The 1,131,665-nt window shown below is 41.3% G+C and overlaps 27 protein-coding genes and 12 long non-coding RNA genes across 84 annotated transcripts; 18 read left to right on the top strand and 21 right to left on the bottom strand.

Annotated features, from left to right (window-relative positions):
* Positions 1–2,281: 2,281 nt before the first annotated feature.
* CFAP54 (cilia and flagella associated protein 54) lies at positions 2,282–117,600 on the bottom strand. 2 transcript variants are annotated; one of them, XM_083573386.1, is made up of 70 exons: positions 117,312–117,600; positions 113,542–113,647; positions 110,163–110,309; positions 105,393–105,564; positions 104,619–104,677; positions 102,634–102,777; positions 101,652–101,765; positions 101,458–101,559; positions 100,406–100,604; positions 99,319–99,405; positions 97,724–97,836; positions 97,465–97,633; positions 95,793–95,878; positions 93,611–93,745; positions 92,810–92,960; positions 90,024–90,094; positions 89,311–89,439; positions 87,780–87,912; positions 86,013–86,087; positions 85,801–85,919; positions 83,986–84,156; positions 81,789–81,881; positions 78,672–78,857; positions 75,734–75,870; positions 74,821–74,968; positions 73,760–73,915; positions 72,557–72,679; positions 71,088–71,222; positions 70,299–70,398; positions 55,946–56,029; positions 54,784–54,910; positions 53,763–53,826; positions 51,688–51,803; positions 50,541–50,771; positions 49,033–49,175; positions 45,710–45,907; positions 43,746–43,915; positions 41,743–41,970; positions 39,441–39,664; positions 39,189–39,321; positions 37,984–38,071; positions 35,547–35,699; positions 34,898–35,095; positions 34,442–34,529; positions 31,703–31,909; positions 29,849–29,915; positions 28,210–28,392; positions 27,542–27,628; positions 26,870–26,992; positions 25,789–25,842; positions 23,939–24,155; positions 22,771–22,862; positions 21,518–21,687; positions 20,618–20,714; positions 20,173–20,323; positions 19,239–19,396; positions 18,182–18,367; positions 16,416–16,542; positions 15,508–15,663; positions 15,180–15,288; positions 14,215–14,326; positions 12,927–13,019; positions 11,811–11,952; positions 10,167–10,349; positions 9,104–9,312; positions 8,592–8,774; positions 7,859–7,965; positions 6,779–6,932; positions 4,367–4,444; positions 2,282–3,231 (listed from the first exon to the last, which is right to left on the bottom strand). In XM_083573386.1, the coding sequence occupies exons 1-70, from the start codon at positions 117,515–117,517 to the stop codon at positions 3,112–3,114; spliced, it is 9,576 nt and encodes a 3,191-aa protein (XP_083429512.1). In that variant the 5' UTR covers positions 117,518–117,600; the 3' UTR covers positions 2,282–3,111. The 2 variants fall into 2 exon arrangements, with proteins under 2 accessions (XP_083429512.1, XP_083429513.1); XM_083573387.1 differs by lacking the exon at positions 45,710–45,907.
* Positions 117,601–133,804: 16,204 nt separating this feature from the next.
* On the top strand, positions 133,805–206,625 carry CDK17 (cyclin dependent kinase 17). 3 transcript variants are annotated; one of them, XM_083573452.1, is made up of 17 exons: positions 133,805–134,564; positions 163,382–163,530; positions 169,993–170,157; positions 174,843–174,976; positions 183,256–183,381; positions 190,597–190,653; positions 192,545–192,659; positions 193,514–193,608; positions 195,861–195,923; positions 198,721–198,844; positions 199,978–200,098; positions 200,593–200,690; positions 200,951–201,056; positions 202,954–202,996; positions 203,912–204,002; positions 204,564–204,641; positions 205,015–206,625. In XM_083573452.1, exons 2-17 carry the CDS (start codon positions 163,413–163,415, stop codon positions 205,050–205,052), a joined length of 1,572 nt encoding a protein of 523 aa, XP_083429578.1. In that variant the 5' UTR covers positions 133,805–134,564; positions 163,382–163,412; the 3' UTR covers positions 205,053–206,625. The 3 variants fall into 3 exon arrangements, with proteins under 3 accessions (XP_083429578.1, XP_083429580.1, XP_083429579.1); XM_083573454.1 differs by lacking the exon at positions 133,805–134,564 and adding an exon at positions 134,882–135,178; XM_083573453.1 differs by lacking the exon at positions 133,805–134,564 and adding an exon at positions 159,188–159,480.
* Positions 192,665–198,698, bottom strand: LOC310743332. The gene is made up of 3 exons (XR_014538958.1): positions 197,182–198,698; positions 193,606–193,658; positions 192,665–193,056 (listed from the first exon to the last, which is right to left on the bottom strand). It is a non-coding gene; the product is annotated as an uncharacterized lncRNA (long non-coding RNA).
* A 2,131-nt stretch (positions 206,626–208,756) lies between the features above and the next one.
* On the bottom strand, positions 208,757–254,135 carry ELK3 (ETS transcription factor ELK3). Its single transcript, XM_083573477.1, has 5 exons — positions 253,659–254,135; positions 224,157–224,365; positions 222,374–223,168; positions 217,861–217,983; positions 208,757–213,234 (listed from the first exon to the last, which is right to left on the bottom strand). The coding sequence occupies exons 2-5, from the start codon at positions 224,361–224,363 to the stop codon at positions 213,136–213,138; spliced, it is 1,224 nt and encodes a 407-aa protein (XP_083429603.1). The 5' UTR covers positions 224,364–224,365; positions 253,659–254,135; the 3' UTR covers positions 208,757–213,135.
* Positions 254,136–277,245: 23,110 nt separating this feature from the next.
* Positions 277,246–278,458, bottom strand: LOC310743773. Its single transcript, XR_014539220.1, has 2 exons — positions 278,320–278,458; positions 277,246–277,406 (listed from the first exon to the last, which is right to left on the bottom strand). It is a non-coding gene; the product is annotated as an uncharacterized lncRNA (long non-coding RNA).
* Positions 278,459–278,529: 71 nt separating this feature from the next.
* Positions 278,530–296,159, top strand: LTA4H (leukotriene A4 hydrolase). The gene is made up of 19 exons (XM_083574231.1): positions 278,530–278,782; positions 280,433–280,563; positions 281,110–281,230; positions 282,588–282,656; positions 286,360–286,464; positions 286,623–286,675; positions 287,519–287,591; positions 288,313–288,453; positions 288,659–288,682; positions 289,605–289,675; positions 289,793–289,904; positions 290,381–290,525; positions 290,614–290,717; positions 292,231–292,301; positions 292,990–293,044; positions 293,788–293,883; positions 294,720–294,802; positions 295,440–295,544; positions 295,705–296,159. The coding sequence occupies exons 1-19, from the start codon at positions 278,630–278,632 to the stop codon at positions 295,847–295,849; spliced, it is 1,857 nt and encodes a 618-aa protein (XP_083430357.1). The 5' UTR covers positions 278,530–278,629; the 3' UTR covers positions 295,850–296,159.
* A 3,327-nt stretch (positions 296,160–299,486) lies between these two features.
* On the top strand, positions 299,487–314,791 carry HAL (histidine ammonia-lyase). Its single transcript, XM_083573439.1, has 20 exons — positions 299,487–299,880; positions 301,029–301,089; positions 301,251–301,278; positions 301,721–301,795; positions 302,045–302,117; positions 302,265–302,331; positions 302,539–302,576; positions 302,655–302,780; positions 303,266–303,405; positions 304,762–304,809; positions 305,644–305,791; positions 306,546–306,641; positions 307,368–307,426; positions 307,654–307,734; positions 309,608–309,673; positions 309,760–309,925; positions 310,979–311,113; positions 312,702–312,810; positions 312,927–312,996; positions 314,507–314,791. Exons 1-20 carry the CDS (start codon positions 299,634–299,636, stop codon positions 314,663–314,665), a joined length of 1,992 nt encoding a protein of 663 aa, XP_083429565.1. The 5' UTR covers positions 299,487–299,633; the 3' UTR covers positions 314,666–314,791.
* Positions 314,792–315,646: 855 nt separating this feature from the next.
* On the bottom strand, positions 315,647–325,197 carry AMDHD1 (amidohydrolase domain containing 1). Of its 2 annotated transcripts, XM_083573475.1 has the most exons (9): positions 324,935–325,183; positions 324,037–324,143; positions 322,512–322,576; positions 321,474–321,751; positions 320,276–320,501; positions 318,758–318,882; positions 318,248–318,341; positions 317,395–317,555; positions 315,647–315,983 (listed from the first exon to the last, which is right to left on the bottom strand). In XM_083573475.1, the coding sequence occupies exons 1-9, from the start codon at positions 325,069–325,071 to the stop codon at positions 315,878–315,880; spliced, it is 1,299 nt and encodes a 432-aa protein (XP_083429601.1). In that variant the 5' UTR covers positions 325,072–325,183; the 3' UTR covers positions 315,647–315,877. The 2 variants fall into 2 exon arrangements, with proteins under 2 accessions (XP_083429601.1, XP_083429602.1); XM_083573476.1 differs by lacking the exon at positions 317,395–317,555 and having other exon boundaries at positions 324,935–325,197.
* A 907-nt stretch (positions 325,198–326,104) lies between these two features.
* On the top strand, positions 326,105–345,986 carry CCDC38 (coiled-coil domain containing 38). 2 transcript variants are annotated; one of them, XM_083573451.1, is made up of 16 exons: positions 326,105–326,268; positions 327,539–327,605; positions 329,431–329,513; positions 333,079–333,247; positions 333,799–333,866; positions 334,495–334,658; positions 335,832–335,912; positions 336,604–336,818; positions 337,589–337,699; positions 339,355–339,442; positions 339,987–340,059; positions 340,624–340,775; positions 342,550–342,685; positions 343,630–343,844; positions 344,983–345,076; positions 345,294–345,986. In XM_083573451.1, exons 2-16 carry the CDS (start codon positions 327,560–327,562, stop codon positions 345,399–345,401), a joined length of 1,803 nt encoding a protein of 600 aa, XP_083429577.1. In that variant the 5' UTR covers positions 326,105–326,268; positions 327,539–327,559; the 3' UTR covers positions 345,402–345,986. The 2 variants fall into 2 exon arrangements, with proteins under 2 accessions (XP_083429577.1, XP_083429576.1); XM_083573450.1 differs by having other exon boundaries at positions 342,538–342,685.
* Positions 345,555–351,459, bottom strand: SNRPF (small nuclear ribonucleoprotein polypeptide F). The gene is made up of 4 exons (XM_083573505.1): positions 351,290–351,459; positions 350,708–350,833; positions 347,816–347,880; positions 345,555–345,805 (listed from the first exon to the last, which is right to left on the bottom strand). The coding sequence occupies exons 1-4, from the start codon at positions 351,290–351,292 to the stop codon at positions 345,739–345,741; spliced, it is 261 nt and encodes an 86-aa protein (XP_083429631.1). The 5' UTR covers positions 351,293–351,459; the 3' UTR covers positions 345,555–345,738.
* A 10,293-nt stretch (positions 351,460–361,752) lies between these two features.
* Positions 361,753–445,874, bottom strand: LOC310743324. The gene is made up of 6 exons (XR_014538947.1): positions 445,481–445,874; positions 444,706–444,926; positions 397,679–397,809; positions 386,484–386,564; positions 363,889–364,026; positions 361,753–362,107 (listed from the first exon to the last, which is right to left on the bottom strand). It is a non-coding gene; the product is annotated as an uncharacterized lncRNA (long non-coding RNA).
* On the top strand, positions 377,728–418,880 carry NTN4 (netrin 4). 4 transcript variants are annotated; one of them, XM_083573427.1, is made up of 10 exons: positions 377,728–377,821; positions 384,223–384,752; positions 401,264–401,542; positions 407,154–407,280; positions 407,900–408,088; positions 411,395–411,608; positions 412,579–412,691; positions 413,352–413,420; positions 414,615–414,785; positions 416,931–418,880. In XM_083573427.1, the coding sequence occupies exons 2-10, from the start codon at positions 384,279–384,281 to the stop codon at positions 417,062–417,064; spliced, it is 1,770 nt and encodes a 589-aa protein (XP_083429553.1). In that variant the 5' UTR covers positions 377,728–377,821; positions 384,223–384,278; the 3' UTR covers positions 417,065–418,880. The 4 variants fall into 4 exon arrangements, with proteins under 4 accessions (XP_083429553.1, XP_083429552.1, XP_083429551.1 ...); XM_083573426.1 differs by having other exon boundaries at positions 377,777–377,821; positions 412,576–412,691; XM_083573425.1 differs by lacking the exon at positions 377,728–377,821 and adding an exon at positions 377,937–378,492.
* Positions 434,949–438,885, top strand: LOC310743328. The gene is made up of 3 exons (XR_014538954.1): positions 434,949–435,053; positions 436,326–436,379; positions 438,566–438,885. It is a non-coding gene; the product is annotated as an uncharacterized lncRNA (long non-coding RNA).
* A 970-nt stretch (positions 445,875–446,844) lies between the features above and the next one.
* USP44 (ubiquitin specific peptidase 44) lies at positions 446,845–460,194 on the top strand. 2 transcript variants are annotated; one of them, XM_083573437.1, is made up of 7 exons: positions 446,854–446,993; positions 447,625–447,714; positions 451,555–453,054; positions 455,293–455,491; positions 457,133–457,241; positions 458,594–458,799; positions 459,305–460,194. In XM_083573437.1, the coding sequence occupies exons 3-7, from the start codon at positions 451,630–451,632 to the stop codon at positions 459,502–459,504; spliced, it is 2,139 nt and encodes a 712-aa protein (XP_083429563.1). In that variant the 5' UTR covers positions 446,854–446,993; positions 447,625–447,714; positions 451,555–451,629; the 3' UTR covers positions 459,505–460,194. The 2 variants fall into 2 exon arrangements, with proteins under 2 accessions (XP_083429562.1, XP_083429563.1); XM_083573436.1 differs by lacking the exon at positions 447,625–447,714 and having other exon boundaries at positions 446,845–446,993.
* A 3,012-nt stretch (positions 460,195–463,206) lies between these two features.
* On the bottom strand, positions 463,207–478,082 carry METAP2 (methionyl aminopeptidase 2; the record flags this gene model as incomplete). The annotated part of the gene is made up of 11 exons (XM_083573469.1): positions 463,207–464,373; positions 465,585–465,700; positions 466,882–466,985; positions 467,314–467,410; positions 467,511–467,605; positions 467,687–467,868; positions 468,318–468,479; positions 472,048–472,150; positions 473,014–473,079; positions 476,884–476,985; positions 477,920–478,082. The coding sequence occupies 11 exons, from the start codon at positions 478,080–478,082 to the stop codon at positions 464,121–464,123; spliced, it is 1,443 nt and encodes a 480-aa protein (XP_083429595.1). The 3' UTR covers positions 463,207–464,120.
* On the top strand, positions 477,808–509,186 carry LOC310743279 (uncharacterized protein). Of its 6 annotated transcripts, none has more exons than XM_083573416.1 (20): positions 478,244–478,551; positions 480,501–480,528; positions 483,222–483,288; positions 483,374–483,480; positions 483,969–484,534; positions 485,623–485,703; positions 486,359–486,458; positions 489,094–489,324; positions 491,332–491,481; positions 492,474–492,594; positions 493,892–494,023; positions 494,877–494,978; positions 496,185–496,320; positions 497,526–497,742; positions 498,616–498,714; positions 499,946–500,231; positions 501,261–501,377; positions 504,161–504,303; positions 508,281–508,373; positions 508,825–509,186. In XM_083573416.1, exons 3-20 carry the CDS (start codon positions 483,244–483,246, stop codon positions 508,901–508,903), a joined length of 2,805 nt encoding a protein of 934 aa, XP_083429542.1. In that variant the 5' UTR covers positions 478,244–478,551; positions 480,501–480,528; positions 483,222–483,243; the 3' UTR covers positions 508,904–509,186. The 6 variants fall into 6 exon arrangements, with proteins under 6 accessions (XP_083429540.1, XP_083429544.1, XP_083429542.1 ...); XM_083573417.1 differs by having other exon boundaries at positions 478,270–480,154; positions 480,243–480,528; positions 493,892–493,987; XM_083573414.1 differs by lacking the exon at positions 480,501–480,528 and having other exon boundaries at positions 477,808–478,551.
* VEZT (vezatin, adherens junctions transmembrane protein) lies at positions 504,883–539,269 on the bottom strand. 6 transcript variants are annotated; one of them, XR_014538922.1, is made up of 13 exons: positions 539,134–539,269; positions 529,288–529,422; positions 524,424–524,513; positions 522,818–522,993; positions 520,768–521,043; positions 518,576–518,725; positions 517,652–517,799; positions 516,193–516,524; positions 514,080–514,273; positions 513,418–513,518; positions 512,388–512,595; positions 510,596–511,372; positions 504,883–510,014 (listed from the first exon to the last, which is right to left on the bottom strand). XR_014538922.1 is itself a non-coding variant. In XM_083573428.1 (12 exons), exons 1-12 carry the CDS (start codon positions 539,167–539,169, stop codon positions 510,813–510,815), a joined length of 2,406 nt encoding a protein of 801 aa, XP_083429554.1. In that variant the 5' UTR covers positions 539,170–539,269; the 3' UTR covers positions 504,883–510,812. The 6 variants fall into 6 exon arrangements, 4 of the variants coding, with proteins under 4 accessions (XP_083429554.1, XP_083429555.1, XP_083429557.1 ...); XR_014538923.1 differs by having other exon boundaries at positions 504,883–506,154; positions 506,199–511,372; positions 518,576–518,713; XM_083573428.1 differs by having other exon boundaries at positions 504,883–511,372.
* Positions 539,270–539,365: 96 nt separating this feature from the next.
* FGD6 (FYVE, RhoGEF and PH domain containing 6) lies at positions 539,366–590,574 on the top strand. Its single transcript, XM_083573404.1, has 21 exons — positions 539,366–539,719; positions 551,517–553,941; positions 561,237–561,396; positions 562,912–562,979; positions 563,078–563,108; positions 566,703–566,854; positions 567,960–568,116; positions 570,092–570,179; positions 573,426–573,476; positions 574,652–574,710; positions 575,500–575,571; positions 576,659–576,727; positions 577,799–577,882; positions 578,978–579,057; positions 579,693–579,795; positions 580,982–581,128; positions 581,862–581,964; positions 582,626–582,756; positions 585,368–585,496; positions 585,938–586,086; positions 586,812–590,574. The coding sequence occupies exons 1-21, from the start codon at positions 539,707–539,709 to the stop codon at positions 586,846–586,848; spliced, it is 4,308 nt and encodes a 1,435-aa protein (XP_083429530.1). The 5' UTR covers positions 539,366–539,706; the 3' UTR covers positions 586,849–590,574.
* On the bottom strand, positions 588,641–594,747 carry LOC310743337. Its single transcript, XR_014538963.1, has 2 exons — positions 594,709–594,747; positions 588,641–591,112 (listed from the first exon to the last, which is right to left on the bottom strand). It is a non-coding gene; the product is annotated as an uncharacterized lncRNA (long non-coding RNA).
* Positions 593,547–614,878, top strand: NR2C1 (nuclear receptor subfamily 2 group C member 1). 8 transcript variants are annotated; one of them, XM_083573446.1, is made up of 16 exons: positions 593,547–594,047; positions 598,266–598,321; positions 600,533–600,608; positions 601,294–601,401; positions 602,502–602,732; positions 603,611–603,692; positions 604,065–604,244; positions 606,117–606,264; positions 606,347–606,437; positions 607,595–607,779; positions 608,699–608,864; positions 609,541–609,662; positions 610,445–610,584; positions 610,765–610,902; positions 611,977–612,082; positions 612,633–614,878. In XM_083573446.1, the coding sequence occupies exons 3-16, from the start codon at positions 600,555–600,557 to the stop codon at positions 612,805–612,807; spliced, it is 1,926 nt and encodes a 641-aa protein (XP_083429572.1). In that variant the 5' UTR covers positions 593,547–594,047; positions 598,266–598,321; positions 600,533–600,554; the 3' UTR covers positions 612,808–614,878. The 8 variants fall into 8 exon arrangements, with proteins under 8 accessions (XP_083429572.1, XP_083429568.1, XP_083429573.1 ...); XM_083573442.1 differs by having other exon boundaries at positions 593,825–594,047; positions 606,099–606,264; XM_083573447.1 differs by lacking the exon at positions 593,547–594,047 and adding an exon at positions 594,109–594,925.
* Positions 614,879–617,857: 2,979 nt separating this feature from the next.
* Positions 617,858–625,921, top strand: NDUFA12 (NADH:ubiquinone oxidoreductase subunit A12). The gene is made up of 4 exons (XM_083573502.1): positions 617,858–618,016; positions 619,959–620,041; positions 621,063–621,150; positions 624,920–625,921. Exons 1-4 carry the CDS (start codon positions 617,928–617,930, stop codon positions 625,098–625,100), a joined length of 441 nt encoding a protein of 146 aa, XP_083429628.1. The 5' UTR covers positions 617,858–617,927; the 3' UTR covers positions 625,101–625,921.
* On the bottom strand, positions 625,165–636,767 carry LOC310743321. 2 transcript variants are annotated; one of them, XR_014538941.1, is made up of 4 exons: positions 636,498–636,767; positions 631,627–631,725; positions 628,436–628,520; positions 625,165–626,500 (listed from the first exon to the last, which is right to left on the bottom strand). It is a non-coding gene; the product is annotated as an uncharacterized lncRNA (long non-coding RNA). The 2 variants fall into 2 exon arrangements; XR_014538942.1 differs by lacking the exon at positions 625,165–626,500 and having other exon boundaries at positions 628,408–628,520; positions 636,498–636,760.
* A 2,126-nt stretch (positions 636,768–638,893) lies between these two features.
* TMCC3 (transmembrane and coiled-coil domain family 3) lies at positions 638,894–741,617 on the top strand. 3 transcript variants are annotated; one of them, XM_083573460.1, is made up of 4 exons: positions 638,894–639,464; positions 731,295–732,211; positions 732,770–732,905; positions 733,879–741,617. In XM_083573460.1, the coding sequence occupies exons 1-4, from the start codon at positions 639,258–639,260 to the stop codon at positions 734,179–734,181; spliced, it is 1,563 nt and encodes a 520-aa protein (XP_083429586.1). In that variant the 5' UTR covers positions 638,894–639,257; the 3' UTR covers positions 734,182–741,617. The 3 variants fall into 3 exon arrangements, with proteins under 3 accessions (XP_083429586.1, XP_083429588.1, XP_083429587.1); XM_083573462.1 differs by lacking the exon at positions 638,894–639,464 and adding an exon at positions 662,175–662,402; XM_083573461.1 differs by lacking the exon at positions 638,894–639,464 and adding an exon at positions 695,775–695,986.
* LOC310743320 lies at positions 686,137–695,306 on the bottom strand. Its single transcript, XR_014538940.1, has 5 exons — positions 695,163–695,306; positions 693,445–693,569; positions 690,337–690,416; positions 687,349–689,774; positions 686,137–686,266 (listed from the first exon to the last, which is right to left on the bottom strand). It is a non-coding gene; the product is annotated as an uncharacterized lncRNA (long non-coding RNA).
* Positions 741,618–744,027: 2,410 nt separating the features above from the next.
* CEP83 (centrosomal protein 83) lies at positions 744,028–771,899 on the top strand. Of its 5 annotated transcripts, none has more exons than XR_014538925.1 (18): positions 744,443–744,524; positions 744,956–745,002; positions 746,342–746,600; positions 747,935–748,085; positions 750,127–750,219; positions 752,231–752,362; positions 753,100–753,351; positions 759,238–759,369; positions 763,644–763,758; positions 764,673–764,817; positions 765,231–765,380; positions 766,759–766,834; positions 767,832–767,989; positions 768,982–769,111; positions 769,992–770,095; positions 770,284–770,461; positions 771,043–771,667; positions 771,709–771,899. XR_014538925.1 is itself a non-coding variant. In XM_083573434.1 (16 exons), exons 1-16 carry the CDS (start codon positions 744,461–744,463, stop codon positions 771,232–771,234), a joined length of 2,226 nt encoding a protein of 741 aa, XP_083429560.1. In that variant the 5' UTR covers positions 744,028–744,460; the 3' UTR covers positions 771,235–771,899. The 5 variants fall into 5 exon arrangements, 2 of the variants coding, with proteins under 2 accessions (XP_083429560.1, XP_083429561.1); XR_014538927.1 differs by lacking the exon at positions 744,443–744,524 and adding an exon at positions 744,574–744,641; XR_014538926.1 differs by lacking the exons at positions 744,443–744,524; positions 744,956–745,002 and adding an exon at positions 744,571–744,641 and having other exon boundaries at positions 746,447–746,600.
* A 1,415-nt stretch (positions 771,900–773,314) lies between these two features.
* On the top strand, positions 773,315–775,119 carry LOC310743336. Its single transcript, XR_014538962.1, has 2 exons — positions 773,315–773,626; positions 774,057–775,119. It is a non-coding gene; the product is annotated as an uncharacterized lncRNA (long non-coding RNA).
* Positions 773,806–833,381, bottom strand: PLXNC1 (plexin C1). The gene is made up of 31 exons (XM_083573399.1): positions 829,663–833,381; positions 817,571–817,699; positions 816,218–816,352; positions 813,793–813,893; positions 812,610–812,724; positions 811,057–811,204; positions 808,856–808,931; positions 806,638–806,725; positions 806,465–806,527; positions 802,472–802,608; positions 801,773–801,952; positions 799,641–799,728; positions 796,579–796,779; positions 796,262–796,453; positions 794,245–794,338; positions 793,433–793,534; positions 792,377–792,480; positions 791,648–791,695; positions 790,373–790,497; positions 788,415–788,613; positions 787,361–787,507; positions 786,082–786,259; positions 785,368–785,471; positions 782,959–783,010; positions 781,912–781,955; positions 781,704–781,811; positions 781,094–781,257; positions 780,745–780,892; positions 778,641–778,781; positions 778,063–778,137; positions 773,806–775,590 (listed from the first exon to the last, which is right to left on the bottom strand). The coding sequence occupies exons 1-31, from the start codon at positions 830,638–830,640 to the stop codon at positions 775,456–775,458; spliced, it is 4,599 nt and encodes a 1,532-aa protein (XP_083429525.1). The 5' UTR covers positions 830,641–833,381; the 3' UTR covers positions 773,806–775,455.
* Positions 778,781–781,708, top strand: LOC310743330. Its single transcript, XR_014538956.1, has 2 exons — positions 778,781–779,407; positions 779,732–781,708. It is a non-coding gene; the product is annotated as an uncharacterized lncRNA (long non-coding RNA).
* A 29,574-nt stretch (positions 833,382–862,955) lies between the features above and the next one.
* Positions 862,956–864,784, bottom strand: LOC310743360. The gene is made up of 2 exons (XR_014538978.1): positions 864,261–864,784; positions 862,956–864,227 (listed from the first exon to the last, which is right to left on the bottom strand). It is a non-coding gene; the product is annotated as an uncharacterized lncRNA (long non-coding RNA).
* Positions 864,785–868,601: 3,817 nt separating this feature from the next.
* CRADD (CARD and death domain containing adaptor protein) lies at positions 868,602–907,002 on the bottom strand. Of its 2 annotated transcripts, none has more exons than XM_083573495.1 (3): positions 906,463–907,002; positions 904,244–904,542; positions 868,602–871,651 (listed from the first exon to the last, which is right to left on the bottom strand). In XM_083573495.1, exons 2-3 carry the CDS (start codon positions 904,539–904,541, stop codon positions 871,350–871,352), a joined length of 600 nt encoding a protein of 199 aa, XP_083429621.1. In that variant the 5' UTR covers position 904,542; positions 906,463–907,002; the 3' UTR covers positions 868,602–871,349. The 2 variants fall into 2 exon arrangements, with proteins under 2 accessions (XP_083429621.1, XP_083429620.1); XM_083573494.1 differs by lacking the exon at positions 906,463–907,002 and adding an exon at positions 906,032–906,050.
* A 6,907-nt stretch (positions 907,003–913,909) lies between these two features.
* Positions 913,910–920,550, bottom strand: SOCS2 (suppressor of cytokine signaling 2). 3 transcript variants are annotated; one of them, XM_083573489.1, is made up of 3 exons: positions 918,381–920,550; positions 917,732–917,995; positions 913,910–916,138 (listed from the first exon to the last, which is right to left on the bottom strand). In XM_083573489.1, the coding sequence occupies exons 2-3, from the start codon at positions 917,868–917,870 to the stop codon at positions 915,681–915,683; spliced, it is 597 nt and encodes a 198-aa protein (XP_083429615.1). In that variant the 5' UTR covers positions 917,871–917,995; positions 918,381–920,550; the 3' UTR covers positions 913,910–915,680. The 3 variants fall into 3 exon arrangements, with proteins under 3 accessions (XP_083429615.1, XP_083429616.1, XP_083429614.1); XM_083573490.1 differs by having other exon boundaries at positions 918,456–920,550; XM_083573488.1 differs by having other exon boundaries at positions 918,690–920,550.
* Positions 920,551–920,653: 103 nt separating this feature from the next.
* LOC310743325 lies at positions 920,654–942,576 on the top strand. Its single transcript, XR_014538948.1, has 2 exons — positions 920,654–933,006; positions 939,248–942,576. It is a non-coding gene; the product is annotated as an uncharacterized lncRNA (long non-coding RNA).
* On the bottom strand, positions 940,957–949,078 carry MRPL42 (mitochondrial ribosomal protein L42). The gene is made up of 6 exons (XM_083573501.1): positions 948,957–949,078; positions 946,527–946,679; positions 945,062–945,125; positions 944,006–944,090; positions 943,027–943,190; positions 940,957–941,120 (listed from the first exon to the last, which is right to left on the bottom strand). The coding sequence occupies exons 2-6, from the start codon at positions 946,609–946,611 to the stop codon at positions 941,075–941,077; spliced, it is 444 nt and encodes a 147-aa protein (XP_083429627.1). The 5' UTR covers positions 946,612–946,679; positions 948,957–949,078; the 3' UTR covers positions 940,957–941,074.
* A 3,738-nt stretch (positions 949,079–952,816) lies between these two features.
* On the top strand, positions 952,817–966,967 carry UBE2N (ubiquitin conjugating enzyme E2 N). The gene is made up of 4 exons (XM_083573500.1): positions 952,817–952,974; positions 961,988–962,234; positions 962,400–962,540; positions 963,373–966,967. Exons 1-4 carry the CDS (start codon positions 952,945–952,947, stop codon positions 963,411–963,413), a joined length of 459 nt encoding a protein of 152 aa, XP_083429626.1. The 5' UTR covers positions 952,817–952,944; the 3' UTR covers positions 963,414–966,967.
* A 2,401-nt stretch (positions 966,968–969,368) lies between these two features.
* Positions 969,369–985,390, bottom strand: NUDT4 (nudix hydrolase 4). Of its 2 annotated transcripts, none has more exons than XM_083573498.1 (5): positions 984,523–985,390; positions 976,659–976,769; positions 974,956–975,000; positions 973,126–973,210; positions 969,369–972,302 (listed from the first exon to the last, which is right to left on the bottom strand). In XM_083573498.1, the coding sequence occupies exons 1-5, from the start codon at positions 984,619–984,621 to the stop codon at positions 972,100–972,102; spliced, it is 543 nt and encodes a 180-aa protein (XP_083429624.1). In that variant the 5' UTR covers positions 984,622–985,390; the 3' UTR covers positions 969,369–972,099. The 2 variants fall into 2 exon arrangements, with proteins under 2 accessions (XP_083429624.1, XP_083429623.1); XM_083573497.1 differs by having other exon boundaries at positions 973,126–973,213; positions 984,523–985,161.
* A 2,082-nt stretch (positions 985,391–987,472) lies between these two features.
* Positions 987,473–1,062,023, bottom strand: LOC310743326. 4 transcript variants are annotated; one of them, XR_014538949.1, is made up of 4 exons: positions 1,061,912–1,062,023; positions 1,058,356–1,058,549; positions 989,023–989,167; positions 987,473–988,266 (listed from the first exon to the last, which is right to left on the bottom strand). It is a non-coding gene; the product is annotated as an uncharacterized lncRNA (long non-coding RNA). The 4 variants fall into 4 exon arrangements; XR_014538950.1 differs by lacking the exon at positions 987,473–988,266 and having other exon boundaries at positions 988,790–989,167; XR_014538951.1 differs by lacking the exons at positions 987,473–988,266; positions 989,023–989,167 and adding an exon at positions 1,033,655–1,035,517.
* Positions 1,062,024–1,062,364: 341 nt separating this feature from the next.
* Positions 1,062,365–1,110,862, top strand: EEA1 (early endosome antigen 1). 3 transcript variants are annotated; one of them, XM_083573400.1, is made up of 30 exons: positions 1,062,365–1,062,554; positions 1,067,993–1,068,085; positions 1,068,403–1,068,525; positions 1,073,008–1,073,135; positions 1,073,999–1,074,053; positions 1,074,168–1,074,233; positions 1,075,526–1,075,565; positions 1,076,377–1,076,490; positions 1,076,579–1,076,700; positions 1,077,493–1,077,648; positions 1,080,928–1,081,044; positions 1,081,848–1,082,186; positions 1,086,350–1,086,499; positions 1,087,588–1,087,707; positions 1,088,547–1,088,750; positions 1,090,094–1,090,294; positions 1,091,858–1,091,971; positions 1,092,710–1,092,865; positions 1,093,921–1,094,060; positions 1,095,331–1,095,661; positions 1,097,356–1,097,457; positions 1,097,881–1,098,075; positions 1,098,330–1,098,512; positions 1,100,119–1,100,304; positions 1,102,009–1,102,140; positions 1,103,048–1,103,233; positions 1,103,926–1,104,164; positions 1,104,780–1,104,900; positions 1,105,193–1,105,291; positions 1,106,374–1,110,862. In XM_083573400.1, exons 1-30 carry the CDS (start codon positions 1,062,531–1,062,533, stop codon positions 1,106,494–1,106,496), a joined length of 4,359 nt encoding a protein of 1,452 aa, XP_083429526.1. In that variant the 5' UTR covers positions 1,062,365–1,062,530; the 3' UTR covers positions 1,106,497–1,110,862. The 3 variants fall into 3 exon arrangements, with proteins under 3 accessions (XP_083429526.1, XP_083429527.1, XP_083429528.1); XM_083573401.1 differs by lacking the exon at positions 1,068,403–1,068,525 and having other exon boundaries at positions 1,062,378–1,062,554; XM_083573402.1 differs by lacking the exon at positions 1,068,403–1,068,525 and having other exon boundaries at positions 1,062,390–1,062,554; positions 1,074,168–1,074,321.
* On the bottom strand, positions 1,081,046–1,095,322 carry LOC310743316 (uncharacterized protein). Of its 2 annotated transcripts, none has more exons than XR_014538931.1 (5): positions 1,094,227–1,095,322; positions 1,091,617–1,091,715; positions 1,089,425–1,089,620; positions 1,083,419–1,083,786; positions 1,081,046–1,081,226 (listed from the first exon to the last, which is right to left on the bottom strand). XR_014538931.1 is itself a non-coding variant. In XM_083573503.1 (5 exons), the coding sequence occupies exons 1-5, from the start codon at positions 1,094,250–1,094,252 to the stop codon at positions 1,083,764–1,083,766; spliced, it is 438 nt and encodes a 145-aa protein (XP_083429629.1). In that variant the 5' UTR covers positions 1,094,253–1,095,322; the 3' UTR covers positions 1,083,429–1,083,763. The 2 variants fall into 2 exon arrangements, 1 of the variants encoding a protein (XP_083429629.1); XM_083573503.1 differs by lacking the exon at positions 1,081,046–1,081,226 and adding an exon at positions 1,093,639–1,093,732 and having other exon boundaries at positions 1,083,429–1,083,786.
* Positions 1,110,863–1,111,588: 726 nt separating the features above from the next.
* PLEKHG7 (pleckstrin homology and RhoGEF domain containing G7) lies at positions 1,111,589–1,131,451 on the bottom strand. Of its 3 annotated transcripts, XM_083573432.1 has the most exons (20): positions 1,131,294–1,131,451; positions 1,130,856–1,131,104; positions 1,130,289–1,130,402; positions 1,129,294–1,129,357; positions 1,128,005–1,128,700; positions 1,126,745–1,126,770; positions 1,124,638–1,124,774; positions 1,124,466–1,124,506; positions 1,123,065–1,123,166; positions 1,122,014–1,122,163; positions 1,120,628–1,120,723; positions 1,120,111–1,120,206; positions 1,118,632–1,118,745; positions 1,117,684–1,117,855; positions 1,116,895–1,117,010; positions 1,115,908–1,116,001; positions 1,114,481–1,114,560; positions 1,113,321–1,113,480; positions 1,112,254–1,112,351; positions 1,111,589–1,112,017 (listed from the first exon to the last, which is right to left on the bottom strand). In XM_083573432.1, exons 5-20 carry the CDS (start codon positions 1,128,665–1,128,667, stop codon positions 1,111,910–1,111,912), a joined length of 2,253 nt encoding a protein of 750 aa, XP_083429558.1. In that variant the 5' UTR covers positions 1,128,668–1,128,700; positions 1,129,294–1,129,357; positions 1,130,289–1,130,402; positions 1,130,856–1,131,104; positions 1,131,294–1,131,451; the 3' UTR covers positions 1,111,589–1,111,909. The 3 variants fall into 3 exon arrangements, 2 of the variants coding, with proteins under 2 accessions (XP_083429558.1, XP_083429559.1); XM_083573433.1 differs by having other exon boundaries at positions 1,130,856–1,131,451; XR_014538924.1 differs by lacking the exons at positions 1,130,289–1,130,402; positions 1,130,856–1,131,104; positions 1,131,294–1,131,451 and having other exon boundaries at positions 1,111,946–1,112,017; positions 1,112,254–1,112,319; positions 1,129,294–1,130,127.
* Positions 1,131,452–1,131,665: the final 214 nt, after the last annotated feature.

The following is a 1,131,665-nucleotide window of genomic DNA, read 5'->3' as shown; positions in this document are numbered from 1 at the left end:
TTCAACAGATCTTACCCTTAGGTAAGTTAGTATATGGTTGCAGCCTTTGATACCTTATTTCCCACATGGTCAAGCCTACAGGGGCTTGTTCCCTGTAGCAGCGCAGCACTGAAGTTGAAGGCATCTCTCCCAGCCTACCTTTGGCCAGCCTCCCTAAGAGGAGATGGATCTCTTTATTCTCCCTGCTTCTTCCCAGCACACCTTGCTAAAGACACTATTTTCCTGTCACCTCACACCCAATTATCCTGGCAACCTTCCAAATCCCCAATCTCTGTTCACAAGTTGGAGTTGTGGTGGGGAAGGACAGTTCTCTTGCATTGCCAATGGTCTTCAGTGGCCCTGTATTGTTTCTTAATCATAGAATTGTAGAGTTGGAAGGGACCCCAAGGGTTATTGAGTCCAATCTACTGCAATGCAGCAATCCTGCCCACAGCTATCCCTGGGTGGGCTCAAAACACCAACCTTCTGGTTAACAGCCAGATGCACTGACCCACTGGGCCCCAGCTTGGCCATGTCATTTTGCATAGGCTAGCTTAGGAATTCCTCTGCAGCTTGTATTTCTCCCTTCGCCTAGGCCAAAGTATGTAAGTGTGCTGTGAGCTGGGTGGGCGGCATATGAATTTAGCTGTGATGATGGAATTCCTCATAAACTAAAAAGAAAAAAAAATCTTGGTGGCAGAGGAATTGGGGGAAAAGTATACAGGAGGCCTGTTGGCCACTTCTCTGGCAGGTCATTTGTGCATCTATATCTAGACATGAATTGACTCACTTTGTGATTTCCAACTGAGCTTGTCAATTATTTTCTGCAGCCCTAATTTATAAGATATTTCTCAAGTTCAATTTGAAAAATTCATCAGACATGAAATTTAACAAATCTTGAATTATAATTAATAAAACATGAAAAGATATTTTAAAAATCTATTTAGTTTCAGACATACAATTTATTTTATTGAATTGTTGCATAAGAACTTGCTTTTCTCCAACTTAGAGTAGTAATTTTTTCAGTGTATCCTTCTAGAACTTGAAACAAATTCTTAATCTCAGATGTTTGCTATGATGTTTGCTTCAGTTGCTATAGTTACAGCAGTATCAAAATCTCATCCTTACTATTTTTCAGCTGTGTTAAGAGGTGTTGAAAAGTCTTACTTTATTAGAAATATCTTAAAAGCATAAGCTATTTAAAAATGTGGCAAGTGTCATATTAAATGTTTATTTTAATTGCCATGACAGGTACCATGTTGTGCAAAGACAGTGATTCTAAAACAGATTTTAATTTAATTACTGATATATCCTTTAATCTGGTTTTCAAACTGTGTTACTAATTTTAATTAAGATGCATACTATGCCTCAAGCAGAACTTCAAGGTGCTTTAAAAATGAGCTTGTGCCTTTTTGCTTATGATACATAAACATCTCTTGGAAAATCCTTCTCAAAAAGGGGAGTGGGTCTTTATTCTGCTGTGCTTTTTATCTTTGAACCAAATATGCAATGCTTTTCTTCCCTTTTGCTGGAGGTATTCTTGGAGAGCACCAGAAAAAGGATGAGGGAATTTCATTCATCTTTTAACTAAAGAGAGAGAGAGAGAGAACTAAGCCCCTTGCTACTTGTCTTAGGTATTTGGGTTGATTGTTCACTATCTATTCATCTATTCTGAATCTTCCCATATTCAGCTTCACTGGATGAAGGTTCTAGTATGTATTATGAGAAAATGAGATATAGGATTGAGGGAGTCCTTATACATTCTTACCACCCTCCCCAACAGCTGTGCTGAATGTATATAGGCTGGATATGTCATTTTCTTCCCTATGCAGTAACTTCAGTAAGGATGGGAAACTCCAGTCCATGGACTTTATCTGGCCTATTAAACATCTTAACGCAGCTCCAGGCACTCTCCTTAAGCCATGCTCCCCACTAGGTCACACCCCCTCACGTCTCATTCTGCAGCGAGTTGGCCATGAAGGAACAGATTTCTTCCTACATCACCAGTTAACTCTGTTACTTCTCTGAACACCAGAAGACAAGGTGAGAAAGGGGGAAAGAGTGTGTGTGTGTTTAGAGAGAGAGCTGTGAGTATATTTGAATGGGAGGGAGTGTGTTTTCGCCTTGCCCACTTCAAGCATGCATCTCCTGATCACTTTCACATGAGGGAATTTAGTGCTTTGGGGGAAACTTCCCTACTCCAGCAAGACTGCATGCCAAGAGAAAGGACTGTGGATACCATTTACACATTTCTAACTTGCAAAATAAATACTATCAAAAGTGACAAGCTAAAATACAAGCATGATTTTAAAATAATTTTTAATATCTTTGTATTCAGTATTTTTAAACATTAGCAATACCTACAATGGAACTACAATGGTATTTGAAAGTAAGTAAAGCATTTAGGACTAGCATGTTGGTTACTTTAGACTTTAATTGATAGTTGGATGTACTACTGAATTACAGAGTACAGCTCGGACATAGCACAATAAAAAGCTTGTATTATATCAGTAGCGCTCGAACATTCATGAATAACAACCAACTGCTGTTCATCATGGAAGCCTGCAAAATTTGAAAAGCAACAACCTCTACTGAAAGGCGGACATTCACTGAAAAAATGTCTTCAAATCCCAGAAGCTCATGTAAGAAAATCATTTCTGGTTCAATAATATCACTTCTAAGCAGTTAAGACAAATGTAAAAACCTACATTTAACTTACTAGGTAGCTTTAAGAGAAGGAATACTAACTGTTCCAACTATGGAGAGGATATAAAGTCTGGAAAAATGCAGAAGCAAAAAAAAATCTTAATTTTCTATTAGAAGAACAACAAAAATGAAACATAAATCAGTTAGTGGAGTGTAAATTTTAAAATATTTTAAACCAAAAAGTTTACATAGTAAATTAAATCTGAACATAGATAACTACTACTTAGAAGTCAAAAAGAACAACACCAAATGTATGTTTATTACAACTACCTCAAATATTTTATCGATTCCAGAGAAGAATAGAGACCAATTCTTTATCTCATGGAATAGGGAATTTACAACTGGCTTCAGTATGACAGCATATTACTCTATAAACTCAACTCTGCATAGGTTGAATGAATGACAAAGTTACTCCCCAGTGTTTACTCAAGCGAGCAAAGACACTATCCAGTTGAAGACATTTCCTGCAATTATCACACACCCATTAGCTGGCTCAAATAATTTCCTTAAATTCTTTATTGATGGTAAAGTGATGTCAAATGGGATCTGCAAAAGAGAAAGCACAAACATGGAATAAACCAAAAAATCTTAATAGAATTAAGCTGAAATCCTATATAAACTTTAGTTAGAGCAAGTCACAATGAATTTAATTCATTCTGAGGAATGAGAGGGACCAGTGCATTTTTTCAGGAGATACTCAAGGGTACGTAGTACCAGCACCTCTTTTTGCTGTTATTAAAAAGTGTGGCACTTACTCTAACAACTTTATGGTGAGTACCAGGACCCATTTTTAAAGGAAAAAAAAGCACTGAGAGGGACTAATTATGTGACCTGAGGCATGCTGAGAAGCCATTAAGGGCTTGTGCCTGCTCTATGCTCCGACCATACATGTCCAATGCGGCCCCTATCCTGATTGGGGTCTGAGGCAGTAATTTCTCTCATATATCAAGCCCTTCTAGTCTCCTTGGATAAGTCATGCTGTTGCGGGGACTTGCGGTTTTTACTGTAGGCTCTCCTCCATTGTGGAGTCCTAATGGTGCCATTTAGATGAGGCTTTGTGGCCAGTGGGGTGAAAAGGCATAAAGGAGGCTGAAGGAGGCATGAAATCCACCATTGAGAGCATTGTGCCATGTGCATGCAAAGTGTGATGCAATAAACTGACTCTCAGGTGAGCCGGAGGGATAAAAAATGGCCAAGGGTGGTAGCTGTTCAAGAGGAAGAAAAAGTGAAACAATCTGAGGCAGCATGTGCCTTAGCAGTAGAGAAATGGGCTTCCCTGCAATATCCCACCCCAGTGCAGGAAACAAAAGTAATAAAAATTGCCACCTAGTCTTTCCCGGCTATCTACTTCCCACCTAGGGAAGGCTCTGCATTTTAGCACGAAAAGATGAAGAGAGAAAGAAATGGGAAAGGGCTCTTGGACCAGCAGAGCAGAGGGAGCAAGTAACGGGGGGGTGTGGGGAAGAAGGGACAAGACAATGTACCTATATAAAAAGACCCGAGGAGAGAGCAAAGAATGGGAGCAAATGGTGATCTGGCTGCACCGAACAAAGGCAGAAGCAAACTGAATTTGAATGTGACCATATGTATTCATAAAAACTGATACCAGTGGAAAAAAATTATGTGGAAGATATTTGCATTTGGAAAAAAAAGTTTTTTAAAAGAAATCTGAACAACATACCTCTGTGAGTGGTGGTGGCTCATGCGGGTCAACAGACAACAAGGCTCTTATTTCAGAGAAACACTGCTTGACCATTTCCTAATTGTAGCAAAGTGGGAGAATAGAAATACTATTATATTGCATGCATTTAATCTATTATATTTGGTAGATTCTTATTTTTTATATACTTATGTACAAAACACAGTCCCCATCATGCATGGCTAATGTTGAAAACCACTGGGTTTATCTGGTGTCCTTCTGAATAGTTGAAAAAACCCTCAAGGACTTTTTAAGTATTCAACAGGAACAGCAGAAAAACCTAGACGGGGAAGCAAACTTTCATCTTTTCAAGCAGAATAACAGAAACAAGCCAGGAGAGGCCTGGCAGGGCCCATCGTTTGCTATAAATGGTGCTCCTCACCATGCTGAGTGAAATCATTTTCAGTTGAAGAGCAAAAGTCTGTGATTATTCTCTGCCTCCCAAACGGAATTGGAAGGCAAACTGCAAACCTCATGCTCCACTGCCATCAATTCATGCCAGGGAGCATGGTATAGTTGCTCTCCCAAACAATAACCCCACAGAAACAGTTTAAAAGGCCACAGGTGGTTTAATTAGGCAAAGGCCCAATAGTGCTGTTGTGCTCAGGACCTGCTAAGGGATTCCTATGGGCATACAATAGGTATTGTAAGATGAGGATGTTGGACTACATGGGTCACTGGCCAGATCCAAATTATGGCAAAATGCAAGTTAGACTGTGAAATCTAAATGTTGCTGTGGAATCATCAACTTGTATTTAAAGGATTGTACATACAATCTGGCAACTCAGTCCCAAATATTTGCATGGACATAGTTGACTGGAACACAGTCTGAAGAGCCCTATGGTTACACTGCTTCAGTGTCAAATCACTAGCCAAATTCTTAGTGCATCCTATTCAGATACAGTACTAGGATTATTTAGTTATGGGTGAAAATATGTGTGACACTCCATAAAAATCAAAATGGTCCTTTAAAAGCAGTGTTATCTGCCATTTAGACCTACTACACTATATGATTGGTTGAAATATTTGTTATCCAAGCTACTCAAAAAACAGCTTTTCAATAATGAAAGCAGTGACTTGTTGTCTGTGCTGTCACAATATCCATCAGGTAAAATGCCACCACACGCATCATTAATCATTTATTAAAATAGATATTGAAGAAAAAGTGTCACATGATAAATGTCTCCTACTTTGAAAATAAATGTCTACTTTTTCCTTGGCATTCATCATGCAGCAACTGTACTGGCAACACTTCACTCCACTGATGTTATCGCAAACAGATCACAAGGAAATTTCTAGACTTGTCTCTCTTGTTTTTTTTAAAACAAACCTGAATATGGTTTTGCTAACAAAAAGTCTAAGAATTATGGCTGACAAAAAAATTAAAAACCATTTCCCATAAGCTCCTGCAGAGGGAAAGGGTCGTGGAGAAGTCTAGTTGCACCAGGAACTGATCTGACAATGGCAGATTGTTTGGCTCTGCCTATGAGTTCCAGTGGGAGGTGCTATCCCAATAATGTCTAGAGGATTAGCATTCTGCAAAGGTAAGTTCTGCCTCACTAACCTTTTAAGTGTTCTTTTACCATTTCAACACAACAAGCATGCAGACAGGAGTGATCTGGTAGGCACTGTATGCTTCGCTTTTCAGAGCGCCCACAGAGCTACAGTTCCCAGCATCCTTAACTACAGTTCCTAGGATTCGCTGGTGGAAACCATGTGCTTAAAATATATCACCAAAGGCTTCTAATGAAATAAGGATCCATTGGATAAGAAAATGAGTAGAAGTTCCAGTAGGAGGCACCATCCCAAAGGATGTGGAATGCCCTCTGGAAGACGGTCAGAATGTCCCCTCCCCACATCACAGTTCTTATCCAGATCAGGGAGCAGACAGATGCTTTTTATAGAGAAAAAATATGGGTAATCCAAAGCATGTGAGGCAGGCATGCCTTTAATGTTACATGTAATTTTACTCTGAATAGGGCAAGCATCTTAGGAGCAACCTCTTTTGAAGTAGTTTTCAGCAACTACGTTGCTTTCTAACAATCATTAGTTTAGCTGCCTTTGTCAGAAAGAATTGTTGTTGTTTAGTCATAATGGTCTCTTAAAACATAGTGCTCACATCAGGGTTACTCCCAAGTATGGGGGAATTTGGAAACGTAGCATATTGCCTGTATTATATGTTTTAGCAATTCTCCTACAGAAAAGGAAAAAGCAAATGGAAGATGGTTAAAATGTATGGTAGGAAAGGTTAATTCTGCCTTGTAGTGAATGGAAGTTATTGCAATTGCCGTGTGCAGTTACTCTTCATAACTTCACAGCATCACAAAATACAAATAAATGCCACACTCATTGATTGTTGTAGGAGTGCTTCCTGAATTATCAATTTTTATATACCCTGGTTTTTTCATCAAGTGGCACCTTTGCCACGGTTTTCACTGAACTTGAATGTCTCTCTGTTTCACTTTCTAATTGAGAAGTCTTCACAGTTTGCATTAACATTTCAATTTGTAGCTTAAGATCAGACAGCTTTTCACGTACAGCAATAACACTAAAAAAAAGAAAAAAATGTTAACACAATACAATTGCACTATCAATACAGTGGTACCTCGGGTTAAGAACTTAATTCGTTCTGGAGGTCCATTCTTAACCTGAAACTGTTCTTAACCTGAGGTACCACTTTAGCTAATGGGGCCTCCCGCCGCCGCCACCGCATGATTTCTGTTCTCATCCTGAAGCAAAGTTCTTAACCCGAGGTACTATTTCTGGGTTAGCAGAGTCTGAAACCTGAAGCGTCTGTAACCCGAGGTACCACTGTACTGTGTACATACAAAGTAAAATATACTTCCTTGGGTAATAAAAATAAATTCTTTACTAAGATGGTTTTCTTTGCTTCCCTTTATGCATAATTATAGCAGTAACAACAAAAAATTTTTTTCCTCCCAGTAGCACCTTAAAGACCAACTAAGTTAGTTCTTGGTATGAGCTTTCGTGTGCATGCACACTTCTTCAGATACCTTGATGGACTTCCATTTCATGCGGCTCAATGTGGTGCCTTCCATAGTTCCAGTTACAGATAGGTAGCCGTGTTGGTTTGCATGCACACGAAAGCTCATACCAAGAACTAACTTAGTTGGTCTTTAAGGTGCTACTGGAAGGAAAAAAATTTTTTTGTTTTGACTATGGCAGACCAACACGTCTACCTATCTGTAATTATAGCAGTGTTTTTGTATGGCACTGGTTGACAGAAATCGGGGGGGGGGGGGAGAGAGAGAGATGGTGACAAACAATCCAGAACGCATGGACTGGGCCTCTTGCTCACTGAACTTCTCAGAAGGAGAATAAAAGAGGAAGGGGAAGGTTTTGGAGGAGAATAAGTGGAAGGCAATATTTTAACACAAACTACCCAGAGCATGCACAAAAACATGTTCTTTCACAAACAATATAACATGCAGCAAAATTAATACATTAAGTTACCTGTTCAGTGGGATCCACAAATAACCACAGTACACATTGGCTGAATTGAAAGACTTGATGTTGGTAATTTTGACTGGTTTTGTATTATAAGCATAGACAAACAAAACCTACACACAGGAAGGAAAGATATATAATAGAAATAGGTATAGAAATAACACCTCGATTAGATGTTTATTATCCTTGTAGAAATGCCATTTAGATTAGTCCATAGATGGACACACTATATGTTTGTAAGCTAAAAGCTAAAGAAAATGTATTTGTAGAATTGGTACCTTACTCTCCACCCAGCAGATTGCTTTGCTATACTTCTGGCTGAATAACAGAATGTAGAAAATCTTATCTAACTTATGAAGCCCCCTGCATCAAACATCTTCTCTACTTTAGTTCTGTAGGTTGCTTAAGACACACCTTTCTACACAGGCCTTTGGATCCTTGTGAGAGTGTGAACAGTTTGATTTACTTTAACAGTCTGCTAGAAGTATTTTCTTGTGTTGGGTTTACTATATAACTAATTCAGCAGGAGACCAATCCTTAACCAAGGGAATGAGATAAATTAAAGAATCCCACATTTACTTAAAATGGTTTAGCTTTTTTGTATTTTTATTCTAAATCAATCAGTGTTTTATTTAATTATAAAGGAATGCAGCATCAGGCACAACCCACAGCCTTACTTTACTCCATGTAAGGAGTTCATGCTTTATGTTCAAAGAGAGCACCAATTTTGTAATCTTACCATAGTTTCCCCTTCTTTCAATGACCTTTCCAAAGATGGAAGGTACCACTGCACACAGAGTTCCCTGATGGGAGTACTGGTTGCCTTGTTGTCTGAATGAATGTCCATCTCAGAGCTACAAGCAAGGCTGGCAGGTAATTTCCATGATGTTTGTCTTTTTGGTAACAGTGCTCCTGAGAGTGACTAAAATTATAATAATTAAGCATAAGTTTATCTTTGTTCAAGTTCCCCCCCCTCCCAATATAAAACTTATTTGAAAAACCATACACATTTGTTTACTCAGAAGAAGCCAAGCAAAAATTCCACAATATGTCTGATTTCTGAAGAGCTTTCCTCATGGCAGTTAAATGAATGGGCCTGTTCTGAGTATCAGCAATGTTGGTAATCTCTTGTCGTTTTTACTATTCTATATTATTTTGATTGTAAGACGCCTTTAATATTTTGTAGGAGGGGGCCATAAATACAGAAAGTAAATGCTTAAAAATAAATTTTGAGTACTATTAACAAATTACCTTTCCAAGCACGGTCATACTATAGCAAGGTTTTTCAAAACCATATAGCTGTTTCGGAGGTTCTTGAAGGCAGCAGCCAGAATATATAAGCAGATACATTTTTAAGAATGAATGCAATTCTGCTAAGCGCAGGGTAACTGTTGTGTCAAACACTGAAGTGAACAGCACATCTTCTTTAGCAAATAAGCCCGCACCTGCTTTTGGAACAGCTGTGACAAGAAGATAATTCATGACTATTTCTACTCCAATTCATAATACGCACGCATTATAAACACTAAACAAACAAATCATGATCTTATTCGTAGTATCATTTTTATCTCTCTGCAATAATCATTTCTCCACTCTGCATCATTTTCTTTCTTAAGCTGTGGACCAAATGATGTCAAACAAGCAAGCCATTGTTCGTTTCTGTATGTCTCAAAAATCCATACTGTTATATGCAGCAACCACCACTGCTACTACTATTCATTGTTTTCTGAACCAGGACATTTCAGATATCACTAGTTCGTACTAACTCTAGTAAAAAAGTTTGTCATATAGATCTGTTACGAAATTAATATGGTTACTGGCAGGCTAGGCACCAGGCTTCCCGGGACCTTTGATCAGGGAACTGTTCCACACGCCAGGCATTTTAAGAATACTCATGTCTGGGGTGGGACCAGGCCTACTTTTTCTTATAGGAATGTAAGAAGCTGCCTTACCCTGATTGAGACCATTGGTCCACCTAGTTCAGTAGTGTCTACATCAGGGGTAGACCGAGATGCCCCTCCCACCATTACACTGTATAATATTAAAGAGATAGATGTAGGGTGACGGTCAATACTAAGGTAAAAGCAATTGTATACTCATTGGAATAATAGCATTACTTATATAGCTACATATTGCATTGTATTATAAGTGCCTTTTTCTTTCACTTTATTGTTCCACTGAAATTTTTCAATAAAATATAAATATTTTTTTAAAATACTATGATTAAAAGCAATACGGAAATAATTCCAGAAAAACAGTTGTCTGTGCACAACACACTAAGACAATAGTCTTCCTAAAAAGAAATACTTCCTACCAAGCATGGGGCTCAAGTTCAAGTGTCTGGTTAAGTAAGTATTGTAGCGAATTACATGGACCCAGGGTATCTTCAATTTGCACTGAACGTCTTCAAGAGGAGCGCTTTCAGCTCCATCACTTTCTGCTTTATCTTCATGTGGCAAAGTCATCACGGGAACTTTGTAGCAAACGTCATATCCTTCTGGAAAGCAAAATACATGTTACACAATTCCAGCTCTCAATAATATACACAAAAAACCTGACATCAATTAGTTGCTGTTTTTTAAGTTCCACATTGTGCACAGTTTAGCATAAAATAAATTGAAACCAACTGTAAGACAATGGAGCCCCATCAAGACATTTCTAGTTATTGTGGGTTTATTGTTGATTATTACTTAATTAATAACAGTGCAATCAGTGTGCATGGAACAAAAAATCCTCTAAATACTTCAATGCAAAGATATATGGGGGGGGTCTGGTTTCCCTTCACATTTTAACACCATGATCAATATCAATTTCAAAGTCAAATACCAATTTTAAGTGGTGAAATATTTGGTCTTAGTAGCCTCTTATAACAATCCCATATTTTAAACCAGTTGAAAATTGAAAAATTTCTCATTTGCTTTGTTTTATTTATATTATCTACCCATTGTACTTTAGATCTTTTCTGAAGTTTGATGATCCATTAATTACTACAGTGTGCAATGTAATAGCACTCCTATTGAGGGATTTGTACGGGCCAGTTTATTACCTGTAGGAATGCATCAAAACATAATGAAACCCCTAATTAATTTTCTTCCATTGGCTAATGACCCTGAGAACTTTTTGCTTTCCCTTGTAATAAGTGATTTGGTAATCTATGTTTCAGATGATTACTTTAATCCACTCTGAATATGTCTTGGAGCAGACACTTGTTTGATCATGCTCTCTCTGTGTCAAACTCTACTCAGCTGTGTGTTCATTTCAACCCCTATACTGTGATTGTTTTATTCCTCCTCCTAACTGCAGCAGAAACCAGAAATAGAGCTAAAAGGCGCTAAATTATGAATTCATCAATCACAGATTGGGCACAGGATGCTGTGCCAAAAGAGGCTCAAAAGCACTCAGCAGTAGCTGGTGCATACTATCTTTAGCTAGGCACTGGTTTACACATTACACACCTTGACACTTCACTGCCACATAGTACTCTATACCTCACAACCTGAGATACGGGTGGTGAGTTTATTGACTATCGCTTGGCTTAACAGTACCATGTTGCCACATAGCATGCACACAGGAAACACACCTGCCCGTTCTGGGACACTGTCTCCCATATTACTATCCAGCCTGCCTCCTCTGCTTGGTCCCTGATTGAACAGAGGGAGCAGGTTGGAGAGACATTTTGCAGCAGCCTGGTGTGATGACTGTGTGCTCATCTACAGGGAGAGAGAAAAACAGTTCTGCTATTTATTTTGGCATTTGTACCTCACTTTTGTATGATAACTCGTACTTAATGTCTTATGGAGTATGGTGATCCCTTTTTGTGCAGGTGCTGTTCTTGTGGTATATGTGAAAGTAGATATTTTAAAAATACACCTGCCAAATTTGCCATATTCGTATGGCTTTTTTCAGTCACTCAATAACATACATTCTGTAGAATAACATAAGGCTAACAGACAAATACCAGACAAAAAGTCCTTGTAGGAAGAACTGAGGTCCAGCAGAGCAAATTCCGGCATGTTTTCTTGAGCTCTCTGTCTCATGTGATACAATTTAACAGGCTTCTTTCCAATTAATTGCTGTGAAGTCAGAATAGCTTCACTGACCTAGAATCAAGATGTATTTGATCAGATTTAACTTATTGTAATATGTACTAGCTTTAAAACTGTAAATCAGAAAATTAGCAGTAAAAGCAAATACACAATATATATAATATATAATATAAATGGCTGTAGAAATGTTCTATGTTATTTTGACTTATGCTATATCACTGTCACTGATAATTTAATTATTATACAAGCAATTTCGAATCAAGACATATCGACCTACATCACACAGGTGCCTAACTACATGACAGACAGGCGTGCATACATATAAGGCACTTAACCAAAAGCAAGCAATGCAACTGTAGGGTAATTTTGTTCCTTCTTTACTGCCTTTAACCTCCTAGGTGCATTTGCACGAGAATAAAACCTCTCAATCTAGGCCCATACAGCGTATTAATCTGCTAACGACTATTTCCATTACTGCCAGAGTCTTATGGCATTCTAGGTATGGGAAATAACTACTTCTGGGTTCCCTGTTATTTTCATGAATAAATTGATTTTTATATGCACTTTACCTTAGTATGTGCATTTTGCTACTCATTGCTTGGCTGGTGAACTGCATTTCCAAATTCAGAAGAGGGCAAATTTTGGGGAATCACTATGAGTTAAGGAGATCCACCTTTAAACTGAACTCAGTCACATTTATCCTCCCTCCCAAGAAGCCATGAGATACTTAAAAATTGAAGTCCCCTCACTCATTTATAGTTACAATTTGAAATCAGCATTAATGGTCATATTACTGAAATTAATTGTTGCTCTTGCTCAAGTTTTTGCCATTTCCCAAAAATACAAAAGATATTAACTAATATTGAAAGAACGGAGGATTACACTGAAAATTGTTAAGTGTTGCCATCATCACCCTATCGTTCTTCCTTCCTATAATGTAAACTGTAGAATGTTTGGTTTTTTCTCTGCAGGAGGTCAAATTAATTATTAAAGAAATATAAGTAAGATTACAGAAATAAGCCCCAAACCTGTGCAGCAGCTCGTATTGCAATCCAGGCCTGCACCCTGTACATTTCCAGGGCTGTAATTTCCTCCGAACTAACACGATGTCTGCTGACAGCCTAAATTTAACACAAGTTCAAATTTAGGGGGGGGTTGGGGGGGAGGGAAATCAATATATTATGGGAAAGCATTTTTAAACAACACAATATACTGTAAAAACTTCTGGAACGTCATGAAGAAAAAATTATTCTTATTTCTTTATGGTGCTGTCCTATGCATGTTGACTCCAAAGTAAACCCCAATGAGTGCAATGAGAATTACTCCCTGGCAAGTGGATATAAGATCTTACACTGCAATCTCTCTATCTTGAATGAAATAGCTATTCTGATGGCTTGTTTTGGAGGTATAAACTTGGTACAGCAGCTACATGCAAAAGAGGACAGAACTCCTGCATCATTAATAATTGTGAAGAAGAGGGAATTTCTGTTTGCATGAAAAGCTACACCTCCTGGCATTTCCTCTAATACCCTTGGCCCCTTAAAATTTGTGCATTAAAAAAAAGACAAGCAGGTAGAGTAAATGGCATGCCAGGTCTAAACATGTGCACCTGAAGAATAGAAGTATTACAGTACTTTATAATCCAGTTATTTCTTTTGTGGTGACAGTGAGAAAAAAGGGGAGATAGGAGTGATATATGCTCAAAGAAGACGGTATCAGTTTCTTTGTTCAGAAAAACATGACAACAAGAAGGCTAAAATGAATGAAGATAAAAAAAAAGGTGGTTGTTCCCATATGATAAAACTACAACACTTCTAAATTCTGTGCATAGCTACAGAGAATCAAAGCTGAAACATATGACTTAGTTGCTTAATTCATGGAAAATTACTGGGGGTCAAAAATAGGAGAGGTCCTTCAGTGTTCAGGGATTTAAACAGTCTTTCATTGTTTTTGAGACTGTTTTTTACCACAATTAAGAAACAGTTGTTATAATAAAGGACTAGTATAACTACAAAAGTACTTCATTGGGGTTTGGACGTAGTGATTCAATAGATCTGATTGCTAAACTCCACAAGACAAGCAAGAGATTGCAGGGGTCAACATAGCTGTCATAGTTCATTGGGAATAAATGTTTGACAAATTCATGCAAAAGAAAAAGCTTGATCTATCCCCACTTACCTGGGAACAAGCCTCATTAAATTCAATAGGACTTACTTTGATATGTTTAGAGCGCTGTCAGGGGCCATGTTCAGGCATTTTTTGTGAACTAAAGCTACTGTATGCACATGCCTTTAGTCGAAGACAAATGGCACATACCCTTGGTTTAAATGTTCTTCCCTTCAGCAAACCAGAAGTTGGAGATTCCTCCTTGTTTGTAATTAAATAAAAATATAGCAATGCTACCTCCATGTATGATTTTCTTATCAATCTGCAAAGCAAACAAACAAGCCCACAAAGCTTGTAACATAACGTTACACAAATCGTTATAGAAACGAAGTGGCTAGGTTGTGCTCTGGCAACAAGCAAATGGAAGCCGGGGCATGACATTTTGCATGTCACCACAATGCAGGAGAAACACCCACACAATGCACTCCAATGTATCCACACTACACTAAATGCAATCTTAAATTGGATTTTTTTCCCCTTTACCACATTATCAGTGGATCAGGAAAATCCAAATTAAATGGAGGGCAAGTGAGGACTGCTTCTTGGATGAGAACAGTGGCACATGGATGACACAAATAAACAAACATGCACACCTGTGATGCATGAAATCCACTTTAAGCCTCTGTGTGTAAACACCCTTACATCCAAGAAACCTTACATTCCATTTAGTTCATGAATAAACCTTCCTTAGGATTTGCACATAGCATGCCGAGTACTTCAATATGTACCCATGCTATGTTGGGAAACTGTCTGTGTGCTTGGTGGGAAATCCAGACATTCAGATCATTAAAAAACATGCCTCTCTGAGACCACAGCTCAGCAACGCACACAAGGGCTCCAGATGTGCATCAGAGCTGGTGGATCAGAACCCAATTTACAAGTTGCACTGTAGAAAAAGGGCATCTGTCCTAGCATCCTTACTTGGGGTAAGTACTGAAACCACTTTGAGGGGGTTTTCCTACAATCAAGTGGTATATAACTTTTGTAAAATAAATAAGAGGCCTGGCTTCTAAGTAAGGGGGGCAGGATATCTGTTAGCCTTTATTTTACTAGAAAAGGACAATAAAAACACCAATTTAAAACACACAGGTAAAAGAATTTGAACAGCTGCTTACCCAAAATTTTGGTAACTACCAAGACTTAACTTTATGGCATCCAGCAAACTCTCAACAGCTACTGTTGATTTATTAACACCCATACAATCAATTTGTCGTTCTATCTTCCCTAAATAGAAAAAAAGAGACACACAAATTAATCTGGCAAGCTAATGCAGAAAATGCTCAATAGCAATGTTTTGCAACCAGGTGGCATATGAAGATATCGGGGGGGGGGGGCTGTTTTTTTTTCTTTAAAAAAAGGACAATATAATGCCCTCTGAGGCCCCTATGTACAATGTACACAACACAGGCATGGGAATACTGTGGGATATGAGCTGCATATTACCTTTCCGAAAAAGAAGTTCTGCTTCCAGATCAAATTCTCGTCTCACTGAAGCAGCACATAGGTCCAGTGCTGTTTCTGTATGCCGGAGGGCTTTTACCCATTGGAACTCAGATTGTGGTTTAGACATGCAAGATAATTCTAGAGTCAATGTATGTGCTAGAAATCAAGAAACAGAAATGAAGAAATACTTGCAAGAAAGTGTTACCCAAGGAAGAACAAAAATCAAATATTGTGAAAAATAAAATACATTCCCTTTTCTTTTTTAAAAAATTAAGAGCTAAAAAATTATGTCCGAGTAGCTGACAACAAAAATTAAACATGCTGTGAATGTCACTATATATCTCAATATTTTGAGATATCTCACATTAGCACTAAATTGACTGCAGATATATTTATAGTTCTATATGTGAGCATATGCAAGGCAGCTGAAAAAGGCAAGTTATAGTAAATGCAATATTTAGATGACAACAAACCAATAAACCTTACTACAATTTCTCATTTGAAGAGCAATAATCCTAGACATCCTAGACCAGGCTTCCTCAACCTCAGCCTTCCAGATGTTTTGAGACTACAATTCCCATGATCCCTGACCACTGGTCTTGCTAGCTAGAGATCATGGGAGTTGTAGGCCAAAAACATCTGGAGGGCCAGAGTTGAGGAAGCCTGTCCTACACTAAACTGTGACAGCCAACAAAAACATTACTCATTTCAGTATAGCCAACAATACTATAGTTTAAACTGTTGCTTTACAATTTCTATTTTTAGTATCTTTCCGTTACAGATTCCAGCAAAAAATATTTATGTATTTAAAGTTGCCAATAACATAACTGAAATATATTGCAGTACCTGGATATCAGATGTGCTTTATAAATAATAACATGTTTTGTAGGACACTTAAATTTCCTTACCAATTCTCAGTTTGACTTTTGCCAGTAATCTGATATGTGGCAGGTATATGTTTTTCAAAGGCTCCAGTAGAGTTGTCAGTGTAGGATCTGCTGTAGGTTTTTCAAGTAATTGCCCCAAAACATATAGCTGTTGAAAAGTGTGATTTAGTAATGAAAATTTGCTAATCCCATTACTCTTATGCAAACAGATCCCTGCAATTGTCACTGTTATTAGGTCTTTTGCATTCAGAGATTTCAGAGTTATTAAGGATTGTGCTGCTGGAGCAAATGTTCCATTCATGTCAGGAACGGGTGTCGGGAGCAGGTCAGCAGTAACTCACACAGCAGTAACTCACACAGAGAAGTTAATTCTTTATTCAAAGAAAAAGACAGCTCAGGAGGCCAGGCCTAGTGAGCACAGCAACTCTCCCCAGTAGATCTTGCCCCAAAGAGGCAGTTGTGAGGACTGAAGGTCTCCACCTTCCCACAGTTCCCTAAGTCTCCTCCTCCACCAGGTTCCTCCCAAGCAATCTGTGACTTCATCGTCTTGCCTTTCTTTGCTCCACCCTCTTCATACTTCTTCTGGTTCTGGGAGACCAGGTGGGAGGGGAGCTGGTTGCACCAGGACAGGGAGACCCCCCGGCTTCTTCAGCAGCCTGCCTCATCTCTGCTTCCTGGCCCCCCTCCTCTTCAGCCCCCACTTCTGCCTCTGATTCTGGACTGCTCTCTGCCACAGACTCTTCCTGCTCTCTAAACCCTGTTACCTCTTCAGCTTCCGACACCTCCTCCTCCCAGTCTGCTCCCTCTTCCCCCTCTGACCACTCATTGCCATCCCACCACCAATCCCCTGGCTCTGGGGGGATTCTTCCCTTGGGGATTCCACAGCTGGCGCCCCCCACTACTCTTCGGCATCCAGCCAGTCTATGACAGTTCATTGCAAGCTAGTAAAGGAATACGGATTTAAGTCAGGGTGGAGAATCCTATGCGACAAACTGGACAGTGATGTGAAATGAAGATTGTTGGGACCTCACAGGGCTTGCAAAGAGTCCTGGCTGGTGCTTTGAAGTGTTGCTGATCAGCAAGCTTGATGTGACCACCCATCAGTTGATAGTGAATTCATGCCTGCTTTCCCACTGGAAGCTCAGTGACATAGCCAATCCAACAGGCTTGAACTCACTGCCTATCAGCTGATGAGCAATGACTGCAAGCCTGCATTCTGAAGGTAACAGCTGGGATCCAAAAATGTTGGATTCATACCAATAGTAGCCTTCTCTCATCTAAACTGAGCCTATTAAATCCCAGGGAGCCGAGTCAAAATTGACTCCATTCTTTGCCCCATGGCATTTGACACTGCTTCCTACATGAACACATTTTAAGAGCCAAGCTACACCTGACACGAAATGCATCTTGTATCTAATGTGCATGCATTGTGTAGAAATTTGATTCATTTTTCACCTGCTGTCATCCTAACGAATCTAATATTTTCATTGGGAAAGAGGAAATCCTTCATTGGGATTTTCCTCAGAACTATAGCAAGGGAAGAAAGAAATTCCCTCTCACACTGAGAGTTAAATTCCCTCTGATCCCACTGAGTAACCAACACCCACCTCACATTTAATATCACACATAGTGTGGCACTAAACACAGCTGGAGTTGTTGTTTTTACCCCTAGTACTTCAGCATGGTCTTTCCATATTGCATGGACTTGTGTATACCTTTACACCATAAGAAGACAGTAAACTCTATGACAAATTTAAACTAGCATTAAATCATCAGAATGCACTCACCTGTTGGACAACAATTGTGTGTGCCATAATTAATACATCCATTTGATCAGTTTTAGACGTCTGATTATCTGAATCCTCTCCTGCTTGTGTTTTCATTATGTCAGTCAGCAGAAGCATACTCTGCACTAGTGTTAAAGAAGCTGGTGGAGAAATCAGAGTCTTTTCTTCAAGTAACCTGATTACATTCTATAAAAACATAACAGAATACATTCATGTGCAGTTACAGTCTAGCGGAGTGTTTCTCAAATGTTTCTCAAAAGGCGGAGGAAACACAAACCAAGGAGATGCAGCAAAATTAAATGAAAATCTAGGATGTCAAGGAAAGGCAAGCTGGGAAGTCTTCATATGATGGGACGTGACTAGAGATGTTCTATGGTTGTAATAGGTACCTACTATTCTATTAGATGTTGTAAAAGGTAAAGGGACCCCTGACCATTAGGTCCAGTCGTGGCCAACTCTGGGGTTGCGGCGCTCATCTCGCTTTATTGGCCGAGGGAGCCAGCGTACAGCTTCTGGGTCATGTGGCCAGCATGACTAAGCCGCTTCTGGTGAACCAGAGCAGCGCACGGAAACGCCGTTTACCTTCCCGCCAGAGCGGTACCTATTTATCTACTTGCACTTTGACGTGCTTTCGAACTGCTAGGTTGGCAGGAGCAGGGACTGGGCAACGGGAGCTCACCCCGTCGCAGGGATTCAAACCACCAACCTTCTGATCGGCAACCCCTAGGCTCTGTGGATTAACCCACAACGCCACCCGTGTCCCTATTAGATGTTGTACTAGATGTTTAAAAGAGGTGGTAAGAAAAACTAGAATGACACAGCAAAGGAAAAAAATGTATGGAATGGAAAAATGTAAAAAATAAAATAAAAAATTCTATGGATCTAACTTAGTCATATTTATTACTTTCAATGGGTCTATTCTGAATAACAATTAGTTGGACATCACACTTTATATTAAGACACTTAGCTAAAATAAATCCAAGAATTGTGTCAGAATTAATGTTTTTTACACCAGTTTTACTGGGAAAGAGTTCACAAATCAGTTTTGAGTCCAAACCTGTAAACAACACTTAATGTCAGCCACTGGTTTTCCTTCTTGCAGGCCAAGCATAACAGCTTGCATTGTAATTTCGGCAAGTGTCTCAACATCATTGAATTCCTCCGCTTCCATTTGTACCTCACCAATCAGACTTGAGCACTCCTTCAATTCATTTTCTCAAATAAGCAGAAATGCACCTCCATCAGTACACACATTATTTTCCCCAACAGCATCACATACAATTTTCAATTATCGTAATATTGACAAATGATAATGGAACATTTAATATGTTAATAATATAACATTTCAAGCATGCATATTAGCATCTATTGTTTTTTTTAATCAAAGATATCGACAAACATGATCAAGATCCTGTGAGCATTGCATTGTCTTCACCATAGTGATTTAGCGCAGATGTAGTGCTGCCTGATTTCCTAACCATGAATGTACTAAAAGGAAGGCCACATCTGCTTTTAGTAATGCAGCTTTATATACAGTGCTTGCAAGATGCAGCTGGAGTTGAGTGCTACCTAAGTAGGAAGAACCTTTTTGAACAATGTAATAATCATAGTAAAAGTGTTAGAGCAAGTAGGTAGGACAAAACATCTTGGTGAATTATGTTAAGGAATGTAGTTAATTCTCCATGAGTCAGAAGACGATTCATTCCGCAGAATGCAGCTGCAGGCATCCTGTGACTTTCTTATCTGTGTTACTGGGCAGATTTGGAAAGTAACTGTGTATAAAAGGGCTCAGGTTACAGCATGCTAAGTGGGTTGCCATAGGAGATTGCAGAAATTGTTGAAGGCTATCTGGTGGAACTGTAGATTCGAGTGAAGAATTTGTAAAAAGATATTCTCTTTTCAGTGGTTAGCTGAACCACTTGACTGAGCTTCCACAGAACATACACCCAACACCCCAACAAATTAACAGTAGTTTTAAGATCAAATACTACCTTTCATAGTTTCAATGCCTCGTGCCTGTGCTGTCATTGCAGTCACTAATGCCAAACGACATCTCAGCCATATATGTATATTCATATGTTTTCGTGCTGTTACATTGTGAAGCAGATTGGAATCTTCAACATAAATTATGTCACCATTTATCTAAGAGACATGGGGAAAATAAACTAACTGGGTGTATTGCTCAATTATTTTGTTGTAGAATAATTTATCATTAACGTACAGAAAAACGTAAAGTAATCTAGTACATATATTGAGTTATTTATGAAAACAATTGATCTGCTTCTACTTAAATGGGTTGCAATACACAATAGACATGTATTAATCTAAAAGGATCACATATGCTTTCCAGAGTTGGCTATAACTTTAAGGCACTTTTATTTTTTTAGCTCTGTGTGACTTATCGTCATAAACTTGTCAAGATATTTTGACACATACCTCTATTTTTCTCTCTGGTTTTTTAATTGAATCAAGTGATTTCTTGAAAATTGTTGCATCTTGAAGAAGTTTTATTGCAGAAAAGGCCAAAGCAGCACTGTGATAAGCAAACATATCATTAAACATTTAAGAAGTTTAAGTATTTCCTATTTTAAAGCAATAGTTCTGGTACCCATATCAGCTGCCATCAATTTAGTTTGTATTCATGGGAAAACATAGTATAAACCACAGGAGTTTTTAACAGAAATAGCTAACATTTTGCTGCTTTGTTGTTTGCCACCCTGGGTTCTTTAGGGGGAAGGCTGAGAGAAATTTAATAAAATAAATTTTAAAAGTTGAATTTGATAGCATTTTGGTCACTGTTCACAATAAGTACATCAACAATTGGTTCATCATCACCAGATCCTGAGTGCTACTGTAGATTAAGTGCAGGATCATTGCCCCTCAGGTCAGTTCCATTACCAACTGTTCTAGGGCATAGTCATATAGTGTACTTTTTTGTCATGACTGGAACGTATTCTGGAGATGTCTTCTGGCTCCTGGACCATGACAGTACCAACACCTAGGTCAGTAATGCTTTAACTCAATGTGACTGTGTGGCAGCATCTTGTTACCTCCTGAATCCACACCTTCTCCACCCAGCCATTAGAGAGCCACATGGATACCAAACTGCCCACTTATCAGCACAGATTATAACCAGCACAGTATGTGTGTGGGCCAATGGTCTCAACTTTTCTTGAAAGCTAGCATTTCCAGACCACAGTCCCATTTTGGATAAAGTCAGCTTTTCTTAAAAATAAATAAATGTTAACATAAGGACACTGTTTTTCCACTAGAATTTTTTTAAAAATGAAGTGGAAATAACAAATGTGCTGCTGAAAACTGGATTATTATTTTTACCTGAATGCTGTTTGAAGTCTTTGCTGAGCAATAGCTGCAAGCTGAAGTTTAGCTTCAATGACAGTCTCCAATTCTGAAGCTGAACACTCGTAAAGCAATGTGCCATATTTATTTTGTATGATTTCAAGAACTGAATTAATCCTTTCTTCAGCTTCTGCCAATAAAATCCCCTAAAATAATAAATCACCATTACTGAACAGTTTACAAAGAACTAATAAGAAGTTCGTGAAAAATCTTACTGCCTACTCTACACTGGAATCCACAATCTTGGAATGCTTATGATACAACATTTAGGATATATATTTGAATCCTAGACATTCATTAAAATGCTTGAATATTATAAACAGTTGTACTGACTAGTTATACATTTGATTCTTTAAACACAATTGCCCTATACTTTGCACACATTTGTAGGCCACAGTAGCCAATGCTGACAGACAGGGAGTAAATAATTATTTCTTACTTTGTATTTTATCTTTAGTAGGTTATAATTGGATACACATCACAAAAATGCATGAGATCTATCATCAGATATTAAGTTCTAGTCACCAGCTCCCAGTCCACTGCCCGGGAGCCAGTTTTGGTTGTGGTTTTATATGGGACTTTGTCTTGAAGAAGTGGAACAAAATAAAAATATATTTCAGCCTTGATCTACATTAATTCAGAGTATACTGAAGATCTGCCAGCTGAGGGGCTATAGCAGAGGTGAGGAACTGAATTCGACCAGAGGATGAGTGGTGTTGCTAAGTGTGTTCCTGATTCTTTCTCTGCAGCCCAAACTCATTGTTAGTTTGTTTTTTTAATTTGGCACCTTTTCCTGTCACACTACAGGGTGACAGAAAAAGGGACCCAATTCTAAAAGTGCCAACATTCGGCTGCAAAAAATCAGGAGCGCACTTAAGAGTGTGATCCCAATTCTTTCTTTGAAGGCATGGCTTGAATTTCTTACACAGGGCCAACACCTCTCTGCCTAAAGCTCTAACATATACCCTTACCTCAGAACTAGCCCACATTTAGGGGTGCCAGGACATGACTAGCCAGGCAGCTCCAAAGCTGCAGGAGCAGCCAGAACCAACACCCAGCACCCCTCCCAAGGGAAGCACCACCCAATACCAGTCCACGTAACATGCGCAGAAATCCTATGCCATGCCCACCAACTGAGAAACTGGAGCACTGGCCAAAGTATGTGTAAATTTGCTCCTGAGCAGTGCAATTATGGATATATATGTTCACATGTAAAACAACACTGTTACCTTTAGCACAGCCATATTTAAGATATCTTTGTTCTTTTCAAGTTCCAAAATCATAAAACTTCTGTCTCGCTTTTCGGGTCCAGGCACAAAACCTTTGCAAAGAATAAAATACACTGTTAAATCTGAGGCAATTAAACAACACAAAGTAGCACAGAAAGCAGCCGGGTGCTTGCCTGTGAGTTGTTCTTTTTGCGTTATCTCCTGTGCAACTCTAGAATGTATGGGCTATTATTAGTGCCAAGTAATTTACCGGTTGACTGTTGGTGACTTTAAAAAAAAATAGGGAGAAGAGGATTGAAATCCAATGGATTATTTTAGGCCTTTCAAATCTAAAATGAGTTCCCCACCCACATCCCACATTTATTTGTGAAGCAGAAATACTATCAAATGGATATCACTCTGTTGAGTGTCTGATACTTGTTCTGAAGCATTAAAATACGATTTGTCCAATTCCCTGGAAGGTGGGAGACTACTCCCTTTGGTATTGCAAAGAACTTGTTAATATAACCTCTAGAGATTTATGACCCTGAGGTAAATGGATCCAAGCCTATTTTTTTTGTGAATTTAGTCTTTGTTCTTCCTAGCAGAGACAGGAGATGTCATCTAAAAGGTTATTCGTTTTAAGGGTGATCAGAGTCACACAGTTCACTCTTCTTCATGGAAGAATCAGAAATCACAACACTTGATAAGCTGGCCCAGGTTATTTTAAGTGGCGCTGAACACTTCTGATGGATTCTGATGCAGAAGACAGAAGCACTGGCGGGAAACTGCTTTTCCTCTTTGTCCTGGGTTGTGTTGGGTGGGAAGGCAGTAGACCACTCTTAGAGGTGTTTTTTCTTAATTCCTATAGGTATGAGCTTAAAGCCCGTACATTCTGCCAGCATTACAGGAGATAACATGTAGAAGAATTCAAATGAAGTTGAAACTTTAATTATAAACACTTTAAAATGGTAAAAATTATGGCCAGCCAAAGATAAGCACATTTAGTTCCTTTTATAGACTTTAGCAGTACATGCACTTTTTAAACAAAATATTTTCTAGTAAGAAGAAATATTATACTAAGCAAGGTAATAAAATCATTACACAAACATTATAAGCTTTATAAACCTTAAATGAGTGAAAATAAAATTCAGAGAGAGAGAGTGCGCGCTTTATTGTTTGCCAGTACCTTTCTGGAAAGCGTCAGTGTTTCTGCCTGCCTTTCTTAAGATTTCACTGTCCATACAATACACTGTTCTTGTCACTTTTTCAGGAACACAGTTTAATGTTGCAGAGAGGCAAATAATAAGGTGCATTTTGACTAACATTAAGTTATCCATGATTCTTGGTTCACATTCTTCAGCCCAGGCTGAATGTACAGGCCTGTTAAATACATCTTCTAATGCCTTTGGAAAAAAAAGAAAATTTCATAAAAATATACGGAAATGCTTCATTTTTTCTAAAGCTTAATTTCATGGCAACCTTACTCAGAAGCAAAATTTAAACCTAACAAAGTCATACAAAAAATCAAATCAAAACTGCAACTACTACTGAACCAAACTACATTATGGTGACTCCCAGGTGTTGCAGTGCGAGTAGGGCTACTATAATGTACTATACAGATATCAACATTGTTAAATATGTAACTCACCTATAGGGACTACGCACTAGTGACAAACTGAACGTCCACAATATTAAAGTGACATTTAGCCAGTTACTTGACAAATTCTAAACTTGGTATCTCCCTCTTGAATTATACTGAGGATTCTTAAGCTGCAACAATCTTATAATCAATCCCCTAACTGTAATTTGGTCTGGTATGCCTTCCAATTCAGAAGTTGTCAATGGAAACCTGCAACATGTGGTGCAACATTGCGATGTACAAGGGGAAAGATGCAAACCCAGAAGCCTCTGTGGTGATGCATGGAACCCACTGAGTCAAATGCAGAACCTCATAGTGATAGCAGCATGAAAGGTTGCACTCATGACCTACACAAAATGACAATACTCTCTAGTGTTTTGTGTAGCAGTACAGAAGTCTCTGAAGTATCCTCTTAACCAACCAAGGTGGCAGTAAACTGGCAGGTAGCCTGAGTGTAAAGATGCCCAGAAAGAAGGCAGCACCCCTTCTCAGATTTCAAATCCATCTTGACTGTGCCATTCTGCTACATTGTACATGATTCTAGGATGCCCTCTCATTTAGCACTGGAAAGATTCAAGGTGCACAGGTATGTGAGAGTGGTGATGCCATTCCAAGGAGGATTCACTCCCAAACAGCTTGGCCAGGATATATCCAACTCCCTGGGCTAAATAAATTGTCCTCAACAGCTTAGGCTATAATCCTAACCATGTCTACTCAAAGGTTAAGTCCCACTGAATTCAATGGGGCTTACTCCCAGGTAAGTGGATTTAGGATTGCAGATTTACAGCATAAAAGCTCTGCAGGATCAGGTCTATCTAAGACAGTGTTCTTTGTTCACTATGTCTTTGGGAAACCCACAAGCACAGCACCACTCTTCCAATCATGATCTCCAGCAACTGTTATTTAGAAGTGTGCCAATTGCTACTAGAGGCAATACAGCCATCACGACTAGAAGCTATACTACCTTGCGCTCCATGAATTTGCCTAGTCCCCCTTTATTGCTGGCCTTTAGACTTCAGTTAAACATTCATTCCCCAGGGACCCAATATTTTTGAGTGTTATTCAATATTTATAACAGTTGTGCTTTAGATTTATTGTCTTCATGATATTTTGAAGTGTTTTGTAATGGTGCTTCGTCCCGACTGGGACAAAAAGTGGCACAGAAATTGAATAAATAAATACACCATCCAAGTTGGTGGCAATCACCACATCTTGTGTTAGAACATACTTTCCTTTCCATATTATCTGCTGAAGCAACAAAGTAAAAAACTGAATGTGCACCAATTCAAGTTGTTCCTTATTATCTGCTGAAGTAACAACGTAAAAAACTGAATGTGCACCAATTCAAGTTGAGTCTCAGTCTGGTGTATGAATCAGATACACAACCAACTTCTTACCTGTAGATTTGTATTTGTCAGGAGTGGTTGTGATGAATCAAAACTTGCAGAGACCTATATATATAAATATTAAGGCAACAGAGGAATCAAAGGGAACACAAAAAACACCGCAAAGGAAAAGCAGAAAATACTTTCTTTAAGTACAAGCTAGACATCTGACAAAAAGGGGAGAGCAGGGAAGAACAGACTGCTGCATCAGGCAGGAGGAAAAAACCTGAGGGAATCAAGACTACTTCCCAAAAGTCTTTGCTCCTGCCTAGCGTCACGTGACGAGAACATTGCCCATCCCATTGGTTCCAGCATCCCATGATGTAAATTGGAGAGCTAACTAACTACTGAAAATCTAGGGGTTCTGTACTAATTCTAGTCAATACATTCTAATGGAGAAGGGAGGTTTTTTTTGAGATGAGCAATTCCTGTAATTCCAATAAATCTATTGTCTCTTCCTAGGGTTTCCTATTTTCCATTTTGTTTATTCTGCTTAATTAAAAGTTAAAGGACTATAATCCTAGTGAGCTGATTTGTCTTACTATTTGTCTGTGTGGCAACCATTCTTTAACAGGAGGTTTACTGGTAACTAGATTACAAGTGCTGATCTTTACAAGAAAGTATTAGGAGTTCAGGATGTCTCCTCCATGCCTTTCAGGACATGTTTGCGATAAGACTAGTATCAGGGTCAAGAAAGATCACAATGGGGATCTATTTCATATTAAATTATGCCAACCTTTACTCATGACATGGTCTACAGTAATAAACCATAGAAAAAGTACAGACTGACACACACCTATTCACAACTATGCTTAGCAATCACATCATTATTTCTTTTGTGTTAGCTCTCCAACTGATTGTCACTATGGCAGATCCCTGGTTAAGGTTAAATAACCCTTTCATCCAGGGTGTGAAACTATTTTTAAAAGCTGGAAGAATCAAAAGCAAGCGAGACAAAGCCCTCCCCTAGAAAGGGAATCCGGGCAAGTCCTTTCTAAAAGACCCTGCAAAGAACTCACAGTGAACCTTAAGTGCAAGGGAGAATGTATTTTCTGACATATTAGGCTATGAAATCAAGTTTTTAAAAATTTACCGGGAGTCTTGGAACAAGCTTATAGATTGCAGGTAGCTTCCAGGGGACTTTCTCTCCACGGTTGAGAATGCATAGTTCATTGAAGGCATCAGAGTAAAATCCTAAATCTGTAAGTACTTTGATCTTTTTAAAGAAAAGGTTAGTATTACACTAAATGTCCACAATAGTGACAGCTCTACATACAAAGATTTATACACAACCAAATCAGCTTTTGTGAGGGAAATGCTATAGCTTCCAGTGGGTTTACAGAGCCAGTAGTACAATTCATTTTGTGAATTGCAGGGTTTGGATCGTAAATTTGTTATTGATGATGCAGTTCTTTTTCAAAGTTGCATATCCCCAGCTCTCAGAAGGAGATGATGCTAGCTCCTTAACTGCATCAAGCTGTCCCTTCCATGTGATCTTGGGATTCCTATGTTACTGGAGACATATGGGAAGAAATCACACCACTTAGATAGCATAAAAAAGGAAAAGACCATTTGGGTTTTTCCTGTTTGAGGATAAAAAGTTGTTTCATTTCACCAAAAAACAGCTCATTTCCTCCAATTAGTTATAAATTATTATTCTCCAATGAAATAAATTCAGCAGTAGATAATAATTTAGTAACCAATTTACATTAAGCAATCATTGAAAAACTGAATGTGTTGCTTAACTGTTATATTGTTACATTACCTTGAGAATTCTTCCTTCAATACTTTTAGCTGCATTGCGACAAATTTCAGAAACCAAGTATTGATACAATGTGAATAGTGGCAAAATCTGCAAAGACACCAGAGAATTCTATTAATATTTATTCATAGTTCATAAAACTTAATTGTATATAGCCAAAAGCTTTTGTAAGAGCTTTCCATACATTGTAGCTTAGCAGATTCATACTTCTTAATTTATAGATCTGATTGTCACTTTTTTTTACCTTCTCTTGCATACAAAATTATGTACAGTCCAAAAACATAAATAGCAATGTTAAGATCCGATTTAAAAATTCAAAAACATCATTAATGAAATGGGGACAGTGGAGCCAGCAGAAAGTACATACTGGGAGGTCCTGAATATGAGGGTCCCCTACCCCCACCCCATGCCAGTCAGTAGCTTTTGTCTATGTGTGATTTTGCATAAGTGTGCTGCCTCTGGAACAGAACCCTCATGTGAGATGCAATCATACTGTACTTCCAAGTAAACATTCATAGGATTAGGTATTCAACTAAGCAAGCTTCATAACCTTATACACTGGCTTCATGCTCCTTGAATAGTATAAAAGTGAAACTACAGACCAAATTTATAACCCATTTCAACATTTAAAAGAATTACAAATGTCTTATATATACTTTATGAGAACTTACTATTAGATTTTGCTTGTTACAATGCAATTCATATATAACGTAAGTCAGGCTTCCAACAACTGTTGCGACATCAGCTCTGTAGTAATCCGTGAATAGATCAATGCCAGGAATTAATATATCTGTTTCATATTGTGCAAAGTCACAATCTGCTTTAGGATGTGGTAGTGAAACTCTAAAGAGGGACTGGAAATTATACAGTTATTAAAATCTTCCAAATCTGTACAAAAGTTTATACCCATTAAAACCACATTAATTAATGTGTAGTGCTTCATATTAAAAAATTAACATGTTAATATAGAATAAACATTTGCTTTATTGAGCCTAGAATAAGTGGGATCATTACATTGCACAAATACTGCATGGCCACATACAGGAATCTCTCTTGCTTATTAATTAAAGTTTTAATTTACTCTTACTATCTAGATCTGAAACCAGACATAAGTCTTAAGTGGCCAGTTGGCTAGAACAAGAGTTCTCAAATGTTCTGCCTCCAGGAGTCATTTGAGAGGGCTCAGGGATACTGTGGTCCACTGGTCATAAGTGCGGAGCCACTCGCAAAATGAGTGGAAGAGTTAGACATAATCAATTGGCAGTGGCTGAAATAATTTCCAACTGAAAGATGGAAATTACAAATTGCTAGATTCTTCCCTGTAGTGATTTCCTTGTAGCAGGCAGTTCTATCATTCATCTTTCCTTAAGCTTAGTGCATATGTTGGCTCTGGGGTTATTGTGACTCATCCTTCCCATTTTAACCTGAATTTGCCAAACCAGAGACGCTTTCCTTTCTTTCCCTCCCTCCAACATTACATGCTACAGCCAACTCCTGCTCCCCAATATGCCTATGCAAGCAACAACACATTCATGGAACTACTGATGCTGGTGTCAGCCCAATCCAAAGGCTACAGCAGGGTAGGGTAGGTGAGTCAGGAGATACTGGGCTAGCTGCAGTGCTGAAAGCCACCCGAAAGTGGACTGAGGCCTACTTGGTGGTCCTTGCTTGGCTACAACTACCACCTTGAATCAAACAGTCTGGCTGGGATTTCCACTTCTGTCATGCCTTTTCATAGCTTATTTGGGGTTATGGCAGCTCAAGACACATCTTCATCATACTGAAACAGAACAATAGCAGACACAATATATGGCCTCTAGCTATATAGTTTGTATATTTTGTGGGTGGGAGGAGGCCTCCCAAATTTCCTTTCTTCTTAGAAAAAAAGGCAGGCAGAAGCAGCAGTCAGTTTCATCTTGCCAAAGCCCTTTTGGAGCATCCTTCAATCCCCACAGATGGAATTCCTAGCTCAGCTGCTCTCCTTCATAGCTCTTAGTAGACTTGACTTGGTTTATTTTAAGTTGCTGATCATCCAAGCAAGTCAGAAATCTGCCTATGAGCTTTCTAGACTTCAGGCCCACCCTTGTTTCCTAGCACCTTTCCTTCCTTCACTTCCAAATGTTTCAGAACCCTATTTTGGGTGGATTAACCCACTAAAGAGATTGCTCTGCAAACCGAGCTAGTGAGAGGCTTTCACACACTATTACAGCCATTAGTGCCAGAACCATGACCTACTTACTGAGAGTGAAAATCTCGAAAACAACTTTCATCAGTTATTAGACAAGATACAAATTAAAACATATTGATTACCTTGAAGAGAATGGCGGATAAAATGCAAGCTTTGGTTCTTAATTTCACATCATACAACAATATGTACCTATGTGCAGAAGCAAAAGGGGGGGGAGAACACTGTGACTGCTTTAATGTAACCAAAAATTTGAACTTATTTCTACCTGAAAACAAAACCCTTCATGTTTACGTATTATATCAGTCAAAGATATAATGATCAGCAAGTACAGTTTTCTACTTATATGCTTTGTGTATGATAATTAAGATCTCTGAATGCATCACACATATATTTGAGGGGAACATTTGACTCATAATAGGCTTGTAGTTACCCCTCAGGTTCATGTTAAGGGTAGAAGAACTGGGGTAGAGAGAGATCACTGAGAAAGGGTGCTGCCACTTATCGGGGCTTCCTGGCAGTGGAATCACTGCCACTTACTTGAAGGGAGAGAGAAAGGGGGTGAGGTGATGAGGAGGTCAGGCTTATTTGAGCATATTGCCAAAGCCAATCCAGCACTTCTGCTGATGCTCTCCTGGAGTGTGTGCAGAGCATATACCTCCTCCCTCCCTTCCTGCCCTCTAGGTAAATGTTCTGGTATTTTTATCCCACCCTTACTTTCAGGGTGGCACACGGGAGTATACAGTGGTACCTCGGGTTACATACGCTTCAGGTTACATACGCTTCAGGTTACCGACTCCGCTAACCCAGAAATAGTACCTCGGGTTAAGAACTCTGCTTCAGGATGAGAACAGAAATCGCATGGCAGCAGCAGGAGGCCCCATTAGCTAAAGTGGTACCTCAGGTTAAAGACAGTTTCAGGTTAAGAACGGACCTCCGGAACGAATTAAGTACTTAACCCGAGGTACTACTGTAATTTGTGTGGCAATAATAATAATAATAATAATAATTTATTATTTATACCCTGCCCATCTGGCTGGGCTTCCCCAGCCACTCTGGGCAGCTTCCAAAAAATATATTAAAATACTGTAATATATCAAACATTAAAAGCTTCCCTAAACAGGGCTGCCTTCAGATGTCTTCTAAAAGTCTGTAGTTGTTGTTCTCTTTGACATCTGGTGGTAGAGTGTTCCACAGGGAGGGTGCCACTACCGAGAAGGCCCTCTGCCTGGTTCCCTGTAACTGGGATTCTCGCAGTGAGGGAACCGCCAGAAGGCCCTCGGTGCTGGACCTCAGTGTCCGGATAGAACGCTGGGGGTGGAGATGCTCCTTCAGGTATACTGGGCAGAGGCCGTTTAGGGCTTTAAAGGTCAGCACCAACACTTTGAATTGTGCTCGGAAACGTACTGGGAGCCAATGTAGGTCTTTCAAGACCAGTGTTATGTGGTCTCGGCGGCCGCTCCCAGTCACCAGTCTAGCTGCCGCATTTCAACTTGTTATTTTATATTAAATATTTTATATTTTTCTGGAAATACATATTAAATTCAAATGATAATAAAAAACCAACATGAAATTACAGGCAACTCCTGCTTTAGGCACATGCAAATGGTACGCGATCATGCACACAAGCATGGCGTCGAACCTGGAAGCAGCCCCCAAATGTCATAAAGACATCATGAAAAAGGGAGGGGTGGGGCGGAGCTGGACAAAGTGGGCTTATGCAGGCTCCACCGACGCGTGTGGGGGTCTGGAACGGAACCCCTGCACAAAATGAAGATTGCCTCTACAAGGTAACTTGGATAAAGATGCAGTATGAATACAAACTTAGACAGCATATTTGAATGATTTATTTATCAGTATTTCTGATAGGCGCTTTTTTAAAAAGAACTTCATTAACAATAAGAAGTATTCTATCCTTTATGATATACGCATGAATTATTCTAGGATCAGTGGATGAGAAGGTTGCATTATATACTCACTGAGCTATTTTAGCTGCTAAGGTTGCTCCTTGTAAGCAACCCCAAATTCCACCCCGAGAAACAAATTTCTCACAGTAACCTTGAGAGCTATTTGCCAAGTTGCCAGTGGCATTCTCTGACAAGCCATCTAACTCGTGCCAATGATTAAGTGCATCAACTATTTTCAGGACTCCATCAAGGCCTTGACACCAGCATTTGAAAGCAGCTCTGAAAAACATTTAAAAATTTCCAATGTTTCACTGACATTTATTAAAATGCAAGATAATGAAAATATTTTATTTGGCATCACACCCTTAAGCGCAGATGCAACAGGTTAATGAAATGCAGTGTGAACTGCAAAAACTGGAAAATTAAACAAAAGAGGCATATTTTTTTACAGTCACTCTTCCTATACCTTGGTTTGCAACTTAAAAAAAAGAAATCTAAGGAGGGACACACACACACACACACACACACACACACACACACACACACACACTATCTTCCTAGTGGTGCAGCAATAAAACTGCTAGTATGTTTGCAAAGCTAAGCAGAGTCTGGTATGGTTTGAAATTGGATGGGTACCACGTGTTGAGATTGTGCAATGCAGGAGATAGAACTAGATGGCCCTCAAGGTCCCTGCCAACTCCATGATGTCTGTGTTTTTTACGTGACATGGCCAGGAAACCCAGGCACATAAATGCCCCACATCAATCAGAGGTGTCATTGCCTCCCAGAAATAATAAAATTGGCAGGTGAATACATGATTTCCCTCTCTTTTTCAGAAACAGTGGGACAGTCTACACAGGGATGCTGAAAAGCAGTTGCTTCCCAGGTAGGAACTAAGGAAACCTACGCAAGTTCCAAAGCAAATGCAATTCATGATGCCCATTATGAAGGTTGGAAGGGGCTATAGCTGGAAGAGATCTGATTGCTCTGCAGTGTTGCTTACACTGAATACTTCAGGTCAGGCTCAGAATGGGATAAAGGTATTTGTCCATTGATTAATCCCAACACTTGGGCTCTGGAAGTAGAATAGAACAATCTTGCAGTGTAGGCCATTGTCAAACCCTGTTGCAAGGAAGGGGACTGTGCTGAGAAAGGATGTTTTATAGGAGGCCTGCAATGTTGTATACAGTAAATATTGTAAGACAGATGCCCTCCACACCTCTCAGGTTGCAGCAAATATTAATCTACTTAAACTGCACACACAGAGACATTTTCCCAGGCCAAATCCAGCACTCAACTGCATACAGAAGCCTCGCACCCCACTGACATGCATGCAAACCACTTGCACTTTTAAAAGTACAGTTGCAGCTGCCTGATGTGTTCCCATTTCCTAGGGAAAAGGTCAGCAGTGTGGGTTGAGGGCTCCACCTAGGGATCCAAAGGCAGGCGGCAACTTTTTGGGAGTCAGGACGTCCAATAGGCATTCAGGTCATGGACTCGCCAAGCTTGACAGCCGGGAGTGTAAGGGCAGAAAGAAAACATACCACCTCCCAATGTCAATGGGACTTGTGCTAATAAAAAGAATCCTGCAGCCAACCCAACTAGGGCAGGGTCTGCCGACCTTTCATTAGGAAATGGAAAAGTACACTTCAAGCAGGTACAACTGTATTTCCTCCCCAATTTCCAGTGAAAGATCAGTAGAGTGGGATTCTAACCTTTCTAGGGTGGGAGTGCAAGTGCAAGAGGTTGTGGCAGGAGGACCTGTGCAGGACCACCTGCCAAATGCCGAATCCAAAGCATCCTGGCGGTAGTGCCTGGTGTAGGTACTGGGTGCTGCCCAAGTAACTGCGTGGCAGAGGGTGGGAAATAAAAATAACAGCTACGGAGTGAAGGGAAACATGGGGAAGGAGGACTATTACTAATTCCCTACGACAGACGAGGAAAGGTTTAGAAGAAATTCAGAGAGAAGTAACTGAAAGATGAGCAAGAGTGATAATGACTGGCTGCACTTCAACCAAAGGCAGGAGCAGAACTGCATGCATGCTGGCAATCCTGCCTCCCCAAAGGTTGCTTGAACCCCACAAGAAATTGGCCCAGTTATGAAGTCTCTATAAATTACAGTGCTATTCTTCCGCCAGCAAAGGATGGTTAACGGAACACAATCTCTTCTGCCTTCTGGCCACTCTGCTGACCTTCCACTGGAAATGGGGAAATGTTAAAACTAAAACCAAATGCACATTAAGACCTAAATTAAAGTAGGGACACTTTCCTTCAAAGCTAACTTTTGTGTTTTGTTTTGTTTTTCAGTTCATGCAATCACATTTTACTTAGTTATTGTAAAAAACAACAACCCTGTTTATCACAATTTCATTTAAAAATATTAAAGCTGTTTATAGCAATGAAAATCACATAAAAATAAAAACCGATCACTAGCTGACTTATTATGTAAAATGTTTTTCTTATTTTCCTGTGAAATACCCACTTGACTCAAGCAACCACATGTGCAGTTGCAGGTTGAGACTGAAGTACCTGCTCCAAGTGCTTCCTATCAGAAGGTGGAAAGAACGGCTGTAAAGCCCTTCACCACTCTTAACAAGGGATTCCCACAAAATTTATGATGCAAACGCAAGCAAAGAATATGTCAGTAACACTGGCACACACTTAAACATACAACCTTGTCTCAATCAAAACAATAGTATTTGCAGGCCCCTGGACTTCAGTTAGCAGCCTTTAGCTATGCTTTAGCTAATTATGCATTAAAACTGAAAATTTAAGGACAGTTTCATTTTATATCTGTTGCACTATAGATACCTTTTGTTTCCTGTATAAAAGTGAATATTTCCGAGTTCACTGAAAGCCTGCACCATGAGGTCTTGCTGATTATTTTTTTGAAGAGCCTCTGTTTTTCATTGGTTGAAGGAGAATTTTAAAAAATATAAAGATAAATATTAATACACACTTAATATATTTATGTAAATCAACTTATATGAATTCAGAAATAAATCATTATCCTAAATAATAATATTCATTTATTTCACTTATGAATCCCCATAAAAATCCCGAAGCCACTTAACAATAAATCAGGGGATGGGGAGCTAACTCAGGATCTCAGCCAAAGATCTTTTCTACAGTAGAAAAAAGCATATGGGTACAGAAGAAACTTTCATGGGATAGACTATATGCCACCAAAATTTGTGGACACATACTTGTAAGTATATATCTGTACATATATATTTGTAAGGGAAGCAAAACAAATTATAATCTTACCAAGAGTTTGCTCATATGAAGAGATGACTACTGACAGTTTTGACCGGGGAATGGAGTTGCCTTGAACCAAACTAATGCTAGTAAAATTTTCATTAGAAAAATCAGGTGGTTCTGGCTGATATGTGAACTCAGCCCCCATCATAAATTCCACTTTTCCATGTGAAGATGCCTTCCATCTTGTGTCTACTCTTCCACACTCTAGATTAGAAAAGTGATTAATATACTGAATATACTCTATCCAAAAGATTTTGATTCTGGTGGCAATTAATTGTAGAAAAAGATTAATTTCAAAGGTAATGCTCTGTAATTCCAGGAAAAAAATGCTTATTTACACTTCCTAGCCAACACAAAGATTGGCTGCAAATACAGAATCTGTATAAATTCTACAAACACAGAATTAAAATTAATTTGCCAAAGATATTCACATTTAAGGCTGGTGCAGATGTAAGAGAACAATGGTCCTCAACTAAGATAACCATGTAGTGGTTATATCACCAAACTCATAACTTCTCGTATGAATATATAAAGCATCTGCATTAATAATTACCTTCTTTTTCACACTAAGCTTTCCAGTATTTGACTTCTTAAAGTAGATCAATTGTACACACAATCTTGTTGTTAACCAACAGATGTTATAGCAATTACTCACCTTGTGTGTGAGCAAGAAATAATGCAAGCAATTTCCTGCTATATTTAATAGATCTACTGTGGTATTTTGCTTTTTCCAGGCTTTCACTGAAACACTGCAGTGCATCTGACACATCCAGAGGAACAGAAACCAGTGCTCTTCCTTGATCCGCATCTTAATTGAAGCAATAAATACATTAAAAACTAAATATGGATCTTTCCTTTCTTATTCAGCAAAGGTTTTTAATGCTTCATTGTTTTTGTTTCACATTTGACAACATCAGTCTGAAACAGACAACAAGCACAATTTGCTTTAACACTGGTGAAAGGGTACAACTTATTTCCTTGAATCAGAAGAGAGGTATGTCAGGCCTTGGCCAAACTCCAAGACAGGCCACAGCTGAAGAGTCTGATTCAAGTACAGGCAGGCCAAAGACCAAAGTTGTCATGCTGACATGATTGAAGGCTAAAATACCAGATTGTAGATCAAGCATAAAATAGGGACAAGGAGTTTGTGACACAGTTTGCATATAGCGCTATGCCCAACTGTGGCTTGGTGTGAATGAGATTCCAAAATAAATTATCACAGCTGCAGCACTCCTCCCCCAGTTCTGCTGATGCTACACATACAGGGCTCAGCCATGGTTTGTCTTAGCTTAATGGCTAAACCCAATTTAATGGTATGTCTTTCTCAGACAAATTTCAAGCAGTTAACCCTAGAACAATCCTTGGTTCCAGCTGATGGTTTGTCTTGAGTGAAGAAAACCACAAGCCTGGGTTTGGACATAACACCAAGCCAAGCTATGGCTTAGTCATGGGTAGCATGGCAGCAGAAGGACCAGGAAAGGAGCAAAGTGACTGCCATAGTATTGTATTGTATTGATCTTTATTACGGCCATTGGCCCATCACACAACAGTTTCCCATACCAACATAATGTACTTAAACCTCCAAATTTAAAACTGCCAAAAACTTACAAACAACAGACAAGAACCAAAGCAAAACAAAAAACAAAGGACCAACATCATACATTACATAAAATTTGTAACATAAATATCACCCTCTGCTTATAAATTAGTAAAAGACATCCATGGTGATATCACCTAATTACAACCTAAAACATAGAAGACTGCCATAGTTTAGCTTAGTAATAATATGAATGGGCACTGTGTGGTTATTCAATGCGATGAGTTGTACAGATTGAGGACCTAAGTCTGGATCAACATTTGCATGTCAAGACCCTGAGGCCTCCCCTTTATGTTGAATAATAACACCTGGACACCATATTTTAGGTTAATGGGCAGAATTTAGGCCACAACTTTACTGGTTACAGAATGTGAGCGGTATTGGCTTAGGCATTGGAACTGAACCGACTATATCTGACTCCTGCCTGCCTGCAGGAAGTCTCACAAGGCTTAACCACCAGTAGGGGGAGCTTGTTGATGCACATCAACTGGAAACTCCCCCTAGAGTCACCGGAAGGTCGTGCCATGGCCCTAGCCTCCAACCGGGCTTCGGACAGGAACCACGACCGCCAGATTCCTTTAACAGAATACCCTTTAGTATGGAGGGGCAGGTGATGGCCACACCTCCCCTCCCCCAAACAAGGTTTTACCAATACCTAACCGCCACTCAAGCCGGAACAAGAGGGAGATCCCCTTGCCGTGCTGCGGTTTAAAAGGGGTAAGCCACGCCCCCCCCAGTCAACTGGATTGGCTGGCCGGGGGCCATAACATGGGGCTTGACCAACCCCCGCTGCGTGTGAAGGCCATGTGATCCGACCACAACACCATCCCACTTGGAAGTGGAACTGCTTTACAGAACACCAAGACCCCTTTTGGTCCTCAGATCAGAATGAGTGACTATAGAACAGTATCCTTCCTAGGTATTAAATGGGTGGCACTACAGTACAAAAAAGATCCAGCTAGTAACCCCATTGGCCAACCAGCTGTCCCAGAAGTTTAGCAAGGGAGGAGCCAGGGCTTCTTGCTTGAATCCCCAGTTTAGGTCCCTTGGCATCTATCAAGACCAATCCCAGCTCCACCATATTAATAGCAACTTGTGCCTCTACACCACTTGTTTTCCTCCTCATCAGCAAAATAAAACCATATCATTCAAAAAGTTAACTAGGGGGTGAAGGGCTCCTTTTAAATTGGATCAGCAAGAGCTGCAGCAAAATACACAAATTCTAATTCAGAAGGGAAAAGAACGGAAGTAGACTCATCTGCCTCTTCAATGAAAGGTCCCTGCAGCTCCATCAAAAAATCAAGATCCAGTATCACAGGAAAACAGAACAGAATATGGTAAATATCCTTTTTCTCACAGAAATGGCTGGCTGCATGAGACTGAGGCATGGCCTATTTAGACATAGTATAAAAATATTGCCATAGTACTCCAAAAGGACATGAACAGAAAACCTTCTGAAGATAAAAAGGACTTATATATCAGTATGTGCTCTGACCTTTACTATCAAATCCATCCTCATCCGTTGTTTCATTACATTTGGCAGCAGCATGCAGCTTTATTGCAACAAAGTCTCTACAGCGCACCTAAGACAAAAATGTTTTCCACACTGTAACATCTATTGGCAATGTTTTCGAAATAATGTGACTAAACTCAGATTTTTATGTCAATATTTGATTACCTAAAACTTGATTTCTGAAAATTCCTTGCAGAGAAATAATTTAGATGTGCAAACAATCAAAACTAATGTTCACCATCTTTAACTGACATGCTTCAAAATGAGGGTCTGTGCACTAGTACCCATTGTGGTGCCCTTGAAATGGTGTTAGCTCTCCCATCAACATGGACCGTGATGGCTTAGGCTGATGGGAATTGTTGTCCAAAAGCATCTAGAGGTCACCAGGTTGGATAGTATTGCTACAGAGCAATGTAAGAATATTACCCAGGCCTTTGGCTAACTATATAATCTATTACCTTTTAAACTGTGTGTGTTGGGGAGGAGTAGTTTTTGTTTTTTGCTATGTTATGCATTTTTGTGTTTTTATATTGTAAACTAAGGGATGTGTGTGGTGCTGGGGTTAAACCACAGAGCCTAGGGCTTGCCGATCAGCAGGTCTGCAGTTCGAATCCCCGCGACAGGGTGAGCTCCTGTTGCTTGGTCCCAGCTCCTGCCAACCTAGCACTTCAAAAGCACAAAGTGCAAGTAGATAAATAGGTACTGCTCCAGCGAGATGGTAAACGGCATTTCCGTGTGCTGCTCTGGTTCGCCAGAAACGGCTTAGTCATGCTGGCCACATGACCCGGAAGCTGTACGCAGGCTCTCTCGGCCAATAAAGCCAGATGAGCGCCACAACCCGAGAGTCGTCCACGACTGGACCTAATGGTCAAGGGTCCCTTTACCTTTTATATTGTAAACAACCCTGTGGTCCTCAGATGAAGGGCAGTATAGAAATTTATTTCCTACCTATCCTCCACCATAAAGTCACATATCTTTGCCCTGGTCTTCCACACCTGAGATGTATATATTGGGGACCCATCGTATTTTTGGTGACGGTGTTTTTTTGTTTTATAATGTTGTATTTTAAATTGTTGCAGACCCCCACTCCCTCCTGGAACTTTAGAATGAAGGGGCATGTGGAAATGTTGTCTGCCTCCAAGTTTTCACGTGTAGGACTCAAAGTAAGCTCATCTAAAACATTTCACCTTGCGTCCGGTATCAGTAACAAGATATTTGAATTTAGGGTGTGAGGTAGTAGAGTCACGGACTTGTGCTCTTTCCTGCAGTTGTCTCTGAGCATATACCAACAGTGGAATCAATTGCTCTGTATATCTCTCACTAGAAAAATCAGATAGATTTCAAAATTAAAAACTGCTAACATTTTATTTCTAAAAAAAAACCACACACATTTTTCCCTTCAAAAAGAGCACATATGTTACTTCAAAAAGAGCACTTACTGTGTAATTGTGTTGAACTGCATGGCTATGTATACTAGTGATTCCCACTTCTTCAAAAAAAATAGAAGCTCAATAGTTCGCAGAACCAAATTACGTACTCCTTGCAAATCAACAACACAGATATCATCAAACGGATATTCAAATGAAAAGTTAGAACCGCCTTCATCTTGAGCTATGCCGCCGACACAACTTGGAACACAGAAATCTCCTTCAGCTTCAACAATCTATAAATTCAAAACGGAGAGTAGTAAAGCAAGGATTCCAAATAGTTTTTATAATGTCCCAGTTTCAGATATTCAGGCCACAAACTTCATGCGCTGGGTTCTTTTGTGGTTCATAAATGTTCTGCAAATGAGCCAGGCTTTTCTTATCCTCAAAAATCTATTCAACTAGCCTTTCTGGATATAGAACATCAGAGGTGGTCAATGCAGTATCCTCCAGATGTTCTCGGGCTGCAACTCCCATAAGCCCTAGCCAGTGTGGCCAGCGGTCAAGGATGGGACTTGTAGCCCAACAACATCTGGAGGGCACAACATTGAATACTCCTGTGCTCGATTCCCCTGAGCTGCACAGCTGCACCATTTGTTTGTTTCTTTGTTTTGTTTATAGCCACCCCTCCTCCAAAAGGCACTCTGGGCAGCAAAATACAAGAGATAAAACATTTTAAAAATCTTGTATTCTGTTGTCTGATGCAGAGAAGTATATATCCTTTAGAACATCCAATTTTCTTACTAAGGCTCTATAAATTCATGTAACAAAATTTAAAGGGAGTATGGGAAATGATTTATCCCCTAAAAAGGTTGGGGAGTAGAAATGTAAACCACTATTAGTAGCAGCATTGTTGTGGTTATTTTTATGCGTGTAATGGCTGTTTGCTAAAACTGAACTGAATCTTAATAGCAATTCCAAAGCAGCTGTAAGACTGGGAAAGACCTCAACTCAACAGTCTTGTTTAGGGAGGAAGTCTTCAGTAGATGCCAAAAACACAACACAGATACCACCAAACTGATATTCAAGGAAATTCTGAAGGGTAGTTGACACAACACTAATGGCCTGATTTCTACATTGTGCAGAACTGACCTCCTGATAAGATGTGTGCAGAAGGTCCTCACCTGCAGAGAGCAGCAATCAATTTGTTATATAAGGGGTGAGATGATCTTTCAGGTTTTACACATACACAAGTACACGCACCATTTATTACGGTGGACGATGAAGTCTTTGGATTTGGATTGGGCTATTCCTCTCCCACCTAATAAATCTACTATTCAGGTAAGACCTATCCTTCTTTTTAATATCCCAAACAACACTGTTTCCAATTCATCGTAATACAACACTCAGAAATTTTATATCATTTTAGAAAACAGAAGTTGAAAAATACCAATGTGTGATTTGAATTATGTGCTTGTTCTTGTTTTTATTTTGTTTTGTGAATTGCCCTGGCATTTGCGGATGAAGGGTGGTATACAAATAACAACAACAACAACAACAATAATTTGGAACATGTGATGACCGCAAATTGAACGTTTGATTAAAGCAAGCAAGTCTAACCCACAGTCCAAGCCACAGGAAGTGACCCATCAACCCCTTTAGCTCTATCTTCCAATCTGATTGGACGATAAAGCATTTTCTTTGCTCTTTAGAGAGTGATCTGTCTGCTCTTTAGAGATAAAGAAGAGGCAGAACTATGTTTTACCTGCAATCCTGGTGCTAAGCGCCACAGTGCTAAGATGGGAAATAAAGTCCTTAGCCTACTCTTTAAAAGGCAGCACTTCTACCTCTAGAATAAATAGAATGACCTCTGCAGCATTTTCAGCCACGCCCACCCCAGCGCTGGAATGAAAGTGCTGAAAATGGTGTGTGTGTAGGTGTCTTTATGCATGAGTGTATTACGAGTAGTGATTTCATGTCTGGTGAGTTTGTGCAATGTATGTGTATACTGCTTGTATGGTGAATGTGCAAATGTGGCAAGTATGAGTGAGTGGTCTTTATGTATGTATGTGCAATATGTGTATACACACATATAAATCAACCACATCAACCACTGGGATGCAGACCACAAAGGGGTGGCTCTCCATCAATGTGGCCCCCCAAAAAAGATTAGCTAGTCCTGTTTAAGGTTTGTGTTTTTAGAAGCCATATTGTAATATAAATTGTACACTGGATAGTAGCTGAAAGGTTTAAATAAGCCAAGAACAAGAACAAAGAAAAAAATCCTTTAGTAAAAATACATTTTTTTTGCTGCTTGTAAATCAGAAACGAAGCTGAATACAGTATGCAGACAACCTCAATAAAATATATTTACCTTAACAGAATCAGTAGCCTGCAGATCAACCACCATATCAAGCAACATATCTGATGCCATGTAATATGGCAGCCAAATGGTGTCATGAAACAACTCCTTGGTAATAGGAAATGGTGCATGAAAAGATTGTGAGTGTCTAATAATTGACTGCGCTTCCTGAGTATAGGTCCAAAGGTCTCGGCACACGTTCTGAAGCAACGTCCAGTGGCCACCACGGTAGGCTAAAACCTGGATGGTAAAGTGTCAGATACAAGTCTGATGAGTGGAGCTTGGAGATTTCTCAGTGGTGTCAGCATTAAAACACAAACCATTTTCTTAAAACTGAGTCCCCAAAAATGGAGGGGGGTCCTTATACATTGGGGTGTCTTATAGACGGGAAAATATGTTAACTACTTCTTCATTCTTACTTTTCGATAGAAAAAAAGGATACAAACTTCCCTCTATAGCATGCAGACTACCCCACTGAATTCTCAGGCAGCTGAGAACACAAAATATCCAATTCATACACAGGAAAATAACCGAGAGGAGGGAGGTTGGCTATTGCTGGAAAGAAACAACAGAAAATAAAAGGAAATAAATAGAGAGAGCAAAGGGGTGCGTGTTACCCTTCTATAGCCAAGCAGCCAGACAGTGATTAAAACTACAGCTTTCTGAGAATCTTTGTCAGCCATTTCAAGATATATTCACAAAACCTATTCATATTTTACTGGTGTTTTTCCACTTGTACATTCCCTAGCTATAATTTCTAACATATTTCCATGCTGCTGATCTAATGCATGTGAAGTGGTGACATTCATTATGAATGCGGCTTCACTTTGTGCAACATAATCATTACAGAAATGAGGTTCTGAGCCTACATGGTATTAGGCTGTGCTCAGTAGAACAGCATGTGCTTAGGAAGCTGGACATGTCCCTTCTAAGTAGAGGTTTGGGCTTTATAGCACTGTGTACTGTGCTCCCTGAGGGGGCCATTCAGAAAACACAGCACAGTCCAGTATAAGATTGCATTTACCATATTATTTATGGATGCATTCATTTACTTAAAGCAAAAGGCAACAAAGTTCTACCTACTGTAAATAATTCTGGTGTTGCCTTTTAAAAGGTTTTAGTAAATACAGTAAGAGAAACCAAGAAAAGGAATTCTTCTGATTCCTATTTTAGAAAGTATGCACCAGGTACTATTTCCAGCTAGGAAAAAACTCCTGCTGGTCTGAAAGCTGGCATCTAGGCAACAGGCTACCCAGAAACTCATTATTGGCCTTCTACTTTCTCTAGCGTGAAAATGCTTAGGAGTGTTCTCTGTGTTTGCTAAAGGGCTTCTTGCTGTCTTTCTGTCTTCTTCCAGAGATATGTGGGATATGTACAATGCTACAAGCCCCCCCCCCATTAAAGATGGTGGCCACTAGCCACTAGGACTGCCACCCAGGACCACTGTTATTGTTTGCACATCATGGAAAAATGTTCATTATGTGTCAAAATTGTGTTTCCCCTGCTGGAATATGAAAAGGAGGTTTGGGTATTCATGGCTGTTTTCACCAAAGTATTTGAGGAAGGATCAAATGATTTTTGAAGTTATAGTGGGACTCCCTCACTGTTTCAGCAATAAGGTGGGGGGGCAATGTGTGCAAAGGTTAATGTGTCTCCTCCATGAATTGTTAGGAAAAGAAAAGAGGCAAAATATAAATTAGAGCTAAAAAGCCTTCTCAGTCATCTGTTGGAGGATTCTTGTCCTAACTGACACAAGGAGTGGGTTAAGAAGCAAAGAGGTGACAAAAGTGAGTGAGTGACAGATGGGCTGCTGCCAAGCTTTCTCAGACGCCTGCTTTAAAGGGTTAGGAAGACCTAGATGATGTGAGCCCTTTCTGCTAGACTACCCTACTGAGATCTGGAATAGAAGAGGAAGTTAATAGAAGTACAAGAAACAAATGTTTGTCTCACCTATTGAAACTGGTAGAGACATTTTAATACAATAACATAAACACATTAATTCAAGAGGACATTACCGCCGCTCTTCTAAAATGTAGGAAGATTTTAACAAAATGCTCCAGCAAAGATGAATAAGATTGCGCTTTTTCACGTTCTTTTACGGTAACATATCCCTGAGGTAGTCCCTGAGGTCGCGGGGTGTCTTTTTCATCCGGCTTAATGTTGTGATCAGAAAAATATAATGGATCTAAAAACAAACAACATTTGAGTTAAATTGAGGACACATTTTCAAAGACATCAGAATGAGTAATAATAGTTTCCAGATCTGTTAATAAGATGGGCTGCAGGAACTCAATGGTCTTTTGCCAGTACCGTAACCCTTAAGCAGGCCCCAATCCCTACTCCTGAGAAGACCATGTTTAGACCTTGCCTGGAGGCTCCCCACTTGTGTTAAAAGAAGCACAATGGGGTCCTCTTATCTGTATGCCTGATGGGACGGAAGGAGAACAGCTACAGGGCCTGAACCTTAAGGAACAATGGGGAAACATGGAGCCTCCTTCTTCCACAGGAAAGACATAGGAGCTCTGGACCCAAGTCGGTGGAGACCAACAGCCCATAAACCAGTCACCCCAAAAGAGGAGGCCTACATAAGCACTGTACCTACTGTTGAGAGCAACCTGGGGCATGGTGGAAACTGGCTTGCAAAGCCATTGGTTCATCTAGGTCAGTGCAGTTTAGTGACTGGCAGCAGCTCTCCAGCACTTTGGGTAGGAATCTCTCCCAGCCCTGCCTGGAGATACCAAATACTGAACCTGAGACCTTCTGCATCTAAAGCAGACGCTCTTCCACTGAGCTACAGACCTCTCTCTATTTATATACTGTGAGAAGTAATCTTTCTAGTCCATAGTTATATTGACTGGTTAATACTAAAGGAACAGTTGCAGTTTTATTGTAAATATACAAGAAAGAAACATGCTCAAGAACCTTCTGGAATGTATATAAATAAACATTACAAAGGATTTTATTTTAATCAGCACATCTATAATTCAAAGAATCACACAAGTTTGGAATGAATAGACTCCATCATGGCCTTGGATCAGGACTCATTGGGGGCTGAGACCTCTGGCAACTGGAATGCTGAGAATAGATGCACTTCCCGGTCCATGCTGTGTGAGCCTGCAGGCACCAGAGACCACACCCCTTCATCTGAGAAGACATCTCTGATGCCAGACACAGATGGCTAAACCAGAGATTCCTTGGGAGGAAGATCCCCACAACCAGAAATCCCATTACCCCAAAAGGAGCTAGCAGCTACAGAAAGCGACATCTGCCCTCAGCTTGGACATCTGGCCTCAGTTGCAAAAGGTCTGCCTCATGGCTTCTCTGGTGGGCACTCCCATGATCATGACAGACTCTGTATCTTTCTGAGATCATATCTGCCCCCCTCCAAGCTGAGTGTTAAATGTTGTGAGTCTCAGAATGACAGCACTGAGAGCCAGGTGTCAGTTCCTCTGATGAGGCCATCTGGTAAGAGAAAGGAACTGAAGATGTATCAGGACAGTTAGCAGAACCCTCTAGATGACTATGGAGAAACTGCCATTTTCCCCCTTTCTCCCATATAGCATTCTGGCCCATTGATGCTCTTTATTTAGTCTTGTCCACTATATCACCAAGGAAAGCAAGTTGATGGCTTTTTTTTACTATATTTTTTTATAACATGTCCTGACATCCTTGTATGCTCTTCAGCTTGTCCTGTTCCGCAATGCCTTATATATGCTCCTTTATGCATTGACAGCTTCTATTTTTGAATCATCATCTATCCAAAGACTTGGCAATCACCTGATCTCATCCTCATCTGATGCCTGAAACTTAAGCTTAGAACCTGACACAGAAATGGAACACCTGACAATATAGTTAGCCCTTAGATGGAACTTCTGCAAAAGCGATCGGTTAGTGAAGTATTTGTTGGGAAATCCTTATGCCTCAGATCACGGAACCGCTCAACATCTGTTAGACATTTGGCCAATATGTAGTAACCCACCTGAATCTGAGGCAGAAGATGACAGCTGGGAAAGATCAGTGGGATCCGTTGTGGCATCAGTTTCAGGGGTGAGACAATTACTGTGGTCAAGTAGGCTTGAGCTGGAAACAGCATCTGAAGAAGCACTTTGTAAAGTGGGGTCAGAAGCAGGCATGGAAGGACCAGAATCGAAGACAGGGGAGGTGGAATCAAGTGTGTCTGAGCAAAGAAGAGCAAGGAAGTCTTGACTTGCTATGAGCTGTTGGCTGCAGAATATTCAGGGCTGGTATTTTCGAGATTCCAGAATTGTGTAAGTACCCCTAGCTTATCAAAAGGCCAAACTAGAAGTCCATCTGAAAAAACAGTGACAGGTCCTACCAAATTTCACAGCTGCTCTGGTGGCTGAATGGCTGAATTCACTGTTCTAGCACTGAATGACTGGGCTTCTGATTCCCTAAGTTTGTGCCTGACAAGTGATGCAAGAGGAAGACAGGGCTGCATCTGCTGCAGTGGACGTCAACAGATGTGGAAAGGCTATTCGAGCCTATGAAATGCAACAAGGAGACACTGGAATTGTGTTTTCCTTTTGCCATTACACCAGGCAGCCCTGGAAACCCTCATAAAAGAAAGGCAGGACTAGCGCAGCAAACAGTGAAACCGAGAAAGCTCACTTAAACTAAAGATGGTATTGATAGGCTTGTTTAAAAGCCATCAATTGTCAGGATGAATAATTGTGTTCTCATCTAAACCCCATTCCTTTCAGAGAAAGATTTTGAAGAGGTTGAATTATTTTAAACATGTGATCATAACTGACTACATAACTACGTGCTTATGCACACAGACACAAGCAATAAACAAACAGATCAATAATAGATCAATTCTCTGGAGTCAATTGCAGTGTTTTTCATTCTATATTTTATGGCTGTTCTGAAGAATTCATCAGCCATTTTGTCAAGTTAGCCACAAGGAATATTCTGACTCTTGCTAAGCCTCCAAATCAATCAGTCTCCAAATAGCAGATAAACTGATGCTTGCAGTCCATTAGGTTCCATTTTCTACCACCAACCCAGTTTGATAACAAAATGCACTGAATCACCAAATCAAAAGTTAGCAAAATAATATGGAGAGACACCCTTTTATTTTGTTTGCTTCTGTCTTCACATTACTCCTAAACTGGACAAAAATGGAAGTGTTGTTCTCAACAGTGTGAACTAGAAATACAAAAAGAATAACCACATATGAACATGCAACGGAATAAGAAAGATATAAGGATTACATGAATAACAGACTAAGCAAGGTGAAGATTTGTGCTTTCCAATTTTGTTCTATTAAGCACACTTAAGATTTCCTCTGGCGGTACTGTCTTCAAGCTTGGAGCACTGCAGTTCAGGAAGCAAGTAACAGGAGGAAATGGGCACGTTTTGGCTGGGGTGGGAATCAAGTGAGAGAGAGAATGGTAAGCATGCAGACCGTTTTCAAATATTTATAAGAATGTCAGAAAGAAGAGGAAAATTTGCTCACCAGTCCCTAAGGATAGACAATGTGATTAAAATGACATGTCTTAAGACCAGTCATTGAGAAAAATCTAAACCTAAACAGCAAAGGAACAAGCTCCTTAAAGAGGCTGTACAAACCCTTCTTTGTATGCATTGTTTTTTAGGATTGCTTTAGATTAGGAATTGAGTATGACCTACTGGGTCCATTTCCACTCTGATTAAATACCTATGTCATAAAAGGACTATCCCATGGTCCATCGGTATCTCTAGACCATGTCTGGGACAGACAGGCAGAATCAGACAGACAGGTATAATTAAGATAGAAACTTGGGACAGATGGGCTGGATAGAACTTCAGTAAGAATTGCAAGGCAGGCAATCAAAACAGGATCAATAACTTAAATCCTAGAAGCAGCAGCAATAGCATTGAAGTCAAGAAAGCAGACGTTATTAGAAACACCAGGCATATTTGGAGCAAGAGTCCCAAGAACAGATATAGAACTAATAGTGGTATGTGATACACCTCAAACTACAGGGCATCAGAACAGAGTGGATGAAGGCTTAGAGGAGGAGGTCAGGGGTGCACAATATAAAGTACTGGCTAAGACAGACAAAAGAGACACAGGGGAAGGAATACATGTGGAGCTCATGCAAAACTAACTGTGCCAATTGGTCAGCAGCAAGATAAAATGTCTGTGAATTTTGAAAAGCCAGGACTTGGGTGCACAACAATGCAGAAGATATTTCCCCATGCAATCAAACTATGCCCGCCCACCATCAGCATCTGCATTCACTTCAGTAACACTAAGTACTAATAATGCATTAGTTTTGCCACTGGCTCAATGCTTGCAATCAAGAGAATCAACGGCTAACCCCAATAATAGTGGCTGTTGGCATAACCCGAAATAAATTTCTCCTGGAGAATATTTCATCAGATAGGTAGCTACTGCCATCTGTCACCCACAGACAGAAAATGCAGAGTTCAGGAAGCAGGTTGCCTCACTGTATGCAGAGACCACAGTCTCAAAGATTCCTCCAAGAAGAGCATGGCGACAGACAAATAAAAATAAGAATATAAGAAAGTGCAAAATACTGCAAATAGGCAAAAATACACAAGAACTACTTCTCTGACACATAAAAGGAACTGAACAATTTTGACAATTTGAAAAGCTAAAAACAAATAACACTGCATGAAAAAAGAACATTGCAATAAAATAAATAAAAATCAGAAAGCCAATCTATCCACATAAAAGAGGATCTTAGGAGAAATTTCTTACACATAAGGCCAACAGCCCCTTCTTCCTGAAAGATAGTCTATCAGATGGGAATATAGGAAACTAACAACCCTTGACACACAGAAACCCAAACCTGCCAATAAGGAGAAGGAAGAAGACCAAAAGCTGACAGAAAAAATACCCAAACATGTTCAAAATCACTCAGAAACTGACTAAGGATAACAACAAGCAGGAAAGAACAGGGAAGCACAAAATAGTTCAAAAAGTGAGACTAATAACGAGGGAGGAGAAATAGAACTGCCTAGAAGGGCGGCAGGAAATAGGGGGGCGGGGAGTGTCTGCCTACAGCAAGGCAACCACCTCCCTCAACATTGCATTTCCTGCCCCTGGGTGACAGATGACAGTATCTACCCATCTGCTGGACTATACTCTAGGGAGAATGTTGTTTTAAATTCATTCTATAAGAAATACAAATTCAAAAAAAAATCCATTATGAAACCAATAGTTACTGTTCTATGTCCTAATTGTTTGGACAAGAACAGGAGAGAAGGTTGATGGATTTTAATATGTAAGATTACAATTATCTTGTTATTGCGTATTTTTAATTTAATTACCATTTTTTTTACGGATTTTTCCTGATATTGTTCTCTTAAAAAAGGGAAGTTGAAAAGTCTTCAGTTGCTCCTCTGTTGTTGCTGCCACCACTATAGTGCCTGAATTGATTAATGAGAATGCGTCTGGGTCTAATTCATGATAACTGCAAAACAAAACATTTCATTATTTAAGAAGAGCAAGCAAGAGATATCAAATACATAAAAACTAACAATATTGCAACTTTATTATTCTGCAAATACTTTTGAAGTCTTCTTTTTATATTTACAGCACTATGCTGAATGTTTCAGTTAATTCCTGCTTTCATGTGACCTTTCCAACCCAGTGTGGATTTTCTGGTGAAGCCGTGAGCCATGGGCCATCAGCCTTCTTGGTAGCCGCTCCTAGACTCTGCAACACCCTTCCTTGAGAAACCAGACTGGCTCCCTCTTTGTTGTCCTACCAGACTTTCTTGTTCCAACAGGCTTTTGGGAACTGACAGCTGTGTTGTTTTTATTGTAATTGATTGTATGGTTTTAATACATTTTATATATGCATTGAGTTTTAATTCTATCAATTTTTAATTGTTTGTTAATTATTGGTTTTCCTATCTGTAAACCATCTTGAATCCCATAAGGGATAAAGATGGGGTATAAATATAATTATTATTATAACAACAACAACTAGAGGTGATATTAGTTATCTCTCAAGACAGGTTTTATTGATTTTACTCTTATTTTCTTATTCACCATGGGGACACCAAATCTGGGGAAAGGCAGGACAGGAATTGAATAACTAAAATAAAAAAAAATAAGAGTTTAAACTATAAATATAGCTGCAGGTTGGAACCAACGTGCAAAAGTTAAGAAATCAAAGCTCAAAGCTCAGTTTCTATTCCAGTTGATAAAATGGGGAAACGATCACTTCCATTATCCTCAGATCCTTGGAAGTGGAGCAGACAAACACATAAACACTAAGACTCAGCTGGGGAAACAGCAAGAGCAAATCTTCAGTGGAATTATTTTGGAGTAACCCTGTCTGGCCATTGAGATCAATGGATGAAGAGTTGTGAAAGTCATATCAAGCACTAGAACTTGGCACATGAAGAAGAAAGCACTGCCTAGTAAGTATGTTTGAAAAAGAATTCTGATGGCTTGAAGTACATTTCTTTTGCTCCTTTCAGATCTTTGTAAGTTCATAATAATTCTAAGAAAAGAGAAATTAGGAGAGATGCATTACCAAAAAGTAATCAATAGGGAATAACTCCATTAATAGGCCAATAACTTTGGTTTCTTCTGTAAGTCATGATAACATACAAGGGGAAAGCATCAGCAGTGGTTTTCTAAGACGCCACAAGAACAAGAGTTGCAAGATCAGTCTTCTGAACTGTACACTTCTTCCACTGAAGTATAACAGTTGTTGTTTATGGAAAATACAGAATACAGCAGGACATTTTTGAAGGAGGTAAAAGAGGCTGCTAGGGCATTGTTGGATTATGCCATTAAAAATCATCACATTTATCCATTTTTACCTGTTCAGATTTTTCAAAGAATCAACATCAATGGAATATAACTCTTCTATCCGTTTTTTAAACAAATTGAAGTGGGCAATTGCCAGGTAAATGTTCAGCTGAGATCGCCACGGCAACTCTTCAACATATACCCGCCGCCATCTCTTTCGTTTCAAGAAGACGTTAGAACGCAAATTCAGCTTTTGCGTCAGCACTTGCATAGCTACTCTTCGTGATTCTTCTTTTTCTCGCCTAAATAAAAACCATAGTAAGAGTGATTTATATTACGGGGGGGGGGGGGGGACCTGTGTTGCCCAAAATAAACAATTCATAATAATTCCAACAGAATGGCTGTAAGAGGAAAGAAAAAAAAATCTGAAACTGTAAAAACAGCCACATCTTGTCCTTGTTTGCATGTAATGATAAGCCAAACCAAAACTTAGCATAAAAGAGCAAACATGGACTTTGAGAGTGATCACAGCCACCTCCTTCTTCTCTGGTTGTTCTCTGCTACTGCACTGAGCTAAGCCATGATGTGATTTAATGTGTCATCCAAACCTAGACTCTTTTTTTAGCTCTCTCCCGGCAAACCACAAGATGTAGCCAAGCTTTGTTCTATGATTTATAAATCGTGGTTTGTCTGGGGAGCTAAATCACAAGCCTGGATTCAGACAACACACTAAAGCACAGCGCAGCAGCAGAATGACTGGGGAAGAAGCCCCCACAGTTGCTTGTTCCTGCTAAGCCATGGTTTGGCTTGGCGTTACATGTGAACAAGACCTTGCTTTATTGAAATCTGGAGGGGAATTCAGTAGCTACACTGGTCTACACTGAAGTTGAAGTAACAAATTAGAAATTTATTAAACAAACAAACAAACAAACCAACAATGATAGGGTGGACGGGGGTGTTAGTGACCGAATCCCCAGTTAGGGTGCAACAGGATCCATTTTGGATTTCTTGCATAAATTCTAGTTTTTTCCTGATTTGGAGGGGAAATAGCTCAACTTAATCTGAGTCAGTCCAATTCAGGCCTAGTTAACATTAAAGAAAAATGTTTTCCAATGTCCGTTTCTAATCTCTTTAATGTGATAGGCCATATCCAGAAATAACAGACATAACTGAAATCCAGTTAAATCTTAATTAGAGCACATAAAACAGCTGAATTACCTTTGCCAGTCAGATGATTTGCCCACACCATGGTGTTTAGTGGGATATTTAGGTAGTTTTTTTTCCTTGGAAATCTTGGCTTTCGTCTTTTTCTTGGATGTTGGTGACCCTGACGTCTGAATGAAAATAGTAAGAGCTATCATTTCGGTGCATTATACCATGAACCTATAACATCTCTATCTAATGTCTGCTAGAATTTGTATCTAACATATGCTAGAATTAAACAACAAAACATAGCAGAGTAAACTGTCTTACATCTCAATCTGGGGAAAAAGACAGAATATTATTATTATTAATAATAATAATAACAACAATAAACAACAACATACCGTAATAGTTCTTGAAAGGTGAGTGGTGCCCTGTATTTCCAAAATGGAATTGGATACACAGCAGCACCCTTTCACGAAAGCAAACAAACCTCGTCTTGTCTTTGGAGCCAACCAAAATTTGTTCTCCAGTGGGAGAAGACAGGTTCTTTTGACATTACAGTAAGCTCAATACCCAGTACAATTGGGGGGAAGGGAGAGGGCAGTCCCTGCATACCTCCACAGCTGTATTTGTGGTTAGTTTCAGTTTATTTCAGTACTACAGTGGTACCTCAGGTTAAGTAATTAATTCGTGCCGGAGGTCCATACTTAACCTGAAACTGTTCTTAACCTGAAGTACCACTTTAGCTAATGGGGCCTCCTGCTGCTGCCGCGCCGCCAGAGCACGATTTCTGTTCTCATCCTGAAGCAAAGTTCTTAACCCGAGGTACTATTTCTGGGTTAGCAGAGTCTGTAACCTGAAGTGTATGTAACCTGAGGTACCACTGTATTATGTTGTTGCCATACCTGGAAATAATCTGATGTTCCGTGCAAGTTTAAATAGGGCTGACAACATATTAAGATTCTGAATGTATGAAAAGCCTTGCAGCATATTCATTGAACTATTACTATCTTGTTATAACGTGATTATTATTTAAGACAAATTCAATACAATTTGATTATTTGGAAGGCTCATTTTAAAAGGACAGTGGTACCACGGGTTACAGACTCTGCTAACCCAGAAATAGTACCTCAGGTTAAGAACTTTGCTTCAGGAAGAGAACAAAAATCGCTTGGTGGTGGCGCAGCGGCAGCAGGAGGCCCCATTAGCTAAAGTGGTGCTTCAGGTTATGGACAGTTTCAGGTTAAGAATGGACCTCCGGAACGAATTAAGTTCTTAACCCGAGGTACCACTGTACAGGTTTAAGAGATATATAGATTGTTCTCACTAATATGTCATCAATTAGGCAAGTTAGAGCTTTGGTTTACATATTTTATTAAGAAACAAAAAAATGGATGGATGAACGTTATATTGCCAGTTATGTTCTATTATGTAAAAAAGAAACATTAATTTTCCACACAATTTATTAACTTACTTTCCCAAGTAACGACCTATAAATTAAGTCAATTATGACATGAAAGCCATTATCCCTATTCTCTTATAGGTAAAGGTAAAGGGACCTCTGACCATTAGGTCCAGTCGTGACCAACTCTGGGGTTGCGGCACTCATCTCGCTTTATTGGCCGAGGGAGCCGGCGTACATGCATGTGGCCAGGATGACTTAGCTGCTTCTGGCGAACCAGAGCAGCGCACGGAAACGCCGTTTACCTTCCCGCCGGAGCATTACCTATTTATCTACTTGCACTCTGAGGTGCTTTCAAACTGCTAGGTTGGCAGGAGCAGGGACCGAGCGATGGGAGCTCACCCCATCACGGGGATTCGAACCGCCGACCTTCTGATCGGCAAGTCCTAGGCTCTGTGGTTTAACCCACAGCGCCCACTCAGCTATTAAGGAGAATCCTTGGAGTTTCTACTACAGTGCCATAGTTTACACTAATTTAATATCAGCTCCTGGTCAGCAATATTGAAATTTTAAAGAACATAGCAATATTTCAGAATCATATATCTGTGTTTTAGGGCATGTCCAAAATATATGAACACTATATTTACATATATAAACATCTATGTTTTCCTCTAGACAAAGGCTATTATTAATGCATTTTAATCACATCAGCTAAGTCTAAGTGAGTTAATATTATACAACTTACTGTTCCACGACCTTTTTTTCCTTTTTTAGTAACTCGCTTGATACCTAGAAAGAATCTGTTCCGTCTGTAAACAAGGAAATTAAAGTTACTGTGAGGAGACACAACCAGCAGTATGCACATGCTCTGTCCTCAATGGAGGGGTTCTGCTGGAGAAGAGAGAGGGAGGCTCAACACATGACTGACTTTCAAGGTAAAAGGCCAGAGGACACTGTAGCGTACCAGACTTGTGAGCCAACCTTGAAGAGAGGACAAGGTAAGTGGAATGGCGTTAACTCCATAAACAGAGGACAGAATTCTGATGAGCTTCTGTAACTAGAAAGGAACAGACAAGCTATAACAATTGGTGAGTGTGGGTGCCCTATGATGAAAAGAGCCCTGAGCTTTTTCCTGGAGTTCTGAAGGACTTGCCAGAATCCTTGAGTGAATGGTGGAGGGTTTGGGAGCTCTGAAGGTATGTTGATCCCAAACAAAACTCTTATATTGAAGGAAAAGCAGTGAGTAATTTCACAATTATATGCAAGAGTGTTTCGGTGGAGCTCTTCAACCTGGGAAGGTAGCCCGTCTAGGAAAAGGAAAAAACTGACCCTAAATTTCTGCTGCCTTGCAGGATATCTTTGGAAGAAGAAAGGGCTAAGGAGTAAACCCGACCCAAATCTGGAGGGGAGTCCCTAAGACAGTTGGATGGCGCCTTGTAGACCTTCTTCTGGCAATTCCTGCAGCCAAGCTAGTGCCAAACTTTTTGCTCTGCTTTCCTTTGGATCAAATCCTCAGGGTCAAGAGGGGGGTCTTGTCATCTGGGCAACCCAGGACCTCCATCCACACTGCCCAGGCTTACACTCTGCGGAGATCACTTCAGTGCTGCTAATGCAGCAGTTTGGCTCCACCCCTGGAGGCACACTCCATTATTTCTCAAGACGTACAGATACCAATAACAAAGCCCACATGACCTGCCAGATATTTTCAGTGAAATGCTCAGAGATGAAATAATTTCAGTTATTTGCTCTTAAGTTTGTGCACCTACTTTTTAAGGTAGTCTAGTACATCATCAGTCCATTCTAGTATTCGTGAAAATCTCTCTTCAGTTATGGCTTTGTACACAAGCTTAACAAAATATTCAAGGAAGCGAGGACTCTTCTTGAATTTCATCACTGCGTATTTATAAAATAATCATAGTTAATATCTTCCATTTAGCATTGCTTCACCTCTTTATTAGAGGATTCCACAAAGTTGTACAAAGTTGTACAAAAATAGAATTAACCCTTCTAACTCCTAGTTTATGACACTCCCTCTCAAAATGATAAGAGGAGTTGGACAGAATGATAGCAAGAGCAATGAGTTTAGTTGAGGACAAACTTAATTGATCTTTTCCAAGACTTAATGCCTTTCTTAGGTTGATAATCTTGTCTCTTATATTGTCACTATGCTGTCAAGACTCACAGCCCCACATGGCAAGATCAACCACTGGCTTCACTGATGGGTGAATGTGAGGGTCCTCTGTGGAATGGCTAAATAAAGCTCTCAGATTGCGATATTCCATAGCTTTGCTACCATATGAAGTACTACAGTCCTTGCTTCTTCAGAGTGGTAATGGTTCCTTGGGGTGAGACTAGGCCAAGGAATTTGATGGCTCTTGTGTTTAGCCCTCTAACCTGGATAGTACACAGCACTGGAGTGCAGTGCTGATTGAGGTAAACCATGACTGCCTCTCTAAGCTCCTGGACCAGGAGCGGGGAGCGGGATTTGCTTCAAATTACAGATTGTGTGCCAAGAACATGACTATTGGAGCAAGGGTGCCATATTGTTGGGCTGGAAGCTGCTGAGCTCAGAAGTGCTAGCCATGCCTCACTAAAGTGGAAGCTCAGGAGCAGTCTCCAAGGGGCTGGGGCCCTGTGTAATTCCTGCCCCCCCCCCCAGGTTAGTTCATTGGATCAGAACTAACAAAACAGAAGAAAATTATTTTGAAGGTAAGTCAGCAAAATGGATTGACATGAATCAGCCACCCTAAAATAAGTATCTGAGGACAGCCCTTTCTCTGTTCTGGGGTTTCCCCCAGAGCAGGCAGGGAAGGGAGTGCAGAGGGAGAAGTTCTCCTTGCACAAAATGGATGACTTTGTTGATATTTTTCAAGATACCAGTTAAAATACTAAATGAACAACAAAACAGTATGCTTTTAAAACGGTTACCTTCCTTATGAGCATTCTTCGTTTGCCAATTTGAAACAACAGGATACAAGAGCAAAACATCTTCCTCTCCTGACAGATCCAGTCCTAAATGGAAACAATCCAACAATGGCATAAAAATTACATAAAGGTTACCGGTATATACACTGAGCACAGTCTAGCCAACGTTAAGCACTTTCAGAGCCACTGTTTTCAATGGTAGAAACCCCACTGAAATTCAACAAACTTAACAGACTAGATTTGGAGCTAAATTATGCACATTGTTATTATTTATTAAATTTCTATTACCACCCTTCATCTGAGGATCACAGGGTGTTTTACAATATAAAAACACAGAAATACATAACATAGTAACAAACAAAAACAATATCCCCACACACACACAGTTTAAAAGATCATAGACTGTTTAATTAGCCAAAGGCCTGTGTAATACTCAGACATCTCTTCCATTGCCCTGTAGCAGTAGTACACAACCTGGGTGACCTAGATGCTTCTGAACTACATCAGCCCAAGCTATCAAGGTCAATGCTGATGGGAGATCCAACACCTTTTCAAGGGCACCACAATGGGTACTAGGGATCTAGGGAGTGTGCCACATCCACAAGTTTTCACATTTTCACTCACCATGGGCAAGGATGCAATCAGCCTCTGGGAAGCATGATGAGAACTACAAAGATGGAAATGCCAGCAGCTGTATGACATTCCCCATGGCAGAAAGTATGGGGAAGAACACTGGGGATTGTCTGGCAGCTGTGAGTCTCCTCCCAGAGTGCTTCAGCCATTAAGTAAGTGCCAAATAACTTTCTGCTCCAGGCAAAGGGAAACAACATTTCCTTGGCTGTTGCTTGATAGAGCTGCAACTACTACCTTGGATCCCGAATGCCCTGGATTATGGACGTTTTGGCTCCCAAACACCGCAAACCCAGAAGTGATTGTTCCGGTTTATGAATGTTCTTTTGGAACCCGAATGTCCGATGGGGCTTCCGCAGCTTCTGATTGGCTGCAGGAGCTTCTTAAAGGGTATAGAGTAACATTGCACTGAGAGTTCCAAACTACAGTGGTACCTCAGGTTAAGTACTTAATTCGTTCCGGAGGTCCGTTCTTAAACTGAAACTGTTCTTAACCTGAAGCACCACTTTAGCTAATGGGGCCTCCTGCTGCTGCCACGCCGCCAGAGCACGATTTCTGTTCACATCCTGAAGCAAAGTTCTTAACCCGAGGTAATATTTCTGGGTTAGCGGAGTCTGTAACCTGAAGCGTACGTAACCTGAAGCGTATGTAACCCGAGGTACCACTGTACTGCTCTCTGGGAATTTTCCAGCATAGTGATCTCAAGGGGTTGATACGGAAAGGGGGGGGGTACCATCTTCGGCCCCTCCACCAGCTCCAGTGGACTCGAGGCGATGACCTCGACAGCTCCCTAAACCCCACACTGTCGCACAAGCACCACACTGCACCCTCTGCACCCTAGTCCTGTAAATAAAGGACTTCTCTTTCCCTCTCCCTATACGGGCGGAATAAGCCCACCATCTTTCCTTCGCTTCCCTCTCGCTCCATTCTTAACGTGAGTAGACTGTGTCAAAATGTATCTCCCATTGACTATAATGGCCGCGCTTTGGCCAATCAGAACCGTGCATTCGCCTTGCAGAGGTAGCTCAGCTAGCTTTGCACGCCTCATTTAACCTCTTGACAGGTTGTTGACAGCTCCCCTGCTGGGAGAACAATGGAATCGAAACCCCTGGACCCCTGAATGTATCAAAAGCTGCAACAATGTATCCATTCACTTCCGACTTTGATTAGCAATATGAGAGTGAACTTGAAATAAGCTGAAACTTCTAAAATTCATATAAAATCAACCCTAGCACCGATTTCCTTCGTTCTGGTGTCAATCAGCTCAGCTCCCTTCGGACTCTACGATACCCTATTTCCCTCCATAATCTCCTAAGCGACAGGTCACGTACTCAGGAAGACCCTAATCCTGTCAGATCGTTCTGCCAAGCCCTTCCTCCGGGCAATGCCAGGTGGCAGACGATGCATATCTGGACTATTGTTCTATCACCACCGGTGCTCAGGAAGTGCTTATCTATGCATATCTCTCACTCCGCACACTGCCCCCCTCCCTTCCCTGAAATGCTAATGTGTGTAACCCCACCTTTCTGTAACATATTCATGATGTAAGCTGTGAAACCCAACCTTCCCATAATGTATTCATGACGTTTATTGCACTGTATTCTGGGACTTGGAGGGAACTTTTAAAAGTTCATGTCACCCATTTCTGGCTGTTCAATCTTGCCTTGAACCTGTTGCGCAATAAACCTTGGATCTCCGCATCTTGCTCCTGTGTCCGGCTGAGCTCATTTTTCCGCTAGGACCCGCGGACTTAGTCCGACGAGCCGGGAGGCTGAGCAGACTCGCACCCGGAATTTTTCCGTAACATTTGGCGCCCAACGTGGGGCGGGCGGTTCTCCCGTGCTGCTGACCGGGGGCCCCGAAATCTTCAGCCGGCTCCGGGCCGCTTTGCCCGGGAAGACCTTTTGGACCCCCGGCCATCCTCCGGGCGGTAATCAAACGTCCCAGGGTTCAGCCGGGGAGCAAAGGACATCCAGCCGGCTTCTTCGATCCCGGGATCATCATAGAAGACACGTGAGTATAAGGAAAAGGAAAACCCAGTGCACTGGTGGGAAGGGGGTGGATTCTCCTGGCAACTGAATTCTCTGCCCTCCTCTCTATCGCTCTTTCTCGCCTGTCTCTTGGTCCAGTTGCTGAGAGAGACCGTGGACTGCCGCTCGACCCGAAAGGGGGGTTCTGAGCTCTATCTCTTTTCCTCTCAAACCCTCCAGTCAGCCGCACCAATTGAGAGTCCGAAAGTAAGACGGAGAGACCCGGCTTGGAAAGACAGCCGACTCCCCGCAACGGACATCTCAGTTGAAAGCAAGGGGCTGGAGTTCTTCTTCCGAACTTCCCGAGCGCCCTTACGGAGGGGGCAGGAAGGGGTCTTGCTTTCTATCAATAATCCCAGCCGCACCGGTCGGGCCACGTAACACGTGTATCGTGCGTGAGCCCGCTTCCGAAAGCAAGGGGGATTTTCCGTCAACAACAACAACAAAAAAAACTCTATCAAGGGACTACCCGATCTGGCACCGCACGGCGCGGGCGTCCAGTAGGGCCCCTTTTCCTGAGATTGTAACGATAGGTAGGAGGTTGCCAGGAGGGATAGCTCAAGAGGAATTGGGCGGGATTTGGCAGAGTGGAAAGGAAAACCCCAGGAAATAGATAAGTAAGGAAGAAGAAATAAGTGAGAAAGGAAAGAATTTTAGGAATAGGTAGAAGAGCTCTCTAAAAGGAAACCCTGTTAGGAAGTTGCCAAGCAACTGAGGATAGCATTCCCTGATAAACCCCAGCCCCCCCTTTCAATAAACCTCTCTTCTCTTTACCCCAGACACGCGTGAATTTAAAATGGGTACCCAAGCTTCCAAATACGAGCGGGCTCACTCCGGGAGGAAGGCTTCCAGAAAGCCATCCGAATCCCAGAGAGACCCCGACTCCCCTCTCGAGGTTGTCATCTCTTATTGGAAGGCTATTCCCGGGCATAAAGTACTATCGAGACAGAAGTTAGAAGACCTTTGCAAAGAAACCTGGCCTACAGGCACAGCCTCCGCGAGACCTGAGCTACGATGGCCAAAGGGAGGCTCTTTTAATGAAGACCGCCTACGATACCTCAAAAAGTATCTGATGGAGGAGAAGCCCCGTCAGTTAGAATACCTAGCCGCCTTCGAGACGGTCAGAGGAATGTTCCAAGTTCCGAAGGAGGCTACGAACTATCAATTGCCAATCTTAAGTCCTGCAAGGCAATCTCTACCCCCCCCCCCGTACGAAGGATATCCTGCAGATGACCATATGGAACAGACACTCATCCCCTTCTATTATAGGGGAACTACTCGACCCGCCCTAGATGAGAATTCAGACAGCGATGAAGGGACAGGAGAACCAGGAGCACAAGGGGGCATAAAACAGAGATTGCGAGCTAGAGATAAAAGGAATGTTACCGCAGGAGACTCTAGTCATGCAGAGAAATCCAAAGAGACCCCGGGGACGTCTAGGGACACGGATCCGGTAGTCACCCAGATGCCCTTAAGGGCCCTACCGATCCCACCCTTGCTGCCGGACGGACCCCCTCGGATGGTATACACCCACCAACCATTCTACACGGCAGACCTGGTAACCTGGTCAAATCAAATGCCATCTTTAAGAGATGACCCGGACAAATGCCACCGCCAGGTCAGCGCCATTTTTTCAACCCATAACCCAACTTGGCCGGACGTCCATGTTCTCCTGAACGCCCTTTTTAACGAAGCCGAGAAGGCAGATATTTTAGCCAAGGCTGCAGAAGCAATTGAACTCCCGGATTATCAAACGGGACGCCCACAAGGGGTAGAAGCACTCACGGCTCAATGCCTGCGCGTCGAACCGGCCTGGGATTATAATACTACAAATGGGATTTGGTGTTTAAAGTTATTCAAGAAAGCGATCCTAGACGGCATTAAGGCTGCTGGACAACGTACTGTTAACTGGACGAAGGTCCAGACCGTGTTACAAGGGACAAACGAACATCCGTCCGACTATTATACCAGGCTGGTATCAGCCATCAAGACCTGGGGGGGGATTGATCCAGATAACCCCCAGCACGAAGTTATAGTGAAGGGCTTCTTTAAAGACCAAGCGTGCCCTGACATTAGAAAGGCTCTGAATCTACAAATAGGGTATGACGGAAAAAGCGTCAGTGAAATCCTCTCTATTGCAAAATCTGTTTTTAACTCTCGAGATGAGAGGAAAAGAAAAGACCCCAAACCTGAAGCTGAGCAGATTCTGGCCCTTAGTATGGAACCACACTCCACCAGAGGCAGAGGTTTCAGTCGAGGAAGGGGGGTCCGGGGAGGAGGACCTCCGAACCCTCATAGACCGTGGGGACCCACTACTGGAGGATGCTTTTACTGTCAAGAAGACGGGCACATAAAAAGGTTTTGCCCCTACCTCAATAATATGGCCTATGGCGTACCGCAACCTAATATGGCCCACGGGTATGGAAACCCCACACCCACCACCTATACCCCTCATACAAACCCCTCGGCCCCCTTCAACCAACCGACGCCTCCAAATGTACCTGCTCAAACCCAAAGACCCCTACCAGGACCGAGGACTCAGATGCCCGCAATAATCCCACCTACTCACCCTTGGACAAACGCCACCGCACCACCCTTGCACCCACCTAACCAACCTCCTCCGGACGATATAGAAACCTACTGACAATTAAAAGGGGATCCCAACCAAACTCAAACTATCTGTCCGATCCTAACCTTATCTCCAGAAGACCCGTTTTGCACCATAGAGATTGACGGCCATCCTTATCAATGCCTCTTAGATACCGGAGCCACATATTCCACCCTAACGAATAGCCATTTGGCACCAGGCTCAGAGACCAGAAAAGTTATGGGACTGGATGGGATACCCCGTACTTGTCCACTTTCACGCCCATCTAAAGTTACCCTCGGACCCCTGCTCGCTGAACATACCTTCCTCTTAACCAGCAGCCCTGTAAACCTCCTCGGAAGAGACTTACTTTGTAAATTAAATGCGACAATTAAATGTTCCAAGGAGGGCATCTACCTACACATGCCCGAGGAATCTATCCCCGCATTCCAGGGAATAATAGCAGAAGAGAAAGCAGACAGGCAATCTCCAGAGCTCCCTCCAGAGTTGAAAGACTTACCCTCCTCCCTATGGGGCACCGAGTCAACATCAGTGGGCCTCCTACTCTCAGCAATCCCCGTAAAAATCACCTACAAAACTGATCTACCTTTCCCGTGCACAAAACAATATCCTTTGCCCAAGGAAGCCATCGAAGGACTAACACCCATGATAGAGGACTTCCTTGAAAAAGGGATCCTGGTTCCTTGTGCATCCCCATGCAATACCCCAGTGCTCCCAGTTAAGAAACCGTCCGTAGAAGGAGCCCCAGTCCGATACCGCTTTGTCCAAGACCTCAGACTGGTGAACCAATTTGTCATACCCCGCCACCCAGTGGTGGGCAACCCAAATTCCCTCTTGAACGCCATACCGGCAGAGACTGAATGGTATACAGCTGCGGACCTATGCTCTGCCTTCTTTAGCATACCCCTAGACCCTGCCAGCCAATTCCTCTTCGCCTTCACATGGGGCCCTAGTCAGCTAACCTGGACTAGGTTACCCCAGGGGTATGTGGAGTCACCCGCGATCTTCTCAGCCATACTGCATCAAGATCTGCAGGATGTACACCTCCCTGCTGGCTCCTCCCTCTTGCTTTATGTAGACGATCTGCTCCTCTGTTCTACTAGTGAGGAAGCATGTAAAACCGACACCAAACACCTTCTTGCTCAACTAGCCCGAAAGGGACATAAGGTCTCACCAAAAAAACTACAATACTGCAGGCAAGAAGTAAAGTACCTCGGGCACATCCTAGGAGTGGGCACCCGAAGCTTAGCCACTGACAGGATAGAAGCAGTGACAAAAATTCCCCTTCCAAAAACTAAGCGGCAATTGCGGGGTTTTCTGGGCATGGCTGGCTTCTGTAGAGCTTGGATCCCAGGTTACAGTGAAATAACAAAACCCCTGTCCGCCATGACCCGCCAAGACCACCCGGACATCTTAATATGGGAAGAAAGAGCCTATAAATCTTTTGAGCGGCTAAAGCGGGAACTAAGGTCTGCCCCCGCTCTAGGTTTACCCGACTACAGAATCCCCTTCAACTTGTTCGTCCATGAACACATGGGGGTAGCCTCAGGGGTACTGACTCAGCCTTTCCGAGACCAAGAGAGACCGGTAGCATACTATAGTCTGCAATTAGACACCACCGCGAAAGGGGCAGTGAGTTGCCTAAGGGCCATAGCCGCCGCAGCAATCCTCCTTGAAAAAGCCCAAGAGACGGTCCTAGGACACGAAATCATCATTCATGTTCCCCACTCTGTCTCCACCCTCCTAACTTTGAGAGGCTGCTATCACTTTTCAAACTCCCGACTAAACAAGTATGAAGCCCTCCTATTAACACCATCAAACGTTACTATCAAACGAGTCAACTCCCTTAACCCAGCTACCCTTCTGCCTCTCCCTGATGACGGAACCCCACACCACGACTGCGCCACCATAGTTCGACAGGCAGAAAGACCCAGGGAAGACTTAGATCATCTACCTTTGGAGAACCCGGACCTAATACTTTACACAGACGGTAGCTCAAAGGTTGTGGAGGGGGAGAGGAAAACAGGATACGCCGTGGTCACTGATTTTGAAATCTTAGAATCCAACCCAATTAACCCCCAATATAGTGCTCAAGCTGCAGAATTAATAGCACTCATACGTGCCTGTGAGATCAGCGAAGGCAAGCGGGCTACCATCTATACCGACAGTAAATACTGCTTTGGATTGGTACATACTACCGGTCAAATCTGGCTACAAAGGGGCTTCCTGACGGCAGCCGGCTCTAAAATTTCACATGCTGCCTTAGTAGAAAGGCTCCTGACTGCCATCCACCTACCGGCCGCGATCGCAGTTGTGCATTGCAAAGCACACACCCGGGGTAGGGACCCAGTATCAAAGGGTAACAGACGAGCTGACAAGGCAGCTCAATCAGCAGCACTCCGCCCCCCGAACAACGAGTCAGAATTTCAGGCTGTACAAATCCCAGCCAACATAGATCCCACACAAATTTACAAAGAAACCCCTGAAGAGGAAAAAAGCCTCTGGCGTTCTGTGGGTGCATTCGAGCAAGATGGTGTGTGGGTCCTCCCAGATGGCAGGACCGTCCTTCCAAAATCCTGGGTTCCAAAATTGGTGAGGGTCCTCCACCAACGAACACACTGGGGAAAGGGGAGGCTGGTAGAGCATGTTAAGAGGTCCTGGTACGCTCCGGGACTTGCAGTCGCAGCCACAACCGCATCAAAGAACTGTACCACTTGCAACTCCTTTAACCCTAAGCGACAACCCCGAAAGCCACCGGGAGCCAGGCCGTGGGCATTCGTCCCCTTTGAAAGCCTACAATTGGACTTTATCGACCTACCACACTGCCAGGGCTTCAAACATGCCTTGATCATAGTAGATAAGCTCTCCTCCTGGGTAGAGGGATTCCCCTGTAGGAAACCCACCGCTTCTGCAGTAGCCAGAGCCCTCCTACAAGACATCATTCCTCGGTTTGGCATTCCCCGCCGCCTAGACAGTGACAGAGGAACCCATTTCACTGCTCAAATAGTGCAATCAGTGGCAAAAGCTCTACAAATAAAATGGGATCTCCACACACCCTATCACCCTCAGTCCTCTGGTCAAGTAGAGCGCATGAACCAGGAAATCAAAATACAACTGGGAAAACTCTGTAAGCTCACTGGACTGAAATGGGTAAATGCACTCCCACTAGTTCTCCATAATATAAGGAGTGCCCCTACTGGACCACTGAAACTATCTCCATACGAACTCTTATTCGGGAGACCTCCCCCTGTCTATAATACTATCTTTCCCCTCTCTGAACTCGAACTAGGGGAGGCAGAGCTCACTAATTATGTCATTCAGCTTCAGACACAGCTACAGCGTCTCCACCAGTACGCGGCTCTCGAAGGACAGAACCTGCCCATCGACGTCGAAGCCCACTCCTTCCATCCAGGTGACTGGATCCTCGTCAAGGTCTATCAAAAGGAACCCCTTCAACCTGCGTGGGAAGGTCCCTACCAAATCCTGCTGACTTCACCAACCGCCGTGAAAGTAGGTGAGAAAAACTCCTGGCTACATCACACGAGGTGCAAGTCCGCACCCCCCCCTCCGGAGACGGAAGAAGACTGCGGTGACGACTTCACCTTTTCAACTCCGCCCGCTTTGCCAACTTCATACATCGACGACGAAGATCAACAGACCGGACCAGATCGGAGCCAAGATCGGGCTCAACAGACCGGACCAGATCGGAGCCAAGATCGGGCTCAACAGACCGGACCAGATTGGAGCCAAGATCGGGCTCAACAGACCGGACCAGATCGGGGCCAAGGTCGGGCTCAACAGACCGGACCAGACGCCGCTACATCCAACTGGACTTCCGAGATCATCCCCGACACCAACGCCATCAAACTCCGCTTTAAACGGGTTTGACAGCTCACTTTGACAGCCGCTTTGACAGCTCCATAGACTTCCGCTGCTTTTGACAGCTCACTTTGACAGCCGCTTTGACAGCTCCATAGACTTCCGCTGCTTTTGACAGCTCACTTTGACAGCCGCTTTGACAGCTCCATAGACCTCCGCTGGTTTTGACAGCTCACTTTGACAGCCGCTTTGACAGCTCCATGGACCTCCGCTGGTTTTGACAGCTCACTTTGACAGCCGCTTTGACAGCTCCATAGACTTCCGCTGCTTTTGACAGCTCACTTTGACAGCCGCTTTGACAGCTCCATAGACTTCCGCTGCTTTTGACAGCTCGCTTTGACAACCACTTTGACAGCTCCATAGACTTCCGCTGGTTTTGACAGCTCGCTTTGACTGCGATTTGACAGCTCACTTTGACAGCCCGCTTTGACGGCGATTTGACAGCTCACTTTGACAGCCACCCTGATACCTCGCTTTGACGATTGGCCTCGCAGCTTACCCTGACGACCCCGTGGATTGCCTCCTTCCTTTAACCCCGTGTGACTATGAACCTGATCCTTTTCCTCCTTTTCCTCGTCACCCCGACCGGAGCATCGCCTCCCTCATCAGACCACTGCACCGGACTGCAAACGGACTATCATTTCCTCGACTACCACAAGGTCGAGACCGGAGGAAAGTCCAACCCTGACCGAATGGGGGACTTTGACTTCTGTCTCCCGGAATCCCGGACCCTTCTGCGCCATTCGCTTGTACCCCGGCTCACAAACAATGAATATTGGGAACTCTTCATCCGGGACAAAGACCTACACCGCATCGGGTCAGCTGCCCTCACGCTCGATCACTCGTTTTACCGATTGCAGTGCTATAACGGGACGTACCTTCTCTACCAAAATGGAGAGGTCACGCGGAGCCCTAATTGGACCGAGAGCAAGGTACGGGGAGCTTCGCCGGCATACACGGACTCGAACCATCCCTCCGAAAACCTGATTTTCGGATTCCAGTGCCTCCTTATGACCCCAGGACCCCGGAAGCCTCAACTCCAGGGACTTTGTCTGAGGCGGTTCTGTTGCTTGTGGGACCTTGGAGTCACCCATGACTGGAAGGGGGCCGAATACCTGGAAGGATGGCACCATCCCGTGCACCCTTCACGCCCCCCCACATGGGACAATGTCGGACCACTGAGGTGCGGAGGCATCGCCAAGGAGAGGCGACTCCTCAACACTACCGATCCTCTTCACCCAGTAGGTACTGCACCCCGACGACTCGGCACAGACCCCTCCATCCCCGGAGAAGACCTCCTCTCATCCTGGGAACAAAACTCTTACATCAAGCTTCTCAGTCAGGTGGCAAAGGAGGCACCCTACTCTGACTGCTGGATCTGCGCCCATGCACCCAGCCACCTCCAACAAAGCTTACCCCTGGTCCCAATACCAGTAACCTTGGAGCAGTTCCGCTCCGGAGACGTCACCTCCTGGAACCTAACTGCACTGAACTTGACACATCAATACCTCTATCTCACCGGACCCACGAAGGGACCCCTCTGTCGTGCCTTCACCGGAGACGGGACCTTCATCGGATCTAGCACATGTAGTTCCAATTTGGAAATCCTGTCCACCGGCGAAGTCACCGTTACCGACACCACTGGCTCCCACACTTACCCCAACCTCACCAGTGCTTGGGCCACTGTGGTAGGGCACCAACCCCATTGGAAACCCCAGCCTACGGACTCTATACTGCTGCAAGCTCTTGCCTCCGGGAGGATGGAATCTTACCTTAGCGGCTTATTCTGGGTATGTGGACACCGCGCATACACCTGGGTAAGCCCCCATATGTCGGGATCCTGCTTTGTTGGGTACATTGTTCCCGGAATCAGAGTGGTTCCACATCTACCCCCCGGGAGGCAGAGGAACAGGAGAGAACAGAAGGGGCTGTCAGACCTGTCGGATGTCGCTGCCAATGGGGAGACGGTAGGCAGAGCCCTCTTCCCCGCTTATGGAGCAGGATCCAACCATGTGGACATCCTCCGGCTCACTGACATCCTACTTAAATTCATGCAGGAAGCCACCCAAATTACAGATTCCCTCGTGTCGGAACTGTCCGAGGTAAGGCAGTTAAGTTTACAAACCCGAATTGCGACAGATTTCCTGTTGTCCAGTCAGGGAGGGACGTGTGCCTTAATAGGTACCGAATGCTGCACCTATGTGACTGACCAATCTCTAAATATCACCGGACATTTAAATAATATCCATGAACTAGCAGGAAAACTAAGCGACATACAGCATGAGGGACTATCCGATCTAGACCTGTGGGGATGGCTACCAAAGCTCGGATGGCTCCGACAATTGCTTAAGGTTATGCTTGTTACTGTCCTTGCTGTTGTCCTTTGCGTCTCAATGTTCTGCTGTACTATCCACTGTGTGACTCCTTGCTGTTCTCTCTTTCGCTGTCCTAAACAATCCGCCCCTCTTTCCTTCCGAGCCTATTCCCGTTCACACAGTGCCCCTGTCTTCCCTGAATATGTGCAGATGAGACACCTAGGAGAAGGGGAGTATGAGATCACAGAAATATAGGGTGCGGAGAAAGGATTTGCAAGTTCTTACAGAACTTTAATGCAAATCTATCTCCGAATGGGGGACTGATACGGAAAGGGGGGGTACCATCTTCGGCCCCTCCACCAGCTCCAGTGGACTCGAGGCGATGACCTCGACAGCTCCCTAAACCCCACACTGTCGCACAAGCACCACACTGCACCCTCTGCACCCTAGTCCTGTAAATAAAGGACTTCTCTTTCCCTCTCCCTATACGGGCGGAATAAGCCCACCATCTTTCCTTCGCTTCCCTCTCGCTCCATTCTTAACGTGAGTAGACCGTGTCAAAATGTATCTCCCATTGACTATAATGGCCGCGCTTTGGCCAATCAGAACCGTGCATTCGCCTTGCAGAGGTAGCTCAGCTAGCTTTGCACGCCTCATTTAACCTCTTGACAGGTTGTTGACAGCTCCCCTGCTGGGAGAACAATGGAATCGAAACCCCTGGACCCCTGAATGTATCAAAAGCTGCAACAATGTATCCATTCACTTCCGACTTTGATTAGCAATATGAGAGTGAACTTGAAATAAGCTGAAACTTCTAAAATTCATATAAAATCAACCCTAGCACCGATTTCCTTCGTTCTGGTGTCAATCAGCTCAGCTCCCTTCGGACTCTACGATACCCTATTTCCCTCCATAATCTCCTAAGCGACAGGTCACGTACTCAGGAAGACCCTAATCCTGTCAGATCGTTCTGCCAAGCCCTTCCTCCGGGCAATGCCAGGTGGCAGACGATGCATATCTGGACTATTGTTCTATCACCACCGGTGCTCAGGAAGTGCTTATCTATGCATATCTCTCACTCCGCACACTGCCCCCCTCCCTTCCCTGAAATGCTAATGTGTGTAACCCCACCTTTCTGTAACATATTCATGATGTAAGCTGTGAAACCCAACCTTCCCATAATGTATTCATGACGTTTATTGCACTGTATTCTGGGACTTGGAGGGAACTTTTAAAAGTTCATGTCACCCATTTCTGGCTGTTCAATCTTGCCTTGAACCTGTTGCGCAATAAACCTTGGATCTCCGCATCTTGCTCCTGTGTCCGGCTGAGCTCATTTTTCCGCTAGGACCCGCGGACTTAGTCCGACGAGCCGGGAGGCTGAGCAGACTCGCACCCGGAATTTTTCCGTAACAGGGTGAAGTGCTGTCTGCACCCAGTGCTTCCTCTTAAACATCCTAAGTTACTACCAAGATCAACAGCAGGATCTTCCTCTTTCTAGTTCTGGGCTTGTACTATCCCAATAAACTGGGACATGACACCTACCTGTACAGATCACTAATGCTGCAATCCTAAGCACATTTAACTGTATGACCAACTCCAGAATAAACACAGATAGCTCCTGGTTGTTATGGCCTTTCAAAACTAAAGCCCTCAGCTAAAAATAGACTATTCCAAACAGGAGTTATGAAGGATCCAGAAGCCATTCTCCAAATTACCACAACCTTGCGGGTCACCTAGAATGGAGCAGATGTAATGCTCTCTAGTCTCAATCCCACCTCCGACTCAGAAGAAAATTCAGAGGGAGAGGAGATACATCCCTCAGGGAACCATTATCCCCCATTCCAGGATCTTTGAGGCCAGAGGATAAGGCTTAACCTGACTCCTGAGACTCATAGGCCACCTCCGCCATGCATTCCTCACTGCCCCATGCAACAGGAGCCAGCAAATGTAAATCTGGCAATAGCCCTTTTAGAAACACAAACAGATCCTCAGAGGGGCTTAATTAACAGCAGGGCCTGACAAGCCAGCTCTCAGAAAACTTCAACAAGCTAGAGAGAGGCAGCTCTTACTGGATGAGTTCTTATCAGCAGTCACCACAGCAAGCAGCCCTGGCAGACTTTCCCTCTGTGTTTCTGCATACTGTGTTGCAAGCGTGCACAGCCTATCAGGTGTGACCCTGCTTTATCTAAGTTGATTCTGCTCTTTTGGACGTGACCCCATCCTTCCAGGAAGGGTGTCCTCACTTTCCACCACAGCCTTCCCTGGGAGCCATGAGCCCAACTATGATAGGACAGCGGATTCCTAACAACTTTTCTCAAGTTAGCACTTTGATTGTAGGGAAACTGCGTTATCGGGAGTACACAAACTGCAAATGCCATGCTGTGTATTTTTATATAGTTTCTGTCTATTGTATTTATGAATCATCTCTTCATTAAAAGAGTGCCAGTGGCAAAAATGAAAATAAAAATGCAAAAAAATACATATATCACTTCTACAGGCTGAGCACCTTTTCTCTTGAAATACAAACATATAGGAAATACCTAAGCTATTTTGCAGCAACTTTGAGTTTTGAGAGCCTTTTCAAATGTCATGACTAGTATGTTTTTGAAGAAATCAGTTACCATAATGCAGCTGAAAATGTATTCTGATAAAAACAGAATAAAGGATTATAAAAAACAATTATGTCTGCTGAGTGACAGATTTATATTTAAAGGGCATAACCAACAGTGGATTAATACAGAAATTAGATTAATATTGGTTTTACATTATCTCTCTTTCATATTCAAAAAAGGAAACAAAAAACCCCACAGTCAATATTTAAGACATGCAATATAAAAGGCTTAGTAGAGATTGCATAAGATTAAAAAAATTATACACATTTAAAAATCTACCTGGTTTCGTCAGTTTGAGCATGTTGGTTTCCAGAGCTTCTAAGTTCTCATTTACTTTTTCAGCCATAGCTATTTGGCCCTTCGTCCTTCTGGAAGGAGTCTATAACAATCAGTTAATAAATTATTATTTTCCCTTTATATTGCACTCGACTAAGCTGAAGCACCATCACAACTGTAAATACAGGATTAATTGAAAAATAAACAAATAGCTAATATTTCTCACTCTTTTTTTGAAAAGAGATGACATTTCATTTGCATCCGATTCACAAACACGAGGCTGTGGTTCATCCATACAAGAGTGGCTGTTTTAGTGGAGCATTGCTGCACTACTGACCTCCTGACAATGGTGTTGCTCCTGTTTATCCAGACAGTGGAGGGCAGCAGCCAGGTTGAGCTGCACAGCGGCACTATCCTGGTACCATCATGTAAAAACCACAAAATCCCCAGAAGGTTGCCAAATTCTAATTTAAGCTATAGCTAGTCTTCAAACCACTGAGTTTTGTTAATTTGGACCTAAAGAGTTTGTGACCAATCAAGCTGAACAACCTCCACCAATGGTAAGCCTTTGATAAAACTTTCTGGTTTTCCTGTTTGCTTCAACTGCAGAAATGTGACGGTCAAATACATGGCATGTCATAATACATAGCTACTGGGCTGTGTTCGTATTGGTGGGTTTCAACCAACCAATTAATCTCTTCGAACAAAATAACCCAGTTAATCCCTTCCCAATGAAGCCATTGATTGGATACTAATATCCAAAACAAGGAAATGAAAAGTATGGACAGTTACCTCTTCTTCTATTATTTCATCCCCTGTTTCTGCAGTTACAGCCGACTGAGATGTTCCCTGTGAACAATCCAGCAACCTTTTCCCATAGTTAACAACAACTATTGCTAATTCATATTCTTTCCACGAGCGCAGCACCTATTGAATATATATATGTATTTATTTCCATGTGATAAAGGTAAAGGTATGATAGCCACAAGTTAAACAACAGCATCCTGTAAAAACAGAATACTCTAACAACTTAAAAACTAATGCTTGGGTCCAAAGAAGCTTGTTGGTGGGTGCAAAGTGCGATAAAAGCCCCCTTGCATGAATAAAAGCAACCTCACACACCCCTGAATCCAAGCTCATGAAATATATTACAGCACAATTTTTGTAGGTTATAGCCTATTTTATCATCAGCATCTAGTGTGTGTGTGTGTGTGTGTGTGTGTGTGTGTACTTCTTTGCGTGCCTCATCCACATGAGGTCTGGAAGGTGGCAACACAAGAACGGGCCTTCTCTGTAGTGGCTCCCTGTTTGTGGAATGTTCTTCCCAGGGAGTTTCATCTGGCGCCTTCATTATATATATTTTAGGTAGCAGGCAAAAATGTTCCTCTTCAACCAGGCCTTTCGTTGATTAATTTTCTACAGCCTTTTAAATGAGTCTGTGGGAAGGGGGATTATTGTTTTGCTGTTTTGTTTTACTTATTTTCATGTTTTTATCCTGTATTTTATTATGTGAAAGTGGTATATAAATCTAAATAAATATACATACATACATACATACATACATACATACATTTTTTTGGGATGAAGAGAAAGTGGAGACAAAATGGCAGTTGGAACAGGGAAGCCATAGGGAAGACGGGAGTCTGAGAGGAAAAAATATGGGGTGGGGGAAAAACGAGACTTCTGACTACACAAAACTGAGGGAGACAAAAAGGTCTTAAACTAGAAATGAATAAGATAGAGGAAATAGGTAGGAAAAAATGTTTAAATGCCTGCAGAGATGGAGCTGTAATGGTGAATGAGCCTTTCATCTAAGGTAGGAAAGCCAATTGCGTGTTGGGAATTCTACTTCTCTAAACGTTGCTTTTCCTGCCTTCGGCCACATGGTGGCACCAAACCCTCACTGATGCCTTCCAAAAATTGAACCACAATTTTTGTGTGTGCAAGAAACCCCAAAATTGTTTACAGTAAACTCAGTCCATCATGTTGATTAAGGGCCTTGTTGACAACTTGTTGACCGAGGACAGTGAAGGATTCTGCTTCTATTAAAAATACCTTGTTCATTCTAGCACAATTAATCCTTCTCTAGTGCATTCCTATTAAGTTTAAGGAGATATCCAAATCTTGCAGAAGCATCTAGGAATCTAGAGAGAGCTGTCAAGCACTGACATTGGCCTGTTCACAAATAACACTAGCAAACGTTTGTGTTAGCCATGGTTTCATTAATAAACCAAATAATAAATTCTAGAAGCGACAAATACCTTTACTGTGAAATAACAAGAGCAAGCGATCATGTGCTGGAGACTTTCGTAGCATGCTGTTGATCTTTTTTGAAAAGTAGACAACGGCATCTCTTGAAGAACAGTAAGATACTTAATGATAATCTGAAAATACAGGGATGGCCATTTAACAACACAGTAGTAGAATACTGTATGACTGATGAGTCAAAATGAACCCCCCAGGGATGCTGAGTGCTAGTTTTGATGTCTCTTATAATGTTCCCACAAAGGTGTGCATCATCATGAATTCCCACAAGGGCCAGCGCTGGACTCAGGCAGAAAAGAACCTGGCATGGTGTTGCGCCGCCTCCACAACACATACACACCCAGGGCCTGTCCCAGCCCTGTGTATGGTGTATTGCAAAGGCTGCAGCATGCTTTCTCTGTTGCCGCCATTGCTTTTACACTAACACCACTCACCAGCTTCCACTGGGCTCCTAGACACATCAGCAGAGGATGAGTGGTGGCACTTTTAAATGAAAGCTAAGTTCAGCTCCCATCTACGGTGGCCACTTGCCATGTAAAGTCACCCAAAATCTAATGCCCTGACCCAAAGATCTGTGGAATCAATGCATTTCATACAATTATGGGAAAGGACATTGCATTTTGGGTAAGTTAAAATAGTGTCTGGCCACCACAGATGGGAACTGATCATAGCTTCCATCCAAAAGCCACGCTTATCTGGTTGAGGACTCACATTGGCCCTGGTTCCTCCACCTTAGCTTAATTTTCATCTCTTGTTCAATTTTAAGACAAAAATCCCTGTTAGGAGTGATCTTTGCTCATCTTTCTTGATTCTTAACCATCTTGGCTTCTAATAATTTTTAATGTGGAAGCATTAACATTGCTAGCTACCAACCAGTTTCCCAAGAATTATGATGTCTATTAATTGCTATTTACCATTAAATTATTCTTATTCGTTATTTTTCTTGGATCCTGTCCTTACTCTTCAGAGAGATCCCAGAGTAGCTAACAATCACAATGAATCCAAAGCGGCATTAACGCCAGTTTTTAAAGAATGGATAACATCACTATCAGTGGCAAAATGGTAATAAATATCATCATTTTAAATATGTTCTGAAGGCCTGCAGGAACAAATGGGTTTTTAATCAATGCCTGAACAAAACTACTGTGGGTATGTTAAGATGAACATTATGCAGCCTAATATTTATAAAGTCCTTTTACCTGAATGACTGGTTTTGAAGGAATCCTGTGATAGATCAGGGGAGCTAAAAGACCATAACAATGAACAACCGACTGTAGTGCATAATTTACATCATTTAACCAGTTGCTGAGTTCAAGTGCCACTAGCATTCGCCCACATTCAGCTATTCTAGCAACCTGAGAGAAAAAATATTTTCATTTATACATTTACGTCACAGATCACATGATAATAACATTTTTTTCAAATATCAGAAGTACAGCAAATGGTACAGAATCTCTAATTTTCAGGTATTTCTGATAAGCCTAACTATAAATGTGGCATTCTTCATAAAATCCAGAAAAGGGTATTTTTTTTGTCATATGGTAATTGTTTAGAGACAATTTTTATCACATCTGCAAATGAAAGCAAAGTTAGTTGTGTACCCAAGAAAATTTTAATAACATGTCTACCATCTGTTTGGTGGAAATACAGTGCTACTAGTTTAGCTTCTGACCCTGCTGCTATTATTTAAAGCAATGGTAGATAATATAACTCTAGAAACCACAATATTGCTTTTGTTGCTAGTACACTGGTACTAGATCTGGTCTAAATCTGGTCTTGTGAGAAGAAGCATACAGTTCAGTAGCTTTCTTATGCGTAATTCACCAAAAAGCCTCGCATTTCACACCCTTCCCTCCATTCCCTACTGCTCTGCCTCATATAATGGCCATGAGCTAGCAGGGCAAACCACTACCAAAATATCAATTTCTTACAGGTCAAATAACAAGAACAGACTTAAGAAATGATTTGGTAGAACATCACAAGTTGGAAGCAGAGCTGGAACACAAGGAATGCCAGGCCTAGAATACAAGGGCTGGACAGAAGGGCGGAGGCAAGTAATTGACTGAGACGTGTAAAGAAGCAGCTTTTGTTACAACAAAAGTCCTATTATTTTAAAAGGCAACTATTAATGTGAAAGCAGACACGTGTGAAAATTCAGCTCAACCCTAAATTTGCATAGGGAAGCGATTGTTAAAACTTGACACATAAAAAGAACGAAGTCAGTCTCAAGGACACAGCATTAATGTGACACCGCGCGTACTTGTCTACTGTATCTTAGATCGTTGAAACAAACAGAATCACAGAAGAGATTTCCTTCAACCACTGTGATGTCATTGATGATAAAAATGCTCCTGATGAACAAGTATAGAAGGTTTGGTGATGCCCGAGATAGAGCTTCAGGAATTAATCTACAAAATACATAAAAAGCAAAGCACATAAAATATGTGAATTAACATGGCATAGCAATGAAGATAAATAAGAGATAAACTAGCTGTGATACTTTACACTAAAAGGCTCAACTAGTTATGGTAAGCCATTTGTAAACCGAAGTACAGTGGTACCTTGGGTTAAGTACTTAATTTGTTCCGGAGGTCCGTTCTTAACCTGAAACTGTTCTTAACCTGAAGCACCATTTTAGCTAATGGGGCCTCCCGCTGCTGCCGGCGCGCGATTTCTGTTCTCATCCTGAAGCAAAGTGCTTAACCTGAGGTACTATTTCTGGGTTAGCGGAGTCTGTAACCTGAAGTGTCTGTAACCTGAAGCGTCTGTAACCCGAGGTACCACTGTATTCTCCAGCCCTGCTCCCTCCCACAGCCTATCATCACCTTGGGAATGCACCTGGTCCCAGCTCCCACTGGCTGCTAGCTAGCTAGCTGGGTCAAGGCAGGTAAAAGGGGAGCCATGAGTCACCACCATTCAGTAGGCTGACTCCAGCAGGGGAACCATGCGGGGTACATGGGGGCAAGAGTGTGAACTCCTGGATGTGTTTGGGGTAGGCAGCCTCAAACAAGTGAAGGCAGTTGCAGGGGTGTGTATCAAGCACATCCTCTATATCCTATCACCTTCTAGCAGCAAGAATCAGGAAGATGGATAAACAGCTTGTAGACAGCTTCTCTATTTTAAAAAATATATAGGCCCATTAATATAATCTGAAAACAAGTTTTGCTGATTACCTGTTCTGAGGTACAATCAGAGTGCTGCTTACAGAAATAACTGTGACATCAGGAATAAGAGGTTCGAAGACAAAATAGTCCCAGAGCGGTAGAAATGCCTTCTTAGATAATGCATAGTTTTCAACCTGAAAAGCAGACTAAGGGGAAATAATAAAATGAGCAAAGCCTATGAGCAGTAACACATACTTTTCTCCCTTTCTTCTCTCATTTTTGTTTTAGTTTGCTTCTTTGTTGTTAAAGTTGCATTTTTTGTATTGATATAAACTAAAAACCAAAGCTCAATAAAATATTTATATAACAGAACATTTTTTCATATACCTCTTCTATTAATATTTGAAGTAACATCAATGAGTACTAAAGCTGTTAAATTTATTAGTAAAAGCTATCATTAATTTTCAGGCTACATGTAAATGAAAGCAACATTCTTCAGAACAGAAGGTGGACTTCCAAAGTAGAATAAAGCAGCAACAGGGAGAGCACACACCATTTTGCATGTCTTACTGATCCCTTAGTGAGTACATCACTGTATGGATGCTGCTGAAAGGAAGGACTGGGCTTGTGGCAAAGTAAGTGAGGCCAGAAATCCCAGAGAGTTGTGAGTCAAAGAACTCGAGTTGGGTCTGTAGGAATCAGGGGTGGGATCGGGGTGGATCGTACAACTGAATGTAGAAAATGAAAAGGAGGAGGATCAGAATAAGATGTGTTACAAGGGATGTAGAAGCTTGGCAGGTGGATCCTTTACGATCTTTGTGTTCAGGAGACCTGAAGGTTTGATGAATACATCATTTCATGAAAAGAAATACTGGTATATGGTCTAAGACAGGGGTCAGCAACGTGCGGCCCATGGGCCGAATGCGGCCCACGAAGACTGTTTTTCCAGCTCATGAGCCACCCCCAAACCGAGCCGCCCACTTGGCGAGTCCCTGTGCACAGCGTGACGCAGGGACTCGCCAAGCGGCGCTGGAAATCGCACCTGCACACACGCAGATACCACAAATTGCTTCTGCGCATGCCCAAATGCCAAAAATCGCTTCTGCGCAGGTGCGATTTTTGGCATCTGGGCATGCACAGAAACAATTTCTGGCGTCACGCTGCGCCAGCCCGCCCCACGGACAATCTCCGTGGGAGTGATTTGGCCCATGGCTGGCAAGCCTTGTCGACTTCCTGGTCTAAAACCTCAAACATATGGCTGAGGATTCTTTATGAGTTCTGTGTTTGCAACTGGAACATTCAGCAGTTTTTCCCTGCAGCAGGTTTCATCCAGTTTGCTCACACAAGACTCGCCCCCCATCAAAAAACAAAAAAATAAAGGCAAGCAAAAGGCATGAAATCTTAGAGTAAATGTACACTCAGTCTGAAAATGATTTAACAACTTTGTCTGAGCAAAATGCACATAATATGCATAGTGGTTTCTGCACATACAAAAATTCATTTAAACATCCTTTTTCTTCCTCCACAATGAAAAATCTCTGCTGAGAAAATGTAATATAATAATTTTAAGGGAGTGGCGGTCCTGGAGCTGGCCAGTTGCCAGATCCTTACCTCCCCCACCCACATGGGCCAAGTTTGATGAGTGGGTAAGGCCGCCTGCCTGTCTGTCAGTCACCTGATGTTCACAAAGATGTCTGGTGATGCATTTTTGCAGGCACAATGAACTTTGCAAGACCTGATGACCAGCTGATCATTGAGACTTGCAAACCGCTGTGCACAGCACTTTGCAAATGGTCAGCATGGACACAAATCCTCTTCTTTACTTGCCCCACACCTGATGTCATGTATGGTGCCCAGTGTAAAGTATGCACGCATGACTTGGCCAAAAGTCTCAAGGGTAAAATGAGAAAGCCTGGCAGGCCAAATTAGATGTATGGGATGAACATTCCCCACAACTGCTTTAAGAAAATAATAGTGCCCTCCAATACAGGTATAGCCTGGAACTCCAAAAGAACCTAAGAACTAAGAAGCAAAATTTTATTTTCACACCTACGCATATATACAAGTGGGCATAGAATCTCAAACCTAGAGGTTTCATTATCTGTGGAATTTGGACAACTGCATGCCAGTAAAGAACTCTGATATTCCAGTTAGAAGTGTAAAACCAGATTTCCCCAACCTTCTTCCCCCACATCCTGGCACTTCCCTTCTTCACCTATTTGTAGCAGCTTCAGAGCTTCCCTTGGAGGTCAGATAGACTTCTCCCAAAATCTCTGGAGCCTTCCTTCATCTGCTACCTAGTCCTCTTCTCCAAATAAAGCCCTTTTTGTCCTTAGAAGGAAAGGGCCAGGGCAGCAATTGTACAAGGGCAGAATTGCATATGTCTAGCATTTCTGAATGTTCAGAGAACCACACCAAGTGTTTATGAGCAATCAATATTAAAGTTCAAAGACTGCAATTCATTTTGGAAACGAGCACAAAATCCATCTTTAGTTTGGGCAGTCTATTTCTTGTTTACTCAAATCATCTTGCCTTATCTCAGCTAAGTACTACAAATCTAATGTGTGATCTTAGCCAGTGACTGGCAGTGAATGTCGTGTTCACAGGGACATTGTCAATAAACATCCCCCATTTCCTTTTTTTGTACAAAAGAGCACTTATTCAAGAACAACTTGTGCGGACAAGAAAAGCAAACCTCAACAGACCCCAATATAAGCTTTAAGAAACTTATCTTTCACATGTCCATAGCTATCACCATTATTGAGTAGGAAATTATTGAGAACACAAGAGAATGGGGAGATTGTGTCTGCAGGATTTCTTAGTTTTCTTTTAATGCCCCAAGGGGTGTGTGAATGTTTTGTGTGCTATTACGTATCAATAGTTACTGTTTTTATTCCCAAAATAGCAAGGAGAGAGATGAGATGATAGCAATATTCTAAAGGAAAAGGAAAAGGATGGTTAAAAAAACCCACAACCAAATATGAATTGCTTCATTAATATATTCTACCTGAATCAGGTATGCTCGGACAGCAGCAGCAGAAAGAGGAGGGTATGCAAGAATTGGCTTAGTTGTTTCTCCAATGCTATCACTGATAAGATTTCCATCTGAGTCGTATGCCGCAACTGCAAATATATAACTCTGGTTGGGCTCTAAGTCTTCTACTTCCAAGATGCAAGTTTCATCAAATGGTACCTTAAAATAAAGAATAACTTCATTGAGGTAAAAAAAGAAATAGCACTATGGTAATGGACAGCAGTATAAACAATGATAGCAGCAACTTTGGTACCATACAGTTTGGCACAGTTATGGGAGGTGGGCTTTAAAAGCTTGTCATAAATCCCCTAAAAAGATGTGTGCGATTTACACATTGTAACAAAAGAACTTTGATATTACCAAGACTAAAAATGCCACTAAAACCTGGATGATTTCTAAGTGACAGCCCCCCTTCATTTGCTTTTCTACGGGATATTTGCTAATTTCCTCACTGTGTCATGAACTGGCAGGATGACGGGGAGGAGGAAGAGGATCATGGTGAGGGGTGTAGCCAAGACTAGGGCACACCGAGGCAAGCAAGGGATGGGGAAGGAAGAACTCATGGGGTGATGGAGGATGGTGAGGGGATGGTGGTCAATGCACGTCAACCAGAGCAGCAGGACCCATCACCAGAGAGGCCCCTGACTCCATGAACACAGTGGGCTCTGAGGCGTAGGGAGGGGCAGGAGGGGCGCTCTAGGAGGCTGAGGCAGGCAAGGGCAGACGGCCAAGCTCCCTAGCTGGCCAAGTGCGGCTCACTAGCTCTGGAAGTGTGTGATTCCTCAGCTGGAGAAGGCAGAATATGTGAGGGCCATGTGGCTCATCAAGGCCAGATGCTGCAATCAGCATTCAGGAAGGAGAACGGAGGTGAAGTGTCTGTTCAACTGCCCATGTTGATGGACCTTGGCTTGGATGCTCCTGGGCCTCTATGGGGCTGTGCTTCAGGTTTGACTCTGGACTGCATTCTGATCACTGGACTTCAGACTTGGCTGCTTGGATTGACCCTGGACTGCATTTCCTGACCTTTGGACTTTGGACCAGGTAGGCCAGGGGTTCAGAAAACATTGCTATTCTCAGGTCTTTTACACCACAACAGAAATCAGAAAAAGTTCACCTATCAGTCATATCATGCTTTAAACTTCAAAGAACGAAGTTCAAAGCATGAAAAGAAGATGCCTGTTATATACAGTGGTACCTCGGGTTAAGTACTTAATTCGTTCCGGAGGTCCGTACTTAACCTGAAACTGTTCTTAACCTGAAGCACCACTTTAGCTAATGGGGCCTCCTGCTGCTGCCATGCCGCCGGAGCACGATTTCTGTTCTCATCCTAAAGCAAAGTTCTTAACCTGAAGCACTATTTCTGGGTTAGCGGAGTCTGTAACCTGAAGCATATGTAACACAAAAGAGGCCACAAAAGAGTCCTCCTCTGAAAGTGAAGGTGTTTGAGAAGCTACCACTAGCAGTGTTCCTATCAATGGTAGCAAGCTTAGGGCCTCAAAATAGGTGAGAGGCAGGAATGGACCAGATCCAGACACAGATCCACTGGATTCAAATCCTAGTTCACCCTGACAGGAGCCTAATTTTAGCCCCCCATCTGGACTAAAAAAAAAGTCCACCACCTTCCACCCTGGCTGCTGTAAGACAGTCCTGCTGCCCCCTTAGAATTTATTTTTTCTTTGTTATAATTATACAGGGAGGGGGTAGTGCCTTATTTAAAGTCAATGCTACTGGCCTCTTTTTACAGTTTATGCTTAGTGTAGGAAGCAGATTTGGGAGAGACCCTGGCGTGACGCATTTAGAGTAAAATCTGCCACACTAAGACACTTTCCTCTGTATCAGCCCATATTTAAGAGAATTCCCTAAAACAGTCCGTATGTGGTACTATACACCTGTGATACTAGCACATATTAAAAATATGAATTATCAAACTTGTTGGAGGGGTTTGTGGTGCTATAGGCACATGTTGACACATCGTGTAAGGTTTGTCACCATGCGGCTACTTTCTGGGCACAAATTATTAAGAAAATGAGAGCAATTATTGGCAGTTTACTGGTCCTAAACCTCAAATTGTGTCGTCTTCATATTTTCTCAGGAATTAATGCTGACCACCCTTTAAAATCTTTGGTAATTTTCATTTTAGTTGCAATCAGACTAGTTGTACACAGAGGTGGAATGATGTTTCTGTTATTAATGTGAACTTGAAGGACACTTCTAGACCAATAGACTTTGCTGCCGCTTTGGGGACTTTCGTGATGCACATAAACAAACAACATATGAAGCCACTTATCCCAGGGAAGCGTGACTTATTCGGCAGTATCTATGACATATGACCTTTGTCCAAACCTTGCTTCCTTCAACCTTCCTTGCTTAAGAAACAGAAATTCCTCCTCTTCATTTACCACCGTATGCCTCCCTCTCTGCCTTGAACTTACCTTGGTTGCCACAAAGCCATTCTGGTGACTGTTTCTGTCATCCCCCCGCCCCCAAGTATGTTTGGTGTATCATATTACAATTTATTCATTCTTGGCCTTTTCAAGTTTTAATAATAAAAGGTATTTTTTTTTTTAAAAAAAGAATGAATTAGTCCTCATCTACGAAGCTGAAGTCAGTTTGTATTACTCAACCGACATAATTACTGATGCTTGCCACACCTCATGAAATATGCCAAATTCCATTTTCATTTCTCAGTAGATTAGAATACTAGCTGCTGATGCTACAAATACTCAAAAGCATACAGTGGTACCTCGGGTTAAGAACTTCATTCGTTCAGGAGGTCTGTTCTTAACCTGAAACTGTTCTTAACCTGAAGCACCACTTTAGCTAATGGGGCCTCCCGCTGCTGCCGTGCCGCCGGAGCACGATTTCTGTTCTCATCCTGAAGCAAAGTTCTTAACCCAAGGTAATATTTCTGGGTTAGCGGAGTCTGTAACCTGAAGCGTATGTAACCTGAAGCGTATGTAACCTGAGGTACCACTGTATGTTCTTCTTCCACTACGTTCAGCATTACCACTCTTGCCTGCACCAGCAATGCAGTTCAGAAGTAGTCAGGCAGACAAACTCACAGAGGACCACAATTATAGAAGACCTTACCACTTCTGCTGTGTTCTTAAGGCTGTAGTTATTTAACCGGACTTTTGGGTTACATCCTTCTGCTACACGTCCAAAAATACAGTACCATGCAATCTTTAAAAAGAAAATGAGAGTTGTAATATGTACATCAGTAGAACATCAAAGTAAAAATGTTTAGGATTGCTCTATAATACCTGGCAGTTAAACAGTATGTTGCTGGGAATTTTTTTTCCAAATCACTATGGGATTCTAATTATAGTGCTATTTAATTTTGCAATGTTCACAAAAAGAAAATTTCCCATTCCCTCCTTCCCCCTGCAGCTACCTGTGAATAATTACTTTAAATTAAGTTGGTTGTTAAATGTACATGTTAAATTTCTTAGGGGTGCTCCCTGACAGGTGTTTATTGTAGAATAAGTGTTCCTCGTGCACCCAAATTTTGAGTTTTCACATGACATCACTGACATCAAAACACTGACTTGATTTCCCACCACCACTCTGCATTTGCTCTTTCTTCGATTATTTCAATAAGATTTAAAAAATGAACTTGCTGCAAACCACCCATTTGTCAGATCTGAACAATATTAAACCCCTATCTGAAAGCACCCTAAATTGCATTTAATGTTAAAACAATAATATAGCCACTGTATTTTATTATATAATTTGTAGTTTATGAATGATTTAAAGTCCCCTTTTGACTGGCTAAAAGTGCCCTTCTGAGTTCATTCCCCACTAGTGAAAATCCCTTCTAAAAAGCACTGAATTATATTTGTTACCTCCCTAGGAAACAAATTCTGCAACATACAGGTGCTGATACAATATACTGTACACTTAAATACTGGCTTCTTCAAATACTGAAGTCATAGAAGCCCACAGAACTAAAATATGTGAGACATACAACATAGTGCTACTTGTAAAACAAAATATAGCAATTTCAATGAAATACTCGATCATTTTCGATTCAAACAGGTATGTTATAGTTCACGTACTGAGCAGTATTGACTTTCTGTCTAAATATTTTATGTATTTTAATGGAACTCAGAATGTCAAACAATATAATCATGAATTAATTTTCTAAAATGTGGTTCTAGAGTGATGAATTGTCTGGTTTACTATCTACAATTTTAAAAACCTTTTTAAAAAACTTTATCAAAAAGGATAAATGTGACTATATTGTGCCACCTAGTGATGAATGCTCTGTATTTGCATAAAGCATTGTGCAGAAACAACTGCACCTTAGCAGGATATACCCAGAGCACAATTTTATCTTTCTGTTGATACTTAAATACGTGCATAAAATACTTTACATTTAAGATTTGTCAGTGAATTACATTAAGATTTGTCATGGATGAACACCTTCCATGAAAACTGAACATAAAATTATATTTAAAAAGAAGTGGGAAAAGGTACTCACATTCCTTATAATCAAGCAAAATATAATTCTGTGTAAAAAGTATGTGTATCCCATTGACTATGGCAGTACAGTGGTACCTTGGGTTAAGTACTTAATTTGTTCCAGAGGTCCGTACTTAACCTGAAACTGTTCTTAACCTGAAGCACCACTTTAGCTAATGGGGCCTCCTGCTGCTGCCGCGCTGCCGGAGAACAATTTCTGTTCTCATCCTGAAGCAAAGTTCTTAACCTGAAGCACTATTTCTGGGTTAGCGGAGTCTGCAACCTGAAGCGTATGTAATCTGAAGCGTATGTAACCCGAGGTACCACTGTATTCAAGTACTTCTGCTAGAAATGGAACTCCACCTTTGCCCCCACTTTCCTCTCCCTGCACTCCTCCTAAATCTGTTACGGAGTTTCCCCAAACCCTCCAGAGCAGGGGGGGGCACATGGTGAGAAAAGAGGGAGGGAGTTCTGTTGTGCATATGAAATCCTTGTAGTACTAGAACTACTGTGATGGATACCATCCATGAGTCAGAGTCCAACATGGCATGAGCAGACTTTTACTTGCACAACGGGACTTCATGTTCTTTTCCCTCCTCCAGTCCCCAAATCACTCTGAAGCAACCATTCATGGTAGATTTTGATGGCAGATGGGGAACTGTAGGGAGGAGGAGAAGGTGAAGTCCCATTGCATGAGCAGATTCCATTCCACTTGCCCATAGAGTTGGACACATTCAACCCTTGGCCATATTCATGGCACAACAAACTGGCCCAATGTTGTTTAGTGTATATATGTGGGTGTCAGTGTGCTAAGAGGTATTACCTTAACATCTGAAGCAAATGGTGCTGGTTTAAAAGCCATGGAATTGTGTGATCTGGACAGCAATATAGGAGGAGGTGGAACTTTGCTTTTCGCGCTACTTGCAGGTTGCAAGAAAGCAGAACGTATTGCATTTTGTTCAGCTTCTGCTTTCTGTATTAGAGTAAGTGCTTCCTAAGATTTAAAAAGGCTCAAGAATGTTATTTGGCTTACATATACTGTATTTCAGACGCAAACAGAAAGAATAAATATAAAGAACAGCTGATTCATAGGGCAGAGAATAACAACAGTCAGGAATACAACATTTTTAGTGCGTGCCTGGACACACGATTTATGTGACATTTATGCAAAGAGCGGACACATTCTGTACCCCACCCAGTGATCTATCACTGTTTCTGGTTTGTTATTAAAGTTTGTTCCTTGTTTACCAAAATTTCATTACAGAGGTCTCTGCCATTGCCCCTCTTTCCAGACTGTGTCCTACCCCTCCTCTTTTATCATCATTTCCCACCCTAGTTATGAATTTGCACTACAGGGTTTGTAGCTATAGCTCTGGGAACAGAAAGTACACATATATGGAAAATGCATCAAGATCAGGGCTGAGACAGAACTGAAATGAAGAGCAGTGGCCTAAACAAACCCTTATACTTGGACCTAGGAAATTTAAGTGGTCTATCACAAATTCATTGGACAGTCTTCCGCTAGATACAACCCCTGATTTAGTTCTCTATTTAAAGAAATAATAATGAGCTATCAGAGTTGGGGTGAGAACTATCACTCCAGGGTGAGGGTCTGTTGGACCGATGACACTTTCATGCCTCAAGCAACAGGAGGAACAGTTCTCACTTGGGGGTGCCCAATGGAGAAGAACCATTCCAGTAGGAATGTTAATATTCCCATAGGTTCCAAGTACAGTACATGAGAATCTTAACCAAACTCTTCACTAAAGTAATATTTCTATACATTTATATGTAAATAAATTTATTATCTGGAACTGAAAACAGCATGATGTAATAGACCTCCAACTGTTATTTGTCTTGTTGTTTATAAACCCAAAAGTGGATTCCAGGGAAGAAATGCCTGGTAGGAATGTGTCCTTGACCTGTGATAATGCTTACTGATTGCCTGATGGAGGGTGAGTTGGTGGGCTGGTAAGGTGAAACCTCTTATTTTTGTGTGGTTAGAATATAGCCTGCTGTACATTCTTCTACCCATGTCCCTGGAAGGTTTCCCAAACAGGAATACAGCCTCCAGACTGAAAGAGGTTCCTGACCCCCGGTTTGAATCCCCACGGCGGGGTGAGCACCTGCTGCTCGGTCCCTGCTCCTGCCAACCTAGCAGTTCGAAAGCACGAAGTGCAAGTAGATAAATAGGTACCGCTCCGGCGGGAAGGTAAATGGCGTTTCCGTGAGCTGCTCTGGTTCGCCAGAAGTGGCTTAGTCGTGCTGGCCACATGACCTGGAAGCTGTACACCGGCTCCCTCGGCCAATAAAGCGAGATGAGTGCCGCAACCCCCGAGTCGTCCACGACTGGACCTAATGGTCAAGGGTCCCTTTACCTTTACCTTACCTGAATCATTGTTAATGCTTAATAGAAATAGAATTACACTTAGATGTATGATTTTGAGAAGTGATTTCCTAAAAACTCACATTTTAAAAAAAGAAAAAGACCTGCCAGGTTTGCTGCTATTGTTAATTTTAACATTTATATTGCCAACGCTTTCCTCAGAGTCTTCAACATACAATTATGCCAACAGCAAACTAATATAAGGATGCATAATAATGGGACTTCCGTTAATTGCAAGGTAATTTATATTACCTCAAGCAGCTGTTTTGGGGAAGAACTGGCTGCCCCTACTGGAATCAGTGTAGCCTTCTGCATCAAATAGAGAGCTCTGGACAATTTATTCTTCTTTATTTTATTTGTGACATCTTGTTCTGTGAAGCAATTGTTTAAAGTAAAATAGTAAATCAGGCAAAGCGCAGTGTTTCCATAATCTAATTTTACAAGTACATATTAATGTACATTACCTGTTAAATGTTTGAACTGGTGTAAATTCTTTGCAGTGGCCTTTGATTTGATATTTTTACCACCCATCTGAATGCCTACAAAGAAGTAAGCTTTAGTTTATATCCAATGTCATTTGCTTAAAACAACGTAATACATTAGATTCTATACGAGTCCTGTATTTATCATCCCACCGTGGCATTAGGATTACTTTTCTGTTTTGTTTCATTTGACTCTTCAGATTGTATAAAACTAGAGTGTACACTGAAGTATGCAAAAATGCATTCCTTTTATGAAGCCTGGGTGGCTTCACACACTGCTCGGCACACACAGTTGCTGCAGATACAGCTGCTACTCAAAAGATGCAGGTGTAGCATTGCAAGACATGGTGTGGATATCACCTTTTTGCACCTGAGTGCAAGCACCAGGAGTCCTGAGTGGACAGGTGGGCCCCACCGCATTTGCATATAGATGTCTCAAGATGCATGTATATTATCCACAGTTTGCAAGTTTGTTTTTGGAAACACCTGTGTACCCACAGAAATAATTTCAAATCTGAGATGAATGGAAAAGGTTTATTTAGGCCCAATATTTGGATTATTCCTGGTTTAGAATGAGGGTGCCAGATGCTTGCAGCATAACAGAACTCGAAACTCAAAAGCTACTCATGGAAGAACAAGATAGACAGAATGCAAAATGAATGCCTTCCTTGTATTGAAAGTGGATGCTTAGGATGCTTCCTAACGATCTTCAAATGATTTTTTTACTCACTTATACTTAACACTAAAAGATTTAAATCAGGGGTTCATGAAATGGTACTGTAATTCTGAGAGAGCGTCGTCTTGCTTTTTTAAAAAACAAAAACAAAACTAAAATTAAGTAATCTGGCTCAATAGCCCAGCTTCATCCACTGTCCCTCAGGAAAACTCAAGAAGATGAAGGAAAGGTGTAGAAACAAGCAAAGTGGTACAATTTCTTTCCCTGTGACCCTGGTGCCCCTCCTAGCTTTTTAAAGGGCAGTACTACTGCAGTAGGCTTCTAATGGTCCCTCTGTATTCTATCTTGGTGGCAGCTAATCTTCCAAGTCTTTTTGACAGACATTTCCAACCCAAGAGGATGGATCTGTTGATTGGTGAATTGCTTCAGCTTGCTGAATAGCTCCCTTCTCCCCGCTACTGGGCAGCCTTCATCTCCTTTCAAAGGCGATCATGTCCCACAATATGGCAACAAATCCTTCTCCAACCCTTGGGCCAGAGAAAACCAGCCTCAGCTTTCACTTCTGGGTCACGCCATAGCCCAAATGAGCCATGCGACACAGGCTTGGGAAACCAACAGATCAATCTCCAGTTCCCAGCCACACAATAGATAAACACTCCAGTGCTGGGATACTAGGGAGTGTAATGAAATTTATTTGAAAATTTAATGTAAAAAAATAGTGTTTACAAAATGGTATGGTATTCATCAATACTAATACATATGCACTTTTGAGAAGGCACTTCTGCAACCATGTTACATGTACTATAAGAGGAATAGATAACCTAGCTGGGTAGAAAATTCTCTTATTTTTAGAAATAAGCACTGCACTTTGAATATGTATTTTACATACAGTGTAGGTACTACATTGGACAACAGTCATCCACATCCACCAAAATAGCCAGGAAACCACTGAGCTTTAAAAAATATATACAATGGGCAATATTTTACATCCTATTACCATAAAGCTGTACTGGTCTTCCTCCGCAAAAATCTTTTACTAAAACATGGCATCAGTCAGTTTTATTTAATCTTACCTTGTGGCAAGTTAAGAAGTTTAACAGCTACTCGATGCTGAGCCTGAATAAGTTCAATGTGTAAATCCATAATAAAATTGTTTCCTATTACGGATTTTTCATTGATGTCATATGCTGACCATTTGTTCCAATTCTGATAGAAAGGAATTAAACAAAATTCAGTTTTAAACATTTTAGGGGGTATTTCTCAGTGTTACTGGTGACGATTCTTAAAAAATTGCTTTTTTGGGTTCCATTAAAAAACCCTCACAAAGGGCAATAATAATCACAAATAAATAAAGAACAGATGGGACAGAGCGTGGAAATAAACATTACACACAGAGACACACGCAATCCACACATATCCAGTTAATACATGTGAGAGCCTTCTAATTTTCCTATAGTGTGCAAAAGTTGTATTTGCACCTACAGAAATAGATATCTCATGCCAAATTATTGAATGTTTGGTTAAAGATTTAGAGACAGAATCAACTAACCTGCTGCTCTGACGGAAGCCAATGCAATGGCTCTCCCTAGTTCAACAGGACTTCTCTACTCTCTCTTTCCCCAAATCTGCTTTGGAGGGTGAGACCCCTTATACAGTCAAACCTCGGTTGTCGAACATAATCTGTTCCGGAAGAACGTTCGATTTCCGAAATGTTCGACAACCGAAGTGTGGCTTCTGATTGGTTGCAAGAGCTTCTTGCACTCAAGCGGAAGCAGCGTCGGACGTTCTGGTCCAAAAAATGTTCAAAAGCTGGAGTATTTACTTCTGGGGTTTTGGCGTTCAGGAGCCAAAATGTACGATAATGGAGGTGTTCGGGAACTGAGGTTTGACTGTAACAGTACACACAAGGAGGGGACGAGGGAGATTGTTCTGCCTGGCAAGTGGAAAGGCTTACATGGATGGAATGATAGTCATAGTGAGAAACTCAATTCTACCCTATTAAGCTAGGTTGTATACAACTCTGACACAACTCCTGAAGAGACATTTGAATAGGTGAAACAATGGAGCGGGGATCAGTTATTTAAAAATCCCCACCCTGTTATTTAGAAAGTTATTAAAAAATCCCTACCCAGACAAATCCCTATGGATGTGTGTGAGAGAGAGAAAGAGATGCACTTGGGAGATAGAAGCATGTTTGTGCTGTGTGAGAGAAGTGTTATATATGTTTGTGTTGTCTATTTTGCCACTGCCACAGGCAACAGTGGCAGCAAAGCTTTCCTCTTAGCAGTCAAGCTCCCATTATTTTCCCCAGAATGACACATAGAGGAGGAAGATATGAGAAATATGGCATTGCAGATGGACAAGTAAAAAAAAAAATATGGATGAAATAATTTCAGTAGAATGAAAAAGCTCCACTGAAAATTGTTAAGAGAATTGGTGGAAAAAATGTGAGATATATAGATCAGATGCTTAAGCAGTTTAGGGGTGAGAGAAAGAAAATGGGATGAGAAAGTGGAAAGAAAGAGTGGGAAAGGGGGTGCTCTCAATGGGCCAAGCAAATCTGAGCATTGTGGTTCACATCAGTTTCTTACTTGAAGCTCATACCTTTTTGCAGCAGTTATCAAGCACCGATGTACCATCAGGCAAAAGCGTAATTAGGCGAGCTCGATTCATTGCATTAATTGCTCTGTCCAGGTACTCATAAGCCAAATGCAACTGTTCTGATGGAGATTTCTAAAAGGAGTCCACACATTAGATTAATAAAAATGAAAATTGGAAAGCTACTGATGTTGGTTCCAAGACAAATTTAAGAACTAGAAATAAAAAGGAGAGAAGCAAAATGAAATCTTTTTGGGTCCATATGAACAATTTGCTCACCAGCTAAAAGCTAGTAGATAATTGCTAAGATTATTCAAATTGCATGCACAAGATTATTCCTGCCCCAACAATCATGCAAACAATTCCCAACTTGCTAACCATTATTTCTAGTTTTGGCTTCTTTTATCCACATTATTTGGTTCTGGTTAAATGTGGGTCTATATATACAGCAAAGGTCAATGCAACACATATGTAGGATGTGTTGATACTATGAAATTAAGGAACTGTGAGTTTGTAAAGATGGAGAAACTCATGCCCTGCTCCCACACTCACCCGAGAGTACCTGGGAGAAAACCTGAGATATATATATATATATATATATGTACGTATGTATATATATATCATACTTTCCTATCGGTTTTCCTTACCTGTTACCTCCATTCAAAATTATGAATATTAAGCAGTGGCATATCTTAGTCTAGCAGAAAAGGATACTATACCTGTATTAATGAAGGCACATCTTCAACACAGTACTCCAAAACCAATGCAGCATCATTTTTTTCTATTGGCACTAAAGAGGCGGAGAAATCAAGTTAGAAAGGGACACAGTACTAGATATATTAACCAAAGACTCCAGCAGTGAAGTCCTCTAGTTTGTTACCTTGTTTCTACAATGGCAAATATTTCTCATGCATTGACAAAGTAGCTAAATATATTTTGTCCAGAACTCAGCAGCTGCACATAAATGTCATACAATGCAAATGTCAATGTAATGTACAGCACTTTTCACAGAGGCTAATGCTAAACAGACTGCAGTCCTAGAGAAATGTTTCCTAAATTATTCTGTAGTTTCATTTATCAGGTATCAGAAAATATTGTATTTCGAAACCATAGTTTTCCCACTAAAATATTCTCATTGGCATCCGTCTCTTTCAGAAGACAATGGAAGATGGCAAGATCCCCAAGGATGTGTTCTACATGGAGCTGGTTTCAGGCACCAGGCCTGTTGGCAAACCAACTCATTAAAATTAAATTTTTTAAGAAAGAACAGTGCAATCAACTGCTTAAGAATCTCAGCCAAGTCCCCAGCACCAGCTCATCTTGAAATATGCCGACATGGAGGACATTATACTGGGTAGCACCAGAGTTATTCCGGCAAAACTTTCTGCTAGGGTAATCTCAACACTGCTGCAATACCAGTATGATATAAACCTTTAAAGCCCTGCATAGAAGCACCGAATTTGAAAAAAGGAAAAGAAAAAAACCGTCATTTATGTAAAGCAGGGGTAGCAAACCTGTGGCTCGCCAGATGTTGTTGGACTCCAGCTCCAATCAGCCCCAGCCAACACAGTCTATGGTCAGGGATGATTTGGATTGTAATCCAAAAACATCTGGAGGGCCACAGTTTAGCCACCTGGAGATAAAGAAAATATATGCAATTCTCTACACATATAACATTTAGGCTTCAGTCCTATACTCATTTACCTGGGAGTTAAGACCTGCTAACCTCAATGGGTCTTACTTGTGAGTAGGCATGTCTAGAACAGCACTGATAGAAACGTAGTTATAAAAGTTATTTGCTCCTGGCAAGTTCAAAGTTGAGAAAGAAAAGCAAATGCTTTTTAAAAAATTGTTCCAATTTGATCGGTCCCATACATGTTTATGTTTCAGCATGCCAACCACTTCCTATATCTTTCTTACCCATTTCTATCCCTCAAAGGACTTTTTTATTTTATTTCAGTGTGTTGCAACCAAAATGTGGGAGGCTAATAACATTACGGATTACTTAAGACACTTGCTTTCTATAGCTCTTATCTTAAAATTTGTTGTACAATAAAACTTAATTATCCACAGGCAATGCTATCACAATTGTTATTCAATTCCTTTTATTATGTTCTTACAAAAAAGTACTACACATTTACAAGTTCCCCATATGTGTTTTAACTCCTACTATAGTCTCCCCACACTACCAACATCTCACATGAACAGTTCCATACATCATCTTTATCGCTGCTAATGTAAAATAACATCACTACATTCATTTGCCTGCATTTTCTTAAACAATAACATCAACTGCATAATTCAGTCCCTCTAGAGTCTAGATATACAAGTTTTTACTGAAATTCACTTATACTCTCTTGAAAAACATTTTCCCATCTATTTTTAATATTGTTGCGAATAGCTTAGAGGTCATTAAGTATTTTATACAGTTTGGGTAAAAGCTCTTATTTGAGGAAAGGAACAGTTCTACAAATGTAGTTCATGATCAAAACATATCTGAGCTCCTATGTAATTCACAGAGGGCTAGGTTATTTTAAGGGCCCTGAAGTCAGCATAGGAAGCCTGCTCTTTTGTCTCTTTAGCAGATGAGTATTAAGGAATCTTCTCCTTCAGGAAATCTAACAAGCTCCTTCCTTTCCCATAAGATGGTTACCAAAACCCTTTTTGTTTCAGGGTGCAATTTCACAGTTGCTTCCGTTGTTAGTTTAACGCAAGTGCATTTTTGTGCTCTACGTATATTTTAGTGCTGTTTTAGTATTGACACATTTTATTTCCTATAAACCCCTTTGATAATTGGTTTTAAAAGTAGGATATAAATAAAAGTAAAATAAAATAATAAAAGGTAGCATTCAGGCTTCAAAGAACGACTGCTCAATCTTCACTGCATTATGTGGCAATTGTGCATTGTCTAAACTGGGGGCAGGGGAGACTCAAGTTCATAGACAGAGTGCAGATATATCTGGCCTCAGGCTACATCTGTTTTTCCTACGCCACCCTGCTCCCGCAAAGCCCAGCTCCGTGTCCCCCACAAGTGCTTTTACTTGGCTGTAATGTATCCTTAATTGTAATAATACCTCTTGCTTGTCGGGAGGGAGGATGGAAAGACTGACGTATAGGAACTTCTAGCTTCTGCATGGCTCAAATGTAAGCTACTGTACAATGGCACATTTGTTGCCCTGGCTGCTTTTGTCTCTGGCCACACCCACTACTGGTAAGTGACCTGCAGGAGCCTGCCCATAGCAGAATGCAGCCTAGAGGACTGAAAAAACTTCAGTGCTGAAACAACATTCAAGATTTTAAACTAAGCTCTGGAGAGAGCTGTCTGGAGTGCCAGTGAATCCTGAAATCCTCGCATCTCCTTGCCCTGCTTTGCTTTGCTTTGCCTTGCCTTGTCCTGCTTGCCCAGATCTAACCTTTCCCTTAGGTCAGAACCACCTGCTGCTGAGGCCTCCAGTAACAGAATGTTCCTAGCTATAACCAACCAATGTTTTCATAAAGACTATACCTGATGCGGTTCCACATTTGATTGTGAAGTCTGCAATAGTCTCCATCACTGATGTTAGCCGTAATGCAACTTCTGCCATTACCACAGTATTAGTATCTCCAAGATTAATGGCATGAATCACTTCATTAATTACATAAAGTATGTGGACCCACTAAGGAGGAAAAAATATTAAACCGTTTTACATTTTTATTTAAAGTTATTTAAAAATTGTGAATGAAATGTGGCGAGAAACTGTGTGACATGGATATGGGAGGCTGCATTTCCTAGAATGAAGGACAGAGTCACAACACAATGAATTGTCCCATCTGTGAGGTGCAGAGTCCTTGATTTCCCCTTCAGACCTAGATCCAATGCCCTGGACCTCATCTTTAAAGCCACCTGCCTATGGAGGACAGTATCACTGTCAAGCTAGAGGAGACTGCCATAGTACCACTGACTTTTCCTCAGCATGGAGGGATGGACTCAACTATCAGTAATGGCATGGAACAGTCACACTCTCCTGGGTCCCTGCTTCTCAAGCTGCTAGCAAACCTTTGCTTGTCAGGCCACTGGTTGCTTCAAAAACTCTAAGTTGAAGCTCCTCCACATCTTATACCTTTTCCTCTCTTAGTTTTCAAGTTTCTGTGCCAGTCAAACTGACCTTTCATTTCTCTTATAGAAACTGCCCTGCATGTAAAGAGTATAGCTATTTATACTGAACAGGTAGAGTACTAATGAGCATGCGTCATTACCAACACCACAGGAGCTGGATGTGTGATACATAATTAACCTTAATCAATATGAGTTATGATAAAGGTTTACCTTGGCTGTCTGGTATTTATGAAGAGACTTTAAGAAATAGCTTCCGCTATTTTGGATCCTCAGAATTGCAATTTTACACTTTTGCCACAAAAACATGGTTGCATCTGTCATCATTTCTCTGTCTGGCAGGAGAACCTGAGGAAAAGGTATTTTTCAAAGATTTCAACTACCTGGCTTTTGAGGGTGTGAAGTCACAAAATAATTAAAAAACCCAAGAATGCATTTGCAGGATTGAACACTAGTATCTCCTCCTCTTCCCTCCCAGCAAGCCAAATGGGTCACTGCCTCCTCCTCAGACTTCTCCTGCTTGGTGAACAAAGCACCGCATAGCCAACTGCTTAAAAAGGGAGAAGATGGAGCACTTTCTGCTCCTGCCACCATCTCATCCTCTGACCTGGAAATAAATAGTTGCAATGTCATTATGTTTTTGGTAACCACCCTTAGGGGACATAATTCCCCAACAGAAAGAAGGAAGGAAAAGTAGGTGGTACCAAAGGGGCAGACAGCCAGAGCTGAAGAGCAAAGGAATGGACCAACACGCATTCGTTGGTATGCTACAGATATGTGCAAGCACACAAACGTGTAAAGAGGCTCAGTATTGTGAACAAGCCTGGAATTCTCTTTTTATATTTTGTATGGTAGCTGCCATTATTTTCTAACAAGCTCCCATTACATCTCAGTACTTCAGAATGACCCTGTGCTTCTGTTTGCAACATAGTGTTGTTGTTGTTTTAGAAAGTTTCCTTAAAGTGTTGCACGGGAAACTGTCTTATACCAAGTGAGATCATCAGTACATCCAGAGGGGGGGCCACTAGGGGCACATCGGAAGATGGCTGACAATAACATCTCTCCGACCCACACGAGGTAATTAAGAGGCTGTGATGGGAGTAAACAGCCTCCCTGCCCCCCCAAGCCTGGGGGGGACTGCCCTTGCCTGCTGTGCCCTATACCACCCCCAAATTTGTGGGGGTGGGGGCACTAGGCAGAAAGCCCTCCTGTGGATCTCGGCGCTCCTGGATGCTGTCTCTGGTCCGCGCCCCTAGCTGCAGTAACTTCAAAAGAAAAAATTAGGAGGAAGCGAATGCACATATTTCAAGGAAGAAGGGGGAGTAAAGACTGCTAACTGAAGAGATCTCTGATAAACAAGACGGGTCGGAGGAACAAGAATAAATCATGAGAAGACACACCAAGGCTCGGTATGTTCGGCAAGGACTGGATGGGGGAGGGGGAAAAACTTTCCTTTCTTTTCTCTATGTGATTAACCAAGAATCCCCGCCCCCCCCCACAAGTCACAAGTCAGAAATGCCGTTTAAATGACTTAAGCTGTGGATTTAAGGCTGTGTGGAGATAATTTTCTAACCAAAGCATGTTTTAAGAAGATTGCGGAAAGTATAAGAGCTTTGGAATGACGCAGTAAAAAATACCGTCGACATTTTGGCAAGTTCTGTCGGAAGACTTAAGCCTGGGAGGAGGAACAGAGTTGTTTTTATATTGTGGGTGAGCCTCCTCAGGGGGGCTTAAGAGCAACAGATTTGCGAGATTAATGATGGAAAGAGTGGTGTTATTTATGAAAGCGATGATATATAGAAACCATCTTGATATGAGGATTGGACGAACGGAAAATTCACACAGGATTATAATTGGTGCTTACCTGCTTAAGGAGATTATGAGAAGAGATCATAAAGGAAAAAAGAAAAATATACGAACAAGATGAGATGTGGAAACAGCAAGATAAGACTGGATAGAATTACGAACATTATTTGGACAGATTTGTGGATATTAACGCAGCTGCAAGAAGATGATCGGAATCCCCCCTCGGAACTTGAAATATGGGTCCCCCCAACAAAAATTTAAAATTCGGCTTTGTAATTCGGAATTTATGTGATGTGATCTGATTTGATTTGATTGGTCGGTTAATAAAAATGATTTTTTTTAAAAAAGAGATCATCAGTAAATCCAGTTAAGCATGCCAAGGATCGAACTGCTTGCAAAGCACATGTTCTACTACAGCCCTTTCCTGTGTTATATTTCTGCTTAGTTGTTATGAAACTAAAAATATTGTTGTAGCTTTCTAAATCTGACATCCATTGTCTTTTATAAAAAATAAAAAATATTTTGCACAAGAAATTAATTTAACACACCAATTTCATGTAGTTCATACTTAACCTCAGTTTTACTATACCTTTTCAGGTGTATTGATGCAGGAATAAAGAGTTCTTGCCAATGTAAAAATTTCATCAGTAGTCTTTCCCGCTGGTACTCTTCCATCTACCATTGCAATTTATTTTGAAAAGAAAATTAAAAGCAGTCAATTCCGTAAAAATATATTTAAATCCAAATTCTCAGTTGAAGCAAATGCAGGAAATTACATGAAATACAAATGAAGCTGTTATACACTGTTATACAGAATTTCTCTCTGTACATGCTCAATTATCTGGAAAATTTAAAGTTTAAGTTTAAAGTTTTGTCATTTAATAATGAGAAGTGCAGTAGAAAAAAGAAAATCAACAGGAAAAGAGTATTTCATCCAAGATCCCAAACATTTACCTACTCTAAAAAGCTATCTCAAAATCTTGGTCAGGCTTTTTTATTTGTATGGAAAAGGAAGTAACAAATATCTCCAATTCGTGGGACCAACAAATGAACTGCTTAAGATGTAAGGAGCAAAACAGATTTAAAGGTGATATGGGATGTGAGTAAAGCAGTAATGTGGGAGTTTTTTAATACAGCAAAGCGCATACCAAAGAGAGATAAGAGAGCAGAAAAAACAGGAAATTTTACAAGAAGTAAAAAGAGAAAGAATTAATAAATTTCCCTCAAAAAGAGATAGTGCAACAGGATATCAAGATGTTGCAAACGCAGTATTCAATGATAATAAACCAGGAAATAGAGTGGAAAATTAAATATTTAAAACAGAAACAATTTGAACAAGCTAACAAGCCAGGGAAATATTAGCTTGGCAAATAAAGAAGAAACAAGAACAAACCTGCATTAATAGAATAAATGTAGGAGGTAGAGTAGTGGAAAATCCAAAATAAGAGATCAATTTGTGACTTTTTATACAGAACTATATCGAGCCAAACAAGCTAATTTAGAAGAAATTGATAAATATTTAGAAGACAGAACTACCGTACCTAAGACACCAAAAGATAAAATGTCATTTCTGAATAGACCTGTCAAAATGATGGAATTACAGCAAGCAATTTTACAGACAACGTTAGGAAAGGCACCTGGACCTTTCAGCGATATATTATAAAAAACTACAAAATTACCTAATACAACCTTTGAAAAGATATTATGAATAAAACTTTGAATACAGGAGAGCTACCAGAATCCTGGAAGAGTGCATACATAACTTTGATTCATAAGCAAGATAGAGATCCAGAGCTGGCTAAGAACTATCAACTTATTTTGTTGTTGAATAACAATTATAAACTGTTTGCAGACATATCAGCTAATGGGTTGAAAACTATATTAAAAGAGGAAATCCATCAGGATCAGCCCATATTTTTGTCAGGAAGAAAAATGAACTGAAACATAACTGATGTAATAAAATATTTAGAAGAAAGAAATGAAAAACAAGCAGCTTTAATGTTTTTAGGTGCCGAGAAAGCATTTGACAGTGTCAAATTTCCCTAAGTTTTAAAGTCCTTTCTCTTCCCATTATACTCAATGGTACACCAGTACAAATATTTAACAGTTAATAATGCTAGTCACATTTTGGGAGGTACAGTGAATCATGTTTTATTACCAATATTTAGAAAAATATATAGGATGACTTTCACTTTCTCCTTATCCTGTATTATAGCTTCTTGGTGTAATTATTAACTGAGCAGCTACTAACTGTGACACACCTTGAAATGTGATGGATTTTCTTCCTGTACGAAAAGTACTTGATTCTCTGATAACACCTCCATGCACACACAAGCCGTGTCTTGGTTTTCTTGCGGATATAAGAGGCTGCATTACTAGAAGTATTTTGAGTTCTGATTCTGCTTTCTTCCATTTGGGGGCATTTTGACTCTATAAATATATGGAGAAATGAGAGATCTTGCTTGGCCTATGATTTCTAAGCACAACAAACTACTTTTAACACTGAGAAACTGAATTTACCTGAAGAAAGGAAAAAAACACTATAGCTGCGTGATCAAAGCTATCCCACTCCTCATAGCTGAAAGCCATCTTAAGAAATCTCAAGGCAGCATATGCAGAAATACCACTCTTCCCTATAACAGTAACACAAAAGGTGTAAGACTCCCACAATACTCACAAACAGAAAGGAGAACACTAAATTTATTTATTTACTGATTTAACTACTTCTGCAAGTATGGGACCAATATGATTCCTTTGAATTCCTTTGCAATAGACCAATAGCTTTCTATGAAGACCTTGTCTGATTCAAACTTCTACTCAAAAAGGTGGCTGTGAAGAAAGGTTTCCATTTAAATCTCCCTAGCCCTTTAAGGGTCAAATTATTTACATAAAAGACATATGTCTCTCTGTTTTTAAAACACAAAGCAACACAAAATACACACTGAAAATGCAAGGGTTCAAACTGTAGAAGCCCTGCCCCCATTTCTCCACCCACCATCACATGGGCTCCTCTCAGATTTTTCCCATTTAGCACAAATTTGTGATTTGGGCTTTTGCACTCAGAAGTATTTACATGATTAGGAACCTTGCTACGTGAGGGGCCTTCTAAGTGTCCCTAGTACTAAGAGAGTGTGGCTGAACAGCTTGAACCCACTCTGCCCATGAGGGAAGCAAATCTTCCCTTGATATGAGATCCACTCAGCTCACTTTGTTACCACAAGCCTTTTGGTTGTCATTTAAGAATTTTTCTAGCATGCAGTAGGCCGTTCCCATAATGTGCATCACTTGTCACAGGCACAAACTCCAGATGGCTGACAATGCTTATGCTGATCTGCTCTCTGGACACATGATCTAATGTAGCAAGAAATTTAAGGGTAGGATTCAACTAATCAGTCTTGCCAGTGGAAGTCAGTGCAAGGGCTCCCCGCTAGTACAATGGGGTCCTCCTCCAAAATTGGGTCGACAGGAGGGGGTAGGAGAACCCCCAGAACAATATAGGGGGAAGGAGGAGATCATTCCATCAGACAAGCTAAAAAAATTGCACTGACAGAACAATTGCCATAGCACTATGTTGAATTCCTCTCTAAGTGTCCTGCAAAGTGGTAATGTTAACTGGCTTTCCACCTCAAAGGGGTGTGAATGCAGGTAAACAAAAAAGCCTGTTGTAGAAAATAGAACAATAGTCAGATTACCATTGGCAAATAATATCATTTTAACACATCCTATCCCCAAACCATCAAAGATACAATCCTAACTCCCTGATACTCATATCTCAGTTTGGCTAGGTTACTATGATGTTCAAGTCCTTCTCCGCTGTCCTTAGCCAGCAAATAGGAGCACCACTGGTGTGGGGTCTCCACCACAGTGGAGGTCGCAAGATCTGCCATGACAAGCAGGAGGTTACCAGCAGCAGCCATAGAAAATCCTGAAAGATGGTGTTTCAGAGTGCAGTCTACAGGATCCCAAACCCCACAAATCCCCTGGTTCTGACATAGCGAAAAAAGGACCTTCTGCAGCCCAGGCCAGCAGGAACTGCCAGGACTTAAAATGTGGTCTAAGATCTGCCACTTGGTATTGCTCTGTCAGCGTTACAAGAATAAAAACCATTAATTTACCTGCTAAGATCTGTTCCATAAGTGTTGATGTTCCAGTTATAACCATAGAAACAGGGATTAAGCTGCTTCGGGCAGCTACGCCACCACCTGCAATAAAACTATCTTGTTACCCTTCATGTACTATTTTACAAGATGTTTTAATTATCATATAATTTTGAAATACATTTACTGTACATGTAAGTTTCCTAAAAGAGCAACCTCCCATAACATCTCAATATCTTTTGGTAATAAGAAGGCATGCTCAAATTGCTTATTACCTCCTTGAATAGTTATATAAGAATGGTCTCTACTACAGGGATAGCCAAAGAAGTACCCTCCAGATGTTGAACTAAAACTCCCATCATCCTTGGCCACTGTCCATACTGGCTTAACACTGATAAGAATTGTCCAAGAATATCCGGAGGGCACCACACTAGCTATCCCAACTCTACTGAATTCACTAGTTTTTCTTCATTTAAAATACTATTTCTTTCCCACCTGCTATCAGATTAGATCTCTCCCCACCAACCACCACCATCATCACAGCTGTTGGGGGTTATTGGATCTCAGAAAATACATCAAGAGAACAGTCATAGTTTAACATCATGCTGAAAGCTGAAGTCCAAAGAAAGCAAGAAAATAAAAGTTCAAAATGTTAAAGTCTCCAATAGGAGAATAATTAAAATTAGATTGATTTTAGGAAAGTTCTAATCCAAATATCCATCTCTCGGTTCACGTTCTTGCTTACTGTGGATTTTGGTAGCCCTACATATATACATGTGATTTCTCCACTGCCTCGCATATGGCTCAGTTTCTTGTGTTCATACTCCCACAGCTTTGAAAAAACTATTACTGTGTCTTATTTTTCTTCCACTCCGATACTAGTTTAAAGCAGAGCACTCTTCAGTCCTAGCACAGTTTGAATTTTAAGAAACAAACATTTTACTTTCTGATATAATGAGTAGAATTTCCACATGTTGACAATGATACTTAGATATATTTAGAAGTTTAACAATTACTTCCAATTTTTGAAAAGTAATAAAAGAATTACATTTGGTTTTCCTTGTTATAATTAGCCAATTTTCTACAGTTAATTTCATCCACTTACCATCAAGAATATCCACGCCTGCAAAAAACAACTCTGAAATGACATCACGAATTTCCATTTCATCAGGAATAGGAGGGCTAGGGATCAGTGTCCGCCTATTTCTATCAAACAAAGCTTCCAAGATGCCAAAAAAGATAGATGAATTACAATCAAATATCTCCATCATCAGCCGTTCTGAGACTGTTCGAGGCCAAGGAAGCTAAATGAAACAAAAATAATCAAGGATCAGATATTTAAAATAGCTATCGTATGTAAACATATACATAAAACCATGCTGGAGAGCTTTAAGTTAGACTGTGCACGGATAGGTAAAAAAACAGTTTGAAGTGTGACTTAGCTGGAATTAAGGAAAGCTCTGTTTGTTTGTGTCATATTTAAATTATAAAAATTAAATCTTTATGAAGCAGATTTTTTTTAAAGACATTTTAGCGAAGTGTGTCCATATTTCATGGACTGGCTGGATGCAGAGGAGCACCTGCCAGGGAACCGCCAGGGGAAGAAGGCTCCAAGCCAGTAGATTGATAGTGGGATGACAATGAAGAGGTGGTGTCAGCAGAATAGATGTCAGGGTTTAGTGAATAGTTGATTTTCGGGGCTTCAAATGTACACAGGTCTCTTTATGCACTGACAATCAGCCGGTTGTTGGTGCTTGCAGAGGGCCATTTTGCCCTTTGAAGCACCTACAGCTAGTAGTAAGGGTTTCAAAGTACCTTGCAAAGGCTGTGTGGGCATTGCTGATCAGCAGGTGCAAGGCAGGTGAATGCCTGGTGAGCCAAATGGAGAAGCCTAGTGAGTTTAATTAAGCCCACGGCGGGAGTTCACTGCACTCACATTAAGGATCTCTGTTCTTCAAGAAGAGGGTGGCCCAGGAAGGTTGGTCCAATCAAGCGATATAAAAGGTCTCAGTTGAATTCTGAATCTTGTTGATACAAATTGACTCCCTGGAGCTATCCAAGGTACTGCAACTCAAATCTGACCATACCTGCTACCTGCCTGGCTAAGTTACCCTCATGGGGTCCAGATCAGGACAGGGTGAAATGGCTAATACATACATGTTGTATATCTTTCATATTATTTTTCACTCTTGGACGAAAAAGCCCCTTTGGTCGTCTTCTGGGTTCAAATGCTGATCTTTTGAAGATCATGGCTGCCATCTGACCCCAAAGAGGAGAGAAAAAAAGCATAAATTATTATGTTACATGTTCCACTTCCTTAAATACTATAAATCCCTATAAAATATGAATACCTTCACAGTTGCTTCTTTGAATTTTCTCTTTGTTTCTGTGCTTAATGCTGGTGAACTCATATTTTCCATTTGCTTTAGTTCATCTATTTTAACCAAACCACGACGTGCAAATATCTGAAGCACAATAATATATATATGTAAACTGGAGTGACTATTATTTTCCTGTTAATAAAGGCAGGTGTGGGAATAGGAAGAAATGGCAATACTGTGTCCCCCATCTTGAACTAGAACTCCACTGACTGCTAGCATTCAGAATTCCAATGCCCATCCTAGAGTCACATTCCAGTTAAGATAGAGAAGAAATCTGGGAAGCTTCATGTGGATCAGGAACAACCAACAACGGCAGTGCTTGGGATCCAGATAACCATTCTAGGTTTAGCTGCCCAAAATTCTGGATTCAGATTACTAAGAAAGTAAGTAGGCAGAGCAAAACACATTATGGAGAATGTTGGAGACAGAATAGGCAGAAAGACTGAACAGAGTAGGCTAGAGCTAAATCAGATAGACAGACTAAAGAAGAAGTACTTGGATTGCAGGGTCAAAGGTATCAGCTGGTCTACAACAGAAATAAGTTTTATGCTGCAGGGATAAAATGTTCCTGTATGGCAGTCGTAACTATACAGATAAGGACCAGTATGTTGGTCACTTATTTAAATCAAAACTAACAGTATTAACAGTGCAAAAGGCTGAGAAAAGGGGGAAAGTAAACTAAAAATTATAGAGGTAACCTGTCTATTTTATCCAAGCATAAGTCATTTGGAAAATTGCTAGGTTGTGCTCCCATCAAATCAAGATCAATGATCCCAACATCATATACTTATGGACTGTTTTGACTAAATTTGTATTTCTGTTCAGACAAGGAACACAAAACAAAGACAGCACCCTTTATGCACACTTTAATATAGTCTCCCAAGAGCAGCTTGTTTTTACACAAATCCAATATATTTTTAATTATATTTAAAATATGAAGGAAAATCACTACCTCTCCATTTATGCCAAAATAGCAATCATAATAACACTGGCAAACAGCAGCATACAGTGTTGCTCTCCATGGCAAATAGTGTACAGCTAAAAGGGGAACCGATGATTCCATACATACACAGGCCCATAATAAATATTCAAGCACCTATTGAAAGAGAAACTGATTATAAATTAAGCCATTAATGGGTGACATCCAGTGTTAGTTATATTCAAAGTAGATCCACTGAAGTCAACGTAATCTAAGCCAATTTATTTCAGTGGGTGTGTTCTGAATATGACTAACCCTGAATATCACTGATTAGTATAAAATATTGCAGGGGTTGACAAATTTTGAAAGGTAACTACTATACTTCTTTTACCTCTTTCAGTTCAAGACTTTAGTGTGTCATAACTGATTAACATTGTGAGTAGGTGAGCTAGTAAAAATAATAACTTTTGCAGACTTATGTGCAAAACTGACTCCCCCCACCACACACACATCTACCTTTCTTGCTTACTTTTTCTGGAGTGTACAACTGAGATGAACAAAACTTTGAAAGTCACATGATGATCTTATTGTAAAAAAAATAGCCACTGGGTGGCACTAAAGTTCAGTTTAAGGACAACTGAAAAATCTTCCTTATAATCAATCAGTATGTAATTTTCATATTGCAGATTTCAGAATGAAATCTATCTATCTATTTTCACTCTCACACTGTTTTGAAATCAAATAACATATTCATAATAAATCTGCCTGGTTAAATAAATAAAAGTATTCCCATTTTCATGCAAGTAAAATGTATAAAAATCAATACTAAGGGGTTTTTACTCAAACAGTACAAGACCACATTTTAAAGTGTAGTACTGTATTTACAGAGCGGCGGCGGCAGCAGCAGCACAGCCCTTGAGTATTCATCTAAGATTCTTTAGAAAACAAATTTTGTGTCATTAGTTAAGTTTGTTCAATATATGTACATCTTGCCTTTCTGTCTTGTTTCTGAGATACCCAAGGCAGCTAACACCACGGAAAAACCAAACACTATCACATGAGATAATAAACAGAAAAGCAAAAAAAACAAAAGCATGGCAAACAAAACAACTTTTAAAAGGCAACAAGTTAACAATTCACAAGATGGTCATGGCAAAAGTCTACTGCCAATTCTTCATTCAGTGTCTAAATGCTGTAAAGAGGGGCCAGACAAAATATTCCGATAATCTAGGTGGACAGCTAGATTGATACAGAAAAAGACAGTAATTACCCTGGGGTCCCAAATCATTTAGAGCAGCCTCTATTTGGCCCTTGGGGTTCTCCCAAGGTTTTGTCCTCCACCTAGGCCACACCATATTTTCCAAAGCCACACCCCTCAATGGCTCTGCCACCTACCCTCTTTTCTGGCTGGAATGTATTCTTAAACAATGTTAATGCCTTTTGCTCATCTGGAGGGAGAAGTGTGCATGTGTAGGAACCTCTGGACTTTGCATGGCTGGTATATAGTCTACTGTACAAACATTAGGAATTGCTCCACCCACTTTTTGCCTCTGGCCTTGACTGCTACCAGCCTGTGGCCCCAGAAGACTGCTCAGAGAGTAATGCAACCTTTGGGCTAGAAAAAGTTCCCCACCTCTAATATACAGCATGAAAACTAACAACTAACACTCTGAACTGAGCCTATAAGTTAGGTGCCAGTGAAACTGGTACGTACTCTAGTTGTGAAGGTATGCTGAAATTCTATGGGCAATGTCTATTGAAATCTCAAAAGCCAAAACCACTGAACGAACAATATCAGATTTAACGTTGCCAGTTTTCTATACTTTATTTATTCATTCATTCATTTAAGCTAAGAACATCCTTTAAAACACACACACACACACACACACAATCCTCACAAGGCAAACACAAGCTAAAATGTTACCAAAAACATGCAGAACAGTAACAATCCGAAAAATTAATATATCTTGACAGACACAGGAAAAGAGACAAATACTTCCAAATTTATCTTGCCATACCTTAGAAGATTGACCTATGGTCATTAAATGCCTACAAATGGTATACATGTGGATTGTACCTGCAAGGACAAGTAAATTATTTTAAAAACATATATAGCAATGTGTGCATCTGTGTGCATGCTTATATATATTATGCTGAGCTTGTGGACTATCCTTACTCTCACCTCAACTTCGCTTTTCTTTATTCAACTTATTCAATATATATTCAATATATTCAACTTATTCAATATAAATTGTAAGCTACATGTATATATGTATAAAACCTGCACAGTGAATACAGTAAATGGACATAAAAAATAACACCTATAGGTTGTATTGGCAAAGCTTATCTAGCAGAAAAAAATTCATACTAAATGGTTTCTAACTTCTTTGAAACTTACTTATGAAACCTTGTCAACCATTTCATGACTCTAATAATCTCAAAAATTTATTTCCTAAACTTTGGGAACTGAATTCCCTTATATGAAAACAATGCCCTGTGATATATTTTACAGTATATTATATATTATATTTTACATGCTTACAATTTTTTTATTTTAAAAAACTATAGTGCTCTGTCAGTACTTATCCATCTACATTAAAGCTATCAGCACTCAACTGCCTGAATAATAAATAATTTGCTTCACAGTGAAAATTCAACCCAAAATGTAAACAGAAACGTCAAAACTGAAATTCCCCATGAATTTTATATTAGGGAGGAAGCTCTAAAATTAAACACTCTTTTAATCTTGACAGCTCTCCAACAGCATTTAGAAAGTAAAATTTGTGACGTACCATTGTAGACAAGCCAACACAAACGTTCATGTGGCAAAGTCATCTGCATGATCAGTTGCAATATGGACAAGAGTCTGAAACATGTCTTCACAGATTCCTGATTCAGGAGGTCCTCATCATTATCACACACCAATTTGTAAATGCAGATATTCCTCACTTGCAAAACATGGAACTAAAATGAATAATCAGAGATTGAAATGACGTAATTCTTCAAATCAAAATGTGAATTTAGCACCCCACCCCATAACTCACCCTTCAGCCACTCAGCCAGAGGACATATTTCCCCAGCTCTTTCACAACTGTGCCACTCAGCACATTCACTCCTAGGTCTTGTATGAAATTCCCACCACTGTCTACCCCGTGCTTCATTGGCCCCTTCTTCACTAGCTTGTTTCCTTTGTTCCTTTTTCATCCAATCGCTGCCTTTTAGCTAATTAACTACTTTCTACCATAGCACTTAGGGACGCGGGTGGCGCCTAGGAATTGCCGATCAGAAGGTCGGCGGTTCAAATCCCTGCGACGGGGTGAGCGCCCGTTGCTCGGTCCTTGCTCCTGCCAACCTAGCAATTCGAAAGCACATCAAAGTGCAAGTAGATAAATAGGTACCGCTCCAGCGGGAAGGTAAACGGCATTTCCGTGCGCTGCTCTGGTTCGCCATAAGCAGCTTGGTCATGCTGGCAACATAACCCGGAAGCTGTCTGCGGACAAACACCGGCTCCCTCGGCCAATAAAGCAAATGAGTGCCGCAATCCCAGAGTCAGTCACGACTGGACCTAATGGTCAGGGGTCCCTTTACCTTTACCATAGCACTTAATTTAAGCAATGGCTTCATGGCACAGTACTTAAATTTAAACAAGGACTCAATGAAACATCCTCAGAACTTCAGTCTCTAGGACAGTGTTTTTCCACAGCCAAACCAACATTCCACTTCCAGCACAGCAACTGTTCTGATAAGGTCCTTGCTTGTTTGTTTTCATGCATTTGCTACTCATTTGGTGTGAGGGCTTCACACTTCTTGCCTGAAGCTGGTGCCTCTGAAGTGCAGCAGACACCAAAAGTGATCCATTTTCAGCACCCGTTAAAAACTTATTTATTCACTCAGGCCTTTGGCGGCCATGCATACTAATTTTTGTACTTGGAACTGTTTGAGAATTTGTCTGTATCATGTTTTATTTATTCTTATCTTATTTCATCTATTAAAGGTATTTTAGATGGTTGTAAATTGCCTTAACATTCTTTGAATAAAAGGCAGTTTATAAATGATTCAAAGAAGATAAAGATATATATTTCTGTCAATATAAAGTTATTCTTCTAGCCAAAGGCCATGACAAACCCACAGCAACAGTAGCAGTAAAAAAATACAGATCATATACATCCATGATATGAGTCAATATCCATGATATATGAGAGAGGTTACCAGAGACACCAACAAACTCAAATCCAGCTTGATTCATATTAAACCTCCAAATCATCACAACATTCTATAGAAATGTTATTGAACTACTTTTTCATGGGTTTGTTTGTTTGTTTGTTTGTTAAAGCCAATGCTTATGGGGCCACTCTGTGTGTTACGAAGCTATTAGTGTCACTTAAAAGAAACTAGACCATTTCAGCTAGAGTGTACCTGCCTGCTTGTGTGAACAAACTTTTCAGAAAGTGGTCTCTTGGGTGTCTATATAAGGAGCAGGCCAACAGATAATGAGTAGTGTCATCCACCTGAGGTGACCACAAATATAAAAATTGCCTGCACAGGGGACCTTGCTGCAGCAGTCATCCAAAACTGCAGTGGGAATCATTTGGAAACAGCTCAGTAAAGGTATTTGGTCAAATGGCTAGTTCTAAAATACTGTTGTCGAGTGGTAAAATTGCTGTTTCTAATTAGCTGCATGTCCCTTCTGGAGTCTATCCATAAGTGCCAATCCCTTAGATGACACTTATTCACGGTCAAAGCAGAGCTCAGTCCTGGAAAATAATAATAGTCTAAAACATCTTGACAATCTGTTTTCCAAAGTTGGTTATAATCCAATTCTATATAGCACAGAGCAAGAAAATATTCAATAGGCATAGTAGCAATTTTAAAAATATACTTTAACTGGGTGTAGTATTGTTAAATATGCTTTAACTGAGTGTTGGCCACCCACATTCTGTACGAAGAAGAACCATGTGTTTCAAAGTTTTTTAATAATACTAATAATAACTGCAACAGCAATAATCACCTTCACTCAATGACAAAACGTTGTTGTTAGAGAGTGTTCAGAAAAGATGTTGTCAAACTGGAGTAGTGGACCTTTTTGGCCCGGAAGGCCAGATCCTTATCCCCCTCACCGCCCCCCACTTGGAAAGATGAATGGGGCAACATTATTATGACATCAGCTGATTGACAACCTGCTGGCTATCAGGTGCTTGAGAAATGCTGTGCAACAGGACTTTTGGGGCACTCCAAATTGTCAATGCCTACAATGCCCTGCCTTTATGATTTCAGGAGTAGAGCAAGTGGGTGTGGCTTGCCCAAAATAGCCTTGCAGGTCACATAGGGAGGCTCAGCAAGCTAGATCAGGCCCATGGACCAGAGGTTTCCTATCTGTTTTAAAAGTCTAAAAACTCAGGGAATTTCTCAGTACTGAAAATGCTAAGACACTTTTAGGATACTAAAAATGTTCCTTTCATCTAATAAAAAGAAGTGATGCACAGAAACAATCTGTATTGGGCTTCAATTTACCATAAAGGCAAACAGTGTTTATTGTAATTTCCTAAACTAGGATATTTGGTTACCAAGAGAGTACAAAATATCTTCCACCTGAAATCAGAGAACATCATGTTGGAGCACTTTAGACCTACATTTTAGAGCAGGGGGAAAAACTTGGGTTCATGTATCACATTATTCTACAGCAAACAGCTGGTTTCCAGTTATGAAGCTTCAAAGTGAAATCCTTAGTATCTGCTTTTACAACAGGAAGAATAAATAATATCCTAGGAGAGCTTAGATCCCAAATGTTTTTCAAAAACATTGGCAAACTCTTTTAACATATTTATTAGATGAAATCATAAAATGCCCAGAGGACTAAGAATATGAATAATCAGTTGTTTTTTAAAAGATGGTTATGCCGATCCTACAACGTATATGCTTGCTAATTTCATTAACATAGTTGCAAATGTAAGATCTGTCTCAATTCAGTAGACACTTTGCCCACAGCACACAGTCAGAATGTATGAAATGTATTTTTCATACATGCAAGTTTGTATAAGATTCTCCTATGAATGAGCAAAAACACCCCGACTAAAAAACTGTATTTCTCACACACAGGGTGATGTTGGATGCCACAGATTAAGAGACAGAGGTATCATTTGAGGGAGTATAAAGGTAAAGGGACCCCTGACTATTAGGTCCAGTCGTGACTGACTCTGGGGTTGCGGCGCTCATCTTGCTTTATTGGCCGAGGCAGCTGGCATACAGCTTCCGGGTCATGTGGGCAGCATGACTAAGCCACTTCTGGCGAACCAGAGCAGCGCACGGAAACACCATTTACCTTCCCGCCGGAGCAGTACCTATTTATCTACTTGCACTTTGACGAGCTTTTGAACTGCTAGGTTGGCAGGAGCAGGGACTGAGCGACGGGAGCTCACCCCGTGGAGGGGATTCGAACCGCCAACCTTCTGATCAGCAAGTCAATTGCCCTTCCATGATATAGCTGTATAGAGCTGGATACATACTATGCCCAAAGCTGAAGCAGCGTGCTTCTGAATACTAGTCACTAAGAAATACTAGCAGAAGAGGGCTAGAAGGGTTCTTCTGATGTTCTAATGGAAGAAGCTATGCATCTCCATTCATCTCTACATTACGGCATATAAACATTTGAAGCCATTACGCAATTACGAAGAAAATGGAAATGGTGGAGGAAATTAATGAAGATAGATTATCTGTCCCATGTCTGCAACAGAAAATGATCCAGTTAATGTGACTAGTATTCACTGTTGTTGCTTTCAGATAGCAAATGATATTTAATCACCTTTCCCCCTGTATTTGAACTGAAATGAATAGGGTGGGGGAAAATAATGTCAACATAATTTACATAATTTATGTAATAATTGAATACCATATTTACTCAAATCTAATGCTCACCTTTTTTGGCCAAATTACGTTGTGAAAATTAAGGCATGCATTAGATTTGATGGCACATTTACATTTGCCAGCAAATACTTTTTATGGTTTCAAGATTCTGAAAATTTAAGTGTGCATTAGATTCGAAGGCGCATTAGATTCGATGGTGCAAAAGTTATACAAATTTGCCTTAACAGACAGTGAGATGAATAACATCATTTTTGGCAGGGGGGGAAACAGAACAGAAACAGTGCAGCATGTCATAAATACAGGACAAAATGGGAAATGATATCTTCTTACATCCCAACTGCACATCTAATTTCCCTACACATGACTTATAATGTGCCATTATATTCAATAACTGCAAATTAAAAGGGCAGTTTTAAAAAAACAAAACCTCTAAATGCTGCTTATTATTTTTTCCTACTCATAGCAATAAGCAAGCACCACAGGAAAAAAGTGTGCAAAAAATATATGCACAATTAGATGTAAGTAAAGTATGAATGTCTCTTTAAACACGATATGAGTTGTCATATGAGAAGTGCCCTTAAGACAGCGTGCTGCTGGAGGAAGAATGGGTGGCGTTTACTGAATGAAACCTTGCTAATGCCAAATTATTAAAATATTAAATAGTATCACATTTATTTTAAATCTTCATTGTATATACTTACTGTACGCGCAGCAGTTGGATCTCTAAGTCCCTTTGGGAAAAAATCAGACTTAAATTGATGCACGTCTGATCCAACTTTATTTAGATTTACACTACAGATTTCCTGAAGATATCGGCCATAGCACTGTGTAAGTGCCAGCTTATATTCCTGAAAAGCAAAAAAACACCTGATTACACAGACATAAAATGCATTCTTTTAATTTCCATAAAATTTTAAGTGACAAAACGTTAAGATTTTGGAACCCAGCTCCTATCAACCCTACACAGACAATGTTCAGGGATGATGGTAATTGTACTCCAATAACATCTGAAGGGTCACAAGTTGTCCATCCTTCTTATAATACATTTACAATGCAATCCTATATATGTCTACTCAGAAGTAAGTTGCATCAAATTCAACAGGACATACTCCCAGGTGAGTACTGTATAAGACTACAGCATGGTAGAGGTGGAGAGAAAGTCTAATCAGTCTTGTTGGTCAATATATCATGGAAAGTATATTGTTGTCATTTATTGTTTCTCTATTTTGTTTCTAATACTGAAACAAACAACAAAAACAATAGCAATTCAACCAAAGTTCAGCACTTTTAGGTAGTTTAGTTCAGTAAAATTTAAGCAAAAGTTAAATCCCTCCAGCTGTAACAACTGTCTTTATTCAACTGCTTAACTTGACTGTGCTCTTTCCAATATGTATGGCTATAACAATCAAGAAAACAGGATTTCCTTTATATCAAAGCATGGCATATATATATAAAAAAGAAAATTAGAAATATTCAATATCTGAACAATTATAGGTAACTGTGTGGTTTTTTAAGGCTTTGGTAGAAAAAATACGTAACAGTCATGTTAGTGATTCTTAATTTTATTTGCATTTCAGAAGAAAATGTGTTATAAGCTAGAGACCAAGATCTCTTCATCTACCTCTACAATGCAACCACTTCCTGAGCAAATGGAAACCTACACAGAGCATTGTTTCAAAAAAAGGAAGCAAGAACTATAAAACTGAGACTGCAGGTCTCATTTAGGTGCTTGAGTTAAATAAGACACACAAGCTAGGGAAAGGGCATGGCATTCTTTAAGAAGCAAAAACAGATCTTAGATTTCATTGTATAACTCTTATTAATCTGTCAAAAAATGGCAGTTAATTGATAATATATTGTATTATATACAATTATAATATATTGTAATTATATGCTAGGCTAATGTTTTGTTCCCGTATCAAAAGTAAAAATGCCAGCAACTGAATCATCACCACCATCAATTTGTACAGCATGAGTTTCTTGATAAATCTCCCTCAACATGTGGAATAAGACTAACTGCAAGTGAGGTTAATTCAAGTAATGTGATCAGACACACACAATCCTTCTAACAGAATTCTTTGGGGGGAGGTGAGAGTCTTCTCACTCTACAGAATAATAATAATAATAATAATAAATTTTATTTATATCCCGCCCTCCCCAGCCGAAGCCAGGCTCAGGGCGGCTAACAACATTCAAATAATCAAACAATCAAATAAAACAACATTCTAAAAATATTTCACTATAAAAATTAATTAAAATCAAGTTGATGGCAACCATTAAGCAAAACTCTGTGCAGGTTACCAGAGGAGGGAGTCAGGCTGTGCCCTGACCAAAGGCCTGGTGGAACAACTCTGTCTTGCAGGCCCTGCGGAAAGATGTCAGGTCCCGCAGGGCCCTAGTCTCTTGTGACAGAGCGTTCCACCAGATTGGAGCCGCAGCCGAGAAGGCCCTGGCTCTAGTTGAGGCCAGCCTAACCTCTCTGAGGCCTGGGACCTTCAGGATGTTTTTATTTGCAGACCGTAGGTTTCTTTGTGGGGCATACCAGGAGAGGCGGTCCCGTAGGTACGAGGGTCCTAGGCCGTATAGGGCTTTAAAGGTTAAAACCAGTACCTTAAACCTGATCCTGTACTCCACCGGGAGCCAGTGCAGCTGATATAGCACCGGATGAATGTGGTCTCGCAGCGAAGACCCCATAAGGAGTCTCGCCGCGGCATTCTGCACCCGCTGGAGTTTCTGGGTCAGTCTCAAGGGCAGCCCCACGTAGAGCGAGTTACAATAATCCAGTCTGGAGGTGACCGTCGCATGGATCACAGTGGCTAGGTCAGGGCGAGAGAGATAAGGGGCCAACTGCTTAGCTTGGCGGAGATGAAAAAATGCCGCCTTTGTTATAGCTGTAATCTGCGCCTCCATAGAGAGGGAGGTATCGAAGATTACACCCAAACTCTTAACGGACGGTGCTGGCACTAACTGCACCCCCGCAAGAGATGGGAGTTGCCCCCTCAGTCCCATATCGTCCCGTCCCAGCCAGAGGACCTCTGTCTTCGAAGGATTTAACTTCAACCGGCTCCCACGTAACCATCCAGCCACAGCTTCCAGGCATCTGGTCAGTGTGTCTGGGGCCGAGAAGTGTTTATACCTTCAGTTAAAGATTACTATATTTCCTTTTCCAGTTTCATATACCTTTAACAGAGTGCCTACCCATGCAGGTGAAAGTAAAGAGTGACTGGGAACACAATTGAAGGCATCTCACTAAATCTTGTCATGAGCTGGGGGGATGGATTTATTTATTTATTTATTTATTTATTTATGAATGAATGAATGAATGAATGAATTTATATACCGCCCTATACCTGGAGGTCTCAGGGCAGTTCACAGAACAAAATCAAAATATAAAACTACAAAATAAATACTCAAAATAAAAGCAACCCAATAACACCCCCCCCAAAAAAAAACAACCTCACATTTTAAAAGGGCATAGGATGTCAATCAAATCAACCAAAGGCCTGGTTATGGGGTTAACAGTCTACTTTTGATGTACAGTAATGGCCACAAATAGGCTGAAATTTACCTGAGATGAAGAAATTTTTTTTTTTTTAGTTTATATAGGATTGCACAGTCAGCTATCTTGGGTTGGTATTATGTATTCAAATGGCTTTCAACAACAAGAAGTCTTGTGGTACCTTAAAAACAAATGACACTTGATGCTAAATTCATCACCCGCAATTGCATTAAGCTTTTTAAGACATCAAACAGTAGGCACCGAAAGTTCCTATTAGATTAGGACCATGGCACATCAGAAGGAGGGCTACCCATTTGCTAACACAATTTTTTCTCAAGACTCCCTGTATACCATGGTCTGAGCCAGTTAATACACATATGCCCACTGTTTAATGTTTTAAAAATATTCTTTTAACTGAACATGACAAATTTAGCATCACGTCTAGTTTGCTAAAAAGACATGAGCTATCATGGGCAGATTGCACTTTACCAAACGCATGATGTATATTCTCAGATGGAAGAACACAAATGCGGATATAGGAGAGAAATTGCTATAAATAATTCACATAAGGCATTACTTACCTTCATTTCCACAAGCTCATCACCAACTTTCACAAGTTTTTCATTGTAATACCAATCTGGGAATCGAGGCTTGTAGTTGTTCCAAATATTAAACAAAGTAGTTGCTCTAAACAAAAATAATCACTGAAAGTTATGGACTGATTATTATTTGGTTGTTTAAATAAAGGCAGGAAACACACTGGCAGAAATACATACATACATAATGTTACTTGTATGCCACCTTTCCACAGTTCAAACCATGCTCAAGGCAACTTAAAAAGGTAAAGGTACCCCTGCCCGTACGGGCCAGTCTTGCCAGACTCTAGGGTTGTGCGCTCATCTCACTCTATAGGCCGGGAGCCAGCGCTGTCTGCAGACACTTCCGGGTCACGTGGCCAGTGTGACAAGCTGCATCTGGCGAGCCAGCGCAGCACACGGAACGCCGTTTACCTTCCCGCTATAAAGCGGTACCTATTTATCTACTTGCACCCGAGGGTGCTTTCGAACTGCTAGGTTGGCAGGCGCTGGGACTGAGCGACGGGAGCGCACCCCGCCGCGGGGATTCAAACCGCCGACCTTTCGATCGGCAAGTCCTAGGCGCTGAGGCTTTAACCCACAGCACCACCCGCGTCTTCAAGGCAACTTACAACATGAAAAAATACATAACTACAACTTAACAAAGGTAGCCATGAATAATAAATAAAACATCAAATAATACACAACAAAACTGAATGATTTCCATATAAATAAATCACAAGCTCAAAAATAAAGATACAAAAAACTCAACAGCAACTGCAACAACCCCCCTCCCACACACACACACAACGAAAGAACCCAAACACGCCCCCCAGCCCAAGAGTTTTAACCCAACCCAACAGATAGCAGCCTCAGCTTTTGTAGCTGGCGTCAGTCAGGGCCCTGCCCTTCCAGGCCAGGTCAGAAAAGGGACACAAGGCAGGGAACAGGTCTTCCAGGAATCACAGTCCCTATCTTAACATTATACCTGAAACAGGGATGACACAGCCAAATAACTGTCACCAAGCCAGGCACAAGCCACTACTATGGTTTGTTTGGAGCAAAATAAACCATGATCTCTGGTTCAGACATGATGCTAAGTCAAGGATTGGGGTTGTGTCTGTTAGGATATTTCCGTTCCACCTTAAAAAGGGAGCAGGTTGTTGTGTCACAGCCTGCGTATTTCTTGTTCACAGGATGTTTCTGTTTTGTATATAGCTGTTGTTCTCTCTCTGTGCCTGGATACGCAGGCAGGCAGTCATGTTTTTCTTTGTTCTGACCAACGCTGAATAAAGTTGTAAATAATGCTCTCCTGAGTGGATCTTTCGTTGTGCGAACTCTGCTGAAAGGGTGTGCACAAGTGCTGGAATGTGGCAAGCTATTTCTGAGCCTTGTGTCGCTAATTGACTGATACTGTTCTATGGGAGTGCATAGTTACGGTATGGAATTTGCTACCAAAAGATATAGCGATCGCCAGCAACTGAGACAGCTTTAAAAAGGTAATCAGACAAATTCAAATATGAGGCAATCAAAAGTTACAAGCCATGATTATATTACCTCCTATATCTGAGACAGTATAATAATATAATAATTTATTATTTATACCCCACCCATCTGGCTGGGTTTCCCCAGCCACTCTGGGCGGCTTCCAGCAGAATATTAAAATACAATGATTCATCAAATATTAAAAGCTTCCCTAAACAGGGCTACCTTCAGATGTCTTCTAAAAGTCTGATAGTTGTTTATTTCTTTGACATCTGATGGGAGGGCATTCCATAGGGCAGACGCCACTAGTGAGAAGGCCCTCTGCCTGGTTCCCTGTAACTTTGCTACTCGCAGCGAGGGAACCATCAGAAGGCCCTCAGCACTGGACCTCAGTGTCCGGGCAGAACGATGGGGGTGGAGACACTCCTTCAGGTATAATGGGCCGAGGCTGTTTAGGGCTTTAAAGGGCACTTTGAATTGTGCCCGGAAACGTACTGGGAGCCAATTCCGGGCACTCTGAATTGTGCCGGAAACGTACTGGGAGCCAATGTAGGTCTTTCAAGACCGGTGTTATATGGTCTCGGCGGCCACTCACAGTCACCAGTCTAGCTGCCGCATACTGGATTAGTTGTAATTTCACATTGCAGTAGTCCAAGCGGGAGATAACCAAAGCATGCACCACTCTGGCAAGACAGTCTACGGGCAGGTAGGGTCTCAGCTTGCATACCAGATGGAGCTGGTAGACAGCTGCCCTGGAAACAGAACTGACCTGCGCCTCCATGGACAGCTGTGAGTCCAAAATGAATCCCCGGCTGCGCACCTGGTCCTTCAGGGGCACAGTTACCCCATTCAGGACCAGGGAGTCCTCCACACCCACCCGCCCTCTGTCCCTCAGAAACAGTACTTCTGTCTTGTCAAGATTCAGCCTCAATCTGTTAGCCGCCATCCATCCTCCAACCGCCTCCAGATACTCACACAGGACCTTCACTGCCTTCACTGGTTCCGATTTAAAAGAGAGGTAGAGCTGGGTATGTCTCTGAAAACCAGTTTCTAGGGATCATAAGCAGGAAAGCACTATGGAGCTTATTTCCTGCTTGCGGGCTTCCCAAAGGTGTCAGGATGTCCGCTGTGAGAACAGAATGCTGGACTAGATAGGCGTTTGCCTGATCCAGCAGAGACCTTCTTACGTTCTTAATAGCTTTCTCCTTCCTATTATCCTCCTTGCATTAAAAAAAAAAACAAACATCTGGTAATTGTGCCTGTGCTCCCACTTTGCACCCCATGGTTCATATGGTGGGTGAAAGCCTGCTAGCACAACTAAGGGTCAAAGAACTGCAGCGAGAGGAAAGCATTATTTCTGCTTTTCCCTAGCACTTATTTTTTCTAATAGCTGTCAGAAAATGGCATGGCTGCACCTAGTCCTTTTTAGTGCAAGGATAGTACAATGCTAAAGGGGAAGAAGGATACGCAGTTGGATAATGGCTCCAAGTTTGGATCTAGAGTCTTTATAAAGAGGTGAACAGGCAGAGGGCCTTCTCGGTAGTGGTGCCCACCCTGCGGAACGCCCTCCCATCAGATGTCAAGGAAATAAACTACAGTGGTACCTCGGGTTACATACGCTTCAGGTTACAGACTCCCCTAACCCAGAAACAGTGCGTCAGATTAAGAACTTTGCTTCAGGATGAGAACAGAAATCGTGCTCCGGCGGTGCGGCAGCAGCAGGAGGCCCCATTAGCTAAAGTGGTGCTTCAGGTTAAGAACATTTTCAGGTTAAGAACGGACCTCCGGAACGAATTAAGTATGTAACCAGAGGTACCACTGTATCTGACTTTTAGAAGACATCTGAAGGCAGCCCTATTTAGGTTAGTTTTTAACGTTTGATGTTTTATTGTGTTCTTAATATTCTGTTGGGAGCTGCCCAAAGTGGCTGGGGAAACCCAGCCAGATGGGCGGGGTATACATAATAAATTGTTGTTGTTAGTGTTATAAAAATTAATTAAACTACAGGTGTCAGCTACAAGTGAGGCACCTGGATACTACACAGTGCCACCTTCATGGCGGTCACGAGGGCATGTGCCCAATGAGGGACAGAGTGCTTAACGTCTCAGAAGAGTCCAGGCTATCCCCCTGCAACTTCTGAGAACTTATATACTGTTATGTGCAAGCAGATCGTGAGATATTTTACAGCAAAAAAGGAAGCACGGAGGAGAAAGAGGGCGCAGGCGAAAGAGAGGGAGCGGGACGAGAGGCGCGCCCTTCCCTGCCAGCCCCGTCCCCGGCCTCCGCTTTACCCCAGCCTGTGCAGCTCCTGCTGCCTGGAGCCCGAGGCCCCCGAGGCCTTCGCTTCCCGCTGGCGCCGAAAGTAGCCCAGGCAAGCGCTCAGGTCCTTCTCGAAGCTGTCCACCACCGGGTTCCCCGGCTCCACGGGCCCGTAGAAAATGGCGGGCTTGGGGGGAGGCAGAGGCGGGGAGCGGGCTCGGGGCCTGGGGGCCTCCATGGCGGGCCGCCCGTCCTCCGCGACGTGCGCTTTCTTCCAGCCCCGAGAGGCTGCACGCTGGCGGTTGCTAGGAAACGGGGCAACAAGCGCAGGCGGAGCGGGGGAAGAGGAGGAGTTGCGCCAGGAGGAGTTGCGCCAGGAGGGGCTCGCGCTCCTTTTGTCTCCCCGTGAGCTCCTGCGCTTCTCTTCTTCCTCCTCCTCCTCCTCCTCATTGCCATACTTGTCTGTGGTGCGAGGGAAGCGCGGGTGGCCCGGTTCTTTGGGACCTTGTTTTTGTTTTGTTTTGCCTGGTTTGCAGAAGAGGACTTGGTTTTAGTAGATGGCGGGAAAACGCTCTGTCTAAAAATCAACGGTGCTGTCGGAAGGAGCGCTTAGCCCTCGACATGATGCTGGGTTTCATAGGTTGCCTTTATTGACAAATGCGGATATTGGAGTATGCATGCAATAAAATGTTACAGTATGCCTTCGACTCCTAACAGCAGCACCTCCGTTCACAGGGCCAGCCATGCTCCATGCTACGCCTCCTACCATTTTCGTGCCCCTCCTCTTTTCCCGACAGATACTAAACATTCAGTAGCATGCTGAACATGCATAGTTCTCGCTGGGTTGTGTTTTGTTTAGTGGTTTGTTGTTGTTTTTTGGTGGGGGGTGCAGTTGCCCCGGTTTTTCTTTTTAAAAAGACTTGGCACTTCTGCAAGCCTCGGAATTCCCAAAGTGCGATGATAACCTCTCTCTCGTTCCTTAGTGGCCCTGTTACAGATAGGTAGCCGTGTTGGTCTGCCATAGTCAAAACAAAAAAATTTTTTTCTTTCCAGTAGCACCTTAAAGACCAACTAAGTTAGTTCTTGGTATGAGCTTTCGTGTGCATGCACACTTCGTCAGATACCTGCATGATACCAGGTATCTGACGAAGTGTGCATGCACACGAAAGCTCATACCAAGAACTAACTTAGTTGGTCTTTAAGGTGCTACTGGAAAGAAAAAAATTTTTTTGTTTTGACTTAGTGGCCCTGTTTGGGTTGGGATCCTTTTGATGCTTACCGGTAACTGCCCAATATTGGTATTAGGGTGACAGAGAGAGTAGAGAGAGAGGACAGTGATATGAGAACCAAATGTAATAAATAATTTATTTTGTGCTTCTATCCTGTACTTTAACTTGTGAACTGCCCTGACATCTTCAGATGAAGGGTGGTATATAAATATATAAGCTCTCTCTTTGGCTTTGTTGATAAATCTAAAAGCTGTAGAATTGCGAGATTCGCTGCTCAAAATGTTCCTGGCTGTTCAGTCTCCATAACTGGAGCAGAAATAGGTGGAGGAAACCCCGGAGGCATATTGTGTGTTTCTCCTGCGGAATCAAAGCAAATCTAGACTCAAGTCTCTGGGTGGAATATTGCTTGTGAACCATATGCAAACGCTTCTGATCTCCTTAGAGGAGTAGCATGGAAATGTGAACAGTAATTAGAAAACCAGTAAATAAAATGTCATTTTACCAAACCACAGTAACCACAAGGGACACTCACTCATAGGATCAGGGTTCACACCACGTGATTTTGGCAACACATGCACAAATCCAGTACTGTATGTGTTGTGCAACGAAGTGACCCAGTGTTATACTGAGTTCTCACTTATTCCCAGACCCCCAAAGTGGTGGAGATGCATGAACTGACTCAGCCCCAATCTTACTTGCTACTATTATACATTGTAGCCAAAGTCAGGAATAATTAATAAGAATAAGAATCCTACTTGAAACATATGTGTCTTATACTGTATTTTAATCCATGTTAGAATTCGTATGATTTCTGTGTTTTATTTCATTTTTAACAGGTCTGTGATTGTATACTTTGATTTGAACTGGCAATGTTTTAAAGATTAACAAAGGCTTTCCCCCAGTTCGTTTACCTTGCTGAGTGTCCTCCCCACATGATTATTTCATTACATACCATCTTGGGTAACCCTGGTAGAAAGAGTCCAGAAATTTATAAAATTAATGATCAGATCATTAAGCATAGTAAGGGGAACCTAATGCTCAGAGCCATTATTCTTTAGTGGATGTGATTGGTTCAAATTCCAGCAGAACCACAGAACACCGCAGAAGTAGGTTGAACAGATTTGATCAACAGTCATGCGCTGTTGCTTCAAAATGTAGTGCATAGTGTCCTTCAGATGTATTATACTTGAGTTCCCATTGCCCTTGATCATTGGGCATGCTCCCTGAGTCTGATGAGAGTTCCTTCCTTAGTACATTTATATCCAAGAAGCCGGCAAATATGTTCCTTCCCCCTCTATTTTATATTCATAACAACCCTGTACAGTAAGTTAGCTTGAGAGATAAGTTACCCAGTAAGCTGCATGGCCAAAGGGCAGTTTGATTCTTGGTCTTCCCAGTCCAACAGCATATTCACCACACCACAGTGGCTCTCCCTGGTTCTTGGAGTCCAGCAACACCTGCAGGGGCACAAGTTCCCTATGCATGAAGTTTAACCTACCATCAATCTCATTAAGCATGTCCTAATAACCCAGAGAATGAATCCGATGCACAGGAACCTGATGGCTAGGAACATATCTTTGGGACAGGAACCACAACAAATCCAAAGCTTCAGAATGTATTATGGCATAGTTTTCAGCTTCATTTATCTTTCACAACAGCTTATGAAAAGTGACTGAGCAAATCTGTGCAATAGTCATTGTAATGCACTTCACACAGCGTTCATGCACCTACTCACTTGATGTATACACTAAATGACATCCATTCAGTTCAGAGAAACAATTGCATATTCAAGGAAGAAATTAGGCCTCAAGCCTCTGCTTAGAATGTGTCTTGTCAGCCAAAGCTGCCAGTATAATATTTTCCAGTTATTTCTTTCAAGAAGCATTGACTGTGAAGGAACTTTTACTAAAAACATAGTTTGAATTGTTTCAAGAAATTAGCATGTACTGTATTTTAATTAAAATATTTCTGATTAAAATAGTTTCTGTAGTCTTTTCCCCTAAGATATTTGTATATATAATTTTGCATAGTTATTTTATTTATTAAGGAATTTCTTAATTAATCACCCATCCCCCAAAATGGTCAAAGAAGTTTGCAAAAATTAAGGTAATTTAAAAGCATAATACATAATAAACCAACATATTAAAATTGTTCTTATAAATTACACAAGTATAATTAAAAATGCAATTGAAATGACTTAGCTCATTAGCCACAGAAGGTCCAGCAAAAAAAAGGTGGGTTTTTACCTGGTGTCTGAGCAAATACAATGTTGTGGGAGGGGTTATTACACAGATGTGGGGCCACCACCAGAAAGGCTCTCCCATGGGCCCCAAACACTGTACAAGTCATTTAATTCAAGAACCACTGGGATTGCTTCTTCTGTTGATCTTGATACACAGGCAGGTCGGTATGCGAGAAGGAGTTCTCTCATATTTGTGCTCCAAGCCATTCAGAGCTTTAAATCTCAACTTTACCACCTTGAATTGGACCCAGAAGATAACTGGTAACCAGTTAATCTCTTTGAGAATAGCAGTTATATGTGATTGGATCGCTGCTCCACTAACTACAACTTAGTTGCTCCACTAACATTCCACTAAGTACAACTTCTGTATGATCTTTAAGGGCATTACAGTAGTCGATCCTAAAGGTTACCAGAGCATGGATAATTGTACCCAGCACATCTGTGTCCAGAAAAGATTGTGGATGGTGCAAAAATACTCAAGGAGCACAGTTTCATTAGCATCAGATTCATTTATGTTTGTGTACATATGGGGGGTGGAAGACAGAAGTGCCTGGCATGCTCTGGTCCATGGGGTCACGAAGAGTCGGACACGACTAAATGACTAAACAACAACAACACATGGGGGATGTTGATGGGGGAGGAGAGTCCTTACCCTATGCAAAGGTTTCCACACCTGGCTTGAGATGAATTTAGGAACAGCTTAAGGACCCCAAATCAGTGTGAATATGGTTTGAGAAACAAGTTAATGATGCCTAAGTATTTTGGCTAAAGCTGTGTGAGCATGGCTTAAGAACTGGAAATGCAAAGTGCACAGTAAACAGGAGCGTGAACACAGCCTTAGTCGTAATGTCTTCAGAAGCCACAGGTAATTTTAAATTAATTTATTGGTTAATGTGTTCAGTTAATTGATTAACTGTTCAATTGTTGATGGGAACTCCAGCTGAAGATAATCAAAACAGAAATAAAATGTTTATCGTTAATTGCTCTTCTGAGTCATTATTTTCCCATTGTTTTTCTTAAGTTATTGTCGCTTTTCTGATAGAGCTCTCATACTTCTCAACCACAGGAGAAGTTCGCTGGGGAGTAAATGTGTACTACAAACAAGCCCATCATGTGTGGCTTTGCAAGCAGCTCAGTAAGCTCAGAAGAAAGAAGGTATGAACATGTGAGGTAGGCTAGTACTGTGGGATGGGTTTTAATGGGTAGGAGAGGATATGTTAATTGCAATTTATCCCTCCAGGCACACACATGTGTGGGTCGAACAGAGTTTCAAAAACCCATCATGGCTGCAAAATTAAAAGCATAGGAATTAAGCTGTAAAGCCTTGTTTTGAGCGAGTCCAGCTATGAAGTAAGATGGCTCTCCTTTTCTTGTCCTGCTTAATAAGGAATCAGGCAACAACCTGGGAAGTAAGTTTAAAAATATAATTTACTTATAATCTTCCATTGGTTCACAGCAACAGGAGCAGGAAAACCTATGTAGGCAAAATACTTATATTTACAGCTTCTGGCATCTGAGCTGGAGCAAACACAAGGAACATCTGCTTCAAAACTCCGGTCAAAGGAAGACCAAGAGGAACAGGAAGTACTATATGCTCCTTCCTCTCCAGGAGAGCAGGGGAAATGACATCACCCAGAGCCCTCTCTACCAATTGTATTTCTGTGGTCTGAATATCTGCCTATCATCAATATAGCTATGTGGTGCTAGCCCCTTCTCATGCTAACTAGCAAGAATATGCATTGGTTAGGTTTGGCTGCTAATCTTCCACAAGTACAACTTGTGAATCGTTCTGCCTGGACACTGAGGTCCAGCGCGGAGGGTCTTCTGGCGGTTCCCTCGCTACGAGAAGCCAAGTTACAGGGAACCAGGCAGAGGGCCTTCTCGGTAGTGGCACCCTCCCTGTGGAACGCCCTCCAACCAGATGTCAAAGAGAAAAATAACTACCAAACTTTTAGAAGAAATCTGGAGGCAGCCCTGTTTAGGGAAGCTTTTAATGTTGAATAGGTTCTTGTATTTTAGTGTTTTGTTGGAAGCCACCCAGAGTGGCTGGAGAATCCCAGCCACATGGGTGGGGTATAAATAAATTATTATTATTATTATTATTATTATTATTATTATTGTTATTGTTATTGTTATTGTTATTGTTATTATTATTATTATTATTACTGCAAAGCTGAACACATTCCAACATCCATGCATTGTGGATCACTAGGTACATTCACCTTCCTCCACACTGAACGTTTGTGGTTCTGTGCAAGCGAGAAGTTGTTCAGGCTTTCTGTAAGTTGTATTGCATGGTTCTTTCGGGAAAGGACTATAGTTCAGTGGCAGAGCATCTGCTTTGCCTGCAAAAAGTTCCAGGTTCAATCCCTGGCATCACTAGGTAGGGCTGGGAGATCCTTAAGATCTGACATCCTTGAGAGTCACTGCCAGCAGTGGACTGTTTCAATGTAAACGTCCTATGCTCTTGCAACAGAAGGAAAGAAAGCTGCCCAGAGGATAGCCTAGGTGTCAATGGAAAGTTCCGCCCCTAGGATGCACCCTGTAGCTTTTAAATAATGCAAAGGATTTATCGGAGATAATCATCTTTTTACCGTCTTTTGCTATCAGCAGGGCCGGTAGGGTGTCCTTGTGCGGCCGGTAGGGTGTCCTTGTGCTCTAAAGGTGTAGATGGCGTAATCAAGCCTTGACTTATTCGTTTATGAGCTGGTGGATGTAGCTCAGCATGCATATTGAAACCATATGATTCTATAAAAGGCATAAGCAGGAAGGCACGCAGCAGCTCCTAACAAAGGTAGATGAATGTGCAGGCAGCTTCCCACAGGAATGCTCACAAGCCTCTTTGGCAGCAGCAGGCAGCCAATTGCCTGTGGAACACGACATATAAGGCTGCAGAGAAAGATTGGGGATGGAGGAGTGGGCTGAGCCGCAGTGCTCTTCAATCAGCCCCTCTAATATGACAGGGCTGAAAGCAAGCTTCAGAAAGGCCTGCTTCCCCTCCCTGCCACTTACATAGGATGACACAGATGGAAGCTCATCCTTGCTCTTTAACATCCCTTTCATATACAGCAAAAAGCGGGGAAACCCACTGATGTTCAGCCTGTTGCTGTACAGTGGTACCTCAGGTTAAGTGCTTAATTCGTTCTGGAGGTCTGTACTTAACCTGAAACTGTTTTTAACCTGAAGCACCACTTTAGCTAATGGGGCCTCGTGCTGCTGCTGTGCCGCCGGAGCACAATTTCTGTTCTCATCCTGAAGCAAAGTTCTTAACCTGAGGTAATATTTCTGGGTTAGTGGAGTCTGTAACCTGAAGTGTATGTAACCTGAAGCGTATGTAACCCGAGGTACCACTGTACTTGCAGTTCAGCTGCCATGGAACAAACTTATGCCACAATGTAAAACAGACATATGACTACCTAAAGCAAGAATGGCCCTCCAGATGTTGCTGAAATATAACTCCCATCACACCTGGCCATTGCTGATGAGGGCTGGGGCTGATGGGAGTTGGAGTCCAACAACATCTGGAAGGTCACACAGTCCCTGTCTCTGTCCTAAAAACTATCCCCTCTGACTTATAAAGCATTTTTCTTATTCTCAGATGCTGGTTGTAGTTGCTAATCAGTCAGGGAAAGGTACTCTGCACATGCTCAAACTCAAATGAACTCTGTTCTGAAGTGATACTTTGTATGTTTCAGAGCTGAGTGTTAGCACTTAAACATGATTCCGAGGCTACTACAGTGGTACCTCAGGTTAAGTACTTAATTCGTTCCAGAGGTCCGTACTTAACTTGAAACTGTTCTTAACCTGAAGCACCACTTTAGCTAATGGGGCCTCCTGCTGCTGCCGTGCCGCCAGAGCACGATTTCTGTTCTCATCCTGAAGCAAAGTTCTTAACCTGAAGCACTATTTCTGGGTTCGCGGAGTCTGTAACCTGAAGCGTATGTAACCTGAGGTACCACTGTATCTTAAATAAAGTATTGATTCTAAATTAAGAGTCTCAGCAAGGTAAGTGCCAGCATATCCTTTTCCAGCATATCCTTGCAGACCAAAGAGACTAGGGCTGTATACACACCATAGTTTTAAAGCACATTGAAGTACATTCCTCCCAGCAAAGAATGATGAGACCTGTAGTTGGTTAAGAGTGCTTGAAATTGCAGCTACAGTTCCCAGGATTCCTTGGCAGGGGAAACGTGCTTTAAATGCAGTACTATTTTTCTAGAAGAAGAGGCACCAGAATTCACCATGAACACCTCCCTTGTTCTTTTATAATGGCAATGGTGCCCACCTGAGAGATGCCAGAATTACATTCCGGTGAGTTCCGACTGAAATAAATGTATGACGTGTATGTAGCCTACATGATTTTTAAATGTCAAACCTAAGTGGCCTTTTGCTGTCCAACATATCATCACAGCTCCAAGGACAAAAATGGGGAGAAATGAAGGGAGGGGACAGACTCAATAAAAGCAAATTAAAGCTTTTATTTTCCACGCAGTTTTCTTAATGTCACCAGGTTGCAACACACATACTGCTGTCACCGCATCCCACACACTTTCTGTTGCTAAGTGCTTTATACTGCTCCAGTATATTAATTTTGAATCTCTATGTGTTCCCAAAAGGTTGCTTGTGAGAAAAGGAACCTTTCCCTGGAGGAGCAAAGGGTTACATACAGCCAGGCAGGGACTAACCACTTCTCTAATTGGCTCATCAGTCTCTAGAGCTCAGGGCATATGGACAGGACAAACCTTGTATAAAGGAGAAGCTGTAGCCTGGCTGATAAGGGTTAAGAAAAAAGAAAAAGGCAGAGGAGAAAGTTCTGTCTTATAGCCAGCTCTGAGCCAGCTTGGCACAGTCAATCCATGCCTACAATAGGCCCAGTGTTGGAACACATTTTTTTTTTCCCCTCTGCAGTTTTGGTAGATTTACATGCCCACTCTGATTCTCTAAATTCATCATGGATTCCTAAATATATACTCATCCCGGATGCTTTCCTACATCGAGATCCCTTGACCACAATAGCTGGGTTAGTTTTTTCTGGCTATCCTATTAATAATAAACTAAACCTTTTACTCAGCTAGGATTTTGTACGCCACAATAAATAATACTAACATTGGGGCCCATTTCTTGATTTGCTCTTTTCCTGCAATCGTCAAAGCTAACATTTAGAGACTTCTGCATCGGCTTGCTGGATGTTGTTGGACCAAAACTAAGAGCAACCATCCACCCAATTCTGCAGTGGGAATAAGGGGGCAAATTCAAACAGGTCCGTGCCTATGTGCCATCTTGCATGTCAGTGTCTGGGAATGTTGTCCTGGTTGTCAGCAAGGATTGAGGAGTCAGTTAATGATTGCATAAGAAAGCTGACGTTGATATAGTAACGAGAGAGAGAGAGAGTGCATCAAAAAACAATGAGATATAAATTAAGAACATTATAGAAAGTACACCGAACTTTTTGTTTGTTTGTACTGTATACTAATCAGTTCAACCTATCATTGCTCTTTTAATAAGCAAACGGCATTGGAAGGACCAGGCTCTCTGTGTTTTTACATGCTGGCAACAGCTTCAAAAACAGACAGAAGGGCACATATTGTACAGTACTAGCTACAAACGAACATTTAAGGAGACTGGATGTGTAGCAGAGAGGAAAACAGCTCCCACTTCCATGAGTTCCTGATTCTGAAGCCTTTAAAATCAGTCAATGTAAATTTGGATGAGATATGTATATACGGGAAAATTGTTGTTATTGGAAAAATAAAAAATACAATATTATAGAAAAACGTTCCCTGAATACAGGTACTCATTACTTGGACTTCTGCTCCCACTGATGCACAGCAATGTATACTACTCTGTGCCGCTACTCATTCCTCTTGCTCTCACTGACTTTCCTCCTATATTCTTCCTCCTTTTTTCTGATTTCACCTTTCTATTGCATTATCCAACAGTACATTTACGCAACCAGAACTAGGGAAGAATGAAATGACTGCAAGACAGTAAAGATGCAATTCAGATCCAAATAATGCTGTCCCAAATTGTCATGAGATGATAATCCTTGTTGTTTACGTTAATTAAAAAAAAAAGTTGTTTTTGAAAGGAAGATGGCCACAACAAAAGTCCATAATGAGTGTGTGGTTCTGCTTTTGGGCCAGATAATATTTGGTGGGTTCCCCCCCCAACGTTACATTGGTTTATGATTTGCAAAATAATTAACGTCCATGAATATGCATGTGTAATAAATAATTTAATTGAGTTAAACCAAAATAGAGCTGGCACAATATTTTCAGACAAAGGCTCTGCATCTTTAACAGCTATGGCAAGCACAAAATTCTACAGGTGTAGCTTTTCCAACTATATAGTGATAGGTAAATCTGCACCCACTGAATTATTCCGTATCATTATCAAAAAAACTATTAAAAGCAAAGAGCTTCCGTCAGACAAAGTACTACATTTTTGTTCTGAGCACAGAAGAAAAATAATAGACAAGTTTAAGTGGTTTTTGGTTATAATGTTTTATGCTGCACATCTAAATAAAAGTTGGTATGAGTTGTCATTCTAAACAGTGAGAGCACCAGGTTGGCAAAAGCTGCTAGGCCATATATATATATAAGATACAATTGAAAGGCAGGAAGGATGCCTCTGACCATTTGCAGCCTCCGTTTATCAATGGAAGCCACAACTAATATTTCATATCTGCTATTTAAACTTGGGTTTAAAATTATTGTATGTACTGATGCATTCCATCACACACCTCCTTCAATCTATTCTTGGCATGTTACTAAGATACAGCTGTTTCTATAGAGAATTTGCCTGCAACAGTAGCAGGCATATTGAACAACTACCATTTGAGGAAAGAACTAGCTGAAATGTAAATGGACGCCAAGACTGAAAAATATTCAAAATTCCTATGTGGTGGCATCACGTGTCAAGGATGCCTGATTTATTTATTCATTTATTTATTTGTCCTGAGACATAGGTTAATAAAGACTTTGATTTTTTTTTTTTGGTTCCTGTCCGTATTTATTACTTTTTCCCTTTAATTTCTCGAATCGGCATAATGCATTCAGTGTTTCCCCATATATTGTTCCAAATTTTCTGTGTGTATAATACGGAAACTGAAAATTCTTCAAAAGTATATTAATAGAAAGTCATAATGAATTTTATTTATTAATTTTAAAACATTTATAAACCACCTAGCGTAAATGGTTTATAAATGTACGCTTGTGGTTATGGGTGAGACAACAATGTAATTTTAAAAATGTTCTGAACCACAGGAAGTGAAGAGCAGAGATGCATGTTCAAAACCATAAATAAACATGGGACTGTAGGACCCTCAGGGATGGAGACTACCTCTTCATCATAAATAAGCATGAAGAAGCAGCACAAGTAGGCTTCAGTGCTTTCTGGCAGTAAGTATTTGTTGCAAGGCTTCCACAGTAACTCCTGACAGTCTAGTGTCCTATATCTTACTCTCTTTTTGCTGTTGCCTCCACTAGACCTCAGGGCTCCAACCTTGTCCTATTCCGGTCACTGCATATACGCCATATATTTAAAGAACATCCCCACCCCTGCACAAAGAATGGGCACTAAAGTTTACCCACCACAAAGCTAAAATTCCCATCACCAGTAACAAATTACTGTACAGTTTCCAGGATTCTTGGTGGTAGTGGTGGGTAACGTGCTTTAAAGGTATGGTGTGCGCACACACAGTCAAGCACCTCAGCTCCTTAGCCATCAGTCTCCGGGCTCCTTCTCTTCCCCATTCCACTTCCACCCTTCCACCTCTCCCCATTTATCTCTTCCTCCTTCTCTCCCCTTTCCTTCCTGCCCTCTCCCCTCCAGGATCACAACCCCACTCACACAAGAGTATCTCTGCATGGCTACAACCTGCCTCGACTTGTCACCTGACCCACTGTCATAGGGACCGTGTGGCAAGTCGGAACAGGATACAGCCACCCAGAGACATAGGTTTTACACTCCCTGGGCAATCTCAGCTCTGCCAGGTCTCTCGTCGGCAGTGAATGCTCTGGCAGGTTTTGGCAGCCTGTTTCACAGCAACACGTAACATTGTTTACTTACCTTCTCATTACATTTTCATCCTGCACTTCCTCAAAGGATTTCAGTGTTGTATATATATATATGGTCTCCTGTCAGGAGTGTGTGCAGGAACCAGGCCTTGTGACCAGTAGGGCTTCACAGGACTGGGGCCTTCCTAAGTTTGTTCTGGAGAGGCAAGGCGTGGCCGCACAGGTGAGGCCGCTTGGTAACACACTGCACCTGGTGGCAAGAGCCAGGAAGGGATATAAAGTCAGCATTTCCCTTTGGCTCTTTGCCGCAGCAACTCGTTTCTTGCCTTGCTTCATTTGGCTTCTTATTTCTCGACCCTCAGACCCTTGACTTTATGACGCCTTGCTTCTCGACCCTCGACTTTGTGACGCCTTGCTTCTCGACCCTCGGACCTTTGACTTCGTGACTCCCTGCTTCCTGACCCTTGGACCCCTGGCTTCTGGACTCTCATTCCTGCTCCCACCCCGCCATTTTGCCCCCAGTCCCAACATCCTCAGCCGGGACTTCGATCGCCCGTAGACCTCTCCACCACGACAATCAGGAGGGAGATTATGCTGAGATGGCTGATGGATTGCTTACCCAGAATTGGGGGTGGGCGACAATTGCGGCCTGGTGCAGAGGTCCCCTCCTCCTTGAAGATGTCTGTTGGTTTTGGCCTTGGTTAGAGCTGCCATACGTCAGGAATGTGGCAGACGAAAACAGTGTCAAGGCAGAAATCGCTGAAAATCTGGACATATGGCAACCCATGTTGGAAGTCTATATTTTGGCCCCCAAAATAAAAGCTCAACAAATTTGTGTCTGAATTTTCCTTTTTTGAAATATGGCAACCCTAGCCAGCCAATATTTTAAATTTGTGTTGGCCAATAGAGGCCATGGAGGGCATGGAGCTTTAGCGGCAGACCAGAGTGAGGAAGTCTTCACTCTGATGAACTGCTGGTATATTTAAGTGGGCTGCATTGTGCTGAATCCTTAGTCTAGTTTCTGAGGGTGGGGTGAATTGGTGTATCACCTCCACCCTTGAGCAGGTGCAATATCTCAGGATACCCCGGTAAAGGGTTCTGAGTGGAAGTTTCTGTCCTGGAAACTGGGGGGGGGGGGGAGCACAAGGTAACCATGGCATTTTCCTCCCAGCAGACAAGAGCATCAGTTGCGAACCAAAGGAAAATGGATGCCATTAATTTGGTATTGAACTCTATATAGTAACTACAGGAGAAAATAATTCAACACTGCAAATATGTAGAAGCAGTAGAAAGAAATGTACAAGACGATATTCAGGAAAGCACCCTAAATATGTTATAAAACAGTTTATTTTATTTTGCTAATGCATCTAATGGCGGTTTTCATGTAAGCAATGCATTTATGGGAATGCATTTAACATTTTTTGGTGGATGTTTTTAGCTAAGTTAAAGAAGAAATAAAATCACAAAGCTCTTGGGAAAGAGACGAGAAAGTGTCTAAATGTTATTGCCAACTCCAGACATTAACAAATGGTGTGAGTCTGACATATGAATATTACTAGTTTACTACTGTTAAGCAGAAAATGTAGATTTATTGGAAGCCACCCACTTCCAAACTGACCTACAACAGAACAAGAGCTTAGACTCTATGTAAGTCTAGCACCAATGAGATATACAAATCTGTTCCTCATCCTTTCCCTTAGAAGTCTGAGACACATTGCCTTGCAGGCATTTATTATCCCTTGTAAATGCTTCAGAATACATTCTAATGAAAGGCACTGTGTTAGGAGCACTGAACTTTAGCCAATAAAATAAAAGGAAAGAGCACACAAGCAACAAAAAACAATATTTGTCTTGCAGACAAGGCAGTGTTCCAAGTTCCCCATTCAGTTCAACTTGTGCCAATGACCAGGATGTAGGTATTTTAGGAATTGCATTTCGGATAGGAAGGATAATTTTATTTGGTTTGTATGTTAATGTGAACCTACTTAATCCATATTTGCTGTACATAAATGCAGCTCTCCTTCAAAAGTAGCACTTCTATGAACTTTGTGATGCCACACTCCAACCAAAAAATGTGTATATAACTGCCTATACGAAGGGAAAGGGCCTAACTTCAGCAGAAGAAGGTGGAAGCCCAAGTGTTTCGCTATTAAAAATTTAATTTCTGTTTTGAAAATTACTGTAATAGATCTATGATTTTAGTAATGAACTATTTGTTTGAAGTACTGTTTGAAGCATTAAAATGTTTTAAAAGCATTATATTAGGAAAAAATGGCACACAAAAATGCATATCCTTGAAGAAATGCACGTGAAAATACATACACACTTTTGCGCAGACATTTTGTTAAAAAAAAAAGTCAAGGCAAACTCATTGGAAAATTGGAAGAATAAGAAGCAGAGAAACTGAAACTGAAACTGGCAAATTAGAGACTTCCTAATTTCAGATGTTTATCTGAACTCCCTGACCTTACCATAGTGTTGCTGAGAATACAAAGTGAGGGTGGGGAAGTAGGTTTGTGAAATGGTAGTAAATAATGTGTTGAGAAGTTTGAGACTATGCTTCTCATTCAAACCTCCAAAATAAACACAGAGAAAGAGGTTAGATGACAGCACAAATATAAATGCTGCAGAAAGGCAGGTCAAAGTGCAAAGGGATACAAGTGCAGGATAGTCTCCCCCCACCCCCAATTATTTGATGTCCTAATCCTTCAAGATCTTGACAAACTCCTAGAGGTCAGAGAAATCCTGAATGAATTGCAGTTCCATCCAAATAAAATTGCTTCTGTGCAATTAGTTATGCTACTGGGACATTTTCAAAAAGGAATGTGTGTTGTTGCAGCTCCACAGGCAAGTGATCTTCTGTGGTTAGTCTTGCTACAGATACTATGCTCCTATTTTTCTTCTGAACTGGCAACTGGATACAAATGGAATCCCTCTATGTGCCAATTTTATTCTTTTTTTTTTTAAAATATTTTATTAAGGGTTTTCTTGTTTTACAGTGTAAGTATAATGCCTCGTATTTTTTTTTTCTTCCATGTAACAATTTTACAAATCTGTTTCATTTGATGAGGCATTAGGGAGAGAAGAAAAGAAAAAAGAAAAAAAAAGGAAAGGGGGTGGAGGGAGGGGAGATGGATGGGGGTGGGGTCGGGTAGTGGTGTTTGGTGCCAATTTTATTCTAGTGCCTCATATCGCTGACCTGTTGTAAAAGCTGGAGAAATCCAATCTCTCAGGTAACACCCCCCCACACACATTGTTTTGTGTCTTAAAAAAATGTGAAAATGCCACCAACATGCTGATAGTGCTCATTTCTGCTGCTGCTTGTCATCAAATACCAAGGAAGCAATCAGTACCATTGAATGCTGCTATGGGTGTAACCAGGGGGCCTGGCTGCCCCCTAGATCAAGTAAAACAGTAGTAATACTTAACTAACTGACCAATCCATCGGTTCTGCCCCCCCAACAAAAGTCCTGCCCCCCCACAAAAATCCTGGCTACACCCATGAACACTGCCTTGGTTTGATAATGGGCTGGATTACAGTGATCAAATTTAAGACAGAGGTGCTGTTGGTAACCAGAAAATCAGATTCAGAGATTGAAATGCAACCTGTTCTGGAAGAGACTGCACTATCACTTTAAGAGCAGGTTCATAGTTCATGTGTGCTGCTTGACCCTGAATTCTCAGCTGAGTGGCGGCAAGGAGTGCATTTGCACAATTATGTTCAGTGCACCAGCTGCTACTTTTCCTGAGTCAGTCTGATTTGGCAACAGGTATCCATGTCTTGGTCACTTTACATTTAGACTATTGTAACATGCTATAGTCTATGCGAAGTTACCCTTGAAGAACATCTGGAAACTTCAACTGGTGCCAGAAGCAACAACTAGGCACTGCCTAACTGGTGCCTGGTATTCGATCACAGTACTCTGATATTGAAAGAAACTGTACTGGTTGCCAATTGTTTTCCAGGCTTAATTCAATGTATTGTTTATAACCTCTATAGCCCTAAACAGATTAGGGCCTGGTTATCTAAGGGGTGGCCTATCCATTATTTTCCTATCCAGCTATTAAGATCTGCAGGTCCTTTTGAGGATACCCACCCACACAGAGAAGCATAGGTGTGCATGAGTGGTCTTCCTCCCATGTTGCTCTCAAATTGTGGAGTATGCTTCCTCCGGAGCTACAATTGGTCTCCACTCTTTTTGCTTTTGGAAAAGGTGTCAAGACACAGCCTTTTAAATTTGACATTTTAAAGATCTTGTTTGTTCTGTTTTTGCATGGTGTTTTTAAAAATATTTTTACTGTTTTTAATCTATTGTACATTGCCATGGTGTTTCACAGAAAAGCAGTAGAAAAGTATTTGAAATAAGTAAAATGCGTAGAGTTCTAATAGTTTTTGTAGCGTTGTGGTGGTGGTGGAGCTACCTTGCTCCATTTTCACACTGTGGCAACACCACAGTGTGATGCAGCTGTTGTTGGTACTCTCATGGCATGGTTTGGAGGAACTTCCTGTAGAAATCACGAGAATCAGTGATGAGATATCCTTCTGATCCATGTTTCTGCCCCACCATGACCACCCAGCGACTTGATTTTCATGGCGTACTCCATGAAGGATGTGAATGACAGCACATTTGAATGCCTTTACGTAAAAACAGTGCCTAGCTATGCCTTGGATCCCTGTGTTTCTGCAATGATGATGCCCCAAAGCCCAGGATCTTTGACAGTGATCCTACAATGCGGAAAACCCTAGCCTTGCATCTATGTTCTTCTGCCAAGGCTGTGTTGCTACAAAACCCAGGCCGTGCAGGAATGTGAGCTGAGAGATTTTGGATTTGTGTGTATTAAAAACATACCCATTTCTACCTCATCCTGAACTAGAAAACCAATACAGAAAAACATTTGTGTCAGGGCGCTTAATATGCATAATGCAAAAATAAAAATTTAGAACAAACACTCAGATTATTCTCAGCAACAAAATAGGAAAGAAGGAAGAAAAGAAGGAAGGAAGGAGCAGCAGCTATCCCCCCCCCCCGGCCGGGACAGGTAAGAAGCCTGATGGTAAATAGGCACCGTTGGCACATAAGGTTTAAGAATAAATAAAACACGGCAGCAGGAGCGCAACCTGAATGCCTCAGCCCTAGTAACGGAGAGGGGAGGGCGGCGAGGAAGCGCTTTCCCTCCGCGTTCGCGTTCACAGTCCCGAGGAGAGAGGCGAACGGAGAGCGGCGCACCCTCACCGCTCCTCCCGCCGCTGCTCCACGCGCGCCTTGGCGTCGGGCAGGCTTGGCGGCGCGGAGCACTAAGGGAGGCCGCGCCTGCCGCTCCCTCGCCGGCCGCTAGCTGTCGCGCTGGCTCCGGTCTGCGCGGCTGCTGGCGCTCGGCAGAGCTCTCTCCTGCTGCTGCCTCCGTCGCGCTCGCTCCCCATTTGGCGAGCGGAGTCGGCCCAGCAGCATCCGGAGTCGCACCGCGGCGCAGCAAAGGAAGTAGCGCGGCAGCGGCGGTGAGGAGCGAACCCCCGGGGAGCAGCCATGTTGGCTGGCGGGATGCCGTGACTCTCCTGCGCCGGGAAGGGAAGGCGCCCGCGGAGGCCCTCCCGCGGCACCAGGCAGCGCAGCGAACAGGAAGCGGCTCCTGGGCGGCGGCGGCGGCGTTGGCACTGGTGGGCGGGGGGCTCGGCTACCGAGAAGGAGGCGGCGGCGGCTGCAGCGTGCCCAGAAGGAGGGAGCCGAGGGCAGGGCGAGAGCCGCCCCCAAGTCCCGGAGCGGCAGAGACCCGCTGCTGCTGCTGCTGCTGCTTCTGGTGAGTTGGGGGCGCTCCTCATTGTCTCCGGTGCGCGCGGGTCAAGGGCCTGGTGGGGAGATCAGGGGGGTGGGGAGGCGCCGCGGAGGTGTGGGGCGATGGGGTGAGCAGATCTCGGCCGGGGGCGGGGGAGGGAAGCCCGCCTAGTGAGGAAGAGCAAGCCCCTGTTTTTCCCCCAGATCCCTGTCTCTCATCCGATCCAAAACACCTACGTCTAGATGCGGAAGGGGGACTTGGGATCTGTGACTTTCTGCCTCTTTCCCTCCACCCCCTCCAGGATGGACAGGGAGAGAGGGATAAAGTCCGGACTGCGACTGCGTGGGAGGGATGGGACGTGGTGGTGATGTTTTGGGGTCGCCTCCCGTGCGCTCGGATCTCCCCAGGAGGGATTTCAGGGTTCGGATTCTCCCACTCTCTCCCACCCACCCGATCCCGGGTTCTCCTGCATTTCCGGGCTGCGCATCTTATCTGTCAAGAACTCCCCCAGAGGCGGCTTGGTGGCTTTTGCTGGCGCACGGCTTTTCTGGTGTCGGTGTCAGCTGTGAAAAGCTGTGCAGATAAAGGCAAGAGGGGGTTATCACGACACGGAAGGATTAAGCATTGCTCTCTTCTTTGTGAGTGTTGCGGGGGGGGCCGGCGGGGAGGCCGCTGGAAAAGGAGGAGGGAAAAGGTCTGGGGTTGTTGTTTTTTAATAGTCTGCCCCCTTAGCTTAGGCCCCGTGAACAAAATGGGATGGATGCACAATATCATATTGTGCATTTCCTGAGATCCAACTCTCAGGATGGTCGCGGTGTTTGTTTCCTGACCATTGCTCTATATACGTATGATCTCCTGCAGCAGTGGCACATTCTGTCATTCTCTTAACATTCCTCGGGTTCCTCGCCCTTTCCCCCCTTTCTCTCTGTCTCCTCCCACTTCTGTCCCGGAGCGCTTTTTAAATGACAGGATATACGAAACACTTACTGACCCTGAACCTCGGTGACCTCACTCTAGCCAGCAATCCCCCCTTCCTCTCCAGGATCTGTAATGTCACATATTCAGTGTGAGTAAAATAGCCTGTTCTGCAAGAACAGTGGAGCCTACTTGGTATGAATCACCATTTGAGATTATGTAGAAAACATCACACTGTAGGGTTTTTAGAAACGGATTAGCTTCTTTCTGCTCTTTGGCTGGCCTTGAGCGCCTGCTTATTCTTTTTATTGTAACAGTTTGGGCAGCAGCAGAGAATGTTCAAGTTCTTTAAAACTCAGTTGGCGTCTTGTTTATATCAGCTGTATGCCAGCGTTCTAAAGACCTTAAGGATAAAGTAAGGGAGAAACTAGAGCCAGATATTTCTATTCAGAATTATTTCTCCTTATTTGTGTAGTGCACTCAAACTAAAATGAAAGTGTGAGTATGTGTATGCGAATGTGAACATATGCTTGTGCATATTTGAATGCGTATATCTGGAATTATGCATAGATTGCATTCCACTGTTGTAATGAATGTATAATGGATTGATCTGCTGTTCCTTAAAATGGAAAGTTAAGTGCTTTTTAAATGGGTTGTAATCCTTAGCTTTGAGTTGATTTTGTTCCTTGGTATGTTTGCCGTCTTAAAAGGGGCAGTTCTAAATTTAATTTCTGTTGCACTGGTGATATTATGATAAAATGGGAATTTCCTTCCTATTTTATTAAGGCAACAGATACTACCCAGTGATATGGATAAAAATAAACTTGTTCACAGCAGATTTTTTTTTTAGGGGTATACCTAAAAAAGCGTGGTAAGTATAACATAAGGGTTTGCTAATTAGGAAGCTACGATTGGCTGGCCAGCTGCAACACCCCATTGAGTATACACCCCTGTAGGCAACCCCAAGTTCACTTAAATAATAAAATTACTTGAGTGTAACAAGCTTAGTACCTGAACTTCTTGGCCGAACAGAAACCTGAACTTGCCTTCTGCGTGTCAAAGCTGCACCTTCTGTTCACTGCAGCATGCTGGCCCCCTGCCATACTGTATTTCAGTTTAGCTGCAGTATGAAACTTGCAAATGATTTTGGGCTAGATGACTGAAGAACCTCTCTCTCCTTCTGCAAAAGCAGATTAATGATTAAGAAAGACTGAAGATTCCAAGCTGTCTAGCAAGGCAAGCACAGTGCTTAACCCCAAATGTGAAAACTGAATAACTGTCACAACTCTACTACTACTAGTTCAAGTCCTGCACTTGTTTAGGGTAAAAATAAGTAAAAAGGTGGAATGAGGGTGTGGATTGTTCACTGATCTTCCAGCACAACCCAAAGCATGTTTATTCAGTGAGGCCTACTTCCTAGTAATTCATTTGGATTGCTGTCTTTGTCTGTTCTCTTGAAATGAGAAAAAGGTTATGATGTATGAGGGGTGTTATGGAGAATATCACTTTTATTGAAATTGATGGCAAAGATCCAGACTACAGAGGATCAGGGACTTAATATGTCTCTTCTAGAAGCAAGCAGATTAGAATCTTTGGAGTATCTGACATCACTTTCAATATGATGGCTAAAGTTAATGGCTTCGGTTGAATTGCTTTCTTGCTTGTTTTCACAAATATTTCCATTGATTTCTGAGTGTTCTAGTACTGGATTTCTGACTTCATGACAGTTATTGCATGATAATCTTCTGCACGATCATTTCTTTGGTGTTACATGTCTGTTTTTCCATGCCTATAACTGAAATACAGTATGAAGCATCTGTGAAAAACAGCAAGCAGTGCTCATGCCTAAGCGTTTCATATTTAAAATTCCTCAGGGGGTAAAATAAAAGAACCATTGAGAACCAGAAGAAATATTTGCTGTGTTATTTTTAGAAAATAGTTTGCCTATTTTTCCTTCATTCAAAATATGGTAGCCTTGAATATTAACAGAGTTTGCGGATTCACGGAGCAGATACCTCAACTTCTAAAATTATACAGTGAATTGTATTTTTGGTCATTAATTCACAGTGCAACCCTATATATGTTGACTTAGAAGTAAGCCAGGTAAACATTGCTAAATAGAATGAAAAGTACCGGTACATGTGAGCATACTTTATATTTAACAGATGCTACTTCATTTTATGGAATACCTGGGTCTGCTTTAGATTTTGACTGATCTGCACCATGTGCTGATAGATATAGCATTAGCAGCCCTTCCAGTTTCCAAAGCCTGCTTGCCTTCTCCAGAACTTGAATATAATTGAGCCCTGTTTCCTCTGCTTCCCCTACCTAGCTCTCTCTGTTGGTGTAAACTTCTGTCTTCTACTATCCTTTGGCTTCTTAAAGGATTCTTGTGTACATTTGTCACCTTCCCTTGCAGATATGTTATGTGCCTCGATAAATTCAGTATAGCATACATCTAGCTAGGAGGTGGGATGACCAATGTCTGGATAATGAAAATATTGTCGTTTTATTCTTCTCCCTACATGGAGATGCTAGGGATTGACCCTGGGACTCTATGCATGTAAAGCACATGCTCTATAGCCTGTCCTCAAAGAAGAAAACTTAGATTTTAAATATTTTGAGAACCTTGTTTTATTTTTATATTTAGAAAAATATTTATAAAATGCTATTTCGTAAAAAAGAGAGAGAAAAGAATCAAAGCAGTTTACAACAAAAATACAATAATCTGGCAAAATAGAAAAGATCCCAGCAGAAAAAAAACTTAACATGTTTAAAATACAGTATTAAGAAGAGTGTCCAGTAGTCCAGTACTGTAATATACGGTTTAATAGTGTTTATTAGAAAGATTAGATAATATGGAATTCTTTCTTCAGTATGATCCATTTATACTTTATATTGTAGAGTTTGTGATTCTTTAGCGAGCCAGTGTGGTATAGTGGTTAGAGTGTCTGACTAAGAGCTGAGAGACCAGGATTCGAATCCCCACTTTACCATGAAGCTCACTGGGCCAGTTACGGCCTCTCAGCCTAACCTATCTCACAGGTTTCTTGTGGGAATTATATGAGGAGGGCCAGGAGGTGGCATATGCAAGCAAAGCAAGCAAGCAAGCAAGCAAGCAATAAATGAATGAATGAATGAATGACAAACTTTTGAGCATTGTGCAGTTTGCCCAGTATATTATTCATTTGCAGTGGAGTATTTGTGCTGTAATTGCTTTTCATTGCCCAACAACAACACAAATATGAGAGTAAAAATGTAAGGAATATGATAGTACCCATTTAGAACCTGATAAGGGAAAAGAAAAACTATGTTGTTATTTCTAACTTTGGAGACCAATATGGCTCTGCTCTGTAGTTCCTATAGCGCATAAAAAGGAATCAAAGCAGCGCAACCATAAGAAGAATATACATGTGGAATTATGGTAGCTATACTTAATTGCAGTGGCGTAGCGTGGGGGGTGCCAGGGGTGCCGGCCGCACCGGGCGCAACATCTGGGGGGGGCGCGAGTCCAGAGGGCCCAGCCGCGTCGTGCCCTCGGCCCGCCCCTATTGTCAGAGCGGCCGGCCAGCCTCCGCCTGCTCCTACCTTGCCCACCCGAGGACTGCGGCAGCGCCCGCCCCCGTGGCCACCTACCCCCGCCTCGCCCATTGGCTTGCCTCCCTCGGCCCCGCCTCTCGCCGATGGCCGCGGGGGTGTCCTGCTCGGCGCCGGCGCCTTTTTTCAGGAGGTAGGGAGGCTGGACGGGGAGGTGGGGTCGGAAGCGGGCAGAGAAGGAGGGGAGCTCGTAGCCAAAAGGGCTGCGCCGGCCGGCAAAGGGCCGGGGAAAGTTTGGAGAGGAGAAACGCACCGTCATGATTTCCTGGTGGAAGCGGCAGAATTAGGGATGGCGAAGCGTAATTACGCACGAATTTCGCTGGGTGAGAGCTTCGGGGATCGATCGGCGGAAATGGGAGTCAATTGGAATATGAGAAAGAGAGAGAGGGACCATCATTCATAGGCATAGATTTGTAGGGTTAGGGGGCGCAAATTACTTGCCTTGCCCCGGGTGCTGACAACCCACGCTACGCCGCTGCTTAATTGGGCCTAAAATCCATGCAATTACTATTTTATTGGAGGATTAAAAAAACATGGTTTTTAAATTGTTTCTGAACCTTTAACGAGATGGCGGATTAATGATTGGGGTTTGTTCTAGACCAGCACATGTTTGCGTTGCCCTTAAGATTGCTAATTTGTAGGAATTACATAATTTTGCTTTTCCGCTTCTCATTTATATTAACTGGAATATATAACTCTGCTTCTTAATATACAGTGGTACTTCAGTTTAAGAACAGTCCTGTTTATGAACAATTCGGTTTACGAACTCCGCAAACCAGAAGTAGTGTCCCGGTTTGCTAGCGGAATCCGAACGGTGGAAGGGCACTGCCAGTGGGAGGCCTCATTAGGGAAAGCGTGCCTCGGTTTAAGAACAGTTTTGGTTTAAGAATGGACTTTGTTAACGGATTAAGTTTGTTAAACTGAGGTACCACTGTATATTGCTGCTGAATATGTTTTATGATTAGTTATGATTACATACTTGTAGTTGTTTATAAAGCAGACGAACTGTTTCTAGGTAGAGGAGTTGATGATGGTTATATATTTCAATTTTGTCAGTGAAAGATTTTGAGGTGATTCTTGTATTTGTTTTGTCCAGCCCAGATTTTTAGTCACCAAATTGCAGGGCTTCAGTCATTTCCTTTAAATTTTTGTTTACTGGCAGCACAGGTTTTCTTAATCTAGACACACCCTGAATTTCCTTTATGAACAAATCCACTTTTCAAACATTTTTTTCTGTATATGTTTCCCCCACAAATTTATTTTTCCAGTACAGTACGTTCTGCTTTGCGCTTAGAACCTATGTAATGCTCTTTGTTTGGATATAAATCACACAATGCTCTCATATAATAAGTATTATGAGATAAAATGGTTAATCAAGCCCATTGTAACATAATAATTAGCTAGCTTAACACTTTAGAAAGCACTGAGTTTTGCTGCAAATTATTTCCTATGCTATGTATGTTTGTTGCTCTGTAATGGATTTTCCAAATTGGAAGCCACCTCATTTCTTAGCAACATGCACTTTGCTTAGCAAGACTAGAAGTGGACAACCTATTGACACAGAGAGAATCCCTCAGTTAATTGAAACAAACAACATGTGAAAGGGGCCTGGCTGGGAGAGGACAGAGCTTGATAAAGGCTGTTTTGAGGATGAAGCATCTTTTCAGAACTGTTTTGTTTTTCTGTTTAACGAGCTGATTTCCTAATGTTGTTGTACATCTTGCTACTTTTATCCATTTATTTGCATCGTGCCATTCCTCCCAAAGAGTTTCAGGTATTACTGTTGGTGTTGTTGTTGTTGTTGTTGTTGTTGTTGTTGTTGTTGTTGTTGTTGTTGTTATTAATTATTATTATTATTATTATTATTATTATTATTATTATTATTATTATTATTATTATCTACACCTCCCTATACCAATAGATCTCAGGGTGGTTCACAACATAAGATTACAATATTAAAAAAACACAAACTACATAATAAAAATAAGAACAAAGACAACCCAATAATCCCCCCTTTCACAATACATTTAAAAGGGCATTGGATGTCCATCAGCCAAAAGCCTGGTTAAGGAGGAACGTTTTCGCCTGGCACCTAAAGGTGTCTAATGAAGACACCAGCCAAACCTCCTTGGGGAGAGCGTTCCACAAATGGGGAGCCACTGCAGAAAAGGCCCATTCTCATGTCTCCACCCTCTGGACCTCTCGCGGAGGACGTACCCAAATAAGGGTCTCAGATGGTGATCTCAGCGTCTGGGTAATCTGCCTAGGCTAGGCTTCCCCAACCTGGTGTCCGCATCATGGTTTGGACCACAACTTTGTTCATTGACTATATTGGCTGGGGCCAAAAGAAGTTGTAGTCCAGGCTGGTGTAGGGTTTTGCAGTTTTATTCCATGAGTACAGGAGCCCTGGAGGTAACTTAACAAAAAGTCCTTCCAAACCATGGTTTGCAATCTGGGAGCCAGCTTTGGGAATGCACACACCCTTCCCACTCTGGCACGAATTGCTGCCGTCCTTCTCTTGCCAGTCTTAGTAGCAGTTTGTTCCTTTGTTGCTGAAGTGAGCACATTTATTTCATTTATATGCTGCCTTTCCTTCAAGGAGGTCAGCGCTACTACACCTGCACAGGTGCAAGCCATGCCAGTGGACTGTAGGGAGACTTCCAACACCTTTGCCTCCCCTAATGCCTCCTGCATCTGCCACCAAAGCCAGAAGCTGTGAGTAAAGTCAGCAGCAATCCATGGAGGAAGCCCTAATCTGCAAGGGCTTAATACCCGGCTTCTTTGAAAGCTATTTCCAAGCTAGGAAAGTCAACTGCAGAGTGATGATAGATAGATAGATAGATAGATAGATAGATAGATAGAGATATAAATATAAATATAAATATACAGCTTTGCCCTTGCCAGTATTTCTTTGTCTTTTTTATTGTATTTTAAATATAAATATGTTCTGATAACTTTAGTATGTATGCAGAGTATTTATTTACTTATTTTATTAAATTTGTATACCACCCTTCATCCGAAGATCTCAAGGCAGTTCACAGCACAGAAATACAGAAAAATTACATAATAAGAACAAGAACAAAAAACCCCCATAACTCCCACAATCCATAATTATGAATACTCCAAATAAATATACAAATAATCAAGGGTTGGTGTAATTTTCTAACCTTTTATTAAGATGGAATCTGGTGTTTTGTTTGTTTTTATTTATAACATATATACACCACCCACTTTTATCTTTTTATGTTTTATAAACATATAAAAATATATACTATGGATCTGTACAATACAATTATTAAAACATCATAAAATAACACTCTGTCCAATTAAAGTGTTGGACATGAGTAGAATGTGTGCTTTTATTTAAAATGCATCTGGGTTATTTGTGGGGCATAGGAATTCATACATATATATATTCTGGCCCCCCACAAGGCCTGAGGGACAGTGGACCTGCTGAAAAAGTTTGCTGACCCCTAGTATAGCCTATTGAAGACTTCCTAGTTAGCTTACAGCAGCCTTAGGCTGTATTCAGACGTGGCGATTATTTTGTTAGTTTTCCTGGTTATGCTAGCACTGCTGTCCTAATTTCTAACATTATTTTTACACCACAGCGCTTGTTGTGTTAATGGATCTGTGCCTTTTTTATTCTATATACCACTAAATTTTAAGCAGCCGGAAAGAACTGTATGGTGGAACACTGACCCAAATTTTGCCACATGAAATTACAATGCAAAACTCCCATTAGAAAATAACAGGATTTCAAATGGATTTTTTCCCCTGGAAGAAGTTAACATGAAAGTTGGTGCTAGACTTTTGCTAGATTCCACTGGACTTCCAGAAGTGGTTTTTATGTCATGTGAAAGAACACAGAAAACGTGGAAATTAACAAGCAAAACAGGGTTGGGAAAACAGAATAAAGCGCTGTCTGAATGCAGCCATAGTCTTGATTTTAGGTGTCCCTGGTCTAACACTTCCTGGATATACCAAATTGTCTGCCTTTTCAAAATGACAAAAATTTTGCAGTTCCTTTTTACACTCATCTATAGTTAACATTACACTACTGCTTATTCATTGTGTCATGTTGATTGTCTATTCCCACAATTAGGTTCTAAGTCTAATCCATGCAAACTGTACAGTCACTCCTTTCTGTCTTTCTTTACTGTGTGTGTGTGTGTGTTTGTGTGTGTGTTTGTAAAGTTAATGAGAGTCACCTCCTGCTGTGAGTCAGCAGGAATGTGGAATTTATTTCAGAGTTCAACAGGGATCAAGATGTGAATCCTGATGCTCTGTTACGGAGCTAGTTTCCTAGTCTTCCAGATAAATACCAAAGATGCGAATTATGCTCATCTTGGCACTCGTCAGCGTCTCCCGCTCTAAGAATGCATTGATAATTTTAAGGTACCTTCTGTCTCTATTCTGCTCCTGTTCATGGTCACGTAAGGGTGTTGTATCTTAGTCGAAGCACAAGTGTCCCATTTGCGTTGATGTGAAAACTTGCTATAGTCTTTCTTTGAAAAAGCTTTCCCCTACATCCTGTTGGCATCAACCTCTGTTCCCTTTCCTAAGGAAGTTAGGAAAATGACTATCTATTTGAGTTTTCAATTAAATGAAGGGCGAACCCTTTAAAAACAACAGGTCAACACCATTAGGACTATGCAACATGATTAAATAAGCTACCATTAAATAGGAAATTGGAGGTTTGTGTTTGCTGACGGGCCTCAAGCCATTTTCCTGGCATCATCAGCCATGGGAGGTTTTTATTTAGGTGAGGGTGTAGACTAGACTTTGGCCCCAAAGGGCCAGGGGCATACAAAGGGGGGTGCGGGGGTGTGGGCCACCCTGATGGGGGGGGTGACAAAATGGCGGGCGGCACTTGTCACCGCTGGGCTTGCAGAGCCCACAACCCATGTGTCTCGGTGCCTGCAGGCTCTGCGCTGTCCGCTCACTGCCTCCCCTCATTGCCCCCCCACTGCACACCCCGTCCCTATGAGTGCTGCGCGCCGTGTCTCATCCCTATGGGTGCCGTGACCACGTCTCGTCCCTATTGGTGCCACAGCCATGTCTTGTCCCTATGGTCGCCGTGTCTCGTCTCTATAGGGACGGGGTGCGCCGCAGTGCCCATAGGGATGGCATGGGACACCGAGCGCCCTGTTCCGTCCCTATGGGCGCAGCACCCCCCGTCCCTATGGGCAGTTTGCCCTGTCCCTGGGCACTCCGCTCCAGGTGCCCCAGAGACTTCCTCTGCCACTGCAAAGGGACAGTGGGGGAATGGGACCTTTTTCAGCCTGAATGCTACTTTTCCTTCTAAGCAAACTTCTGGGGGTCACATGCACATGCCTCCGTATGGTAGACTTGTCTCTACACACATCCCTCTCTGCCCTCCATCCAGCTAAGCCAGAAGCATCATCAGAATTCCAGGACACATTCTAACCAAGAAGAACAGCCAAGGGCGAGGGCGGTGGCTGGAAAGTGAGTGTGGCTGGGGGAGAGTCCCAAGGGCCACATAGAGGCCTAGGGGGCTACATTTGGCTCCCAGACATGATGTTCCCCATCAGCATTGCCAGTTGCTTTCTCAGGAGCACCCCTTTGCAACCAAGTTGAGATCTCCTCTCGCTGGGTCGGAGAACCTAGGGCAGCTCCATCTGTGACTAAAGCTTTCCCCTTCAGGAAGTCTTTTGATGTGCTGAGAGTCAGAGGGAACCTTTCCATTGTTCTACGATTTGCATAAGGAAGCAAGCAAGCAAGCAAGCAGAAGAAGCTATTTCACACAGTTAAATGGATTGCTTCTCTCCTGCGGGTGGGGAATCAGAAAGGAAGATCTGGCTGATTTTCACCCCTCTTCTTAAAGCTCAAACTTTGCAGGTAGAAACACGTTTCCTCAGTGAGAGCCAGTGTAGTGGCTAGAGGCCTGAAGCGAGATGAGTGCCGCACCCCATATTTGCTTTTGACTGGACTTTTACCTTACCTTTACCTAGTACTAGGACTTGGGAGACCAGGGTTCAAATCCCTACTCAGCCATGAAGTTCAGTAGGTGTTACTGTCCTATACATGCTTAAATTTAAGTCCCACTGTGCTCTCTGTATCACCTGTTTTGCTATGGCTGGTTGTATCCCTCTCAATACCACAATTTGCATTTGTATGGTTTTATGTTTTTATTGCTGTAAATCAGTTTGATTTTTTAAAAAAATGATATAGCAGAATACAAATATTTATAAATAAATTAGCAAACCTTGTATATCTGTTTTAGGAAGGTTCAGCCTATAGAATTTATTTTACATAATTTTGGTCTTGAGGGACTCCTAAGCCAGCTTTGAAATAAATACAAGAAGAAATGCAGAAAAGCACTATCATCATATGAAAACAGTATAGCATCAGCAGTACCCAAAAACATTTTAAAGAGGGAGGTTGTAAATACTTACTGAAAGGCTGTGACCAAACCAGGGAGGCCTACCTCAGGCAAGAATTCCATAATTGCTGTGCTACACTGAAAAACCGTAGTGTGTTGTGTATTCCTGATTCATTTTAAAGGCAGGTAACATGGAGCAGGGCATCAGATGTTGACCAGACTGCAGGTAGAGGCAAACATGAGATCAACTGGTGCTTCAGATATTTTTTACCCAAACCCATTTAGGTCTTTGGTTGGTCGCCAGTGGAGTTGATATAATATAGAAGTTACATGCTCTGTGCAGTAAATTCCTCTTGGAAGTTTGGGCACTGTATTTTGGACCAGTTGTTGTTTCAAGGGCAATCCTACAAGGAGTGCAGTACTGCAGCCTAATCATAGTGTTTTCACAATAGGGATAAGTGTGATCATTCTTGTAGCAGAGCTGGTGTCGAGCAGAGGTGGGAAACCTGTGTATGCATTGCAATTCCCATTGTTCTTGACCATTGGCCATGCTGGGTTGGGCTGATGGGAGTTTTGGTCCAACAAAATTTGGGGGCTACAGGTTCCCCACCCCTGGTAACTACCAAGACCTCTATTCACTTGTCACCAGTGAATGGACATTTTATAGAGAATTTTGATCAATTACCTTGTTATAATAACCCTGTTAAGTTCCTTTGGAAATCTGTGGCACAATGCCTCTATACAGTAGTTTGTTTGTTTATTAAAATCTATACTGCTCTTCATTTGAGGATCACAGGGCAGTTTACAGAATAAAAACACAAAAATACGTAACATGGTAACTAGCAAAATCAAAACCCTTCAAAGTTTAAAAGGTCATAGATTGTTTAATAAGCCAAAGGCTAATTAAGCCTGAAGTTCTTGCCCTACGCTTGACTGCAGGCATAAGCCATTCTTTCAGCAGGCAACTTTGGGGAAAGGGGATACAGGAACCAAAATAAGCAAGGCAGTTCACCCAACGAAGAATCTCTTTTCCTCAGAGAATCTCTGAAGAACCTGAAGGAAGCTGATTGCTGGTCTGTCCCCCCCCCCCCAGTTATTCTTTATTTTATTTTTATATTTTTCCCCCTATATTTTTAAAGAAAGGGCTCCTGTCGTTTGAATCCGAGCCCTTCAGTGGCATGAGAGCATTTGTGCACTTCATGTCCTCAGAAGCAAGACCAGGGTCATAAGTTTCTTAGGAGCTTTGTTCTTTGTAGAACTGATTAGGTGTTTAAGAATGTAGTTAAGATTGTTGGATTTAAAATTTCAAAGTCCACATTATGAAACATTTAATGAAGCAGGCTGTAACATTATTGAGCAAATTGCCGTGATTGACTATCACCCCTCATTAATGGTATTACTGTTGCTAGCAAAGACAAGCGGGGGGGGGGGGGCAAAGAACTGGATGGAGTGGGTTAAATTTTTTGTTTGTTTAGTGTAGATGTCATTTACTTCCGCTAGATTTTTGGAAGGTAACAGTCATTATTAAGTTGCATAAATGTGCACTTCATGTCCTCAGAAGCAAGACCAGGGCCTTCAATATGAGTTAACTAGGGTTTTTTTGTATTTCTACTGAAGATTTTCTTGATTTACAGAAGTATGTGTAATGTCTCTCTCTTGTATTTTTTCCATGCAACATTTTTACAAATCAGTTTCATTTGTTGAGACATTAGGAAGAAAAGGTGGAGGTGGGTGGCGATGTTTCTATTTTGCTTAATGTATGTAGGGTTTGGTGTCAGCGTTGCTCGTGCAGGTTCTCTGCTGTTCACTTGTGTTCCTTTGGTGGTGAGAGAGATTGGGGTTGGCCTAGGGTGTGGTTGTTTGTTTGTGATTGGCTGTGGTGATCTTTGTTTTCATGTGTGAGTGGGGTGTGTGTGTTTTGGATCAGGTTAGCCATATTGATCTGTATGCTGTTGGTGGATTTTTGTCATTGTCTTGTTGGGCTGTGTACGTGATAAAGGGGAGCTATACCGGGAAAGGCGTCTTCTTCTGTTTGTCCCCGTGCCAGTTTCAGTTTATTGGTTAATTTTTCTAGTAAGGCTGTTTCCCATACTATTTGGTACCATTGGTCCATGCTTACTCCTGACAGGTCTCTCCAGTGTCTGGTTATGGTGTTTCTGGCTGCTGAAAGTAGGTGGGTTATGAGTTCTTTGTGGTGTAAATGGGCATTGTTGTCTTGGAAGATGTTTAGTAGAGCCAATTCTGGGATGATTTCTAATACTTGCTTAGTTATTTTTCATATTTCTCGTATGGCTGTAATATGAGTTAACTAGTTAATTGGTGCATTGACTTCCTTTGCTAAGCACATAGTTCTGACAGTTGTCTTGAAGATCTGTTTGTTTTTGTTTGTTTTATTTGGGGAGGGGAGGCAGAAAACACTATACAAATTTTACTAAGCTTTTTGGAATCTCTAACCAGTTGCAAAGAATGAAAAGATTAAACAGCTTCACCCAAAAGATGTCTTGTGGAAATCAGAAGAAGCTTATTTTGGTAGAATTACAGTAGAAGACAATTACAGTTTGGATTATATGACTGACTGAAAATAGTGCATCACAAAGAAGTGTAACTTTTCCTTCACATATGCTGCAGCACATGCAAGAAGTAAAACGATTTCCATGGCACGCTTCCCGTGCTCACTTAATGCACACTGGGCTTGTTACAAATTCATGTCAGGAGTATCAGCATATGATTTATGTTGTGTAAATCATAAATACTTTATTCAGTATTTTCACTGCTCATTTAACAGAATCTTCTGGCAGTACTTGAGAGGGAAACCAATCCCCTGAAGAACTTGCTGCTATCGTCAGCAGTATCTCCTCATTAATGCCGTCTGCAGTCAGGGCTGCACTTTGTCTGCTTGCTTTTGAAATAATGTTTTACATGATGAATAAAGAAGCCTCTGTTTATGTTGTTTCCAAGTATCAGGCTTTTGTGAGAAAGTGAACAAGGGTGGCATGTAAATACGATTAGGCTACTATAACATTTGTGAACTATTTAGCAAAGCTATTTTTCTGTTTCAAAACAGTGTTGTTATAAACTTGAATGCTTGCAAATAGGGGATATGGTGTGTCTTGAGCTTAATATGCATGCATGAACTTTAATACTATTCATTTACAAGAAAAAATAATAACCCTCAGTTAAAAGCAATGGCGTAAGGTTAGGATGATTTTAAGACAAGGAATGAAAATCTGAACAATTCTAGTCTTCTGTAGAAACTAGGGTAACCTTAATTCTGTGCTTCAGCTTTTGGCAGTAAAAGGAAAGAGATTGCGTTCTATTAACTGTTTATTTCATGTGCTACTTGGGTGCCCAATCAGTTTACCATGCTGATTGTTCAGAATACAGCAACAACAACAACAACAACAACAACATGTTTTTAATAGCTTGTCAGAATTACATATTTTAATGGTTAAGAGTTCTTTTCATTCTCTATAGTTTTCAAGTGTTAGGGACTAATGATATAAAATCATTAGTATTTCTAGGGAAAAGCATTTTCATTTACATCAGCTGTTGCCAACCTGATGTCCTCAAAGTGTTTTGGACATCAATTTCTATCATGATTGTGCACCACCAGGTTGGCAAAGGCTGATTTACATTAAGATTTCTCTTTCCAATGTACTGGAGCATTCTTTTAGCTGAGATTCATTGACTTTTAGTCTCTTCCACCCTGTTTATACAGTCCTCCCCCCCACCCCCGGCTACCACTTCTTTCCAAATATGACCCAGTTTCTGTCTTTTCTGCAATTTGCTTAATCCCTAAATGTCCTTTAGGGAAACTTCCTTCACAGGGTAGAAAATTTTATCTCAGGCCCTGCAAACATACAGATTGATACCTAGCTTACGGTGACAGTGCTTACAAAGTCTAGCCAAAGACCACCATATTTCTACCAGTGTGCCATCTTGTGTTTAGTCTAATCTAGTGTGAGGAAGAACAGCAATATTCAGAGAACAGCACATGTACTCCCTCTGGTTTTTATTAGTCAGCTGCTAGAGCTACTGAATAATACACCTTGTTATCTGTAATAAATGATCTCTTTTGTCAAGATCAGGTACCATGTAAATGTCAGGGCAGGCAGGAGTCCAAGGGGTGAGCAGAAGAGGCAGGGGGACAGGAGAATGATCCAGGGGACGGGGCCAGTGACTTGTGGGGTTCTGCGCCACCTGTGAGGCAGGAACCAGGGTGGAGGAAGAGGAAGAGTCTGGGCAGTCAGAGCTGGGAGGAAAGGAGTGGGGGCAAAGAGTTGCAGGAAGACTCAGAGGGGAAAGAAATAGTATCAGTGAGAGTTGGGCCATTAGAAACTCCTCCATCCTCTCCAAGAACAAGGAAGGGCTTAAAGTGACAGGAGCAGCTACAGCCGCCGCATAGGAGAAGTCGCCGATTGCTTGTGTCTCAGACAAGGCATTTAAGTGAACTGGAAGGAGAGCGGTCGCTCTGTTGCTCCAACTGTCCTGGTTGGAGCACAAGTCTGAAGAAGCAGATGCCTAGCTAGGCAATCAACAAGCGCGAGGTGTATATCCCTTGAACCTTAGGATGTCATCAAGTGTTTTGCCAATAAAGAAGGACACTTCCAACCACCTGTCCTCATTGGGGCTGGCTGTGCCCGGGACAGTACATGAGGCAACAAGTTTCTAATATGTGGGTATTCCTAGTGATTGAGCTAAATAACTGGAGGAGTTTGACAGATATTAAATTGATGGATAGTCAGATGAGCATATATAGAAGTTTTGGATTAAAAACTCTGGCATTGTTAAAACATCCTTTTAAAGCGTAGGAGTTGATAGCAGACTGTTTTGAGTTGCCCTAAATCATCAGTAAGGTAAAGGTAAAGGGACCCCTGACCATTAGGTCCAGTCGCAGACGACTCTGGGGTTGCGGCGCTCATCTCGCTTTATTGGCCGAGGGAGCCGGTGTACAGCTTCCGGGTCATGTGGCCAGCATGACTAAGCCGCTTCTGGCGAACCAGAGCAGCGGACAGAAATGCCGTTTACCTTCCTGCTGGAGCAGTACCTATCTATCTACTTCCACTTTTATGTGCTTTCAAACTGCAAGGTTGGCAGGAGCTGGGACTGAGCAACGGGAGCTCACCCCGTCGCAGGGATTCAAACCGCCAACCTTCTGATCGGCAAGCCCAAGAGGCTCGGTGGTTTAGACCAAAGCACCACCCGCGTCCTTAAATCATCAGTACAACACGGCAAACATTAAAAGGTCTGGGGAGGGAACAAACTTCAGAGAATATTTAAGTGTTCCCCGTCTAGAAAAAGGAAACACTGGTTAGTCAGTAAATGGGGGGGGGGGATAGAGTATTCTCTATTGTGTCTGCTTCACCCCTGGATCCTTGCATTAAATAGCCTGTAGTGTGTTGGAACCCATTTGTCTGAAAAAATATCATACAATACTTGGATTAGGTTTGTTCAAATAATTATTTAGCTTTTTTTAAAAAAAAATAACAATAACACAAATGCTCTCATAAGTAGGGTGAATAGTGACACATTTTGCAATATTTCTGTTTGTAGAATTACTTCTGCATGAAAGAAGATTATGTTGCTTGCAACTTTTCAATGTATAATGAGACTTTAGTCCATTGGTTTTGTTGAGTCTCCTCTGAGTATGTCTTAGATGGATATCATTCTAACAGTTCAAATTTTATTTTCCTCTGTCCTTGGTGGACTGAAACCTTAAGATAAGCCAGTCTGTCAGAAGCTGGAAGTATAAAAATAGAACAACCTTTTGATTTTTAGCTACATTTTTGTGGGTGGGTTGTTTTCGTATAGTTTTCCAGTACAATGAATATACAAACTTGAACTGAAGTTCAAGAAATAGAGTAGAAAGTGAGGTAAGTAACTGTACATGGCCAGTTACTTTAGTTGGCCAGCCTTTTCTATGCAAATCCTTGTGTGCCATGCAAGAAGATAAAAGCAATAATAATAATAATAATAATAATAATAATAATAAAAAATTTTATTTATATCCCGCCCTCTCCAGCCGAAGCTGGGCTCAGGGCGGCTAACAACAATCAAAATAATCCAACATTCTAAAAACATTCATTATAAAATTAATTAAAATCAAATTAAAATCAAATTGATGGCAACCATTAAGCAAAATTCTGTGCAGATTGCCAGAGGAGGGGGTCAGGCTGCGCCCTGACCAAAGGCCTGGTGGAACAGCTCTGTCTTGCAGGCCCTGCGGAAAGATGTCAGGTCCCGCAGGGCCCTAGTCTCTTGTGACAGAGCGTTCCACCAGATTGGAGCCGCAGCCGAGAAAGCCCTGGCTCTAGTTGAGGCCAGCCTAACCTCTCTGTGGCCTGGGATCTTCAGGATGTTTTTATTTGCAGACCGTAAATTTCTCTGTGGGACATACCAGGAGAGGCGGTCTCGTAGGTACGAGGGTCCTAGGCCGTATAGGGCTTTAAAGGTTAAAACCAGCACCTTAAACCTGATCCTGTACTCCACCGGGAGCCAGTGCAGCTGGTATAGTACCGGATGAATATGATCTCGCAGCGAAGACCCCATAAGGAGTCTCGCCGCGGCATTCTGCACCCGCTGGAGTTTCTGGGTCAGTTTCAAGGGCAGCCCCACGTAGAGCGAGTTACAATAATCCAGTCTGGAGGTGACCGTCGCGTGGATCACAGTGGCTAGGTCAGGGCGAGAGAGATAAGGAGCCAACTGCTTAGCTTGGCGGAGATGAAAAAATACCGCCTTTGTTATAGCTGTAATCTGCGCCTCCATAGAGAGGGAGGTATCGAAGATTACACCCAAACTCTTCACGGATGATGCTGGCACTAATTGCACCCCCGCAAGAGATGGGAGTTGCCCCCTCAATCCCATATCGCTCCGTCCCAGCCAGAGGACCTCTGTCTTCGAAGGATTTAACTTCAACCGGCTCCCACGTAACCATCCAGCCACAGCCTCCAGACATCTGGTCAGTGTGTCTGGGGCCGAGTCAGGATGGCCATCCATCAACAGATAGAGTTGGGTGTCATCGGCATACTGATGGCAACCCAGCCCAAAACTCCGGACAAGCTGGGCGAGGGGGCACATAAAGATGTTAAAAAGCATCGGGGAGAGAATCGCACCCTGAGGCACTCCACACACCAAGGAGTGGCGCGATGACAATTCCCCCCCAAGCGCCACCCTCTGTCCCCGACCAGAGAAAAACGAGTGCAGCCATTGGAGGACTGTGCCCTGGATCCCCACGTCGGCAAGGCGGTGGTCTAGGAGTTCGTGATCGACCATGTCGAAGGCTGCTGACAGGTCTAGAAGAATCAGCAGCCCCGACCCGCCTCGATCCAGCTGCCTGCGGAGATCATCTGTTAGGGCGACCAGAGCCGTCTCGGTCCCATGACCAGCGTGGAAGCCGGACTGGAATGGATCGAGAGCCGATGTTTCATCCAGAAACCTACCAAGCTGTTCAGCAACCGCTCTCTCAATCACCTTACCCAGGAATAGAAGATTCGAAACTGGGCGGTAATTGGGTAGATCTAAGGGATCTAATGATGTTTTCTTTAAGAGCGGACGCACCACTGCCTCCTTCAGTTCCCCTGGGAATATCCCGGTGCCAAGGGACAAATTGATGATATCACCCAGGGGGGCCCGCACCTCGTCTGGACACGCTCTAATCAGCCAAGACGGGCATGGGTCAAGAGGACAGGTGGTGGGCTTTCCAGCTCGGAGGAGTCTGTCCACATCGGCTGGGGATATCCGGTCAAAGTGGTCCAATACTGGACCCGAGGACAGTCGAGGGGCCTCCAGTTCCTTTATTGTATCCAAATTGGCAGGGAAGTCATGGCGGAGCAACAGGACCTTCTCCGCAAAAAAGCTCGCAAATGCCTCACAGCTGTGTGTCAAATTGTTATTTAAATTTGGCTGTCCTTCAAGGGACGTTAAAGACCTAATTATACTAAATAATTGCGCCGGGCGAGAGCTAGCGGAGGCAATGGAGGCCGAGAAGTAGGACTTCTTAGCGGCCTTCACTGCCATCTCGTAGGTTTTCATAAAAACCCTATAAGATGTTCTTGAGGCTCCGTCACGGGCACCCCGCCATACTCGCTCTAGCCGTCTGAGGTCCCGCTTCATTTTCCGAAGCTCCTCGGTAAACCAGGGAGCCCGGTTTCTGCGGGGTCGCAGAGGGCGCCTAGGTGCGATCTCATCGATGGCTGCTAGGAGCTGGATATTCCAGCCCTCAACAAGCTCAGTCAATGAGTCGCCAGGGGGAGCAAGGTCCCGCAAGGCCTGACGGAATCTATCAGGGTCCATCAGCCTCTGCGGGCGAGCCCAAATTGGCTCGCCACCTAAGCAGGGTGGGGGTGGAAAATCAATCCTGGCTTTCAGAGCGTAGTGATCAGACCATGGCACCTTCATCGAAGGAGACATGATCACATCTATACCGGCGCCAAAGATCAAATCCAGCGTGTGGCCTGCTTGATTTGGACCCTTGGTGAGCCTTTGTAAGAACTATGAGGAAATTTTTGCCAGTAAATTCATATGTAGAAACTGTTTCAGAAACCCTGGGTGGAACAGTGCATCTTAGGGGGAGAAGTTGAGATAAGGGGTGCTAACTTGGAGAGGGGATGGAGGAAGGAAGATGTGAGCCATAATTTTAGCATGGTTGAAATTTTCATATCACTTTCTCGTGATGCGCATGTAAACCTTTGCCTGGGCTGCATATTATTTTACACTGCAAAGTGCCTGTGTAGGGTAGTAAATATACCACATACTGTGATAAGCGTGTTAAAGTCCTTTGTATCTAAAAAAACTAGAAATTTTGACTCTGTACCTGTAATGGGAATACATAGCACAATAGCGTATTCTTTTGATAGGAAAGCATTTTCACGATTCTTTATTGGAAAGAATAATTTTGAGTACTACATCGCACTCATTCTTGAGTCATTCTTCATCATGCTTTTTCTCTTATTTATGTACCAACATGAGTTTCATTGTAGGAACAAAGGAAATAAAATAAACAAATATTTAAAGCTCTTGCATGTTATTTGGGATTACTTGAATGTGTGGATTTTTGTTTTCTGCTTGTGCTGGTTCCTCCTGAGTAAATAAACAAATAGCTTTGTTTCTTGTAGGGTTCCCTGTGGCTCCACATGTGCCAGCAAATGTCAACCTAGGTGATCATGTTTTCTATTTGAACAATCAGTAATTTGTTTTGTTGTGTTGAATCTTGAGGTGTTTATATTGTTGAGCTGGCAAAGTGCACAGTATTATTCAGCTTGACACCTTTTGCATTAAGAAGATACTGTACTTGAATAAACAGGGCTGTTTTGACTTCCATCTTCTAATTTAATGGAGAAACTTATAGTATCCAGCTGAAAATGATTAACACACTTCAAACATTTTCCCTCTAAGTGTGATTTCAGAGGACGTCAGTGTGATTGATAAGCATTTGACCACCTTGATTTTCATATTGCTTACATTTTGTTAATCCTCCCCTTTCTAACAGGGTTGATTAGTAACGGGAGCATTGACAAAATTGGTATGATGTATATTGCTAGACAGAATTATGAGGTTACTTTTACAGATGTCTATCCAAGCCTCTTGTTTCAGTCAACATTTTTAGCCTAATTATCTACACATTTTGTGCAATTTGTGTAGCAAGGCAATACCTTTGCATTACCTACTTCTTATAGCTGAAATTTGCAATCTAGGTGACTTTGGCGATCTCTGTTGTAAACATTGATAGCGAATATTTGTTTGGCTACCGTATTTTTCATAGTTGCAAGAATATCCATGTCCCATAGGACAAAACCCAGTTGTTTAAAAATATACTATTGAGATGTTGCAAAGTAGCCTTTTTATGTTTATCCAGGATGGATAAGTGTTAGAGGCAGGTTTGGAGTGGTTTTTTTGTATTGAACCCTACTGGAATCTTGTACATATGCTAAGAAAGGTTTGAGAATCAGAATCTGTTATTGAGAGGCCTTATATTTTTAACAGAGTTCAAAAAAGAGCTGCCTTTTAAAAAGGGAGCTGCTTTGAATAATGCATCTATATTTATTTTACTTTGTAATATCCATAATGAATTTTTTAAAGCCTTACACTGAGCAGAATGATGTAAGTGGTAAGTGAAGACATTCTGTAAATGGTACAGTCAGATTACATCAGTGACTAACAACTATAGAAAGCCCTCATTCTGTTCAAGTTCACTGAATTTGTCTCATGTTAGCCACCTGCATATGAATGAAAACATTTATCTACAGCGTAGCTGCTGGAAAGTTTAGAAATGATTATAGTCAGTGTGGTAGGAATGAGCTGAGCAGATAAGCAGCTTTTGCTGCAGCAGATATACTGTATCTGAATCTTGCTGTTAGGATTGCTTTTCAGATCTGTGTATATGAATGCTATAGTTTTAAAGGTACTGGTATTTCTGCATTTGGAAAGTCCAGTATTTGTAAGCCAGAAATGATTGCCACGTTCGTGTTCAAAGGACATGTATTTTTGCGGGATTAGACTTTATTGATAGTCATATAACCCAAAGTACTGTAGCTAAAAAAAACAGCAGCACTATGCATCTTTTATTCATTAGAAATCTGTAATATGTGTGTACATTGCTGTGAATGTCCAAAATATGGTGAACTGTGACGTTTTCAAGTATGAGTCCTGACAATTCCAGATGGCTAATGTTGACAGTGATCTAAATTTAATTTGCCAACTTGTGTATATCTAAAACAGCAGTTGGGGCGCTGTCAGTATTTCATAGATTCACTTGGACATTCACACAAACCAGTTGGGATTGTCAGAATTCACATGTGGAAGTCAATGTTCACTGTGATGTAGTATTTGTACGCAAGAGTAAACCAACGCAAAACAAGATAAAATGGTTCTCCTGCAGAACAAGTTAATAGAAAACTGAGTGGTAAAGAATAATAAGCACTTCTATGGATCTTTAAAGAAATGCCTCTGTTGGATTTGTTTCAGATTTGCATTGAATCTGGGAAGCAGTAAGTAGATACCAGAGGAAAATGTACTGTAATGTGTAGGTTCTCTTTCAGCAAATCAGTTTTGCAACTAATTGCCTTTACATTTAAGTTATCGTGAATACAAGTAGATTTCAAATTGCAGCTTTTTACCAAGCTGTGAAGTCTTGGAGCCAGAGCTTTAAACGAGCCCTTATGCTGTCCTAAAACTCAATCTGCCTTTGGTGACTAGCCAATGTAAAGTTTGCAGAGTAGGCATGATATACTCAGACCAATAAGTAAATATGCTGCCTCCAATAGTGGCAGGTCTTAAGATCCCAACCTAATGCAAAACAAGTTAATAATCAAATCTTTCACATGATTTTCATAGGTTTAATGGAAGGTGTGCAGTGGGGAACTGTTGTAAAGTAAGCAAGGACCTTATTTATTAAACTTGCCTGTCTTAAATAGTTTGAAAGTGACCAATTTCCTATTATTAATAAACAGAAATCAAGTTGCATACAAGACTTCTGCTAGCTGTAAAGCGGTAGTGATAGTTGGACAACTAGATGAACGAGTCCCATTCTCAATAGATTTTAGCATGTATTCTCTGGTTTCTGTTTTTTCCTGAAGTTAGTTCAGTCTTTTCATTTAAAAGGGAATTGGTGGTAACTCTTAACAGCAGCTAAACCCCTTTATGCATATATGTGCTACTAGAAGTTTTGGACTCCCCATGAATATTGAGGGAGAACTTATCTTTGAATTTTCTGGATCTGCCTTTAAGAGACAGAATTTGTCTCATAGGGAGAATAGATGATCAAACAGATTTGCTGATTAGATCTGTCACACTTTGTTCTGCCCTTTGTGCAGGCCAAATACCAAATTTAACCAAAGTATGGAGCAATTAAGGGCACTTGGTGTCTGATCTCACAGCTTCTGGCACTGAATGGTAGGCAGAGGCATACATAGGGATTGGCGAAACTGGCCCCACTGGGGACGCAAGCCTGCCTCCCCCTCAAAGAACAGTCACCATTTGAAGATTGACTGGGAGAGGAAGTGACTCTAGACCTCTCTCAGATTCTGCATCACCCAGCAACAGAGGAGAGGGGAGGGAGTCTACTCTGCTGGGAGGCTGGAAGTGCCATTGTTCTCTTCACTTCCCTCCCTCCCTCCCCTGCCACCAAGGCCACCTTTCATCCAAAGCTAGTGAGTTGACAGAGCTCAGCAGTTGCAGCAATGAACTCAAACAACAGTTCTCAGCTAAGCCTGAACCTCAGCAGTGCTACGGTGCCATTGCACTATGGGTTTGACTGTTGGGGTTTAGAGCTGCTAGGTAAGTAGGATTCAGTAGCTTTGAACTCAAGCTGTGAAGTCAAGGGTTTTATTTACCTTTACCTTTCAGCAGTGTACAGGAGATTTTGAGTGGGAAGTTGGATTCAAGGAGCCTGTGCGTCATGTTGCACAGCCTGGAATCAATTCAACTCCTTCTATAATATTTTTAAGCAGTACTACTTACTCTTAGAAACTTTTTCGCCTTTATAGAAGCTTAAAGAGTCCCTGGAAGGATGATTAATTAGGATTGCATAATTACTTTTCTAATTAATTCCAGAACCCCCACCCAGAATTCATTTAACTTCAAAGAGCTCAAAGTCCTTGGAAGTTTATAGCATCCTGGTGTTGGGGTGGGGGGAGAATTATAGTCTTGGAATGCATTTAAATTGTTGGAGGTCCTGTCAGGTCAGATGTTTCCCAAATCTGTTTACCTCCCCATATACTCTCTGGACATACACTCTCCACTTCGTCTTCCTCTTGGAGGGCAATAAGCATGTTTCACTGGACTATCAAGTTTGATATTAGCAGAAGTGAAACGATGATCAAGCTCACGTTTTGTACGTTGTCTCTCTCCACCTCTTTATATTGGGAATATGCACATCTCTTCAAGTAAAAAGGTAAAGGTAAAGGTACCCCTGCCCGTATGGGCCAGTCGTGTCCGACTCTAGGGTTGTGCGCCCATCTCACTTAAGAGGCCGGGGGCCAGCGCCGTCCGGAGACACTTCCAGGTCATGTGGCCAGCATGACGAAGCTGCTCTGGTGATCCAGCACCAGTGCAGCACACGGAAACGCCGTTTACCTTCCCGCTATAAAGCGGTACCTATTTATCTACTTGCACTTAGGGGTGCTTTCGAACTGCTAGGTGGGCAGGAGCTGGGACCGAAAGACGGGAGCTCACCCCGCCGCGGGGATTCGAACCGCCAACCATGTGATCGGCAAGCCCTAGGCGCTGAGGTTTTACCCACAGCGCCACCCGCGTCCCATCTCTTCAAGTACTAGGGCTTATATACAAAAACATGCAGGTGGGCTCTGTCTAGAAGGCTAAAAGGTAAAGGGATCCCTGACCATTAGGTCCAGTCGTGACCGACTCTGGGGTTGCGGCGCTGATCTCGCTTTACTGGCCGAGGGAGCTGGCATACAGCTTCCGGGTCATGTGGCCAGCATGACTAAGCCACTTCTGGCGAACCAGAGCAGTGCACGGAAACGCTGTTTACCTTCCCGCCAGAGTGGTACCTATTTATCTATTTGCACTTTGACGTGCTTTCGAACTGCTAGGTTAGCAGGAGCTGGGACTGAGCCACGGAAGCTCACCCCGTCGTGGGGACTCGAAATGCCGACCTTCTGACTGGCAAGCCCTAGGCTCTGTGGTTTAAACCACAGTGCCACCCGCATCCCACCCGGCAGCACATTAGTCATCTGCTAAAAGGCATCCTGGAAAGAACTTCCACACTCTCTTGGAACTGTGACATCATTAGAGGTGTGTGTCTGCTTTTACTGGTCATGTGTTTTCATGTGTTCTGTTGCTGCCTCTGGTCATTTCTGTTGCTTTATACAGATGGCATGGCTTTCATTTACTAATTACAAGTTCTTCTTCTCCTGTTTATTGTCACAGACAGACATTAATACCCATAATTTTGTTGTTCTTCCTAGGACTCCTGTGTTAGGGGGTCTGATTTGTCACATGTATCAGAAATCTTCGTATCATCCATGCCTCCAGAAATGTATTGGACTGCCCATTTATCCTTGTTGATTTTTAGATTGGTGTAAATTGTTGCGCCCATGTTACTTCAGAGAGTCAGAGATCAGCCGGGTGAGTGAGAAGCAGGTGGAAGCAGGCTTATTTTGGCATAGAAATATAAAGGCTTTGCGCCAGACAGAACTGTGTCTGGCAGCAGGGACCATCCTGATTATTACCAGTTTTGTTTTTTGTTTTTTTGTCTAAGGCTCTTCCTTTTTTAAATTTGAAAGCTGAACACTATGCCAGCAAGATGTGCTACCCCTCCCCGCAAAAAGTGTGATCACTCCTGTAATGAAAGACAGCAGAGGTGAACATGGACATAGCCAGGGGAGGCAGGGATGGGCAGTTTCCCAACCCCAAATCAATAAAAATTAATAAAAATACATAGTAAACTGAGGTTCTGCCCCCCTAACAAAAGGTCTGGCTACGCCTATGGAGCTGAACTTTGTATCACTCTTTAGTTTACCCTGCTGTCTTTTTTCTGTTCAGAGGCAGCTATGCACTGCTCTGAAAATGGGGGGAAGAGATGATTATTGTAAAACTGTCCACTAAAGAGAGGTACAAATACAGTACAGATACAGTGGTAGTACAAATACAGTGGTATCTTGTGTTACGTACCATCCCCCTTACGAATGCTGCAGGTTATGCGCTCCGCTAACCTGGAAGTAGATGCCCCTTGTTGCGACCTTTGCCCCGGGATGCGAGCGGAAGTCGCGCTCTGGCGGCGCGGCAGCAGCGGGAGGCGCCATCAGCGAAAGGGCGCCTCATGTTACAAACGGTTTCCTATTACGAACGGACCTCTGGAACAGATTAAGTACATAACACAAGGTACCACTGTAAAGCAGACAGCATAATTGCCCATCAGCTAACATCATAATTGTATCACTGAAGGCCCTAAAAAATTGAGTACAGTTATCACATGCTGTGGATGCCGTGTAAATGAAGCTTTGTCTGAAATTACAGCTGCCTCTCTTCGTATTTGATACCATAACTATTTGTGTTAAGAATGACTTGCTTTGTTAATTTTCGACAGCTTTGCAAGTAGGGAGAATGAAAGCCCTGCAGAAGAAGGCAAACACTTCCATGTAAAAGTGCACTGAGTTGCATGACCCCATCCTTTGCTGCCTGTTGACTCCAAGGCTGACTATTGAAAGTGGCTCAGGTTGGGATGTGCAAAAACACCGCAGTATCTTCATATGAGCTTTCTTTTGCTGTCTTCCAGCTTCTGGAGCTAGAAGTTGGCCAAGTCATTGTGGGAGAGAGGAGCATCTACATTGTGGGGATAGCTTAATAATCATTGCCACATGAGGTTGAAGCAATGGTAGCATGCAATCAGAGCTTCACAGAAAAGCAGACTATCAAAGTCAGATTAGAGTGTGGAATTTAGTGTGTTATATCCAGTGTTCATTGTGAGTTTTAAAGTTGCACAACAAAGGAATACAGCAGTTGTGCTAGCAGGAACTGGTTTTCCAACAGATTCTGCAAGCTGTTGCACAAAGTCAGCAACAGCCAGCTTATGCTTTTCTCTCTCTTTTTGTGCACAGAATTTAGCTGCTGCAGAACATTTCACCAGTGGAGCAAGTATACCTCTGCCTGACTTCAGCTTGTCGCTACATTGCACACAACCTTTTATGTTGGGTTTTGTGTTTGGTTTTTGGCAGTGAACCTTACACTTTACCCAGCAACAGTACCATTTACTATTGTATTGTGCCTAGAAATGGAATTAGTTTCCACTAGAAAGCAAATACATCTATCAATGTCTTAATATAATGAAGGGCATTCATTTTCAGGTTACTGGCAGGGGATGGTTCTTGGATATTACATTTGATTTTTGATTTATTTATTTTTTGCTTAAATTTCCAGTCTTCAGCAGCATATGCCTGAAAAAACTCAGATGTTAAATGCTGCATTAGTTCAGTTCTGAGCTGAATTTGTTTATTTATTAAATTTATATCCATACCCTTCCTCCCAAAGGAGCCCAGAATGGATTCAAAGCTATTCTTAAGCAGTATATTTCTCTTGCCAAATTCTAATTCTTTTAGTTTGTGTTGGCATACCAGTGGAACAAATGTATCTTTGCCAGATTAGCAGTGTGTTTTTTGGGGGGGGGCAGGGAGGGGGTTGCCTGTAGTAGTCTTTTTATATTGCCATTCAGACTTCTGCAGAAAGGAGTATAATTTGTATGTGATTATATCTGCCTAAACATTATGGGTCCTTTGGACTAAAAGCTATATGTACTCAGCCCATGTTCTGTACATCAAAAACAATTGCAACTCAAAAATAGAATAGGTTTCCCCCTTGGTTGAAAGTGCCAGGTATGGAAAGTAAATATGTCTTGCATTCTCATTTCATCGCTGGGTTTCAAATGTTACTGCAGCAACATGGGAAGCTAACAGAAGGGAGTAGCAACCATTCCTCTCCTCTAATGCAACACTTGGGTCTGAGGATGGCAGGATTCATAAACTAATCCTTAAAATACTTAAACTGTCCACAACACATGAATCAGATACTTTTCTGAAGTCTATTCGCCAACACTATGAGACTCACACAGAACATCCCTCTGGACTTATTTTACCCTTTGTTTTAGAATGCTTTCCTGCGCATTGATAGGAAGTAAGGAATAAGTCATACATTCCGTTGGTTCTGATGTGGAAGATGTTTCCACGTCATTGTACTTTAGTCCCAAAGATTTTCCATAATTGATGGCTCATCTTAAGCACAAGAACATTAACCAAACAGAAAAATCTTCCTGTTTTACTATTTTATGTTGAGAACAGAAATCGTGCTCCGGTGGCACGGCAGCAGCAGGAGGCCCCATTAGCTAAAGTGGTGCTTCAGGTTAAGAACAGTTTCAGGTTAAGAACGGACCTCCGGAACGAATTAAGTACTTAACCCGAGGTACCACTGTATATGCTACAGGACAGGAGTGGGTCAGAGTCTGTCCCTTCAACTAAGCAAAGAATGAGAGCATGGTATAGCTTGGGAGTGGGGGAGCTTCTTGCGTTTTGTTGGGGTTGGGAAGACTGTCACCAGGAAATAATTTGGTCTGGTTTGTAGTGACCCGGAAAGCACATTTGTGGAAATCTGTTCTGACCACATCCGTCAAGGACTGCCCTCGTTGTGTTTTTGATCTTCCACCCAGCCTGCTTGTGTAGGAGAGGGATCTCACTGGAAAATTGTGAAAGATGTATTCTGGTTTTGCTGCAGAAGGCTGTTGCATGAAGTTTATCTAATACAGCAGCGGTGAACCTTTGTCTCTCCAGATCTTGCTGAACTACAGTTCCCATCATCCATTGCAAGCATGGTCAGTGCTCAGGGATGATGGGAATTGTAGTTCAACAACATTTGGAGAACTGAAAGTTCACCACTTAAGGTTCCTTCTAATGTGAAGGAACTTTAATTCATTTGCAATTAATCTAGTCCCAACAGAATTGTGTATACAAACTCTCCTCCAAACCCAGCTTCTAAATTCCAGCAGTCAAATCCCCCAGGAAGTGCTTCTATTGGTTAGACCTCCCTTAAATTTCATCATAATCCATAAGGTGTACCTTTTTAAAATTACACCATCTACATATGAAGTTGGACAGAAGGAACACATAGATGAAGAATATTCTAGTTGGTAACAACACAGTTGTGGAACTACCATTTTCTAAAGATTTATCAGTCTTTAAGTTTGTAAAACTTTGGTTGGTTTTAAAAAGTGGAGACTCTGGGTGTGTTATAATAAATGTGTAGTGTCTTTTAATGGGGTATTTTATTTTGTTACAACTTACCGACCACAAGCCAAGTGATAAGCCAGAATAGAATTGAGATAAACATTAAGCTGTATTAAATTCACAATTTCAAAACTTAGCTCTTTTGTTAAAATGACCTTACAAAGTTTAGATTGATACTGTATAAGCAATCAGCACTAAACACATTTTTCTTATGGTTGAAACAAGTTTTTAAAATAACAACTTTCTTATTTTAATAGGCTTCCGTGAGCCAGACTTATTACAGATAGAATGAAAAAGTTCAAGAGGAGACTTTCCCTAACGTTGCGTGGGAGCCAGACGATTGATGAGTCACTTTCTGAACTGGCCGAACAAATGACCATTGAAGAAAACAGCAGTAAAGATAACGGTAAAAATAACCGCTTTGCTTAAATTTTATCAAGTATTTATGAAAATTGTATTCTTTTAATGATAAAAGTTACTTGCAGCAAGAGTGATGAATTTAAATTAGTTTTAACATTTTAGTTTAGAATAACAAGTGTGTATCTTTACTTTTGGGAAGTAATTGCAAGTACAGTCATACCTTGGGTTACAGATGCTTCAGGTTGTGTTTTTTCGGGTTATGGACCCACCAAAACCCGGAAGTACCGGAATGGGTTACTTCCGGGATTGGAGGGTCGCGCATGCACAGAAGTGCTAAATCTCGCTTTGTGCATGCGCAGAAGCACCAAATTGCAACCTGCGTGTGTGCAGTCGTGCCGCTGCGGGTTGCGAACGTGCATCCCACATGGATCATGTTCACATCCCAAGCGTCCACTGTAATATATGTTAAGCTCGAGTTACTACAAATTTGATGGGAATGCTTCAAAAATTGCCTTTGTGTCTAGCCTTGTATCATTAACATATTAAGCTGCAAAAATGTGGTATCATTTCATACGTAACTGGCAGAATTGCCACTTCTGTACTGTTCCAATTTACTGCCTTGTAAATTATGGTATTCAGTATTGTGTTTATAACATTGCTTTCAATTTATTTATTTTTGCAGCTGTGTAAAATATCAGCTGATGCGTTGTTTAGAAAGCATAAGCTGAGTTCCCAAACTCATGGCTTCTGAAAAGCACTGAACAGTGTGCATGGCTTGTCCAGTAGTGGTGTTTTGCAGTATAACAGATGAGATTGGTTGCACAACATCTCATTGATGATCATGTGAATTGGGGCAGCAGGAATTGGTAGTCCAACAATATCGGAAGGGATTCTAGTGTCTTACTGCTGGGAAGATTTCAGTATTTCAAATTTCTGTGCCAAGGTAATCCAAATTCTTCACTCACACACACACACACACACACACACACACACACACACACCTGGAATCCATACATGTTTCCTTAACAGATTTATATTTCTTTAAATTGCATAATATGGCAGAAGACTGTTTCTCAGTGGTGCTTTGCATGAACAAGGTCCCAGATCCCATTCTTTGTGCAACTGGTTAACTGGCTTGGAGTGACATCTGCCTGGGATCCTGGCAAGTAACTGTTGATCAATAGCTTAGAAGAAGCAATGATGAAGATAATCTAATATATTGAGCAATATATACAGTGGTACCTCGGGTTACAAATACCTCGGGTTACAAACACTTTGGGTTAGAGACTCTGCTAACCTGGAAGTAGTAACTCGGGTTAAGAACTTTATCTCAGGATGAGAACAGAAATTGCACGGCGGTGGCAGTGGGAAGCTCCATAAGTGGTACCTCAGGTTAAGAATGGACCTCCAGAACGAATTAAGTTTGTAACTAGAGGTACCACTGTAATTATCTTGCTTTAGTTACTCATGGGGAGGAGGTGCTGAAACCCTATTCTGTGACCATTCAAAATTCTACATAGCGCTTTCCCTCCTCTAGATTTGGATACAGGAATTTATTTGCAAATAAGAGAACAGCTACTATTCAGCTAAAGGTTTGTTAGAGCCTCTTCTGCTATTGTTCAGTACAGCGGTATCTTGGGTTATGAACTTAATTCGTTCCGGAGATCCGTTCTTAACCAAAGGTGCGCTTTCGCTAATGGGGCCTCCTGCTGCCGCCACGCCACTGGTGCACGATTTCCGTTCTCATCCTGGGGCAAAGTTTGTAATCCGAGGTACTAGTTCCAGGTTAGTGGAGTTTGTAACCCGAAGTGTTTGCAACCCGAGGTGTTTGTAACCCAAGGTACCACTGTATAATAAATAGTTTACCTCTATAGGAGTAGAAGCTGCAGCAAATAATGTCAACAAAACTTCAGCAGTGTTTATGGTTCCCTTAATTTCATGCAAATTATTTATTTTGAAACAAAAAATTTTTTTTCCTTCCAGTAGCACCTTAAAGACCAACTAAGTTAGTTCTTGGTATGAGCTTTCATGTACATGCTGTGTATCTGAAGAAGTGTGCATGCACACGAAAGCTCATACCAAGAACTAACTTAGTTGGTCTTTAAGGTGCTACTGGAAGGAAAAAAAATTTTTGTTTTGACTATGGCAGACCAACACGGCTACCTATCTGTAACTGGAACTATTTATTTTGAGTAGTGGTCACAGTTCCTATGCATGTGGGAAAGCTATTTGTGATGCATTATATGAAAAAGGAGAAGTTGCATAAAGGTGGGCGTGCCTTCTTCAGACCTGAGAATAAGTCAAATTATACAGTTCACTATCCGAAGGACTGTTTCTTAAGGCATGGCTTAACTTCTCAGACTGTATTATTCTGATATACGTGTGTGTGTGTGTGTGTGTGTGTGTGTGTGTGTATGTTCAGAGCAGAATATCCTTCCTTGCTCACATGCTGTGTTTCCTCTTGCAACAATTCAGAATGAATAATATTGACTTGCCATTACGCAGCCAAATCCTGGCCCACATGTGTGCTTGTCTTGCTGTGTATCCGCCTCTAAGGAAAGTGAACTCTTATGTTTATTGCTGCTGTGTAAAAGGCATTCATGAAGTCATGGCTAGAACTGCCACCTCAGGCCTTCAAGAACAGAACCCTGCTGCTAACTCTCATTTTTAAGTAACTGTATGTATAGAGAAAGCAAAGCTTTGTGGGAAGAAGGAACAAATAGTAGCAGAAGGGAAGAGAACATTATGTGTGGGGCGGAAGATTGTGTAGGAAGGGGGAGGAGCATCGCAAAGTGCTGCAAGGAAATCATGAACAAGAGGGGCAAAGGACAGTGTACTCTTGGTGTTGTTTTTTTAGTCAGATAGGAAGTGGAGTAGATTTAACCCTGGCAAATGAGATTCTACATCACCGGTCCTATTGACTATGTGGCCTTTTAAGCCTTTTTCAAGTATACTGTTTATATTTACACATTTTGGAAGCTTCAAGCTGCACTGACCATCTGGGAAAAGCTGGTGAAGGGAGCGGAGGATACATTCCATAAATTTTAGGGATATAACTTACTGTTGGCATCTGTCTCAAGGGACAATGAAGTGCGCCTCCAGGGGTGCAGTCAAACCGATGCTAACAGCACCAAAGCGACCTCCCCAGGGCACTGGTGCTAAGGCACCAGTAAGGACCAGTTTTGCTATTTCCGTTTGGCTTGAAGCCTTTGCTTACAGATCTTGCACTGTTGGCTTCTTCATGGTAAAGCATGCGACATAAAGCTTGTTGTTGATCCAAAGTCCAACACGCATATTGTACACAGCTACATATAAATCCATATGACTACAGTTAAACATTTCACCAGAGAGTTTCTTTGTCCCTTGGCTGCCAAGCATCTTGCTATATGAAATGCTTCCTGATTCTGTTTCTAAGCAACTGCTTCGTTCTGTATTTAGAGAGTGCACTTCTGTTTTTCTGGAAGTCATTGTTTATACTGTTTCCATCATCTACAAAGAAACTTAGAGCTGTGTTAATACCTGTCCGTTTCCCCTTCTGAGATCTGCCACTGTTTAATTTAAGGCTCCTGCAAGTCATCTTGAATTGATTTCTCTTAGAGTATCCTAGCTGTTTTCTGAACAGATGCAAACTGTGGGTAGACATCACCCTCGTTTAGAGGACCAGAATATCCTGCTGTGGTGAACAGTTGCAAAGGAAAGGCTCTTGACACACAGAAATAAAGCTTATGACCATTCCCTTGATGGCTAGGTTCCAGAATATGTAAATCTTAATAATCTAGAGATGCTTTTGTGGGATCTGTGGGAAAGTAGTAAAATGATTTCATCATAAGAAGCAGCTCACCAAATATCAACAAGGGAGTTAAATATATACCAGTATGCTTGTGGGATTGCCTTAGCCCATATATGCCTATTTAGTCTGCAAAACTGGCAGTGTTACAAGAGCTACAAAATGCTCATTGCGCACTTGTAAGAAATTGATCTTTTAGTGTGCAGTGCAGGAATCTTTTGCCCAACGTGGGGCACGAACCCACAATCCTGCAATTAAGAGTCTTGTGCACTGGTGTTGGCATCTGTCTCGAGAGAGACAAAATTCTACTGAATGAGCCACTCAGCTTTGCTTCAGAGAAGCAAAGGGAAACCATGAACATGATTATTTAATGAGCACAAATGGATTGTGGTCGAGCAACAGGATGTTCCTTTTTATAAAAACCCCTGTTAACGTCCATCTAGCCGTCGGAAGCTTTTCACTACGGTCTGGAAGTGGTTGAGCGTAGGTGTTCACCCTGTCTTACAGGGCTGTTATGTAGAAGAGACAACACGAAGTAACGGTGTTAACTTTCGATTCCCTGTGCGTTACTCACAGCTTCTGAAAATATAGCTAGGCAAGCAGAACTGCTCCAGTGTCTGCGCTGTGCATAAGTACGTGATAGCGCTGGAGACTTAGGAGGAATCGTAATAAGCGGAGAACAAAGGCGAGAGAAGTTGGCTGCCCTCGGTTCCTGCTGCCCCACATACCCCCTTCCCATGCTAAGTTGCCTTTCTCCTTTCTCTTTCCCTTGGTCCCTGCCCTTTGACCCTGCTCCTTTTGTTCTTCCAGCTTGCTCCCCCTCCTTTGGGCTCTCTCGCCACTCAGTCAGTCCTCTCAGACATTTTCTGTCAGCTTGAAGATTGTGCCTTTAAGCTTGGAAGGTTTTCTGCAGCCTGGCTTTGGACAGTGTTGTGCTTAAGAACCTCTACAACAGTGGCAGTGCCTTTGCCTTCTTCCCAGCTTGCAGGACGCCCTGCTTTCTGGAGGCAGAGAGGTGCTAATAAGTATATGATACCTTCAAGGGCAATAAAGAATGCTAGCAGCATTGGTTTGTTGCTTGGGTAGTGCTATTCAAGAGGGTAATATGTTTCATCCAGTCACGCAACCTGTTTCATCCAGTCACATAGCTTAAAGTTACTTGGATTGTTTCTCAGGAAAGAGAAATGAATAGGTCTGTAAAAAACATTTCACATTCCTAGTTGCCATTATCACATTCCTAGGATGTGAGGGTCCTGGGCACAAGGTTAAACAAGAATTGTTCCTGTGTAGAGAATTGTAATGAATTGAGCTGCCCTCTGTTTAACTCAAAATAGAGAGCGGGTCGGTTCATAGGAATAATTTGTTACAGTTTTCTCCTTGTGAAAAAGAAAACGTGATTTCAATACAACTATGTGTATTTATTGCTGAAAGTAAACAGTTCACACTTCTGTGTTCCTACATGAGAGTAAAAATGTAATCAATGAAATGACACAAAGCTATGCTTGCATTTTAGCACATAAACACTTTGCAGTTTAAAAAGTTCTTTTTTTCCTCATTGAGGAAATTTGGCTACTTATTTTAATTACATTATGGATCCAAAATTCACAAAAGCTCGTAAACTTTCCACACATAGGATTGGACTTCTCACTGTTTTGGTCTAATAGAAGAAGAGAACTTGACAGTGTGGGATTACTTTGGAACAATCTGTTTCTTGCAGATTTGTTTAGTTTTAATCAAAGGTACTTCATGAATATCTTAAGGCTTTTTAACAGACAGTGTCGGTTCTTTGATGTATTAATTGAATAAATTTATGTAATTCAGTAACATCTGAGGCCATTTAGTTTTCTTACCACTTCATGTTTTCTCTATGGGTTTTTTTTAAAGGTACTTGATGATATATTTATTATGCTCTGCTTATGTTGGTGTATTCTAAATTCACAAAACGGAATAATACCCTTTCTGCATGTATATGAGCTGTCTTAAGGATGGAACCTTTTCAGATGAGTCCATTAGGCAGGACTTTCAAAGAATGTGATTCCCTCAGCTTCCCAGCCACATTGTCTGAGGGATGATACACCGGGCTGCAAGTACCCTGCATTAAAAATGTGAATTGCCTGAGCACATAATTTTAACATTATTCGTCAGGAAAAGCTGGTGCAACCTGTTTAAATTTATGCAGATTCAGCAAAAATACAGATTTCTTTTTCACTGTGGACTCTATGCTGTGATGGCTTTGCACTACCCCAGAAAGGAAGGACATCTGATTTTTTTTTTTTTGTTCACCTACTTATTGTTGCTCTCTTCAACCCTCTGCAGCAGCTGCTTTCTCTCCTTTAGCGATGAGCCAGAGGTGTCAGTCTGTACAAGACCTTGATGATATCGGGGTGAATTGACTGTCTGTCTCTTGTACCAGCTCAGTGATTGCTGCATGCCTGCTAGGTTATACAATATTCTGGCTCTCAGCTATGCTTAGGGAGTTTCTCTGGCTCAGCTTCTGTGCACAGGGGGGAGTGAAAGCGAACATTTTTTATTGTGCATTTTCTTTTGTGTGATGTGCTTCACCGTTGATGATCTACCTTCCAGGTTTCAAATATTTTGAACCTCATTCAAATACTGCAGTAAGCAGACTGTGTGGTAACTCTGTTCTTTTTTTTCTCTCTCTCAACATGTTCCTGAATTTCCTGCTTGTGGGATGAATTGGTTGGTGTTGGCAAATTTCAGAGCCTATTGTGAAGAATGGCAGACCTCCAACATCCCATAGTATGCACTCATTCCTTCACCAGTACACGGGATCCTTCAAAAAGCCTCCGCTACGAAGACCACACAGTGTTATCGGTGGCAGCCTTGGCTCTTTCATGGCAATGCCAAGGAACGGGAGCAGATTAGGTAATGTGTCCTTATATTATCAATTTGTTATGTTATTCTATGGCTTCAACACTCCAGAGTATCAGTAAAGCAAACATATTTCTAATATAGTAATAGAAATAAAACTGGTGGACACCATCTATGTAGGATGGCATCCTAGTTAGTTGAATGCAAAACAAGAACAACAACTGTAAGCAGTAAACAAATCCAAACTGTAAGTATTAATTTACAAAACATTTCCATGTGAATGGCTAACACCTAGGAAGGTAGACTGTATCCCTCACGTAGACCACAATCCAAATTGTTTGCCGCTGCCGCCGAAATTCTGGAGTCATGGAGGTACCACCACATCCACAGCCTGGCTGCTCAGAGTGGCGGCAACAGAAAGGAGGTGTGGAGCTGGGCTGATCAGGCTTGATCCCTGCACCTGCATGAGGCTGGCACAGCAATTGGGAACAAATCAGTCCTGATGCCTACCAGCTGTGAGAGCAACCCAGCATCCTGCAAATCCCAGGCTGATGTCACCTTCACTCCATTTCATTGCTATCCACTGGACTGTGTTGGGGATACCATTGGCGGCCTTCTGCTCCATTGCCGGTGGAGCAGCGCATGTACCACTTTAGTGGCAGCAGTTGACAGAAGCCCAGCAGTTCATAGAATCGTGTATTTAAAGGCCGCTAAGATTGCAGTGCTATACATACTTATGTGCAAGTGAGTCCCATTAAACTCAATGTGACTTATTTGTGAGTGGACATGAATAGGATGGTCCTGTAAAGCCCTATTTGGGTGTTCACTCTTGTGATTCAAGAGCCCCATGATTCAAGGGATACTGTCACCCAGAAAGGCCCAGTTAATCCAGACCAGAGTGTGCCACAAAGCATGTACACAGTGTTATGGTGCTTCACAAAAGAAGGCTTCGAGAAATCTCAAAAGTATACATCCTTCTCATTCTAAATGGAAACTGCAGTTGTTGCCATCTCCTTGTCGGCTTCCTTCTTAAATGAAGCTTAAGATAGCAGTAACGTTTGGTGGTTGAAGCAATCAAAATAAAGGTGGAGTGTAAATCATGAGTCCCCGTGATGAAACATTTGGGACTGACTGTTCTAAGTTGGTAGTGGTAGGAAGATGATATTGCCAGACTTCAGCCCATTGGCTAGAGATGACAGCTGTGAAAAACGTTTGCACAAGATTCATAGCCAATCCATTCTTTACAGTCTCCTTCCCAAGTCTTATGGTGATCTCTCCTCCTGCAATTATTTTGTTGTCTGAATCAATTACATGCTTTTATGTTACTGAATCCTTGGAATATTGCTTAAATATTCATGAGTGCAGGTTCCCCTCCCCTCTTTGTACGGAAATTAACTGGCAGGCTTGCCAGTTCTTTGTGTCTGCAGATGTGAATTAGGTTTCCCAGAGGTGTAATTTTATGTCAATAAGCTCAAGATATAGAAATCATTCCTATGAACAGAGTGCAGCTTTGTCTGATAAGCAGAAGGGGACTTCAGTTGGTATAGTCAGTTTCCTGCATCTGCCACTACTTCACCCAGTCAATTGTATTAAATTCATTCTTTTGCATAATGGGAATAACATCTACCATGCATGACTTTTTAATTAATTCAAAGTGCATTTTTTGTTTTATTTTCAAGTAGATACAAGAATATTTAGGGCTATAAAAATAAATTTCTGCAAACAGAAGCTACTCCAGCTTAGCAAACTGCAGCAGTCATTATACCTAGCTTCTACTGAATTGGAAGCTTAAGCACTGTAATTGCCAAAATGGATGCCATTACTCACAGAAGAATCTTTCGTATTCATAACAGTGGAGTGATAGAATATTTTGTTGTCTGATATCAACCATTCTGCAACTAACTACTTAATCTGCAGATGGCATTTTTCAATAAAGCCTTCACCTTCCTCATCAGTCATTTTCCATATAATTTATTTAAAGCATGTATGTGACAATACACATACAAACATGTTTTGTTGTATCAAAGGCCTATTTATAAACCCTGTACCTGGATATGATTTAATTCCTTTTCTTTAGTTGACAGTACTGGAATACATAATGGGAAATTGTAGACCCTCCTTTATTAGATAATTATTGGATAATTATTTTTAAAATAATATATTGCATTTATTAGTGTATAGTGCTAGAATCTAGGCTTTGTAGCATCAGGTTAATTTAATTAGTTATCCATTTCTGTTATGGGAGCATAGTGCTAAAGTAGCATTTATTGGGGGGCGGGGAATCAAATAACAAAGTAAATGTTTAAAATGGCACAAAGCCTATAGTATCAGCAGGTGATTGCATCACCCTTGTCACCTAAACCTGAGTCAACATGTGTTGGATATGATATGTAATGGATGCACTTGCACATTGTCTAATGTTGCTTTTGCATAACTAGGCCTATGTTGATTGGACTTATGTACGTACACAACAGTTTATATGCACAGGTGGAACAGGTGTAGTCTTTCTCGTCTCCCACACATTGATTGCACATGATTTGCCTAGAAAATAAAGCAGCCTGTAACCGCATACTAAAGGAAATTAGCTTCTGTCAAAATCAAATATATGTATGCATTTCCATAGTGGGTTAGATAATCTTCAGTAAACCAGAGCAAGGCATTGGATTTGTGTACTCCACCCCACTCTCCTCCTGTGCAGCTGGGAGAATGCCTGACTAATTTTACTTTCAATTTCAAAGAATCTTGACTTACTGTTAGGTGCAAAAGAGGAATCCTGTTTTAAAGCAAACAATAGTTAAACCTTGAGTGGGCAAAAGATCAGCCAGGTTCTGGGTGATTTGCAGTAGATCAATAGTTGCAGTAGGCAATATTTTTTCTGAATCCAAATATGTTAAAGAATAGCAGCAACAAAATGACTCTTCCCACCTTGATTTTGAGATTCAGTTTTGCATAATATGAAGCTGTAGAACTCAGTTCAGCTTTGGTACTCAAAAGAGAGCCAGTGTGGTGTAGTGGTTAAGAGTGGTAGATTTGTAATCTGGGGAACCGGGTTCGCGTCTCCGCTCCTCCACATGCAGCTCCTGGGTGACCTTGGGCTAGTCACACTTCTCTGAAGTCTCTCAGCCCCACTCACCTCACAGGGTGTCTGTTGTGGGGGAGGAAGGGAAAGGAGAATGTTAGCCGCTTTGAGACTCCTTCGGGTAGTGATAAAGCGGGATATCAAATCCAAAAATAAAAGGGGGGGGAAAGAGCCAGCACAAGATGTTCTGCTGCCTGAGGGAGAGCCTGTATGTGTACCAAGTCTCTTTAGGGCCTCCAACCAGCAATGCCTCGCTTTAACAAAGTTTCCTAGGGAACATAGGGTCCTTCCAGAATGAGGCATTGTGGGTGAGGTTGCCCTGCAGCTGCTGTGCTGTAACAGCAGCAGCAAATATTATTTAAAGTTTTGAGAAAACTATTAGACTTTAAACACTTTGTAACTTACGTTTTAAACCATGGATTGAAGCTGTCTTGTTAGCAGTTAACCTTTGTTTTAACCAATATTCCAGGATTGCACATAACTCTAAGCTGAGTTTCTTTGAAACTGTAATTTTTCTTGGCATAAGTCTTGACTGTATGGGAGGAGAAGGGAGAGAGCAGCACGCAAAGCCCCACACCCTTTTTAGACTCACTGAGGCTTCTCTGTGTTGCAGTAAACCATGGTTTCATTTTACATATGAACTAGCCCATTGTATTGCTGGATTATTTCTTCTAGGACAGTTTGTTTGGTTGTAGACTTGTTGTAGCTTTATTATGACATTTTTCATCCAGAGAAGTATGCACTCCCCCATTTTTGAAAAGGAATCTGTTAAATACTATGCAGCACGACAAGATAATTCACACCGCTGAATTCTTCAGAATGGCCTAGATATGCCTTTTATCTTGCAGTCTTATGTTTCATCAAGAAAGTACTCCTTGTTTACTTTGAAAATCATAGATTTGGTGTCCCTAAGAAAAATAGTCTGTTCACATTTCCTTCACTGGAATATATTGGCAAAAGCTTTGTTAAGCTCTCTTAACCCAACATCTTTAAAAACAACAACAACTAGACATTTTCCTATTTTTCCTTCATAAAGTTGTCATTAGAGGTAAATAATACAAATCTCAATGTAATTTAGTCATCACTAGTTGTGGTTCTTGTATGTTTTTCTCATTTCCTACTATCTTTTAAGAACACTAAAAAATACATGTAAATGTTACATTCACAATTTGACATTTACTATTGCATATGCAAGGAGCTGATTTGCACTGTTACCCATTTCAAGAACACAGTGCCATTACTTGAAGTAGTTTGATAATTGAATATTACTCTCACTTTAAATGTTCTTTCTTAGCAGCTTTTAAATAAAGCATCCTCTTAAATGTATCCATAATATGAAGCTGTATGACTTTGCAGAAGATTTTGACCATACACATTCTAAACTCATTTTTCCTGCTATCTCAACTGCATATTGGTAGCCTTGGTATTCAAAGACAAGCAAATCGAAGAAGTTTCAATTAAAAAAATAGAAACTCAAGTCAATAAGACTTGTTGGACCAAAATGGTGTTGTTTTATGTTTAGAAAGAACAATCATGCCGTGGGCACAATCTTATTGATAAAATTAGTTTCCTCCAGTGCCTTTGGTTGGCAACAAAGGCAGAGTGCTTGCTTAACTGAGAGACAATAATGTGAAGTAATGGCTGGTTTTCTTTGATTTAGATATTGTACATGAAAATCTGAAAATGGGATCAGATGGTGAAAGTGATCAAGCTTCCGGAACGTCGTCTGATGAAGTCCAATCCCCTACAGGTGTTTGCCTCAGAAACCGGATACACAGAAGGATTTCCATGGAGGTAATACTCCCCCATGGGAAACTATATTATGTTAACAAGAGACTTGGGATTTGTTTGCCTGCTTTTAACTACTTCCTTTCTTGTCAGTTAGTTCTAGAGTAAATTCATTGATGTTCACTATAATTAGCTGGTAGTTACTGAAGTAGCAATTAACTTTTTTCATGCTTTTTCCAAATTATCTTTGATAGTGTTGTGAGAACTTCTTGTAAATAAATCATCTAACCCTTTAGAGAGTTGGTATGCGAATATGTCAAAGTGTACAGTGATTAACTCTCCTAGTCTGAAGGCTGGGCCAGTGTACTTTAATTTACCCTTCCAGAGAAGAATGGTCAACCAACTTGAATGGCCACGTTTAGTTCCTGAGTCTGCCCTCTTAAGGAGAATGATTGTTTTGCATGGCAGCTTAATTTTTAAGACCTGTCTACTTTTTTTAATAGCTTCACTTTCAGTTTTCTCCTGTTCTCCTTAAGTTTTCCCTCCTTTTCCAGTGTTTTAGTTTGTTTGAATTCATGTAGTTTTTCCAGGGCTTATCAGTGCCCATAGATCTCCTATTCCTTTGTCCCCTAATTCAGTGGGAAATGGGTAACATGCCTCCATCATAAGAATGCAGGAAGAGTCCTCCTGAAAGGATAGATTTTCCTCAGCTTTGAATTCAGATTCCTTCTATTCTTGCTGTACTGCAAGAAGCGTGAAATGAGTCGATGGAAGCATGGCCATTGACACCATAAATCCTGGAATTGTCCAACCATTCTGGCCATCCCAATGTCCCTCTTGAGTTCCCTGGACTTGACAAAGGGCACCTCAAAAAATCATAACCCTCATAATTTACTTGGGGTTCCTGGACCAAGTCTAGGAAGTTTAAGCACCTTCTGGTGCCCCTCTTGGAGGAACTGAAGTTGGCAGGGAAAGGAGGTCGCAACATGACTCTAAATGCTTCTACTCTGAGCGGGAAGAGATTTCCTCAGCTACAGCTGTCTCCAAGAATGGAAGGGAATTTCTCTCTGGAAGGAAATATTGATGTTGGTTCAATATTGAAGGTCTCTGTCTGGAGGCACCCACAGCTTCCCTGTTGCATAACAAAAGGCCACTTTTCTATTGGTAAACGTATTTACCTCCAGTGACTTGGTGAGTGTAATTAAATTGAGAGCAAGTGGGAGGCTAACTTCCAATGTTGTAATTCCAATCCTAAATGAGACATCTGCTGGTGGTGTAGAGAGCGTGGGGGGGAAGAGGAGAATCCCAAGCACATTTAGTTTGACCCAAAGAGACATGGTGCTGAAAATTCCAGATGCTCAAAATTGCCCAGAAGCATCGTGAAATAAAAACGCATGAAAGATGTAAACATAATATAGGCCTGAGGGGGTGGTATTGATGATATATGTGGGCCCATTCCAAACCTATATCTGTGAGGTTAGAAGCTACAAGAGTAAACCTGGTCGGACCATAGGTCTTTTTCCACATCGTCTGGGTGAATGCCACATCATCCTAGGATGGAGAAGTATAGGTCAGGGGCTAGTTTGTGTGTGAGTTTTTGCCTGGGCTGGAAACTAGACAGAAAAGCTTGGCTTTCCTGTGGACTGACTCCAAATCTATGGCTTTGAGAACTGCCCAGTTGGAGCGTTAACACTGTGAGCCCTGGAGTCTCTTGCCGCTCGGAGACAGGGGTATCTGATTTTGGTACCAGGGCATTTTAAATAAATATTCTCAGATTTTGTGTTGTGAAGAGCACCAAATGTTGCTGGGGGGAAAGCACTACACCCTATTGTGGCCAGATTTTTGAACTTTCTTCAGGAGTTTGTTTTGCCCTCGTCAACTTTCATTTCCTGGCATGCAGACTCTTGAGCAAAGATGGGGAACTTGTGGCCTTCAGGATGTTGTTGGACTAAAACATGTAATTAGCAGGACATGAGTTAACTGTTGACCATATAGTAATGGCCACAGATTCCCTTCCCTTGCCTCTTACTAATCTGCATAACACTTCAGAAACTGAACACAATGGGGGAGTTCTAGACTTCTTCAGCGTTTCAGTCTTCCTGTTTAACAAACGGAATCTTGTATGATGGTAAACAAAGGGAGGAAAGAATACTTAATTTCCTTCATTTATAAGGCTTTGTATGCATGCCAGCCATCCTACCTGGAGAAAAATTGCAGCAAAACTGAGATGTAACTAGTTGATATTTTTAATATACAAGGGCAAAACCTGCTTTAAAGTCAACTTCTTCATTGTAGAACCTTACAAAGTTGTTGCCCAAAAGAAAGTCCAAAAGAACTTTGACAATTATAATTTTGCTTTTTGGATTCAATTCAGGACACATTTTTCCTATTGATTTGTGCGGCAACTTGCCCATTTCACCTGTTTGAGTTTATGTACTAAGAATGCAAAAAGCAGCCTTGACATTCACTTTAGTTATTTCCCTCCAAATTAAGTATCCAGACTGAAAGCCTTTTACATTTAGCAGTTTGAAAATGATGCACATAATACTCATAATTAAGTTCATCAGATAAACTCTGGAAACATTTTCCTCACAGACTGTCGGTTCTTCCATTTCTTCCCTCCGCTACCAAATTCAAAATACATGTTTCTAATGCCATTGAAATTAGAATGACATGATTTAATTACACGTCTGTTGGCAAGCACAATCAATGATGTCAGTGCTGGCAAGATGTCTGGGTACTCTGAAAAATGAGGCTGTTGATAACAAGTTAGAGATTGCAAGGATAAGTTTGGACAATATCTACTTTTCAGAATTATTTTATTGTATAATAGATGAGACCACTTGAGTGGTGGCTCCTCTTATTGAACTGGAATGTCTTTAAATTGTGATGCCAGTAGCATGTATAGCAGTTAAAAGATTCTGCTGTGGTTATTACAGCAGCTTTCTGCAACCTGGTGCTCTCCAGATTTTTGGACTACAACTCCCATCAGCCCCCAGCCATGGTTGTAGTCAAGAACATCTGAAGGACTGAAGGTTGGAGAAACCTGTTTTGTCTGTCCTACACAGACAGTAGTATATATACTGTATGCTAACTAGATTGCTCACTGGGACAAGACAGTTTGAGCATATTACACTGATTCTGGTCTGACCAATCAGTTTCTGGACCCAATTCAAGGTGCTGGTTTTGACCTATAAAGCCTTAAACGGCTCGGGTCTGTAGTACTCCCTCTCTCCAAGTGAACCTACCAGAACCTTAGGTCTATAAGGTCCTTCTTTGTGTGCCTCCTCCATGAGAGGTCCGAAGGGGGCAACACAATAATGGGCCTTTTCTGTAGTGGCACCTTCATTATACACCTTTAGGCACCAGGCAAAAACACTCTTCTTCAACTAGGCCTTTGGTTGATTGACATCCACTGCCCTTTTAAATGTGTTGTGGGAGGGAGGATTATTGGTTTGTTTTTGTTTTTATTTTGTATTTTGTTAGTTTTTATATTGTAATTTTATGTTGTGAACCACCCTGAGATCTATGGTTGAAGGGCGGTATACAAATTTATTTATTTAATTAATAATAATCATAATAACCAGTAACTTTTGTTCTAATCTCCATACTCCCCTGCATTCCATGAGCAACATACTGTCTGAGAAGGGTCTTCAGTCAGACTATGATCTTCTTTTCTCTTATATAGAACATAATTTTTCAAATGTGTAATCTTTTTCACATATCCACTAAGCACATTTTTTATTTTTAAAAAAACTAATTACAACTTAGTTTAAAAAATGTCTGTATTAAACTGTTAGGTTTTCATTCACAGTTTTAAGTTCTCTTACAGTTTGAAGATCTTATTATGTTTAGCTTTCTGTCCATTTATGAGGTAATGATTTCTCCATGAGTGTGTTTGGAGTGTTCCGAAGTTGAGCTCTTAATGCTTACTGACCTTTCTGAGATGTGTTCTGCTTCAGATGTGTTAGAAAATTTAATTTATGCAAAATAGATTTGCTGGAGAAGGCTGTGTGGTTTAAAGTGGCTCCCATGTCTGTGAATGACATGATTAACTTGATAGGCAATGTGTTCCTTTGATCAGCAGTTTTCAGATTGTGTGGTGAGCCTGGGGATGAGGTAGTGAACATAAGACGCTTGGAAATGGAGTGAAGTTGAAAGGAGGGAAAGGATCCTTGAGCACATAGAACCTGAGGCACTTTACTGTCCAGCAGTAGCTATTTAGCAGTGCCTAGGGAGCGGGTGGTGCTGTGGTTTAAACCACTGAGCTTCCTGGACTTGCTGATCAGAAGGTCGGTAGTTCGAAGCCCCGTGACAGGGTGAGCTCCTGTTGCTCTGTCCTAGCTTCTGCCAACCTAGCAATTCAAAAGCACACCAGTGCAAGTAGATAAATAGGTACCGCTGCAGCGGTAAGGTAAACGGTGTTCCCATGCGCTCTGGTTTCTGTCATGGTGTCCCGTTCTGTCAGAAGCAGTATAGTCATGCTGGCCACATGACCCGGAAAGCTGTCTGTGGACAAACGCCGACTCCCTCGACCTGAAGCGAGATGAACGCCTCACCTCATAGTCACCCTTGACTGGAGTTAACCATCCGGGGGTCCTTTACCTTTTTTGCCTTACCTATTTAGCAGTGCAGCAGCCCAACCCACTGTGACATCCACTGTAAAGAGGAAGGGAACAGAGCTAAGTGTCAGCTTCTCCCCTCTCATGCCTTCTTCCTTGGCTGGCTGGAGCATGGGATATACTCTTCTCATGCTTATGTTACATAAGTGTCCCAAAGCACTGATCTTTATCATGCAGCAGTGGACTTGCACATGTCTTGCGTGCCAAAGAAATAATGGGTGGTGTGTTCCAGGGCTTCACTAACACAGAAAAGAATTGTATCAATTTTTTACTGTGAAGTTAAGCTGGAAAGGTTCTTAGGACCCCTTAGCTGAACCCAATTGTAAATGAAAGCAATTTTGGGAAGATCAGTTGTCATCCACTATAAAAAATAGTAGAGGTGCACACTTATGGGAAGTTCAATGCAGCCTTTTTACATAAGGTGCTCAGGTGCGAAAGAGGCCAGAGGCTCTTGTACCTTTAATAGTTGCACAGAAGAGGCAGTTTCGCTGTGCATGGCAAGTCCCAGTCGCTGAAAACACCTCTTCTACACAACTATTAAAGATGCATAAGCCCCTGTTTTCTTTTGGCATCTGCAAGACCAGAGAAGTTTGAGGAGCCCCATGCTATTTAATTGGCATGATCATTATTACTCTTTGTAGTATTTAATCTTCTCTTTTAAATTTTAGTAGAGCCCTTCATTTTTTAAAAATTCAGCAGAACATTAAACAAGCAAGTGCAATAAACATTGTGATGTCAGCCACTCATAAGTCATTTTGTGCTGCAGAAAAATTGACTTCCTTCATGAGGGAAGCATTACTCACTGCCATTAGCTGAGTGTGTTCCTGACATGGCATGATACAGTAAAACAACAAAATGGTGCACCATGATTCATGTTTGAAAATTGTCTGGTGCCTACACATAGATTAGTGTCATGGCCTATATGCCTTTATTTGGGCATCCTGATCTTTTGCTATTTTATTTACCTTACCCGTTACCTTTCCAACAAAACAAATAATGTTTACAGTCCTTAAAACCCGCAGTTGTTTGGGATCTGAAGGTTTCTTCTGCTCATACAGTTGCCATTTTACACCTTGCTCTGAAGTCTTGAGCAAAGTAAGTGAAAGCAACCCAACATTACTTTCAACAGTACAAGATTTTGTGTGTCTGCAAGTATCCTGAGAAAAGGCTAAGTTGTGGAAGTTACAATCCTTATATTTCAAAGACGGTAGAAGTTACTGTTCGTATGGTGCAGTACTTTAATTTGTGCATCCAGTTCACTGCAAGTGTTCCAGTTCTGTCATGTTACAAAAATGCAATGTGATAAGTTAGCTTGGGAAAAAACTGAGAGAAAGGAGAGCTCATGCTGTATAATAAGAGTACATAATACAAAAACAGTAAGAAAAGTGGACCCATGTGTATGGCATGGACTCATAGTTTCTTGCCATGTTGGAAGACGCAATTAAATATTTACATATTATGTATGCTTTTATTTGTAAGGCTGTGAGGCCTTTAGGGTCAGCTTATCAGGAAATTAAACGGCAGAGCAAACAGCATCGTGGAACAAACAAGCCATATTAAATCCTCTTTGCTGAGCAGCGGCAGTGTAAATTATTAGCAAGCAGCTTGTGGCTGTTGCTGACATGATGTCTTCCTGATGCTAGTTGAAACTGGTGAGATGGCTGATTCAGTCTGATACTTACACAAGAGAGCAAATCACTTTCATTTGACCTATAATGGATTCTCTGGGCAATCAAGCTGACATCTACAAACTTTGAAGCTCAGTCTTTCCCCCCTCTTCTCATTGGTAATGTTACGGGATCCTGATGACCATGGCATGTGGGCATCGCTTTCCATTTATTCTCTCTCTCTCTCTGTGATAGCATTGCAGTAGCAAGGACAACGCTATAGTTAGAGTCAAATAATTAAGTGTCTGTCCTCATGATTTATTATGTGCTTCTCAGCTACTGCAATAAGGAAGATTTGGGAACCTGAAGCCATTATTTTAGGCTTCTAGCCTCTTTGCCAATTGTTTAATAATTTATCTTTTTATGCTTTCTGTCCAGTGAAGTACACCTATATTATTAAAGCTTACGTTGCACATTTCTGGAAAGTTTATCCTCTTCTTTGCCTTCAGTCCTCATCTCTCTTTTACTTTCTGCTTCTATTCTTTCACATCTCTTCTTTCTTTATAACTTACTTTGCTGCTTCCTCAACAGTTTATTATTCCCTGGCTCTCAATAATTCTGTCTGACAGCCAAGAATATGAACTATTTTAAAAACATTGGATTATGTCTATAAACATCACTTGTCAGCTTCAGGCCAGGTTAGAGTTATGCCTTATATCTTTCCAGACAGTCCCTCTCGTTCAGTAGCAATTCAGGCCCAAACCCAATTTAAGCTTCAAGAGTTTGAAACTGTTATCAAGTGCTGATAATCCATTTTGAAAACTGTCGCAATTTGGAAGAAGTTGCCAAAAACTGGTGTGCAAGTGTACCTTATTACTGATAAACCTTCCTAGCTGTTGGAAGCTGTCTAGAGGTTAACTGCTGCCTGCTGTCCACAATGGTGTTACGTTTATAAATCTGAATACAGTGGTACCTCGGGTTACATATGCTTCAGGTTATGGACTCTGCTAACCCAGAAATAGTACTCAGGTTAAGAACTTTGCTTCAGGATGAGAGCAGAAATTGTGCTCTGGCAGTGTGGCAGCGGCAGGAGGCCCCATTAGCTAAAGTGGTGCTTCAGGTTAAGAACAGTTTCAGGTTAATAACGGACCTCCAGAACGAATTAAGTACTTAACCCGAGGTACCACTGTATAGGAATATAATCGAAGTACTTACTGTACCTAAAAGGGCAGATAATATAAATCAGAACTTTGGTACAAGTCCATTTGGAGTCAGAGTATCAGATTTGACCTTTATCTTGTTCCAGGTTAAGTAATAGTTGAGTTATGAGAACACCTAGGACACACTTCAGTGGCAGGGTGAGGGGAGAAGCCTAGAGCATGCCAGACTGGTAAATTACATTGCAGAAAATGTGGTGCTAATGGACTCAACCCAGAACGTGGTCAGAATTTTTTTTATTTAGAGAATGGAATATTAGGAATCTTGGGCTCCAGAGGTTACCTTTGCCTCTGCCAAGTATCATCAGTCTGTGAGGTCCATTTGAGAGGAAAAGAAACTCAAGAATACTTGATAATGTATGTGATCAAACTGTGAGTGTCTAAGAAGGTTTGAATATGACTCTTCTTAAGCATTATGGAGACAGCCTTCATCCCTGAGCACCTGTTGACAGTTACCATATTTTAGGTGTGTGTGTTTACACATATATATAATAGAACACAATAGATTTCAACCATATATGTAGTTACTTGACTGTAAGTCTAGCTGGGTTTGATGGGGTTACTTCAGAGTATGGGATCATACTCTGAAGCACATCCTCTTGTGCAGTAATGCAAATACAGATTTGTTTCGTTGAAGCAGTTGAGATGTGTAGTGCAACTGCAGTTCTCTTTGGAAACAAGTTGTTTTGAGATTTACTGGTTCTTGGAGACTGTGTCCAATAGCAAGTTGACCTAACCTTGGCATAACTATTAGATATATGCTGCTTCCTTCACAATTAGTATTTTCAATTATCGAACATTGAAATGTTCTTTGAATCAACTTTATATTTGATTGGTTTTTGTTTTTGGGTTTTTTTAATTACTTGTGCCCCTCTAACAATGGTTGTTAACTTCCTCAGGACCTGAACAAGCGTTTGTCGCTACCTGCAGACATCAGGATACCAGATGGATATCTTGAAAAGCTACAGATAAACAGTCCACCGTTTGATCAACCAATGAGCAGACGATCTCGCAGAGCATCCCTGGTAAGTTGCTGCTACCTTTTCTAGTTGACAGATACTCTGGTAGCACCTGAAATGTGTTGTGGCATTTGATTGTGACTAGCAGTGTTTGTGGTCTGCTGCACAGCAGTGTGGCACATCTGCTACTGTCCCTCACATTGCTTGATTTTTTTGGACTCAGTTCCAGTAGTTTCTTCTGCTCCTCTCTATACTTAGGATACAGATACCTGACCACTTTAAGTGACCTCTTGCACATCTGCCATAGTGGTCACCAAAAATATGGTCAGCTCATTAACAGCTGCCAGAATAAATTATATCTTTGTGTCCATTTCATGTACTTATATCTTTGGTATATGCACAGGAAAGATAGATAATTATTACTAGTGTTATTTATAATTTAGACTTTTATTTAAAAAGAACATAATGCTGGGCTAGAAAGTGGGTTGGGTGATGGTGGTAGTGGCATTTGTTTTGTAAATATCACTGTTGTTATTGTCCTCCACATCATCATCATCCCTTTCCCCTGCTGGTTTGTTCATGCTTATTTTTATTTGGAATGATGATGCCAAAGCTTTGTCTGCACCATGGGTTCCTGCCAATGGTACCCAACTGTGAGCTCTTCCCCGGCACCTCACACTTGAAACTTCTCATATTATGTGTCCCTGTGGAATCATAAATTATTAAATGCCCTAGTTATAAGTATTCTGTGATTTATAAAAACATGCCTCAGACAAGGGAAGACTGCAGCAGTTGCAGTCTGCCTTCTATACCATATTAAAATGAAGTTCTGCTGAAAGCACTAGTGTCATAGCATTGAAAGAGGTGATAAAATGCAAAGATTATTGTTTCAGTGTGAGCTTAATCGCTGATTAGAACTTTAAAAATACTTTTTTAAAGAGTATGCCTAGAACATTGTTTCTTGTTTTAAGTCAGTTTTTATTCATAGCATTTATTTATAGCAATCATGCTGGCTTTGTTTTAAACTTGGAGAAAATATTATGTGTAAATACTTACTTCTGCCAATCGGAGGTAGGGTAGCTCTTGTTTACATTGCAAGTTATGCCAGACATAAGGACATGGTGACTTCTTGAAGATTGTGAATGGATCTTCATGAAGGCTTTGAAAATATAACTTGCAGTCATCCAACACAAACATTTAATTACATGAATGAGCCATAAAAAGCCAAGAAGATCAGAAAGTTGTAGCGACAGCAGGCAAAGACTTTGGAATATTATTTGCAATCGAGGTAATCAAGAGGAGCAGATTTTGGAGGAAGATCTTCCTTTTAGTAGGGTTGCTCTGGTATGGTGTTTTCCCCCTTGGATGAGAGGAAAGTGGACAGCTAAGGAAAATTGGAAGGTGAAAGTAAGGCTTTCATGGGAGTAGATTAGCTGATCTTAGCAACAACAGAGGGAGGACACTATCCTAAATTGTAGAGGCAGAGGCAGGTTGCATATGGTGCCAGGTAGGAGAGTAGTAAGTTTATACCCAATGTTGGGGGTGTGTTGATGTTAGAAGTGTGTATTTAACAGTAGTTACCGATTCACAAATGGTAACTTCCTAATTGTGTGGATTGCGAACTGCCTTGGATTTTTTTTCGGGGGGGGGGGAGGGTGAAATGGGAAAAGAATAGAAAATTAATAAATTTGGTTACAGCAATTTTAAAGTCAAAAGAAAAAGCTAGGGTTCTCTTAAGATCCTTTCAGCTGCAAAGAAGTGTTTTTTAGAAGGGCTGCTCTGTACCTGTCTTGGCACATTCAGATAAATCTATTTCAGTGTGCTTTATAGGATAGCTTGACTATTTCTCCTTCCGTCTCAAGCAATCCTTGTTTGTAGGAACCTGTTTTTCAAGCTGTAGTAGGAAAAATTGTGCCCTCTAATGAGCACAGTGTGCATTTAAAATGGACCATCTCTTATAAGACGCCTTTTCTGCGCCCGCACTCCCCCTTCCACATTTAAAAGAACTTGTTGTAAGCTGAGATCTGGCAGCTGTGTTTGGGTTTGCGGGCAATGCACGTGCTGCCTCTTTCCTTCTGCTCAGTCCGCTGTGCTCTTCTTTTAAGATGTGCAACAATTTTGTTTTCAAGAAACTCTGCATTCAACTTAGCCTTTCAGATGTGGCACAAACCTTGCTGTTAGCAGAGGGAATCAAGTGTTGTTGTTTTTTAAAAATAGAGTAACAATTTTATGGTCTCTCTTTGAAAACATTTGCATTAAAGGCCTAGCTTAGTGGAGTAAATATTTAATCAGCTTAGCATGTACTGACAAGTGCAATGTTGTGTTTGTAGCAATGTATCATCTTGGCACACCTTTAATTCATCTGTCATTTAAGAGCAAGAGTCTATACCTAATGTTTTTAACCCTTCTATGTTTTAGTAATCTAACACTGTGGTCAAATATATTCCAATTTAACCATTGGCTTTTTGTCACATCCACTAGTGGGGAAGAAGGTGCAAGGATCCTCATGATCACATATCCCACCCCCAACTTCTCTTGTGTGGCTGGAAGAACTTCACCAATTCTTAGTTTCCCTTGCCCTGAATGTCTGATTGTCATGTTGTCCAGACCGGGGGTTGTGGTTTCAAAATAGGGTCAGTTTCAAAACGAGGCAACTTCTAACCATGGTTTCTGAAACTGGTTTGTTGAAAGCTAACCAGAGTTAGGACAGAAACCTGGCGTTCATGGAAAGTGTGGTTCAATTTGAGCAAAGTCTTTTTCTTGACTGTGCAGGAAGGGAACTGAGTGCACAATTCCAGGGTTTCCAGCGACTCCCTCCTTGCACACCCATGGTTTAGCATGACCTGCAAATATGTCCTATGAGCTATATATCCAGTTACAAAATTTCACTCCCTTTTTTTGGCCTTGAACAAGAGTTCCATTAGTGTAAAATGTTATACAAGCACATGCCAGTATTAGGAAAACAGTGGTGCTTCAGTTAGTTATATGGGTGCCAATGCTGGTGCTGTCAATAAGGGAGAAATGTTGCCTAGAACGAAGAGAGGAACGTTGCGAAGTACACAGTGCTTTTTGCCCATAGCAGGTTTGCTGGTTGCTTAATAGGATGCCAAGGCCTGTAAGAAAAGCCAGAAAAGACTTGCAGAAAAGGGTCACTACCTATACTTTTTCTGCTAGCCTGATGTGAGATACAAGTCAGTGAGTTGTATCTCCAATATTTAATGTAAAAAAGGTACTGAGAGCTATTGGTTGTACTGCAAGAGTTCACCTTACAGGGACGGTATCTCAAGACTATAGTAGTTCCCAATCTTAATTCCTAGTCTTCAAAGCATCAATGTTAATTTGAGTTTTCTTTCATCTCAGAACATCCTTGAGGTGGTAGTGGGTGGGGGTGGGGAAGGACAGAACTGAATAGTTCAATTCTATTTTATCTTACCTACATAATGTTCATGCAGCAGTTGCCTGTGTTGTTTAAATTGGAGGTTTTGGCCGTGTTGGGGTCATTTAATGGGCTGTGTATAGAGTTTTTCTTTTATTTACTTTCATTGGGGTCTACCTGTGTGAAGTTCCTTTTTTCTGTTTCCTTTCACATTGATAACGCTTATAGTGAAACCCTCACATTTATTTTTAAAAATGGAAGTTGAAACAGCCCTTTACTGTAGGTGAATGCACATTATGAAACAACTCTGGTTAGGAGGAAATGTTATACATATTTAATACCATTTTGGGGGCCCAAGTAAGTAGGAGAGTTAAATGAGTACGATTAGTTCTGTTAACAGACTTATAGTAGATAAGCCCTGTTGATTATAAAGTAGGTTTTTGTCATTAGGAGAAAAATGAAAGCTGGCTCCATTTAAATAAATAGCAAAAGATGTCTGCGAACTTTAGTAGAATTTTAAATCCCCACAATTAGTAACCAGTCATGTAGGGAAAATAGCTTTGAATGTCTGTCAGCATGGTTTCATCAGCCATTTGCAGATAATTGCTGACTTCTGCTTTATGCTAGACAGCCCTTACCTCAGCTGATTAGTATTCTGATGGCATTTGATGTGGGGACACAGCATTTCCTTGCAAAGGGTAGCAGCATCACATTCCCTCGCTGCATGGCAAGGCTGGTTGTGTTACCCCTCACCCCGCCCCCAGTGACTCTTGCTTTTTCTCCTGCTTATTCTTCCTCCTGCCAATAAAGTCTGGTAACAGATGCTGCAAATGTAGTCCCTGTTTAGGGGAACATGAAGGGTAAAAAGCAAATACACGAGCAATGGGCTTGCAGTATGCATGCATGAACATTTCCCATCTACACAGAGTGAGAGCTTTAACCCATAGGCCAAGGTTGGTGTCTTTCTCCTCAGGGCCTCATGTCAGGGCTAAGAGGCAGGAGCTGCTAGTATGATTCAGGGGCATCCATGACAACTGCAACTTCATTTCACTGACGTGCTGTATCTGGGATTGCATAAAGCTCATTTGTAGGTACAGTGGTACCTCGGGTTAAGAACTTAATTCGTTCTGGAGGTCTGTTCTTAACCTGAAGATGTTCTTAACCTGAGGTACCACTTTAGCTAATGGGGCCTCCTGCCGCCGCCACGCCACCAGAACACAATTTCTCTTCTCATCCTGAAGCAAAGTTCTTAACCCAAGGTACTATTTCTGGATTAGCAGAGTCTGTAACCTGAAGCGTCTGTGCCCTGAGGTACCACTGTACTTTGCTGCCCAGTCCCTCCCTGAGTGTCAGCCACCTTGCTGCCACCATTTGCATTGTTCATATCCCACTGCATGATTCTGCTCTAGATCATTAGTTCAGGATTGTTTTGCAGTGACCTAAGAGGGTGCAAGGAACTGATGTTGCTATTTGTCTTTCTGTGTTTAGCTTCCCATCCAGTCACCCTTGCCAACTGAAGTGTGGTTGGTGGGGGGCATTCAGTTGTCATGTTTATCTGGCCCCCTTTTTGCCTGATTTTAAACAGGACCTTGTGATTGTTTTATTTCTGCAGACTTCCTCCACCCCCCAAATAAGTCTCTGATAATGGTTTTTAGTTCCATATACTAAGTAATTTAAACTCTTGTTTTTTATCAGAAGGGTCATCTGTTTTTTTCCATCCTACTCTTTCTCTGCTGCAGTAAATGGAGCACTGTAGAAACCCACATACAACACGATCTTAAGCCTGTCACTGGGGCTCCCTCCCTAGGAAGTTGATTAGAATCATAGCCTGGTTTGTGATAGGAGCACAAATAATGAGAAACATTTACTACCACTTTTTAAAAACAAAATTCTGTAAAACCTTCCCTAAAGGCTGGTAGTCTTTTGTTTTTCTTAAGGACTGTACTGTGTGCATACTATAGTTCCTTCCCATTTCCACTTTGTTTATACTTATGTATAAATAGATTCCCCAACAGAGACAGCAATAAAGCTTTGAGGCAACACAACATTCTCTGTTATGTATAGCTTCAGTGCACAGGAGAAGCAATATTCAGGATTACTGAAGATAATGAGTTGAAATCTCTTAATAATGCACTTTTTGCAAGCAGAGTACAGGAATTGCAGTTAAGAGGAGGTGTGAAAGCAGGACTCTAGTCCCACTACTGGGTCGAGGGAAGAATAGCAATTACCCAGCAAAAGTTAGTTTCAGAAATGGCACTGAAAATTACCAGTTTTACCGGGCTTTTCCTGGTGTTCAGTGGTAAAATGGAAAGATGGTGGAGGAAACTAACTTCTTGATTTGCTAGGGAAAGAGGTGCTTTTTAGCAGCATATTGTTCTTGGATGAAGTACAAAACACTCATAGCTCTCACATATATCATGAAAGACATGCAACCTACATCAAGATTCTTGTCTTTCTAAAACCAAGTGAGTGGAAAAGGCTTGGCCGACTGCTTGCATGTATTTTAAGCGGGAAAGTGTCCGTTTTAAAAAAATGTGTGTGTGTATGCCTGTGTGCGTGCATATGCACTTCATGTCCTGGCCTACCAGGGGGTGAAGCAAGCTAGTCAGCAATACTAGGCAGGGGCTTCTCTGTTGTGGCACCATGCCGATATAATTCTCTCCCCCTGGAGGCGTGGATGGCAACTGCACTTCTGGAATTCCATTAAAAGTTACGATAACTTTCCAGGCCTTCAGAGGAAATTTAATGTGGTAGTTCAAGGTCTTAGGTTTTTAATCTGCACTTCTAATATTTTTACTGTTTGACCCCAAAAAATATGTTTTTATTATCAACCATATGTGCATGTTTTTGGATGGATGTTGGAAACCCTCCTGTGATTGCTGTGTGTGATGAACGGCGGTCTAAACATTTGGGAAATAAATGAATATTTGTCTTCGTGTGTATGCATTTTGTACCTTGGTATCTGTTCTCAAGGACCAAGCGTGTGTAAGAAGTAGCCCTCAGAGTCTTATATGGGAAAAGAAAAGTGTGTGGGAAGGCAGGCCACATGAGGAAAGATTTTGCAACCTGCTGCTGGCACAATAAAGAAAAACCACAGCCTCTCATCCCAATCCAGCTAAGTAGGTCCGATAGGATAAGCAGACTTGCATGCACATATCTCTTGCTGGGTTTCCTAAAAAATAATAATAATTTCATTAGGTCAAAGTGTGGGTAGCGTCTATATATTAATTTGAATGGGATACATCTTCTGATGTACATTTCCCCATCCATGTTCTTGCATAACTAGTCATGCATTCATATCTTGCTTTGATGGGAGATGGATCAGGGCCCGTGATGACTTCTGCGGTAAATTAGCAAATCCACTTCCAAAGGACCTGGCACAAGCTCTGTTACTGGGCTGCGGGTAATCTCCTTTCACATTGCTTCCCAGAGCACCTGTGGTAGTGCTAATATTTTAAACTGGGACCAATTTGTACTCCTGGAGTGGGGAAACTAGTTTTTACTAGTTTTAATTCAAAGCCAGGGCTTAGATTCAGTGAGTGAGCCGGTGCTTCTGCAAAGGTGGCAAGGGAAGGGGAGTTCTGATATTTGCTTATTCTTTCTTCCTGCTTCAGTTCCCCATTTGCCACATCTGTTGCTGTTCCAGGCAATCTTCTAACCCCCAGAAGCAGATTTCAAGAGGATAAGTGGGCTGCAGTGGGAAGGTGCAGGCAGGAAGTCCACTAAAGAAAGTGCAGCTCCAGACCCTAGTTTTTATCCTGGTATAGACTATCCCAACCCGGCTTGGACATATTACTTCCTCAGTTTTGTTTTCCAATAGGTGAACAGTTCTTCATGAGTATCTCACTTATTACAGTAGTTCTAAATGAATTTGCCTTTTGCCTCCCCCCCCCCCTTTATTACAGTCTGAAATCGGATTTGGGAAAATGGAAACTTACATAAAATTGGAAAAGCTTGGTGAGGTATGTATCCTATTCCACCCTACAACCCCCCAAGAGATGTGGGTCTTGTTATCAATAAATTAATACTTACATCAACGTTTTCTTCAATGTGTAAGGTGTTTTATAATCTTGTTTTTTCTCTCACAAGAGTGACAGTGATAGATAGTGACTTGCTGAAACCAACAGCGTCTGTGCAGATCTACAACCAACATTATATCCACTGCCTTTCATTTACGTTTTAAAATCCTTGACTGTTCAGGATAAGCAATAGGGCAGGCTGGAAAACTAGTAACTGTGCCTTGTTTGTTAAAGGCATGATGGTTTTCCTTTGTAATAACTATGCCTAACAGCTGTCATGTTCAGCAGTGGTTATATAGAGATGACTACTTGACAACACATGAAAGCTTGAGACAGACATGACAGTTTCAATTGAGTCATCTGATTTGTGAGGGCATCTTCAGCATATAGAGATGTTATGTGGTCTGATTTCGCCTGGTTATACATCGCATGAGTTGCCCTAAGGGAACATTATATTACAAAATATATACTTCTTACACTAATGATTTTTGCACTCTTGTATTTGCACCATTACACCTTAACACAGTTATTTTAGGCCCTAGTGATTCATAGATGAGGACTATTTGGTTTTGTCATCCTTTGCATTTTTTTCAAGAATTAGTTTAAACAAGATTTTTGGGTGATATCGGACCAATTCCTGCTCAGAGTAAGCTCATTGAAATTAATGTGCCAGTTACTCGTGTCCATTAATTTTAGTCAGTCTACTCTTGAGTTGCACTAGCATTAGCTACAACCCTATGTGTTCAATTTCCCCCCCAAAGAAATAAAAAATAAGCATGTAAATGAGATCTGGTACACTTGTTGCACTCACAGTTGCTTGACCATGGTTAAACAATCCTATGGTTAGCCCTTGATTGACTCTTTTCCACCTCTATTATACAGAGTGAAAACTATCTCTACTTGCCCTAACCATGCTTAAGTGCTTGTTTGGCACAGATTTTAACCACAGTGCCAACTTAACCCCTTTTGAAACTGCATAAGGAGCTTACAGATGAGCTGAGATATAAGAAGGGAATGTATAATAAACGGAAGAAAGGTGGAATCATGAAGGAACAGTATACACGAGTAGTCAAATGCTGCAGAGAGAAGGTCAGGTGGGCCAAAGCTCAGAATGAACTCAAGCTTGCAAGGGAGATTAAAAATGATTTTTAAAAGGTTTCTTTGACTATCTTCAAAGCAAGAGGAGGAACAAGCACGTGGTAGGTCCTCTGCATGGACAAGATGGAGAAATGTCCAGTTCTGGGCACCACAATTTAAGAAGGATGTTTACAAGCTGGAATGTGTGCAGAGGAGAGGAATCAAGATATGATCAAGGGTCTGGAGACCAAGCCTTATGAGGAATAGTTGAGGGAGCTGGGTATGTTTAGCCTGATAAAGAAGAGACTGAGATATGATAGCCATCTTCAAATATCTAAAGGACTATCACATGGAGGATAGTGAAAGCTTGTTTTCTCCTGCTCCAAAGCCTGGGACCCAAACCAGTAGCTTTAAGTTAACAAGAAAGGAGATTCTGACTAAACACCAGGAAGGCCTTTCTGACAGGAAGAGCCGTTCAACAGTGGAACAGACTTCCACAAGAGATGGTGGACTCTCTTTCCTTGGAGGTTTTTAAGCAGAATCGCTGTCCGTCATTTATGATTTAGTTGAGATTCCTGCATTGCAGTGGGTTGGACTAGATGGCCCCCATGGTCCCTTCCAGCTCTACAAGTCTATGATTCTATGATTTTTAAAGTAAAAAAATCAAAGTTTGGCTTGCTTTTTTTCTATAGCTGGAGAAGAACTCTCAAACAATTTTTGTGAGTGTACATATTTTGTCCTTTCCCTTGCTATACAGGGCACCTATGCAACTGTATATAAGGGAAGAAGTAAGCTGACAGAAAACTTGGTAGCTTTGAAAGAAATCAGATTAGAACACGAAGAGGGGGCACCATGCACAGCCATTAGAGAAGGTAAGCAGATTTTATTTTATTTTATTGCATTTTATATGGTTCCACCAACTGGAACCCCAGTAGCATGACTTGTGTGTTGTGAAGAAATGCATAAAATCCTGAACCCGAGGGGAAAGGCCATAGCAGAATGGCAGAACACCGTATTTGCATGCAGAAGATCCCAGGTTCGAAACCTGCCATCCCCAGGCAGGGCTGGGAAAGAACCTTGCCTGAAACCCTCAAGCCAGTAGATCAACTTGAATTCATGTGACAGAGAATTCTGTGCCCTGCCCGTATATTTCTTTGCCAGAAATGCATCTTGTGACATTCCCAGCAGTTATAAGTGATGAAGCATGCCGTCTTTTTGCTTGCTTGCCCAAGTGTCAGACATGAGAAACAACTCCTCTTGAGCATAACCCTGTCATAGTAAAACAGTCTGTTATCTTGGTGTGACAGCACATCTAAACCATGTCCCCGCCCCCCTTGAAATATATGGCATTTTTCATCCTATATTTTTTTCCTCTCCTCTCTGCTCCCTCACGACCTCCATATGCCCCCTTTTGATCATCACCAAGGTAGTTCCCCGGGGCTAAGCCTCTGCTTTTCAAGCCCCTACAGATAAAAGTGTGCCTAACCCACTCACTCAGAGAAAACTCAGGGCCTTTGGATCCTTTGATTTCACCTGGAGAACATAATTGTATTTCTGCCTGGATCTGTAGCACATGAACTAAAATAATGGTGTGTAAAAAAATTATATAGCTTTCCAGACAGAGCTATTTTTAGTCCACTATCCATTTGACACGCTAATATCTGTACACTTCAGTTTTTCCATTTATTTACCAGTCCTGGCTATTAATTCTGTTCTTCTTTTGCAGTGTCATTGTTAAAAGATCTAAAACATGCAAATATCGTTACACTACATGATATTGTTCATACAGACAAATCGTTAACTCTGGTCTTTGAGTACCTGGTAAGTTGTTTTCTTTCCCACTCAAATTTCTTGTTTGAATTTGTTTAACCCTCGAGAAGTATAATAATACTGTTTCGGTATATGTGAATTGTGGGAGGCAGCGGCGTTAATTAATTCATTCCGTTACTACAATTTCTTGTATGAATTGTAGTAAGGTTGTTTTTTGCTGCTGTTGTTGTTGTTGTTGTTTGCTACAAAACTCTTTAATTTGAGTGTAGATTCAGGTAGGTAGCCGTGTTGGTCTGACGCAGTTGAAATATGTAAAAAAATAAAAAAAATTGTCCAGTAGCACCTTAGAGACCAACTAAGTTTGTTCTTGGCATAAGCTTTTGTGTGCATGCACACTTCTTCAGATACTTAGTTGGTCTCTAAGGTGCTACTGAACAATTTATTTTTATATATATAATTTGAGTGTGTTATACTTAATGCATTTGCCTTCTAAAGTTTTGTATGTACTGCAGATGTACATCTTCCTCATATTCTGTTACAGAAACAGAGGGATCTGTTTTACCTCCTAAAATAGCCCAAATGTTTCCTTTTTGAAAGCCAGTTGTTTTGTGCTCTTTGTTTTCAGTATCCCACTGTTGTGTCAACTACCTTTTTTTCCCACGGGGGGGGGTGAGGAACAATGCCGTTTCAGCACTACCTTAAGCTATTTATAGTATGACTTACCTTATTACATTGTGCTGGCACTGTTAAAAAAGAATATACAGCCAATCCACTCTCATGTTTGGGTGCCTAATTGGCATGCTAGAAAATGCAGTTGTTCTATATTAGAGAAGTTGGGCAATTAATCATATATTTGCTATGAGGACAAGGTGGAGACCTTCTAAAACGCAGTCTCTGTGCTGCTTCAGTGTCTGTGGTTACAAAAAAAGATAAGCCTGACGAGACAGGGTGATTCATAGGGTCTGCAACCTGGGGCAGAAAAGGATAGAAAAGGGACTATCATTAATAGGATTCGGTGATACAGCTTTGAGATTGTTTCAGGATCCATTTTTGTGCTTAAATTGTTCATATTTCAGTAGCAAGCAACCAGGAGTACTTCCCGCTCCCCCCGTCTTTTCTGAGTTTGACCTAATGACTTTCATCCATACTTTTCTGCAGGGATCAGTCCTGCAAAGTATTGGTTTGTGCTAGCTCGTCAGTGTCTTTCTGGAGCATCTCAGTTTTGGTTTCAACTAGTTTTGGGTATACATACTTTATTCTACCCCTTCCCCTGTGCTCCATCATGAACTTTTTGTGTCTGCTGCAAACACACACAATTCTTTTAATCTGTGCATACAGTTCAGATCAGGCATAGGCAAACTCGGCCCTCCAGATGTTTTGGGACTACAACTCCCATCATCCCTAGCTAACAGGACCAGCGGTCAGGGATGATGGGAGTTGTAGTCCCAAAACATCTGGAGGGCCAAGTTTGCCTATGCCTGGTTCAGTTTATAAGGATGAACAGAGAGGTATTTTAGCTAGTTCCCTCAAAAGTTTTACCTTCAAAGGTTCACCAAAGTCTGAACATAAGCATTTTCTAGGAGTAGTTTTAAAGCTGAGCTGCCAAATGATAAAAAAAGAGTTGATTAATCATCTGCCTCTTTGCTGATGCAGTATATAATCTTGTGTGTGTGTGTGTGTGTGTGTCCCAAATCCTTTTTGACTATTGAAATGCTGAAAATGCTAAATGAATTTTGTAAAAAATAGAACGCAGCGTTGTGAGAGGTGAAAGCTTTCGTCAACATATTCCTCTTTCTTTTCTTGCTTTAGAGGAGACCAAAATTCCTCAAAAGTGTTTCTGTTCACTGTCTATAATTTACCGTCTCATTCAAAACTGGTCCTACTAAGCTTGAGCAATCTACCAATTAATGGTTCCGGTTTTAATCTGACGATAGTCCTGATATAGATTGGCAGGGTTGTAACTATCTTCCCTGAGCCTTTTAGATTGTATGGCTTAGATTCTAAACTCTAAAAACCAAAAAGGCCTTTTGCAAAGAGCCTCACACTTCTCTGGATTTCAGGCAATGTTCATCGACAGTCAGAGCTTTGAGGCACAGCATCAGCCGAGGTCATAGTGATGGATGAAGCTGCCCACCTGTCAGATTTGGCCCACCAGGAGCAGGGAAATAAACATCTGGTCCATCAGCCAGAATAGGCACCTCTCTCTTCTCTAAAGAAATAAACACTTTAAGGAATACCAAGAAATAAACATAACTTTGTATTCCTATTGTAGATAACTTCACGCCTTATTTTTGTTTTCACAGGACAAAGATTTAAAGCAGTATATGGATGATTGTGGTAACATTATGAGTATGCACAATGTAAAGGTAAGTCATAGTCACTATATTCCAACCATTTTGCTCTTTTTCATAATTGGTGTTCCTTAATATTTATATATTTTTCAGTCTATGTGTGGGGGAGCGTTCCTATTTGAGTAATTTCCCCTTCAGAAAGCAGGTTTAATTAGTAAACCACTGTGAAATTTGCACAGAAGCACTTTGCTTTATTGAAGAGAACCTCTTAACTGGCAAGTATTCAAGTTACATAGTTTTGCATGTAATTGCTTGCCTTTCAGTGGACCAAACATTTCGTGTTTCTCAAGCAGGAGGTTGTTTACTTGATGACTGATGGAGTAAATGTGGATGATCCTATAGTGTGCCAGAATGACATGAAATTTGGCTATTTTAAGTGTTCCAGTTGATTTTATGCCCAAATTATTATAACATTGCTGGACTCTTCCTTTCATAGATCCTTTTATTTTATTTGGTGTAGCAATCCTCCCATATTTTTTTAACCCATCTGATTTAGCTCTCAAAATAATTTCCATTGGGAGGAAAAAACTGGACCTTTTAACCTTGGGGTGTGGACTGGTTTATCCAAGGGTTGAATGAGCAGCAAACAACTTTTAAAAATCGAGGCTGCTGCTAATATTTTGTAAGGGGCTTGGATTGATAACCTAAAGCCTTGCCATGGTATATGCAGTCATACCTTGGATCTCAAACGCCTTAGCTCCCAAACAAATCGGCTTCCAAACGATGGAAACCCGGAAGTCAGTGTTCCAGTTTTCAAACGATTTTCAGAAGCCAAACATCCAGCGCGGCTTTTGTGGCTTCCTATTGGCTGCAGGAGCTTCCTGCAGCCAATCAGAAGCCGCGTTTTGGTTTCTGAACATTTTGGGAGTCAAACAGACTTCCGGAATGAATTCCGTTCAACTTCCAAGGTACGACTGTATAGGAGCGTTTGAAAGAGGCAACCTACCCATCCGACACTCATGACTGTACGTCAGATGAAATAAAATCATTGTTTTTTAACACATGCAGGTTAACAATGAGCTGAAATAGTCTACAGGCCATATATTTGGCCCTTGCAGCTTATTCAGGAATCCATTGTTGTTGTTGTTGTTGTTGTTGTTGTTGTTGTTGTTGTTGTTGTTGTTGTTATTATTATTATTATTATGCCACTCTATACCTGCAGGTCTCAGGGTGGCTCACGGGATATAATCACAATATAAAAACACAGAATGCATAATCAAAATAAAAACAAGAACAACCCAATTTAAAAGGGCATTGTCAGTCAACCAAAGACCTGGCTAAAGAGGAATGTTTTTGCTTGGTGCCTAAAGGTGTATATCTTCATAATCTTTGTCTGCTAAAGAGCTACTATGCCCACCTGCTTGCATCCTTCCCTATCTCTTCAGTTTGGGGCAGGACTGTAGCAAAGTGGTGGGGCATCTGCTCAGTCTGCAGAAGGTTCCAGATTCAATCTTTGGCATCTCCAGGTATTGTTAAGGGCCCACTGATGACCCCACAAGGCTGTTATGAAGGTGGTGCTGTGACTAAAACATGGAGTTCATATGTAGGAAAGCCAGGTTCAAGGCCCTGCTCAGACCTGCAGTTCCCTCTGCCTAATCTACCTTTTTCATAGGGGAGGAATGGGAGGATAAATAAAAATAAAAATCCATGTATGCTGCCCTGAGCTCCTGGGAACAAGGGCAAGATTCAGTGACAAATAGAATATACTCAGAGTGCTCTGCAAATGATTAATAGCTGCTGTTCTGCAGCAGTCATCTTCTCAGAGCGGGATTTTTACCTTCGTCTCTTGATGCAAAAAATACCCACAGTGTGGGTGTAGACTGGGGACACGAAAACATTGATACTGAATATTCATGGAGGCAAGCAAATGTAGGCTTCTGATTGGACACCTTGCTCTCCTCATCCCCAGCATTGAGGAATTAATGCAAAAGAGGGTAGCCCAATGTGGTTTGGTAATGGAATCCGTAAAAGAGAGCCAAAGAGAATAACAGTTGTCCAAACCTTTTTTGAGGGGAAAAAAGGTTTGCAAAGCCACGAAAAAGCCACCACAACCTTTTTTTGGTTTGCTGTTGTTCAAAAACCATTTCCCAAACTGTTCCGCGTCAGAATTCAGCAGTGAAATGTGTGGCAATGTGCCAAGGCATTGTGTGCGTGTTTCTCAGTCAGCTGATGAATAATAATAAGCTGGAGTGTGCTTGTTTCTTGTATGAAGAAATAGCTCTATGAGGACACTTCTGTCTTTAGCCAAGAACCTGCAGCAGCAGCAGCAGACACCTGCTCAGGCATAGAAACACACGCAGAAAAAGACAATATGGAGGATATCAAAGGGTTGATCCAAGAGGCAAATTTAGGCGACAGGGGAAGGAACATAAGGAAACAGGCACGGGGCTATTGTGGTATCTAAATCGAAGTTCTCATGATGGGGAAAGTATGACAAATGTGATTAAAGATACATTGATATGCAGAGCTGCCTTTCATTTGCTTTAGGATGTCGCTGGGTTAACCTGCAATCTCCTTTTCACTGCATTTGAAATAGAAGACTGCAGTGTAAGGGAAGGTAATTGGAGGCAGCAATGAGAGAGGGGTATTTTAAAAGAATTCACTTGAGTGATAAGGGTAAGCTTGCTGGTACCTGAAAGCAGCTTGCAGTTATAGAAGAATTTCTCTTTGTTTTCAGTGTACATGTTGCTTTTGGAGACTGGCAGTTACGATCAGATAATCAACCATGCAGTGGTTCCTTATCAGTTTTGAAAGTTTAATTTTGAATTAACCTTTCTCTCTCTCTCCCTCTCCCTCCTCTTTCCTTTTATAGTTATTTTTATACCAGATTCTACGTGGTTTGGCATACTGTCACAGGAGAAAAGTGCTACATCGAGATCTGAAACCACAAAATCTACTAATTAATGAAAGAGGAGAATTAAAACTAGCAGACTTTGGTATGGAGTGAATGGTTTGCTTCATTGAGGGCGGTGGTGGGGAAATGTGCACTCTTTAGAATTTTTAAGGCAGCCCTGTTCAGGGAAGTTTTTAACGTGTGATATTTTAGTGTATTTTTGGTTTCTATGGAAGCCGCCCAGAGTGGCTGGGGAGGCCCAGCCAGATGGGCGGGGTATAAATAAAAAATTATTATTATTATTATTATTATTATTATTATTATTATTATTATCTCTCATATAATCACATGCAATTAATTGTGCATATATGCTCGAATGTCCACAGTGCACCTACTCTAAGAACATAAGAAGAACTTGCTGGATCAGGCTGTTGGCCCATCTAGTCCAGCATCCTGTTGGCGAACCAGATGCCAATGGGAAACCCCCAAGCACCTCTAAGCTTTAGTTCAGTTGGGTTAAGCAGCTCTTCCTGCTTTGTCAGAGAAACTTGGGGGCTACATAGCTCCTATGGTTTTGACGTTTGCCAGAGCTCTATCCTGTTGTTCAGTAGCACAGGGGCTGCACAGTTATTGGGAGCCTCAAAAACCACCCTTTGGAAGCATAATAATAATAATAATAATAATAATAATAATAATAATAATAATAATTTTTTTTTATTTATACTCCGCCCATCTGGTTGGGTCCCCCCAGCCACTCAGGGTGGCTTCCAACAAAACACTAAAATACAATAGCCTATTAAACATTAAAAGCTTCCCTAAACATTAAGGGAATTAAGCATTAAGTCACTCCTCAGAGCTATGATTATTTCCCTGTCCTTGGATACAGAGCAGAAAAGCACTTCCAAGCATGTGTATTTCAGCAAGGCATGTAAATGTGGCTAACCTCCCATTCAGATGCTGCTGACCTACAAACTCCATCCTCTCTGGCCATTGGCCATGCTGGCTGGGGCTGATGGATGTTTGGACTTTAATAGCCCCTGAAGGGCCACGTGTCCCCCCCACCCTTGCTCTGATTCTTCTACTTAGTGTGTTCAGCAGTATCTTCTGAGCCATACAGAATGTCTGTAGAAGCACAGATGAAAGGACAGATGATATCTACACAGTGCAATGTAATATGAAATGCCAGGAGGCTTCAGAAGAGCTACAGGAAACTAATGTGACACTTTCTCATTGAAGGTTTGGCTAGAGCAAAATCTGTCCCTACGAAGACCTATTCCAATGAGGTTGTCACATTATGGTATAGGCCGCCTGATGTTCTCCTTGGATCTTCCGAATATTCAACGCAAATTGACATGTGGTATGTCTTTCTCAATTACTAACCCATGTTTGCTTTCAGTGAAATTATGCCTCCTACATGTGAATACGAAGCTCAGTAATATTGCAGAGTGTTCTTAAACATTTCAAAGCACTTCTTTAGTTTACAGCAGCGGTGGAGGGAGGCAGGCAGGCAAAGAATAGAAAAATATATTTTAACCTAGGTTTAGTTGTAGCAAATTACTTAAGAAATCAACTCTGCAAAGGTTTCCCTATTTAGGAACTCTAAATGTCAGTAGTGAGACTGATTGAGATCTATCAGGTGGAGAAAACTCCATGCATGCAATTTTTGCCAATTGGTTCTTCTGGAAGAAAGAGAATGCGGTACCTTATTTTATATTATTGTTGTTTTGCTCTTACTGGCATGACTAGCACTATATGGGTAGGTCAAGAAAGCCAAGTTGCATTTAAGTACAACTAGACTGGAAACCAGAATCAGTATTATTGAACTGTCATTTAATTTTTTTCTGTCTGTAGGGGAGTTGGGTGCATATTTTTTGAAATGGCATCTGGAAGACCTCTATTTCCCGGGTCAACTGTTGAAGACGAATTGCACTTAATTTTCAGACTTCTAGGTAAATAGATTTCGCTTAGCTTACAGTTATGGGGTTATCATGCTTTCTAAGAGGATTTCTGAAAGTGTTCCATAAAGAGAGGTACTTTTAATTTTTGCAAATTAATCTACAATTTTATTGAATTTAACCAAAATTTAGTTGCTTGCTTACCATCTCTTCTTTCTACAGGGTGGGGGAACTTTGGGTTCAGATGCTATGTGTAATTGCTTGCATTTTGTTAGTCCATGTATGGATGTGATTTGTTTTCTCTTTCAACTTAGGAACTCCATCACAAGAAACGTGGCCAGGCATTACTTCCAGTGATGAATTTAGGAACTACAACTTTCCCAAATACAAGCCACAGCCTTTAATCAACCATGCTCCAAGGTACTACAGTTATTTTATGTTGTGTTTGGAGACACTGCAACATGTTGACAAATCTGTCTGAGTACATAGCATGAAAATATCAATTTAGAATCTAAAGCTAATTCTTCCCCAATGGACTATAGCACTTGGATTAGCCGTAGTAGGTAGGTAGTAAATTTGTAAAATACCTGCCTTCTAATGAACTGGCAGTGACTAACCAGGAACAAGACCTTGGGGTCATAGTATGTAACTCAGTGTGCAGCAGCTGTGAAATATGGCAAATTCCATATTAGGAATCATTAGGAAAAGAATTGAAAATTAAACTGTCAATGTCATAATGTTGTTATATAAATCCATTATGTAACCACATTTGGAATATTGTGTACAGTTTTGGTCGCCTTACCTTAACAAGGAGGGACACAGGTGGCACTGTGGGTTATACCACAGAGCCTAGGACTTGCCGATCAGAAGGTCAGCAGTTCGAATCCCCGCGATGGGGTGAGCTCCCGTTGCTCAGTCCCAGCTCCTGCCAACCTAGCAGTTCGAAAGCATATCAAAGTGCAAGTAGATTAATAGGTACTGCTCCAGCAAGAAGGTAAACGGCGTTTCCGTGCGCTGCTCTGGTTCACCGTAAGCGGCTTAGTCATGCTGGCCACATGACCCAGAAGCTGTACGCCGGCTCCCTCGGCCAGTAAAGCGAGATGAGCGCCGCAACCCCAGAGGCGGCCACGACTGGACCTAATGATCAGGGGTCCCTTTACCTTTACCTTAACAAGGATAGCTTGGAGTTGGAAAAGGTTCAGAAAAGGGCAAATAAATGATCAAGAGGGCAGAGCGACTCCGCTCTGAAGAAAGGTGGCAGCATTCATGTCGCTTTTTAGTTTAAAGAAAAGGCGAGTAAGGAAAGGCGACATGATAAAGATTTATAAAAATGATGCATGGGGTGAAGAAAGTGATTAGAGAAAAGTTTTCCTGCCTGTTTCATAACGCTAGAACTCCAGGAGATCCAGTGAAGCTGAATGTGGGAAGTTTCAGATAGAAGAAAGTGCTTCATTTAAACACAGCACCTACTTAAAGCTAGGGAGCTTGCTCCAACAGGAGGCAGTGATGGCCACCAACTTAGATGGCTTTAAATGATTGGACAAATTCATGGAAGAGAAGGCTATCAATGGCTATTACAACCATGATGGCTGCACTCTGTTTCCCCAGCTAGAGGCAGTAGTGCTTCTGAATACCTGGAGGCCATGGGAGGGGAGAGGGCTCTTGTACTCTGATCCTTCTTGGGGGTTCCCCACAGGCATCTGTTGGCCACTGTAAGAGCAGGATGCTGGACGTGGCCTGATCCAGCAGGCTTTTGCTATGCTCTTATGTTCCCAAATAATAACAAATACTTTTTTGTCCCTTATGATCAAGTGGGAATGAACTCGTTTCTAGAACTTAAGCTTTATTGACTTTAAGACGAAGCATATAATGGAATGTGTTTTATGTTTCCTGGTTTTTCTCCTCGTATTTGCCTTACACAAGTTTGTGGAGGCAGAGTCTAAGCACAAGCTAAAGGTAGCCTTATATAATAATGCAATTTTTTTTAAAAAAAATACTGCCCAACATACCTTGATGGCAGCCACATTTATCATATGCCCATTCATCCTACCGTTAGCTTTAGAGTTAAAAATAATGTACTGGATGGGCATATTGGCAGAGGAGCAGTTAGTGGAGTTGCATAATTAGGGTCTCATCGTCCTTGTTTGTGTATAATTTGTTTTTTATTATAGCTCCACTTCTTGAGTGATTTGAAATTTGCAGAGATCTCTCTCCACTGAAAACAGTACACATCACTTCAGTTGTTAGATTCTGCTTGAAGCAATGTTTTAGGAATGCATAACTATTACATGCTAAACTTTGTTTTGTTTGTTTCCAGGCTTGACTCGGAAGGAATTGAACTGATAGTAAGATTTCTTCAGGTAAGCTGCTTTTCTTTTTCTTTTTTACTCTTTAGACATCTGTACTGTGCTTTTCAGATGAACACTGAAAATTGAGTTCAGTGGGTTACTTGGTGGGTGATAAGAGTACAAAATTGAATGTGTGATCAGTTCAAACATGGGCAAGAACACTGGCCAATCAAATAAAAAAAAATTTAAGAATTGGTTTAATTGACAAGAGTTCTTTGCCCCTTGTTGGAAACACTTTTGTGCAGTGGTGGTGGTGGCCTCCCTTCAAATTTTAGCTGCTCAATGTTGAGATGATGTGTGGAGTCAGTAATAGGCTGGAAAAGGACCAATGAACATGATGGAAGTACTGTGTGTAGGTGTTTCATCTGACTTGGGAGTCAGGGATGGACTCCCTCTACATGACAGTTTGTTTGTTTGTTTGTTTGTTTGTTTGTTTGTTGGTTTAGCTTTGGGTACATTCAAATTTGGCTTTCTCTTTGAAAGCTTAGGTGGCTTCTCTGATGTGAAGCATCTTTGACTTGCCACTGGTGTACCAGCCGAAGCCCTTACTAGACATAGTACAGAGCTAGTGTAGCCATGGTTATCCACACTTTGGTAGTATCATTTATGTTGTGGTCTTATAACCTGGGAGAAAAGCCCATTGAACTTCATTGGACTTGCTTCTGCAGAAACATGTTTAGGATTGTAGTATTAGAGCTGCATTGGTCCTCAGCTTGAGGATTGCTTCATTTGGTAAAAGAAATACCACAGAAATACGGAATGGACTGAAGAGGACACAGCTTACCTACCACACTTGAAAGAACTGCACTAGCTATTAATCTGTTTTTGAGTACCACTCAAAGAGTTTGCATTTGAATCCCTACTCAAAGCATGTGTGCAAAAACTCAGCTATGATCCGGGAGAAAAAACATCTGTTTGCTTTAACAGTATGAATCAAAGAAAAGGATTTCAGCAGAAGAAGCTATGAAGCATGCGTATTTTAGAAGTCTTGGAACAAGGATACATGCCCTGCCAGAAAGTAAGCAGACCACTCTTGTCATTGATGTTAGTTGGGCATTTGTTTGAGTGAGGTGACGGCTTACTTCCCTTGTTCCTGAATGTTCCTTGGATGATTGTTCCTTAAACCACTAACATCTCTTAAGGCAGCAGTGAGTCAAAAAGTTGTGTCTACTAGAGTCTGGTAGAGTAGGACTTCACAGTTGTTGACACCTCACCCAAACTTCAGACAGAACTTTCTCTCACATATGCGATCCTTGAATCTATCAGGGTCAATAAAGCTTAGGCTCTTAGCTCTCCCTGCTCTTGTCCTGCTGCATTTGAAGGCAGCAATGGGGAAAATATATATTATTCCTTTCTCCCTATCATTTTTTTTGATTCCCTTTCATAATCCAGTGTTAGGAGCACCGTTAGTAGTTCTAGCACTCCCCTAAAACTCCTTCATTCCCCCCACCCCAGTATTTGCTTCTTTCTAACTCCATGTGGCAGTCATTGTGGTTTCTTGCAGCTTCTGAGCACAGTGTATGTTTCTAGAAAAGAGGCTCCTAAGTGGGGAAAAATACACTTCTTTATATTGTTTCAGGTGTGTCAATATTCACTCTGAAAGAGATTCAGCTTCAGAAAGATCCTGGCTTTCGAAACTCCACTTATCCAGAGACGGGTACGTAAGCGTCAAAGAATTTTTGTTGTTGTTTTTCAGGTCTGCAGTAGCTGGAGGGCTAGGAAACTGTAAAATCGACACCTTGTAAATGAATACTTGGAATTATTTGGATTCCTCAATCGCATGGTGTGTTTTTTAGCGTTGTGAAAGTACAGAGTTTTTGCTTACGAATTAAGTTTGGAGATGCCTGCGCAGGTTCATTTCACAGAGAAGTGATAGGGTTGCTATGGGGATAAAGCCATACAGAAACTGCATCGCTTCTTTGCACGTCTGTTGCGATGCACAAACGTTCTGGCATCATGTGCTGCAGTGGTTGGTAGGAGCCATAAACTTTGCTCAGATTCCTTTATACAACCCATGTTTTATGTTTCAGGGCATGGAAAGAACAGAAGGCAAAGCATGCTGTTCTAGAAGTTGACCACACAGGTTCCAAGCCCAAGACTGCCTTGCACCTATCGAGGACTCTAGCCTGAAGGCAGTTCCTTCCCTTGGTGGACTTGAAATCTTGTTTGTCTACACTGTCCTCCTCACAGTGCAGTCTTTTTATTTCAGACCTGCTGGTTATGTTTTTATATTTGTTGTCACAGTGTGACAAATTTTTGTACAGTCAGTTTTACGGTCTCCTCTGCCATTAGAGCCAGTAGGTTACAACTGTTAATGTAACAGTAGCTGCAATTTTTGTGCAGGACTGAGAAACACAGTGCATTATTTATTGCGGAATCATTGCTGCTAAATAACTACTGTCTGTATAGTTAACAAACAATTGAACGCCTGCAGAAATTGCAGTGGCTTTATATAATATGTGAATGCATCTGTTTCTCCATGAATTATTGCTGCAGTTTTATATCTTATCTTTTCTTTTTTTTTTAACTGCAATGTTTCCTGGAATGTAAACAAAGCTTTCTTGACTGTTAAATAGGTAAATTTGTCTTTTAATGCTCTTAAATTCATGGCCCTTCAACTTCTTATTTAATATTAGATGTAAAGTAACAAAACTTACTACAAAAGACCTTTTTTCAAAGCACTTAGTACTGACGTTGATCTGAAGAAGTGGGGGGAAAACAGTTCCTTTTGTTACATGCTATCAGGTTCCATGTCTATTAGTGCGGATTGGCTTACAAATTGAAGCTTGGTATTATTCTTGATGTTTATTGAATGACTAAAAACAAAACGATGGGATCCGGGCGTCCCAGCCCCATGCTTCCATGACTGTTCAGTGTCAACATATTTTCTGGAAATCCACTGGAAGAATGCAAGTCCATACTAGAGAAGTCCATCACTCTGCATTGCAGACTTTGTAAAGCATGAGAACTTAGAGGGTTTTAAAGATCTTAGATGTTATCTTTTTTTTTTTTGGAGCTAGTCAACATGTTACTACTAAGCTTATGCATCTCAGTGAGTATCATAAATACCTCCTGGTGATAGTAACAGTATTTTTAAGCATTTGTGTTCCCCTTTCTGGACCTATTTGTTTAGTGCATCTTCAAGAGGCTGTAAATCTTTATTGGTATATTTTGAAATGGTTATGTAAATCTTTGGCTGGTATATCATGAAAATAGTCATAGATAACTTAATTTTTTTTCCTGAAGTTCACTGTAAAACATTCAGGGGTCCTACCATTTCTGTTCAGGAAATCTTGTAGTTTATTATTGTTATTTAACAGTATTAAGTGAAAAAAATATTTTGTATGTTCCTTTAACTTTATTTGTGAATAGTGATTGTGGCATGTTTGGGGATGTTTTATTAATATTTCATGATACTAGTAAATTGAATTTGGGAACTTTTTTTTTTTAAATTTTCTGGAAGAGATGACAAATTCATGTGTAATGGTGACTATTGGACCACTGCTGCTTTTCAGCATTTGTAAGCTGGTTTTACGTTAAAGAAGCCCTGTAGAGCTAACAAACTGCTGTTATTTCTAACTGATGGACCTGTATTAATATTGTACTTTTGAAAGTATAAATATTATATGGAAAATCCTCAATTGTGTTTGAATGTTTTATGACAAGCGTTCTGCTAAATTGATTCAGTGAAGTCTGTGAATAAACAAGTTTGTTCATGTAGATGAGATGTAGAAAGGACTTAATGTCCTGGACAGACACCTGCCAAACATGCATTATTGCATTGTGATCCCTCCTTGAAAGAATCCTAGGTCGGGTCCATGCCATGTTTTGTTGGATTAGGAAAGTACTGTGTCCAATCCTGGTTTGTAGGGAGCACTCGAGACACCTTAGTTCAGCAAACTGTGGCTTGAAAAAACAGGAATTATTGTATTAAGCTGGACATGCAAGTGGAGGTGGATTGCGCAACAGTAAGCAAGAGAATGCAAGCATGCAGTAAATTCCAGATCCAACAAACCATTGTTTATTAAACCAGGAACATGTCCGATCCAGACTATACTTTTCCGTTGTGTTCACTGTTTCTGAATCCAAGGCATAAGTTTCGTCAGAATTACAAGGACTGGTTTTGTACAAAGCATGGTGAATTCAATGTAGCTGGTTATGTGTTGGTTACTTTATGTCAGTAATAAATGTAACAGTAGATTCCAATTTAACATGAAGTTGCTGGGATAGCTCAGAGCCCTGTGTTCGATGAACAAAAGATTCCTGCATTGCAGGGGTTGGACTAGATGTCCCCTCATGGTCCCTTCCTACTCTACAATTCTGTGATTCTATGTTTCATACCAAACAAGGCAAAATGGTTCAGTCTCTGGTTGCCAAGGACAAAATCCGCTTCAGGAATAGAATAAAAAGTGGGTCAGTTTCAGCAAAGGCAAATCAATTGGAAATAAATACACCATGAGATAAGTCTAACCTACCTATTTTGTTTGCTTGTAATGTATGTGTCAATTTCCTTTAATACATTGGATGCCAATTTGCATTCTGTGTACTTGAGAAACTTGAAATAATGATACACACTTTTATATGAAATGAACTGAAAAACAAACTTTTAGACTTTTATTTCCCTTCTTATTTTTTCTTATTGAGCTGCTTGCATTTTATACTTGGACTTGTCAGTCTTCAGGGGTCAACAGTTCTTATAATGAAAGCCGAGACTCTTGAATGTCCATTTTACCTCAGGAGCTGCCTTTTGTTTTTCAGGAAAGCGCTGTTGCTCCTGTTGATACTAGTATGCATGTCATCCCAAAAGGTCTGGTTACAATTTAGTTTTAAAGAATTTGATGCTTCTATTTTGATGAAGTTTTTCATTAATTTTGTACATAAAGTACAGTGGTACCTCAGGTTAAGTACTTAATTCGTTCTGGAGGTCCGTACTTAACCTGAAACTGTTCTTAACCTGAAGCACCACTTAAGCTAATGGGGCCTCCCGCTGCTGCCGTGCCGCCAGAGCACGATTTCTGTTCTCATCCTGAAGCAAAGTTCTTAACCCGAGGTAATATTTCTGCATTAGCAGAGTCTGTAACCTGAAGCGTATGTAACCTGAGGTACCACTGTAGTGCTATGCTGAAAAAATCTGCCCTCTGGTTTCTCAAAAGTTTTCTTGCTCTGCTAAAAGGGGCTTCTGTTTTTCTGCCTCATTCTCAGAGCACTTTAGAATTTCAGTCAGTGTCAGGTTTTTGACTTATCTTTTCTTTCTGAGGAGGCTGTATATATTTTTCTTTCCAGTAAACAATTCTCCAGCACTCTGTACCTTCCCTGGCTACCTACGCTTTCTGATCTGAAAAGGCCCCATGATGGAGCAGTTACCTCATGATGGCTTCCCCTGTGCTTGGCCACTTCAGAGGTAAGGTAAGAGTCATAGAAAGCCTGCACTCTGCTCATGGGAATTTCACTCAAATCTCTCTTCACTTGGATAATTTTTCAAATACATTTTCTTTTCTCATTAATGGATGGTGAACATGTGGAAAGAATGTGGGAGGAATATTGGAGTATAAAGTACCCAAAATGGAATTGTATGTTCAATAGTTAAAATGCAGGTATGAGAGAGAGAGGATTTCAAAACAAAAATCCTCACAGCCAGCAGAGAGGGGATTGAGAGAAGTATTACACGTAAAAGGGGGGGTGGGAATAAATAGTACGTTTCAATTACTCATTACATCTAGGATTTCTCATATATTTACTGGGTTCTGCTTTATGCTTAATAATGCTACTTGCTGCATATGTAATCTTTTATTTTTTTTCTAAAGAATTGTACAAATATTACTGATCCTCACAACAGCCCTGTGAGGTAGGTTAAGTAGATAACTTGAAGATATTCCAATGTTTATACATGTAAAGAGTGTATTAAAACAATCAAAGGACTTCTGAAGTGTAGAGGACATTTGTGTTGGGAAAGCAGGATAGCTAAATGGATATTTTGGGCCGTTTCTACGTTGCTCAGTCCATCATACCAGCCACTAAAGGAGATCTTCAGAAATACAACTTGTAATTGCAAACAGTTTTCTCATGTGCTTGACCTTCTCTGGACCACAGTATGTGTTAACTTGTATAAAAGAACTTGAATTATGGAGCACATTTAAAGGTTATGGTGAACAACACATCTATTTCAGTCAGAGGGGCAAAGCCCTTGCATAATGTGAGTGGGAAAAGAGTTATATGCAACTTACTTTCACAGCTTTACGTCGCTTGCATGATTCTGAATGATGTACATTATCCCCAAGAGAAGGGAGAAAGACACCTTTTTACCTTAATGGAATGCCAGCAATGAATGTTATTAAATGATATCCACTTTGACACATTAATGCAGAACCACATCCTCTTGTGGCTGTTCTTGTGTCTCCCTGCATACTTCTGTCCAGCCCAGAGAATGAAAGCTCCACACTTTCTGCAGAAAACATTGTACTTCGGTGTTTTACACAGCAAACACATAGACACACCTGTATCCTTAAATATTTGAAGAGGTAGGTGTGCCATTCACTTTTATGTGTTTTGCTGCACAAAATGCCAGCAAACCTGCAAAAGTAATTTTTTGGTGTGTTAAGCAGAGCTGCTGATCTGCTCTTGTTCTTCTACTGTAGCATATTGCCACAAACCATGCAAAATTACATCTTTTGTTGAGGGGGCGTTTCCCAATAAAGGCGTAAAAGGTAAATAGGGCTGTTAATAAGTTGGTTGATAAATATTCCATCATCCAATGAGGCTTCACACTTGTTACATTGTAGGACAAACGCCTTTTCTCGAGAAACCCAATGCTTTTCAGCACATGGTAGTTAAACAGCATGGGCCTTAGCAGAGACACAAACTTAAATGCAGCATTTCGAGGCTTTTGGAAATACACTAGACATTTAGAAAGAGCAGTAAGCTTAGTAGTATGACTTCAACTGACTTGTATTTAAGGAAATGAGATTAGAATTAAAGTTGGTTTGGGTATGCACTTTATTATTTAATGTTCATTTTCTGGTCTTTACAAAACTCATAAGCCCTCTTCAGTTCGGGGGAGTGACTACAAAGGGCCTGCAGGTCCATTCTTAAGTTTTTTTACTTGTCGAAGCTCCCCTTGCAACTTAAGAACTGTGATCTTCCAAGAGTCTAAATCACAGGGTGAGCTTTCATGAGAAGCCTCTGAAACAATTGCATCTAAACTGAAGAGTACCCAATGCTAGCAGGGCAAGAGTTAGGGAGAGAGTAAAAGCATGCCCCCTCTCTACTCACTACTCTGCTTTCATGCAGGTGATGGCTAAAGAGGGATATAGAGCGGATGACATCAAGTAGTAAGAGCACCATGGCTGTTTGCAAAGGAAGAGTGAGATCCCAGTTCTTATGAAAATCAAACCAAAGGCTGCTTCGGTTATAACTTTTCTACAGGGCAAATCTTTTGACATCATAATGCCACTTAAGAATAGCTAGAAAAGACAGAGGGCAGGTGATTTAATTAATCTTGGTACATTTGACCTGGAAGGGACTTCACTAAAGTACCTAGCCTGCATTTGATGAAAAAGTGGAAGAATGAAGTCTTGCACTGTCAGCACACTGATATATGGTTCTGCCACCCAAGAGAGAGAGAAAGAGAGGACTAGCACAGAACTGTTTAATGTACTAGTATGTGCCTTCCATTGTGTCCAGCTTTCTGCTCTTTACTTAATATAAAATTACCATTGATACAGAATAGTTGATCTGTGTTTGCTTTTTCCTTTTTAAGTTGGAAATCACCGGGCTCACAGTTGGTATGTTAGAATGCTCTGAAAAAGAGATAATTTTGTCTTACTCTTCCCCTGCTATGCTTTTACTGCTAAAATTGCTGAGATGTGGGATAGTTCTTGCTTTATATGATCAAACACAGAAAAGTGTAAAGCCGGGATAGAGAACCTGTGACCCGCCACTTGTTGCCGGACTCCAACTCCCATCAGTCCCAGCCATCATGGCCAGCGGTCAAGGATAATGGAGTTTAGCAGCAACTGGAGGGCCAACCCTGTTGTACAGATTATGCTTCGACATTAAAACATCAGAATTTGGGGAGTCCTTTTATCAAGCTCCATCTTCCTCCAGAATTTAAGCATATACTATACCTACAAGATGCCTATGTTATAAACCTGGAAGACAGAGGTTGTTAATAGCTGTTTTGATTGCTTGCAGCGAATGGTAGACTGGAAACCACAATATTGGAAATTAACGTGGAACATAATTTTAGAAGCACCAGGAAGATAGCAATGTAAGACTCTACGTAAGAGCAGTGTGTAAAAATGTGCTATCCAAATTCCACTATAAACGGCAAATAGAATTTAGTGTGTGAGAGTGTATTCAGCAGTGATATGCTTTCCATTTATAGAGCTTGATAACTTTGGCCATTGGAAATGATGCCTCTTGCAGAGGTGGAAGGGGATTGCTAGAAGATGTAGAGGAGCGTATACAATACTGTGAAAACATGGAGGGGGCAGGATTAGTGGCTCTCTCTTCAAATAGCAAATGCTGTTCCAGAAAGCATAAATGATATACCTCACTGCAGTACAATCCTGAGGATATAAAGTGCAGTGGGAACCAGCTATAGGACAGTATTCCTTATTCATATTTTTATTTAAAAGCACACACAGGCTTCAGTTTCACAACCTGGAAGACCAACAGTTTATTATTTCTGCCGGAGTGTCTAGCTGTTTCTCGATCAATGGAACCAGCGCTTTTCAAGTTAGATTGACTTATTAAAGTAGGCTTTGTGTAGAGTAGAACTGGAGTTTATACAACTTCTCAAATGAACTTTGGGAACATGACATAGGTTGGGATGTTTCATTTAATCTAAATATTTTCAGTGTTTAGATATAGTTAACATGTTCATAAAATATGCATGCATGAGATACTTTCCAGAATACAGCTCCTGGACACAATGCTCTTTTATACAATGCCACCCAGACTTATTTAATTCTGCTTTTGCGTTGTATGTCACCTTCAGGAAACTATAGTCATGATATTCTAGAAAGTGACACAACCTCTATTTCTCAGTCTTCAGTATTTTAGCTTTCTGAGGAGAACAAACACCTTGGTGTTATTAAATCACAGCGTTCAGTAGTATTTTTTCTGTAGTAACCTGTTACTGAACACATTACACTTTGTATTGTATGTCTCTCACGCTCACAGACTTTTTAAAAAAAATGTAATCATGAGGGCTAGAAACTCTTCTTAAAATTGTCCAAAACTGCCTAGTTTTTTAAGCCTTTGGCCATGTGAAACGGGAGTCGCTGGCTTCAAAGTAATGGAAAATTAACTTAGAAGGTACAATACCTTGAGTATGGTCAGGAAAATGAAGATCAGATTAAAGTTTCTTCGGTCAATGAATACATGAAAATGAGTGGCACTGAGCAAGGCTATATCTTCTTAATTTAAGAATGTCCCTAAAATACATTGTAAATATTTAAGGCCATGTTCCTCTTACCACAGAGAAGAATTGAAGCACCTATATCTAAATAGTGTCCTATTCTTAAACACGCTTACTGGCCAAAATATTTATTATGGCCCCACAGTTCAGCAAGGAAATAGGAGGATTCTTTATATAACTGGAAAGCACTTAATTCAAAATTACATGAATACACTGCACCATATGGCCTACCGCAAGGGTAATACTGAAATACTAGCATGGGGAAGGGGCTGTTCAATACTTGGTTCCTTTTCAACCTTTACCTTAATACTGGAAAATATATAAATCATTTATATAACATTATGCAAAAGAAGGCACAGCCGGATATAGTTTATACAAGCATGGTGCATAATATGCAGAAATACAGGATTAAAAAGTTTCACATCCTTTAGATAATTGTCTTGAAATCTATTAAGAAAAGTACTTCATTAACAGTGTTCAACACTTGGAGAGCAAGGATATAAAAAAAATTATAACTCATTTTAATGCACAACAGATTCTGATAAAAAAAAACACTGTTTAAAAATGCTAAATAAACATCATACAAGTAGATCATTCATGTAATGAAAAGTGCAAACCATAGTAAAAGAGGGTTTCATGATGTCCTCCCAGTGTCACCAGAAAAATGAAACCCATCAGAATGGCTGTGTAAAATCCAGTTTGTGAGTGAGTCCTTTAATTTGCTGAGACATCAGGATTTATGAGCATTTGGAGACAGGAGAACTGGAGAAGAAGTCCCATCCAAGCTGGGAATTGGCACTGGGATGTGACCATTGAGCAGAGTTGGAAACTGCAAAAGGGGAACAAACGAGAAATAAGATGTGCATTAAGGTTCAAACCAGAGATAACGCTAGACTCTAAACCATAAGTGCTTTTTAAGTTTACCAAATAATTTTAAGATGTATGGGCAACCTGTGCTCCCTTAAGCCACATGCAGCCCTTGGCCTAATTTCATGCAGATGGCAAAGAGTGGGGAAGGGAAAGGAGCACTGGAGAGAGACAGAGAAAGAGAAGGGGTGTCCCATCCACTTTTAATTCCAGCCCACCTCTCATAGAAGCACAGCCTGCATCTTAACTGCAGCCCAAGCAGCCACCATTCTGGCACGGTCTTTATTGTTTCACCAATGTAAATAGGGACACTTCCTTGAGTAGAGTGACTGTGGGAGCATGTGTACCCAAAAATAATGTAGTCGAAAGCTCTTCACCTCCATGCCACTGTTCTAATTCTACTCTACAACTGACTGTCCTGTACTGTTTTAAAAGAAGCGAGGGTGTTGTTATTGCTAAAGGTACACTAGAAAAATGTAATTGTCCTGTAATAATGTTATAATCAACCAAGCATGTGAAATGGCAGGCTGTGCATGGATTTAATTGCATGGGCATTAGAAACAAGATGCGACGACCCAAGTCAGATACTTAACTTCAGGAAACCCTCAGGGATAGGGGGCAGAAGAAGAAATGAACCTCCAGCAACTCATCCTAATAGGTTTTTGTAAATAGAGACATTTGGAACATACGTGTTCAGCCTTCCTGCAATTATGCAAAATGCTCTGATTTGCTTAATAAATTAATCCTGCAATCAATCATAGCTTTGTGTCTTTATTCCTTCACTTGCCATGTCTTGTCAGAGTCCCAGCTCTTCAGAATGAGCTCTCTTTGTGTGTTTGTGCACTGCCTGACACGAAGGGTCCCAGATTCTTCCCTGGAACTGCTCAGTTGCAACTATTGGGCAAATACTATGCAAACAAACAATGGTATGGATTCTGGCTGCAAAGCAACATCAGCCAGTGGGATGTCTGAGATGAATTCCAGCCGTGCTTCCCTGCTATTGTTTTAGATCTTTATTGCAGAGTGAACTGCAGCTTTGAACAAGTCTCTCATTGCCCTAATTATACTGCAAGCTTTCAAACCTGGAGTAAGTTAATTACATTCCTCAAGAGGCTCTACCAATTAACCTGATCCAGTGAAGTAAGCTGGATGCAGGACTCTCCTCGCCCATCTGCTGGGAAACAGAAGTTGTTTTACCTGTATGCCAACTTAAGAGAAATAGTTTCACCAGTCCAACTCCTTTGGCTTGTGTGCCAGAATAGCGTGTCTCAATTTTCTGTAACGGCACCTGCATTTCCCCTCCCCCCCACACACATAAGTTTCTTGAAATCACCTGAGCAGCATTGTAATGTCCCATTTGTCGCTTTCCAGCCCTTTTTTGTACACCAAAGCACACTATCGGCTTAAGCTTTATAAATAAAGTATGTCCTCAAAAGGTGATCATAAGGAAAACCTTGAAAAAAGGTAAAGCAAACTTCCTTGGAGTGTTGATATCTGCCCCCCCCATCTCAATATTATTATTTTTTTGGAAGGAGAAAATCTGCATCCTATGTGTAGACAAAATTTGTTTTGCAACCCCTGTCCGGAACATTAGTTGAGATTTCAGCATTCTGCCCATCCACATATTATCCCAGATACAAAACTTGCTCTCACAATATGCAGTGCTGTACTTTGCCCTCAAAGCACCCTTGATCGGGAAAGGCTTTACCTGTGAAGATGGAAGTGAGCGCAGTGAGCCCTTTAAAGAAAGAAACAAGTCCAATCCTTGGTGAGTTAGATCAGGTTCAGGCTCAGCGGCTGTTGCCACTTCTTATTTGGTTCTTGGGAAGAACACTTTTCCTATGCTAATAGATTTGTCATCTTGGCCTTTCTCTGAACCACACGTTAGTCAAATCAGGGCCCTTGATGTGACGGATCTGGATCCCCTTTTCACTTCCAGTTACCACTAATAGGTGCTGGATGCACTTGGCTCTCACTACAGGGCAAGTCGTGGGTGCTTCTGTCTGATCCTAGCTGGATGGCTCTAATCAAGTGTGCAAAATTATGAAATGCTAAAAATAAGGGAGTTCGTGTGAGGCGAAAGAGAGCCCTAGGAGAACTGCTACAAAGCAGGTTGTGTTCTAAGTCAGAACAGTTGTTGAAGCTTAGTGAGGATATATGGGGAGTTGGATATTTGGGGTTTTCTAGTTCTTGAAGCTGTGCTGCACAAGTTGGGGTCCATTCCCAGATTTTGGTGGCAAGTGTCTTCTTCCAAATGCTTTATATCTAGTGCTGTATATACTCCAAACTTTTTTCCTCTCTCCCTCTCCTTTTGTGTGCATTTTAGAGTCAGGATCAAGCCTGTACAACAACGATCTACAAAACACTGGACTATTTCACATAATGCATTACAGTATATACTGGATATGAATGTGGTTTGCACAAGGTGCATTGTATATTGACAACCTGGGAACAGCCCACAACTCCTTCCCTGCAACACCTTCTCCCCAACTTCCATTTCTGCTTAAACACTACCCAGTGTCACTTAGGGGGAGTGTGGTTTCTTCCCCCCCCCCCTCCTGAGTGCACACACTCAGCAGAAAAACATTTACTAGGACAAAGAGGGAATTTATACTTGGTGGGAATGCCTTGAGCACACCAATTTGTACAAGCACACAATTGTTAATTTATTAAGGGGTGGAATGAAAGAATGCAAGCATGTTTGCATGGCTGTAGTAGGCAACAACAACAAAAACAAAGCCACCAATTTTTAGAGACGTTTGCAACAGGACTCTGACCTGAACATAAGAAGCAGGTATATTGCAACCAGATACCCGTATTTCAGCACAAATCCTTGTCTTCTTTGTATGAAAAAATCCTTAAACCCAGGAATGCAGATGGGAATGCAAGGTAGCACAACACAAACTTGAATATTTGCAGATAGCATACCACAGCACTGCTGCTACAGAGGTTTAATAAAAAGCCTACAGTTCTTATAGGTTGCATTTACGGACACACATTGAAGTGCCCTGTGTGGCAGGAATTTGGTGATCTCAGCCCCCACTCACTTCAACGGCATGGTAACCCTGCAGTTACATCTTCCTTGCTTGCTCCAGGTGCTTCCCTGGCATAAATTTACTCCTTCCTGTTATTGGTAAGTGTAGTTTTCCTGCGTCAGCCAAGGAAGCCAAATTCCAGGTGATGGTGCTAACATTTTCATACCCAGTATAATTTCTCCCTTTTTAAAATAGGGATTGGGGAAAAAAACCCCACATTATACTGTACTCATGGAGCCAAGATGCCCCTGCGATCATGACAGCTTTCTCTACATTTTTAATCCTTGTGATTTTAAACTGTTCTTACAGCTTCCCTTAACACAGCCTCAGATAGGGCATGCTAATCCTCTTGAGAAATCTTCATGTTCTTTTGTGGGGGTTTTTCTGTTTTCCCATGCACAGATAAGTTTTGATGTACAGTCTCTTTGACATATTTTGGCTGAAACATCAGAACTGCCAAAAAAACATAAGAGAAGCTTGCAGGATTGGGCCAATGGCCCACCCAGTTCAGCACTGTTTGGCCAACTGGTATACAGAAGCATACTACCTCTCACAGTGGAGGCAGAACAAAACCACCATGGCCAGCAGCTACCATGCTTGCATGAATTTGTCTACTGTTTCAGAGCCATCTGAGTGGGTGGCCACCACTGCCTCCTATGGGCAGTGTGAAGAAGTACTTTTTTTCATCTGCCCTGAATCCTCCAGCGTTTCGCTTTGTTGGATGTCCCAAAGCATCTCCATATGCATAATTTTACACATTTCTATTGTGTCCCTTTTTGCTCATCTTATCTTTCCTCCTAGGGGAGTTGCTCTATCTCCTTGGTCATTTTGGTTGCCCTTTTCTGAACCTCTTTCTGAGCTGAGGCGACCAGAACAGCACACGGTGTATTCCAAATGCAGCTGCTTCATAGCTTTGTATAATGGCATTAAGATATTGGCAATTTTGTTTTCAGTTCCTTTCCTAATGATCCCTAGCAAGGATTTTTGCCTTTTTCACAGGTGCCGCGCACTGGGTCAACATCTTCATCAAAGTATCATCAAGGTGTCTGGCGCGTTTGTTTTCACTAACTTATGACAGAGGGGGGACTTAGAATCAAAATATTTGAGAGTTGGGACCACGAGGATCATCTAGTCCAAACCCCTGCAATTCAGGAATCTTTTGCCTAACGTGGAGCTCGAACCCACAACCCTGAAATTAAGAGTCTCATGTGCTACCAACTGAGCTATCTCAGCTTGGCTTATAATTATCAACCGAAGTCACCTCTGCTGCTGCCCTAGTGATAACAATTGCCTGCCCCTTTAGGAGGCTGACTCCAGAGAAGCAGTAAACCTCCCTCAGTGCAATGTGTAAAGTTCCTGCCTTCTGGCATCTTCATTGCTTTGTCTCTCCCCGTTACTGAAGCTCCTTTCCTGAAAGAAGGTATTGTTTTTGCACATCTAATGTTATCTCTTTTCAGAATGGAAATGCCTCCACCCCCAGCCTCAAAAAGGTTCCTTTGGCTACCTGGCCAGAAAGCGCCACCTAAAAGAGCAGAGTCATTGCTCCAACCTACCTGGAACAGGGTGTTTGGTCCTTGCAGCCTGGCAGGACTCAAAGGAGCGACGGGGCTGAGGCTGCTCCAGAAGTGAATGCTAGAAAGCAAGGGACTCGGGGTCAACAGCAATCCATTGGGGGTCTGCAAGACAAAAGACACACGGCGTGTGTTCCGACGTTCATCTACTCTTTGGCTTAGCCATGTCTTGACTCACATTGCCCGGCTGAATGTTACAGGAGGCCCTCCTCGTTGCTTCGCCCCATAGCTTTTTTTCAGAGAGATGTTTTGTGCTTAGAAACTGTTTTCCTTTCAGAACCTCGGGATTTTTAACATTAGCATTTTAACAGGGATTTGGTGTAAGAATTGTCATTGCACATACTGTGCTTTCTCTGGGTGAGTCCCTATGCAACTTCTTTCTAGCTGCATCTTCTTGGAAAGGGGAACTATGAGCAGAAAATGATGGAGAAAGAGGGTCCAAATATGCCCTTCTCCTCACAAAAGGGCTGTTCTACGTCTCACACGAGAGCACTCTGTGATCCAAAGCTGTGTGTATGTAAGCAAAAGCACATGAACTGCCATAGAATCTGCCTATAATCACACTGTGTGGACACCTAAGCATTTGCAGGACACTCCTCGTGTCAGTTCCCCTTAGGGGAAGGGGCCATACCTCAGCGGCAGAACAACTGCTCTGCATGCATCAGGTCATGGGTTCAATTCCAGCTGCCTCCAGCTAAGGCTGGGGAAAATTGTCTCTCAAGCCCAGGAGAGGCAATGTCAGTCACCATAGGCAAAATTGATGTAGATGGACCGCTGGCCTGACTTGGTATACGGCACCTTCCTATGTTTGCAGTCCTTTGGGTCTAGCTTTACTGTCTAAGTCCAAAGCACTGAGCAAAACCAATGTACTCTGCATATTCTATAGCCACTTTAAGTGCTAACACATGAAAAAACAACTGGAATACGAAAGCTGTACAGGTCTAAACTAAGTCAGCCCTTGCTCTGGAATACATGGCAAAAAACACTGTTTAGTTCATTTTTGCTTTTTCGCCATGGCAGAATCTCTAGGCTGATGATATTATTATTATTATTATTATTATTATTATTATTATTATTATTATTATCTTTGAGCATAATACTCTCCTTTCCTCTGCTTATTTACTCTGCAAGTTATTTTGTTTATTAACACTTCAAGTTAATGTTGCTGAATGTGTCCCTTGTAGGATATGACATCACTCTAGAGCAAAGTACCTCTTTTCTTAATAAGGAAGCAGTTTCACTGCCTCATCATGCTCAGTTTTGTTTTGCCACAATCACATGATACATCTGCCCAGCTGACAATGAGAAAGCACTTTGTTTTCTAACAGAGAAGGTAAAAAAAAGTATGAACATTGCTTTTCCCCCCATGCTGCATATATTCTGGACAGCTCCATACTGACTATCACATGATGAGGGATTTAGCTTGGACCCTTAAGAATATTTTCTACCACTGAACTGTGGTTCTTCCTCATTGCTTGCCATCATTAGCTCACATGGAGCAAAAGAAATTAGTACTTGCAATGATCCACAAATGTATATTTAGGTGGAAGTTGCCAAACTAAGGCAACAAAAATTTCCACAAATATCAGACATTGTTCTCACTTTTAATCTTTGAAGAAGAGTAGAAACGGACATAACTGTATACCATAAATGGTATATTTACCATAAAATGCATATTTATTGTAGGATGACAGAATAAGACCCCACAGAATGCAACTTTGAAATCTCCTAGCCACTGGGACTTACTCCCCAGGAAAGTGTATAGGGTTGCCACTTTACAGCTACAACTACAAAAAGCTAAACGGTGACTTAAATATTGGGACATTTGTTACAGCAAGTTTTCGTGGACTAGAGTCCATTTCAAAACTTATGCCACAATTTATGGACTGGCATTTAACATGCTGGAAGATTGATGCTTTTGCTGCAACAGACCAACCCAGCCATCCTGCTGAAGCTTCCTGCACAATCATGTGCATGTTTCTGCCGAGGTGCATTTTGTTGAACTCCATGGAACATGCGCCCAGGTTAGTGGTCTGTAGCCCAAATCTACAAAGCTAGGCCTGTGTCGATTTTCAAATGCTATTTTCAGCAGCATGACTCATGAATGAGTAAATCTGAGATTTCTTTTGCAAGCAGCCCACAGCACAGAAAGCAACTGTCAGGTCATTTATTTTTAAAAGAACTGCAAACTCTCAGGCTTTCATACCCAAAATAACTAGGTTTCCTTTTTTAGCACCATAGACCGAGTTGATCGCTGCTTAGTGTTAACTGTTCTACCACATGTCTTTTGGCTAAGCTCTGCTCCCTCATCAGCACAATGTCGGAATCCTATTGTTCTATACAAGGTTTGAGCAAAGAGCATTTTTTAAGCCAGCCTTCTCTACTCTGGCGCCATCCAGATGTTTTGGTCTACAATTCCCATCTGTCCCAGCCCAGCAGCTTTAACCCCAAAAGAGGTAGATTTGGAATGTGATGGGCTAACATCCCAGCCAGGTTATTATGTGTTTTAACACTTAAAGAATGGATGCTTTAAGGTGCAGTGTCTGTGTTTCCTGCAGAGAGTTAGTTTGTCCGAGATTTTAGAGTATTAATAAGGTTAGTTTTTTAAAACTAGACAGACACCTTTTCATCAAACCAGAAAAGGTCATCAAAACGAAAGTGTCTTCAGTTATTTCCAGAAAGGGCCAGGCTGTACATATCTTAATACTTAAAAGAATGCTGCTTTAAAATACATATTCACGTTACCATGTTAAAATAGCAGTTTCTGAACTGCTGCTGGACTGAATAACACACGACTCTTGCAAGATGGCAGCGAAGGGAGGACTGCAACTGATTTCCATCAACAACCTCCCAAAGACAACAAAGAGAGCACCCAGTTCTCACTAGCACGATGTGTACCTTTCATTGCTAGTGTAGAGCACCAACCTTCTGTTGTTACCAAATGGCTAATGTAAGCAGATGATGCCTGGGATTCAGTGACAGAGGATTCCAGACTTAAAGCCCATCTGATGCTTAATGCAAAAGGGAGAGACAGTTGCATAGACACTCATTCTGCCCTTAAGGAGTCAGCCTTTTTTATTCTGAATACTGCAAAACCACTTTATGATTAAAGAAAACAGCTTGACCTAAACATGTCATTTCATATTTTGTTTGAGAAAGGCCACGGTGCCAGCAAACTACAAAATGTAATTAAGCTGCTAACGGTCTATCCCACTCTAAGGTTATGATTGCTGACTAGCTTTGAAAAGGGTGGGGGGACGGACGGTCTGGCCTCTTGTTCATAGAAGCATCCAGATTTCCTGGCATCTAAAGTGTCCACTTTCTTAGAAGGCTTTTTTCAAGCCTAATTGTTGTGGAGGGGTGTGATCTCTTGCTTCCCAGCTGCACTCTCCAGCAAGATCAACACACCCACCCAAGATTTGGCTTGAAGAAAAGCAAAAGCCTAACTGAGAGCAGATGGGCAATAGTGGGTTTACATGTATTTGATTGCTCTCTTGCTCGCTCACTCTGTTTTTGTGTGTGTGTGTGCAGTGCCCCCAACAGCATCTCCACTTTGCAAATGTGCCCATAAGCCCCAATGCTATGCAAGATTTGTCATGGGGAACATGTGCATAGGTTTCTAGCAGATAGTGCTGAGTTAAGTGTTGAGTTATCCATCCTGGAAAGCTGTTAATGGGGGATGAAATTTACATGGAAGGCAGAGCATTACTGAGATGGGTCTTCTCAGTGGTGGTGCCCCTATTTGAACACCCTTCCCACAAAGATTTGGGAGGTGCCTAAACTACAGTCATTCAGATTAGGACGGTTTCATTTCCCCAGTGGTTTTTTATTTTATTTTATTTATTTATTTAACTACTGTCATTCAGGTTAAGTCCTTTTCATTTCCCCAGTGTTGGATGGATGGATGGATGGATGGATGGATGGATTACATTTGCATGCCACTTTTATCTTCCAAGGATCTCAAGGTGGTGTACATGGTTCTCCCCACCCCCATTTCATCCATACAACAACCCTGTGAGGCAGGTTAAGGGAAGAGTGTGAGCTTCATGGCTGAGTGGGGATTCAAACCGTGGTTTCCTAGGTCATAGTCCAACACTCTAACCATTATGCCACACTGCCTCTCTTTCAATTTTGCCTATGCTGATGTATTACCGCTTTTACATATTTTACTGACTGCTGCTCTCCTGATTTTCGCTCCTGCTGTATTTGTTTTATTTGTAATAGCTGCTTTTTTAAAAAAAGTAACTTGATTGTATTTTTAATCTAAGGGACATTTTAATAGAAAAAGGACTCATACATTCTTAATAAACTACAAGCTGCTTTTTTTCTTTCTGTCCTTGGGGGGGAAAGGCACGCTTTTCCCCAAGCGCACGCTATGGGCATCACTAAAAGGAACTCAGGAGGCAATCCTCTACACGCAGGAGTAAGTCCCACTACACTCAGCAGAGCTTACTTCTAAGTAAACATGCATAGGATTCCCCTGTCAAAGTCTTACCTGGGCAGTGAAGAAAGCAGGAGTCAGGGATCCTGAGGGGAGTGCTGGGCTGTTGAGGGCAATGGAGCCGAGGTCAGTGCTTGAAAGAACCATTGGAGGTGCCGAGATCTCCAAACCTTTGGGTTTCTTAGCCTTTGGGGGAAGAGAAGGAGATTTTGCCTTGGATCCTGACGAGAGGTTCAGTGGCTCGAGAGAATCAGAATCCTGGCAACTGGACTCCAAAAAGATGCTTCTGTGTTCTGAAGGGAGGGGTGAGTTCGGAGACAGAGACGGCGACCGGGAGGAAGATGGCGAAGCCGACGAGATGCTGGCAACATTGGGCAACATTAATGAGGATATTTTTGCAGAGACAGAGGATGCTAAAAAAGCAGAAGCAGCTGCTGCCTCGGATGTTGATGGCAGGGACACTATGGGCCTCATGACTTGCTTGTCTGATTTGTTTGTCACAAACCTTATAACAGTTCGGACTTCTTCCAGAGGGGTGGGCCCCTCCAGCTTCTCCTCCAGCTTCTCTGTTTTGATCTGCTTGAGAGTTTCTGGCTGGTTCTGCAGGGAGTTGATGGTGAAAGAGGAGTACAACCCCGAATGGATATATTCATTACGGCTTGCGCCTTTCAGGGCCGCCAAGCCATGCTTGTGTTGCTCTCTACCTTCAAGAGGCATCTTGCAGTCGCTGTCCTGCAGCAAAAGGCTCTCCCTGCTGATTTCCACAGCATGAGGATCCATCTTTAAAATGTCAGGGAAGGACACAAACTTGTACACAAACTTCTGCCCAATCACCTTCTTGATGATGTTCTGCATTAAACAGCAAACCAAGTGTGACATTTGTTAGTATTTTCACAAAGTAGCTCAGTGAACAGCATCTCCTCTACGAGGCAGGAGGCTCCAGGTTTGATTCCTGGCATTTCAAGTTAAAAAAATCAGGTAGCCTGTGGGTTTACTTGGGCCTGGCGTAGTTACTTAGGCCACGAGTCCATTTCCCCCAAACCATGCCCACCTGTGTCATACCTGAAGCCCCTTGTGATGTCAGGTGAGAGGCAGGTGGCGATGTGGCTGCTAATGACCAATTGGGAGCCTTTAAGTGCACTCGTAAATATGCAATGGCAAGGAGGCCAGCTGGGATTGGCTGCTTGTGGGGATTTCAGAGCACTCCATCACCTGACATCATTGTGACATCAGGTGACTGACAGGTGGGCAGCCCCCACCCACCTGTCAAATTTGGCCTGCAAATGCTAGAGAAGATAAGATCTGGCCCTGAGGTAACAGGGGATGAGAAAGACCCTCAGCCTGAGAAGCTGGAGAGCCACCGCCAGTTGGAGTAGTCAGTTTTGGGTCCGACAGACTAATAGTCTGACACTCTGTAAAGGCAACTGCCTAACATAATATAATATGTGCAATCTGATTGACAATGCTTCCTCCTTATAAACTGTCTGTAGGCTGCCCTGCCTTTAGGTGGCAGTTTGCTGGGGAAATTACTGCTGCACTGTTTTTGACATTTTGAGGGGGTTGCTTTTTGCATTTAGGCAAGGAAAATGATGCGTTTGGGTTTCAGGTTTAAAAAAAAATTAAAACTTTAAAATATATTATTGATAAAATATGGTTGGCTGAAATCTTTGTAAGTAAGTGGTATTTTACTGTCTGAATTTTCTATTTGTGTTAACTTTTTGTGAGCAGCCTTGGGGGGCTCTTTTTAGCCAAAAGGCAGCACTCCAATTTTAACAAGCATATTACTACTCTTTGCTTTCTTGTTTAAGCACTGTACAAATAGAATTTTTAAAATTACCTTGTCATAGTAGTATCTCAGCGCTCTGCTCAGTTTGTCGTAATTCATGTTAGTTTTGTTTTTTCTGAGTCCCCACAGCTTAGCCACTTCTTCTGCCTTAAGTAGCTTAAATTCACCATCATTAGATGTCCAGCAAATTAGGTGCTCATGTTTCTGATCGAGAAGCAACTGCAACAGGAACTGCCACAATGTGATTGCACTCTCCATGCCTGCAATGGACAGAAAAAAACGGGGGATACAATGTAAACATTGCCTAACCTGCTCATCTTAGTTTCAACCACAACACTTATGTAGGATCATATACGCAATTAAACGTGCTACAGGAAAGTACAAAATTAAAAAAGTATAAAATACTGAAGAAAACACATTTTAAAATATCCCATTAAACCCTATTGTAAAATTATTCTGTAAAAATTATCATTTTTTGCTAATCCTGTAGTATCCAGAGAGAGAGAGAAATATTCTAGCCTAAACCCAGCAAAGAGTGAAGCCCATTGATTTCAGTGGGCTTTGGCATTATTCCATGCTGGATTGAGGCATCCTTTTTAAAATATCATTTTTCACATTTAGCATATACTGAGATACATCTTATTCTGAATATCAAATGTCCCAAGGATTTTCCATTAAGCTACCGTTTTTGCACAATGGCCCATTGTTCTCTCTCTCCCTATCTCTTACCTCTGTAATAGTCAATGGGATCCAGGCTGCCATTGCATGGTCTTTCTCTCTCTCCCTCTCTAAGCGTAGACACAAAGGGACTGCCTAACACTAATCTTATTTCTGTCCTGACTGTGTTCAGAATACTATTGTAATTCTGGGGTTTTCATTTTCCTGCTGTTGCTTTTGTATAAAGTTGATAGTGGAAGCAAAATATACTATGGCGATAGAGAACATCAAAGTTACAGTGATGTTCTTGTAAAAATGGACTGGTGTCAACACACCTATAAATGGCAGAGTACAGCTTTCCTGGGACAAATACATGTCTGAATACACCCTGTACACATAAAAATGAAAAGGCCACAGATTGTTTCCAGAACTTCTCACAGTTCACTTTGTTTAGAAAATGGTGGTCTTATGTTCGCTCAGTTCTGAGCTGGATATTGTTGTAATATTTCTTTTTCATAGCCTCTCTTCCTTTTTGCTATTACATTTTTGGGACTACACCCTTCACACCTGGGCAGAGAGATACACATGCCCATCATCTCAGTGCTAAGACTTAAGGCATTTCTCAAGTCTAAGCAAACAGTTTGAACCGTGATAGGAAAATAACTCTTTTTGATTGTTATTTTTATTTTTAAAAACGAGAAAGAATTATGCAATATTATAGTTTAACTTAGGATCTTCAGTACATTGATGCTGCACCTTGTTATAACTTCTTATAATATTTTATTTATTTAAAACATGTACACACTACCCTTCATCCGATTTGGATTCCAGGCTGGTATACAACTAGACCTCGTATTACAATATCAAACTATAACAGGAAGACAGCAAATAAGAGCAAAACTAGGATTTACAGCAACCTGAAATGTATTGCCAAATAAAAATGTTTTTGCCTTGCACTGAAAAGATTGCTAAGGTTTTATTTATATGTATTCGCTTGCTTTCATTTTGTAGACGGGTGGAATGGCTTGACGTAGCCAGAACCATGTTGTGCCTCGGTAAAGTCAAGACACTTAAGAAACCATTTCTCTCTTGCTTCTTCGTTGCATGTGGTGCTTTTTCTCTTTGCTTCTCCTATCCAGATTACTGATTCCACCCACCTAGTAAACTCAAGCAGGGAGGGGGACCCGCTATAGTTTAGTCTTTCAAATTCTTGCTCCTTGCTTCAAAAACAGCATTGCAATTGTAAAACACAATGGCATAAAAGCCATTCTGTTTATTTCAGTGCAATTTGGACTTGTGATGGCAGAAGACAGCTAGATAATCCCATTTTATACATATATTTTTTGCTAACAGAATCAAATGATGCCCCTATTTGTACATCATTTTAAACCCTAGTTTAAAATAAACTATGGTTTAATGTGAACAAGCTAGTAGATGCTGCTAAAATGCAGGTGTTTGGCTCCTATCTCTTTTCCGCCTGGAGGATACAATCAAGATGCTAGCTTTTTGTGATGAACCAGCGCTCATGGTTTGTTTCCTTGTAACAAACCACAGGCACAGTAAAACAACATAGTTGTTGTTGCCTTACTAGTCACTATTTCTTTTGCAGCAACCAACTACAAGTGCTGTTCTGCATGTAACACAAAGCCAGGCTCTGGTTTGTTTCTTCCCCTGCAGGAAGGAGCGAGAGAGGAGCAAAGAACATGTTCAAATTAAATCATAGTTGATTTTAAACTTTAAAGTGACAAACCATGTGAATGTCTTTATTCAAACATCTGACCAGCTGTGTTCAATATATCAACCAGAGTAATTTGTACAAATATTACTTAATAGTGATGAGACCAGTAGATGCCTATACTGTGCGCAACCAATCTTGTACTGAAATTCTGGATAACATTATATGCTTCAATTAAGAGTGGAAAGGGGGCACACAAAAAACCCTGCCCCCAATATCCTTACACGTACCACCCTCTTCTCAAACCCCAAACTTCCTCAAGTTGAACGGGGAAGGTCTATAAGGTCACAATTGCTTGGTGTTTTCATATTTTATTATTTGAAGTTATTTATTTTGTGATCCATTTTGAGAACATTTCAACGTAGCGGGAAAGCTCATTTAAATAAATAAAACCCGTATCTGTGCAAACGTCAAAGATCTACAAAGAATTAGCACCTATTGTTTATACAACAAGGAAAAAGTAAATTAGTAAGACAGTTAAAGCAATATATTTCTGTCATTCTATTAGTAAGATAGTTAAAGCAATATATAAGCAAGGTAATATTCAAAGGGAGACATATTCGTACTTCTTCCAGTCAGTCTAAAATATAAGATCATTCTAAATAATGTGATTTCAGAATATCAGAATCTACAATCTCTGCCTTGGAACTGGTCTACAAACTAACCATGCCTACTACTTAAGCCTAATTTTTAAACTTCCCTGCTTCCCTCTGCTTTGTGTACAATACCTGGGGAAGGTTGTTCAAGAGAACCTGGAAGCTTGCCACACTTTTGTGACATTTTCTCTGGTCCCAATAAAGGTGTTGCCCTGTTGTAGATTTTGAAATACAGTACAGTGGTACCTTGGGTTACATACGCTTCAGGTTACAGAAATAACAGAAATCCGCTAACCCAGAAATAACAGAAATCGCGCTGCGGCAGCGGGAGGCCCCATTAGCTAAAGTGGTCCTTCAGGTCAAGAACAGTTTCAGGTTAAGAACGGACCTCCAGAACGAATTAAGTACTTAACCCGAGGTACCACTGTATTTATTTTTATTAAAAGTGGCCTTATGTGCACATTTTCTGTATCTGCCACTAGGTGGCACACAACTTCTGAGTCTTCTTGTAACTCTTCCACATTGGCACTGAATAATTTCAAACGCTTCCTTGCAAAGTCCCAGATGAAGCTGTGCACAAGGAATCATCCCACACGATTCTGTTTGCAAACCTATCAGGCTTTAGCGCAGCCTTATAAGCAGAATTTTTAAAACCCCTTTTTCTTTTCTAGAAAAACACATTCTATGTTATTAAACATTTTAATTCTTTTGAGAAATTTTGTAACGCCATTATGCAGACTCACGTACAGACACAGGTTTATTAACCTGAGGTGCATGCACACACAGCAACAGCCTTGTGGAAGACATGGGGTACATAATATTCCCACATCACAAGATATGAATCAAAGACTCCTCTGAGATGGGTTGCTACTATTCCAATTTCTCCAATATGAGAAAAAAGGCTATGAGGACCTCAGCTTGGAATTGTCCCGTTCTCAATTCCTCAACTCTAAAGTAGTTCACTACAGGCAGGCATGCAAACTCTCTACCACTTAATCAATACGAGCAGCTATTATCTCATTATGGCAAAACATAATCTGGATAACTAGTGAGAGTGGCTACATGATTTTCCGTGCAAAATAGCAGGGTGGTTCGTTTCTGCCTTATGCACACCACAGATTTAACACTTCATTCACTGTTTGTTTATTTGTCTGTCTGTTTCACTTACCCACACTTGTTTCACTAGCATTCCTTTTTAAAAAAAAAAAAACACGCTTTAAATATTTCCCTCTAAGAAGCAAGAATGTCTATTCTGTAATTCCCATCTATGCAACACTTATTACTGCAGTGTGGAACGGGGCACAGGTTCATGGGGAGTCATTCCAGACTCATGAGGAAACCCATATAAGTTTATGTAAAATGTATTTTTAGGCTCAACTATATGTATATTTTGGCACTTGTAAAGCCGAGGCACTCATTATGTCACACAATGTTTTTATGCACATCTTAAGTGTTTCCAGATAAGTCCTTTTTTGGTGCAATATAAAATCAGGATAATTGTATAAATGCATCCCTTTAGCATTTTGCTGGAAGATCCTTTCAAAGAAAAATCCCTGTCACTTTAAAAAAAGTACTATTTCAAAATGCACCTTGCCCATATGATTCTTGTTAACCATCTTATGTTATTACATTCACATATTAATTTTTAAGCATGCATGAAGCAATCATAGGCTGCACAACATTTTATTGAAGAATCAACATAGACCAAGTACTTCTTTCTGTAGCCCACAAACAATATGGATCTATTGCATATTTTTGTCTCTGAAAGTGCTTATTGAGAAACTGGTTTCATTGCAAAAACAAAAGCTTATTGCAGATTGATTCAAATGGTGCGTGCATTTGAAAACGGAAGTAAACAGATGTTGGAGGTCCATACAATGGGGGGAGGGGTGTATCCACACTTGCCCAACTTTGTTGTGGGTGGGTAGATAAGCCAAGATCACAACCACCATTTCCTTCTTCATTCCCCTGGGGCAAGTACAGGGAATAAAAGGTATGGATAACTGAATCTAGAGAAGGGTTTTCAAAGGCTTATCAAGTCACCACACCCACCCTTGTATCTAGAATCAATCCAGATGGAAAGCAGCATATTGAGGATGCGCAGGAACAATTCTGGATCAAGGGGGAAAACACAACCTTTTTGTGCTACAGACAGGTTAGTCTGTGCACAGCCATAGATTTTGGTTAGGGAATACATAAAAGTAAAATGGCCTTGTCACAACGAAGGGGGACCTGTGGGCTTCCATCCTACCAGCCCCAGTCAGCTTATGGAAGCTGTCATCAAACATCTGTAGGGCGGCAGGTCTCTCCCATCCCTGCTTTAACGCATTGCTTTCTCCAAACAAGAATTGGAATAGGTGCTTCAAACTGGCTTTCCAGTTGTGGAGCAGCATCCAAAGGAGTCATTCGCCAAGTAGAATGACTTCTGCTCACTCAATTGAACTCTCCACCCACATGCCCCAAACTTGCTCTGAGGTCCCCACAACACTCTGGAATACATCTGGGCGAGGGGGAAGACGGGGACTCACACAATGCCTCTCTGGCTTGGAAGCAAAAGGAAGAGGTAACTATAGTCTGACCAGTTCAGATATAATGACCAACTACAACTGCCATGAACCAGGAAGCCATCATTACAGAATTGCTACCCTTTTCAGGTTTTTATCAAGCTTTTTAATTTCAGCCCACCATGGGGAAACTCCCAAAATACAACCGCCAAACTGGAAATCGGTCTGAAATATTGTGGAGGAGGGCCAGTGGCGGTTGACTGAGCAGGAACGTTTCTTCCTGCAACATTTTGTTGCTGGATCCACTTGTAGCTAATATTATTGTTTCATGGTTAATGGTTTATACTTCTAATCTGTTATATTAAGGGGAGGGCATATAAATTGCTCCTCCCTGCTCAACCTCTTAGCGACAAGCTTGCCTCAATACCATGAAATTATTCACCACTCCCTGCACGGCACCTGAAAATGTGCCACTTTAAAGCTGCTCTGCAGAGATTTCTGCAGGCCTCCTAAACTGCATGTAAACAAGGACAACTGATTCCCTAGTGATGGTAGGTTATCCAGATATTTATTCTGATTCCGTATCATTCTGTCCTATTCTCCAATCATGAAGGTTCTACAGAACGGCTTAAAATCCTGTCATCAAATAAACCAATGATACAATAAAATGTAGCACAGCAGAAATCTACACACACTTCTAGAAGTCCCAGGATATAGCCTGATGGTACATGAGGCTACCACCTGACTGAAGGTAAGCAAGTCTGGGTCTTGTCAGTGACTGGATGGTGACCCTCTGGAAGTAGCATGTATGGGCATCATCCTGGAAGCAAGCCAGGTTATAAATGCAAGGGAGTGGTGAATAAATGAAATTGAAGAGAAAATGCAAGGTTCATTTGTCAGAACATAGTATCTGAAAAGGCCGTGAAATAGATGGGCACCAGCAATTATTATTATTAATAATAATAATACCCCGTTCATCTGGCTGAGTTTCCCCAGCCACTCTAGGCGGCTCCCAATCGAGTGTTAAAAACAATACAGCATTAAATATTAAAAACTTCCCTAAACAGGGCTGCCTTCAGATGTCTTTTAAAAATAGGATAGCTGCTTATTTCCTTGATATCTGATGGGAGGACGTTCCACAGGGCGGGCACCACTACTGAGAAGACCCTCTGTCTGGTTCCCTGTAACCTAACTTCTCGCAATGAGGGAACTGCCAGAAGGCCCTCGGCACTGGATCTCAGTGTCTGGGCTGAACGATGGGGGCAAAGATGCTCCTTCAGGTATACAGGACCGAGGTCGTTTAGGGCTTTAAAGGTCAGCACCAACACTTTGAATTGTGCTTGGAAACGTACTGGGTTGCCAATGTAGATCTCTCAGGACCGGTGTTATATGGTCTTGGCAGCCACTCCCAGTCACCAGTCTAGCTGCCGCATTCTGGATTAGTTGTAGTGTCCAGGTCACCCTCAAAGGTAGCCCCACAGTGGTTTAAGTCCCTATGTTTGCAAAGTGATCTTGTTAATGTCCTGGATGGGCAGAGGTAGACACAGATTTAGGGCAGCGTGACCAGTTCCACTACACTGGGCACCAAGCCTGGGGATGCCACAACTATGACATGGTGAATTGAGCAGAACAGAAGGGGGGGGGGCGGGTTGGCCTTGGCACAAGTTGCAAATTTTAAAGACCAAAGTCCTCCCTGACACAGGTGACATCAAATATAAAAGGGCACAGGTATGATCTGCTATGAGTCATGGCGATTAGGCTTCCCGCCACACAGGCACCTTAACCAATTAGATCGCATGACTTAATGGGTAACTTTTGCTCCCAGCAAGGGTTGACCTTGGATTCTTCAGGAAATGCAAACGGGGGTTTGCATTTTTTAAAATTAAAGTGGAACATGTCTCCTGGAGGGAACCTATCACTCTCAAGGAGCATTAAATGGCCAAATTAGAGGTGCTAACATGCGCCAGGTATGTGAGAGGATTCATTAAGCTTATGCAGATTTGTTCACACTTGTGGCTAGAATGTTTCATTGCTTGCCCTGATTTCACATGGGGGTGGGGAGATCTTTGGGCCTGCATGCTGCTAGCACATTGTCCCCAAAAAAGGCTTCCCAGGAGGGATACCCATCCCCGGCTTATATTAGACCTACTTTCACTGATTTACTACAGTGATTCTTGTACTCGTTTCTCAGAGCAAAGCCCAATTCGGCAGTTTCTCAACTGAGCTTCTCTGGAATAGGCTCCCTCCAGCCACCACAGACCTGGGCTGAGGAATCCCTTCTCCCAAGGAGAGGTCCCAGCGCTCATGCCTTGGGTGAGGGAGCTTTCCCCATCCTAGCCATGTGAGGAAGACACATTCCCAGCATGCTCCCGGGCATCTCTTTCTAGAGCAGGCTTCCTCAACCTCGGCCCTCCAGATGTTTTGAGACTACAATTCCCATCCTCCCTGACCACTGGGCCTGCTAGCTAGGGATGATGGGAGTTGTAGGCCAAAAACACCTGGAGGGCCGAGTTTGAGGAAGCCTGTTCTAGAGCCAAAACTTTTCCAAGGAGGAGGCAGGAGACACTCTCCTCCCACCACCGATCTGCCCAGGGCAGGTAAATTAACTTTGATGCAATGAGCCATTATTACATGCACGTCTGCAAAGGGAAATAGGGCTTCTCCAGCTACCTAGTGCACGGCTAATGTCTGTCTGTGTGCATGAGTGAGTGTGTGTCTGTATGTGCACATCTCTCCAAGGACACAACTTTCCACTTTTTTTTTCTCTTCCAGGCGCTCTAAAAGGCTCTTGGGTATTAGTGTGTGAATATCCATTTATCGCTGCTCGATCTCGACTGTGTCTAGCAGAACTTTCCCCCCTGTCCCCCCCCAGCTGAATGACGTAGGGCATTGTTAGCTTTACATTCTCCCTAGCACTTCGCTTCCTCTTTTTCTGCAGGCTGCAGGCAGGAAACAGGGGAAAACGGACCAGAGGAAACCTGGCCTTCTACATCTGTCCTTGTTTGTAATCTCAGCTCTGGCTTTATTTTGCTAAAGCACCGCAGGTTTCTTTTAACCCCTTAAATGCCAATCCAACTTCTACCGAGTTTGTCATTCTCATTTGGGCTACATAAGGGGGGGGGACAGATAATTTTACTACCTTGAAACTAATCAAACGAAACTCAAATTTTGCATGGAGCCCTAATGTGAATAAGTTTACAGATGTGTAACTGAATGGAGCATGTCTTCCCCCTTTATTTTAGCATCAGTATGCAAAAACACCATGTACTCGGGTGTTTCCGAGACTTAAAAGCCAAGCTTAGAAAAAGCTCATCCCCTGAGGAAGGAAAAATGTTTTTAGAACAACATCAGTAACATACATGCTTACATTTCTGTTATTCAGACAAAATATGTATAAACAATAAAACTACAGTGGAACCTCAGTTTTTGAATGTAATCCGTTCTGGAAGGCCGTTTGAATTCAGAAATCTTCAAAAACTGAGGGGCAATGGGCAGTTGGCAAAATCCATTGAGAAAAAAAAGAAAAACACACAGCAGAAGCCATTCAACTTCTGAGGCGCATTCGAAAAGGGAAACAATTAATTCCGGGTTTTTGGCGTTCGGCTTCCAAAACGTTTGGCTTCTGAAACGCTCAAAAACCAAGGTTCCACTGTATATAAATTGGTGTGTGTGGAATGTTGTGTATTTGAATATCGTACCGCTTCTGCAGTACTCAAAGCATATACCAATTTTTGTTAAATTTGTTCCAACTTTGTTTTCCCCCCTTTCCTCTTGACATAATAAATCAACTGTGCCATTAATATATATTTCCTTGTCTCACATCTGGGGTTGCCAATGTGGAGTCTTCCAGATATTATTGGACTCCAATTCCCATCAGCCTCAGCCACAATGGCCAATGACCTGGGATGGTGGGAATTATAGTCTGACAACATCTGGAAGGCCACAGGTTCCTCATCCCCAAAATAAATTATCAGCCTAACGTCCTTTGCTGAATGTTTGATCACTTATCTAAGTAAATAAGTTTTCCCCATCTGGCAGAAATGCTGGGTTTTCCCCAACCACTTCCTATTTCTCATCCTTGAAGCATCTCAGTAGAGAATCATAGTTTTAAGTATGGCTCAGACACTTGCTTTCCTCCTTGAATATATATTATGCCCAGATGTTCCAATAGCATTTGCCACTCCCTTTAACATTTATTGATCTGGACAAACCAGCACCGAGGAAATGATCTTACAGATCTGGCTTACAGATTTTATGCATTAGAGATGAAATTGGGATGGGGTGGAGAATGGGAAAAATAACATGAGGATGAATAATGAAAAAAAGGATACATTTTTCTTCACAGAGTTGCACTAGGTTTTTAGTATGAAAATATTCAATTTGGAACAGATGGGAATAACATACAGGCTTGTGTTAATATATACTCAAACCCAAGTAAATTAATGGCTCTAAATTAGTTGTGTCCAGTATGTTCAGTGAGGTTTACTCTTGAGTAGGATTAATGCTTATTCTGTAAAATATTTTTTTTTATGTAAACTTAACAAAGAGGCTTGTGATTCCTTAAAAAATCAAGAGATTTATTGAGCGTACGTAAGTGTTCATGGGCAAAATCCCACTTTGTTAGATGCATGGAGTGTTTTCCACAGATACACACACATAGATACACACACACACCTTCATATACGTGATGCATCCTGTGGCAGTTGCATAATATCTATATGTCACAATAAGGACATGTCCACAAGACAGCTGCCCCTATTCCCAGTTGGATACAATCTCACACAAGCATATGGAAAGCACATCCCCAGGAAAAGGTAGGGCTTTCCTACTGCGGCAAGAGGAAGTCAACAATGCAGACTGCTCAGACCACGCTGGTTCCTGGAAACTTTCCTGTTCTGGAGTTTTCTCACCTTATGCAGCAGCAAATACTATTGCTGTGGGTACATGCATCTTTAAAAGCCCCTGTACCCGACAGCTATTCAAAATACAGGTTTTCCTTTGATAGTATGGAAGCGGGAGTGACCAATGTGATCTGTAGTTTCTTTTGAATGGGAAACTGTGGTATGTGATAATACTTTCTCAGGTATTTTCAACACCCTTCTCACCCTCTGCAAGACAAAGGCCTGCAGTAGTGAATAAATAGTTAAGGTAAGTAATGAGATCCCTAAAGGAAAGTAAATAGAGGGAACATTTATTTTCACACTGAATGGCTGACTACAAATGAATAGCTACCATTTTGATTTGGGGACGGGGCATTTCCCATGTAACGCCACTGCAGTCTGTGAATCTGAGGAGAGATTTCATGTAAGCATCGTAGGTCACAGGGAATTTGTTCTTTACTGGATACTGAGTTTTGCTGGGTGAGGGCTCAAATTGTCATCTTCATCCCACTATCAGTGTTCATGGTGCTTTACAGAATACAAGAGGAGGGGCCACGCAGTATGATTCAACTGTTAAAAGTTGGACTTGCAAGGAAATGTGTAACATGTGCAGTATATAACTACAGTGGTACCTTGGGTTACAGACGCTTCAGGTTACATACGCTTCAGGTTACAGACTCCGCTAACCCAGAAATAGTACCTTGGGTTAAGAACTTTGCTTCAGGATGAGAACAGAAATCGTGTTCTGGCGGCGTGGCGGCAGCAGGAGGCCCCATTAGCTAAAGTGGTGCTTCAGGTTAAGAACAGTTTCAGGTTAAGAACGGACCTCCGGAACGAATTAAGTACTTAACCCGAGGTACCACTGTACTATATTTTGATTTTACTACCCACCCAGGACACAACAATTTAAAATATAACATTAAAAACAAGTTTATAACAAAGTAAAGTGAGTCCTAGGCAGATACATCTCTGTATTATTAATGCAGATTTTCATCTAAACCGGTAATTCTCTTGTAGGTTTTAAGATAGATTTCACTGAGCTTTAGCAAATTTTCCTCTCTCTCTCTCTCTCTCTCTCTGGTAACTGACACAATATTTGATTATCCTGTTTTCCATACCCAGAAGACATCATTTCCCAGTCAGTGCATCCTCATGCCTGCCCCCCCCCCCGCCCCAATATGATGACACTGTATAATCTAAATCAGGACTTCCTCCTATTATATTTCAGAGGCGTCTTTCTGGAAAAGCCAGATATTAGTTAAAAGGTAGGAATTCCTGCAGCACCACCCAGTGGAAACATTTAAGAATTTTTTGCAACTCCTGTTAAGTTTTCTAAGATGGCTTCAGAAAACCAGCAACAACACAGAAAGGTTCCAGAGCCATTTGGAATATTGTGTCTTTTGTTGCAGCAACTGATTAAGCAAGACAGTAAACTTTCAAGCTGAACTGAACTCTTCCAGGCAGAAGTTAAATGCATTGCCTGTAGCACTTTAGAGCCTATCAGTCATGTATGTATGCATCACAGTATGCTTTCAGGGAAACTGCTGTGAAAAGATGAGTGATTAGGTATGAGGCTTAAATCTTAAAAATCCCATGCTATGTCCTTAAAAAGCTAGTGCAGAGATTAAACCATGGATAGGCAAACTAAGGCCCGGGGGCCAGATCCGGCCCAATCACCTTCTAAATCCCGACCATGGATGGTCCAGGAATCAGCGTGTTTTTACATGAGTAGAATGTGACCATATACATCAATGTTAGGGGTAACCTAAGTTTTGACTTAATATATAAAGAGGTACTGGATGACTTTTGAGGTGCCTGCCATAGCCAAAGCTGCAATATTCCAAAATGTGAAGAGCTGCTTTTAAAGACAATTAAAGTACCTGTCAAATTTTCTTATATTTTCTGCCAGTTTAAACTTGCCCTATTCAACTTTCCTCTTAGCTATAACATTTCCCCTCTCCCTTAATCTCATAGGCATGCTTGAAATTTGCTCACTAATATTTCAAAATGTTATGCATTTCTCCCCTACATGCTATCTTCCTTTTAGTTTTTCTTCCTTTTTCTTCTTCTCCCCTACCACCTTTTGAATTCTTCTGCCTCCAGATAATTTCAGTCAAGATTTTGATAGCTTCAATAGCTGTATTTGTTGCAATATCACCTCCAACAATGCACCCCAGTTAGATGGTCAGCCTTGTTAACGTTGACTATACAGTACCAGATCCCTGTTGGCCCGGAGGTGGTGGTAGTGGAGTCTGTGTGACTGTCCTGGTTCTACAGCATCCTATCAGTTCATTTTTGCTACTGAGGTTTACTACACCAGTACTTTTATTTATAAAAATGTTATACCACTTAACAAAAATAATCACACACTTAACAAGTCATCCCTTAGGAGATGTGAATGCAAACCCAGCCCAGCAAGAATTGCCCTACATACCACCCTATAGGATGCTGAATGTAGGGTTTGCTTCTTTTTTTTACTATATGCATCTTTGTTATTCCAGGTCTCCTCAAGCAATGCAAGCCTCACATAAAAGCTTGAGTCTGCAAACAGATTATTCTTCCTAGACTGGGGAAACTGCCTTCAGCAGGAAGGAAATGTTGCTAGTTCCTCCTCATTAAGGCTTTTAAAATCCAACCTGTTCAGATGTATCAAAGGGTAACCAAAAAGCCCGTAAATCTATACTGGTTCCAAGAATCTATCATGGGATGGAAATAAAAATGCGCACAGACTCATCTTGCTTCCTGCCCCGCTCATGTGGTGAGCATCTGTGGCATATTGGCACAGCATTCGGTTCCAGGTTCAAAGCCAGCCTGTATCTTTATTCTTTCCATATGAATCTCTGCTGTATTCTTCTCATGTCCGTGTGGCAGAGAGATAATTATTTTGCTGACTTACATAAAACTTGAGATGGCTACCCCTTCTTTAAACATGGAAAACTTAGATGTGATCAGGATGAAACAGCAACCAGTAACTGCTACTTGTATACGACTGCTTAGTTCATGGGTAGGCAAACTAAGGCCCGGGGGCCGGATCCGGCCCAATCACCTTCTCAATCCGGTCTGCGGATGGTCTGGGAATCAGCGTGTTTTCACATGAGTAGAATGTGTCCTTTTATTTAAAATGCATCTCTGGGTTATTTGTGGGGCATAGGAATTCATTCTTTTTTTTCTTTTCAAAATATAGTCCGGCCCCCCACAAGGTCTGAGGGACAGTGGACCAGCCCCCTGCTGAAAAAGTTTGCTGACCCCTGGCTTAGTTGTTCCCCCAGTAATATTTATTACACTCCTTCCTCACTGACAAATCTATACTTTGTATAGACTTTGAAGCTTCTATTCTCCCCACCCCTTCTGGACTCTCCTCCCAATGGTTTTTCTCACCAGAAGGTGGCTTGCTATACTGACAGTAAACAGGCTAAATGGGGCAACACATTTTTACAAGTCTATCCATCAGTGCTAGAAATATTACACAGTGTAGGCTGTACTTTTCAAGTATAGAAACATCCCTGATGTCACTGGAGGCTCAACCCAAGGGTTGTTAAAGCATGTAAAGGGAAAAGTCCTGTGTAAGCATTTTAAGTTTTATATTCCTGGCTGCCACTGCAAAGCCCTCTGTTGGGATTGAACGAGTGTACACAAATAGTTTGAGCTGTACACTCATACAATGATTTACATGCAATGTTCAACATGTGTACAATCTGTGTACCTGTGTACACGACAGCCGAGCTGCACAAATCAACAAATGTATATACTCTTTCACACAAGCAGATGTACCTGTATAGAGACAGCTCGCACCTATGTTTGGTGTAACGTGTGAACAAACCTAATATAGCACTGCTTCAGATGTTTTGCATCTGCCTGCTCAAGCTCACAGCACAACAAATGTGCTAGTCTTTAAAGCTGCAGTCCTCATCCCACTTAGCTGGGGCTAAACCCCATTGAATTCAACAGAACTTAACTTGAGTAGACATCGCTAGGACTGCACTGCAAGAAGCCAAATAACTCTATACTAGTACTGCAAAACTAAAATCCATCTTAGATTCCATTAAAGAAGTGAGCCTTGGTGGGTTTGTGTTACACATTCACTGTTTCCCTATAGAAGGGGTGGAGATGGAAAATGTTATGGGCAGTGCCTCCAGGCATGAACAGGAGCACACACACTTGAATCTCCCTCTCCAACATAGCTCCCTGTACAAAGGCCACTCTGAAATATGGCCCAATGAAGAACAAGGTGCAGTATTCAGAAGGGAAAGTTCAAAGAGCCCTGCTGAGCACACAGAAGCACTTGGGCACCTGTACATGGCTGCTTGGACATGAATCTAATCCTAGTTGGCTGAATTTTAAAATGAAGTTTAATCTCTCATTAAACACCAACTGCAGACAGAAAAAGGGCATAGGCCACAGCTTTGTTTATATTTTATATTTTATATTTTATAGGTCAGGAGAAACCGTTAGTTTCTTCATGAGGTATTCGTCATGAAGGAATTGTTCAAAATATTCAGTACCTTGAGTCCTACAAGTTTTGTTTGAGCTTGGAAACATTATAGGTAACACTGAGTTTACATGGGTTACAGGTCTAGGAATATGCTAACAAGTCGCCCCCCCCCCAAAAAAAACCCTACTACTACTCTTCCTACTACTACAAAATATAAGAGGACACAACACTTCTGTTTCTGGAGTAGGGGGACTTGATGCATGTAGATCTCCTGAGCAAAGGAATACAAGAAAACCAAGCGGTTCTACAGCTGATGGTCTTCTCAATAGATTTTTTTCCCCCTTTGTTGCTTTTGTATTCCACCTTTCTGCCACAGAGTTCAAGGTGGCATACAAGGTCCCCCACAAAAACCCTTCTGTTATGTACTGAAGTTCTCACCATGGGCCAGCAGGGGGATACTGTAGATAGTTTTCACTCAGGTCCACATATGCAAATAAGGAATTGAAAGTGACGTTCAGTGACTGGATAGTTACAGAAAGTTGTTACTGTTGTGTTGTAGTGGAGCTCTATATAAGCAGGCTGGCTGAACCCTTCAGTTCAGTTCTGTTCTGGCCTGTGAATAAACAAGAGCTGTCTGAAGAATCGCTGTGTCGTCTGATATGTTCACCCACAACTTAACACCTTCTATATGTGAGGAAGGCTAGGCTGTGAGATAGAGACTGGCCCAACGTGATCCAGTAAGCTTCATGGCTGAATGAATATTTGAACCTGCATCTCCCCATTCTTAGTTCAACACTCCAGCCACTACACATCATGCCAGCTCTCTTGATCCACCCTATCACAACCACTTTTATAAACTTTAGCTGTTTCTTACACTGCTGAAAATCTTACCATCCTGCTAGGTAGATTGTTTGCTTATAATACTTTTCATATGTTCAATAAACAATACCCAGTCCTCCTTATATCTTTCGTCATTTTGATTTATTATTCTAGTGTTCACCCCTGCTAGCTCTGCATAGTCCATCAGTTTAATATGCCATTCTTCTTTTGTTGGTTACCTTACCTGTTTTCCATTTTTGCACTAATAACATGCGGCACCTCAGCCATGATCCAAAGCTCTATGGGGTTCTAATGTACACACAGTGCTTTGGTCAAGCAGGAGTTGCTCCATCATTTCTAAGGTTGTTTCATTTATGCAACATTCCCCAGCATTTATCAAGATGTGGAAGGCCCTCCTTGCATAGATTTCATCTGGGTATTTGTGCTTCTACAAACACACGGACTGCTTGATTACTTTATGGGGGAACGCAACCCACAAAAGACATATGCTGTACAACTGAGAGAAAGAATTGAAGTTTTCCACACTTAGCAGTATAAAGTGATATCCTACATTAATCATACCCACAGTAGACCCACTGAAACCAATGACCTTAAGGCCATTGGTTTCAATGGGTCTACTCTGAGTACAACTTAGTTGGGTATCATCCATACTGCCAACCTAAATTGTGTAGGTCTCTGGCAAAGAATTAATCAGATCGACTGAGTTGTTCAGCATTTCGCCACTATAATTATGCACTACCTCCATAAAAACAACAACAACATTTGTTTTAATTTGAAATAATAATTACTAAGAAATTTTTCCACATGTTTCCTTGGGGAAAGGTGCTCCAGATAGTTAAAATAAACTGTGAAAGTTTCAAATTACCATAGCCTAACTATTCCACAATGGTAAATTCTTTCTGAAGAAAGATTCTCAGAAAGGTAAAATCAGAAGGGAAAGGGAGAAAAGTAAAAATCAGGGTATATTTGCTTATTTTGTTGACGTACGGCTTTCAAATTACCACATACTTTTGTATTCTGTTAAGCTTTGTTGCATTTGATTGTTAGCCACCTTAGAACTCGATAAAAGAGTGGAGTATAAATCCACTGAAAACATAATAAATAGAACATTTGTGTTTTCTTAGGTATCGTACACTGTAGCACTCATACACGTACATATACACAGACATTAATTCCAAAAACACGCTTGCAGGAGTGGGGAGGCAGCTGCTAGTCACTGGTAGATCATTTCCATATAGTATTCTAGAAATGGCCGGATATGAACTCCCCACTCACCCTGCATGGGTGTCTATGTGCGTAGCGAAGGCTTAGAAAACCTAGAAAACAATAGCAAAATAACTGCAGATTTGACACACATGAGTAAAAGCACTCTGTGCTGAGCAGACTGATGATAAATAAGCATGCACAAATTCTATAGTGCGATACTGTCATCGCATTTAAGAGAAGCCTTCCCTGTAACGGAGGTCTGTTTTGCAGTTGTATTAATATGCAGCGTAACACTAATGGGCAAAGTTTGAAGAAAAGGGCAGATCCTTTGTTATAAAAATGTAATATAGGTTTCAGAAAAATATCTATTCCTGCGCCATTCCGTGCATAAAAGAAACCTCTTGTAAGCATTATTTGATTTTACAAGAAGCTTTACTATGCATGTTTCAGCAGAGTGGCTCATGGGACAAAACAATATAAAACTGAATACCGGTACATTATGTGCAAAGAAAAACAACTAAGCTTACATTAAGCTCAAATAAACACGATTGAGGAAACACACACACATGCACTGTTATGTACTGAAGTTCTTACCCTGGGCCAGCAGGGGGATACTGTAGATAGTTATGCAAATGAAGGATCAAAAGTGATGTTCAGTGATTGGATAGTTTTGTATGCAAATGAAGGATCGAAAAGTGACGTTCAGTGATTGGATAGTTTTAGAATGTTGCAACAGTTACAATTGTTCTGTAGCTCTATATAAGCAGGCTGACTGAGCTCCTCAGTTCAGTTTTGTTCCAGCTTACAAAATAAAGAGCTGCTTTGGAGAAATCGCTGTGTCGTCTGCTATGTCAACCCACAACTTAACATGCACATTATCAAATTTTAAAATAAATTATTCAGTGCTTGTCTAATAGTAGTTAGCCGCAGATAAACCAACTATATGCTAGTAGTGATGTGCTTTGTAAGTCCTGGGTTTCTCATACCTAAATCATTCGCAGCAAATGCATGCCCAGTGTTTCCTCAAAGCATTCCTAGAAAGGCAATTCCATAATGTCTCAAAGCAGATTACTATGTATTACGGGTTTCTCTGACCTATGGCCAAATGAATATTGCACTGGTTTGTTCCACACTAGGTTACTGTATGTGCATCCTTTAGAGTTCTGGTGCCTGCTGTGAAGGGCTTGAAGGAAGACACGGCACCCTAATTGGGATTTACGTTGGCTCCATACTTGTTTTCCAGTTCCTTGGAGTGTCTTCCATTTCCTTGTTTCTCCTTTTCAGCAGGATGCTAAGACATCCTGCAACTGCCTGTTCTAGCCTTCAGCTGCGTTTCAGTATTTTGTAGTGATGAGACTGCTGCTGGTACAGGATGTACATAAACTGAACCATATTGACTATTAGTCAGTGTGTAGCTTTTTCCAGGCTACAAGCCCTACGTCCATTAATTTGTGTTCATGGGAACAGGTTGAAAAGTTTTGTGTTTCTGATAACTCTTCCACTAGCCTGAGTTTATCCATCTGCTGCATATGTCCCCACCTTGTCTCCCGTCCTACAAATACGAGTATCATCAACAGTTGGAACAGCTTTTAAGTGTCAGCACTTGAACAAATACTTTGAGAAAGTGTATCCCAACATCAAAATTAATCCTGTTCTCAAGAAAGAATCTATACAATCCAAACTATATACATTTTAAAACACTTTGGGCTTTAGTGTTTTATTTCAATGTTTAGTAAGCTTGACTTCCTGTTCCTACATCTTGACATTCCACTCTAAATCATGACTAATTCTGAAGTCATACATAATTCAACAAAATTCTTAAGAACAAATATGCTCGTCTTTCTCTAAAGTCTCCAAAATACTAGCTGATTCATTAAAGCAAAAAAAGCTTCAAATAAAACAAACATGCATCATCACTCAAATCTATGAGATATGTTTATTGTGCAAAACAGTGAAGGAGCAAACCGCAGAAAATAGCAGAATAAACCAAGAGTTGGCATGGGAAAGTATGCGTTTCAGAGCAAGCATGTCATCATGGCCTGTTGTAACTAGCATTGGGCGTGGCTTGCAATGACAGAGGAGAGCTCAAGGCCAGAGATACCTTTCTGGCAGGCAAGCGGTGCCCTTATTCAACGTGGCAAAAGCAAAAATAAATAAAGAACCACTTTGCAAAGTGCTCAGCGCTCCACTACAGCTAGGCCATGAGTCAGCATTTACGGAAGTGAAGGGTGTGTATAGTGTAAATAAACAGGCTACTTTTGACATGAATCAGTTGAAATGTATCCTGGAGTAGTCCCAACACAAATTACCGTAACCCAAAGGACACCAGTATAGGAAATGTAAATAGAAGAATTATGGAGGCCCTTACCAGTCCATTTTTCAGGACATCTTGGGGTTTTTAACTATTCTGCTCTGCGCTGATATTCCACCAAGATTTCCCTTCTTCAAATGCATTATCTGCAATGCAAGCAAACTTAATTTGCTTTAACTTTTAAAGTAGTTAAACTGTAATGGCCTTACTCCAAGCAGCCATAGATTATTATTATTTTTTTAATCAGGATCTAAAATATTATCCACTAGCAAACCCTGGCTCCCTATAGCATGCAAGGGCAACAAACAGTTCCTTGTTTGGAACCATTAAGAACATAATAATTGCTCTACTAAATATCAGGCCACAGATTCATATAGTCCAGCTTACAGAAAACTTATAAGCAGGACATAGTGCAGATAGATATTGCTCTTTGTCAACAGCAGCTGATACCCAGAGGGATCATATTCCATTTACAAGTCCTCACGAGAGCCCCCCCAGAGGGAGGTTCAGAGGTTTCTCTTGAATATAGGCCCCTCTATCGGTTAATCCCCCATCATTTTTAACAGTGTTGATCTACGATTGGAGTTCCCTGAGTCCCTTTAAAGTTCTGGCTGGAAATAAAAGCTATGATTTTTTTTTAATGATCTCAGATTAACAGGGGAGGGGGGAATGTATTGGCATATCACATTCCAAAAGACAGTCTCACACAAAAGCTATTGGGGCACACTGGACCCCATAATGTTAATGGGAGAAACAAACAGAAGCAAAAAATGCTTAGATGAAAAACTGAGCTCAGAATAAATATCTGAAGTATTCCAGTAGTCTAACTGAGTCTTTGTTTTTAAAAGAAAATTACAAATAAGAAATGGATATTAAGGCTATGTACTGCTGTTCTTTGGTATATGGGTGTATCCGCGTGTGAGTACAGTGGTACCTCGGGTTAATAACTTAATTCGTTCTGGAGGTCCGTTCTCAACCTGAAACTGTTCTTAACCTGAGGTACCACTTTAGCTAATGGAGCCTCCTGCTGCCGCCGCAAGATTTCTGTTCTCATCCTGAAGCAAAGTTCTTAACCCGAGGTACTATTTCTGGGTTAGCGGAGTCTGTAACCTGAAACGTCTGTAACCCGAGGTACCACTGTATATGTATTTATATATTATAGTGGAACAGTACAGCTGCCTGTGTTCTCAAGACTCTCCTTGGGGATGTGGCTAAGGAGGTGCTGCTGAAAGGGACATAGGAGCATTGGTCCCTACTTAGCTCAGTGTCGTCCACCCAGATTGGCAGGAGCTCTCTGGTGCCCCAGGCACTGGTTTCCGCCAGCCCAAACTAGAGATGCCAGAGATTGAACCTGGGACATTTTGCATGCAAAACATGTCCTCAACTACTGAGCCATGGATGAGCTCCTTTGCTTCAAGTTTTACAACTACAGCATTGCTCCTGCACCAAGATGAAGCCAATTAATTAATTTATAATTAATTCCCTACAGCAAAATTTAATTCTGGGGTCCAAAGGACCCCTTCATCCCTCTCGTGATGATGTTTTTGGAACAAAGATAAATGTATAGGTAAAAAAATGTACAAAACCAGAGGGGACCCTATTCTGGTGTCTTTGAAGTGGTGCAAGTTCATAAAAACTGAATTTACGATATAGGCAAACTGCTAAGGGCAGAAATTCAACATTGTGTTCTTCCAGTTGTTCCATCTGCACAAGCATTCCAGTTTGCCAGTCATAACAATACCCACTCCCAATTTAAAAAATTGGGCTCATGAAACTTTTTAGGAGTGACGTGGTGGCTTAGGCTCCTGCAGGTTCCGCGCTGCCTGAAACGGCAGCGTGGGACTTGTGTCTGCCTACTGCCTCTCCCTCAGCTGCCCTATAACTGAAGGGGAGGTGGCAGAGAGGCTCCAAGCGTTGGAGAGGCTCGCCCTGCCCCCAACTGCAGGACACGCCCCCCGCACCAGGCACCCGAGCGGCTAGCTACACCACTGCTCCCCCTTGCGCTGTTATTAGGATTCTTCCAACCCCACCCCCAAGCCAATATGGGGGGGATACAGGGGGCAATAGGGAGGCAAGCAAAAGTCCTTGCATAAGTGAATGCTGCCCTAAGATCATCCATACCACACACTATTTCGACACATTGCTGGGGATAGAAAGGATCCCAGTTAGCTTAGACATTTGGTAGTTTTGCTTTCTTATTTGTTTTGATAGAGGTGAATTGGAACCACAATAGTTTAGTAAGTTAAACTATTTTTTTTTTTTTAAGAATTGCAAAGAAGGGAATGAAACACTACAGGACAACTGACTGCACAATTGTTGAGGAAATCATGGAGCATGAAGTGTATCAGGTTTGCTAAAAACAAGGTTACATCTATTTCAATTAGAAGCTGGGGTCCACATCAACTTCACTCCCCTGCAAAAAAGAAGACTTTCAGGCATGTCTCTGATGCCCTGGAAGGAGCTGTGATCAGAAAAGAAAATAACATTGAGCTCACACTAGGAGGTTTGTTTTTTGTTTTGTTTTGCTCCCAGAAGCTTAAAGTTATACAGTAGTACCTTGGGTTAAGTACTTAATTCATTCCAGAGGTCTATTCTTAACCTGAAGCACCACTTTAGCTAATGGGGCCTCCCGCTGCCACCGCACCGCCAGAGCACGATTTCTGTTCTCATCCTGAAGCAAAGTTCTTAACACGAGGTAATATTTCTGGGTTAGCAGAGTCTGTAACCTGAAGCGTATGTAACCTGAAGCGTATGTAACCCGAGGTACCACTGTAGTATATACGTAAGTGCCTTGTGTCTCATCACTTATGTTTCAAGGAGAAATTATTTTCCATCTCTTATTTCTAAGATAGTTATCTAGCACACCGTGGCACACATGGATTGAAGAACATTGATTATTTTAACAACATACTTTTCTCTTTAAGAAGCTGGGGTTTTTTCTCCACGTACCATGCTTTACATACAAGTGTGCAGCTGGTTTCTTCGCATTTTGGCAATCTATCAGAATAAATTGTGCACTTCCTGATCCCATGTACATTAGGCCTTCAAGATGCATAATTAGGAGCAGATAGTCTACTTAGTAGCAAAGGACTCCACCTGTTTCGGGTAGTCCAGACATAACACCACACCGCGGTTGGTGTTACGAGAATCAGCTTTTAAGCAGCTTCAGGCACACCTGCTTCCTCCTACCATCATGTGAAGCGATGACCTCTTTTCTTTCCTTGCTTCAGGCAAAGCATACTCTGCCATCTCATTCAAACCAGCAAGATATAGTTGTGCTTGCCCTATAAATAAGAACCAGAAACTAGGATCCAGCTCTGCTTTTCAATCCTGTTTTGCAGGGCAATCATATAAAATAGTTTTTCCAGTTGAGACAGAATGATAAACTATGGTTTGCCACAAAACCAGGAAAGAGACTGCTTCATGCTAAGAAGAAAGAAGAGGAGGCAGCAGTGGTACAAAAGTGCAAGGTTCCTCAAAAGATCATTCTCATAGTCTTCTTACATTTGTGCCAGATCTCTCTAGCCCTACGTGGACACTGAGTCTCCTCAGGTGTAAGCAAACATGTAAGGATAAGTGAGGGCATGCTGCCAAACCCTACCACCACCTTCCCAAACATCAGCTATACAGTGGTACCTCTGGTTACGAACTTAATTCATTCCAGAGGTCCATTCTTAACCTGAAACCGTTCTTAACCTGAGGTACCACTTTAGCTAATAGGGCCTCCTGCTGCTGCCGCACAATTTCTGTTCTCATCCTGAGGTAAAGTTCTTAACCCAAGGTACTACTTCCGGGTTAGCGGAGTCTGTAACCCGAAGTGATTGTAACCCGAGGTGTTTGTAACCCGAGGTACCACTGTACATCTACATCCTTTACATTTACATCATTTACATTCACATGAATCTGAATATCCAAATAAGCAAACCAGGAAATTAATATAAGAATTACCTTGATTCATGCCAATCTCGTAATACAAAACTTTTCTAAAGCTATTTCACCTCTGCTTTAGCTACAACTGTCAAAGCCACTTGCCTCCTAGTCTCAAAGTGTCACTTCAATCCACACACAGCATCATGTTTTGGGGGGCTTGTTTCTGTATGCATACCTGTTCTGTAGGCATGCCCTCTCTTAAATATTTTGGTCCTGGGCCAGCAAACATTTAGCTAGCCCTGCTGCATCATTCTAAATCATGAACAAATTAAAATCAGGTTCTCATTTAAAAACAGAAAAAAACAATAATATTTGAAGTTAATTCCTTTGTTTATAAGTTGGTAGAAATACCAATAAACAAAAGGTAGTCCATCATATATATGCCTACTTAGTATTACAATGTATTACAGAAAGATCAGTGGGACTTACCATAAGAATGCTGCCTGAACCATTTAATTTATGAGATGTTATAGGACTCAGGTTTCCCTGAAATCCATGCATTCTAATCAGGAAATTCTAATCCCAAATTGTGTGAAGCGATTGTGGTTGTGCAGTTTATGCTTAAAAAATACTCCTAACACTGCAGGTGACGTAAAAGTCAGAGGTTTCTATGCCTATCTTCACAGCTCTCTATCCTCCATCTATGCCAGCAAGCAAGAAACATTATCAAAGTTCAAGGCCACATTCCAGCCAGCCAAAAATCACTCAAGAAGGGTGCAGTCCTTATGCCTCCAAAGGTAACTTAAAAATGCGCTTGTGCAATGCCAGGCAAAATTTCCAATGCTGCAAGAAGCAGCTGGATTTCTACTGGACTACTATAATGAACTTCACATGGGTCTACCACTGAAGATGTTCTGGAAATTACAACTAGTACAAAATAATGCAGCAATCAGGCCTACAAGCAGCAGGCCACAATAACATTACCCTCTTTTAAAAACAGCTACGTTGGATGCCAATTATTTTCTGGGCCCGATGCAAGGTATTAAGCCCTGAACACCTTGGGATCCAAATATCTGTAAGAATGGCTTATTCCATATTGACTGGCCCATAACCAACAGATGAAGCCCTCCTAGTGGTCCCCATGCAGGATGAGGTATGTGGTGTGGGAGCCTAGGAAATGGCCTTTTCACAGTGGGGGTTCCTCACCCTACTGAGGTGTATGTTGCCCCATCTCTCTATAGTTTCAGGTGGTTGATTAAGACACATCTTTTTCAGTGTTATTCAGTGGAATCCTTGCACTACCTGAAAGAGTGCTTTGGATACTGGCAGCAATGCTTTGTTATCGTGAATGATTTTATCTAGCGTTGTCATATTTCTAGAAGTAAAATTCACGACACAAAAGTTGTTGAGATTTTTTAAGGAAGCTCATAGTTGCTGAGCTTTTTAAACTCAATCTCAAAATCCTGGACATTTTGCCAGTTTTCCAAAATTCCCCCTGGGTGCTATTTTTCACCTGTTAAATCCCGGGGAATTCCAGATGTACAGTAACCCTATTTTATCTATTTGCTTTTGTTGCGAGCTCGCTTGCAGCTTGTGCAAAACCACCTAAATAAATAAATAAACAAATACTGACTGGGAGTTCAACATTGACCTGAGTAATTATTCTACCTTCCCATAATTAACAAAACCAGAAAATATATTCAAGTATGCTTCATTTGCCTATTTCATACAGATTATAAAATTTGTACAGAATTTTTATTTATGTATTTTCGTGTCAGTAGACCTGATTAAAACCCTCCTGATGCATAATGAAATCATCACTGCTGAAAATCTGAGACTTAAGTGGTTGAAAACATGTACCCCTACTCCAACTGCAACACAAGCTAAACTATATGTGAAAGGAGTGCAGAAACACTTCTCTGTTTTGTTGTCCTGCTCCCCACATCTGTTGCGTATCTTGAAAACTGAAGAGATGGCAGGATACCCTCCCTGCCCGCCTGCCCCACAGTTTCTAGTCATAGGGTTAAAAAGCTCCTTGCCTATGTGTTAGTAGTGAGGTCTTTTGTCAAATCCTGGTGTGTATGGTACTATGTTATTATACCAGCATTTCTGTTCACAAAAACAAAACAAATCCCCCAATATTTCTTTCTTATCAGAGCTACTGAATGCCTACTAACAAACATGGTGAATGAAGATATATATGGGTGTAGATCAGGCTTCCTCAAACTCGGCCCTCCAGATGTTTTGAGACTACAATTCCCATCATCCCTGACCACTGGTCTTGCTAGCTAGGGATCATGGGAGTTGTAGGCCAAAAACATCTGGAAGGCCGAGTTTGCGGAAGCCTGGTATAGATATACCACATTTTATTTTGACTGAGTTCTAATCAGCTTAGGTGTATACAGACAACCACACACCCACCTGCAACAAACAAGCACAGCAAAAAAGGAGGGGGTCTTATGCTTGAGCAGCATGTTTTTCTTTTTCTTTTTCCTATTACCCAAGTTTATGTTTTTACATGAGAACAGGAGGAGGAAAGGGGCTCCAGATTCCAGAAGCCACGCTTCTACCTAAGCCACTTACCAGCCTAGTGCCTGCCTTTCAGAAAGAGCCTGGTGTCTCTGATGGAGCGAAGTTCCCGCTTGCAGGCTGTTCAGCTCCACCTGCTCAGGAAACAGAGCGCTCAGGTGGAGTTAGGCTGCACGCATGTGTGTGCACACGATATCTCCAAGGATGATTTTTGCCTGCCACTGAGGAGGCAGGCAGGGGTGATGGAGAGCTAAGGCAGAAAGCTACCCCGCAGGGCACACACGGTTTCTCAAAGAGCGAATTTTGCGTCAGTCTGCTGCTGCCGCTACAGGAGGCATGGAAGAGCAGCTGAGGCAGAGTTAGCAATGGCAACGGCTGCGCAGGACAGGAAGAAGCATTGGCTTCCCAATTTTCACAATACAGTGGTACATCCGTTTATGAACTTAATACGTTCCAGAAGTCTGTTCTTAAACAGAAACCATTCTTAAACTGAGGCGTGCTTTCCCTAATAAGGCCTCCCGCCGGTGGTGCCCTTCCACCGTTCGGCTTCCGTTCTTAGACCTAGGTAAAGTTCGCAAACTGGGACACTACTTCCGGTTTTGCGGAGTTCGTAAACTGAATGGTTCGTAACCAGGGTTGTTCTTAAACCAAGGTACCATTGTATCATGCTTTTTGACTATCACACACAAAGACACACACGATTCACAATATATTGCCAGGTAATTTTTTTTTTTTATTGTTATCATGATTTGCTCTTGATACTGATATAAGACAATATATTGATATATTGTCCGGCCCTAAAAGCGGGATGATATATGGATGGTTCTCTATAAATCCACCACTGTTATTGAATCATAACATGTTGCAGAATACACCTGCAAAAACCACCCATCTGGAGTTGTGCTTCTTTGGGAATAATGTTCTAGAGCCAAAGTGGTACCCTCCAAATGTTGTTGGGACTACATCTTCCATCGTCACTGAACACTGGCCAAGTCAACCATGACTCATGAGAGTTGGAATGCAACCAACAACATCTGGAGGATGCCAAGTTGGTTGTCCCTATTCTGAAGTTTATGCACCACTATTCAAAAGCAGTACTCCATCCCACCGCTCATCAAATGTCTATGATTGTAAGGGTCTGAGCATAACTTCTCCAGAAAACAGCAGACACTGATAAAGTATTCACTGTATGCACCATTTTAAAGGTCAAACCCAGCACTTTGCATAGGTGTTCGCAGCCCAAGATTGAGCAAAGTGCCAAAATGCCTGTTGAATATGGCCATACCTACCTGGAAGGAGTTGAGCTATCACACTGGCCAGCACCTAGACCTTCTAAACATTATTTGAAGGCATCCATGTTCAGCAATACTACAACAGTCAGTCCTTGAAGTTACAAAAGCCTGGATGGTAATTCTCAGACCACTACTCAAAGGTAAATAGTGAAGTCAACACAGAAAATGTAATTGACTTCACCCCCAAAGGTGCACTCCTCCATTGTCTCCTGAGGCAGACGGATGCCCACAGCAATTGATAGAAAGCACTCCTAGCCACTGCAGCCACCTGGAATTCTACAATTTATTGAATTTCTAAGCCATCCCATATCAGGTTTTGTGGGAACATGGGAAAACCAAAATAAAAGTGCAATAAACCAATACCTATTACACTTTTTTCAAACACACAATGATCCTGATATTCTCCATTTGTATCCAAAGGGTCCCAATCCTGGATAAAATGTTTTTGGGTATTAATGCAATTATGGCTAAGAAAATTCCCAGATGCCTGGTAACCTCATCAGTTAGAAATTTGATAGTGGTACACTGGAATGTGACAGACGCATTCAGCCCTAGACAGGACAGCCTCCAATCATTTGCATGATTCATTTGGGGTACGAAAGTTATTTCAATACAAAAATAAGTTGCAAATGTCACATAATATTTTAAAATAATCACAAAATTGCACACATTAGTTGCAAGATAATTTGGCCAAATGCAGTTAGCATATATTTGCTTTTAGATAAACATTTTATTATCCTCTATTTACTAAAAGAGATGGAAGGAAGGAGGCGGGAAATAATAAGATACAATAGATCCCATTTTCAAATATTACACATCAAAGCCCTAAAACCAATAAAAAAGTATAAAAAGGCAAAGTAAAGGGTAAAGCCCTTATTTTAGGAACATTAAAATGAAACCATTGTGTCCTTTGTCATTTAAAAAGCATTCAAGATCACATGATAAAAAAGATGCTGCATTAAATTAAGTAGGTCCCACCCCCCACCCTGACTAAATAAAGATGTAACTTGTCTCGCTTTCAACAGTAGTGGGCAGAAAAGCTGAGAGGGCTTCACAAAACCCTCCTGTGTTAGGGAACGGAAACTCCTAATGAGATTAGTTGGTGTGTGCAGACATTACTTAGCCATGACTAAATGGGCTCTCTTCCTGCAGCCAGTGGAAAATTCAGGGAACTTTTTCCTCCTGCAGCATCAGAGTCCCTCTAACCTTCAGCACAGCCAGATCCAAAAACAACTCTCCAGTCTCTCCCCCCCCCTTTTTTAAACTGATGGTGTAAAATATAAAAATGGAGTGGGGAGGGGGTTTGGTGGAGGCAGAGGGTGAGAGTGAAGGAAACTCTCCAGCTCTCGCTCTCTCTCAAAACTACAAAGGAAACTGTAAAAGAGCAAATACATAAACCTGAGAAGGAGAAAACCACAGAGTTTCTTTGTGAGCTGCAGTGACTCATTTTCAAGATGTTGTCTGCTGCCAGTTTCAAACCGGAAGCGCATGGCAATTAGTCTTGCTGTTTCCAGACAAGCCAGAAACTCTCCCAACACTGCCCCCCTCCTCCTCCAAAGCCCCTTGGCCGTTTCCTCCTCTCCTTGCAGCCCCCAGCAATTTGCGCTGCCCTTAAGCAAACTGCTCTAATTCCTCTGGGCTACAGTCTGGTGTGCGGTTCCCCCCACCCCACCTCGCCGCCCCACTCCTTCCTTCTGCGCGCACACACTCAAATTCATTGTCTTAATAAAACGGCCCATGTGGCAGCAAGAGCAGGGACGCCGCCACCTCGCTCCCAGGTTGTGGAAACACATAAAGGCGCACATACAAACTCTCTTTCCCTCTCCCCTCACACACCCCTAAAGTGGTTCATGGCGACGCAGCGCCTTCGGAGAGAAATTAACTCTCGTCTCCTCAAGCCTGTCAGGCGGCGCGCGCCCCTTCCAGCTCACCCGCTTCACAAAGGCACTGGCCCCCACACCGTCTCCCCAAACATAAGGCGACCCCTCCCCACCGCCACGCGCGCGCGCGCTTCGAGAGGCGCAGTGGCAGCCCCAGACTCCCATTTCTCCAGCCAAGTTGGACGCCCCTCCTCACACCCCTCTTCCCCGCTGGAGAAGAGAGCCCCATCTTTAGCCCCCCACCCCCCCCGGCGCTTTTTTGTCAACGGCAGGTGGAGACTCCTCCACATTGCCATATGCACAACAAGCAGTTGACACAACGCGCGCCTCCTGCAGAAGCCAGGGACTCCTTTCTGCCCCCCACACCCCGGGAGTTCCCATTACCCTCCCTCTCTCACGCACAGTCCAAAAGGGCGACGTCTCGCCAGTCTCTCTCCCCCCCCCCCCGCCGCCGCTCCGCGCGCCCCCCACACAACCCACTTTGCTCCCTCTCAGACATTTCCCAAACCCCCCTCCCCGACAGATGGCACTTCTGCCCCGCAGCAAAGAGCTGCAACTGGGGCTTCTGGAGCTGCCACTGGAGCTCCCGGCACCCGGGACTCTTCTCCCGCCTCCCCCGGCAGCCCCAACCGGATGCCTTGTGGCGGGGCAGGGATCTCCCGCGCCCCCCCACCCGTGGCGCGATACTTTTCGCCTTTTATCAGGGAAGGTGGGGGGGGGACCGCCTGAGCGCCATCCCATGCTGCTCCCACCTGTCTGCCCCTCGCCCTTTTCTGCCTCCCCCCTCCAAACTCTGCCCAACTTTTAAAAAGCTTACATACCCGGAGTTTGGTGGGCTTCTCCGATCTCTCCTCGCAGGTTTAAAGGGAGCTGCGTAAAATCCCCCCGTTTTCCATACTGACAGTCCTCGAAAACGCTCTGTTGCTCTTGTAATGAGATCCTGATCCCCCCCCCTTGTTTCTTTCTCTCTTCCACCCCCCACCCCCCCGGTTGGTGTGTGTGCGAGAGTGAGAGAGAGAGCAGGAAGTTGGAGCAGTCAGACAGCGAGCCGGCTCACTTCCTTTCCTGCATTATTCCCCAGGCGGTTTGCAGTCTGTGTAAACAGGCTTTTCCTCCCTTCTCCCCTCTCTTTGGCCACTGATGTGCAGCATTGCTGTAATATAAGACACACACATAGTAAAAGGGTAATGGCAACTTCACTCAGACGCACACACAAACCAAGGAACTCCAGCAGCTCCCTCTGACCTCCACCTCTTCCTGTTCTGTACCCCCGGGGAGGAGCTTCAAACAAGACCAACAAACTTGGCTCATCAGCCACAGCTACTAAAAACATAAGGTGGCTTCGCTGAAAAATAATAAACCAGCTTTCCCCCAAAATGCTGGGATAACAGCAAGCTGGAGTCATTTAACTGTTCTTGCAGACCCGCGCAGAGAGACCCCACATGCACATATCTGTATGTTAAATGCTGTGTTAACAGAGTTATACAATAATAGATAGAGTTCTATTCATAAGCATGCATGTATTAATATCTCTACTAATATAGTGTAAGCAACAACAAATATTCTGCATTTTCTGTTGTTGTTGATTAGGGTGTCTGGACTTCAGCTCTGCTAATTACTGTGGCCCTTACAACTTTTCACCAGGCTTTCTACTGATAGAGGTGCTATAAACTGCTAAATTAAGACACAATGGGACAGTTCAAAGGCAGCCTTCCGTCCCTTGAAATGCAAAATCAAACGGTTTCTGAGCTCAGTGACCCAGCAGAGAAGCTCTGCAATCCCGCAGGCTGCTGAAATCCACAACTCTGATAAAATTTAAGGTGCTACTACCAATACACAGGACTGTAGTCTTAATTCAGTGCTATGACACACAGTAATTTAAGGAACAGCAAAATTAACCACTTAGAAGCAGTGAAGTACTATTAGATTCAGCATTTACAATGCAACAAAGTCAATAATGCCTCAGAAAGAAGGAGGTCTGTAAATAAAATGTAAGTGAAAAGGGCAAGACAAGAGGGTCAAATATCTCCAGAACTCTTGTTGCTTATTCAAAACCAAAATAATGGAAACAAAACTCAACCAGAATGTGCACTGCAGATTAGGAAAGGTACCATCAAATCCTAAGAGAATGCCAGCATAGTTATAGAGCTTTGGCCAAGGATGTTATTAGATGCCAGAAGGCTTCCTTCAAAAAATTGAAGCCTCCCCCAAATTAAGAGGTAAAGGAACAAATATATATATAATCTAGCCAAAAAATGGTAGCAGAGAGTAATGGGTTGGTGCGAGGGGAGAATTTGAGGAGTATCTTGCAAAAAGACCATTAAGATCCATAATAAAAAATATTTACATTATTTAAAGACCTCAGCAATCTGGCTAGGAAGGCAAGCTAGGAAGCTGTTGAATGACACAAAAGTAAAAGGTGTGCTAAAGCAGGATAAGGGGATTGAATAAAAGCTGGATGAATTTACATGTATTCACTGGAAAAGATGCAGGGCAGATATTAGTGCCTAAACCGATTTTTTCCAGAAAGGAAGTGTGAGGAAGTGATGCAGATTGGGTTGACCAACAATAAAGGTCTAGGTCTTACTGACAAATTGAAAATGAATGAATTACCATGGCAAGAGTTCTTGAAGAGCTCACATGTGAAGTTGCTGGTCTTCTAGCAAAGACATCTAACTTGTTCCTATACCAGAGGGCTGAGAAGCAGCCAATGCAATGGCAGTTTTTAAAAAGGGATCAGGAAGTATCCAGGACATAGAGGTAAAGGGACCCCTGACCATTAGGTCCAGTTGTGGCCAACTCTGGGGTTGCGGCGCTCATCTCACTTTATTGGCCGAGGGAGCCGGCGTACAGCTTCCGGGTCATGTGGCCAGCATGACTAAGCCGCTTCTGGTGAACCGGAACAGCACACGGAAACGCCGTTTACCTTCCCACCGCAGCGGTACCTATTTATCTACTTGCACTTCGTGCTTTCAAACTGTTAGGTTGGCAGGAATCGAGGACATAAGGGGCTGCTAAATTTAACACCTGCTCTACAACCATTGGTGAAACGCATTATTAAATACAATATTAACAAGCACACAGAACAGAGTGATGCTGGCCAAGTATTGTGGACTACAAACCTCATCAGCCCTGGCCAGCAAGACCTATGGTCAGGGATGATGGGAATTTAAAACAATTGGAGGGTATCACTTTGGCTACCCATGATATACATGGACAAGTCTTGTTTTTGTTTTTCTTAAGAGTCAGCATGCCTTCTGCAAAGGTAAGTCCTGTCTCAGTAACTTTTTAGAGTTTATTGTAAGTTTCAGCAAGTAGTGGATGGAGGTAGATGCAAAGTGATTTCTCCTAAAGCAAGAGAAGTCAATGTGGTGCCCTCCATACACTGTTGGGCTACAACTCCCATCATTTCTAACTACAGTCATACCTTGGTTTTCAAACAGTTTATTTCCTGAACGTTTTGGCTCCCAAACGTTGCAAACCCGGAAGTGACCGTTCCGGTTTGCAAACTATTTTTGGAAGCTGAACGTCCGGCGGGGCTTCCATGGCTTCCTGCAGCCAATCAGAAGCAAAGATTTGGTTTTCTAACGTTTTGGGAGTCAAACTCCCGGATCAGAAACCATTCGACTTCCAAAGTACGACTGTATTAGCAACGCTGGCTGGGGCTGAAATAAATTGTAACCCGGTAATGTCTGGAGGACATTATGTCAGCTACTGCTGGTGCAAAGTGATTAGGTGAAAATTCCTGTACAGGGAATGCCATCAGCAAGTAAGGAACTCTGTAGTTCTTGAGAATGCATATGCCATAGGGAGGCACAAGTCTCTCAGACTGCAAGTTCTAGTGTTTCTTGTGCAACTCACTTTCTATGTGTGTCCCCAGCTTTGTTTAGATAAGGGCGAGCACATACTACTCAGAATGTTGTCTTTCTTGTTCTTACAATACTTATTGACTCTAGCAAATCTTACAAGGTCTGAACACCCCATATAAATTCAGGGAAATAGGTTTGCAATAACGTCCTCAATAATTATCTACAAGTTAGCCTCTTTTTTATTCTTTGTAGTAATGGGCTTGCAACATAGCTGTCAACCGTCCCTTATTTGGCGGGAAACTCCCTTATCCCAGCGCTGTGTCCCGCTGCTGTCCCGGATTGATGATGTCCCTTAAATTTCCTGGGTTTCATGCTCACCCGGCTCGGGAGGGAAGCAGCGGCTTGGGGTCCTCCGCCTCAAGAGAGCGAGAGAGAGTGCGTGCACGAGCTGCTGCGTCTCTGTCTCTCCCTTTTCCCCCTCAGGGGTGCATCGTGAGGAGACAGGTGGCGGCGAGCGGGCAGGCAGCTCCTCTCTTGCGAGACTTCGGCCGCACTGCCAGGGAAAGCCGGAGGCGGCAGCAGTGGCTGAGGAGGTGGCCTGAGGGAGGAGGAAGTGGAGGGGATGGGGAGGGACGCAGCAGGGCGGCGCTTCAGCGGCGCTGCTACCACCAGGCTCGTGGGTGGCGTGGGCAAGAGTCTCTCTCCCTCCCTCTCGGGCGGGGAAGGGCCGATGGAACTCATAAGCTAAGCAAAATCCCTTATTTTGGCTGTTGATCCCTTATTTTCGAGGCTGCTGGTCCCTTATTTTCAAATCTGTAAGTTGATAGCTATGGCTTGCAACCAGGGCAGGCCCCAATGAACCTCTGAGCCCAGGTAGAGTCCTCTTTTTCCACCCACATGCTTGGGCTCCTATGTTTGGATCCTGCTTACAGCAAAGTTCCTCTTCATGCTGTTATGAGTTGGCTTGTGTGTGTGTTAAACTGGGTGCCAGACCCTTCTAATCCCTGGATCCAGCAAGTGTTAAAAACTAATCAAGCCAGGCTAGCTTCCTGATGAGGTGATCACCTGGATGATGGGCCATTAGGAGAACAAATGAAAGAGGGCTCTGTGCGAGACAACAAATGGGTGGAGCCCGTCCCACAACTCAGAGATAGTTAGAAGGACAAGGCTTGAATTTAGAGTTGAGTTTTGTAGTGATGGAACCAAGAAGCAAAGCAGGAAGCTGGGAAGCCAGAGAGACAGAGCAATGGTTGATTTCTCTTTGAATCCAAGGCTGCAGCTATGAGAGAAACAACACCCTTTGGGGGTGTTAATGCTGTGAATTGTAGACTCTAATAGTATATATGTGTAAATAAACCACATATCATAAAGACACCACAGTCTCATTTCCAAAAGGAAACACAAACCCCTAGAGGTAAGTGCATTGTGTTAGTTGTGCTGATCAGAGCAAGCACAATTAGATTTAAGCAGAAAATTCAGTGGTGGTTGTTTTTATGCTCCCTGCATGCAGTCATTCATATAATCATAGCATTAGAGGGCCCCTTCTTCTAAATCCAAATCTCTGCCATTCAGCTCTTTCCGTCCGCATTTCAGTTGTCTTCTGTATTTTCTTGTAGTCTCAAATTTAGCATGACAAAGATGGAGTTCCTCATCCTCATAATTCCTGTTCTCTCAAAGAGATCAGAGCAGCAGTCAGATTGGGGAGAGGAGAGTGAGGATATGGGTGTTTAAAACATCTCCCCACTATTTTCCTTATCAGAATTGCCTTCTTCAGTTCAGGCTTCGGATTTTCCTGCAAAGAGAAGATTACAAGGGAGCATTGTATGTTCCCCTTTTAGACAAAGAGCACCCTGGATATGTGTGTGATCTTGATCAGGAAAATAGAGAGTGAGGTTAAACACCCCCTTTCCTTGGGCTGCTGCTCTGACCAAACATCCTAAGCAGCTGCGTTTTTGGCTACAAATATGCCATACTTTTAAAGCCCATTTCCCTCAACAACAACAAGGATCCTGGGAGCTGTAGTTTACAAAGCTACAGTTCTCACAACCTTTAACAAATTTCATTTCACAACATTCTTGGTGTGTGTGTGTGTGTGTGTGTGTGTGTGTGCGCGCGCTTTAAACCGACACAGTTTATAAAAGACACAAACTACCAGGAGATCCAGTCACCTATTTGTGAAGATGTAGCATAAGCTGCAAGAGAAGCCATCAATGGTTTCACCATTCATTTAGAAACCTGTTTTTGAATCTGTCCTATCGTGGTGTGAACCCTTTTTTTGATTGACACGAGAAAGACAATCCTCCCAGATTCAGGCTCTGTAGTTCACCACCTGTGCTACCTGTGACTAACTGGATTCTGACATGTCAAATCTTTATGGCTACCCCAATTCTGTTTTTGCAGTCTGGACCAGGGAGATATCAAAAGGGGATTCTGAGTGGCTGCCACACATGACTAGTTGACTGAGGACTCAGCTACACAGCTGCAAATGAAACGTTTTTAATGTGTTGTAAAGTGCAGTATGCAAATGTGACACTAGATGGCGACAGTGAGCTATGCCAAATTCAATGTATTTTTTCCAAAACTTTTTTTAAAAAAGCATTTTCACAGCATTTTTTATATATGTGTAGATTCCACCTGAGTTTGGCTTGATGTATCAGACGTGCAGGTCTACCTCGTAGTTTCAGGAACTACTTTTTGAACTGAACTACAGTGGTACCTCGGGTTACATACGCTTCAGGTTACAGACTCTGCTAATGCAGAAATATTACCTCGGGTTAAGAACTTTGCTTCAGGATGAGAACAGAAATCGTGCTCCGGAGGCGCGGCAGCAGCAGGAGGCCCCATTAGCTAAAGTGGTGCTTCAGGTTAAGAACAGTTTCAGGTTAAGTACGGACCTCCGGAACGAATTAAGTACTTAACCCGAGGTACCACTATATCCAAATTCTCAGTTTTTGAAGGGATATTTATCAACACTTTCTGACTAGCCAGAGCTAAATTTTACCGCCCTCCCCCAAAAAAGTTGCTATAGTTTTCATAGCAAAGATGAAGATTCAAATCTAATTAGGAAATGACATTAACTCTTTTTAGAAGTCCTACTTCCATATTTATTTAGGTGGGAGATTTAGAGACCACAGATAGTCATAGTAATGCCTGCCTTATAGCCAGCATGCTGTTTTAAACTTATTTATATTTTTACAAAACGAATATGCTCCCTAAATGATTGCTTTAATGTTAAAACACTGTGCTTGTTCTAATCTTATTTGTTTTAGCGGGTTTAGCAGCACACCTTTGTATATGACTTTTTTTTAATATTGACTTACACTGAAAGACTTAAGCAAAAGGAAATCTAACGAACTGCTGGTAATTTTTGGCCACTGTTTATGTTTGAACTTTCCTCCTTCTTCCTGTAGAAACTTCCGTATCCTCTTCCTGTGTCCCTGCAAAGGATTGTACAATGCTGAACAAGAAATGCTACATAGGCAGTGCTCCACCTTTCTCCTTCCTGCAGGGATATCCTTTTCCTTGCAGTGATGTTAAGAATGTAATGTTCCTATCAAAATGTTAGTTTATTATTTTGCCTCTGTCCATTTCTGAATTCATAACTAGATAAAAGTTAAATGTATATGCAACCACATAGCATTCCTTTTCTGTATGAAATGTTCACTGTCAAAATTGGATTTTAAAAAAAGAAAGAAATTTAATCAAAATGACTAGAATCCCAGGATCTTATCAAGAATGCAAGCCCAAGATAAATGAGAAAAGGGTGGGTAAGCCTTTTCTCTTAATTGTTTCAATTGAATGAACAGGAAAAGGGGTTGAGGAGACGGGTGGCCTTCTACCTATCTGACACCAGAGTGTTATTAATTTACTCCACTATAGATTTGTCGGTTGCAGGCTGAACTTTTAGTCTGTTACACCTCCCCACCCCACCCCCGAACCCTACAGCTTTTATCCGGATGTATTTTCAATAGTCATTTCCACCATCACCCTGCCAGAGTGCGACTGGTTTGGTTGCACTGTGTGTGAAGCCTCGGGGGTGCTGTGGGGGGTGCTGCAACTATGATGTACAATGGAAGGCGAGAGATGGGGGGGTCATCAAATTTTTCGTTGCATAGGGCACAATGGAAATTTGAGGCCCCCAAATCTTCCACTGACTCTGCAGACAGCTTAAACCAGGGGTAGGCAACCTAAGGCCCATGGGCCACAAGCAGCCCATGGGGGTAGTTTAACCAGCCCACAAGCTGCCCCTGAACCGAGCTGCCCACTCGGTGAGTCCCCATGCGCTGTGCTAAACTGGCACAACGTGGTGCGAGGACTCAATTCCGCGGCGCCAGTAATCGCATCTGCGCATGCGCAGACACTGGGAAACGCATCTGTGCAGACACGGGAAATCACGCGCCCGCAATCCAGGCCACCTTGCTGATCCCTGGCTTAAACACACACAAAATTAGAGTGCACTGTGCATGTGGCAGACAAAAGCCTGAGCTGTTAATCACAAGAACAAAATTAGGGTTTGTACACCACTTCTCAGCTCATACTGGGATCTAGATATGTTTCTACCTTATGTGATCTATCCTAAATACCTGCCAGTAGCAACAAACTACTTAGATAACCTTCATTGGGGAGCTTTCATTTATATCAAAGGAAATTTCAGACCAGAAGACAAAACAGTAATGCATCTTAAATTAAGGTTATATGGAATATATATATTTAAAAGACTCTTACCATCATTGACAAAAGGGGCTGGGACCTTTTTCATACCGAGGGCCATATTCCATTCCGGACAGCCTTTGGGGTGTGGGGTGTGGGCAAATTATGTGGAGAGCAGCAAATACCAGTATACATTTTACATTAAGCTAGTTTTGCACACCCTTCTGTATCCTCCATCTAGGCATTAATTATCAGAGTTCAATGCCACATTTTAGCCAGGTAGAAACATTCTAGGAGGGTGCAAAGTAAGGCTAGTAACACATTCGGCCTGGGGCAGGAAGTGGGGGTATAGCTGAGGAGGAGGAGGAGCTTGGAAGAGTACCAAGGGCTAGATGGAGAGGCCCAGAGAACTGCAATTTACCTCTGAATCTGAGGTTCCCTACCCCTGGTTTACAATATGTGATTTCTGAGGAGCTCCATTTTTCTCTTTTCCTCATTTGTTAAAACTGATTTGTCCTAAGGACTAATCTACACTGCTCATTTAAAACGTTAAAAATGTGTTATAAACATGTGGCACCAGATGGGGCTGTAGAGCAGCGAGCTGTCGTCAATGTAAAATTGCATTGAGAGCTTTGCTACTTTTTTTAAAATAGCGTTTTCCAGATCAGTGTAGATACAGCCTTACATTCAAGTTACCCCATTCTTAGTATTGATCTGTGACAGGAATAGCAGTGACTAAACCAAGAGTTTCCTGGCCTGTGCATTGGAGTCCCTGACTTGTGGTGACTCACTCAACAATGTCCTGCTTTGGGCAAATTTCTCTCGTGCATCTAGAGGGCACGATATTGCCTAACCCAGCTCCAGTCAAACCTCGGTTTTCAAACGTCTCAGCTGCCAAACGTTTTGGAAGCCAAACGCCAAAAACCCGGAAGTTAATGCTTCCGTTTTTGAACGTATCTCGAAAGTCGAATGGCTTCTAAGGCGCATTTCTCCATTTTTTCAATGGATTTTGCTGCCAGCCCTTTGATCCTCAGTTTTCGAATGTTTCGGAAGTTAAACAGACTTCTGGAATGGATTATATTTGAAAACTAAGGTTTCACTGTACTGTATAAGATCTGCCCAACACTCCATCTTGACTATTTCTAATTCTGTTGATATTTATATTTCCAACTCCCCACATGCGTGACTGCTAGTGACCTAGCACTCTTCTGTTTCAGCCCTAATTATAATTAGCTTTACCTTTTTTATTCTCTTGCACTCATATCTATTTATCTGAGGTGGGAATTATGTTGTAAAGAAGCCCTATTGCTTTTAATGCGAGCACTCAAAGAATTAATATCCAGAAAGGAATTAATTCCCAGCTAGCACATTATGCAATGAAATGAAGAGGACTACTAAATTTGAGGAAGTCATATGAGAAGTTGCATCCTTTTCAGCTTAGAGAACAAAGAAGAAAGTTGGATGAAAGATGATAAACAAAAAGCACAAGGAACAGGACAGTCCATTACATCAACAGTAGGATTTCCATGTTTTCCAGAATCTATCTTGTCTCCCAGCTTTTTGGAAGTCAGGCTTCAAATAAAAATGTAATACTCAGAAAAGACCCATTAAAATCAACGGACTTAAGTAAGTCATGACTCAACTAAGCTGGTTTATTTCGGTGGATGTACTCTGAGTCAGATGCCACCCATATTGTATTATTTATTTTTTGTTTGTTGAAAGTATTTATTACTTGCGAAGAGATAAAAGAAATACAGTGGTACCTCGGGTTAAGTACTTAATTCGTTCCAGAGGTCCGTTCTTAACCTGAAACTGTTCTTAACCTGAAGCACCACTTTAGCTAATGGGGCCTTCTGCTGCCGCCGCACCGCCAGAGCACGATTTCTGTTCTCATCCTGAAGCAAAGTTATTAACCCGAGGTACTATTTCTGGATTAGTGGAGTGTGTAACCTGAAGCATCTGTAACCTGAAGCATATGTAACCCAAGGTACCACTGTAATGAAATGCATTTAAGCTAGTTGTAACAATAAAGTAGCGTAACGAGAATGGCTGGAAGTCAAGTCACTTGATGGGTGTCCGTGTGGGGTGGGTGTGTAGGTATGTTGATATGTATAGTATAGGTAGGTATTATATAGAGTAATGTAGGTATGTTTTATGTTATGAAAATAAGGTAGTGTGTTGTGTATGTGTATTGTGTAAATGTATATGTATGTGTTTTATATGTTAATAAAATAAAATTTAATTTAAAAAAATAAAAGAAAGAAAGTATTTCTTACTTGCTCCTCTCATCACTAAAGGTAATCCCATGGTGGGTTGCATAAAAATTTAAAACATAATACATGATAAAGCAGAAGAATACAAAAATAACACAATAAACCATTTTGTATCTTTAACCCACTTAACTAGACATTCCCTTCTATGTTCTCATACAATCCAATCACTTGAGATAAACTCTATACTCCAGGCTTGTACAGGATGCTCCTATCCATTCCAAGTGCCCCAATAGGAACACAGTGCTGTGTCCTCCTTCGCACATCAGGGCAGGCATAGGTTTCTGAATCAGGAGCAGTCTTCAAAGGGATTCTAGAGCAGACAAGCCATTCATTGTGGCATCTCCCCCTCTTCTCTGCCTTTTTAAATGAACTAACATATTTACATTTGTTTAGCTTCCAGGTTTTTGTGATCTTGGAATGTATTCCTTTCACAGGTAATCTAGAGGGACTCTACTTTTTTCGACATCAGACTTTCATCTTTCTGACTCTTTCATCTCCCTAGTCTTTTTTTGTCGATTGGTTTCTTCTGCCTTTTGTTTTGCTTTACAGTGTTCAACGGTTGGCTTCTCCTCCCCTGAGCAGGAAGAAACCCACAGTAGACTCTGCAAGGTTAGCTCTCTTCAAAGTGGAGAGAAATGATGGTTCTTCAGTACATTTCACTATGTCAGCTCCAGTCTGTTGACCAACCTCACTCTGGAGATCTGCAATGCTTAGGACATAGCAGAGTTCTATTTAAGAAGGGGCCTATTGTTGAATCATTGTGGTTGTCCTCTCCACTGGATTTGAATCTGAAGCCACAAAATACTCTTAACAGGTTGTTATTGTAAGCAAAATGTTGAGTGTATTTTCTTGTTGACAGAACAGCTTGGGCACAAGTGTGTAGGAGGGTGGAGGCTTGCCCCCTTGGCCCAACCCCCAACATCACTGGACATACACCCTCCATTCCTGACCTTCATCTAATTTGTGTGGAGATCTGAAGGGGACATACCCCCCTCTTGGTTGTGAGGAGGTTTGTGAGCACAAACCTCCTCACAACCAAGAACCCTGCCTTTTGAGGGTTCCTGATCTAGAAGGTGCCTGGAAGGTTTGAAGTGAGAACTACCGGTACTTACCGATGGGGCTTTTGTTAAATCATGTCACTGCTTATCATGCTTGCACAAAAAGACAGAGAAAAGGGCAGGTATGGAAAGACTGGAGAAGAGCAAAGAAGGATGGCTCTATCCACCATTATCTCCGCCTCTGACTACCATTGGTTCTAACCACTGACTGATGTTTCCTGTGGGTTAATAGCGCTACATAGAGTGGGAAAGACACGACAAATACTAATGTTCATAAGATCCAGCTGCAGATTTGAAGCATGCAGATGATCTTGTACCTGGGATTTTTTCTAGCTCTGATGAAGTGCACCCCGTAAGCCAAAACCAGGTCAAGATTCTAATGTACACACAGTTACAATGGGTGCCTTCAAAATATACGTACTTGTCACCATTACTTAAATTGCTTTTTGAAGATGAAGGGACACATGCACATAATGCAATGTGATCTCATGGAGAAAAGGAGATGCTTTTCTACTTCAAGCAATACATATTCCATGCATCTTTTGTAAGCAGTACAGAGAGTACCAGTGCTTGCTAGGAAACAGACACATGTCTTGCCCCTCTCCAGTTTGTCTGCACATGCCTAATCTACTCCTGTCTGTCAAATGAAACATTCTAAGAGGTCTGAAAGATTTGCATGGAACAGATTCTTGTGTAAGTGGCATGCTTTTTTGGAGGCATGCTAATGGAGGCATTTCTCAAAGATTTCTTCCAGGACGCAATTATTTCTAGCTTCCTCAAACCATGCTCCATGACACTTTGTTCCTGGAATAAATGGTACTGCATGTAAAGGTATAATTATGTAGACATCTTTGTTTTGCTCACATTGGCCAATGCTAATGTTAGAAAGCACTTATCCTGTGGGTAAGACATGCTGGTGCAGCATCCATTGCCTGGAAACACTAGGCAGACGAAGAAGGCCAACTTGCAGGGCTTATTTTCCCTTTCTTTTAAAATTGCAGACCACAAACACTGATAGAACGTAAACTGTCTAGACAGGATGAAGAAATGGTGGTGCCCTTTCAATTTATTCTCAGCAAACCAGTACCTTTCCTCCTAAAGTGGATTCATCGCTTTTTATAAATTACAAAAATATAATGCCTTACTAGTAGATTTAAATTATTTATGCTACCTGATACTATTGCATGCTTTACTAAGAAGGAAATTTCAAGTTCAGCAAGACTTACTTTACTTAGAAAATGTCAGGTGTTGGGCTGATTTCCTCCACCGCTCCCCAGCGAGAGAGCAGGTACAGTAAGGCAAGTATAGCTTCCTTCTTTACTTGCAATGATGGGGTGATGGGTTTCTGGTTCTGGGAGCATTTTATGTGAAGTATGCTACCAAATTGCTGGCAGTTAGAAGCACAAAACCCAAAGTTGACGTGTGTGAGAGATAGACGCTAGACAGAGGAGGCAGCCTGAAGTCTGGGAGGGAGAGACATGCTTGATTTCTGCTGGAATCCAAGGCTGTGGCTATAGGAGAAGCAAGGTCTTGTTGGGGTGTTAACACTGTGAGCCCCTCCACCATAGGCTCAGGTTGTATATCCATGTAAATAAACCATATATCATAAAAACACTGCTGTCTCCACTGTCCCTCATTCCGAGGGTAAGTGCCTCAAAACACTGCGATCTCACACCACTTGGAGACTGGGGTGGTATGCAACAATATTTTGAAAATTGTGAATGGGCGTGAGAAAGGAAGGCAGGTAATGTTAATTTCACTACATTTCAAAACACCCTGAATTATTTTTACCAACTTTCCCTCAGAATCAGGTATCCAGAAAGAAGTAAAGAGGTGGGTCTTTGTTAAACAAAAACAAAACAAAAGCTGACAATAGTAATGGGGAGAGTTCCAGCTCTTGTCTCTTAACTTGGTAAGCAGGATACCCTCACAGCATCTTTTTTGACTAATGTGGAGAGAGCTCCCTCTCCTGTCTCTGGCTGGTTAAGCAGCTGGTCATTCTGTTGTCATGTTGTGTTCTGGCAGCCAAATCTCTGGGACCCAGAAACTACATGGAAGTTTGTGCGTTATCTGTATAGCCACATACATTGTTAACATCTAGGTCTGTGTCTACATGCGAGCCTTGGGAAACCTTTGCATCTGAGTAGGTGCTGCCTGCCCTTACCAGGTGGGACCTATTTATCTGGATGCATTTGCAACAGGAATAGACTTGGCTCCTATCACAAGCTTGGCTGAATATAATGTGTGTGTATGTGTGTCGAGTGGGGTGAGTTGGGGTGCCAGGATATTAACTGTTGAGCAGGGTGAGATATGACATGAGAGGATGGACATGTCAGGTAAGGAGAGGTGAGGGATAGCATCTGACAGCTGTCCTCTTGGCCAGTCCTTCCTCCACCTGGACCTAGGTGACCCTGCTGTTCTGCCCTCTGTTCTGGCAGTGCTCTTCAGTGCAGAGCAGGCATAGGCAAACTCGGCCCTCCAGATGTTTTGGGACTACAACTCCCATCATCCCTAGCTAACAGGACCAGTGGTCAGGAATGATGGGAGTTGTAGTCCTAAAACATCTGGAGGGCCAAGTTTGCCTATGCCTGGTGCAGAGTAAAGCATCTATCATGGTTGTGGGTCCAGCTTAGCAGAGCTATTGCTGAGATCTGGATGGGTGAACTAGGCAAAGGAAACCAGACTAAGCTCTTCCTTTCCAAATAAGACAGTGAAGCACCTGCTCCTTAAGAAACAACACTGGACCCGGAGATGACAACTACCAGCCAATTGCTGATGTAACACTCTGCTGTTTTGAGTTAGGAGCGGATTTCCCTCTCTCTGAAGGAGCAGGTGCATCGATTGGAGGTGCTCTAAGTGCTGTCGTTGTCAACGGAGGCAGAAATGGCCTCTACAGCAAGGAGTGCGTTTTGCCAGCTTCAGCTAATGACATTGCTGGATGGGGGTAGCTTGGTCACACCCTGATAACCTCAAGAATGGACTATTGCAATGTGTTGTATGTGGGGACGCCCTTGAGGTTGTGTTATGCGGAGTAGGCGTTCAGCCAAATGGTGGGCTTTTGCCCTCTGTGCAGAAAATGTGGCCATCCTGTTGTGCACTGAATTATTCTAAGAAGAAGAAAAAAGAAGTGCTACAACTCAAAGCTGTATGGTACCACATAACAGCAAAGCAATGATTATATGCTCCGATTACAGGGAAATTGAAACAAGGGGAGCTATAGTACTTGAAAGGCTAGCACCTTTTGTAAACAGTTTGCAGATCGGGCATGGGTAGGCGGACACTTGCAGAACGGTGAAGGTGGGGAAGAATAAATAAAGGCTGAACTTGGGGCTTATCCACACTTAACTTTTGCCTTGATCTTTCGAGGTAGAAGTCTCCAAGTGTTTTTTGTTTCCTTGTTTGTTTTTCCCCAAGCTTTCCCCATGACAACCTGCTCTAAAGAGCTTTAAAGAGTGGGTTTTCATGGGGAAAGTTCTGGAGCAAAAAAAAAAGTGCTCAAACACTTTAAATTGGGGACCGTGCCTGGAAAGAGCAGAGGAAAGATAAGTGCAGGTAACTCCTTGATGTCTGAAACGTGCAGCAAAACTTTTTGAGGTGTTGGGCCTAGACAGGGAATGGAGACTCTGCTTCAAGTAGCAAACTGTTTTGACCAGCCATGTAAGCCAGGGGTCAGCAACCTTTTTCAGCTGTGGGCTGGTCCATCGTCCCTCAGACCATGTGGTGGGCTGGATTATATTTTTTTTAAAAAAATGAATGAATTCCTATGCCCCACAAATAACCCAGAGATGCATTTTAAATGAAAGCACACGTTCTACTCATGTAAAAACACACTGATTCCTGGACCGTCCGCAGGCCGGATTGAGAAGGCGATTGGCTGCATCTGGCCCCTGGGCCTTAGGTTACCTACCCCTGATGTAAGCAGACACCTTGAATCACACTATGTGTTACATACAGAGGCAGAACTAGCTGCTCTGGCACCCAGAGCGGCACACATGCTGTGTACCTGGGGGCAGGGCTAACCACCCGCGGCAAGTGGTGAGTGTCCCAGGGGGCGGGGCGGCGATGTCACCCCCCCCAGGGATGACACCCGGGGCGGCCCACACCCACCGCACCCCCTTCCTCTGCCAGTGGTTACATACATTCTTTAGTACATATATAATGTAAATGGATCTATTTACACAATCATTATTAACAACTGCCAATGTTGCTTTTGGGTGACAAGCTCACTGCCTGGAAGTGGTGTTTCTATCTATAATGGTATCAAAACAGCGGAAGAAGATGCAGCCTTGTGGCTTCCCAATTCTTCTTCTACCAACTAGCTGTGGCAAATAGGACTCCCAGTTTCTTGCCATAGCAGGCAGGTTATGCAGCAGACCAGTGGATGAATAGGGCAGGAGGCAAAGCTTCACAGTTTTTAACAGTGTTCGCAGCACTTCCAATCTTCAGATTGTTTCCCCACCTTTTGTCTACATAAGGAGACTGCATACGCCTGGCTAACTATCTTGGCCTTTTATAAATCATTGCTTTTCCAGATAGCGTGGAGAATTTCATCCACCAAATACAATGCCTGTAGAAGTGAGGCAGACACCCCTGATCTTGCCAGAGATCCAGCTCACATCAAACCACAACCCTGTAAAGATATTGGAGTAACGAAAAGTATTTCTGTATGTCTCTGTGTGCATGCAAAAGATGAAAAGTGGCATGCAAATCAGATGCCTAGGGCACCAGAATAGGATAATTTTCCTATATCCTAGCACTGCTAGAATGCTTAAAAGTCACTCCAGTACATGGTAACTGTATGAAATGTTGCGTTCCCTCATTCCTCCTCTCTCTTATTATATCCATATGGAGTGGTTGAATCAATAAGTGGCATTTAAGGGGTTAACAGCTATACTAGGAGAGGAAAGGGTGGAGAAGGGAAGTGGATTGGAGGGGGCTGGCAGTGGGGAGAGGAACAGTGGCACTGTTGCAATCATGAGATCAAATCGCAGGGTGGAGGAGGTTTTTCCAGATCCTCTGACCTTAAAAGTTGGGGAGTAAAAGGAAGAGGAAGCACATTTGCACAGGCCTTCTGTCATAGCTTCCTTAGGGAGGGGTGCCTATCCATGCACACACAGAAACCTCAGCTAAACAAGTATATATATATGTGAAGTTGCAAACTGAGACACACAAAGGGACATGTAAACAATAGGAATATTTTATTCACAGTTCTGTCCTCAAATCCCTCACATGCTGAAAACCCAGAGCTATTCACAATGTGAAATACGTAAGTTCAAAAAACAGTAATAATAATATTAGTGGGGTTTTGCACTTCAACAGCACCTTCTCTGGTTCCCAAAATACACTATGTCTGCAATACAAAGGCACTCACTCATGGTCAAATAAACAACATAACTTGAGACTTAAAGGTTTTGCTCCACAGAGGGACCACTGAGACATGAACAGTTCTCTATGCAATTACGTATATCAGCAATAAATATTGATCTCAGTAGCTGCTTATTAAAAGTAATATGTTGATATGTGTGCGATTCTCCAATGTAATTATAGAAAAAGGATACAGTACTTAGAACATAAGCAGTTTTTTACTGGGGATGCATCTGCTAGGTCTCTCTGCTTTTTGAGTGATGAGGCATCAAGGCTCGTTTTAATATTATTAAAAGTGTGTAAGACTAACAACTCCAAGCATGCAAATGAATAGCAATAATAATGTAAGATACCTATACAAAATAGAGTAAATGCTATTTAGTACAAGAAATATTGAAATTGCCTCATACTTTCCATATTTTAGAGAACTAATATTAATTATTAACATGATTTAAAAACTGAATCTGTCTGAATGTTGAGCCAATCAAGTGATCTCATTGGGAGAACATTATTTTTAGTGTTTTGTATGTAGAATGTATTACAAATGATACATTTGTGGGTGGCGCTGTGGTCTAGGGCTTGCTGATCGGAAGGCGGTGGTTTGAATCCCCGCGATGGGGTGAGCTCCCGTTGCTCGCTCCCTGCTCCTGCCAACTTAGCAGTTTGAAAGCAGGTCAAAGTGCAAGTAGATAAATAGGTACCACTCTGGCAGGAAGGTAAACAGTGTTTCCGTGCGCTGCTCTGGTTTCACCAGACGCGGCTTAGTCATGCTGGCCACATGATCCGGAAAAACTGTCTGCAGACAAACATCGGCTCCCTCGGCCAGTAAAGCGAGATGAGCACCGCAACCCCAGAGTCATTCACGACTAGACTTAACTGTCAGGGGTCCTTTACTTTTACCTTTATGCAGAATGTATTACAAATGAGGGAGCTGGGTATGTTTATCCTGGAAGAGAGGAGACTGAGAGGAGATATGATAGCCATCTTCAAATATTGTCAAGGGCTATCACATGAAAGAGGGAGCTTGTTTTCTCCTGCTCTGCAGGGTAGGACCCAAACCGATAGATTCATGTTACAAGAAAGGAGATTCCGACTAAATACGTATCAGAAAGAACTTTATGGCAGTAAGAGATGTTCAGTAGTGGAATGGACTTTTCTGGAATCCATATGCAATTTCATCAACGTCGTTCCCCACCCCCACCCCCAGCTTCTTAATCAAAAGTGTTACTTTGCTGGTTTCCTTTCCAATATACTTTGACAGTCAAGGCAGCATGAAGTCTGTCTGGCACAACAGCTCCACTGTAGCAATTAAATGTCTGCCAGCCAGTGAGCCGACTTCCTGAGACATATTTCCAGTGTTGGAAAGTATACATTGTGTAGTATATTAGCAATTGCGTGTGCTGCTCCAGTCCGGTTCCTTCAGTGGTACCAGTGTTCGTGATAACTGATACACCTGAGCAAATAAATGTGTGCTATTTTGTGCAGTTTCAAAATATATGACACGGTACCAAATGCATATGTAATGTTATACAGTTGCCAGCCAGAAACCTCTGGTTTCTTTCTTCCACCCTGCATTGTTTTCAATCAGGAGTAGCCAACATGGTGCCCTCCAGGTGTTGCTAGACTACAACTCCCATCAGCCCCATCTCACATGACCAGTGGGCAGGGATGATGGGACCTGTAGTCCAGCCAATATCTGGAGGGCACCAAGTTGGTTACCCCTGTTTTAAGTGGAGACACATTTTGTGGATGGGAAGGGGCAGGGGAGGTTCCTAATAATGTTTACCTGGACTATTAGCTCTGAAATTTTTACACCAGTTGTAGCTATGAGAGATAAACTACTTCCCCTAACCCCATAGAATGGAGGCAGAAGGCCAGTGGGAAAAGAAGGTTGAGGTTGCAATAACAATAGAAATGAAATTTTCTTGGGGCACACTTGGCTTAAATGTGGGTGTGCATATACCAGTATTGCAGGGTGGGGAGCTGGGTGACATCCAGATGTTGTTGGACTACAACTCCCATTATCCCTTATCCCTTACCACTGGCTAGGCTGACTAGGGCTGATGGGAGTTGGGTCTCCAACAATATTTGGCGGACCACAGCAGGCATTTAAAGCACATTCAGCACACCTTTAAGGCACATGGTTTCCCCCAAAGAATCTTTGGAACTGTAGTTTGTTAAGGGTACTGGGATCTATAGCTCTGCTACAATTCCCAGGATTCTCTGGGGGGGGGGTGTTGGGTGTTTTGAATGTATGTGCTTTGAATGTATACTGTGGATCAGCAATTTTGCTGAATAGCCCTCTGGTCAGGTGCAAGTCTTTCCTGAGCTGTGGTCGGGAAAAATGGTCATGAGGAAATAAGTAGGGACAGGAAACCGGCTCCTGCTATCTATTAACAGAATCTTAGTCCACTTCCTAACTTGGATTTAAAAAAAAACCAACTACTTAAGTCTGGTTAATTACATTAGTAGTGCAGAATGTACTACATACTATAATTCACCCTATTAGAATAGCGACTTCCTTTATATATAAGCTTCGTTTTTCTTTTAACCACCTGCTTATGGGTTTCATTTACCTCAGTACATGCCACAAACTTACAAAACTGGCCTTATTTAACCCGCTTGCAGCAGCTATCAGACCTTGCAACAAGTTTCATCTCTAACACTGCTTAGCTTTCTTCTTTTTTTTTAACTGCCAGTTAACATTGTTTAAGTATTCTTGATGAAGAAGCTGATAGAAATGTGCAGGAAAACCTGTTTGCCTGGATAATAGTAACACTGAAGTATCTCTACCAGAAACTCAATAAAGTAAACAAGCAGCAAATGGCTACAAAGGACAGAGAGTACATATGGGAGCAAATTTGGGTGAGTGAGGCTTCCCTCACAATCTAGGCCAGCCTCCCTGGATTTGTCATGGAGGGCTAAAATCTTAGTGACCCTGGGTCCTACCTCAGGACTGAATTCCCTATTACTGAAATTGCATATATTTATTATATTGTTACTTGTCACCCCAATCTCTGTCGAGAGGTACACAAGATTACAGGGGGTCTTGGAACTCAACTAGGGTCTGTGTTCCTTTGGGGGAAATGAGGTGTGGTGCAGTCTACAGTGTCTTTGAAATATGATTTATTTACACGTATTTCCACTGAAAGCTTTCAATGGAGAGAGATTTCATGGCATCCACATCTCAGGAGGAGCCGAGCCTTCACAGCAGCCCAGCATTATCCCCCAACCTCTAAATTTCAAAGGGATGCATTTTTCCTGTGTGACACCATGCCCTGCCTGTTACCCTGGCAACCTCCCATTCTCAGCTTTGCTATTGTCTCCTGTTGTCTTCTGATAACTGACACACAGCTGGGGGAAAGACAACACCTGCTTGGGGCTACTTAGAAATACTTTTATTTTCTGCAGGGCCCAAGGACCCTCATCCCTGCCCTAGAATCTGCAAAGCCCTTTTTTGTTGCTATTGCTTTCCAGTTTGTGTAGTTTACTGTGGATGCTCTTCCACATATTCCATGGCAGAAACAAGTAAGCAATGGGCTATGAAAAGCCATTCCTCAGACTACATAATAATAAACTTATTATTCACTTCAGATGTGGATGACTGTGAAAGGAATCTGACTCGAAATACAGAACTGTACACTAAAGATCTTTGCAGGGATACTAAAAGCTTACCACATTATTAATATTAAAAATAAATAAATTCTAATAGTCTACCCAAAGGTTTTTAAGCTGGAACACAAATACGAATTACTGCACATTCTAAGTTTACCAGATTCTGTTCTTACTGTTTCCAACTTCCAGCACAGAACATCATTTTTAACTGTTGTGCATAATCAGTCCAGTCAGCTCGAAACCAACCAACTGCATAGCAGCCTGCTCTTAAGTGGAATAATCCCCCATTTGTGCCAGTGCCACAGGATAAGGGCATTATTGCCTTCCATTGTCTATAACCTTTTCTGACTCCCATTGCATTACTGGTAATAAATATGTAAATTTTTTGCTTGCTTTCCTGATACTCATTTTGTGTTTTTATGGTTTCATAGCTCACTGAAGAGAAACAATTTATATTTCCCTGTGAAAAATTGCTTGCAGTGTTGTTTTTAAATATAAGGCTTGAAAAGATTAAGAACTGGTGGGGGAAATACTATTGCTGCATGTCACATTTGCTTATCAACTGTATATTTTGGCAAGTTGTTTGCTGTGTATTTGGACACCTCTTAAGATATTGTAACTGAATCTTGCCTGATGCTTTCTGATATCAAAGAAATTCTCTTCCCCATTATACATATCGCAGAAGAAGTGCCACACATAATAACAGAGATGAAATTCACACCAGGATTTTTGTTTTATTTCCTATTCCAAATTTTAATTTAAAAAAACTGAGTTAGTTTTGAAACTATCATTCCCAACTCTCTCCTCTATTTTCACAAAGTATTTGTTTGTTTGTTTGCTTGCTTGCTTATTTGCTGAAGCATTGACAATGGTACACCCTAGTGGTTGGCAGCCAATTTATGGAATGCAGACTGGGGTGAAAATGACTTCTTCATAAATTGAATTGAATCTGAGATAGCTGCTGTAGCCCCTCAAACAAACCAGGACTGGAAGCAGCTGTAACAGTTATTCTGAATCTATTCAGTTTCCTCTGCAAATAATAAATTGCATATAATACTGGTGAATATAATACCTGTGGTTGCAAAAGTCTCATGCAAGACATTTTGGACTTCAACTTTTATTAAACTTTTCTAAATATATATAAAAAACTTGTACTGCTCCCTCTAGCAAGCCCACCTTTGTACCTAGAGTGTGAGGTGTTTAACGTACTCCTGCTTCTCCATTGCAAGCTGTCTCCAAATTAAGTACTTTTTGAGTTCCTTGTTTTAATTTGGCTTTATTTTATTGCCATGCCATTCTGTTAGCTGGTGTCTGAAAGCCACCTCGTAGTTATAATTGCATTTAACAGTGGCAGGAGAGACAGGAAATAAAGGTGCCTGCCCTGGTTTGCTGGTTTTTTTAAAATAAGACCTCTATGATGACATTCAGGTTTTTCTTATCCTCCTATTTCCACTGGGCTTGCATATAAACAGCAGATGGTTAAGTAAATAACAAACCTATTTTTGCTGCTAGCTTTTGTTTTGGGGGAGGAAGAAAGATGGAATGAATAAAGTGTGCAGCCAATAGTTGGGGAATAAACCAAATGTATGTACATATCTCCTTTATTTCACCAGCTTCCAGCTTGAAAGACGTGGTTCTTATTAAATGCAAATAATATATTATATTTGGTGGAGGCTGCAACCACAAGTGTTATCAATGTGTCCTCTCTCTCTTTCTCTCTCCAGTAAAGGTCTTGTCACATTGGGGTGTGTGTGTCAAATTTATTTGAACCAACCAGTAACTGAAAGAGTTAGGACACAGGAAACTGCTTTGGGCTGATAAGACTATTGAACTCTTTTGCTCAGTATTGTCTACTAACTGTGACTTCCAGGCATTGAGAAACGAGTGAAATTACATTAGCTTTTGAATTTCTTTTAAAAGCTTATGTCCCGCTTTTCCCCACTAGGTGGACTCCTAACAGCTCACAATATACTTTTTTAATGGAAGAGTTCACAGCCAATACAGAATCTTAGAACTGTAGAGTTAGAAGGGACCCAAGGGTCATCTAGTCCAACCCTTTGCAGTGCAGGAATTCTGCTCACAGCCATCCCTGGGTGTGCTTGAACCACCAGCCTTCTGGTTAACAGCCAGAGACACTGACCCATTGTGCCACAGGAGAATTTGTTATCCCAGGGGGGGCCCAGAAGCAACTTTAGTCCACGTTACTTTTAAAAAAATGGGTTCCACAACACAAATTTATGAGTATTTTGTTGTATATATTTCAACAATCCCAAAGTCTGAGAGTCAGTAGCACAGCTGTTGTAAAGATGGTTGTGAACAACCCCACTAAAGAAGCTAACAGTGGTTACCCAGACTTCATTGCTGGTTGCAAAGAGGCACCCATAAAAGCTTAAACTTCAGGGTCACAAAAATGTAGGTCTACCATTATTGTTAAGAGTGGTTTAAGTTCATATGGTGGTGCACTGAAGTGACTGCAGCATTGCCTAAAGGAAAAATAAGATGAAATGTGCGGCAGCTAAAAGAGTGATGCTCTGATGCAATAGTAGTTCCAGCTTGCATGCAGAAATGTTGATGCATGCTTAGCACTGCGTGGGGCTGCCCCTTACACTTCAGCATGGAGGAATGAGGTAGCCACAGATTATGTGGAGCAATCTTGAATGTCCGATCCCTGTGAAGCTTCAGATCATGTCCTAACTGGTTTGCTCTTGTGTAAGCTTTCAGAGGCAACGGACAGCAGTGCCGTCCATCACACCACGGGGCAATGATATGATCGGATGGAACTTACTACAGCGCCTCTTTATGCTTGCACAACACCCCATTGCACTATCAAGTAGTCAGCCCCCAAATACTCTTTGCAATGAGAACGGGATGCAAATGTTAAAATAAGTGATTAGAAACTGACCGTACTATAAATATGCAAGTCTGCTTGAACTTGTGATGCCACATTCTTAAAGATCAGTATATATTTTAATGAAGTGTAGCAAGCAAGCTAAATACAAAGGGATGTACCACAAGAAAAAGGAAGTCATCCATAATTCTGAAGTCAGGAAATTAGTTCTGAGGAACTAAAGCTAATGGTTTTGCAATGCATGGTCTTAGCACAGAAATTTCAGCATTGTAGATTTAATAATCAACTCATGCAGAAAGCAAGATTAAGTAAGCAACTGGCAATGAATATAACGCTTTTCATATAAAGCTAACACAAGTAAGACCATTAATTTCTATAACCAGATGTGTGTGTGTGTGTGTGTGTGTGTGAAAGAGAGAGAGAGAGAGAGAGAGAGAGAGAGAGAGAGAGAGAGAAAGAAAGAAATAAACACAGTTCCTTCATTTTCCTAAACTAGCATATCTTTGAACTGATAAAAGGGCCTTAAGAGAGAATAGGCTTCCATTTACAAGTTTCTCAGTACCCAACACCTAGGAAGAGACTCAGATGCCCATGTTCACACCCTCCTTCCCCACAGTGACTTCACTTCAGAGAGGCATAAATAACCAATGAAATGAACACATGACAGATAGAGCATTCTATTGACAGGTTGTATGATAAACTTTATATTACTGCCCTACTGGAAAAATGTTACAAAATGATACAAAAATTACCCAAAGTCAAACAAAACCTGACTCAACTCTTTACCAGAATTTTTTTTGTGTGTGGTATCTTTTTATTTCTTACACAAGGAAGCCAAAAGCACCACATATAAATCTTCAGTGCCCTACATCTCAATTTGGCTGCCTTGAGTTTTCTTCTGTGCTGAGGACTCCAGTATAACATGGATTTTCAGACCTGCACACAGATGTACCTATACAGATAAAAAAATAGACTAGTTTGTCCTTTTTGTTGTTGTTGTTGTTTATATTTGTAATTTGTGGCTAAGATCAAGTGTAGAACCTTTCGTTAAGAAACAAATGAATACAATTTATTTAAACAAGCAGACCTGATCCAAAGATCCATGTGGTTATCTATGAGCTGAGCACATGGGAATCTCTGTATGTGCTAAAAATCAATGATTTTAGGAAAAATTATAAGGATTGATGTTTTTAGATATGATGTAAGCTGCCCAGAGTGGCTGGGGAAACCCAGCCAGATGGGTGGGGTATAAATAATAAAATTATTAATTATTATTATTATTAATGGAAGAAGAGTCCCCCTCTACATTCAAGTTCCATCCCAAGCCACTCTAACAGGTGAGCCACACAGTCCAAGTGGACAGTTGGAATCAACTATCCGTTTGCCACGATTGTGAATACTATTCATAATTAATAACCCACAATTAATTTTCATTATAAATTTTGAAAACATAGTAGTCTTGCAAAATTCCCCCATCCCTGATGAAACAGGATGGCACTTCTTTAATCAAGTAAAATGCACTAGCACTAATCTCAACCTAAAATATGAATTCACTTAATGATGCCACCCTAGGTTTCCTGTAATCGCCTGAGGTATGAATAATGAACTTCTATTAAAAAGCTGCTTTTCAGCTTAATATCATTAGCCATTGCTGTAAGCATTGCTAGTGCAAAACCGGCACTTACTCTACAAGCAGAGACAAGTATTAATAAACCAGTAGGTGAATTGTACATGTTCGAAATAGTTGCTGTAAACTGTATTATATATACAGTGTAGACAGAGCAAAGAAAGGAAGGAAAAAACATAGCACCTCCCCGTCGGGGAATCGAACCCCGGTCTCCCGCGTGACAGGCGGGGATACTCACCACTATACTAACGAGGAACCACTTGGTCAACCCTCTTCCTCTGTCAATTTAAATTCTTCCTCCGGAGAATTCGCGGTGTGCCATAGGATAACCGACTCATCCAAACAGAAGCCATTGAACGAGGCTTTCCCGTAGTGGATTGTGGGAGTAGTAGTCCGCCCTCCGTATTTTCCTTAGGCTCTCCCCATCTAAAGAACTGTCTTTCCCAGAATCCCTTTCCCTTGACCCCGCCTCACGAGGCGGGGCCTGTGGCCGGCCGGCCGGCTCTTAAGCTCCGTGGGCCGGCTGGCGTGAAGGCTAGAGCGCAGCCATGGCCGAGGCGGATCCCAGCTCCTTCGCGTCGCCCGGCTGCTGCCGCACCCACCACCTCCACCTGCGCTGCCGCGTGGACTTCGCCAGCCGCTCGCTGAGGGGGACCGCGGCCCTCACCGTGAGGGCGGAGAGGGACAGCCTGCGCCGACTGGTAACTTCTTCCCTAGACGGGCGGGGCGCGGGGCTCTAGGTCTGGAGGGAGAGGGGAGGACCGGCCGCCCTCCGTCGTGTAGCCGGCAGGAGCGCAGGCCCCTCTGTGGGGCGGAGGGCGACGGCCGCTCCAGAGGGAAACCTGGGAAGCCGCACCTGCCGCACCGCCTGGAAAGTTACTGGGTGACACCTTCTCCTTTGACGCCTCCTTCGTCCCAAGATAATATCTCTTTCTCTCTCCTCCTCTTACCTGTGGGCGCGTTTATCTCTGAGGAACCCAGCGGAGCTGCCTTTGGAGCAGTGGTTCCCATCCTTTTTTTGGCCATGCCCCACCTAAGTATCTCTAAAATCCTGGTGCCCCCCCCCGACATATAATTTATTATTCAAAAATTGAACTCCTATTCCCGTGGAGGAAGCCTAAAAGGCCACTAACTTGGTCTAAACAAGCTTCCAAATTGCCCCCCCTTAAAAATCAAATTGCCCCCCTGTGGGGCATGTGCCCCGCATTGGGAATCACAGCTTTGGAGGAAACGGGCGGAGGGATTGTGCGCAATGCTGGCTTGGGCTTCTGTTTTAAGTTGGTTTGTCTTAAGCTTAAAGCAGATGCTCTGAGGCTGGCGACTTTCTCTCGTGGCTGCAGCATTTGCATTTTGTTTCCTTGGAAGTTGTACTTTGTCACGCTGGTATGGTAGGGGCTTGCAAAAGCAAGTTCCTCAAGGGCTTGTCTCTCTCTCTCTAAACTTAAGTGGCCGAGTCCTTGATAAAGAACTGGCGGCGATTGCTAAAGTCTTTCGGTTGATTTGAAGTTGGAGAGATCGCTGGATGTTCTAAATTGTAAACAAAGATCCAAGTCAAGTTTCTCAGTAAAGGGAATCAAGACTTGCATACCAGTCTGTCAGCTTCTGGGATATTGTCCCTAATGATTACACAATATCCTAAAAATATTTAATGCACTTCAGGGACTGATATACTTTACTTGGTGCTGCTGTTGTGTAAATAAATGTATGATTTATAGTAGTTTCTTCAAGTTGACTCTCCTGGCCACAGAAATGGGCTACACCTGGCCAAAAAAAATCCTACGTGTCTTTGTTTCGTCAGCTGTTTAGTACTTTGGAACAATGCCAGTTTCTGTTCTTTGTAAGTACTTGAAGGCACAGAGACTTAAGGTTGTGGAATGAACAGAACATTTAACTCTAGATACTGTGTTTTCCTACATCTTAAAAACATATGTAGAAAACTGGCCACAACATAGCTGCAGTTGTGTAGCTCTGAAGCATATAATTGTTTGTGCTGTGCAGATAAAGCTTTGCAAGATGCTTGTCTTGTATTCATATAGCACCTAGAGATTGATAGCACTGACTGTTCTGAGAATTGAGCTGGGCAATGCAATCAAGTGCTGCTCAGTCCCTTTTGTCTTGGCAACATAATCCTTTTGCATGACTATGAGGAAAAGCCTGTTAACAACATGCAAGGAAAGGCTGGGCTACATTTTTGAGCCTTTGTAAATGTCTGCTTCTCTATTTCTTTTGGAATTTAAGAACAGATAGAATTTATATTGGCCATTTGGCCATTTAAAATATTGAATATATTGATTCAGTTTTCAATATATATTAGTGTGTTTGTCAATAATAGCTCATGAACTCACTTACAGGTTTTGGACACAAAGGATCTAACAATACACAAAGTGGTTGTCAATAAGCAAGATGCACAATTTGTTCTTGGGGAACGTCATAGCTTCAAAGGAGCACCGCTGGAAATCACACTACCTTTTGAGTTGGGAAAGTATGTGTGTTCAGTTTATCCCCCTTTTCTGGTCTCTTGATGATCTTATCTTAAAATGTGCTATATTAAGAGGCCATGTCATGCTAAACTAGCAGTTGTGCTTGTGTAATATTGTAGCATATGACGTGACGCCAGACTTGCAGAAATTTGCTTAAGAGTCTGGCAAAATATACATACTTTGGGCCCGTATAGGTTTTTTATTGCTATTTTTATTGCTATAAAATCTGATAAGACTTGTTCCTTGAGGTAGTTATGACTCATTGTCCTGAAATTCTAATATACACCAGTCAATGTATTTGTGAGTTGGGGCTACTGTTGCTCATGCACGAACAACTTTGTAGTTGTTTGAATGGAAGATTATTTGCCCACTACATATTCTTCATTAACATAATTAAATTGCTTGGCTGTTAAAATTTTAAGAAAACAGTTGCCTAAGTTTGTCCCTAAATTTGCAGTTACAAATTTAAAAGTTAGAACTTTCCAAAGATGATGGCGGTATCACATCTGACCTATTCTCAAAAATGCACACTATTCCAATGTTCACAGGGGGCAAGATGTGGTTGTAGAGATCACTTTTGAAACTTCTCCAAGGTCTTCAGCACTCCAGTGGTTCACTCCCGAGCAGACATCGGGGAAAAGGCACCCATTTCTCTTCAGTCAGTGTCAGGTGAGCAAACCATTGTTTTCCTTCTCTGCTATGGGCAACCTTTTCCCACATGTTACTTATAGTTTTGTGTATCCTGCACTGCTTCCACTTGGCCATACGGTGCCTGTCAACTGAAATCACTTGAGCCAAGACTATCTGCCACAGACTCTCTTAAAGTATATATCATACAATCTTACAGTGTATTGGGGGAGTGAGTAGCAGTCTGTAAAGGCTCTCAGGATCCCATTGTGTGATAACTTTCCATTGCATAGTGGGTACATTGGCTGGGTGCAAAGGCATAAAAGACCTCAGTTATATTGGAGCTGAAGAACTGATCCTGGTGCTTGCATATCTCAAGAAATTGAACATTCTTTAAAAGAGGTTTTATGACCTGGTGGCTAAGAGAACAGGGTCATTGTGTCTTGCAAATCTTGTGTACTATCTTCTAAATGTCAGACATTTATGGTTCAACACATTTGTATGAACTATAATACTAAGTGCAACTGTTAATAGGGTTGTAATTCTTTACCAAAGGTCAGAAATAAGGTGATAATAGTGTTGAACAAGATTTGCAAAACGAAATCGTTTTGATACTTAGAACATCAAACCATTTAATTTCCACCAAAGACAATTGATGATGGAGGTGCTGTCTAGACTTTCCCTGTGGTCTTCTGGAGATGAGCAGTAAAGGGAGAAAACTTTACCCATTTCCTAAAGTCCTTATACTGGGGTATGAAAATAACTTAGTAGAACCAATCCTGTAAGGAGCTTGCTTTAGATCGATCTATTAGGTGCAGGATGAAGCAGATGTAGGCTGTGCTACCAGATAAATTCAGAGAAGCTCATAGAATTACACAGGAACAGATATGGTAGGGAGGGGAATGCTTGATAGTTGCTGAAGTTTTGGATAGAACACCTTTTTGGGGACAAGTCTAGGAAATTTCCTGTTCAGTTTTTTTTCCAGAAAACCCATATCACTGGTTACTGCCTTTTTATGATTACTTGGAAGCATGTATGTTGTGTAAAGGAGGGTGCTCTGTTATGACATTTTGGAAGCAATGTTTATAATGTGGTGAGACAATCTCAAATAGTACATGTGCTTGTGATCTTACTGGTCCACTTGCCTTTCAAACTTCAAATGCCTTCTAAACTAAGGGGCATTTGATTGGTGGACTGCATTAGGGAATGTGAAATGTATATATGAATTTGAAGCAGGCACATGAGCCTAATTAAATTGTGCCTGGATGTGGTTACTTGGGGGTATTATGCTTTTATTGGTAGCAGTGTAGTGCAAAATGTAATATTAAAAAAATGTTCCTTGTGCATTACTATATCTGTAAGAACAGCAGCCTGTAATCTGTGTCACTTTGTTTTTTAGGCCACACACTGCAGAGCTATTCTTCCCTGCCAGGACACTCCTTCAGTGAAGCTAACATACTATGCAGAAGTAGGTGAACCTGAAAGCTCTGTACCCCTGAGGTGCAAACTTGGCTCTCTTATTTAGAAGTCATGCATAATCTCAATTAGTGCATTGTTATTCATTAAAACCATGCCACCAAACTGTGCAACTTGAGTGAACATGCAGACAACCTGAAAATGTATAGCGAAAAACTCTTGCATTCTTTGCAGGTACCCAATTGTTATTTTGTTCATAAAGCTTTGGTGCACAAATTTAAGTGTCTACTACTTTATAAGATTCCAGTTGGTTGCCTTATCATGCTCTATCTGGAAGGTGCCACTGTCTTTCAACAAATAGATGGGGTTTGGAGAACTAGGTGTTAGTACAGACCCGTGTGCTCTGCGTGCTGATGTCACTCGTGCATGTTGCAGGGCATGTGGACGCCCCATGGTGTGTGTGCGGGGCCACTGTAGAACTTGGGGAGGCTTGGCCCCCACGGCTCGGCATAGATGGTGCGCCTGTACAGACCAAACAGTAAGATTCTTGCTTAATCAAACTTGTCCACTTCTATAAATTATGGCTTATGAAGCGAGGATAGTTATTTGATCTGGAGCCACTCTTGAATATGCAGAAAACCAGTTGGTTAGCCTCCATTGTAAGAGGGTGCCATGGAATAGGTTTTGACAGATTGAATTTGCAATGTTGGAAATAAAATAATACTTTGTTCCATGGAGGATGGCCCAGCAGGTGAGAAACCCTGCCATCTAGTGTCCAAAGGCAGGAAAATTGACTTCTGGAAGCAGCTGGTCTTGTGCGTCCCTTTTCCTGCCTTTTGTGGTTTCTCTTTTTAGCTTGTTTTTTTCTTTCAAGCGGATTTTTTTCCTTTGACTGCTTCTCTCTCCTGGGTTTGGGTGAGTGTGGAATAAATGTTTGTATATAAAAGTGACTCTGTTTGAATCCAACAAGCACTTGCCAAGCTGTCTATTTGTTCTAGTACTTGGCGGAAACTGCTTAGGATTCATAACACAGGAATCTTAACAAATCGGCTAAAGTAAATCAGCTGAGAAGTTTTTCCCACTATAAGCTTACAGTAAAACCAATTTCTATCTTCAGGGAAATCCTTAAAGAAAATGTTGCTAAATAAAGGAGGCTTGAAGATGTTTGTTTTCCCAGCCCAAGGAAGCCAAGCTCTCTGGCTTTGAAAACTTTCTTCTGAAATTGTGCTTATGCTCCATGACATTAAGTCCTTTGAACAATTGAGCCATTCAGTAAGCTGGGTAGAGCTTGATCTATTTGCTTATCATCAGACTTGCATGGCAAATTTGCATTAGATAATTAGGAACATATGAAGCTGCTTCATACGGTCTCAGAATTTGGGTCCATCTAGCTCAGTATCGCTTGCATCAGGGGTGGGGAACCGGTTTCAGCCCATAGCCACATTCCTATCTGGACAACCTTCCAGTGGCCACATGCTAGTGATTGGCAGGGCTGGAGGCAAAAGTGGGCAGAACAACATTGTGAATGTTACCTTTGCACAGTAAGCTAGTTCCTTTATACTTTTACATCCCTCTCTATCCTCCATCCATGAAAGCTTTATCAGAGTTTGAAGACACATTCCAGCAAGGCAAAAACAGTCAAGGAGGTTGCAGAGAAAGTCTGGTCAGGGGTGTTGCTCAGGAGGGTGTGGCTTGGGGGTGGTTCTCCTAGCATTCAGACAAGTGACTCTCCCAGTCCTGCTTGCAGATTTCAAGGACTGGACTTGAAATTGTAAAGCGTGTTCTCTCTCTCTCTGAGCCACAACTTCTTCCCTAAAAGAATGGGCACACTGACAGCAGTCACTTGGCTGCATCTTCAACATCTCAGACTGATCTGGGCCCTGGACAAGGGTTTCTGGAGGGACCAGTGGGTATCAGTAGAGAATGGCCAGACAGGTTTAATGTAAATTAGTTGCCAAAGCCTGCACCTCAGCAGCAGGAGCTGTGGAGTGCCTTGAACTCATTGCTTTCCTAAACCTGAAAAGGATCTGGCAGGTGACAGGTCATGTATAGACTGGACTACATGACATCTCCCCAATCTGGCCTTAAGAAAAATCTGAGAAAAGCAGGCATGTTTTTCCAAGATCCATGCAAATATCATAGTTTGGATTTAAGGATTAAGGATTTTTTTTTAAAAGTGCCCTTCCTCCTTCCTTCCCACTTCCTTTAAATTCCTATAAATGTTAATTGTTATTGATACAAAATACCAATGCATGTTACTATACATCATTTCATATCTGCAATTATTGCAATAATTTTGGTAGATACACTTTGATACAACTTTGTTAATATATTCAAAAATATTTATTTTAATTTTATGTAATTGTTGCATGTCATATGCTCTAGTGTAAACAAAGTTAGATGGATATATCAATGCTGCAGCCATGTTAAAAAGTTTAACGCTGATAATGAATAAAAACTGTTACCAAGAAAAAGAAGGGAGGTTAGGAAAGAAAAGTGTAGGCAGGATCTTGAGGGTGCATGTTGCAGCCACACTGCTGAACCCAAGGAGGCCTGGGCATGACCAGTGCCTGCTGGGAAATCACTGGAAAATTCCATGTGCACCACTTTGATTTCTGTAGTGGAAGATGGGCGATAAATGTTACCAATAAATAAACCAAAGAAGATTTTACAACCTAGTCTCGTGCAAACTGTCTATGCTGCAGCCTCAACCCAGCAACTTTTTCAGTTGCTGTGGTGTTGCTGTTTGTGTAAATTGTACCTTAGAACACACTTAAAACATTCAAGGGTATAATTTACCCTTGCCTATAAAGAATGCCGTAAGAAACAGATGGATATAAAGTTAAGTTTATTGGAAGTCGGAATCTCTTGCTTACCAGCCCCAGACACTTTATTACCCATAACCAGATGGCAGAGTGACAAGTTTTGCATCATTTGTGCCAGATTTGTCATGATAAGCACTTAAATAGCTGAAGAGGGAGGTTGTGAGAATGCAGTTTCAGCACTTAGAACTCCAGAATGTGGAAACTGCTGTGGCATTATTAACAAGCTGACTCAACATTTTAACATCAAATCCACATGTTCTCCTTTAGAGTATCTTTCTTTATGCATTGCAAAACATATCAGAGGTTACTTTTGTCAGAAATCTGGAGAGGGATATGTTGGTGGTTGGTTGCTCAATGTTGGGTGCAGGTTCCCAGGCCTCTGTCTTATGGGCTGTTAAGCCCTTGCACAGCTATTTTTTTTTAAAAAAAAGTTGATGGGGAAAACAAAGCAGGCCAGGACCATGGGAGGCAGTTTTAACCTTTTATCCTCTGTCACACTTCCAGTCTAATTTGGGGCAGAGGACCTGCAACAATTCTTTCCTGCCAGAAAGTGTTTTACTGTCCACACAGCTCTGCTCAAAGTGTACGTCTTATGGGTGTCTTTTTGCAGGAACAGTCACTGTTCATTCTCTCCAAGAGAGCAGTATGTAACAGGGAACCAAAAGATCAAAATTGCACATTGGCATGTGTTACTTGTGATCAAGTAACTTGATGTTTGTCATGACACCGGGGAATGTGTCACTTAACACTCCTGAAAAACCCAGGTGTGAACATGGCAGAAAATAAGGGGAGCTTTCAGGTAAGGCGAGAAGTGAATTATTTCTGAGCTGCACTGCTACAGAATAGCCGTTCTAGGGTATCATTGCCTGCAAGGTGTGAAATAGTTTAACATTATTAAATAAAAACAAATATATTTTTGTACTTCACTAGATATCTGTTCCGAATGAGCTGGTGGCACTTATGAGTGCCAAGAGAGATGGAGACTTGCCTGACCCAGAAGAAAGCACAAGGAAGATATACCGCTTCATACAAAATGTAAGCCATTATGCACTTTCAGCCCACAATGGTCAGTTACATAATGTAGATATGCATCATTGGATATTGGATAACTCTGGCTTCAGCCTTGTAGGTGTAAAATATGTGACATGCAGCACTGTTATTGTTTCTATTATTTTTCTCTCCTTTGGGGTTAGGTTCCAATACCCTGCTATCTGATTGCTTTAGTTGTTGGTGCTTTGGAAAGCAGGTGAGTATTACTCAATAACTGTGGAAATTCCTCAATTTGTAAAGTGTAGAAATTGCTTGAGCCTGTCCTCAAGGGCTTGAGAGTGGGCTGCAGCCTATTTATCAATATTGCAACCATGTCACTTTGGAGGACGGTAAAAATGATTCAGTAGGATTCATATCTGAACAGGAATCTGAAAGCACACTTCATCTGTTGTTCTATATTGGCTGCTAACAGAATATTATAGTTCAATCTAGCTTGTGACAGGCAAGACAACTTTCTACCTTCCCTTTCTAATCATTTTGTATGCAGTAAGAACGGGCTGTTTTGGAAGCGATTTCTAGAATTAGATGGTATTTTGTTGCTTCCTCACTGAAGAATATAGTTGAGCTCCTGGAAGAAGTAGAAGTTGCAAGACAGATGTGCATAAATTGACTGGTACATGCACATTGTTTGGGCAATGCATCTTTGCATCAGTCCTTCCAGGTCACTCCAATTGTTGGGCTACAGAATACTTAAATAAAGAGGAGTGTGAATATCATGACGAAGTATGACAAAGGCTGACAGGGAGAACTTGCTTGCAAAAGGGTAAAGTGTTGAAGAAGGGTTTGGTGAAGCCCTGTCGCCTAATGCACAAACTCTGGCTAGGATATGGACTTATGTCTGTGCCAATCTTTGGAACCAGAGGCAATTAAAGGAACTGTTCACATCAGCTTATTCCCTTTCAATAATGCTTTTTACAGCCACTCGCCCCAGCTACTAAAATGTCCACAAACAGCTGCACTGAAATTTTCGCTAAGAAATAAGCAGCCAGGAAATCCAAGATGGTATTCCTGGTTTTTCTGACTGAATTTTGTTCTTCAGAGAGATTGGCCCCAGAACTTTGGTGTGGGCTGAAAAGGAGCTTGTGGACAAATCTGCACATGAATTTTCAGAGGTTAGTGAAAATTATGATTATATGACTTTGGTATATTGTGAAAAGATGAATAGCTGGTAGAGGCAGTGACCATTTTAGGTACGTCTAATTTACACGTAGTTGCCGAAGCACAGGTCCTTTTGGACCTGGAGGAAGGCAGAACGGGCAGGGCTTAGCTGACATTTGTGGGGGCTGGGAATGGAGCCCCTGTGCGAAATGGTCATTGCCTGTACTTAATTATTCCTTAGGTGGCTGTACATTTTGCATAAGAAAAGCGAACGAGTGTTCTCCCAAGACCCTATGTAAAGCAAACATATAGCAAGTTTGAACATTAAAAGCTAATTGACTAAGCTGACTGCATTCCTCAGCTTCAAGATAGTCTCAGAGGATCACTCCACAACTCTCACCTGCATATAAGATGACTTGAAAGTGATTGTATCCTACCTCTATCAGAGTTGTGTTTGTATTACTGTAATTCAAAATGCCATATTTGTGACAGGTTTGTAAGTTCTTTCCAACTTCTTAAAATATGAAGCCACTTGTATTATTTCCCCACTAATAATGACTTTACAGACCTCCTGAATTGCAAGCCAGGAGGGACTTGGTTTCTATTGTCTGAGTAAAATTCATTCTGTACAAACAGGTCAGTTACTATCCTGTCTGTGATGTATCTTATCTCACTAATTGGGCATTACCTGTATATATATTAGAATCTATTTTAGTTTCCTGACCTTTTTTTCAGACAGAAGCCATGCTGAAAATTGCAGAAGACCTAGCAGGTCCTTATGTATGGGGTCAGTATGACTTGCTAGTGTTGCCACCATCATTTCCGTATGGTGGTATGGAGAACCCCTGCCTCACTTTTGTGACTCCCACATTACTGGTAAGTGTGTCTCCCTCTCTTATGGGTTACATTACATAGCTTTCCTTAGAACATCATATTAAAGCCATTTAGAGTTTGGGACTTGCATGGTGGCTTTCATTTTGCTAAGTGACCTTAACTTAGCCTGAATTGGGAAATGATACTATATTAAGCTTTCATCTGACGTGGATTAGAGATGTAACTTTTTGATCTCTGTTTGCTGCAGGCTGGTGACAGATCATTATCCAATGTAAGTATAAGTCCAGCTGTACTCAAGTATTTATACTGAAGGTACTCTTTTCCCCTGAAATCTAAACAAGGTGCCTGAAACATTAGGTGCTATGTATGTTTTCTAAGCAGTAATCGTACTTGGAATAGACGTAGACCCACTGAAATGAATGAAATTTATTTTAGAATTTCACTAACATTGGAGATCACCTACTATTTCTCACTGTTTACTTGTCTTGTAAGCTTTTAAACTTAAACTTCAATATTAAGAAACTAAAAATGTTGCAACTTTATAGAGTTCTGCACAATACAAACAGTCTGCTCAGTTAACACTTAGACCAACTGTTCTCAAAACAGTACGTGAACTAAAAAAGACAACAGATTACGGTTAATTAAAAAGATAATAACAGCAGTGGTAGTAGCTGCTGGAGTGGAGTTTGCTGGTGATCTGGAAACCAGATCTATGGAGCCTCACTGGGATATTGTACATTAAACCTGCCTTGGAACAAGTGTGGTTTTATTTTTATGTTGTAAGTTGTTTTGGGACCCTCTTCTGTGTGGGAGAAAGGCCAAAGAATGTATTTAGGATCATGGAGTTGCTAGTGTTCCCCCCCCCCTTTCTTTTAAATAAACAGGCTTCTCTATTGAAACCATAATAAAGCTGAAACCAAACAAATTTACAAATGTTAGGTTAGATGCCACTAAAATGTGTAACAAATTCAACAGTATTTTGCATTTTGGGAGTTGATGGTTAATTTCAGTGGAGGATAACCCAAGTACCTCCATAAAAACTGAAGCAACTTCTCCATGGTTATTACCATGTCTGCATGGGGCCAGTTTAGGGCATCTTTGCCACCTAAGTGGCACCCTCCTTTCTGTTACAGATATGTGTGTTTGTGGCAAAAGAGACCACTATGTGCTTATGCCACTTCTATACATTTCAGGTTATCGCCCATGAAATTTCTCATAGTTGGACTGGCAATTTGGTAACAAACAAGACCTGGGAACATTTTTGGTAGGTGAAATCCAAGTGCTTTTAAGACGTACTTGGCTTTTCTTTTGGTGTGCGTTTAACTCATTAAAAGATTTCTCTAATTTACAGAAATAATGACTTGTGCGCTTGGTGTTTCAGGCTAAACGAAGGACACACAGTTTACTTGGAACGCAGGATCGGTGGCCGGCTCTTTGGTGAGCAGTTCAGGCATTTCCAAGCTCAGGGAGGCTGGAGAGAATTGCAGAACACGGTGAGTGCTTCTGGTTGATTTGAAGATTAACTTACACATAACTTACACATAACTTTTCTTCAGAAACGCTGAAGGGCGAATTTATTGCTTTTATCTGGTATTGCAGATAGAATTAATTTCTGCTCCATATTGCGGTAATTATCTTTAGAAAAGTTCTATCCTGCCTTTTGGCCTCTAAGGCAGCTTCCAGATTAAAAAGCACAACTTCAGTAAAAATTGGAGGGAAATAAACAGTATATCAATTAAATAACAAAGCAGCAGTATAAGCATGGCATAAAATCAATGGGTAAGTTTTAAAATACATTCCAGTGCAGGAGATGAATTAGGATACAAATACTTTGTTACCCTCCGAAAACACACAAGAGGAACTACCAGACTTCTTTTGGAAGGAAGTTCAGCAATCTGGTTGCTGGCAGGTAGAGTTCTGTTACAACTTCCAAGCACATCAGTTTCCAGCAATATGTGTCTCTTTCTAGATAAACACCCTTGGAAGCACAAACCCTGTGACTCACCTGATCCCTAATCTGAAAGAAGTAGATCCTGATGTTGCATATTCTTCTGTTCCGTATGAGAAAGGCTCTGCTTTACTACTTTATCTAGAACAGCTTCTTGGAGGGCCAGGTATTGGTTAATTTACCTTTAAATATGTGTGGCTTTTTTTCCTGTTGCAGCACTTTATTTCTGGTTAATGCATCTTATATGTTCCCAGATGTCTTCATTGGCTTCTTGAGGGCATACATCCAGCAGTTTGCATACAAGAGCATAGACACGGAAGACTGGAAGAATTTCCTGTACTCCTACTTCAAGGACAAGGTTAGGTGCTAATCTTCCAGTTCGAGATGCTAGAGTGTAACCCCATCAAGAGCAGCCAGCCTCCATGAAATTCACGGCATGTAATGCCTTAAGAGAGAATATTATGAAAATGATATACAGGTGGTACATAACCCCAGTCAAGCTCGCAAAAATATATCACTTGCCCGATAATAAATGCTGGAAATGTAAGGAAGTTGAAGGTACACTTTTTCACCTATGGTGGACGTGCCCAAAGATTAAGGCCTTCTGGGAAATGATTTATAATGAAATGAAAAAGATACTTAAGTATACCTTCCTGAAAAAACCAGAGGCTTTTCTCTTGGGCATAGTCGGCCATCTGGTGCCAAAGAAAGACAGAATTTTCTTTATGTACGCTACAACGGCAGCAAGAATACTTATAGCAAAGCACTGGAAGACTCAGGATCTACCCACTCTGGAAGAATGGCAGATGAAGTTGATCGACTGTATGGGACTGGCAGAAATGACCGGCAGAATCCGCGACCAGGGAGAAAAGTCAGCAGAAGAAGATTGGAAGAAATTTAAGGATTATCTACAGAAATATTATAAAATTAATGAATTTTGAAAAGATGTTGGTTTGAACTTTGGTGGGGACTAGCTGTTATGATAAAGATAATGGGGATTATAATGGTTTATGTTCTTAAATTTAAAAAAAAGCTGAATGGAAAATAAGGTTTTATTTTAAAAGGAATGTTAAGAGATTAGGATTTGCTGAATTAATAAGGTGAACTAGAGAACAAGAAGGGGGGAGGTATGAGGAAGTCAAAGAAATATGTGATTGAAAAACTGTTATTGAAACTGAATTGTTTTTTAATATTTTTCTTTTTCTCTTTTTTGTGTTTATATAAAATTGGAAAATCTAATAAATATTCATTTAAAAAAAAAAAAAAGAGCAGCCAGCCTCCGATCCCTTTGGCTATGCAACAAATGTCAGCAAGAGTTAGTGTCATAGGAAAGTAAACTTTCACCTAGAAAAAACTTGTACTGCAGGTACCCCTCTCTCCTAGAAGTTCCCATATTGCAGAGATATGTGTACCTCTCCTGATTAGCTCCCTGCTTACTTGTGTTTATCATGCAACAACAGTGTTAACTGAAAAGTTTAATCTGACAATGAGTCATTTTCCCCTCCCCCCAAAAAGTCCACTTTGCTGAATGATTTTTTGAGGGCTTAGTCTTCTGAAGTCTGTAGCTTTCAGTTTCACAACGCCTTCTCAATTATGCCATCTTTGCTGTGTCATCAGTGTGGCAAAATGCTGGTAGAACCACACATTACACTGGTCTTGTTATATATGGAATTAGGCGTGAAAGGAGTAGAAGAAACCTCAGATTTCACCATTCAAGTTATTCAAATCATTTCATTGTATATGTGATTCCCATTAAAATTATCAATGAACAGTTAAAAACAAGTCTTCAAAAATATTGGAATCAATATGAGTTTCAAAGAAATAAAACACTTCCAAGATTTTTGGATAATTTGTTGGTATGTTCATTTTAGGTTGACCTTCTTAACAAAGTTGACTGGAATGCATGGATGAACACTCCTGGCATGCCTCCAGTAAAACCAACGTAAGCACACAATCTTTTGCTGTAACATTTCTATTTGTTTTGAAAGAGCACCTCTGTATATTTAATAATAATCGTGTTTATTTAATTATAATATAATTTAAAATATTAAATATATAATTAGAGCTATTTATATAACTGAACTGATTAGAATTTAATATTCAATTATATATTTAATAAAAATATATCCTTGATTATATTAGATCCTTAATATAATCACTTTTCCTATTTTTAAATTTTTTATTTATAGTCAATTTTATACACACACACACTTTATTTAACTTGATTTGATCCTTTTGGACTGGGGTAAGAAATGTTTTAAGTATGACTATAGCAAATGATCTAAATGCAGCATAAGCATGTCTCTTTCAATGATAAAAAATATTCCTCAAACACCTGCACAATTTTGGTTATGCCAATTTCTAAATGTGTCTGCTCTATAAAATGTTCCTTTAGACTTCATTTTTCGTTTTCTATTGTGGCTTGTAACAGTAATATAGTCTATTCTCTTTCTTCAAAGCCAGATGTGATCAGTGAGGAGTATAAAAGAGAGCTACTCATAAGCTATATTGTAGCAGCTGGCAAGATAGAATTTGGATGTGTGCTCTAGATACAAATGCATGTGTTCTGTGTATGTTCAAGATACAAACCTTTTCTAAACAAGACATACTCATTTTTATGTCTTCACCAGGTATGATTCAACACTGTCAAATGCTTGTGTTGCCTTGAGTCAAAGATGGGTCAAAGTGAGTTAATGTCTCATGTACATAACGTGTTAAAGACATGTTGAGTGAATTACTTGTAAGTGTTTTATTTTGCATTGTCTTTCAACATGCATAACTGGGGATTCAATGCAATGTAGAATTTAGTAAAGTCAATTTATAATTGAGGCAAACTTCAGATTTTATTGAATTTTTTATTTAACTTCAGACTTCATATTTTTTTGACATGAGCTTGCAAACTTCTCTTACATTAGAGGCAGTAAATGTGGTATAGGGGGAGATAGGGTGTTGGAGGTTGGGCAGATCAGATAAAGAGAAGGGGCTATTGCTCAAAAGCTAAGGCATTTTCTGAATCTTCCTTCAGGGTCATGGCTGCTGTCTCAGCCTGCCTCTCTAGTCTGGTGCTGTTTTAAGAACAAGTTAGTCATAATACAGTACTTTATTCATGATTTGATTATGGATCGGGGGATAGATAGAGGTGGGTTGGGCTGATTTGATCCACTTGTGCCCATCTGGGTATCTACTGACAGATCAGCTGAAAGGTCACTGTAATTCATAAGGATTCCATGCAGATAGCATTCCTCACAAGAGAAAAGAATCCAGAGCCCTTGAGTTATTCTTTTGACTTTTATGTATCCAAATGGGGTTTTCTAAACAAATTAAATTCAAATCTTAACTGCTGGTGTTTAGAATCAAAGACAATATCCCCCTGTAATTTCTTAAAGGCCTGCTTCTCCAATTTCCTCCTAATTCTGCTTGTCTTATAGGCCACGGAAAACGATCTTTGCTCCTTCAGCTCAGCTGATATAAAAGAGTTGTCTTCACACCAGCTTATTGAGTTTCTTGCACTACTGCTGCTGGAGGTAAATATAGGCAAAAGGTTTTTTTTTACCTTTCAGGATAAACGTTTGTGGCACCATCTTGTTGCGTTTCCAAGTTTGTAGAGTGAAATTTAGGGGAGGTTGGCATCCGTTTGTCTCGAGAGACAATGGAGGAGTGCTGTTGGAAGGTGTCAGTTCCTGTTGTGGCTGTAGAGACAGATGCAGGAGAGAGCTGGGGCAGATGAAGGCATTCAGTTAGTCATAGCATGTTCATTTCTCTCTTCCAATGACTGTTAGATCTTCTCATCTTAGTAGATAAGAGATTAAGTCTTAGTCATGCCTTGGTTCACGAACGCCTTGTGAGTCGAACATTTTGGCTCACGAACGCTGCAAAGTGAGTGTTCCAGTTTGCGAATGTTATTTGGAACCCAAATGTCTGACATGGCTTCCGCGGCTTCTGCTTGGCTGCAGGAGCTTCCTGCAGCCAATCGGAAGCCATGCCTTGGTTTCTGAATGTTCTGGAAGTTGAAAGCACTTCCGGAACGGATTCCATTTGACTTCTGAGGTACCACTGTACTTCCAACTTATTGCTGTGCTTATATAGAATTGTAGAACCACTGTGGGATGTTGGTATCTTGTCCTACTGTTCTGACCACCCTGAACAGTATGCATGCACTTTGGCAGCAGACTGCAGAATGAGCGCCATTTTGTTGCTTACAACTTTGGTCTGTGTGTCATTTCAGAAACGTGGTCCTATTGTGCAGGCACAATGGCTTCTTGCTTCAGGGGTGAACTCTAGAGCTGGCACAATTATTTAGAAGTGAAGAGTCGTTGACTTGATGTTGCTTTTCTTTGTACCCCTTGTTTCATATTTTTAGAATCCTCTTCCAGTGAGCCATGTAAGGCGAATGCAGGAGGTTTATGACTTCAATGCTGTGAACAACTCTGAAATTAGATTCAGGTTTGTAAAATGTAGGAATATTCCGAAATTATACAAATGTAATGGATTGATACTATGTAGTAGTAACTTTTATTAAATCTGCAGTCGAATTGCCTGTTATATATAAAATATAAATGAAAGCACAAGTACATAGAACTGAGCAGTGATGTGTGTGCACATTCATACCTGAGGTTGTAGAACAACTGTGAAAACAAATAATCCTGTTCATCCCTGGTATAGATCCCTGAAAGTAGTTTTGAATACTGTCCAACCAGGAACAGCTCGTTGCAAAGTTCTAAACTTACCTGCTTATTTAGAGATACATGCAAGCATGTGGTTTGTGGGGCCCTAACATCTTGCCAATGAGATCCAAATTCATTGAATAAGCAATCTTAGATGCAGAATAAAATATGCAAGCATTTTAAATATATATATAAATTTAAAGATTATTACTTACATCCAACATTTCCTCCAAAGAGCAAAGGGTGGTATAAACGGTTTCGTCTTCGCAGAATCCCTGTGAGGTAGATTAGACTGTGACAATGACTGTCCCGAAGTATCCCAAGTCCTAGTCTCAACTCTTTGGAGACTGCTCATTGTTAAACTTGGATTTTCTTGATCTTGATTTAGCTGACTAAAGGCTAATTCTGCTTTTCAGATGGCTGCGCCTCTGCATTCAAGCCAACTGGGAAGATGCCATTCCTTTGGCCCTGAAGATGGCTACAGAACAAGGCAGAATGAAATTCACTCGTCCTTTGTTTAAGTAAGACAATTACCTAAGCAGGCAGGCAGTGGTTCAATATAGGAGGTTCTCTGCATCTTACATGTTAAATATGTACAAAGTGGTTCTTCAAAGATAAATGGTACTTGTCTTGGTTTTTTTAAAAAGTCGTTTAAAATTTATTTTGTGGCGTCCATTTCAGGGACCTCTATAAATTTGACAAATCCCGTGCTCAAGCTATCAGCGCTTTCCACCAGCACAAGGCTTCCATGCATCCAGTGACTGCGATGTTGGTAACCAAAGACCTGGGACTCGACGGACAAACAGCCCAACCTTTGCAGACCTAAGGATAAACTCCGATAAGAAAACGAATTTCTTCTCCCCACTCCCTCCGTGAAAAAGAATCATTGTAACTTGCATGTTTGATTACTGAACTGGCTTTCTGTTCTGATGCTGAATCAATAAGTGCTCCCTTCCCCCACCCCTTATTATTCATGCTGGCATCTCTATCTTGTGCCTCATTTAAAATTCTGCAAAACCGGGAAAAAATAAGATATATTTTGACACTGCATTTGGCACTTCACCACAAGTAGCATTCATAGTTTTGCTACATGTACTGCTTTATTTGAAGCAATAAATCTTTTATGATAAATCGGATCGTCTTTCCGTATATTTAATTGCCTCCAGTATACAGAGTAAAGGTAAAGGGACCCCTGACCATTAGGTCCAGTCGTGATGACTCTGGGGTTGCAGTGCTCATCTCGCTTTATTGGCCGAGGGAGCCGGCGTACTGCTTCCGGGTCATGTGGCCAGCATGACGAAGCCGCTTCTGGCGAACCAGAGCAGCGCATGGAAACGCCGTTTACCTTCCCACCGGAGCGGTACCTATTTATCTACTTGCACTTTGACGTGCTTTCGAACTGCTAGGTTGGCAGGAGCAGGGACCGAGCAACGGGAGCTCACTCCGTCGCGGGGATTCGAACTGCCAACCGGCAAGTCCTAGGCTCTGTGGTTTAACCCACAGAGCCACCCATGTCCCAGTATACAGAGTTGTTGTTGTTGTTTAGTCGTTTAGTCGTGTCCGACTCTTCGTGACCCCATGGACCAGAGCACGCCAGGCACTCCTGTCTTCCACTGCCTCCCGCAGTTTGGTCAGACTCAGGTTTGTGGCTTCGAGAACACTGTCCCCTTCTCCTTGTGCCCTCAATCTTTCCCAACATCCCAACATCAGGGTCTTTTCCAGGGAGTCTTCTCTTCTCATGAGGTGGCCAAAGTATTGGAGCCTCAGCTTCACGATCTGCCCTTCCAGTGAGCACTCAGGGCTGATTTCCTTAAGAATGGAGAGGTTTGATCTTCTTGCAGTCCATGGGACTCTCAAGAGTCTCCTCCAGCACCATAATTCAAAAGCATCAATTCTTCGGCGATCAGCCTTCTTTATGGTCCAGCTCTCACTTCCATACATCACTACTGGGAAAACCATGGCTTTAACTATACGGACCTTTGTTGGCAAGGTGATATCTCTGCTTTTTAAGATGCTGTCTAGGTTTGCCATCGCCTTTCTCCCAAGGAGCAGGCGTCTTTTAATTTCGTGACTGCTGTCACCATCTGCAGTGATCAGTATACAGAGTACTGACATGCAAAAAGCTACTGTCTAGCCCTTGCATTCCCAGTGGTGGTTGCGACCAGAGCTGGTGTTCCATTCCATTCCCTTTTGTCTCCATCCCCCAGCAAGCACTCACCATCCAGCAAGCTGCTAGCCTGCAGCAATCCAGTTGCCATAAGGAGAAAGAGATGAACCAGGCAGACACATGCAGATGCTAAAGGCCTGAGTATGCAACACAGTGGCTTTCCACCATGCTCTGTTGTGAAAGGGACCATGGCCTGAATCAGAAGGTTCTGCAGGGCTGATCTAGTCTCAAGGCTGCCCATTCTCCACCCCTCTCAGAGACCTTAACACTGGATGATAAAGCAGTTAAGTTTCTGAACTCCGTTTGATCTCACTTGTCATGTTCTCTCCATGGAGGTGACTTAATCTGTTTTATTGTATGTAAGCCACCCTGAACGTTCTTAATTGAAGTTTCATTTTTTAAATAATGGCAACATCACTTTCCCACTGTTTTGGAAATGCATATTATCTGAATTCTGCCATATTTGTTACTTAAATTACCTTGTCTACAGAACCCTGAGTGGCTAACAACAAACAAGTATGAAATAGTAATAATATTTAAGACCTGAAAGTGCTACATAAATGTTCAAGGTCCTTTAGATGTATCACCTAGTTGTAATCGTTAACAGTTCTGTAAGGTAAGTCGGTGGTATTCTTTGACAGCATAAACACTATCCCCCCCCCCCCGCATTGCAGAATAATAAAAGTACCAACAGGCACAAAAGCAACTTAATCAGATATAAAAACAACTTAGTCAGAAATTGCCTAAGTTAAGAGCAGTTCAGTGAGAGCAACAACGTATACTTACATAATGCAGTGCCCAAAAGACACATCTGAATTAATGATTAATAGTTAGCCTGACTACAAACGACTCTTGTTCAGGTTGCTGAAGTCTAAAGGTTGTTAAATTGCCATGGTTGACTAGTGCTGATTTTATAGCTGGGATTGCAGTAGCTCATAGAAGTAATAAATTGTAGATCACATCTCTGCAGCTTGTCCCATCTTCTTGATAACAGTGTGCAGTGGCATGTGTGGTTTGCTAAACATGCTGGCTGCTATAAGTGGTGCCAAAGGCTGAGAATCATGAGATGTGTCCAAAGATAGCATCTACTACTGGGGACATAAGTAGTGTTGGGGATGGAACAGCAGAGAGCAGACTGGAGTCCTTGAGGCTATTACATTTGTCCCTTTGTGATGAAAAGTGGAGTGCTGGCATGCAGTCTCTTCCACTTTCAAACTAGTAATGTGCATAGCATGTATGAAAGACACCCACCAGCTCTGACTTTGATGGTGAATAATGACATTCTCGTGCTCACTGACTTCTTTCTGGTGCACATGCAGAACCCAGCTCAAGTGCTGCCATTTTATGTATTGATTTTTGATATTTTTCGCCTTGCCAGATGGTTCTGCAGAACCTTCAGCATGGCTTATAACAAGCATGGTAAACCTTTCACCATTGCTTTTGCCTAGCTGGAGTGTGTCCTTGAACTATGATAATTCCTCTTGCTCAGGTGGATTGAGAGAGGTGTGTGTGTGTGTGAGAGAGAGAGAGAGACAGAGACAGAGAGAGAGACAGAGAGAGGCTTAAATGCAGCCTGCTCTGCAAGGGCAACAGATATATTTGCCCGCTATTGTCAATGCGGCCCCCTGAAGACTTTCTGTAAGGGGGGGGGAGAATAACTCTTAAGCTAAAAAAATGATCCACATCCCTGACTTGCAATCTATGAATAAAAACAATAAAGTACAGTGGTACCTTGGTTTGCATATGTTTTGGTTTGCATACATTTTGGATTACAGCCCATTTTTTTTAGATTAAGAACAAATTTTTTTGGAGGCCCCATTGGCGAAACAGGTTACAACCTGTTTTGGTTTACAAACGTACCTCCGGAACGGATTATGGTTGTAAACCAAGGTACCACTGTAATGGATGAAGGCAGTAGAGCCATATTGGCTATCGGGAAGCAGCATAAAATGTCAACTGCTGCTTAAATAACATTTTTTTTGGAAGGGTCCATGGGTCAGGTTCAATCATGCACCCTGCCCCCAATGAAAAAACATCTGAAGCATCTTCCTAAAACTGAAAACAGCTTGTTTGCCAAACTTATCAGGAGATGAAGTTCTATAGTGAACTTAGTAGGGCAAGGTTGGAGTATGGATGTGGGAGTGCGTGGAGTCCAGAATAAATGCCAATGTGTACATAGCTTTGGATTCGTCTTTTCCCGTTTCCTCATTGCTTTGCTGTGATAGGGGTGTGTCACCCGTGTTGTGTGTGATTTGATATTTGGCTTAAATACACATGCTTGTTTGCAGAGTGAGGGAACTTTTGGGTGGGTGTGTAGCTTTTTGGCCTTTTCTGATTGGGACAGTGGAATTCAGTCAGGTGGCATGTACTGCAGATTGCACACCTATGCGGTGCTCACACCGACCCTCTACAGTGGAGGGACAAGCCCAGGCAGAGGACAAGCATGCCAAGGTACACGGTGCATGTCCGAGGGGAATGGCTTGCTGTGCCATGCCGAAGTGGCGCAAGCACAGTGCGGTGGCTGGGGAAAGAAGCCGTGAGGCGTTACATGAAAAACAAGCCTGACAATGGAGGCTTTGGTTCTGTGGAGGAAGTACAATTCTACGTTCGCCGTTGCAAAGGCCTTGGATTGCTGGATCAGGACGATACTTTGGAAGATGCCCTCGAGGACAATGAATTTGTGGAAGTTGGTAAGTAAGCGGAAGACCAGACACCACAAGTTGCAATGTTTGCACATATTAAGGAGAAGTTCCTAAAGGGAAATGCTTGGCAGGAAACAATGAAAATGTTTTGATATTGTGATGGGAAGTCTCTCCAAATACCATCAATGTCTAGGGGGGGGCTAGCATGCATTTTAAGTGTGCAGTATTTCAGCCAGTTATTTTCACAAGGTTTGCTTAGAAAGCTGTTTCCATTTCCCATGCTGGTAGGCTGAAAGAAAACTCCACATGTATCCAGATACAGTGGTACCTCAGGTTAAGTACTTAATTTGTTCCAGAGGTCCGTACTTAACCTGAAACTGTTCTTAACCTGAAGCACCACTTTAGCTAATGGGGCCTCCTGCTGCTGCCATGCCGCTGGAACATGATTTCTGTTCTCATCCTCTGGTACTTAACCCGAGGTAATATTTCTGGGTTAGCGGAGTCTGTAACCTGAAGCGTATGTAACCTGAGGTACCACTGTATACATTGGACTTAAACTGGGGTGTCTTCTGCATCTCATAAATTGTAACATCCCAGACTTTGACTACAGCAAATAGAGGAAGAAAAGAAGCAATTGCTTCCATTTTGTGCTGTGTTATTCCTCCTCGTTTCCAACTCACTGCCATACGTAAATTAGTTGATAGGGTCTTTGAAGCAGTAGCTTGTGGGTCTTTTGGCTTCTGCTGTAAAGCTCCAGGCGCCCCCACTGATATGGATCATATAGTAGATTGATCACATCCAGGCCTCATTGATATGTTGCTTACATACTGGAGTTGCTGGTTGGAAATCAGAAGTGCAAAGAGATTCAGGAAGCTGCCTCACACCAAGTCGGACACTTGGCTCATCTTGTCTAGACTGACCAGCAGCTACTCTTTGAAGTGTCAGGCAGTTCCCAGTCCTACTTTGAGATGCCAGGGATTAAACCTGAGACCTTTTGGCATGTAAAACAGATGGTTTCCCAGAGTACCACTGAGCCACAGCTTCTCATGTGAGAAAATGGAATAAGGGCGTTTAGGAGTGATTCCAAATGCTTAGCAAAATACACTTCTGATTACAGGGATAGCCTGTGAAAGCATAACTACACTGGCCACAGAATAAACAAAATGTCATTGATGGTTGTTTCTCTTTCCTTTCAGTGATACAAGGAGATGTAATGTCCCCAGACTTCATTCCATCACAGCCTGAGGGTGTTCATTTGTATCCTTATTAAAAACGTGGTGGTGGTCTATTGTTTTTCTGAGGCCTCATAAATCAAGGGTGCTTAGTTTTTGCATGTTGTCTCTCCTATACCCGCAAATGTGGACTGAAATCTAAATGATCTTGTATTACATTATATATTTTCCGATGCTGTGCTTCAGATATAGTAAATATCGAGAACCAGAACAGGTATGGAGCAAGAGTAACTTATGAAGAACTGGTGTTTGAATTATGTCTTTCCTTGTCCTTAATTCTCCTCCCTATGTGTTAAGTTCTAAGTCTGCTATATATACTACGCTAAATGCTATGTGCCTGTGCTCCTATTTAACACGGTGGGATTTGCTTCTTAGAAAACATTAACAGGCTTGTGCTGCACAATAAATAGTAACGAAATAGAACTTTTAAAAAAAATCAATTCTGTAATGCAACATACAACATAGTCACAGATTTTTGAAGTGCTGAAAAAAATTAACTGCAATAGTTCTTTTAAACACTTATATGAAAATGTGATGTTCCCATTGTAGCAACACTGACTGTACAGAGACATAAATACTGTGTCCGCATAGCACAACTGGTTATTTACGCTTATCCATGTCGTATTCTCTTATTCTAATGCTGTTCTTTTATATAGTATATTTATTTAGATGGGAACCATTTGACAACACAGGATTTAGTCAATTTAGGAAAGGGGCTGTATAAGATTAAGGTGAGTACTGGAAAAATTATAACTCTAAAGTACCCAGGGGTGGAATTTAGATGATTTTAGACCCTGGACCTTTGACCCACTTCCTGTTTTAGCCAGCCCTGTTGTATCTGGGGGGCCCTTCTGCATGTTTTCCTGAGTGGGGCCCTAGACCTCTGCCCAAATGTCCTACATTGACAGCAACCCCTATAGATACTTTATTTGCACTTTAGCTTGAAATAAAAATATATATAAAGGCAATTTTATTTCTAGTTAACCCCTGAAGCTGAAACTAAAGTCAGAGAATCAAGAGATGTTATTGAAAGTATTCTAAAGGAACAGAGAGGTAACCATTAATTACTTTATTTTTTTAAATTGGGTGTGAGCAGTTGGGAATGCTGCAGTATATGTAAAAGTGATTGCATATATTCAAATACATTTTTTTAATTTAAAATATGCAAGTAAAACATTTGTTTTATCATTCTTCTTTTAGTTGTCTATGGAATTACTACAGGTTTTGGGAAGTTTGCACGAACTGTTATTCCAAACAGCAAGCTATGGTATGCCTCTTTTTTAAATTTACAAAAGAAACCTATAGAAAATGCAGCCAAACAGATTCTAACATGTTTTATTTAATGAGGTTACTTTCCATTGGGTAAAGGTTCTGTCTAAAATTTTATTTGTTCAGTTTTTGCAAGAACTTTAAAATTTTGCCTGCAGTTGGAACTAATTGTATTGTGTTCTTTCTTTCTCTCTCTCTCTCTGAGGGAACTTCAAGTGAATTTGGTTCGGTCACATTCTGCAGGTAAGGAAGAGCAGATCTTCCAGATGCTTTCCTACGATTTATTATAGGCTATACTGAGGTGGTTGTTTATCCTCGCAGGTGTTGGGAAGCCTTTGATTCCAGAGAGATCTCGTATGCTCTTAGCTCTAAGGATCAATGTCTTAGCAAAAGGATACAGTGGAATATCACTGGAAACTCTTCATCAAGTCATTGAAGCATTTAACGGTAATGTAATCTCTGCTATGCCACATTTTTGCAGGGTTCAGCTTTCAGTGCAATAGGCATAATTTTGAAAGGGGATGAAGCTCCCATCAAAAAACCAATTTTGTCTCTTTGTGCCAAAAAAATGCAGCAACTTTCCCATTTGCACCTAGAACTGTGCAAAGAGAGGCGGTGACATCCTGCGCCTTGCAGTTTAACCTGCACCTGCAGCTTCTAAAGAAAGATTGATTTCAGATTATACTTTCCAAGAGAGGCAAGGCCTATGCAATGTGTTGTGGATTGTCTCCTTGAAAGGGGCAGTGCCATTTGGAATATTGGTGGTCAATAGAATGTTGTAGCTATGAAAGGCAACGGGCAAGTTTGGTTTGCATAAGGCACTCCTTCTAGTCACTGACAGTAAAACTCACTGCTAAAATTCAAGGGGCAGGGTGAATTATGGTATGTGTATTTCTGTAATCAAGGTCTCCCTCACTCTCCTGTTCTTATAGCATCCTGCCTGCCCTACATTCCTGAGCAAGGGACTGTTGGAGCCAGTGGAGACTTAGCCCCTCTTTCCCATCTTGCTCTGGGACTCATAGGAGAAGGGAAGATGTGGTCTCCAAAGAGTGGATGGGCTGATGCAAAATATGTAAGAGACAATGCTCTGCTGGTTCCTTTTGGTTTGCTGAAGCATTCGTGAGAATGGTGAAAGGTGAAGAGGGGTGTTTCGTTCTGATGCTTTGCAGATTAATGATTTGTAATAAATTTAGGCTTCTTACAATGCAATCCTATAAGTAAATGTAGGGTCTCAGTCCTAGATTTTAATGGAGAAGAGTTATTGACCAATTATAACCGATGTGCAACAGGGAGACATATGAGGGCTTTGTGTCACAAACTGAATGTTCAGAATTTATTTTTAATGTGTGCTTGAGTGGCATGCGACCATCCACACACTGTCCACTGCCCCACCCCCTGCCCCCCACAAAGTCTTAGAGCTTTCATAGATTGTCCACTTTTTCTTTGATGGAATGTTTCTAAGCTGCATTTTCTGCCTTCTCCCTTCAACCACTACTCCCCACTTTCAACTTGCTTTCTTCCATTCTGGGCATGTGCAATGGCATTTCTGTACCTGTGTACCTTTTAATCCCCCCTCCCCCCAAAGGAAGAGTGCAAGAGCAAAAATTTGATTGGGATTGCATCCAGTCTTTTAGTATTCTAATGTTACTGATCGGTATGTATGGAGAACTGCAAGTTGAAGAACTGGAACAGACAGCAGTAGAAATCATCTATCCAGAATTGCTGGCTTTGTAGCACGATGGGAGTGGCAAGGTGCCCTTCTGTTGTTCAGGGACAGTGACTGAGTGCTGCTCGTGATTTTCTGGTAGCACGAGCAAATGATCCTGCACAATGACTACCATGGTTTTAATATAGATGTCATAACCCATAGACAAAGCAAAGGATTTGTGTATTCTTAGCATGCAAATGCTGGAACTTTTCTGAAGCCAAAATGTTCTGCCAGCAAAGGGTCTGTTAACTTCAAATGGTTTCAAGTGATGAACATAAATGAATTCTGACAGCAACTGTGGTAATGTTTCCTTATAAGTATGTCCCACTGATTTAACTGGGACTCACTGCCAAGTGAGCATGCACAGAATTGCAGCTCAGAAGGAAACACGGGGTCATGTTTTTAATTAATTTTTATGCTGGTAAGGCGATATAGGGAGAGGCTTCCTAAAATGAATATGTTGTTTCCGGCGCAAACTAGAGGAACTGCTTGAGCCTGAAAGGGCATGTTAAAAGAATGCAGAAGTGGGATTCCATGTATGGAACTGAAACTACTACTAATTTAAACCATTTGTTTTTTAAAACTATGGGTGTCGAAACATCCTTGAAACCACTTCTTCAATTCTGCTTGGGCATCTTCCTTCTCAGTAGAGTAGTTAAAAATATTTATGGGGTAACAAAAGATAAGCCCAATAAGTTTGTTACTGATACTGTTTTACAGGTGCTAGAAGCTCATGGACTGAAACCAATTACACTGAAGCCCAAAGAGGTAATAAAATGCATAGAATCTCAGCAATGGTCCAGTAGGCGGAGGCATGTACTATGTAGCTAGACAATGTCATACGTACCCTCCAATATTCTGCTGATTAAAATCGGGGTGCACATTTTTTAGTGCCAAAAGCACATGCGAGCTGGCTGGGGTTTCCCCGCCCCAGCCCCCTGTCTCCGTTACCAGCAGCATCTCCTTCAGCGAGCCCCGAAGTGGCTCCTCCCCCTCCCCATTGCTATCCCTGTCTTTGTCTTCTCCTCCATCAGTGTTGGTGACCTGGCCTGCACCACCAGCAGCTCCCTCTCCCCCCCTCCCATGGGCTCCAGCTCAGCCGCCTCCTTTCGTGTGAAAGATGTGAATCTTTCAGTATCAAACTCTCGTGGGAGCCAGCTGACTCTCAAGACAGAGTAGAACCAAAAACGGCACATTACGGGATCTAATCAGAAGCTGGGGTGGCTTCTATAATTCTGGGATGTCCCAGTCAAATCGAGATGCCTTGACAGGTATCGCGATGGCAAAGGGAGCATTTCTAATTTGCACTGTTCTCTAGAAGGCACTTTTACAGTGAAGCGGCTTTAAGTCGGGAGAATCTTTTTCACTCTAGTGGCCACAATTGTGGGCGGAGCCAGAGCAATGGATGTCAAGTTCATAAACTCAAATGTCCCTATTTTCCAGGGACTGTCCCAGAATTACAAAAGCAATCCCAGCTTCTCATTTGATCCCGGAATGTCCCTATTTCCCCCCAGCCGTTGCCTGTGAGGGGAGAGGGGGGAAATGCACGTGTCTTTATACAGAGAGAGTCTCTGAAAATTAATGCTTTCTGTTTCTTTGAAGGGCCTGGCTCTTATAAACGGGACGCAAATGATTACTTCTCTAGGATGTGAAGCAGTTGAAAGGGCCAGTGCAATTGCTAGACAAGCTGACATAGTGGCTGCCCTCACACTAGAAGTTTTGAAGGGCACAACAAGAGCCTTTGATACTGGTTGGTATTGCATTTTCTAAGGCTGCTAGGTCACTTTTACAGAACATACTAAAATCTGGGGCTTTGGGTATTTGCTTTGTCGCATCTCCCACATTTCTGTGACGATGTGATTCTGATCTTCACGGTGCCAGCAGAATTGTGACCATAGGAACTACCAACATCATTGCTTTTAGTGTCTGCTATGCCTTATGGAAAAAGGTTTAAGTGATCTATACTGCTTTAAAGCCCAGTCATATATACTAAGCTCCAACACCTCAGTCTCCAGTGTGGATTCTTAAGTAGCCAAAATGGTGCCATCCACATATAAACGCCAGGTACCAGTAGGCTTAGGAGAACCACAAAGTTTGCAGAACCACCCAAAACAATGTAAGCAAGAGAGACTGAACATGCTCAGTGTCACTGAATGTTAGCTGATATGGGCTGAGAGGCAATAGAATGGAATATACTGGAAAGGGCATGGCTGGCTAGAATCCTGGCCAGAATCACTCCACACTGTAGCATTTGTTGCAGATGCTACTTGCACTATATATCTTGCAGATCATATCTCTTCAAAGGAGCAGGGAAATGCTGCATATGTATTAAATGGCTACATTTTAGGGTTTTATTGTTTGAATTTAAAAATTTGCTGTATATTTCACGTAACTATAATCCCAGGCTTAATACACCTGTCCAAATGTTGCTTGCAAAACTGTCCTTAATTTGAAGAGAGGGGATAAGTGTTATGCTGTAACTCTTTATCTTTATTTTAAAACAGATATTCATGCACTGCGACCACATCGAGGGCAGATAGAGGTGGCTTTTCGATTCAGGTCACTTTTAGATTCTGATCACCATCCCTCTGAAATAGCAGGTGAATGGCCATTTTGGGTGATACATACTTGGCATGTTTGCTTAAAAAAGAAGCTGGAACTATCTGATAATTTCAACTTGGTTTATTTTTAAAATGCTGTATCTAGCCCTCAAAAGTATGTAAGAAAAAATTATTAAGGACTTCCGGAGGTGGTGCCATCGGTAATGGCGGATTCCCTCCAGCTGTGAGGGAATAGCTCCACGGGAACTGGGTCTAGCCGCGACGGCGACGCGGGGACCCCTTAGAAAAAAAAATTTAAAAAAAATTATTAAGCCCTGGATATAATTTGCTAAAGGCCAAGAATCCAAAGGAATGTCTCTTCTTCAGCTGGGTAATTGTTTCAGCCCCTTCCACATAGTTTTCAGCACTGGTCCAGTCACCAGAAAGACCTTCCTTGAACTTTGCTCCCCCATTTCTTGCTAAAATGTCCCAAATATTAAAAAAATGAAATTGTTCATTAAATATATCCAGCTGTCAGACTTCATCCTGACAATATTCAAATCTCATTTCATTTTCTTTTTTAAATCTTCTTGTAAAACGTTTAAAACAGAATACACAATAAGCTACAAAAGTGGAAGCAGATCGTAATGTTTCGCATAAATCCAAACATGTGATACTCCAGGGCAAATCTCATATTTTGACTTGGCGCTAGAGAGGTTTAGTATTAAAATAGTAACCTTGCTATGTTTTCTTCTTAAAATAAGTTTTCATTTTCTTGTGTTGCAGAATCTCATCGATTTTGTGATAGAGTACAAGATGCATACACACTGCGTTGCTGCCCTCAGGTAAAGCTGAATGTAAACTTGGTTCTGACACGTGTAGCCAGGAACTCAATTATCACTTCAACATGTAAAGAAAATGGTTCAAATCTGTCAGTGAGCTGAATTCTATTCTTGTTAACAAAAGTTAGAACCGTGGAAGGGCAAAGCTTGGAGGTCCCAGGAGCAGGATATGTGGCCTTGTAATTTACGAAGATGCAGGATATGTGGCTAATATCTGAAATTTCTTTTAGGTTCATGGCGTTGCGAATGACACGATAGCATTTGTCAAGGACATAATCACCACAGAACTCAACAGTGCAACAGACAATCCTGTATCTTTTTTGCATAATTCTGCTGCCTGAGTCAAGTGTATGTTTCACACTATTCCACATAGATCTGTGGCTTTCGTTGTTTCTGTAGGAGCTGTCAGACAAAAGTGATCCTGCATACTTGTGCATTTAGGTTGTAAGTTTTAAAGCGTATTGTTCTTATCTTACCTGAGGCCTATCATCTTTAAAGCCCTAACCTAAACAGCTTAGGACAAACAAAATAAAAAAATTCCTTCCAGTAGCACCTTAGAGACCAACGAAGTTTGTTATTGGTATGAGCTTTTGTGTGCATGCACACTTCTTCAGATACATGGGCTACCTACCTGTAGCTTAGGACAAGGATGCCTTAAGGACCATCTCTTCCCATATGAGCCTATTTGCTCATTAACTTATTAGTATTGGAGTGTGATTGGTAGGAATGTGGGAGAGTGTGCGGCCATACCTAGCCTTTGGAACTCCCTGCCTCAAGAGGCTTATATCAACTCCCTCTCTGGTCTTCCACTGTCCTATATGAACACCTTGTAGTCTGGTGGTCCAGATAAAAAATAAAGTATTTTTTTGACCCTCTGGAAATATGTATATTCTTTATCATACATGTGCCTTTTTTGTAATGGAAAAGTAGAATAGAAATAATTCTAACAAATTCAATAATACTATTCTTCCACATAGATTGATGCCCAAATTATTAGACCTGGGACTTCCACCATGTTTGTGCAGGTGGATATTAGACTTTCTATCAAACCGTTCCCAAAGGGTCAGGTTGGGTTCCCACGTCTCTGCGGATCTCATCACGAATACGGGGACGCCGCAGGGGTGCGTGTTGAGCCCGCTTTTATACACGCTCTATACAGCTGACTGTGCCCCCAAATACCCCAGTAATAAGATCATTAAGTTTGCAGATGATACAACGGTTGGTTTAATTACGGCTGGAGAGGGGGAGACGGCCTATAGGAAGGAAGTTGAGCAGTTGGGGGAGTGGTGCAGGAAAAACAACTTACTGCTTAACTTAAAGAAAACAAAAGAGATCATTGTGAACTTTAGGAAATGTAAATTGAATATTCAGCCACCTATTATTGAGGGGAAGTGCGTGGAACAGGTCTCAGTGTTTCGATTTCTGGGAATGGAGTTGAGAGACGACCTAACCTGGGGAGAGAACAGCAAAGACCTGGTGAAGAGAGCACAGCAGAGGTTATATTTTCTGAGAATCCTCCGGAAAAACAATCTCACAAAGGACCTGTTGATGGCATTCTACCATTGCACTGTGGAGAGCGTACTAACTTATGGTCTGTGCGTGTGGTTTGGGAGCTGCACGGCCAGGGGAAAAACAATGCTATCCAGGGTTGTAAAGACTGCAGAGAGAATTATTGGGTGCACTCTTCCCACCTTAGATCAAATCTATGCTGCCAGGTGCCATAAGAAAGCGGCAGAGATAGCACATGATAGTACGCACCCCGGAAATGATCTCTTTCAGCTTCTGCCTTCTGGAAGAAGGTATAGGGTTATAAAGGCCAGGACTAGCCGCCTGAAAAACAGTTTCTACGCTAATGCAATTCTGGTTCTAAACGCAGCATAAGGGGTCTCTGTAGTATAGTGTTTTTTAAAATGGGGTTTTAGAGTTTTTAGGGGGTTTTGAATGTTTTATGTAGTTTTGTAGCAGTTTTATGTAGCTTTTATGTAGTTTTATGTAGTTTTATGTAGTTTTATGTAGTTTTCTGGTAGTTTTCTGTAGTTTTAATGTAGTTTTATGTAGTTTTCAATTTCATTGTTCCGCAAGGGACAATGACAATAAAGATATCGTATCGTATCAATAAATGAATAACTTGGGCTTTGCTATGGCCAACCTCACTATTGCTGAAGCCTTAATGTGTTCCTCAAGATGGTTTTTGCTGAGAGGAAGGAGACAATTTCTGGAGGAAATTTCCATGGTGAATACCCTGCCAAGGTAGTTAACAACACCCCCCTTCTCCCCCCCTTTTTACAATTTAGGGCTTTAAAAACCATCACTAAAAACCAATATATATCTTTCAGGCTCTGGACTATCTTGCAATTGGGGTCCATGAACTTGCTGCGATTAGCGAAAGGAGGATCGAACGGCTCTGCAACCCATCCCTCAGTGAGTTGCCGCCATTTTTAGTCACAGAAGGAGGTCTGAACTCTGGATTCATGATTGCACACTGCACAGCAGCATCCTTGGGTGAGTACAAAATGGCTGAAGGGGCTGCCAGAGGGATTGAATATACGAACCTCTCAATATCCCAGAGTTAATCTGCTGCTCTGACCAGTCTTCTTGCATTTCCCTCTCAGGTATTTGAGTCTTGGGCTATGTACGCATGACCATTACACTTGGGGTGTGTCTCCTAATTCCTAGATCCAGCACGGATTCAATTGCTGGAATAGCCAGGTCATTTCTAGAATGTCAAGGCATTTAAATAAATCACATGCAACCAGTACGTTACAAGAAACTACAGGATAGCTCTAGATATTCCCTAATGTCCTGAGTATGCAGATTCAAAATTTAGTGGAGGGAGCGCACTGGAGCCAGAGTTAACAGTAATGTGTACATGGCCCATCTCTGGTTTAAATCTCTTCTCTGCCCATTTATTCTCTTAATTCACAGTCTTGGCCTTTCTCCCACTGGCAGCACAAGGATACCTTGCAGGGCTGCTGTAAGCATTACTGTGATAAACATTGCTGAGATAATGTATAGGAAGCTTTGAACAGGTAAAAAGAACCCTGTTAGGTCTGACCCAGAAGCTCATTTGATCCAGGCAGATGCTTATGAGAAGCACAAATACAGGGCTTGTGTTTGTGTTCCTCCCCTGTTGTCTTTCTCCTTGGCAGTGTGAGCACTTTTGGAGTGTCCTCTATATTGGGGGGAAATAAGGTTTATGGGTACTTTATATTGATATTACACTGCTGATCTGCACAGAGTACTGTTACAAAAGCGTTTTTGGGTTCCTCATTTCCCTTGCTGATGGCTGCTCAAAGTGGGGCATTGTTTACATCAAGCGTAGTCAACCCTTTTATACCTACCGCCCACTAATGCATCTTTCTTGATGGTAAAATTTCCTTACCACCCACCAGTGCTCGATGGAAGGAGGATTCAGCTTGTGCCGTAGAACCCCCTACCGCCCACCTAGAATCCTGAAACGCCCACTAGTGGGCGGTAGGGACCAGGTTGACAACCATTGCTTTACATGGTGGTTTGCCTCAGAGGCTACCATTTATTCAAACTGGACTTTTGCAGTTTCTGAGAACAAAGCCTTGTGCCACCCGTCTTCTGTGGATACTCTTTCGACCAGTGCCGCTACAGAAGACCACGTGTCCATGGGAGGATGGGCTGCAAGAAAAGCACTCAAAGTCATTGAGCACGTTGAACAAGGTAAAGTCATAGGCACAACTGGATATTAACAGTGGTCACATCTATGCCACACACTGAAAGCATAGAGCTTCCCTCAAAGAATCCTGGGAACTGCGGTTTGTTAAGGGTGCTGGGAATTGTAGCTCTGTGGCAGATAAACTACAGTTCCCAGGATTGTTTAGGAGAACCCATGTGCTTTAAATATGTTTTAAATGTATAGTGTGGATGTGACCAGTGTTTCATACCACCTTAAGCACACTGACTTGGATGTAAGCTTCATGGAAATCAATGGGAATTGCTTGCATTTTAAAAATACATTTGACTGGATTTCACACACACACACACACACACACACACAAATATATATATATATTGCAATTTATATATAAAAAAACGCCTGTAGAAATGAGATGAAGATGATAATAAGTAGGAACAAATATAAATTATAAAGAACAAATAATTTCAGAAAATGTTACAGAGGAACTGCTGTGGATTGTCAATAACAAGACATAATACTAAGAATTGCCTGCGTTCTTTCATGCCAAAGTGTTTAGGGTCAGAATAGCAAGAGACTTAATGCAGACCCCAAAACTATTTAAGAGATCAGGAAAGGCCCTGCAGTACAACAGAGTGGAGCAGCCTCCCTCGGTTGGCTTCTTGAGGGGAAGATAGATGAACGCAGGAATTGGTGTCAGTGCTGCTACATGTATTTTTAAACTAAGTGTGGGGCTCTAGTGGATTTGGGCTTCATTCAGGCAACAGAATTTCTTAGACTGACACTGTAAGAAGAGATCCTGGTTCATTGTGCTTCATTGCATAGATCAGTGGTTTTCAACCAGTGTGTTGTGGCACCCTAGGGTGCCGTGGGCAACACGGGCCTCTGTCCCTCTTTCCTTCCCTCCCTTCCTTTGATGCTCTCTTGTGTCTCTGCCTCCCAAAGGCTTGCACAGCTGTTTGTTGCAGCAGCCCTGGCTACAAGCTCCGCAGGTGAATGGTGCCTCTGGGGCCGGCCAGGTTGCCAGGAGCTGAGGCGGCCTCAAAGTGAGCAAGCAGGCAGGCAGGCGAGGGAGCCCAGCCCAGCCAGTCCACCAGCCCTTGCTGTTGGGAATGGACAGACGAGTCCTAGGTCCCTGTGGCAGTAAGGCAAACTAATCTGACTTCTGAATTTAGGAAATCCAAGGCACAGGGAGAAGTTAATTCTTCTGCCTTTGATGCAGAACCTCACCTCCACCTTGGCATCACAATTCCTCTTTCCAAGGCTTCAAGTCCTGACTCAGTAAAACTGTTCTAGAATCTTTGCATGCTTTTCATGTCATGCTTTTGTGTTGTGTGTGTGTATAATTGTTCACATGTGCATATATATCTGCACAGAGTGCCACAATATTAACACACTCCATAGGAAAGTAGATTTAAGTTTCTTTAGTCTTTTACTTGCATCTAAATTCATAGAACCATTTCAAATATAAGATTCTGCATTTCATATATCCAGTCAATGTGCCCATTTGATTGTGAGCACTAGTCCCAAGATCTCATCCTCATCTGTTTACATCGAACGTTTTAAAAATGACCAGAATTTGCCATGGTTTTTTATGTTACTTTTGTTTACTAGTATTGGCTGTAGAACTCCTTGCGGCATGCCAGGGCATTGAGTTTCTACGCCCCCTGAGAACTACGACCCCATTGGAAAAAGTCTATGACCTTGTGCGCTCTGTTGTCAGGTATGTCAAACAAACACTTGCCCAGAGACGGTAACTTCTGAGAACATTGGCCAAACATTAACCACTTACCACCACTACTAGCAGATTTAGAAGTTGTTCAATTTGTCTCCTTTCAGGCCTTGGATGAAAGATCGCTTCATGGCCCCAGACATTGAGGCAGCTCACAGACTGCTTGTGGATCAGAAGGCAAGTGTTGATATTGGCAGCTAATGGAGTCTGATGAGGAGACTCCATGATTTTTAAAAGTTCCTCTGTGTGTTTAGCTACTAGCTGCATAATATGTGCCCTCATGCTTATGATTTATTCCGACATTCTATGAGGAAGGAAAACAATCTTGTACCAAGAAGACTTAATTTGCTATCTAGGAAAACAGGTTGGAGGAAACCATATCTTTGACACTTGTTCAGCACCACAAGTCTACCACCAAACATTTGAGTGATTGGGGTTAGAGAAGTAAATCTTATCATAAGTGAAAGACGGATTGTAGCTGGGCAAGCGAACCATGTTTATTTATTCCAAATATTTCTTTCCCACTATTCAAAGCAGCTCACAATCAAAGAAACTGAAAGCATGCAATAAATACACAATACAATAAATAATTAGAAGAACAATAAAGCCAAATATTCAGACCAGAGCCAGGTCAGATTAAAACAGCATCTAAAAAGCCTGGAAGAATAATTCACCTGGCAACAAAAATAACAAAGCTTGAATTCACGTGATTGGGGGAGAATCTTCCAAAAACAGGGCAGGGTGGGAGGCAGAGGTGATTAAAAAGGACCAATCAAAGGTCACCACCAATCTCACTGATGATGGCAAAGGGACTCAAAGAAGGACCTCTTAGGAAGTTTAACATCTGGGCAGGTTCATGTGGGAGCAAAGGGCCCTAAGACACAAAGGGCTTTAGAGGTCAAAGCCAACACTTCAAATTGTGCTTCTTAGTGGACTAGAAGCCTGCGCAGTTGTGTTACAAATGGCAAGTCATATTCTATTTGTCTGGCCATAGACCACATGGAATCCACAGCTGAATTAACATGCATGTCTGCAGGAGGCTTGAGCTTCTGACAGGAAGTTCATAATAAAGAAATAAGAATCTTGTTTTTGATCATTCTGTGTTGAGTGTGTTTTATTGTTCAAAAATAACATGTTGCACGTGCTCCATCTGGCTAGTATACATATTACAAAGCCATCCCTCAGCAAATCTGAGTCCCTGACAGTCTTCTAGGGCCAAGTACAGCCTCTGGATATATTTTTCCTCAAGTATTAGTTCCAGCATGTGAGAAGGGGGTGGGTGGAATTGATAGCAGCCTCCTGTGCTGTGTTTGGCATTTGTTTGCTAAAGTGGGCCCACCATAAAATGCAGCTCCCTCTTCCCCTCCCTCCCTCCCTTATAGAGCCGGTCTTGTGTTGTTTCCTTGTAGAGAGTGATGGAATGGAGTATGAAGGCAATGTACACTGGACACACATCAGTCCTCTTCAGAAACCACCATCTGGGCATGCCCACAGGGCCTACTTTGTCCAGATGTTTGCACTGTATATTTCTACTGGAAGTAGTTTTTTTGCTAACTTGCACCAATGGTTTTTAAGTATATGATTAGGATCATGTATGAGAAATGTTGTCTGCCAATATTTTGGTCCAAAATCTAAGTCTTTGCCTTTTGCTTCTGACACTATTTTCTTTCTCTCTTCCTACCTGTAGGTTTGGGAAGTAGCTGAACCATACATTGAAAAATACAGAAGAGAGCACCTTCCTGAGTCCAGGCCAATCTCCCCGACTGCCTTTTCATTAGCAGCAAGTGAAAACGCCTCACGCTGTCGCCACCAACATCATCATAGCGACTCAGAAGAATTTGATTAAGAGTAAATGCTATCAGAAACGAACCTCAGTACTTCAGTTGATAGCAAAATCCTGTGTTTTCAATAACTCCTGTATTCTGTACTTTATGCCAAAGGCCAAAAAATAAAGATTCCAAAGCCGAAAATATTTGTGGGCATTGAGAAAGTGCCATATCAGTTTGAATGATTTCACAATGGCTGAACTTTGTACAAAAACAAGGTGAATGTTGAATTTATCTGTAGCAAATGGGTGGGTGCGACAAAACCTGTGCAGATGTGACTCATTTTGTGAGTTAAGATAACCACACTAACATCAAGCTATAATTTAGCCAACTAAAATTAGCTAGCTTTTTTTTTAATTTATAAGAACAATAAATCTAATGTTGCAATCATTACAGAGACTCCTCCTTATTGCATTTATATCTCACCTTTTTCTCCAAGGGGCACAAGGTAAGTTAGGCTGGGAGTCAGTGACTGGCCCACGGTCACCCAGTGAACTTCATGGCCAAGTAAGGATTTAAACCCTGGCCTTCCAGATCCTAGTCAGACACTGATGACTATACCATGCCAGCTTTGGTCTCTTACCAAAAAAAATTAAAAAGCCAATGTGCTGATTCCTGGGCCATATAAATCTTGCTTTGTGAAGTCATCTCTATAAGCGACATATCATGTTGTGGAGAGGAGGTTGCTACTCAAAGGAAACACACATTCATAAACCACCTTAGGTAGATGGAAGTAGCTGGGTAGTTATTCAAGCCCAACCCACTGTGTAAATGTTATCTGTGAACTCCCTGCAGTCATCGGGGCCTGCTTGTGGGCTTCCCAAAGGCACCCGCCTGACCACTGTGAGAACAGGACGCTGGACTAGATGTAGCAGAACTCTTCTCATGTTCTTAACTCTGGTTGTGAAAAATTATGAGGTGTATGTAGGCACACTGCAATGCAGAGCTTTGATTTCTTTATACAAGAGGAACTTCATTAATGGAAAAAAACCCCGAGTTAATTGTTTGCATACATGTAGGTTTATTTTCCAGCGGACCATGAAACTACCAAGCAGATGAACATGGCCTAGTGTTCCTCATGCGAATACAAACGAAGAACTAAAATAAAAACCAGTGAAATTCTGAGCTTTGTAAGGAAGTATGATCTTATAGATGTGAGTCCCTGCCGATTATCATCCTGTTTTTGCCTCAGAGAGTCTGGCAACTGCTGTATTTCTTCCTTCTGGAATTCCTCAGTAGCCCAGAACACTGTCGTTTTTATAAACAACTTTTCCTTTAACAATTACGTATTCAATCAGTTCTTGATGGCCGCCAAACTGGTAAATCAGGTGTTCCCATCTAAAGATTTTTAAAAGGTTACAATCATATTTTAGAAAAACAACAACAATCTCTCGTGTGCATAGGACTAAAATATAAAGCATGATAGATAAGCTGCATGTTCAAAGTAAATAAACAATGCAGACAGAATAGAGTCGAACCAGCCTCCTTGCCCATTTAGCCCTAGGTGCACAATAGGAATTTTTGTTGTTTCATATAGCAGAGCTATATGCTATTATCAATTAAACTTGATAACTTAAAACTGACACACAGTAGTATCTTTTATAGCAGGGGTAGGAAACTGGATCTAGCCAGTGGGATGGATCCCTAATTCCTCACTCCCCATAGGCAAACTTTGACAGGTGGGTGGGACTGCTCACTTAGACAATCACCAGGCAGCATAATGACATCAGGTGACTGACACATGCAGAAGTTCAAAGGAGCTCAATCACTGTAACTGTTGACTGGCAGTTACAGGGAGCCCCTTTGAAGTCAGTTTGGGTTCCAACTACTTCCTCCAAACAAAGCAATTTTACCTCTGCAGTGGAAGAAATGCTCCATTTGGAGGAAGCAGTTTGAATCAAAACGGTTTCTTCTAAATTGAGATAGTAAGTCCCTCAGCTGCACTGCAGAGTTCTTCACAAGGGTTACATGGCAGTGATCATCAGCACTAACAGGGAGCCAAGCTTGCAGAAAGAATAATTGGGAGCTCACATTAAGCTCCTGGTGGTTCTTTTGTAACTGCCCCATATGTAACCTCACCTTTGACATCAGGAATGTGGCAGGAGGACTGTTTTAAAGCATATAGTTTTAACATAACATGTTGAGTGATTAATAGAAAGCAGGAGCCAATTGCTATCAATTCATATGCCTGTTTTGTAAAGACATTGTGAATGATTGTAGTCATTTATTTATATGTTGCCTTTTGGGGGCACAGCCTACTCAAGGTGGCTCATGGTATATAAAAAAGCACAATAAACACAAATAAATCTAAAATTGGCAAGCGTATCAACATTAAAATATACTTGAAAATATAGATCAGTTTAAATAAATAACAAAAACTGATGGTATGTTTAGTTCACAACAATATATGATATGAAATTTGGGCTCTGGCATGGTGCCAGAAAATTGTTACCTGAACAATTCAATGTTTATTTTTAAAGAACAATTTTCAACTGACATGGCTGTAAGGCAGACTGAAAAAAATTCTGAACTGGGGGTTTAAAAGCATATAAAAGTATGACTTTTTAAAAAGGATTAAGGTTTCCCTTTATGTCTGGTCAATATGTTCTGTATTGGGAGAAGACTCAAATACTGCACTTGGATTGAGTAATTATTGCTCATCATCATGCATTTAATTTATTCCGAATGTTAGATTCTCATTCCAACTTATGCAGAGCATTAGGCCTTTAAGAGCTATTTGCATCCTCACCTTGGTGAGTTGATGATAATGAGGTCTCCTTGCTTGCCAGTTTCTATGGAGCCATGCATGTGCGATTTCCCAAGAGCATAAGCTGCATTGATGGTGGCAGCAGCTAAAGCCTCTTTCATGGACATCTTCATGTTTACACAGGCCAGGTGCATAACCATGAGCTAGTAAGAGAGAGGTAGTTAAGCTTGAAGTTATACATAGGTGCACAGAAACCAACAGTCTGTCAGCTACTGCCATGCCATCTGAAAGCCTGAGTTCACTGTGACAGGTAAAATCAATTTAACTGTAACACTCTTCAGCTGTTCTAACTGCAGGTGGGGCTGTGGAGACAAACTCACTAGCACCCTGTTGTCTTCTGTGATCTGGAGATCAAACTTCATGGACTTTTGAGAATCCCAATTCCCCAAGGTTTTAAAAATGAGTGGGGGGACTCCACAAGCACAGAAGGCCTCTGCTGCAGACAGCTGCTCTCTACAAGTTGACAACTGAATGGAAAGGTGATGCGTATGTCTATGTGGAATAAGTATGCTTGTTTCTGCTGTCCGTAGCTCATGCCTGAATAAGGCTCATGTCTGCAAGAAAGACAGGGCTTATCTGTGCTGAAAGCCAATATCCTGCTTTGATAACCCATCAGCTCCAAGCAGAAGCTGCTTTTCAATGGCCAGAGTTCATGTGTGAATTCAATAGTGTGTGTATTTAAATTCACGTGGTCTACTCAGCTGTCCTGCTAGTGCAGAAAATTAAATAGGATTCCCAAGGAATCAAGGCAATAGTCAATACTCCAAGCCTGACGCTCAAACTGACAGAAGAAAATTAACATTAATTTTGCGTCTGCTCTAAAGAAACATCTTACCATGGAACAGCAATAAGCATTTGGGTTAAAATCACTGCCAAGAGCGACAATCACTCCTTCTTTTAACATTTTTCTAGCTTGAGGCTGCTTTAATCTGCAAAGTAAAAAAAAAACAATGGTTACTACCATTTGAATTGCAATGTAAAATGCAGCAAACCACTTCAGCAATATTATATGATTCTATCAGAATCCAGGAGAGGGAGATATGAAGAGAGAGAGATGAGACTCTAGCTTTCTCCATTGGCTCTGTTAAGAGACCAGCTCCATTAGGCTCCTCCCTAAATTGTCATTCATAAGCAGCTATTCCATCAGGAGGGAGAGAGATTGAACTGCAAAGCATCTCCATTGGCTCTCCTAAAAGACCAGCAACGTTTTGCAGCCTTGGAGGATCGCTCTTAACAGCAGTTGTTCAGTGGATGCATTCTTTAAAAAGATAATACATATTTTCCCAAAGGCATAGCAAATGACAGTAAAATACAGCCTAGCAATACATATTAGAATTATGATTACCTCAGTATATAGGCAGTGGTTGGTAACAGGACAGCTGCACACTTCGCCTGGGCCATTGCAGCAATACCTTCATCGCTGATTTCTTCTAGATGACTGACAGCCTGAGCCCCTAGCTCAGCTCCAAGCTAAACAGATGCCAAGGCAAGGTTTGAATTAAAAGTCAGTCACATAAGAACCTCCAATATCCGTAAGGCTGCACACACAATAACCTGTTTATATAGCACAAAAATGCAGTTCTCCTCAACCCAGAATCATTTATGCTCAGCTTCAACTTGCTGCTTTCAATCTAGGTTGAAGTGGGGCTTAATGCAGCAGTGTAACCAGAGCCCTGCTATTCACACCAGTCAGAATGGAAAGGAGGGTTGGGGGAAAATCTATTTGCTACACCAGCCTGTGCAGCAAACAAGCTTGGATCATGCCCAGTACCATCATGTGACAGCAGCAGGCCTGGCTCAGGATCCAACAGATCCTGTGCTGGCTCAGCACAGCCCCTTCACTGCCCTGAAACACCCCATTACTGCCAGTAGCAGCTTCTACCTGCCTTGGCAGGAGCATTGAGGCATTTATAAATGCTACAGCTCCCTTCCCAGTGGGAACAGGCAAGACTGGGAAGAGGGACAACTATGACACTTCAAATCCCCTCCAGCATCGGGTTTGTTCATCCTGTCTTGACAGAGTGGCTGGGGCAACCCAGTAAGGTGGACCAGGTACAAATAGCAAAATTAATAATAATAATAATAATAATAATAATAATAATAATAATAATGAAAAACACTATAGAAATATTAGAAGTTATAAATACATTGTAATCACCACAGGTGAAACAAATGTACCCTATGAAAGATATTAAAGACACAAACATTAACTATTAAAATGTGTATGTGTATCTAGCAATGTTATCACTAATGAGTTCATCAGATGCTCCTCTTTTTATTTTACATCACAAGGAAAAGATAAGCAAAGTCAATGTTTGAATGGATGTAAAAAGCAAAGGTCAGAAAGTCCATCTCGCTAACTCCATCAACCTCACATTTTCTTTTAACTTTACTGCAGAAACAAAGAACTGTGCTGTGGTGCTTCCAATACGCTAAGCCCAAATCAGAATTCGTGTAAGATTTTTCCTTCAGTGAAGAGGACCACCTTGGCTGTGAGTGCTGGAAGACCTGTTCCCTGCCTTGCAGGTCTTTTTCCACCTGGTCTGGGTGGGCAGGGCCCTGACTGACTCCAGCTACAAAAGGCGAGGCTGCCAAACAGATTATTGGGGTGGGGTGTTGTTGGTTTTGGGGGGTTGTTGCTGTTGGGTGAGGTTTTTTTGTATCTTTATTTTAAATTTTGGTGTGATTTGTGTAGTAATTATTCAATTTGGTTGTGTGTGTTTTTAATGTTTTACTTATTGTTTATTACTATTTTGGTTATGTTGTGGGATGTATTTTTCATGTTATAAGCTGCCTAGGGCATAGTCTGAGCTGTGGAAAGGTGACATACAAATAAAATTATGTAATATATCAAAATAAGTACCTCAGCGCTTTTCATTGGATGAAGTTCATCCCCATGGAAGTTGATCTGTAACCCTAAATCTTTCCCAGTCTGAAGAATTATTCGGGTTGAAGGCAGATCAAAGACTCCCTTCTCACAGAAAACATCTATATTGTCAATATGAATTTCACCATTAAGCTCCAGTTGCTTCAGTTTAGGAAGGTGGATGCTAACAATGTCATCTGTGGCTTCAGTGGCACTTTTCCCCCTATTCAACAGACAATGCAACAAAAACCAGAAGATTAAGTTTTCATGTGGCCTGCAAAAGTTTTGGGGTGGTCTCACTGTTTCACAACCAGTGCATATCCCATATAAAAATCCTTTAAAATTTTAAATCACAAATGTTCTCATTTGATTTTCGCCCTGCTTTTGTTGTGCTGTAGCCCCTCTGGATAGCAATAACGTGGGAAACCACTGAAGCACAAACTAAAGCAGAATAAACCCACGACTAATGCACTATTATTATGCTAAGAATATGATGCAGGATACACCCACATAAAACACCAGCCTGGAGGGGGAGCAGACTCTGGCCCTTTGTGGATAACTTAGTTATTTAAAGGGCCATCCCTCTGGCCAGAAATTTGGGGCTACTTTCTGGTGGACTCCCTACATGGCTGGGCTTGTGAGCTACCCTGGGAGGCATTTGGTTCCTCACATTCAGCAGAAGCTGCCCCTGAGGGTCCAGGCTTTGACTCCACAGGCCCTGATGCTATGGAAGGTTTTTCTACAGGTTCCTGCCTGCCAGATTCTATGTCAGAGATTTATTCCCCCCTTAACCAATATCTTTTTCTTTTAAGTTCAAGATTCCCTTTCTATGTTCCGGCTGATTTTGAAAGAGGTTAGGGTAACACTGCAAACGCAAGTGGTGCCTTAAACTTCCTCTCGCTGTGTTCTCCTCCGTCACATCTGAATTAAATAATAATAATTCTTCTCCCTCAGATGCTTTACAGGAAATGTCAGGCACATCTCAGGCTTTCCACCCTCTCTCAGTCTTCATTATGCTTGAATACTCTCTTAGGGCACTTCCACACATCACTCTAATAGCAGATGGCAAACAGAAACACTGCAAGAATTAGGTATGTTCTGTTTTGCAGAAGAACTGTTCAATGCGTGACCCAATTAATCTTCAATTGTGTTCTAGCACAGCGCTTAAAATGACAAGACAGAATAGGTACATTACTTAGGGACAGAATGAGCTCCGCAGTAAGTAGAGGAAATGCCTATGTCCAACTCCCGCCGAGCCCGTTCAATCACTCTCAGCATCTTAATTTCCGTTTCCAGGTTTAACCCGTATCCACTTTTGCATTCAACCAAAGTGGAGCCAGCTCTGAGCATGCGTAGCAGCCGGTGTCTGAAGCTGCTGAAGAGCTCATCTTCTGAGGCATTCCGAGTGTGCTCCACAGTGAAATGTATCCCTCCTCCTGCTTGATGAATATCCATATAGGAAGCTCCTGCCAACTTTAAAACAAAGTTATCTGTTAAACGTGCGTTAATGGGCAAACTATACCCCTCATGCAATGAAATCCCAGAAGTCAAATGGCTCTCCAAAAGTGCCCTGGTAGGTAGTGGCAGAACAGTTGCTTTGAATGCAGAAGTGGAGAAACAATGAGGGTCACATTAGACACTACCGAGCTAAATGAGCCAATGGTCTGGTTCTCCATAAGGCAGATTCCTTCCTGTGTTCTTATTAGAGATCGATTTGCATCTGAGAAGGGGTTTGTGCCTTTTACAGAAGAAGAGACTTAATAATAATAATAATAATAATAATAATAATAATAATAATAAATTATCTATACGCCACCCAGCTGGAGTTTCCCCAGCCACTCTGGGTGGCTCCCAATTGAGTGTTAAAAACAATACAGCATTAAATATTAAAAACTTCCCTAAACAGGGCTTCCTTCAAATAGGATAGCTGCTTATTTCCTTGACATCTGATGGGATGACGTTCCACAGGGTGGGCGCCACTACCGAGAAGGCCCTCTGTCTGGTTCCCTGTAACCTCACTTCTCGCAATGAGGGAACCGCCAGAAGGCCCTCGGCCCTGGATCTCAGTGTCTGGCTGAACGATGGGGGTGGAGACGCTCCTACAGGTATACAGGACTGAGGCCGTTTAGGACTTTAAAGGTCAGCACCAACACTTTATGGAAACTTTAATCTACAGTAAAGAAAGGTAGACGCAGGTAAAAGAAATCCTTGCAGTTACAGTATGTAAGTTTACCTTCATCGCAAACTCATGGACTCTGTCACCAGCCCATACAGGATGTGTGTGTGCATCTACCAGACCTGGTTTTTTAAAAAAACAAAAACAAACACAGCAAACTGCATAATCTCAGACATATCCACTAGGAAACAAAATCAGGAAACATTAGCAGCTAATAATTTTATCTATGTGCCCTCGGAGAAACATTATCAAAAAGCATGATCCTTCAGTATATAAAATGCTATTATGAGCCAGTGTGGTGTAGTGGTTAGAGCACTGGACTAGGTCCTGGGAGACCAGGGTTCAAATTCCCAGTCAGACATAAAGCTCACTGGGTCGTTCACCATCCCTCTGGCTAACATACATCACAGGGTTGTTGTGATGATGAAAAGAAGAAGGCGAGAACCATGTATGCCACTTTCTGCTTTGCTGGCTGCTTCATCGTATTGGGCTGGCTACCGAGAGAAACCCAGACCTAGACAAGATGAAACCTGAAATCAGATTCAGCAGGACTCTTCACATACTCTTTCTCTCGAGATTTCCTGGGATTTTGACTGGAATGCTCCCAGATGGGAGCTTAGTTTTTTATTTTATGTCATTGACCCTGTGCCTTCAAAAGCTGCCTGAAATACAAACATTGAGCAACAGACATTTTCTCCACCCCTCACTTCCAAAAGGGAAAACGAAAAAAGAAAAAAAAGCATCAGATGCTTAATTTCTGCAAGCCGTACTGCTGTTGACATGCACCAAAGCAGGATCAGGGTCTGCTAAACTGTACCTTTCCTGCAATAAACTCAGCAAAGCGTACGAAGCCCCTTCCCCTTTATCTTCACATCAACCCTGTGAGGTAGGTTAGGCTGGGAGAGACTGCGAGGCAGCAACTGAACGTCATCCTGAAAGATTTGTGGCTGTAATTGCAAAAAGCGCCCCAAAAATTAATTGTTTGAGGGAAGGGAGATGTTCCCCCAAAAATCTCAATAACTTTGACCCCCCCAGCTCACTTTTCACTTTGGGGAATATGGCACCCCTATGTTAGGCACTAACTTGCACAGACTTTTTTAATAAGATATGGTGACTGACAACCTTATTTCTAAACTGAGCTTTGCTTAAACTTCAATGGCTAGTTGTACTGATTCAGCATATTATGTGGGGCTGTCCCATTGTCCATGATAGATCAAACAGCACTTTGGAAAGCAGTAGGGTCATAGACTTAAGTCTCTCAAAATCCAGGCTAATGGCTATGTGCACACCATATGTTTAAAGCACACCCCTCCCACAAAGAATCATGGGAAGTGTAGTTTACTACACACAGAGCTATAGTACACAGTCAATACTTATTTTCTTCAGAAGCTGCCCAGCTCCTTGTCCCCACTTGTGTGCTAAGGTAGCTCAGAGGGGGAGCCATCACATTTTATTCCAAAGGAAAATAATTCAGAGGATGTTAGACTAACTGAAGCTGACAATCTCTGCCTATCTTTCTGCCTATCTATCTTTTTGCATCTTTCTGCTTGGTGTTTTGAACTCTGAAATATTAGACAACTACCTGGTAAGATGCATTTTCCTGAACAATCAATGACTTTTTCAAAAGATGCTCCTGAAAATTGCTTGCGAATGGCTCTTGAGTCACCTGCAGCCTTTATACAACCGTCTCTGAAAATAAACCGACCAAAATGCTTACCATTACTTTCAAAGCAGGTGAGACAGAATTACTTTTTATACCCCAATCTAAAACTTCTTTTCTGAAGGAAATGTGCTTAAAACTTAAACCAATGTCTTCTTTAGTAAGTTACTTAGCTAGCATCATTGTTAGATTCTTCAGTGTAGACAGGAAATTATAATTCATTAACTGTCACATTGTTACTGGCCCAAAGTAACTAACTACTTAGTTCAGGGGTCAGCAACCTTTTTCAACCATGTGGTGGGCCGGACTATATTTTTTTTTGGGGGGGGGAATGAACGAATTCCTATGCCCCACAAATAACCCAGAGATGCATAAATAAAAGCACACATTTGACTCATGTAAAAACACCAGGCAGGACCCACAAATAACCCAGAGATGCATTTAAAATAAATGGACACATTCTACTCATGTAAAAACATGCTGATTCCTGGACTGTCTGTGGGCCGGATTGAGAAGGTGATTGGGCCGCCTCCAGCCACCGGGCCTTAGGTTGCCTACCCCTGACTTAGTTCATCGGCTATAAAAAAGTTAATCGTTTTTTTGTATTTCAAAAGCCTAAGTTTTGGTCAGCTGGTGACTGTCAGGAGACAGAAAATAATTTTATTTTTTCTGTAAAAACTTCATTTATTTTCCTGTCGTTAGAGAAGGTCAGTACAAAAACAAACTAACAGAATCCTTCCCATTGGAGAGAGATTCTGCTGGAGAGACTCCCCCCACCCCAGCAAGCAACACCGCCCCCCCTCCCGGGATATTCACTTACTTGCCAATCACCACGCTGCCGTTTTCCAGCACGGCCAGATGTTGCATGCCAGCTTCCAGGAGGTATTTCTCACCTTTGGCGCAGACAAGCACCAGCTGTTGGGCGCCTTCAAGCAGGAGCTTATACTCACCAGCCATGTTGCTCTTTCCAGACAGATACAAAAGAGCTTGGGAAGTCCGGGACTGGCCCAGACAACGTCAACAGGGCAGAGAGAACGCTCACGAGTTTTCCAGGGCAAGGTCTTTCTCTTTGCTCCTGGAATCGTCATCATTTCTCTTAGTTGGCAGTTTTCACCCACAACAAGCAAACACACACGGGGGGTGGGGGTGGGGGTGGGCTTGGACTGTACAGAATTCAAAATGAGGTGCTGCAGTCCTGAGGTGGTTAAACGGAATGGACCCCTAACTATTTCAATTGCAGGTAGGGGAATCTCATTTATAATGCTCCCCAATAGTCCAAATGATGCTTTGGGCTACAACTCCCATCAACTGCAGCCAGAATGGCAAATGACCAAGGATGATGCAAATATCAAAAACATCCCAGTGGCGGCTGGGCATCAGCTTAGGGGAAGCTGCAACAAGGCTCAGCTGGTGGGTCACATGTCAAGCTGTGAAGCGCGATTGATTGCAATCGGAAAAGCCTGAGATAAATTTGCATTGGGCAGTAAAACTAGGCTTGCCATACGTCAGGAAAAGCTTAAAATCTCTAATTTTGGGCTAGCTTTCTTGTTTGTTTGTTTGTTTGTTTGTTTGGCAATGTGAGAGTAGATGGCAATTACTTCACCGTACAATAACATTCTGCACATGCTCAGAGGCACTTTTCATTATGTCCTGTTTTAGATGTAGCATCTAAAACAGACCCTGGGACTGAGCTTTGGCTCCCGTTAAGCCTTTATAAGATAAAAAAAACAAACAATTTTGGTGGTTTCCTTTAAAAAAAAAGGGAAAAAAAGCTCAACCATTTTGAGGGTGTCAGAAGCACGACGGCAGTGTTCGGCTGGAAGGAAGGAAGGAGGCAAATGTGGAACTCTTCACTCAAACATGTGCACAGGGTCGGTGCATTGGAGGAGGAGGCCAGCTCCGCTTTCACCCGAGCGGTGTTTGGGCTGGCGCGAAGAAAAGTCTCGGCAAGCTCCTTGCAAGCTGCCAAGGCGCGCGCGGCCCCGCGCAGGGGTGGGCGGAGCTGCGCCGGCGCTGAGCGGCGTTTGCTTCTCGCCTCGCGCTGCCGGGGGCCTCTTCTTCCCAACCGCCTTCACAGTCCGGGAGGCGCCGGTGCTGCGGTGGCGGCTCTCGCATGTCTTTAGCTACCTCCTCCGACTGCCCGGGCGCTCTCCGGTAAGGAGGAAGTCAAACTTCGCGAAGAAAGGGCAGGGGCTGCATTTGGGGAGGTTTGGGATGCAGCCGCTGTGCGGTGCGTTGGTTCCTCCCTTCGCCCAGTTTTTGCAAAAAAACTCCCCCCAAACCCCACACATAAATAATAATAATAATAATAAAAAGCAACAGCTTACCTGGAAGAAGTCACTTTCTCCTCCGGAAACCCGTAGACCTCATCTCAGAAGTGGAAACCAGCTGTGCGTCACATCTAGCGCTCTGCACATGCATCAAGGCAGCTTCGCCTGTACACGTGTTACATTCCGCGGATTGATTGCTTATATATTTACACACACGGGCGAAATTTTATTCAGTGGACCCAAAATAAAATAATAACTCTCTGAACCTACTGGCCATAACCTTCTTTCGATCTGGCTATGAATAATAGGTTGAGAGAGATTTCAAAGAACAGATGAAGGGTTGAACTGGTACGTGCATTATTTCCTCGGAGCAAGCCCAGTGAAATAAGTGGACTTAAGGCCATTGGTTTTAATGGGTCTGTTCTGACTAAAATGGGATGTCATCCAAGGAAAACATTGTACAGTAGCAGTGGCGTAGCGTGGGTTGTCAGCACCCGGGGCAAGGCAAGTAATTTGCGCCCCCTAACCCGTGGATTTGCGCCCCCTAACCCGTGGATTTGCGCCCCCTAACCCTAACCCCCAGATGTTGCGCCCGGTGCGGCTGGCCCCCCCTGCACCCCCCACGCTACGCCACTGTACAGTAGAAGACATAGGTGTGAGCCCAAAGCTTGCTTTTTTATTTTCTCTCATAAAGGAAGAAAAAGGTTATATCAGCAGAGTCTCATACTTGCACCTGATGAGTCTATTTTCATCTAGAGGCATGTCTAGGCCATTTCCCATCCTGCCTCATTTAAAACAAAGCTAAGGAAATGTAACATTGGAAGTGGAGTGGGGGGGGGACATTGTCCATTCCCCCACCCCCATGGTAGTTTAGCATTACCTTGAAGGCAATAAATATTCATTATAGTACACAGGGAGATAAATGTAAACATGTTTTATTGATCTAACATCTCTGTCTAGCAAGCCTCACATTCATGCAATATATCTACATTTATATGCTAAGTCTCTTTGTTTCATTCAACTACTGCTGAATTTTGTCAGATTGAACAGTCATTTGCCTTCATTCATGCTGTTGTTTATCCCTGTATTGAATTTTAAAACAGCTAAAAAGCAAATGTGATTTTAAACTTTCTTGCAATTATGTTTCTTTCTAGATCTCGGGAGGGTGTTAAAGTATGGAGATGGCTTCAACACAGTGTTTGGGATCAAAAGTTGATATGGGTAATTCAAAATATCAAATAGCTTTAGAAACTGTAGGTTGAACTGTCAGGGGCTCCAGAAAATCAACATCTGGAACATGGGGGAAACAGTGAATTCTGTAATGGGCTCTGCGTGGTATCTGGGCATGCATTGGACCCAACTCTAATGAGGTATTCAGATGTGGAGGCGATGATCTTTATAATGTAAGCAATGGCAGACCAAAAAGTTCAGGATGTCCCTACACATGCTTGGTGCATTTAGGAGTTCCCATAAATAGGATGATCTTGGATACTTCTGCATTATGCAAGAGTGAAGTGGCACCCTTCTGGCTGCAGGATTGCACTTTAAGAATATCGTGATGTCAGGAACCTCCAGGTTTGCAGCAACAGCTCCACAGGAGCACATGCACCTTCTAGGGGTAATGCTGCCAACCCAGAACCCCGCCCCCATCCCTATCCTGGTATGCCCCACAGAGGACCTTAAGATCCATGAATAACATAGTTTAGAGGTCCCGAGCCCTAAGGAAGTCAAGACTATCCTCCATCAGGGCAGGGCCTTTTCAGTGATGGCTCTGACCTGGTGGAATGCTCTGTCCCATGAGACTAGGACCCTTCAGGATTTAACCTGCTTCCACCGGGCCTGTAAGACAGAGCTATTCCACCTGGCCTTTAATTTGAATTCAGCCTGATCTTTTATTTCCCTTCTCTTCCCTCCCCATCCGCTTTTATGAAGATTACCTGCTCTGAGACCCCACAGCTAATTCTCCCCCGGCCTCCTTGCTGGCCCAAGTAGGACTAATTCAGCCAGCTAGCCCTGCTGACTAGCCAATGTTTATCGGATGGATTTTCCCCAAATTGATTTTTGAACTTTGGATTTTCTTGTCATTCATGCTTTTATACTGTATTTTATGCTGCTTCTATGTTGTATTACAATTAAGTGTTTTAAATTTGTTGTTAGCCGCCCTGAGCCCGGTTTTCTGAACCAGGAAGGGCGGGGTATAAATAAAAAAATATTTATTATTTATCCCTGGTCCAATGAGTGCAGCACCATCACTAGAAGAGCACCACTACTACTTTGTCCCTTGACATGCATCACTGCTGCTACGGGCAGTGATTTGTGTTTGTTTTCTTCCCCATCGTTCTACACATGGCACATGTATTTAAATTGTTCGTTTATTAAATTTCTGCTCCATAACTCATTTTAAATTAAGCTGACAGAAGTTACTACCCCGCACACTTTTTTTTACTAACCTGCCAAAAGCCTAGTACACTGTGCTAGCTTCTATGCTGGAGGAAGCCTGGAAAGGCAGGCTAAGAAAAATATTTGCCTTCTTCCAAGGCAAGGAGGAAGACTGTGGTGTGTTCCTTCTCTGCCAGCCTGATGTGCTTCTTTGCTGGTTGCAGAGGAAGAGACTTTCCTTTCTCTGCCGGGAACATGGAAAACAAGCAGGTTGGCAGAAGAGAAGAGTCATCTGCTCATTGACTTTACTACTTGGAATTCTAGGCACTCACTGGCATGGAATTCCTAGGTGGCTTTGGCAGCTAGTCTGGTACTTAAATATAAAGCAGTCATAAACTTCAGCACAAAGTGCTCCCAGAACAGATAATATATATCATTTTATGCTTTTTTTTCTTTTAAAGGGATGTGGGAAACTCACAGAAGTGATGAATGAAAACCAAAAGCCATTCTCATTCCTGCTGGATAACTCTTTAGCTGGGTTTTCCTTGAGTTGAAATTTGCCATTTTTAGTGGTTTGGGATCGTGGGAGGGCTGGGAGTTGAATGCTAATATTCCTAAATGGTATTAGAAAGCAAATAGTATTTTCTTTCATATTTTATGAGGCAAGATGGCAAACCAAAGAGCCCTTTCAAAGCCATGGATGCTGAAATATATCTTTATAGAGATATTGAGTGCACAGAAAAAGAAAAGGTATGTATTTCCAATTGTCAAATATATAATTGACTATAGTTGCCATTGTAATTGTTTTCATTAGTTGTTTATTTTTATTTTTCAAACTTTCATTAAATGAAAAATCAAGCATAAATGAAAACATCACAGGAAACAGAAATATCAGAGCAGAGACGCAAAAGTAGGCCAGAGGTATCAGTAATACCTTCCAGACCTTTAGTATAATAGAAATTTTAACAAGTCTAAAACATTTTTTAAAACTCAATTAACATGGAGATCCCTTATTTTCCAAGGGTTTGTGAAGCTCCACAGATTCTTATTTTATTCTGTCATCCACAGCCATTTATAGGCCAGGTGAGCAGTTTGATTTTATTGTTTTCGTAGATAATACAGAACACAACCAAACAGAAATTTACTTTTTTTTGACCTCTAGAGGCTCTTAGTTTATAAGCCATTTTTTCTAGTAGAATTCCCATACCTTCATGTATTTATTATTTAAAACGTTTGCCCTATTAGGTTGGAAAAGTGGGGCAGAATGGTAGTTTTGTGTAGAGATAGTACATACTTCTCCCAATACAGTGGTACCTTGGTTTGAGAACAGCTTAGTTTATGAACAACTTGGATGAAGAATGCTGCAAACCCGGAAGTAGGTGTTTGGGTTTGTGAACTTTGCCTTGGAAGCAGAAGATGTTCCGCTTCCTATTGAGTAAATTGTAAATTGTAAATTTACTCAATTTACTATTGTAAATTGAGTCCCCCGCTGCTATGGGAAAGCACGTCTTGGTTTAAGAACGCTTTGGTTTAAGAACAGACTTCCGGAACAGATTAAGTTCGTAAACCAAGGTACCACTGTAATTCATATACAGTGGTACCTCAGGTTAAGTACTTAATTCGTTCCGGAGGTCCATTCTTAACCTGAAACTGTTCTTAACCTGAAGCACCACTTTAGCTAATGGGGCCTCCTGCTGCCACCATGCCACCAGAGCACGATTTCTGTTCCCATCCTGAAGCAAAGTTCTTTTTTTTTTTTTAAATAAATTTTTATTGGAGTTTTACAAAAGAGAAAAATAAAAATTCACATAGTAAAAAAAAGGCCACAGATAAAAATAGACATTACAAAAAAGAAAACACAAAAAATACACAAAAAACAACTAATAAAAAAAAAGAAATTTAAAAAAGAATAAAACAAGTCCATTTTTCCCAGTATCCTCAAATTCATATGCTTATGTTCTTGACCTCCTCACACCTCCCCCCTTTTGTATTCCCATTTACATACTTAATTCAGCAAATTCTTACCCTTTTTCAAATATTTTAGCTGTATACCATAACATATTGTACGTCGATATTTTTAACCATTTATCAATACCTATTTTACATAATCTTATTAACTTTTGTAACGAATTACCACTTATTACCAATCCAAGCATAATTTTAACATTCATTAATTTTATAGTGTTTCTGAAGATAGTCTTTAAATTTCTTCCAGTCTTCTTCCACCAACTCTTCTCCCAGGTCTCGAATTCTGCCAGTCATTTCCGCTAATTCCATATAATCTATCAGCTTCATCTGCCACTCTTCCAGGGTGGGTAGCTCTTGTGTCTTCCAATACTTTGCGATGAGAATTCTTGCTGCTGTTGTTGCATACATAAAGAAAGTTCTATCCTTCTTTGGCACCAATTGGCCGACCATGCCCAAGAGAAAGGCCTCTGGCTACTTAAGGAATGTATATTTAAATATTTTTTTCATTTCGTTATAAATCATCTCCCAGAAAGCCTTAATCTTTGGGCATGTCCACCAAAGGTGAAAGAATGTTCCTTCATTTTCTTTACACTTCCAACATTTATTGTCGGGCAAATGATAGATTTTTACAAGCTTGACTGGTGTCATGTACCACCTGTATATCATTTTCATAATATTCTCTCTTAGGGCATTACATGCCGTAAATTTCATACCTGTGGTCCACAACTTTTCCCAGTCAGCAAACATGATGTTATGACCAACATCTTGTGCCCATTTAATCATAGCAGATTTAACTGTTTCATCCTGCGTGTTCCATTTTAGCAGCAAGTTATACATTCTTGAAAGTGTTTTAGTTTTGGGTTCTAGCAATTCAGTTTCCAATTTTGATTTTTCCACCTGGAAACCTATTTTTTTTGTCCAAATTATAAGCCTCTCTTATTTGAAAATAGTGCAACCAATCTCGCACCTTGTCTTTTAATTTCTCAAAACTCTGCAATTTCAATTTATCTCCTTCTTGTTCCAATATTTCCCAATATTTCAGCCATTTGGCCTCCATATTGGACTTTTTCAATGCCTTTGCTTCCATTGGTGACAACCACCTTGGGGTTTTATTCTCCAGTAGGTCTTTATATCTTAGCCAGACATTAAACAATGCTTTCCTGACAATATGGTTTTTAAATGCTTTATGAGCTTTAACCTTGTCGTACCACAAATATGCATGCCACCCAAAAACGTTATTAAAACCTTCCAAATCCAAAATGTCTGTGTTTTCAAGAAGCAGCCATTCTTTCAGCCAGCAAAATGCGGCCGATTCATAATAAAGTTTCAAGTCTGGCAGGGCAAATCCACCTCTTTCTTTAGCATCAGTTAATATTTTAAATTTTATTCTGGGCTTCTTGCCCTGCCAGACAAATCTAGAGATATCTCTCTGCCACTTCTTGAAACAGTCCATCTTGTCCAAAATTTGCAAAGATTGAAACAAAAATAACATCTTTGGCAATACATTCATCTTTATAGCCGCAATTCTGCCCAACAAGGAAAGCTTCAGGTTTGACCATATCTCTAAATCTTTCTTCACTTCTGACCAACATTTCTCATAGTTATCTTTAAATAAGTTTAAGTTCTTAGCAGTCATGTTGACCCCACACAACATGAAGCAAAGTTCTTAACCTGAAGCACTATTTCTGGGTTAGCGGAGTCTGTAACCTGAAGCGTTTGTAACCTGAAGCGTATGTAACCCAAGGTACCACTGTAATGGCAACAGTTGTAAAACAATGTTATGAGACAAGCTCCTCTAAGCATGTAAATCTGTTAATTGGATGCGTATGGGTGGCAAATTTTTATTATTTTTTTGGCATGAGGCTCACTCTTCTGGGTGAAATGCCCACACTCATGTGTACATGCATTCACTCATAGTCACACACACACACACACACACACACACACACACACACACAAACACACACATCCCTTAGCATCCTCAAAAATTGTTCAGAAGCTGCAACTTTGAGGGCTTGGAAGAAGAAAACATATTAAACCAAATTTTGGGCTGTTGTATTGACTGTCATTTAGCTTCTGGCATCATTCAAAGTTCACATTTGTTTGGACTTGCATAACTTAGAGCCTTTTCAGTCAGTGAAATGACGTGTGGAGAAAAGTTCACACACCCTCACCCAGCACAGTGACTTTGATCCATTTTTTCCTCCCCCATGTCTGCTTTTATACATCACTCAGTAGATTCAATCATGGGTCATGGGTGTCTCATCTAGTTCAGTTAAGTGTGAAGTTTAAGTGAGAGAAGAGATTACCTTTCTCAAAAGCTGGATAACATGGATTTCAATTTCAGGTTAGAACAGTTCAACACAATCTGAAGGTGCATGAAAAGAGCACATTTTCATCAAGAGCTAGGTCTCGTAAGGCTCTCAAAAAGCTGGAAGAAGCCATTGAAAGAGAAACAAAACAAGAAATAGAGAAAGAGACTTCTGCTCTGGACTGGACTCTTGCTTTTGCAAAGTGTGAGTGAAATGAGTTACAAAAATATAAACCTGAGTTTACCAGATCTTGTATTTACCAAGAATTTTCAACTATTCATATGCAGGATCTTGTGATTAACTGGTTTATAGATTAATTTATATACTATAGAACCTGTAGTATAGGTCATACATAATTTAAGATATATATTTAAATTCAAAAGAAGGTCCACAACTTGTGATACTATAGAATTCTAGATTCCTGCACCTTAGGGCCAGAGCAGCAGCTGTAGCTATGGTTTGTCAATTCAAATATCATGGCAAACCTCTTTCTGATTCTAGTTTGCTGACTCATCACGAACCATGGTTCATTGATTCAGGTATCACACCAAATCATAGCTTCATTAACCATGGTTTGGCATTGGGTCCACACTGAGATAGTATGCAAAACTAGTGAATCCAAGATATCCACATAATGTCTGGAAAGATGGTTATTCTTCAAATATTGTTTATAATTGAGTACACATTAAGTTTATTTAAACCTACAAATTGCAGAGGTTTGAAGATGAAATCTAACAATTCTAACTGTTTTAAAGGTATTCAGAGTGATAAGCAGTCTATAACAGAATACATCAATGAACAGAAAGAGTTGTTTCTACTGGAGGTAACCATTTTGTTTCGTGTAGTTGGTGCACTTAAAAATGGGAAAGTTCTAGTTACAGTAGCTTCAGCTACACACTGGAACATTTCTGTTTAGTTCAGAACAGATCACTAAATCAAAGCAATTGAGCACTAAACATGGTGGCCGTATGGCACTGATTTTGTTTGGAATAAATCATCCTTTAATATGTACTCACTGTCTTAATTCTCAACTATACATTCATTATTTACTATTTAGTGTCCTGACTAATTATATTGGTTAGTGAATAAGCCTGAGTATTCCATTCTGACCCCATGTACCATTAACAGCATAATAAACCTGCCCAAGGGAAGACAGAAAAAAGTTTGACTAAAAACCCAAAGATTCTGTAAACCCTGATTTACTCTTAAGTTAAGTTAATGAGAATATGGTTTCTCTGTAGCATGCACTAGCTGTCTGATAGGACTATTAACTTTATTGCTGTTAGGATGAGAATGCTCGATCGAAAAGCCTTCAGGGTAGTAATCTGAAAGAGTAGCAACCAGGCCTTGCATAGCCTTTTTTTGCTATTGGAATGGCATTCAGCTTTGCAAGGCGCTTGAATACGAAGATCCTTTTGTGCTTAACTTTTTGCAATGTTTCCCCTTCCCAGTATGCGGTTAAAACGAAACAGCACACCATAGCCAAGCTGGAGGAAATGGTATCGGAGGAAGAGAGGAGGGCCAAACTCGCCGAAACAAAATTAGAAGAAGATGCAATAGCATTTGATGAGTTTCTCAAAGAAAACGACAGACGTTCTGTTGATGCTCTTAAAAGGTTAGACACTTTGTTGTAATTTCTATTATTAATAACAAGCTAGATGGTTTGACTGCGGGGCCTGCACACGGAGAATTCTCATAGGGCTTGGTGGTCCTGTTTGTGCCCTCCTACCTTCCCACGCAAATGTGCTGACACAGGCTGCCCCAGTAGCCATTGCAAAGAACAGGAAGGCCACGTGGGCCCGCTGTATCGCTGTAGCAGACATTCTTCAAGCATGATGTGACCCAGCCAACGTTTTCTTTTCTTGCTAGTACGCTCACAAGTAAGAAACCTGGGGACTTTACAAGCTTTCAACCACCCCAGATCATTCTACCCTGCCGCTAGGAGATTGCCCCCAGCAGATCCCAACATCATGTCTGACCAGAGATTACTTTTTGCTGATGTAGTTGTCGAAATGTGATGTCTCTGCCCCAGTTTTTGCTAATATGTTGTTGTTTAGTCGTTTAGTCGTGTCCGACTCTTCGTGACCCCATGGACCAGAGCACGCCAGGCACTTCTGTCTACCACTGCCTCCCGCAGTTGCTAATATACCTAAGAATAATGAATGGGGGGGTCATTATACCATACCTACAAATAAGGAACTGACAATGGCATCAGACGAATTATATATATTTGAAATAGCAGTTCATCAAAATGTTAGCAGCTCACTTGAATAGTTCGGTTTTCAGTAGCCATCTGTGTGCAGGAAGAGGGCAAGATGAATGGGTGTCAGCAGGGAGGGTGTTATAGGTTTTGGTGGGAGAGAGCAAGGCCTCTACCTCAAGCTTGGGCATAATGGCTTTGACGAGATGGGTTGGTGGGTTGGCGTTTGCTTCATTCTCTAATGTTATTTCCTCTAGTCTGTTGACTTTTAAGAGGTGAGGAATTTCTGGTTGATTCTTATGGCTGCAAGTTTCCATTGAGAGGTTTTTAAATGTGCTGTGCAAGGTGTGACTGTCATTGGCAGAATAATTCGTCAGTCTGAAAATGTTCATTGGTTTTCTAATGCACTGATTACTAAGGAAACAGTTTGAAACTGGTTTTCAGAGTGATTGCAGATTTGTGCTACTTGTGGACAAAAGCAAACCAGACTGTTCACCTATTTTCTGGGGGGTGCAGGCAGAAAAATGTGTTTCTATTTTAAAATCTGCCTATATGCACCCAGAATTACAACATCTATGTTATTTTTAGTGCAACTCATGAAGCAAAAGCTAAAATGGAGGTGACAGCAGAAGTGAGGTCAGCAATGAATGAGCTGTTCTCTCTTAAAAGGTGAGTTCTTTATTTCACATATTTAGCAAAGCATAACCTAGGCTGCTGCCAGGTTTTTTTTGGGAGGTGGTTATGCAGCAATGAGTGTTCATCCTGATTTGCTTGCAGGGTGTTTATACATCTATGTGTAAGTCATTCACTTATTCAACACTTCTTATTGCATTTCCTATTTGGTTTTCAAACTACAAGAAGTCAGATAAGGGATAACTTCTATAGCAGTTTTCATACTACAGCTTGCACAAGTGGAATACTAGTTATGCATTTAGTTCTTTCTTATATTGCTCAAGGCCTGCACATAATATGTCAAAGCCCTTCTCTGAATGGAAAATACCTCTTGTAGGCAGGATAGCTATGGATTCAATACTTTCAAAATAATAGAATTTAAACACTAACACACAATATTGTTGCACGCTGCTGCCACCCTGCACACAAACAGCAGGTAGAGAAATAAATTGTGTGTGTGTGTATTAAGATTCAGACTTACTTAGAGTTAGCATTTTAGCTCAAAATATTAAGATGAAACAAACTTTAATGTGACTCCCATAACTCTGATAAAAACTCTTGTTCATTTGCTTTTGCATTGTTTATTACAATAATGTCAGTTTATTTTCTTTATAACATTTGGCTGTTGTACTTCACTAAAATATGACTGTCTGCTTGCTTATAAACGATCATCCTTTAATGTCTGCAGTGAAATTGCAAACAGTGAAGATAATCTGAGACTGTATTTATCCTACGAAGCTTTTTTGTTGAGTGTGTCTCCTAAAGAGTGGCAAGAACAACAGGTGGCAAAAAAGAAGCTATTGAAAAAGGATAAAAGAGACGTTTCAAAGTCTTTGCTTTCTTTTCCTGCTCGTGAGAAAAGCAGGATGGGGTCTACTTCTTTCATATTACACCAAAAAATAAGTAAGTATGTCATTTTAGTACTGTCCACTAGAAACTTATATTGCACTGCACCCCTGCATGTTAGAAGTCACTTCAGTTCCCCCTTTTTTCAATTCTCCCAGAGTGGAAACTGAGAAACAATGTCTAAGGATCAATGTTGTTCCCATATCTGCCCCATTGATGTATAAAGTGCAGACCAGTGAAGCAGTAATCTAGTTTGCTGGATGATGCAAACTCGACATTCCCAACTGATGGAATGGCAGTCCTTGTCAGCCTTCTGCCTTCTCTTCCACCTCAGGGTCTGACTGGTCCTGCCTAGAGTCAGTGAAGGTTGGGTGTGACTGGTTTTTTTAGGAGCCTTAGTTTTTCTCATCGTTTAACTTGTATTAGAGAGATTTAAAAAAACAACATTCTAGTCTTTGTTTTGTGTCTATTGTACTGTTTCCCTCCAACTTTTACCTCACAGTGGTGTCTCTGCTCTCTGTGAACCTTCCTCCTTCCTTCCTTTTCCCCTCACCATCAGTTTGGCTCTGGTACTTGAAGGATGTGGTCTTATTATACCAAGTTAGACCATTTGTTCTATCTAGCTGTCATCACCCTAAACAAATTAAAGTTCCTGGGATTTTTTGAGGGAAGCCATGACTGTTAAACCAGAATACAGTATGAGTGCTTTAAATGTATGGTGTGGGTGTGACCCACTCTGGTTTGGATTTAGCAAGCTGGTGTGTATAAATAGCCTATCAAGTTACTTAATACCAAATATTTCTGTGCTGTTTGAACTGCGTCTTTAGACAAATGGGCTCATGTCAAAGGGCAACAACATCCCAAGAAACTGCTACCTTCATCATCGTCAGTATTTTTTTCTGAAACTGATGTGAAGAAAGACCATCATAAAAGCCAAGGTAAGGATTCAATGGGAAGAAGGACTTTCTTGCAGGAATATCATCTTTGCCTGCACCAGATATTCCAGGCAGGACCGTATTATGAATGGAGCAAGGGCTGCAAGAGCCACAGTGGTGTGTAGTGGCTAGAGCAGGGGTCAGCAACGTGTGGCCCATGGGCTGGATGCGGCCCACAAGGACTGTTTTACCGGCCCACAAGCCGCCCTGAACCACCTGCAGGGCGAGTCCCCAGTGCAGTGCGGGCACTCGCCGAGCACATCTGTGCATGCGCAGATACCAGAAATCGCGTCTGTGCAGGCGCGATTTCCGGCGTCTGGGCATGTGCAGAAGCGATTTCTGGCGCCACAGAGATGCGCAGACGCAATTTCTAGTATCACGCTGTGCCAGTCCAGCCACGGACGATCTCCGTGGGAGTGATCCGGCCCATGGCAGGTAAACCTTGCTGACCCCTGGGCTAGAGCATTCGACCAGGTTCAAATCTCCACTCAGCCATGAAACACCCACTCCCCATCTGGGCTTCTGGACAGAGTCTTCCTCCCAGATCCCCAGGGGTACCCTGAGGTATTGCACTTGATCAAAGGCGGTGATGCATCACCTCCTGGGAACAGACTAAGGATTCGACCAAATGCCTTATCCACCATTGCCAGGGCAGTCAGAAATGGGGCAGGCAATGGAGCTTTCCCCTCTGCTAACTTCTGTATGCAGCATTTGATTCCACACCCCCACTTCTGAAGTTGGCATAATGTTATGCCAGTGTTGGGGATGGGATCAGTCTCCACCGCCCCCCTCCACTACATTTTGGCCACTCTGCCAGTAAGGAGTAGTACCGGTATATCTGTGACGTTCTGCTGGCATATCATCATTGGGAGAGACATCTTTGGGCTTGTGATGGAATTCTCTAATTCATCCCACCATCCCTGCCACCAAAGTATATTGAGTATTGGATTGTGTCCCAGCTGTATATGATCTAAGAGCCTTAAATTGTGTGCTGTGAATCATACGCCTCCCATTGCCCATCTGTACAGCAACAGTTTGAGGGAATACACCGCTCTTTCCACCAGGGAAGCTTCTGCTCTGTAATTTAAGTGTCGACTGGAGCTTGCGCACAGAGAGTAGCTGAAGGAAGGCGATAAGGAATTTCAGCCACTCACATTATGGCAAATGGGATCAGGGACCACCTCTTATCTAAGCAAAACTCAGGAAGTGATACATAAGGAATGATAGGGCGAAATAAGTTAAGGCAGACAAAATACCCCCACGCCCTTACCTCCCCCCCCCATGGTAAATGCTAGTGGCAAGGATGCCTTTCTAGTTCTGAATACAGGCAACAGTTCATTTGGGCAAAGTTTAACAGGCGCTAGCTGCACAACGAATACTTGTATGCAGGATCCTGATGTCTTTCTTTAAGGCAGCTCCACATCCTGTCTTTAATATAAGGCAAGGGTGTCTTAAGCTGTGGCCCTACAGATGTTGCTGGACTCCAGTTCAGAGCAACCCCACCCAGCGTTACAATTAGGAATTGTAACCCAGCAAAATCTGGATGGCCACAGGATAGGCACTCCAATATTAATGAAAATAACGTAAGATATGTAATATAGTTCTTATAACCCTGTTGCCGAATAAAGGTAATAATACAGACTTGTTAATTTTTGAAGGAGGCGACTACAGGTTTTTTAAGAGGGCATCAAGACTATCACTGAGCAAAAGATTCTCAGTAGAAGGGAGAAAAAAATCACTAGCAAGGTACTCTATGAAATTTAATTGCTTTTAAAAGTTCTCTCCGTTTCGGGTTGTAGATGTAACATAAAGAGCTTATCTTCAAGAAAGAGAAGTGCTTATCCCTTTGGGGCATGTGGAAGTACAGTGGATGCTCTGGTTGTGAACGTGATCCGTGCGAGAGGCACGTTCGCAACCCGCAGCGAGCGCCGAAACCTGAAAGTAACCCGTTCCGGTACTTTCGGGTTTTTGCAGTGCGCAACCCGAAAACATGCAACCTGAAGCATCTGTAACCCAAGGTACCACTGTAGTTGTACAATTCTGCTTTTGGGCGCCAGCTCTCCCATCTATCATCCCCCTGGCTACTGGCATGTGAACTAGAGTGTCAGCGGGGACTGCGGGGAGTTGGAATCATAACATCATTGGGAGCACTGCACGTTGGTTAGCCTGGGCTTACAAAGAACAAGTTCTCGATTTTATCGAACACAACGTTCCTTCCACCACTGAGCACTGACTTGGCAAACTTCAATGTATAAACACAAATCTGAATTAATTTTTCCTTTTATAACAGCTGTGCAAGTGAAAAAAGTATCTCTGCCTCTTCAGATGATGATATTTCGCTTGAAGATCTAGACACTGACGAGGTGATGAATTAATATTTGTTAAATACAACAGCATCCTATAAAAATGGGACCTTTTGTTGCTTTTCATTCAATTGTACAACATCTTCACAACCTCTGGGCCAAAACTGCTAGGAGGTAGCCACTGGCCGCAAGCATGGCTGTAAGATTCCTGCATGTATGGATTCCATCCGTATGTTGAAATGTAAATTCTTCATACCTAAGGGAACTCTCTGTGTAGATTTCAGTGTTCTTGGCCCTCTAGATCAAGAATTAGCATATTCGTATTCATACCTGCAAGTATGCGGTGGACTTGCATTAGGGAATCTGGCTTCAAGGCAGTGTTCTGAGATTAACGTGCAGCAGAAAAAGAACTTGTGAATTGGCCTTCACTTGGACAATAATTTTTAACATTTTTTGTTAAAATTTAGTAGCAAGGCAAGTGCAATCTGTCATACCTAATGCAGCCCAGTGTTAAAAATCTCCCCTCCCATTTTTAACAATTTTTATTTTATCAAGAACTGTTTGCAACTGCATTGATAGGACTCATTTTTCAGCAACTCTATAGTATTCCTTCTCCTGCATTAGGAACCAGAGATATATTTCAAAGATCCAGATGAGTTGCTTCAGATGTACAGGCATCTTGAGGAACAAAATCTATCACTGTTTCAAAATATTCAAGATCTCAGTGGAACACTAGAAGACGCAAGGCAGAGAGAACACGCCATTGTTCAGGGAATGTAAGTTATTTAAAAGTGAAACGTTTTGAAATGCGCTGCTTCTGTTCCTCCTCGGGTACAAAGTGGGTCCCCTTCTACTAACACGACTACTACATATTTGTTTAGTGAAGCCAATCTGTTTGCCACTATATAGAAAACTAACATGACAAGAGGACAGCACTTTGTAAAGACAGAAGTAGAGTTAATGTGTAGCAGAAATCTCATCAGTTCAGGGAATGCTTTGCTGGGCTCCGAAAGAGGAGAGTGAAGTGGTTTTGATGGAATGAGATGGGAATGTTTTGTTCCCCACCACAACTGCGGACCATGGATTATTTTAGGCTTGAGGTTGGTAGCAGCTGAAGCACCATAGCAAGTCATAGACAAAACAAGTTATCATGCTGAAAGCCAGAGCAGAAAAGCAGCACAGACAGGGATAAAAGACAATCACCAAGTTATTTAGCAGTAGCCTTTACACTGATTCCTTAAATCGGAGATAACCAATATGGTACTCTTCAGATACAGTTGCACAGACCTGAACTTTGGCCATGCTTGCTGGGGCTGATGGAAGTTATAGCCCTAAACATCTGTAGGGCACTAGGGTAAAGGTACCCCTGCCCGTTCGGGCCAGTCTTGCCAGACTCTAGGGTTGTGCGCTCATCTCACTCTAGGGCACTAGGGTACTATGCCTTAAACAGAACACCCATAGCTTCTTAATGGACCAGTTTGAACAGCCAATCAGCAGTTCTAGGAGACTTCAGCCTGGACTAGTTCCACAGTGGAGCATACAATATTGGCAGTTAGAAATTAGCAAGGCACCAGGTGTGTTTTGCAATTGGTGTGGGTCCAGTTGCAACCATGTGGGGATCTGTTAACTGGGGAAAGCAAAGTGTCCCTTAGAGAAAGATTGGAAATAATTTTCCTTGAAGCTTGAATTTGCTTTATTCTGGATTGTTTTATTTGATGTTTAATGTCTTGTAAACTACTTTGAGATCTGTTCTTTAAAATATAAAGCAGCATAGAAATGAATAATAATATTAGCAGAGTTTATTGCAAAATAAGGCACCTAGATATTTCATTGTGGTGACTGTAACCTAGGTTTAAGGTGCCATTTGGCGATTAGATTTTATATCTGAGTTTCTAACACTGAATATTGGTGGAACATAGTGCAGTTGATATTGAAAATATCAACGTTATTGGAGAGGTGGGGTTTTCCCCCCCAGTGACTAGGAGGTAAATACTGCGGGGGACTGTAGGTGTTCAAGATGAGGGTTAGTACGTTTCAACTTTCAGTTTGTGTCAAAAGCATCTGAACAATTTCAGTGCCATCATAAGTCTTTTTACATCTTTTTATTTAAGATGTATGTGTTTCCATGCTAAACGTTTTCTCCAGTATCAACATCATTTGCACAAGTATGTCCCTGTTGTTTTACAGGTATCTTCAATTTTTTTAAAAAAGAAAAACAATGGTTTTTCTAGTCAAGGATGAGTGATTTTTAATGAGCTCACTCTCCTTGAACCTATTCTGTTTATACAAGTAGGCCACTTACAAGCGTTAACCATCTTGTAGGAGCATTTGCACAAGCTCCGAGAGATCTTCGCCCATCATCCCTGAACTACGATTCTCAGAATTTCCTGGGAAGACAGAAATCCTATTAAACCTGTTAGAAGTCTGTAGAATAAAAATGCTGCTTTGCCTAGAACAGCCAGAATATGAGAGTTGGGTTATTGCACAGAAAAACTAATCTACAAAATAGTTATGAATACGAGTTACAACTTTTCACAGCCTTTTTTATAGGGAAAAAAGGATAAATGATATAGTAAATGAGAAAAAAGCTCTTATAGCTGCTCGCCTCAAAGAAGAAAAGAAAAGTGCTGAACTGGAATTAAAAATCAAAGTGTTTTCTTCCGGAGACTATAATCCAATATCCATGGTAATTTTGTACATTTATACAATCTTTATAACACAGACTAGCTCTCTCAGTTCTAAAAACCTTGACAGGCTACAAGACCACAGCGCCAGTGATATTCCGTGCTTCTCCTACTCAGAGTAGAGCCACTGAAATTAGGGTTATTAATTTCAACCGGTCTACTTTGAGTAAAACCCAGTTTAATACTATTTCTAATGACTTGGGTAGAAGTATCACAATTTGTCTATGTGACACCACATTACCTATGTGTAGCAGTTTGAACCAGGGCCAGTATAGCTAGGGGATACAGTACCAGGGAGCCCAACACTGACATCCTACCTGGTGCCCAAAAAGTGGACACGGAAGTAGTGGTGTAGGCATATACTGGAAACAGGAATGTGCTCCAGCTCCATCTGTGATTCGGGTTCTCCTAGTTCTGAGTTGCACCATTAATAAGACATCTCAAGGCGTATCAGGGACTCCCTGAGCTGGTTTAGTTTCTAATTGCAGGAAGTTATTTTCACAGGGTACTCCAATGACAATGATTTGGAGGAGGGATCTACAGGAATTATGTCCCTATAGTATTGTAAAAACACTTTCCCCCCTGGAGAGCCCCCAGAAGCTCAGAAGCGCATCGAACTATTAGATTTATTTGTGCCTTTATTAGATTTAATCCTACTTGACATTCAACACTGCATTGACTCAACATTGCAATCCATGTGCCTTATTCTGCCAGTTATCTTACGGTTTTGCCTTACATGCTGAATAAGTGCCATCACATTTTCAGGACTGTTTCCCTTTTTAGGACTGTAGAATGAATTGTCTATATTATATTTTTAAAATGATTATATCTTTTATATTGCTTGCGAGTTCATCTTATTTTAAAGTTTCAGTGTAGACCTTTTTTTGTTTAGTATAACGTAAGCATTTGCTGTGGTTTACATAAAATCCGTTTCTTAAATCTTAAGGATAAATCGCTGAACACACTTAAGAAAAAAATAACAGAGGTGTATAGGGCTTGCTGTGGAACGATTGAAGTATCCAGCATGACCGCCTTTCAAATGCTGAAAGCAATAGAAATCAGAGTTTCAGAACTGTGTGAGATGTTGGAAATACTTCCACCGGAATACCTTGAGACTGTTGAAACTATGGAGAAACTCCGAGCAAAACAAAGGCGGCAGAGGTAACCTTAATGCCAGTGCTTAAAGAAGTATGCCAGTTATGTATTCCCATCACTTAGTCACATCTGAGCTTGCAACATGTAATGGTTCTAGGGGTTGCTCGTGCGTAAGTTGCCGCCACTCCTGGCTAGGTTACCTGGTTGAACCCTTTCTGTCTGGACAGCCCTTCACTTCATGGCTGTTTCAGTCGCTGGCAGAATCCGTCAGTGGGCGTTTCTTGAACTTCTTCCAGCAAAGATGTTCTTTGACGCCAAGTCTCCTCCTACTCTCCCTGCGCGGAAGTCTTCTGCGCAGGGAGGGTGTGGGCAGCGGAGCACCTGTGCTCTCTCCGCTGGTCTCCGGTGAAGAGTCCTGGAGCCTCCTCTCCGATTCCCCCATCTGCCCCCCTTCTCCACTGGTGTTACGCTGATTTCCTTCCCCAGCAGATGGGCTGCCTCTCTGCCTGCTGGGACCCTCTCCGGCATCCCTCTGGAGCCTTCCCTCCGCCTCTGGCTCCGATGGCAGTTCCCTGACACAACACTATCTTCTGGACCAAACTTTTGAGACAACAGTCACCAGTTTTTAGCCTATAGGCATTAGAGTTTCACAAAGTGAAAAACATTTCTGTTTAGATGGACATCCCCACCCTAGTATTATAAGTATTTTATAAATGACTATTAGTTGTCCCACCTTCTTAGGGCCAGACTAGACATAACATCATTCACATAATTTAGCAACTACGTAGGATCTGGGTAAATAGCAGACATGGAGGTGTCAATCCAGGCCCGGTCCCTGGGGCTTGCTATTTCTAGCAATACAGTTATTGCCAGTGCTTTCCTCTCAATTCAAATAGCAAACACTAGTGCAACAATTCAGATTAAGGCTGGAGCAGGAGGGAAAGAATTGAAGTGGATCAGCCACTTTTAATCAATTCACCAATTGCTCACAGTGCGAACGGTGTTGCAACTAGTTTATCCCTTAGAAATTCTGTGCACAAAACTGTCTCTAGCTCCCTCATTTTTGTTACCACAGTAATGCTGAATTTGACAAGCATAGGCACAATTCAAGGCTGCATCACTGGAGGGAGAAGATGTGGACACTTCCCTCTCACAATATACTAACATTCTCTAATTCCTAAAATCTCTCTCTGATTCTTAAAAGAGTTCGTGAAGATAAATTGAAAGAACTGAAGAGAATCCAGGAAGAACGGCTGAAGCATGCTCTGGAAAGAGCAATTGCAGTACCAAAGACAAGGGTTAGTAGGAGTGCTTAAAAATATATCTTTGGCTGTAAATCTTACTGAACTCAGTAGTACCCAATACTGAGTAAAAATGGTTAGGGGCATACTGCAACATGGTGATAGTGTGCATGTTAAAAAGAATCTAGAATCTGTATTATAGAAAAAAGTTTACAAAGAAAAACTTTCATGCTGATTTAACAAAGTAGGTTTATATTTTCTGTCTTCATTTTAGGTGGGAAGAAAACTGGTTTTCCGCTCCCAGCCGCCAGAAGCTAAACAAAAAGGGGTACAAGTTGTAGATTTAACTACAAAAAGTGAAGATGATTACTATTTCTGTTGAATTCTTCTTGTTTCATGACATTTCTTTTTGGAATAGCACTAGATCTTGATTCTAGCTCTGTTTAGCAGAGTTATAGTAGGTAAACTGTGACAGATGTTTGATCCAGTTTCCTTTTAAAATACTTGTTTGACTATAATAGAATTATCCATTAAGAACTGTCAGAAATAGTATGTTTATTTTTCTTCCATAGTGGTAATTTTTCTTCAATGACAATGTTTATTGTTTGGCCATAAAAAATGTTACTTGACGAAACCTTTAAAAAGCAAGCAAACAAAACCGGACAACTAAATTTCTTAGCACAGTCAAAAAACAACAACTCCCCCCCCCAAAAAAATAGTTATTCTCTCATTTCTCCATCTTCTTCTTCTTCTTCCACACCCCTTATATAAAGGACATTATTGCACCTGCAAATCAAACCAAAAGTTACTTAGTTCTGCTGTGATCCACATGAGTTTAGAAGATTGTTTTCTAAAGCTAGTTACACATCCCCTCTATTTCATATACCAAGTTATTTTGAAGTATTCTATGTTTGCTGCTATGTTCAATTAATTGGTAATAAATAAAAATTTACCTTTGTTCATTGCATACATCTTGTTACAATTTCTTTTCCAATTGCTATCATTGGCATAGGCTTAAATACTAAACTTTATAGGTTTACTATTACACAAATGCTTTTCTCAGTTGCATAAGAAATAATAAAGCAACTCTACATACAGGTAGCATTCAGTACAGTGGTACCTTGGTTTACAAACTTAATCTGTTCTGGAAGTCTGTTCTTAAACCAAGGTGAGATTTCCCATAGCAGCAGGGGACTCAATTTATAAATGGAACACACTTAACAGGAAGCGGAACATGTTCTGCTTCCAAGACAAAATTCACAAACCCAAACACCTACTTTGGGGTATACAGCATTCTTAATCCAAGTTGTTCATAAACTAAGCTGTTCTTAAACCAAGGGACCACTGTACTGTCTATCTACTGACAGAAGTAATCCATTGGTACAGGGAACTGAGACAATTTTCAGTGCTCTCTGCCACCTCACCCATCACAATTACACTGTCAGTGAGACAAGGAAACCCCCTGCAACATACTGAGAGGAGGTGCAGCAATCTGGATACCGTATTTTTCCGTGTATTGGACGCCTTCATGTATAGGATGCCCCCTATTTGGGGGGACTCCAAATTAAGAAAATGGGGGGAAATTGCCCTGACTTGTTGGATTTTTTTTGGGGGGGGGGGAGGATCCCCAGAGGCTAACAGCCGTGCACACATCTAACATGCCACCTATCAGCTGTTCCCTTGCCAGCAATCACTGAGGTTGGGGGGGGGGGAGAGTTGAGCTTTCTTGGGGGGGGGGGAGAAGAGTGGTGAATTTCTCCCCCCAATTACTTTTAGCACTTTTCACCTATCTCGCAGGGCCTCCATATTCTGCTTGCCTCCTCCCACTCTGCCTGCCCTACAGCCGGGAGGGAGGCTGTAGGCGGTCCATTTTTGTGCGGCTCTATTTGTGTGCAGGCGGTGCGACGTTAGACAGGAGTACCACCGATTGATGTAATACTGCCCCCTCTATGCCTTTCACATCAGTGAAACGTCACACCTTGTGCTCCTACTGTGTAACGTTGCGCCGCCCGCACACAAATGGAGCCACGCGAAGACGCCATGCAGAAAAAACAGATTGCACGCAGCCTCCCCCACAGCTGTAGGGCGGGCAGAGTGGGAGGAGGCAAGCAGACTAAGAATGCCCCGCAAGAAAGGCGCAGAGGGGAGAGAGATCTTCAATCGCTGCATCCAACTTGAGCGGCAGCACCTTTCCCGCGCGATGTTTCACTAATGTGAAAGGCGCAGAGGTGGGGATATTACTTCAATCGCCGCGCTCCTCCTGTGTAACATTGTGCCACCCGCGCACAAATGGAGCCATGCGAAGATGCCGCACAGCAAAAACTGACTGCCTACAGTCTCCCTCCTAGCTGTAGGGCGCGCAGAGTGGGAGGAGGCAAGCAGGCTATGGAGGCCCCGTGGCTTGCCGCTGCCAGGATCTGTGACTGCTAGAGCAAGTACTGTATTTATTTATTTATTTGCTATATCCCATGGATAAGACGACCCACGTTTTCAAACCTTAAAAATTGGGTAAAAAACCTTGTCTTATAGACGGAAAAATACAGTAATTGCTAAAAATTGCCCCTCCTCTCTTCCACTGAGATTCCTTCCATCACCAGAAAGATGGCACAGATTTCAAAGAACACCTGAAATAATTTCTTCTCACCAAAGTTAGCCTGCTTCAAGTTGCATTTTAAGTAGTATAAATTTCTGGTATTAATATTTTAATATTCTAATTAATGGATTTTAACATGTACATGTGTGTGTGTGTGCAGACACACACAGCATGTAAATACCGTTAATTCTAACATTAGTTACCTTATCAGAACTTCACCAAGGTGTCCAGATAATGCACCATCAATATATTCTTCTGTATTTGCAAGCTTAAAAAAAAAATTGACACAATTTTATAAGGAAAAGAAGCTACAAAGGATAGCATATGTTCCTATACCAATAGAGGTTTTCCACAAGACTTTCTTACATCTAATATAAATTCAAACATTAAATATTTGCTTCCACTGGATCAGAATCCCTTCAGCAAACAAAAAAGCATGCCTTAATCCTACTCAGTGTTAATAGTTCTCTTTAAGTCATGAATATAGCACTGTTGTTTTTTTTTATAATTTTAGATTATAAGAAAAAGAAAAACCTTTCACAAGTCATTCAACAATAATTTTAACATTTCAAGCCTTGAATTCCCTCCCCCTCGTTCTGCAGTTCCTTAAAGTTATTTTCATCTTTCCCGGCATAGCCTCTTGTTTTCACAAACTTTGCAGAGTGACAGCTATAGAATCCAAATAATTGAGTTATGGTTCTGGTTACTTGCAAATCCAGCACTTTGTATTTTTTTTTATTTAAAGCATTTTTATCCCACTCTTCAATCAAAAAAAGGCTTTGAAAGTGACTTACAAATAACTTAAATGAGGCAATCTCTGTGCTCAAGCTTACAATCTAAAAATATGAGCACAAAAAGAAAACAGATTTGGAAGGAGATTAATAGTTACAGGTTATTCTGATGACCAGCTGGGTTGGAAAAGCTCAAGAAGCACCAAAAGCCTAAATCTAGACGTGCAGACAGATGTACAGCCAACTGCTTGCCCAGACAGAAAGCATCTATTGTAAATAGCTAGAACTACACTGAACAGTTTGAGATGCAATAAAGTATCCCTTTAAAGTCCATATTTATTGCTGCAATTAGCACAATAATTAGGTCTTCCCTTTGTTCCTCTGTTATTTGGGCAGCCCAGTCCTGTGTAGCTGCAATGTTTATCTGAAAGTAAGCCCTTCTGAATTCAGTAGGACTTACTTTTGCATAAAATACATAGAACTGGGATACTAACCTGCTTTCCCTAGTACCCAATCAACGCGGGAGGCCATTCTCTCTTTTGACCAAGCAATATATATAAAGGCACAGAAATGAGAGGAGTGAGTGAAGAACAAGTAAAAGTAAGCAAACCTTCTAAATAAAGACTAGAATAATGACTTCTATAGAGGAGGAGAGTAGAGGTTACAGCAGTGTTAAATAAAAACATCTTAAAGGTAAACCAATTAAAGTTGTATGAAAGGTCACTTTTTAAAGTGGCCTGTCTGCTTTTAAGTGAAACCCAAATTTAATACAAACATGACAAATTTGTACAATTCTTAAAACTATCACACAATGATTTAAAGTCAAAGGCTATGGGGAAAGTGTGGGTGTGTCAAATGTAATAGCTATGAAACAACATAGGCAAAATTAGTTTTGTCTGCTTTACTTCCTTGAAGTTAAGGCAGCAATCTAGTTTAGAGTTATAGTTATGGGCAAAATGGTCAGTATTTTTCAAAAGACTGCTAATCTTGCAAAATCGTTGCACATGCATATACAAAATAATGTAATGCAAAGTAATAAAATCTGCATGATTAGAAATGTCAGTTTATACTCCTAGGTAGAATAAAGGCTTGTTTATTAAAGTTTGAAATCTATATAAAATCACCTTACCATTGGAGCTTTTGTTGATCCAGCCTAATATTATCTACATTGAACAGCTGTTTCCCCCCCATTAACTTCTACCCAAGATCCTTTTCATTGAAGATGCCAGGAACTGAACCGCAGACTTTCTACATGCCTAACAGAAGCTGTACCGCTGAGAAGTGGTTCCACCCCACTAACGTTCTATCAAACAATTAAGCTGCAATCCTTATACACACTTACCTGGGAGTAAGCCCCACTGAACTTCAGAGTAGATATGCACTGTATTGCACTGTTGGTATGCACTCTTTATTCAGATAATCAGCCTGATTAAATCATCTTTATTTCAAACCAATCCACCCTGAGTTAGCAGTAGACAAGTGAATAAAAATCCCTTGCTGACAATGACAGTAGACGAAAACAGTGAGAAGGCTGGAAAATGGGGGGAAGCAGTACATAGTTTTGAGTTTGAGGTGAAACTGTGTACATGAAATTCTCTTTCCTTTTAAGTAAGAATTTACACCTGCGTTTTATACTGCTGTTTCTATGTTAAAGGAGAGTATACTGAAATTTTATACTGCCTGTGAGCTAGAATGGTCAGAATGCCAGACTAGGCCCCTGGGTTCAAATCCCCACTCGGCCATGAAGCTCACTGGGTGACCTTGGACCAGACACTCTCAGGCTTCAGCTAGATATAGCATTTAGCACTGGGTGACATGAAGAGTACTTAGAATAGTACTGAACATCGTGACTTACAACATCGAAGTTGAAAGTTCCTTCAATGCCATCAATATGACAATTTGTGTTTCCCACTGCGTTCTGCATTTCAGGGCCACATATTCTACAATGCTGGGTTGTGGTTCTTTTTTTAATACACAGGCATGACACATCAGTGTGTATTTCCTCCCTACTGCACCAGCTACTAAATACTTTACCTTAAAATGTCCAAATGGCATAGGGGCTACAAAATAGCCTCCTCAGATAAAGGCACACTCTTGACTGGACTTTGTGTGCACGCACCAAGAAGCTGTTTAACCATTTTTCTGTAAACATTTTATGCTATAGGGGGATGCTTTGTGTCCAATGCTAGGAAAAATTCTTTTTTTATATATCTTTCCTGTGAATCGTGACTTTGCTGTGAATTACATCACTAAAAGTTTCCAACCTTGATCGAAAATGCTCAAAGAGCTCCTAATATTTAAAGCAACAGTGTGCGTTAATTAAAGAGCGATCATGCAAGCTCCCCGCCAGCCAACCTTGCTTACCTGCATGTTCATGTAGCCATCCACGGAGACGAGGTAGCCTTTGTATTCCATCCCCCACTTCAGCTTCACCATCACTGGCTTCCCAGTCAGCCCGTTTAGGAAGGGCTTGGGATTGAGAGGCAGACTCTGCACGGGACAGGAAAAGGAGCATCATCGCGACGTACAGTGGTACTGTACCACTTAATTCGTTCCGGAGGTCCGTTCTTAACCTGAAACTGTTCTTAACCTGAGGTACCACTTTAGCTAATGGGGCCTCCCGCTGCACTATTTCTGTTCTCATCCTGAAGCAAAGTTCTTAAGCCGAGGTACTATTTCTGGGTTAGCGGAGTCTGTAACCTGAAGCGTCTGTAACCCGAGGTACCACCGTACAACCTCCTCGTCCACGCCCCTCCCAGAAGCGGGGCAATGCCAAGGACTGGACATGGGGGCTCTGAATGCCAAGCACGTGCCCCGTCCCGACGACCCTTCCCCCCTCCCAAGGAACGACCCTCCTCCCGTTCTTCCTCGCCTCCCGCCCGAAGCTGCCAACCTCCCCCACGTCGCGGCTCAGCTCACGCGCGACAGAGACACATTTCCACTCACCATAGCAACCAGACCAACCTAAGGGCGGCTGCGGCAACAAAAAAATTACTCGCAGGCAGCACGTGTGCCCGCCAAAGCTCTAAAAAGAAAAAGCACGGAAGTGACGAAGAACGCTTCCGCTTCCGCTTCCGCTAGTCTGCGAGCGGCTCTTCCTGCTGACCTTTTACCTTAGCGGCGGGTCCTTCGTGTGTTGCCGCCCATGGGCTCATAGGTATTCGTTCCTATCTCTATGGTCCCGACCCAAGGAGCCTATGGGAAAACAAACTCTTTTCTGATTGGGGAGTTTCCCAAGGGACTAGAGCCGAGGAGGAGAGATAGAAATAGTAGAGTGATACTCAGCGTGAACTTCAGTCAGGGATGGAGAGGCTCTGCCGATGCAGAGCAGCGTCGCTCTAGGCTTCTGATAGCTCCAAGGTGGAAACTCTATAGCCTTGGAATTCAGAGGGGGAAACCGGCTCAGTTTAATGCAAAGGTTAGATAGCGATGGTGTGTAACTTTCTGTCTCTGTGGTTCAGGGTCATTCCGACAGGACAGCTCCTCCTTCATCCTTGTTTGCGGGTATCTGTTGCGCGGAAAACAGAGCCGGCTGTAAACCTCCTTGCTGCGCCCTTCGATCTTTATTCTCAGTGCTGTTTATAAGTTCCAAAGGCTGCAGTCCTTTGTGAGCGCTTATTGGGGAGTAAGGCCTATTGAACTCAGTTGGGCTTACTCTCGAGTAAACACGCACAGGGCAGAGGTGTGCTGATAGTCTATGGTGCACTTGGAATGCTGTGTCGCCTCACCTCAAAAAGGATTTTGCAGAGCCGTCTGGAAACCTATTGGATCCATCACCCCATCTTTGCAGAGGTGAAAACTAGACGAATTCATGGAGGAGGAGGCTATTAATGACTGCTAGCCCTGATGGTTATGCTCTGTCTCCACATTGGGAGGCAGCTTTGCTTCTGAATACCAGTTGCTCCCCTCCAGGATGCGGGAGTGCTCTTGGGCTTGGGTCCTGCTTCCCAGTTTCCCACGGGCGTTTGGTTGAACACTCTGAAAACAGAATGCTAGACTAAATGGGCCACTGGCCTGGTCCATCATCCTCTTCGATTGTTGCATGAGAGCCTGTGGGGACAAAAGGAAGAAGCCAATAGTTTGGCTCTAAAAGGGGTTGGGGTGAGAACTACTCTCCAGTGTGGTGTAGTGGTTAAGAGCGGTAGTCACGTAATCTGGGGAACCGGGTTCGTGTCTCCGCTCCTCCACATGCAGCTGCTGGGTGACCTTGGGCCAGTCACACTTCTTTGAAGTCTCTCAGCCCCACTCACCTCACAGAGTGTTTGTTGTGGGGGAGGAAGGGAAAGGAGATTGTTAGCCGCTTTGAGACTCCTGAAGGGGAGTGAAAGCCGGGATATCAAATCCAAACTCCTCTTCTTCTTCTTCCAACTGCAGCTATCCAGGCAATTTGCAGTAGTGATGGAGACAAAGGCTGAATCATTCCCCTTTGACTGGATTTGTTTCCTTAATACACTACCTATTCTTTAAGGCTTTCATTATTTTTTAAATAATGTGACATTAAATTAGGAGACTGAAGCAAGCTGCTGCTATTCTAAACACACTTAACCAAAGAATAAACACATTGAGTTCAGGCAGACTTACTTCTGAGTAATGCTTGAGGTATCACTATTAATAATACAAAAAGCCTAATAAGATTAAGGGTTCCATAATTTAGGTATAAACATAGGTGCCTTTTACAGTAACAAGAAGTGTTTTTTACAGCCTGCTGCCTTGTAAGATAACAGCCAGGTACGAGATGTAGCAATAATGGAAGCAAATTCATTTGAAACCTCAATCTGCAGGCTACACTTGATTTTGTTTTAAAGGTGCCAAATTATTTTGGCACAAATTACATCCTAGTAGATTTAGTTCAGTTGATTATATAGCAGTCAGAACCATTTTTAAGAATATAATTGTCACTGGATAATTTTTAGATGTTTGAAAATTATTTTATTTTTCTTTAAAAAAAAGGTTTACTGTATGAATTTTTGTTTTTTTGACCACTAGGTGGCAGGAACTGGTTTATATCAGACTGTTGTAGTGCACAGCAGACTTCTCCATTGAGGAAGTGCTATATTGTAAAACAAACTTCTCAGCTCACTTTTATTCATAAAGAACAAAATACCCTATTCTGAATTCCCTGGGTATATATAATCAAGTAGAAACTGAAGGTTGTCTGATATTTGCTGCAGCACAGACTGAATTATGAAATAGGGGTGCCATAAAATTGGCAACAGCGGAGAGGAACAATCCTCATAATTGGGGCACTCTGAGGACAGTGCATCTGAGGACAGGCATCAGAGCATATGTGGATAAATGAGCTATGCCTCTGATTTCCAGAGTACATGGAAGAACTGACATTAGATCCCTGGGACGGGGAATATAAACGGCTTTTTTTCTAAGGAATACTGCAGCAGGACATCTTACAGTAGCTTCACTCATGGAGGAGAATACTACTACTGTATATTATTTGACTTGTGTAAATGCAAGCTTCTGACATCACGTGAAGCTCATAAATGTTTAAAGTCAACCTACGGGAGATAATTCTTTCTTTATGAGAGTTTATATACATTCCGCTCCTGAACTGTTACAACTGGATACAACAAGGAAACTAACCACTGTTGCAGCAGCATCACAAGGAGTTCTGCTGTGAAACCTGTGCAGTACAGAATCCTACTGTGCTACTGTAACACCACAGAGAGGTCAGGGCAGGAGCCAATGAAACACATTTACACTACAGCGGGGTGTGTATGTGTGGCTTGGCCACACTGGAATGGAGTAGGTGGTTTTCCACAATAAATCATAGGGTGGGGAAAAGAAATATTCTGCTTCTCCCCTCTAATTAAGGTCTTCTCTGGGTTAGATCAGTAGTTTTGATATCAGTTTTTCGTGGTCATATTTTGTCTGTCCTCATTAATTGTAAGTTTGTGTTTCAAATTACTCAAAGTTTTAAAGGTAAAATCTGTCTTTGTCCTAGTGTCATTGTTAAAGGTGATTTTTTCTCTGATTTCATGAAAGTATTTTTTGTACTAGAACGGTTGACCTTACGGCAGCATAGTGTAAAACTGCAGTCATATATCTATTTTCAGCATACCAAGTACAATAAGCAGCTCCAGATTTATCACACTGAGAATCTGTCAGACTTGGAAACTGCAGTGTGAAGTGTACCAATAGATTATGCCAAGAAAAGAAACCCTTGACTTTCTTAACATTCAGCTGTCCTCTTTGGTCCTGACCAAAAGAAGAAAAAAATCATTGCCTTCTATGTAATTGTTTCTTTCATATTTTTTTGACATTAATGAACTGGAATTGAAAGTATGTGCTTAGAGAAAACAAAGCCATTTGTATTAGGAATAACATGTTGCTGTCGCACTGTCATAAAAGAGGAAGAACATTGCCACTATCATAAAGGAATTTGGAAGCTCCACTTTCACATCAATGTTTTCTCAACCGAAACTCATTGCTGGCTATGAATCACAGAAATTGCTTAAAAGTCAAGTTGCTGCCAAGGGAGATTAGCGGAATGGATGCAAAAATAGTATTATTTAGGGAAACCTTTTAGGGCCAAACAGGGCCAATTCATTGGTGAAATAATATTTTTAGACTATTGCTACACAGACATACCCCAAATTCCCAGTGGTGAGAACTTCAGGGGTACAATGTGCATCCAGATGTCTTTCTTACAGAGAGCAAATAACTGCCCCCTGATTCTCTATGCCTCTTCAGTATGTTCACCCCCGCCACCCACCCAAACTGCAGTCTCAGTTCACACAGAAACAGCTGGATGACATCATCCCCCACAGGGAGGCGAAATGAGGACATGTCCCCTTCTAGAAGGAATCTGTGGCCATTTCCTTAAGTTAGGCAAAGGCCAGTGATTCTGCCAACAAAAGCAAATCTTCCAGGTAACACTTGTCCAACTTGTCTGTCCCACTCTAACAGCCATATGTGTGTGGCTGTTAGAGACCCACAGCTGCTAAAAGGTAAAGGTACTCCTGCCCGTATGGGCCAGTCATGACCGACTCTAGGGTTGTGTGCTCATCTCGCTCAAGAGGCCAGGAGCCGGCGCCGTCCGAAGACACTTCCGGGTCACGTGGCCAGCGTGACGAAGCTGCAACTGGCGAGCCAGCACCAGTGCCGCACACGGAAACGCCGTTTACCTTCCCGCTATAAAGCAGTACCTATTTATCTACTTGCACTTAGGGGTGCTTTCGAACTGCTAGGTGGGCAGGAGCTGGGACCGAACGACGGGAGCTCACCCCGCCGTGGGGATTCGAACCACCGACCTTACGATCAGCAAGTCCTAGGCACTGAGGTTTTACCCACAGCGCCACCCACGTCCCACAGCTGCTAGAGTGGGTTAAACTACTGTAGTTGGACAAGTGTAACACACACACACAACCAGGATTCAAATCACCCTCCAACCCGTAACTATAGTTTTTTAGGCCAGGCTGTGAGGATTACAATGCACAATCGGCACTGGGAATCACTAGAATATATTTTTTTTGAAAAAAATGTATCAATGTTGTTGGTTAGCAAAAAATAGAAGTGTGTCATCATAAACTTTATGTTTCATTATTCGTTCTAAGCAGAACTGTGTGATGGGTACAGTAGAGATGGTTCACGGTTACAGCAGTGTGTCTGATCTGAAATGCAGAGCAGGCCTCTGGACAGCACTGGGAGATTGAAGTTAGTCCCTGTTTCCCTCTTCGAGCTCAAAACATTGGTCTTTGTAAAAAAAAATACCCAACTCCCTCTAGTAAGTAACAGAACAAAACAGAGGTCACATCCACAGCATACATTTAAAGCACTCTTATACCACTATAACCAGGGGTCAGCAAACTTTTTCAGCAGGGGGCTGGTCCACTGTCCCTCAGACCTTGTGGGGGGCTGGACTATATTTTGAAAAAAAATAATGAACAAATTCCTATTCCCACAAATAACCCAGAGATGCATTTTAAATAAAAAGACACATTCTACTCCTGGAAAAACACGCTGATTCCCGGACCATCCGCTGGCCAGATTTAGACGGCAATTGGGCCGGATCCGGCCCCCAGGCCTTAGCTTGCCTACCCATGGCCATTACAATCATGACTTCCTCCTCTAGCACAAATCATGGGAACTGTAATTTTTTAAGAGAGTTGAGAATCATTAGGAAGACCTTTCACAGAGCTACAATTCTCACTACCCTGCAGTTCCCATAATTCTTTGGAGGAAGATGCCACGGGCAACATTCACACCATACCTTTAAAGCACTATTATAACACTTTAAACAGCCATGGCTTTCCCCAACGCAGTCTGGGAGCTGTATGTTGTTAAGGGTGCTGAGAATTGTTGAAAGGCTCCTATTCCCCTCATTGAGCTAGAATTCCAAGAGTTCGCAGTGAAGAGGGTTTGAGTTCTGGAGATGGATAGACACTACAGCACTGAGAGGTTTCTTTCCATATTATGTGTTATTTATAGGTTGTTCAGCACAAATCAGTGCATATTGACTTAGAAATGTCCTGCTTTCATTTGTGGGGCCTAGTCAGTGCAGTATGTTTTAGACTGAAGCATTAGACTACAGTACTATTTTTTCTTGGCAGCAGATAATGGTTCTAAAGAAAATAGACCCAATCATTTACATTCTTCTCCCCACCCCATTTAATAATATTTCAGAAACCTTTCGGGAATCTCCCATTAATATTTTAAAAGTAAAAAATCAGAATCCCAGTATAGAATGTGGCCTTCCACAATTCCAGTTTCTATGCATTTAATTATACACGTTGATGCTGCTTTTCCACTTTTAACAAATGTGCAGTTGTATACAAATTAAATAAATCTCTTGCTTCAACAGTAGCTCCACAATTTTACTTCAATTAAACAATTCTACTGGAATAGAATGGACCAACATGTTCTAAAGAATGACTCAAATCTGTGATCGCCCTGCCTAAAGAGAACACTGACATGCTAATTGCCTTACTATCTTGTCATAATAGGCAGGCAATTGTTCACCAAAATCAATGGAAGCTTTGGCCTTGGAATTATACTGGCATAGTGGGATGATATAGAAGTACATCATGAAAGCTGGAACATTAGCCATGATCAGTACTGATCCAAATGACAAGAAAGGGAACATTGCTATGAAGATTAAAATAGCTTTCTTGGGTGTGACTTCCTCTCTGGCATTTAGAGTAATGGGCTGCTGCCATGCTATGTGCGGAAGCCTGGTCCAAGTGAGTCCTGCTTGCACATGCCTGGGTATCACATCCTCCAGAGGATTTAGTGTCGAAACTTGTTTCCTTTCCTATTGTCAGCCTTACCTTCGCTTGCTGGGTTAAACAGCCAGCGCTGCTTTGGGCTGCCTCTCAGGTCACTTTCAGCCTCTCCAGTGACATGGGTTGAAGCACAGTCTATTTCATTCTATGCTGGGTGGACACGAGGCAACGTCTTCTGGATAACTTGAAATGAATCCACACCCAGAAACGGCATTGCCTATACCACCAGATTATAGGTGTTATTCAACACTAGCCCTACTCAGAGTAGACCCATTACTAAATTTGTTTATTTCAGTGGGTCTCCCCGAAGTAGAATTTAGCTGAATACCTTCACTTAGTCCAGTGTTGCTCAGTCTGATTGGCAGTTGTTCAACAGGAGATGTCAGGGATTGACCCTGATACCTTTCGCATGCAATGCATGTTCTCTGTCCTTGAGCTACAGCCTCTGTGACTATCAGAAGGTTCACATGTCGGACAGTCCAGATCACTTTGGGCTGCTGCTCTTGGTGTGTTGTTTGATCCTAAGACGGAGCACCTCAGATTTTATGACCATTGAGAGGCAATTCCAGCGTTAGATTAAACATAAGCCTAGTGAGAGTCCTTCAAAGCAATAAAGTTCACCTGAGATAAGATAGAAGCCATGTATGGAAGAAAAGTTAAATGGTTCAAGGAAAAGAAAAGGCAGGGGGAAAAGTAGTTCTGGATCTATTCTGCTCCTTTATTACATCCGTATCCTACCTATTCTCCAAGAAGCAGTGTGTGTGTATATTAAACTCATAACAATTCTGAAGTTACATTACAGTTACTTGCACAAGGCCACCTACTGAGCTGAACAAGTATTTGAACTTGGCTTTCTCACACTGAACCAAGAAAAGATGGTGCTAATAAGACACACAGAAGATACTAACCCATTACCTGCAGAGCAGCTGATTAGCAGGAAGCACCTGTTTGCTCATTGGGCAATATAAGGCATTTTATTTCCCATCTCCTTCTTGTCCCCAAAATTATGTCCTCTTAGGTTACAGCTCTCTTATCCTCTTTCTTCTTCACCTATGTGGAGCTGTTCACAATTTTAATTTGTTATTACTTCGATTCCTCTCTGGCCAGAATTAACCTGTTTCTGTTCTCCATGTATTTTATCTGAGACAGGTAACAATCTTCTCTGGTCCCAAACTGGATTAGATCAGCCACCTCCCAATTCTAGATGGATAGTAGTTGCTGTTTATTTCTATAGGGTCATTTAACATAATGGTCACCAAACAGAAGGGCAATACCTAAAATAACAGGGAGAGTTGGGTCTGATTTATATACCACCTTCCCTTCCAGGAGTATGGCACAACATCTTAGCCTCACAACAATTCTGTGAGGCAGGTTAGGTAGAGATACCATGCTTTCTTATGGTCACCCTGTACACTGGATTGTTTAGCAAAAGTTTGAACCTTTGTTACCCGTATCCAAGTCCGGAACTCCATATACCACATTGGCTCCCACAGAAGCATTTTGTAGGCCACCATATTGCCAGTAGTACAAAAAGTAGGATAGCAATAAGGGGAGAGGAGTTTAATTCATTGTTATGCACTATTAATTTCCTGCAGAACTCAGAAATATCAAGTTGAAATAACCTGTTATAAAACCTCAGGGCCTATGAAATGTGTTGTTTCCTGTTAGACAGTATGAATCTAGAAGTTCCTTTAGATTCATGAACCTTCCCAGAAAACCTGAATCCAATTTGAAACAAGCCTGGGCCAAATTATTGGTATTTGCTGGTTTCATTCTAGGTTCATTTCAACACGGCACAGCTGCAGGGGGCGAAACTCGCAGAGCATGCAAACCATTACATGTGCCAAAATGAACACAGCTCCAAGTGTGTTATTTTTAAAAGTTTTTGCAAATAAATACTTTCAGAGTGTTTATGGGTTTCCAGTGTGCTAACTGCTTGGCTTTGTACCAGCTCTGAATTAGAAAAGCCAATGGATTTATTTGCTAAAGACTGTAAAGTGAAACTCAAGATTTTGCAAGCAGAGTCTAATTCTGTTTATATAATGCTTGTCTGATCTAGTAATAATAGCAGTATACACCTTACAGCTAATTCCAGATATACATAAGAACAGAAATTACTAACGTGTTTGCATGTGAACATTACAAGCTTGCCATTTTCGATATAATCATCAAATTAAACTCACAAATTATGATGCTTCTATAATGTTTAATAAAACTAGACAGAGCTGAAGCATATAAAAGTAATTTAGTTATTGATTTATTTAATTTTATCTCATGTTAGTAGATCAAATGTGCATAGCTGTCAACCTTCCCTTTTTTTGCGGGAAATTCCCTTATTCCAGTGCTGTTTCCCACTGCTATCCCGGATTGTTAGATATCTCGTAGACTGTCCCCGGGACAGGTGAGGCTGCTGATACCTTATTTTGAGGCTGCTGAACCCTTATTTTCAAATCTGAAAGTTGACAGCTATACAAATGTGGCTTACAAAAATTTAAATGACAACTTTAAACAATAAAAGAATAACAATGGATTTGGTAAGATCCCGAAAGAGGAGTCCTGCATTGCCAAAGAATTGGAAGTTGGGCAGATATTTCACAGAATCAGAGAGCTAGATGTCAGTGTTCTGCTTCACACAAATTTGGCCTCACTATTGGAAGGGAAAGTAGCAGGCCATGTAGGAAAGTATGGGCCAGATGGCTCTGGGGAGGGGCCCCTCCACCAGTTCAGTGTCAGAGGACAAAAATAAATTTGTAGCAGAGAGTTTAGGATGGGTTTTTTAATAGTCTGAAAAATAGTGGCAGTTTGTTAAACGCAGGGACAGAGGGCCATGGTTGATTTCTGCTGGCATCCAAAATTGTGGCCGTGTGAGAAGCAAGAACCTCTTGGAGTGTTAACACTGTGAGCACCTCCATCTTAGGCTCAGGTTGTGTATATATGCAAATAAACCATATATCATAAAGGCACCACCATCTCCACTGTGCCTCATTTGCAAAAGGAAACACAGACCCTGGATAAGCAGGGGTGGAACTCCTGGAATTTTACACCGCTTGGAGATGGGGATAGTGTGCCACAAAAAAATTGCTTAATCATCAAAATTTCTAAGCAGTTTACATAAAGCAAGATAACATATTTATTAAAAGCACCAGCAATCTTACTAATAATTTGTTTCACTGATTACAAATGCATGGCCATTTATGCCAAGAGGAAGGCAAACGGATATGTTATTGCAAAGAGTTGGGAATTCAAATGCAAAAGAAATAAATCTGTTTTGCTTTGAGATTGGGGTGGGAAAAGAATGAGATCATATTCAAAGACATGTTCTGCAGCTTTACAGCTTAGTGAGGGATCCCATTTGTCATAATCAAAAGCAAATCTGTATAATTTGTGGCCCAAAAGCAGATCACCAGCCACATACAGTAGCCTATTATTGCTCTGGGACTGCAAAAACATGGTCTATCCAGCATCTTACAGGCCATACAACATGACTTTGGGGATCAATTTTTTTGTAGACCTGGTTGCAATACAATAGAGTAGTAAGAGGCCTACATAGAATCCCCTCCATCAGAGGCCTACAGACAGAGAACTTGAGTTTGTCCTGCCAAAAGTGGAATGTGGCAGAGTCCAGAGGAGAGGGTGGAGGAAGGCAGCTGCCTGCACTGATATTTGGAAAGCGGAAGGTATAGTGTGGATCCCTGAACCCATCTGTCTGTGTTTCTATGGAGCCAGGGTTGATGGAGGTGGAGAGGGCCCCTTCGGTGGGCAGATTCCCAGGACCTCCCTTCCTAAGCACCAGGTGGATTGCCTTGCTCTTTGAATCTATAATGCACATTCCAAGTGACCCATTTATAAACGTGTCAATCAGGATAACTTTCTTGGCTCAGCCAAATGTAGACACTTTCACATGGAAATAATGCCACAGCCATAATGTGTTATTTGTGCTGAAACTGGATTACACAAGCAGGGCACTCTGCCTGGCCTGATATTATTATATCAATAGGACATTCCTTTTCCTTCCAAAGCTTAAGATCTGTCAAGAAGCCTAACAACAGAGTTGCCAGCAGGCAGTCTGAGTGAAACTCTGATGGGTTTTATTGGAAAGGGCTGCAAATTGTGATTGGCCTGTTATACTAAAGTATCAGAGGAGCCACTCGGCCAAAAAAACAACCCTCACAATTCAAAACAACCCTCCGTAGCCTCAGAGATTTATTGTTCCATATGCCACTGTTTAAAAACAGCATCACATGGCTAGACATTCGCATCAGACTCCCTCTGAAAACAGTATAAAGGCTTCTGCTGATTTCAGTGAGCTGCCAATTAAAAATGTAAATGGTCTTTCCAATGGTCTCTTTGAAGAGCAGCTGTTTAGATTTCCATTTAAAGCTGATATTTGGCATCACTGCTTTCAAGGAGTCTATTAGCTGCAGCAGAACAACGGCAATAGCCAGGGATGAACTTGTGCTAGTCTTGTGGATCCCTCCTGCATATGTGGTTTATAGTCCCAGGGGTCAGGGGGGAAATCCAGAAGGTACTGAGGAAAAAAGAAAACACACATACTAATCTGCTGAAGCAACTTATTCATTGGCCACGACATCTGGCTTTAATCATCTCTGGAGTGGGGGATGGGAGAAAAGCACCCCTAAGCAGTATGCAGCTTATTCCCAATATTCTGGCATTCCTCATCCAAGTCAGTCAATCACAGTGCAGCCCTGTGCATGTTTAAAGGTAAAGGTAAAGGGACCCCTGACCATTAGGTCCAGTCATGACCAACTCTGGGGATGAGGCGCTCATCTTGCTTTACTGGCGGAGGGAGCCGGCATACAGCTTCCGGGTCATGTGGCCAGCATGACTAAGCTGCTTCTGGTGAACCAGAGCAGCGCATGGAAATGCTGTTTACCTTCCCACTGGAGCGGTACCTATTTATCTACTTGTACTTTGACATGCTTTCAAACTGCTAGGTTGGCAGGAGCAGGGACCGAGCAATGGGAGCTCACCCCGTCGCAGGGATTCAAACTGCTGACCTTCTGATCAGCAAGTCCTAGGCTCTGTGGTTTAACCCACAGCTCCACCCGCGTCCCCTGTGCATGTTTACCTTGATATAAATCTATCCGATTTCTTACCACTACATTCAAAACAGTTCACACACAAAATTAATTCATTTATAATACACTATTATCCATAAATAAAACATCCCTACAAAAGAACATTCAAAACATGTTCATGATAAATATCTAAGAATTCTACATAAAAATAAATAATTGCTGACAGAGGGAAAGCAAAGGCACCCTCTGGCCTACAAAGTGATAGCTTTTACACTTCTGCAAAAAGAGGCAGGTCCAGTCCTCAGTCCCATTTGGTCAGGGCTGTCTTACCCATAGGTGCTAGGGGTGTGGGGCACCCGGGCGCTGGGCTCTCAGGGGTGCCAGGCTGAGAGTCCGGGGCCTGAAAGTTGAGTCCGGGGAAGAGCCTGCCCGTCGGTCGGAGTGCCACAACAGGCTCTTCTGCTGTGGGCGGCTCTGTGCCACGAGATTGGGGGCGACCGAGCCAGCGAGAGGCGCCGCATATGCTTAAGACAGCCCTGCATTTAGTGCTGCAAGAAGAGGGTGAGGCAGCCTCTGGTCTAGATGTTAAATGGCAAAACCTCTGTGCTGGTGGCCATAGTTACTTTCCTGTGTGTGCCATTTAATGAGAAGTAAGATTTATCCTGTGACTGAGTCTGTATACATACTAACCCATTTTTAGCACAAAGATGTAGTTTTTCTCAATCTGAAACTGTTCATGCTCCTTTCAACATGTTCCCTTCAACCATGCTGCTTTCAATCTAGATTGATTCTAGATCTTGCTGTCCACAGAAGTGGCGTGGCTACTTGCTCCAAGTTTGAAACCTCCCTTTGATTAAGCCATCCACACATTTTACTACCTGCACATGCCCCAGGTGAATGAAGTAGGAAATGACACTTGCAATCTTGGTGTACCCATCTGCAATGTCATTGAGCAGATGTGGATACACACACACACACACACACACACACCTCATTGCTGGGACTGCCTACTTGTTTTCAAATAGGCACACTGTGCGGTAATGCAGAATTGATCTGCAGTGAGCTTTTATTTTGGGAATAAAACCAGTTTTCTCAAGAAACACTTTTCAGGGGCAAAAGATACGTGCGGATTTATTGATGATAAGCAAACTATTGCTATGATTAAGTATCCAGGAACACCCACACTTTTGTATGTCACTTGGGTGATACAGAAAGAATGTTAGTAAACAAATGACTCCACAACCCGCTTTCATTGTCTTTTGAAGCTTACATTCTACTATGGCAATCCCAGGGTGAAGACAGTGGTCCTGACTGATGGCTCATTCACACAAACGCTGCGAGATCAGCTCCTGATTCAGCATGTCACTGCAAACCCATCATTTTTCCTCTCCCTCTCTGCAATAGCATGCTGAATGAAAATAAAAATTAGTAGTTTGCACACAAAAAGTGGAAAGGTCTTTGTAACATAAAAATTAGTTCAATTTAAGGCTGTAGCATGCTTTTACGCTGCCTATCAACTTGTGTATATCAGATATACAGAATGTAAGTTGGGATTTATTTATATTTATGAAAGCATAGAAAAAGTATGTGCAGTTGTGGGGAAGGAATCAGTTTAATTAATATAGTACACTTTCCCGTTGTGAACATTCTGGCATAATTGACCAAGTGAATATATGAACTTCATTCTTGATTAAAGAACATGCAATGAATAGAAGGATCAACAAGGTGTTATTTCCATTTATATTTGCTATATTCAAGATGGGATTGAACAATGACAGAGTTTTCTAGTGGCATAAGCAAAGGATGAAACATTTTCACTTGTAGAAGCGCTAAGAACATCACACTTAAATACCCATTTAAGAATTGATGTTGTCTCTTAACTTAAAAGACGTGAAACAGTCTCTAAATTATGAGATTAACTGGAATGACCCTCTGAGCTGCTTGATCCAAAACTGTCTACTGTGGGAATCCTTATCCATCCCCCCCCCCCCCAATTTGGTTTCATACTATATGCAGGTATAGGATATTAAGTTAAATGAACAGTAGTATATGTCTTTAAAAATTATTATTTGATTCAAAGAAATGCCCTAGAAAGGAAGAAAACTTAAGACTGTGTGTGTCTCTGTGTGTGTTTTTTTTAATGAATCGTCTGAAATTTAAATAGGCTTATACTTTTAAAGTATTGTAATCTCGATTGTAGGCAAAATCCTTAAAAACATTATTAAGAGATGAGATCATGAAACATCTGGAGTTATATGAACTCAATACAGAATTTTCACCAGGATTTCAAATGGGATAAATTTAGCCTGAGAAAACTAGTGGAATAGTTAGGGTGAAGGCAGGGTGAAGAGATGGAGCTTGACATTTTGGGGAAAAAATGTAGGCCTGCTTCAGGCAGATTAGCTCTCCACTTGTATATCATGTCTAGCTAGAAAAACATGTGCACATAGGAGAAACACACGTGTGTTTTGCATTTTTACATGCAGTGGGAGCCACCTCCCAGTTTCTCAAATTAAGTTCAAATGACATTCACGTTTAGCTCGATCGTCGTGCAGTCTAAAAAGAATCTTGAGTGGTAAAAAAGAGCTGCAGCTCTCCTGGGAAAGCTGCAAAACTGAAACTGAATCTCGTCTACAGGGTGTTTAGACTAAAAGGAGACAACAGAATACTTTACTGAAGAAGGAAGGGACTGAACGCAAGTTTTTGTTCCTGAATAACAACAACCCATGTAGAGTTACTAAACTTCTGAATAAGAAAGTTTTAGCAGCGGAACAAGAGGAAGCTGGACTATAACCTTGAAAGAACAATGGGGGGAATTTTATAATTTGACATTTTTAAAGATTTAGGAATTAATTTTTAAAAAGTAATCCTAAAAATGGGAAATAATTTTGCAAGGAGTTGGGGGAAAAATGGGATTGATGGACTTAAGACTTCCAGGCTGGAAACATAGATTGGAGGATAAGGGAAATTAAACCGGGGAAGGGGAGGGAGAATTAGAATCCAAAGGCTTGCAACTATTTTCTGAATTGGTTTTCTTTTTTCTAATATATTTCTTATTTTTTTATACTTTTATTCTGTGTGCTTTTACTTTAATGGGAAAAAAGGGGGACATTGTGGAAAGAAAAGGGGGCGGGCTATGGGGAGAGATCTTTTGCTTTTTTTTTTTTTATCAAGGGTGTTGCATAAGGTTTGTATAAATTTAAATTTGAACAATGGGGTATATAAATTGTGCTTTAAATCAGAAACAGAACTTGTGGAAACAACAATATGAAAGGGGAATACGGTAGGGGTGGGGGAAGGGGGGAGTCCCAGAAAGTGGATGTTTGAAAATAAGGTTCTGAATGTATCTTCATAATTTCTTTTCTTCTCTTTCTGTATTTTGGAAACTTCAATAAATATTATTTAAAAAAAAAAAAAAAAAAAAAGAGCTGCAGCTCAGTGATGGCTTGTTTAGCTGCCCACTATTGCGCTGTCCTTCTCTGGTTCCTGTTTTGGAACAAGTCGTATGGCATGGGCCCAAGGACTCAGCAACCAAATCCCAGGGCTTTTTGCACCTTAAGTGCTGTGGGTTGTGTGACTAGGACATGTGGACATTGCAAAAACTGAGCATGCATGAGCAGCACCAGTTTCACAATAGGCTTATTTTGGAAATGCTCAAATTCCCATGGAGTTCACTGGGGTTTAGACATATATAGGATTAGTTAATGGAGTCATTTTTTTAAAAAAGAGTTCAAAAGGAACCTGTAGATCAGACTGTTGCAGAAGTATATAAGAGCCATGTATTCCATCTTTCATGATACTGTCGCAGCAGGTGGAAAAAGAGGCTGAAACACATAAACTCCAAATGACGTGATGAATAACTATTCCCTAACATATATTCACTTCTGTGCATTCTTGAGGGACAAAGATTAAACCAGCTCAGTTGATTAGTGTGTGGTGCAGATAAAACCAAGGTTGCAGGTTCGATCCCTGTATAGGACAGATGCATATTCCTGCATTGCAGGGGGTTGGACTAGATGATCCTCAGGGTCCCTTCCAACTCTTTGATTCTACGAAAGATGAAGAAGCACTTGGAACTGCAGAAGAGAATGTTTGCATAGACCAGCGCTAATAAGATAAACCGGGCATGGCAACGAGAACTTTTGTCCTCAGACATGCTTTACAAAACTGGGTTTATGAGTGAGGGCAAAATACAGAACACAATCATATGTATCTCTAAGTACTACCCTTTTTGCCCTCTGATTGACCTTCTAACTATCACTGTGGCACTATTCACAAGAGCTGACTTTGGAATACATGAAAACGCAGTATAATTGTTACACATTCCTAAGTAGCTAAATTTATTTGACTCTTGGATTCATGCCTTAGAGCACGAAGTAAAACATGTAATAATTGCTCTAAAAAGAACGGTTTGACATGCTTTAGTGTCTGCCTTGTTATTTAATTGTTTTGTATTCATTTGAGATAATTTCTCCCGCACAGCCTTTTTAACAGTTTGATGAAAGAGGAAAAAACCCAAAGGGCAGGAAGGGGTAAAGAGGGGTGAGTCGGATAAAAGCGTACACTATGCAGGCTAATGGAAAAAGAAACAGGGTTCAGTGAAAAATGGGGCAAATGCAACCCAAAATGCACTGGAAATAAACAGAGTTGGGGAGGAAGATATAAAAAAGGACAGTGCTAATTATGAGAGAATGGATGAATTAGAGTCACAGAAAATGAAGTTAATTAGAACTAAATATTTACTGTGAACTAAAGAAATACTGTGAACTAAAGCAAGAAATACTGTGAACTAAAGCATGGGACTGCACCAACTAACACCTTCTCTGATGCCATAGGTACTGACTAGCTGTTCCCCCCTGGCTATATAGCACAAATGCCTGCAGGATGGGGGCTCTGCAACTGAGCTTACCATTGAAGTATTTTACTGTCACTGTAAATAAAGCTCAGGGGATGCAAATGTGCTGAGTAGGAAGATTATACTTTTGACAACCTTTTTCTAATAGCTAAGTTCAAGAAATGTGGAAATAAATTAACACATAAAAGAGAGTAATTGTCAGACAAATCCTGAAAGCTCCATAAATCACTGTTGTTGCCCCCCACCCCACCCCACCCCAATACTGAAGAATCAAAACCAAATCACTCCGGGGTAACTGTTCCAGCTGCCCCCTAGGTTATATCGTATCCTTACCCCACTAGCAAAATTGGCAAGGAACCAAGTAAGCTGTAGCCATAAGCGACAGCAAAGGAATTCTTAGCATTCTTCACTTAAAGTGTACATGCCAATATAAATTCTTTGTTTTGAGGAACAGCTTAAAATTACCAAATGACTATTTTGGTTAGCAAACTATATGCATTGGGTAATGAATAACAGAAGGTGTCTGTTAGGAGCAACAGTAGTAACATATTGTTTGCACATTTAAACCTAAAATGGCAGTACCAACTTGACATATCCCCCCCCCCAATGATACGTGTTTTCAAGCAAAAACCCCTAATACATGTACCTATTATGTACCTATTCCAGTTATCACAAAGATCAACAATTGTTCAATAAAAGTAGTCCTTAAGTATAGAATAATGCAGTGTTCCAGGCTTTATGTATATTTATAATTTTAATCAGTGTTTCGTTTGAATCCCTGCATTTTGTTTTTATTTATTTAACAAAATGTATATTTTGTAGTGAGGTTGCTAAGTGGTTTATAAGAAATATTAAAATTATCAGTAAAACATTTTAAAACAATTAAATTTAACAGCGAAAGAGATTAAAACATATCAATGGGTCTGGATAGGTTCGCCCAAACAAAAATGTTTTAAGCAAGTGAAAAGAGTACAGCAAAGGCCTGATGTCACTAGCAGGGGTGCCAACTTGAATAAAATATTGTGGGGGTCCAGGTAAGCCCCACCCAGCATAACTGAACACATGACACAGTGCGCACACACCATTTGAATGGGAATGCCCACCAACTTTGTGGGGGCCTGGCCCCATCAAATATTTTAATGTGGGTAGGGAGTTCCAAGATGTATTTGCTGCCATATTAAAAGATCAATTTCTTACAACAGCAGAACAAGCATGTAGTACTCATAATTGTGCCAGTTCAAGCTACAATGGCCGCATGAAAACACTACTTGGGCAGAAGGTGGAATCTTTTAAAATCATAGGCCACCCTCAACCAGTAGCATTTGGTGGGGGGAGGCACTTAGCATATCTCCCAACACTGACATCACTGTGGCTTACAAGAAGGTAGAGGAGGAAGGAGGTGAGGTTGATATGGTGTGAACACACTGGCATGAGTACCAGTTTGGCTGCACTGGTGTGCTTGTATTGTGCCAACCTTACTCAACCTTGCCAGCACCAGCAATGTCAGTTGTGGGAGGTCATATAAGTACTAGGACCTTATGCTGCCGACAGTGCTAGCTGCAACCCAACATAGAAACCCTATGCATAATCCTACTAAATCTAGTTGGTTTAATAGCAGTATTAGGATAGCAAGATCTTGTGAGATCTTCCTGAAATCTCACCAGATCTCATGAGCTCTGTAAGATCTTGCAAGATCTCACCAGAATCTGCCATTGTTGCTGCCAGGCACTGCTGCACAATCCAGGTAAGGGAGGCTTGGGCGGTGGTGAAATTCTCAGCATGTTGTACGCTGAAAGAAAATTTTATGAAAATGATGTACTGATGGTATTTGACTCCTAGTAAGCTTGCAAAAGGGACGCGGGTGGCGCTGTGGGTAAAACCTCAGCGCCTAGGACTTGCCGATCGCATGGTCGGCGGTTCAAATCCCCGCGGCGGGGTGCGCTCCCGTCGTCGGTCCCAGCACCTGCCAACCTAGCAGTTCGAAAGCACCCTCGGGTGCAAGTAGTTAAATAGGGACCGCTTACCAGCGGGAAGGTAAACGGCGTTCCGTGTGCTGTGCTGGCTCGCCAGATGCAGCTTGTCACGCTGGCCACGTGACCCGGAAGTGTCTGCAGACAGCGCTGGCTCCCGGCCTATAGAGTGAGATGAGCGCACAACCCTAGAGTCTGGCAAGACTGGCCCGTATGGGCAGGGGTACCTTTACCTTTACCTTAAGCTTGCAAAAATGTGTAAGACAAGTGCAAATATCTGCTGGAAATGTAAGCAAAAGGAAGTCACTTTCTATCCTATGTGGTGGACCTGTAAAGTTCTAAAAGCATTCTGGGAAATGATATACCGTATTTTTCCCTCCATAAGACACACTTTTTTCCTCCTAAAAAGTAAGGGGAAATGTCTGTGCATCTTATGGAGCGAATGCATGGTCCCTGGAACCACATATTACTCCACTAGTGAATCTTGTTCATTTCTCAGGGATACATAGTTTGTATTATCATCATCATAAACCTTTTTGATCATGATTAGCAGTTATTCCAATTATTTTAAGTACAGTTCGAAACATCTTTGACTATACAAGTTTGTTGTGGAGATAAATCTGAAAGCACAAACACTTTGATTTTGTTCATTCATTCGTATGTTTCCAAAGATATCTAAGAAGGAAATATTTAGGCGCAACAATATCATATTGTTGGACAACGGCACTACTCTGAGTATGACTAAAGTTGTGCATCACCTAGTTTAATTTTTTTTAACAGGACTCTTTGCAGTTTGTAAAAGCAACAACAAAAGCATTGATGCAAAGGGCTTGGTAAATTTCAGAGGAATGAATTCACTGACTATAACACCATTCATAGATACTATAACGAGAGGGGAGCAGTACATATGACAAGAATGGCCCCCTCCTTTTAACCATGGCCCAAGGTGACTGCCTCATCCCACCCCCCACACCCCACCATGTGGCTCAAAAGTATCCCATCCTTGTTGCCAGTGAAAAATATTATGAAGAGGCCGTACAGAGGACATATAACAACAGTTTTCAATATCTAAAATAGTTATGGAGGGAACAAACCATGCAGCAGTTTGCTGCTTGCAATGTGGAACTGAAAACTAAATTGACTCTGAGGCTGCTAGTATGGAAAGCCAAGAGGGACCTTGGGGTGAGTTCATTCCAGGGTAATTTGGGATCATCCTCTTACTCCTGTCCCCAAACAGTACAAGTCTAGAAGTCTCAAGCTGTGTAATATTACCTTCCAGCCTGACTGCAGTTCAAACTGATATGATAATAGACAGCTATCACCTGACTATTATACTAATCATCTTTACTGAAGCTGAAAATCTGTCCAACTGCAATCAAATGTCAAGTAAGGCATTTAGGGTCAGGGTGTTTTTCTATTCCCCCCCATTATTACTTCTGTTAGAGTAATTTTGTATTATTTTTGCACTAGAAAGCAAGGTGTCCATTGTATAGCAGGACACTTAGTATCAGATTGAGTTTCAAGTTCAGAGAGTAAAATTATCAAGACATTGGCAGAAACAAACTAAAAACACATGACTCTACTTCAAGTAGCCAAAAGAATCTGAATAACTGAACCCTGTGTAAAGACATCTTGTTAAACAATAACAAGAATGCTGCATACCTATACAAATACCAATATATAAAAAGTGATCTTTGATCAGACTTGTAGTTAAAAAATAAACCTCATTGTTCTCATTTTTCAAATTCTTCTCAAAAATATGCTTACAATTCAAATCAACTTAAACGGGAAAGCAAATAAAGTATCATAGCCAAACAGTTGCTTCTAAAATTAGGGCAGGATGCACTTCTAAGCACCACCAATTTCAATGGCAGAGCAGCTAGGCAATCCTATTGTTCCTCCATCAACACAATACAGGTGGAATATGGTGCAAAAAAACAGAATAAAGCAACCCTGCCAGCCAGATCCCCAGAATGGCAACATTGCCAATCACAGAACGGCATGCCAATGACATCTGCACATCAGCCTGGCACAGAAGGAGTCAGTCTACACATGATGAAAGGAAAAAGCCTTCATAATATCAACCTACTTGACACCATCCCAACCACATGCACACAGACACATTCTACCAAGCAGGAGCCACTGAGATACCAGTAACAAAAAAGCAACCATTAAGCATGCACTGCCATAAGAACACGCTGTCATGCCTGTTCTGTGACACAAAATTGTGGTGAAGTAGGAGTACGTCTTGCCATCACCACATCCTCAGTTAGTCATCCAGCAGAACCTTTCTGTGTGGTTCAGGGCCCGCTTCAGCTAAGAGCCTTCAGAAGCATACCATGACATGGTTTGCAATAATGAATCGAGTGTTACAGAATCATAAATATGGAGGACATTTTTCTACTGTGATGTGGGACCAGTCCTCATTCAGGATTCTTATCCTAATGAATCCTAATTGCAGTGTGGCACCATTCGCAAACGGGTGCAGTAAGGGGCCTACTGAGAAAATTGTTCCAAATGATTCAAGCAAGCAAGTTTAATTGTACACTTTGGGGAAGCAATATATATAACCACCACAGTGAGCATTCCCAAGTAATTATTCTTAACAAAATAAATAAAAGTCTGCAGAACTCATGGGAAAGCACATCACGGGTCAGCATTACATTGCCCTAGATTTATTAATTTTTTCTATTGTATGGTTATGTAAGAAACCTCAAACCACCTAATTTGAAGACTTTAAAATGACATTCAACAAATGCTGTAAAATAATTATTAACCAGAGGACCAACAAGATCTAGCGTATTTAGCATATGCTAGCATAAAGCAAAAAGAATGTTGCTTGCTAAAGTTATGTTTCTGAATGATGCTACTCTGGGTATATAGAATACTTTCATTAAGGTAAATAAGGATCCATATTATTAATAAATGTTGGAAATATGCCAATATTCACCCAAGCCCTCTTATCATATAGGTTTCCATGAATTATCTTTCGGACTGATAAAATATAAGGGTTAGATCCTTAGATCTCACTGAAGACAACAGAAAAACTCCAAGCAACTTCAGTCACAAAGTGCATTTCTCTATAAGCAGTAAATAAATAGTGGAGAAAATATAGCTTGATTTATGGAGATGATGCACTTTCTGACCCTAGTTTTATTCTCTTAAATGAAAGCTTTATTAATACACGCAGTAAAAGATAGTTCTAATTTCGGCAATGGAGAAGGGACCAGTGATTATGGCTAATCTGTCGAATTGTACACTGATTCAAGGTCAGTTTAAAATACTTCTCATTCTTTCCTGAATTAGTCAGCCTGAAGAATGAAGCATGTTTCTGAGAAGGCAAATACACAAGCAGAGCATGTTATTAGTTATTTGCATGGAAACTTGTGTGGGAAAGTGGAAAATTGACCCTTGGAAAGCAAGGGAGTCAAAGGTGTGATAGAGAAAGATAAGGAGATTGCAGAGAAGATGAGTTAATTCTTTGCATCTGTCTTTACAGTGGAAAATGTACGGCAGATTGCTATGTCTGAACTAACTTTTGTAATAAGGGAGTCTGGGGAACTGCAGCAAATAGTGGTGATGAAAGATGAAGTTCTAGGTCTAACAGACAAAACAAAAACCGACAAATCTCCCACTCCAGATGACATCTATTCAACAGAAATTGCTGATCTTCTCACAAAAATATATAACTTGTCCCTAAGAGCAGCCTCCACACCTGAGGCCTGGAAACTGGCCAACGTAAAACCAATTTTAAGACAGGGATCCAGGAAATTACAGTGTGGTTAAATTAATGTCTGTTCTGGGAAAACTGGTGGAAAATATGGCTAAAGATAAAATAATCAAGCATAGAGAAGAACAAGCCTTGGCATCTGTAAGGGTAAGTCCTGTCTCACTAACCTCTTCGAGTTCTTTGAGGGTCTCAGCAAACATATAGAGGTGACCCCATTGATATTGGCTAGGAGTGCCTATTTCAAGCTATGACTGGTTTGCTAGTTACAACCCTTTTTAGCCACAGGACTCTATACTCTGGTAACTCGACAATTAGATTATTGCAATGCACTCTACCTGGGGCTACCCTTGAAGACAACTTAGAAATTTCAACTGGTCCACAATGCAGTGGCCAGAACTCATATAGCCCTCTTCTAAAACAGCTGTATTGGTTGCCAGTTTGTTTCTGGACCCAATTCAAGGTGCTCATTTAAAGCCCTGAACAATGTAGGCTTCAAATATCCGAAAGACTGCCTCATTCCCTACAGACCCTCCCAGGTGTTAACATCAGCAGAGGGGGCCCTCTTGGCAGTTCCACCTCCCTCGGAGGTGGTCTGGGAAAGGGAATTCTCTGTGGCAGCACCTAAGTTGTGGAATTAACCCTCCACAAAGGTGCATCTGTGTTCTTCACAATACAGCTTTTGCCAAATGCTGGAGATGCACCTCTTTAACCTGGCCTTTGACACCTGAAATGTGTGCCTATCTCACTGTGTACTTTCGGGGCTACCCTACACCTGTGATTGTAATTGCTTTCAATTTTCAATTGTTGTAAGCTGCCCTGGGGTCTGTTGGTGAAAGACAAGTACGGTAATAAAACAACAACAACAACAACAATGCACTAAAGCTACTTTGCACCTTATTTAGCACCTTGAAACTAGAGCTCAAAACTGAAACACAGAAAGGTGACCTGTGTATGCACACTAACTTTCATTTCTAGATCTTGATGTTCAAGCTAGATATCACATTTGGGTGTGTTTTGCATATTCCACAAGCCACTTGAAAACAGGCTTAGAGGTCAGTGTGAGATTCAAACTAAAAATGTATGATAGTGCTGTGAGCATTCATCCTGATTTTCATTCTGCTGTCTTCAAGTCAGATATCACATTGTTGGTATGTTTCACATTTTTTGCTGCCTCCTGTGAAAATGGTTGTGGGTTGATGTGGTATTTGAACTTAGAATGTGTTCTGAAGTTGTGCCCTAAACTTCATTCTAATGTTCAATGGAGTTATCATATTCCAAACATCTTGGCCAGTCCAGGAATAAGCCATGGGCAGTGGGGGTGAAAAGAAAGATTGACATCAAGATCTGCTGCTCTGGGTGGACAATTTCCCCAAACTGAGCTGTGAAACTGGCTATGAGAAAAATAATCCTGGCTATGAGAAAAATGGTCTCGAGGGAATTTGCATGGCAGGGGAAGTGCCCCTCTATCTTATCAGTTCTTCCCTCCATATCCCTCCTCCATATTATCACATGAATTTAAGATTACATGTAATTTTGCCCTCTCAGTGATGAACCACAAAAGCCAAATGCATTTCTTTCCCCATGCTCTGAATAAGCCTAGATGCGGGGACTAGAGGAAAATCTCTTAACTGTGGAATGAAAATTTGTTAAATATATCATTTATTCATTTAACAATTTAAATCTTGCCATGCCTGTGCTCGTCATATAAACCACTGAAAGAAGAATGGTATTTTATGACCATTTTTTCAAGCATTCCAAATTTTAGCAAAATTAACAATTGTTGTATTATTTTAGGTACATGCCCCTGCCCATTGTGTCTATTAAGAGCTGACTTCATTAGCATGGGCCACTTTTTATATTTTGTCACTATTAAAATACCTTCTAAAACCTAATCACTAAGATAAAAAACAACCACAATCCTATGCCTCTATCTCTTATGAGAGCTATGCCTTCTCATAATAGTATCATCCATATTTTTTAATAATAATTTAGCATTAGTTCTATCTTGTTTATATTAAATTAACTAGAAAAACAGCTAAGATTATCATTTCTGCATATCTTATTTTCATTGTACACTTTCATAATAAGAGAAAGTGTTTTTTCTTCTATCATTTTCTCTAAACATCCAGGCATGTAAATATGTGTCTATGTCTAGACAGGAACTTTCTGCCACAGAACCACATATCTAATCTCCTCTTTGCTAGCTACTGTTTTTGACAGTCTCAGCCATGAATGGTTGACTGTCACATCCTTAAGAAGCCTAGTTCTATCTATCACATAAACTGAGCAAACTGATGCTCCTAATAACCTCAATTTCAGCCTAATGTCAAGGTGAATGCCAGTCACTCAAAGATACATATTAGTTTGTATCCAGCTTCATATTTGAGAGGTTTTATTTTAGCACCATACAGTATACATCACAAGGTGTGAGAAGTGACTACTAGTGACACTATCCTTTGGCTTTCAATGTCGTATTTTTCGAAAGAAAGTTACTGAAAGGTCATATATTTTTCTGACAGAGCACCAGAAGAAGCCAAAAAATGAGATGTTATATTATTTCTGAAAAAGTGAGATGTTATAATTATTTCACTTGATAAAGATAGGGATGATAAGGGACAACACACATAAAGTTTCCAACATGTAAAAGAAAAATGCTGTAAATTGCTTCCCATAGTAGCTGTCTCTGTGTGTATTTATGCAACAGCTCACTGTGAATTGATGCTTCCCATACTGCTGCAAACTTTGCTGGTAGGCTTTTATAGATGTGCAGATCTTCTTCTGATCCATGTAGTAAATTGCTGGACACCAGTGGCTACTATAGGGGATTTTGCAAGCCCTTAGCTTCATGTTACAGGGAACCAGGCAGAGGGCCTTCTTGGTAGTTGTGCCCGCCCTGTGGAACGCCCTCCCATCAGATGTCAAGGAAATATACAGCTATCCTGATTTTAAAAGACATCTGTTTAGGGAAGTTTTTATTATTTAATGCTGTATTGTTATTAACACTCAATTGGGAGCTGCCCAGAGCTATTATTATTATAGCTTCTCTCTCTCTCTCTCTCTCTCTCTCTCTCTCACACACACACACACACACACACACACACACACACAGCTTTTCTACATTAAAGTAGGTTACAGATTTCTACAAATTATGTATTAAGGAGGAGAAATATGAGCCAGGTGACTGGGAAGAGGTGGACCATGGCCTAGCAAAACTATTACATAGTAGTAAGTGTTTAGTGGTAGGATGACTGTCCAAAACAACAAATGAAGGCAGTAGACACATGTATTCATTTCACTTTATGCACTTGCAGCAGGGATGTGGATTTTGTGGGATAACCAGCCTCATATAACCAACATACTTAAGTCTAATTAACACACAAAGGGGTCAAGACCATATAGTAGTAAACTGTCCTAAAAGGCTTAGCTTGGTCACTGTCCTTCACTTTAGAAGGAAGGTAATCAAACCTATTATACCTCAGTCTACCAGAGAAGCTCTGACAGTGAAGAAGTTTTAAATTGGTTGCTGCAGCAAAGACCACATGGCTCTTATAAGCCATTTTTGTGTTTCTATACTAATCATTTAGGAACTTTCACCACTATAACTAAGCCAAGTTTTACTGCCTGTGTTTTCTGACTGCTGTATGGAAAAGCACATGAATCTGACCTTTGGAGAGTTTGTAAGTACAGTAACCATTTTTAACTTCACAAACATGTGATATTTTTCTATGCTGGGAGAAGAGGGTAACTTTGAAACTCACAATGGCATATTTTAGGGTACTTGCCCCAACCCTGAATCTTGGCACCCAGGAATTCTTTTTATATGCCTATTTTTACCCTTGCCACCAACAGGTTTCTCAGCAAGCAAAATAAATGTATTCTACCAGTTGTTACAGGGTAGATACCTTGGTACATGTTGTGTATCTTCAAATTCTGTGATTTCAGATATCTGAGAAATGAGCACAGTGCTTTTTTTCTAGAAAATTAGGTCCGGGTACTCACCATGATGTTGTTAGAGCAAGTGCCACACTTTCTAAGAACAACAAAAAGAGGTGCACTGGTACTGCATACCCCTGAGTACCCCCTGGGGGGGAAAGCACTGGAGATAAGAGGAGAGATGCTGGGACTGAGGGGGTGAAATGGCCAAAGATAAAAGTTGTAACAGTTAATTGGATGATTTTGAAATACTCTTGTAGCAGGATTTGGTGTTGGGGGGGGGGAGACGGAGATAGAGATATAGTGGAAGGAGAAAGGACAACAGATCAGAGGAGTTTGTCAGGTGGACCACCTGGAACATGGATGAGGGGTGTGGTTCTCTGGTGCGTAGTTGGTATTACCCGTATCTATGGCAAGTGGTGTGCTATCAGAGACAGAATTTGGAAAGGGAGAGAGGAGGGCAACCCAGGTGGAAATGTGGGGGGGACAAGAATGCCTTCAGGGAAGAGGGCGGCAGTGCCACCCACTTGATTTGGGGACAAGGAAGGTCAGTCACCCAGGCTGGGGTGTGGGGGAGCTGAAGCGGGAAGAGAATGCTGACCGGGGGGGGGGAGCTGGGAAGCAGCGAGGCGGGAGAGACTGCCTGATCCTCCTTCTCCCGAGCTGTCTCCGTCTGTCAGGCTGAGGCACCTTCGCGTGGCGCGATGGAGCAGCGGTAAAAAGTCAATGGTTTTGAGGAATGCTGCGAGATGGGATGGCTGGCGGCGCGGGGGGTGGGGGGGCGCCGCCAGGTTGTTGCTCCTTTTCCCTCCCTGAGGGAGACGAGGGTGGCTGTGCTTCTTGCCAGCTCGAGAGGGAGGCTGAAGGGCGGCGAGTTGGGGGGCACGAAGGGGCGGGCCGCCGCCGCCTCTCCCTCAGGGGGGTGGGGAGGGGAGCAGCCCGGCCCTTCCTCCTGCCGCTGCAGTACTATGACCCGCCGCCGCCACTCCCCTCGCAGGACTGTCATCGGGGACAAGGAGACAAGCCGGGAGCGGCGGGAGAGCAGGGCCGGCGCCTCTTCCCAATGCACCTGGCCGCAGCTCCCGGGCTTGGCGGAGGCGAGCGGCGTTGAGAGGGACTCGGCAGCGCGGCTCCTCGGCGACGGCAAGGCGCGCGCGAAATGCCCGCGGCGGGACGCGCAGCTCGGCTCGGCTCCAAAGGTCCTCCGGCTGGAGCAGCAGCAGCCCCGCGGGAGCTCGCGGCGATGGAGCCTCGCCGCTGCCCTTAGGGGCCGGGAGATGCAAGGCGCAGCGCCGGGCAGCCTTCGAGCCTGGACTCCATGCGCGCCCGCCATGGGGAGCCCGCTCTGGCACCTGGTGCTGCTAGGCGCCTCTGCCCTGGCTGCAGGTTGGTCTCTCTCTCGTGCGGTGCGCGCGCGATCGCTCGCGTGCATGTGAATCCTTTTCGCTCGCATCCTTTTTCTCTTCTCCAGTTATTATGATTAGCAGGCCTGCAGGTGGTAGAATAGGATTTGCTCTCAAGAGCTGATCCCGAAGACAAAAGTTAACGTGCAAGTTAAAGCCTGGAGTTGCTTCTCCCTCCCTCCCTCCCCCCCCTCTCTCTCACATTGCTCGCCTCGAACAAAGCTGCAGGGTTGGAACGCCTGTCAGTAACCCAAGAAGCGCCTCTTGTTGCCTGCGAGAGAGAAATAGGGCTCCTAGTCTTAACTCGGATCAGGAGCGCTTGTCTCCTCACCCCCCTTTCAAATGCCTCCAAGGTAAATGGGATAACATTCGCTTTTCAAACAGTTGATGGCTCTTCCTCAACTTCAGAAGAAAGTGTTAAAAAGTCAAGAGCGGTGCAAGAGAGGCTGAAAGCCAGACTAGTTCATCCCACGAGCTAATTAACACATATTGCACACACACACCCACCAAATCCCGAACATTTTCAGCGCTTGGCTCAGAAAGCGTCATCTTGAGGAATGGAAATTTAAATACACCAAACATAGAGCTATCCTAAAAAGCAATTATAGGCTTTGTATTTTTCCTTCCAGATTAGGGGAAAAAATGGTAAAGTCTGGTGCAATGGGCATTTGTCTTATACATCTAACACAAGTCAGTACAAGCTATAATAAATAATAGTTGGTATCTATTATAAACGATTTCCCATTTTGTTTGGTAAATCAGCTGCTCAAGGATTCAAGGCGAATGTTCAAGGATTCATGGTTTGTGGATGTGAACCTGTTGCCTGATGGTCTTGTGAATAAAATTGGTCTTGAATTCAAAACATCCATGGGCATTGCTGGGGGGGTGCGTGCATGGGGGGGTAAGCTGCCCCCCATCAAGTAAAAAAAAAAACACCCTAAGTGACGAATTCTGTTGCAGATAACTCAGTTCTGCTACCCCTAAAATAAAGCCTGCCCCCCAAATAAATCCTGGCTACAGCCATGAAAGGATCTATGAACAACTTGTGCTTTTGCATCCATATCTAGTCACAAAAGTTAAATGCCACTGGTTTGCCCCTAGAAATCATGTGAATTGTTTCTTAACAGTTTCAAGAATGAGAAAAAGTTAAGAAAGCAACTTTTGTGCAGCCACATTGCTTTGATCTATTTCCCCCCTATCAGAACTAGACGGGACAAGGACCAGATAACATGCTGCAGAGGAAAACTATGCACCAGCATTTCCACCTGCAGTTAATTTCACTATCATTTATTGGCATCTTACTCTGAGGGTAAAGCTGAACACATACATTCTTTCTGAACTGATTGCTACTATTGTTTATGTAATGTGGGGGGGAAAGCTCATAGATCCTACAAAGAGATAAACACCTGGACTGGACTGATCCTCGCAAGCAAATGTCATCCTATGGTGTCTGCATCACTGTCCTTCTGACAAAAATCGGCACATTCCCTATGTGAATGGGCCTAGAGCAAGGAGAAGATGAGATAAAAAGCAGAAAGGTAACATTCATTCACAATTCTATGGCAGGGATGGATGTTGATTGGTCTTAGGATAACCTAGCCTGGTGTTAAATAGGTGGGACTGCTTTTTTCACTATTTGATTTTTTTTTTTACTTAGATCTATTAACCACCAAATAATCTAGTTTCAGCTATTGTCAATGTAGGGAGAGAGTTCACTTCCAGTGACCGAAAGGATAGGGATAGTGTGCATTACATGATATTTCTGTTATCTAGTAAAACATTCATAGAAGCCAGTGATGAGGAGATATGCCTATTTCATAGGTGTTTCTTTAGCCTGAAATGCCTGATTATGCATATTATTAAAGTAAGATCTACAGTCAAGTATTTTATTTTTGAATTTGTTATATTTTAATTTGAGTGTCATACCATCAATTTGTAAACTGGATAATGAGAAATAAAGGAGGCAAGTATATTTTGGCTGAAAAATGCTGCAGCAGGAAACATATGATTTAGCTCTGAATGTTTTACAGGTGAGTCATGCCGTACCTTGTATGCTCTTGTCCATTACTACAGATTTTTGTTCAGTGGCATGTGTACTAACATAGGCTGGGAGGTAGTAAATACTAAGAGAAAGAGAGGCGAAGAGCACAGGACAGAAAAAGCCTTTAATGATCTCGTGGTTGACAGTGTAAAAATACTTATTTTCTAATATCTAAGCTTATTTTCATTTTGCAAAGTTCTAGTGACAGGTAGTACTATACAGAAAAATGTCACACAACATGGACTGAAGTTATCTATGTCTTTAATTATTATTTTCTTACTTGGACTACTTTTTACAAAACTACATTGTAAAATTTCATAGAAAATAGTGTTAAGTTAAGTCTTAAATTGCCTCCACATGAAGTTTTCTCATTGACTCCTCTGCAGTGAAACCCACCACCAATTAGGAAACTAAAAAAACAACCCAGAAATAAATGGGAATATATTTAGACTTGGAAAATACTATATTTTCCTGTTGGTATGAGAAGATGATTCAGCATTTTTGGAAGATTTCAGTATAATTAAAGCAGAGCTGTCAGACTAATCCAGCACATTTTCAAACTGTAATTTCCCACTTCAGGAGCTAGATATTTGGTTCAGCAAGTTTCTCAGAAAGTTAAGTTGTATCCCAGATGCACAGTGTATAGTACCTGTTCAGACTCATGAATATGCATGAGTGTTGTTGTTGTTGCTTTAAAAAAAAATAAACTCAAAGCACTTTTCTCACGTCAGTAGTAGAAGCATAATGGAGAAAACTGCTGCAGTAAACATTCACCAGGTAACTTGACTACATTGCATAATGAGACTGAAAAATCTTAGCAGCCAGCATGTAAATCAAGCCAATCCATCTTGGCCTAGCTGATAAGACACATTATAATAATACTTGCTTCCTTACTTCTCAGGGGAGCTGTGCAGATTAGTTAATGTTTGTACAGCACTTTGAAAAGGACTCAGTGTTACTATGTGACTTTTACAGTTGTATTTATTTACTTTTGTTGGCAGAAGTGTGCATTATACATTTGAGCTTACTCTGTAGCCTAAAAATACTCTTTTTTTATTATCCTGATCCTAAACATGTTTACTTAGAAGTCTCATATATTTCAAATGAGCTCACTGCATACTGCAAAGGACAAGAGTCACAAGGTGAAAGCAACACATGAAGTTAGAGGGGGGAAACCTCTGCAAATGTACAAATAGAGAAAATAGTTGGTCCATCGTAATGTCACAAGGAAGGGAATCCAAAGAAAAAGAGCTGAAAGAGGAAATTAAATAAGACCCCCCCCTAAAAAAGCTTAGGTTTGTAGATCAAAAGAATAAATTGAAAAGGAACATCTGAAGAAGAGGGAACCAGTGGGATGAAGCAAATATCAGTGAAGGTATGTATTAAAAAAAAGAAAAGCTGAAAGATATACCAGAGCAGTAGAATGTAAACATTTGTAAACCAAAATAAGCTGTAAATGAATATGCTGAAGAAGAGGCAAAAGAATGAGAGTGATATGATCAAAATGAAAAGCAGAATAAACAAGCAGAGCAGCAGACTAAAGAATAGAGGCTGAAGATAGAAACAAGAAAGAAGGACATTACAAGAGAAGGAAAAGTAAGGAAATAACCATAGTATAGCCTAGAGAATAAGCAGATGAAATTACAAGAAGTAGTAGTGATGTGAATAATGGAATAAAAGCACAAAGCAAGTGTGGCTGCTGGTCTCCAAGCAATGTTTTTATGGCTCTCAAAGACACCGCTGGATTTTGCAACAACAGCAAAAAGGTTATTGTAAAAAGTAGGCACAACATGGCAGTGGGCAGAGTTCACAACTGTAATGAGGATGCAAATCAGATTGCAAATCTGGTCATCAGATTGATAATTGGATGAGCGGAGAGGGAATGATAACCTCATCAATGGATCTGCTCAGATGGGGGCGGTAGCTATGCACCTTTATGTGCTGTATGTGTGTATAAGTGAGTGTGCAAGAATAGGAGCCAACTCCGAGCGGCTGAGGTCCCTCTGTCCTCCCAACAAAACTAGTGGAACCCCCACAAGTTGATGAGCATTGCCATTCAAATGGTGTGCATGCGTCATGTCATGTGATCAATTATGTGGGGTGGGGCATACCTCCCCCCCCCAATATTTTATTCATGTTGGCACCCTTGTGTGCAAGTGTGGAGTGGCCAGACTCACTTTTGGGCATATCCACCACTGGCATGTGGGCCCCAGAAGACTGGCCACTTCTGTCTATAATCTGTGTACCCAAGAAGGAGGATTGATTACTTCACAGCCTAGCAACAGAGAAAAAGGTGAACAGCAGGAGGCATGGAAGAAGCTTAATTCAAGAAAGTGAACTTCAATGGGGAAAACAGTTTGAAAAATTGAGCGAAACTCTATGGAGTAGGAAGATATGCATTAAAATTATAGTCAATATTAAACTGATGGAGAATGGCTAAAAAGTGACAAGTATCCAGAGCTGAACCAAGATCAAAGGAGGAAATAAAAGAACCAGAAAGAGAACCTGAAAAAGGGTGCCTTGAGAAATGGGAATGAAACCAAGACAGAACATTAGCATGAAATCTTAAATGATATAAAGAATAAATAAAGCGAGATACATAGCATAGCATAATACATAGCATCAAAACAAAAAACCAAATCTAAAAGAAGGGGCATAAAAGAAATACAGTGGTACCTCGGGTTACATACGCTTCAGGTTACAGACGCTTCAGGTTACAGACTCCGCTAACCCAGAAATAGCGCTTCAGGTTAAGAACTTTGCTTCAGGATGAGAACAGAAATCGTGCTCCGGCAGCACGGCAGCAGCAGGAGGCCCCATTAGCTAAAGTGGTGCTTCAGGTTAAGAACAGTTTCAGGTTAAGAACGGACCTCCAGAACGAATTAAGTACTTAACCCGAGGTACCACTGTACGTACCCTGAGATTTAGCATTCCGTGAATACTAAATAATAGCTCTCCTTAGGTCTATCCCACCTTCTTTTGCACTGGGTCTTGCATGTTCCACCAGAACATATTCCTTTGGGCTGTGTCTCAGGATTTTATTCTGCTGCTACCTGCCCCTAAACTATTCAGAGTCTGAGTGTTTGGTGTAGGGTAGCACCTTGCTCCCAGTATATTTACTCACTTGTGTGTTTTCTCTTAAATGATCCATGCTTGTTCAGTTACAAAATAACACCATGCATCTATGAGCCTCTTTTGAAGACAAACTGCCTAAGGCATGGAATATTAAGGTCCTAGAACTAAATACCGTAAGTTATTGAGGAGCAGGGGGAAGGTGGACAATTCTTCAATATTTCTGTTTACAAAGAGCCGCTAAATAGTTGCACTGAATAGTTTGGTCCAAGGCCTTTGTAGACACTCAATAGCACATTATATAGCACCTTTCAAGTGTTCAAAGTGTTTCACATAAAATGGCTCAGTAATCCTTAAAGCAGTGCTGTCAAATAGGCCAGTATCATTATCCCTATAATACAGATACAAGGTGTGCCTTTCTGTTGTCCTGAGGCTCTGAATATAAAAGCTTGCCTAAGGTCTTATATCCTTTGTGTAAAAATTTAACTGTGCCTTCTTGTTTTATTGCAAAGTCAGAATTTTAATTATTTGTTAGGTACAGTTGGTTGATAATAATTTATGCTAAGTTAGTTTTTAATTATCACCCTTTTTCCTACATAGGACTGAGCAGTGTTGTCGAAGCTGGATCCCACTGTGAGAAAGCGTGCAATCCTCGAATGGGAAATTTAGGATACGGGCGTAAGTTGTGGACAGATACAAAGTGTGGGGACAACGCCACAGAGTTTTACTGTTCCTACAGTGAGAATGCAGACTTCATATGCAAGCAGCCTAAGTGCAGCAAATGCAACTCCAAACATGCCCATCTGGCTCACTCACCCTCTGCCATGGTTGACTCACCCTTTCGGCTGCCATACACATGGTGGCAATCAGCACAGGGGGTGAACAGGGAGAAGATCCAACTGAACTTGGAAACTGAGTTTTATTTCACTCACTTAATCATGGTGTTCAAGTCACCAAGACCAGCAGCCATGGTCTTGGAGCGATCTCAGGATTTTGGGAAAACATGGAAACCTTACAAATATTTTTCCACTAACTGCTCAGCAGCCTTTGGGCTTGATGATGATGTAACCAAGAAAGGAGCAATTTGCACTTCTAGATACTCCAGTCACTTCCCCTGCACTGGAGGAGAGGTGAGTTAATTAAGATATCAAAAACTGCAAACAACTGAAAATTGACTCTAGATTTATTTTGACTCTAGACTTTAGTTTTTTCATGATATTTGCATGCCACACTAAACCAGTGGCCTTCCAGATGCAGTTGGACTACAATTTGTATCATCCCTGCCCATTGGCTATGTTGGCTGGGGCTGATGGGAGTTGTAGTCCAACAACGTCTTGAGAACCACAGGTTCCTGCTTCCAGCACTAAATCATGATTTAGTTTGAGCATGATGCGCACAAACCACAATTATCTTTGGACTTGTACACTCCCTCCCTTCTTGTGCAGCTGAGAGGTGTTTGGAAGCTTTTACTCCTGCATTTTAGTTAACCACAACATTCTGTGCCATCCAAAGTGGGAACTGTGGTTAACCATTAACTATGGTTTATTTCCCAAGTCAGTTTCAGAAACCACAGTTTCTTCACACAGTGCATAGTTAAACTACCGTGAGATGTAGTGATGGCCATGGATGGCTTGAAAAAATTAGACAAATTCATTGAGGATAAGGCTACTAACTAATGAACACTGTGTACAACTTCGAAGATCAGAGGCAGCATGTTTCTGGATATCAGTTGCTGAGGAATATAAGCAAGGAAGTACCACTAAGCTCATGTCCTGCATATGGCTTCCCATTGGCATCTGGTTGGTAGGAAAAAAGTGCTGGTCTAGATGGGTCTTTGGCCTCATTAAGGAGGGTTATTTTTATGTTTCTAATGCTGTCTACAGTTACTGTTTCTTCTGTGTGCAGGAAATGTCTGTGTCATGGGCCATAAGTGTTTGGACAGCAGTGGATATACCGTATTTTTCGCACCATAGGACGCACTTTTCCCCTCCTAAAAAGCAAGGGAAAATGTGTGTGCGTCCTATGGAGCGAATGCAGGGGGGAGGCAGGCGGGAAAAGCCCCCAAGAGCTGCACACAAGATCCGTGCGCTCTTGCGGGCTTTTCCACAGGAGGGAGAAGGGACTGACTGGCTGCATCAGTCCCTTCTGCCACCTCCCAGAAAAGCCAGGAGAAGCCGCAATCTCTTTAAAGGAGTTGCGTGGCTTCTGCCAGTTTTGCGGGAGGTGGGTGAATCCCCCCACCTCCCAGTAAAGCCAGGAAAGCCCTGCGCAGCATCTCCTGGCAAGGAGAGGCTGCACGGGGCTAAAGGGGAAGCCAAAACAGCGAGCGGGATCCATCCTGCTCGCTGCCTTGGCTTGTGCCATAGCCGCGCGCAACCCCTCCAGCAAGCGAGAGGTTGTGAGCAGCCTGTACGCTGCTCTTTGGGGCTGGGGGGGGGATTTTTTTTCTTGATTTCCCCCCCTAAAAACTGGGTGCACCCTATGGTCCGGTGCGCCCTATGGTGCGAAAAATACGGTAGATACAGATGGAATATAGTGTAATGTTTTCCAGTATATTTTTGGGATTGAGGCCAACAGAAGCCATCCTTTCTGAGAATGCAGCCTGCCCCTTGTGAGGGGAATACATACAGGTCTCATCTGCTAAGTAAGGATAGAGTTATTACACAAATGTACTGTTTCCCATCATCACAAGGGAGGAGAGTGGGAAGTACTATATGGCTATAGGTCTTCTGAGTAATGGACACAGACACAGACACACACACACACACACACATTTTTCCTTGGTGCTATGAATGTGGGTGTAAAGGAACTACTTTGAAGCATGTTCTCCCCCTCCCTGATGAGCTACCTCCATTGCTTACCTTTGTCCTTGCAGCCCCAGTTGCGTGTGTGGAGTTCAGGATCCTCTGGGTGGTGGCATCTGGTGGGTGCTGATACAGCATCTGTACAATGGTGAGAAGTTGGGAATTAGATATATTATTTGCTTGTTTATAAATTTAGTCAATCGACTTCTTCTCCTTGGTTGTTGGTGTTCATTGTTTGTGCAAAGTGCTCCCTTTGTGTAAGTTGCCCATCATAAAAATCCCAACTTCGGTGTTCCTAGTTATGTGTTCATGGATATGGGAGATGGAATCCCGACTTGTACACCTTGTTATCAAAAATCTTGCTCACTTGCTGGGTCCTCTAGAATAATTGGCTCCAGACTTTGTTGAAATCCTTTCCTCCATTGGGACTGTGGAGGAAAAGAGAGAAGCCATGGGCAGTCATCTGGGGATCTCTGTTTGGAGTGTTTAAAGTTATGCCACTCTCCTTTGCTGCACAGCATTATGCCATTGTTGCATTGTTGGGACTGACCCCTGCCCTGAGGGAACATAGGATTCTGACTAATTTCCACTCCTCCGTGACAGGTGTCTGTTCCGCCACTTCAAACTTGTGCCAGTGCAAGGGTATTACTATGGTGACATAGTGTTGTGATCTGCCAGCATGAGAAAGTTTAAGACAAACCTCATCCTGCCTAATGTGCATAAGCCACACCACAAACTGTTACAGAAAGATGTTCATTTAAGATGTCAACATTATTTCAAGTTTTCAGGAAGTGTTGAGTGCAGCGGGCTTGGAGATCACACAAATTACACAAATTAAAATGCACCCTGCATTTTAACACTACTTGTATTTATTTGCAAAGTAGTACCAGAAGCTTTCTGGTGACCAGATGGCAGGACTGCAGATTTTGCAAACATCACGTTTAATTTATTACAGCCAGCTACATTCAAGCAATTACTTGTAACTGCCAATAGTAACATGTACCTCCCATTAAACAACACAAGAGGTTATTGAGCTGTTTTGAGTTATGGAGGACGTACTCTGACTCATAGTAGTACCTAATTTCAGACATCTGGAAACAGTCATTCAGTCCAGTTTAAAATGCACAGTTATCACGAACTGTCCAGCTAAAAATGGTCTCATGCACTGGTATACTGTGTTCATTCCATGTCTAGCAAAGTGTTGGCAATATATAAGCATTAAATCACAGTTTCAATAATAATAATGATAATAATAAATCTTTAACAAATAACTAAGGTTGGTTTTAGGCAGTAACAGCAAGGCATGTATTTATGCTGCATATAAATCCAAATACAGAACCACTTTCCCCTGGTTACAGTTATATGGGTGTGTATACCTTTACACAGTTATAAGGCTCAGAAACATACGCCATTAGGTATAAAAGTAAGAAGAAAGAGAATCATATCTAGGATATAGAGTAGCTGTTTATTATTTTTGCAATAAATTAAAGGGGATTAGGGACCAAAGCATTAAACACATATTAAAAGTTTGAGTGTTATTAGACTCCAAGCAATACAAAAATTATTTTTTTTTAAAAATGATATTTATTCATAATTTCATCAATACATATACAAAAAAAAGAAAAAAAAGAAAAATACAGCGAAAAGCAAAACAAAAAGAAAAATCAACAAAAAAAGGAAAAATACAAAACCCAAATTACAACTTTTCATTTGCTTATTTCTTGAACTTCCTCACACCTCCCTTTTTGTATTCTAGTTTAATTCCTTATTCCAGCAAATTCTTCCCGTTTCTCAATTTTAATTTAAATAATTAATCTTCACAATCTATCTTATTTATTAATTCAACATAATCTTTCCCTCTTTTAATTTAATCTGTTATTCAATTTACCTTAATCTCTTTAACCTTATCATATCTTAAAAATCTTAAAATTTCCAAGTTTACGTCACATTCATTCATATCTCCTTAAATCATTTCTACTAAAGCCAATTTAGTTCCTTTCCGGCATATTCCCTGGTATTTCATTAATATTACACTGATTCCAAAATTAATAATAAAAAAAAATTCCCTTGATATCTCTAACTGTTATCCAACGTCCCTTCTTCCTGGCTTCGGGTCATGTCAGTCCTCTCAGTCCATTACATCCAGTCTATCAATCTGGTGTCCTTATATCCGAGGCCCTTAAGTCTCTTCTAGGCCCCTTCTGCACAATTTCTTGTCCTTGTTTGTAGTTACACACTTCTCTGTCTGTTGTTAATTCCTTGGGGAGTGGGTCTCCGGAGGTTTCCATCCAGTAATAGTTTCCCTTTTCCTTTGTCAGACTGGCCCCTTCCCCCCAGTCCCACTCCCTGTCATCTTTGTAATCCAAAAAGTATTTATCCAGAAGATAGTTGTTCACCTGTTTCATAGTCCCACTAGAGTTAAGAGCTTCATTTACTTCAAACACATCCCAGCACCCTCCAAGTTCAATCTTCCAACGCAATGACTTTTGTTCCTGCAGGACTTTGAATCCCTCCATTCGTGTTGTTTGAGGAGTAATTACTGCCTCTTCCTTCTTCATCTGCCCTTGGACTTGTCTTGTCAAGCCAGTTTCTTGAATTGGTTGTTGTATAACTTCTTTATCCTTATTCCCTGTTAAATCATATTCACTGGCCACAGCGCTGATCAAATCCAATTTTTCATGCATCAAGTTCATTTTCTCCTGCAGCTGCTGCAGCAGGGCATTTGTCATGCCAAGGGCAGACACCAAACATTCCTTCCAACTCATTTCTATTCAAGGTCAAACAGCAAGTCCCACGATCCAAAAACTTGCAGCTGTAGATTCCAGATAAACAGCAACAGCAAACTGACAGGCTCCCTCTAGGGGATACAGTTTCTATTTGTATCCACTTTCTTTCTTTCTTTCTTTTTAAAAAAGTCTCCAACAAAGAAAATTACTTTCGATTTCAAGTCCTTTCAATTTTCAAATACTTTGTATCTTTAAAATACAGAAATGCAGAAGGTAGCGTTGAAGTTAATTTGTTTCTCTTCTCTTTTTTACCGATCTGTCAAAATACTCCACTTTCACTCAATGGACGTTACGAGCACCCCGTCCCCAGGTTTGGGACGATGGAAACTTAGATTCCTTTACTCTCCTCCTGCAGGATTAGACAGTCAAATCCCCCCCTTTTCTACTGCTCCAAAGGGGGTTTTATTGGTTGTATATGCAGGAAATTTCCAACTTTAAAGCAGTTTTCCAGGCTATTAGGTTGCAAGGGCTTTGCTTCAATCTATATACAAAAAGCGGAAGGCGGACTTCCTGTTTAAACCTTCCCGCTTGTGCCTAATTCAAAAATTTTGCAAGTTTCTTGATCCAATTCTCCGTTTTTACTCACGGGTACTTGATTTAGAGTCTGAATGTCATCAGGAAAAAGTCAGCGCTCTCCGGCGATGGCTGCGCGGCTTCCCTCCATGGAAATAGCGATCGGTTTGCAGCACCGCGCTGCTCACCCCACTTCACTCCAGAGCCCCAAAAAGGGGTTTCCTCGTGAGTAGGGGAGGCGCTCTTGGTGCTCTGCCGAACCCCACGTTCCCAGGCTTCTCCGCCTGGGATTTCTAGCGGGTCCCCGCCTTCGCCGCGGCGGGAAGACCCAATTTCCACAGAGCCCGTTCCTCCGATCGGAGGAACTCCGCCATTCGTCGTTGGCGCTAACCCGGAAGTGTTCAAGCAATACAAAAATTAGAGACTTCATCTTTCCCATCTGTCAAAGGAAAATTAATAGCTAAACACATTTTCCTCATTCTGAAACATAGATAAAAAGAGAGTATAATTATTTAATCACCTTTTGCAAGTTCTGTGCAAGTAAAGTTTTTGTGTGGAAATGACTGGAATGCACAATAAAGTTCCTTATTGGTTAACTGTATTTTGGGGAAGGTTGATTGCTTGAATCATGTTGCTGCTGACAGGGAAATTCAGAAGACTTGCCAAAGTTGCAGAAACTTGTAACATTCTAAATTATACTACTGATATACTACAGCAGCTTGCCTATTTTGGCATTTTTGTACAAGTTGGTAAAGCAACCCTGAACTGACTGGATCACACCAAGGCTTTAAGTTGGGGGATCCATATAACACAGAGATATAGAGGTGCATTCATATAATGGAAATCTGAACTTGCTTCACAGCCTATTTTTGAGGCATAAAGTACTTCTTAACCCTCCTTCTGTTTCCTGTCACATCAGAACAGCAGAAATGGAAAATGCAGACATAATCTAAATGAATTAAACTAGTCACAGAGGCAGAACCAGATCTTTTGAAGGTATCTCCTGTATTCTTGTGAAGTCATGAAGTGGCATGAATGAATCACTTTTGATTGTAGATCCCAGTCCTGAAAGTGCCATTTTCCTGCTTGTGCCATTAAAATGTTGAGTGGCCACAGCTCAAAGGGGAAGATTATCTGGTTTTATGTTTTAGGTGCAGTGATTGAAAAAAAGCCAAAGCCAGTTTTTCATTCATGGAAAGGGTAGACCAGGGGTTGGCAAAGTTTTTGTGGCTTGGGCTGGTTCACAGTCCTGCAGATGCCGCGGTGGGCCGGAGTGCGTGTGCACATGCATGCATGCATGCATGCGCAAACGCTATTTCCGGTGCTCCTTCCGGTGCAGAGGAGGCGTGTGCAGCTTCCCACTGGCTGCAGGATCTTCCTGCAGCCAATGGGAAGTCGGCCAGCATTGCAGAAGGCAGTCCCTGCTCTGCTCCGTGCCGGTTTAGCGCAGTGCACGGGAGCCAACCGAGTGGGTGGAAGGGGTCCATGGGCCAATTAAACGACCCCCATGGGCTGCTTGTGGCCCATGGGACTTAGGTTGCTGACCCCTGGGGTATACTGAGCAAGAAGGAAAATCAAGAAGGAAGCCATATCATCTTTTCCTTTGATAACTGCAAAAATAAAAATAAAAATTAATGCATATCATGCTCTCCTTAACAGTAAAATCCTAAATGAGTCTACTCTGAAGTAGTCACATTGAGTCAATGAGGCCTACCCCCGTACATAAAGGACTGCAGACTAAAAGTGCAATCCTATCCATGTCTATCCATAAATAAGTCCCATTAAGTTCATTGTGGCCCAGTGCTCATAAATAGGTGTAGGGATGCAGCCTTAGGCACTTAGGTGTCTGTACCCACTATTTCACGATATGTATAGAGATCATTGCTTCATAATAGCAATTAGGTTGTTTGAGTGCAAGCTTGTCAGAGACCACATTTCAACAAATTTATGCTTTGTTAATTTCATTCCCTCCAGCAATTTTCTTTTAAAGTCTTTTGTTCTTGAGAAATAGAGGAAGAGGCTTTTATTTGGGAGGGAAGACAAACTGAGTTAAGTTAAGCCTTAGTTGTGTTTAGAGAAGACCCACTTACATAAATAGAAATAATCAGTCATAATCAGTTAAGTTCCATTGATTTCACTGGGCCTACTCTTAGCTTCACAAAATATGGAACCAACCTATTGTTTATTTATATAGTATCACCAGTGTGCATAATGCCTTCCAGAGTACAAATTCCTACGCCAAGGAGCTTGCAACCAAAAATTAAACACAGGAAGCGAAAGTAATAGTGTCAGTTGCACATGCATATACTTAGCTACAGGCTGATGCTGCAGTCCTATACACAGAAATGTGGAATCTTTCTCTACCCAAGAGGTGCATTCTATCATGGACAACCTAATGGAGGCCATATGCCAGAGAGAGGTGTGGCCAGATGCAACAGTAGGCACATCTGACTCTTGCCCTGTACAGTAGGCTAGATTTCAGCTATGCTAAATTTCAGCCATGCCATAGATATAAGAGACTTAAGTTTCATGAGTCAAAACATCCTTAGTCACTATGCCACATGAGATCTCTCCAATAATTTTGTTCTCCACTGTGGCCTTTCTTCCATGGAAACCCAGGATGGTGAACATAAAAATACAGTCCATACATTAATTTAAAAACATCTTTAAAACATCTAAAACCAAGCATACACAAAACAATGCCAGCTGCTGGAATTCCCATTGACATCCATGTGTCAAAAGCCAAGGGGAACCTTCAGTGCAGGGGATAGACACACCTCCACTGGAAGTGAGTCCCACACCTTGGAAAGCACCAAGGAGAAGGCCCAGCCATGAGTCATTGCCCTGCACATGATACCCATCAGTGGTCTTACTGACAGGGTCTCCTTTGCAAACCTCAAAGCATGGGTTGGCATGTGTGTGTGTGGTAAAGATGCTATCTGGCATGCATTTACCTCTGTAGTGAACAGATCATAGTCTTTTATTTTATTGACCAATTTATAGACTCCCACTTTACTGAAAGGCAGCCAATTTCAGACTTTGATTTGTTATTGTTGTTGTTGTTTAGTCGTTTAGTCGTGTCCGACTCTTTGTGACCTCATGGACCAGAGCACGCCAGGCACTTCTGTCTTCCACTGCCTCCCGCAGTTTGGTCAAACTCATGCTGGTTCTTTTCTTATCAGACTTTGATAGCAACATACAAATCTATAATGTTGCCGAATAGTTTACCAAAAAAAAAACCAAACAAAAAAAACAGCAAGAGAATAATGGCACCAAACAAGTGAAACTCAGGTAGGCAGAATTAAAATATCCAGACTGACTGGGATTTTAGCCAATGCTCAAGACACTGGGAATAATAGGTTTACTCTCGTGGAAAGTGCCTTGGAATGTTTTATGGCTGCAATATGTTAGACTCTTGGCTCAACATCTCATCACAAACATGTTGCTTGGGAACAAGTTCAAGGCTCAGGAAAAATATGTGATGCTTGTTGACCTGCAAACTGAAATTCCTGCAATACCTCATCTAGTTCTGAAAGGGTCTTTAACCTGATGATGTACAGGTCTCAAGATCCAATAAAGTTCTAAATAGCCCAAAATGACTTGCTCTTTTAGCCCAGGGGCCCTGAGCTGTTAGGATCTCTGCCCTTGCTCTTGATAAAGTTCCAATTGCAAGTTTCTGGATATGATGTAGACCTTCCAACTGGAATAGTGAGATATTCAAGAACCAACAGCTGTTCCTGGGACATGGTGGAATCTTTGAAAGCTTTCAGCCAGGTCTGCAAAACCAATGCTTAACTAGTATGGAAAATATTGATACAACTTGCTGAGTAAAAGAGGTTATTTGACCAGTTACCTGAATTAATCTATTGACACTTCGGCTAGCTATAGTACTGCATGCGTCTGGTATGTGTGCCTTTTTCAAGCCTATTTACCTGGGCTCAACCTGAAGGGTTCTTATATGCATTTTTACTTTCCTATGGTTCTATATAGAGCCCCTACTGTCCTGAAATATAGGGGTGTGACCCCTGGGTATGAATCATTGCTGTCAATTCACATATGGAAATAGGGACATTTGTGCATTTGTAACATCCACATTCTCACACCAATAATTACTACCTAAGAACATGCGGCTCTCCTTTACACACTGTTGGAAATCTATTCTCCCACATAAATGCCCTGCACATTCTATTCCTTTACTCTCCAATCGCCTGCATAGCACTGATTTTTAAACCAGGGTGTGCTATTAAACCAGCCCCTAGAGTTTCTCCACAGAATGTTTAATGTTACAGTAGATACAGTTGTATTTCTGCAAATAAAAAAACTCTTGGAACAGTTACTACCCCAAGATGTTATGGGCCATGTAGGTGTGTGGAAGAGAAGCAGTGATTATTTGATATCCAAGTACGCGACTAGAGTAGATGATGTACCCATTCTCAACTCAAACATTCATCAAAAATCCAAGGACAGGACAAAATCTGAAGAATCCCAATGCAAAACTGTGCACACAAATGGGGTTATAAAAAGGCAACTCAACCCCCTCCACAGCACCATCTTCCTAAAAATGAAAAACTAGAACAATAAAGCAACAGTATTTTACAAGCGACAGGAACAAGGAAATAGGGGGTGTGCCTGGCTAGAATACATGAAATAAAAGCAGTACAAAAAACATTTAAATACTGTGTAAGTGAACTTCTTGGTTATGAAAGGTGTTGCTGAAAAAAATCTCAGGTTTTAAGGTGCCACGTTTGCTGCTGCTGTTGCTACTACACGTCCGTTTTGCCAGCCTCTGCTGCTGTGTGCTGTGCTCAGAGATGTGGGGGATGTTCTGGGGAGTCAGCCAGTTTTTCTAATGACTTTGCCTCTGAACAAGAAAGCAAAGCAGCTCACTCGCTCTCCTGCTCATTCACTCTTCGGCTTAGTTTTGGGACGAAGTTCAAGCTTTGTTGGTCTGACATATATCAACAAGTAGTGAAGGCATGCCAAATCCAAGGACATAAATCTTTGGGGAAGGGGGAAACTTGCCTGAGGGGAGAGTATTTAAATATCATCTTTCTTGCTGATGGACCAAAAGGCTTCTCCATAGTTCAGGGTAGTGTGTGTTTCCTGCTATTCCCATGGAGCACAATTTCTTTGAAAAGAAAGGCACATGATTAAAGTGCTATTTGAAATGAAGATTTTGCTTTTAAATGTGGGTGCTTTGTCTCTTTCTACAAAGATTTGTGGCAAGGAAACACTTAACTGTATTTGTGTATGCATTAATTAAGCACAGTAAGCATATGGACGCGGGTGGCGTTGTGGGTTAAACCACAGACCCTAGGGCTTGCCGATCAGAAGGTGGGCGGTTTGAATCCTTGGGGAAGGAGAGGCGCTGCGGAGAGAGGGAGAGCTGCACAGTGCCCCTTCAGTGAAGCACCTCTCCCGCGAAGCACGGAGCCCCATCTGTTCCTCCTCCCACTTTGCTGAAGGGGCGCTGTGCAGCTCTCCCTCTCTGCGCAGGAGAGCTGTGCAGTGCCCCTTCAGCGAAGTGCCTCTCCTGGCTTCTGCCTTAGCCGTGCACAGCCTCTTCCGGGCACAGGGAGGCTTTATCCCGCTGCCCGGGAGAGGCTGCGTGCGGCTATCCCATAAGCCAGGACAGCCAGAGGCTATCCCAGAAGCCAGATCCCTCTTGCTGTTCTGGCTTCTGGGATTCAGAATATTTTTTTTCTTGTTTTCCTCCTCCAAAAACTAGGTGCGCCTTATGGTCTGGTGCATCTTATAGAGCGAAAAATACGGTATATAAAGGCAGATGGAAGAATACCATTAACGCTTTTCACTACAAAGACATTTGTCACTCAGAAACCCCTTGATCTGATAGCCAGACAAAGATACTGTACAGTGGAAGAGGACTGTAAGAAACAGTGGTCGACTTAAAGCTATATACACTTCCTGTGTCTTGTTAATTATTTGCAGCTTCTGCCAAGAAGTATATTTGTGCTACAGGCATACTATATGTAGGCTTGTATTTTCATTTCATTTAAGAGAAAATGTGCCAAGCAAGTCAGATAAATCTTTGATAGTTGCAACAAGAAAAGGTTGATTAAGGTGGATGGATTTCAAGTATTTTATTACTAATCGTTTTACTTATGTTAGCAGAAATGTTTAGGGTAGATTTGTGATAAGACCATACATTTCAAATTGAAAAGGCCAAAGAAAAAAATATAAATTTTAGCTGAAGGCTATGTAAATGTTTGAGAGTTTTGTTTGGAGGAAGGTGCTTTCTGCAACTGTACCTTATTATTTATTTGTTGGATTTCTTGCCTGCTCTTCACCATGAGGTCCCAGGGTGGGTTATGATATAAAAATACAATGTTAAAATCAGCACAAACTATTTGCTGTGGGGATAGTATTCCACAGCTTAGGAGCTATCACAGAGAATGCCCTGTCCTGGGCTGACACCCACAGAATTTCTGAGGGTGGCAGAACCACCAAGAGGACCCTTCTGCCAATCCAAGAGGATCTGTATTGAACAAAGTAGTATTTCCAAAATTTAGTCAATTCCTTTCCAGAAGAGACTCACCTGGCACCTTTTACATATTTTACTTACTTAGAAAAGGTGTTTCTAATAATAGTTCTGTCTGGCATTTGGGAGGTTGTGGGCATAGCGTGTTAACAACTGACAAAAAATTTAATGATTTTAGGTTAATTTTATGCTGGCACCTTGTAAAGCACCTTGCATATTGATGCTGCTATGCAAATGAACAACAACAGCAATAATAAAGTGAATGTACCAAGTGCTAAAGTTCTCCAAATAGAGGTATCCAAATGGGGATCAACCTAACATGGGAAGCTGCTTCGTACTCACAGATGTGAAATAATTTCTTAGTGGTGGGGGAAATCTACTTTACACATGCTCAAAGACACCCTGTTCTTTGCTGCTACTTCTTATGATGGTGGGTTCAATATCAGTGTGGAAAATATATAACATTCTGCACATCTGGCAAATTGACAGTCAGATACCTGGGCTTGCTTCCCTTCTTTTATAGTTACTGTGATTTGTGATTTTAGTCAATACTTTGAACTTCTCTGCCTTTCATAAAGTGTAAATATAGCATGGAATCTGTAGTGTTATGCATGGATGGTGTGTGTGTGTTTCTACGGGATACTTGGAGTGGGTGTAAACAAACTCTTGCTAGCTATAAATCATAGCTGTGACTGTGTTCTTTGATCTGTTTGTGGATTCAGCGTCAAAGTGTAGAATATTAGCTAGCAGATTAATATTCTGTGAAACTGCATTCATTAAAAAAAGAAATTGAACATGGTAGTTGAGCTTTCTTACGGCTAGTAAAGTTACTATTAACTTATGATCATTTCTTAGCCACAGAAAACCACAACTTCAATGGGAAAACCATCTCTTCCTCCTGAGATGCTGAGACATCATTGTGGCTACTACCTTAGTGAGGAAAATATATTCTGTATGTTCTCAGTGTTTATTATTATTTCACATTGAAAGCCTGGCAGGTAACAGACAAGGCAGGTAACAGACTTAGCTTATCTAATGTAGGATTGTTCCCTTGTCTAAGAAATCTATATGGTACAATCTAGTCAACTTGGTCTAGCTGAATAGTCAACATCTTGAAGAAGCGTCCAAGTTATGCTGGCATTGCTGAATTTCTAGAATAAGAAGTATTATCGCTTCAACAAACCAGGAAGTCAGGCTGTCTATCCTGGAATCTTTTCTGTTGTGTCCTTAGTATAAGAGTTGATTCTGATTTACTCAGTATTGTGACAGATAGGTAGCCGTGTTGGTCTGCCATAGTCAAAACAAAAAAAAATTTTTTCTTTCCAGTAGCACCTTAAAGACCAACTAAGTTAGTTCTTGGTATGAGCTTTCGTGTGCATGCACGAAATTTTTTTTGTTTTCAGTATTGTGAGAAAAGCACTCTACACATGCTCATGGCCACCATAATTACCTACCATGCACTGTGGAGTTGTCTTGACTACAAGTTCTCTGGCTAAAGGTTGCTGGCTTGATGAGCAGAATGTTTTAGGATTTCCTAGGCTTCTGCTTCTATAGATATGAAGGACGGTTTCTAGTTGTGTAGGTGCTGGAAGAGAAAATTTGAATAATTTACCACACTAAGACTTAACAAAGTGTGAGTAGAAATATATTGTTCTAGGCCTGTTATTTGTGTGCAGAGTTATGGTGGCAGAACACCCTTTGAAGTAGAAGTGCATAGCTTTGACAAGGTCCCACAGTTATTCACTTAATGTGAGATGTATATTTTACTTTAAAACATTTAACCAGTCTGGTTCTTAATACATATAATATATTTTTATTGCTACCATTTCAGTTTCTTGGAAAAAAGTTGAAAGCATCAGCCACTGTTGCAGCTTTTACATTATGGAAATTCTCCCCTTGGGCACATATGTTTTACCCCCTTCCCAATCACAATTTCTACAAATCAATGCAATTGCCAGCTGCAGATTTCCATAACAGTTACTGGGAGAGTGATTGCTTTTAACTTTTACATCCCACTATAAACAGAGCTTAGTTGGCCCAATAAAATCTCCCACTTGAGCTTTTCATATAAGAATAATAAAGGTTAAAAGCTCATCGCCATTGTGGGTACTTTCTATAGGAAAACTGTGCAATTAATGGGTAGAGTTGGGTGCAGAGAAGAGAGGAATGTGTGTGGCTGTGGCAAGTAGGTGGTCTTTAAGGTATGTGTACTGTGAACTTTTTGCCCAGTTTTTGCTGGATTGTTCAAAGCTCCAACTGAGGTCAGAAGTAAACTATATTCCTTATCCATGTACAAAATTGAAACAAAGCCCAGGAAACTAGAGTGGAAATAAGAATGAAACAGTGTACTAGACCATGGTCTGTTTTAATGAAATAAAAATGAATGGGCATACATATGCACATGAGCCACAGACCGATTTGGAAGAGATGGATGCCCTAGTCCTAGTGGGACTACTACTTTAGATAATTGGTTCCCAGACCTTGAACTAAAGGACTTTATTATTGTTGTGGTCCCTCCTTTTGTCCACCTGACCTGAGCATTCCTAACTCATTAATCAGTTTTACTGTATTGTCCTCAAAAACCAATAAGGAACAGCCAAGGGCTTCATGAACATACCTGTACACATTTTAGATTCTATGGACTATGAGCATATAAAACTTACAATTCCAGCCAATTTGTTTTACTAGTCTACTTCATTCTGCATATTTTTAGGTTTGAAAAGTGCTAGTTATTATTCAGCAAGTGCTGTTTGGCCTTTAACAGTAAATGCACTATTCATGTCAAGCACGATATATATAATCTGCAGACAGGTCAACATTTCAAAAATGCACTGGTATGTTCATAATGAATTATTTCATTTCTCAACAGTCCCTTCCCTGAAAATCTGATCAAAACCAGAAATCACAAAGAAATCTAAGATACCATTTTAGTTTATCTTTAATCAAAGGAAGCTAGGGTGCTACTTTTTATTGCACTTTTCTCAGCCTGCATTTTCCATCATCCACTGAAAAGGAAATGAATGTCTAGAACTTGGATTGCATCCAAGCATTTTTCTTTCATATCTGAAGGCATCTCATGTTCACAAACTGCTAAAAAGTCATTGTGGTCAGGGCTGTACGGCACTTAAATTTGAATAAACAGAAGAACCTACAGATGTACACAAGTTGTGGCGCTGGGATTCTTTGAGTTTGTGTTCATACCTGCCTGATACAGCCTTATTCCTGGATAAGTTTAAAAGGTTTGGCATTTTATAGAAAGGGAAACAAAAGCCTTTTGAAATGTGTTGCTAATTATTTAGATCCTCCATCAAAGACTCAACACTCATGGCAAACACAGCTCATGTGCTCTGTTCTCTCACTGCCTTTCCCAGCCTAACTTTCCCCATTTCAGTTTTAATGGTCCTTTTAAAGGGAGGTTATTATACTGACAATCAGTGGAACGTGTATCCAATTTCATATACGTACAGATAGATACTTGATGGACAGAATACCACGTAGTTATGCATCCAATGAGGATTTTTTATTTTGCATGTTTTCTAATGCCTTGCTCACAGGCACCAAAACATCCAGTTGCAGTTGCCTCTGCCCCATTGGCTGCTGCCACGTTTGGCATGCTGACAAGGTTCACAAAGCAGACTGCTTCCATTCAATTCAGAAATGTAAATGCTCTAAAACCTTTTCTGTTCCCTTATAACTCCTCCCCAAGCTGACTGTCCCAATCTCTAAGTGAAGTCTGGAAGTTCTGGAAGGCAGAAAGATCTTGGCCATGAGAGAAGCTTGGGTTTAGACATGATGGTCCTGGAATCAATACCACAGATCAGTGGCAGCCAAAAGATGCAAAAATGACAGTCCAGTGAGGTGGTGGAATCAAATACTTAAATAACTAATTCATCACCCTTAATAAAAGGAAAGGCTTTTGGCGAAAGATTATCAAAGCTCTGCACAATTCACATTTCCTACTTTAAAAAGAGAGTATAAATGATTTTGACTCCCCCCTGCCCAAAATACGTTGGCTGTGCGTATGCGTATTTATGAAAATAAGAAGCAAATATATTTGCTGAATGCCTTTTTGCCACTTTTCCCCTTTCCTAAATTACCTCTGTGACTGTCACTTTCAGAACTGCTTTGGCGTGACCTTTTTAATACTCATGACATGAGCATTAAACATTTCCATGTTTCAAAAGCAAGATGTGTTGCAAAGTTTAGTACAGAGTATATGTATATCCAGTCGGATGTGGCATCTCACTGAAGCTTCACTGCCAGGTGTCAAATGAACTAGTATAGTTGGAACATATTTTAAGTAACTAAAACCACTTCGAGACTCATCTGCACTGTACTGCTTAGTAGAACATTAAAATGGGTGACTGATTTATCTTTTTTCTGATCTACAGCCCTATGGTTTTATAATATGCCCAAAAAACAAGAAAATATCAAAAGGCAAACCTGTCAATATTGCACAGCGGAGTCATCACTAATGAAACGTTTGCTCTGTGATGAAATTATACTCCACAGCGTCATAGACAGGACAGCATACAGCTGGAGTCTGATGACACAGTTTACTCCTTGTTTCATTCACAGGTGTTTCCACAGCACTAGCAGCCTGTCCTTGGGGGTAATCAGGTTCTAAAATCTTCACATTGCCAATTCCAGAGGTCAAGTTATATATTTTTAAGTCAATTAAATTCCAGGAAACTTTCCAAAGCTTGATGTAGTTTCATAGAATTGTAAAGTTGGAAGGGACGCTGAGGGTCATCAAGTCTAACCCCCTGCAACGCAGAAATCTCAACTAAAGCATCCATAACAGATGGTCATTTGATAAGTGATGCCAGTAGCCTTATATAGATGATTGTATTTTAATATCCTGTTGGAAGCCGCCCAGAGTGGCTGGGGAAAACCAGCCAGATGGGCAGGGTATAAATAATAATATATTATTATTATTATTATTATTATTATTATTATTATTATTATACCATTTTTAAGACTCCCAATTGACACCTCTCTTTATTATTCACTTACTCTGTCTTGTGTATTATTTCTAGGTTATATACCGAGCTCTGTCACCACCCAATTCTGCTGATGATCCTTACAGTCCTGAAGCTCAGGCACAGTTGAAGATCACTAACCTCCGTGTGCAGCTGCTTAAGCAACAATCCTGCCCTTGCCATAGCAATGACATGAATGCAAAACCTCCAGAACTAACCTACTATGCAATCTATGATTTTATTGTAAAAGGAAGCTGCTTTTGTAATGGTCATGCAGATCACTGTGCGCCCATCAAAGGATTTAAGCCTGTTAAAGCAGCAGGAGTCTTCCATGTGGTAAGTTTATGTTGGGATAAACCTTGCACAAAGTCTCAAGTATAGAGATCAATGTTCCGAAAATAAGGTGAATTGTTGAGCTTGCTGTCAGTTGCATGGGGAATTAATATCCTGAAGACAAGAATGTCTCCTGAAAGTCAGAATGGGAACAGACAATATATTATGACTTTCCTATACCTAAGGAATATCTAGAAGTTGCCTAAATTAGACAAACGTCTAGGCTACTTTAATTTTGAACTAAGCTGTGAATATTTACATGATCTAAATTATAATGTTGGTTCACAATGTGAAAAGAAGCTAACAGTATTCATATTTTGGCAGTCCAACGCAGCTCTGATACAAGCTTGCTTCTATGTACTGTCCTTATATAACCTGATTAGTGCATGAGCTGTATACCACCCATCTCACAAGTTCTGATTTCACAGGGGTGTAGAACCTGAAATAGATCTTTGAAAAGAAGCAATAAGTTGCAGGATTCAGCAGAGGTGAGGGAGAAACTGATAGATGAGCTGTTTTCAAGGACAAGGCCTAAATTATACCTGTATTGGTGATATGATTTGGCACCCAATCTGATCTATGTTGGAAAAAACACCTAATCTGAGATCTGCTTTATTTCCCAATGTGAAAAACAAACATATTACAACAAGCATTCACAAATATGAATGCTTGCAAATCTAACAAACAGCGAAACCTTTAGTTTTCATAAAATGTTTCCCTGGTGGAAAGTTTTTCAAACTAGCTACATAGACTAGATCATTTGAGCTGGCAATCCCCAAGACTGCTGTGTATGTAACATAAATTGTCCTGGTTTATATTTCTCTCATGTACTTGTTCTGCAAGAGTTGTAGCAGAATGATAACAAAGAAGGATAAACAAAAACATAGTGTGGCAAGACTGAACAATCTAGCAAATCAAATCAAAAGCAAAGCCAGTGCACTGCAGTTTAAAACTACTGGTAGTGCAGTGAATGTAGCCTGCATAGTGCTCAAGTAATACTGGTAGGACTCAGGGAGAAGTGTAATGGCAGTTGTGTGTTATTTACAAGATATAATTATAAAATATTTGCATTTAGGCACCCACATAGATCATTTTAGCTTTTTGGTATTGCTGACAGGTGCCTTGCAAAATCACCTTACCCCATATATGCCTAGTCAACCATTTCAATCAGTGGAACTGGCACTGCTACAGGTGCTCTTTAATACCTTGTTCTGAACTTTTAGTGTGGCAGCACCTATGATTGAAAGCTCTGCCTATTGATATCTGGCACTGATATCACTGTGCTGTATTCTTTTTGGTGCCTGCTTAAATCATCTTTGTTTAGGCAAGCCTATCAGACATGTAGACACGTAGAAATTACATGTCCTTTGAGTATTTTAAAACATTTTTGGGGCCTTTTTTCATCAATAATTTTAATGTTTCATTTTATTTTATTGTTAACTGCTTAGAAATGGGTTTTCCCCCTACAATCAAGTGCTATATAATTTTTTAAAAATAAAAATAGATTAAATAGATTAAACAAACATAATTCAAAATATTCTCCAAAATATATAAAAATTTGTAGAGTTGGGTCAATATGAGAATATATGAACATGTTTTAGTCAACATATATTTTACTAAAAATCCAAAGCCACCTTTATTTTATATACTCTCCTTGTGGTAATTTTTTTACCCGCAGCAGCACTTTGCTGTTTATTTTGTTGGAAAAAAGCTAATATAACAGCTACAATTTAAAAACAATTTTCTAAAGACTAATTCCCCTTTTACCCTTTCGATATTGTCCCTTGTGTGAAGATTTACATTGTCTCAGTAAAAAACCCTATAACATCTACCATAATAAAGCTGCAATAGTAGTGTAGAACTCAAATCATTATGCAATATAAACAATACTAATCAAAAGGGAAGTTTTTTTTTGGGGGGAGGACAGGTCTTCTAGTGCACAAGAGCTGTTAGTTGCTTCTTTCTCAGTATAGTACATTCAGGAACATAAGTCATGAAGTATTTTCTAAAAACCCAGACAATTTGAAAAGAAGTAATTGAATATATTAATTGAGGAACAAAAAGGCAATGGGAGGAAACATGCCCTAGCAACTGTCTTCATGTGTGAAAATCAGTCACTAATTTATCTTACACAAGTCAACTTTTGTAACACTGTTTGCCTTGCACAGTATAATGAGTGACATTACCAGAGAGCTGTCAAGCTAAGAAAGAAAGCAGTCTGGAAGTGGAGTAAAATGGAAAGGGCTAATGACAGAATGAAATATAGCGTGAAAAAAAGAACTCTGGTTAAATGAACTCACTTGTGTCAATTCACAAAACAGTGAAACATCCTGGGAAATGTGTCATTTAGCTATGCCTCATAAAGATTCAAAATGAATAGTACGGAGGTAAATGGAAATTGCTGGAAAATGTTTACATTCTGGTTTAGTCATCACAAATGCATCGTGGCTGGCTGCAAATCAAACTGGAGCCATGCATATGATCATTCTAGTGCAGAATTATATTCTTTGTGGTGGCGGCAGCAGCAGCAGCTGTTTCTTATTGATTTAACTTCCCCAACTTCTTTAGATCTTTTTTATTCTCAAAATCTGCTTTCTCATTATTTGTTCATGACTGTGCAATCATATATATGTCTACTCCAGAAGTCATTCTGACTGAGTTCAGTGGGGCTAACTTTCAGGGAAATGGGTAAAGGATGGCAACCCCAGTGACAGAAATATGAATATATATCCTGATTATCAAATTGGGACATATGGGAGCCAGAAAGGATGTGTTTGGTGTGTTCTTGTTTTTACATGGCTAGTGCCATGTGTGTGACAAATTGCTGGCCTGCTTTTTACAACCGACTTTCTTGTGTGTAAAAAAAATACATTTTAATTACAAATACCTGATTTACATATATACCATCCATGAGTATTTATTTCACCACCCTCCCAGGACTTCCATTTCATACTTTGTGTCATGCTGGCTGCCCAGTCATGCAATTCTTACAACTTACTATTAGGTTTGAAGCACCATGTGGCAATTTTTGACTGGAGAAATACCTGTCAATGTATTTCATTCCTTTTACAAACCTGGACTTTTAAATTTCTATGATGAAGCTATATGACACTGGTCTCTTTCCCAAATAGCTTGTAGTATTACCTACAGCTGTTCTGATTAGTTGGCCTGCTACTAATAAGCAAACTTATGCAGGCTGTGGTAGATATTTTTTTCCATGGAGCTCTAAGCAAACATGGCACCTGCTTTAAGCATATACCATGGTCCTTTTTTTTTGCCTGTTATGAAGTTAAATAGCAATTTCCAGAAAAATATTCCTGGATGGTTACTTTCCCCACTCTTCCATTGCCAGGAATGGATTGTTTTATTCAGTGTAAAGAGTTTCCTTTCTCTGGTTCATTCTTCATCAGCTTGAATATTTAGGCCTGTACCTGGAGCTATAACACTAATAACATTCTATCCTTCTGCAACCTTATCAATCAGAGACTGTTATATTCTGAGTAGGATGAAAAGCAACACCAGTTCCCTCTTGACATTCCTCGCTCATCACTAGCTTTTCTACAGTGCCCGTTTATGACTCAGTCCATATTTTTATTTAAGAGGAGCCAAAACACTCCAACTGTGATAATAGAATCATACAGCTAAGAAGGATCAAACAACTATCCATCTACCACTCCTCAAGGACCCTTTTATATAATAAATCTCAAGCAGAAAGAGGGTGTTGGCAGAACAAATAGCTTCGAGGAACTTATCCAATTCCGATGCTGCAGGGGAAGTCAGAAATTACTAGGATTATTGCCCAGTTTGACCTGGGGAAATTCCTTCTGAAGGCTAAATATGGTGTGCCATGAGACCCAAAACATTCCACATTATAAAGAACTTCACATCATCTTTCGCCAGCAACTTCGTCTGGACAAACAAGCTCAAAGAGTCTTTAAAACGCCCTGTAAATATAATGGGAGCAAAGTCACTCAGAAGGGTATTCTGAGCAGCAGCCTATTTGTAACTGTGACAAGAGTCTCTCTTTCTCTCTCTTATGAACTTTTAATGCTATTTAGCTACCAATAATTTCTTGATAAGAGCTGTATTTTCTGGTTGTCAAGTACAGATCAAGAAGTTCAGTGCAGAGCTACTTAGATGTTTATATTTTTGCTATGTATGCTATAAAGGTAAAGGGCCCCCTGACCATTAGGTCCAGTCATAACCAACTCTGGGGTTGCGGCGCTCATCTTGCTTCAGTGGCCGAGGGAGCCGGCGTACAGCTTCCGGGTCATGTGGCCAGCATGACTAAGCCGCTTCTGGCAAACCAGAGCAGCACACGGAAATGCCATTTACCTTCCCGCCAGAGCAGTATCTATTTATCTACTTGCACTTTGACGTGCTTTTGAACTGCTAGGTGGGCAGGAGCAGGGACCGAGCAATGGGAGCTCACCCTGTCATGGGGATTTGAACCGCCGACCTTCTGATCGGCAAGTCCTAGGCTCTGTGGTTTAACCCACAGCGCCACCCGTGTCCCTCATGTATGCCATACCAATGAGCAAATGATAAGCTATCTTGCCTACACTGTTTACTCTCCCTGAATCACCCACATTCCGATAGGAAAATCTAATGGGGTAATTTACCACAAAGAAATAACTCATTGTAAATAAAATAGAGTAAAAAGATGTGGAAGAAATTCTCTAACATTAATCCAAATTTCAAATCTAATTTTTGACATCAAAAGGAAGCTGCTCACTAGTGTTTAATCAAGAGGGGCCTACGGCAATTAAGCAATGGCATTTTAGTACAGCACAATAGCAATATATATGTGAGGACTGTTTTGGGGGGGGGAGAATTCTAAAGCTGTCATAAAACACAAAGTGGATATGGGAAGGGGTTCAGTACAATTTATAAAATAAATGTACAGGTTATCCAATAACTAGGGGAAGGCATAATAGGTGCATACTGCTATTACCATGATTAATGGTTAGCACTTTTATAGCACATTTCAAATGTTCAGAGTGTTTCATATACATCATCTCCATAAAACTTACAACAGCCCTGGAAGGCAAACAGGTATTCTTGTATTGTGAATGCGGAGCTAAGACCGAGAGATAGTTGGCTCCCGAGGAGGAGACTACAGCTGCTTTGCTGTTCCTCAAACCCTCCTTAATATTTCCTTATTTGCTTCTAAAACAACTTCTTGCCAATCTTAATGAGCATTGATTATGCACATGAATCCTTGGGATTTGTTGCATAAACCTACAAGTATATAGCCATGAAAACTGGGACCCTGTCTCTGCACAAGGATGCTGTGTGTAGGCTTGATACAAGGTACACTGCAGTGGTTCTTCCTCCTCACTCCATGCATTCAGTGTAACGTTTCAAATATTCTGAACAGGACCCCTATTCAGTGCAGGTGTTGTGATATTGCTGCAATGCTGAAATAATTCCATGCGAGCAAGCAATCAGGTTCAACTGAAAAGAACAATTTTCAATTCAGTTAGCAAGCAGTTAGCGGGCAGACACATTTCCAAATTATCAGTGATTTCACAATGCTGTAGGTGCACCTGCATGTTATCTTTAGAAATGCCACTACAGTCATAGTTGTCACAGTTTGTTTCCCCTTTGTTAGGTCCATGGAAGGTGCATGTGCAAACACAATACTGCAGGATCGCATTGTCAACATTGCGCTTCTCTCTACAATGACCAGCCATGGCGAGCGGCAAATGGCAGAACAGGAACTCCAAATGAATGCAGATGTAAGTAACAAGTTAATGGCAGTGCTTCTGGGCTATCAGGATATGCAGAAATGACCCTGGGTAAACAAATAAGAAAGCCAAAACCAATGCCACTATCCACAACATTTTAAAACATTGGTAACACCTTAGTTTACTAAGATGTTCATTCATTTTACCAAGAAGGTGACATTTGTTTGGCCCCCTTCAATTCTCCAATTTTGAGCTATTCAGTTTTTCTTGGAGCACCTAAATAAATTATACTAGACACTGAAACACTAAATATTTTAAAGTTTTAATTTACAATACAGAAGATACAGAAGCAGCAATAATTATACTGGATTTGCGTATCTGTCGTAGGATAATCTGATTTGGTCTTCAAAATATTTGATTTGATATTTTCATATTCTACCAAAAACATCATTATGGAAGGCCTGCGGTAACTTGCAGCAGATTCACTCTAAATTGGTACATTAGAGTAACTAAACACTGATAATTTGCAGATATTGGAAACATCTTCAGGCTGACGTATACGTTTCATTTTATTATTAATCAGCTCTCATTATGTGTAAGGGTTTTTTCTGCATTCTTTTTAAAAGAGCATCCTTAATTTGTCTTTTTGCTTATCTTGGCTGTGTTTCAGCCTGTAAGTGCAATGGGCATTCTGACTCTTGCCACTTTGACTTGGACGCATGGCTGGCATCAAGAAACCAAAGTGGTGGGGTGTGTGATAACTGTCAACACAATACAGAAGGGCAGCACTGCCAGCGTTGCAAACCAGGCTACTACCGAGACCTCAGAAGACCCTTTTCTGCCCCAGATGCCTGTAAATGTAAGCTAATATGAATTTATCAATATTATGAATATTTAAATACTAGATCTTTCTGTTGTCATTCTCATGCCAAGGTTTAAAAAAAAAAGTTTGGTATCCTCACATTTGTAAATGAAGGAACTACAATCCTCAAATATTTCATTATGCAGTATATCTAACTAATGCCAGTTTACCGGTCAAGTAGCTTGCTGTGGAGTTCCACCAGTTACTATTCATTACCATATGTACTTTAGAATAATGGTGATGGAGCTAAAAGTAGCTGTGATAGGAACATTCAAGCAAACTTCCAATATATGGGGATTTTTTTAAAGCCAGTGATAAGCCAGTGGTTTCTGTTGGTTGGTTGGTTTTATTCATGTACATCTGATGGGCGGGGTATAAATATTATTATTATTATTATTATTATTATTATTATTATCTGGATTCCTGTCCGTGACAGTGATTAAAGAAGCATATAAATAGAGTATTCTCTTCTACAAAGTAGATGTATTATAATTACTAATAATATGAACAGCAACAACAAAGCTTCACCTTTTGTTTTTGTTATAAAGGGAGTTTTGGAAGGCCCAGCTTGTAATGTGGAAATGAGAAAATCTACACCTGCTGAAACTCCTCCTTCTACATTTTGACTAAAAGAAGACCATGTTCAAGATGGCTAACAATTGTTGTAAATGTTGTTAGTTTATATTCTGCATTTTGACTTTAAAAAACAAAGTGCTCAAGACTGGTAACAACAATATCTATAACAATCGTTAGCCATCCTGAACACAGTCTTTTTTTAGTCAAAATGTAAAGAAGTTTCTGCAGAATACAAGCTATTTTATTAAATAAATTGTCCATACTCCTAGCGTACCTTTGCAATTTGATCACCCCTATTTCTGGCATTCAGTGAAATGCCAGTTGTGGCAACTGTAGTTGTAGATGCAGTGTTCAAATCATGGCAGAAGATGTAGCAGGAAATCCTAACTTGACCTTAAGCAGGAGGCTGCAAGAGACGGTGGACACTTGAGTGAATACCAGGACTTAGGACAGCTTGAAGAAGACGGTTTGCTCCTATAAAGTATAGAGTTCCTTTTATTTCCCTTGACCCTGACCACCCTCCCAGGTTCCACACCTTCCTGAAGATTGTAGGTGCTTAAAAGGGTAGACCCCTGGCCTAGAGATAAGATTTTTGCCAATGAACAGTAGTACAGAGGAGACGAACAGCATTGTCTAATGTCTTTCCCCTTAAGCTAAATATGTAAAAATACACATGATTGAAATTCTTCACCCATTAGATCCACTAACACCTCAGTTTCATTTTACTGAGTAAAACGTTGCCTACAGAGAATATTTTATTTGGATTGACAGTGATGACATTCAAATCCCAGATTACCTATGGACTGTCAGAATCACCGGGGGGGGGCAGGGGGCACTATTTCAGGCCAGAAAAGACTGTTTTCCAAGGAACGCAAATCTTCCCAGGCAAGTACACTCTGGAAGAATATGTTGAGTACACTGGATGGCAGCAGTTTTCCTTGATTGCAGCAGCTGGCACAAAATGTTGCTGTGAATGTGATCACGGAAGTTGCCAAAGAATGTTGGAACTACTTCTATGTTTCTTTTTAAAATGTGCTTGTGGGAGCAGGTGGGGGGATTGTTTTGTTTTTGTTCTTGTATTTATTATGTATTTTGTGTTTTTATCTCATATTTTAATGCTGTGAACCACCACAGATGAAGGGTGGTATACAAATTTAAATAAATAATAAATAAATAAATACTACTATTATAATAACAATAACAATAACTGCCTTCCAGTCTCAGCTGCATCTCTAAAAATACAAGAAATAATAGGGTTTTGGGGAGGACGAATAAGTATTGTAAAGCATTTTGCATACAATCTATAGAAATGGTAAAAGCTTTCCCCATAACAGCAATCGATCCTTCAAGTTTTCTTTTCTGACTTCCTCTTCCTGATCAGCTTACTTTTTTCTTTTCTTTTCTTGCGAAATCTATTGATACAAAGCAAATTCCTCTCAGCTGTTGCCTCCAAGCCATAATGAGTTTCATTCCTGGGCAGCCATCCCAGTTTCATCTTCAGCTGCTATCATTTGTGCAAAATCCACAACAATGGAGTCAGAGTGACACATGATAGAGCCAACAGAGGAGACAGATATTTCCTGCGTGAAATTGTTCAGTCACAGCTTTTCACTTGCTGTGTAAAGTGTGAGGAGTGTTTTGGATAGCTCCAGCTGAACAGAAAACTTGTGCTTTGAGGGGATCAAGCAGAGATTACAATCTCGACAGAAAAAAGCCTTGTGTCTTGCATAGTTTGTGTTGATAGCGACATGTCTGATAACCTTATTCATATACAGTCGTAGACAATGGAATTCTGCAGATATTGCCAGCTGACTCACTGAGGAGCAACGAAAATGGAAAAGCTCCAAGGTCAAAGCAAATGAAGGAGCTGTTAAACCACAAATCCTTAAACTACACTAAGCAAAGTGAACAATGTGTAATATTTGTTCAGGAGTGTGTATGTACTAGATAAAGCAGGGCATACTCTTATTTAACATGGCAACTGTAGCAATCTGCTTGAAGGTTACATAGATTCTCCCACCTCTTCTATTTTTAACAACTTGTATGAATTTTTAAGACTCTGCTACAATGTCACGGGGGTGATAAGAAGGTTCATAACTGATTACAGTCATTAAATTTAAAACACTTGTATTCCATACACAGATGGTTGTAACACTTGGATCTTGTTATCCAAGACTCAACTGAAAGTTCTAGTAATCAGAGCTTATTTGCTGCATTCTAAATTTTGAGGCTGTTGTACAAAAGCAGTTAACATTTGTTTAGAGTTGAGAACTGCTTTTAATACTCCGGGGCCATGGTTATATTGAATTTCAGATTCAGTTTTAAGTCAATTTATCCAATAAGCAAGAGATCATGTGTTTTTACCACACCTTACTGCAAGCATATTACAGCTAAAAGGTGAAATTTTCCACTCAACACTTTTAAGGAATGGCATAGTGATTGGTATGGGAAACAATACAGGGCATTTTCACATGTGAGACTTCAATAAGTCTGCCATGTATCTGTAAAACCCACAGTAGTAAAAACTATAATAATGTACTGCAGGGAGAAAACATACATTTGCATCGTTTGCAGGGCCAAACTACAAATGGCAGTGGCAGATTCATGCATTTATATTTCTTGAACCCTTGAATGTAAAACAAGAATAATACTAAGGCTGGGTGACACCTTTAGGATATACTCTCTCCCCATATATGTTCATCTCATATGTATGTTTTAATATTGCAGTGTGCTCCTGCCACCCTGTTGGATCAGCCGTGCTTCCCTTTAGCAATACCACCTTCTGTGATCCCAGCAATGGTGACTGTCCCTGCAAACCTGGAGTGGCTGGTCCTCAGTGCGACAGGTGCATGGTAGGATACTGGGGCTTTGGAGATTATGGCTGCCGAGCATGTGATTGTGCAGGAAGCTGTGACCCACTAAATGGAGACTGCATCAATAAGTGAGTGGACAAACATATTGCTAACTATAAATGGCTAGCTAACATAAAGACAGGGAGTTTATCTACAAGAAATACACGTTTGAAATAGAAGTAATAAAAAGGTTAGAGATGTAGAAAAACCTCTTGAGCAGAGATGGAGGATCTGTGACCCTTCACATGTTTTTGGATAAGAACTCCCATCATTCCTGACCACTGGCCATGCTGGTTGGGGCTGATGGGAGTTGAAGCACAGCAACATCTAGAAGGCCACATGTTCCTCATCTCTGCTCTAGAACAAAATGTTGTTGTTTTATTGTAACGCCTCACATGAACCACACATTGTAGTTGGATTGAAAGGATTAAGTACTAAATTAATCTGACTGGGGGAGGGGGGATATGCATCAGAAATAGGAAACAATCACTTTTCTAAGTCTTACCTTGAAGTTATTGAGACATACTGGTAGCACTTCCCACAAAAGAAAGAAAGAATTGGAACAAGAAAAATATACAGTATTGGAGAGGCATAAGTATAGCTCAGTTGGTTAGAGCATGTTGCTCATAATGCTAAGGTTGCAGATGATCCTCAGGGTCTCTTCCAACTCTATGCTTCTATTGTTCTATTATTCCATATTCCCCCTCACATGACTAGTTTAGAAGGAAAAAAAGAGAACTTCCCTTCCAGCAAGAAATTAGCTATGGGTGACTATATCATAATCCTAAAAACTCTACCAGGCACTGCTAGAAATCTCTTCCAAGCTCTGAACTTGTGTGAGATCTATAAATGAATTGCAGATAAGTAAGTCCCTTTTCTGACAACAGAAAAAATGTTTGAAGTATGGATAATTAGCACAATAAATATTTTCTTTTAATTTTGCTTCTGAATACTTAAGCTTTGTCAAGGGGTTTTTTGTGTGGAGGGTTGTTTACAAATAAACTTTAATTGAACTGAGTTTGATAGAAACATATCACAGCATTCCTTTAATTTCAGCAGTGCAAATATAGATTGGTACCATGAAATCCCTGGCTTTTATTCTCCGTATAACAAAAGTGAACCAGCATGGGGGTGGGAGGATGAACAAGGCTACTCTGCCCTTCGACATTCAGGTAAGAATATGAACTTTTGGATTTTTTACTGAAAGATAGGAGTCTCTTTCAGGTGTTAAACATATGTGCGGATTACTTTTCCCATGCTATCAGGACCCCTGAGTTCCTGATCACAAAGAGGGAGCCCTCTGTGCATAAAGCTTTTTTTGTTGTTGGGGGCTCTTTCAGTTTTTATAACGAACATGTGGAGGTCACATGTGTGTGATCTCATTCTTCCTATGTGTTCATATAACATCTGAAATGAACTATAGATCACGTGGAATTATTTATTATAATTGGTTAGGTTCACTGTTTGAATATCAGATATGTAATCTCAGCTGATATTTTCCATCAAGCTAAAAATAAACCATACTGTATACACACCCAAAACACACACACACTCTGTAGATATAGATATATCCAGGATCCAGTGAGCAGCTACAAAAATTCTTTTCCATTCAGTACTTAAAATGTTTAGTAACATGCTGTTGCCACTATCCATTCAGTCTTCTGTGAAAAGTGCTGTCCTCCAAAACTATATCTGATTACATGAGCAATCCCATTCCCTCCCAGTTTAGCAGCTGAATCTAGACATTCTGGTGAATACAATATGAAATAATGGTAACTAAAATATTTAATCAAATAGTGCTTAAAGAGAGAGGTATTTTTGTGTTTCTGTAGGAAAATGTGAATGTAAAGACCAAGTTTTAAGAAATTCCAAGATCTTCTGTGGCATGAAATATACATATGGTGAGTTAAAAATCAAATATATTATTCAAATTGCCTATGCTGTCAACAGTTTCCTTTATCAGTGTAAACTGTCAACAAAGCTACTACGACGGGGAGATATGGTAGTATTTATATTAGGAAAACTAGAGGTTCATTTAAGTGGTGCACTAGATATAGTAGGGATGGGATACCCACCCCCTTCCAGATTTTGTTGGATTTCAACTTCCATCAGCTCCAGCTAGCATGGCCAATGGTCAGAGACAATAGATACAGAAGACCAACAATATCTGGAGTGCCACGGTTTCTGACCCCTGAGTTATAGACTTTTTTTTTCCAAGCAAAACTGGAACTTTGCTTGCTTGGTAATACAACTTGTTTTGCCTTGCAAATTTATTTCTATTGGACCTGCATGGCTGCATGCATATTTTGTCTGCTATGTACAATTTCTCCAACATTTTTTATCTTCTAATAAATGGTCTGTTTGCCTAGAAAATGTGTCCTGGGAGAAAACCAGCATTTAATACGTAGACAAACCTCTTTTTCTATAAATTATCACCAATATAAAGTCCTTTTTGTGATGCCAATTAGACTACTAGTTCTCAAAGGGAGACTCTATCAGTTTAAATTCATCCATGCATGGCTTATGGGGGATGGGGGGGAGAGAGAAACTCCCAGGCACTTTTTAAGCTGTAAATTTCTAAGAACCAAACTATGTAACTCTAAATGGCTAGATTATTTTAAACTGATTACTTCTCTTTGCCAAAATACATGTATTTTAAGCCTATAATGGGAACAGGCAGTCGGGCTACAGGAAACCATTGCTGTATTTTGTAGTTTTGTGAAAAAGTTTTAAATGACAGCTTAGCAGCAGTTCCAAGAAATTCCAATGGGAAGAAGCAGCTGTTTATGCGCTCAGTATTTCCTAAAAAATCAGGTCACTGAGCATCTCCCTGCACCCTGTCTTTGGCAAAGGCTGAACAGGCTCATCAAGGAGAGGATCTGGCACACTTTATTTTCGACTACATCAAGAGCTTTTCTGTTTGCATCAGATGAAATATATAGAAATATCTCTATATCACACGAGCCGTAGCAACAATTACACCCACCCTGAAAGTACAAAGAGGCTCAGTTTGCAGTGCACACACTGATGGTGCCTAAGATTAATCTATGTACCAATGTACTAGAATGAAAACAGAAGTTATATTCTTTATTCAGTGCTGAAGGCAAAGATTTTATCTGCTCATGATAAAGGCTCCCATGCTGAGGTCAATGTGAAGATCCAAAAAGTACTGAAATCTACAAAGCTTAAGATTTTACGAGGGAAGCGGATTCTGTACCCAGAATCATGGACTAACAGAGGCTGCACTTGCCCGGTACTTAATCCTGGTAGGTATTTATTATGAAAATCAGGTCTTTATCATCATCATTTATTTATTTTTACTATTTATGTCCATCAGAACCACTCTTATAGTCAGTACATATAAATTATATTCCACATTCTTGTGGTAGAAAAAAATATTACATAGATACTCCAGAAAACTAAAATGCCAATCACTGTTCTTACTAATTAAAGCAATTTAATGTGATGCTAGACAATCCTTTCAATTTTAGCTTCACTTTGGACCTGTTATATCATGCACTAATCATTATCAAAGCCCTGCCACAGTGTTTGTCAATCTGAATCTTCTCTCATAACTGCACACAAGCAGAATTCCTTCCCCAACATTTTGAAAAAAAATGCAGCTAGTGTTACCCAGTCTCCAAAGAATGTAAGATATTCCCATCACACCTGCATTGGTTGTGCTTGCAAATCAATGAAGATACACTCAATATACACAATCACTGTATTAAACTGAAATTTATGTTTCTTGAGCCAGTTCTAGTCATGCATAAAAATATTTCTATATTCATATATTTCTATATATGACTAGCTGTGCTTTCCCATCCACATTCTGGCACATCTCAATGTATATCTAAACACACATCTCATTTAAAATAATAAAGTACAGATAGACATTCTGTATTTGAATGGGCCTTTGCATGCACATACAAATTAGATCCAGAGTTTCTGTTTCAGTAAATTATTAGTTCAAGGACACCTGCTTCTCTGGTCAATTATTTGAAAACAATAGACTGTGGATTCCAAAGTACCTATTCTCCTTTGGAGGTATTAAAATAATAGAATCATAGAATTGCAGAGTTGGAAGGGACCATGAGGGTCATCTAGATTCTAGTCAATGCCCTGCAGTGCAGGAATTGTTTGCCCATTATGAGGCTCAAACCCATGACCCTAAGAGTCTCATGATCTACTGAATGAGCTATGAGGGTAGATTTACTATGTAATATTTGGATAGTGAAGTATCTTTGTAAAATGGTCTCACCATTAAAAAAAAAACCCTCAAAGTTACTAGGGGAAAAAACCTCGTTTGCAATAATTTCTCAGATGAGATCATTCACAGATGAGATACTGTAGCTCTGTCATCTACCCAAAAAAAGTAGTAAAGTTTCACAAACCAAATGCAATTAAGCACAAAAGTGAGCCAGACTGGTGCACTGCATAAGAGTGTTGAGTAAGAGTAAATGGCACAGTTTACATAAGAGTAAACTGCACTGTGCAACTTTTAGCACAAAATGACTTTTTGATGGAATAGAAGCATATGCTAACTAGTGAGAAAAGGAGGTGATTCCTCCTACAGTTGCCCCGCAACTTCTACAGTGGTACCTCGGGTTACAGACACTTCAGCTTACAGACTCCACTAACCCAGAAATAGTACCTCGAGTTAAGAACTTTACTCCAGGATGAGAACAGAAATTGCTCGTTGGTGGCGCAGCGGCAGTGGGAGGCCCCATTAGCTAAAGTGGTACCTCAGGTTAAGAACAGTTTCAGGTTAAGAATGGACCTCCAGAACGAATTAAGTTCTTAACCCGAGGTACCACTGTACTCTAATATAAAGGGTCCCCCCAACTCTCTGGAACAGTTTATCAGAGGGCTGCATTGAGAAGGTATAATATGAACAAAATTGCCTCCTGTCCTCTTACATTAAAGATACTTCTGGATTAAAAAGATATGCATTATACACATACATTGCTCGGCCCTAGCTCCTGCCCACCTAGCAGTTCGAAAGCACGTCAAAGTGCAAATAGATAAATAGGTACCACTCTGGCAGGAAGGTATATGGGTTTTCCGTGCGCTGCTCTGGTTCGCCAGAAGCGGCTTCGTCATGCTGGCCACATGACCCAGAAGCCTGTCTGCAGACAAACGCCAGAGTCATCCGCGACTGGACCTAACGGTCAGTGGTACCTTTACCTTTTTTATGCACACGTACACACACACATGTACATGCATACATGCACAAAACATATGCACACACAACTATTTTATTTTTTTTATTTATTAAATGTATATACTGCCGTTCATCAGAAGATCACAGAGTGGTTTACAGTATAAAAAGTAAATTCCCTTTATGATTGCATACTTGGATAAATATGAAGTACTAGTCCAATAAATATCTGACTATTTTGTTTTCAAAGGTTTGAAATATCTTGTGGCTGGATATGAAGATGTTCAAGCAGGCAGACTCATAGTCAATATGAAAAGTTTTGTCCAGCAATGGAAACCAGCTCTGGGGAAAAATGTCTTGGAAATTTTAAAAGATTGTAGCTGAAAGTGCCAAATAGGGCATTTGTTTATGCACAAAATGCAAACGCTATGGAAAGAAGGCTCTCAAAATGAAAACTGGAATGGAAAGGAATAGTGCCAAGTATGTGTAGAGGTATTCAAAGTCATAGCCTTTCACTTTGATTCTTAAACACTTTGGTCCCAATTGCAACACTTATGTATAAACAGTGTTTGTGGGTGAAACCCTCACAAGAGAAGCGGAGCCTCCACCCACCCAATAGCTTCAGCTGATTGTATAGGGGGAGTAGAGGTCTTGTAATAAGTGAGTCCAACAATAGGCTGTGCATGCATAGCTGCACTCCTGCAGTTCTCCTACCCATATCGTCTATTTCCACCAATCATCTATTTAGTGGAGTAAAAGGATCTCCATGGGCAGAACTGCATTCACAGACCTTGTCTGTATTGGACCAACCTGCCTGGGAATAAATTTCATTTATTCAGCAAAATATGGCTTATGTCACAGCCCTTAAATTAAATCTTTATAGACAATACTGCTTTAGGGTCCAGCTGTACAAGTGTTTTGTTTACCCGCCCCCCCGTTAAAGTATGTGGAACTGGCACCAACTGAGGAATCTGAAAATTGGAGCCCCCCTCTCATGTTCTTTGGGAAGATGAATATACACTAGTAACGGACAAAAGGACTACCAATTTAGAGAGAAGCAATGGAATGTGGGGGGTTTTTATACTGGTATATTAAAACTAAGATGAAGGTTTTGATTAAATGTCTACTGCAAATCTCTAGAAGTATACATGTATGGAAATAACACCAATATTGGTGGGAAAACTCCACTGGAAAACATACAAAGTCAGTAATCTGTAATAACTAATTAGGGCATGCATTTAACCAACAGGGCTCTGTGGGACATCCTTAAAAAGGAGTTAATAAGATTTTCATTTGGGGCACTTAAAAAGATTCTGGATGGAATTTTCTAGTTAGTTAAACCAAGGGAAAATGTTGCAACACCCAAGTTGGACTCTGGTTTGTTTTTGAGCCAGCACAGATGAAAGTAGAACCTATCCTTTCATCAAAATTTTGGTTTTAAGAAAAGACTGGTTCCATAAAGTATAAATGGGAACACTTCTATTTTATGAGGTATTATACACATGTAAGCATTTGATTGTATAAAGCACTTTATTGCCTGCCCCCTTTCAGTGTGAAAATTCTAATATTGTTGGGGAACAGAGGTGGCACAGGAAAATGAATATTGGAACAGAAGCACTCCACGACTATAAAGGATAAAAGGAATAGTTTTCATTCATTTATGTCAATGGCCACTCAGTAAAGTTCAAGGGTAATTTTTTGCAATTAATATATTTCAGATGAAGTCCTAACTTCAGACTAATGGGTTAATTCTATAAATATCAGCTATGATGAGACTGTATATACCACCAAAAGAGAAAACAAGGATGGGGGGGGGGGAATGCTTTTTGAAATGTCATGGACTTGTTCATAATTCATGCTGGCTTTGGCCTTTGTTTTATAATATTTAAACTTGAGCAGCAAGTTTCTTTCTTTCTGTTTCTACACAGAACTTTCAAAATAGTGTAAATTTATGGAATATCAATGCCATATTCATCACTAGATTCTATACTTCTCTGGTAAACAGACACAAAGTGTATCCCATTTATATACATTAAAAAATAAAGGAAGAGCTATTATACCATTGAAATAACAACACTTCACTGATCCATGGTTCATAGGTATGTTTTCTATTGTGGTCCTGTGGATTCACAAAAATGTTACTGTTTTGAAATTTTGTTTTTATATTTTATGTATATAATAAATATACTATGATTCCAAATATTTTTTTCTTGTGGATTCATATTTTCTAGAACCCTGTCCATAAGATTATAAGGAAACATACAATATTTTTTCACAAGAAAAATGGGTTTCTTCTCACACAATATTCACCACCACCATGCCCTCTACACACACACATATGCACCATTCACACATTTATTCCTGTTATGGAATCTGATCACTCATGTGTCATGGACCTCTATTTGATGGTGCCTATAACATTATGATGGGATGCTGGTGGCGCTGTGGGTTAAACCACAGAGCCTAGGACTTGCCGATCAGAAGGTCGGCGGTTCGAATCCCCGCGACGGGGTGAGCTCCTGTTGATCGGTCCCTGCTCCTGCCAACCTAGCAGTTTGAAAGCACGTCAAAGTGCAAGTAGATAAATAGGTACAGCTCCAGCAGGAAGGTAAACGGTGTTTCTGTGCACTGCTCTGGTTCGCCAGAAGCAGCTTAGTCATGCTGGCCACATGACCTGGAAGCTGTACGCCGGCTCCCTCGGCCAATAAAGCGAGATGAGCGCCGCAACCCCTAATGGTCAGGGGTCCCTTTACCTTTACCTTTACCTATAACATTATGAGGAATGGTGACACAGTTCCCCACCCCACAATGTAGGTACTATTTAATGATCATGCTTGAAGCTTTTGTACTCCTCTGTTGTATCACTTTAGTACAAGGAATATCCAGCTAGCTCCACTGTGAACAACAAAAGCTGCAAAATCCTCTACAGCAATCCTTTGTGCTGTGGAGTTTTCATTTGGAGGATGTACGCTTTCTCTCTTCTCTAATGGTGCTGCAGATGAGGTCTGTCGATTTCTATTGACTCTGAGAAAAAGTCTTGCCAGGGCTGATTCACATGAATGTCTACATGCATTAGCAGTGTAATGATGGCACTACATTCTCAAAAGACCACATAGCTACTTCTGCGAAAAGGGATTTCCACATTTTTGTGTCTCTTAATTAAAGAAATATAACGAGCTCTCAGTTTCACATGCCAAGAGCAGCTTCCCATAGCATAAATGACACTGAGAAACCTCATTCACAGTACTGCAAGTATCCCCAAAGATCATGAAGTAAAACGTGCTCCCTTTTCCATGACAAATAGAAACATACGGTACATCTAGTTTTCATTTGGAAAATGGTATGAGCACTCTCCTGAAGGTAACACTGTGAACTCTGGAGAGAGACATTCCTTCCTCTACGGTATATTCAGTATAGCATCACTGTCATTGTCACTGCAATATTATAGACCATGGGTGGTATTCAGCTAAGTTTTACTCAGAGTAAACCCACTGACTTTCAATTAATTTCAACTTAGTTCAAAAACACCCCATACTTCATTCATGATCCAGCATGAGTCCAATTCCAGGGGCCAAGAAGGAAGAGGGGATAAATACTCCAATATCCAATAAGTTTTTCTACACTCCTCCCCCCCAAAAAAATCAGCAAATGAATCTTTCACTTGGCTGTGAACTCTTTTTGTTACTGATCTGGAATTAAATATATCCAGTAGGGAACTATTTCCACATTATGTCACCTATGGACAGTGCAGAAGAGAAATTGCCTGTGCGCAATGGAAAATTACACAAAGATGGTATTTTAGTATAATTACGTCCATGGGCTAAATCTTCAGGGATATGTATATGTTGCAGAAAATTATAAGAACATCTGGTACTACCAAAGTATCTAAATAGGGAGCTAGCATTGGCATAAATAAACAAAGCAAATTTGGAACAAATATGCACTCTCTATTTTTAGATATGATTACTTGGTACCATATCAATAGTGAAGTGTTTTTTTAAAAAACTCAACTTTCCTTAGCAGCCACTTCCTAGCACACTGAAGAGCTTACTGATAAGTCGCCAAAGTTGCTGGTCCCCAAGGTTTCTGTACTTTCTTGTTGATTTTTTTTTCAATGACAGTGAGTTCCGAAATCTAACCTTGCACGAAGGTCAAGGCAGCTCATAGCTCCTTTCCCACAGTTCAGTAAGAAAAATATTTACACATGTCCCTAACTAATCTGAGGGAGGACAGGGCCACAGGGAGAAAAACAAGCAGGAAAAATATTTCTGGAAATATTCTATATATGGAAAAACTTCAAGGCATGTTGAAATATTAATATAACCCAGTGCCTAGAACAAAAGATTGGGCATAAAAATACCTTCTGGTAGGCCCTAATTTTGGAGTTAAGCAAGCTGGTATCCTTGAAGAAATATTAACTCTCCACCTGCTAACATCCTAAGCCTGGCAGTTGTGTCTTCCCCACCCAAGCTGATCTTAAAAGTTTTGTGCCAAGTCCTCTGAAATATACTCGGAGTCGAGAGTGGATTTCATGCTCTTTATTCAGCTCGTAGTGGTGAGGAGGAATGGGAGTTCCCCCAGAATGTCTGCTTTATATACATTATTTAAACAATGGGCCCCACGTGATTGGCTAATTCCAGGATTTTCCTGTAGGCCAATCGGGTTGCGGATTCACTTCCACCTGGAGCTGGATTGGGTGGCTCCTGTGGACCAATCAGACTGCTGCATTTTGGATCCTATTCAACTCAGTACATAACATCCTCAAAAGGCTTCTTTAATTCAAGCACACCATACCTGGCTGGTATTTCTTCCAGTTATGTTCTGCTTTCTTAAGAGCTGCCAGCTGTGGCAGCCTCAGGCCCACATAGGGGATGTAGATGCTCACCCATCCCTCCTTACCTAATACTTTCCCTGCCATATTTCTTTTTTGTCATTTTCCACCTGTGAGTTGGAAAATGAAGTGACAAGGGTGGTGGTAGAGCTCTGTGGATATCCAGTGGCCATTGACTCATTGTCTTACTTATTTAGTTTATTTATAGAGTGCAAAGACATAACTGGCTGTTTACACCTTAAATTAATAGCTTACAATTTATAATAGACAAGATAAAAAAAGTAAAGGAGAGAAGAAGAACATCAATAAATTCAGGTCCCCAGAGCCACAGCATAAATCAGAAGGACATGAGTCAAATGATGGGGGGCAAGGCCACCTGCGCTGATGGAGGCAACTCACTTTCACCTTGATGCAGCCAGCTGGAATTGATACAGATAAAGACAGATCCATGAGAGGAAATAATACTGAATGAAAGCTGGTACAAATTAGGCTAATGGGTTGGGGCCTCTGCTCCCCTCCCTGCACTGACAATAAGGCCCTTACATGGATGTCAAAACCTGACCAACCGGAGACTGACTGCTGCTGGGCCCTCACAGCTCCATACTGGTACATACAGTCATTCATTAAGAGTGACAGCTTGGAAGTCACAGCAGCTTGGAAAAGAAGTGATCTATTTTTGTGCAGAGGACAAAAATTATCCCATGAAATCCTTACTACATTCTAATGACAAAGAATGAGAATACCCTGTAAGAAGTGGTCAACATCACATTTTCTTCATATTTTATGCAGACATGCAATAGAAGCTACAAGTGGTAACCTCACCACCTGCTTTTATGGAAGAAAATCACTCGTCTTAGTCAGTGGCAGAGAGCAGGTGGGGGTGGGCCTGGCACACATCCAGGGGCATGGTGCGCCGCCAGCAGAGGCATGACGCGCATCCTGGGGGTGTGGCATGCCGCCTGCGGGAGCATGGTGCCCAGTGCAGGTGGGGGGCAGCCGTGATGGCACCCCACTGGGATCACGCTGACAGGGGCAGTGCACTCCCCCCGCACTCCTCTTCCTCCGCCAGTGGTCTCAGTATACCCACCGGTACTGAAGAAAAAACACCAATAATGCATTTTTTTTGAAGTGAAGGATTTGTAAGAACTGATATGCACCTATATCTTTCTGTACACACACAAAAACAATAACACACACATATTGTATAGATACTACCAGTCGCAGAAGGTGTGGTGGGGCCATGCTGGTCACCTGACCCACCTCCAGGAGCAAGGCAGTGCAGCAGTTAGTGTGGTGCAAGCACTGGCAGGAGACCAGATTGGCTCTGCCAGCATGTTTGCACCATGCTGGCCTCACTTCCAACTTGTCCCCGTTGGTATGCAGTAGCAACTCAGCCAGAGGGAGGTCAAGTGAGTGGTGCAGCCCCACCACACAATCTGCTAGTTGACACTACATGTGCAGGCATAGAGTAATCCAGAAGATTATTAATACCAAGTTGAGTTCCATGTTTGAGTATCTGATTTCACCGTAAACATTTGCTTTGTATGCTTTGTATTAAATATGTATTAAATAGTATCGTATTATTATTACTTGTATGCAATTTTTATGTTGTAGTAAGATTATTGTTGAGGGTCTTTAAACTCCAATTTAACTCACTGGCTAGGGAATCACTGTAAGACTCAATTGATAGTGGACTCTTGCCTACGTGCTTCCCATGTCCTATTTTGTGTCTTTCCTGTTCAAAAGAAAAGCTCTCTCCATTTGATCAAGTCAACAAATATTTGAATGTACCGGTATTTTGCTTGTGCAGTTTCCTACAGACAATAGATTCTGCTAGCACTAGCTGTGATTCGTACTCAGGTGGTTACCGGTGTTGAAACCAAACACTGACCTGAAGTAAACACCATAAAGGGACACTGAGGATAAATAACTTTTTTCTGCTCTGGGAATTGAACTAGATAATTATTATACCACTCCTAGAAGGAGAACATTAGTGCCAAGGAAATTATTTCCCCAACTGTAGACAAAGAAACAATTACAGTGGTACCTCGGGTTACATATGCTTCAGGTTACAGACTCCGCTAACCCAGAAATAGTGCTTCAGGTTAAGAACTTTGCTTCAGGATGAGAACAGAAATCGTGCTCTGGCAGCGCGGCAACAGCAGGAGGCCCCATTAGCTAAAGTAGTGCTTCAGGTTAAGAACAGATTCAGGTTAAGTACGGACCTCCAGAACGAATTAAGTACTTAACCTGAGGTACCACTGTATCAAGAATAAATACAGTATCTCTAGAAAAAGACATTTGTGTATTTTATATTAAATATATGCCTTTTGTCAGTAGGCATCCTGGAGTTATGTTGCTTTTCACTAGAATTAGAATTACATGTTAGATGTTCTTTTGTGCTGATCATCAATGGGGGAAAATATACAACATGACCGATCTAGTATTGGTTAGCACAAATTTTCCTTAATGTTTGCTTAGTAAAACAACCACTTTGTCAAATGTAGACCCAGAGCTTATTTTGTTTTAAGACTGGGATGTGAACTTTACTGTTTCAGAGTGGAAGATGCATACTATAAAAATACAAAGCAACTTCTGCTAAAAATTCCTGATCAAATTCAGCACTTAAATTGTAGTACATATGCCAAATGGAACTGTAGTTCTCATACCTTTTACTTTCAAAATTAGAGCTCTCTTGAATTTCTGGCTGAATAAAGAGCACAACTTTCTATTATTTACATTTGGTAAGATGCTTAAAAGGGATGGGCTCTACATAGGAATTGAACTTAAGGCCAAGCAAAAATCTCAGCTAATTCACACGTTCAACTGTGAGCACATTCAAGTTTCCTGAAGTATGTGTCCTGCATACCTATAGCACAGTTTGCATGTTGCATGGGGAAGGGTCTGCAATTATGAAAATTACCATATAGCATGATGCACTTCTGGGAGATAATGGCGCCGGGTCAAGTCTCCACTGAGTCTCTGCTGTGTGAGTAGGAGCTCTAATTATCAAATTACTCTGATAAAAAGGCTCAACCTATGAAAATAACTGCCAACTTTTATCAGTAAAAGACTCCGGGAGCTGTCAGGTGGACTTTCAAATCTCCCCTCCCTTTTGAAGCTACTTAAATCAACTTTGAACTCCTCCGTGCAAAGCCCTTAAAACTGTGGGCTGGATAAAGTAGCCCTATTTATTTCCAATTCCGAGCATGGTACTTACAAGACAATGTTGAAAAGAACTGGGGATTTCACCCACAGAACCTGTAACAATTCCCCCAAAGAAGAAACAGGCCAAAATTTCAACCTACTTTCAATCCAAGGCTAATGAAGCAAATAATCCAAGAAACCTCCATTCTTATGAGTGGTCAGTTGACCACACCTGGATTGGAAGGGAGGAAAAAACTAACGACGGAGGTGAGAGAGTGGACCTGGCAACCAAACTAAAACAAGCCAAGCTAACCAAAGAGGGACCTGAAGCAAGTCTCGAACCAGCAAATGGGTGGTCTAGTTTCAATGCTCTTTCCTCAGATGCTGTCAGGCAAGGCAGCAGAATCCTGAGGCTACCTGTTTTCTTACTGCCTCCTCATCTTAATTTGCTCTTCAGGGCAACACCAAAATTCCCAGGTGAACACATCTAATAAACTATATCCACGGAGTATGTAGAGCAAAAAATAAAATGGGGGAAGGGAATAGAAAATGTAGCATGATTTAGGCTTTATAAACTCTCTCTGACAGCACAGTCCTATGCATGTCTACTCAAAAGTAAGTCCCATTGAGCTCAATGGAACTACTGTGATTCCTTTAAAATAGGAATGCACCCTTAGTGGGTTGCTGGCCCTGTCAACTGGTAAGGTATCTCACAGACTTTGATGGTATTCACAGGAACACAGAATGTACTTGAATCAGACATACAGGGCTGTATTCACAGCAGTGGCTTTGCACTTGTTGAAGTGCATCCCCTTGGACGAGGTAGGACATCAGATTTTTCACTGATGCCTCCTACCTAATGCAACATTTCCATGCCCCCAAAGCCCCTAAAATTTCTCCTAAGGGTTCATGAACCCTCTGGAACAGTGTAGTATATGGCACAGACCCCAAAGGGCTACAAGTAGGGCAGGAATGATAAAAATGAGGTGCCTCACCTTGCACTAGCCACAGAAGTGCTTCCACTTAGCACAAATCCACCACTGGATGGAACCCGTACCTAATATTCAATATGCATATTTGTCACCCAGGAACTGGAAATATTTCTACAGCATCCCTGAAGCCAAACAAGTCCTGGTCTTGGGCCAAAACACCATTGTAACCTGATACGATCCTAATAGTGAACATTCTGAGGGACTCTGGGGATAAATTTGCATCTCTGTACAAGGAGAATTTGGCTTCTTGTACTCGGGACTATATTTTCGTTCTGGGAGGCTAATTGTAATTTTCCACCTAGTGCTCTGCAGGAGGTATGGAACGTGTCCACAGTGCCTAGGTATTTGCATTTAAAGAATGAATAAAAATTCCTGGCTGGTCAAAAAGCTTCCATGAACATTATGACCTTGACATTTTTATCACCTCCTAGCTTGTTTTCTCTTTCATTGACCAAACACAAATCTCTTTCCCAAAGTATGCAAGTATCCATTCTCCGCTAGAACTACGCAGTTTCCCTGCCACAGAGCTTCAGAAGGGAGAAACAAAAAAAATAATAAAACAAAGACAAGAATTCAACTCTCCACCCGCCATGCTTGGAGACCTGTCATAATGACTGCTATTTAAAGGAGAACTTTTCTATGTTAGCAAATAGTTGATAAAAATGGTCAAACATACTGATATTTTTCAAAAGGTCAATATAGTGAGTCTTACTGTGTGTTATTTACTTAGTTCAATATCTCCCTCTCACGCCTTTGCATAGTCTTGGGGTAGATAACTACAGTTTAAAAATAAAAACCAAACCACACATCCATTAAAAACAAAATACTCAGTTAAATTAATGTTGCTTTAAACCTGCTGAATCTGAATGCTTTTCCTCAAGGAGGGAAGTTCTTCAGAGGAGAGATCTGGTTGTGGGGAAGCCACTGACGACAGCTCCCTGCATATACTTGTGTTGGATTGCATGGTAGTCAAGAAAGTGTTCTTGGTAAATAGTAACTGGTTGTGAGTTGTTGAGACAAGGTGGGCTCTGGGGCATTTAGAATCGAAGCTGCCAAGTGTTTTTTAGACCAACGCTCACACCCCGAAAGACTTTAGGGACGGAGCCAGTACAGATGTTGGGGCAGTTTATTGTGCTGTCTGCAATCCACCTCAGCAAGGAGGTAGTCTGTCATGGTCTGCTCTACATGAATCTGTCATCAAAGGCAACCCAAAATACAGGATTATTTTCCACAACAGCATCCAGAAATTCCCTGGCAAGGTTATTGACAGCTACAGAGGGAGCATGCTGTTCTGTCTTCTTCCATAAAAGCTTATGTTAGATTACACATTGACTGGGGCCCCATTTAAGCATTCTGCTCCATATCAGCATCCCTCCACCAGCTCTGCCCTGCAACCATGTATGTACTATGTATATTTGAGAACAATGAATTCAATCAGTGGGCTCTCCTTTACAGAAATTACCTTCCTTGCGTCTGTCATGGATGCTTTAGCTGAGATTCCTGCATTGCAGTGGGTTGGACTACATGACCCTTGGGTCCCTTCCACCTCTATGATTCTATGAAGTGGTGGAGAGCAACAGCAAGTGCAATAGCCATGGCAGGGCCAGTCAGCACAATCTGACTTTCTACCACTGAGTACCTGGGTACTGGTCTTTGTATCCTTTACCTTTGAAAATAAACAAATCCAGACAAGATTACAAGATACTTCCAGTTCTTTCTTATCTTTCCTATCTGCCGGTCAAAAGGCTGGCCCAATATACATTGATTTTTGTGGAAAAGGTCAAGCTGCCCACCACCCCATCACAACTAGAGAAGATGATTGGAATGGCAATAGAATCTTGCTTCATCACGGGTAATGAGACAGTGTCCTCCACCACAACTGTGAGCAGTAGACTAGGGTGCAGGGCACATACAGCTCCGAGCATCACACACAGCTCTGTCCTCCCACTCCTCACCACCACTGTCCATCCTACAGCATTTACCACCTGAAGCACCCAACACATGTAGCTCAGCGGGAGAGCATCTGCTTCTCAGGCAGGAGGTGCCTGGATTGGTCCTGGAATCTCCACGTCAGACTAGGAACGTCCCCTGTCTGAAACCCATGATAACCACTGCCAGTCACTGTAGCGGACAGTATTGAACTAGACAGACCAATGACATAAGGAAGGCTCCTGTGTGCAGTCTCTGTCTAATGCTCACAACTGGAGAGTGAAAAACAACATTGCAATCAGGGCTGGATTTAGGTTTGATGAGGCCCTAAGCTACTGAAGGTAATGGGGCCCTTTATATGTCCAGCTGTCCTTGTCAACAACAAATTGTCACGAAGACGCCTTCACCCCAGTATGGCTTCCCTTTATCACATACACAGCCCAACAAGACAATGACAAAAATCCACCAACAGCATACAAATCAATATGGCTAACCTGATCCAAAACACCCACCTACCCCACTCACACATGAAAACAAAGACCACCACCACAGCCAATCACAAACAAACAACCACACCCTAGGCCAACCCCAACCTCTCTCACCACCAAAGGAACACAAGTGAACAGCAGAGAACCTGCACAAGCAACGCTGACACAAAACCCCACATATAATAAGTAAAATAGAAACATCACCACCCGACCCCACCCCCACAATGTCTGCAGCCATTACTGCTTCAGAAACATTCCATTTTCAGAGGAATGAAAAGAATGGGGTCAGAAGGGATTTAGTGTAATTTTAATTGGAAGCCGTTTAAACTGCATACTTATACTGCAATTGTGAGGTATAATGCGATAGTGGTGCTGCTTCTTTCTATGGCTTTATGTAATGATCTAATATAATTGAAGCAAACTTGTTTTAACAACTGATTTTATCAGTAGATTTAATGTCTAGTTTATATTTTATAAAGAAGCTTTTTAAATTAAGCAGTATATACATTTTTAAAAATTAAATAAAGAAAAACGAGCTATACTTTGTCCCATTTTGCTGTTGTAAAAAAAAAAAGGCAAATAGCTTTTCATTTAAGCAACACGACTTGTTTCCTTCACATGCATCTCAGGGCCAAAATAGAAGTGACACCGTTCACACAGTGAGTAATTATGTGAATGGGTAAATATCAGGCAAAGGGGGCCCCAATCCAGATTGGGATTTTGGCAAGGACTAGAGGACTTTAACTCGTTGTGTCCTATTATTGTCCCAAATATTAATCATCTGCTATTTGCATTGGAAAGCAAGCTCCTATTGGTGCATGTCATTTGCATTGGAAAGCAAGCTTCCATTGGCAAATGCACGTTTTCTTTCCAATGCAAACGGCAAGCGCAAGAGGCCATATTTAGACTGGGAATACATGGGGGGGGGGAGAAGGGGTTATTCCTCTACACCCCCCAATCAGGATCCTAATCTAGGCTTCCTGTTCACTTTTTTTGAAAACCATTCATACATTATGAATGAAGGGGTGTGTGCATTATATATATATGTATATATATGTGTGTGTGTGGTGTGTGTGTGTGTGTGTGTGTATGTATATATATGTATATATATAGTGTGTGTGTATGTAAGTATGCCTGTGTGTGGCATGGTGAATATGTCTGGGGGCTCTCTTACTTTGGCCATGCATACTTTTGGTATGTAGAACACAGTCCTTCAGCCGAAAAATTTCATCCCACCTCGATCTACAGTGTGCCTATATTTTATCCATATGACAGTTATAGGAAATATTAGCATAACAGAAAGTAAACATCACTGGTGCCAATGTAAATAGTCCTACTGTTACATTTTTAAGGCAACACCCTCTCAAAAGAGGATGAGGTAAACAAAATCTTTAAAAAAATTGCAAGTGGATCAAATAAACAACATCATTATTAACAGCTGTTAATAAGCCGACAAAGAATTTACTTTCATGTCTGGATTTGCCCTTCTGCAATATTAAATCCAGTATGTATCTGCTTTTATACTTGAAAGTGCTCTGTGGGGTTATAATATTTCCTTTTCTTCTCTCAGCCTCCTTGGTGCTCTTGTATTCAAGAAGAGTGGAAATGGGATCCCCTTGTAGCAGTCTTAAAATTCCCTGAGAAGGAACCTGAAATGACTCCAAATGTGTTGAGCATTTAAAGAGAGATTTTTATTCAAAACATTTGCACAACCACCTCTGGGATTTCCCCCTTTTGTTTCCCTAATAATAAGGGACACTTGAGAGGCGGCTGGAGCATGCTTCTGGCAAGTGGCCAGGGTTCCAAATGCTCATATCCAGTTCCTCAAAGTTAAATCGGTGGAAGTTGAGGAAAAAGAAGAATTAACTGAAGGAAGTTGTTCATCCATGAACTATAAATACATTAGAAGGTTGATCCCTGTTCCCTCAGTTGTGTTCTTGTATTGCACATCATGCTCCTCATACCTTTTTCCAAATACAGATTCTCAACCTGGTTTGAGGTTGTAATATTTTGTGCAAATTAGAAGAAAGAGCAATGCAATTTAAAATGCCCTTCACAATAAATAGCAGTCCATTGTCAGCAGTCTATATGCTGTAAGGAAACTTCCTATAAGATGATAGCACTAAGCAGACCTCATCTACACCAATATAACAGAAGCTGAAAGAGTAACTGTCTCAGATTTCAACACTGATTGAAATCCTCTAGGTTAGAATGTCAAAGGCAACAGTTTAAAATTCTGAGACTCTCCCCAACAAATTAAACAAAGCAGGTGTCCAAAATGAACTATTATAACTATTAAAACCATGAACCTAACTCATACCTCAGCTTAATACGGATTGTGAACCCCTCGTGCCTCTTTTACTTCATCTTTGTCCATGGGGTGTTATTTTCCAACCAACGCTGTCCCACACTTTCTCATCCCCAGAGATTCCCTGGAGATCTGGAGATTCCCTAAGTTTTGAATAGCAGTACATATAGGAGAGCAACAGTATAGGAGAGTAAACTATTACTCAACAATTCGTGGGCTCTTTGCCCCTGATCTTCAAGTGTGGATGGTTCAAATCCACTCCCTCCCAAGCCTCCCTTTGTTCCTAGTTGCTGGCATTGCTCAGTTGGTTGTGGAATGAGTGGTTTGTAAAGAGGTAGACTTAGAGACAGGCATAGCAGGAAACAGTGATGTGTGAATAAAGGAGACACCCACCAGGTATTGACATAGAAACTCAGGATTTGAAAACATGCCCGAAAGCAAGCCGCTTGAGTATGGACTGCTAGGGGACAAAGCAATTAGAGAAAATGTGGATTTTGTAAGCATCTACAGTACCTGGATCTAGCCCCACCAAACTCAATGGGATGGTTCACATATCATGTCAAGCCAAACTTCTGAGTAAACAAGTGTAGAATTGTGCTGTTAAATAAGATATCTTCAGCTTCCTGGATTGTGGAAACCATTGTGGAAGCCCAATATGAACACTAAAGTAATTTCATCCCATCCTGCCAATTCAGTGTCAATCATTTTAATATTTGTATATTTTGTCCATGATAATAAGATATGCTACAAAATACAACCTGAAAAATTGGCCTAACTCTCTACATGAAAATAACTATATATGCTTTGCTATATAAGGTACGTGGTTGTTTGCTAAGGATATAGTTTTATTTTTTATGACAAGAGCATTTTTGCCTTTCACGAAACAGAAGCTTTTGTCAGCGAATTCCACCTTACAGCAAATGAGCTGGTTCTAAATAATTAGTCCAGTTTATCTAGATAGAATATTAAAATGGTAGGATCTGAAAATTCTTTTTACTCCTGTGGGAATTCTTCACAGATTATCCTCCCATTCTCTGGGATTTACGCTACTGAAGGAAAAAAAGTCAAAGGATAAAAGCTCCATCCATCTAATTATACCAATCAGGAAGCTTTATCACATCAGCTTCAAGACTTCATGTTGTATGTCTGGGAAAGACCCTGCTGTTGTTGGGACATCACAGAGAGTCTAGTTTTAACACACTCTGAAAATAGAGCTCTTTCAGCAAGTTATTTATAGAATTTGTGCCAAGCAACTTAAGCAGCAGTAAGTGATAGGGTAAAAATGTGAAGGCTGAGTTTAGTTGATTTAGCAGAGATCTTTAAATTAAGACTCCGCAAAAAATAATAAGGGCGCCTTTTCTTTATTTATCTATTCAACCACAGGGCAGAAAGGGCAAAGAAGCTTAAAAGGCCTATTCATGCAAACTGAACTGGTGCTTTGAGTCAACTATTTACACATTGTAAATGTGTTTCATTCACATTAACACAACATTCACGGAGTAAAATGCATGCAAATTAAGCATCTCTATCTAAACAGAAAATAAATTTTAAAAAGGAAACTGATCTTAATGTTCACTTATTTGGTCAGGTAGAAGTGTTAAATGGCTTTTTTCAAAATGCAAATAGTAAGCTGAATCATCATTACTATCACTTAGTGAAATCTTTTTCTTTTTCAGTGCATTGTTATTTTAACTGAATATAATTTATCTGCTGGGTGAAGTCAATGGTTGAGGTTTTTTTTAGTTCAACTACCTCAAACACTACATAGAAATTCAAAGTTAGAAGAAAACTCCTAATACCTGAATCTATACAATTATTTTACCAAACATTTGCATCTGATGCTTTGGAAATCCTGCTTACCATTTGGCAGATTCATACAGATGACTTTGTGATGCAATTATATCACTTTGCGGGGGGGGGGGGGGAGCTATTTGACCTAGTTCTCCCTAAGGTGATAAACCTGCGTCTAGACTGCTTTAGATTTCACTTGGGGCTGAAATGATCAGCAGCGTCTTCATCTGGCTCCCTTAACCTGGCTCCCAAACCCTTAAAATTGAAAATTAGGTATCGGGGGGGGGGGAGTTCTAGCTGAGAAAACAATCATATCAGAGAGAAGCATGGTTTAAAGCACAGTTAACACACATTATTTCTCTCAAACAATCATGGGTGCTGTAGTTAACCTCTCACAGTTACAATTCTCAGCAACTCTTGGCAAACTAAGGTGCCCATAATTATTTAATGGAAAGAATGAGCTTTACAGGTTTAGTGTGCACTGTCTAAACATGGGAAGCTTTTTTCATGAGGTAGCATTCCAGTCCTATCAGCCCCTACCTGAAGACTAAAGCCATACAGCCAAGAAACAGGACTTACCATGGAAGTGTACTGGGACAATATTAAACTTGGAGTTAACTTAGTAGTTTTATGCCCCTCCTTTAAATGGTATGACTTCATCAAATGGTCTTCCGGAAGCGGCACTCCTTTTATGGTAAGGTGCATTACTTCGCTTTCTTCAAATTGCCTTGTGTGGAGAGGAATTCACTGAAGTGAATTACTTCAGTGATTCCAAAAAGTTGGCCAAGCTGCATCCTAGGCGCCTCTCTGTTCATTCTGCTGATCAGATCTCCATGTCTTTAAATTTGGGGAAATGGCAGCTGGAGGAGAACTGACATTTATCAGGGTGTGTGTGTGTGTTTCCTTTCCTCTATGCCTTTCTTTTTTTCTTTTTTTTTGCCTGTGACCCCCACCCTACTCCTTTACCAATGCTTCTATTTGGTTTCCCAAATGTGGGTCTCCAGCTGTTTTTGGACTACAATTCCCATCATCCTTGACCACTTGTCCTGCTAGTTAGGGATGATGGGAGTCATAGTCCAAAAACAGACCCAAGTTTGGGAAACCCTGTATTAGAGAAAAATTATAGGTATAGGCTTTGTAAACACAAGTTTTCCACAAAGGAAGCAAGCAGCAGCTTCAGGGGGGTGATTCTCATTGGGGGAATGATGTGAGTTGAATTGATCCTTCTCTCCCCCAGGGCTCCAGTTCTGTTCTGCTCGCTTCACTGCTGTTATTACTCAGAGATATGAGATCTGTGCACAAATCATTGTTGCCCAGCTCAGCCCTCAAAACGAAACTTAGAAATGCTATAATTTCAGAAAATATTGATTGCGTCTTTACAGAATCTTTAAGTGTCAAATCAATATACTTATTTTCATTAAAATAAGTCCACGTAATTCTTACAGAATTTTATAAATATATATACTTATCCAATGCAAATGTTGAATTCTTCTTTCGCCCTGATCCTTGATGAACCCAGATGGGCAAGCATCTTGTACATAGTGCATCAAATATTTTCATTGTATGTTAGCAATGTTAATATACTATGTATGCTAAGTGACTGGAATTTCTCCTTCAAGTATGATGCCTTAAGGTTATTTACATTTCACATACAATTGCAAGTAACAGCTTGCTTTAGTGGCAGAACATCTATTTAATGAAGTTATTTGTAGCTGCACCGTAGTAAATAAGCTCAAAAGTAATTTCATGAAAAATTAAAAGAAAATTATCTGAAAGCTCTCACTGGAATTACCTATGCTAATACATTCAGTTAAGAAAGGGCGCTTTCAAGGAAATGGATTATCTTTTTTTTTTCATGCTCTTCCAAAGGATAACTTATTTTAAACATGGTAACGAATTTATAGCAATTCCATGAGTGGGAGGCCCATTCTCTATTTCATAAACCCCAGTAAATGACAGCTCATACAGCAAGCACTGTAACATATAATGAGATAAGCAGAAACATGGGCAAATACCCCCACAACAAGTAACAGCAAAGCACCAACTTTTCTGATAACATGAAGCATATGTAACCTGAAGCGTATGTAACCCGAGGTACCACTGTACTTGTACTTTGACGTGCTTTTGAACTGCTAGGTTGGCAGGAGCAGGGACTGAGAAACAGGAGCTCACCCTGTAAATGCCATGGTAAACCTACATCAGCACAAACAGACGTCTTCATCTGCCCCAGCTGCAACAAAACATGTGTGATCATTCCCCATATTGGTCTCTACAACCACAGCAGGCACTCTAACTCTACAACAGTTTGCCTTCACCCCTGAAGCCAGACACTTCCATTGTCTCCTGAGACAGACGGATGCCAAACAACCTGTCTACCTTCTGACACAAATAATCACATACAAATATTGTTGAAAAATACTACTAAAGTTGGAAAGGGTCAATTATGCTTTGACTTAAGCAATTCTGTCTACATGTGAGAACAAAATCAAAACTGTTTATGTCTTACACTTTTAAATTACAAAATCACCACAGTTCCATCGCTAAGTAATTCCAAGGGATAAGACACCTGAAATACAGGATTCAGAGCTGGGCCCAAACCCAAACTTCCTATAGACGTTTGATGATATTCTGTGCCAGACCCAGCTGCTTAAGCCAATCCCTAAACTCCATACCCCAAAAGCACACTGAGCTTAAAACAAATGGTGCTTATTCTACATCAGACTTTGGTAACAATGGCAGCATTGTTAAGCAAAGACACAACACTATTTTTTTTCAGTACAGAAGAAAGGATCTCTCACTAACAACAGCTGCCTCTAGATGGAGTGACTCATATCCTGAGAACAGGGCACACCTCAGCTTCTCACTCTGGAGTCAACTCTAATTCTAAGTACTGTACTCAGCAGTGTATGAAAATTGTCTCATTTTGCCGCTGTTCACTTCAGGAAACTGAAAGTGAAGAGCCTTAAGCTCCATTCACATATCACAGGGAGATGACTTTCGTATTGCTGAGGGTGTTTGTGAATGGGACTTGCTATATGCCAATACAGTGGTACCTCGGGTTACATACGCTTCAGGTTACATACGCTTCAGGTTACAGACTCCGCTAACCTAGAAATAGTGCTTCAGGTTAAGAACTTTGCTTCAGGATGAGAACAGAAATTGGGCTCCGGCGGTGCAGCGGCAGCAGGAGGCCCCATTAGCTAAAGTGGTGCTTCAGGTTAAGAACAGTTTCAGGTTACGAATGGATCTCCGGAACGAATTAAGTACTTAACCCGAGGTACCACTGTATAACAATTGACTTCAACTCCTGCAAGAAAGAATAAGGCTCTATTACACTGCAAGCATATGCTGGCTTCATTTCACTTCATCTGCCATGGCTTCCCTCAGAAAATCCTGAGTGTTTGGATGGAACTGGGAAGACCAGAATTCAAATTTCCATCCAGCCATGAAGCTCTTTGCTGGGGCAAATGATTACCCCTAAATCTAACCTACCTCACAAAGTTGCTCTAAAGAGGTTATCCTATGCAGGCAACCTCCAATTGGGGGGGAGGTTTGCATTCCTGCCCCCCTCCCCGCCAGCAGGTTGGCGGAGCACGCATAAGCCTACCCTTTCCCGCCCCTGTTCTGCTCTCTTCTGGGTCAAAAACAACCCACACATCGGTAGTTGAGTGTCAATTGAACACACACAAAATGGTCACCACTTGTATGAGACTGGAATAAAAATGTGAAAAGTATTTTTTGAACAATAGCTAAATAATGGAATAATGCAAATTACAATATTTTCAGAAAATCACTAGTACTAAAACAATATGAATAAGTATTGCATGTAAATCAGAGCATATGCATTGCTTTTGAACTGCAGCCTATTTTACTAATGTATTGACATGTGACTAATTGTATTTTTTTATTGTGATTTTATCGTATGTTGATTTCTTAATGGCTTTGACCTCCATGGAGGCCTTCTTGTTGAATGAATATTTATTTATTTTAAATAAATAAATAAAATAAATGTTTTTATTTATTTTGTGAGAACGCAAGATCTATTTAATTATTTTATACCAAGGTCCCAATATATTAAAATAAGAAATATCTTCAATATAATTAATATTTCATATTCAAGAACTGTCTGCAAATATTAATCAACTTGATCCATCTGCAGGCAGGGAAACATGGGAGCTGTTGTCTTGGAGTGCCATCTTGTGGCCAAATCAAAGTAAGTAAAATCTTATTGTGGAAATGTCTAATGTAAACTGCATATTTTATGGCAAGGTGAGGAAGTATTCTGCATTTAGTGGTGAGCTTCCTAGCAGTGCCTCCTGGTTGCTGCAATTCCTACAAAAAAATCTGGACTAGGTAAACCTTGGCCTGATCCAGCAATGCACTTTGGATGTTCTTAAGCAAGTGCTCATATCCAAATCACTGAATAAATTATTAGTTATGACTGTACTGCCAAGCATATCTGAGAATACACACACTTTTTCTTCATAAATTTAAAATAATTTAGTGGGTCATGGGAATGATAGATAGATATAGATATAGATATAGATATAGATATAGATATAGATGATATAGATATAGATATAGATATAGATATAATGTCAATTATAGCCACTGTGGTGTAGCAGTTAAGAGTGTCAGACCTGAGAGACCAAGGTTTATATCCCTACTCAACTATAAAGCTCACTTAAGCCAGTCACTCACTAATCCACCTCACAGGGTTATTGTGAGGGAGAACTATGCATGCCACCTTGAGCTCCTTGGAAGAATATAAATGCAGTAAGTAATCTGGACCCTGTGGTATGGAGACACCCAAATATGTCATCTCATACATTAAATGCATTCCATAGCTTTCCTCACAAGCTGCAGCACTGACAGTATGATCATTGTGACCTGAGATGGATATCTGCAGTGCATGGCAATAAATGTCCAACTGTACCCTGATACTTCCTGGAAACCCTGACAAGTCATAAGTACAGTGATAAATATTTGTCAAACACAAACCGGAAAGCTAAAGTGACACCTGTGATAAATCATCTGCACTCGCTGTCTCAATGCTACTGGGACAGGTTCAAGGTTCTTGTATCAATATAGAAACAGATATATCAAGACTATTGCCTAGACCAGTGGTCCCCATTTAGTACTGTTTTTCAAAAGCCAAGCCACGGACTCCCCCCTTTTTTAAAATAATAATAAATAATAATAATAATATATCAATGGTAGTTTTTGTTATGTGAATGGTGCCAGGGACCCCCTGGATGGGTTACTTCTGACATCAGGAGTGGCCCAAGCCTTTTTGTTGCCTGAGGTGAATGACAATATGGTATATTCCCTATTCTGTACCAAAAAATGTAAGTAGACTGATAGCTGAATATTACTTCAGCATTGGTGATGGAACAGAGTCCTCCACCGCACACTTGGGCAGCAAGCTAGCATAGAGGCTGCAGGGCAGACCATGTAGCACACATTTCTAGCCACTTTCTTCCCCTTACAATTTGCCTTGTGAAGTAGCTGTCTCACTCTGCCCCATGAAACAGCCGGCCCTGTCTGATATACCAGGCTCTGGTAGCATAAGTCATTTTTTAAAAGGATCAAAATCAAGTCCTTCAGCCAGGAACAGAATAACCATTTAATTTAGCCTATATCCCCTGTGCAGCTATTGAAAAGTTAAAGAATTGCAAGATCCTAGGCATTAATGGGCTTGGAGGGGCATTTTACAAGTCTTTTAGTGGGTTTTGAGTCTGCTTTTTTTAAAGCAACCTAATGAAATCTTAGAATGGGGTGTGATTCCAGAAATGTGGTGCTGATTGAACCTCATAGCCATATTAAAACCAGGTAATGATCCCTTGTCTCAAGGGTAGTACCACCATATTGATCTCTTAATATGCTAAATTCCTCACTTCCAACCTAGCAGCCCAGCTTAATATTTCCTTTCCTTTCCTTACTTTACTTTACAGAATATACTGGAATAGACCAGACTGGCTTTATGCCAAGATGTCAATTGTCAAATTCTGTGAGGAAATACTATTCTTTATAACAAAATCAATTCCCTCAGCTTTATTATTGCTTTATGCTCTTCACATTTTGTATCACTTAGAATGGCCAATTTTAATGACACTCCTACATAAATTAAATGTTAGATCAAATTTTTTGAATGCAATCCAACAATTCTATTCATCTTCAGAAGCTATGGCTAGAGTCAATGTGTACTACTCACACTTGATAAAATTATCCTAGTGCACCAAGCAGGCTTCCCCTGCTCCTCAGTTCCTTTTACAGGAACTACTGAAGGGCTAGCAAACAAGATCTGAGCAGAGAATTACAATTAATAGGAGGCAGCATGTAATACATTTACTAATGACATTTTACTGATGTTAAGTAATATGTTGCTTGTCATTCCAGTGCTTACAGAAACAGCTCAGCGACTTCCATAGGGCATGAGATAAATTACCATATGCGCTCATCCTCCTATCTATTAACATCCCTGGTAACAGAACAAAGGTGACTGCAACAGCTCTCAAACCTAACACTACACCTGAGTATTGTTACATCTAAAGAGGTTATGAAAGTGAAATCTTGTTCCCCTTTCAAGAAATGTAAAGTAATAACTTGTGCAGTAGAAGAAAAATAATCTTTCACGGCTGGGGGAAACCTAAATTCACCTTCCTATTTCAACACCTCCCAGTTATGATTCCTGAGGATGCATTAAAACAATAGCAATATTTGTTAGAGAAATTTACTGTTGGTGGTAAAATAATAATAATTAATAGTGCTATCTTATATAGATGCAGAAAAAAAGAGATTCAGTTTATTAAACTTAAGTCTATCCTGAGGTGTTTTATCTTAAACTATTAGTACACTAGAATTAGAAATTATAAGGACATCACCTAACTCATGACACAATGGAGACTTCATAAAATGGACTCTCAATGAAGCATACTGCCTCTGACTCCAAGGTGGTTTGGGTCATTTCAGTAGGGTACTTCAATGGGATTGGGGAAGAGAATTACATTGTGTTGGGATGCCATTGGCTTCATTGTGTCCTCTATGCAGAGCCAGCCCACCAATGACACAGGATGAGGCCGATGCCTAAGAGAAGTGGCACTGGGGAGGAAGAGGAAGTTGCTTCCCTGCTGCTCCTTTACACAATGGGGCAGCCATAGCCACTGGGCAAAGTGGTGGTGGCAGTGGGGCAGTGGCTTCTCTTCCTCTTCCTCTTCGTTAAGGTGCTGCCCCTCTCTGGGCGGTTGGCCTGGGTGAATAGGCTTGCTGCTTTCATAGCCTATGTATGACAGCAGCAAGCCTATTCACTCAGTGTCCAAAGAGCAGCAGGCCTATAGAAGCAAGCTACTGCCCTGGGGCTGCCCTTGCTTTACACAGCAACTACAAGGACCCTACCTTGTAAAGCAGCAGTAGAGCAGCTGCTTCCTCTTCTGCTTTGACACCTCCTCCTACTTCCCTTGCCCACCCATTCCCTCTGCCCCCCCACCCACCTGTTCCTTGATTTTTTGCCTTGGTCACCTTCTCCACTTTGACTTCATATTTCAAATGTTGCTGGACAACAATTTATATACTGCATTTATTATTATATACTGCACCTTATTATACCAGGAGCTCAATGTGGGGGTACATGGGTGCTCCCCCTCATCATTTAATCCCAACAATCTTGTGAGCTAGCTTTAGGCAGAGAGAGACAGAGAGAAAATGGCCCAAGGCCACCCAATGAACTCAATGGCTGAGTGGGGGTTTGAACTCTGGTCTCCCAGACCCTAGTCTGCCACTCATAACCACTACACCACACTGGCTTTTGAGTGTCACGGCATCTCTGATCATAGGCGATTCCGGCTGAGGGCTGGTGAGTGCTTGGTGCTATACATGGAAATGTTGATTATAATTGCTACCAGGTACTCAGTGCTGTAGAAATTAAAATCATCATCATCATCATCATCATCATCATCCTCATTGCTGGTGAGTGCTTGGTGCTGCACAAATGTGGAAAATGTGCTAATAAGGTTGCATGTCAGGGAGAGTGCATTTTGTGGTTTGCACAGTAACAAAACAAAACACACACACACACACACACACACACACGTTTCAAAGCTCAAAGGTTGGTAATTAACCAAAGATTTGTGAGAAGATATTTAACAAAAGTGCCAGGCGAGCCTCCCTGGGGAGAGCATTCCACAAATGGGGGGCCCCCACGGAAAAGGCCTGTTCTTGTGTTGCCACCCTCTAAACCTCTCGTGAAGGGGGCACATGAAAAAGGGCCTCAGATTATGATCTCAGGGTCTGGGTTGGTTCATGTGGGAAGAGATGGTCCTTGAGGTATTGTGGTCCTGAGCTGTTTCAGACTTTTTTGGTCAAAACCAGCACTTTGAATTGGGCCTGGAAACTGATTGGCAGCCAGTGCACTTGGGCCAGGATTGGTGCAATATGCTCAAACTGTCTTGCCCCAGTGAGCAATCTGGCTGCTGAATTCTGAACTCATTGAAGTTTCTGAACTGTATTCAGCATGGATGTTGAAATCCCCCCAAACAAGCAGTCTAGGAGTCCTGAATCCCACCTCAGAGACCAGCTCTGTCAGCTCAGGCTGGAAAACTGATGGGCAGTGAAGTGGATGGTAAACCAGAAAAATTCCTAATCCAACACCAGGAACAAACACTCTAGATCCCCATTTAACTGGACACAGAGCCAAGAGAGAGAGGTGGCATTTCTATAAGACCAAAGCAACTCCCTTTCCTGACCCTCAAGTCTGCCCTGATGCTGCCCTGAGTACCTTGGCAGGCATAGCTGCGTGAGACCAACTCTGCTTTGCTCTCCCACCAAGGTCTCAGTGATACATACCAGATTGACCTCCTCATCCACAATCATATCATTGATGAGGGAGGTTTTATTGAGAATCGCCATGGTATTCAACAGCAGCAACCACAGATGCAAGATCTGGCTAATAAGGCAACCACAATTCCCTAGGTTGGAGGTGACAAAGTGGTGGCACAATGTTTTTGTTTCATCTTCAATCAATCCTCAATTTTTTTTTCTTCTCAGGCTTCCGTTTGAAATCTCTCAAATATTTTGTTCAGAGTCCCTCAAGGCACAGCCATTTAAGCTTGGTCTATGTTGCCAAGATTATGATGGATAGCTGCCCACCCTTAGAGAAAAGTACCAGGATTCCCAGCTGTCACTACCAACTGCAGCCAAACTACTAGCTCAATTACTGACTGATATTCTGGGAAGAAGTTCATAATGTGATTGATCTCTGCTGTAGACACACTCGACCTTTATGGATCTATAGGCTGCTATATTTCTGTGAGGTCAGAATAGAATCACCGAGGTGGGTGGCTAGCATTTAACAAATTCAGCTGATTTAAGCAAAAGCACAATTCCACAATCTACTCAGATGCATGTGGAATCCCCCGGGGCCACCAGTATCATTTTTTCCCTTAGGAGCTGGGGTGCGGGGGTTGGACTCCTTAGAGTCCTTCTGAAAATGAACAAATAAAAAGTAAAAATAGCTAAAGCAATAACGTAAATAAATAACAATAAAATAAACAAATATTTACTTCAACTATTTACTGGTATATTCTGCTTAGCACTGTTGTCTAGAAGGTGTATACAATACAATACGCTTACAAAAGATACACTAAAGATAAAAGCCGTCAAATTATCTACAAAATCAGAAAACTTTATTTAAAGTGCCTGCTGAAAGGGGGGGGGGGCGGAGATGAGCAGGCACTGAAGTTCAACAGGAAGGAGGTATCTGAAGAAGTGTGCATGCACACGAAAGCTCATACCAAGAACTAACTTAGTTGGTCTTTAAGGTGCTACTGGAAGAAAAAAATTTTTTTTGTTTTGACTATGGCAGACCAACACGGCTACCTATCTGTAACAGGAAGGAGGCCTGTATGCTTTCTGCCAGGAAGGATTTCCATAGAGTTGGGTCCAAGCAATCTTTCTTCTTCTTCTTTGGCGATCACTCATAGCCAAGTAAGATTGTCTTCCATAAACATGGTTTTAACAATGAGTCCGTAAGTGACCATGGAGGCCAATTCTGGATCCACACTTCATTCCACAGTGGGGACATTGGTTTCCGGGTGGGAGTTGAATGGGGTACTACTAACAAAGACTCCCCTGTAATGGGGCAGGGATATAAGGAATCAGGTGGTCCTTAAGGTGTCCTTGTAAATTAATGCAAGAACTCTGAATCTGGCCCAGTAGCATATAGTCAGCCAGTGCAAGCTTTTAAGCACTGGAGTTATATCCTGGCAGTAGTATATCCTCAAAAAAGTCCAGCAACAACATTTTGCACCAGTTGGAGCTTTCAGAAGGGACCTCAGGGTAGCTCCACAGTAAATTGCAGTAATTGGAGTATTGAAGTTACCAATGCATTAATCACTGTGGCCAAGCTATCCTTGTCCAAGAATGTCCATATTTGGTGTAATAGCTATAGCTGATAAAAGGAACTTCTAACCACTGAGGCTACCTGAAGCTTCAGCAACCATGATGGACTCAGGAGCACCCTGTTCTTTCAGATGGAGTCCAACCCCATCCAGAACAGGCAACTAACCAATCTCTAAGACCCAGTAAAGCTACCTACAGTGTCTCTTTTTCCCCAGGATTCAAATTTAGTTTAGATTCGCTCATCCAAGTCCATTATGAAACCAAGACAATGGTCTAGATCAGTGGTTTCCAGTTAGGTAAGTACTGTAGATCCCCTGTTTTTCAAAAGCCAAGCCATGGATCCCCCTACTTTTGAAAAGTTTATATATGGTAGTTTTTGTTACATGAATGGTGCCATGGACCCCCTGGGGTCCACAGACCACAAATTGGGAAACACTAGATCATACACAGTTGTTTCTGACTCAGATGTTATGGAGAAACAGAACAGAATACTACTGACATTTTGCCCAAATTACTAATGACCACTCCTGTTGGCTTCATATAGAAGTAGAACATCATTGAAGACAAGATCGCTCATGGCAGCACAGCATAGTGCAAGGAACACGGGGCAAAAAACATTTCCCAACACTATTCACCTATAGGTAGTAGCCACAGAATGTGTCCCCAATATCAATTCAGACAGAGCAGGTCTAGGAGGATACTATGATTATTGGTATCGAAAGCTGCTGAGAGACTGGGAAGCAGAAACAAAGTTGCCTTCCTTCTGCCCAACTCTCCATAATCTGTATTCTTCAGGAACACCTGCAACAGCTCCACCACTTTCTCCATCAATTTATTCAAGAAGTGAGTATTTGTGGGAAGTGAGATAGGATGTACTACTGCTGCAGGCATAACTCTTGAAGAAACTAAGAAGTTGATCACAGCATTTCATTAGTCTTATCTCTTTAGCCATCTGTAATGACTTTGTAAACTTCAATGACTTTGCTGGAGCAACAATTACCACACCAGGTTCAGTTTGTATGTTTGACATTAAATTGAAATAAGGTAATTCCTTTGTTTTTAAATAAGCCCTCAAATCACATTATACATATCCAAAGAATAATGGAAAAATCTGATGGATGCATTCCTATTGCATTAGAATCTGTCCCTGGCCTACTCCCCAGGGTTATAATTAATTTAATTTATATGACAGACTACAACTCGAATACAATAAAATAGCATAATCATGAACTCACAGAAGAAACAGGAATATATTCAAGTTTAAGTAAATAGTGCTTTAAATGCATAAAATCTCTAGATGAGATTTCTTGAGAAGTAAAGCCTCTTTCCTAAAGTGTCAAGGCAAAATCTTGTTAATCTGCTTTTTCTGCTAAAAATAAGTATTAAAAGAAAAGATAAAAGTAAATTCTCAAAGGGGTTGTTGGCAAAGAAAATCCCAAGTAAAAGAGAAGTAGTAAAAGAACTAAGAAGCTGAATGAGGAGGGGCAGCTCCATTCAAATCAGCATAAGAATGGGCTGTAACATTTTCTTTTATTCTTAGATAGAAGAGGCAGGAAGATCTCTGAAAAATAGGGCGGCAATTCAATTACAGTGCTTAGTGGGACTTCAGTAAGCAATCTGAAGCACTTCAATAATGTTATAAAATTTGTAGAATACTCAGACAGTGTAAGCTATCCATGTCTACTTAAAAGTAAGCCTCAATGAATTAAATGGGATCTACTCCCAGGTAAGTGCAAAGCAATTATAGACTACCTATTTACCAGGAAGTAAATCCCACTGAAATCACTTAAACTTATTTCTCCATAGCACTGTTAGGGTTATGCTGCTGAGATACTAGCTTGAAGTATTAAAATATTTATTTATTTATTTATTTCTAATGAATTAAATAGGAAAACTGCACTCTTACTATGATGTTCAGTGGGGCTTACTCCCAAGTTCCTATGATTATTATTAATTTCATTTCTATACCATTTTATTTACCGGTATTTATTTAAAAAAATACTATCAGAGTGGTTTACAGCACGTTAAAACATAAAATAAAACAATCCAGAATAAAACATTACTGAAGAAAGTCAAGTATAAAGTATACATTCAAAACAACTTAATTAACAGGACTAAAATATTATCATAAGCTCAGACCATACCTGCTGCTGTTGCTGTCAATCCTGCCAATGGTGGTTCATGGCGGGCAGTGGCTGTGGAAGCTCAGGCTTGATGACTTGGGTCTGTTCTAGCTGGAGGGAGTCAGTCAGGGCCCTGCCCTCCCAGCCCAGGTGGAAAAAGGCCTGCAAGGCAGGGAGCAGGTCATCTAGCATGGATGATTTCCTCAAAACTCCTGCATTGCAGGGGATTGGATTAGATGACCCTAGGGAAACCCAGCCAGGGGTATAAATAATAAATTATTATTATTATAGGGATACCTTCCAACTCTAAAAATCGATGGCTCACAGCAAAGATGGTCTGTATAGGATTGCAGATTTGGCAATAATCTGTATTTCAGATTTTTGTATTTGTTTTCTGCTTAAAACATAAAACACGTTTACTCCAATGGAACACTCTGGCACGTTTCTTAGAACTATCCCAGAAGAATTTGAAAGTCTATTCTTTTAAATTTGTTTTTGACATTTTTATTGTAAACCACCTTATAGGGCCTTTCCCTAAAGTAAGGGGTGGACATTGTGGTGGCCTCTACTTGTAGTAGAGGTAGCTGCATGAGGCCGGAGGAACATAGGCCAGCTGTGAGGCCGCTCCCTGCAAGGCCCTTTTACCTGGCCTGGGGGGCAGGGCCCACAGTCACCAACCCTACTGAAGAGGCTTCTCATGAGGCCGGAGGAACCTCACATTGGTTGTCATATCAACCAATAATACAGATGATAATGCAACCTAAAACCTAATGGGATATTGTTTTGAACCACATACCTTTTACCAGTGATTCTTTCCTCTGCTAGTACTCCTGCACACTCCAGATTCACAGCCTAACTCTGGCTTTGTTCGCAGCCTGTTTTGTCCTCAAAATATCTGCAATGTTATAGGGCTGTGCTCTCCAGCCCAAGCTGACCCAACTCCTATAGCTTACTGTTCGGAATACAGCTATGTCTGTTAAAGGAAGAATTCTTCCTACTACATCCATGTGCATAAGCTCTATCATGTTGCTAATGGAGAGCTTTGTTCTCTGGCCTGAAAGAAGCATCTGAAACAAGACAATGACCCTGTCTTCCTGCATGGCAGGAGGTGCAGTGTTTTTAAAGACATGCTTCCTCACACCTTAACAGGGGGCAGGGAGTGGATCTAAAGTGCTGCATAAGTGGTTCTTTCTTCCACATATGTTTTACAGCAGGGGTTCCCAAAAGGAGGCATGCCCACAAATTTCCATTCAGGCGGCTCACAGTGCATCTGCATCAAAGATTCATATTGATTTCTAATTGTAGGTAAAATTCTTATTTTATTTCTTATATTCGATGGCACTCAGTTTTAAAACAAGAAATGTAAATACTCTCCCTCTGCAAAGTTAGTTAGTTAGGCCAAGTGGGGCTGCCCAGGAACAGCAGAGGAGGAGGGCTGACCATTATTAAAGAGGCAATTGGCGCTTCTGCTCGCTCGCTCTTCTCTTTGGGCAGCTTGACGGGGAAGGATGGATGTCCGGGAAAAGCACATAAGCAAATGAAGAGCAAGATCAGCTTCTACTCCTGCTGTAGCGGCCAAAGAGTCTTGGCAAGAGGAGGCTGCTCGGCTGCGGGAGCCTCCATACACTCCACCTTCTCTGTGTGGTGCCCTAACAGCGTTCAGTCGCTCCTGTCCTCTTGGTACGCTGGGGAGAAGAGCAGGGACCCAATCCAAGACAGGCAGCCAAGGCCACCTTATGCATTGGGGCGGGCGGCAGCCAGGCCGCCAGACTTCACCTTCAGAAAGGGCCGCGGTGCAGCAGACGCATCTGAGGCACCGCCTGGCAGGGATCCCTGGGAAAGACCCTTGTCCCAAACTCCGAAGAGCCGCTGCCAGTCAGTGACCACAATGCTGAGCTTGAATGGGCCAACGGTCTGAACTCGGTGTCAGACAGCTTCCCATGTCCCACCTTGGCTCAATAGTAACCCCCAAAGAGGGGAGGCGGAGGCAGCACATGGCGAAGGGCTCTTATTATGGCAGGTCGAGAGAGAGACGCTCGAGCGGGACTCCACCGAGGACCACGAGGCAAGCGCCGCCCGCGGGATCCCCGCTGCGTGTGCGAGCGAGAGAGCCGCTCGAGGGAGGCGCGGCGCTGACGCGGCCGAGGGGGCGGTTGCTTGTGACACTGAAAAGCTGGAGGCGCGGGGAGCACAAGATGGCGGCGGCTGCTGCTGGCGGGCGCTGGCGCCGGGGACGACGGCTGCGCGAGGGGCTGAGCGGCTGAGCGGGAGCGCGCCGCAAGCAGAGGGACATGGCTCGAGCCGGTCCGGTGAGAGTTGGCGGGCTCTGGCGCACCCAGGCGCTCCGGGAGGCGGGGCGGGTGGGGTGGCGCGGGGGGGTCCGGTCGGGGGCAGCCGGGGGATGCCAGGCGCTCCGAGAGCGAGGCAGCAGCCCGTTACTTCTTCCAAGTAGTGTCCTCCGCTGCTCTTCCCGTCACCCGGGAAGCCCCCGCTCCCGAGCTGGGGTTTTGGCGCCTCTTCGAAGGAGCCGGGAAGGAGAAACTTCTCTCCCTCGGCTTCTTCGCCATCCCGTCGAGAGGCTCCTTCCCTTATCCTGGGACGAGAAAGAGGGGGCTCGGAGGCGCCCCTCGGAGTGCTGGGAGTCCCGGGGGCGCTGGTCGGGGGCGCTGGATTAGCTGCATCCTTTTAAATAATTGCGAGTGGGCTGGTTTCCCGATGTGCATCTTGATTCACGCGCGCACAAATGTTTTATAGGTAACTTGCTCGTGTGGAGACGGTCCCCATGTTATCGGCCTCCATAGGTTAAAGCCGGTTCTGGATGACTAGACGTTTTCGTTTTGAGATGGTGGGATAGGAAGGAAGTGTGTTAAAAACTTTTTATGCTGTGGAAATGGGTGTCTAGCTTTTACTTCTGCCTTGATTTATTTATTTATTTTAAAGGGAACAGATTTCTGCGGACCTGTTGAGATGTTTACTTTCAGAGATGTAACTCTTATCTTTCAAAGGAAGCACTTGTTGCACCTGGAATAGGTTTGTAGTGTCTTTTGAAAGTCGAGGTTAATACACCTCAGTATGTTGTCACTTCCTCTGAATTAATAAGTCTCATCTTACTTACATCCACCCTTCCTTACATATTTCTTGTATTTTGGAAGTTGGCACCTGCAACCTCATTGATCTGGAATACTTCCTGTTGGTAATAGCTGACATAGATTAGGTGAACAGATTAGAAGAAAGATAAATTGGAGAAACTTGTCTATTTACTGTCCCTTAACTATCCTGATTGAGAATACAAAGGACTACTAAATATATCTTAAGTGATCTTGATTATGCACCTGAAGGCTGTGTCTGCAAACACAATTTCTTAAAGAACATCCACTGATAGGAGTATCACAAATGAATGTGTTAAAAAAAAAAGCTAGTGACCAGAATGAGTAGAGGAAACATTTTCTTAATAAATCTTATATGATTTATAATATCATTCTTAGAATAAGCATTCACACTTGGCCCCACACTTGAACTCTTCTGTTGTGTTGAGTAACTGACAATAAGGCATACCTTTTGAATCTTTGTTACTTAGGGTTTGTGTGCATAAAACTCATTGAAAAAGTATCAGAAGATAATGGGAGGGAGAAATCTATGAAACAATGTGAACTAGTAGATTTCCTAATAGGTCAGCATGGAGCTGCAATTAAATGTAAATTGGAGTGAAACAAAACTGTATGCAAAAAAGCCAGCCTATTATTTACAGAATTTTGGGTTAACAGTGATTATGTAGAAAGGAGTACTGCATGTAGTATATTTTACACAAAAGTTTGTGACTTTAATGATGGCAAGTGATTATAATGCTAAAAGGTTGAGATTTGTTAAGTTTTTATGTACTTAAATTACTTTGGTAGTGCATGAACTTTATTACATGGAAAGGTCATGAAGATCTAGGTTTCAGGGTGCAGTCTTAACTTCACATACCTGGGTGTAAGCCACTTTGAATTTAGTTCTGAGTAGACATAGTTAGGATTGCAGCCAAAGAAACACTTTTCATTGTAAGAAGTAAATGATTGTAGTAAGATGTTAATTCCCCCCTATACCCCCACCTTTCCTTGCCTATCTGAGAGTAAGCCCCATTGAATTCAATACAACTTACTTCTGACTAGACATAGTTAGGATTGTGCTGTTAGGCTGTAATCCTATACAAACTTAACTGGGAGTAAGTTCATTGAATTCACTGGGGCTTACTCCTAATGTATAGGACTGTACTGCTAAGATGCAATTTTAAAGTACTAGACCAGATTTATCATGTATTGGTTATACATGCTAACATTCACCATTTAATTTCTACTACACAGCTCTTAACATTTGTAACTTACTTTCTGTGCTTGACATCTGCACTGCACCAGTTTGGGAATTGTTCCTTTAAACAATGTGATGCTTAGTGATGAAAATAATTTGAGTCCTGTGTGTAAATACTGATTTATGATAGTAGGAGTTCATATTTTTTGACTTGCATCTAGCACTGAGTACCTAATTGTATTAGTAATAAGTTAAGCTACTGCATTTATATTTAACTTTCTATTTCATATTAAAGATTCCTGTTCTGTGATTATTTAATGATGTGTAGAGGCCAAAGAAGGAATGATTACTTTTTACTTTTGCATTTTGTCAGTGAGGTAGGACAGCAGGTAGAAGGACTGTATTTAAAGTGAAATGATATATATTGAGGCTATTTGCTCAGTTATTTCAAAATTGTATTTAAGACGTGAGCCAGAAAACCTTGATCTACAGGTATTCTGTTTATTTAACTGTAGGAAAGCATTTTTGTTGCATTTTTATATTCATTTTTTTACTCTTGCATTAGAATCTACAATGAAAAGACTTAAGAATTTTGGACTTTTTATTTAACAAAAAATGGCTAAAGGTAGAAGGGAAAGAAAGAATCTAATAATTATCAGGGTGATTTACACATAAAATGGCATAATGCACATCTTATTAAACTATGTTCAATTATGCCTGGTGGCTGAATGAGAAAAAGTAAGCTGAGCTTGAGTCCCAACTGTTTGTAAGTTGGACCCCATGAGGGAAAATTCAGCAAATTGTCTGTGGTGCAAAATCTAAGGGTGACCAGGGGTGCCTTTTATCTATGGCCCTTTAAACCGCCTGTGTTGTTTTTGTTTGTTACTATGTTATACATATTTGTGTTTTTATATTGTAAACCTCCCTATGATCCTCGGGTGTAGGGCGGTATAGATATTGAATAAATAATAATTTTATCAACTCCGACTGTTGACGGGAGCTGCTGTTGTCCCTGGACCAGAATAGTTTGAGCACAGTAGGCCAAGCATTGGTAAAGTCATGGTTGATTATTACAGTGTGCTCTATGTGAGGCTTTCCTTGTGCTTGACCTGGAAACTACAGTTAGTACAGCATGCTGCAGCACAATTGCTGACAGGAGTAAGATCCTGTCAACATATAATACTTCTGCTCACAGAACTCTCCTGGCTTCTGGCTTGTTTCAATTAGTATATAAAACCGTCAACTCTTTTACTTGAAGTATTGCCTCTCCATATGTGCCTACTTGACCTCTTCAAGCTGTGGTACTGGCAGTTTTACAAGTGCCATATAATATCCATTCTGCACTTGTGAGGAAAATATTTTAGTATGTGTCAGCATCTATGCTCTGGAACTCTGTGCCTATCAATATCAGGCAGGTGTCTTCATTGCACTGTTTTTTGTGGGGTTTTTTATGCCTGCTAAAAACCTCCTTGTTTAAGGAAGCCTACCCAGACATGTAATTTAATTATGTTTATTGTTCTTAAGATTCTGTTGATTTTTATCAGCATTTTAAAGCCTGATTATTATTATCAGTATTTAATTATAAATATTTTATACTAATTAATGTACACTGCTTAGCTAATTAAAAAAAGTGTTTCTAAACTGAGTTTTTAAAATGCTATATTTATGAAGTTGTAATTCAGTAGATAGGAATAGGTGCAACGCTGAACAGAATGATATGTGCTAATGAAACAATGGGAGTATCCAGTAAAGTTTGACTCCTTGTCAGGCTAAAGTTTCATAATCTTCCTTTACAAGGGCACATGGGGCTTGTTTGTCATGGTATACAGATGTAGTGACAAGTGTAAGTGCTGTGCCCCATCCTAATATTTGTCAGTGGACCACCTTGAGCCGTGATTTATTAAATAGATGTGTCTTAAACTGATGCTTCATGCTGATTAGGGCAAATTTTCAGATAGACGGAAAAGGTTCTGCCATACTGAAGAATTTATTCCTATGGGGAATGATTTTGACATTTGGCGTAAGGAGGAACATGATAAAGGTGTGTACAGTTATGCATTAAGTGAAGCAGGTGGATAGAAATAAGTTTCCCCCCCTCTTCCTTTCATAGTATTAGAACCCAGGATCATGTAGTGAAGCTGAGTGTTGGAAGTTACAGGACAAAAAAAGGAAGTACTTCACACAGTCCATAGTTAAGACATAGAATTCACTATCATAAGATGGATTGTAGGCTGCCAACTTGGACAGCATTAAATTGGGGTTAGACAAATTTGTAGAATCATAGAGTTGGGAGAGGGACCCCAAGGGCCATCTAGTCCAACACCATGCTATGGAATGGAGGAAAACTGCCATCAATGGTTACAAGGAATGATTGCTTCTGTATCTAAGGTGGTATGCCAGTTGTTGTAGAGGATGAGTGAGGAGAGTGCTGCTAAGTTCATGTCCTGCTTTCAGGTTTGCTGGAGGCATTTGGCTGGGCACTCTGAGAACAGGGCGCTAGACTAGGTGGGTCTTTGATCTGATTCAGCAGATTCTTCTTACATCCTAAAAAAAGCTGAAGCTAATTTTTGTTTCCGCTTGCAGGTCAAAATGCAAAGACTGAGAAACCCTTTGGAAGATGAATTTCTGTAGCATTTCATTAACATTATAGTATTGAGAATGGATAAGTGTAAACATGTAGGAAGACTTCGGCTTGCCCAAGACCATTCCATTGTAAATCCTCACAAGTGGCATTGCATGGTATGCAATACTACAGAATCTGTATGGGCCTGCCTCAGCTGCTCACATGTTGCTTGTGGAAGATACATTGAAGAACATGCACTAAAGCACTTTCAGGAAAGCAGTCATCCAGTGGCATTAGAAGTGAATGAGCTGTATGTTTTCTGCTACCTTTGTGATGACTATGTTCTTAATGATAATGCAACTGGGGATTTAAAGCTGTTGCGAAGTACATTAAATGCAATCAAGAGTCAGAATTATGACTGTACTACTCGCAGTGGCAGGATTTTGCGATCGATGGGCACAAGTGATTACCTTTCCCATAATAGTGCTCAAGCCTTGCTTCGTAATCAAGACCGTATGTTCACAGCTCTATGGCACAGGAGGCATGCATTAATGGGCAAAGTTTTTAGATCTTGGTTTGAACTGACACCAAGTGGGAAAAGGGTTTTAGAAGAAGAGAAGCTAAGGGAAGAAGCAGAAGAAAGAAGGATCAATGCTAAGAAGAAAAGAGAAGAGAGAAAGCGCCAGTTGAAAGAAGAAATGGAAAAAATGCCTCCAAGAAAGAGCTTTCGCTTGCAAAATCAAAATAAGGAATCCTCAAAAATATCACTCTATGCACTAAAAATGTCACAGAATTTGGACTCTGCTGTAGAACTGAAAGTAACAGCTACCTCAGATGATGTAAAATTAAAAAAAATTAATGACTCTCCAGTTAAACGAAGGCCTACTGTGACTCCCGGTGTAACAGGATTACGCAACTTGGGGAATACATGTTATATGAACTCTGTTCTCCAGGTATTGAGTCATTTGCTCATATTTCGGGAATGTTTTTTAAAGCTTGATTTGAACCAAACTCAAGAGTTGTTAGCAGCTGCAGCCAATGGCAAAACAAGATCATCTTCTAAACATTCTCCATCTGCCGGCTCTGTATTTCATGTGAACAAAAGTCAATTTAAGGACAAGGAGTCTTCTGCAAGGCGATCTAGTGTTTCATCAGGCTTAAGTGGTGGAGCGTCAAATAGCAGAAATATGGAACTTATTCAGCCTAAGGAGCCAAGCTCAAAGTACATTTCTCTTTGTCATGAGCTGCATACATTGTTTCAAGTCATGTGGTCTGGCAAGTGGGCTTTGGTATCTCCATTTGCCATGCTCCATTCTGTGTGGAGACTAATCCCAGCCTTTCGTGGTTATGCCCAGCAAGATGCTCAGGAATTTCTCTGTGAACTTTTGGATAAAGTACAGCAAGAATTGGAGACAGCTCGTACAAAATGCCCAGCCCTCATCCCCACTTCTCAAAGGAAACTCATTAAACAGGTTTTGAATGTGGTCAATACAATTTTTCATGGACAGCTTTTAAGCCAGGTATGTTGTGTTGCATTCACAAAGCTCTGCAATGATTTAAAATATTAATGTAAATTAATGGGTCAAAATGAAGACTCGTTTTACTGTTATCATTGGAGTGGGGTGTAGTCTCTTTTAATAAATATTTTAAATATATTGCCTTCATGGATTGTGTAGATTAAGTGTGAGAAAATAACTTTTTAAAGAACGCACAAGAAAATATAGAATGCTGTGAGATACAGAAAGGTACTGATTGTCGGTAGTTACAGCTATTCATTTATTTCAAGCTTGCAAGAAGACATTAAGTTGGAGTCTAAAGGTATGGCTGTTGGAAGGGAGTATCTCCATTACTCTTCCGGAGAGCATACTGATCATTCATGGCATGACCATATCAGAGTGCTACTAAACCAACATCTAAACCAGCTTTCCTTTCTATTTTAATTATTTTCTTTAAGCACTGATAAAATTAAACAGCATAATCTACTACTCCAGGAGAAAAAAATAGAGTAATTATTAGCCTCTTATAAATCAGACACTTTTTATGTGTAGTAAAAACATGCAACTTGCTGCAGGTTGTTGTGATTTGAGACCCATACTAAGATAATTGAGATCTGGAACATGGGGCTTTCCGGTCAAAGCTGACTTAAATTTCCATCACTGAATTGGGATGTTTGTATAATGCATGCCAGTAGAATAAGTGTCTGCAGCTGTTATAACTTTTCTACTTCATACGCAGTAAAAATCTAATGATTTAAATTCACATGTATTTGATACTTTGCTATATATGAAAATGTACTCATCTAAAAATGTTAATCTAATCAGCCTTCTGTCAGCTTGATTTTTATCTTTAAGGAAGTGAGAGTAATAGCATTTCAAGCAATTTTCTGCACAATTCACTTGACTCAGAGCATCACCACTGATTTTACTGGGACTGCTCTGGTCTGTTAATTGCAACTATAATAACTTATCAGAATGCCCTCTGTAGTTTTGATGTGCAGATTCCTAAATGGTATTAAAAATACTACCGGGAGCTTGTAAGTACTTACTGTATTTTGTGGTAATTCATGTACAGAAGCCTGTACACAGGAGAACCTTGCTTGAGTCACTAACATTCCCATCATCCCTGACCACTGGTCCTATTAGCTAGGGATCTGGAGGGCTGAGTTTGGGGATGCCTGCCCTATGGAGTTGAACTGCTTGGGTTTGGAAACTTCACCTGGACCCACAGTTTCACAGTCAGCATAATAATGCAATTGCACTATTGTTCTATCCCTAGATTTCAGCAGTTTGATTAATCATTGAGGGGTATTTTACTTCTTATTCCGCTCCTCTCATTTGCTTTACCTTGCATTTGCTAGTTTTCAACTACTTTAGACTTGTTTCCTAGAAACCTTTGCACCATACCCATGAATGCCCACTTAATGTTCCCTTTCAAGATACACTTTTTTATATACAGGTAATGAAACAATGTATCTCCCCCCCCCCCCCCCGCTGGAAATACTAAAATGACTACAATATAAATATTAAGACTCTCTACTAATGAAACACATTAAACTGGTAATATATAAAATATTTATTGATAGAATAATAACAGCATTAATTACAGTGGAAAATAACAAAGAGCATCACATATCTGGCTTTTTTGAAGTGCACTGAGGGCTTTTCAGAATTGGGGCCCTAGTTGAAAAGCATTTTTCAATTAACTATGGAGAAAGAAAAATCACTATGAACAGCTCTCAGGATGGGTCATGTAAACTGAAATGAAGGGTCAAATGGAAGGACATCAACTGTCACTGAGCTGTAATTTTACATTTTTTAAAAAAAATGTAATCAATTTTAAGATGATGATGAGGCTTTCAAGAGCAACAAAGCAGCTAAGGCCACAGTCCTAATCCCCTGAACCCCAGCGACAGGGCTTCATGCAGGCAGCACTGCATCCATAGTCTCAGTGTTTGCGCTGGCCAATGCCACTTCATTGCGTCAGTTCCCACCATGGATTGGGCCCGTTGCCGTTGCTTGACTGCAGCAGATCTCATGCTGGTCCAGTCCATCCCCAAAATGCCCTTCTTCATCAGTGGAACTAACCAGAGCTGGGCAGGGGGACCCCTCCCACTCTGTCCAGACCCCCTCCAGTGTGAAGGATTGGGGTTTTGGATTGCTCCACCCCTCCTCTTCACATCTGCAATATGTATGCACATTCACTTGCAAAAGAAGGGAGGGCTAGAGAGTCAAATTAAGTGGGTTTTTTTGTCTTGACAGGTAACGTGTCTTGCGTGTGATAATAAGTCTAATACTATAGAACCCTTCTGGGATCTGTCACTGGAATTTCCTGAACGATACCACTGCAATGGAAAGGAGACAACCTGTCAGCATCCATGCTTGTTGACGGAAATGTTGGCCAAGTTTACAGAAACTGAAGCATTGGAAGGAAAGATATATGCCTGTGATCAGTGCAACAGTGAGTAAAGGCAGCATGTACTTGGGCACCTGACTTTCATGTAACATGTGGCCTAGCTTTGGTTAAGAGCATAGATACTGTCAGGGGCTCAGGAGCAGGAGCACAGGGGAGAGAGGAAATGGAGAGCGAAGGGGAAGAATCCGAGGGCAGCGTAGGGGAGTATGACAGTGGCCCGAGAGATTCCATGAGCTTCTCCAGCGAATCAGAAGATTCCCAGAAGGGGGCGCCGACGGTCAGGGCAAGGGGGGGTCCCAGGGGGGACGCACCAGAAACAAGGAGCCAGCGGGGAACCCCAAAGCAGCAGAGGGGGATCAGGACCAGTTTCCCCACCAGAGCGTAGTGGGGGGGAAGAGTCACATGTGTCAGGGCCAGCGTCTCCTCCAGCGGGGAGAGAAAGTGAGTCAGGGCTGACCACGCCTCCAACGGAGGGGAGGTCAGTTGCAGCTAGCCCCCCCAGAGGGGGAAGCAGTGACAGCAGCAGTGAAACGGTCAGGAGGAAAATTGCTGGCTGGGCGCGCGCGCCAAGTTCAAATGTATAGGCGCGGGGGACAGCAGGAGACCCGGATGGGGAACCAGCTCCTAAAGCCCGCCGGAGGGAGGGGGAAGGCTCAGGGGATTCAGCGTCAGAAGAGTCTAGAAAGGGCGAGACCCCAACGGACAGGCGGAACCAGAGGCGGAAAGAACAGAGGAAGAGGTGGAGTAAGGCTAGAGTCTTAAACTGGTGTCTGGGGGGAGGAGACTCAGACGGAGCATCAGCGGTCTGAGAGTTGAGACGTAGAGCCGCACACTGCGGCTCTGGAAGTGAAACTGAACTTCAATAAAGACTTTTGTACTTAACAACGAAGCAGCGTTGGTCCTTTGTGAGCTGGGACCTCGGGCGGCTCTGACAGATACTGCCAGTACATTTTTAACCATCACAATCAGAAAAATTACCTCTTATTTGTGCATCTGTTAAATGTGCAAAACAAGGTGTGAACAGTCCCTTGAGTTCACAGTATAAGGTCATATGATATATAAAGGTAATCTCAAGGAACAAAACTATCAATCTACATTTGTACCTTTTTTTTTAGTATTTATATCATGTGCTCATCTCAGGATTGCATCAGTACATTATCCATACTTCACTGGAGCTCATCGCGTTTTACACCAACATATACACCTGTAATAAGGGTTTTCTGGAATTTTTTGAACTAAATTGCATTGAAATGTATTATTTAGAAAATTTTCATTTCATAAAATTTTCTGATGCCCTAATTTGGTTTATTTTATTTGCTTATAGTAAACAAGGCTAGAAATTCTGAAAATGCCATGCTTTCCTAATTATTTGCAATTGGTATCAATTCACAAACTTAGTTTTTTTCTGCAGAAAATCTTCAACCCCCACATAACTGATATAAAGTTGCATATTGAATGTTCTTTATGTTCAAGTAACGTTTCCACAATATATCTCCAAAATGGATTCCTGCTAAACTGACTGTACACACAGAAATTCTTCTAAACCAATTCTTAGTTGAGAAGCTATAGTCTAGACTGAGGCAACCTATGTTTGGCATGTATTATCCAGAGTGCATTGATTTATTTTTTTCTACAAAATGCATCTATTGTGAATATGAGTGGAGGATTTTCTTTTTCTTGTCATAGCAAAACGAAGGAAGTTTTCTTCTAAGCCCATTATACTCACAGAAGCACAGAAGCAACTTATGGTATGCCGACTACCTCAAGTTCTGCGGTTACACCTTAAGCGGTTCAGGTACTGTAGTGAACTACCTTTGCTATCATATTAAGGAAAATGGGCTGGCAACCTTAATGGGTTTTTTTTAAAAAAATAGATCTGTATATTTAGTCGGATTATAAAGAATGCTTCTTGAGATTACAATAAAAATGTGCGCTCTACCCAGAACCCAAGGGATATTATACCTGTTATCAATACTGTTTTGCATTAAAGGAATTTGATGAAGCTTCTGACAATGATTTGAACTGGTGTGAATATTGAGGTGTTCCTGAACATTTCAGGTGCTCAAGGAATGAAGTTGTCAGTATCCAAATGTTAGCAGCCTGTTTTCTGTGAGGCAAAGTTGTTTGACTTAAATTAAGACCTTGTATATGCCTCGGGGACAAGAAGCGCCACTGTGAAGCAAATCTTAAGTGGGAAGAGACCCCAGGAAGCATAGAGTCTATAGGAAAGACAGATGCTTTGTAAATTACAAAGCAGGGAATAATTCCCTCAGATTTTCTTGTTACTTCTAGGGAATGATTGGGGAAGGCACAACTGGTGAAATTCTCCCTTCTATGAAACTCTTAAATGGCCCTCTCAGGGTCTGTGACTGGAAATCCCTAAGGAACCAGTGGCATTAGAGAAAAACATTTTACAGTGGTACCTCTGGATGCGAACGGGATCTGTTCCGGAGCCCCGTTCGCATCCTGAAGTGAACGCAACCCGCGCCTGCCGTCTGTGCGTGTTGCGATTCGCCGCTTCCGCACATGACATCATTTTGAGCATCTGCGCATGCGCGAGCGGCAAAACCCGGAAGTGACGCATTCCATTACTTCCGGGTTGCCGTGGAGCGTAACCTGAAAACGTTCAACCTGAAGCATATTTAACCCGAGGTATGACTGTATTTGTCAATTGGGTTTGAACAAACCAGTCAAATTTGTCACAGAGGGAGTGGTTGTGAGGGAACCAACTTCTGCACTGGACATAAAGAAATTTTTCAGATATGAAGGAGTGTCTTGCAAATGAGGACTTGATCTAGTGGGCATAAGTTACAGTATTAAAAGAAACCTCCAACAGAAAGTGTTCTACAATGAAACTAATAATCTGTAAGAGTGTTGGACTCTCTCTCACTTACGGTTCTCTAGTAGCGACTGGAAAGACTATTATTGTGGATTCTCCTGTGAATTTCCTGCACTTTGCAGACGGCAGGACTTAGCCTACAAGGTGCCCTATAATTATGATTCTGTAACTGCTTCCACACTGTAAGAGATACACAAACTCACAGGCTTTAGCCCACAAATAGAGATTTTTAAACTTCCAGTTATGTTGAAGGTACCCTACAGAACAAGAAATAGAAAATAACTTTTTTATACTTTTCATCACCCAAGATGGTCAGGACGTAATCATCGTGAGAAGATTGGTGTGCACGTCAGCTTTGATCAGACGCTCAACATGGAGCCCTATTGCTGCAGAGAATCTCTCAAGTCCCTTGTTCCAGATTGCTTTACCTATGACCTGTCTGCTGTTGTGATGCATCATGGGAAAGGTTTTGGCTCAGGACACTACACTGCCTATTGCTATAACTCAGAAGGAGGTACAAACAAATTTGAATCTGAAATCCAATTTAAGCTTGCCTTGTAGATACAGTAGCTTGCACTGCCACAACAGAAGGGTTATATTCAACATATTGTTAAGGAGGTTCCTTCAGGGCAAGGATTTCTCTTTGTGCAACTGTAATGCCCCCCACCCCACCATATTCCCTCTAAATCTTTTCTGGGGCTTCTCCCAATCCATAAAGTAGTTTTTTGGGTGGTGCAAGGGGCAGGGAGTCCCATTGTGCTAGTGCTAATCATTTTGCTAGCACGAATATTTCATTCCCTAAACTCAATACTTTTAAGCAGGGGAATCTTATACAATTGTAATGAATGCTGCACAAAGAGGCCAACCTGTCATTTGGACAGTTCTGCATATATCCTTTTGGTGGGGGGAGTACAGCTATTTCTGTGTACAATGTAGTATTCTTATATTGCAATACATAAAATCCTTTGATCTGTTACAAGAACCAGTGCTGCAATACTTTTATTGCTCTTGTCTTCTAGGATTCTGGGTTCATTGCAATGATTCCAAGCTCAACATGTGCACTATGGAAGAAGTATGCAAGGCCCAGGCCTACATCTTGTTTTATACTCAACGAATTACTCAGGCAAATGGACACTGTAAAGTTTCAGCTCTTGACTCACCATCTGGAAAACAGCCAAATACTGAGGTTAATTGTTCCAGTGCAGATAGTAACAGCTAATCCAAAGCCAATTTAATATGTACAGTACAAGTCTGAGAGTTGTCACTTATACATGTGTTGAGATGAGTAAGTGCAGTATTGTACAATGTATCTTCATACCCTTTTGTACTAGCTGAAAACTTGTTTTGGGGAAATTTTTTTTTAGTATAAATACTTTTTATTGATGGTAGTTAACTTCCAAAATTATTAGGATATCTGTATAGCTATTTTTTTAAAAGAAAATTGCCATTTGAATTGTTAAATCTTACCTCAAGCTGTTTCTCAGCATTTTTATATTTTGATATTTTGGTGTAGAAAACATAGATAAGGAATTTTGGTGAGCAACTTGTGTAATTTTGGATTTTTTTTTATAAAAAATGTGCATTTTATACCATGTTTCCTGAAGTACCAGTCATTGCAGGCATATGTCTTGCTTCCACAGAATTTTAAAAAACAAGATGGTATAAAATGTAGAACTTTGCTTTCCCCTCTGAACTGAAAAGTCCTGCAGAGAGCAAAATACAACTCTGCTTCCTACCTCCATTTGGTAAACCATATTACCTACTCAGTCACTAGGTCCTGGGGAGAAGCAACAAGATATTTATTCAGTGTGTGCAACTGCTCAGTGCTAGGGGAAGAATAACTAGCAAATTATTACCCCTCTCTACTGTATCAATAAAACACCCCAAATCTGATAGTGCCCTCACAAAATCTTGTGTTGCTCTATTTGTCTTTTATCTGTTTCTTTAGGACCATAGGCTATGTAAGAAGTGAAGCTGTGTAAGTGAAACTTAGGAGTACTGTGGGCTGTGATTTGTTTTGTATAAGCAAAGCAAAAGGTTTTTTTATTGGTAAGAGCTTAATTTTTTTAACTGCCTGCTGCTCTGTGTGTGTGGGGGGGGGAAATCCTCCTGAATTCTTCAGCGCTTCCTAACCAGCATGAGGGACAGACTTACATTGTGATGTCTGTTGGAGGACATCTGCCTCCCAACAAAAAAAGTGCTGTGAAAGTGAACCGGTTAGTGTGAAGCTCCTAATATTTTTTTTTTTAAAATGCAGAGATAGCTGAGGGGTATCTTTGAGCAAGAGACACAAACCCTTGCTCTCCCGGCCCTCTGGAAATAGGATTTTGGAGTTTTGGGTGACTTGCCCTAGTGTGAATTATGGAGGGAAGTTATTGCTTATACAAAAACCTCTCTCGTCTTCTATCCTTCCAACTCTGAAGTACACAGAGAACTGTATAAAGTTTCCCCGTAGAGAGGGAATTCAAGCACTCCACCACCCCAAGAGAAAGGGCTGGGAGGGGAGAACTGAATACAGCGAAGCTGTCTGTGCAGAGATTCTCAAATGCCACAGAAAAATGCATGTCTCATGCTCACATAAAAATAAGCATTAAGTCCCTAATTCACTTTCTTCTCAAAGTTATCTGGGGTGATAGGAAAAAGACTTTTGTATACTCTAGTTTAATAGGCACTCTCTCTGCATGAAGAACCCAAAAAATAATGGTTAGAGCCCTTTTTTCAGGACCTTTTAACACAGCAGGTCCCCTGATTATTTGCACACAAGGCAGAAACTTGAGCATAGACATTTGTCTTAATTACTGTAATCTTACTAGTCCTTGAACTGATAGCCACCCAACATAAGTGAGATACCTAGATAAAGACTACATATTTTATTAAACACAAAACGCATTGCCTATGAATATTTGATGTTAAGTAGCAAAATGTCTTCATTTGCAGCCTGTTTTCTACTGTTCAGCTAGAAGGGTACTATATTTTCTTTTCTTTGTTGGCCAGTACAGCGAACAGTTAACCTATCTGCTACAAAAAAAAACCCTACCATCTTAAAAGAACCCAATGTCCCAATTTAAAAAAACACCATGAAAGAGAATTAAGCATAGCAACTAGTTAAGTTCTAAGAGCTTGAACCAATTTGTTAAAAGTCATCCTCTGAGCACATCAGGTGCCTATTGTGTCATTGTGGGTGCAGGTGTCTGAACCCTGATTACTGGGCATGCTGGCTGGGGTTGATGGGAGTTGGACCCCAACAAAGGTTACCCACCCCACAGTTTTAGGACAAGACCCGTCTGTAAATGAAACATGTTTGTGCAAAGGAAGCAGGAGGGGCAAAGAGAAATAGGACAAGAGAACATCTGTAGAGAAAGAAAAGCAGAGACCAAGAACAAAACTAAAGGGAAAAACAGGCAAGGTTCCACCAAAAGCAGAGGAAAAGGGTTAAAGATGAGCAAGAAAAAATGGCAATTCTAAGCTATTTCAGATTTAATAAGAATCAGTTACATTTTCAATGGACTACTGTGGCAAGACTGATCTAACTCTATCTTGGCCTGTACCCTGAGAGATAGTAGTTCAGTTAAGAGGGTTTTAATGTTGTGGCTGCAGTTTCAGTGCCTTTAAGAGCTACATAAACAGAAATCCAGCAAGTGAAGCATTTCCTTCTCTGCAAGTGGCCTGGGGGGGGGAAGGACTTCCTTACCCTATTCAGTTTTGAAAATGTATCATTTTAAAACAGCCCATCAGCTATTGGTTTTTTATTTAAACTTCCAGTCGATACCTAAGCAAAACACCATTCTTTATAGAACAACCAAAGCACTCAAGTAACTCCATGCCAAAAATTATACATACTAAATATTAATACTTTTGTAGTATAATTGATTCTGCAATGCAGGGACCTCTCTGCTTCTCAAAAGGCATTTTAAAAGTATTGATAAGGAGTTGGCCTGTTCATAATTATACATAGGTCTTCATGGTCTGTGCCTATGCAACACAGAATCTGAAGCCTTTCAGACAGACAATGAAACATGTTGTCAGTCCAGACGCTCAGGACACATCTTTCAATGAGCATGGGCACCAATTTTCTGCCCAGCTTCTTTGACTGTTACAACAGTAGCATCGTTCAGAACTGTATTCTCGTTACTGACAACTAGATGGTTTTCTTCCCTTTTGGCTTTTTGTTTTTCCTACAAGCTGCTTTGCTGCTAGTTTTCTTCAAGAAGCTTGCTGCCTATAGGGGGTTGGTGGGCTATGTCAAACACCTTGATGGGCTGGATCTAATATATGGTTTTAGCCTTACATTTGCCCTTCTATTCTACCTCAATGTACATTAGCTTTTCCCAACATAAAGCTCAATCCATTAAATGTTCCTTTATACTCATCTAGCTACTATTGCATAGAGGCTACCTAAAAATAAAATGAAAACCCTTAGGTAGCTTTCTGGATAAAATAAATGATTTTCTAAAACCACCTTTCGTTTATGCAATAATTTAATAAAAACTAAGGAATCTCACGGACAAGGTGAATAGTACTTGGTGGCAGAGGGGTCCAACTCAATTGCATTTGAGCAATGCTAGGTCATAAAATAAACAGCATTGCAAACAGGACAAATCCCAGAGTCAATCTAACAACTGTTTATACAGATAGTACCTTATTGAGCGTGAACTGTGTTTTCTATACCTTAATTCCAAAGCACATCCTAACAGTCTGCAAAAACCTACTGCATGAATGGTCAATGAAGCATACGGATTAGTACCACTTAATAGTTGGACTTTTTCTGCTGCTTTGTACAGAAGAAATGCAGCCTGCTAAAACCTTTTCTAGGCTCAAACTAGAATGTCAAACAATTCTGTAGAAAATATGTGGGAGTCCTGTTATACTTTGATTAGCCTCAACCCTACTGCCACTTACATGGGTACAGAAGAATAGCATCTAATGTGTCAAACTTTTATTAGCAGAGATTTCAAATAAAACTAGTTTTAACAAGTGTAATGGGAAAATAATATAATCCAGTTTCTGAACATAATGAAGAATATCCAGAGTTCTGATAAATGGAATATTTGCATTGTCATTTAAATAAGTGTCATAACTGAAGTATCAAATAATGTTTAAGCTGGCTAGTGGATTTATCATAAATGAATGGGGGAAAATGAGCAGAATAAGACCAATTTCAATTCCCCATTCATAGAAAGAACCTATCAAGCTATGCACTATAGGTCAGTATACCATAGCTGAGGGCAGATAACATTCCCGAAAGTACGTAACTTTATGACTTAAAGCAAGGCAAGACTCATGTTATATAAGACAAAACTTCAGAAAAGTAGACCATGCCTTGTGTTGATATCCGGTGTAAGCAGAGAAAGAATACATCTACAGGATTTAATAAGGCAGGTTTTTCCCCCAGAGCCCTGCTGCCTAGCACTTTTAACACTTTCAGAAACCATATTTGGTATTAGATCCATAAATCTGTCTTTATTTTTTACAAAATGGATTCCAGGAAGTTAAAAGGCAATACCAGAGACGACTTAGGCGCAGAAATCAGGTGTAGTCATTCAAAGCATTCAAGTAGGGAATATGGTAATATAAATATTCAAAAGCCTTCTCTCAGAAATATTAAAACAATATGTATAACTCATTCCAAACTAAGAAGTAACCTGAAATACTCTAGAGGCCTCAAAAGCTGTTTTTCCTTTTGTTAGATACATGAGAGAACTTGCCTTTGATTAAATTCCTCTTTCCGAACATGGAAAGTTATCACATGGGGTCCACTGTTAAAACAGACTGCAAATTTATTCTGGCATAATGTGTTCCAACAGAGTACATAGGTGAGGTAATGGCCTTGAAGTTTTAATAGTCATCTCCTCTACTGACAACTTCTTTGCATGTTGGACGCAATAATATGGTATGCTCAAACTGTGCTGTATATGAGCCTTTAATATCACATAGGGGAGGGTATGGATCCACTATACCCAAGTCACACAGGTTCTTCAGAGCCATTAGATATTTACTTTCTCCCAGACGATCTAGCCATCTGCGGCAGAAGGCAAGAGTGCCAAAGTTTTCGTTGATAACATTCAGCAAGTGTTTTGCTCTTGGAAGCCTAGAAGAAAGAGTGCACTGAATGAGCAGGAGGAAATGCTGATCAGGCAGATACTGTGCAATCCCATGCATGTTTACTCATGAGTAAGTCATGCTGTGTTCAGTAAAGCAGCAGTAAAAATATACTTTAAAATTCCATAATGCATAGCACTAGTAGCCAACAAGACACGGTAAACAAAAAAAAGTGTTCAGCATGCACCAGAATCGCATCATTGCTGCTGCATACCTTGTTTCTGGTGAGGAGACCATTCCAGAGAGAGTGGTCTTTGCTTTCATGTAACAATGAACGCACAAAGCTGTGGTGGGGCCTGAGGGTTGCATTTATTGTTTGCTAAGAAGAACAGAAGGGGTTTTTCTTCCAATTGCAGCACTGGAAAAAGCCTCTCCACTAAGTCCAGCACTGCTATGGGAAGGAAAATAACTCCCTTGCTCCTACCAGCCTAGTGCTGCCCTTCCATTGGAACAGATCAGAACACTCCTGTTTCTGGAGTGATCCAGCCTGCTATTAATGACGGTATTCAAGAATATATAAAAAAATTGTCCAGTGGCATCAGAGACCCACTAAGTTTGTTCTTGCTATAAGCTTTCGTGTGCATGCACACTTCTTCAGACACAGTCAAGAAGACTGAAAGCTGCCTTGTTGTCATGAGTGTTGTTATTCCTGTCACTGCAGGTAATTTGATCAGGAGGCTGATAGGCTACGTCAAACACCACGATGGGCTGGATCTAGCCCATGGGCCACTTAATTTACCACTGCTGATTCAAAGAACATGATTCAAAGTATTTAAGATGCTAGGCGTTTTTTGAAATCACTATGATTAAACCACAGTAATGTAAAGCTGCTGCTAATATTGGCTGTATTTGGATGTCATGCTAAATCATTCTTCCCAAATCAGGTGTTCCCCAGCTGTTCTTAAACTCTGATTATCCCTGACTACTGGCCATGCTGGCTAAGGCTGATAGGAGTTGTTAGTTCAAAAACATCTGGAAGAGTTTCAGCAGTGGTAAATTACTGTCCACTCACACACGAGTAAATCAAGTAACTTTAAGGACAAGTAGCTCTAAAAATTGTTGGGTTTTGTCTCATTTGTGCACCCATAGTATATAAGCAGTCTACTTACCATTCTTTTCAAGTTGTGAATTAGCAACGATATTTCTTTCAATAGTACAGACAAAGAGACATTTACCCACTGTAATAAAAGCAGGACTAACCTTATTGGCACATGTCCAACATCAAAGTTCTTCATATAATGAGAACATTCCATATCATCATGAACAACACCTTTTCCTGTGCTGCCAAAGGTTTCTATAGCATATACTTCTCCCTCCTAAAATTAAAGAGACACATATACTAGATAAGCATACTGGAGTCCATGCTGAGAAATAATCAAAGAACTATTTCTTTGCATTTGAAAACATGGGTTCTGGCACAATATTATTTTGCTACAGGAGACTAACTCTGGAATTTCTCAGAACTATAAATGTAGGACAACACATAATACCCCACAGAGCAGGTGTACAGGCAGCATGCCCATGAAATACAATCAATCTATTCACTTCCTGTAAATCAAAGATTTTCAAATACTGTCAGGGTGATACTTCCTTACTTAGACACTGCCCAATCAGGTTTAATGAATAGCTTAATCCCATGTACTAGGAATAGCTGTTCGGGTGTTATATTTCATTTATAGACTCAGCCTGGTTCAAAGGTGGCCACCCATACAGGCAGCTTACAATGTTAAACCCTCTTCACTTCAGCAACAGAAAGTAGTCATATACCTTCAAATCATTCTCTGGGGCAATAGGTTATGCCTGGGAGCTAGAGTAGAGTACTTAGAATGCCACCAACAAGTGGGACAATGGTATTCCAGTTAGCTTACTCCTGGTGGGTAAGAATAGGAAAAGTGGGGCATTTTCAGAATAAAATTTTAAGACTTCTGAACTATTTCTGGAGTGGCATGTATTAGAATAAGAAAGAAGTTTGCAAGATCTTGTGATCAGTTGTGATAACTATCAGATAGTGCATGAATCCTGCTGCCCTTTGTCATCTTAACTAAACAGCCAGATTTTCCACTTTTCCCAATCAGGTAGTTCACCTCCCCATGTTTTATTTTTTAATGACACCTTCATTGGCTTCTAAATACAAATTTTAATTGTGGGGATAGGACATTTTGAATTACTCGCAAGAACAAAATGATTGTTAGGCATACCGTTCATTTTTCATTTTAATAAAACTAACGCCAACTGTTAAGTATTACACACATATTTACAACATTCTGTTGTGAGCAGTAGCCATATGCTTTCTGGGTTTCAAGTAATTTAGTACTACAAACTAAAAAACTGATGAGTTGAGGGGGACGGGAACGGAAACAGAATTTCAAACAAGGGCCAGGTGAAACTGCAAATATTAACAGCCTAATACGGTGCATATTCTTCAGTGGGAGTACAGGCCCATTGAGCTCTATACTTCTGTGTACAGATGGTAAGAGTGTAAGAGTTATTTGCTTACTTCCATTCTTGTTGCTTCTCCTCCTTTCACAATGGGAACAGTTTTGCCTGCATGTATCCTATAGGGTCCAATAGAGTGTCCATTCAGATTGCGAATTGGTTTCACTGTAACATAAAATACGAAACACTATAAAATCAATGCAATTAGTAAATAGTACAGTTAACTTTTCTAAAATAAGCAATTTCATTTTTAAGAAAAGCTATTCTCAATTTTTGGAATCCAAAAGACAACATGAAATTCCCGAAAACACAATTAAATGCAAAAATCAAAACCCTCTGAGAAGTTTAATGGATCTCAAAATGTTTTACTTGTGAGCAACAACAGTAATCAAGTCTTACAAATGCAATGCCTCTGTCGGTTTCATATGCACACATGCTCTCTCCCTTAGCGTTGAATCAAAACTATCACATGTACTAGATAGGGGAAATTTACCTTGATATGTTTTGCCATCAATTTCAACTTCGTAAGATTCCATAACTTCTTGAATAGCCTCACCAACATCACAAAGGCGAACGTCTATTCCAGCGCACTATACACACACATAAGACAGGTTGAAATTGAAGATAAAAATTCCCTCTCACAAAGTATGTAGGTAAGAGATAAAGTTACACTTCCCCTTGCGAGTATACCTTTATTCCAGTATTAGTTGCATCTTTTACAGCTTCTAACAGCCTGTCATATTTTCGATTGAATGTGACAGTAAAAGCACAGTCAATGATACGACCTGAAATTAGATACAAATTAGATGAAAGAATCTGAACTCAACTAAATGATCAAACTGCAGAGTAAGCAAGAGAAAACTCACCACTAACATGTGTTCCAAAATCTATCTTGCAGATATCATCGTACTGCAATACAGTTGGATCTCCAGCGTTAGGGGTATAGTGGGCTGCACAGTTATTCAGAGAACATCCCGTGGGAAATGCAAGCCCAGCATTTAAGCCATTCTCTTTTATCAACTTCCGTGAACAGTCTTCTAGTTTTTCACTAGGGAAGCAAAGGTCTTTATTACATGAACGGATTTGTTTTCCAGCAGCTTTATTTAGTTGCTACATTAAAAAAAATTCAAACGATTCCCCTCCTTCCCTTTGCTATCCATATTACTGGGAATGTTCTTAGAATATGAGGTATTTGCTGCCCCAAGAATATAAGAACTGAGGAAGTGCCATGTCTCCAGCTGTATCATACTCGTTGAACAACTTTGCAGCAACATTCTGTTAGCTGCTTGTCCCCCAGCCTCATAGTCCATAGAAGCAGTTGTGAAAAAACAAAAACAAAAATATACAATCATCACCAACAGTCACCAGAACTGATGGAGAACTAGGCTGATATATGGAAGCCCCACACCTAATCTCTATGTCCAGCACATTCAATTAAACTTATGGAGATGAACCCTTGTATAGTCCTCCCTTGATCCTATGATCTTTTATTCTCACCAGATTTCTATCATTGTCATTCCAGGTTTGATCCAGCTCATAACGTATTTTCTCACTTGTCTGTGTGCTTCAGCAGCCTCTCTGAAATCATTCCAGATCTCTTCACTTGCTTGATCTAGTGCTTTCTTTTCATCACTTGTTGTTCTCCAAGCAGCAGTTCGCCTTTAATATTGGGATAAAAGGATTGTCAGACTGGCCATTTTAGCTTGTAATCCAAACTAGATGACACAGGTATACTCAACAGGACTACTACTTTAATATACATATTTTAGATTAACAGAGGTAAACTTCAAATTACATACACAATCACTCAAGTTATTAAACTCTAGCTAGCCCACTCTGACCAAGTCCCAGAGTAGTTCAAAATCAATGTTTGTTTCCAATTCTACTGCCATCACGAAACACCTCACTGATTTCAGAAACTGGTAGGTGAAGATTTTGGTAAAAGAAAAAAAATACTCATTGAAGGAGAAATATCATTATTGCACCATTTCTACCACGAAAAACCTTGGGTACCTAGCCTGACTCCAACTTGGGAGAATGTAAGGAACAGGTTTAGGAGTTCAGCCAAGTGACCTGCTGATAAGGAAAACTGCAGGTGTCCAAAGCTCCTCTACACATGTTCTTTGAATTCTAGATGTGGCCTGCACACATGCAATAGCTGGTATAGTGGACTGTACCACTTTAGACTGCAGGTGGAAAGGATCATGTTTTTAAACAATGCTTCATATAGGTAAAAGTAAAGGTAAAGGATTCCTCAACAGTTATGAGCGCCGCACCCCATAGTCGGCAGGACTTATCTGCTTTCAGACCGAGGGAGCCTGCATTTGTCTGCAGACAGCTTTTCCAGGTCATGTGGCCAGCATGACTAAACCACTTCTGGTGCACAGAACACTGTGATGAATGCCAGAGCGCACAGAAATGCCACTGACCTTTCCGCCACAGCAGTACCCATTTACCTACTCGCAGTGGTATGCTTTCGAACAGCTAGGTTGGCAGGAGCTGGGACAAAGGAACGGGAGCTCAGCCTGTCGCACGGATTCAAAATGCTGACCTTATGATCAGCAAGCCCAAGAGGCTCAGTGGTTTAGACCACAGAGCTCCCCGCTTTCCTCCATATGAAAAGCTCTTGGCTATGCAGAACACTAGCCCAGTAGAGAGCAAATTGGACTATAACTTCTTCCCTTGTTTTGCCGTTTTACTTGCACAGGTTTATTTACACCACTTAGAGATGATGGTGATTAAGCAATATACAAATTGCTGAAATAAAATAAATAAATAAAACTACATGGGGACATTCAAAAGTGGTACAACCCCACTTACTGTCCAGAAAATCATACAAGCCACTCTACCACTTCACTGTTCTACCACGTCATTGTTGCATGTGTAGATCACGTCTTATGTCTTATCTCAGGGATGGAGAACCTCTGACCCACCAGACCATTTTGGCCAAGCCACACCCTGCCCTGCACCTCACATCATATAACAGTGGTCCAGCCCACCTGCTTAAGTTGGCCTGTGGGTAGAAAAGCATCTGGCTAAACTAACAAAGCATATTCCTTCATGTGCCATCACATATTTTTTTGAAAGGTGCGAAGCCTGTCAACTGCATGACTTAAGATATGCGAACTTGGCAAATGAAAGACCAAAGGATATTTGTGGGGACAGCTCTTGCTCACTTGCCCTCCATTAAGTCTGAGCAAAGCAAATGGGTATGCAGTCCAGTCCTGAATCCACAAACCAAGGGAAAGGTTCTGTGACAGGAAGACTGAGCAATTCCAGTGGTGATTTACATCAGTGATAACCATTCATGCCTGCCTCTGTGAGTGACCATTGTCTCCCCTATTCCTGGCCAGGTGCCATACCAGTTACCTGCCAAAACGTGACATGTGCTCTAACTAGCAAGAAAGAACCAGGTGCCACTCAAACCAATGAGCATAAGAGGGTCCTTACAATGGGCTTGGGTATGCAGTCCTTTGTTTCCTCCATTCAATCACCACCTATCCTCCATCGGTGACCATCAGGAAACCATGCAACTGACCACCTAAAGCCATGCTACTCACAAGTAGACCAAGCAGTCAGTCTGTTGCTAGCTCAGCACAGGTAGATTTGATCTACAGAGCTTTTATTTTCAGTATTTGTCCATTTGCCTTTTCCTCTTCCATTCTTAATAAAGCTTCATATTATTTGACTGCTGGGATCTGAAGGGTGTTTATGCCAAACTTTAGGATTTGGGTAATCTCCTACATGCTTAACCACTGAGCGTATATATGCTACTAGGGCAAAAGTGTGAATTCCATGGTGGAAGAGACAGTTAAATGCCAGCCCCATTGTCCTGAGTAAACAGAATGATGTGACTGAAAGGCAGAGGTAGCATTGACTCAGAATTCTAGATTTTTATTATTTCATGGAACACCACAGAATTCCCTCCCACTGGGGGCTCGCATCCAACTGTAGAACTGCAAAAACTCAGTGATGGTGGCAGCAATTACCAGATAGTTTAGAGGACACTGCTGGTCTACTTTGCAAGGCAGCTGTGCAGAGTGTAGGCAGGCTCTCCTAACCTTCCCCCTTCCATTACAGTATTATTATTTTTTAATTTTTTTACTCTTTTTTTAAACAAACACTAATACAATTACCACTAAGCACTTATCCAGCAGCACATCTAATGGTGCTTGATTTATCCATTGTCTCTAGACAAACACTTACACACTCAACATTCAAACATATTACTTAACGAAACCTCTCCACTGAGAATATTGAGTGGTTGGTATAACAAGGTCTTGATTTTGGTCATTAACATAAAGGGGTCCACATTTCTAGGAAGGTATCTCTATTTGTTATGCCTTTAATTGCCCTCTTGTGTCTAGTGAAATGCTCAAACGCTAATCATGCTGCAGTCAGTAAGAAGCCTACAAGTTCTCTGAAGTGCAGGGTGGAGCCTAAGCCTATGTCCAAAGATAGTAGGGCTAAGGCAGGATTTGAAGAAAGGGGGTTGGCCTGTAATTGTGGATATAATAGATAATACTCCATTCCAAAAGTTTTTAACATGGCGGTATTCCCACCAAAAATGAATAAATGAACACAGTATTAACCTACTGCAGGCTTTAAGGACTGCAGTGTAGTTCTCTACAGAATTAAACAGAACATAGTTTTGAAGTATAAAATACACAGGTACATTGTCACTTTTGAATGACAAGCATTATTATTATAGTTATTACTATTATTAATACCTCCCCTTTTCCCCTAATGGGACTCAAGGCAACTTACGGATTTTAAAAAAGAAATTAATAAAAACATAGAAAAATAATAATTAAAAAACAAGAGAATTAAAACTATATACATTTAATAGTATATAAACAAGCACAGGCCTTGTTGATTATGCCTATGTTCAAGTACTATATAGTTTGCTGGCAAAGTCACTGCTACATGCATTTACCATTCATACATAAAAGTAGTCCCAACTCATTAAGCATAACTACATCATCCCAAGATCAACTGCCAACAAAATACAGTATGCAGTTACAAACATATACAGAGATCTTCAGGTAGGAACACTCTAAAATTCACTTACTTCCAATTAGCACCTCCAAATAACGGATAACAGTAGAGCAAATATAATAGCCCAGCTCTTGGGGCAGAGACTTATGAACAACAGGCAAAACGCCTACAAAATAATTTGTCAATGTACCACGCTGTGCATGTTAATTTTTTTAAACAAGATACATACCCATCTTGTGTTGGTGGATACTCACACTCTTCACCTTTTGGAAATATTCCAGTGGTAAACAAATCACATATTGGAATAGACGGAGGATCTGTCTGGACTTTAGCTGTTGGGTGAAATGCAAAAGTTGAATCTCTTACGATACACTGCATAGTTCTATCATTTCCAATACAAAAGCATTTAATTTTTAATTTTTTTAAAAATTGCCTTACTTGGGCTCACATCTAAAACTGAAAACATGCCAAGATACCCTTAAATAACTTTGCCAGTTCTGAGTGCCTTTTACAGTTGCAGCACTGAGTCACTTTAAGCAAAAAAACCTGGGTTGTGCATAGCAATCAATTTCTTTAAGAATTCAAATATTTGCATACACTTCAAACACCACTGTTTACCAAGACAGCATCTATATTCTCATACCTGTCCTTGGTGAATCACTGAAATCACTTCCAGTGATAAAAAATATAAGACTGCACATATGTACTAAAGTCTTTCAGGTGTCAGTTCCTCTCCCAGGTCTCTATAAAATATATACATGAGGATGGTTGTTGTTTTGAGATTTAATCTTCTTTTCAACTATAACTTATAGCTGTATACCAACACCACTTTCCTCCCCCATGTACCTGCTAAAATGAAGGGTCTTACAAAGTAATGTTCCCCACCACTGGGGTGGGATAACACATTTCCCACTTGGCCTATAAAGAGCAGGCAAAGAGCCTTATCTTCCCTTCACAGCACTGAACATCACAGCTTTGCAATTGGGAGATAAAGCTGTGGAGGCTCACTTGCTACAACTTGCCAAGCTGGGTGCCGACTGCAGGACAAAGGTTACCTACCCCTGCAGTAGACAATACTGAGCAAGACAACCAAATGTTCTTGCTATGTATAAGGTAGCATTATGTGTAAGCTCCATAAACATGACATAAGCAGAAACAAAGTTTGCACGATACAACCATAGTAACAAACACCTACGTCCTTTCTTCTTTTTCTTCTTCTTCTTTTTCTTCCCTGCTGCACCATCACCTTCACCTTCACCATCTACAGAAGACAAACATTTACAAATTTATAAACAATAACTACAGATAATAGCACTACTACCTAAGATTATTATTCTATAGTTGCGAGAGGAAAAAATCGAGTTAAGAGGCTTGGCTAAAGGGCTAGAGCAAAGCTACGTATTAGAGCAGCCTGATTAGACTCGCCCAAACTGCATGCAACTTCACACCTGCACAGGACGTGAAGATTTCAAAGAACAAGCAGGGATAACTCCTGCTGAACCTCTATTGGCAAGAGTTCCACAGAGCAGGGCTTGCTACACTAAAGGCTCAGTGCCTGGTAAAGACCAGCTGAACCTCAGGAGTATATGAGACCACCAAGTGCCTCATCACAAGACTTCAGTGATCAAAGTGGAGCATAAAGAATCAGGTGGTACTTCAGGCCCAAATAGTTTATGGCTTTGTGAGCACAAGAACATTGAAACTGGCAGTAGGAAATTGGTAACCAATGAAGGTTTCTCAGCAGCTATCCCTTATGCACACATACACACACACACAACCATAGCTAACATCATTCAGTGAAACGAGTGGTGATGACCTGAGTACACCCCAATAAATATATTTCTTTGTGTAATAAATAGTATTAGCAGCAATAATAATAATAATAATAGAAGAACACTGCCAGACCCTTAAGTGCAGATTGAGACACAAAGTTTAATCATGGCTGTAACCACAAGCATCTTCACTGTGATGTCTTTCCTATTTCAATAAGGCATCAGCAGCTTTCAACATGCCCGTTATGACACCAGAAATCTGGAGTTTAAAATGTACACTAGTCACTACATGTTGTATGCTTAATTTTGGAAGCATACCAAGACACATTATAGAAATTAGTATGCACAGGTGGAATCTGTAGCAAGCTACTGCAATGTGGCATGCTCCTGGTCAGTGTTTCAACCAGTCATGCCCTCCATTTCATTTCCTCTATTACTTCATTACCCCACAAAAATAAATCAGGATTCCATGCCCACGAGACATGCTTAATTCTCAGTGGGTTGTTTTGGGATCCCCCTCCCCCACATTTTTAGTTTAGTTTACTGTCTTTCTATGCTGGCTAAGAAGCAAGGAGCTTCGCTTTCTCCATGGCATATACTGAAGTCAAGCTAGCTGGTGAAAGATGGGTAAAGTGATTTGTCCCTCCTCTGCCAGTCCATTTGTTCTCTGGAGAGAATTCCATGCACTTCCCTGAGTGGAATTCCTGGTTGTTGAAAGTAATTAAATATTTGCTAATAATGCAAGAATAAGAGGGCAACATTAGATAAAAGCAAAACCATATTTTTAAATAAAAAACCCCCGCTGATGCTAAGCAGCATTAATAGTTCAAACGTATTGTGTAAGTGCTTCACACATACAGTTGGGTACAACATTCATAACAAAACCACTTTCAAAGTGAACTAATTAATGCCACATGAGAAATCAATAAAAATCATGGCTTCACAAGGGCAAATCATATGCTGTTCAGCGCTGTCAATGATTATTCCTTCTAGCCACACACTTCCATCACCCTTCAGTTTACAGCAGCTACCACCAGAGAAGTCTAAGGCCTCTGGCTGGCAGGTACATTTCTGGCAACAAAAAAAGAGAGAGATAAAGCGCATGAAAAGATAGGACCGCTGCCTGGAAAGAACCCTTTGTTTCTGTAGTTCTATGGAGAGGAAAGGTAAGAGGCAGCATAAAGAGAAAGAGTATCCTTCAGGCAGAGTTAGCCAGTAACTAGTTTCCAGTAACTGACCTATGCACACTTCTTTATTTAAAATTCTGAAGCTTTAAAATAAAAAACTATCACTTTGATAGTGATCTGGCTGACACACATTATTTAAGTTTTACATTACCGTAATTTTATTTTACTAAAAAGATATAGTTAGGGCATTAAAGACTGTAAACACTTTTTTGTATATAAAAAACCTAGAGCCCATTTTAAAGCATAATTTCAGTCTGTCACAGCACATTCTGAAACAAAGACACAGTTGTTCTTTAAATAGTCAATGCTCTTTAACACTGCTACTCGTTTTAATGAAAACTGCATCAGATTCCTCTTGCCCTTGAACTATGCTTAATCCATTTACACTACATCAGAAAAAAAGTTCTGGCATGCAGTTCATTCATCTACCAATCTGGAATACTTTCCAGTTCCCTATGCTAACCACTGCAGATTCTGGCAATATTCAGTCCTACAGTGGCTGCTGTTCACTTATTACAGGCTTCTTCTGCGGTACTGTGCTAGTAGATTTGCCAATCAGCAAGCCAAACTGTTTAGACTGCCATGTCCTTGAAGACTGCTGCATTATTTCCATTCTTTTGTCAGAGTCACAACTACTGTCTCTAATCAAGGCTATAATCCTAGGAGCTGAATGAAAACTTAATTCCAAGTAACATGCTTAGCTTCCACCATGAACAATTGATTCCTAATGCAAAACACCAGACAGCAATGAAGATTCTGTCTGAAAGGTTCTTGATTTGGTCCAAGACATATTTTTGCTATTAGGTTTAAAAAAGCTTTGCCTATTTATTTATATTACTAGATTGTTAAAACAACTTTCCCCACAGGACAATCAAGGTGCCATACATGGTCCCCCCCCCCCATTTTACCACCACAAAAATCATGTGAGATAGATTAGACTAGGGGCATGTGGCTGACCAAGGTCACCCAGTGAGTCTTATGGATGAATGGGGATTTGAAGCCTAGAGTTAAGCACCATCATGTAACAGTCTCTTAACATTTAGGATCTCTTCTGAATTATATGAAGCTCAGGTCACTAGCAATCCAGTTAATTAGAACTTAAGCTATTAAATGGGTGAGTGTGGGGAGCCCCAGACATCTATTCCAACACCCAACAGGAATAACACATTAACGGTTGTTCTTGTTCAAAACCAATTAATGTGGATAGGTATTGTGTTGCAAAAGAACTTGAACTGAAATGTTTGGTCTATTTTAGATAAATAAACTCGCATCAAAGTCTCTAGGAGAAAATCATCAAAGTGTATTGAAAACATTGTTAGCTTAACCACCATGTCTTATATACAGCCCCCTATTCTTGGTCCAGAAAAAGCCCTTTGCATGTAAAATAGGGCTTCTGGCTGTCATTCATATTTCATTCCTATCTTCTTCATCATATGGCTTTTCAAAATGTAGATATAATACAAGGACAACAGTAGTAAAGCCTGTTTTCTGTAGTTTAAATGACTTATAATTTATAGAATAATCTAGGTAAAATTGTCACTTTAAGAATTAAGCTGAATTTTATTTCATTTCTTTTAATGAACAGAAAGACTGGCATTTTGTTTAGAACAAAAGCTCATCAGAAATGGCTTCATAAATTGAATTCAATATCTGTGACTTTCAAGCATGTATGTATGTATGTACCAATAAAATTAACCAAAGATCTATCAATATTCTCTATTACCATTCCCAGACAGGAATTTCAATATATAACACAGTCACAGTGTTGCAGTGGATAGCCTATTATACCTGAACAAAGGAGATCTAGGTTAAAGTCAGTGCTCAGCCATCCCTTGGGATAGATCCTATCTCTCATCTTGAATTACCCTGATAAGAGTTGCTCTTTCCAAGGTTATAATTACTTAGTATAATATGATCTCTTTTTAAAATCAATGAACAAAACATTTGATAATAGCCTTTTTATACAGCAGCGCTTTCAACAACCTACATAAAACTGCTTCAGCATGAAATATCTTTCCCAACTCCAGTAATCCCTTAACTAAAGCAAACTACAAATATTTTTACATTAATATTTTACATATCATGGACAGGGTAAATTATACTTGCCTTCATCATCATCTTCTTTCTCCTTTTCCTCCAGTGCTTGTTTATCCAATTGTTTTGTCACCTCATCAAGTGTTGACTCAGATTCTCTCTCAGTTTCTTGTCCTGTTTGCAAATAAGCAGGTAGTTTGAACAATAATGCAAAACCCAGCTAAACAAAGACAATATACTTTTGTGTGTCTCTACTTTCTAAATTATACAAGACTATTCCTATATTATCACTGCAGGTAAATAATAAATTTCTTCCAAGCAATTCCATAAATTGAAATCTCTCTCCCTAGACCTTAGGACAGGTACCATGTACTAATGAAAGCATGTAAATCCACCCCCCACCCCCGCCTTATGCAACGGCAACAGTCTCTAAGAATTAAAACACACTCTCAGTCCTGTAAGGAAACCATGCAGTTACAATCGTCCTCCTTCTATACCATACGAGTGAGTGTCCGACGGCAAATACATCATGCCGAAGACCCTATCTCCCATTACATGTGAATTTCGTGCATGCTCCCACCATAAAAGTTATCTTCCGACTGCAGTGTTGATTAACTCCCCCCCCCCTTCCCAGGCACCCTGACAGCTGCATACCAGCACTCTCTTGCTTCCCAAGAAAACCCCGGCAGCGTGTCACCACCCCGACACAGAAGATCTCACACGCGAGGTCGCCTTGCCATACACGACCCACGCCCTAGTTTAACGATTTCCAGTCTCATATATCATCATATATATATATATGGTGATAAAAGGCTTAAAACATGAGCTTGACGGCCTAACACCCAGACCCTCCCCATCGCTTCCCCCTAAACCCCTCCGACTCTGGGAACATTTCCCCACAGCGGCGCCACGGAACGACGAGACAGTCACGTCCTTCTTTCCCCTCAAAAGGGGCTCGTCCTCCCACCGACCCACCCCGGACGTCTCAGGGGCCAAGGAGGCTTCGCTCCCGCTCCTCCTCCTCCGAAGTTGTACCCATGGCTCGCCCCTGACGCGGCCTCCGCCCCCCCCCCCGCCCCGCCATCGCCTTGCCCGGCCCAGCTCCTACCCGCGGCGGCTCCTTTGCTCTTCTTCTTCTTCTTGCGCTTCTTCTTCGCTCCTTCTTCAGCGCCAGGCCCCGCCGCGCCTTCTCTCTCCTCGGGATCCAACAGCACCTCCCCGTTCAGGTGCTTCTCCTCCTCGGGGCTGCCCCTTTCCTCCACGGCCGCCATGTTGCAGCCGCCGCCGCCGCGCCGCCTCCTCTCCCACGACTAGCCGCCGCCAGCGAGAGAGAGCCAGAGACCGAGAGTGGGGGAAGGCCGCTCCAGCCCCAGCTACTCTATGGCTCAGCCCTGGGGCACGTCGGGAAAGATGGAGGGCTAAGAACCCCGTGGGGGGGGGGGAGGACGAGCAGCGAGCACGTGCGCTGTGGAAGAGCGAGAGAGTTGTTGTCTGAGAGGCTGTCCGTGGGAGGTGCAGTTTAGGGCCGGGCTCATAGCTCTTGCCGTCGCCTGGGCCTCCTCTCTTCACACCACGTGGGTTCTCTCCCCCCCTCCCCCCCCCCGGCAACCAATTTCCCTCAGTAGGTTGCAGCAAAACTTAACGTGGAGAGCTTCATGGCACCTTAAAAGACTAGCCGTGCAAACCTATGGCTGCTTGTCTGTCCGTTCAAAAGGCAGCCCCGTTGAGTTCAGCGAGGGAGTCTTCCTTTTATCTAAAACTGGCGGGACTGCAACCCAGCACATTTTATTCTGGCATAAATTGTCCCTGGACCAGAGCCCATTTCATCAGATGTGTACATGGCACCGTAAATTCGACAAGACTGGATTTGTCTGCTTCTATCACTAATCTAAAATGCTGATTTTGAAAAAAGTTGCTTAAGAGACTTAACTCCTATTTCGATACAGGATGGATCATAGGCCCAACATGCGCCTGAAAAATACTATACTGTAAACTACACTCGGCTAAATAGACTAGGAGCATACCAACCTGACAAGATGTTCACCACAGATTGTTTTTGTTTTTTATTTTAGTATGTTGTCAGTTCTCTATTGTTTTTTATTGTAATTACCTCATTCAGCAAGGGATACCCACAGATGCACATCTGCACCCGTCAGTGCTCATTCTGAGAGTATTGTCATTTATTGAATGATAACTAACATCTGTTGGATGTGAATGGGGATGTGTGTGCTATTAGAGCTGGATCAGGGGAGCTACTTCAGTTATGAAATAACTAAATTTTAATAAAATTAAAACATTGCAGCCAAATGCCTATCAAGCTGTTCTCAAGCCAAACAAATGCTATATGCCCACCAATGTGTTTTAATGCCAGAAAAAAATTAATGCCCATAGTTACCAGCCAGAAAAATAATTGTGGGAGGTGGAGGTGCAGAATGCATCCATGGCCAACTGGAGCAAAATAACTGCTCTGGTTGATGAGGGAGAGACAGATCTGGCCTCTTTCATTGATCAATACTGTATATAACAATGCAGGGAAAGTAAGCAGGGCTTTCCTTTATTGTAAATCTTCCCAGTTAATTTAAATGTATTGGCCCCAAAACTGGAAGACAGGAAAAGAGAATTTACTAAGGACAGTTATAGCAGCTTATGTTTATTACTGAGGGGGCAGAATAAAAAGCCCTTCCCTGTATGGTACTATATGGAAGTGCTGCATTCCCCTTACCCCACTTAATAGCCTTGATTCAGAGTTTCAGTTGAATATTACAGTTTTGGGGCAATGTGTTTTTCTTTAAAAAGCAATATTGAACAATTTAATCGAAAAGGGTACTAGTCCTTAATACAGCCCTTAATACATTCACTTTAATTTGAGATGGAAGGTTTCCCAGCGTTTCCATTTTATTAAGATTACTTAATAAACTTGGTTGACTCTAAAAGGTTATTAGACAAATTTATGGAGGATAACACTATTAATATCTATACGATGGCTCTATTCTCTCTCCACTGTTAGTGGCAGTATTCCTCTGAATACCCTCAAAGGTGCACTCCTTTGTCTCCCGAGACAGATGGATGCCAACAACCAGTTGCTGGGAATCACAAGTGGCAATCCAGTCCTGCTTGCGGACTTCTCATAGGCATCTGGTTGGTCGTGGAGGGAACAGGATGCTGGACTAAATGGGCCTTTGGCCTGATGTAGCAGGATCTTAATAAGTTCTTACTCTATAGCTTGTTAAAAGTGGGACATTTAAAGCAGCCCCAAGGAATCCTGGGAATGTTAGCTTACCCTCACAGAGTTACGTTTCCCAGCACTGTCAACAAACTTGAGCTTCCATGGTTCTTTTCTAGGGTAGGGCACTTAATGATGGTGACAAAGCACTGAAGCTAAGCAAAAGCTTCGTTTTCAGTGAAATAATATCAGCCGCCATCTGGAGCAGTTAAGCATCCTAATAACCATTTACTTATGCTGGTGCGCATATGAGTACCTTTAATAGTGGCTAGCTTGCTGCTTGAAGCTTAGAAGTGGTTGCAGAAAGGAAGTATGGTTCAGTATAATCCACACCATGTGGTAACTAAGCAACAGGGCTTTTCAACACTGTGTTGACTGACTGCGACCACAGAGAGGCAACTTTTATTCTGTTCACTTTGAAAGAGACAGCTTTTAACTGTTACATTTTACATTACTGACAAGCAAGATCTGCTCTCTGTGGGAAGACTTCTAAGGTACGTTATAAGATTTATTGACTATATACAAACAGAATCATACAAGGGAGGTTTGAAAAGAGAGAGTACAACAGAGACAGATAGCAAGGGATTATCTAAACCTGTATTAAGGAGGAGTTTTAACAGGGAATTATTTTGTTTGTTCAGTTTATCAGAACAGTCCATAAATACCTGTATATCTATGGCATTAATGATAACCTTCTAAATACTGGTGGAAGACTGCCGGAGATCTGAAAAAAGGGAGTAAGCCGTATTAACCACATTTGATAAATATAACCAACATGATCACATAAAATGTCCTGTAAAGGTATTTTCTGAATTTAATGAAACTCTTTTTACATTGTGTCTGAAGATGAAAGCTTAAGTCTGGCTTTATTGTTAGCTTTTGTAAACTAGAGCAATCAATAAATTATTGCTGGTATTATTATTTATTAAAATTTGATCTTGACATTTTCTTCCAAAAGAGTCCAGAGCAGCAAACACCAAAGTGGTAAAACAATGCAATTAAAAATAAACATTCAAAAACATCTAAAAGCATTAAAACATATAAAATGTTTATTTTATTTAAAAAATCCAAAATCTGCAGAAGGGCAGTACCTTCAATTGCATCAGCCAAAATGTCATGAAATGCATTTGCTTCCTTGTCCCAAGGTGCAAAGCCCTAGGTGCAACCTGAAACCTGCATAGCACATAGTATGGCTTAGTTCAGTTAAGGCTGCAATCTTATACATCAGGAATGGAGAAGCTTTTTTCAGCCTATGGGCTGCATTCACTCATGGACAGTGCTGGATTTACTTATAAGCTAAACAAGCTATAGCTTAGGGCCCTACTCTTTTGGGGGCCCCCAAAAAATTTAAAGGAAAAAACCCCTGTATGTACATTTCCAAAATATAAGTTCAACAATTACTTTGATAAAAATATGTGTTTTGTTATGTGCAAATGGCTTTAGATATCTATTAGGTCCATAAATTACCATATAGCATATATGCAACACAAAAAACAGCTACAATTTGTTGTTGAGAAAGGACAGTTGGACATATAAAGGGCCCCATTACCTTCAGTAGCTTAGGGCCTCATCAAACCTAAGTCCGGCCCTGCTCATGGACAACATCTTTAACAAACTGAAGTTCCCAGGATTCTTCAGGGAAGTCATGTGCTTTATATGTGCCTTGGATGTGCTTTAAATGTATGGTGTGGACCTGCCATCTGCAGTGTTCTCTTACACCCCAACTTAAAGACTGTGACTAAACGCAGGCTTTGTGGCTTCAGCATCAAGCCACCTTTCTCTCCCTGCCCCCGCCTTTAACTTAATATCCAGCCTGGAAAATTCAATAACGTAATATCCAGCATGTTCACTACTACAAAATGTCACAAAGGAGTTGCATAACTATGGAGTTTACATTGTTTTTAATGCATCAAAATATCTTTGTATACTTTTTTGTTTTATTTTTGAAGACGTGTTTGTCAATGAAAGGAGTTGAGTTTGCAACCATTGCAATCCATTTGCATTGCTAAATGATTGGCTAATTTTTTAAAGTTGAAAAATTATTTCAACTTTATTGAAATAGCAATATACAGTAATTTTAGTCTCATTCTTAAAACCATTGGCTTGGCTCCAGAACAGTCACATTTAAAGCAAATGATCTGTTCAGTATTAGGTATAATAAAGATTATGGCTTTAAAGCAATGATACAGCTGTAAAAGGTGAACATATATTCCTGACCTACTATGAGACAGATGGCTTGTCAGCCTTAATTCAGAAGTGTATGTATTATAAGTTTATATCAGTCTGTATAATAATATGCCCTTAATATTATTTTTATGTTATAGAATCAAAGCCAAAATTAATTAATGTGAAAATATGTATTAACTAGTCAAGCTACAAATAAACACACTGGATACATAAACAAATTTTATTCACAGAAGTTAGGAAACAATTTAATGTTTATTTTGGTTTCAAATGCAGGCAGTCTTTGGCATAACACTAGAAATGGCAGTTGTGTCAATTGGATCCTCAGATCAGTTTGTATTTCGTTTGAAGCAATAGATTTGCAATATTAGTTTTGTCTTAATGTCCATATTTGAAAGCTAGTTGTTCTACCACAACTGTTCCTTTCTTCACCTGGTTCAAATATGTTTCAGATCTCACTTCTGCAAGGAGTTGCATAAAATTAGTACCCCATTGCAAAGAAGTCAAACTATTTCCAAACTGTGTGTATATATATATACACACACACAAACACACTATACCACATTACACCAATTAAATGGCTACAGGTGTCATTCATTAGCTACAAGTCTCACTCCACTGATAAGAATGCAGAATGCAAAATACTTCCCCCATGAGAGCTCTATGTGCACAGTTGTACACTTGAGAAGGCCTGCTGCGTTTTCAGTTTCTGTTAGATACTACTTTAGGAACATCAAATCTGTCTTGGTTATAGATTCAGGTAGGTAGCCGTGTTGGTCTGATGCAGTCAAAATAAATTTTTAAAAAATTTAAAATTGTCCAGTAGCACCTTAGAGACCAACTAAGTTTGTGCTTATACGCAGAACAAACTTAGCTGGTCTCTAAGGTGCTACTGGACATTTTTTTTAAATTTTTTTGTCTTGGTTATATTTCATTAAAAAATGCAACCATTTGTATTCTTGTGTCCCATTTTTCTTGGTATATTCATATTTTATCTCTGTAGGCACATAATCCTACTAAGAGAAATGGCTGAAACCCTGGAACAAGAACCCATATATTTCTTCGACCAGGTACTTCCCATCTCATATTTGGTATGTTATTATTGCTCTCTCGAAATCTACTAAGGGTTTAATAAAATCCTGTATTTTATTTTAGCTCAAAACTACCGGTAAACAAAAGCGAAATATGAAAATAGAACCAGGAGAACACTTTGTTGATATAAATTTAATCAGCACAGATCCAGATCCTCATGAAATTCACAGGTAATAGTGGTGACGTACTTAAATTGCAGTAACTGATTGAATGCATTAATGAATTGATATATTGTATTAAAATGTAGTCTTTCCCCCGTTTTTGTTGGTTGGAAAGTTCAAATGGGAAAACTGTTAAGGGAATATTGCAACTTGAAAATTGTCCTGATTTTATTTTTTTAAAGGATGAATAGGATGTAAAAGGGCACTGTTCCAGCAGGAAGCAAGTATGTCTTCTGTACTTCCTACTTACCTAAGTCCTGCTGTTCTCATAAGAATTTAAGCCTGAATACATATATAGCTGTGTCTGAAGATTTCTGTACATGGTTATGTCTTCTTCACACCCATAATATTTGGTCTATATCAGGGTAGTCCAACATGCAACATTTGACACCCCTCCCCCAGCCCAGTGGCAGACATACATTTTTGAGACCCGCTTGGTATGAAAAATCTGAATTCTGGAATTAAAGGCATAATATACATTTACTGTCCACATGCAGGAACTCTGGATGCATGGATGAACACAGGGAAAGAAATGATGATTTTGTGAAAGACAGTAAAGCAAAGAAAGAACCAGTTTCTACTAAAACAGATGATCCTTCTATATCCATAAACATTTGTGAGAACCCTCTGGCTCACCTCTCCCAAATACCTACATTTCCACCTACAGAAGAAGACCTATGGTCAACTTCTCTGGAAGAACATAAATGCATGGCTGCTACCATATTATGTGAGCTGGAAGAAATGTTGAAGCGTTTTACCAAGTTTAAGTTTATTTTACCACAAGGGGTTTTAAATATATTGAGCTCCAGTTGGAAAGATCTCATTGAAGGTGTCTGGCAAAATAAAAAATATTTGCAGGAATTAGCATACAAAAACGTTAAACCAAGAAGAAGGCAAGCATCACAGGAGTCCAACAGATTGCCACCTACATTTGAATATACTGACTACGAGACGGCTAAAAATGTGAAAAGGAAAAGCAGGAAAAGTGTTGATTTTCCCATGGGTGCGACAAAAGGAATGGACAATCCTGGAACTCTGTCAAACAGACTCAATGGAAGCAAGAGTAAGGAATTTTACTGGTTTTCTCTTAATACTTAATATTCCAGCATCATATAGCAGAGGGCGGTTCAGCTTGGCCAATATACTACAGGTGACGACAATATTGCAAGTGTTTGTTTGGTGTGCAACTGCTGACATGTGTTTTCAGCCCTGGAAGGGGGTGGGGAGGGCTTACATGCACTCCACCAACATGTGGGATGGCCTGGGGCAACTTTTACATATAAGAATAGGAGCAAACTGATTGGTTTTTATGCTAATACCAAAACTCAGGGTTTACTATGACTACTTTAGCACCCAGTAGATAAAGGTCCCTGATTAGCATAAACAGGAGTACCTGTCATTGAGACTAATTTCAAAGTAAACCTTCAGGCTGCAAGTCTCTAACCTAATAGCATAAATAGGCAACAATGGAGAATATTAAATTCCAAGATATAGTTTGTCTTAATACATGTTTCTATACAGTGCTTTTTGCGGGGTTAAAAATTAGGTGCTGGTGCACATAAATAAAAGTATTGTGGGCAGCAAAAAGAATGGTACTCTATACCAGTAAATATGACCACACAAAAAACCAGTTGTCCATCACTCATTTAGAATGATATTTATTCTTGACACATCTAGGCTAGAGAGAAAATGCCAGCTCTGAAATTTGCTACCTTCATCCCAGGCCACAATCACAAGTGGAAGTGAGAGATATCTTGTGATTAATTGAGGAAAGTTGCTGAAGAATACCAGCAAATGGCCTTTGCAGCTGAAGTTAGAGAGGTACAAGCACTTGGAGGGGGCGGCGGGTGGAACTGGAAATAAACTAGGCAGTTTTTCAAACCATTTATTACAGAAGCTTCTCTTTCCCATTTCAAGGTGAGTGAGAAAGTAATCATAGTATTCAGCCAGGAGAGGCAATCTGTACCCAGAGCACTTCATTCAATAATGAAAAAAGTTAACAGCACATAAGCACTTTCTCTGGCCATTACCTAGCTCTTTGCAAGTTTGTAATTATAAAACAGCAAACAGTTCTTAATAAAGAACTGTGATTATGTGTGCTTATGCTGCTGAGGACTCATGATCAATACATTTCTTTTCTCTCCTATTTAGCTGCAGTCCCTCAGCAATATAGCAATGATTCACCTTTTGCAATCAGTTTCTCACTGTCATCAAAACTATGCAAGGAAAGAGGTATTATGTGTGCACTCTCTCTTTCTTCATTCAGGTTAATGTTTAGATTAATGAGCTACAGTTGGAGGGGAGCTAGCTTATTCATTTACTGTATAAGATATCTTACCTTCCCTTCACCATAGGTCCCCAGGGTGGGTTACATCATTATAATGATACAGTTATGAGGGTGGGATGGGGATGACAAAAGTAAAACAGCTTTAAAAAGAGGGAAAACAATATAGACAAAAGAGCTGCGTCTCACAACACAAAATATCTTAACGGTCAAAGGGCAGGGGAAAGAGGTCCATCTTTAGTGTACGACAAAGATTATGCTAGATGCCCTCACCCTCTTCTAGGCTGCCATTCCCCTTTCTTCTAGTAGGACTACCAAGAGATGATACTTGAGGAAACTATTTTTATTTTATTTTTAGGTTACTTGGTTCTGGTGGATGACTATAATAGGGAATAAAAAAGAAAATATTAAAGATGGCCTTTACTTCTAACAATAACTAATACTTGTGTTTGTGTTAACAAACCGGCTTTCTTAACTTTTAAATGTATTTTTTTGATTAATCAAAAAATGTCCTGATGTCTTGGAATTTGACAGGCGCTTAAAATTTATTTATTTGCAGCATTTCAGATAACTAATTATGAGTTTTTTCATTTCTTCATAAAGGTTGGGTTTTTCAACATTCTGACTGTGACTCTAAAGACCTAGAATGGAAAGCACCGTATGTCTGGGCAGTGGAAAGATTACGAATGGCAAAGATCGAAATGTAATATTAAAATGGGATTTTGTATTATGGCTTTTAAAATCTATTCTTGTTAAACTGAAAATTTTCTATTTTATTACAGGCTAAAATAACCAGAGATAGTTTAAGATGTGTGAAATTGCTAACACAGATGCTCAGAGAGGTCCATGGGAGAGTATGCAGGGCCTCTGGCGTTTTCTAACTGGAAAGGGGTAGCATGGAGGCACTGGCTGTATGAACCAATGGCCTGAATTGGTGCTTCCAATTGGGACCCATATATGACAGCCGTTGCAGTTTTTCATAATCAAAGCATCTGCTTTTTTAGCCACTGTGACTGCACAAATCACACAGTGTGAAAAGTCCTCATGTGAAAGTGTTGTTTCATGCAGTTGGTGCCTTCATGCAATCACTGTTGGGCCCAAGAGCAATCCTGTATGACCCTGTGGAGCAGGGCTGACCATACCATTAGGTAGAGTAGGGCTTTTGCCTCAGGCAAGTGGTGCTGGGAATTTGTGTGCCAAGTGGTCTTCCCTATGTTTCCTGCTTCCCTCAGGTGCAGCACAGTTTTGACATAAGAATCTACTGCCAGTCCCGGCAGGTTTTGGACGTAGACTAGGGGGGCAGCATCCTCTGGTCTTTTCCCTCAGAAAGTAAAATGTCTTGGGCTAGCCTTGATGTGGAACATAAAACCATGTTGCAAAACCACATTACAGAAACTCATTTCCTCTGGGGGGAAAATTAAATAATTGAACATTGATTATTTGGTATTTGACAGGAGTGGGACAACAACCTCAGAATCATGATGTCTGGTAGTTTTTAAAAACGTCCCCAATGTAGTGCGGACTTAATTAATCCTATCAAGTATTTTTGAAAAACAATAACTATATCATTTTCAGAAGTCTTTTACTTTCTTGTGCCCTGTGTTTCCCTGTACAGTTCTAAGTGAATAACTCGATTAATCTTGATGAACTGAGATCAAATGACTATCTTCTGTTAGCTATAACTGTTTTTACACTTGTATGTTTTATATTATTATTGGAAGATTTATTTTCATCTGAGATATAATTATATAGACAAAATCTCTGCAAACCAATCCATCCCAGAGGAGGAGAGTATGTTTTCTTTTTCAGTGTTTATCACCCCTATTGGCACATAGACCTGGCGCTGAAATCCTGATCCTCATTTTGGAAGGTACAGCGCTGACTGCTGCCAGGTTTCTGTGCCAATGCTATTGCACTTGACTTAGTGTTATTGAATGCTTATTCCTAGCCTGGTCAGCAAAAAGGTGTCCTGAGTGCTATCTTGTTGCAGAGTTTAAGGTGTAAGGAATGTTGGCTTCCAGTCAAGGGTTCTCCTTAGATTTCCTCTAATTAATATTTAGAATTACAAGCTTCTGGAATGCTTTCCTGCTTAATTCCCGCCTTCAGTTAAAGGTTTGGATATCTGACTCTCAAAGTCAGCAATGTGTAATATATAGACTATGAGAAAATTCATAGTGACATTGAAATAAAGCTGCTTGAAGGCTTGTAGAGTAAATATGTTGCCTACCAATGGAAAGGACAGTCCAGTCCAGTAGCTCTTCTTTGAATGAAGTACACATAGTAGCTTATGCAAGTGCAAGCCAAAACAATATAACCCTCACTCTCCTTCAGCACCTACAGTGAAGAAAGCTAGCTGCTCTTTTGCATTTTCCCTGTTTTGCTGGTACTGTAGCTCAGTATCTGCTAGGATACTTAAGAGCTGCAGGTGACGTGCAAGTTTCTGTGTAAAAGGGACATGGGACAACTATTGACTCAGAAGTACTTACCACTAAGTCTGGACTGGGGTTGAGCCTTCGCACTGGTTGGTGTAGCTTTATTAATGTGCTTATTCAGAATAACAGGCAAATAATTGGTGAAGGTGGGACGCGGGTGGCGCTGTGGGTAAAACCTCAGTGCCTAGGACTTGCTGATTGTAAGGTCGGCGGTTTGAATCCCCGCGACGGGGTGAGCTCCCGTCGTTCGGTCCCAGCTCCTGCCCATCTAGCAGTTCGAAAGCACCCCTAAGTGCAAGTAGATAAATAGGTACCGCTCCGGCAGGAAGGTAAACGGCATTTCCATGTGCTGCGCTGGTGCTGGCTCGCCAGCTGCAGCTTCGTCACACTGGCCACGTGACCCAGAAGTGTCTTTGGACGGCGCCGGCTCCCGGCCTCTTAAGCAAGATGAGCGTGCAACCCTAGAGTCGGACACGACTGGCCCATACAGGCAGGGGTACCTTTACCTTTAATTGGTGAAGATCTTTTGAAAATAAAACCAAAAATGTAAAATGGGGGTCAAACGTAGTATAGATTAGGATGTCTGTGTTCAGAATCTGTATTAGGACTCTACCAAGTTGCCTGAGCAGAAGGCAAGTGAGTTTAGACTTGTAACTTACATTCTAAACTGTTTTTCTTTCTAAATATAAAATGTATTTTCAAAGCTCTTACAGGGTTTGGATTGAATTGAACTGCTTTTTACTCAGATGAATAGAAGACTGGTGCCTGGAATATGCTATACTACATTGCTTATTCAGATCATATAGAAAGCTGAATTTTTTCAGCCTAAATGTTAGCTATGTTGAAGACATTATTTAAGAGAATTTCTTAGTAAATAATTGATTTAAAAAAAAATCTTCCAAACAGAACTGAACAGCTGTCTAAGCTGAAAGAATCAGGATTTGACAAGCCTATTATTCTTCGTCATTATGGTGATATCAAGAAGGAAACCTTTCCCCAAAACATCAAAGGGCGGCCCAGTAAGAAAGTCTCTTCTGAGAGCCTGTATGAAAAACCACAGTTGCCAGTGATCAAACAAGCTGAGCCAGCCTTAAAAAAACTGCACTATGGATTGGTTGATGGATCATCCTTCATTTAATATCCTTTGAAAGTGTAACATGAAAGAGAATTCCATCTAGCAGGAATGGAAGGAAGCATTCCTACAACAAAGAAAAAGCATGGATTTAAAATTACTTAATTCACTTGGCAGGTAGGAAGCAAATTTCTTTAGGATTTCTGAGTAAACGTCTTTAAGGATTGAACTGTAAAAGGTTCTAGATCACTTTACAGGAGCAAGACGTTTGGAAAAACCTGTTTCCAAATAATGGTGTGTGATTTTATGCAGGTTCAGTCTGGAATCAAAAACGTGGTTTTTTTGGGTGGGGGGGGAACTTGCTTTAGAACCTTTTATCCAAACAGAAAAGAAGGAAAGTTGTGAGTCATGACCCAAGCATTTTTGTTCCTACACACTTGAATGTCAAATTTTTAGATTATTACGTGCTGCTGATTTGAGAAAACTCAGAAAGGATCCCTTAGCACTTGAACTTACTAAACCTCAAACTGTCTAAAGTTTTATATAGAAATAGGTCTTTGCATGTCTATATCTATCTAGCTATCTATCCATACATCTATCTGAGCAGACAAACACCTGCCCACAGTGGTGATGTGGAAAGTCATTCATGATAGCATCCACTTTAGCACAGATAGGTCACTGCTGCGTACCACAGTGGCTGCTTATAGTTTCGAAGTTTTGAGATGGAGACTTGGTAAATCCTCTGAATAAGCACCGAGCAAGTTTGAGCTGCAGTCAAATGTACAGTAGACAAGAAATAGAATGAGTAATTTACAGTTGCATCACAGAAGCCATTCATGCTTGTACATCCCAATACTGACTCCTCGGTGCAATTTTTAGTTCAGTTCTACATGTATTATGAGTGAGAGAAAGCAGGCACTAATAGCAGAGTTGTTTCAGTCATGGCTGCATGTCGTTTTTGCAGGCACCTTTTTAGCAATTCACTGGATGTATCTGGTGTTATGCGTCATACATACCCACCTCCCCATAGCTGTTTGGCAATCTTTATTTTAAAATTATTTTTATAGTATTTTAAAGGTTCTTCATTATACCATAAATAGTAATGGCTTGAATGAGGACACTAAACTGAAGCTGAGTCCTGGCAAGGGAGAGGTGCTTGTGGTTTGGTAGCTTCCAGATCTGGGAAACAGAAAGATGGTCTGTTCTGACTGTGGTTGGACTTCCCTAAAAGATCAGGTCCATTGCCTTGGTGGAGGGTGGGGGAAGTATGCCTGTAATTCACTTCCATGGAGTATCTTTTTCCAAGCGTGCTTGGTTTAGCTTTCCTGGACATGGCTAGCATGGCCATGATTATCCATATTCTTGTAATCTCCTGTTTGTACTATTGTAATTTGCACTACACAAGGCTGTCCTTGAAGATGCCTCGGAGATTGCAATTGGTGGGAAATGCAGCAGCCAGAGTTTAGATGGTGCTTTCAGCTTGGGACCTTTTTCATTGGTCCTCAGAGATCTGTATTGGCATTGTTGTTGGTCACTGAGCCGAATTCAATCTCTCTCTCTGGGCAGTTTGATAATCTGCTGCACAGCTAGATTTCTCCACCTTACCAGCAATAGTTAGTGCTAAGATGGCACCCGGTACATTTCTGAGCACAATTCAAAGTGTTGGTGCTGACCTTTAGAGCCCTAAACGGCCTTGGCCCTGTATATCTGAAGGAGCATCTCCTCCCTCCATGTTCAGCTGGACACTGAGATCTAGCTCTGAGCGTCTTCTGGTGGTTCTTTCACTGCGAAAAGTGAAGCTACAGGGAACCCGGTAGAGGGCCTTCTCCCATCAGATGTCAAGAAAATAAATAACTATACAACTTTTAGAAAACACATGAAAGCAGCCTGTATAGGGAAGCTTTTTAATGTGTAGTGTTTTATTATGTTTTTATATATATTGGAAGCCAGCCAGATGGACATGGTATAATTAATAATAATAATAATAATAATAATAATAATAATGTGCATTATAATTAGACACCTGGAAATGCCATATCCATCTCAGACAAACTCCTTGACTCTTTATTTACCTACCCCTCTGGACATGTTGCAGTCTGTCAGAGTTACTCTGATCTTCCTTGTGGTGGCTTGTACACCAACATATTTAATGACTGTCCCGACCGTGCGTTAGTTGGAACATTTACTCCTTCTGGACATGGCAGTGTTTGCTTCTCTAACAGGTAAGAAGAGACGTTCCAGAGGGCTTCCTAACTAACATCAAATGTTAACCGCAGCAGGCACTGAGAGACAGTCCTTTGGCGGTACCTGCTATACTGGATGTAGGACATAATTAAAAGGCTCCCACATTGTTTCAAGCATGACTCACTCCCTCGCAAACTAAAAGTGTGCTTCAAAAGCTTCCATTCACCCCACCCAGAACAGCACAGACATCTTAAGGTAGCAGCCGGCGCTGCTGTATCATATATGGTGCAGTGACAGCCACTGATCCATCAAGTTGGGCCTGATGACCTGCATTGGTTAGCTCAAAACACTTGACACAACAAGTGAAGGTGCTGTTCTGGTGCAGCACTTCTTATATCCTTTCTTAAGAATCTTGTTTAATTTACATGGTAGTTTAGAGCTCAAGGTAAGCCATGTACCAACTTGCTGTGTGGAATCAGAGCCTTGTAGAGTTCAGGTATCCTTCTCTCAACTTATGGTGAGTTACAAGCATTCCATACACACAATTTTTTTATATCAAATAGAATGGGAAGGGAGAGCAAAGTCTTTCACACCTAGTTTAACACGATCAGCCTAGACTGTGCTGCATGCCTCTGCTGATTTGTGGATCATAGCCTTAGCAGATGAAATTGTGGGGGTTTTGCCTTGGATAAAACCACAATGGGATATAATATATATGATATGTCATTGATTCCTGTAAAGTATGCCTAGAATAAGAACCAGTGTTAACATGCTCCAGGCACCTTCATGTTTTGCAGTTAAAAAGTAAGGGCTACGTTACAAAATAATTTTGTGACTTTCTTAAGTCTGGATTGTTCATTCACAGCCACTGTGCACACCTGTGTTGAATGCTATATGAATATATAGATGAAGCGATAAACATGCTAATTACTATGTTAATTAAAAGCACCAAGATCAAAGTAGACAGCTTGAGTTACTCATTATGTTTTACTAAATGGCACCGTGAAAAACTGGCTTTTGGTTTCTGCAGCCGCAGCATAGCAATGATATTTAATCAGGAAGGAGGCATGGTGACTAATAAAGATGGAGAAATACTACGCCAGTGGAAATGGCCTGGAGAAGGGAAGCTTGATGACCCAGTTATTATGCAGGTAATATTTACTATTTTTTTATTTAATTTTTTTTCTAATACAGCTTTCCTTCTGGGGGATGCTGTTATTTACAGTGTTGTAAATTCTTCAGCTAACAGAAGTAGCTAACTACCTAAGCTTGCTCACAGTAAAATTAATGAACAAAGTTTAATGAAGAAAATGATACTTTGAACTAATTTTCTTCTTCCCAAGATGAAGCAGCACAAACACTATGATGAAGATTGAGCTATCATGGTACAAAACAGGATCATATTCATATATCAAATCCATATTTTTATAAATTACATGTGCTTTTGTATGAATGAGTTATTATAATATGTTTATGTTTTTAAGTGTGTTGTAAGTTGCCCGGAGACATCTGTGTAACAAGTGACTTAAGAAGCCTAATAATTATAATAATAATAAATAAGCAGAAGAGAAGTGGGAAACTGCGTTACTTTAAAACTGAACTGCTTTGCTCCTGTCCCTTCCTTTCCCCCTAAGGCCACATGCTTAACCTAGCACTTCTTAAACTGTCAAGAGTAGAAAAGTCATGTTTGCACTCGACCTTTCCTTATTATGATGTAAAATTTGAAGTAGAGATTAAATTTCACCCCTTTATCCGGCAACCCAACCCTATCCAATCCTGGCAACTAGCTATGCTCTGTACTTTCCACAACCACCCCAGCAACCTACATCTGGCAAGAGGTACAGAAGCCTAATTATATCTTGCAATTATATGTGCCCAATTATATCTTGCAGACACTAGTTTTTTTAAAGGGGGTGTGGTAGAGAACATGCTCTGCATGTGAAAGGTCCCAAGTAGACTTGGGTGAGAACCCTGTCTGAACTCCTAGAGAGCCATTGCCAATCAGTGTTGACAGTAATGAAGTAGATGGACCAATGGTTTTGATGATGCTGTAGTTGACAGATTCCTGTATTCCCACAACAGCATTTCTGGGAAAGCACCATAGCTCATTTGTAGCACACCTGCTTTGCATGCAGAAGGCCCTAGCTTCAATCCCTGGCACCTTCAGGTATGCCTGGGAATTCTTCTATCTGAAACCCCAAAGCCAGTCAAAGCAGAATAGACAATTCTGAGCTAAATGGACCAAACTGCTTTGCGGGAGGAATGGAACATCAGGTGGGAAGGGAGGTGGGATGGAGTATCCTGGAGAGGGGCACAGCACACTGGAACACCATAAACAATAGCTCTCTGGTTAGTGACAGATTTCCCTTGTGGCTTCCTATCTTCATTTTGGCAAATTTCCTAGCCAAACAATACTGTGAAGTACACATCTCTTATGTCTTACCCTAGGTTAACAAGTGCATCACAGTGAAGGTTGCAGGACGCTTTGCTGTTGGATTGCTTTACAAGTGGCGACATGAAAGCGTGCGTTTGTCTTTGTCACCGGTACGAGGTGTGGCTGGTCCACAGTTAGAAAACCTGGTATGGTGCAATAGCTTATGATGCAAAAAAAACCACACAACATCATGTCAATCAGGCTGGAGCCTGCAGGGAGGTTGCAGGGAGATAATAGACCTCCGTGGTGGGTTGTGGGAGAATTTGGTTGCGAGAGGATTTGCAAGAAGTAAAATATTTGTTGCACAGTAGTTTCAAAAGGAATAACAGATAGAAGAGGGCCGTTTCCAGCTCTTGCACATACATACTGTTTCCCTGCAAATGGACTTTTCCATTCAGTTCAAAATCAGGATCAGCTTGACATTTAAATTCATGGGAATACTATTGGAAGCCCTACACAAATGTTAGAGTCATAGTGGATTGCGTGTATCCAATAGTGAGACAAATGAATATAGATAAGACACTACATTATTTCCTCCTACATCAGGGATGGGGACTCCCAATTCCCACCATCCCATAATATAACAAAGACACCACAGTCTCCAGTGACCTACAGTTTAAGGAAACCAACCATGAGTTATGTGCTGACAGCACCCCTGAAATCTCTCTCTGCTCGGAGATTGGGGTGCACATAGCAGTATTTTAAGCAGCTACTGCATCACAGCCAGGAGCCAAAGAGAAATATTGCTGTTTGGTTACAGGTAATCTCATACCAGTCACACAGAATTTAGCTTCTGCTATTTTCTGATGGGGTTATGTGCTTCATGGCTGGTAGCAATTCAACAGCAGATGCAGTTGCCAACAAAAGGTTCGCCTGTTTTGCTACTTGTCCTGTAGCTATGGGAAATTATAAGGCTCCTACAAGAAAAATGGGTAGAAACTCAATGGATTGCACATGATTAAAGCAAATTCTGTTGTTTGTTCTCTCTTGGTTTTCTAGAGCAAGATATTCACCGAAGTTAATCTACCATCTACATCAGTAAAAGGATTTTCTAAAACACATGGCAAAACAGAAGACGCAAAAAAATCTCTTAAAAAGGAAGTAAGCAGCTGTCAGAAACTCACTATTAAAATAAGTAAATGTAATTTTATTTTCACACTGTTATAGCTTACTTTTTTCTAACATTTCTTCTGCCTTTGCCCATCCACTAGGATACTGTAACAGCAGCGTATTTTGCTACAATTTATTTTCGTTATGCTGATTTAACACCAGCGTATTTTGCTACAATTTATTTTCGTTATGCTGATTTAACACCATAAAACTTGTGTGCAAAACGCCCCTTCAGCTAATGCAACTTTGATTCCTTATTTCACAATAACGTAGGAACATGTCTTGACAAACCCAATAGAAATGAAAGGCAGATGTACAATATTTGCAGCTGTTTACTGGAAGCTTGGGTGCCACAAAAAGATTCCACATATCTGCAAACACAGAAAGGAAGACTGAATAAATATAAATAAGAGGGCGGGGAGATAACCGAAGGGGAAAAGACAGACAAGACAGAAGAAGCAGGGGCCAAGGCAAAGGAAATAAGAGTTGAAGCTGGCCAACATTGTTGCCTACTGGTCTACCGGTCATGTCTATGGCTTTGTACATATTCCTCCCATTTGATGGGTTGTACTTTGATGAAGTGAAAGGAGAAGGGGAGGAGGCAGGGGTTTGTGGTGAAGGGACAAAGGGAAGGATGAAGCAGGCAGATTAGGAGATAACGTGTGGGGAAAGCAGAAGCTGAGGTGGGATCAATTGGAGGCAATAGAGTAGAACAAAAATATAGGCCAAGAGAAGTGGAACAAGGCAGCTGAGAATAAGGAAGAGAATACCTGCCACAGAAAGGATCACATGTTGCCTTTTCGTTATGTATTATTTATGTGACATCATATTTATACTCTGCCTTTCCTCCATGGAGATAAAGGCGGTGTACATAATTCTGCCCCTCACCATATTATCCTTGCAACACCTCTGTAAGGTAGGTTAGGATGAGAGAGAATGACTCCCAGCAAGCTTCATGGCTAAGTAGAGATTGAAACTCTGGTCTCCCAGGTCTGACACTCTAACCACTGTGGCACCCTGTTCAGTTTGAGGTGCCAGGTTCAGACTGCTTTGCTGGAACCTTTATTTAGTTTTATCTTCTGGGAATGTTTGTACCAGCCATTCTATTTTTATCTGGTCCCTTATTACTGCTACTGCTTTTTCTTTGTTGTGCTGCTCATAATTTGATCTGATTTCTGATAAAAAAAATTACCACAGGAGAGAATACCTAGAATTCCAGAAGAGGATTTAAGCCATGTCAAAGACTACAACCCTACCAGAGAATTAAAAGCGCTGAGATGTAAGATCAAGAATATCCTAGAAGACTGGATGGAATATTACCAGATAGCCTTAGGTCAGTCTTTAATTTAGTAGCCTAAGTATTGGAGGAGGATGCTAATACTTCTAAATTCAGAGGAATAAAATAAGTAATGACATGGTTTATATTTTTGGTGTCAGGTATTTAAATATATTTTAAAATTATAATCAGTATGTATAGACTAAACATTACAGTTCATCTGCATTTGTATCTGTTCATGTGATATTAACCTAACAGCTGCAGCTGCTTTGTAAAAAGGGAATATGAAATCACTTAATGAAATTATATATTGTTTTATCTTGTTTTTACATTTTTTATCTGAAAGGTACACTTTCCTATAACCAGTTTTCACATTTCATTAGTTTGTTTGCAGGGCATGCTTTGCGATCGGACTTTTGGTACTAATTATTTTCATTTATGTATACATGAAAATACATCACATAAAGTCATGTGTGATTGATAAAAAACCCCACATGATATATGTATACATGTGTGAACTAAGCCAGTATTCTGTGTGTGATTTCATTTCCCTTAGTTCCAGAGCCTATTGTATGACAGGAGAAATCAGAATATTTCCTGATCCTACATCTCCAGGGCACTCACCATATATAGCAGAAGAATACTTTGTGTTCTTAGCTTGGGTTTGAGCTGATCATTGGTCATGCTGCCTAGGGCTAATGGGAATTGGATCCAACAACATCTGGAACGCGAAAAGTTCACCATCACTAGACTGGAAGATAAGAACTGGTACAATTTCTCTATACCAAAGAGGTGAAGTGCTGGTGGAAGCCTGAGCCTAGGGGAAGCAGAGAAGCAGAGTGCAATGTGGTCTATGAACATTGACTTCCCTTTGGCCAACGTTTTATTGGAAGCAGACATCTTGCTTAATCAAAATGTGATGTTAATTTTCCTAGCTATTTTCAAAGTGTTTCCTCTTTGCAGTACAGAAACACTAAGCGTTATAAATAATATAAATTAGCATTTGGTTGCAATTATTTCTTAAGTGTATAAAAAGGTATTTATTCTCTTAACTTCTTAAAACAGTATTTCCTGGAAGTTGCATTGAATGGGAAGGACTCCACTTGAAGGGGACATTTTGCTTTGCACTTTCAGTTCTTGTGATGTTCAGTTGTGCTCACGCAGTTAACTAAATTCCAAATGAATCTAAGTCAGCTGTCTTATATGTGAGCTTAAGGCCTTTTTAAAGTTTGTTGCCTTGGTGGTGTATTGTTGCATTTCAGAAATCAGCTCACCACACACACGCAGAACCTCAGCCTTCCCTCGGATTGCTGGCAGACAGTGCAAAGCACAACATGGCGATGCCTTCCTTGGCTTCCATACAGCGCAGGGAAAAGAGAATGACAGGGAGACAGAGACCCTTACACCAGGCAACCATCCTCCTTTCCAGTCTGTTCCGTCTTGCGGCCCCACTCAAGGTGTGTCACCTGGTTCTTACAGGTAAAAGCACAAGAAGTCAAATGCCTACCAACTCCCTTTGCAATGGAGAGTAAATACTTCACCATTCTGTGAATATATGGAGGAATTTGATGTAGCACTATGAGGACCCTTCCTTCAGTGCAAGCATTTCATTTTGCCAGATGGAACAATTCCCCCCTCTCCTCTGCCTGCAAGCTGTTCTAGGAGTTCTCCTGACACGCACACCCCCAAGCCAATTTGGCGGGGTGCATGCAGGGACCAAGGAAAAGCCTCATTGTGGATAAATTTCCCAATTTGCTCAGAATATTACCTTTCTTTTATTAAAGTTAATTTTAAAACTTTGCGCTGGGTAAATGAAAATAAATTGAGAAAATATTCCAAAGGGACAGATGTAAAATGTTGCAATACTGTATTAATTCTTTTTTGTAGCAATGAGTTTGGTTTCCAAATCCTCTTAATTAAGATAGGTGCAAGCTAAATATTGGGTCATGAATCAACCACAGCACACATAAGCTCAACTGATAAATCACCAGAGAGGAGTGGGAACAACTTCCTTTATACTGGGATCTTATACTGCTCTGATTAAGTGCTTTAGGAATTCTAACGTGCTGAATATGCAGCGTGTACCTATAAACGATACTGCAGAGGTGCAGAATCTGTTGCATCCTGTATGCTGAATTTCAGCTTTCAGCATCTTTGAATATTGACCATGTTGGCTGGGGGTGATGGGACTTGGAATCCAACAACTTCTGGAGGGACAGAGGTCCCCCACATATGTTGCATAGTATGAAACAGCCATTAGAAATGGGTCTACATTGCATATCAGTGTAAATATCAGCATAGATACCTTGGAAATGCAGGAAAACTCTTAAGTGTGTTTATTTTCTCTTGCAGAGACCCTCATTTATTGAGCAGCATTTTCAGAACAAATAAACCACCCATGGCTCACCTTAATGTAAACAATGACACACTCCAAACCTCTCACAAAGCAAAGTAAGTAAAACTAAATACCATTTACTTTGTTCTTTTGAGTCTTACTAAGATTCTTTACTTTGGAGAAGTAAGGCAAATATGACAATTAGATCAATTTAGAATAGCTTTGCATTATGTATATTATATATTTATTATTCTATTTATTATGTTTATATCTTCCACTTTTCCTCCAAGGAGTTCAGGGGAGCATACATGGTTCTGTACCCTCCAAGAATAATTCATCTTTGTAAAATAGACTAGAATTGAGCTGCTCACAATCCAGTGGCCTTAATTTTACTACGTTTACTTGGATTGGATTTCTGAAGTTGCAATCTGCAACTAGGAATGTGAAGAAAGCAGTCCTTTTCCACTGCAGCAAGCAACCAACATTTCCTTACATTTGTAATGTTATCACTGTAACAATGGTAGGTTCAGTTCTGGTAGCCTTGGAAGCAAGTTGTTCTTGTTTTTCCAAAGAAATAAGCATTTGTGTCTTACACACTTCAGGACCTTACCACTATTTATTCAGCGTCTTATCCAAATTTTGTTTGAAGCTGTCTTCAGAACTTGTTCAGCCAGTTTATCCACACAAAGAGCATCTGCTAGAGTTTTCTTTATACTAGTTTGGCTAGTTCTTCTGCTGTGAAGGATCCGAAAGAGCATAAAGTGCTGTGGACACAGTTATACCTTTAGAAAACCATGGATTTCAGCTAAAGTCAGGACTCCAGGTTTATTTGTAGAATAATGCAAGGAGAAAAGAAGTGTGAGCAAGGTGATTGAGCGGGTGGTCACTGAACAACTCCAGGCACTCCTGGAGGATGTGGACCATTTAGGTCCCTTCCAGTTGGGATTTAGGCCTCATCATGGGACTGAAACTGCCTTGGTCACGCTGGTCGATGATCTCTGGTGGGCCATGGATTGAGGTGAAGAACAAAATACTGTAAGCCCCTTTGCAATGTTAATTAAATGAATAACTAAACAGAAGAGCTACGGTTCATGACAAAATGTTGGATAGCCCTCAAGGAAATAGCTGATCCCAAAAGGCACATTAAGAAGTTGTAGAGAAAAAGCATCATGATGATAAAAACCATTTCAGACAGAGAGATGATTTTGCAGCAGCCTTTTGAATTACCTGGGAAACAGAAAGACTTTGTTTGGTAGATCAAGTAAGTGTAAGCTGGTTAAAATGTTGTTACTTCAGTTCATTCACACTCCAACTTACGCTCCTTTTACCACTGCTTTCTCATGACAGTGAAAAGGCATGCACTGCATCACACAGTGCCTGCCCTGTAGTCCTTCGAAGAACGATGCTGGGAGATGAAGTGAGGATATGCAGATGCAGCAACCATCAGATTCCATATGTTTCAGACCTGGAATATGATCACATTATTAACAACCAGATGTCTTCCTCAGAGCAGATCACAGTGGTCTGTGTGACTACTTCATTGAGCGCGGCAGATTACGACCCCAGAACAGACAAGCACCTAGAACAGCTCTATGAGAGAAAGAACAAGAACAGGAGTATGCCATGTACACAGGTAGGGCTCTCGGGTGTTGTCTCAATCGCATCAGTGACCTGGTTCACCTGTTAACACTCAGCCAAGCTATGGCTAAGCATGAACACACAAGAATCGCTGGTGCCTCATTGTCCTGCTGGCATGCTAGCCAGAGCTAAACCGTGGGTGGCTTAGTGTTATGTCCAAACCTAGGTTTACGGTTTGTCTTGCTCCAAACAAACCATGAGCTGTAACCAATGTTTGTTCTTGGTTTGTTCCCCAGGCAAACCATGAGTCCAAGTTTGGATGTAAAGCTACGTGAAACCATGGTTTAGGTCCCGGTAGCATGGCATTAGCAGGCAATGGGGAAGGATATTTTCCTGTGAGTAGCCACATGCTTGCTTGTTCACACTTAGCCATGGTATAACTTAGTGTCGCATTTGAACTGGGCCGATGACTGATGTAAAAGCAAGAAGATTTTGAATAACATCTTGGTGTGAAAAAATTGCTTCGTTTTATATTTTTGACTTCTTACAAGTACAGAGAAATTGGGTAGTTGACACAGGAGTTTAATGCCACAAAATGTCCTTTTATATCATTTGTGGATGGGGTATAAGTCTAGGGTTGTCATATGACCTCTTTTTCCAGAACACGTCCTCTTTTTCTAAAATGAGTCGTTATAGCGATCCATAGTTAAAAGTAGAAGTAGGCAAATGTGTCCTCTTTTTTGCTCTTCAAAATATGACAGCCCTAAGATGGGTGAGCTTTTTCTGAACATGAATGCTGTTGCTGTTTCCCTATACACACTAGATCTAAATTAACAGTAGTGCCCCCCTTTTTTTGGTAAGGTGGGAGTACATCAGAGGGACATTCTGACAATTAGGCATGTCCATCACTAAGTTAAATGTATTTGGGCCACTTGCCAATGTGAGCAGTAAATAGCTGAATAATTCAATTCCTTTAATGCTGACTTGTTCAATGGGAACATTGTGCTCTGACATCTGGTAGAATAAGATTTATTATTGCTATTGTTGACCTAGTCTTATAATGATGCTGTCTTTGTTTTTGTAGGGTCGTCTGGACTCTTTTCGCCTGCTCAAATACGATATTGGGTCTGCAGATGAGTTTACAGGCCACTGTGGATCACTACTGGTGAAAAGGCATAATATTGCTCCTGGCATGTTTTTGGTAGGTTATAACCTTCCTGTCGCACATCTAGGTCATTTCAACTCATACCGAGCAAATGGCTTCCAGATCCTATGGCTGGAGTCTACTTCTTGTGTTCTTCGTTCAAGACAGTCTATTCCCCATTTCATAGCAAATGGCGATGTAGAACAAAGACAATGCTGACATCTTCCTCTTGTCCATTGGGATCAGTGTCATCACAATAATTGGAACATAAGGATGATTGGTTTCGTTCTGCAGAATAGTGAAAGATATGGCACTGACTGGAAAAAGACATAAAATTCCAGTTTCTCCCTCAAAGGGGTCTGGTAAGAACAACTGTTCATGTTTCTGATCTGAGAACTAAGGAAAATATCTCTATTCTCTCACTGTTTTAGATAGTTGGGTAAAGGGGGAGAGATGGAAGCACTATAGTGAATGGGCCTATAATGTGTTTGTGTCAGCAAATGATATAAACTCTAGAAAGGTGACTCCTCCACCTTATTTTCTGAATGTGGAGCCTAACAGAAGCAAGAACAAAATAGCTGGCATGATCCCTTCCCAATGCAAGGGACATGTTTAAAATACAGTGGTACCTTGGGTTACATACGCTTCAGGTTACATACGCTTCAGGTTACAGACTCCGCTAACCCAGAAATAGTACCTTGGGTTAAGAACTTTGCTTCAGGATGAGAACAGAAATAGTGTGGCGGCGGCGGCGGGAGACCCCATTAGCTAAAGTGGTGCTTCAGGTTAAGAACAGTTTCAGGTTAAGAATGGACCTCCAAAATGAACTAAGTACTTAACCCGAGGTACCACTGTACTCTGTTAAAATGAATGCAGGACAAATACTTCCCAGGACTGAGAGTAAGGTTTATTCTTACTGGGGCAACTGGACCTCTTCTCCATGACTCTCTCCCTGGTTACTAATGAGCACTTATTTCATTGGGCATTGTATGCCTATATCCAGTAAGTAGTGTATACCTGCTCTTCCAGAAGCAAATAAATAAATGAGCGCATTGGACTCACCTGAAGGGTATTTTTACATGCTAGCATCTTGGATTCCTGTCCAAGAAGCAAGTAAGCAAGCAAGCAAGCAAGCAAGGAAGCAAAATATCTCTTTGTAGTCACCTCTAAGCAACTGTAACTTCTAAGTTTGTCCAGCAGAGGGCCCCTGTCCACCTACATCTAGATTTACTAATCTATAAAACGAGATTTCCCTTCCATTTTAATCTGTTGCAGCTACTTCCTATTTGCAAATTACTTCAGTTTCTGAACCACTACTGTTGACTCCTCCTCAATTTCAACCCAGTGAGCAACAAGGTCTCATAAAATATATGGTTTTCCAGGGTTATCATGAATGTTTGTGCAAACTGGGGAGCACGAGTTAAAAAAAAGAAAAATTATGTGAAAACAATTGTCACAAGCTGCAGAGCCGAAGCTAAATTTATAAAATCCTAGCCTATCTGCTGGAGCTTGTTCCCAAGTAAGCATGCAAATAATTTTGTATAATGAATATAGCTTAGCCTTTACAAACTGACAAATACCAAGGTTAGCAAGTGTTATTTTTTATAATAATCTTCGATGGTTGTGAATAAAATGTGTCATGAAAGAGCAGAAATATAGTGTTATCTGTCTTCTGGTTTGTGCACAGTCTCTTCAAGTTTGGCTTACCTGAATCAATTACCTTAACTGACGAAAGGCCTATAAGAATGACCTTTTGCACTTGATTGCTTTTGCCCTATCAACTGTCAAAGTAGGCCAATTATTTCTCTTGGTGTTAGTTGAGAATATAGGAAGCTGCCTTTACCGAGTCAGACCACTGATGCACCAGGCTCAGTATTCTGACAGGAGCTCTCCAGGCTTCCAGACAGGGGTCTGTCCCAACCGAAGATACCAGGGACTGGCCCTTGGGCTTTTTGCCTGCAAAATATGCACTCTGCCACTGAGCTATGACCCTTCTTCTAGAATATTTGGCTGCCTCTTTTTATGCAGGTAAGGAAACATTCTCCCCAAACTCTGCTACATTAGGATAAAAGAAATCCTTGAAACTATCCCATAGAAGTGATCAACTCAAACATTATTCAAGGTACCTGTTTCAGTTTCCTCAACTTTTACATTTCGATTCAAACACTCTATAGAGGGCAACATCAAAAGTTTTCAGGACTCCTTTGTTTGAGAGGGTTTCCATAAATGCAGACCTGAATCTGCCCAGGCTGCCCCACAACTGACAATCCTGTGCATATCTACTCAGAAGCAAGCCCCAGCACCTGTACTCAGACAAATGGGTTACAAACCTGAAGCAGGTGGTGTCTCTTTCTACAAGCTGACTGAGAAACTTCCATAGCCTGGAGCATGAAACCTACAATTGGCTAAAAACAGCAAATCTTAATGAGCTGGATTACTGGCCTGCCTCTAAACAAAATGAACTACCCCAGGAGCAAGATGGCAAACGCCTAGCTGAAAACAGTTGAGCTAAAAAGGTTAACGATGTCTTGCAGGTGACAAACTAAACATTAGTTCATGCTACAATACAGAAGAATGCCAGTGATGGAGGCACCCTAGCCAAGGTTTAGAAGGTGCTGGGTCTCTCCAGTGCTGGGGAAAGCTGTGATATTGTACTTAGTTCTGGGCAGTCAGTTCAGCAGGTGAGCAGGATGACTCATGATGGTGTGATATGGCCTGCTAATGAATTTAAAATTGGTAATGTGGCTCCAGACAAAACCGCGTCCCATTCTCCTGTATGTCTCCTCAAAGGCAGCTTTTGCATTCTACTCACAGGCTGATGTTTTATGTATTTTTGACAGATGTACATTCGAGGAAAGCTGCTCTTTGCCAACTACATTTTCAATGGATACAGCAAATCAGTGAAAGATCTTCAAAAGCAGATTGCCCTGACAAGGAACAATTACAACAGGGGCTACTACTTACCCCCTGATTATAGACTGAGGTATTTTACTCTGTGTAGACATACCTGTGATACATAGCTTTAAATGTGGTTTGTTGCATCCCATCATAATAGATAATTTGGTAGATCATATTATGACACTTTCACAGAGTGGTGGAAGTTTGAAGTTGTTTCGGTTTCTTTCTGATGTTAGGATTCAAAGTTTTAATTAACAGGTTAAAAATCCACAGTAGTTGTTTAATTGGTGTGTGTGTGTGGAGCTAAAATACAGCACACCAATTAAATTTTAAAAGGGCACACGGTTTTAAAGGCTACTTTAGTTTTAATGTGCTATGTAATATTCTTGAGATCTTCCATGTGCTGTCAGGTGAGATGCTCCTAGTCAGGCAAGCTAACCCCCAAAATCATTGCCAAACAAATGGGTAAAACTTAGCCCTGCGTCTTAGCCCTGTATTGATTCAACTTTTTCTTAAACGACCTTGCACCCTGCTTACACGGTGTGGATGGCCATTGCCCGAAGCTCAGCTCCATCCATGTTCCCATCTAACCTTGTCTATGGGGCTAAACCAGCAAATTATTTGAAGAATTGTTGTGACAAAGCAACACAGCAGAGAGAGTGGATGAGGAGGGCAGTATAACTTTTAATGAGAGAAAGGAGAAATTCAGAAAGTTATATAAAAGTACAGTTTATATAAGTCAAGCATCAGAAGAATTAATAGAGAAGTTCAGAAACAGGAAATAATGTTTTATTACATAAAGTACTTATTCAAAAGTTACAATCTCCTATGTACATTCTTGTTAGTTTAGGAAACAGGTATGATTCCTTACACAGGAAAGAATGACAATCCAGCTGGTAGTGTTGCTCTTTCTCATGAAATACTTGCATTTGTCTGTATACACTTTGATAGAGTATCAAACAAATATTCAAAACAAAGGCAGCAGAAATCTGGAAAGGGCTTCTTTAGCAAACAAGCTTATCAGCATCAAATTAAGCTAATATAAATGATTAGAACTTGAAAAAACAGACCTTTAGTTCTAGGAAACTTACATCACATAATTAAGCACCTGTCAATCTCAGCACAATATAAATTCACTTCCTGAAAACTGTTCGCCTCAGTTGCAGCATCTCTTTTCTGCTTTCTGGCTGAAAAACCAAGTTCCCTCTCTGTATAAATGAATTCCATTCCAAAGCAGCAGCAGCAGTGAGGTAGAGATGGGACATCTCCTCATATATTGATGAGAAATCTCTCAGCTGCATGTACAGGCTTAACCTTAAGGTAAAGTCGCAGAGGGAATTGACTTTCCCATTGTGATCACAGGCTGCCACAGTGGCAAGAACAGAGTCTGAGACTATGTACAGACAACTTTTCAGAAACTTGATGGCATTTTAAAGCCGCCATTAATCTGCAGAAGTGTACACAGCCTGCAATACAGAGCTTAGGAGAAAAGCTACCAACTTGGCCTCTCCACCACACTAACCTGCGGCCCTCCAAATGTTGTTGGACTACAACTCCCATTATCGCCAATGGTCAGCAATATCTGGGGCCACACTTCAACTATCCCTGCAAAGGGTGACTGGGATTTATCCAGAATGAAGCCCTCCTTTATAGGCCTTTTTGTGTCCAGTATTCTCTTTCAGCCTCCTCAAGTGCTGCCTGCTTCCCTCTACTGATTAATCTCATATGGTCTCTGGCTAACAACTTTTTCATTTGGTGTGACAAGAAGCTCTCTCTGCAGAGGTTGTGTTGGACTGCTGCAGAGTCATTAAGATCTTATCCGAATCATTAAGAGTTTCCCACAGAGCTACTGCATGAGGAAAAATAATACATACTGTGCCTTACTTCAGTCAGCAGGTATAAAGACGGGACCGACCCACATTCATTAGTGAAGTGCCTGAACAGTGAGCCAGCACTGTGCATTGCATAACTAGCCATTGCCAATATCATTTAGCAAGAAATTCATCTTCAGTAGAAAGTCAGGTTATAAACAACCATTTATATAAATAGACAAAAACTGCAGTGCTGATGAAGCAGATATTTGCCCCTCTCACCTTCTATTTTACTGCAAACTGGACAACTATGTATTTGCACGATGAAGAGTAGAGTTTTTTTAAAACACAGACAATGAGTTTTGGATTCTAGAGAAGAATGAACAAATCTAAGTATGAACCATGATATGTCAAGAAATGGTTGTTTAAGAGGAGTAAAAGACACCAAAGATATGGAACAACATTCAAGAGAAAGTGAAAACCTTTGGACTGCTTATCTTAAAATACCCTTTCTGGGCTACACAGCCACACTGAATATTGCAAATGATTCAGTGAAAGTGTGAATTTAATTCAACTAATTTGGTATCAGAAACAAAGGGCAAGATTCACCTACCACATCCTATCCCCCTGCATGTCCCCCTCATAACTGGCTCTGGGGTGAGGTGGGAGTACCCTCAAAACAGCACATGGGGGAGGGGCTATTGTTCCATCTGGAAAACTGCAATGCTTGCACAGATGGAATATTTGTAATAGAATGTTTAATTTCACTCAATGTTCTAATACTTATTTTGGTTATAGTAACCTTTAAAGCAAAACGTAAGCACTTATAAAGTGGTTTGCACTAGTTTAAAAGTAAAACAAAATGTCAGCTCCACATGTGGTTTGCCCCCCATCCCAGCCCCAATCCATAATTCAAGTATAATCACATGTCAGGAGCCAGAGTCAGGCAATAAAAACAACAATGTTAGGACGTTAACTCTTTATTCAAATAAACCAAAACAGCATCTCTTCCCAGTAGATCTTGCCCCCATTGAGGCAGTTGCAAGGACTGAAGGTCCCTGCCTTCCCACCGCTCTCTAAAGCTCCTCCTTGCCAGGATCTTTCCCAAACAGTTACAAACTGCGTCTGCATAAAACCAATCTCTGCTCTGCTCTTTTCATTTCTCTGAGTTTTCTAGGAGACCAGGGAGAGGGGGGGAGGAGCTGGTCACAGCAGGATGGGGAGACCCCCTAGGTTCTTCAGCAGCCTGTCTCAACTCTGCCTCTTGGCCAACCTCCTCTCCAGCCTCAGAGTCTGAACTGCTCTCTGCCAAAGCCTCTTCCTGATCACCCTGTTACCTCTTCGGCATCTGACACCTCCTCCTCCTCCCAGTCTGCTTCCTCTTCTCCCTCTTACCACTCATTGTCATCCCACCACCAGTCCCCTGGCTCGGAGTCTTCTTCCCCTGGGGGTTTCCTTGGGAATTACCTAGCTGGTGCCTCCCACCACTCCTCTGCATCCAGCCAGACCGTGACATCACACAAGCCTCCTCTTCAGTGCTGTTGTAAAGATTTCTGAGATAGCTAAGTGCTCAGAGCACTTCACTTACATTAAGTATTTTGAACATCTTTTTTATTTCCATTAATTCAACGTATGTCTGTTGGTGAACAAGACTAAAATATGAGAGAAGCTAAAAGGGTCAGCAAAATAAATTAATGCCCAGGGCCCAAAAGCAAACCTATACACACACACACGGTAATTGAATTCAGGACTGCTGTTAAAGGGGAAACCAGAAATTACTAGGAAGACCTTAGTGAACTGAGCAACGTGCACATACGGGATTGCACTGTTAACTCAGAAATAAGTCCTACACTCTGGGGGGTGACACCTAGGTAAAAGTGTGTAAGATTTCAGTGTGAAGGATCTAAAATGTATGCTTAAAAAACCTTGAAAGAACTGTGAGAGTCCTTAACGAGAACAGAGAGGGAGACATGTTACCTGTTAGGAATTCAAATTAAAAATAGGTGATCTGATGTACTCACCTATGGGTTTAACTTATACAACTAGATTTTTTTTATTATATGACTAGGTTTTAAATGAAGAATGAGTAAGCAATGGAAGCTTTGGACTAAGCTTGTGATTGAGTCTAGGGGAAAAAAATTAAAGTCCACTGTGTTCTGATAACCTAAAATACATAGTAATCAAAGTATACTGAAGTGTACCCTGATTTCTGTTATAACTGCAGTACTTTAATTTGCTTTTTGTATTCCAGTTCTCTTGAAAACAGCCTGCAGAGTTACCCTGAACATACTCAAGCAAGGATTTCACACAATATTTCTAGTTGTATTTGCTATGCCACTGACAGGTATGGAAAAATAATTATTTTGTCTTAAATTCCACATGCTCAGATTAGTAAATTATTGGTTTCAGTTCATGTCCACCATGAGCACCTTGGGGTTTGGATATTTTGTCTTTTTGAGGTAACACAAATCACAGGAATTATGGAAGAGTTCAAGCTAATGATTTGCAAAGGAATGTCTTACATGAGAATCTTAAATAATGGCCAATATCTTTTTATAAGAATGTTGCTTTGCCCCCACTAGAAAGAAAATCTTAAACCAAGGATAGAGTTCATAGTGTTTCAAGTGTTTGGGGCCTTCAGGGCCATTTCTTTAAAGTATTTCTTTAAAGTTCTCAGAAAATTCCAGTGTGCATACACATGCCCATCTGGGTCACAGACTATGTTTGAACTCTTATATAGATTGCTGTTGAGTATTTACACATTTTGCTTGGTACTTTATTTTGAAATATTCCAGGAGAGCAAGTACCCATGATTTTGTGCTATTCAGCTTATACAAAGGAGCCACCTGCACTCAGGAACAACTCAACGAATGAAGCCAGATCCAAACTCAAATTATTATTTTCCCCTGCAAACTCACCATGAGCTGCAGAGGATCATTGTACAGGAGAAGAAGAAAAAGCCCAAGTATGGACATGAAGTAGGAGAAGAAGAACCTTGGGAAAAGATATGTGAGATGGATGTTGTTTTTTGCTTTTTTCTTAAAGTCTGAAATGAAAAATGGGACTTTTGGGAGGAAACTGAATATATTTCTGTCTTTTGGGGTGATGACTGGAAAAAAAATTAAAAAAAATAATTACGTTAAAATGTTATAGTAAATTCAGGATGCTGTAACTTTTCTAGTCCCCAGACTAGAAAGAAATCATATTTATGATAACAGAATTGTTACATTTATTTGACTCCACTACTGAACAAAGCAATGCACTTTCGTCCGGAGTGTTGCGCTGGTGGAAGCCAGCAGAAGTCATGCTAGCACAATACGGCTTCCTCCACTCTCATCCCGTGTACCCCAATAGTTCTGGAGGATCAGGAGACTCCCTCTGGAGCAGGGCATTAGGGGGAGGAGAGGGTAGATTGTTCCATGAGGCAAGCAGAACTGCTTGCACTAACAAAGTGACCGTAATACCATGATGTTGAATTCCTTGCTTTATACTTGATGTTGCAAACATACTTGTAAAACTTGCAGAACATAGAGCATTCTTAGGGTTTTGATCCAATCTGGGACTCTGCCAACCATATTGCTGCTACAACGTAATAGCAAGGCATACCCTCCATCATTTCACATTGTTCTGTGAACCGACCCGAGACCTCCAGGGTATAGGGCGCTATATAAATTCAATAAATAATAATAATACAGTTATTGTGGCTTTATTCCTTGTGTGGAAGTCAACAGCTGCCGCCACCACCTTCCACAGTAGGGAAAATCAGCTGAAGCAGTTACTCTAATGGTGGTGGAAGTGCTGAAGTGAAATACATGAAAACACTTGTAGATCAGACGGAACATGAAACCAATAGAAAAAGAATCTGAGTTACCTTTGGATGGAGCATTTTCAGAGAATATGACCCAATGGAAAACAAAGTAGAAACTAAAATCAAAGGACACCAAGTCTCAGTTAGTCTCTGCTGCAGAAGTAAAGTTGTTTTTATCTACACAAGGTAACAGATGGAAAGAAACGGGAGAAGACCAGATCAGAATCTGTTTAATTTCCCTTATCTGCAAAGGGGGGGGGGGTCACATGTGACAACTTAGGAGTGTTTGCACGGAAAAATCACTGCAAAAACATGAAACAGTCAAATTATTCTCCATAGTCCAGAAGTTAAAATATAGAAGATTGTGCTGGGTTTTTGTTTTGCTTTGTAACCCTTTGCTAATAACTTATTATTATTTTAGGTTAGCATCCCAGGATACACAAGCTATGGCTTTCATTAAACAAAACAGTCCACATCTTAGGCTGTGGCCCTGATGAACCAACAGCTCGACAAATATGCAGGTCATTACGTGATCTAATGCAGAAAGGAGAGGACACAAAGTGGGCAGAAAAACCCACATGGAGTTAGGTTCTTGTTAAAGAACCATTTCAAGTAGTTGCATAATTAATGTCAACATTATAATAAGCAATAAGGAAATGACAATTAGACCATTTGCTTTTTCATTTTTGGAAAAAATGCCTAATAATATAAATAAATAAAGATAAAATATTAAAAGAAATGCCAGTCATTCGTGGTACCTGTAAGAACCATACTATACACTTGGAGTCTAGTTGATATTTGCACATGGATATATTTCAAAAGACTAGTAAAGTCCAACAGAAGTCATGATTTTTAATGGTTATCTTCTCTTCAACATCCAGTGTTATCAATGCTGAATCTTTGCATGTGCTGCTGTTGTTAATCCCACTAGCCTTCCATTGTGTCCAAATAGGCAAGGCAAATTTTAGGTGGGCTCTATGATTCTTCATTTTTGCAGTCATTTACTTCACCTTTGTGTTTTTCAAAAAAGTCTTCCTTCTCTTGTATCTCCTCCTCCTCCTCTTCATCGCCAAATGTTTGCTCTTGCATGGTTGTAAATGTCAGTGACCTGGCAGCAACCTGTGCTGCGAGTCCTGATGTGAAATTCAAATCTGCTGATATATGAAGCTCAGCCAGTCTTTGTTTGATGGAGGACTGTAACGCATCTCTCTCAGGTGGCTGTGACACATCAGCTCTGTCCACACCAGCTGACTCAGATTCTTCACCTTCTCCATTGCATTGGTAACACGTTCTTTTTTCAACTTCTGGTGAGTCACCATTTGCAGCAATGTCGTTTTTGTTCTTACCAGATTCATCAGAGAGGTACTCTACCCTATCTTTCTCACCATCAGTAGCTTGTGTTTTGAAGTCAGAGACTGCTTCTTCCAAGCTGTCATCTCTGCTGCACACCTGCTTGCCTGATTCTGAATTCTTCGGCAATCCCAAAACATTTATGGGTTCCTCTTGCTCTGTACCAGGCAAGGGTTTCATTGCAGCTTGAAAGAGGGGAAATATGGAATGAGTATTCAAAATAACTTCACTGTAAGTTTTAAAGGATGTACTGCTCTCAGTGAAAAAATATGAATTTCATTTACTACAGAGGATGCTGAACACATAAGGTAACAGGTATATATGCCCTCTCAAACATTAAGAGGGATAGAATAACTATAAAACAAAATGGAAAATTAAAAAAAAAATCTAGTAATTTCACCACCCATACACTGGAGCTGTTACATTGCTTCCCACTGGTTGCTACTGAATAAATGCAAAACATGCTCTGCCCATGTTTGCTTCTGGATGCCTTCAGAGGGGAATGTGGCCCTCACACCGATAAATTCCCTACCTCTGATCTAGAAGGAAAATCTGTAAGGATCCTTCAAGAGAACAAATTATGAATACCCTTGACAATTCTGTGAGTCTAGAGAAACTCTCACCCAGTGCATCAAGCCTATCCTTGGATGGCCCCACAAGATCTTGAGAAACAGCATCCCAGAGCCCACACACTGAATGGGCCTTGCTCAAGTCAGAGAGCTTAGAGGCTCTTTCCAAACCAAGAAAACCTAATGCAAATAGAGCTTTAAGGTCTCTGCCTTGCATGCATTTGTGCAATTTCAATGAGTAGCCTTCAACCACACAAGGTTGAAATAGCTCAGGTTAAATACGTATAAGTTGTGGTTGTAATGTATAGTACTTTAGGACCTTGGGAGCTGTAAGGTATTACAGTCATACCTCGGGTTACAGCCGCTTCAGGTTGCGTTTTTTCGGGTTGCGGACTGCCGAAACCCGGAAGTACCAGAATGGGTTACTTCCGGGTTTCAGCAGTCACGCATGCGCAGAAGCACTGAATCACGCTTTGCACATGCGCAGACGCAGGTTGCGAACGTGCATCCCGCACAGATCATGTTTGCAACCCGAGCATCCACTGTACTCCTGATCATCAAAAGCTAAACCAATTCAGAAAAGAGAGTTGCATACAGATTTCCTTAAATTAACAACAAAAGTAACACTTACCATGATCACTAAACAGGAGTTGCTTCCACTTTTGTCTTTCTGCCTCTGAAGCTTTAAATCCCAGCACAGATTTTAATTCCTGCAGCACTCTCTTGGATTCCTCTCTTTCACGTTTTTGCCTCTCTCTGTCTTCCAGGGAAAAGTAATAAAAGTCATCTCTTTTATACTCGCTGTCTATATCTGCATCATCAACATATGCTTCAAGTTCCTGAGGAAAAAGTTAACAAACATCTTGTTGCATCTAAAAATTACTCAAATACTGCAAGACAGTGATGGTTCCTAACCATTTATTTAAACTACAAGATTTGGATCCCAAGTATGGTTTATAGGCCAAGGGGAATTCTGAAATAACTCTACCAATATTTAAAAGAATGTTAATCAAGGTCAGTTATGGTATTTCAGGTTTATATAGTTCAGACGCACAAAGGCTGTCAACAGATTCTCTAAGGTGGCTGAAATGTTTAGTTGACAATAGCGACCCACTTTCTTAAACACTTTGTATATTTAAAATGATGCTTTACCACTAGTATCATAGCCTTACATCCAAGGTGTCACATGTTAAGAAAATGTCAAGGTTGGATAAATCAGTGGCCTGCCATTAGTTATTGGACTACAGCTCCCATCATTCCTGTTCACTGGTCATGCTGATACAGGTTGATGCGAAGGCTATAGGTTTTCATTCCTGCTATAAACCTAGCACTAGACTCTTATCCTATATAACAGCAGCAGAAATTTTCTTTGCCAGCACAAACATTGCAGCAAATAAAGATAGCAAGTGACAAGATGCAACTGACAACCATTTTCATCATGTTCAAGCTTCCACTCTATGAGAAGCAAATTTTTGGTACATTTTAAATGTATATTTTTATTAGGTTTTTCCAGAAAAAATCCTCTGCTTATGTATTTACTTAATCTGTTGAATAAAGTAACCTGATACAACTGCAGAACACTATTATACTTCCCTCAATCATCAAATAAACATACACATATTGACACATTTTGTGAATTTTGCAGACTATAATATTTGTACCTGTTCTTCAGGGATTGGGTCTTTATCCTCTATATGCACAGATGGTTGCAGCAAAGGTACCATGGTGCAATGCTTGTTCTCACATGATGGTTCAGGATTGCCTGGAGTTAGTAGAGAAGCAGCAGAGAAAATAGGAGTCAGCAGAATTAGGTTTTTGTTTTTTTGAATGTCATCCCATTGGACTCTTGTCAGCCAATTTCCCCTTCCCTACCTAAATCTGCCCCAAAGGACTAGAAGAATCCATTAGCAGGTAGACACTGTCCTAAGTTTTAATTACTTTTTATTTTAAAAATAAACATAATAAACAACAGCTTAAGGACATCAGTTGATATTTTTAGGAGTCATGAATCACAGCTGAAAGTACACAGTGGATCCCATGAATTTATGGCAAGCTCAGATCTACTGCTATGAACAATCAAGATAGTATCTCCTTCCAGATTTACGCCCAAAGTCTGAGTTCATGTAGCCCTTCACTTATGTAAATCAGAAAGGGATGTGCAATGCACATTACCTTTTTGATGCATTTTAAAAACATACTTACAAACCCAGGCATTTTGCTATTGCAATACTGGAGTTACTATTTACCACATATATGACTGCCTCCTGAAGATTTTATTTTACTGTGGCTAGAATTTCTCAATGCTATTGCGAAGACAATTTACCTTTTTTCTCTGGATTTCTTCGAACCATTTTTTCCACCTGAGAAATGGCCTCTTCCCAGCAGCTGTTGCTTGCTTGCATGTGAGGTTGAACAAGTCTTAGTTTTGTTTCTACAACTTGGTAGGCCTCCAAAGTTAGTTCTTGGCTTTCCTTGGAGCTAATAAACTTCTCAAGTTCATCCTCAAGAATTATTACTCTGGACAAAAAACAACAACAAACCATTTAATTAGTACACAAATCAAATATTTTATGGACCTGCTGTGGGCAGTGAGTTGATGTGACTGCAGTTATAAGTCTCCAGATTTTATATCCTCCTTTTTTTTCTTACAGTCTATCAGTTTTACCTATGTGGGCAGAGCCCATATGTATGATATCAAGGTACCAGAAGCAACTGGTCAGGGCTTAAAGGGTGAACTTAGTTTTAGACAAGTAATCCAAGCCTTTGAAACAGCAGTAAAAGACCACAACCATTGCACAGTGACTAACAGCTATGTTCTAATGAAGGCTAGAGAGAAATCCATAAATTCATAAGAACAACTTCACTTGTGGAGAGAGGTTATAAAACAGTGAAAAGACATACACTTTGCATGTAGAAGGTCCTGCATTCAATTCCCTGCATCTCCATCTAAAAAGACATTCAGAAAGATCCTGAATCCTGAATCCTGGAGCAAGCCCCACTAAACTCGGTGAGAATTAGTTCTATGTAGACATGCATAAGTTTACATTGTAAACCTTTGGCAAGTGAATTAAGAGATTATTAGGGAACTAGTAAACGTTTCTGCTTCAAACAGCATGTCTGAAGGATTAATATGAATAGATGGACGCATACCAGCAAAGGTGGTATTGTTTAAGAACACACATCCATTTTTTCTTTTTTAGTTTAACCCTAGCCTAAACAACAAGTAGGCATAGTACCAAAATGGAATCAGTTTTCTGTTCCCTCTCATTAAAAAATTATCAGTACAGTACAATCATTTCCTTTAGTGATAATCTCAGTAAAACAAGTCTTTAATGCACACTTGCTCACAGAGTTAAGCGCACTGATTTTCATGAAAACATATTAAAATAGGTGGGCTTCAGCAAACATAAAACTCTGTTAGGTTGTGGTCTCTTGCTTTTTGTATGTATTATTCAACAGTCTGACTCCTCTGCAGTTCTCATATAGCCAGTTCCAAATATCAGCCCTGTAATAAACGCTCAATGTTGTTTTAATAGTATTGTATATAATTACACATACAGTTGTGTACAGCTAGTACAAGAAACACACCTCTTTACTGAACGTAAATCAGATTGTTTGATTAAATAAGAGCTAGAATAACAAGGCAAAGAAGCTACAGCTATATCTGCCTCAATAAATCTTATCAGTAGTTTCCGATTGCAACATTACATATTACTTTCTTTTCTAAAAAAACTTGAACTACAACTGGAATTAAACTACAGGTACTGGTATCAGAACACAATGCATTCCCAGGCATCATTCATTAGGAGAGCAGTTGCATATCAAGCTGATGATTTCCATTATTTCCTATGGGAACATTTCTAATCCATGGGTTCTCCCTCCATGCTTTCTGCCCAAAACTGCTGCGGCCGATCAGCAAAAGTCAAACAAAGGAAAAACTGATTTGCCCGATCTCTCCTGTTCCCTGATCTGTCTCCCTCAATGGTTTCTGCCCCAAATGGCTGCAGCTAATCAGCAAAACAGAAAGAAGTAAGGAAGTGGGCAAACTGGCTGTTCCGATATCTAAATCAGCCGTTTGTGTAACAAGGTTTGGGTATACAATGGTACCTTGGGTTAAGTACTTAATTGGTTCCAGAGGTCCGTTCTTAACCTGAAGCTGTTCTTAACCTGAAGCATCACTTTAGCTAATGGGGCCTCCTGCTGCTGCCACACCGCCAGAGCATAATTTCTGTTCTCATCCTGAAGCAAAGTTCTTAACCCGAGGTACTATTTCTGGGTTAGCGGAGTCTATAACCTGAAGCGTATGTAACCTGAAGCGTATGTAACCCGAGGTACCACTGTATTTCTTTGTGTTCAGAGAACTGAGATTTCAGATAATAAGCATTCTGACAGCGGACCTGTGTGTAGTGACAAATCACTCCCAGAGAACAGCTTACTCATTAAGCAAGGCCTTCAGATGGAGTTGTAGGCTGCGCACTGCTGTGTGGAGACGATTTAGTTCTCTTGACTTTTGTTCGGTTTTGACTGAACGTTCCAAACCAGACTGATGGTGTGTTTCAAAGTACCGATAAAATTCATAGCTCCGTTTAAGCTCTTCTAAACAGGCAGCATGTGCATGATGAAGACCCTGAGTCACATCAGTAAAGGTCGAAAGTGGCAAATGTTCTGGCCCAATCAGGGTCTTGATAGATGCATTGGAGGGGGACAGCAGAAGAATTAGCCGCCTGAAGAATTCAGAACTTTGTCCAACCCAAAGTTGAAATAAAACCTACAAATACAGAAGAGTTACGACAGTCCTAATTATTACAGAAAACAATAACATTTTGTTTTTCCTGCTTTCCCATACATTTTAAGCAATTCAACAATAATATGATTACCACACCACTTAAACTTTTTTTTGTTAAGGTTTACAATGCACCGTTCATGAATATCAATATCAGGGCAGGGTACAAGAAAATATACATTGCACATAAACAACAAAACTAAAACAACATAAAGACTACAAATAAAATTTAAGGTAGCTAAAATCAACTGGGTAGGACACACAATCAGTCACTTAAAATCTTTAGCCAACAAGTAGGCTTTAACTAGCTGCTAAAAGACCAAGTTGGCACCTGTAAGGGGAGGACATTCCACAAAGCGAGTGCCGCCACAGAGACCACCTTGGGGTGTAGTCAGGCAGAGCAGAAATGTTTTAAATGAACGACTTATTCAGTTATGTAAGAGCTACAGTCGTACCTTGGATCCTGAATGCCCTGGAACTCAGACGTTTTGGCTTCCGAATGCTGCAAACCTGGAAGTGATTGTTCTGGTTTGCGAACGTTCTTTGGAACCCGAACATCCAACGGTGCTTCTGCGGCTTCTGATTGGCTGCAGGACCTTCCTGCAGCCAATCAAAAGGTGCAGTCTGGTTTTCGAATGTTTTGGAAGTTGAACGGACTTCTGGAAAGGATTCTGTTCGACTTCCAAGGAACTACTGTATATCTATTAAAACCTTTAACAGAGAGACAAAGTCAGAGAGAGATTGGTTGTCTGACTCTTTTGATCCACCTCAATGGCCCATAACTGCTAGAACTCATCCAGTGCCCTCTTTTTAAACAATTATATAAAAAGTAGAAAAAAGATGTAAATCAGGGATTTTCTATGCTATAGCAATTTATTCTGATAATTAAATATCTTTTCAGGAGTCCACAACTAAAGCTTACAAAAGGTAACAAACGAGTCTAGCCCAAAGATGTAAGTTAACTTAATATATTCCAGGCAGCTGGCTTGAGCCTTGGACTGGGTGGGTTTTTTTAAGTTAGTTAACAGGCTCAGTCAGGTTTTCTTGCTTAATTGCTACAAGTGGAAAGTAGTTACAAAATAGGCCAACGTTAAACCTGAAGGCTGGATTACCTTTAGTGCTGGCAGGCTGAAGCCATCTGTGAGATTGTGTGCTTCTTCCTCAGACACCTGCTCTTCACTGAGTCCAAGGCCCAGTTCTTTGAAAGGCACCACACAGATGTAGTTTGTCACATTGTCGCTCTCAGAATTCAATGGGTAAGTTTAGTTAGTGTTAAGGCAGTTAAAGAAGCTTTTGTATGACATGCAACTTGGGCAAACATGAGGTAAAAGAGAGACCAGAAGCTTTTCAAACAAGTTAAAGATTCTATAAAGTGTTCTTATGCACTTTAAACAGCACTTTAAACACTTTAAGCTGGACCTATCCTTGTGGTCCCTTCCAATGCTGCAATTCTATGACCTCTACTCCAAAGACAGGAGGAGGAATTGCATTTGAGCCATGTACATAAAATTTTATCTCTGTACAGTAGGCTAGTTGACACACACACTCCTCTCTATTCTTTATCCAGGAAAGGAAGAAGCATTATCAGAATGTTCAAGCCAGGCAAAAACATTCAAGGAGAGTGCAAAGTAGCACAAGTGAGGAATGTGGCCTGGTGAATGTCATGAAAGCCAAACAGGGAGTCCTGGAAGATTGCCTTTGGCTGCTGGGCCTGAGGGTCCCCATCCCAGGGTTAGAGTGCTGGACTGACACCAAGGAACCAGATTCAAATCTCCACTCAGCCATGAAGTGGGTCAGTCCTTAACTTAGCCTGTCTGTGTGTGCTACATGGTAGGTTGAAAAATTTGTTATGAAGAAAACCAAACAATGGAGTTAGTGAATATGTAGGATATTAAGGCCATGGACAAGAAACACAAAGTTGTGTTAAGTTCTTGAGACAAAATGAACACAAACATAAAAAGAGGTTCAGCAATCTTTAATTCTGCATTACCTCTATTTAGCCTTTTCCAGTATGTCCTATTTCAAAAAAAGGATATTGTTTCAGCATATACAAGGTAGCAAGCCTTGACGCTCTGAAGTTGGCTCGTACTGACCGATAAACTGCTTTCCGAAGACCAATGAGATGCTGACAAGGATGCTGTCCGGCTTTATTATATGGGCAAGCAGCACTGACCCTGTCAAGCAAACTTGAAAAGTAAAATGTGATACAACTGTACAGATGTCCTAAGTAATGATAAAAATACAAAATAAATCAGTATTATCATCTTACATGTTTTTCATTTTATGTAATATACCTTCATGCATATTGAGAAATTGAACAATTATTTCATTATTATACAAACGAAAGAAGCCCACACGTTGCTAGTAGCAATGTATAAAGTCATTTAAACTTTAATCCCGCTTCAAAAATGAAAAGAAAGATGACATATTTACATAAACAAATATCATGACCATTATGATCGCATCTGTCTTTATATGCAAAAATTCCTATCTGTCTTTCCCAGTCTTCAGAATCCTATATGATCTGCAGGCACCAATTTCATGTTTTTATAAGGAAATATACTTCTGCCAGGCTTTCAGACTGAAGAAGCTAAGTGACAAAAGGCATGAGCCACAGGTTTATGTGGTCTTCCAAATCCTTAATAGTGAGCATGTGACTGCTTCTGGTACACCATATCATTAAGAGGCTTCCTTGCTCCATACCCTGAAAAACTGCTCCTGCAGATCATGAGGCAATTGATGAAATGAGAGATTCAGAAATGGAAGTGCCTTTTGCTAATGCTCTCTGTGAGCTGGATCCTAGCCACTAACTTTTTATTTTTTTAAAGCTGGAGAACTAGACTATTTTCTTCACACGGTCCATTTGCAAAAATAAAATATAAGTATTTTGCCTCAGGGTTTGATCAGACTGCAGCTAACACTTAGCTCTTTTGAAGTACCGTTTTAACTATAATATTAACTATTCTTAATTGTATGCTACCTTGCCAAGAATAAGCTTGGATTGTCTTACCACATGCCTAAACATTCCACAAGACAATCTCTTTTTTTGTCAGTAAAGCTCAATTCAGACTAATTCTCTGCGTTTGGCAACTTCGCTTACTGTAAGATGGCTACACTTTTAGTTATACATGTAGCTGCTTGCATTTGCAAACTACACAGCAGATCTAGTATTAGAAGCACATGCTCTGTAAATAGAGATTAAAATATTATGTACACATGAGAATGTTTAAGCAACAAACTCTGGATAGTATTGCTGTTTCTTGTTCTTTATGAAGTATGTTAGAAGTAATCCTTGAAGCCAATATACATCTAGAAGAATTTTGACTCTTATAACTCAGTGTAGCCATTCATCTAAAAGCAGAATTGGAAACAAATAATCCCCTAAACACATGATGTTAAATTATGTTGCATTTAAAGGTTCCGAAGTGTTATGGGGATGGAAGAGGGCTTTCCATAACCTGTATAATGTTCTACATGTTTAAAACATCTATCTAAAACTATTCTTAAGCAAATTACATGTCATTCAGGAGAAAAATAAATTGTAACAAAATATGGTTTTGAATAATGCAAAATCCAAATGAAATCTTAATACAAATGAATCTTAAATACGAAACATTTTAATATTTGTGAAGTGAAAATTGGTCCCAAAAAGAAGTGTGCACTTTTTGATTTTGGTATATTTGCAACCAAAGCATATGAAAATTTAGGAATGAATCTCTTGAGGAAAGTTTGTAACAGGCAGTTGGAAAAATTTAAAAGCTGCTTCATCAGGATTGGGTGTTTTTTTAGGCGAGACACACATCTAATGTTTGTTTTGCATGTAGATTTGGCTTCCTTCAACTCCCAAGTACGAAAAGTTGTTTCTTATGAGTTAATTGACCTTTTTCTTCTTATGAGACTACCAGGAAGAACACAACCAACCAGCTGTGAAGCTCTTCAATGCGTGTGTCTTTTGCAGGTACTTTTTACTGAAACGCTTAACGTGGAGGTTGCTGAAAAATTGTGCCAAACATATCAAAACCTACTTCATTCCCATTCATGCCCTTGTTATCTCCTTTCCACAAATCAGCTTGATTTGGGTACCAGTGACTCAAGCTTCATGACAAATATGTTGTGTGCATAAGTGAAACATCTTAGATTTAGACATTTTAAAGGAAAAGTTTATTCACTCCTGGTTAAACAGGGATGACTGAACCAATTAATAAAATAACCTAAAAATCAGACTCACAGAGTAAATCCTCTGGAAATGACTTCAGTTTCTTGAATGAGCCGTAGAGATTTTCTCACAAGGTTAGTGAAGGCTCGACAATTAGTCACCATATCTTCTAGCTGGAGTTGGCATTTTCTTAGAGACATTTGCAGCTTGGCTGTGTTCAGTGTGTCCAAACCTCGTAAGAACATGTAAACCAACAAGCCTACTCCCCCCACCAATCCAAGAGATCCATTCCATGAAGAAGGAAGAATAATCAGCGTGCTGATGAAGGCAAATAGTAATGAGATATCCCTGCAAAACAAAATAGCCAGTATAAGCCACATCTTGCTTTTTTGCAGCTTGCCCAGATTCTGGGCATGCCAGCTGTTGCCCAGCTTTCATTAAAAATAAAGAACAGCAATGCAAAGTATGATTGTCATATGAAGGAAACCATGATATCAATAGATATAGTACTATACAGAGTCCTAACTCAATTTTCTGGAGATGCATCTTTATGTTTTAAATTGTCATTAAGAAAGTATTTTTGCTCCCCTGAAATATAAGTAAAAGCTGTCAATATAAGTTAATCAAGCTGTGACTGGGTAACAGTAGCTCTCTCTGCCTTAAAAACAAATGGTAGCTGTAAGAGCAGGAATTCATGTTATTTCTAATTTAGGTATTATTTTGTGTGAAATGTATGTCCTTGATTTCTTTTAAAACCTTTTTTCAAAAATTACCCTACTAATACCAATATAGTAGGACAGCAGAAGGGGACATATTTCTTCAGGGAACCAAACGCTGATCTACTGACAGTTTTGTTTTTCAAGTTTCTGATTCATTTAATCTGACCATTACAGTCCAAAAGTGCACGCTTGGTTTCCTTTAAAGCAGAAGAGGAAGAAGAAGAGGAGGAGTTTGGATTTGATATCCCGCCTTTCACTCCCTTTTAAGGAGTCTCAAAGCGGCTAACATTCTCCTTTCCCTTCCTCCCCCACAACAAACACTCTGTGAGGTGAGTGGGGCTGAGAGACTTCAAAGAAGTGTGACTGGCCCAAGGTCACCCAGCAGCTGCATGTGGAGGAGCGGAGACGCGAACCCGGTTCCCCAGATGACAAGACTACCGCTCTTAACCACTACACCACACTGGCTCTCAGAATATGGAAGACCTTTCCGTGGCATCATTTCAAATGGCTTGCTCATTATTTTTCTTAAAACCATATATGCTCAGCAGCAAAGCTTCTCTCACTTGTTTTTGTCACATTTGCAGAATTGTTGCAAAATACAAGTCTCTGCAGGGACACTAAAACATTCACCATGAATAAGTCTAGTTCCCTTCTTGCATGTTATAAACTGTGACAAATTTGCATTCTCTTATCAAATGCTACTTCTTGAAACATTGGTCATTACAACATTATTATGTGTGCAACCCATGTAATCTAAAGAACGGACCAGAAGAACCAACAGAATTGCCTAAAATGAACCAGAGACATAATATTTATGCAGTATATATTCTACATCCAGGCTTGTATAGTGAGCCTCTCTCAAGATGACAAAAAAAGATTTTAATCAAATGATGCAAAATCCAAAGAACCTGAATTTGTGTGGAAACAGCACACTCTTTCCATTAGCCTCAAATAAACATAACGGGGAGGTGGGTGGGGGAGAGTATGTTAAAGTAGCCCAGAATACAGGCCCACAAAATAGAAAGCTCACTAAGAAAAATGGGCTTATCAATTGCCAGAGCAGTAAAAATCAATGCAAGAGATAGGGTAATAAACTGTTAAAAAGGGAATATCACATGCACACTTGTGGCTAACCATCTTCAAAATTTCACACCTAAGAAAATATGCTCCTGCTGTACACTGCACAAATTAATGCAAAGCAAAGAATACACAAAGGTGAAGTCAATTCTAAATCCATGGGATAGAAGCTTGAATAATAAGAACCAGAAAGAAAGAAAGAAAGAAAGAAAGAAAGAAAGAAAGAAAGAAAGACAATTCCTGTTCTCTAAGAGGTTAGATATGTGAAGAGCAAGATACTTCCTCCAACAGAGCTTGTAATCTATGCAGATAGCCCAAGGCAATACCAAATATTAGGAGTTGCTAGGGAGCGTAGCGTTGGAAGATGTCCATGTTCCTGTTGCTTGGGCTGCCCTGCAGACAGGATACTGGGGTCAAGTAGCTCAATCAGTTCAACATCCTCCTGCAGCAGAACTTCCTGTTGCAGGATGGTGCAGAGAGCCTCCGAGCGAAAACCAACATCCTTAATTTGAGAAAAAACAGCACTTTCACATACACAAGCATTTCTCAAATAAAATATTTCCCCCCCTATCACTATGCAATATATAAAACAAGGATGGCCAATTCCTACTTTAGGAGTCTGAACCACCACCACCCGGCAAATGCCTCCCCTAAGACCCCACTGATTTTGGTTGCAGAGTGAGGCAAAAGGCAGGCAGGGGACAGGATTCAACTAGACACAGAGCTGAGGTGGGTAGAGCCCAGTGCCCCTGATAAGGAAGCAAGCTACCCCTCTGCAGTCATCCAATTGATCATTTGGTTGGACAAGATAACTTTCCCTCCTCAGCTTATGTGCATGCATCCATTGAGGTGAAGGAAATTTGCGCCTGTGATAGAACGTGTCTATGAGATGGCCATATCCATCATTGGCTTGCAGCCCCTGGAAGATGTGCCAAGAGGAATGTGGCCCTCAGAACAAAAAGGGGGCCACCAACGCTGATGTAAAGCATTCTGTGATTGCTGTTGTTATTGCTAATATAGCACCATAAGTCTGCATGGTTCTTTACTGAACAGAAGACAGATGCCGCAAAGATCTTAACATTCAACATGGAAAACGACAGAAGAGAGAAGTGGAGGCAAGGCTAATGGGAAAGCAATATATGGTTGTTTCAGTTGCACATGCTTTGGCTTAGTTTCAGGTTGTGTCAGATCACCAACAACAGCATTTGTACCCTGCCCATTAGGGTATGGGAACTAGGAGGAGCATGCCAAAGACTTCTTAGTTCTATGGAAAGTCTCGATAATGGTCATGTGACTGCTTATTACTGCTAAGATCACTTCTGCTATATGAATAGTTTGCTGAAATGAACACACACAACCATTAATTGAGATGCTGTAAAATACAAAGCACATAGTAATAATATATATAACTTCAGTCAACAATAAGCCCTGAAGTTAGATGGATTTGTAAATTAAACTTGGCCATGAAGGTGAACAACAATACAAGTCAGATGCCACTAACAGAGACAGAACCTTTCAAAAGCAATTCTCAAATTAAAGGAGATCTAGAACTCTTGGTTAAAGCACTCTAAGGCTGAAAGCAGCATTTTTAAATTACAAAGTTTGTGAACAAAATCACAAAACAAGATATTGACGGAGTAGGTAATTTTAACCAGGTTTTGGAAGAAAGAGGTGTGTGCTTCTACCAGGCTAAATAAATGATTAAGCAATAATTCATAAAACATCAGAACATATGCAAAGCTTGAGCTTTGGTCCCCTCCTCTTTTAAGCAGATTTGAACATTAAACACTTTGCCATACTTGGCTATGTCATGTAGAGAACAAGCTGTGACCTACTGGCTTAGCTAAAAAAAAAGTAGAAGAAATTTATTTATTTATTTATATGGGAATTAAATAAGGCTTGTTGAGGGGAAATTGCAGAGTTGCAGCTTACCAAGTGGTGAAGTAGTTCATCTTTTTTCTTATATGGTAAAAAAGAAAGCCAGCTTTTAAATTTCTCAGCTAAGTTTGATAGGACGTCTTTCTATTAAAAAAAAAAAATCAATACAGTAGTAATAAATACAATAATTATCATAAAAACTGCCTTCATTTATTCCACTGGTCTAGTCATATGTGAAGATGATGTCTGTTAAGTAGCTTTAGCCTACAAATAACACAGGTCATTGTACCAAGAGTCAAATACACCAGCACACCAATGTTTACAATGTTCTGACCAAAATCACAATTAAGAGTGCAAAGGACACTTTAGGCACCGAAAAAGGACAAGGAATAGAGAATATGATGGGGAACTGTTTCATGTTGAAATAACTGTGTACACAAATGTACTGAGGGCAGCAAGAACTATTTTTTTTAAAAAAATGCATAAATTATTTGAACACAATTGCTCCTTAGCAAGAGGCAAGCTATAAATGCATGCTTTGTTAGATGCGTATTGAGAATCTCCAGCTTTCCTGCAAACATCATCACAATATTCATTACAACAAAAATCCTATACAATTCATTTCAACAAAAAACAAAAGATTTGATACAAAAGTTTTCATACAAAACTTGATTTGATACAAAAGTTTTCAACAGTTGCCTAATGAAATGGCCTATTAAGGTTCTATTATATAAGTATTTGTATGTACAGTATGGTTAGTTACTTTGGGAAGAAAAAATTGGAATATTCACTTTGTTTTTTGGCCAAGTGTATTTTCATTAAAGAGGATTTTTGCTTTCATTATCACACTGTTCATTACTCAACATGGAATCATTTTAATCAGCAACACTTGAGATGAAAATGATTATTACAAAATATGATTTTTTTTGTAATAAGCTATTTTTAGTATATGTAGAGTAGTCATCAGCAATACTAGAGGATGAAAAGGAAGTAGCCTGGTGAGTTTCCTGGTAAATATAGGAACTACTGTTCACTTCTAATTTTAGTGTTTCTAGGCTTCTAATTCACAGCTAAATATATATTTAGAGTATGCTAAATATATATTTCATTTCTACCCCATTACAAAAGGAAGGCCTAAAATGATGATTCTGAATTGCAAAAATGTAGGAAATATAGAATCATAGAATCTTAAGAGTTGGAAGGGACCCAGGGGTCATCTAGTCCAACCCCTGCAATGCAGGAATCTCAGCTAAAGCATCCATGACAGAGTAGTCATCCAACCTCTACTTAAAAACCTCCAAGGAAGGAGAGTCCACTACCTCTTGTGGGATTTTGTTCCACTGCCAAACAGCTCTTACTGTCAGAAAGTTTTTCCAAATGTTTAGTTGGACTCTCCTTTCTTGTAACTTGAAGCCATTGCCTCAAGTCCTACCCTCCAATGCAGGAGAAAACAAGCATGCTCCCTCTTCCATGTGACAGTCAAATGACTATGGCTATCATATCTCCTCTCAGGCTAAACATACTCAGCTCCTTCAAGCGCTCTTTGTAAGGCTTAGTTTCCAGACCCTTGATCATCTTGGTTGCCCTCCTCTATTTGAAAGGTTTCTCAAACCACAAGCTACAATTCTGCCAAAAAATGGTGCCAGAACTGCAATTATCATCTGAAGATAATTGTGGGTGGGTGTGATGGGTTTGCCCCCTTGTTTTTATTATGTATTTTGCGTTTTTATCTTGAATTTTTATGCTGTGAATTGCCCTGAGATCTACATATGAAGGGTAATAATGTTGATAATAATAATAATAATAATAATAATAATAGAAGTGGTTATATTGAACGGTAAAGTTTAAACCAAGCCATTTTCCACAATCACATGCAAATGAGGGCAGAAAATAAAGAATCCAAGTTCCTCAATTCCAGCAGAGGCCCCCAATTACAAAGGTGTTCTCTTTATGCAAGCACTAGGTTTTTATATAAGCAAGACACAAGTTTCTGAAATACATGCCTGCAAGGTTCAGGCATCTGCAGGTGAGGACAGAAGAAACAGTATACAACCTTCTGACTGCCAATTCTCCCTCCACATGCCTCCCCCAGGTCATCTCCGCTTCACCTTCGCAGAGACAAACAAGACGTCTAGTCTCTGAGCCCAGCTGGGGAGGGGTGGGGAAACAGTTGAAAAACTGGCCATTAGGCATTTGTAGGGTAAAATTAGATCTGGATGAAGAGTTGAACAGCCCACCAAGGACTTCTGCATTAGCATACTGAAGGAAACATTGGATAGGGAACATAATGTATAGTTCTGTCGTTAGTACAATGCTGACAATGAATCAGTGTTCTTCAGCTGATTTACTGCAGAGTGGTAGAAAAATCTCAGAAGCAGAAGTAAAAGAACTAAAATAGACACTAAGAACTTTTATTTTTGGTCTCATTGTGGACTCATTATGTTGGACTCATTGACCTGGTTTGCAAGACATGTTAAACCATAGTTAAAATAAATGATGGATTAATGCAGCCCTCCAGATCTTGCTGGACCACTTCCACCATCTCTGACCACTAAGTTTGCTGGCTGGGGCTGATGGGAGTCCAGCAACACCTGGAGGGCCACAGGTTCCCTATCCCTGGCTTAGTGTGAATGAGCTGCATGTTGGTGCATGCTGTTGAAATTGCAAGTGCTTCACCCTTAGTCCTGCTGCAGCTACACCTAGGAGGTTTGCTACGATTTATTGTTTGGGGAAAACAAACCACCAGCCTGGCTTTGGACATAATGGCAAGGCAAACTATGGCTTGTTTCCTATATAGCATGGCAGCAGCATGGGAGGAGCAAAGCACCTGCAATTTCATGCTGCTCAATCCCATTGAACTATTTTAAACAATTTTAATTATGGTTTACTGTGATGTGAATGAGGCCACTGGCTATTAACAATTCTATTACATCATGCCATGACCATAGCTGAGTAAAAACACCATGCTTTTCAGAATATGATCATCAAATTTTGCCAACTGGTTTTTCATTTCCTTCCCCTTTGGGACAGTAGAAAGGCCTCTGGCCTGCAGAGTCATAGCCAAGGAAGTCTGCAGAAAAGTCCACTCCTCCATGATTTCATTTAGCATATAGATGGATAATGGCCATTGAAAGAACTCGCCATTATGAAGAACAGAGACAGGCAGAAATAACTGGGCCAAGCATGTTCCAGCTAGGTGCTAAAGATGAAGAGATGACATAAAAATGGATGAGTTTCCAGCATGTGCCAGTGCTATCCTTATACAAGTTCATAGTGCTTAGCATACATTGCTAGCAAACAATTCATTACACTGCATTTTTGAAACAAAATGTGCAGCAGCATGCAGGTGTTCTTTTCCCTAGCGGGGTTTATTGTCAAAAGTACAGGATAAACTGCCTGAAAAATGAACACAGATTGCACAGGAAGAACCTTGCACTAAGAAGGTACCTGAATGCTCTGGATGGGGCAGCAGCTGCTAGCTCCATCTTTGTCCAATGTGTCAATATGGAGGGGCAATGAGACACAGTGAGAGCTCAGCAGATGATATGGATGAACTGCAGAGTGCAGTTCCTCTCTTCCTGCACCCCAAGCCCCAACAAATGAGGCCCCAGCTGACATGGGAAAAGGACCTGAACTTCAGGTTCCATTTTCCATTGATTCCCCCCACCACCACCCACACATTTTTCCTTTTCCTTACAATGTCACGCAAGCTACAGATTACTAGTTTTAGAAATTCTGCCGATATTTTATTTAACTTTAGCATTCTTAACTAAGCGTGCAATTCCACACACACATACTAAGAATTAAGTCCCATTGGACTCAAACTTACTTCTGAGCAGATATACATAGGATTGGCTTGTATGGGAGTCAGGAAACTTAAGATTCTCTGAAACCTTTTTTTTTTTTTTTTTAGACACTCAATCTTCATTAAAACACTCACTTCTGAGCAGTCTAGGGTGGATTCCAGGCTTTGATATACCATGTTAAGATTGCTGTGTTTTCTTCTGAACAAAAGCATGCATGACCATATGCATACTCTACATGCTACTGTACAAGTGACTGATCACTGGCAAATGAGTCCTAGCATGTTCTTTAATCCCCCAGTTAATCAGGAAAAAAGATGCTTCTTCCTCTGCTATAGTGAAACTGGTCAGTGTTCAGCTTTCATTATTATAATTGGATTCTGAGCCAGATCAGAATGAGACATGTTTCTGGAGGGGGAAAGTAATACTGAACAAATTCAACGGTATTTAGGAGATTTATTCAATTAAAAACCTGTGAAATTTGAGTGGTACACTTATTATATGAAATCTAATGCAAACTAAAAGAAAAGGTTAAAATAATGATTTACCATGCTGGGTTAAAGTAACTTCATCTTGCTTTTTTTAATCTTCAATATGCAACAGACATTAAGCTATTAACTATAATCCATATCATCCCCCTCTCCTCTAGGCTGCATGATGTACAAGAGCAGTGGGTTGGGGGGGGGACTGACAAAGAACACAGTGGATGAATCTGGACTGCTTTTAGGGAACTCAAACTATTTGTATGACATTAAATAAGTACAGTAATTAGGACTAAAATAAAGTGATACCATGACTACAAAGTGGGGAGAGCGATTGTAGGATCTTACTGATGTATGTAAGGGGTGGTGGGGAGAAAACCCTGACCATCACCTGACTCCAGCTGCCTCTTAAAAACAACATCTGGACAACTTGCACAAGGGATGCAAAGGCAGGACTACCTCTGCACAATAATAAACTGTTAATAATAAACAGTGCACAATAATGCACGGTATTCAATACCACTGAAATGCAGACAAAGGATACACATTATGAAGGGAGTCATTTTTAAATAGAGGCTGGGATTTTCATTTGATAGATTATGTAGCAGTTGAATTACCAAATTGAGTACTTACGTTCTGAATTGCAACTGTATCCATGTCTTTTTGCCCCTCTTCGAATGTACATTCTTCCGGCTTTTGTACCAATGGTGAGCATACTTCAAAATCAGTATGTCCTACGTCCTGTAAGTACTGATAAAGTGGCGAATTCTAAAATAAAAAATTAAAGGTATAAATAACTGATTTGTTTATCTGAAGTATTCTGAGATCAACATGCATTCATTATTTTTATTTATAGCCCACCCTTCACTGAATAGTCTCAGGACAGATGTTAAAAATACCACAATTTAAACAATCAAGGTAACTACAAATTATACTGAAATAAGACAATAAAACCACAAAACTAATCAATAACAAAATTAACAAAGATGTCCCAAAGATGTTTGAAAGGGTATGAACTTTTGCCCAGTTGCCCCCACTTTAGTATTCTTGTTTTCCTCCAGCCAAAGTCCAACCAAACTTCCTCATAACATGAAAAAACTTAATTAACCTGTTCTGGACCAATTATAAACAGTCCGTTCTACATTATAGTGTGTTAGGGGATTTACTGCTAAGCTTCTAGCTGAGCAAATGTGGTATCATGGAATGTTCACAAACGTTTAGACTACTCAAGGAATGAAGTTGTCAACAGAATACTGGTAGTCGAGTTTCTGCAAGGAAAGAGAAAAGTGTCACACAAGGGCTACTAAAGAGGAGTTATGGGAGGCAGTCTCATAACAAAAAAGGCGAATAGGAAGAAATCCTGGAAAACTGGACAGCTCAGAATCAGGTAAGTCTGACACCAGAGAAGGAGGTTGTTGAAAAAAAGGGGGAAATAACCTGAGGGACAGAAACTTTAGCAACAGTAGCTGGTAAAAACAGATGCCCAAGGAAAATACAAGACAATAAGATAGAGCATTAAAACTTTAAAGTGGCTGGATGCTTTTTAGGCAGGAAGAAGAAACAGGAGAGATGAGCAGGCTGGGAACCTAGCCAAGAATCATGAGAGGTGAAGGAAGTGAGAGCAAACAATAGGCTGAAAAACCCAAGGGAAAAATACAGTAGGTAGTGAAGGCATAGAGCGCTTTAGGAGGCAACTTAGGGGAACAGGAATGGGAAGGAGCAAAACTACACATATGGCTTCAGGACAGAAGATTTCATAGGTTATGTGAAGTAAGAAACAGATAAGCAAAGGAGATGTGAGCACCACTGGTAATCAGATCTAGGAGACAAAGGATTGTTAGGTTTAGAGAACAAGACGAGAGCTGAATTTAACATAAGAATTTGAACTAAATAGCCAATTATTTGGCTACAATGTTCTAGTTAGAAATTAAAACAATGTTTCTATTACCATCAAATAGTTGTGTTTCCAGCTACCAAAATGAATCAGACAAATGCTGCTTAGTATTAGTAAGCTTTCACTTTGCTATTGGTTACTGTAGTAAGCAGGTAGCTTAAGGTCCCAAGCCTAAGGGAACAACAAAGAGCCCGACTCCTTTACATATAAGTACAACAGTAGGAGACACAGCTAGGAGGAATCAACTGAACCCAGTCTCCTCCCTGCTGAAGCTATAGTTCAAAGCTCCAACAGCTGAAAGGTCAACTCTTCTAGCCATACCCTACAAGAATGGAAAGAGTCATATACAGCAGTGGGAAACTGGCGGCCTTAAATGTGGTTGATCTACAAGCCCATTATCACTTACCATTGGCTGTGCTGATTCAGGCTGAAGGGAGCTGGAGTCAACATCATCTGGAGGAACATACGTTCCCCACTTCTAGGCTAAGAAGTTTCTTCTCAGCCACAGTTCCTCCACACACCCAGTGATGCTAAGTGCTCTTAAACTCAAGCAATGTCAATCTGGTAACATGAAGCACTACTACAGTCTCCTCAAAATGAAATAGTCTTCTCCTTTCAAGGCTGTGTCCTGATTGGAAGGAGGGGGGTTTCCCTCAGAAAGCGCCAACTGCTCAATATGAAGTGCAACTCGAAGCTTTTATCTCTACAGCTTTCAGGTACATACCTAGCATATATATAAAGAACCCTGAAACTAGCCCCTATCTTTCCACTGAACCTGCCTGTACATGGATAGTGTAGTGGTAAGTGAAGTATTAATAAACACAGTGTATCAGGGTGAATGCTGTAAAGAATCTAATTAATAATAATGCATGCCCCAGACCCTTAGCAACTACTTGGCTAATTTTACTGAAAAGATCTAATGTATTTTTACTGAACTGAACTAGATACCACAAAGATTAAAAAAAAAATCAAGACAACAAATAGCAGAGAAGTTTCTGAAAGAAACACCAAAATTTAGAAAGATTTAACCTATCTTTCATCAATTCCCTTGTCATACTATGCATAGCTACCATTGTTTACCTGTTTTAATGAGTGAAATTGAAACTAAGACACAAATTTGAGTAATCTTCCAATTCATTACAGTATTTCTAAAATCAAAGCCACACCTCTGTAATTTCTGCTGATGCATTATAAAGGAAATGACTAAGACTTTCTCCATTAGTATCTCTCAGGTTTCCTCCCTCTCCCACCCTATGATATCTCCTCTGGATCTAACCTTTTATTAACTCTTAACCACATTAACAGTGAAACTTAAAAACCTCCTTCAGATTAGTAGACAATAATATTCTTGCTTTAAACCACAGCAAATCTAGTGTATAATGAACCAGAATATAAACAACAGATGACACTCCCAACAACATCTTGGAACGTCTTTCTCTCTCAAATTTTATCCCTCTCACCTACTAAAGTGCAAACTCTACTAATGCCTAAAACAAAAGTCAGCCAAGTTTATTCTGAGGTGCAGTGATTAGAGGAATAAAAGACTTACAGGCAGTGCATTCCTTGTCTCCTGGAAAATATGATTCCACCTCTTTCTCAAATACACTTGCAGTGCATCTGAGAGAATTTCCTCCACCTCCTCATTTCTTTCTACTTGCCTCTCCAGGATGACTGGAGCAGAAAATGAGGAGCATCGGTCAGAAAAACTGCACCTGTGCTCTCACACAGGCGCATTTTCCTAGCATCATCAGAAGCGGCCAGCAGCAACTCACTAAGACTCTGCAATTTCTTCTGTTACTGTATGATAGGAGGAACCGACAATCAGTTGATGGATTTTAAAAGGCTTTTAGGAAGCTACTGCTTACAAGAAATAATGCACATCAATATTATATAGAATCCTTTGCAAAGACTTGCCAAGCTACTGAATTTAAATGTCTTAGTCATAGTCCCTTGGCTCATAATCATCTTGGCCTGCTTATCATCTAGCCAATTACTCATAAATTGCATATTGAATGAGTACAAGACAGGGATTCTAGAAAGGTACATTATTTATAAATATAAAAGCTATTTCCCCCTATGTAAAGGTTGTGCTCCTGCTCCCTTCAGATTCTCACATTTTTCAAATGAAAACCTTCTGTCTTCCAAAACTGCCTCACAGCCAGACTCAATGCTATCAAATTAAAGACAAGACTTTAAGACCATTTAATTTGATGGATTCCAATTTCTTTCTTGATTTTACTCCACATTTGATGATGAACAGTACAGGACATGATTCCTTTAGTATTCCAATAGAATAGTCATTCTAATATTTATACTTTAACCTTTATATTTGCATGTTCATGTCTAATTGTACACACTGGTTTAAGTTTTGGTTACTGACATTCAGAAGGCTGACATCAAACTGGAACAAGTATTTGCAAAGAAAAGGGCAACTTGTAAAATAAATAGAAAAAATGTATACAGTATGCTTCTTTTTGGTTAAGCCTATTTAGCCTACTAAAAAGATTTCTGAGCACTGATAGGATTATGTTTCACACCTTAATAGCATTAATCTTTCCCTTGTCCTATACTATTTCAGTTGCATATGGTTTGATGCAGCAGAAGAGTGTATAACACAATTTTCATCCTGTGGATCTATAAAAATGGCTACTTTTAACTTTACAACAATTAGTTTATCATAAAAATGTTTAATTGATTCAGTTAAGATAGAAAAGTGTTCATCTTACTGTATGTCATTCAGAAATTTGCTAGCCACCTTAATATGTCAAATAATTAAGGGTTATAAAAATTAAGTCTGTCAAAAATTCCCCTGTATTAAAAAAACAACTGCCAAGCTACTCAGCTTCTTTGAGAGCCAGTGTGGTGTAGTGGTTAAGAGCGATAGACTCCTAATCTGGTGAACCGGGTTCGCGTCCCCTCTCCTCCACATGCAGCTGCTGGGTGACCTTGGGCCAGTCACACTTCTTTGAAGTCTCTCAGCCCCACTCACTTCACACAGTGTTTGTTGTGGGGGAGGAAGGGAAAGGAGAATGTTACCCGCTTTGAGAATCCTTCGGGTAGTGATAAAGCAGGATATCAAATCCAAACTCTTCTTTTCTTCTTCTCAGAAATTCTGGACTAACCAGTTCATTCCAATTTTGATGACTATTACTACTACTACTACTACTAATTTATATGCTGCCCATCTGACTGAGTTGTCCCAGCCACTCTGGGCAGCTTCCAACAAATTAAAGCATCAAACACAGTAAAATATCAAATATCTAAAACTTCAATTAAATGCCATTAGACCAGAATAAAAATTCTTACAGGCAGTAGAAAATATATGAAGGAGGGGAGAGACTTGTCCAATTCCTTCAAAATCAAACTAAGGAGAAAGCAAGAGGCTTTCATTAAAACTTACTAAAATAGTTGTCATAGCAGCATAAGGAAAAGTTACAGCTAAGTTATTTGAAAGGCCTTGTCCTCTAACTCTTATATCAAGCTTTAGTATTTCAGAGTAACTTGAATATTAGCCTTTTCTTAATGGAAGCTAACAGTTACTAAGTAAATGAGAAGGCATTTAAAATTATGTCATTAATATGAACAACAACAACAAAAGACACACACAGGAAAATTATTAGGTATCAAAGTTCACACAAAAGAAGTATAAGGATAATATAAAGTGTTTTGCCAACCATGTTTCATTCTGGTGCCTCAAGCGTCTCAGTTCCATACCGAATGCTTCATATCTCCAACAAGTATACAATGAATAACATGAAGGAAAATACAGTACAACTGAGTGTTCATAAACAGTGCTTCTAGTAACAGCACAGGCTTCATGAATAAATTACAAAAAAGATGTGGTTACAGTAATGAAACCCTTTAAAGCTAATGAGAACCTTTAATAAAAGAATTGCACCAGGTCATTAAGACTGCCATTTTTTTATTCCACTTGCCAGTTTGCTATTGCAATGGATATGTATTTCAAACTTGAAAAATATGAAACAGCATGAAGTCAACTGAATATATGGGAATAAGTCACATTTAAAATAGAAAATTATTAGATATTGAATTCACTTCACGGTTTGTAATTTTTTTCACTAACTGCAAGAGCAGTTTGCACTTGCATCTCATCAATAGTTTGGGGGCCAGAATTTAGGATCTTATACCAAGGGCTCAATTCAGACATTACAGCTCATCTCCGTGGGCTAGAAACTAGGAACATGCTGCAAGCATATGCATTTTCTTTCCTCATACATGCCAATTTCATTCTCCACTTCCTGGTACCGGTAACTATGGGTTGCTTCTACACTAGGAATTTAGTGCGGAATCACCCTCTTGTTCATTCACATTTTACTGGGAGGAAAGTGAAGAGGTCCACATATTATCATCCACTTATGTGGTGTGTTTTTTTACAATTCTCCATTTTTCTTACACAGAAAGTCTGACTTTTTAAAGATAGTTGGAAAAGTATATTGCTTCTTGGCTTTTTGGTGAAGATAAAGTGTGGGGTGTGTGTGGAATGTAATAATCTCCACAGGTGTAGCATTATACTTCTGTACATTTAAGAGTTATGGTTTTGGCAGTGACATATCAGAGCTGATTACATCACACACATTTACTAACCTTTGCAGTTGATACCATTTTCTAAACATTTAATTTTTAATTGATCTTTTAATTAGAACTAAAATGCTTCTCCAGCTATATCTTTTTTAAAATATTAGAAAATAGTGCTGAAATGAAAGATTTTTATGGTGAAATTACAAAATAATTTTAAAATCTAGGAAAAATCCCTTTCTAGTCTCTGCTATTTTAGCATCTGCCATCACCCCCAATTAATACTTCCAATCTTAATTTTTTTAAAAAATCTTTTGTTTTTTGGCATTGCATAACTAGCATTGGGCAACTGTGCTTAAATGAATAGGTGCTTCATGGTAATTAATTGATTTTTATGTATTAATTTTTTTAAAGGATTGTTTGGATTCAGTTTTCCAACTTGACACTCATTGGACTTTCTGCTTTTCCACCACAGGCAGTTATGTTATGCCCGCTGGTGTAGATGAAACAGAGAGGAATGAGCATCCAGAAAAAAAGCCCAGATAGGGTAGAATGTCAACAGCAATTTCACAAGTAGCAATGATTTATTAGTGCAACAAACCACACATCTTGAAACTGCCACAGTTAAACCTAATCAAAGTTTGTTTCTAAATTAAATAGATACACATGTAGCTTTCCAGAAAATCTGAATCTACACCAATTTATCTGGAAGGAAGCCTTATGAAAGTCAGCGAGACTTGCAAATTAATGGATCAGCTATATATATATTACTTTTGGATGGTACTCTCAATTTAAAGAGTGTTTTTAAAACTTTTGAAAACAAGCATGCACCTCATTGAAGTACACCAAAGGCTTTTTTTTTTTACTTCAGTGTTATGTACAGTACATTAGGTCTTTCCCACAAACCACTATCAACCAATGTCTGAACTTAGAAAGTGACATAGCAGTCTAGTACTGCTTGTACTGCACTAGTACAGCATGCAAGTCAACTCTCTGCATCAGATCGTGCAACTTAATTGTGCAATGTATGCATGAATCCCAAAATAATAGAGGGAGTAGGTATAATACATGAGGGGCAAATAAATAAAATAATACTCTAGCAAAGATAGAATATGAACTATTCTTTTGCACTTAGATATATCAAACACACTACCAATAAAAAAGGATCATGTACTGAGAAACGACAGCATAGAATAACAACTAGCTTGCATGGATACATGGGCATAGCCAAGAAGGTCAGGGGAGGCAGCTGCCCCCCCATCAAGTAAAACAATAGAAATACTTAACTAACTGGTTTTCCAACTGAAGTTTCTCCCCTTCCATTAACCTCGTCTAATATCACTTCTGAAAATGATTACACTTAGTAAACACTTTGATTTAATTATGACTGCAAAAAATGAACCAACTGAAAGAGAAGAAATTAACATGGCTTATTATAATGAGCTTAATAGGACTGTTAGCAGTCTCTTTGAACATGTAAAAGAACTTCGGTTCAGGATTTTGCAGGGACTACTAGCTCCTGGACATCTGCTATTTGTTTGGGAAGGGGGTCAAGGAAGCAGTTTGATAGGTTGGAACACAGTTAAAGACAAAATAGTGAAGAGTTTTTGTAGCTAGCTGGCAAGGAAGAGGAAAACCTCAAGACCATTGGGTGACTGGGCGTTTGGCTGATCCCCAAGCTCACCATGTATGTTTCTAAGTAAACAGTTTCCAAAGTTCATATTAGGCAATACCTTTATTGGGCCAACTAAAATACAGCAGAAAAACCCAAATAGCACAAAATTACACACACACACACACACACACACACACACACACACTTTTAGTGGTCTCTCCTTATAAGGGAGATGTCCATTTCAAAGCATACTCCAGAAACTTCTTGTTCAGTGCAGCTTCAAGAGGTAAATACTATTTATCCATTACAATTAAACCACAAGGATTTCTAATGGAAGAAACCACATACACGAATAACACATGCTACACTATATGCCTATCGTGCTAATGAAAGTGTACGAAAGTGCTTTCTTTTATACATTTCAAGAGGCTGGATTCTTTTTTTATTATTATTACAGTTTACTAATCTAACCAATATTATTGAAATAGACAACAGCATTTGCATTGTGCCAGGTCTGCCACAAAAAGGGGAATTAGATCCTACTAGAAGGACTGTAAATCTATAAATAAGTTGGCAGTGGTGGGGAAAACAAAGATGCTTTACAGAAAGTGAGATCTATGACCTTTGGGTGGGGTGTTTTTTTCTTCCAAAAAAGCCCTTATACTTTAATACTAACACGTCGTCTTTAATCAGAAAGAGTACATCTCCACTAGGAGTTTGTGTTAACAAATGGAGGGTCAGTGGTCAGAATTCACTCTGCTATGCCCTTTCCCTCACTGATAGTTCTTGCCTTTATTAAAAGGATCCTCTATTCCTTTGACTGGTAGAGGGGGCCACCACCCTGAATTATAATCTCAAATATTACTGGTGCTCTTTGGCATGCCATATTAATTGGTCCCCCATTGCTGCAGAGGCTTTGAGATCCAGCAAGGTTAAGCCCCACAAGGTGGTGATATGACCATGACAAGAGAACTAAAGGAAGTTCCTCCACTCTAAGACCACTACCATCCAATTCAATGCAAAAAACCAAATCCAGAGTGTGTCCTGCAGCATGGATAGGAGTCAGAAGTTACTTGGGACAGACTCAAGGTTGGCATGGCAGACATGAAATCCTGATCCACTCCTGACAGTGAAGCCTCAGCATGAATGCCAACCCTAAGACCTTCCCTGCTAGTTGAGGAAGAGAGACTGTTGAACATCAGGGTGGGTGGTACATCAGCAGAATCCTTATTCTGCCCCAGCCACCTATCTTCGGATATACACACTTGAACCCAGTGGGCTGCTGGAGAGGACATGTGGTCAAGGAGATGCAATCAGGACAGACCCCCAGTGGCGTAGCGTGGGGGGTGCAGGGGGGGCCGGCCGCACCGGGCGCAACATCTGGGGTTAGGGCAAATCCATGGGTTAGGGGGCGCAAATCCACGGGTTAGGGGGCGCAAATCCACGGGTTAGGGGGCGCAAATTACTTGCCTTGCCCCGGGTGCTGACAACCCACGCTACGCCACTGCAGACCCCTCCCCTAGATCTTGCCTGCTGCTGTACACAGATTTAAGGTGCCAGTTGGCCATTATGTTATATATCTGAGTTACTAACATTGGCTGTACAGAGAAACCCGGTGGGGCAAAGCTGAGACAGATTAACCCCACTCCCAGCTTCATCCAGCCAGGTCTGTGTAATAAAAGCCAGGTCAGCATGTGCATCTAGGATAGCTGTCATCTGACAGCTTGTCATTGAGAAGCAGCATTTTCAACCGGGGGGGGGGGCTGTTGCCAAAACTAACCAGGCTATTTGAACAGGGGGAATCTATGGGGGCAACCAGCACCCTGTTGTGGTGCCCCCTCCATCTGCCTCGACAACTCTGACTGATGGGTGCTCCTTGGATAAAAAGGCTATTGAGCAGAAATGGCAAAGAGAACCACGGTTTGGGGGGCAGACGGTGCCTTCATCCTCCCACAAAAGCAGGCTTCGATCTTATGCACCCTCACCTGGGAGCAAGTGCCACTGAGTGGCTGGTGAAAGCTAGCCAGATGGGCGGGGTATAAATAATAAATTATTATTATTATTATTATTATTAAACTCTACTGGAACTGGCTCCAGGCTGGCAGGCACGGATGGGATTGTGGCGAGATGGCCAGCCCCTTTTGTCTGAGCTGCTGCCCTCCAAGTGCTGCGACTGGGGCTTAAAGGCGACCCTCCCTCCCTCTCAGGGGGGCGGTTTCAAAGACCAGCACCACCTCAGAACCTCCTGGCCCCTCTGTGGCAGCCCCCGCTCCCCGCAGAAGGCCCCGCGAGGTACCCCCACCCACCCCCAACGTCCACGCACGGGGCCGCCGCACCCCGTCCCGCCGCCTGAGGCTGTGAAGGACCCGCGGCGCCGGCTCCTCCGCCTGCGGCCTCCTCAGAAACACCCCCAGATAGGCCGCGCTTTCGCTACCTCAAACACCACTTCGTCGTCGAACTCCGGTGTCATCCTTCTCCGCCATCCGTGCTTCTGCCCTCCAGGCACGACGGGAAACCGAGTCCGCCGAGCTCGGGCGGTATATAATCTCCCCGTATGGCCCAACCGCGGGCGTAAGAAAACTACGACTCCCAGCAGCCACCGCGAAGGACAGAGGGGGCGGGGTTGAGAAAGGCAGGCCAGGTAGCGCTCCGCTGATTGGAAGCTTATCTTGGAACAGATATTTTTTTTGGTTCTGCTTTTTAAGCCTGCACTGGCGGCTCTCGGCCTCTAGGGGTCTTTCGTGTTGTAGCTGTGGCAGAAGCCTATACGGAGAGTTGGTCGCTGTCGGGGCTGGTTTCGGTGCGAGTCGCTCTCGCTTCTCCTCGACGGGGATGTTCCGCGGGAGTCGGGGGAACGAGCCGCATTTTTCGGCAGCCGCCGAGACTGAGCAGAGGCCTGTTTTCCTCTCAGCAGACTCCAGAGGAGCTGCTATGTCTTAAGAAAAGGACGCCGGGTTAAGGGGCAGGCAGGCAGCAGCGGCAGAGAGGCGCGTGGGAAGGAGGCACCATGAGTTCAGCCGGTGAGTTTCTCGACGGGATGAGCGGAGGAAAGTTGCGGAGAAGTTTCTCTTCATCCGGCGAAGCCAGCTGCGACCGGTCAAGGTGCAGGAAAGACAAGGGGGGAAACACACCCACCCAGCAGACACATCGGGGCTACTCAGCCAGACGCGGCTGGATGCAGACAATGCCAGGAAACTCCCTTTGCCCCCTCTCGCCTCCACTCATTCTCTGCTTCCATTTAAAGGCTTGGTTGGGGGTTGTCTTCTGGGAAACTTCCTCTAGGCTGGAAGTCGAGCTGTCCTTGTTCACAGCCCCCACCCCACCCCGCTGTCCCGTTGTCTTTTGTGTCATGTCCCTTCCCCCCTTAGTTGGAGTGGGAGAAGAGCACTTACTGGGAAGTTTCTATAGCTCAACTTGAGGGCCCCCCCCGGTTTCTCCCAAGCCCCTCATCAGTTTTTGGCGCGCGCCCCCCCCTTCACGCAACAACGGAGTCCCTTCGGAGAGCTTTCCATTCCGAAATACTCGTCTTGAGGTCTGTACCCTGAGAGAAGTGCATGATCTGGTGCTCTTATTTTTTGAGATTGTAACTGCTTTTCCGGTAGTGTCCTGTGAAGTCCGTCTTTGTTTTCTCGTGATTCTAACTACGGGGAGGAAATTAAAAAGCACCAGTTTCCTGCTTGGTATGGTCGGACTCTATCCTCCTTATTTTGTGCCTGCAGATACTCAAGGAAATGATTCATCTTCATTTTCCCCCCCTCTCTCTCTCCCACCCATCCTTCTTTTTTGGGTGGGTGTCTTTGTTAAAACCACGAGGTGGTACCCAAAAGAGAAAGAGATTCAGCAAAAAACTTAATCCCCCCCCAAAGGACACTTACTAGTTTAATGGGGAAAGGAGGTGTCATCTTCTTTTTAATGCTTGTACTTTTCTACACCTAGAAACTCTGCTAGGTGTAGTTGGCCATTGTGTGAGGTACACAGACAGGTCAGGTGACTTTTATTGTGTTGAATGAACATATGGCAAGCTTTCAAGTTAAATAGAACTCATAATAACCCGTAACTTGTTGAGTGCATTTCTGATACTCTGTGTCGTCTTGTGGTTTTAAATTGATTCAGTTACTAACATTGTGGAGAAGCAATCTGTATGGCTTCAGGCCTAGAGCTCCCACTTTATAAACAAATAGTCCTAGGAAGAAAGTCTTTTAGTAAACTTTCTTTCAGTTTTTGCTGTGGTGAACAAAAAAGTTGACCCTAGCTACCCCATCATGATTCAGAAAACAAAGGCATATTTTATTTTATGCCATGACCCCAATTAAGGAAAACAAAGTCAGCTTTGTTTAAAATTATAAAACTGTGGGGAGCTCATGTTTGAATGGTTTGCAGGCATTGGTACTGTGTTTTAAAATGGTTTAATTCGTTTGTGTGCATGCATCTGTGGAAACAGGCAATTGGAATTTTTGTGTTGGTGCATGAGAATGCTTCTTAACCATAACAGAACCCTATGAATATCTGCTCAGAATTAAATTCCATTGTATTTCATGGGACTTGCAGAGCAATTCTTACTAGGCAGATATACCAGTATATTTCCTGTGCAAATTAAGCTGCTCAGAATTAAATTCCATTGTATTTAATGGGACTTGCAGAGCAATTCTTACTCTTACCTAGGTGGGGGGGGGCAGAGAGGGGCAGCTACCCCCCCAATCAATAACAAATGCATAACTATCTGAGGTTCTGCCCCCCCCCAACAGAAAGGTCTGCCCCTCCCCCAAAATCCTGGCTACACCCATGGCTGCATCCTAACTCTCTGGTCTGGGTGGGGTCAGGAAGCAGTGTAAACCTTCACTGTGTGCCCTTGTATTCATTCCTTTTGGGGTGAGTATACTAACAGCCTTCCAGTAGCACCTTAGAGACCAGCTAAGTTTGTTATTGGTATGAGCTTTCGTGTGCATGCACACTTCTATTTTGTTTCGACCAAGGCAGACCAACACGACTACCTACCTGTAACTATACTAACATCTGCAGTTTTGGTGGTGTAAGCTACCTGTGGATGGAGCTGGTAAATATGCAGTGTATCTGTTTCTCCCTTACTCCACCCATTCCCTACTCTTGACACACCCCTTTTTCTTAGTGTAACTTGGGCTGTCTTAACTTGCACCGGCAGTAAGCAGGCCTTTCCTCAGTTGGAGTAGATAACTCCTAGATAAATAATTTACTTAAGATTCACCACATCCTAACCGCTCCCAGTAGGAGTGGGGGTAGGATTGCACCTGGGTTTTGGAGAGTTTGAATTAACTCTCAGTTAATTGTGTATAGAATTGCAGCCTTCAAGTGTAATCATATATAGGCTTACTTGGAAATAAATCTAATTGACCTCAATAGAGCTTGTGTCTGAGAAGCCATGTGTGCGCAGGAAACATTCTCATCCTGATAACTTCATTGATAACCTTGTTTAGTCAAGTTTTGTGTGGCACTTGGCAAAATTACCAGTAATTTGTATCCTTATCATAAATATGTTTGCTTGGAAGTAAGCTGTAGCTAAATAGGGTGTGTATGGTTTCTGTGTGACATAGCCAAGCAATGGAGCCTGAGGTCAGCTGTTCAGATCTAGGCACTCTTTGTTCTCACTTTATAGGAATCATTGTAAATGTGTAAAATTAATCCATAATATATTTGTTCATCTTTAATATGTCAAAAGGCTCTGTTTCTGCTATAGCAGACAGCTACCTCTCCACAATAGCATGGTTACTATAGCCTTCATGGCTGCTCCTACACCAGCTTCCCCCAGACTGGTGCCTCCAGATGTTGTTGAACTCCCAACTCCCATGAGCCCCAACGAGCATGGCCAATGGTGACCATGGTCATTATTGGGGATAATGGAAACTACAGTCCATAATTTCTGAAAGGCTTGGGGAAGAGTGTCCTACACCAACCTGGGAGCATTTGTATCTTCTGCCCAGGTGCTAGAGTGTTTGTGGTGTGTATTAAGTTCACCCAACCTACAAAGGCAACGGATAAACTCCAGGAATGACATGGAAACAACTGCAGAGCTTGCAGCAGCCATGATACTCTGGATGACATGGAAAGTGACCAAAGTGTACGGGTGTTTGGTTTGTGAATCTTTCTTCAGATCCAGTGCTGAATTTTCATTGACCTATAATGGCTTGCTACTAGGTCTCTACAGCAGTGGAGCACACATGAACACATGACTAGGTATTCTTATCTGTTGCCCTTTTCGTGACACACAGTTTTATTATCTGGGTGAAGTCTGGACTTTGTAGACTGTCATTGGGGTTTTCTAACACACAGCAAAATTCTTGTGTTTCGGGGTAGAGTAAGCTGTAGGAAAGTAGAATTCTAAGCTTAAGTCTTTGTTTGGAGAATTGTCCTCTTGTGTAAAAATCAATCTTAAATACACATGTTTTACTATAGCAGTCAATATTTATAAGAGCATTATTTTGTTTATGTGGCATTACCAGAATTATTAATGCTAATTCCACTGATACTTATTTCCTTTTCAAGAGTATACTCCCATCTTAATCAAGATCATACAAGTTTAGTCACATATGTTAATCATGGAAGGCATTAATTAGGCTTTTATTTGAACTGATCAGCATCAGTGCTTGGCATTCCCTAACCTTTTTTCACCTTTAAATGAGAAGTTATTGTATTTCTGGGTATTTTTTCAGGGAAGGGTGAGCGTTTGTGAAACAGAGGTACATTATCCATGTTTTTGTTTGCCCATTCTCTAGGTTAATAGCTGCTTTATGCCTTCATGAGCAGCATAAATAAGAACACTCTTCATTGAATGGAAAGCGGCAGATAAATCATCCTTATCAGCTCCTTTCATGGAAGTATCAAAAAACAGATATAAGGCATAATGGATACTTACGATGTTTCCTTAATGGGAAGGATTCCATTACTGATTGCGGTCTATGGTCAAATGTAGACATATTTCAGCTTGTCCCATGGTTGCTCCTCAGATGTCTGTGGAAGCATTTTGGAGTAATGCCTTAAACCCATTAAGTCTCTGCACTACCTAGCTGTCTTTGCAATTTTATTAATTGGCACATCATTGAGAGCAGAATTATTTTTATGTTTGCATTTTAATTATTTGGCAATATATTGTTTATGTTACCAAAGCTGTAATAGTGCACATGTAACTGACTTGGATAATTTTCTGCTGTTTAGCAGTTACTTTAGGACACCCACCATATTTTTTTGTTCATACTTTGCTAATTGCACTGTCTTCTCAATTAGATCTCATTCCAAGATCAAAATGGCTCATAATCTTGGAGGTGTATTCCTAGTGCTAAAATTAAGTTAATAATTAGAAAATGGTAGGGGGAAGGTGACTAATCAAGATAAAAAGGTTCCTGGAAGCAAATAGTATTTACTTTTAAGTATTAAATAATTAGACAGAGAGTTGAATCAATAAATGTTTCAGTATTTGAACCCTTAGGGTTATATCCAACATAGCACTCTGTGAATGTTCTGCAGCACAAGGATTTCTGCTTGTGCAATGGAATGTCACCCACCTCTCAGTGCATGCCCCAGAAATCTGTTCGGCAGATCCCTCCAACTCTCTGGAGCCAGATTTGGGGAGGACACAGGGTATGTATGCACAGGAGGCAGAGGGGGGCAAAAGTCCTGCTGCTCAAATGGAAATGCCTGCATTGATGGGACACATCCACAGGTGTTTGTTTTTGTAATTGTGATGCAGCCAAAGTTTGTACCTATCTGGTTCAGAACAAAAATTTGTTCTGCTTGCAAAGCTTGGATTTATAATGGATCTGGTGTTTTACATTTTAGAATGTAAAATGAGATTTAGCACATGTGCACATGTAAAATGAGATTTGGCACATGTGTTTTGAAAGTTCTTTCTAACCTGTGCTTGGTGGCAAGCAACTAGGCAAAAATGAGAACATTTTTAGAGGCCCTTTAAAATCAAGCAATACGACAAGAGGCATTCGTGGACATGTGCCATTGTTACCAGTTGGGAGGGAATTTCTGTGGAAACTGAGGTTTTCCCAATAGTTCTCCAATAAATATTGTAAATGCCAACAGGTTCCAAATTGAATTGAAGGGAGTTTCCTATTACCAGAAACAATTTGGGAATGAAGAACAACAGTGTTACCCAATTACAAAATTGCACTTAGTGAAGTGCATTGTGAAATAAGCAGCAAAATGTATTCCAATCCACATTTTGTGGTACTGTTACAAAGCTGGTAAAAACATCTCAATAACCTAGCACAGAAATGCTGGTGATATCTTAACCACAAAGAGATGGGAAAGGGCTCTCCATCCCTCACCTACATTAACTCCCCACCCCACCCCTTTCATCCCTCCTACACTCGTAACCATGGTGTGGCTGTTGCATCTGCACAGACGTATGTTAACCAAGGTTTGCAGGGCTAAACTGGGTTACAGCTAACTAGATGTAACATTGCACCATGAGCAACTGGCATAGCAAGAGAAGGAACATGTGAAGCCAGGGCCTGCTCCTTAAAATTAAAACGAATTGATCTGCAGTGTTATGTTTCCATTGATCTGTTGGAAATGTTTTTGAAACCTTCTAAGGCCTGTCTATTGAATCAGAGACAGAAGCTTTGGTGATGCTTGAGAGAAGGTTAAAAGGGTTCCACAGTGTAAAAAAGACAGCTAATCCTTGCATGTACATGTTAACTCTGTAGGTACCTAAGACTTTGATAATTCTGAGTTGCCAGTTTCTTTTCAGAGCAGTGTTAGGATGATGTGGACTATTGTTAGCTTTGGGTTTAGTTTAACAATGCATTTTCCAGGATTTGTGATGGTTGGTTTGGGGAGATGCTCAAACAAGGTTTTTTTCCTTGCAACTGGATTTGTTTGCATTTTGGGGGTGGCAAAGAGTAGCTTTAACAGTGGAGTAGTCTGAACGAGCCAGTGGAGTTTTCCTAGCAGCTAGACCACTCTGGTAAGTATGTCTGCTCTTGAATGAGAGAATTTCAATCTTGAAGAAGGTCATAAAATAGATCTCATAAGTAACATGCACATTATTGGCAAACACTCAGTAAGCTTTCATCTCCTGCATTTCCCCCACTTGATATGTCAAGAGTCCTAGAGTATGTAGTGGACGTGGTTACATAGAAGCTAAATTTGGCTACATGACTGAATATTTGTTTAGGTATACAGTGGTACCTCGGGTTAAGTACATAATTCATTCCGGAGGTCCGTACTTAACCTGAAACTGTTCTTAACCTGAAGCACCACTTTAGCTAATGGGGCCTCCTGCTGCTGCCGCGCCGCCAGAGCACAATTTCTGTTCTCATCCTGAAGCAAAGTTCTTAACCCAAGGTACTATTTCTGGGTTAGCGGAGTCTGTAACCTGAAGCGTATGTAACCCGAAGCGGATGTAATCCGAGGTACCACTGTATAGCCTTTAGTGAACTTTAAAATCAGGGTGTGAATTAATATAACCCCATTTATAAACTTGAGTTAGGATGGTTTAGGGCTGGAGAAGGTAGAATATTGAATGTTGGCAGGGCTTCCTCCCACTATGTCAGCTTTGCAGCAGAACCAGTTGAACATCTTAAAACCTCATTTTGTAACAGTGTGGCAGTGTAGCTACTGTCCCTGCATATCTGATTGCTGACATAGCAAGTCTAGAAATTGGGCTTTGTGCTTGCTCAATTAATTTGCCAGATTTAGTGATTTAGGGACTTGGGATGAGCACTATGACAAAAAAATGTTGGAAGGCTTGTTTGTTTCTTTGGTTGACAAAAATGTATCAGGATGAGGATGCACATTTCCCCCCGCCCCCCAAAGCATATTCAGCAAGTATCAGATTAATATGCATTTTTTGCTTTGAAATATATGCTCATGTGGCCTTATGTTCTGCGAGCATAAATGTTCAGGTGCAGGTCCATAAAAAGTGGTGATGTCATTTTAAAAGCTACAACGATCTCTGATCTTGTGTGTGTTTTCTTGAAATTAACTCCCACTAAACTCAAGGGACTTGCTCTCAAGTATGTGCACATAGGATTGCAGCCTTAGGCACATTTGCAAGTGACGCCTACTGAACTTAATGTCCTGTCTTCTATGTAAACATGCATAGGATTTGACTGTACATCTATTGTACCAAATTGAAGGGACCACCAAGTAAACATCTTTATGATCAGGCTGGAAGTTGGAGACTATGCCTTGGAAGAAATATAGTTCTGGTGATGCAGTTGCAAAACAAAGTCCTAATTTTGAGCTCTTAATCTGAATGCACTAAACTGCAGTTTTTATTCTGTTTTCGAAAACCAGGAACTCTTCATAGTACCACAGATGAGGGCAATACGCTACAAATAGGAAGTCAACTAGATGAACATTACTCTCTTTCAGTGTTTTTATTTGAAAGGCTAAAAAATTAGATTAGCAGGGTAAGGTGTCCTTTTGATCCTTTAAAAATTCCACTATTTATTCAGGTACAGCTGCACCATCCGGATTAAGGAAGTTGTTTGTTCATCTCTTCTGTATTCGTTTTAAAGCTATTCACGATTTTCCCGTTTTCCTTCATCATGGCATTAAGCAAGTTAAGGGTTTAAATTAATGTTTTCCTTTTGGACTTGGAATGCATTTATGTCAATTACCGCCACAGTTTTAGAAAATATATCTTCCCCAATCCCATGTTTTGAAAGATTGCTTCCTATCTTCCGGGATGTTGTGAGTCATTTCCTTTTGTGTTTATGTTGAACACTCGTGCACCTGAAAGGAGGGAAAAATCACAGGCACTGAGCAAACAGAATAGGGAGAAAAGGTTTGCAGTGTAAGACTGAGAAGGTGGAAATGCTGTATTCACTTTTACACGTTGCCTGGTGCTCTTTAGATTCAAAATGATAACCTTTATAATGAGGGAATTTTAAAAAAATATGAGTTTATGTAAGAAAAAAGTCAATGATGGGAGGGAAAGGAGACAGAATATCTGTTTGGCATTGCATAACAAAAGAAAAGACATATAGTTGGTCTGAGAAGTGCAGAGGTTCAGGGCATGGCAGAAGGCCATTGAGACAGGCATTCATGAAGTTCCTCTTTGTGTCCACGAAGAGCAGCTCTTATCCAGAAAACTTATGGACGATTCTGCATTTGTGAGGAGCGACTGGAAGAGAATTTGAGTATCCTGTTTAAAGGAGTCTGGAGCGCCTTGGTGAGCAGATGGGCTGTGCCTATTAAACCCAGCTGAGTATGATTCACGCTTGACATGTGTGGGAAATGCACCTCATGATATAAATAAAGGAAAAGGCAAGTTTCAACCTGAGTTAAATTGAATTGTCTGAGACGGGTTGTTGATTAACGTCTGAGGCTGCTGAAAAATTATGAAGGGGTTTTCTATGAAAAGGTGATGTTCTGTGATATCATAGATGACTATTCCATTTAATTGCTAGGAAACCAAGATGGGGAGATGCTTGGTTGCTGATAGCCACAAAGTGAACTTTTGTTTGAGGATAATCCTTAAGAAATTAATATCTGTCCAGAGTGCTACTTGAGACAACTTGAGGATGAAAGCTTTTGGTGTAGTGTTTTTTTTTTTTAGTCTTTGGATTGGAAAAAACATAGTTATTTTAGAATAGGTAGAAGAGATTGTAGGCATTGTTTTAAAAACCATAAATTAATAGATACATTATGATGAACCAATAGTACACTGATATATGGTGGCCACTGAAGTCCAACACTATACACACAAGTGGATTTTTATACTGAATCGAGAGGATGTTGTCTGTATGAGCACAATGTGTAATTATCTTAGTGAGAGGGCTTCGCTTTTATGTATAGCCATAAAGGAAAAGACACAGTTAGGATTTGAATCTGTAGTCTTTCTCAAACTAGTGAACTCATGTGCCATCACTTGGTTCGGGTTGAAGGAAGGAACTACAAGGCAACAAGTCCAGGAAGTTCCTGGGTGTAGAAGTTTCTGAGCTGAGCTTCCTCTTCTGCCCTGAGCATTGAGAAACATGTTCTTGCAAGCTACACACATCGTCATATTGTTCCTTGTCTGCTTCTGTTCCCACTCACCACCTCAAAGCTGTTCAGGAGCAGGGACAGAGGAAGGGGTGTGTGGTAGAGGTGGACCACCCAGGGTGTCTTCGCTGAAGAGGGGTGACATTTGGCAGGCCACCTGCCTGCAACTCCCAAGCCTACCCCGAGCCGTCGGGGGGAGGGGGAGATGCGCTGCTTTGCCCCTTCCCCCTTTGTTTTGACAGCTCAGGGGAGGCTTGGGAGTCACGGGCGGGTGGTGCAGCAAATGTCTGCCATCAGTGGCTCGCTCTGTCCCCAGTTGCAGGGCTTGTGCGCCGCTCCGTGCACCCGAGCGGCTATCCTGTGCCTGGGAGGGCAACCTCCGCACCCCGCACCCCTCGGGAGTGCACCCGTCCTGTGCAGCTCAGGCATATGCTCCTCCCCTGTTCAGGAGTGGGTTCTGAAAAGCTGTAGGATAATTGGAAAGTTGTCTGAAGAAGGACATAGGTTTATAGTGTCTTTTATATGAATTGTTTTCCAGACTGCCGTAGGCTGTGCAATTTATGTAGCTGTTTTATGACTGAAAAATAGTAGGTCTGGAAGATGAATGTTCTTTCAAGAGATGGATGAGGGATCACCATGTCTGCACTTGTTTGCCCCGTACATTACGGAAATCACCGAGCATGAAGTTGGCAAGTTAGCTGATGTTAAAAATACATTCTAAGTTCAGGGTGGTGGTTGGTGATTGGTGATAAGCTTAAAATTAACAGATGAGTTGTGGATGACTTTGACATGGAGCAGGTGAACAGAAATATTTTAGGGATGTAATTCCATGAACTGCAAAGGAGACATTCATCATAAAAAGTACTTCATCGTACAGGTCATAATGAATTTCTCGCATGCCAAAGGAGGAAACTTAGTAACTTCTACAATTAATAGAGAGAAGGTAACTGTTAAAATTTGTGGGATGAAACTGTGGGGGTTGGAGGACTCACAACCTCTTAGAAATGATTGAAAATATATTAAAGTGATTCTAAGTTGGCCTGAGTGTTGCAAGTGGAAGGTTACACACAAAGTCTTCCTCTTACAGGGGGTAAAGCTGTAGATTGTTTCCCCCCAAAAGGCATGTAAGAATAGTTTGTAATAAATAGCTGGATTAAATGGTATGGGACTTTTAGTTTATGCAGCGCCTACAGATAAGTTTATCACAGTGAATATGGAGACTGCAAATCCATTAATTAAAGATAAAATATATGGCAGGGTTAGTTGCTTAGATGTGGAAATAATTCAGATCCTTGAAGGTGGATCACATCCAACAAAATCGTCTTCGAAGCTCAGACTTAGAGGAAAACATCTACCTGACTATATTTTGAAGCAATATCATTGTTTTGATGGCATAAATTAAACTTTTAGTAAATCCAACCTTGTGTTTAGTACAAGGTGCACTTCATGACATTGCCTTTCATTGTCTGTGCTTGACCTTTTTATTAGACTCCTCAACAGAAATTACTCAGAACGTGAATTAGAAATGAGCTAAAATATTTTAATCTATTTGTATTTTTTCATCATCTGCTATAAATTAATATTTAATTAATGAAACAGCAGTGCTTGCAGTTGCTGCTGAGAAAATAAGTGGTTGAAGCTTTTTGCTTTTGCTTTGGAGACCACCTGCTTTAAGACATCCCTCTCTACTGTTAGAGTATTCAGGGCAGATTCCAATATTAAAAAAAAAATTACCACAAAACTTTCAAAAATATAATACCTTGCATGGAGAATTTTACATCCATCACATTGCACATGAAGTCCCATCACACACATGCTGAACACATGTGATGGGGTGGGTACATGACCACTGGATGTGGTTGTGCCGGGGAGTAAGGTCTCCTTGACCCATGGAGTATGGCTGGCCTGGGATCACTTGTGAAACTGTCACTGAATGAGATTTGAACCTGCTTATCCACAGTCCCAACTGGATGTTCTCGTCTGGTGAGCTACACACTATTCAAGTTGCACATGGTAATTTATGACTGCCTTGTAATTGGCTTGGTCGCCCAGAGCTAGCAAAAAATCTGTTAAGATGCCAGGTAGGAAAATTTAATTTGATTTATTGATTTTCATTAGATTATCTTGACCTTGTCTGGCTGCAGGCTCCTCACTTCCTTCTACATATGATGGCATACTCTCCAGAGGCAGAAAAGGAGGAACCAGATGTGTTGACTAATTATGGCGTCTGGATGTTCTGATAGTTTTTCTTTCTTTTAGGATACAGATGACTAATATACTTATGTGTAGGATAGCAGATACATGAAAAAGTTTATTGGCTAGTAGCTACAGTTTTGTGGAATTTTTGCAAAGTTTGCTTAAGCATTTTGGGGAGAAGTGAGTAGAAAGAGGTGCAGTCAAACTACAAAATGTGGTTGTAATGTGATATAAGATTTTTTTTAAAAAAAGGTTTTCTCAGCTTATATTTTATATCTAATACTTGGTATAAATTATCGTTGTTAGCATTGGTTGCCATTCTTTCATGGCTAGTATGGAAAGCATTTAAAGGACATGGTAACCACAGTTTTCCTTCCCACTGCTATATAATTTGTTGATCATGAACAATCAGATAAATCAAATTCTTCAATGCTCATCTCTTGAACCAGAATGTATATTACAAATTGTGATCAACGCTTATTTGTTGTTGTTGTTTAGTTGTTTAGTCATGTCCGACTCTTCATGACCCCAAATAGCAGTAGTACAGTTGGCTTTTTAAAGTTTCATCCTATATTTATTTGATCAGTATTGTTAATTAGAATCAGTTAGACCAACCTAATATTTCTCTTCTTTCTTCTCCCCTTCTAGAAATTAAGAAGCCACCAGTGGCCCCGAAACCAAAATTTGTGGTGGGACATAAAGTAGTGCCACCTCCTGTGGCACCTAAACCAGATGTTGTCCTTGCAGATGTTTTACAACCCACAAAGAAAACGAAACCAGCAATAGCACCAAAACCAAAGGTTCTCAATTGTTCGCCTGTTCCTGAGATTAAAACTGTGCCATCACCTTTAAGGAAAAATTCCAAGAGTTTAGAAGAATGCAAAATAGACTCTTCTGAGTACTTGGTTCATTTGAATTACAAAAATGGAGCCCCAAGAGAAAATACTGCTTATATTATATCTGTGTGTTCATGCAGTTTTGAATGCATGCATAAATTTGGGAATGGGGAGAATACTTGCAAAAATCCAACCATTTTTGAACAGCTGGAAAACTTAGAGAACATTGATAGAGCTGAACAACCATCATCATCTCTGAAATCTAGAACAATACTTGATAGCCATAATGGTAAAAGTATACATAAAAATAGGGTAATTTTAAAGGCTAATTTTTTAGATGAAAAGCTCAAAGATGTACTAACACAAAGTGTATGCCCCAATAACAGCTGTTTGAAGCAAACACCTTTGAACAAATTTGAAAAAGATAACATGAGTAGTTATAAAAAGGACATTAAAATTGAGTTTACAGACCTGGTTTCGCCATCATCCAGTTTGGAGGAAATGATGGGCAATTCAAGCAACCATGCAGAGATACCTGATATCAAGTCTGCAATGTCAGAAAATCCTCTTTTGACTGAAAATATCAACAGTTCCTGTTGCTCGCTTAACACAGCACCTTTGGAAAAAGTTGATACTAGTGATTTGCACGCAGGCATCTCCACAAAAGGGACTGATGAATCTTTATCTTCATTAAAAGTAGGCTCTGCACCATCCCCTAAATCTGCCCCAGTTCCAAAACCAAGAAAACTACGTGCTGCTCCATGTTTAATCCGGCAAGATGGCATAGATATCTCAGGAGAAGGAACAAAAGAAGCACTTCCTTCAGACTGCAGTTCTGCTGGGCTTTCCGAGCGTGCTGTTAGAAAAACCACAAAAATTAATGTTCTTTTTCAAAGTGTTTCCTATAACAACCAAGAACTTATACATGCACTTGATAAATCAGAGAGTCCTTCATGTGTTGCTGGGAAAATGATTCCGGAGGCAGAATCTGCTGAATCTGAAGAAATGATCCAGCAAAATGTCTTGCCTGAGGTTCTGCATGAAAGCCCTCACCCAGTAGGAAATACTGAGCAATCTTTAGACCTTAACTCAGTAAATCCTGCTGACAATATAATGGAACATAACTGCATGTTGGCTGCTAATGACAAAAAACCTGGATTTATAAGGTGTAGTAATCTTTCCATGAGTTTGCCTAAGCAAGTGAAATTATCGTGCAACCAGCATTTGCCTGCCTTTCAAAGCCTTGATGATTTTGCACAAGAGAAGGAACATAAAGATGCTGAATATAAAGATGAAAGTTCACCAAGAGTTGTTCCTAAGAAGCCTCAAAGGCACAGCATCCCTGCAGCCGGACTATTGAAAAAAGCTGCATCAGAGGAACTGATAGAGAAAAGTGCCTACATTACTAGTGAACAGAGAGATTTAGATCCTCCCTTGGAGCGACCTCGTATAAGGCATTTGTCAGCCAAAGAACAAAGTACTTTGCAATCCTGTGATACTCCAAAGTTGTCTTTGGAGAGACCTGTTTGGAAATTACCTCATCCCATTCTTCCATTTTCTGGCAATCCGGAAGCCTTAAAAAACACCAAGAATGCAAAAAACACTCAACTTGCAAGTGCTGTGACAAAACCTCGAGCCAAATCCTTGTCTTCTGTAGATATGGACAGACTACACCCAAAAGAGCCCCCAAAAGAGCCTCAAAAGAAATATTCACTAAAGAAATTCCTAAATATGAAGCTGTCTGTTTGCTTAATGAAAAGTGACTTCCAGAAATTTTTGACCAAGGGTAGCCAATCGGCGGATAACAGCACTGTTACTTTTTCCAGTGATGAAGCGCGTGGCAAAACTCGGAATGCAGCTAGTGCAACAAATGGAAGGAAAACTAAACCCTCAAAGGCACATTCTGCAGAAATGGGCAGCCTATCCTCACAAAAGGGAAAGCAGAGGTCCAGGGGTCAGGATGAATCAACAAATAGCCAGAGATCACAGTCCTTGGATGAACAGAGTTTCCTATCGCAAGGACATGTGAATTCTCTTACTCATGACTATGTACCAGAATATGAAAATGTGAGCCATTATGAAGAAATCCCAGAGTATGAAAATTTACCCTTTGTGCCAACTGATAAAAATCCACCTTTTGAGTGGCACAATTCTAGCAGTGCTGAAGACCACGATGCCGATGTGTATGAGGTACAAGAACTGTATGATTCAACAAGGAGCTGTTCTGAGTTTAGCAGGTAGGATACTGGAGTTGGGAGCAAATCATATACATTTTGGTGTCCATCTACACAAACGGTTGGTTAGACTCTTTCTGCAGACTTTCACAATGCAATCCTGTGTGTGTCCTAGTATATTCCATCTGACACACTCCCGATTGTATCCTCAAGGACTGGGAAGTCATATTTAATGAATTACGTTGGCCATATCGCTCCATATTTTTGCATCCATACATGATCAGCAGAGATGTTGAATAACTTGTCATTTTGGAAAGTGTTATTTCTTAAACCTCGACACATCCCTGGTTAGACACTTAATGTTGATTTAATGCTGACTTCTTGAGACTGTGACTAAATAATGTCTGTAACCTAATTCTTCGTCATAGCCCAGTTTTGCTATCTTTTAATTCTCCCCAATAATTCTGGTTATTTCCCCCATGCTATTATTAGGCGTGACTGGGAAGACAAAGCCTGTCTTTTATGCATAAACTGGAGAAATGGTTCTCCAAGGAAATTGCCATCTCTTACTGCAATATTTTAATCAGTGTTCTTTAAATCTTTAGCTGAGTCAGGTGGAAAGGCAGATATGGTTCCTTACATTGATTCCCCACAAAGTAATGTTGTTCATCCCTGCCCTCTTACCTGCTGTGCAGAGGAGACCTCCAGGTGCTTTTTCTCCTGTTGCAGCTGGATATGTACACCTGGTGTATGTGTGCACAGGCATGTTCAAGGAAGAGTTGGACATAACTTGACTGCAGGGAACCTTTTTAAAGCTATACACTATATGTCTTAAATTGTTTGTACCATATACAGCCCAGGGACTGTTAGGCATATGCATGAAGTTTTGAGTAATTTCCACAGGATACTTTTACCAATTCATACATTTCTCAAAGAGGAAGGAAGATCTGCACCCCAGTGCCCAGATCACCCCACCATAATGTGCATGTAAGGAATAAGCACCCTGTTTTATTTTGTTTTAAAATAGCACCATAAACTTTAGCAAACAGAGTAAAAGTTTTTATTAGAAGTAAAGAGTAGCTGAAGTGTTCTTAAAATGTACAGTGTGAATAAACCTTCCGTAAGTCCTAGGACAGGGGTCAGCAAACTTTTTCTGTAGGGGGCCGGTCCACTGTCCCTCAGACCTTGCGGTGGGCCGGAATATATCTCTTCTCCCTTCTCCACAGTACCGGACGAGCCCCGATGGCTGCTTACCTGTGCCTTGCGAGCGGCAGGGGCTGGCGGCGGCCGCGGTGGAGGGATGATGAGCAGCGCTAAAGGGCTGGCTCCAGAGAGGGGCTGCTTAAAAGGGCGCTTAGCCAACTGCGGCTCAACAAAGCGCAGCCCCCTTCCTCCTCTAGGCAGGGCGGGGAGAAGCCAGGCGCTGCTGCAGTGTTTTTGCGGGGGGGGGGGGGATGGCACAGCCTGAATGATCAGAATCCCCATGTCGATCCACGCGGCAATTCCCGGACTGTCCACAGGCTGGATCCAGAAGGCAATTGGGCCGAATCCAGCCCTGGGCCTTAGTTTGCTGACCCATGTCCTAGGATATTCATTTGAACCCTGTCACATTTGATATCGGACCACAAAATTTTAATAACAGTGAACAGCTTTCACCAGTAATTTGCTGTGCCAGTAACACAAAAAATAACAAAAAAAAATTACCACTACCCCTTTTATTTTAATAATTAGTAGTAGCATTCTTCTTAAACCATAAATTAGTTTGCTTTTTAAGCAGTACATCCTTTTATAGAATTCTGTTCCAATGGCAGCTTCCCTCCTGGACTGAGTAGCAGCTTAGTGAGAGGAGGATTGCCAAACACCCCCCCCCCCGAAAAAAACATGATCTTCCTGTAAGAGCAATGTCCTACGACACGATCACAGAAGACACTTGTAACTTAAAAGAGAAGCGGAAAGTCTAACAAAATCAGAATGGATGAAAGGCCTCTTTGTACGACTGGACAACAGCCTTTTCCTGTATGTTATTTTCAGCAACAGCTAGCTCAGGAAATACAAGTTAGTATTAGATTCTGCCCGCTCCTCTCCCTTTATGGTGACATTCTAATCCCTGTTTTAGAACCCCTGATTCTTGTTATTCTTTATAGTAAATCAGATTGTAGAAAAGGATTTCCTATGCATCTTGGATAAGGAAAGGATTCCACTCCCTTCAATACTGAAAGCCATGGGAGGTCGTAGAAATTTAACAGCAAGAGTAAATGGGTTCAAATGTTTTTTGTGTGTTTGGTATTGTACTAAGGTAGTATTTCCAAGCTGTCAAAAACTGGTGCAAGCCAGGAGCTTTCTAGATGAGCAGATAATCATATGGCAAAACTTTCAAGCTGCAGGTGGTGAACTGCAGCAATGACTGTTTCACTTTATTAAAAACCAAAATACAAAATTCCATGCAGATGGAAAACAAGAGCTCTGACAAGAGTTAGCCTGGTCTTCTCCTTAACATGCTAGTTTTATGTTTGTATAATTGGAGGTAGGGTTATTCTTATTATTAGTGCCATTTGTCTAAATACCCTCTCTATGGAATTGAGGGCCATTGTTAACTATGTTGGAGCCATGGTCCAGGTGTTTAACTAAACCAAACCCCTCATCATTGCGACTCAGTCATTTTGAAGATTAAGTTCCCAGGGAGATCAGAATGAGTTATAGCTGTATACTTAACTAGTAGGGATGGGTGCCAAGTAAGGTGCACATCAAGGCAGGAATAGCATGACATTAGTAGCACATAAAAAGACCCAAAGCAATGCCAAGATACTGAAAGCTGACAAAAGCCCTGTGGTGTTCAGACCTGTTTCCCTTATTGCTTTTACAGCTTCCACTAATGTGAACAATATGGTAACTTAGGATTTATTTAGACATGTCTGCACATGAGTTCTTCCTTTATTCTCTCTGTGCATAGAAATGCAGAGTGCTGATACCTATGCTTTGTTTGATAAGAAGCTAATAAAATATTAGGGCAGGGGGTTGCTCTGACATTTTGTATGCTATGCACAGCCAATAGATTCTGTATAGCACTTCCATATTGTTTTTCTGGCTATTTGGATAGCTACATGGGGATCAGAAAATATGCTAGCAGGAAATATAAGTCCATCATCATTCTACTGTGAATGTTGTCATATAACTATTGCATAGACAAATGTTGTTAAGAAGCTGGTGTTAAGATGAACTGGGATTAGATTATATGCACAACACATCAAACACACTTCAAACCATAGTTTAAGATCCTAGTTAGTAAACTGGCATTAAACCACACTTAGCTAGTTCCCAGTTATGTCTGAAAGACCTGACTAGCTAACTAGGATTGAGGTGCTAGCCTGGGGTCCTTTGAGAGGCAGGGCGGAGTATGAATTTAATAAATAAATAAATTCTAAAGGAAGGAAAGGAGATAGTGGTCCCTGTGCTTATTCTCAGATGCTAAATTATGGTTTAGCTTGTTGGTGAAGGTAAATCTGAACTGGCCCAATATGTACCTGAACGTTTTGCAGCTTTCCTGTAGCAACTATCCATAATATTTATAAGTGGACACATTTTTATTCACAACCTACAGCATGACACCCAATTAACAGACCACATTTGTATTTTGTTTCTTCTCTCCTTAAAGGAGGGGTGGGGTAAAATTAGGATGGCTTCACTTACAATGGGTTGGGTTTGGGTTCAGTTAAGGATCAAAAGCCACCAGGGGATCCTTTGTTGCTACAATAAATTTTTATATAAGATTGAGTAGCACAGCCCAAGCTATTCTGAGAAGCCAGGTGAGGTTTGAAAGGCACACACTCTGTAACAGTTGATGTTGCGATGTTGGAGCATGCTGGGTGCAACTTGTCAACTGCACACATCCTCTGCTACACTGCTGTTGATCAAGACTAAATTTTGTTTCATTGATGGGGCACCTTTTTCAGTTAAGTGACCACTAGGGTTGACTGTGCAGCCATGAAGATTTATTTATAGGAATCAGGTGTGCCTTTCTTTAATACTGTTAAGTGTACAAGTTTTTTTTTATTTTTACTCTTGCTAAACTGTCTTAATATGTTTAGGAAGTCTTCATTTGTATTATGTGAACTTGACAATTCTTGCAATAATTTATGTGGACTTGCATGCATCTGAAGGTGGCACAAGGTAAAATTGTGTGTAATTGATAGGTCTTTGACACACTTAAGAGAGTATCCAAATGAGACTTCCAATGAGTATTTACTGTATACTGATAAACTAGCTGCTGGTTATGCTGTTAAGTTGAAAATAAGTATCAACTCCCCAGAATTGAAGCATCAGATTTGATATTACGGTGTGCAGATGTTGCTATTTCTTCTTGAAATGAAAGGTGATATATAAATAACAACAACATTATTTGTACCATAAAATAGTTTGTACACACACTCCCAACTATCCTTCCATCCAAGCAAGCAACATTTATCACAGTTCAGGGACACATTCCAGGCAGGTAGAAACATTCAAGGGGGGTGCAAAGCAGAACCAGTGGCGTAGCGTGGGGGGTGCAGGGGGGGCCGGCCACACCGGGCGCAACATCTGGGGGTTAGGGTTAGGGGGCGCAAATCCACGGGTTAGGGGGCGCAAATTACTTGCCTTGCCCCGGGTGCTGACAACCCACGCTACGCCACTGAGCAGAACCAGTGGCCTGAGAAGAAGTGCTGTGCTGGGGGAGGGTGTAGTGTATGCCTTGGGGGCCAGGAAGAGAAGTCACCTTTGGTCCCAGGCCTGAGGTTCTCCTCTGGACTACTGTGTCAAAAATGCCCACTGTTAATCCCAGTAATCCTGCATCTTTAATCATTGTAAAAAGAAATCTTAAGATTTTGGGTCTAGCGAGATAAATTTGCCTTGCAAAATGTCTGGTAGCAGTCTCATTTTCTGTTGAAATTATGCTGAGAGTTGTGGTTGGAAATATTTTACTCTACATATTTCCCTGGTTTGCTTTTTTGTTACCTGCTCTGAACTTAAAGTTAATAAGGCAGCACCTAGTGCAATATTCTTGCATTGTGATTGAGCTGATACTTTTTCAAGAAGTGCAAAGTCTTTAAGTTCAACGAAAGAGACTCTTGCTGTGGCGTGTGTGTGTGTGTGTGTGTGTGTGTGTGTTTGAGAGGTAGCTGGCTCACATGATATAACAGGGCATTCTTACTCAAAGACTAGTGCAGTGATTTAATGGTGACTTGTTTCACATGACTGCTAATGCAGAAGTTTCTCTTCCCAAAATAGCTTATATGCGGTAATCCTTGACACTGAAAACGTGGGAGATTAATATTTCAAAGGAAGTGGGCACATTGTACATTTCGTTCATTTTGTAAACTTATTCAAGGATATTGCGTAAATTTGAAAAACTGGTATGAGGTCAGGAGTTCAAATAAAAAAGGAGCATTGGACAGATGTTTAAAAGAGATTCTATCGAATTAATAAGAAATCTAAGGGGAGAAGATAAACATGGTTTCAGGTGTATTCAGTTGCTTTTAGGATTGCTGCACCTCTGTCACTTGCACAGTAATGTTGTGGACAGATGTAAGCCATGAGTTTTTCTGCTAGGTCTTTGTTCTCCGCTAAGACTAAGGTGTTGGGTCCTCTCCCTGGACAAGGCCCTGAGTGCCTTCTCACAGTGGCCAGGGCTGTGCTGCTTAACACGTCATCCTGTCTTCATAAGGATCCTCAAGTAGTTTGTCATGAGATCCAGGTTTCAGAACTTGGTTGCTCCTAGAATTGGGAATAACCTTTCCTAGAGGTCAGAATGGGGCTTAGCACTAGATGAGCATCGGGAAGGTGTCTTCCAACTCTGATTCAAGTTTCTGCCTGACTGAAATGTGTCCTTGAACTAATAATAATACCTACCCCTAAACTTTGTCTTTTCTTTCATAGTTCACTTATATCAGACTTGCTGTACAATGCATAAGACTAGCAAAACAGTGTGTCCTGAAAATATTGGCACGATTGAGCTACGTTATAGCACTTCATTCTTTGCCAATTATTTCTAGGCCAATTGATTTGGAAGGCAAAAGTAGTTTGAAAGAACTATGCTCCCTGCTCCTCCAAAATATTCAATAAATGTCTTACTAAGCAACATACTTTTTAAAAATCATTTGATTATATGCTAGCAATAGAGGAACAAGCACCTTCATGATGTCAGGGTGGCCTTCCTCTCTGAGTTGCTATAAGAAGGTGGGTGTATCTAATGAAAAGTGACAGCATCTTGGGTCCTAGCAGTGTGGAGTCCCCAGGTGTCACTTAAAAAAAATTATTGTGGCAGCTGTCAGAAAACATTTTTGTTTGCATGACGGAGTCCAGCCGTCATGAGATGGCTTAGCATAGAAAAATGACACAGAAAGCCAGCAATATTTTCATGATGGTAAGAGCAGATCCTCTCTCTGCTCTCCCCCGATTTATTCTCCTTAGTTCTCTCCAGCCGCATGGCCGTTTGCCAATGTCTCACGTTACCTCATCCGGTCAAGGCTTTTATTACACACATCACCATATAGGGTCATCACTGCCCAGAGGAAACACAACTCCATTTAAGGTCAATACATTCCAATACATTGTAAAGCTCGGAGTGCTGGTCAGCCGAGGTCAGGGAGCACCCTGCAATATTACAAGCCTCTGCTATGGCTTTATGACTCCCACATTTGCAGACTTGAGCTGACTTCTATAATAACTAGTGTGTGTATAAATATATTATATACATTATCACTGCAATCCTATACATGCCTGCTCAGAGTGCCCTAGGAAGAGGGATTGGTTGCTAAGCCACAATTTCTAAATTGTAGCTCGGTTGCGGGGAATAGGGGTGTCCTAATAACTCTCAACTCTCTTAAACTATGGCTCCCATAATTACTTGGAGGAAGGCATGACTGTATAAAGTGGTATCATATGTGTAGTGTGTATTGGGCCACGGTCTTCTAGCGCCACTGTGCACTGTATTGTAAAAATATGTCCTTGAATCCATAAAAAACTAAATTAAGGAGGACACCTTTCATGGTTGTGTCACAGAAAATAAACAAAACCATGCATATAGAGACATCCTGCGCTTGCTCCCAAACATTGACAAAGATACATTTTTGCATCTGTCTGGAAAATTTAAAAGGCATCCACCAGGATGTTTAGTTTGTAATGCTCTTGGAAGGCCATTATAGTAACCGTGAAACAGTCTTAGTAGCAGATCTTAAGTGGATTGCTGTCTCATTTCTTTGGGATATGTTAAAGAATTTAGGATTGTATTAGCAATGAAGTAGCCTTATTTAATGAACAGTGACTATGCCTCAGCCAAAGCATTATAATACAGTGTTTTATATTGTAAAACAATTGTTTCATAGGTCCTCAGTAGAAGTACTTGATGGCTCTGATTTGGTGTTGGAAGATGAACATTCAGATGATGAGATGCTACAGAGAGATGTTGACAGCTCTGATGATGACGATGATGACACAAATTCAGACTCTAGCAAAGGAGAGCCTGATACACAGGAAAATAAGCAGGTAGATATTGTGACTTGGAGCTTAGCTAACTTTCTAAATGGAGAGAATTTGGATCCTCTGTGAACTACTACTGGCGTATAGGAGCAGAGCAACATTTTTCACCATTCTCCCCTTTCTCAGTCACTTCCTCTCAACCAATGCTCCAACCCTCCAGAATAGATTTTTGAGGCATGGTGAAAACACTGGTGGGAGTGGCCTGTTAGAACTTCTACCAGTGGCACATTAATTAGGATCAAAGCAAATGTGTTCCTCTGGCATTCTAATGTTAATTTACTTCCTCCATTTCTGTACGACCTCTTAGTATAAATACAGGCAATTTGTCACTCATGTAACAGCGCAGAAAATGCACCATTTTCAGGACCAAAAGAGGGTGAGGCACAATGGGGAATCCCCACTTGCACACATTCTGGGGATGTGAGCAGCGGCCAGGAACAGAACTCTCGCGTAAGTGGTGGTTCCCCTGTATCCTCAGCTCAGAGCAATAAGAAAAGTACAGTAGGAAGCAAACAATAATAACATTATAATAATTAAAGTTAAAACATTGAATGGAATTGGTAGGAGTAAAATCATCACAGTATTGACTGGGCAAAATAACACTTTTCCATTAGAAGGATGTTTTGTTTTTTGTCTCCATCCATCCTTGGACCCAGTCCAACTCAGCCTCCAAAGTTTACTCAAATTACTGCACTTGCCTGTTGCTATTAGGAATGCCTGTTGCCAGAACTTTATGAGGCACAGATATAGTTAAAAATCTAATGATGTGCATGGAACATCCCTGGAAAGTCATACTGAACAATTCCATCTTCATTGGAAAGCTTCTTGTGTTTCACAGGACATGTATTAGTATACATGGAGCTTAAGACTTAATTGGCAAATATCATCTTCTTTCTCGAGCTTGCCTACCAAACATTGAATCTTGCAGTTGAGGATTAAATTTCCTTCCTTCCTTGACCGTTGCAAAACGTTGTGCAGCTGCAGAGAAAATTAAAAGCATGTATAAATTGTTAGCCAAACAAATATATATTTCTTAGCCTTGCCAAACTCTGATTAAAAACTGTTTGAAAGTGAAGACAATCAACTTTTTTAAAACCAGAGGCTGCGTGTTCTCATTATTAGACCATAATTGGAGAACTTTCAGTTTCCAGTTACGCTCAGTAACATCATCCTGACTCCAATTTCTTTCAACAGATAAGAGGTGCCATTTTTAAGACAGACTCCTAAGTAGGTAGTAGTGGAGGCAACTAGCAATTAACTGAACGTTAACATTTTTTATGGCACCTAAACATGAATTCACTTGTACCCTGAATACTTGAAAGTGGAGATGAGTGTCACCCCCCTAGTCAAATTTGATTGGACTTAACTGTCCAGAGGTCCTTTACCTTTTTTTTTACTTGAATACAGAGTACAGAGCAATAGGCCAATAAAGTTGTAGCAGAAAGAAACTAAGATTTAGGGCTGTTGCATTGTTTTTAAAATAGCCTGTCTGCATTCTACAAAGTTTAATTTTATTTGCAGATTAAAGCAGCTGGGAAGAAAACAAAAGTTTATCATATTGCTAAAGAAATAATGAGCTCAGAGAAAGTGTAAGTATTGGTGTAAAATTTAATAATTTATGCATGGAAGTATGTATGTTTTTCCTTTGCGGTTGAGATAATATTTACTGTTCTTGTTTTTGTATTAGGTTTGTAGATGTTCTGAAGCTTTTGCACATTGTAAGTATTTATTTCACTTCATAAGCATGTTTGCTTCAAAGTTAATTATTTATGAAGTTCTTTTCAGAAAATGTATTCAACTGAGTTTCTTAAATGTTCATTCTTTTTTTAAAAATAGCCTAATGAAACAGCAATTAAATATCAGCTCCAAACTCCTGGAATGCTTCCTAATGAATAGAAGGAATAGAATGTTTGAGGTGCATTAATTTTTCTGTTGAAGTGCTGCAGGAAGTTTGAATGTTACAAACGTGCTTAGAACGGGTACAAGAATATTTCTAGGCCTGCGGATGGAAAGGTGGAAGGTCTAGCTGTCAGAAATCCTGGTGCATTCCCAGTTTGGTCAGAAATGCAGTAGAGCAGGAGGAGGGTGCTCTTTTGTGATTTGTTTTTGCTTCTGACCTCTGAATGCTCTTGTTTGTGTGCGCACAGGTGAACTTTTGCACACTAAAGAATATATTAACACAGGTTTAATTTGTTTATGGTAGCTTTTGAGTTGCCAAGTAGTCTTTTGTGCTGGGAAAGAAAATAGCACACTCTTACCAGCTCTGTGAACCCTGCCATGAGGCTTCATGACACAGTTCATGTAACTGAGGGGGACAAGGGCAGACTCACCCTTTTAATGCTGAGTTCAGATTTATTGCTTCCTGTTGCCATACACCAGTGAAACAGGTTGTCACAGCCCTATCTTGCTGTCATTTTACCTGCATCACCTTGTGTAGGCTTGTTCGTGTATACATTGAAGAACATCCAAACTGAAGGAAATACTGAAAAGTAATACTTTTAGGGTGTGTTAATACTTAGCTAGGCATTAAAGGAATAGAGTTTTTCTACAGATTGTTTTCAAGAATTACAAGAAATATGTGAGCCTGACTTACTAGGCAGCCAGGTTTGAACCTGACGGTTCAGGTTTCGCTGATTCTTGGGCAATCAAAGTTCAGAGGCTGAGGATTGCTTGCTAGGTCAGGGCTTTTTAAATTTCGCAGTGAGTCTTCCATTAAGTAAAGAAGAGCTGTTTGAATCTCTCCAGATGAAAAGCAAAGATCCCCACAGCCAGTTTTTTCTTCTTAATTTTAGGAGTAATTGGGGATTGTGGAGTCTGGTGCAGCTTTTTTAATTCTCAGTAGGAGCAAAGTATAGTTTGATGATTCAGATGTAAAGGAAAGCAACTGATTAAAGCAATGTTCAAAATGGGAGGAAGAAGCATAGGTGCGTATGGATCTTTCATGTCAGCTGAGACATTGACTTCACCAGGATTTCTCTTTGGTAAATGTACTGGGCTTATAACCTCACAGTCCCAGTTAACAAAAGATTCCTTTGCAAATCACTTTCTGCTAGCTCTTCTAGTTGGCCAGTAGCTGGGAAGTGTGACAAAAGGACTTTAAGGTTCTAGGATGTGTATCTATGTGGATTACATGACATCAGGCATAATGAAATGCAATTTATATATAGTAGTAAGTTTTTTTAATTTAAAAAAAGATGAAAGGCAGTATTCGATTACACCACTGCTCCAACATTTCTTGCAAGATGATGCAGAAGTTGTTGGGGTTTTTTGCTTTAAATTGGCAGTATATGAAACTGTACCTTACTAGTCTGTAATTCAAGACTGCAGCACCTGTAACCCATTAAAATTTAATAGAGTAATTGAGCCTTTCCTGGGACTCACCTAGGAGCCACATGGGCATGTTAGAATCTGCATATACATGTTAGAACCTGAAGTGACTAGGCAGTGGCTTCTGAAGATGGACAGATGTACTTTTTATATTAAGAATGAAGAGGGAAACGTCTTCAGTGCAAAGTGTTGCACTGCTGGACGCCTGTAACGAATTTTGCTTGGTTACTTTGTAAGCAGCTGCTTGTAAAAGCTGAGAAAAATTCAGTGTGTGGCTTTCCTCAGCAAGGCAATGCAATGGTGGGGTAATCTGTATCTGTTGATTTGCTGCCTGTCTTGCAGCTCTAAAAGGCACCAGACCTCTCTGTTAAGAAAGACAGTAAGCTGCAGTATGCGCTTCAGAAACGTGATGAATAATTTTCTCGTTTCTGGTACAGCACAAACAATTGAATTTTCTGCCTTGCCTGCTCCTATTACAAGATAGTTTTACTCCATCCTTTTGTGAGAGAAAGATCGCATTATGTGCTGCACTAGGCTCAAGAGTTTTGGATCACTGGACCTGCAGTTGCTCAGGCAGAACGTTTTGCTTTTCCACATAGCATGAAGCATACATCTGTTCTTGTTTTCTTTTGCGGGCGGAATGTATCAGATCAATAGGGAGAAGGAATAATTAGTTGCAAGTCTTAAGCCAAAACGAGCTAGACCTCACAATTATTAGCCTTTGACTGTCCTAGATTCATGAATAAATGCATTCAGGATTGGGTCGCAACATAGGTCTGGCTTGTGCAAGTTAAGAGTACACACATTCCCAGCATATTTTTCCTCTTATGTTTTTAAAAGTGTTCCCTGTTAAATGTTATGCATCTTACGCTTTGCTTAAAGTTCTCTGGAGCTCCTGTGTTCCATCTGGGTTCGATTAGCTATAGTAATTCCTCAGCTTATTTCTCTGTGTGAAGGCAGTGTTTGAAGGTCACCCCCAGGATGTAAAAAGGCTAGTTAAGTTTTGTGTCGCCAGTTGGCTTACAACATACAAAAACACAGCATTTCCATATGAATGAGGCCATCTGTTTCCACTGAAACCTTGTGCAGCTGAGTCTCCAATACCAAACCGTACCTCTGTTCCTTTCTGCTTCAAGTCCTCTAATCTTAATAGGGGTTGTAAGGAAAGGAAAGTGCTGACCAGTGTTCACCCACCCCCACACATGTTGCAAAACAGCTGTGCGTGCATTTACATAATTGCTTTGCCTTGTTTAGATTTGTACATTTCTCCTTATTGCACTGTTTACATAAAGTATTGCTTGGCTGGCAAAGATGAACTGAACCCGCTCAGTGGGTGGGTTAAGTATGTAAGGAGATGGGGTGTTTGATCTTCCCCTTACTCCACAAAATAAAAGACAGAGAAATTCAGAAAAGAGCACCTTTTTTGAGTATTTGGCTCCATATGCAGCCACTTCAAACTGTAATGTCTTCTGCTTCCCATAAAGTGTCCTGGAAGCTATAATTTAAGGAGTTCAGCGTTGTCAGGAGACACCCATTCCCCTCAGACAGACACAATTGCTAGTGACTTAACAATCCATTCCACTTCCTGGGGAACTCTGGGAATTGTAGCTGTTTGAGGAGAATAAGGGTCTCCTAAGAACTTTCAGCACCTTTGACAAAATACAGTCAAACAGCTTTCCATTCTATTAGATCAGAAAAAGAAATGGATTGTGGCTAAGTATGATATTTTCCAGGCAAATTTTCTCCAGAAGTTGTACCTATTTTCTCCAGTAAGATTAAGCATAGGATCAGCTGTGCCTGAACTTCCCTTCTTTTCCAAAGCACAGAAGTGAGAGTGTCTGACCTTGGACTGCATATCTGGTCCTGGGGAATGTGGCCAAATGGGCCTTCTGCATGTATACAAGGGAAATAGTGTGACCTATATTAGTTGCTTGGAGACCAGATTTTCAGAGGCTCTTTGTGTGCCTGTGTTTGTACCCTAACAGGATTTCCGGGATTCAGTAGCACATGCTTCCAGGCAACTTGGAAAGCCAGTCATTGAAGACAGGATCCTGAACCAGATCTTGTACTACCTACCTCAGCTGTATGAGCTTAATCGGGACCTCTTGAGAGAACTTGAAGAGCGGCTGTCCCACTGGTAACTACATATTCAGAGCATAGATTCCTGCTTACTTATTGGTTAGAATATTGGGATATTCAGGCTTCTAGTATTGTGTGCTGTTTTTAGACCACAAAGTTGAATTACGAATATATGATGTTGCAATGCAGCTATTTTTGAACTGAGATTTTCCCTGGATGCGTGTGTGTGTGTGTGTTTATGTACTCACATATATTAGTAGTTTGCAGCTAGATTGGCTATTGGGGTCAAAGGTACTAAGTTCCTTTCCCTCTTCATCTTTACTTTCTATGACCAAATCACTCCTGACTAAATGAGCCTTTTTTAAATGTCATTTGACCCTGCTTGGCTGTGTTTGCTATTTTTGCCATAGGCTATTTGGGTGATTGGGGCTGAGCCAGGTCAGGACTATGACATGGGAGGAGGAAGGCTTTAACTATTTGTTCCACCATACTCCTAGTCAAGCCTCCTGCTGCCATTTGGCTGCTAATTGCAGTGGGAAAATAGCAGCCATTGGTACCAATGGGTGCTTTCCTCCCACTTTGAATAGCAGGCATCCCCCCACATCTGGACCAGGGCTGTGGCAGAAAGGGTTAAAGCTCCACCTACCCCAAATGTCTATATGTGAAAACTCTCTTTCTCTCAAGGCCAAGCAACATTAATAGCATCGTGTTTTGTTAGGGCCTGAGTTCTGCTAGGATGGAAAAGGAGATGGAAGAAAATCTGAATTTTTGTCATACCTTTTGTTCTTATGAAGCCAAGTCAGATAAATCTTGACTAGGCTTACAAGGGCCCCTCTTTTTACCTTGAAGGGTATATATGAAGAAGTGAGGCTTGTCCAATGGCCAGGTTTAGCTCAAAGGCTACTAGCTGCCCCCTTCTGATTTAGATGCCCGTTTCAATAGCAGTCCTCTGGAACATGTGGTTAAATTGCAAACACTTTCATTCTTAACACATGAAAGGGACTGAGCAGGGGGTCGCAGAGGAGGCCTGGGGGTGGGCACTGTTTTCCCAGGATGGAGGTTGAGGTCCTTGTGTAGAAGGAATAGAAAGAGGGAGAAATATGCCCCCTCCGTCATGCATTCTTCAGGTTTAAGTTCTAATTGTCCATGGTGTTAAATTCTAGGATTGACCACCAGCGAATTGCTGATATATTTTTGAAAAAAGGACCATACCTAAAGATGTATTCAACGTACATCAAAGAATTTGATAGGAATGTAGCTCTCCTAGATGAGCAATGCAAGAAGAACCCTGGGTTTGCTGCTGTTGTTCGAGACTTTGAGGTAATGGAACCTTTTATCAATGGTGTCAGATGATACATTCCATCTTTTGACTTTAGTTTTTTCTAAGGCCTGGTTTGTACAATGCCAGAATACAAAATGCACGCACATGTCTCTTGTCGGATATAGTGTACATATTTTTTTCACTTTTGGTCCCTTTTTAAAATGCATGTGAGCAGAGATTCTACACATCCCCCATAGTAGCTTGGATCTTTTTTAAAGGATCAAGAAGCAAGCGATAAGAATAACATCTGGTAAGCAACACATGTACATCGTATTTGGGCATAATATGTAACTGGAAATAAGTAAACATTCTCTTTACGATTACTGTATAACCAAAGTTCTGCAAGGGAAGTACAGCAGAGCAAACGACTGGAAATTTAAAACACCCAAGTCAGAATTCTAACTGAAACATTCATTCTTAAAAGCACTGATTCTTCAAAGATACAATATCATGAAGAGTGTTTTGGAATCTCTTTGTGATCAAAAGATTTTGTTTGCCATATTGTAGTTTACAAAATGTATCTAGTTCTGTTGACAAATTTATAAAACCTATACATTTAATGAATTGGCAGAACCTGATATGGAAAGCAACAATCAAAACTGATATATATTTTATTTTATGAAGTTTGATGACTGTGGACTTACAGCTAGCAAGGAGGTTCGCATCAGATGCAATTTGGCAGCAGCATTCTTTGTCTGTTCTTTCATCCAGTGAAATGTATAACTGAGGTTAAGAAAATAAATGTAAACAAGAAAGGAAGTAATATTTTCTCTGTTAGTGAGGCTCTCATCAGCCCTGTACAAGTCTTCTGTCCGCAATAAATGACTTTTTCAGGCCATTTGAACTGAATGGAATGTTAGAAGCCGGTCAAGCCTCTTGGCTGAGTCTCTTTCCATTTGAGATTCAGTCTTCTGCCAAAATGCAAATCCAAAGCAACGTGCTGCCATGTTTCCTTAGTTATTGCTTGTTGAGTCTATACCATATGTTGATCTGAGGCACCATGCGTTCATCTAAATTAGTCCTCAGATTTGTAAAGTCAGAAAATCCTTATTTTCTATCACACTTTGCTGCTGCCTGTCTGCTTTGTATGTGGCGCTAAAGTAGCCACAATTATACTTTGCTCATATGGGGGTGTGGAGGAAATGATCAGAATGGTGAAGCTGTTGGTGTCATAGCATGCTGACATGTTGGCTAAATTCTACATCTGTATAAATGTGAGCCAGCCTAAAGTCTTCTATTGGTTGCTTGTAGGGTGATCATTTGGGGCTTTTTAGTTTAGAGAAAAGGCAAATAAAAGGGGACATGATTGAAGTGTGTAAAAGTATGCATGGTATTGAGAAACTGCGTAGAGAAACATTTTTATCCCTCATAATCAGGGCCCCAGAGTAAGACCTTTGGAGACCCTAAGCACTTAAAAGATTTTGGTGCCCCCATATAGATCTAATTCAGAATATTGTTTCATTTAATGGCTAATTCAGCCCTGCTCTTAATACTAGAACTCGGGGACATCTAATGAAACTTAAATGCTGGAAGATTCAGTACAGTCAAAAGGAAATACTTAACGTTGCCCCTTCCAACTCTACAATTCTATGATTCTGTGATTCACAAACGCATCATTAAACCATGGAATTAACTCCCATAAGAGGCAGTGATGTCCACCAATTAGATGGCTTTAAAAGAGGATTAGACAAATTCCTGGAGGATAGGGCTATCAGTGGCTACCAGATAACTATGCTCTACCTCCACTATATGCTTCTGAATACCAGTTGCTGGACTAGATGAGCCACTGGCTTCATCAAAACTTATTTCTGCAAAGGCAAAACCACAATTGAATAACAGCCCATTTTTTAAAAAAAGAAAGAAAAAACCAATACAGCTTGCAGACAGTAGCAAGAGTAAACTATTTGGTCTGGTTCAGGCAAGTTGTTTTAAAAGAATGTTAAGTTTCAAAATCCTGGGTGTTTTCTTTTTCAGATGAGCTCCCGCTGTGCGAACTTGGCACTGAAGCACTATTTGCTTAAGCCAGTTCAGAGGATTCCCCAGTACAGGCTGCTTTTGACAGGTAAGAGCTAAAAGTCAATGCTCTACAGGTAGCAAAGCTCAATTCACTAAGAATATTTTTACCTGAATTCAAATGCGCGGAAAAATTATTGTACAGAGAAATTCTTCTGCAGTGGATAAAAATGCAAAGGAAGAGCACAGCTGATTCTTTTTCGTCTTCTGCTGAATAAATGTTGATGGTGATAAGCATCAGGGCTATGATGTTATGCTATGTTTCCACAGCTGTTCATTCTGGTTCTGCTGTTCAGGGTAGAACAGTATTGATTTCAAAAGGGAAAGGGAAGCTCTGAAAACTGATATAATATAAATATTTTTCTTATACCAAGTGTTGATCCATGCATATTCTCTTATTTTGTTCATGTTGTTATAGATTTAGCTATAGTTAAAAAAACAAATCCATACTCTACTACTCCTTTGTAAAATTGACTTTCCTTTTTTTTCCTATTGCCATAAGGCAATATAAAAACATTTATTAGGATATATTCCCTATAGAGCATGGCAGGACTTCTGTGTAAACACGCATATGATGGCACTGTAACAGAATCCTTGGTCTTTGATGTTGACAGTAGTCTATGGATTCTGCATAGTCCCACCTTCCCACCTTGGCTCCTTTCTGCTGTTTCCTTACCAGTGTGTGGGAACTTCAGCCGTCTGTGGACCTCTAATATGTCTCACCTGAACATATAATCCCTTTACTATGAATCTACACAAAAAGTTGCATTGAAATTTCCTGAATTGATGGTCACTACATGCGACCATACACATTAGCGTTGCCACGAACCCAAAAGTGCCATGAAAAGGGTCAAAAATGGCCCTAAAAGAGTGTGAAAACAGCAAACATGTTCAAAAACAGAGTGTAGCAGAAATATCAGGTTTACTGCTAAAGATGCAGAGAACATGATTTACGCTGAGTTAGTGAATTCCACATTATTCAGACTTCCTCACTCTATTTTCTTTTTCTTGTGTAGTGTAAGTGCTTTGGCAAGTCAGGAGCTGTAAATGTTGGGTTTGACGTTATTGCTCTTGGGCTTTGAGAAAGACCGTATAACAAAATGAAGAAGAAACTAATTTCACAACCTGTCTTCTGCGGGTCTTCTGAGCATCATTTCTGTTAAGAAGCTCCTCAGCTGAATCCTCAAATATAGGACTCAATGAATAGTCAAGGGTGCTAATTACTCTGATGTAGAAAAGGGATGTGCACACCAATTTGTTATACATAATATAGCTTGTTACATAAAATATACTTTCTCTAAAACACTTCTATACATATTGGGTTAGAGCTTTTCCTTCCACAAAGGAAAAGACCCCTTCATTTATGAGATACAGGAGAAGCACTCTCCAGAAGAAGCAATTTTTGAAGATTCCCCAGTTCCCCTGCAGCTCATAGCACTATTTCCCATAGTCTTCTGGAGGGTCCACTAACCCTCTGGAACAGCTTTTCTGGAGCACAGGAGACTACAAGTGAGAAGGAGAAATAAACAAACATCACCTTTTCATCCCCACTTCCTGCAGCAGGTAACATAGATCAAAAACCTTGCACATGCAGGATCTCGAGTTGAGCTCTGGAATGCCCTAGCTTAACTTAATTCCTGACAGACTGAATTCCAGGAGCAAAACACAGCAAAATGAGAAGGCCTTCCTCTGACTCAAGAGTGTAGTCATTTCTTTCCCTTCCTCCTGTTTATTCATATCCATTTGGCCTTCCTCACCTTTATCCTATAAACTATTATTATTTGTCGCATCCTTCTCTAGGGCTTGTCTGCTTGCCAGAAAAATATCCACTACTTTGCTTTTTCTCAGCTGCTGTATAAATAGCAAGATTTCTTTCACTGCTGCTTATGACTCTGCAAAAATGCTGTGTTTGCCTAGAAATTACCGTGTGGAATTTTGTCCCCCATGTTGTCATTGTGAAAAAATCCAAGTCTATAACGTAAACTTATAGTTAGTGCTTGAGGTTGAAGAAGAGCAGTGCTAATTACTGTACTGTAAACTCAGAAAACCACTGGGGAATAATCACCACTTCTGTGTGAGAGATCTGCATGAACACGCAGTCAGAAAGATCAGCCAGACTGCTGCTGTTAATCATCCCCGACTGGCAGAGAAGTTATTGAAGGGGTGGTGGCTGGAGTACAGCATGCTCACTCTCAGAGGATGGTCTGAGGTCACATGATGCAGCCACCTTGCAAAAAAAGCTAAGCAGGTCTAGGTCCCCTCCAAGCTTCTATCATGAGATCCACAATGGAAATAATGGTGCATCATAAGTGCAGTACAGTGGTACCTTGGGTTACAGACACTTCAGGTTACAGACTCCGTTTACCCAGAAATAGTACCTCGGGTTAAGAACTTTGCTTCAGGATGAGAACAGAAATCGTGCGGCGGCGCCAGCACAGTGGCAGCGGAAGGCCTCATTAGCTAAAGTGGTACCTCAGGTTAAGAATGGACCTCCAGAACAAATTAAGTTCTTAATCCGAGGTACCACTGTAAATAAATCACCTTTTGTATGTGTTAGCAATCCCTCAGAGGTAAAAGGCTGTCCGGTCTGCCCATTCAGTCACAATCTACTTGTGTCTCCTGCCACCCATTTTAGAAGCTTAACAGCATTGCACTTGCCTGGCTGTGTTTCAGTCTGACCCCTCCCCCAACCTATTCTTTCTTACCAAGATGCTTGCTGCCTTCTGGGGGGGAGAAGAGAGCAAGCACCATATTTATGCTGACTTTATGTTTAAAAAAATCATAAACCATATAACAAAAAATAGATTAGGGGGCACTATACATATGCATTTTAAACCTACAAATATAACATGAAACCTAAGCAACAATGCGATGGAACTAAGGGGAATAAAATTATTCAATCATCTCAAAGCGTCATAATTTAAAATGCCTGGCATATAGAAAGATTCTAACCTTTGCACCAGAAATAATACAGTGTTGGTGCTCAGTATGCCTTCCTTGGGAGGGCATTTCAATGTTTCAAGAAGCACCAGGGAGAAGATCCTCTCCTTAATATATGCATAAGGCACTTCTAGAAATACCATGGACCACTGCTTAAACCATGTGCATTCAGAGTACATTTCAGCTACATTAAACATGTTTAAGTCCCTTTGAAATCAGTGAGTGTGAGGACTTTTTGTAAATGTGCAAACCTTTTCAGAGACGTAATAATCTTATAGCTCAACTGGGCCACCTAGAGGTTCATTGTAATAACTTCATCCAGTTCTCTTCCTTAATAACATTTCTCTTTCCACAGATTATTTAAAGAACCTCTTAGAAGATTCGGCTGACTTCAGAGATACTCAGGGTAATTGCTTTTATAGTAGTTAGTCCATAGTTTAATGAAAAAAATACATCTTCTTGAATTTATGGGTGTGTGTCGTTTCATTGGTGGCACGGCCACAACAAGGCTGGATCCAGAGTTTCTGCAAGGGAGAAAGTTTCACTTTCAGGTTTCTTGGGTTACACTTCTCTTGCAGTGGCCTGAATGTTTGCTCTCAGGATTGGGGTGCATCCTCTGAACAGCAGGAAAGGTGGCATAGGAAGCTCCCAGGGTGAGGAAATTGCCAGAGATTTCCTTGCTTCACTTCCAGTCATGTTTGTTTGTTTGTTTGATTAATTAATTAATTATACCCTGCCCATCTGGCTGGGTTGCCCCAGCCACTCTGGGCATCTTCCAACATGTATAAAAACACTTTTTTTTATCGGTGGGGGGAATTAAATACCTCCTGATCTAAGCACCACTGGTTCAGGAATCCATGAAGATCAGAAATAACTTCTACAAGGCCAGTGCTAATGCTCTGTGTTATATTTGCTGGCTATTTTAAGGCTACAGAGGTTCCTGATATAAAAACACTGAGGGATCATGGGGTATGAACTCTTCTGTGTCAGGGGGCAAAGGCCATATTATGTTTGACTGCAGACCTTCCTCAGGCCTAATGTAGCCTGATAGCTTTTAGTTGCCTCTGTTGAGAAGATAAGCTTCTTACTCTCACAGTTGGGAGGTTTAAAATCTCACGCATTCTTTCCTATTTTCCTGATGTTTGTTGATGCTGTGGAAATGTATCCCCCCCCCCACACCAACTACTGTTTTAAGATTTATTCCAGTGTCTTTACCTTTTCAGATATAACAACTTTAGAAAACATACCCAAAAAATTACCTTCCCCAACCCTCCCTGTTGAGCACAGTAGTGTCATTTATTATTATACAGATGTTTCCAAATTAAATGAAGGTGTCTTGCCATGTCCCCATGAGTAGTGAGTGGTCGATAATCATGTTTCTTTGTTAATGTATATGAAATAAATCTAAACCATATTGCATAAAAAATTTCTGTTCTTGTATTTTCCCCTTGATCTTGAACTTTGTTGGTCAACTTTTACATTAAGTGTGGAAATACAAGGTCCTTTCCATTAAACTTAGGTGTCTTTAATACTGACACATACTGTAGTCAATGCTGAAATACATTTTGTTTTGTTTTCAAGATGCTCTTGCTGTTGTGATAGAAGTGGCTAACCATGCTAATGACATCATGAAACAGGGAGTAAGTATCTCAGTTATGGAATAATAATGGTGATAATAATTATGATAATAAATATTATTTATCTATTAATCTCTTCCCATGAGGCTTCCTGTAGTGATTTATGATATAATATTAACATATATAAAAGCCACATATATAAGAAAAGTCAAATGAATAACATATAATTTTTAAAGCATATATATTATATCATCCATTTAAAAGAACAGCCCATATGAAAAATCAGTTCAAATACTATACAGACAAAAACTGGGATAAAGACTTCCATTTTGAAGGCTTTTTGAAAGGACAGTTTAATATGGTTTTCAGCAGCTTTGTGGGGTTTTATTTCTCTGTCTGTCTGTCTGTATTTTGCCATTTTACTTTAGCTGTATACTAGTAAGCCCAACCTTGTGGATATCAGTTTGAACCATGACACATCTGTGTTGCCTGGAAAGTCTCTTTACAAATGAAAAACAAGGGAGGGAACATGGAGCTTTTTACTGTTATGGGCAGTGTGTGTTAAATTGTGGAGGCCTGTGTGTAGAGCTAACCCTGCAGTTTTAGGCCCTAAGGCTTAAATCTCCTGTGTTCAGCTCCTTTAATTCAGCAAATATTACTTTTTGGATTTGTGTAGTTTTTTTCATACTGGTACACATCATAGAATATGGAAGTGTGTTTGACTTCAACACTTCTAGAGCCAATTAGAGTGAGCAACCTGTGTGGCTCCCTGGTGTTCACAGAGGATTCTTCCGCCATGGAACTTTTCATCAGTTTGTTTACAAGAACTTTATTTATGCTTCCACCCTCTAGGACAACTTTCAGAAACTTATGCAAATACAGTACAGCTTAAACGGTCATCATGAGATTGTACAGCCAGGGAGGGTAAGTTCACTAACAAGCAAACAGTAGGTTGCAAAAAGCAAACAAACCTTAGTGTGTGAAAACTACTTTTATGGCCCATTTATAGGTTTTAGTTCTAAAAGGGAAAAGGAAGATCTGGGGTTTCTTTTTCTTTGTTTCATCAGTCACCTCCATCTGTGACAGTAACTCTTGCCTCTGCAAAGGCAAAGGTGCTAATTCCTGTGATGGGAATAAGACAAACAAAGGTTTGTGCCACTTCTGTAGCCCATTAGTCTAGTTTGTAGTGCACTGTGGGGGTCTGCTTAGACCAGTGATGGCCAAACTTGGCCCTCCAGCTGTTTTGGGACTACAATTCCCATCATCCCTGACCACTGATAGCTAGGGATGATGGGAGTTGTAGTCCCAAAACAGCTGGAGGGCCAAGTTTGGCCATCACTGGCTTAGACCAACCTTGCTCAACCTGGTGCTGTGCAGATATTTTGAACTACCAACTCCTATCATGTTGGCTGACTGATGGGAATTATATTTCCATACGTCGGGAGGACACTAGGCTGGAAAAGTCTAGCTTAGGCCAACCAACCAAACATTTGTCCATAAGAGCAAACTCCTAGGGGCTGAGGTCCCTTTGGCTTCCCCAATAAAATATTTGAGGGGACCCCCCCCAAAAAACATTGATGGGTATTGTCATACAAATGGTGTGTGTGCATCAAGTCATGTAATTGATTAGGTGGGGCGGGGCTTACCTTCTCCCCGCCCCCCCAATATTTTATTCAAGTTGGCACCCCTGTATTTGCCCAGGCCACATTGCCATACTGCCTCTGGGCAGAATGAGTAGGTCCCATTCCCACTTGACTTGCAAAAGCAGCATCCTGGCCTTACAGACTACTTCTAGTACTAGGAGTAGCTGTTTCTCTCCTAGCAATCCCACCATCTCTCTTTTAGCGGTGCCCTTTCCTGTCTCTGCAGTATTGCTCTGTTGTCTTATTGGGCTCTTGACTAGTATGTACTTAATACTATGTTTGAAAATGGAACAGCTCTCACACTCTCCTTGGGAGAGTTTTATACTCCTAGCAGCTGACTACATTTATTTGCTTGCTTGAATGCCCAGGTCTTTTTGAAAGAAGGAACGTTGATGAAACTGTCCAGGAAGGTTATGCAGCCACGAATGTTTTTTTTGGTAAGATGCCATGGATGTTTTTACATACCTAATGCTAGAGTGATTTCATAAGGGTGCAGTCTGTCCCCACTGCAATTTCAAAAACAAAAGCTAGCAACTCCAGTTAATGGTTTTGAATAATTTATATTTCAGTTTATACTATCATTGTCTCCTTTTCACAGTGGTTTTATGAATAAAGCATCTTTTCTCTCTTGCTTGGTGGTTTTTATGTAGCATTTATTTTTGAAAAATGTTCTGCTCAAAGTCTGAGGTTCTTTTTCAGATGCATCAGGGTCTTTGATCAAATACAATCAAGGCAACTATTTAGCATTTAGCTATACTTGTAAATATTTTTTTTAATCTATCCTAGAATAATGTTATTGAAATGATTCTTTGCTTATCAAGGAAACAAGGACATACTGCAAAAGCAAGTTTCTAATATTTAAATTGCCAGATCTGAATTTGATTAAGCTTCATGCATTCAACATCACTTGGGTGAACTTTGCAAGAAAAAATAATAATGGTTGTTGTTGATAATGATGATGTTGATGATGATGATGATGATGATAAATGGAAGCAGCAGGGTGATTTTAACTCCATAATTTTGACTGGTCCCAGTGAATTTTGGCCACAGCATGGCTTCCTGTGCATGGAACTTAATGAAATCCTTGTGCTGAGTAGCCTACACATGGGGACCTGAGGAGAAAAAGGTCACAGGATGTTCCTAACAGAGAGGACAAACTTGGGTTGCCTTGCCTGGCTACAGAATATTGTTATGGGCCCTGCATACCTAAGGTGGAAGGGAAATGGACCCCCCCATCCCACCACTTCTGTCGTCATCAAAATGCACACGCGCGCGCACACACACACACACACTGAAAGGGGGGCATTCTGCAAGGCCTTGCTACTTGTCTTTTCTGCCCCAGGGGCAGGAAAAACAAGAACAATGGGGGAACAAAGAAGGCAGAAAGAGGGCAGAGATGGTCTTTTGCACCTTGCCCTGTGTCAGTGGAAGTTGATATGTATAACGTACAAAAGTCCCTATATGTTACATGTAATTTCAGTTACTTTTTAAAAATATTTATATTGCAGTTTAATGATGCTCTGCTGTATACAACTCCCGTACAGTCTGGAATGTATAAACTCAACAACATGCTGTCACTGGCTGGAATGAAAGTGAGTAGATAAAATTTCTTCTGTAACATGTTTTTGTCACTCACAGCTTGAATGCCTGCCCAGACATTTAATGTGTGCTAAGACATACTAAATGCTGATAAAGAATACAGTCTTTCATTTACTGATAGCCTTTTGTGCTTGTAACATGTTTGTTATGTGTATCTTTCCCTGCTTCACTAATAGTCCCAGGGTACATTCATAGATAAAGCAATGTAACATCAAGTCAAAAATACACAGTCTCATAAAACTGTATTAGTTTGTGATCAAAACAATTTAAAACAGTATTCAGTTGAAGGAAGATACCTTATCTTTGTACAATACAGTCCACCACAGTCCCCGGCCCTTCCCCAAAGGCTATGCCAACAAAAGACATACTGTGCAAGATCTGTCTTTGAGGAACGAGCACTCCACAACTTAGGAAGGGGAGCACTGCAGAATAGGCCCCCTCTCATGCTAAAAAATGGTCTGAGAAAAAAATGGTCTGGTTTACGTGTTACATTAAGACAAGCCATGTCTTAGCATAGCACAGACACCCAGGGAGGAGATCATGGCCACTTTGCCTCTCTGCAGTAATTTTGCTGCTGTACCATGCTGAATTTAGCCATGGCTTGGTTTGTTGTTTGAATGCAGGCTTGTGGTTTAAATCCCTCCAGACTAACCATGAGCTGTAGCCGAGGATTGTTGTTGGTTTATGGCTCATGGTTACTCTGGAGAGACCAGAACTACAAGCCCAGATATGGATGGCATGCTAAACCAAAGTGAAGGACTGAGGAGGAGTGAATCTGCCACGATCTCGTCCCTGGGAGTTGGTATCTTCACTCTTAGGCATGTTTCAGCTTACTGTGATGTGCGAACCAGGCCAAATATTTTCATCATTCCAATATCTGGGCTTCCCAAATTAAAAGCTATTTTTTCTCCTGCAAATGTTACTCCTTTTGTGTGTGTGTTGAAATTGTCTTCTGCTTCTAATTTCTGAAACTACTGTACTGGTTTGTTATGCCTTTTTCCTTTGCTAAGCCTTTTGAGATGGCAGGTTGACAGAACATTTGTTTTTCTTGTTTTACAACTGGATTATTCATTCTTTTTCCTTCCTAGGTTAGAAAGCCAACCCATGAAGCTTACCAGAATGAACTAAACATAGAAAGTGTAGAGCGATCTTTCATTCTGTCAGCAAGGTATGCCTTTAGGCACAACATTATGTGTATTTTGATAACAAAGTATTGCTTAGTGCTTTCTCCTCAATATTTACTGGTTAGTTACGGTAAATGTTGTGATAAAAGGATAAGCTGCTTAGTTATGTTGGGTGTGAGAAAGTTGCTTTACAATCAGCTACTAGACCATGTTCAATGTCTTGTTGTTAACATATAAAGCCCTAAACAACTTGGGACCTGGTTACCTGAAAGACCACCTGCCCTTAAAGAGATGTGTAAGATCACATAGATCAACTGGAAAATTATTACTTTACAGCACCCTACAGAATGTCATAGGGTGGTGACCTGAAAACGGGCATTTTCTGCTGTTTCCCTGTAATGTGGAATGCCGTTCTCTCTGCCATACATGAAGTAGCGACCATCAAAACTTTTTGCCCAGGCTTTTGCCCCAAGAGATTGGACCCTGATTTATGTGTTTGAATCTCCTGTATTTTGTTTGATTCACTTTTATATGTTTCTCTGTTTATATTGCTGTTTTATTGGTTTTACATTATGCTTTTGTTTTAATGATGCATTACTTGGTTGTTAGACTGTAACATTAAGTGGTATATAAATGCTTTTAAATAAACAAATTGCCATATGTGTTTTACCCCCAACAGTTCTGCCACGGAAAGAGATGAATGGTTAGAAGCCATCTCCAGGTCAATCGAAGAATATACAAAGAAAAGAATCACTTTTAACCCCAGTAAAAGTATTGAAGAGGTATGTCCAAATTGTTCTGGTCCAAATTGTTGCTTGTACACAGTGATGTATGGCAGTGATGGTGATTTGGGTCCATAGACCTGTTATGCATGCCAAAGGCACAAGTGTTTAATGTCAGGAGAAAAGGCCAGTTGTTTGTCCTGTGTTGATAACTGTTACATAGCTAGTGTGTTACTGGAGAATGATTTTCAGTAGTACATTAGGAGAAACATCTTAACAGTAAGAACAGTTCAACTGTGGAATCAATTACCTAGTAGAGTGATCTTCTATTGAAGGGCTTGTGGGCCATCAGAGTCCAACTTGATACTTGACCCAGGAAATCCAGAGCTAGGGCATAGCCAACAGATAACCTCCAGCATGAAGACCAGTGAAGGAGAGACCATTACTCTACCAGGTACTCGGTCCCATTGTTGAACTACTCTTACTATAAGAAGTTTTAAGAAAAATAATAGGCGTGGGGAACCTCTGACCTGCAAGCATAGTAAGGCCCAACAAGGGTTGTGATTTGGCCTGCAGGCCATTTTCTTCAAATTGCACTCACCTGTAATGTCAGATGTGGGGCAGGTAAGGATGTAGCTACAAAAGAACAGTTGGGACCTTAAAATAAGCTCCTGATTGTTCCTTTGCATGTGTGGCTCACTGATGGCTCCATTCATCTCAATGGCACTGTGAGCCCCATTGGGACCAACTGCATGAAGGAGTTCTCTGTCAGGAACTCCCTTGTGCAGCAGAAAGGGCTTGCGGTCAGCAAAACCCACTTTGCCCATTTGCTGGTGCGATTTGGAATCAGCCTTCACCTGCAAATGGACATTTTTTTTCTCTCTACAGTGTCCTGCCCTGCTGGTAGGTTTTAGTTCCCCACCAGATGCTTGATAGTAAAGTAACAAATTAAAACATTTGTTAAAACATGCTCCTCTTGGGGGAGTTTTCTGCAGTTGAATCTCAAATATATGCAATAGGCCCAAATGATCTCCTCCCCCTATGCCTCCTTGATGAAAGCTTTCTGTCCCGTTCCCTTCCCACACCCCCAAATTCACACTGAAGTCTGCTAAAAATAATTCAGTTCAATTTCATCACCTGGTGAAGAGTTGTAATATGTACAGCACTAGTTAGAAAACTAGAACATCATGGTGGTTGTTTCTTTAAATCTGTAATCATGTGAGATTTTCTTTCCTCTCTCCCTTAGGCAGACCCAGAAAAAGAGACCGAAGATAGTCCTATAGGGTCAAAGGCGCCAATCTGGATTCCTGATACTAGAGCTACCATGTGTATGATCTGTACTAGTGAGTTCACACTCACATGGAGAAGACACCATTGCAGAGCATGTGGGAAGGTTGGAAACATTTCACAGCCTTATTGTAGCTATTAATCAAAATATTCAGTGGTTGGACTTGACTGCTCTGCAGCCTGTTAAGGAAATGTTGCAGTTTTGATAAGATCACACTGCGGTGCATTCAGTGAGCCGGGGAAACTTTCCTATCAGTCAAGCGACAATTTTGGCTTTTCAGTCTAGGGGGGAAAGCAAGTAACGGGGGGGGGGTGGGGGGACATGATAGAGATGTGCAAAATTATGTATTATGTGGGGGAAGTGGATACAGAAACATTTTTCTCCCTCTTTCATAATACCAGAATCTGAATGAAGCGGAATGTTAGAAGATTCAGGACAGAGGATATAAAAAACGGTTTTCATACAATGCATGGAATTTGCTTCCCCAAGATGTAATGGTGTCCAGAAACTCTGACGGCTTTAAAACAGGATTAGAAAGAAATCAAAGAGGATAAGTGCTATGACTGTCTGCTTGTCAGGGTGGCTATACATAGCTTCTCGTATTGAAGGTGACACGCCTTTGAATACCAGCTGCTGGGGAGCCTGAGTGAGGATATTGTATAGGCATCTGCTTAACATTGCGGAGAAAGGATGCTGGACTAGATGGGTCATTGGCCTGGTCCAGCAGGACTCTAATAGGAAAGCTCTCTGATTGTTTTGAACCACATATCTTAATCATCTTAAAATGCTAACTAGAGGTGTGTGGTGTGTGTACTTCATGTTTCTTTTTCCTTTCCAGATAATCTGTCAAGCTTGTTCATCAAATAAGCATGGGCTAGACTATATGAAACATCACTCTGCAAGAGTATGTGACCATTGCTTTAATGAGTTACAAAAACAGGGTAAGGTAAAAACTTTGTCTAAACCAGCTTTTCAATTTTTGATGCTTCTGTTTTTGCTACAAACATATTTTAAGGGCATGTAAACCCGCTAGGTTGGAGCTGTCTTCATTTCAGCATGGCTTGTAGTGGCACAATTTTTTGAGGATTAAATAGAACAGAATCAAATTCGCAAAAGAGAATAATAATGCAACATCGTTTTAGTTTTAAACAATGTGGTTCTCCAGATGAAAATATACTTCTCAGATTAAATATCCTTTCCTGCTTTGCTCATGTTTTACATAAGTGCATGGATTAACTCGCATTGCACTTTACAGTTGATTTAATATGGATGGCAGTGTTAGTAAAAGCTTACATCCATTTTGCAGCAGTTTTGCAAGAGAATATTGTTTTAATCATCACCCCCAAATACTGTAGTTGTCCACCATCATGCTGTGTTCAGAAGGCAGGCTTGTTCACTGAAAAGGGGACCATAGGTTTAAGCACATTCAAAACTGCAATATAATTGCTCTCATATGTACAGATAGTATGTGAGAAACTAGAATGACAATAATCTCAGGGTGGGCTGATGGTGTGCACTTAAAACTTGCAATTTGTGAAGAAATTCACTTTAAATTGAGGTTTCCATTTGTATGAAGTACAAAAGTAACTGTTTCCATTTCAGATAAGCTGAATACACCTCCTAAAAATGGTTCCCCAGTAAACCACAGAACTCCGTCTAGCACCTTATCCACAGTGTTGCACAGTATCCCATCTGGAAGAAAGCAGAAAAAGATCCCAGCTGCTCTTAAGGAAGTATGTGTTACATAGTCTAAGTATGAAATTATCTGTTTTTATTAACGGCGTCATTGCTAATCTTTAGTAAAATGCTTTTAGAAGGGATATCTATTTGAGTGGGGCATCTTACTTTTTTTAGTATAGACTTATAGTAGGACAGATAGTTGAAATATATTTAGTCAGGTGTGGTTGAAGATTAATTAGCACTGTGCTGCTCTCTTGGTGCAACCCATTGCTGCTATCAAATCTCCTTCTCTGCCCCAGATATTTTATTGCCCTGTGTTACCTGTCTCCAATTCCTTCCATGGCTAGGGAATTTGAATTGTGGGAAGCATGGTGGAATAAAACCTTCCTCCCTCTTACCTCTTATTATGGGACCAAGTACATGACTTGTTAGATTTAAGCCAGGTACAAACCAGGGATCCCAACGCTAACGTTTAACTTTCAGAGTTAAACTAAACTTTGCAAAAATTCTTCTGGGCACATAGATGGAAGAGATGACTATGTGAGGTCTTTGGTTTAGTATGTAGAAACCTGACCATTATATTTCTTGTGCTTCTTGCAGTTGGTGAAATACCAGTGATTTGCACAAACATTTCTATTTTGGTCACCAGGTTAAAAGAGTGGGAAGGGCTGTCCTTCGTACCTTCCTCTCTACTTGCTTCAACATTCTTGGGCAAAGTACTTGTGCTCCAGTAGGCCACATATGTTGTTGCAGACTTCCATTTATACAGTTGTATTAATATTCTACTGCACCATGTGGGAAATGAATAGTCACAACGCAGCATTCCCAAAGTGAAAGAGAGAAATAGAGTCTGTTAGGAGGAGGAGACTGTTCAGGAGACTCATAGAAGAGTTATAGAAAGAGATGGCAGAGATGGGGGGAGGCTTCCACAACGCTGGGTATGATTTTTGTGAACGTATGTTCATGCAATATCAAAATTTAAAAATGACTGGATAATTATTTGTTAAGCTGCAAAAAGGAAAATATATTTATGCATATGAATTGCTGTTCTGTCCCATTTCAGTTGAATATTTACGGTGCTCATATTTAGCATGGTAGTATGCTATTTCTTTGCATATACTGATGCAGAGCTTTCGCAGAATCTCAATTAGGCAACCTTTCCCCCCTTGTCTGCTTCCCAAAGAAACATCATACAGCCTGAGGAATTTCATGAAACAAATTATTTATGTAGCTTAATTGTGTCCATATACCAGCTGTTGCTGTAGGAAACCTTTTAGCACCCCCTGTTGTTTGGAGTTACTTTAATTCTTGATGTATTCTCTGTGTGTATTGCACATGCACGTTCCCTGGATGTTACGTGCAGTACCTTCAATATGCTGCCTTGATAGATTGTTGACGCAGAAAAGTGCAGTGTGCAGTTTGGCCCATCTCTCTCTCTAGGGATGCTGTCTTACTGCCAATTGATTTTTCATGCTAAAGGCATCTCTTTCTGGAAAAGTGGTGAATTTATTTAGAATACCTTTTAGCTTTATTACCCTTTATAGCTATGTCCTGTTGAAAATAGTGTTGGGTGCTTTCATCCATACTGTTCACATTGAACTGTACTTGAAGCTGCAGTTAGGAATTTTAAAAGGTGTGTATAAATCCTCTCTCTACAGTTTGCATTAAAATTATCATCATAGGGTAAAATCTAGGAAGATGCATCTATTGGAAAATATTAATTAGAACAACAACTTTCTTTTATAGCACTTTCTGTCAGGGGATACACCTGGCATGCCTTGCAGTCACTCGCATTGTTCTGATTTGAGACTAACAATCCTTTATGTCCCAACTACTCATTCTAATCTAACCCAGTCGTCCTTGCCTTTTAATAGTCACTGGAATCATCTTGTGGTAGCCTTAGGTTACTAAAAATTTATTACTCATCCTTCTGAAGAACAGTGAAAATGAAAAATTGAGACAATTTCATGGTTTGGAATCCCTCTTGGGATGTAACAGACACCTATTGTAGGAAAGCCACTTTTTGGAGAGAATATCTGCATTGTGGGAGTAGTAGAATATCTGCAATATGTTTTACATTGCTTCACCTTAGCACGTGCTCAGCACACATATGGAACATACAGCATGCTCAGAGAACATTGTATACCACCTTCCATTTCAAGGAAATGTCTCCTCTTCCTCCAACTCTTTCATTAACTAACTCCTAGTTTGTACTGAGATTCTTGATCATATTTATTGCTATATTTCAAGGTGTTCAAATGAGTTCAAGGTTGTATTCAATGGTAGCCCTGCTCAGAGTAGGCCCAATGAAGTTAATTTACACAACTAAATTAGGTTCATTAATTTCCATAGATCTATTTTGAGTAGAACTTCAATTCTGCTTTGAAATGAGTGCTGAAAGGATTATAACCAGTCCTGGAAAACACAGCACGAGTTACCAGGGCCTAGCAACTTACTGTAAGAGCTCAGGTTTTCTCAGCTGGAAATTGTGGCATATCCTTAGCATCATGTATAATGTTATGTTATTTCAGGCCTTTTTAGCAGGATTATAATAAATATATTGATACCAACATTTCCGGTTAGATAAAGAATGTTGGTATAATCAAAACATTATTTGTTCAATCTCATGCACTCTTACGAGTACCATGTTTGTTCTAATTTCAGGTATCTGCAAGTACAGAAGATTCTTCAATGAGTGGCTATTTATACAGATCAAAGGGCAGCAAAAAACCATGGAAACACCTGTGGTTTGTGATAAAAAATAAAGTGCTCTACACCTATGCTGCTAGTGAGGTGAGAAATCAGATCTCACAAGTTAATGTAGAAGATTGCATGGTTGAATGAGTGGGATGCTGGGAGTGGAGTCTAAAGGCCTGCTCAGACACGGGGGCTTTCAGAAAACCACTGACAATAGTGGCTGGTGTAAGGGGACAGAGCTGCACTCCCAACACTGGTGGTGCTATAGCTTGCTTGGGTGGAGGCAGAGTCGGGATTCTGTAGACACACTGATCAGAGAACTGGATTGGTTCTGCTGCTGTATCCACTGCCTGCTCCTGCTCTCTGATTAAATAGACAAAATGAGATACAAATGGTGTTGAAATCCCATAAGGAAACCTTAAGATGCATCCCACGGACCTGGTGCTGCCTTGATATTGCACAAAACACTTTTTTGTATGCTATTGACACTTCAGATTATTTTGCAAATGGTTACAGTAGTTTTCTTTGTAAAATTAGGATGTGGCTGCATTGGAAAGCCAGCCTTTATTGGGATTTACAGTTGCTGAAGTCAAAGATGAACACTCGGAATCTAAACTTTTCCATTTGCTGCACAAGAATACTTTATTTTATATATTCAAAGCGGATGACCCCCATTCAGCACAAAAGTAAGTGAGCATTTTTTAAAAAAATAATGCTAATTAAAAAGTCTCATGATTATTTTCAAAGTTTGATTAGGGAATTTATATCTATACAGTTTTGTAGAAGTATATACAGGTATGATTGGCCTGTCCATTTCAGTCAGAATAGGTTCCTCAAGTTTCCTTACAAAGCCTCTGCCCTCCTCACAAACTGCAGAAAATTAGGGAAAGGATTAAAATGCCCCATCCTTGCACTAGGCTTTTGTAGAAAGAACAAGCAGGAACTTGCTGCCTCTGCAAGTGCAGAAGAATGGGAGAGAAAACTACATATTTCTCCCTAGACCCATACATTGGATATCAGCAAGCTGTATGCTGGTTCAAGACTGCATACTGCTCAAAATATACTTTCATTCTAATCTCATAGTTCTTTGCAGTTTTTATGCATAATTTTGAAAGCTATTCAGTAGTGTCTGTATATACTATACTTTTCTGTGTATAAGACTGTTTTTTTACTCTAAAATAAGGTTCAAAATTGGGGCTCGTCTTATACACGGATCGTATCTCCCCCCATTTTCTTAAATCAGAGTCCTCCAAAATAGGGGGCATCTTATACATGGGGGCGTCTTATAGACTGAAAAATGCGGTCCTTTATAAATATTGTGACAAATGGAGTTGAAAGTTTTCAGTTATACAAGCTCTGGAAACCATTCTGTTTGCTCAAAATATATTAAATGCTTTTCCTTTTCAAACAGGTGGATAGAAGCTTTTCAAGAAGCCACAATATTGTAGCATGCTTGCTTTGTTACTTAAAGGAAAGAAAGTCCGATGACAAAGTCAATACTATGGTTCTGTTTATTGAAGAGCCATCACATTTTACAAGCATCAACCTAAACAAAACTGGATTGTTCACTGGCGTAACATCTTTGTTCAGGAGTAATAATTTTTAAAGAAATGTGTATACTTGTCTTTTTGTCATACAAAAAGTGTTATTTATTAAAAACTTTGTCACTGTTTTACTTAATGGTCAGAATCATTTCTGAGATTCACATTGAATTCCAAAGTGTCCTTGACCTTAGGGAATTTTGTTTGTTTGAAAAGTTGTAGCAAGCCGTTGCTCCTTGGTTTGTCATGGGCACAATTTCAGGCTTCCTGTTAATTTTGCTTTTGGAGAGTTTAAGGAGCAAGGCTTTTCAGCAGGCTCTCTCAGGCCTCTCCTTATGCTTATTTTTAATCTGTGATAATTTGACTGAAATGCTGTCCAGTCTTTCTCAGTGCAAGGTAGATTAATAGTTTCTGAGCCCTTTTTAAGTATACATATAGAAAGATTCATGAACATGTAACACTTCCATATGGGCACTTAAACTAAATTACTTCCATCGATCATATGCTGTTCTCGGCTGACTCCAGAATAGCACAATGAAACGATGAGTCTGTGTATTCAATTTCACTTCAAAGAGGGCCTGTTAATATCCACTTGCAAAAGTCGCCTGTTAATTCCCCCCGCCCTTGTTTTTAAAGGAAAGCTGAAAGGATTATTATTCTACCTGCCCGTGCAACATTACACCACAGATGGTATCAAATCATAAATACCAAAGTGATTTTAAAATTAATATTCATTGTATTTTCCTGAAGTGTGAATTAGATCATTCAAGCAGGATAAAGCTTGTTTTCAGCATGAGAACTTTTCCTTGACACATGCTTCCCCACAGAAACAAAAGAAGGTCACATACATACTGTAGAATATGATAGCTAAGGGCTTAACAGGGGATTTTTAAATTTTCTGTACTATTTTAACACAAGCTGAAACTGGAATTCTAGTATCAAGAATGCACAATATTTTTGAGGAATAACATTGATAAGGAATGTCATTCATTCTAGTTTTCATTCACAATTTGATCTGCTGGACACGTCAAAAATTCTTTCTATTGTATTTTTATATTAGCAAACTGTTACTTAAAATGAAAGCACTCAATTAGTAATTGTATATTTATTTAATATTTGGAAAATGTGTGTATATAATAATTGAAACTAGTACTACTACAATGTAGGACAAGTCAGGGAAATAGTATTTAGAACATTAGGAAGGTGGGTAATTATGCAATTCTTGTATCTACGCTGAAAATATCCTGGTGGACATTTCAGAATAGGATACTTTGGTGTTCACCAAGTTGCTTGTTCGCATCATTGTTCTTAATTATTTTTACAATGTGGAAGAATAAAACATCTGTTGAGTTTTTTGTTTGCTTCTAGTACAAGGGTTGTTGTATCAAAAGCATCACTAACAGAAAAATTGCCTTGTTGCCAAAGATGAGCATATGGTCCCAAAGATTTTGCTTTATCTTTGGGAATGTGTATTTTTTATTTTTAAATGTATTGGCTGGCCTATGTGGGATAAAAAATAACTGATTTCATGTTAGTAGGTGTCTATTTTCAATGGGAAAATTCAAAACAGAGGAACTACTTCCGTATTAAAATGGTTTCTTAACTGAGGAGCTATTCTGTATAGTCCAGCTTTCCCTAGCTGGTGCCTTTGAGCTGTCGTTGGACTACAGCTTCCTTGATCCTTGACCATGCTGGCTGGGACTAATGGAAATTGGGAGTCTAGCAACATCTGGAGTGCACGGGTTGAAGGCTGGTACACTCTGCTCCCACCCCACAGTCCCACTTTGTCTTGGACCATGTACAGAGTGTGCTATACACTACATTTTTTCCCCAACAGTGAACCCCAAGGTGATTGCATAAGAGTTCTTAATAAGCAGGAAGAATGATAGCAAAATACCAAGGAGCTTGCTAGTATAGGAATTTCGCCTAAAGCAGAAGTGGGAAGCCACTTTCAGCTCAAAGGATGGAATCCCAAAATGGCCAACTTTCTGCAGGTCCTATTGACAGCTGGGTGGGGCCACCCACGTGGCAATTACCTGGCATATCACATCAGTTGATATGAAATATTGAGAGCACACTTTAAAGTAGTATTCGTCAACCTTGGGTCCCCATCCCCAGATGTTGTTGGACTACAATACCCATAACCTCTGACCATTGGCTAAGTTTGCTAGTGAAGATGGGAGTTGTAGTCCAGCAGCACCCAAGGTTGAATAATACTACTCTAAAGCTTGAGTGTACTCCCAGTTCCTCCTTCACAGCCATGCCCTGATTTTGAGCCTTTTTTCTGAAAAAGGCACTGTGTTCAAAAAGCACTGAAGTCAAGTGTGACTACAAAGGAAGAATTGGGAGCACACTCAGAGACTTGAGGCTGATATGAGTTGTAGCCCCAAAACAGCTGGACAGCACTAGGTTGGCAGAGGCTGCTCCTGAGTATTTGAAAAGAAATGTAAGACGGCGAATACCACTACCATTATGAACCAAGTAACTAACAATATGTGGTTGCAATCTAAGCAGCCCCTTTAGCCTTGTTTGAGGGTGCTGGGCCTTTTCACTCTTCCCCCTGCTCTTAATGGAAGCATCTTGGTGCTGAATCTGGAAACATTTTGACGTATAGTTCAGAAATGGCTTGGTCAGTAGAGCTGCCATTAGCGGAAAGGGAGAAATGAATCAAAAGATGTTTTGTGCGCAATGTTGTTGCAAGATGACCTTCTGGGTTCTGATTTATTTAATTACTACTGCTGTGGTCTGGTTTAGAGGGAGTTGATATAGTTATAGTGATTTACTCCTTGTCAAGTAGATGCTATAGAATAGAGCAAGCAATATTGTTTCCAATTAAGTGTCTGCAAAAAAGGAATGTGGTATGTTTATGTAATCCCTTAACAATTTAAGAAATATGCTTAACAGGTTTCAGTGGTCTCAAGTGTAGAAGTGTCACAGAATGTAAGAGGCACTGACAGTTTTGTTTCAGCTACTGTTCTATAATTTTTCAAGTGCTCTTATAGATTGTACTGACAATAACTGAATGAACAGAACCTTTAATGTTGCAAATTAAAACAACTGAAAGTAATCAGAAATACGTAGTTATGTTTTTATCAAAATAAATTTGAAGTGTCTCTCTCGCCCAGTGGCAAATGAGTAAAAGCAGAGTCTCCTGAATATAATAAACACTGTGTGTGTATTGATAAAATATTACACTTACCTGCTTGCCCAAAATATTCTGGCCACTAAATTTGTATTTGACAGCCATATGGCTGACAATGTTTCTCTGCCCCCTGTGCACTTCTTTCTGAAGAAACCTAGCTTGGGTCCTGTAATGAGATGCCTGCAAATCAGTCACAGTTATGGAGTTTGTGTGTATTTTAAAATACAACAGAGATGTGCTATACCTGGGCGTATTTCTGGCAGTTTCTACTGCACTGTCAGCCCCCCAGGATGCTTGCTGCTCTTTTTAGCAGCCATTCCCTTAGAAGAGCCTTGTAAAATAAGTAATTTGTAAATAAAATGTTGTAATTTTTGTTGCATATTGATTTTAATTACTGTACACTTGTCTTCATTATTTGTTTTGTAAGCCACCAAGGAAGTATTTATTGATGGGTGGCTATATAAATTTAATAAATAAATAAAATAAGACCATACTAGTCTACAAAATGTTTTATTAGTCTTCCAGGGCCAGGCAAAAGAGGGACAGAGTTTTGCATTTCTATGTTGGCCATGGAGAGGTGGTCCTCTTTTGGCAACCCACGTGGTTGCTAAGTTGGACACAGAGGGACAAAGCAATCCATCCCTCTTCAATCAGCCTGACACTCACACCCCTCAATACAATTCCTTGTCTATCACTTAAATACAAGGCTACACTACAGTGTATACCACTACATAGGGACACGGGTGGTGCTGTGATCTAAACCACCAAGCGGTTTGCCAATTGGAAGGTCTGCTGTTTGAATCTGCAGGACAGGGTGAGCTTGTGTTGCTGTCCCAGCTTTTGCCAACCTAGCAGTTCAAAAGCATACCAGCACAAGTAGATAAATAGGTATTGCTGTGTCGGGAAGGTAAATGGCGTTTCTGTGCACTCTGGCACTTGTCACAGTGTCTCGTTGCACCAGAAGTGGTTTAGTCATGCTGGCCACATGACCCAGAAAGCTGTCTCTGGACAAACGCTGGTTCCCTCGGCCTGAATCGAGATGAGCACCGCACCCCCGTAGTCGCCTTTGACTGGACTTAACCGTCCAAGTGTCCTTTTACCTTTTTATATCACTACATGCAGTGGCTACATAGGACTATGTATGTTCTACAGTAGTTTAAATCCTGGGACTCCCCAGATTGTCCATTTCTCTCCTAACAGTATCTGCTGCCTAGGAAGATGGGCTTATCACTACCCACTTCCATTCAAACACTGAAGATATAACCATTGTTAGCAGGAGGCTGATGAGGTCAGTACCCTCAAGCCATCTTTGGGGTGCTTCCCTAATTTCCACTCCTCAGCAAAAAACTCTGAAAGAATTGCCTGAGGTGTCAAGGGGAAGAGAGGAAAAATGATTGACTATAGCTCTTAATATATTGGCCATGCTGGAGCATGAGCAAGACAGAAGATGTATGTGTAATACAGATCCAAACATATAAATACATTGCATTGGGCAAGCACAAATCTCTTCCTAGCTGCCACTGCTCATAGCAGGAGCTGGGGACAAACAGGAATACAGTTGACCTCATGTCTTACATTTAAGTTTCCCATGTGGATCTGATAAGCCACTGCTTGGAAGCAAATTGCTGAACTAGATGGAGCCAAGTGACTTGCACTCACTTGGTGCACAACCAGGGCTTTTTTCCCAGCTGGACCTCAGTTCCAGCACTTCTCAGGTGGGTGCCATTGACATTATAAGAGAACAAGGGAGGTGTTCATGATGAGTTCTGGCACCTCTTTTCTAGAATAATAGCACTGTGCACACCTAACTCCAAAACACTACACTATCCGTTTATTGCTGCAACATCTGTTTTTCTGAAGGCAGACTACTGACTGAGACAAGTGACCTGCTCAAGTTCATAAGCAGGTCAACAGAGCTCCCAGATGTATTTTTCAATTAAATCATGAATGACAATGGCCAAGTCTATCTTCTGAAGGAAAAGGGGCATTTTTTACTCCCAGATAACTGTGTACAAGATTGCAGTCTTGCTCACCATCAGCTAAGCTTTCCAAAGCAGCAGCACACTGAAGCTGAGGTGAGGGAATACATCTACATCAAAGGTAAACTACACACCCATCCTTGGCTCACTTGCTTCCCAAGCAACAGTACTACTTGATTGTTTACTCACATCTAGATCTCCAGAGGTCCCAAGCAGATTCAGTTTTTACAGTGACTCATTAAGGGACAAGATACTGTTGTTATCATCATCATCATCATCATCATCATCATCATAATTTATTATTATTTGTACCCCACCCATCTCTGGGCGGCTTCCAACAAAGACCAAAAATACACTAAAATGTCACACATTAAAAACTTCCCTGAACTTATAAGAATTCTAATGTCTCAAATATAAATTAAATGTTCATAAATGTACAAGGCAAAAACATACCTAAGTATATAAACCATGTGTCTGAAATAATACAGGAGAGCAATCCTGAAGCCATTTTGACTCCCCCAATGACCTCAAATATTCCTCTGCAGTAAGGGAGGCAAATGGGGAAAGCCTTCCCATTGTCTTTTTGCTTGCAAATCCTGTCTTAAGGCTGTATTTGTGTCTGAATAGGGTGAGCCTGTGACCTGGATTCAGGAACTAAAGTGTTAGCCATCACAAAAGAATGGCCAGACTACCCAGATAATGAAATCAGTGACCATCATCTTGGCAAACAGGATTTCTGCTGTAGACCGCCTCCTTCTGTGATGTATGTATGATGTTTCAGGGGGCTGGTCTTGGGCTACAGGGTGGGCAATTTCAAAAGTCTATATAAGGACTTGTGCACCATTGTTCAGGGTTCTCCTTCCTCCTGCCTGTGGTGAGTGGGAAGTCCCTGTTGCAACAATTCCTTTAATAGATCAGGCTTACTTGCCGCTTTGCTTCTCAATATCCTCTGGTTGGTCTCTGGTACTTTCTCCTGCTGATAGGGAACTTTAGGAGGACTCTACAGGCTCTGGAATACCCCATAAGGGGAAAGGAGCAGTTTTTTCTTCTAACAGTACCAATGTCACAAGTGTGTATTACATTACATGTTAAAATGGTGTCATGTTTAGTTGCAAGTTGCTTTGAGCAAGATAACATAACTGAAGAATATCATCATCATCATCATCATATCTCTTGAAATTAGGCCTAAGTACATGTAATGATACTGAATGCCCCTGCTTACTCAATGACTTCTGTCCTTAAATCCCTTTATTACATTTAATTAATTACATTTCAGTGCGTCTACTCTGATCAGCACTAACACGGGATGCAACCCATAACCTGTTCTAATAATTGCATACTACTACAGAACATTTTGTTTATAATAAATATGTTAATATTCTAAAGATGTTTGTTGTTTTATGTTTGGTTAGCACAGTAAAGGGCTAAATACTGAAACCCCAACAAGGCAGGCTACGTGCACCCTTTTACAAGGGAGGCTGGCTTTTGGCCCTTCAGATGCTGTTGGACTACAACACCCATCATTCCTGTCCGTTGGCCTTGCTGGCTGGGGCTGACGGGAGCTGGAGTCCAAAAGCAACAAAAGCCCCGAGAGCAAAAAAACCTCTCCGGTTGCAGATTCGGAAGGGCTGCTCTCGCTGCCGTGCCCGCCCGTCCCAGCATCGCTATGACAACTTCAGGCTGTGTGTGTGTGTGGGGGGGGTTTCTTCTCTCCCTCCTCTCCTCTCTCCCCGCCGGCACGGTGACACTCGCCCCGCCTCCGCCATGGGCTCGCTTTGCGCAAGCGCAGCCGTGCTGATGCTGGTGGCGGCGGCGGCAGCTGCGGCGGCGGTTGGGGGAGGGGAAGGCAGAACGGCGTTACGCCACGCGAGAGACGGGGCTGGACCGAACGCGGGGAGCGGGGTCACGAACTCTGACCTCCCAGATCCGGACCCGCCACCGACAAATTAAACCCCAAGGAGCTGCTGCTGCGCCGCGGCTGTCAGGTATGACGCGGAGAGGGCAGCGGGGAGGAAAAGGAGGGGCTCCGGCGGCGCTGCCCGAGGCCTTCCCGGTGCGCCTGGGCCTCGGCTGGCGCCTCAGGGAGCCTCCTCGTCGGCGCCTGCTCTGTGCCCTGCGGCGGCGGCGGGAGGGCGCCGTTCCCATGTGGCGGCGGTAGCAGCAGCAGCTCCTCCTGCTGCCGCCGCCGCCCCTCTGACCTTTCACCCACAGGAAAGGCTTGCGTCTCCCCTCCCCGGATCCTTGCCGCGCCCCGGGACCCGCTCCTCTCCTCTTCGCAGGCCCAGGGCTCTCCTGCGCCGAGGCTGATGGAGCCTACGGGGCACGCAGCCCGGCCGCCGCGCGAGGTGGGAGCGGGTGGCGGCGCCGGAGGTGCTCAGTCTGGCTCCGCAGCAGCCATTTTGTGCGAGCGAGTGACAGCGGGCTGGGCCCTCACCGCGCTGCCCCGGTCGCTCCGGCAACAGCGCCCGCCTGCCTGCCTCCCTCTGGCCTGGCTCTGGTCCTTGGCTGGAACCTGAGGCCTTGTGGCCTCTCAAACGGCAGGTGAAGGCGGCGCGAGGAGCTTGGGCGTGTGACGTAGGAAGCAGCTGCCTTACCCCGAGTAGTCACACCGCAGGCCCTTACTAGCTCAGTATTGTCTACACTGACCGGCAGCGGCCCTCCAGGGTCTTCAGCACAGGGGGCATTTCCTCCTTTTGAGATGCCGGGGGGTAGGGGGGGTTGCACCAATGGACCTTGTGCCCGCGAGGCAGATACTGCGGCACTTCCTCGTCTGTTACAGTATGCTGTACTAAAGTTACAGGTGGAGGAAACTCACCTGGTTGAAGGATCCTCCATACAAAAGCGACAACAGAAGCTCCCGCACGTGGGTGTTCAGTGTTCGCGGGAGGGGGGGCTTTGCCCTCGCCTTGTCTCTTGTTTGCCAGCTTTCAGTGTACTTTTCGCAGGGGAGTGTTCAAATATTTATAGCACCTGTAGTCTAGAGTCGGGTTTACCACTTACAGAAATGCTGCTTATGAAAATACAGCCCAAGTGGTAGCCACTAGTCATCCTTTGTTCCATAATTTTGGATGATTAACCAATAGTGGAAAGATAAATCATTATTTTCCTCCTTGCCCCTTTCCTATACATCTGTTTGTGTGTGCAATGGTGGCTCCTTTGAATAGGGAGTGATAGCTTTATTTGGCCTCGGTTCATTTCAGTCTGTGCCCTTCAGTTATTACTTTCCTGTTTGACATACTGGAGAGGCTTGTGGCCCTGGGTGCGGTATTTTTGGTACAGTGAAAAGGAAGGTCATACCTTTTGCCATGTGAGAAAGTGACACTAACAGCTTTCCCTGTCTTTCAATTTACCCTTCTTAACGAGTCTTGTCAGATGGTGTGACTAAGTGGCTGGAAAACTGAATTTTATTTGTAACTTGCAATTAAAAATGTGTAACTTGTAATTAAAGATGCTTAATATTGAATATATTCCTTGGATAGGAATCATGATCTGGATTAGAAGATGATAGCTGATTTGTTTTCTTCCCCACTTGGAGATAGTACGCCCCTGAATGCCTGTTGAAATGCTCAGCCAGCTGTTCTCATGTGTACATATGTGTATAAGATCTAAAGTGGAATGTAATCAGAATTGAAATAATTTACAAGAGTTGTACATTATAGATTGCTTCTGTATCCATGAGTTGCACATGCTTTATTTAAAATATTTTTAGGCTGTCAATCAAAGCAGATTCCAGTGGACATGAACAAAACTATTCATACCAGATACAAATACAGCATATCAACATTCATAATGGAAATGGCTTAATGGCAAAAAGAATCAGCAGTAAAACTTTCTTGTTATGTGAATCCTTTACATCCATCAAGTCTTTCAACCAGTGATCTACTACTGCATGCTGTAGTGTAAACCACCCATTGCTTGATGCATAAAATTAAAAATGTCTGGAAACAAAAATGATCTTAATTTTTCTCTACTTGTTAAGAGGCTTTGTATTTAATAGTTCAGTTATAAAATATATTGTATAAAATTGTAGCAGTACAGTAATTGAATGACTGTTACAGTTAAGCACTTCACTACAGCAACTCAACCCAACTGAGTTTAAAACTTCTACTATTTTTAACTCAATGTGGGGAAAATATATTACGCTAGGGTTGCCATACATTGGAATTTCCTGGACACACACAGAATACTGCTGTCGAAAGCAGTGTCTGAGCGGAAATCAAGAAAATGTCCGGGAAAATTCACAGATATGGTAACACATGGCAACAACTTTTGTGTCTGGATTCTCACTTACTGAAATATAGCAACCCTAATTAAGCACTTACATATGCATTTTAAATATTTTTGTATGCCACCTTGAGCTCATTGATTATCTGCAAGTTCTAGTGTTATTCCTGCTCTCTGGTGTAAAATGGGACCTCCCTCTTTTTCATGACTCCTAAGGTTCCTCATGCTCCTGCCAACCTAGCTGTTCGAAAGCACGTCAAAGTGCAAGTAGATAAATAGGTACCGCTCTGGCGGGAAGGTAAACGGCATTTCAGTGCGCTGCTCTGGTTCGCCAGAAGCGGCTTAGCGAGATGAGCGCTGCAACCCCAGAGTCGGTCACGACTGGACCTAATGGTCAGGGGTCCCTTTACCTTTACCTTTAAAGTTCCTCAAGAGTGTTTGGTGAAGTACTTGGCTAAAAGCCTTTTGTAAGTCTTAAGTACACAATGTCAGTTGGATCACCTCTCTCAATACACTTGTTATCGTTAATTCTCAAACATGATTTTTAAGCAAGAGCAGCCCTCCAAGATTAGTTTCCCTATATTAATTAAAGGTGCATCTTCCCTTTCACTGTTGAGCTATTCAGCCAACTGTTAATCGTTAGCTGAAGTATTAGTTCAAGTTTCTTTATGTCATATTCTCCAAAGTACAGTAACTCATAACTAGAAACCAGCTGGACTGGAAGTCTAATTATATTCTCAGTTTTCCCAGTTTGAATTTTTAGTTCTTGCCAATTTTTCAAAACATCCACTTCTATAAACATTGTCATTAGACCTCAAATAAGAGCACATCACCAGCCCGATAGATCAACATTAACATACTGCATCAGAAGTTATTTGCATTCATGTTGTCTCTTAAGTTTGAGAGACAATTCCTGCATGGCAGGGTGTTGGACTAGATGATCCATGGGGTCCCAGTCCAACTCTTACCATTCTATCATTCAGTGTATCAAACTGATGTATTAACAACAACAATCACAACAACAAAGTTCAAACATAAAGCTGTGTGTGTGTTTGTGTGTGTGTGTGTGTGTCTAACATCGCAGTCTGGATGGAAAAAAGTATAAAGATACAGCACAGCTCCAAAGGGATAATAAAATATGAACCCACACAGCAATTCCCTTTACACACAATAAAGGTTTATAAAAATAAAAGTATTTTCCACCTGTGAGTTCCATTATTATTGAGAATAAAGGTTCAATATAGTGAGCATTTTTGACAAGATGCACACACTGAAACAAAATCTGAGTTTGGTGAATTTTTAACATAGCACTAAGAAACAAAATATTTCCTCATATCTATTTCAACTACAGTATGTCTATCTTTGACTATATAAAACAATTGAAGACAGTCCCCACTCCCTGTACACCAAACGTGTTTCACATGTACAAGAGTCTTCCTAGAAACCTAAGGTAACTGATGAATTGAGATCCACTGTTGTTGGGAATTCAACAAATCAAAGAAAAGAAAAGAAAATTTAGTATGTTAATGAACATTAGCCAGTTTTGGCAACACAATACAGCTCCCAAGACTCCACTTTCCCTTTACCTCCCAAGGCTGAAAGGGAGAAGCTCAGTACAGATTTATAGACTGAAGAATCTAGCTTTTTCCAGCTAGATAATGTCTAGACTGCACCATTATGAACTTGATGAAACAGTGCACATCTTCTCACAAATCTGTTATGTTTTCTTAAGTTCTTTATTTTCTGCAGATAACTGCCTTATAAGTTGATTCATATATTTATGAATTAATAATGCTATTGAATAGTTTTAAGTAATTGCTGATAAAATCTTAAATCATGTAATTAAATGTTCTCTAAATCTATGTAGATGGTACTTTAATAATTATTTGTGGAACCTAAAATTATAAATTATTTTCATTCTGTAAACAATTCCAATAAGATATTTGAAACTAAAATGATCTCATTTTATTTAATTATAGGAGTTTCTAGAAATTGATTATGTACACCAGAAGTGGAGTATAACATTGGTATATAGGTAAGCAGAATGCTAATCTTTGATTCCATTAAAAAAATTAAAAATGCAACACTATGAGTCATAAAGTGTAGGATTTGGTCCACTGTACATAAAATGTACAGTGGTACCTCTGGTTGCAGACAGGATCCGTTCCAGAGGTCTGGCTGGATCCTGAGGTTTTTGCACCGGAGAGACCACTTCTGCGCATGCGCACATGGCAAAAACCCAGAAATATACTTCCGGGTTTGCTACTTACATATCCTGAAGTTTACGTAACCGGAGGGATACGTAAGCAGAGGTAAGACTGTACTGTATATTGGTTAATAAGGCAGTTGGTCAAGGGTCCACAAACCTAGTTGCCCCTTCCCTTTCTTGCTTATGCCGGAAAATTCCCCTATTGTGAGTTCTCTAGAGAACAAGAGGTTTATCAGTGTAGAAGGCTGAGGGTCAGTACTGCTTCCCTCTTGAGTTTTGACAGAGGCGAATATATTGTCCGATATTGTTATGCAATAGACCTGTACACCACCACTTTGTGCAATATATATATATATATATATATATATATATATATATGGAGTGTTAACAAGTTATCTGTCTGTCTGTCTATCTATCTCCCCCACAAGAACAAAGATTTTATATAAAAACAGATAAAATAACTCAATAAAAAAATTCCTATTGTAATTCATGGCTAATTTTCAGTTCTAAGCAAAACTCAGAAAACACATTTTGATTGTGTATTTACAAGTGCATGAAATGTGAGCTTTGATGAAGGGTGGGATATAAATGTAGTTAATAAGTAAAATAAAATAAAGTAAAAAATGTTAATGACAACACATATGTTTGCAAGTGCTCCAGCTTTCTAAAACATGAATTGATTACCCTTTTCACAGAGCGCTTGAAGATTATAGCAGTGAAGCAACAATTAAATATTAATTACACTATTTGTGATCTTGTGGCTTTCCTGCAAAAATAATGAGTCATAACCTTTGTCTCAATTATGCTGATTATTTAAGAGAAGTCTGTAGAAGATGTGCAGAAAGGTTATCCAGAGGGAGATTTATGAAAATAAATTATAAGTGAAAATGTTTCACTTGTAATTGACAAACAATTGGCAGATGGTTTTCTGTTCAGCTGGAGAATGTTTGCACATGATCCTGCATGGATAAGGTCTCTAGTAAGCAACTAGTTTGAGAGAGAGAGTGTTGGGAGGTATTTGGGGAGGTAGGAGAGAATGAAGGCAAGTGGCTGCAACTGCTGCTACTTCTGTGTACTTCTCTCACTTGCTGATTAAGTCAAATGTAGTGCCCCATTTGATTATGGTATGTTGAAATCAATTAGGGGTATTTATGGAGCTGCATGGGAGAGTGTTTGCTTACTGATATTTTGATGATTGGTTTGTTTGTTCACTCCATGTAGCAATGACAGTGTCTCATCTGTGCAATTAGTCAATATGAAATATTTTGGATGAAGAGCAAGAGGGATGTTTTGTCAGAGGAACTGTTTACCCTGCCAAAGGAAAGCAAACAAAAAGCACTTAAGATCTGGCATGTTATGAATGGTCTAAAATGTATGATGTCAGGAGAACCCAAGTGGCAGGACATAGTATTTATTTATATCTCATCTTTCTGACCGTGGTATCCAAGACAGTTATTTGTTTTGCCATTGATGTGGTAGTTAAAGAAAGGCAGTACTGCAAAAGTATTTTCTAGAATAAAAATATTTCTGTCTACTCAAAACTGAGGTACCACTCAGAAGTAACTATAGCAGTATTGTAAATAAACCCATGTATGTTACTGACTTGCAGTTTACTTTTATACTTACCTGCTGTTTCCCTGCTGGCCATGTAGGAGGTCCCCTCTTCAGCATCTGGCATGGAAACGCAGGCTTTGATTCTTTTGACCTGCTAATTTAAAAAGTTCCCTTCTACCATGAAGGAGACTTGCTTTTCTCCACAGCTAGCACAGAAACCAAACTTGTCGTCCACTAGCACACACGCCTCACCAACATGGAATTCCTAGTCTAGGGGAGTTGTTAAACGTAAGGCTTAGCTATAGACACATCACTAGCTTAGCAGTAGTGCGGTCTGATTTGTTAATGCGATTGCTGTGTATTTTAAGAGTTGACAAACATTGCTGCTTTTCAGAGCCCTGCTGCTGATGTGCCATCAATAAAATCTTGACAACCATTGCTTGCTTTTGTTCTGGTTTTCTCTTAAAAACCTCTGTTTTGCAGGAAACACTAGTGACTCAAGATCATGGCAACTATTGAGGAATTGGCCCATCAAATTATTGAACAGCAGATAGGGGAGGTACGTGTACATTTTTACACTATACTGACTCAAGTTGCTATATCAAAATGTCCTTGGTAATTCATTGTCCATTGCTCTGGAATATATTGCTTTTTTATTTATGTTAAAGATGCTAAGTTGCATTCCAGAAAATTCTAGTTGATATTGATTTTGTTTGATAATTCAGCAAAGTGTTACAGTTTGGAGAAATAACAGCTGTCCTCCTTTGGAGAAGGTCATGTTTACTTATTACAAAGAACTGCTTCCACTAGTTACTCCTGTGTCTGGATACCCACCTAGCTTGATTATCTACAGCAGATACATTCCAAGTGGCTTGTAAGCAAGCTAGTTGTGTGTATGTAATGGCTATTCAGATACAGGAATCTCTTGGGGCCAGGGGCTGAGTAACTAGGAATTGTGCTTAAAGTGAATCTTAAACAAGTAGCCAATTCTTAAGCACAGCTGTCAGTGATTCTGTTCTGTGATTGCAGGGAATACAAATGTGTAGAAGGATTGCTCTAACACAGTCTTTAACTAAGACTTATTGGAAAAATCCACTTCTGTGGGGGATATTATTTGATAGCTATCAACACTGATTCCTGAATTAGCTTCTTGTGTGCTGCTGCAGTGAAAGAGCAATTTGACCCATTTGCTGTGCCTGCCAAACTTTGCTCATGTAGTTAGTCTGCCTTGTTTTTTGTTCTAGATAGCACATTCCCAAGGATCTGTCACACAAACACTAATGGATGGGACGGCACAAAGAATTCAGATTGTTCCTGCTGATACAGGTCTCTCCTTACCCCAGCGCATACAGGTACAGTCGGCCTAAAATACTTAACTAGTTGAAAAATGTGTCCTGAGCACCATATAACAATAGATTTCTGAAACAATTGAACAATAAGTGGAGACTCTGTGAAACTTACCCCATTGTGCACTTCTCCCACAACCAAAGCATGGTGTTAAAAGCACTGGATTTAACCCAAATGTGATGTTCCTCTGTGTGAGTGTGACCAATGTCACGCCCACCACCAGCATGCGATCCTTGGAGAGGTGGCATGCCATAAATATGGCCCTTGGGCCAAAAGATATTGCCCTCCCGTGGCTTTTTAGAACATTAGATTGTTTTCCTAGAACACCTTGGGAAGGAAGCTGAAGCCCTGAAACTTCAGGTCAAATCTGAAACCTGGCAACTCTCAAGTTTGGGGTTATATTGTGAATGCACACAATACATGCTTTAACAAGCTTTACTAAATTAATCTTAATTTGTGCACTGCAGGTTGGTTTTTCACCATTGTGGTATCCATGTTCCCATAGTTCCTGGAAACAAAGGGTTATATGTAATCAAGTCAAGCTCAAAGTAGACCTATTGAAATAAAAGGACTTGAGGTTCTTTTATTAATGTCTACTCCACGTATGACTAATGCTGAATATCACTCAAAATGTATGACTTTAGGAGAGATTATATTGTGATCTTTTACAACTCAGTGCTTTACAAATGAAAATGTATAGTGTAAAAAGCTAAAGTGTCAGATTTCTCCTGCCATAGTGGACCTCATATCACAGTCTCCAATCCTGTGCATACTTACCTAGGAGTAACCCTCCTTGAAAACAGAGAATCATTCTTCACAAATGTTATGTTAGAATGAATTCTGAAGAATTCAGCATCTAATTTCCAAGCTGGACGATTGTGAAGCTTTTTTCTTTTTTTTTTTTGCAAATTTTTTGCACTCCTAACTGAGTGATCATAACACTAGGTGAATGAGCTAGGATGCTGATTCATGTAATGTATGCTGCAGCTATTGAAAACAGTTAATATAGTTCCATTTTCTTTAATCACACTTGACTACACCATAATTCCACTAGACACACCTTTTAATCATAAGCTACCATAACTTGAAATAAATGTGTCACCAGATTGTCACAGATCAGCAGACGGGGCAGAAGATTCAGATTGTTACAGCACTTGATCAGACTACAACAGGCAAGCAGTTCATATTAACAAATCATGATGGTTCTACCCCAAGCAAAGTGATCCTTGCAAGACAAGATGCCACTCCAGGAAAGGTTTTCCTAACAACTCCAGATGCTGCAGGAGTCAACCAACTGTTTTTTGCATCCCCAGATATATCTGCACAACATTTTCAGGTATGGTGTCTCATGCTGTTAGGACTTATCAAATTACTTTTGAGACCTAGACTTTCCACTTCATGCTCATGCTAGTCCTGCCTTATAAGCTGCAGTGCAATATCCTGTATATGTTTTGTGGATTGATAGTCCTCTTATGCATAAGAAAGTAGCTTATTTGCTGTCTTGTGAACTAATAATATTGCAGGACATGTGTGCTTTCTTACTGGAAAAGGAAGCAATATTCAGAGAAAAATGTTTTAATTTTTTTAAGGTTCACAAAATGCTGGTTTATTGCTTTGAAAGGCAGCCAATTTTATTTATTTATCATTATTTCACTCACTCTCCAAGCAGCTCAGATTGTCATCTGAGAGCCCAGCAATTTGGCACACTTTGTCCTTCTGTAGAGCGACATGATTGGTCCTGTGTCTCAGTGCTGTGGTTCACTTTTTTCCCTACTTAGTATTTGTTGTCGTTTAGTCCTGTCCGACTCTTCGTGACCCCATGGACCAGAGCACGCCAGGCACTCCTGTCTTCCACTGCCTCCCGCAGTTTGGTCAGACTCATGTTTGTAGCTCTGAGAACACTGTCCAACCATCTCGTCCTCTGTCGTCCCCTTCTCCTTGTGCCCTCAATCTTTCCCAACATCAGGGTCTTTTCCAGGGACTTTTCCAATACTTAGTATTAGATTCATTTAATGCAAGGGTGAGAAATTGGTGGCTTTCCACATGTTTGAATCAGACCTAGTTAGTATGGCCTGCCTGTAGCCATACAAAGGCTATAGTCCAATGAATTTTGGAGGCCCAGAGGTTCCCCATCTCTGGTTTAATGTTTTCTAATATATTTATTGAAGAAGTCGGAGGAACTGATAAGTCATTTATTTGTTTGATTGTTTTCAGATTTTAACAGACAATTCTTCCATAGAACAGACCCTAAATAAAGTATTTGATCTCTGTGTTGTTTGTGGAGACAAGGCATCAGGTAAGTCGCTATGTAGTTCTACTATGCAAAATTTAATTGGCATTTCACTCTGTAATTTAACTGTTTTTGTCGTGTTTTAAACAAACCTTTTGTACTAGGACAGCAAGCATAGTTCTGATGTCTTACAAGTTCTTTTGAATATTAATAAGCCATCATTTGTTCAACACAACTAATTAAGTCTTTCCTAGTATAGTAATTCTTGTTTTTAATATCTGATTTCATTATAAATTTTAATGTAGATAGCATATGTAAACTGAGAGGTTGCAATGGTTAAGCAATATATAAAATTCTATTAAATAAATACAAATGTACGCAATTTAATAAAACATAAGAATAATACTTCATAATTAATGCATTATATCATGTATTCAGGACGCCATTATGGAGCAGTGACATGTGAAGGATGCAAAGGGTTCTTTAAAAGAAGCATACGAAAGAATTTAGTGTATTCATGCCGTGGGACAAGAGACTGTGTGATTAACAAACATCACAGAAACAGATGTCAGTACTGTAGACTTCAGAGGTGTATTGCATTTGGAATGAAACAAGATTGTAAGTATGAGTGTTTATAGGTTTATTGTGGGGAGGGTGATAATTATTGAAGGATTTATTTGTTCCTATGTGTTCTTACCCAGTCTCCACTCATTACATTCAAATTAGCAGTTGAGAATTAATTGAATTTTTAGTGACAAGATGCTACTGATGCTACAAAGACTTAAATTATAGAATTGTCACTTTTTGCTCTGAAGTCCTATACATGAGTCTTCAAGTGGCAAAAGCATATTGGCCTTTCCCTAACATTTTTGCTTACATTTGAAGATAAAAAGCCTTTCACTATTTCTGGAAGACACTCAGACTTGGGATTTGACAAGATCTTCCCCACCATCTCATAAAACGCTCAATTTTGAACAGCTGTGAAAAATATTTCTATATACAGGCAACACCGTGTTTATGCAGGGGTTGCATTCTGGGTCATTGCTCATGTAAGCTCATTTTGCCCCTGTCCCCTTCCGCTCCCACCCACTTCTAGGGCCAAAAGTATTGTGTGCATCAGTGATCACATGTGCTTTGGTCACATACAAAACAGTTGTTTCCTGTATATTGTGGTTGGTCATATGAGGTGCAGTGGCTGTACAGTTGAGAGAGACTTTTGATTTACAGTACTGCAGTAAGCAGCAAAATCAAAAGTAAAAATTTCTCAAAGTGGTGGTGTTCAAACTGCCTTCCATGTTCCTGAATGATCAGTAATTCTGAACAAGCTTCTGCAAAAGACAGTTTACTCACCACTATCATCCCTCTGTGTCACCCAACCAGAGGGGTGCTTTGGTTGTATTAAAATACAGATGGGGAATCCCTTTAGTTCTATGGACCAGATCCATATCAAGTTTGGCCTCACAGCCAAATTTGACAGTTGGGTGGGACTGCCCATTCACATGAAGTCATTATTACCTCACAGGATTGACATGGGGGTTGTCCACACACCTATCAAAATCCCTTGTGCAGGGTTCCAAAGTGTCTGGCAAAAGGCATGTGCAGCCAAACTCAGCAGAATTTAACCTCCTCTCATTAGCTGTTGAGTAGGGGTTGAATCTTGCTGTGTTGACTCACACAAACAGCCAAAGAAAGCCTGTAAAGGAGTTATGTCAGTTGCTGGGCATGGTTTGGGGGAAATGACCTTGCGGTTAAATTGGATCTCCTGGCAGGCCAGATGTCCCCCATCCCTGTGTTTTAGAGGGTGCACTCAGTTTATATAAGAAAACAGTGAGACCGAAAGGGCCAAGCTGTACCCCACAGGGACTAAATGCTTAATCTCAAACTCCTGCAAATTTAAACTGTTGATTGGCAACTGTGAATAAGATTTCCTAGAAGGTGGAAAATTTAAAAGCACCTGCTGGAGAGACTCTTAAGCAAACAACAGTATTCCTATCAAACTTACTGCTTTGTTCAAATGATGGTGAATGTATAAATAGGCATAGCCCTTCAATGTTTTTGAGTATCTATGGGTTAACAGACAACATTGCCAGTGCTAAGAGACTGGAAAGTATTTAGATATGAGCTGTGGGATTATGGATTTCTGCCTGAAGCCCTTTTCTTCTCATGCATGAATTCCTTCCAGTGAACTTAACCATAGTTGCATCAAGCCTAAAGTAAACGTACTAGATTTTGGTTATGTTTAAAGGCTAGGGGAGTTAATACACAGGAGGGTAAGAACTGGAGGGATGGGAAGTTCTGTCCTTTGTCTTAAATCTCTGGTCATGGCTAGGCGATTGCAAGAAGTGTTTTCAGTGAACAGAAAACAAATTTGTTAGGATTAGTTTATTTAAACTACAAAGTTGACAGTAGAAATTGAAAAGAAACTTGTTTTTAACAGCTAATTGTGTGTGAATTTTGGATTGTTACTGATAGCTCCACACCCTTTTGTAGCTGTTCAGTGTGAGAGGAAACCTGTTGAAGTATCACGGGAAAAGTCTTCAAATTGTGCAGCTTCTACAGAAAAGATCTATATCAGAAAAGATTTGCGGAGTCCACTTACAGCCACTCCAACTTTTGTAACAGACAGTGAAACAGCAAGGTATGCAAATATGGCTCTAGATTAAATAGTTTTGTGGCAGTTTTTTTGGTCATAAGCAAACATTTTTGCCTTTTTCTTTCAGATCAACAGGAATGTTGGAGTCCGGAATGTTTGTGAACATTCATCAGTCTGGTATAAAAAATGAGCCTGCAGTGTTGATGACTCAGGATAAGGTATATGATGCATTAATGAAATAAACTTTAATGGATTCACTTGTCTAAATATTTTGTAGTAATAACATTTGTTTGGCATGCTTAAGGAATCAATGTTTCTTCTGTCCACCCCCCCCCCACTGTGTGGTCCTGTTTTATAAAACAACATTGAGGTATGCACAGGAAAATGTCTGCAGGTCCTTACGGCAGGGAGCAGGGCAGAGGCAGGAAGCTACCTCTCTCTTTCCTTGTGTCTTCTTTCTTTCTTCCTACCTGCCTTTATTGATTTAAGGATAGAGGTAGCAAATCAAATTGCTTAGAACTGTGTTCTTCTGAGCCCAATACAATCTTTTGGGGTCACTGTGCCATGGATGCTTCAGTTAAACATCCTAACTAACACCCTCAACTCCAGCAAATGCTACTATCCACCCTTGAAGTGTACACCCTGAAATGACATCAACCATGTTTCATCTGCTTCTATAAGAAGCCTGCCAATCTTCCACCTCCACTCACCAGAGATCACGATGGGCGGGGGGGGGGGCGGGGAGAGTTGCTAAAAGACAAAGTTTGGCTCAGTTAGATTGTCTATATTAGCCCCCAAAGCCAAACAAGTTCGTTTTTGAACTTTGGAGACAAACTTGACACTCTTCCATTGAACTTAAGATTTGGCAAGCACAGGGTTTTTTGCTGTCTTGCACTACCATGGTCATTGCCAGTTTGAATCTTCTTTCTACATCTTCTTAAAGACATACTGAAATCTTCTTTCAAATCCCTGCTTCAGCTGTCTTTCTTATCACTGGTACTCAATAACAAGAAAGAGGGATTTAAAAGTGGTGGTACCCTGGAATATCCTCAGTCAAGTGTTGCAATCTTTTTGGAACAAGGCAAAACTGTTGTTGTTTCCCCAGGCATTTTAATCCGCTGGAAGTTACTGCTTTATTACTGTACTACTACAGTCATTGATGATACACTACCCTGAAGTTGGGGGAAGCTGTTTTAACATGTATTAACCAATATGTTATCTGAAAGTATTTATGAATAAGAGCTTGTCTTTTTAGTGCCACAGATATGCTTGCAACTGAGATCTCTTCTCTAATCATTTAGTATAGGTTCCACTGTAAGATTAATTGTTGTGTTAAAAAACATTAACTCTTTGCTTCCTCTCCCCTCCTTCTTAGGTTGAAACATGTCAAGGAGATTTAAGTACTTTAGCAAATGTGGTCACATCATTAGCAAGTCTAAGCAAGTCCAAAGACATGCCCCAAAGTAGTCCCGAGCTGTCCATGATAGAAAGCTTAAGCAATGGAGACGCATCACTGTCTGAACTTCAGCAAGATGAACATTCAAGTACCGATGTTACAAGGTAAAAGAATGGTTGCATATGAAAGTAGTAAATGGTCTGACAAAAACATAGGAACAATAGTAGGCACTTTAGCCTCCAGTAGTAAGTGTGATAATAGCATAATGAGCGTCAGCTATTTACAGGCATGTTCAGATGCTTTAATCAGCCTAAATGTATAGAGTCTAACACAAGAATCTGGTTCAGACCCACATATTGTTAGGCAGAGATATGCAAAAGTTTTGTGCCCATGCATTCATGTCCTCTCAGGATCCCTTCCCTCTTTTCTTGGTACACTGTGATTCTACAGTTACTGGATTAATTAACCATATGTTTCAGTTACACATGAATTGAGAAACTGTGGTTACCAGAACAAGCCAAGACTGTAAATCACTCTTTGAAATTGGTTTGAGATTCTGGCTTGTTCTGGTATGGTAACCACAGTTTCTGGGTCTTATGGCTTGGAAGAAATACTTCCAACTTCTTAAAATACAGTATTAATTTGTAATTATACAAATCGCTTTTTATAAAGCTGGCTGTGGAGGAAGAGTGCTGGTTATATGTCACTGTTCTTATTTCTGCCAATGATGCCCCAGAATGGACTTGTGCAATAGGAAAGAATGATTTTAATAATGTGAATTATCAGCATCCTGGTGGTGCCTGTTCACCCAGGCCCCAACACTTAGTGATATCCCCCCTTAAAAAAGCCAAAAGAAGCCAAATCAAAAACCATTCATTTAGTGGCCGTGCCTTTAGAACCACACAAGTGGGCAGCATTTCTCTTGCTTCAGGACTGGAGATTCCTGGGAACCACAGGCATGTTAATTCTCATTCCTGCTTTAATTTGGTTTAATGTGTGTTTTCTGGGCCTGAAATGGTTTTGTTTTGTTTCACTATCCTATCCAACTTGACTGATCTTACGTTTTCCATATATTATTTCTAGGGCATTTGATACTCTTGCAAAAGCACTAAATCCAGGAGAGAGCGCATCATGTCAGAGTTCTGCAGAAAGTATGGAAGCCAGCGCACGTTTGGTTGGTGAAGAAGCCAGCATGAATATTGTTGAAATAGAAGGCCCACTTCTGAGTGACGCTCATGTAGCTTTCAGGGTACTTAATTATTATTTATAACCCCAGGCTATTTAACTTTTGTAGAGACAAATTCAAGCCTGTTATGTGACCTTTTTAAAGAATAACATTTGAGGAACATACTTGTTTCATATAATATGTGATTGTCAACTACTTTGGTTGTGCAGTATTGTTACATACAAGGGGTAGAAGGTTCCTGGGGGAAGCATCTGTGTACAGAAACTCCTGTTTACTTGGAGAAAGAGCTTTTTCGTGTGTTTAGGGTGAGGACGGTCAGCAAGAGAGCAGAGAGTTCAAGGAAAGGTTTCTGGGGGAAGCAGATACTTAGAGGAATAGGAATGTGTCTGAAGAGAAGCTCTTGGGCATACTTGGGGTGAACAGGGTCATTTAGAGGGGAAAAGCCTGCCTGTTTTAACTAGATTTGTTATGTTATCAATTCTATCAAAGTAGATAAGCCTGCTTGTACTTTATTTTCAAAAGGGCTGCACTGAAACTTTTGCTGCTTTTACGTTTGAAAGTCATTCATTTATCTAGGGCAAATTGTAGAGCACATATCATGAAGTTTTCCAGTCCTGCGTTTTTAATATTATAATAAGCATTTTTCATTTTCTTTGAAGTTTTCTGCTATATTATTAATATCTGTATTCTTTGAGACATGACAAGTCATTAATTGTTTTAAACTATACTTTTGTAACAGCTTACCATGCCTTCCCCTATGCCTGAGTACCTGAATGTTCATTATATTTGTGAATCGGCTTCCAGATTGCTCTTCCTATCTATGCACTGGGCACGTTCTATTCCTTCCTTCCAAGCTCTGGGGTGAGTATTGAAAAAATCTCTTAATGTAACCAAGGTTTCAAAACAGAATTCCTCCTGGTATGGATGTAAACTTCATTTTGCAAAAAGTTTGCCATTTTATCTTAAAAATAGTAGATGGAGTTCAGTTGGCATTCTTACACTCATGGAAGGACTGTAGATTCACAGACACCTCTTCTAACTCAAGAGGTGGGGAGTTTTTGCTGACTCTCAGTGCCCCCTGAAAATCAGCTCCAGAGGGAGACCTTGAGGAACAGAATGGAAGGTGGTGTGGCAACTTGCAACTTAGTCATGCTTTTATTTATAAAATTTACGTGCTTGATTCCTGTGTTGGTCAAATATTCGGTGCTCAAAGACTACAATATAAATATAAATAAATATAAAGACTTCAGTATAAATAGTGGCAAGAGTGGCAACCCAACTAAGTAAATATTTACATGATTCAAAGCCCTGCCTATACATTTCATTCTTTTCTGCGGTTAGGAAACCTGAGTGTGATCAGAGTTTTCATGTTAGGTATGCAGAAAGTTCGGTTTCATAGTAAGAGAGGTCTTGTCTGCCTGTTGATTGTGTTGAATACTTGTGACTACATGCACTATGGCCTGGTTCACACGTTACACTAAGCCAAACCATGGGTTTGCATGAATGTGGGCTTTTGGTGAGGAGCTTGCTGCTTTGCTGTGCTGAGCTAAGCTAAGCCAGTTTAGTTGCGTGACATGTGAACCAGGCTTGTATTGAACTGAACCAAACAGTTCCATTAATATAGTTCTACTTCTTTTTAATAGGCAGGATAACAGCATATCATTAGTGAAAGCCTGCTGGAATGAACTTTTTACACTTGGTCTTGCACAATGTTCACAAGTAATGAACGTAGCAACTATATTAACGGCATTTGTTAATCACCTTCATAATAGTTTACAACAAGGTAAGACACATTGTTACAAGTCTCAGAATTGGTATGGATGTATGGACATTGACTTGCTTTGTTATTGATCGATCGCTACTGAAATAAATGCATTTTCTTATATTCATTTTGTGCCTTTCCCTTTACTTGTGGAAACAGCTAACTAAGAGCCCGTATTTGCAATGTTTTGTATTCACTTAGATAAACTGTCAGCAGATAGAGGAAAGCTAGTGATGGAGCATATCTTCAAACTGCAGGAGTTCTGTAACAGTATGGTGAAGCTTTGCCTTGATGGTTACGAATACGCTTATTTGAAAGCAATCGTCCTCTTCAGCCCCGGTATGTAAAAACAAGAAACTAAAACCTTTGGCCCTGTTCATTCAGTCTCTTGCTATGTTTACCAGCTTGCTGTTGGAGCAGATGTGCTTAGCTACTTTACTTTGAATTGTACCATCTAAATAGACCAGGCTGGGTTATTTGTGCTAAAACTAAGTGTTTCTGGGCTTTTTTGTCTGATTTCATGTTGGGTGTCATTTTTATGGCCATAGCTTGGCCCCTTTGGGGACATTTCATTTAGTGTCGCAGGTTAACATTTCTACATAAATCCACTGTGTGAGACTATCATAGTTTGGGTGGTGGCCTGTCACCAGTATGCAGATGATACCTAGTTCTGCATCTTATTAACTTAAGCACCCATGAACAGCTATGCCTGTTTTACATCAATGTCTGGAGTATATGGATATGGTTAAACAAACTTAAATGAATCCCAAAAGAGATAGATAGGTTTGATGCTGTTAGGTAATTGTAGTGGTCTAGATGGCGTGGCAATCAGCCAGTCTGTGGTCTGTGATGGTTGGGGTGGCAATCAGCCCATCTCAGCAGGTGTCCACTGCAAGCATCCACCTATACCATCTGAAAAGCTTGGGATACCCCCTTCAGCAGTAGTGCATGAGAGTATTCTCAATGAAAGAGAACTTTGTCTCTTCCTGTTTGAACAGAAGCATTTTTTGCTTAACTTATGATGGGTGGGTTTAATCTTGCTTATATCTAATGTTTTGCTTTTTTTTTTTGGATGGGCACAAGAAAAACAGGTGCTAAATAATATTTTATTATTGCAGTGAAGTTGCTTGTTTATTTACAGCTTTTATTTATTTTTACCATTTTATACACTAATACAATCATAAAGACAATTCAAGAAAAGAGAAGAAACAAAATAGACCAAGTGTCCATTGTATGATTCTAATAAAGCTGCTTTGCAGTTCATAGTTTCAGCTTTCAGCAGATACTGGACAATTGAAGTAGCAAAATTTGTTTTCATTTTGGGTCGTAAAAGAATATCTGCCATTATGTGTCCTTTGCTGCCTTTTATCTACATCTGATTTGCAGTCGATTTAACAACATACTTCATTTTAGATCACCCTGGCTTAGAAAACATTGTACAGATCGAAAAATTTCAAGAAAAAGCATATATGGAATTTCAGGATTATGTAACAAAAGTATATCCAGATGATACTTACAGGTATATATACACACATATCTGATTTTTTAAATGTTTCCTTTCAGAGTTGTATTAATTCAGGAAACTTCTGGGAACTAGTTTTGTGTTTAAAGTGTGAGAATATATTTTCTTTAATGGTAGGTTGTAATTTCTCTAGATAATGCTATTCCTTCATACTTTGCATATATGAAATAAATAGTAGCTGTAAGCTTTCATTTCTAGTTAAAGTTCCATTATTGTGTTTGCTTCAAAGTGGTAGGTCCTGAAGTTGCAAACTTAACAAAAAGGGTTTGTTCGTTCTTCTGGTTATACGTAGTCTGATTAAAATCACTAGGGTTTCCTAGAAGTCAAGCCTGTTGTCTGGTTTTATAAGCCACTGGCAAATGTTTAAAGGACAGAGCACTCGGCTCATTTTGGCAGGAGGGAACAAATAATACCCTTGCATGAGTGCATGGATCAGCCCCATATGCAGATCTTTCTTAACACACAATATATTTTGCTTACTAATACAGCTGAAGATTGTTTTTTGAATGTAAAGTTGTGTTACCCTTTTGTCAAATATGTCTTCCAGGCTGTCTAGGCTGCTTCTCAGATTGCCTGCTCTGAGACTGATGAGTGCTGCTATAACAGAAGAACTGTTTTTCGCAGGACTAATTGGAAATGTTCAGATTGACAGCATCATACCATATATTCTAAGAATGGAGACTGCAGACTACAATTCTCAAATAATTGGTCATGCTGTATAAAAGTTAAAACCGCGGATTCTATACCATGGCAATCATGGTAATTGTAAATGTACACTATCTCCAAGAGATAACAAGTTTTTCTGTGCAATTTTAACAAGAAAAATACAAGAAGGTGCAGCTTCCTCATTACCAACACATTCTGGAAACACAGTAGACTATCTTGACTGGTGCAGGATGATTTACCTTTTATCTGGTTTTCAAGAACTTTGTATATTGCTTTAGAATCTAATGAAAATCAAGAAGAGTAGTTCATCCTATTTTTGTAGTTTAGCTATACCTGGAACATGACTATAACAAATTCTAAAAAATGTAGAAAAACAAGCCTTTGATAATGGAGAAACTTCATCAAGGCATTTCCATGTGATGCTTTAGAAACAAAAAATAAACATTCTTCCCAATGCTGTATTTTCAGTATCTTGTTTCTACAAATTCATTCTTGTCCGTTTGATGCAAGTCTGAAATCCTGAACAAGGCAACTTATTTCTGATGTGACTGAGGGTTGCATCCCATGTTAGTCATACTCAGAGTAGATCCGCTGAAATGAATGGACATGACTAACTTCAGTTTATTAATTTCAGATGGTCTATTCTGAGTAGCCTAGGTGGACTGTAAACCCTGGACTACAAAGCTTTGGATATATTTCCAGTAGCTTTGGATGGAACTTAAACATTTTTATTAGCCAACTAGCATTTATTTAAATTGAAGATTAATTACAGAAAATCTGGAAAACTGGTTTGAAAGCCTATTAGTGCCCCAAAGCAATGATTATATTTAGATTAACTTGAGTCACAAATAGTTGTTATGTTCAGAGTTATATCCGCTGCTAATATGATTTAGGAATAAAAAAATTCTAGATACCTTAAATGTATCAGATAAGTATTGTGTGTTATTTCCTGAGTCCTGTTATATTATTTACGTATGCAAATCAGTTCATCAGTGCCAACTAGGTCTTTTTAGGAATATTTGTGCCCGTACATCTAGCTAGGAAATTGATTGATTATAAGCGTTAAGGTGCACATGAGCATATGAGCCATCTCACAGAAACTTACCAGTCATATTGGAATTGGATTTCCTTTAGCAATCCTGTCTTTTCCTGGAGGTTAAAACAAGTTTCAAGTTCTCATAATAAAATTCAAATAAGACTAGAAAGAGTTCCTTAAATGTTCATAAGGAGATAAATAAACCTTGATGGAAAGTATGTGTTACTGAATAGTACTCTGTTTTTCCTACACTGTAGTGATCACAGAATCCTCATAATTGCAGATTTTGTGTTTTCATAGTGTGTTTGCTACTGAGTATCTTCAGCCTTTGAAAACTTTTCCAGATGCACTTTGTGATTCATTGAAGGCTACTTCTTTTTTAATTACGGTATAGAATAGTTAATCTAGCATAAACACAAAATATTCCTTTACTGTGTCAAGGATTGTCCGTATAACTTTTTTTTTTTTGTAAATCTTGTTTTCACCTTTATTTCATGTGTTAAGTATTGATCATACTGAATAATCAGAGACAGCTGCCTCTTCTTGTCAAACTGTGGTATTTACCAACAAATGAAATAGGCCTTCTGTAATCTGGACAGCGTTATTTTTATCAAGGTTTTAAAAAATGATTTAATAAAAAGAGGTACCTTTTTATATACTTCAGAATGAGTCAACCAACAATAATGTAGTGAACAGTTTAATTTCTCCCCAAAAAGATAAGCATGCTTATGCACTTGGGCACATGCAAGCTTGTATCATACAATTGTAAATGATGTATTCCTGGGTACATCTTGTAGTTAAACAATTTATTGTTTTAAGTTTGTACAGATAAACTATATTACACATTTTCAGAATGCTTTCAATAAATTTGTTACAGCTAGTTCTCCTCCACTGTCACTGGAAATTGTTTCTGCATTTCATTCCACTTTTGTATACATAATTTTTTGTGGTTCAGTTTTTGTGTATGCATCAGAATGCCCCATTTACTATATTGTTGCTATATAATAACTACTGTAAATGTCTTGAAACCTGAAGAAGTGTAAATTCTATTTTGGCTGTATTTTTAAAAATAAATTGTAACTTTTATCATAGGATGCTGTTATCTCTTTAATCTCCTTTTCAATTAAAAAACAACCTAGTTCATGTGAGCTTTATGTACATAGATGCACTGTTATCTACTATCCTTACTTTTTTAACATTTTGCAGCATTGTGGTAGAGTGAATTAAGTATTATTTTGGCTCAGATGCATTCACTTTGCTATTTTTAGTTAAGCTTTCCAGTCATTGTGTATCACTGATACTTTAGTATCTGCGTTTTCATTAGTTTTTCTCTTTGTCCAAGTGTGTACAAAAATTCAGGAACTTGTTTTTAAAATTTGAAAAGTACTACTGCATGTTCAGTATAGCAGAATTGAATAACTTTGTTTACTGTACCAACATACTTTGGTAATACTAAAAAATTACAACAGATAAACCTTTTTTGTCAGGAGATATATCCAGCTTTGAAGAGGTTGCACCATTCAGATGATTAAAGGACTACTAGATGAGGATGAGTATATTGCAGAGGTGTTGTAACCTGCCTTCTAGTGAGCAATAGTCTCTTGCCTTGTAAAGACATGTCATGTTCAAGCCGTATGGGCTTCTCAGAAGCATCTGATGGGCCCCTGTGAGAAACAGTGTGCTCTTCCCTCCAACCATGGAAGCAGAGGATAGCCTTTAGCACCATGAATTTGTCTAATTCTCTTTTAATCCTCCCACAAGAAGTTAGACATCATCCCTACTGAATTTCAGATGGCTGGTCAAAACTCTTAGTTCAGGGGGCCTTTGCACCCTGAATGCTTCTCATATGTTTTACTTTTGTTTGTTAATTAGAGAATTTAAATTCTTGGAGTTTCAAATTCTGAAAGTTTAATTCATGTTTTAAAGTTTCTATGTTGTCTATTTTATTGCTGTAAACCGCTTTGAAACCTAAATGGCGAAAAGCGGGATATAATTTTAAAAAATAAAGCAAGCCATCCAGGTTGGTCGCTATCAATGCTTCCTGTGGGGAGTGCATTCCATACTTTAACTATATCCTATGTGAAGTCCTTTCTTTTATCAGTCCTGACTGTTTCAGCGTTCAGCTTGGTTGAATGTTCACAAGAGGGGGAAAACATTACACACCTCTCATGTCACTTACAGAGCAGGACTTCCACCCTCCAGTGACAGGAGAGTCCCATGGATCTATCTTAGGCTTCCTTGCACCCCTTCAGCATGTCTGTGTAGCATCTCCCCACTATCACTTGCAACAATCTCAACCCTTTCTCTTTTAGGTCAGGATATCTGTTGACACTGACATCAAAATACAGTGGGGGTTCCTCCCCCAAATCTTCTAAATCTGTGGTTCCCAATGTGGAGCACACACCCCACAGGGAGGCAATTTGATCTTTATGGGGAGCAATTCGAGAATGAGTTATTAACAGTTAATGGCCTTTTAGTCTTCTTCCAGGTGAATAGGAGTTCACTTTTTGAATAATAAGAATTATATGTCATGGGGGGGGGAGGCATCAGGATTTTAGAGATATGTGGGTGGGGCATGGCCAAAAAAGGTTGAGAACCAATGCTCTAAATAGTTATATTTGAACAGAAAGTCAAGGTTTGGACTCATTCGTGCCAGATTAGTATCTTGGAAAGTGTGAACGCAGTCTATATCGTTGAAGTTAACTGTTTCGTTTGGTCCCCCCCCCCTTTTTATTAAAGATTTCTTGGTTTACAAAAGTATGTGCAACGTCTCTTTTTTCAAGTTACATTTTCTATAGATCAGTTTCATTTGTTGAGACATTAGTGTTACATTAGGAAGAAAGGGGGGAAAGAGGTGGAGGGGGCATGGCGAGTAGGGGTGGGGTCATGTGGCAGTGTTTCTATTCTACTTAATAATGTGTGGGGTCTTGTGGTTTTGAATACACAGTCTGCAACACAGACAAATACATGTTTACTTAGAAGTGAGTTCCCCTGAGTTATTTTTGTGTCTGTGTGTAAATAGATATACAGTGGTACCTCGCAAGACGAAATTAATTCGTTCTGCGAGTTTTTTCGTCTTGCAAATTTTTCGTCTTGCGAAGCACGGATTCCCTGGGTATTAACGGTTTTAAGAAAAAGGAAACAAACTCGCAAGACGTTTTCGTCTTGCGAAGCAAGCCCATAGGGAAATTCGTCTTGCGAAGCAACTCAAAAAACGAAAAACTCTTTCGTCTTGCGAGTTTTTCGTCTTACGAGGCGTTCGTCTTGCGAGGTACCACTGTACACAGTGCTTTTTTCTTTTAAAAAAATGTTTAGGGGTACTCTCATTTTCCTACTCGAATTGAAATACTGCCCCACAATGAGGCCAAACTTTGATTCACAAAATGTTTAGTGGTATGTGTCCCCCTGTGTCCCCCAGACAAAAAGCAGTCATACACACACACATTTACCTGGGAGCAGGGGATTTAGGTTTGATGAGGTCCTAAGCTACTTAAGGTAAAGGGGCCCTTTATATCGCCAGCTGTCCTTTGTCAACAACAAATTGTTGCTGTTTTTTGTGTTGAATATATGCTATATGGTAATTTATGGCCCTAAGAGGTATCTAAAGCTATTTGCACATAACAAAATATGTATTTTATCAAAGTTATTGTTGAACTGAAATACAATTAAGAAGTATATCAACAGTGAAATAATTATTAAGCTCTAACTTAAAATGATTTTTTATTCATAACAAACTTAATAATGCAAACACATTGGCATTTGGCAATAACAAAGGTTCCTTGAGAAACTCAATTTACAAAGACTCATAATTGGGGGGGGGGGCGAGAGAGTGGAGCCCTAAGCTATATAGTTTGTTTAGCTTATACGTAAATCCGGCACTGCCTGGGAGCCATTCCCATAGGATGCACTTCTCAGTAAGCACAACGTACCGGCGATGAATTCCCTGAGAGCAAGAAAGGGCCGCCTCCTTCCCACCTGCGGGGCTCCAGGCTCTCCCCGCCGCCCGCCTCTTCCTTCGCTAGTTGCATCTGCTTCACTGGAACTGGAGTCAAAGGAGGAGGAGCCTCCTGCCGCGGCTGCGCAGACGCCGTCCTGCGGCGGAGCGAAGGAGGCGCCGGGCGTCTCTGGGCCTCCGGGAAGATGGCGGAGTACGTGCAGGTGATGAGGAGGGCGCTGCAGCAGCTCGGGGGTCACGGCGGCATTCGCGGGGCCGTGTTTCAGCTGCTGAGGTAAAGAATGGCTCGGCCCCTCCGCCGTGCGCGTCGGCTTGTGAGGGCAGGCTGGGAGAGGAGCGGCTGCTTGCGCTCGAGGGTCACCTTGGTAATGGGCAGGAGGAGCAGGAGGTCGCTGTCTCTGGTTGGCGTGGAAATGGGTCTCCTCCGCTTCTCTAGACCTTCCCGGATCCCCAGAGACGAGCAGGCAGCCCAAACTCCGTCGAGGGGATCAAGGTGGACCAGTTGGGAGACCTTTTCTGAAGCGGGGTCATTTCAAGGCTTGCGCCTCCCAGTCGTTTCGGGAAAGGGAAAGGAGGGCTGTCCGGATTGGAAAGCTTGTTATTGGCTAGATAACAAAGCGGACTTTATTTTTCCGGGATGTTTTGACACTTGAGTTCAGTACATCCTACGGTTGTCTTTAGTATTCCTAGCAGTAAGTCCTGCTTAACTCGGCAGAGCTGTGTTTTTCTTTTCTTTTCTTTTCTTTTTTCACTAAACCAATGAAGTGGTCCTTGGTGGGGAAAATGCCCTGCATCCAGTCAGTGAACTTGTAGAAATTCTGCAGATGTCTTGCTGGGCAGTTTTTAAGCCGAAAAGTTGGGGATATTTATCTTGCTCCATTTCCCCCTTCCCTACCACTACTACCCTGTGAGGCAGAACATCTTGGCTCTCTCTTTCTGTCATAGGCTTTAATTTTTAAATAAAGTTAAAATTCCAGAACATTTTTTTAAAACTGCATGCATAACAGTACATTAAAGGAATAAAGAAACTGCTGGTTATAATTCTTAGTCTATCATGCTTGTGGAGACAACAAGAGTAAAACAGCCACAGAAAAGTTCAATTATACAAGTAATTTATACAAACATAGAAAAAGCTTGCAGGATTCCATGCATAACTTTTTATAATTCGTTTTCTTAATTTTGTATATATTCCTACAAGAGTTTTATAGCATTCGCTTTCTCAGATTACAGTCAGTCAGGTGCATTTTATGAAGCAGACTGTAGTCCGTGGGTGTAGACGGGGGGCAGGGAGGGGGAGCTGCCCCCCTAAATCAATAAAAATAAATAAGATTACATAGCTAACAGAGGTTCTGCCCCCCCAACAAAAGGCCTGCCCCCCTAACAAAAATCCTGGCTAAGCCCATGCTGTAGTTCACGAATGCTTATACCATAATAAATTTGTTGGTTTTCAAGGTTCCAAAAAATTCTTCAATGTTTTTGCTGCAACAGATTAACACTGCTGCCTTTCTGGAAATTATAACATTGTCCTAAGGTGATTAGTAATTGGGGCGGGCAGGGAAGCATGCACACAAGTCTTACATTCAGAGCTCTGCAAAGTTAGCAATAAAGCTTGAAAAGGGGTTTTAATCACCTTTGGTTGATCACACATAGAAACTCTTCCAGTGAGTGGGAACCTTAGATTATCAGGGTTTCCAGTTGTGGGGAGCATTTCTAAGGGCATTCAAGTACACACACTTAAAAAGCCTCTTCATTCCTTTACACTGATCTGAAGACCAGCCCAGGGACATTGGGTTTGGGTTTGCATGCATCCTTATGTACCCATCCCATTTTATTTATTCTGTACTCCTGGGGAATTTCTATCACTGGCCATATACAATTGTTCAAGAAGCACGTTATGCAATAATTCATGCTCATTAGGTGCAAAATGACTGTCTTTTCAGTTTTAGTAATCAGAGTTGAAGCTGAGATTGCTTCTGGTCCCTTGACTTCTAGGACCACTGACAACTGAACAGAATTTCTAAAGTTGCCTTCCACAAAGTGAGACCATTGGGCCATCTAGCTCAATGGTACGTCCCAACCCTACCTAGCAATGGCAAGGATTGAATATGTGATCTTCTGCATTCAAAGTGCTCCACCATGGAGCAACAACAGCTCCTCATACTTAAATGTGTTCAGTATTGGGTAATTTTACTACTTCTGTTTTTGGAAACCTGCAGGGTCAATGAACTGAAGACCGGCGCACTAGTAGGTGTTGATAAATATGGAAACAAATACTATGAAGACAAAAGATATTTTTTTGGTAAGTGGATATACTTCAGTAATTTGAATTTAATCTTCTGAAAAGGCTAGGCTAATTTACACTTCTTCAGTGTGATTACAATTTAGTCAGCTCTAAGTAATTGTTGGTGTCAAGTAGGAGGATATAACAGTAAGAAGTCCTAGTGAGGTGTTGTCACAACAGGAACTTGGATTTATGCTCCTGCTTGTAAATATAGCATCTTTTTGCACTGGTACACAGATGTGAAGAAACAGAGAAAGCAGATGGTGTTCAGGGAGTAGTAGTGAGGGTCATCTTTTTGATATCACTATCTTTGCAGACTCATTATTTTTAATATTAAGACCCCCTTTCCAGTCTCAATACTTGGATTGCTAAAACTAATCCGAATTGCAAGGAAGAGAGGCTGCAGTGTCATTGGGTTACTTTGAGGGTTTAGTAATTGGGTTATTTTGAGGGTTTTTATTAAACATTACATTAATGGAAATTAATGTGCACTCTCCCACATATGCTGCTTGTCTCTCTGAGGTCCCTTCATGTGTGACCTTTTTCCTTCACAAAAATAATTTTGATGTGGGAAATAACCCAGTAACTTGTTAGATGCAAATGTATTAGATAATTTCGGTTTCCTTCAGACCATATACTCGTCACCTTTCCGGTCTACATGTTTTTAGTAAACTAAGCTCTTCACAAGTGACCACATAGACACTTCATCATCCTACATTGTGTAGGGAAAAAACATATATGTGAGGTGGTCCCAATGTGGATTCTTATCAACAAAGCCTTACTCCCTCGGTTTACTCCTTCCATGCCTTCTGCCAAACCAGTCCTTTCCCAAAAGTGTATTTGTTAAATGTGAGAATCTTGCAGGCACAATAATTAAATGTGAGCACAGAATTTTAACTTCACAAAATTTGAATTGTGTGTGGGGTGGTGGTGAGTGAGTACAGCCTTTTTATAACTAATAAAATTTCATAAATCTATGCTTCACTTCTTGGTTTAGTTGAATATAATTTGTAAATGTTTACTTATCTTCCTATTTAAGGTCGCCATAGGTGGGTTATATATACTAATGAAATGAATGGCAAGAACACATTCTGGGAAATGGATGGAAGCATGGTGCCCCCTGAATGGTAAACCAGCTAGTTTACTGCATGCATTTCTGTGATTATATGTTGTATTAACCTTGTGAAACAGTTAACCTCAAAACGAACCAACTTATCTGAGGCTGACACGCAAAAGCAAGGAAATGAAAATTTAATCCTCTTAACGGCACATCATCCCCTAATCTTCTGCCAGCAAAAGTACTTCACCAGTTCCAGGATAGAGCATAGATCAGGCACCACTCTTCTGTTTGAAAGGGACATTATGGTAAATGCATGCTTTCTGCCTGAAAACTGAAGATGTGCTTAGATGAGGGGTGGCTGATGTGTAGTTGCTTTTGGAGTCTAAACTCCCATCAGCCTTAGCCAGCCTGTCTGTAGCCAGGGAAGATGGTGGTTGTAGTTCAGCACCATCTGGCAGACCACAGGTTGGTCATCGCTAGTCTCTAGGTCACCCCTCTTGCAGTACTACCTAATTTAATGTTTCACTATGGTGATGCTCAAGAATTGTACGATCAAAGCCCTACTAGGCATAGACTGCTGGTCATGGCAGTTTTTGAATTGTGCCTGTTAGTATCAGTCTCCATACCACTTTCTCTGGAACAGTCTTGCTGGAATAAGTAGAGTTGTGAAGTGACATTTAAAAGACATTTGGTTTTTAGAAAAAACAATCTTACTGAAAGTACCATATTGGCCCAAATATAAGCCACACTTTTTTTCCAAATTCTGACCGTGAAAAGTTAAAGTGCGCCTTAAATTCGCGACCTTAGAAAAATTGGCTTTTATGATATTGCTGCTGAAACAGACATACAGTAAAAAAATGTTTTATTGCTGATTTGCGAGCTTGAGACTGTTGATTTGCTATTTACGGGTGTGAGTGCCTGCGGAATTGTAGCAATTGAATACCAACTTGTGATTTTAGCAATTGTACGGTAACTTTTGCGGGCTTGCAAGTTCAAAGGCTTAAATTGGCTCGGAGTTACAATTCTACCAACCGCAGCGAATTTCAGCTCGTAACCCAATTTTAAGGGAGCGGCTTATAGTCAGGTATTGTCTTTTTTTCTTTCTTCCCCTTGAATTTTAAAGGTGCAGCTTATATTCGAGCCAATACGGTATATTCTGTGTATAGTTGTGAAGTTGGATGTTCACATTCCGAATGAATTATCTTTTATTTGCATTGACGGTGGGGAAGAGGGGTCAGTCCACATGTAGAGATCTAGTATGGTCACAAGTAACCTTGTCAAGATGGTTGAACAGTGAGAAACAAACATACTGTACCTGTCCTGGTTTTAGTGACAGCTGAGTTCCTCTGTCATTTCCACCCCAATTAACACAATTGTAAGCTTACTGAAAATGTGTTTTCAGGAAGTTGCATTTTTTAACTCGTCAGATATTTGCAGCACTCAAAACAATTGATCTAAATATTATTTTAGTGACTACTTGAATTAGTTGCCCAGTGCCAACAACATTCTCACAGTATGCACTAATCTTGCTATACTTGTTACTGTTGGGTCACTTACTATGGGAAAAAGTCATTTATCGAACAGATGGGTCCAGTCTTACAATTATTTCACTCTGTGTACGCTATGAGGATGTATGGGGAAATATGATGCTTACTTCTAGAGGTGTCAGTGAATGGTAAGGAGGTTGTGTGCATAGTGATAGTGTACTCCTGAGTTGCAGGTAGCCAAATAATAATAATGTAAAATGTGCATGAGAGATTATATGCAGCCTTTTATAGCTCTTGAAACCTGTTGGATCATTTTTAATGGTTTATTTCTTCATATAGGATTTATGTGAAATAATAATAATAATAATAATAATTATTATTATTATTACTACTACAGGTGAACTTCACCTGAAGTACACGAGATGGGTTACAGTATAAAACCACAACATACATACATAATAGAAACAAAGCAATAAAACAATTCCCCAACACATTTTAATGATTGTTTAACCAGCCCAAAGGCTGTGGAGAAGAGGAATGTTTTGCTTGGTGTCTAAAGATATCTAATGAAGGCAGCAAAAAGCCTCCCTGGGGAGAACATTCCACAAGCAGGGAGCTACCACAGAAAAGGCCCATTCTTGTGATGCTGCCCTCCGGATCCCTTGTGTGGGAAGGCACATGAAGAAGCGTCTCAGATGATGATCACAGGATCTGGGATGGTTCGTGTGGGTAGAGGCATTCCTTGAGGTATTGCGGTCCTGAGCCGTTTGCCCTGGTGAGCAACCTGGCTGCTGAATTCTGCAGTCACTGCAGTTTCTCACTGAACTGCCTTCAGATGCAGCCCCGCGTATAAGGCAAGGTAGTAATGTAACCTGGAGGTTACCAGAGCATAGACAACAGAAGTTAGGCTGTCCAGATAGGGGCACAGCTCGGCTACCAGCCAAACCTGATGGAAGGTACTCTGTGCCACTGAGGCCACCTGAGCCTCAAGCAACAGCAGTGGATTCAGAAGTAGCCCCCAAGCTGCATACCTGTTCCTTCAGTGGTAGTGTAATCACATCAAGAGCAGGCCAGCCACTATCCATCTGGTCTAGGGAACCACCCACGTACAATGCACCAGTCATCTCTGTATTGAGCTTCATTTTATTGGCTCTCATTTTATCCATTACTGAGGCAAGACATCAGTCCAGCATATCCACTGCCACACCTGCAGATGTAAAGGGGAAGTAGAGCTGGGTGCCATCAGCATATTGCTTACACTGTACTCCAAAACTTCAGATTTTTCACTCAGTGGTTTCATGTAGATGTTAAACAGTATGGGGGATAACACTGAACCCTGAGGAACCCTGCAGTGAAGGCTCCATGGGGTCAAACAAAACTCCCCCAGCATCACCCTTGTAAAATGACCATTCAGGTAGGACCAGAACTACCAGAAAGCAGTGCCACCCACCCACAACTCAGACAGCCATTCCAGAAAGCTACCATGTTAGATGGTATCGAAAGCCACTGAGAGGTCAAGGAGAATTAACAGGGACACATTACCCTCTCTCTCCCCCCCCCCAACAAAGGGCATCATACAGGGTCATCAAAGCAGTTTCTGTGCCAAAACCAGACCTAAACCGCAGTTGAAATGAATCTAGGAAACTGATTGCCTCCAAAAGAGCATTATTGCAAGTAATGCTGTGTAAGGAAGTACTCACAGAGAGTCCTATTGTAACTCCACTGCATTCAGTAGGATGCATAATGCTGCCAGCTTTTGATAGTACCCATACACTGTTTGGAAAGGGAGGTAGTGAGAGCTTGGCTTCAGATACCAGCAGCAACAGCAGCAATTACCCAATTGTAGTTGATGATAGCTACCTTTTTGGTACTACTTGTATAGTCCAACAAGAAGGACCACCCACATAGGAGCACCTCCTGGATCGCCCTTTTGTGTGCCCATGACGTGTGTTCCATTGGGGCAACACTCTTTTTTGCGACATCTACTTGTCTGTAGTACTAATTTTCTGATACTAAATATATCATTTTCTGGCATATTTATTTATTAATGTCCCACTCTTCTTCCCAAAGGAGTCAAGGGCAGCAAACACGTCAGTGATAAAATAATACAATTAAAAATAAAATAAACATCTTTAAAAGTTAGGAAACATGCTTCTGCAAACAATAAATCTAACAGAATCTGCATGATTAAACTTCTTAAAATGTAACTGTTCAGAATGGTTCATGCAGTGTAACTTTTGTCCATCAAACATGGCTTGCTTTTGAAACTCTGTGCATATATGCTTCAGGGGCTAGGACAACATATTTATCAGTTGTGTGTTTGTGTGTGTGTGTTTTTCCCCCTTTAAGGCATCGTTGGCTGCACTGTATGACAGAAGACCCTCCAACTACACACCCTCCAGTGCCTCGTAAATTCATTTGGGAGAATCATAAAATGAATTTAAGTGGTACTCCTAGACAGTATGTACCATTTTCTACCACCCGTAAGAAGATACAAGAGTGGGTCCCACCTTCTACACCTAGCAAGTGAAAAGAAAGGAATATGGTGATCTGCGAAGCATTAGACCTACAATGTGAACTGTAGCTTTCTTCAGTTTTTAAAATAAAAGTATTTGATCAGAAACCTTCTGAAATCAGAAATATTGATGAGAAGAGAACTAGTGAGTAGCAGATGGCAGAAAATGCAATAATCTGTCAGACAGCAGTTGTGTATGAAATACCTTTTTGTAGAAGCAAGAGTCTGCATCTTTAAGACCAGAAAATGTACTATGGCATAAGCTTTTCTTGATAAAAGTCCACTTCAACAGATGCAACAACTTATGCCAATATTTGATGACCTTCTACGTATTAACACAGCTAGCACTCTGATTATGTTCTGCAGAAGTTTATTAAACCATCCACAGTCCCCCGCCACATTATTTTATCTAACTTACGTTAGTATGGATAGTAATGCTCCATGATTATCCTCTCATTATTTGGAACATGCAAGTTTTATTTCTGAATAAAGAGAGTGAAAAAAAGCTGTTACTATGGCTTCTTACCATATATCATTGATAGGATGATCTTAGGAACATATGAATGTTTCATACTGTGATAAAAATGCAGTGCAGAGTATTGAGAACTGCTGCAAATTATTCATGTCCTTTGAGAGCCAAAAAAGAAGAAACTGCCAAATTTATGAGCAATCAGCTTTTCTTATGCATGTGTTAGTGAAGCTGGTAAGTTTTAGGCATGTGCTACTGTCATAGCCCACTTACAACCTGGGGTAGTTTTTGCATCAAAATTGACCAGTGTAATGATTGGCCTTTGCCAGGGTGTACCATAGTGGCTAATAAACTAAGCTAAAAATCAGGTGTGCCTTGAATCTTACCTTACATGAGCTCCCTTTAAAATTCAGTAATTTTATTCAGGCCTTTAAAATTCAGTACTAAACTTTTGAACTCAAAAAAAGTATACTCAGTCCTACATCCATCGTGTTCAGTTTTCAGTGCGATGCTCCACAGCTTCTCTCTATTTAGGTGTGTACATACTAGCAATTATCCCTACACTTAGTTCAGGTCTATTTAAAGCTTTCCTGCTGCAAATTACTCTCTGGAGTATTTTGAACTGCTCCTACTGTAATTTAAGGTGCTGATGATATCACACAGCTAGTATGAAGTTTTCATTGGAAAACCCAAGGAGTCTACTGCTAAATCATAGGAACATTTCAACACAAACTCATGTCATCCAGGTGAAAGAATAGACTGAAAGTGGTGCTAGGAGGCAAGGAACACATTTCAAAATGCAGGAAAATATGGAATGGTGGCCTTGCCAAACAGCTGCAATACCTTTGGATTTCAAAGGCAAGCTTACTTGGGCATCAGCAACTGATGAAACGTATCTTGTGGTTCCAGTTCACAGGCAATTCTTGGCTATATTCACATTTCTCCACTGCAGGGGAGGTCTTTATCCCATGAAGAGAGAACACCATATAAGAGAGAATATCTCATAAAGTGAGAGCAGATATGCAGCTTTCCTCCAAACAGAAGAAAAAAATGCCTGGACATCTTTGTAACTGAACCAGCATAAAAAGTAAATGAAAAAATATATTCCTTTTTTATATAGGGCTGGATCCAAATGTGCTCCATCTGTGAATAGAAGGATTTGGAATCTAGCAGAGGATCCCTGCAGGAAGAAGGGGAGGATTTTGCCCATGATATGACCAAAACATTCTACAGAAGCTTTGCAGGGGAGGGAGAAACAGGTGAAAAAGACCTCCCTTTCTCCACTCTCAGCAGAACTCTGCTCATTACAGATCTGTATCCAACCAATAATGATTTTCTAGCACTCTTAGGATATTATTATACATTATCTCAGTAATCCTTGGCACTTCCATGTCAACCAGGACATTACTATCCTGATACTTTAGCGGAGAGAACTGACTTGCCTAAGGCCCTCGACTGAATTCATAAGTAGTTTTTCCTGCTTTCCATTTTTCACACCTCGCTACTATGGTACATTTCTAATGAGATGATGATGTAAAGTTGCCTTACAGGCTCAAAACCTTATAAAAGTTAAGCAGCGCTCATGTTTCCCCCCCAACAGAAGCTACCAAAAGAAGATCTCTGGATGGCATAATTAATATTTAAAATATTAAGTATGCTATTTCTTTCCACACATCTAAGAAATGATATCTTTTTCTGTAAATAGTGTCAGGAATGGCAGCAGATGAAAGAGAGGTGGGAGGCATGCAGGGAACAGTAAAAAGGCATGAAGCCAGGGGTGGGAGAGACAACATTTAAAGTCATTTAAAGCCGAGTATCTTTTCCCACTAAGCCTGATGAGTCATCTAATGGGAACTCAAAACTGTTTTCACATCTAATTCTTATGTGTCCAATCCACAGTGATCTGTAATGACTGAAATGGTCCTGATCTGTTTGCAACTTTTTCTCCATACTTTGACTTGCCTTCTGCGTACAACCAGTTCTCTAGTTGGACAGTTAATTGGATGGAAGTGCATGCATGCCCAAATGTTCACTTAAATACATTTTTTAAATTCTGTATTTTTTGTGTTGCCCTATAACTTACATTCTTTGGAGCCCAAGTGATTTTTCACACTAGGCTTAAGAGTTCCAGTAATCCATCCTTTTTATGGGCTGTTCTACAGTTTAAGGTTTTACCATTTTTCTGTGCATCTGTACTGACACTGCGGTACTGAACAACGGTTTATTTTTCTCTGTCCAAATGTTCCTTTATTTATTGCACACAATTTGCATTTAATCACACTATATAATTAAGCACCATAAACCAGGTATGAACGATTCTGCATCTGTTTGCCCAGAACAGCAGAATACTTAGGCAATAGAGCGGAACAGAAACAGGGTATGTGTGTGTTAACTGTCCTTTAATGTCTTATTACTTTATTGAGTAATGCGCTCATAATAAGTAGATGCAGTGAAAACCTTTTCCAGGATGAAGCCCTTGTTCACTTGAAGGCAGAGCCCTATTTCTGCTTTTAGCTCATCCCTCACTTTCAACATCTATATTCTTCTCTCTTGAACGGGAGCCCAAAGTACCAGCAGTATGACACTTGCTTCCAAAGTCTTCATACCTTGGCCTTCTGTACCTCCTTCCCTGTCACACCCATTCTGACATTCAGGAGGTATGTGCATGCAATGGAGTTAAGTGCTCATAAGTCACTTCTTGTACTGAAAAACAATTCTCAGTTGCTGATTATGGTTTCAGAAAACAGTTCTATAGAAAATGGGAGAAATGTGCCCATAGGATTCTGTGAGGAGATTCCCATATCATCAGCTTTGAGGTAAGTGACCATTATTAAATAGAGACTTAGTCCTGGGTCCATCCAAATAACTCCTAGTTTATTACCTATTCGGTTTTTCAATCTTCTAGTCTTGAATGTTAATCCATAGTCTGTAGTTCAAAGCATACTGAAGTCATTTTTGATTGATTCCTGTAATAAATCACAAACTTTAATTCTGGGGCCACTGCTTGCTTTTCACACGGGCCCTAAAACATGGCAGAATCTTGCTAACACAAGTAAACCTCACTTGTTCCTTGTAGTCACACTTTAACCTTCTGAAAATATTTGCTTTGTCAAAGAGACATACATGTAATTTATTATATCGAGTTTTTCGTTCCATAATGAGACTCAAAGTGAAAAAGAGCTCCTGGCCAGCTACTTGTCTAAGTACTAACTGCACGCAGATCTGCTTAGCTTTAGCCAGCAAAAGCAATACAAGTGTCTGTGGTTCCTTCCACAGGCAGTCTTACTTGGTTCTGCTTGAGCCTGCTTTTTATTGCAAATAATATTTTATTTTTTACTTTTTCAATCTGTCACACATAAGTTACCTGACTTGCATATCCAATAATTCTTTCTGTAGGCGGGAGTGAGCAGAATAATGATGATGATATTATTATTGTTATTCTAATTCGTACCCCGCCCAGCCGACTGGATTGCCCCAGCCACTGGGTGGTTTGCAACCCATATAAAAACATAGTAAGGCATTACACATTAAAAAGCTTCCCTATACGGGGCTGCCTTCAGATGTCTTCTAAAGGTTCTATAGAAGATGACTGGAGAACAAAAGGATTGCAATGATGCTGGTTTAGCAAATGCAGGCTAAATCAGTTTATTTAGTTTCCCCACCACCACCACCAAATGCAGCTTTTTCTCACTGTGATACAGGACAGGGAAAAGATATATTGCGGGGGCGGGAATCAATGCCCTCAAATTTCAACTTATATTCAACTTGTAAAAGAGTCAACATTAAGCGGCTTCAGACAGCTGGGACTTTGTGACAAACTGACAGGCAGAAGCCAATCAATCCACTTGTCAGAAGCAGAATTAATTGCCATGATACTGGCCTTTTGGGGGGTTCATCCATTCAGTTCCTGACTGACAGCGCAATCCTAACCATGTCTAGAAGTAAGTCTGATTGAATTCAGTGGGACTCTTGAGTAGCTATAATTTAAAAATAGTCCTGTAGCACCTTAGAGACCAACTAAATTTGTTCTGGGTATAAGCTTTCGTGTGCATGCACACTTCTTCAGATATGGCATCTGAAGAAGTGTGCATGCCCACAAAATCTTATGCCCAGAACAAACTTAGTTGGTCTCTAAGGTGCTACTGGACTATTTTTTAATTCGACTGCATCAGACCAACATGGCTACCTACCTGAATCCTGAGTAGCTATAGTTAGGATTGCACTGTAAGCTGTGTTTTGATCTTTCAAATTCATAGTCATCACAGCACCAGTAGCTCCTATTGACTCTCAAAATGCAAAGGTGTTCACTATAGTATGCTCAGCCTGGTGAGCAATCATGTCATAAATATATAGAGCGAATGAATTAGACCTTGGTTAAAGGAATACTGAATCATCGTGTAGTTAGCTGCAGCTAAGTAGGGCACAAGGAAAGCACCATCTATTTTGAGTTAATGATGCTTAATTTCTTTTTGACTCGTTGAATTTTAAGGATGATTACCTTCAGACAAATGAAGGCTCTACCACATGGAATTTTAGCTGTCATATGCTGTCATATTCAGCTGTCATATTTTGTAGATCACTATTTGTTCAACTGAGTTTCCAGACAAAGGCAATGAATGGATTCGGGGATAGTTTGGTTCCTAGAACACTGGTCTACAAATGGTTGGCTGGGACCCATTACTGAGTTGAAAGCTGACCTAAAGTATATCAACAGCAGCATTACCATTCTGCAAATACATAAAAAAATGAATGAGGTGTCGCCCCAAATGCATTTTGGGGCTAAAAGTGGGTCCCAGGTCTGAAAAGGTTGAAAACATGTTCTAGAAAATAAAAGGGATAATCCAAGCGGTACGAGCTCAGTGCAAAGGTGAGTAAACTGAAAGGCAGAGACAGCAAAACCTAACCACGTGATTTATCTGAACATGAGTACATCAGCTCAGATTAAATATAGTTTTAATGCCACTCATTTGGGTGTCCTGTGCACAGTCAAGCTTAGAAGGAGGCAAGTTCTCCATTTTGCATAACAGAACAGTAGGGCTGTATCAGTGGCATTTTGTTGTCACTGAGATTCACTACTCTGCCAGCCAGCTGTCCTCCTGACCTCATGTACAGTGCTAGCAGTAAATGACAGAGAGCATCTGATAGAAGGGGGAAGGTAGACTGAAAGGTAAATGTGGGAATGTGGTTGCACATGCCTTAATATCAGTTCTGCATTAGTTAATCACATGCTCATAGCTAGAGTGTGTTCTAAAAACAAAGAGGCGCAATGGCTGCTATTCTCAAAGATTACTGCACACTTTCCCTTCCTGGTTATCATTTAAGGAATGTGTCAAGAACTGGGGAAAATAATATATGGAAAGGAAACTTGCAAATTGCCTTCCTCCTGTTGCTGTGTTCTCCCCAAACGTGTTGAGTTTGGCAAACGCTGAGTCTTCTTAGCCAAGGGTGTGATTGGTATAGCATACTGGACTCCATAGGTCTAGCTGCGGAGCCTAGAATCAACATCTGTTAAACTGCCTGGGATCCATTAAACTTTCCACAGATTTCAGTGAGGCCCAATCCTATGCATGAAACCTACGGATTCATTGAGGTGCCCTAGCTTTGTATGAGATCGACCTGTTAACAGTTGCTGTTGTCCTGGTCCTGATTGTCTCTGATTCCGACAATATGGTTAAGCAACAGCCCAGTATAGTCACTTCCTCCAGTGCTGAAGTCAGCCTCAGTTCTGTTAGTGACCTGTGACTTGCAAGCAGTGGCGGAGCTTCATGCTGCGGCACTGGGGGGCGGAGAGCAAGTGGGGGCGGGGCTGGTGCACGTCCCAGGGGCGTGGTGTGCGTCCTGGGGGCGTGGCACACTGCGGGGACATGACACCCAGCGCGGGTGGGTGGGTGGGTCAGCCGCGATGGCAAGCCCCCAGGATCACGCTGCTGGGGGCAGTGCGCTCCCCCCGCACTCCTCTTCCTCTGCCACTGCTTGCAAGCCAAGCCATCGTTACTTTGAGTAAGGATGAGTTCCAGAATTTAACCCATCCTCCCTTGCTTGCCACTTGTCCTGCTGAAACGGGTGGCTAACCTGTGGTCCTCCAAAAGTTGTTGGTCAATGCCCCCATCATTCCTGACCATTGGCTGAAGGGAGTTGGTGTCCATACCTTGTATCTTCACATTTCACCACCTGAAATAGAGAAAGGGGATTGTTTTCAATTTCTGCATGCTGTTGTTTGCTATTCTACATATATTTGCTTTGGGGTGTGTGTGTTTTTAGCCAAAGTTTAGTAGAGAATTCAGTTTTATTTAGTACTGTTGGATCAATCTAACAAGTGCTTCACTGCATTACAATGGCTTCTTCTATAGCTTCCATAAATATAGCAGTATGGTCTAATTAGTTACTGGTGTGACTTGCACATTGTATGGCAACAGTTGCTATACAATTTTACTGCCAAAAGACCTTTTACCGTTTCTTTGATTCCAAGCTTTGTAGTGAATCCCTGTATTCTATCCCTCATCTTTGTGTATCTTCTTTTTCCCCCATTGGTGAAATTTCTAAATGTCCCTGGAATGTGCAATATGATAGGTTTGTATTGCTGTCATATTTTCTATCTGGTCATATTTTCTAACTTCCCAGCTGATTTGAACTTAGATAGTTTTGTGCATGGAAATCAAATGGAAGCTATTAACACACTTTGCAAAGTTTTCAAGGTAAAAGTAGACCTATTAACCAATCTGTTAATGGAGGCAGCATGTCCACAAGTTGCTGCGAATCGCAGGTGTGGAGAGAGAACTGTTGCTCTCAGGATCTGTCTTCGGGGTTTCCCACAGACATCAGTTTTACCTGATCCAGCAGGCTCTTTTAATGTTTGGGAGAAGGAGGAAACATATAGTCCTCAGATGTACCACAGGGATGAGAGGGTCTTCTTCTGAATGAGTTAATACACAGTGTTCCAGATATCATCTTGGGCATTTCATAGACCATGTTAGTCAATCTGGTGCCCTTGATGACCATTAGCCATGATAGCTGGGGCTGATGGGAACTGATGGAAACTGGAGGCCAACTGCATCTAAAGGGTGCCATGCTGGCTACCGCCATCATAGACTCTAAAATAGATAATACATTGGAGAACAAAAAGAAACAACTCCTGGCAGTGCTTGATTTATAACGTAGAACACAACTACTTTATGATATTACCATGGGGCATCCAAAAAGTATAAAACAATGCATAAGAGCATTTATACTATACTACAATGAAATGTTTAAACATTTATTTGACTGTCCTTGAATCTTCTTGCCACACTTGCCATCTTCTCCTGCCACACTCTTTGAGAACCACTGCTCTACGACATGAAAGTTTCTAGTTCTGCATTTAACAGCTTGTTGTGCAGAATAAATTAACCTGACCTGGGCTTTTTTTTTTTTTTTGCAACTGGGGACAGAGAGGGAGAATAAACCACTTGAATTTCTCCTTCACTTGGTAACCCAATTTCTGTAGAAGCCTGCTTTCCTAAACCTGATAACTTTCTGATGTATTAGATTACAGCTTCCTTCATCCCTAATGGCTGGGCATGCTGCCTGGGGCTGAGGAGAGCTGCAGTCCCTAGCATCTACAAGGCACCGGGTTGGAGAAAGATGCTCTAAGCTACCCCTACATCTCTCACCTTTGATTACAAGTTCAGTATAATGAATTTATACAGACCATAGAAATATAAACAGTATTTTAAAAGTGTATACTTAAGCTTGCTTACTTACATACATACACACATACATATTATTATTAATAAATATTTATTAGTCACTTTTCTCATGGAAATGACTCAATGTAACTTACAGGTGCAATAAAAATACTTAAACAAATTACATTAAACACCATAAATAAATAAAAACTAAAAACAAACACAGACATCTATGCAAATAAAAACCAGGTCTTTTAGACTTTGCTCCTCTAAAAGAGGTCATAAATACTTAAACACTGTTCAAATTAAGGGCTAAAAACCCAGGTAATAGGGGAGGTTTTGCCCCGGTCCCTAAAAATAGATACACATGCTGTCTAAGATAACTCACAGTTACTCAGCTCTACCAAACTGGCTTAGGGAAAGTTCTAGCTAAAGGCTTTGCAGGCTGTGGCTTCAATCACTGAGGCAGCAGAGTAAAACAACATCCGACACTTCCTACAGAGCAATTTTCTGTTACGTAGTTGGCTTAAATTGTCACAGATCCATCTTCAGACAAATATGAAACTAATTCATTAAATACTAATTTGATATGTGTGCTATTATAATGATTTGAGATAGTGAAGGAAGGAGCTATGCTTGCGTACATAGCCCCTGATGTGAATAAGGCCTATTTAATTTTCTGTTTAAGCTTCTGTGATTGGAAACTGCAGGCAAATGTTGTGTTGTCATCCGTACGAAAGCCTGGAGATACAAAGAACAGCATCGCAGCTAACGATGCCGCTGCACTGCTTGCTAACATCACAGTTGCTATGCTACAGCAGTTTCCTTGTTCCCTTTCAGACAATGAACTTGAGCGAGAAAAATGTATAAAACACCAAATCACTTCCCACCTTTTTCTTCAATTTCATTAGCAGCTTTATGGCTAACCTTTTATACTGGTAAGTACTCTTCACCTTATCTATTGACAACAAAGGAGGAGAAGGAGAAGAAGAACGTACATAAAATCTGCTGAGAAAGCTGTGATTAACCAGTTGGGGAGCATTTCAATTTACGTAGATCAGGGTTGCAGTGTCTCTGTGGCCCTCCAGATGTTATTGAACTAAAACTCCCATCATTCCTGACCTTTGGTGATGTTGGCTGGGGCTGATGGGATTGGAGTCCTGCCATGCCTGCAAGACTACTGGTTAGTCACCACTGGCCTAGATATTCTGTAACAGTAACAGATGTAAAAATTGCTATGTTTCCACAATAAGGTTTAAAAGGGACATATCCACACAAAAGCGCGAAACTGGAATTCATTTGCAATTTTGACAATATTGCACTTGGGCTCAGTAGAGTTGGGAAGGGGGTAGCTCACAACAAAAAGTGATTCTCCATTCATCTTGCTTTGCAAACGGGTACTAGGTAGCTGTTAGAGGTGGGTTGCACCCACTGAGCCTGAATGGATCTTCTAATGCTGTGACTGTAGCTACATTAGTCAAGAAACAGTGCTTTGAATGCATTATAAACATGCAACACCAGATGGCGCCAGAGAGCAAAAAAATTCTAAGTGATTTTCCATAGGATTTTTTTCTTTTGTTACAACAATTTAATTTCTGACATATTTATAGTGTGTTTTTCCCCTGTGTGTAGATCCACCCTGTATCTCATTTTCATTCATGCTCTCTGTAGCAGTGTCTCTTGCACTGGCCTCACTTTTATTTAAAACAGCACCCTCTTTCTTTTGTGTTTTCCAGTTTTGTAAAACACATATTTGCCAATCCTCCTGTCATCTGAGCTCCCGTTGTTCGGTCCCTGCTCCTGCCAACCTAGCAGCTCGAAAGCACGTCAAAGTGCAAGTAGATAAATAGGTACCGCACCGATGGGAAGGTAAACGGCGCTTCTTTGGTTCGCCGGAAGCAGCTTAGTCATGCTGGCCACATGACCTGGAAGCTGTACGCCGGCTCCCTCGGCCAATAAAGCGAAATGAGCGCCGCAACCCCAGAGCTGGTCACGACTGGACCTAATGGTCAGGGGTCCCTTTACCTTTACCCTGTCATCTGACAAAGGGAGCTCTGGCCCACAAATGTGTATGCTGGTTTGCTAGTTTTGACTGAAGGTTCCACCAGACATCTTTCATTTTTACATCAGACCAAAAGGACTACTCTTCTGGAAGGTGAGACTCTATTGGTCATAATGTTTTAAATTTTCCAGCTTTGAATTCTGCTATCCATTGTAATGGTGTGCCCCAAACCCCATTTTGTAGTCAGCTTTAGGCATATATGTTTTTCTGGTCTATAGCATTGACAAGAATCATCTAGAACCCACCCACTCCTTTTTCATGCTGTTCATTCCTATCTGGATGAAGACAGGCAAGCACTGTTAACTAGGGTAGAAGAAGTGGATTGACCACACTCACTGCCTTCATCACAAATGCCTCAGTGCACCCCTTCTACCACCCTTTAGAATGCCTGTCTGCCATTCTGCTTTACCAGTTATCCATCAGCTCTAAGTGTCCTGCAAATGTTTTGAGGGTTTTCTTGATTGTGATTAAGACTAATCTGTGGGGTGGTGTCTAGTAGCCACTATCTCCCTCCTGATTCTGTCTTGTCATTCATTAAGAGTGCTTAGTGCAAATGGACTCTTCATTAGCATGCACAGCAAAACACATTCCCATATGTTTCCCTTGCAGGCTTTTCACATTCCTGAATATCTATTGGTTTATGTCACTTGCCGGGTGGACCCAGTCTGCTCAGTCTTCTCTTCCAATACCCTGGGGAGTTCAGTTTTCTTTCCCTCTCTTTTCCAGATGCCAGGATATATATATATATATATATATATATATATATATATATATATAGTGACTAGGATAGTTAATTGATGTTAATCATTTAACTGCATAGACTTGTTGGCATAAAAAATGTATTCAAGAGATGCCTAAAAGTCAAAAGTGAGGATGCCTGCTGAATCTCTGAGGAAAGAGTGTCCCACATATTGGAGCTGGTGACCAAAGTATGTGGATAACTCTCTACTTATTGACATTGGGTGTCTCCCTACCTTCCAGGTGCAAACTGTGAATAAAACTGTGTTGGTGCTTTAAATTTTTTATTTAAAAAATATGCTATACCTAATGAAATGTGGAAAAACCAAAATCCCTGTTAGTGTCATACCTTCTTAATTTCTAGAATTTCATGATTCATTTCACCTTAGAACATTAAACTTTATGTTAATTTTATATATTTATACCTTTAACCACCAAGGTATTTTAGTATATTAAGGCTGCAAACATGTCACACTTACCTGATAATAAGCCCCATCGAACATTACAACACTTGAACACTCTATTATCACACTGTAAGAGTGCATCTATTTTTGGCATATTGACTTTCCATAAATAAATGTGAATAAAACTCAATATATTTTCTCCGTAAGTGCCTTGAGCATGGAGATATTTCTTATGATGTTGTCTCCAGCCAAGCTTCATGTGGCTTTTAAAAGTACAGAAATATAAGGGCAATCCACACACTTCAAACCACTCTCCTTCCTGCGAGCGTCAATACAACAACATTGTCATGGCAACAAGGCCCCTTTGCTCCAATCAGATCAATTCAGAAAATAAAGCGAGGTGATGACATCACAATATGTACTGACATCACACAATGTTGGGTGTTAGGGGAGAGGACGGGGTGACAGTGGTTCTACTAGAAAAATAAAATGACATTGTCAGTATAAGTGTAGATTTATAGCATAATGTACCTTTAAGCGCATATAGCTGTAATTACAACGCATTTGATTTCTCTTAGGAACAGGAAATAAATGATCATATAAAAATAAACCATCGACCTCAAACCTGATGTATTTAGTTAGTTACGTAGTGCATTTATAGAACACCCTTCGTCACATCTGAGGTGATCCCAGGCTAGTTGATGTTGTTGTTGTTTAGTTGTTTAGTTGTGTCCGACTCTTCATGACCCCATGGACCAGAGCACGCCAGGCACTCCTGTCTTCCACTGCCTCCTGCAGTTTGGTCAAACTCATGCTGGTAGCTTCGAGAACACTGTCCAGCCATCTCGTCCTCTGTCGTCCCCTTCTCCTTGTGCCCTCCTTCTTTCCCAACATCAGGGTCTTTTCCAGGGAGTCTTCTCTTCTCATGAGGTGGCCAAAGTATTGGAGTCTCAGCTTCAGGATCTGTCCTTCGAGTGAGCACTCAGGGCTGATTTCCTTAAGAATGGATAGGTTTGATCTTCTTGCAGTCCATGGGACTCTCAAGAGTCTCCTCCAGCACCACCCAGGCTGGTTACCAACACATAAAAACTGAAAATAAAAGCTAAGTGATTACTGCAACAGCATAGAGATCCAGTAACAAGAGGCAACTGAAACTGGGTAACTGGGTGGGGAACATTCTAAGGGCCACGTATCAGTGGTGGGTGGAGTTAGAGGCAAAAAAGTGGCTGGAGCAACTAATGCAAATTTTGCCTTTGTACAGTACTGCAGTTTCTTTCTACATACATTCACACACCATTCTCTATCACTGCTATTCCATGCCCTTACAACTGCTCCTACACTCCTGAAGTAGGAGTACGCACAGGTTTGTTTGCCAGGCATGAATGAGGAGTGGTGGTGGAACACTCTGAGCATGTGCCCATTTCAGTTTAAATTCACTTAAATTGTAGTACCGTCAGGAGTGCCACTACAGGAATAAAAAGGAGTTTGCTTCTGCTGCCCTGATGCTAACCAAACACATTTACTTGGGGAAAGGCACAATTTTGTTGTAGAAATGGCTAATACAAGTTTTAAGGACAACTCAACAAAATGGTTATGTAACTACTCACATGTACAGCTGCTCCAATGAGTTTTTTAAAGGGAAAAAAAGTGGGGAGGAGGTGAGGAAGGATGCAGTGATGACCAGCCTCATTTCCATGCCAGCCCAAGAACTACTGCCACTTTCTACATCTATTGCTCTCTACACAGTCCTTCAACATAGGCGGTGTTGTGGTTAGAGTGTCAGATCAGGACCTGGGAGACCAGGGTTCAAGCTCCCCCCCCCCCAGCTCATTGGGTGACCTGAGGCCAATTACTGCTGCTCATCTTGACCTACCCCACGGGGTTGTTGGGATTAAACGAGGAGGAGAGCCATGTACTTCCCCTTGAGGTTTTTTTGGAGCAAAAGGTGGGATATAAATGCAGTAACGTAAATAAGGCCTAGCTTCCGCTGCACCGAGGCCAACATTCATTTTGTCCTGCTAATGACCAAAGCGACGCTCCAGTTTGCAAAAAAAGCTCACAGAGCGTGACCAGAATGTGTCAGATGTGTCATTGCACGCTTGCAGGAGCTTTCCTTCCGGGGGGGGGGGGCTGCACTTTTTTTTTTAAGACGCCAATGAGGGGAGGGGGCAAAGCTCGGTAGGAGGGCCCCAAGCCGTGCATTTAATGCTCCAGCCAAAGGACGTCAAACAGCAGAGCAGGAGTGGGAAAGGGGGGGAGCAAGAAGACCACTCTGGGCTAGCCAGGTTTATCTGCCTCGCTACGAGGGAGCTTCACACGCTGCTCAGTCTGACCCTATTAGAAATGACTGGATAACTGGTTTCTTTTGGGGGGTGTATGAGCGTGTGAGCCCTGAGTGGTCCCCACAGCTAAGGACCTCCCCTGCCTCGCGTTCTGTAAAGCGGCTCGCTCCTGCAGCGCCTGGCCACTCCAGCCTCCTCAGCCGGCGGCGTCGGAGCGCGCGCCAGCGAGCGAGCGTCCTTTGGGCACCTCCGAGTGCGCCTTTCCGAGCGCGCGGAAGAGCTCGCGCGCTGAGGCTAAGGACAGGCGGAGGGAGCGGGAGCGCGAGGTAGCCCCCCCCCCCGCCCGCTTCCCTCCTCGGCTTTGCTGAGGCCGGCAAGAAGCAACAGCAGCAGCAGCTGCTGCCCCTGCCGCCTGGTTGGCTTGCCGCTGCGCCGCGTGCTCGAGCCGGAGGCTGCTTTGCGAGCGCCCCGCCGCCCCGCTCCAGCCAAAGGAGCCGGCGCTGGGCTCGCAGCAGCCGAGGCAGCCCTGGCTCTCGGGGGAGCGACCCTGTGCATGCTGCCACACGCATGTGCGGGCGAAGGCTCCGGGATCGGAGCCGCTGCCTCGGCGGGCATGAAATGTGCGCTCCTCGGGCTGGCGAAATCGCCCAGCAAGAAAGGCGCCGCTGAATGGCCGAGGGGGGAGCGGGAGGAAGAAGGCGAGGAAGAGCCGGCCGGAGCCAGGAGCCCCAGCCGCTGCTTGCCCAGCATGCTGAGGAAGGTAAGTCATGGATGCGGCGCTCCTCTCTCCACAGCCGCGAAGGGGCGCCCAGGCTGAGAGGAATCCCGGGCAGCAGCAGCTGCGCCTCTCGCTCCCTCGCTCCCTCCCTCTGGGCGCCGGCGAGGCTTCGCGTTCGGAATTGGCGCGCTTCGGGGCAGCGACATATGGGAGCCTCGTTTGGTTGAGACCCAGGGAAGGAAAGGAGGGCCACCACCTGCTCCGTGCGGTTCCCCCAAGGCAAATAAAATGGGGAGGTTGCCACACGTTCCTGACAGGGAGGAAACACCGGAGAGGGTACATTGCAGAGGGGGCTTTTCCGTCGGCTCTCCGGTGCCTTGCCGGCTAGTGGTGTCTTTTTATTTCAGTGTGTCCCAAGCCTTGCGAGCGGCTCTGTGGGTCGTACGAAAGCTGTGTCTGTGTGACAGAGAGACCCGGCGCCCTTTTACCATTTATTACACGCACGAGACGGAGCTGCTCGGCTCTCCTGGGCGTTTTTGCGGGATCTGGCCGTTAGAGCGCGCAGTTTCCCCAAAATCTCTCCCAGTTCCTCACAGTGAGGAATCTTTGGGGGTTTTTTTGGGGGGGGGGCGGCTTTCCAGTAATTCTGCCTCAAGTGGTACCTTTCCCTAGCCTAGGCAGATGTTTATCTTCAAATATGTGCCTTCTTATCGTGAGGGGGCTGTTGGTAAGGCAGTTAGCGAAAGGTCTTGTTTCGGAGCCATCTGACCTGACTGCTTCACCTCATTTTGGATGTTGGCTGTGTTTTTGCTCAGGGCGTGAAACAAAATCTCAGGCAAATCAATGGGCAAGGTTCCCACTGACGTGCAAAGTGTCGTTTTTGTTTCTAGACTGCTGGAGTGTGGCATGTGTTGCTCTCATGGACGCACCTCCAGCACATCCAAATATGCCCAGCTGCCCATATATGGAGTGGACCTGGAGCCCTGCCCACCTGTGCATACCACTGCTTGAGAAGAGCATCCTGGGTTGTGGGATGTGCGTGGCTCACTTGGCCTGTTTCAGGCGTGGGCATGGACAGTTGTGTGGACCAGAGGATGCACCCTGTGAATGTTGTGCAGAAGCAGTTCATACCCTATACGGAAGTGGAGGAAGTACTTTTTGGCCAGCTCCTGCTGTGACTCATGAAGTGGGACTTCCAGACCTTGTACCTGATTTTTCTCATTTGTAATATTCAAATAGGACTTGCTGTGCTCCATTTGTAGCAGGGTTTATTTTAGGGTGCCAGTGAGCAGCCACCCTCACTTCCTCCAGCAGACTCCATTCCACCTCCTTTGGTTTTCTGGGTTTTCCCCTCCTCAGCAGACATTGAGCACTTTCTGGTCACTCAGCATCTGGGTATGTGGTTGGTTTTTTAAAATTGTTTTGCATTTGCTTTTTACTTCCCTTAAGTATTTTTTGTACTTCCGTAGACCTTAGGTTTTGCCCAAGCATGCTGATACTGTTTGTTTTCCAGTTGCCCCAGTACAATCCTGCCTGCACTCAGCAACTGAGTTCGCTATTAGAAGGGGTGATAAACCAACTCATTCAAAAATAGTTCTCCAATATTAAACTTGTAGCAAAATGATGATGTTAAGGGTGTCCAGAGAAGCATTTTGCATATAAAAGAAAAAACACTACTCTACAGGTGAGTTTTGAGGTGTGCCCTGAAGCCATATGCCCCGCAGAGCTGAAAAATTCAACAAATATAGGACCTGTGATGCTTGGATGTCTTGAGGTAAGAAAATGTCTCAAATGACACCTGGCAGTCCTAGTAATTATAAACTCTTCTGGGAACAGTTGGCAACTCCCTGCAAGGACTTCACATGCTTGGGTATGATTCTTAGCACAGCTATTGCCCAGGTGTGTGGAAACCTATTAAGGTCAATGTAGTTCCCTGTTATTCCCATCATGACTCTGATGCGATCACTGTGACCAGTTTTGTGCCAACCTCCTTTGTCTTTCAGTTGTGTACAATCATTCTCAGTTGTGTCTAGTTAAAGAGGACTCAGATGTGAATCTAACAAGTGCAGTGATTCACAGAACTAGAGAATGTTATGGGACCTGTGGTAGGCAGGATGGTCAGATGTAAAAGCTGGGGCTGAAATTCCCTCTTCTACATCACTATTGAAGGTGTGCAGGTCGGAGCTACTCTTGGCCACTCTTACTGGGAGGTTATCTAGTCCAAGCCTGCTCAGTCCAAACTTAAAGCCTCTGATCTAATATACGCGCCCAGCAGTTTCCTTAAAACCATCTAAGGAAAAATATCCTGAATCATGGGATGAGATCCACTAGTGTGCCATGAGTGTGTCACCAGGATGCCAGGAGTCAGTTTTGGGTGGAAAATTGATAAACACTAGGTCCTCCTAGTAAAAGATGAAGTAAAAAATGTGGGGGAACCTAAGAGGAGTTCAGGTTTATGGAAGAGGATTCTGAATTAGAAGTTGAATTGCAGCATCACCTGAAGGTGTTTTTAAAAATAATCTTAAGTAATATTGTATAGCATTGCAATGTAGATTTGTGCATGCTGCTTTTATTATGGACCTCCTAGTTCACAATGTTTGCTGTGATCAATCCCACGCATAGCATGGAGCCGCGAATGACTGAATGCCACCGTTACACTTTTTATTCGTGGCAACTGCACTTGCTTACCTACAGGATTGTGGGCTCCATTTTGCAACTTCTGTTTGAAAAAGAATCCACTGTGCTACTTGAAATGGTTAAAGCGATATACAACTAAACCTGTCTCAATCTTGCAGCTGCTACATCGCAGTGGTGCTAGTCAGAGGAAAATTTGAGAGATTTGCATTAGGACTATTCAACATAAGCACTTTCTGAAGTCAGTAAAAAGGGCGCAAGTGTATGTAGCTACTCTTTTGGCTTGAAACATGATTGATTAAAGTTGCCTGAGATTGTTTTGTGTTGGGGTTCAGCAAAGCCTTCCATCTGCCCACCCCCTCATTTCTGCATTTGCCTGATAGTAAATCCTGTTGGCATTGAATCAGATTGCTCCCCAGTAAATACCTATTTAAGCTTGGAGCTGTTGGGTAGCGAAACTTTCCCATCTACAGCAGAAGCCTCTCCTCACTACAGTATGTGCTTTTAGTTGCCATGGAATCCTGTACTTAAACGTAATGTTAGCTGCAGCCTCTGAGTCAACTTCATAGCACATGCTATTGTTTATGGCTCTTGCAAAGCTTAAATAAAGGACTTCAGGTTGGCTAAGAAGAATCCTTTTCTACATTGTACTTAAACACAGAAGAGGCACTGACAGCAGCTACTTGATACAGGGGTTGCATTGTTGAAAGCAACTTGCCCTTGCCTTCGCTGAGCCAAAGAATAAGAGCTGAGAAACAGCCGTGAGCTATCTTTAGGGATTGTTGGTGTGTGGCAGTTCTGCCTGCATCTGTTGTTGGTTGCATGGCCATGAATTATTTCACTGGCATAACATCTCAGGCAGGAAGGTAGTTTATTAGATAACACAACTTTTCATTGCTCGTTTTGTGTAAAGCTTGTCGTAATAATAGTTTTAAGTAGAGAAGCACAAGGTATCTTAATGTTCATTAAAACTGGCAAGCAGAAATGTGAAGAAACACCTGTTAAGATTAGTAACAGGCAGGTTGGAATCTTCATCCACAATGGCATTTTTTTGTACAGAGAATGGTGGCACGGTAGCACTTCTTTTAGGGAGGGGGAAACTAACCCAAGTTTTATGAAATTTAGTGGTGTTCCCACAGTTGGCATAGATGGAAGCTGAAGTGGGTCAACCATCCATTTTCCTGTTGTGGTTACATGTGGATAATCCTTATATGCACAGGCTAACACATGATTAAAGGCAGATTATTTAGTTATTTGGTTAAGGCAGCCTTCACCAAAATCTGGTGTTTTGGAGCTGCAGCTCTGTGCTAGCCTCAAATGATGAGAATTATAAAATCTGGAGGGCACCTGGTTAGTGAAGGTTGGGTTAAGTGCTTACATTGTCTAGCTTAATAATTAAGCAGCAGGTAGCCTCGTATTAGGGACGTGGGTGGCTCTGTGGTCTAAACCACTGAGATTAGGGCTTGCCGATCAGAAGGTTGGCGGTTCGAATCCCTGCGACGGGGTGAGCTCCTGTTGCTCGGTCCCAGTTCCTGCCAACCTAGCAGTTCGAAAGTACGTCAAAGTGCAAGTAGATAAATAGGTACCACTCCAGTGGAAGGTAAACGGCGTTTCCGTGCGCTGCTCTGGTTTTGCCAGAAGCGGCTTAATCGTGCTGGCCACATGACCCAGAAAAACTGTCTGCGGACAAACGTCGGTTCCCTTGGCCAGTAAAGCGAGATGAGCGCTGCAACCCCAAAGTCGTTCGTGACTGGACTTAACTGTCAGGGGTCCTTTACCTTTACCTTTAGCCTCATATTTGTGGGAAATTAATCATTCTGGCTAGTATATGTGAATAAGTTTCAGGAAACACCCTTCCTTGCCCTTCTTTCACTTTTGAGCGGTGCCATTGCCTCTTTCCCCTCAAGAATCCCCAAACCAATGTGGTGCCATTTTTTCCAGTCAGTCAGATTTGACGACATCATCAAGTCAAATCTGAGAGATCTCATACAGCCAAATAATAAAGTAAAAAAGAAGAGATAACTTTGCCTTCACTTTGGAAAGGCTTTTGATGATGTCATGCACTCACTTTTTACCCAGCACTAAAGGTTCCTAAGTAAACTTTGCGCTCCCATAGGAGAGGACAAGAGTCCTTTTATGGAGTTCTGTTTAAAAGGGCAGGTCCTTTTATGTGTCGGTAACTGGGTAAAGGAAAGGAAATGGAGTTAATAAACTTAACTGTTTTCAAATGGAAAAAAGAAAGTAGTGGAGTTCTGCAAGAATCTATATTTGGACCCATGGCATTTTAATTTATTATCTGGGATCAGAGGTATGCCATGTGGTAGCCAAGTTTGTGGGGGACAGCAGTTTATTCTGGATGGTAATAGCCAAGCAGGCTGAAAAGAACTCCAGAAACATCTCTCCAAATTGGATGAAAGGCATACTAGAGCAAAATCCAATATTTGATGGGAATTGGAATCCAACAATTTCTGGGAAACTACACGTCTGTCACCTCTAATCTGTAGTATAGCTACGTTTGGAAGGGCAGTTCAGGTCTTCTAATGAAAAAGAGATATCATTAAAACTGGAAAAGAGAAGAGCAATTTAAGTAGCATGGAGATTGTGGCTTTTCTCAACAAGGCAAAGCTAAAGTGCTTAGGGCTTTTTAGTTAAGAAATGAGACTATTGAGAGGGGACCTGATTGAGATTTACCAAATTTTGAATGGTCTGGAGCAGTGGTTCCAAATTAACTAAGAACAGTACTGCAGATCCCCTGTTTGTCAAAAGCCAAGCCACAGACTGCATACTTTTAAGAAATTATTATTATTAATCATTACATTTATAGATCACTTTTATCTCCCAAGGAACTCAAGGTGGTGTACATGTTTCTCTTTCCTCCCATTTCATCCTCACAACAGCCCTATGAGATAGGTTAGGCTAAGAGACACGGTGACTGGCCCAAGGTTCACCCAATGAGCTCCTTGGCTGAGTGGGGATTCAAACCTTGCTTTCCCAGGTCCTAGTCCAACCCTCTAACCATTATACCACGTTGATATCTCAGTGGCAGTTTTTGTTGTGTGAATGGTGCCAGGGATCTCCTGAGTGGCTTATGTGGACGCCCTGAGGTCCGTGGTCCGCCAGTTGGGAACCACTGGTTTAAAGAAAGAGTTCCAAGGAAGAAACATTTCTTTCTCTCTAACAACTTACTACTACTACAGTGAAAAATTGTCAGCATTGTATTCCAAAGTATCACGTCACGCAACCTGTGAGGCCATTTCCCCCAAACCCACGCCACCTGCCTATCAGCTGACGTCACTTGTGATGTCATCAGATAGTTGGGGTTAAATCCTGCATTGGCTCCACACCTGTTCTCAGCAGAGTTCTCAGCCAAAGCAGTAGGATTTAACTTGCTGCTCAGTTAATGGAACCTCTATGTACAGAGGCAGTGTACTCTTGAATACCAGCTTCTGAGGACACACAGTAGAGGCAGACATTGCCTTCATGTCCTGCTCATAAACTTTCTGGAAGTTTCTGATCAGCTGCTGTTTGGAACAGGATCCTGGACTAAGTGCATCCTTAGTTTGATCTAGCAGCTTGTTTTTTTAAGTTGTTAGATGAAGTGATTCATTGGTCTACCATGTCACAGAGAAAAGGCTGAAAAGTTTGATAAGAAAATGCTATTTCTAGCAATAACCTGCCACTTTAAAATGTAAATAAATTACTTTTCTGAAATCATGTCACAGGCTTTGGCTAATGGTAAAACACATATTATTGCCTTAAATGGCAATTTTTAAAAAAACAATCTTGCAGGACTCAGTTAATTTTTCTGAGAAGCAAAACAACAAAACAACAACACCACCAGATTCAAAGAGGATTCACTCTGTGCCATTTTTATTAACCCTTTAAACATGACACCCCGTTCAATAACAATGCTAAGCCAGGCTATTGTATAAGGAAAATGCTAATTAAATCTAAACAAAAATTATACGAAGCAATATATTCAAAAAGTATATTACTAATAAACTGTAAGGTTAAGTCATTCCTATTTTTGGATATGACAATATTAAGCTATTTTATTTTCTATTTTATATATCCAAAGACAACAAAGGCCTTAAATCAGCATCATACCTGGGTATTTTTAGCACAATCAATGGAAATACTATTGTATTTGAAGTTACCAGTTTAACAAAAAGAATATTTTTTTTTTAACCATGGCACCCAACAGGGCTGGCACTAGACATTCTGCTGCCTCAGGAAGGAAGCAAATGGAGACAACCGCTGCCCCCTTGTTAAGGTGCATAATATAAAAGGAAAGCCAAATTATTATGGCACATTAGGTAGAAAATCCCACAAGTACGATTTGTTCTCTCCTCCCTGGCAGTAAAAACACAGTAATAAATACTTAGGAATATGCTGCCCTTTTGTGACACCCCAAACCAGCCGCCTCATTCTGCCTAATGGTAAGGCTGGCGCTGGAACCTAAAAGCCAAAGCCACCAGACTTTCCTTCTACATTGTATAAAGGAGATGTTGTTCAGTGGATAAAGTCTTGGCCTTTGACTGGGAAGATCTTTATTTAATGAAGCTGACTGAATGGCCCTGAGCAAGTAACTCTTGCAGACTAGCCTACCTCACAGGGTTGTTGTTAGGATAAAATGGGATAGCCACACAAGGGTTTCCCTGGGTGTGCTGGATCAGGATCAGGATAGAAATGGACTACCTCCTTCATTTCCGTGGGTCTTGTGTAACAGAAGCACTTGGATTGTACACTGCAGGTGCAAATGGCAGGAGTCCCTTTCCTTTTCCTTGCCGCAGTGTAGACAGAGCAACTGCTCTGTTTTAAACAAATCTGGTGTGCTCTGTGTCTTGCAGAAATACTTCATGTCTGACATTGGATTAGAGAGGCTGTAACCTTTGTTTCCCGTTGTGAAAAGTGGGCCAAGTTTCTGTGTTGTTCTCAGCAGTATACATATTTTGAATTAAATAACTTTGAAATGTTAGCAGGCATAATAACACTGTGACTACAGGGATAACTGCTTTTTCTTTGCCTCCAAAAGGCATTTTGACAAGCTGAATGAAAAGTGTAATATAAAGACTCTGTATTACATGATGGACTATTATGCAGTAAAACAGAATCCCATAGATATAATGTTCCCATTTTTCTTACGCTAATTCATACGAACACGTGAAGTCACATGTGTTATACAGTAATTTTCTATGTTCCTTTTCCCCCCTGTGTGCCATTATTTGTGTTTTGCTGGATGTAGCAATTATTTGAAAGGCTTAGTAGCTTATAGCAGCTCACAGGGATGAGAGGGCTCTGTTTTTCACAGTTATTCTCACAGAGTTAATTGCATCACTTCGTAAATGCATTCAGTGAGCTCAGGCTGAAATGTGACATTTTGTATTAGACAGTTCTAGTCTGGTGTCGGACCCTGCTGCTCTGAGGGAATTATAGGTTTGTCTCTCTCGGCAAATGTGTTTGGGTTTGCTGCAGCGTTAGTAATTCCAGCCCTTTGAGGACTGAAGTATGATTGGGCCTGCTTGCCTGCTTTGGAAGGAGGAGGAAGAAAGAGGTTGTGCGTAGTGCAAGCAGCAATAAACATTAAACAAAATATGTTTTCATTGTGGGCATCGTACAAACGGATGTTTATTTCAGATTGGGGGGAGGAAGTATTTTTGTAGTTCTGAAACTATTACTATGTAATGTGAAAACATTTTTGCTATTGGAATTTTTAAATAAATCTTATAATATTTATTCTGGTTAGATTAGTCATTCACATTTTTGGCAATGTTTTCATAATCACAGCTTATATTTACTTCAATTCCTTAAACTAATTGAAGTTGTTACTGCTTAGGTCTTAATACTTAGGTTCTGAAACAAGTTGGTACTTTCTGTCAGTTTCCCATCTTTCTATAAATCTCACTTCTCCTGAGGCTCCTCTATTAGTATACCAGACTAGGGGATCACCACATACTCCCATCCTAACTGGTTTGGGATTCCTTTTCTCTCTCCAGAATATCTGTCCCCTTCTTACTGAATTGAAACCCAAGTAGAGCGTTCCTTCACGGTTCCACTTCTCCTTTCTCTAATTCAGCTACCAGTTCTTACTTGTCTATATACTCTTAAAAGAACACCCCAGCTCAGAGACTTCCTTCTCAGCTGTAGATATCTCCTCAAAGGACTCAGCTACATTGGCAAAGAAAAAGCGCTTTATATGCGTTATATATGCATTATAACACAGTGGCACCAGATGGCGCTGTGGAGTTCCGATTTTGCCATCCCGATTTCTCATACAGAGTTTACAACGTGTTTAACTGAAATGCTTCTTTGATGTGTCTAGATCCAGCCAGGGCGAATTACAGCTCAGAGGTTATATACCCCTATCCAACTGAATGCCAGTAACCCATACTCCGGTTTTATTTTTCCTTCCCAAAGTGCTATCTCTACCCCCTCTTCTGGCTAGCTGTACCTGCAGCCAGTCAGAGTCTCCAGCCCAGCACTCTGCAAGCTACACCACTCTTTTGCACTGGGTTGCTCTTTACATCCTTCCTGGCCCCCTTGAAAATAGGTGCCAGGGTCAAATTGGTGTTTGAATTGTGACCTGTAGAATTGTGAACTGGATTTTAAATATGGTTTGTTACGAACAAACCTGTTGCCTGAATTATCAGGGGTATGAATCAAAGATTTCCCCTATTGGTGATTTGACTTTCCTTTCGATCAGTGACTGACTGGGAGATCTGAAGCACCTCTTACATGACTCATAGGCTTCAACTCTACAAAAATTGCAATGCAAATCAGAAACATTTTGAAGGAACTTTCATTTGCATTTGTTAACCTTTTGGCCACGCTTAGACTGAACGTAGTTTGCCAAAGTACTGATGAACCTGGAAGAACAGAATGAACGGCTCAAATGATCACATAAAAATAAAATGCCAAAAACCCACATTTGGATTTGTTTCAGACTTTAATGTCCAACAGGCTCCAAAGAGGAAGCACTTAAGAGTATTGATAACACTTAGGGAACCTAAGGTTTTCATGGCTGCTTTTTATAATTAAAAAGCTGTTTTAACAATTTAATAACGAGAATAGTAGCTTTGAATAGATGACTATACTAGGCTGGGCCCTGCATACCTTGAATATGATATACTACCCTTTGCCCCAACATAATCTATTACAACTTAGTATCCCCCTCCAACTTCCATCCTCTCTCATCACTGGCCGTGCTGGCTTGGACTGATGAGAATTGTAGTCCAACAACTTGTTGAGGGCATCACACTGGTTACACATGATCTATTAGGCCCACTGCTAGTCCATTTGCGAAGCAGGGTCCAGGATGATTTCAAATTGGATAGGGGACCACGTGCTGAAATTCCTGCGCTACATGTGGTTGGACTCTGAGTTCCTCCCAATTCTATGATTCCATGATACACTCAATTATTCTGTTTGTATGCTTAGTTCATATAGCAAGGGTACATATAGCCATTCACATTGGCTTCTAAAGCTATAACATTTCTGGAAATTAAGCAAATTGTGGCTGGTCCTCCATCATTATCATCACCACCAACAACAGCATCTTAGTTAGTGGCATCAGTGCACTTGGTATTGTACAGCAGGTGTGGGGACCATTTGGCCATCCAGATATTGCTGAATTACAACTCCCATCCTCTTGGCCAATAACCATGGAGCTAATGGGAGTTGTAGTTCAATATCCAAAGAGATAAAGGTTTACCACACCTGTTTTACAGGGTAAGTAAAAATGCCATACAGATTCCTGTCAAAGTTTGGAAGGAAGAGGACAGAAGGAGAGGAGGGACAAGACTAACAAGGGATAAATGGGAACAAATCTATTTAAATGTACTTGGACTTAAATGCCATTGAGTAAGAAATGGGCAATGGGCTAAGAAATTGCTCCTTTTGAAGTGTTTGAAATGCCTTTTTGAAGCATGGGAAGTCCCAACAAAAAAAAATACAATTTAGGCAGAATATTTGGACTATTTGATATGTATATTGTATAATTTGTAACATTCATTGTGATTTGATTGGATTGTTAAAATGGGAAACTTAATAAAAATGACTAAAAAAGAAAAAAGAAATGCCTTTTTGGTTCCTAAGACAAATTTTGATTTGGAGTTCAGCATTAGCATGTGCTTCTCTTATTTAATTTTCTAGTCCTTGATATAAATTTGGTTATAACTAAATCACAAATACTGTACATTTTTCATTAATTCACTTACGGCATGTAATTTAGGTATTGTTGTGATACGGCTCTGGCTTATGGAATAAGAATGTTAAATTTGTAATACAGAATGATGTCTGTGCCACAGCCAATACATGTGATTTCAGGGTAGGAAGATAAACCCATTTGCTTTTAAAAATTAGATGGGAACATTTTCTGTTCTCACCCCAGAATACCAAAATACGCTAACTATGCAGAAACGATTATACAGTGTGCTTATTTTCCCACAGCCTGTTGTTTATGCAAGCCGTACCCATAATTGCCTCAAGACTTCGTGAATTGTTCATGACAATTTCTCATTGCTAAGCAATCACTTAATATGGTTAAACTGCTAAGCTGAAGATAAATGACTTAAATTATTACAGAATAATAGCACATCTGCTAAGACCCTTCTAGTACTGCAGCAACAATAGACTTGTAATCGAAGAGGAATTCTTCATGTACAAGAAACATTTTGTTAAGCTGTAGTATGTGATTTTGGATATACATGATTAACAACAAACCCTCCTTTACAAGATAATATATGTTTCAGTTCTGGTTTATTTAATGAATCCCTTATAAACAGGACTGAGGGAGGAAAGGTGCCAAGGACAGGAGGTCTATTGCATGACATTCTAAGATCCCGAAGGAAATTAGGCTCCAAACAGAACTGGCACAGCCTCATGCCTTGTTTGAGTGTGTCCCACCTCCAAATATGTAGTGGAGGTTTTGATGCAGAGATGCATTTAAATGAAATTTATTTCCCCTCCCCCCCAAAGAGTGAGAGGGTGTGTGTGTTTCGGTGGCGCAGTTGTATAAGTAGAATGTATCATGTGAATACTTGCATACTTAAAGCGTTCTGGGTGGTGAAAGTCTTGCGCTGCCTGAATTACAGTATTTCCATGATTTTGCCAGGATTAGTTCACCACTTTAAAATGTGGGAGGGATCAAGGATATCTTCCTGCAAATATGGGTGACGTAATGAACTAGCGTATCATCCAACATGCTGTGACTCGGCCTTGTCCAGGAGCCAATGGGCTGCAGCCTGCAACAGGCTGTTTTAGTGGGCGGGTCCTGGGGGGGGGAAGTCAGACCCAAAAGAGAACCTTTTCTTTCTGATCCACTCCTAAACAGAAGCTTTAGATTTGCTATTGCCCACATACTAACCCATGTTTTAAAAGCCTTTACCTTACTCTAGGCAAAGTTGCTGGTCTCTGCAATGGGATGGTCTCTGCAACGTGGAACTTTCTACATTCCTCATAGCAATATGTGTGGTTTATCATTTAATTCCAGTGTTCCATATTTCTGTCACAACTTTTTCATAGCAGGCACTTTAAAGCACTTGGCTATATCAACAGCAGAGGTAAGCAGGGGATCCTTTAACGGATATTATGGTGTCCCTTTCGCGGGTGGCACTGTGGGTTAAACCACAGAGCCTAGGACTTGCCGATCAGAAGGTCGGTGGTTCGAATCCCCATGACGGGGTGAGCTCCCATTGCTTGGTCCCTGTTCCTGCCAACCTAGCAGTTCGAAAGCACGTCAAAGTGCAAGTAGATAAATAGGTACTGCTCCGGCGGGAAGGTAAACGGTGTTTCCATGTGCTGCTCTGGTTCACCAGAAGCAGCTTAGTCATGCTGGCCAGCTCCCTCGGCCAATAAAGTGAGATGAGCGTCGCAACCCCAGAGTCGTCCATGACTGGGCCTAATGGTCAGGGGTCCCTTTACCTTTACCTTTTATGGTGTCCCTTCAAGGCCCCAGCCCATTTTGGGGACTAGCACGTTTGCCATACAGTCAGGTAACAGGACAGGCTCACAGTCATGGTTCTTATGGTTGTGGGCCTCAAATCCCTTCAACTCTCTACTCCCCAACATGCATTTGGCATGCAGGCTGGGCCATGGTACTAGTTTGTAGTAAGATTGCCCTGTGACTGGATCCTCAGCTTATGCTACACCAAACTCTGCTAGTATTCTGGTCATTAAAAGCTGTGGCCATTTTTAAAGCCACTGTAAGCAGCCTTTTCTTGCTTAACATTCTCCATGCTATGCTGCAGGCACAACCATTGCTTTTGTGACAGAAGCTAAAGCACATGTATAGAGTAAGGCCAGGTGGCCATCCATTCATAGCCATCGGGTACAGAAAGAACTTGTTCTAACTCAGGGGCAGGAAGCTTGTGGCTAAACTACAGTTCCCTTAATCCCTTATTAAATTTGCTAAACTACAGTTACCATAATGCCTGACCATTGGCCATGCTGGTCATTATCTAATATTTCAGCAAATGTGCCTGCAGGAGTTGTGAGATGCATGCAAACATAAGTTTGTTACAGTTTATAAGAAATTATTCATCCCCCCCCCCGTAAATAGTCCTTTTACTACAGTGATTGAACTTGCTAAATCAAACGGCTCAAATAAAAAAGCAAAAGAAAGGAACTCTGTAGTTAGCTTGAGCTTTAATTGCTTGTTGAGTTTGTACTTCCTTACACATTAACGTTTTATTATCCCACCTGAGGAAGTGTAGCGTTGAGCTGAGTGCAGAGCTTATAAAATTAAAGTTTTGAAATCTGCATGCAGAGCTTTGTGCCTCCACCGGTGGTTCATTTTTAGCATCAGAGTAAGAATTCTCATTAGAACATATCATTCAATATGTTCTACCGGCAGAGAGAACTGAGAGTAGGCAGGTCCTTTCCATTAGTTCTCTGTTACTTTTCTTATAATTCCTGATATTAAAAGTACTCTAGGGATTTACAATGGAACAAGGCTATTAATAAAACCTTGCACCAACAAAATTTCAGCACGCTCATGAATAACTGAGCATCCTGAAAATGTGGCATTGATACAATAATACTTGAATAGTGCTTGCTAGATAAAGCAGTTCTATGGACCGGTGTCTGGGCTGGATGAGGGCCAATAAACTGACTGAATCCTGGCAAGATGGAGGCACTGTGGGTGGTTGCCTGCTTTGGATGAGGTTGAACTCCCCCTAAAAGAGCAGGTTTGTAGTCTGGGGGTGATCCTTGATTCTTCTTTGTTGCTAGAGGCCTAGGTGACCCCAATGGCTAAGGGTGCCTCCTACCAATTTCTGCTGGTAAGACAGCTGAAATTGTTCTGGACTGGGATAGCCTGACCTCTGTTGTCTATGTTCTGGTAGCCTCCAGGCTGGAGTAGTACAATGTGCTCTATGTTGCACTGTCCTTGAGATTGGTCTGGAAGCTGCAACTGGTGCAAAACGCAGTGGCTCAGCTGCTCACTTGGGGCAGGATATCACCAACACATTACCCTGCTGTCAAAGAATTGCACAGGTCTGCCAATGAGCAACTGCAGTAAGTTCAAGGTAATTGTTTTTGTGTATAAAGCTATGGACAGCTTAGACCAGGATACCTGAAAGATCACCTCACACCTTATGTACCCAATGTGCTCTGCAAGCGAGGACAGGGGTGGCAGACTTTGGTAATCTTTCATAATACGACGCCTTGCACAAGCCCAAAATTTGACAACCTCAAATGGATCTTCTCAGTTTTGCGCCCCTTCGGCTTGGCACCCTTGTGTGGGGGAACTGCCTGCACTGACTTAAATCCAGCACTGGTGAGGAATTCTTGCAATTACAAACTTATCAAGAGGTCTCTTCTGCACCATGTACAAATTAGGGACTTGAGTGTTGTAGAACCTACCCTTTGGAATTCCCTCCCCTTGGATATTAGATAGGCGCTATCACTGTTGTCTTTTTAGCACCCACTGAAGACCTTTCTTTTTCAGCATGTCTTTTAAGGTATCTTTCCCAGTCTGTATCTGTAATGGAATTGTTTTTAAGATGTTTATACTATTTTATCACGTCTTGCTTGCTGCCCTGGGCTCCTTTGAGAGTGTGGGAGGTATATAAATGTAAAAAAGAAAGAATATTACAGGATTGTAATTAGGAACTTTGAAACTTATGGGTGTAAAGATTCTTAAACTGACCTCTTCATATCTTAATGATGATGATGTGACGGCTTGAACCTGGAAGTCAAAGATTTGCAATATTTGCTGAGAATAGGGACTTGAGTAAACAAATAGTTCCCAACATTAATTCCTAAACTTGAAACGTATTATTTTTTCCGATTTCTGTGCAAAATATTGGTAGAAGGAGGTGTTCAGTGTATTTTTGCAATACTTCATGTTACAGTGGAGAAATTCTGTCATGTTGCTCAGGCTTGAGAGGCCGCAGATGGAAGAAGAAATGAGTTGGTAGATTTCTAGTGGTTAGAGAGGGGAAGAACTTATTTTATTTTTATTATTATGTTTGTTCACTTATCATTATGGGGCAGTGGAATAGACAATACAGTAACAGAAGAAAGTTAAAATCCTGTCTCGTTGCCGTGGGTGTCCAGCAGGAAAATTGTTTCCTGCGTTTCAGATCCTGTAAGATACAAAATATTCAGCTTCTCCGGGACCAACAAGACTGAAATATATCCAGCTTCCTTTAATATAACAGTAGTTCTTGTTTGGTGGGCTGTTGTATTAAGCTTCAGATATGTTGTCTGCATTTAAGACTGCCAGTTATGAGTTTTGCAACCGTTTCAGGGTACTCCAGAATATGCCTCCAGCTGGGAACACTATGATTTTCATACAAATGCATTTGTACAAACTGATGGGTTTTAATAGTTCCCACATGCCCAATTTTGTACATATTGTTCTTCATTGCTAAGCTCCTTGCACTATTATCACCTGGCTACTGAAACATTGATTCACATTCCTGTACAAAAAAGAACCCCCTCGGATGAAAATCTATTAATACATCCAAAACAATTTGAGATCACCCACAGATGATCTTTGTGTAAGCTACAACAACTGTAATGTGGATTCAGATTACAGCAATTACCTGAGAGCAATAAAGGGTTTTCTTTCTGTGTACTGGCTAATATATGCTTCTAATTATGAAGTGCTTAAGATTACTCTTGCTATGCCAGGAAGACTTTAGAAAGACTATTCTCAAGAACTGACTCAATTTGCCTTTCATAACAAAGTGGTTATCATTTTTTTGTTTTTACTGTCTTGAACCCAAGGCCAACAAGTGATTAACCTGTAAAGTGTGAAGATAAAGTGTCTTGTGACGGGCTAATATATGTAAACTATCTCATTTGCCTTTGGAATAGAAACCACATTTCTTCTAATTAGATAATATGTTATTATAATAAGACTGTTAGGCTTCACAGCACAAATAAAAATTCTTTATTCTTCTTTTAAGTTGGCTACCATGCAAATAATACAGTCAACTAGGTCCTCAAATGCAATATTGTAGAACCACAACATAACATTATACAGGAAGACAGCTGAACCAGCAATATCATGGTTTTCTCCTAGCAGAGAGTGGGAGAGGCAAACGTAAGTTCAGTTGCAGGCTGCAGTCTTTTCCTGCAGTATTTTTTGATGTCAGGACAGACTTTTCAAAGCACATGGTTCAGCTTGTCACTTGAAATAGCAGGCTGATGCGTTGTTTTGCAAGCAAATATACTTGTGAGAAGGTTTTTAGCCTGCTGCTTTACTTAGCAAGGCTGTAGTACCGTACTTAATCAGTGACAGTGAGTAAATCCACTTGCGACAAGGTGCCCTAGTCTACCCTTTCACAGGCCAAGCTGGAGTATTCTAGCGGTTCTTAAGATCTAGAGCTTTGTTTCAGGACTCAAATGTGGAACCAGTGGGCCTCCAACTGGACAACCATTCCCAACATCACTGACTTCACAATGTTGTGAAGGCTATCTGTATGGTGCACTCAAAGTAGTTTGCACCTCTATAAAATGTCCCATGATTATGCATTAGAGCTCCGGATTTTAATATCTTAATAATTGTGGTAGACATGACAAGTTAATAATTTTGTAAGGCATATTTCAAGGGCATTGTTCAGGGAAAAGGAGCCAAGATCTAAACAGAGTGGTGTTCATTTCAAAAATTTAAGGTGTATCAGTGTGGTACTAACATCTGCAAATTCCAATTGATTTTACTGCTGTTTGAGGAAGATCTTTGTTGTCAGTGTAACAGTTTTTCTTTGCATTGGCTCTTCCAGCACCTGCTGAGCTATTTGTATTAACTGACTGTTGAGGCTTCAGACAAATGGATTAGATACCTGTGGATATTGTGCTTCTGTAGAGCAAACTCCCACAGTGGCTGTTCAGTGGATGGATTAAAGCATTTACTGGCGAAATTAAATGTAAGCTAAAATAGCGGGCTTGGAACTTTCAAAAAGTGTTATCTCTTTATTCAAAGCACTCTGTACTATGCATTTAAAGCAGATTCAAAGCACATTATTTTCCCCAAAGAATTCTGGGCACTGTATTTTATTAAGGGTTAACTTTGTGAGGGGTAAGCTACAATGCCCAAAATTCATAGAGGGAAAGGATGGGTTTCAAAGGTGCTTTAAAGTATAGTGTGTATACGATTTTGGTCAACTTCCCAGGTAATTTGCATTTACTAAATGTCTGTAGTTCATTAACAGTGCACCTAAAATATATGCTTTTTATTCCATTGCCACATTAAATAGTATGGTTGAGATTATCTCCAGGAAGAATGGCATTTAAAAAAAATCAGAACTGATGCCATGTGATGATATAGATAGCTGCTCTGTGATAAGCATTACACCTACCTTTTAGATTTCATTGTAAATTGTCAATTCGGTCCTTCCGTGTGTCTCAGTATGTCTATGTTACCAAGTTAAAACACAGCTACCACAGATGGTTCTTTTTCTCAATTTGGATCAAAGCTGGTATAGGGAAAAACTAATCCAAGCACAGTATTTCATATAGAACAACAGGATAGATAGGAAATGTGGTTGTCATCGTGTGTCCTTCACTTCCCAAATCAGTGATGGGAATGCTCTGAATAAGGAGCATTATAACAAGAAGCCTTTGCTTCTGATGTAAGCTATACACATTATGTCACTGGCTAACCTAACGTGCAGATAAGCTGAAGAAACCAGAATCAAACCTTGGTCTGAATGCTGCTTGACAAGCTTTAATAACAACCGATGAAACAGTATGTTTTTTACTAACAACTTAAAGAGGTGCACTTTGGTTGTGATCCTAGGCACTTTATTATTATTATTTAATCAGCAAGATGTGTCCTCTTCAAGTCAATGTGTCTTTGCTCCAGGATGCTGTTATCTAGATCAAGATGGCTTATCTAAGATGGCATGGTGTCACACAGCGCATTTGATCCTGACAAGTACATCTTGTTACTGTAAACTCGACAAATCTGCTTTTGGTTCTTAGTTATAACCCACACAGTATTGCAGTTGCCTGTCAGAACAAGTATTACAGCATTGCCATTGTGTTCCTCTGATTTTGTCTCTATTCTGGGATTTGATATTGCTCATAGCGCAACTTATAACTTCAAGAAGAGGAAGGAGATAAAATAATGATCTCAATGTTAGTATTGTATAACTGTAGAGGTGCTAAGTCGAATGCCTGTGTGGTGATCGATAATGTGGGGAGTTTTTATTTCATCGTATCTTCTATCCTGAACTGAAGGTGTTATGATGATGCTGTGTGTTATTTGTATAGCGCAGGTGTCAGCAGTCTCTGGCCTGTAGGCCAATATTGGCCCACCAAGATTTCTAATTTGGCCTACAAGGTCTTTCCCCTCAAAAGCACGCTTGCCTGTTAACCACTGAGTGTGTGACATCAGCTGATGGGCAGGGTTCAATTCTGCATTTGCTGTGCATGCCAGTTTCCCACAGGGAATATTTGCAATTCACTTCTAATGGAGGCTTGGGATTTATAATACATAGGTTTCACAGACTGCTAAGGACAACTATGTTGCTACAAAAGCTATGTGCCTTGTCAGGTTTTTTTGTTATGCCAGTTTGCATTAGAGACCACCCTAAATAATGGTCCTTGATTAAAAACCAATGAAATCTTTTGATAGGTAAAATGGTTCTGACTGTATAAAATAAAAAGGAAGTCTGAGTGGCAGAGCATGTGAAGGGCTCATGTGAGAGTCCATGTGCATCTGGGAGCTGAAGCAGCAGCATTTGCCTGTAGAAGAAGCAGAAGCCAGAGTAGAACTGGGAGGTCCTAGCAGCAGCAGGCAGTGGCTGTCCAAAGAAGAAGATCAGGAAGCTGAAACAGCAGAAGGCTGAAACTGAGGAGGTCTACAGGGAGAACAAGACCCCAGCAGCAGTCCTCCAGAATAGCAGGAGTCAAATTGTCAGCTGTTGGCAGTTGTCCACAAGAAGCAGTACGTTCCTGCCTAGACAGAAGACAGTATAAACCTGTGAGTTGGCTGGGGGAGGAAAAGATAAGAGTATTTGGCTATTGACTTAGACTAGGAAGAATATCTAGGTAGGTTTACAGAAAGTGTCATTTAAAAATCTAATCTGCAAATATATTATGATATTTTGTATAAGTTTTAATAAATAATTTATTTGTTTGGCTTTTAAACAAGTCTTATATTCACCCCTCCCCTATTTAATAAGTGTTTAACTTTAAAGCTTTTTTAAAATGAATTTTATTAGCATGCTGGGGGAAAGATTCGTTGAATAGTCATATGCTGATGCTGTCTTGGCCAGAGGTGAGGCTACTAAGCATGTTCACATTTCTAAGTCCTAACTTTTTGAAAGCAATATTTGAGCACAGTGTCAAAACGTCAAGACATAACAAGCAGCTGTCTTGTAAGCAATGTTTGGCCCTTTGCCACTGCCTTGAGTCCCTCATCTGATTCCTTTCAATTTTCAGTGGATAGGAAAAAGCAAAACAGATGAGAGAAAAAGTGAAAAAGGAATTGGTCAGTTCTCCCTTGAGTATCATCCTCCTCTGCCTTTAGCTCTGACAATTAATCCCTGCTTTCCTACTGCAGGAATCTGAATTATAAATATGTTGTAGAAGAAAGCATGGGAAAAGAATACCACTAATAAAAAACAGCAGTTTCAGGGCTTTGGAATATGATACAATTATTTGCTAAAATAAGGCTCCTTGCCTTCTTAAACAATGAAGCTGTCAGAAAAGTCAGAGCAGAAATATATTTCACACTGATTTTCCTAGATATATTTTCTCCTGCAGCTTCTTTTTCTGTAACAAAAGAAGAGAGAATCCAGTCCTAAATAACTACTTCAAGATAAGAACAGATTACCTTTAGTTTGGGAATACTTCTACAAGTATTTATCTTGCCAGGAAAAGATGTTAAAGCCTGTTGGTGATTTTGGTAATCCATAGATAAAAAGGGAGGCTAGTTGTCAGTGAGGATGAAAGTGGATTATATGTATTTTCTAGAACTCCTGTACTTCCAGTGAGTAATATATATGAAAGAAATTGGGCTTGCAGCAGTACAATGTTGCAGTATATCTCCATTAGCTGCTTTTTTGTTTGAATTTATAACATCATCATCATCATCATCATTAGAATTTACATACCACCCTATACCTGGAGGCCTCAGGGCAGTTCACAGAATAAAATCAAAATATAAAACCATAAAATACATAATCAAAATAAAAACAACCCAATAGCCCCCCCCAAGGAAAAAAAACACATTTTAAAAGGGCATAGGGTGTCAATAAAATCAACCAAAGGCCTGGTTAAAAAGGAACATTTTTGCATTGGCCCCTAAAGGTGTATAATGAAGGCACCAGGCGAACTTCCCTGGAGAGAGCATTCCATAGATGGGGAGCCACTGCAGAGAAGGCCTATTCTTGCTAACAAGACTCCCTTCCAGGGCCTCATATGAGCTCTGCACAGGCCTTTGTTGGGTGCCTTTAATTGAGAGGGTTAGACTTGACGACCCGCAGGATCTCTTCCAACTCTACAATTATATGATGCTATGAGTCTGTCTATGCAGTATGTGTGCTGATTTGGCCCAGTGTTTCTGTGAGCCATAATTGCACTTGACAACTTTTTTCCCCTTTGATTGCTTTTCTCTGTAATCTATGAGACGGCATAAGGTCAACCCATTTGCTACCCTGTCTTACTAACAAATGTGCCAACATGTTGAAAGAAGCACTGCAGCCGTGATGAATGATGTCTGCTTCTAATAGGTATCAGTTTGTTAGTGTAGCAAAGTGTAGGCACCAGTCTGGCAATTAGAAGGCTAATGTTGCGGAAGAGTCATGCATACACCTCTTAGTGATGTCTAGGAAACTGTGTTACCAGATGTTTGACCATTCTCATACACCTACAAGAATAGTGCTGCTCCCAAAATCATTCTTGTATACAGGCAGATAGGAATTTAGAGTTGTACAGTACATCACAAAATTGAGCAGTGAATTAGAACAGATTGAGGTTGAATCCTGACAAGACAGAAGTACTGTTTTTGGGGGACAGGGGGCGGGTGGGTGTGGGGGATTCCCTGGTCCTGAATGGGGTAACTGTGCCCCTGAAGGACCAGGTGCGCAGCCTGGGAGTCATTTTGGACTCACAGCTGTCCATGGAGGTGCAGATTAATTCTGTGTCCAGGGCGGCTGTCTATCAGCTCCACCTGGTACGCAGGCTAAGATCCTACCTGCCCACAGACTGTCTCGCCAGAGTGGTGCATGCTCTAGTTATCTCCCGCTTGGACTACTGCAATGCGCTCTATGTGGGGCTACTTTTGAAGGTGACCCGGAAACTGCAATTAATCCAGAATGCGGCAGCTAGACTGGTGACTGGGAGTGGCCACCGGGACCACATAACACCGGTCCTGAGAGATCTGCATTGGCTTCCAGTACGTTTCTGAGCACAATTCAAAGTGTTGGTGCTGACCTTTAAAGCCCTAAACAGCCTCGGTCCTGTATACCTGAAGGAGTGTCTCCACCCCATCGTTTAGCCCGGACACTGAGATCCAGCGCCAAGGGCCTTCTGGTGGTTCCCTCATTGTGAGAAGTGAGCTTACAGGGAACCAGACAGGGGGCCTTCTCGGTAGTGGCGCCCACCCTGTGGAACACCCTCCCTTCAGATGTGAAGGAAATAAGCAGCTATCCTATCTTTAAAAGAAATCTGAAGGCAGCCCTGTTTAGGGAAATTTTTAATATTTAATGCTGTACTGTTTTTAACACTTGATTGGGAGCCGCCCAGAGTGGCTGGGGAAACTCAGCCAGATGGGCGGGGTATACATAATATATTATTATTATTATTATTATTATTATTATTATTATTATTATTATTTATTATTAAAGCCCTTGTTTTGCCTACCATGAGGGTGAATTCTGTTTTGATACTGTTGTTGTTCCAAGCAGCAGATGCAAGGAAGTTTCTGGTGATAAAAGCTGATTATTATAATATTATTTTGTAAGAGAGCTAAGGGGGAGAAGAGGGCAAAGGGGTGAGAAACCTTTCCCCTTAATTTATGTAAAGAGTGTGGAGCAACCTGGTGTAAGTAGACACTGGAGGTTTGCCCCTACATGAGCAAGAGGGATAGAAAGAGATGAATGTCAGGGGCTGGGGTTTATTTTGTTCCTCACCTCTGAACAAGAGTTTGGAACAATATGTGAAAATGTAGAAGCTCGGTGATGATTATAAATTGGTAATCTGGCACACCGCCAGAGCTATTTTAAGATTGCTATCTGTGCTGTAATGGCCAAAGTCCTCTGGGGTTGTTTGTATATTTTAACAAACGAATGTGGTTCCACCTCTTCTTACCTAGATAATATATTTTCCTGGGAAGCTTAAGAGCACCCCCAGAAGAACAGGTAAATACTTTCTGAGAAGCCTAGTTGAATCAGCCCTTATTGTAGAAAGGAAGCAGTCTACTTATATGTGTTCTCCTCTTTATTAAGTCAAGTCTTTTATGTTCGTCCTGGTTCTATAATCAGCATGATTCAGGGCTGGTCTAGTGGTTGCCACACCTTTGTATTACATAGTTACATACTGTTTGGAAGTCACATGACTGACTAGAATTTAATTGGTATCGCAGTCACTTGCAGCTTCTGAGCCTATCTGGCCATCAACTGCAAATGCCATCCATGAACTTTGCCTCCTTAGGAAAGCAGACTTTGTTTTTGTGTTACAGGTTTCAACTGGTATTACCTGCCGCGTTGTGCTGTTTGTTGTAGGTACTAGTGCTAGTACAAGTCATGGCACAAGCTGGTGTGCAGGCTGCCTTGTGAAGGCAAACCCAGGACCCTAAAATAATTCTTTTTGACCAACTAAATGGCAGACCCAGATGGGGATTCAGATGAAGGCTTGAAATTTAAGCAGAAGACTTGTGCAGATCTGCTGGTAAGGAGTTAAGAAATTATGATGGTGGTCCAATGTCTTAAGAACACCAAGGTTTCTCAAATTCTGTCAGAATCATTAATTTGATCTTTTGGTCTCTGGTAAACAAATTGTGTGTTTTATTAACCTGCCGTTTTGTTTTGTTTTAATGCAAAGGAGTGTGTGGTTTTGTGGGTGGGATGAAAAAAATCCCAAACAAGATTTTTGATAATGTCTTTTGTTATTTCTAAGGTTCCTTGTGTGTGTGTGTGTGTGTGCGCGTGTGTACAATTTAAATATTTAATTTAATGTTTTAAAATATATATTTGGCCTATAGATCTAGTGGCCTCTATCATAGGTTCAAAAGCACATATCCATATATGAACCATGCAATCTTTAGAACACATTTGTATATTACCTTGAAATAATTGAGGATACTCAAATCACTAATACATGCTTGCCTGAAGTGGGAAAACGCATTCCTATGAATTGATCACCAGAGCAGTTTTACTTCTTTTCATGCTCCAGTTGTATGTTACCTTATACGAAGACTTGAAGAGACAGTCAAAACCAAATTACAAATAGGAATATTATTTCATAAAAAGTACTCTCGTGGTTTACAAGCCTCAGTTCCACCAAGTGCTGATAATCCACGACCTGATAATCTCTTGAGACCTTGGGGTGTTAAATGGATAGATGTTAAAATGAAGTGATTGTCTATAAAATATAACTGCATTGATCAGACAGGATGGCTGGATATCCCATGCCTTGTTGTGTCCTGAATTACATAACTACTGTAAGTGAGCATGTGCAAATATCTGTATCTTTTGATTAAACTGAAATGTTTGTGCTCATGTTATGGAAAAAGATAAACGACCTTATAAACATTTTCGTATGAGACACTTGGCATGATGACTAAAATGTAAGGAAAACATGCTACTGATTTGTATCTGAAATGCATACATATTTTTAAATTATACTTCAAGAGCAAGATGACTACTATAAGCATATAGCATATTCAGATGAAAGCTTAAGATGAAATTGTGCAGCAATTACTGTAGTCTGTTATTAATGAGCTTTCGAAGTTCTCCAAATTATTCTCTCCCTCTCCCTGAGGTAAAGAAAGAACATGTAAAACAGCAAGAAAGCCAGAAAGAAACAGTGCCATTGCAAATTGTGCATAATTTCTCATCAAGGGTCTTGATTTTGCTGGGTACTGAATACTCATCACATTGACGTGTGGTTTGACCTCATAGGATTAGAAAATGTGGGAAAGAATATAATAAAGGTGGGAGGTAAACTATGCTTTTGCATGTGCGGTACTTTGTTTCTGGTAGCAATGTGAAGGATACTTTTGGTGACTTTGCATCTTTGTGGAGCAATAGGTTCCATGGGGACTATGGATTCTTAAGCACTAAAACCTTGCGAATTTAGATGAAACATCTAAGGACCAGTTTGCAAAAGGAAATGTTTGTCTTCCCTTAGGTACTACTAGCATACAGTTGTACCTCGGGTTAAGTACTTAATTCGTTCCGGAGGTCCGTACTTAACCTGAAACTGTTCTTAACCTGAAGCACCACTTTAGCTAATGGGGCCTCCTGCTGCTGCTGTGCCGCCGGAGCACGATTTCTGTTCTCATCCTGAAGCAAAGTTCTTAACCTGAAGCAATATTTCTGGGTTAGCGGAGTCTGTAACATGAAGCGTATGTAACCTGAAGCGTATGTAAGCCGAGGTACCACTGTATTATGTAGGGCTGCATGCGACATTTTCTTTTCATCCACATCCAAGTTGAATCTCATGCACAAATTACTTTTCTGTTTACATCTTCTGTGGTGCTGATGATGCCAAGGCTGCAGGTTCGATCCCCGTATGAGACGGCTGCATATTCCTGTATTGCAAAGGGTTGGACTAGATGGTCCTCAGGATCCCTTCCAACTCTACAGTTCTATGAGTCTATGATCTATACATGTAATTTCTAATTCTGTAATGCCTGAGTTGGCTTACAATATTTATTTTCTTAGGTGGTTTAGAACCAACTCATTAAAATCAACTCCAGAGCAGGATGCAACATAAACATATATTGTTACACGTCACCCCAATCCCCGTGAGCAGTGTGAGATTCCAGGGGTTTCAGTCACTTACCTGTTTCCTTTTGGGAATAAGGCACAGCAGAGACTATGGTGTCTTTATTATATATGGTTTATTTGCACATATATACAACCTGAACCTAAATGAAGGGATTTCAGAGCATTCACATCCCAAGAGGGTCCAGCCTCCTCCATAAGCCTCCTCCTTGGATTCAAAGGACAGCAAAAAGCCATCCTCTGTCTCTTACCCAGCCTGTCATCTGTCCTGCCTTCTCGCTGCTAACCAGTTCCAAGCCTACGTCATTCAGAGTTGAAACCCTAAGCCTGGCCTATAAAATAACATTTTAAAACGTGTTTGTGGAAGGGGGGTTATTGGTTTGTTTTCGTTGGGTATTTTGTTTTCTCATTTTGTAGTTTTTCTATTGTAAACCTCTCTGGGATCTTCTAGTGAAGTGAGGTATACAAATTTAATAAATAATAATAAAATAACAATAAATCTTCCCATAATTTAGTTCTCTGAGTGGTGTACAAGGAATTTAAAACAAGCATATATATATAATCTCCCAAAAGCAGTACAGAACATAAATGTTAGCAGCCACAATCAAATTACCCAGTCACAATGAAGCTAAAACTATTCAATAAAAGCTAGAAACAACCCAACTATGACAAAAATAGAGACAAAAGTGTAAATAATTGTCAGGGAACTGTCATCTGAGACGAAGGAGGTGAAAGGGCTCATGGAGGGTGAGAGAGACCACTCAGCGGAGGAGGGGACCAGCAGGGGGAGAAGTGGAGTTCCAAGGGAAAGTGAGTCGGAGGGAGAGCTCAGAGATACTTCAAGCGAGAACAGTGGGGGGGTTTCAGGACCTCCCGTAGGAACACCCACTCCTCGGCGGAAACTGTCACGCCGAGAGTCCAGAAGACGTGTTTCCGTTAAGGAGCTTTTATGCTGGAAGAAGTTCCGTAAACGCCCACTGTCCGATTCAACGAGCGATTGATGGAGCCATGCTTAAGGAGCTCCATCACAGACAGAGGTTTGGGAACTTAGCCAAACTCTGAGGGATCAGGATTTTACGCACAAGCAGCTCACCATCCCATCACAGCAATCGGACAGTCCCTGAAAGCAGCTTGTGCAGAGAGGCATCATGAGCGACCCAGCCGGAACCGGAGGAGCAGCAGGAGCTGGAGAAGGTCCAACTCTGGAAGAAAGGTACAGAGTGTTGGAACTCCAGCTAGCAATGCAAACGGCGAGGCTAGAAGAAAGGAGGGCGCAGGATGCAGAAAAGGCAAAAGGCGCTACACTAGCAAGAAAGATGCCAGGAATGGTGCAGAAGTTTGGGGGGGACCCCAGGAACTACCAAGCCTTTAGGACAGAGATGCAGTATGCTCTTGAACTGCAGTTTAATGACTTTCCCGATGAGGCATCGCGAGTGGCGTTTGTGATTGGCCATCTCGAAGGAGGGGCGAGAGACTGGGTCCGGCCCCTGATGGCAGGGAATAGTGACATGCTGAAGGACGCGAGGAAGTTTTTTCGCGCCATGGATTTGATGTTTTCCAGCGAGATTGAACAGGGACTGGTACGCAGACAATTGATGGCTTGCAAACAGGGGAGCCGATCGGTTCGTGAGTACTGGACTGAGTTTACAATGTTGATACATAGATTGGGGTGGGACCTATCGGCGGAACCCATTCAAATGCTATTTGAAGAGGGGCTTTCTTCGGCGGTGAAAGACGAACTTTCCCGGGCGCCCAGGGCGGAGTCTATGGACCAGCTGACCAAATCAGCGCTGACCATTGGAGCGCGCCAGGAGGCAAGAGCCTTGGAGAAGCGGGAGGGGAAAGGAGAGCGTTGGAGGGATTTCCGCATTCCAGAGATTCCAGAGCCAAGTTTCCCGCCCGGAGAGCCGATGGAAGTTGGAACAGCGCGCGCGCGCGCAGTTTCAAATCCCAGTGAAGGGAGGAAGAAGGAGGGAAAGAGCGCCAAGAAATGTTACCTCTGCCAGCAGCCAGGTCACTTTGCCAGAGTCTGCCCGCAAAGAAAGGAATGGCAAGGGATGGCGGGGGCTGTTGGGGGGAAGGAGGAGGAAGTCCAGGAGCCAGTAAAAGCCAACGCCTGTCTGCCTCTGTCAGGGCACTGCAGACAGGCCAAGGAGCAGTAAAAGTGCCCACTCCGGAACCTCCAAGACCAGCCCTAGTAATAGAGGTGTTGCTAGAGCTGGCAAACGGATACCCACTAAAGACCAAGGCGCTGTTAGACTCAGGCAGCTCCTGTAATTTTATGAGCAAGGAGTTTGCAGCTGAACACCAGATACAGACACTCCCTTTAAGCAACCCCCTGCAGGTCACCACGATCGATGGGAGGGAGCTGTTGGGGGGAGAAGTTAGCCTACAGACCGTCCCAATGGTTATGAGGGTGGCAAGGCACACCGAAAGGATAGCGTTCAATGTAGCCACCCTGGGAGGGGCGCCAGTCATTTTGGGAATGAGCTGGCTAGCGTTGCATGACCCGCTAGTGGGCTGGCATCAGAGAGTGGTGTCCTTTGGGTCAGGACATTGCCTGGAACACTGCAAAGAGGGAAAGGTGCCAGAAGGGGCAAAAGCCTCCATAGCAGGGACGGAAGTGGCGAACAAAGGGAAGGTGCCCAAACAATACGCTGACCTGAGCAAGGTCTTCAGCGAAAGGGAAGCAGATAAACTACCACCGCATAGAGACTTTGACTGCCAGATTAACCTGGTCCCTGGGGCCCAGCTCCCCGTGGGCAAGCTGTACGCCATGTCAGACAGGGAAATGCAGGAGTTGAGGGAGTTTATTGACAAAAACCTGAAGAGAGGTTTCATCAGAGAGTCCAGAGCGGTGGGGGGCAGTCCAGTGTTTTTTGTGGACAAAAAAAACACGGATAAACCGAGATTGGTCGTGGACTACCGGGCCCTGAATGCCGTGTCAGAACCAGTGACTTTCCCCATGCCCAGGATTGATGACATTTTGACCAGGGTGAGGAAGGGAAAGATATTCACGAAACTGGACTTGAGAGGAGCGTACAACCTGATACGAATAAAGAAGGGGGATGAATGGAAGACAACGATGTTCACCCCCCTAGGGGCTTTCGAATATCTCGTTATGCCATTCGGATTGCAATCAGGCTCCGCCTGTTTTCAATCGCTCATGAACCATGTACTGGGACCTTTGCTCTACAAGAATTGCGTGGCATTCCTCGATGACGTGCTGATATATTCGGAGAATGAGGAGCAGCATGTGAAGGATGTCAGGGAAGTGCTGAGCCAGCTGCAAGCAAACCAGTTGTGGGTGAAATTGGAGAAGTGTCAGTTCCACACCAAGGAGGTGGAATTCCTGGGGTACCGCTTATCAGACAAGGGATTAGCCATGGATCCAGGCAAGGTCCAGGCGGTGCTGGAATGGAAGACACCGAAAACCAAAAAAGATGTGCAAAGGTTCTTAGGGTTTGGGAACTTTTACCGTAAATTCATCAAGAACTTTGCCCACTTAACGGCTCCCATCACGGACTGTCTAAGCAGCAAGAAGAAATTCGTTTGGACGGCAGAGGCGGAGCACGCTTTTGAGGAATTGAAAAAGGCATTCGCTTCGGAAGAACAGCTCCTGCATGTGGATTTACAAAAACCCATGAGAGTGGAAACTGATGCCTCAGACCGGGCGGTGGGGGCAGTACTGCTTCAGCCAGGGAGCAATAAGTCGGAATGGAGACCGTGTGCCTTCTTTTCGCGTAAGCTGAACAAATCCGAGAGGAACTACACGGTATATGACCGAGAACTACTCGCCATTCACGAAGCGTTCCGGAGATGGAGACACTTACTAATTGGCGCACAGCATAAGGTGCAAGTGCGTACGGACCACAAGAATTTGGAGTATTGGAGAACAGCACGAGTGCTCAACCAGCGACAAGTGAGATGGGCCCAGGAGTTCTCCAAATTCCATTTTGAAATCTGCTACGTGCCAGGTCCAGAAAACATCAGAGCGGACGCTCTCTCTCGCAAACCTGAATATTTGGAGGGGGAGGGAGCGCCAGAAGAGAGACATATTATCCCAGAGGACCACTGGGTGTGTGGTGCGGCCTGGGTGGGGCAAAGAGAACTGGTAGAGGGGACGGTAAATGATGAGTACGCCCAGGATAAGCTCAGAGGTTTAAGGAGAGAGGGAGAAGACCCCGGAGGTTTTGAAGAAAGAAACGGGGCATTGTATTACAAAGGGGCACTATATATACCCGAAGGGGAATTGAGGGGGAGAGTACTCAAACAGTTGCACGACAATCCCACAGCGGGGCATTTTGGGCAACACAAGACCATGTGGTTGGTGACCAGGGAGTTTTGGTGGCCCAAGGTGAGGGAGGATGTACGGGAGTATGTGAGAAGGTGTGACCAATGCCAGAGAGCCAAAGGAGAAAGGCGGGCACCAGCGGGTTTATTAGAACCGTTACCCACACCAGAACGACCGTGGGAGGCGGTGTCGATAGATTTTATGACTGATCTGCCCAAATCCCAGGGGAAAACCGCCATACTAGTCGTAGTAGACCAGTTAACTAAGATGGGTCACTTTGTAGCTTGCTCACATGCAGTCACGGCGGAAGAGACAGCGAAATTGTTTGTAGAACATATTTTTAGGCTGCATGGCGCCCCCTTGAGGTTGGTGTCCGACAGAGGGAAACAGTTCACGTCCAGATTCTGGAGGAAGCTTATGAGCTTGTTGCACGTAGAGGTCAACTTTTCGACTGCCAGGCACCCTGAGACCAATGGGCAGGCGGAGAGGGCAAACGGTATCCTTCAACAATACCTGAGGTGCTATGTCAATGACAGAGAAAACGATTGGGTCGAAAAGTTGGCACTAGCGGAATTTGCTTACAATAATGCAGAGAATGTGTCCACCGGGATGAGCCCATTTTTGGCTAATTATGGGTGCCACCCCAGGGCGTTTCCAGGGGAAGGAGGAGAGAGATGGAGTGTTCCGGCCGCTGAACTTTTTGTAGAAGAAATGGAAGCGATCCATCGTCAACTCCAACACAACTTAGAAAGGGCCAAAGAAGAATATAAGAGGCAGGCAGACAAGAGCAGAAGGGAAGGTGAAACAATTAGGGTGGGGAGTCGGGTCTGGCTATCAACCCAAGGGTTGCCGTACAAGGGGGGTTGCAAGAAATTGAGACCCAAAAGATTGGGACCATTTGAGGTCATCCAACAGATCAACCCAGTGGCTTTCAGACTCCGGTTACCGAACCACATGAAACTGCACCCAGTATTCCACAGGTCATTACTGTCACCATACAGGGGGGAAGGTGAAGGGGTATCCACACGGGGGCCAGCCATAGAAGAAAGGGAAAGCCGCAACTATGTGGCAGAAATCATCGACTCCAGGTGGAAGGGGAATCAGGTGGAGTATTTGGTCGCGTGGGAAGGGGAACCAGAGTCAGAAAACACCTGGGTGAAGGCAGAGGAGGTCCATGACGAGGTCTTGATCGAAACGTTCCACCAAAGGTTCCCCAGGAAACCTCAGCCAGTAGCGAGGTTCCGGAGGGAGTACTTTGGCACCACCGACGATGAGGAGGAACTGGAGGGATTCAGGGAATCGGAGTTGGAAGGAGGTACCGACTCCGAGGAGGAGGAGTACTTGGAAACCGGGAACAGCAAAAGGTGGAGGGAAGTGTTCGAAACTTCGGAAGATGAGGGAGGTTCCTTCAGGGGTTTTGCTCCCTCGCCTCCCGCAGAGGAGGGGAGGGAAGGGGGTGAAGGGGGCCCTGGAGGGGAGGTGGATGTCAGGGAACTGTCATCTGAGACGAAGGAGGTGAAAGGGCTCATGGAGGGTGAGAGAGACCACTCAGCGGAGGAGGGGACCAGCAGGGGGAGAAGTGGAGTTCCAAGGGAAAGTGAGTCGGAGGGAGAGCTCAGAGATACTTCAAGCGAGAACAGTGGGGGGGTTTCAGGACCTCCCGTAGGAACACCCACTCCTCGGCGGAAACTGTCACGCCGAGAGTCCAGAAGACGTGTTTCCGTTAAGGAGCTTTTATGCTGGAAGAAGTTCCGTAAACGCCCACTGTCCGATTCAACGAGCGATTGATGGAGCCATGCTTAAGGAGCTCCATCACAGACAGAGGTTTGGGAACTTAGCCAAACTCTGAGGGATCAGGATTTTACGCACAAGCAGCTCACCATCCCATCACAATAATAGTCTATAATAATGTTAATTAAAATGGGAGGATGTTTTTCCTGGTGCAGGTAGGCCTCTTTAGAGAAAGCATTCCTTAGACAGAGAGGGACACTGCTGAGAAGGCTTTGCTTTTAGTATGGTAGTCCCTGAGATATAGATGAATGCATGCATACAGAGTCTTTGATGCCTGAAAAACTAGAATATGAAGAATGACAGATATTCACATGTCTCGCTTGAAGTGCTCTTGCGCTTCTCTCTTGCTGTCAGAGTACATGGGTGCAAGACAGAAATTCGGTATTAAATTTGTTTGTAATATGGTTTTAAAATTTATTGATGGCCATGCAAGACTCTGGACTTGGAATAGCATTTCAACGTTCCTTTCATCAACTGTGAACAGATATATTCTCTATAATGTGCATTTTTGTCCTCTATCCATCAGGGTTTTCCCCTGTAGAACTGTATATATTTAGGAATGGCTTTTCACATTTCAGTCTCTTGAAAATGAATCTTCAACTGAATGGAAGTTCTGCAGAACCAGGGTTTGATGGACTGCATCATTCAATAGCAGTACAGTATTTTAATTTGAAATCCATATTAAGAAGATATTCCTGCAGGCATCTAACTTGATAAAATGGAGCACATTCTTAACATGTTTTTGAAAGCATATTGAATGTCTTTTCAGAGCAAACAATCCTGTTCCTTCTTGCCTTGTAGCTATGCAGAGAGAACATATTTTTGCTCGAGAACAGGGTTTGAAAGCAAGAAAGCATAACATTTAGTTTTAAGCTTCAGCCATAGAAACCGCTTCTTCGTTTGAAAGAGTCATGCACTGTTAAAGTTAACATACAAATAAAACAAATTGCAAACATCGACTGTAAACATGATATCAATATGGGCATTGGTGTCTGTGGTGCAGTAGGTCATAGGTTGGTGGTTTGAGCCCACCCAAGGATGGCTGCTGTGGGTGGCGCTGTGGGTTAAACCACAGAGCCTAGGATTTGCCGATCGGAAGGTCAGCGGTTCGAATCCCCGCGACGGGGTGAGCTCCCGTTGCTCGGTCCCTGCTCCTGCCAACCTAGCAGTTCGAAAGCACATCACAGTGCAAGTAGATAAATAGGTACCACTCCGGCGGGAAGGTAAATGGTGTTTCTGTGCGCTGCTCTGGTTCGCCAGAAGTGGCTTAGTCATGCTGGCCACATGACCCGGAAGCTGTACGCCGGCTCCCTCAGCCAATAAAGCGAGATGAGCACCGCAGCCCCAGAGTCAGTCACAACTGGACCTAATGGTCAGAGGTTCCTTTACCTTTACCTTTTTAAGGATGGCTGCAGGCAGGATTCCTGCATTGCAAAGGGTTGGACTAGTTGACCCCCCCCCGGTGGTATCTTCGAACGCTACAGTTCTATGATTCTATAATTGTTGATATTAATAATCAGGATTTTATCATACTACAAAGTATGTTTTCTTACAATTTTCATTTCTTGGATAATTAAAATATCTCATTTAACAACATGGAGTTTATTATCTTATAGGAACTTATTGTATTATCAGTTAGGTTATTTTGATCAGAAAGAGGTGGTAGAATGGTATACCATTTCAGACTGCATGGGTGATCACATTTCCCCCTATGTAAAATACTCCCTACAAAGACAAAATTAACTGAGCAGGCAAAGGTCTTGGACAGAACTTTTCTCCCTGTACTTTTCTATGTGTGTGTGTTTGAAGGCAGTAGCCTCAGTAATGGGATACAATGTTCCTTGGAATACCTTTCACTGATATGGAGCTTTCAGGTATGGATAGTGATGGGTGAATCTGTCAGTTTTTGATTCATTCAGTTTCCCATTTTTCCAACCTTAAGATCAGTTTTCCACATTTCCACACTGATGGAAATTCACCTGCATTTTTTCATGAATATCTCCTCTAATATATACATTTGTATACAATTCTGTCTAAAATACAAAAAACTGCAAATCAGTTTCCTCTGATACAATGTGTTTTGTATATTGTTTTCACTAATATATGTATTTTGCGCACACTTTACCTCAGTGTATGCATTTTTGCACACAGTATTTGTGTACAGCTGCATTGAATTGTATTGCAAAAATCAGAAACCATGTTGCAAAATCTGAAGAAGTGAAAATTTTGAAGGATGAGCTGCGCAGTTCTCATATTGTTTCAGAAAGTGTGGATTAGTTAGGTTCATCTTAAAGTGTGGCCTGAATTGTATGTCTCCCCCATTCCTACATATGAGCTGAATCCCTTTCACCTGTGCACAATATTGTGTTTCCCACATTTGCTGTTCTGATTATCAGGGTAGGTCATGAAAGAAAAAGCCAGTGGTAGCACAATGTGTAGGAACTGCAAGGAAAAAAAGAGAGAGTAAGGAATGGATTGGATCTGGGCAAATTTGGACAGGACTCACTAAGTCCAAGAGTCTTTTTTTATGGCAGGACATCACCCTGGAATGTGAGGTGTAACTTCCTTTTAAGCAGCTCTACTGCAGATGGCATTCCCATTACTAGTGGGTAACCACAGTCACTCAGAGCACATCTAGATTTAGAGAGCAAGGGAGACTTCCGGTCAGCGCCAGCAACTGTAATGGCGGATTTCCTCCGATCTCCGGAGGAAATCTGCTTCGTGGAGCCAGGGTTCTACCGCTACGGCGAAGCGGGGACCCGAAAAAAATCACAGGCGGGGAAGCCTGTGAACTGAAGGCTCGGCGGGCTCCATTTGCGTCCCCCCCCGCTGCAAAGGAGCCTTTTTAAAGGCTCCGGAACATACCGGTGGTGAGCGGCGCGGAGCTGAGAGCTGTCTACCCGTCTCCGCGAAGCGAAGCCGCATGCCATGGTTGGAGAGTGCTGACTTCTTCCTTTGAAATTTGGACTAAAAGTAACAACCCGTGAGTATTACGGAAATTGGATATTAAAAATCCCCTTTTTTGATTCGGCACGAGCGGGGAAGGCGCAAAGAGGAAGTCCGTCTCCCCCTCTTGTAAACATTTTAAAGCAAGGACTAGATAACTAAGGTTGAAAAGAACATCTTCGTGAGAAGTCAAAAGTAACTAATTTCACGTTTTGGCAGTATAAGTGAATGTGCTGGAGGATAAGAGTTAATTCTGAAAGTGGATTGTTACCCCTCCCCCAGGACCCGGGAGCGATCCACGAGGGAGCCTGTTGGAGAGATTTAAAAGACTTTGACAGCTGTCAAACTAGCTGTCAAAGCTGAGAGGGGAAAAAAGAGAGAGAGAACTTTGTTTCTATTGCCTCGGCTGGTCATATTTGTTACATTTAGGTAACAAATTGTCGAAAATCAAGGAAAATAAAGGACTTTTGGATTTACAACTGGAAGGAACACTAAGTAACCAGTACTCCCCTAGAGGGGGCTCTGGGACATTACAGAATGGCTGTAAGTGGAAAAATACAGACGGCACTTGAGAAGATCTTTCGTAGCCTGGGAAAACTTCAAGAACAAAGCACTGTTTTGGCTAGAAATGTTACAATATTGAATGAAAAAGCAAACAAACCTGCGGAAATTGGAAGGGACTTGACTCAAGTCTCTGTACCAGAACAAAAAGACTGTGCCCTTGAACTAAAAACTCTTGCAGCTGAACAAGAAAAGAAATTTGAGAAATTTGAAGAAGCTACACATGACAATTTAGAGGGAAAGGAAGGAGGAGCTATAATGCAGCAGAGGATTAAAGAAAGAAGCAAAAAACAAGATTTGGATTACAATCATAAATATGGAGACCTGGCAGGCCAAAGGCCTGTAAAGATGGATTTAAAGGAAAAGACAAATCTGATCAAAGTGGAAGCAGGAGTCTCTGGGACATTTGGACTTAAAAGAAGTAAAAAACAAGATTTGGATTACAATTTTAAATATGGAGGCCTGGCAGGAAGAAGTATGGATCTTATGGGGACAGAGCTTCTCCGAGATTTGGCGTTTAACATAAAGGACTATCAAAAAAACCGGCAGAGAGGAAAGGAGAGAGACTTAAGGGCCTCGGATGTGAGATCACCAGGCTGATTTGGGGACCTTTACTGGCAGATGGATTGATGGACATTGGTTGGAGATTGAAACCGGGAAAAGCGGGGAGTGGGGTTTTGGGTATCCAAAGGCGGTACAAATATATTCTTTTTTTTTTCTTGTAAATAATTTGTTTTGCTATTCTAGATTAAAATGGGGAAATCGTGAAATGGAATTGGGGTTGACTTTAGAAAAAGGTATTAAGAATAAGATTTGATGTATAAAGATTGAGATTTATGTTAAAATTGGTTAAACAAAAAGGATTTAAATATAATAAGGTAAAATTTGGGGATAGGAACTTGCTGAATTAAAAATTGAATTGGAATACAAGAAGGGGAGATGTGGGGAAGTCAAGGAAAAATGTTATTGAAAGGTATATGTTTGTTTTTGGTTCTTTTCTTTTTTTGTGTGTGTTTTGTTTTTCTTTAAATTTTTTGAAAACTTCAATAAATATTTTATATATAAAAAAAAGATTTAGAGAGCAAGGTTTTCAAGACCACTGAGCTCGTGGCTTCTTCGCGGGCTCTCTCTGTATAGCAATAAATCACTGGAGTGGACACAGCTCATCCAGCTGTTAATGATATATTGTAGAAGGCTTTTGGCTAGATCTGTGTTTTTTCTTTTAATCAGATGGGAAAAGGTAGCTGGGGAATGGAGAGTGTGGAACAGTGTAGGAAGAATCCAGCTTCTTTTTTTCTATCAGCCTTTGCTTCCTTTGGGAGATTATCCTCCCACTCTGACAACCACAGGCTAAGAACCATGAATATAGGCCTGCAATGCAGCCTCCTGAATGTTTTTGCTATTTGTGAATTCATCCCCAGTACTCAAAATTAGAGGCTACTACTAAAAATATGGGTCTTGGATAGGTTTTCTTCATCAGCAAACAGGTTCTATATCAGTCTAATAGTACATACTTATTTGCCTCACAGGAACATTGTGAAAGATAGTTATTACTGTAGGCCACTTTGCGGACTGCTGAATGCTATTTCTGGGCTAATGTCGTTAATTCTCCCATTATCTCCCTACCACTATGAAAGTCCTATTGTCCAAAATGGGACAGAAGCTGCTTTCATCCTAATGAACACAAAGAAAATAATTCTTTCCAACTGAGATTATGCCTTGCCTTGCTTACTGCTTGTTCAGGTCTGACCCACTTTAGAAAGGACCAGCTCACTTTTATCTGCACAAGTTGAAAGAGCCTCAAAAAGCCGACATACTGCATTACAGCTATGATAAGAAAACACATTGGAGTAAGTGCCTTGTCCCATTGACATGTATAGGATTAATAAGAACGTGCTATTTGAAGGCATAAAATGTCAGGATTCAGAATAGTTGTTTTCTAAAAGATGTTTTGCATTCGTTCACACACTTGGGTGAAATGAGTGTGGGTGTGGGGTGTGTACACATGGTGTCTTCATAGTCCTGGTATTGTAGGAAAAGTGGGCATTTCCCATGTCAATATGTATGCTAAAAATCCTCCCTATGTGGAAGTTGAAAAGATTCTGATAAAGTTTGTCATTTGGAATCAGAAACTCACTTCATACCATGGTTTCAGGCATTTGAACCCCACCAGAGGAATGGAAGAAAATTCCCCTAGCACGTAGCTCAGTGGTAGAGCATGTAGTCTGCATGCCAGAGGTTGTAAGTTCAATCCCTTGCGTCTGCAGATAGGGCTGGGAAGGATTTCCGTCTGAAACTTTGGAGGCTGGCTACCAGTTGGTGTAGAGTAGACAGTGCCAAGCTTCATGGACCAGTGGTTTGATTCAGCATAAGGCACTTCATATTTGAATCTTGCCATCTGCCCCTTTGTACGACATAAGGATCGCATAGGTAGTAACTTGCAAATGGGAACAGAGGGGCTTTTAAAGTATAGTGTCCATGCAGCAATTATGTGCTCTTTATGATCATTCTTTTCCAGTTATAGGGTGAATATGCTAAGATTACTAAGCTGTAGACTGCATTGGTGATCAGTCAACACCTGTTCTGCAATTATGCTGCTTTATGCAAATATGCAAATAGATGGGCCTCTCAAATCATGGCATGTTTTTAAATTAGAAACAGACATTAGGTTGATGTCATAGTCAACCACCTACTCCTCCTGTAAGGCAAACAGTCCATCAACTATACAAAAGAAAATAAATCTAATTTGTTTCCCTGCTAAGCAAAATTTCCTTTGTCTTCCAGTTAATGAGCTTTTGATCTGATTTTGCTCTAAATTAGGAGCAGCTATCGTATGAATGGAACCGTCACTGTAAACTGAGCAGCCTGGCGACGAAGTCATGTCTACCCTATATGAAATGATCAAGTCGTTGTTCTAGAAGTCAAATGTTCTCTAGATGTTTTCACAGCCATATGGGAACCACATCGCTTACCCTGACTGGGACAATATTTTTAAACAACCCACCTACATAGGTGGGGCTTTCCCATTGAATCCTGTTCAGGCACAATGACAATTCTTTGGGAAAGGCCTGTGCATGCAGCCCCCAGTCATGCGGTTGGGCCATTTAAACTTTCTCCCAGGTAGGTGGCTGGGAAAATCTGCAAATGACAATGGAGTGACTTAACAATCTGCAGCCAGTAGGTAAGACAGAGTTTTGGACTGGTTTATGTGTTTTGCCACATCATAGAAAGGAAAGATGATGTGTTCTACCTAAATGGTAATACAAAATCCCTTAGAATGGACCTTCACTGAAGCATTATTAGTACTACAAGTACTACTGTTATTATTATTTATTATTATTAATTAGATTTATTACCTGCCCGTGGTCCCTGATCACCCACTTAATGTGTGCTGTCTGTATTGACTTGGTTAAAGGACAAAACTATGTTATGTGTAAATGAGTGCAAAATGCCCCTAGAAATAGTTGGCTGTGGCAACTGAATAAATGTGTGATGCATGAATCAGATATATGTCAGACTAACTGCCTAGAAGGTGTGTCAATTCTGTGGCCTACTTTTCCCATTTCAGTACATTGCATCTGTCAACTCATTGAGTAAAAATCAACACTCCTTCGTTTCCAGTGGATTGGGTGATGATTGTAAGGGAAGTAACACCAAGCTACGGTGATTGGCTTAGATTGGCTCAGATTGGCACATTTAGCTGGGATAGGCAACTCTGTATTTGTGTGTGACTCAGTGAAACCAGACCAGGCTTGCTGTAGTGAAATTAGCAGCCAGGTGAATGTGTCTTCAGTATGAGATGGCTGATGTTATCTAGCTGTTTTTGTTTTAGAACTTCCTGCTTTCCAGCTCAAACTTTGCCACAGCTTTATTTACTAGAGAGATACATTCACATTTACTTATTATATTTATAAAACCATAAATATGGCAATCAGTTCTGAACATAGGAATGATTCTGATGGGAATCTTCTATTGTGCTCCACCACAGAAGTAGGTTTGTTTAAACCTGGTCGGCACATAGGGTAGGGTTGCCATATTTCAAACAGTGAAAATCCGGACAGAAAAGTTGTTTTTTCGTTGTCCGCCTAGACACTGCAAGAGACAGCAGTATTCCAGATATGTCCGGGAAATTCCAGAAGTATGGCAACCGTCACCATATCCTGGCACTACCTTGAAAGAGGTATATGATGAGATGCAGCACTCGCATGGGGTAACTTTCTACAAGCAAACACAGCATTTGCTTGTCTTCCTCTGTATAAACTCTACCAGCTCATACGTAAAAAAACAACAACCCCCATGCCCTCACTTTTTCTATGTTTATTTATATAAATTATTTCCAACTGGAGTTTCTTCTCCCAAAGGAGAAGAAATTAAAAACTAATTAAAAACTAATACTTGTCCAGTCATGTATGAGACAGTTGTAGATCAGCTGATCCATCTGAGATTAAGATCTCTTCTAAGGGTTTGCCCCCTCCACTTCCCTGGTATTATGTTACCCACTCTAAGATCTTTATTCTCCTCAGAAGAAACACATCTGTTGCCTTGGAAATGGGAACTCAATAGAACGTAACTGATGTGATGGTACCCTGGAGATTTTCTCAACTTCTCTAGGTTACCCATGTAGAACTGGTGGGAGTAAGTGATGCACTTACTCCCTTGAGTCATGAACTCTTTGCACTGAGCACACACCAACAAACTGAGATTCTATGAAAGGTCAGAAAGTATAATAGTGAAGATCTTAAATGGGAGACTGGAGGGGGAAGTTGACCATAAATGAATGTGTATACAAAAAGAGGAAATCCTTCATTGCAAACTGCTTCCTATACATGAATGGTGCAGAGCCTATGGCCTTCCATATGTTATTGGACTCCCCACTCCCGTCAGCCCCAGTGAACATGGTCAATAATCTGTGATGATAGGAGTTGTAGTCCCAACATCTGGAGGGCCACAGGTTCCCAATCTCTGCTATACACTGAGGAAAAACAATGTTCTACTAAGCACTAGCTTGGAATAGTGTTGGTCAGAGTGGTATACGTTAAAGCCAGTAAAGCAATATGAACAAACAGTAACGAAACTCACAGCAGCCAAAATATCTGAGGGCAGTTTTAATTTCCATTGCAAAAACACGCAGTGAGCCGTGCAATATAAATCTCCAGGGGGTGTGGGGAGAGTTGTATTGGATGGTTAATGTATACCTACTCAGGACATCTGTGAACTTTTCGTCACTTTAAATGTAGAACAGTGCATATATTATAACAATAAGCATAAAAGTTAAAAACATTCACATCAGTTCCAGTTAAACATTCTTCCATCTAGTGATCCCTGGTTGACAGGGACAGTATTCTTTGGCCACCAGATGCCGGGGTATATGGGGAGGTTTTCAAATTCATCCTGAAAATTAATAATTATGGGCACCGGAACACTTCACTGGGGAGGGCAATCCTCAAATGGGGAACGACCACTTTAAAGGCCCAGGAAAGGAATATTAGAGCCTGGGTGGTAGTTTTCTAAAATTTGGATCCAGGGAAGACCTCATCACTGCTTCTTTCTAGGTTGTGGGCATAACTCTCTCCTGCAGTGAGGCACTGACCACTCCCTTGCGCCATCCAGTCAACCTCCTCCTGCTAGATTTCATGAGCCATAATGGACCAAGGGGGCACATTGTTTGCCTCATTGCTGCAAGCATCATATCCACACCCTCAGGTTGCAACAGCTGAAACTGATCCCACTAGGTGTAATTCACTGATGCTCTAGAGACCTCCAATGAACATGAACCAATTATGGCAACGAGTTCAGCATGGATCTGAATGATTTTGCTCTCAAAGTGCTTTGCAAAGCTCTCATAATGTAGTGCATTTCACAGCGATGAAAGGAAGGTGCCTTAGCAGTGCACTCACTTTACTGCCAGTGAAATTCTCAGGTGCTCTAATTGCCTTATGACATCAGAGAATGTGTTATCTAGGCAAAACTAAGTCCAAGTCCAAATACTCGGCTCTAAATTTACCGATGTCATGATAAATGAGCTGCAAGTTCGTGTCAGGAGTTCAGAAGTAGTTTCTTTTTCAGAGAATTTCAACCAAAGCAACATAAGCTCATTTTAAAGAGTGACTTCTGTTAGGACTTACATTTCACAGAGATCATGAATCACTTTGTCTAGCTGCCGTGGGATCCAACTAATGGCTTAAAGCCAGACTAAATTAGTCAGGGTTTAGTCCCATCAAAATCATTGAGACTAAAGCATGAATAACTGGATCCAACTGAGTGTGTTTAGTTCAGAGCTTTCCAAACTGTGTGTAGTGACATGTTAGTGTGTTAACTCCAGTGTGTAGGTGTGTTGCACAAACACACCTGGAAAGGGGTTAGTTTAACCTCAAGTTTGCTAGTAAAACTGAATTACTGTGTTGTAAAATGATGCATGTCTAAAAAGTGTGTCAGCAGCATGAAAAGTTTGGAAAGCTATGGTTTAGTTGGTGGGATAATAAGATAACACTTTCAAAGAATGTTTTTGGTAGGTGAAATCAAGTCTCTGTGGTCTTGGTAAGTGCTTAATGTGGAATTTGCCAGTAATTTGGTATTAATGTTTAAAGACTGATTATGAGTAACCACAGATGAATAAGGCCAGGTAACATACTTAGATATTCATACTACATCTGTTCATTTAAGACACTTTATTTTAACTATGTGCACTTTACTGAAAAGACTCTTAAAATTTGTTAAGAACAGGATACCTAACCCAAACTCAACAAATAAAAGAATAAGGATACATAAATTGAGCCATTTAAAAAGAGATATTTAAACCTATAAGAGAAGCAGAATGGTTAAAGAACACAAAATTTTCAGGTATCATGTACTTTGATCCTTCTTGTTTTATGTCTTTAACATGCTGTATGTTGGTGGTTTCTGTCAGGTTTGTTTTAAGTATGGACTTCTTTACCTTCGTACAAAGAAGTAGATAATAATCTTCAGGTGCATCCTACTCTGTGCGGCCTTGATAAATTTGAATGAGTTAAAATGTTTTGACTGCTGCCAGTTCATTTTGTTTGCATTTTTCTTCCACACTGATGACTTCCAAACAACCTGTGGCGCACTTGGAAATGTTCAAGAAAGTGAACATTTATGTGTATACTTCATAGAGAAACAAAGCAGCCCTTCCACTGAAAGCTGTTACCTAGCACTTGGATCTGCATAGTGACTTTGTCAATATAAGACGTGTAACCGTGCAAACTGTGTTAAAGGAGTGAGGGAAGGTGTGGTGCATGACTTTTGTCCTGTCCCGAGCCTGGATGACTAAACTCCTTTCTAAGTGACAGAGTTTCCTCAGTATCAATATGCCTTTTTAAAAAATCCACCTTTCTCTTCTGTCTGCTTCCCTTTCTTTTGATTGGAGATAGGGTTGCCAAATGCGAGAGAGGACAGGACTTCTGCATCTTTAATAATCGTTGTGTAGCAGAGAGAATTTCAGCAAGAGTAGTTTATCATGGAAGCTACTCTTGCTGAAATTCTCTCTGGAGCAGTTCTTGCAGGGGAGAGGGCTCAGCCGAGGAGGGAAGCAGGTAAGGGAGGGAGGACAGGAAGGGGAAGTACCATTTGTGTAGGTGGAAGTCCACTGCCACAAGTGGGATGCCACCATTGGATGTCACTCTTAATACACCTTTTTATAGCTCCAGGCGGTATACCAGTTGCTACTTTTCATGGAGAAAACAGCTCTGGCCACTGCCACATATGCTTTAGTTAGATTTGGTTATGCACATGCAAGGGGCTGCCTTTGAGGAATGCTTGGAAACTACAGTACACTACAGTTGTGCATAATGCTGTAGCCAGGAAGTTATCAGGGCTTTGTTACTGAGGAGATTTCACCCCTCCCATATCCAAGAATCTCCTGATGAGTCTGCTGATTCTCCAGAGAGGAGGAACAGTGTTCTGCTCTCTACTTATTCTGCTCCAGCACCACAGCAAAGAGTCAGTCAGTGAGTGTGTCGGAGAGAGAGAGACTGAGTGTTATAGATCGTGTGTAGAGATAAGGTTGCTGCTAAGAGCAGCTGCAGACACTCAGTGCAGCATTCATTTATGCTTAGACCTCATTTAGCTCTGTATATAGTTGTATAATAGTTGTAGATAGAATAAAAGAAGATATTCTACAGAGCTGCTCTCCGAGTCGTTTATGCTCTGCTAGACTCTGCTATACTCTGCTGTGCAACGACTATCTTCTTGTTGGAGTGAATCCGGTGCTCACAACTCTAAGCTGTGAGTCCACAGCACTTTGACCTGTTCCTGTGCAGAAGGTGGTCTCTGGAAGTGCTACCCAGCTCGCCTAGCCCAGTCAGGGCTGAAGTGGATGAGTCCAGTTGGTGGCACTGGCTCAAGGGCGATGCTGACAGTTATTTGGAGCATATTTTGCCAGTACTGTTAGGTCTGTATTGGACTTTGGTATATTTTCAAGCTTATAACCTTTGAAAAGTCCTATAGAGCTTGGGCCCAGAGTATTTAATAACAATCTGCTTCTGGCTGATTCTGCCTGCCTAGTGGGCTCATTGCAAGCTGTCCCATAAAACTTCCCCTGCTGTTTCTCTCTCTCTCTCTCTCTCTCTCTCTCTCTCTCTCTCTCTCACACACACACACACACACACACTTTTTTCCTAAAAATTTTTTTAGGGGTACTCTCATTTTGATTCAAGGAAATCACCATTACATAGTTCAAATCAGGAAAAATAAATACAGTAAATGGACAAAAATACAAAGATTCACAAAATGTTTAGGGGTATGCGTACCCCTGCATCTCCCCAGAAAAAAAGTACCATGGATGGCAATTTCGCCACTTAATCCTCCCATCACCCAAAATAAATTAGAAGGAGGGACTCCTTAACTAAGCCTGAAGGCAAAGGGTTAAGCAGCCATTTCCCCCATGCTCCAAACATGCTGCTTTCTATTTAAAAGCAAAAGCAAAAAAGATTGGGAATAGTTACATAAAACTGCATTTGATGTATAGTTTGGCCTCAATCAATATTTACTTCTTTTGAATCTATTTATATTGCCTATCCGTTTTATATTCCCAGGGCACTTGAATAGTATAAAACTGTATAAAACAGTATAAAACTGTTAAAATATAAACCTAAAATTAAAATTTGGAGTGGAGTGTCTTCAATATGTAGATGGCTCCTAGCTCTGTCTCTCTGTTCCATGTGAATCTGGAGAGGCATTTGAAGTGCTAGAGGCAGTGAGGCGCTGGATTTGGCCCAATAAATTGAGGCTGAAACCGGGAAAGGCCATAGGGCACCTGCAGGTGGTGCTGTACTGAATACAGTATCTTAATATATGAATAGGTTCATATGGTAGTTGTTGAGCTTTTTTTTACAAAAATGCCAAAAAAATAACCCCGTGATTTTTTTATTGACTTGCCTAAGATCCAGGACAAAGCCCCGCCTTTTGGAAATTCCCCCTGGACGTCAATTCCGCTTCGAAATCCCGGTAATGTCCAGGAAAATCCGGACGTATGGCAGCCCTCTCATATGGAGACAGGTGGTACTTCAAGGAATTTGAATTGGGCTAGCAATTTCAAATACACACCAATGGCCTATTTATTAAATCTCTCCCTACTTATATACACTTAGGAGCCACATCTGCACCAGCCATGTCATAGGAACATAGAAAGCTGCCTTATATTGGGTCAGATCAATGGTCCATCTAGCTTAGTATTGTCAACAACAGCCGGCAGCAACTTTCCAGGGCTTCAGGTAAGGGACATTTCCACATCTATCTGGAAATGTCTGAGTTGAACCTGGGAACTTTTGCATGCAAAGCAGATGCTCTACAACTGAGCTATGGTCCTTTCCTGTCACCATGACAAAAGAGACAATATGGTGTAATGCAGCTTCCAAATATAGCAGCACACCCCAGCCCGTATGTACAGGTGCCCACAGGTAGACTGTAGCTCAGAAGATAGGTCATGCGACTCAAGGCTGTCTCTGTCTGGTTCCATGTTGTGAACACTTAAAGCTCACAAGGGGGAGCTCTGAGACTCCACTTCCCAACTCTGGTTGGGCAGGGGACATTAAAATACTGCAAATGATTTTTAGTTGAATGTATTTAGGTTTTTAGTACTGCTTTATCTATAGTAGATATACTATGGTGGCCTGATTTAAACTAACTTGGGACTTTTCTGAAGTTCAAAACAGAAAAGTAGCATTCAAAGCTTTTACTTGGAAGAAAATTCTTGTCTAAATCAAACGGGGTTGATTATATTTCAGTGTAAATGTGTTTCAGGGCAGAAATATAATGAGTATGTTTCTGAAATCATCTGTTGAATCAGACATGTGATGTTACATAGGGTAAGAACTAGCAAGAAACTTTAACCAACAGCAATTCATGACAGTTTCCTCAACAATGGTTTTATCTCTGCTACTGCAGAATATGTAATCTAATATTGTTTTGCATTTCATATGCATGTCCCCAAGATGTTGTAATCTGACCACTGTTGATAGCTGACTTGTGTCATTTTTCTATCATAACTGTAGAAGAACAAATGTAGTTTAATATCTGAGAGAGGGAACACAATTCTTTGGATGGTTAAGATTTACAAGAGAAAATCTGTACGTGGTCTGTCTTGTAAGAAAACTAGGCTTTATGTCTTGTGTCATTCTGATTTTCTTGCTTGGCTGAATTTTGCTATTATTTATCACATGTATAGCGCTTGATCTCCAATGCATGACATAACTATCATCATTCTTATTTCAAAGAGATATCTCTGTGTGAAAGAGAGAAAGAGAGAAATGCTGATGAGCTCATCGGTTAGGATTTGAAACTACACTATCTATGTTCTTCCTGTTCTTCATATACTAAAAACATTTGGCTTACACAGATTTCTATTATTGAAAGGAAAATAATGGAAGCATCAATTACTGCTGTCAGTCTTTTGTACTCTGCAAAATACTAACATCTACAGTCTGAAAATTGCATAACTGAGTGCAGGATTACAACACAAGGTGTGTTGCAAAGTGTCTGCATGTTGACACATTCTCAAATTTATCAATGGATGTGCATCCTCTACAAATCATCTACAGGGTGACTTCATCACTCAGAAAATCTTTGTAAGTAAAATATTACAGATTGAATATCTAGGATTTTCAGTATTTAATCACTGCAATGCTTCTTTTCAGGAATTATTATCAGAATTATAACTATGATTCAGTTTTTCATGTAGCAATGAGTGACAGAAAAACTGTTGACCTTTGCATGCTGAAACAACATATTGGCTCCCCCCTCCCCTAAATATTTGTTCCATGCAACAAATACATACCCTCAGACAGGAAAAATGAATTTATTGTATTTAAGTTATAAAAGCCGGGGGAGGCAAAGTTTCTAAATCCAGCTAAGTCATTATTGTTGTTGTTTAGTCGTGTCCGACTCTTCGTGACCCAATGGACCAGAGCACCCCAGGCCCTCCTGTCTTCCACTGCCTCCCGCAGTTTGGTCAAACTCATGCTGGTAGCTTCGAGAACGCTGTCCAACCATCTCGTCCTCTGTCGTCCCCTTCTTCTTGTGCCCTCCATTTTACCCAGCATCAGGGTCTTTTCCAGGGAGTCTTCTCTTTTCATGAGGTGGCCAAAGTATTGGAGCCTCAGCTTTAGGATCTGTCCTCCCAGTGAGCACTCAGGGCTGATTTCCTTAAGAATGGATTGGTTTGATCTTCTTGCAGTCCATGGGACTCTCAAGAGTCTCCTCCAGCACCATAATTCAAAAGCATTAATTCTTCAGCGATCAGCCTTCTTTATAGTCCAGCTAAGTCATAGATGCTATATTTATGGTGCTGTGGGTTAAACCACAGAGCCTAGGATTTACTGATCAGAAGGTCGGCGGTTCGAATCCCCGCGATGGGGTGAGCTCTTGTTGCTCGGTCCCAGCTCCTGCTAACCTAGCAGTTCGAAAACATGTCAAAGTGCAAGTAGATAAATAGGTACCACTCCGGCGGGAAGGTAAACGGTGTTTCCGTGTGCTGCTCTGGTTCGCCAGAAGCAGCTTAGTCATGCTGGCCACATGACCCAGAAGTTGTACGCCGGCTCCCTCGGCCAATAAAGCGAGATGAGCGCCAACACAGTTTACAAGAACCAAGTCTAAACTGGTGGCAGAGAGCAAGAAACGTAAATTTCATTGACATTCTAGTAGTGTATAGTCAGTTTTAAGACATTTTTAAACCTAAAATATTACCGTATTTTTCGCTCTATAGGACGCACTTTTTCCCCTCCAAAAATGAAGGGGAAATGTGTGTGCGTCCTATGGAGCGAATGCAGGCTCCCTGGCTTCAGTGATAGCAACGCGAAGCCTCAGAAGCCTGCGCTCCGGAGGCTTCGTGTTGCTTCCGCTGAAGCCAGGAGAGTCTGCTCTTTGAGGCTGGCAGTGGGGAAAGCAGCGCTTCCCCCATCGCCCGCCCCAGAGGATGGGGGGCAGCAGGAAGGCGCGCAACGCCTTCCCGCTACTCTCCAACCCGGCTTCGAGGCTGGCGGTGGGGAAAGCAGCGCTTCCCCCATCGCCTGCCCCAGAGATTGGGGGGCAGCAGGAAGGCGCGCGACGCCTTCCCGCTACTCTCCAACCCGGGTTGGAGGCTGGCGGTGGGGAAAGCAGCGCTTCCCCCATCGCCAGCCCCAGAGGATGGGGGGCAGCAGGAAGGCGCGCGACGCCTTCCCGCTACTCTCCAACCCGGCTTCAAGGCTGGCGGTGGGGAAAGCAGCGCTTCCCCCATCGCCTGCCCCAGAGATTGGGGGGCAGCAGGAAGGCGTGCGACGCCTTCCCGCTACTCTCCAACCCTCCTGTGGGCTTTTGCGGGAGATGGGGGAATTCCCCCACCTCCCGCAAAAGCAGGCAAAAGCCGCGCGCTCTTTAAATGGGCTGCGCGGCTTTGCTGGCTTTTCTAGGAGGTGGGGGAATTCCCCCACCTCGCAAGAAAGCCCGCAGGAGCCGCGCAGCCTTTAAAGAGCGAGCGGCTCTTGGGGGCTTTTCCCCAAGGAGGGAGAAGGGACTGACTGGCTGTTTCAGTCCCTTCTCCCTCCTGGTCGAAAAGCCCGCAGGAGTCACGCGGGGCTCCTGTGGGCTTTTGCGGGAGGTGGGGGAATTCCGCCACCTCCCGCAAAAGCAGGGAGAAGGTCTTGGAGTAGCGCACAGCCTGCGTGCAGCCTGTCCACTGCTCCCAGAGCTGCGGGGGGGGGGAATCATATTTTTTCCTTGATTTCCCCCCCTGAAAACTAGGTGCGTCCTATGGTCCGGTGCGTCCAATCGTGCGAAAAATACGGTATGTTAATGATACAAACTCTGCTTTTTGTCAAAACAATGCATTTTTCAAAGAGTCAAGACTGTTTGAGGGGAAAGTTGCTATGAGGTCAATAATATTAAATTAGCAGGAATCTTGAGATTCCTTTCAAGGGCTGGGCAGATGTTCCTGTTTCTAGACTATTGAGATGTCTGCTTAGGTACTGTGAAAAACTGAGAAAGAAATGTCCTTGCATAAAAGAATTGGCCTGTTAATTAATTAGTCTGTTAGTTATTCCATTCATTTGATCCCAGTGATAAAACAGCAAACATTTTTAGAAAATGAAGAACTCCTGGATACTTCTATTGCCAATTTCAGTTGATGCTGGAGCATTTTAAATGGGCATTGACATAAATGCAGCAGTGTTGGGTATTGTAGACACTAAAGATATGTAATTTACTAGTTAATAGCCTTTTAAATATGTTTTGAACTTGATGCTTTTGGTAAGTTGTTCCTGAATTATGACAGTGTAACAGTAAATTGCTAACACTAGTGTCTCTCTATAATTCAGCAATTCATCAGTGCAGTATGAACAAGGCTTCTATAGAAATCCAATAGACACAAGTGGATTTTTTTTTTTTAAGCATATGATCTTGGTTACAGAAATGTAGAATTGCAGCAGTTTCATCTGACTTGAAAAGCTCATTTAGACCTATGCAGGCAAAGTCGAGAGCTCCCTCGGCAGTAATTGTAAAATGGGACATGGACTTTTCATTTATGAGAATCAGTAGCTGATGATGGCCTCAGTTCATTTAAACTCCAAATGTATGTAGCATGAAATAGCTTATCTGCTGTTTTCCACTTAAGTATTCCTTGAATGTTTGGGCCACAAAATAAACCGTGATTGGAAACTAAACCCTTATTAAATGCAATGAACACACATTCATAATTTCTGTGTTAGGAGATTTAGAGAGACACCTCCAATACACCTTTGGGCTTTAGCAGTTTAAGCGCTTTAAGTAATGTACAGCGTGCAGATATTTCCTCTATGACTATTCCTTTTTAAATGGGGTATTACACAAGACTACTTAATGCATCATTACCCATTCTATTACCGTGTTATATAGGTCACATAGTTACAGAACTGTGATTTTCTAATTTCAAAGGAGGATTTGCATAATGTGGGGCAAGCCAGGGAAAATCACTTGCAGAAAAATGGGCTATGCACACATTATCTAAAGGCCATGATTTTATCCAGTATGGTTTTAACATGCTAAATGGCTGGTTTTAGGACTGATCCCAAGGTTGTAAAATAAATGTGTAGTGGTACATAGGAGACACCAATTCCCTTCACAGAGCTACAATTCACAGAGTGGTTTAACAGTCAATCCCTCTTCACAGGGAATGGTAGCTCTGTGAGAAGTGTAGGAGTCTCCTAACAACTCCCATCACCCTTCACAAACTACAGCTTCCAGAATTCTTTGAGGGAAGCCACAACTGTTTATAGTAGTACAGTGGTACCTCGGGTTAAGAACTTAATTCGTTCTGGAGGTCCGTTCTTAACCTGAAACTTCTTAACCTGAGGTACCACTTTAGCTAATGGGGCCTCCTGCTGCTGCTGCACCGCTGGAGCACGATTTCTGTTCTCATCCTGAAGCAAAGTTCTTAACCCGAGGTACTATTTCTGGGTTAGCGGAGTCTGTAACCTGAAGCGTCTGTAACCCGAGGTACCACTGTATCATAGAGCTTTTAAATGTATGGTGTGAATGTGGCCTAAGTCAAAGCACATGCAACAAAAAGAATCATATACTGCTGCCCTGTTTACCCCAGTCTTTACTTTCCTGCCATGGGCAAGTTTTAAATTGCAATCTCTTCTAGGCAGAGACCCATCCTCACTATGTGCAAACTATAAATAATATAAATTATGTATTTTGTGTATTTTTATGTTGTGATACACTCTCAGATCTAATGGGTACAGGGTGGTATACAAATCTAAACAACAACAAATGTATGAACCCAAACTTTAAGAACGTCTTTTATTCTCCGCTTAGCTTTTACTTTCTGTACATAGGTGAGAAAAGTAAATCCAGATTCATAAATGTAATGCAAGCCAGTTGCTTTCAGCTTATGATTACTTTTGGTTATTAGGGGAAATGGCAAATGGTTTCAATTACCTGAGTAAGTTTATGTAGTGTACCACAACAGTTGGTGTGGTTTTGTGTCTGTTGTATTAGATTGAGAGATGCATTTGCCTTAGCAGTTGGAATACCTCATTTAATTAGATCGTGAAAGGATGACAGTTACTTGGAGTGTTCATTGATAGTGTTCTTGTGAAATACAGCATGTCCTGTGTCACACAGCCATGCCGCTCATTCCTTGGCTGATAGAGAACTGGCACTGATAGTTGCTGCAGCTTATTGCTATTTACATGGCAGGCCAAATAGCATTTGGTTGAAAGTTACTTTCCTTGTGATCATAGCGTACTGGAAAATGAGAAAAGCATGGACAGTCAAACCTTTGTGATTTCCTGCATAGTGGCTATTATCTGTCATACAAGGTCAAACAGATAAGGTCTGAAATGCTTTTTCTGTCAACAACAGAGAGCTCATACAATAATAAGAACCCTTAGTTGTGATGCAGTGCTTCATAGCCAGAGCTCTTCCTGCTCACTAAACCCTGTTACCTCGTCAGCTTCCAACACCATCTCCCCCCAATCTGCTCCCTCTTCTCCCTCTGACCACTCATTGTTGTCCCACCACCAATCCCCTGGCTCTGAGCCTTCTTCCCCTGGTGGTTCCCCAGCTTGTTCCTCGCACCACTCCTCTGCATCTAGTCAGCCCATGATACCAGACAGGGCGCTGGTCCACCAGCTGAAGCTGATGGAAGACACTCCATGCCACCAAGGCCACCTGAGCCTCAAGTGACAGCAGTGGATCTAGAAGTACCTTCTAGCTGCATACTCGCTTCTTCAGAGGGATTTGTAACTCCATGAAGTCCCATCCATCTGGTCTAAGGAACCACCCACTAACAGTGCCTCAGTCTTACCTGGATTTAGCATTGGTTTATTGGCTCTCATCCAGTCCATTGCCAAGGCGAGACAACAGTCCACTACATCCACTGCCACACTTGCAGATGGAAAGGAAAAGTAGAGCTGTGTGTTATCAGCATACTGCTGCTAATGTTCTCCAAAACTCCCGATGACCCCACTCAGTGGTTTCATGTAGATGTTAAACAGTGGGGGATAAAATAGAACCCCGTGGAACCCCATATTAAAGGTTCCATGGAACTGAAGAGCAGCCCCCAAGCACCACTCTCTGAAAACAACCACCCAAGTAGGACTGGAACTGCTGCAAAGCAGTGTCACCCACCCCTACAGCAAAGAGCTGGTCCAGAGGATACCATGGTTGATGGTATGAAAAGCCACTGAGAGGTCAAGGAGAATAAACAAGAACACGTCCGTCCGACCCCCCTGACAGAAGTCATCATACAGGGTGACCAAAGCAGTTTCTGTGCTAAGACCCAGCTTAAACCCTGATTGAAATGAATCTAGAAAACCGTTTTCCTCCAAGAGCACCTGGGTCTAGTCTGCAACCACCCACTCAAGAACCTTGCCCAAGAAAGGGATACTGGTAACTGGCTGGAATTATTACTTAGATTTTCTTAATCTGGGGAGGGGTTGTTGAGGAGCGGTTTTACCATTGCCTGCTTGAAGCAGGCAGGGACCACTGCCTCTCACAAGGAGACATTAATCATCTCCCTGACCCAGCCAGCTGCTCCCTCCCTGCTAGTTTTTATCAGCCAAGGGGGCAAGTGGCTGCCCTGACCAATTCGAGCACCTTGTCTGCACCCTCAAGCCTTACTAACTGAAACTCACCCGACATAACAGGACTAGACAGCTAGTTTTGTGCAAAGTGCATACATTTGGCAGCTTCTGATCAAGTTCATATGCCATCCTTAACTGGTAGCACACTAAGGCTTGCTTCTTCAAAAAAACAACAACAGATAAGGTAGTGAACCTCTGTCTGAACTGTACTACCTCAAACTGCAGATGGGAGTACATGATTAAATGATCCTTCATACAAAAGATTCCCTGTGGATTTAATGTAAATTGGGGAAGGAGAATTCAGTCATATGAGTTCATGCCTGCATAGTTTGGACCTAGGTTTACCGCCTCAACAGCTGTTTGTGGAACTAGGCCTAAAGTTTCTATGAATCAGGTTGCACTCATTACAGAGGGTAATTCTTCTATCTATCCACAAGCATATGCACTGAAATGGTAATAATTTTCTGAAAGGAGAAGACAATTGATATTATATATGTAGTTATACATACAGATGGAAAACTGCCCTGTGAGCTATCTTTCTTCTTTATGCTATCAATGTTTCCACACAGCTTACTTGATATTTTGATTCTGCACAATTAACTGCTGACTGTGGTATTTCCTATGCATAGAATGGTTAGTAAACCATGCAAGCAATTATGGGAATATTTCAAAATCTGAATTAAACCCCTTGAGCATCTGCAGGTGCAATATATATATGCATGTCTCATGGGTGCTGTTACTTGAAGCTTGAAAACAAAGTTGTATAGTGCACCATGTTTGCTTCTGCTTACAATCTGAACACGCTGCAGCCTTGATCATACCAGCTAGTTTGTAAAGGGTACTTAATGTGGATAACACTGTTGCATTTACAGAAGGATTGAACCAAATGTCCTTCAGATTATTATTAGACAATTCTGTGCAGGTGTCCAGCATGCATGCATCACAATAACTGTTATGAGTAGATAGAATTCAGATTGTGTTTGTGAATTTGAACTCCTGATCCCCACATTTCTGGTCATCCTACAAACATAAGAAGAGCTTTACAAAATCAGAACAAATGCCCATCTATTTCTCAGAGTAGCCAGCCAGATGCCTGTGGGAGGCCTGCAAGCAGGACATGAGCACAACAGGGCTCTCCTACTCCTGTTGCCCAGCAACTGGCATTCAGATTTCAGCAGTGTACCACCTCTGATACTAGACGTAGTATCTCGGCATCGTGACTACATAGACATTGATCTGTCTAATCCCCTTTTCATAGAATCATAGAGTTGGAAGGTACCCCAAGGGTCATCTAGTCCAGCTCCCTGCAATGCAGGAATCTCAACACGTGGTCCCCCATCCAATTTGAAACCATACCGGACCCTGCTTAGCTTTGCACATGTGCCAGCAGTTTTACTGCTGCACCACTTACATCTACTGAAGTTGGCATCCATTACTACTACATCTTGTGGGTGGTGACTTCCATAGTTAAACTCAGTGCTATGTGAAGATGTACTTTGTTTTGTTTGTTCTGAATCTTCCAATAGTCAGCTTAACTGGATGAGCCTGGTTCTGCTATTATGAGAGAGGGAGGAAAGCTCTAATTTCCTTTCACCACTCAGTGCATAATTTTATGTCTCACTAGTACGTTACTCCTTACTTAAGTCTTTTATAAATGAAAAAGTCCCAGATGTTGCAAATATGTCCTCATCAAGGAATTGCTCCAGCCCCATTTAGGTCAGTGCTACTCAAAGGCAACACCATCACAGCCCATCACAGCACTTCAGGGACCAAACATGATACCAGTGTTTGGCATATTGTGTGGGGGTTTGCTAGTCCACCATCTCAGATAGCTTGAGAAGCACTTATTCAAGTCACCCTGTTCCAGTTGTACAGTATCCTGTTTAAGGTACAGTGGTACCTCAGGTTACATACGCTTCAGGTTACAGACTCCGCTAACCCAGAAATATTACTTCGGGTTAAGAACTTTGCTTCAGGATGAGAACAGAAATCGTGTTCCGGCGGCGCGGTGGCAGCGGGAGGCCCCCATTAGCTAAAGTAGTGCTTCAGGTTAAGTACAGTTTCAGGTTAGGAACAGACCTGCAGAACGAATTAAGTTCTTAACCCGAGGTACCACTGTATAGAGACCAGTTCCTGTGATATACAGAGTATAAGTTATATGTTGCAGTCAGCTTCTTGCCCTATCATAGAGTTTGAAGGGACCATGAATGTCATCCAAACCAACCCCTGCAATGCAGGGATTTTTTACCCAATGTTAGGCTTGAACCCACAACCCTGAGATTAAGAGTCTCATGCTCAACCAACTGAGCTATCCCAATTTCATAGTCTACCTGTTGTTGTTTCAAGGTGAATAGACTGCCCCTCTGGAATCATCTCCATCCCTGGCAAGGAAGTTTTCTTAGGAACCAAAGAAAGCATTCTTCTCAGTCCCATTCATACTCCTTGGGTAAGGCGGCTGCATGATAAGAGGAAAGGAAAGGGAGATTAGTGGGCTTCTCTGCACGTCAGCCTCTGTGTAATAGTCCCAATAAACATTTTTAGAGCAGGTAGTTTAGAGAGTAAGGTGCCACCCATCTTTTGAACCATTAGAAATTACATCCTATTTTTATACATTTTCGTAGAATCTCAGACAGTGAAGCAAAGCTGTAAGTAGGGTTTCTTGAAAATTGCTTTTCCTTTCATGTTATCTTATACTACCACAATGGCATCAGAAAATCACTGCATGGTTCTCTTTTCAAAATGCATAATGACTGAAATAACATCTGGGGAGCACCGACAGATTTTGAAGAGAAGGAGATGAAAAAGTGACAATAGGAGGGCATTGCTGCCCAGCACAATGCCTTTCCATTTCAAGAACACTAATTGAGCCACATGGTCTGGCAGTTTTTGAGAAAAACAGGAAAGCTGTCTTGTATTAGACTTTTGTACTAGATGGAAGAAATGAGGAGCAGGGAGAGAATAAAATAAAAGCACAAACTTAGATTGCTCAGCTTGACCTCCTGAGTGGTTTTCTTCTACTCATCAATCAACTTAGACAGCCGTTGCTCATGATTTATGAAATATTCACTGCACCAGAGAGAATATTGTAGGATAAATCCTTAAAACATCTGCTTTTTGTTTAGCTTATATAAAAAAATTGAGTCTCAGTTACTTTGTAGCATATATGTAATTAGCTTAGGGAATTCAGTACCATTAACTTTTGTAAAGGATTGGACAGATTCCCAGGAATGAAAATAACTATCCGTAGCTCTCCGCTGTGATAGCTAGTGGCCATTACCAGGTCTTATGGGTTCCATACATTAATTGTGTTTTTTGATGAATAATTACTCTCTTTTGTCTGTTATTCTTCTGGGTTGCTTTGAGTCCTAATGTTAGGAAGAAGCTGGTGGTGTAAATATATTCACTTTCTCCCCACCATGCCTCAACCTAAATATTAATATAGCTCAGGTGTCAGTCCTTAGGTCGATGAAGTATTACCTGGAATTGGACTCCACAGTCACTTATGGACACACTGTTAAGACCATATTCATGGAAGACAATCTTACTCGGCTATGTGTGATTGCTAAAGAAGAGCAGGTAGGGGGGAGGGACCCAAAGATTTGTAGTATTTTTTTAAAGGAAAAAAACCCTCTAAATGAACCCAGGGTGCTGCCCGTGTAGACAGTCTTGAGTTAGATGAATCAAAGGGCCTTACTCAGTATGGCAGCCATCTATGTTCCTAATGTGTTCTTGATCATGAGATGCTGGCCGACAGATGGAGCAGAAATGGGGTGGCAGGAAAGCTAAAAAAATGAGCACTCCACGCTACAATATCTTAGTGGGATTTCATAAATATCAGGCCCCCTCACCCTAGTTACCTCCCCATCCCAATTTAGAAAGTCCCAAACAATTTCGCCTCTCCTTATAAAGAAGAGGTGTTCCAGTCCCACTGATCAGTTTGGCCTGCTCCTTTCTGCCATTTCTCCAACTATCCTGTTTTTTAAAAAAACAGGGCAGCTGGACCTGTGCCCCCCTCCCCCAATGAATTAACTGGACAGTTTCCACTCACACTTTTCACGCAGCCCTTCTCAAATCACATTTGATTACCGATTCATATTCGTATATGGTATCAAGGAAAGGAGTTTTGACATCTGGATCCTGAAGAGTCCCGCGTTTCCATTACAGCACTTTGCCTTACTGATAACTTTCTCTAGCAAAGCGTTAGATTTCCTGTTGTTTTTTGTGTGCATGTGTGCGCGCGCGCACGTTTACTTTGGCGTGATTGCCAAACTAAGAGGTTCCACGCATTTCCAAGCGCCCCCAGCCCCAGTGACTCTTTTAAAAAAAATATTTTACTGGTGGTCTCTTGGGATGTGCGGGTGGGAGTGGAGCAGCAATCTGTGATTCGAGCCCAGGGGGGCGGCGCGGTCGAGGGTTTCGGTTTAGCCCACAGCGCCCAAGCGGCTCCCTGCCTTTCGCCTTCCGCGGGAGGGCGCGTCTGTCTCTGGCGATGTTTCTTTGGCGTAGACGCCGCTCGTTTCCTCCTGAGCGCTTTTCAGGAAGGCGCGCCGCGAGACGGCGGAAGGCTGCAGGGCGTCAGTCGAGCTCGGGGAGCCTCTGGTGGGCGTGCCTCGTCCAAGCGCGCCGCTTCAGCCGCCCGCCCCCTCTCGCACATACGCCCAGGAGGCGGCGAAAGCCCGGCAGCTTAGTGCTGTGCCTGGCCGGGCAGAGGGACTCCGACGACCTCGCTGCTCGGCTACGGAGGTTTGGGACTCTGGCTGGGTGTCGAAGGGCGCAGGGAAGAACGTGGCCACCATGCCTGGCAGCGACACCGCCCTGGCGGTGGACAGGACCTACTCGGACCCGGAGAGGCACCGGCGCTTCAAGACCCGGGTAATCTTTCTGCCCCCTCGATTCCCTCCTCCTGCAGGGCTCCGTCGCCCGGCGCTGCTTTTCTCATTGGCACTTGCTCGAACTGAGCCAGCGCTGCAAAACCTCGTTGCTGTTTAGTTTGATGCAGGATACCCGCCGGCGTCCCTGTGGACCCTGCACTCTTTGGGATGGTTCAGGGCTTAAGCTCGCTCCAGGTTTCCCTCTGGGGACGCGCCTTTCGTCGCCTCTGGGTGTTGTCGGAGGCAGGTGTCATGTCCCCAAAACAGGCTCCAGTTCAGCAGCCTGCCTTTGCGATGTGTCAAATGTCAGGTTTCAACTTGCCTTGCTGCCCAGAGGAGCAGTCGCTGGTGACTGGGCATCCGGCCCCCGCTTGCATTTGCATCTCTGTTGTTTAGTAACAGTTATCCGGACTTGGGACATTGTGGGCGCCTGGGTTGGGAGAGCTGCTAAAAATTAATAGGACGAGAGTCTCTGAAAGGCTTTCCCCCTTTCTCTGAAGACATTCCATGCCAGTGCAGGTATTTTGCACAGGCAAAGACGCTCTGATTAAAAGCTAGGATTAACCACTCCCTAACTATTTGAATGTAGGTTAGCAGACGTTTGGAACCAAGTGTTTGGCACCCTGAACTCAGACAGTATCTGGCTGTTTGCTGTGTTGAAACAGGTGGGCAGTGCCCTTGGAACTCAGGGCAGTCAGAACAGTCAGGAACCAGGAGCTTGATATGCTGAACCAAATATGAAATAACAAAAAAAAAATTTTTCTTTCCAGTAGCACCTTAAAGACCAACTAAGTTAGTTCTTGGTATGAGCTTTCGTGTGCATGCACACTTCGTCAGATACAGGTATCTGACGAAGTGTGCATGCACACGAAAGCTCATACCAAGAACTAACTTAGTTGGTCTTTAAGGTGCTACTGGAAAGAAATTTTTTTTTTTTTGTTTTGACTATGGCAGACCAACACGGCTACCTATCTGTAACTGCAAATATGAAATGTTCTGGAAGGCCTACAAGTCCCATCTTCGTAGACAGGATAACCCCCAGACTAATTGGTAGTTGTGGCAAGAATGAGCTTATACATATGTTTATACAGTATTCACTTGCTTTGATATATGCTAATTGGCTTGCTTTGATGCTATGCTTATCTGTGGACCATAGGATGATGGGCTCTAGACCCAGAGAGGGGAGAAGCTTTGGATAGCTGTCACCTATCCCAGGTGTGATGGGAGATTCTGGACAAACCGATATGCTGCTTTTTGCATAAAGGATGTAAACGTTTGCTTGAGTGCAGACAAGTCATGACAACCTCTCATTGTTGCAGTGTCTGTTCCGTATGTGTAAAGGCAGCGATGTTCTGTATGCGGTGTTGTAAAGTTTGCACTCTTAATTAATAAAGCACTAGAGCTTTATTTGTATATCCCTGCATCAAACTGCTCAACTAGGCCCTCCTTTGGGCCTATGGTTCTGAACACTCAACATTCGCTCTTTTGACCTTATGGCTAGGTACACGTTAGCGGTTTAAAATACAGTGAGGTTGCGGTGTCTGCCTGTTGCATTTTCATGGTTCTGTACACACCAGAGAGGGAGGGGGCTGGGATGTCTTCACCTGATGCACATTATCTTTTTTTGTTTTCTCACGCATGCAACCCACCCAGCAACCCATTCATGGGGCTGTCATCTGTGCATATGCTGTCGTCTGTGCATGTGCAATGGCTGTCTCAAATTTACACACCTCCGTATAACTTCAGAGTGAATGTGGCTTATGCTTTCAAACTGAATGGAAGCTGGTTTAAGCGGTTGGGTGGGGGAAACATCAAATAGCAGTATTTCTCAAGGAACTCTAGATAGGGATTATAGCTAATGTCATGTGTACGCAGCTTCAAACACAAGTGGTGGGAGTGCACAGGAGCCAGAGTAAATGGTAATGTGTGCACAGCTTAAAGCTGCCAGGACCTGCTACGATGCGATCAGGGCAGACGCACTGAGGGTGGAGGGTTATACCCATGAGAGTTTTTTGTGATATAAATTGTTGTTGTGGAGTTATTAGTCCCACCGGGGTGAAATCTGGGCTAATAGTATCTTAGATAATAATAGATCAGGGAAATGGCACAGGGGAAAGAGTTAACTCTCCCATTTTGGCCAGTGTTGATGATCTAATAAAAAGTAGAGCACGCTAGGGCTGGTTTCAAAGTAAAGTTGGGAGATCCCACTGACATCACAGGCAGTATCTGCCAGTGCCAAAGATTTTACTGCAGCCAGCTTCTGCTCAGCAATAATTGTGCTGTTTGGAGTGTGGGGCAGGAACCAGCAACTTCGGATAGCGATATGATCCATTCTGTACAATTATTATTTCATAACTGGAGTGTCACATTGAAATTATGATAAGATCTGGGTTTTGGTTTTGGTTTTAGAAGAAAGATCTTCATAATACCTTCATTTTAAACCAAGTCTATTTTGCTTTCTGTTTAAGTGGTAAAATGTGTTGACATTTGTACAAGGCCAAAATTGCGAAGATGGAGCTTGAATAAAGTTAAGTAAATGAGAAGACCACATGCAAAAATCTAAAGAGTGAAAAGCAAGTCAGGTGTTTATTATTGGAGTGTCTAAAGCAGGGGTGGGGTATGTCATAGGTCTGCCCTCTCTCCAGGCACTTTAAGATTGCCCCATGCCTCTTTTCCTGAATTCTGTCTTGGCAGAGGGGCTAAGTCATTCCTGCCAAGTTCTCAATACACAGTGTGTGGGAAGGTTTCTGTCTGCCACTTTCGCAGCTCCACCTCCATCTCCTTGTCATTTGTCATTGCTACCTTGCCTGCTTCATCCTGTCTAGTCCCTGGTGATTTTCCTCTCTTTGTGACATTTGTGTTCCATTGGTTGGGTCCAGGGCCCTTTAAACAGGACTGTTGTCAACATCTTTACCCCACTGATTGCACCCACCTGCAACTGATGCCAGGAACTGCCAGATATGACCACTGAAACAAAGTTTTGCTCTTGGTTTGGCCCTGTATAGGAACTATTCATTGGCATCTGTCTTAGAAGACAATGGGAAAGTGTACCTTCGGGGTGAAATAAAACCATTGGAGAGTTACAGCGCCTGCTGTGGCTGTACAGACTGATGCAGGAGAGTGCCTGGTTGGCTTGTTGAATGATACTCTAACCTCAGAGCTCGCATTGAAGCAGGCTGACAGTGCTGGGTCAGTACTTTATGGACCAGGAGCTGCCCAGCTTAAGGCGGGTGTTAGCTGACCAGTGAGACATGATGATTACTCCTACCGATTAAGGCAACCCATAGCACTTCAATCTTACAACAATCAGGCTGCACTTATAAATCATAACTGCTGCCTCCCGTGTTGTTTTTGCTGTGTTAACAGCACCAAAGTGAACTCCCTGGGGCACAAGCCAGGGCAGTGCGTGTGGAGGTCCTGGGCTGCCCAGACGAAACAGCTCCCCTCTCAGCCTTGCTGATGTGGTCCAAAGGAAAGGAAAGCAATACATTTGGCACCAGCTTGGCTGCAGGAGCTGCCAGAAGGATGCGTACAAGACTCTACCTGCCATCAGGACTCCGCTCTGGATTTGTGTAGGGTTTGCTCCATTGGTTCTCAAAGGGTGTCGACTGCCACACTGGTATGACAGGAGAGGATGCCAAGTGTGGCAGGGAGATTCTACAGTTCTTCACATATTGTTGTGAAGAGGGGTTTTCAACTCTGACAAATATAAAAGGTCAGAAAAGAGAAAGGCTTCTTTATGTTGATGCGGAGATTAGAGTTTGCTTGTCTCAAATATAAATGAGATTACCCGGCACAAGCAAGCTCAGACCTCACATTGAGTTTGTGTACATGTTTAAGATACATATGTAAGAGACTCGTTTATAATTATATTTTGGGAATGATTCATACTCTTTCATAGCTGCATTTTTTAATACTTTCTGGATGCCCTGTGATCATAGGCTAAAGTAGTTGTGTTCTGTGTAGTAAATCTGCCAGGAGTTTTTGTTTTCCAGTGTATTTCTTAGCAATTGAAAAATTGGCGTGGTGTGAGCAAATTTATATTCTGAAAGTGTGGCCCAGAGAAATAAGCTTGAGAACCCCTTATTTACTATTTAACCATATCTTCTTTCCATGATGTCCCATGAGGCAATGAGTATGGATTGTTCCTCGGGGTTTATTCCCAAAGCCTTTCTCATGAAGGAGCATTGTGGAGGTTTAGGGCCAGTGTTTTCCTTCTCTTAGATGGACTACCTTCCCAGGTCAACAAGCCCCATCTTCCCCTCATTTCCCTCAACAGCACACACAGAAACCATTTTATTGACCATTGAACCCACTGTTGGCCTTGTCTGCTCAATATGCCAGAGCCTGTCTTCACATGCAGGAGACTCACCTGACTTACCAAGGGTTTAAGACCCTCACCTGGTTTAGCCAGCCAGTCAAATCAATTTCCCAGGGTGTGACTGCTGTCAGCTTCTAGGAGCCAGAAGTAAGAGCTGAGTGCATGGAGGGGACCAAATGTGGATGAACTACTCCAGAAGGAGCACAACATGTCCCCGACCAGAAATATCCCATATCCCTGTATAGGAACAATTGGACAAATATAGTAGTATTTCCAGTGCCGTTTTTTCTAGAAAAAGAGGTGCTGGAACTCACCATGAACACCTGAGTAACTACATGGTGGGGAGTGGTTATCCACTATGACTTCTCAATGTATGTGCATATAAAATGGCCAGGCCTTTTGCATATGATTGCATGCATTGCACATGCTTTTTCTTACCCCAAAATGATATCTTAATATTAAAATGTCACATGGGGAGCTGTTCTTAGATTGGATAAGTGTTGTATGCAGTGTTGATAAACCTAGATGACTGTTCTGCACCACGTTTGCTTCCTAAATGACTACAGTAGTTCAAAGAATTGCCTACTTTGCACACATTTTAGCCAGTCAGCTATGAGTAAGTAAAGTAATATCAGTCTAGTAAAAAACAAAGCAAGTGGGTCTTGATTATTTACATTATAATTTGACCTTGCTGGTTTTGGCTCTGGAGATGAGAAGTCTGCTTCTCCTCTTCTAGGATGAGATGTTTAGTGCTTTAAAAGAAACAAACTTCACAGCTTGAAGCAGTTGGATTATTTATCTGTGTAGGAAAGGAAGTAATCTTCCTGAACAGAATGTTAGGCTCTCTTTCTGCTCCTCTTGTCACATTAAGGGACATTACTAAACATTAAGGGACATTGCTAAACAGAGGGTGTGCTTCAGATTGTTTCTGCATAATTAAACATTTTAAAATAAATAAGGTCATTTGCTGTGGCTTTGATTGTTAGCACACTGTCATCATTGTACAAATTTGTGCTTAACTCAAGTGCTATTTCTCTACAAGGCAGTACAGGAAACAGTGAACTTTTTGTTCACTTTATGGATTGAAATTTAGTATGACTACTGGCAGGGGGCGGGGTGGTAAGTGGTGGAGACCCAAAATATTTGTGTGTGTTTTGATGGATGATTCTTGGTGTCTCAAACTCATAAAGTCCATCGAACTGAAGACAGATAAAAACCAGATGAAGTTTGGGTGATAACTTCAACAACAGCCCATTCTTTTGAGTTGTCTCCTTATTGAAAAAAAATCCTGATCCATTTATTTATTTTTAAGATTTCTTACCCAATCTTTACTATAAGGTGCAAAATGTGTCACAACAATATAATACAACCGTTACAATTATAAAACAATGAAAACGTACAGTATATGTTCTTTTTAAAAGCAGCTTTCCCTCTGACCTCCTTGTTCACAGTCTCCTCCCTGAAAACTCTTTCTCCCCCCACCCTCTGCAGGTGGTATTTTGGGGGGAAACCGCTGTCATAAATATAAGTATTGCTTTATGCATCTGATGCAGTGGACTGTAATCCATGACAGTTTATGCAATCACGGGCATAGCGTGGGTTGCCTGTGCCCGGGGTGGGGTGGGATGTGCCCCCCCCGTCCTTGTAGCAAGGCGCTCTAGGCAATGCACCTGGCTCCAGCAGTACTTCCTCTTCCCCTCTCCCTTCTCGGTGGGCAACTGCAGCACCCTCCCCCTCCTTCTCTCTCTGCTGGCCCAGGGTCAGGGCACATATGGGTGCCCCTTCGCCGGGCATGAGGAGGAGGCACAACCCCAGCCTTGAAGGCCCAGCCGGGTGTGGTTTGCCTCCCTGCAGCTCCGGCCTCGATGAGGGAGCCTGTTGTGGGGGTGCCTGGTTGCACCCCCTCATAAATTTGTGCCAGGGATCATGGCCCTCCCACCCCACGCCCACTACGCCACTGTATGTAATAATAAATTCGTTAGTCTTTATTATTATTATTATTATTTCTCTTTGTTAGTGAACTGAAGGAGTAACAGGTCCAAATTATACTGACATTCTTATCAAATTGAAATGCAGAGATACAGCTCTAAGATGCTTCTGTTTATATTCTGGCAGAGATCTGCTGCGATTTGTAAAGTATATGTCTTTCAAAGCTGAAGGTAACATTCTAGAAGTAGAGTATGAGTTAATAGGGAACTGCTCTTCCTAGAGGATCATGTTTAAATAGTTGTGTGAGCAACTTGGGAGTCACTGAAGTTTTTACATATTTTAAATTACACCATATTACTCTGGAGGTTTTCCCTCTGAAGCAGCCAGCCAGGTTCATTTTTCTTCTGAAAGCTGCTTTGTTGAATCATTCAGGGCTCCAGGGCTCCGGGCTCCTATGAAGTTTCAGTAATGCCATTGCTTTTCATTATGCTTTATAACGAATATGACAAAATGATATTGATCCTAAGCCACATACTCCATCGGGCACATTTATGTTCCCCCCCATGTAAGGACTGTTTCAACCGCATACAGCAGTCTGGACTAAGAACCTTGGGTTAGTGTATCATTTAAGTATCCTAGTTTTCTGTTTTGAATCTTTTCTTCACAGATACAGAGAACAGAAAACTGGTTTACTTAAAGCAGTCAGAAGCTCAGTGATGGGATTATCTGCTGTCAAATTCTGAATAATGCATCAGCCTCACTGGTCTGATTTACTGCTTCTTCTCCCAGATTCTCCAAAGTTGTTTATTCCAATTAAGTTTCAAACAAGAGGAAGCAGGACCAGAGTGGGTGGAAAATTTGAAGATACTGGGAGAGGAATCTTCTGTTTTATTTTATATTTTGAAGGTTTTATTTTATATTTTGAACGGCCTCGGCCCAGTATACCTGAAGAAGCTTCTCCACCCCTATTGTTCAACCCAGACACTGAGCTCCAGCGTCGAGGGCCTTCTGGCAGTTCTCTCACTGCGAGAAGTAAGGTTACAGGGAACCAGGCAGAGGGCCTTCTCAGTGGTGGCACCCGCCCTGTGGATTGCCCTCCCATCAGATTTCAAGGAAATAAACAACTATCTGATTTTTAGAAGACATCTGAAGACTTCCCTGTTTAGGGAAGTTTTTAATGTTTGAGCGTGGTTCCTCGTCCCTGGCCTAAAGCTTGTGGACAGCCCTACCTCTCTAAAGCATTTTAGTTGCTGTTTGACCCGGCGAGTGAGATGTTTGTTACGTGACTGAGTGACCGACTGGGATTGAAGACAGCAATATATTGAAACCTGTGCATGCCTCCCTTTTTCTTAACATTTCTGTTGAGAAACCATGGATCGTGCTTCTGGAATACTTTGAAGGACATGTAATTGTCCTTCTGTCAGTTTGGCATTTCCCTGGTGGGACACAGACAACTAAGGAGTTCCAGTTTGCTCACTTGTCATTGCTGCTGTCTCTGTGCAAAATGTTCAGATGCAATGCCAGCTGGCACCATGTCTCTGCACTCCAGAGGCTGTCAGTTTCACTTCTTGGAGTTAGACTTTGATTTGTTACTCAATACTACAGTTTAGGTCAGAAGTCCCCCTGGCATTGTGGGATGGCCAGTTACAGTTTGTTGGCCCAATTAAACCAATAGGACCATTTTCTGAGCTTGCTTTTCACATGGAAAATCAGTTGCCTGAGGCAGCTGCCTCATTCTGTCTAATGGTAGGGCTAGTCTGGGTAGGGTAATTCTTTGCTTGGAACCTAAACACTTAGGGAAGAGGGTTCCATAGGCATGCCAGCCCAGTGGCGAAGGCATTTTTAGTTATTTCTCAGGTCATCTTGGGGGGGGGGGGTCATCCAAAGCATATGAGCTGGATTGTACACAAGGAAGAAATCTTCAGATACACTAGTCCCAAGCTATTTAGGGCTATGTAGACAAAGTCCAACAGTTTGAATTGCACTTGGTAACACTCCAGAAGTTGATGTAGATTTTGCAGGCTAGGTTAATGCGTTCATTGTGAGATAATGCAATCAGAAGTCTTGCTGTTACATTTTTGGCCCAACTGAAGTTTATGAGTGGTTATCAAAGGCAGGCCCACGTAAAACACATTAGAGTAATCTTTATGTGACCAAAGCATGGATATCTCCTATGGGAGGGTCATTCCTGTTCAAGAACTACTGCAGCTGATGTATCATTTGCAGCTTATAAGAGGTGCTTCAAGTAGACATGGATGCCACTTGGACTCCAAAGGCAAGAACATCCTGGGCTACAGCCCTGACATTTTAAGCAAAATGTGACTCTATCCAGCATAGTCAGAGAACCAGCTCTTGCATAGATCAAGTTCTCCCCACCTGTATAATACCCCTATCTTGTCACTCTTTCCATAATCCTGACACATATTTGTTTGACTCGGTTAAAAAGTAGAAATAGAGTTGGATTATCATCACATTGGCCCCTGGACAACTCGGGCAGTGGTTCAATTCATGTAGATATTAAATAGCCTGGGGAGTAAATAGTTGGAATGCAACTTTATTCTCCGTATTTATTTTAGACTGCAGTGAGCTAGAACAGCAGCTGACAAGCCAACCCATACATTGGCTGAAGCAAACATGCCAAGACGTGCTCTGTTTGTTTCTTTTTGCAGTTCAAATTTGGACCATTGAAGCTCACCTATACAATTCTAAGTGATTTAGGACAGTGCTGCCTTCTCTTGGGTGTTTTATTGAGAATTAGTCACAGTGTTTAAAGGGAACTTCATACTGAGGTATGATATCCTAGATTTAAACAGCTATTGGTTGCTTACCTAGTCAATCTCACAGAAAGAAGAATCCAGAATATTCCTGAATAATTTGTTTGCTTCAGATTTACCTAACATTTCCATACACTCTAATTAGTTCTGCAGAAGTTTGAATTTAATGATTATTTTTCCTCCTCCTCTTCTTTTTACTGCGTTGGGCTTTTGCTTCTGATGTGGAATTGCTTCATATGCATTTATTACCCTTAACTTTTTCTAATTACTTTGTGCTTTTGCCTTCAACAATTAAGGCATTTTTAAACTGCTCCCATGTTTGTAATGTAGTTGAGAGTCAAAGCCTTAATTTTCTGAAAATCTGCTCTCCTACTGACCTTCCCATAACCTCTAACAACCAGTTGTCATAACCACTAGTATAAATGCACAGCTTGCTTTCTGCTCTTCAATAAATATGGGAAAGATAATTTCAAAGTCACAATATAAGCTAAACTTATCATTGTGCAACACATTTTGTTTGGCCTCTAGTTTTGTAATTAAAGTTAGAAACAACCTTTCTGGCTGACAAGACTAATCAAACCAGGCATTAATGTCTGTCCTTCGTAGTCTTCCTCAGACTGATTCAGTTCCTTCCTGATGCTGAAACTGTGTGACTTGGCACATTGGATTTTACGCAGAAAACAAACAAGGCTACTTTTTTTTTTTACACTTGCAAAATATATGCTAAAAAACACGATTCCTTATGCAATCATTTTGCAAAATTACAGAAGAACAAATGGTATCTTTGAGAACTTGTGTACTCTGTGCCCTGTTGAACAAGAGCACAATCTGTGATGCCTAATACAAATAACCTAGTTCTATTCTAGGAAGCGTCTGAAAGGAAGAACGGCAGTCTCAACATGAGTATCATTTGACCAGCCTGTGTAGCAGTATCCTATCTGAATCTAGAGCAGTGCTTGATTTCCAGGTATAGTAGTCCTGGGGCTCAAGCCTACCTGTGAGTTACAGCTTTTGCCAAACACAAAGATATAAGCTGGTTTTGAAGAATTCTTTACCAAGGTTGTTGCAACTGCTTGAAATGTATTTTCATGCTGCAGCATTCCAAAGCAGACTTTCACTTGATAAAGAGTTCTTTGAATCATTGTGGGAATCATACCAATTTTCTTCAGCTATCTATGTTTGCCAGCATTTCTGCTACTGTAATTAATCCTTTGGTTTTGACCCTTAGCATTTGCCCTGTAAAGCCCTGCTTCTTAACCATCATGGTCTGGCAACAGGCTGTGTGCTTTCTTTGTGGTGAGGAAAAGCATTCTGCACATGTTTAGAGACACTGTTTTTTCTGTTATTATTTCACAAGCTACAGGACTTGGCCATATTGTTGTTGTTGTTTAGTCATTTAGTCGTGTCCAACTCTTCGTGACCCCATGGACCAGAGCACACCAGGCACTCCTGTCTTCCACTGCCTCCCGCAGTTTCGTCAAACTCACGTTGGTAGCTTCAAGAACACTGTCCAACCATCTCGTCCTCTGTCGTCCCCTTCTCCTTGTGCCCTCCATCTTTCCCAACATCAGGGTCTTTTCCAGGGAGTCTTCTCTTCTCATGAGGTGGCCAAAGTATTGGAGCCTCAGCTTCAGGATCTGTCCTTCCAGTGAGCACTCAGGACTGATTTCCTTAAGAATGGATAGGTTTGTTCTTCTTGCAGTCCATGGGCCATATTACTGGAAATCATATTCCCAAAAAACAAATCCTCATCTAGTCAGTACTGCTTTTGGAAAGAAGAGAGGTACAGCAGGTTTTGTGTACAAATTGGTCTGTGTTTTATTATGGATGGACTGCTTCTGTATTTTTGTTTTTCTTAGTCAGCGAGTATAGGGTGCAGTTACTGTCACCAAGGCCAGCAGCTTGCCATTTCTCAGATACATTTCATGCATGCAAGCTTTCCATAGGAATGTGGCTGGCCACACACAGAACAGGATGCTGGACTGTATGGGCCCTTGGCCTGATCCAGAAGGGCACATCTTGTGTTCTTATCTGCTTCCTTTCATATTGCTGTTCTACTCCCACCTCTGTGCCTTCTGCCATGCTGCTCTCTGTGTTTGGAACACCCTCTATTTGATAGTTACTGTGCTCTGTTTTCTGAGCCATCCTACTATCCTCACATCCCACATCCTTACTTAGTACACTGCTACTGCTGCCTAGTTCTCTATTAACACATACTTGCCCTTTTATCCAGTCATCCAGCAATCCTGGAAGAGGACCCATTCCTGCATATATGAGCTCTCTGACCTGACTCTTGCCCCAAACATGAAGACAGAGCTGTTACTTGCAAGTAGGAAGGAGGTTTTTATTCAGGCAAGTGACAATGCAGGCTAGGCAGCTAGGGCCAACCTAGGCAAGGTGAGGCAACCGCCTCAGACGGGCAGCAAATCCCAAAGTAGATCATCATTCCTCCTTTGTTCCTGATGTAGATCTTCACTCATTCCCTTCTTCCCTGGCAGAGGAGGCGCCATTTTGGGATTTTGCCTCAGGTAACAAAATGTCTTTGGCCAGCCCTGTGAACAGTAGACATAGTGCTTAAGACTCACTGTGCAGGAGTTCTGGAGCACAGAAAGAGGTTCAAAACCAGATGGAAGCAAAGAGCATCTCCCACAGAGTTTCCCTATCAAGATTGCAAGCACCTGCTCCAATCTATAAAGGCAGTGCCTGGTTCTAGGTGACAAGGCTGGACCCTCCTGTCCAGGTTGTTGTTCAGTCACAGATGTTTTGTGCTCAGCTTCCTGCCTCAGCTGATCAGAGCCCTCCCCTGAGGCACTCTGCCTTGCAGAAAGGTTGGAGGGGAGAACCAGCATCCCTTGTCCTGCTTCCAAAGCTACTAACGTGGGAAATGCCCCCTTCTTGAACCCAGGTTTCCACAATTCAACCCCCTCCTCTGTTTCTTCTTCCTTCTCCTGTGTCAGAGTCTGCCAATCCAAGCCTGAGCTTGACAATGCTGCAGGGCTCATGACACTCTCCACATGTATAGTTGTACGTGCAGGTTACTGATGAATGCCAAACAGATGTTTGTTGGTGTGTGCCAGTGTGTGTGCCAGTGGTGGTTGGCAGGGCTACTTGTCCCCCAAACTGCCTCCATGCATTCATTCAGTGTGTGGCCATGTGTATACCGCTCTTGCCTTGTGCCCCTGAAGTAGATTATAAGATCTCTAGGCTGGGAGCTGAATTAGTTTCTACATTCCATGTAGCTTCTTGCATGCTTAGTCACAAAATGAAAGTTAAGTTGCTGTGACAAGTGTCTTTTCCAAAGGCCTCTCTTAAGGTAGGCAAAGGTTATGAGACAAGGACAGTGCTGTATTTCTAAATATATACTATTCTGGAATATTTGCAAATGAAATACAGTCATACCTCAGGTTACAGACGCTTCAGGTTGCGTGTTTTCGGGTTGCGCACTGTGGCAAACCCGGAAGTACCGGAACAGGTTACTTCCAGGTTTCTGCACTCACGCATGCGCAGAAGTGCTAAATCATGCTTTGCGCATGTGCAGAAGTGCTGAATTGCGACCCGCACATGTGCAAACGTGCCTCCCGCACGGATCATGTTCGCAACCCAAGCATCCACTGTATTGAAGAAACGCTGTGACAACCTGAAAGTAACACGTGAGCTGAAGGGTAGTGGTCTGAGGAAATAGCAGGTCCCTTGCCTGCTGCAGGAGTGGGAACCTCAGGCCTTGGGAATGAACGTAATCCTCCAGGTCTCTCTGTCTGGCAGTTTGGGCTTTCCTTAAGCCATGCCCTCCCTCCAGGCTATTCCTGTCCCCGCACCTGCTCTGCAGTCCCCTTGAATGCTTTTACTGGGGTGGAATGTGTTCCTAAACTATAGTAACAACTCTTGCTTGCCTGCTTGAAAGATGGAGAAATGTGTGCATGTCTAGAAACTGCAGACATTTCCTTATTGGAATGTAGCCTACTGTATAAAGTGGCTCCTCCCAGTTTTGCTAGTCCTAAAAAGAAAGTTAGAGGACAAAATGTGCAGGTACTTTCTAAGCAATTGGCTCTCAAAATTTGAAACATAGGAAACAAGAAAGTGTTACTTAAAAAAAAAAATAGGAAGAACCTTAATCCTATGTTGCTAAACAAATTAAGGCAGTTGTAGCTTTTCAGAATACAAAGGTAGGCAAAGAGTCTTCTGATTCTCAAGGGTCCAAATGACAGCTTGCAAATGTTTTCAGACGCATGTTTCTGAATCCTTTCATATAGTGACAAATGTTTTTTTCATGACTGATGACTAATAGGCTGGCTAGACAGATAAATATATACTTCGTGACTCAATTTGTTTAAGGTAGTCAAGTGTTTTGAGGTAGTTTAAGGTAAGGTGTCACTTAACCTTCTTGACGTATCTGAACAAAATGAATCATTGTATCAATTATAGTTTCATGCACCTAATTAAAGTTACAATTTTATGTTTGTGGTGAGTTTTTTAAAGAAAACAACAACTCATATGTTACCTTATGAGTAGGTGTGTCATCTTGCTAACGTCTGAGAAGTGGGAATAACAAAATTTCTGGCAGTTCTTGTTAATTATGGAAGAAAATGTTAAGCTTTTAAAAGAATCTAAACCTTCAAGTCTTTTGGGACAAACCCTTGAACACTATGTGTTGTCTGTGATTATCTTAGCTCAAAAGTTTGTATACTTTATGTATATTTCTGTTAAAATAAGCTGTCACTTAAAAAAAGATAATACAATACAGCAAAGCAAAGCAGTGTATCCATTAAAACATTAAACAACTAAATACCAATAGATGTTTCTGTATATGCAGATGTTTAAATGTTTACTATGCTAACATGCATTCCTGCCTCTTTCTGCAAACCTGAATTATCTTCATGACCTTTGCTTAGTATTTTCCTTTTGAAAAATATGTAACATGATAACTCTGAAGGACAATGGTCTGCTGATATAAGATAGAATTTTAGTGCGTCCTATTCCGAAGTAGCTTTTCTCTATTTCAAAGGCATACAGAAATGAATTGGATCCACTGTGTTGTCTTGATAGTAAAATAGGGGAAAATATCATACCATTTAGAAAGACAAATTTGTTGTAACTAATGTCAAGTACTGTATACAGCTTTGTGAGTACAGTGGTACCTCAGGTTACATACGCTTCACGTTACAGTCTCCGCTAACCCAGAAATATTACCTCGGGTTAAGAACTTTGCTTCAGGATGAGAACAGAAGCTGTGTTCTGGCGGCGCGGCAGCAGCAGGAGGCCCCATTAGCTAAAGTGGTGCTTCAGGTTAAGAACAATTTCAGGTTAAGAACGCACCTCCGGAACAAATTAAGTACTTAACCCAAGGTACCACTGTAGTAATATTGGAATAAACTATTGTATTTAATGTGTTGAAATTATCCATTATGTTTGTTTAGAAACGTGTGCCTGCAATGGTACAGGTGACCATGCTTGTGGATTTTAAGCCCAAAGGAGATGCTGAAGTATTAAGGAGGTTGGTGTATGCCAGAAGACACGCTGCCTCCTGTTCTCTCTCCTTTCTCTGCAAACGTGCCTTCCACAGACGCCACCATTTGTTCTCTAGACTTTGTCCAGATATGATTATTACTATAGGAGGCCATTGTCTTATTTTCTTCCTCTTCTTCAGCTAGGCCTGTGGTTTTGCTGGACCACTAACTTTGATGCTGCAGATTATTCTGACACCACCATTTCCTCCTCCGTCTTCTATTCTTTATTTTCAGATCAATTTATTTGTGTTCTATCTGATGTGTTTTCTTTATGACTGCTTTTGTTACCTCTAAAATTATGTGATTTTTTTCATGTTGTCAGCCACCTTGACCATGATTTTAACTATGGAAAAGCGGCATAAAAATAAATAAATAGAGATTTATGTATGTATGTATTTTTCTTCAGAATGTGTCGCTGACTGGTATGGTGGTGATTATTTCTTACAAATATATACAGGGACAGTTTTTATTTCTGATACCTTCTTTGATCTGCACAAGTACTTCACTTTCACTTCCTGGAAGCCACTTGCACCTCAGAAACAAAGAGCTGAATTCTGAAAAGCAAGAGGGACCTGCGAAAAAGGGAGGGGGGTAGAGGTTCTCCAATGTGGACTGCTCCATTTCATTCCCCTCCCCCTCCAACAGTTGGACAATCCTGGGATTTCACCAAGCCTCATAATATCTCCCTCTTGCATGTGGCTACATAATGATCAGCACTCCCTCATAGCATGAATGAAGAGATTGGTTGTATTTGGAGGTAATGCTGAACTTCTGATGCCACAAATCATCCTTAGATTTGAACTCTGTCATAGCTAAAAAGATGTTGCTCCTCCTGTTTTTGTTTTTTTAAATAATTAATTTTGGTGAAAGATGTTCCTAAATCATGGTGAGGTCAAAGCCTTTGCCTGGTCAACATCTTTGCAGTTACCTTGTTTATTTCAAAGACCTTTCACTAAGAATAAATGACTGAGAAAGTTGGGGTTAGAAAAGTAGGTCTGCTTGTTAAAAGATTAGACAGATAAGTATGATTTCCATGGGGGGGGGGGGTTGCCGGAAAGATCGTTTCAATCCCTGTCCTATGAGAGCATTTGTGTGTAGCAATCAGCTAAATTAGACTGCCATATGGGTAAATGGTGCAAGATAAACCATTTAAAAATATTTGAATCTAGTTTTTTAAAAAAATCCCATTCATAGCATTCTTTTGTAACGGAGCCTATGCACTTAAGAAACAGCTGGTTCATAGATGTTGCAATGGTGATGGTAGTAACTGAAGAATTCTTGGTTGTTGTTATTCTCCTTGGTTATATTTATTAATAACCTAACTGCCTAATTGTACATATGTTGCTTTTGAAGGATATCTGCTTCAGAGAGCAACGTATTTTCCCTTGCACCCTTCTCACCACAAAACCTTTAAAATATTTTCTGTGCAGCTTGCAAGACTAACAATGTGACCGTGCCCTATAAGCTTCTGAAGTGATTTATTTCCCACCCATTTAAATAGTGGCACAAATGCACCCTGAAGGTTTTGTTTTTGCTAGTTATGTTAGAAGACAGTCACAAGCATTTTCACTGGCGAATTTGAAAAACAGAAGGCAAAGAAGCTCAGACGTTAGGACGCAACGTAAGACAAAGACCCAGACAGAGTATAGAAAAACGTTTGCTTGGCAGAGGGTTGGGGGTATGATTTCTGAATAGGAAAGCACCTCCAGAGTTTGTAGGGGGAGGAACAGGAATCAATGACACAGAATTTAATTGTTACAGGGACCTGATTGCCCTTTTAAGCAGTATTTAGATAGCTGATGCTGTTTTCACTGTTCATCCTGTGCTTTGAAAAATGATCCACTTACCCTATGAATTTACAAATGGAATCCTTGTATCTAGAAATGGATAGCACAGTTATTTAGAAACTAACACCACAGCTAACTATTTCTATATGTTATCTAGAAACGCTAATTCCTTATTGCATCCTCTTCCTTCAGTGTATTTGATAATTTTTGAAGGTCGCTTTTGTATAGCATTCTGTGGCTGCAATTCTAAGCAGTCTTAGTGGAGTTCAGGCCTAACAGCCCAATCCTCACCATGAAATTACAAATGAATTCCGTGAGGCTTATTCCCAGCTATGATTCTACTGCAAGTACAGAAATCAGTACAGTATGAGTACTAAAAGCCATAATTAATCAGTATGATCCCATTTCATAGTCACTTATCAATCTTTTGACTGTTTGGCAAAGTGTGCCTAAATTCAATAATTTTTTGTACCTTAAAAAAACCCCCACCAACCTCACACTATGGCAGGGGTTAAAACTGAGAAATAATTAGAATTCTTTCAATAGAGAATTTTGTCAACCCTCAAATGAGTCTTACTTCAAGTCCTTGTGTTTTGCAAATACTGTAGATGTTTGGCTGGAGAAACATCGTTAGCCTTGGAGGGTAAGGAAGTACAAACTGTTCCTCTGGAGGAAGTTGTATATTAGGGAGATATGTGCATTATAGTTACTGGCCAAATTAAGCCCCATGCTTTGTGTTTGTGTGTGAGAGTGAGAGAGAGAGAGAAAGGGAGATGATGATGGATCGCAACTCATTAGACTAAGGGAGCTAGGTTCTCAGTGTTGCGAGAGTCAGCATATTGCAGGGGTAGGCTTTCTATTTGAAATGTACTAAAACTCGTACAGCTTCACTTTTATTTTAAAGTACAGATTCCCCTGCCCCAGCAGACAGAAATTTCCATCATTGACTTTTCCATGTCTAACTTTTATACTTATTTGTGAGAGAGAAATAAAAAAGTTTTATATCATCCTAGGTTTCATGACACTAGATTGTGAGAGATCGTTGTCACAAAGGACAAAGTATTAGTTCAATGGAAAATCTGGGGTCATAAAAAGAGAGAGCTTTCTTTGTTAATGAGTATATATTTCAGAACTGCAAAGATTGTGGGCGATTAATCTCATATTGAGTCATTCTGCTTTTCTCTGCACACAATATCTTAATCTCCTTCATTTGTAATTTAGCTGGTATTGTTTGAAAACATTATCATCGGATGAGAAGCAGCAACAGATTAACAATGGGCAGTGGAGAGGACTTTAGCTCATAGAGCCTTGGCATTATGGACTATAGGTTTATTTTACTGAGTTGACAGAAATATGCAGTTTATGGTGTTTCCAGACACCTGTAGCTGTGATTCCAGGGGAACCTGGTGAAACTGACAAGGCTTTCACCAGGGTTTTCTAGACTGAGGCAGAGGTAGAGGGAAGGACTTGTTAACTGCATTATTCTATTCTCCAGCTGATAAGCAGCACTGATGAAATTGACAAGACATTTTCCTGCAGCAAGTTTGACAAAGGCTTGAGAAATTGACATGTCAATATCACTAGCCTTCTCTGGAATCCAGTCAGATGTTGTTGGAGCTGCAGAGATTGCACACTGTCAGCAAAGCCACTGCACATGCTTCAGCCCCTAGTGAGTCAATGGTTCTACACTCGGTTTGTGCATAAAGAAATATACGCAGTACAGTTGTGCTGAAAATGTAATAATTTTTCTTAGCCTGTGAACAAAAATGGAATGAGAAGGGGAGTACAAGGAGATGCAAAAACTTTTTTTTTAATGAATGTTTTCTGTATTCTCAGAACTAAATAAGCAAATGGTGTAAAACCTGAACAAAACTGCTAGTAAGAAAGGAGCTGTTGTAGTCGGTCCTAAAGTTTTGTTTTGTTTTGCCATGTAATGTTAGTATTGCAGAGCAGTTATTTCTACTGTATTTGCACTGGGTAACTGTTAAGCCACCCTTTGTAGAAAGCATGTTATGGTGTATCAGTTTACTATTCTGTTATGCAAGTTTCGTAGCCAATTTAAATGTCAACTCAGATTTCAGGGGAAACAAACAACTGATTTCATTCTCGCTTCTATATTTTCACAATGACATTGAAATTGCACTGCGATGACACACACAAATTAAGAGTTACATTTTCTTGGTGGGTGGTTGTAAATCATTCTGTGTTGCAGTGATACCTGGTCATGTGACAGTATAAAATAGACACTCTACCAGACTTTGAATAACAGCAATAGGAAACTCTCAGAGATGACAACACCAATCTATATTATGATGAAAGTTTCTGTAGTCCATGAAAGCATATGCAATCATAATTTGTTGGTTTTTGAGGTGCCACAAATCATTTTTCTGTTTTTGCTCATCTGGAAATGTTATGTTATAGTAATTCTACTTTTGATTTCCAGAAGCTATTGTTCTATAATGCTTATTATTATTATTATTATTATTATTAATTTGATGCTGATTCTGAGATTATTTCTTCTTCTTTCCTTTAGATATTCTTTCAGAATATCATACTGATATTCCTTGCATGCTTATGCTTGGCAACTTTATGCTTCTGATCTTGAAGTATTGGGCAACAAAATCACTACATATTCCCCTTTCTACATTTGTGTATGCAGTCTTTTCAGATGTGCATAGGCAAACGATGCAATTTGTACATCACTTTTATCACTCATTGTTTGTTTGTTTATTCAGTACATGATAACTTATCACTGACAATGTAAATCACGGTAGTCAATGTTGTGCCCTCCTGATGTCATTAGACTTCAATTCCCATAAGCCTGAGGCAGCATGGCTAACAGTTAGGGATTATGGAGGCTGTAGTCCAACAACATCTGTCTGTCAGCCTGATAGCTACCCTTTCTATAAACTACCTCTTTTGAAAAGCATTTTGTTTGTTCCATCTGTGTTGTTTGATCTGTGATAGTATATCCACACAGTCACTACTCATGCTGCACTTGATGGTACTCTGACAAAATTCCGAAGTTCAAAGCACTTATCTTTTCAGCTAACAAAGATCTGGACTAGCTACAGCATTTTTTTAATATAAAAAAAGTAAGTTCAGAATACGTTAAGGTTAAAAGTTCAAGCAAATGTCTTCTTGATTTAGTTAAAGATGAGAGAGTAAGGAAGGATTGTTCGTAATAGCTATGTTAAGACAGAGAGCACTGCATTTTGTAGGTTTTCAGGGCTATATGCTCTGCTTTGTTCAGCATGTTACAAAGGCAGGTGAGATAGGCCTAATTATTCATTTTCTGTATTTCTTTAGGTCTGAATAAAATAGCACGTAGCAAATATTGAAATTAAATGTTGGCAAGTGCAAAACATAAACAAAGCAACATAGCAACAATGTAGTGGCAGGGTTTTTTTAAATGCAAACATGTCTGCTCAGAAGTAAGTCTTAGTTGGAATTGCATCCTAGTATGTTTATCCTAAATGTACATAAGAACACAAGAAGAGCCCTACAGGATCAGTCCAGCTAGTCTAGCATTCTTTTGTCTGCAGTGACCAACAAATGCCTATGGGAAGACTGCAAGCAGGATCTGAACAGAACTGGGCTCCACCCATTTGTGGTTCCCAGCAGTTGTTGTTCCCAGCAGCTTGTATTCAGAGACATACAGTACTGCCCCTGATCTGACATTGGAGGTAAAACCTAGCCAATGTGGCTAGCAGCCATTGATAGCTTTATTCTCTGTGGGAGCAAAACGAATATTTTCACAGTAACAAAATCAGGAAAGCGACTTCCTTCCTTTAATCAACTATTAGTTGAGCTTCAAGATAATCTGGTTCTTTAATCCTTCTTTTCCTTGTCTTGCATAAATTGCAGCCACCATTTACATTAGTTGACCTCATTTTCAGCCCTTGGCTTCAAGTTGTTGCTGGGTTTTTCTGGGGCGGCGGCGGCGGCGGGGGTTATATTTATAATTTTAAACAATACTGTGACATGAAACAGAAACACTGAACTATAAAAAAGAAAAATGCTAGAAGTGATTAAAAAAAACATTATTGGGAAGCACAGTGTGGCATGGATAGTGTTACAGATCTGGGGTAACAGAGTTTGGGGGGTGCAAGGGCACCCATAACTGCTAGATTTAGTGAATGTTAGAAATTAATAAATAGTAGAATTTATATACTATTTGGAGTTTTGTAGGGAAGATGCCTAGGGGACGTGGGTGGTGCTGTGGGTAAAACCTCAGCGCCTAGGACTTGCCGATCGCATGGTTGGCGGTTCGAATCCCCGCGGCGGGGTGAGCTCCCATCTTTCGGTCCCAGCTCCTGCCCACCTAGCAGTTCAAAAGCACCCCTAAGTGCAAGTAGATAAATAGGTACCGCTTTATAGCGGGAAGGTAAACGGGGTTTCCGTGTGCTGCTCTGGTGCCGGTTCGCCGGAGCAGCTTCGTCACGCTGGCCACGTGACCCGGAAGTGTCTGCAGACAGCACTGGCTCCCGGCCTCTAGAGGGAGATGAGCGCACAACCCTAGAGTCTGTCAAGACTGGCCCGTACGGGCAGGGGTACCTTTACCTTTACCTAGGGAAGATACCAGGCCAGTGAAAGATACAGGCTAAGCTTCTTTCCCAGGTCAGGGCCTGGGGCGTTTGCCCTCCTAGGTGGGTCATAAGGAAAGGGTTAAATGAGTGTGAAGTGATTGGCCAGTGGGAACCCAAGGGGAGGAGTTAGAGTTAGAGTTAGTGTTGTTAAGGAGTCAGTTGGCAGTTGGAGAAGGAAGAGGGAGGATAAGTCTGTGGGTTGGTCTGGTTTTGTTGTGAGAGAGTGGGAGAAACTGTTAGGAGGAGTCAGATAGATAGTGGGATAATCAGTTGGGAGTTATTAGGAAGGTATAGGTCAGTAAAGAAACTAAGATTAAGAAACTGACAAGAAAAATGATCTGAAACCATAACCTTGTTAATGCTTATAAAATAAACTTGATTATTTGTTTTAATGTTAACAACTGTCTGGACTCAGTGTGTACCCGAGAGAAACGGGTTGGTGGCAGCGGGGAAGTGATCATAGTGGTGGCACAGGGATCAATAGACCGTCAAATGTCAAGGTGGCAAGGTGGCAGGGTGTGGATATTGTGTCACACAGGAAAAATGTTGCCCGTTTAAAAAAACAGAGTTCTGGAAAGGGGGGGCGAACAGAGAGATGGGGAAAAGCTGTTTTCTGCAAAAGCTGTTGGGCAGAAGAAGTGGGCTGAACTCCATGAGCTGCTGTCAAGGCCAGAACCACCTTGGGAGGGTGGGACAGAGGCATGGAGATGGCATGCAGGATGCCTTGGACTCCAGGGTTGCACTGCTCGGAGGAACAAGTGCCTCGTGAGATGAACTCTCTCCAAAGTAGACCCAGGTGTAAATATGCGTGCAATAAACCATATTTCTTAAAGACACAACAGTCTCTGCCATACCTTGATTCCCAGTGGAAACACAACCTTTGGTAAGCTCCTGGAACCCCCTGGAATCTTGCTACCATTTGGCAGAGACTGGAGGTGGTGCAACCTTTGTAAAAATAGTTTCATAACCCAAAGTGCTGCTTTCAAGCATTTGCTGTTGCTTGAATTGTAAACAATGCGGTCATCATCCAGGTGATTAAACTTGAGTTTATAGCCTTCCCTCTGAGTATTACTCTTCACAAATAGCATGTTTCAGTTTCAGCTAGTGTTATTCATGCCCTTTGGCTGGACTTCCTGGAATATTATAGGACAGCTCCAGGGGTGTGGGGGGAATTGCTAATGGAACACTAAAATTAAACTGCTACTAGTGGTAACAGTGGCTTGGCATTGTTTCCTTCATGAACTGTTTGATCTCTGACACCAGTTGCCAAAAGCAACCTAGAGAAGTTATTCCATTCCTGTCCTTTGACCAAGGCCTAGTATAGCCAAGTAGGCCCTGGTACCCAAGTCCCATAATTCACCCCCCCATGCCAACCCACCAACCATTTCAGGAGAGTGGGCAGTGCTATTATCTCTTCAGTCATCATTTTCAGTCTGTGCCAGACCAATTCCCTTACTCCCTGTGTAGCCACTTAAACTCCATGATTATAAATCACTCCCTGACTATTAATCACCAGTCACTCACCAGCAACTACTGGAATACTCAAAAGATATTTTTTATGCAACAGTGGGCACAAGACAACATTTGAATCACATTCCCCACTTGAAGGTAGAATCCATTGAGTATAACTGGTAGGTATATTTAATTCCTAAGGTTTGCTTCACACACACACACACACACACACACACACACACACACACACACTTCCAGTGAGGAACATTCTGCATAGGTTATCAACTTACTGTGTTAAACTGTAATAGGCCTAAACTGTCATTCGGATCACTGCACAGAAACCATATTTTTAAATGATGTTTTAATAGGAAACATAAAATTTCATCTGCCTGCTGAGAGCTGAACAGAAGACTTGGGTATCTTACTTTCTTCATGTTAGATCACTGCAAATATTGTAATATGTCAAAGAATCAATATTCTAAACTTGTTAACAGTTTTTCTTGTGGAAGTCTAGTGAGGTTTTTAGACTGTTGGTTGGTTTCTATGTAGTTTATTTTGTGCTAGAAACAACAGCTTGATGCTAATCAATGTCTACCTGTTCACACACATGGCTTCTGTTAATGGATTTGTGGTTGTACGGTGGACTGGCTATGAAGTGGTACATGTGCCTCTTGTTAGAGCCAGGAGAGATATTTTTTAGAATAATAAGTCTATTGGGAAAGGAAGGCTGCAGTACCTTTTAAGGTCTGCATTGAGTAGGAGTTCTGGCAAGCAGAGCTTTTTAATCCCTATATAACAGGTTGCACCTGCCCTCTGTATTGAGGTACAGAAAGCAGGTCTGCCTGTATAGTCGCTCACTGAAAGGTTTCTGAAATCCACATAAAATTTGATCAGAAAAGGTTTTTTTCTTTTTCAGATCTTCAGAAAGTAAGGAATAGTATTCTAAATCTTGTCAAAAGCCAGTCTGATCCAGCAGCCTGCACATGTCAATACAGTGGTACCTCGGGTTAAGTACTTAATTCGTTCCGGAGGTCCGTTCTTAACCTGAAACTGTTCTTAATCTTAAGCACCACTTTAGCTAATGGGGCCTCCTGTTGCCGCCGCGCCGCCGGAGCATGATTTCTGTTCTCATCATGAAGCAAAGTTCTTAACCCGAGGTATTATTTCTGGGTTAGTGGAGTCTGTAACCTGAAGCGTATGTAACCTGAAGCGTATGTAACCCGAGGTACCACTGTAGCCCAGTCCAAAACGTAACATTAAACCATAGTTAAAAACAATGGCTTAAAGTGAATGCGTATCGTGCTGCTCCTCCTTTTCCGCTCTTCCTCGGCTCTGGCTGCACCAGTTTGTTTCTCCCCAAGCACCACAAGTAAGCAAAAAAGAAAGCTTGATTGCTACTTGATTGTTTGGAGCACTCTCCAAACAAACTGCTTCAGATGCAAGAGGTTTGGATGTCGCAACCAAGCCACACAATGGCTTGTTCCTTGGCAGGGGAGAGGAGCAGGAGTCGGGGACAGAGCAGAGTGGTACGTTTTTGGCATTGTGCACTAGCTCACTGCGAATTCACAGTAAATCATAGTTTGCTTTTAATTAAGTATAGTGTAATGTTACATGTGAACCACAACACTGAGAAGCTCACAAGTAGGGTAAGGTGGAGACAGTCAGAGGTAATTAGGCACTGTATGAAGAAATACTTCCTTTTGAATCTATGTCACCAGACTACATGTTTGCTTAAATACGTAGCAGGCAGCTATGTACTTTGTTTTTCCTAACTAATTACAGGGGTAGAAAATTCCCCCTCTTAGATTCCTAGCCATGCCAGGGAGCAGAGGGTGATCTCACTCAAACTGCAGTGTGGGAGTGATGAAGACATAAGCCTAACCTTCCTGCTCACCCCTAGGTTCTGTAACTCCTGTGGAAAACAACATAGTTATGTATTTAAATGTGTGTCTTGTTTGGCCCTTTTGGTGTTTGGGAGCATGGAAAGTAAATTATCTATGGAAGTCTAAATAAAGTGGTGCTGCTCGTTGAAAACAAACAAACAATTTTTGTTCTTTCCATCCTATGCATGGTGTATCTACCGCCTATGTCACCAGACAATGATTGGCTTCAAACAGCCCTGCATGTTTGGTCCATACTTGGTTTTTGCTCCACGTTCCTTCCTGGTAAGTAGTACAGTGGAACCTCAGGTTGAGAACTTAATTCGTTCCTGAGGTCCATTGTTAACCTGAAACTGTTCTTAACCTGAAGCACCACTTTAGCTAATGGGGCCTCCTGCTGTCACGCACCGCCGCTGCGCGATTTCTATTCTCATCCTGAAGCAAAGTTCTTAACCCGAGGTACTATTTCTGGGTTAGCAGAGTCTGTAACCTGAAGAGTCTGTAAGCTGAAGCATCTGTAACCCTAGGTACCACTGTATTACAAGCACGTGAGAAGCCATCTCCTTTTGAATAACTGGCAGTGGGATGCAGTTCCTCTTCCTGAAGCTTTCTGATTAATTCAATTCTTAGAACCTATGTAGAAAAAAATATATATTGTTTTTGCCTGAGAGATAATGGGCAAAGGTTATTCTGATTGATAGGTACAATCTACAGATATCTCAAACTTTGTTTTTATAAGGGTTTTTTGCATTCCTGGACCTCCCTTCTATTTTAGCCTGCCTGATTCCAGATGAGGGAACAGAATGAGCACCACATCACTGGCTCTAAGCTGTTCGTCTTTCCTTTGTTAATACTGAGATTGCAGCTGCCAAATGAGGTTTTCATGGCTTTGGAAGGCTAATTACGATAATATTTGAGAACGCTGTTAACAAATAGTGTTGAGGGTATTAAAAGCGATGCCTGTAGCTGAATTGGTTGTCCTCTGTAGTATAGGAATCTTTGAATCTTTTGGTCAAATGAGATACTTAATGAGTTTTTCGGTCACAGCACATTACTAAATTAGATGTTATGTAATAAAACAAAAGTACTTGCATACCATATGGACTTTTTATTTTGGAACCTGGAACAGACGATTTCATTTTTAATTAATTTAATGGAAAATGAATGGTGAAACACAGTGGGTGATAGCCAACTTCCTGTCAATTTTAGGGTTGATAAATGGAAAACTATTAAGTTAGTCCTGAGAAGTTTTGATTTTGACAGGTGTACTCTGGCTATATAATTGTTAATGATATTATTTGGGGTATTACACATCTTATCAGTTTTGACATTCTGATAATGAAATACTAATAAGTGACTTTTGAAAATGATAAAATGGCATACTGCTTAAGAGAGTTAAGGTAGGGCTTCTGAGATGCATTTTTGTAGAAAAATATTGTCTGTAATACATGTTTTTTCTAGAAAAAAACAACACTTTTTAAACATTTGTTTATACATATATGAGAAACTATATTTCACTTCCTGATAATATTTTATATATAGCACACAGACCTAAGCCCTATTTAGATAATAATTTGTCCTACTAATTTTAGCTTCTGTTTGTAAGAACATGAACAAAAAGGATCTCAGCAAAGTAACTCTTTTTCTAAGAATCAAAGCAAAACAAAGATCAATAATAAGACAGCATTGTATGTATTTTCATGGGGACATGAGTAGAAATCCAATGCCACAGAGAGAAAGGAAATTAAGGACTAGGGCGGTGTCCACATTGATGTTTTCATTTTATCTGTGTGCACAATTTCCTGTTAACAGCCAATGCTCTCTGTGTTTTGATCTTCTTGTACAAAACAATGCACAAGGATTAGAATTACAAGCATTTGCATGACTGATGTGGAATTAACTTTTGTTGACCCTTTGTCACATTACTAGCCTAGTTTCTTCAATGTTGGGACTTTTATTATTTATTATTATTTTATTATTAAAATAAATATTGGGGTGAATGTGACCCCTGTACCTGATAATGCCATTTGCTGGGTTGCCTACAATATGATAAATAGGATTTATTATAAATGTAATAATAAATAAAATATTCCTTGTTTTATGTTCACAACAACTCTGTGAGGTAGGTTAAGCTGACGGAGTGTGACTGGCCCAAAGTCAACCAGTGAGTTTCACTTCATTTCACTTCAGTGGTCTTAGGAATCTGTGGATGAGTTGAAAAGATATGGGGTTAAAAAAAAAAAAGACCACCAAGCAGTCTGAGAACGAGACCAAGAAGAAAAACATAACTATCACAATCTTGATCACAATATCCAGAGAGGCCATATTATTCTAGCCCTCAGGTTTGCTGTTCCTCTCAATATAGTTGATTAAAAGCAGCAGCTCCATCTGCTGGCACTTGACAGTCACTACGCACAGAGTGCATTTTAATGCCTCTCAAATTCTACGTGCTTGCACACTTGGTATAGTTAAGGTTAATATAATCTTAATGATACCAAGTAGCATTCATATTTGTATAAAACTGGTCTCTGAATGAGAAAGTGCATGCATTTCAACTGTAGGGGTTTTTTAAGGGTGCTGGGAGAGGTAACCTACAGTTCCCATGATTCTTGGAGTATATCTGGGTGCCTTAAATATATGGTTGTGTAGGCAGGCCTTTTGGGACGCGGGTGGCGCTGTGGGTTCAACCACAGAGCCTAGGGCTTGCCGATCAGAAGGTCGGTGGTTCGAATCCCCTACACGGGGTGAGCTCCCGTTGCTCAGTCCCAGCTCCTGCCAACCTAGCAGTTCGAAAGCACGTCAATGTGCAAGTAGATAAATAGGTACCGCTCCGGCGGGAAGGTAAATGGCGTTTCTGTGTGCTGCTCTGGTTTGCCAGAAGCGGCTTAGTCATGCTGGCCACATGACCCGGAAGCTGTACGCCGGCTCCCTCGGCCAATAAAGCAAGATCAGCACTGCAACCCCAGAGTCGTCCGCGACTGGACCTAATGGTCAGGGGTCCCTTTGCCTTTACTTAGGCAGCCCTACTTGCAAACACTGGGAGCTTCCAGGCAAAAGCTTCTTCAGGAGCACAAGTACTCCAGGCAGCATCTCAGAAGTACATCCTACCCAGAAATGTTATACGATGTTAGTTAAGTGATAGTAGTACCCGTGCTTATTCTGCTAGTCAACAGGCAGCAATCAGAACAATCCCCAATCCTTGCAGGTGTTAAGCATTCTGAATTGCGCTGCTGGGCATTCGCAAATACCCTGCCTAGACATGCCCATGCAGATTCCCAGGCTGTCTTACAGTCTTATCATTTCAGTCACGGACACAGCAAAAATAATGTTTGAATATGTTTCTCCAAATAATGATTACATCTTACATTTCCAGCGACGCAAATACTAGGAACAGACTGTGTGTTGATGAAGCTGTTAGGGCACATCTGGAGCTGCCTCTTATCCTTCAATCTAATTTGCTGACAGTTGACTCAGGACACAGACGGCCAAAGCTGCTCCCCTGGGCAGCTCTTGGAAGCTGCATGAACATCACAGCAAGGATTAGCACAGGTTTTTTGTTTTTTTGTGACCTGGCTTGATCCTCTGCTACACTGTAAAGGAGATAATTCTGTGTGGGTCACCGGAACATACATTATGAGCACTGTGCATGGCATGAGCACATTGCACATTCTAGGGTGTGCACATTTCACGTTTGCTGATTGTGACAGTCCAGATGTGAAGCTGCTCTTGCATAATGCTTGTATATTCGTCTTAGAGTTTAATGAGTGTAATCTGGATAAAGCTATATGCCCTTTAGTTCATTGGAAACAACAAAAGATTTCAATGAGACTACTTTGTCTAATTTTCCTTCAATTGCATCATTATTTTCATTATCCCCATTAACGCTTTCTCTCCTCATAGTAAACAAAAGGTACAGATAGCTAAATCTACAACAAATCTACATTTGCACGCAAAATGTGAACAAAGATTTGGTCTTCACTGTAGAATACTTGGAAAAGAAATGTTAACGCGTATGGAACACTTAGAACACTAGTCCTTCTGCTGATAACTCTTTTCAGGATAGCACATGCTGGGCAGATTTTAATAAGTTCAGTATTCAGTTTTGCTGTTTCATCACTTCTCTTTTACAATATACATTTACAGCCTCTTCTGCAGTCAAAATCTGCATATGAAGAGTTTCTTACTCTCAGTATATAGGAAAATGGGAAGGGTTGGATAACAATAAGCAAATGACTCACTTGAGTACTGTCTGCATGATGGAATAATTTATAGAGTCGTGAAATGCTGTAGACATATATTCTTTCAAACTAAGAGTGATTATGTGTTAAGGAAGCTACAGCTGAGCAGTGGCATTTGGGGAAGTTCCACATGACAATGTTAAGTTTATTTTCTCTCTACATAGTGCTTTCCTTCCACACAGTGGGGTATATATGGAGAAGTGTATGTGTGTAAATGATAGACCGCAACCATTTCAGCTTTTAGCTGGAGGTATGCTACCAAAATTAGCTGCATTCCTTCTTAGCACATCTTTCTATCCTGGAGAGTAGCATACAAAAAGGAGAAAAGAAGCTAAAACCACACAGAGATGCTCATGTGTTGAAACAAAAGGAGAGCATGTTAGCTAGCTATCCAGGTACAAAGGGGAATTGCTGAAATATTAACAAGATATCATTAAAAATAACTACCTGCTGGAATTTGGAGGAGAGGAAAGGATAATGGTCAGATTTTGACAAAGTAGTTGAACCTGACTCCTATTGTTTTCAGTGTGTACTGAGTTCACCTAACTTAGCTCTGGATCCACCCCAGATAAGTGTGGCACGCCTTTTACTTATTCATGTTCACATACCTACAATGAATATTGTAATGGGAGATAGTTAACATTGTGCTCTGGTGAGTTGCTTTCTGACCAGCACTTCAAAAACAAATTATTATGTTAAGCATTTTAAAGCAACTGACAATGAAACAACAAAAATATACCGTATTTTTCGCTCTATAAGACGCACCAGACCACAAGACGCACCTAGTTTTTGGAGGAGGAAAACAAGAAAAAAAAATATTCTGAGTCTCAGAAGCCAGAACAGCAAGAGGGATTGGTGTGCAGTGAAAGCAGCAATCCCTCTTGCTGTTCTGGCTTCTGGGATAGCTGCGCAGCCTGCATTCGCTCCATAAGACGCAAACACATTTCCCCTTACTTTTTAGGAGGGGAAAAAGTGAGTCTTATAGAGCAAAAAATATGGTATATGAAACAACAAGCAGCCAGCAATTTTAAAAACAGCAGTTCACCAAAACTTTAAATTCAGTAACATGTTTTTAAAATGTAGTAGGTTTCACCTTATGATAATATAGGCATTTCACAGATCTGCCCAGGAAAGCTATTTCAAAGGTGAGAGGCTACCACTGAAGAAGCTAATTCCCCAGTTGCCATTCACCTCATCTCCTGAATATTGGGTTACCTGTAGACCAGCCTGAGAAGCAGATCTTTTGGGAAGATTTCTATTGAAGAAGGCAGTCCTTTAAAAATCCTGCTAACAAGCCATTTGGGGCTTTAAAGGTCAAGAACAGCCCTTTCAGTTGTGCCTGAAAACAGACTGGTAGCCTCTATAGATCTTTTAGCACAGGCAAGATGTGCTGAATCTGGCGCATCCCAGCCTAACAATTTAGCTTCCATTTTCTCGTCTGCTCTATCCACCAGAGCCTTTCTTTGCATGCAGGGAAAGTCCTTAATTCACTGATGGTTTAAGGCCAGTTGAAGCCGTTCCCAGGATGTGGCCACTGTCACATGCTAATAGTTTCTATGAGCCACAGGTGAGAGCTGAGTGCAGAGTGGGGACCAAAGATGGGCAAACCACCCCAGAAAAGGCACAATGTGTCCCCCCCCCACCAGAGGTACTAGCCCTGCTCTAACACCCGTTACACCCCATGGCGTTAGTAGGTGATGTGATTCCCTCTAGCTAACACTATGTACACAGTACCAGCTTAACATACAATTGGTTGTTCTTTTTCTCAGTTTGGATTGAAGCTGGCGTGGGGAATAATGCATCAAAACACAGTATTTAATTTTTTAAAATGACAGATATGATTTGAGTTACATGTAGATACGAATTACAACTAATGTTATGTGTACACTGCTTCTCAGACCAGCAGTGGTAGTGCACTGGAAGCAGAGTTAATGGGGTAAGTTCATAGCCTTAGATGAACTCTCCCCTGTTCCTTCCCTTGCCTTTTGTCCAGTTTTATGGCATGTCATAGGAAACCACAGAGCTTGGGGAGCAATTTACCTCTGTGAGGAAGAGAGATTCCATCGTTTAAAGTAGGGAGGAAGAGGGTCAGAACAGCAGCTGTTCAGGCTCTTGTCTTGGTATATGCAAAATATTTTTAGAATACTTTTGTACTAAAGGAAATAAACATTTATGTAGGATTGTGAGCAGATCCACCCGGCCTTGGAAGTATGTACATTTTGTCCTGGGTAACATTGCTGATTAGATTTTGTATAAACATGTTAGTTAGCCGACAATGTTAGTCTGAGTTTGCTATGAGTCGAGAGGGCTGAATTGTTTTAGGAAATGAGTGGCTCTGTGTTAACATACAAGAGTTAAAATCATGAAGGTCTGAGGACGTTTCTGCTTTTGGTGCTGAATTGCTGTGTGGCGTATTGCATGTCACTGTAATCACTCTGTGGTCTAACTCCCATAATTCTTAAAATCCCTGTGGCAATACGTCAGACTATCGATTATACATTTGCAGTGTGTTGTACGCCTATTGAGTAACAGTTATAAAGTGTGACGGATGAACATGCAGATGAATTCAGAGTTGAGATTACTTTTTTACTGCTTTCAAAAAGCAAACCATATTGGATATTAGATCATTATTATGGAATAGATGCTGCTTTTATAAATATAAATATTATGCCCACATATATTATAGGAGCATCTTATAATTCATAATTCTTGTCAGTTGTTCAGTGTTAGAGCTGAGATAATATTGAAATGCTTCTGCTTAATTTGGATTGAATTTTGTTCAGCCGATGCATTTGTCATTTCATTAGCATGGCAGACCATTAATCTCATTTATCTTTTTTTTTTAAATAAATTTTTATTGGTTTTTCAACACATATTAAAAGACAATACAACACAATACATAAACAAACAAACATATAAACACGTATAATTTCTTAACCTTTTTTTCCTTAAACCTTCTTTCAGCGACTTCCCCATACCTCCCCTTTCTGCATCCCTGTTTTAAATCTTTTCAGCAACCCCTAATTTCAATTACTTATAGCACTTTCTTTAAATCTTTTTTCTCGTATCCAATTGTTTGTCACTGCAATTCTATTTTGCGTTACCCAAGACATTTTAACACTCATTAATTTTACAACAGTTCTTAAGATAAACTTTAAATTTCTTCCAATCTTCTTCCACCGTCTCTTTCCCTTGGTCACGGATTCTGCCAGTCATCTCTGCCAGTCCCATGTAGTCTATCACCTTGGTCTGCCATTCTTCCAGTGTGGGTAGCTCTTGTGTCTTCCAATACTTTGCTAAAAGTACTCTTGCTGCTGTTGTAGCATACATAAAAAACGTCCTATCTTTCCTTGACACCAATTGGCCTACCATGCCCAGGAGGAAGGCTTCTGGTTTCTTCACGAAAGTGCATTTAAGCACCTTTTTCATTTCATTATAAATCATTTCCCAGAAGACCTTGATCCTTGGGCACGTCCACCAAAGGTGGTAGAAAGTACCTTCAGTTTCCTTACATTTCCAACATTTATTATTGGGCGTATGATAAATTTTTGCAAGCTTGACTGGGGTCATGTACCACCTATAGATCATTTTCATAATGTTCTCTCTTAAGGCATTACATGCCGTAAATTTTATACCGGTAGTCCATAACTGTTCCCAGTCAGCAAACATAATGTCATGCCCAATGTCTTGTGCCCATTTAATCATAGCTGATTTAACCGTCTCATCCTGTGTATTCCATTTCAACAGCAAGTTATACATTCTTGACAGATTCTTAGTATTGGGTTCCAATAGCTCTGTTTCTAATTTTGACCTCTCCACCTGGAAGCCAATTTTCCTGTCCAATTTGAAGACTTCATTTATCTGGTAATAATGAAGCCAGTCTCTTACTTTAGACTTCAATTTCTCATAACTCTGCAATTTCACTTTTCCCTCCTCATGTTCTATAATTTCCCAATATTTTGGCCATTTGGATTCCATATTAAGTTTTTTCACTTCCTTAGCTTCCATTGGTGACAACCACCTAGGGGTTTTGTTTTCCAACAAATCTTTGTACCGAGTCCAAACATTGTATAGTGCTTTCCTAACAATATGGTTTTTGAAACCTTGGTGGGTTTTAACCTTGTCATACCATATATATGCATGCCAGCCAAATCTGTTATTAAACCCTTCCAAATCCAAAATGTCTGTGTTTTCAAGAAGCAGCCAACTTTTCAGCCAGCAAAAAGCCGCTGATTCATAATACAGCTTTAAGTCCGGCAGGGCAAACCCCCCTCTTTCTTTTGCATCAGTTAGTATCTTAAATTTTATTCTGGGCTTTTTGCCCTGCCAGACAAATCTAGATATGTCTTTTTGCCACCTCTTGAAACAATCCATTTTATCCAAAATCTGCAATGTTTGAAACAAAAACAACATTCTCGGCAAAACATTCATCTTAATAACAGCAATTCGGCCTAACAAGGAAAGTCTCAAATTTGACCATACTTCTAAATCTTTCTTAACTTCTGACCAACATTTCTCATAGTTATCTTTAAATAAATTCACATTCTTAGATGTCAAATTAATCCCCAGGTATTTCACCTTCTTTGCTACCATTAAACCAGTTTCACTCTGGAACTTCTCTCTTTCAGCAACTGTTAGGTTTTTATCCAATACTTTCGTTTCATTAATCTCATTTATCAAAACTGTCCTATACTGTGAACTGAGCGAGCAATAACATGTTCAGCTACTGCCTTCATTTTATTTTGCAAGGATTGTTAAATTTTGTTGCAAGCTGTCTTGAGAATAAAGGCCAGGAGGTAGGATATAAATATTTGAAATAAACTAATAAATCTTTACTAAAATACCAGCAGTGATATTCTTCCTTCCTGTTTGGAACATGGCCAGTCTCTAAGAAAATAGTTTCTTCTTAAAATCTGTTACCAAAGAATTCAGCCTCACTGTCATTTAAGTATGCCTCTAGGCCAGGGTGGTCCAATACATGGCCCCTCAAGGCCCTTTTTGGTGCGCGTGCATGCACGCGCACACACACACAGCCCTCATGCTGCCTTCCCAAAGCTGAGTAAGCGAGCCGCTGGGCTTTGGAATTACCGGTATGTTGTGTGTGTATGTATATAGTCAGCCCCTTTGCTCTCTCTCATCAGTAGAGCCAGTGTGGTGTAGTGGTTAAGAGCGGTGGACTTGTAATCTGGTGAACCGGGTTCGATTCCCCGCTCCTCCACATGCAGCTGCTGGGTTAATGACCTTGGGCTAGTCACACTTCTCTGAAGTCTCTCAGCCTCACTCACCTCACAGAGTGGTTGTTGTGGGGGAGGAAGGGAAAGGAGATTGTTGACCGCTTTGAGACTCCTTAGGGTAGTGATAAAGCGGGATATCAAATCCAAACTCTTCTTCATCAGCAGAGACTTCCGATTTAGTCTGGCTATTATGTGTGGTAAAAATTCATTCATGTTTAATTAAAAACACCTACCATAATTTGAATGCAAAGGCTCATGGTGCACATATCTTTTGTGATGAGCATGTTACATGTCATCTGCACTGCATATTACATCCTAGTTAGAATAATGTTGACCACAGCCTCGTCATGCATGTGCACAAACACTACATAAGAAGTGTTGTATAAGGGAACATTTTCATTTCTATGGGATTTGTTGTTGTTTTTTCTAGGCAGTCTTGAACAATTAAAATTATGTTTTGCTGCAGTTAAGAATCAGGATAAGGATAATAATAATGATTACCTCCTTTATTGCATTGTGTGACTATGCTTATCAGGTCCAATGTGCAAAGTATCCAGTAGGTTATAACTTAAGATACAGTACTGCTGCCTTGTACATTGCACTACAAACCAGGTTCTCTTATCATCTTAGCACTTTTCCATTTCATGACTGGATAGCTTTTCAGACTTAGGGTACAATTGATGGTATATTACTTGTGCTCAGGCTGTGTAAACACTATAAAGCACATTCAAAGCACATTATTCCTTCCTCAAAGAATTCTAGGCACTGTCATTGCTGAGAATTGTAACTCATTGAGGGGTGAATTGCAGTGCCCAACTTTCTTTGATTGAGAGAATGTGCTTAAAGTGTGTATAGCACGTGTGCTGTCTCAAGAAGCATACTTCCTATGTACCGATATTTGTCAGATGCTCATAATATTCATGAGCTGTGAGAAACTAGCTCTGCTCATTTGCAGGGGAGGGAAATAATGTAGTATTGGATCAAATTGCTAGGAGTACCAGTTGAGCTACAGAATAAGAGGTCAAATAAGAAAGCAATGTGTTGCATTGGCTACTAAGTTGATAAAAAGGAACTGAAGTATTTGCTTGGTCTGAAAATCAGAAACAGTTGCTCAGCAAAATTAATATAGAGAGTGTAGTTAGGAAAATGGAGGATAATTTATTTGTGTATCAAACAAAAAACCTTATGGATTTTTTAATCTGGAAGACATTTTGTGCTAAGTATGGTATTAACTTTATCATTTGATGCCAGTTTTGAGTAATATGGCACTGTTTTGGTATGAGCAGCATAGTCTACTCAGAAGGAATTGTTATATTCAGTTGTGCTTACTCCCAGGCAAGTGTGTACAGTATAGGACTACAACATTAGATTCCTAATATTTACTATTTTAGGGGATTGTGTGGTGCTACCGATGTTTATACTAGTGTTCTCATGGCTGAATGAGCAGAACACTTATTTCCCCATTGGCCCAAGTTCCTGCATTGCAATAATGTTCCCACATCACAAATAATGTCATGCTTTGTGATCTTATATTGATTTCTTCTTAGAATTATTAGGAATTATTTCATAGAAAACTAAGGTTGAATTTTAATCTCTTATAGGTGGAAAGACATGATATGAATACCCTCAGCCTGCCCCTTAATATTCGCCGGGGAGGTTCGGACACCAACCTCAACTTTGATGTACCTGATGGTGTGTTTGAGTTTCACAAAGTAAAACTCAGTGCAGACAGTTTGAAGCAAAAGATTCTGAAAGTTACGGAGCAGATCAAAATAGAACAAACAGCTCGGGATGGGAATGTGGCAGAGTATTTGAAGCTCGTGAACAGTGCGGACAAACAACAAGCGGGTCGAATTAAACAAGTATTTGAAAAGAAGAATCAAAAGTCTGCCCATTCCATAGCCCAGTTGCAGAAGAAATTGGAACAATATCACAGAAAGCTCAAAGAGATAGAACAAAACGGTTCCTCCAAAAGTACCAAGGATACTTCCAAAGACAGCCTGAAGGAAATCCAACATTCCCTGAAAGATGCCCATGGGAAATCTCGTACTACTGGCCAGAGCAATGAGAGCAGCAAAACAGGTGTTCCAGGAGTCTCCTTGACACCACCAGTGTTTGTTTTCAGCAAATCCAGAGAGTTTGCAAACCTGATCCGAAATAAATTTGGTAGTGCTGACAATATTGCTCACTTAAAGAGCAGCCTGGATGATTTTAGGCCAGAAACTACTTCCAGGGCCTACGGCGGAAGTGCTACTATAGTGGCCAAGCCAAAATACACCAGTGATGATGAGTGCTCAAGTGCAACATCTGGTTCTGCGGACAGCAATGGAAACCAGTCCTTTGGCCATGGTGGAACAAATGCTCTGGAAAGCCATGGGAAACTATCAATTCTCTTTGAAGGACTGCGGGAAATAAAGGAAGCACAATCCCAGTTGGCAGATGACATTGAGAATTTAAAAGTACAATTCAAAAGAGAGTATGGCTTTATTTCTCAAACGCTGCAGGAGGAAAGGTACAGGTACGTTATTATGTTGGCCATTTGAAATTGATTTTCACAGATAGGTGAGAATGAGGTGGTGTCAAAGCAATGCAACAAAGAGAAGATTGAACTAAGTACCCTTGAACTCCACCCATGACAATGATCAGCTGCATGTACTACATAGGCACATGTTAATGCTTCCCCATCATATATGCACTTGAAGAGGCTACCAAATTTGCTGTTAGGGTAATGTGTGAAGTGTATTCTCTGAGATCTCAGCAGGCTAATCAGGTGAGCACTCATGGGGTAAAAAACCTCTTGTCATGTTAGTTTCTATAATGACATGCAAAAACTTACAACTTAGTGAGAATGCCAATAATAATAATAATAAATAATAATAATAATAAATTTTTAAAAGGTTTACAATGTTCAGCTTGTATTCAAGGTAGTATACTTTTCTAATGCCAGTAGGGTTTCAGCTGAGGGAAACAAAAAGTTACCCTGATAAAGAATGGTGATGATGCAACCTACAAATAAGGAGGGATGCACTTTCATTAGATTTTACATAAAAGCCAAGTAAATTTTGTTTTTGTTAAGGTATGAGCGATTGGAAGACCAGCTGAATGATCTAACAGACCTCCACCAGCATGAGACAGCCAACTTGAAGCAAGAACTTGCTAGTATTGAAGAAAAGGTGGCGTATCAGGCCTATGAACGGTCGCGAGATGTTCAGGTACCAACTTTTGAAATTAAGTAACAGATTATTTTTTTGTTTCCAAAGAATTAGCCACTGTGGTCCAGTGATGAAAGCACAGGATTTTTTAGACTGAAAGATCTGAGTTCCAGTTTAAGACTAGATTTGGGCCTTTGGAGATGGAGAAGGAAATCACTCGTGCTTCCTATTCTTTGTGTCTTTAAAAAGAACTTTTGCATCTTCCTCTCAAAGAAATACTGCGAATCCAATGCAGCTTTATTCAGATGACTAAGTCCCCACTGCATTCAATAAAGCTTATTCCCTTACACTTTTAGGATTGCAGCCATAAACTCATAGCCAGAGCTTTCACATCTAACCACTAACTTTTCACATTTATCTCTGATGGAACTATAGTGTGGAAATGACATTGCTCTTGCAAGATAGGAACAACTGCAGTTCTCCATGGGAAAAATTACAACCCCCCTCACTAGGCTATTGTGGGAATGAACAAAATAAGTATAGAAAGTTCTATTGAAAGAATTGTTCACCAAGCTTATAATCAGTCTGTGTAATCAGAGGATATGAGACTGAACATGAACACTGGCCGTTGCACAGTTCTCCTTCAAGGAGGAAAAAGACATCTACAATTCTGTGAATCTGTGTACTGTACATTTATGGATGGCTGGAGACAGGCAGGGGAAGAGTGCTCTTGTGTTCAAATCTGGTTGTCCACCGTGAGAACAGGATGCTGGACAAGGTGGGCCATTGGCCTAATCCAGCTGCCTGTTCTAATGTTTTTGTGTTAATACATTTTCAACTTTGAGGTGCATAGAATTATAGAATTGTAGAGTTAGCGATCAAAGAGTTGTAAATTGTTTTGCTAATTGATTTATGCACAGATGGGGGTAATGTCCTTAACTGATCAGATAGAATGAAAATGTATTTTATGTATGAAAGTGATGGTTCCTTAACTTTTCTTTCCCTCCTTCCTCTTCCTATTTTATACCGACAGGAAGCTTTGGAATCTTGCCAAACACGGGTCTCTAAGCTGGAGATTCATCAGCAAGAACAGCAAGCCCTGCAGTCAGAAACCGTTAATGCCAAAGTCTTGCTGGGGAAATGTATAAACGTAGTCTTGGCCTTCATGACCGTAATCCTAGTGTGCGTCTCCACCATAGCCAAGTTTATAGCTCCTATGATGAGAAGCCGTTTTCATATCATTTGCACCTTCTTCGCAGTAACTCTTCTTGCAATTTTATGCAAAAACTGGGATCACATTGTCTGTGCCATAGAAAAGATGATCATACCAAGATGAATCCACGATGCCCAGAGCATTTTTGTTTTTAAAAGAAGAAATACTTCTAAACAAACTACCAAATCTTTAATTTTGCAGTTCACCTGTGCAGACTAAATGAAGACTTTTCTATTGGGTATTAAAATGTGATGGTGATAACTCCTGGCAGTGTATTTCACCTCATCAGTCACCTTATATGAAATGAGGTGAATCTGTTATAGACTAATTACTTGTGTAAATCTTTCTGCCTTAATCTAATCTACTTTTTCTACGCTGCAGAAATCCTGAACAGTCAAGTCTTGAATACATGATCTTAACTAGACTGGGGTTTAGGAGAAGTATAGTATAAATAAGAAACAGCAATCCTAGTTGGGAGGTTGCATATTCATGAACAGTCACCTGCATCATTCCACTTTACCTAGTCGCTACTGTTCCCTTATGAAGCATATGCAAACAGTAAGCTGAGATTTACACACCTTGGAGAAGTGCACATTTTTGGCATCTCCTGAAGACAGATATTTATAAGGTAGAAACTGTGATGGAGTTTGTTATCTCTCTTGCCTGCTGCTGACATTGGCCCAATAGTCAAAGAGGATTCTTACTTAAACCTTGCCCCAAAATTGTTTTTGCCTTACAGTTTAGTTTATATTAAATATTATATTCCATTCCACTTCTGTTTCATGATCTTAAATATATATACATAGCTGTCCCAACTGTTGAATAAATGAGGATTTGCCAATCATGTGGTCCAAACATGGGTATTTATCTCTTTTTGATAAATCTATGTTGTCTAATGGGAACTACTTTTTGGCTGAAATGCAGTGATAGGAGTCACTCATCACATCCCTTTAGAAACCTGCAGCTGTCTAGTGACTGATGTTGCCATGAGCAAATAAGAACAATAGCATGCAGTCCAAACAGTATAATCTTTTCGGCTTTTGTTTTCATTTTTGTTGTCCTTGGTTGTTGTTGGGTTTTTTTTTACTTTTAACCACTAAAATACATTGTCCGATGTATTTCTCTGGTGATAATTTGTGATGCTCTCCCAACATCTAGCTATAGCAGGGCAGTATTCTCAAATCAATGTCTTTAGCCTAAAATAATACCGCAATCACTGTGAAGTTTGTATTGAAATAAAACTTCATGTATGAAAATACTTGTATAAGATATGTGAATAAATATGGTTAGGAAGTGAAAAGATGAGAAATACATTAGTGGTGCTTTTTTTGTTTGTTTAAAAAACGATGAAAAGGCATCTGCCAATTTAATTATCAGCCCTGGTTGCAGAAGAATGTTGTAACAGTAATTTGCTTGAATTCTAATGAATTACCCTGTTGCACATGTCCCATTAATTTTAATGGGGTTCACACTAGAGAATGATGAAACTGTTAAGTTTCAGTTTCTCATGAGTTTCACATTTTTATAATTTTAAGTTTAGTTTACCACATTTCTGCATCCATTTGCTATTTTATGTTTTGGTTATGCATTTTACAGTAATGTACATTTCCCCCTAATATATGCATTTTTGTACACATCTTTGGGTTGGAGAACTGCGTCATGAAAATTAACAGAACTGTGAATTTTGAAAGCTACCTGTATTTAAATTCACGTACATTGTTTCAGGAAGTGTGAATAAGGTATGTTCACATTGGGCTCTTCCATACTGTAGTTTAATAGGAACAGTAAGTTTTCCTGTACTTTCATTAATTGTCCATTGTCCATATGATGTTCTCCTCCAAATCACTGACCTCCCTCAGTTTGGATTCTTTCATACCAGGGATGCTCCAAAAGGAGAGGGCGTGAGAAAATCTGGAGGAGGATAGAATGTGACTTGGAAGAGAATGCCATGTGGACAATGGAGAATTAATGGAGGTACAGGTAGGTTACTGTTGACATTAAACAACGGCATGGATAAGTCCATTAAGATGTGAACCAAACCAGATTTCTCCCTCATCTCTACCTCACACAGGAGAAACTGTGCTCCAAGGGCACTTCCAGATGCAGGCATCTGCCTATGAATGTAATTGTGTAGAAGACTAGCACTGTGCGGTTGCCAGCCTGCTATAGTAAGAATCCTGCCTGTCATGGAAGGATCAGGGCTAGTGTTTACTTAGCAGTTTTAGTGCTAGGAAAGTAATAGTGGCAGCACTTGTGAGAATTGTATTTTGTTGAACAGTGAAGGCTTAGTAAAGGCTGTGCAGTTCTCCTGAGAAAAGCCCAGAGTTTGGAAAGCCCCCTTGAGGCTTGGCATAATTTCAGGAGCTAATTTGCTAACGATGTAAATACTGGTAAAGTTTGCACTTTAAAAATGGTTTAAAAAATCAATATGTGCAATGTTTTGTTTTCGTGTGTTTTTTAAAAAAACAAACGTGGAACTGAACTTGCTGACGACAAAGACTAAGACATCTGTCTATATATACAGCATTGCTAACTATATCGAGAAGACAATGGAGACAACAGGCATATATTATTTTTAAAGTCCTTTATTTTTCTATTTATTCCCCAATATTCCCTTATTGTTGCATTAAAATCTCTAATTTGAGGGAGGAAGAGTGTGGGTGAGTGTACTGGGTCTATCCCCCTCCAATGTCAGAGCCTGTGGAGGCATTGACCTCCATGCCACAGAGGGAAGAACTTATCAAGTGAAGAGTCTGGTCTTACACATGTAAACTCCCTGCATGGGATGTTGGTGGTTCCCACAAGGAGCTTCACCCAATAAAAGAGGTCCCTCTGCAGATGTTTGCCTTCCCAATACATGGAAACAGTGTTGAAAGTGCAATTTATGGAATAGGGCCAACAGGCTTGCTCCCCTTCTCCCCCTCATACAACAAGTATGAGACAGAATACCCAAATAAACTGAATTCTTTTCAAAAGATCCCAAAGTACCCCTAATTTTTTTTGGGGGGGGGGAATAGGAGACTAAACTGGGTGCCTTAATCTACATCATATCCTCTAAAATGTTCAGGATAATAGTTTGTTCCTTTTATGGATCCTTTTAGGTTCTTTTCCCCAAACCTCCTTTGGACACATTTGGCTATTTTCTTTACCAGATATGTTAAAGGCCAGGTTCAGTGCTTCTGATAGGGTTGCCATACACCCAGAATTTCCCGGATATAGCTGCCATTTGGCCCTCTGGGCAGAAATCACTGAAGTGTCTGAGGAAATCTGGATGTATGGCAGTCCATGTCAGAAGTGTAGATTTTGGTGAACTTTGCCCCACCCCAGCCCCAAAACTCAACAACTCAAATTCAAGAGCGGACTTTCAAATTTCAGTGGCACCCTGTGCAAGGCCAAAATTTGGCACCTCCCCCATCTCTCAACTTCCGTTCTGCTCAGTTCAATATGTCATAGTTGTGATACACCGCTGAATTGCCTGAGCTCAGTGCCCAGTGCTGCAGAACCAGCCATGCTGCCCTAAATTCACCTCTGGTTCCACAAGTGGAAGCCAGTGCAAGGAGTCACACTAGCATAACAGGGCTTTCCCCTCTCTCTCAAATCTGCTCTGGAGAGCCATGAGAACCCCCAAACAGCCTGCGGAGAGAAGATCATTCCTTGCCTGACAAAATGTTCTCTTTAGCGTTATATGGAATTCCACCGTAGGAGTTTATCTCCTATGTCCTCTTAATCACGAGTTGTTGCATCTTGCTTATGTATTTTGACCGTGGCTAAATTTGTTCCCAAAGTACCTTGCCTGAACAATAGCAAGTTTTTGCAGTAGCATATGTGCTGTTGTTTTAAAGCTAATGTGCCAACTGAGTAATTTCCCGACCCTCCCCAGCTCTGGCCCCATGCGTTTCTTCTGGGTAATGGCATTTATTTTTCTTGGGACTTTGTCCTGAGATTACTTCCCTTCTGTTCAGGAGGATTTCCCTTGTTTTGATTACCAGCCCTTGTGACGCAGCTGTGGAATATCTTGCTTTTCCTTTGGTTCAACAGTGCTTTCCCATCTTTATTAATATGGGATGTGACAATAGGGATATTCCAGACCATGAACTTGACACTATGCTCCAGACACAGAAAGCTTTCTCTGTTATACATCTGTTTGCATCAGGCAATTTAAAAAACTATTTCTCCCTACCTGAAAACTACTAAGGATTCTCTTATATACTATTTAATTCTGACTCCTTTTCTCTTTTTTACCCCCCTCAGGTGCAACAGTCATTTTTTCTTAATGTATCACCCATTGCTGCAAATGAGTAATATCTTGTTTACACTCTCCTATTTTACATGTATAGTACTGCAGGCTGGCCTATTGAGATGATATGTAAAATATTGGGATACTTTATGTTTTACAAAATGTGGGATTCACTTGTTAGTAGCTTTACTATTTTGAAGAAGAAACAAAAAAGATCAAACTTTATACTGTTTCCTGTTTCTTACTAATTTATGGCGCAGTCTTCTAAGTAATGATATAAACCACCATTCATCTCAGTGGAGCTTATGTAAGACCTGTTGAAATTAATGGAGCTTGTGCAATGCTTGACTCTACACAGAAGACACACTCTAGTGGGAATTTTCCCCATTTACATAGGAATGGGGATAATTCCAAAGGCTATCCAAGTGAGTGGCATGTGTTATGTCCAAACAGTGTCTTTGTTTACTTGAAACTTTCTTTAGACTAACTGACATCTCTGCATTTTCTGTTCCTGGTCCTATCTCAGTTCCATACCAAACAGCTAAGATAAATCTAACATTTAACAGCTCACATTATTTTAGATTTTGATGCCACCGAAACACCTTCCAAACTGCAGAACAGAATTATATTCCAAAAATCTATTATCTGGCCTAGAAGAAATTAATCTTCAACATTTATCCAAATACACTGTCATTATTTCTGTGTCAGATGTAGCTTGCTGTATTTATATTGCTGCTGTAATTAGCTAGCATCTAAATGATAAAGCAGAATAATTTAGCAGTGCTGAACAGCAGCAGCAGGATGTACATTCAGGTTTGTAAGGAACAAAACCGTCACTGTTAATTAACTCGGTGTATAATAATGATCTTGCCAGGTTTGTACAATCTCACAGCATTTAACTGAGACTTGGTCCAGGAATTAAATGTAGCTGCATAAAAATATTAGGTCACAACTTGCCAGCACAGTTCACAGAACCCTAAAGTCCCATTGTAAAATTTAAAAGCACTTGCAGACCTGGCTTTAATTTATTGCAATAAGGACATGCCTAATTGAAAACAATGTGATCATTCCAAATGCAGCAACAGAGGACTCCTAAGTCAGAGGTAAGCCACTGTAGGAAGGGGGTATAGATAGACATGCAAGACAATTGCTGGGTACCTGAAGAAATCCATTACCAGATTTCTTCTAGACAACAACTTGGATGAAGGAAAAAAGTGAGAAGTGGGAATCCAATAGAATTCATGCCCAGATACAGATTACAAGCAGAAGTTGGGAGCCATTGTAGCCAATACTGGCTTGGCTAAGGGGAAGGTGCATTGCAATCTGAAGAGGGAGAGAGCAGAACACTTTTAAAGCATTAATATCTTAAAAAGGAGAAATACCTATTGCCCTTTGGCGGTTGTTGTTTTTTAATAGAATCTTCAGTTACTGTAAACTTTCCCAGGCCTTTTGCCGTAGCACTGATTTTGCTGGGCAGTTATACTGATGCCGGTGGAAGTCCCCCCAAGTATTACTGGAAATTGGTAAGGAGGCTTTGACAAGCACAAGAACCATAGCAGACCACTGAGCACAGATGCCCCCTTCATTCCCCTCCCACCCCCAAAAAACCCTTTGCAGTTTTTCATGAGCAACTTCTGCAACTGCAGAACATGCTAATGAAAGGCACAGATGAATAAGGTGGTCGTAACATTCAAATTGTTAGAGGGACGCAATGCAGAATTTGAAATTCTGTGTGCAAGCTTTCAGTGAAATTGATAACTCTTCTTAAGCCAAAATAATAGTATATAAATCATTTTGTTTCAATTGACTGAAATGGGAATCACTTGATTTTTAATGGAGTGCTTGAATTTACACCTGATCCTAAGTATATTTATTTTGAAGAAAGTTCCAATGATGTCAATAGCAAACCATTCCTCGTACAAACACAATCTATGCTGATTTGTTAATCAGATTTTCACTTAAACAAACCAACCAACCAACCTGGAAGTTACTTTTCCAAAATATTAAAATAGGAATGACCGCACCACCATCAAATAATTAATCTACTATATTAGTAATTTGTTTGGTGGTATTGCAGTAACCATAACTGGCACAAAACCAGTTGGTTCTAATCAAATTTGTACACATCAAAACAATGATCTCTCTTAGAATGTCAGGTCCCACATTTTAGGATTACTTCATAACAAAGCTTTGTTTTAGCCAAACCCAGCTTCTTTGTGGGTGTGCTAGTCAGAGGTTCACAGAAACATCCAAGGAACCAAAGTGAATTAAGAGTATACTCCCTTGGAACTGCCTTTCGTATTCACTTTGTGACTTCTTGTTATCTTTATAAGACTTGTGTCTGCAAACATGCATGTGTTTGCACTCATATCCTGTTTATGTGTATGTGTAAAACTGTAATGTGTGATGCAGATCTGCGTCAAAAGATTTAACTGCTACAATTTTTTTCCACAACAGAATCATGAATTCTCATTTACCTTATCATCACCATCATTATTTTGGCCTTGTATAGTGTCTTCTTCATGGAACACAAAGGTGCTTTTACTTTGTCAAATTCTCAATTATACTAGGTCTTGCTACTTCACTACTGAATATATTTATATATAATTTTAAACATCAAAAATCCATACTTTATGTTCTAAATATAAATCATCAATGTATTTTATAAGACTGTTTAGCTTCTTAGAAAGAATTTAATGCTAAGAGTTATATATTGCACTGTGTCAGTGTCTGCCTGGTTTGGTTATAAATGAAATGATGTGGCTATAGAATAAGGATGTGCAAAGTAGAACTAAGCAGATAGCATGTTTACATGTAAGCTAATTCTGCGTTAAAAAAAGATTATAGATTTCAGGCAGAACCTTTCAGGTTCCTGAAATACTCATGGAACCTTTCATGTCTTGAGTTATCGTACAAATCTAGGTTTAGAATCTTTGTTCTCAGTATGAATTAAAACACTGTACATACTGTTTGCATGGTGACTGGTTGAGCTGTCATGTAAGATTTTAATTTATTGCATATGTTTAGTGAATTAAGTTGTTCCTCAGACTTTTCCTTCCTCTTGTTTTTGTAAGTAATGCCAATTAGGCACTGTGGGGAAAGTCTACTTAAAAGTCTTCAGAACAATCCATTTTCACTGAATGGCAATTTTGTCTCCGTGTATGTAACATACAGTGTAACCATACCACTTACATTTTGTGTGGCACTGTGTAAATATAAATGTATTTGCATTCTTTATTGTGTTCTGTAGATTTCATAAGGTGATAATGACTGCCCCAAGGAGCCACCTTTTAAAAAAACAAAATAAAGGTTTCTAAATTTAGTTGTTATTATGCTGGGTTTATTTAAAATATGTCCACTATAAATTACATTTTTTTCTGTTTTCAGAATGACAATAACTGCCAATAAGAGAGGAAAATATACATAGTGGGGGAGACACAAACATAATAGCAGAGAAGCAATTAAAGTAATGCAGTTGGCTGGGATGGCTCAAGACATTTTGTTTCCTGAGATGAAGGAAAGGATGGTGACTCCCCTAATCTATGTACAAAAATTAACCAAACTGGCAGCTGAAACCAAGGAAGGCTGTGTTCACACTTCCATTTACTGTACACTCACTATCTTTCTAGTACAGTCATACCTCGGGTTGAAGTTGCTTCAGCTTGAGCGCTTTCGGGTTGCGCTCTGCGGCAACCCAGAAGTAACGGAACACGTTACTTCCGGGTTTCGCCGCTCACACATGCCCAGATGGTCATAATGACGTCATGCGCATGCGTGGAAGCGGCGAATCGCGACCCGCTCGTTGCGTTCGCTTTAGGATGCGAACGGGGCTCTGGAACGGATCCCGTCCGTATGCAGAGGTACCACTGTACTGGTTTCACATGACACTTTCACAATGTCATGTGAACATCCACGTTCACATGACATTTTCTAAAATGCCTATGTATCCCATACTTTGTTACTAAACACTACTGTTTGAATGCTGTTTCTCAAACTAGTTTCGCACCAGTTGGAGTCCTTAAGCCATTTCTAACTCATTTCTAGCAAAAGTGTTAACACCTTTGCATAGGGTGTTATGCTTTGTCACATGCCCACAGGCGAACAGTGGTACCTCGGGTTACAAATGCTTCGGGTTACAAACATTTTGGGTTACGAACTCCGCTAACCCGGAAGCAGTAACCCGGGTTGAGAACTTTGCCCCAGGATGAGAATGGAAATTGCGCACCAGTGGTGTGGCGGCAGCAGGAGGCCCCATTAGCGAAAGAGCGCCTCAGGTTAAGAACGGTTTTGGGTTAAGAACGGACCTCCGGAATGAATTAAGTTCGTAACCAGGGATACTACTGTATAAACAAACGGAAACTATTTGAAGTCAGTGCTGATGTGAACAGTTGGGAGGCAGGGGAGTAGCTGTGGTCCCTTGTACATGGCACACTATCTGGCCACCATGGCTACTGGCAGATCTCCATACACATTTCCCTCCAAAATATAGGGCGTTTTCTATATGGGCACATCATGGTAAACTCAGAAGAAACGGGTCTGAGGGTCCCACATTTTGTGCAGGTTGAGATCAGGAGCATGGGCGTAGCCAAGGTGGAACAGGGAAGGGCAGCTGTCCCCTCTAGAACAAGTAAAACAATAGAAATACTTAACTAACCAACCAATCAGGTAGGTTCCGCCCCCACCTAACAAAAGTCCTGCCCTTACTAACAAAAATCCTGGCTACGCCCATGATCAGGAGTAGGTTATCTTCAGACTCAACTAGATTTTAAAAAACCAAACACACCCTCAGATTCTTACAATTGCTCTCAAAATGGCTAGTTCGAGCGATCCACTGGTGTTTCTGAGAAGCAGTACCCTCCATGCACCCACTCAGTGAATAGTGCAATAAACAAAAATCTGCCCTTATTCCCTTATGGGGAACACAAGAGCCCTTACAGAGTCCTTTGTAGGTTCTCCATTGGTCGGAGAAAATTAACAGGCCAACCAGAGAATATTGAGAAGCAAAGCAGCTCGTAAGTCTGATCTTTATTGTACTGTTGCAACACGATGCTCCCCTCACACGAAGGAAAGGAGGAGGACCCAGAACAAAGGTGTGCCCGCCCTTATATAGACATTTTAAATTGCCCGCCCTTGAGTCCAAGACCACCCCCAGAAAAATCATACCCACATCACAGAAAGGAGTGTAGCTCAAGACTGCCCCCCAGATACATCGTAACTACATCACAGAAAGGGCTGTCTACAACATAAATTTGAGTGCATTGTTTATCTCCTGTCTGGCAGACCTGTTAATGGTCACTTGTTTGGATACCCTGGGGAGCCTGGCCAGTCTTTTGTAATGACAAATACTTGGTTCCTGAGCCAGGTCACAGGCTCACCCTATCCATACACAGACATACCCTTAAGACAGGATCTGTGAACAAAAAGACAATGGGGAGGCTTTTCCATTTTCCTTCGACCTTGCAGAGAAATATTTGAGGTCAATTTGGGAGGGACAAAATGGTTTCAGCACTTTTTCTGTGGGGTTTCAGACATGTGGCTTATATATGCAGTTATGAACATTTTATCTTAAATTTTTTTATTTCAATAGTTTGATCCCTAACATTGTATGGAAACAAAACATTTTGACTGCACTATTCATGTTTGGGGAAACATTGCAGTATACTGTATAACTACATTCATTCCAAAACGACCTTTTCCAATGAGATCTGAAAACGAGTTACGGGATGAACCATGTACAGCTCTTTTGTTTTTCCTGACCACTTGAAACTTAGGAAAACGCTACCAAACGGGAACGAACAGCTTTGTTTCAAGTAAATTTAACAGCTTTGTGCCTGCTGGGAAGGAGCTCATATTTAATTCCATGGGGCTGACTCCTAGAAAAGCGGGGTCAGTCAGGAATGTACCCTAAAACTCGTTCCCCGCCCCCCACGCCTGAAGTACTGGTTCCCTCTCATCAAAGGTTAGTGCACTTCGTTGTTAAAGAACGCAAGAACCGCCTCCTTCCGATTAGAACGGACTCTACTTTGGGCGTAATCAAGCAGCGTTCCTGAGAAGCGGACAAGCTAAGGGTTAACACAATTAGCCCCGCCCACTTTTGCCTTCGCGCGCCGCCTCCCGCCTCTTGCATCTATTGCATCGTGGCAACCACGCTTCCGCATTCCCGTGATGCCCCGGGGCTGGCGAAGATATTGTCCGGTGGGTTCCAGGCGCCAGCTGACAAAATGGAAAGGTAGGCGAGCATACGGGTCCCGGGAGGGCTCAGCGGAAAACGAGAGGGGCGGGGCGAGCGGAGCCGAAGCGCCATTTTTAAACAGCCGAGGCAACCGATGCCCGCCTGAGGTGGCGGGTAAGCGAGGAAGGGAAGGAGGCAGGGGAGGTCCGGCGGGGCAGGGCTGCTCCTGAGGCGGTTGGCGCTGCCCGCTTGCTTCGCGGTTCTCGTTCTTTCGACGTAGGTCGGTCAGCCGCTTTCCTTCGTGGGGGTTGGGGGGGCTGGAGGCTTCCCTTCCCCGCCCGCCTTTCGCCTTCGCGACGGCCCTCTGAGGTAGGCCGGTGAAGGAAGACCAGCGCCTCCCCCCCACAAAAAAAAAAACCCCAGTCCCAGTGAGACGAAACACGGAATATTGCCATCCAGGGCTTTTTCTTTTCTTTCCCCGCTATCAGGAACTTTGTTCCCGCACCTCTCAGGTGGGCGCCATTGCCATTATAAGGTAGGCGTTCACGGTGAGTTTCTCTTTTTCTACAAAAAAATAAAAAAATAGCACTGTACACTAATGCCACTCCAGATAGTTTCACCGGCCAAAGGGATTTTTGTAAAATACCGCCAAGGTGCTCGTAAGGGAATGCTGGCTAACCGCTCTAGTTCTGCTGCTCTTAAAAGGTGCGTGCAATGTAGCTGCACTGATTTAAGCAGCTCTCTAGAAATAACCGCTCACAGTTTTATAAGCATTTGGAAACTTAACCACAAGGGGTCAGTATAATCCAAATGGATTATTGTCTTCTATATTGGACAATTAGCGTCTATCCTAATATTTATTCCGGTATCTTTTATCAAGGCTGTTAATAATAATAATAAAACACAAATAATAAAAGATATGGTTTGAAAAACGAATCTTTTAAAAACAGGGTGAGATCCAATGAGGAGACATAGTCTCGCCCCACCCCATCTGTTTTGGGGAGCTGTGCACGGTAGGAGAAATCCCATTGTGCAAGCAGGCTTACACTATTGGATGTCACCCAGTAATCATACAACAAATAAAACTTCACCTATACACACTAGATATGTATTTAATTTTTCAGCATGTAACTTTATTATAAGTATTAAAATTTGTGTTTCAAATCCATTGACCTTTTAATTGCAAGACATTTTCTGGCAACCCCAGCTCCTCAAATTTTATTTAGTGGGCATGCTTTAAGCTCTGGTGTAAAGTTCTTTTTACTAGTTTAATGTTTGTGCTTAGTTTTGATTTATAACCTATCCTGTGCCAAAGCCTGAAGGCTTGTATTTTTACTATTAATTATTTTCTCTTCCTCAATAAGTTTAGGCATCATGTGTCAAATAAACCAAATTTTAATTATTTTACAAAACAATATTAGTCATATCACATAGCTAAAACCATTGGTAGCTTCAGTTTAGTGCCTAGCAATGGCAGGGAAGATTTTAGCAAGGCATTCAATGCAGGCAAAGTGTTGCATATTATACTGGTTGTAACTTGCATCTGTCACAAAGTGGGATGCATTATCCTCAGAGGATATTGCACAGTTTGGCTGTCTTCAGAGTAAACAGTCCTGTGGGAACAGAACTTTTGCACCCAAAGAAAAAAAATGTTTAGATAATGGGGAAGTTTATGCAGTGCTTTCATAAATTAACTTTGTTTAATGTGGTTGATTTGAGAATGAAATCAGATTAAAACACACACACTATATATATGTATTTTCAAAGATACCCTTGTCAGAGAAATAATGAAGCTTTTGAACATGTATTCAAAGCAGAGCCTTTTTAACCATGAATCCATTGACTACTAATTGGGTGCTTTTCTGTTTGTACAGGTAATTTGGCCTCAAGGGATTCCCTCAGGAGAGAAAGCGGTCTCTATGACGGTGGCAGGCTTGTGCTGACAGCTTTATTAACATTGTCATCTCATTAACATTCAGTCAGAATGGACACTTTTCCACATATCCTTTCATCAGTCGGTGGAAGTGGAGATCTTAGCTCACAAGCAGAAGTACAAAAACTGTTAAATGATGAAAGAATGCGGTGTGAACACCATAAAAACAATTACCAAACTCTTAAAGCAGAACATACAAGGTATAGTATGCTTTCTTTCTTTTTGATGTTGAGCTATTTAATTAAATGTTTTGATCATGAAAATAAAATGTAAGTTTTCTATAGCTAAACTAGTTGCAGTACTAATCAGATGTTAGACGAATAGTATTCAAGTTTAGCACACTGCTACAAACTTTTACTGGGGAGTAGGGGCTAGTTTGCAGGAACTTGATGACAACAGGTGGATTTGCATGGTTATGTTGCAGCCACCAGGGATGGGTAGACAATTTTTGGCTGGTATTCCTCCTCAATGTGGAAAAGGCACCATTGCCCAAAGATACACAATGCACCTTCACACAGTGACGTCCTTTTCTGTGCCCTGGTATTTCCTGAGGGGACATACTGGGTGGGCATGTGTGCTGTTGGACGTTGCCTTCAGGCAGTGGCAACCAGCTCTTCCATCTGCCCAACATTATTTCTTTGGCCGGTATGGGCAGTGTACTGTTGAAGCTTGGCAAAAGCACACAAACTATTTGCCAAATGGAGCAGCCTCCATGCAGTTCTGTTTCACTTTGCCATTGTATTGCTTCTAGTTTCTGTGAATTGGGCCTCAATTTCTTGGGATGCTGAAATTTCAGTTATTTAGGGAACAATTCTAACTCTTCTCTGCTTGGTAGGGCTTTATGGAGTAGCAGGTTGGCAGATACAGCTCTCCTGCACAGAAGGTGGAGAATTGGCAGATTACTGTGGCAACCTGGAGGTGACTGTCATGTGACTGTAGTAGGGCCTGCTTAGGATCCAACATATCCCAGGCCAGTTCAGCCCTGCCCCTGGAAAGTTCTGTTTTGGAGATCCACTGGTTGCTGCCTGTAGGAATCCTACTAATGGCACTTCCACATTTTTGGCAGGTGGGAGTGGAACTCTGTGCCAGATACAGGCTGCCAGGACTAGGTAGAGGGACACTTGCACCCATTCCACTTCCCCCCAGCCCACCACAAAGTGGGGGTTGTATTGTTGTGCTCGTGTATTTAAAAATATGTGCAATGTTGATTTTGTGTTTGTGTGTATTGACATTTTCAGTATAAAAAACTTTCTAACAGGAAGAAAATGTCAAAGCTGCCACCCAGAACACCTCCATGGTGTTGTTGCTCTTACTTCCTTCAAACCTCTCCTTTTCTGTGCAGTCTTTTGGCACAACTCCCTATGTGTCATATTAACTGTAATTAAGCCTAAGTATGTGTAACTGAAATGAAATGATATGCTTCCCCTGTTTATCCTACTTCCCCTTTCCTCTCCTTTCTCTGTTATCTTCAATGTGCCAAGATATAGATAAGTAAACTGAAAAGCAGATACATTGTAAAATGATTTCTTTTTAGGCTTCAGAATGAATATACAAAATCACAAAATGAGCTCAAACAGTTGTTACATGAAAAGCAGACAGTTCATGATAAATTTCAGTGTCTGCTCGGTGAATTCCGAGATGAATTGTTGGATAAATCAAGAGAAGTAGAGGAGTTAAAGAAGCAGGTACGGCCACAATTTTTTCTGTTAAGTTACATTATTCATACACAGTATCTTAATCCACATTGCTAATTATGGCTGATGTTCCTGTTAAACTGTTACTGGTATCTAAAGAACTGCAATTGGGAATGTAGTTCTTACTTTTCTTACCACATATTTCTTTTGTGGTAGTACTGCTGTTGTGACCCACCTTAGATCAGCCATGACCTGATAGTGAGTCCCAGCCCACCAGTTGAAGACCAGTGGCTTCAATCATGTAGGAGTACTTTGTGACTATTTTTCTCTTCATTCAAAATATCTCCATGCCATACTCTGCTCAGTTTCAAAAATAAATTTGACATGAGGCATGAGAGCTGCCATTTCAAAAGAAGTTTAAAGACCCCTTTGACTCATGTAACTTGTTTAACAGTTGTCTGGAACATGACATGCACTTTTACTACAGTCGTACCTTGGGAGCTGAATGCCTTGGCAATTGTACATTTTGGCTGCTGAATGCCGCAAACCCGGAAGTAAGTGTTCCAGTTTGCAAACATTCTTTGGAAGCTGAACATCCAGTGTGGCTTCCGATTGGCTGCAGGAGTTTCCTGGAGCCAATCGAAAGCTGCGCCTTGGTTTCCAAACATTTTGGAAGTTGAACGGACTTCCAGAACGGATTCCGTTCAGCTTACAGGGTATGACTGTAATGGCTTGCAGGGAGCATCTGATCCATTAGATGATTTTGCCCAGCTTAAATTGTTTTTCTCAATTGATTAGAGGAAGGGCAGGGTGTGTGAAATATAATCTGTCAAGAAATTTTATGTCTCCTGGAATATTGTACACTCTTATTTTTCTTCTTTGGCGATCACTCGTAGCCGAGTAAGATTGTCTTCCATGAACATGGTCTTAACAGCGAGTCCATAAGTGACTGTGGAGGCCAATTCTAGATCCACACGTCCTTCCACAGTGGGGACATAGGTTTCCGGACAGGACATTAAGAAGGAGTGATACTGTATTTACTTATTTGTGTACATAGTTTATATCCAATTTCTTCTGCATAGATATATGCTCTTAAAGTGGCTAAAAGAGTTGTAAGAATTGAAGTACAATATAAAGTCATAAATAAAGCATGCAAACTAAAACAGCAATAGCCAATTTAAGTAGAAGGTAAAATCATTCATGTCTAAGTTAAATTAGTAGTCCTAAAATGCCCAGAAAACCATAAATGGCACTTAAATTATAATAATGAGATTTTTTTGGAAGGGCATTCCAAAGCTGTGAAGGGTCACTGGTAAAAAAAATATGCCTTTCTAAAGATTTCATGTATATTAAAATGTTTCCCTATCACATGTTCATGAATTTGAGAATATTATTTATTAATAACTTAATTCCACTCTTCTTTCAAGCAGCTCACGGCAGCTATGGAGTTTATTTATTTATTTAATTTTTATACCTCTTTATTTCATAGAATTCTATTAAGTGGTTTCTCTCCCCCCCACCCCCAGCATTTATCTTAATAACAACCATATGACTTACAGTAGGTTGAGAGACAAGTGCCCAAGGTCATTCAGTCAGTTTCATGACTTGAGTGGGGATTTGTACCTGAGTCTCCATAGTCCTAGTTATTCATACTGTGTCTCAACACTGAATTTTTATTAGTTGGGTAGACTGTATGCTATAACAAATATGCATCTATCTTTGATCTGTGTTAGGAATTGTGCAGTGCCGTTTTATACATGTCTATTCACAAGCCAGCTGCATTGAGCTGAACATGCCTTACTTCCAGGTATGTTTAGGCCTGTATATTTAGTTTGTATTTTCCTTTGAGTCATTTTCGCAGTTGCCCAGTGATGAAAACCTTGTTGTAATAGCAGTGTTCAAACAGATCCTATACCTTTTTATTGTTGCCAGTTCCAGTACTTTAGGAATATATGCAGCATAACAGGATAATATTGGAGTGTTTCCATCCTTAGGTTGGGGAACGCCAGATCTTTTAAGTGGCGGCATAATCTTCATAGAGGCAAATAATGAAACTGTTGCTTTCTTTTTATGCGTTTCTTCGGACATGTAGGTAATTACTCCACAGAAGTTAGAGTTGCTTAAAACAGAAATAAGAGACAACATAGAAGCACCTCTGAAAGAGAACCTTCGAAAGCTAGATAAAGTAAGTAGAAACAAAGTTTTCTATGAAATGAAAGTTTTATATCCAGCCTTTTCTTCAAAGTATAAAAATATTTTTAGTTAGCTGGCTCCATAATTAGTTATAATTTTTCTAACCAAAATATATTTTCCTATCTACTGTTACTTATATTTGATGGACAGGAGAGGTCAGTGTTTATCTTCTTTCTGATAACATTTAAATACAAGCTGATTAAATAACAAGGTGAGCTTAAAGACCCATGGATCGAAGTTATCTTGCCATGAAGCATAACAGTTTGTTTTAATTCAGCTTCCCTGGTTGAACACAACAGCAAGCATATGTCTGTAAAAGTGAAATTAAATTCTGATAAAGTCCTCTCCCTGGCTACATAGGAGAGGGAAAGTGTAGTGTGTAAGCCTGTTTTGCTTAGGCACCTTCTGGCTCACCTATGTCATGCTAAACTGGGTTAGTGCAAATGCAACCATGCAATGCCTCCTGTTTTGTGATTAAAGAGGCTGGAGATAGGATCTTACCCACTGCACTATTAAGCTTTTGGGCCCATGAGCGTCACAGAGGCTGGTACAACCCTTCAGTGACTAAAGGTAACAATAAGAGAAAGAACAGGATTCTCTTGACAGTGGCTCAGCTATCTCAACTAGGGCTGGGCGATATCTGGTTTTCAACTATTACCAGTTAAACATTGTGATATTTCGCTATATCACGATATGTGAAATAAGGCTGGAGCTATGTAGAGGTGAACATGGCAATGTCCTGGCAGCTGCTACTACTTATGGGTCTAACTCTAAAACTGAATTTTTTTTACTTAACATATTGTTACAACTGTTATGTTATAGTACTACTGTACCAATAGTAGCACAGTTTTTGAAAAATTAAAGTTATGGAAGTAATTATTAGCATAGATATCAAAGCTTCCCTAAAAATTTAATTACATTACTAAATAAGAAAAAGCAAATTCAGTGTCACACTTTTATATATTCAGATATCCTTGGTTGGAAAACCCAATGTTTTTTGCCGACTGGTGGCTGCTGCTTCACAAAAACAAATGCACCACATACACCACCAACGGATGGGGGGGGGGGAGACACACATAGACACTCGCATACTCACAAGCAGTACGCACATGCAGATGGAGGGGGGAATGACAGAAGATGGTCAAATGCCAAAGGAAGGTGTCTGTTTTTACTAACCCCAGTTTTTTTTTTTTACTGGGGGGAAAGGGCTCCAGAATTCTGAACCTTACAGGCTTTCCCTAAACCAACTACCAGCCTGGTGCCTTTAAGCAAGAGCCTTGAGGGAAGAAGTCCCTGCTTGTCGGCTGGATGGCTGGGGAGACAGAGAGCTAACCATTTCTCAAAGTTCCATTTGGCAACATCTGCTTTGCGATACTCGACTCGGCCTGTAGTAATTTGTAGTGAATTGCTCCTCCTGCATGAGACAGGGAAGGTTGACTGACAGTGACTGCTAACCGGTTTTCAAAGCTTTGTTTGGTGATATCTGCTGGGCAATATTTGAGTCAGCCTGCTGTAGTGATTTGTAGCTATTTCTTGTTGCTGCAGGAGGCAGGGAAGAGCTGACTGAGGTGGAGTTAGCAAGTGCTGCACACACAGGAAGAAGCATCGGCTTCCTGGTTTTTCCAATATTGTGATTTTTTTTAATACCACACACACAATATGTGATAAATTGCAAAGTCATTAAAAAAACCTGTTATCATGATTTGATATATTGATTTATAGCACAGCCCTAATCTCAGCTGTTCTTCCTGGCAATATGACTCCACTGCCGCAATGGTCACTGGCAAGGAGCATTCACCGTTGCTTCTGGAGCTTAAGCCAAACAATAGTATTACTGTATTTCTTTTGATGCAACTGTAAATGTTGCCATCAAAAACAATTAACAATTGTTGACCTGTTTTCAGTTTACACCTGATACTTACTAAACATCTTGTGTGTTCATTTTTTTCTGCATGGGTTTGTATTTTTTATTCACTTTAGTCACATATGTTCTTCTTAATTAGGAAGCAGAAAAATGGAGAACAGAATATAACAAACTTCGCTATGAACATACTTTCCTTAAATCAGAGTTTGAGCATCAGAAAGAAGAACATGTCCATATTTTAGAAGAGAACAAATTAAAATATGAATCTGAGGTAAGGAAGAATATTTTAATATAAGAAAAACCATAACATTTGAATATGAATTTAATCAACCGTAATAAATTTGAACCCTGCCTAAAGCATAATCAGTCAGGCCTTCTGCTTCATGAATGTCTTAAGAAAAAGGAGGAAATATGCAGTTTACCATATGTTAACTTTAGAGTAAGTCTTGCTGCATTCAGCCAACTTACTCCCAAGTAAATGTGTGTAGTTCTGCAGCCTTACAGTTGTGAAAATGAACTAATTGCATATTTCATTGTTCTACTGTTCTTAATCAAGTGAAAACATCTTAGAAAATGTGTTGATATTTTTCCTGACTAAAAAATTACCTTAGGTGTGTTATTGGTTCCAGTTTTATGGGGGGGACATTTCTGTCACTTTAATTTTTCTGTGAGAAAAGGGCCTATAAAACATAGTGCTAGTTTTACCAATGTATTGCTTATTTTGAATGAAATGAAAATGTGTTTTCATTTTAGAACAAATATATTTACTTTTATGTGCTTTTCTAGTACTTCTGGGCTTATCAACATAATGTTATATTTAAATACACTTTGACCAATTCCAAGCACAGGAACATGGTTCGCACGTGGTGGGTTCTCATTCACTCCCTCCCGTCTGCATACACGGTTGTGTGTGCACCTGGTGCAAGGAATCATTGAATCTTTTGGGTTTTCTGAAGTCATACTTAGACTGGAGTGGGCCCATAGTGTTGTCTGTTCTTTTACTCATAGATAACGAGACTTGGCAAAGATAAAGAAGAATTGCATAATCAGCTGCTTAATATTGATCCTACAAGAGATGGCAAGCGTGTGGAAGCACTATTAAGAGAAAAGGCTCAACTAGTTCAGAAATTAAAGGGTTTTGAAGCAGAAGTAGCAGAACTAAGAGCTCAGAGGGAGAACTCTGGTATGCAAGCAGAAAATGTGCAAAGAATACAGGTGCGACAGTTAACCGAGATGCAAGCTACAACGCGATCCTTGGAGGTAGGAGATTCTGATTGTTCTCCCTACAAGACATAGTAAAGGTGTACACTGTGTGTTAACTTAAACAATGAGAAACTCACATCAAGCCGTCAATGAGCTTGATTCTTCCTAATCAGATTCACATTTCCCTAATAGTAATAAGATTACTTCTTTGCAAAGTAGTTCTGAAAAATATGACAGATTTATCTACAAAGTGGTTTGAATCATGATATTTTGAATAATCATTGCGGAGTCTACAGGTTTGAACTTTTTACATAAGATTAAAAGTGGAAGGATATTTTACTCTGGTAAACAAACCTGTCTGTAGAAACAATAAATAAATATATAAGCTGAATAATACACTAAGGTCCAAAACATTCAATAAGCAAATTCTACAAATGGGTCCAGCAACAATATCTTATACAGCTGTTCAAACTTATTAGGAGACTAGAGGTTGTGAGGGGGAATTTCAGGAGACTTGTATAGTACAGGAAGGTAAGTTTTTGTTTTATAAAAAAAACCCACCTCCCTATTCTAATCACCCCTCGCCAGATCACCATATTTTTCCACCTATAAGACGCCCCCATGTATAAGACTCGGGGACTCGGATTTAAGAAAATAGGGGGAGATGGCCCAGAGTAAGATGCCCCCTAATTTTTGACATTATTTTTTAGGAAAAAAACCTAGTCTTATACAGGAAAGAATACAGTACTTTCTATAAGCTGTTTGCAGCTTGAGTAGACCAATTTCCTCTTCCCCCACCTTCAGTTTCCTATTTTCTTTTTCTTCAAAGGATCCCCTAGCATTGTGTGTGTCCAAGAAGTTCACAGGTTATTGTCAGGCTTTAAATGCAACTTGCATATTCTGTGAAGCTGGGGAGATGTCTGGGTTCTGGAAAACCACTTCCTTATTTTTTATGACCCTGTTTTGCTTGCCAGCTGATAGCAAATTTATATCTCTGAGTGCCAATTAGAGAGAATAAATGGGGTCTGCAGGGCAATGCTGCAGTGTTATCCCCACCCATAAAAGCAGTTCCATGATAATGGCTTCAGACAGGACCACAATACCTCAAGAAATGCATCTTATATGAACTGACCCGGACCCTGAAATCATTATCCGAGGCCCTTCTTTGGGTGCCTTCCCCACATAAGGTCTGGAGGGTGGCAACACAAGAACAGGCCTTTTCTGTGGAGGCTCCTTGTTTGTAGAATGTTTTTCCCAAGGAGCCTCACCTAGCACCTTCATTACATATCTTTAGGCGGCAGGTGAAAATGTTTCTCTTCAGCCAGGCATTTGGCTGATTAGCATCCTATGCCCTTTTAAATGTCTTTGTGGGAGATGATCATGTTACGAAAAAGGAGCAATGCTGCTGAGTGCTCCAGATGGCTGGAAAGCCAAACAGGATGTTGATGTTTTGGGACTGTGCCGTGGGAACAAGGAACAGTCTATTGTGTGCACTGAGCACTGGATGTTAGCTCAGAGTGTCACATGACCCTGTACCAGTAGTACATGGGTGGAGTTATTCTCTCTCTGCTATTGCTGTAAAGAGGGTGCAGACATGTTTCCTCTGCACTGCTGGAAAGACAGAAATAAAGGCAAGTAAATACATTTCTGTCTGTCTCTCTCCCCTCCCTGGGGATGGGGGAGGAGTGGTTGTGTTCTTCTCACGTTTGAGGAGGATCAGCCGATAGAGACCTCGCCTTGTCTTGCCGGGAGTCGCTGACGGGGAGGTCAAAAAGGAATCCATGCCGGGCACCTGGAGAGTGGCCAATTCCTCTGATAATGGCTTGGATCCCAACATATGGTAGCAGACGCTGCTGGTTATCTGATCCATGGGAATCAGCATGAGAGGTGAGAGGTTGATGGATCGTGTGCCATCCTCTGCACCAAGGAAAGAAGATAACGTCTGCATTGCAGCCAGAAGCTGAACAGACGGCTGGACACCAAGAGAGGGTGTTTTCCAAGCATCGGAGCCCCAAAAAGGTATGCTGAATTTCGGGCTGAAAGTGTGAACGCAGGAGTGGTTCACAGGAGCTGCGTTTGGAAAAACAGCTCTGAGAGCTAGGCTTGCATACCAGGCATACTTGTGGTGAGATAAGGATGAAAAGTATGCACAGTTGCTAAGCAACGACAGTCAGGACAGTGGAAAGATACTGACACCTGGGGCTGGCTCAGTCAGAGCAATGGGAAAGCGAAAGTTGTTTTGACTTCGCTTCTTTGCAAGGACAGTGAGACAGCTTGGAGATTGCCTGCCTGAGAGAGGCAGAAAAACAGCTCAAAAGAGCTTTTGGATTTTACTAGCTCGAGAGTGAAGAGCTGAGACTTGGATTCAAAATGGATGCCAAGAAGGGGGGAGCCTTGCCTTACCCGCCTCCCCTGACTAATGACAATTATTCATCTTGGTCTGTAAAGATGAAGGCCCTGTTGCAGAATCAGAGGTTTTTTGGGGTGATTGAGAACCCCATCCCTCAAGCACCAACGCGAGGTTGGGAATCACAGAATGTGAAGGCCAGGACGGCTATAATTCTGTGTGTCTCGGATGATCAACTTGTGCATATTCAGGATTTGGAATACGCGCGTGAGATTTGGGAAACGCTGCGTAGAACACATCAGAGAGATGCTGGTTCTTCAGCGTTGTTGTATTTTGAGAAGCTGACCAATCTGAGGCTTGCGCCTGATGGAGATGTTCAAGCGCACCTGACGGAAATGAAATATCTGCGCCAACAGATGGTGGAACGCAATTTCCGTCTGCAGGAGGAAGTGTTCTACTTCATGATGATAAACAGCTTAAATCGGACTTACAAAACGGTTGCCAGTCAGCTGGGTTCCCTTCCGGCGAACGATTTGACCGCGGAGAGGGTGACTGCCGTTGTTTTGAATGAACACGACAGGCTTGCTGCACTGGAGGTGAAGGACAGGGGGAGGGAAGAACGGAGTTCTAATTCCCCCACTGATATTGCTACTGGAGAGGATGCTGTAGCTTTGAACGTTGTCCGATGTTACAATTGTGGACAGGCTGGGCATCTTCAGCAGAACTGTAAGAAGCCACGCCAGCCGAAAGGAGCTAAGGGCCGCTCAGCAAAGCCTGAGGCAGCAGGCAAAGGTCATACCAAGTCTTCGGTTAAACCTGCAAAGGCCCTGATGGCGAAAGGGACCACGCCAGATGTTGGACACTCGTTTATAATCGATACGGGCTGTAATTTTCATATGTCCCCACACAAGGCGCTCTTTTCAACGTTTAAGAAGCAAAGCTTCGCTGTGGAACAAGCCAACGGTCAGAAGCTGGAAGCGACCGGGATTGGAACTGTGTATCTGAAGAGTCTGAACCTGACTATACACAATGTTTACTTGGTTCCTGAATTGAAGTTCAATCTGCTGAGTGTTTCGCAGATTGCAAAGAAAGGACTGAAACTGTCCTATGATGATAAGAGCTGCAAGATCTTCAAAGATGGAGAGTTGTATCTTTCTGCCAGAGAGAAAGATGGACTGTATTTATTGACTTTTGACCAAAGTGATTACATGGAATGTAATTCTGAGTCTAACTTGATTTCTCTTGCAGGTGTGACCAAAACGAGCGCCAAGAAGGTGGCCAGGGTCGACAGAGCATTTCAGCGGGTGTATGCTGATGTGATAGGTCCTCTAGAACCATCTAGAGGCAATGCAAGATTTTATCTTGTGTGTGTGGATCATTTCTCTAACTTTGTCTGGATTTATGTGTTAAAGAGGCCACAGGAAGCCTTGGAAAGGTTTCAGGAGTTTTGTGACAAGGTTAAAGATATGCATGATGCTAACATTGATTGTCTTTTAACAGATGAGAAGCAGATTTTTCTTTTACAGGATTTCCAGAGGTTCCTGCAGAAGAAAGAGATAAGACACAAGGTTGCTGTTTCAGCGGAAGCGTGGAACAGGGGTGTCTGTGTAAGGGTGAACAAAGAATTGCAAAAGGGGATGAATGCGCAATTGCTTAGTTCACATCTGCCACATGAGTTCTGGGCGGAGTCCCTCATGTCGTTTTGTTATGCGTGGGTGAGAAAGGTTTCAAAAGAGTTGGGAAGTTCTCCTTTTGAGAAACTGTTCCAGAGAAAACCTTCTGTTGCCCATTTCAAGGTTTTTGGGTCTCATGTGAGGACAGAAGCTCCAGGTGGAGTAAAGAATGCCAGAGGCATTTTTGTGGGATATGAAAAGGGTCTCTACAGAGTAATTTTGTCTGAATCTGGTCAGGTGATTCTCACAAAATTTCTAGAGAGTGCTCCTGAACAGGAGAGAGTGATAGTACACACATTTCCCACAGAGGACGATTCAGATGATGATTTCACAGAGTACAGTGGTACTGAGAGTGACAGTGGTAGCTCAGAGAGCTCAGTTGTCACAGTCATTGAGAGGAAATCTCACACAATGGATAGACCTTCACAGGTGAAGGATGAACCACTGTTTACTGTTGGAACTGGTTCTCCTAAGAGTCCTGAGGCTGAACCAGTGAGCAGAGAGGATCAGCACCTCTTGCGCAGGTCTGAGAGAGTCACAAAGGGTGAACCACCCAAAAGGTACTCAGAAGAGTTTGCTAACTTAGCTGTTGCATGTGTTGCTGTTGTACACAACCGAGGACAGGTTGGAGCTGTGTCTAAGTCAGAGACAAAGACACAACAGAGAGTTGCTAGCCAAGGTAATGCAGATGCACTCATTCCTTGGAAGCCAGACAACCAGAGAGGTACACTGGGGAAACCAGTGGCGGGTAGTTCCAAGGGTGGAACTGAAACAACAGGGGAGTGTTATGTGTATAACAACTGTTTGTTTTCTTCTCTGGATCATGCTTTGCTTGCCGCAACACGCATTGATTCTTTTGGGGGAGGTTGTTACGAAAAAGGAGCAATGCTGCTGAGTGCTCCAGATGGCTGGAAAGCCAAACAGGATGTTGATGTTTTGGGACTGTGCCGTGGGAACAAGGAACAGTCTATTGTGTGCACTGAGCACCGGATGTTAGCTCAGAGTGTCACATGACCCTGTACCAGTAGTACATGGGTGGAGTTATTCTCTCTCTGCTATTGCTGTAAAGAGGGTGCAGACATGTTTCCTCTGCACTGCTGGAAAGACAGAAATAAAGGCATGTAAATACATTTCTGTCTGTCTCTCTCCCCTCCCTGGGGATGGGGGAGGAGTGGTTGTGTTCTTCTCACGTTTGAGGAGGATCGGCCGATAGAGACCTCGCCTTGTCTTGCCGGGAGTCGCTGACGGGGAGGTCAACAAGGAATCCATGCCGGGCACCTGGAGAGTGGCCAATTCCTCTGATAATGGCTTGGATCCCAACAGATCATTGGTTTGTTTTTGTTTTTAATTATGCATTTTGTGTTTTCATTTTGTATTTTTATGTTGTGAACCTGCCTGTGATCTTCAGATGAAGGGCAGTATACAAATTTTAAAAATAAAATAGGTGCACGAGCTTTATATTCTTGTTCAGGTCTGAGAGGGAGAGAGACTGTTTTAGGATGGGAGATGGGAGAAAGGACATTCCCTTCCCCCTTTCTGCTGCTGTGCTGCATGTTGCTGAAGAGCTGCCAGCCCCAAACCTGAGCATTTTATAACTTTGCAATATTGTGATGTAGTTCTGGTGCTTGAACTAGCCCTAGCTTCCTAGGGGAGCTATTTAACTTCAGAGCAAATAAGCTAACCATCTAAAATATGTTAATGCAAAATGACCCGGAGAACTCCAAAAAGATTTGAGACCTCAGACGCTTACTCACTAGAAGTAATGGCACTGATTTTATTGGCCTCTTGAAACCAGTTCATCAGTCCCAGCCAGGTGGCGAGGTTTTGAGTGAAGGAACCTTACTTTTGTGCAAATAGGTTTAGAACTCTGCTTCAAGATTCATTTCTGTGAAGCAATTTAAGATTTCCTTTCTTAATTTTAAGGCTGAAAAACAATCCCTTAAGCTGCAGCTGGAACGCATTGAAAAGGAACTGCAGATGAGCAGTGAGCAAAATACGCTCTTAAGAAGCAAGCTACATAAAGCTGAACGAGAGATCAGTGCCTTGACAACTAAAGTAAGTATTTTGATGCTGTCAAGACAGTTTTTTTGGAGATGTTACCAGAACCATTATCACTAATTGTATCTTTGGAGACAAATTGTCTCTATTACACGGCTTTATTTCTCTCCTTTTTCATAATTCAGTGTTTGAAAAGCCATGTTCTTATTGTCCTTGGATTTTTCTGTTGGCATGAAAACATAGCATTTTGTTTTTGGCACTGTTCCCTAGAGCAGTAATGACATCCACAAATCACATTTAATAACACTTACTATTGTGAAGATAGGAGGTTGTCTTATGCCACATCAGACTGTTGGTTGGTCTAGCCCAGCGCTAATCAGCTCTGAGAACTAGTTAACTTGAGGTAGCAAACGGGACAGAGAACTTCTGGCCTAATCTTTTCCTTGACATGCTTGTTCTCTGTGTGGAGGATAAATGTGCTGCGAGCTTTTAGTCATGTACAGACTGAAGTGATAGTGCAGAAGCAGTTTTACTGTGACCAGTGATAACATGGCTGCATGGGCATTAGCACTTGCATGAGTGGAAGTTCCTTGCATGTGAAAGTGGGATCAGTGACTTTTTAAAAAAATCCACCTTGGTTTTTAAGATGTAAGGCATGCCTTCTCAATAGGTATATAAACAAGAAATTGCTGGATCAAGTTAATCTAAATAGCCAGTACTTTCACTTGCGATCTCAAGATTCTCACTCTTTAAATGTTAGTGGGCTTTTATTTCTTGGATGGGGAGAATTGTAGTTTCATGTTCTCAGCCTGAAGCTTGTGCCAGATCTCACCTGTGATAACAGCCTATTTCTTAGAAAGCACCTTCCCCCTCCATTTCAATTCTGTTTGGGAAAGGGGGAAAAATAAGATGTCTTGCAGTGAGTCTAAGCTGCCTAAAGAGAAGGGGTGGAGATGGGATCCAGATTAAGATAGTAGTGCTTAAGTCACAATGGGACTTGGTTTTAGTGGGAACTAAGTGCAATTGACTTTGTCTGGATCCAACCAAGGACAAGTAGAAAAATGCAAGTAGAAGCAAGAGGTTATGGAGACATGGGTTAATGGAACCTGATATATTCAGGGTCAAAGACTGTGGCAACAGAGAAAAAGTACTGGGGGGAGTAGCTGGTTAAGTGAATGGAAATATATGCTTTCATATTATGTTGTGTATTTTGCTTTTCCAAATTTCATATTGTTTCCTGTTCTGGTGGAGCCACTTTAAACCTGATACTTATAGAGATAAACAGCATTAATAGCTGCTGAGTGTCATGCGCCCAGAAAGTGGCTTTCAAATATTTACATATTTTGAGCCCAAAATAAGTATATTCCCAAATAATTTCTTACGTTAGAGCAGGACACTTCCCCTGCAGCTATGTAAATGGCTTAGAGAAATTGTTCCACATATTATTCTGTTTTCTTCCTTCCGTGAGGGCAAAATAGAAACTATGTTTTAAAGCACAGAAGTACGAAAACAGAAATTGGGTAACCACAAGATGACTGTTGGAGATTGTAGAAATGATAAACTGTGATCTTTCATCTTAACGGCCTTCTATGTACGCTGATACCTGCAGCAGTAGCTATTATTAAAGAAGCCAGGGATCCATATGATAGAGAATGGAGCTGCAACTTCTTCAATGTGGAATAAGTCTTATTGTGAGAATTAACATTAAGTATAAAGGAAGTATAATAGGGATGCGGGTGGCGCTGTGGGTTAAACGACAGAGCCTAGGACTTGCCGATCAGAAGGTCGGCACTTTGAATCCCCGTGACGGGGTGAGCTCCCGTTGCTCGGTCCCAGCTCCTGCCCACCTAGCAGTTCGAAAGCACGTCATAGTGCAAGTAGATAAATAGATACCACTCCTGCGGGAAGGTAAATGGCATTTCCGTGCGCTGTTCTGGTTCACCAGAAGCGGCTTAGTCATGCTGGTCACATGACCCGGAAGCTTTACGCCGGCTCCCTTGGCCAATAAAGTGAGATGAGTGCACTGTAATCTTGAAATGTCACTGCCAATTACTGTGGACAGTTCTGAGCTAGATGTAGCAGTGGTCTGACTTGGTTTAAGGCAGCTTCATATGATCCTGATCAGCAGTGATACAAAAACTAACGTTTTAAACTAGAATAACCATTGATGACAGATAGACCAAGAAGGGATGTGGTCAAACCTTGTGATGTGTAAATGACAAATGGAGTTTCCTTTTTACTTTAAGAAAATCAGTGTCTTAACTGTAGTTGCTTAATCAAATACTAATTCTTAAAACTTGTGTAGCTTCTACACTAGCGGTTGTGATTACATTTGACATTGAAAAGTGCTTTCTCCTACTGCTTAATTCTCAACAAGCCTGTAATTACTGTACTAGGAAAGTTTAAACTAGAATTTCGGTTCATTTCAGACAATGATTGTCTTCAATGTTTTGATTTTTCTATTGAAAAAACATTGTTAGTTACAGGGCAGGAAGACAGCTGCTTCGGTTTTACATTGTGTTGGGTATGTGACGAAGCACGTTGAAATTTCTTCTCCAAGGTTCGCTATTTGCAAGTGACATATAGGAGATAGATGATCTGCCATAATACTGAGCCAATTATACCAGGCCAGTGATTTTAATGGCATAGTTAAGACCAGCACTTCTCTAGCATGAAGGCTTATGTTGTCATGGTGACAGATTGCCTCGCAGAACATAGAACTCAGTAAAAAGAGCAAGTTGCCAAATTGTGTGCATCTTCTGTGTGTCTGTTTTAAAATCTCTTAAAACACTGTAGATGTTTTAGACATCTGAATGCTGGCTTTTAAGGATGCTCTTTTATGTTAACACCTTAGTGATAGTAGTACAGGCAGGTCCCAGTTTCTGAACAAAATGTGTTCCCAGGAAATCACTTGTTAGAAAGCATTCGCATAACAAGCTGACGATTTCCATTCTTTGCTATGGAAATATTTCTAGTCTGTGGTGTCTCTCCCTGTTCTGCTGTGGTTACTTCCTAAAATGGCTGCTGCCAGCTAGCAGAAGAGAAACAAAGGAAAAATTGAATTGTCCAGTCTCTCTCTTGATTTGTCCACTCTCCCTCCTTGCACCACCACCACGGTTTCTGCCTGAAAATGGCTGCTGCCGACCAGCAAAGCACAAACAAAGGAAGTAGACAAACGGCCTGTTTGGATATCTGAATCAGCCGTTCACATAGTGAGGTTTGAGCATAATTATGTTCAGATAACTGAATTTGTTTTGATAGCAGTATCTGCAGGTATTGTATCCCAACTGATCAGCACAGCTTGGAATGGATTGAGTGCATTTCTCAGCAGTGCTCATAAATGAATGAAAAACTTAATATTCCCACATAGCTGTATAGTATTTTTATTAGAAATGAGGTTGACAGTTTCATTTAAACATTGACCTAAATGCTTAAGCCACTTGGAGCTAATTTGCATGGCTCCAGGAAATAGGTTTTTCATGTGAAATTGGTTTGCATGTGTCTATGTGCACAAGCATGTGCATGCAAGCAAGCCCTGGTTCAGACAAAAAGTTTTCATGTGCAGAGGTATCTTGTTACAGGTTGTATATATGTATCAGGTGTACATGTGTATCAGTTATTACCTAGTCTTCATTTCTTATTAATATCTGTTGCAAGTTACATAATAGCAGATTGCAGTATTCATTAATATTTGTTTGAAATTTTATCTAAGAATTCTCAAATAATATTTGTGTGTGCAAAAGAGAGATGGAGACCCAGCTCCTGTCAAATTGGGTTTAAGGAAGTTGCTGATCGGATGAATGCAGTCTGTTACAGGTACATGACACTAGATTCCCCTATTTGGTCGGACATTGATGAACATAACCTGAAAGCTTTTATGGTCTATTTTTAATTTCCCCCCCTGTAATTCCTTACTTTGGGAATTAATTTATTATCTTTAATATACTACCTTTCTACCAAGGCACCCAAGATGCCTGAAAGAATATAGTGTTGGGGTCTGACAGACCTCTATAGGGATGGTGTTCCATTGTATGAGTGCCGCTGTTAGAAAGGCTCTGCTCCTAGTGATTTCCCTGCCACGTCTCATTTGGCGATGACACCCAGAGCAGACTGTGTACTTTAAATGGTTACCATTTTAAAAATATTTTTCATAAATCATTTCAGCTACCATATTTCTAGCTCGGGGAACTTCCTCCTATGGAAGTAGGAGAAAACCTCAGAATCTTTCATCCAGAAGAAGATAGGAGGGATTCTTGCATGATTTTATCCTCCTTGAGCAGAAAAACTGTTCTGATCAAAACTGGAAATTGATAAAACATTATCTTCTATAGGTTGAAGAACTTAAGCATTCACACAAGTTAGAAATAACAAACATCAAGCTGGAAGCGGCAAGAGCTAGGACTGAGATAGAAAGAGAAAGAAACAAGATTCAAAGTGAAATAGATGGTAAAACTTTATTACTTCAGTGATTTGTTATTGCCACCAATTATAGATACAGATTTTTGTCTTGGAGAAAAATTTAGAACAGTCCAGTAAGTACTGTCGTGCAGCCATATCCCTTTCACTGGGATACTTTCATTTTAATGTGTCACTTTCAATAAGCTGCCATGGTTTTTGTCCAACATGTAGCCCCACTGCACCCAGCTATGTGCTCATATACCTGTAAGCTGACATAACAGAAGTAATCATGGATATAATTAGTGTAATTCTTAAATTCAGTGGGGGCTTTTCGCCATAACTGTCATAGCTTTGTGAATATTTAATTTTTAATGTGATCTTTTTCTGGGGTTGGAGGGATATTGTAGCATTTTAATGATAAAGTAAAACATGAATATATTCTCATATTGCAATAATTGTGTGAACCCTCTCTTAAATGAGAATTGTCATCTTGTAACTATCCATTCATCATTATTTATACTTAGATGCTCCCATTAATGCCAGTAGAAATAGCGTCTAATTTTAATTCTGTAAATGCATGTGGAATGCATTTCTGGTGAAGTTTGAACACATTTAAATGCCATTGATTTTCCCACAGGTGAAAGTTAAACAGAAACTTAACCTTCCTTCTGAAACTTGTGGGACATAGGCTGCAATCCTGTGTGCGTGTACCTGGGAGTAAATTTCACTGAACCCAGTGGGATTTACTTCTGAGTAAATATTCATTGAAGGTTCTTAGCCTAATTCTATAATACTTCCCTAAAGCTACACTGCTATAAGTAGTGGGAAAGTTGTGGGCAAAGTTGTACTTGAATGCAGGCAAAATGAATGGTGGCTTACGTGAGTGAGCAACAGATTCAGTTTTATCAGCTTCTGTGTAGTGATTTTCAGAGCTTTCAAATACTGTAAATGTTTAAAAACAGGTTTACACTCAGATAATGAAATACGTAAGAAAACACTTGAGCAGCACAAGATGCTTTTAATAGAAAAGGATCGTGAATTAGTACGCAAAGTACAAGCTGCAGAAGAAGAAGGCTTCCAAAAACTTGCAGCATTACAGGAGGAAAAGTAAGTATGTTCTTGTATGTTTTCTTCTCTTGCTCAAAAAGAGTTTAAAATTGTAGCAACTTCCCTGCCTATGAATATAGTCGTTGTGCATTATGTTCCAGCTATAAAATTGCTGCTGCTAGTTGCTATTGCTACAGTGGGCAGGGTGTTTTAAATGCATCTCACATTGCTTCAGTATCCTGAAATCACTCTTGCCCTGTCCAAGGAAGCTGCTGAATTAGTTGTGCCTGGCTATGAAATCTGTAGACAGGAGCTTGTGCTGTTTCTGCACTAATCATGGAACACTGAAGCTATTCCAGCCGAGTAGAAATGTTCTCTCTCACATATATATGTTTATATATGTTTGTTTGTGATATGATTTAAAAAACAAAAATCTGTTTTTCACAGCTCTTAAACACTCCATAATGTTTCAGGTTAGAACTTGAAGCCAGATTATCTGAACTGGAGAAAATCAAAGTGGAGCAAGATACTCAGAGGCAGTTGGAAAAGGATGAGTACAAAGAGAAGTTATCTGCTCTGCAGGTGGCAGAAGAATCCAGCAGAAGGGAAATCAAGGATCTTAGGTAATTTGTAGAGGTTTTAATTCTATTTAGGAATTGGAGTTTTTAACACTTTATCAGAAAGTGTTATTGCCTGCTGAACAAAGCCCTTGACACTTCACTGCTTGTGTCTAAGCTGGGCAGATGTTTTTGTTTCTCCAGAAATGGGTTTATAGAAATAGGTATTTAATTGGTAGACCCTTGTTTTGCACCATTTCTTTGCCAGCTGAAGCATGCTGTTGCCTAAAGCTATTCTTGAAACTTCTACATTTGTTCACAATTACACAATATGTGCACAATACACTATAAAATACAGTGAAGAAACTGATAACTATTGTATTAGATTTTTTGGGGGATTATATCTTATACAAACATATATTGCTAAAAATTGTTTGGAACCAGTCCTCAATACATGCATTGTTACTCCCATTTATTTCCTCAACATCCTTTCTCTCCTGCCCTTCAAGTTTGTCTTTCCAGTTTCAATATTCTCTAAACATTCTATCTGTTAAGAACTTTGTCTTGTGAACTTTTTATATATTCAACCATGAATTCATACCCATTTACACTCTGATGCACACAACACAGAGAAAATCAAATGAGTCAGACAAGGTCAGAAGGAAAAGAAAAGGAGAGATTAAAAGAAAAGTGGGAAATTCAAGTCAAGCATAGCAGCAGGTGGTCTTCAGTTTTGTGGCCTTTTAAACTTTTTATCTGTCAAAAATGTCTATACCTCTTCTTTGTATAGTCAAATCCATTTAACTCTTAGTGTCCAGGTATCAATGTATGTTTTTTATACTATATTTCCAATATGTAATAATTGCCTTAATTTAAATGCCAGTTTTACCGTTCTAATCTTAAGCATTTTGTACCTTCTTTAAGTTTGAAAGAGCTGGGATGTTTCATAATATCATCACTCCATAAGACCACTTTCCACATTTTCCTAGGACCGACTTAGCATGCTTAGCCAGTTCTCAAAATTCAGCAGTTACTGGACATTTTCATTATATATGTTTCAAAATGTCTCCCTGGCCCCCACACTTCCAACAGCTATCAGTATTAACCCACCATTTATTAAAACATTCCATTGGATGCTCAGTGCATTCTGTGTAGAATATTCTGCTGAATTCATCTTAAGTATATATCCAAGCCTGAGAGAGGGACAGTCTTCTCACATTCATAAGCTATTCTGGTAACCTCTTTTCACAGAAGAGCAGGATAAAAATTATTTCAGTAATAAATATAAAGTTAATGCTGGGTAGTCTCTTTCCAAAATGCTGGGAATTAGTTTTTCATTTAATTCCATAGTTCCACTCTTGTGTCAGATTTTGTTTAATTTAAAAATGTCCATCTAGTGTAGACCTTTTAAAAATCACAAATCCCACTTTGTATTCATTTATAGGCTAAAGATTCAACAGCAAACTATTCATTCTGAGGAGCTTGAAAAAGAGAGAAGTGAAAATGCTAATCTAAAGGGGGTAAGGATCCAACATCATGTTCTGTCATCTTCTCAAGATAGATCACGTTACTTTCCTTCTTTAATTGTAGCAGCTTGTATTGAAACCAGCATATGATAACAGGTGTGCTTGTCAGTAGTGTCTGGCATGCAGATGTGCATTGCATCTGAACAGACTTGTTTCGTTAATCATGCCAAGTAGCTGTTGTCTTATTCTTTATGAATCTCTCCTGTTCCTTTTTAAAGTGGCTATCATCACATCTTGTGGCAGTGAATTTTGGAAGTTAGCTATTTATATGCTGTGTGAAGAAGTACTTTCTTTGCCCCAACATGTCTGCCAAACACTTAACACTGGGTGACTAGAGTTGTTTTCCTGTGGGACTAATTTGTATAGGTGACTCCTACTTGCTCCAGGCCATGCTAGATTGTCTTTAATGCACCTTCTGTGGAAGGCACTAACTTACCTCCAGTTCTGCTCTGAGAAAACAACTTCCACAGCTTATTTAATATGCAAACTTGCAGCTGTGTGCATATCACTGAAAAATAATACAATACTTTTAAGAGATGCAAAAATGGCACACAGGGGAAGAATAAGAAAATGGCACAAACATGGCACATGTGGGGAGGGGTGCAGGAGAGCAGGAAAAAATGACCAGCAGCCTTCATGAGAGTGTTTGGGTACAGAAGAGGTGGTTGGAGAGGGTGATTAGAGGAAGCAGAGAGACTTATGGAGAGGGTTGGAGAAATGATGGAGGCTTTTCAAGTGGTGCTCAGGGTGGCTTTTTAAACTGACTGCAAGTAGGCACTCATTTGTAGACGTCTGCAGTAAATGCACAGGTGTTGAGGGAGTAGGATCTATGGCACATTGGGTTGGATCCTGTAGTATGGCTCCACTTCCTATTGTTCACATGTAACTGCTACAGTTGAGTGATGTGTACATAGGGCTTATATGCTGTTTGGTGGGACTTCTAGAGCTTTGATAAATGATTTCATCAATCATTTTTATGTTTCTTTTGCAGCGCATCCAAGATTTGCAACTCCAAGTGGCTTCTCTGTCACAGTCGGAGAATAACTTGCTAGTTTCCAATCAGAAACTGAAGGAAATGGTGGAGAGATTAAAACATGAATGTCAGAATGCGAGAAGTCAAGCAGAAAGGGCTCAGTTAGATTCAGAGAAGTATGATTTCATTTTTAATATTTTGCTAGTGTTGTCTCAAGAAAGTAAAGTTCTGTGGAGAGTAAATGGCCCCAGATGTTTATCTTGGGTTCAGTTGCCTATATTGTGAATTTTCTCTATTATGATAGATTTGAAATGTGAATTAATTATGTCTTGGTTTTACTACTTATTTGATAGCACTGATAGCCTGGATGCAATCCCATGTACACTAATGTGGAAGTAAGCCTAATTAATCACAACATGCATAGGAATGTGCTGCACATTAAGATGATATACATAATGTTGCCATAAAAACACACAGACTGTCTAGGTAGAATTGTGACATAAGGATTTATTAACTAAATATGTCTTTTCTGTAGCAGGAAAGCAATTTACCTTGTTCCATTAAGTGTGAATGTAGCCTGTACATATAGCCATGTACTTCGTTACCTCTTAATCTATCATCTGCCTCTCACAGCAACTCAATAAATACAATACAGTACGATCACATCTTGCACACAATTAACTTGCACAATTGTAGTCTTGCATGGTTGAAAGTTGGCTGGTTGAAACTGCTTTTGCATTGGGCTTTCCTGGTACAGAAAGAGCTTTTAAAATCTCTGGGTGCTTGCTGGGCTCTGGGATGCTCTTGCAAGATCTCACAGAAACTCAGGCAGCTCTGTGAGATCTCAGGAGAGCATCCCAGAGCCTGGTAAATGATGGTCAATTTTCTCTCACAGGACTCACAGGAGCCTTTAATTACTTCTAACTAATTTATAAGCCCATATAGAAGTACCCCAACATACAGTTTTGTAAATGCTGATTTAGCACTTGACATCCTGCAAGTTTCAGATCGCCTTTCCCATTGTTTATGGAATTGTAAGAAACATACCTTCTAGGTACACCTGGATTTCATTTAGCCATGTGAGATATACTCAGCGCATTCATGAATGCGGTGATTAACTGTGGATTTGATATGCAAGAGCAACCATTGCTTTTTCCCCCCCCTCCAGAAATTTGGAAGACAAACATGTCGAATGGCTAGAAGAAAAGCATAAACTTATTCAGCGTATTACAGAGGTAGAACAGAAGTATAACCAGATGAAAGAAAAATTGCACCGGGCAGCAGTCGCTCAGAAAAAGGCATGTCACTTACAACATATATCTGAGGGAAACTTTTTCATTCTGGGTTAGCTAAAATTATGCTTCTATAACAGGATTCTAATTGTAGCCAACATAATGTTTGTAATTTGTAAAACAAAATATTGACCTCTATTGCTAAAAGCTTTTGTGTTTTAAATGGCAAAAAAAAGCTGTGATAGCATCGAGAAATAACCCTAGTTGTGACATCTACCGGTAATTTTTGTTTGTGGATAGATATTAACAGCTACACACCAAAGCTAATTAGATTTTTAAAATATGTAGCTATATTTTTTTCCTGTGGAAAAATGCAAGTGTTGCAGAAATATTTTCACAGCTTTGCAGAGTACCAGCGACCTTTCTTTCCCTCTCCCCCTCCACACCAAATAAATTAACAGGGAATTTCAGTGACTGAGGAGAGAAAGAAGCACAAGGCTTTGTCCCACTACTTGATGTCCTAGTAGGATGTGTTGCTCTTTCTGTTCCTCTTTCCAAAACATACTTTTTCAGTCAGGGTCTCTGTTTGCATCATTCCTGCTAGCCTTTCCCACTATACAAATGATGTTTGTAATAAAATGACAATAATGTTGTCTCTCTTTTGGTAATCATAGTTAACTCCAAATGGATATGTCTCCGCCCCCCATAAAAACACCAATTTCACAAATGCTTCCTCTATACTTGATTATTTTTCTTATTGTAACCAGGTTGGTGTGCTCAGTATTAAGTACCTCCATCCCAATGAATATATGTACCTAATTTGAGAATTTGGGGATAAGACTCCAATTAGAGCATATGGGTTAGAAAATGGTATGCTGCATTGGACGTCAACAATCAAATGAATGTTTGTTTCTCTAACTATACATAGTATTTGCCCTATTTGCAGAGGAAGACACTTAATGATAAAAAGCAAAAGAAGTTACTGGAGAAGATAGAGCTGTTGGAAGCCAAGAGAGAAGAACTGGAAACAGAAAACCAGGTGTTAAATAGGTACATTGAGATCTTGCTTGCTCTTGAATTTTGTTATGTTTCAGAGACAGAATGACTGTCGTCATTACTTAAGGTTTAACATTGCTTCCGAAATAAATTTTTTGCTGCATCACTTGAGATGGCATTGGTGGTAAAGTTTGCATGTTTCAAGACAGTATCCTGTTTGTTTCACGTCTTAACTATTTTAGGCAGAATGTTCCTTTTGAAGAACATATTCGCCTTCAGAAAAGACTAAAGGATTTGCAGCGGAGACATAACGAATTCCGCAGGTTAATTCTGTTTCCCAACATCCCAGTGCTGAATCAAGTAGGCTTATTGTCTTCAACTCTGATACCTGGAGCAGAGGCATCCTTCCCTTTCTTGCCGGTAGGTGCAAAGTTACATAGGCATTCTGAAAGAGATGGTTTAAGGTGGCAAGAAAATGAGCTTGTAAAACAGGAAGAAGTGTTGAGAGCTTAAAATTCAAAGCAGGTTTCTGAAAGTTTTGGATATGAGAAAATATATAAAACAGCCCCCTGTGGTGGGCTAGACCCAGAATTCAAAGAATTACCTTAAGCAAAGCCAGTAAGTTTTTACTTCATTGCTTTAAACATCAGAGTTCTGTGTTCTATTTATAAAAAAATGCTTCGGGAAGACTTTCGCTTTCAAAAGCTGTTTGCCATATGACATGGATATCTGCTGTTTGAGAAACAGAATCCCAACACCCTCTCATTTGGATTATGGACTATTTTATACACAGGTTATATACTGTATAGGTTTCATTTAAAAAAATATATATAATAATTCTGAAAGCCACATTCTTTTGACTTAGTGAGCCATACAAAAATATCTAAATAAGTAAACAGAAGCCAGAAAGGCACAAGCACAACATCAGATTGCAATGAAAGTGTTAGTCATAGAATATCTCTCTAAATGTTAAACATAATGGGTTGCTTCTTAATTTCAAGGAGGAACAGCATCAAAAAGAGCTTTCCCTGCTTCGCAAGCGCTTGGAAGAACTAGAAACCACCCAGAGGAAACAGCTGCAGGAGCTTGAGGCCTCTACTGAACGAGCTCGGTCAGTAATAAGCACGGACTCAAACTCTGATAGACATAAGCTTGTTGAAGAGTATGGTCTACCAGCTGGGGATGCCAAATAAACACTTGACTCTAAAGCATCATATACTTTTTGTCCTTTGCCAAAAACACACCCAGAAGTGCCTTGAAGTAGAGGATAGTCTGTATCATTTTCTATATTTTTAATTAATTGTTTTTTAAAAGCAACAACAGCAGTAGAATTCAAGAAAAAATGTGTGTGTTTTTTGTGTGTGTGTGTGTGAGAGAGAGCTCTTCTAGTTTGGATTATAGGAGGAGATCCATCATGTTGCGCTAACGATTTTTTTCTAACAAGACTTTTCTCAAGTCACTTAGGGAGTGCAGTAGCTGTGTGGAAAAATCCCCCTTTCCAGTTTGATCATGAAGTTCTCCATCTTTCATCAGTACTGTGAGCTTAAGACTGGCATCATGTAATTAACAAGACTGAAACAACCCAAAACATTATTGGTTGAACCCTAACAACCCGAACAACTAAAGGCCGGTAAAATTCTGGGAATATGATCTCTGCCTTTATAAAGTACTTTATTATCTGCACTTTAATATGATTATAAAGGATATCAGAAGTAACAATCAATATTTTAAAATGATTATGAATTATGAATATATGCTTTTTACCTTTATACAGAGAGATGTGTGCGGTGCAAAACATTTTTTGTTAACAAAAAAAGTGAACAAATCTATTTATTATAATATATTTTTGTAAAATCTACTTCCTTGTTGTGTGTTATTTACTTGCAGCAGTGGTGTAAGAGCACTGATTTTCTTATTTTAATATAGGGGTAGATAAATATAGGTGTAGATAATTAAAATATAGGGGTTTTTTGTTCCTACCTAAGTGCCCTTGATTACCATTCAAATAATTAAAAATGCACCTAGTTCCTTTTCTTCGTGCAACAGTGAAAATACTTTTGTGGTGGCATATGTATTGGAAGTTGCTCAGAGTTTCATGCTGTTCACCTAATGCCAACCAAATTTGGGTTCTGTGTCTAATGGGGAACAAGCCATGCAGAAGAATGGTCATTTTTCTGGTGGTTCTAGGTATTATTTCATATCTGAAATAATCTCCTACTGTTTTGGAGACAGACTCAACACTGATTGTAGATGAACTATGGTGGCTCTGCCCCTTCCTGCTCTAATCTAGACAACTCTTGTCAAGCAGTCTTGCATGGCAATTCGTTAAATTAGTTTTCACAAGCAGTTTGGTTAATCTTAAAACTATCAGGTAATCACAGAGAATCCAAAAGCTATGGTTATTGTTTTGGGCTGTGGTAAATTTTTGCTGTGTCTTGAGTAATTGGGTATAGGGAAGAAGTGGAAGATTTCCTCAACAAACTGATGTCTGGTGGATGAAGAGATCACCTCAATTCCCAAGTCATCAATGAACAAGTAAAAGGAATATTCACAGGTAATCTCTGATCCCTTCACATGTTGTCTGTAACTTTAATATCAAAGTGCCATGTATGTTGAACTGCAAATATTAGAAGGCAGCAATAAGGTCTAGAAAGCATGCAAGGTATACTTAATGCACCAGGATATATTATTTTAGAACAACTGTGTCACTATGCTTGTTTGGCTCTGAATAAGGCTGGGCCTTCTTTCTCAGGTTATGCATATAAATAGGGAGTTCTTTCCCAACTGGAATCTTAAGTCAGACCATGGCTTTGTATAGAATACCAGCCAGATTCCAGAAATAAAAAGGCAAGGCCACATGACCTGGAAATTCCAGAAATAGCAGGCCTAACAATGCTAAGGATGTGTTATGTCTCATATTGTAAACGACATTCTGTGTAGCAATTTGATGGTAACACCACAACCCACTCACTGCATTAGATGCTTTACACTTAAGTAATATAGAGGCCTAGCATGAGCTGATATGAAATGCTTATACACTTCCAAGGTAGCAAAGGGGCAGTGATATTACCAACTTGGGACCTGCATGTTCATTGTATACAGATTCCAGAGTCTGTATTTCACTCTGATTCTTTTGGTAAAACAGAACAATCATGCTGGTGGCTGCCAAACCTAGAGCATAACTAAATGGGTTCACTAGTTACTTGGTGAGGACCACATTTTGATGTGATGTGTACTGTCATTTCACAGCCTCACATGGCAAGATCTTCAAAGTGGCCAAAAGAGGTAATATATCACCCAGCCTCTCTCGGAAATGGCTGTTCAGCTACATGGAAGAATTTGGCTTCAGTCAGTGATTCCCTCCTTTGCAATTTGGCAATCTGGTAGGGGAAGAAGGGAGAATATGTGTAGTATAACTTCTCCTGAAACTCTCAGTACTCGTCCAGAGCTGCCACAACCGAAGGGGAGGAAGGACAAAACAAACCTTAGGCTAGTGGGACTTCTCTTGCTAATGGCAATGACCTGCATTAGCAACTAAAGTATTCAAAAATTGTGATATAAACCTCCAGCTGAGAGACCAGAGAGGTATGGAGAAAAGGTCATTTCATGCCACTCTAGCTGAGTAGAGTTACACTGTTCTTTTCCTTTTGTAAAGCAGGGGTTTTGCTATAAAAGTCTGACATGTGTTCTCACTTTGAGTTGCTTTGAAATGTTGTAGTTTTAATTATATATACACTTCAAGTTAGCAAGACAAGTTAGCAAAGTAAACAACAAATACTTTGTATTTGAAATAAACATCTCATGTAAATATCCAATGTATTTTTCATCAATGCATTTTTATACAAACGTCATTTTCATAGAAGAGGAGTTATTAGATGTATCATGATCAGATGAAATATTTACCTGCATACGTCTGAAAATAAGTTTTGATTGTTTTACGCAGTTTACAATAAGTGTTATAATATGCTTTCATCTGCAGATTGTCACAAATATTCCGTTTCATTTCACTATTTAGTTCCTCTGACTGATGCAAGATACTACGGTTATCAAGCCAATCAAAGGTTCTACAAGCAACAACACAGCTTGACACCTACATTAGTTTCATAAGCTAAGGTAGAGGTTAATATCAGAGGTGCACTTTACAAAGCAGTTCCGTCATGAAAAAATACCTGCATTGTTCCTGGTAAGACAACTATCCTATAGTGTTGACCACTGTTTGTGACTCTTCCCATTCATTTGTATTGCCTGCAGAAGTGACCTGCTAATTTGCTTCCCAATGCCAAGATAGTTGTATTAATTTCATTGATTGTCACAGTCTGCACTTCTAGCATTTCTAACCTGCCAACTCGGCATAACACTTCATGCTTCTGCTAAAATGGACGGTGGGCCATGAAAGCTTGTGTGTTAGTCTTTAAGGTGACCAAAGACTACTGTAGCTACCCCAGCTGGAAAATGTGATGCATGTACTTGCAAAGCTATGTAGAATTTATTTTGATAATCCTTCCATTTATCTACCATTTAAAAAAATATAAACAACTGCAGGTACAAAATAAATCAGAGCACCCTTTTCTGCCTCAGAAGAAGAGTCAATTAAAAATACCTTAATACTTAGTGGTCCCTGAGTTTGTTTTGAAACTTGTCTATTTTCTATGCAGGGGGAAGAAATGTTTAGAACATACATAGTGCTGGACACAGCTATAGCAATTGAAAATTCCAGTGGGATGTGAGCCAGCCAATCCATTCTGCATGCTTCTCCACAAGAAGGTATGGAAAATGTCCCATATCATTCCACGTCTGTTACAAACTATTTTCTTGGAAAGCTGCAAATGACCTCAGCAGGCTGGGCCTCCTAGATCCAGTGGTTATGCTTCTTAAGGCTGCCGCACCCAAGCATCTGGAACATACTGCATGTTTGTGCTCTTGTGGAACTTAGACAAGGAGGCTGTCTGAGTTCAATGAGGTAAGGAAATTATTTTGGCAAAGTGGGCCTTTGGAGCACTGTGCTGAAAATGAAATGCAAGCAGGTTTTTATAGATTTGTGGCTCAGGGCCTTTTTTCAAAAAACCAACAACAAAAACCCCCACATCAAAAGTGGTTAAAACACTGCCAAAATTACTTAATGTAAGATGCTCCCTGGTGCATCAGACTGAAGGTCTCTATCGAGTGCAGCATCTTGCTTCCCATAGTGGCTTTGATCTGGCAAGGGAAATCTGCACATGGCAGCAAGCTTCCAGTCCTATGCGCATGGCTGCATATTTACATCAACAATGTAATGTTTATCCAGACTTCTCTGAGATGTATCTTCGGTGCAGCTAGAGATGCTCATTCCCATCTGGACTTACAGTTGCTGTAGACTACTAATGCTTGAGGAGAACTTGATGCTTTGAATGCAGTAGCAGTTTTTTAAGTTCATACTAGCTTAGTAAGGGAGCAGTTGATTCATCTGAAATCCACTTGCATTTTTTCTTTTCGTCAGCTAAGGCTTTTATATACAGCAGCTGCTTCTGTGCTTCTTCCAGCCCTCGTTCTTTCTCCAATTTATTCAGTATCTATGGAAACAAAAGAAATGTGTGCAGCCTTATTTTAACACATTTTTTTCAGTGTCACAGTAGCTCTGCTTGAGCAAACCACATTCCTTCTAATGCTAGCCTATGCATCTTGTTGTTTATAAGTTTATTGCCAATCACAAGATAAAACACTTCCTCTGACAAGAGCTATCTAAATTAAAAACCACAAACATTTAGTAAATGCAGGCCCAAATTTATGAAAGTAAGCATATCAATATACAACAGTCATGAGGAAAGATACAGCCAATATGGGAAAGCTGTCCTGTCCCCGTCCTCCAGTGGCATAACAAGGGCAAAGCAGAAATTTGTATCTATAAAATGACCACATTCTTTATTCCAGAGCCACAGACTGAAACATTTTCAGCAGTTGTAAGAATAGGGTGTGATTTGAAGGGGCATGTTTATACTAAGATGATTAATCAGTCACACTTTTGTAGCTATGAAATGGGGAGGGGAGTGGCCCAGTTATATGTGGCATCAAAACTGTTTAGAATTTGGATGAGTAAACAGGTATTTATGACAATAAAGTTTAGTGAGACTTGGTCACTCCTTTTTTTTATCATATTGTTTAACTTGGGTAAAGGTTCTTGTTTCAGGTCCCAGGTAGCCCTTCCACTGTTCTCATCAGGCTAATCGTTAGTTAACTCTGTTCAGCTCTGACTAGCCTGACACAACTCATTCACTACCCCTGACATGCGGGATAGTTTGTGCATTATTAAAATTGCCATAAGTAAGTTTTATTTTACCTTACATACCATATTTTTCGCACCATAGGACGCACTTTTTCCCTCCTAAAAAGCAAGGGAAAATGTGTGTGCGTCCTATGGAGTGAATGCAGGCTTCAGGAAGCTATCCGCTAGCCGTGGGAGACCCAGCTCTCCCACGGCTAGCGGAGCGCTGCATTAATCCCGAAGCTTGGGGCGTGCGGAGCTCAGCTAGCGGAGACCTTGCCGGCACCCAGAAGCTTGGGGCGCGCTGAGCTCCGCACGCCCCAAGTTTCGGGATTAGCGCAGCGCTCTGCTAGCCGTGGGAGAGCCGCACGGCTCTCCCACAGCTAGCGGAGACCTTGCCGGCACCCAGAAGCTTGGGGCGCGCTGAGCTCCGCACGCCCCAAGCTTCGGGATTAACGCAGCGCTCCGCTAGCCGTGTCTAGGCTGCGGATAGTAGCCTGCTTCCCGGAGCGTCAGGCGCCCTGAAAGCAGAGCGCCCGGCGCTTCGGGAACACATCCGCAGCGTGGGGAGCCTTGCAGGAGTTCCCCGCAGGGCTCCCCACGCTGCGGATAGCAGCCTGCTGCCTGGCGGGTGGGGCCCGCTGAAGCAGAGCGCCCCGCGCGCCAGGCAGACATCAGCCAGCCCCACAAGCTTGGGGGACAGCAGGGAGGCGCAGCGCCACCATCCCCGCTGTTCCTCGACCTGGTTCGGTTTCCCTGACCTGCTTTTGTGGGGGAAATAAAGGGAAAATTTTTTTCCTTTATTTCCCCCCAAAAAAACTAGGTGCGTCCTATGGGACGGAGCGTCCTATGGTGCGAAAAATATGGTAATTTGACAGTACAGTGGTACCTCGGGTTAAGTACTTAATTCATTCTGGAGGTTCATTCTTAACCTGAAGCACCACTTTAGCTAATGGGGCCTCCTGCTGCCGCTGCACAATTTCTGTTCTCATCCTGAATTAAAGTTCTTAACCTGAGGTACTATTTCTGGGTTAGCGGAGTCTGTAACCTGAAGCGTCTGTAACCCGAGGTACCACTGTAGATTTAAATAGTAAAAAGACATGCCTTACATGCAGCGGCAGTCCTTGGGGTCTCAAATTTCAGCAGCAACCTGTGCAATGCCAAAAGTTGGCAAGGTCAATCACCTCCTGCCTTCCATTCTACATAGTTTTAGTGACCTTGAAGCTCCATGCCCAGTGTGACTGAACTAGCTGTACTCCCCTAAATCAGACTCTTTTATATGGCTTATTAGGATGTAATGTCAAACAGTGGCTTGGTTAATATGTGGTCCTGTATGCTTTCTACTTCACCCCACTTCTTTTGTGGCAATACATAGTTTGTTGCTACTTCCAAATTATTGTTTATATTTTCCCTGCAAGTGAGAATTGCAAACCATGGTTTGATCAAGTTTTGCAGTTCTGTTTTGTAGGGGAAGTGCAATACATAGTTTTCTATTCCATCTGCAATGTGAGCACTTTCTCCTCTTGTATATTGATTCATTTCCTTTTGTGTCAAACCTGAGGCCTGCTCATGTACGTGAACCAAGCTGAATATTTAGGTCCTGATCAAAAAATATATGTGCACTGTACATTGCTCATAAAGTGGTCTGAATATTTACAGAATTCCTCAGTCAACCACTCAGAAGTTTTGCAGCCCCAGGCACAGTGTGGTATAGATAAAGGGCATACTACTAAACATTTTGGTAACTAGAGAAAGAGAGGGAGTGAAAAGAAGAGGAACTTACATCATCGTAATATCTTGCTATGTAGTGGTAAATTTTAGTCAAGGCTGCAGACTCATTAAATTCATTTTCATGTTTCTGCGAGGGGGAAAGGAAAACTGGTGAAACAATGCTAATAGCATATGAAATAGTTAATAATGACATGGCTTGCATACAACATTGAGCCAAACCATGGCTGCGTGCAAGCAAGCAGATATATGGCTTTCTGGAGTGAAGATCACAGCCACTGTGATACTCTACTGGACCTGCTACTGCACGGGTGTTATGTCCCAATCTAGGCTCATGGTATTATCTATAGGTTTGGACATAAACACTGTGCCAAACTATGGCTTAATGCCTCAGAAGCATTGTGGGAGAAACACAGTGGCCACAATCTTTGCTCTAGGAACTCATGTGTCTGGCTTAGCACTAGGTGTGAACTGGGTTAATAAATATGCAAGGTGAGGGAGAAACGTTACTAGTGTCTGCAGGGCACCACTGGGATGTTTCTCATTCAAGAGGCCAGTTCTTGCTTTACAGCCAAGGCACAGCATGCCGTCATACCACATCTGCATAGGTGTGCAGAAACAATGAAATGATACCTTAGATTCCTGAGTTAAAAATTCTTCTAGCTCCGAAGTGGACAGTGAAGGTAAATCCCTAATTGCTTTATAGAAAGCTTTAACCTCTTCTTTGTAAAGTGGAATATCCTTCGCGTAGAGAAGTTTGTTTGTTGGTGCTTCCTTTAAAAAAGAAAACAAAAGACAACTATTGTTATAAATGGTCACAGCTATGCTACAATTTTTTTTGGATTCCTGTGAAAATTCAGTTAATTTCTACACACTATCTTTCAATATAAATGTCAGGCTGCCTTACAGTGTCGAACAATTAAAGCACAGAATAAAATGGCAGGTTTACAGCATTAAAACTGTACAGTTGTTAAGATTTTAAAGGCCCCTTTTTGGTAGTGAGGGTTAGAATTATAGTGTTACAGTTATTGTCATTTTTTGTAACAAAAATGGTCTCTGAATACTGAAATGGATTGTGATAGTTCGTTTTAGTTACATTTTTGGTGGTGTACCTTTTTATTACAGTATGATTTGGTGATGCCCCTTGGCTAAGCAAGAACGATATTAAAGGCTGGGGGGAATAAAAAGGTCTGGCACTGAAAAGACAACCATCTGTGGGGTGAACATCAAGAAGGGCAACTTCCCATTCATCACCAGCTTCACCTCAGACAGCTGGGTCCCTTGAAGGAAGGTTACCCACAGCGTATGGATAGGTGTGTATGTGTGGAGTAATGAAGACTATGCCTCATGTTTTGTTCTCTGTTGTCATTTCCTTTTTTAATATTGCAGGTGTTGAATAGGTAAAGGTAAAGGGACCCCTGACCATTAGGTCCAGTCGTGGCTGACTCTGGGGTTGCGGCGCTCATCTCGCTTTATTGGCCGAGGGAGCCGGCATACAGCTTCTGGGTCATGTGGCCAGCATGACTAAGCCGCTTCTGGCGAACCAGAGCAGCGCACGGAAACACTGTTTGATGTGCTTTCAAACTGCTAGGTGGGCAGGAGCAGGGACCGAGCAACAGGAGCTCACCCTGTCGCGGGGATTGGAACCGCCGACCTTCTGATTGGCAAGTCCTAGGCTCTGTGGTTTAACCCACAGCGCCACCCGCATCCCACATGTGGAATAGGAGGGTACTAAAAAAGGCTTCCAAATTAAAACTGCATTATACTTGCACTGCAGAACAGTTTTACTGTATATCCTAGCCGCATGCAGTGAGACGCCATGCCTGTGACATGCCTCCTGTTCTTATAGTCCTAGGTGGGCAGCAAAGAACAGGAGGTTTATCCAAGCACTTAGTAAGCCCCAATTCATGGCTGGTAGTGGTCTCTGTTCAGCCTTGTAGGTTACATAACTTTTACCCACTTTTGGTACGGCAACCAAAAGAAAAAGAAACGTTACAGGAAAACAGCGTTGCTGAGTTTTCAAGGTGTCACAGAAATGTGTCATTCAAGAAACCACTTTATTGCACCCTTTCATTACAAGTCAATAAGGGAAGCCTCTTGGTAGCTTTGAAGTTTCAACCACAGCCACTTGCTCAGCTGCAAAGGGAAGTGCATCTTTGGATCAAATTTTAAACTTTCAATGGGGTTAAGCATTAAAATATAACAGAGCACAGCAGTTGCTTTTTCATGAGCAGTGTTGTGGAAGCCTGAAAGATAAATCTAGCACTTCTGAAATTTCCTTTATTATTTCCAGTCTGACTTTTTTCGTGCACTAACCTAAAAAAACTTTAAAATAGGAAATATGTTTCCTGTATGCAAATCAGACAGTTGGTTCCATTATCGGGTGTGTGTGTTAAATGTAAACTACTTGATCTCCCACAGCTTTGTCTATTGAGTGAACCTGATGCAGCAAGGATTGTAATACACACAACTCCAGATGCCAGATATGGGCTCATTAACTATGTAACTCCCTTTAGTGTGCATGGATCTAATCCCACAAAGCACTCTGAATGTGAAAACCTGCACACTGAAGTTCTTGCAAGTTTAGGGCATGCATGTGAAGTGGAGTGAATGTTGAATTACAGAAGTAATTCTGGAGTAAAATGATTGCCTTCAATAGGGACAGTACTGTGGAAAAATTGGTTTGGAAGGTATCGCCTAAGGAAAGAGTGTGTAAAACATGAAATCGAGATACTACCTTTCCCAGTTGTTGCTCTGATAGAGAAAAGGCATCCATAAACGCTTGTGCAATTACTGACAAACAGCCATCAAGATGTGGAGTCTTTTTGATATCAAAGACAAATTGAGGGTTCTTCAGTATATTCACCCAGAAGCGAAGAGGAAGACTGGCAAGAGAAAAGGCAAACTTCAAATTAATAATGTTCCAGGAAAAGTTTATTAATCCCACTAAAAGTAATTTAACATCAGTGCTTCATGCAAGTTAGCAGCATAATATAGTCCCAATGTGCCCTTCACTGCTGACCATACTGCCAGTTCATGCATTATTATGTTTGAGTTTTACATGAAACACATTCATAAATATATACCTGTTAGTTTTCCATATGTGGACCACATCAGGGTCTGTAATTTTCTTATTTTCAGCCTGAGCATCCAAGAAGTCAAAAAAATACTTGACAGCAACTGGGGCTTTATTGTTTGGTAAAGTCCAAATGCTCCTAAACAGCTCTTCAACAACTGAGTGAATTGCAACCTTTGAAAGAAATAAAAAGACAATGTTTTATTGCTTAGACAAAAGAGTTTCTGAGATGTAAATTAACAAAACAACGAGCTCCATCTATCAAGGACAATTTGTGCAACAAGAACGGAGCTGAACACTTTTCAGTCACCCATTCAAGACTGGCACCATCACTATGTATAAAAGCCATTTCTCAGTGTTCTCTTATACTTCAGATCCAGCTCAATGGAAGGGGCAGCTCTGAATGCATCTGTACGCAATAATTCTCTTTTCATGTAAATGAATGGGGAAAGCCCAGTTGAGCTCCATGTGTCAAGAAGAAAAAAAAGATCTATAGGTGGTCACTAGGTTCTACAATCTCATTCTGTGTTTTTAAGTCACATCAGTTAATTGCTGCCTCTTTGTGAAGCTTCTTAATCTTATCTTTTCTGGCCTAGCCTTAAATAAAGTTCAGCACTTACCTTTGTAGAAAGAAGTTTAGTAAGATACATTTCCTTCACTTTAAATTTTTGTTTTCCTTTGTGTTTTGCACCCTGTGTATCTTTGGCTGCTTCGGAATCTGGTATTATCTGTAAGAAAGGTATACACAAATGTGCATGCAGATGCAGTGGTTAAGGGAGGCAATAATATAAAACAAAAACATCTAGTTGTCCGATATTGCTGACTTACCAGATGGCAATAGTCGTTTGGGTATTCCCCATCTGAGAAACATGCTTAAAGGGGGAAAGAGAGAATGAATGAAATGCACACAGTGAAAGGGATTAAGCAGTTGCCAAGAAAAGACATCCAGGTAATCCATGTTTAATTATATTCCTGTGCAGGACCCTGAGGTTGTGTAATTGCCACCCTGTGCTCCTTTGGGAGGAAGGGTGGGATATAAATGTAATAACTACATAATGTAATTCCCACCACTCTGTGCAGTAAGAAGACAGGCCAAATAAATTATCTGTATCATTGGCTTTACTGCTCCCTTTTGCCAGCTTCTGTCACAAAATATCATCCCAGCCCTCTGGGAGCAGGAAGAAAAGCAGAATGAAACATCTGCTGCAGCATTCTGTTGCCTTCGTGAAACCAACCCTGCATCAATCCGAACTATGAGGCTGATTTCACAATGTGTAAAATTACAAATTTCTCTTGTGCCTTGTCTACTTTGGCCTTAAAAATGGAATCTCCATATTCTCTGCAAACATACGAAAAAGGGTAATATTATCTTTATGACCTACATATAAGCTTCCCTGAAGCATCCGGCTGTATGCTTAATGCTCTTTTAGACTAATTGGAGCTTATTCCAAAATGGGGAGCCTGTGGCCCATTAAGTTGAAATCAGTCTCAGCCAGCATGGCCAATGGTTCAAGATGGGGGGTGGGGGGAGAGTTGTGGCCCAATAACATCTGGAGGGCCACAGGTTCCCCATCCTTGTGAATTTCGTCAACTTATTCTTTTTATAGATCATAAAACTGGACCCTTCACATAAATGGCTGCTTCAGAACTATGGTTCAAATGGTCTGCTATATACTCATAGCTCTATAAAACCCATTACAGTGGGGGCGGGAAACCTGTGGCTGTTCATATGTTGCTGGACTACAACTTCTGCCATCCCTGACCACTGGGCCTTTCTGGCTGTAGCTGGTGGGCGTTGCAGTCTAACAACCTATGGAAGGGTCCCCCATCCTGCCATTACAATTATATATATCAGGCTTGTATTGGTTTCAGTACCTGATAGATCCGTTTTTTTCTTAAAGATTTTAATAGTTGCTCCATCTGAAATCTGAAAAGGAAATAAAACAGCTTTTGTAATATGCATTTTTTTCTAAAACTACACGGTTCCTCAAAGTTCACATGATCCACTGCATGTGACTTGTTACTTTCTTCCCAGCCAGCACAGGTCAAAGAATGCATTATGTTCTGTGTTCATTTCCCCACTCTGAGGCTTCCTAAGTGCAAAGTTAAGAGTAGCCATAGGGTTTTTTTCTATTCTGATGCAGCCAGCCAGCCATGCTATAAAGGCTGACGTTCCTAAAGGGCCTTATATTTTGGGATGTGTGCAGTACTTTTTTTTTTTAATGTAATGTGACATGCTTATCTGAAAGCACATGTATCATAATGACTGTTCACATGTCCTGCTAAGGCATAAACTGGTCACATTCCACTATGCATGAGCTGTGTGCTGAAGCATGCAGTCCAGGTTTTCCCATTAATCAAGTGGGACAAAAAACCTTGGAATGGCTGGATTAAGAGTTCCAACCAAAACAGTGCTCAAAGGCTGTTAAAACCATAAACATTCTGGTGAGCCAGGCTGTTACCTATATAATAGGTCCAAAAGTAACCCAGCTGATAGCTGCAGTGCTCAGCAGTTGAATGCTGTGTGTTTGAAAACACAGTGCTTCCCTATTGCTACTCAGTTACTGAAATGACTTGCACAGAATAGGATGCCTTCCAAAAATGGGGAAAAGTGAAACTGCAGCAGCTGGCCCACTGTAAAGCTTATCCTTTGCCAATAGAATCCTGCAGTTGCACCAAGATTTAGGAAGTGCAAGAAAAATAGATTTTGTTCAACTGATAAAATGTTTGATGACCTGAAACAAGAAATTTACAAAAACTGAAAGACAAAGAACAGGAAAAACTGGGTTTGTTATTCTCTTTTACTATCAGATTATTTATCCATCCAGCCAAATATTACCAAGGCCAAATGGCAGTGTCTCTTCCAAATCACAGGCAGCTGTGACTGAAATTTTTTTAACTGGAGATGGTCGTGATTAAAACTGGAACCTTATGCATGCACAGCATAATCTTTACTACTGAGCTACAGGGCTTTCCCCAAATACAAATAAAAGAACACGTAGCACAGCCAAGCAGAGGCAAAATGAAGATAGCAAAAACAAAGTAAAGATAGCTCCAAATAAAATCTAATCTCTCAAGGGGCATAGGGCTAACAAAAGGGTAAATAAAAATTTAAGTACAAGAATATACATTGTGTATTTTGTGGGTGAGTACTTGAGATGAATTCAAACGGATTTATGGGGAAAGAGCATGGCAACAAATTTCACTTCCCTCTGTGATGACGTGCTAAACGTCATTGACAAAGTGTAAAAGGGAATATACTATTTCAGGACTTCAGTAAGGCTTTGAAAACATCTCAGATTACACAATCAAATCAAAGGGAACATAGGAGAAATTTTGTCATTCTGTGTACTTGGCAAGACACCTGGAAAGGCAATGAGTAGATGCAACTCAGGATGCTGCCTTATACTGAGGCAGACCAATCGTCCATCTAGCTCAGTACTGTCTACACTGATTGGTAGTGGCTTTCCAGAGTTTCAGGCAGGGAAGTCTCCCAGCCCTACCTGAAGAGGCCAGGGATTGAACTTGGTACCTTCTGCATGCTAAGCAGATGTTCTAGCACTGATCTCCTTCCCCAAACCACAGTAAGAAAGAACACGGTAACACAAAGTTCTGCCTCAGACTCAGTTAATTCTAGTGACCCCTGTCCAGCTAAGAGCAGCTATAACTAAGAATGCTGAACTTGGTGGGACTTTGACTTGTGCTGCACATAGAATTGAAACCATTTCAGTAATTTGATTGTGACCAATTAAGTCCCTTTGATTATGCTTGAAACTGTTTAGGAACAAGTTTGGCATGCAAAGGTTTCCTTTTTTTCTCATTTTGAATTTACTGTTTATAAACACTCAGTACTAATGCTTTTTCATGGAAACGTGCATGGAAATGTAGCTAGGCTAACAGTGTAATCCTGTGTCTCACAAGTACTATGGGATTTTCTCCCAGGAAAGAATGTACAGGACTGCAGCTTAAGTGACTTCCTATAGACCCACATCAAGTATGTGATGGCATTAGCAATAGAATCCTGGTCCAGTCTTTCAGCTAGACCATATGACAACTATTAGATACAGTATTTGAGAAGATCGTGGAAGATCACAGAATTTTAGAGTTGGAAGGGACAACAAGGGTTATCTAATCCAATTCCCTGCAGTGTGGGGATCTTTTGTCCAACATGGGGCTTGAACCCATGACACTGAAATCAAGAGTCTCATGCTCTACCGACTGGGCTATCCCAGATTGTCCTTACAAAAGAGAGATCTTCAAATTATTAAGGATTTTTGTTCTTACCGCATAATGTCGTATGGTGTTCAGCTTGGTAATTCCATTTTCCAGAATCTCAGAGGAACTATCTATGTCCAAAAGTTCAGTTGTTTGTACACCTGACTGAAGAGCTGCCAAACAATTAAAACAGTTGCAATTCAAACATATTCTGTGCTTAGATTTTTGAGATGCCATTGGTGGCTTGTGAGGCAACCCTATCATATTTTGCCAGTCTTAAAATTCTCATAAGAGGTCAAGATGCTAAAAGTACTTGCATTGATGATGCTGGATTTGTGAACCATTTGAAACCATATTCCATTCCTTCATGGCTACATCAGCTTCTGTATCACAATAGGGTTTTGTGAGCAGCCATTGAGGTGGATCACTACTACCAGTGCTGTACTGGCTATTCCCAATGGATCATTCTGCTTCAGCTAATACTGCAGCAACAGCGACTGTGATACTGTGCGTGTCAAGCATTTAATTTGCCCAGTCCTCAATAGGTTGCTACATATTACATAAGCTAACTGTAATCCACAAATGACAGAATTTATTTAGTTAAAACAGATTGCTTTTAATGAATCCATAGTAATTTGTGGGTCTCGTCTGTTAACAGCAGAGAAATCTTCAATTGTGGTTTTTCAAAAACCCATTATTAAATTCTGTTCTAAGAGTAAACAAAGGAAAATAAATGCCAGATTATAAATTTTTAACAAATATAGGGCAGTGGCAATGCCTTACCCAAGGCCATTTCATTGAGCTGAAGATCATAAAGAGAGCCGTTCTTGTTCAGAAAGACTTGCAAGATCTTCTCTTTGGCTTGCCCTATGGTGTCACAATCTAGGACGTTAACTTGAATTGTCTGAAAAGTGCCTTCACACTCACTTTGTGGGATATTTTCAAAGACAACATTTAATTCCTGAAAGAGAACAAATGTTTAAACACAATATAATTTACAACCCAGACTTAAAGCACATAAAAACGCTAGGTGAATAAAAAGATAACCATCTGCCACTGAAAAGATCTTATAGCTGGTGCCAAGGAAGTCTTTCTGAAGAGCCTATTTCATAGCCGAGGTGCCACCACTGAAAAAGCACTCTCCTTGAAGAGCCACCTGACTCACTTCGCTTGGAGCAGGGCCTCCAAAGATTATCTTAGTGCTCAAGCAGTGATATGTAAACCACTTGTATGCAAATCATTATCATCTGTGTTAGCAAATCTTGTATATGTCAGAGGAAATTAATATAGATCTTTCAAAAACATGTTTTCACACTTCACAGTTACTCAATCCCAACTGAACTAATGTGCTAAGTTTGGGCCACAGACAGCAGAGTTCAATCTCATACCCAAAAACAAGCTGAGTCGACTCAGGCAAGTCAGTAACCTGATCTAGTCATAATGCTAAAGCATAGTTTTCATGTATGAAATAACTACCTCTTATCTGTTCTGATGCAGGCATGAAATTGTAAGTATCTGCTTCCAGATAAATAAATTAAACAGTATTTTATTTATTTGAACTGGTGTTTTTAGGTATGGCCTATCCAAATAAGCTAGGATCAAAAATCACAATTTTATCTTTGGTTGTTTGGACAAACTATAAATTAAGCTACAGTTTGTCATGGTTCATATAATAAGATAAACTATGGATACTTGGAAACAGAAGTGGGTGCTTCTGATCTTGCAACCATACTGGGAAAGTTGAGGTGAGAGTGTATTAGCTTGAAGCTTGTTAACTGCAGCCAGTATCTCACAGCCTCAAGATAATCCATCTCTAAAAACTAAGTGACCTATCTCACGAATTATAGGTGGTATGGAAAAAACAATCTGGCATTTTTTCTCTCCCTCTCATAACAATAGAATCTGTTATGAATGTCAGTCTATGAAGAACCACAATTCGACCGTAGACTACATATGTGAGACCACTTCATGATCTAGAATTCCACCCCTGCTTAGCCATATAGTTTCTCCCATACAAGACTGGTTGGTTTCATTTGCTGGACACACAATTAACAAGACATACCACTGTATTGAATTCAGTTACTTGCCACAGTAACCAGTCTTCATTTAGTGTGTTCAAGGCCTTGCAGGTTATTACATCCACAGGGCCCCTGTTTATTCTTTGATTTAGGGTTGTCACAAGCATATAGAATGGATCCCCAAATGTCTCCTAAGAAACATAATGAAACACAATGTTATGGAAGAAGAAGAAGAGGAGTTTGGATTTGATACCCTGCTTTATCACTACCCTAAGGAGTCTCAAAGCGGCCAACAATCTCCTTTCCCTTCCTCCCCCACAACAAACACTCTGTGAGGTGAGTGGGGCTGAGAGACTTCAGAGAAGTGTGACTAGCCCAAGGTCACCCAGCAGCTGCATGTGGAGGAGCGGGGAAGCGAACCCAGTTCACCAGATTACAAGTCTACCGCTCTTAACCACTACACCACACTGGCTTATAGATATACCCTCTTTTCTTTGCATTTTTCTATGCATTACAACTTGTTTGTTAAACAGGGGGGAAACAACCAGAAAAACTGCCCTGCTTAAAGTCTGCTGCAAATAATAGGCATTTCCATGTAGGGAAAGACATGAACCCCACATATAGATTGCATGCTCATCTATTTCTTCACATCTACATATAATGTATGTGTAATGGGAAGCGGCAGCCAGCTGCAGGATGCAGTTATGCATACATTTAGTGGAAGAGACACATGTGCAATTGTCACAAAATATGTTCTACCTGTATGTTTCACATTTTTGCCTATGTACATGTGGCTTCTCTAAAAAAGTATGAAGCAATGTTTGAAATGGTAGGTGCCACAGATGAACCTGGAAAGGCTTCTTCCTTCTCTAAACAGCTCATTTTCCTACTCCTCATCTTTTACCCCGAATATTTATGAGTGCTCAAATGTGGGGTTCCCATTCATTTAATGATTCAAAATAAAACCTGTTTATACAAATGTATTCCACTGAACTGAAGGGGACTCTTCGAGTGCAAGAAAGCTGCTGTACATGCACATCACAAGCAGTTCCTTCTGCATGAAAACAAGCAAGTATAATGAAAAGATACAATACTTGCCCGAAGAAAACCAGAGAGGCAAACAGACATCCAGTTTGTCAGCAGTTTTTCTACCACTGACTCTGTACGCCTTAGCAGCAGCTTCGGTTGTATATTGCTAGACTGTTCCATCAAATCCCTTGTCAAGACCTCTAGAATATGGGTTAAGTAGACTAGGTTTGTTTGTAGTGCGATCGTCAAGAATGATGCAAACAAGCATCTGTTTATAAAGAGAATAATAAATTTAATGACAAAAAGAGGAAGAACTTGAATATTAGCTAATATGTAATTCTGCCTACATCATTACCTAAGTAATAGCAATACTAACTCGATTTATATGCTGCCACACTCATCCTGGCAGCCATCACATAAAGTTGAAGGAAATACCAGCACTTCCAAAATAAAATAAAATAGGAGAACTACTAAGAAAACCTGGAGAACAATAAAATGGAGGATACAAAATGCATGATCGCTTGTTAACATAAGGCAGTGAGTATAAATGGTCCACATGACAAAGCTCCAGGAGTAGGTCTCAAATTAAACCAAGACTTGTACTGTCCATAGACCTAAGAACCAAAATGCCACAGTTTTAAACTCTGTCTATCACTCTACAAGTAACGAAAGAAAAGGACACATGGCAGGAACACTGTAGTTATTTTCTAGATATTGTTGGACAACAACTCCCATCATCCCTGACCACTGGTCCTGCTAGCTAGGGATGATGGGAGCTGTATTTCTGCAGACCCAAGGTTGGGAAAGGCTGGTCTAGACCATTAAACACTGCTGCCAACTTTTTGTATTATTTCAAATGAAGGGAAATGATTGCTGGAAGCTCCTACGAGATGAATAACTAACTTGTGTAAATTATGCAGCTAAAAAAAGTAACCTCCAGCTATCTTCAATACCTGGAATTTCACTTCAGTGAAGATGAATCCTTAACTTGGCCTGCCACTTCAACCCTCAAAACACCCCAACCCCATAATTGCAAGGGTTGGAGAGAAGTGAGTTAATTATCTTACTGGGTGCCCCTTTGTATTAGCATTGCCTTAGCTGTCCCCAGTTTTGGTTTCTAGCTATTCCAGCCAGTCAATCTTCCAAGTCATTTAATCCAATAAAGCCCAGAATGTCTATTAGTATTCACAAAACAGAATAACTAACACCAATGAATATGTTGATTTCATTCTACAGAAGAGTGCCTTATCTTAGTGCAATTTGGTCTGCATATTCTGTTTCAATATTCTAAGTTACTGAACTCTTAGCAAGATTCCAATATGTTTCTTTCTAATTCAAGGTAATTACACAGACATAACAGTGAAAGTACCTCTGTAAGAATCAGATACAGGTTGTATTCAACCAAGTTTTATTCAGAGTAGATTCACTGAACTAATGAACATGACTAAGGCAGCTCCATTAATTTCATTAAGTAAAAGGTAAAGGTAAAGGTACCCCTGCCCGTACGGGCCAGTCTTGACAGACTCTAGGGTTGTGCGCTCATCTTACTCTATAGGCCGGGAGCCAGCGCTGTCCGCAGACACTTCCGGGTCACGTGGCCAGCATGACAAGCTGCATCTGGCGAGCCAGCGCAGCACACGGAACGCCGTTTACCTTCCCGCTGGTAAGCGGTCTTTATTTATCTACTTGCACCCAGGGGTGCTTTCGAACTGCTAGGTTGGCAGGCGCTGGGACCAAACGACGGGAGCGCACCCCACCGCGGGGATTCGAACCGCTGACCATGCGATTGGCAAGTCCTAGGCGCTGAGGTTTTACCCACAGTGCCACCCGCGTCCCGGTAATTTCATTAAGTACTCTGAACCAAAACTTCATTGCTTACCACCTACATTTTCTTTCCAGAAGTTTGACTAATGAGATTTTTTGGAGCAGTGTGAGGGATCAAAGTCAACAGAAACACAACATTTCTATATGTGCAGGTTGTTCTTTCATGTTTCTACAACTTGAAGAATCTAAGTTCTGTAGCATACCTGTCTTTTACAGAGAAGGTTTTCTGTTTTTCAAGCGTATGAATCAGAGTAACAAGAAAATGCTTGTTACAAATTAAGGCGTACAATGCTGTAATGCTTTCATCCTTCTGCTCAGGATTTCTGCTCTGAAATACATGAATTGTATGTCTGTTTCTTTGTTTTTAATATGTTGTTCGTTTTATTATAAATTATAGCTGCAAGCATCGAATACAAAAAAAATTGTTGTTGAATACAAAACAAACAAACAAAAAGATCTTCAGGCAGGCAAGGTAATATTATTTTAACCAACCACTGCTAGGAACTGCTAGGACAGGGATGGGTTGTCTCTCTCCAAAGGATGTTGGATGCCAACTCCCATCTGGGCATGGTCAGTGCTCAGGGAGATGGAATTGTAGTCCAACAACATCTGGAGGGCCACAGCTTCACCATCCCTGTTAGCAGGTCTTTAAGATTCACTGTATTCTTTGTTCTCTGAAAATGAAGAGTGTGAGGATTTCAAACTTCATTAACTCCCGTACAGCAAGGATTTATAAGTATCCCTATCAATAACAGCTCAGAGCAGATAGCTATGAAGGCTGTGCAGTGGATTCAGTTTTGTCCCGAGGCAAATTGGGCCTATTTGGAGGGACCTGAGCATCAACTCGGGTTCAGACAGACATGGATCACTATGAGTTGGGTGGCTCAGAGTGAACCAATCTGTGACTGTCAGCGGATAGGCAGGTAAGAGGCGTGGGAAGACCTGGCTCTTCTGTCCCCAGACTGCCCCCTGAGCGTGCAATCCTAGGGGAAAGGCACTCCTGGTCTTGGTAGGAGGAAAGAGGCACAAGGAGAACTTCCCCCATCCGTCTCCTGGATACATGTTTAATTAGTGGTTTAAAACCCTAATTAAACATTAGTTCTGCCTGTGAACGTATTTGAGAAGGGATCTGGGGAGGGGTAGCATCCCCAGGTTGACAGATTCTTACAATTCCCGAGCAATGCTGGGCACAAGACTGCCAGTGACATATCTTGCCACCTGCCATGCTAATGAACATAATACACACATCCTGTGAACATCTCTATATGGAAATTAGTTACAGCATTCAGATTTGTTTTTTCTTATTTATAAAAGTTATCTGTTGCATTCTCTGTATAGGAATTGAAAGCAAGATGCAGCATAAAATGACAACAGAAATTCACTAGAAACACTAAAAGAATCATACTACCCAGTTTTTATTTCTGTTAAACCAGTTGCCTCCTTTGTAAGAGAACTAAAATTATATGTAAAACACTTACAAGGGGTTCACTGGAGTCTTCAATCAAGATAAACGACGTGCCTCCAGCCTAAAATAACAGATTGACGACTATGATGTTGACAGAAGATTGCAAAACAAAAGATTGCAAAATAGATAAGGCATTCAAATAAAAAGCAGTGGTTTGGATTGGCCCATATGGTGAAGCTGCATGCACACAATAACCAAATGACTTTTCAAAGGAAGACCTTTGCATAAACTGCCCCATATTTTTATAAGCAAACTAGATTCACGTAATAATTTTCTGGGTTGAAGTCAACTTTGGTGAACTTTTTAGTAGAACGTCACAGCACCTGAGGTGACCTGGCAGCAAAACAACATGCCCTGAAAATACTTTGATGAATGGCATCTCCCCTCTGCTCCTGTGCACTGTTTTGGGGTTCTCCTAACCCTTAGAGTGAATTTTGGGAAGGTGCGGGGGCACATGGGGAGAAGAGATGAAAGTCCCATTGCAGTAGTGTGAGTCTTTGTGCTGGCTTCCACTAGCACACTGAGTTAGTTGAGTTCAACCCAAAAAATCCCACAAAAGCTCAACAGCAACAAAAACCTAACCAAACCCCAAGTCTTAAAATCAGCAAGGTTTATTCTGTGTAAGCGCTGCCCTTTTATTATAAAGGTCATTTAACTGTATGCAAAGCCATGACACATTTACAACTTGGGCGATTTCAATTACTGCAAAAGGTTTATAACAAATATATAAGCAGTCGTTTACCTCCGGGAAGGAAGTTCGAATAAGAAAGTGTTTGTAGTCAAGGAAGGGGATCGTTCCAAAACTATCAACCACATCCAATTTTTCCATCTGCAGCTCTACGAAGCCTGCAAGAAACAAAGATCCCCTGGAGTGCTGGTTTTTGTAATATAACATTATCTTAATTACAGCTTTCAAAGCGATATTGGAAAGTAGCTATCATGAGACAGTTTTCACAGTATACATTTATCTCTGTACTCATTTTTAATGCAATGGGAAATGTTGATCGCATATGATTTTTAATAGTTATTTATTCATAAAAATAGCAGAGCAGTTTACAACGATTATATATAAAATCTTACAGTAAAAGTCATATAAGAATGTTAAAAGCAGAAATTAGCTAACTGCTATGGAAAGATGTATTCTTAGCTGCTTGCATAAACCTGCTGGAACTGGAAAGTTTTAAGAGTTGGAAAAAAAGGTGCCTGCTGTATCTCTATGGGCAGAGCATTCCACAATACTGGAATGCTTAAAGCACTAAAGGCACTTAAATAAATATCCCATTTACCTGCACTGTTGAACACAATGTAGCGGTACAAAGAAGGTGGACTGGCAGTAGTAAATGGCAGCTGCACAGAGGTCAAATTGGGGCCTAGATTCTTACCAGGGGCAGTTGTGGGGCGGCAGTGGAGGGAGAGACACAACACTCTTAGTTATGCCAGTTTGTGCCCATAATAGGTGCCACTGGCTAATCAATACCTGCACACATGGTGCTGACCCAGCCACTTTCTGCTTCCAACATCACTGCATTATATTCCGCTCAAAAGCAGCTGATCTCTCTTCCCCTTGGCTTCTAGAGAATGATGGCAGCCAATTACTACCATCTGCCGCACCACACAGGCCATCCCTGATATAACCTTATGCTATCACAGAACTGCTAATATTAACACGAAGAAGGAATTCTGTGTTATGACTATGGGAAATCACAGAATGGTGATCTACTTGAAGGAATACATGCACTTGATAGACCAGGAGGCACCTCATCTGCAAAAGAGCTCTAAAAAAAATTAAAACCCACACCTTCACGTATTTCTTTCCGGAGTTCACATTCCAAAAGCTCCAGGTGTTCACTCAGTTTACGGTTCAACTGCTTGGATTTTCTTTGGGTCACGAAAATTGCAACTGGGGAAAAAAGTCAATACAGTCATACCTCGGGATAAATACGCTTCAGGTTGAGCGCTTTCGGGTCGTGCTCTGCGGCGACCCGGAAGTAACGGAGCGCGTTACTTCTGCGTTTCGTCGCTCATGCATGCGCAGATGGTCAAAATGATGTCATGCGGAAGCGGTGAAACGCGGCATGCGCAGACGCACTGTTGCATCTTACGTTCTGTTCGGGATGCGAATGGGGCTCCGGAACAGATCCCGTTCGCATCTCGAGGTACCACTGTACTCAATAAAAAGCAGAAATAAGAACCATCAAATATAATAATTTGCATTCTTTTTATCAAAACAAAGGGCAAAAACAGGAATCTGCAGTACTTTGAAAACAGATGTGTCTCAGAATAGTCGCCAAAAGGTAGTAGTGACCGCCACCATACAACACATTGTTACAAAGAAGTTGGTTGCCCCAGTGTGGGTACCGGTTGCTGATGTTATTAGGGAATGACCAGTTATGCAAGAACTGTAAGCTTGCATGTGTTGGCTACTAAACCCTCCCTCCCTCTCTCCTCCTCCTCCACCACAAAACAAAGGCAGAAAGTCTCATCCATCACAGATTGCTGTGTCAGGGCTGCTGGGTCTTTCACTTAACAAACCACCCCACTGACCACCATTGCATGCGCTTACTGGTTTTTAACAGATGGAAAACTGGACACATGAATAGTGCTACTTACCAGCAATGACTACGGGGATTAACAAAAGAAGGGTCAAATATGAATAGTTGTGTGCTTCTTTTGGAACTTCTTGCTTAAAGTTTCCCAGCTTGACCTAGTGGATTGGGGAGGGGGAAATGAATATGTAAGAAAGACCTATATTGATATGTAGTTCTTGACCCTCCTCACTGGGTTGTTATCCTTCTTCTGTGGCTGGAAAAAACAGCACACTGCAGCTGAGCTAATACTATGTGTTGAAATCAATAGACGAAACCATAGACACTGTTACCTCTCCTTCTAGCACTCCGTTCGCACAGGGAGCTGCAGCTCCAAGCATGACTGAAATAACAATGACTGAGCTGCTATATATAGAAGTGATGCAGGAAAGAAGGAAACTCAACAGTGCTATCTAACCCAAGATTAAATCAATTGTACAACACAAGGGGAAAAGGGGGAAAACACCAAAATAATGCTCAACATTACCAATCTATTCCCCACAAAAGACTCAGGGAAAACTAAGATGCAGAAATATTTGCCCCATATTAATTTTGGAGCTATATCTTTGGGATTTTTTAATGTAAAATCAAATCATATGGTTTTATACCAGCACTTCAGTTTCTAAATTATAGTTACTGCAAGATCATGTTGAAGGAGTATAACACATCAGTATTTGTGCCTGGCATCTGGTTACCTGTATTTTGCACTACGTATTTATCATACAAATATTGATATAGAAAAATATAATGCCCAAGTGTACCTGTTTTCATACAGTTTTGATCCCCTTTGTTCTCAGTTTAATTGATTTTATATTTGATTCTTGAAAACTGGGCTTTTCTGCCTTTGATGATGAGCTGTGCGCATGTGCGCACACACACCCTTGATACAGCAGAGAGAGAGGACTCTAGCCCAAATGCATTCCCTCATGGGGGAACTTTTGGAGGTCATAAACACCCCCCACCCAGGTTAGTTTAAGTCTCAGTTTGGATTGATGAATCCTTAAGAAATTTACGTTGGTGTCACAAATATTACCAAAGTAAGAGAATCAAAGCAAACTAATCTACTTATTGGGAAGCATATTTTGAAGAGAGAGAACATGTATGCAATACAGGGCTCAGACATTACAAGCGAGTGCCAGGAGAGAATGTTCCTCTTCCAATGTGGTGATAGTTGACCTTCAAGCCCATGGATATACGTTAATCAGTAACAGGCTATAGAAACTACATCTCACTAACAGGGCTATGGCCAGATGGTTCAGGGGCTCCAATTTTACTAGGGTAGCCCTCAGCTTTGTTGAAACTAAAATACCCAGACCACCTTTGACTCGCCCCCCCCCTTTGTTGCTTAGTGATCCTGAGAGGCAAAACGAGGAAAAGCCATTAACATCTATTTCGCTTGTACTCCAAGTCTCCTGTAAAAATACACTGTCATAACCTTGGGTGAACTTAACAAAGGACAGGTCAGATGCCTTTTTAGGCCAGCTTGCGATATTCCATGTTAGAAAACTAAAGTTGGACTTGGCTTTACTGAAGTCTAATCTTTGTCAGTTGTTTTCAGAAGACTGTTTGGAGTTTACCATTTTTTGTGGCAACTGGTTGTCCTTTATTCTGATGGTATCTTTACACGGAGAGTCGCCCAGGTGTTCAGTAATTTCGGATGGTGGATGTAGGGTGCTCACATTGGTTGTCCTAGGACCTTTGCTTTGCGAGACATCCTCTGGAGGATGTTCTGTCTGACTGACCCATGGAACTTATTGCTAGTGCACACTCATAGCTTTGTGCCGATACTCTCTTAATTAAGCAAGAAATGAAGTTAAGGTATTGTCTTTATCGTTGCTAACTGCTATTTGGTAACTGTGAATGTCACACCGAGAATAATATATTAATTAAAGAACTAAAAATTTTGGTTAAGACTATAAAGTACTTATGTTTCTTTGTTTATTTAATCCCATGGCAGTATTTTCTTCTTTGTTTTATGTTAGATTAAATAGTATATTCACATGTAATAAGAAAAAATATAGAGCCCATAAGCTTTCACTCACATAAACCTTCACACTGGATGTATCGATATTGTCATTGGATGTCTGTTGGGCTCTGCAGTAGATAGTGCTGCGACTTTCAGTTTGCGAAATATTTTGAACCGTGAAAGTTACGTTTAGCAATTTCTCAGCAGCCATGCAGGACATAAAAACATCAATCTCACATTTGGAAATATTTAACCCATCGTTTTTTTTCTGGAAAGAGATGAGAAAATACTATGAAGTGTGAAATACGCACCAAATTCAAAGAATTTAGCATATGAATGTTTAAAATAGAAGATTTGTGTTTTCTCTTTATAAAACCCAAACCAGCATCTTACATGTATTTTTAACTCCAAGACAGGATGCAGATCAGTTGTCAGTTCATAGTGAATAAATTCAGGGTCAGGTTCATATCGAAATTCAATGCAAGGTATATTTTTCGTTTCAACTTTTAGAACAACTTTTACATTACTTTTCTCAGTATTAACAGCTGGTGTTGTAAAATTACACTCAGATCTGTCACTGCGGCATGTAAATTTCTAGAAAAAGAAAAAGAGGGAAGGGGGGGAAATGAGAAAACTATAAAGCACTGCCAAATTGTATACAGTGGTAACTCGGGTTATAGACGCTTCAAGTTACAGACTCTGCTGAGCCAGAAATAGTACCTTGGGTTAAGAACTTTACCTCGGGATGAGAACAGAAATCGTGCGGTGGTGCGGCGGCTGCGGGAGGCCCCAATTAGCTAAAGGGGTACCTCAGGTTAAGAACAGTTTCAGGTTTAGAACGGACCTCCAGAACAAATTAAGCTCTTAACTCGAGGTACCACTGTATAGTACACATTGTTAAATTGTAGCCAATATGTTGGCTGCAATTCTATGCACAGTTATGATGCTTACATCACAGAATTCCATGGAATGGAACCTAATTTAACTTAATATTTTCATATAAAGTGGTACCTTGGTTTGCATACATTTTGGATTACAAACACATCAAACCCAGAAGTGCATGTCTTGGTTTGCAACCTTTGTTTGGATTACAACCCATTTTTTTTGGATTACGAACAATTTTTTTTGGAGGCCCCATTGGTGAACACGCGCCTTGGGTTACAACCTGTTTTGGTTTACAAACGGACCTCCAGAACGGATTATGGTTGTAAACCAAGGTACCACTGTACACAAGATTCCTTAAGTAGGGTTGCCATATTTTGTTGCGCTTTTTTTTGGAAACCTCCCCCCAAAATAGTGATTTTAAGCTTTCGAAGCTGTTTACGCTGATTCCCCCCCCCCATTCCATTGCCATACAGCCGGGTTTTCCCCTAACATTTTGCCAATTCGGCAAAACTCCCTCCTGACACCATTTTTACACCCAGAAACCAGGAAATGTCTAGAATTTTTCTGACATATGGCAAGCCTACATTAAGACACTTTGTGCTGGACTCAAGGGGTCACTTGTGTGAATGGAAGGGCTCTTTCCATTCACAGAAGCAACTGAGATCCAATGGAGCCTCTCCAACAGAACGTAGGTCAGCTGTTTTCACCAATCCCCCCCCCCCGTCCTTCCCCATTTCTCATACTGTTCTGGACAGTCACCCAACACTCTGGAGATGGTTTTCAGAACTGGGGCAGGGAGGAGGAACTGGCTTCCTCCAGCACGACTGGAACTCCACTAAGCGGAAGTCTGAATTCAAACCTTATGGTGGAGTACGGTCCTTAAAATGCTTACTCCTACAATAAGCTCATTTATTTCTGCAGAGTAAGCAGTCTAAAAGCTGCAGCTTACTTGCATTTAAAGCTATAAATACCAATCACATCACAATCCACTAGACAATTGGACTAAGGCCCATAAACTTTGGTGATAATACACTCGTGTAAAAATCTGGTATTTAGTATATAATCCCAACAATTATATGTGTGTCTGTTTTTTTAGCTTTTACACATGTGCAGGCATGGGTCCCCAAACAAACTTTCTCTCACAGGTTAAGTTCAGAATAAAGCATTCTAGCTAACCAACTGTATGACAATTCTAATTTTTTTTATTTGAACAATTGAATTCCTTTCTGCAGAACTTGGATATTTGATACAGATTGTGTACAGCCTTGCATTTTCTTTTTACTGCCTGAAAAGGAATCCTATGCTTGATAAATGGGGCAAGCCTGTAATGTTACACAGGGGTAGACATATTTCCCCTGTTCAGTCTCTAATGATATTAATATTGCAATACAGTGGTACCTTGGGTTACAGACGCTTCAGGTTACAGACGCTTCAGGTTAGACTCAGCTAACCCAGAAATAGTACCTCAGGTTAAGAACTTTGCTTCAGGATGAGAACAGAAATTGCACGCTGGCGGCAGCAGGAGGCCCCATTAGCTAAAGTGGTACCTCAGGTTAAGAACAGTTTCAGGTTAAGAACGGACCTCCAGAACGAATTAAGTTCTTAACCTGAGGTACCACTGTAATTGGCTGTGGACAGGAATTGTCATGTACTATCTGGAATAATTTCTGTAATTTCAGAATCAGAACATGGATTGTTTGCTCTTCTTCCACAGCTTTGTTTCTTCCCATCCACTATGCCTCATGCACCAAAAATCATGTACATTAAAACAATGCACTTTGGGGGGGGGGTGATTTGAGCATGCTAGTATTCCCTGGAAGCTCCAGTTGAACCTAATATTTCCACTGACTTGCTAATGTTCATTACACTCCCCATTTAGCTGAACACTAGCAAGCATGAGAGGGCTTTACAATGGGAGCTAGATATGCACACTAGCAAGCCAGTCATTTGAAAGTTGAGATAAAACTGAAGCTGTGAAGGAATTCAGGTGAAATTGTGGCGCAACTGCTCCCCTGGAGCCTTCTCTATAGCATTCTTGGCAGCAGGATTTTTTTATTCACTCAGCCTTTTTAATTGCGTTATAAATCCATGCCGTTTTACGCGTGCTCTCCCCTGTAACGATTTTTTATTTGCTGCCTTTTATGGTTTTTTTTTTTGGTTGTTGCTGCAGTTAATCATTATAACATTGTACTTTCATCATTGTACTTTGTTTGTTTGTAAGCAGCCCAGGAAATATTTATTGATCAGCAAAGCTATATAAGTTCAAATGATAATAGCAGCAAAAAAAAAAAAGTAATCAAATTGGCAAAAACCCAAAGAATCTCCAAAATAAGAGAGCCTTTATCCTTCATTGGAAACCCCAAAGGGAGGGGGGTGGGAAAGGGAAAGGGAAGCAAGTTCCAGCAATATTATCTACTGAAAAAGAATACGAATAATACAGGACCAAAACATCATGACACTTTTCAGGAAGGCACTCATTTACCTTTTATGGCAGTTTGCAGAATTGTGGCACTTATAATTAATATAGCCAACATTTTGGGGGGGAGGGGAGGGGAGTTCACAACACTTACTGCCAAGTTTTGTCCCCCTCCATCTAAAACAGAAACCATTTCTGTGACATTTAGATGTCTCCCACGTATAGTCATGTTGCGACCTCCACTGCAAAAAAAGGGAAAGGAAATAAGCTTGGAACTTGGGTCTACTTCAAATTTTTTAAAAAAACAAGTTTGCAGCTCAGAAAACTTTCTACCTCACAGTAAATCAAAAACTACAAATAAAAATAATAATCAAGTTTGCAGCTCAGAAGACATTTTGTTGTTGTTGTTTAGCCGTGTCCAACTCTTCGTGACCCCATGGACCAGAAAACGCCAGGCACTCCTGCCTACCACTGCCTCCTGCAGTTAGGTAAAGGTAAAGGGACCCCTGACCATTAGCTCCAGTTGTGACCAACTCTGGGGTTGCGGCGCTAATCTCGCTTTATTGACCGAGGGAGCCGGCGTACAGCTTCCGGGTCACGTGGCCAGCATGACTAAACTGCTTCTGGCGAACCAGAGCAGTGCATGGAAACGCCGTTTACCTTCCCACTGGAGCGGTACCTATTTATCTACTTGCACTTTGACGTGCTTTCGAACTGCTAGGTTGACAGGAGCTGGGACCGAACAACGGGAGCTCACCCCTTCGCGGGGATTTGAACCGCCAACCTTCTGATCGGCAAGTCCTAGGCTCTGTGGTTTAACCCACAGCGCCACCCACATCCCAAAGCTCCTTCTCTTACCCCACAGTAAATAAAAAACTACTATTCTCAGTGTATGACTGCAAAGCAAATTTATTCACATACACAAATGTCAATCTCAAGCCTGGCTTAAGGAATGAGTATTTGTGTGTCATGCGTATGACAGTATGATCCTACAGTACACTGCCTTCTCTTGACAAAATTCCTATCCATACTGATTGTGATTGTTCACCTCTTTTCGGAGTCTGCCTAGCATGACATGTAAGCAATGTAACCTCCAGTAGGATCTCGTCACATATTTCAGTAGGATTTAAAGCTAACAACTATAGACCACTGGTTTTCATTGTTCTACTTAGGTTTCCAATACACACACTGCATATATAAGAATGTTTAGCTCTTACAATTCTACTACAAGGTTTGAATGGACTCTTAGCATAACGACTACCAGCTGTCTTCCCTTTCCCTAGTGGACTTCTTCAGCAGTGGTTCTGAAATGGTATGGGAGTCACTCATGGGAGTGGGGATGGCTGGGATGAATGAATGACTGACTGAATGAATCTTTATTTGCATCAGCCACCAGCCATAGCAATAAAACAAAATGTAGTATACAGAGGATAAAGGTAAACAGTTAATTACATAAAATGCATTTTGGGGGTTTGGATCAATAGTCAAATAACGGATCTTATTCTAATTGCCTTGTAACTTTTGCTGTCACCTGTTCATCTTGATCTGCCAAGAGAATGGACACTGTAACAGTGGATGGGCGACCCAGAATGGACAGTAATAGAGGGGTGATGGCTGGAAGCTGTGGTCCTTGAGGTACTGCGGTCCTGAGCCATTTAAGGGTTTATAGCACCAGCACTTTGAATTGGGCCCAGAAACTAATTGGTAGCCAGTGCAGTAGGACCAGGATTGATGTAATGTGCTCAAACTGTCTTGCCTCAGTGACTAACCTATTTAGTGAGCTGAATTCTGTACTAGCTGAATTTTCCAAACTACAGAGGCAGCCCTACCTATAATGCATTGCAGTAATCTAACCTAGAGGTTAACAGAGCAGTTAGGCCGTCCCTGTCCAGATAAGGGTGCAGCCGGGCTCTTTAACTTGGCCTTTGGCTGACTGACATCTAATGCCCTTTTAAAATGTGTTGTGGAAGGGGGGATTCATGGGTTGTCTTTGTTTTTATTTTATATTTTTGTGTTTTTTGTGTTTTTTAAATTGTAATTTTATGTTGTGAACCACCCTGAGACCTACGAGTACAGAGCGGTATACAAATGTAAATGAATGAATGAATGCTGAGCTGATGGATGTACTGGTATGGCACCATGAACATCTGATCTCAAAGCCCAGCCACACCCTATAAAACTGAAGGATCTACAAGTGACAATAAGGTCTGTTATGATACTGTTAACTATTTCACATTCACATTCAATGTACTACTTTTTATAAGAAGTAAAATAATTTAAGATTACCTCTTCCAGGTGACATTTGGAAATATTCCAGTACACGCAGGGAGAGAGACGTAAGACAGTGTCACAGGGCGTGAACACGGAAAGCCAATTTTCTTTATGCATATGCTCTTGGCTTCTTTGCGACTTGGTGGTAAACAGAATTTCATGTGTGTGCTATTTAACACTTTAGTGACAAATATTCTGAAAAGAAGAACAACATCTCTCAAATTCTCCCCAAACCCAAATGCTGTTTAATTTTAAAGCAGTTTGCAAGCCAACTCTCACTGGAACTCAAAATTAACAACATGCGGAGCCCAAGGATTCAATCAAAATTCATATTGTAATGTGATTTAGAAGAGGAAGAAAGCATCTTATGAATGAACATTGCTTTTAATTCCACTCACAGATGTGGAAGATTAAAAAATAAGAATAAAAGTAATCTAGTGAGAGGAAACAGAGATTAGACTATCTACCAAGGAATAGGACGACAACCTAAAACAACTGGGATTATTACAGTGATTACTAAAGTTTCACTTTTGGAACTAATGCGACAAAAGAGAACATTAGTGCAGTGTGAATAAGTCTAAATCACACAGTTAAAAGGCTCCATCTTGATTATATAGTTTAATCACGAGTCCAAACATTTCCAGGATAAATGTCTATGTGGTACAGGTGCGTGTCAATTTAAAAGATAAAATAATTGATTGTATTTTTACTCACTCCTCTGATTTGCAGCTACTGGTTCCAGTCATTTCCATCAAAACATCTGCATTTGAAAAGTTTTCTCCTCTGACTAGTACTTCACTGCTGCCTAATGTTGATATCCACATTGGTTCAATGGAAGTAATGTGCAAGGGCTGTTGGAAACAGAGTAAAACAAGATTTCAGTATCCAGTCAAGCACTTATAAACATGTTTAACTTGTACCTTTCTTGTTAATGGGTAGATATTAAGTGTTGTTCCATGCTCCATAATTTCCACTGGTTTTCATATTCTTCAGGATGGAATATAAAAAAAGGGCATAACCAAATCCACCAGCACGTATGGCCTGGTGGAGACATAAGTCTACAGTATATTGCCCCAGATGAGAGATCGGAAGGAATGGATGGGATGAAATGATGGGTACAAGCACTGGCGGAGGAAGAGGAGTGCCGGGGTAGCACACAGCCCCCGGCAGCGAGATCCCGATGGAGTGCCATTATGGCTACCCCCACCCACCCACGCTGGGCACCACACCCCAGCAGGCGGCATGCCCCACCCCCAGGACGCGCGTCACGCCCCTAGGACGCAAGCCAGCCCTGCCCCCCGGTGCCGGAGCATGAAGCTCCGCCACTGGGTACAAGAAGACTGTTGGGTGATTGCACATATGGGGACTACATGTTTATATCAGTTTTGGGCAGTATGAATGTGTAGGTTAATGATTTTCGGTGATTGTATTATGTGATTTTTATAATATTATTTGAGATCTTTTAATGATATGTCATTATGCTGCACTTGGATGTTTTTGTATATGATTTGCTTTTATGGTTCTTATTTATGTTTACATTTAATTATGCTAATTACAATGTGGAATTGTTTTTATGGTATTGGTAGTATTGTTTTGAATATGGAATTTGTATTTTTTTATTTTTTTATATTGCTTTCTTTTGGTTGGAATTTGTAAACTGCTTAAGATATTTTTTTTGGTGAAATATAAACTGGTGTATAAGCCAGCTAAAATAAATTATTGCCCCTACAAACTGTGGTCAAAGAGCTAGCCTTGGTAACCCATGAATTTCCCCTCTCATCCCTTGTCAGCCTTTATAAGTTTTAGTGTCACATATGTGCCATAGTTAATGCCAACCACAGTTCCCATGAATCTGAATAACCCAGATAGTAACAATGTAGGTGTAATGATAAAACACACCTAAGGCAAGCAAAAAATGGGCAGGAGAACTTATTCCAGAGAAAAGAAGAGGACCGTGTATGACTGGCATGCTTTGGGTTGCATATAGCTAGCATTACTTATGTGTTGGTGCTAAAAATCCAAAGAACAACAATAATTTGGAAATGTTTATTAAAACACATTCACATCTATATCTATCTGTGAACATATATTCCACAGAGTTTCAAAAGTACTGCCATTCACCCAGGGTGTATGCACACATACACTAAACCCCCCCCCCCAAGAAATTAAAGGGAGACTCTGATTCTTCCATTAAACAGAGTGGGAAATTCTGAAAGACAGAACACAAAAACACTCATACCCACAAAATAGCATTGGAATAAAGTCACAATGAGAATAATATAGGCACTGCACAAATCATAGCACAAATTTAATGGTATACTTGGATACAATGTAACAATCCTTCATAGCAATATCTATAATTAATGTTTCTAAGTTGCATGAGCCCTCTTTTGAACGACACAAAAAGTTTATAAATTATTAGTTTGGTTCTTTGTTTCTTCCTTCATGAGTCTTTTAGTCCAAATATTTCATCTATATTTCAAAAGGACTCAGCAACAGTAGCTAACCTTGATGTTAGCTGCCAAATTGCATTTGCTGCTGAAAAGCTAAAGCTACCAACAGGAAGTCCAATCTGATATGTGTCTATTGATATGCATCTCTCACAAACGTTAACACTGCTGAATATGTTCGGTTTTCATAAGAATTAGCAAAACAGCAAACTAAATATTACAATATTCTTTTGTAAGCTCCTCTAGGCAGGGGACTATACTCGTATATGAACACTGATGGCTTTGGACTTCTGTTTCCTGAACTGCAAGTCCCACCTAATTCCACAAAACAATTTAGGTTTGAAATTGAGAAGAATTTAAAATGCACAGTGCTCTAAACAGCAGAGGGGAGAAAAGTGCTATCTGAAGTTTTAAAAAGTAAACAATTTTACTGGGAATGCACAGGCCTATGGGAAAACTTCAGGAAGTTCTTTGGATACTAATAATGTGATAACGTTAAGCAAAAAAAATTATATTTATGGATTAAGATTAGATACATTTTCGTTGACCTCACTGTTATTTTGGTATAAAAAGAGAACTAAAGATACTGAATCGTGCTTAAAATGAAGTGGTATGGTAGTAAATGGCTGCTCAGCCCTTTCCCAGGTAGGTGGCAGTTGCGGCCCCTCGCTCTCTGCCACCATCCCCAGCAACCAGATCACAGGTGCTTGCCAGCCATTTGTGAATTCCCCTGGCCAGCAGGAGCACAGCGTGAGACTTCCCTCTGGAAAGCTAGCTTCAAATGGGCCACTCAGAGGCCCCCACCTGATGGTCAATGCCTTGCTGGCTGGCTGCTGCCATGCCTGGTCAGGCACAACACTGCATTTGCCACCGTATTAACTAGAAACCTGAAGTACTATGGGAGTACCAAGTGGGATGAGGCAAGCAGTTGATAAGTCTTCTGCCAGCAAACTAGGGAGGGAAACCATTTTCAGTGAGTCTCCTATACCCAACAGCCCCCCTTTCCTTGTTCTTGTGGTTGAAATCTTACCATCCAGCTCAGACATTAGTTTGATTAAACCCTCCAGTTCCCCCCATTTCTTAAAAGAAGCAATTCTGGTTCAATTCACTCCACCCAAAACAACATTTGCTTCTACAGTTTCAGCACCATCTAATGCATAATGGCTTATCAGTTTAGCACAGGAAAGAAATCTGATTTGGTGGTGGGTAGAAGAGAACAAGGAAATAGACACTTTCAATAATAACATGTTTAAGTCAGATTGAAACTATGGTGATTGCCTAAAAATACACAAACCAAGAATTGCAAAACTTAGTTTATACTATTCAGTACTAATAATATAGTCAACTCACTAGCATACTGCAATGTAGTTCCTTCCTCAAACAACAGTGTGCTCTTTGGGCAACACCTGTGCTATCCAATAAAGTTTAACGGAAAACACAGTTATACAGAAAACAAAAACTACATTTTGACTGTTTTTTGTTCCTAAGTATATATCATCCCAAATCACTGAAGAGGATAATTGCAGCAGTATGTATGTACTGTATTCAGCTCTGTATTGTTGTTTTTTAAGCTTGATCAAGCCATTTTGCTAGCGAGATTTGGAGAAAAGTGATCCAACAGGATTAGAATTCAACCCAGAGGGTAACTCTGTGAAATGAAATCCTTCCACTAATTATATTAAATGACAACTACTGATTTCTTATAGTGTCGTGGTATCTGACCCAAACACAGCATTGTTATTCATTATAGCACAAATCCCCATGAGTACAAAGGGTAAAAGCAGAAAATGTGAAACACACACACACACACACAAATCTCAACTATCTATATTTCAGCAGTGGAAAGCGAAGGCAACACAAACATCCCATGGTATTTTACTATCATTGTTGCTACTGCTACTAGTCTTATGAGTTATGCAAAGCCTTTCATAGCATAAGCAAGAGAGACTAGAGAAGCCCGTGGAATTCTCCTGAGCTTGGACTTGGGAAAGGTCTACAGGAGCTCATAAAGGTCCTGTACTGAAGGGGGAATTAGTGTGTCCAATTGCCAACCATCACCCTTCAATGCTTCCCCTTATTTTCCACCATGTCCTTTTAGTCTTCTGCCTCCTTCACACTTGCCATCAGTGAAAACAGCATATGATTGACAGTGAGCTGGATACATTATAGGAAAAGGCGGAGATGGTGTTAACACATGAGTGAACTCCCCTCCCAATCAATTGTGCTATAACTTATCAGTTTCAGAATATCTGCTGACCTCTGGTCTCTGTGAAATATCTTTCCCATCTGAAGCACTGGTAGTAATTGAATCACAGTCAACCTGAAAAAATTGAAAGCACTTCCTTAGAATATTTTTTTAAAAAACACCATTCGTCAAATAAAAAACTTTCCATATAGTGATTTAAATTCAATACAAGCCAGAAAAATTACCTTTTGTGTACAAGTCATGGTAGAGGAGACACATTTGTTCTCTCTAGTAGACCAGGTGCAACCAGCACGAGACAAACATTCTGAACATCTAGAAATATAAAATAATAGTTTACACAACTGCAGGGATTGGTGAGATCCAGCAGAGAATGTGTGTCAGTATATAATGCTAGGTCTTACTCAGGGGGCTTACATGTTATAAATATTTATTTAGCTCTACTCAAGCTAAGGCTTTTCATATAGTGACCTCAGTAACTCAGAACACTGGTCCTCTACAATTCAGATATTACACTGCCTGCTGAAAACTTGGAAATTTAATTGTAACATGTAAAGTCAATTTGGATCAGCAGGAGAACTTCAAGGGCATCTTTGTCATATTAGGCATGGAAAAGCAATGCTCCATAATGAGGCCCCTGCTGGATTAGATTAAAAGACCATTGCATTCTGCCTCCCAAAGTGACCAACCAAATGCCCCTGGGAAGCCCAAAATCATGGCATGGAGGCAACAGTCCTCCTTTGCTGTTGATTTTGAGTGACTGAATTCAGTGCCATGCTGCCTCTGAACCTGGCGAGTGAAGTTGTTCGTTTCTATAGTGTTGCTTGAACTCCTTGCAAAAGTAGATGGCTCATACCATCTGAGGTAAAGGTCATATGTTATGCTAAGAAGGTGGCACAAAAAATCACACTGTCCATTCCTCCTTGCTTAAACTTCCATCATCCCTACGATCTCACTTAAAACTGTAAATCCATTGAAGGGGTTTTGCCTTGGGGCTAGGCTAGAGGTTGTTGTGGAGCTGTTCCAAAAACCCTTTGGTTAACACAAAAGGAGTCATGAGTGGCAAGCCTTATTGCACTAATTAATTAGGAAAGTAAGCCTTAATGTTGGACCTGCCTTGCCCCCCTACTCACCAACTTCTCAATTCTGGAAAATATGCTTCTGTGTGAAGCACAAAGTAGCTTAGATAGAGTTAATTCACACAGAATCCACAGTGGCTCATTTTCATCACTATCTGGCTATGAGTTCAGGGAAACAGAGCTGAGATCTAAAGTGATGCTTCAGCAAAAGAATGTATCATGGGCCAAGTACGGTTATAAATCTATGTACTAATAATAGCTCCAAGCGAAACAACAAGCCTACCCATAAGGCTTATTCATTGCTAAGGTTGCTTCCAGACTGACAAGTGTTATATAAAGATTGCACTTCTTCTACCCTACATGCAGAATGGCAAGACTCTTCAGGTAGTCTTACATTTTACAAAAAATGTACATCCTGTTATACATAATCCATACTTTTGTGTGTCATATACAGCTATGTAGGTGGGTAGGTGGCATAACCTTTTATCAGGATGTTTATTTTCAACACACACACACACACACATTTTCATGTTTACCGAAAAGAGCTTCCCCTTCCTTAACTGCTACTGTGCTAATAATTTTTAAGCTAATTGAAATGGCACCAACCAGAAAAGCAGTGTGATCCTTTTTAATCTATTTAACATTTTGCACTACATAGTTTTTTCATGTAAGTATAATTACACAAATATAGATTTAAAATATGAGTGAAGATGTTATTCTGACTTTAAAAAAAAAAAAACATTACTAAAAATGGCACGGTCTATGTACTGAAAAGTAGAGACCTGGGAATAGGCTCAGCTGCCTGAATGATCACCACCGACACTGTTTGCACTAGTCTTCTCCAATCTGGTGCTGTGCAGATGTTCAGCTCCAGCTGCCAGCTGCCACACTCAATATGGCCTGTGGTCATCATGCCAGATATAGACCAAAACATCTGGTGGGGAAGGTTGGTCCTACACTGATTGGCAATAGCTTTCCAGGGTTTCAAAAAGGATTTTTCCAAGCCCTACCTAGAGATATAAGGGACTGAAGCTGAGAGCTTCTGCATGCAAAGGGTGTACTCTATCACTGATCTACAACCATATTCCTTCAAAAAGACAGAAGAGTATTTCAACTTAGCACTGAATCTACAGATATTGCACTATGTTCTGTTCCTTCCAAAAAAAATTGATTATCCCCCCAAAAAGTTTCAAAAGAGGTGAAAGTACCATGGGGAGAATACAAGATAACACATTTATGATGACACTGTGTAGATGTAACAGTACAGAGAACGAAGAGTGACAATTCAAGAGGAAACATCTAATGTGAAAGCACCCTAAAGAAGCTGTTCCACAACCCACAAAAAAGATATGTAAACATCTCTTACGTTTTCTCTAATGAGCAGTCATATTTAAATATTTCTGATAAAGTCTGTGAACCAGATACGAGTAATACTTGAGCAACTGGAAAGAAAAAGAAAAAGAAAAAAATTTGATATATTGGGTACAAGCATATATATAATGAGTTATTTAGATACAATTGATTTTAAAGTAGACACAAGAGAGCCCCCAGGAATTTTTCCAAGGACGGAAAAGAAAATACTCCAAATAAATAGACAAACATAACTAGCACCAGAGAACAGGTCAACAATTTCTGGTAGCGCTGGTGACTCTGCAATGGCAAAGCCTAGTTAGATTTGGTCCCTGAGCAATATGTATGTCAGGTCTACGCACCTGTTGTTTCTCAGTGAGTAAACATGGCATCCAGGGAACTTCTCACTGCTGAAAGTCTTAGTTCTTTGCCTAGCTGCCTTCACCTCCTCTAGCTTTTAACTGTACTCCTCCTACCATCAATTTCACAGTCCACTCACAACTTAAAAAACACAGCCTCCTCCCTCCTTTCAATAAAATGGGTGTTTTGGGCTGCTTTGTAGGGCTGGCGTACCCCATACTATCTCAGCCATAGTCCTGCCCCTTGCAATATAGCTATTAACTATTGACTTTATCTGCGCTGGCATTAGCAGAGTAATTTTTAAAATATTCACAAACTCACTTCATATAAAATGTTATTTTCTTATTATATCTGTGATAGAAAAATCATGAACTCCTTCTTTGCTGTTATCTTTTGTTCTTGGGCTGGCACACTTGTCCCAAATCACAGCTACCTTAAAATCTTGTATAATCAAATTGTTTTCTATGGAGCAACGATCACTTATTTACCAGGGAAGACCAAGAGAGGAAGCTTAACAATAAATCAAGAGTTTTGCCTTCTCTTGCCTTCCCTTTGACTAATTGGTTATGTCTCCTTTCTTAAATTCCATTGGCTACACTGGCGGAGGAAGAGGAGTGCAGGGGGAGCACACCGCCCCCGGCAGCGCAATCCCAGCAGGGTGCCATCGCGGCTGCCCCCCCCACCTGCGCTGGGCGCCATGCCCCTGCAGGCGGCGTGCCCCGCCCCCAGGATGGCGCCCCCCGCCTGCTCCCCGCCCCCTGGTGCCAGAGCATGAAGCTCTGCCACTGATCGGCTAGTATTTTTTCCCCCTTCTTTGTAAAGTTTGTGATTATTATTTCGTTTTATAATGTGTATAAAATAGAGAGAACAACTATAACACCAGATTAAAATTAAAACATGAAAAAACAAAACTATAAAATAGGCATGTGGAACGAGTAGTTGCACATAAGTTAAAATAACAAAGTCCAAGTAAAGGCTATCAACTTCATCAGATCATCAACTATAGTTCCAGATTTGCCATGCTAGCGACAAGGGACATCTTGAAAATATTTTTTTCTGCTGAATATGTCATAAAGGAATGCCAAATCATATAAAAAATGTCTGAAGGAGCAGGTAAGTTTTTCACAAACAAATGAGGAGAATAGTGCCTGCACAGTCTAACTCATCCGTCAAATTCTAAAATGCCAGAAACTTACTACGTTTTTACTTCTAAAAAATGAAAGCCAGGAATATGTTGATTAAGGCTCATTGGGTGAAGAGGCTATCACCTTTATCTTCCTGCAGATACCCATGCATAGAGCCCACATAAATGAAGAGATTATGCCACAGATAATTGTATTACTTAATTATTGATTCTGTTTATGCTGCTCTTTTCAGTGGAGTTTCCAAAGAGCTGATAACATGGGTCACGTTTCTCTTGCATGACAATTAGTCTTTAGTCTTCTATAGCAACTTTTTCCTAATGTAGTTTAAATAGTTGAATGCGTACACACAAATGCTCTAATCTTGTCAACACAAGATTTGGGATTCAGGGCTGTTTTCAGGAAGTGGCCTTCATCTTGGTGCCAGACAATTAAGACCATCTTCCCCAATCTTGCACATGCAAGAAAAGACTGACAAGTGTGACATGATAAAATAGTAGCCAGGCTTATACCAACCACAAACAACAGCCAACCTCTCTTCCTTTTTCCAACATCCAACCACAGCAATCCATAACACACTTTCAAAGCTTCCTCTTTCAGAACCAACGTGGCTTTATCCTCCCTCCGCCCAAGCACAGTAATTAAAAATCAGGCCACATATATCCCCACATATTCCATACCACAAAACATCCCAGGTGTTGTAGGTAAAACTTGCCTTTTCCGACTAGATCAGCTGCCTTAAGGTGACAAGAGCAGTTCATGACATCTTCCTTCACATTCTCACAAAGAATTTTTTTGGTATTCACATCTATCACTTTGCAAGTGAATGGCCCTTCAGAATTTCCAACTGCAGTTACAGAAATCTAAAGGAATGAGAAAATTGATAAGATTTCTTAACCTCTTAGATGATAGTCTGGACGAACTTCCAAGAGAATCAGAGTTAAACTCTCAGGGTAAATGTTGATAGGCTACTTAAAGATGAGATAAAAAGTGAATGGCAAGAAACAATTGAAAATACACCGCCAACTTTTAACTGGCTGAATAGCAGGAGCTGCTGCAATCTGCCCAACTCCATTCACCACACCCAATGATTCCTACTGGAAAGCCATGAGATTTATACAGAGCGATTCTCCCACTTCCTTCTCTCCCTAGAATGATGATGATTTGTTACACATGTAGACCATGTTTTATGCAAACCAGAATTCATACCAACCAGTGTTTGTAAATCTGCTTCAAACCTTAGCTTCAATATATGGTCAAGAAGATTCCTGGTTTGCATTAACCATAAACTATATCAGTATGTCTAAATGATGACTAAGAACAGAAAGAGAAGAGAGAAATGGTTTCAGAGGCAGGAGGGAAGACAGCATCATGCGCAAGGCTGGCTCTCACTTTGTCACCCACAAGGATGCTGAAGAGCCAACGTTATAGGAGAAAAATACTACCAACAGAAGCCAGAATTGCGTGTTTCTTTTTTGTCCCACTGGGTGAACCTGGCTTCTCTCTACTTTCCCTACACACTGCAGCGATCAATGATTCAGGCAGACTGTCTACCCGGACATGTGACAGAACTTCAAGAGATTAACAAAACTTGTTTTAAAGTATGTCCGTATTCTTTCCACATCAGTGCCACCCCTCAGAGGTAGAGCATGGTTACAGGAATCCATATCCAGCATGAGGGAACCATTAACCTCTTCACATCATAGCAACATGATCTAAAACCATTCCAAGCAGAAAGCGGGGAGCATCAGAAGACATCACCATTGCTCTAACAAGGCGTCACCTGCACCTTCACAGCTTGGCCTTTCCTTTTGTGCAAGGCACCAAACAACTGGAGCCACCCAAGGAAGTTCGGTTAGGGGTCCCAATCCTGCTGGGTGCATGTAAACTGACACAGTGTGATCTGCAAGTATGGGAGGCTGGGATTCTGCCAGTATGCCAAACACATTGGATTCATTAAGTAAGATGAACTGCTTCTCTATAGAGATGGTTTGCAGAGAATGTCAAACATGGAAGCCTGGGCCAGATACATGCTTTTGTGTACATAAAAATAAATAGGGCTTTGTTTACCCAGGTTTGCCCACAAAGAACCCCATTGTTACACCAGGAGAAAGGTATAAGCAGCATAGGATTGGACTATTATGTTTCAGTCTGACCAGAGTACTGAGAGAGCTCAGCACTGCCAAGTTAAATTCTCTCATTTGTAAAAATGATGTATTAAGTAGTGCCGTTATACTATAAATGAAATGAAAATGATGTTTAACATACCTCACCTCTGTAATGCTTAGATGTGTAGATTTTCAGGCATTTATCTGTTCCATATGGAATGCTTGTCCAGTTCATTATGTTATTTGAAACTGGGCATGCGCCTTTTAAAGTGCAGCTGAAGAAAAATCCAAATATATGCATGAGAGAAATAGAGAAATGCTTTTCAATTATATATAAAAATCTGCATTATTTGTATCTCCTAGCCAAACTGTGGCCACCTTGACTGAACATTTCTAAAGTGCCTTCTCAGCTCTTAATAGGCTGAGAAATCATGTTCAAGATATTTAGCTTTAAAAAAGATACATCAAACAATGAACATCTCTTCCATCATTTCCTTTCAATCAATTTGTTCCACCCTGTTGGCTAACTATGAAAATTTCTGGGAGATAGAACTGATTACCCTAATCAGATTTTCTCACTTTATTGTTGCTTCATTTCTGTCTTTAAAACCATAAAAAACCAGTCACACCCATTGATTCTTTCTCATGGCTTGTGATGCCATTGTCCCTCGAAGCCACATATCCAAGAGTAGATATGAGTTTTGGAGAGTCGGTGTTAAAGAACATTTATTTACATTATTTTCCTTGGGACCACTCTATGACTTTTTCAATCTTATGAGAATATATCATTATGGTCTTTCTCAAATTTCAAATTAAAAATAGGGTATGCGAATTTAACGCAACTATCCAAATAACTCCTTCCTGCTAACTATAATTATAACCACAATTATAGATGTCCTTTTAAGAAGAGTCTTACTGCATGCTAGCTTTAATTGCTAAAACACTAATTTCTTATTTACTGCTTGGCTACTGGCTTGTCACTATTGTGTCTTATCACTCTTTTTTGCTCAAACTTTATAAAAAGATAATTTTAAAGCAAATAAATAATTGTTATGGTCTTCTTGTTGTTTTAGAATTTCAAAGTTATTTGGCACCAGGATTCTGTCTTAGCCCAGTTAGAATACTAACACAAACATCCTGGGAAGGTTAAGAGAGAAACTTGAGTTGCCTTTACATTAATATTATTAGTAAGTGTCGTTATAGGAAGAGTCACTGCAGACTTAAAACTGATCCAAGATGGCTTTGCAAAAACAACTGTGGATACAGCCTCAAGGTATCAAGAATTAAAAAATACCAATAACGAAGCATTTATTCATATGAGCCTAAGAAGCAAAAATACATACTTGTTATATGAATAACACCATCCACAGTGGGGGTCCATGGCAGTTAAACATTCTTTACAGGAAATATACTTGCTACAATTGGCAACCTTTGTTCTCCAGATCTAAAATAGAAAGGAAAAAAAATCACTCTTCCATGTTCCATTTTCTCTTCCATTTTCAAAAACGTAAAATAATTTCCATAAACCCAGGAAATAGAAAGAAAAGCAAATCAGTAACTTAAAGAAAAAAAGGAATTCAAAGTAGTTTCTTACAATATTGCAACAACCTTCTGCTGTTCATGTCAACCTTCTATGGATCCATCACACCACTTTGCTAATTTGGGGGTGTATAGGAAGAGATCATTTGCAAATTGGACCTGTGGCAAGACCTTTGCCAGCTGTGCTCACTTGTACTTAAATTCAGAGCCAACAGGGTGGTATATGATTTCAAAAATAATTTGCATGCAGATTCCCTGCCTGTTACAGCCTTTGTCTCCAAACTTCCGTTTCTAGGAAAGGCTGCTGAATGTGTGGTTGCCCTTCAGCACTTTAAAACCACCAACTTTCTGCACACCTGTTAACGTGGTTTTTGGTCTGGAAGGAGTGTGGTCTCTCATAACCATTTCTGCCTGGCTGGAGATTGCTACGGGCAACTGCACTCCACTATTAATCCTATTAAATCCTGCTGCAAGTCTTTGATGCTAAAGTGTGTTCTTGGCAATGCCAATGTGGGCTCTTCCACTCCGGAGTTTAATGTGGATTTGAAGCTGCTCCTCTCCGTCTCTCACTTTTGCAGTGTACATACAGCATCCTCCTCATCCAAGTGGCAGCCTGCACCTCCCCTTGCTAAATTAAGTTTCTTTTCTGTCTTGTTCTAGCTGGGTCCCAGGCTGCAAGTAGCCTTCCAGATAACCATGGCTATTGCAGACCCAGAGCTGCAAATTCCATAGCCAATCCAAAGTCCAATTCCAGACAAGAAGTGATTTTAACAGAGTTGAGGGGAACCCAAGGTCCAGGTAAGCAGACGGTCAGGATCAGGTGCAAGAAACAATGTTGGTTAGCAAGCCATTGCTCCAGCAGTTCTCCCAGCCTTGCACTGAGGCTCTTAAACCAGAGGCACCAGAATGCCACCCTAGGCACAGCTGCAGCCTCTCAAGACATCTCTGCAGAATCCTTCTCCTGAGGAGGGTGCTACACCTGGGTAGTCCTTTGCTCATGAAGAAACCTTCTCTACAACCAATCACTCTTCTTGACTAGGAGGAGACAGCTGGTGGCGACATAATATTTGCCAATCTGTGGATAATCCAATAGGAGAAGAAAATGCAATACAAAAATGTGGCTCCTCTGAAGCTTATCATGTGGGAAGCGTCATTGCTTTTAACATGTGGTGACATTTCACTGGATGGTTTCTTCTGCTGCGTTTACTTCCTCCATTTTGTTTCCATCAGCCCCAAAGACATGTTCATGGCATTTTTATTTTTAACCCAGCTGTTTTTCAGAGAGCAGCTATGTTAAAATATATTAATTACCCTTGCACGTAGATGGCAAAGGAAAAGGTAGGAAATGAAGTAGGAGTCTTTCATATGAATGATTCCTATTCTTATCTGGCTTGGAGTATTATACTTTATTTAAAAATTACTTTTGCACAGTTCTGTACTTTTGTGCAATTCTGAAAAAACTTATATTCCAGATTTGTACTTTTAAAAAAAGTGCATACACAGGCAAGCAAATAACTGCACACATATCCACAATGGACCTCAGGGAAGTAATAATATTTGAGGGAAGGAGACAACACTACATAGTACAGCTACATGCATCCTAACAAGTACCACCCACTAATGTGCACAAGAAAGGAGATGGTTTTCGGAGCCGTAAGATTGAAAGTACCTGTGTGGATAAAAGTGCCCGAACAAGCACATGCAACAGTGAGCCATCTATGCATTAATGCCCTAATCTGAACAGAGACTGAAAGGAGTTCTCTTGTAATAAGGAAATCTCACGTGTGGTGATTACTCATCATCCATCCAAACATTCCTCACAAAGGCTTACCGGTGCTTCCTGAATTCAATGGATAAATGAGAGATGCTGAGAAAGAGATCATATGAAGGTGTGCACTTTGATGCCATCAACAAGTTTTCTCTTGTTTCCATCAACTCAGTTCTGAAAAGTCTCTGCACTCACGTAAGACAATGTAAGTCAATTACGCAACTGCGAACACTAAGAAAATGATGTGATAGCTAATCTCTAAAGTTACACAGAACTAATCAAGTCAGTTGCATAGTTTAGAATCTCTGTTGACTAGAAATCACACCTACTCATATTCAGGGTCCTGTTCTACAACCCAAAAGTAAAGTAGGTTGCTGGACTTCAGTTAACAAGGACTTTGCCAGATGACTGAAAGCCAACTTCAGAAGTACTATTTGTGCTGGCTGCTGCTCTTAGCTCACCTTGTTACCAGATGGTAGATAGATGTAATCTTTATTCACAGGGTCAAGTTCAAGTTTGTGAAAAATTGGTGTTTCTTCTTCAATTTCATATAAAATGTCTGGGCAATTTGCTTTCATGTTTTCATCAAGAATAACCTAAAAGCACAGGAAACAAAAAGAACCACTATCATGTTATCATGGGCAAATTTATCTGCCCTATTTGAATACGCTATGGTTCCTCTATTCCTCCCCATCATCAGCAATTTAGAACAGTTTTTTTTTGAGGAGGGACGACATGTCTGGGTGGAGGAGGTGGAAGCAGAAGTCCCACTGTGCAAGCAGAACCTCAAATGAACAGATAAGAAGCAAACTGCATGGATAATCTAACAAATACTCTTACCTGGAAAGAGAACATGTTCTTTTACTTTTATCTCAAGAAAGATACAAGGACCTATTTTGAATGCACATTCAGTGACTAATGATCAGGATTTGTATGTTTTCGATTTGGTCAGCTATTCTTTACAAATACCGTTTAAAACCTTGATTGCACAGGGTTTTAAAATCATACAGGCAGCCTCCTTGAATAGAAGAGCTTCCCACTTTAGACATTCATCCTCAAACTCACAGAGTGGTCTCAACTGTGTACAGGTAATGTGTTGGAAGCAGAATGTCTGGACTGCATGCCTCCATTTCTCCTCACGTGTTTGGTTCCTCAGCTGCTTTGTATAGCTATATTAGCCCTATTTGGGCTAATAAGCAATCAATAAGTACATACAATAAAACAGTGTAAGATGACAGCAATAAAAGCTTTTCAGAAAGCTAGATAAACTAAACAACCTAAAAACTTATTTTGAAATTACATTATTTAAGTTATTTCACTGAAAACCGATCCAAGGAAATGTTGAATAAAGGCCAACATATATTTTTGTTAGGGAGAAGGCATTGTTTAATTACGTAGAAAGCCACTGGGGGGAAAGGAACCATCTTTCAAATATTATACAAGAAGAGAAGTTACAGTCGTACCTTGGAAGTTGAACAGAATCTGTTCTGGAAGTCCGTTCAACTTCCAAAACGTTCGAAAACCAAAGCACAGCTTCCGATTGGCTGCAGGAAGCTCCTGCAGCCAGTCAGAAGCTGTGGAAGCCCCATTGGGAGTTCGGCTTCCAAAAATAGTTTGCAAACTGGAACAGTTTGCGACGTTCAGGAGTCAAAACGTTCGAGAACTAAGTTGTTCAAAAACCAAGGCACAACTGTATTTGCCAATATAGCAACTATGTAGCACTTTTACATGCAAAATGCCAAGAAGCTTCTATCAACCACTGCAACCACAATGATTCATCAGATAAACCATGAAACAAACCATAAGCCACGTACTTTCAGCAACTGTCCATTTCTTGTTCCCAAAAACAAAACAATCTTGTTCAGAACCACAGTGGCATAAACTGACACCAAATCGGAGTGGCTCAGCAAAGTTGCATTGTTGATTGGCCAAGCTATCTTGTTCTGAAAAATCAAATACAGAAGCAAAATATGAGTATACATCATTTTATCAAATATGCAACTTATTATTTCCAAGCTACCTTAACTATAACTTGCTGCTGAAAGCTTCTTTATAGGAGGTAGCATTGCACTTATGGCAGGGCTCCACACAGTATTATCGCAAAACTTTGGCAACTTATGGGTCGGTTTAGATACAATGCTAGACCACAGTTTAGTATTACAAGAATGATTCTAGCCTTCTCCTGAACTCACGTGACCACCCCAATACGGCCCTAAAGTGAAGTTTCCAATTTTCTCCTATCAGGATGAGAAATAATAATATCTTAGGTGTAAATGTCATGTTTTAAAGCAGAGTATGAATCAGGAGACCAGAGAAAAACCAGGAAACAAACAGCATGTATTACTTGAACACTGGAAGCATTCATACAGATAACAGCTATGCCTTCTGGCAAACTTCTCATCAGTCATGAGTTTAGCTGTTCCTTAACTGTTCAACTACAGCAGCATGTTCTTTAGTCGATATTTACTGGGAACCTAGCTAAAGATTACATGTTGGAAGCTACAGGAAAGAGTGTAACACAAGGAGGAATAAATAATAATTTTATTTATTTATTTATTTACACACAGGCGCGCGCACACACACACACACACACACACATCCTGCCCATCTGGCTGGGTTTCCCCAGCTACTCTGGGTGGCTTCCAACAAAATATTAAAAATATTTTAAAATATTGGTCATTAACAACTTCCCTGAACAGGGCTGCCTTCAGATGTATTCTGAAAGTCAGGTAGTTGTTTATTTCCTTGACATCTGATGGGAGGGTGTTCCACAGGGCGGGCGCCAATACCGAGAAAGCCCTCTGCCTGGTTCCCTGTAACTTGGCTTCTCGCAGTGAGTGAACCACCAGAAGGCCCTCAGCGCTGGGCCTCAGTGTCCGGGCTGAGCGATGGGGGTGGAGACCAGTTTAATTACATCAGTTAATCATTGAAAACACAAATAAACAATTAGGTGGGGACCTGAACTATAAAATCAGGAAAATGTAAAGGCCAAAAACCAAAGAAATGAAAAACTGTGCTGCAATTTGATATTTTTAAAAGCATATTTAAAAATTGTGACAATAAGCACTTATTTAACTGGGCATGATGGCCCCCATTCAGACATCATGATCTTTGCTTTAGAAGCTATGATATGCAGGAACTTAATATTCTCTCATGCATCCCTTTTCTCCCATTTCACCCCTCCTTTAGCACCAGCTGGTAAACAGACCAGGAAGTCACAGTTAATCATAGCTTCCTTTTATGTCCAAACTGATAGCTATGATTAACAGCTTTCAAACAAGCCAGGATTTGGAAGCAAATGTTGGGAGCCATTAACCATAGTTCCTTGGTTCAAACTGAATGTAACATGAAGCTGTGGTTAACTAGGCTTGCTGGCTTGTGTCCCTGCTCATGTGACGGGAAGAACAAAGGAACCTACAAGAGTTAACCATCTGAAGACAGTCAAATCTTCAATCCAAGAGAGTTTATGCAAAGCAAGCGGACCGCATGTTTTTCAAAGGGGACCCTTTAGGAAAAAGGTGTTGTTTAATAATTATTTATTAATTAAATTTCAATCACATTCCTTCTTTCCAAAGGAACCAAAGTGCAGCATACAGCAAAACGGAAAACATTCAGAAACGATCAAATATCCTCACAGGTAAATAATTTCAAGATTGTCAGGAACAATATATTTCAGCAATCAAATGCCTGGGTGAACAGAAATGTTTTTAAATTCCACCTAACAGTAAAGAGGGAGTACAGGAAATTGAATTCAGGCGACTTTCCCCTCTGTCATATATACTCAATTTCATTTAAAGTGGCTCAACTCAAAACAACACAAACACAAAACCCTAATATATATCAAATGATGCTATACTATACACACAATCATGATCCATTTATACAATATTTACAAAAAGATGTACATAAAACACCATTTTTTATATTAGGTTCATTGGTATGTTTGTGTTTTGGATGCTGAAGAAAAAACTCTTGTACATAGATATAACACAAAATATAATTTGGTGTTTTGCCACTCAACCTCCCATATTATTGAAGCTCCAGGCATTAATTACATGTGTGCATGAAGTTGTGCTGTACTTCAAGAAAATATACGCTGCTATTGCAGCATCTGCCAATGCTGTTTGTGGTCTGAAGTGTTAGGGGCATGGAATGCTGAGCGATCAACATATGTGGCTTGTCAGCTCTCACCCCTGTACAAAGTTTCACAACCACTTTTAAACAAGACAGGAAAACAACGTTGTAACACCAAGAAAGAAAGAAAAAGTTCTGCCGTCTTATCCAAAGAGGGAGTGCTTCAATATTCCTTTGCTTTTTCCATAAAGCAGGAGAATACAATGTGGTCCATTAAATAAGGCATATCTACAAAGGGGGGAGGGAGAGTGTGACTACACTGGGCTTCCTCAAACTCGGCCCTTCAGATGTTTTTGGCCTAAAACTCCCATGATCCCTAGCTAGCAGGACTAGTGGTCAGGGATGATGGGAACTGTAGTGTCAAAACATCTGGAGGGCCAAGTTTGAGGAAGCCTGGACTACACCATCAGCAACACTTGAAAATTTTGACAGAAATTAACATCCAAGCAACCTAAGCATCTATGGCCTAAACTACAGACAGTGATGGCAGACTTAGGGCACTGACACTGGTGAGATAATTTGGCTCTGCACGGCTGTCTTTTATTTATCCAGCCTTCCCAACTGCATGCTTTTTTGGACTGTGATTCCCATCAGCCCCAGCCACCACAGCCATGGAGAGGGGTTCTTATTTTAATTACCGTATTTTTCGCCCTATAGGACGCATTCCCCCCCCCCTCCAAAAATGAAGGGGAAATGTATGCGCATTCTATGGGGTGAATGCAGGCTTCAGGAAGCTATCCTCCAAACGAGGTCGGGGAACAGCGGGGAGGCACAGCGCCGCCATACCGCTGTTCCCCGACCTGGTTTGGAGGCTGGCGCTGGGAGAAGCGGGCTTCTCCCCAGCACCAGCCCCACAAGCTCGGGGGACAGATATCCGCAAGCCTGGGGAGACCGGCGCGACTTCCCGCCGGGCTCCCTAGGCTTGCGGATAGCAGCCTGTTCTGGGGGCTGGGGTCAGGGGAAGCTCGGGCTTCCCCCGCCCCTGCCCCGCGCTTGGGGGGGAAATAATTTTTTTTCTTTATTTCCCCCCCAAAAAAAAACTAGGTGCGTCCTATGGGCCGGTGCGTCCTAGGGGGCGAAAAATACAGTAGGCATTTTTTATCACCTTTAATGTGGCATCCCAAGGTGGTGTACAAGAGATATAAAGCATTAAGCAATTTATATCATTAATACATTAAAGTTTAAATACAGAAACAATCCAGGGCAAAACTTTAATTCCTTGCCCTCACTACAACCCAGGTTGGAATTGGAGGGGTGTGTGTTGCAGTAAGAAGAAAAGTCCCACTGGTGTCAATGGGACTAAACTGCATGACAAATGTCACACTTAGTTAAAAGAGGTATGCTTTAAAGCAGTGTTTTCTTCAACCTAATCCACAGATGTGGTTGGACTAAAATTCTCACCCACAGCCAGCTTAATACAATTACTGCTTTGTATTATTGTAATTTATTTGACTTATCTCTCACTACAGAGACAACTTACAAAGATTAAGAACCAAGCAGAATTCCACAAAACAAAAACGTGTTCAATAAAACCATTTCAATAACCCATACAGAAACAAAAACAAAAACCCACAGAAAGGAACCCACCCTCCTAACCTTCTTAAGAGGGGAAAACAGGAGAAGGGCCTCAAACGAAGACTGAATGGTCCAGAGGCACTCCCACAAAGGTATTTATAGATGAAAACCAGCACTTTGAATTGGGCCCAGAAACATATAGGAAGACAATGTAGCTGTGACAACACCAGTGTTTTAAGATGGGCTCACCTTGATCCTGTTAACAGTTAAGTGGCTGCATTCTGCACCAGCTGCAGTTTCCAAGCCATCTCCAAAAGAAAGCTCCACATAAATTGCACTGCAGTAATCCAATACAGTGGTACCTCAGATTAAGAACTTAATTCGTTCTGGAGGTCCGTTCTTAACCTGAAACTGTTCTTAACCTGAGGTACCACTTTAGCTAATGGGGCCTCCTGCTGCCGCTGCACCGCTGCTGCACAATTTCTGTTCTCATCCTGAAGCAAAGTTCTTAACCTGAGGTACTATTTCTGGGTTAGCGGAGTCTGTAACCTGAAGCATATGTAACATGAAGTGTATGTAACCCAAGGTACCACTGTATTGAGGCTGTGAGAGCATTCATAGATTACTGTAGCCAAATTATCCCTGTCCACAAAGGGTCATCATTGGGCCACCAGCTGAGGCTGCTAGAAGGCACTCAGTGGGGATGATCTTCACCCCATATGAGTAACCAACATGATGCTCTCCAAATGTTGTTCTTCTACAACTCCCATCATCATTAACCATCAGTCATGCAAGCAAGGGTGCAGGATGGAGGTAACGAGTTCAATATCTTCTGGAATGAATATGGCTGGGGAAGTTCCATAGCTGTTCTCTGCTAATGTTGTCCAACTGAAGTTATGCAGGAAGGCACTGACAATGTAGTAGGATCGCATCCTATGCACAACTAACCTGAGCAATTTCAACCTTACTCAGTTGAAAGCTGAATGTCTGAAATCTTGCAGATCAATTGCACGAAGGTGGAGAGCTTAAAAGCTCCTTCTGCACTGGGTTTTCCCAGTGTGGAAAGAGCTTTTAAGCGCTCAGACTTGCTGGTACCAGGCCCTGGGATGCTCTCACAATATCTTATGGAAACTTGGATGGCCCTGTGAGATCTCACAAGAGCATCCCAGACCTTAGTAAGCAGGTCTTGAGAGCTTAAAAGTTCTCTGCCTTTCTTGTAAGATAAGGATGGTTGTTGGGGGGCGGGCGGGTTCCAAAGGGGTGGTTCAGGTACTGGTACATGTGTTTTTGCTTATATGCATCATCCCCAGAATGTAACCCCTGTGCAAGACACAATCATACTGTAGTCCTCCCCCCCCAAGCCCTCCCACACTGTGCAAACTTTATCGTTCTTTATAAAATGTGTATTTGTTTTAGCTAGCACTTACTCCACTGAAGCTGACAGACAAGTTGTGCAAGTATTAAATGGCACAAAAAGACGCAACAGGATGCTCCAAGCCTATGGAATACCATTAAGGCATCTGAAGTTTTGGCACAGATCTGATTTGGTGTTGCAATACTACTACTAATACTATTAATTCAATTGATATACCGGCCTTTATCAAAAGATCCCAGGGTGGTGTACTACATTAAAAACACAATACAGAACATCAATGATAAAAAATATAGTAAAAAGCATACTGACAAAGAGCCTTATAATAAAATAACCATCCTAATAACAGTCCTGTTCCCCACACTTTTACAGGCCATAGGCCTGGGTAAAGACATGTAATGATGGGGCCAGGTAAGCCTCTCTGGGGAGAGTATTCTACAATCAGGGAGCCACCACAGAAAAGGCCTGTTCTCTTGCTGCCACCTTCCAAACCTCTGGGAGTAGGGACATAGAAAAGAGCCTCCGATGACAAGTGTAGGGTCCAGGTCGCTCTGTATGGGGGAAAGGCATTCCTTAAGGTATTGAAGTCCAGAGCCATGTAAGGCTTTGTAGTACTCTGAATTGGGCCACACAGAATTCACGAGAAACGTGTTGATGGGAACATGTTAACCTTAACACAACTCTGTCATAAGACCTGATTGTGATAGAGAGATCATCCCTCCTTCCAGCATCATTCACCGTATTGCCTCTCTTTCTGTAGCCAAATATCGCTCTCATTCTCTGAATGTACATATACACAAAACACCTGGCCAGGCCAGATGGCTCACTATGCTAATCTTTCATCAGACTTATTTATCTGAAGGCTTATAGGACTTCTGTGACTTAATTCCTATTTAAAAGAAAGCTATGCTTAAAATGCACCCCATTTTGAAAACAGCTAGATCAGACACACAGTATGTTAAAAAGAAATTCATTAACTATAAAAGCTAACATTCTTGTCAGATTACAGGCATACCCTTTATATTCACGTGGCCTGCATAAGGCAGTCCAATAAATTATTTTTGAGGGTATATTACTGTGTTTTGTTCTTTTCACGTAACTCTTGACTAGGCCAAAACAACAGCAACAGCAGCAGCAGCAACAACAACAATGAAAACTAAATTTGCCGTCCACAAGACAAAAGCGCTGCTCTGGTTCGCCAGAAGCGACTTAGTCATGCTGGCCACATGACCCGGAAGCTGTACGCAGGCTCTCTCGGCCAATAAAGTGAGATGAGCGTCGCAACCCCAGAGTCGTCCACAACTGGACCTAACAGTCAGGGGTCCCTTTACATTTACGGGTAACATATAAGGTGTAGAACAATGGGATACACTTTATGGAGGTTTTCCCAAAGCAGACTCAGTGCAAGAGACTTCTGCTTTCTACAAATGCCATGCTGGAAAAGAAACAAAACTCACTTACTCCCATATCAGTCCTCTAGAACCTGCAGAAGATTTGTGGAAGAAGGGGGTGTTGTTTTACCTCATGTGGGGTTTAGGAGAAAGCAAGGTATGGTGCAAGTTCCTCTCTTAGGTTTTCCTTCTCCACAATGCTGCCTCTTGCCTTCATGGATGTGAAACAAAGGCCCCTCAGCATCCCCTAGTCCTATGCAAATGTGAACTAGACTACTAGGGACAAAAGGTTATTGTTTAATTTCTAATTGGACTTTTGCAGAAGATAGAACATCCTTGCACAACTTCTATTTTTGGCAGAACCCTTTCCCTTTTTTTCCAGTTTACAGAGAAGCCAGGAAAGGTATGCTCACCACATAATGAGGAACACTCACCAGTGGCGAGAGTGTGAGAGGAGGACAATTGTGGAGCTCTACCTCATAGTCACCATGGCAACTTGAACAGCCGTAACAATAAGTGCTAAAATACCAGAAGCAAACATGTTTTTAATTTCCTTTTGCTTCCAGCTTGTTTTCAACTTTTAATTATTTTTTTGTTTCATTTTATGTCTTCATATTGCTGTAAACTGCTGTGATATATTCTTTACGATTTAACGATATATAACAGGCACGTCCAACTCCCTAAAGACTGTGATCTACTCCCACTATTAAAAAAAACTGGCAGTGATCTACCCATTGTCAGAGTTATCAAGCTTTTTTTGGGGGGAGGACTGTCAAGAGTTGAGCTTTTTTGGGGGGTTGGCAAGTGTTATTGAGCTTTTGCGGGGGAGGATAGTCACTTGACCCTTCCAGGAAACAAGGGTCAGGCGACAATACTTGCGCTTCCCACCTGCCCCAACTTTCCTTGCTGTGGAGGAGGTGGAGGAGGGACATAGTGCCTGGGGCGTAGGGCCAAAACATTTCCATGGTCGACCAGGGTCACCCCGGCGATCTACCTGTACATTGCGGTTGACCGGTTGAACATGTCTGGTATATAAAAATAAAGTATTTAAACAACCAGTGTGCCAATCTAAGTTTCTGAATAGTTGTACAGGTCCTTTAACTGGGGGTTAGAAGTACAGTTATACGTTGGATCTCGAACGCCTTACGAGTTGAACGTTTTGGGTCCCGAACGCCGCAAACCCGGAAGTGAGTGTTCTGCTTTGTGAATGTTCTTTGGAACCCAAACATCCAACGCAGCTGTCAAGGCTTCCAAATGGCTACAGAAGCTTCCTGCAGCCAATGGGAATCCGTGCCTTGGTTTCCTAACATTTTTCAAGTTGAACGGATTTCTGGAATGGATTCCGTTCGACTTCCAAGGTACCACTGTAATCTGAAAACAAAAATATCTAGACAAGGCACAAAATATCCGCCAAGTGTGATTTCCCATTCTACAACATTCAGTCTCATGGTACACATCCAATGCAGCAATCCCAAATACCTTGGTGGGAACCAAGCAGGGTTCACAAGGGCACCATGTTGGGGGGCCCATCCCTAGGTTACAGCGGCCAGGCTAGTAAAGGCCTGAGGGACTCTTCCTTACACTTCGAAATAATGATGATGATTTTATGTACTTTTCATGATACAGAAGACACATTTCGAGAAGAAAATTGTTACAACGGTAAAAACAAAGAACTTGTTTTCCTATTTATTAAAACAGTTCTATAGCCATGGTGGCTGGTTGGGTTACAGGTGCTCATTTTATTATCTTTCCTTTAAATATATGTTATTTGAAGTCTGCTGGAACACGTCTGGAAGGGGATTCACTGCACGAAACTCCATCATGCACCCTATAGCAAGCTTTGACTAACTCCCATCAGTTGCTGAGTGGTAGAACCAAGACTACTGGGCTGGCTATGCAAGGTGTTTTCAAGTCCTAACTATGTGATGTCCTGCCCACTTGCCAAATAAGGTCCACATAGCCAAAAACGTTCCACAGCTCTGGTTTAAAATGTGATTCTGTGCATACTCAGTGTATTTCTATTTTTTTACTATGTTGGCAATCTACTTTCTTCTTGTTTTTCATACTAATGTATCCAGAATGCTGAACCAGCAACATCTAGGCTCATCACAGGTTCTCCAACCATAATCTAAATCAGGGTTTCTCAAACTTGGTTCTCCAGCTTGTTTTGGACTACAATTCCCATCATCCCTGACCACTGGTTCTGCTAGCTAGGGCTGATGGGAGTTGTAGTCCAAAAACAGCTGGCGACCCAAGTTTGGGAAACCCTCATCCAAATGATGAATTTTCACCATTGTGTGACTTCAAGTGCATACAGAAAAAGGTTTACTCCCTCTCTCAAAGAACTAGAGATTGTGGATAAGTGAATGTTAGAAGATTAGAGATAGGGAAAAAAGTTGCTTCACAGAGCATATCATTAAACTATGAAATTCACTCCCACAGGAGGCAACCAACTTGGACAACTTTTTTAAAGGATTGGGCAAATGAATGGAGGTAAAGCAAAGACTACTAGCCTTGATGCCCATGCTTTGGTTGGAAGCCACGTGAAGGGACAGTGTTCTTGTACTTGGATCCTGCTTTATGGAGTTCCCATAGGCATCTGGTGAGTCTGGTGAGAACAGGGTCTGGACTAGATAGGCCATTGCCTGATCCAGCAGACTCTTCTTATTTCCTTATGATACCAGCACCAACAAAATGCTGTTCTGCCTTGCAAGCTGTTTTAGATAATGGACAACACTACAGCAAACTGTTGTTTCCCCCCCAGGAGTGGTTGCAGAGATTTATATGTCAATGCTTAATAAAGGATGCACTTAATGTACAAGAAGCATTTTTTTTAAAAAAATTGGTCACATGCATGTGGTGAGCTGACTTGCCATTTCAAATAGAAAAGCCTTTCTTTGCAAAGATGTTGAGTAACTGTCTTGCCACTGCAAACCCAACTTTCTGCTTCCTATGTTGAGCAACCTCATGAGATCTTCTTTTATATATGCTCAGCTAGCAGGACATCATTTTTTTGCCAACTCATCCAACAGTAAGTGCGCTGGTTGCAGTGGGAAAGTGAAGCATCTCTCTGAAACCAAAGGGGACAGTAATTCATGTTGGCTGAACTTCTTCTACAGAGTTACATCTGCTCAGCCTTTCAGCACTTGCAGGTGATTACTTTGTTTTTAACTGTACAGTGGTACCTCGGGTTACATATGCTTCAGGTTACAGACTCTGCTAACCCAGAAATATTACCTCGGGTTAAGAACTTTGCTTCAGGATGAGAACAGAAATCGTGCTCTGGCGGCATGGCGGCAGCAGGAGGCCCCCTTAGCTAAAGTGGTGCTTCAGGTTAAGAACAGTTTCGGGTTAAGAACGGACCTCCAGAACGAATTAAGTTCTTAACCCGAGGTACCACTGTACTTGCTGTTGTTTTAACCTTCCCTAGGACCTTGCAGTGAAGGGCAATTGTTGTTGTTGGGTTCAACATATCCGGAGAAATGCATCCCCTGTCATAGGTCTCACCCCACAACCCTCATGCAGTAAGTTCACCATGCTTCCTTAAGTTAGCTACCCATTATCAGTTGTGAGGCTGTCTTCCACCCATAAGTAAACTTTTGTGTAGTATTCCCTGTGAAAGTTCCTTCTAAATTAGAGCCTGCTGGGTCCCACTAATGGCCCATCTAGTCCAGAATCCTGTTCTCACAATGAACAACCAGATGCCTGTGGGAAGTTCACAAGTAGGATCTAAGTACGAGAGTACTCTCCACTTGTACAACCTTCAACCATGGAGGTGCAGAATAGCCATCATGGCCAGTACAGTGGTACCTTGGGTTAAGTACTTAATTTGTTCCGGAGGTCCGTTCTTAACCTGAAACTGTTCTTAACCTGAAGCATCATTTTAGCTAATGGAGCTTCCTGCTGCTGCTGCGCCGCTGGAGCACGATTTCTGTTCTCATCCTGAAGCCAAGTTCTTAACCTGAAGCACTATTTCTGGGTTAGTGGAGTCTGTAACCTGAAGCGTATGTAACCTGAGGTACCACTGTAGCTTTTACTTTGTTGTTGTAGTTTAGTTGTTTAGTCGTGTCCGACTCTTCGTGACCCCATGGACCAGAGCACGCCAGGCACTCCTGTCTTCCACTGCCTCCCGCAGTTTGGTCAGACTCATGCTGGTAGCTTCGAGGACACTGTCCAACCATCTCGTCCTCTGTCGTCCCCTTCTCCTTGTGCCCTTCATCTTTCCCAACATCAGGGTCTTTTCCAGGGAAGCTTTTACTTTACTTTCATTAATTTGTCTAACTCTTTTAAAAGCTCTCCAAATATTGGAATTTCTGGGTGCTTGGTATAATCTTTTTCTTTTTCTACCAGTCTTTCTATTTCAGCGAAACTTGATGACAGCTGTTTCACACCAGCATACAACTTTTGGCAAATGTGGAAGATACACCTGTTCACCCTGGCTTTTGACATGTGAAATGTATATTTTTAGGACCTAACTTGTTTTAGTAATTTTAAGTTGTTGAAAAACAATTTTATATTGTGTTTTAATACTAATGTTGCATTTTAATTGTTGCAACCTGCCCTTGAACCTTAGGGTGAAGGGCAGATAATAAATTGGAATAACAACAGCAGCAGCATTCATTAATATGGACAACTTCAAACTTATGGTTAAACCTACACAGAAAGCTTACACTCTTTCTTGTTCTGCCCTGTACTATTTAGTATTTTTTTCTATGTATCTTGAGTTACAAATATTGACAGTGAAGACGGGAATATTCTTAAGAGTCACAGGGTACATGCAAGCTTTTTATTTACTGCTCCCTCCATATCTAGATTAGGGGATGGGAGAGAGAGTAACTGAACAGAAAATGTAGGTGTTTATATGGTGGTACTTCCAAGATGCTTAGGGTATTTTATTGTGGGATCAGTGCAGCGGATTTTTGCATTTTGGTGGTTTCCTTAAAAAAGGTCAACAATTTTGGTGGTGTCCTAAAAAACAGCTCAACAATTTTGCAGGTATCAGGAATTTTACTCTTTGAAATATGGCAACCTATTTTTGCAGCATCTACACAACATCACTGCTCTACATGCCAGCCTGTATTTTCCCTCCCCAGTTAATGCAGATTTGCCTTTTGGGTGGGGAGATAATTTGATAAGAAAAACGAAAGCGAAATCCTGTTGCGGACTGCCTCTTTGTGACATTAAGCCACATAAGAAAAAGAAAAGAATAGTTAGGAACCCAGGGGAGTAATGCCCCCAGTGTGTTTCACTATTGACCTAGAAAACTCATTGTGTCTCAGCTGCTATTAACTCACCCAGTGGGCTAGAAAGCGCGACCGACCTTATGGGATTGTTGCAAGCGCAAAGGAGACCGCAAAGTTATTTCACATCTTTAAAACGGTCTACCTTGAGCATCAGACCAGCCCGCAACAACGACGGTGCGCTGTTAGAGCCGGCCCTCTGGTCTCCGATTCCGCAGGGCAACGACGCCCAACCTATAACCAAAACTACTCACGCATGGCTCCGCAGGCTCGTGCGCGCAGATCGTGTTCGAATCGCCAAGGGCGCATCCCTCCGAAACGCTCGACACCTGGCTGAGGTTGAAGATGCAAAGGGCCGTGGAGGTCGGAGTGGCCGGACCCTCGGCCGAGCCGAAGACGCCGACCCAGAGCCCGCGCTTCTGGACGTAGTTGGAAGAGAGGATCCTCCGGGTGAAGCCGCCGCCGCAGCGCAAGATGGCCTGGCCGTGGCCGAAGAAGCGGTTTGCCGGCATCTGGTTGGCCACGAGCATCTTGGGCTCCATGCTGAGGCTGTAGTGATAATAAGGAAAGAAGAACTGCCCGCTCCACAGGAACGCGTCCGCGAAGTGCAAGTAGCAGCCGTCGCTCACCAGCAGCCGGTGGTCCTCCGAGACCGCCTTCTGGCGCTCTTGGAGAGCGACGGCCACTTTGGAGTCGCCCTCTGCGAGGCACTCTGGATCCAAGTCGCTGGGATCGTTCAGTCGGCGAGACGTGGCCACCACCAGCCGCCACTCGGAGCCGCGGGCATAGATCCACCCGGCGGCGGAGCCATTCCGCAAGCAGGTCACCACCTCCTTCCCGAAAACGGTGGCGTTGGCGTCGGCGCCGAGGCGCTCCTCGTAGCAGGAGCCCTGCGGCTGCGTCCAACAGGTGAGCAGGCGGTCGTCGCCGAAGGGCAGCAGGAGCTTGTTGACCGTCGTCCCCGAGTCGAGCGCCGGGCTGCTGCGGTGCTCCTTCGCCCAGGCCAGCGAGGGCTCCACTTCGTACCAGCGATTGCCGCTGGCCACCAGCAAGCGCCGCGCGCTCGCCGCCAGGTTGGAGAGCGGCTGAGGGAAGGTCTGCGCGCGCGCCGCCGCCACCGCCGCCTCCTCCTCGGCCGCCCAGGCCAGCGCCGAGGCAGAAAGCAGCAGCAGGCAGTAGCAGGCGAGGCCGCCGCCCAGGCGCCCCCTCAGCCTTCGCCACCAGCCGGCCATGGCCACACACACACGCCGCGCTCCGGCTACCTAAGGCGGCTCTGCAGGCGGCGTGCCGACAGCTGCCCCATGGCAGCGCGCTGAGGGCGGGAACCTCCCCCTCTCCTTCCCCTCCCACCCCCACCCTCGCTCTCTCTGTGGTTTCGTCGGTGCCCGCCAGAAGACTTGCGCGCAGAAGTTCCTTTTTCCACGTCGCTGGGAGGCACCACTCGGCTCGCGCGTGCGAGCTTTCCCGCCTGCCCCTCACCGCCCACCCTCGCCAATGTCTCGCCCCGCCCCTTGAAGGCGCGTGCAGCTGGGGCGCTGCACGTGTTGGAAACTGGCCGGCCTGCTGCTTCCCGCCAGTCCCCAGTCTCCCCACCCCACAAACGCTTCCCCCCCCGCCTTGTTTAGACGTTGGTGAGGTCCATAGGGGAGCAAGGCGCATCAGCGGGGTGGCTTAGCTCCATGGCCGGTTCCAAATTATTGCGGGGAGGGTTGCTTGGGTTTGGTTATGGTGCGCCACGCCCTCTTCCTTGCGCCCTCCACCAGCTGGTTGTCCTATCCTCCTCGCCCCTCCCATCACGAGACCCTGTTCGGAGAGAGCGGGAGAGCATGCGCGAACGACAAGAGGGAGGGGTCGTGGGGATGATTGAGTCGAGATGCGAGAAAATAATTCGCTTCCCCACCCCCGTGACCCCATCCCAGAGCCTGCTTTGACCACAAACCCTAGACCACGCCCCCTACCTGTAGGCCACGCCCCTTCCAGCCTTGCTTCATGCCTTCGTTGAGTGTTCTCGCCTGGCTGGAATAAGTCCTTGAACCGTGATCATGCTTCGCATGTGTGTGTTTGTGAATTGCGTAAAGATGCAGTTAACAATATTTGTTCTTCATCAGCTCTACCCATCACTGTGGTCCCCCATAAGGTTGCCTAGGAGCATATATAGAGAGTTCCGGGGGTGGGGGGGAGTTGCCTGCTGAAATATACTTGGGAGTGTGGATTTCATGCTCTTTATTCAGCTCATAGTGGCAAGGAATGAAAGTTCCCCCAAAATATCTGCTTTATATACATTATTTACACAATGGGCCACACGTGATTGGCTAATTTCTGGATTCTCCTGTAGGCCAGTCAGGTTGCGGATTCATTTCCACCTGGAGCTGGACTGGGTGGCTCCTGTGGACCAATCAGACTGCTGCATTGCTCTAGGACCAATCAGACTGCTGCATTTTGGATCCTATTCAACTCAGTACATAACACCTGCCCTACACACATATTCACCTTCTCCTCCTTAGCAGCACAATGGGCCCAATTTTAATAGCTGCACTACTCCAAGAGAGAGCACAAGTGAGCAAGGGGAGAAGCTCCCTCTGACCACACACTGGCTGGCACGGCAGCGGGAATCAGCCCCTCCACGTGGCAACATTCGGAGGGAGAAAGCAAGCATGAGAAGGTGGCATCTCATGTCCTGTCTCTGTGTTGGCCAATCCTCCCCCCTGCACCACCCAAAGATGGAGGGAAGCAGGCAAGAGCAACTTCCTCTTATTTGCCACTGGCCTGCGTTTCCTCTGTGGGTGGCACATCTCCCAGGGGGGAGGCGGCTTGAGCAATCTGAGGCAGCGGAGGTGACTGTCCCTGGCAACCACCACTCACTTGTTCTTGCAGCTGTGCAACAGACAGCTGCCCAGGACTGGCTGCTCTCTCTGGGCCAACAAGATGCCAAGAGGACATTCTTCTCCCCTTCAAGTAAACTGTAGTTTCAGAAGCGTGGTTTTTCTTAGGACCACAGCAGGGGCAGGAAGAAGGTTAAATTTCCCTTCCAAGCCGACTCTGGTCCTGATCATTGCTATGTATTAAATTTGTATGCTGCTCTTCAACCAAAGATCACAGGGTGGTTCGCAACATACAAAGACAAAAGGAGAAGCAAAAAATACATATAATTAGAAACAAAAACAAATAACTCCCTTCCCACAAACACATTTAAGAGGACATAGAATGTTAATCAGCCAAAGGTCTGGTTGAAGAGAAACGTTTTCACATAATGCCTAAAGATATGCAATGAAGACAACAGGCCAGCCTCCTTAATTACCAGCTTCCCTGCCACCTGATGCCATTTTCATTTTGTTGTTTTTTTAAAAACTTGCATGATGCTCATTTAACATGGTGTCAGGGGTGCCAATGGACTCTCTCCAGGCATGGGGGCCTCTGTAGCTACTACATTCCTTCTCCCTATCTGGGTGACATCTGTTAAATTCGTTGAAGTGCAAAGCGTTTGTGGTGAATCTATTAAGACTCTATATTTTGCTGACGCAAATGCATGACTGTGGTTTTTTAAATGGTTCTTGGGAATCCTGAGATCTCTGTTTGAAATGTGAACTAGCCCCCAAATGGTTAGTACTGTCAGCTTTGACAGCATCAAATACCTTCGGGGGCAGGGATTAATCTAGGCACCCTTTTCATCCAAGAAAGTGTGATCATCACCTGTCAGAGCAGAAGGTATTTCTTTTCTAAATGCTGCCAGCTGGTTAATTTGCAACACACACAACAATTGGGTTATAGCTGATATCCTCTAGCACCATTATCATTTTTTTAAATATGCTATCACATACCCTGCCCTTTCTTCAAGGAGATCAATGTGGAATGTGAGTGGACAGGGAGGTATTGATCAAATTCCTAAACCAACTGTTTGCATTCTGAACAGTAAAAAGTGTCACCGCTATATTCTACTGTACATAAAAAAATATTGGAGGGAAAGCAGTATTGCCCATCCATAACTATGGTATACTTTGAAGTAAGCCCCATAAAACCTCTTTCATGCAAGCTGGGGCTGATAGTCCAGAACATCTGGACGGCACCAGACTACATCTGTAGTCCAGAACATCTGGACGGCACCAGATTGGCAAAGCCAGGATATATGGCACTTTCCTGTTAATAAATCCTATTGAATTCAGCGGATATTATTTCAATGTGCATAGCAGTGGAGTGTAAAAAATCAGAGAGAGAAAGAAATTTTCCCAATTTATCTCACCTTTCTGCAGAATAACAGTGGCATGCATACCTCTTCCTCAAAACAAAAATGTACCGTATTTTTCGCTCTATAAGACGCACCAGACCACAAGACGCACCTAGTTTTTGGAGGAGGAAAACAAGAAAAAAAAATATTCTGAATCTCAGAAGCCAGAACAGCAAGAGGGATCGCTGCGCAGTGAAAGCAGCAATCCCTCTTGCTGTTCTGGCTTCTGTGACAGCTGTGCAGACTGCATTCGCTCCATAAGATGCACACACATTTCCCCTTACTTTTTAGGAGGGAAAAAGTGAGTCTTATAGAGCAAAAAATACGGTAAATATTGCCTCTCACTTAAAATAGAGATATTTGCTAGACTGCTTTAAATATGGTGCATGGTAGGTCTCTTTCCTGTAAGCAAGCAGCAAAGTAGAACAAAATGCTGCACACTCAGCAAGAAGAGTAAAATTCTCCACTTAGCGGAAAATAAAAGAGCAACTAAGCTGCATGGAATATTTTCCTGGAGCAGATCAGTATCTTCCGCTGGATGTGACTTTGAAAAAGAGTGGGAACCTTCTGCAGAAACAAAGAAAGAATATCGACTTGATGGCAGGATTTAAATAAACATTCACCATTTTATGGATAGGGAACAAATATTGTAACAAAGGGAAAATAAGATATATTGTAGAAAATAGCAGAATATAATAATGAGGATTAAAAAATCAGAAATGGAAGTTGAGGGAAGTCCAAAGGGAGGGAGGGGGAGATGTCATGCAGATTGTATATTATGGATATAAGTATATTTGTGATGTGATTAGAAAAAAGAAAATCCATTACAAAATTTAAAAAATAAAAATAAAAAGTATCTTCCGTTGAATGTGAGCTTGGATAATGACAATATGTAATGCAACATTGTTAGCAAGGCATTCCATCTGGAAGCAACAATGTGGCAAATAGCAAAAGCAGGACACAACCCACCGAGAGGTTATTCTGCAGAAATTCTGTGGCTCATGCAGAAATTCTCGGTGACTTGGGTCCCGTAGTATAAACACGTGGCCTATTCAAACAGAAAAAATGTTACTATTCTCAATCATATTCCTACATTGCAGGGGTTGGACTAGATGATCCTCAGGGTCTCTTCCAGCTCTACAATTCTATGATCTATGATCCACTGCCCTGACTACTTCCTCTTCTCCTCTCCATCTGGCACTACCAGAACAATTATTTTGGTTTTATGGCTTCAGAAGAATTTTGCCAGCACTTTTCTGTATTGTTCTATCCCATTCTGCAAACGAGATGGCTCATCTTCATATTGCTTGCCAAACACTCATTGACAAAAAAGTATGTACAGTGGAGCATTGCATGGATTGTAATTTTGGAAACACATCATTTGTTGTTCTTTCATGCCAGAAATGTTGGCAAAGGGTTTTTCGTTTTTTCTTTAGACAAGGGCATGCTACTTGAAATTGTGGATAGCTGGGTACAAGACTGTGCTCTTAATATACATGAACATTAAGCTTCAAATAATAACATATTGTCAATGTGGAAAGAGCTACTTATATATTTATGCAAAGGTCAGCAGGCTAGTTTTCTACTTTACATTTCTTTTTAAAATCATTATTTTAATAAAAAGCATAACAAATAAGACTAACAAAGTATTCCAAAAATTCAAACGAAACAAGAAAACAATTGAAGGAAACAAAAGATATATTAAAAAATTATTAAAAGAAACTTGTACAAAAGAGGAAATATAGCAGTATTTTATTACAATAAAAAAGAAAATAAATTTTATCATCTGTGGAATGCTGTCCCTGGCAAACTCTCTACCTGGAGCCTTTGCTGATAGCTTTCCTCCCTGCCCTCACCAGGCTGGCTGTTGGCAGACTAAGATTATATTGTTTGTTATTAGTGTGCGGACAAGGCTGTTGTGGTTGTTATGGCTTCCCCTCCCTTTGTTTTGTGGTATAATCTATTAGTATTTTTAACTGTACTGCAAGCCACTTGCAAAGCTTTGGCTAAAAAGCAACTAAAAAATCTAAACAATAATAATCGCCATCTCTTTGCATCATCACAAATAGCTTCAGAGAAAGATAACACTGAATCAAAGCCTCTATGTGCATTTTTTTATTTAACATTTAAAAAGTATGTATGTTTTCAGCATATAAGATCTTTATAAGCCTTGCTGGAATTTTTTTATTGTCATTCCCAGACCTTGAATATAGAATAATACAGATACTCCACTACAAGGAATATCTGGGTTGCCAGATGGCAAACCCAGAGAAACCCCACATGGGTGTGTGTTTTTTCTTAGCGTGACAAGCTACTATCTGTTTCCTATATTTAATTCTAACATGGGAATTTATCTGGCATAGCTGTTTTAACCTGTGACTTGCCCCATATTTCATACTTTATAGGCACATTCTTCCTTCTTATCTCAGTATACAATGCAGTTCTATACAGTGGTACCTCGGGTTACATACGCTTCAGGTTACAGACTCCGCTAACCCAGAAATAGTGCTTCAGGTAAAGAACTTTGCTTCAGGATGAGAACAGAAATCGTGCTCCGGCGGCGCAGCAGGAGGAGGAGGCCCCATTAGCTAAAGTGGTGCTTCAGGTTAAGAACAGTTTCAGGTTAAGAACGGACCTCCGGAACGAATTAAGTACTTAATCCGACGTACCACTGTACTGATTTCTCTGCCGGTGATGTTTATATAAAATCGGGGACTATCTCAACATTTTGATGCAAAAGTTCAGCTGGCTTAAACCAGTTCCTCACACCTGAACATTTTGGAGAATAGTTGACAAGCTGTTTAGTTGAGGAACAATTGGTATTGCTTTCCTTTCATACTCATCATAGTGCAGCTTGGTTTACTGGCAAAAGATGTGTGTGAAAGAAGCACAGAGGTGCTCAATACACAATGTCACATGTAAATGAACTAAAAAGACTGAGGGAGGAACAAGGGAAACAGTGGGCTGTGGGAAGGTGATGCTTGCAGAATCATAATACGATATTTGGAAAGACAAATTTTCAGCAGCTATTGATAGAAGGCTAATAAAAGTTCCACCATATTTCAACTAAATATTTAAATTCAATTTCTTACTACATTTTTTTTCCATTTTTTGCACTTTTAAACAAATCTTCATTTGTCAAGATCCCAAGGCAATTTACAAAATAGATAAAATACAACATACAATATTGATGAGTATAAGTCACAGGTATAAGGGCCAACCCAAGACATTTTGCTGCCTGGGTACATGGCCCAAGATAAAATGGAAGGGGTGACCTTTGCTCAGCCCATGTTTTAGTGCATAATACCCAGGACCAGACACGTTATTTTATCACCAAAGTTAGAAAATCCGACAAATACTTCGACTTAGCAGAAAAAAACCCACAGCAACTGTGTTAAATAGCCATTTGCTGGCCTTTCATGACAACCCAGAATCAGCTGCCAGGCAACTGTCTAACTTGGTAGAACTGACTAGTGGAAACTTAAACAACAACAACAAAAAAAGGTTTTTCAGTGTCAGCAGTTTCTGTTCCTGATTGTTTACTGCACACTTTGCAAATCCACAGAATGAGACACTTTGCAAATGCACAGAATGAGAGAATAATCAGACTAATATTCAATGCAGTCCTGTGTCTGTAGATATGGAACAGGGTGCTTTGAAAGTCACTCTCTTCAGATGCCTACAAATGAACTATATTGTTATACCATTTTCATTCATACTGTTGGACAAACTGAACTGGTAAAGCAAGGCACCACAGCTTCCACACTCACAACATAGTAGAGCAATCTTAATCCTCTTGATCCTGCAGCAAATGCCACTTAAGTTCAAAGGGCCTTACTTCCAAGTAAGTGTACAGATGACTGCAGCAGCTGAGGCATGCATTTATGTGCATATGTATGTGCATGTGAGATTGAGTGGTGAGATTTATGGGGGCGAGATAAGATAATCTCAGGACTTGAGCCACCCTCAGGGGAATACCAGATGCACTTCCTGACTTCATGTATTTCTGTAACAGCACTAAGAAAAAAAGGGTTGTAGAAAACTAAAAGAGAGAGACAAAAATAGCATAAACGTTGTTCTCCAGGCAACTGCTTAACTGTGTTCTGGTGCCTTTTGAGTACACCAGTTCTCTTCGGTTTGCTCAAATTAGATAGCAAGTCAAAGCATACTACAGTGGTACCTCAGGTTAAATACTTAATTCATTCCAGAGGTCCGTTCTTAACCTGAAACTGTTCTTAACCTGAAGCACCACTTTAGCTAATGGGACCTCCCGCTGCTGCTGTGCTGCTGCTGTGCGATTTCGGTTCTCATCCTGAAGCAAAGTTCTTAACCCGAGGTAATATTTCTGGGTTAGCGGAGTCTGTAAGCTGAAGCGTATGTAACCCGAGGTACCACTCTACCTCTATGAAATTAATCACTGCCACTTACAGTGAACAAGTTTCATTCTTCATAGCTGTCAGATGATAACTTTGGTTAACTGGTAACGGTGTAGCACTTGTTCCCCTTTGTTCTAAGTCCTTGTATAGTATCCCACCAGACCGGGCAGTTGGTGCTATTAGTATTTTAGAAAAATTGACACCCCCCACCCCCACCTACCATTTGTGTGTTTGGAAGGAATGTTTTATTTGGAAAACCTTTTTTTTTTAAAAAACCGCTGCTTCCCTCGCCCCTTCTCTCATGTGTGGTAGGAAATAAAATAAAATAAAAATGTCAACAAACGAGGTACCCAACTTTGCTACCCAGGTAGTCAGTGAGTTGGACATCTAAAAGAGAAAAAACAACCCTGACTGTTTAGGGGGAAATCAAGTGTAAAATAGAGTCCAGTTGTTTCTTCAAGATCAGGATGGTGGAGGTGGGGTTAATCCAATTTATCTTGACAATATCCCTATAAAGTAGAAGGCTAAAAGATGCTTGCTGCTCCAAGGCCGTACACTGAGCTCCATAAATCCAGAACTTTCCAGTCAAAGTTGAACATTCTGTCTCCTACACCACACTTGATCTGAAGGTTCAGATTGTTGCGTCTAAGCACAGTTATGCAAAGGAAGACTTGTCTGGATTTCCTCTCCAGAAATGCAAGTCTTGCACAATTATTTTGTGCTAATCAAATCAGCTCAAGCTACTCACTTATCGAGTGAGAGATAAAACAAGAGTGTTGCCTTCACTGCATTCTCACAGTCCCACGAGAAATGTTTGCCCTTCTGAGCCTCTCCACTGAGCTTTTATTGGGCTAATGTAATGCCATCCAAATCCAATAGCATACACTTCATATAATGGACAATGTGCCTACAGCAAATAATCTCTTGGGACCCATAGAGCTGGATTATACCTCGGAATATCTGTGGATGTTCTGGGTGAAAACTATCCGTTAAGCTAATGATAAAAGAAAGTCAGGCCAAAGAGAGCGATCACATTTCACTCAGCTTCACGGATTTTATTTTTCTTCTTTAAAACAAAAAAAAAGGTGCTCTCCATCTAATGTCAATCACTCACAAACTCCGGTGATGTCACAATGGTAAGCATTATATCTAATGGATTAAACACAGGCCAATACTCTCTTCCTGAAATCAATGAGCGTTCCAAACACTTGAGGGATTGGAACGTCAAGCCGGCTCAGGTTTCCTTAGAAGCTACTTTTCTGCCATCCACAAAGTGGTTCACGAGAAATAGAAATGTTAGCATGAGTATCACATCTAACAATATATTAATATCAATCAAGATTGTGCCCTGAATGTATGCACTTCAGCTTTGCACAATCTGGTAAATCTCAGGTAGTTTGCGAAAGAATAAACTGCAGCACAGTTTTACTTCATGAAGGAGCCAAGTTCTGAAGGCTGGTTTATTTTAATATGCATTTGGGAACTGGCTGCTTTTAAGCAAAGGGCTTTTAATAGTGTTTTCCTCTTTTTCCTACCCATATTTTAATAATTTGTTTTTATATAATTTTAATTTTATTATAGTTTAATTACTTTTAAACTATTATCTTCTATATGTGTTTTTTAAAGCTTTCTGTGTTTTATTCGTGTTTGTTTTAATTTTTGTGAGCTGCCTTGAGTCCCAGTTCTGGGAGAAAGGTGGAATATTTATAATTTTTTGTCAGAGATATACTTGTTTCCGTGTATTCTTTTCCCTGGCTTTCTCTTGATCCATTCTACATGTCTCTTTAATTCAAGCAGGAGGGGAATGAGATCCATAAGGCATGAATCTTCATCTGCAAATGCCAACTTTGACCACTGGGTGCCACTAATTACTCAGTTTTTGGAAATGTGGTTTCTTTACTGCAGCCTCACAATACGTATTCTTAAACACATTTATTTAAAATAAAGACCTTTTAAATGCGAATTTTAAGTATTGTGGTAATGTACAAGTTATTAATTAAAGCAAGTGATATTTTTTAAAGAGTAAAATGAAATGCATTTTTGATTTAGCATACATTGGATTTCTGTTTTACTGTAAATAAGGGAAGGCTTTCTAGGGTTTAGAAAGCCTTCTGCAATATTAACAAGCTTAAGGCTAAGGCTGCAATCCTATGTACAGTTATCTCAGGTAAGCTCCGCTGAATAAAGCGGGACTCACAACACAATTCTAGGCATGTCTACTCAGGAGTAAGCTCCACTGAGTTTACTGGGCGTTTCTCTCAAAGGTGTAGGTTTAAGATTGCCACCTCACTGCTTAGTAAACATAGACAGGATGGCAACACTTGGCTGAAATCCTAAACACATTTACAAAGAAGTAAGTATCATTGAACCAACTTGGACTTAAGTCTGAGTAAATGCGTTTAGGATTGACCCACAAGTCACAATTGCTTAATTCTTTTTCAACCCCACTATTGCCATGGGCAATTGATTCCTTTTTCCTTAACTGCATCCCAGCTTAAGGTAATAATTCAGAGATGGGGAACCTATTGCATCTCAGATGTTGTTGGACTACAAATCCCATGGTCCCATGCTGACTGGAGCTGATAGCCCTCCAAATGTTGATGGATTCCAAAAGTAGTGCCTGGCATCCTCTTGTCCATGGGGTCACGAAGAGTCGGACACGACTAAACGACTAAACAACAACCAGTGGCGTAGCGTGGGTTGTCAGCACCCGGGGCAAGGCAAGGAATTTGCGCCCCCTAACCCGTGGATTTGCGCCCCCTAACCCATGGATTTGCCCTAACCCCAGATGTTGCGCCCGGTGCGGCCGGCCCCCCCCTGCACCCCCCACGCTACGCCACTGACAACAACAACAACAGGATGCTGGGAATCGTAGCTCTGTGGTGGTAAGAAACAACAACAGTTCCCAGAATTCTTTGGGGGAAGCCAAATACCTTAAATGTATGGGTTGTATGCAGCCCATGCCACATTGAACATAGTAAGATTCACTTCTGTATAGGATTACACTGCAAGTGTAGTAGAACTTTAGCTGTGTTTGATTGTGTTTAGCGAAATCACAGTTCATAAGTTTGGGAGAATGACTTTATAAACATTTTGTTTATCAAAAAAGAAACAGGAGCAGGAATTAAACTCTGACATCTCCTATAACAATGTAAAATAGAGGCTGATTACACACTCCCATTTACTCTGAATCCACTGCACTCTCACCACTGGTTTGGAAAGCAGTGTACACAGGATATTAGCCACAGTTCATACATATCCTGTTGTTTCTTATGGTTTAATGCTCCTAAACATACAAAAAACAAAACAAAAAACAACAACAGCCCTGCAGGTGTTTTTTTTAACCCTCATATATCAGTGAGGAAGCTTTTTTAGCTCAGCTTGCATTTTGACACATGGGAGAATACAAGAATACTAAGGTAAAGGTAAAGGGACCCCTGACCATTAGGTCCAGTCATGACCGACTCTGGGGTTGCGGCGCTCATCTCGCTTTATTGGCCGACAGAGCCGGCGTACAGCTTCCGGGTCATGTGGCCAGCATGACTAAGCCACTTTTGGCGAACCGGAGCACTCGTTGGAGTGGTACCTATTTATCTACTTGCACTTTGACGTGCTTTGGAACTGCTAGGTTGGCAGGAGCAGGGACCGAGCAACGGGAGCTCATCCCATCGTGGGGATTCGAACCGCCGACCTTCTGATCGGCAAGTCCTAGGCTCTGTGGTTTCACCCACAGCGCCACCCACGTCCCTACAAGAATACTAGAAATAATAAAATACTAATATGCTGCCTAAAGTGGTATGATCCATTCTATCAAGTCCGAACTTTTCCATTTAATGCTTACCTAGTACCTCATCCGGCTAAAAGTGTAAGGGAGGCATTAGTCTGCAGTGTTTTAACCAGGATGAACTTCTGTGACTCATCTTTTTTCTAAACTGCCTGAAGACAAAACACTGTGGCAGGTTCCTGCAAGAAGGGATTAATGTTCACCCCAGACAAAAGTTCAGCAGCTCTTAGTTAGGTTATGAACTTACTGTTTGTTAATGCAAAGTGTCTCACTTGTGAATTGAGGAAATACATCTGTCTATCTATGAAGTCAAAGAAACTGCAAGACATTAACCAGTTCTGATGCTACAAAAACAGGAGGCATGTATCTTCTCCTCTCCCTCCTGGAGCCTCTAAAGCAGCTGTGATTATCCAGATATTGATGAACTCCGACTCCCATCATCCCAGACCATTGGCCATGCAGGCTGGAGCTGAATGGACTTGGAGTCCATCAACATCTGGGGAGCCAGAGCCCTGCTCTAGGGATATTCAATATATGATGTGACATCATCACTCTGTGAGTTCCATGTTCTTCCCCTCACTGACTGCCATGTGTGGAGGCAGGGAATCTTAACAGGAGCTGAATATTATGTAATGTGTTGAGTATTCCTAGATGTTATCAGAGAGCAGGAGATTTGAAGCTGCTGTTTTCGAGGCAGCCAATGCATCTGCTGTACTAACAACACCATCTTTTACAGCCTAATTTCTCTTATTAAAAATCTACACATTTTCAAGTGCACAAATGTCCTTCCATGGTGAGCGTGCTGAGCATAATTAATCCTGGCCTGGTAGATGTTTTAAAATGAAGTAGCATTGTAGTATTACAGAGTCTATTGGTTGCTTTCCCTGTTACGGAAGCGTACTTTTCACATGATGTGGAAACTACTACTTGAATAAAGGATTTTAAAACATTGCTTGAGAATTTATTTATGCCTCCGTAGAAGATTGTCTTAAATCAAACTGCATGTGTATTACAGGAATACATCTTTCTGAGGTACGTATTAGCTTGAGGCTTTATGCTCTTCTTTGTTTTTTCCTTGTTTCATTTTCCCTCCGTGTGGTGAGCAGATAACATGACTCACTCACCACAAGCAGATGTTGCCACTTTTTCACATCACACCAACATTTAAGGTGGTGTGTGGCTATATGCAAAGCTAGCCTGGTCTGCATGTGGTCGTGAATGAACCCTACATTGACTTAGGGCAAAGAACAGGACAGGCCCTCTTCAGAATTGGCAGATGCATAAACTAGCCAGTTCCCTTTTTCCATTATATATAGTATGGGGAGAAGGTAATTCCACGGAATAGCTTTTTTTTTATTGAACCCCTATAATATTATTGTAGTTTTAGCCATGAATATTTCAGTGAACAGTATATGAGTAAGCAGTAATAAATTGTGCATTTGGGAATGCTGTTAGATTAGACTCTCACTTTGGATGCCTTTTACCAACACTGTATAGCAAGGTAGGGAACCTAAGGCCCAGAGACCAGGTTTGGCTCTTCAGACCTCTCTATGTGGCCCTTCAAACACACCCTTGGCCACACCCCTCACTGGCCATGCTTCGTGACCTGAGCTCTTTTGCCTGGGTGCAACGCACTGTTGTTAGTTGGTTGTTGCTGTTGTTGTTAAATTATTATGTACCCTTTACTAGAAGGTCCCACTTATGGCTCCTACTTGCCTAGTTGGACGATAACAGAGGGGTGTGAAAACTAGTGCAAAGGGGTAATTCCATAGTGACCAGTGTAAGCTTTACAAAAAAAAATGTGTTTTATATAATTCTAATTAACATTAAACTGTTTGTTAACTGCCTTGTTTTCCCCTCTAAAAAAAATCAAGAAGTATGCCGCAGGTAGTTTAAATGCTGTATTTTTTATTGTGCTTTTGTAAGATGTGATCAATGCAGCAGTCTTGCAACTGTAAGAATTTATCTGCAACTCGGGCACTTTCTCCATCAGTACAAATCATTCCCTCACGCTGCAATCTGTGGCAATATATATAAAGAGCTGAAGTCTCATGGGCAAATGTCAGTCTTATGGTAATATTTATTGGAAACTCCATTAAAAAAACGGTTTTCTAGTGTATGACCTGTGACCAACGTAATGTGAAAACTCACATGCCACCAAAGCAAGACCGTATGCAATGTCCACAAGAATTTACACTTAGCTGTGGCCACACCCTAATGATTTTTTTTTTAACCCATCATCTATCATTTGCATAGAAGACAAATGTCACAGAAGTCCTCCTTTCAAAAAGGGGGATTTCATACTAATGAATATCATATTGCATCACAGGGCTAACAAATCTTCTTTTCAATTTCCCAGTTATTCTCAACAACAAAGTTGCCAACTGACAGCAATACTTCAGTGGTCGTTTCTGCCTCTGCACTTGATTTCAGTACAATCTCATTCCCCAGAGGGACATTATTCCCTATGTTTGTGGTGTTTATTTTGAATTATGTTAACATAAATTTGCACTATGTGTTCAAGGCTGCTTTCAGCCACTGACAGACAGGGTCGTACTGTTCCCTGAGGCAAGACAAGAGGCCTTCAGCTCCTGAGGTAAATTTTAGAATCTCTCGATCAGGGGTGGGAACCTCTGCTCTGGGGGGCTGATCTTGGCCTGCCAGGCCTCCCCATCTGGCCCATGGGGATGTATCTGCTGTTTCAGCATTGACAAGGAGTGACAGTTTTCCCGCTCTCCCACAGACTTGAATGGGAAAGGGAAATAAAGTGCAACCCTAACCATGTCTCCTTAGAACTAAGTCCCAGGTAAGTGGATTTGGAATCACAGGTCACACCAGTTCATGCTGGAGCAATGAAGGGACTTTCTATGGGATGCACCCATGCCTATACTTTGAGAGCGTCTGGATGCCCTCAAGGCACCCCATTCCCCCTGCTCCTCTGGCAGAATAGCTGTGTAAGCGGAACATTATACTGGCATGCCTGGGGCATAAGCTGTGTCCCGCCAGCAAATTCGTTCTCCATTGGTGGAGGCTCCTCATCCAGCCATATGGAAAGCATAGGACAGCATCCTTTATAATACTAAATAAATAAGCAAGTAAATTGGGGGGGGGGGGTAGAATTAGCCCAGGTAAGTAATAAACTACTTGGGAAATGCTATGTGTCAATGTAAACTTATTTTTACTGAATGGAGGACTGGGTGTTTTTTTTTTAAGATGTCATTTCAGAATTTCATGCAGTGCTCTCATCACATATAAACCTTTTGTACACCCAGTATGCATTCTAGGCTGCTCTGGCTTTTTGGGGGGAAACTTAAGAAGGAAGTCAGTTGTCATACAATTTAGATAAACAGGCTATTCTGCAGGCAGTCTATATTCTTGAAGAGCAACCACTACTTTGAAAAGTTAAATATTCTATCAACAAAGAAGGTGACAGGTGGGCAGTCTGGGGTTTTTTTCACACTGTAATTATCCCCTTTCAACTTCAGGCCTCCCCCCCATCTCAGTTAAAATTATCAGGAAAGTTTCAGGACAATTTATGAAAGCATGTAGGGAAATATATTTCTGCTGATGTTAGGAAAGAATAGAGGGTAAACTTGTTGAAATTAATTGGTCTTAACTAAGAAAACATATCTGTGTCTTGTTCTTAAACTCAGATTCAAATAAGCATGACTGAGTCAGTTTATGATTTAAAATTGTATTATTTTTCGATTTTTGTGCTTGCCTTCAGATGATTAAATATTATTTCAGGTTCACATACTGTAATATTCTTTTTCAAAAACAAAAACCTGAAGCCACTAGCTTCCAGTGAATGTCCTCTCTTTTCAGTTCTAAGAAGTCTATGAAATAGCTGGACCTGTTCAAAATAATGAGATTTGGCAACTTTAAGCTAGTAGAAAGGCGGACAAAGGTACACAAATTTGGGAATGTATCCATCTCACAAAGTGCTGTTCAAATGAGCAAAGCAAAGACACTTTAAAGTTCTGTCTCGTCAGATGATTACAAGGTCCTAAAATATGTACAATGTGGTTTTGCTGTTTCTAAAATATGCTGAAAAGAGGTTCACAGACAAGCGCTTATTTAAAATAGTCTGCATAGTTTTTCCTCCTCTCCTTCCTGCTCAAAAGTGTCCAGTTTAAGCCTCCCTTTCTGTCTTACCTGGAAGACTCTGTTTTCACACTTTTAACCAAGTAAAATATAGACACGGCTCGTCTGTTCCCTTGGGAAAATAGATTTGTTCCAGGGTTTGTCTTTCCAAGCCCAAAAATCAGGGTTGGCCAGTGTGATGCCCTTCAGATGTTGGATTGCAGCTTCCACCATCTCTGACCATTGGCCAAGCTGGTTGAGGCAGATGTGAGGGCACCATATTGACTACTATGGAACCAAAAACGTTTAGTGCTGTCTGTGCCAGAGCTATATTGTTACCCATAGTTAGATTTCATTTCTATCCAGGACCAGCACTTTGTCAGGATTTTATTTGCAGCCAATGAGCACCTGCTGCAAGATGCACTTCCAAAATACCTTTCTGTCAACCCGGAACAGAATTGAGAGAGGCAGAAGAAGTAGGTTTGGGAGAGACCAGGAAGGTGGACAGAAAGGAAGGCTGGTACCCAGACCCAAGACTTCCTCAAAACACTTGTATGCCTAATTAAGATTTCTGATCTTTCATCTTCTGTTATGCACACATTTGGTGTGACAAGCATATAAAACAAGATTTCCGGACTGCAAAAAGCATATCAGTGAGATCTCATTACAGTGATCCTCCTAGGTGTGAAATTCTAGAGAGAGCATCAATGTTAATACTCCAGACTTCATTTATAATGTATAATGAAATGGAAATTCACAACGAACTCTTCCTTTATAATCAGATTTCATCCTTCTTCCCATGGAGAACCCAAAACTCAACGTATCCATTAGAACTACAAGATACATTTGTACCTCAAGAGAGTTGTCAGAGGCAAGACATTGTGGCCTTTTACACCTGCAGTGTATCAAACATCCCATTGCCAAAGAAGCCAATAAAACCGGTCCTACTATTAGGCCAAGTGAATTAGCTGTCATGAAATGGCAGCAAATTGTTCATCTATCTAATTTATTATTAATCTTTAGTGCCAGGGAGGAGGAGAGTCCTGTGTAGGTTTTTTTTTTGCTTCAGGTAAGAAACAAAACCCCTTTGATTAGTCTTGAGGTGCTATGGACCTTGACTTTGAGAAGTGAGAGGAAGGGTGTGCAATGGCCAAAAGAATGCCTTGAAGCTCCTTGGTCACAGCCGATGCTTGGTGGAAATGCCTTATGGTCACGTATGTTATATGGTGTCACTCTGTATTTGGGCATGTAAAGGTAAAGGTAAAGGGACCCCTGACCATTAGGTCCAGTCGTGGCTGACTCTGGGGTTGCAGCGCTCATCTTGCTTTATTGGCCGAGGGAGCCGGCATACAGCTTCAGGGTCATGTGGCCAGCATGACTAAGCTGCTTCTGGCGAACCAGACCAGTGCACGGAAACGCCATTTACCTTCCCGCCAGAGTGGTACCTATTTATCTACTTGCACTTTGACGTGCTTTCGAACTGCTAGGTTGGCAGGAGCAGGGACCGAGCAATGGGAGGCCACCCCGTCGCGGGGATTCGAACCGCCAACCTTTTGATCGGCAAGCCCTAGGCTCTGTGGTTTAACCCACAGCGCCACCCGCGTCCCCATTTGGGCATGAACCTCATGTTATATCTTAACACTAAGTGGAAGCACTGTTTTAGCTGTTCCTGGCACTGAAACTTATAAACAAGAATCAGAGTTCTGGTTAGAACTCTCAAAATACCTAGAAATGGTCAACATACAATTTGAACAATAGTGTGTATTCAGTCACAGATGCCAAAGAAGTTGGTAGGCTTGGCAGCATCTCCCTTTGCTCAAATAACTATTGTACAAGGCTTTTCTTCTCAAATTCAAAGCAATTTCATTGCATGTTGATACCATGTTTAGAGCCTGTGTTTTAGCTTCAAAGTATAATTCAAATCAATGCAAACAAAATATTCCACCATAGGCACTAATGCAGTCAAACAACCTATAAGTAGCTTTTGCTACAGAGAGACCAATTAAAGTGTGCAAGTTTTACAGCTGACCCAAATAAATGGTTAGTATTTCACATAAATTATATCATGGAAAGAAGCAATTTATGATGCCTTCTGCAATTTATCTAGAGAGTAACGCCTATTACAGAAAACGAAAGATGTTACAAATTTTCAGGCCCATTTTTGTGAAGCAACACAAATACTGTCTCTATAGAAACACGAAACCCCACAGCAAAATTCCTGGAAACTGAAGATCCGACTGCATCTTAGCTTCTGGACTCAAGCCGGTGTTACACAAAATAATAAGTATACTGTTCATTAATTATACATGGTGCTTTTGCCAAGAGTTCAGTGAGAAACCCTCTGTGCCAACCTGCAGTTGTTTAGTAAAATAAGTATTTTAATTACCTAATCTATGCTTCATCATAGTTTGAAGCTAATGACCTTGGATTTCTGCACAAGGACCTACTTAAGCAATCGTATACAGGACAAATAATTGAAAGTGCCCAAAGCAGCCACATAAACATCAGTGGATTAATCAAATTCGAGTGACTACAATTACGTTGGAAAAAGGAAAAAGAAAATTATGCATCAAATTCAACCAGCAAAGAATCCTCATTTTAAATATATATTGTGGCACCATGGTTTGAACTAATTTTCTGTATGGAAGCCACTCAAGCTATTAAAGTTTTCATACCATGACAATTCAGGCAGACATGTGCCTACCTCAGATTGATTTATTTTCCTATACTAATACAAGGGCAGATAAATAAGTGGGATCTGCAACAAAATCTTGCAGTATGGAGTGCTACGGTTCAGGATGCTAGTCGCCCCATTCCATTCCCCCTCAACCCACCCCAGTTTTCTGTCATCTCCTGTCTCTGCACAACAGACAGTTAGTATTCTGTGGACACAGCAGTCTGTGGACCTATTCAGTCCTTATAGGGCTCTTTTGGGAGGATGTCCTCCTCTAAAGGTCACCCCTCCCACTTGCAGAATTTGTACTTCTGTAAACTAAGTTTTCCTTGATGCCATCCTATTACGAATGGATTATGTCATTCCAGCTATGTAAGGACCATTCACTGTTTCTAGTATAGAGGGAATGGCTTGATTGTTGTTGTTTTTTATAGACTGGTTTTTTTTGTAGTTTGACCAATGAACTATTTTACAGCTGGATAATACATTCACACACATACATTGATTTACAATGCAATTTCAATTCTGAAATCAGTTTTCCCATCCATCTATCTCAACATAGTTGAAATCTTGCTTCTTTTGATATTGCATATTTTATGCTGAGTTCCTTTGAAGAGTAGTATTGGCCTGAACACTGCGGGGCAATTCTAGCAAGTATACTGGAGCTGGTGTGTGTGTGTGTGTGTAGGACAACAAAATCCTCATTGCACTGAGGCAGCAGACAATAACTTATAGCCCAGATTTAAAAGCCTCAATACTGTATTTAATGGGTATTCCCTTGGCACTGGAAATCTTCCCATTCTGTTTGTAATCTGGTTGTGTATTCTGATCTGGATTCATTCTCCCGTCCCCAAAGCAAGAGGAGCCCCATAGAAATCAGTAATTAAATTTTCCACAGGGAGACAAAAGTGGCCTCTGGAACAATTCAGAGAGGCTGTTGAAGGGGCAATTACATGCTAATCCTTCAGCCCAGAGCAACAGGAAGCAATAGAAATGGGCTGAAACTATAAAGAGGAAGTGTTTAATATAAAGCACCTGAAGGCCTTAATACAGCTTTCTCACTCCAGCCGGCATAGGTTGAAGCTGCAAGCGCATTTTATTTCAAAAACATTTGCCACATAGCAGGTCTCGAAATACACAGGAGGGGGGAAGCACCAAGTAGCCAGTGCCATCTGGATGCTCTGTAAAAGGGAAACAAACAATCATAGAGTTGCAAGAAGTCTTGCAGGCCACCTAGTCCAACCTTCTGTTTGGTGCATGAAATCTATAGCTAGAGCAAACCCCAACAATGGCCCGTCTGGTCCAGCTTGGAATGAACAAAAGATGGCAATTCCAGAAAAATATACTGTATATAACATAGAAGCAACCCCAGATGGCCAGCAATTTCCTGGACGTTGGACTCAAAGAGAGCCAGTCAACTTAAGTAGGCTAGTAGCACATAGTGAAGAGGTGCTGAACCAGGGCACTGTCAAAGCTCTGAAGCCCAGCAAGCAGGGAATGCTAGAGCCTTTGAACCAGAGAGCCGTAAGCTAGAATCCCCAGACACGGCAGTCCTGAAGCTGGAAACTATCAGGGTGCAGGGGTGGGGTCCTCACTCCCAGCATTCTCACACTCCGCTGAGCCTGCTTGCTACTACAGGGAGCGTGTCCAGTAGAAGTCAGTGCTGTAATATGGAGTTATTACAGGAAATGGCCCTGTAAGGCATTCCATTTCGCAGCGAGGAGGCGGAGTCTGCAAGGGGCAATCAGGCCCAAATGAGAACTTAACATTATGCACTTGGTGGAACAGGCTGCCTGATCCCTGGGACCTGTCCAGGGTTCTGAAGAACCTGTCTCTGAGCAACTTTGTTTCTTGATTTCATGTTCTTGTCCCTTGAAGGACTCAACCTTCCCAACACCGGACAGAGTGCTTTTGAGCATGTATAGAATGCCCTCCCTCTCAGCGGAGGGTTGTCATTCCAAATGGTCCAAACTGAGCCATCCCAGTTCATAAGGACATAAGAAAAGTCCGCTGGATCAGGCGAGCGACCCATCTAGTCTCATATCCTCACAGTGAACAACAAGATGCCTGTGGGATTCTGAAGGCATTTTATTCAGCCACCATTCCCATATCATTTAATGCATGAAAAGGGTAAAGGTAAAGGACCCCTGGATGGTTAAGTCCAGTCAAAGGTGACTCTGGGGTTGCAGCGCTCATCTCGCTTTCAGGCCAAGGGAGCTGTTGTTTGTCCACACACAGCTTTCCGGGTCATGTGGCTAGCATGACTGAACTGCTTCTGGCACAACGGAACACCATGACGGAAACCAAAGCGCACAGAAACACTGTTTACCTTCCCACTGCAGCGGTACCTATTTTTCTACTTGCACTGGCGTGCTTTCAAACTGCAAGGTTGGCAGGAGCTGGGACAGAGCAACAGTACCTCACCCTGTTGTGGGGATTCGAACTGCTGACCTTCCAATCGGCAACCCCAAGAAGCTCAGTGCTTTAGACCACAGTGCCACCTGCATCATTAACCAATGGGCAATGAATATGCAGGCTCATGGGAACAAAGGAACCTGTCTTCTTTGTTGAGCCAGGTTATTTGCTCATCTAGCTCAGTATTGTCTACAACAAGGGTTGGCAAACTAAGGCCTGGGGGCCGGATGCAGCCCCCCCCGGCTCGTAAATCCAGCCCGCGGACCCTGCCGCCTGCTCGGTCAGTCCCTGAGCACTGCTGACGCCTTGCTGCGCGGGGACTGACTTCCACAAAGCTGGGATGGCTCTGGGCAGGCAGCAACGCTGGTGCAGCTTCGGAATGGCTGCAGGAAGCTCCCTTTGGGCCGACGGCGATGCTGGCGCGGCGTCAGCTCATCCGAAGCCATGGATGGCTCTGGGCAGGTGGCGACGCTGGTGCAGCTTTGGATTGGCTGCAGGAAGTTCCTGCAGCCAATCCGAAGCCTTGCCACCCACGGCTGAGGTAAACCTGGCGCAGCCATGGATGGAGAGGCTAGTCTGGGCTGCACCATGGACATCATGATGGGCACGTCACAGGACTTCAGCCAGAGCTTGGCACGCCTGCTCTTCCCACGCCTGGTGCCTGGCCTGGTGCTGCTGCTGCTGGTGCGTTCGGCAGCCACGCTGGAGCAGCTGGAGGGCGAGCTGCGCACCGCCTGCCGGCACTCCATTTGCACAGCCTGCCCGCTGACCTGGCCTCCATGGGGATGGCCGATGGAGCAGCTGCTGCTCATCAACAATGCCAGTAAGTGGGCAGCACCGAGATGTGCTCCTGAGCACATGCAGAGTGCTTTCCTCCTCCAGGTCTGGAGGCAGCTGCAGGACTGGTTTGCAGGGTATTTCTATTTTTCAAAATATAATCCAGCCCCCGATGAAAAAGTTTGGTGACCCCAGTCTACAATGAGTGGCAACTGCTCTTCAGGGTTTCCTGATGGGGATCTTTCCCAGCTCTACCTGAACCTAAAAGAGATTGAATTTGGGACCTTCTGTATAGCATGTGTTCTTCTGCTGAGCTATACCCCCTCATCAGTGAAATATTTTCAAATTTATGTGAGGTTTTACCAAATGCAAGCCATGCAGTGAATCTGGATACCTTATCGCTACTAAAGATCCTACTGATCTGTGGAGATTTTTGCATCTTTTGCATTTAACTGGAATGGAGCCCTCTTGGAGAGCATCCATGTTGAGTGGATGAAAAAGCTTTTCATCCCAAAGAGCAGCAAGTTGCTTGAACTTGCTCCAAATAACATAATTTGGGAAGCCTCTCAGAATTACGAGACTCCTGTTTCAGCCAGTAGCTAATTGTGCCAAATTATATCTTTATAGTAATTGGCATAGATATTGTTTTAGGAGAAACAGACAGGGAAAGAAAGAAAGAAAAAACGAGCAAGATAAGTGGCCTTTGCTGTACAAACTAAGGCTGTGCACTGGATTTGACCAAGTCCTGAGCAAAATGGGGTATATTGGGAAGGCCTTGGGTGAGAAGGGTATACACAACCATGGATTGCTGCAAGTCAGGTTGGATTGGCCCAGGGCAATCTGTGATTTCAGGAGGCAGAACATCAGGGAGGAGGACGTAAAAACCTGGAGAAGTACCTCCCCAAGGAGAACATTCCACAGCAAGTTTCAGTTTCTGAACCCTTTTCAAAGGCAACTTGGTATTTATTGCACCACAGTATTCTAATATGGTGGTTTCCAGGGCATGGATTCTTGAGGCCCAGCAATCTCTGTCCAGGTAGAGTAATCATTGGTGTGCCAGCCTAAGCTGGTAGAAGAAGCCATGCCATGCAGAGGTGTTGCAAAGATAGGTTACTGAGCATTCTAGGACTGCAAACTTGTTTCTTCAGGGGAGTCCAGCCCCATCCAGAACTTGGTGAACCCTACTCATCTGAACAACTTAACCACCCACCAAAACAACCTCTATCTTGTCTTGCCTGAGCTTCAGTTTACTGGCAAATTTTCAGATCACAAAGCATTGTAAACAAGAAATCAGAAAGCTCACATTTGACAAAAGCAGTAGACACGTGTTCATCTATACGACTTAATATGCATTTTGATAACTGAAATATATTCCTTTCAAAGCCTAATGCACACAGATGGTCTATTTTGCCTATTGGAAGTAGCAATCCAAAGAATAAACAGAAATGATTCAATGTTTCAAAATTGCCCATATACTTCAGTGTTATACCACATGAGGTTTTCACTCATATTGAAAGAAATGTAAGTCCACACATGACAGCCCAATGTCTTTGTTTTGCTTTCTTCCTTGTCTAAGAAACACACAAGGTAACCTCTGGCTGACATGTTGAACACAAAGAGTTATTTTTGGACATTCCTCTCTGTACTTACGCATCCAGCAGAGGCAGCTTGAAGAATATTTGGGAAGCCAAGCAAAAGATTAAGATGTAAACTCTGATTGCTTTCGCTTTGTGTATTCAATTCTTTTCACATCATGCTGACAAGACATTCAAAGAAGCAGCTCTATGCCATCCAGCAAGCACTGTGCATTATTCCCCCTTTGCATTAAGGGCTCCTTCAATGACCTATTTATTCAGCCTTCGTTCTGATTTGCTTGCACAAAGCTTAGGTGGAGGTTAGATTTTATGTCTGGTCTTTATTGAGCATTTGTTCTGCTTGCAGAGAGGTTATACAACAACAAGCATTCAACCTGATTTGCTTGTGGAGTTTTCATAGTCTTCCCAACAGTCATGTGTTCCTCCCATACTTTTCAATGCATCTCACCAAACATGTGTTGTTGCTAGTTACCGTATTTTTTTGCTCTATAGGACGCACTTTTTCCCCTCCAAAAATTAAGGGGAAATGTGTTTGCATCCTATGGAGCGAATGCAGGCTCCTTGGCTTCAGCGATAGCAACGGGAAGCCTCCGAAGCGCAGAGGGAGCACTCCTTCCATGCTCCAGAGGCTTCACGTTGCTTTCGCTGAAGCCTGGAGAGCGAGAGGGGTCAGTTATCCCTGAAGCCTTTGGAGCACAGCGGGAACTCGCACTGTGCAGCGCCCCTTCAGCGAAGCGGGAGGAGAAATGGAAGGGGCTCCGTTTCTCCTGCCGCTTCGCTGAAGGGGCGCTGAGCAGAGGGGGGGAGAATTTTATTTTCTTGTTCTCCCCCTCTTAAACAAGGTGCGTCCTATGGTTGGGTGCATCCTATAGAGCGAAAAATACGGTAGATCTGTTAATCAACAGTTGGCAGCAGTATTATAGTTTCACAGTGCAAACCCACACATGTCCCCTCAGAAGTAAGTCCCTGTGCCTTCAGCAGGGTTTACTCCTAGGGAAGTGGGCACAGCCTCATAGGCTAAGCCTTGTAATTTTTACCACCTGAGGACATTTGAGTTTGCAACTAAATTAATTCAGGATATGCAGGCCAAGTATAATGCTGCTAGTCTTTTGCTTATGAAGCCATAATAGCAGCCATCTGGTAAAATACCAATAAAGAAATAATTACAGCTAAATTTATTTTATCCTTAGGGCTTTTCTAATTATGAAATATGCTAGAAACTCAATTAAAAAACATAGCTGGCTCCTGTGGGCTGGCCTTGTGTTCCAGTACAAGGTTCTTTAAGATTAGCATTCTAAGTCCTCTGTGGCATAGAAATTTCCCATCAGATCTGGCTTTTGCAAGTTTGTGCAGCCCGTGAGCTTAGGCAAAGAAGTTCTTCTTCTTCTTTTCCGAAAATAGAAACCATATTAAGTCACATCCACAATCCATGCTCAGGCTGGATATATGTGAAAATAAAACCATATATCTTAAAGACGCCACGGTCTCCACTGACCTTTGTCCCAAGGAAACTGAACTCTGGACTAGCACTGGAACCCCTGAAATCTCCTGCTGGTCAGAGATTGGAGTGGCATGTATTAGGGGGATCACACACACACACTGATAGGGAAGAATCAAAACTGCAGTACAGAGTGACTCTTTTGTTCCGGTATAGTATATTTCTGTGCCCCTGTCCCAACACGCTGTGCGCTCACTGTATAACTCAATTGAGTGGTGCATTTAGGGTAGAACGTTAGGGCAGAATGGGCAGGTTCCCCCTCACCAAATGCAGCAAGGCTGGTTACCATGTTTTGAAGTAAGTCATACACATAACCATCTAAAGACACCCCCACCCCCCCACCCCCGTCCATGATCTCCAGAAAATTATCTAACGGCACTACTGGCTACACTTGCTCTTTAAAGACAAAGACAGCAAAATAAATAGTGGAAGGGAAGTTCTGTTGGAAGCTTGTCTAAAAATACACGGTTTTAAATTCCAGCAGTGGAACATGCCTAGAAGCACTATTGCTGTAAATAGCACAAATAATTCACTTACTGTGTGCCAACTGGAAACTGTTTTTTAAGAGATTTGATCTAACTCAGAACTAATGCCTACTATTCTTTTTCAGATCAATAAGATCATTTATTACTATGTTTTTTATTATCATCACACTAAAACATGGGCATCTTTAAATTAAAAAAAGCTTTGCAATGCAAAGTGTGCACACATAAAAATGCCAGCAACATACTTGTGATACTTCTATTTCAAAAGGAACTGGTGTTCATAAAGCAAAGTAATGATGTGGATATTGTTATATTGCTCAAAACAATGTGGAAGTTCCAGGTGAGCAGTGCTCAACTAGGTTTCGTTTCCTTTGGAATAAGTCACTGGAGACTAATGGTGTTTAATAATATTTGATTTAGCTATAAATATACAAGTTGAACAAGCATAAGTGGAGAGCTAGCTTAAACACTCCTCCAGACAACCAAATCCATTGTCCCACATCAAATTTGAGAATATTGTTCTCCTACATGGCAGGGAGGTGAAGAGGGAAAAGCCCCACCCATTTGTTCTATGGCATGGAGCATAGTCGTGTGTGGGAGCCGCCTACATACACTGATGAACAAGTGAAGCTGCCTTATAATGTGTCAGGCTATTTGAGAAATGGAGAGAATGTAACAATCAGGGCAGGCCTTTGGCTCAGAAGTCCAGGGTCCCATGCAGAAGGAGGAGCAGGAGAGACCCCAAACGCAGCACGACTGGCTTCTTTTTTTGGAAGAAGTCAAATGCACATACACATTACTGTGTGTTCAAGAGACAGGCAACACTTAAGACCATTTGAAGTGATACAGATTATTCCACCCTCCCCTTCCCAAGAGTCTAAATTTACTAAGTGCACTTCTGGTAACAATATTTTATCATGAATATATAATAGGAACTTGAATCAAGCGAGAGCCAAGGACAGAGATGGCTGCAATGTTATGATCAGGAGAGCCATTTGCACAGCACTGTCAGTAAGAGACTGCCCCAGTGTCAAACGTACTAGGTATTATTTGATCGGGGGTGCCAGTTACATGTGAAAAGCAAGATGGGAGAAAGAGGCAAAAAGATTCAAAGAGATGGAGTGTATTATAAAATAAGTCCAAAGCCTGAAGTGTTTTGCCTATTTGGTTGTTCAACATGCTGCTCTTCTGTTCCATATGCAATCTGAAAACCACCACTTTTACCACTCATCCAGGCAGCTGCTTGTGAAATATTTCAAAGACTGTGTATGATCATAGAGTTGGAAGGGGCTGTGAGGGTCATCTAGTCCAACTGCCTGCAATGCAGGAATCTCAACTACAGCATCAATAACAGATGGCCATCCATGATCGTATAATTGTTCTGGAAGTCAGGTGTAGTTTTTATTAAAACTCATATTATGGCTTTTTAAAAAAAAAAGTCGAATGAAATATTCAGGTGTAGAAAATGAATAATTGCTGTGACAAACTCCTATCCAGCTATCATTTGTCTGTAACAGGAGCCAGATTTTCTATCAAAAGACCACTGTTAAAAATACCAGCTCCATATTGTCTGTTGTCTGTCAGTGTAAAATTATTTTGATAAATGAAATCTGAAATGCTCAATGATAAGCCTCTGGGAAATGGAAAGCTCACAACCCTACCCTTCTCAGGAACTATTCAAATGTTCTGCTTTCCAAATATCTGAGCATCTTCCTCCAACTTTGGAATGCTTACTGGGAAGTAATATTATATGAAAAACATGTCTACGTGACTTTTCAATTATTCAATTAAGACTGGAATAAGTCTTTGTTGGACACTGCAAATCTTGTGAGATCGTGGGCTTGCCAGCAGACAAATCATTTTTATTTAATGTGCCTTTAGTTCATTCATTCACTGAATGAAGTCCAACAAAGTCCCCCCCCCCACCCTTTTTCCAGCTTACCCTCATCCAGGTGCTGCAAGGTTCATACTGTAGGCTGTAGATGCCACCTATCTGAGCAGACATCCTAAGAACCTGCAGCAGAAAAGCTAGGAGTCAACAAAAGGTGTCAAACCCATAGTTCAAATCTGATCAGCTTGACATATCTATTAAGTTCTTTTTTGTGTGCGTTGTATCAGTCTTCAGATTCCCAGGTAGTTTTTTTTTTTTTTTTTAATGGGCAAGAAGCTCAAAAGCACAATGAAAAATCCCACAAGGACTTTCCTGTTTACGTCAGGTGAATATATTTGTAAAGCTGCCATCCTCTCCAAAAGTCTACAAAACCCACAAGCACACCAAAGCACCCACCAAAACTGCAGGTGTCTACATTTGCCAACTACATTATTTTTCTGAAGAGAAACCAAATCAATAAAAAATCAATATGGGTGGAGTAGGAAGATGATAGTGAACTGAGGAGGAGCTGATAGTGAGCTGCCGGGACATTTATCTGCCATCTACTGCCAAATAAATGTCTGCTGTCCAATGTCAGCAATTAATTGGTTTCTAATTACTTCCACCAAGTTTAGTTTCCCCAGATGGTAAGGTTGTACATTTGTTCTCAGCCCAGACCACACAATGATATCAACAGTGGTACTAAATTGTAGTGAGGAGTTTAACAGAACCTGATGTTTGTATCCAATGCATTGATCATTTGCAACCCTGCTGACTGAATCTCTCTTAACATTTCATATTTAAAATTCTGTTTTTAAGTGTCTGAGTTATTGTGAGCATGTATTATTGTATTTGCAAGTACTGTATGTGAATGTGCACATTTGGGCATGATGCAGCCACTTGTTTAGCAAGTTTTCTGTTTAGTGTTTATTGTTCTGCTTGATTTCTATATTGTGTGTGTGTGTGTGTGTGTGTGTGTGTGTGTGTGTGTGTGTGGTGTTCTGCTCTAAGCAGCTCTAACAATTCCACTGAAAGGCAACCTAGACTCAGTTACCTCAAAATCATTTGCACTGAACTCACCTGAATAGACATGTATCAGATTGCACTGCAAAAATAGTTTAACTAAAATCTTTTCTATATATAGGCAAATGCTAAAATACACTACTTCTCTAAATTCATTTAGAATGAGAGAGCAGCACCCTCATTCTCCAGACCTTGGTAAAGGAAATGTTCCTTCTTTTGTCCTATCTCCATGACAAAAAAACCCCCCTCCATAATAAACAATAAACAAATAATTGCAGCACAGCAAATATACATGGAAGTATTAAATTTCTGAATCCTGAAACAGCAGCTATGAAGGCAGACTTCTCTCCATCTAAGTATAGTGCTCGATCCAGTCCAGGATTTCTGTACATCTCTGTTGGCCTGAAGCCATTTTTCTTGAGTGCATTGCCAAGAAAGCAGTTGAGAAGCTTGGCAGGGCTATTCCTGGAAATGTTCAATAGGTCATCTTCTGGAAAAGAGTGTTCACTGATAGAGCTGAACAGATCTTGTTCCTTGTTCTGCACAATATGCACAACCTCCAGTACAGCTCATTTCCTTAGATTCTGCCATATCACAACCTCACAACAAATGACGACCAGCAGAATTTGGCCTGTGCCAATCCGCGTTTCTTAAGTCCTATTTCCCTTCTGGCTGCAGAACTACGACTGCATTGCTGCCATCAATACTCAGACATTTAGGTGAATAATACCTCATAGAGCAGTTCATAAACACATCAATCTGCAATCAACAACGTTAAGGTTAGTTGCTAGAGTGTAAATTACTGTGAAGAAAGAAAGAAAGAAAGAAAGAAAGAAAGAAAGAAAGAAAGAAAACTGCAACCACTCATAAACGATAATACTTCAGAGCAACAATGATGATTCAGTTTATTAACCAGTGGCAGGTTCTGTGTTCCTTCCCATGTGGAATGGATGTGTCACTGTCTCCACCGCTCCCAAAGGACTGTAAATGTTATGTTCGGGCATATACTTCTGACATTCTTCACACTGACTCTGAAGGAGATAGATAGATAGATGATAGATAGATAGATAGATAGATAGATGATAGATGATAGATAGATAGATAGATAGATAGATAGATAGATAGATATAGATAGATAGAGATAGATAGATGATAGATAAGATATAGATGCCATTTCTCAGAAACCATGAGAGGATTTTTTTCTGCCATTAAAGGCAACAGCTTGTATATCAGAATGAATAAGTAGATAAATAAGCTTTGTATCTTAGTTGGTCACATCTGTGAGACAGATTACTTTTCATGCATAGGATTGCACTCTGAATGATGGCTTGCATTTGCGGAACAGTAACACCATCATCATTATTTTAACATTTGCATAGCACCTTCAAGTGTTCAGAGTGTTTCACGTAAATTATCTTCTTGTATTCCTTACAACCACCAGCATTATTACAAGTCAGAATTATTATATCCTGTGTTATATACAGCAGGAATGTCTCTTATGCAAGCAGCACTAAATGACATGGGAATTATCAAAGAGCTGAAGAAACAAAACAAAACAGCCTTTCAAGCTCTTTCTGCATCCAGATTTACAGGAGAAATGCCTTCTGCAGAAATGCATTCTCCATGCACACCAAATAATACTATTGACTAAATGTTTTGATTTTGCAAAAGAGTCTTCTAAAGGGTGAAATTTAAGAAGTACTAGTGATTTTAAAAGTGACAATCAGTGGCATCAGTTGCAGCTAATGCTTGTTGGAACTGGTGGGGTGGAAATCAGGGAGACCAACAGAAGGTGGAGCCAGAGCCAACTAATTCTAGTTTCCCTCTGCTGAGTTCTACCAGGGCAACACAAGGAGGCAGCTGACAGCAGCTCAACCCCCTGGACTGGTGAAAGTAGGCATCTACTCTAATGGACCTACCTCCACTGAGTTAGGTTGATCAAGCTTGTATAGCTCATTTGGTTAGAGTGTGGTGCTGATGATGCCAAGGTTGCAGGTTTGATCCTCGTAAAGGACAACTGCATATTCCTGCATTGCAGGGGGCTGGACTAGATCCTCAGGGTCCCTTCCAATTCTACGATTCTATGATAGAATACATTAATTACAGATTTAAAAAATGGTACCCCAGGGGTCACATGGGTAAAACTCTGTATTTGTTAGCATGGGTCAAGAGTACCCTGCTTACTAAGACCTATGTGTGGTTTTATGATGTGAGCTCAATAGGAACTTTAGGGGGAAGTGATGGGGGGAATGTTGTTAGGATATTGATGTTCCGTTCCACCTAAACAGATGTGTGGACCTGCTGTATGTCACATGTCTGTTTACATTCCAACACAGCTTGCTGGGAACTTTCGTTTGTGTATTCTTTTTGCTTTGTTCTTTCTGCTGCTTGGACACTAAGGGGAGCAGACATGTTTTTTCTTTGTCCTGATGCTGAATAAAATGTTTGTAAATATGCTTACATATGCCTCTGTCTACTCTTCCATTGCAAAGGGTTCTTACCTCTGCTGGATTGTGTGCTCAGTCTCTAAAGGTTTCTGAGGCTTGAGTCGTAGTTTTGATGCTGTTCCGAGAACTGGAGTTTGCCCAGCTGCCGGCCGGTGGGCTGCAGCCAGCTGGGGGCTGCCAATTGCCCCCGTCTCCCAGGACGCATCCCATGGAGGAAAGGGTACACTCCCCCTCCCTGTGGGCTGTGGTACTGATCCTCCATGGCTGTTATTATTACAGGTATGGGGGAGAGGCATGTTAAATGCATTCATGTATTAAACAGCACATGTGCTCTGCTCCTAAGAGACTCAACTGGCTCTTTGTTAAGTTAGGTGTATTTATAACTCACCCTTCATTTCAATGGATTCCAAGGCGTAAGGCTGCATCATTATAAAATTCAACCAGAACAGCCAAATCCTTCAAACAGGATAAACAGTAAACAATTAGCACAGTGAAAACAACAACAGGGGACTGACAAACTATTACAAACTGTGGGAAACTTGGTTGTGGAGCAGCTGTGGCAGGGTTTAACTTGCTGCCCACTTTCACCTTGTCTTCTGCAATGATTGGTCATACAGCTGAGTTGCTGTGGGCAAATATGTTACACTGCTGATCTAGCTGTGTCTCTACCTGCCCCACACCTGACATCTCTTGTGACTTCAGGTATGGGGGCAGGTAGTCATAGTTCAGAGAAAACAGCCTCATGGGCCAAACTGAGACTAGTGCAGGAACAAAACTGCATGGACTGGAGGTTCTCCACCCTTTTAAATCAAGGTCTGATTTAAAGGCCAAGTACTTGCAATGGTTTTCCCTGTAGTGATATATGGAAGTGAGAGCTGGACCATAAAGAAGGCTGATCGCCAAATAATTGATGCTTTTGAATTATGGTGCTGGAGGAGACTCTTGAGAGTTCCATGGACTGTAAGAAGATCAAACCTATCCATTCTGAAGGAAATCAGCCCTGAGTGCTCACTGGAAGGACAGATCCTGAAGCTTAGGCTCCAATACTTTGGCCACCTCATGAGAAGAGAAGACTCCCTGGAAAAGACCCTGATGTTGGGAAAGATTGAGGGCACAAGAAGAAGGGGACGACAGAAGATGAGATGGTTGGACAGTGTTCTCGAAGCTACCAACATGAGTTTGACGAAACTCCAGGAGGCAGTGGAAGACAGAAGTGCCTGGCGTGCTCTGGTCCATGGGGTCACAAAGATTCAGACACGACTAAATGACTAAACAACAACAATAACACCAATATGGCTTTGTTCATAATCATCTTTTCTCCCTTTGTTGTCCCTTTACTGACAAAATGTAAATGGAAAGCACCTTAGGGCAAGGATTTGTATTGTTGCTTATGTAAAAGTATAATTTAGACTGGGAGAATAACAAACAGCAAGGAGAAAATTTGCAGCAGACACTAATACTGTTGCTACTATCGGCACTGACGTGATTGGGTATATGCTGGCTGTGACTTGTGAAAATTTGTTGCTGTTTTGCAGTTGACCAGAATAAAGTTGAAAATACAAGGCTGGGTCAATAATTCCTTGTACGTTTCCTCCCTTTCCTTTCCTTCTGTCTTAGCATCACCTGATGTTTAACCACCAGTGTTCGTGCATTATATACTGCAGCAGCTGGCATCTTGAAGCAGTTTGGAAAGAGCCTTCTTATTTAGGCTTTATCTGCATCTCCGTTTGGTTTGTGCAGCTGGTGGGTGAGATTCCAGTGCTCGTTGCATGCAGTGCCCAAAGAAACAAACACTGACGCACACAGTGCACCAAAATATTCATGCAATGGCCTGACATTCTAAGAATACAAACAAGAGGGAACAGATGCCTGACACTGCCAGCACAGTTGCTTCCCTGTTATACGCAATGACATTTTATGAGGAAGTTATCAAAACAGTACTGAGAAAATGAAAAGCGAATGTTAATTTAAGAGAAGACTTGTTTAAATTCTTTCGGTGTTCTGTTTGTACTCTATAGACTTGGCCACCTCTTGAGATATTGTCACCAAACTTGGCCCAAGGATTCCGGAGATGGGCGGTAGTGGGTTTCATCCATGTTGCTTCAGAGACCATATTGCTGATAGCTCCTAACTTACAGCTCAGCTGGTAGAGCATGAGACTCATAATCTTAGGATCATGTGTTTGGGGGCTTGACTAGATGGTCCCTTCCAGATCTATGATTCTATTATTCTACCTTGGCAGTGTAAAAAAAGGAAAGGAAAGGAGGTTATATGCTACCATAATAAAGATGCATAGTGCCAGCCATATATTTATTTATTGAAATATTTATATCCCTCACTTTGTACCACCAATGGGATCTCCAAGGCGGTAACCGGCAGTCAAAAACCCCAACACGCAGAAAATCCCAACACAGAGAAAAAGGATGCTGAATCAGCATGACAAATTATGTTTGAAACAGGTTTATGGGTAGAGAGAAACCGAAAGAGCTACACTCATCGTTTCTGTAACTTTCAGTCACTAAGGCTGGTTTGCCACAAAAAGAAGAAATAATTATGCTATATCTTGAAAGGGAAAATAAACCAGAAATGTAACAGATATGCTGTGGTAACATTATGCAACCCAGAGATGAACCGACTGGGTTTCCTGTGCTTCCCCTCATTTAAGAGCAAAAGCCTAAAAGCAATGTTTAAAAGGATTTTTGAAATGCGTCATCGTGGTATGGGAGAGACGGAGCATTATAAAGGGTCTTGTGCAATTTGACAACCCTAAAAGGGTAAAGGACCCCTGACAGTTAAGTCCAGTCGTGAATGACTCTGGGGTTGCGGCGCTCATCTCGCTTTACTGGCCTAGGGAGCCGATGTTTGTCGGCAGCTTTTCTGGGTCATGTGGCCAGCATGACTAAGCCACTTCTGATGAAATCAGAGCAGCGCACAGAAACGCTGTTTATCTTCCCGCTGGAGCGGTACCTATTTATCTACTTGCACTTTGATGTCCTTTTGAACTGCTAGGTTGGCAGGAGCTGGGATTGAGCAATAGGAGCTCACCCCGTCGCGGGGATTTGAACTGCCAACCTTCCAATCGGCAAGCCCTAGGCTCAGTGGCTTAGACCACAGTGCCACCCGCGTCCCATTTGACACCTCTACAAAACGTAAAGATGGAAACACAAGTTGCTTGGTCATACATAAAGTCTTCTTAAACTTTGAGATGCAAAGAGAAGCATTTTAGGGTTTAGACAAATGCACCTTACCATGGAGGACATTCCATAAGTGTGGGAATGTTACCAAGAAGATCCTGTGATGTGAGAACCAGATCACTGTGAAGAATACACATCTATATTTTTGCTAGAAGAGAGCTTAATGGACCCAGATGGACACCTTCCAAAAATAGGAATGAGAAGGGGCCCCTTGTTATATGCGGATGATGCGGCCATCATCTCACATTCCAGACTGGGTTTGAAATATCTGCTGAGGAAGTTTTCTGATTACTGTTTTGGAAATGGTTTATCCATTAATTATGAAAAATCTTAAATTTTAGTATTTGAAAGAAGCTTATCCCGGTCTAAATGGGTGCTGGATGGCCATAACATTGAACAGATTAAATACATGATTCAATACAACAAATTCAGTTATCTAGGGCTCATATTCCATCATACAGGATCTTGGAAGCACCACTGGCAAACCTCCCTTCAAAAGGTGGAGATCACAAAGCTAGCCATACTCAGATTCTTTTTCACAAAGGGCGGCAAATATGTTCCAGCAGCCTTAAGGGTTTTCAACGCAAAATCCGTTTCCCAACTCCTGTACGCTGCAAATGTCTGGCATAATGGGGACCTGCCTAAGCTAGATGGCTTTCAGGCAAAATTTCTACGATCTCTGCTGCAGGTACCCAACTGTGTCCCCAACTCCATACTTCTGTTAGAAGCTGGTGAATGCCCAATTTCAACTGAAGCATGGTGGGCTACCCTAAAACATTGGCTCAGGATTTCAGTATTTGATCTAGGGAAGGGTTTGTACCAACACCTGACCAATGAGGAGTTTGTCAGCAAATGGCAGAAAACCATGGCTAGAAAAGCCACCTCTATTGGTCTGTCACCCCCCAACTTTATTACCTGGGTTATAAAGGCACCCTAAAGATGCTAAAGCTTATGGGATAATAATAAGATGATGGGATAATACACACAGTGACTTGCAATCTCGATCACACACGGTCTGTAGTCCGCTGGCAGTAGGAGTACAATATGGGTACGTCTTTAAGTTAACACCTTACATTAAAAACCTGACAGTACCAAATTATCGAAGGTTATTCACCAAAGCCAGACTAAACGTCTTTCCTTCTGCAGTGTTGGATGGCAGGTTGAGAGGAGTTCCCTACCAGGACAGACTCTGCTCGTGTGCTCAAGACACCGATTCTATAAAATATATTTTGCTGCACTGTGCAAAATATGAGCAAGCCAGGGCTGAACTGATATTACGCTTGCTGGTACCTTTCCCAGGAAAATCACAGGCTCACTATGTCAGGTTCCTATTGGAAGACCGGACAAATGCTAGAACATTAGAAGTGGCGAAGTTTTTATCGGTGGTTGCAAGAACCAATGATCCCTATCTTTAAGTCTGAACAAAATGCTTGTTTAACCTGGAGGTAGGCTGTCTGAATTGTGCATTGCTTTGTAATGATTTGTTGGGTCTATGGACCGTAATACAGATTGACTGATTGATTGATTGATTGATTGATTGACTGATTTTTGTACACCTACCAGTACTCTACCTGAGCAAGTTTTTTGTTTGCTGTTTGAACTGGTGCTGCCCTCTTGGCTTGTGAGTATATAAGTGTGCAATTCTATGCATGTCTATCCAGAAGTGAGCCCACCGAATTCCATGAGACTTACTCTCAGGACTGCATGACCCGATTCACCTTTTTAAAATTAGACCATCTAGGAATGTCCTAGCAAGTCTCATTTCAACTGAAAATGTCTCTCAAAGTTCTAAACTTCCTCCCAGAACAATTCTTCCAAGGGAGACTAGTCTTGTGCCTCAAGAAACCAGGTTATAATGGACCCATGGGTACGAAACCTGACTCTGCTCAAGCGTAATTAACATGCAAAGCATGAAAGCAGTGTGCTTTAGCAACTGTTGCTAGAGTTACAGAGTTTGCTGCATCCATATCGTCCTGCTTTCCTTTTAGCATAATCCTTTCAACTGCGGTGAGAGAACAGTAGCAGAAGAGTGCTGTAAAGCCTGAGAGCAATTATTTACAGACTGCTCTAAACAGGTTGTGAGTCCGTTAAGTCCTGGGCAACGAAGGGTGTCAAACCTGCATGCCTGTCAGAATTGCAAATCATGTTATTTGTACCTTTTTTCTTTTCTGTTTTTTTTTAAACCTTCTGTTCCTTTTCTTCCATGCCAGAAGAAAACTATTTTTCCAATGATCCAGAAATCCTCTGACTGTGTGTGAATTTTTTTTATAATGTATTTTCTATTAAAGATTTCTTGGTTTACAAAAGTATGTGCAATGTCTCTTTTTTAAGCTACATTTTCTACAGATCAGTTTCATTTGTTGACACATTAGTGTTACCTTAGGAAGAAAGGGGGAAAGAGGTGGAGGGGGGCTTGGTGGTTGAGGTTGGGGGGCAATGCTTCTATTCTACTTCGTGTATGTGTGGGGTTTTGTGTCAGCGTCGCTTGTGCGGGTTCTCTTTACTGTTTGCTTGTATTCCTTATCTGGAGGGCCACAGGTTAGCCACCGCAATTTAGAACAGTGTTGTAAGGAAGGCTGGAGAAACTTTTTCCTATGAAGCTGACCTACACAGGGTCAACTGAGGGGCTACAGCCAATGGTGGATGGGGCCAGATCAGAGGGTAGGCAAATATTTTCTGTGCCTCTCCAGCCCTGCGCTCTCTGTCCTGCACACATATATATGAAGTGGAAGTGTTTCCCAAAAGGTTAGTCTAGTACACTGGTCTCAGTCCCCAGTTGTAAGGTAAGCTAGCATTTTCTTCATGGTACCCAAGGGGAGGAGCCCAGGCTGAGAGACAGTGGCTTGACAAAGCCATTCTAGAGCTCAGCTGAGATTCAAACTCCACTGGTAATTCAAACTTCTTTACCACTATACAGTCATACCTTGGGTTACAGACGCTTCGGGTTGTGCGATTACGGGTTGCGCATCACACTGAATCTGGAAGTACTGGAACGGGTTACTTCCAGGTTTCGGTGCTTGCGCTTGCGCAGAAGCAATAAAGCATGCTTTGCGCACGCGCATAAACGTCAAATCACAACCTGTGCGTGCGCAGATGCGGCGCTGCGGGTTGCGAACGTGCTTCCCGCACAGATCACGTTCGCAACCCGAGTGTCCACTGTACTACATCATTTCTTTGGTACTTACAGAATAGCACCCCTACCAGGTTACACTTCATTTGTTGACAGCTCAAATATACATTCCCATGGTGTTCAAACAAGATTGACAGATGAGAAACAAGACCCCAAGGCCAAACTGGCTTACTGATTACACATTTGGGAAGCAGATACTCTTACATAATTATCATCAGGATAAAATTAAAATTTGACTGGAGCATAAATTACTTCAAGTGGTGCTGCGCTGCTTTATAGAGAATCAAAAATAAATACTTGATGATGTGTTTCTTGGAACTGTGGGCAGGAAATTGGGCTGACAGACATAACCCACAGAGTCAACTGCATGGCTGCAAAATATTTCTGACCGAAAATATTTAGTCAAACGTTTTTTGCAGCATGTTTTTTTTTAATCTACAGAAAATGTTTAGGCATTACTATGGAAATCTAGCATTTCCAATCTAAAATATATATTTTATTGCTGGATTTATTTATCACAATAGAAAGCCTGTGATGTAGGGGAAGAACACTTTCCAATTCTTCAGTTTTTCACAGAAAACTTTCCATTTCTTCAGTTTATTAGCAACACTGAATGGCGACCAACTGCAAATAAAGTATTGGACAAGCTTAGCAGTTCCTGTAGCTTTGTTTAGTAGAGACAGACAAAGCAAGCATGCAAAATTAGATCACACCCTAGGAGAGGGGTAGGAAACCTCTGGCCCATGGCCAATATGGGCCCATCAGGGGGTCCAGTTTGTCCCGCAAGGCCATTCCCTCCAAATGATGCCCAACTGCCAATCAGCTGGTGTCACTGGTGACATCAACTGAAGAGCAAAACCTTCTTGGAAAACCTACCTCATGCTGATCCATTCAACCTCTGAAAAGGATTAGCATGGGACAGGCTTTCCAAAAAAAGAGCAGGTCTGCTTTCCTTGCTGCATGTACAGCAAACCTGAAAGCAGACCTGGTTTTCCTCTTCATTGCTATATGACAGAATAGGGTGCCTAAAGCTGTTGGTGTCTGTTTTAGGCTTCCGCTCTGAGAGAGGCTGCTCCATCACACTGCAATGAAGAAACATGTGTTTGCCTCACTGCTCAGTCCCCATCCCTCTGCCCTCAGATAGGAGAGTGGGGACTGACTCAAAGCAGGTTTCTCCCACCCTTTCAAAGATTGCTCTAGCAGTGATCTTTAAAATGGTGGGAGAAACTGCTGCAGAGAGAACGTACAGTCCTCACTCTCCCCTGCTTAAATGCTATAACAGGGACTGAAAGGGATTTTGACAGGTGGGTGGGGCAACCCACCTGTAAAGTCATGTGGCGTTATTTGATTGACATGTGGGTTGCCCCACCCACCTGTCAAAATTGGCCTACAAGGTGAAGCCAGGTAAAGATCTGCCCTCCAGAGCCACAAAGGTTCTCCACCGCTGGCTCTAGGACATTAGAACATTTTCCAGTTAATCTCCTCCATCTGTGTATGGAACTGAATTACCGTATTCACTTGAATCTAATGTGCCATCAAATCTAATGCGCACCCTAATTTTCGCAACGGAATTGGGCCAAAAAAGGTAGGTGTTCATAACTTTCGCATGAATACAGAACATAGCAACATTCATTTCATTTATTTAATATACCACTCTTCATCTGTAGATCTCAGGGCAGTTCACAATACAAAAACACAAAGAACATGTTAAAAACAAGACCAAGAAACCACAAACCAAAACCCGCTCCCCCCCCCACAAACACATTATACACGAACTGGGCACATCTGGGCACTTAGAATTTGAGAAACTACCTTCAACCATACAGAGAAACACCCACATGAGCACTAATCAGGTACCAGACTAAAACCATTATTTTCAACCATGCCTTTTAATGGATATTTTGAGCCTCAACAAGTCCAAAACATTTCAAAAATATTGGCCATTCTATATTGCTGCTCTCTTTATAAATGTATTACAGTGGACCCTCCGGATACAAACTTAATATATCCCGGGGGTCCATGTTGTTGTTGTTGTTGTTTAGTCGTTTAGTCGTGTCCGACTCTACGTGACCCCATGGACCAGAGCACGCCAGGCACTTCTGTCTTCCACTGCCTCCCACAGTTTGGTCAGACTCATGTTTGCAGCTTCGAGAACACTGTCCAACCATCTCGTCCTCTGTCGTCCCCTTCTTTCGGGGTCCATACGTACCCCGAAAAGTCCGTATCTGGAGGCACTGCTTCTGTGCACGCACGTGCAGCGAAACCTGGAAGTATACACTTCTGGGTTTGCAGCGCTCATAACTAGAAATTACGTTACTTGAAGGTAACGTAACCCGAGGTACCACTGTAGTAGGATTTTAGTATTTCATTTTAAGCTTTTGTAGATATTAAAGCAGAAAAGTGGTCCATAAAACTGAATGAAATGAATGGAATGAAACAGCTCTCCAACACAGTCACCTGAGAAGCAACAATTCCATTTGCCCTTCCTACTGCATGGCCCTTTCAAGTTGGAGAGCTGTTTCATTCCATTCATTTCATTCAGTTTTATGGACCACTAAATGTAAATGGCTGTGTCTTAGGACAGAGACTTGATATCTACTCACAACTTGCCACAGAGTGTTGTTACAGGGATATAACTCAGATTCTATTATACTGACAATATGAATCAACAGGAAGCTGTCTTCTTGACTGGATAGAACTAAATTCTATTCCAGAAGAAGCTGTGTGACTGCTTCCAAAACAGAGCTCTCTTTGCCTGTGTTAATCTTCACAGGGTTTGAAGTGACCTTCAGCAGGTGTGAGTGGATATCAAGTCTCTGTCCTAAGACACGGCTATTTACATTTAGCACACCCCTAGTACCTGCTAGCACTTCAAGCAGGTTTTCCCATTGATGATCTAGCTCAGACACTAGGACATTTCTCCTCACGTCTCACAGGTTCAGCGTACTTATTTGAAGACAACCAAGGATGGGGCATTAGAGGCATGCTGGCAAATCCTGCTCTCTCTGAGGTATTGTTTCCCCCTTCTTTATAGCCCTCCTTGAGTTCAAAAGTGAAGTTCTTAAGTGGCAAGGCTTCTGTACTTGTATACCACTTCAGACCTTCATCCTTACGGGAGACAGCCATAAAAAAAGGGGGAAGGCATTACGTTGGAAGGCAAAATGTGCCCCTACTCTCTTTCCTCATGTGATTGTATTTACATCAGTAAATTGAATGCCTGAAAAAGGCTAAGTAATATATACAGTGGTACCTAGGTTTTCAAACGTAATCCACTCCGGAAAACTGTTCGAGTTCTGAAGCGTTCGAAAACCAAAAACTCAATAGCCAACAGCTAGGCCTCAGGATCTTGCACTCAGCGGAAGACGCATGGCATGTTCAACTTCTGAGGCGTGTTTGAAAACCGAAGCATTTACAGTGTTTGAAAACTGAAATGTTTGTCAACGGAGACATTCGAAAACCAAGGTACCACTGTAGTAGCTTTGGCACATAAGCTCCTACAGGTGGATGCTTATTTCTGTTAGCCCTTCTACTTTCTAAACAAAAGGTTGACAGTTGCAGTTGTTCATACAGTGGTACCTCTAGTTAAGAACTTAATTCGTTCCAGAGGTCCGTTCTTAACCTGAAACTGTTCTTAACCTGAGGTACCACTTTAGCTAATGGGGCCTGCTGCTGCTGCCGCGCCGCCAGAGCACGAGTTCTGTTCTCATCTTGAAGCAAAGCTCTTAACCCGAGGTACTATTTCTGGGTTAGCGGAGTGTGTAACCTGAAGCGTCTGTAACCTGCGGTAACAATGGTTGCAGCCGCTGGGTGTCAGCTGTGTGGAAGAGGAGCCTCCAGGACGTCACTGACAGGAGATGAGAGGCTGGAAACAAGGCAAGGAGTGCTTAGACTTGGCACTACACAGGTGCATGACAGCTCACTGGTTGGGAGCACTTCATGAAGCGCTGCCTCTGGCTGCTGCCTCTGTCACTTTGCATTTCCTAATGCAAGGATCGGAACTTGTGGCTCTTAATAATAATAATAATAATAATAATAATAATAATAATAATAATAATTATTTATTTATTTATACCCTGCCCATCTGGCTGGGTTTCCCACACATAGGTTGCTGGACTAAATCATCCCTGACCACTGCCGCTGATGATGAAAATGGATCAAAGGCTGTGGGAGCTCCTCTACCCCAATTGCTGCTCAATGGCAGCAGTTTCTTCCTACCTGTAGTGCTACCTCATGAGTGGCTACTTCAACTGCATGCTTATATCCTTTTCAAAAGGGACTGAAGCACGCCAAATATTTTCCAGTTCTGTGAACATGTTGGATTCAATTTCATACAGAGGGGGCTTTTGAGCCTCCAGTCACACTAGGGGGTCACTGGAACATCTGCTGGATCACCGAAGAATCCACTTCTCCTGACTTCAAGCCAGTACACAGGCTCTCCACGGTAGCTTTGTTCCCAAAACGCTGCCTCCATAAAATGAATGCGCTCACAATCTGTGACTGGATATTGTAGGAGTGATTGACTTTACAACGATAAATGTCATTTTGTGTCAATCCCAGGGACAATACGATGCACTCCCATTCAGGTCCAAGTCTCCTAGCAAGCTTGTTGATCTGCTGATCTGTTGGTGGACTCTTCAAAGCATCTCGAGGAATTCCAGGTATCTCATCATCTAGAATAAAAGAAAATGTACATCGCTATGAAAAATTGCTACCACTTTTAATGGCACATTGTTACTGGGGAACAATCAGCTAGTAACCAACAATCATTAGATAGGCATCATAAATAAATCTCATTCAGTAATAGAGTCAAAATATCTGCACTTCAGGAGTCCATGGGTCCAAAATAGAGTCCAGTAAGTGTCCCCACAACCCAAAGTTTCCAAAATATGCAAATGTACCAATGCTGAATACCCAAGGAAGCACACAGCAATTTCACATTTTCAACTGCTACTGAATTGAGCCTGTAGAGAAGTAGCATTTGAGAGATGTGGTTAGCTTGATCCATCTATATTGTGCAGGTTAGGTCCACTGGACATGTGTGGTGACAAAGAAAGGTAAAAGTTCCAAAGTAAAGGAACACCCAAGTTTGTTTAAAGAGGATGAACCAAGAACCAACTGAAGTTCCATTGCTACCACTACACCTGAACCTAGAAGCAGTAATCCTTCTCAAAGCTCAGAATGTAAGTGTTAGTATTGGCTTCCTTTTCCAATTATAGGACTGGTCCTTTGCTTCTGTTGCCTTGGAAATTGTATCAAAATGGGTGATAAACACCATTCAATGGGCACTAATTATAATGGTAGGATATGAATGTGGGAAGGAGGGAAACGGGCAGCTCTTTACAAAACAGCCTTATTCTGAAAGATATTTCAGAACTCCAGGATCATGCTGGCAACCCCACATCAAAGCAGCACAATAGTAATAATAAAAAAAACAACTCCTATGTCATTGTCAAAATTTTTCATTTTCTTTCTTTTAGGAAGATTATAGATAGATATGCAAGGCTTAGAAGATAATTTGGATTGTTCAGAACAGATTGTATAAGCATATTACAAAGTTCTTTTTAGATGGAAAAGGCAGCTACTATTACAACCATTTTTTAAAAAAATAAATAAGTACAGTATTCAATTTTTCGGATAACAAGAACTATCCAACACAAACAGTAAGAACTTGAAAACAGATCTTCTGACAAAAACATAGCAGTGTGTGGGATTCAGTCTTCTATTTTTTAAAAAAAGACTTTTTAATGGGCTTTATAAACAGGAATCATAAGAATAATAAGTGATATAAATAATACCGATTCTCATGCCATTTGTACATCACAAAAGTAGCATAATAAATCTGCAGAAATATCTATGACATATATTCATTATTAGTGGTCCATGTACCAGTTCTTGGTTCATGGAGTGGTTTAAATAATAACAATAACAAAGGGGAAACAGGATAGAACATAGTTAACATATAACATTCAACATCACATAGTTAAACCACCTAATCATGAGCCCTTATGGTTGTGCTTAGATTAATTATAATAGTCATTTTTTTTACTTTTATATTACCAGTGAAACAATATAAAGTGTTGGTATATTTACTAATGCAGGAGAAGGGTTGAAAGCGAAGATAGTAATTTTTGTTTATATCAACCAGATTGAGCCAAATGCTGGTGGTGGAGCTTCTTCATTTTCTGGAACACAGTTGTACCTTGGATCCCAAATGCCTTAATATTCAGACGTTTCGGCTCCTGAACGCCGCAAACCTGGGAGTGTTCCGGTTTGTGAATGTTCTCTGGAACCTGAACATCCAATGGGGCTTCCGCGGCTTCAGATTGGCTGCAGCAGCTTCCTACAGCCAATCAGAAGCTGCACTTTGGTTTCTGAACATTTTGGAAGTCGAACGGATTCTATTCAAATGCCAAGGTATGACTGTACTGGCATATGTTATAAAATTTAATCACACCGGGGTAAAGCAATCTTTCTTTATCTTTCCACCTATCAACTGTAGCTGATTTGTTAATGTCTGAATGAGAGCTGTTTCCTAAACTGTTCTGCCTATCGCTGTGCCAGAAAGGTCTTTCCAGTGTACAGTTATATTACGTCTCGCTGCTTGTAATAAATTGCTTATTAATTATTTATTATGTAAATCAAGATTGTTGCATTGAAATATATTTAATAAAGCTAACTCTGGTTTGACTTCCAATTGTTGTTTTGTTATTTTATTCATTTCTTGGAATACTGAATTCCAGAAAGGCTGGAGACCAGTCTCCCCCAGTCTGGACGACAACTCTCACCATCCCTGACCATTGGCTATGTAGTGCATAATTAATATAGAATTTGTTACCACAAGTTGAGGTGCTGGTTTCTAGCCTACATGTCTTTTTAAAAAGATCAGCACCACTCTACATGCATCTTGCTATTAATGGTATGAGATACAATGTCTACTCAAGAGGGATTGTGGCTTTCTCAGAGGCACGTGGCTGCAGATGCAAACAAGATGATGGATTAGGTAGATCTTTTTGGTCCAATTCAGATTGTCTTAAAAGTCTAACATGTACACATTTCAAAGGAATAAGCTCTTGCTTCAAAGGTGAACATACTGGATGTTAAAAATAAGTGTTCTACTTTTTTGCAATAGTAAATAGCCCATTATTGCCGGCTGCTTCCTTTTGAACTAGATGACATCATGCAAAAATCTCAACATCTCTTTGTGGTGGATATAACAGATAAGACCCTTGCCACAAGCAATATTTCACTATCACATGCAGAAGTGTGTGTGTGTGTGTGTGTGTGTGTGTGTGTGTGAGAGAGAGAGAGAGAGAGAGAGAGAGAGAGAGAGAGATAGAGGAATAATAATCACAACTATCTTAAAGCAGTTTATCCTTACTCCCTTCAAGATACCATCAGAATAGCAATTTAGCATTTTGCTAGTGTTCTTTAAGTAGTCAATCATTACTATAACTGAGAAAGCCAAACAATTTAGTTTTCCATGCTAAGTATTGTATAGCCATGCTCTTTTCATTTTTACTTGACTGGAAATATAATGAAGCTGTCAGACAGACAAAAGAAAATCTATATAGAAAGGGAACAGAATACTGTAGAAGGCCTGAGAGGTGTGATATTACGTCCAATTCAGAAACTACAGCTTCTTGTACTGGTTGCAATCATCACATTGTATGAAGCAGGCATTACCACACAGCTGTTCAGTGAAGTCCCTCCCCAAACCCCTGTGTGCTCTACCAAAGCCTTCCCCAACCTGTTTCCCTCCAGATGTTTTACATTACAACTCCCATGAGACCCAGCTGGCATAAAAAAGAGTACTTGGCTTGGACCATGGCGTTCTGGATTCAGATGGGTGGCTTTGGCTATGACACCTTCGAGCCAGAGGCAAAGATCCTAAAGCACTCTGCTGATGCAAGAAAGAGGTCGTTCTACATACAGGGGTTATCATCATCAGACAGATGAGAAATGGTTGTATGAATTCTCTTCCTGCTACAGCTGCAAATTTGAGAGGTTGATTTTTGGGTTCTAACCTCACTGACACCCAAAACCTGGTGCACACTTCGTGGCAACGGTGAGGCATCCTACCATGGCGAAATAAACAAACTAAAGCACTGAAGGTTCAGTTGACTAGGCCTTCTAGCCTGAGAAAAGAGATAAGGTAGAAGTACTTGCGGCAGAAGTGAGAGCTGGACCATAAAGAAGGCTGATCACCGAAGAATTGCTGCTTTTGAATTATGGTGCTGGAGGAGACTCTTGAGAGTCTCATGGACTGCAAGAAGATCAAACCTATCCATTCTTAAGGCAATCAGCCCCGAGTGCTCACTGGAAGGACAGATCCTGAAGCTGAGACTCCAATACTTTGGCCACCTCATGAGAAGAGAAGACTCCCTGGAAAAGACCCTGATTTTGGGAAAGATGGAGGGCACAAGGAGAAGGGGACGACAGAGGACGAGATGGTTGGACAGTGTTCTCGAAGCTACCAACATGAGTTTGACCAAACTGCGGGAGGCAGTGGAAGACAGGAGTGCCTGGCGTGCTCTGGTCCATGGGGTCACGAAGAGTCGGATACGACTAAACGACTAAACAACAACAACACTTGCGGCAGAATAAACACTAGTCGTGGCTAGTAGGTGTGCCAGTGGTGGCCATCTGACCTTCTGCGTTGCTGCTGCACATTGGGATGGAGAGGGGATTGGCTCCACTGTTGCATTTGCACCATGTCATCCTCACCACCTCCTCACTGCTTCCCCTTCTCCATCTCAGTCTGTTGCAGTGACACAGGCAACAGGAGGCCAGAGGTGTGTGCTGCCAACCCACCACACTGCCTGCTACTGGTAAACAGTGCCCAGCTATACCCAGCTCTACCGTTCAGACAAGCAGTAGCTTGGCATGGAAGTAGCAGTGGATGTGCCCTGTTAGAAACTGGCATATTTTAATAGAGAAGTGGTTTTTCAGAGGGCTGTATGATGGGAAATACATGACCTTAAGGAGCTCCAAAATGTTTGCCCTGCATTAAGGAATATTGATGGGAACAGAGCTGAGAGAGAGGAAACAGTGTGATAGATTTAGTTAAGCTATTTCTGATTGGGGGAAATGCTTTTGCTCATCTCTCAGCATTTTCTTCTAGTTCCCTGTTTGTGATCAAGACAGGATTTCCATGCACAGCGGACATACACGAATAAGCAGGTCACTGCAGAGGTTATGCTTGTACTGAAGCAACAATTTGTTAATGGAGCACAGCGGGAAGGTCTCCAGTGATTCCTAAAAGGCCATATGTTCCTCGAAGCACTGCAGCTATAGCAACCGCTCGCCACTTGCTTTGTTTCCAGGAAAGCACTGTTCAGCGCTGGTTTTGCTCAAGCCTTTTTATTAGATTATAAACTCCTCCAGATAGGAATTCCACACTTTGCTACGGCATCACCGTGGCTTCTTCTTCTACAGTTCCATATGGCGAATGCCACTTTAAAATTGCGGGAACTAGGCAAACGAAGTGTTTTGTGATTTGTTCAGGAACAATGAAGATAATAATACAAGGGCAATTAATTTAGAAAAATGTTACGTGGAGATGTGTAAAAAATACAAGGCATATTTCAAGAGTGGTAAATACACGTATCTAATCATACTGTATGTAACAAATGGATTTTGGCTTTAAAAGAGGATTAGAACAAATCGGTGGTGAATAAGGCTATCCGTGGCTACTAGCCACCAAATTAAACGGCTTTAAAATGGAATTAGAGGAGGATAAGTCTACTAGTCATCATAGCTATATGCTACCTCTAGGAACAAAGGCAGTATGTATTTGAATACCAGTTGCTGAGAATTTCAGGTGGGTAGTGTGCTGTTGCTCTCAGGTCCTGTTTGTGAGCATCCCAAAGGCATCTAGCTGGCCAGTGTGAGAATAGGATGCTGGACCCTTGGCCTGGTTCAGCAGGCTCTTTTTATGTTCTATGTTATATATATATTCAGTAAAGTGAGATATTAGAGAGAGAGAGAGTGTGGTACCTTGGTTCTTAAACGCCTTGGTACTCAAACAACTTGGAACCCAAACACTACAAACCTGGAAGTAAGTGTTCTGGTTTGCGAACTTTTTCCAGAAGCTGAATGTGCTCCGTTTTGAGTGTTATGCTTCTGATTTGAGTGTTACGCTGAGGTCTGTCTGTTTTTGCTATTTATTTTGCGTTTTTGTTTTTGCAGCTCTTTTTGTGTGTGACTGTGTGGAACCCAGTTCAGCTACAGATTGATTGATTGTGTGACTGCAGTATATTGTTTATTGCTTTCATTTTATGGATCAATGGTCTCGTTAGATAAGAACTAACTTAGTTGGTCTTTAAGGTGCTACTGGAAGGAAAAAAATTTTTTTGTTTTGACTATGGCAGACCAACACGGCTACCTATCTGTAACTCGTTAGATAGTAACATTCATGTTAAATTGCTGTTTTAGGGGTTGTTTTTAAAAGTCTGGGATGGATTAATCCACTTTGCATTGCTTTCTAAGTGAAAGTGCGCCTTGGTTTTGGAATGCTTTGGTTTTGGAACTGACTTCTGGAATGGATTAAGTTTGAGAACCAAGGTACCATTGTATCTATAATTTTACACTGCAATGCCTTAAGAGAGAGGTAAACAAAAGATTGTTCCATGGTCATGTCCACAGTCCCAACAGAAATAATAACTAATGCAAATAAAATAATTCTCTTCACATTTGCTAAAGTCTACTTAATTCTATTTTTATAACACAACTGTAAGGTCACTGATGCAGTTTTTTCTCTAACAAAGGAGATAAACTCCTCCAAGGGAGGAGAGAATTCAACAGCCCGTAAGTTCGACATGCAATGGATATGTGTAGCCATGAAAGGTTAAATGAATTCATCTCCCTCAACAAGAAATTCAAAATCACCCACTGAATTAAGTGATAAATTTGCCCTGAATGCTAGAGTGGCTGCCGCTGGGAGTGTGAAATGCTAAAACTGCAAAATCATCTTTGTAACAAATGCAGAAAGGAAGAACAGGGGGTCCACACTAGGGATGCTTTAGGAGTTGATCACATAATACAACTTACAAGAGTAAGTATATACCGAATGGCAAATGTGGCAAGGAGCATCATTTTTGAAGTCACCCATGTTACAGTTTTAATACAAAGAACAGGTTACTTTTTGTGCCCCCAAGTCACCCCACGAGAAATTATGGCTGTAAACAACAGCTGAAAGATTAGGACATGAGGTGATTTAATGCTAGGTGCCCTTGGCAGCACAAACAAAGGCACAAGGCCAAAATCTGTTTAACACACTGGTAAAGATTTGCAGATTCATACTGAAATTGCCTTTAAAACAACTATTCTCCAATTTGTCCTCTTTGAAACAGATGCTCGTTTCATCAAGCCAACACAGGTAAAAACAGCCACATTTTCAGTACAACTTGAATATTTCAACAGCCGCAAGAGGAAACACATAACCAAAGGCGCTGATTCACTCGACTTCATGGAAACCAAGAACTCCTAGAAGGACAGGGATGGTAGATGCTTTCCTATTTATCTAACTAGAGATTTTATTCAAGCAGAGGGGTAAGGCAAGAAGCTGAAAATACTATATTAGCGGGGACATGGCTGCGCAGAGCTCCTGAGGACGGCTAGCACCAACAGCGCTACCTGGTTAGTCCCTGTGCTGGGGGGAATGACTGGGGGGAATCGGGGTGTCCAGCATGACAACCGAGGAGGCCACGCAGGGCCTCCAGCCCCCCACAACCACTTCAATCCTGCTGGGACCGAGAGCACCCCACTGACAACCTAGCGGAGCTCCTGGGCCCGGAGGCCTCCGGAGCCAAACACAAAAAACAAGGAAAACAGGAGGCAAGACAGAGCCACCCCCACCCTCAGCCGAGCACCAACTTACCACCACTGCCGCCACAACCACTGCCACCACCATTGCCAAGGAAGAGAGGTAGGAGGGTACCGGGAGGGCCAGGGACACCACAAGGAATCACTTAGCCTAGCCCAGGCCCGACCCTGAGCCTACCTCCCCAGTGGCTAGAGCAAAGAGCAGGCTGGGGCCCAAGGGGGAACCGCACACCAGAGACCAGCCTGGGAAAAAACAAATGCAGCGCAGGCCCTCCCCTGCTGGAATTTATTTATTTATATTATTATATTATTATTATTATTTTCTTTGAAGAACTGTAATGGCATCCATGCAAGAGACCTGAACCATTGAAGACTGTTGCCTTAGCCCTAACCCATGGACCCGACATCCAGGTCCCGTGGGCCCGACAGTGAAATTAAAACTGCCTGTGAGTCAAAATTACCATCACCACTCTAGAAAAGGAAAACCAGATGCAACTAAAACAAATAGAGCAACTCCAAGAGGAAAACACATGTCTGAAAAATAAATTAGCTGATATGGATAGCTGCCAAGAAAGAGAAAGCATGGAAGCAAGAATTAAACTAGCAGACCCTGAAGATCACAGTAGACACTACTATATCCTCCTCCGCAATTTTCCCGAGAAAATGGAGGACAAAAACCTGGACGATCTCATCGTATGCTGGCTAAAAACCACAATTCCAAGCCTGAAACTCAAAGTAGATGATCTGGAAAGGGCACACAGAGCTCTAAGACCCATGCCAAAAGCCAGCGCCCCTCCATGAGACATAATCATGTGCTCCGCCTGCTACAAAAAGAAAGAAAAAATATGCAACAACCTCAGAAACTCAACCAACCTCCGATATGGAGAAAACCCCATCCTGGCCTTTCAGGATTTATCTCAGGAGACCCTTAACCGAAGAAAAAACCTACACCCATGTATCCAACGTCTTCAAGAAGCAGGAACAAGCCTTGGGACCCTAAATGCAGCCATTTCACTTCCCCCTTTGTGTAGGAAGGCAAACAAACCAAGAAGTCTTCAGTTAACCATAGTTTTCTGTTACATCAAGGTTTCCAAACAAGCCACATTATGAAACCATGCTTTGAAGCTGTTCTGAAGTTGTTAACCATAGCTCCACGGTTTATAAATAAGGAGAAATTAAGTTTAACTGGTTTGTTTCATGGTTTTTGCGAAGGGAGGAACAAAGTGGCTGACTGTGGGGTCATAAGACTTGTTCAAATATTGGCTTAATAAACTGAAATATGGTCTTTATGGTAAACAGTGGAGCTCTCATGGTAATCTCACTCCTTTTTCTCTCTTCGCAAAGCCTGTCAAGTATCATCTATAGGATGCTTGCAAAACAATCAACTAGACTGGGCAAAATTCTCATTACGGCAATTTCTAAAGAAGAAAATTTGCACAGGCAGCATCACAACAACTGAGGTCATGGATCTGGGATTTCTGCTACAGCTGTTTGCTCTTACAATCATAAAAATAATTGCCATTTACGAGAGGCGGTTATATAATGCAGTTAAGCTCAGAGATTACAGTAAAACAGTTACAGTTATTTTTAGTTCCAATTACAACCAATGCTGCTTTGTTACAGAAAAACACTCATCAGAACATCTAGCTTAGCATACATCTAGTTCAGCTTTCCAATCCATGAGTGGCAAGGCAGATGTCCCTGGGAGGCTCATCAGCAGGGCATATATGCAGATATCCCTCCACTACAACATGTTCCAAATATCTGTCAAACTGGCTGTTGCCTGGATAAGTTTGCAATGAGGCCAAGGCCAAGGGTCGGCTCTTGCAAAGACCCACCCTTCAGCTGGGGGACCCTGGAGACCTATGAAGTCCTGTCAATGGGAACAAGGAGAAGCAACCTCTGCTTATCTCGCTCCCTCCATGCAAATACAGGCTGGGCTCAGAGGAAGAGACCGAGTGAAGGGGCAGTGGCTATAGAGTGGTGCCTCTGCTTATGAACTTATTTCGTTCCGGAAGTCCGTTCTTAAGCTGAAACCGTCCGTATCCTGAGGTGCTCTTTCGCTAATGGGGCCTCCCGCTGCATGTGCGTCTCTGGAGCATGATTTCCGTTCGCATCCTGGGGCAAAGTTTGCAACCAGGAGCAGCTACTTCCGGGTTAGCGGAGCTCGTAACCTGAAGCGTTCATAACCAGAAGTACCACTGTAGTAGAAAGGTTAGTAGACCTATTTAGGGAGGAATAATGCTCAGAGCCAGTGTGGCGTACTGGTTAGTGTGTTCGACAAGGATCTGAGAAACCAGGGTTCAAATCCCCACTCAGCCATGCAAGACACGGGGTGACCTCGGGCCAGTCACCATTTCTCAGCCTAACCTCACATTCACAGGATATAAAGAGGAGGGGGAAAACCCACGTATGATACCTGGATCTAGTTGGAGGAAAGGTGGGATAGAGTAATACAGTGGTACCTTGGATTAAGAACTTAATTTGTTCTGGAGGTCCGTTCTGAACCTGAAACTGTTCTTAACCTGAGGTACCACTTTAGCTAATGGGGCCTCCCACTGCCGCCATGCCACCCGTCCCCCCCCCCCCCACGATTCTTAACCAGAGGTACTATTTCTGGGTTAGTGGAGTCTGTAACCTGAAGCGTCTGTAACCCAATAAAAAATTTAAAAATAAAGTAGCAAGCCCAAAGAACAGCCAAAACCTGGAGCTAGCACTGAAAGGAACCTCTGTCTTTCTTTCAGAACTGAAATCAAGTCAGTGTAAAACCATCTAACTACGCTCAGCACACCTGGCCCCTGAAACGAAAGTTCAGTTGAAAGATGATCCCACTTTCACAGCTAAGTATATTTCTAGTCATTTGGAGCTTCTCAGTCAAGACAAGTTCAATTACTTTTGCTGTTTCCTTCCCTTTTAATCTACTTGGCTGATAGATTTCTGTTCCACCTTTCACTCCAAAAGGATGTTTAGGGAATAAACACACGAGACTTACCTGGGAGCTATAGACTGCTTACTAATCATGGGTTTTCAACTTGAGCCTATATTGTAGCGATTTGCAAACAGTTGATGTGGACACTCCGATGGGCCTGCAGATAGGGGTCTTGTGAAATATTCTGCCAGGGTACGGAAGGGTGGGTGCTGGTAAGAATGCCACAAGATCAAAGTGGGATTCACTTCCAGGTCAAGGGTAAAAAAAACATCAAAAATCAAAAGGCGAGTCCTGAAAAGAGACATAAATTAAACTCCAAAGGCCAGGCAACATAAGAGAGTAAATAAATACAGTGATTTCCCTGAATTCATGCAGCATAGCAAAAGGGGGGGGGGGTTAATGTGTCATGGGAGTATTGTAGCAATTCCTTGACCATGCAGGACCCCCTCCAAAAATGTTTACTGGTTCTAGAATCTTTGTATGCTTATTCTGTAGGCAGATACAGTGGTACCTTGGTTCTCAAATGCTGAAAACCCGGAAATAAGTGTTCTGGTTTTCAAACAATTTTTGGAAGCTGAACATCTGATATGTCTGTTGGCTATTGTTTCCGGGGCACCTGCACCAATCAGAAGCTGCCCCTATGTTTTCGAACATTTCGGAAGTCAAATGGGCTTCTAGAACGGATTAAATTTGGTGCTTTTGTTTTTGCTATTTATTTTGCATTTTTGTTTTTGAGGCTTTTTTGGTTAATTTGTTTTTGTGACTGCGTGGAACCCAGTTCAGCTACTGGTTGATTGTGTGACTGCGGAAATGGATAAAAGCCCCCCAATGGCTATCATTAGTGCAGGTAAGAAAAAAAAATTTTTATTTTTATCATCTACAATACTGTCTTATTTATTTTACAGTACAGTACATCGATTATTGCTTTCATTTTATGGATTAATGGTCTCGTTAGATAGTAAAATTCATGTTAAATTGCTGTTTTAGGGGTTGTTTTTAGAAGTCTGGAACAGATTAATCCATTTGCATTACTTTCTATGGGTAAGCATGCCTTGGTTTTAGAACGTTTTGGTTTTGGAACGGACTTGCAGCACGGATTAAGTTTGAGAACGAAGGTACCGCTGTACAGTGATAAACCTTTGAGGTCAGTACCAGCCTTGTTACAAAACTGAATCCTAGGAGTAGCTAAAGTAATAACTAAAAAACAGGCTGATTGAGAGGACAAAGCGGTTTATAAAAAGATAAATCAATGAAATCAAGAAAAAATAGAATTGCAACCCTACTCTAAAACATACAAAAGTTAAAATATCAAAACAGATTTATATTACCTCAGCTTTCTAAGTATCTGGGTAGGCTTGTCTAAACAGGAATGCTTTTAAGCAGGCGCTGAAAAGTGTATAAGTGATGTCGCCTGCTTGTTCTCAAGCGGCAGGGAGTTCCACAGTGCAGGGGCTGCCACACGAAACGATTGAGTTCCTACAAATGGGGAACAGGTGTTGTGTGGCACCTGTAGTTGTGCCAGTTCCGCCGACCAAATCAGTTGAGTGGGCACATATGAAGGGAGCTGATCTTGTAGGTAAACTGGTCCCGGTGCAATTAAGAGGTCTTAATGGACATAGCAACACGAGAGAAGGATTTAAGAAAAATCCATTTTACTCTATACCAAGGGCTGGCAACCTTCTAGGGGGGCAATGGGGACATTTAGAATTTTGATGGGCGCCAGTCAGAAAATGGCAACACAAAGTGGCTGCCACATATAAAAGGGCAAAAAAAAACACAGACAGTAATAAAAATGCTATGGGCATTGTGGATTTTTGAGGAAAGACTTTCTGACGGCTGCACTGGTGCCTCAGGACCCCTCCCCCCCAGTTAATCTCGTTTATGCATTTTAGGTACCCAGAGGCTGTGGCAAACATTGATACTGAGAGTACAGTTCAGCATCCTTGAAAATCTTAGGTTTTATTTTTATTTTTTTCAAAAAACAAACAACTTTCTTTCAGACTGATCCTTGCAATCCCAGAGGCCATGTTCCATTTCAGGATATCTGGCTTGTCAACCGTTTTGTTTATGCAGTGCTGGTGTATCGGGTTCATATCCTCCCACCCACCCATCACATGAAAACAGGTTCCTGCTATGAAAATACTCTCATGGAGCGCTGGCTCTCAAGCAAAACAATACTAGGGAATGCAAACCACAGTCCAAAACAAACCTACTGTAAACCTAGTATAGTATTGACCACTTATAAATAATTAACCAGCACATGGATGGGGTTCCCACAGGGACTCAAAACACAAGCATGAAAAGAAACTGCAGATCCACAAAGTGAATAATAGAGTTTAAGAAACTCTCAGCTCCACAGCTGATACACCCTGAGCAGCTGATACACCCTGATACACCCTGAGCATACAAATGAGATAAATTATGGCCTATAAATGCAAGCTTTTCAAGACAGAAATATGACTCCATTACACAGAGACAGGTGTATGAACAGTGAGATGTTTTATCAGTTGCTGGTGAAAAACCCATTGTGATGCATGGGGGAGCAATTGCCACATCACAGGTACCTCAGAGAGAATAGTAAGGAAAGGAAGAAAAATAGATACACAAGTCCTTCATGGGCCTCCTGTAGTTGCTTCCTTCTACAGAAAAGCCTTAAGTTTACACACTTGCCCAGGGTGTGTCACTGTCCAATAGGAGAGAAGAAGCTACATGCAGGTGTGTGCAAGGAGCAGCATGCTTGTGGAAGAGAAGGGGCACGGCGTTATTTACCGTATTTTTTGCTCTATAAGACTCACTTTTTCCCTCCTAAAAAGCAAGGGAAAATGTGTGTGCGTCTTATGGAGTGAATGCAGGCTGCGCAGCTATCCCAGAAGCCAGAACAGCAAGAGGGATTGCTGCTTTCACTGCGTAGCGATACCTCTTGCTGTTCTGGCTTCTGAGATTCAGAATATTTTTTTTCTTGTTTTCCTCCTCCAAAAACAAGGTGCGTCTTGTGGTCTGGTGCGTCTTATAGAGCGAAAAATACAGTAAATCATTGTTAGAATTATCAATGCCCTGCTGTATGGGGTGCAAGTGTACACATTATAAAAATAAGACTTATTTCAATTTGCTGCAAATACAGTACAGTAATACCTCTGTGAATGTTGGCCTTGTCTAGCGTCCATTCCGGCAGTTGTCAGCGGCAAACCCAGAAGTACCGGAATGGGTTACTTCCAGGTTTGCCACTCGTGCATGTGCAGAAGTGCTAAATCGCGTAGAAGTGCATGCGCGGAAGCACAAACCACTCCACGCGCATGCGCAGATGTGGCGCTTTGCCCTGCGTCATTTTCAGCTAGTGGCCGGGGCTCCGGAACGGATCCTGGCCGCAAAACGAGGTACAACTGTACACGACAGTGGCACAACATAAGCAACAAAATTATATACATTGGTAGAAGACACAGTAGCAATGTACTTTGTCCAATTTACTGCCACTGGCTAGAGAGGTAGAAAGAGCAATCGTGTAGGAAAGGCGATATAGAAAAAGAAATGCAGGGGTGTCTAGCAGCTTTAGGATACCAATTACGTAAGTCCCTCCACTGCCTCGAAGACCATGCTGTTCTTAATAAGCTTCCAATTGCCTTTGTCGAGTGCATGATCTCCTCCAACACATGTTGTACTATAAAACTGCTGGTGAAAGCCTGGAGTTCCTGAATAATGCAAAAATGAAAATAAAAGTCTGCACTACATGACCTAAGACTACGTTCCTCATCATCAGCAATTTGGTACTGTTGTAAGCTAATTCACAGAAACACAGCCTGCATTCCACAGGATGTTCCATAGGAAAGGAAGGGTTTTGCAAAGCAAAAACAAATAAAAGGACCGTGGTATCCTTGAGAGTAAGAAACACTTGAGAGAAGTTTGGTACAGCTATTGTACCAAACAAGAGCTGTTCTAGCAACCAGTACCAAGATGTTTTATATTATTTTATGCCTGAACTTTGTAGAGTTCATGTTGCCCCATAAAATGAAGGCTACTGCCCTGCACACTACTTACAAGTAAGCTCTTTTAAATTCAGAGGAACTTCCTGCTTAATAAATGTGTACAGGATTGGGCTGCAAACACAAACAAGCAAGATTTCATGCGCCTTAGGAAACTTAATACAACCACTATAGTTACAACTATTAAGCAGTTTCTTCTGACAAGTTGAGGCAGGCTTAACAAACACATGCATGTCTGTCAAGCAGCAAATAATTTTCTTGCTCCACTTTCATGTCAGTTTAACAGATTTTATGTAATATGGGACCTATAGTACTAAAAACAAATGCCACACTCTAAATAATACAAATAATACTAAAAACGGAGTGTACAAATTTTACTGACAAAATATCCAAGGAAAATTTTAATAAAGGAAAAAGCTAATCAGAAAAATAATCTATAAGCAGAGAAACCTCCTGGTTGAGACTTTAAAGTTACTGGCCTACACGGATTATTAATTTTTACTATTAATTCTTTCTGTTTGAAATGCTGTATTTTACAGCTGTTTTAACACGGCAATAATTCGCCACAGAGGATCGAAGACTGCACATTTCCAAGACCAAACTAAATTTTGACCAATATACATATAAACCCATAGTGATTCACGTTGTCTCACAATGCATAATCTCTGGAGACCATTAAATATAAAATTATCTGTCGCCACATAAAACTGATTTGTGCTAGTTCTACAAGCAGCTTTTTAATGCAACGTATTTTTATTCATTTTTCAAATACCAAACAATGCAACACAACACGTAGTTATTGAAATGGGGAGTGCATCGCACAGTTCTTCTGAAGTAGTTACACTCATCATATCTATCTTTGAAAAGTGTCCTCCCAAAGTCTTCCATGAGAACCCAGAGGTCCGTACCAGTGTTCCTTAGTTGCTGCTTATGTAATAAAACTTGGCAAAACAGCATAGAATTTGCCCATGTCTTGGATTTTCCTACAGCCTTGAAGTTGGTTAGTCAACTTGCCTTAAGAGCTGTTGATATCAAACTGCCGTAAGGTCAGTATCCAAAGTTCTTCTGAATTTGGCTATTGTGCACCTTGTCAAAGTTATCAGATAAGTTATTAGTTCTTTTGGCCCAAATCCCAATTTTCAGAATCAAAAAACAGAGAGAAGGGCAAATTTTGGATTTGGAAGAATAACCTGCCAAAATTGTTGAACTAAAGGGCAATTTCATAGCACCAAACCGTGGCTTAATATTATTTGCAAACCAAATACCAACCAGAACAAAGGAAGTTCCACTCACCACTGTCCATAATTAAAGTAGGTGATAGCAAGATCTGCAAAGCAGGGCAATCAATTGGCAGCGGAAAGAGAGGAGGAGGAGGATGTGGGTGAGTTTATTAGTGTGTTAATACTACACTCCACTTTATAGCCTGAGATCAGATTCAAGGTGTCACCGAAAGCTTCACATCTGTCTAGATTTTAGTTTGTTTAAGAAATTTCAGATAACTCCCACAATGCCAGGATCACAATCTTTTTCTAAGCAGTGTTTTATTTCGCCTTTATCCAAAGCTTGCCTTCATCAAGTCACTCTACAAAGCAAGCGGGGGGGGGGGAGCAAGAAGGGCTATATACACGTAAGAGGGTTGTTTGGTGGGTTTGTTTGAGTTTTGAAAAGCAGATTATTTCAAGCATGAGACTTTGAGTCGTCTGTTGCAAATCTAAGTGCTTCACAGTTATGCAGCACTCTGGATTTCCTAGAGATGAGATTCTGAGAAAGAGGAGGGGGGCGGAGGGAGCTCTAGCATTAAAAACACAAGGGTTTTGTAAACCAAACAGGAGAGCTTGGAAAGCCTTGCCCTTTTACAGTTTCCTGCCTTCTTGGAAATCTCTCACTGTTGAACACATTGGATTACGCGAGCAGTTCAGTAGCTGCAGAAGAATTTTATTTTTCATTAAACAAGCATGAAGGTGTTCTTTTTAAAATCCATGTTTACCATGATTCTGAAAGCCTGTATTTGCCCACCCTCCAATATTTGACAGTTAGAAAAATGGCTGGAATAAGGAAGACATAAGGGATAGCTGCATATTCTTGCATTGCAGGGGATTAGACTAGGTGATTCTCAGGGTCAGCTTCCAATTCTATGATTCTATGCTAATATGTTATGAGGTTCAATAGTAAACATGGCAGAGGATATTTATGGAGCACCACTTTGAAGAGAGATATAGCAAAACAAAAACAAAAACAACCCACTGGTTTCTGCTACCGAGGGGCTTGCAATCTAAAATGTAAATAGTACGGATGGAACAGAAATGAAAGAAGGCTGCCTATCAGGAGAGAAATATGAACAAGACTCAATTACACAGGTTTTGGCTTTGGATTGCTGACACACAGCCAAAGATGTTTTGAAACAGTACTTCAAAAGATCATTATCTCTATAATTAAAACCCATATTTCCCTACATTTAGCAATTTATTTATTTTTTACATTTTTGCTGCCTTGCTCCTTCACCTCTAAATACTAAAAGATTCAACATTTTCAAATGAAACATTTCACTAGAACTCTTAATAAGACAGTATTTTGCTGTCAGACAGACACCACTACAGTAGGGTATTTACATTCAGTATATAGTACCATCCATGGAAGAGATAAAACTTTAGTGTGGTGCTTGTGTGCCAAAGATCACTGTTTTGAACTATGCTACTTGCACTGATCCTCACAGTCCCTGGTTTGTCATTCCGACTACTTAGATCAATGTGGAGGTCGTTACTGTCTGATGTAGTTTTGAGGTATGCCTGACATCCCAAAAAGCCTCAACTTAGAAGCAAAGAAATAAATAGGTACTTGTTCTTAATTAAACCAGCTCAAGGATGACAGCAAGAAGCACACGCACACACCCTAACAAGAATTTTGCCATTGACTTCCATGAGTCCTGGACTGCATCCAAATCTTTCACTTGTTCTTACATGCAACTGTTCCAAAAAGGGAGAGAGGAACTTCACCATTCCTGATGACATCAAGATTTCTTAGAAAATGCAAAACAGAAAATTCTTAGTAGGGAAACATGTTGCACCTTTCCTGGAATTTTATCTTTACTGAAAACCTTTGAAGCTGTTCTTCATTAAGACAGCTCCTGCCCCCTTGAACTTGAGAGCTTTATACTTAACTAACTCTTCAATACAAGGAAATGCTTTGTGACAACTGCAAGCCTTTACGCTAAAACTGATTGCACATTAACAAAACTGTCTCTTCAAGGCTACGCTGCTACCATTTGAGTTGATCGCAAGAGCAAAATTGCAGAAGTCTTCATTGATACTAACAGTTACAGTAGAAATAGAACAGCAGCCCAAACTTACATGTTTTCTTAGAAATGATCCCACTTTGTTCAGTGGGTCTTGCTCTCTCTAGTAAGCACACCTAGCATAACAGTCTTCCTTGCTGGTAGACAATGCCTTGCTTAAGGTTAGGATGACTTGCCCTTTAATAACTGCATACCTGTATTCCCCACAGCAAATTTTAGTGGGAGTTGTTCATGTGACCTTAAGTTGTCTATCGTAGGAATGGCTAACCATTTCTGGGCTGAGGAATTCGCCATTGGCTTGGGCATCTACCCTGGAGAGCTACATGCTAGCAGTTTGGGGAGGGGCGCCCTATACTTGCAAGCACAGTCTCCCTCCTTAGCTGATCTCGGAGAGCTTATCATCCCCTCCCCACCCATTAAATTATGAATCTGTTGACTGGAGAGAGCTTGAGTTGCATCCCCATCAGGGCACTGGACTGGCAGCTCAATCAATACTTTAGATTTATTTCTTTTTGCTGCTGCCACCATCGAATGAGGTTTCGGAGGCCAGACAAACTGGCTTTTTTGGGTCCTCCATTTTTCTGAAAAAGCCTATGGGAGGCCCACAAGCAAGACCATAGCACAACAGCACTCACCACTCCTGCAGTTTCCAGAAACTGGAAGCATCACTGCCTCTGACTGTGGAGGGAGAACATAGCTATCAGAGAACATAGCCTCTTGTGGGAGTGAGTTCTGTAGTTTAACAATGTGCTGTGGGAAGAAGTACTTTCTTTTATCTGCCTTGAATCTAGTGTTATGAGAGGGAGGGGGGGAGAGAAAAGTCTATTTCTATCTACTTTCTACAGAAAATTCGTAATTTTGCCTCTTACTTGCCTTTTCTCTAAACAAAAAAATCCCCAACAGTTGTACTCTTCCTTCATAGAGGAGCTGATCCATCCTCTTGGTCATTTTTGTTGCCCTTTTCTGAATCGCTGTGTTACATCCTTTTTTAGGTAAGATGACCAGAGTCAGAAAGGCAACAGCCATTTCACTATCTTAGACACAACCAGGGAATAATTTACCGTGGTACTTCGGGTTACATACACTTCAGGTTACATACGCTTCAGGATAAGAACAGAAATCGGGCTCCGGCGGCGCGGCAGCAACTGGAGGCCCCATTAGCTAAAGTCGTGTTTCAGGTTAAGAACAGTTTCAGGTTAAGTACGGACCTCCGGAACGAATTAAGTACTTAACCCGAGGTACCACTGTAATTGGAAATCCATAATGAAAGGCACTCCTAGCTTCGTAATGTAAAATACATTCCAGAAACGTTAGGTATTAAGCCATGCCTTGTGTTTATGCTCTGGAAGCAATTCAAAGAAACATTCAGAGCAAATGCATTCTTTAAAACTTCAGCACAGAAAAAACAAAAGAGGAGAAATCTTGTACCGCCTTAAAACATTATTTTAAGCAATGCTGAAATCGAAGTCTAGAATCAAAACACAACTCCCATCAGTTGTGACAGCACAATTGCTCCCACGAAGGAGTTAGTTTTGGTTTATGGAAGTTTCCAGTATTAATGGCTCTCTTTTTCAGGAGGATGGCACTAAAGAACTCAGAGGAATATCTAAAACATCAAATATTTGATATAGTTAATCTGCCAATTGCGTTGCAATTGCGCTCTGGGAAGTAAGGGCTTATTCATACTTCCTCTTGTCTTTCTGTTTTCCTATTCATGGAAAAACACTCTTTAGCACTCAAGTGGAGCCAACGACAATTTGGGTTTCCCTTGGATTGCCATTTGTTCTGATCTATCTCTAAAGAGTGGGTTTTCCTTGGAAAGGAGCAGGGCAAGGGGGAATCCGCTCAGACGTGTGCCTAGAAAGCCCAGGTCAAGCAGAAAACCATTCGGACTGTGCTTCTGGACACGGCACAAGCAGAAGTATGGATAAGCCTCAAGTCTCCAAGCTCTTCACTCACTACCCCTCTCCTTTTAAGCTATTTTGAAGAATGTTCTTTGTGACAGAGAAAAAGTTGTGCCAGACTAGTGAGGGGGCAGGTTATTCTTGGAAGAAGACGTCCCTGCACATTGTCACTTGGATGAAAGCGATGATATATTAATTTGCAGTATCAAAAGAACTTAGGAAGAATAAAAATGATGTGATACAAAAGATGTGGCATATGTTCTTCTGTCTGAGCACGCATATAAATGAAGGCATTTTCTCACCTCAGGAACCTAATAAAAACTTGCCTTACTTTTAACACAAGTGAAATATGATTTGGTGTGGAGCTGGTGCCACTTGTTGGGCTTCAATATGTTATGATGAGAGCACAAACTGGGCAATTATCAAATCCTTAAGTGTGTTTTTGCCACAGGATGCCTCAGGCCAGAGGCATGTTCCACTTGCTTTGGAGTATATAGGGATTAAAAACATTATGCCTAGCTACAGTGAAGTACTCTAAATTTCAAATAGTTTTTCGCACAATATTATGCTTTACTTATGAAAGATATATAATGCTTTAAAGACACAAAAAAATGCAATCAAAAGCAGAAATTTAACAATGAAAATAAGGTGCTGTGAAGAAAGAAACCTCTGCAAAACTGAAGCCAAATTTCATCAGAGGAATATAACGCTTCGATCTAGAGAGGCAAGGTTGCTATTAAAATGAAATGCTGCAACAAGACTGTATGCCTTCATTGCAAAACACGAAGAACTCAGCTATTCACAGTTAATAGCAATATATGAAGCTATAAACCATAACAGTACAGTTCTGTGATTCAGCATTAAAGGGTTTTATTTCCCTAGAAACACTGTGGGTTAAACCACAGAGCCTAGGACTTGCTGATCAGAAGGTCGGCGGTTCGAATCCCTGTGACGGGGTGAGCTCCCGTTGCTCTGTCCCAGCTCCTGCCCATCTAGCAGCTCAAAAGCACGTCAAAGTGCAAGTAGATAAATAGGTACCGCTCCGGCGGGAAGGTAAACGGCGTTTCCGTGCACTGCTCTGGTTCGCCAGAAGCGGCTTAGTCATGCTGGCCACATGACCCGGAAGCTGTACGCCGGCTCCCTCGGCCAATAAAGTGAGATGAGCGCCGCAACCCCCGAGCCGGTCACGACTGGACCTAATGGTCAGGGGTCCCTTTACCTTTACCTTTACTGCTGTTTGACCTCTGGAGCTTTCGCTTCCAAAATTCACAAGTATTAAAAGCATGAAAATTGTTTAAGGCTAGCAGTCCTTTAGCACTTTGCAGCACAGCAGAGGAAGGTTTCAGGGTGCTGAGAAGGCAAGGTGTGTTTTCTGTCTTCACTCTTCCTTAACTTCCTTCCCTCTTTGCTCCCACCACCGCATCTGAGCTGCCCCACAAATTCCAGGCTGCCTGAGTTATGAAAAAGAGCACTCTTCTGAGAGGACAGGGATATACATCAACTTTTTGCTGCTTGTTAATTCAGATCTGTGACATCTTTCACACTTAATCTACAATGCAAATTTTCATAACCGTTGCTATTATTCAGAAAGATCAGAAGACTGACAGCACAAGGGGAAACATGAATCCTCTATTTATCAAGAGGAAAGTAAAGGCAGCTGCAAAACAAATATTGCCTCACAGTTTCATATGTACAGTTTCAGGCACAGCCCTCTCCGAGTTAAACAAAAAACAATTCAAACTTCATATTGGCACATTGGGTGCCACACAAACTAGGACTTTTTCTGTAGGCATGTATGCTGAGACATTATGAGGACATTTGAGATATGGGGAAAGAGAGAGAGAGAGAGAGAGAGAGAGAGAGAGAGATGCATAACGCTCCAGAATGAAGAATAAGCTTTGAAGTACGAAGCATCCCTTCATTTTAATAATATTGTACTTAACACATTGTTTGCTCTAAATAAGTCATGTGGCCCTTGAGGTTTTTTTTGGATTACAGCTCCCATCATCCCTGGCCATTGGCCACCCTGGCTTAAGATTATGGGAGTGGGAGTTGCTCATTCTTGATAAAAACCCATGTTGTATCATAGTTCTTGCAGTAATATTCAAACTTTGCAGCAAAGGCGGCAACTTGTGCCAAAGATTTAGGGGGCCTGTGTGATGCACAACGTGTGTGTGATGTCATGCGCATGACGTCGCATCTTCAGGAGGAGGCCAAGCATAGAGCCGAGCACGGCACTGCTTCAATGGCCACGGTTGCTCCTCTCCCACAACGGGCCTCCTTCCATGGCAGGAGGAGGAGGAGCCGGCCCCCTCACAAAAGATATTGGGGGGGGGACAGCTTGGCCCCCATGAGCTGGCACCTCTGATTTGCGCAAACAATCCAAGGAGTGGTCATTATTTTAGTGGCACCCATGAAGGGACTTCCAGTTCGGAAGGTTCACCACAAGATTCCTTGCATCACCATGGAGAATCACGTGCAGCTACATCCAGCTTATGAACTGCACCCCAGTATTGCAAAGAACTTAGATGCACCTCTCAGAATGTGAGGTGCAGCCACCTGGTATTTACTTCTGGCATTTATATACCACTCCTTCAATAAAGTTCATCAGCTGGTAGAGACGGGCCAACAGGTAATAGAAAAATAGCATTGCTGGCATTGGGGAAAGGCTAAATAATAGAAGCAGTGATGGGAAGGAAATCCACTGGGTCACTTTGACTTGTTGAATAATTTAGTACCAAGAACTTGTCTGTAAGCTACGTAGTAATAAAAAAAACCTTGAAATCTATGTCAAAACTTTCCAGTTTCATCTGCTGCTTTAATAATTCTATTGGAACAGGTGCCTGCCATAAATGGATTTCTTTTTCTTGGAAGTGAGGGATATTATCTGTGTGCTGCAGATTCAACTGCTCTGCGGATGAATCTGAGGAAAGAACAAGAACAAGCAACTAGATCCTTTCCATTCTCTGCTGTCCATCCCAAAAGGATCAGAGATGATTGTATGAGTAAATCAGATTTGGGTATGAGCTTATTACCTCATGTCCAACCGTAGCAGTGAAAAACGAACAAGAAATTAAGGGAACGGAAATGGTAATGTTAAGAAAACATGCTTTTAATAGAAAGATACACGTTATACAGTCTAGTCTGAGATATAGATATCCAATGTGGAGGAGGTAGAAAAGGAAACAAACATGTACTAAATAATGTTTTGAGCAAAGGTTCCCAAATAAGATAAAATATCTTATTAACAGAAATAGAAACTCACATTTGTGTTTGCAATCAACTGGCCAACAACAACAAAACTTCAGATTAAAACTTGAGGAACTGAGCCAACATCTAGTGACTCCAACGACTGTAGAAGCATTTCTACGTCATCAGTGATCCAGGAAGGCCACTCAGATCAGAGTTCAGGGCTAGTGGAGGCATGTTGCGTGTGATGGTTTATGCTTGTTATTAGGAAATATACTCCCCTCATTACACTCACTCTGTTATAAACACCACCACCCACTACTCCTCCCCTGTGTTCGTAGATACCATTAGCTCTTTCCTTTTATTTGGCTTAACAGCCGGAGAACTCATCTCTTATGCTGCTGGCTGTATAAACTGAAAAGCAAATACAAATACAGCTGCTTGTTCTACAACTGTAATCAAACACTCTTCCGATAGCCTCAGAAGCTAAGAATCACCTCCATATGACCAAACCAGGAAGCATGCTTTGAGAGCAGGAATGGGGAACCTGTGGCACTGCGGATGGTACTAGACTACAAATCTCGACTCTAAGCACTTATCCCGCCCCCCCCCCCCAAAGCACCACTTTCTGGAGAAAGCCACCCAAGAAGGAGAAGAAGCATTGCAAGCTGGGACAGGATCAAAAAAAGCTAAAGGAAAATCAGCAGAGTCACACTCCCCTGACTCTCTCCCGACACAAGCCATTGTGCAGGGCACTCTCTTGAGGACTGCTCAGGAAGCAGAGATTTGCCACTGGTCTAAAATTATTGAGATCTTCCATATCTAGAGAAGCCTGATAGAATCCTTAACTCTGTATGTACTTAAATCACCCCTGAACTCAAGAGAACTTGACCATATTTTTAACTTTGTTTGGGAAATAGTTCAAAGAAAATGTGCTTTTAATTATTTCTGATCATTTTCATGCATGGCAATCCTACACATGTCTAGTTGGAAGCAAGTCTTATTTGTTCACTGTGATCCTTGTAAATGCGCATAGGACTGCTGTCTTAGAATCACAATCTAATTATACGCCACTGGCAAAAGCAAAAAAATAAAATATGAAGTGGGAAACAAATGTACATTCACAGTTACTAAACTTCCAATTCTTATTTTGGTAATTTTAATTTAACTGAAATCCCAGTCCCCCCCCCCCCAAAAAAAAGAAAAATGCATAAAGAGAACTTTTGAAAATGATAAACTAGGGCAAACTGATGGGAGGAATATTTACATATAAGTAAATATAGCAAACGCCACAATACTTTTATTCACAAATAACAAATAGGCAGGAAAGCTGCATCCTAACTTCACTACTAACTGCAACAAAGGATTCACAAGATTGAATGCTCATCAGTTAACATCCACATCCCCCAAAAACCTTTTATGTCAGAAAGGAGGATGGGTTAGAACCTTTCACCAATGTCGAGATTCCTATGTACAGAGACTATGTGCTATTTCTCAGCATCTAACCTTTGTCTATATAAATGGGGTTTATAGGTGGAACTCAGAAAGGAGAAAAGGAAAAGATTCTGGAAAGAAGTTAACTAAGAAAGCAATCCTAGAAAACACAATTCCATAGCACACATTTTCCGCATTATAGAAACACACATCATGTAACAGTCTGCTGTTCCTAGAAAGAACTCCACTTTCCTGCCAACAACCACGGCTTTTCCTGATAATCATAAATATTATGCAGAGGCTTTTAGACGGTTATTATTTCTTTGTCATGATTGCCCACACTGGAAATATTCTCTAAGGAAGTAATCCTGCTGTGAGGTTGATTAGTATTTGGCACAAATTATTATTATTCACAAGGTAAATACATTCATGATGGCATAAACAGGATTGAAAAAGTTTTGGGGCCTTCTCATCCAACCCTAGAGATAATTTTGTTGTAATCAAAATCCTACTGTGTACCACGGCACAAAGGCAGGTAGTCTGAAATCGAGATTTACACAGCTATCCCACTTCCTTTTGCTACTTCTTGTTTGAACAATCACACATACCTTAAAAGGGGGGGGGGAGAAATCTCCTTTACAATTGCGCATATAAACATGGGACTGCCTGATCTCACAAACATCAGCTTAAAGCCAAGTACTTTAACTGCATTTAATTTCAAACCAGATAAGTTAGAATCATAGAACCGTACAGCTGGAAGCAACACAAAATGTCATCTAGTCCAACCCCCCCCCCCGTAATGCAGGAATCACTGCTAAAAAAACCCCCTGACAGGTGGCCAACAAACCTCTGTTTAAAAACCTCCAATAAAGGAGAGTCCACCACTTTCTGAGCTACTCTGTTCCACTGTCAAATAGTTCCAACATCAGGAGTTCTTCCTAATGTTTAGTCGGAATCTCACTCCTTGTGACTGAAATCCATTGGTTCAGGTCCTAGCCTCTAGAACTGCAGAAAACCAGCTTGCTCCATCACCCATGTGACAGCCCATCTGATATCTGCATATGGCTATCATCTCACCTCTCAGTGTTTGCTCCGAATTCAACGGACTGTAATGGAACTAAGCTGGTTTTTAATGCAGTTGTATGAAACGGTTTGTAGATTACAACTTAAAGAAACAATATACATATTATTTTGTAACATTAGGTCTTCTATAACCTGATAAAGTAGAGCACAATTACAGTCATACCTCAGAAATCGAACGGAATCCTTTCTGGAAGTCCGTTCCACTTCAGAAACGTTAGGAAACCAAGGCGCAGTTTTTGATTGGTTTCAGATTGTGCAGGCGCACCGGAAAAAATAACGGAAGCCGTGCCAGATGTTCGGCTTCCAAAAAGATGTTAAAAAAATGGAACACTCATTTCCGATTTTTGATTGTTCGAGAGCCGGAATGTTTGGCTCCCAAGGGGTTTGGGAGCCAAGGTACGACTGTACTTGTGTAATACAATTTACATGTGGTTGTTCTTAAAGAATTCCTTGATCCTATAGCTACATACGTGGGTCTTGCAAATTTGTACCTTGGTCTTCATCAGAAATTGATCCCAGGTCACTACATAACATACAAACACATACAATTATCGGTATACAGTGGTACCTCGGGTTAAGTACTTAATTCGTTCCGGAGGTCCGTTCTTAACCTGAAACTGTTCTTAACCTGAAGCACCACTTTAGCTAATGTGGCCTTCTGCTGCTGCCGTGCTGCCGGAGCACAATTTCTGTTCTCATCCTGAAGCAAAGTTCTTAACCTGAGGTACTATTTCTGGGTTAGTGAAGTCTGTAACCTGAAGTGTATGTAACCTGAAGCATATGTAACCTGAGGTAAGGTAAAGGTAAAGGGACCCCTGACCATTAGGTCCAGTCGTGACCAACTATGGGGTTGCGGCGCTCATCTCGCTTTATTGGCTGAGGGAGCCGGCGTACAGCTTCCAGGTAATGTGGCCAGCATGACTAAGCCGCTTCTGGCGAACAGAGCAGCGCACGGAAACACCGTTTACCTTCCCGCCGGAGCGGTACCTATTTATCTACTTGCACTTTGAAGTGCTTTCGAACTGCTAGGTTGGCAGGAGCAGGGACCGAGGAACGGGAGCTCACCCCGTCACGGGGATTCGAACCGCTGACCTTCTGATCGGCAAGTCCTAGGCTCTGTGGTTTAACCCACAGCGCCACCCGCATCCCTACCACTGTACAAATCATGTCACACTGTGTGGGAAATTTTGGAACAAGAGGGAGACAGATTAAAACTGCAGAGTTTTGAAAAATTAAAAAATAGAGTGCGAGATTGGCTTCACTATTATCAGATAATGGAGGCATATAATTTGGATAAAAAAATTGGCTTCCAGGTGGAAAAATCAAAATTGGAAACAGAACTGTTAGATTCCAGAACTAAGAATTTGTCAAGAATGTATAACTTGCTGTTGAAATGGAATACTCAGGATGAAACGGTGAAATCCGCTATGATTAAATGGGCACAAGATGTTGGACACAACATTATGATGGCTGACTGGGAACAGTTATGGACCACAGGTATGAAGTTCACGGCATGCAATGCCTTAAGAGAGAATATAATGAAAATGATATACAGGTGGTACATGACACCAGTCAAGCTTGCAAAAATTTATCATTTGCCCGATAATAAATGTTGGAAATGTAAAGAGACTGAAGGTACATTCTTTCACCTTTGGTGGACATGCCCAAGGATTAAGGCTTTCTGGGAGATGATCTATAACGAAATGAAAAAGGTATTTAAATATACCTTTCTGAAGAAACCAGAGGCCTTTCTCCTGGGCATGGTCGGCCAATTGGTGCCAAAGAAGGATAGAACTTTCTTTATGTATGCTACAACAGCAGCAAGAATACTTATTGTAAAGTACTGGAAGACACAAGATCTACCCACCCTGGAAGAATGGCAGATGAAGGTGATGGACTACATGAAACTGGCGGAAATGACTGGCAGAATCCGAGACCAGGGAGAAGAGTCGGTGGAGGAAGATTGGAAGAAATTTAAAGACTATTTACAGAAACATTGCAAAATTAATGAATGTTAGAATGATGTTGGAATGAATTTATGTGATTTTAGCAGAAATGCTACAAAGATTTAGGAAAAACAGACTGTTAATTAGTGAAAGGAGGGAAAGTAAAGTTATATTAATATCAAGATAAATTTACAGGACAAAAATTTGAAAAGAGGGAAAGGATTTGCTGAAATGGATAATTGACTTAGAATACAAAAAAGGGAGGTGTGAGGAGGTCAGGGAAATAAGCTAATGAAAGATAAGTAATGGGAAGATTTGCTGTATTTTTCCTTGATTTTTCTTTTTGCTTAATGGATTTCAATTCTCTGCTCTTTTCTTTCTGATTTTTCTTTTTTCTTTTTTGTATTTTATCTTTTCTTGTTTAAAATGATGTTTTTTTTCTTTTTTCTTTTTGTACTTCTAAAAACTTTAATAAATATCTTATAAAAAAAATAAATACAAATCATGTCACACTGTGGAATAAAACAATCCCATTTCTGTCCCACTTCAACAAACAGGCCCAACAACATTTGAGAATCCCTCATAGAATCTGATTATACTAACTCTATGCAAGGCACAAAATCAGAAACTTTCCTTCCTTTTCAAACTTTTGGGATGGAATAATGTTCTACATTCAGCATTTCCCTCTTGCTGTAAACACCACACAGCAGTCTGCTTGAGTTTTTCCAGGAATATAATTAAAATAGAAAACACTGCGTACGTGCATTTGTTGACTGTTCAGAACCTCAAAAGAAGGCTGCAACACCCAACCGAGTCAGACCTTTCATTAAATGCAAAAATACATCAAGAAACCAAGACAGCCAAACCATATGTTCTAATAGGTGGCTTTGGAGGGGAACTACACAAGTAGTTGTTAGTAGTACTAACAGCCACTATAGCAAAACTGAACCCCAATTGTGGAGGCATATCTCTGAATACCAGTTGCTGGGGAACAACTGAGATCAGGGGTGCCAACTTGAATAGAATATTGTGGTGGCCCAGGTAAGCCCCGCCGCGCATAATCAATCACATGACGCAGTGCACACACACACCATTTGAATGGGAATGCCCATCAACTCCGTGGGGGCCCAGCCCCCTCAAATATTTTATTGTGGGGGCCGAAGCCCCCACAGCCCCTAGGAATTGGCTCCCATGACTGCGATAGAAAGCTATTGCATCCAAATCCTACATATAGGACCCTGGTAACTCTACCAGTATACTTAAAACTACAAGATTAGCAATCCACAAAGAGTTGCCCAAGCTTTGTTACTAACTGAAGCTAACAAGCAGATTGCACATTGCAGTCCAGAAAAGGTGGGGTTATTAGCTAAATAGCCTGGGGAGGTCATCCAAGTCAAATAAATAATCAAAAGGTACATTATAACAGGAATGCTGTCTGTGGAACATGAATGATTTGAATCTAGACAAGAACTTTCAGATACATGAAGACTCAGGTAAGGAGCGTTCCATAGTACTTTACAAAATTCGCATTGTAATTTTATAAACAGATTTAAGTTAAAAACTATTTTATATTTGAAATTATACCATGTACCTTACTTTCTAAGGTTTCTGTACTCAGGAAGTATTATTTCTTAATTATTATAAAAATAAAAAACGGAAGTGAAGAGTTGAGCTTCACCAGAAGCTTGCACAACAACTGCTAAATGCATATTACACCATGAAAGCTTGATGCGGGGAGAGAGAAAAAGGACGCTGGACGGTTGATAAGCAGCCTCCCCATTTGCTTTTTTCCAGTTCTGCCCTTTGAGAGTGATGCTTGGGGCATGCTCTTCCGCCTTGTGGAGACTTCAATGTGTAGTTCCTCAAGATTCTGCATCTACATGAAACCACTATGTGGGATTACCCAGAATTTTGGAGTACATTGTTAGCAATATGCTGACGACACACAGCTCTAGTTCTGCTTTCCATCTGCAGGTGTGGTAGTGGATGAGCTTTGCATGTAGCAGAGCAAAGAGCACAAAGAACACAGGGGGCCCCCTCCATGATGGAATTTAAGGCAGCTGGGAAAACAGATGTCCAGGAAGGAGATTTAGGTGGAAGCAGAGGGGCTGCCTTGAGTACAAGATTTGGGTGGGGCGGCAGTGTGCATCATCTTTGTGTGACATCATGCATTGGACATGGGTCGGGAGTATGTGATGCCATACACGTGACACACATGTGACGTCGCATTATTGGGAGGAGGCCAAACGGGCAGCCCAGCATGGCGCGGTTCAATGGCTGACTCCTGCCGAGCTCAAGAGAGGAATCTGCACTGAGTTGGGCTCCCTGTGCATTGCACATATGACATCAATTTAAAAAGATGAAACATTTTAAAATGTACACATCTTTTGATGAGGTTCTTTTTCACCTTAGTGAAATTGGACAATCTCTTTAATATACATAGGGGTTACCAGAGGCCAGATTAAACTGCGTTGGTAGTAAATTCCCACTCTGTGCTGCCAGCTGGCTAACCCTGGGTTGCAACAGGGATTGTACAAATCATTAGAAGTAGATTAGTTACTGAATAACGTATTTAACTTTCTGTCCACAAACACAAGGTGTCCCACGTAGTGGAAAAAGAAAATAATATAAACAAACCAGGCTTTTCCCACTCTTCCCAAAAAAAATTGTACAACTGTGCAAGAATAACACAGGCATGGGCACTAACTATGGCTATGGGACCAGGAAGAAGCTGTGGGATTGTAGTATTATTTGCCCCAGCCTATTCACAACCACCCACTCCCAACTCTTAGCCAGGCCTGAGAACTGACCAACATCAATACAGACCAGAGAACACGCCAAACCTAGCTGGAAACTTTGTTAGCCATACTTTCCAATTATGAAGAGTCACATCAACAGAGACAGAGGAGAAAGAAATTATTCTAAGTGAAATAATCAAATTATTATTTATTATTATTATTAAAAATGTTCCCATAAGCATCACTTGAAAGTAATTCAAGGTTACAATCTCAAGGATTGTATAACAGAAACTTGTTAAAGATTATGTCATCCTTGTTCATAAATCTATCCCAAAAATATGGAGTATTGATTTAACATCCATGCTAGAAAACTGTCAGTGGAGCTGGCCAAAGACATTTTGCTGCTTGCCCACTCCACCACCACAATTCCACCGAAACAAGACAAATGGACTGACCCCTAAATCTTATTTCAATGCTGTTGACGGGACACGATCCTCTATCACAAAAGGCCTTCCTGAACTCTTACTGAAATGTAACTATCCTTCTTAAAACAACATAAACATTTATCCACATATAAGTTGCCCTTCCTCCTTCAACAGGGATGATTGAAAACATAGTAACCATGAACATCCAAGTTCATCAATCCACAGTAATAGTACTAGGGTGATGAGTCTGAGGCCATTGGATCACTTAGCCCAAGATGAAACCTAAAGTTAAGAGATCCCAAGACTCTAAGCCAAGGGCATCTTCAAGGATGCGTGTGTATGTATACAAATCAGATAATAAGAGATGAGCAGTTGTCTGAAAATTACCAGTTATGTAAGCAAAACTTCAGAACCCTTTCCCCATGTCTCATTCCTCCTCTGCAAAAAGGAATACAACATATCTGATGTAAACCCACATATTCCAAGTTTACCAACCCATCACTGTACAGTCTCGTCTCTATTATACAGTGCTACCCTACTGCTGTCCCTTTCCATTCTCCCTTTATTTTACTGTATGAGAATTAGTCATCTTTCAGGAGGAAAAGTTTATAATGACTCTCATTCATACAGATGCCTTTTCGTTTGCAAGCAAATAGAGACAATAATTCAACTGTAAAATCAGTTCCACTGTAGTTTGGTGTAGCTGTGAGAGGGCTAGACTCAGAGGCGTAGGAAGGGGTGGGGGTGCCCTGGGTGTCATCTATGAGGGGGGTGACAAAATGGCACATCACGGGGGGGGGGGGCAGCACTTACCGCGGAGCCTGGCCTGCAGTGTGCCCGAGCCACACGTCTCTCTTGGGAGTGAAGCAGTGGCTCGGGGCCCCACTCTGCAGTTTCAGGAGGACTCCATGGGCAGCTTGCCGCGCTGCGCCACTCCCCTGGGCGGATCACTGCAGTGCCCCCCAGTGCGCGGATTGCCGTGGCGCCCCTGTGGGTGGCTCGCCTCGCCCCCGCCACTCCGGGTGCCAAAGCAGCTAGCTACACCCCTGGCTAGACTAAGACCAAGGTTCAAATCCCCACTCAGCCATGAAGTTCATGGAGCCAATCCCTGTCTCTATCTCATGGGGTTGTTGTGAGGATAAAATGGGATGGGGCAGGACCATTTTGAGTTCCTAGAAGGAAAGGTGTGATAGAAATGTAATACATCATCTGGAATGACAATGTACACAAGTCTGCCTTAAATCTCTTTTTAGCCTCATTTGTCTAGAGCAATGTTTCCCAAACTTACAACAATCATGTATCCTTTTTGAGTGTTTATTCTTACTGGTGTGCCCCGACCACCAAATTATCTTCTGAGAAGGGCTCAGAAGAAGATAATTTGTTGGTCGGGGTACACCAGTAAGAATAAACTCTCAATAGGGGTACATGATTATGATACTATTTTATCTAGCAGATACCATACACCCTTTGAAATCCTTTTGTGCAACCCCAGGGGTATGTGTACCACACTTTGGGAAATACTGATCTAAAAGGTATAGTATATACTCCCCTACCTCAATATTTTTGAACATACATTTGTCTTGCTATCTTCAGAAGTTACCACTGTACGTCCAATAGCTTCTAGACCCATTCGCATTACTGGAGCTGCTTGGCTACCACTTCCTCAAAGCTTCACCCCACAACTCTTGCAACGTAAGAAAACTGCATATACTAGGCTGAAGGCAAGATTATCCTCTATGCCCTGGGTTGCCTAACTGGGGTGGCCGTTACTTAGAAAGCACTCAAGTTACTTGAGTTACTCAAGTTGAGTTACTCAAGTTATCACATACAATTTCCTATAAGGTAAAAATTAACCCTTTAAATAGATAATGGATTTTACACACGCACACACCAGTCTGGACATCTGTTTTGAAGCAAGTTGACTACGCAGAACTCTAGACTTTGAATCACATTTTGCAACAGCTAACTCCACATCACAAACAAATTACTTAGGCTGACAACAGCCTAGATCTCACCAAGGGGATGAAGCACAAGTGCGGGCTCACATGGCTGAATATTTATTTTTATAAGATAACTTTTTGCCCAGTCTTTCAACTGTAGCTCACAAAAAAAACAAGTCAGAAAAGCAAAAACACACTGCAACACAATAAAAAGTCCAGTTAAGATTTTAAAAATTAGAAAAGGACAAGTGGTGGTGGACAACAAAACAACATTGTAGAAAATAACCAGCTAACAGACTAAGGTTGCAGTCCTATATGCATTTATCTGGGAGCAAGTCCTGTTGAACTCAAGCAGATTTACTTCCAAGTAGAGACATGTAGGATTGCAGTGCCAAATGGAAAGAGAAGGCAGAGCTCCTGTGCTCTTTGCATGGCAAGCTGCACTTTCTGAAAATCCCTCTTCTGCACATCTATTAGAGGTGCAGGAGCCAAGTCCACTGCTTCCAGCTGTAAATTCTACCATTGCAGCTCTTTGATCAAAGGAAGAATGAACCCAATACAGTAATAGTTTTGAAATCTTACCATCAAGTGCCACTAGCATAACTTCATTGCGCTTTGCCTCAAGCTTGTCTCTCACCCATGGAAACTCCTGTAAGGAATCTAGAAAAGTCTCAAAAGCCTTGGGCCCTCTGGTAGGTAAGATGTCAAGGAGCATCATGGTTTTCCTGTGGTTGGTGACTTGGGACCTTATTTCTTGCACGTGGCTTTCTGTCAGGATGCCTTCTTGGTAAAGGTACTGAATGACAAGGCCCTCCACCAGCAGTTCTGCACAAAGCTCCAGGCGCAACAAACGTAGAACCTGCTTGTCCCTGGCATCCATCCTGCAGGAAAATAAACAGAGAGAACTTAAATGCTATATATGTCGCACCTGTGGGGAGTGCAGCACCCACCAACGTTCTTTGTCCTTCCAAATTTTTCTCTTTTTTTCCAGAAATGCTTTCCAAGGTAGGGGCAGGTTTTTGGGTGCTAGATTATTAGTATTATTTGCCTGTGTTATACTTACAGGGATTATGTAGGGGTTTTATTTTTGGGGGGGTGCCTTCTGAGCATTGCAAGTTTTTATTTCATGAAGTGGACTCCACCACAGGTCCTCTGATTTCCAAATGTGCCTTTTATGCCCAGACAGGGTCGGAACCTTTTTTAAAAGCCTGAGAGTACTTTAGCTGGATCGGTTTCGGTAAATGAAGAGTACAAGGTGTTTTGGAAGTATGTGAGCATCAAATTGATGAAAGGCTGCATCTTTTATTGATTTAAGTTATCAAGGCATCTTATATGAAGCAGACAATCAGACATACTCACATTTAGGACTGGTTCCCACCCAAAGATAACCAACACTTTAACATAGGGTGGACACTCCCTTTGGTACAGTAACCTATCTCCAATTTCTTAAAAAAGAAAAGAGAATCGCATCCACATTGTAACATGGGGCTGCCTTCAAAAAGTGGTGCAAAAGGTGTCAGCAAGAGTTTTGACTGGGGTTGGGGTTTGTTTGGTTTTAGACCATGTGACTTTACAGCTAGCCCAGCCTCACCAGTTTCTGGTTTGTCTCAGAGGAAAATTCAGCACACAAGTGATCACCTTTATAACCCTTATGATTTGGGAGTAGGGTACTTGTAACACTTTCTCCCCATTTGATTCTGTCACCCAAAATCTTCAGCAAATGCTTGCTACATATCCTATCAGTAGCAAAGGCTCAGTTGGTTGGGTACACAGGCCATGGCCTTTTCCACTGTGGCACCAAAACTTTGGAATTCTCTGTTGTGGGTCAGCTCCATCAGCAATGATGCTTTGACACATTGTGAAAACTGTCCTAATTTAACATGCTTCTGGTCAACAGAGCTGATTTTTTATTCCTGCTTTAACTTATATTATCATTTTTGTTATTTATATTAGCATATATACTATTGCCTTCTGCGTTGTGTGGTGTTAACAGCCTTGGAGGTATGTCCAGTTTGAGTTGGAAGACGTCAGAGAAAAGCATTTGAATCAACATCTCCCAGGGCAGCTTTCAAACAACAACTAAAATCTACCAGTAAAACAATATTTTTTTTAAAAAACTGTTCAAAGCTGCAATCCAGGAAGACACAGCAGCAACATTAAAACAGAGGAAAAAGTATAAAAGACCCAGGGAAAATTACAGGTGTCTCATCTTCTGTTTATATTCTACATTTCTTCCTGTTAAGACAGTATGTATGGGGTTCCCTGACAGGAACCTGCAAACCTTGATTTCCTTAATTTCAGCCAAGTACATTCACACCATGCCCTGGGGTCCAATCTAGAAAGAAAGAATCTGTTTTTTTTCTTAGATACCTGCCAGAGTGTAGCAGAATCGTTGTAGTAAAGCTCTTGGAGGCAGCAATCCTTATCACACCCCCTTTAACTAAATAAGAGCAGGGAAGGCGACAATAGATTGTTCATTGCTCTTAAGGTTTCAGGATTCACCATATTTTCTAGATACAAAATACCACAACTGCAACACAAATTGTAGAACCAAAAATAAAGATCTTTGCACAGTGGGGAGCCATGCCTACATGTCTATGACGGGTTTTTAATTAAACACCTCCAAAAGAAAAGAAAAAAAAGCGAAGAAATGTCCGGAAGCGTGTAAAGGAATAAATACAGCAGAAAAACGAAAGAAGGCAGAAGCTCGCAGGAGAAGCTTTGCAGAAAAAGCCGAGATAAATTGTATAGTCGGACCACCTGAGAGAGGAAGCGATGGATGTTTTCGGTGAAAATTTTACAAATTTTAAGCGCAGGGATTATTGATCCTCAAGCTCAGGCATTCCCAGCTCGGTCTCCAAGCACTAACCTTCTTGAGAGCAAAATATCCAAACAGGAAGTGCTGTCCGCCCATGTTTCTTAAGGGCAAAACATAAAACGGAGGATAAAATGCATCGTCTGGAGACGGAAGTTCCTGGTTACTTTTGACGCCATTTCCTTAAACGTGACAGTTTCCAGTAGGAAATAATGGCTCATGTCAAGGCTTTCTGCATAAACTGTGACTGAGCAGCAGCAGAAGCGTGTTCTCTCCCCGTCCTCGGCCAGCTGAGGGGAAGAAGGAGGTGGAAGCGCAGGCAGGAGTTCGCGGTTCCTCAAACTGGGTTTTTATTTCGTGTGAGAGCGGGGTGCAGTGGAGAGTCATTTCAGTGGTTTTATTTAAAAACACACAAACACAAGATTTGCAGAAAGATTCCAAGCTCGCTCAGCCCGCTGTTCATATGGCACGTCTGAGGTGGAAGCGCGTCTAAGGCTGAGCACACAGTCGTGTTGTTATCAACACACTTCATGTTTGTGAGTGAAAGAAACCCACCCTGGATCATGAATCTCCACAGAGCAGATGCGGACTGAGACTAGTAGTCACAGCTGTCAGCTTCTCAAAATTAGCTGGTGAAACGCAGCCTTTGTGGTTTGCAACACTCCTGCAATGTGGTCCAGTGGTTTTATCACCACTCTGCAGCCCAATGAAAGTGCCTCGCAGCAACGCTGTACTTGGCTTACTCCAAGTATTGTGGTCCGGAGCTGAAATTGAGGCTGAAAAGAGCGTAGGCTGTGATGTAGTGATGTTATTGCCTCGTTGTGTTTGGAGGCAAGGCGTCCTCATAATCCACCTGGTATTATCAGATGCAGGCTTGGAACAAACAAGTCACGGCAATTCTGTCAACTTCTTAGGGTTATATTGGTGAAATGCAATGTCACAATCGACATCACAGTATGGATACTTGTTCAAAAGACTGGGAGTAGTAGTAAATGTACTTCTTTCCATTATGTTTTTAGATGTGTTGGAAGCCATCTGGAATGGCTGGGCCAATCCAGTCAGATGGGTGGAGTAATAATAATAATAATATTCCAGAAGAAAGCTTGTACAGTGGTACTGGTTGTCAAACGGCTTGGCTCCGGAACAAATCCGCTCCCGAACATCGCAGTGTTCCAGTTTGCAAACGTTTTTTGGAAGCCGAACATCCGACGCGGCTTCCACTTGAGTGCAGGAAGCTCCTGCAGCCAATCGGAATCCGTGCCTTGGTTTTCAAACTGTTCCAGGAGTCAAACGGACTCCCAGAACAGATTAAGTTCAACAACCAAGCTACCACTGTATAGGGTAGGAATGGGAAACATGTGTCCCTCTGTGTTACACTGACTCCACCTTCGCTTTCCATTGGCCATGCTGAAGAGGGCTGCTGGGACCTTAAGGTGTGATCTGATTGTTGGGTCTTTCAAAACCCTGGGCACTATGCTTTGCAGGCATAAATGCTTTTTTGGCTTCTACCAGCTTTCTTCTAAATCTACACCTGGTGTCATAAACGATGTCAGGTTTAGGGCTGTGGGGCATGGCTTGGCCAAAATGGGGAGGCCTGGAGGACCTAATTAGGCATGCAGTTTGGCTGTTCTCCACCCTTCTAGCCTTGCTTTCAAGCTCTTTAAAAAAGAAGTTATTATGAAGCTCCTGCTGCAAATATCATCTAACCTTTCACCATCTCCAGTAACTCTGTAGAGGCTTTAGAAAGGGAAAGTGCCTTTTTGAGTATGGTGTGGTTTTTGTAAGCATTTATATCTTTAAAAAAAATTGTCTGTTTTCATTGGGAATACATTTTTAATCAGTCAAAACTGACTCATCTAACCACTTAATCAACTGAACACAGTGGTCCCAATGACAATTAATATTAAATGCACACTGAAGGCAATGGAAGGACCTGAAGTAGCCATTGAAAACAATGTGGATGAACCAGAATCTGTCCAGCTTACATACCATGTGTACCACCATACCAGCAATCTCTAACCTGCCAGTTTCTGGTTCTCAAAAATAGGTCAAAAAAAATATTAACATCTCTCCCTCACCATTTACTTCACCCTTCTATTTGAAATTGTTGTATTTAATAAATGACAGATCTGTGACTCACAGTACGTTGAACGCTATTAAATGCAATTTCTTTTCATAATGGATGTCAGTGTTTGCTTCCGTGCTTAATGTACCAAGTGTCAAAAATGTCAAATGTTGCCTGCATGTGAGTCATAGCAGGTACAGTATTACTTGCTCTACCTGATCATACTTACTTGCTCTGTTTGAACTAGTTTATCTAAGAACTGTACCAAGGCTTGGAACAAAACTACTGTCTTTCCATTATACGTAGATCACTAAATATGTCCACCTTCCTGCATATGTTTTGCTCTCTTCTAAAAAACACACCACAAAACCACTTATTTCAAGCCTAATTATTGGTGGTGTGTGGTGCCCGTGACAGTTGTTCTGGTTTGCAAAGGTTGCAACCTCTTAAACCCACAGTGCTTCCAACGCATTTTGAACACTGCAGAAATGATAAAAAATGTTTTCATGCTATAGAATTCCTAATTTTGTATTACAAATAGCAGATCCACACAATACATTTAAAGTGCATTCAGAGCATGTGATTTCCCCCCAAAGAATCATGGGAACTGTAGTTTCCCCCCTCAGAGCTGCAGTTTTCCCAGGCTTCTTTGAGGAGAAGTCATGTGCTTTAAATGTGTGTTGGTGTGGATCGAGTCACACCATTTCTTCAACACCGTTTGGTGCCAAGCCACCTCATTTAAACCTGAGATTTGCCTTTCACACCTCAAGCCCCGTTTAAGGACTCAGCGTTTGTTGTCTACCTATCATTCTTAAAAACTCTCAAGTAGTATGCTGAAATATGATTTAAAACAAATATGTAGTAGTTACTGGGAAACAAAGGATCTGGTGAGTTAAATAATGGCTCCCAAGACTCCTCATGGAAATCCATTTATTGTTTCCAAAAAAACTTAATTGGGAGCCGAGTCCCCTGAGGTTTTTAGCCAAAAGTAGTTGCCATGTTCTCATTTGACCAGGCTTGGGTGAATATTGTGAACAGGGTAGGTAGATGTCAGCACAAACAGCTTTGATTCCAAACCAAATACATTGTACTTCTTCATAACATCTGAATGAGCCAGAGCTTGATAGCCTGCCAAGAAGGAAGTACATAATGTTCACCACAGCTGTTCAGAAATGGGGTGGCCAACTGACAATACAGGATTTTCATAAACTGGTGGAGAAAGGAACGAAATTAGACATCACATCAAATTATGATTTAGCCATTGACTTCCTAAGTAGTTTAGGACTCAGTGAATCCCTAAGCTTCAGATCAGTGTGCATGATATGGTAGTTTTGATAAAGAAAACTGTACACAAAAAGTGTATACATGTTAAAATAATTATCCATTTTTTAAAAGTTCATTAAACATGCTTTAAGTACCACCTGTATTACTTCAATATATGTACATGAACAAGCTGATCAGCGCTTTTTATATAGCAGGTAACAAAATAGGATATCTGTTGGATAAGTCTTATGACCTTGGGAAAATAAACTTTTGATTCCAAACACATTGTGTTGGAATAAATTCTACAATTGTATATTGCATATTTGGGATTGGAGCACAGGATTTGCCAGCCAAAACTGGAGACAAAGTAATAACGTATTCTCAAAATGCTGTTATCTTTTGAACACGGATGACTAATGCCAGAGAATGAACGCTGATGTCTTCAAATTCCACTAAAAATAGCAAGAGGTTTGACACATCAAATAAATAAATAAATTGCATGGTTAATTTAAGACGGGAATGTGGAATCTTTTTTCAGCCTGACGGCTGCATTACTTTCTGGGCAACCATCTGGGACCCCATGCCAATAGTGGGCAGGCACAGAGTCAAAAGTGAATGGAGCAAAAAGAAATGTCAATTTTCTCTTTGTACAGCAGGCTACTTCCTATATATAGTTATGAGTTTTGGGGTGCCAGATTCCCCTAAATTCCTGGACCCAGTAAGTGCTAGAATTTAATCAAGCCAGACATTGAATACCTGGATTCAGCAAGGTGGTTAACAGCATAAAGCTGGAGAGAAGGTCAGAGCACAGTGTTTCATTTCTGTCTGAATCTACAGCTGTGGCTTTGGGAGAAGCAAGACCTCTTTGGGGTGTTGATGCTGTGAACCCCTTCATCGTAGGCTCAGGGTGTATATATGTGTAAATAAGCCATCTATCCTAAAGCCACCAGCGTCTCCGCTGTGCTTCATTTCCAAAAGGAAACATGAAACCCAGGGTAAGTGCCTGGAATCCCTAGAATCTTAACACCGCTCCGAAATTGGGGTGGTGCAACAATATGCTTTCACACACCTCTCTCTACCTTCCACACAGCCAAGCAAAAGGCATTATCAGAACTTAAGGACACATTCCAAGCAGGCAAAAACACTTGATGCAAACTGGGCCAGGGAGAGCTGTGGCCTTGAGGTACAGACATAGAGGCCTGCAGCGCCACATTTGGTTCCTGGGCACCTGCTTCCCCATCCCTGGTTTAATAAACAGTAAAGCATTTAATTTTATAAAACAAGGAAGTATGCAGGACTTATTACATGAATCAAAACGTGTTGCTGCCCTTCTTTCAAGAAAACAAAACCAAATAAACTTGTGCCACCAAATTTAATCTGTTAGGGCTAAGTTGGTTTTCAGTTGGCTATTGAGCAGCAGTTTGGAGGCAAAAAATGTGAAATGTCTCTGAATTTGTTCATTAGAAACATATCTAACTTGCCTAGTCTCTTATAGCTGTCTCTTGTGCCTCTTATGGGTAAGGTGAAAGCTAGTTTCTTCCCTTCCCTTTGCTAAGCCAAACCAGCAACAAAAAAAAATACGTAGATATGGTTTGGAGTTACCAATACTAAAAGAATGGAAGACCTCCTATCCCAGTTTGTGAGAAGGAACAGGGAAGTGAGACAGATGTTTTGTTGTGAATTGTAGCATGGTCCTTCCGCTTCTCCTCTTCTAGGTTCCTTTCATCTGCTTGGGAGTAGAAGCAGGGTTGATGTGGGGCCGGTGGCTGTAAGGTGCTGCTTCCATTGCTGCTGGCTTCAAGGCAGAGATGAGAAGGGATCCAGATGTTGGGACTCCAAGAAGCATCTGGAGAGCCACAGAATCCCCACTCTGCTTAGGACAGTGAAGTCAATGAGCACGCCCATGCAGGCTTCTTCCCACCAACCAGTGCACTTATTCTGAACACACAAGACAGCACGGGGGCAATGTGTGACGTGTGTGTAAAAGAACAGGAAAAAAATGACTTATAGCCAATGTTTCCAATGAACTGAGTGCTTACACATCATCACACATGCTTACGACAGAAGCTCTTTCCCAAAATATGCAAATCAGGCTGTGATCCTAGATTGACAGATGTATCTGCATAGCCCTAAAGACACAACCCTTTTTTTTTAAAAGAAAACTCTCCAACTCAAAAGTCAAGTTTTTGGTTTTTTTTAAAGGTTGAAACAAAAATTACATGCTCAACCACTTCCAATTTTAGTGGTTGCACTTCTTCTTCTTAAACTGATAATTCTTTGTCTAGATTAGGGGTAGTTAACCTGTGAACCACTAGGTGCTGTTGCACTATAATTCCCATCATCCCTCACTATTGGCTATGCAGGCTGGCACTGATGAGAGTCCAATAACAGCTACAGGGCTACAGGTTCCCTATCTAGACCCTTGTTATTTACTCTTTTTCACATATCCCAGAACCAGGTTTCATTAGCAAAACTTCTTGCACTTAACAAATGGTACTGGCATTCTCTACGTATGTATTTGTGTCAGCACCATCAATCATCAGGCTTTAACATTTGCCAGCTCCATTAAGGCACCCCACCAAGAGCCAGGACCTTTACACTTTCCTTAGGTTCAGCCAGAATGGACACAAAACATCTTGCTCTCCTGTATATTCAGCACCCTGTGAGAAGTGAGTCGTCCCCCTCCCCTAGTCCTTTTGAACCATGTAGTGGATACAGGGATATAGTTCAGATAGCAGCTGGGTTGAAGGAAGCACATTAGTTCCTTGATGTGGCAGATCACCACGTTAACATGCAATTTGTTCCTGACCCTCTGGGATGATCGTTCACATTGCAAGTCCATCATTACTTGATTCAAGAGACAGAAGGTTCTGCTTGACAAAGTTGCCCAAAACAAAGGAATGTAGAAATCAAGTGAGCACAGATTTGGCCAAATCACATAAACTGCTGCCACCCATGTTCATTATCTCTGTGGATCACCTACATTTATCACCACAAATATATACCCAAGGAAGACCAAGACTGCTTGTGTACTCAATAAATGTGTGGTCTTACTCTAACTCTTGCAGATTAACCAAAGCTTTGGAGGGCAGGGGTAAAAAAATAAAAATAAAGTTTGCCTTACTATCTGTTGCAGGGCTGAGAAATCTTCAGGAGATCGGAGTTTTTGTTGCTTCTTCTCGTCATGACATATTTAAACTTCAGCTAGAAAGGGGGGAAAGCAGAATATAGATACAAGGAGCCCCCAACTTCAGTCCTAAAGCAATGTTGGGTACCACTGGACTTCTGAGTAAACTTGCATGGGATTTTACAGTACAATGTCGTATGCAGCTAATATGCCTAGTATAAAGCAAGCAGATAGAAACATTTCCCCCTTTGTTCATAAAACCAACGTTCAAAGTGCAGGCTAACAAGCAGACTGACAAGACAGACAAAAGCAATTCGTTCTTCACACAACACATAATGAATTCATGGAATTCAGCTGTATGCTGCGGTGCTGACCACTAGCTCAGACAGCTCTAATAGACAAGAGCGTTGGTTTACAAATCACTATCAAGCATGATAGAGCCTTCTGGTTCACCATCAGAACGCCACTGAATACCAGATGCTAGGTCACCACTGTGAGGAAAATCTATTTCCTTACTTGTGGACTTCCCAAAGGCAGCTGACAGGCTACTGGGGGAAAATAATATGCTGGAGTACATGGATCTTTGGTCTGATCCAGCAAGACCTGACTTAAGATTGACCACCCTTCTATTTAACTTCATAGGTGCCAAATTATGAACGCTACAACATGTATTAATATGTAGTAGTATTTGACTTGCGGAAATTCAGTAACACATTTGGTGCTTTTAAACTTTAATGTTGTTGTGGGAATACACTAGACAAACACTGTGGAGCACAGAAAGTACACTAGAACTAACACCACCAATCACAATGTTAGTTACCTAATTTTTGAATAAATGTGTACAAAATGTGATATAATGAGATTTCTCTTTGTCACATATTTGTCAGTGGAGATGAAGGAAGGCAAGGAATGTTTTTTTTTAAGCACTGTACAAGATACTTTTCGAATAACCCAAACACATTAAGGACATGCAGCCTCTGCAATTGTTTACTTTATTTAATACAATCTGGAATCTGACAGCTACAGCCTTGAAAACACAATTTTTAGATCACACAAACTTTCTTGCATTTCAAGGAAATAAGAATAAAAAAATTCTACATTGTAGAAGGAAGTTATAATTGCTGCTATCCATGATCAGGCATGGAAACCACAACTGCAAGGCCGCAGTTTAGGCTTATATAAAGTCTTATTCAAGGGAGGCCTATTATAGGCAGTAAGTGGATCTAAAACAAAAAAGGAGTCTGTCACACTAACAAAAACCTTGGTATACTACCCTAATATAAAAATGATCCACTGGGCCCTTGTAAAAGAGAGTGAAGGGTTTGCTTTTTCAATTCAGCTTTATTTGAAATAAGGTTCCCTTTTAATTAGATTATTCAATGTAGTACAGTCCCCATACATTGAAGGGAGATCATTGTAGCTATATACAAGTAAGCAGAGTCCATTAATTCTGGTTCAATGTGATTAGCTGTCTTACAACCTGATCCTAATCACGTCTGCTTAGAACTCTATTCCATGAACAGTCCAAATGAGACTTGGCTGCAACCCAAGAACACTTATTTCCGAGCAAAAATGAGTAGGGCTGATCAGAAGGTTTTCATAAGTTAATCAGAATCAGAAAGCATTGCTAGGTCAACATTTGGGGGTAAATATGAACAAAACTCTGGTGTTATAATGTTGTAAAAATATCCACTATGTTCTACAATGTCCCAATTTTCAGCCATAAACTAAAATGAACAAGGTATTAACTGAATGAACATGCTGCAATTAATGCTGTAAGAAGACAGCATCTTAGGCAGCCTCAAGCTCATCTTAAAATCAGACAGTTAACCCATTCCTTATAGAACTGCCACCCCACCAAGAACTTCTGTGCCAGTTGTTTATTTTCATCTGGAAATTTATGTCCCAGTATCTAGGTTCTCCTACAGAAATTCTGAAAAGTTTGGAGTACCATAAATGCAGTTAGGAAGTCATTTGCTGCATGGGATCCAGATGTTTGCTCTCACCTTAGCCCTTTTGGTGAGAAGACACTTGCACCTTCTCAGCTCTCGAACTACAGTATTTTGTCACTGGGAAATGTGAATCTCCCACAAGGTACTGTATCGATCGAGATTGCTATTTGCAATACGGTTGCACAAGTCTCAGGGACATGCGTTAGGTAACGCCTATGACATCACTGGTGATGAACCACACAAATCCCACCCTTCGTACAGAAGTGATTTTTCAAAGACAGCCACACCACTAAGAGAACGCTTGAATTAGTTTGTTGTTGTTGGTAGTACAGGAAGAATGCTCCCATTGGTTCTCAAAAGAGAAAACCAGTCAAATGTGGCAGAGCCAAACAATATACAGGTTGGTAGACCTGACTTTTAGATGCAGGACTGCCCCAATATAAAGGAGTAGGATTTTAAGAGCCAAAGGAAGGCATGGATGTGGAAGAATGACAAACCTTTCCTCTGCTCACATCTCAACCTCACTGCAACACAGGCACTTTTCTCAATGAGGTTTAAGAGACTGGCCAATCAGGAGAAACAGCAGAGATTACTCAGCTGCAAAGTTTTGACTGTGGAGTCCTGAGTTCAAGTTACATCACCCCATACCACTTCTACACATAAAGATTACCTTGGCTATTTTCAGAATGACCTTACACAATACATTTTTTTTTGCAGCTGACTGCACAGGGCTTTTGATTTCATAAAACTGTATTCATATCTTTTTTAAAAAAAGCGAGGCAGAGTAGATGATATCTTTATATCCGATATTGATATTCTTTCAAGAATTCCTTCAGTCTTGTTGGCAAAGGAAGTTCCTGGATCTCATTAGTGTATCTGTTTATAGCTACCCTACAGCAGTGCTGTAGAGATGAAGTTGAATGATAGAGAGGTTTATTCAAATACAGGTGGACTGTTCCATTGGAAGGCATTTCAGACGCAGTTCTTCTGTCCTTGCACATAAGAACGTAATATTCAATCAGGTGGACCACACTGTCAAACTGCCGGAGCCTTGACCGAACACAGATAATGGAATCCAGTCGGAATTTGCCATCTTGAAATTCTATGCGTAGGTTGGTAGGTCCGACTGACGTTTTTACTGAAATAGTAAGCAGGTACTCAGAGTGCGAGCTGTCTCTGACCAAGAAAGTCCCTTCAGACGTATCTTGTAATCTCTCCTTGGCTTCTACAACACTCAGGTTACCCCAGTACCATCCTGATAAGAGGAGGAAAACAAAGTTACTCAAGTGGATTCCACTAGAAGGACCCCCACCCCTTTCCAGTCACTACTGAACCAAACACTTACTGGGTGGCCCTGAACAACTCACTGTCTCTCACTCTTAGTGAAAGGGGCCTGTCTCAAGGACAAGAACAATTTTCCTCTGCAGTCCTGCATGTCTCTACCTGAGAATAAGTCCCATTCAACACTGAGGGGCTTACTTGAGTCAGCTGTGTGCACAGAATTGGTCTGCTCAAGTGCTATAACAAGTGACAGAAGTACTTAAGCTCATGCTATCCTGCAATGTGTCTTATTTGATTAACAGTAACTTTAACCCCAAAGTACCCCAACCACGTTCTGATGCCTGAAACTATATGCAGAGAGCACAACAGCAAAGCACAATATAATCTTTACAGATGCAGGCATACTTACAGCCAAAGATTCTTCTTTATCTTGGGCAAAACAAATCAGGGATGGGGAAACCATCCCTTTCAGGTAATAACTTCCCACATCTTCAATCTTTTTTTAAAACTAAAGAGAATATTTTGCTGTCTAGCTTTTGTAGTAAAACTGTTTTCTTTGTTCGCACAAATTCCCATGACAAGGCAGTAAAATTCTAATCACTGCCCTCTTGAAAAGCCTTTCCTGGAAGAAATGTAGGACATAATAAGCTGAAAGACTTTAAGCGAATATTCTGTCCATGTGAGAGATTCTGCTCCATAACTACACTGAACAAATTAAACTGTTTTCTGCACAAGACAGTTCTGTTTCCCCAGAAAGTCTCCAGCGACTCTCGATTCACTGAGAAGGCTGCCCAACAAGTTAAAAGACAGCCTTTGAGAGGCACCGTTATCCTTGAAGCAATCCTAATAGCGACACCCCGCAAAATACACGTCTGTAACCCGAGGTACCACTGTAATCCACACGTATCCCCGCCTCCCAATCCGAAACGTGAAAGCCAAGACACAACGAAGTTGTGGCACACCACTATAGAAGTTTCTTTAATGCTTAGAAAGGGAGAGAGTGGATTTTTCGTTTTCTTCTCCTTCGCAAAGCCTCGCCCTGAGATCACTATACAAGATGGGTGATTTTCTACCTCGCTCCGCTCATTATTTTAGGTCGCGAATGATCGGAACGAAAACCGCGACGCAGCTTTCGAGGGAGCCTCCTCAACGGCAAAGGGGGGAGGAGGGGGGAGCATTCAGGCTTGCGGGGTATTTTTGACTCGCATCTCGAGCCCAAGCTCTTGCTCTTCCTCCCCCGACGCGCGGCCCCCGAAGTTGCGCGTCCCATTTCCCGATCCTACAGAACGCGCGCAGATGTCGCGGTCGTCCTCTCGGGAACCCGATCCAGGTCCGCTTTTCCTCCCAGCCCTTCCCACGCTACAGCCCCGAAGGCACTGGCAGGGAAGGAGGCGGGGAGCCCCTCCGGTTCCCACAACCGCACAAGTCCCCCCCTTTGTATCTGGCCATTGTCCGGGGAGCGCAGCAAAAGCAGAAACCCCCAGCCTTTTCCTCTTTGGTCACCCCGGGGCAACCCCGGAGGGACCTTCACCCCGCCAAGGCCACGACTGCTCCCAATCGGACTTACCTGCGAGCCTCAACTCCCGCATGGCGAACTCCAGGCGCTCCTCCTCGGAAGGCTCCGCCGCCACTGCCGCTCCGGCAGCCTCCCACTGGGGCCCAGTCCTGTCGGTGCCATCCGAGGATTCGTCCGTGCGCAGGGTCATTTGGGGGCTCGAGGTTTGGGAGAGGGGGAGGGCGAGCGAGCGAGCTAGGAGCGCCGTGCCCCGGCCCCGAGGCCCCGGCGGCTGCCCCAGCCCATCCGGATCCCGGCCGCCAGCAACCTGCAACCCTGCGGGAGAGAAAAAGAGCCGGTGGCCGCTTAGGAGCGCTCCTGCGGAATCCCGCTAGGCTGGGGCGCCTTGCAGAGCATCCGCTGAAAGGAGAGCGAGCGCAAGAGGTCCTTCCCGCTTCGCCCCGATTTCCTCGCAGGGGAGGCGGCTCTCCCGCCTTCGGGCAAGCACTAGAGAAGGTGGGGAAGGGCCCCTCGCCGGTTTCCACCTGGGCCAGACCCGGGACAGCGCGATCGGGCTCCCTCTGGCTGGCCTCAAGGTGGAGCGCCTTCTCCTCGCTTTGCAGGCAGCCAGGCGCGCGGGCTGCTGTCGAGGAAACACGCGGTGGGCGGCCCCGGGGGCTAGCCGGGGGGGGGGGCGCCGCGCGCACTCCGGAAAACTTACCTCCGCCTGCAAGCGCCGCATGGATTCCCCGCTTCCCCCTCCCCGCACTGGCCGAAGGCGCTTGCAGGAGCTCGCCTTTGTTTTGGGAACCCGGGAGGCCAACGCAGGCGCTCGCCCGCCAGCCTCGCTTTTGTTGCAAGAGGGAGAAGCGCGGTGCTGGCTAGGCGGAGACGGATCGGCCAGCAGCGGCGGCTCTGTCTCTCTCCACACGCCCCCCCCCCCAGCCCCCGGCAAGCCTGGCTCTCTCGCAGCGGGGGCAGGCAGGCAGGCGAGCGCAGGTTATTCTTCTCTGCAAAGGGCTGTTACTACCAAGGGCAGGAAATCTGCATGTGACGCCGTGACGCCCAGCAAACAATTCCCGGCGGGCTGGAGGGATTTTCTCGCTGGCGCACGCGCGCGCACACACTACCAACCCCGCCGCCGGGTAGGGGTGAGGGGGGGGGAGAGAGAGGCAGGCATAACGAAGAGGACAGAATGCACGTGGGGAACGCTTCAAACACCCCTCCCCCCCCCGGACTCGCTGCATTATTATTTATTTGCTCTGAAGGAATTGGGGCCGGCAGCTTTCAACGGGGGGGTGGGGGTGGCGGGGGTCCTGCATGGCTTCTCAGCTCGACTGCAGCTTGCAAACTTCAAAACAAGGAGGCGCGTCGTCGGGAGCGAGTTTGTGCTCGGCTCCGCCGCCTCCTTTGCCCGTCTCCTGCGCCGCCTTCCTTCGCTCCCTCCCTCCCTTCCTCGAATGGTAAAAATGCAAAGGCCGCTTTCCAAGAACTTTCCAGGAACCGCGTCACGTGACAGCCCGGCTCCTGCGCCTCGGCTTTCAATGGGGCTCGTCTTGCAGCAGCAGCAGCGGCCGCCGCTCCTTTCTCTCGCGCTCTCCTCACAATAGGAGTGGGAGAGAAGTGGTGCGGTTGCAAAAACAAAACATAAGCTCCTGTCGCCCTGAATAACAGCCTCGCCTGCCCGCCTGCCCGCCCGCCCGCCCCTGAAAATGGTTTTTTTTGCAATTGCTAGGAAGCAGCCATTTCTTCCGACTGACCGGTTGCCAATGGAAAAGAGTCGATGCTGCAGCTTTTGTTGTTGTTGTCAGAGAGATTCTGGTGTCTGTAGTTATTGAAAGAGAACTGACCGGAGAAACGTGCCAGTGGCCCAATGGGTTAGTGCATCTGGCTGTTAACCAGAAGGTTGGTGGTTCGAGACCACCCGGGGACGGCTGCATTGCAGAGGGTTGGACTAGATGACTTTGGGAGTCCCTTTCAACTGACGATTCTATGAAATGTGTCGTACGAAACTGGTCGGGCTGACTGGAGATATGTGACCGTTCCTTCATCGCGGGGAGCTAGGCCGAACCTGCGTGTCGATGGCGCGCGAATCTGTTCTGTGTGTACGTGGCAGACGCGTGTACGTACTCTGGTAAGCCTCCATTGGCTGCGCAGCTTCGCGTTGCGTGTACACTGCCTTCGCCGAGTACGTGTGTGCGATTGTGACACGGTGATCGGTCGGTGCTTTCCGTTCGAAAGTGTGCAGTGGCCCAGAGGTGCCAGTTTAAGAGGCAACGAAATCGCTGTTGTTAATGGTCGAATAGGTAATGTGCATTCCTTCAAAATGTGGTAAGCTAGCCGTTTTAGATCTGCTTGTTTCCCCCAGAAGGAATGGGCATTGTGTGCCAGTGAGTTTGTACTGGGGAAAATCTATAGTCATTTCTAATGATTTATTCCTGTACATTCACTTGTAAATAAATCCTGTTGAACACAGTGGGGCTTCATTCCAAATAAACATAGGATTTGGGTTGCAAAGTGGCTAAGGATACAATTGATCCATTCCTCTTAGTGAACAAAATGAAATTGCCCATAAGGGGTGCACTGTGAATAACCAAACATTATCCCACCACCTCACCAAGTTTAGTAAAGCTCACGAAATGAAGGCAATTTGTTTCTGTCTTGTTGGAGAATTTCCCCATGTAATTGGCATTGGGCTTGATACTGCATCATATGCATGGACAGAGAAAACAGGTTCCTACAAACACACCATCACTGTTTACTTTAAGGATGTGTATTAAGAAAAACCTTTTGGCACCTGCTTGTGGTGGTTTAGAACCTGTAAAAGACTAGGAACCTGTTTTACTAGTTGGTACTGAATGCAGTGAAATATTGTTAATGAGAGGTCTACTCTATAAATTACTATTGGGCACTGAATAATCAATCAATCAATCAATCTTTAGTAAGATAATGCCTTAGGCACTGAAAATAAAACAATGGTGTGCTTAAATCTTTTTCTTTAACTTTTGTGGCGGCAGGAAAGCAACACAAAATGTTATTGTGATAGAGATATCACATTTATGAATGTGTGGCATGTTATCCCAAGCAAGCCCCAGTCATGTTTATGTGGAATTTGGTCCTAGTGAGATTATTACTATTTATTATTTATTAAATTTTTATATAGCACTGTATCTGTAGATCTTAGGGCGGTTCACAACATAAAAGATGAAAGATACTCTCTCCCAAGTGAAGTGTGTGTAGAATTGCAGCCTTAAACTGCAGCTCTGAATGGTTGTAAATACAGGGTTCAGACTTAGGGCCACATCACACATCAAGCATTTGGTTCCACTGTATTTTTATTTTAAATAGAAAATCCAGGGTGTTCATCATGCTTTACACCTTTCCCTCCTCAGGCTGGCAGGAGGGTGAAGCCCATGTAATGCTGGCCTTGAATTACATTTGACTTTTATTTTACTTAGAAAGCATAAACCCTACCCTTTCTGTGCAATTTAAATTAAACAATTACAAATAAAGAAGCCCCATGGAGGAAGTAAAACAGCATAACAATGGAAACATAAACAATACACCAACATAAAACCCATCTGCTGCAAGACAGTTTGTTACATGGAAATACAAAAATAAAATCTCTTCACATTTATTACTAAAGCTGAGAAAATAATGAAAGGCTCATACCTTTTAAAAATGCAGCACCCAGGCTAGTTTTGGGATTTAGGGCCATATAATGCCAATTCTGTGTGAGCTCCTCTGATCTGCATTTGGTTCCTATGCAAGGGGCTGGTTCTTAACTTCGCAATTCAGTACTTTCCATGTTTACTTAGAAGTAAGTCCCACTGTCTTTGAGAGGTTTACTCCCTAGTTAAAAGTGTTTATGATTGCACCCTTAAAACTCTTAGTGATCTGGGACTAGGGTATTTGAGGAAGAGTATCTTTTTTCATGTGTACCTGCCTCCTTACAGTGCTATTGCCTATCACGGTTAGTGGCTGCCATAGAGAGGACTTTCTCAGGAATGGCTCTCAGGTTGTTTGAGCCAATGGCCTCACGAAAGACCATTTACCAGAATTTAGGACTGTGACTCCTTTAAATGGGCTTCAGAGACTTGTTCAGTTTGACAGGCATTTTATGGTTTATAAATAAATTTTATGGTTTAAATACCTGATCGGTTTTCTTGGTTGTTGTATTCCATTCCCACTTATTATTTTCTTCTGATAGGTTTGTTATTTTTGGATTGTATCCTGCTTTCATTTTTGTTCCACTTTTTGAATTGTTATGTTGAAAAGGCAAGTTTCCTAGATAAATAAGTAAAATATTTATGTGTGCTTCAAACTACGTTGTATCTGTCTGTTGTAAGCAATTGTTATGAATAGGGAGTACTTTGATCCCCCTACGTTTACTTCAAATAATTGGGGTTTGCTTCTAGCTAAGGCCACGGTTCTTGGGTTACTTTCCAGGAAGCAATTTCCACTGGAACTTGTGTCTAAGTAAACATGCTCAGGATCTGGTTTATATGGGTTTTTAAAATTTGTAGGTGTTAATTCATTTCCTGAACACATCATGTAGAGAGTAATATGTAACTGGCTATTTGTCCAGTTCAAGACGGCTGTGGTGGCAAAGTAGAAAACGGCATTGTAGATTTCCATGTTTCTAATTCTAATGCTATATTAAAATCTCTTGCTTTTGACTGAGTTGAGAAAAGTAATTTGCAAGCATATCTGTTTAGAGCACTTTGTCCCATGAGTACATTATTTCTAGCACTAGATGGTTAAAAGTACATTTTCAGTGCATTGGATTTCTATTTACTACTTTGTTGTCTTCAAATTTGGGCTCCAATCCTGGGCCTAGTTCCTTGTGAACCATGAACTTATTTAATGAGCTTACCTTGTGAACTCTGAGCTTACCTCTGAGTAAATTGCATAGGACTAAGCATGATTATCAAATTATGTGTAGTAAACACCTTCTGAGATATATCCACGTGTTAAAACTTGTTACTACTTAAGTATACAATTATGTGACAGATATACCTTATAGTTAAGCTATAATTTATTGGCATTGGATAACTTAATAATTCTAGTTCAGAAACATTAGTTTCCCTTCTGGGGGACAACAACTTTGTAAATATTCCTAAGGCACTTCCTACATTTTTGGTTTGTCTTGTATGTACTAGAATTAATGTCAGCAGAACAGGTCCGTGGGTGTTTTTAAAAATTCAAAGCACAGTTGGGAACAAATCTGTTATGGAAGACAGTTTCATTTAATATGGCCTAGTTTTAGACTTGAAAAAAATCCTTAAGCCCATCTGATTCATCCTGAAAAAATTCTGCAATGTATTCCGAGACAAATACGTCTTTATTAAGTATTTGTGGTACGTGACTTCATCCAGTTTTTGTTTGTTAATATTTTTTTTTAGATATAAACAGCATCTTTAGACTTTCTCTGCCACTAAATTGCTTTCTCATGATCCTTTGTTTGAATTTTCAAGAAACCTTTTCAGCTTCCTGCTGTAAAGAGAAATATGGGGTCACTAAAAAAGGATTTCCAAAGGGTTATGGGGCAAGTAATATAAAAATACAGAGGAAGTTACTCTCCCTCAGATTTAATTACAGAAAAAAGACTCATTTGAGTTCTTGTACTTTGGCAAGTAGATTAATTAATTACCTATTCTTTTATTATGTTCTACCTCCAAGGAACTCAGGGAGTCTTCCAAGGTTCTCACTTTTTTGGCCTAACCATGCAAAAGGTAGGTTAGGCAGGGAGAGAATGTGACTGGCCCAAGGTCAGCTGGGGAACTTCAAGACCGATTGGGGATTTGATTCTAGAACAGTACATAGTACAGTACCCTAATCACTACTTAGGAAAATTATGGGATCTTGCAGCATTTAATTGAGAACAAAATCTGCTTTTCCCCTCTAGTGACTGTAGTACTGAAATGCAGAGAACAGAAAGCCTCCCTCTGGAGTAATAGCAGCTGGTGGGTCCAGTTGTTGTTATTTTCATATTTAGGATTGTGTGGCAGTGCTTTCAATATTTGTTTCTTGGGCTAGTATTTTAATATGTCACGGTATTTTTCAAAACTTTTTGAGTTATCCCCCTTCTTTTCCCCTGCTGTTCTCACTTCCAAATTGAACCTGAATACCGGAAAATTCAGGACAGATAAAATCAACGCAGCATGTAGTTGATAGGATTCACTCCCACAAGATATAGTGATGGCCACCAACATGGATGGCTTTAAAAGAGAATTAGACAAATTCATGAAGGATAAGGCTGTCAATGACTACTAGAAAAGAAGGCTATGTTCTACCTCCACTTCAAGAGGCAGTATGCCTCTGAACACTAGTTTATGGGAATCAAATAGGGAGACTGCTGCTGCTTAGGGGCTTTATACAGGCATCTGCTTGTCCCCTTTGAGGACAAAGATGCTGGACTAGATGGGCCTTTGGCCTGACTAGCTGTATTCTTATGTAAACCTCAAAAAGTGGGGAAATGAAGATTTTTTTTTGCTAGTGAGATGTAGTCTAATTTTCTGGAAGAAATTTGGTACGAAAATGAAGGATGCGATGGCAGTGTTTCAATAAGAAATCATTTGGTATCTTAAATATGAATTTTGGGGGGCATGACTGCTGTACTGTCCATACTTACCTGGGAGTAAGCTCTATTGAACTCAGCGATGCTGACTTCTGAATGCATTGGCTCAACCAGTAAAATACATTGAAGTATATTAAAGGTTTTTCATCAGCCAGCTGAAATGTAACCTTTGTCTTTTGTTTGGAAATACAAGTGATCTTAAAAAAAAAAAGAAGTTGTATCATTTAGGGAACTTGAAGTTGGAATCCCTACCAAAGAAAAAAAAAGTATGCAACCTGATTATTTGCCTGACTTCCTCATTTGTTTCTGTTTCTTTATTTATCCTAGACCAGGATGGATTTGATTTAAATCAAATCAATTTAAATCACTATTCAGTAAGACTTGATTTAAATCACTATTCAGTAAGACTTGATTTAAATCATATTTTTTTACAGAAAGACTCATTCTTGCTGGTATAATCTTAATATTTACAACCAGATGGAGGTTTCATTTTCGGAATAATAATTTTTTTAAAAATAATAGATTTTTTTTTAAAAAAAATCATTGCTTTTTATCCACCCTGTTCTAGACCCTTCCAGATTAGAAAGCAACTTTCAGTTCTGACATTTCTCAGTGATCGCAAGGATTGTAGACTGAAAGTGAATCAAGCTCCACCTTCCATTCTCCCAGTCTTGTTTTCAACCTGAGTTCTTGGCTCCAGTTTATTAATGTAGATAAGATAACAAGCATTTTCTAACCTACAGAGAGACTGGTTTGATTCCCTCCCTCTCCACACCTTCTGAAGGGTGTGGCCAGTGCAGCAAGGGCCATGGTGAGTGATTTGATGGAAGCCTGGCTGCAAACTTAACCACACTTGCTAGGGCTGGGGGTCTCAATTTGGGGGGGGGGCCTGGGGCACATTTGGAAATCCAATAAACTGTAGACAGACATGGCAAAATACCCATCTGGCAGAGGAATAAAAAACAGTAATGCTCAGAATCACACATGCACGCCAATAAAAAGAAAACAAACCCGTAAGCCAAACACATATGTACCCAAAACAAATATACACAGACCCAAAAACAAAATAGGTGATTTCCCAACCCCCAAAGCAAAAAAAAACCCTCAATCTAAATATTTGTTAGGGTCAGGAGGCCTTGGTGAGTACCAAGAGGTGTGCCTGAGGGGGCCACATTGAACTCAGGCTTTCTTCTGAATAAATTTGGTTAGGATTGTACTGTCAAACTGGTAAACGCCTTCTAGCAACGAGTTACAGACTGGATGAGAGTAAAAGCTTAAAATACATTTCCTCTTTTGCCCTGCTCGTTGCAAAAATGAAGATTCGGAGAACAGGGTTACATTCAATGAGCTATGGGAAGGTGTAATATGTTTTCTGACAAATGGAAGACAATGTTACATAATTAACAGTGTGTTGAATTTGGACTACAGGGGACCAGAGTTGAGATCCTTGAGAGGGAGAAAACAAAGCAACACATAAATGCAGTGATTTTTTTTTTCTAAAATAAAAATGTTTAGAGGTACTCTCATTTTCCTACTCATATTGAAATACTGCCCCGCAATGAGGCCAAACTTAGATTCACAAAATGTTTAGGGGTATGCATATCCCTGCGTACCCCCAGAAAAAAGCACTGCACAAATGCAAACTTTTTCCGACTCCTTACTGAAAAGAGAATATACATGCTTGTACTTGAGACCCTTTTTTACTGCAGTATTGCTGAGGCTCTTCACATATTTTCTCACTTAAGCAAGAATTTTTTTTGTAACCAAAGTGGCATAGCAGAATGTGACAAATAACATGACAACTTTACTGTTTTTCCTGAAAAAAAGTATGCCAATTAAATTGAACACATGAATTTGCCTTATACTGAAGGCCAGACTAGATGCAATATTTAAAAATACATCTTTGCATTAACATGCAAATTGTAAAAAATGCAAATAGAAGGGCTGATAATTGGGATCATCGTAGGCATAGCAGTTGCAGGGTGTGAGTCTAACCCGTTCCTCCCCTGCTGTGGTCCTAACAAAAAATTATCCTGCAACATTACCGTTCCCAATGTGCTTGTAGTATTTATTTCCCTGCTGTATTTTGAACTCTCTGGATACTCTTCAGTAAGCAATTCTCAATCTGTTTCCCCACCTTAAAAGAATTCTTTATTCATAACTACAAATTTAACGCAGAAGTTTGTTGTGAAACAGAAAGCAACTAACTAACTAACTAACTCTATGCTTATCTATCACATGGATGAAAGATGGGGTTCCCAGACTATGGCTGCATTTGTTTATATCCGGAATTATTTCCAGAATTATTTCCAGCCTTGAACTGGCCATTGAAATCTTATGTTTGCCTTAAAATTGGATATTATGGGGTGGGGAAATTTTATGTTCTTATTTGCTTTAGTACATATTGGCTTAAGGTTATTATGTATATCTGATGGTTTGACGAAAACTTGTTTTTTGTGTTTTTAAAGAAATCAGCAATTCTGAGAATTCAGGCAGAAAGTGAGTAATTCTGAGAATTCAGGAAGTGTGCTGCATGCCACTCCTTCCTCCATTTGAGCCAACACAGACTTTGAGACTCGGATCCCAACAGGTTTTACATAATGGCACCCATGCAAGTCTAGCTCTGTGTGCCAGTGTCAACTATTATGTTGGGGTGGGAGGAAGTATCCCTGCCCGCCTTCCACATGCTGCTTTCTTTGGTCTTGGAAGAAAAAACTAGCACTTGGCTTTCAACATAGTATTTCTCTCCTTCCTGCTTTCAGTTCAGACTTAGCATAGGAAGACCTGTTTTCTGGCCCTGCCACAGGATGGGCTCTTCTCCAATTAGAACATCGGGAATGCTTGGCAAGAATAAACTTCAGGAATACTTGGCTGCGTTGATTTTTCAGTCACCTTTATTTCCTCGGGCTCTTTGTAGCTCAGTTCCCCGCCCCTGCCCCCCCCACATATACATTGTTCTTGGGTGTGAACATGCCCATGCAAAGGTACAATTAGTTTGTGAGACAGCATGTGGCTTAGCTTACACTGAAGTTATATAGCCATGCTATAACAACAGAATAATTATATTGCAATTCCTTGATGTAACCATGCAGTGTTGCTGCAGAAATGTTGCTCTTGATTATAATGATGATAAAATATATTAACTAGATTTGGTTGATAACCTGAGTTGAACCTGAAGCCCAGCAGGTATCTTCTTAACACCATTTTGTACAATTCTGGTATAAAATGGAATTGACTTTCACCATAGAGTTGCCAAGGGATAAAGCATGGTGTCTATTGAGAACCATGGCTAATGACAATTTTCATTTTACAACAGAAGTACAGACGAGGGATGACAGTATCTTACTCAGTCTTTAAAGGTGATGGTCCAGTTGGAGGAGTTGCCTCTTCCTTAACAACCGTTTTGGGGTGATCCCAGACACCTGCTAGGCAAGAATTTGAATCCACACCTTTTTATTTTGCTCGGGGCTGGGACATGGTTGAAGAATATGAAGAAGTGGAAACCTACAAGGAATTGTTGGAGGCAGGTGAGAGAAATTACTAGTTTGGTTCCTTATGGAATTTATGCCATACTCTTCAAAAGGTGAAGCTTGCAATAAAACAAAAGCCTTGAAATGCTATCTTCTATTTTAATTTATTGAGTTTATTAGCTCTAATCCAGTCCATTACCCAGGAACAATTTATATGTGCATTAAATTTTGTTACCTGTCTAATAGCGTGCTTCTGTAGAACCAATTGAAAAGACAGTGGTATTTTCTCTTAATTTCTGCACCTGCTAATTATAATGTACAACAGATTAAGGTTTATTACACCTGCTCCACCCACTTAACAATAAACAAACAATCTAGCCTCTAGATGGGGAAACAGGAATATCAGGTTTAAGCTTGCTGATGGCTGCAAAGCATTTTAGATGCAATTAAGATAATAAAATTGTGAGGGAAACCTGTTGAGGCCTTTGTACTCCTGACTGCAATCTGGTGAATGAAGGAGGACAGCTTGTTGCTATCTAATTCATTTAACCTACCTAAAATGAGAGAGTGAAACCAACATTTTGGTAAGGACAACTGAATTTGTAGAAAACTAAGGAACTACCATCGGTACCGGTAATTGTGTCATTTTATCACATTTACTTAGAAGACCCACTGAGTCAGTGGAACTTATTCCCAAATAAGTATGCATTGAATTTCACCCTTTTAGCCCTGTCCCACACAAATAGCAGGCAAAGCCAAGGGGCCCTGGGACAATGAGAATGCAAAGCATGTACTTTACCTCTGCGGTACCCAGGATTGGTTTGGGGTCTTGTGTTTTTCAGAAAAGAAATACAATCTGTATTCACGGATACTTTCAACGCAGATGCAATTAGATTACAGGCACCCACCCCCAACGTATTCCCATGTTAGTGTAACACAATGCAAACATCATTTAAGTATCCCTAAAATCTTGAAAGACCTATACCAGTGAGACTGCATTTCTGCTTTTTGTGTGTGCGATGGATTGCTGTTCATTATTAATACTGCACATTAAAACTTCAAATATAAAATCCAAGCACTTAGTCCATGCACAGGGGTTACATAAGTGCTATCTTTGTGGTTAAGTAGCAAACTACTATCTGAAATATAACTTTGTTTTAGGTATTCTATCATTAGCTTATTCATGAAAGCAACAGTGAATGAGCAAGCAGTGTTCCCAAATATATGAACAAAGCAGTGAAAAGGTTCAAGATGTTATACCACAGTGGCCTCTCTCTGTGGTTTTTGTATAATGAAAAGCAGCAGAGAGAGCCTGGAATCAGAGGGTGGTATTGAATTAAGTTCTACTCAACCGTATACCCATTGAAATTAATGAACCTGCCTTAATTAAGTCAATTAATGTTATTTATATATTTGGTGCATTTATATCCCACCTTTTCCTCCATGGGACTCAAAGTGGCTTACATAGTTATCATGCCCCTCATTTAATCCTCACAACAACCCTGTGAGGTAGCTTAGGCTGAGAGATGGTGACTGGCCCAAGGTCACCCAGTGAGCTTCATGGCCAAGCGGAGAATTGAACTCTGGTCTCCCAGGTCCTAGTCCGACTCTCTAACCACTGCACCACCACTGAAAAGATAAAGTTAGTTGAATACCACCAAGAGATTCAAGAGAGATGCTTAACTCTTTCTTCTCCAGCCATCATCTTGCTCAGTCACTCCCCAAGCTGCTTTCTCACTGCTGGAGAATACAGGCACAGCTCATTTGAGGAGATTAGATAGATAGATAGATAGATAGATAGATAGATAGATAGATAGAAAGAAATGGGCGAGGTAAGTTGCAGTTGATTGGGAAGAGGTTTGCACTCCTTTTGTCAGCTTGTTTTAAAAATCTTCCACTCACCCCTTTTTGTAGTTTCTAAATGATTGGGTGTTTTAAGCACATTTAACTGCTGCCATTGCATTTCATTTGATCCTTACAGCTTTGGGGGGAAGTGAGCAATTCTCTGTGTCAGAAAGGCTTCTTCCACATATTTAAAAGTTAAGATCTGTTTGAAGTGAAGAATTAAAACACTACTGTAGTAAGCTAAGGGAGTGAGAATACTGTACACATAGAGCCTCACATTAACTGGAAATATCAGCATAACTGAGTACATGTGCAAATCATAGGGGCGGTAGGCCTGCTTCTATCTGCAGTAGCCAGAGAGCAGGGACTTTTGCAAACCCTAACAAAGTGTTTTGCTGTGTGTGCAGGGAAGAATAGTCTGATGTTCCTGGGGCAGACCGTAATGATCTGCCTGCCTCCGCTGTAGCCAATACACTCATGGAGATGTTTGGTACTGTTGACTGAAGCATCTCAACACTCATGCACTTTCCGTATCCAATTAGTGCAGAGCTTGGAGCCCTCTTCTGTTCATAACTGAAATAAGAACAGCCACAAAATCTGTCTTTCTGCTGTGAGCTGAAATATTTCCTGCTGTCAGTAAAAAAACATATTGCTGGATTGAAATGTTCAAGTCTGGTTTTGTACCAGTTAGAAACACTTTCACCAACTCTCAGGGTTCACATTTTTCATAAGCAAGCACTCTCAACTCATTGAATAATGCTTTTTCTAGATGGAAAAGGCACATAAATACCACAAGCTCATCCCAAGGTAGTTAAATATAAATGTACATTGCTGGTGCTCTATAGCAAATAACAATGGCAAGACCAGTTTTGATTTATTTCCATTTGCATGGCTGTAAGGGACTACTTTGTGGTGGCTTATTAGCATAGCAGTGGCTTTCAGTTTCTTTTAGTTTCCTTTACTGAAGCTCCTTAAGTTTCTAGCTGCCCATTTTGTATTTGTAACCATACACAGCTTCTCAGGATTTATGACTATTGTACACAAGTGGCAAATGATACTCTGTCACTGCAGAATCTGGTGTCACTTTGATGCACTCTGGAAAAGAGAGGCCTAGCTCATTGACAGCACAATCCTATGTGTCTACTCAGGAGCAAATCTAATGTAATACAATTGGGCTTATTGTCAAGTTAACATGTATAGCATTACACGTATGTTCTTGGCCACTTCAAAGCTATTTTAAAGCAGCTGGTAAATGTCTTTGGATTCATCTTGCTTGTTAAATTGAACTTCTGTAAATAATAAGAGTATTAACATGTGCCCTATTTTTATCTTTACATCACCTCCTGCCACTCTTGACTTGCAAACGAAGAGAGGGGAGCTGTTCAGTTCTTCCCCTTCCTTTCAGAGAACCAAGACAAACACATAGTTGCACTTAGGTGTGCCAAATTATTCAGAAAAGTGTAAAACGATCCAGTATTATAGTTCCTTACAAACTGCTTAACTTTCCTGGTGTACCCCACTCATGTTTCAAATTTTCCTCAAATTGTTGATAATGTCTTCAAGTCTTCATTTTACTTCTCTCTCTACCCCCGCCCCCCATTCTAGTACAGTGGTACTTCGGTTCTCGAACAGCTTGGTTCACGAACAACTTGGAACCCGAACGCTGCAAAACTGGAAATAGGTGTTCCGGTTATGAAACTTTTTTTGGAAGCTGAACGTGCCCTGATTTGGCCTTCACTGCCAGGGGGAAAAGGTGCCCGTCGCGGGAGGCCTAGCAGGCTGCACCATGACCCCAAACCCCCACGAGGAACACTTACCTAACCAACAGCGAAGTCCAGTGATGAACTCCAGGTAAGAAAAGCAAACACCAGCCCTTTACCGGCCCTTACCCCCCTCCCAGCTGGTAGCAAGGTGTGTGGCACCTTGCCAGGTAAGCCTACCTGGGAGGGAGGGAGTGGAAAATTTTGGGATTCTGCCTAATGCCTTTGTTTTGGGGAATGTGGAACCCAGTTCAGCTACTGATTGATTGTGTGACTGTGGAAATGGATAAAAGCTCCCCACCCAAACAATGACTATCATCAGTGCAGGTAAGAATTTTTAAAAAAAATTTTTTAATCATCTACAATATTGTCTTATTTATTTTATAGTACAGTATATTGACTATTGCCTTCATTTTATGGATCAGTGGTCTCATTAGAAAGTAATATTCATGTTAAATTGCTGTTTTAGGGGTTGTTTTTAAAAGTCTGGAACAGATTAATCCATTTTGCATTACTTTCTGTGGGAAAGTGTGCCTTGGTTTTGGAACGCTTTGGTTTTGGAACGGACTTCCGGAATGGATTAAGTTTGAGAACCAAGGTACCACTATATGTAGTTAAATTATAGGTAAGTAAAGCCGAGGTCTTGTCTAGCAGTGCCCTCTGCTGGTTGAGACAGCAACGTGTAATGGTAACATCTATAATCAGGAGTGGTTACAGAATAATTCATTTGTAAAACCAAAAAGAAAATGCCACTATCATGACATTGATCTGCTCCCATTTTAATATTCCTTTCCTTTCCAAACACTTAACTGAAATAACGTATTTTGTCTTTCGTAATTTTAGTGCTCTGGGTAACTTGATTCTTTATTTCTTCCAAAAGTGTACAAAACCATTTCCTCTGGTTTAATGTTGCTGTTTTAGTAGCTGCTTTCTGTACGTTTTCTCTTTTTATATATTTTACTTACTGTGATCGGTTAACCTTACTATTGATGGCATGGAACCATATATCTTTCCATTACTTTTCAGATCTGAGTCACCAACTCCCTCATGCCACTTTAATTGAAGTGATGAGGTACAGTTCAGTCTTAGTCTACCTTTCACATACTTGGGGAACTCATGTTTTGCATGCATTTATGCACTTGGTTTTCTGCTTCCAAGATTAATACTTTCCGAGGACATGCCTTTCCTCTCCAACCCACCCAAAGTCGGAGCTTGGAGCATATGTTGCTTCAATTCTTCCGATCTCCATAGGCACCTGGGCAGCAGATGACATGCTGGTTTTAATCAGTGAGAACTGACTCTTTGACAGTGCAGATTAATGGTATAAATTCTCTTACGTTTCCCACCCCCCAAATACTTGTAATGTTTCCAGCTGCCCTAGACAGATCCCACCGAAATGGATTGAGATACTTTTCTAGATCATGTCTTCAACACCTTTCTGTGAAGAGGCTCTCTGGGACATAATCTGTACCATCAGAGGAGCTGATATGTGCCCACCATCCATTTGGAGTTGCTGTTGCCCTACTTTGAAGAAGATGGCTACAAGTGTAAGCAGAAATGGTACAAGAGCACCTGAGAGCTCCATTTAATTTCCCCAACATTAAGCCGAGTTGATGCTTTGGGGAAACTTAAGTCTAGGGACGTGGGTGGCACTGTGGGTTAAACCAGAGCCTAGGGCTTGCCAGTCAGAAGGTCGGCAGTTCGGACTTCCGGAGGCGGCGCGAAACTGTAATGGCGGTCCTCTTCTAGTCTGAAGAGGGGCTCCGCAGGAAAGGGTCGTTTCGCTGCGGCACAGCGACGACCCATCAAGAAAAACCACGAGCAGAGTGAGCTCGTGGCCGTGGGACTCGGCGGGCACCTGGAGCGACCCCGAAATCGCGAAAGGAACCCCGTAAGGGGCTCCGGAGTGAAAGAGGGGTAGCGGTGCTGTGAGTTCATCGCTCTTTCTGCGGGAGTGAAGCCGCGCAGCTGTTGCAGATGAGCGCCGACCTTTCTTCCTTTAAAGATTCGACTGAAACAACAAACCCGTGAGTAAGGACGTTAAATTCGGCAGTAAATTCTTGAAAAAAATTTTGGCTGTAACCGGGAGACGTTAAAAAGGAAGTCCGCCTCCCGGAGCTGCTTACAAGATCAAAGCAAGGGATCAGAGAAGCGAAAAGCGGCTGAAAAGGGATGTTTTAAAGAGGGACTTTCATGCACTTTCAGAAGTGACTGTTAACGAGAAAAGATAGACTTATTTGTGAGCAATTTTTTAAAAGGAAAATTGGAGCGATCCTCCCCAGTAAGATCATTCAAAGCTAAATTCCAAATCGTCGGGCTGCTGGAGGGGAAACTGTTTAACTGCGGAACTGTTACAAATTGTTACAAACTTTTACAGACGTATGGATACCCTTGAGCTTTTGAGCTTTAACAAGCTGGACTGGATACAAATTGTAGGCACCTTTTTGAAACTTTGTTAAAAGCTTAAAGTACTCTGCAGGACTTGTTTATTACCATTTGGGACTATTGCATTTCTGTTTTTTAACATACAGGGGACTTTAATGGCGGAAAAGTTGCCTTCTTCTTTTTGAAACTTTGGTGGTACTCCCCCTAGAGGATTTTGGGAATATAAGGCCTGGGAACAGCTTTTTATGTTTACTCTCTCTCACTGGATTGTTTTTAAATTGGATCTGTCTTTCCCATGGGACAATAACAATTTGACCTTGAACATTGACTGATGAGTGGTACAGGAAAGACAAGAGCAGCCAAAGCCAAGGAAGCTAAGGAGAAGGAAAAGGAAAAAAAGCAGGCACAGCTTGTACAAACAACTTTGACTCAGGGACGCAGATCATCAGTTCCAGCTGTGCTGGGCGTACAAAAGGCAGAAGCCGAAAAGTCTAAAATTCCAGCAGAGGAAGATATGGCAGCAGGAGCATCTGAGGGAGTTCTGAAACAAATCTTGGAGCAGTTGGCAGCTTTAAATCAAAAGGTTGACAACCAATCATCAAAAATTGACCAAGCTACATCTTCGATCCAGAAATTGACAGATCAGGTTTCCCAGCATACACAAGCAATTGAAAAATTGCAAGGAGCTACACAAGAAAACCGTAATTTGGCTGGGGAAGCTGTTCAAATTGCAACGGCAGCTAGAAAAGAGGTCGAGGAAGTTAGAGGTGAAGTTAAACCTTTGCATAAACAAATTGGTGAACAACAAGCCTACCTCTCGATGGTGGAATTGAAAAATCGTGAGAATAACCTCAGATTAAGAGCAATCCCAGAAATTGAACAAGAAGATTTAATTGGATTTTTGACAACAGAATTTTCAAAATTCTGGGGCATTAAGGAAGAAACTGACTTTAAAATAGTGTCAGCTTTTCGGCTGGGAAGATTGGCAAGGAAGGACAGACCCAGAGATTGTTTGATAATTTTGAGATCAAGGGAAGAGAGAGACAAAATATTAGGCCTACATTTCGCAAATACATTGGTGATACAAGATAAAAGGGTGGAAATTTACCGAGACATCCCAAAACAGTTATTGGACTTGAGAACCACTTATTCAGAACTGGCAAGACTGCTGAGAATCAACACAATTCGTTATAGGTGGGAGTTTCCACAAGGGTTATCATTTACTTACAAGCAGAAGAAGGTAAAGATAAAAACACCAGAGGATTTACAAAAGTTCCTGCACGATCACGGTGAAGATCTCCAAAAAGAAGCAGCAGCACTTTGTCCTCTACCACAAGCTGGGATTCCGCCTGGAGGCGGAGCAGGCCCTACACCCTCGGGACCAGAAGATACACCACTCTAGGTGTAACAAAACAGTACAGGATGTCTCTGCAGCTACTTAGTTGGAATATAAATGGCGGAAATTCTCCGGAAAAAAGAAGGAAAATATTTCACATATTGAAGAAAGAACAATTGGACATTATTTGTTTACAAGAAACCCATGTGACCAGGCTTCACAGAAAAGTCTTAGTTAACAAAAGACTAGGCCAAGAATTTATTTCATCAGACAAGGTTAAGAAAAGAGGCGTGGTGATATATGCCAAGGAGAGCCTGGCACCAAAATTTGTATTTAAAGATGAGCAAGGAAGAATCTTGGCGATTGAAATCCAGACACAAGGAGAAAAAATTTTGATATTAGGAATATATGCGCCAAATGACGGGAAATCAGAATTTTTTAAGAAGCTGCATGAGACCATGTTGGACTATATGGACTACAACAACATCATAATGATGGGAGACATGAATGGAGTGGTATCTACACATATGGATAAGTCTCAAAATCAAAACTTAACATCAGATGGCAGACTGCCTAAAACTTTCTTTGAACTGATTGACAATTTGGATCTGATTGATATATGGAGGACAAAAGACCCCCTAGGTAAAGAAGGAACTTTCTTCTCTGAGGCCCACCTGTCATGGACAAGGATCGACCAAATCTGGACATCTAGAGGGCTGGCACCCAAGACTAGAAAGGTGGAAATCTGCCCAAAAACATGCTCCGACCACAATGCTTTGAAACTAGAACTTAGACTTACCCAAACCGGTTCCTTCAGATGGAGAATGAATGACACCTTATTAAGAGATCAAGAGATTGTGAAAAAGGCCCAAAAAACGTTAAAGGACTATTTTGAAATCAACCTGAACACTACAGTTGAAAAAAGAATGATCTGGGACGCAAGTAAAGCCGTTATGAGAGGGTTTCTGATACAACAAAATACAATCAAGAAAAAGCTCTGGAATGGAAAGAAGGATAAAATATTGGAGAAAATATATCAAGGTGAGAAGAAACTGAGAACCAATCCCAAGTCAAAGGAAGTGCTGAGAGAAATCAAATTCCATCAAGCACAATACTCTAAACTGATAAATCAAGAGATCGAATGGAAAATCAAACAGATGAAGCAAAGATCATTTGAATCAGCAAACAAATGTGGAAAGCTGCTAGCTTGGCAGCTGAAAAAAAGACAAAAGTTAAATACAGTGACAAATCTAGAGATTGAAGGAAGAATGGTTCAGAAACCAGAAGAAATCAGGAAGTGCTTCCACAGATACTTCAAAGAACTTTATGCACAAGGGCCTCAGAAAGAGTTGGAGATAGATCAATTTTTAAGGATAAATGGACTACCAAAAATAACCCAAGATAAAAGATCAATCTTGAATTGTAAAATAACTCAACAGGAAATTGAAGGTGCCATTCAGAATATGCAACTTGGCAAATCTCCAGGCCCGGATGGGCTTACCTCCAAATACTACAAGACTTTGAAGGACTACTTGACACAGCCTTTGATGGAGGTATGCAACCAGATCATGGAGGGGAAGAGGGCACCGGAAACGTGGAAAGAAGCATTCATCACATTGATACCCAAGCTAGAATCTGAAAAGACCCAGCTTAAGAACTACCGTCCCATCTCACTCCTGAATGTGGATTACAAAATATTTGCAGACATTTTAGCAAGCAGACTTAAAAAGGTCTTAAATGAAGTAATTCACAAGGACCAAGCTGGCTTTCTCCCTGGTAGACATTTATATGGAAATACCAGAAACATCATTGACATTTTGGAACTATTGCAAACCAATAGGAACACAAGGGCGGTTTTAATCTTCATTGATGCGGAGAAAGCATTTGATAATATATCTTGGAAGTTTATGAAGAAAAATTTGGAAGGGATGGGAGTGGGACGGGGGTTTGAAAATGGAATAGAAGCAATCTATTCAGAACAGAAAGCTAAATTAATAGTGAACAATGTGGTGACGGAGGAATTTAAAATTGAAAAAGGGACACGACAAGGGTGCCCTCTATCCCCTCTTTTATTCATTTCAGTCCTGGAGGTGCTATTGAACATGATTAGGGAGGACCGGTTGGTACAAGGGATAGAGGTCGGAGTGAAACAATATAAACTGAAAGCTTTTGCAGATGACTTAGTTTTGACATTACAGGAGCCAGAACCCAGTACAAAAAGAGTTTTAGAACTTATTCATGAGTTTGGTCGGGTTGCAGGATTTAAGTTGAACAAACAAAAGACTAAGGTTTTGGCCAAAAACTTGACATCTACAGAAACAGAGGGGTTTCAGAGAGAAACAGAATTAAATGTGGTTAAAAAGGTGAAATACCTAGGGATCTATTTGTCTTCCAAAAATTTGAACTTATTTAAAGACAATTATGAAAAATGTTGGTCGGAAATTAAGAAGGACTTAGAAATTTGGTCAAGATTGAAACTTTCCTTGTTGGGTCGAATAGCAGCTATAAAGATGAATGTATTGCCGAAAATGTTATTTTTGTTTCAGACCCTACAGATCGTGGACAGAGTGGAATGTTTTGGAAAATGGCAGAAGGATATATCTGGGTTTGTCTGGCAGGGCAAAAAGCCTCGAATAAAGTTTAAAATACTAACTGACTCGAAAGAAAGAGGAGGGTTTGCCCTGCCGGACTTGAGGTTATATTATGAATCTGCAGCCTTCTGCTGGTTGAAAGATTGGTTTTTGTTAGAAAACACTGATGTCCTGGATCTGGAAGGGTTTGATAATGCTTTTGGTTGGCATGCATATCTATGGTACGACAAGGTTAAGGTTCATAAACTGTTCAAAAATCATATTGTCAGAAAATCAATTTTTGCAGTCTGGATGAAATATAAGGACTTATTAGAGAGTAAAACCCCGAGGTGGCTATCACCAGTGGAGGCCAAGGCTCGAAAAAGACCCAATATGGAGGCCTATTGGCCGAAATATTGGGAAATAATCGAAAAAATTGGAGACAACTGGAAACTGCAGAGTAAGGATAAACTAAAAAATAAGGTGCGAGATTGGTTACACTATGCTCAAATTCAAGAGGTTTTTAAATTGGATAAAAAAGTTGGTTTCCAAGTGGAAAAATCGAAATTGGAGACAGAATTGTTAGAACCAAAAACTAAGGTATTATCGAGAATGTACAACTTGCTGCTTAAGTGGAATACACAGGATGAGACAGTTAAATCTGCCATGATAAAATGGGCACAGGATGTCGGACATAACATTATGTTTGAAGACTGGGAAAGGTTATGGAACAACGGGATAAAATTCACGGCATGTAGTGCCCTGAAAGAAAATATTATGAAAATGTTATACCGGTGGTACATGACCCCAGTCAAGCTAGCTAAGATATATCACCTGTCTGATAACAAATGTTGGAAATGTAAGGAGGCAGAAGGGACATTTTTTCATCTCTGGTGGACCTGCCCAAAAGTGAAGGCCTTCTGGGAAATGATTTACAATGAACTGAAAAAGGTATTTAAGTATACCTTTCCCAAGAAACCAGAGGCCTTCCTGCTGGGCATGGTAGACCAGAAAGTGTCAAAGAAAGATAGAACTTTGTTTATGTATGCTACCACAGCAGCAAGAATACTCATCGCAAAGAATTGGAAGACACAAGATTTACCCACGTTGGAGGAATGGCAGACGCAGTTGATGGACTATATGGAACTAGCTGAAATGACCGGCAGAACCCGAGATTTGGATGAAGAATCAGTCGAGGCGGATTGGAAAAAATTTAAAGACTATTTGCAAAAATACTATAAGCTGTATGAACTTTAAGACAGTGCATGTTTTTGGAAAGGTTACGCTTTAGCAAATATGATTAAGCAAATGGTAAAATTAATGACAAATGAGAAAAGAAGTCAATGTGAATCAAACATTTTATGTTTATTTTAAAAGGTAACAAAGTTAAGATACAATATACTGAATATGGGTACATAATAATGGAAAGTTCCAACAAGGTTTGAAATAAGGTAACAAATTGCTGATATTGCTACTACAAAGAACGCAGATCTGGAAGGTGTGGGGAAGTCCAATGGTTTTCTTTTTTGTTAAAAAAATCAAAAATTGTTTCTTGTATTTGGGTTTTTCTGTATTGTATTGAATTGTCAAAATTATGAAAAGAAACGTAATAAAAATTATTTAAAAAAAAAAAAAAAAGAAGGTCGGCAGTTCGAATTCCCACGACAGGGTGAGCTCCCGTTGCTCTGTCCCAGCTCCTGCCAACCTAGCAGTTCAAAAGTATGTCAAAGTGCAAGTATATAAATAGGTACCGCTCCAGCGGGAAGGTAAACGGCGTTTCTGTGCGCCGCTCTGGTTCGCCAGAAGCGGCTTAGTCATGCTGGCCACATGACCCGGAAGCTGCACACTGGCTCCCTCGGCCAATAAAGCGAGATGAAAGCTGCAACCCCAGAGTCGTCCGCGACTGGACCTAATGGTCAGGGGTCCCTTTACCTTTAAGTCTTGTAAGATGTTCCAAGCCAAATCATTCATGTTCTTATGCAACGTTCCAATTATGCAGGAAATCTGGGCATTCCGTGCCTACAACATATGAACAAATATCTTGCAAAACATGATAATTACTTTCCCATTATTAGTCAAGACTGGGACGCGAGTGGCACTGTGGTGTAAACCACAGAGGCTTGGGGCTTGCTGATCGGAAGGTCGCCAGTTCGAATCCCTGTGATGGGGTGAGCTCCCGTTGTTCGGAGCTCACCAACCTAGCAGTTCGAAAGCACATCAAAGTGCAAGTATATAAATAGGTACCGTTCCAGCGGGAAGGTAAATGGCGTTTCCGTGCGCTGCTCTGGTTTCACCAGAAGTGGCTTAGTCATGCTGGCCACATGGCCCGGAAAAACTGTCTGCGGACAAACGTCAGCTCCCTCAGCCTGTAAAGCGAGATGAGCGCCGCAACCCCAGAGTCATTTGCGACTGGACTTAACTGTCCAGTCAAGTACTGCTGAGATTAGATAATTAAGAATTGATACTTGAAATTGCTTTCTCCCCTCAATCCCTTTTTCATTGTGTATTCTATTACACAATGAGCAAGAACAATCTTCTGCTTTACTCTCTACACCACTTTGTAAATGATAGTTTTTTGACTAATAAAATATTTAAATCAGTAAGCAAAGAGCTGAAGTTCCACACTGGTTTTTTTATAACTAGTTATTTTTGTAAGCCAAACTGGGAGTCCAAAGACTTAAGAGATAAAACTGTCTCAAGGGTTGTATCTTACTGCTGTGTGAGTGAAGTTCTGCTCGCAAAACAGGACCCCTGTTTCCTCCCCAGCCCCCCCCCACCTGCTCCTTCAGAGCTGATTTCTGTGCATGTGGGGGGCTGGAAGAGAGGAAATTCTGTTGCGGGAGCAGAGCTACAGCACTGGATGTAGGCCAAATTCTTCAATCCACATTGTTTAGCTGGGAAAACTGCTAATCAATAACATTCAGTAAATTATTTCTGGAACACAGCTTTACTAGAGCTGGTTAATTCCAGTAGTAGGCATAGCATGAATGTTCCACACAGGCATTACTTGCCATCATGACTGGCGCTGGAGGCTTAATGTTTCTTCACGTAAGTCTTCGTGGTCATCATGTTTCACTTATTTAGTGTCAGTCTCCTAGAAGTCTGAGGCATCCAGTTCTGTTGGCTATGCATTTCCTTCTTGATCTCTGGGCTCCCTCTGCTCATCACAAGTCTCATCACAAAGTTGCCTTGGATTTCAACCCCCTGTTTAACACTCATTTCAGCTGCAGCATTGGCCTTGTTTTCCAAGGTCTGCCCTAGTAGGAACAGCGAGCTGTTAGTTCAGTCCTTGTGCTCTGAAATTAGGCCCAGCAAACCAGCACACAGGAACGGGCGAAGGCACAAAGCAAGTTTGAGTTAGAAAAGTACTTTAATGACAACCTAACATATATATACACGTTCAAAGCAATCTCATCCACTTAAGTAGTCACTTGCCCCGACAGCAACGACAAGGCGACAAACATGGTGTTCATCTGTCTTTAGGGGTATTGGTTTTCTTGCGTCTAGTGTGGTACCTTGAAGAGAAAAAAAAGAAGAAACACATTAAAATGTATTTTGTCATACGTTCAGTCATTTGAATACTCCGTTTTAAGAGACCAGTGATTGTCATGTTGACATTGTGTTTTGACATTACATTTATTATACCTTGTATATTTGTCTGCCCAATACAAAATAAAAATAAAAATCAAGTCTTATGTAGTGCAAAAATACCCTGTACTTTTTTGGTTCGTGGGCAAATCCAACTTCCAGCAGCACACAAAGGATGAAAGTTCCCTAGGAGTCCTATATCCGATCCTATACTCAGCACAGCATCAGATTGTGTCTCTCTTGCTAACTGTGCTAAAAAAGAGCTTGATCAAGACTTCTGCTTCTATGCTAAACTACATCCACAGTGGCTGAACTGCAGGACTATATGGCCAGAGACTGCGACACACAATTCTAGGTGATGTGTGTAGCACAGGAAAATAGGAAATCTGTTTACTACCTGGTCCATCCAGCTCAGTAACATCCACAATTACTGGCGGCAGCTCTCCAAGGTTTCAGATGAGTCTATTTGGTGTCCTCAAATTAAGGACAACTATTCAAGGCCCCAGGGATGCGGGTGGCGCTGTGGGTGAAACCACAGAGCCTAGGACTTGCCAATCAGAAGGTTGGTGGTTCGAATCCCCGCGATGGGGTGAGCTCCCGTTGCTCGGTCCCTGCTCCTGCCAACCTAGCAGTTCGAAAGCACGTCAAAGAGTCGGTCACGACTGGACCTAATGGTCAGGGGTCCCTTTACCTTTTTATTCAAGGCCCCATTACCCTGAGACCCTGAATAGTTGTGGAAAAAACTATTGGGGCCTTTTGTCAAAATAAGGTTCCAGCAGATGCCCTCGATATACTTAGAGGGGGGGATACTTTGGAATACCCCATATGGAACGGAAACACATTTATGGATGTAATCAGGTCAAGGATATCTATTGATTTGCTCCTTATATACAAAGTCTAATGGAAATGTTTTATCGTCTATTCTTAACCGGTTCCCAGGCTGATCCGCTCCAGGAAGTGACAGTTGAACTCATAGCTGATAAATATCTACAATATACTCATCTGGTAGCCAAATTTGCTCTGGCAGCTAAGAAGCTCTGCTCCAGCTATGTTAATGCTTGTAATCTTATATTTTATGTGGTAAACTTTTATGCTGTAGACTTTTATAGACATGTTATCTTAGAGGAAAGCCTTGTTTTCACCATCTACTGTTCATTGTGATACTTCGAATGGATATGAAGTTTTCTATATCTTTGAATAAGTATGAATAAAGGTATGTTAAAAAATACAAAATAAAGGAATTCCTGCATTTTTTAAAAAAAGCAAGTTTGTTTTCTTGTTGGTACGGCTATAGATGACTGCCAAACATAAAACTGGATCGGTATTCATGCCTGCATGAGTTACATTGTTTATACAAAAAATAAAATAAAAATCTTACTGGTAGGACCAGATGAGTTAAATTATTATCAATAATTCTCAACATAACAAACCATTCCAGAAATTCAAGCGCCATGTTTCCTAGCCCACTTAGGTATTGGATAAGCACAAGTCTTCTCATATGTATCTGGATATATATTTCTCTCTAAGGTACTTTATTATCGGTATAGCCATTTAGGTAGGAGCTAAAATCAGAGCAGATGAAAATCCTGGTATCTTACCCAAAATAGCTTTGCCCCAACTATTCTGGAGGGTTGAGGGAACCTCTGAAAACATGGAAGAATGAACTGGAGGCTGCTGGGGGAGGAGGGAATCAACAAATGTAGCCTTCCTCCCCTCTGCTAGCAGGAAAACCCTTCTGTGGATGAAGGGACCTTTCCATCTGTGGAAGGCAAAGTCTGGATCCAACCCAATCCAGGTTCTGCAGTACTCGTCACCCTCCCACACAATACTTACTGTCCCACAGGGTACCAGCGGTGCTTTGTTGTGTAAAACATTTTACTAAGTTCCTCAATCATAGGACCTTGCTGGTTCTTGAAGTCCTTTCCATCCAATCTAGATTTCAGGATTTGATCATGTGTTTCTTCTCTATAATCCAGTGGATCTAGTTGTGGAATGGGCTGTCAAAAGAAAACTGCCCCAATTAACAAACTAAAAAAAAATACACACCCCCAAAGAAAAGCCATAAACATATATATTTATTGCCTTACAGTTATGAAATGTGCAGGTATTGCTAGTTTTAGGCTGAATGTAATTTGCCATTTTGCTGTATACATCGTTTAAAACCCCACCCCATCCAAAGATTACAGCATGCTCAATCCTGGCCATTATGCTGCAGAACAAAAGCGAATACTCTTCAAACAAATTTATCAGTCCTATTTTTCTCTAGCTTTTTTGCCTGCCACTGTTCTGAACCTTATATGGGAATAACCTCCCCCTCTTTTGATCCAAGCAACTTCTGCTGGAACTAAACTACTTGCAAGAGCTCATTCTCACTACCACTTGTGCATTTCTGGCTTCTAATTATCCATGAAATGTAGACTGCAGCCTCTTTTCTGCTGGCTCTGGGAGAACAGCTACTGAAATAGTGCTCCGCTTAATGGAACAGAATTTAAAGATGAACATAATCTAGATATCTGGATTACTTTGGGAAATAACAGCAAGGTGAAATGATGCATGCAGTCTTGAAAAGGGCTGAAGACTAGGGTGTTCCGCTGAACTTGTATATATTGCCACAGATCTGAACTTCTTGGTGATCAAGCTGAAAATTTAAGCTATGTTAAGTGTGCCAAGCTTAAGTTTTGAGCACAAGCCTATTTTTAAATCACGTTCATGGTAAAGGATAACCACCAAGAAGAAAACTGAAAGGGTACCCAAATATGAGCTATGTTCGCCTGATAAAATCAGGAAGATATTTTTTTGCAGATTCACATACTCTTGTGTGCTCATATGGAATGTCCACTGAAGGGTGATAGCAAACAATAGTTTTTCCATCCGATGTCACAGCAAGTTCCACTTTGCTAAAAAAGAAAGAGATGACATTGGACAAGGCTTTTTCCTTCTTGTTTTAACTAAAAGGTTTGCATAATTAAATGAAATAATAATTTTAAAAATCCAGAATAGAGGCTAAACCTCAAGAAAATATTTTTATACAATATTTAAATGGATCTAAATTTATTTATATGATTTAAAGTTGTTCTAATAGACCAAAAATGCTGTTTAGCTGTCCAGTAAGGCAGAGCACTTGTTTTCCTGTAGTCTAGTCCTTTGAAGTATGTAACCTTTGGCATGCACTTTGGCATCAGTCTTTCCACAGTGAGTAAGCACTGTTTGGGTTTCCTCCCCAGTTCTTTGCAACCAGAATATGCACTAACGGTACGTGTTGTCCAAACAATCCTAATGAAATGTCTGACTTCAATATCAGTTTTTCTCTCACAGCAGCATTTTTATGGAGCTACTGACCACACTCATAAACATCCAAATTAGTGAGTTTATTAGACAAAGAGCATAGAGACCTTCATTTATATTCAAAAAATCTGTGGGCAAGGTAGAACAATACTAAATATCTAAACTAGGGCTGTTGAAGCCAAGTTCTTTGACAGCAAGCCCAACTAAGCTGATATCCTAATGAGATGTTCAGCCTGATGCAAGACAAAAGTGATTACTATGAAAGCAGTGCATAGGAACAGTGCATAGGAAGCTGCCTTATACCAATATACCTCAATCTTCTAGAATCTGGCCAGCAGCATCTCTCCAGAGTCTAATACATTTTCAGCAAGTCTTCATAGCTCTACAAAAGCCCAACTCCACTAAAATATGGTGTTTTCTTTTAATGAGAAATTAAAAGAGATTCTAAAATTCATAAATTATTCTAGCAGTAAGAGTGGACTGGCAATTGTGCTACTTCTAATATAGCAACTGACATCCTGGTGTCTTTTCACACACTTGTGAAATGAACTTTTGAGTTAAATCTGAATGGCTTAATACATACCAGTTATAGTCATCGGGAAGAGCTGAATATGTAGATTTGGGACAAGCACAAAATACAGATGTATCTGAAAATATAAGAGCCAAGTAAAACACCGGAAACAGAAAACAGCACAATGCGGGTTTCCTTTGAACACTGCTGAGCATAAAGTGGTCATTGTAACAACTCACAGTACTAAACTAGGGATTGGAACATAAATCAATGTGAAGACATGTTAAGTCAGGCACCCCCAAACTCAGCCCTCTAGATGTTTTGGGACTACAATTCCCATCATCCTTGACAACTGGTTCTCTTAGCTAGGGATGATGGGAGTTGTAGTCCCCAAACATCTGGAGGGCTGAGTTTGGGGATGTCTGTGTTAAGTTATCTCACTTTTCAAAGCCTCTCCCCAAGCAATGTCCCTCACTGGCACTGCACAATATTTACAGGTGTCAGACTGCTTTGAAAAAAAGCAGTATGACACCACATAACCCTATAGATAGATAGATACATATGGTATAACAGAAGAGCTACACAGCTCTGTCCTACCTTTCTTGATTGATAGCCAAGTATTCTTCCCTCCCCCTGCCCCTCCTGTAGACTGTTCAATGCAAGGGAGACCCTTCCCCAGCTTCAGGTGCCACATGGCAGAGTTGCCACTCAATACGTTGCGGATAAGAAAAGAAAGTCCAGTGCTGCTTTGCCACTTCCTCTGCCTCTGTTCTCCAACTGGTGTCACTTTAGAAGCAGCCTCCATTAAAAAATGGTGGGGAGTGAGAGGAGAAAAGATGGAACCCACCCAAATTAGGTAAGGCTGGGCAAACACATACACCCTTTGGGAAGCTGGGTGTGTACGCCATTCTGCAGCAGCACACGGTCCAAACTCTATGACAGTATTCCCTAACCTGGCGCCCTCCTGATGCTGCTGAACTATGACTCCCATCAGCACCAGCAGTGTACAGCTATGCAGCTTGCACTGATGGGAGTTGCAGCCTACCACCAGCTGGAGGGCACCAGGTTGGTGAAGGCAGCTCTATGCCAAATACTCTGGGAGAGATGGGCAGGAATAAAGGGGAGGGCTCTACTTTTCCATCCATGTAAGGCTACTATGCCATTGCAGGTTTTCCCGGTTATTGCTCCTCCCCTCCAACAGAGTGATTGGGCATATAGTCTTCCTTCTTGCATGTCTGTCAGCCAGCAGCGCATTTCTCCAGGCTCCCTGGACACAGACTTGGGCAACAAGGCTTGAATGGGAAAAGAAAGAAGCTTCTCTTCTTGTACTACCGGAGTGCTGCTGAACTGCCTTTGCTGCAGCAGAGGTGGCTCAGTCATGCTTCTCTTGAGTGGAGACACAAACTCTTTTCCCATCTAGAACCACAAGCTGCTTAGCTCCATGGTGATGGCAGAAGCAGCAGCAGCAGCCACCTTCTGTGTGTGCAAAGCAAGATCCCACTCCATTAGAGTTAAAAGAGAATCCATGCACACTTACTAGGAGACAGAACTTGCTTGGTGAAAGCGGCCAAACGCGCCCATGCAGTCCTCGACAACACAGCCCTTCGTGATGCCATGGCCATAGTAGCAGGCAAAACAGCTGTCACGTCACAGTGATGTTTAAAGAAAATCTGCGCAGTTCAGTCCGTCACTGTTTGGGAATCAGTGGTTTGTCAGGAGATTAGTCAAAACGTACTAGATCCACAATTTGCAAGTCACCTTGTACACATTTCAATAGCTTCCAGGCTTTCACTGTTTAATTTTTCACTATGCAAAGTCTTCCCTATCTTTGCCTTCCTATTTCCCTATGACAGGTGTGGGGAACCTCAGGCCCAGGAGAACAATGTGGCTTGGCAGGACTCTCTTCCTGGCCCTCGAAACCCTTCCCCAGCGATAACTATTGCTGGCTCTGCTTTGCTCCCCCCCCCCCCAAGTGCTTTTGGTTGGCTAAAATGCATCCTTGACTGCGTGTCTGTGGTGTATGCAGAAAACTCTGATGTATGGCTGGAATGCCGTCAATTGTTACAAAGGTAAGCATCACCTTAATTTCTCTGCTCCACCCATTTTGTGTCCTAGAGTCCACCAACTACTTTCATGAGACAACCAATGGGTTGCTTGAAAAAAAAGCTTCCCACCCCTTCTCTAAAATTTCATTATACCAATTGTACAGACTCTGGAGGCAGTGGTGTAGTAGTCAACCAAGTGCAACTCAGAGCAGACCCACTGGAATTAATGAACATAAATCATGAATACCACCCAGGAAGTATACCTCAGCTTTGAGCCCCACAAGACAATGCGAGTGCTCCATGGCTCAGTCACAGCATTACCAAACAATGTTATCATGAACTGCCTGAGCCATGTGAGAACAGTTCTTTCCTCATATAATTTATTTTCAAACACTTTTTATCCTGCTTTTCTGCAAGTCTGTACATCTTTTCAGAAGTTAATCTCACTGATTTCAATGAAGCTGATTCCTAGGTAAGTGGGTACAGGATTGCAGCCTTAAAACAATTAAAAATACAACATAAAAACAGCAAACAGCAGTACAATAATCAAAGGGTTCCAGATACCTCCTTCCACAAATAAACTGGATCTGGCTTGGAACCAAAAGGAGACCAGAACAGGATGATGCAAACACACACACACACACACACACAACACACCTAGCTTGCAGGACTGTTTAGAGCTGGCCTGCCACCACACTCTTGAACAACTTGGCCCCAATTAGCAGCTAGTTGACAGAATGCTGCTCACTCAGGTTCAGCAAGATATTTTTCAGAAGTGATTTTTCTCCTTCCCAGACCCTTCTTCAGCAGCAAGATGGTATCAGCTATGATGGACAGGTCTGGCTCAGGTGGCAGATTCCCATCTGCTGCTTGCAGGGCTGTCTGTGGCTGCTGCCACCGCCACCCACTGCGACCCCCTACTATCAGGAGCCTCCTACCAGATATGGAGCAGCACCACCACTTTTGCTGCTACAACCAAATACTGTTTAAACAGCATTTGCTGCTGTCAGGAAGGAGCTAGCAATGATGCAACAGGTTTCTATGTAGTGTGGGCCCAAGCCAAGCCTCCCTCTGAAGGGGTCCTTTATTCAGAGGGAGGCAGGAAGTGGTCCTGGAGAGGGTTTCTACTACCACAGAGTTCAAAGAGCAACCAACGCTGTTTCGTGCTTATTAACCTTCAACAGAGGCTTTAAACAAAGAGCCACTAAACTTTTGTTGCAGCGAGTAACCTTCATGGATTCATGTGCAAGGCTGTCAAAACCACATATAGGGAATGCGGGCAACGTTCTTTACACTGAATTCCACTGGTTACACCCCTAGCAGCGAGCAAGAACAGTATACCGTATATCCTATGCCTGCCTTGATTCGCCTCAGGCTCGCTTCTGTACACGCGTGTGTGTGCTTTCAGATGCAGATCCAAGGTCTCTCCAGAGCGGCAACTAAGCATCCAAGCCAGCCAATAAGTATTTGCCGCACTGCAGAAACGAACCCGGATGATTCGACCGGTCGTCAGAACGCTAAAGCCCAACGCTAGAACTTCTCGGATCTATTTTAAGGCAGGGTGCGGCGGCATCATTGACAACAGCTCAGCCACGGGCGCTTTGCTCTCGCAGTGAAATCGCTGCTCGGAGGAGGCAGAAGTGAACACGCGCGCCTAATGACCCGACCGGGGCATTCTGCACGCGGGGAAGCGCTTTTGCTTCCCTTCGCCTCCTCATCGCGCCCCAACCGCAGGAAAGGATTAGGATAGGGGCTTTCCGCTTTCGGCGCTGATTTCCCCGGCAGGAGCGAGGAGAGGATTCCCAAGCGCCAAACCGACAGGTCAGGCTCTCCTTGCTCCCCGGCTGCCTCCCCCACTTTCCAGGGCGAGGCGGCCAGGAGGCGAAGTCGGAAAAGGTGAAGGGAGGAAGGAAGCCGCTTACCCGGACGAGCCAACCCAGCAGCAACGGAGCTCGCCGTTCTCGCAGGAACCGTCCACTTCTTCCTTTACGGCAAAAAGGAACTCGCGAGGCAACGTCCGGGAGCTGCTCGCCTAAGCCCCAAAGCACATTGGGAAACGTAGTCCTGGCAAGGGCCCTCCGAAGGCTGCCCAATGAAAAAGCAGCTGAGGTTTTTAAGACTGCATGTTTTTAATTTTAGACAGTGGTCCTGTTAGTGGGTTGCAGCAAAAACAACAGAGCACGTTAGTCTTTAATTTGTCACAAGACTCTTGCTGGTTTTGCTCTGTTTTTATTTTTATTTTTTAGGAGCATAGAAACTTTCCACCCACACTGATACATAGAGCTAGAAAGAGGTGGTACAGGGGCATTTCTCTTCCAGCCGACTGCTTCACCCTAACTTGAGCAGGCGAGACTTTCCCTGCTCTGGGGAAGGAGCACAGTTCACCATAAAAGCATCTGCTTGTTGGTGGTGATGGTGGGGGAATCTCGGGTTCAACTCCTCAGGTAGGGCTTGGAAAGATTCCTGTCTGAAAGCCTGGGCTGGGCAGCTGCTACCAGTCAGTGTTGGCAATACTGAGCTTGGTCTAACTCGGTATAAGGCAACTACCCTCTTTGGGAGAAGATTTGCTTTGCATGTGCCTAATTTAACGCCTGGCATTTCCAGGTAGAAGGACGTCTGTCTGAACCCCTGGAGAGCTGCTGCCAGCCAGTGTCTGCAATAGATGGCCAATAGTCTGACTCAGTTTAAGGCAGCTTCCTGTGGTCCTTGTATGGGGTTGAAACGTTGATAAATGCTTTGTTTAACAAATTTCTGCATGCCAAGCAGCTGTTAAATAAAGGCTGAGGAACACTGTAGGTGGCAACTTATACAACTTTTGCCACTATTTTTGTGAATTCAACTCAGTCACTTATGAAGAGTGTTGTGGATTACACAGGTATGGTAGCAGAAATGTGCATATGTGATTAAAAAGGTAAAGGTACCCCTGCCTGTACGGGCCAGTCTTGACAGACTCTAGGGTTGTGCGCTCATCTCACTCTAGAGACCGGGAGCCAGCACTGTTCGCAGACACTTCCGGGTCACGTGGCCAGCATGACGAAGCTGCTCTGGCGAACCAGCACCAGAGCAGCACACGGAAACGCCGTTTACCTTCCCACTAGAAAGCGGTACCTATTTATCTACTTGCACTTAAGGGTGCTTTCAAACTGCTAGGTGGACAGGAGCTGGGACTGAACGACGGGAGCTCACCCCGCTGCGGGGATTCGAACCGCCAACCATGCGATCGGCAAGTCCTAGGCACTGAGGTTTTACCCACAGCGCCACCCGCGTCCTGCATATGTGATTAGATAGAATCAAAGGCAGAGCTCTTTCCCTTTAATCAATATGAAGCAGAATTAATTCCGCAAATCTGACTTTTTGCTGCTATGGTATAACAAACTGCTCATGCAAACATGACAGCTCTAAAAAAATAACCTAAAATCTTCTCAGATTCATTTTTGGCGTAGCTCTTGGCTATGAATAGAGTTTCAAATGCTACGCACTTGAGTTGGAATGTCACTGGTATCTTTAAAAAGTCTTTGCAGGAAGCAAAGTTGAGGCAAGGATAATTTGGAAAGGGGATTGGAATATAATTTCACTGCTTGTGACTGAAGGGCAAGGAGTTGAGTTACAGGGCTAACTGCAGTTGAAGATCTAAAAGGAATCTGCTTCTAGGAATAAATTTCTCTTCCTCCCTCCCTCTCTCTCTGTGACAGCTTCTCACTTACAAGTAGTTAGATTATGATTACGTAAACTTGGAAAAACTTAAAAACAATGGGGAAAGCAATTAGAAACCTTTAGTTCAGAATTCAGGGCAAAGCCTTCATAAGCTACAGAGTTTAGGCCAAAATAGTACTAGCAGGGTGGCAAAAGGCAAAATGAGAGGTAACATTATGTTTGTGTGGATGCCGAACAGTAGCATATACAAAGAAAAGTTTAATTTTGACACAGGTACAAAAGAGGACAGGATTGCAGTGCCTTTACTAGAACTGTACTGTTCTTGTGTAGAAGTGGTGTTGCATGTCAAGCAAAGTTGAGAAAAGGCAGCACTTGCTGGAATTTCCTCCTTCACACAACTACTCAAGGAGAAGTCTAGTCAACTTTTGTACTTAATTATCGGTCCTGCCTTATATAGAGTCAAGCCATTGGTTCATCTAGCTAATCTATCTTAGTATTGTCTGCACTGATATTAAATGGCTCTCCAGGGTTTCAGCCCTATCTAGGGATTGAACCTGGTACCTTGTGTATGCAAAACAGATGCTCTATCATTGAGCTAAAACACTTCCCCAGAGGTACTGAAGAAAGTAGCAAAATTGTGTTATCATTAATTTACTACTATTGTTTTGAACGTCACCTGGCTTAAGTTTTATATAGACTTGATTCAGATATCAAATTAATGCATAGGGTGAATTGGGCTGTTTTTGGAATACAACTACTGTAATAAATCCAGAACACAAATTTGCACAGGCTGAATTCAGACCATTGTTTAACTTGACAGGAATGAGCTGCAACAAACCTTCAGTTCACACACTCCTCCTCTCTCCTCTTCCACTGGCACACCCTCAAGGAAGATATAGAAAAGAGAACAGGAAGCTTGCAGCTTTCAAAGTTATGCAGAAGCGGGAATTTCAGGAGTTGTAACTTGTTGTCATGCAAGCTAAAGCTACTAAAATCACCTCTTCTGCACATAAGTGCAGGAACCCTGTCCTCTTTTTCATCTGGGCACCCTAGCTGCATGGAGTTCTTTATTTCCTTTAATTTGTATTTGGGTATAGCTGAATGAAGGACTTGTAGCTGTCTCTCACACTAACTATATGCATGTTCTTTCAGCTGCTAATATGTGTCCTGCATCACCCAGTACCAACTCTTTTGTATTGTTGGTTTTGTTTAGATCAGTATATAAGTTTAAGGGTGAAGATGCTAAATTGCTAAATTGGCGTTCTGGTTTTCTCTCAATCACAGCATTTTTCACATGGTTTTGCCAAGGCTAGATCTTGTGTTAGTCAGTGTATCAACGATACAGACTTTCAGTATTTGCTTTCAGTAGCCAATAAGTCCAGCTCACCTTTGTCATTTGGCTTTTACCCTACCTCTGTAAACAAACCAAATGTTTCAAAATTCCACTCTTGCACGTTTCAATGTGACACTTTCAGCTCTTTTGGATAGGAGATAGCGATATCCTACTCTGTCCCTGTGGTTCAGAGGGAATTGAAACAGTATGGCATGCCTTATTATTTTGTAACTAACATTGAGATATCCAGAAAGAGCTGATTAATCAGATATATAGTTTAATCATTTGAACATTGCACGTTTCCCCTCTCCCCGATGCAAATAAGATTGCTACAGAAACTGTAGCTTTTGTTGTTGAGATCTATGAATATATGAGTACAAATCTTACCTAAACAAATGTAACCATGTTTTCCTACCTGTTAGAAGAGATATTCAAGAATTTTGTATCTTCCATTTTTGTATGTTAACTGATGCAGAAGTTTTATTGTGAGGTCTGAAAGTGTGAGGCGATCTACGATATAGTCATCGTCTTGCTCAGCTCAGTGCATTTTCCATGAGTAACAGAAGCAGGATAAAATACATAAAATAAGGGAAGACAGGTAAAAAAATTTCTCACAGAACTCAGGTTCTTGGCGCGCCAATGTGTAAATCAACATTCTTCTATGGCTAACGCTTCGTGTGTCTCTGACGAAGGGCGCTCTGCCTTCCACGGAAGCTCCTGACACGAAGCACCTGTGTTAATTCGGAAGGTGCGGCCAGGACAAACCTGCCCGCGCCTCCTCGCGCCGGGACTACACTTCCCAGCATGCCTCGCTAGGCGCTGCCGGTGACGTCACGGGAAGTGAAGCGCAGAGCTCCTTCCGGTAGTGCGTAAGCCCCGAGCGGAGCCGAGACCCAGCGGAGCCTGAATCCCAATAAGACAAGATGGCCGGGCTGCCCCGCAGGATCATCAAGGTACCCGCTCCCCTTCCTCCTCCGGCCTGTCCCCACCCCCTTGTCCCGCTCGGCCCTCAAGCTGCGCGCAGGCCTCGCCGGGCCTCGCGCCCAGGCCCGGGGCCGCCGGAGCCCCGAGGAAAGCGCTGAGGGCAGCGCGGCGCTTCCGGTGAGCGGGGCAGGCAGGCAGGCGGCGACTTCGCCCTCCTTCCTTCCCCCGCCGCTGCAGGGCGCGGGGGGCGAGGCCGGCCTGGTGGCGACAACGGCAGCAGCCATCGCGGGAGGGACCGGCCGGTGCGCGCCTGAGGGGCGGCGGCGCCTTGCGAGCATCCGCCTGCCGGGAATGAATGGGAGCCGCAAGCAGGGCGGATGGAAGGCGCCCCCCCCGCCACCTTCCGGGCCTGGGTTCTGAGCCGCGCGAGTCACGGCGCTGGTCCCCGCCCTCTCCGCCGCTGCAGCCGGCGCCCCTGCCTCTGCTGAGCCGCGGCAGGGCGAAGGGAGGCGGCCGGGGCGGGCTCTCTCTCTCGCTCGCACGAACTAGGCGGGCGAGACCTGGCAGTGGCCCAGGCAAGCTGGTGGGAAGCGGCGCACGACACCCGCATGGCAGGCGCAGCTTTGCCTAAGCCTCGCGTCGGCTCTCGGGCAGCAGCAGAGTCCGCCGCTGGCTCATCTTCTCACGAGGTTTGGCCAGTACGGTGGTGGTTCCCAAGAGCGCCGGCCGAAGTGAATGGGCTTGGCCAAGGCTCTCTCCCCTCCCCAAATGCGAGCTAGGTTTTGTTGCAGTGCCATTTAAAAAAAAATAAAATCTTTTTTTTTAGGGAGAGGGTTGCATCCGTTGAATCAGAGTAGGCCCATTGGCGCCAACGTGGTATATAGTAGCTAGAATGTTGGACCTGGGAGACGGGGGTTTTGGTCCCCAACTCACTGGGTGGCCATGGGCTAGTCACTGTCTCTCCGCCTAGCCTGCCTCTCAAGGTAGTTGTCAGGATGAAATTGGGAGAGGGCTGAACTGTGCACATTTGAACACCTTGGAAGAAAGGTGGGATATAAATGTAATAAATAAAATGAACAGACCTAGGTTAGTTAGGTCCATTCATTTCTACAGGTATGAAAAACGCTGGATGTGGCCCAGAATGTTTTGATTTCATGCTGCCAGATAAAACACATATGCACATACTTCTCTTGAGTTTTTGGGTGCTATCATGTTTGGCGTATTATGGAGCACAAAAAATGGTCATGAAATTGTATCAATTTTTCTTTTCACATGTAGCTTAAAAGTTAAAAACAGGAAGTATCTGATTTAAAATAAAGAGCTTCCAGAACTAACACCCTTTGTGTGTTGATACTATCACTGCTACACTTCCAGCAGTGCACCCTTGATATGTAATTCTGAGTTTTCAGATTATGGGTTACATGATTTTAACAGTGCTCTGAAAAAGTCACAAGGCTGTGCTTTCAATCAGTTGCCTTGGATTCCAGTAAGTGTTGCTGTGGAAAAGATTTGTATGATTGAGACATTGTACTCGGTTCTTAGTTGTGCATAGAATTGCTGCTAAATTTATACTGTTGAAAGCTCCAGCCAACTTGCAACCCTAAATTGTACTTAAGCAGGGGGTTAGGTCCCACTGAGGTCTGTGGAACATGGAGTAAACATGTTTAGGATTAAGTAGTTGAATGAGCAACAGTAAGAGGGCTTTTGTGGACATGTTCTGCTTGTGAACTTTGCAGAGGCATCTGGTTGGCCACTGTCAGAAACAGGATGCTGAACTAGATGGACTATATGTCTGATCCAGCAGGCCTCTTAGGATATTAATGGGAAACTTGGCATTGATTTTCCTCAGTTTTATTGAAGGAAAAACATGTAATGTTCTACGGTCAGTATGCTGAGAGAAATGTTCACTATAGTATGAGTAAATTCATTGTGTATTTACCTTATTTTTATTCTACATACCCATTTGACTTGGAAATACTGAGTTCAGTCACACTGAGTTCAGTGGGATACACTCTCAAGTGTGAAAAGGGATGCAGCTCAGATTCAGTTCTACTCCTTGTTACATGGAGAAACAAAGAGCTACACAAGTTACTGAAACTGCGCAACTAACCATGAAAGACCTTAGCTTTTCCACTTGATAGGAGATCTCACCAGGCATTGATTTCAAGCCTATCAAAAATTGAAACCGAAAGCTGATATTTCCTAGAAAGTGATTTCTAACCTATAACCAAACTTACATCAAACTTGAACTGTTAATTTCTGAACGGATTGTATACTTGTGTTACTCATGTATAGAATCACAAAATAAATGCAAAACCTAAGTGAGTCTTACAAAAACAATGTTGGAAAATTTACAGGAATCCGAAATTTTACCAAGAGACAAAACAGGGCTGGAAAATTTACAGGAATCTGAAATGTTAGTAAGAGACAAATAGTTTCCCAGCTATGCCCAAATAATTTTGAAAGTGGCAAATAGGCAGAGCAGTTCAACCCCCACCCTCAGGATCTTGCATCAGTCTTAGCACTCAAACTCCCCCTTGTATCAGCTGAATGTAAGGAGAGCTGCCAGTGGAATCCCCTCCCCATGGGAAGCCCCCAAAAGGAGATTTATGGAGCCCTTGATTAACCATCTCAAGTAGTCAATAGTAGTTGCAATTCAAAATACCCATCCAACATGGAGCAATGACTCAAGATATACACTAATTTTTGTTAAAAGGCTTTCTAGTCAAAAAAATAGTTTTTAAAAACACACTCTCTCAAAAGGACTTGAGGCACAATCCCAACTCCCACAGGCTTTGCTGAGCAGCAGGGCCACACAGCACTGCTGTTCATTGTAGCCACCACAGAAGATTGAGTGGGGGGCAGAACTATCATGCTTGATGTTGTCAGTGAGACCCACTCAGGATCCAATGGATCCTGGACCAACTCAGCCCCTTCACCCGAACACATCATTTTAGTAGCAAGTGCCTTTCCTTCTGTGCATTGCAGAGAATGTAGGAGAGGGGGATTGGGTATTTCATCATCATCATTATTACAAAAGGCAGAAACTCCATTGTAAACTAAACAAACTTAGGTCCTTTTTTCTCTCTCTCCTTCCCTCCCTTTTGCTCTGAGGCACAGAAATGACGCATGAGGGCAGCAACAAGCAATGGCTGGCTAGTAAGCCAAGCCAAAGTTTGTGGACCCTGGTTAATTGGGGTATGTGTGAAGTTGAGTTCTTGTGATGTGCAGTATCTGTTTGAAAGGTAGGACACAGTAGAAAAATATAGAATTGTACACAGGGTTCAAAATTAGCAGGGTGCCAGGCGCATATTGCGCCGAAAGTTTCTCCATTTGTGAGCACCTCAAAAAGCCAGAGTGCACTTTTTTATGCCTGGCTGACACTCAAGGATTACTGAAATATATGTGCTTTGAAGCTACAAAGTACAGTATATGTTAAGAATAGACAATATGTTAAGGAATTTAACAATAAAGAGTAGAATGTTCTAAAAACTGAAGTATGGTACCAATATTTTTATTATAAACACCTAATTAAACATGACTAAGCGGCTTAGTCATGCTGGCCACATGACCTGGAAAAACTGTCTGCAGAAGCGGACAAATGCCGGCTCCCTCGGCCTGTAAAGCGAGATGAGCACCGCAACCCCAGAGTCGTTTGCGGCTGGACTTAATTGTCAGGGGTCCCGTTACCTTCACCTTTAATTAAACATGTATTAACAATTTCTGCTAAAAATGTGATATTAACAATGTGTCACTTATGTGAATTGTGCATTAGTTCATGCTTATCAAAATAATAAATAAAAAGTGTTGCTGACCCCTTCCCCCATGGCAACTAGACATTCTGTTTTGGCCCACAACCCAGGTCCCAGAAGCCATTTGGCTCCTAGCTTTTCTATCCCAGTTTCTAACACTGATTGTACAGGCCACACCAGGCTAAGCTGGTGTACTAAACTGTAGCATATTAATCTATTTGAGAATAGTTTTTCTTTTGGCCTTCTGTATACTAGTTTGTACATAGTTCAGAACCACTAAACTAGCATTTCAGTGACAAGTCTTATGTAGCTAGTCAGTTTAGTGGTGGGTGCCAGTGTGGTATAGTGGTTAAGAGCGGTAGACTCGTAATCTGGTGACCGGGTTCGCATCTCCGCTCCTCCACATGCAGCTGCTGGGTGACCTTGGGCTAGTCACACTTCTTTGAAGTCTCTCAGCCCCACTCACTTCACAGAGTGTTTGTTGTGGGGGAGGAAGGGAAAGGAGAATGTTAGCTGCTTTGAGACTCCTTGGGTTAGTGATAAAGCGGGATATCAAATCCAAACTCCTCCTCCTCTTCTGCCTTCGTAGTGACAACACACAGATGTTTCTAGTAAAGTTCTGCTGCTCTCTTTGTTTGATCCCAGATCTTCTGGGACTGAATGGCCTTGTGACTGTGGCTGCGTCACTCCACTGTGTACTAAGCAGGTTTGGGCTTCTTTGCCATGAGTACAGTGAGTTTGTATTGGAGCAATTGCCAGCACTGGCACAGATCACTGACCTGGAACTTGCAGGGTTTCAGTATCAGTAGTATTTTTAACACATTTGATTTCAGTGATAATAGATCCAAGCTGGACTGCTACTCTATAATTTATTTGAAGGCATTAAAACCATACATAGAAACACCTTGCTGTTCTTCCAATACCTCTCCTGAGTTCTTCAAGTAACTTTTATAACAGTATGTAAGATTTGGATACGCTGTACTTCAGTTGCAATAATAGTATCCTACCTATCACAACATTTCTGGGGCCTTTGCAGAGTATATCTAGAAAGATGACTGCAGACATGCTGCCTCACTGGTTTTTTTAGCCTAAATGTTACTGTGCCTATTTACTCCAGTGTGTCCTGCAGCAGGATTGCAATTTGAAGTGTGAAGACTGTGTCAGAACTCAAGAACAGACCCATTCAAATAGAAAAGCAGACCTACAGTTATCCCGCCCAGCAATCAAGAAAGTTGAATAGCTCCTAAACTGGCATCAGTTTACCCAACATTGTTCTCTCACTACTTGCTGCAATTTAAACCTATTTATGCAGCATGAAAGTAGTAAAAGTTTCTTTTCTTTTGAAGTGCCAATTTGGAAGGGTAGTTTGGTTTGTTTGTTTAACTCTAAAAATGTTGAGACATATTCTGTAAATCAGATATGCCAAAATAAATATGACTAGGTCTCAGATATAAGTATCAGCGTTGTGGGAGGGAACGACTGTCTCCAGTAGTTTTTCTCAAATGAGTTGGGAGGAAACAATTTAGGTGTGGGGCTTGTGACTCAGATTGAAGTGGCAAGGAGAAGTAAAATGGGCTAATGACTGAGCAAGTGAACAGATGATCAGGAAATAAGATCTGCAACTGTCTTTACTCATGTATGACAGGTGTCTGGTAATCTCAATCTCTTTAAATGATTTTTGACTACTGGCTGAGATCTAATAATAGCTCTGGTTCCTTTAAAAGTTACAAAGAGGTGTGGAAAGAAGGCATCAGATGTCATAAAGGCAGTGAGCAAAGCTGAGAGAATGCTCCGGCAGGAAATTGAAAAGTGTCTTCATTCTTGTTCTTCCTACACCTAACATTGGTTGTTGGCATCAACAAACTGCTTCGTGCTCTGGAACACCATGTTGTACAGTCTGCACCTAGAGGGCTTGCAATCTGAATCTGATAGGAGAGGACATGAGGACGGACCAGTGAGAGAAGGAAGGGGATGATGAAAATGTAGAGCTTAAAGTGAGCCAGGAAAGGCTTTTATGGAAAAAGTCATTGAAATCCGTGATAGGAAGGAAGGGAGAGAGAGAAAAGGCTCCCACTAATGAAGACAGTAAAAGAAGGGACATGGATCGTGTGAGAGTTTAGGAGGTACATGAAGAGAAGCATTTTCTCCATGTTTTTTTCTTGTGATTGGAATATATTAAATACTTCGTTAAAACTAAATCTCACTGCTTTAAGAATATGAATGGCTTGAGTACAGTTTGGTATACAGTATTTATGACAGTTAATTGAATATTTATTTTTAGCCAGATAAATGCATTATTCAGACAATAACTGGGAAAATACGTAGGACAGCGTCCAAATAACTGTGGCACTAGTTCCATGAGTCAAAGGGAACTACAGTGGTGCCTTGGGTTACATACGCTTCAGGTTACAGACTCCGCTAACCCAGAAATATTGCTTCAGGTTAAGAACTTTGCTTCAGGATGAGAACAGAAATTGTGCTCCGGCGGAGCGGCGGCAGCAGGAGGCCCCATTAGCTAAAGTGGTGCTTCAGGTTAAGAACAGTTTCAGGTTAAGAACGGAGCTCCAGAACAAATTAAGTACTTAATCCGAGGTACCAACGTATAGACTTATTTCCTTCAATATCAGTCTCCTTGCCACAAGGAAGACTGTTTGTGAAACCAAGGGGACTTTCCAAAACAGTTCGTGACCTGTGTGAGAGTCACTGTTCAGATATAAGACACAAATCCACTGGGCCTGGCACTAGTGCTATGAGGAAAAGCAGCTCTTTTGAGTCCAAGACTCAGTGTCAGATATGGAGCTACAAGTTATTGCAACTCACAGTATCTTAAGTATATCTTAGCTTTTGTTGTTAACACTGTAACAAAAGAAAAAATAAGTTTTTACTTCTTAGTCTCAGGGTGCGAACTAATGCACATTTACTGTATCTGAGCATAAGCTCCATTGAAGTCAATAGGACTTATCTCTGAGTAGACAAGAACTGTTTGAAGCTGTTTGAGGACTCTTTGAGACAGGCCTGGGAAGCAGATATCCTGTTGATGTAACTTAAGAAATAGCAATGGATCTGGGTATTCTAAAAATAATGAACACTTCTGTTATACTGAATCTGCAGTCCTAAACTCATTAGGGAACGAGCCCCATAGAACATAGTGAGACTTATTTTGATGAGTAAACATATTTACCGTAGATTGTGCTGCTGTTCAGACTTGCAGCCTGATCCTTTATAGAAGTAATAGTCAATGCCTGACATTTAACAGTGTCCATCCATCAGTGAATAAGTTTCCCTTCCCCTCCTCTCCCCTTCAACTAAAGCTTATTTTTCTAGACAAAACCATTGTCTGAAAAATAATTCATAGCCTGAAATACTGAAGTTTCATTTTAAACTTCATGGACATCAGAAAAAGGTTTATATGAATTGAAACACGTTTTCCACAATTAATGTGCCTTGCTTTTGTGTGGGTAGTTTTCAGACGTTCATGTCCCTTGATTCAGAAGATGGAGGAAGCAAGAGAATTCAGACCACGTTGTCTAAACATTGCAGGAGTGATGTGCTTGGCAGATACCCAGATCACAATTCTGCACCAAATAGCTGAAGATATTCTGTATTTTTTGATACCAATCCAAGGTTACTTGTTTAGTAATGCAGCCAAACACAATCTCACTGTTATCAACACTATCATTACTATATTTGCATCTTGTAGTGAACTGATTTGTAGTGGCATGAAATTGCTGCAGAGCAAGGTTATCTGGAGTTTTGGAGTATGTTGTCAGCAACGTGCTGATGACACACAGATCTACTCCTCCTTACTGCAGGTGTAGCAGTGGATGTGCTGGACTGTTGCCTTGTCTCGGTAATGGACTGGATGACAGCCAACAAACTGAAGCTCAATCCAGACAAGACTGAGGCACTGTTAGTGGGTGCTTCCCTAGACCAGATGGATGGGATGTTGCCTGCTCTTGATGGGGTTGGTTATACCCCCCTCTGAAAGAGGGGGTACGTAGCTTTGGGGGTACTGCTGGATCCTTTGCTTGAGGTTCAGGTGGCTTCAGTGGCAGGGAGTGCCTTCCATCAGCTTCAGCTGGTGGCCTAGCTATACTCATATCTGGACAGGGATAGCCTAAATTTTGTTGATTAGCTTCCGGGCCCAGTTCAAAGTGTTGGCTTTGATCTATAAAGCCTTAAACAGCTCAGGACCACATCTCCCCATATGAACGGATCCAGACCCTGCAATCATCATGTGAGGCTATTTTGTGTGTGCCTCTTCCACAAGAGGATAGCAACTGGAGAACAGGTCTTTTCTGCGGTGGCTCCCTGTTTGTGGAATTCCCTCCCCAGGGGCGCTTGCCTGCATTGTAGGGGGTTGGACTAGATTACCCTTGGGGTAATGTTAGAAACTTGGATAGAAAAGTTAGGAGCCAAATAGCTTCTGAGACCTGGGCTGTGGGTGCCAAAACAGAATGTCTAGTTGACATTTGGGGGTGACAACACTTTTTATTATTTTGATAAGCAGGAACTAATACACAATTCACATAAGTTGCACATTTTTAGCAGAAATTGTTAATACATGTTTAATTTGGTGTTTACAATAAAAATATTGGTACCATACTTCAGTTTTCAAAGCACATACATTTCAGTAATCCTTGAGTGTCAGCCAGTCGCAAAAAATGGCACTCAGCCTTTTTGAGGTGCTCGCAAATGGAGAACCTTTAGGTGTAAAATGCACCTGGCCCCCTGCTAATTTTGAACCCTGCATTGGGTCCTTTTCAACTCCACAGTTCTATGATTTGTATATCTTTCGGTGCCAGGCAAAACATTTGGAAGTGGGGTTATTGGTTGTGTTTTTGTTTTATTATGTATTTTGTGTTTTCATTTTGTATTTTTATGTTGTGAACTGCCGTGTGATCTTTCCTGGTTATTTATTTTTCCTGCTGATAGAGACATCACAACACAACAGAATGATACTGCACTTCAACCTCATCTAAATATAGCAATATGAAACTAAATTTACTAAGTGATAGCTGGACCTGTTTGCTTACATAATGGAATATAGGAAGGGGAAGTGTTTGCAGTTCTTGGTGCTGGGTTAATACAGTGTGCCTGCTTCTTCAGACTTCTTGGTTTATTGATGTCTGAAAAGTTAGATTCACCAGATGGGAAGTTAATATTCTGAGGGTTTGGTAAAATGTACTGGGAGGACAACAACTTGTATACTTCCATTGTCCATGGATAGCTGCCGTCTTAGAGGAATAGTATGTGTGTGTGTTCCACTTTGGTTTTCTCTCTCTTTCAGGAAACCCAGCGCTTGCTGGCAGAACCTGTTCCTGGAATAAAAGCAGAGCCAGATGAAAGCAACGCACGTTATTTTCATGTGGTCATTGCAGGCCCACAGGATTCTCCCTTTGAGGGTGGGACATTTAAACTTGAACTATTCCTGCCAGAAGAATATCCAATGGCAGCTCCGAAAGTACGTTTCATGACCAAAATTTATCATCCTAACGTAGACAAATTGGGAAGAATATGTTTAGATATTTTGAAAGGTAAGTATTTTGGAGCCATGATAAGCATGACATATCTTTCTCTTCCATGCATTTTTCAGATTATTAAAATAGTTGAAAGATTATTTCATATTTCAGTTATCTTTTAAGGGGTGTGTGTTTTGTATTTGAAACATTGCTTTAGTACTCTCTAACTTGCTTCTTCAGACAAATGGTCTCCAGCTCTGCAGATCCGTACAGTTCTGCTATCAATCCAGGCTTTGTTAAGTGCTCCCAACCCAGATGATCCACTAGCAAATGATGTAGCTGAGCAGTGGAAGACCAATGAAGCCCAAGCCATAGAAACAGGTAGTGTGCCCTTACTCTAGACTAAAGAAAATTGACTTATGAATAAAATTCTTGTACTGCTTTTGATCCCAAATGCAGATGCCTAAAGTATCTTACAAAAATAAATCTTTGTAAGAATCACTCCAAGTCATACATACAATAACTCAAATACCGTAAATATAAAATACGTCCAGCCTTTTAAGTCTTGGGGACAAAAGAGATGAATTGTTAATGATGTGCATGCAATTTGTGCACATAGTTTTTGTTCTGTGAAGAAACTGCCATGGGGAGACTTCGCAAAGGGAGAAGGCACAGGGGAGGTTTAACAGTTTCTCTTCCTGTACAGTGCCAAGGAAAATTCCCTCTCCAAAGCTGCTATTTGCATTTCAAAGGTCACATCTTGGCCATGTAACTTGTGCAGTCTTGGAAACCTACTTTCTAGTCTATGAGTGCGGGTGTCATCATGGGCTTATGGCCAAGTCTGACCTCTAGTTGACTTTTTCAGCTTTCTTGTATGAGTGTGTACATAGATTTATGTGTGGAAACTATCAAGTGAGAAACCTACTGGTTGATAAGTTGTCTCTTGTAAGCGGGTACTGCCTTTGCATCTGATGTGCGTAAGAGTCACACAATCAATGTACCATATGTTGGTTGTGTCACATTATTGATGTGAATTTGTAAATGGCTCTATAGCTCTATAAAGATGAGGGTGCAAAACTATGGAACATTTGTTACTTGATTCATTTTATTATATGTAGTCCTAATGAGTTTTGGGCAAGAAAGGTGGGAGGGAGTAGAGAATTCTGAAGTTAGATGCTTTGTTGTCTAATACATATTTCTTTTCTCTTTTCAGCCAGAGCATGGACTAGGCTATATGCCATGAATAATATTTAAAATGTGCTCTGAATCAGTGTGCATCACTTTTTCCTGTTCTGCCAAGACCTCTTCCTTTTTTTTGTTTTTTGTTTGTTTTTGTTTGCATTTAATGGACACAGTCTTAGAAAACATTACAGAATAAAACCCAGACATCAGTTCTTTGGTGATTTAAATGCATACTAGCAAATCTGTGTCTTGTCCTAATTCACTCCTGTTCCGCATGAGCAGAGGCTAGAAGTATCATCGGGATTGTTTGTGAAATTGTTTAAAAGCAGTAGCACATCTCTGCTTTTAATAAGTTTTCCCCATCATGAGTTAAGTGTAAGCACTGTGAATGAAAGTAGTCAGGGTTAGCTGCAGGGATTTTTGTTCTAATTGTGTGGGCTCTTCCTCCCTTTTTTATGGTGATGCTAATTGTATCGGTTAAAGCAGCTAACCAGTTATACTCTAGAATATGCCCTCTAGCCAAGTCTAACTTAGACGCTGTAGATGGACAAGCTTGGCTGTTTGAACAAAAATGGGAACATTAAACATCCATCACTAATAATATTGTGATTCTGCTGTCAAGTGTAAAAACCCTCCCTTCAAGAAAAGAAAAAAAAAAAGCTTGTGACCATTTTGTATGGCTTGTCTGAAAAATCTTATGTAAATCTTATGTTTTAGTAAAATATTTTGTTATTCTACTTTGCCTTTGTACAGTTTGTTTTGCTGTGTTCTTTTGTTCACTTTTCAATTGTGACAATCATTTTTTTTAATTAAGCCAGATTAGAACACTTTAATTTTCATCAACCTAACAGCTGTAGTGAAATATTGGATTCCCCCCTCTCGACCTGTATTCATAGGCCATGCCACATTAGTGTTCATAATATTTCTTTTGTTTTTAAAAAGCCTCTGATAAATGTAATTGTTATCAGAGTCGGTTAGATGCATCATTAATGTGTTTGTACTTGCAAAGTTAAGTACCACTGAAGCAGGAAGCTAGCAAAACAAACAGTAATTTTGGGTGTATGTGTACCTTGTCTGTCTTGTGCTACGTATTATCCGGTATCAGAATTCATTTTAAAATAACTTGGATCTTAAAAATAAATAAATAAATCCTCTGCATAAAATGAGATGTTAACAGTGCAGGTCAATTGGTTGCTAAGGTATTTACAATTAGGCTTCTTAGCTCTGGCTGTACCTGCAGTCTTTAAGCTACTACTTTCTTGACCCATTTCTTCATTTGAAGACGGAAACGTCTTATTTCTTAAGATATCACGCAAAAATGTAAATAACTCATGGGAGCATATTTTGATCCCAACTTCTACCTTCTGTATTTCTTAAAATTTCTTTTCTTTTCTTACCCTACTTCTTTGCCTTGACCACCTTTCTGATATCTCTGCTTTCCATGTGGCCAGTGTAATGCCAGCTTGGCACGGGTAATGTCTGTCTTGCAGTTTGGGGGGTGGGGGGAAACAGTATTGAGGTCCATAATTTTCTGCCCATCATACCTATTCTAGCATCATCTGGGGTTTCTATAGAATGTGGTGTATGTATTGTGCTCTTATGTAAGATAAAGAATATCTATTAAAATCACATTTTCAACAGACAAAAATGCTTTTAGTGATGGTATTGTCAGAGTTGACTGCATTATAGCATGATAAAAGGCTGATAATCTGCTTCAACAGGAGAGAGAGACCATCTCAAAAATTGTTTCTAGTTGAAATTCTTTTTTAGATTGTTTCTGGGCTTCTAGCTAGTCCTTGTCAACTACCAATGAATAGCACCACTGTCTGCCATAGTAGAGAACTGATTGTGTTATTCTTCTCTAACACTTGACGAGCATTTAAGTTCTCATATGTCAATGACTAGTATGAACATAACCACATGCATAGTGGTATAATCTCTGACTACTCAAAAACAAGTCCCACTCAGTTTAATAAAAGTTATGTTGAAAAAAATGCTTATGTTTGCAGCTGTAGTAGTTTTTTAAAGAAATAAACTTGAATACCTGCATAGCAAATGGCTTTAAAATGCTGCTACCATGATATTATTTTTAAAAAGACCAGACAGCGTAAGCTCTGGCTCTCTGTATGTCACATTCTGGAATAAAACCAATGGAAAAAATACCATAAAACCTGTTAAAAATGGTACACAGTAGCTGAAGTCAAGTACATATGGCAACTATATGGTTGGAATGTTAATTAATGTTCAAACATAGGGCATAATTTAGCAAGAGCTATACAAATTTCAATGGGTTACAGCTTAATCCTAAATATTTTTATTTGCTGTAAATCCCACTGAATTCAATTCTGCATGAGTGCACATAGGATTGCAGCTTTGAACACATGCTATATTTCTCCTATTGAAATAAATGGGCATGGGAGGCGCTTATCTTTGGACTGTGTCCTTTCCAGCCCTGCATATGTGGTAAACGTCTTTAAATGTGTACAAATAACTGTTGAATCTATGCTGTGCACTAGAGAGGTGTGTACACTCAAATTTGAGGATTTTTCATCAGTTGCCCATGGAACTGTGTTGAAACACCTTGTGTTGAAATCTTACTAAGTTTAAAATAGGGAGTTGGTGCAAAGCAGATGTATATGCATTTGTAAACTAGGCATACTATATTTTTTCCATGTGTGCATTGAAAAACAGCTCTTGTGCCAAAACTTGGGAGTTTAGGCATTCCTTTAGGACTGCAGTTAAGGAGTAAAATATCCAAAAAGCCCCTCTGTGTTCTGGCTCTAAATGTTGAGAGCAGTAATTAAAGTAACTACAAGGGTTGGTTTTGAATTTCCATTTTCCACCTGAATCTTTCTCCTAATGAAGTGTAAACATTAAGAACTAGACTTTTATCCCTTAAAAAAAAAGGTCAAGGAATGTGGCTAAAGAGTCACTGAAGGTACTTGAATCTGTGTTTGATTGAACTAACAACTTTTATCTGTAAAGGAGTTCTAAAAAGACTATCAACAATAAATAGGTCATCTTGTTCGGTACATCTCAGCTGGTTGGAACTGTCCCACTGTATGATTCTAATAAACCAAGTAGAATTATTTACGTATGTTTGCTTTATGATAGGGCTAGGTAGAAAGATGGGGTTCCTTTACTGAATTACAGTACAGGTGTTTCATATTAATCTTGGTGCTAATAAATATTCAGGCCAGTTATCTGGCATGTGTACTGATGTATGAAGCCTTGGCTTAAATCAAAACCATGTTCACGATAACTCTTTTCCTTTAGCTGATAAAAATATAGTTCTTGTGTGTGTTCTTGAAAGAAGGAAGACCCCAGTGACAAATAAATCCATGCTTTGCATGGGTAGTTTTGCAAGAGTAAACATACTGAATATCAAGTGTAATTATGGCCTAAAATAATGTGGATGTTATGCTTTTAAATGAAGCATATGCCCAGCAAATTATGGTTACTGTAAAATCTTCAGGTCTAATACGGTTAGAAATCATGTATATCTGAGTGTAATGTACATTCCTCCTATGTTCAGGATTATTTTTTAAATGCCTGATAGGTTCTGTTTAACATCTTCTGACTGTAATGTTATGACACTGAATAAAAGGAAGAGTGATTATTCATTATACAGTGAGCTTCTCATTTTAAAGATTGGTATTCGCACAGTAAATTTTCAAGCATATTTGTACAATGAAAAAAAAAAGCAAGTTACCAAATAACCTCTCCCCTCGCGAGAAAAACTTTCCATGTAACAAGAAAGAAGTCCTATCCTTTTCAGAAAGCACACTGGTTCATATTGAAGTTTTATTGGCCCAAAAATGTTTCCCTATTTTGTTTAGGATACTTCTATTGTGCCATCAGCAAAGTTTAAAATCAAGTGCACCTAAGTACAAATACAGAAATGCAAGCTAGAAGTGCAAAATTAAAGTTACCTCATAAAAGTACATAAATTTAAGCTGAACAATAACAAATCCTGAGACCCCACGAAGTTCTTTGCTTTGTAACAGAAATCCACCAGAGTGGGTGCCAAAGTTGGCATGATGGGAAAGTACCTCTTTCCCTATAGCCATCTGCTGCACGTCATGTGTTGGGAGTACAGAAGGTCTCTAAGAAAGGATTTGTTTGATGCATTAAGATTCAGGAAAATGGAGAGCCTACTAGATCTTGGGAGTCCCTATTGACTATGCAGGATACAGCCAATGGAAGTTGGAGTCAAGTAATAAGTGGAGAGCAGCAGATTAGCCCTACCAGGTTGCAAGCCATAATGTAAAAGCTTTTTTAAAAGTCAAAACTTGGACTTGCAAATAAACCCAGAGCTAGTGCTCTTGCACAACGGTTAATGCGCATACTGCTCAGTCTTCGCAATCTTTCACAGCTGTGTTCTAAACTCTGTAAGTTTCCCGATTATTTTTAAAGCTGAAGCTCAAGTATAATAGTCATTTAATTTTGAAGGTTACCAAAGCATGGGTAGCCGTTCAGATAGGGTCACACCTGACATACCAACTGAAGTTGGCCACCTCAGTCTCTACTGGCAAAGCTTGAGCCAAGATCACCCCTTGGTCCTTCAGGTTTAGTACAACCCTATCCAGAAGAACAGAAGCTCTATTTTCTGGTATTGTGACTGGATTGTGAAACTATTCCATTTAACAGCAACGTTGCTGGTCAAATGTCTTAAGTTTAGGAGTGACATGAGTATATAGAAATTGTTTATAAATTAAAAGACAAATATACACTCACCTTATTGTCTCAGTGGACTCCCAGTACCTGTGGGAGATTAAAATGGTAGAGTAACTCAACTCATTGCCTAGTGAGGGGAAGTTGCAGGCTCACATAAGAGGCCAAGCACACTTCTGCTGCTGAGGTGGGTGGGGAAGATGCCGCTGTGCAGTTGCAGATATTTGCCTTTTTCCATTGTTTTCTTTCACACAGGAGGAAAAAAAATCAGTGGAATGCTGAATGTATTAATTCCTTGAGAGGAGTATATGGGTTGGGCATCCATGCCGTGGTCAATACATATTTATTATTACACCCCTCCCCCTTTACTGGAGAACATGCTTGTTCAGAGCTGCGAAGCAGTCCTTGTTCTTTAAATCTGCTAACTGCAGATTTAGCAGAGTGAGGCAATGTATCAGGAGTGGGGAGGCATTCTCTGTGAGCCATGCATAGTGCTACAAGGTAAAGTGTGATCCAGACTTATACAAGGCTTTGCTTCCACACTGGCTGGATCACTGAACAGACGCACTTGGGATAGACAACAACATGCTGTTGTGCATCCTAACATGTCAGAGGACTAAACTGCTCAAACCCCAGGTAGAAGTTTGCCATTTCAATGAAGATCGAGCCCTTCTCCCCCTAGTGGAGTGTTCATTGTTCTGAAAGGGATAGCCTCATACCCAGCAAGTGCAGCGGGTAGGGTTAAAGTAGACCAGGAGCAAAGAGATGGGGGCCTGAAACAACTGCCCCTCCAGGTACAAGCAGAACAAGTATAGCATTTCCACGTGACATTACTGCGGGTCACTTGTGAGTTTACAGCATGTAGCTGATGTCAGAAATGGGTGTGAGAAGCAGGAAGTGAGCCTAACTACGAAGCAATATTTGTAAGCAAAATTCTCAAGTTTGTGGACACATCCACAAAATGAAACAACAGTCAGGGACATGGGAGGCAAGCAAGAGTGTTTCTTCTTGAGTAGCTTGGGCATACAGGCAATAGGCAGCAATTCTGTATAGGTTTATCTGAAAGTAAATCCCACTGAACGCCATGGGGTTCTTGGGGTGCAAAGCATGTTGTGTACCACTAAGATGTGGTCCCTGCCCTCAACTACAAGCACAGAAAAACTTCCAGGCCACAGAAGGAGGTAAAAGTCACTCATGTTTTATAAGTTTTCCAACACTGTTTTCTACTACAGACTTTGCAATACACTTGATTTGAATGAGCCACTCTCAAACACATCTTGAGTTGGAGACCACTGTTCCCAATACTTAAATCTGAATTTTATTGCTACATAAAGAAGCTGCAGTCTTTGCAGATTGTGTTTCAATTTTTTTTTTATTTTGGAGGATCATTTCAGATATAAAAAGTCAAAATTCTTACATCAATCTTTAAAAGAAAGCCATGCACACAGCTCAAAATGTTTACAACTTAACTTGTAGTTTTCCTTCAAACGTTTTACTTCTCAGAAGCATGTTGAGCATTTGTTCCAACATTTTGACAGTAGCCCTGGTTAGTCTGCAATAAGCACTCAGGATGGTATTTTTACTTTTAATAGCCTCTATAACCTACATAAATACTCTTGCAATGTTGGTATGGCATGTTCCCAATTAACTATTCACTGTAACAAACTCCCACTGTATTAAGTCAAGACCTGCCTATACTTCTCTGGTAATGACCTTCTGACTTTGCAAACCATGTCTTAAGATACTGAAGACATGGACTGCCCTGTGGAATCTGGTCCTAGTCAACTTTTATTTCCCTGCCTTGTGAAGCCAGCTACAGGTTCAAAGGTCACTTAGGGGGAACACTGGCCTAGTTCCACAAGAATGCTTCACTATATATTAATCCCTCAGCATTTTAATGTCAACCCTGAACCCCTTACTGGAGTTATTTGACTATGGTTTAATCTTGACAGAAGAGGTCTTAGCTGTTATTTGACACATTCATGCTCTCTGGTCTATTCTTCCAAATGACAGAAATAGACAATGTTTCTGTGTTCACTTGTCTATAAGTGAAAATGCAACAATGGCAGCTAAATAATACAGTGGACCTCTTGTCATTCCAGTGTTATGTTGCAAGACAGACTTTAGAAGTCAGTATGAATAAGGGGCTTTATCTGAAGTTGCATAGGCAGAAGAGATCTGTACACCAATATATTTAAAACTGTATGTGGCACAGCAGCCTGGAGTATTTATAAGCCATCACCTTTGATTTGGTTAGCACTGACAACTGTACATTTTTACATAACACATAAATGTTAGAAACCAAAGTATTCATGCATTACCAATATGTAGCTTCTCTATGCTTGGCTTGGTTTTATGTTCCAAAAGCAAAAGTTGAGATGAAAGCAGTTATAGTAACCCAAAACTAATTAAAATTGCTCTTACTTCCATCACTGTGATGAACAAGAGACATTGCTCATATTATCATCATCATGTGGTTAGTGATAACTGAATAAGAGTGTGGGGTTGAAGTGCTGACTTAGGAATCAGGAAAAATGCATACTTGTTAACTAGCCATTTCCTTAATCCGATTAGTGTACAAAGTTTCACATTGATGGGTCTGCCACCAGTCTACTATGAATGTTCTTTTGACCATCTGAATCAGAATACGGAAAGTAAGGCTCTTCAAGCACAAAACTGATGACATCTATGGCTCCACTCAGATTCTCTGAAGCCAGTAACTCCTGGAAGTTCTAACCTGAGCAAGATGTTGCAAGTCCATCTCCAGTTAATAGTACCTTACTTATGGCTCTTGAAGCAACACTCACAACCAAACCTCTTACTGATGTTCCTTGCTTAAATGCATTTCTATGGCACTATGTGTGATTCCCACATGTTTCTAGAAGGAAAGCATATGGCACCAATATTTTCCTTAAAAACTGTAACAGCACGTGGGTTAATTTATAGCAGCATTTTTACCCAATGTATTGGAAGTTGCTGTGTAAGTTTGCCACCTTTTTCTCAGACAGGATTCCTGTGCCTTTATCTGTTATGTGATGAGCAGGGTATTTGTACCCCTGTACCCCAGAGTATTTACATTACCTTTTCTTTCCACTTTACACTATACACCAGTTGGATTATTTACAGTGGGTTTATGTTACATAGAAAGAATGAGAAGAGACAGTTTCATAATAGAGGTAGTTATTTACCTCAACCACAGTAATGACTTGAGGGATCAAGGGTAAGTTCAGCGTACAGTAAATGCTTTTAGAGATTTCTGAAATTAGACTTCATATAATTTAGAGAATCTCTATAGCCATATTTTAGTTGCAAGCATTAAAACAGGATTAGAACCCCATTTAGTCTGCTTTTTTTCCTTAAAGCTCAGGACAGTTATCTTCCCAATAGTGATCCAAATCATGTGTTTTGGAAACTGCCTGGAAGAAGCTGGGATGGTCCCCAGTAGTGAATCGACACCTGCTGGAATAGCAAAGAAAGCCAAGGCTGACTTTGGCAAGAGGAGAGCAAGCAGGTTAAGGGGTTGGCATGTTAGCATTTTTCTCGAATCTGCCTGTTTGGCTAATAATTGTAAGCAAGAGCAGTGTGAAGGATTGGCAGAGGCAGACAAGCTGGCACTACTCTGGTTAGGATTTGTAAGTGAAATATTTGGGGAGGACACTTCTTGACATAGAAGGCACTTCTTTGTTGGTTTCTGCTGCCTTTTAACTTGTCCAACAAATTTTGTACTGAAGTAGGGAAATAAGGATGACTAAATTAAAAACAGTTTCCCCAAAATAGCATTTTTTGATTTTTAGGAAATTTAACAAAATTAAGCCAGACTCAAATGCCAAATTACAAATTCACTCCTGTTTTTTTTTTTTTAATCGGGTTTTTAAAAGCCACAAAGAGGACCATTTAAGGCATCTTTAAGAATTCCCTGTATGGCTTTGGTTTGTTGAAATATTAAACATTGCTAAAAAAAAAAGAAAGAATGTATATGTCTGAACATAAAGTGTTCACACACTCAATTTAAATGACTATACACATAGCACATGACCACTAACACATCTCCCCTTGTGATGGTGAACAAAAAAGTAGCTGAATTTTATCTTACAGTTGAGGGCAACCCAGAAGTCTGTGCAGGAGTAACATATAGAGAGTTGTTATCAGGATGGGAAGAAACCACAGAATTTCCATTGGTTGGTGAACATCCCAGTTTCAATTTTTCCAAGTACTCTGCATGTACTGGCTTGTGACACTGAAGGACCTTGATTGCATCTTCAACTTTAAACCACTCTCTTTTCCTTCCTACAACATGAAAAGAATAAATGTTTCAAATAGTGGACATTTTGAACCTTACAATCTGTCAACTTAAAGTTGGCAAATGTGGCTGAAACATTCTAAAGAATCCCCCCAGAGATCCACCCACTATTTAACGGCACTTAGTAGTGGCAAGCAGGATTGTGAAAAACAAGGGTATTAACTACAGACAGCCAAGATCTTCAACTCTGTTCATAAAATTCCTAAGTTGGTCTTATGGTGTTAGGTGCTGAATAAGGATCATGAACATTTGGAGCTATAAATAAAGGCTTCTAATTACCACAGTTGGCTGAATGGTTCACTGTGAGACTAACAGGCTGGTGTCTACTTTTATTAATGTATTATGTTAATTATGTGCAAATTAACATGAAAGTTAGTTTGTCCATCTGTTCCCTTGCCAACAAGCAAATAGCCTGCTTTTTATCTACTATCTTACCCTGTTCTGATTCATTAGAAGTATATGGCATTCTGAATATTACTCATTATCCCAAGTTCTTTCAACCAATTAGTAGTTTAAAGTATCCGTAAAAACAGCATGCCATGGAGTGTCAAACTGGAATCAAACACAACATTTATCTACTTCCATAAATTATTTTATTAATGCTATTAGAGCAGTGGCCAATTAGTGATAAAATAAAATGGTGCTGGCTGCTCTTGAGTTATCTTTTGAACCTTTTTAGTACACCTCTAACTTTAATAACTTGCAGCATCATGCTTCTTGAACACCAGTTGTGTGAAAGCTGTCCTAAAAATAGCATGATTCTGATACTGCATTACACACTTAGCACATGCAGGGTTGAAAATGTCTTGCCTATATTAACCGAATCCTCCCAGTCTTCCAGGATTTCAGTCACTGTAAGAACATAAACATAAGTCCTATGTTTCCGGTCTTGATTCTGCTTCAGTAGGAAGAAGAGAGAACAGACATATTAATTCACACTTGCAACATTAGATAGCTATTTATACTTAGAATCACTTATATACTATCTTTCCACTATAATATAGCCCTCAAGGTGCCTAAAATTCAAACACTGCAACAAGATCATTTAAAAATACAATGGTACACATACAAATTCAATAGTTTAAATGGCGGGGGGGGGGCGGAATGTAAATTAGAACTATTTTTTTAAAAAGCCAATGGAAAATCAAGTGAAAAGAAAATGTATACTGTTGGTAGCAGTACAGAAACATGTCAGTCTTCTAAGAGGCAGCTATGAGTTCTCTTGGCAAAGCTTTACCTCTCATTTAAATTGGAGCCAGTTGAGGCATGTGTGAGTGTCTGGAGGCAGTTGGAGGATGGATGGCAGTTAACAGATTGAGCTTGAATCCTGACAAGACGGAAGTACTGTTTCTGGGGGACTCCCTAGTCCTGAATGGGGTAACTGTGCCCCTGAAGGACCAGGTACACAGCCTGGGGGTCATTTTGGACTCACAGCTGTCCACGGAGGCGCAGGTCAATTCTGTGTCCAGGGAACCTGTCTACCAACTGCATCTGGTACGCCAGCTGAGACCCTGCCTTCCTGCCCAATGTCTCACCAGAGTGAGACATGGTCTGGTTATTTCCTATTTGGATTACTGCGATACACTATACCTTTGAAGGTGACTCAGAAACTACAATTAACCCAGAATGTGGTTGCTAGACTGGTGACTGGGAGCAGCCACCGGGACCACAACACCAGTCCTAAAACATCTACATTGGCTCCCAGTACGTTTTTGAGCACAATTCGAAGTGTTGGTATTGACCTTTAAAGTCCTAAATGGCTTCAGACCTGTATACGTGAAGAAGCATCTATGCCCCCATTGTTCAGCCTGTACTCTGAAGAAGCCCTTCTGGCAGCTCTCTCATTGTGGAAAGTGAAGTTACCAGGAACCAGGCAGAAGGCCTTCTCAGTAGCCCCACCCCGTGGAACACCCTCCCATCAGATGTCAAAGAGATAAATAATTCTATGACCTTTCATAGACATCTGAAGGCATCCCTGCACCAGGAAGCTTTTAATATGTGATGTTCTGTTGTGTTTTTGTATATTCTGTTGGAAGCCATCCACAGTGGCTGGGGCAACCCAGTCAGATGAGGTGGGGGTACAAAATCATCGTGATCATCATCATCATGAACTTTGATGTTAGAAACAGGGCTCCACTTTTTCTATCTGCATATATTTCATTAGGAACTGCGGATTACAGCATCTATCCAGGAGTTAAACTAACATTCTCTGTTCACTGCTTGAAAACTAGAACTTTACAAACACCCCAATCCTAATCACATTTCCTTTCAAATCTTTGTTGCATTCATTAGGTCAGTCACTTTGCAGACCAGCAAAAATGGGATCCTAGAGACAATTCTTAATCTACTATATTTTCACCCATTATGCAGGTACTGGATAGTGTCCCCATCACAAACAGCACAATTTACTGAATCAGCTCCTTTTAATATCTTCCCTACTTATAAATATTTTGTACATGAATGTCAATATTTTTCTATACCCAAACCTGACTTATTTATATATGAAGTGTAGAAGGTATTCAAATTATCAGTCCTTAATTAAAATACCTGTTTTCCAAGATTCCACCCCTTCCGTATTAGAAATGCAAACTACATTTCACAGCATGTACATCACAGAATATATATTTTTAAACAGCTCACCTCAAATATTCCCAGCAATCTGCCTAGTTTTCCCTTTACTCCAGCCTGCAAGGAATAAAGATAATCAGATATTTTCCCCACAAGCAATCGTTCTTACAGATTCATTACAATATTCAAAACCAATGTTTAATTTACTAGCATGTCCAATAATGGTTTCATGATCTATTAAATCTGTGCCCTAGCCAGAGTCTCTTTAGTTTTCCTGAAAGCTAAGGAGCAGGGAGCACATTTTTCTGATTATCAATTTTTTTCAGACACACAGCTAAATTTGAGAAGCTTCTAATAGAGCATCTGCTTTTCTTTCTTTTACAGAGTTTACAGTTAGGAAGCATGTGAGTAATAAAGCAAAAAGTGTGTAGGAATTTAGCATACTTAAATAATGTAGCTAGTTCCATTCTGGCTCCCACTTTTTAAAAACTTATGTTAATGTTTTGGGGCTATATTTAGCCAATGCAAACTCCCCCACTCTGGTAATTAGGAACAGAAATATCTGCATCTTGATGAATGCAGATGATTTAGCGCCCCTCTCTTTCAGGATTGGGCCTCAAACATCTCTTAGAGGTGCTCAGCACATACTGTAAACTATTTCCTAGCTGAGATTTAAAACTTCTAAGATTATCCGTACATTCAAACAAAGAATATTTCATTCTGTTATAAGTGCTTCTTAAGTAGCACTTCCTGGAAATTTCAGTTTATTTATTTGATTCACTACCTGCCATGAGATTACAAGGAGGTTCACAGCAATTTAGAAATGCATTTTTAAGAACAGTTTAAAATAAATTACAGGCACAAGAATAGGTTGAGTCCTATAAATATCTAACTCAAAGGCCAGAGTGAAGAGGGGCCTTTTCAAGCAAACAACAGGAACTATGTAAGGAAGGTGTCAGACACATATAATGAAGGTGTCCCTCCTCTGTGGGGAGGGAATTCCACAACTTAAGGGCTGCCTCTCCTGCACCAACACACAAATGTCTGATGGCTGTGGAATTATTAAGATTAGGAGAAACTGTAGCCCAGAAAACAACTCTAACCATGCAATAAAGCAGAAGAGTCCTGTGTGGTCTCAAGTGTTTGGCAGATCCAGCTGATAGGCATCTGTTGGAAAGTGTTTAATTTAAATTAGGAACAATTCAATTCTTTCGATAAGCTATTATCTTTATAGCCAGCACCTCATGAACATGAGAACAGCCATGCGGATGGCTATTGTCATTTATAACAGGTCTGCCACATGCCTGTCCTAGGAGGGTAAAGGTACCCCTGACCGTTTAGTCCAGTCGTGGACGACTCTGTGGTTGCACGCTCATCTCGCTGTATAGGCCGAGGGAGCCGGTGTTTGTCCACAGACAGCTTCCGGGTCATGTGCCAGCATGACTAAGCCGCTTCTGGCGAACCAGAGCAGTGCATGGAAACACTGTTTATCTTCCCGCCAGAGTGGTACCTATTTATCTACTTGCACTTTGGTGCGCTTTTGAACTGCTAGTTGGGCAGGAGCTGGGACCGAGCAAAGGGAGTTCACCCCATTGCGGGGATTCGAACTGCCGACCTTCTGATTGGCAAGCCCTAGGCTTAGTGGTTTAGACCACAGTGCCACCCGTGTCCCTGAGGGTAGTAGCCCTTGTTTATGTGGCTCTCAGTTAAGTTTGCTTAGATGAGTCAATTCAGAGAATGCATATCCATATAGCATTTCAAGCTAAATTCTTTACCTCTTCATAGACTTCTCTGACAGCAGCACCACCAGGTTCCTCTTCTGGTTCCATTCCTCCACCTGGAACAATCCACTGATCTGGGTACCGGCTGCTACTTACTAAAAGAACCTGCAGAGAAAAAAGAGTTTTCTTATGACTGTGTGAATTAAAACTCAGTGAGACTTCATGAAACCAGACCGATATTTTGTGAAGTTAACAAAATGTTTAAGATGTCCACCAAATGGTATTCAAGGCAGCCAACAATATCAAATATATGTTAACAGATCCAAGCTTGGGTGACAGACTATAAAGTTCAAGAAATCTGCACTCCTTCCCTTGCATCAAACTTTTATATACATATTAAAGTCAGATAATATGTCAAGTTTTGAGTATGCTTTCCTGGATGTTTCCATATTTGGTTCACAGTCAACTTACTGCAAGACTGTCAGTTTTAATAAAATATGGCCCAATTAAGTTACCCAAGAAATAAAATAGCTGTTTATTCAAAGCATTTCAGACACAACTGCAAATGTTTTAATAAGAAGAAGGACAGTAACAATGGAGGCAGAACCCAATTCAGAACATCAAGATAATGTTCTTGGAGAAACCCAGACCAAGATGACAACTTATTCAGGCCAATACAGACTGCATTAGATACCCAATTCCTCTGTGTCTACAGTGGAAGTCCAAAGCCCATTCTGGACATGAAAATCTGTATATGCACCAGTGTGTTAATGCGCACACAGGTTGAAGAAACCTAATACTTTCCATGTGCACTTTTGTGCACATTCTTGTGCTTTCAACTGAACTCAGTGGGTTACTTTTTTTTAAAGAAAAAGTGTGTCATGACCAGCCTCACTAGCAGCCCACAAAGGATTGCTTCCATCCTAGTGCTGAGGGCAGTTTCAGCCACACATTCTACAGTAAAATGCAAGGGTTTAGATGCAGAACCATTACCTTTCCTATTATATTAAAACATTAAACACAAGGAAGCTAGACTGTGATTCAACAAAGCAAATACAAATCTGTACAGGCTTCTTGGATTCTTACAATTCAAAGCAACTAATTGTTTAGATTCCATACTTTAGTCTTATGAAGTTTACATTGGTTGGAAAGCCAAGCCAAGAAATAAATATGAGAGGCATTCTCCTGCACTTTCTAATGTAGCCGCCACAAGGAAGACGGAAAGCATATTAAATTGGATTTAATCTTCATGGAATAGCTAAGGGCTCTTTCACACTTTCACTTGCCCTGTGTTTTCTAGGCACAGGTCTGGGTGGTTCTGCTTTGGCCTGCCGCTTTCACCCAGAAAACCCACCCTTTAGCACTAAAGCGGACAAAAGGCAATCCGCAGAAAACCCAATTGCTGTTTTCCTGGGGGAAAGCGGCAGAACAAGTAGACGTGTGGAAGAACCCAGTGACTCAAATGCCTTACATGCTACAGTATTTCAGAATTTTAGATAGAATTTAACTGTTTTTAGCTGTGTGTGTTTTTAGGTATCTTGAATGTTTTGTGCTCTAGCTATGAACTGAGGATACCAATTTCCTTTCAGTGAAGGAACTAAGTGTTTTCCATAGTCATGTGAGCAACCACCAACAATTATGAACACCATTATTCTTCTGTTTCAAAACACTCGGCTTAGTGAAATTGTTTCAATCAGCATTTACATTGATCACAGGCCTGAACAGAGATCCCAGTTACTAGTGCAGGGAGGAAGGAGTCATTGTTTGTCCTGTCTGGAGCTTAAATACATGGCTTTGTACCATTACATAAGATTCAGAGCCATGACATATCATAACATGACAGTGTTTTGAATTACAGACCCTAGCATTAGTGAAGAAAATGCATGTGTTTACAACTGAAGTATTTATATTAAATAAACTGAATGCAATCCAAAGAGTTTCAGAACACATGTCAGATTCATTAGATACAGATCAAATTCTACAAGATAAATATACCATGCTATCATATATTCATTTAAAAAAAAAATACAAGATTCATAATGATGTTAGAACTGAATAATCCCCCTTACTTTCTTATATAGGAGAAATAAACATGATTGATCCAGGATAATTTGGGAGTCTCTCAATAGTCTTGCTTTCCTACAAATCAATACAGTTGGGAAGATTACCCTCCAGAAAAGTATGGTCCAATCACAACAAATTTCCACAAAGGCTATTTACATTCATCATGACACTTATTTATAGTGCTGAGACCTATTATAGACATTTTCCAACTCATCGAAGTGCCATCACTGGTTCTTAGAACAGTGCTGGAGACTCTCTGACTTGTGGCCCACAAGACCTCTGAATAAAGCATGAGAGGCCATTTGCTCACCTGTCAGTCACCGGATGTCAGGTGTGGATATCTGTTCTCTCTTATGTAATCTATGGGATAAGCCTGTGTTTGACAATAAAAGCCAGTATTTCCACCCACCTAGAAGGTATTTGCTTGCAATCCCAGCTTGAATTCAAGCCAGGGCTGTGAAAGAAAAATATTCCTTTGGAGCTGCTGTTTGAACTTTGATTCACCTGACATCATATGACTCAAGGGGTTGACAGGTCAGTGCCCTGCCCACCTGTCAAATGCCTCAGAGAAGATGGGTCAAATCTGGACCCTCCATCCAGATCTAATTCCTCACCCCAGTCTTAGATTTACAACCAAGAAGGTATGCCCAGAGGAAATAAAGTAGGAATAGTGCTATGTGTACTGATGCATTGAACAGCGCTATTCCTGTCCACCTGCATTATTTTGCCATACTCACAGATACCAATCTATTGTATTCTACCTTGTGCATCAACAAACAACCTTGGCAGATGCGCCCAATGCTTTTATCAAAACTCCAGATTTCTTTCAAGGCTTAATGAAAATGTCAAGAAACCTGTTTGCTATTGCTTGGGAGCAAACAGCAGCCACAGCACTGGGTTCTTCCAAACTGATAGTTCCTAGTGCTGATCAAACATGGCAATTCTGCATGCAGATTACATCAAAGAACACTTTTCCACACCTCAGGGTGGAAGCAGGATGTATGCACATAAAAAGTGGTGTGTTACATTCACACTAGCAAGCATAACACAGCTAAGAGAGAGCACATTTCTGTTTGGGTGCTAAAGTGCTTTTTAGTTTTTTAGGCATTTCAATCTCACATTTGGCTATGAAAATCCCCCAAGACAACTCACAACAGAGCAAAAACATAAAATATATAATCTACTTCTTGCACAACTGTCAAGATTGTTTTAAAATGGGAGGCAACTCCCAGCAGATGATCCCACAATATGTTCCTCCAAAGTTCTGGAGTGCTCAAACCATTCCTTGCTTCATTCTCTCTTCAGCAGCCAACTTGTCCAGCCAGGCAAATTCTAAGCAGCATCACCCATGCCTGATAATGTCTTGGAAGAGTCATTTCCTTGCTCAGTATTTAAACACTATCACATGTTCTACTGCACATTTATTTATTTATTTATTTATTTATACACATACACATATGGTGTGTGAGAAAAAAATGGCATTCTAGACTAAATTAAATATTAAGAACATACCAATAAAATGGTGCTGGCAGAATTATGAAGATGTGCAGGCAAGCCTTTTGACACACAAAGCTCACCCTTGTGTGAAAGAAGTTGGAGCAACTGTTTTACCCTTTCTAAAGAACAGTGATTTGATGGCACAATGTATACTTCCCATAAAAATAAGTAAACAAAGTGTGACTACTCCAGAAAAGAGACAGCGTTGGTAGCTTAAGGCTGTTCAGGTCTCTCTTATGAACAGTGCAGTCCCTCTTAACTTTGCTGGGCAGCTGACAGACCAACAAGAAGTTCTTTCTGCAGCTACTAAATGTTGCTGGAGAGGTTTCAGTAACTATAACAAGGATTCCAAAGCAACTGACTGACTGCAGGGTTACTCCCCCACAAAACACATTTTTTCACCCGTTTCAGTGTGCAAGTCATTAGGTATCCACTTGAGCCAGAGTCCACCTGACTGATCTTAAACCAAAGTGGACTGTGTGACTGACAGACTCACCTTTGTAAGCTAAATGTTAAGAAACTATTTCGAGTTCCATGTATCCACTGTCAAAATGTTCCATTTTTTCAGCCAAGGCAAGGACAGTGCAGAAAGGTCATTTACACTGCTTTTACCAATGTTGGCTATCATATGTTTGTAGACAGGAATGAAAAAAGCAACTTTTCAGCACCATTCTCCCTCTGGACAATAAAGAGTACTAAGTTGTAACTTGAAATATGAAGGAAGAACCCCAGAGGCTGCCAGCTTACCACATGGTTTTGTCCCATTTCAGCTGAGAGTTAAGTTGTGAGTACTCCTTTTTCTATATTAAGCATTTTTTATTATATAGGAAATAGATTTTTAGCCATTACAACTTCTGTGCGAGGACTAACTTTCATCAAGAGAACTTACAGACCAGAAAAGCCCCACTTCAAGAAGAAAAAAGCTATTTGAATTGTATCAAATGTACCGAGATACCAACTCTCTCTTCATTACTGGAAGCAATTAAGACCCTGCAGAGGCTAATTGAAAGTCACAAACAGTCTCTACCAACTGACAGTATAACGGCATGCTAGTATATAAGCATAAACTGTTACACAGAAATGAACATGTAACAGGCACTTGTAAAAGACAGGATTACTGCAAATCTTGTCCTTTGTTAACAGAACACTTAGTTTCATATTACCGAAACACCTGCAATCTCTGTGCTTTCATGATGACTAGTAAAACTCCTTGCTTTGCAAACACCAAAACTGTACCCAAGAGTCTTACAAGAATTCTGAACAGAAATTCTTTGCAGAATTTTCTGAAACACAGTATCCTATTGAGAATGCAAAAAGAGGAATAAGCCAGGATTGTTTCAAGATAATACTAAGAGACATAAATTACCTACTGCTATTGCTGAAACTCTGACAAATTAAGTTTTATCTCCACCACTGGAGGACCCCAGTACACACAAGAGGTCAACTAGTTCACACACAAAAATGGACAGTTTTTGTCCATATGTGTTTGTGGAATTTTGAGCAATGGATCTCTCAAGCCACTCACCCAAAGCTGCTAAACATTAAGGACAAGTAGTTGCCACAATACAGTTACTGTCTCATTCTTTGAATATATGTTACTTAAACCTAAAATAACAATTAAAAGATGCAGAGTATCTCACTTTTTAGTATAGCTGGAGCTCCCTCTACAGCCCCAATACTGTGCAAGAAGCCTATTGGAAGCATAAACTGGCAATATTTAGCAAAACAATTCAGGTGTGCCAACAGACTTAAAGCAGTACTTTTGCTTTAAATTTGGACTCATTCAATTACATTGTTAGTAGCCCAGAACAGCAATGTGAAATTTCAAACAATACAATTACAGAAACTATTCATACCAGCTTAGACTGCTCTACAGAAGTTTACACAAAAATAGCATTTTAGACAAAATAGCTAAAAGTAGTAGTTCCATGTGCCTAGGCAATATTTCTGGTTGCTAAATACCAGGGGCACAATATTTCTGGTTGAAATGCATTTTGTTTGGTTGGGTTTTTTGCCCTATGTTAGCAGTCCCCACCCACTTCAGCTTTAATCATGCCATGTCTCAGTTGTACTTCCCATCTAGCATATACTTCCAGAAGCAAGATCCAACTGTACCAGGGAATTGTATAATTGCATCACAGAATATGGAAAGCTTTTTCCTAACAGCTGATACAGCCAAGCCTACTTTTGGCAGAACTGCCTCTAGGTTGTGTGACAGAACCATTGTGTACTAGTGTTGGCAAAGGTAAATCTGTAGAGACTGTATTATGAAGTCAGGAATGCTTCACAGTTTCTCCCTACAACTACACTGCCTCTCAAGATGGCAAATGGCTCTTGGTACTTCTCGGGCATGTTTAATATTTTTTTCTGGTAAACGATATAATCAAAAGATAGAACAATAATATTCTGTACTTTCCAATAAAGGTCCACAGCATAATACTTGGCTTTTAAAAATCTGCTGTTTGCATTTTATGTGAACAGCCCAATTTAAAATGATAAATGAGACCATAATCTCCCTTTCAAGAAACTGGAGAAAAAGCAGCTGAAAAGCTACACCAACCTGCAGCCCAATTCTTATTCAAACAGATCACCAAGCTAAATGGTAAGTAACCCCAATTATGTATATACAGGAGAGTATCCTTAGTCTCATATTTTCAGTTCTCTCACATATCCTTATGGACAGCAACACAGAAAGGAAGCAACAGTGACAACAGGTTATTTGAAAAATTATTTAAAGAGGCTCTAGAAGACTTAGTAATGGCTTGATATGTCCCCAAAATATAAAAAATCTTGACTGCCTTTAACTTACCATCTGCTACATTAATGCATAGTCACATTTGCTATCTTACTTTGAAGTGCAAGAAAAACAGCAAAATGTAATGCTGTTAAAAAACTATACATGGTTAGAAGGTAGCAAAAGTAGATTTCAAGGGGGGTGAGCCTTCTTTTTCAGTGCAGACCTCTATCACAACTACAGTAGAAATCACTGTTCATGCATATGTATATCCATATATTTAAAACCAGAGGTAGTGTGGCATTTCAAAGCCTATTCAGTGTTATTAGATTCTATTATGCTGTATGCAGAAATATGCATATTTAGCCTGTTGCAAAAGTGAAACTGCATGTCTGATTTATACATGCTGTTTGCCTTACAAACAGGTTTGAAACACACATTCATCCAAGCACGCTGGGAGATATCCAATCAGCCACAATCAGAGTAGACCCGTTGTAACTTAAATGCATTGATTTCAGTGGGGCTACTCTGAGCATGTCTAGTATTAAATATCACCCACATAGCAGCCAACTCCTAGGGGCCAAGGCCCCCTCCCCAATATTGGAGGGGACTGACCCCCCAAGTTGATGGGCATTGCCATTCAAATGATGTGTGTGCACCACCCCCTCTTTTATTCAAGTGGTCACCCCTAATGAGCCATTATAAACATGCTTCAAAACCACATCACTATGTCTGAGCTAACTGGGTAGCAACTGAACAGTAGACAACCACTCAGATATTAACTAAGAGTAAAAAAAAGGAAAGTCATGTACAGGAGCTGGTTATGCAGATTGTTGTTGCATAAATAGGAACTAGTGCCGCCTACCTGTCTGCTCTGCTCTGTGTGTGCACGGGGGCGGGAGGGGGGTGTCTGTAAAAACTGACAGTCACAAAAGCAACTCGATCTCCCCGCTGTGGCAGAAGAGGTCATTGAACTCAAGCCATGCTGTTTTCGGAGGCAGCCAGATCTGTCCGGCTAGTGTCAAACGTATTAAAGATGCGCAATGCTCAAGGCACAGTGTGCAACCCTTTCATTTCTGTTAAGTAGCCACTGGCGGGCTAAAAGACCAGCCGGCTTTATCCCCCCCCCCTCTCTCTCTCTCACACACACACACACACACACAAAAGCACACCACGTTTTAAGAGCGGCGGCAGTTTCAGCTCCACTCCCCCCCCCCCACGTTCCAGCCACAACCAAGTCACCTAAATAAGCCGACCTTGGGTCACCCCATCTCTCTTGCCTTACAGAAGCGGGCTCGGCCCCCTCCTCGGCCCCTCCGACTAGGCCTGCCTCGGAGAGGGGGGGGAAGAGAAAAGTGGGTCTTAGCCCCCTGGCGACCACGCATCCCGCGCCAAAGCCCAGCCCCGGAGAAGGGACGGGGAAAGCGGGCAGGAACCCTCGAGGATCGCGAGAGGGCGACAAGCCCGGCCTGCTCCGCAAAGCCCCGCACACAAAGGGGGTCCCAGGCAGCGGGAAGGAAGGGATGGCGGGGTGGGCAGCGAGGGAGGCGGAAACTGGGCGCGGCACCAGCGCCGCGAGAGGGAGACGCGGCCCGACCCCCGACCCCCCCAAACCGTCCTCACCTCGTCCTCCCGCTCGCTGCGGAAGCACAAGCACGCCGCCCGCTTCTTGAAGCCCTCCCGGTCGTAGGTCCGCGTCTGGTTGGGCTTGAACTTCATCATAGAGGCAGAAATAATAATGCCGCCGCCGCCTCTTCCTCCGGTCCCCGGCACTGCGCCTATTCCAGTCGCGGCGACGGCTGAGGCCCCGGCGCTCTCCCGCTTCGCTCTCCGGCCCGCTCCGAGGGGCGGCGGCGGCGGGGCGAGAGTGAGTCCCGTCGTCAAGGGAGGGAGGGAGCGAGCGAGCGAGGGAGGAGGAGGAGGAAGAGACGACGACGCGCTTTTCCTCTCAGGGGGACCGAGCGCCGCGAGGAGCGGAGGCGCTGCCGGTGCCGCGGCCGCCCAGGAGGAGTCCACGCCGCGCCATGGAGACGCTCCGACTGCTGGCCCGCTGCCGCCTTCCCGCCGGCGCCTCTGTCCCGGAGCTGCTGGAAGAAGCGCTGCGCTATCTCTTCGCCGCCCCGCCCGCCTCAGTCAGCCGCCCTCATCCGGCCCCCTGAAGCGCCGCCACTCGCCGCTCCTGCGGCCGCTGTACCCACTATTTAACTGTAACGCGCATTCCTCCACCCGCCCGCAGCGGCCCGGCCTCCGCCGCTCACTACGCAGGCGCAGGGCCCGCCTCGGAGGAGGGGTTGGCGAGGGAGGGGCGGGACGAAGCGAGGAGGCTCCATGGGCTGATCTTGGGGGGGAGGGGGTGCCCTAAGGCGAGGCAGCCTCCTCGGCCCCGATCCCCTCAGCCTGACGTGAAAGGAGGAGGGCCTAGCTGGTCCCGGGGCGGCTGGCTGCCTTACTTCCCTCGCGCAATAGCGCCCAAACTAGAGGCTTTTGCAATGTGGAAGCGGGAAAAGCGCCTCCCTTTCTTTTCAATGAGAGTTGCCCCCCCCCCAACATGCCATATTTGTAGTGATGACTAGTTTAAACTCGCGCAAGCATTGACAAAAGAATTTCAGAGTTTAGGGAGTGCGCACGGACAAGGCTCGATCCAGTTCACTCCGGATGGCAGCCGCCCGGGCTGTGTACAGGCAACTCTCAGTAGGGCTCTTCCTTTAGGTATAGGATTGCAGAGAATGGTGCGCATCTCCCATATCAGATCCTTCAGTTTCTCAATGAATGGGAACTCCGAGGAATATGAGTGGCGCCTCCGTTTCCTTAGCTCCACTTGGTACTCCAAGTGCCTCATTTGTCAGTAGGGCAAGGGGGAGAAAACAGGTGCCCAGGCGCTGGGAGTATCCCCCTGAATATAAGTGCTACACCCGCAGCGAACTAGACTGGTTCCTGAGCTGACGATGCAAAATGGTTGAAAATTTCAAGGCTGAACTGCAATGTGAAATTCTGGCCCGTTGCAGTCAAGCAAAACTAGGATATGGGAACTCCTACCAAAGATCTCGCATTAATATACCAACCCTGAACTTCACATGGAACACAGCAGCAGTGGAGTGCAAAAGTGCACTTAGCCCTTGGGTTCTCCCAATAAGTGCCTGGTAAATTCTGGACATGGTTCCATTATATTTTGAAGTATTACACATAGTCCAATATGGAATTATGATGTCATGAGGGTTCAAAAGCCTTTATAGTCAAAACAAGTATCTATACCCTGCAAGTTTTAGCTAAGATTACAAGTGAAGCAACATTTATCTGAGTACTATCAACAGGCTGCCTTTCCCCCCACCCCAATAGAGTCTGAAGATATGAAGATTAAACATTTACAGATGTATTTCTTTTTTAAAAAATCTTGCCTTATCTTAAGTGGTCACCTAAAGAAATACAAGGTTGTCTCCAAATAGTTTTACTCAGAACTGGCCCATTGAAATTAATAGATCTAAGTCATGTCCTTTAATATTAATAGGCTGCTCTGAGGGCTAACACTAGATACAGCCCATGGTGTTTAGCATTTCACTTTATTGCTGCATCACTGATGGGATAAGCAATATAGCTAAATACAGTTTATTAATGCACTGTTAACTAGCTCTATTGTAGGTAGCCTATGTGATTAATAGAAATGGAATATTCTATGTTTGAGTTGTGACACAAGACAAATAGCAATCAAACAAAAGGGATGTCTGATTACTCTTACATCCTGACCCACATCCCTACAGAATTAATCAGAGCAAAACTTTCAGAATATGATCTGCTCAGACAGTGGTCATAAATGGAGGTCCCCACTGAAGTGTGTGCAGGAATGTCCTATGAAGACTGAGTTTACCTCTATCTTTCTGTTTTTACTTTCTATATTGCATTTCCCCTTATATGATCACATTGCCCTTCTTGGCACTGGAGTAATAATGCCACACCAGCCAAAGACTTCTTTGGAAATCATTCCTATATCTGAGGCTTGTCCAGAGTGTCTGTTTTGGCTAGCAGGAGCAAGTAGGAATGATGAAAGTAGCAGATAAAAAGGATAACTGTCTGAAGGAAAGATCCTAAAAACCCAGCTCAAAGCAGTTCCTTTTGTATCTCCTATTACAGCTCCCTGCATTCTTCTAGGAACCTGGGAAAGTCCCTTTCTGGGCATGTGTCAGATGCATGCAATGGCAATAACTTTTACAAACTAAAGACAAATACTACTGTTTTCAGTGCTCCATGACAGATGTTAGCATCTCTCTTATGGTTCTTTCCCCCACCCCCATGGATGGTTCTCCCAGGCACATTTGTACTGGAGCCAAGACTTATGCTGCAAATCTAATTTTGCTGTCATCTCAAAACAAGAAGCAACCATGCTCTTTTGGCTCTTAGCCAAGCAATTCGTTGCATATTTGTGTGCGAGAGAGAGCTAAGGATAAGCGAAGTTGTTGCATTTGTTAAAAGTACTAATGTGCAGATAGATTAGCTTGCTTCTTCAAGTGTACTGGAAACCTAAGCTGTAGGGATATATATATATATATACATACATACATACATACATACATACATATACATATGGGTTGTCCTGGGTCTCTGGGTTGTCCTGGTTTGAAATCCTGGTACCCTAACTTTCATTATGTATGTATGACTGCCATGAGGTTGTAGCGTCCAGTCATCTCCTGTCCTGACAGTGATGAACGTTCATGTAAATGTTCTCCAGCGACAGAAACTAGATCCCAGGCTGTTTGTCCATATGCCAAGTGATGTAAAATAGAATGTGGTGCAACTTCTGTATAATAAACAGTCCATGTTTTGGATATGCAGTAACATCTCCGTGGCACCTTTTCTGCCTTTGACCTTGCATTTCTGTCATATGCCATTCTTGAAATTTATCCAGGGCCTGGATTCCAAGCAATAATCAATTCAGAATACACACAAAATGTTCATTTTAAGCCTTACAAGTTAACAGAGGCTGCAATCCTAAGCTTGCCTACCCAAAAGTAAGTCCTACTGAATTTCGTGGAGTTAACTCCTTGTTAAATGTCATTAGGATTGAATCCACAGGTGCATGTCTTAAGCCATCCTTACAAGATTACCTATGCAGTACTTGTTGAATGGCAGCAAAAATGTGGCAGATCATAGAAGGCAACAAGTTTAATTCTAAAAACATGGACTTTCATAGGAAAATGTTTGCTTCTGGTGTGTCAAAACTGAAGCTGAAGTCTGCCGTCAATTTTAGTTCTCAAGTACAGTTGGTTTGTGGCACTTCAATCTGAAACATACCACTTGGGAGTCCAGCTCATTTTCAAGGACCCATAAATTCTGTGCCAAGTGTTTAGAATCAGTATCAGTTCACTAGACCCCTGCCTGCAAAGTTAAAGTTGCAATGAGAGAGAGAGAAAATGAAAGCAGTTTCTTGCAAAGAGCAGTGGCGTAGCGTGGGGGGTGCAGGGGGGGGCGGGCCGCACCGGGCGCAACATCTGGGGTTAGGGCAAATCCATGGGTTAGGGGGCGCAAATCCACGGGTTAGGGGGCGCAAATTACTTGCCTTGCCCCGGGTGCTGACAACCCACGCTACGCCACTGGCAAAGAGAACTATATTTAATATTCTCAGGACTGTTTCTGCTGGTTTAGAATCCATCAAGTAACAGAGATCAACAGATCAATTTCACACAACCATTTCATGCTTATTGTGAGTTTTACATATGCTTGTCTATTTTTTGTTGCACTTATGTTTACCATAAGTTTCCTTTGCATGTTAAATGTATTTTTAACCAATTACGTTAAAGCTAAGTAACAGTGTATGCTGCAGCCCATTGGCACGACACATAAATTAAACTGTGTTATGTCTACTCCCAAGCATAATAATAATAATAATAATAATAATAATAATAATAATAATTTATTTATACCCCACCCGTCTGGCTGGGTTTCCAAGCCGTTAGTTTTAATATAATAAATTAGAAATAGAGACAATTTACCAAACTTCCCTGTTATGTAATTATTCTGCATCATTGTACGAAACAGTTCTGGTCACTTTCATCTGAAAACTGCACCATGATGGTAAAACACAGAATTCATTCAACGTATCAGGTAGCAGCTTCCCACTTTCACAACCAATACCTGATCAGATATGGAATCTGCTTCTGGCTACGGAAGTGATGGTGTGACAAGCCTTAAGAAGATAGGAATGGACTATCTAGCCTGCAGAAAGGGCATGTAGTAGAAACATCATGGTGCTGAATCTTATTCACTCTTTTTTTCCATCCTGGAAAACATTAAAGTACTATTCAGCCTTCTTCTTTGTCGAGACCAAATTATGTTTAATGTTTATACTGTAGCATGATTAGGACTGTCCACATCTCTTTCTATTTCTAAAAAATAAATAAGTCCATCTCCCCATCTGGAATGGTACTGTGATATGGAAAAGAGGGGTGTAACTCTATCCCCTGAGCTGTGTTTGCTTGTCAAAACACCCTGAGGTGTTATTCCCCCCCACCCCCCAAAAAGTGTTATTGGTAGACTCTATCTCTATGAGATGCCAGCACCTCACAGCATGGCTATCATCACCATGTTAAGCATTTGTCTTTGCAAGAACAAGATTTTCTGCTTCAAACCTGTTGTTTTTCCAGGGCAAGGTCTTGTAGGAATACATTCCAGAGACAATATGCCTTTAAAACAAGACTCTGCCTGTGCTGAGTGGTGTTCAGTTTCCCCTGAGGTGGGTTTTCACTGCAAAGAACTGGATGTTTTGCTTGTAGATTATTCTGATGTTAGAATACACAACAATAGTAAGTTTAAACACACATACACCCCCCCCCCGCAGCCCTGGTGGTGCCTTTAAACCAAATATACTGCTGGAACACCCTTCCAGCAGAAAAACTGACAGGATAGAGTCATGGGCAGAGCAACAGCGCAAATGCCACATTAACATCACAGAAACCTTGTTGGATCAGGCCATAGGTTTATCTAGTCCAGCATCCTGTTCTCACAGTGGCCAAGCAGATGCCTGTAGGAAGCCCACAAGCGGGATATGTGTGCAACAGCACTCATTCCACACTCTTACAACCTGTGGCCAAAACACCTCAGCCCTGGCACATTTATTTATTTGATTTTATTTTTTTAATTGAATTTCTCATTCACTTTATCTTGCCCGGGGCCACCCAAAGCAACTTAGAACCAAACAGACAATAAACCCCAGTCAGATATATTAAAACCAAGAGGAAAGAGAAACACATTATTAAAAACACCCCACCCACTTCTAAAAGGTCTCAGATAGTTAAAGGCCAAAGGCCTGGTTATAGAGGAAAGTTTTGGCCTGGCGCCTAAAGGTATATAATAATGGCACTCTCAGGTGGACTCCCTTGATAGGAAATGGAGAAGGGGTGCTTTGTGCTACAGAGAAGCACTTTACAAAGCGTTTGCAAAACCAATGTGCAGTATGTGGTTAGCATGTCTGACCAGAGCATGGAAGATCAGGGTTCAAATCCTCATTCTGCCACAAAGCTCACTGGGTGACTCTCAGCACAACCTACCTCCTTACTTATGAGGAGAACATAAGGAGGAGAGAACCACACATGCTATTGCTACATCAGCCTCCTTGAGGGAAAGGTGGGATATACATGTATTAAGAAAAAATTCATAAATATAAAATGGTTCTTCTGAGGAGACACAGGAACTTGAGCATGTGCCAAGATTTTCTCCTCCCAGAACCTTAGCACGAACCTTGCCTCAAGCACAAGCAACTTCCATTCCCAACAACTGGGGTGCCTGAATTGAGTATATATATACATTGCCTGAAGATAACATGAGGTAAGTACCTTGCTGTAACCTGGCTTTGGTCAATTTCTGGATGTGAGACCACCTGGGAATACCATGTGTGTCACCTTGAGTTTTGTGGTTGAAGACACGATAGAAACATAATAAATGATCAATAATTAAAAGTAACCAGCATTACCAATGAAATAAATAACATTCAATCCATTATATGCTCCTCAGTATGTGCCCAGCTTACACTTAGCATCTAATTGTGGTTTCTAGTTCAATCCTGCATGGGTCTACTCAAATATCATCCCAGGGTTGTGAGTGTAGGGTTGCAGCCTTCAGGTGCCTACCTCCTACTCCCTGTTCAGTTTGGTTTTCTACTAAGACAATGAACGTGCAAGTTTTCTTGCAGCAATTACACATGGGTTATATTTACTTTTGTCCCCGTGGAGCAATATGGCACAACTCTTACAATAGTTAATTGATGAAACATTGTTAAAGGGACATGAGGCTCTCAGTTAATGATGCACCATAAAATTGCAGGGGATGGGATTCCCCTCAGTTTACCTGCAGTCCCTGCTGCTTTTGTGTATTGAGGACACTTATGAATGACACTTGTGAAAATGCCTTTAGATCTTTTGCGTGTAGTGTATCCAAGGCTGAAAAAAAACCATCATCTCCTTTAAGAAATACAGTTGAACCTCGGTTTTTGAAAGTAATCTGTTCCAGTAGACCGTTTACTTTCTGAAATGTTGGGAAACCAAAAACTCAATACGGAAGCCTCAATACAATAGGGCAGGCATGTCCAAAATCCAGCCTGGGGGCCACTTGCGGCCCCCAGGCTGGTTTCAAACAGCCCCCCAGGCAATTTTGAAAAAGCAATCTCTTGCGGCCCCTGAGCGCGTGCCCACCAACGCCATTTCCTTTTTGCAGGCTCGTCACGAGCTCTCCCCTCTGCGCAGGGGGTGTGAGAAGCCCCCGTGCCATTAGGGAGTCCCCGGTTGCGTCACTCCTTGGGTCGACCAATCTGGTCAGCCGGGGGGGGCGTGGCTAAATAAATAAATACTACAGTACACGTTCGGGACGTTGATGCTGCAGCGATGGCGATGGCAGAGGGGCGGCTGCCTTCTTGACCCAGTGCCGGATTTATGTATAGGCCGGCCCTCACGCATGTTCACTTCATCAAATCTGGCCCTCTTTGAAAAAAGTTTGGACACCACTGCAGTAGGGAAACTCAATATGGAAGCTGTGTTGCACGTTAGGCTTCTGAAAATCATTTGAAAACCAGAGCAGTTACTTCTGGGTTTTCGGCATTTGAAAGTTGAAACGTTTGACTTCCAAGACGACTGAAAACTGAGGTTCCACTGTATGTATGTATGTGTATATATATATATATATATATATATATATATATATATAAAATTGGAGCCCCTAAAGTCACATTTGCAGAATAAGAATTACCTGTTCCCTGTTATCACCGCAGGAAAGGCTAGAGTACAAGCTACAGAGACGACAATGTTTCCTAAGCTGCTTTCTCCTACTGTTCTCACAGTTGTTGAGTAAGCAGTGGCTTGATTTCACGACTGCTTATCTGGCAGGGACAAAATTTGCACTCCATGCACTCTGCCCTTTGAGCAGATCCTGTTGCAATGCTGAGTATGTTGAAGCCCGTGATAGTAGAATGGAGATTATTTGGACCAAACTCCCATCTCAATTATACCAGACAACCTCACTGAACTCAAAGGGTTGCAGCTAAAACAAGAGTGGTTAGCTGCATATTTCTTTGGGGGACCAGCTTGGACCAGCAAACATGAGTGAAGGACAGAGAATCATCATGTTCTCACACAGCAAGTTAATTGCATGAAAGCAACTAATGTATTGAAATGCAAAAATCAGGGTTGCTGTCACATGTTAATTGATTTCACTCACTTAATGTAACAAGTGGTTTAAACCCCAATTGAAATAATAATAATAATAATAATAATAATAATAATAATAATAATAATAATAATTTATACCCCGCCCATCTGGCTGGGTTCCCCCAGCACACTCATTCTGCTCTGAAAGCAAGGGCACCAGAATGCAGAAGATATGTGTTCAAATAATCTCCACTATACTTTGGAATGCGTTTCTAGCTCTGTTCAGATGTTTGCCAAGAATGCACAGAGGGAGGCCACACAAGCTAACTTCACCCCCAGTGCCCTGTTCCTGTCAGCTGCAGCCTCAGACTCTAATGATGAAGAGCCATAGCTTAGTGGGATAGTATCTGCTTAGTATGCAGAAGGTCCCAAGTTCAATGTTCAGCAATTCCAAGTAGGGCTGGGACTGTCCCTTGTCTGAAATTCTAGGGAGCTGCTGCCAGTCAGTGTCGACAATACTGAGTTAGAGGGACTGATGGATTGACTCACTATAAGGCAGCTTCCTTACTGTGTGTTTCACATCACTTGCTACCTGAGTTCCATTGTCTGAAGATGCCAAGGATGGAACCACAGACCCCCTGCAAGTTAAGTGCATGAAACACAGTGGTACCTCGGCTTACATACGCTTCAGGTTACAGACGCTTCAGGTTACAGACTCCGCTAACCCAGAAATAGTATCTCGGGTTAAGAACTTTGCTTCAGGAGGAGAACAGAAATCGTGCTCCGGTGGCGCAGTGGCAGCGCAAGGCCCCCATTAGCTAAAGTGGTGCTTCAGGTTATGAACAGTTTCAGGTTAAGAATGGACCTCCAGAACAAATTAAGTTCTTAACCAGAGGTACTGAGCTATGGCTGCTCCTCAATCAGAAATGAGGCCAGAAGAGGTCTGTGGCACACTTCCAGCTCTGATCTCCAACACAGGGGAATAGCTAGGGGTGGGAGGCTGCCCCTGCTGGCCCACCCTCCTTCTGCTACCGGAGGTGGATTTAGGGCAGAACGGGGGGGGGGCGCAAGGCACAAGGGGCAAAGGGCCACCTTCCCACCTACTTCCCAAACCCTAGTTAGCACTTGCCCACCTTTGGGAAGGAGCTAGGAGGGCTCTAGGATTCTGCCAGAGCCTTGCACCACCTTCCCAAAGCCTGATGCCCCCCATTCCTGCCTTTGGGGAGGTGGCATGTCTGCCCCTGCTGCTACCTAAGGCAATTGCCTCACTCTGCCTAATGGTAGGGTCAGCCATGCCATCTGGAAAGCACCTTAGGTCAGAGATAAAGGCCACAGCAGTGACTGTTGGGAAATTTTGTCTCAAGGCTCCGCAGTCTCAGTATCTTGAGTGGAAAGCAAATTGACAACTTAAAGGACAGAGTATTAAACCCGCACACACAGAAGGTCACTCAAGTGTGTTTAAAAAACTGCTTGCAAAAGGCCTTTCCCCCTCTCAGGTGAAAACTGAAGCCTGGCCAGCAGAAATTGTACCATTTCCAAAGGCAGTTACCCGATTACTGTGAGAATGAGGATTTCTGGATCAGTTGACGCTTCCTTTTTCTACTGAGGTGCATGCAGTTAAAGCTTGTTTTGTATCGCTGTAAGTGAAACCAGATATTAGTGAAATAATCCACAGTAGAGCTTTAAAGAGAACATAAACTAGAAGCTTGCTGAACAGTACATCTTTAATTGCTTTGGCCTGATTCTTACCTTGTGGGTTCCCCCCCTTATTTGTTTGTTTGTAAAGCTACAGCATTTCCACACAGATGGCTTCCAGTCAGAAAGTTTCTCCTAAATCTGAGAAATGGCTTCTAAAAATGCATCATCATTCTGCTGTCCAGGTATGTGTTGGGGAGAGGTGAACTTATCTGTGTGGCTCTTCCGGTGGGAGCCTTAGATCATTGAAACTACTGTACTTGATTAGTTATTGTGGGGAAGAGAAGGAAGGAAGGAAGGAAGGAAGGAAGGAAGGAAGGAAGGAAGGCGTGAAGGAGTGGCATTTTAGATGACTATATCTTGGTGTATAACTTCCAGAAGAAGTCTAATGCTCTTTTATAAACATTAAACATACAGATGATAAGGGATGATGGCAAAGATTTACAGTGAAAAACGCCAGCAATCAATAATGTTGCAATTCACTTTTTTGCCGAGGTTCTGTACAGGCCAAAATAGAATTTCCTTCTCAGGGGCAAAAGCTGGATTTAAGGGGTGCTTCGCAACGAGGGGTACTCTTGCATTTGTGGTAGGAAAAGATGCAGACTTCCAATAGGAAGTCATGGGACATGCACCAATTGGCAACAAAGTAGAATGTCCACTCTGAAACTTTTGCAGGTGCAAACAGTACAGTGGTACCTTGGGTTACAAATGCTTCGGGTTACAAACACTTCAGGTTACAAACTCCGCTGACCCAGAAGTAGTACCTTGGGTTGTGAACTTTGCCCCAGGATGAGAATGGAAATCATGCGCTGCCACCAGCGTGGTGGCAGCAGGAGGCCCCATTAGCAAAAGCGTGCCTCAGGTTAAGAACGGTTTCGGGTTAAGAACGGACCTCAGGAACGAATTAAGTTCATAACCCAAGGTACCACTGTATTGAAGTTGGAATCAATAACTTCCCCAATGCCATGTCTTAGGGAAATGGCTTCACAGACCAAACTGAACCAATTGCAGGCCAAGATTGGCCTGTGAGACAGAGGTTCCCTACTACTGATCTATATGAACAAGGTACTACTACACATTTGCATTCTATACTGTACTTATATGGGTGATTTCAGTGCTTAGATGGAAAACAACTTGTTATTACTCCTTTAAACTGCAATTTTCTTCTTGTCTCTCTGGCTGTCTTTCTCTATCAGAGTTGGCAGGGAGAAAACTACTTCAAATGAGCTGAACAAATCAGGATTAGGTGGAAGAGGGCAGACTGGAACAATGGAAAAAGTAGACCTCCTCTGTTCCTGGTTTATAGACCTTTCCAGGACTTTTTTTTCAGCTGGAACTCACCGGCACTCAGTTCTGGCACCTCTCAGGGGTGCTATTGCTTTTCTAAGAGAATGAGGGAGGAGTTTATGTTGAGTTCTGACACCTCTTTTTCTAGAAAAATAGCAATGGACCTTTCTTTCTTTCTTTCTTTCTTTCTTTCTTTCTTTCTTTCTTTCTATTCACTCTAATGAAATGAATTGGGGAAGAAAAGAGGGGGAAGAGAAGGAGTGGGAATTGTCCCAAGCTATGGTGCACAGAACACAGCAGGAAGTCTGCACACAAAGAAGCCAATGTGTGCAAAGTTCGTTGCAATTCTGTTTGTAGCTTACAGCACAAAAGCAGAGATGATTTTGGAGCACAAGGAGTCAATAAAAGTACAATTCAAAGCAGTATAACTATTTAATGTGATGAATATACTGCCTCCCATTTTCAACTGCAAATCTGCAGATATGCTGCAGACCAGCTGAATGAAGCTCAAGGGCCATTAGTAGGCTGTGGACCAGTTTGGGAAACCCAGACCTAGGCTTCTTATGGAATCATAGAGTTGGAATCTTGACCACAGCCATCCCTGGGTGGGCTTGAACCACCAACCTTCTGGTTAAGAGCTAGACTCACTAACCCACTGCGCCACTGGAGAACATCTTACGTGATACAGTTTGTCTCATGCCTTTTAAGAATTGTTGAGAGAGAAAAGGGAAGGTGTATATTTAAATATATATGTCATGGATATACAAGTCCAGATTCACGTACAGTTTAGTAGTTCCCAATTGACAAAGATATATCCTGTGTCTCAAGATGCCAGGGGCTCCTGTTTCATTTGTATCACAAGTTACATTGAGCTCTGCTTTAACAGTTTTCCTCCTTTCATCTTCTCCAGTTTATCACAGCCCGAGCAAAACTGATTGCAATCTCTTTTCAGAGTTATCTTGCTGCAGGCTGTTTGGATCTAACTGCACGCTTCTTCGTTGTTCTTTTGTGGCTTTCTTATTTGAGTCACTTTGCTAAAATGGAGACAGCATGTTCTGTGCTCTTATATAGCTTTGTTACATCAAGAAGGAATAGGCCAAATGATGATGATGAACATTTTATATTTATCTGTATTTGTAAATAGGTCACCTTGTGTAAGAAACCTACTATTTTTAAAACTGACTTTATGTATTATTTTGCCCTCTTGGTGCCAAGTGAGGAAGAGGTAAGACAGAGTGCAATGTGTTCTGGTTGGTTCTTTGCCAGGACACTGCTCCTCAAGAGAATGCAGCAGCTCATCTCCTTCCTCTTCTTCTTTTTATTAAAAAGAGTAACTCCCAACCTATTTGAAATGTTGCTACAGACATTTTGGTCCTGCTTTGGCAGAGTCAGAAAGGACATGTAGAGCAAAATTTCCTTTGCTAGCTGGCAGGAGCACTGGGCATACCCAGAAAACTATGAGGGATTTGCAGTTTCAAGTTCCAATTTTAATAGCTGCTATCCCCAACAGGGCTGGATTTAGGTTTGATGAGGCCCTAAGGTACTGAAGGTAATGGGGCCCTTTATATGTCCAGCTGTCCTTTGTCAACAACAAATTGTCACTGTTTTGTGTGTTGAATATGTGCTAGCTGGTAATTTATGGGCCTAATAGGTATCTAAAGCCATTTGCAAATAACAAAATATGTATTTTATCAAAGTACCAGTAATTGTTGAACTGAAATACAATTAAGAAGAAGCATATTAATAGTGAAATACAATTAAGAAGAAGTATAAAGGTAAATGGACCCCTGACCAGTCGCGGACGACTCTGGGGTTGCGGCACTCATCTTGCTTTACTGGCCGAGGGAGCTGGCGTACAGCTTCCGGGTCATGTGGCCAGCATGACTAAGCCGCTTTTTGGTGAAACCAGGGCAGCACGCGGAAACACTGTTTGCCTTCCCACCGAAGCGGTTCCTATTTATCTACTTGCACTTTGACGTGCTTTCGAACTGCTAGGTTGGCAGGAGCAACGAGACCTCACCCCGTCACGGGGATTCAAACCGCTCACCTTCTGGTCAGCAAGCCCTAGGCTCTGTGGTTTAGACTACAGTGCCACCCGCGTCCCTTGTAAAAACTATATTAATAGTGAAATAATTATTAAGCTCTAACTTAAAATCATTTTTTTATTTATAACAAACTTCATAATGCAAACACATTGGCAACAAAACACTGTTGCTGTATATAGGTTTTATTTTATTTGTTTTTTATCTTATATTTTGCAAATGTACATCTAATTTTTTTCCTTTAATTTTTTTTGGGGCCCCCCATGAGAGTTGGGCCCTAAACTATAGCTTGTTTAGTTTATACGTAAATCCGGCACTGATCCCCAATAATCTCTGGGTGTGGGGCAAGTAAAGGACAGTGGGCCAGATCCTGCTGTCAATCACAGTGAATAGCAGAGATGGAGCGCTTGTGAGATGGACAGATGTTGTGAGATTCCAACTTCCCTCTTCCCCAGGCAGCATGGCCAAAAGTCAGGAATGAAGGGAACTGTAGTTTGCAGGGCCACAGGGTCCTCATCCCTGGTGAACAGAAATGGGATTATTATACCTGTGATCTGACTCAATATAAGGCAATTTCATATACCCATCTGAAACAGAGTTATGAAATCAAGCTAATATACACATATTTGTGCAACATATACCTATTTCAGATTTTTGGTGAAGAGAAGAGTGTATGATGTAGCCGCATTCTTCCTGAGATAGGTCAACAGAACTGTACAAGGTTGATGCCCAAATAATTTCTTTCTGTGGCTCAATGTTTGGAAACTGGACATCAATACGTAAATCCCTTCTGTAAAAAATGTAAGGTTTGAATATTACATATTCATTTTCAGAATACCCTAACCTACCTCCAAATAATGAATATTTTAAACATTTGGGGAGAAATTGTTATTTGAGGGCTGCAATCCCAGCCTGCTGATTTCTGCTGGGTGAATTATCTGAGAATCACGGCCACAGATGCACAGCTAACATGCACTAGAATTTACAAAGTCTGAAGGCAAATACTTCCAGTTCTTCAGCGATCAAGTCTGATAGCAAGAAAGATTCGTTATTGTACTTGGGAATTGGGGCCCAGTTAAGCAAGTGATTATGCTGGAAGGTTTTGACAGTCAAGCTTAAATTTAACACAGTGCAGTCAGTTTCAAATGCCAAACTGCTGGGTGAGAACAGGTGTTAACAACTCTGTTCTTCTTCCTAAGGCGAGACAGAAAAAGCACAAGAGTGCACGGTGGGCCCTTTTAAAACTGTTGAGTCTTGTTTGCTAACTGAGGAGGACTTGAAAAGCTTCAACAGTTTCCCAGACTTTATTAATTTAATATGACTTTAAGTGGGCAGGGCTGTAGACATTAAGCCCATGAAACTTATTATAAAGTCTTCTCTTGAAAAGTAGAAAAATAAATATCCTGAAAATGCTGAAGAATAATATGTCATCCCCATATCTGGAATATAAACAACTGAGTACCATAAAACAGCTTTACTGGAGGGAGTGATCGGGAGAAGCGAACACGATCATTATATTAAACATATAACTCACTGTATAAACTGTATATGCAAACTCTAAATAGTTCACTGTCTTGGATTCCAGGCATGCTAGAACATTTGTGAGTGACATTTTAACAGATATTGCGGTTATCTGCGTAAGACAGGAAATATTAAGGATCCATTTATCACATGGCATCTGAGGTAAAAGTTCATCTATACAGAGGTACCTCAGGTTACATATGCTTCAGGGTACATACGCTTCAGGTTACAGACTCCGCTAACCCAGAAATATTACCTCAGGTTAAGAACTTTGCTTCAGGATGAGAACAGAAATCGTGCTCTGGTGGCGCGGCAGCAGCAGGAGGCCCCATTAGCTAAAGTGGTGCTTCAGGTTAAGAACAGCTTCAGGTTAAGTACGGACCTCCGGAACGAATTAAGTACTTAACCTGAGGTACCACTGTACATATTTAGACAGCTTTGGGCTTGAGGGCTCTGGGGGGGGGGAAGCACTGCCTTTTAAATGTTCCATCAGGGTGCTTGTCCCCTTTAACAGCGGCATGATGCAGAGAACACCAGCAGCCAAAGCAGAGATGGGGGACCTGTGGTCCTCTAGATGTTTCTCCCATCAGCCCCAGCCAGCAAAGCTAGGGATGATGGGAACCGAAGTCCAGCAACATCTGGAAGGCCAAAGGTTCTCCATCCTGGGGGTGAACCGTCATCTTGTATGGAGATGATGTACTGTAATGGTTCTAGGGGTTGCTCGTGCGTAAATTGGCGCCACACCTGGCTGGGTTGCCTGAATGAACCCTTTCTGTCCGGACAGCCACTCACCCGTGGCTGTCTCAATCGCTGGCAGAATCCGTCAGTGGGCGTTTCTTGAACTTCTTCCGGCAAAGAAGCTCTTTGACACCTAGTCTCCGCCTACTCTCCCTGCGCGGAAGCCTTCTGCGCAGGGAGGGTGTGGGCAGCGGAGGACCTGTGCTCTCCCCGCTGGTCCCCGGCGAGGAGTCATGGAGCCACCTCGCCGATTCCCCCATCTGCTCCCCTTCTCCACTGGTGCTACGCTGATTTCCTTCCCCAGAAGATGTGCTGCTTCTCTCCCTCCCGGGACGCTCTCCAGAATCCCTCTGGAGCCCTCCCTCTCCCTCTGGCTCCGATGGCAGTTCCCTGACATGTACTGATGGGGAAAGCTACACCATTGTAACCCCTTTCTGTTGAACGACTGTTAAATAATAATAATAATAATAATAATAATAATAATAATAATAATTTATTATTTGTACCCCGCCCATCTGGCTGGGTTTCCCCAGCCACTCTGGGCGGCTTCCATAGAAAACCAAAAATACACTAAAATATCACAGATTAAAAACTTCCCTGAACAGGGCTGCCTTAAGATGTCTTCTGAATGTCAGGTAGTTATTTATTTAAATGTACAGGAACCCTGCCATACTGCCATAGAAATGCTACGTGGCAATGATCTTACGGACAAATTGAAGAGGTGTCAAGGACACTTCTTCTTCTTCTTCTTCTTTGGCGATCACTCATAGCCAAGTAAGATTGTCTTCCATGAACACCGTCTTAGCAGTGAGCCCGTAAGCAACTGTGGAGGCCATTTCTGGATCCCTACGTCTTTCCCAACACGGGCCGAAAAGTCAGCACAGAATAATTTCATGGCTTGCACATGATGCAGAATTTGGCTCCTCACATTAAATCTGACCCTTTTGGAGGACTCTCAGCCCCACTCCCTGCATCTGGAGATACAGCTGTGCATTCGGTGTACTTTATATGCAAAGCACTGCGTATCTGGGGGAGAGAGACCAGCAAGGGAAGATTAAACAGGAGGGAGCCTCCGTTGCAAGGTAGGTAGCAATGGAAGGGAAAGAGGTGGTGAGGTTCCCTTAGTTTGCAGCTTTTTAATTAACCATTTTCTAGTGCGCCTGGTGCCTGGAAGTATGTTTGAAAAATATTAACCTCTGCTCAGCTGACATGTTTGCCCTGTCTCTTTACTACACGTGCACTTGATTCTATATCAGTACTTCTTCCATCCCCCACCCCCCATCAGGCTGTGGGATGGGCACAGGCCTCTCTTGCCTGAGAGCCTGCAGAGGCCTTTAGAAATTAATCCTTAGTTTGGATGATCAGCCCAATAGGGCTGGTGTAGAGAGAGGATGCAGCTTGCATACTTTGTATGCAGAAGGTCATGGCAACACAACCTTGTTCCAAGTCTGAGCAGAGGTCCATCCGACTTAGTGTTTTTGACTCTGCCTGGCAGAAGCTCATACAGGAATTTTTGCCAACCCTACCTGGAGGTACCAGGGATTGACCTTGGAACTTTTCACATGCAAATCATTTGCTCTACCACTGAGCGATGGCTTTGTTCCAGAATCACTCCTTGGCATCTCCAGTTTTAAAAGGATCTCTGGTATCAGGGCTGGCAAAGATATTTGCCTGAGACCCTGCAGAGCTGCGGCCTGTCAGAAGAGGCAATCCTGAGCTAGAAGGCTGAATGGCATACAGCAGCTTCTTATGTTCACAACAGAGAAGCGCTGAACTCCTGCCCAAAGCCTTTGGAAGCAAATGTCACCCATAACCCAGTCAGCAAATAGCTCATCCAGACAGCGGTTAGCAGATTCACTCTCATCTCCCTGAAACTGGAGAAGGTGACAAAGAAAATTGATTAGAGCTGTACTTTTAGAAACTGAAAGATGACTGTGGACTTTCCTGAAAGAGCTGGGAGATATCAGGGATGTGGGCTGAGGCAGAACCTCAAGAGGCAATGTCCCCATAGGCACCATGTTTGCCTCACCACCTTTGCTGCAGGCAGAGAAACAGTGGTGGCTTCCAACAAGCTGTCTTGTGACAGCTTGTGGAAATCTCATGAGATCTTGTGTGCTCAAAGATATCTTCCGAAAAGCTCTGTAAGATCTCATGAGATCTCGCCAGAATACGCTGTGCGACCCAGGTAAGGGAGGCTTTGGTGAGGGGACTTCAGAGGCATGAAGGCACCTTCCTGTTTCACCTCAGGTGGCAAAACAGGCTGGGCCACCCCGTCTTGTTCTAACACATCAGGTACCTATGGCTGCAGATCATTCTAGTGCTGGCTACTTTAAAGAGGGTGGGGGGGGAAACCTTTTTTTTTATGAAGAGCTACGTAAGTTGCCAATCACACATTGCATTGACACAATGAGAGTGTTCCACATCTTTTCTTTTTTTAGAATCACAATATGGTATCAACATGAACAAAATTTGCATTTCACATAAACGTATACATACACACTTACCGTACATATGCAGCCACATTCTAGATAGTACAGTAAATCACAATTGATACATTAAGCGGGTAGATAATTTATATTTTCTTAATAATTATATATAATGGAGTATTTTGAACATGTGATCTCATTGCAACTAAAGCTTTTCCTAAAGGAAAGTTATCTCAACTCTTGCATCAAGATGAACAATTCGTGGCCCAATTTTCTGCACTGTAAACTTAGAAGGGAATTTTATTAATTCCACTTCATATTTCAATTGGTTACTTGCTGCATACAAATTGACTTTGGTCTTTAGAAGCTATGAGGACCTTCCTCCCTGTACTTTCTAGGACCACTCCTCAATAATTTTATGGTGGAATTTAAAAAGCAATAGCTTAGCGTTGTCTGTTCAGTAAACCGTTAGTCTTTTGCACAGTGCTTAGATCCTGAACATTGAACTGCTAAATCCTTGCAGAAAGTTCACAGGCAGTTTATGATTTACGTCTTCGTCTATGTTGCTGAAAGGAAATGAGAGCACCCAGACGATCTAGTTCTCAATGCTCAACATCCTTGCAATTACCTATTTACACCTGTAAAGGTACATTGCTGTTTCTACCTTTCTCCTTTTCCTTTATCTGATGCTGATAAAAATCTCATATTACAGTTGCCAGAAAAGATGAGAAATAGGTTAATAGAAGCAAAGCGGAAGGAGGAAGCACACACCTTTTCCACCCAGACAGAAATTTCATGGCACTTCCTTTTCAGTGTTGCGTTAGAAATGGAGTTCTAGATAATGGAATGAAAAGTAAACACAGACTTCCTCATTCAGGAACAACAGGCAGGTGAGGCTTGCAAAAAAAAAAAAAAAAGCATGGAGAGGACAAGTGTTTTTCTTGTTAAATATGTGTCTATTTTCCCATATGTATTTTAAATAAATGCAGTATCTGTATATTCTCCATTATCACATGGTGAATTTTTGGATACGAGTGACAACTTTGTCTGCCAAGGCCTGGTTCTTTGTTGACCTTGAGTTCACTTGGAGATGCATGCACAGTGCTTTCTTGTTTTGAGGAAGTGCCTTCTTAGAAAGTTTGGCTCAGGTCTCGGTAGTACCAATGGGTAGAAATGGCAGGAGGGCAGATAAGCATTAGAAGACATGTCCTAATTATATAAGACAATAGGGCAGTCTGCCTCGAGGAGCTGGTGGAATAGGCTCTCTGCTACAAGTATTTCAGCAAGGATCAGCCATCTGCCAAGGACGCCATTGTTGCATCCTGCATTGAGCAGGGAGGGGTGTTTGGACTGTATGAACTCGCATTTCCCTTTCCAGCTCTATGATTCTAAGATGTTCCCAGTGCTCTGTCCCTCATTGCTCCTAATATTTAATTTCTGCCTATAGAGGAAGTGTGGCTGGAGTGTTGGACTTGGACAGCGGAATGCCCACCTTTTGACCCTTGTTGAACCATAAAGCTCAACGGGTGGGCTTGAGTAAGTCACTTTGTCTCAGCTTAGAACTTACCTTATAGGATCACTGTGAAGCCAGAAGACCTCAATGAACTCATTGACAGAATGGGGTTGTGGTGAGATGCACATTTGACCAATTACATAAATCATAGTATAGCCCAATGGTTCCACATTTTGCGTGCAGAGGACACAACACTAATGGTTCCTCATTGTTCTGTATTTACTTGTCAGTTCCAGCTCATCATAACCAGGAAGCTGCCCATTTGCACCTCCCGGGTGTGTGGCATTGTTTCCTGTACACAGTGTTGGAAATTTGGCAATGCACTTGAAGAGCCTTTGCTTGGAATGATTGACTTGAGAGTCACAGCAGTGGGTGGAGATTCAGGCTGTTGTTCTTCCTCAGGCAGTTAAGCAAACTGCTAAAACAGCTGTGAATGCACCTTGACTAATCATTTCCTTCTACTAATGCTGAGGAGATCTTCAGTTGATAACTCATGTGTGAGCTCCAGGCAACAAGCAACCTTCTCCAAGGACTATTGGCAGCACATCTAAGGCTCGGCTTAAAACAGGTGTTAGTGTTGCATTTTAAATGTAAAGTAATAATAATAATTATACTCTGAGTATTCCAGATACTTCTTTGTTGTAGTTCCAGCAGTTACCTCAGTATCCTGACTGCAATTGTACATCACTCTGGATACGCCATGTAATAGTAAGAAACACATATTACATTTCAGTACTCTCAAACACTTGATGTCAGGGGTGGAAAAAGAACCAAACCCATGCTGGAAATACAATTATGTACCACTGAATGGACCTGTGCTATCTTCTCACTGGGTTTAGATGTGGACAAGCTTGGTCCTCTGCAATGAAAAGGTGAACAAAGTTTAGAATAAGTTCCTAGTGTGTACCTCTTGGAGGACAAACAGAGAGTTTTTTCTTCCATGTTCTAGGTACCCAGAGATCACAGCATTGAAAGCAGCACAAATAATGTGTCAGGACAGACTTGATTCATTTTCTCCATGGTGTATGGAAATGGGCATGCTTTGTTGAGTCAGCTTTCATTAACTTTTAAGTGCTTAGGGTCTCTAGAAGTCTTATTCCGGACCTGCCTGACAGCTAGGTTAGACAGAGAGAGAGAAAGCGGTTTGAAGACACACAGTGAGCTTCACGGCTGTGTAGGGATTTGAAACTTGGTCTCTCAGATCCTAATCCAGCACCCTAACTACTATACCTGGTAAGACTTTGGCACATTTCCCTCAGCTTTAAGAGCTTTGGCCACATTTAGAAGGTAAATCAAACCTACTCTTACTGTGGTTGCTGCATACATTTTTCTAGGTCACCCGGCTTAATATGAGTGGAGTGATTTTCACAGGCAGGATCAGTCAGTCCCTTGAGGGCCTTGATACACTTCCAGCCACTATGATGGGGTAATAACAAGTAAAATATATGGACTCAGCTGGCAAAATGGATGGGTTCTTAGGTCCCAAGCTGAGTATCAACCTTGGATCCATGGCCAGGTGGTTCTTAACTTCTTCCTCTGATCCCTGACTATCAGAAACCGTTTATTAATGAGTGTGACACTCCCTGGTTTCATTTTACCTTATTTCATTGGGAAACATGAGCCCGGAATGACTTCCACTGAGGTAAATAGAAATTACCTTTGCTGGGTAAAAGCAGTTTTGGAACCTTGGTGGCCAAATTAGATTTATGAGCCCTGAGATAATCCAGGGACATTTCACAAATAGGTTGCTTAACAGGCTCTCAAGGACTTTGTTGTGTAGCATTGGAAAACAATCTTTGAGCCCAACTAGTTGCATCAGTTCCTAACATGGTCTCCTTATTTGGGAATCTCATACTTGGCCTCCAGACACTGGTTTTAAGACTGTATGCTTAGGCATTAAATATGGTGTTTTCTGACCCTTTATGAAGTTTTATTTAAATTTTGAGAGATTAGCAGTCCAAAGCTCCCTGACATCCAGATTGTTAGGATAACAGCCTTTCTTTCTTTCTTTCTTTCTCTCTCTCTCTCTCTCTCTCTCTCTCTCTCTCTCTTTCTTTCGTTGCGCATTGCTATCTCCATTGCCCAATGGATGCATATGTGCACCTCCAGTGACACAGCATAGAAGGGGATTATGACTCCCTCTAGATGCGTGTTGATGTGACAGTGCATACAGATAATATCCAAGTTTTAAGCAAATTTTAAATAGTTGTTTGCCTGCTGTTGCAGTAAACACCCAGCAACGCAGCCACTCTCCGGCAGCATTGTCTGCAATGCCTCGCCCTGAGGAACAACCCCTTCCTCAGAGGGGGCATGGAGCACCCAGGGTGTTTTGTTAGTGGCATGCAGGTGAGAAAACAGGAAGGAGAATTGGTGGTAGTAGTAGCTAGCCAGCCGCTTGCTGCTACGTTGGTGGTGGGTGCCCTGCAAGTGGTGGAGGTGTGGGTGTGCACCGTCCTCTGTTTCTCCTGGCCCATCTGAGCCATATGGCTCACAATAGGACCAGCCTGCTTCTATGAAGATTGGTATGGTGAGGCTACTTTCCCTGATGATTAAATATAATAACTAGTGTTGACACTTATTTTTAGACCTCTTAGGGTGATCGAGGGACTCCAGTCAATGATGGAGTTCTTCCTTGAGTAGTTGAGCGGGTGCACAATTTGGGGACTCTGGGGGGCTCTGCACAGCTTGTGGACTGTCAGTGGCTGCATCCAGGAGTGTGTTGTACCATCTGTACCTACTGAGGTGACTGAAACATTTCCTGGAACAGAGGATCCAGCAGCCATCATCCAGGTCTTTCTAAGGCTGCAGAAACCACTTTCTTCCAAAAAGTGACACAGGAATGAATCCAGTGTTACTTCTACTCAGAGTAGGCTCACTGGAATTGATGGGCATGGGTTCATCCATTTCAATGGGTCTACCTTAGTTGGATACAACCTATAGAGTGTGGATTGTTTTTGGTCCACAGTACCTATTCATAAACCCGACCAGTGCAATCAAATCTAATTAGGAAGCAGTATTAAAGGCCCATCCCAGCAATTGGGCAATTTTAGTCTGCTAACAAAAAGAATGAAAATGTAAATTATAGTAAAAAATGTCTGTTTTTGCCAGAAGGGAGATAACTTCCTGCCGACATTGAATCCATCCCCAAAACCTGTTTTCTACAAGCTCTGCGTTATCGTGAACTTAATTAAGATGGAACTTAATTACATTTCTTTCACATTAGGTACACCAGAGCTAGTCAGAGCATTTGGCTTTCTCCTCACACCAGTAATTTTTGAGCACACAGTAGGAGGTCTGTCTACTTGGTTGTTTAAACCATTAACTGGAAAAAAAAGTGTTTGTCAGCCAAGCTTCTAGGTTACTTAATGCATCAAAAATATCACCCAAGCAACGAATTCTTCTGAATGTGAAGGGAAATAGGGTGCCCTTCAGACTGTCACTGTTCTGCAGAAGGGATTCAAATGTATACTGTAAATTTAGGTTGGTGCAATTAAAGTGAGTGACAGGGCACTTTAATGATAGTGCAGCAATTTTTTATTTATTTTTTAATTGCAGTTTAGAAACTGTCGAGGAAATGCATTGAAAAGTGAGACGTGGGGTGAACAAATGAATAAAGAAATACAGCATGGATGATTAAAATTTTAGTTAGGGCTTTAGTTAACTCCGTAACCTTGCATTTCCCCCATCTATCGTAAGAGCTGAAGACTCCGAAAGTATTTAAAATCCCACCCATTAGGTTAGAAAGTTTACAGTGAATAGCGTAAAGCAGTTTGGCATGTAACCTTGCCAACTCAACATGGATCCTAAACTGCCCAGGCGCGTTACGTTTCAGACAATAATTAACTGATAAGCTTGTATGGTTTTCCTCATGAATGAATTCTGCAGGAATTACAAGTTTAAGCATAGCCATGGCACATACTTGAGGGAAGTGTACATATGTTTGCTGTGTGCAAAATTGCCATTCAAACCATTAGAATTCTTATCACTCAAAACTGTGCCAGGTATATATATGAAGAATAGTCATCTTAAGTGTATTAACCTTATCCCAAATATTGAATTTAAGTGATGCCTGTCTTTCCAAGTAACCTCCTTTATCAACCTATTCAAATTCAATTTAATAATTTGAGAAATGTCTCTCTTGGAACCAAAAGGCCAAGATATGTTAAGACCTCTGGGCACCAACAAAATCACCAGCTGGCATACAAAGTAGGTGAACTACAATTACCCACTGACATTGATTCAGATTTTGACCAATTAATTGTATACCCTGAAATTCTATCAAAACAATTAATTATTGTGTATTAATTCTGCTGTATATGTTTCAGATCTACTAATAATAGTAATAAATCATCAGTGACAGTCTAGAAGCACCCTCAGAAGCAATGGTGGTGCAATCATGTGACTGCTTCTTCCACTCAATCCACATTTTCAATATTACAGTTTGGTAGCCTGATTTGCCCTCCCACTGACAGCCCAGAAAAGGACAAGTAACTCTGCAAAATACCGTATTTTTCTGTGTATAAGACTATATTTTTTCCTAAATTTTTGAAGTTTAAAATAAGGGGTAGTGCTTAGTGCGTTTTCTTAATTCTGAGTCCCCCAAAATAGGGGGAGTCTTATACATGGGGGCATGTTATACACAGAAAAATACGGTATATATATTTTCTATACTAGTAGATGGTATCTCTGATAGGTAATTAACATGCGGCCTTCTGGGGTATTTCTAGGATATATAACCCCATGGTATCTAAGCAATGTGCTTCAGTTAATGATGAATGCTCACCCTTGCATGGTGCCAGTAACAGCGCACGAAGATCCTTGCAGGAAGCCAGAGAGCAGCTGTCACTCAAACAATGCTCCATTTTTAGTTGGATGAGTAATTGTTGTGCTTCTGACCGTAACAAACATAGTCACTTAGACACAAATGTAGCCTATAGTAGGTTGTCACATATTTGAGAAGTCTCATCCGTGAATGGTGTGCAATTGAGCCTGCCTCAAAAGACACCATTAGCTTAGGTTTCAATTGACTATGGCCGAGGGCTCAAAAAGGTCACCTTTGGGGAACTGGTCCCCCCCCCCCGCAATAATAATAATTTTTTGTTTCGTTTTACAAAATTAAAATTATAATCATACCACAACGCTTCCACAGTCAACAGATTCCTCTGAATCTCTGAACTTCCCACCTTCCCCTCAGTGGGCTCTATTGTTAAGCCTTTTCTACTGCATCTTATTCCAATATTCCAAGTTCTTTTATAACTCCATTATATCCATAGTTCTCGTTACATTCCAACTGTTATTTCAGTCCTACTAGTGCTTTCAACTACTTACAGCGATCTTCTAAGTAATTTATAAATTTCTCCCATTCCTTATTAAAGTTTTGGTCTTCCTGGTTCCTGAGCTTTCCGGTCAGTTTTCCCATTTCGGCATAGTCCAACAACTTAATTTGCCATTCTTCTCTGGTAGGGACTTTATCTCTTTCCATCTCTGGGCTAACAACATCTGAGCAGCTGCCACTGGGTACATAAAAAGTCTCTTCTGCTCTCTTGGAATTTCAGGACCCACAATTCCTAATATTTGGGGAACTTATTCTGATCAAATGTGGGTCAAGGCCTGAAGTAAACCTTGAGTTGGCTCCATCCAACGTAACTCAACTACAACCAAATCCTGTTTGTTTTGCCCCTTCATACTATATTCCCAGTGGGACGCGGGTGGCGCTGTGGGTTAAAGCCTCAGCGCCTAGGACTTGCCGATCGAAAGGTTGGCGGTTCGAATCCCCGCGGCGGGGTGCGCTCCCGTCGCTCGGTCCCAGCGCCTGCCAACCTAGCAGTTCGAAAGCACCCTCGGGTGCAAGTAGATAAATAGGGACCGCTTACTAGCGGGAAGGTAAACGGCGTTTCCGTGCGCTGCTCTGGTTCGCCAGATGCAGCTTGTCACGCTGGCCACGTGAAGTGTCTCCGGACAGTGCTGGCTCCTGGCCTATAGAGTGAGATGAGCGCACAACCCTAGAGTCTGTCAAGACTGGCCCGTACGGGCAGGGGTACCTTTACCTTTACTATATTCCCAATGGGAGGGTGAAAAGCAAACATTAGGTAGTCCTATCTGAATTCCCACAGGGATCCAATTATGTGCCTGTTCCATTGGTGTTAAAAAGCTAGATGGCAAGCCTCCGGTTAATGAAAGGAAAGCATTTGAACGACAGGAAATCATTAAAACGATTCAAAAGGAAATGCCACAGAAGTGGAAATGGTGCTGAAAAGGGAAACTAAGATGAGAAAGGGGTTGGAGCAAATTTTCTATGAGGAAAGGCTGAAGTTTTTTGTTTGTTTTTTTTTGGAGCTGGAGAGCACTTCCAGACTATTGCTATATTTCAGTGGGATTCAATTACATACTGGCAAATTCAGGTTGAGAGAAAAAATAGAGTTGACTGAGAGGTCTTGCGCAACAAACCCACTTCCCCAAAAGGTCAGGGTTGGGTTTTTTTACGATAAGGAAAGTGCCAGGATGCCAGGATGGTTATTGTAAAATAAAATAAAATTGAAATATTTAGAGGGATTTATGGAACAAGTCAAATTTGGTCTGTAGCTATAGATGAAAAATTAACTCACAAATTGAAGGACAGTAGATGAAAACAACAACAAACAGACTCATCTTCAGGTATGTGGCCAAGGCTTCTTTTATACGTGAATGATGATAACCATGTTCAAATATGGCACTGTGGAATTATTGGAGACTCTCCAGCTTTGAACATGAAAATATCACAAGATGCCCTTGGGCAATATTCTGATACTAAAAAAGTTAAGGGGGTTGGAGAGGACATGTTATAACCCTTCCAGACCAATAATTATTAGTCTTCCAAAGGATGGTGAATGCAGTGACGCAAATTTGTACCTCCTCCTTTTTTGTATGTTTTTCCTGTTTTATTATATGTTATTGAACTATATAGTTTTGATTAACATAAATAAAAAGAAATGTTTTTTTTTAACCTCCCATCATCCCTCACCATTGGCCATGCTGGCCAGGGTGATGGGAGTTTTAGTTCAACATCATCTGGAAAACACATTGACTCCCTTTGCCTTATATTGGGTGGGACAATTGGGTGGGACCCTCTAGTCCAGTATTGTCTACATTGAGTGGCAGTGACTCTCCAGAATTTCAGGAAGAGATCTCTGCCAGCCTTAAGTGGAGAAGCCAGAGATTGCAAATTGGACTTTCTTCATGCAAAGCCAATGGTCTGGTCTCTCACTGAGCTACAATCCTTTCCCAAGAGCATTGGGGATTCTGATAATGCCTTTATAAAGAACGTAGACATTGCATTCCTCTCCATTTTCTTCTGCAATTTCTCCCATATGACCCTATGGTCGCTTTAAATTACTGTCATTTGTTTTGGTATGCTTGTCACCAAATTCCAAAAGGAACGGAAATATTCGCTCCACTTGTTGCAACAAACTGCTGCTTCTCTTCCCACTGGACGCAACTCTCAGAGCAGCCTGAATGCCATTGTTGTTGCTATCTGCTCTGATATCTTTGAATAGAAGCTGGCATGCATATGGACACTCTTTCCAGGAGCGGCTGCTTTTACCTGGAGGCATGCAAAGCAGGGTCACTGGGTGGACAAAGGCACCCAGCCCTAGTTAGCTCCAGGCAATAGCCTGGTATTTTATGCAGAGACTGAATTTCTCCAGCATGCCAAATTAGCTGGGCTTGCCTCTGCTTCTGCAGATCATGCAACTGCAGGGCAGGGCAAAACCGTGTCATTGTAGTATTTCTTTATCAAGATCCACCGATCAATCAGGAATATTACAGGATGTTCCCTAGATAAGGAAAACCAGAATAAACATGCTGAAATGCTTTGCATTTCTACGAAAGCGTGGTACTGATTAGAACAGGTATGGGAGCTACCTTCACTTTATAAAGCAAAAAAAGCACACACACTGATGTAAGTTTCTTGCCAAAGTCACCTTGCCAAGGCAGAGCCAGGAATACAAGCAAGGTCATATGACTCAATCCCCAAGCTTTAGCCACTAACTAGGCCCTGATTCATTTGCTACAATGGAGTGGAGGGATGGGTCTGAGTGAGGAGAGCTTTGTTCAAAGTCTATAGATCTGTTCATTTGGCGTGTACATTTGATTGCTTCATCCAAATGGCCAAGTGTCTTATCTATCTGTCTGGCTAAACTTTGCCCTTAGTAAAAAACATCATTATATCCAGTCAAAGCAGGGCTGTTCTCATTTCAGCAAGACAGATGCCAAAATGGAAGGCTGTGTGACAAAAGTACGAAACATGTCCCCCCACCCCCGGGATATCACTCCCATCTCTCTCTGAAAATTCTTAAGATTCAAAAAGCCTGCAGAAATCTCCTCTTCATTATTCTCTCTCCCATGGTATTTTTAGACTCTCTTCATAATGTGTTTATAAAACAGAATTGTTCTTTCCTTTCAGCTGCAAGTCACTCAGTTAATGGGAATTTCTCCGTAGACTCCTTCAGGGATGAGCAGTGCATAGATGTCTGAGCAGGACTTCTGGGGTTACAGAGTGAAGTTTTTGGTGAGTCCAGAATTCCAGCTCAGCACAAAATATGGTTATGATAGTAATAATCAATGACGACTTAATGGGGAGAAATGGCTTTACCTGCGTGTTTTTCTGCCCACTGGCTGAAAAGCAAAACGAAAAGCAAAACAAAACTGGCCAACCCATTTAGTGGGGGATTGGATGCTAGGAGCACATCAGTCGCTGTTGAAAGTACATAGCAAGTTGGAGCGTTACCTTTAAAATATCGTAGCAAAAACAAATATTGACATATAATGTTTCTGCATACATAACTGGATAGTTGATGTTATGGTTTTATCAGAGGTTGCAGAGTTCATTAAAAAGTTCCAAAATAATCTTTATTTGTTACACTCTTTTTATTGGTCTTTTGACTAACCTAATGGAAGAACATGGTAATTTATATTATTGTAAGGTGTGCCCCTTTCCTGTGTTCTTCATAACTCCCGATACCATAAAGCTACATGTGGAAAAGTTTCTGGAGGCAAATAGATTCATCTTTCCATTCTGTAGACATTAACAGCCACAGTCCTGGACAGAGAATTGTTACACTGTTTGTTATTCACACTTACTTGAGAGTAAGCCCTATGATTGAGCATTATGTTGGAGCCCAAGTGAATGGAATCAAAAAGTTTGATTCTATAGTGAATAGAATCAAACTTTTTGATTCCTTGTTTCCTGGGGTTTCGTGTTGGTGTTTCCTTTTGAAGTTACTTTGTTCACAAATGGCCACTTTCAGGTCAGTATTACAGGTTCTGAGCATAATGCTGGGCCCCCAAAGTCTGCTGTTTCTGAGGGCTCATCAAGACTTGCTTTTGTGCCACATTCCTAGGCAGAGGCCCATGATTTAAAGCTCTGCATCCTAGCACTTTTCCCCTTTTCTTTTTGCCCTGGTGCTTTCCCCACAGAAACTCACTAGTTACTGCTGAATTGAGGCAATTGGTAATCCATTGAAAACCTCAATTTCCAGTTGTTTGTATTCAGTGTTAAACAGTGGGTTTTCTGGGGAAAGTGGCATGGCAAAAAAGGAAAAGCACTCTGACACGGAGCTTTAAAGCACAGATCTAAGCCCAGAAGGCACAGGGGAAAAGATAAGTGTGTGAGGCCTCAAGCTTTAAATGGAAAATGGCAGATCTAAAGCACAGTTCTATACTTGTCTACTCAGAAAAGTTCCATGAAGTTTAGTGGGACTTACAGGGAAATCTGTGGAGGTCTGCAGTCTCAATCTGATATATGTCTGCCTGGTGCAAAACAGATTTCAAATTTCACTAAAGGCTTCTAGGGCAAGCAAAGAATAGTTGCTGCTCACCATTAGCATTAAAACTTATCAGGAGCTCAGGTCTGTCTCCCAACTTCATTGGAACCCAGGGGAGGCAGGGCATGGTAATGAAGACAATATTTATCTGGCAATATTTATATTAGCAAAGCTGGAGGGTATGTAAGCTCCAAATGCCAGTAGTGCCCATTGGAACTGGTAGGGTGGAAGGTAGGAAGACCTACAGCAGGTGAGGCCAGAGCCAATGACAGGCAAAGCAGCAACTACTGTAGTTCTTCTTTTTTCCCCATCCTCTTCTCTGCTGAGTTCTGCAACAGCGACACTCAGACTACGAGGGAGGGAGCTGAGAGCCAGTGCAACCCCCTGAACTGGATGTCAGTAAGAAGGTAGGCAGGTAGGGGTTAACTTGAGGTTGGTGGGGCAGCTCCCCATTCACCATAACAGAGCAGTTTCCACTGTCAAAAGTTATGTCCCATCCTCAAGCAGCAGAAGAAAACCTTTGTTCAGTTTTAGGTTCCCTCTCCTGGATGGCTAAATGTTGTACAGTGGTACCTCGGGTTACAGATGCTTTAGGTTACAGACGCTTCAGGTTACAGACTCCGCTAACCCAGAAATAGTACCTCGGGTTAAGAACTTTCCTTCAGGATGAGAACAGAAATCGTGCTCCGGCGGTGCGGCGGCAGCAGGAGGCCCCATTAGCTAAAGTGGTGCTTCAGGGTAAGAACAGTTTCAGGTTAAGAATGGACCTCCAGAATGATTTAAGTTCTTAACCCGAGGTACCACTGTACTGTACTCTTCAAAATGTATAAAAGCCAAGGGTAGTTGCGAAGCTAGGCTTTTGGCCCCCAACAGTATTCTTTTTCTAGAAAAAGAGGTGCCAGAACTCACCATGATCACTTCTCTTGTTCTCTTAGAATGGCAATTGTGCCCACCTGAGAGGTTCTGGTTGAAAAAAAGCCCTGGGCTCCAATATAGTGCTCAATTTACTCACACTCTTGCCCCATAGGCATTTGCTTAACATTCAGCCTAGAGAGACAGAGACATATTTTACAGAAGTCAAAAATTGCTATTTTGTGGCATTTTAGTTGAGCCTGGTAAATGTATTACCCTACTGTGGCCACTTGGATTGGTTTCTAATGAACCCGCCTAATGAACTAGCCCTTCATTTAATTAATCCAGGTTAATCCCAGACAGATCTCAAGAGTTATTATCTCTTGTGTGTATTAAGAGACCTGCCATTTTTGCTACAACAGAATCTGCATTTTCATTATAAACATAAGCATCTAAAATTATGCTCTGGAGGTAGGATATGAATAAAAGGGATTCCTCACATCTATGCATTGTGACAAGTTCTTGGAAAGGTTCCTGCTGAAGAATGTATCCAAGCAACACAATTTCCTCACTTGAGATCATTCTGTTAGTTGTACCCGAAGCCGGCAAATCTCAAGAGACAGATTGGCATATATTTCAGGAAGGAAGTTTGTGTTGATAAACGGTGTGGTATGGGTATTCCCTTAGACACCAGTGGTGAGACTTGGAAGGGTCACTGAGGCAGAAGAATTTATGAGGTCAGCTTGGTCTCGCTAACACATCTCACAGCTATAAACGTTTAAAATCCTTGGCTGTACTGTCATAATTTATCACGGTCTTTAGAGATGAAAACAAAATGATAGCTCGGTCATTGAGTCCAGACACTGAGTCCAGTCCTTGTTCGCTTAACCTTCTTATTGGGTAGCTTGATATTCCCATTAGGGCAGCCTCCCATTCAGTGGCTTAGCAGTCTGTGTGCATTCTGAAACGTAGGCTGCATCCACACCATATATTTAATGCACATTTAAAGCGTACACACACCCCTGAAGGAATCCTGGGAACTGTAGTTTGTTAAGGATGCTGGGCACTGTAGCTACAGTTCCCAGGATTCTTGGGTGGGTGTGCTTTAAATGTACTTTGCATGTGTGGTGTGTATGCAGCCCTACTCTGTGAGTTTGAGATAATTCCATATGAAACTTGAACCTTCGTGAACTGAAAAGAAACTGGTCTTGTCACCCACTCCCTCATTATTTTCTTGAACAATAAAACCTCTATTTTGGTGCTGTAGTGTAGGGATTAAATCAACAGCTATGTAGATGTGCATTTATCCAAAGCAGTTGCTTTTAGCTATAAATCAGGGCTCTTTTCATCTCTCTTGGTTTCACGGGGCTGGGGGGATGACGACCATAGCAACCTCCCTCAGTTAATAAGATATATAAATGTAATATGTTAAGAAAACCTAAGGAGAGAGTGTTTTTCGGACAACAGCCCTGATGAAAGACTGTGTAGAGAGACAAGAATTTATAGTCAGTATCAGTATTCTGAATCTAAACTCACCAGCCAAAGACCAACAGGAGGTTGAGTTCAGTGTCATTCACTGGATTGGACCCAAACTTAGTGATGCTTAGCTAACCTATATCCCATTGATTCCAGTAGAGCAGTTCACACATTATGCTGTTCACAGGTACAAGGGTTTTGTACACATGTATAAATGCTTGTGGGAATGATTGTACACATGGTGTATTTAAAAGGAAACATGTGAACTAACCTAAAAAAACGAGTACAGAGTACATGTAACCACATATTGAATATACCTGTGTAAGATTGAATGCAGTGCTCTACTGTATTTACTTTAAGCATCTGACAAAGTCTGAGTGGATCGCCTTTTTTTTGGTATGAGGACAAGAATGATGATTATGATGACCATTGCATGCACCCTTGGTTAGGCCACTTTGTACAGCACCAAGAAGTTTACGAGCAAAGGGTGCTATCTTATTATCAAGCTTTAAGCTGCCCAGAGTGGCTGGGGAAACCCAGCCAGATGGGTGGGGTATAAAATAAAATTATCACTACTACTACTACTACTACACCTTATGTCCTACTTCTGAATAAATGTCCATAGGATCAGGCTGCACATCTGCCAACTAATTTCAACCTCTGAGCAGATGGAGCAAGCATTAAATCCACAACCAGGTTAGTGCCTGGAATAGAACCTCTTTTGGAAGGACAATCATAGAGATTTTTTAAATAAAAAGTTCTAGCTATACTAAGTCTAGACAATTTTTAAAAATATTGTTTATTGATTTATATGCTGCTTAATTGGTAAAATGGTTTCTAAGTGATTTACAAGTATAAAACTGATTACAAAGAAGCAACAACACGCCCGTGGGCAAATTATGAGGGCAACTGATTGCAGACTAGACTTTGCAGTGCGCCTAGCTACCTTGCAAGCCAACTGAACCACTTCCTAACATGGGGAAGGTCATTCCCCCTAACATTGGGGGATGGGGGGAGGGGGTTCTTCCTCATCCAGCTGTCTCTTCCTCTTGACTGGAATGTAGGGAGCAAAACTTGTTTTCACATACTTGACTGATCCAGTGTGAAGATGCTTAGTGTTTTCCACATTAACAGTGAAACAGTGGCTGTGTATTTTACAATGTACACCCTTTTCCTCTGTTTATGTAACAAGAGGCACCGGAGGAACAGATTTAGGTGTTTTTTTTAGTATGGTTCTCTGGCAGCCATAACTGATTTCCCAATGAAACGATAATAACAGTATTTGAAGAAGTCACCATAACTGAACATCTTCTGGGGTAGTAATTTTCCATGTCCATTATGTTCTGCATTTCGATGAAGTCAACAAAGTAAGGTGCTGGTTTAAGAAATATCTAATTTACTTTGTTAATGAGTAAGGGAACAGCTGGAAAAAGAATTATGTACTGTAAACACAGACTTGTTTGGAGCTTAATGCAGAGCATAGCCTCTTTCCAATGTTAACAAAATACTCGTTTTATGTAACACTGTAATTAAATTCCCTCCCCAAGGAAAACAAAGATAAGGTAAAATTTTAGTGGAAGGCACAAATGATTCTGAATGTATGTTATTGTTGAAGGATGCCTGTATCTTTATTTAGATGGGAAAATTGAGAAGTCCAGGCATTTAAAAGTCAGGGATTACGTAGCTGAAGGAGATCCGATCAGCACAAGGAGGGTGGTGTGGGAGTTGGGGGAAGGGCTTCTTTAAAAATAACCTTTCCTACGTTTCTTTTATTTATTTGGACAGTTAGCCTGCCCACTCTGGCAGCTCTGAGGAGGTTACAACAATAGATTGTGGCTGTGTACACATTGCTGCTTACCCCAGCTCCAGCATGCTTCCACTGCTGGTGTTTGAAGCCAAGTACACATAAAGTTAGCCACAATCCACATGCATCCTGTTGTTTCTTGAGAAATACTCTTGTTTAATGTGCTTCCCTTCAAACCAGCTTCCAGTCAATTTGAAAATGGGAGCAGCAGTTAAGCTGAGGTGTGTACATTTCAGAGAGCTGTTGCGCATGTGCAAATGATAGCACATGCGCAGATGACAGCTTCAGTGAACTGGCATGAGGGAGGAAATCAGGTAATGGGCCTCAGGTGAAGACATCCCCAACCCCTCTCTGGTGTGTACAGCAAGAATGTGACATGAAACAGTGCGGGGGAAATGACCTTGCTGCATTTCAAGCCACTCAAATTTACATAGCCTTAATCACAACAGCAGCTCAGAGTGGTGTTGTGGTTAGATTGGAGTGTTGAATCCAGGTTCAAATCCCCCCTAGGCCATGAAGCTTGCTGGGTCACCTTGGGCCAGTCACTATTCCTCAGCCTAATCTACCTCACGGGGATGTTGTGATGAGAAAATGGAGTTGGGGGAGAGAGAGAGAGGAATGGTGGAATATGACTGTAATAATGAATAAATAAAATTTCCCCACCAGTCGCATTCTGAGCACAAACACCGTAGGACGCAAGAAGGCTGGATGGAGAGGGAGGGAGGGAGGGAGGGAGGGAGGGAGGGAGGGAGGGAAGAAAGGAAGAAAGAAAGAAAGAAAGAAAGAACCTGAGAACACAATCTATGTGGCAACAAATGGTCACTCAAGAACTAGCCATCAGGAGGAAGAATATTTCTGCCTATCCCCACCCTCACTGATTCAGGTTACTAACTGCAAACATTGCTGCATTTACTCACAACACAACAGAAAATAGTTCAACTTCTTTAAAAAAGGAAAATAAAAAGGGAAGACCCACTCACAACTAGCTAATTTTAATCATAAAATCTGAATTAGTTGACTTTAACAAACTCTGTGTGTGTGTATAAAGCATATACAACACACAAGGCATATGACACCCCCCAATAATCCTGGCAACTGTACTTTCCCCCCACAGAAGTACTGTTTCCAGCACTCTTAACCAACTACAGTTCCCATGATCCTTTGGGGGATGTCATGTGCTTTAAATGTGGATGGAGTATGCTTTAAATATATAGTGTGGATCTGCCATTCAAAGATAAGAGACCTGACAGCAACTTAACAAGAGAGTTATGGATCATTTGATCAGCCTTCTAAAGTGCTTTACTAGGAAACACTGCAAATGATTTTTAATCATTAATAGCTTCATTTTAACTAGAACTGGATGGGAAGGAAACAGAAAACTTTCCACTTTGGGACCTTTGGTATCTTTAATGAATCACTGATATTGGCCCAGGAACTAGAGGTTAATGTAGTAACCATTATCTTGCCACCTGCTTCTGATTAGTAGCAGTAGCCCATTTAACTCCACAACAGTGGATACAGCTGACCATTTACTAAAGTTGGACTTGTCAGACTGTGCATGAAGCCACGTGGGAAGTTAGTTTTAAACCACTGCTTGAATGTACGCCTCTCAGTTTCCCTCTCATCCAGGAGCAGGTCTATTTTGTCAAATCACAGTCTGTTTATGTATTATGTGTCTTTGGATTTTATATCCAAGCTCTTTAGTTATCTCCCTTATTATAAGGCCCTCAGATGCTGTAACGCTCAGTCCTCTGACAATGGCAGAGCTCTTCTTCATCTTGTGGATGTGATTCCTGCTGATGGCACCAGCATACAGTTGTCCAGCAGCCATGTGCAGTTATGCACAATATCAAAGAGATATCAGATAAGCGCTGAAGGTCAAAACATGGAAACTTAATGGTTCATGACAAGATTGCTAAAAGCACACAGTTGATGGAGAGCATCTGGAATTTCTAGGCAATGAATGCAGCACTCTCGCAGGAGCATTTTCTTTAACTCCTATGCCCTAAAATCAACAAGGAGGTTTGCAGAAACCTCTGGAAAAACCTTGATGATTGAAGAAGTGAGGCAAGTCAGAGGCTCACACTTTCCAAGTGTCCTTTGGTATGAAGGGTGTCATTTGTTGGCCAAAATCTGTCTAGAGGTTTAGGATAGGGATGAGGAAATTGTGGCCCTCCAGGTGTGGCTCTAATTCTCATCAGCTCCAGTCAGGAAGGACGGAAACTACAGTCCAGCTACAGCTGCAGAATTCAGGAAGAATTCTGCCTGAGGTTGGCGTTACTGAGAGCATGATAGGACACAGAACACAACTGCCCTAGGTTTTAGCAAAAACAGCAAAGAGCCTTGTGGCACCTTAAAGCAGGCGTTCCACATGTTCTCGGGCTCCCATCAACCCCAGCCAACATGGCCAATGGTTCGGGATGATGAGAGCTGTAATCTGACAACACCTGGAAGGCCATACAGTAGCTTTCTAATTTCTGCCTTAATGGCATATGCTTATTATGACATAACCTTTACTTGCTGCAACACCTACCCTGATTAGATTTATTTAAAACCACCCTTCATCAACTTTGATGTGAGGGCAATTGATTTTGTGAAAATTGAGGTCTTTTGCAGGTCTACAGTTGCCCCTTCTTACGCAGTGTGGCATGCATCTCATCCATCGCCTGGAAAGCTGGAAATGTGATAAAGCAACTCCCCAGCAGCAAGGGCTCCCTTCTTCCTCAGCTACATTTGGGTATTGTGCTACAGGTGCTGGTGTTGAGGCCTTCCTAGGCTTCCCCAAGTGCCATACAGAGCCGTCTTTCCCATTGGTCTTAGTGGTTCGTTGCACCAGGGCTCCGGCCTCTGAGGGGCGCCCTAGTGAGTGGGGGAGCTGCGCGCCTTTGCTGGCAGCCTCCCCTTTCCCTACACACCCACCAGCTGTGCCCCTCCAACTATATGGCTGGCGGGCATGCAGCTTCCTTCCCAAGCCACCGCAGGAGGAGAGCGATCCCTGCAGAGGCTTAGAATGGAAGCTGCGTGGCCTCTGCATCTGCTAAACACGGCCCTGCTCCCGGTCATTGTCCTCCTCCTGCTTCCTGATGAAAGGCGGTGTGCAGCCTTCCCAGGCTGCCTTCTTGGGTGCCCCGATGCCGGAGAGCATGTCTGCCAGTACGTTTTCCTGCTTGATCGCCGCCACCACGCTGGGGATCATATGATGTAACTGGCATGTCCCTCAGAGAAGGCAGCTGTGTGACATTGTGAATGGAATAAGAAGTCACAGCACCATGAGGAAGCATCCACTTCAGACAACTTACTGCAATAACATATCTTTCCCTATTAGATCAGACCCTTTAGATTAGATCTATCAGATCACAGGCTTTTTGTGATGTTATGAGGTGAGTTGAGTCAGTGTGGGGTTTTTTTTTATCCGGCACCGTTTAGATGTCATTCATTAGCTTTGCAACTGCTTCGATCTAAAGGCCGGATGAACAGGTGTAAGGGTATGATGATATCAGCAGCTCTAAACCTACATGGGGCTTTTATACTCTGTTTTATATTCAGAAATAGAACATGCTGTGAACACAAGGGCGAGAAACATTGCACAGAGGCTGGCCTCTGTCCAACCAGCACTTTGCTCTGCAGCAACTTTCCGCACCAAAGAGCAGATAGCTTTTAAAACTTGGTAGACTTCTGAAATAGCTCAGAGGGAGGAGGCTGCAAAAGTTAAAAAGAGGAAAGAAAGAAAAAGCTTGGCTTTATCATGTCCAGGTCAGTCTGGCCTCCTCCTGTGACTTAACAGCTGCTTGATTTGCAAAAGTTACCAGGTTAAGCTTTTCACAGCATGGAGAGAAGCATAATCACCTGCTAATATCTGTAGATAAAGGGGGGGGGGAGGGAGAGGGAGAGGAGTTGCTGAAAAAAGATTGGCAGCCCCAGAGCCAGATGATTGATCTATTTAGCTCTGCGTTGAGACCTCCTTTGCAGAGCACAGTCCTGTGGTAGTTGAAGGGCTGTTAGAGGGCAGTCTCCTACTTGAGGTGGTGTGCACTTCAAACCCAGTTTAAGAATAATTTTTATTTTGTTTTGCTTTATTTATAGATGGATTTCTGTATGGCTCAATCTGGTCAAGGTGGTTTACCGTTTAAAACCCATAAAATAAAATTACTGTCAAGATTACTAAGAACAATCAGCGTGTAAAAAGCAACACCAGTGTAAAATTAATTTTAAAAGCATGCAACGTTACAAAGTGATGATCCAGGAGTGAGATAAAAGCAGTAAGCGGCACTTTAAAACCATCAAGTTGGAGACAAAATAGTTCTAAAAGCATGGGATTTTAAAAGCTTGGAGGAGTGAGGGAAATGCCCCACTAATGCAGATGCCAGATAAGCCTCTCTGGGGAGAGCATTCGATAACTATGGAGGCTAAGGCTATCAATGGCTAGCACTAGTCACAATGGCTATGTTCTACTGTCATTGTCAGAGGCAATATGCTTCTGAATGACAGCTGCTTGCAATCACAGACGGGGAGAGTGCTATTGCTCCTGCTCACATGCTTCCCGTAGGCATCTGGTTGGCCACTGTGAGAACAGGATGCCGAACTAGATGGGCCATTGGCCTGATCCTGCAGGACTCTTCTGACATTCTTAACCAATGTGCCACCACCATAAAGACCCTCTCCCTTTGCCACACCACGTTAGATCGGGCTTCCAATAAAAATCTTAAGGTACAGTGGTACTTTGGGTTACAGACGCTTCAGGTTACAGACTCCGCTAACCCAGAAATAGTACCTCGGGTTAAGAACTTTGCTTCAGGATGAGAACAGAAATCACGCAGCAGCAGCGGGAGGCCCCATTAGCTAAAGTGGTACCTCAGGTTAAGAACAGTTTCAGGTTAAGAACGGACCTCCAGAACGAATTAAGTTCTTAACATGAAGTACCACTGTACACCTGGGAGGAGGTGCTCTCAAGCTTTCATTATAAAGGTTAGTGACAGCACTTAGAACTGGGCCTGATAACAGGCTGGAAGCCAGTGCAGATGATGGAACATCCTCCCATCTGATGTCAAGGAGATAAAAAAACTACACAACTTTTAGAAGACATCTGAAGGCAGCCTTGTATCGGAAAGTTTTAAATGGTTGACTTTTTATTTTTTATGTGTGTTGGAAGAGTGGCTGGGGTAACCCAGTCAGATGGGCGGGGTATAAATAAAAAATGATGATGAAGAAGCACTGGCATAATATACTGATATCTGCCAGCCCCTATTAACAATATTGCTGCTCTGTTTTGGGCCAGCTGTAATTGCTTGTCTGTCCTCAAAGGCAGCTCCGCATATAACACATTGCAGAAATCCAGCTGGGAGGTGAGAATAATAGAATGATAGAGTTACTAGAACATGGATAGTCATAGGGCTCTCTTTGTCCAGATAGAATTGGTATTACCAGCCTAAGCTGCACAAGATGCTCCATAACACTGAGGCCACCTGTGTCTCCTGTGATGCAGCTGGATCTAAGAGCACCCACAAACCTGCTCTTCTAAGACGGGTTGGATTTCACATAAATGGCCAGACACAGACCAGACCTGAACAATGTCTCCATCTTACGTGAATTGCTGCAGTTTGTTGGCCTTTATCCAGTCCATTACCAAGCTCAGATCCCAGATCCCTACTGTCTCACCTAGATTAAGATCCCCAAGAAGAGGAAGCAGGGGGTCCCATAAACAGGACCTGGACTGAGCAGGCCAGAAGATTGTTTGGTCACAGTTTTCCCCATCACAGTATAGTGAAAAGGATTTTCAGGCTCCTCCAAATGACCTGTGAATTGAACATTCATCATGAGTCCCTCGCACAAAGCTTACATGAAGCTTAGACTTTGTTCTTTATAGAGTATTTGTTCTGATTTGTTTGCGGGGAGGTTAACGAGAATTCATCCTCTTTTGCTTGTGGGATGTTTGTGCATCTTCACATTACCCATTTTTTCATCCCACACCGTCCAGGGCATTTCCTCAGCAATTTTCTAACAAAAGAACTCAGAGGTCCCCCCCCCCCGGGTGATAGATAGTGCTTTAATCTACTTTAATTGCACAAATCTACATTTTCAGTATCCACTTGACTTCCTCCTGCAAAATATTGACAGTCTGGAAATGACCTCTATTTAAAATATAGTCATAAATTGGAACATAGTAGCTCAGACTTCTGAAAAGTTCTAGCATGGAGGGCAAGCACAGCTCTTCAGTGATAGAGCACTTGCTTTGTCCCTAGGCAGGGCTGGGAAACCTCCTTCCTAAAACCCTGGGAAGCCAACAGTGCTGGTGGACCAATCGTCTGATTTGGTACAATACAGCTTCCTGTGTTGACAATGCCTGCAATGAAGCAAGCAAAGGGAATTATTCACTGGGTTTTTTGTTTGCTGCAAATCGCATTGAAATGAGTGGGAGGTGTGCAAAGGAATGGTTGCAATGGGCTGCGTCAACACCCTATCTCATATATTGCAAGTGCAAACATCGTAGAAACCTGGAAAAGTAACGTGGTGTGTTTTGTAAATAGGCAAGAGAGGAATTCTTTGTGTTTCCCCCCTCCCCCTTTCTTGGTCTGAAAAAGAAGAAAGGAAAGCTGGCTGAATAATGAAACAATAGTGCTGCCTTCCCTTTCCAGGACAAGGTATAGGAAGGACTATGTGGGGTAGATTACTTCACACACACACCATTCTCAGCATCTGAATGTGCTTGAATAGCAGCTTTTAATTTCAGACAGTTTACACATCTTAAAATGTGTGTCTGATTGTAATGCTGCCGCAGCCCAGAGAATATGTCAGGTCCCATAATGTAGCTTTCCTCCTCCAAAGTGTAACTGCCAATGAAGCTGTCGCAGTTCCCAGTGGATGAATTAAATTAATTCTTTCTTCTTCCAAGAAAGCCTTCCGCTTGACCCTGTTGGTGAACGCAGGCATGTTCAAAGCGCAGGTCAACAACTAGGGCTGGGTGTTATGTTAGACGGGGTGAATCGGCTGCCTCAGGCAGCAAAACATGAGTGTCATGAAAGGACAGCAAATTGTACCTGATTTAATTTCTTATTATTGTATTTTTGTGTTTGGAGAGGTGCTTTGTGGGATTTTCTGCTTGTGTGCCCTTGGGTATTACGCACCTTGACTCGGTGGAGAGATGGGATGCCGTTTGTTCTTCTGCCTCAGGCAGCAAAATGTCTTGGGCAAGCTCTGCTAAAAACCCATCTCATTTCACTTTGCTGTGGACTAAAAGGTACCCTGGGGCAAAAGCAGATGAAGATTGGATTACAGCAAAGCTACTGACTTGGCAGTGGATATTTACTAGGATGGGGAGCAAACCTCAGGGGAGAGTCCACAATGAGGTAGGAAGAAACATGAGTCTTGAGCTGGAACGAAACTAAAGCTTTGGAGCTGAGTCTTGCGCTTTCCATTTGGAATCAGGATGGGGTGTTAACTGAAGCTGTGGCAAGGAACAGAAACTTCCAATAAGTTGGTATTATGCCCAACAGTACCGACTTTGAATGCCTCCTTAATCTATTTAATGGGACCTTTAAAATAAACTTTAATTTAATCCAAAGTTTTGAGCTTGAGCTTGGTGCTGCCTGCTTGCCCAGAGTCCTGATCCCTGCTCTACTTGCACAGATGCAGGCAGGCCTGGAAGTTCCCCAAGATTGATGTGCTGCTTAGTAATAATTTTAAAAAACTTACATATCTGAACCATTTATATCAGGCTTCCTTAACCTTGGCCCTCCAGATGTTTTTGGCCTACAACTCCCATGATCCCTAGCTAGCAGAACCAGTGGTCAGGGATGATGGGAACTGTAGTCTCAAAACATCTGGAGGGCTGAGGTTGAGGAAGCCAGATTTACATAAAATAGTGTAATAATGCAATATTAGAAACACTTAGATCAATTGGCATCAGAAGAATGTTCCCTCAAATGGTAAAACCCTCCTTTGCAGTGGGTAAGAAATCCAATAAACAAGATATATAAAGCGTTGGTTTTAAAAATAGTGATAAAAGGAGACCTGGAAAGCATTAGATGTAAGTAAATTATAAAAACACAGATAAAATATAGTTTTGAAAAAAAAATACACAATTAAATTACATGCCTGGGTATTTTAGCAGGCATCAAAAGCAATACAATGAAGGCCTGATATTAACAGGCAGGCTGTTCCAGAGCATAGGTGCTGCCACACCAAACGGCCAATTTCTTGCAAGTTTAAAATGAGTATGACACGAGAGTGCAAGTCCTGTAGCCTGAGCCAGTTGTCGTGAGCACATATAGCGAAAATGGGTCTGGCTTGCCTTTGCAGATGTTAACATTTTGGTTCTGGTGGCATGGTTCTGACTCCATTGCTACAGCTATTGGGGATTATTAATAGGCTGTTATTGTATACAAGCGGCACTGGCATTTGTCATGAAATAAAAAGCTGCATAGCTTTCCCTATAAGAACAACATCAGAGCCAGAACCTGCCAGCGATGACAGCAGATGCCTGGGCATAAGGAGACAGTCAGCAAGTATTTGCGCATGTCAAGAGAGCGGGGTGTATGTGTGTGTGTGGTGGTCAGTGCCTTTGCATAAGCAAGAGAAAGCAGGAGTGGCCACTCGTGAACAATTGGTTTGCTCATTTAGGGTCACCCAAGTGAGTAAGCCAAAAAGCAGTCCTGCTTTGCACTGGGACCACAATATGTATGTGTGCTAGAGAGAGAGAGAGAGAGAGAGAGAGAGAGAAGGAAGGAAGGAAGGAAGGAAGGAAGGAAGGAAAGAGACATTCTTTGTCCCTACATCAATTCCCAGATGCAAGTCACCCCATCCCGAAGCCACTGGCGGAGGAAGAGGGGGGCCGGGTGAGCGCACCGCCCCCAGCACCATGATCCCTGTGGGGTGCCATCACAGCTGCCCCCCCGCACTGGGCACCACACCCCCGCAGGCGGTGCACCACACCCCCAGGACGTGTGCCAGCCATGCCCCCGCCTGCTTTCTGCCCCCGGTGCTGGAGCATGAAGTTCTGCCATTGCCTGAAGCTGCTGTTAACTGCAGCGGCAAAAACATACGGTCAGAAGTTCTTCATAGATAGCATAAGACACTGAGAGCTGGTGGTAGTGGGAGGGGCATTGTGCCATCTTAAGAGGTCCCCTGCTCAGGATAATGCTACCACAGCAGGCCCATATCGGAACAGATAGTAAAGATAGTAAACTTTTGGTAATAATAATGACAACAGTAAGTTTTAATGTAGCAAAATAATACCAGCCAGGATCATTTTTTAAAGTAGTTCATTTGTTTATTATACTATTCATATGCTAGCTTTGTGGACATCATGGCCAATCAAAGCAGAGTATCATAAAAGCACAATCAGTACCCATCATTTAGCACAGATAATGGCAGAACAGTAAAAATTATTGTAAAATATAGGCTAGTTAAAACAAATAAGGTAAACCAGTATAACTATCGGAACCATATTCCATCAAGTAGTTTCCTGGAACAGTTACCCCAATACAGTATGTAGGAAGGAAGAAAAAGATGGAAGATGCACACTATGCTGTCCATGCAATAGCAAAGAGGCTCTTCTTCATGTAAAAGTATTGTTATAGGGTTTTTTTTGGGGGGGGGGTCTGTCTGGATGATATCTGTGAGTGCCTTCCAGGCCTGTGTTCCTGTACCCAGTGAGGTTAAGAAACTAGTGTAAGAGGCTGCTGAACCAGTCAGACAAGTTTCTTGGTAACTGGCCTTAGATGGCCAGTTAAGTCCTGCCATTTACATGTCCAAAGAGGTTGGACAGGAGTTGCCCTGTTGCTACAGAGACAAATTGATGGACCTTTCCCCGTTTCATGTGGCTGAATGCCATGTCATCCTAGGATGGAGAGCAATAGGTCCAAGAGGAGCTGTGTGGGTGTGAGTTTCAGCTGACACTGGAAGCTGGAGACACAGGCTGGTCTTGCTCTATTCTGGACCCAGAGCTGTGACTCCTGAGACATCTAGTGGGAGGCAAGATCTGTTGGAGTCTTAATACTGTGAGCCCTTCTGTCCTAGGCCAGGTTGTATATAGGTGTAAATAAAATCACATATCCTATCACTGTCTCCATTGACCTTCATTGCAAGGAACGTGAACCCTGGGTAAGCACAGGAACCCTTGGAGTCTCTTGCACAACAGCAGGGTCTGTGAGAGGGTGGGATCCAGTTCAATGCACTGAATCCCTTATTGCTTTCCTTGTACTATCACCACAGGAGAGAGAGGCTGGGAGGTTGGGGAATGGCAAGTGACTGCTGGCAAATGTGGCAGTTTCAGGCTACTGACTGCACCCTGCCTGCCCACATAGAGAGGCTGGGCAGCCTCTACTGTAAATTCTATAAATACCTTTGAACATAAAGCCAGTGGAAATCTTTTTGTGAAGTTAAACATCTGTAAATGATCAACTTACATTTTCAAGATTATCTGGAGGTTACAGTTCTTTAAAATCTCTTTGGAAGGGAGTCGCAGGCTCAATCGCTAAGCCCGTAACAAGCTTTTGCTGGAATATACTAGCATGGGGTGGCTTGCGGGGATGAAGGCAGATATTAATGGACATGAGGTTGGCAGTTAAGAATTAACTGGAAAGTAGCCAGGTTTGGTGGCACTGGAAATAAGACGGCAGTGTTGTGACTATCATTCGATACACAAATATGAGAAAAGTAGTTGCTAGAATCCAGGGGAGACCAGCACTAGAGGCAGATTTAGGGCAGTGGTACGGTTGCACCAGGTGGGCAGCCAAGGAGGGCACCTTCTCAAAGCCTGAGAAGGAGACATGAGGGCTTTGACAGGGTCCTAGAGTCCTTCCACCTCCTTCTCAAAGCCTGGTAAGTGCTTACCCAGCTTTGGGAAGGAGGTGGAAGGGCTCTAGGACCCTGCCAGAGCCTCACGAGGGCTCAGGGGAGGGCATCAAATGGCCTCGCACCAGGCGGCTTATTACCAAAGTTTGCCCTGCCAGCACAGTGTGGTGGTGCTGTGAAGCTGCCCTCCTGACACTGTCTGAACAGTGTGGGGGCTTGGAAGAGGCAAGGTCAGGGCAGGCGCATCGATGGGAGTGTTGAATTGTCACTACTGGTTTGCCCACGCAGCTCTGACCTCATTGCCACTCTGCCCCACATGTACACCATCCAGGCACATTTGCTTTGATTCAGTGGTAAAGAGCTGGTTTCCCTGGGGGAAAGCGGTGGGACAAGTGAAAGTGTGGGCAAGCCCTGTGTCAGGAAGAGGGTGGCTTCTCAGCACCACCTCACTAGCCTAGCGACTCTTGTTAGGTCAATGTTCAGCCTGCATCCACACTACCCAAGTTTACAAAAACAAGACAGAACACATAAATAAAATACAGCAAATAATGCACAAAAAGAGTGAAAACACTGATTGCATTTCATTCCCATGCACTTCCCAGTGCCCAAGGGCATGGATTTTCTAGATGGACATAAGCATATATGCACACATAAATCCAGACCCAGATGTGTATAGGTCATGCGTACCTGTGTACTGCCCTGGCAACTCCACATCACGTGGGTTTATCCAAAATAATCTGTGAAGCTATCAGAGCTTTCATACTTGATTCCAAGTGTTTCTGTGGAGTTATGGGATAAATAGGACACACATGCTGGAAAAGGGCATTGAGTCCATTTCTCTGAGCCCAAGTAGGGTCCCTCAGTGGTGGAGCATGAGACACCAGTTTAATTCAGTTTTGCAGGCAAACGCTATTGAGAAATAACCTTCCCGATGGTTAACTATATATGCACAGGTCATCTCCACCAGGAGCTGTGCTTTCAGTCCTGTGGATCTAATTCTGTAGAATTCCCTGTTGGAACTTCTGGTACTTGGTAAAGACTTAAAAAATTCCCCAAAATAAAACAGCAGCAAGCATTTTCAGTATGTTTCCCCCCCTAATTAATTTTAACTGACTTTACGCTATAGCCCTCCTGTATTCCTAGTGTATACGGCTTAATACTTGAGGTATTAAGCAGCACCTGATTTTTAAAAATAAATAACTGTTGGCATAACTGAGTGGTTATATAATGTTCTTAATGATAACAACAACAGCAACAAATTAAATGCCTTAAAATAAAATGGATATAAGAAGGCAGATAGAGCTGCATTGGCATGGACACGGTTTCCTTCTGAAACTCAGCTCAAAGCTTGGGAAAAAGAAAACGTGTAAACTTTAGGATGGAAGGAATCTTGTGACTTGAGTTTCCCAGCTTTATTTATTTTTCTATTTCAGGATCTTTTGTTTTGTAGATTTTGGACAGGATCCAGAACAGAAATCCTAGAATACCAATGCATCTTTTTTTGTATGTGTCGCATATCTGCCAGATGCAAAACAGGAAGCAGAAGGTGGTGTGAACCTTTAGTAAAGCTTGATTTCACAAATTCCCCAGGAATTTCAGATCCTTTACAGATTTCACCCATTACTAATACTTGCTTAATTATACAACATTCAGATAGAATAGAGTAAGACCATTAAAACAATCTACCCAATTTAGTGAGATTAAGTCTGCAATCTTACACAATTCTCTGATTTTGGAGTAAGCGCCATTGAATTTCGTGTGATTTATTTCTAAGTTAGCGTGCATAGCATGGCATTATAAGGGTGTGACAAATCTATTTTCTGTTATGGTAGCTACCAGGCTCCTCTTGGCTTAAAATTTCCCAGATTGCACTTTTGAAGAGAAACATCACCTTGACCGACAATTGAAGAACAAGTCATTGAAAGTTAATTAAATTGTCAGTTGAGGTGTTAGGTTTCATGTAATACGTTATAATACAGTGGTACCTTGGAAGTTGAATGGAATCTGTTCCGAAAGCTCCTGCAGCCAATTGGAAGCCGTGATGGATGTTTGGGTTCCAAAGAATGTTCACAAACCGGAACAATCACTTCTGGGTTTGCAACGTTTGGAAGCCAAAACATTTGACTGGAAGGCGTTTGACGTCCAAGGTACGACTAGGTTTCTCAGTGAGAGCAAGTGTGGTGTATTGGTCAGTGTGTTGGACTAAAGCTTGGGAGATGGGGGTTCCAGTCTCCACTCAGTCATGAAGCTCACTGGATGGCCTGAGCTAGTCACTGTCTCTCAGCAGAACCTACATCACAGGTTGTTGTGAGGATAAAATGGGGACAGGGAGAACCACATGTGCCACCCTGAATTCCTTGGAAAATAAAGGTAAGGACAATAAAAACATATACATAAATGAAGAGTAAAGCATTTCATAAGCACGTAGGGCAGTCTTTCCCGACCTGGTGCCCTCTAGCTGTTTTGGACTACAACTTCCTATCAGCCCTGGCCAGCATGGTTGTACTGAATGGGACTGATGGGAATTGCAGTCCAAACATCTGAAAGACATCATGTTAGGGGAGCATCATATGAAGCTGCCTCATACTGGATCAGACCATTGGTTCCATCTAGCTCACCACTGCCAACAATGGCTGACAGTGCTGTCCAAAGTTTCAGGCAGAGGACACCCTCTGTCGTCCTTCCTGGGGATGTTGGAGAATTCCAACATGGACTCTTCTGCATGCAAAGTAGATGCTCTGCCACGGAGCTGCAGCAATTCTCCAAAGATTGGTGAAGGGTGATATAAGATCTAATAATCAACCCCAGCACTGAGGTGCCTTGTAAATGTGGATCTTGGAGTATAATATCACTTGTTCTTAGCTATGAGAGGGAGTATGCCAAAGGTCAATAGGCAGTGGTTCTCTAATCAGTCATAGAGATATGGCAATGTTGCCTCCTTGCATGGTGCTCTCTTTTTTAACTTGAGCCCACAGCAAACCAAGTTGTGACCTTGAAAAATGTCAGGCAGGGAGTCAGTCTGTGTGCTACCAAGGGAACTGCAACAGCCACACTAGCCGGGGAGACCTCCATGCAGATGATACCCATCCAGCAATTCCCTGGGCGCTTCTAGACTGTTGCTTTTTGGGTGGGATTCAATCACAAACCAGCAAATTCCGGTTGCACGGTTATAGTTGACTGGGAGCTCTTGTAGATCTAACTGGAAAGTGGTGGAGAAATGCACTGGAAAATGTGGGGGAACATTTGCTTGATGCAATGTTGTCTAGCTCTAGCCTCCCCATAAACAAGAATGAATGCTCATTAAATGGCCTACATTATCTAATCTCCCTGGAAACGTATCCGGATGACTGTTCAATAAACAGATCATCTGGAAGCAGCCCTTGCTGAAGCTTCTGAGTCAGCCATGCTCAGTGGATGGAGAAACTATGAGACCTGTGCTTGCAGATTACAGGTGTTTCCCCTCCCATCCACTGTGTCATGAATCCCAAGATGACTTGTTGGAAGGACTGGTCAAAGGGTGAAGAGTCGAAGAGTCTGGAGAGTGCTAAGCTTGATGCTGGGGAGGGGCCAACTAACCTGCCAGATGTCCCCTCCATGCAGATGCTGGATGTCTCTTCAGAAGATGGAGAGCTACATAAACCAGTCCCTGCCTTGCCTCCTGCAAGAGGGCTGTCCCCGGCAACTGGGGAGGTGGACAAATAGTTGGCTGGGCAGACCCACCTTCTGTCTCTAAGGACACACCTGGGACTGGATGGTTGAGGGGGCTTCCATCACTGCCCTGCATCCACCACTCTGCCTAATGTTAGGGATGGCACTGCTTCTATTGTAAGTCAGTTGCTCCAGTGCGTAAACATAAACTGTGACGTGTGCACACAAAAGCTATATAGCATTCTAGCCTTACATAGAAGATCCTAAGGCACTAAGTGCATAGCTTGGAAGTTTCAATGGTGTCCATTAAATTCTGTCCCCAGCTAAGAGCCACATTATTCTAATGTCCGGATCTGAAGGTAGGATAGGAAGAAAAAATAAATGAAAATTAAGAATAGAAGACAAAAAGAAATCTGCTGGTCGTAGCTGAAAATGGAACTTTACTCAATAGCCTTTTCCTTAACTTTTCCACTGTAAGGGATTTATAATTACCATGTCTTGTTATGATATCCTGTAATCCAGACATGATTGTTAAAATTACAGCATCCTTTGCAATTTTGTACATTAAAGTAGGAAACAGCTAGCATTATCTTCTTGGAAACCTCAAACAATATAATTTTAGGGACTAGCAACTTTGTTGCAGTGCCAGCAGCTTTAAAACCGCAAGGTCACGGAGGTCAAAATTAAATTCACTTATGCAGTATTTTGAATCTAAAAATCAATTTTAAATTCCATCGTCATCATGATTATCATCCGTACTTGATCTACATTTTTCCTTTGGCCATCAAGATTATCCATATAATCCATCAAGCCCAATGTTTTAATGTTCATACCAAAGGGTTTTGAAGTGAATCTGTAAGCGGGCATATACTGAAATGTTACATCAGGGATGGGGAACATGTGGTCCTCCAGATGTTGCTGGATTCCACCTCCCATCATCCCTGCTCATTGCTCATTGCGTCTGCTAGGAATTGGATTCCAACAACATCTGGAGGGTCACAGGCTCCCGTGACACCACCCCTGTGTTACACTGAAGTAGCTTATTCATGTAAGTATTTATATTTTTTCTCATAGCAATGGATTCTCTTATTGTTCTTATTGAGTGCTTAAATTATTATTTGATAAGAGTAATGTTAGTTGAAGTTATGAAATATGTTTAAGTAAATGTATATATTACCAAAACACCAACATACATATGGCTGTATTGTTTTTTAGGAAGGACGGTTAAGTAAACCAACTGTATACTTCCTGAAAAGGTTAATCTCTCATTTTTTTGCTCTTTTTATTTACTTATTTAACAATAAAAAATAAGAAAACATTAAAACAACCCAAGCCATAGCAGCATCTCTTACAGTCCATCACACATATAAGGTCACAAAAAACAGAGAGATAAAAATTATTATGTCTCTTTCTCTTTTTATCCCAAGATGAAAAAGGTTTATCTTTAAAGTTTTCTTTTTAATTATTTGGAAATTCAAAATGCAGAATAGTTCCTGTTACAGTAAGAGCAGAGACAACATACCTCAAAACAAACAGTTAAATTTCCATCAGTATTTATTTTTTATTGTGAAACGTAAGTTTTCACATTTTCAAGATACAAACATAGACCCATTGGGTTAATGCAATTCATTATTATCAAAATAAGAACAATTTTAACATCCAGATGAATGATGAATTAACGTCATGAATTTCTTACATCACCACAAAGTCAATACCATGGCCCTCATTATCTCTGTCTCTCTCTCCATACCTGCACATATATGCAAACCACATTGTGGAGAAATCAGATTTAAAAATGCATTGACACTGATTTCAACTGACTAATATATCCTTCTCCAACCTGGTGCTTCCCATAGGTTGTTCACCACAACTCCCAGCATGGCCAAGTTATGATGGGAATTGTAGCCCAACAATACATTTCTTTATTACATTGATATGCCACCCTTCTTTGCTAAGGTGCTCAGTAGAAAATTTTTTTTTTAAATAAAACATTTAAAAACACATAAGAACATTAGAAACATCTTTAAAACATGCAGATCAGAGGGCACCAGGTTGGGGAAGACTGGAGTGATGTCATCTTAATTTACTTGTGTTCCTTATTAGCAGGAGAAAATGTTTTCCCTCAATATAGCTCTGCCTGAGTATGCAGTTGGTGGGATGTTTGTCAATGAACCGCCCTCCCTGTTTTTTCTGGGTATTAGATTGGAGCCATTAGGCGAGTGAGTCGCTCAGAAGAGCTCATTTTTCTTAGTATTCTGTTTGGTATGTTTGGGCAGTGAAAAGGGGAAGACTGGGGGTGCCAGTAATTTCGCAGTATTTTCAGTGGATCAATAAAAGGTGGTTATGACCTTAAAGTCTGTTCCCTTTGCTTGTACTAGCTTCTGGGATGCTGTAGGAGGGGATTGATTTACACAGGTTATATAATTCAGCTCTTCTGAGTAGAATTCCTTCAGCGATGCAGAAGCCAAAACTGACACCTAGCCACGTGGGCCCATCATGTAACCCACACTAACTTGTCATGAGACCAATCTGTAAAAAATAGATCACTGGTGTAAACTTACACTAGAGTGAGCTCTGCAGAGCTTGTGTGACATGCTCTGAAGTCACCCATTATTTTCAGAACTCTTTTCTAAGTTGGCCTCAATGAACTTTCAAAAGTAGGTTTAGGTTACATTACTGGCTTTACAACAAGACATACTATTTTGAAGTATGCTCTTTCATTTTTGCTTGCTTTTTGCACAGTCTTGTGTGTTAGGCGGTGCAAGACAGACTAGTAGAGGGAAAAGAAATCAAAGGTCCTTTAGTTGCAATGTGTCCTCTTCCACTCCAAGGTTTTGTGGGTGTCTTGTGAAATGGCCAGGCTTAGCTTGCTCTCACTTATTTTATTTATTTAGAAACACATATAAACCTTTTAATACTTGAGAAATCTAAGCAGGGTACAACATACAAACAATAAACAGTAGAAGTAGAAGAAAAAAGCAGCATAAAACCAGTAAAAACATATAAAAACAAACAGGGAATTCAGGGAATTCAAACAAGTAAATAATAAAAAGGGTGCCTTTAGATTGAAGACATCTGAAGCAACTGATGGTTTCACAAATGACAAAATGAAGTGCATTCCAGAGTTCAGAGACAATAGCAGAAAACGTCGATTTTCAGGTCACTGCCCTTGTGATATTCAGTAGGCAATGTACAGCACATGTGGAATTTCCTGTAAGCAATCTTGCAGGTGTATACAAGAGCAGATGATTTCTCAGGCTACTAAGTGAATGAAAGCATTCCCTTATATTGCAGACCCTTATCTGTTTGATCACATATTGTGAGCAACAGAAATACTGAATTAGTCCTGTTTACCAGTCTCCCATTATGTTGCGTGAAGTTTCAGATGGAGACATCTAGTGGCTATAATACACAAGACACCTGGATTACACCAAAGACTGAGTCTAGAACCCAGATCTAGAAAGGTGAATCCTCCCCACTCCTCCATGAGAAACTGTTGGCAATTTTATTTGAAAATCATTTAATTTCCCTCAGAATTCCTACATTTTTGGTCTGAATAATATTATCCAAATGCAATGTTAAACACTAATTTCTTTGGCAGTGCTATATTGGGTTTTGTGGGGGATTGGTCTGGATGTCATCTTTGGGGTCCTCTCCCTGCCTATGATTTTATCTCTGTAAGATGTGATGCTCTAGAGAAGGAGACTGCTAAATGAATAGCTCTAATCAAGTTTGTGAAGTGTCTCTCTGCATATCTAAAGAGTACAGAACTACAGTGCCACAGAAACTATTTAATTCATTAATTTGTCAGTTTCTCTATCTCGCCCTCAGGTCCAGGAAACCTGTGGTCCTTCAGATGTTGTTGGACTCCAGCTATCAGCTTGGCCAATGGTCAGGGATGATGAGAGTTGAAGACCAACAATACATAGAAGACTACAAGAATGACTAATCCTGTACTAGCTGAAGATGGGCAGGCCTTCTGCTCCCTACCCAGCCGAGCTGGAAGTGATGCCATTGTTGAGTGTAAGAGAACAATACAAGTGAGACTATTCTAACTTGGCAGCTGGAGCTGGTAACACAGAGATTTTGTGAGATTCCAGCACTATGGGACTGAGAGGCTCTCCACTCTGCTGTGAAACATAGTGGGTAGGGATGAACAGATCTGTCTATTTCACTCTTAGCTTCTCATTTCCCCAATATTCAGTTCTCCATGTTTTCTGCACAGATTTGCTTTTTAAAAAAATCCTCATGAAAATTCAATAGCATTTTTTGCAAGCATTTTTCCTTAATATATACACATTATGTCCATTTCTTCCAATATACACATTTTTGTAAACATTGTTTGGCTAGAGAACTACATCACAAAATCTAGAGAAGTGTAAAATTATATGAGGACCAAAACAGTCCTCATATAGTTTTTAAAAGTGTGAATTTGTTAGGTTCAACACTAAATGTGAACTGAACCAAATTTCTCCCCCACCCCCACTAAAGGGGGCCCAGTACTGCTCAGGTGTTAATGTTGTCAGCTCTTCCTTTATATGCTCGGGCTGCATATACATGTAGATATATCACAAAGACAACACAGTCTCAAGTGACCTCAGTTCTGGGAAACCAAACCCAGGTATGCACTGGCATCACCAGTCTGGTGGCAATAATAAAATGCAATGACATAGTTGCAGGGTTTTCATCTCCTGAGCTTTCTGCAGGATTTGGGGTTTAGTGTTCCTAAAACCCCCATCAAGAGAGAGAGAAAGAAACTCAACTCTCTAAACAGCAATCAAATATTACTTGGTGACTTTACACATTTGGGCTTATTTTATCCCTGCCTGGTTCTTCCAGCCTCCCCACCCCCCGCCCAAGCTGAATGTACAAAAAGGCAAGGTGTGTCTTAATAACACACTTTGCACTTCCACTTAAAAGGCGTGAAAGTGTGACTGCAATGAGCTGAAAGCCTGAAAGAAATGTGCATAGTTTTTCTTTGCATAGAAGCATAGTATTTAAAAAATAACAATAAAGTGATATGCTGTGATTTGGGTTGATTTGGGAGCTGGTGTGAAACTTGCTACAGAACTAAACAGGGAAATGAAGTGACTTGAGTGATTCATGAAGTGATTCTTGAGTGATCATACCATAAACTGGCTAATCCGAGAATCTGTTAATTATTATCAAGCTCTGATCATGACATTTAATAGGTTCGATGCAGCCATAAAGGAAGGATTTATGCTGTCCCTCACTAAAATGTGGACTGACACCAAGATAACAAACAGCCAAGGTTGTCTGATATATAAAGCGACTTCTTTCCCTGTCATTCAAAACAAAAGCACACACTCGCAGGTTTGTTGTAAACCTGTCTATGCACATGATGATAGCACAGAGAGGGTGTTGTGCTCCACTCTCCTCTGTTCTGTACTGGAAGCCGGACGTGTTCATTTCTGTTGTCTCTCCTGAGCATGTTTAGGATCAGAGACAAGAAATAGATGTTTGAGGAGCAGAAAAAATGGTTCTCCCATTTGTAGTCTTTCTCATCAGTGGCATAGTGTAGGTTGCCAGCACGCCGGGGCGTTTGAAGGGGGTGAGTGGAAGGGAGGGAAATGAATGGAGTATGCATGCACATTCAACTGCCTAATGGCGTCTGCATCACTCAGGAGATTGCAGTCACAGAGATCAGAAAAGTTGTTTCTTTGTCTGGAGAGGTCACTTCCTGGTTCGTATGGAGAAGCCAATGATAGAGCATGCAGCTGTATTGAGGCAGCACCAGGTGTTGAAATTTTGTGCCCCTTACAATTCTGTGCCTGGAACAACTGCCCTTGTGGCCCTCCCATGCTACACCACCAGTTTCTCATGTCATAATCTAGAGAATGATGCTGCTTTGCCTTTTCTTCAAGACCACTCACACATTCTGTTATTTATTATTACATTTCTATCCCACCTTTCCTCCAAGGTGCTCAGATTGGTATACAATTTTATCTTCACACCAACGCTCTGAGGTGGGTTAGGCTGACGGACTGTGAGTGGCCCAAGGTCACTTAGCGAACTTTACGGCTGAATGGGCATTTGAAACCTTGTCTGCCAGGTCCCACTGTATCACACTGGCTGCAATCCTAATTCTCACTGATATAATGGGACTCGTGCATAGCATTGTACTGCATAGGCATACAAAGTTTGTATGGAGACCTAGATTCATATGCATGAAGCTATGCTTCCTTATTAGCTGTGCTTTCATAATCACACATTTTATAATCTGCTTTTCAGTAATGCTTCTCAGAACATAGCACAAAAAAGGACAAAAACAATATTTAAGCACATAACTCATTTAATAAATGCAGTAGTAGAAATATGTGTACTCTAAGAGTCTCTTAAGATTATTAAAGGTCAAATACAAGCCTAAAAGGAAAGCTTTTAACTGCTCTCTTGAGGAAGCTCTCAGAACTGGCAGATCTCTGTAGCAACAGCCTGGCTGGTCAGCGTGGGCCATTACCAGGAAACAGCTATTAATAGTTGAGGGCAATTGTACCTGTCTTGGCCATAAAACCTGGAGTGAGTCTTTACTACTGGACCTGAACCAATGGGGAAATGGCAAGAAGGCATTGTAAAGCCAAACCATGACTTCGTGCAACCAAATAAGCATGCCAGCTCCTGGAGAGAATAATCCAGCTGCTTTGTTGCTCCCACTTGTTTGGCTGATGCACTGTGTCACCCAAACCCAAGATCGTGGTTTAGCTCTCTCAGATGACCCACAATCCGTAAATCATGGGACAAATCTTGGTAACTACTTGTGGTTAGTCTGCCGAGAGATAAACCATGAGCTCATGTCCAGGTGACATGCTAAGCCAAACTATGGTTTAGCTCAGCATTGCACAGCAACAATATAACCAGGGAGGAGCAAAGTGGTTGGGGTCTCCTCTCTGGCAGCCTGCAAGCCCATATACTCATGTTAGGTTTGGCTTAGTATGATGCGCGATCCAGGCCAATAAAGTGTTAACTAACACTTCCCATCTCTCAATGAAAGTCTTATGATATGCCCCACCCTAATCACTTTTATTGGGTTGGAGCTGAGTCAAATGATGTAGCTCATTCACCCGAGTCCTCAAGGCCGACTTTTATTGCAGGTCTATTCTGCAGCATGTTGTTTACACAATAATAGTGCAATAGTGGTGGATTTATTCTGCTTTAGTTTGTTTTGCAATGCTCCTCCAGTGCTATCACATACCGTATTTTTCGCTCTATAGGACACACTTTTCCCCCTCCAAAAATGAAGGGGAAATGTGTGTGCGTCCTATAGGGCGAATGCAGGCTTTCGCTGAAGCCTGCAGAGTGAGAGGGGAGACCCCGCCGCCAGCCCCGCAAGCTCCGGGGACAGTGGGGAGGCGCAGCGCGTCTTCCCGCTGTCCCCGGACCTGTTCTGCAGGCGGGCGGCGGGGAGAAGAGCGCTTCTCCCCGCTGCCTGCCCCGCAAGCTCCGGGGACAGCGGGGAGGCGCAGTGCGTCTTCCCGCTGTCCCCCGACCTGATCTCAAGGCGAGTGGCGGGGAGAAGAGCGCTTCTCCCCACTGCCTGCCCCGCAAGCTCCGGGGACAGCGGGGAGGCGCAGCGCGTCTTCCCGCTGTCCCCCGACCTGATCTCAAGGCGGGTGGCGGGGAGAAGAGCGCTTCTCCCCGCTGCCGGCACCACAAGCGCCTGGGGGGTAAATAAATTTTTTTTCCTTTATTTCCCCCCCAAAAAACTTTATGCGTCCTATGGGCCGGTGCATCCTATGGAGCGAAAAATACGGTAATTGCTGTCTGGATGGGCTACAGCATAACAGAAGTGGGACAAAAATAAACCAGAACATTTGTGGTATAAAAAGTTATGGGATTTCAACAGGAAGTTATGGGTTATGCATTGACAGGAAGTGAAGCAATATGACTGCTCCAAAACTTTTGCAGGTGCAAACAGTATTGAAACTGGGGTTGTGTGTGACTGCCCCAACAACTTCAAGAGCACAAATCATCATGAATGTGCAATAAAAAGTATGTCTCCAGGGGCCACTGATCTCAATGGATGAGCCACAAATAATAAAGGGCTAATAATAAAGGGCAAGCAATAAATGGCAAAGGGAAACCTGCTCCCACACCACTCAATGGCCCCTGAGCTAGGCTCATTAAATGCACACAAACACTAGGCAATTCTTTCTGGTAAGTAGTCCAAAAGACACCCACACCACTTGACATCCCAAAGAGACCATCCTGTTTAGTAGTGACCCTTCCAGTGGTTTGCCTTTGGCAAAACAAAAAACCCAAATCCTTCCCTACCACCCAGCAAAGCTCCACTAATGAGTCAGTTTGAACATAGCCCTAGCCAAAGCATAGGCAGTGCCTATTAGGCACTCATTGGCTGCTGGTGGGCAGGTAGAAACAGAAGGAATGGAGACAAGGTAGAAGCAGTGCATTTCTTCACCCATCGCTGTGAATGTATGATGTAAAAAGCCTGAGAAATCTGTGCAACCTGTTTAATGGAACATGTTCCATGAAAATTAGCCCCTTTCTCTCTAGAATGGTTGAATGATTGAGTATATGCATCTTTTAACGTGATAGAATTACAGATAGAAATCACTGTAAAGGAATATATAATCTACAATAAACGTTCCAGTTAGTTATAAAAGGAGTCTGCTTTATTGGCAGGGAAAACACCGTATGGTGCTTTATTCATAATGCATATTAACAAAACCAGTCAGAAGCATATGTATCTTCTAATCATGGCTTCACACTTACAGGAACGATGAATTCCAATTTGTTTACTGCATGTCTGCATGGTGAGCATTGTAAAATATGGAAAAAGAGATGGGTATCTGAAATGTGTGATTAAATGTATCTGTGAGCTGTGAATGGCCAAGGCTCTTGGGTACATTTTTAAAGCCACAAACTGGTGTTTGCCATGCAGACATGTGGTGGATGAATGAGAGCCTCTCATTCTAATAATGCACATAGGGGCCATGGGGCTGTTCCTTCTATGTGCCAACTTCAAAAATAGAAGAATTGGTCCTCTTTTTCGTATGTACACAAATGCTTTCAGCACTCTGTAAACACAGGAATGGGATGATGACATTGAAGCTCTGCCTGAGAAGCTTGCCCTCTGGTGAAAACACTGATAGCCTAGATAGGTGTGGGCCATGCTTTGGAAGTCCAAACCTCAAGCCATAAAATGTATGCAGTCATCAAACTTTGGCACAGATAATCTGCGGAAACAGAAAGAGAGGGCAAAAGCCAAGTCTTCTTTACAATGATTGCTTTGTGGCCTTGCTCATGTGTAGGCAGGCTCTGAGTTGCATTAGAGTTTGTTCCATGAAGCCATAGGCAAGGCATAGCTTCTCATTTGGAAGGAAGGAATTCATTGCCCATTTGCTTTTCAAAGCTCCTTGTCTTGTTCCTAAAACATCTTTTTAAAGCAGTCTGCATGGACAGGGGAGGCATGCTAGATTTTAATGTGGTAGCATGGAGGCATCATTTCTTGCGGTGTACAAATTCATTTCTCATTGTGTACCAACTGGTCTTTCGTCAACAGGTTAAGCAGATTCCAAGCCCTGTGAAACCAGAGAACTGTGGGATGAATGTTCACACTAAGGGCAATGATGCCTCTGTCATGCCATTTCCAAGTATCCAAAAACAAACAAACAAACAAACAAACAAACAAACAAACAAACAGACAGACAGTCAGTCAGACAGACAGACAGACAGACAGACAGACAGACAGACAAACAAATGGCTGTCTTCAGTGTGTGTTGCTGAGACTACAGCAAGCAGATGATCATTTGGCTATGATGAACCATGGAGCGTGTGGCCGAGTCCACATCAGTTTCCCAATCTCTGCCAAAGCTGACCATTGATCCTACAGTTGCCAGACTGATCTTTTCCTGCTAAAAATGAGCCATTCAGTTTAGACAGCATCAAAATGATGAGTGGCTTGATGCAAAGATAAGGGCACATTCCTTCAGTCACCTGTGTTTACAAGATGAACACACTGCGTGGCTCAATAGCTTCTTAAGGCTTTGTGTGCACAATAAATATTGCTGAGCAATGTGTGCAGCTTCCCCTTTAGCACGCTAAAATAATAGGACTTATAATAAGCAATAAATGGCACGTATTGGTGGCGCACATCAACCCTTCTTGGCCCTGGCAATTTTGCACTCAAGAGTTTGTATCTTTTGCAACTTCTCATCCAGTTTAAACTTTGCATTTGCTAATGGACGCACTCGGCCATGTAGCAAGTGACAGAAGCAGAATTCTTGCCAGCAACAAATGCCATACTATTGTGTGTGTTTGTGAGTCTATAAGAGTCTGATGAATATTAGCGGCATACTTCGGAAAGTTTCCCCCCTCTTTTCCAAAGCTAACGCTGGCACGTTTTCCCTTTGGCGTACATCTGATGTCATTGTCTCTCTCTTACTGCCCTTACAAAGTATTAGCTGACAGGCAGCACTTAATGCACTTATGGAGATGCCGTGGACAAAGCTAGATACACTTCCCAAAAATGCAATATATATTTTTGGGAGTGAGGAGAGAGAAGATTTTGCCATGCCAACTCATTATGTAAGAGGCATAGCATGATGAGTCTTATTCTTAGAAAGAGATGAAGATCTGGAAGGTTACATATGCTGCTGTGCCCTGGGCCACTGGGCTGGTATAAGGGAATCCGAACACAACTTGTGAAAGACCAAGGGGCAGCAAGCAATGAGAGTAGTCCCATAGTCAGTTACGCTTCTAGACAGGCACCATCTAGAGAAAGTTGGAGAGGGTGGCATTACCTCTTTCATTCCTTCCTCTTGCCAGTGCCTTGAGAAGATAGATTTATCTCTACAGCTGCATATATATCATGCATTTAAAGCACTCCCCCCAGAAACATGGGAACTGTAGTTTGTTAAAGGTGCTGGAAACCGTAGTTCTGTGAGGGGTAACTGTAGTCCCCAGTATTCTTTGGGGAGGGGTGTGTGCTTTAAAAGCATGGTGTGCATGCAGCCTACATTTGCTCTTCTTGCTACAGCTAAGAAGACAAAACAACAAAAACAAAACCCAGAGAATAATTCTCCCTTCTTTGGCAGCGATTACTGTGCTTTCGCCATGTCAGATTGTAGATATGGTTTCCTCTGTTTCTTTTTTGGTCTTATAGAGGCTGCAGTCCTTTGAGCAAACCGGAGAGTGCCATGGTGGTTTTAGGCTGGTGGCCAGTCCTGCCAAGCCCTACTCATGAGTTAAACTTTGAGCGGAGAACCTCAGGACCCAAACGTCAACATCATCTAATCTCCCAGCAAACAAATCAGGATGAATATTCAATAAACAAGTCATCTGGAAGTGCCATTAGAAAAGATACAATATCTAAAGCAATAATCAGTGAAACACACATTTTATATACTGATAGATTTTACAATGTCTTGCTTAGGATATATTTATATAACCAAGCCAATTTCAGCAGTAGTATATCTGTAGTACAGGTAGAACCGCCCCCCCTCAGCCAATTAAGTGTTTGAAATAGGCTATATTTAGCACTTTGCCTCCTTCCTCTGCACTACATTTCAATTTAATGCTAGACTAGCATGCAGTTACCTAATTATAGAGTGAAGTGTGTTACGAGTTCACAACAAAGCCACCCATTTAGCACATCGGAAATCTCGATTGCTGTAAGAATTAAGAAATGCACACCACTCTCCCACTTTTATTGGAGAATAAATCAGTGTCCTGAACATTTAGATCTGTCTTAAACACTTGATATAATGCTCTGACAATGACAAAATATAGGTTCTGCAGGAGTTATCCCTGCTTTTGTTTTTCTTTGTTTTTTTTTTTAAACAGAGTGGGGAAAATAGTGCAAACACATAGTAAAGGAGTAAGGTCTATTACAATACAGGAAAGAGAGGTGACATAAGAAAGACGTAACCTTGGCTTAGATAAGGGGAACAATTACCCAGCATTAATTCTGTTTCCACAACTTGGCAGTAAAGCAGGTAATCTTTGGAAGTAAACTCTTGTGAAAGAGTTCAGCTGCCAGGTTTGCCTTGACAAGACACTGATAGATATTCTAAAACCTAGATCTGCAATCTCAGGAAGCTGTTTTTCCCACATAACTTCTTTTAAATGGAATTTTGCATCTCCTTAGGCAAGATTGCCTCCTACCTGCAGCATCCCTACTGGCTTGTGGTACTACCTTTTTCTTTCTTGCAGAATCTTTTTTAATAATTCCTGCTTTGCATCTGCTTTTCCACACACCATATACATTCAATGCACATTTAAAGTGTGTTACTTCCCTCAAAGAATCCTGGGAACTGTAGTTCCACCCTTACAGAGTTGCAATTCCCAGAACCCTTAACAAACTACAGTGTGGATTCTGGAGGGTGTGTGTGTGGCAAACCATGCGCTTTGAATGGGATGTTGAATATGCTTTTTATCCACAGTGGCTCCTCACTTACACCCACTCCTACTTTCTGTTGTTTCATGCTAGGAATGACTATCCTATTTATCTACTTGCACTTGGACGTGCTTTCGAACTGCTAGGTTGGCAGGAGCAGGGACCGAGCAACGGGAGCTCACCCTGTCGTGGGGATTCGAACCGCCGACCTTCTGATCGACAAGTCCTAGGCTCTCAGGTTTAACCCACAGCGCCACCCGCGTCCCTACTCTTGGGGAATAGTTGGCAGTAAATACATGGCAAAACGCTAGTGCACTCATGTTCTGAGGAAGCCAAACTCTCTGAACTGTATCTGAACTTTAATATCTAGCATGTCATTGGCAATAAATAAAAGTTATGGGGAAGCTAGGGGCTACGAGCAACAAGGGCTGTGTGGTCCCTATGTTTTTCATGGCCCTAACCAGTTCAGGAGCATGTATAGGTTTGACTAGCTCCTAGCCTTGTATTTTGATTGGTGGGGCCTTTCTATTGATGTTACATCCATTTCAGTTCTGAGCCATTTGTTAGTGATCTGTAACCAATAACTAGTACTTCCCTGCTTTCACCTGCATTCCTCCTATAGTCCATTAACCCCACAGCTGGCTTGGTTGAAGCCTATCACCTATAGGCAATAGTATGAGGTAGGTGGCATGGGAAACTGGAAGAAAGTCTTCCCAGCATGTTTCATCCTGTAGCACAGTCAAATGCATTATTTCAGGATGATTTTCAACTTGGAGCCGTCAGCAGGCGGTTAATTTTTAGCCAAACTGCAACATATGGAGTTGGTCATGTTAAATGACACTGTAAGCATAAGTCAGCATGGATTAAAAAAAATAAATATGAACACACAATTTCAAATTAAATGCCATAATTTAAAACAGTTATTAGAAAAAAATTCCAAGTCTAACCAAGCAATCCATAAAATTAACCAAATGCATTTACGTAAAACACAATCAAAACTAGCAGTGAAATAACCACTAATGATAAAACCAGCCCAAGTTCTTACTTATTTTCTTACATTTTAAAATCTTATTATCTTTCTTACATCATGGTACCCAGGTGGCTTCTCAGACCTTCATGCATGCAAGCACTGTGATGCAGCAGCAAAAAAATTCTAACGTTATTCTAGACTGCATCAAAAGAAGTATAGTGTCCAGATCAATGGAAATAATAGTACCACTCTATTCTGCTTTGGTCAGACCACACTGGGAGTGTTGTGTCCAGTTCTAGGCACCATAGTTTAAGGATATTGACAAGCTGGAATGTGTGCAGGGGAGAGAAACAAAGATGATTTGGGTGCCAGATTTTGTGGATGCAAGCCACCCATCATTTCTTGATGTAGTAAGTGTTGGAATTTAATCAGTGTTTGAGAATTAAACTGCAAACACTGAACTCCCAGGTCCAGCAAGGATTCAAGAAGGAAACAACACAGGCTAACTTCCTCATGAGGTAATCACCTGGTGATGGCTGAGACATTAACTCAGTGCTTTTTTTTCTAGGGGGACACATACCCCTAAACATTTTGTGAATCTTTGTACTTTTGTCCATTTACTGTATTTATATTTCCCAATTTGAACTATAAAATGGTGATTTTCTTGAGTGAAAATGAGAGTACCCCTAAACAAGCACTGCATTAATTTAACAAAAGATGAGCCATCAGGACATTCAGTGCCAGACAACCTATGTGTTTGTGTTGCCCCTCCTCCAGCTGTGTGTTAGTGGACAGAGACAAAAAAGGGCTTAGGGTTTCAGTCTGGATGATGTAGGCTGGAGGGCAATTGTTTCACTGGGTTAGTGGAGACAAGGAAGAAGAGCGGGGCCGGGGGGGGGGGCGAAGAGCACCATGTGGACTTACTGTGACAGGCTGTAACAAAGAAACAAGAGAGCATGGCTGATTTCTGTTCTTAGACCCAAGCCTGCTACACCTATGGGAAAAGCAAGAGACCCTCTTGGAGTATAATGCTTTGAACCCTTCCATCTAGACTCAGGTTGTAGACATGTGTAAATAAAACATATATCATAAAGACACCAGTGTCTCTTCTGTGCCTCATGGTCCATTGCTCATGGAGACTGGGGTGCAATGTAGCTGTACAGTACTGTACAATGCTACTTCTCACTATAAAAAGCTTTACAAGGGACCAAGGATCACATGTTCCAGTGATAAATGCCTCTGAAGGTGTTCTGATCCTCGGAGATAATGCTGTTATGTGGTGTGGGAAGCCTGGCTCATAAATCGTATTCTTTATGATAATGAGAAAGGTATGAGTTTATTCTGAAAACATCTGCACAGTAAAATGAGTGCATTTCCTCTTGCAGCAGAATCTCTTCACATACTGCATGCAGAAAGCTAAATCTGGTTGGTGTGTCACTGCTCAACATGTTTTCGGCAATAACTGTAGTTCTCTAAAGCTAGGAGCAGGGGCCTGTTCATTTTGAGGGCTGCATTCCTTGCTGGGCAACATTCTGTAGGCCACATGGCAGTGGTTTGCTAGTTTCTACCCACACTCACACACCCATTTCTTTCGTACATCTAGGCAAGGAAGAGAAGAAGAGTTTGGATTTGATATCCCGCCTTTCACTCCCCTTCAGGAGTCTCAAAGCGGCTAACATTCTCCTTTCCCTTCCTCCCCCACAACAAACACTCTGTGAGGTGAGTGGGGCTGAGAGACTTCAGAGAAGTGTGACTGGCCCAAGGTCACTCAGCAGCTGCATGTGGAGGAGCGGAGACGCGAACCCGGTTCCCCAGATTACGAGACTATCACTCTTAACCACAACACCACACTGGCAGGGTCTGTGGCCTCAGGAGAGAGGGCACGGGTGTGTGGCTTGCGGACAGTCCCAAGGGCCAGATAAAGAGGACAGAAGGGCCACATTTGAATCCTTCTGGCTTACATTAAAAAAAACAAACTACAGAACGTGGCTCACTTAAAATGGTAACATGTGGGTGAATGCTTTCTCTATGTTTGAAATGAGGACCTTTTTTCAATAGCCCAGCTTGCTGGAAGCCCTGGGGGTTATGGAGACAAAGTGGGTCATTGCCCCCTGCTGTATCTTTGGTGTCAATGTTGAGAAAGCAGAAAGGGAACTGGAGACTAGCTTTGATTAAAATGTCCATGCTCCAAATAGCCAAAAGTCACATTTTAAAGCTGAGTCATCTCAAATTGCTTCCCAAGGTGAGGGAGAGTAAAAGCCATTTGGTTTACATGAGAGAGAATTAAATTACGTGCTTAACTGTGGCTGGGTCATGCCCTCCACACTGTGCTGTTAGGACTCAGTCTATCCGAAATTACTTATAAATATTTATATCTAATTGCATCCTTCAAAACAAGAGAACTACCTGCTTTTCGATCCTACCTTATAAAGAGTTATGTGCATCTATAACACTTGAATAAACGTCGTATATATTGTAAGCTTTAGATTACAATTCTAAGAGTGGAACCAGCAACTGGCAAGAAGGATTTGATATAGAACAATAACAGCAGTTGATGGTGTTTCATTTACATCATCCTCTCATATGGATCTATGATAACAGCTCCAGTTTACTGGGTTCATGCTGAACTCGTGGGGATCTGATGAATGACTTTTTGCTAGACTACATTAACCTTGAAGGTTATACTTGCAGTTAGCTACTGAACTCCCAGAAAAGAGCTAATTCATTCATCTCTTCTACTACCACCCCCCTTTCTTGTAAGTTATATTCAAGTAGATTGGGCCACTGGCACCTTATCATGCTATGAATTTAGTCTTGTTGGCACCATGTGTCAAGTGCAGTGTCAAGACTTTTTCTTCCTCGTATGCTGCAGCATACCCAGTACTGTCCCGTAATTGATTTATTGTACTCACTGTGCTTTAAACATTAACCTGCAGTTTCTGATGGAGCTGGATTAACAGTCCACTGCACCCAGATGTGCATGAACTAAGCAAAGAAGTGTAGGCAACTCATTAGTCACGAATTGCATTCTAACTCTTCATGCCCTGAGAGCCTGCTGCTCCATGGGGTGACTGAGTTCAGAAAAGTACCAACGGATTGCGCCTCCAACCAAAATGACATGCAAACTGCATTTGCTTGCAAATATTCCTTGTTAGCTTTGTGCCCCCCTTGCCTTTTCCCTTCTCCTCCCGTCTCTTACTCCCACTGCTTAAATTTAGACTGTAAGCTCCTCTCTGCTTATCTTTGTCATTTATATATAAATAGGAATAAAGACGCAGAAGGAATTATCCAATGCTAGGTGGTAACATCATTATATCCTATAGCCTGGGTGTTGGGATCTGGAATGACAAGGAGGGAGTCAATGGCAGGGAGTGGGAAGAAATGACTGAAGTGGAGTCCCCCCCCCCCCAATATCAAGGGAACAACTTGGGATCAGGTGTAGATCTCCAAGCATTTCATGTATCCTCAGACGTATCCTAAGGTAGGTCTTGAAACGGCAGCTAAGTGATTTCTGGTATACTGTCATCACAACCAGCGCCAGCCTGATTGCAGAAACACTTGAAGCAGTTGCTGGGGGGTGGCTGGTACTATTATGAGTGGCAGTGAAATAACATATGATCTGAGATGTGGGCCATTTGCAACATCACAATTCTTGGATTGAGTGCAGCTGTGCTGGAACAAGAGAGCTATGCCCTTATGTGTGTCCTCTGTGACACTGAAAAGGATTCTGGGATGGCAAAATGGCTGCAGGGTGCTTAGTTAGCTGGATGGCAAAGTGTCTAAGACTAACTCAGCCACCATTTCTCTTCTCTTGATCTTCACTAAACAAGTGTCTATTTTATAAATATTGAATACAGATAGCCAGGCCTGTTTTCCTCTCAGCTTTTCTCTGGTCTGTTCCTCATACCTCCCTCATGAAATCCCTTTCCCCCATCTCCTCAGCTGCCACATAACTCCCTGTCTGGCCGGAATCTGCAGCCAATCAGCCTCTGCTGTCATGCAGACCAATTAGAACGAATTTACCTGACCCAAGCCCCACCTAATAAATATTCAAAGCAATCCTCCCTCTTTCTCCTCTCCGAACCTGCCGCCAAACAGCTACTGCTAAACAGGCTTGCTATATACAGTAATAGTACGTTGACAGTCACAAAATATTCAAAACACAAACATAGACATATATGCAGCATTTCCCCACAGCAGGTCTCCTCAGGCAGCACAGTTTACCCTCAGTTCTGTTCAATAAATCATGCCAGATTAAGGAGATACCTTTTGAATAATCTGCATTTAATTGCTTCCCCCTAAAGTGTGCCATAGGGCAGAGGCTGCACGAAGGACTTGACGATGCCTGTCTTCATATTGCTTAACATCATAAGAGAGAGGGTTGCACAATTCTTGGCAAGACTTTGTAATCTCTTCAGGAAATTGTAGTGTTCACTATGACAACATCCTTAGCTGAAATATGCTAACATTTTTGCCAAAATTATGACCACAAATTATACGGCTACAGGAAGCAATCCAGGAAAAAAGAAGAGAGGGTTCCTCCTTTCAGACAGTCCACCCACTTATGGGATCAACTGGCTCCATGACCTTACTGTCTTGGATCACAAAGCAATACATTAGTGTTGTTGAGTTTTGCTGTGTGTGTGTGTGGGGGGGAGAGTTTGGCTGTATGCTTGATTCTTTCCTAATTCCTGGATATTTTATTATTTAGTATTTATCACAGTTATTTCCTACCTCTTCTCCAAGTAACTCAAGGTGGTGCACATGGTTCTCTGCCCATTTTATCCCAACAACCCAGTGAGCTTCATAGCCGAGTGGAGTTTTGAACCCTGGTCTCCCATGTTCTAGCCTTAACCACTATGCCACCCATTTGTCTCCCTCAATAATACTGGCTTAACTTTGCATCTTGGCTCCTCAAAGCCCTCTGCTGACTGAGGTATCATTCGTTTGTATGGCTTTTTCAGTGGCAGAAAGCTCTGAGGGAGGCTGGAGCTCTCCTGGCGGAATGAAAAGATTGTATAATATATTTTGTGTTTGTTCTCAAATGAACCTAAGCTGTCTGGAAGATGCCCTTCTCTATTATTCAGCAATCTCTTCATCTTTCACCTTGCTGCTGGCTGCCTTATGAAACTTTTACACTATGCATGTTTGACTGACACAGAGATAAGCAGCAACCCATTTTAAAATACAGGCATTTGGAATGCCATTTGCATTTTGTTTACTCTTTAGGTATGAAAAGGTTCCCTGCGTTAGAGGCACACTTCTTTTGCCTGGAACACAAAACAACACAGCAACAGAGGTGATTCTCCAGAATTATATATTTGTGCATGGAGGTGTTTCTGGGTACTTAAAAGTCTTGGGGCACAGAAGATGGTGGCTGTCTGGGGTCTCACTGGCACTGTGCTTTGCCCCTAGCCACCCTGTAAGGTGGAGGGGAGGTTTAAAAATCGGGAAATAGGCAGATGTTTTGGGCTCCACCACTAGCAATGCCCCTTGCTATGACATTCAAAAACACCCCTCACCAAAGGCTTCTTATAAAATTTGGCAGCCATGGGATAAGAGGACTCATCCTCTTAAGAACTGGTAACTGGTATAAAAACAGGAATCTGGGGTGGAATCTAGACACATATAAAAAATGTTGTGAAAATGCTTTAAAAGAAGTTTTGAAAAAAAATATTGCATTTGCCATAGCTCACTGCCGCCATCTAGTGTCACATTTGTATAATGCACTTTACAACACATTAAAAACATTTTATTTGCAGCTGTACAGCTGAGTCCTGGAAGCATTTTCACAATACTGGAAAGGTTAAAAAAACAGCCTTGAGACTGGTGCAATTTAATTTGTCTGTAAATAAACTGTACAGACTATGGCATGTGTGGCCCTGGGCTCCTAAATACATGGTCTGGAACTTCTGGTTTTAGCATTGTTGGCTGGGATAAAGTGACACTGTAACTGCTCCCATGCCACAAAGGTAATGTGGAACCGAGCCACCCACAGACAAGTCAAACACAAAACATCTCCAGTAGCCACCTTAACATCAAGATGCTAACAGTCTAATTTCAGCTTGCTTCTGAGTCCAGAGGGCTGGAGCTGCAACACTAAAACATACCTGCTTCCTTCTTTGCAGGCCTTTTCCCACCTGACCTAGGAGGGTGGGGCCTCGATTGATTCCAGCTACAAAAGCTGAGGGTGCTGAACAGACTCTTGGGTTGAAGTATTGTTTAGGGGCTTTTGTTTGGGCAGTGGTGGCAGAATGGAGGGGTTGTTGCTGCTGTTTTTGATTTTTCTTTTTTGTATCTTTATTTTAGATCTTATGGTTTACGTGGACATTGTTTAATTTGGTTTTTTACCTTTTGATGTTTTATTTATGTTCATTATTTTTTGTTATGTTTGCAATTACAGTATGTATTTTTTCATGTTGCAAACTGGTTTTAACTATGGAAAGCTGGCATACAAATAAAATCATGTACTGTATGTATATTAGCACTCCCTGGTAAATTGTACCTTCTTGCCTGATGCCGGCATTTAGCTTGTCTCTATGCCTTTGTTGGGTGATCTGGGTTTGTTGCACTGATGTGATCTTTCCTGATTGCTGATGCTATGTATTTCTTGCACAACAAACAGCATGTGATAGGGCAAAAGGTTTAGAAAATTCTGGGGGCTAGATGGAGATTGTCATGGGGCTCGCTATATAATTCTGTTTACAACTTTAGATGTCAAACTCTCCTAGCTCTTTTCACCTGTTGTGCATTTGCACCACACTGAGCCTGACAGTGAAAGTGCAGCTACATTGAAAAGGCTGTAAATATCACTGCAGGAAAGATTCTTGAAAACCTGGCTTTGCATATACAGAATGAGTAATAGCCCTCTGAGAATCAGACATGGAGGAAAATGTATACTGTTTGCCATGGCAAATATCTCTAGCAACATCATGGTGCCTCTGCTTGGTCCTATCAGATGAAGGCAAATAGCAGAATGTTGTCTTCAGCAGCTGAGCTTATTGTCTAACATATCTTTTTACACAGCATTGTGACCTGGGACCTGCTCAATTTTCATGTTTTATCATCACATAATTTCTTAATTAGTGCGTACAATGTGCTCATAATCTATTGATAAAAGAAAGATGCCTCTAATTACCATAAACTGGTGAGTCACACATAACCTTTTAAGATTATTAAAATGAAGGAAAAGGCAGATAAGTGTGCATCACTTTGAAAAGGGAAAAGGGAAAGGAAAAGTTGAGGGGCAAATGTGATCCTCTTGATTATATTTTACCACCTGGAACTTAATGGGCATGAAGCATATTTAAAGGTGAAAGGTAAAGGACACCTGGACGGTTAAGTCCAGTCAAAGGCGACTATGGGGCGTGGTGCTCATCTCGCTTCAGGTTGAGGGAGCTGGCGTTTGTCCACAGAGAGTTTTCCGGGTCATGTGGTCAGCATGACTAAACTGCTTCTGGTGCAACGGAACACCGTGATGAGTGCCAGAGTGCATGGAAATACTGTTTACCTTCCTGTGATAGCAGTACCTATTTATCTACTTGCACTAGTGTGCTTTTGAATTGCTAGGTTGGCAGAAGCTGGGACAGAGCAACGGGAGCTCACTTTGTTGTGCAGATTTGAACGCCGACCTTCCAATCGGCAAGTCCCAGAGGCTCAGTGGTTTAGACCACAGCGCCACCCGTGTCCCTGAAGCATATTTATGGTAGAGACAGGAGTTCAGCATTATCCATTTGCCAAGCCTTGCACTGCACTTCAGCGAATTTCTAAGCGAAGTGCTGTGAGGGGAATATTAATAAAATAATTAAATATTCCTGGGCATAATAATTATTATGACACACTTTCAATGCATTATTTGTATCTGGAGAATTTTCACACCCATTAGCAATTAGGATTAGTACATTTTCAGGGTAATATGCAGGAATTCAATCCCCCAACCCAATTTAATGATTTTTTACTTCTTGAGACTACATAAATTTCTGTAATTTACTTGTCTAGACAGCTTTGCTACAGTCTGCTGTCTCCTCAACAATGTATGTTGCCCAATTGTCTGTCATCTCCCCAGGCTGCAGCAGAAAGCATACATTTCTCATGGTTTTATTTATTCCAAATTTTCAACAATATTTCCAAATAGGTTAGTTTGTATTTCTGTCAGGGCTTTATTGCATGACTCACTATAATTCATCATATTTTCCTATTCTTTCTTTACAATTTATTCTTAGCTCTTTTCTTGACATCTCACACCTTAAATTCAAAATGGAAGCTGCAGTAAATAGGTGAAGGATCTGCCGATGCAGACAATATCTTGCTGAATTTGCTCCCAGCTCCTACTGGGTCTCTTGTGTTTCTCAGGCAGCACTCAGGATCCCACCAACCTGAACCCTACTTAACTCTGCTTGTAGATTAGAAGGATATTATTTTGCCATGAAAACGTGTGACTTAAACATCCATTGCACATTGTTCTGAGCTGGGTGGGTTATACCCCTTTACAAATAGGCCAGAGTTAGTTTGAAAATATATTAGTGGAATCATTTCCCCACCCCATTTTGAGTTCAGAACTGTAAATTTATAATTGTGATCTCTGTTCTTATTTATTGAGAGAACTCAAGCTGAACATACTGTTTTCAATAACTGCTTTTATTTTTGAAATCTATTTTCCCCTTCCTTTTTGTGCTTGGATCAGTTTAGTTCAAACTAGGATGTCTCTATAGTGTCTCTGGGGTTTGAAATCACATAGAAGAGATGCACATATTTTAAGGGCATTGCACTGTAACTCCACTTCAGTTTATAATTTTAAAGATTCTGTTCACATGCTCCATTGCATCCGAAAGGCAGCTAGAGTGTGTATTGCCCTATGATTTTGATTTCAAGCAGGTTACTTATTTATTAATTTTAGTACATCTATGTCCCAACATTCTTCAACTCTGAGTGATGTACATGGGGTCTGTGTGTGAACCTTCATCTAGGCACAGATCAGGCCTGTGTAGTGTCAGCAAAATGGCTCCATCATGTGTCTCAGCGTGGATGACCTTCCTGAATGGACACGCTGCCCTATGGCTTATACCAAGTAAACTGTCTGGGAGCAGAGATGACAAACTTAATTTCAGACTGTGCTTTATAGAAACACACACCCTCTTCTGGCTAGGAATACATGCTGCTCTTTTTTGGAGTTTTTGAAAAAAAAAGAAAGTTCAACAATTTTGGGGTTTTCTTAAAAAAGCTCAACAACTCTAGCCAAGGAAACTACTTTGGGACTGTGTGCACCCTCTTGTGGCTGAGGAGAGATCATCTACCCTCCTGCAGCTCCGGTTTAAGGCAGCCAATCATTTCAACATCGGCTACTGTCAGCAGATACCTGGTCAGGTTTCATTTGTTTATGACTGTACAAATGGACTTCAAGGGAATATTGAACAGCAATCATTGCCATTTCTGTGCATCTTTCCTTCCTGTGTTTTGCTATGGCCTCTGTGAAACGTGTTTTGAATATTTTTGCAGCATTTGGGATAGCTGAAACTAGCACCCAGAGATTTGACCACTCATATTTTGGTGTAACTATCATAATCTGTGATACATTTATTTAAACAGTTTTGGCATGGTTTTAAGTTTTAAAAATACATATACTCACTTTCCCCCCTCATTTGGATGTCCCATTACCATCTCAAACTCAACCTGTCCAAAACTGATCCACTACTCTCTCCTCAACAGCTTTCCCCTCTTTGATTCCTCTTCCTATCCACCAACAACATCCCCTGTTGATCAGGCATGTAAGTCTTGGCTTCATCTTCAATTATTCTATTGACTTTCCTCTTCATACTCAGTGTGTTACCAAGGCAATTAACTTCTCCCTGTATAAAAGGTGTGCCCCATAGTCCCTCCCTCCTTTCACTGTGTAGTTCAGATTTCAGATCTGTTGCCAGTGTTATTCTGCAAGGCAGAATGTACACTGAGGACAATTATTATTATTATTATTATTATTATTATTATTATTATTATTATTATTACTACTACTACTACTACTACTACTACATGAGATAATCACTTATGTATCTTTTAAAAAGAAAAGCGCAGGGTGACCTACTCTTTCACAGCACAGGCCTGTGAAATATTGCGTTAATATTTTCTTTGAACAGTGTGTGCTCTCCATCTGCATAATCTTAATGCTACAATAGGAGTTCTGTGACATACTGAAGGCCACACTCTCTCCCAAGAGTGTGGAAGACGCTCCAACTACCTCCGTAGCCTCTCCCAAGGCCACTGAACCTGTGCCTCTGAACGCTCTTCCAAGGCAAGTGCATTGGCAGGCGGGATTTCTGATGGTTTCCCCCCCTGCTCTCCTAGCCCCTTCTGACACTTTCCCCCTACTTCCCCTCCCCTTTTCCCAGCCAGAAACATAAATATACAAGTTACGCTTACACTACACTGTAGTCTACTAAGCCGAGCCCCACTGGTTGCAGGGGTGGGAGGGGGAAAACTCAGCCCCAAAATTAGTCAGCTCCACTCCCATGGCCAGAAAAGGGGTGGCGGGTGGGAGCTTCCGTCTCCTGGAAGCAGCCAGACTGCCTGCACCTCGCATCCTCATAAGGAGCAATATCTGCGAAGCACAATAAAGGGAACCACAATAAAACAAGGTATGCCTGTACAGTATTCAAAATTTAAAAAACCCTTCCCGTGGAAGCTGATCTGAAACTGTGCGTCAAACAACTGCTATTTCATTTATTTTACTTTTAAAAAATGTCTAGGGCTCTAATCTTAGGTATATATAGAATCACAGCATTGTTCAGTTGGAAGGGACCCTGGGGGATCATCTAGTCCAACCCCCATTTCTTATATATGATTTCATATATATTGTATTCTATTAGAATTGGAATTGCATAGAATACAAAAATAATATTATAAGGAATAAAAGAAGCATTTAAAATACCATTAAAAACAAATGTGAATATATAACACGATTGATGTGCCATGGAACACCTTGCAGACAACAGTTTGGGAACCCCGATATTACAATGTGGTGCTAAGCAAACATGTAAAGGCTATGAATTCACAAAAAAGGCATCATTTGTCTTAATCACAGTCATAAAACTGAGAGACTCCTAACTGCAGATAGGATGAGGCACAGAACCTGAATTCCACTGCAAGGAGAAATGGAGATGGACAGGTGGGGGAACTGTTTTCAGAAAACCTCCCAATAGAAAGAAAAAATAGGGAAGAGGTGAAGGATAGAAGTGACAGGGATTAACACACATTAAATAACAGAAACACAGGGAAAGATGAGATCATGGAATAGATGATTTAGTGGGGGAGACAAATGCACCTCCAAAGTAGATTTTTTTCAAAGCACATGGGGACTTGGCTGATGCAGGTGTCAGAGGATGGAGTGGTTTGTGGACAAGGGCAATGTATCTATAATTATATACAGTACTGGATGTCTTCACAAAGCAGCCAGAAACCTGCCATGTGTGTCAATCACAGGCACTGCTGCCAAACCTTGAGCACAGCATGTCCAAGGGATTATGATATGACACTGGAGCAAAAAGTTGGGGCAGAATCTATTACTAATACTTAGAAAGAAAAAAAAGAACATCGGAATAGACCTCCTGGATCAGATCAAAGACCCTTCCAGTCTGGCTTCTAGTTCTCAAAGTGGCCAACCAGATGCCCAATGGAAACGCACAAGCAGAACCTGAACACAACAGTGCTCTCCGCACTTGCTGACACCCAGCAACTGCTATTCAGAGGCAGACTGCTTCAGCTATGGGGGCAAATAGCCACTGATAGCCTTATGCTCTATGAATATGTCTCATTCAATTTTAAAGTCTTCCAAGTTGGCCATCACAACCTCTTGCTGGAGTGAATTCCACAGGTTAACTATATGTTGTGTGAAGAAATACTTTCTTCTGTCTGCCTGAAGCTTCCAATATTCCCTTTCATTGAATGTCCATGACTTCTGGTGTTTTGGGGACGACGACAAACCTTTTCTCTGTCCACTTTCTTCACACCATACATAATGTTACACACTTCTATCATGTCTCCTCTTACTTGCTTTTTCTCTAAACTAAAAAGTTCCAAATGTTGTAACCTTTCCTAACAGTAAAGTTGCTCCTTCACCTTGATCCTTTGAGTTGCTGTTTTCTGAATCTTTCCCAATTCCACAATATCCTTTTGGGTCGACCAGAATGGTACAAATTATTCCAACTGTGGTCACACCATAGAGCTGTATAATAGCAGTTCTTACTGCAGTTTCGTTTTCAGTTCCTTTCCTACTGATCCCTAGCATGGAGTTTGCTTTATTTCACAGCTGCCACAAACTGGGTTGACATCTTCACTGAGCTATCTACTATGACCCCAAGGTCTTGCTCCAGGTCAGTCACTGCCAGTTCAGACCCCATAAGCATATATATGAAATTAAGATGTTTTGTGCTGACTTGCATCACTTTATACTTGTTTACATTGCATTACACCTGCCATTTTACTGCCTATTCACTCAGTTTGGAGAGATCCTTTTGGACCTTTGCAATCCCTTTTAGTTTTAACCATCTTGAACGGTTGGTTATGCTCAGCAAACTACCTCACTGCTCACTCCTAACTCTAGATCATTTGTAAACAAGCTAAAAAGCACAGGTCAAAATAATGAACTCCAAATACTTTCTACATCCCACATTAGGAGAATTGTCCATTTATTCCTACACTCTGCTTCCTGTTCCTAGACCAGTTACTGAACAGCAAGAGGACTTTTCCTCTTATTCCATTACTTCTAAAGTTACTCAGAAATCTTTGGTGAGGTACTTTGTTGAAAGTTTTTTGAAAATCTAAGTATACTGTCTCAACTGGATCACCTGTATCTATATGCTTGTGGACACTCAAAAAACTCTAAACAGTGAATGAGACAGGATTTACCCTTGCAGAAGTCATGTTGGTCAGGGCTGGCGCAGCCATTAGGTGGGTTTTTCTTCTTCAATGCTTGCTCTTTTATATGCCTGGAAATTCTATCTTTTTTCCACCAAGAACAGACGTAAGGCTAACTTGCCTGCAATTTTCAGGATTCCCCTTTGGATTGCTGATGTTTCCAGTCCTCAGATATGAAGGCTAATCTTAGGGACAAATTACATATTTTTGTTAGAATGTCAGCAATTTCACATTTGAGTTCTTTAAGAATTCTCAAGGGGATGCCAGTCAGATCCAGTGATTTGACAGTTTTTCTTTTCTTTCTGAAGACTGACATCACACCCACACCATACATTTAATACATTTATACTCACAGCTTTCCCGCAAAGTATCATGGAACTGTAGCTTGTTAAGGGAGCTGAAAGTTGTTAGGTGACCCATCACAGAGCTACAGTTCCTGGTTTTGCTCTTTCTAGATGGCATATCTGCAACATTCTTAAAATATAGCACCTTCCTTGAAGCTGCAGGAGTCTCTTATGTCAGTACCTCACACACTGAGAGTAGACACCCACGGAAAGGTGGGCCCATGCATAATGTTCATGGAAACGAGGTTCAGGTCTGATGTTTGCAGACAGTTATTACTTCATAGTAATAATAATAATTTTTTTTTCAGTTTTAGAGAAGATTTAAATTAGTTCTTCTGTTCTAAGAGAATACTTAATTCAATGTAGTATGAGGTGAGTTAATTGTGAAGCACTGGGTCCTAAAACGTTATTTTTTTCTATGTGAACAATGGCAGGATATAATTCCTCTGAGTCATCTACTAAAATATTCCAAGACTTTGACCTTAATTAAACTGCATGGTGTCTAATTATTGCTTTTGTAAATTTTAATACCAACTACTTAATAAGAACCAAAACAACTAATTAATACCTCCTTTATGTTTTTCCTCTGTTTTCATATGAAACTTTTTAAAACAATCTACTGTACAAGCAGGCTTCAAATAGACATTTCACATTATCTGTGTCCATAAGCAATGTTAAACCATGGTTTAAAATAAATGTGCTGCATGGGGAAGAAGAGGAATTTGGACTTGATATCCTGCCTTTCATTTCCCTTAAGAAGTCTCAAAGCGGCTAACAATCTCCTTTCCCTTCCTCCCCCACAACAAACACTCTGTGAGGTGAGTGGGGCTGAGAGATTTCAGAGAAGTGTGACTAGCCCAAAGTCACCCAGCAGCTGCATGTGGAGGAGCAGGGAAGAGAACCAGGTTCAACAGATTATGAGTCCACCGCTCTTAACCACTACACCACACTGGCCTGAACATAAATCAAACTCTGGCCTGTTGCTATGTGCAATCCTGGGAACATGGTTTGTTTCCATGGTTTGTTTGGTGGTGAACCAAAGTTTGTTCTTCATGGCTTTGTTTGGAGGAAATTCAAAATATAAACTTTTAAGGAAAAGTGGCTTCTTCCTTATAATACAACTTTCCTCCTTAATAAAGCTTGGTGGCTCTGTTTGAATAAAACTCAAGAAAACTAAAGAACTGGTTGAAAGGATGCGTTTTTCCCTTTCCCCTTATTTTTCAACTTTACTTAATCCTATGTTATACTGGCCTTGATCCAGATAAAGAGATGCAAGTATGTACAACACATTGGATCAGAAATCATATATTAACTGGATACACATCTAAAGGCAGATGCTGCCTTTCTATGCTGTACACTGGAATTGTGCAGCTCCCATTCACATCATAGAATCATAGAATCATAGAGTTGGAAGAGACCACAAGGGCCATCGAGTCCAACCCCCTGCCAAGCAGGAAACACCATCAGAGCACTCCTGACATATGGTTGTCAAGCCTCTGCTTAAAGACCTCCAAAGAAGGAGACTCCACCACACTCCTTGGCAGCAAATTCCACTGTCGAACAGCTCTTACTGTCAGGAAGTTCTTCCTAATGTTTAGGTGGAATCTTCTTTCTTGTAGTTTGGATCCATTGCTCCGTGTCCGCTTCTCTGGAGCAGCAGAAAACAACCTTTCTCCCTCCTCTATGTGACATCCTTTTATATATTTGAACATGGCTATCATATCACCCCTTAACCTCCTCTTCTCCAGGCTAAACATGCCCAGCTCCCTTAGCCGTTCCTCATAAGGCATCGTTTCCAGGCCTTTGACCATTTTGGTTGCCCTCCTCCGGACACGTTCCAGTTTGTCAGTGTCCTTCTTGAACTGTGGTGCCCAGAACTGGACACAGTACTCCAGGTGAGGTCTGACCAGAGCAGAATACAGTGGCACTATTCACATCATTTGGTCTTAGTGGGAAGAACCATCACCATGGACACAATAGGGTTTCTTTTTGAGTAAACAGCCACGCATTTGTCACAAGACTCAAAAGTGATATTGACTTTCTCTGGAAGGAAGAGCAAAGAAAGTGCTGCAAGAGTAATTAGGAAATCCATTTCCTGTTCACTACAATTCTGTGACTTGACAGTTAAGAGGTTTGCTGTAATAATAAGAGGATTTCCCCAGGTTTTCCAAGCAGCTTGTCCTAGAGAATTCAAACTACAACTCCCATAAGTGCTGGCAATCACTGCCCATTGCCCCTGCTCTCTCTGGCCAATGGGAGCTACAGTCACAACAACATATTTGGATGGTTCCCTTTGGAGGAAGGCTGACTGGGCCCACAACATCTTCACAGCCAGTGAAGATAGTCATCTCTATAGTCTAGAACTCCAGATAACAAATACCATTGAGATTTGCAGCTGCTGGCCCTTCCTTCCATCACCATTTGCCACCTTTTAAATGTTTCTGCCCTTCTAATTTTGCCAGCTACATAGTAGTCTGCCCCCACAAGCAGCCTAGCTACAGGCTCTGGATGAACCTCAAGGGTAGCTAATACTAATATATATACCCCACTCATCTGTCTGGGTTGCCCCAGCCCTCTGGAACTTTAGAACTCCCTGTGATCTTTTGATCCTCCAGTGAAGAACAGCCTCTAACTAAAGCAGAAAGCAATCATTTTACAACCCCCAAAATCAACAATCATTGAAACGCTTTCATTCCTTCACACCTTCCTGTCCTGTTTGTGGTCTTTCCAAAGGGATCTGTTTGGCTGCTCTGGGAAACAGGACTTTTGACTAGATAGGCCTTTTGTCTGATCCAGCTGTGCTCTTCTTATGTTCTTTGCTAATTGTAGGGGCCCATAAAACCACTGCTTTGTAAAGCTTTCAAGACCGCTTTGGTGATTAAAACAACAAAGAGTCTTGTGGCATCTTGCCTTGTTCACCAAGTCTGGTACTAAATGGAGGAGGTTAGTTCTCGCAAGAGCGCAGAACATGCAATCCAATAATTTATTCTGTGCAGAAACTGTGGGGACTGTGGAGCACGACTGTGGGACCATGGGATCTGGAGTTAAGGAGGCCAGAGGACAGTGTGGGGTTGATATTTACAGGCTTACCTCAGATATCTGAACGCCCTGGACTGAAAACTCACATATGCTCAATTTTCCTATATAAAGGCCTCAGGAGATGCCACCACAACTCCTATGTGTGGACATGGCTGGAGCCATACCTGGAGCAGAGCACTCTACGCATGCCTAGGAGCACGCTTTCCTTCCGTTTTGATTCCTATCCGTGGCTGGATTAGGTCCTGGAAGCAGATCGTGGGGCCCGCTCCTCCTCACGGGCGATCCTTGGACGCCTAAGCCCTGTCAACAGAAGTGGGGCGTGAGGATGAGAAACTTCCCCTCTCCGCCGCGCGACGCTTTAGGGGAGGACGGCGGCGGCGAGGAAGCGGCCGTTCCCGCCGTGCCTGAGGGAAAGCGCCGCCAATTCTACTCGCCCCTATCGGAAGAGACTTCGAAGAGCAACTCAGCCCCTCTTTCCCGCCCGAGACCCCGGCTCCTTGAGGAAAGAGCGCCGAGGCCTCCGCCCTCCTCGCAGCCAGTCCCAGAGGGTGGCACCTCCTTCTGCCGCCGCCGCCGCGGCGCCGCCTCCTGCTCCCGCCCCAGTCCTGGCAGCGCCGCCTCCGCCTCATCCTCTGTCAGGGAGCGACGGGAGCGAGTTGGGCCGGGCCGAGGGAGCAGGGCTTGGAGTGGCCCCGTGATTAGGGGATGACCCTCGGGAGCTCGCCGTGGTGAGCTCGGACTTGTCGCCGCCGCCGCCCTGGAGGGGACGTGACCTCCGCCACAATGTTTAGGAGGATTTTGCAGAGGGTAAGAGAGCGGCGGCGGCGGCGGCGGCGAGAGGGCGTTTCTTCCGCCGCTGCAGCGCTTGCCTGCCCGGGCTGGAGCAGCAGGAGCAGGAGCATGGGGAGGGACGGAGGGAGCCGCACTTCCTGGAGTCTGACCGAGGAACAGACAACCGGCACCTGACCGGGGTCTTTCCTTCCTCACGCACACGCCTATAGACACGAGCCCATCCCAGCAGCAGGGAACCTGGCTGCTGCCCGCTTCCTGGCCCTTGGGGCCGGCTCGCCAGCCGCCACCGCTGCGGCGGCGCTTCCCTCACTTCCCTCTTCTCCAGGCCGTAGCTGCTGGTGCGATTAGGCCCTTCTTCTTCGCTTGCTCATTCATGGCCAGGGAAAGTGGCCCAGGCAACTGGCTGAGCCGGGCCTGGAGCAACAGGGGCGTCGGGCGATTCTGCCGCTTGGCGGGGTGTGGAGGGGTGGAGGGGGCACAGGGCCCACGCCTGTTCCCGTGGGGGGGATTTGGGGAGGTGGGGGTGCGCTGTTAGGTTTTAGGTCCATGCCAGAGGGTTGGGGGCGAGACGAGGGTGGGATAGGGGGCGAGGAAGTTCAGGGCTACTGGGGGGGGGGAGGAGGGTTGAACTACAGAAGGGGAGCAATGGGGAGTGCGAAGGAAATGGAGTCTCATTTGTCTCCCCCGCCCCCAATATGTGGGGCCCAGGCAGCTTCTGAAGGGGCTTCGGCCTTCCTCCTGCCCATCTGGTTCCAGTTGCCTTAGCAGAGTAGCCTGGTGCGGAAGGCCTCCTGGCACTTGACGGGGTTAATCACGGCTGGTTTCTCCCTCTGACAGGGAGGTGTCTCTGTTGAGGGTGGAAGGCATTACTCACTGACTCTTCCAAGGCTCGTGCTATTAAATATTGCAGCAGATTAAATCTCTGTTTGAAGTCACACATGTTTGTATGCATGTCTTTGGATCTTGTACACTTCCCTCGGGTTGGCTGTGTTCTCAGGTGGGAAAATAGTGGCAGTGTGTATTCAGTGGCTGACAACTGGTTGGGGCAGCACATGCCATTTGCCACTGACATGGACTGTGAGAGAGGAGAGGAATGAAAAGGGGGAAAATCTAGCAAATCAAACACTGCTGAGTCCTGTGCTTGTAAGTACAGTAGTTAGTAGCAGTTAATGCACAGAGTGCATAGGACATTAGCCTGCCATGGTGGTCAAGTAATTCCCAGGGCTAGGGGAACTATTAAAAGCTCCTGACTAAAATATGCCTTCAGAAGCCATGGCATCCTCCATGCTCTCTGCCCTGGTCTTTGAAATTATAATTCAACTGAAAGCATGGGGACTTCTTACCCCAGAATAAAAAAACCTGACCTAACATTCCTCTCTATGCTTACCACCCCCCTCTTCCATGATAGGGGGAGTTTTAAAACCAGTGGCAAACTGAATGGTGCTTAAAGTACTTTTGGGAGGCAGAGGCTCCTACCATTGTGTGATTATGTATTTGCTTATTTGAGTAGATGGAAGTGTCTCATATTCACATACGGGCCCATGATATGAACTTACACATACATAACATGGAACTACTACTGTGACCATTACTTCAGAGTAAGTGCACCATCACCCTTCCTAGTACAGTCGTACCTTGGAAGTCAAATGGAATCTGTTCCGCTGGTCTGTTCAACTTCCAAAGCACGGCTTCTGATTGGCTGCAGGAATCCAATCAGAAGCTGCAGAAGCCCTGCCAGATGTTCAGCTTCCAAAAATAGTTTGCAAGCCGGAACAGTCACTTCCGGGTTTGCGACGTTCAGGAGCCAAAATGTTCAAGAACTAAGCTATTTGAAAACCAAGGTACGACTGTACTCTTGCTAATCACCTTCTTTATCACCACCTTTGATATACGCTTGAATACTGACATGTGTCAGATATAACGTACATAATAGAGGTGATTTCTCACCTGGCAGAGAAGGTCCTATGGCTTCTTAGCAATGTAGATACTTCAGTGACTCATAAATTTGCTCTTTTTGCCAAAAAGATCAGAAAGAAGACCCTGGGCAATATAGCAGTAAACTGTAAGGGAGTCGCAGAGATCTAAATGAAGACCATTATTTGTGGCACAACACCCCTTTTGCTTGTATTTTTTATTTAGATTTGCCGTGGCCAATGGCTAGTACAATAAACTTATTTAGATTGGATTGGAGGTACAGAATAGTGGCATTTCTGCTTCACATTTATGTGGTGAGAGTTTTCAGGCTCATATCCACAGTAATCTTGGGTAGTGCACAGTTATTTGACTTTCCTATTCTTCTGTTGACTTGTAAACCCAAGTTAACGCATACCATATGTTGAATATCTTGCTAGTCCATGAACACTGTGGCTGTCTTCTTAATCTTGGTCATTGCTTATATTCAAAACTATCTTGCCGTCATGGGCATAGCAGCCGCCCCCCTAAATCAATCAAAATCAATACAAATCTGAGGTTCTACCCCTCAAACAAAAGCCTGCCCTCCCAACAAAAATCCTGGCTATGGCAATGCTTGCTCTTATCTGTCTTGCTAATTATTTCCTTTATCACATGGTGATATTGTGAGGGGGCCATAGCTCATGCTATGCTTATGCCAGTTTTGGTCCCTGACTTCACCAGTTAAAGGATCTGTGATGGTAGGGCTTGGAAAAATATCTATGGATTGTACTGAGCTAGATTCATTAATGGTCTGACTTGGACACTTCCATACTTTCATATACACTGGGGGGTGGGGAGCATTGGTTCAAGGGGCCAAATGCAGCCCCTCAGGACTTTCCCCAGGCTACATCCTTCCCTCACTTTGCTCCACATCCTTCTCCACACATGCTGGAAAATGTCGTAGAACTGTAACAATGCCTCTTGCTTGGCTGGAGAGTTGTACGTATGGAAACCTCTGGCTTTTGCTTGGCTGGACTGTAGCCTACAATCCAAAGATAAGAGTAACATCTGTTTCCCCAAGCACTGATGGTATGCACCCAACATATAAAGAAGATTGACCATGAGAGAATGTAGTTTTGGACTGAAAAAGGTTACTGACCCTGATATGAAATATTTCAGCACGCCAGTCAGTAAGAAAAAGAAGGGCTGATTTCTGTTCTGATGCTATGGAAGCAGGAGAAGGGACAAGGAAGGATATTGAAAGTGAACATAATAGAAACAAGAGTACCATAATATAGAGGGTTTTTTTCAGTTGTGGATTGACTCATTGAAGACCAAAGGTGATTCTTGCCTCTTCTGTGGGTTTACCTGTAAGCTGTTCAGAATGGAGTTGAGTCACTTAGCTCACTGAAAGAGAGTGCTCCATTGAAAGAGAATGCTCCAGTCTTATAATGCCAGTGCCATGAAACACTAAAATCATGTGGTGAAAACTGCATCCTAGATGTTTGATACCCACTTTGAATGCTTAGAAGATTTTTGCGTAGTTTGCTGGTAATTAGCTTAGTTGTTTTTGATGAAGGAAGACTTATGTTTTTACTGTGGATTTGGTGAGATCTTCAAGATGTGTTAAGAGTATCTTTTATCACTAAGAGCCTGTTCTTCTAATGTGTGTACTTTATTGCTCGGTGCAATTTCTACAAGATTGTTATAGTTTGCAGCTAGCTGTTTCCTTGTCTACTTATGATTTCCCAGGTAATGACCAACTTTATATATAACTAGTGAAATAAGAACAAAAAAGGTACCCTCTGATGTGCTGAGCTAGAGGTAGTAAATGCATGGGAGGGCTGGATGAAGCCTGCCAAACTGCTGCCAAGTAGTCTTCCACCTGCTTGCTGAATTGGGTGTGCCTTCTCTTATCTGCAAATGCACCTCTTCTCCCTTTGGCACAGTGCCATTGGTAGGTGCTCAGGAAACAGGAATGAGTACTTCTTCCTCTTCCTGAACAGTAAGATCTTCTTCATAGTGGTGCCGAGTCAGAGGAAGAAGAGGTGCCTTTGAAGGTAAACAGATGGGGAGAAATCACCCCAACAGCGCACTCTCATCTCAGCCATGTGCACTGATGCAATTTGAAACTCCATCACAGTGCTGGGCTTTGTAGAGTTTTAAACCTCTCCTCCTAGTTCAGTGCTGTGATAGAGAATTAGCCTCATTGCAGTGCTAGGATGAGAGTGCTAGGATGGAGTAATATATGCCTATATATGCAGGGTTGCTTGCATGTATGTGTGAGAGAAGTGTATGTGTATGTGTAAGTGAAGCGTGCCTGTGTGCGCGCACTATGCATCCGTGTGATATGTGAGTGTGCACATTATTATTATCTATTACTAGGTATTTCATTTAAAAATTGCTTCCCATAAGACAATTTACAATATAATAAAAACCTGTGAAACAGTTGCATATATAAAACATTATGATTAGAACAACAGCAATATATAAAAGCAATTCAAACTCTGTGCAACTATCAGTTGGAATAAATATCTCCATATAGAAGACTTGATGAAAGAGGAATTTCTTTAGTAGGCACTGAAATAAAATAAAGAGGGCACATGTCTGATATATAATGGGAGGGAGTTCCAAAGAGTAGGTAGAAGGCCCCATGCATATCTGCATAGGCGCAACCACTTTGGCCGTGACCACTGTTGTGCACATGCTGAATTTTGAACGTGGTCCTTGGGCCAAAAAGGTTAATTGTCCCAACTCTGAGATGGCCCAGTTGCCCTCTTGTTGTTGTTGATGATGATGGTGATGAAGATTACTATACTTTTCCTTCATTTACAAGTGAAAAGTTTTCTATATGTGATTTCTTTAAAAAGATCAAATAAGTACTGTGTACATTATTGTCAATCAGATTTTCTTTAAAATATGGCACTAGTGTGTCTGTTAAAATGTAGAATGGCTACCATATTTGAAAAAAATTAACTGCCATGGTAGCTTCAGTCCAGAGAAGGACAGGTGGAAGATCCATGCATTCACTAGGCCTTAAAAATGTTCAGCTGTTCCGCAAAAGTTTTTTTAAAAAATGCCACTGAACATGTTCAGTGTCTAGCATATGCACAAAATGCCTGTGTTAAAAAATAAATAAGTAAGGCGAGATCTATGCTTTAAAAACAAAGCTTGTGCTACAGTACTTCACTGAGTCGCTTATGGGAAATGCATGAAGCCAAGGCAACATACATGTGTCTTTAAACATCCATGGAACCTAGAGTATTATTGGACGATTGATAGTTTTTATTACACATTCTACTAATAAGATAAAGGTTCTTATTTTGTGATAGTGCCAACCTGTATGCTCGTTGCTATAGCTCTAACACTCCTGCTCAGTTTGTACATTTGAATATAGTTGGAGGCACTAGTGTAATTTCCTGTTACTTTAGAACAGAGAATTTAAACAATTCACATGTGCATCTGTTGCAAAAGATTTTATAAAGTATGACTGATTTAATATCTATTTATTTCTTGCAATACAGTAAGGAAATATATTACATCTGCCTTTTTGTTTTCAGACTCCGGGCAGAGTTGGATCTCAGAGTTCTGACTCTGATTCATCTGCAGTCCCAGGAAATGCGGTGGATGTCAACAATGAGAGCTCTTCAGAGGTACTGTATTACAATAATACATTGCCTTAGATTGAACTTAGATTTGTTCTAAACCTTGGATCTGACCTCTTTGGAAAAATTGCCTAGGAATGCTTACTCCTACTTATTTCAATGTTCAGTGTTTAGTTGCATTGAATATCTTGCAATATTGCATAAAATGTTGTTTTGCGTTGTGTTTGCTTCTCCATTTGGTGAATCCCATATTTTGTATATATTTGCTGCCACAGAAAATCTGAGCATTGTGCTGCCTTTTTTGACATTCAGTTTGCTTCCAATGTTTTAAAATATATACATGCCTAAATGCAACTGTTTCACAGGGCTTCATCTGTCCAGTGTGCATGAAAATGTGTGTTACTGCCACTGATCTGTCCGAACATTACCAAGAGCACGTTGGGATAGAAACAAGAAGATTGGAGCTTCGTGAACTGCCTACTGCCACTGTGGGTCTTGTTTATTTGGCTTCAGTGGCTTGGTTCTGGGATGCTTGGAAAAATAAGTGCTTTTCCTTTCTGGTTGCTCTGGTGTGGGCCCTTTCAGCTTTTCTGGATACTTCCTACTCTAGGAATATACAGGGTGTATTGGTGGTTGTTGGGTTTTTTAGTGGTGGTGGTGTTATATCCATAACAGAAGGCTAGTGCCAGATATTGTATGTCCTGACAGTGTCTTGTGGTTCCTTCTTTCTGATTTGCAGCTGCCTTTTGTGGAATGGCTGTGGTATCAAAGATTGGCATTTACATATTGAAAATAGCTTTGCATGTTTTTGTTCCTCATGTAGTTATTTGAACAACTTGATACATTACTTGAATTTTCTCCGGCATATTTCATTGTGAACTTACAGAACAGGATATAAAATCATTTTCCCATTTAAGTGACAGACTTGTTCACTAGATATTCTGCTTCTAGGTTTCTGGATATAGAGCTATATTGGGCAGCTTGGTCTGTGCTACGGACCAAGATGGAGATTTTTGCCAGAGCATTTCAAACCTGTAGAAGGCTGGAGTGGTGAAGAATCCACCACCTTCAACATGGCTCATACATAGGCAGCTGTAGTTTTGCTTGGGGTTTTCTATTGAGAGTTCGTAGGCATACTAGGAAGGCATTACTACTTGAAGAAAAGTCAGGATTTATTATTATTATTATTTTGTAGTGTATGTAGTGAAACCTCTCTTAGAAAATGTTACCTCTTATGGTAAAGGGTGATTTTTTTCGTCTTTTTAATAAAACACCAATCAATAGTAAAACAATTGCACTCAGGCACTGTCAGGAGAATCTGGGAATGAGCTCAAGTAGCTTTTGCACTGTGCGTTTTAAAAAGGTATTGCTTTCACGTACAATCAACAATTAGAATGTTGCAGTGTAACTCTACATACTAGCATTGACAGATATGGAGGAAGTTTACCTTCTCTCCTGTAGCTTCATTCGTACTAGTATGCAGATTATTATTTTTTTAAAGATGCACAGTAAATGGTGTAGTTTGTCCACCTTTGGTCCTCACCTGTGGCTCCTAGAAGCTGTCAGCATGTGACAGCTGCCACACTTTGGGAAAAGGCTTTGACTGGCCAGCTAAACCAGGTGAGGGTAGCTGATGGGTCTTAAACTCTCATTGAGTTAAGGACTTCCCTTGCATGAAAAGACAGGCTTTGGCGGATTGAACAGACAAGACTAATAGTGGGGCCAATGGTCAAGAAGGCGGTCTTCAGGTGTTGTAGAAGAAAGTGAGGAGCAGATGGGACTTGTTAACCTGGGAAGGTAGTCCATCTAGGAGAAGGAGAACTCTGATCCTAAACCTTTGCTGCCTTGCAGAATATCTTCAGGAGAAGAAAAGGCTAAGGAGTAAACCCAACACAAATCCTAGGAGTCCTTGTACATCCAGCTGGTGCCAAATGTATTGCTCTGCTTTCCTTTGGACCACATCAGTGAAGCTGGGTGGGCGGGTCTTGTTGTCTGGGCAGCCCAGGACCTCCATACACACTGCCCAGACTTGCACTCCGGGTAGGTCACTTTGGTGCTGCTAACGCAGCAGTTTGACTTCACTCCTGGAGTTTCACTCCATTGTCTCTCGAGACAGACGGATGCCAACAACAGTAAATGTGAGTGGCTTGATCAAAGTGCTAAATCTTACATGTAAGTCCATTTTAGCTCCCCCCTTTTTTAGGCATGCCTTTGCTGAAATGTTTGGAAGAAAGCATTAAAAATACTGTACCATGCTTTTGCTTTGTGTGGGGCCGATGGATTCATCCTATCAATGTCTAAGGTTGCAATCCTAAACACACTTAATAGGGAGTAGGCTTTATTGGACACATTTGGAATTTGTTATGGGTGGACATTCGTAGGCTTGTGCTGTAAACCAAGCCCGTGTGGTATGAGCCGATAGCCCTTTATGAAAACATGTTTTAGTTTGTGCTCATTCTCCTTCTGCTAAGTTTGACCGCTTGTTGGAAGTGCCATTATTACCTCCGAAGTGAGATTTCTTTTTGTTGCCATCTCTTTTTGACCAAATATTGCCATGTAAATCCTAACTAAATATAGTGTCTTTTAATATTAAATATTGTTTGCAAAAAATATTTAATATAAAAGTTTAGTTAACTCTGCCCTAGATAACAACATAATCGTTGCCTATCATTTGTGGGATCACCATAGCAACTACGACGTGATCTCTTGAATTTTAGCACATGAATAAAATTGCTAGTTGACAGCATTAAAATGTGTACAAACTTTTAAATTTATAGTCTTCCTATAGTTTAAGTAGATTACGGTGCATTGTTTTTATGTTAAATGTGTTTACTAATATTTTAAATCTTGGTCTTTTGCGTGAGAGAGCTGGAGCGTTTGATCCAGCCCTAAGTGTATAAAACACGGCAGCCTTAGTTGTGCATTTTAGTTGCTAATGGTTGCCTGGTTGAACATTGAGTGATCGGTTTGCAAATAAAATGGAGGACGCTTACATTTGAATGCTGTATCTGCATTTTAGGTACCCATACTTCCTGATTCTACTTGCATATAAGGAAAATGTACTGTTAGAAGCAGCTCTTAGTGATGAAGAATGCCATGTATACAAGTGTCTTTAACAGCTTTTTGATCATGATGCAATTTTTTTTTTCTGATAGGGTTAGTAAATACTTTTAAAAACATGTTTTCAACATGTCTGTTTTCAACAATGTTATAATAGTTCGCACCCAACAACTATTATTTATTTCCTTTGTGAATTGTTTTCTCGGAGGCATCTTGAAGTTATTTATGATACATTTACAATATATTACATAAACATTGCATATATAAAAACAATTTTTAAAATTACATATAATACAATTATAAAGAGTAAGGTAAGCTCTACAGTGAATATACAATTTGTTTTAAAGTGGAAGTCACAGGAAGGATGCTACCTACCTATTCTTAATGTCCAGCATAAAGGAGGTTGGCAGTTAGCGGTGGTGCAGGTAGTAATAAGAATTTAATAGGTCAAAAGGAATTGCTGAGCTCATTCCTCATTATTAGTCTAATGACATTTTATACCAAATGTGTATTTACAGTAGACTTAGCTTGTTGGGTTGTGCTGATATGATCTATTCAATCTAGCAGTTATGGTGTGCTTGCAGAATTCAGTGTAGGTGCTTCTTGCTCACTTCTGTAGCATTGTAATGCTCTACATGTGAATTAGAAACCCCAGTATTCAGAGGGAACATTTCATCAAGGAGAATGGGAAATCCACTCATTGGCATGTTTCAAAGATTGAGCCAGCAGTCTGTGCTCATTGGCCTATTTCATAAGTTCCCAACATTGTGTTTCCTGTTCAGAAGTGTTTTCTCTTCACGTGGGGGAAAAAGCATGAAGCTTGCAAATAGAGTCATGTGTGGCAGTTGCCAATAGGGAGCTGCCTTATACTTTGGACAGTGGTCCCTCTTCCATCTCTTCCATCCGTGCTGCCAGGAGAAGAACTTTTGCAGCATTTAGTTTCTGCAGATTGCTGGCATAGCATTATGTATGAACCATAATCGTGATTTAAAATAAACATGTTCATCTTCCTCATGTATGCATTAGAGGTCATGGTTTAAAACAGTCATTTGTGGATCTTTGGGTCTCATACTTTAGCAGTGTCCTGTGCAACTCCAAAATTTGGCGCCCCGCACATCTCACCTTCCATTCTGCATAATAGTTGCTGCACCCCATGTGGTGACTCCTAGGCCTCGCTCCCAGTGTGACCGAACCCGTTGTGCTTCCCTAAATCCGACTCTGCTTCAATCCAGGAGTTATGAAGCTGTATTATTTAGCTAAGCAGTTTAAATCACTGTCTCTGCTTAATATGTAAGGCTAAGCTAAGTGTCTATAAAATGGAAACTTAAATGTTCCAGAGGTGTTCCTCCTGGCAATGTGGAAGGGAAGGGGAAGGCAGAGTCTGTGAGCTTGAGTTTTTGTTTGGGCTCATTTTACTTCACTCACATAGTTCAGCATTACATACAAATGTGGCCTAGAGGTAAGTTTCCTTAGCTGTGTTTTGGCACAGTGTCTGAATTGGAGTCTGGAATCTGAATTCTGCAGAAAGATCTTATGGATCAGTATCATACATATGTTAAGACGAAGTGTAGACAAACCCAATGACAGAAGTGATATAGGTTTAAAATGTAAGTTAAAAGTGTTCCAAAAGTCAAAGTGGATATGTATTGCATGTCTGGCATTGAATTAGCAATTATTTGCTTATCATATTCAAAATTACAATTATTGTTTACTACTGCAACTATTGCAGGCACATCCATCTCAATTTATAGTTTTTGTTTGACTCATATTTATGAGTGGTTTGAAAACTGTATTGTTGAAATGCAGTTTTCTTGTTTCGTTACAGAATATTCTATATTTAGATAGAATGATGAATTAAAAGTAGTATAAAAAGCAAGGGAATACTATTAATTCTCCCCCTTATGTTACAGGGATTTATTTGTCCTCTTTGTATGAAGTCTCATGGATCAGCTGAAGAACTTTTTAAGCACTATGAAGCAGTTCATGAATCTGGTATTGATACAAGCCAAGGAAGAGAAACTAACATGTCTCCAAACAGGTACTAAGCAATACTAAGCAGTAATAACTTATCATAGCAGCATATTAAGCATGTAGTAATCTGAGCATTGAATAATATATTGAAGCATGTTAATCTGCAGTAGGTAAATGGTTCAGTTAAATGAAAGGATGAAGGCTACCAGTGTTAGAATCTTCAACAGCTTGCATGCTATTCATTGTAGCAGACAAGGTACAATGAGATTTTCTTGTGTACCGTTTGTAAAAACTTGCTAGGCCTTTGAATTGTTCATCACTTCTTACGATTTTTCTGTGAATGAACTTTTAGCGTACAATTTTTAATATTGATTTATTTTTATTATGTTTATTATTGTTGCTTCAAGACTTTTCTGGAAAGTAACACATAAATAAAATAAGTTGCTGTAGTCGCAAAGATGCTTTTCTCTCTCTCTAATATTATATCATTGTTGTAGTAATTATTGACTGTTCTGGTTCCCCTTTTTTTCCCCTTAAAAGATGTTTTTTCTTAAAATACATTTTTTTTCTTAAAAGATGTTTTCCTAATGCTTCATGTAGAGAAATGACTGCATATGCATTTCAAAACTGGATTGCAGTGCTAAGTTTATTTAACTAGGAAGTAAGTCCATCTAAAGCCAATGTTTAAGTTTGGACTGCATCTTAAGGTACTTACGTTAATAAGTGTAGCATTTCTAAATATGATGGTTAATATGAGGGGGAGCTAATGGATATATGCTTAACTTGTATCTGGAATTCAGAGGACTAACTGAAAGTAGTTTGTTTGAATATTTCTCAGAGAAATAAATGTTATTTAATTTAACTGCAAAAAATTATTTTAACACAAGTTCAAACATTATTTGTCTCCCCTTTAACATGGGATGTTTTCAGAGATGATGTAACACTACTACGGCAAGAAGTTCAAGACTTGCAAGCTTCACTTAAGGTTGGAAGTGTGCATTACTTGTGAATGCAGTTCTTTGTTTAAAATTAAAAAGTGCATTAGAAGATTGCCAAACCTATAAGCTCATAAAATGCTTTTAACTTCCCTTTTCCTCAGGAGGAGCGATGGTACTCTGAAGAGCTGAAGAAAGAATTAGAGAAAGTTCAAGGGCAGAGGCAGCAAGTAATTGCTTTAAAAATACTTGAAGCAGGTTTACCACAAGCAGTTTGTTATCATCCTTGAAATGGAAGATTAAAACCTTTTTTGTAAGGCACGTGGCCTGATTCAGTTAGTTCCATAACTCATTTACTGAAGTAGTTTAAGAATATTGCATGTGTGTGTGTGTATCATTTAATAGATTTATTTAAAAGATTTATTTAACCTATACCAATAGTGGGGAACCTGTGGCATTCCAGACACTGTTGAACTTAAATGCCTCTGATGGGGAGTTAAAAGTCCAGCAGCATCTGTAAGTTCACTGGTTCTGCACCCCTGAACTATACAGTAGTAGTGTCAACAGTATGACCAGCTACAAAGCTTTCATATTCATATTCTGGACCTATTCCCCCCTCTCTCTTAAGTCTTCTGTCCCTTTCCCTCCCATCTTGTTCTCTTTCCTCCCCATAGCTTCCTTTTCCTCCTACCACCCTTTTCTTCTCTATTGTCTTTCCTCTGCTGATCTTCTCCTTCTACCCCTCTTTAATGCAGTGCCAGTTAAGGAAGAATTGATTGAAGTGTGCTCTTTTTTTTAAATGCAGTCTTAAAATCTGTGAAAACCAGATATACATGTACTGATCAAAATCCTATTAAAGAGAAACCCGCCCCCTCTATTTTTACTGGGTGATATCCAGCTATGTCATACTTGGCATTAGGACCATAGAAATCAGTGGACTTAGTTACTTACGTTTATTGATTTCAATCAGCCTACTCTTGAGTATGAGTATTTGATATCACCTACTCTTGAGTATGAGTATTTGATATCACCTACTGATCCTATCTGCATCTGTCTTCATTTCTCTGGTCGCTTTGCCTCTCTCTGGCAGTTTGAGTTCCAGGTGGGATAAGACCGTGGGGGCTTCATCCTGCAGCTCTGTCCTTTGATCCTAGCAGAATGAATGCATAGTAACCCAACAAATGCAACTACTTTACAGTCTTTATTCATTTCAGTGGAGTCCTGTCAAAGTGAATGGAGATAACATAAAAGCATAACATTATTTATTGTTCCCTTAGTGTAGTGTGTGGACTCATAGAAGTACTTGTATATACTAAATAATTTGTCTTAGTAACTTACTCAAGTGCAGGATTATTCTTAGTCACAACAACTTGGCATTCTTTTCTCTAGAGGTAGCTGTTGAATTTGATCAATAAAATGTGCTGAATTTAGTCAGTTCTTAACTTTTGCAACTTAAGTGTGTGTGGAACTAAATGGCAATATTTTTAAATACCTCTGAAAATTTTCTTCTTTTCTTTTTAAGGAGTCTAAACCTGATGGACTGGAAACTGCTGCATCTACAGGTAGCATACTTTTTTAAACACAGTTTTGTGGTGGTTAAAGAAATGTAATTGTCAATAAAATGTTATTGCGTGATTCACATATCTCTTGAAGCATCCCCCCCCCATAATGTCTGCTTCAAGAAAGTGACTCAACCAGCTGTAGTGCAAATATTTCAGTTTGAAGTGCAGCTGACAAATATTCTAAAATTTTATTCTCTGCTTTTGTCTGGAGCCATTTCTGTACCTCTAGAAAGTCATGCTGGTTCTGTGTTTTAATTAGAGGAAAGGAGATTAATTTTTTTGTAAAAGTGTACATGTTCCTGTAGCTTGTTCCCTTTTAGAACAATTTCTTTTTGCTGCAGCTTATTATAGTTAATGATTTAATAAACCACAATTGCTACCAGGTTAAATAATTGGGAAACCACAATTAACACACGGTTAATTTGATTAATTTGATGATCTATTTGCTCTGGAAATTACTTGTAGTCCTCCACTTTAGTATTTATGTTAAAATAAGCAGGAAATCCTTATAATCTAAGTGAGTAATGTGGGAAAATAAATTTAAATAATAGTGCTCAAGATTGCTGTGAGTAAATGTGAAACATGCCTGTACTTTGTATGAAAATGCAGCATGTCTGCATAGTTGTTTTGCAATATAACTGGAGTTCCAAAAAATGTACTTATTTTTTAGGATTTGATTATGTTAAGCATCATTTTTTATTCACACGACAAGATTCTATTTAATGTGAAAAAATGTTATTTTTATCAGTATAGGGGTCTGTAAAACATTACTCCACTTCTGAGATATTCAATAAACATGCTTTCTTTTTAGAATTAGAATCATTAGAACAGCAGCTAGAAGAGAGTCATGTAGAAAACTTTAATATTAAGCAGATGAAAGACTTATTTGAACAGAAAGCAGCACAGTTGGCCACTGAAATTGTGGGTAAGTGTCCATAATTGTTATGCAACACGATGCTTGTTTCAGTTTAAATTAAATGAATGACCTTTTTTGTGACCTTTCTCTTAACGAGATCTTAAAGCCAAATATGATGAAGAAACAAGCCTTCGACAAGCTGCAGAACAGAAAGTGGCCAGTTTGACACAAGAGCTACAAAAAGAGAGAGGTGTATGCGAAGATTTGAAAACAGAGCTGGTAACTTATTATCATGTGATCATGTTTTACTTGTGCTTTGTCCAAATTGGAAGGGGATGGTTCCAGCTATTGATCATTTTAACTGCATTTTTTAAACAAGCTGTTATTGTTCATCTTTGACAGTGATTTTTTAATGTTACAAAACAAGGCCCTGATGTAAGAATCTGTTGTCTTGCCCTAAACTAAAAAAAACTAATGAAAGAGGGAAAGAGAAATTGTTGTTGGGAAGTAAGAATTTTGTACTTATTTTTCCCCCTGTTTACTAAATTTATCATGGCTTTTTTTTTTACATTCTGTTGCCACATTCAAATTAAGTACATATGCACAATTAATCAACTGCACAGTGCATTTTCTACCCAGGAAACTATTCCTGAGTACAAAAAGTAACTAGATACAAGTTATTACCCACAGCTGTTGCAAGTTTTAACCTTCATATGACTTTGAATTTCTCTGAGCAGTTCCTGTAGATGTAGTTACACTGTACTGTAGCAACAGGAGTTGAGTGTCAAGACATCCCATGAAGTTAAAACCAACTGTCTGGACCTAAGAAATGAAAGCTGGATTTGCTGTTCTAGAACTGTTCAAATACAGAAATATTGCACATGATGCAGTGACCATGTTGGTTTTTAGCAGATCTAAATCTGGCCAGTGCAGTCTAGAATATTTTTTGTGTGCTGTTAATATCCCCGATCGCAGGTGTCAAGTCAGAAAATTTCTGGCAAACCATATTGAAAATATGCTGCCTGTCTGATTTCCATAAGATGTATTTGCCATTCTTTCATTTTTCTAAAGCTTCAGAGGCCCGGGGTGGAAGATGTTGCTGTTTTAAAGAAGGAATTAGTTCAAGTTCAAATGCTGATGGACAAGATGACTTTGGAGCGTGAGAAAGAATCTGAGAAACTGAAAGATGAGTGTAATCATTTGCGAGCAGAATGTTCAACATCAGAGGTAGAGTATCTAGCAAAAAAATATTTCTCATGTAAAAATAAATATTAATCTAGGACTCTTTCTTGAGTTCTTTCTTTACTGTAATATATTTTTTTAAAAAAACTTTACTAGAATCTGTTATCATTATCAATTCATATCATCTTTGGAAGCCTGTGTGCACTGCTACTTCCAAGTCAATTCCCATTTCACAATATCATTTTTATTCTCATTATTATATGGTGATATCTCTAGGCAGGGTTTTTTTGTGACAGTACCCACTGGTACAGAGTACTGGCATCTCTCTCTCTCTCTCTCTCTCTCTCTCTCTCTCTCTCTCTCTCTCTCCTCCCCCCCCCCCCCCTTGGAGCCATTTTCTGCTGGCACCCATGGCACTTTAATCAATATATGAGTACTGGCACCTCATTTTTTAACCAAAAAAAGCGCTTAAGATTGTGATGGTCAACTATATGAAAATCTATAAACAAGTTGTCTGTCTAGATTGTTAGTTTTGCATTTATCATATTGTTTATTAAGTGTTTGTGACATGTTCTTTTTAGTCATCTGTGCTCATCTTCCTCTTGGATTCTAGATACTAAAAATGCTTTATAACTTGATTATATAGGGCAGTGGTTCCCAATTAGCGAAGTATTGTGCCCTCCCTGTTTTTCAGAAGCTAAGCCATGCACCCCATACTTTTGAAAATTTTAATATCTCTTATGGTAGTTTTAAGGGACACAGGTGGCGCTGTGGGTTAAACCATAGAGCCTAGGACTTGCCGATCAGAAGGCCAGCGGTTCGAATCCCAGCAACGGGGTGAGCTCCCGTTGCACGGTCCCTGCTCCTGCCAACCTAGCAGTTCGAAAGCATGTCAAAGTGCAAGTAGATAAATAGGTACCGCTCCGGCAGGAAGGTAAACGGCGTTTCCATGCGCTGCTCTGGTTTGCCAGAAGCGGCTTAGTCATGCTGGCCACATGACCCAGAAGCTGTACACCGGCTCCCTTGGCCAATAAAGCGAGATGAGCACCGCAACCCCAGAATCGGCCACGACTGGACCTAATGGTCAGGGGTCCCTTTACCTTTACCTATGGTAGTTTTAGTTATGTGAATGGTGCCACAGACCCCCTGGGGTCTGCAGACCACCAGTTGGGAACCACTGATAGAGAGTATGGGTTGGAAACGTGTGGCTTGTCAGATGTTGTTGGACTCAAACTCTCATTGTCTCTTAGCATTGGTCAGGCTGCCAACAGTATCTGGAGGGTAACAGGTTCCTTACCCAAAGAGGACTGCCGTTGATATATAATGGGCATAAACCAGTATGAAAAAGCAAAACAAATACTCTTTACTCGAAGAATGTAAACTGTAGTGGGACTGGGTCCCTGAATTAAAAAGGTGCTGCCCACAAAGAGTTATCTAAATACTTGCAACTTAATCTTATATATGCTTACTTGGAAGTATGTCCTAATATGTCCAGTGGTAAGTGTGCATAGGTGTTGCAGCCTGATAGTGCAGCTCTCTGTGTTTCCGCTCAGAAGTAAACCCCATTGAATTCAGTGGTATTTAACCCCAGAATTGCAGCCTAGCCCTGCTAAAAGTACATCCATGAAATTCATGAAATCTGTGTTTAACGTGGTACTAGCATTTATCATTGCTTTCTTTCACCATTCACCCATCTGTTTTATTTATTTTTTGCTGCTTTCTCATGGAGGTCTTGGAACTTGAGGTAATACTTAAAAAAAAACCAAAAACAAAAATCCCAGCCTATCACATTGAGTTCAGTTCTAAAGATCATTTCAATATCTTATTACATCAGGTGGGAACTTACTGTGTATCTGTGTGCAAATCAAAGACATTTCAGCAAACCTTTTGCAAATAATTTAACAATTCAGCAAAATATTCGGGTAAGTAGGTGAACAATGCCACAGAGTGTGATTACAGAGGAAGAAAAACTAAAGGCTGTGGTTATTACGTCACATCTGTGGAAGTGTTGGGGGACGTGGCATGGTTTTCCCCCTTCGGTACCTCAGAGCCACCCCTGATTAACTCTCCTTTTTTACTTAAATAAAATAAACATGTCCTCTAAGTTTTAAAAAGTGACTTGGAAATTTGACATAGAACCTCATTTGATATAACATCAGTGGAACAAGAGTCCTGTACTCCTAATTATGTCTGAAGGGGGAGAGCAGAACAGCAGTACAGCTGCCGTATCCTGCTGAGTTCAGCCTACGAGTGGAGCATAAAACACACAGCTGGAAAATACAAAAACGGCATAGTAAGTCACATTATAGCAGCTAATCCTATACATTATGACAGCTTGGATTAGCGTGGCAAGGTCCCTCATGGCCAAGAAGTGTAGCTTTATATGAATTTATTGGGAACCTCATTGGGTTGAAGAATGGGGTGTTAAGTTATAGAAATAAAAGGGCTAGAGCTTATACAAAAAGCGTAGTAGCTAGGAAGCACTCTACAATCGCTACTGCTTGTCCAAAGACAAGGTGGGGTACCTGACCACTCGCAAAGCTTGTGTTAAAATGTAGACAAACCAACTCCATCTATCACAAGTAGATGTACTTGCTTCGTAAAACCACAAAAAAGGACCATGGAAAGGGACCAGTTGTCCAAAAGTAACCCTGTCTGTAGCGAATGCTTATACTTTTATGTTATGGAAAGCCAGTAGTTTCATCGCGAGCTACATCCTGGTAGCTGTTTTGTAGCCATAGTACATTTGAGTGCACACACATGCAAAATAGGTTCATACATGCACACACACCTTTCAAGGATCTGAGCTCTGTCACCAAATTCTCTTTCTCGTGTTGATAGTAAACATGCTTCCCCCCCGCCCCCCCGGACACTAAATATTTTTAACTTTCATTTTGTAAAACAATAACTTATTGTGGTAAAAGAGTAAGGGACCTGCATTTCATATGTAAAAGTTAAACACTGATTTAGTAATCAGTAAAACCGTTTGAGCTTTATACCATCACATTGCCCTGTATCCATCTATATCAGATAACTGTGAAAAAAAAGTGCCCACTGCCATCTCCTTTCTGAAAAGTTGTTTCTTGTTACTACAATAAAATGGGAAACAAAGTTTCCTTCTTATCCTGAAGAAATCGAAAGAAGTGCTACAGGAGCAAAGCATCCTCTTCCAGAGATTCTAGATATAATTAAATATGCCCAGTTTCTTGGTGGTGATCTAAACGAATAAAAACTCAGTTTCATTAGAATACCCTCATGGAACACACACACACACTGAACCAAATATGTGAATTGTTCTTCTACCTTTTTCTTTTTCTTTTTAAGACTACTATAAATCAGTTAAGAGCTGAACTTGCCAAAGGACCACAGGAGGTTGCAGTATATGTACGGGACCTTCAGAAGCTTCAAACTTCCGTTAATGAATTAACACAGAAAAACCAGGTAAGAATCCTTGAGTTATTAACTTTATTTGAGAATGTCAATTAACACCAAACCTAGCATTTTCAAGTGGTCAGCTAAAATTCTCAACGTTGCATCCTTGGAATTTCAGAGGTGTAGAACTCAGTTGATGAAGCTGGCAGAAGTAAAATAATTCAGTGGTACAGGTGCCCCTTGACTTTTTTCTTTCTTTCTGTGATTAAAAGAACACAACAAGAAAACAGAGACCATGATACTGTCCCTTGGTATTTAAAGGGGAATGCATTTGATTTTGGGGAGAGAGAAAAGATAGAAATTATGAGTTCATATCCATGCCAGCTTTCCCATACTCCCAAGATTTGGAAATACATGGCATTGCTGTGATGTTTACAGACAGGTATAGAGATAGTGAAAAACCGTTTGCTCATGTGGGAGCTGTGTGTGCAATGCTATAATTTGTGGCAGACCTTTCTTGGGCCGCGTATTTTACAACCGTGTAAAATGTTCATCTGTGATGTGGCCCTTTTTGCAGCAGCAGCTTCACGTGAGTATTACTCAGCTTTGAGACTTCCAAGGCACTTGTATGGAAACAAGCACAAACAGTACCTGTAGCATAGATATCATTCACTGAGCAGAGCATACCATGCATGTGTTTTAGACTGAATTAGTTGGCCCTCTTACTTGTTACATACTTTGTTTTTTTATCTCCTCGTAAAAGAGCGGTACCGTGATACCAGTCAACGCTTCTTAAGAATTTTAGTTGAGAATAACTTCTCAGCATAATGGAGTAACCTATACTTTAATTTTAAATTAATCTAATACTGTAGAGTCTGGCAGAAAAGTTGAAAAAAAGAGAGTTGGGTTATACTCAATTAGAAGAAAGTCTAAATGAAGAATTACTTGGCAAAAAAAATCTGCAAGCAACCCTTAATCAAAAGGACTTGGACTGTCAACAACTTCAGGCAAGGCTGTCTGCATCTGAGGACTCATTACAGAGGTTACAGAAAGAATTGGGTGAAAGGAGAGAAGCAAGTCAGAAACTTAAAGAAGAATTATCAGAAGCTGAGACCAAGTACCAACACCTCAAGGCCGAGTTCAAACAGCTACAACAACAAAGGGAGGAAAAAGAACAGCATGGCCTACAACTTCAAAATGAACTAAATCAGGTAAGATGAATGTTTTTTACACAGAAGAAATTTTTATATTTATTTTTCAATTTACCGGTATTCATTTTCATATGTGGATTACAAAATAAAGCATAAATTCACAGCTGAGGTAACCCACATTGGAGGAAAGTGGGGCTTATAGTGGTGGCGGTGGAAGCAAGCTGTGGGGGCTGCTTGTTCTGTGGTGTAAGAGTAGGGCAAGCCTGCCTGTTAGCCGTACGGAGACTTTTGCCTTAGACAGTGCTATGGGAAGAGGGGAGGGAGCAAGACTTGAATGTTCTCACCTGGCCACTCGCCTACTCACCCGTTTCTGTTTAGGACTCCAGGAGCACCACTTCTGCTTTGCCATTGCAGCAGAATGATCAGCAACACTCCTGCACCGCATTTTGCCCATGTCAGAATGTCCGGGCTAGGTAGTCTTGAAGATGGCCTGCACTACTGCTGCTTTGCCAAGGCAAATACTGTTCAAAGTTTAACAGCAGTTAATTTTTAAGTGTAGTGAACGGTTTGGGTCACTTCAGACAAAATGCCTCACTCTGTAAGGACCCTACATTTCCTCAGTAGACTCCGATCCGCATATTCACTGCCATACAGTGGTACCTCTGGTTACGTACTTAATTCGTTCTGGAGGTCCGTTCTTAACCTAAAACTGTTCTTAACCTGAAGCACCACTTTAGCTAATGGGGCCTCCCGCTGCTGCCATGCCTCTGGAGCACGATTTCTGTTCTCACCCTGAAGCAAAGTTCTTAACCCTAGGTACTATTTCTGGGTTAGCGGAGTCTGTAACCTGAAGCGTATGTAACCCGAGGTAACACTGTATTTGCAGATGTGAGAAGAAGTAGAGCTGTGTGTCATCAGTATATTGATGACAATGCTCTCATAATGTCCGGATGATTCCAATTAGTAGTTTCATACAGATGTTGAACAGCATGGGGGATAAAACAAACTCTTGTGGAAGCCCACATTGAAGGCTCTATGGGGCCAATCCCCCGTCACTGCTCTCTGGCTCTCAGATAGGACTGGAAATAGCACAAAGCAGTGCCACTCCAGGATGATACCATGGTCATGCATATCAAAGGTTGCTGAGAGATCAAGGAGAATTAATGGGATCAGACTCCTCCTGCAACCAAGGCAGTTTCCATGCCCAAGCCAGGTCTATTGCATTTCTGTGTAGAGTAGCTGGTTCCAAATGTGCATTTATAAATATAAAGTAGCATATAGACATTTTATACAAATCTGTACCTTTTTGGTGGTGTGCGAGTTCTTCTTAGGGAGGAAAAAACAATCCCTAACCCACCAGGGAGAAAAGCTTGTTTGCCGTTTTCGATAAGAATCTGTTTTGGTTTTCTAACCAATTGCCTGTAGTAGACTTGTGCTCATGCTGTGCCTGTTTTTAGTGCAACATACCTCTTGTGGCATGATTGAAGTCTATTGGTTGATAATGTTCTTTGGTGATGTGCCAGAACTGAAGATTCTGACATCCTGTTTGGAATTTAGATTGGAGAACTTGCAGTTGTCTCTGTAGCAACCAAGAGTAAAAGCAACAGCATCTTTAACTGATGAGTTCAGCTGGAAATTCATTTCATCATCCTAGAGTGTGCTGTAAATTAATATGATTTGAATAAGATGATTTTCTGTAGGAGAAATACTGGACTGAATAATAAATTTAAAGAAAAAGAAGTGCAGCTCACTGAAATTCTTCTGTGATAACATCACAAAGAGATGCATTCCATCCAGACTTGAGGTTTCATAATGGAGAATCTTAATATTATCCCTGTAGACCACAAAACATTCCAACATACTTAAAAAATAATATCATACGAGTCTGGAATCCCCAGTACCTTTTGTAATTCTGATTTCAAAAGGTGGAACTAAATATAAAGGCTTCACAGTGTTTCAGGAAGGTTCTAAAGGAAATGTCCTCTGAGAAGACCTCTTTCTAGTTGTTTATCAAACTGTTGACAATATAGTCAAGGTGATACTGCAGGTCTATTTCAGAAGTGTGATCCAGTGTGATGGGAGAGGCTGTTCTTGGGACAAATCTGTAAGGCTGTAAATATATTTCTTATGTTTAACCCTTCTTTGTAAAGTGCTTTATAATTCTTAGCTCATTTATTGCTCCTAGAAAATTCATAAACCCAGCATGTTAAAAGACAACCCTGTAAATAATCCCACAAAAACTTCTAGCTTGCTGGGGAAAGACCCAGAAGAGGGACAGAGGACTGTATTGCTGTGTTGGGCCTGGAGGAGGAGACATTCCTCCTTGGACATCCCTTTCGGTTTCTATGCTGGGCTCAGGGGATGGATAGAACACACTATCCCATATCTGCCAGCCAACTCAATTGCCTGCAGGCAGGTCTTTATTGTTCACGGCTGCCGTCTAGTGCTTAAATACAAGGCTGTTGAAAGATGTAGGATAGCCAGTATAGGTTCTAAAGCACAGGTGTAATATGTGTGGCACCTGTTCATAGGAACATAGTCCTGATAAAATGGCATTTAATAAAAAGAATCAGACAATCTCAAATAAGGTTAGATTTTGCAAGCCTTGATTCTTTAATCTGATAATGGTTAACACATGATAGATGGTGTATTACTGTGTGGTTGGCAAGGCCTAATCACTGACAAGTGTGCTGTTCCAGCTGTTTCTAATGGAAGAGAGATAGAAAGGATGTTTGAGTTGCCTCAAACTTGAAAGAGGTTGCTTTGTTTGTCTCTGGCTCTCTGAGATATTTATTACAGAATCATTCTCAAGTCTTGCAATCTGTATTTGCCTTAGCTATACAACTGACAGATGTTTCGTAGCCAACATGGTGCCCTCCAGATGTTATTGGACTCTCATCTTCCATCAGCCACAGCCAGCAGGGTCAACGGGCATAGATAATCGGAGTTGCAGTCCAACAACATTTGAAGGGCACTATGTTGGCTTCCCTTGTCTTATGGTATGTGCTTCTTTATTGTAGACATCCCTTTTATAGACTCACAGAATTGTATGCTTGCAAGGGACGCCAAGGGTCATCTAGTCCAACCTCCTGCAATGTACTTACGCAGTTCATATGTGCACATACAAACTGTACGTCTGAATAAAAACATAGCCTTCGTATGTGTGTCTTCAAAATATTTGCCATTTATTATCATTACAAATATTTATTACAGAAAAAGAAAATGCATGAAAAAGGTGAATTCACAAAACCAAAGCAAAGAACGAATATGGCCTTATGATCCCCTACTTTTTCATTCCAAAATAGGAAGGTTATACATATTTCAATTAACTTATTTTCATATAAATTGTTTTCTCTTGATTTGACACAAGAAGTAAAGTTGGAGCTTGTAAGTAAGTCTCAAATCCCAAAAAATCCACTCTGACAAAGGAGGGTATCCTTAAGTTGAAATTGACATTCCAACTACTGCTAACAGACTAGTGACCATTTCAGTGTCCACCTTAACAACACAGTCCTCTAACTAATGTAAGTTTATATTCAGTGGGTTCTTTAGAATCTCATATACAGTTAATTATTTGATGTTATCCAAGACATGATCCAGAAATTCTTAGTTTTACAACACTCCCCAAAGGTATGTGGGCAATATGCCTAGTGTTCACTACAAATATAAAATTATTTGCAAGGTGTAAAATACCATCAGTACAAAGTTATAGTGATTTTATTTTAAATTAATTGCTATTATACTGTGTTCATTCTGTGCCCAATCCATTTCCAAGCTCTTTCTGGTATGTTGGTTCCCATTTTTTCTGATTCCCTTTCTCTTTTTTAGATAAAGTTTGAGAAGTAGTCTATAGGTATTACCCACCTTTCCTTTGTGTACTTTAACACAGCACAGATAAAACAGTTACTGAAATCTAATCAATTGCTGCTTATATATGCAGAATATACAAAATGAACAAGTAAATAAAAACATGCCATTGACCCCATTCTTTAGGTGAGGTAGCCTTGAAAGGGAATGATTTGAGCCCCTCCCACCTAACATATTGCCAACGCAGTGCCTTTTTATGTGCAGTTCCCAATCCAGTGATGTGAACCATATACATGTTACCCACTGCATGATGTGTTGATAGAGTTTGCATGCGAGTATAGCAGATTAAAAGATAAAGTGCTAAGCGTCTGCCAAACATTTTCTTTGAGAATAATGAGACCAGTTTCTCCCTCCAGTTGCACAATAAACTTCTGGAGACAGAGCATCAGCTTGGGGAAGCACATGGCCGGCTAAAAGAGCAGAGACAACTGTCAAGTGAAAAGCTGATGGACAAGGAGCAGCAGGTGGCTGACCTTCAGCTAAAACTTTCACGGGCTGAGGAGCAGGTAGGAATTATAAGCAACATGCAATTCTTGCTTAGCTTTTAAATTATGTTCCATAGTAGGTATCTGGAATATCCTTTATCATATTGTTGTTGGAACTTTAATAAAGTATAAGCCAGTACCCTATAAATGTGCAAGTTGCTTTGACAAATTAATCCAGAGAAGACTTTGAAGTCTCTTGACCACTTACAGTTTGGAAAAAAAATAGTAAGGACACAAATTATTAATCAGTACTAAAATAAAGGAGGTCGGGAGGTCGGAATTGAACTGGCCACTGCAAAGAGGGTGAACAGGCCCTGATCGTCTTCACAGGGCTCTGTGAGATGATCTCTCTCTGGAATTTGTGGAACGAGCCGTGGCTCATCTTTCTCTTGAACTGAGATCAGTAGCCCATCCTGCATGCTGCCAACAGTCTCTTCCCTCTGCTCCCCTTCCAGTACTTCTGTGGGATATCCTGTGTGCTTCAGTTGTAGCTACACTGGGGTGGGGGGGGGGATCCGAATGGTTTCAGTCTTAGCTAAAGAACTGTGCCTTCTAAAATCCCTTATTCTGTTCCCTCTCCTCTCTCTCCTATCTGAAGACATACAAAGTAGGTAAGGTGATATATTTTTAATGGATCAAAGTATTGGTCCTCCTTGATTAAACAAGAGGTCTTTATTATTTACTTCCCCCTCAAGATTTATCCTGGGGTTAAGGCAGTTGTCGCTATCTGGCTTTAACTAAACCTATGAAGATTATTGTTATTGTTATCTAAGGCACAGCATGCAAAATTCTAATTATGTCAAAATTCTTATTAATGAAACAGAAGCCATTCTCTTTTTTTCACATGCAACTTTCCAGATGTAAAGCACCATGCCAAGTTACACACTTTTATTGTACTTTGGCACCTGTTGGTATAGAAAAAAAAGTATTCCTTGGTGAAATACTGATACTTCATTTTGTCTAGTACAAACCTAATACATGTCTTCTAAACTCATTTAAAAGGTATCTATTGTAAACTGCTTCAGTATTAGACAAAATGATAAACGCTATTAAACTACTGAATTGTGCTTATCAGTTTTCAGTCAACAGTCTGTGACTATTTTTCTAAGCTAAAGGAGAAAGCAGCAAATGCAACTGAATTGCAGCATCAGTTAGATAAAATGAAACAGCAGCACCAGGAGCAACAGAATCTTCAGCAAAGCACGACAGCAAAGCTGCGAGAAGCCCAGGTAAGAGAGCTCATGCTACTAGAAAAAAGGATCACATTGGCAGTAGGTACAAGAGGTGGCAATATCAATTTCCTCTGATGCACCACGTGAGCCCACTACTAAAAAACAAGGATTTGACTCCTGTCGTTTATTCATGCTTCAGTGACTTTTACATTGGATTAATGACACCCCAGTTAAAAAAAGCATTACAGCTGATGGACTGAAAACCTCAACTGGTTCAGAGTTTTGATGTTCATTTGCTGATGGTATAATGATATGTCAACCATATAAAATCTGTGCTGAAGTTATTTTCATTGGCTGCTAGATTTCTGAGGCCCAATCCAAGCTATGGGTCTTAACTTTTAAATCCATAAATGATGTGGGTCCTGTGTATCTCAGGGAGTAGTAGATCTTCCGATAAGGCCCTGTTTGAGGTATCATCAGTTGTGGACATCTGGTTGTCCTTAGCTAGCAGTTGTTTTCAGGGAAGGGCTTCTTTTTTGAACTCCACTTCTTTGAAGTTTTTGAGTGCAGGGACTGAAAACTTGTCCCTTTTCTGGGGTGGTGGTGGTGGTTAGGTATTAGATTCAGTAAATTCTGTTTTGTGTTTTGCTCATTTTGAAACTGTTTTGATTGTCCTTCTGTTGTGGCTCTCTGGTTAGGTTTGTTGCCTGCTACATTTATTTTTTTTAAGACTTTAATCATTTTAATATGTTCTTACTGTAAACTGTGCCAGGAGCCATTATGGTTAAAAGGCAATATCAAAATACAGAAAGTAAGTAAGTAAATAAGTAAGTAAATAAGTAAATAGAAATGTGTTATAATTAATTAAACTCTTTTATTCTCCTGCCACCCGCAAGAATGATTTGGAGCAAGTGCTACGTCAGATTGGGGATAAGGATCAAAAAATCCAAAATCTTGAAGCCCTGCTGCAAAAGAGTAAGGAGAATATCACCCTGTTGGAAAAGGAAAGGGAGGATTTGTATGCCAAAATTCAAGCCGGTGAAGGAGAAACTGCTGTTCTTAACCAGCTACAAGAAAAGAACCACACTTTGCAAGAACAGGTAAGATTTCTAAGGTAGAATTCTGGGTTCGTTTAAAAAGAGCTGTTGCTTTTCTGTTCGATTCACAAAGTGTGTCATGACTGAAATAGTAAAAATAAATGGAAAGAATACTGTTTAGGCATTTAAAAGATCAGACTTGTTTTTTTCCTTGTAAATTTGTTATTTTAATATTCTTGAATATGTGAAAAATTGTTCAGTACATACAATGATATGTTATTAGCCCTATCCATACTATAGAGCGCCGACACCCATCTTGCTGATATTTTGTAGTTTAAGCATATTATTCTCACATTGGATGTGATAATCTGATTCAAAGTTAGATGTTGCTTTCCCTCTCTAGTGTATATATAAGATAAATACTTGAGTATGTTTTTTGTGGATACACTGATACAGTCTGTTCCCATACTGTTACACCAGTATACCCTAGCCAAATTAGCATAACATTGTCAGAGTCCTGTGCTCCCGTAGCTGCAAAGTAGAAAGCAAAATAATGTCAGTAGAAATAAGAGAGAACCTAGCAACACTGAAGGCCACTCCTTACAGCATTAATGCCATAAGACTGCCCTGATTGTCCTTGCTGAAGATGGCCCCAGATTAGTTATGCATGGAAGGCATCAGTCAAAGCCTGGTGAAGGCTAAATGACACCATTTAACAATACCATTATATCACCCACCTTGGTTCACATCCTTTCTTAGGCATAGTGCAAAACAGGAAGAGATGCCAACACCTTCTTTAGTACAGATCTCCATAGTACGTGTAGAAAGGTGGCAATTGATATATGCCATCAGGAGCTTCAGGTGTCGCTGTAGGCAAAGGCTTGAAACCCTCAGCAGCCCAAACATAATCCACAAACATTTTGCCAGGGAGCACTGCAAGGGAGAAGGAAGATTATTCTTGCTGCAGCAGTCGACCAGTTTCATATTCTTGTTAACACAAGAACTCTATGGAGAGCCAAAGTGTGGCAGACCTCTAGGGAGGAGAGCCAATGTATGGTGTGTATATAAAATGACTTTCTTTGTAGGAATGAACCGAAAGTTGAGCTTACACCAAGAACTCAAAAAGAGCTTAATAGGAGGGCTATAATCAGATAGACCCTTCTGAGTCAACTTCCTTACCTTTCCTTACCCTTTTGATGCTTACATTTTATAAATTGGTTTTGCAGAACAACTTTAATTTGCATTTGATTCTAGTAATAGGGTAAACGTGTGAAGTCTATAGTAGTGTTTATCCTACTAAAATTATAAAAGAAAGGCCAACGGTCAGTGTTGGTCTTCATATTCTAGAGTAGACAATATATTTTGTAAGTTTCCCTGTTCTGATTATCCTTTTGTTTTCTTTATAGGTTACTCAGCTGACGGAAAAACTGAAAAACCAGTCAGAAAGTCATAAACAGGCCCTAGAGAATTTGCATGAGCAAGTGCAGGAGCAGAAGGCGCACCTTAGAGCCTCTCAAGACCGCGTTCTCTCCTTAGAGGCCACTATAAGTGAACTAAATACTCAGCTAAGTGAAAGCAAAGAAAAAGTAATACAACTTGATTTGCAGGTAATTTAATTTTATGCTGCATGCGAATCAAAATATATGAGGGGCAGGGATACTAGTTAAATTTCAATAAGCCTAGTGACAGCAATCTATCTTGATCACCTTCAGAAATTTGCTTCTATAATTCCCTGAAATTAAACCAGTATCCATGCAAACATCACTATTTTTTTAAAAAAAGTTTGTAACTGTGTAACTTGCATGCTGCAGTTGTTTGCTCTTCATCAGTTAAACTACACTTGGCACGATTCTTTGAGAGAATCTATTTGCTTTAAATATATGGCATGGATGTGACCTTAGTGCTAATCAGAATTTAATTCAAATAGCTTTTGAGCTCTGATTTGCTCATCCAGCTGTTTCTACCTTTTCCTCTTTCCTCACCTGTGCATTGCCACTGCCCACTTTTTGGTTTGCACCTTGCTGCAACGTTTTGTCAGTTCGTTTTGGAAGCTCTTTTCTTTTAAAAGATCTCTCAAAGCAAATATTTCCACGTTTATGGATGACAGGAGCTAGCTTGGGGCTATCAGTTCTGCTATAGTTAATGAAGCAAAGATTTGCATGAACAAGCGTAGTTGACTTGAATCTGGCAATATTGCTGAACCATGTAATTTACCTGCAAATTACATTTGCACTGAACATCAAGGCAGGTTGGAGGAAGTATTATTGTCTCTTTATTGTCTTGCTATACACTAAAGAGGGTTAGAAAACGTAGAGCCAGAGTAATAAAAGATTTTGCTTTATGTTATTGGCTTTGTGGGTTAGAAGCTCTCCAGAGTTTGGTTAGTTCTATGGGCTTCTTTTTTGCACTAGCCCCTGGAACTGTAAAAATGCTATACTGGAGGTGTAAGGAGTTGTTGCTGCCAAACTAGTAGAGATAACGCTCCAGGCGCACAGCCATTTCTGTCTTGTTGATTTATTACTAAAAGTTCAAAGCAGTTACAAGAGTTCAAACAAACGCGTCCATGCTTCAGTCAATCAGATGTCTCGACTGAATATTTGTGACGTCTTTTTCCCCAGCATGCCCATCGGTGCAGGGCACGCCTCCTATTTCCTTTGTTCTGTGAGTAGCTAGTTCCGGGGACTGGTTGCCCCCTCCCTATTTCCTCTTCTGAGTCGGTCTTTCGGCTCTTGATAATTGCTTCTCTCCCCCCTCGTCTCTCTAGCTGTCTCCCTTTCCCTGACAGGAGGAATGTTGGTTTAGCTCTGTTCTGAATTGAAAATAGGCTTAGAAAATAATATATGAAATTTAAAATCATTTCTATGTTAAAAGTCAGTTTAAAACTCAGAAAAACTAAGGTACATTTGGAAAGTTCTTCAAAAATACTCACAACTGGCAACCCATTTTTGGAAGTGAACTGATGAATTGTGGCTTTTCCCTGAATTGATGAACAGTTGAATTGCTGTGATGAATTCTGTTTCAGTGGCATCTTTTGGGAGAATAATTGATTTAATTGGTATCAGAATACTTAGTAAACTGCTTACCTCAGGAAAATAAAAGTAGTTTAAAGAAACTGCAGTTGTTGTAATATTAGTGATTGACACTGAAGCACTTGCTTAATTCTCTGTCAGGTAAAAGCAAAGACTGAATTGCTTCTATCAGCAGAAGCAGCAAAAGCTGCTCAAAGAGCAGATCTCCAGAATCACTTGGACACTGCCCAGAATGCATTACAAGATAAACAGCAGGTGAGAGAAACAACAAGGTCATGTAAAATGCCTTCATGATTAACAATGATAATCTGATATGCTTAAAACCAGATCACTTGGGGAAATCTTGTATATAATAATATAAATCTGTGATGACCTTTTGGTTGAAATTGTTAAAACAATATTAAGCTATTTTTTTAATGAAGTGTGAAGGGAGATGCATACATGACTTACTGCAATTGTGAATGAACTGTAGTGGAAGAAAATGGGTCAGATTTGACTCGATTCACACAACTTTTTAGGATTGTCTGAAGCCACTGTGGGAATGTCAATCAGCTAATGAATGAATGAGTGGGTGGGTGTAAAATTCAGAAATTAATACTTCTTTTTTACTTGTTTGTTGTATTTATTTATCTATCCCATAATGGAGTACTCTGGGTGGCTCATGAAGAAAATTAAGCAGTTCTTTGGGTCCTAGCCCATATTTTTCAGCTGGGAATGAATTTTCCTTGATGCATATTGGCTAATGAAGCAATTTATGGCCTCTTAAACTTGAGGGAGGGGTATTCTTTTTGTATGCATTTTTGTGTTTTTATATTGTAAACTGCTCTGTGATTTTCGGATGAAAGGCAGTATGGAAATTTTAATAATAATAATTAATACTTTAAAAATGAATTAGTTAAGGGCTTTCAGCTGCAAAGAATTTTTTTTTTCTGTTAAACATGTGACAGTTACGGGGATTCTCTAAAAATTACCCTTTTCAATATTTATTAAAAGGAGCTAAATAAGGTCAGTACACAGTTGGATCAGGTTACTGCTAAGCTGCATGACAAACAAGAATTCTGTACTCAGCTGGAAGCCAATCTTAAAGAGTACAAAGAAAAGCATCTTCATTTAGAGCAGAAAAATGAAGAACTGGAAGGTCAGCATAAGGTTAGCATCTAGGAACCTTTTTATTATTATTATTTGTTCATATGCTGCATATATGATACGTGCATTATCAACATTGGCAAAGTGAGGATGGTATGAGTGGAGAATTGCTCTGAAGGTAGGATCAACTTTTTATTCACCTGATTCAATGGCCATCAAATGTAGAACAAAGAAAAAGAAAAGGAAGGAGAAAAAGAAAAGAAAAGGCCTCCAAATTGTAAGGGATGTAGGGGGAAAATGAAAAAATGAAGGTTTCCTAAAAATGCTATGGCACAAAAGCCGGTGAGTAGCACTGCTTCAGTAATGTACTTGCCTTTACAACAGTAAAGGACTAGAGTTTGGAGGTTATTTGACGTTTGACTGTCTCTTTGAAAGCGAAGTTTTAAAAACAGCACTTTTAATAACAATTGCTAGTTCACATTTAATCACAAAATTTGTGTAAGCTTCCCTGAAATATGTGTGGAACAATATCTGTCAAAATAAAAACACGATCTCTTTTCAGAGCAAATGGACAGAAGGGGGAGGGGGAATACTTTTCAGAAGTAGCATTTTGGGTGTAACTTCATTATTATTATTATTATTCATTGAGTGCCACAGCTGGACTGTCAGTGTGGGTGAGGCATATTTGATTCCTAAACATCACATAGCAGAGATGATATCCTGCTCTGCAGTGTGTTTTAGTGGGTGAGACTGAGGTGTTGATCCAAGTCAAGTTCAGGTTTAAGAAGGATATGTCGCTTAAGGATAAATATTTGGATTGTATGTAAGGATCTTACCCAAGTAATCTCAAAAGTGGCCATTTCTTTGAATATTTGTGGTCTTCTCCTTCTTAAATGTGGGGAAAGGTTTTGAATTTGTTTCTGTCTGTTACTGGGGAAATTAAAGAAAAGAAACTACGCCGTTAAAATATCATGTGTATATGCTATACAAGATAACAAGTCTTGCCCTCTGCTTACTTAGAAGAATGGGAATTTATTTTTTATTTTTTAAAAAACTTCTTAAAATTGTGGCAGTGTATTTTGTGAAAATTGTTAACCTTCTGAAATCTTCCATTTCAGAAACTTGAATCTGACATTCTTGAAGTCATGGGAAGTAAGGAAAAGGCACTTCAGGAGCTACAGGAGCAAAGGCAACAATGCACAGACTTAAGTCTGAAGGCTGCAGAACTGACCAAACAACTAGACAGAGAAAGAGAAATGTATGCTAAATATCTTAAAACATACTACGTTCCAACTCTGAATTGAAGCATTTTTGTTGCAGAATGCTTCTTCTTTTCCCTCACCCCCACCTTGGGATTATAGCAGGGTTGGAGATTTAACTGCAGAAAGCTAGAAACGGCGCACATTTTTGCTCCCTTAACTCACATGCCCTGCATTTTAGCAGGAAACATTTCTCCCTCCTTCTGCTGCCAGCTGCCAGCACACCTAACTGTATGCTTTGCTCATCTGATCAAGTTGCATTACGGTGTCTCTGATTTTCATACCTGAGCCACTGTTTTCCTTATGCCACAGTTACTTAGACACATCACAGTAGCACATGTCCCTCCAGTGATGGTCAGTGATGGTCCAGTGAACCATACCATTGGCCTACTGAGTTCCGTTTTGCCTATTCTGATTGGCAGAGACTCTCCAAGGCCTCAGACATGTCTTTGTCAGCGCTTCTACCAAAAATCATTTTATAAGATGCCATGAATTGATCCTAGGCATTTATATGTGCAAAACACATGTTCTGCTCCTGAGCTGTGCTCTCCACAAGTGCAGTGCAGGGATTTGTTATTGGTTTGTCCTCATCAGATAATTCAGATCTATCGATATGTCAATGATAAACTGCTTTCACTATTTGTATCAAGTTTTATGAATAAATTGTTATGAATAAGCAACAAGAATACAAATAAGATTAGTTGAAATTCACACAACTGACCAAGCAGACCTGCATTTTATTACTTATCTATTTATGAATTTCCTTTTACATGTTTCTCAATATACCACAAAACAGCTAAAAATAGTTTTAAAAGCAGTACAAAAAGCAACTTCACCTTAAAGACAATAAAAAATGGGCACATAAGGGAGATTTTTTAAAAATCCAACTGGAAAAGCTTATTGAAACAAAAATGTCTTGAATTGTTTCTGGAAAGTTCAGATAGCGAGCGTAGATAATATCTCATCAGGACTACAGTTCCACAAAATGGGGGCAGTGTTATGGAAGAGTTTACGTATTTCTAAATGGAAAAGAGTTGAATCGAAATGGCTCTTCATTCTAGAATTTGCATTTCAACTCGCAATATATAGTTTATTGGTGCTGCCAGCATATCATTTAGCTATCAGGAGATGAAAAGAAAGCTTAAAACATTAGTGATTTAAGGGGATAACACATGTGACCCACTTGTTATATTTTATGTGTGAATGTTGGCTTATGCTGCAGTTTAGTATTGAACTATTTTTGAGTTTTATTTCCTCCCCTCTGTACAGAATATCTAGTACCAAATTAGATCTACAAAAGAAATGTGATAGCCTGGAAGAAGCGAACAAGCAGATATTGAAGCAAGAAGAAGAAAATGGAAGACTGAAATTGGATATTGAGAAATTACATCAAGATTCAGACAGACGTCACAAGGAACTGGATGGAAGGCTGCAAGTGCTGACAGAGGATTTGCAGAAGATGAAGTTGGAAAAAGATACTCTATTAAAGGAACTTGAAGTTATCAAAGACAAACTGTCAAAAAGCACTGAATCTTTGAAAGAAGCCAAAGATGAATTGGAAAAAGAGAAACAGAAAGGAAAGGCAGCAGTGGCAGAAATAGTGAGTCATGAATTTTTAAACAAATAGAGATTTCCTGTGCGACTGATTTGTGCATCTATGAATACTAGCTGTGCTTTGCTACTTTCTGTGAGATTTTAGGGCAGTATGCCAGGACTGGTGAAGCTGACAATGGGAAATTAATACTCTCAAGTATACTAAATTGAGCTTTTCACTAATTAAGTGTATTATCTTGGCCTGCACGTGTGTGGTTCTTTTGGGCACTGGCTGAATTAGATGTCCATCTGCTGTGATTTATTTTTGAATGGCATTGGAAAGAATTGGGAGAGGTAATGAAACAGGTTTGTTTGATGTGGTTTGTGGAAGAAATGCAACTAAAAGTGCATGAAATATCTCTCTCTGTGTTTTTGGCAGTGGGGAGAACCCAGTTAATTAAGGAACACTGTCATAACTTTAAAAAGATGCCCATATGTTTTCCTGAACATGATATAGAATTCCTTATGTTGTATTATATATAAACAGATACTAAAGTAACAATTTCCACTCTCTTGTGGGCGTTTTGAGGCCTTTTAGAAAGGCAAGTGACCCCAGTACCCTGTTGGAGATGAGCGGCAGGAAAATTGAGTAAGCACCTGTTGTTATGAATATGACAACTGAAATTGCTGGCTTTGAGGGGGGAAAGTAATATCTGCTAGAAGAAATTATAAACAATATGATATCAGCTGGTGTAGGGCAGTATGACCCATGCCTTAAAAAATAAAACCACATCTATTTTGAAAGATGATATTATCCACGTATTTCCTCTCTTACCTGATTTCTGTGTAGGCCAACATTAGAGTACAATAGTAATATACATTTGATGAAATTTCTGTTTTTGAAAGCATATAGAAGCTTTTTCCTCAGAATTTCATTTTCTTTTTTTATGATGACAATATATTCTCTTAGTGTGATGCATTCTAAAACATTTAATATGTGTAAATTAAATATTTTTTCCTTATTTTATACCAGTTATACACAAAACTTTTATTTAATGCTGCAAAGATTTCAAATCTATGCAGAGGTGCTGTATTAGGAATTTTTTTACCCTAAAAATTGTATGATTTGGTGCTTAAAACCAAAACAATAAAAGAATCCTTGAAATTAGTTGAGTTCTTATTTTTAAAAAGGTTTCCCTTCCTCCCCCTGATTACTGTTGTTAAAGTTTGTTTCCAAAAACTTAATTTTCACTCATCAATTAAATGTAAAAGTATAAAAATGCTTACAGTGCAAGTCTGTACATTTCTACTCACAAGTAAGTTCCATTGAGTTTAATGGGGCAAACACATGAGTAGATACAAGATGGCAGCCTGGGCTTCTAACATAACTGGTTTTGTTACTGACCTTTATGATGAACAGTGTTAAATGAAAAGGGTCCATTGTGAAAAGAGAAAAGTTCTCATTGTTTATTAGTGCTGTAGATTATTACCTTTGTTTCTTTCACAACCAACCTTGTGGTGCCAGGTTCTGATCTACACAGTATCTCTGTCTATCTGTCTGTCTGTCTATCTATCTATCTATCTATCATCTATCATCTTCACTATTTATTTATTATACTCAGTTTCTTTGAAACTGTCCATTGTTTTCCACTGAATGGGATTTTAAAAGCTGTTAGAATTCATTGCTGAAACTTCCCAATTTTTTCCCCCCAAAAAAGAGAAAGGTCTATATTGAGCTCACCAGTCATTCTTTTCACACAGGAGAAATCTTGTCAAGAAGCTAGACATCAACTCCAGCTTCAGTCGGAATCCATAGCTAAAGAGCAGAATGAACTGAAAAACTCGCTGGAAAAGCAAGAAGGGGTAATGCTGACTTTTTGACCGCAAGCATGTGAAATCAGCAATTGCTTTATCAAATAGTTTTTGCTAGAATCAAACCCGGAAAGAGAGAGACAGAGTGCTAACTTTCCACAAGACTATACCCAAAACAGATTTCACTTAATAAAATTGTGGACGATCGCTCCAAGATTAAACAGCTGTTGTGTTCATGTTCATGTTTTAACTCAGAAAAAGTATTAGCACAGACCTAAAAATTTTGCAGTATTCTATTTCTACAACCAAATTCATAAAGTGGGTTTTTAAAAAATGCTCAGTTTAGCTCAGATGATGGATAATGACATAGCAGTGTCCTCTCCAAGGCATAATGTTAAAAGCAGCAGCACAAAAATAATACTACATATGATAAAGATAATACACAGTACTGTTCTGCTTTTCTTCTCTATGTAGATCTCCAAGCAGCTGGCAACAGAGCTTGATTCAGCACGTGCGCAAGTCCTGCAGATTCAAAGTGTCCTGAAAGAAAAAGAAAAGAACGAGCAGCAGTTGCAGTTGAAGGTGAAAGAACTGAAGGAATCTTTTGACCAGAAGAAAAAGCAAAATGAAACACAGCAAGCTGAATTGAAATCGGCTCTCTTAGAAAAGGTAAGAGCCCACAGCATACAAAGAGGGTTTGCTACCAGTTTGGATTGATCTGAACATTGCTGTCTTCTGAATAAATATAACAAAATTAAATAAACCATAGGTGTTTATTTCGTAGGGACAAGTATTGTAAAGTATTCTGTAAACTGAACAGCGAAAATATTAGCAATAACGCAAGTAGAAAATGTTCATACTTGTATGTTTCCATGTTACTCTTTTATTATGTATAAAGAAAACTCTTCTCGTGTGTGTGTTAGGCAGAACTAGAGAATAAACTGCAGCAGCAGATAACATTGTCAGCACAAGAGCTTACGGCAGAGAGAGAAAAGATAGCAGAGCTACAGAAGACACATAAAAAGACCCAAGAGAACATGGAAAAACTTCAGTTGGATTTTTATGGCAAAGAATCTGAGCTCTTGGCTACACGACAAGATCTTCAGGTACATTACATCACTTTTAAGGCTATAGGACATCTTTTCTCACTGTGTGCAGTGTATTGTTCCTGTGCCTTTTAAATTGGCAATTAGAGGATACAAGTGGAATCTGCAGCAAAATACTGCAGTGTGGAATGCTTGTGTTTTCTCTTCCAATTGCTTTTTTTTGGAAAAAAATGTTAGTGTCTAAGGTGTATACACTGCAAAACATTTGTAAGGAAACAAGAAAGACCTTGATAAAGTGCCTGTTATATGAAGTGCTAACTTTGAGGGTAAATAACCTATAAATACAGAGTTGTCTGAACTATGATAATGGCACCCTCTGCTGGAATATTTGGGAGAAATACTTCTGATTTGTGTTTTTTTTTTTCATTTTCTTTATAACTAAAGCTATAGCAGGATTTAAGACATTTTTAAATTAAACTAGCTTTATACTTAAGTCCTCTAGCCACCGTATATGTAATCCTAAACACAACTAATGGAAAGAATTACAACCAACAGCAGCAGAAGTATCATCCTCTAACAATATTACATATTTAAAGTTTTTTTTATTTTTTGTATTATGCAGGACATATATGGCTTTTGTTTTGCATTCATTGAGAGTTAGCCCGCTTTGATCATTAAAGCAGTAAATGCTCATTTCAATGCAGATGCAGTGTTGGCCGCATTTATTTATTAGAAATATTTATACCTAATCTTCTAACTGAAGTTCTCAAAGCGGATTTCAATCTATTCAAATTATAAGACTGACTTACAATGTTGGAGTCCTTCACCTGATCTATGGCTTCTGTCAGTCATAGTTTATGGCTCCCGGCAGCAGATGCAAGAGGCATGGAGTTGGGGGCAAAAGTGCTCACAGACTATTTATGATATATTAATATTAGTTATGTAATCTAGGGACCTATTAGAAGTTGGGGCAAAGGGAAGAAGACGACCTCAGGTTCTTCTCCCCCACCCCCGCTAATATTGTTTGGCATCCTCCATTCACTCCCCACCCAAATGATTTCCTTTCTCCTCATCCTCACATCATTTTAGCTACTACTTCTTTCACTGTCTGGGAGAAGGTGTTTAGGAAAACACATACCAGAAGTTTCCTCTGCAAAATTGAATGAATAAAACAATAGATAGTTTATGGCACAATCTACTGTTCAGCTGTGCTTATCAGAACTATGGAACAAACACATCACAACATATCTGGCACTAGGAGATGGAATGGCCCAACTTCCATGCAATGTCTAGAGATTTTGAAATGGCTGTAGGAAAGCAGCTACGACCGCAGCCGTTTGCGTGGTTTGTATGGCAGCTTGTGCAGAGACCCAAATCGAAAGTGAGGGATTTCCAAGACTCAGATGACTTGTGGTAGGGGAAATGGGACGATGGCTTCAGTGCAAAATAATCCTTTTATTTGCACTCTAAATTTTGTATCAGCATTTATTAATATTATTTCTTCATGTTTGTATTTGGAGCTGAATTGGAAAGGACTTTGTTGCATATTGCTAACAGGTTTTTTTTACTATTAAAATCAACTCCTGTTTGTTCACATTAATGCATAATCATATCTGCTACTGTGACTGGCTGACTGTAACTTTAGCTGTGTTTTTCAAAAATTCAGTCCACAGAGGAGAAGCTTGCTTTGGCCCAAGAAGAATTGGTTTCAAACAGAAATCAAATTAGTAATCACAATCAGTTGATCAAAGAACTTAAGACTGCAAGATCTACATTAGAGCAGGATGTGTCTAATAAAGAACAACAACTGAAAGAGCAGAATAAACTGTTACAGGAAATACAGAAAGACAAGGTAATTTATTTTTTATTTAATGGTGATATGCCATGTGGCTATAGTTCTACAGTAGTACCTCGGGTTAAGTACTTAATTCGTTCCGGAGGTCCATTCTTAACCTGAAACTGTTCTTAACCTGAAGCACCACTTTAGCTAATGGGGCTTCCTGCTGCTGCTGCACTGCGCAATTTCTGTTCTCTTTTTTAATATAATTTTTATTAACAAACCAATCAAATCACATTAATTCCAAATTACAAAGCCAAATTTTTAAATTTTTTGTTGGGGGTACCCATACTTCGAGCTCAGAAAGGGATCCAAACATCTCTCTTGCTGCTGCTTTAATATTCACAATTCTGTCCAAATAGTATTCACAGTTCTGTCCAATCTTCTTTTTACTATTTTCCTCATCTTCTTGTTGTTATCATCATATATTCCTTTCTTTGTGACCTCTGGTAGTCTCCACAAGTGGGTTGAAAACAAACGTTGTTATATCCTGTGTGGATTTGCCGTTCCTCCAAGAGCCATGTTCAAACAGACAGACGCCATTTCAACACTTCCGTACAAAACATTCTTAAAGTCTGCCCTTTGATCCTCGCAGGCCTGTCACCCACTTCTTGGTCTTCTTAGGGGGTTCTGCCAGGTCACACTCACAGTCCGATATAATAACAGAGCCATGGTCTCCTCCCCCTTGTAAATCCTAGAACCAGGCCTGCTTCCTAATAAGTCTCTTTTTATAACTGCGTCATTCCAAAGGCCTTTCATTCTTTTCCAGATATTCCACAAGCCATGTCTTTGATTAGTAATTCATTTCCACACAGTTCTTAATCATCCCGCTTATAATCAGTAATTGCAACGATTCTTCCGGGGGGGGGATTGTTAGGTAATCACATAAGATAAAAAAAGAAAAGTTCCCCCCCCATTCCGTCCCGTTCTGACATACTGACCCTTTGATGTGTCTTCTTCTTGATATATTTTCCTGAATCCAGCCCGTCACTCCACTTCACAGAGGTCACTTTAATTAGCAGTCTTAACTCCCTTTCTTCACTTGAAATATGTACATTTGCTTTTCTCTAGTTGTTTATTTTGAGCTGCTGCAACCAGTCAGAGACAGCGTCCGGGAGAGCCTCCCACACGAGTGCTGTGCACCTTGTGCCCTCACCCCCTTCTTTCGAACTCGGGGGTGATTTATGGCAACCGCAGGCGAGGTAGTGTTCCCCATTCCCTTGGGGTAACAAGGGAGGCTGCATACTCCCATATCAGCCTCTTAATTACCTCATGTGGGACGGAGAGATGGTATTGTCGGCCATCTTCCAATGCGCCCCTAGCGGCCCCGCGCAATTTCTGTTCTCATCCTGAAGCAAAGTTCTTAACCCGAGGTACTATTTCTGAGTTAGTGGAGTCTGTAACCTGAAGTGTAACCTGAAGCGTATGTAACCCGAGGTACCACTGTATGTGCAATTGTTAAGTTTCATTGAACATTGAAGCTTATTTATGAGGAAACCTGCATGTTTTCACTGCTGGACTAATTTGTCATCATTTGGTTAGAAGGTATGTTTTTCTGCCATGTCAAAATCGATACTGTTAGAATATGTATGTAGAGTAGAAATACATTAGAACAGGATTTTAAAGAGGCAGCTCTTTACCGCCAGAAAATGATCATTGCTTTGTAAATCAGTTAAAAGTGGTCTCTTAAAAATACCTGTCCGTTTCCTCTGCTTCAAGGCTGGAAAAGAAACGGATCTGGCTAACGAAAGATCTAAAACAACTGAGCTTCAGAACATAAGCACCAAACTGGAAAAAGAAAATTCCAAACTAAGAGAAGAAGCCAGAACCTGCAAACAGGAATTGGAAAAAGTATGTTGAGATGCTACTCCATTTATGCTGGGCCACTTCTTTTGTTCAGCGTATTACCATTTCACTCAAAAGTTCCCTGCCTGCTTACTCTGGTGAACTTTCTCACCTTTCCTGCCAACTGTATATACCCTTCCGTATCTGTAGGCCTTGTGTTGGTTTTTAATTAATGTTCCCTTCTTAAAGCTGTGAGTTCTACTTTTTTATTTTACCTCCCGAGTTTAATCCTTCCTACAGGTGCCTTTTTTTCAGGTCCGAATTATAGATTAAACTGGCAACATTTATACCTTGGAGAAAAAAGCAGCTATATCTTCTTTGGGATCAGATAGCAATGGGCTGAGGTGGTGGGTGGGGAGAATGGATTTCCAGCATAAAATTATGATGGGGCCTAATCAGAAGCATGTCCCTGCTCTGGGCCCCTGGCTGCTTTTTCTTCAAATAAAAACAGCCAGTTTAAGCATGTTTTTTTCAAAGCGTTTGTAACATAAGATGTATTCCTCCCCCACCCAAGTCAATTGCTGACTGTGTCCATTTATGTTTGTATGCTCTCTGCTGCTGCATATGTTGTACTCTGGTCAGTGACCGAAATAAATCGATTCATTCATTCAGCTTCTCCTCCTGCCTGCCAGAACTTCTCCTACCCCCCCTGCCAGACCCCTTGAGATGTGAAATTGAGCTCCCCCAAAATATTGTAAGCAGTTCGACAAATGGTTAGGAATGCTCTGAGGCAAAAAGACACATTCATCTGGTTTTTAAACTTAACCTGTTAAGATATAGAAAATAACTCACTTGAATTTTTGTCTTGTTCTGTGCTGAGAATTATACTATTTCATGGGAAATAGTATGATTTCAGATTAGCTCTCACCCAAGTGTTATTTTTGTCATTGTAAATACTGTATGTTTCTAACAGGAGATAACAAATTTAAAGGATGCCAAACAACTATTGATCAAGCAGAAACTGGAATTGCAGGGAAAAGTTGATAACATTAATTCAGCTCTTGAGCAGGAGAAAAAGAACCAAGAAGTTATCAAAGATCAGTTGAAAAAGAGAGAAGAAGAAATGAAGAAGAAATGTGCTGAGATTGAGGCAAAACTGGTTGGTATATCTATTATGAGAGTACTTAATATGTATCCATGCTTAAATATGTTTGAGCATCCGTTCAGCAGTTTCAGCTTTTGTCGCTGGAGTCATTCAGGGTGCTGCCCTCCCAGGTCAGGTGGAAAAGTCCAGCAAGGCAGAGGGAGGTCTTTCAGGACTCACAGCCAAGATGGTCTCTTATCTATTATCAGAATCTTTTAATCCAAGATATTTAACCTGCTCAATTTAACTTACTATGTATCAGGGAGAATTCCATATTAAGTAAGACAAAACACAGAGGCTTCTATCCTAATTTCCCATGAGCAGGACTCCACTCATGAGATACCGTTGCTGGTAGAATGAAGAGAAAGTTATTTTCACTGATTTCTCCTTTGTCATTGGCTTTCCCTGTTTATTTCAAAAATCTGCTCTGGTGGTTGGAGGGACAATGTTGTGGAAGGCTGAAGTGGAAATTACTTACTCCCATCTTCTGCCGTTAGATTGGAGTGACTTTTATGAAGGAAGCAATTTGGGATCCTAGCCAGGATTTAATTATTTTTTCCATAGCAAGAAGACTTAGATATGCAGAATGGGGTGGTTCCCTCTTTGGCTACAATCCCAGGGGTAAAATATAATCTGAACAGACCTTTTGTTGTTGTTGTTGGAATAAGGAAAATACTTACATTTAAAAAATGTTTTTATTGACTTAGCAAGCTGAGAAAAAGGAAAAAGATGAGCAATATAGAAGTCATGAGGAGGCTGAGGGTAAACTCAACATGCAGATCACAGCTTTAAATGAAAATCTGGGTACGGTGAAGAAAGAGTGGCAAAGCAGCCAAAGAAGAGTTAGTGAATTAGAAAAACAAACAGATGATTTACGTGGAGAGATCGCAGTACTAGAAGCCACAGTGCAAAATAACCAAGATGAGAGGAGAGTGCTGCTGGAAAGGTAAGTCAGTGAATTAGAGGCAGAATAATATGGTTTTGGTGTGTGTATGTGGTGACTTCTGTTTTTTATAATAGAATGGGGAAAACTTCCTATTGTGTAATTTTGTGCTGAAAACAAATTATAATGGAAATAAATAAGCTTATGCAGTCAGAATAAATCACCCAAATTGACAAAGAAGCTAAAATTCAAAAATCCTAACACTGACCCCCCTTTTATGTGAAATTTAGACTGCCCTGTGTATGTACTGCATATGGTGACTTACTCCTGGAACATAACTAGCCACTTAACACAGGAAGCCAACTCAGTTGTTGTTCAACGTAGACTTCTTAATGGCCTTATTTGTTTCTACATAAGGGAGGTTACCTTACTAGTATGGTTGAAACCATGTTGGAATAGGGATTCACACAGTTTGAAATGTAGCTTCAACTCAGAAAGTGTTGGAATGGAATAGTTCTCTCACTAACATAAAGGAAACCAAAAGGATCAATTCCCTGCCCACCCTTGGTTCTTGACAATAGTCTGAGGGCAAGTTAGCAGTATGAATTCGCATGCGAATGATGGTTTTATTTTTCCTCAGTTTACGGCATTGTAATAGCATTATGATTTCTTCTTTAGGTGCCTTAAAAGTGAAGGAGAAATTGAAAAACTTCAGAGCAAATTGATGGATGCACGAAGAAAACTGGATGACACTACTGCAGCCATGCAAGAGCTAGGCAGAGAGAACCAGTCACTGCAGGTATTTCATTTTGGTGCCTAAAGACAGGCTCTGCTCTACCTTTAAATTTATTAAAGTAAACAGTGCTCTTTGCTAAGTTGTTCAGGTGAGTCAAGTAGATGGGTAGAGGAGAGGAACCAAATGTGGTAAGAATGATGTGGTTATGTGTAAAATTATATGCAACAATTCTGGGTTGGGAGTACTGTGTGTGGGTGTGTAGAACACTTGCTGTTGAATTTCCATGAAGTAGCTTTGACGTGATTTGGGTTTTTGATTTAATGTTCATAAAAATCTCTACTCTTACATTTTATAGATCAAACATTCACAAGCCCTGAATCGGAAATGGGCTGAAGATAATGAGGTTCAGAATTGCATGGCCTGTGGGAAAGGTTTTTCCGTAACAGTAAGAAAGGTATATATGTCTGGGAATATCTTCTGGAGAAGTGTGTGTGTGTGTGTGTGTGTGTGTGTGTTGAGAATTATTTTTGTGAAAGCAGTTAAGCAGTGGCTGTATTTGCTAATTTTTTTTTTTTTTAAATGGTTTAGCTGGAACAAACAACAGGCTCACATACCCATCTCCATTTTCCATGCAGCCAGGAGGAGGAGTTGAGAAGTTGCTGCTTTCTTTTAACTACAGTATTTGTATTGTTTGGTGCAACAAAGTGATTTAATATTAACTGGTTAATTTCAAAGAAACAAACATCAGTCTCTGGCCTTTGAAGCTGACTTGCTGAAGTTGGCTGTGGATCACGTTAATCATTCTGAAAACACAGGAAGCTACAGTTAACAAAAAAAAGTGGAAGCAACATTTTGAAACTCCCCTCTGTGGAGGAGAGGGGAAGGTGGGAGCACATTGGGTTCAAGGGTCACTGTGATATACTGTGTTTTCCCATCTATAAGACGCCCCCATGTATAAGACGCCTCCTATTTTTGGGAACTCAGATGTAAGAAAATGGGGGGAGACACTGTGCATAAGATGCCCCCTAATTTTTGACATTATTTTTAGTGGGAAAAAACCTAGTCTTATACACGAATAAATATGGTACCATGGTTTAGCATGATGTGCCATCACAGCCAATGTGTGTTAAGGAAGCATTTTTAAAAGGTGATTGTTTAAAATGAACTTTTTGGTGATGTCTGGCAGATTTATAGAAGGGAGATATTTGTATAAGCCTCATGCTTTCTTTTGTAAGCAATGCAGTGAGAGACTTGTCAGTACAAGCCGTGTTCGGGCCTTGTATATTTTTGTACAACTTGATGCAGTCTGCTCAGCCTGGCAATGGGCATCTTCCTCCCGTGTCATTTGAACGGATACTTGCAGGTGGAAACAGTTACAGGATTATGAGGAGAGCAGTGTGAAAGCGAGGTTCACAATAACAAGTTGGTTTGGAGCACATAGGAGTGGTTAGTATGTTCATGAAGCACCAAGCCATGGCTTGGCATTATATCTCCCCCTGTATATAATTGTTTCGCTTTGTTTTTCCTGTTTCACAGCATCACTGCAGACAGTGTGGAAATATCTTCTGTGCCGAGTGCTCAGCTAAGAATGCCTTAACGCCTTCTTCTAAGAAACCCGTTCGTGTCTGTGATACTTGTTTCAACGACTTGCAAGGATAATTACTCACAGCTCTTAAATGTTATGCTAGAATAAAGTTTCTGTTATGCACTTCGTACAACACTCAGACTACTCTTTGGTTTGGGTGATGATTGTAACAATGGGCAAAATTATAGTATTGTTGAAAATATACATATAAAAAAGTCAAACAATTGTACTTCTTGTGAGGCTGAAATTATCTATGGCTTGTTTGGTTTTGATCCTACAAGAGCTTCTGTGTCTAGTTTATAAGTCCCCAGTAACTTGTAAATAAAGTTTAAACAGAGGAGTAACAATGTATTTTTTTAATCCTAATTTCCTTGTTTAAAAGTAACACATTTTAAAGTAAACACATTTGCAGGGATTTTGTGTATCAAATGCTGCTGCTCTAATGGGATGGTTACAGTTTAATAGCTTCATTGAAGTGTGAAAGATACGTAGCAGGCCCAAACAAGCAGCTTTTTTGCTTATTTCTTTTATTTTCTCACTCTCTGGGGATTCCACTTACAGTGAATGCCCTAGATAGTGGGAAACTGTCTCGAGGTTTTAAACTTTTCAGGATGTTTCACTACAGTGTCACTATATATTTCACTGAAAATGAAAGCAAGTGTCGAGTGTATAATGTATGCTTGACATCTCTAAGAATACTTTTCATCATATCAAAGGTACTTAAGTGGACTACATCATCCTTAATATGCAAGGTCTTACTCTGAAACTTTTTGAGGTTGGGCCATGTTTTTGCTGCATACCTTTTCAGAGGTCTTCTCCTTAGTTAATTTTATTATTATTATTATTATTATAAAATCTTTGTTGTTGTTCAATTCACTTCACAGGAAACACTGCGTGGAAGTTCCCAGGAAAAAATACTGTGAAGTGTGGGAATTAAAAAATACAACATTAGGAAAGAAAGTAGTCACCTTGGAATTCTACCTTTCTCAGTGTAAATTTTTGTCTCCAGTTTCTTAGTTCTTGCTAGAGATTTGCCATACCTCCCTGCCAAATGGAAGTGAAATTCCAGGTTCTGCTAATGGCTTTAAAGTAACTGAGATTCCGCCACCAAGAGCCTTTCTCTAGCTTTAATGAGGTACATCTCAGTCGTAGGTTTTATAGTACAACGGTGTCATGTTTCGTCCAAATGAGAAGGTACTGAAATTGCTCTTTTAAAATCCAATCTTTTAAAGATTGGATTTAGGCAGGAAATGTCATCTTTCAGCCCCATCTTTTCTTCTCTTTTGATTTGAGAGGCGAGGATAATATACATACTTCTATGCACATTGTAATCACACAAAATAATGTACTTTGTAAAATTTAAAGTGACTAAAATACAGCATGACATTTAAAATTAACACCTTTTGGATATGTGGTCTATTTAAAATGCTATGAAGGAAGTGATGCCAGCAAGGAAGAATGTTGTAGACTGAGAAATGGAAGTACAGCACTAGGAAGAAATGGAGAAGCAAACAGCTTAACACAAATATATTTGTAGAGGGGTCATGGCTAGCATGACCTTTGCACTCAGAAGATCCCAAGTTCAATCCCTCATGCCTCAAGATAAAAAATATTTCATACATTCCAGGTCCAGCAAATACCATTTTTTTGCCTGGAACTTTTGAGAGGCTGCTGACAACGGAAGCAGACGACATTTGATTCAATGGCCTGATTTAGTATAAAGCTGCTTTATCTGTTCAAAAATGTCCAGATGAACAAGTACAAATAGGATGTATGAAAGCTTAATTTTTTTTGAGTTGGATATGCATGCTCCATATGCCAAATTTACATCTAATCATTCAGCGGCTACATGTGTAGACATTTCCCCCATCTATTTGGTGTTTGTTTTTTTTAAGGAGTAAATGGTAAAGTAATATCCGGAGCATCTACTAAGGTAATTGGGAATTATTAGGGCTTTTACTTGATTAAATAAATCTTAGTCGATTAATCACACCAGTTTTATTCAATTAAACACGCTTATGAATAAATTAAAGTTTTGAAGGAAAAGAGTATTTTGGTTTTAGATGATGCTCGCATGTGTTGCAGCAGGCACCATCTTAGAAAAGCCGTCCTTTGTTCTGTGCAACAGAATGGGGAGAGGCCTTTGCCAGTCAGAGTTTTTATAAGTACTTGCCTTCAAAAGAATATCTGAAAACCATCTGCTCCCTCATTCAAACAGATGAAAATATATTGAAGTGGTTTGATTTGTTAATTGACAACACATCACAGCCCTAGAAGTTGCAAACGTATATATGTGGAGGCAAGGGAAAATCCATTTTGTTCAGAGAAAGAGCATAAGATTGAATCCGTAGTTCAGAAATTTGAGCTACTTCAATGGAAACGCCCCCTAAGAACCTCAGGAAGGGGGAGATAATAGCATTGTCACTTGCACTATGCACTTTCTTTCTCGTGTAACCAACATAATATGCAAGAAATGAAACAGCTGTTTTGCAAGAATTGTTGTAGTAATTGGTCCACAAGGCTATGTATTCTTAGAGGAGTGTTCATTGAAATTCCTAGTAACTTCATTTTTGTTAGGAATATTGCATCCTTAATTCTTAAGTGCTCCAGAGGACACGTGTATATATAGCAAAGGAATTTACGTGGTTTTAACAAGCATTGTTTGACTTAAGAATCGAAAAATGTGGACATAGCAATTTTGCACATTTGTATTATTAGTTGACTGGTTTCCATAATTCATGTATCAGCTTTTGTTTTCTTAGTATTGAGTTTCTCTAGAATTTACATGGATGGTCTGTTTTCCAGGCCATAGCAATAAGTACATACAAAAATCCCTATACCTAAGAGCAGACATGTTTGTGTTCACATTCTGTTTTGAATTGCTAGAAATCTTAAAACCAGTATACTACTTAAGAGTAGTATGCATTTATAAAATAGTTACAATTTTACAATGCTGCAGTTGGTCAGCATTGACTGTTCTGTCTTGGTTAATGGAGTGATGCAATATTCTATGCAGTCATTGTACAGCAGGCAAATGGAAGGGTTTTCACCCAATTCAGTAGAACATATCTGATGGTAGGAAACTAATCTGTTTTCTTTTGTGTGCCAATTAAAGAGCCACTAAGTTCAGTGAAGACTTCTTTCTTAGTCATCGTTCCCTCCTTACACCCCAATATGGAAAAGTTTTACTACTGGCTTTGAGTTTTAAAGTATCTAAATACATTGTTCATTGTTGATATATAAACAGACTGGTGTGGCAGATCCAGATTTCCTAGTGTTGGTGCTCATACAATGTACATTCTACCATGTGGTTAAATCCCAACTCTCGTCACCAAAGGGGTAAGAAAGACTGTCACGTTGGGTTAGCAAACACTGAAACCTTTTATAATAGAAATCTGTCCAAAATGCTGCTTGTATAGGATTTGTCACTTTTGTAATAAAATTATTATTAAAAAAACCCCTTTAAAATAAACACACAACGCCCCTTTCATTCTGACACTTGATACCACTATGTAAGATTTCATTTAAACTACCTCTTGATATGAAATTCAACTTTAGTGCATTTTGATAGGATTCCTTCACTATAATGTTAGGTATGATTTGTGGTAACTGCCAAATTTTCCAAGTGTTTTGTCTCACCAAAAATGTAATATTTGGGTATGTATGCTAATGTAGTTTCCAATTATTCTAGGCTCACTTGTGCTCTTTTGACCTATGTAGTTTAGTCCTACAAATTTGTAGCTGTTGGACAGGAATGAAACCATCAATTCAAGCTGTCCTGGTCATAAGTCTGTTGGACTTTGTCACCTGTATGTAATATTGGCAAACTGGATACTGGTTTAAACATGAACATGCCATTAAATTAGCCTCTTGTTTGCAACAGTCTAGACAAGAAGTTGACAAATGCTATTAAGCTTATAATGGATGTGTGCCACAAAGTGTACTGTCCTGTTGGCCTCTTTTTAATGATTGGTTTATTATGGTCGCAGATGTGAATATTGTGCATAATATTTACTGATTTTTATGTATAATTGTATAAATTAGAATTGGAAAAATTCTGTGCTTACCTTATATTTACAGATGTTTTAAGGTAGCCTTATCTACACAACACTGCACTTCTTTTTCAACTGGACCCTTAAACTCACATTATCTGTAGATAGTCTTGCATGACCATTTTTATCAGTTGGATTCTCTCAAGTCCTCCTCTCAGTGGTGTGTTTATGACTTGTGGTCATGTAGTTGTGCCTTACATTGTGAAAGAGTTTAGTTCAGTACGCACTGTAATCCCTAAACTCTGCATTTGGAAAGTAATGAAAGCTGAGGAGTGACACCCTACATCAGCTAATTCTGTATGAAATAACATGAGTGGATACTTGTGGAAATGTTACTTTTGTATTCTAATCTGTTATTGGGCTGAAATAAAATTAGACATTTCTAATAGACCATTTGCAGTGACTTAATTTGCTGTGGTTTTGATGTTGCTGTATCCACTTTTATTCATTTGCAAATTCAGATAGTGGTCAGGCAAAGTTGCGTAGTATCCTTTTGGTGTTACATCATGAACATAATTGTGGTAAAGGTGATAAAAATGGCTCTTCTAATTGGTGCCATTCTGCTTCATTCTACAGTTCTTTGAACTAATAATTACTGAAGCCTTGTGGTTCTTACCCAGAATTTTACAAAAAAGTGTATACCTCAAAAGTATGTGCAACCCCGTTTAGTGTTGTATAGTCAGTATGAACTGATTTTACTCCGCGGCTTTAATTGGGGGTTGGGGTATTTTTTTTCTGGAACGCTACAGCCAGAAATTACAATTTCTCAGTTCTTAGTTTAACCCCATTCCAAGTTGTGCAGGTATCTCTCTTTGTAGGATAATGTTGATGAAATTTCTTCAAAGCACTGATGAGGTGAGGATGGTAATCTCAAGGTGACCACACTGCTTAAAAATGGGTTGTGTGATTCTATAATCTAACGTGAGAGGTGTTTTTGTGAAGATCAGTGTTAAGACTGTTACTTTGTTTGACATTTTAGTGGTTTCTGAGGTAGGAAAAAATTGTGCGGATTTTCTTTCTTTCATAACCCGGTAGTATTTGATCAAAAAACAAAATACTCTGATTTAAGCGGGTCTCATGATTACTGGTACCCCAGAAGAACTTGTAAAGGCAGTTTTAAAGATGTTGGTTTAATGGTACTAGTTTTCTTTCCCTTTCCCGTATCATATCGCATATATTTTCTAGTTTTTATCATGGAATGCTAAACCAAAACAAGCCATCCTGTGAGGAACCAAAGGCCATAAGCATAGCACTGCAGTTTAAATAATGACCATCCAAGTTGCTCTTTTCCTTCTCTGAATTCTGTTCTAGCAAGATTGTTTTCAGAGTCTCACCTTTCCAGGCTCCCAAAAATCTTCATAGACATTTTGCATGCCTTGTTTCTTTTTTAAAAGTAAATCTGTTACATTGTCTAGTGGTTCCCAGCGAACCACAACTAAATTTCAGATGATTCAGCAGGTAAACTAAAAAATGAAGTTTTGGGTTTATTTTCTCTCTTTGTGCAATTTGATATTGCTGTTTCCATCTGTGACATCCATGTTTTCTGTAAGGTGAAAAAGAAGTTTTAATTTAATAACAAAAGTAACTTAGGGATACATACTTTCCATATAGCTAATTAGGCAATAGCATCTATTCATATTTTTGAAAGGGGTATCTCACTCTAGTGGGGTAGGGACAGTACCCAGGACAGACAAATAAACTAGCTCAAATCATTTGGGGAAAGGTGTTAGCATTATCTTGAGTTTATTTTTTTTAATGTTTGTAAAATAAAATACTTACTTTGAGAGACTCAGTCTGTGCTTGTAGTAAAAAGGCTGCTATGCACTGCTGAAACCGATTTCTATGCTGTATTAGAAAAGCATTTCGTAGTCCAAAAACTAAGAAAACAATTGACACATGGTAAGACATCTTCCACAGCTTTCACTCCAGACCTCTATAAGGAGCAAATATCTGTTACCTTTGAAACAGGCCACATGAACTACTTCAATGGAACTTATATGCATCCATTGATAGACTTTTAGACTGTATGAAATATCAACAATACTTAAGCTTGGTTTTGGATATACAAGTAATCAGGGATAAGGGATTGAGAGTGAGCTGCAATCTTCTGGCTTTAGGGAAAATAAAACTACATGCTATGTGGTGTAACTATTTTCTAAACAACAACAATTACATAATGAGCTGCCACCTGCAAAGCTGGCACTTCTGTCCTTTTTTTTGACAATTTGACATAGTTGCATATCATAAATATATGATTTAGATGGATATTAAACCAGTGATCACAAGGGGTCTCATAAAATCACATTGATGGGAGATGCAAAAGCTAGGTCTTCACTTGGATTCTAATTTTATACAGAGACAGGAGCAAGTCTGAATCCATGGAGAGGAAAAGGAGTGAAGATAGTTCAGCTGATCAATTTAGAATAGTGGGCAAATTGAGAAGTGTTCCAAAAAAAAAAAAATTTCTTTTGAACATTGGTTGGTTTAGCATAGACAGTCAGTGGTGTTACATCTTTAATCCTGAAGTGAGGCAGGTCTGTCAGATCAAAATTGATTTCCTTCAGCACACTTTCTCTGATTTACCATGTAAATTCTCTTCACTACCATTGTAAGCTGTTGAACCTATATACATCCCAGAGACTGAAGAAAAATTGAGGTGGGATGACTGAAATGAATATATTTTGCTTGAGGGGTAGCAATTGGCTTATTTGTATTGTGTTCCAAATATTTTAAGAGAGAGCTATTTAAGATGGGCACAGAAAATAGCTGTCCCTACATATATGCCATGCATCTACTCAATATTTGAAGAATGTAACCAAGCCATATGTAAAACGTATTTAACATACCTGTTATGTGGAAGGATTCAATATTTCTTACTACCATTCTGTCTAATGGGATAGGCTGGTCAAGCACAGTGCAATAGCCACCACCTTCAAGCAAAGATTGCAATTCGGGAGTGAAAAAGGGGCCAACAGGTGTTAAACTCAGGTCAGAAACTACAGATTTCTGAAACAGAAAGGAAAACCAATACGTTACCTAAGCATTCTACCATATATTCCGGATTGTAGTTGTGGCATGTAGTACTTGACTTAAAATTGTGAATGGCAGCTCTTGGAACTTAAGTCAAAATTGCCACAAGATTAAAATGCTTATTTTTCTGTTCCATGGCACTAGCTTTGTATCATAAACACATTTCAAGCTCTAATAATTTCTGTTAAATGTAACAAGTAGGCATTCAGTTGGACTGCTATGCTGCAGTTCTTTAAAATACAAAGAAACTATGGTGCCTCAATGTATCTGAAAGCACATGAAACCTTAGTCACATCAACACCGTACATTTAAAGCACGTCTACTTTCAGATGTCCTGCCAACCTAGCAGTTCGAAAGCACCTCAAAGTGCAAGTAGATAAATAGGTACCGCTCCAGCAGGAAGGTAAAGGGCGTTTCCGTGCGCTGCTCTGGTTCTCCAGAAGCGGCTTAGTCATGCTGGCCACATGACCCGGAAGCTGTACGCCGGCTCCCTCGGCCAATAAAGCGAGATGAGCGCCGCAACCCCAGAGTCAGTCATGACTGGACCTAATAGTCAGGGGTCCCTTTACCTTTACTTTCAGATGTCTGCTTTTTACATCTAAGTCAACAAGGTAATAGGAGGTGGTGGGTTAAAAGGAGCCAGGCTTGGGCCACCAGGGACTGCAGCTTCTTTAAAAAAACAAGTGCATATTGCATGAAATCAAATGCAAGTGACTACTTGCATGAAATCAAAATATGGACCTCTACCCCTAAGGGGTTACCAAAATGTGCCCACTATGAGGCACTGCCCCTAAGTATCGTATAATTGCCGGGGTCTGTTCTTCATTTCTTTGATATGTCAGCAATTCACAACTCTTCCCTCAACATTTGTACTTTCATGATTTTAAAATATTACATAAATGTTTACTGCACCTACAGAGCAAAATGTGCATGAACACAACAGCTGTAGCTGATCTTTCTTTCCCTTTCTTCTTACCTTTTTGTGCCGGTTAGGCTTTGTAATCAACAGCAAATCATCAAACAGAAATAGGTAGACATCAACAAGTCTCATATGTTCTGAGGAATAAACGCAAAAGTAAACACTGGTTCTTATTTTTTTATTTTGTAACAAAACTTCACATTTTCTGCCTTAAATTCATCACTACATTTTGCTTTTGGATTTATCTTGACTGAAAGAATTTGGAAAATTACTTGCTAAGAGATTCAAGCATAGTTTTTCTAGTTCCAGAATTCTAGGAAGTTTGTTTTAATGAATAGAACTGAACTTTCAAGTTTTGTGGCTCAAGCTCCAGAGATTAATTTTAAATGAAGTAGGAAGCCAACAGCTGCCCCATATCACCACCTGCTTAGTATTAAAAAGTCTGGATATGAAAAATATTCAGCTTTGTAATTTGGGTTGTTTAACATTTGCAATACATGAGCAGCCAAAGTAGTCTGGAAGAATGGTGGATCACTATTGCTTGCATAACTCACATAATATTTTAATAGTTTTTAGCAGAGCTAGTGAAATGACTGAATCTCCCACGAGTAAAAGATTATCAAACAGATTATAACCAGGGATATATATTGTCAAATTATTTGTAACATTCCATAGCCTATCAGCTGTTACATTTTTATCTGTCTTAAGTATATGACCGCCTGCCAGTTCATTTCAAAAGCAGACAGCAGATTAAAAAAATAATCTTTTGTATGCTTCACTCTTAGCAATCTAGTTCAAATTTGACTGCTAATTATGAACAGAAAACACTGAAGTTTAACATATTTCTCTTTTGGAAAAGCATATTTATTTAAAAGACCTACTTTTACACATCTTGTTTTTCCCCCTCTAGAAGAGTGGTACTGAGACATCACTCACACTGATTTTATTCCTTCTGAATATATTTTTATTCTTTGACCTTGTTGGCCTGCAGCCTTATTTTAGTGTCGTGAGCACTCATGTTCAACAACATGGAAGCAAGGAGTGGTTTTGAACCGAGTAACCCCACTAACAGCACACACCCCTTCTGTGATGTCTGTACATAGAGCACAAACCTCTGTAGCAAGGGGCCTTTGCTCATATAGTTGTATAGGCAAAGCCTTCATCAGAATCTGGAACACTGAATGATTGAGGTTCCATATTCTGGACATGCCTTTGCATGTATAGCTCTATGCAGGAAAGCCCTCTCTCTACAGATGTTCATATTGTATGAGCAAATGTCAGGTGTAGACATGACACCAGGGGAAGGTTAGGTGATGCACCCCACTCTATGCTCCCATGTTGAACATGGAGGTTCATAACATCTTAATACAGCACTTGTCCAACTTTTATTCATATCCTCTCTTTAGGTTTGCAGATTAGTTTGAGTTAGGTATACATTTCTGTTCGCTGTGTAACATAACTATGATACAGAAAGCACTCTTTACCTGCTAGGGTTAATCTCCCCTCATGAACAAGAAATCTCTTTGTTGGTGACAAGATGTTTTCATTTGGGTTTTCTCTTAATAAGTTCTTGAGACACTGATGATGGAGAAAGAGAGATAATCATGAAACTTTTGAATAAAAAGTGGTAACAGTGCAATTAAAATTCTGAGTAACAGAAATAATATAATGGACTATTTAATTGGTTGACTGGCTACATGTGTTAGACAAATACCACCTTGACAGCCAATCCTATACAGCAGCAGTGACTAACCTTTCTCAGTCAGGCACCTTGACTCATGCCCAACCCTTTGAGGGCTGCATGTCAAAATGGGCATGGCCAATGTCAAATTAATTCCTTGCCTTCTGACTGAATCCATTTATAAATGCTGTGACATTACAAATAAATAATAACAACAACAACAACAACAACAACAACAACAACAACAACAACAACAATAATAATAATAACAATTTATTTGTACCCCGCCCATCTGGCTGGGTTTCCCCAGCCACTCTGGGCGGCTTCCACAGAGACCAAAAATACACTAAAATATCACACATTAAAAACTTCCCTGAACAGAGCTACCTCTTTTCTTTTCCCTTTCCATTTTTGCTTCCTCCCCATTGATTTCCTCAGGAATCATTTCCAAATAAATCTATTTACATTCCCACCTTCAGCGCCCATATTATTTTATTGTCCTCCAAATTACTCACTCTATTTTCTCATCATGGAAAGCTCTCCCTCTTGTCCCTCCCTCCATATTTGCTTATTACTTTTTCAGTGCTCACTTGTATGGGTGCTGGTCTAAGATCTACGTGGTCTATGTGCAGGCACCTCTCCAGAGCGTATTTAGAACATTCTAGAGCTAGTTACCTATTCGGAAGTTAAGCCATGAATATTTGTCCATGTTATTTTAACAGTTTTATGCAGATTTAAGAAGACCCTGCTATGGACATATTTTTAAGATGGATGAATAAAAATTGCTTACCTCAGGAACAAAAAATCTTTTTTCTTGATCCCAAAGTGAAGGCCAAACTATAATTTCCTGTAGCTGTTTAAATTTCTGGAAGTTATCCAGCCATTTCACTTTCCCTTCCAAATCTCCTGAAAAGATACACCACGGAGCAGCAAGGTTGGTTTACTGAAAATGAAATCTCTGTCCTTCATTAATATGGGCCTAAGCATTCTCTATATGGAGAGCTGAGTGCCTTCTGTATTGATATATTCTAGTCAGTGTTGTCATCCCTGTGGATGTTAAGAGTATGAGCATCAATGTTCATGTTTCATACCAAATATGAGTTATCAGGCTTATAGTGTTCTTTGGAATGAGCTGGTTTACATAATATTACTTTTGTTTGTAGCTAGTGAAGGTATTTTCATGTTTCAGTTCCTAGGGTAATAGTTTTTGCCATACAGTCTTCATGCATGCCTAAATGCTGAGCAATAAAGGTTGGCCCAAGGTATTTTTGTTGGATGAGGCTGAGGAGCAAATGGTACTCAGGCCCTCCCCACCAAAACCCAAGTCAAGTGCAAAGCACACAACATCAGCCAGGTTGTTTTGGCACATGAGGCATGAAATCCCACAAGCAATTCTCCCTATCCCTGGTATAAAAATACAAGCACAACAAATTAAAGAACTAGCTGTCTTTTCATGCCACATAAAACCTGCTGCCTGAGGCAGCCATACCACTCTGCCTATTGGTAGGACTGGCTCTGTGAAAACAACTCGGAACAACTTCTGAACCAAGAATGCAGTTTCAGACCTTCTCCAACTCACTTATAGAGTTCTCCACCTTTTCTTTAATTGTACCAATGACAGATTTCTCGGCTGCCTCTGTATTTTTCCATATATTCTTCAGGAGAAGGGGGTAGCGGGTCAGTTTGTGCAAAGGGGCAACCAGCAGTTCTGCGAGATGGAGACGTTTGCACCGCTCGTTCTGTTCGCACCACTATCGAATACAGATAAATTTTGTATTAGGATTAACAAGTGTACTCTTTACAGTAAGCAGAAAAATGCTTCATACCGCCAACCAGCAGTGTGATACATATTTCTTAAGTAAAATAAATTTCATGAGAACCCTGCATTTTCATTGCTTTCAGAATGGCAACCCAGTTCCCACAGCAGAGGAATAAATGCACCCCCTTCTCTCATACCTCACACTTAATGTGGTAATAATTGGGATGAATCATCCACCTAAATAAAAAAAAGGAAGGGAAATATCATGCAGATAAGTCTTTTGTGTGTACAGGCCTCAAGGTGGTGGTGGAAAAGGTTGCAGAACACACCCACTTTACCACAGGAACTAGATTTCCACATATTTCTAGGCCCAGTTCAAAGAGCTTGCACTAGTGCTTAAAACCCTAAACAATATAGGCTCCAAATACCAGAAAAACCCATTCCTTCCCTACAGACACTCTCAGGTGTCCCCAGTTCAGGCCAACATAAGAAAATCATCCCCAATAATTCCCCCAATAGCATATTTTACTTTAAAATGACACATTTCTTGATGTATAAGCCACATGAAGTGGAGGGGAATGATAGTAGAGATAGTGATTTCTGATGAACAAGGATGGGTATTGATGTTATTAGTTCATTAAATGTATACTTTAGTTCACCCTTAATCGTATCGGTGAACTATGATAGCAATTGACTTTGAAAAAACTGCCGCTGTAATATCACAACTGTAAATGTTGAACAAGGATAACAGCAAAACAATTGATTTACTTTCAAGTAGATCCCAAAATCTTCTCTTTTCTTCAGTTTTTCCAAGTAAAAGATAGCAGAGGTATAATTCAGGCAGTACATCTGGTGACTCTGACACAGGTTCCCTTGGAAATACTGCAAGACAAAAATGTAAGTCATTGAGGGCAATATCAAAAACTAAGTTATACTCAGAATAAACTCAAGCCCATTACAAGCCCTTGGGATCCCTTACAACTCTACAATTCTATGCTTCTATGATTTTAATGAGTCCACTTGCAGTATGACTAATGTTGCATATTCCTCTTGGCATTGTGAGGACCAAATATTCATTTATTAGATTTATACCATGCCTTTCCTCCTGAAGGAGCCTATACATTTATTGCACATAATTTTTTTTGGTACTTGTCCACAACCCTCTGTGATCAGAGATATCTGAGATGGCAAATAATCCTTGTTACTTCATAGTAAGGATGGATTACCACTCCTAGTGCATGATCCATCCACAGTTAAGCCTTTTTTCCAGTGTGTGCTTAAGATAGTAGCCCAATCCACACTTACCTTCATAGTAAGTTCCACTGACCTCATTGGGATTCACTTTTGCCTAAATATACATAGCACTATGCTACAGAAAATCCCTACTGAAATAAATGAATTTTAAAATACCTTTCGCTGGACTGTATTTTTTGTTTACAAAAAGACATGGACTTTCGGAGAATTTTAACTCCACATTCTTGCTGGCTGTTTCAGGTCATTCTCGGGTCTTTGCTTAGTGGTGCTGAATCTTAAAACTCATCAACCCCTCCACATAATTCTTATTCTTATTCTTATAAGATGAATTCCAGAGGGGTAGTCATGCAGCCAACAAATTCATGCTGGCATCTTAAATGTTAAAGCTGTAATGTTATAACCATTTACCTGGCTGTAAAGCTGCACTCCTATGCTCACTTACCTGAGAATAAGCCTCACTGAAGTCAATGGGACTTACTCTGAGTAGACATGAGCAAAATTGCACCATGAGCACAACTAAACTTGCATAGGGCCGCACTGTAAGAAATGTACTGTGATTTATGCTCTCATGGGCCAGAGCCTACTTCATTGGAGATATGAAGTGATTATCTAAGTGGGTGTACCCTAGGTACAGAGAGAAGAGGAAAATACTTTAAAAACAAAGTCTGGCCAAGAAATAATGGTTCCCTTCCCTCTTGCCCTTGTTTCCCTCTGTCAGTCAAACTCAATTGCAGTTGGAATTGTAGTTTCATGGGGGCTACAACCTTAAGCATACACACACACACACACACTACTTAACTGTGGATGGAGCATGCCATGGTCAGGGTGTAAACTCTAGGTCATTTCTGAACAAGTTAAAAAGCAGCAGTTCTGATACAGATCCCTGTTTCATTTCTTGACAGTGAAAACTGTCCATTTACACCTAGTCTCTTCTTTCTGCTCTTTAACCATTTATTGATGCATCAGCTAAGCTTAACACATTGTCACTCTTACCCTTGTGAGCACAGGGATGAAATCTATGGAAGGCACAGGCTGGACAAGGTGATCCTTTATAGCACTGAAGAAACTGGTCACAAAACTGAGGCTCACCTAAGTAAGAGAATCTTATTTAAGATGTCCTTTGTATGAAAGATTTGACTGCAAGGCACTAAATGAGCTCTGTGCTTTTATAATTCAGTGGAAGAAAAATGTAAGGCATAGTGATCACATTCAGCTTCACTACTCCAAACAAATACCCAGGGATGACTTGTTGTGCATTGAATGCAACATTTGCTACATAGACTATAAGTGAGCCATCGTTGCTTTAAGACAAATGCACTAGAAGATGTAATTCCACAGGTCTTATATGTCTAATTTTCCCAAAGGGAGTATTTAAATAGTAGGACTCACACTGCTTTGAGCTTGTTAATATAGTTTTGATTTAACTATTGTATTAAAGCCGTAGAATGAAAAGCCACAGTGCTGATACATGTTGTTTAGTGTCAATCTACAAATTAAAGTGTTTTCTCACCTGATTTAACTCCTCTAGGTTGGCAAACAGTAGCCCAGAGTCCACATCCGAGAGAAACTCCTTGCATTGCAGGTACCTTAATGTATCCATAAATATCTTCAGAAAACACATCAATGCCTAGTTAGTTATTTCTTCTCCAAATCCCTGAACCCCAGGGTTGCTACAGATTTCCTTTTCCGAAAAACATTCCTTACCCAAGTTTATTATAGCTCTAGTAAACATAACAAATGGGCTTCATTTGTCATCTTGCTGCTATACACCTGCCTCTAGCACTTAACAAACATTCATTCCTCGTTGCCCTGAAACTTGAAATCTTTCCCCACAGACCCTCCATGCATGCGCTAAACACATAAGCAGTCACATTCTAGGAAACATTGCAAATTCTGCTGACAAGCTGAAAAGAGCAATTTCCTTGTCTCAGTAAAATGGCCACTCAATTAATTTGAATCAAGCTATCCTGATGGCTTAGATTCTAAAGCATTTAGGCTGCAATCCTTATACATTAACCAAGGAGTAAGTCTCACTGAACTAAATGAGCCTTACATCTAGTAAACAGGTATAGCCAACCTATTCAAGTGACATATAATATTCTTGAGGATGAGGCATCTTCATCATAACAGGACTTTCCATGGAATACTTTGCTGGTCTCTGAAAACATTCTCTTTGAAAGACCCAACTGCTGATATGGTGGAAATAACCTTGTTCAAATTATCATTCAAAACAAGTGATTTTGTTCACTTGCTCAGGAATTTAAATGCTGTTATGAATTTTGGGGTAGATGGGTCAGAGGCTGTATGCCTGAGCCCCCTTCTAATTCCTGGATCCAGCACAGATTCAGTTCCTGGAATAGCCAGGTTAGCTCCCAGGTGAGGTAATGACCTTCTGAGTATGGGCCATTAAGGTAACAAAGGAAGTGGCTCTGTGCCAGACAGAAAATGGGTGGGGCCCCCTCCCTCAACATACTGGTAGTTAGAAAGACAAATTCCAGAGTTGTGTGTGCAAGCCAAAAGTGAGAAGCTTTTTTTTTAAAAGCAGAAGTTGGATGGTCACCTATTGGGAAAGTTGGAGCAGTGAATCTCCTGCATCAGTTGGAGGTTAGATGCCTTTCCAAGTCTGTGACCCAATTTTCTAACAAGTGATGGCTCTGTAGCTGAACGGCCCAATGCACTTTCTAACCTGTAGCCTGTTTTTAACGCTTGTCAGAATATGCTCCAGTGAGCTGCAAGACAGAGATCCGTGTTTAAGTACTGCTATGAGCTAATTGCAAAAGGCTGCCTCCTGCAGGAACAAACGGTTGTGTGAAGGTACTTCCCATTTAGGTTGATAGCTAGTGATATAGCGAACACCCCACAATGGGAAGGAAACAGTTGCGAAATCCAAGCCTACCATTTTGAGAACCTGGAGATGATCAAGAAGGTAGGTGCATTCAGTTGTGAAAAGCTCCCACAAGGCTTCTTCCTTCTTAGTATCTAACTGATCACTGCTGGCTTTTGGCTCAAGCTGATGCATATTCATGATTTCCTGCCAAGTTTTACCCTATCAGTTGAGAGCACAAACACAAATATTTATGCACATTTCCATACAAACAGCTCTTCCGTTCAATCACGGAAGCTGTTGTTGGTGCTAAATACCCTTGTTTGGGTTGCCATTGGCTTCTGCTTCTGGTTCTGCTTAAGTGTTACATTGTAAAAGACTCTTAAAGTATACTTAGAAGTACTTAACAATTTACACCGAAAAGAAGTATGTCTACTGAGAAGTTCATACATTCATGCATATGTGTATATTTTCTTCCAGATGACTAGTTTATTGAGCATTTGTCCCAATTTGTTCATGGAGTGTTTATACACGTTCCCATTCATCCACCCCACATTTTTCACTATGTCTCTTTCCTAACTGTAAGAAGGAAGAGTTTTTATTAAAGTGGATTTGTGGTGCTGTCACAAAGGTGACAGAGGGCTTATCTGTGTTTCCGCTTCTCCTGCTGCTTTCCCTTGGGGAAAACAGTTCTTTAGTGCCAAGTCAGAGCAAATGTCAAGTTGGGTTTCCCCCGGATTGCCGTTTGTTCCAATTGAACACTAAAGAGCGGGTTTTCCCTCGGAAAGGAGCGGGTCAAGCGTAAAACTGCTCAGACCTGTGCTTCCTAGGCACAGCACATGTGGAAGTGTGAATGAGCCCAGAGTGCCTCTATCTACTTCAATTGCACAAACCTAAAGTTTTGGTATGCACTTGAAACCCTCCTTCAAAATAGTGACAGTCTGGAAGCACTCTGTGTGTGTGTGCACGCGCGAGCGCGCGCATCTGTCTATGCCCACATATACCGGTAAATAAGTGGGTATAGGATTGCAGAGCTAAGGAAAACCAAACAGAAGAACAGAAGACTAAAAATGAGGACCAACACACAAATTGTATCATTATAGTATATGAAGCATTTTCGTACCTTGACACTTTGAAATTCATAATCACTACAATCTGGTATGTTGAGGGTTACTGTGGACAGACAGTTTTCCAGATCTGATATTTGTTTGTGTTTGTCTTTACTCTGTTTAAAGACAAAAAACAAAACAAAAAAGCAGCAGTAAATCTGTGAAATCCATAGCCATGGGGAAGATGTTGCAGATAGAGGATGTTGCAGATTCTTCCTCAAATTGTGATTTGTGCAAGCAGACAGCTTTCCCCAAACTGAATTTTGAAAATGCACCAAATTTTGAATTTATTGTAATGTGATTACTAACTACAGAATATAGATCCATAAATGATTAGTCTATTTTAAAATAATGGATTAGTCAGTATTGACACAAAGTATATGCATGCCACTGTAGTGAAAGATGGTCATACCAATATTCATTAGGTAGATATATTCCCCTAATATATCTATTGTTAGGTAGATAAAAGGTAAAGGTAAAGGTAAAGGTAAATGTACCCCTGACCATTAGGTCCAGTTGCAGACGATTCTGGGGTTGCACGCTCATCTCGCTCTATAGATCAAGGGAGCTGGCATTTGTCCGCAGACAGCTTCTGGGTCATGTGGCCAGCATGACTAAGCCGCTTCTGGCGAACGAGAACAGCGCACAGAAACGCCATTTACCTTCCCACTGGAGCGGTACCTATTTATCTACTTGCACTTTGACGTGCTTTCGAACTGCTAGGTTGGCAGGAGCTGGGACCGAACAATGGCAGGGATTCGAACTGCCGACCTTCTGATCGGCAAGCCCTAGCCTCTGTGGTTTAGACCACAGCGCCACCCGTGTCCCTCATTGTTAAGTAGATATATTTCCTTAATTTATTGTATTCAGCAGAATGACAGACCTGGAACCTTAATTACACTGGGCATGTCCTCTCCATCCTCCATAAACATAGTGGTGCACCAATCTCTTTCTATCAAAAGTGTCAGATAGGGAAAAGTTAGAAGCAAGGATTCTGTGTCCATATAGCCATATAGCCTAAATTTGCTTAAAAACAGGTGGCTGCTGAGGTGCTGGCTCAGCTGTAATGTTGCACAGAACTCAAGGCATCTGCATCTGCTTCCAAGAGCTGCTGCATTCCCAAAGGTTGAAAAGGTAAGCAGTTACCTTTCTCTCTCACTCTCTTTCACGGTCACTTAGAGATGTTTCCCTGTTCCTTTTTTTATAAATATCTGCATGTCCAAGCAACACCTGAAGTGTGTTTGGGTGCATGTCTGCAACTTTTAAAAATCTGCTCTCTTTACATTTTATTCAAAACAACATTCCCAAACCTTTCCCGCAATAAAAATGTGCTTTGGGGACTGTTGGTAGAGACAAACCCATATATATAGAAATACTGGGGCATGGAGAGAAAGAGGGATTTGCAAAATACTCACAGTTCCTTTTTTAGCAAATGGCCACCAGGGCTTTTTGGATTCTAATGAACAGAAACAAGGACATTGTTAGCTATAGAAATGATAAAGTATTTCATGGTAAATTTGACTTCATGGGGAGAGGGGGGTGGGAATCAAAAACAGGGCTATCTCTTCCATTGGCATCTGTATTCACCTGAGCTGTGCAGTGATGCTGAATGGTAAAGGAATTCTGCTGCACTATCTGATATCAGCAGGTCTCCAGGGAACATCTCAAATCCAGGCAAGCTCACCACCACCGAGCTGTGCCTCCGTTCAGCTGAGTTGTATAGACTGCAAGGCAAACACAAACATTGTATGATGCTACTACTACTACTAGGAGGCACACCTAGGGTTCCTTGTGCCCTCGGCAAGGAGCAGTATCAATGCTCCCCTCCAAAAAACCCACTTTACTGGTTGTTTGAAAATGTCTCTGTGTGAAAATAATGCATGATCTTTAATGTTACAATCTCCAAGAAGTGGCTTGGGCAGTTTCTTCAAACCATCACAGACTTCAAAAGTAAAAAAGTATGGCATGAAGAGAACAGCCTGATTGGCTTGGTAAGGCAATGGATGCTAATTTAAGAATGGTTTCCACACAGCAGCCATTTCATGTGCACCATCTCAAAGAACTGTGAGATGACGGAATGAAGATTCATTATACCCTTTTAATAGAAATGACATTCAAATACATGACCATTAGGTAGGGAAGGGAGAGGATTTTGTTTGGTTCACATTTTTAAGTAGCGACCAAATTTGCACATCAGAACACAATTTTCCTTCAGATTTTACAATTCTACAAATTTTACGATACACCTTAAAAATGTACCGATATGCACATTTATTTATTTATTACATTTACTTACTGCTTACTGCAAAAATGTCTAAGATTTAAGTAATATCTGAATATTAATTTTCATATAGATTTTTTTAAAAAGATAAAGACATTCACATAAGGTAGTTAAGAATTTATACAAGTGAACCTGCTGTCCTTCCCTAAGATAGCCTTGTAGTGTTGGCATGGCAGATAGCTAGCAAGATACATTGCACATATCACAGCTGAAGTCCAATTTTAGATGACATTTGTGACCTAAACACATACTGTTTGTGTTTCTGCAATTGTCAGTGGATTTTGTGATTTGACTTTGCTAAGCAAAGCAAATCAAATCAGGTCCAGAATTGACCTGAATCGTGTCAGGCCACAGTGGGGCTATAGAGTGGCCTTGTGGCCTTGATAGTCCTGCTGCCAGTTTTGCAAACTAAGTCGTCCCCAAAATCTAATATGACAAGATTATTCTGCTGACTTTTCTTGCGAGTTGTGTACCTTAGATTTACAGATGGATGAATGTCCAAAAATTTGTATTGAAATGGAAATATGCATAAGACCCCCAAAATAATATTGAACAAGAAGATGCTGTTTGGTTGACTTTCCATGAGACACATCTGATTTTTCTGAATTATTTTTGTTGTAAGGGTGTATTAGCGTTGTAGATTTGTGAACGGTCAATAATGTTACGGGTTTGGAAAAAGCAAATATGTGCTGTGGTCAGTCAACCTTAACAGCAAAGTGAAATCTCACACCCTCTGTTCTATGGTGTGTTCAGGTCACATAGAGATTATCATAAATTCTAAAACTGTGGAACCTAAGTGACAGAGAATCATAGAAAGGATCCTGAGGATCATCTAGTCCAACCCCCGCAATGCAAGAATATGAAGTTGTCCCATACGGGGATCGAACCCACAACCTTGGCATTATCAGCACCACACTCCAACCTACTGAGCTATCCCCTCCAAGATTTGCTAGAAACAATGCATTCTGTTGATTGCTGGATGGATCAGATTTGATTTGTGGCCCACAAGTAGTATTAATGTGGTCTTGATGTCAACCAGGCACGTGCCTCATACCCATTGATTTCAGTGTTTTGGGCTGTGACCTTTATGCATTTAGAAAAGCTACAAAAATTAATAACAAATAATACAACAATAACACAACAATAAAAGAGATGTTTATGAGACTTCTCAATAAACAATAGCTGGGGCATGCATGAGAGTCAATTTTTAGCCTATAAAGCAACTCTCATTAAGGTGTGCAAGTGGCAGAAAGTTACAGTGCCAGTCCCCTAAATTTATATAGAACAGATCTTGCCTGCTACAGTAAATATGTCACTCTTGACTCTTAATGGCTCATTAAGAGTCAACAAAAGTATAAAAACGAACGAGGGAGTGCTTCTTCTTTACCATTTTCTTTTAAAAGAAATACGTACCTGCTAGGTTTATGCAAATGTAATTCCTGAAAAAGAATAAAGCATTCTATGTTAGTCTTTATAAAAGGCACAAGAATGGCACTTTTAACCTTGCATGTTCTTGCTGAAGAAAGGAACTGCAAAGTGAAATTTAATTCTTAATCATTTTAGTGAAACAATTGTTTCAGAACAGAATCAAAACTCACCTGTTCCCAACCCCTAAGCAAAAACCGAACCTGCATAATAGTGCTGATAAGTGCATCTCATTTTAGTTAGGATTGGAACTTTGGAGAAGGCGAGTTTAACCCTTCCCCTTCCCCTGGGATCCCAAAGAAAGTTTCCTCCTTTCTCTCCTCCTTAAGCTCCTATTTATTTTTGAAGGGGAACTCTCATTGCGCCTGCTACTGCATTTCTGAAAAATATATTCAATGATACAAATAAGGAATGGGCAACTAGATGTGTGCTGGTTTGGCTATAAAGTGAGAGTGGGGGGAGCTTTGTTTTCAGACCAGACCGAATATGGTGGTGGGTCAGGCATGGGCAGTGGTAGATTTTGGGCTCTCAAATTTCAGTGGCGCCCTGTGTGATGCTAAAATTCGGCACACACAGCCCACCTCTCACTCTCCTTTCCACATCATTGCTGCAGCACTCCCTGTGGTGTCGTTGCCCGATGCAGCCAAACTGGTCAGGCTACCCTAAAACCACCTCTGACATGGGCATCACCTCCCCGTTCCACCTCCTTATTTGCACACAGTCTGCTCTTTGGAACAATTCCCCTGCTAACTTCAGGTATTGGAGGCAGTCTGGGGAGAAAAGGCTTCAGTGGAGAGCAGAGAAGAAAGGCAATAGGGCGGGGGACAGATTTCATTACCATACCCCCTACTGAGTTTAGTTTAAAAAGTAAAAGCAAACAAAATATGCCCCACTTTATAGCCCCCTAATGTGCAGATGTTTAGCTATTACATGCATGTTTAATCCTGCTCTCAAAGAGAGGCATCACATGCAATCTGGCCTAGCTAAATATTGATTAGACTGTCACATTCTCCTTAAATCTAATGGCTGTAGTCAAACAAGTTTTACTCAAGGTTGGCGCATTGGAATTAATGGACCTAATTTAGTCACGGCCATGAAATTTCTATGGGCCTACTCTGAGCAAAAGTTACGGTAGTTGATTACAACCCCAAGAGCGGAAATGGCTTGATTTATAGTACCAGTCTTCAGTTCCATCTGAGCAATCAGCAAAACATAGCAAACCAAAGAACGAGGAAATGCGTTACTTACCTGAACACATTCCTGAGAATTCTGTTTCTCCTTAGTTAGGGAAGAAGGGCTGATCTCCCTCGTGTTCTGCAATGTGTTATCATCAACAAAATCATCTTTAGGATGTGGTGGAACTGATAGTGTGTCAGCCAATGTGGAGTTTTCTTTCAGTGTCAGTGAATCGGTGTGCATGCCAGAGTTGGAGTTCAAAGAGCAATGCTGAGAATGCAGAGTGCACCTCTGAGAAGCAAGAAGAGTTGATTCAGTTTGTGGCATCTGGTTGTGCCCCCTTGCACTCTCAGTGCTGTTTTGTAGTGAGAAGACCTGAGAGAGTGATGGGGTACTGTTTCGTAGCCTCCTAAGAGTTGGAGAAGTAGAAATCCTTCCTGGAGCATGCCTGTTAAATTGGTAAGGTGTGAAGTCACCATTGCCATCCTCCACAGGTGGAACATGGAGTAGATTTGGGCTGTCACTAAAGGCCCTCCTCTTGGTGATATTATTAGGGTACAATTTGATCTCAGGGCTGGATGGGGCTGGGGTTTCGCAGGATGAAAAGACAATATTTCCCAAGTCACTCTTTCCTGCCAAATCCAAATTGTCTTCTTGTGGTTCGGTCACCTCAAGAATATGACATTGATCCTCCAAGTAGACTGCTTCATCCACTTCAAAAGATTTGCACTCCATTTTTTATGAATCCTTTAATCACAGCAGAAAGATCTACAGCCATTAGAGATGAAAGGAAGGATTTCATTCTCAAAGCCACCATTTTATATTTAAAAACACCCTTGTGCTGCTACAATCCAAGGAACCCCCTTTGACAACGAAAGGCTTGCATACCAACACCCTTTCCAACTGTGATTCACTGGAGGGAGGGTGTTTTTGATGCCAGGTTTTAGGGGGCAGCATAAGAGATTGGAATGGGTTCTGCTGTCAGAAGGAGAGGCTCTAAAAGCTTTCCACAAAGAAGCAGAAATCAACCAAGGCACTTTGTTCTGTGGCCATGGATTCAGTTATAAATTTATACTGGCCAATCCCTGACTTTGATGCTTAATCAGCACAGACCTGTTCATGTTGGTGAAATGTTAGGGGCAATCAGATGCACCACTGGACAGCATGGGGCTTATTTACAAGAGTAAATCAGGCTAAAGTTGTGCTGCCCATCATTTTAAAGTAGCTTGATTTCGCAGGATTTTGAATGGTTATAAACCAAAACTGAAAAGCACCCAAGGGGAGTTAATTAGCAGTATTCTATAAACAGAAGCATGATACCATAACACATGAAGCTGATAACGCTCTATCTCAGTACTTACTGTTTCAACAGCAGGTGCGCAGGGATCACTGATGCAGCCAGCTTCTTTGGCGGGTAAACATTATCTTGCACGAGAAAATGTGTAACAGGGAAGTTGTTTAACACAATGGCTAAAGCCACGGGTAGTTTTTCTGCCCTTTTAGACTGAAGGGTGGAAATTCCTCTTTTCACTTTCCCAGCCTCCTTTCTGAATGCAGGAATAGGGAACTTGTTTTTCCTCTTTGTATGTTTCCAAGGGATTTCTTTATCTCAACAGTGCAAAGGGAAGTGGTAGCAAGCGAGTTTACAGAAGGTAACATGATCTGCCGCAACGCATAACTGATTTTCTTTGCTCTTTGGGCATGTTTGTTGAATTCTCCTTTTCTTCCCAATTCTTAATTCTGCCCCCCCCCCCAGCTTCTGAGTTCAACATTTTGACACATTCGCTTCACTCAGGGGAGAACAATGGATGAAAGAGGATCAAGAAACATGTCAACAGGGGAGATTTGTCAGCCACTGTGCCTGTCCTTTGTGAATAAACGTACAATTAGAACAGCTCGACCTTTCCTTTTGTGATGTTCCCTTTGCTGTCCCTTCACACAAAGAACCTTCCTGTGCCCTTAATAATGAAGCCCTTTTAAAAATCCCCCCTTAAACTTCTTATCAAAATCTCCCTTCAATATCATGTGAATGCACAAAATATTCCCGCCCCTGCTGATAATAGCCTAGATGACTCATGTTGACATAATACTGGTAGAATGCTTTGTGGTTGTGATAATACTATATTTTTTAGCTAGGTCACCTAGCCCATTATGGTAGCTGTTATATATACACTACTAGATATGACATAGTGTAGCAAAGTAGTCTTCAGTTTTTCAACCTTTCACCCACAAATGCTTTTGGGGATCTCCCCATCCCAATCTCTCCCTCTTTCTAGCATATACTTGTATGGTGGTAGGGCTGCTGTTGTGAGCTACCAGAGATCAGTTCATGAGCCCATAGACGTTCCTGACTCACCAGTTGAAGACCAATTCTGTGGTGGCAATGAGGATTACCAGGGAGCCGGGACATCCCTGTGTTTTCAAATCTCACCTCAGCTTCGATTTATGTGGCCCAGTAAAACTTGAACAACTGCAAAATGTAACGTGGCAAAACAGCAGCAAATAAAATATGGACAAAATAGGGCTGGTGATTTACCAGAGATAGGTATCAAAAAATGGGGATTGTCCCCAATAAAATGGTCGGTATGCTACAACTCCTTATGCCAACAAAAAAGGGGGAAGCTCTAAACAACTGCAACAAGGAGCAAAAAGCATAGGGTAGGAAAAACAGAACAGGGTTTTCTTTTGTCCAATGCATTTCCAACTACTCTGGTCCTTCGTTAGCGCAATCTTCAATTAATAAAAATATTTATAGTTAGCAAACTGAATATTATATAGAAAAAACTTTTCATGAACAACATGTCAAAATCATGACAGGAAGAACCATTCACAAACCAATCTAACAACTTGTCAAATGAAAATGTAAATATTTAAAAATGACAGTCCCTATATATTAATGGTATCGTGAAAATAGGATACATACATGTAATTCTGGACCTTCTACCTCTACTCTTAAGATGCAGCCACTTGAAATCAGGAATTTGACTTGGGTGTAGTATGGTACATGGTGTAACTCCTCAGCCTAGTTAAATTTATGAAGGCGGCCTGCCCACTGCAGAGTCACCTGGCTTGTTTGCTTAGTGACTGGCTTCTATAAATACTGTATAAATGTTATACCTACTTCAGATGTGCCTGGACTGGCCCTGAGCTTTAAAACATCCTTGGCAGGTACCTGGAGCAGAAAGGTTTGATTGTTGTTGACATTTCCAGTAAAACACCAAGTATAAATTGTGGGGTTTAAAATATATATATATATTAATAACAGATGTTGGAGTCCCTCTGAACTTTTACTAAAATGAATTGTATATAATTCTGTATCAGAATATAAAATATAGAAATAAAATATATACAAATTACTAACTCTCAGTGAACTCAGTGAACTTGTGAAGGAACGGATCTGGTGCCCCTGTCACGGGGGCACAACATCCCGTTTCACCCCCTGAGGTAAACAGGAACTTGCCATTCTGCCACCACACTGCCCCACCACTGAAACCCTCCTTTACGTGGGTTGCATGGCAGTGCCGGCAAAGCAGTGATGATGGTGGGTTCTGATGACATCTTGCTGAAGTCCCATGAGATGTTGGGTGCTCTGTGAGATCTTGGTGAGGTCTTGTGAAATCTCACGAGACCTTGCTAGAAGCTGGTGCTGATGCTGGTACTGCTTCTCTGCTGGTGGTGGCAGGTGGTGGCAGGGTGCGGCACCCACAGGAGCACTGTCTCTTGGGCTTCTGCC

The sequence above is a fragment of the Podarcis filfolensis genome, assembly GCF_964270895.1.
Source record: "Podarcis filfolensis genome assembly, chromosome: 10".
Classification (NCBI taxonomy): Eukaryota; Metazoa; Chordata; class Lepidosauria; order Squamata; family Lacertidae; genus Podarcis; species Podarcis filfolensis.
Note: the sequence above shows the minus strand (reverse complement) of the source record. Positions and strands in the feature narration are given on the sequence as shown.

Coding starts and splice junctions, on each gene's coding strand:
- CFAP54 (XM_083573386.1), bottom strand. CDS start 117,517: ATGGAGGCCCCCAGGCCCCGAGCCCGCTCCCCGCCTCTGCCTCCCCCC. Junction 105,565..110,162: donor ATCCAACTGCTGCGCGTACA/GTAAGTATATAC, acceptor TATTCATTTTAG/TTCCATGTTTTGCAAGTGAG. Junction 56,030..70,298: donor GCTCAAACTGACGAAACCAG/GTAGATTTTTAA, acceptor GTTTCCATTTAG/GACTGGATCTGTCAGGAGAG.
- CDK17 (XM_083573452.1), top strand. CDS start 163,413: ATGAAAAAGTTCAAGAGGAGACTTTCCCTAACGTTGCGTGGGAGCCAG. Junction 170,158..174,842: donor AAGGAACGGGAGCAGATTAG/GTAATGTGTCCT, acceptor TCTTTGATTTAG/ATATTGTACATGAAAATCTG. Junction 204,642..205,014: donor CTCCACTTATCCAGAGACGG/GTACGTAAGCGT, acceptor TTTATGTTTCAG/GGCATGGAAAGAACAGAAGG.
- ELK3 (XM_083573477.1), bottom strand. CDS start 224,363: ATGGAGAGTGCAATCACATTGTGGCAGTTCCTGTTGCAGTTGCTTCTC. Junction 223,169..224,156: donor TGAGATACTACTATGACAAG/GTAATTTTAAAA, acceptor TGTTTAATGCAG/AACATCATCAAGAAGGTGAT. Junction 217,984..222,373: donor CTGCTTTCTTCACTGCCCAG/GTAAGACTTTGA, acceptor TTTGTCTTGCAG/ACCCCCAATGGATTGCTGTT.
- LTA4H (XM_083574231.1), top strand. CDS start 278,630: ATGGCCGAGGCGGATCCCAGCTCCTTCGCGTCGCCCGGCTGCTGCCGC. Junction 288,454..288,658: donor TTGTGACTCCCACATTACTG/GTAAGTGTGTCT, acceptor TGTTTGCTGCAG/GCTGGTGACAGATCATTATC. Junction 288,683..289,604: donor GTGACAGATCATTATCCAAT/GTAAGTATAAGT, acceptor TATACATTTCAG/GTTATCGCCCATGAAATTTC.
- HAL (XM_083573439.1), top strand. CDS start 299,634: ATGCCAAGGTACACGGTGCATGTCCGAGGGGAATGGCTTGCTGTGCCA. Junction 301,090..301,250: donor CAGCCTGAGGGTGTTCATTT/GTATCCTTATTA, acceptor GCTGTGCTTCAG/ATATAGTAAATATCGAGAAC. Junction 311,114..312,701: donor CATTGAGCACGTTGAACAAG/GTAAAGTCATAG, acceptor TTTGTTTACTAG/TATTGGCTGTAGAACTCCTT.
- AMDHD1 (XM_083573475.1), bottom strand. CDS start 325,071: ATGGCTGGTGAGTATAAGCTCCTGCTTGAAGGCGCCCAACAGCTGGTG. Junction 321,752..322,511: donor TCCATGAGTTTGCGATGAAG/GTAAACTTACAT, acceptor TTTGTTTTAAAG/TTGGCAGGAGCTTCCTATAT. Junction 317,556..318,247: donor ATGCTTATTGCTGTTCCATG/GTAAGATGTTTC, acceptor CTCTCTTACTAG/CTCATGGTTATGCACCTGGC.
- CCDC38 (XM_083573450.1), top strand. CDS start 327,560: ATGGAGATGGCTTCAACACAGTGTTTGGGATCAAAAGTTGATATGG. Junction 327,606..329,430: donor GGGATCAAAAGTTGATATGG/GTAATTCAAAAT, acceptor TTATGAGGCAAG/ATGGCAAACCAAAGAGCCCT. Junction 329,514..333,078: donor AGTGCACAGAAAAAGAAAAG/GTATGTATTTCC, acceptor TTTCAATTTCAG/GTTAGAACAGTTCAACACAA.
- SNRPF (XM_083573505.1), bottom strand. Junction 347,881..350,707: donor ATGGCTACATGAACATGCAG/GTAAGCAAGGTT, acceptor TTTTTTTTTAAG/CTTGCAAATACAGAAGAATA. Junction 345,806..347,815: donor CTTGGTGAAGTTCTGATAAG/GTAACTAATGTT, acceptor TTTGATTTGCAG/GTGCAATAATGTCCTTTATA.
- NTN4 (XM_083573424.1), top strand. CDS start 378,075: ATGACCCGCCGCCGCCACTCCCCTCGCAGGACTGTCATCGGGGACAAG. Junction 412,692..413,351: donor CTCTGCCCTTCGACATTCAG/GTAAGAATATGA, acceptor GTGTTTCTGTAG/GAAAATGTGAATGTAAAGAC. Junction 413,421..414,614: donor TGGCATGAAATATACATATG/GTGAGTTAAAAA, acceptor TTCTTTATTCAG/TGCTGAAGGCAAAGATTTTA.
- USP44 (XM_083573436.1), top strand. CDS start 451,630: ATGGATAAGTGTAAACATGTAGGAAGACTTCGGCTTGCCCAAGACCAT. Junction 453,055..455,292: donor ATGGACAGCTTTTAAGCCAG/GTATGTTGTGTT, acceptor TTGTCTTGACAG/GTAACGTGTCTTGCGTGTGA. Junction 457,242..458,593: donor TTACACCTTAAGCGGTTCAG/GTACTGTAGTGA, acceptor TCATCACCCAAG/ATGGTCAGGACGTAATCATC.
- LOC310743279 (XM_083573414.1), top strand. CDS start 478,499: ATGGCTGCTTGTCTGTCCGTTCAAAAGGCAGCCCCGTTGAGTTCAGCG. Junction 484,535..485,622: donor CAGACTCAATGGAAGCAAGA/GTAAGGAATTTT, acceptor TCTCCTATTTAG/CTGCAGTCCCTCAGCAATAT. Junction 492,595..493,891: donor ATGACCCAGTTATTATGCAG/GTAATATTTACT, acceptor GTCTTACCCTAG/GTTAACAAGTGCATCACAGT.
- VEZT (XM_083573428.1), bottom strand. CDS start 539,169: ATGACACCGGAGTTCGACGACGAAGTGGTGTTTGAG. Junction 517,800..518,575: donor ACCTTGTATATGCTGAAACA/ATATCCTTTTTT, acceptor CACTAACTAAAC/TTACCCATTGAATTCTGAGA. Junction 513,519..514,079: donor AAGAAATCCAGAGAAAAAAG/GTAAATTGTCTT, acceptor TACTAACTCCAG/GCAATCCTGAACCATCATGT.
- FGD6 (XM_083573404.1), top strand. Junction 570,180..573,425: donor GTACAGGCTGCTTTTGACAG/GTAAGAGCTAAA, acceptor CTCTTTCCACAG/ATTATTTAAAGAACCTCTTA. Junction 586,087..586,811: donor GACCCCCATTCAGCACAAAA/GTAAGTGAGCAT, acceptor CTTTTCAAACAG/GTGGATAGAAGCTTTTCAAG.
- NR2C1 (XM_083573442.1), top strand. CDS start 600,555: ATGGCAACTATTGAGGAATTGGCCCATCAAATTATTGAACAGCAGATA. Junction 606,438..607,594: donor TGTTGATGACTCAGGATAAG/GTATATGATGCA, acceptor CCTCCTTCTTAG/GTTGAAACATGTCAAGGAGA. Junction 610,903..611,976: donor AATCGTCCTCTTCAGCCCCG/GTATGTAAAAAC, acceptor ACTTCATTTTAG/ATCACCCTGGCTTAGAAAAC.
- NDUFA12 (XM_083573502.1), top strand. CDS start 617,928: ATGGCGGAGTACGTGCAGGTGATGAGGAGGGCGCTGCAGCAGCTCGGG. Junction 618,017..619,958: donor GCCGTGTTTCAGCTGCTGAG/GTAAAGAATGGC, acceptor GGAAACCTGCAG/GGTCAATGAACTGAAGACCG. Junction 620,042..621,062: donor AGACAAAAGATATTTTTTTG/GTAAGTGGATAT, acceptor TTCCTATTTAAG/GTCGCCATAGGTGGGTTATA.
- TMCC3 (XM_083573460.1), top strand. CDS start 639,258: ATGCTGCCACACGCATGTGCGGGCGAAGGCTCCGGGATCGGAGCCGCT. Junction 639,465..731,294: donor TGCCCAGCATGCTGAGGAAG/GTAAGTCATGGA, acceptor AATCTCTTATAG/GTGGAAAGACATGATATGAA. Junction 732,906..733,878: donor AACGGTCGCGAGATGTTCAG/GTACCAACTTTT, acceptor TTATACCGACAG/GAAGCTTTGGAATCTTGCCA.
- CEP83 (XM_083573434.1), top strand. CDS start 744,461: ATGCCCCGGGGCTGGCGAAGATATTGTCCGGTGGGTTCCAGGCGCCAG. Junction 750,220..752,230: donor ACCTTCGAAAGCTAGATAAA/GTAAGTAGAAAC, acceptor CTTCTTAATTAG/GAAGCAGAAAAATGGAGAAC. Junction 759,370..763,643: donor TCAGTGCCTTGACAACTAAA/GTAAGTATTTTG, acceptor TATCTTCTATAG/GTTGAAGAACTTAAGCATTC.
- PLXNC1 (XM_083573399.1), bottom strand. CDS start 830,640: ATGGCCGGCTGGTGGCGAAGGCTGAGGGGGCGCCTGGGCGGCGGCCTC. Junction 787,508..788,414: donor GCCTCTCTGGTTTTCTTCGG/GCAAGTATTGTA, acceptor TATGTTTCTTAG/GAGACATTTGGGGATCCATT. Junction 775,591..778,062: donor TAGCAAGATATTACGATGAT/GTAAGTTCCTCT, acceptor TTGTTTCCATAG/ATACTGAATAAATTGGAGAA.
- CRADD (XM_083573495.1), bottom strand. CDS start 904,541: ATGGATGCCAGGGACAAGCAGGTTCTACGTTTGTTGCGCCTGGAGCTT. Junction 871,652..904,243: donor TATGCTAGTGGCACTTGATG/GTAAGATTTCAA, acceptor CTTTTATTCTAG/ATGATGAGATACCTGGAATT.
- SOCS2 (XM_083573488.1), bottom strand. CDS start 918,906: ATGCAGCGAGTCCGGGGGGGGGAGGGGTGTTTGAAGCGTTCCCCACGT. Junction 917,996..918,689: donor ATGCAGATTTCCTGCCCTTG/GTAGTAACAGCC, acceptor TCTCTCCCGCAG/GGTTGCAGGTTGCTGGCGGC. Junction 916,139..917,731: donor GCGGGAGTTGAGGCTCGCAG/GTAAGTCCGATT, acceptor TCCTCTTATCAG/GATGGTACTGGGGTAACCTG.
- MRPL42 (XM_083573501.1), bottom strand. CDS start 946,611: ATGGCCATGGCATCACGAAGGGCTGTGTTGTCGAGGACTGCATGGGCG. Junction 945,126..946,526: donor CAAGCAAGTTCTGTCTCCTA/GTAAGTGTGCAT, acceptor TTATATTTTCAG/ATACATCTGTATTTTGTGCT. Junction 943,191..944,005: donor TTCCATATGAGCACACAAGA/GTATGTGAATCT, acceptor TTCTTTTGACAG/CCCATTCCACAACTAGATCC.
- UBE2N (XM_083573500.1), top strand. CDS start 952,945: ATGGCCGGGCTGCCCCGCAGGATCATCAAG. Junction 962,235..962,399: donor ATGTTTAGATATTTTGAAAG/GTAAGTATTTTG, acceptor TTGCTTCTTCAG/ACAAATGGTCTCCAGCTCTG. Junction 962,541..963,372: donor AGCCCAAGCCATAGAAACAG/GTAGTGTGCCCT, acceptor TTCTCTTTTCAG/CCAGAGCATGGACTAGGCTA.
- NUDT4 (XM_083573497.1), bottom strand. CDS start 984,621: ATGATGAAGTTCAAGCCCAACCAGACGCGGACCTACGACCGGGAGGGC. Junction 975,001..976,658: donor TCAGAGAAGTCTATGAAGAG/GTAAAGAATTTA, acceptor TATTCCTTGCAG/GCTGGAGTAAAGGGAAAACT. Junction 972,303..973,125: donor GGAGGATTCGGTTAATATAG/GCAAGACATTTT, acceptor TTCATGTTGTAG/GAAGGAAAAGAGAGTGGTTT.
- EEA1 (XM_083573400.1), top strand. CDS start 1,062,531: ATGTTTAGGAGGATTTTGCAGAGG. Junction 1,094,061..1,095,330: donor CTAGACAGAGAAAGAGAAAT/GTATGCTAAATA, acceptor CCCTCTGTACAG/AATATCTAGTACCAAATTAG. Junction 1,104,901..1,105,192: donor GAGAGAACCAGTCACTGCAG/GTATTTCATTTT, acceptor TACATTTTATAG/ATCAAACATTCACAAGCCCT.
- LOC310743316 (XM_083573503.1), bottom strand. CDS start 1,094,252: ATGTTTCCTGCTAAAATGCAGGGCAT. Junction 1,093,733..1,094,226: donor CCTGCTAAAATGCAGGGCAT/GTGAGTTAAGGG, acceptor TAATTTCCCCAG/TAACAGACAGAAACAAATTC. Junction 1,091,716..1,093,638: donor CCACTTTTGAGATTACTTGG/GTAAGATCCTTA, acceptor TTCTCCCAAAAG/ATGCCACTGAAACAGAATTC.
- PLEKHG7 (XM_083573433.1), bottom strand. CDS start 1,128,667: ATGGAGTGCAAATCTTTTGAAGTGGATGAAGCAGTCTACTTGGAGGAT. Junction 1,124,775..1,126,744: donor CATTTGCATAAACCTAGCAG/GTACGTATTTCT, acceptor TTTGCCTTGCAG/TCTATACAACTCAGCTGAAC. Junction 1,120,724..1,122,013: donor ATCTCCAGGTTCTCAAAATG/GTAGGCTTGGAT, acceptor TGTTTTCTGAAG/ATATTTATGGATACATTAAG.